We start from the raw sequence: 1,153,433 nt of genomic DNA on the forward strand, positions 1-1,153,433 counted from the left end.
CACATTGGAGCAGGTGCTAGATTTGTCAGCTAAAAATAGGATCCTAATTTTATTTTCCAGCAAACTTCTGAGAGTAAAAGAGGAACAAGCCTGCTGGTCAGCAACACTGTCTCATTTGGACACTATTGCTAGTGACAAATACAGATTTTGAGCACAGCTTCATCAGGCAGGAAAGAAACACCTTTTCCTTTTATGAAATATTCATTCCTATATGGTGGCCAAAGTAAAAAAGGAAGGCCTTTAGTAAAGTTAGACCAACCTTAAAGTTTTTAGACTTGGTACATCATAAAAGGAAGGTAAGGAAAGCTTAAATTCAGAGGGTTATTAAAAGATCTAAGAAATCCTGCTGGCTCAACTTCTATAGCACTATTAATAAAGATGCTTTTGTAGGTAAAATAAAGGAAAAAAGATTAAAAGGTGCAATTGGTGAGGGGATGATTTTAGATTGTATGAAATGTAAGAGGTGAAACTTATTCTCTGAATACTCTCATATTAAAGGACATTTTGCTAATATTAGTGGTGATGACATAAAATCTGATTTTCTGATTGTCAGAAAGTGACTTCTGGTACGTATTTAATTTTGTTCTTAAAGATGGATTTGCCTTACATTGTCAGATGCACAGTTAATCAAATATAAAATGTGAAAACCCTTTCCCCAGTTTCCCAATTTCTTTACCAGGTCTGGATAAATTTGGTTTGCTAATGTTTTAAGCATACACAAGATAAATCCTGAGCTGTAATTTTCAAATTAATCTAAATGTCAAGGCTCTCTGCTTGTTAGTCAGTGAATGGAGTATTTTTAGCGTTGTTTTATGTCCAATCTAAACTCTTCAGATGAATTCTTAAATATTAGATAGGTGAGTGATCAGACCCTTATTTTAGTCCTATAGGGTCTTTGTCATCTGCCTTTGCTTGAAAACCATCAGTTGTCCCATGTTCTTTGAGCAGATAATTCTTGCTTCTCTGTTCATTTTCTTGCTCTCCTACCAAGGAGATTTATTGTTTTTTTTATTTTTTGAACATGAAGATCAAATCACCCTCAGCTTACAAAAACATACTTCAGGTATGAGTTTTATTGTGCACTACTGCAAAGGAACTAGAGAGAGAATGGAAAGTAATATGTTACATTCTTCAGAGACTTTTCCCTGCCCCATTTTTTTATAACTTGCAAGAAATCTTCTGCAATAGAAAGGATAAGAGGCATAAATAATGCCAATGCTGAGTAACAGAGAAAACATGACTCAGGGACAAGTTTCCATAAAGCAATAAAAACAGGAAAAAAAAAAAAAAAAAAAAAGTATTTACGGAGTAAAACACCAAAGCCAAAAGTTTTGCACATTTAACCACAAGCCTCAATTTACTACAGTCATCTCACATTTTCCTGCAAGCAGAGAGAAGCATCCAATTCACCTAAAATTGACCTTTTACTGTAGAAAATGATGGTTTGATTAACTCTGGCTGAGCTGATAAGTGTCTCATTTAGAGCCTATAGCTTGTTGTAGCTCCTGGCTCACTCTCTCTGATCTCAGTGGCTCCATTGTGTGAAAGCGAATTTGAAGGACCAGGGCACACCAGCTCCTGCCTCAAGCACTCTACCAGCACATGCCAGAAGGGTGCCACCATCTTAGGGACAGAGAATAAAAGCACTGAGCAAAGAAACAGCCTCCAAACCATGGTAGGGCTGCCAAAGTCAAACTTGCAAATGGAAAAATAAAACTAGCTATAAACAGGCCACTTACTGATAGAATTAGGCCAAGGATATCAGTGTGAAAATTAGGAAATCACCGTGGCATAAGTAATACCTATTTGCCTTGATTTTGGAAGCTGTTTTCAGCATCCCATATAATAATCTGACTTCCTCTGTTATTGACTTGACACCTGTTTTGCTGGTTTGGGCTGAGGTTGAGTTAGTTTTCTTCAGGGTGTTTGCCATTGGGCTCTGTTCTGGATTTGTGCTGAACATAGGTTTGATAATATAGATATGTTTGTGTTATTTCTGAGCAGGGCTTGCACAGTGCCAAGTCCTTTTCTGCTTTTCACACTGACACCTTGGAAGGGGCCTTGGGGTGCTTGGGAGGAGACAAAGCCAGGACAGGTGACCCAAACTGACCAAAGGGATATTCCAGACCATGTGATATCATGTTCAGTATATAAAGTGTGTGGGGGGGGGGGGGAAGGGAGGGGGAGATAGGGGGAGGTTTGAGCAATGGCATTTGCTTTCCCAAGTAACCATTACATGTGATAGGGCCCTGCTCTCCTGGGGATGGAGATGCCCATGGGAAGCAGAGAATTCATTCCCTGCTGTGCTTGTGTGCATGACTTTTGCTTTCCTATTAAGCTACCCCAAATCACCAGTTTTGCAGTTTTTAGCCTTTCAATTTTCTCCCTGTTCCTATTGGTGTGGGAGCGAGTGAGCTGCTGCCTGGGGCTTGGCTGCTGGCTGGGGTTAAACCACACCACCTGTCCAGGCTCTTGGTGTATCCCTAAATTTCCCCCTTTACTACCTGCAGTAAATCTGAGTGAGACATAGGGAATGCAGGACAGACTGCTATCATCTTGTAGAGAATTATCTGTTTTACAGCAATAGAGTTAAAAAAAACCTAGCCCTAAAATGATCCAATTTTTCTCTTGGAAATGAGGTAAAGTACTGAGCTTCATCAGAGCAGATAAAAATAGGAAAGAATAAATAAGAATTATTTTTAATCAGATGGGTTGCTAATACTTATTTTAGAATACTAAAATTAAGCTAAGAACTCTACAAAGTAGCTATAAGGGTATTGCAAAAAAATATTCTCTCATTCAGTTCTAGAGGACTTGAGCTTAAATAGAATTTTCGTGTATTCTGATCTTCTTCGACTCACTAAATAAGCACTCACATAAATAAAATTCTAGAGGATTAGATTCTAGAGGTAGAGTCTTTATTCCAGTAAAGAATCTGAGACTAGAATATCCTATGCTACAAAGCAAAGGATAATTTGTATAAATTTAAATAGCAGTAACTAGGAATTAAAACTGTGTAAGGCTAAGAGGAGCTAGGAGGGCTTTATCCAAATGATCTTTTTCTTGCAAATTCCCATGAAATCTATGATGTACCTTTGTAGTGTCATATCTAACCTAAGTAGAAAATTAATATCAAATTAGGCATGATTTTTATAAATTGCATGTACAAGAGAAGCCCTCACAAGCCTTTTTAAGTCAGTAGTGTAGCAGTTCTGGCCATGGAGGGTCTTCTAAAACAGAATTACAATCTTCATGGGCTAGTGAAGCAACAGAAGGATGATTTCTGCATGCTATTTTTGTAGTGTGTATGCAAAGGAAGTAAGTGGGAGGAAAACACAAATGGACTTAAGCATATTGACTTGCCAAAGGAAAAATACAGACCAAATATGAAACAAAATTCCATTTTTAGAGTAACTAAACTGCAAATGCAGGTTAGATAAAGATTTCTCTTACACTAAACCTGTGGAGAATAAAGAGGAACAAGCATTCTTTCTCCGGCATCTCCCATAATTTTTCTGTTCTTTCCCCTTCAAACATCATATTATATAACTGGGCAAGGCCCCAGTCGTTACCAAAATAGGTTGTATCCAAGGCCAGAAAAAATGAAGTTTGCACATCAGCAATTCTAGCCAAGTACTTTGAAGAAGAAGCTGGAGGAGAATGGGGGAACAGGGAGCAGTAGGGCAGGGAAATTTAGGCAGGACCTTTTTGGCCATTGAGGTGCACGAGTCATGCAGGCCCACTCTCTAAATTATGAGCTCCCACTTGATTTACCTATTAACTGCAGAGAAGTAACACACCCACATTCACACCTCTAGGTCAGGAATCAAAGAATCATTAATGTTGGAAAAGACCTATACGGTCATTGAGACCAGCCATTAACCTAACAGTGCCATGCCCACCACTAAACTGTGTCTGAGCACAACATTTACAATTCTCTCAAGTTCTTATGTGACTATCACCAAGGAGATCCAACCCTGGCAGCTGCTAGAGCTCTATGCTTCAGCCTCATCCATGCAGTTCTCAGCCTGGCAGGGAGTTTTCCTCCACTACCTGCTCCTGCCACACTAAAGGCATTGGAAGGCAGATTCCCTTAAAGCCCACAGTGACCTGACCAGTTCTGATATTCTTTAGCAGACTCGGTTAGAGATTTTTTTCTTTCTATTAAATATTATGCATTAATTTGGAATGTCAATTCCATTTTTTTTCAATAAATAATATAGCCATACAGATTCAGAACCAACAGGAACAATACGGTACTCCTTTATGTTTCAAGATGTATGGAAGCCCCACTTCAAATTAGACATTCCCAAACCCAGCAATCTGAAATGGCTTTCACATTTGTCCTCTTCTTTATATTTAATGGCTTATTACTCTGTTTTTCTGCAGAATTATTCTGAAAGAACTAAGAAATTAATCAGTATGTTATGAACATTTATTTTCAAAGTGTGCTACCTCTTGATTCTACATGCCTAACAGATTACCTAGCTTTTTCATGAACAACCATCTTTAACTTAGCTCTAAACAGAAGTTTCATACATTTCAAATATTGTTAAAACTTTGATATTCTTACCTGCCCACTGCTTTCAGCTGCTTAATAGCCTGAGCCCCTCTGAAACCACAGCTCTGTCATTAAGTGCTAAGTGTTTGATGAGTTTGGTTTGGTGTTTCCCTCCACTCCCTCTGCCCATGCTCTGATATTTGTCCTTTTCTTAGGCTGCAGAATGAAAGCAAATCTATTAAGCTTCAACTAAGAAAATATAGGGGTGGGAAAAAAAATTTATCATACAGATTACAGAACAGGCCCTGAAAAGAGGAATGAAGATGTTTTTCTTCTGAGACCTGTGAATTTTTTGGATTCTATGAAGTCATTACTAAATATTTTTGGGGGGGATGTTTGTAAAGAGCATTCACAAATATGCACCTTTTTAATTAATCTAATGTTTTAAAAGTTGTCCTGCAGATATGGGCAGGCAACATGACACATCATTGTCATTTTGTCAGCTAGATTCTTCAATCAAACTCCCATTCTGCATGTTGTTGCATGTTGTAAAGGGGGAATGTCTGAGTATGCTCCTGCTGGATTTTAAAGACCAGAGTAATAGCAAAAAGTAAATAAATATGCACAACATAAAAGGAAGGAGGAACATCCATAAAAAAACCTAAGCTTACTTCCACTATGATGAACTGCAAAATATGAATCATCTGGTTTGTCTTGAATAGAAAATGTAGTTTAGGACTAAGACTAACTGCAAATGTCAGAACACCACAGATGAAAACATTTTGATAGACCAATAAACACATTTAGGACCTTATGCTGTTGTTAATTTTAGCAATTTTGCCTCAGTCAGAAGCAGCACTTGCTTTACAAATATTTAGGAGGTCAAGTATGAAGTGTTCTTTGGAAAATTCTGTGTAGAACATTTTAATAATAAACTAAACATTTGTCCTAATCTTATTCTAAATAAACACACAAAGACAACATAATCCTTCAGAATTAACCTTCAGATCAAATACAAGTACTCAGTAAAAAAGGAGTAGCTCTTTCTCAGCTCATTTTCCTTGCCTTAGGGTATTATTTAGCAGGTTTTTTAAAATTTACTTTAGACTCCAAGATGCATCCTATTACAAGCTCTTCTTCTAAAAACATACCAGGGAGTAGCCCCCATTCTTCAGCTTAAAAACATAGGAAGCAGAGATGTGTGCCCTAAAAACCCTAGGTGCCAAAAGTTGTTCCTAATATACCACCACAGATGTCTCCGTGCCTGACTTTAGTAATCACAATGAATATTTCTGAATGGAAATAATCATGTTTAGAGGGAACAGGTTCTGAAGCCACTTAAATTGGGAGGAAGAAGTTATTAAAGTGGCACAGATTAGGTAGGGGTTTTTTTCAGAGTGGGCCAGAAACAAGGTTTCTTAAGTAAGCACAAAACAAAAGCCAAGCATCAAATAGTGGTACCACAAAGGTATTCTAAGGCGATTATGAATATAACCTTTCTTTCCAAACATCCACAGAATAAATTCAGATACGTCTGAAAGTTTCCTCTTTTCTTGACTTCTCATTTCATTTTCCAATTTCCTTGTATTAATACAGCCATGGAGATCCACCTTTCCAAGAAACAGATAATAGGGGCTCAACCAAAATGCCATCTCTCCTCCCATTGCTGCTGAAGCTGAGGGGTGTGTGTGCCTTATCTCATTACCCAAGCAGATGGAGAGGCTTATTCCAGTTCTTGGATCCTCTGATTACATAGGTGGCATGCAGGGAAAGCTAATCAGAGGATCCTTTCTGCTAAGTGAATCCTGGCTTGACAATAGAGTGAAATCAGCAGCATAGAGATGGGCATCCAGAAGCTTGTTCTGCTAATAATGACAATCTGTGGCTTGTAAAGCAGGACTGTACTAAAAATACTCAAGAGATTAACTGAAAGAGAGGCAATATTAGCTGTGAACTCCATGGCTTTTCTCAATAAGTGTCAAAACCTCAAAGCTATTGAAACATTGTTTTTTGCATTTAATATTTACAATGCTGTGATAGCAGCAATGAGATAATTATAGCACTTCTGCTACCAAGGCCATGATTCACCAAAGCCAAACATCAAGTCATTATTTCTGTCATTCCACTAGAAGGGGTGAGGAGGGCTAAAGGGAAGAGGAGAGTAATGTAGGCTTTTACTGTGAGATACTGTTTACAGAAGCAGAATTTTATTTCCAGCACAAAGCATCTTGCAAGTGAATTACCATGGAGTTTTTGCTACCTCCATCCTGTTGGGTTTTTTCCTCCCTACATCTTGTTAATCACCAACTCAAAAGACCAGTGCAGCAAGAAAGAAGGCACATGAAGGGCTCAGTCAAGATGTCAATTTGTGAAGTACCCCAGTTTTTCAACCTGGAATACTGCAGGTTCTGTGGAATTTAGCTATTTCGTGATGATAATGCACAGTATAGCTTATCATGTGGTGAAGCTAATCATGCCACATGACACTGCTTTGGGAATTTTTATAGGGCATCTGTGCTCCCTATGTAGTTATAGGGGAGCCCATTTTCCAAACATCATATATGCCTTTCAGAGATATGGCAATTTAAACTAACCAGAAAACCCCTTCAAGAAAAAAAATTGTAAGGTTGTGGTCTGTGATCTCTTCTAAAGTACTTTTGCTCAAGATGAATCAAGCAGCATATCAGCAGCATCATAAATTAAACAGATACATTCTGTCCACCACAAGTGTCCAAAAGTTTAGTCTAAATTTAGCAACAATCTGGAATAGCCTATTATTCAGAAAGCATTGCCTCAAGTTAATTGGAAGTAAAATCTTCCCTTTAATATTGTCTGAATGATGTCCCAGAAAACAGAAGAAACTTTACTACTTAGTAGTCCAAGGTAATCAAGCCTCTCTCCTCTTTTCAATTGCTATGCTGCAAAATATAAAGTACAGTTATAGGCTGTAAGATACATGAAGAAATTTTTTAGTGGCATTACTTATTGGTAAAGCTCCAAAGCAATCACTATTCTGTTTTTGGGCACCATTATTCAAGGAAAATACAAACCAGTTGGGATCAGAGGGGGAAAGAATTTTAAGAGAAGTAACAAGCATGATCAAGGTTGAAAAGAAATTATATAATTTGGTCTAACAAAGATTGAAGGAAGATGTGTGTAACAACCTTTTTATCTTTTACACTTTAAATTATTAATTAGTGGAGAATAAACATTTCTTCACATCTGATGAATATAAGGAAAGCAGTAGTGGGTTTAACAGCAGCAAGAGACTTTCAGGTGAAGTGCATAGCACTACAGATGGCTAAGTACTGGAAGAAAGTGCCTAGGGAGGCAGCCAAATTTCCATTATTATATTTAGAACAAAGTAGATAAATATGCATCAGGAATAACATAGGAAGATCCAATTCTACCTTGGGGCTGAAAGTGAAAAATGACCTCTTCAAAATTTCTTCCAAGCTTATTTTACAGGATTTCTGCTAAGATCCTTTCCTATCTGGCCTTCTCAGACCCCAGCAAGCTGCCTGCTTGAATGCACGACAGGTTTTTGCTGTTATCCAGATGAGAAACTAGCAATTGACTCAGGTCCTGCCATGCTGAGATTCCAGAAGTTTGCTGGCAAGTCAGCACTATTAGTGGAAAAATCCTTTGAGAGTTCTGCAGTAGTACAAGATTTAAAAGCTTGAATTTATGGACAGCATTGTCCAGCTGTAGATGTGGACTTGCTGTGTTTACAGCACTTGAACATGTTTTTTGTCAAAGCACATAAGGCCCATTTCAGGCCACTAATCCTCATTTATACAGCAATTTAATTCAAATCAACTTTATATTAGTAATATATGTTCCATGTACTCAGCTGTTTTTGTTTGATTTTGTTGAGTTTGTTTGTAGTCATATAGATAGAAGTAATTGCATCACATATGAAAGTAACATTATGCCACACTGGATCACAAACAGAACTCAGTTAGGGCTTGCCTAACATTCCTTACTACTTTTATTATCTTCTCATAGGTATTCTGCACAGAAAATCTAGAATTATTTCAAAACCTGTTTTTATTTTTATAGTTCTTCATTGCCTGAATTAGTAGACAGTTTTCTCAGGAGCAAATTTGAAAAAGCAATATAAACCTTCCTTGAGAAAACAGAACATCACAAATCCCACTGTTCTTCAAGTGCAAACTTCATCTCCTCACTTTGTAATTAAGTACATAAATCAGTATTAATACATTTTAAAAAGTAATAACCTAAAATATTACTGAAGAGACACTTTTCATCTTTTCCAGCTGTGAAGAGAATGGCCAAATTACACAATTCCAAATACTTGTGCTGCTTATGCATTGCTTGAAAAAGCAGTAATAGGTAGTAGCTAATCAAGCTGGGGAATGTAAACAATTTTTTAAAATCCTGGCCACGATTTTCAAGAAACCACCCTTTGGTAAACAAATTTCCATAACACATTCCACATGCTCACAGCAACAGGTGCAGCAAGTGAAGATAAGAATTGTTCTTTTCTCTGATCTTCTCACAGCCTTCCCCAGGACAATGCCTGGGAAAAGTTGTGCGTTGCTCTCTCTGGCCAGAGAGCTGCTGCCACATTGGAGGAAATTATACTCTTATTTTCATAAAAAGGACTAACTCTGAAAAGGAACCTCACCTCAAGGAAGCCAAACACATGAAAAGTTTAAGTGCTTTAACCTCTGGTTGAAAGAATGTCTGTCTGGAGCTTTAATCTCTAGCAGGATAATAGACTAAGGAGTAGCTCCCAGTATACTGAAAGTTGTTAATTAAGTTCAAGACAAAAAAAAGTTATCAAATTAGAACAAGTTGCAAGAAGGTCTACTCAAAGATGTGCAGAGTATCTACAGATACAGACCAACAAGGATATCTTAAGATATGAACTGTTAAGACTCATAAAGGTAGTTACATTAGCTAAAAGAAATTGTTACTCAGTGGGGTAATTCAGCATGGATAGAACATTACAGTGCTGTGGCAAACAGTGCTTCCAATACCCCAAAATACCTCACAGCAATCAAACCTGGGCATTTCTACATGGTACAATTTTATGCCATAGAAATGTGTCTTAAATGAACATGAGTCGTGTAGCCTAGCAACAGGAAACAAGAAAGGATACTTCCCTTTAGCATGGAAATTGTAGGAGGACTAATTACAAAAAAACCCCAAAAAAACACCCAACACAACCAACAGGAGACAAAATAAGAGGACAGACAAAAGAAAAAACTGGGAGCATATTGCCTGTGAAAAGGTCACAAGTTTAACTGTATTTAGAAGACTGGAATGAGAATTAGAACAGCCTTTCAGTAAGAATGGAGGGGAGCAGATAAAAATATTAGCCATTTTAGAAGACTACTCCAAATTAGTAGCTTTAATGCTGACTACATGCCAGCTGACACCTTTACTTGGCTAGGCCAATCAGCAATGAGTCCCAAAAATGCTTCTTTTTTCTTAAATTTTCTTTGAATTCTTTGATGCAGTTTTGAGCTACCCTCCACCTACTTCATACAAAACAGGCTGAAAGCCCTGCAGGGTAATTGAAATTGTAGTGGCCACACTTCGTAAGTGCTCAGCCTGTATAAAACTTCCATTATTTTAGTATCAGAAAAATAAACAAATTACTTTTAATTCCAGTCTTACTCCTACCTCCCTTCACATTGAGAACCAGTGGTTTAACTCCTCCATCACAGAAAGATGTGGTGATAAAGATGAGAAAAGAAAGTTTAGACAAATATCACCACTTCAGATGGAGAGAACACTACATTAAACTAAGAAGAAAAATAAGAATCTGCCTCCAATTAACATCCTCAGCTTGAGAAACACTGGTTTACACTAAGCAATCTGAATAGATTCTAATTATGGCTAAAGTTACCAATGGCTTATATCCATACTATTTTCCCTAAGCTACTGGAAATTTTTTGGTTGAGTTCATAAGAAACACTACAAACCAGACACCTCTTGAAAAACCAGACACCTCTTCATTAGCATAGAACATGTTAACTTTTTTTCCAGTGAAGGTCATAACTTATCATTTTCAGATTCAACCATGATATTTCTGTTATAAAAGTATAATTCCACAGCTTTGTGTAACCATAGCTTTGTAATAAACAAACAACCACAACAAAACAAAACACACAAAGCAACAAGAAAAGCCACACAAAATTGTATAAGATATTTGATACATCACTAAGTGCTGAACATCATACCGGTAAAAAAATTTTGTCTGCTATAGTAGTGAGTGCATTTTCAGGGAATTTATTAATTTTATTGGAGGTTCATGTATTTACTACACTGCAGAAAACACCCAAACTGAATGGCACCACTGAATTTTCTCATCTTTATTTTCACTATGTTGAGTGATAAATGTTTATGACAATTTTCACTTGAACAGAGTCCATCAATAATTAAAGAAGAAATAACTTGCTGTTAACATAGGCTCCTTTCTCAGAGAGTTTTCCCTTCATCTCCTCCATGGTAAAGCTGGCACATCACAAAGTGACAGATGACTTGTATGAGGATTGATTCATGCCAGTCTCTGAAGAGTAATTAAGTTCAATAAAGGCCTGTCAATATCATTTGGTATCAGTTGTCACTTTATATCAAGTATAAAAGGTACAGAGATGGACAAAAACTGCAAGGACAGAAAGTGCAATTCAGCTAGGACAGGGAGGTGGTAAATATTAAACACTTCCTAGGAGTGAAGTCACTGCCTCACCTTAACTGTTGTGACTACCCCTAAAGGCCAGTCCTCAGTCATTAGTCAAAAGCACAAATACTCCCAAAATGAAAGGTTAAAACTCATTCCTTTCCTCTCTTCAAAGGACATACATTCCATGCTCACCCACCTGCAGATCCAAACCTCATAGAACTTCTTAAGGCATTGGAAGAGGATAAGAGAAAGAAAACATATAAAAGGTTCTCTTTTCCTTCAAGTAAGCGTACAGTTTTATGCTTAATGTAGTCACCTACACAATGAGAGCCATAAACCCTAATTCACACTCCAAGCTTTAGGCTAGTTATCCCATCTCCTGGATGAAGTGTTTCACATAAGAAACCTGCAGATAAAAAGAACCCACAGCAACACTCCTTTTAAAACTGTTTTGAAAGCAAAAAGAGAATCCTACTCTATCAACAAGCCAGAGATTCCATGCACTTAGAAAGGACATAAACACATCAAGATGAAGCAGTGCTGCAAGCCACTAGTAGCAGAACTCCACATGCTTTAATCCCAGCAAGAGCACCAAGTAAAGAGAGCTAAAGCTCAACCTCCAGTCTTTGCTCTATAGCACTTGCCCATTAACCAATTCCAGCGAGATGGAGTCAAAGACTTTTCTGGAGAAGGCTGCCTGTGAAAGTACTCCACCCTTCCCCTGAGTTTTAATTCACACTCTCTGATTAATACAGCTGTACCAGAAGCTGAGGACTACATGGCCTAGTGGGGAGTAGCTGCCCTTTCAAGGTTAAATGAGTTAAAATTAATTGAACATAAGAAACTCAAACTGCAAGCGGGGAAGGCTCATGCAGGGATGTTAAGAAAAGAGAGGATGTGATAAGTTAAAAAAAAAAAAAGGCTTTACATGTGGAAACCTGGTAAGGCCTCTAGGATACATGGACCTGAACATTTAACAAAATAGTAGGTGCTCAAGGATGAATTATGGGGGGGTTGTTACATTTGAAGTTTCAGAACAGGAACAGTGGGTGCTGATAAAGAATAGCTGATAGCGAATAGACTTTGGTATGTGGCAGGTGATCCAAGAGAAAAAATGAGAGTAGGTTTCAGCTTTTGGAGAAAGGAGTGATAGCTCTGTGAAATACAGTGAACATTTTTCATGGGCTGCTAGATGGCTCAGTCATACAAACTGTCATGACAGACAGAAGCTAAATACTCTTAAAATCCTGATGTTAAGTGCCTAACTCCCTTATGTCCTTTTTTTTCCATTTCCTACCTCAGAACAGATCTTCTGGCCAAATTGTGATTGGGCCCAGATGAACAATCTGAATTGGAATTACTTTATTATGTCTGATATTCATCTCATAATGAACCATTACTCACCATTTTATATTCTCATATTCCTATCAATGATCTAGAAAAGAAAGGTTTATCTACATCCTGTCCATTTCCTTTAGGATGTAGTTCTCAAGCTTTCATTTGCAGATCATTGGAGGCACAGAGAGTAGTTCTTTGTTTTTTCAAGGAAATCATTGTTCTGTACATAGTGAGGTTTTTTAGGAGTCATACTTCATAATGACTTTTAGAAGTTTTTAGGTGATTTCATGACCAATTAATCTCAAATCCCTGTACAGTTTCTTTTTTCCTGTGCTTGGAATAGCAGCTCCACATCTGTTGCTAGTAACTTTAGAGTGATTATTCAGCTTTGACCACAACTTACAAAGAAGTAAGAAATAAAATAACAGAGGCTAAAGTGAAATGAAAAAGAGTGGTTTGGCCTGCGACATTTTCAGCTAACAGGGGAGATTTAATATTAGTAAATGCAAAACCTAGTGGACAGAAAATGGAAGAATACATATAGAAAGAGGTGAGCATAATAATTAAAACATGACAAGGAAATACTTTTTTTTTTTTTTTTTTTTCTTTTTAATGGCAGGAAGGGTTTAAATCCAATACAGTTTTTCAAAAATTGTTGATTCTTTCAAAGATTCTTCTGCCTGTTATAAAACCTGCAGGGGGAAATATTTACATGAAATTTTGATGTCTTCATTAAGGCATTATCTATTCTAAGAACATTCTCAATGATCATGATCATCATTAGCATATTTTATAGCGTGTTCATTTGTTTTTCCCCCTTCTGAAATGTTAATCAAATATTAAATTTACTGTAAATCAATCAAAAACATTTTCTTCATTTTAACTTAAATCACAAAGTGTTGTAGTGTGTAATAAATGAAATACAAAAATACTGAGTCATTGTTGTCAGTTCTTTTAATAATAATGTGAAAAACCTTGAAGTTTATAGCACTACTAATTTGAGCATAACCTGAAGTTACTTTTAAAAATTTTAGCTAATATATTTTATAAAAAATAGAACTTCTTTAAAACTTATTTCTACCTCACCAACTTAATAATATATCTGAAAACTTAGGAACTTGTATATTAGAAAGTTTTTCCTAACCACAAAAAATATACTAAAAGATCACTGAATTAAAATGAGCAGGCTAGCTCATGAACATCTTCCCTTAAAGAACAAACAAATTTAAAAATCAACTTTTTACAAAATTAATTTTAATTATTCTTCTAGCTGCATTGTTAGAAAAATTTGGTAAAATATTGTAATCTTATACTTGAAAAAAAGCTTCTACATAAATCAGTCATGAATGTTCTGATATCTAAGTATTGTAAACACTCCTCAAAATCCAATGTTGTCATGCATATAAACATTTAGCTGGAGTATGCACAGAGAAGACTCAAATCCAGCTTCAGTAACATTGCCACAGTTTTGGAAAGTGAAGGTGTACTTTGTATTAATTTCATGACAACAGCATTGAGTTTATGGCCTCAGAAGGAGAGAGCAGATTCTCAGTAACAGTAAATTGTAACTTTCTTTGAGAGTGTGGTGAGCTGACCTTGTCTGGTTGGCAGATGCCCATCCAGCCACTCTCACTCCCATTCCTCAATAGCACAGGAGGAGAAAATACAGAGAAGTTCAAACAGGGAGATTGCTTATGAGTTATCACCATGAGCAAAACAGACATCATTTGGAGGAAATTAATTTAATGTATCACTTATGGGATTACAAATGAAGTAGCAGAAATAAACTCAAAACCACATCACCTTACCGTTCTCCCTTCCTTCTTCCTTGGCTCAGCATCATTCCTTTGTGGAATCTTCTATCTCCTCCTCCTCTCCCTGAGTGGTGCAGGGAGATGGGACAAGGGGAGCTGTGGTTAGTTCATAACAATTTGACTCTACTGCTCCTTTTTCCTCATACAGTTCTCATGCTCCAGCATGGGGTCCTTCCCACTGGAACCAGACCTTCACAAATTGCTCCAAGGTGAGTCCTTCAAGAGCCGCTTCAGCATGGATCCTCTCCAAGGGGTAAAGTCCATCAGGCAGAGACACTTTCACCATGGTTCCTCCACAGGCTGCAGTTTCTGCCAGAAAACCAGGTCCTGTGGGAGCTCCTCTTCTGCCAGGAACTTGCTGGTCCTCCATGAGCTCTCATCTACTGTCCACTGGCTACAGAGAGTAGCTCTGCTCTGTCAGAAGGTTCTCAAAGGCTGCATGGGCACCTGCAGCACCTCCTGGCCCTGCTCATTCTATCACCACAGAGCTCAGAGAGCTGTTTCTCACACTTTCCCCTCAGTTCTCACTGATGGGCAGCACTTTGTCCTTCCTCACAATTTGGCCTGTGTGACTTTGCCCCACTGTTGTGGCTGCAGGACTCAGCTGTGCCCTGGAGTGGCTCTGGAGCACTGTGTGTTTGGGGCACAGAAAGCATTTCAGTCTGCAATCCTTGAATACACAGCACTCTGAGCCTTAACTTTCAGGCTTCTAATAGAGTAGTTGAATGTCATCAAATTAGACAGTTTCCTGCATGAAAAATTATAAAATAATTTTGCCACTCTATTTTTATCATATTGGTTTTCGTCCATGCTCATTTCAGCATAAAAGTACTTCCTTTGTGCTACACTTTGACTCCAAATTACCATCCAGCTTCAGCTAAGGAATTGGAAATCAATTCCTAAAACATTATATTGATGACAAATAAATGATAGGCAATTCACAACAAGCAAACTGAAAACTTTTGGGCAGAGAATCAACATAAATATTTATGTACATACAAATGAAAAATAAGCTACATTCTAGGTTTACTGAATTATATGCAGATTCTTGTTTCAGAGTACAGAATAATTTGTGCAGAGAATATTTATTTTATTCCTACTATGTGGGTCAAGTTGTATAAAAATGTGTGATAACCTTGATTCAGATACCTGATAAGTAGTTAGCGCAAAATATAGATCTGAGAAAATCCTATGTGAATGTTTGTTATCTCTTATGGCTTGGATCTGCTGATAAGCTGAAATACAGACTGTGTTGGAAGACAATAAGCAAATAAAGAATTGTTTGTTGAACATGCTGATAGCATGATCAGCAGATCAGTTATTAATACTAAAAAGTATCATGCATAGGATATGCACAAAGTTCCCAAAAGGTAGAGTTGGAAAGAAAAATAGTTTTCCTGTTCTGTCTGTATTAAACTTTTCTATTATTTGGATATTTTTTTTCATAGTGTAAGAAAGACAATGGGAAATAACTCCATTAATGATCTGCTGAAAACACCAGAGTAAATGCTATCCCTAGGTTTTGCTCATACCCAGATATCCAGGCTGCAGAGGACAAGTTAATATACAAAATAATATAATTGACTGGATCTTGAGAACTGAGAACTTCATCTAGAGAGAGAACTGTACCTTCCCAAAGTTCGTATCTTAGGGTCCAAGCAACGAAAGTACTGAATGCTTGGTAAATTAAAATCTGGAAAGGGAATTATGTATCAAAAATTATGTACCCGAAAAATTTCATACCTATAATTAATTTTTTCTTACCTGAAAAAGAGATTTTTAAATAACAGAATTAGAAAAAAAAAAAATCAGTGTTTCCTTGTGTAAAAACTAATAGATGCAAAAACTGTTGGTCATAAATATGAAGTTTGACCTGCTCTGTACAAGCCCTTTTTTTTCTCAGTGATGAAATAAACACTTAGAATGAAAGGTTTCCACAGCCAATTGCCTAACTCATGTGATCTGAAGAGTTCCTATAATGCAGTTTGCATTTCTTCATACTTCAGTGTCTCATCATTTGTCAGTGAACACAATAAGGAGAGAGCAAAAGACAGCCAAAGCAGCAGACGTGACAATGTGCTCTGGCAGAGGAGCAGAGGGGTACAATTAGGTGGGATCCAGAGGCTCTTAGTAGAGGCAGCAAGGCAAATTAGTAGTGTAAAAAGGTGATCTATTATTCCTTAGTGAACAGTGCTGCAATTACTTTCTCTCTCTGTATGGCAGGTCTTCCCCCACCACCACCCCTCCTGTCTTTTTAATTTTATCATAGCATTAACTGAGTGAAAGCTCTGTCAGGGTTGCAGTAATATGGCTGGTGAACTTTTGTCTTACATTTCACAGGCAGAAATTATTTGTGAAGACTTTGAGATATTTGGAATCAGTAGGTCTGGTTAGCAGAGTAGTAGGAGGTGGCCCCACCAGGTCACTGCAGTCAGAAAGATTCTGTAAGTCACAAAAAGTCTGCATATATTTCCCTTTTCCTATGCAGACAAAACTTGTGGGCAGAAAAAAACATGAAAATGTTTTTAGTCCATTAGCCCTACAATTTAGAAATAAGGTGGAAATGAAAGGAGTACTTGTCAGTAGGTTTTTGTTTTTATTTTGCCATAAAGTTCAGTACTTTGTGACTTTTCCTGTGACAATGTAAATCACTTAGGAAATGCGTGTTTCTAAAACAATTGCAGGTTGCAATAAAAATAGCAATATGCATTAGGGGGTAGCAGGGAAAAAGAAAGATGGGAAGTAAATTTTTAACTATCTTTAGATGGAAAATGCACGTCACTGCAAGATGGCAAAATTAATGGGTTCCACTTAACTTTGAGATAGCTGAGTGAGCCTGCTGCCTGACAGCCATTAGTGAGTCTAGGCTGGAAGTTCTTAGCTGGAGAAAACCATCTGGTAAGCACCATACAAACAAAACTGAATGCCTTGGAGGACTTGGAGCATGTAGGCAATAGCAAGCAAGAGGCAAAACTGGAGTTTGGGAAAGAGATAGCATTTCAAGCTGAGTCATTCAGACTGAGTGATTCATTTCCACACACACTTCAGCCCTGTAGAAGCACCAGCGCAGCCTTTCCTCAGGAATTTCTGGATAAATAAAAAGTAAAGGAAGGTAGATCCCGTCGTGTAATCATACTGAGAAATACAGTTACCTGTGAATAACCTAGGGAATAAGACACCCAGTGGGAATCAGAGCAGTGAATCTGACCTTAAGACAATCCTGAAACTGAATACATCTCTTAAATCAATCAGAAGGAAAATCAAAATATCAGATATGTTTATCAAACATTTCTAATCAGAGAAGTATCTTTGAGAAAAGTTCTATAATCTTCAATGAGTTACTAATGATAGTGATGATGAAAATAATAAAAAATATGGTTTATTTGGATTTATTTTTTCACTGATATATTGAAGGGATGGGGTAAGATCCCACTATCAATCTGCACACCTATATCTGTATTACCTATTTTCAGTATCTTTGTATTTCTTAAGAGATTGTTGCATGTAGAGCTTCACAGTTCAAAGGATTAAAAGCATAAATCCCCAAAAACTGGAGGGAAAAAAAAAACCAACAATTTCTTATTGTTAGATTATTTGTTTTATTTGTTTTGGGGTTTTTGGTTGGCTTTTTTTCTTTTTTTTTTTCTTTTTTGTGTGATAAGACTTTTCCAAGAAATTGAGGTAATACTTTTAAAATCATGCCAGGCTAAAACTGACAAAGAAAAGTGTTCCTGAAAGGATTTAGACATAAAATAAAGAGTTCTATATCTGTTATTTCTAACTTTATGAGTTTGCCTAAGAATCAGTTCTATAAAGCTTTAAATATTCTTTCATAAGTGATATCATACAAATCTAATGTTAAGTAAAACATATTACATGACTTTTTTCTTTTTTATGCATGAATAAACTCCCTTTCATAACTGCCAAACATTGCAAAAAGAGTTCTACTCAAAATCTTTCTTGGACAAAACATACCACATATGTGGCAATAATGATTTATTGTTATTCCAATTAACATTTCAACAGTCTAATGGTCCAAATAATTAACTAATATTTAAAAAAAACCCGCTTTGGTAATAAAACTGGCATGTGAAAGTTCCTCATATTTACCCTTTTTTTTTTTTGGTGCTAAACCTGTTTTTCTTTGGAAAAGCTTCAGTCTTGCTCAATGACACTGGGAAAGGCAGGCACACAGAACAGCATACAGATACAACGTGTACCAGCAGCATCCAGAGGTCCTTACTAGAAGGATTACCATGTCCATACTGGCAGTTTCTCCAAAAGGGAAGGAAAATACACATTAGACCTACTTATTTCAAGAGAGAAAACATGGAATCATTTAGACCTTTAAAAAAGAAAAATCGAGTAAGCAAATTTTCTAATACTTGTTCAGCCAAAGTATATTTACTAGATTTTGTTTAGGATGTCACAGTAAAGGAAAGACACACTGGGGCAAGAGGCAGACTTCCCTATTGATCCACCCAATGCTCATTAAAATTGGCTTTCCAGCACACCATGATTTGCAAATTTTTTTAATGCTATTTACTCCATCTTCCAGGCTGGAATGCATTGAATAAATTGAAATTTAATGTCTATGGTTAGAGTATCCATCTACACTTCACCTCACATTAAAGTTCACTTTGTTCATTGTCTTTCATCTAGATTTTCCTCCATGTAATAGCAATCATATTCAAGTGAATGTGGATTCTTTTTTTGTAAGATTTTCAAAGGCATGATCACATTTTACTAAAATGCAAATATATCTGCTTCATATCCTTCATCTAATTTTGTACTATCCTTACTAATTTTGTAAGTCTATCAAAGAAGCAATCAAATTTGAATGGCATGACATGGTTTTTTTTCTTTTTGTTTATACTCATACTGATTTTAAAAAATTAATGGTTTTCATTATATCACAAAGATAATTCAATGTAATGAAATGAGTACCCTGTAATAGTGAAATACAGAATCAACACAAAATGTAAGAATTGGAACCTCATTTTAAAGTTGTGGGTAGCATTCAAATATTTCATTGTAATCTATATATTTTAGGAAAGCAAATTAAATAATGCCATGTATAAAGATATTACCAAATAACAAAGAAGCAATGAGCTGGTGGATACATTTTATTCTCATGTTAGGTTTCATCTCCCTCTCTAAGCCTGTGGGTCAAAATTCTTTTGAACAAAGATTATTCTGACACTGCCATATGACATATGGAGGTGTTCAAGGCCAGACTGGACGGGGCTCTGAGCAACTTGGTTTAGTGGAAGGTGGAAAATTGACCCTGCCCATGGCAGAGAGGTTGGAATTAGCTGATATTTAAGAACTCATGCACGGAACATTCTGAGTTAGACTCATCTGACCCAAACTCTTCCATGATTCTATGACAAATGAAAGCATTGTCCAGGCAAAATGAATGTGGCTTATGCATTTTGTAATGTTTTTAATATATATTTAGTTACTCTTGGCTACTTGGCACCACAATGATTTTAAAGTCAGGACTGACCATAAAGCAGGCCACAGATTTTTCAAAAGATATTACTGAGAATTAATGGTTCTTCTCTCCATGTAATGATGGCACAAAGTTCAATAATTTGCAGGTAAAATAAAGTGTGTCTTTTCATATGTATATGTGATTTTAATTGTAAACCAACAGATTAATTGCTCCCTTAGTTAGTTGCTTCAGTGGAATATAACCCTTGTTTTATATACCTGAATATTATCTCAAATTTGATTGTTTTCAAACTTAAGTTTTTCAACTATGTGTCTGTGTTTTTACTATGTCAGTTTATGTAGCTTCCACTGGTCAATATCTTATTCCATGGTGGATATCTACAATACACGATCAAATCCTGACTTAACCTTCTCTGCACAAAGCAGAAACTACTGAAGTCTTTCAGTATGAGGTAAATATTCCAAAATCTACCTACAGTTCTTATGAGCATATTCCTGTAACTGGCAGTGTTTTTAACTTAATGAACTAATAATTTGCCATAGATATTCCTGGCCAGGTACTGAAATATGGGGAGGAGGTTAAAACAATTATGGGAATAGGTAATATTATTATGTGAAGCTGTTGCAGCATGAACTGCTTCAGACAGTTTCTAGTTACTGTCACACACTCTGCAGCATGCAAAACATGAATGGGAATGCTCTCAGGGTATTTCTTGTCCTTGTGAGAACTCATGTGAGACCTCATAGGGGGACCCCAAGCTGCAAAAAGATCTTTGGGTTTAGCTTTTGATTGACTGAAGAAGAAAAGACTAGTTGGAAGACAGAACTGTGTAGGAGATGAAATGGAGAAAAAAGTATTAGTAATTTGCAGTTGTCATCCATAGCAATGAGATGAGCTGACAGTGCCAGGGCTGCAGCTGATCTCTCCTTTCACTGATGAGGAGTAACAGAGCTGCTTAAATGCCAGGCATAAACAAAGCATCAACACTACCTCAGTATCTACTGCCTCAACTCTGGAGGTTACACTTCATGACTGTCAACAGACAGGAAATGAGTGACATAAACTGTTGCATACTCTGACCTTTCTGTGGTAATTTAATGTATGGAAATCTTCATAATGGAGTTTGACTGCAGTATTCTACTTTGGATTGAATTTTGAGGAATGTTGTGCTAACAGTTCTTAGTGGATCAGGCTGTGAGGAAAGTGTAGACAGAACTGTTGCTGCTCCCAGCTTGCAAAGGACATCCTATGAAAGATTGAATACTGCAGTTTTATTTTTATTTATTTATTTTCTTTACAAGGGAAGCCACTTACCTGAATTGTTGAATAGTACATGTAATATTTACTAAGAATGTACCAGAAGAAGGAAATCAGACTGGAAAAAAACAGAGAAGTTGAGCTGCAAAATCCAATGTAAGTTAGTTAATGACCTCAGGAGTCTCAAGTAAATCGCTTTTATTTGAAAATATCTAAATGAGGTTTCTACATAAACATCTTGGTTTAGATTTCATTTTTTTTAAACAGATTGTAGAATAGGCCAAGTTCCAAATTGAGAGAAAGCACTCCTTTTCTGGATTTTGGTTAGAACATCTGTTCCAGCATGGATGGAGGACAACTGTTCAATTGCTGCAGCAAACCATAAACTCAAGCATTAATCTAAGAATTCTTCTGAGTCAAAACAAGAAGCTGGATTCATGTAATGCTGGAAGCTGGACAATTACATGACCTTGAGACCCCCTTCAACCCAAATTATTATTATTATTAAATAAGACATACTGCAGGCATTAAATAAGACATTTAACACTAGCTAGTCTGGGAAAGTGTACTCATAGATGTAGCCACAATATTATACAGTTACTTGCTTTACATTTTGAAATATTGGAAATTCAAATTGCAATACAGAGGGTGATTTTTAATTTCAAAATAAATTCTTCATTTGGGAGTCCAAATTTGCACCAAATTTTGTATAGAAAACTGGATTTACTCAAATATTATATGTGAGGGATTAGGTCTTCCTTTTCTATGCAAAATAAAGACAGAAAGCTCTGTAAGTTCATATCAGACCACTGTGACAAAGATAAAACACTTCAAGAGAACAGTTTACATTTACTTATCCCATACATTTATCATATGAGATTCAGAGTCTTCCTTCTTCCCTTAAACCAAATAAAGTAAAATAAAAGTTGAAGTCTGGAAATCTCACTGATTTTTCACTGAACTAAAGAAGATGGTAGGGAGCCATCTCTTAATCATTACAAGTCTCTTAATTGACCAACTGAGCAAGAGTGTTCCCTTGCTTAGAAGTGTTCATTAGCCAAGAACCTTGAAGGAACAGAGTGTGTGCAACAGCACTGCTGGGAATATCAGTCTGGCTCTGCTCCAATAGACAGGATGTCCATGATTATCTAATCCAATGAGTCACCAAAAAATGAAACACCCTAAACTTCTCCTTAAAGGTTGGATTTTACTAATTGACAGCAGGTGACTGCAGAAGTTTAGATAAATAGATCTTCCTTAGGACAATAGAACATGAACAAAGATGTAATGCAGTTCATTAGACAGCTAAGGTTGTTTCTTTATGTTGACATGACAATTGAAAATACAACACTGTTCACTGGACTGCCAAACATTCTCTCTGTTCTGCTGCTGAGCTCCCCTTCCCTCTCTAACTGGGAATTTTCTGTTCAGTTTGGACAGGACAGCCTACTCTAATGGTTTACAGTGTACACCAATCCATAGAGTTCAGTGTCCAAAACCAAAAGAAACCAACTTTCTTGCAAAAGCAATATGAAATCCCTTTTCTTCAGAGCAGGAGAGTGAAGAAAAGCAAAAGGAAAACACACACTATATTTCACAAGCTTGTCTCTTACACTATTTTTTGTCATATGATAGCATTTTGATCTGTATCTATCCTAATGTTTTCAAATATTGACCAAGTAATTCAAGCTGTACTGTATTTTAATTTTGAAAAAAATTTGTTCATTTATAATTTTGAAGAGCATGAAGTAACATAGTATTATATATAAATACCAAGTAGAAAACATAGAAAGGAATATTGAAATATTAACTTACTTTAAGCATTTTGCACTCCTGCTTTTAGCTGAAATCTTCAATTTAGCTTGAATTTTAAAGACTTTAGTCTTTAAGATTTAGTGATAAATAGTCCTTTGAAGTCTATGAGGAGAGTATTTCCTGAATACATAATAGTGACAGAAGCCAAAGAGAGAATCTGAATTTGTGTGGGAACCCCAGTGGCAAGTGGAGCTCAGTTCCCTACATATACAGTTAGGTGAAAAAAAATAAAAAATTAAATGACATCACATTATTCTGGACTACAAAGCAATAATGAAGAACATGAAACTCACATAGTAGTCTTGTGTATACCTGAAGAGTTATAAATATGTTCAAATTTAACTCTCAGCTGGATATTAATTAGCAATTATGGTTTTTTTTTTGTCCTGTATGGATAGTAGTGTTTCTATACACATCACCTTCAAGCAAGTACTTGTTCAAGCAGCACTGTATACTTCTCATCAAAGAAACAAGTTTATTTTCAAAGTATTGACACATTGTATTTTGAGACCTTTGAAAATCCTGGCCATACTGAAGGCTGCTCAGCACAAACACAGAACCCTGGAAAATCCAGCTGTAATTTTGGGTACTGAACCTCTGAAAAATCAATCAATGTTCCTTTCCAAAGATATAGATCTAAATAATCTAAACACTTAATAAAAAAAACAACCAACGAAAAAACCAAAAACAAACACCAAAACCCACAGAACAACCACCCTGCATATTAAATATACATTCATTAGTTACTTCAAATGTGAAAAGCAACAGTGACTCCTTTCTCATATGAAAACTGGGAAATTTTACACTGGAAGTAAGAAGGACAGGTGGTAAAATATAATGGAGCAAAATAAATGCTAAAGCTATTCTAGTCACTAATTAACCTTGTCTCACTTGATAACAAGCTCAAGAACATTTCCTGCTTTCCTGTACACACACATATCAGAATTACACTGCAGAGAGTTTGAATGGGTTTGGGCTAATTTTTCAAATTCATTATGTTCCAGACTTAAAGGTCTTTTCTTGCAAAATAGAAGGAAATAATGTCAAATTAGGGGTTATATTTCCTTCCTAACAGGAATGCCATGTGCCTTGGCTAGTCCAAGATGTACCACATGAATGACATGCTTTGAACATTTCCTTCAGTATATATTTCTGCCCATCAAACATGCAAAATTAAAAACCCTTTTCCAAAGCTGCTATTAGACTGCTTTGCTTCAAACACATCACAAAGAGATGATGGTAAGACATGTCTTAGTAGACCTGCCCATTTCCCCCTAAATTTAAATATATATGATGGTACAGGATAGACATGTGTTAAACTCAAAATTATCTTACTACAATTAAAATTTAGCTGTCATGTATACCCCAAAGAAACTGGAGGGTTTGAGGCATTTAACAAAGTTGTACAAAACCTTGCTTCAAATTCTATTCTTAAACTTCTCAGGAGCAAGTTATAATTTGCCAAAATTATTTTTAATTAATTTACAAATTAATTCCTGTAATCATTACTAGCTCTGTAAATTGTTTAGAAGCTTTAATTATGAACATTTAATATTCAAAATTCAAGCTGAATTGTGATTAAATGTAGTCCTATTTCTGCTTCTCTGCTGGATGAAAATAACACTTGGAATAAGCGATTTCAGAGTATTAAAAATACACGTCTAACACTTAAAAAGTGTGAAAATGCCTAATATTTACCTAAAGTTCAGTTTCTTCTTGTTTAACATCTTACAGCTAAGAAATACTGCTGGCAGAGGGCAAAACCTTAAGAAATTTGGAAAGAACTGAAAAGAGTTGTATAAGGAGTGCAGATGGAGGTGAGAGATTTAAAGACCAAAAATCAAATACATGGAGAAGTGTGTGTGTGCAAATTTGTCTGCTTTATATATTTGTCTTTCTACACATCTTTACATGAAACACATAGCTGAAGACGTAAATTTGATCAAGTATTAGCTCTGTAGTCTTTTTTTTTTTTTTTTACTGTTTTATAAGTGCTTTGAGGCCCTAAACACTTTCATATTTTCATCATTTCCATTTTGTTTGACACGGATGTGTCCCAGGTTAGTGGCACATGGATTAGCTGCTTCTCTCTCACCAGTTTCTGTGATGGAGTTTGTTCAGTAAGAAAGTACCTGCTCAGTAATACCACTTGAGAATATATATAAATACCTCCTGAAAATATATATAAATACCTCTTGCAAATATATATATACACTTCATAGAAAAGTTCATGATATGTTGGCACACCTTCCTACCAAATAACTTTAGGAAAGTTTACCAAGAGAGGATTGGACTTTTCTCTTAAAAAAACCCAAAACAACAAAACCCAAACTAAAGACTATTGAAGCCAGTAATATTCTACAGGAAAATGAAATTCATTTATTTCCCTCTGTGCATATGAATCAAGACAGTACAGTTCACTAAGGAATGTCCAATTACACAGGAAACTTTACCCTCTTTGAGTGTCTATTCTAGAAAAAACACTGGGAGACAGGCAGAAAAAGGAAGACTTTACACTGTCTCATTCATGATAGTTTTCTGTATTTCATTTCCCAGCTAATTAACCTTTTGCTGCAGAAAAGTTCTGTGTTAAGAAGCACAGCATAACAATCAAACAACTTACCATTATTGAAAGATTGGTTCTAATTTAAAATATTTCCACTCTTCAGAAAAACCACAAAATTTCATAAAAATCTTCTGATCTCTCATCCCCTAAAAAAAAATCGTACAGATATGCAGAATCTAAACTTAGAATTTTTTTTTTCTGTTTCAGTTGTTAATGTCAAAAATATTTGTCTCTCAGCAATATAGAAAAAAATCATTTTTCATATCACAAATTGCAAATAATATATGTAGGGTGTTTCTTATGTTCAGACTTGTCATATGTTTAACTATGCTTGACCTGCACTTAAAGGAAATAGTACTCAAAATGTACAGAAAGCATATGTACACACATGGGGTCTCCCTTTCTATAGGCACCCACACACCTTGTTTATATATGAATGCACATATGTGTGAATTTTTTTTTTTTTTTTGCAAGTATGCATCCCTTCTTTGTGTATGAGAGCAAACAACACATGTAAAATGTGATATGTGTTTTTTAGTGACTGAACAAAGTGAAGGAGGTGAAGTTCCTCATCTCTCTCAGCCACAGACTGCCCTGAAGTCTTTGTACATGGCCATCATCTCTGCCTTAGTAGAACACCAGGACAGTTGACTCCAGATATATTCTAATTTAAAGAACACATAAGACAAGACACTCTCAGAACTCTCCCCTTCTCAACATACTTCAAAAGCAGCCACTCATAAAAGAGAAATATCTCCTTGGTGAGATGCTTTACTGCTGCTTTAATTTACCTGACAATCTATTTTGATGACTTCCTTAGTGACAGATATTCAAAAACACCTCAATATGAATATACTTAATTTAAAATCAGTGAGCTAAAAACCTATAAAATGCATAATTTTAATAGTTTGAAAATCATAGTCACTATTATAGAGGAAGTTGGTATAACCAGACATGATTATTAAATGGATAACACATTATGGCTGAAAGATTCCAACAGGCCCATTATGCTGAAAACATTTCTGGAAATAGATCTTCCCCCCCCCCCCACCCCCCCACTACATTTCTGCATTTTTAGAAATGATATTTCTTTTCCACATTTCAAATATTGCCTCTAACAGACAAGTGTATTTATGTGCAAATTTCAAAATGATTAAAATTGCCACTTCACAGCCAGAGAAACCTATTAGTGGCAAGTACTCTAACAGCTTGTTCCCAATATCTTATTTTGCTATGCTCCCAAAGCCCAGCTCCTGGGTGCATCCCACTGCCCATTTTCCTGCTGTGAAGGGCACAACCTGTGCACCACCAGTTTGTGTACAAAGGAAGTCAAAGTAGAGTAGCTGACACTGTTATTATGCAATATACATTTATCATCATCTGTAGATACTTCCTCAACTCCTGCTAAAGTCACAGCAAGGACTTCCCTGGCTTTGAGAGCTGAATCAGGTCTGCAGTTGCCTCCAGGCTGTAAAGACATGCACAGTTTTATAAGGAAGGACAGCTTTAAACACATTTTTCTCTAGAAAATCCCTTTCCTTATGCAAGGGCTCAGGCCTATCATGAGACATGACAAGGCAGAAGCTTGGAGATCAGAGCAGGCACACGAAAAAGATGCAGCAGCATCAAGGCTGTCAGACACAGTGTGAAGCTGGACTGACCATTCTATCAATGACGGATATGTCACCAGGAAAAAAAAAAAAAAAAAAAAAGTCAGGAGCTGTGCCAGGGTACAGTGACATTGATACTGTTACAGTTCACCATGTTCCTTGTCCTTAGCCATCTAAGAGGTCACATATTTAGTAGAAACTCCTCGATAATTCATTTTGTTCCATGCCACTGCCAAGGAATCTGCTGCAAATTCTACTTTGTGATCCTATTCTTTTTTTTTTTTTTTTTTGGTTTGGTTTTTTGGTTTTTTTTTTTTTTTTTTTTTTTTTGTTGTTGTTTTTTTTTTTGTTTTTGTTTTGTTTTGTTTTGTTTTGTTTTGTTTTGTTTTGTTTTTTAACTTTATGGGTTACATTCATCATCCTGGAAGATATGAGCCCCATAGTTTGAAGGTAGGGTACATACGTATTCCATCGTGCAAGCACTGTAGCTCCCTGAGTATCTAATGAAACCAGTAGGGACTTAAGCATCCTTTAGGATATAGCTCTGTCATTTCTTACTGAAAAAAAAATGAGATATAAAATGACTGTAAGGAAATAATTTATGCTATTCCTCTAGAAATCTCTATAAGGATACTGAGAGAATATACTGGCCACAGAATCTGAGTCTGCTATAGTGAAACTCCATAAATGAAAGATTTTGCAGCAGTACTGTCAATTGCCAGTAATTATTATCAAGCTATTTTTTTTAATAACTAATGCTTGGTTTTTTTTAATAACTCATGCTTAATGAATGTTAATGAGGAGAACATGTTTCTTCTTTTCTTAGAGGCCTCTGAGATCTAGTTTGGAAAGACATCAAAAGGGTAAGTTTTACTTTACGAAATATTAAAAAATGAGAGGTTAGCTTCTAAATTATTGTGTTCTACCTTCCTTTAATTGATTTTCTTCTTCAGACTTGTTTGAAGTTTGACATGAGAGCCCCAGTGGAAACATAGTCATGGATTAAGCACCAGTTTGACCTATGTGCTACTGCACAAAATCTTCACTTATCTTGAAGTACATGTGTAAGGCCTAAAATTCTGATAATAAAGGAAAAAAAATGTATTAGGTGCCATGAGAAAAGCTAATTCATTAATGAACAATTTAAACTATAATTTGAAGTGCATGAGTGCATATAGACTGGTGTTTCTCTTGGCAGGAAGGATTTGCCCAGATAAATGTGGTGGAGTGGAGTTGGCTTTCTTGCTGCCCTTAGGAGGAAACATGCTCAACAATGTCAAAGGACTACAAATAAACTTTCAAAGTACAGTGGTCTTGCAAATATTATATTCAGCATTAATTGCAAACTTAACTTGTCTTTTGTTAGAATCTTTTGTGTGTTTGTCAAGACAGTTTGGAAAGCATACCCAAAATGATATTTCTGAAAATATTAATCTTAAACAGAAAAGTTAGTTTCTTTCAACCTACAATAAAATAGGTTTTATGTCTTACATAAGTTTAGAGCAATGTTCACACAGTACCTAGCTGTCAATTAATAAATGACTTCGAAATTTCTGAATAACTTTTTAGAGAGAATTTATATACCAGTGCCCCTTGGACTAAAAAACAAAACAAAAAAAACCCAACCAAACAAAAGCAAAAGTCAACCAACAAATGACACCCACATAATCAATTAATTCTAAGCAAAGAACATAAAATTATTAGTTCTGTTATGGATTAGGTCTAAGCATGACCTAAAATGTACATTTCTGGATAATGTATTTGCCTTCTGCCTTCCTTAAAGGACGGAGTGCATCTCTACTACCAGGAGAATTTTCATATTATAAAATGCAGTGTGATCTTGTGGTTCCTCAAGATTCCTCAGAGGAAACACAAGATCTGATTCAGCTTTCTGCCACATTCAGGGAAGCACTGAAAAGTGTGGCAAGCACATTTCTCTCTCTCTCTCAGGATTTTTTATTGAGGTGCACAGAGAGAAATGAAAGAGAAACCAATTTCTATTTCTGCTCCTTGTTTTTCTCTTGTGGAATGTGTTTGGAGAATTGTTTACCCAGAGTGAGCTCTTGGTTGGATCATGGTGGATTGTTTGGGCCTGACAGCCAGTCGGATCCACCTGTGGCTGGACTCTGGCGAACAGGTTCACGAGTTGTGAGTTAGTTAGATATGATAGTTAGAGAAAGTAGCATGTAGTATTTAGTATCCTCTTTTATATAGCATATTAATGTATTATAACATAATTATAATAAAGCAATCATTCAGCCTTCTGAAATGGAGTTAGACATCATCATTCTTCCCATTGGGTTTGCCGACATCTACAACAGAAAAGAATTCAAAAATCATAAACAGCAAATCCATTTTCCTTCCTGTGTTCTTTTCTCCCTGAATTGATGTTCTACGTCATCTGCTGGGAGGCAAATGACTTAAGTGGACTGATACTAATGAGAAAAAGAACCAATTACTTCCATGAACTGGACTGAACCTTTAGCCATCACCAGAGAAAAGCATTTGAGCTATTCCTTAACGATGTCCAAAAGAACACATTGTCATAGGCACTGCTAACACAAGTACACCCAGATAGTAAAATGTCTTTCTAATTAAGGCAGAATTGAAGAAAAACAATAAAAACAGAAGAGATGAAGAAAAGGAAACTGTGAGAAGGTCAGGAGTTAGTGCTTTGAAGTCAGTTTTCCACAGAAGTGCTAAATAACATTAACATTAAGAAGAGAAGAGGCAGGCAAATGGAGAGGAGAAATCAAAAATTGATTCAATTCTTAAACAATATTTAGAAAATAGGTGTTTTTCTTCCCTACAGCTTCTGGGATTGTTTGCCTCATCCAAATTCTGTGGCAACTTAGAGCTCTGTATAAGTATTAATGTTTAGGAAGATTATAGCTCTCTCTCAGAGACTTGGTTATATAATTATATAAACTGCAAATATGCAGTGCTCCTTGTACTGTGCATTTGTGGAATCAAAATATAAGTCCATGTTCAGTTCAGGCTTTCAGTGTAAGGCTCTAGAGACAAAATTCACCCTGTGCTGTATCTATATTTTAAGACAGCTCATGGAACCAGTCAGATTTGGCAGTACCTTACAAATGCCTGTATCTCTTTCCCCTGCTGCCAGCTTGCTGCATTTCCTTGGGAATCCCATGCCAGAAAGACAGCAAGAGCAATGAGTGTGGGAACACAGGGAAAAGGGTGCAAAGAAGAGGCCCTGGAAAAGCCTGAAAGCCCAAAACCCAGCAACTCTTCTATCATGCCCTTGGGGCTTTGATAGATGATTAATAATAGTGGAAAATTCTAAATAAATCCGACTATATAAGACTTCATAAGAGTTACATACTTGGAAAGTGTTCACAGTTTGTGGAAGGTCAGATCCTTCTAATTATATCTTGTCTCCAAATGTTCCTCAAATCTTCTGTCAAAATGCTTGCATCTTTTTTTTCCTTGCTTGTTTGTTTAGAATAGGTAATCATCTAGAAAGCATTTTTATGTTGTGAATTTCAGACAACATCCTCTCAAGAAATTGCTTTGAGTCATGGAAATGTCATCTATGGGAGTACAGAAATATAAATTAGTAAGGAAATTACTGGACTTTATATTAACTCTAATATTGACTTTTAACATATACTTTAAGGTTGAAAGAATTTTGTGCATAGAGACAAACTAAAATCAAACGTTCTGATAGTTAATTTTAAACTCCACATTAATTTTACTGATCAGCACTCCAAATTAATTAATTGTAGATACAGTAATAGCTGTCCACAGGTCTAAGTGCAAATCCAATCCATATTTTACTACCTCAGTTTTTAAGGTCAATATAGGTCTTGAAAAGCTGAGTAAAAATGAATTATATAATTAGAAATGTATTTAACTTTCAAGTCTAGCTTCCAATTTGCAACAACTTTGTCAAAAAATTTAGAACTTGAAATATAAAAAAGGGACTTGGTAGGATTATATTGCATTCAGATCTGGCCCAATACATGTGATTATTGTATAGCTGCTCCTTTTTCCAAACTGATGGGGTATTTTGACACTTTCCTTTACAAATAGGTGGCTTGAATTATAAGGTCCTATGTCCAACTATTAGTTCTGAATTAAATCTGGTTTAAAAACGGTTTAGTAAACTTCCACTCCAACAGAGCCATGGAGAGGTTGAATTGTATACATACATACTTAATTAGACTTTTCATCCATTACGAATATGAAGAACGTGTGTGTCAGATAACTGCAAATTCTCTAGTGAAGCCAGCAAATAATCTAGGACAAAGACATGTCATCTTTTAATGAGAGAAACAGTCCTGTCAAGGCTCTTTTGCCTCCAGGGAAACAGAATGCTAACTTATTACCTATTCTTCTTTCGAATAGTTACCAAGTTTAAATTTCTCTTACCTCAATGAAATCACATTGAGCTCATTATAATCTAATTTCCTGATCCAGAACCACTTAACTTGTTCTTAAATTAATGCTGGTACCATGCATATACTTAATTGTGTCTACATTTTTCTTTTCTGTAAAAATCAAAGGATGATCTGGCATTGTAATCTGCATATCAAATGCAAATCCATCATGTGACATTTCTTTCTCTCTACTATATTGTTTCGAACCACAAGATTTTCATAACTACTTAAGTAGAATTTTGTTGTTGCTGAAACACAGGGGTTCATGCTTTTTCCCCATACCTTTTCCTCCACATGCATTATGCTACATATATATCTCAACAGTTTTTTCACGGAGTTCTCCAGGCTGCACAAAATCTCAACACCTAAATCTTTGATGAATGCATCCCTAAATAGATTGAAAAGGAAATTATATGCTGATGTGGATTGTAAAGTCATAAGGAATTCCTCAGAGGATTTTTCCTACATGGCAAATCTTAGTAAAAATAATGCAAGATATTAAATTTTTAGGAATGATTTTTCAAATACAGCCAGTATGAAAATAGTTTCCTTTTTTGTAGCTTTCCCAGATATGTTTTTTTCCTCAGTAACTAACATCCCACCTTCAATCACTGCTGTGAAATTTTTGCCTCTATTTTTCTGTTGAATGTATAGCTGAAAAAAGGGCTGGATTCTGACCTGGTTTAAGATAGAAGTTTTTAGAGCAACCCCACTAAAATCAATTGAGCTTTTCATCATGTGTCTGGAAGTCAATCTGTTTCTTTCAAGCCCTTCCTTAGGTGCTGGTGGGAATGTCCTTATTTTTGGTGAGGGTTTATTTTTTAAAAAATGCATGTCACTTGGTTATGCCTGGTGTGATGAAAGACATCTGAATTAGATTATATAATTTGATATAACTATTAAAATATTGTTGTTGTCTATGGAGTAGGAAGGATGTGTCTCTACCTTAAAAATCAGGACAAAGCGCTTAATGCAAAATTTCCTTTTGCTACTCTGTCCTAAACTGTTTCCTCTAAGGGTGAACAGGGTTTAAAGGTGACTCCTGGTCCCACACCAAGAGCTTTTATTCAGTCACAGACTTTCTGAAATATTTTACACCAGCTTAAAATTTATAATAATTTGCACACTTTTTTATCTTTGAACAGGTGTATGTATATATATGTGTGTGTGTGTTTGTGTGTGTACCTGTTGTATGATGTTCCAGCCCACAGAACATCTTTCTTACATAAAAGTTACATCCTGCTTGAAAGCTTCCTTGGAAATGCTGAGATTCATTGTATTATAAAAGTGCACAGTTTTGTTAGGATGCAAGGATTTCTGGCTGCATATTAATTTTGCTGTAAAGTGCACTGAGATGATAAGCTTCCAGCAACTCAGTCCAACTCAATTATCTGCATCCTTCCAGGTGGTGACATCAGGACTTTATGCAATTTTTGTCATTTCACTATTTTACAGCTCAAACTTCTACGTGGAACCAGAGCAATCTAAAATTTTAAATGTCTATTAAACTTCCCAGCCCTCTGGCAACCAATATGGCAGCTGCTCTACTGCATCAAGAAAAATTTGTCCTCTTGGAGATGAACTTTTAGAAAATGGACTAATCCTTTTATACCATGACTTGTTTTAGATATGAGCCAGAATGACCTAAGTTTTGATCTGTGCACATTTGTTGAAGTCATGCAGCCTCATATCACTTTCACCTTTACTTAAAGACTAAGCAAATGAAGATGGAATGTCTTCCTCTGAAAAACACCTTTGTGCTTTTGCTGTATTTCCCTCAAGGCGGCCTCCAGGAGGCAAAAATAATCTGAGAAGCACACATTCCTGCTCAAAATCAAATAAGTGGAGAATGAGACAGCATATTTTGTGAAGACAACTTTCTTCAAGTCTTTCCTCTGATGTTGATGATACCAGAGCTCTATGCCTTGGGATATGCTAACAGAAGCTGACATATGAAAGAGCTGAATCAACAAACCCAATGGCCCAAATTTCAGTTGCACTCACTACTTATTTAAAATAAAATAAAAAAAAAAAAAAAACCCAAAAAAACCACACAAAAAAAAAACACTTCAGGATGGTAAGGTTTTAGCCACTACATTAAAAACAGCCAGTAAAAGCTATCTTACCATGTACATAATGACATATTTACAAGATTTTACACAGAGAAATGCTAAAAAAGTTTGTGCATTGATTATGTTTTCTAATTTAAAAGATCCTGATGTTATCTTAAGAGACAGAGCTTAAACTTTAGAAGATCAGTGACTCAGGTGATCCACCTCACATTTTGCATAGCTTGGGTGCAAACTATGCCTTAGACATCTTGTGATATGACAAACGCAATATACATTTTCTTCCTTGAGGCTGCTTTAAAAGAAAATTAGAGGGGGATATTTTTAGAAGTTTATTTCCCTGAAAGAACAGATAGTAATCTCTACTCCACTCTTTTTTTTCTCTATATGTACTGATCTCTAAAAGTAAGTGGTTCTTTAAGAACCACACAGTATTTCAGTGTCAAATATAGCTATTAACAGATATACTGAAAGAAAAATACATTGGTTGCATAAGAATAGTTTAAAAAATTCTGAAAGGTCCAGAAACTTTAACATTCAAGTCCCAAAATTGCCCCTACTTCCGAAGATATAAAACCTAAGATTTGTTTCCAAGTACACTCTCCAGTTTATCAACTAAGTAATAATTTTATTTCTGGTAAATGTAATTGGAGACAGAAGATTGAGATTCAGAATCCACAATCTGTTGTCTGATAAACCTGAGGGATTGACATAGGAAAGTTTTTAATCTAATTTTCACTTATTTTTATTCATATTTGCTTGAATTTATTGTTGGTTTTATATATTGTAGAAGCCTCTAGTGGGAGAAATGCACTAGTACTATTCCTAGAAACTGGATATCTAAGGTCATGAGAAAAAGATCAGTTTTCATCTATGGTGAGTACCAGGTTTCATTCAAACGTAATTGTAATTTATGGAATAATATCTAAGCAAGGTAATTAATTGATCAAAGATGTTTTCCTAGAAAGGCAAAATAATCAATACACTTCAGCACCAAGGTGTTGCATTCACTACAATACATTACAAATTAATGCTTCTGGGTCCCATTTGTCCCAAACTTCAGCAATGCATAAACATTAGGTCAAATCTTACAATGTGCCTATAATAAACAAACCTTATTTAAGAAGATAAATTCGAATCTGACTTTCAGCTGTTCATCCTGTCAAAATTCATGGCCCCAGCTAGCATTTGTTATGTCCTAATGTTCATTTTATTGCATTTATTCCCTTGACAGATAGTGAGGTTCCAGTGATAGCAGCAGCCCAGGAAGCCACTCCCTGCAGCTGTTCTTGTCACACAGGGTCCCAGCATTTACACGCTGGTGCCTTTAGGCAAGTACCTGAGTGCACTTATCAGCATTTCCTAAGGCACTTATGTTTTTAAGACAAAGTAGGAACTTGAAGAATCACTGTAAAGGGTGCTTCAAAGAGGTACAGGAAGCTCAATTGTCACTTAAGGAAATTAAGATATCTTTAGAATACACAGTAATAAATTCTTCAATGCTAGCAAAAGTCTTTAAAAACCTGGTTATACTGCATTAATACTAATCAGTTAATTCTTAACAAGCACAGTACAAAACCCAGCTCAGCTCTGGCAGATGGCAAGGTGGTAGGAAAAGACTTTTGCTGAAGGGCTCTTCTGGCATACAGGGTGAGGGAGAAAAAACTTTTGGGAAAGGTAGTAGAGGAGATTTGGGCACCTTAGGCAAGATAGAACGCAGATAAACTGTCAGAGATAATTGTTAGAAAACTAGAATGTGCTCAGGGGAACAGCAGGAGGGCAAAAAACTCTCAGTGGTGGAAGGTCTCAGTAAAGTAGTAGATTTGGCAGCTAACTTTCAGAAGTTTAGAAGTAAAGTAGTACTGACTCAAGGGGGAAGAACATAAATTGTGTTTTTAATTGTTAGAAAAGAAAATAATCATTATCTTGGAAAGATGTTTTGTGGGGTTGTCAGATACGGACCAAAAAATACAGATAATATCTCCCATGCGCAGTAAGACCAACAAGGTGACCTGTCTCCCTGTTCTTTTAAAAGTTTTAAAGTTCTTTTAAAAGTTTTCTATACCTTCTGATGTTTACATATTTCTACTGGAGTTTCTCAAGCACTATTCATGTAAATAATTGTTTTGCATTCTTCTTTGTAGGAGGAGAGAATTGATGGACTGGTGGTTTGACCAGTGTGGTTGGAGAGGTGGCAATTTCACCCTCCATGCCACTGTCACATTTGGAAGTCTATAGATTGTGAGGTCAGAAATAAAACTTCCTCTTTTCCTTCTTTTACATCTTGAGTGAATGCGTGAGTTATTTCGTGTTGTATTGCGACAGTGACCCACTCAGTAGATGGCAGAATGGCTGTGGATGTCACCTCTCTGGACTTTAGTAAAGCCTTTGACACCATTTTCCACAACATTCTCTGGAGAAATTGGCTTTTTATGACTTGGATAAGTGCGCTGCTCCCCGTCTAAAACACTGTGTGGGTGGCCAGGGCAGAGTTGTGGAAAATGAACTTACATCCAGCTGGCTGCTGGATATAAGTGATGCTCCCAGGGCTCAGTTCAGGGGTCAGTCATGTTCAATAGCTTTACCAACGGTCTGAACTAGGGGAGCAAGCGTGCCCTCAGCCAGTTTGGAGATAACACCAAGTTGGGTGGGAGTGCTGATGTGCTGGAGGGTAGGAAGGCTCTTCAGAGGGATGTGGACAGGCTGGATTGGTGGGTCAAGGTCAACTGTATGAGGTTCAACAAGGTGAAGTGCCAGGTCGTGCACCTGAGTGACAACAACCCCATGCAGTGCTGCAGACTGGCTGGAAAGCTGCTCAGTGGAAAAAAGCTGGGGGTGCTGGTGGACAGCAGCTGAACAAGAGCCAGAGTGTGCCCAGGTGGCCAAGAAGGCCAGTGGCACCCGGCCTGGATCAGCAATGGTATGGCCAGCAGGAGCAGGACAGAGATTGTCCCCCTGTACTCAGCACTGGTACAGCACTCCAACACAGACATTGAGGTGCTGGAGCATGTCCAGAGGAGGGCAATGGAGCTGGGGAAGGGTTTGGAGCACAAATTGCTGAGGGAGCTGGAGTCTGGAGAAAATGAGACTCAGGAGAGACCTTATTCTTCTCAATAACTCTCTGAAAGTAGGTTGTAACAAGCTGGAGGTCAGCTTTTTCTCCCAGGTAGCAAGTGATAGGATGAGAAGAAATGGCCCCAAGTTGTGCCAGAGAAGGTTCAGATTCAATATTAGGAAAAAATTCTCCATGGGAAGAGTGGTCAAGCAGTGGAACAGAGTGCCTAAGCAAATGGTTGAATCACCAACCCTAGAGGTATTCAAAATACACGTAGATGTGGTGCTTAGGGTGGTGAACTTGGCAATGCTGAGTTAATGGTTGGATTGCAGGATCTTAGAGGCCTTTTCCAACCTCAACAACTTTGTGTATCTATGACAGGTTGCTTAAAATGTCTTAAGAACTCATAAGGGAACAAGTTGGGATATTTTGGAAAGTTGAGATATTTTATCCATTCAACCCTTGACTAAATTAAATTTTAAAAATCTATAGACTACAGAAAAGGATTATTTCAAGTTACTAGGAACATGAAGGATTGATGTTTCTGGGCCCTGTAAACAGTTGGTAAGAGAGAGAGAGCAAAAAATGTGCATAGAGTATGGGTGACATGCAGAAGAAACAGTCACCTCAATTTTGCAGTGATGGAAACTAAGACCATATAATCTACTGGCAAAGTGCTTCAAACCTTGAAATATTTTTGTTTCTATTAAATTTAAGTATGCATTTGCAAGCTATAATGATTTGCGTGTAAAAAGCAGAAACTTGGTGTGCACCTCTATCTAACAGAAGCCCAGGTAGGAGGGGGAAGGACTCTCCTTTCAGAGGTTATCTGTGGGGCAACTCTTCCCAAAAAAGATATGAAAAACACATAAATTGAAATATCTTTGCTGCAACAATGACCCCATAAGAATTTTTATGAAGGAGACTAGCTAGGCTTAACATACTTACAAATCTGGTAGTTATATTAGGAAAAAAAAATACTCCCATTCTGGAATAGGAATATCCACATGAAAGACATAGTATTTAATAATTATTCCATGTAGACCATTTCCATAATCATACATAGATCAACAATTATAGTCTGTGCATGCAGTACCTAAGAGAGGGGATTGTTTTTCAGTCCTGGCAGTCAAGATGTCAAAGCAGAAAAGAGCTAAAAAAAGATTAATTTAAAAATTATATATTAAATTTATTGAAGTATAAAAACATGTAGCTAAAAATTAAATGTATTCACTCACATGCCAGGTGATTTAAAAGTTTTAGTAATCATTAGTTCTATTAGAATCTCCCTCAAACTGGAGTACTGACTTACAGGATGATTTTAGTGTGTCAGTATCATAACTAACATTCTAGCTAGCCTTTGTTAGAAATATAGGAGATCTGTGAGGTACAAATTTGCCTTTGAAAGCAAATGATTTAAAATTAAACACTTAACCACATACTTTCTAGTTAGCATTCTAATGATCCTTTCACTTTTGTAATCTGTTATACTAAATGTAAACATATATAACAAAACACTAAAAATTTCGTTCTGAAAGGCAGAATTTAGATATTCAGTAGTAAAACAATGGAACTGCAACAAATACACATTCTGAGCTTTTAAATCATGTACCACAACAAATATTCTCACACTATTGTACTATTCCATGAAATGTGCACTGAAAGGAAAAATTACACTTAGGTCAAAACAGTATCTAGTGGAATAAAACTTGCCACTTTAGGCTACTGTCCAGTAACATTAAGAAATAAAATCACCAATTTATAGTGATTATCTGTGCTCACATATTTTAAAATATCTTTTATTTTCTCTGGGAAATCTAATGTTTTCTAGATAATATGCCACTTGAGCAATGAAATATTTAAGACAGCAAATCCTTTTCTGCTCAGGACAGAAATTGTTGTCATTTAGAGAAGCTTCAAGTACTTGAAATCAAAAGCTTTTATTAACAAGTGTGAGTTGGAATTTTGTGCTTGTTCATTATTTGTGAACACAATTATACATTTGGAGTTGGAAAAATACAGAAGGAATTGATTTCTTTAGATCATCTTATAATCAGCAAAAACTGCCTAAAACTGAATGAAGAACTTATGCTGATAAGGCACCAGCTTGGTGTTTGGTAAACTTGTATTTTCTGCTACAATTTTCTTTTGCATTCATGAAAAAATAAATTAGGGCAGAATCCTGACTCCACTGAAATCAATGACAAACCCTCATTGACCTACTGAAGTCCAAGCTCCATTTACATTTGCTGTTTGATTTTTGTTATCAAAATCAGAAGAGGATGTCACACCCTTTCTATTCCCTATTTAAATTGTAAGAACCTTTATGCATGGACTGTCTTTTGGACACAGTGCAATCTTAAGGATTTTAAATGTAATTTTTTTACTTCAGTCCTTTTACCTTTCTGATTTGTACACTTGTTAGAACAGATATATGTATATAGTGTTTAGTTAATAAAGATATAGGCTGCATATGCAACATTTGCAGGTTTTGATGTGTCTACTCATTGATGCACAGTTGTGTTATCAGTATCCAGTCACATGGATCCAGATCCTCACTTTAACTTTTAAAACCTACTAAAATATGAGGTGATCTGCCTACAGACCAGGCCAGAAATGAGGTCCATAGCAGAAAACTGCCTGAGCACACCCAAACAAATTATCCAAACTGCACAAATGTGTTCAGTTTACAGCTGCATGTCCCATGAGTCAGCTTCACCCTGTCTCCAAACACATCCACCTACCTCTAAATTATTTCTTGTAGTCATAACATGCAGTATTACTATAAATTATAATAATCAATTCCATTAGCATACTATAATATTCACATACTTCATGAATCACATTTTTCCCCTTCTGTTTGACATTATTAAAAAAATAACATGCATTTATTGCATTTTCTGTGCAACAGAAAGGAACCTTTTCCCAGCAGCTTAAAGAGAGAATTAGATGCAATATTACTATAGAGTCTTTCCATATGCTGTCTTGTTATTTCATTCTTGAATAATCTATACAATTAAGTGTTTGATAATGTTTACTTTTTAATATTGTTTTTCCTTACCAAAATTAGTCTTTTGTTGCTTTTCCTCCTTTAAGTAAAGAGGAGGTAGGTAAGAACTGTGGGATTGATTACATCAATTGACCTGCAGAGATTATTTTATTATTTTGTTCTGTTTGAAGTTTTGAGGAAATAAAGCATAATGACCACAAAAACACTCTGTGGCCGTAATGTATGTCATCTGCCTAATGCCCCCAAGAAAAAGACATCAAATGCTATATATTTAAACCTGCTTCTCCAATGAGGTTGCTGTTTTGTCGTTCTAAATTTTGAAAAATCACAGGAGGTATGTTCACAAAGCCCATTAACAAATAAGATTTGTGCTCACACTTCCTGCACACTGTTTTGAAAATTGATCCCTGAGGGCCTAATTAGCCATTATGCGCTTTTCCTACTGGAAAAGGAGAAGGAACTTTTATGCTTAAAATAACTTAGCAACCAAAATCTTCCAGAAGATGTAATCTCTCTTAGTCAGTATCTCACCTCCAAATTAAGGGGATCCCACAGGGCTCCATCCCAGCATCCAGTGAAAGAACCACACAGAATTACCCCACTGGATATCAGCGTTTGTCGTCTGCATAAAAAGCAGGAAAACTATCATGTCTTCATCCTGACAGATGCTAAGTTCTCTTAACTTATATGGAAATTAGAGATGTAAAAGAGGAAGCTGTATCCCTCAAAAGAATGAGCTGAAAGTGTAGATGATTGCGTAGAACACTGGGATACAAGAAAATGCCAAAGCAGAAAATGAGTGCAGGAAAGTGTGCTATGATTATAAGGACTCGGATGCTTCACTTTAAGACCTCCATGAACACAGCAATGGGAATCCTAATTATTTTCTTCTCTCAAGCATGCTACTAATTTGTCCACAGCATTTAGCAATCAAGTGGCATTTAGCAAACAAGTGCTCAGCTCTACATAAAACAAGCCATGTCCCTCATTGAAATGTTTACCTGTGAGGAGATTCTTGTTAGAAAATTACTCAATATATTTGGGACAGTATGTTTCCTGATCTTCAATATCCTTTTACTCCCACTGGCTTGCACTTTTGCTTTGCCCTGTTGAACCATGAAGTGACCTGGACAACTGCTTTCCACAAATGGCAAAATGCTTGCCCTTCACAGATACCATAAATTTTGCAGGCAGAATCTTCCAATTTGGAATTGTTCTAAGTCAGCTATCTTCATAAAAGTAAATTTTACCATGCTGTCTTGGAATCCAATTATCTGTTTGACAAATATTGGACTTTAGGATGTTTACTACCACTCAGAAGAAAAATAAAATTAAAACCATGTTATTTAAAAAGTAAGAATAAGATTACTTCAGTGCTTAATTCTGATATTATACTTCTCAGAAAACAAATAAACAGCAATATTTTTTTTTGTGATACAGATTTCACAGATATTAGTAGAGCATTTTAAAACTATTGTAGAATGAAAATAATTACAAACAAGTTGTTCTTCCAGGAAAAAAAAATCCATTCTGAAAAGTTCAAATTGAGTGTTTTTGCCTTAGGGATGTTAAAAAATATATGAATAAAAACTCTTCCAAAATGTGTATATTTCTTTGAAATTTTTTACTTTTGCCATATCATCATTTTCCATAAGGTCTGTTTTGGGGAAGATTTTAATGAACAAACTTGGATGAAACACATCTGGTGTGATATTAAGAAATATGAACATCTACCTTTATCTGAAGGTGAGTGTTCCTAGGGAATGGATTCAAGAAAAAACTATATAAAGCAGTGTAGCCTTTTCTATTTTCAAGGCTAAACCTTTGTTTTGACCAAGAAGTCAAACAGCAAAATTTAAGAGAAAGAGACAAGTGAAAATAATTATTTTGAGTGGTTTGATTAAGAAGTCAACAGTAGCTGAAATAGTGGATGGATTATATGTTTTAGACAGTGGTTCTAGTTGAACAGAAGACTTGCCAAATACAGATGTTTAGTGACATCTAAAGACACTAAAGGATTAATTAGTGTTAACAGCAATGGAAATGTTCAAAGAATAAATGACTGTTCTTTAAAATTTCCATAATCACATACACAAAATATTCTAAGAGTAGCACTGAAGTAGCATAACTACAAAATGCAAATGAGCTATGTGTGATCACCCAAATATGACTCTCTCACTCTCAGCATTTCACTACAATTTACTTCTTTGATTAAATCACGTTAAAATGAAGAACAGCCATTCTGAGTGCAAGTATTCTTGAGTAAGGTTAAAAGATTATGACAAACAGAACTGAAGCATAATCCATTACCAATTTATTTCCATTGTTGACTCATCCATAATAGACATAAATCTGGTACTCTGCAATAATGGTTGCAAAAGCCAGCCTGTGTTAATTTGTTAAACACGTTAGAAAAAAATAACAGTGATAAAAACATTTTTCTCATCGTTTCCTGATAATTAATGTTTCTTCTACATATCACCCAAGCTAAATTTATACCTTGGTATTTCCACCAATTTCAACAGAGTTCAGGCATGTAGAACTTCAGTATTTTTCTTTTTTGTAATAAGGAATTTTATTCTAATGCCAATACTGTGTGATATTACTGCTATGAGAACAAGCAAAGCAGAGGGAGAGATAACCCCACCATAGAGTGGAATCACATGTCCTATAAGCACTAGAGGAGTAAAGGGCAGTCTGGTTTTCCTAATAGAAATGCATATCACATAAAACACACAGAACAGCATTTTACTAGAGCTTACATAGTTTTCCATTTAATTTCAGACTAACTTCACATTTTACAGTCTATAACTAGCAAGGGTTTTAAATAACTTGCACTTATTTTGTGTTTTGCAATTATAATAAGGTTGGGTAATTACACAGAGAGCATTTTTGCCATTTATTTCTAATTTGAAACTTTCCCAAAAGCATGGAATCCAAATAAAGTATTTGCAATTCTAAAAGAGGGGGAAATAGCTATTTATAAATAGGCAAAATTATCAAAATCTCTTATCAACCTGCTATCATTTTAAGAAAGGACCATGCTGGCATAAAACAGTAAAAACCTCAGTATATCTCAGCAGTATTAAACAAAAACAAAAACAAAACAAAAAAAAAAAAAACAACCAAAAAAGTATTACATTACGTTAAATATATATAAAATATATGACTGGCAGCAAAAGTAGCTAAAGAGTTGGCAACCTGAACCTCTTTTCTCTACTCCTTCCCTCATTCCTAAAGTAAATAGAATAATTATTTGACAAAAAATATTCAAAGAATGGAGACACAATGTCAGTTATTCAAAAAACTTTATAGGTGTCATGGTACCAACAACATATGGGCAGTTACTAAAGGACAGGCACAGTTAGTTGTACTTTGACATAGAGTTTAAAAATTGGAAAATGCAAGTCAGATAAATTACATTCTTTTATTAAAGCCTCAGCTCTTACACTAAAATGCTTGGATAGCTAGGAGACCTAATTTGAAAAAGTGCTATAAAATTAATCACATATGACTGCTGGAATTTTGGATATAGATTTTGTTTTTTAATTTTAACTATTTATAGGAGGAGTTGTCTTTTAGGCTTTAATAGTTTTGTCTACCATGAACAGTATTTCCGAAGATTTATGCTACTTAAAAATACTATATTACTACCTAAAGCTTTGGATAGTTGCCTCATCTTTTTATCTTTTTGCTGTAGCAATCTGGATAATTGAACGATGAATCCGTCCCATAATGATTAAACAAAATGTGTTTAGGACAGAAAATTAATTATGAAGGTAATTTCCAAAATAAAAATTTAAAATTCAGCTGTTTGCAATACATTGCAGTAGTGCCAAGCTTCTGGCTGTGAGACATCCAACAGGCTGTAGCTTAGGGAAGAAAACTGCTGTCCATTCTCTTCTCTAATTTTTCCCACCATTTGACTTGCCTTTGGGAAAATCTTATGGCTAGAGCACAAAGCATAAAGGTGCACAGCATGTTTTTGGCTCAGAGGATTTAGAAAATGGATATTCACCTTTCTGATGGAGAAACTCAGACTCAGGAGAAAAATAAACCTCTAAAGAAAGCAGAGACGCTGTTTCTGGGTATGGTAAAACAGTATGAAAAATGTAACTGGAAAGACATCTGTTCTTGTGAGCTGTTGATCCAGGATAAGAGAGGGTTGTTTTTGTTTGGGGGTGGTGGGGTTTTTTGTATGTTCATCTGAGCATGTCACAAATTCAGCCTAGATTGTGCAAAGAACTTGGGCACTATGAAGAAAGGTTACTCAGTTATGAATGTACCCTTACTTAACGTGTTATGGTTGTAAGGTTAATTATTACAAATTATATGGAACTCAGAATCTGAAATCTAGAGGAAATTAGTTTTATTTCTAGCAAATCTAGAAGCAATTCTTACCTGTATTCAAATTATGTACTTACAAAAGTATACATAATCTCCAAGGACTTAGAAACTGATTCAGGTACTTGTTGAACAACAAGCATAATTAGTAACATTCACTGTTTCCCTTATGACTTCAAAATAAACCACTTGACAAAAAAAAAAAAAAAAAAAAAAGGAAAGTTGTTAACACCTTGACCTGCTCAGCATCCTCCCAAAATGCAATATGCAATAGGAACTATAGGAAGATCACACTGTTCTACTCTTACCCTTTTAGTGATGCAAGGAGTGTGCTGAGCGCTGCGTTCCAGAGCTGCCATCCACAGTGAGACAAGGTCTTTAGTACGTGACATCTGTGACTTCTGGCCTCCTGCCTCGTTTGCTATGCTCCCTGAATAGCAGATGGACCTCAACGCCACAAGTGTGGCCAAGTCACTTGATCAAGCAACACCCCCTCAGAAATTATGCAGTGGTTAGCACATGCCCTCCAAAACTGAAGCTGAAGAAGCCTCCTGTGGAGCAGAGGAGAATATTATTTGTAGCTCTAGACCTGAGCATTAATCACAACAAGGTCAGACACATGAACAAACCCTATACATTTAAATTATTCAAAGCTATTAATCTGAGCTTGTAACACTACATTTTCACTATGGCTCTCCATGCTTTCCCTCTCATAGTTTGTCACACTTGTAGACTTGTTTTATCTTTCAGTACCAGTCCTTGCTAGCAGTAATAGGTTTTCCCTACATGATTGTACAGCATGTCCCACGAGAAATTTCTAATGCTGACTGGGCAGGTGGGTCACTACCTATAAATTTGGTTTGCATAGCACAAAAGGTTGAGGAAATGAAAATGAAAGCAACAACCATTCTCAGTAAAGGTCATCTGAAAACTCATACAAAAAATTCAAAGTAAAACTTAAAAAAAAATAAAATCAGATTTTGATAGAAACCTTTACTCACAAAATATTCGCTCAACTCAGGTGAAAGTAGAAGATTTTTTTTCCTCACCAAATTTCCATTAAAATAGCAATCACTGACTTAAAACAAGCTCAGATGGAATTGTTTGAGTAGCTGCAGCCAACTTGCTTTGCATTTCACCATGTACAAACAAAGTACGTATCTCATGCAGTTCAGAGTGGTACAGAAAGGGAGAATCGAACAATCCGGAAATTTGGAAATGTAGAATCTCACAAACATGACCATCTATCAATCTTGTACATATTATTTGAATATGGTGAATAAAAATGCATTAATATATCACAAGAATTAGTTCTCAGACTGTAGGAATAAAGGTCATTTTTGATGCTGAAGGACTGAGTGATTGAGGGGATTAGTGAGCGCTAAAAGCAACAAAAACCAGTTCATTTGACTATTCTGAACATCAGATAAGGTTAATAAATGGTCTTAGCATAGTTCTCAAAGTGCCAGAACCCACACCATAAAACTGCTAACATTAATTGATACTTTTACGTGTAGTCTCAGCTGAAAGGTCACACAATGGGAACACTTCCAGCGCTGAAGCACGTCACAGAGAGGCCTGAAGCTTATACACATTCTGCCTTTCCTGTGTCCTGCCAGAGCTAGAGGTTTTATTCTCAAGGACTGTTCATTTGGAACTTTCTGTGAGCACTAAAACTTAAAAATATTTGCTAGTCTCTTCTACCTATAAATCTAAAAATAGAAACTTGGAAGGAAAAAGTCATTAAAATTTACTTCTACTTTTAAGGGAAAGTATTACCAACAGAGAGTGGGAGGAGGATGAGTAATCCTGGCACCTATTCTATATTTCAGCTCTCTACATCCTTTATTGTTTGACTAGCTGTTGCATAAATTCAGGAATTTACTATTTTCAAAAGTATATATCAACAAGAGATATATAGTGCAGTACATACTAACTACTGAATTGTGTGAGCAACATAAACAAAAGGCCAGGTTCTTCTCTGGTGCCCTGAACACAACCTGGTGTGCTGTCACAACTCTGAATCCCACCTCGCATCAGACTTCAAGGCACAGAAGCATCAGCTATTCTAAATATTTCCTGTAAAAAAGGCAGCCTGGGAGCAGTGCCTGTAGGAACTGAATACAGATTTCAGCATCCCCTCTCCCGTCCTTGTGGGAGGCTGCAGCCTGCACACACACGTGTTCTCTCCATGTGGGCAGCAGTCCCACCCATGGAGCAGCCTCCCTTCACACACCCACCCACTCTCTCACTCTATCCTGTCTCTGGAGTGCTGCCCTCCTGGAGAAGAGGTGAAGCAGGAGAGGACAGGCACAGCTCACTCTGGCTGCTGTGCTGGGCACCAGCAGGGAAAAGAATTGGCAGTATAAGGAATGTTCTTCTGTTTGGAGTGGAAGATTCTAGGCTGAGTGGAAGACAAGGCTATCACTGAGCTGAGCATGTACTGCTCTGCCCAGCTCGGGCTTCCCACCAGCAGTGGCAGCCACAGCAAACAAACCCCACCTGTGCCTGTGCAGCCACTCTTTATACACACATTTCACTCTGTTGGATGCATTGTAGGGTTTCCCTCTGGGCCTACTGAGCTTTATATCAATCTGTGCTCTCACACAAGTCCTCTAGGAGGACAGGATTTCATTTGGTTCTTCCTACCTGTCACGGTTTAACCCCAGCCATCAGCTCAGCCCCACATGGCCACTTGTTCAAACAACCCCTTACTCCGCCAGCTGGGAGGAGAACTGAAGGAAAAAAGCAAACCTTTTGCACTAAGAACTGTTTAAAAATTGAAACAAAATAAGGTATAAAAATAATAGTAATACTATTCAGCACTATACTGTTCACCACCAAAAGATCCATGTGTTTCCAACGCCGTTCTGATATTAAATCCAAAACTCAGCACTGCACCAGCTACCCTGGAGAAAATTAACTCTATTCCATCAAAACCAGGACACTATGACTGAAACAGATTGTTCTGCCCTGTGCCCTAGACAAGAACAGTATCTGGTGATGGTACTTACAGAAATGTTTATGAAAAAACAGATTAGACATCAGGAGCACTGAGGGAAAGGCTTCTGACAGCAGAACACAAACAAGATACTAATTCTCAAACCCTGTTTTTAAGGTTCTCCTGCAGAAAGTAGACATCAATCTGAAATGTGATAAACAGTAGTGTGAGATGGATATTGAAAGATCCTTTTTTGCAAAAAGGGAGCAGGTGGTAATTCATAGTACACTAGGCTGTTTATTAGCTCTGAATTGTCATATTAATTGTTCATAAATGACCTTCAGATGCCATAATTCTAAAATTCAGAGGACTATGGAAAAGTAAGTAATCTTAGGAAGATAATTAACTTGTTCTATATGTTATCTACTGATTATTATTTTCAAAACTTCAGGGGCATTAAAATGTTCATTAATCTCAGGATAGTTTTAAATATGAACAAGCATTTTTCAGTCCATTTCTGACCTCTTTAAAAAAAAAAAAAAAGTAGAATTGATGAATTGAAATTAGTGTTTACACCAAGCAAGTAATTCACTCTCCCTCTGTCCATCACCAATTTATTGACAACTTTAATTTTACTATTTCTACTTTATATTATGCAGTTTAGTTCCAGTGCATGACACATCCATGAAATACTTTTTCTACTGCCTAGAAATAGAGAAGGAACATGGATTGCTGCCTAAATGGTAGTGACACATTGACAGCACTCAACACTCCAGCCTTACAATCAAATACCAGCTTGTTTAGAGATACTGAAATCCAGGTACCATATTTTTGGTCATATCATTTGACATTATCTTCCCGCAACCCCTAAAAAGTATTCCTTTAAGAAACAGTGAGTTAGGATGCAGCCAGAATAAGAGCTCTTCAATTCTGGAAGAAGTAAACAACAGAATGACAGAGACCTTGCTATAGCTGAAACACCCTTAGTTTCCTTAATCCATAACATGAAGATTTTTTTCCCTATAGCCTTCAACAGACAGAGTCATAGAGTAACCTATACAGTTTTCATAAACCTATCAAGTTTAACCACTGAAAAATAAGGTTTTGACTTTAGGGTTGGGTTGGTTTTTCCAGTTTTCTTTTGGTGGTGTTGGATTTTTTCGCTTTTTTTTTTTTTTTTTAATATATATTGGGAAGCACATATAATGGTTAAAATAAAAGAATAAAAGGTCTGCAATAAAAGGCCTACAGATTAAAAAGCATCAGCATCAGTTTTCACCAGGGATATGAATTTATCTTCATGTGAAACTGTTTCTTATAGATTGATTACAGCTTCATACTGCTTTGTTTTCGGATAATAGTCATAACTGCAATAACTATACGGACAGGAATTGTTTTATTAAAATTAATTCACTCTTCTACAAATGCCAGTGTCACACCAGCAAGGTCTGCATAAGATACAAAACTGCTGACAAGAAGGGTTAAGCAACCAAAATATATCAATGCTAAGTCTCAACATAATTGTCTAAATGTCAGCTGAACCTTAGAGGACTACCTTTCCAAATCTTAAAACTAAATATGATTAATAGAAAAAAGTTAAATATCAATCTCTAGACACAGAATAATGTTTTAAAAGGCTGGGTTTAGAGATAATTAACTAAGGATCCATTTGAGAAAGGTTATAAGGCTCAAGTAGCACAGTCAACATTTTGAATGTTATTAATCCTAAGATTTTAAGCTATTTAAACATTTAGATCTCATTTAAATACCCTCTCTTATATGTGATTTGTCATATTAGCAAGGTCATTTGACAACAATTTTGCACAATTGATGTAAATTACATTACAGATGAAACTGTACTATCAACTATGTGATTAAAGCCAAAAATGAAGAGGAAGAAAGATCCAAGTGCAGTAAAAGCCAAAGCCTGAAAACATCAAGATATCTCTGAAACATGTAACAGTGTCTTAGAGTCCAAAAAAAGTATTAACTGATCAATGAATATGATTTGTAACTGCATCTGTCAATATATATGCATAGGCATGAATGCATATGTACATACCCATAAAACAATGTTAAAAGTATTATCGGATTACACTGCAAATTATTTGACAACCACATGTGAGCCATTGAAATTTAGTCCTCCTGCATATGGTACTCTTTAGACATAAGATCACAAGCATGAAAAGCTGATGAATCCCCTAACTTCTCATGCAATGCACAGCTTGGATGGAACTCATTTATTAAAAGCTACTCTATTTTTTATTCCTCTTCATTTTTTATGTGCGGTTCCAGCTATTATTAGTGGAACACTCTTAAAACACTGTTCTAAAAACAGAAACTTAATTCACACGTTTCTACTACGTGATGGCTTCCCAAATACCAATTTATTTCCCCAACCCCTCACCCCTCTAAAATGATGGGGATGTATTCATTATTATATACATTTTAAAGAGGGTTTCTACATCACAGGGAGTTTAAGGTCAAAAGCATCAAGTAATTTTGCATGTGAAGTCTGAGAGGTGGTTAGAAACTGATTTTGCAACATTCTTAATGTTAGACAGCACTTTTTATGTGTATGGATTTATTGACTACAGTTTTAGTTCTGATTTATAAACACTTGTCCCAGGCCAGGAAGGACCTGGAGGTTGTTCTGTACCAGCTCACACCATTGCCAGGGGTGTGGGGAAGGGAGTCTTTCCAGAGGAAGGTCTCTCTTGCTGTTGGAGAGGCTGCAGTCGGGTCATGGGCTCCACGGTGAACATTTTGGCATGTGCACCATTTTGTACACTTTTGTCACTAAGGTTGCTTGCTGTTCATGTTCGTTTTCTTATCTCACTGCTGTTTCCAGCAAGCTGTTCTCATCTCAGTCCAGGAGGGGTGAGTGGCTCATGGTTTTAGTGGGAATACTTAATTGGAGAATACAGTTCCTAAAATATGACAACACTTTTGCAAATAAGACACCAGGGAAATAAAGAATCTTGTAAACAAGTGGGAAAAGTCAGGTCAAAGTTATTTGATAACACAAAATAACATTCCATGTCCTAGATAGGAATAAACTCCAGTTTCTCAAAAAGATCCAGCTGCTTTCATTGTCAGACCTTCCTTCACTTCAATCGCTTGCCTCAAATTCCCCAGTAACAACTCAACACAGGTCCCAGGATGCATAATGGCCTTCTCACCCTGATTAACCCATAGAGCAGTTCTGCCCTGAGCACTGGCTGGGATGAGATCCTGAGGAAAAAAGCTGGATGTGATCATTGACTTTTGTCAGGGTCATCATACCTAGGCACGAGAAATAAGTCAAGAATCTGTTCCTCTAAAACAACTCACTTGCCTTGCCCTTTTACCTCAGACTTACACAGACTTCCCGCTCTTCCAACAAACCCTGCAGTCCCTCCCCTCCTGCAGTACAAGGTGCAACCTAAACCTGAAAAAACTGGCAAGTACCAGGCCACTCAGATCATCAGAGAGGTTGTATAAAATAAAGTAGTTTTAAAGGGATTACACATTTTAAATGTTGTGGCTGGCAATAAGTAACAGCATTCAAAGAGAAGAAAAATAAAATGCATGGAAGTGAAACAAATGTAGGGAAGCCTTCCTTGTAGTTTGGAGAATATCAAGAGAAATGGTTGAGGCTATCACACAGTTATATTAAGAGCACTGGAGAAAAATTTGGAGGGTAATGAAATTAAAATGAGGGAATGAAAAATGGAGACTAGAAGCCTATATCAAAATTTACTCTGAAAGCATTAATAACCCTCTCACCTTAAAATGAAACGAAAGTGCTGATAGATAACATAGAAAAGATCCCATACAGTTGAACTTCTCCAAAAGAAAGATAGACCTCATCAATGCATCATAGCAAACTTAACAGGATATGTGCTGTTTGAATTACAACTCTTGTCATGGTGTGACCTGAGAATAAATGGTGATGAATGGTGGTCAAATAAAATTGCAATACAATGTAGTGGGCATGTTCTTTAGAGGGGAAAAAAAAAAAAAAAACATTCTGAAAAAAACAACCCTTCTGTGATCTCTTCTCTTTGCAAATCACAGCAAAACCGGTGCAGAGTAGTTGAACCATGAAACTTTCCCTTGATTAATCAACCAGAGAAAGCTTTTTTACTTAAATACACACTGTATTCCTACAACTGCTTAGTCAGAGCTTCTAATCAGACAATGAGCTTAATTCAAACAAATTGTAGAGTACTCAATTTTTTTTTTTTTAATTGGATTGAAGTGAGCTAGTGGAAGAAATCCTCTAGGACAGAGTCATAAGGTTCTTCTTTGTAGGTTCAGACACTTTTCAGAGATATAGGTCAAACCTCTCCAATTTTTTTGTTCCTCTGGTTGCATGCCACACAAGCATAAAGAACTATCAAGGTGAGATGGAAAGGTTGACATTCACCCAAATACAAAACCAAGCTGCTTTTTAAGTAAATCATCAAAACATAATGTATAATCCCCGTTCTGTCACCTGCAAAAGGGTGAACCCCAGGCATTCCAAGACATTAAATGCACTAAAATGCACCACTTCATCTGATAAAATATCACAGGCAGAAAATCAGTCTTCTTAGTTATATCTGTATATAATCCAGGAGACAAGAAAACTAAGATATAAAAATTGGAGAAGTAGCCAAAGAAAGGGGATAAAGAAGAAAGAAAAAAGATTATGCATTCCAATACCAATGCAATATTTTTTTAATCATCCTGGAAGCTAGATCTTATCAAAGCATGAGCCTTCCTGGAATATGATCCAGTATTGCTCTCACTGTGTTTCACTGGAGTCTATGAAGATAAAACTATTGCTTTATTTCTGGGCAGTGGTGGGTGATTTCCTGCAGAGTGTAGTCTTGGAACAAGAGGTGAAAAGAATAAATCACTTGAGAAGTCTTCACCTCTTATCACTACAGCTGAGCACCTAAAATCATTTAGGTGATATTAATAATGATATTCCAGCTTTTGCCTACAAAACCTTAACTTAGCAAAGGAACTACAAAGGAAAAAGGGGTCCTACCTGTAGCCACTTAGGGATCTCCATACATGTTCCAAATCTTAGCTCCCTCTCTGCTGATGGGGAGAAAGGTGCTTGAAATGCCAGTAGACAGGTTGATATCGATGATATTTTTCTTTCTTTCCAAAAATCTGAAGAACTCTTTTCTTTTAGGGACACACCCTTAATTTTGTTCAACATGTAGCAGAATAAATTAAGAGGGAGGGAACTATCTGGCTACCATTTAAAGCAAGATAAAAAAAAGAGTGAGAAATTCTCACTCTCGCCACTCTATCACAGGTTCACAGTCTCTGGGCACCTTGCCAGTGTGCAGGACCACACTTATATGTGACATAGCCTTGTGTTTCAAACAGATTAGTAGCCAGAATCAAAGCATCTGGTGTTGGCTGTGCAGAACCACTCTTCATAATTAGTTTAATATTTTATACCAGGACATATTTCATGTGTCTTAGCCTACTAATCCACTATTATACTCTGTGATGCTACTGATCTGTGTTCCTCATTCATGCATTCACTGTGACTGAAGGACATCAGTTTTATTGTTTAGCATCCACAGCCTTTGCCTGATGGAGATGGAGGAATGTAGACTGACCATGTGACATAATAAATCCATAGGGATTAGAGATGATGTATATCACTTTCATGCCTGTGAGAGCACTGACACTGTGATATTACTCATTGATAATGATCCAGCATCTGCACCTCATTTCTGTGGAATATTTCTCTACATCAGCTTTTTCCACTAACTAGAACAACTGTTTGGGGGTTGTGTTTCCAGTTTTCTCCTGTTATTTTCAGAGTTACACACAGTTTGGGGACTGCTTCAGCCAGCAGCCTCAGCATATTGACCAATATTTCTTTGGCTTCATGTTTGCTATATCACAGCTCTCATTTTACACTTGATGTGCTATGAATCTCCCTCTGCATATGTGACCATGTGGGCTTTGATGATAGCACTTTACCAATTACTGCTCACAGCTGCAGATCTTTCCCAATGGCATTTCCTTGATGCACAGCATCTTAGGCTCTTTTTCAGGGCATACCTCACACCAGTTGTGTTGCAAACATGTTATAGGATGAACTAATTGGCACATCCCAATTTTGGCTAATATTTCTATAAGACTTTACCAGTTGCATCACTCTTTTTTATTTATTACAATGGGCATACATGTCCTAAGGGTCAAGAAGAGGTATGAGAAGGGTATTACAGATAATTCCTAAGTGATTTACTGGAATTGCCAATGCTGCCTTTACAGTGAAGCATCATTGATAGTACTTTTAAGAATTATCCAGCCTGCTATTTTTATAGTTATCTGCCAGTCTTTTCCAAAGCCCTAAGATGAAGCAGAGGGGGGAATGTGAGGATCTGGTCTTCAGTGATTTCTGTCAAAGAATTCATAGTATTTGAGGAGCTTGAGGGCAGATCTTCAGTGATTGTAAAGAAGCAGCACCCCTCAGCCTGGTCCCAGATTGACTCTTCTCCCAGTCTTTTTTTTCTGCAAAGACAGTTCCTTGCTTCAAGTCAGGAGATCTTGACTCCCTGATTCCAAGCAGATTTATGTTAACTCTTTTCAGCCATTGCTTTAGAGTCTAGCCAGAGGTTTAACATGTGGGACATGATATAGGTTCCTGGCCTTTCAGCCAACCTGGGTACAAGGCAGGCAAAGCTATGGCATGGTTTCATCTCCTTCCAGTGGTCAGATATCCTCATATATGTACATCTACAAATCTCAGGTTTTCTCCTGCCAGAGGAGCACTGATTGTCTCAAAGCAGGTTGTAGAACTATGTATGGAAGAGCTCTCTGAATATGCATGGTGAAAGAGCACAGATGAAATGCATGTGAATGGTCTGAATTTTCATAAGGGAGCATTAAGAGTGCAGGCTGTGATGTAATACATAAATTTACAAAGAAGAAAAGAACATATTGTTAGAGAAAATATGTATATGCAAAAATAAAATTGACAAGAAGTTTTATTCTGTCAGTTACAGAGCACCATTAGCAGATTATGTTATGGGAGAAAATGCTTCACTAATGCAGTTAATGTGGTCTTATCTCAGATGTATCTAAATTGCTTTCATTATTCTACACCACACAGCCTGAATGCTCCTATTTTGTCATGTCCTTGTTTGCTGGGCTGTTTTTAACTTGCAGCCACAGAGACCAGGAACTAGAAATGAAATTCTCAAACACTTGTAGATGTCGAATAAGCAGGTGTAAGCATTTTCTCCTGCTAACAAATGGGTGTTTTTATATTAGCTGGATTTAAAGAATTATTTAGGCAGGTATTTCTAGTCCATTCAAGGTAGCTGGTGGCTGTCCTTGTTCAGTATCTGAGTATTTCTAAGATGTATTTATTTTATAATATCTAGGAAAGTAATGAGTCTCTATGAACCCTTCTTTAAGTACATTGTACAAGCTTAAACATTTGATGCCACCTACAGCAGAATAAAATTCTTCTGTCCTGTTTTATTTCAACTCTGGTGCTTCCTTTTTTATTTTGTTTCAGCTGAAGCTATTGTATTCCAAACTACAGCAGGAGGTGGTACAAAAGCTCTAACAGATATTGGATAGAAAGAAGAGCTCATAGCTCAGAAAACAGGTAGGAGCATCAGTGCTTCAGCCTCTCAATACTGAATGTCCAAGGAATCTGTTCCAATGGCATTTTGCAAATCCTATCTGCTTCTAAGCTACTTTAACCTTGAATAATAAATCTGCTCTGAGTCTGAAGCAATAGAGGGACACACTAAAAATACAATCATTTCAGAATTCAAATGCCTTGGAATGTAGAAATGAGTTTTTATAAACCCTCATGGTCAATATTTTGCAAAAGCAAGCAACCCTTTATCACTCTTACCTTTCCATAAACCAGCTCCTGAGATGCACAAAAGGGATGTGTAAGCAAGCCCCCAGCTGACAGGGAGCTGCTGGTGGGATAAGTGCTCCTCCCTTTCCCTGCCTGCCCAGCTGCTTCACACGCAGCTCTGGGAGCAGAGAAGCAAGACTGAAAACGGCTCCAGGTGTGTGGTGGTGAAATTCTCTTCAAAGACATGAACAGGAAAAGAAGTAGAAAAGAGCCATAGAAGCGCCCTAGGCTGCTTTTTCCTAGCAGTTTTTAAATTCCTTTTAGCATCTAAACCCAACAAAGAAACTTTCTGATGCGTTGCATTTGAGGTTGTCTCTTGCTACAGCACAGCTCGCCTCATATTGCACTGGTTTAGTCACTTACCAGTGTCAATCACTTTCCCCACCTATTAAGTAGAGTTTCTTCACCTGTTTTGCAGAGGAAATGGTGACTGAGCTGAAAAGGGGAAAAAAAAAAACAGACCAAAACCAACACACTCAGAGCTACTACTATTTATTTATTTAGAAACAGAAACAAATATTGCCCAGTTCCAGTACACTTGTTTATCAAGAACACTGTTGCTTCAGTTCAGTTGTTAGTGTCACTCATCTTTGTGCACTCATTAAAGTGAAATATGGTAAATGGATGCAATGGCAGCCCAAAATGACAGCTGACGTGTGAGGAAGGGTAATAGACCCTTTTACCCTTTATGCCTCAATCCCTCATATGTGCATTTAGGGAGGATAGAGTGATTAATTGTCTCCCTAGATACTAAATAATCCATCATATGGTTCCTTATCATCCCATCCAGAGGATTTTGTTAATTTTGAAATCTTCTTTACCTGAATAATCATTAGCACTCCCTTTGTCTTTGAGATAATGATATTTACCCCTAAACCCCCATGGTTTCATTTCTCACTTTGGTCTTTATCTCATGGGACTCCTTTTCTTTTCTTTTCTTTTCTTTTTTCTTTTCTTTCTTTTCTTTTCTTTTCTTTTCTTTTCTTTTCTTTTCTTTTCTTTTCTTTTCTTTTCTTTTCTTTTCTTTTCTTTTCTTTTCTTTTCTTTTCTTTTCTTTTCTTTTCTTTTCTTTTCTTTCTTTTCTTTTCTTTTCTCTTTTCCTTTCTTTTCTTTCTTTTCTTTTCTTTTCCTTTCTTTTCTTTTCCATTTCTTTTTTCTCAAATAGTTATTGGCCCATAAATTAGCAGAATCTTAAACCAATCTAAGGATTTTGAATATACCAATAAAATAATTTATTCATCATTTAAGTCCTATAAAAAAAGATTTCTTTGCTCTTTTCTCTTTAAAAAAAAATCTGTTTTGTGAAATTAATTTCTATTGTAAACTCATGTACAAACAGTGTATATAATTTTTGTAGTAACAGAGATTTTTACACTGTAGCACAACTCTGCCTAAGTTTAATACCTGAGAGGTTTTAACCTTTCCAAGCTATATACAGGTGATAGTAAAGCCCTGTTTTTTAGTCACTGGATAATAATTTAAACTTATAAATAGTGTTACTTTCACTGTGGAGCTTAGAAGAAGTATTCAAAAAATGAATCTTTTTACTTTTGGGTTTTTACATCCATTTAGTAGGAAAATCACCAAGCCCCTATTACAGAAGAAAGTAGATTATTCACAGAATTGGAAGACAAAAATCTTGTAACTGAAAAAAGTTATTTGAACCTACCACCCCAAATGAAATTATTACAATGTCCCAGTCCTGAGAGCTGGTAGTCATGTGCTTAATGACAGATTTGCATTAGATTGCTGGTCTGGATTTGACCCACAGAGTAATTCAATAGTCCTCCACTTTTTGTTACAGAAAATTCATGAGTGTAGGATGAAGGGGTATTAGATATTGGCATTTATTCCTCTGGTGGTTTGGGATCTATCTTAAAAGACCCTGACTGCTGACATTATTAGTGAATTAATTGCTTCTACTTAGTCTCCTCATAGACAATTATGTAGGATTGCCTCTCAGAAGTCTGTAATGAAGGTAGTGCTGAAACTGCAGCACTGAAAAAAACATTTTACTGGTTTTGAGCCAAATGATAGAGCATTTTACATGTGAAGGAGGAGCTTTGTTAGGCTTACTTTTAAATTTAGAAAATTTTATATTGTATCCATAAAGAATATGTTGGAGTTAAACAACCAAGCAATTCAAAACTCAGTATTTTTTATTTCAGGTGTTCTATGCGCACACAGGCATATATATTTTAGAGATTTTGAGATACTATCAATATTTATGAATATTCCATACATTTATTGGAATTAATGCTATAGTTTTTCTACCGTTACAAAAAAAGTATGAATAATGCTGAATTGAACCATCTTTTAATTACTAATCAAAACTCATAGAGATTATTTCTAGTAGGAGGATACCTACAATGAACATAACCCAACAATATCTACTCTTAATGCGGCAGTTCACTTCATTAATGTGCCAAAACTAGATGAATCATAGGTCTATAATTATGCTATTAAAGACAACTAGCAGTGGATAGATCATGTATGCCTCAAAGACTCCATCTTTTAAAACAGGAAAAAAAAAGAATACAATAAGATCAGAGTATGTTAGATACAGAATAATCTTGTTGTGCAAATATCCACAGCTGAAGGAAATTGAGCAAAGGCAAGTATTTGCTATTATTCAATCATGGACACTGGGACCTTCATAATCCTAGGTACAGTGCTAATATAATAATCCAAAACATTTTTTAAATGTATCCAAGATTTTTTTTTTTTTTTAAGTTGGAAGAAGGAGTAAAAGAAAGCACAAAAGAAAGAAGCACAGAGGAAAGAAAAGGCAACAAAATTTGCTATCCACATTAGCAGTTGGATAGAAGATTGTGAAAAATGAAATTACAAAAGGCAGCTTCTAAATGAGAAATTTTAAAACTGCAGACTTGATTCATAAATATCTAGTCTGTAATATCAAAATAATTTAGCAGTATAGTTTAGTTTGAGTTTGATATTCATTTATGAAAACTCCTGAATCAGGGTCTCATTAAGGATAATAAATAGGACTAGAAAGAAATCATTATTAGCCAAATAAGTATTCTTAAAAGGAAGCACAAGGTGTACTGAAATAATAAAGTAAGAAGATTGTGGAAGAAATAAAGGCAAATTTAAAAAATATGGTATGTACAAGTTCATCAAAAAGGCCTTATGCTATGCTTGGAATTACCCACCATCAAAATGTTTGGCTATACTGCTACTGCTCCCCTGATGCTGAAAAATTACTTTGCATGGGAGAAAAAAAAAACTTAAAAAAAAGAGAAAAATCAATCCCAGATAGTAGAGGAACAATAATAAATTGAAAATAGGACTGTCTCTTATGCTAAGAAACCTCTGTAGAGCTGTGAAGGAATAAAGAAGCTTTAGTTCTAATAAGGATAAAGCTTTTTAAGAAAAAGCTGATGACTGAGAAAATGCAGGGAAGATGCTTGCCCATCCAACTTCTCTGAAAACCCATTCAAACAAAATAAAACCTGATAAAGTGTTATATTTCATAAGGGATGTTTACACACCAGAAAAGAGGACATAGTTTACGTCTCACATATGACAGATCTTTGAGAACACATACGTGCCTTTCCTGTTTATCTCGAAATGCGACAGCTCGGATGGAAACAATAGCATTCGGAAACTTTGCTGGCTCTAGCAAAACTTGGCATAAATATGAATGGCTTCAAAGGCTTCAGATGAAAAAAAAAATTCCTCAGGCAAGTGAAAAACAGGTATCAGGATTATCCAGTTAAAGTTTTGGGGCACCTCGGTGGTTGTCATGAACATGAGCTGCCCAGCTGGCAGTTTGATATTCATTTATGAAAACTCCTGAATCAGGGTCTCAATGAAGATAATAAATAGGACTAGAAAGAAATCAACAAACATTAGATGAGATAATGTAAATGGCTAGAGCATAATAATTTAATAGTACATCTTTGCCAAATAGCTCAATCTCATTCCCTTTCTCAGAATGTCTTCTGGTAAGAGTCTGCAGATTTTAAAAAGGAACAAAATAGGAACTCTGAAAATCCATACAATTTCAAAGTGATAGAAAGCTTTTCTGTAGTTTTCCTTTTTAATCATCCTGTTATGTGTTACAGAAGATACATTTTTTCCTCTGTTGTGTTTTGTGGGATACAGATTAAAAATTTGCAGGAGAGAGATTTGTGCAAAGAGCACTGCTTTTTCTTCCATGCACCTTGCCTTTAAGATTGCCCATTTGCCAGGCTGAAGAACCCTTCCTGAAAACAGATCATCTCAACACCAGCACCAGTATTCAGCATAAAACAGTAGACAGCTGCAGAGACCCCTCCCTAGTCTGGGGAGGGTGGGAAGAATCACAATTTTATTAATTAATAAATATTAATGTTATTAATATTAATGTTTACATGATTATATATGTTATTTTAAGAAATAAATGTACAGCCACCTATCAAACAATTGGATGATTAAATATATATATATGTGAAGCCTGAAAGGAATATGTTTTTAAAAGGAGCAATAGGAAACAAAAGTAGTGACCATGATACACTGCCAGAAGTGTCAAGCCTGTGTGATTAGAAGGTCAATATGTCTGTAGCAGCAAGAAAGTATATATTGTGAGAAATTATAGAAGGTATGTTGTCATGTCAGTCCCCTTCGTGCAGTGAAAGGTCAGTGATCCACTGTGGAAGAAAGATGACAATTTCTGTGTAAGACTGACTGACAGCACACATGCTGTTGGACATCGTGTCTGGTGTCAGAAGACCAGTTGACAGTAAAGCAGTTTTAGCTTTATTTTAGATTTTAGAGCCAAGAGCAAAGTCAAGTCATGTCCAACTTGCATGAAAAATGGTACCTGAAACATTTAATCACATATTTATAGCCCCTATTTATAAGCCCCTTATAATTAACTGTGCCAATAACCCTCTCAAAGAAAATGGACAGGGTTGCTTTCTGTACCCAGTTTAGTCCTGAAGCTTTCAGTGTAGCTATTGACAGGCAAGAAGAAAATCTGTGGCTGTCAGAGTAGTTTACATTGGCCATCTGGAAGGGAAAGGAATAAATGTGAGCAACACATAGTACTGTAATGAACCATACCCTGTCCTTCTTTATTTCACTTTCTATGGTTTGGAGTGAAGGGATTTGATTTCACCTGTAAATTTCTGAAGACTTTGCTCTCCCAAACACAAAGGCCCTGATTCTCTTTAGATATATAAGTTGCAAGTAACTCCACTGATGCAAAATAGGTTTAAGGAGAATCAATTCCTTACTTTCCAGCTGTCCCTGGCACTTGGATAAAATGTAGCTCATAATTCTCTTTTTACCTGTGAGTCAGTCTCACAAACACAAGGCCTCCTTACTGTCCTTGAGGAATGTTTTAGAGCTCCATCAGGCTTATTCAAACAATGCATAAGAGTTCTTAAGCAGAACTCAATTACTGTTCAAGTGGAAGAATAGGTAATTGGACAACACTCATCAGTTTTGGAATAAATGATATTAGGTGCCAGATCTGAAAAGCAAACCTTTGGGTTATAATAGAAAAGGGAGATTAATTTAATGAAAGACAAAAATTTCCAGTTCTCCTAGGTTAGAAATAATGAAACAAAAACTTTTTGCTGTATTTCAGATAGTAGTGAAAGAGAAGGTGCATGTACACTTGGCATTTTAAATTATCCAAGCTACTTTTAAATGAGAGAAGGAACCATGGTTAGAAGTTTCTCAAATTATTCTTGTCTCAAAAAGGTTTCATCCCTATGTAACCTTTCTCAAACTCTGACTCAGAAGAAGTATTAATATGAAGTTTTAGGAGTGCAGATGGGAAACTGAAATATATTCACTAATTTTATTCTACTTTAAGTTAATTTCTAAATAGAAGCATTGATACAAACATACATGAATGAAGCTGTGTGTATATATTTTCTTAAATGTACTTTTGGTGGTAACTTTTTCTCAAGGATAATTACAATGTCTAAAAGTAATGTGGACAATTGATTTTCGAATGAAGCAATAAAAAACAGGGATTCCTAACCTGTTTGTAAAAGGAAGAGACAAAGTTATAAGAGAAATTTAGTCTGCATTTCCATATTTAATCCACTGTTAACACATGGTTATTAAATGGAAGGGACGTATTGCATGATTATTGCTTCTTTTAAATATACTAAAGCTGAAATGTTAATCAAATCCCCCAAAGTATGGAACATTGTACCTGAAGTAACCTCAAGTTCAAATCTTAAAATACAGTAATAAAATATTTCAAAGGAAGCCAAGGTTAATGAAAAGTAGTGGTGATATGCATAAGGTCACAGCTAATTTTTGTGAATAAAGACAAGATTCAGTGTGCAACTAAAATGGTCCCATAATCAAGTTTGTTTGGCCCTGCACTTTTTATTCAGAAAGAATGCAGCTTCTGAGGCAAATAATTTACTTTTTTATGAATTTACAGTCCTAATGGAGCTGTGTTGCCAAGATTATATATTGTTCATATATATATATATAATCAGATGCTATATATAAATGTTTGATATTGATGGGTGATACACTTTCAGATTTAAATAATGACACTGATAATTAAAGAAAATATAAAAGCTACAGGTAATTGAAGCACATACATTTTACAATAATCAATTTAGGAGCATAAAATAGATATGGTCAAATGTTTTTGTTAAAAAAATAACCTGAAAAATACCCAGTAAATACATGAATTTCAAGGATTTTAGATTCAAAATAGTGCAGGCTCCTTTTTGCTGTTTCAGATGTTGTTACATTTTAGATGGTATAGTAAAATATTCATTTCACTATACCATCCAAAATGAGGATGGTATAGTGAAACAAATATTTCACTGAGGGCTGGATGTAACCTTGGAGTCTAATGACTTGTGCAGTTACCCAGGATGAGGAAAAGTGGGGTTTCAGTTCCTGCACTAATGAATGTTCGTGTTCTATATTCAACAATAATTGTACAAAATGCATAAATATTCATAGGGTTGAGACTCTCTCTCCTTGCAGATGAGTGTTCTCATGCTCAGGTGAAAGCCATGCTCGATTTTCTTGTCAGTGTGTGATTTGACCTCATGGTTTCTCTGGTGATGAGGTGGGAGAGGTCAGTGCTTTGGCAACTCTTCAGTTCACTGCTCATTTAAATTGGGCTTTGTCAAAAGAGAAAATGCACACAGATTTACATGTACCCTCTTCCTTAATATGTCTTTAGCTATTCCATCCTAGAGGGATATTGTATTTCCAATACTCTATTGATCCTACAGTACACTGGGTATTTAAAGGTATGGATTAAATTTTAAGAGAGATCCAAATAAAGAAAAAGAAGGCACATCAGAGAAAACATATTCCTGTGAGTGAGATGAAGACCAAATCAGAGTGTTCACAGTCACCAAGTATATGTTGCATTTCATCTATTTTCCATAGTACAAAGTTCATTTTGCAAATTGCAAGGAAAAAATCTGGTTTTACTTGAAGCAAAATTAAAGTAAAAATTCCTGACTTTTTGTTAAATTTATAAACCATTTTCCCCTATACAAGTACTGAGAAAGCAAGTTACAACTTTGCTTTTATTCTCTTCAGAATAGAGATTTCTGAATAGCAAGTTAACTTTAGCAGCAGGGTCAGTAACATTGCCATATTGATCAATTATGGTGTCTCGCTTCTTTTTATTCCTTTTTTTTTCTATTATCATTCAGCAGCGTCACTCCCCATCCATTACATTTTTCACAAAAATTGTTTGCTGACTCTAGCAAGACACACATTTGTGCACAATTCATCAGTGCAATCCCTAGGAGATGTTGCAAAGGCTGTGAGAAAGGGGATACGCCCCCTTCATGTTCTCTTCATTTTAGCCTGTTTTTTAACTTCTCTTTCTAAGGACCCTCTGTCAGAGTTGCTCTCTTAACTGATATCAGCTTTGTCTGCTTCTTGTACTTGGTTTAATCTGTCCCCAGCCTCTGTTGCCAGCTGTAAAGTGTTCCACGGTTATTTGAGAATAGCAAGTTTAAAAGAGGGATAGAGAAGGTTAATTACAACAGCATAATTAATATAGTTCCTCCTGAAGTAAATGGCAGTTTTGTCATTTTATGTAACACAAGCAGGATTACACTAATTATAATTTCATAATCTCCCCATTAGAGAAGCACAACAGCAACTCCATTAAAACATATTGCTTAACATTGTATTCCCTGCTGACAGGATCCATAAAATAGAACTCTAGATGTTCAAAACACGAGATATGTAACATGATGTTATGCCAGGCAATAGCCATGCTCTTTTGGAACTATCCTAATCATTCCCATTATGTAAAATACACACTTTTTCCTATTTTAATCTCAAAAACAATCACATATATCTCAACTCTTTTCTCAAATATACTGAGTGGAATTCTCAGCTTAATTTCTCTCTTTGTAATGTAGGAATTTCAGCCTAATAAGAGAAGAAAGAGCTCAGCATTAATTTGGCACAGGAAAATTTCCAACTGGGGGGATAAACAGACTACTGAAAAGTGCAGTCTTCTAACCCATTACCAATTGTTCTATTTTTTTAACTCTATTTCTCCCCCTCCCCTATTTTACATAAATAAAGGAAGAAATTAATATATTATTATGGCATTTGGAAAACAATCCTACTTCCAGGACTAGATTTTGCATTATTCATGTACAAGGAGGCCCGTGATGCCCTTCCAAAGCACTGCACAGCTGTGATTTCTCGATCTTTTAGGAGCTACATTTTCACTGAAGTTAACAATGCTAACTCAGCACAAAACTTGATGACAGATTCCAGACACCTGTGGGAAGTAGGTCAGAATTAGAACTCACATTAAAAAACCAAAAAAAAAAAACCCAACCAACCAACGAGCAACCCCTCCCCCCCCCCAAACCTAATTTAACTATGACAGCTACCAAAGTGATGCCATTAGTAGAACAGTCCTTGTAATGTTTTTTAAATCAAAAAGATACTGTGGAGAGATTTTCAGGAGATGGATCAGCCCATCTACAGTAGTTTCACTTCAATGAAAATTTGCCAAGATCTACAGATTTGGAAGGAACCACATCTTTTTGTGGTGTAGAGCCACATAAAGATTTCTCCTATTCTGCTACTTCTTCACATTAATTCATTAATATGGATATTTTTACACAGATTTTATTCCCTCTTTAGCTATGGTATCAGTAGCATCTTTTATATTTTCCCTAGTAACTTGGATTTAGCACTTTTGTTCTTTCTTTTCAAAATCATAAAGTTTTACAAACATAACAGGTAACTTAAAAATAAAAACTGTCAGGAGTTTTGTAGATAGCCACTGCTTAAGTATCTAATTTTGCTTACATTCAACCCACCAGACTTCTATGCCTGGTTTTTACCCTCAGTTTTCTGTAAAGTTGATAAGAGGTAGATATTGACAGAACAAAAAAGCCATATAAAGTGAACCTGTATTCACTATATGCTCATAATTACACTTTGGCTTACAAATCCAGAGAATTCTATGGCTTAAATGTACATAGTCTAAGTGCCTAAGTGCATCTTAAAGCAAATGGTGATGCACCAATGTTGAGAGAGTTATTTTTGGGAATCCTATTTCAATGATGTGTCTAATACAGGAAAATGCTAAACAGAACTGAGTTACAAAATTAAATAAATAATAATATAATAATAAATAATAACATAAATATAATAATAATATAATTTAATGAAAATGTTAACATCATATCAATATTGACATTAGTTCATCACCTTGAAAAATTGCTAAACTCTAAAAGGTTGTAAGTTTCTACAAATTTTTTTAATTTCTAGTCTACAGTTTTCTTTAGCATTGTCACAACCTGCTGAATAGATACAGACATGGCTCAAAATTGGCAGCTGAAGACTAAATTCTAGATAGTGAAGTGATATTCTGTATTTACCCACATATATGTGTATTACATATATAAAATCTTACAGCAGGCCCACTGAAGCTATATATATTAATGATACAGTAGCCTAAACTGACCATTAGTACACATTTTTAAGAATATCGATATGTACTTAGACAGAAAATACTTGAAATCAATTTCCAGAGAAATCAGATTCTTTCAGTACTTGCTTCAAACAGGCTGAGCTCATTCCTGATCACAGTGGACAAGAGCTGGGTTTCTGTTCAGCTTCTCTGCTGAGGACCCCTCACACAGCCAAGGGCAGAAACAGGAGACCACCAGAGAAGCTTTTAGAATCCTACTATTGTAAAATATAGCTTTTTCCTGGATCAAGAGGCAATTTCAACTCTATGTATGCAGTTTCTAGGGGGTTTATTTTATTTTAATTTAGTGAAGAAAGCTGAAAACTACTAACAGTGTTCATAACGGAACCATATGCTAAACTAAAAAAGAAATAAAATGTATAATTGCATCACTATGTCTGAGATTCACCAAATGTTTCAAATTCACTTTTTTAATGTGCAGGATGTTAAACTCATACCCTGTACTTTAGTACTGAAATGTTTAAATACATTATTTTCATATTTATACCTTAGAACAAAGCAATAGGAGAAATTCTGCAATGCATTACCCACATATGCAAGCAAACCACAGCTTGGAATCAAAAGTGGGAGTTTTTTTTGTGTGTTTGCTTTGCAAAATGAGTTCAGTTGGAGAATACAGGCCTGTGATGAAACTTTAATGATGAAAGGGACACTTAGAAATTGAAAAGCTGTAATTTCTCCCTGTAAATGTATGAATCCTATTATAAGTACTCCTGGAAAGTTGCAGCTCTTTAGGAACCCTATAACACTCCAGGAACATAAAACCAAGGGACCTCTTCCTCTGCATTGCCAAAATATGCAATTCTCGGTAATTAAAAACCAGCAAATCTCTTTATTGTTAATGGCACAAAAGGAAGTAAAAAGCCTGCAAGAGCATGGGCAGGAACTAAAAAGCCTGCAAGAGCTTTCACGTTGGTGCCTGGCAGAAGGAGATTGCCAATGATAGAAGTTGCCTGTATTTCAGAATCACAAAGTGAGATAGGTTTTAGTGAAAGCTGAACATTTAGATAACAGGGAAAGTTGGCAAGGCAGCCCTTGAGAATTGCTGTTACTCAAACCTATCCATCCATCCATCCACCCATCCATCCACCCATCCATCCATCCTTTAAATCCCCTCCCTAAGCAAGTTACTTAGCAATAATCTCACAAATTCTCCCAGACTTCAGTAAAAGTAAATTGATGTCTTACTACAGCTCCCCAACAAGCAAAGGAAATACTTCTCTGAGACTGTACCTTACAAAAAATTCCATGTTTAGAGGCTGGCATGCGGGGAAAACTTATCAATGAAGATTCCTTTAATTAAATACTCTCAAAGTACCATGGGAGAATAAGAGAAAGAGTTTGAAAAGCAAATAACATCATAGCTTGGCCACATATTTAAGACCAAGACAAAGTTTCATTTCTTGTGTTGAGTTATAGAAAAAAGGTATTGGACTTGGGTCCTTGACACCTCTCATAATATTTATGTCATGGTGACCTTTGTCTCCCTCTTTTGCTGACTTACTAGAATTAGCTTCAGAAAGTGAAATCTCTATTAGATGGGTTTTTTGGTTTTTTTTGATTTTTTTTTTTAAATTACAAATACATGTTACCCATCCTTACCAGTTAGTTCAATGGAATTTCAGAGAGGCTAAACTTAAATTGACAAATAGAGCTGTGGAAAACATAAAATCATAGTAATCTATTCTGAAAATGTTATCCATTACAGCTCTCACCATGACAGTCCTGTGAGTATTGCCTTCAGGATGTTTTCTGCCTGGCCACATATAATTCATTTATGTGTTGTTATTGAAGATATATTATGAGCATCTGGCAGCATTTATATGATTAATTTTTCTGACATATTAATTGAATTAAAAAATAAAAAGTCTACCATAACCAGAAAAGTTTATTTTAAATACTTCCTGTTATCTCTCATCTTTCCCCATGACTCTCAGCATGCTTTTGTAGTGGGCTTTAGATCTAAAACATGTAAGTCTTGAAGGGCAAATTTATGTGCATTCATAATACTAAGCAGTGAATAATTAGATTTAAAGAATGCAACTGATAAAACATGTCTACTTTCTGTGTTGTTGATATTTATAGCTGGCACATGGAATTTAATATGGATCATTACTTTCTCTGGATTTTATACATTAGCTGTGGTTATGGCATTACCCCAGTACTTCTTGATGTAAAATATTTTTGAGTTGTACATATTAGAAAAATTCTTTTCATCACATTTGTCTTACCTTAATAGAAGAAGACAAAGTTTTACATCACCATAGCAATGCATTCATTTCTGTACTGTACTTATTTGTCTTTCAATATCATTCTAATATCAGGCACAACACATCATTTTTATTGAGCCAACCATCTCCAGTGTGGAAACATCTGCAAACCATTCATGGATTTTAAACAGCAGCCCATTTGTGTGTATTGCTTCATAACATTTTGTGCCACCATTTATTTAAGAACAAGCCCTCAAGGTGAATTAAAATAGTATTTCATTTAAAAAAGAATTCAAACTCAACCCCCCTCTCCACTGATACTGTTTGCATTATTTGTAAGCACTTGAATATTAAATATTTAATCTAGCTAAGCTAAACCAATATGTTGCATTTTTAAGATCTCATCTTTGATAAATATTATCATTTTTACTGTAATCCTTCAGAGATTTGTGCCCATCTCTTAAAATTTTAAATTTAAAATATATTACCAAAATCATTAGAAATAGTAGCATTGATTCATAAAAGATAGCAAATATGCTTTTAAGACACAACTTTTCACATGGATGTAACAAGATTGCTATACTCATAAAAATATAACCTCTCCCAAAATACTTATAACACCTTAGAATTTAAATATGTCCTTCAAGGTGTGTCTTTAGTACCCTCTTTAACCCATTGCTGGAGATGCAAATGAATGTTTTTTAACTTCTCTGAGAAACCAAGGATTCTTCTTTCTCTAAGACTGACTTAAAAGAGGGACTCCATCTTCTCCATAATCCCACAAAATGTTGTATTAGTCATTCAATGTGGTGACAAATTTTATTTTTTCTTTGTTTTAACTAGATATATTTTACAGTATGAAAAGTTATGGGAGAACAGGGTGCAGAAATTTTCCTACCTGATATAGTTCTCAAAGTTGCATATAAAATAAGAAAAAAAAAAAAAGAACAATAAGAGAGAGAGAATAAAAGCCTTCAACTCTGTCAGGCTTAATGATATATGTGCTACACTAAGGACTTTTCTTTAATATGTTTTCTTTAACATGTTTTCTTTTCAGTATGCAGCACTGAATAATACTTTCCACTATTTAAAAGACTAAGCAGTGTGAAAACTGTTGAAAGAAGAAAATACACAAAGCTAACTAAGCTGATAAGGCTGTGATGACTGAAAGTATCAATAGAGAGGAAAAGCAGCATGCTTTATAAACACCATGCATTCTTTTCCAGATGAGTTCATTCCTTTTAACCAGAAAATAGTACATAACTTGCTCCTTGCTCTTCCTCCTAGTCAGACTTGCTCATGACAGAAATATTCAACTTGCACTACATGCACTAGTCCTGAAACTGATATAAATATTTTTTTTTTAAAAAAAAAGGTTAAAAATTGATTTGCAATTTCCATTAAAATCTGTATAAACATCAGTGATTACTCAAATAAATTGTTGTGAATTCTTTACAGCAAAACAAAGAAGTTTGAGGGCTGTTAATATTAGATGCTAACAACTCTTCCAAGCTGTGAACGTATAGTAGTGACAGAAATTATAAAGCAGATGTCCTCCCACGTTGAAATTCCCCCCAACTTACTTCAAGATTACATGGTTGATGAAAGTACAGCAAGTTCTAATTTCTAGGGGGAATAATGACTTGTAGTTGCAATAATTTAAGGAATAATGTACCCCAACTGTACTTAATAAGGCTATAATTCCATCGAAGCCTTCCAGGGATGTCATAAACCATGAGAGTGAAACTCAAGTGGTTTCCTCATGTCACCAGAAGGCTGAGATGGAAATACAGTTTGAATTTATATTCATTTTGAAGGAGACTTATTTAATATTGCACATTGATCATGATAAATGCCTTTGGAACTGCCAAAAACTATTAGGGGTGTTCATGGTCTTTTGAAGCCACCAAAAGTCAATTATGCTGTTGCCTAGTGGTTCTCAGCAATTCCTTTATTTTAAAGCTGTGGTTTGGCCAGCACAAATTGTTTAACCATGCTTAAGTTAACATCAATTTGGTCATATATTTTTAATACTTTTCTTCTTCATATTGAATGAAAGTGGGAAATATTTCTTCTGTCTATGTGCATAGCTCTTTATTTATAGAATTTCATTGCAAATTAAGGGGCAAATTAATTGGAATCATTTGGCTAACTTAGCCACTGAATATCATGGAATGAATATACTTTTATTAAACAGATTTTTCACTTACATGCCAATAATATGTCCACATCCCATGTGAGCTAACTGAACAGGGAGGAGCTTTAGTAACAGGAGAAATATTTTTTTTTGCTGTAAGACTGCAGGTAATCTGTTTTAAAATGAAGGATTGTACGGAACAGCTCAGAGAGCCCACAGATGAAAAGTTGTGTCATGGGGGAAAAAAACAGAAGGGGAAATCTGGCTCTTAAAAAATGTGTAAATCAAAGTTTCTAGAGGTAAAATAATGTTCAGTGTAATCCTTCAAATTTCTATTATTAATTTTTTGACTTAATGATGATGTCCACCTCCACAGCCTACTAGGACAGGAATCCCAATGTCATTGCTTAAAGGACAGATAGTCAAAAATGTGGTTTATTATGATCTCCTACTGAATATCCCTACTTCCCAAAGCATAAGAACCTAGTGTCTTTGGGATGCCCTCTGGTGTGGCCTCTGGACTCAAGATTTTCCTCTCCTAAAGGGTCTCCACAGTTCCAATGTGGATATTTGCCAGCCGCCTGTGGATTTCTTAGATATCACAGGGGATCTAATACAGCAGAAGATGCCTTTATTTAGATAATGGCATTAAGCCAAAATGTTTACATGTGTCAGAGAACCTGCCATAAAATGTATTTCCCCGGAGATGACAGTGTGTCAATTTCTGAAATTCCTAGTGCTGAGTAGCTGATTTGATTTACACTTCTGAACAGAAAACATGTCAGGGTAATCTCAGCTCCTCTTTACAACCATATATTCCAAGTAGAGGATTTATTTGTAATTTGTTAAGATCAGATACAGATAGAAATAAGACACATACAAATCCTATTGAAAGTCTTTTGGCCAATTTCTAAGATGATGGTAGAGCAAATTGATCTTTAAAGCCAAAAACATGACAGCATAGTAATCAGTTACATGGCACTTTTGAGCAAGATAAATACACATTCTACACCCCAACCTAAAAAAGCATCATTAAAATGTAACAAAAAAAAAATGTAGTGTTGTTTGCTTCAAGTATAGCAATCCCATTTGGCTTTTGGACAGAGATTTTCTCAAACCCAAGGCCCAGTTCTAAAGGTTGCCTTTGGAAAACCACAGTGATCCTTCTACAGACCACTAAAAGTCAAACTAGATGTCAGGTTTTCACATGGTATGTCAATAAATGTCCTTTGGAATTTGATGTTTTGAATGCTGAGGACTCAACATAGGGTGTTAGAACAAATGAAAAGACAAAAAGTCCAATCAGGATACTGGCTGAGAAAGTCCCAGAGTCAAAAATTTTTGGAGGCTGAGAAAAAGTTCTTAGGTTTAATGCTATAGGGGTGTCTTGCTCTCACAGACTGCCCTTGGCATTTGGTCTTGGACAAAGTCATATGAACTCTTAGTCTGCAATAACCCAACAGAGTTGCTGCTCAAGTCCTCTCCTCCACAACAAATGTTAAACTCTGGCTTTGCTTCCTGTGATGGATTGAAAGTTTTTCAGTTTCCACATGTAACATTTACAATTAATGCCAAATTTCTCATAGGTTCCATCCTTATGTGGAATCTAGCACAACTCAGCATTCCCAGTGCTCCTTTGCAACTATTTCATCAGCAATCATCTCTGCCTGGCTTCCCTGAAAAATTCTTCAAATTCATGAAAAATTCAAATTCTTCAAAAACAGACAATGTAATAAATAACAGCCTTCTGAATATTTTTCTTCCTATTAACAGCAAATTCTTTGAGAGAAAAACTGCTTGAAGTTGCCCAGGTTGCTGTCTTTAATTAGGAGTTCCAACACTGGAGTAGCTCTTAATTGCTGCAATCCATTTTCTCATGATGAATAAAAAAATAACAATATCTTTGTACTCCTGATACTGTATGGTCTTAAGCTGTAACTCCAAGAAAAGGTGTCCTCAGGAGTTATCTACTTCCTTCTGTACTTCAGTTTTTATTGATGTGGAGTAAGAAAAATACAATTTTATGGCCATCTCTAGATGTGCTTTCTCAAAAATTAAGACATGAAGCATAGAATGCTGGATACACAGGTACAATCACAAACAAACAATTAAAAATTTATCTAGGCAAAATAACTGTTCTGATACAGAATCAGCTTGCATGTTCATTGCTTTTGTGGTCAGTCAGTGGTCAGTGAAAAATAATAACGTGTTCTGAAACATGGAAAACTATATAAAATTCAAAAAGATTTTTTTTCCAACCGGATATAAGGAGAATTTTTTCTTCCTCCTTCTAAGGACAATAAGATGTTGGAGCAACTGCCCTGAGATGCTGCAGGCAGCTTCTCTGGAAGTTTTCAAAATCTGAAAATGTCTGAGTCAAACCCTGAGCAGCATAAACTGACCACAAAGCTGCTCAGGCATAAGCACAAGGTTGGACAAAAACTTCCTGAGGTCCTTTTATTCTATGAATGTATGTGTTTATGTCTTAGGTTGATATAAATTAATATGTAAATAAACAAATAAATGGAGCAAGAGCCATTTCTAAAGTTTTTAAATTTTTTCCCCAGTTGTCTTCAGATACAATTTTTTTTCTTTGTTGACAATACAGTATGGGGTGGCTTTGGCAAATTATTACAACTCTGAACTCTATTTACCTAGTCCTTTCTTTGCCAGCAATTGTCTTCTATTAGCTTTTCGGCATACATCAAAATTGGAAATAAAGAAGATGGCTAAGGGGAAATTGCAGGTTTTTTCTAAAATGATTTTTGAAATGTTTTCCATTTTTGAAACTTCATTCCTGAAAAAATATGGAATAAAAGATAAAGAAATAGAAAAATTGATAAACTGGAACAGTATATTGTTAGCATTATCTTAGTCAGCTGTTAACTATGAATGTTTATTACATTGGACTAAAAGGGTGCTAGCTTTCAACAAACAACAAAATAATTGCATATTTTTGCACAGATCCATTGATGAATCTTCTAACTTATTTTCTAATTTTGGGTGTTGAATTATACAGCAAAGCTGGATATATTTTGAATAATTATTCTTAAATGGAAGCAACCAACTAATAAGAGTTTTGTAAAATTTTTAACCTTAATATCTCTCAAATTCTTTCATGCATTCCATAAGAAGAATGACAACATTAAACACATGGTAAGCAGAATATTTTCAGGTAAATAGAAGTCTTTCTGTAGATCTAGCTGAGACTTAAAGGTCAAAATGAAGGTATTTTAATTTGGTGGTGATTCTTTTTCCCTCCACATAAATTCAGCTATAAAAAATGCACTGTGGGAGGTATTCTGAGGAAAGAGGACATTTGTGTGTAATATATAAATATATAAATGTAATAGACATGCATATCTGTGTACAGCTGTATAAATAAAGCTGCACACAGCGGGCCAATAACAACAAAGTACAATGCGGTAACATTCTGTGTGATGAAAAAGATCATAAAATTCATAAAGGAATTATGGACATGTTAAGTCTTTGGTACAGAGGATTCACAGGAAAAGGAAAGAGTGATGTGAGAGGATATCTTTGTTATACTTCTTTTTAATAAAAGTTTTCAAGATTTCTAGTTAATTGATCTCAGGAGAATACAGAGTAAATTGTTTTATCCTTCCCATATATTTCAACTTATTCTAATTGAGCACAAATTGAGAGAAAACACTTTTCCTCTCTCACACTCGGTTCCTTGTCTCAAAGGGCCACCACCACAGATAAAGGACCTCTGAATCTCTCCAAGAGCTCACTCTTCTCAGGGCATCATCAGAACCTGTTTGTGCAGACGTAGATGTCTCAATTAACTGATGAACTCAATCTGCAACAGATACCGCTGGCATCTCCTGTACTCTGTGTAGGTCACTAACTCAACACTACTCCATAAAAGTCCTATTAAAGGACACACATTTGGAGCTCACACTGGAGTTCCTGCCTGCCCAGTACAGCAAAGACTGGCCATGTGCCCCCATTGCTGTCACCAAAACATTCCCGGTCCCAGCAGAGTGGGGTGATCAGCAGCACAGCACTGCAGCAAACAGTGAAAGGAAAAATCAGTCCCTAAGGAGCACCAGACTCTCACAGTCAGGCAAGGGAGCACCATGGCAAGCACAGGAGCTGTCCATTAACAGCTGAACAGCAAAAACAGCTACAGATCCCAATCGGATCTGTCATTGCCTTGAGCCCTTTGTCCCACACTGGGTGCTCAAAAGTGCTCTCATGGTTTAATCCCAGTCAGCAGTGCAGCCTCACCACATCAGCAGGGTGAGGAGAGAATCAGAAGTGAAAGAGCTGGAAAACTCATGGGTTGGGATAAAGACAGTTTAATAGGGAAAGCAAAAAAGTTCTTCATACAAGCAAAGCAAGGCAAGGAATTCACTCCCCACTTCCCACAGGCAGGCAGGTGTTCAGCCCTCCCAAGGAGAGCAGGGTTCCTTTGTGTCAAGTGGTGACTTAGAGTCCCAAATCACTCTGAAGATCACTCTGCTCCTTCTTCTTCCCCCAGCTTTGTGTGCTGAGCATGGTGCTACATGGTCTGTGATATCCCCTGGGGTCGCCTGTCCTGGCTGTGCTCTCTCCCATCTCCTTGTGCCCCTCCCTGAGCCCACTTGCTGATGAGGTGGGAAGCAGCAAAGGCCTTGGCAATGTGCAATTGCTGCTCAGCAGCAATGAAACATCCCTGAATTACCAACATTGTTTCCAGCAGAAATCCAAAATACAGCCAGTTATCAGCTACTGTGAAGAAAATTAGCCCTACCCCACTCAAAACCAGCACAATATCTCATATAAGTGTTTAATCCATCTCTAAAAATTTTAGTAGAAGAACTGTAATCCCAAGTGAGTGAACAAAACTGTCATTAACACGCATAAGGATAGAGTTGCTGCATGGCTTTTGGAGATCTACTCTTTTATTTAGAAATATATGCAACTACAGTTCAGTAAGCTCTTCCTACATATCAGTAGATTTCCTTTTTGGGAGGGTTAGGTGTTTGAGATGACAGTGCTTCAAAAGGAGCTGGAAGACCTCAGATACATATTCCCGAGCAAAACACAGATCACTGAGATACTGATTTAAAAAAAAACAAACCCTGCCTTTACACTTGGAATAGACCTCTATTTTTCATTAAGTGCTTTCTAGAATACCGAGGAACTTCTTTTCCCTGGAGTCTGAGTGTAATGAAGCCTGAGGTGTCCAAGGAGGTGTTGGTAAAAAACATAAACTACAATTAATTTTTTTAGTGTAGCTCTCTCAACTGTCATGTTCTGTTTTCTTCATTTGTGTATGAATTACAATTTCCATTAGTTTGGATTTTTTTTTTAATATGAAACTGTTTTATAACTAAAAAAAAAAAAAAGTTTTTTTTTTACAGGAATTAATTTTCTGAGGTTTTTTATAGCTTGAAATAGTATCACAGATTCAGGGAAAAAATATAAATTGACATAATAGTCATATACTTTAACTCTTGCCACTGCCTCTTATTTTCTTTTCCCTTGCCATAGCTTTTTCCTCTCATTCCCCCATAGCACTTTCACCTCAGAGTGTAACCCTCATATAATTTCCCTCTAGATTTGAATCCAATGGCTGGACAGATCCATTACAGAAAGCAAATTTCCACACCTGTCAGATTAAGCTTTGTAAAGGCTTCTAATTGACAGCATCATTAGATACTAGGGAAAAAATTATGAAAGGATTTCTTCAGTGACACTCCTTGAAAAAAATCATACTAAAAGTTTATTTCCTTACTTGCTCCATCTAATCAATATTTCTGATAATCAGAGTCTGATTCAGGACATTGGGCCCACTTCTTTGTTGCCCTGTACATCCTCAGCTTTTGGGATACTAAACAAGCTGATATGTCTCTGACACGTACAAAAGTGGAAGAACAGAATATGTCTTTTCCTCCACTCCATCCAGCCCCCCATTAATTATATATCACTCCAGTTATTTGGGTTTTTGTGACTTTTCCATACTGTGTGGGAAACAGGTACTTACAAATGTGGGCCCATGCTAGGCATGTGATAGATGATACCTCTGCCAATGTCCAAACTGAGAAAATGCACAATTCCTACTCACAGAAAAATAAAAATACAAAATAAAATAACATAAAAAGTTGATGATTTTTCACAAACCTTCCCAAGCCTTCCAGTTTTCAGTAAAACTGATGTCCTTGTCAGATTCATTGTTTAGAGCACTGGATATTTGCTCAGCTGTAGAAATCTGGAGCAAAAGATTGTAGGTTCAATGAAATGGCATTTTCCAATTAAACTGTGTTTTGCTGGAAGTTCCTCAAGCTTTACCAAACACCATGGTTATACATCCTATGTAAACTACAGATTTGCATCATTTTTGCATGACAGATTTTTGAATACATAAGGCTTGGGGGAACATAGCTTTGCAAGGTGAACATTACAAAATGCCCAGTGATTTTTTCTTTCTCCCACAGGCTTTCCTGCAGGCATGTATAATAGGAACATTAGTTATTAACTTGGCACTGGGTCTTTCTCTATTTCTCTATCATTTTCAAACAGGTTAATTAAAGCTCATTTATATGCCACTTAAATAGAAGGTAACTTGAGTCAGAGGAAACATCAGCACACATTTTATCATAAATCCTTCTGAACTTATAAATTACCTTCAACCACTTTCAATATCTGCCTCTTGAAAGGTACAAATACCTGCATATTCGTTTTTTTTTCAAAACCAAAGCAAAAAAAGAAATCTTTTTCTTTTTGTTTTACATGGGACTTTTCCAGAATCCTGTGTAGCGACTGTCAATAAGCTCAAAGGAAGAAATTATTTGGCACAGTGACCATTCATGAAGTATGAGAAGGAAAAATAAAACACTCTCCTCAGATTAAAAACAAAATATCTGCTTACCACGTAGTCCATTGGCTGATGTGCAAATGCACCAGCACTGGGTACTTCAATGTACTTTTAGCCTAGGTGAGATGCAGGTAAACAAAGCAAACATTTCATCCTCAGCCTCTCAGCTCCTTTGGAGACAGATGTTGACACAATTGCAAGTGCAATTTCTGTGTACAGTGATGGAAAGCCCCAGGTACTGCTGGCATACAAAAAAAACTAATTAGCTACAAGTACACAAAACTTGGTTGTATCTGTTTGTGCTGCTCAAGGCTCAAAACCAGAATGTCAGGGCTCACTTACATCAAGGTACATTTCTGATTCCTTTGTGTGTGCTCTTTACCAACAGCAAAACAAGACAAAACCACGTGGCTCAGTCTTCTCTCACAGTTTCAAGCTTGTAGAGATGTTTTAATTTGAGTATGTACATAACTATTTTGGAGCATCAAGAGCAAGGGGTATTAACTTTCCAGGTAGGGTGATTGTAAACAGTCTTACAGTCATAAAACTCTTTCATTCTACAGATTTGGTTTTATATATTTTCTTAGATGTCTCTTTTCCCTTTAATCTGCTAAGCTCCATGAAACTCTGTCACTGAAAAATCATAAAAACAGTGTGTCTGTGAAGCTAATACCCAGAATCGTTTTTTGCTACTGTATCCCCAAAGACTGTCATAGAATATTCTAGAATAAAACAACTTGGATCATATGTAACCATTGATTTTTAGTCACAGTTTCTCACTGATTTCAGTGGGGAGCTCTTATTAGGCATCCCTGGCATGAAATGGCCACTTGTATTAGATTTTTTAGAAAAAAATTACACAGTTGGCAAAAATAATCAAAACAGGCATTAAAAAATTTGTCCCATATTGTGAGCAATCGCTCATAATAACAATAACAAAGTTATCTATCCTGCACCATGGAATAATTACAGCATAAAAGAAAACAATTTTTTTTTTCCTTTTTCTTTTTTTTTTTTTTTAATATTTAATAAACATCAATCCTCAGGAGCTAGAAGTAGACAGATTAAACCATATGATTTAGGATTAGTTGCTGAAGAACTAAGAAAAGAAATCTTCAGAGCCTGGAGTTTCTCACTGTGGGAGCCATCTTGTGGAGGGAAATTATTTTCCCTGTGATAGCTTAAAAGCAGATTTGCTTTCCTTTAATTGGAAAAATATAGATGGGATGTAAAAGGCACACAGTCCTAAGTATATCTCCCTTTCACAGCTTTAAGAGAAGAAAAAAATAGATGACTCAGAATAATGTTTTTGGGTCTTTTTATGCCCATTATTGGATGTTCATTCCCTAAAAGTTTCTGTGTATGATCCCAGATATGCTAGAGGGAAAATTTGAAATTCTGATGTCAAGAAAATCTGGGTTTTTTTCAGGAAAAAACCACAATGTTCACTCTTTAGAATTTGGATACGAATGTTCCTTACACCATATTACAAAATAATCTCATGAAACGCAGTTCATGACTTTTATCACTGCCCTATTTTCTGAAGAGTTTATTATACCTAAAGGACATATTTTTTATTTATAGAGTTTATAGAGTTTATTATACCTAAAGTTTATTTATAGAGTTTACAGAGTTTATTATACCTAAAGGACATGTGGCAAGCTATTACCTGTCCCCATTTCCTAGATAGCAAGGAGGATTAAAATAGGGCATATAAGAAATTCATGGAAGAGGCTGAAGTCAACCTGGAGAAGTTTTCCTACTTCTCACGCCACGAGTTGAAACACTGAGCTGTGTTGTTTTCCCATTAGCAATTACAATGTTTAGACAATTCCTCAATCTGTTATTCCCTCAACAATTCCCTCAAAAATATAACTCAACAATTTATGAGCAACACACCTGATCTGGCTGGCAGTTCTGGCTGCAGGACTTTACAAGCTCCTTTTCTCTTACAGCAGGGCTCAGAGGTGCTTCTTTTCCCAGCAAGTTTTTTTTTTTTTTTTCCCCCATCACTGATGGGGAAATCACATCAATCCTGGTTGCCTTTGCTCCAGCAAAAGTGTGGATTTGATCTGAACATCTTTTCCCTTGATCCTTCCCTTTTGCTGTAAGTGCTTTGCTTCTTCAGTGAGCTTTTTCCAGCTACTGTTTCCACAGGTCATGTTGGGATCTCAGGTTGTAATTCAGTCTGGGGAGCTGGAATCCACTCCTGCAGAAAAGGCAGCCCCATTGTCTCACTTCCATGCTGCCAGCTTTCTGGCATTTAATTAATTTCTTTAATGATCTCACCATTGTTCTCCTTCATTTCTGCCTCTGCAAGCTGACCTGGAGCCTCACTGCTGCTGCCTGAGAAGAGAGAGAGGGCCCTGCTGCTTCTGGAAAGAATTGGGTAAGGATGGCCACTCTGTTAGGAAAACAGGTTTCTCTTCCTGACAGATTATTCTTTAGTGCTCCTTTTTATCTTGGGTGCGTTTATCCCATCCTTCTCACCTTGCAGAGATGGGCTTTTCATGGAAATTGTTGCAAAGAATTGTGAGGTATTGCTCTTTGGGCTATTCTGTTGTCTCTGACACCATCTTTCTAGAACCCTCAAAAAGTTTTAGAGTCCCTTTCAACTCCAGATTTTTTCAGTGTTGTCCACAGACTTAGAAATTTTAAGTGTAGAAAATAACACCAGCAGTCATAAAATTCAACTGATTTCCCATGGGGCCATACCTAATCCCGTTAGGTAGCATAGAGGAATATTCCAGACCACCTCATTCTTGAAAATTAGCAGCAAAAATTGGAAACTTTACAAAAGTATAAAGTAATATGAAAGATGAGTTCAGTAATGTTCCAGAGAATTGAGTTCTGGATTTTTCTAAGTTTTTGGCAAGTCTTGTGGTTGGTTCAATGTCTATTTTCTTTTTTATATTATACCATCAAAGCAAGTCAATTTCACAATATCTTCTTTACTCCTTTGGTCTGTCACTGACTTTGATATTCTCATTGTAGGGTCAGATCTAAGAACTCAGAGCTTTCCCCAAAGACAAAGTTTTATCATTTCTTCTAGGTTTGCTGACCCAGAAAAATTCTAAACCTGCAAGTAATATGAACAAAGCAGACATTTAGACCACAAAAAATAAAAAAAGTACAGATCCCAAGACAGAAATGCAGTCAAGGACAGAGGCATTGCTAAGGAACAAGGAGAAAGGAATTGCTGGGAAAAAAATTATGTCCAAAACAGTCAAGGCCTGCAGATAAAGCAGGTGAAGTAAAAGAAGGGATATTTTTGGAAAGATTTTATCCCTGCACCTCCCACCCATGCTTTTCTTTAATGCTACAAAATAGAATGTGGTAACAAAATATACATGAATCTTTCATAAAGAATATCTGTGACCAAGCAGAAAAGTCTTTCAATAATGTTTATGTTCTTGAGATATAGCTAAAGTGTTAAAAATCTCTTCCCAAACCCTGTAATTTCTGCTTCAGTGATAAAAGCGACACTGATGTTTTCAGTTTTCCTGTTTGAGGCATCTTTCTGTCCACTTGAGTTCTTTCAAAGTACCTTTGATTTTGTTTAAACGGGCAACAGAACTCAGGCATTTCTTACAGATTTAGTTACGTAGTATATGATATTCATCATGTTAAGCAGGCTACTCACTCCAGAAAAAAAATGTTGTTGATTTTTCAGTGTTTGTGCAGCCATAGTAGATCTGACCTAAAACTCATTTAAATGAAAGACATCTATTGAATCCATGGGCTTCAGGGCATAAACCAGTCAGCCTTTCACTGAAATGCTGCAGTCAGATATATATGATTCGTGTTTCTTTCCAATGCCTTGGACTTGAATGTGGTTATTCAAGGAGTTAGTAATCACAAGGCCAGTATTTTACAAGCTATGAATGTTACAAGAATGCAGATATATCAACTCAGTACTGTTCTTTCTGAAAAAGATGATTTTTTTTAATAGTGCAATACAGATTCAAAAAGAAATGAAAGGAAAAATTCCAGAAGGACAGATAAAAGCTGTGTTAAAATTGCTGTTCAAAATTGGAATTTGCAAGTGTTCGCTTTCACAACAACAGATATTAGGAAAACAACAAAGGTAGATAAGGTGTTCACTTGCAAAACCAGATAACTAAGAAAGTGTCAAAGGGATTTAAATAGAGAAGAGATCTATGGACCACATGTTTTATTACATTGGTGTTTATTACACTAGGATTTACTAGCTAGATTTATGTAAAGTGACAGTAGATTTGGTAAATGTGGGTGTAGATTATTTTGAGAAAGGTATACTAATAGGATATCTAGGGAGAAAAAAAACCACAACCAAGATAAAAATCCCAATTGTATAAAATCTGTCATTAATTTCAATAAATAAATGGATAGTTTATCTAGTTATGGCTATATGAGGACAAATATCAATGAAGGAACAGACATCTACTTGCCTTTTACTGATTTGTCACACTCTCCCTCCAGTTTACTAGAAAAAAACATTAATATATTTTCCTAGTTATTGATCATTACTATTCCTTTATGTATTCGTTAACTAAATTACTAAATTTAACAAGTAATGAAATCCCTAATTAAAAGAAAGATCCTGCTTTTAAATAAGGGCAATATATTTTAGAAAATGCTTACTTTTTTTCTATCTGAGTCTGTTTATTAGTAGTTACTTAAACAGGATCATTCAAGAGTTTTATGTTGTTAAACTAAACCCTAGTGCTGAAAACATTAGTGGAGTTGCATAATACATGTGATAAGTATCTCCCTGAGAATTATTACAGAACACAACAAGGTCTTTCATCTTTTACTTGGCTTTCAGCAATTTCACTAGGTTCCCCTTAACTTTGTAGAGGGAAAAGAAAGTTGAGTTACAGCAACAGATAAGGAGGCCTTCAAATTTATAGAGCAGATTTCATTCCTTCCTTGCTAGACAACTAATGTGAGGAATGATTGCCATCTGTGAAACCTCTAATCTGCCCCACCAAGATAAATAAAAAGGGGAGCAATCAAAATTTTCAGGATACCCTTCACACTGTATCACCAATGGCCAAATTAACTGTTTTCATGAGATTAAACCACACTTTAGGATATTTCTGAAAGGATGTGATACAAACACACTGTACAGCCAGGGTATGAGGCACTGGTATTTTAGGCTTATATAGAGTAAAGCTTTAAACAGACATTTTCTCCCTGTCAGAGGAAGAAAATGATGAACCAAGAAATCTGTCTTTGCAATGTGTCAGAGGGTGATCCCAAGGGGGAAAAGTATTAGAAGAAAAAGCTCTGCCTTAGTTTCATAGATATATACAAGTAGCATTGCTAGAGGACAATTTCATACTCCTGTGAAGAAACCTGAGTAAAAAACTCATGTCACAATTAGCAGCAGAGTTTCTGTGAATTGCTCAAGTTGCAGCAAAGGGAACCACGTTTGGATGCACATTCTTTCCACTGAAAATAAAAAGGACTCTTGGATTTTACTTTCCTTGGAAATCTTGCAAATTTTTCAATCCCAGCCTGAGCTTTCTGTGGGTAACAGAATTATTTTCAGATAGTCCTTGCTTCAAGGCCACTAGGTGATGACTTGGCTTCTTTCTTACTCCTTGTTTTTAAGCAGGTAACACCATGGAAGGCCAAATCCATCCCCAGTGTTAGGTGTGTGTCACAGAAAGCCCCTCGTTCCTGATCAGCCAGACTGTGCTGTTGGAAATGTGCTCTCAAGTCCCAGCTGTGTCCAAAATTCCTTCCAGAAAAGGAGCTGCTGATTAGGAGAGGAAAGGGTTGAAGCATTCTCAGATCCAGTTCAAGAAGGAGTCAGGATGTAGTTAGGGCATGAGTTTGGACCTGAAGGCTCAGAAACACAGAGGTGGACAGCTAAGATATAGTCCCACAGTCTGTAGGATAGTGACCTGAGCATTGTAAACCACTTAATCCTTAAAAATAGGATAAAAATGTGATATTTTCATAGTCATATATTAATGGATCATAAATGCCCTTTCTGTCAATTCTCCATGCTCAGTACAACCAGAAATTACAATTTTTTAAAAATATATTGGAGAGTTTGTGAAATCAATTATTTCTACTAATGAAATAGAAGCTAAAGATTTCAATTGTCTTATTTTGCTATGCACTTTCCTACAAAAATATGTAGTTTGAATAAGATAAACTGAATATTTGTGTGTATGTGTACACACACACACACACAGACACAGACACACACACACACACACATAAATATGTACCAAAGGTAGCTATTTCTTCTCTTTGTTGATGAGGAAATGTAGGACAGAGAGTTGGCACCTAGTCAGAGTGTATTTATTAAAATCACAATATTAGCCTTCTCAGTACCAAGAATCCAATGTCACCCTGTTGATTCTCCCTAAAATATGTCCCATATGAATCATTACTTGTTCCCCACAGGAGCTCACTGCCACACACTGTGTCCTTTCCCCACCAAGTCAGCAGGCAGGTCATTCTGTGCTGATTTGGGGTTTGTTGAACTTTGATGTAAGATGGAGCATTTTTATGCAGTAAAAGTAACAGACTAAAATGGCTGAAATGGTTTTATGAGTAGTTACTTAGTTCTTTTAGCAGGCTAGGCAAAGAGTATGAAGGTTAGAGGACAGAAAGAATATTAACAGGAAAACTAATAATTTTATGAGTTTTAGAGGACTTGGGCTGCAGTGATAGTGTGCACTGAGATATGCAGTACCTATCAAAAGTCATAGTCGATGGCTAGGAATAGACAATATTTAACATTTATATAGTGTTACACAGCTTCAAAGAACTATGCAAACATAAATTAATTAATCCTCAGGATTTTAAGATCTCTATTTAGATAGGTAGATTCCTCTCAGAAAGTTCTGTGTAACACAGATGATTACATCTACTTACAAAATAGGACAAACAACAGCAATAATATCACTGGCTTTGTGATTCAGTTAAGCACTGTTATCCCTCTTTTGCTGATGGAAAAGCTGAGGTTTAGCTATCAGAAAATTTCTGTGAGGCATGCCAATGAGAGAGCTGAAATTAAATTTTTGGAATGGTCTATCAGTTGACTCTTATTTTCTGCCTGCTAAGTAAATGTAAGGAACAATATAGTTTAGCGATGTGAGACAGATAAATAAATTTAAATTTAAAAGTTTAGAGTTATGATATCTCTTTTCTTATAAAATTTTCATCCCAATAGTGCACTTTTGTGATATTTTTTTTGAAACTTATATCAGAAGTAATGTTGGGGTATGGGAAAGGATATAGGAAAAACGTTCATCATAATATGGTCAGATTCTGACTACTATGAAAGAACAGACCTTTTTAAAAGTTCCCTATTAATTTATCTGTTTGGTGACTCTGAAAATCTATTTCTTTATTGTCCATTGTTTCAGACTTTCAAACACAGATAGCACATACCTGTTCAATAAAGTCTGATGTGATGAAGAAATGTCCACCAGAGTCTGCAGAGATCCTGTAATAACATTGACCCCACTTAGGAGTTAACTCAGAGGCCTGACGATAATTAAAAATGTCAACATCATTAAATATTTCGTTTCTCAAATATGAAAGAAGAGGTTGAGTCTCATATTTGCATAATTTACATAACAGCCATCTAATTTTGGCGATTGAATTGATGACACCTGGGATTGCTAAGCTTTTGGGTTTTTTCTTTCTAAAAGTCTACAAAGTGTCATACCCAGAGAACTTCTCAAATCCTATCAATGTATTGAAGTTCCTCTACAGGTATAGAAATCCAAAAAAATCTGAAAAACAGAATCTTATTGGGGTTGTTCATATCATTTAAGTATGATGGCAGTGGATACGGATGGAGCACAGAGAGCTTTTCTCACTTTATTGTTCTCACTTGACGCCTGCTAGGAAGATAAATGGCAATGTTGTCAGTCAAAAATATTTTAATATTGAGTTTTCTCTCTCCAGTGGGACCAAATGATATTACAGCTTTGCATCAATTATCTTATTACTAGCTTTTAGGAACTGTAAATTTTGTTTTCCAAAATGAACTAAGTTCCACAGAACCAACCATTAATATTGCAGCCTGGTAACTTCCTGTCTTACTTTAATTCATCTCTAATTTACAGAAAAATATCCCACTGGTAAACCAAAAATAACCAAGGAGTACATGCAAGACCACCCTTCATGATATAGGTAACTAACTTAAATTCCATTTTGAACCTTTGCCACATAATTTAAAATGCTAACTCTTTCAAGGTTTACATTATAAATGTTTTTCTGGTGTTATCAGCTGGAGTTTTGGGGAGGGAGGTGGTTGCCTTTTATTTTTACATTAATATTGTAATATATAGACTGAGAATTTTGATATTAAGTACTAAATTGTTTTGTTAGAGTTGCTGTAAAAAATTTAAAAACACTAGGATAATATCTCAACTCATGGGAAATTCAGCTGTCGTGGGACAAGAGGGGAGGTCTTCTCATGAATTAATAAATAGCTTAAATAGTAGGATTAAGTGATCAGCTTCAACAAAAGTAGAGGTTTAACAGCAGAGTCCCTCAGGGAGCTCTGCTGGGATATCTACTGCTCAGCATAAATGATCTAGAAAAAAACGGGAATAATGAGGTGACTAAGTGTTCTGGTGATATAAAATTCTTTAAGATAATAGTGATGAAAACTGACTGCCAGGAGTTGCAGTGGATTTCAAGGGACAAAGATCAACTATGGGACAAAGAGCAAATGAACATCACTGTGGATAGGAGTAAGATAATGTACATGAAAGAGGGCAAATCTCTTTATTATAAATAAGAGTGATGGTCACTAGCCAAGCTGTTATCATTCTGAAGAGATATTTAATTGTCATTGCGCATAATCCTAGGAAAACATTAATAGCCTGACACTCAGTGACAGGCAAAGGCTAAGAAGAACAAGAAAAAAAATCAGCTAAGGGAAAGAGAAAAGAGTAAAAGAGACCACCATTATGGCATCATGTACAGTCATGGCACAGTCATATCCTGAATTACAGATTCATTTCAGTCTCCTCAGCTAAAAGCCAGGACTGTCAATTAAGTAGAAGCTAAATATTTCAATTGTCTTATTTTTTCAATGCACTTTCCTGCAAAAATATGTAGTTTGAATAAGATAAACTATTTGCCTGTATATATATATATATATATATATATATATATATATAAAGGCAGGGCTAAAAAAAACCCAAAAGTATGGATTGCTCTCAGTACTACATAAAACCTGGCATACCACTTTGGCAAAGTGAGCTCTTAGATGTTTAAAATCATGAATAAAGAATGAATATTTATATATTTTCATGTCAAAATTAAGAAACCCGAAGTTAGTACACAGAAGCATTAATATCAAAATACTTTTTCAGTATAATTGTGGAGTTTGTAGCCATTCTTTGCAATGCTTGGGATCTGCAATGGGCTTAAAATCTGCATCATGGAAAAGGGGCCCTGGCAGGCTACTCTTACAATTACAGCCTCCAGCTCAAATGCAGGGTGAGGAAAGGCATAAGAAATATCTGGAGAGGACCCACTATGTCCTTCCTCATGCATCAGAAGCAAGAAGATTGGCCAGATGAAAATTTCAGTCAAAGTGGTTTTATTATCTTGGGTGGTTTCTTTCTAATTACAGCACGTCTGCTTCCTGTCTGTGAAATGGGGCTAAAAGTACTTACTACTCTTATTTTGGAAGCGTGTTAAGATTTGAGATTTTCTGTGATGTCCTTAAAGGTGCATAAGGTACAGAAGTGGTAGATTTTGTTTGATTGCAAAAATACTCTGACATTTGCTTGCGATTAAATTATTTTAAACGTCTTCTAAATAGCTTGGAGACAGCTTCATCTAGTTATAGTGACTTCTAAGGAGAAATGACTTTGAGTAGAAATTGTATTGGCATGCTCATTCTACACTCCATCATTTGTGTTTATTGAGGTGAGGGCTGTTAATGTTCTCTTTGGGCCAGCCTCTGCCTACATATGCAGAAATCTATAAAATCACAATTAGACTGCATTTTGGTATAAATAACTGGCAAGCATTCTGCTATTCCCAGGACACTTTAACTCAAGCTTTTTTCAGACTCTTGTTTCCCCTGTCCTTGGCACAGAGGTGGTAGATCCTAAAAACACTCTCTCAGCTGAAGCATTTTTTCTTCTTTTTACAGCAATTCCTCAAATATCTGCCTGGTGAGTTCTTTTCTAAGTTGCCTGCTAATGAAGGAGGTGGAGAAAGAAGCTATTGTGTCTATTACTTGGCATGCGAGCACCATTTTCAAGGGAGTAGTGCCTTGACCTGTGAAAGTAAGATGTCCATGTTCCCTCTAAAGGATGATTGCTGCAGCCTTATTGAGAGGCATTCAACTCTGCTAAAAACTTCTGGAATTTACTCTCTAGGCAGCTGGAAGGCTATTGAACAAAGGGGTTTTCTAATACATCATAATTACACAAACACCTGTGCTGAGCAACCTTGTACTGAGTTACCCAATTTTTTTTTTCAGCTGTACACCAATGCTCAACACTCCTCATCTGCAATTTGGTGGTCTAATGGCTAAGCATAGGAGGCAGTGAAGTACAAATGGTAATTCTAGATCCAAGACATTTAAAGAAAAGTGCCCAGATATACCTGTTCACATTATTGATTTTGATACAGTTTTACAACATGCTTGGTAACATAAAACTGCTTAATTTCAATGTAAGGGCAAAACCAGAACTAGACATAATGTCATTTACAGGTGTTCTCTTCAGATTATGTAAAAAAAGAACTTTAAAAAGATTATTTGTTTGACTCAATATATGAGTGCCACTCTGCACAGTACTGTGTGCAAAGTGTCTTTTAAAGATTTTGTTTACTTTTCCAGATTGTTCAGGTGACTTTTAGAGCCATACAAATTTTAGAGTTTTCAAATCTCAAAGCTACTCTTTACCAAAGATATTCTTAGTATCACATTCTTTTGTGAAGTCATCTTTAAAAAATACAAATACTCAACATTGGATTTGAAAGTTCGTCACAGTGATTTTTGAGAATGTATTTAATGATCCAGTCTGTCTTCAGCCATGAAATAGAATTCACTTTTAGATGGGCAATAGCTCTTCCCCTATGTCTGAAATGCTCTCTAAAACATGCTAAAACATGGAACATCTTAACAAATTAATATATTCTTCGTTTTTCTCACATTAACATTATCTGGTATCATCAACATAGACTAATCAAACACTTTTAATGTTATTAATACAGGAGATGTCCTTCTCTTCACAACAACTTACAGTATGTATATATTTTTTTTTCTGTGGTTCAAATTATTTGAAAACCTAAGCCTACTAATGAGTTTAAACATTGGGATTATTTAAAGAACAGGATCTTTCAATTCAGCATTAATGTAATTTTCTTTTAAGAGCAATACTAGTACTGGAAATCATAACGTTCAGAATTCTCACAACATTAAAGCAACTAAAAATCTATGTATTGACTTAAAGTTTCTGACCCAACACTGGAGTGGAATTGGAAAGATTACTTTGAATCATGTTAGAATTTGTGTGAGAACATATATAAGAGAAATTGTAGGAATAAAAAGAAAATAGACAATCCTGCCCAGATTTCTCTCCACAGCAGTGTATTCCTCCAGAATAAAAGGCCAAAACCAGAGTGATAATTTTCTAGGATACTCTTACAACCTCTCCACCACGAAGGATTTCCAACGCTAAGGTGGTCCCTTTGTACTTAGCATGCTGAATTTGATTTTTTTTTTTCACCCAGATTTGTCCAAGTTCGTTTTGAATCCATGAAAAAATTTAGCATTACCTTTTAGAAAATTATGTGCAATCACAAAGACTAGAGGTTTGGCACAATTTTTTTCTGTCTTGGTTTTTAATCTGTTTAGTAAACAATCTGCCTACTACGAATCATGGGGATAGAGAATATCATTACAAAAACCCAAGCTGTTAAACCATGAGGCTGACAAGGGATTAATTCCTAAATATTGCCTAAGGCTTGCAGAGAATTTTAACAGTTTGGAATTAAAGACTGATGGAGTGGTTGCAGCTCATCCATGATGTGTTTTGTCCCAGAATGTGTCTTGTGCCACACAAGCTGCAGTCAGAGAAGGGTGACACTAAGCTCAAGTAGAAGAGGTTTCCTTCTTTAAGGTTTTCTTTGCACAGACAGTCAACCTTCCTATTCAAGTCAGAAAAAATAAGCTAAATATTTCTATGTTGTACTCACAGTACTTAACAAAGAGGTTTTTTTCATACATGTAGAGGAAACTGAAAACACTTTGTCCTGCTTGTTCTCACAATTCCTTTTAGTTTTAGGATCCTGCATTCAGTTTTACTGTTCTCTGCATTCTTTACTTTTCATTGAAGTATTCAGTGACTGTTTTAGATGACTATATAGACACAAATCTTCTAGAATATCTTTCATAATTCTCAAAAACATGTTCTGAAAACACACACTTATTCAGACATAATTCTGGAATAAATAACATCAGTCACAGCACTATCCAACAATAAGACAAAGCAACACTCAAAATTGGACTATGGGGGTTTGTTTTGTTGTGGTTTTTTTTTTTTTTAATACAAGTCTGCAACCAAAAGTGTTATGATTTCAAATGCAGAAACTTTTCATTTTGCACAAAATATATTTGCAAAGCACAAAATTACTATGTACAAGAAATATTATGGCATTGACCTAAGAATTATGTTATTTAAATTAAAATTGCAGTTACCAAATCAGAATGTTCAGAATTTTAAAAGATAATTCTAAAAAATAAAAAGTGGGGCTTTTACTCTTTTTATTCTCATATTATCTACTTAGCATCACATGGAAAATACATTTTTCTCCTGGTAGAATTCTAGTCCAGATACTTGATTTCTAGTTTGACTGGAAATTACTCTGTAGTAAGATAGTTACACCTGTGAAGTTCCACTTGAGTTACATATATTTTTCCTTTAAATGCTAAACCTCTTTGAGTACGGTTCTCCTTGCAGATTTTCTCTTCTTCTCAGCTTGCTACTATTTGACTCTCAAATCTAATAAGTTTAAATTATCTGCACATGGTGTAAAAAGACTTCATTATTAATATTTAATTCATAATCATTTGTAGCATTCAGAAACAGAAATATTCAATTTTATAACTCTCCAAGTGAGATATATTCAATACCATTAATTAATTTTCTTACTTTATTTAACCTACACTGTGAATTATCTTATGTCAGTACCAGCATTATATGTACACATAATACACTAAAGAAATGTAAAAAGTAAAACTTTTGGCTTTTGGGCATTTGAAGGGTATTATTTTTTGATTTAAACAATGACATAACTAATAAACCAAAAAAGATCTGTTAAACTTTAACACTTCATTCCATCAGCTTGGTTTGACTGGAAGGCAGTTACTGAAATAGACATCTCCTTTCATTAAGAGTGTCCAAAAGTTAATTCATGTGTAACCTGTAATTAGACTATAAAAGATGCTTGTGCTCACAACAGAGTAAGATTTTCTGAGTAAGAATCCTTCATTTTGTCACTGATAGCTGTCTAGGTTTTAGGGACCAACCCTTTGTACTTCTTATCAGTGGGAAAAAAATAAAATTACTCATAAATGGGAAAACTAGAATTAACTCATGTTTATGACACTGAAATTTTCAAATGGAAGGAGCTATGAAAAAATGAAGTTGTTATAAGAATACTGGTGGACATTGTTCCTTTTTTATTTTTAATAGTAGGTCTTTCTAATCTGACTGAAGGGAAGTGATGATGCTTTTAGCAGCAGATGGGAAAAGACAGACAATAGTATTTCAGAGCAGTACAGCTTGTGCTGTGTGCTTGCAGCACAGCTTGTTCCACAGCACTGGGGGCAAACAGTTCTACATCTAAAAGCTCTTCAGCCCTTTAGGGGCAACGTGCCAGATCTCCAGAAAAAGAGATTGCCTAGGAAGAAATATACTGGGGTGTGGGGAAAGTAGACACAGGTCAAATAATCCAAAATGAGGAGGAAATCTGGGTGACTTAACTCTTCTGTAGTGAGAATATCCCAAAGACACCTGCTAACCACTCTCTGGTAATCTGTATTTATAAATTTTGTCAAAACAAAACATTTCTGGCCCCCTTGAAAAACAGCACAAATGTTAAAAATAATACAAAAGTCACTACAGGGTTGCAAAACTGAAGAAGTCAGTGAAGAAATGGTATCACAAGTTTTCTGCCCATAAAAAATATCCTTTGATCATAATTATCTTCTGAATCATGAACACGGGCTTATATTTAGCAACAATTTTACAAAATATAATCATGGGAAAAATAGTATTAGATAATTTGGAGTCCATCACAACTTGACAGATATAAGACATATATTAATCACAGATTCATTTCTCATGAAAACATAGACATGAAATTAAATAATTTGAGCTCTATGCAACAATAAAAATATGTAGCCACATCATCCTCCTTACAGAGTCTGCTCTAAAACTACAAGAAATTTAGTAACTTAAGTTTTTTATAACTATCCTTGCTGAATCATTGTTAAACCATTGCTTACTCTCATTAAAGGGTTCAAACATATTCTGACTACAACACACTTTCTCCATGTCATTTGAGGTCATAAGATATTAATTTATGCTATTTCTGTAAACAATACTTAGGCTAGGAGAATTAAAGCTAAGAGAAGTCATCCTCTCATAAGATGCTTTTGAGAAGACTGAAGAACAGGACCAGATAATGTGCAAGGCTGTCTAGGAAAAAAAAAAAAACAGGAAAGCTGTTTCTTTTAAATAAAATTTAGGCAATAAACTACATTTAACAACTTTGCACAAGTCAAATTTTCTACAGAGGGTCCTTGTATTTAAACCAGTAGAATCAAACAGTACAATTAACAGCCTGTTACATATAAGCTGCCTTTTCAGTGGCCTTTGATTGACCAACACATTTGACTTCTAGATTATCCTGAGTTGGAAGGAACCGATCAGGATCATTGAGTCCAGGTGCTGGCTCTGCACAGGACACCCCAGGAGTGACACCACGTGCCTGAGAGACTTGTCCAGACACTTCTTGAACTCTGTCAGGCCTGGTGCTGTGACCACTGCCCTGGGGAGCTGTTCCAGTGCCCAGCCACCCACTGGGTGAAGAATCTTTTCCCAATATCCAACCTAATCCTTCCCAGACACCGCCTCATGCCACTGCTTATGTAACCAGGATACAGAACTATTAATTTTAGAGGGCTGTATAATTATGAAACAGCTACACTTTTTTTTTCTTTTTCTTTTTTTTAACTGTTAAACAAATATATAAACATTTGTATATGAGAAACATATACATATACGTATTAAGAACATCTGAGAAAAGAACTTGGGAAAAATTCAATCTCTACAACATTAAGAGCTCTTGCATTTCTAAAGTGTAAGTTATAAATATTAGCATTATAATTCTTTTATTAATCATTAATTGCTGTTAAATTAGTATCTGATTAATGAACAAATATTTTTAATAATTATCATTAATAAGTATAAAATATTGATAGTATTGTGGTCTGCTTCTTTTCCACACCTTTGAAAGACTATCACAGTGAAATAATTGCTTGCAAAGGACCCGATTACAAGTTCTAAAGCAGATACAATAATTTTGAGGAAACATCAAATAGCATATGTTTGCATTTCTTGAAATCAAATTTGTAAAGCAGTTCAACATTTGGATGTTTTAAAAAATTATTCTGAAATACCTAATTAATATGCCCTGGGTTTCACTCATGGAGTTCAAAACATCATTGCCTTTCTAGAAGTGAGAAAAATGTGGGATGGCATAGGAAGGACATACAAAACATCTCCCATAGCTTGGGAGGAGAAGCAACTAAATATAATCATTCTAGTTCAGAATTTTGTACTTCAGAGCTCATTGCCTCTTCCAGTGGAGTACTACTTCCTATTCAATTGAAGATTTGTAGTATGGGATCTGCATCATATCTTACTGAACTGGGACTCTGGTTCAAATCAAACAGTTAAAGGAGATCATGTTTTACTGAAAGGAGCTAAAAATGCAATTTTCAGTTTTAAGGGTTTTTTTGCAGTTGCTGGTTGGGTGTTTAAAGGTCTAAAAAATCATTAGAATCAAATATGCTTTAATGGCTAAGACAGTTTTGCCTTCAGTAACAGCAAAGGAAAAAAACATTGCAAGCTAGAATTTATGAAGAATAAGTTTGTAACCAATGACATTTAAATCTCTTGTGAGTGAATGATATCACTAGCAGTTAATAAGGGGTAGATCTTGGAGAAAGACTGCTAGTAATAAGTAAAACTTAATGAGAAAAGTTATGGATGTGGTTCCTATCCCTACATTTAGGCATCAGTCACAATAAATTTAGTTTAAAATTCTTTACTTAATGACCCTCAAAGCACAGTTTGGTGTACTCTATTTCTATGAACAAGAAGGTGAAAAGTAGAAACTGAATTGTTTGAAGCAAGTAGACTTACCTTTCCTATAACTGTAAGCACAATAAACAGCCATTATAGCCCTTCATTAAAACATTTTTATTATTTATTATTTCTAAGTATCACTACACAAAAATATAGCTTGTTTTATATTGTTTTGTTAGTGTAATGTTTATTCCCTGTATCTTGCATTACAAAATATAAATGTATTTTAGTAGTACATTGTATTTTATCTATGCAGTAGAGGCATTTTATTGAAAGTATATATAAACTTTATTTCTTTTGTTGGTTATGGCTTTAGAAATAGTTGATATAAAACTTGAAACCTGAATTTTAGGTGCACATGCTAGTCCTTCCACTACTTTCCTTTCTAGTTAAACATTTTCACTTGTTCAAAGTACTGCAGGAGACAGATGAAATTAGACAATGCCAAGGTAAAAAGAAAGGAAGAAAATTAAAATTAATTAAGCAACAATTCATTGTCTGTTAAAGTAGCCACAAATGGGAATATTTTATTTCAAAGCAAAGTTTAAATTTATTTGCAAAGAGTTTCAGTCATTCAATAGCAGGAAATTAACAAAGAGGGAACGTGGATGCACCTCTGAAGACTTCAGCTGTTCTGTGTTTATAGTCTCACTTGAAAATTGTCTTGCTGAAATTCATAAAGAATCACAGGCTGAAAATGTAAACCCTCAAGTGTGTCAGACACACTAGGTAGTGCTGTAATGACAGATTACATTTTCAAACTAAGTTTTTTTCTTTATCCTTACAAGTTAAACCAACTAGAGTTATGTAATTTCATAGAAGTACAAAAAAAAAAAAAATCTCGGTTGGGCAATTAGATTAATACAGAATAGTATTTACTTCTATTGAAATATATTGGCACCCTGCAGTTTAGCTTCTCATATACTTTTGCTGATTCAGGAATTAGATATTGCAGAATTTATCAGTCACGATTAAGATTTTCATAGCTGCTGAGGAGATTTAGTCACATTTATTTCCCTTCCATCTAGATGTATGTCTGATGCCCCTTAAATAGCATTACAAACATTTTAAAAAATCTATCAATATCTAATTTATACATATGCAATAGTCCAAACAAGAAAATGCAAGTAGATGAAAATATCACACTCATTTGCACTTTCATGCATAAGTATATGTATATTTGTACAAACACAGTCTTCTTCTATACAATTGTATTTATTTTATGGTATAGAGGTTATGTACTCTCTACTATAATATAATTAGAGATTCCTGAATAGCCAGGTTATTTTTCAATTAAATCTCTTAATGATATGCACAAAGCAAGCAGAAAGGTTTATTGTGTTACTGAAGGGGAGATTCAGGGAGCTGATTCTCCCGCTCTACTTAGTCCTAGTGAGGTCACACCTCAAATATTGTGTCCAATTCTAGTCTCCACAGTTCAAGAAAGACAAGAAGCTCCTGGAGTGGGTCCAGCAGAGGCCACAAAATGATTAAAGGACTGGAGCACCTCTCTAATGCAGAGAGACTCTGGAAGCTGGGCCTGTTCAGTCTGGAGAAGAGAAGGCTGAGAGAAGATCTCATCCATGCACATAAATATCTCAATGGCAGGAGCCAAGAGGATGGAGCAAGAGAATGGAGCAAGATTTCTCAGTGATGCCCAGTGACAAGACAGGGGGCAACAGCCATAAAACAGAACTCAAGATGTTTCATGTCAACATGAGGAAGAACTTCTTTATCATGGGAGTTACAGAGCTCTGGAACAGCTGCCCAGGGAAGTCATGGGTTCTCTCACATTCCTGCTTGAGGTGACCCTGTCTTGGCAACAGGGTTGGGCTGGATGATCTCCAGAGGTCCCTTCCAACCCCAGCTATTCTGTGATTCAGCTTCTGAGTGTTGAAGTGAAACAAAGATGGACTCTATTGGGAAGGCACGAGGCAGAATTTGCAAAATCAGCAGAGTTTTACTGCCAGGTGTGAATGAAGCTGTGAGGCATCAGGTACCACTAGATCACAATTGAACTTTCGGAGTACTGACGCGTGAATTACTCTGAACAGACCATCATCATAACAAAGTGGAGCTTGACTCTCCTGTGGATAAGTGGCATTTGTAGTAAAATCAATAAGAACACAGTGAGTTTCATTTTACATGAGGTGCTTTTGCAGTGCTATCAGCAACTGCTCAAGCACTGTGGTTTCCAGAAGGGCCACTTACAGGAAGGACAACCGGCTACGCTGCCGTGAACAAGGAGAGAGTGCCTTTGACTTTCCAACTTAAAAGCAATTTGTCTAATGAATTATTCTAAATGGGAAACAACAAAATTGCACTAAATGAAGAGAATAAACAGAAAATGAATGTGACTGGCAATCTGCTGTTGCAAAACAAAGAATATGACTGATAAAATATAATTTTACGTGTAAATGGCATGTAATCTAGCTATATACACAAAATGTGTGTAAATATATAATGTTGCAATTTGTTATAAATTGGTTTAATTGTTTTACTTGTTCTTCATATATTTTCACAGTTTAAAAAAAAACAAATCTTATTCCTTACCAGGCTAAAGTCAAGACATTTTCACAAAGAAAATTTGCAGAAAATCCCATCCTAAATTAATTTCAAATTTAGCATATCACCAAAACCGCGTGTACTGAAACAGTGGTGTTCATTTTTCCTTACTCTAACAATCAATATAAAACATACAGTTTAAGCTACTTGGCCAGAATTCAGGTTTTCAGCAGAAAGACTGTATTTGCACAATTCTCCCCATCCTTCAGAACTGAAGAAATACCTTTCTCCTCTGATTAAAAAAGAAACTCAAATTAACACATTTTAGTTATTCCATAAGTTTTACTTCTTAAGATTCCTTATTGACATTTTTCCTCATCATGAATTTCAGAGACATCCCTCAAATTTTAATTCTGTAAACCTAGCTTTATATGTAATAAAAAATAATATATCTGAAAACATTGTTTCTGTACCCCACAGATAAGCCAGAGGAATCAATAATTCTCCCTGTAATTATGGACTGTGCTACTGGATCCTCATTTTTATACACATCTTCAATTCTCACTCTCCATTTTTCCATTAATTAGTCAAGACTTGTCATGTTAGCCAGAAAATGGAGTTTTCATTCATTGCTTTGAAATCTTCGAAATTATAATAATAGACTGATATTATATACAGGTCCGGGGAATTAAATCTGCCCATTTCTTGAGACCATCCCTGCATTCCAGTTTAGTTTTAGTTTCCAGGTATCTATCCAGCTTATCTCATATTTATAACATTTTCTGGATGCTTCATAGAAATTCTTTAGCATTGTTTCAAACATTTTTCTTTTTCCTAAATTAATTGACAATGAAATGACCATGGATGTGCAAAGCCATGTTTCAAGAAAACAATAAAAGTAATGCTACAATAATAATCCTACAACAAATTTCCAATCAATAAACCACTTTTCTTCCAAGTAAGCATTAGCACTAAACTGGCACAGCCTTTATAGTTTTTTATTATAGCTATAACCCTTTTAACTAAGGCTTATTATTTGTTCTTAGTTGACCATTTCTTCCTCCATGTCAGTAGAGACAACTTTTTAGTGTGACCAGAAAATATCTCATATACAAGAAATACTGAGTAAGAGAAGATTTAGACACAGCTTGTTTTTCATTTTAAAATACTTAGCTTTTCAGCTTAACAGATTCACTGGTATAATTGTCATAACTGGAAAAAATAACCACAGGTTATTAAAAAACAGACAGGTTCGAGGCATTGGCCACCTCTCTCTCTCTCCTGAGAGCCTGTTCCAGTGTTTGACCATTTTCTCTCTAAAAAAATGTTTTCTCTTGTCCAGCCTCCCTTAAAGCAACTTTGAGGCTCAGCACCTAAGGCTTCTAATACAGAACATATCAGGAGACACTGAAATTGGAAGTTTTCTCTGCATGGTTGATTGACTATCAATAAGGTTTGGGAAGGGGAGGGAGTGGTGGTGACAATTTTTTGGGGGGTAGTTATTATTTGTTTTTAAAAAGGTGACCATTAACAAAATTGTAGGGCATATTTACTTGGCCTGGAATAAATGTGAAGGGATAGCACTTCTGTGAACAAGACTTTTAGCTAGCATATATTATTTGCCTTTGAACATGTGTTTAGTTAAATAAAAAGTAGAGGATGGATGATAATCTGTCCTTGGTATTATTCCATAACCTTATTACTGGCCTGTAGTACATTAAAATAAAAAAAGGCAAACAAAAACAAGGCACACGTCAGCCTTTTTCATAACAGTGATCTTTTTTCCTCTGTGGGCCAATTTTCCTACCTTCCCCTCTCTGTCCTTCCCCAAAAGGGATAATATGAAAGAAATCATGATACTGTAATTTTATTCCAAGTATGTTTTTTTTTTTTCTTTTTGCACTTCTATGTGATTAGCCTAAGGGGTGTTTTCACACATGCCATGAAAGGCGAATCCTACAAGGACAGTAACAAAAATACTGCTAATTTTGAGGATTTAATTTCCTTCATCTTAAAAGACAAATCTCCACCCCAAATACCTGTCACATATCCACGCACCATTGTGCAAAGCCCCACAAAAGTAATTTGAAAAATCCACTAAAAATGCTATGCTAAAACAATGCAGTTCTATGCAATATCATTTATGTCCCCCAATCAATTATAAGTAATAGAAAAGAAATGAAAGGGCAACAGAAATCTTAAGCTGTTTAATGTTAAACTGCATATTTTTCCACAAAAAAATATAAATGGACACATATTTTACTATCCCATTCTAGGGCAGATGTGATTTCCCATAAGTAACGCTGCTTGTCAGGTTTTCTTAATTAAAAAGATAAATTTATATTTCCTCTACTGATTTACTATTTAAAAAAAAAAAAAAAAAACACCAACAAACAACTATTCATGTTAATCTGAGTTCTGTGGTATCATTTTTTTATGAAAGAATTCATAATCCTATCATTCTCTAGCTGGATTTTATAACATGTTTCCAAGATATCTTGAGATAAAAAGAGGGAAATAGTTACGAGAAAACAGCAATAGCAGTCTTCTACAACTACCAATTTCTCCAAAAAATATGTAAATCTCAAAAGGTGTCCACTTTTTACAGTCAAAATCATCAAAATACATTCTGATTTCAAGCGGATTTTGTTTTGGTTTTTATTTTAAGCAAAACACTTCTCTTTGAAGATTTAAGCTCATTTTCAAAGAAGGCAAGGTTGGTGTAGACAAGAGGTTCTAATTCTCTGAATTCAAGATCACTGAAAAGAGTGGGCACTAAATACAGAAATATTATTTTGCTGTACTTCACCCCAAAAAATCCACAACAGCATGACCACATCTATTTTTTATGACTGAAACTCTTTCCAATGAGATCCATACTTAAATATTCTTGCACTGCTCTGGGGAAAGGAGAATTGGATGTTAAAGATACACCTGGAATTCAGGATATTCACCTTCTTGGAAGTAAAGAATTTATTATTTATTATTATTATTTATTTACTCTTCCATTAAATAAAGGGAAGAAAGCCTGATAGCATAGCTAATCACATATTATGCAACCTAGAAAAATTTGATATAGAGATGTACGCCTTGCTAAGGCTGCTTTCCCATTCATTATCCAAGCCATTATGGCTTTATAGTTTCATCATGAGTGAGGGAGTCACTTATTGCTAGCTCTGGAGGAACACATTGAGTGATATTCCCTGGCTAATGCAGGCAGTAAATGCCCAAGATACTTCAGGTGTATAAAGCAACAAGAACTTTCTGTGAGTAAATCATGGTTCAAACGATCTATGGCTCATTTTAGTCTTTGTATTAAGGTTAGAGGAGGTAAATTCAACTAGAATTTTAAGAAACAGAAAGCTGGAGTGCATCAGTCAACTAGTAAAAAAAAAACCATAGGTAAAATACCCACTATATTCAGAATTCCCCATAATTGAAAGTATAAATTTCATTATACAATTAAAAAAAAAAATTACAATACTAAAAGGCTCAAAAAACACAGTCTTCCTCCCCATTTTTTTTTTTTGCCACAAAGACCAAAATAAGAGAAGCTTCATGATATTTAAAATTATTGCAAGAGTTTTTCTATCAGTATTAAACATTGGAAAACTTTGAAATATTTATTTTTTTTGAATGATTGCCATGGAGCAAGTGGAACAAATATCTTAGAAGCAACAAGCCTGTAGGAATTTCCATGAGCTCCTGGACTCTATAATCATATAGCTAAATATATAAGTTATAACAAGTTCTAACAGAGTGGAACTTGAGGGAATCTCCACAGAGGGGAAAAAAAACAACCCAGAGACAGAATTAATTTAACACGCAATGGAAAAACCCACTTTATATAAATAACACATATGGACTTTTTAGTTAATATGAATGCAGAAGTCTTGGGTTTACATGCTCTACTCTTAAAACATGTTTGTAAGAACGTTCAGTCTCAACAAGGACCGTGATCCATTCACAGCAACTGCTACCCTGTTCTTATGTACTCACTTTAGCTGCTGTAAAGAACTGACTGCACAGGAACAGATTAGGCATTAACTCTTCATTAATCCCACACCTCAAAGCTAGAAGTAGTTTCATGCCTCTCTTCTCCCTCTTCTTTCCACCGAGTGGAAAGGCAAACAACAGTAAACACAGTGAAATTTTTTTTTTGTTGGGCTCTCTGCACTAAATCTTTTAAAATGCTAGAGTACTGAAGCTCTTTGCCGTCTCTTGTCATGTAGGCCAAATTAGCAAATTTCCTTTATTAAAAGATGTTATTATAGCTATGCTCTGACTTTGGAAATTAAATTAATAAAATACTTATTAAAAAAATGAGCTTCCTACATGGGTTATTCATTTTTACTATAGTCTTGCTATAATATTGGAGCTGAGAAAGTTGCCTGACTTCAGATTACCACTCCTGTTAATGCTCAACCTCTTGTAAACAATTATAAAACTCAATATTATTAATGAAATAATGTACTTAATGTAAATTTTATATCAACATTGTAGTTCTATTAGGAAGCACTCAAAAAATACCCCTTCCCAGGAAAACTATCATGCAAAAAAGCCTAAAACATGAAGACCTGTTTTTAAGTCAGAACATTATCAAACTGCTGAAGGATAGCTCCTATGATAAATTCCCATCTAAATCCATGCAGACATATTTAAAATTGAATGCCACAAATTCGCCTAAAAAATTTATGTGTTATTCATTAGCCTAGGTGTTAACAAGCAATAATTTTAGAAAAAAATGTAGGAGCCTCAGTAGAACTTCTGTCAGTATCTGAGCTTTCTGCCATCCTAGAGATAAAGGGGGGAAAAAATTGAAAGACATTTTGTTTAACCATCAAGCAATTTGATCTAATATAGAAGTTCTTGGGTACAATGGAAGAACAATTCCATTCATCCTGCTAATAGAAACAGACTAGATTTTCATCCATATCTGTGGCAAGGACATGAAATAGATGAAAAAATCTTAGAGAAGGTCATAGTCATGAACAGAGAGTAAAGCAAAACCTGTCTTCTGAGGGCTGAGGCTTTCTGTAATAATGAAAAAACTGGCAGCTGGACTGGTGCTATGAGAGACAAAAGGTTTTGTGGGGATGCAAATAAAAGTGGGAAACAAAGGCATGAAAGCAAAAGTTTGCTGAATACTGATTTAAAAGAAACTGATCACTTTCATTGTTACCTCAAGACTCTCCACCTTCAACACATCCAGTATTTACTGAAGCAATAATATTTACCACAGGAGCCATTAATTCACAAACTCTTTTAAAGAAAAAAGGACCCAATGTTCAGCTGTTCAGATGTGCTGGAAACTATTTATCCCTTCCTCATATAAAATAAGAGGAGTCTCTAGAGTTGTCTAAATAATTTTTTTCAGTGTTTTCAGAAAACTCCAACTGGAATTTTGTGGTGGCTGAGTCCTATTGGAAAAATGTGCAGTATCCTACTGGTCAATAAAAAAAATTGGTTACAGAACCGAATCTAAACTAACACAGGAAAGTTAGAGAGTAAACTTTGAATTTTATCAATATAAATCAATATATATATCAATAGATGCTATACTGAGAGGAGAAAAAAAATAAAGGAAGTTCATTTATGGGCAAGGACAAAGGGAAAAAAGTGTTGTAGAAAAGTGTTATAGAAAAGACAAAAGTGAATAGACATAATTATTTTGTTGAAAGCAAGCTTAAGAGGTTTTATTCACAATAAGTAAACAACATGCAGGAAGAGGTGATAAAGAGGGTATGGAAGTCCTTGATGAGAAAAAAAAAAGAAGTGAAAAGAAAAAAAACAGCAAGGTCTCCTCTCATTTCTTGAGGACATTTTGTACTATCAGTTTACATCTTCTGCTGCCTCTTTTTCGTTCAAATACAAAGCCCTGAATTAAAGAAGAATGATATTTCAACACTTAAATTATTCATAATCAAGGTGAAGAGAGGATAAGTACAATAGGCATGGGTGATATTTTGGTTGAGAGATGATAAAAAGAACAAACAGCCCTAATTCAGCGAATCTGGTAGGCACATATTTATTAAATTCTTTCAGAATCCAAGAAAACTCTTGCATATTTATTTATAATTGTCACATATTTTGTGTATGCTTGTACACACTTCAGGAAGTTCAGAATGAAGTTTGAATTCTTAAATTATGTAGACACTAAAAAACCCTCTGACGGGTTTGACACTTCTAGATTTACAAGGATGTCTACAAAAATTATAGAAAGAGAGAAATCTTAGAAGCACAGATATGAAGAAATTAAGGGAGCTACATTTGCCCTGTACCACATGGACAAAAGTTCCAACTTTGTTTCTTTTTATAACATATAACTAATCAATATTTAAATAATGATATTATAATACCATCTCCAATCCATTACTTTACTTGAGCCTTTAGAACCTTTGACATCTGCTAGAGCAATGTTACACAATTTGGTCTTTATTTTATACCTGAAATAATATACATTATTTGCAGGATCACAAAGTAAGGGAAGATTTAAAAAAAGTACAATAAGGCAACTGCAAAATAAGTCATTTGAAAAAATGGCCACATTAAGTATTTGGAATATTATACTTTAAGAGAAAATCCACACCTACACACTGGATTCCAAAAATCTGTATTTACAGCCAGGCCTAGAATATTACATGCTCTTAAAATGATAACGCTCTTAAAAATGACAACAAAATCCTACAAATGGCACAGAAGACTGATGACATGCCAAGTAGACTCCCTATTTTAAATAATGCATAGGATATGCTGCCTTGCACAAGCTGTCTGATAACTGTTAGGGTATGACAGCTTGATTACTTTTTAATAATATTGATTCTAACTATTTTGTTTCACTTTGAAGAAATCTGATCTGCAATGGCAAAGTATACTTCTCAAAGAGGCTGAGCTGGTGACAATGGACTTTTCAATGTCCAGGTAGAACTGGGAGAGCCTATAAACTGACATAGCCCATCTACAAGGTGGGGTGGCTACCCAAATGCATGTCAAAAAGGAGTAATCAGGAGAACAAGAATCAGCTGCTGCAAGGAAACCACCAGTCCTCAGCCAGCCTTTATTTCATGTGCCAGATCAAAGTTTAGACCTAGTAAAAGAGTTCTGATCAGAAAAAAGGGCATTCACTATTAACTTGGTTTTCAATAAGTAAAGGACTTGCAGAGCTCAGTGACACATGAAGGTTTATGAAAATTAGGATTGGGACGTGGCAGACAGAGTGAATTTCCTGTACAGAATACATGCCTTATCCTTACCATTGTATATAATCTCCAAAACTGGACACTGGGGGCATGAGTACCATACATAAATAATGGTGATTTTTTTTCCCCTTCTCATTTATAAATATGTAAACACTTCTGGCTCAGGAGAAACTGAATAATAAGTATTAAGACAAAGAGAAACAAAAATTATTAAGAAGACATCTATAGTATAAACCATATATAAAATGCTCTATTAAATTATGAACTCAGAAATAAACCCACAACTAATATTATTTACCAAGTTATCAGTCCAAGACAGCTTTGAGTGTATTTGGCACAAACCTGGATAAAACTTTCCTTATTGCTTTGGGACAATATTTACATCTAGATGTTCCTTGTCCAGAGTTGATGCAAACAAATCTCCAGGACATTTTAATGACTATTAATCAGCTGTTCTGGAACATTTGTAATCAGGGGATTTTTCTGTATTTAAAAAAGTTGGGACAAGTCCATCAAATGTGTTAAAATAAAATGCATAACTTTGGTGTGTTAAAACCCTGTGTAGAAGTGCTAACTAGAAAATAACTTAGCTCATGATGCACGCATTTGTTCACTTGTCTCAACTTTCACACATTTCAGATCCTACTCCTTACTGAAGAGGTAAAAGAGAAGTAATCTCTATTATTATAAACAGAATTTTAAGGCAAAGCAGTCTAAAACTTTCCCTTAATGAAGAAAAGAAATAATGCTTGCAACTTATCACATACCTGTGATATGTATTCCAAGATTTCAATAAATATAGGAACTGTGAAAGAGAAATCACCACAGTTATAAATTCCTTCGATATTACCACCAGCATAAGTCTTGAAACTGTTACTTTAACATTTTTTTTTTTTTAAAGTTACATTTCTGAACCTTTTGTCCCTGTAAGCCAACAAAACATAGTTTGGGGGGGTGGGGGAGGAATAACAAAAACCAAAAAGGGTTGAGGCAAGAGGGACATGTAATTTAAGGAAAAATATTGAAAATGTAAGCCTTCACATTGTTTCACCCTCTGGATACCAGTAGTTTCACACTGAATATGAAGATGCATTTAAAAATTAAATATCCCAGGTAAGGATAAATGGCACTAGGCAGTTTTTGCCAAAGTGAAATTTCTCCAGATCTTTACACAAGTTCACCCATTACTGAACACTTTAGTAGATAAACTTAGATGAAAAAATAGAAAATTAGAAGTCTAGCTTTCACACAAAAGAAAAAAATTCAAAAAGTTGGGGAAGCAATTCATCTTCTGTCTTCACGCTGTATGAATGATACTGATATGTTATACAGTTGACAAAATAAAAGAAAGTTAGAAGAAAAGAAAGAAAAAAGAAAGAAGCAGAATAAATTCTAAGGAAGCTCTAATGTTTAAAAGCCATAAATCAGTTAGAGATCCATTGATTCTGTGCAGAACCCATTGTGTGCCTCTCCATATACGCTGGACTGATTTAAGAGTTAGATAACAGCTCAGTGTTTCACCCCACCAGTGCAGAGTCTTAGGCTGTAAAAATTCTTAGTTTCCTTGAAGTCATTATGTTTGTCATGTTTAAATCCTACTGGAAATCCATCTACTGTTCTTCCATGTTCTAACTGAAAACAGAGAAGGTGCCTAACTCCAATTGTAAGGCGAAATGGGCTTTAGGTCACCAATTCCTTTGAGTTTTTCCACAGTATTAATATGCTGAACAAACTTGTATAAACTAGTCAAACAAAACTCTTAAATTATGTGAGCATAGGCTATGTCTTCTATATCAAGCATTGATACTTCCTCAGTTTGTCTTAAGCCAAAGCCAGTGAAGATAAGAGCAAATAAGCAAAGTCTGAGGAGTTGTATGTCTTGCAATATGCAGAGGTTTTTTATTTTTAAGTATTTTAAAAGATCTAATTCCAGAAATCACTCTACTTAAAATGCCTCACCTCTTCTGTGGCACTGGTTTACTGTGGGCCCCAAGTATGTGTGAATGATTAGAGACCAACACTTCTGCACCTCAGGTAAGACACCCACCCCCTCAAAAGGAGCTTCATTAAAATCAACAAAAAAGTCACGAGGAGTCTGTGCCAAACCCCACCTTTTCAGAACTGCCATTTTTTTCAAGTTCTTTGCGGAGTTATGAATGAAAAATAAAGACTGAAAATTAGAAATCAAAATTTTGCTGAAATACATTAAGCAGGACAGTCAGACTTCCAATAAAGGCCTACAGCTATATGGTATTGAGGCTCTGATTTGATAACATTTTACGTGACTAACATAGACAACTGTGAGAAATTGCAAAGTGTTTATTTGTAGCCAAAGGTCCTCACTTTTCTGTCAATTTTATGGACATATGCAGGACGTGCAGTAACATTAACACAGAAGGATTTTTCTTCTTCTTGCAAAAAGGAGTAACTGCAATAGATTTTCAAATCTCAAACTGTAGAAAAGTATCTTCTGTAATAAATAATCACCTATTGTCTGAGATCTACAGTTAACCAGATTTACAACACTTAATACAAAATGTGAATTTTTACAAGCAAAAATATTTTAATAAACGGAATGTTTAAATGTAAATTAATTTTGTTCAAAAAGCACAGTCTGTTCCCCCTGTTTCAGAGTTTCACTAAAGAAACAATAACCTTGAACACAAAATGTGAGCATTAGAGATGGCCTTCATGTGCCTGTTATCCTTTCTTGACATTACAAATAAAAACATAACACATTTACATTTCTTTGTCTTGCCATGCTTCTGAAGAGTAAATGTACACTCAGGCAAAAATTAAATGCAGAAAAAATCCATTGGATACACTGCTGAAAGAAGTCAAACTGAAGAGATTAGACACTTTGTTTAGGGAGGATTCTCCCTTTGCATCTTTAAACTGGCCTAACTTTAGGCTTTCTAGAGCACTGTTGACAGGGTTACCTGAAAATGATACCTTGAAGAAAAAACAGTGCCATAACATCCATGTGAAGTGAAAATTCCTTTTCGAAAAATATTAAATACCATAGATATTAGCAGCTTGTGGTTCCATTTCCATGCTTCAAGGTCCATTTTATTTATCGGAAAAATATTTTGTGAATATTTGAGTTTTAGAAGAAAAAGGTGAAGAAAACATTCTTTTTCTGCAACAAGAGTTCTCCTGCTTTCTCCCCAAGAGATTTTTTGTGAAGCACCTCAAGTGCTGTTATACAGGTGGCAAGTTTGATCAAGCATTTGACATAACTTAAGCAAATGGTGTTATGGGTTTACAGAGAGCTGAACTGTAGGTTTGCCTCCTTTGAAGGAACAAGGGTGTGTCTCAGTTGATAGCAAGATATCTCTAGGCATTGTGAAAATAAACACATAAAAAATATGCTGGTACTTACATGACTGTTATTTACTATAGTGAAGAACTGAAATACCCACACAGAACGTACTCCAAAAATGCAAATAAGTGTATCTGCATTTATGTATTTATATAAATAATTAATAGATGTATATATTTCAAAGACAATACATTTCACTGTTAATCCAAACATTTTCACTTCCCACAAATATCTGTTCTACAAGGCTTTTGGTGCTTTCTTGTGGTTGTCACTCCTTTGGCCATCAAAACAATTCCCCATAGCCTCCAAACACAAAGATAGATTAATTGTACTAATCAATGTTACAAAATGGGCATAGGCTAAACTGAAAAATATTTTTACTTTTAAGGTTTTTTTCCCACACAGAGGTATCCTCTGGGTATTCCAGGGCAAGTTCTAAATGCTTCATATTCTTGATAGCCAGCCAGTCCCTTTTCTATTGTACTGAAGCACAAATAAATTCACACTGCTGGGAGGCAAATCACTGCAGCGTCACTACATTTTTTTTCTTTTTAGAACCTTTTTTCCTAAATGTTCTATGCATGTAGTATCTGTGAATGGTGTTGGTCTGATGGACGAGATCCATTTTATTTATGGAAACATAAAGTTTCAATCATGGCAGTACTCTCTCTCCTGATCTGTTATTACACATCAGTCCAGGTGGCCTGAGGAATTAGTTTTATCTCCAAAATCTGTTCAGTTGTTTTGCCTGATGTTGCCATCTCTGGTGCTGTACAGTGCCCCTCGTGCTGTTGAAAAATTTATGCACTGACATTGCCTAGAACTAAACCTATTTTATTGTCAAGTATGAACAATAACTGTTCAAAATCTGAACACAGCACTTGGATACATGGGGTGGACTTCAAGATCTGAGTGGTCTTTTCCAACTTTAATGATTGTGTGATTCTAATAAACTTTTTATTTCTACTAGTTGTTACTTTGCATTTTGTGGTCAATCATACCTGTATCAATTGCAGTACTCACCACCTTAAACAGATTCTGCATATGCATACTGGTTAAAGACCATGCAGCTTCAAAAAACAACCTTTCCTTGGAATTTTGGCCAGCAGATAAACTGAAAAGTGTCTGTAAGACACTTGGCATTCCAGTATTTCACCAGTTAATCTGCCATTAATTTTACCAAACTCAACTCTATGGATTGAAACTGATTTTGCCAGTGACAGCTTCAGACTGTGGATTTGTAGGAAACATAACTCAAACCAGTAAGGCAGATCCTCAAAAGAAGAAACCAAGTCCTGCTGCATGTGTTAAAAAATTCACTGTCTGCTCATTTTCCCCTTAAATTCAGTGGGAAGTGTTTCCACGCTGGAGAAATAGACTTTACAGTTTAAAGCACCAGAACGGAAGACTGTGGTTTGCACTTCATCCATCCACTAAAATATTTTACCAGAACAAGAACGAGTTTCTGAAGCATCTCTCCCTATCACCCACATACTGTGCCTCGTGTCACTCTGTGGAGAGGCCTAGGAGTAAACAAACTGGATTCCTTACAGACAAAAATAAATTTGAAGATGTTCCAGGAATACATCAGATATGCTCCAAATGCTAATAGTCCCTCGGTCTACAATCCTGACTATAGCTAGTTTGAAGTAAAATTCCTGAAATATCTATGGAATTGTCATTAAGTGCAGCTCCCCAAAAAAATCTGCCATCCTGCTCTGAGTGACTCGGAATCAAGTGTTTGCTTTTAGCATTCACAGACCTTTTTCTAAGTCATGAGCTGACTTTTTTCAACATGAGCTGGCTAAGAACAAAATCTGAAGGTAACAGGAGCTAGTAAGAGACCTGCAGAGAAGAAAATAAATATCATAATGGGTTTTCTTCCCCTTAGAGCTTCAGCAAGCTAAAATATATAACTTCCCAAAGAAAGGAGAGAGGTACCCTTTTCCTGTTCCCCATGATGTGACAATGATGCTCAAAAGGTAAGAAAGAAACATCCTAACTTTAGTCAGGCCCCACCATAGCAAAAAAAAGGAAGTTTTTTGCATCCTGCAGGAAGTTTGCTGTCTCTCCAAAAAGCTACTCATTTCTGAAAATGGCAGAATGCAACCAGTCATGAGGCAAGGAAACAGTTACTATAGCCCAAATTGTAAAGCTTTGTTTGCTTTGTTTCATTTTTATTTGAACAGACGGTTTTAGCCAAAATCCTTTATGCACAATGACAGCTGCATAGGCACCATAGACTAAAACAGAGAATAAACAAAAATAAAATTTAGCCAAGATTGTCCAGCCAGCTCTGTAAGTGAACTGAGAATTTTGCAGAGGGAAGGGGATCCTGGAAGACAGAGATTAGCACTGAAAAATTGTATCCAAAATTCGTATGAACCAGAAAAGCAAATTTTAATTATGTAGGCAATCTCAGTTTTGGCTTAAAATATTTCACAAGAATTTCAAAAGGACACTTCTTTTAATGGATCTGTCCTGACCATGGAAAACCCCTTGATCACTTCACTCTGCATGATTGCTTTTCCTTTACTTCATGAACTGATAAAGAATATCTTTATTTGATAGAGATTTTGTTACACCTTCTCTTAAAGTGTGTTTAAAATATTGCCAGATGTTTCATAATAAAGCTTTTTAACTAGCTCTGGTACAGATCATTAGAATATTTAACATTTCTGAGTACAGAGCCTCTACTGAGATCAGCTGAACCTGTTATCCCCCACTTAACTTTATTAAAGTCTTTTTCTCTACTTTTGCACCACACTAAAAATCAGTGATTTCTATGAATGCTTAGCTGAGATTTGCAATGTCAGCAAGTAGTCTGTTCTTGTCGTCAATTTTTTTTCTTTTAACACTTGAGTGAAGGATAGTGTATATTTACACATTTCTTAATTTGTGGTAGGTTTTCTACTCCTCCTGTCTCTCATATCATCTTGCTCCCTGAGATAGGGGGAATAAATGAGTAAATTAAAACTCTTCAGTAGGGTAAAATACATCCATGCCAGGAATCATTTGGATTTTCACATCTGTCAGAAAAGTTGACAGGACTTTTAACACATTTGTTCATTATGAATAGAAAAACAGTTTTATCACTCAAAAATAAGAAAAGAAGGGAGGAAAAACCCCATATAAGCTGTTTTCTGACAGGCTTTGACAACTAAGAAGAGATAAAAACCTAAAAAGTGAGAAGAGTATTTAGCAACAAAAATAAACATACCAGTTTGAGAAAACTTCACATTTAGAAAAAAGTGAAAAGTTATTACTTAAACTGGAAAGTAAAAGGTAAAAAGAAAAGCAGAATGTAATTTGCAACCCTTTCCACAAAAAATTACAGAAATCATCATCAAAACAAACCTACTGAAGTACTACAGATAAAAACAGATCTACCTCTGACTGAAAGGAAAATATCTTCTATTTTATCAAGATCATGTTCTAAGGTATTGTTATCTAAATTAATTATAACAAATCTGAACCCCAACCATTTTAAAATCATGAAGCATTCAAGTTCTTCACATTTCCAAGGCCTCCACTTTTTATATCACTGCCTACCAAAAAGAACAGCTACAAGTTGTCACCTCTGAGCTTTTCCTAAATAGCAGCATTTCATTTGCTGAATCAATCACACACAGGTCTAAAAAATTAACGTCAGGACAAAGGGAACCTCACACTCCAAAGACAAAAATGCCACATGTCAGTTTCCTTCCTATCCCACTGCTTTTTTTAATTCCTCATTACTTTTATGAATACTGTCATAGACTTTTTAAAAATACTTGAGAAATCTGAGGCCAAAGTTTTTTATATGAAGTTAAAGCACACACTTATATGCACTTATATATTTTATATGCATTATGTATTAATATAAAATTCAAAAGATGTATATTATGCATAAATATATCAAGTATATAATAAAGAGAAACCTGTTGGTTTGTGAAAAAGAACAGGCACATAGGCCTTTGCAACATCTTAAACATTCACGAGGTTATCACACAACAGAGTTTTGTAGCTCTTTTGTTCTACTATTACCAATGAGGGAAGGTGTATATGGTCACATTGTGCTTCTTAAAAGATCAATTAATATATTTACTAAAAAGAACCCTCAAAGCTTGTAGTTGCAAAATTTTACTCTTTTCCCAGTTTAATATAAAAATTAGAAATTTCAAAATATGAACAAATTTCTAGTATTTATTCTAAATTTACCTTTGTTATGTTACTCAAAGGATTTTTATCACATTGGGAAAAACAGAAAATTAGCAATCTTAGGATCCCTAAACTGTTATTCAGAGCTGGAACTGTAAAATATGCCATTGCTTTGGTTATTCTGTTTGGAGTTGTTCTTTTTTCAGGACTGAAACAGGTCTATAGTTATGTACACTGCAAGAAAATTGAAAACAAAGTTCATGTGAAAACTTACTCCTTCATTTCTTCTGCTCCTACTTTCCCCTTTTAAGAATGCTCCTAGCAAAGATGTTGATTTTCCTTTTATCTTTGATTTCTTGCGTTGCTTGTACTGTACTTGTAAAACTAGTGCTATGATCTCAACTTATGATTGAAAGACTTCCATAATAACCTAAAATGCCTGTTTTGAACCACCTCTGAAGAAAATATCAATATTATTCATTCTTTGATCAATGATACCAATTAAATCCCAAACACAAAGGGCATAAGGGAAATAATTTCTTCACTAGGAGATGTTAAGTTCCTGAAGGTGTTATTCCTGCTGCTGACACTATTGGGGTGCAGAGGAAAGGAAATGAGAAATAGATGTTCCTGTAGGCGTTACAGCATGACTAATTGCTCCTTCATTGCTGCTTCAGTAACAGTATAGATCCCAAAACATCATTCTCTGAACAGCTGTTTTCAGCCTGGGTTTTGATCTATTTAACAATAAAGTATTGTCTAAGATATTAGACATAATCATTTTTACTATGTTCCTGTTGCACCTAGTTCCAGTTGGCCTAATTCTGTTTACATTTAGTAGTTTGGCAGGCTTATTCTCCCTTCTGTAATCTTTTCTTTGACAAACTTAATGAATTGCAGCTCTTTCAAATCTTTTCAAAAGACTTTGACATTTCTTTTGCAACATTTGACCCTGAAGTAGTGAATACTTTTCATCTCTTCTGACAAAAAAAGGCTTCTGCATGTTGGAAGATGGGTATAACAAACTGATGTTTGGTTGCTTGATTTAATCCTATTTTTCTAATAAGCAACAAAAAAGGGGAAGACAGCCTTTTCACTCAGCCTAAAGAGTCAAAAAAGCAACAATATGTCAAAGCTACAGTGGAACAGAATTGGTAGGTGACATCTAATTAAAGCCAAATCCAACCACAACACAGGTCTGTAACAAACCTTTTCATCAGTAAAATGAAGCTGAGTGAACACATTTAAATGGTGCTCACGGTGGTGGCAGCAAACACATAGAGAGCTTTTCATAGCTAGCAAGGCAGAGGAGACTATTGGGGAGGTTATCAGAGAGTCTGCCACGGCTGTGGGGCACATGAGAAATGCTAGGAAAGTGTCTGACCAGAGCCTCAGCAGGGAAGAGATGGCAAATAGTATTACTTACCAGCTGGGGACCAAAAGTGATTTCTCAGAACTGGAAAAAAAGTTTATAGGAAGAAAGAGTCTTAAGGAGTCTTGAAAGTAGAATCAAAACACAGTATCTGTCATGTTAAAAAGGGAGACAGAGTGGAAGAGATGTAAAAGTTCTCACAACTAAACCAATCAAAATTACAAAGTAGGAAAGAGATCCTCGCTGTGGAAGTCAGGATGCATGTGAGTGAGGCAAAAGCACCCATTACAAGGTCAAAAATAATGCAATCGCTAAGGTCATTTACATTGCTTTAGAGGATGCTTCTGTTACTTTGTAAACAGTAGTTGTTAAATGCATTGAAAATTCACTTCTGTGAGTGCAGGTAAACTGGGGGTTTAAAACCAAGGGCGGAAAAAAAATCCTGATTTTCTGTGCTTGGCTCTACTCCTCTTTCAGAACAGCCACAGCTCGTGCCTGTCACTGCACACGCCTCCACGCGCTCGTGCTTTCATACCAGCACATCCAACTCCCAGAGCTGATGCTCTGCAAAGTTCTCTTTTGTTACTCAGATCTCTTCCCACTCCTCAGATTTCTGCCTCCTTGGGTGGCACGGACAAACACGTCGCTCTCTCGGCAATTAGGATGGCGCAGCCGTGGTTTTCATTGGCTGCTATTTTTCACTTCTGCTCTAAAAAAAGGTATTAGCTTTTTTTTTTCCCCACTGGGTAGTTTGGTTTATGTTTATGCATGAGTTTGTACATAACCACATATGCTGAGCTAAAAAAGTTAACTCAGTGCTTGTCACTCCCTAATTGAAGCTTAGCAAGTATTGCTAGAATTGGAATATCTGAAAACAGAATACATCTGAAATAAATATGCATGTATAAAAAAGGACAATAAATCGGTACAGGAGGGCAATTGCTCTGCTGTTCCATTAACTTACTCAAAATTTCTTCTTTTTTTTTTTTTTTTTTTTTTCCTGTGACACAAATGTTGAAAATTTCTAACACTTTTTCTTTAATCTTGAGGGGATAGAGAGGTGTATTTCCCACTCTGCAATAACCAAGAACTATAAAATATTTATTGGCCAGGTGGAAAATCTTTCTTCAGTCCACTTCCTGACTCACTGGGAGCAAAATCAATGCTTAAGCCTCATAGAAATGCTAGCACTAAATCTACCAAAGAAAAACTATTGCCTTAAATATGGCAGCCCAAAATGGTGAATTAGAAGAAAGTTTTCTCAACTACGTTACACAACTTATGAAAACCACCTGATGTGTCAGTTCCAGTTTTGAATTAGAATGAAGAAATTGTCCTTTTTTTTGCCAAATCTTGTAACAGTGCATATTAATTACTCTTTGGAATTAGTTCAGATCAATGATATTTACCTCCTAAGGTGTACAGGCCACAGAAAAAAAATTCAGGTAGCTCTGCTCTAGAAACCTCTTAGCCTGGGCAGTGTAATGTCCACCTGAACTTTCAAAGACTAAGTCATCATCCCAAACTTGCTCAGTTCTGCAATACCTCTGTCTCTGCTTCTCTATCATTATGAGCAGAAATTCCACTTTGAATGTGAGAAATTGCCACTACTCCCATTTGATCTGTATAAACAGTTTTCCCAAAAGCAGCTTTACATTTATTAAATAACACTTCCCATAAAAAAAAAAAGAAGAAAAAAAAACCCTAGAACATAGCAGAACATTTATAAAAGGGCTAAACATATATGAAGTATGGTTGATCTAACTTTTGAAACAAAGGTTATTTTTGCTCTATTTGCTTTGCATAAAATCCACAATACTTTGGATGCATGGAAACCAAATTATGTGTTTCATATGCTAGAGGAATCACTAGAGCTGTAAGGAGCAGCTAATTTGCAGCTACTATCTCTGTTACCAAGATCACTAACTCCTGCCTATACCCAAAGAGACATCATGTCCAATGATCCTTATGTCTTCAATTTTATATTTGCCCAAGAATTAAAGAAAAAAAAAAAAAAGAGTGCTTTTGGCTCTGTTGTGCTCTGGAGCACAGAGCAAAGCTCCAGCAAGATGTGCTTTCCTGCTGTCCTGACCCACAATGGGTAAGCCAGCAGCTGCTCTCAGAGACTGCCCTAAAAATCACTCCCTGATCCAAGAACAACACTTGATCTTGCCATCTCAGTGCTCCTTACCCAATTCTTCTCCCCTCTGTCATTTATTTCTGAATCTTTAAATCTTTTTTTTTTGAAATGAAGACATTTCATGGAAAGGCTGTGAAACTGTTTTCCCATATGCAAGACTTATCTTAACCTGGCCATTAACACAGGCTAGAATAAGAGATTTAAGTGGGCAAGCATTCAAAAAAAAGAGTGGAAAAACATCCAGAGATCCCACTGGTATTAAGGATGAAGGGAAAGGGTTGAAAAAAAGTATCACATACTGTTCTGGCCATGTTTTGCAGCAAACATGACAGCTGCCATGCTGTTTTGTGAGAGCTGTGCCCTTGTTGTGGTATGTTCTACATGCTCTGACTGCACCTCCAGGACTCCATCCCTCAGGGGGAGCTCACGCAGGAAATGCAACATTGCTGAGTCTTGTGATTGAGTGTGAGACAGCAGTCTGTCTCTGCTGGGCTTTTGATTCCCTAGGCTCAGATACTTCTGAGATGCTATCTTTACAACACAGGCAAAGAGAAGAGAGTATGAGCTTGCTCTGCCATGCAGATTAAAGCCCAAAGCACTGAACCTCCACTTCAGAATACATCAAACCAGATGGGGACCTTCATAAATTAACTGCAGCAACAAAGAGCATGCATTGAATGCAACCAATATCTGTGTCACAGAGGGTAAACGACAGCTTGCTTGGAAGGCAAAAAGAGACGTGGAGCTGTGTAGGGGATGTTTGATTAAAGAACTGCACTGTGCTGATTCCTTCAGGGCAGTATGGAAGAGGTTGAGGATAGCATAAAGCAAGTCAGGGGACTGTAGTCTCCAGGATGACACTCTCTGGGAGAATAAGGAGGAATGGGGAAAAGTATAAAGGAAACTTATATTTTTATTGTTTCCATTTCTTCTCTTTTGCTTCCTGTTTCATGGAAGTGTAGCTGTGCAGTGCCACCTTTGTATCGTGACTGTCATCATGCAACAATATTTCCTGAAGGAGAAAGGTCCTTTTTGAAATTCCAGGGAGTTCAGTAGTCTGTGTTTCAATGATAAAACTGCACACAGCAAACTATTTTCAGTCTTTTCACCCAACACATACTTGTCCTGCAAACAGAAATCCCAGACTGCTTGTGGATTTCATGAATTTGGAGCAAAAAGCTGAGTTCTTCTGATGGACTCATTACTCTTTTTTTTTTCAACTTCTTTTTTAAAATACAAATCTTCCAGGAAAAATCAACTTTTATATCAGATACTCAGCCATTTGTCAGTGTTTAACAATCCATGTGAAAAGTCAGGAACTGAGATTTGACTGTCAGACTAAAAACTGTGTGACTGAGAGAGAGAACATTTCATACACAAAATTTTGTTTTTATTTTGAGGGCTCCCTAGATCATGAATTTATAATTAGGATGCACTAGGAAACTTTAGAAATCTTATTCTGTGGTCAAGTATTAAAAAAATTTTAAGGATCTATGTCCTTGACAGCAGTCCCCTCATCACAGTTATCTTAGTGGTAATATTTCTCCTGCATTGGTCATTGTCACAGACATCCACACCCTGCTTCTCTCCTTTGAAATGAGAAATAGAAACCATTCTCCACCTGTTCTATCTCCAACTCCTTTGGCCAGCTGCAGAAGCAGGTTGGTGGTTTAGCAGCTCCTACACCAGGAACCTGTCCCACCTTTTGTACTGGCTGGATGGGTTTTTTGAGGAACAGGCATTAGAAACAGGCAATGTCACCATCGTTTGAGGTGTTTCAGTGACTGTACATTTTTGGTTTAATATTTGAGTAGGAACATTTACAGCACAGGGAATAAAACCCTGAAGCTCTCTATGCACTAACCACAAAAAATTATTTCATACAAGAATGCCTGCTGTAGCTGCTGCTAAAGCTGGCCTGAATGATGGTACTTAAAATACTTGAGTTTTTTCTTAAGCTGAAGCCACACAGGCCAGGAAAGGATGAAATAACAATTCATTCTCTTTTTGTATGTCTTCCATTGCTAACATATCAGTTCAACAACTTTCTTCACTATGCAGGAACTGAAATGTCTCTCCATACATTTTGGCATCATCATATTCTATTTCATTGCTGGCAGATTTGTACTGTGCCACAATAAAATCAATAAATGCAACAATAAAATAATGCATCACCACCTGTGTGTTCAAAACAATTTTGTGGTAGATTTACTGCCTAGATTGTGGTTGAGGAATTTTGCTGAAATATCCAAACATAATTTAGGTGTATTATTATTATACATGACAGGCATCTATTACACATTAATTATATACATATTTTATATATTAAACATGAATTATAAATTATTTAGGCAGATATATATACTTCAGTCTTTATTACTTCTATAAAAACAGAAGGTTTTTTTCATATTTTCAAAATTCAAGAAATTACTCTGTTGATGACCTAAGTTTTGTCTGTATGCTCAACAAACAGACCTTGCCCATGAGGAAAAACTTATAAACATGACCAAACAGGCAAAACATTTTAAATTAATTTTAATCTTAATATCCTTAGACTTATGATCAATACATTAGCTAAAATTACCTAAATGTTATTTTTCTTACATGTACCCTCTGAAAATTACCAGAAATTACTTTAATAAGTAACACAAAGAACCCTAATATAATTTTAACATATTTGTTAAATATTACCAATTTGTTTGTGATTGCCATGTGTTAAGAAGTGATTGCAGTCAATTTTCTATCTGAGATGGCTACTCAGGATAAAATAGTCTTATCTTTTGAGGGGGCTATTTGATTAACAGGAGTCATTAAGCTAATTACAATAATTTTGGGGGTATTCTTTCTTTTATCCTGGATTATTTCCTTATTTTAAAGAGAAATAAACTCCCTTTGGGCATTAAACTGTGTTTACTTTGATGGAAATGTGTTCATAAAGGAAATAAAAGACATTTTATAGCCTGTATGGTGCTATAAAAATATTTTATTGCATTTTGAAATACATGTAAAGATCACGGTAATTTTTATGAATATTTTACATGGAATCTTTAAATGAAAATGGTAAATGGTATAAATAATAGCATGCAATCCTAAAAGCCTTTTATGGAGAGAAAAAGAGAAGCACCACTTAGATTATCTTTTGCAAAACTAATAATTCTTTTTCTTATCATATTTATTCAGTAGTTCTATTTTAAGTAAAAGTAGTTGTTCAAATTCAAGCAAATTTTAGCACGGATAATTCAGAAATATAAAATTTGGGGAATATGCTAGCAAAAGCTATAAACATTACTGTAAAAGCAGAGTGTTTTCACCCTACATTTCAACTAAAAAAAAAATCTTAAAACAATTATATGAATCATTATATTTCAGAGAATGTCTTATATGAAGGCATTGAAAGCATCCACTTATTTAATATTAAATGACTCTTTTATCTTTGGAAGATATTTAGGTTATTGCAATCATGTATTCTTTCTTAATGGTGAAAAAATGCAAATACTTAAATATTCAAAGCGTAAACCTCTCAAGTGTTACACTTAGAAACATTTTGTATGTAAATTCAGATAACTGGTAATAACATCTTAATATTGGTCCTATGCAAACAATAAAATATTTTATATTCCAGTATGTAGGACAGTGGCTGCATAAAACTGGTTATGAGTTTAAAGAAGCCATTTGAGTATAAAGCATTTATCTTAATTATGAAGTTAATTAAGTATTTAGAAATGTGTAAGTAGCTTAGTACAGAAGCAAAAAGAACAGAAGACAATGATCTAAAAATTATTAAGGAAAAGAAGGGATTCCTGAATGACTCTGAGCAGTTTATAACTTGTTTTATAAGTTCAAAAAGTCTATTTTCAGATTAGGTAGACTTTTCAAATTAATAAAATTTTCTTGAGTTCTGACAAATACTGAAGGGTTTCCTCATTAAATGTGCCTACCAAGGTTATGAAACAAACTGTAAATATTAGAGGTGTTCCTGCAGTTTCATCCCCAAAAAGAAAAATAAAAAGAATAAAAAGAAAAGAATAAAAATAATAAAACATAAAAAGAATACTGATAGTTTGCCTATTAATGAGCTGACCCTTCTAATACCACAGCCCATACTGTCACTTTATTGCATTTTCCATTTCCTTTTTTTTCCTAATAGCTTTCTCCTTCCAAACCAAATCTGAAGCAATTTCTTATTGACCCTTGAAAATATGCATTAAACAAATGATTCTGCTTTTATTTATTTCATGTTGCTTGGTCTAAAATGGTAATTTTTGTTGAGTTTGGAGAGGGGAGAGGAGCATTACTGGTTTTCTGGACTAAAGCACTGCCATTTTAAGCAAAAATTAATATCCTTTCCACCTAATAGCACTAGCATTGCACACAGTAAGAGAGTCTCAAGGACTCAATGGCAATAACCCCCAAATCTGATCCAAACCTTTATTAAGAATAATACCAAAGTTACACAACTGCAAATTACAAATACTGCCAAAAAGCACCACTTGCATAAGTAGTCACATGAGGTCAATATTCACAAAATTAAAATGCCTCTAAAATTCAGCATTAGCTCTGAAGAAATAAGTTTCAGGTTTCACTTCTCACCAGTAACAAGATCACATGGACTAGAGCACCCACCTAGTGAAACAAAAATTACTAAAGCATTGCTAAAGAAAAGGAATGTCTTTTGTTCTTATAACATAATGAATTCAATAGAAAATCTAAATTCTGTTGTGATTAGAAATTTAGGACAATAATTGTGTCTTACATAACAGTGTCAAATTACAAATCTTCAAGTTAGGTTATGCTGACAAGGAGGCATTAATTAATTTTGGTAAACAGAGAGAAACATTTAACTGCATTTCAAGGCTATTTTCTACTCCGTAATTGTTTGTTGCAAGAATACACCTTAAATGACTTCTTTTAATTAACTGGTCTAAATTCTTTATTTGGTTACATGGACTTGATAAGATGGCTCACTAGTCCACTATACATTTTCTAGGCTATTCTTTATAAATTGAAGAGAATTCTCCAACCATTAAACAAAGCTCTTTAGTCCGTGAAGAGCTTGCACTAAATTGTCTGAGGCATAAGAAGACAGAATATATTGATTTCAGAGAAAAATTTTCTTTAAATTTCATTTATTTACAAAGGAGATACTCAATGTATTCTTATGCCTCTAAAGATGATATATCCATGTTGATAGAGAAACACACACTTTGGTGAAGAAAATAGCATTTATTCCTTGTGTTCCCTGTTGCTCTCCTTTTTCCTGGTTTTATTGGAAGTCATTACAGCTATTTTGCTTGTCTTCAATTAGATTGTTCTCTAAGACAGCAAACACTAATCTAATGTGAATAAAATACTGAGACCCATCCTCTCTGTGACTCAAGGACACTATGTTGTGCTTTGCCCTGTGTATTTCCTGATATTTTAGGACCATGCATATTAGTAATGTCAGAGCAAATCCTTTGGGAAAAAATCTTTACTGTAATGGATTTGACCATGTATCCATAGCATCTTTGCAACTTACTGTTCAGTGCTCTTATTTTTTTCCTGCTGCAGCACAAAACATAAATACACCAATATTTTGTTCAGTTCTCAAAGAGGAATCCTTCAAAAAGGTTCAAGGAATTTAATATTGCTTGCAGGAGACAGAATTAGTGTTAGAAAAGAGCAACTCTAGACATCATTCAAGGAAGAGTTCAACAAGCTCTTTCTAAATTGAAGAAGAGTCAGATCTACACCATTAGAAACAGGGTTATTTTGTGCTCTTCTGCCATAGTTCACCCAGGAGGGTCCCATAGGAGGCATCTTTTCACAGGAATGTTATTTTTTGGTAGCAAAATCTTTTCACCATACCTTTACTATTTCCTGATGAGAATATGTAAAATCTCTTGTTCTCAACAAACTGGGTGTTGTGGTGGTGAACTGGATTAGTATTTCTAAGTACAGCTTACTTTCAATGCCTCAGTAAAGTGCACAGCTGAGATTTTACTTTACTTATTATATCGTGTCCCAGTATAGCTCATGCTGTGCAAGGCTCAAAGACTTAGTCTTTTGAAAAGAATAAGGTCTTCAGCTCCTTCATTAGTGTAAAAGAGCAAGGTTTGCTGATTCCAAAATGGTAAAATTAACTTTATAAATGTCATTTGCAATGGGTCTGGGTCACCCCCTTCCTGCAGCTCTCATCCAGAATATTTCTGCTGTTCAGTTCAATATCCAACTTGTCTTCACTTTAAATTTCTAGAGGTCAGACTGTATTCATTATATTGCAAAGTATATATTACCAAAAAAAAAAAAAATCCCCAAAACCTACAGAAGAAACACCCAAAAAGCCAAAAAAAAAAAAAAAAAAAAAAAAACCCACCAAAACACAAACAAACAAAAAACAAACAAAAAAAAACAAACAAACAAACAAAAAACCCACCCAAGCAAACAAAAAACCAAACAAACAAAAAACCACCCCACATATGTACAACCCAGTTCCCAATACTTGCTTGCCACTCTGTAGAAAAACATCAGGAATTACTGATAGGGATACCACAAATTTATTGAAAAATAAGTTTAATTACCTGTTTTTCAAAGGTCACACTACATTTAGTGTTTATTCCATGAAAAATCTCTCATGCAAAAACAAATGAACTCCAGAATTCAAAACCCCTGGTATTAACTGATGTTTGTGTTTACCACACATAATTGTGCGTAACTGTTCTCTAGGATTCATATGCAAGAGAAAAAAAACTAAAATCAAAAAGGTTTCCAAATCAAGAATTTTCATCATAATTGTTTCCTTAATACTTACATGTATTTGGTGTGGTGAGCTAGTTTTTAAAAAGTAGGAGAATTCATTTTTCACATTTTTAAAGTTGTCTCCATGCTTGAAATGCCACATCCCCAAATTTTTTTCCTGAATTAGGAAAAAAGCAAAAGAGGGAACACAGACATTTATTATAACTACTGTGGGACAAGTTAAAAATATGTGACAGCCAGTGGTGATGATCATACCTTAAAACTCTATCTTACTGTGCTGTAACTCAGCACAAACGTGAGAAATTTACTACGTGCAAAAACCAGAATGACTTTCAAAACATATTTCATTCTTTTAATATTAAAATGAAGTTTATCATTGTAGGACGCACTCTATGTCACTTTAAAGCTCTAACTGACACATTAAAAAGAAGTCAGGAAAAAATTGCAAGCAAGCAGGAAATGGCAAAATATTATCACAAAACCCTGTTTAAAGATTTAAAAGTTCAAAAGCAAAACAAAATTGGTACTGAAAATGGCTAAGAATAAATGCACATAAGGTAAATAAAAAAAAATACCCTAAGGTAAATAAATAGAATCAGATTTGTTTTGCAGTAAAGACCCAAAAATAAAACCAACAGTAAATAGATTATATTGGAAAAAGGTAAAGAGGAAAATAAGTCATCTTTAGGAAACATTTTTGAGAAAAAAAAGCTGTTAGAAAATATAGCAAACAATGGGAAAAAAATCAGCATTACTTTTAAAGTAACACATGTTGAGCTGCTTTTTTTTTTAATAAAAAGCACATTGAATTGATAACACAATCTAGAAAAAAAACAACATCTTTTTGTAGTCATTCATGCTTTTATACCAGTTCTTGTATTAATCATCCCTGTGAAGAAATTTTTCACCCTCTGCTTGCAAAGAAGTGTTCCCAGATTTCTAATAATCTATCCCAAAGCCATCTTTATTTTTGAAGTAGAGAAAATGGAAACGATACAGCATCATGTCTACATGCAAAGAGTGCATGATAGAACTATAACACTGTTATTTTCTATGCTCTTTTAAAAAATATTCTGATGTTTTCACATATTTGTTTTATGTGGTAGCATCACCATATACCAAGGGGACGTTTTTACTGAAGTAAATGCAATCATTTGCTTATCTGTTTGCTGTTTGTGGTTTTTCCTACTCAGTGTCCCTAAGCTATTTTTCTAATACAAAATCTTGTATGAATAGATTAAATTATTCCTGTGGTTGGGTATTTTCATGCTTGTATCAAATTCAATTGACAATTATTTCTATTAAACATTTCTGTTATGTTTGGGATTCTTCCAACAGTACACAAAATTTCTTCTAATTTCGCTTATTGAAATTTTTATCACATTTTCTAGTCCTTATATTATAGATCTTGTAAAATATATTAAATTACATCAAATTTTAAATATTGGGCAATTTTCCATCATCCTGCCATATTAAAAACAAACAAAGTTATACACACAAACCCTTCCCCCCCAAAAAAACATTTTTTTTGTTACTTCAATTTTTACAGTACTTTACATATTTGAATATGTAAACATTCAAATGTTTGAATGGTCTTGAAACATCAGTTAACTCTTATTTTAAAAATATAGGCCCAATTTCACACCTACATAATTTATCACCTATTAATACCACAGTGATATATTCACAATACAGAACATTAAAAAGAGCCTTTGAAGGATAAGAAGTTAAGTTTCCATAATGGATTTTCGTGGAGGATTTTGCCAGAGTCTTTCATCCATGCAGGTTACTATTAATACCTTTGAATATACCAATTAACGTTTTTGTTGATATAATCACAATATTTTAGTATGTTGAGGGTACCTCTTCACTTCTATATAGAAACACTGATTCATTCCTATATAATTTCCCTGGATCAAATTAAACCAACTTTCCTTTTTCTACTAAGTAATTCTATACTTTGAGGGCTAAATAGGCTGAAGTTACCCAAGCGCCAAGCATGGCAATTCATTAGAAATATTGATTATATAACAAATTGCTTTAGATCCAAGGGAAGTCTTTTATTCTGATATAAAATTTTGAGAAGTCTTATGAAAAAGTTGGTCAAAACATCATGTCTTGCATAGCACTTAGCTGTGTGAGCTTTTTGCCATGTGTAACATGCACACACCTGAGGGGAACAAGGCGTTTTCATGGTATGGAATAAGAGCTTTACGGTCTCCATTTGTGTTTACATGAGGCAAGCACTTTGACTCCTCTTAAGGTTTGGTCTAACTGTTCCAAAAACACCTTACTCCCTTGGATACAGTCCGAAAAGTAATTCCTGGCCCAGACCAGGGACACTTGGCTTGCCAGTTTCACAAACAGCTGCCACTGCAAGAATGTGTCACCCAAAAATCTACAGAAAGATATCCAGGAAAATAAAAAAAAATTAAAAATCAAACATATGAAATATTTCCTCTTGGTTTACTGTCTTGACAGCAGGCTCTGTTCTCACAGCACTGGAAGGGGCACAATTGCACGGCCAGGGGTGAGGAGTGAGGAGCAGAATCCCTCCTTCCAGCAGCTGTTAGCCACCATTTTAGCTAGTGAAATCAAACAGCATCATAAATTAATTCCAATAAGGAATCATTTTGCCTCTTAGATTGATTTTCTATTGCTTCCATCTGGAAAAACCTTGTATTTTATGCAAAACAGGTGTTGAATACTACCAAATGTAATTGTACTTGTACTGTTACACTCCCTATGAAATGGAATAAGCACCTATAGAGGGTGCAAGGAAGTGGAGATCTAAAATAATTTAAATTAAATGTTTGTGAACAGAATGCATCCTGCATCCATGTCTGCAGCTCATCTTTACAAAACGCCACCAAACTCTTTCAAGTGCGCCAAAGTTTCTTGTTTATTTTTTTTCACTCATGTGAAACACTTTAAAAATAAAGCTCTCCTCTAGAAGGGTGAGCAGTTCTTAAATATTTACTGCAATATACTCTCATATTTAGGAGAGGTTTTTTTCTGGGCTCAGGCTCAGTCAGATTATCTGACTCTGGGCTCTCTCAGTTATCTGACTTTCGATAGTGACTTCAGTACAGCCTTGCTGCAATTATTGTGGATGACAACCATGCAAGGATTGTTTAGACTGAAGCCATTGCACTGGACATGTCCATTGCTTTGATTTGCTGCCTTGGAAGAAAAAGGGACATACATTGCTTTCTTGCTGAAATTAAAAACTATTGCACTAACATTTTCATTAGCATTGACCTCATAGCATGTGGCCTCATTTGTTGCAGAATTGGTTTTGCCTCATATTTCCTCCAAGAGTTATATTCCATATCAGAGAAATAAAATAAATGTGAGCCAAAAAAAAAAAAAAAAAAAAAGAAAAAGAGGAGTAGAGGAATTAAATGTTAGCAAGGAATAGCTCAATGTTTGTGTTAAAAATAGTTAAGGCTTTAAAAAAAAATGTTTTCTGTTGATATTTTCTGGTAGAATGGTCATTTTCCTCTAAAACTGAATTTTTCTCCATTCACTGAGCTGACAAGTGATTGCTGCAGCTTATATAAGTGAGTAAGTCCTACATTTATAGCCAAAGAACTTCAGGTTCTTACTTTGATTACGCCAGAATTCAGTTAGGACACACAGTTGAGCCTCTGACTCTCTAATACATTTTTCCAAATAATTTCTTTGAACAGGCTGTCTATGTCCCTGTTTGATTTATTTTATTTACTTGATTTAGGTATATTTGTAACCTCACATAGCACAAATATGTCCTGCACTACAACAAGAAAAGGAAATAGGAAAAAATATATTGATATTTATATATATATAATATATTGAAAATTATATATTAAAAAGGAAATATATATTAACAAATGTTCCATTCTAACTTATACCATTAAAAAAACAGATCTACATGTTGTCTTCCATTCCAAACAATTATTGTACAAGCACTGTGGCTGACTGAAATTGTTGAAATAAAAAGAATATTTTACGAGAAAACAAACAAACAAACTAATCAAAAAAACAATCCCCAGCAAAACAAACAAGATGCTACAGACATTGTTCAGTGCAACGTTGTTATTAACAAATATTCTTGAAAAAGAAAAACACAATTTTGATTATCTGTAATTTGAAAATTAAATATGATTTGGAGGTTGTGAAATACAAACTTTTGTACATTGTTATCTTAGCTCTGATTGTAACTGAGCATCCAAAATAGATGAAAAATGGATTGGTTCCATAATAAAAAGTGGTAATTCCATACTGTGTTCACTTCAGAGCCTGTTCTGCAATGTAAATCTTGTTTGTCAGGTCCATACAAATATCCTGGGCTATAGGATGCTGTTACCATCATAAAGATGATGGATAGAATGATGAAGGGGGACTGGCAGACTTAAAAACAGAAAGCACGGAAATTCCAGGAATTAAATACATGAACTGAATATAAGGAATGAGAGGAAACTGCTTCATACAAGCACAAAGTTTGAGCTGTGAGAGAAGTTTGATTCTGCTCTGTGAGAACTATTAGAAAATTCTATAACAGCCCTGCTCTGCCAGCACTTCACAAGAGAGAAGCTGCTCTTGCTGTGGTGCTCCCCTGTGCACAGCCACAGCCACCAATTCCATGCAGACTTTTAGATCTACCAGGCAGAGACGTAGCATGCAAGAAATTTCCTCCAAGGACACATTTAGCCCTTGTTTTCAGAAACTCCCCGAGCAACACAGCGTTATTTTCAGTATATTGTCAAACACTGATACAAAGTTTGTTGATTTTCATGTTCCATGTAGCATAAAGGATGCTTCTCAAAAGAGACTTTCCTCTCTGGTAGTGGAGCTGTTATCTGTCACAACAAGGCTGAAATACAAGTCTGGATACGACACTTTTCTTCTCCAGCATTGTACAAAACACACTCAAGGTTCATACATACCCATCTGTGGCTGATTCCAGAGCAGATGCCCTGATTCTTCTTGGATATAGTGCTATAGTTTTTTCCACATGTAATTGCATGGAAGTTCATTACGCACAGTAAATGGAAATAGCAGCAGGGATTAGACCTAATCTTAGTACAACCACTGAAATGTAAAAAGCACTTCTACTTCTGTAACACTGTCTAAAGACACAGACGCATCTGAGACTAGAAGTAAACTCCAAAAAAGAACAGGAAAAGAGATGGAGATAATCCTCAGTTATCTTTTTATAATAACTGTTAGGAGAAATCATTTTCTGGAACATCCATATGAGATATGTGTGAAAGAACATTATACATTTCAAAAGTCTCGTGTACTATAACATTTTATGGGAGATATATTGTACCTAACAGAACTTATTATGGACTGTGAATTAGTTTGTGTGGTGAACCTAGTCAAGAAAGTGTATGGATTTTAATTCAGGAAAGAAATACAGTTTGCAGCCTGGGAAGCTATAGTTTGCAAACCAAGAAACACAGTTTTAAAACTTAAATTTCAAGCAAAAAAATGGTTAGCAAAAATTATAGTCTGACACTCTCTTTAAATGCATAAACAGTACAACGATGAGCAGACTTCGTCCAACAATTTTATCTTCATTAATAATGGTGGCGAAGGTGACAATCCAGCTGGAAGATGACATCCAGCTGCACCTGCCTAGGTTTTAAAATGGACATTTAAAACATGCAGGTTGTATCACACTAATGACTAGTGAAAAAAAAAATGCCTTGCATACACTACAAAGCTTTATATTTTTGTGAAATAATGTGATGAAAACTTTGAAAGACTTGTGGCAGATCATAAATATTTACTGAGGAAAAATGATGTCTAGCCATAAGCTTTTTACTCCAGCAAAGAGTCATGCTAAGAAGCTGTGGATATTAGGGTTAGGCACATATAACTGATGTTGAAATAGTTATCCATGAGAACAAGCTGCTCTGCAATATTATGGATTTTCCCTGTTGTGATGACTTCTCATAAAGTATAGAAGTCATTCTAGAAAACCTGGGTTTGCTGTGTACAAATTATTGAACCTAATATTTTGTTAATTACATGAAAGCAGATGGTTTTTTCCTACAGTTACACTAATCCTCCAGTAAATCTATATATCCCTCATTTTTTATGAGTTCAAAACAGAAGGAACAAAATGATCAAAGAATCATGCTGTATGAGGGAATATTTTCATTGACATTGAGAAAGCAGTGCTATCTGGTTAATTAATAGCATTAAAATTCTTTCTTTGGCTAATTGCTTTCCCTATAAAGGATACAATAAGACACAGTAAGTGCAACTGTTAAGTTACATTTCCACTTTAAATACATCTTCATTTGATTTGGACATACTATTGCAGGTAAAAGATATTAAAACTCTAGAACTACTATCTCCCCAGCACTGTATGATATCTGAGATCATATTTTATAGCAGCTTGCTCAAACAGGTCTAATCCAGATCTATGTAGTTGTTTCAGGCAGACTATATACTTCTCACAGGCCAAAATAACTGATGTTAAGATTGTCACCTTCTAAATCAATATTTCTCATTCTGCATTCTAACACATTTTAAAGAATTAGAGATGGCAACTATTGCTTCTTTTAATAAAGGGGATATAACAACTAATTAAAAAATAACATTTCAGTCCTCTATTAAAACATGATTGCTACAATCTCCTCTAACATTATGTATCATAATTCTGCTAAAACCTCACATGATTTGCATGGAATTTCTATCACTAAACTTATTGTTGGCCTCATTTATTATTTTATATCTTCTGCCAGTCACCACAATTTAAATTGATCAGCTAGGTGATGGTTTGGTTTGTTTTTGTTTTTGGGGTTTTTTTTGGTGTTTTTTTTTTTTTTGTTGGTTTTTGTTTTGTTTTGTGTTTTTTTGTTTTGTTTTGTTTTGGGTTTTTTTTGTTTTGTTTTGTTTTTGTTTTTTTGGGTTTTTTTTTTTTTTTTTTTTTTTTTAATGGGAGCAGGATAGGATGGTTAATGACACATGGAGTTTTATTCTCTCAGGTACTTGGCCCGGTACCAAGCTTGGATTCTGAAAGCTCATAAGCCAATGCTTGAATCCACTCCTATGCAGAACATTAAGCAAATGCTTTAAGAGTTGTTCCAGCTGGGAATGTTTTCATGTGTCAGTGCCCATGCCATTTATTTTACAGGGAAAAATCTTAGACATGTCACATTAAGTCAAAAATACAGTATGTCTAGAAAGAAGCCTCCCAGCACTCTGCAAGCAACAACCTAAAGGAAAAGAGCTCATATAAAGTAAAGAATATCAAATTAAATGTTTTTATTGATGCTATCAGAAAGGTCCTATGCTACCAAATAATTTATTTGAATGTGAATAAGTAGGATTTTTTTTTTTTAGTTGAATTATATAGCTAGAGTTCAAGTGGAACTCCTCTAGTTAAAGGACTAACAAAATACATTATTAGAGCTGTTCTCAGGCTGGCTCTTCTTCCCAAAGTCAAAGTGAATTTCAACAAGGTTAATTAAGGCTACGTTCAGGCACTCCCCTGATTCCCAGGGCATAAGTTACTACTCAGTGGGTTATTTTGTTTTTCAAATAAAAAATATTACTTCTCTGTGCTCACAGTTCCTGGGAGCAGACTTTTAGGATACCCTACACTAGGGTGACACTGAAGGAAAGGAGTTGGTTTTCAGTTGCGGAAATTTTACAAAGTAATTCACAATATCACTACAGTTATGTAAGTGTAGAATCAGTACTTTATTCTGCAATCAGCAGAATAAACACCTGTCACTTTTTTTTTTCTGATAAATATTAAATTACTACTAAAACAGGTTGAATTTCAATTTTACTATGTTATTATATAAAGCACTGGACTTTAAAAGTACAGTTGATAGAGCAAGAAGATATACAATTTTAGAATTATGTCTGTCCAATTTTTTTTTTTAATGGAATAATATGTCTTAATTAGGCTAAATAATTTATTGTGTGTCTACAATCCAATAAAGGTACTTGAAAACTGTATTCTTCGATATTTACCAAGATTAGATTCATTGGGACTCTGAGCCTTTTCTAAGTTTTTGGGAAATACATACAAGCTATAAGGATTTTTCAAAGATCATCTACATTGCATTTATTAATCCCTAATCTGTACAATTTTGTTAATATTAGCCAGACACACTTGTTTTTCACTAATTAATTAATTGATATTCCCTTACATCTTTATCCTGGTTATCATACAATACTTGTTCTCCATTTTAAATGCCAGGTCTGGCCTTCTCTAATCTCCAGAAGAAGTGATTCAAAATTATTCAGGTTTTTAGTACCACCTCTGCTCTTTTGATTGGCCTCATGGGAGGATTTGGGCTTTGCTTTTCCTACAACCGGCAGTTCTACTGAGGAAAAAAAAAAATCTTGTGTGACTATATAAACACTCAATTCAGAAGAAATTTGACATGTATGCTCTAATTCCCCTGTTCAGGGCTGTGATCCTTTATAAAATATCTGATTTTGGTGCTTTCTGACTTGATAGATGCATAAGTGCCCTCATGGTCAAAGATATTTGCCTGATCTGGCATAATATGGGGCTGATATAATGTCCATATCCAAAGTTCATGATGGATTGTCTGTCATCATTAATTTCCTGAGGGCCAGAGTTAGAATCAGGCTTTTTATGTGGTGCTAGTCTTAAAAATCTTGTAACCTTACTTGAGAAAATGAAGAATAATAATTTTGATAACATATTAGAACTGAAAGACCCATTCCAGTTTTCAGTGCATGAACTCATTGAATGCATGGGTGTAAATTTGTGCAGCAGTTATATCAGAAATGTCTGCGTAGGAATCCTGTTATTATTCAACACCCACATTTCTTGTAAACTAATAACAGGATTTGTGTTGTCTTCTGTACACTGTTCAGAAAATTTACCCTACATCCTCCACTTTACCCTTTAAAAATTTAATCAAGCATCTGTCATTTCATATCCTTCTCAAAACCCTCTATGTTGCTGCAAAGAGTCCAGATTATTCCACGATTATTAGGAGGAACTGGTTGTATCTCAGTTTCGTTTGCCTCAACATGAATAATCTCTCATCTAACATCTGAAAATACAATAAATGCACCGTGTGTGTATATATTTAAGGGGGTAGGTGAAAAGGAGAGATTAAAAAGCTTATAAACTTTTTTGCTATGACTCCTTATGCTTTTTTCCCTGTGTATGCAATTAGCATCATCAGAGCCTGCATTAATTTTTTCTCCCTAGTGGGCAAGCCTGGATATGCTTGATCATATGACTAAACATTACTCAGATGAGTGATCTGAAATTATTTTCTTGCATAATCTAGAGGATTTTCATACTTCCCTTCCAAAATGCTGTCTACGTTTTTGCATGTCAAGCATGCCTGAGTTGGCATGGCTGCACAGCCTCCCATTCCTACTCTATTGGATATAGCCATAAGTCCTCTCCATGCCTATTTCCAGTGTTCTCAAAACCAAAGTCATGTAAGAAAGGGCTTCCACTTCTCAACACACTGTGGAGAGGATGTGGGAAAATTATCTGCTGAAAACCATGATGATAATTTAGAAGTCAATGAGACTTAAGTAGAAGCAGCTGTACTACTAGGGTGGGTGACAGGATCCAGGGAGATGAGCAGACACCTGCTACCCACCTCGCAAGACATTGTTAGATTTAATTAGTCAGTGTTGAAAAGCACTTTAAAATCTACTGAAAAAAGGGCAAGTATTATTAATTTTTATTGTAATTACCATAATTATCTCTATTATTGTTATGTGAAATGCACTGTGTGAGAAGGCACAAGATTACAACAAGTGCTTTTCATAGAAGATACAAAATATTGGTTTCAAAATTCTCTAAATTACAGCCATGTCTACACTGTCAATTTGGCTAATGTCTCATTTTAGTCTTTGGTCCCACTTCTCTGACACTCTCGTTCATTAGAGTTTACTCCTGGGCTGGTGTTTGAAGCAAATCTTGGGAAAACACGTTGCCAGCCACATCAACTCAAACCTCTGAAGTCCCTGAAGATAAGATCATTAATGACAACTGCCAGCCAGAGGTCTGGAGCAGCCTGGCATACATGGCCAGAGCAGGACCTTGGGGGCCATCACAAGAAAGGTTTTGTGGCAAATGCTCAGCCTTCCTTACGTCTGACTGAGGGCAGAGAGCAAGGAGGGAAGGGGCAGGAGGCACTGATTGTGTTTGGGGGCAGACAAGGTATGACAGGGAGCAGGGTGAAACAAGCAGGGCACAGGTGACACAAGGGAACAACAGCTTCTGTGCCTGGCAGCCTCCCATCACCAGCTTACCTGACTCTGCCTCCAGACAACAGGTCTGCATGGCAGAAAGCTGCATCACAGCTCTGGCCAGGAACAGAGAGTGAGACTGATAAACCACAGCCATACACATTTATGAGCATCAAGAACAAACAGATATCTACAAACAGTGCAAAAACATAAGCTGCCAGGCATCCCCTCTGCATAGGTCAGAGAACAAGTGCAACTTTCACAGCGACACTCAGCTACTCAGATGAAAAAAAAAAAAAAAAAAAAAAAAAAAAAAAAAAAAAAAAGGCATTCACTGAGTTTTGAAGTAAAGGACTACACTGCCTGAGACTGTGCTCACTGGTTTTACAGAGCACCATCCTGTTAGGGAAACATTCACATGCCTCAGATGACCTTCCCACTCTCCCTGTTTTCCCCTGGTGATACATCCTCCACTCCAGGCTGACTAAAATATCACATTCTGATATATCTTCTCTGTCCCCCTGCCTCATAAACATTGAGGTGCATTGAAGTAGACCTCTGTGGCTATCCCACTCTGTGGGTTTTTCCTCTCAGAGCTTAGAATGGTTGGTACAAAGTCACAGCAGGATCTCTGATTTTCCAAAATGCGGGGGAAATTGTATCTTGAGGCACCCAAGCATCAAATACCAGGGCAGCCACTCCTGACCTTCCATGGCAGTCTTTGACTTCCTGTTTGATATAAAGGGAGGGTGAGATATTTGAGCTCTTTGTAGGGATGCCATGTGAGAATGTAAATCCCATAGATAGCCGCAGTTCTTCAAAGGCCTCAAAGGCACCTGGAGAAATTGCTGATGAATTCTACTCATGGATCAGGCAGTGTGGTGGAGCTTTCCAGACCACTACTCTGGTCACACCTGTGGAGAAATGATTTCACAGCAGCCAGTAAAAGCTGTGGTTGAACAGCTTCAGAGGTTCAGCAGGGAGCTTTGTCCAGCTGTCAATAGGGCCTAAGAGAAGGAGCACTCCACCTTGATTGTGTTACTGATCCTGACACAGAGTCTCAAATGAACATAAAAGATGTACACACAAGTTAATTCTCCCTAGGGTTATATCCCAGTGTCTGCAAGCAGGACTCCCTCCCATTTTGGGAGGTCTCCAGAGCAGAGGAGGAAGCAGCTCACCCAGTGACGTGCTCAAGATGATGCCCTGACCACTTGAGCAACAGCAGCAGTAAAACAGTATAGAAGCAGCACAGAGTAACTTTCAGGACTCTGAATGAAAGGGGTTTGGGAAGGGTACTGATTTCTCTTATAGATCCTGACAAGGCATAGTGGGAGGAGGAAGAGCATGTCCAACACTGTGTGCCTGTCACCTCACACAGGGGCACCCCCAGTGAGCTGCAAAGGGCTGTGGAGCAGCTGCTGAGCCAGCCAGGATTAGAGAGAGGAGGCAAAGCCTGCCTGTCAGAGGATTTGTCTTGAGCAGTGTGAACACAAGCTGTTTCATATCTATCACTACAGCAAGGGAAATCTCTCTAGTATAAATTCCATCCCTATGGCCCAAATCCCCTTAAATATCACTGTTTTTCTCCTTATCTAATGCCTCTGTTCGCTCAGATTGTAATGTTATTGGATACAGTTATCAAATAATCAAACATTTCCAACTGGCTAGCATATCATACCTTCATGACTCATGCATAAAATTTCCTAGCAATTACAAATTAGGGAGTTTTAGAAGAAAATTCTGTTCTTTTTCTAAAAATGAATAAAAAATACCTCTTTGCAGAAGTCTGTATTTTTTTACTGGGCTGGTTAATGAGCAGCAATGTATATATGCAGAATATATATATATATATATTTATTGTGGGAGGATATACAACAGATCCATCAATCAAAATGTTAAGTACCCACTGTACATAAATGGAATCATTGTTTAAGCCTACCTGTCATTTTCTCCCCTAGCTGAATGAGAACAGATGCATCTAGGAAGTTCTCCAAATTATCATCTTTTTAAATGTACCTATTGGGTTCCATTACATAAGAAATTCCCAAATCTCAACTTATAAGACCCATTACAGTTTAACTGCTATTTAAAACGAAGGTAAACCAAATATCAATCAAATTTCTTTAGGTTATTCTTCCAAATAAGTAGCTAGTCAGGTTTACCAGCAGGCTAGTCCTTGTCAGCTAAGGATAATCCTTGCTAGCAGGCTTCCCACACCACCTCATTCCCTTAGGAACTGTGATCATCAAAATGTCAGTGTTCCAGGCTCTCACTGTGGGGTTGCCTCCTGTCTGATAAAGTCTTTATTTTTTGCTCCTGTCTAAAGACTGAGATAGAATTATGAAAACTTACATATAAATAAGTAAAACTTGTAAGTCAAACAGTGACCAAATATTTAGGCCTGAAATACACAGAATCAAAATTCACTGCTGGAATAAGCTGAGAGAGAACATAGAAACACATCATCATCATCCCACAAAATCATTCAGGGTCTTAGGTCTGCCTGCAACCACACACTGTAAAGCACACTGGGCTCCAGGTATGAGCTTTCACTTGGACATTTTGGGGCACAAAAAGCAGCACAAGCCAGTCTAACTCCTATTTTCTAATTTAAAATGGGAAATGTCCTTTAGCTTCTGCATAGTTGAAACAAAGAAATACACCTTCTTTAACAGAATAGCCAGGGAATCTGAAATGTCTGGTCCTTATGTGATGAAAAGTGATTATATTCCATATTCCATACCTAGACAGAGTTACCAAACAAGGACATCTGTGGCTGAACTTGGTCAGATTAAAGGTCCATTTAGTCTATGACAGTGTCTATGATATATTATCATCTGGAAATGACTAACAGTGATGATTTAATCAATGAAGATTATTTAAATAGAGAATAAAAACAGGATAGAGTGATAGCTCCTATATTGGCAGCCTCTCACCCCAACTACCTGAGGCAAGGATTTTTCTGAGCTAGAAGAATATCTTCACGTGTTTGAATTTTCAAAAAGTATTTTATTCCGTTAGTTAATTTCATCATTTTTAAAGTGCACTCTGACATATATTACACTCTGGGGCAAATGTTCTGGGATTAATTCTTACATTATGCAAAAAGAAATTATCTCAATTCTGTTTTAATAAAATTATAGAAACTGCAAATTGTCTTTTCTCAATACCGAGATTCAGGTATGAATGTCAAAGCAAAGAGTGTAACATATACTGGAATAGTTCAAAATTAACTACCAGAACTTGTCAGGACCTTTCAGTAACAAATAGATACCAAAAAACTACTTCTAGTGTCTCTTTGGGTTGTGAGTCTCATAGAGCAGTCTACTTATGTAAATCTTTTACTGTGACAAACATTTTGGAAACATAAAACTGCAGGGTTTTGGCCTTAAAACAATAAAGAATTTTTAAGATTTCCTTTTATTTTAATGTTACTTATCCAAATAATTTATCTGATTTTGCAAACAGCTATTTTGACTCTGAGGTTACAATAACTGTGTATTAATTTAGTAAATTATATAAATAAACATTAATGGGATGTGTAATATCATAATACATATTATAACCAGGCTGAACTTTGATAATACATTAAAACAACAATATCAGGTTGACAATTAAGAGCTTTTGAAAAAAAACCATTCCAAATCCATCACATGTGCAACTGTCCTCTTCATCTGAAGTATTTTCTGACAAGACAAAGCCTGAATAGATGTACTTTCTGTAGAACTTTGCCATAATTAAAAAAAAAAGTACAAGACTGTCATAAATTGGTTGTAGCAATTTTTCATATTCCCCCCAGACCAGTTCTGCATAGTAAAACTGCAGGGCTCTTCATCATGAAATGAGGTTTTAAGGGGTGAGAATGTGTTGGTGAATGAAGGCAGGAAAGTCAGTGTGCACCCTGATGCTCTGAACTCTTCCTCCTGCATGTCCCATACCAGAGTCCTACCAGCCAGGGCAAGTGACAACACTCATCTCAAAGTGTTTGCTTGTTGAGTTTTGCAGCTGCTTTTCCTCCTGGGCGCAAATCTGTGAAAACCAAAACCCCCTGACTGTTGCTGCTGCAGATATTCCTGCGTTCACCAGAAGGAAAAGAGTGAGACAGCATCTCTGAGGAATTGCTCCACCACACATCTGGAGAGAACCATAAAGAGAAGCAAGACACTTTTATCTGTACTTTAGCTATTAATAGCAATGCTTGACAAGTATCTTAGAGCTTGATAACACCCATGTAATATTTAAGAGATTTATTGAAACCTTTCCTTATTGCAAACTTCAGTCTATCCTAGAGTACTTTCATTAGAGTTTGATTTTTACCTGGCTTCCTTTGTGTGCCCTCACAGATGCAAGAAAGACTGCTTATAACAAAATTCTGGAAGTACAGGTAGGAAAACATTATGATATTAAGACCTTTCTACTTAAACATATGCTTTTAAGCCCGTGTTTTACTATTTCATGACTGTCTAGTTTAATTTCTGACTTGAACTTTGTAGAAACAATTATTTTGCCTTTTTAGGTACTGATCTCATGATCTGAAACAAAAAAAAAAAAAGAATAAATATATTATGCATTTTTTCTTATGGAATTCTGAGAGGAAAGGGAACTTTTTATTTGAAATTAAAGTGCCATTGCTTCAAATTAATTATTCCAGATGCCTATACTAATCTAGAAATGGTAGTCTGAAATCCTTCAAGGCAATAAAGCCAATCCACACTGTAAACAATGAACTGAGTAGATTACTAAAAATCAAACCCAATCAAAGCTGGCTACTCATCAGAGCTGATGCCCATGAAGTATTAACTGTTCCTGCTCTTGTAAGGTTCACAGACACTCACGTTGTCACGACTCTGAACATCCTTCAGATCCAAGGCTTCGTATTTAATCTCACCATACTTTGAAGAAATTCAGACTTTTCAAAGCTTGCCACTGTTATGGTTACATGACCTAGTTATGTTCAAGTGACTAAAAACATGCTGCTCATGAAGAATTTAGAAGCCTCTGTTGAAAGAATCACTGGATCTCTTGGCTTTTCCCCTAATTTTATTTGCTACAGGGGACCACAAATCCCAGCTACAGCTATATTTGCATACACATCTCTCTGCCTTGGAAGGGTGCTAAAAATTGTGACTGTAACAACAGCTGATATCCTTGGAGGTTGATTTAGATTTTGGGTTCTGTTGGTGAATTAATTCAGGCCATCTGAAAAGAAATATTCTAGTGCTGATATAAGTTTCTGACATACTCGACATGTACTGTTGTATACCAATCACAAAAAAAAAAAATTAAACCCATCAAGTTTTGGTCACTTCCAAGAATAGGCCATAGAGACATTGTTCTAGGAGAGGCTTTTTTTGCCACAACTTTTTTGACTGCTTCAAAATGAACACCAATATGAGCATAGGCATGGGGTTATTTTATTACTGCTATCATGATTTTTTTGTTTTTTTTTTGGTTTTTTTTTTTTTTTTTTTTTTTTTTTTTTTACTTTAAATGCATTCCAAAATATATTTCCCTTTCTAGGACTCCATTTCTTGCATTGCTGATTCAAGTCATGGAGTTACTGTTAGGTTTTTTGGGTATGGGTGTAGGGTTTTCTGGATTTGGGTTTTTTTTCCAAGAATTCAAAGCTGTCCATTTTAATTTGGTATCTAATCCATATCTCTCTCCAGAAGTAGAAGGTAATATTTGTTGCAATATGGACCATGTTGTTAGAAAAAGAAAAGTGAAGTAAATCATGCAAAAAAATCAGCTTCACTCTTTCTTAAACTGATTTTACAGTTGAATGGCTTCAAATGCAATGTAAACAAAGCTCCATGACAAATCTATCATCTGCTATAATGCTTTATACAAGTACAGTAAATGTAAGCTATGTGGGGAAAGTAGCAACTATTTTTTATCTGAAAAAAAATCAGGTACAGATGTTAAAATTAACAAATTTATAAGAGAGGACTTTTTTTCTATTGCCTTGTGTTCATAGATAAGCATCAAAAAGGAATAATACCTAATATTGGTACTTAAACAGAACATGACTAAGTCCTTGTGCAGAAGACCCTAAACTTCTAGTCTGTCCTTCATGAAACTGCATCAGAACAAAAGATGTACATTTTGTGATGCTATTTCAGTAAAAAGCTTTTTAATATTCCAAACTACAAGTCAAGAAAATACTATTTGAAAGAGCAAAATTGAAATAAATTTTAAAAAATAAATAAATGAGATAGTGTAGCATGAAAAGGATAAAATTAACTTAATAGGTATTTCCCTTTTAAAATTTACAGTTAGACCCCAAGATCCTTCAAACCTTATTTAATTTGCATTTCATTCATTGCCCATCTGCTGTATTTCCAATTTCTTCTTTGCCATCTGGTTTTCTAATGCTGTATCTACCACATAAATTTTTCTGCATGTGAGGCCTCTAAATTGTAGCTGATTGATTAAAACATATTACAAAATAAATATGTTTAGGCTTCTTCTAAGAGCTTGCTCACTGCTTAAAATTAATTACACACCCTAAATCACCCTTGGTAGCTGATAAGGTGAATAATGACTATAGAGTTGACTCCTACAAAGAATGGAAGAAAAGAAGAAGCTACAGCAAAAGACATAACCAGAGAAATCAAAGGAGAGGTCCCAGAAAGGTTATGAAAAGAAAAGATAAATCCCAAAGCAGTCCAGCAGAATGGAGATATTGATGAGAATACATGACTGGGAGGAAATTTGACAGTCCCAGAATGTGTCTTGCAGTGTGATAAGAGAAGCAGTAGCAGCTGGTGCATGTTAAACAGCACTTTACTCTGCAACTGGTCCTACTAATTTTAATAGGATAGATTTCTATTCACTGATGTCTCATAATCTGTCCTTTGTGATGAATCCAATAATTTTGCCTCATCATACACCCCAGGACTCTTAGACTGTTCTAGTTGTCTGTCTCAGCTGCTGTGATTTTTGTCTAACTGTTGCATGCTTTCCCCAGCAGACACTCCAATTCGTTCAATCCAACAGCTGCTACAAACACTCCTATTTTTGGCACAGCAGCCCAACAGTTTCAAGAGGTTTACTCAAAGAGTTTCTGTAAAACGTGATACACATCTGATCTTACACAATACTTGGGGTGGGACACAAAAGACTGTTCTGTTTTATACGGGTCCTGAAAACATTCTAATTTTGGCTGTTATATTTTCATTTATATTAAGGTACTCATCCAAAGATGGGTAAGTCATTGCAAAGTGGCATAAATACATTATTTGCCTGACTGGGCATGTAAATACACAATGGGATAGTGAACAGACTGTCAGCTTGCTTTTTAGGAGTGCTAAATGAAAATAAAGCTCTGAATTGAGAGAAACACAGTACCACACCAGCAGTTACCCATTGTAAAGATACTTAGGAAGGAAGTAAAGAGCATTATAAAGGTTAAAGAGTCCAGAGATGACTTAGAAAAACTTTTAAGAACATTCAGAAGGAGCACTTAATGTAAACATCAGCAAAGGGGGTTTATTTCCAGAATTAGGCCAGTTGCTCTAGAAGGACATATTCAGATCTCTGATTTCTACCTCTATCATTTAAAAAGTACTAAAACAAAACCCAAAACCTCCTCTGTTGCTCATTGCAACATCTCACTAACAAATTCCATTTAGCTGTCTCAAAAATGAAGTTAAAACTGCTCATTTCAAACAATTTGCACTCCTAAAGAACGTCTTTCTGACAGGAAATGCTAATTACAAAGTGACTCCATTCAGCTAGCTTTTCTCATGTTACTTAGCACTTTGTCAACAATCCCTGCTGGAAGTTTTTTCATGGAGAGTATGAAGACTGTTTTTAAGAGCTTTTTCCTCCTGATTTCTTCTGTGATAAAAATACATATAGCTTACAGCAATGCAGAAGTCCACACAAAACATTAAACAGGATTTTTTTTCACAGAATCTCAAAAAATTTTAGATATTTTCTTACTTGCAGATCCTAAGCAAGAAGAGGAGATAATACTCTAAATTGCTCCAGAAAAACAGCAATCATCATATGACACCGACTGTACTCATCCTAAAGTATTTTTTTTTCTACAGAAGTCACCTCATGCAAGGATGCTGACATCAGAGGGGATGCTCATTTACATTGGAAGAGCACTCTAAGGCAGATACACTAAAAGCACAATCATTGTGTTTTGGAATGGGAAAATTAGTCAAAAAAGGAAGAAAATATTTCTGCTCAATGACAGCAGAAATTTGCATCATGATGCAACAGAGCTCAGTGCTTCTCAGTGTTTCAGCCTATCCAGCTGAGACATGCACTGGAGATCTTCCCATTTTAGAGAATGGAAAATAAAGGGGCAAATTGAAATACCTCAATGGCATTAAGCTGCATCCTTCAGACAGGATTACATCTGATATTAGGAGACCTTTCCAAAAACTTGAATCATGCTGAGGTGCGTTTTCATTATCATACTCAGGTGAAAGTTTCTTGTAATCATCCCTTGAAATTCAAGTATTCGGTCACAACATAATTTGCTATGTAGATTAAATTTAAATACTTTCACCAAAACATCATGTAAAAGTTTCCAGATTACTCCATAGTCTATGGATTACAAACCAGCAGCATATTATTTTTATTTGCAAAGAAACACCTTGCTTGCAGAGCTACTATTTATACACTCTTACTAAGTGCTTCTTTCAAATTCAAAGTGTAAGTTTTAGAACACAATTGCAGTCTTAGGTACACAATACTTTCCTATTGGGCTGGGGGGAGACTGACTCTTTTTGATGTCAATAAACTTCAGTTTAATGACTTGGCATTTGCCAAATATTCACCAAATATATTCAGAAGTGGAAGAAAGCAATAAACCTTAAAATTCAGAGAAAAACCAAGTTGCAAAAAGATGCATAATTCTATTGGAATTTCATGCCTCGGGGACTTGGGGTAATAAATATACTTTTGGATTACATTCCTGATTAAGTAAATTAAGTATCCCAAACTTTCTTGCACATATATGAAAATGATAGGCTTTCCCTCTATGTATTTGTCTCCTTATTCAGAATCATTTACCCAGAACACAGGACCTCTTAGTACATGTTCATCCTCATCTAAAATCTAAGAAATTAACTTTCACATTCATGTTCCAGGTAAGTTCTGTCCTGATTAATTGTCAGAAACAAATAGAAAGAGGTGCAAGTACAAAAACTATAATATTATATACATTTCTACAGACTCCTTCTGCCACTTCCAGAAATACATTCTTTCAAAAACTTCATTCCCTTTTCCAATTTCTATAATATATGAGACCGGTACAGACTGGAAAACTGAACTTCACTGGCTCACAGTTTGTGATAAAGAGTTCCTAGGACCCTAATTAATTCTCAGATGAATCTGATCAGTGCATCTGCTGGACTACAGACTCTTGTCTTGTACTAGTTACAACTGAAAGCAGAAAATAGTGGATGGGGGATTAAAATGCCTCCTTTTGATTCTCCTCCATTCAAAGATATGGACATGTCATCCAGAACAATTTGCTACTAACTCACCTCTACTGATATCTTGATACAGATCTAGTACAATTTCTACAGGCCAATGATATGTGAGCTGATTTATAAATAATAAATCATATTAAAATACATTTAGATAATAAATACACATGTTTACATAGAAAACGTTTGCTGGAAAACACTAAGTATTAGCAACAAAATTGTATTTTCCCTTTTTTTTTTGAAAATATCTGGATCAAAGAAAATTCACACTATGACTAAGCTCTTGATTTTGAAGGCTAAAATGGATTTGACAGTAAGGGCAAATGACACCTGGCACTTGTTTACTTTTGAAATCTCTTGAACAAGATGCAATCTCTGCTGGCTCTAACTTCTTCGCTATTAGAAACTCCTGCACTGCCACAGTGACTGCAACTTTAGGTCCCCTCATAATTTGAGGGGACCTAAAGTCTCTCAGCTGTTTTTCTTCTCATTATATTAATGTTTTTTTCTCTCCATATTTTTAACATCTGTCCCCTCATTATAAGAAATTTTTTTCTGTCCTAAAATCTACATGATCTTCTGAATGGCCAGATTACTTCAAGGGTATGGAAATTTCCCTCCTAGCTATCACCAAAATTCAGAAAATAATTTTCTGACTCCCGTGCACTGCCTATAACTTTGTTGATATTGATTAGCTGAAATCCTCATGGCAAAGGTTAATTTAACAGAACTGCAGAGCAGAACTGCATCTTCATTGCCTAGACTAGAAAATAACTGAATTTTCCTGGTTATCACAATTGGATAATGCTGACAGAGGCTGCCTTAAACTGGTTTTGTTATCAAAACATAAAGAAACAGGGAGAATGATAGCATGAAAACAGAGGAGAACAATCAAAACATGCTAAACTCAATGTAAACAGACAGTGCAGTTCAGATCAACTCCCTGGCTAGAGGTGCTGAGGGACAGATGTCTGAATTTGGCCGATCAAAATGAAGGAAATTGGCACAAAGAGCAAAATGTCTGAAAGTATAACGGATCTAGGAGCAGAATTCTTTGCATTAAAGGCATCCACTGGAGGGTATCAAGGCATTCTTTCTTTCTGTCATTGCTCCACCTTATAATCCCATCTGATTATTATTATAAAGCAAATTATTATCATTATTATTATAAAACAAAGTGCTACAATTAAAAATTAACTAATTTATTCTGAACATGTTCCTTGCTTTATCTTTGTTTTTAACTTTGCTATTAAAAGCTTTAACATACTTTTTCATTTGACATTAAGCTTCCATTTCTTCCCTCCAGGGTTATGGCAGCTCCCCATGTGATGCACAGATGTGTTCAAGTCAGTGCACGTTTTGAAACTGCAAATCACAGAATGCAATGCTCTTAGCACATGCTTTCCTTGACACTTTGCTCTTGCACATGAACCAGAAATCTCCCAGGGCTATTTTTACCATTGAAAACCAAAAAGGTTACTCTATGAGTACCAAAAAAAAAAAAAAACCACAAAAAAACCCCAAATTATTAAGTTACAGACAACATAAAACACAACACAGCATCATATGTCATGGAATGATGATCATAAGTTGTGTGGGAAAACTGTCAATGCAATTTACTGAAATTACTGAAAATTTCAGTACAGTTTATACTAAATTTCAAACTTTAAGCAATTTATTTAGTTATTTAAAAGATACATTAAAGTGGAAATCATTCATTAGCAACAAAGACAAAAGTATATAGTTTTCACTGGATAATGACTTTCTTTCGGTGGTTTTCTCTAACTTATAGATTTTTTTAATCTTTCTTAAAAATATATTGAAATAAAAATTAAAACTCCCTCAAATATCTCTGAAATCCAGTACCTAAACATTTATATATACTTGTGCTTTTCCACACAAAAAGACGTTCAAATTCACTTGCTACTATAATTGAGTTATATCATGCTTCATAAAATGTTACGATCACTTCAGTAACCTTTTCATTTTCTTTTAGAAGCATTGAAACAGAATCCCTATCGTACAAAAATCTGGGTTTCACTTTCATGCAGAGGATCTAATACAAAGATAGAAATTAGAAAATTATCATATTAACAAATTAGCTACTTTGCAGAATGATTGGACAAAGCACAAGAGGATCAAGTTCCATTCAACAATTCATTTTCAATTTGGTGACAAATCATGATATACAATTCCTTTTATATCACATTTTGATTTTAATCTACCAACACACAGAGAAATATTTTTGCTAGAAATATCTAGGATCAAGGTTTAGATGTGCATATTGGTACAGGAATAATTTGATATATATCTTTATTAGAGGAAAAAAATGCATATGTTTGCAATAGTGATGGCAAAAAATGTGCTTTTGTGGAAAATTCTTGCCATCTGGAAGGGTTTTAAATGAACTCTGTCAGGTTATTGTTTTGTTGGTAGCCAGAGCACTTATTTTCTATCTTTGGCATTTATTGTTCTTTGCAAATTGCTTTCCTCAGCCACTCTAACAATACAATTTAACACTACTTAAAATATATTCTCACTTGTGATTGGAAAACATTGACCAAAAATTGAATAAATTAATCATGAAAAATTCCCCAAAGTCATTAGGATCAAATTTAGTATCCTATATCAGGGTTCATTTGTCTGCTAGAAATACAGCAAGCAAAATTTAGCACAAACAACTTTGAATGTTTATATTTTGCTTAATAATCATCTTCAGGACAGATGACACACTGTTAATACGGTAAGTGGGCCATTGTATAGATTCAAAATAAAGCACAGAAAATTATATACACTTACATAGATTTAACCTGTATTTACACTCACTGTTAAATGTTTTCCATAGAAAAGAAGACACTGTTAGGGGAAAAGAACCCTATTAAGGAAAAATTAATACATTAGATAAAAACCAAGTTATGATAGATGGCACACATACCAAAGTTTTTCACATAGGCACACTTCAGACCTGAATGTGAGCTTTGACCCAGCACAGCTTGGTAGAACACCAGGTCAAATTGGTATCTCAAGCCAAAGAAAAACCAGGCCGACTTTTATTCTTTATTTTCTGTACAGAGTGCACAAACTGTGCTGCTTTACAATTTTCCCTCGTGGATAAGCATGGTTATTTAGCTCTTTGTGGAATGACACAACTTCAACAGTAGCACCTTACCCAAGCACTTAATTTTAAGCACACCATTAACCTAATTGGAACCAAATGAATATCAGCACATTTCAGCTTAAATGTTTTAATAAATTCTTTGTTACTAAGCAGAGAGTTTCTGCAATGAAGTGGACTACCAGGAAAGGAACAATATAAATTTACATCCATTTATCTGTAGATTTGGTCCAGCATAAGTTGCAAGAGCTAGATTTTGTTTTCCACCCCTCCTGTTACGTTTTCCACTCAGTTATGCAAGGAGTTTTGATGTCTCAAATCTTAGTGTAATAAATCAGATTTGCTGTGTGATTACAGTAAGTGGCTTCAAATATAATAAGTTATTTCACAATTAACAGAGTTAATGAAACTTGGTGTGTATTTCACCTAAATTTATCTGTCCATGCATAGGCATTCTCATCTCAGGGATTCACAACAACATCATACTCATGGTATAACCAGTTCACATACAATTCTTTGTTTTATTAAGTCAGATTAAAAACATATGTACCATTTACAGTTGCAGCTTCTGTACATTTAGGATTTAGAATAGATGATGCTCTCCTTCGATGACAAGTAATCATTTTCTAATCCTGTTTCCTACTCTGAAGTGAAAAAGCTGTAGAATACAACTGGACCAATAAAACCCAAAGATACAGTACTACATGTTTCCAGGTGAAGAGTAGCATATGCAATATCAGCAGTAAAAATACCTATAATTCTACTATGTCATACTATTATACTTATATCAATATATAAATACATGATGTCCTACTTATCTCTTTAAAATAAGACAAAAATTGTTGGATGTTCTAAAAAAATACTTCTAGACTGCCAAAATTTATAAAGTTTTGCAATTAAAAATGGGGTTTTATGAAATTATTTTATGTAGTTTTTAATTATATTCTGAAATGGTATAGCACTTTGAGAAGAAGGATAATCTGCAATACAGCTACAGTAATTTTATATCTGTCACTAGATATAAGATGAACTATTCAAATCCATGTGGAAAGAAAAATCCCTTTTGGCAAAGTTCTCACTCTGCTCTATTCCTACTCATGCTGTGAAATATATGAGGAAGTAGAATAAGGCAAGAAATTAAAAAATAAACCACAAAACTTTATATATTGAAGTTGTTGTTCACTGTTGTATCTGTACAATTCATACCTTGAATTTATCAAAAATCTACACTCAAAATACTTTTAACAAAGATGAGGTCAAAAAAACCCAATCATCTACTTCCCTGAAATAAATTATGAAATATTTTGGGGGGGGGGGCGTTATTAGTTCTTAAAATTGTCTTGATTTAAACTACTCGCTAGCATGAGTTTGAAGAGCTAAAAAATGGGTCTATAAACAGCCTGTAATTTTTTAACATAAAATATCTTTGGGGCTACAGAGCTTTCCTCTAAAAGATTAACAGGCCCAAATCTTATTACTTATTAGAAATATATTGCTCATATAAGTAAATATTAACTCTATTGAATATTTTCTGCCCCATGATAATAAACTCTGAGTAACCAATACTACTTGGGATACTCAATTTTTCTCCCCTCTTTAAAGCATGTAAAGCAGTTTTCAGTCTTCTGTGTTTCCAAGCTGAATATTGAACATTCAGCCTGACCATGTAAAAATGGAGTATATTGTAGTCCATGAGAAAATCAATATGGCTGTTCTAATAGGAAAGGAAAATTGCATTTTCAGCAAGGACTGAGAAAGAGGGCTGCCTGAACATATGCAGAAGAATGGAGGACGTGGTTTCAAGTCACTGCCATGAATTACCTGTCCAAAAATTAAAATCTGTTTGAAGCATCCCAAGATAAATACACATCATCATCTTACTGTTATTTACCTGATTTTTTATAAGCCTTATCTATTTTGGACCAGGAATTCCAACATGAAGTGAAACACTCAATTTTATTTTCTTATTGAATTTCTTTAGTTTTGAAGTTATGAATTTGCACATGAGAATTCACAAGTGAGAATGAACATCTTCTGTTAAAGCTGTAGAGTAAATCCATTGCAGGACAATTTCACTAACTCTTAAAACTGAAACCAGATTTTAAGTTAATTTAGCTGCATGATCTCAGCAGCTGAGGAGCCAGATTCTGCCTAGATTCCCAGTAAATCAGCACCAATGCAAGGTTCCAACTTTTCTATGTTAATTCGAGGTAGTTGCATATCTATTCTAACATTTTGTGAGTTAGCAGAAGCAACCATTGCAATAGGGACATGCTAGAGATTCACACATTTGAGTTGCAGAAAGAATCTCTTTTAAAGACTGTCAAATTTTCTTGTCCTGTTAAAAACAAACTTTTTGACCATAAAAATCAGTAACAAAAGTTTTATTTAAATTAGGCAACTGAGGAATTGGGGGTTACTTCCCTATCTCTTATTGTGGCTGATACCACGGGCTCCAGATACCCGATAAGAAGACAATTTGTTTGTGTAGTTTTGTTTTCATTCAGTTGTTTAAACTTCAGTTCCAATGGGAATTATTTCCTCAGTGGTTGTAATAACTTTTTCATGCCAGAGGTATGAAAAAATCTAGTCACTGCTTCCAGTTAGGATTTTCTTACATCTGTTAGGAGTGAATTACATTACCTGTCCAACTGCCTTGTTATTACCATCTCACCTTGTTATTACTTGAGGATGTTTTCAGGCTTCATTATACTTGACTACTCTCAACAATTTAGTGTCAACTCTAAATTTTTTCTTATTTGAAGTCCTTTCTTCAATTTTCACATGTCATATAATTATCTAGAAAACATTTGACATGGGAAATATCCTAATAACTGTTAGCCTTTAGACGAACTAAAGATGTGATTTACACTCACATTTTCAGGTGTCTGCTTTCCATTTCACACTTTTAACCATTATCATTAATTTACTTTCACTATTTGACAGCCTTCCCCAAATTAACCCATGGAAAGATTTAGCTCTGAAACTGTTAAATTTTTGATTTTTTTAAAAGACAATTACATGGTCATTCTGAAAGAGTTTTAAAGAGTATGTCTGTATCTAAACACAAATACAAGGCATATTTGTTATGTTTTAAAAATGATAGCTTTACCTGTCCTTCCTTGGAAGCTGCTCACCATTCATAACATACAAAAACTCAGCTTTGCATCCTTCAGATCAAGGTCACACAGTGCTTCCAAGATGAAGCATGCAAGGCTCATCCTCTCCCAGATTTTTTAAGATGAACCAAAATCACACTACCCAATGGGAACCCCTGACCATCTCCAATTTAATGTAATATTTTACTTATCCATATTGCTATGGACTCAAATATGCCTGTCCAATAATAAACAAGGCAGATTTAATTTTTATAGCCATATAGTGGACTGAAACACAAATTATTGATGATAATTGAATGGGTGGGTACTGAACTGCTGAAGGTAGTTATTTAATCACCTTGTGAGACAGGTTTTTTTTTTTTTTTTTTTTTTACTTTTTTCCACCTAGTCTCAATTTTCTTGACTTTCCCTTTATCCAGTGTACCATAGCATGCTAAAATTTTGTTATGTCTGAATATTTCCTACTTAAGTTCTCCTGTAATGGAAATACAATTCCTGTCCAACCCTTTGCTAGATATTATTTATACAATACTTCTGAAGGAAATTATCTTTGGAAACTTGTCATTTAACCACTTATTCTTTCTCAATTTTTAATCAAACGTTTATACTTTTGCTGATGATAGACTTAACCTTCCCGAATCTAATGATTTGTAGTTTTATACCTCACCTTGAAGCTTATTTTTTAAGGGCTAGACTTAACCTATTATTTACTCATTTTTTAATTCTTGAACATCCAGTATTATATTTCTAGGTTGTTTTTATACGTGCACAGTTTATCCACCAGTAAGATAAACTTAATTCTGTTGTGGCTATCTCAACTGCTTCAAGCAAGTGTTGTTTGAAATTTCATGAGCATTTCTTTATAATGCTATAAAATTTAAGGAGTTGTTTTCTTTTATAACCTGATAAGAAAACAATGAACAATTTCCTTCTAGTCTGAGCTTTCTAGGAATGATAATCAAGTGACATTTGAAGCATTTTTAATGTTTTTTAAGTTCCCTATTGATATTGACCTGTATTTTCTTGAGCAAAATTCAAGTTAGACAGGACCCTCTGTGCTTTGGAAGCTACTCAATATGCAGATAACAGATGGAAATATTAGAAAATTTGACATACAATGCTCTGGACTGAAGGATTTAAATCATGCATTCTTCAGATTGCAGTGGAAAAAGCAAAACTTGGAACACCTAACTTGGTTTTTACTGCTGGTACAATGGCCAAAGCAATGAAATCCTTTCTTTGTTTACAATCACTTTAAGTCCAGAAAAAATGACAAGAAATAGGTGATTTTATAAATTTTATAACATGGTTATATGAGATTTGTTATTAGTATGTGAAGAGCCTTGTAGGCCATCCTACACTCAGATCTTGAGAAGAATAAGTAGTTCCACACATACTAAACTCTGATGGATGTCTGAGCTCACCCAATTTAATACACTCACAATTACCCCCACATTTGCACTGCAGGATATGTCACACAAATATCTATAGGTGCCACAGATTCTGTTCTCATTATAAAAAGTTCTTTAGATTATTTTACTATGGCTTCACTAAGGGAGCACTTCAGAGAAAATTTGAAAATAGCAGAGGTCGCAGTACATTAACAAAGATAAGCCCCATGAGGTTATTATCTTTTTTTTGAACTGCAGCCTAACAGGACATACACGAAGCTTAGATCCCATTTCATAATGAAATAACAAGGTTGTGTTATAGCTGCTCAGAGGGAACACTTGAAATGTGACCAAACTGCAAATTCTGCTATAACTGTCCACAGTGCCTAAAGGGCCATTTATTAGAAATAAAAAATAAATTGCTTCTGCCACTGAATAAATCCCCAAACATACAAGGTCTGAGGGCGGCATTTTGAAGGAGAAATATTTAAATGTTAGAAGCAAAATTTGCTTAATAAGAGACATCGGATTTTCATTTGTTTATAACAGAGCTACACACGCCCATCTCAAATTATGATATTATGCAGTTGAAGTAAAAAATTAGTATCATAAAATATAAAGTCCACAGTACATCAAAACACAGTACATAGACACACTCCATTTGGAAATCACTTTATTTATTAAGCTAGTGATAAACCAGTTGCCAAAGGAGAAAAGATGCTTTCTATTGAAAAATTTCATTCTCTCAGTTCCACATTGCAGCTAAAGCTTGAGATAATAAAAATAATTTCTTGGAAATTTAAACAATGAATTCAAGTTGGTTCACTTTTTTTAATTGAAGACTGGAAAACTACAAAACCTTCTAAGGCTCATTCCACTGCTGTCATCTCACATACTTTCTTACATTGTGAAAGGCTACTTAGTGCAGGAAAAGTGCAGGCCAGACTCTGCTTTGATTTTAAGTTAATGCAATTTTAAAGTACTTTCATGTAACTAATTAAACTTTTGTGCTAAAAATTGCAGAAGTTTATAAATTAATCCCTGTCTTTCTCTGTAGCTGCATTGTCATTTATCAAAACCAGTAGTAGTAATATATTAAAGACAACCTGGTGATAAACATCTTAGAGGTGTCTATAAAGAAATAGTAATAAACAGTAAATAAAAAGAACATTTTAAACATAGAACAGTATCATCACTATTTTCATGAAATACACACAGATGTGTTCAGCCCTTCCTCCTTTTTGCAGTGTCATAAATACTATGAAGTGGTATTTTATTATGTTATGGTAGCACTTCTGCGTTTGACAAAAGAGATTATGTGTTGTGAATACATGTGAAAAGACAGCACCCACTCCAAAAGAAACTTATATATTAAAAGACAAGGTTGAAAACTTATTATCAACTGATTCTGAAGTCCCATTTCAGTCCTCCAGCCAAAGTGTTTGCCTTTTTTCCCCTTAGACTGACTGTTTTAATTATAAAGTTGTTATAATACAGTCACAAAAAATAGTCACAATTATGTTCCCTTCCAAAGCAAAAGGAAATGTGATTAATATGGGCACATAGAGAAGAGGAAAACACAGACGAAAGCCTCTTTTGCTGTAGCAGTCCTAGGGTCTGTATGATGCATGCTGAAGAGTTCTTAAATTCAAAGAAATGAAGAAATACCATTCTATCTTACAAAGATTTCTATAAACCACGTTTTGCCCTCTCTCAGTTCCTTCCCTTTTACTGCTTCTTCCTACAGAAAAACATTATGCTGGATTTGTGACACAATTTTCATGACTGCAATGCCACACATAGGATTATGATTTAACCAAAGGATCAGGCAGAAAATAAGCTGTGAGGAGAGGCTGTGAGCTTTTCTGCTGGATTAAAGCACAAATCTTCAGCAGTAGTGCAAAGAACATCGACACTCCTAACCGAGAACATTGCTTTTACTATGAACATTCTCACTCAGACTTGCTGCACTATGACAGCTCACTGGATCACCATCCAGGCAGATAAAATTAGAAATGCCACAGACAGCCTGACTACACCTATGGGGTTTTTTCTTTGCTACATTTTTTTGACCCATCTGACAGAGGATAGTTCCTGCTGTGCAGGACAGAGAGATTCCTTCACCTGCCAGTTCTTACTTGATATCAATGTACAGTTGGGATCCTCAAGCACCTCCCATCCTTGTACTTCACTGCAGATTAAAATCTGGAGTTCAGCATTGAATAACTAATAAAGAAACCGTAGCAAATTACCTGTCTGCCTGTATCATTTGTCAAAAGGTAACAGTCACAGAGATTTAAATATTTACCGCCGTCTTTTTTTAAGAAAAGAAAAACCTGAAGTCTTCATTTGAAAGTGAAAGCAAGCTGCGCTCACAGATAAGGATGTTCTATGTTATGAATACCTGTGCAAGTGGTTAGAGAAACTTTACACACCTATTAGTCTCTTTCACAGGATCAAGAACAGAGGAGCTGTGGGTCTACAGACAATTTCCAAGGCTGTTAAAAGTAAGAATAGATGCTGACATTGAAAACTAGTGCTTTACAAGCTACAGCATTTAGGTTTAGTATGAGTTCCCAGAACGTGCTTTGTCAGTGTCTCAAGCAGAAAGGACAGCATAGCTCCACTTCTACTGGTATAATCTTCATGTGCAAACAGCTGCTTATCACACTATGAAAATGTCTGCATACTGAGAATTTAAAAGGAGGTGTCCAATAACAAGCTGAGGTTTTTTGCCATGAAAGATTACAGGTGCATTAGGATAAAGGAGGCTGAGCAGGGTGATAAAAAGATTAAAAGAATCTACACAGAAAAATGGAGCTAAAATGCAATATTAGACTTCATAATGCATAACCTGAAGGCTCCATGGTGATCCAATCCCAAAACATTTCTGCAATGTCAAGTCAACAGCTGGAGGCCATTTGTTTGGGTTTTGGGGTTTTTTTTTAATTAGAATTAAGGGGGGAAATTTAAGGTAGATGCTTGGTAAACTTTTAAGACTCCAAACCACTCAAAGAAGGTAATATCAATATGACACAAAACTGTCTGTTTTTCACTTAACAGCACGAAACTGCTATGGGAAACTTATTTAGTAAAGTCACCGTCACTAGGCAGAGCAACAATACTATAAATTAACAACCTTATTGTTAAATTCACATTTGGAAGAAATTTCAATTCTGAGGTAATAGAGTCAGCTGGAAGTCATCAAAAACTGCTGCAAAGGAGAAGAGGTTTTCTTTCCTACGCCTTACCTAGTACCAAGGAAAGTAAGGTCTCCCCAAAGAGATATTCATAGATTAATGCTGTGAAATGAGTCTTATTTGTAAGGAGGTAAAGCAGTAGTATTTGCAAGGAGTAAAACAGTAGTTTTACTGTTAGAGCTCCTAGGGTCATTCTAAAAACCTCAGACAAAATCTCACAGTCAGTTCTAAAGGAACCACCAGTAGAAATACCAAACTCATTTTAAATGTCATGCAGTGCATGGGTAAGTAGGAAGGAAAAATGGAGAAAGAGTAAATTATTACCCCTTGAAAATTATTGTGAGCAAGATGCACAAGTTGACCTCTAGAAAGATGCATTGCTTCTAAAGGGGGACAGATATTAAAACAATAATCCTGGGCTTATGCATCCCAGAATTCCAAGACTTTAACAATTTACTAAAAAAACCCCAAACAAACTACAGTAACAACAACAAGACATTACGATCGAATTTTTTCCTGTGAATAGAAACATGTGCTTTATAGGAGTTTTCAGTGTTAGTTTAAAGGATTTGACTTACTCCCAAGTGAAGGGTCCACAGCAACTTTCATCCAGAAAGGATCTCCAAGTTATCCTTGTAAACAGTTAACCACAAGGGGTTCTAAAAGTCCAGCTACAGTTGCTCAAAACAGCAGCTAATTTGCTCTAACCATGACCTTTTCCATCTTATTGTACACAGATATAACATAAATGTACAGCCTAAAGGCTTTTACTGCATCTTCCCCTTCCCAAAGGTTTTAGCTGCCCCAGCTCAGGACTAAATGAGAAAAGGCATAAGAGAAAGCAGCTGAACATTAGCAAAGTCTACATCCCTTCCCTGGGGTCTGCTTTGAAACTGAGGCTCTCAAGATTGGCTTCAGCTGTAGATAATACAGTACATCTATGTTGCAGACTTTCCATCCATCCATCCATCCATCCATCCATCCATCCATCCATCCATCCATCCATCCATCCATCCATCCATCCACTCTGTCCCTGACCCACAGAGTGGCTTGTTCTTGGATCTGTCTTGTCACTCTAACCTTGCCCCCCACCCTGGAAATGTGTCTGACCATTCCCTCCCCTGATGCTGTCCCAGCCCAGAGGCTGCTTTTCCCAGCTCAGGGCCATCAGCAGCCCTGGCCCAGCCCAGTCCAGATCAGATCCCCTCCCTTCACTGGCTGCTGTTTGGGGAGGGTGGGCATTGTGCTGTCCCCAGGCTTGTCACAGCAGCCCATGATGTGGACCCTGGCACAATGGGTAAAAATCTGAGCACTGTTCATCCCCAAATCATCTGTCAAGGTCTGAAACTGCATCCAAATAACAACATAAAAATAAAAAAATAAAAAATGAGAATCTGGCAAAGACTTCAGATTTATCCCTTACAATGAGGAAAGGTCTAATGCCCCAAAAGTATTGCTCCTCAAATCCCTGTGGATATGTATCTGCCTCATTCAGCAGCTGGACTGACAGGAAACCATTCTTCCACTTTCTTCAGCACAGAAAGAGTGCTGCTGTCATAGAACTGATAAACCAGGAATTCTTTTGTTTTATTTTATACTGAACCATTATTGCAGACCTAATAAAAGCCACACAGATGTACTTGACAGGATGATAGTGAGTTAGTGCACCTACCTCCAGAAACTTGAGGGAATGTCACAAGCTTAAACTGCAAGTTAAATGAGGACAGTGAATTCATCCTTGCCTACTCCAACTCACACAATGCATTTCTCCTTGTACAGCTATTTAAACTCATGTACCTCCATTGACTTCAGCAGAACCACAGTGGAGAAAGGCATATCTGACCTGTAGGATTGAATAGAAATGTCAACAAATGCAGTCACTGTAGCCAGAAAGAGTTCCCAAGGACAGCATTCAAAAATGGGCTGCAATGGTTCATTTCATTATGGTGTAAACTAGAGGGCATTCAGCTTGCATTAGGGTTGAATTTGTCTGTCAGATTTAGAAAATTATTCAAAGAAAGATGACACGCAATTGCTGAAAGACATTGCTTGTAACTCCTGAGAAACTGAGTGATGCTGATCACACAACAATTTATCTGAAAGAAGAATTTGATCTGTAACTTCCACAGATAGTAAGAAAAGCATCACCAGTACCTATTATATCGCAGCATTTGTTCCCATTAATTTGATGAAACAATTCATTATAGCACATCAAATAAAAAATATGTCCAAAAGCCCATATATCAAAGCTTAAATACTTTTAAATAGACTTACAATTTAATTCATGGGAAGAAATTGTAGGCAGATTTGACATACTAGTTAAAGGCAAATCCATACAAACAGCCTTTTGGTTCTAATATGCCATTTAAAACTCATACTTTATAGGCTTCAGTAAGACTGGGTTTTGAAACAGAGCACAGGCATTTTGTTTTTCTTCCAATTAACCTTTTATGTAAGTATTTGGTTGCAAAGCTCAATATGTTAGAAGAGTTTTGTGTCTAGAACAGGATAAAATAAAATGGCAGCAATGTATATTTATACATTTAGAGATCAGTTTGGGTGAATCCTACATCAAATCAGTTCAGGAAAGTATTGTATTGCTTTTGGAGCTAATAAGATCAATTCCAGGCAATCATGTCTTATGTTTCATTGTAGAATGAGTTGTTTTTCCATGCTGAGTCTTTGCACAAAGTGTGTGAGATGCTGACACAATCAATAGTCTGATCCCTACAAAAAATAGTTCAAAGGCTCTATGTGAATAAAATTATCCTATTTTCTCAAAATCCTTCCTAGCATCAAGTAGTATGGCCGCAGAAAGGGATTCCAGCTGATTTTTGACATTAAAAAAAAAAAAAAATTATGAGGGCTCAGCAGACCAGAAGGTAGCAGAGAAATTACACACTCTTTCCTGAAACTAAATTGATTAAAGTCAATAATCTCAGATAATTTAGGGTAACTAAGCCCCAAATTCTTAGCAATAATTCTTGAAGAGGTCTTCACTCCTAAAAGACCAAGTAACATCTGTCATCACCGATAAAATGAGAAGGAAGGAAACCTGTTTCTTTTTGTTGGTTTTATTGTAGGTTTACAGGGTATTTTTTGTTTGTTTGTCTGTTTTCTGATGACAAAATAAATCATTAAAAAATCATAAAAATAAATCTCTGGTTAATTTTTTTTTAATGTATGCACTCACCTTTTTTGTCAATACTTTGTAATTTTTTATTTTGCTGTAGGGTTTTTTTAATTACTGTTTTGCTATAATTTTTAATTAGACATGTTTTAGAGCAACTTTTGATTCTGAAGTAAATAAGTGCTTCCTTTTATTCCCTTGTGTGTATCTGGACTTAACTGCTTTGTGAATGTAGATGGGCTGATATTCCAAGTTAAATAGGCCAATATTTAGTCTAAGTCTAAATCTCTATGCTCCTTTTAATGAAAAAGTTTGCCATATTCATTACTAAAACATGATACAATTTGTCCAATGAAATTTTTTATTGATTTCATTAAAAATGTGATAAAGAATCATCTAAAGAAAGTTTCAAAGCTATTTATAATATAATACAGTTATTTAGGAACAAAAGGAAAGAAGGAAATTTCTATCCATGGAAGATTTTATTCGTTTTGAATTTTTTTCTTTCCCTCCAAAATAAATTTGTCACATTTTCAGTTCAGCAGAAACATAAAATTAGATACAAAAATTCATTTTTAGACATAGAAATTATACAACTTTTCACTGCATATAGTGATGATTGTCAGTAACAAATGGCAATCATGTCTACAGCTGAAACTATTTTAATGATCATGGGATGGATACTGTATTTGGGAGTTAAATTTTGTGCACAGGTATGGCTACTCCTTCTGTATTATTATATTTTTTATAAATAAATAGCAAGACAACCCTGACAGAGTTGCTCAGGGGAGAATATTTCAGAGACCAAATGGTTGAGCAGGCTCACATTAAGATGCTTGTATTTAGAGGGCCATGAATGGGACATGAAGAGCTTCCTAGGAATAAAAGGGAATTGGGAACTCTTTGTTGGAGCTTCAAAATCATTGTTTTCCTGAAAGCAAGGATTCATTGGGCAGGGGAAAATTGTACATAACCTATTATTACTCCAGTTTTTTCTTCCCTAATAGATGAACATTCTCTGTTTGAAAAGGCTAAATAGTCAACCTAATTTTCTAGTAATTTTTTTTAAAGTATTTAACAAGCCCTTGATCATTGGTAATTCATTTTCCAGGGGACTGGAGACACAACTAGGCATACCTTTCTCAAAACTTTGACCAATTTAGGTATTACAGGAGTTGCAAAATCACATTAGAAAAAAAATAATTAACATTTTAGTAGCTCTTTCCAAATGAATTCCAAGGCCCCAAACAAATTCCAAGGTGCCAGGATAGTTTCAAACCTAAAGTAAGCTTTCTCAATATGTGACGTCATGGTTTAGCCCCAGCCAGCAAGTAAGCCCCAGCCAGCTGCTCCTTCACTCCTCCCTGGTGGGATGGGGGAGAGAATCAGAAGAGTTAAAATGAGAAAACTTGTGTGTTGAGATAAAGATAGCTCAACTGGGAGAGCAAAATCCATGCATGCAAGTAAAGGAAAGCAAGGAATTCATTCACCACTTCTCATGGGCAGGCAGGTGTTCAGCCATCCCCATCACTGGGAAGACAAATGTCATCACCCTGAGCCTCTCACCTGCTTTTCTCTTGTTTCCCCAGCTGTATACCCTGAGCACAAGGCCATTGTGGTCTGGGACATCCCTTGGGTCACCTGGGGTCACCTGTCCCTTCTGTGTCCCCTCCCACCTCCTTGTGCCCCCACAGCCCACTCACTGGTGTGGTAGACTAAGAGGCAGAAAGGGCCTTGGCTCTGTGTAAGTGCTCCGCAGCAGAAACAAAAATATCCCTGAATTATCCATGCTGTTTCCATTAAAAATCCAAAGCACAACCCCATACTAGCCACTGTGAAGAAAATGAATTCTATCCCAGCAAAACCAGATGATAAGTACTAGAACTAACATGCAGTTTAAAAAAAAATCCACCGAAACTCAAACAAACAAAAAAAAAAGACCAAACACAGCTAACACTACTTTTCATATCCAAGCTACAAAAGCTGTGTCACTTCACTTTCAAAAACAAAATTACACAAGACAGCTTGAGCCAATCTAACACCTTGTCACTGCTCCCTACTGCATGCTGTCTCTGTTTACCTTGCTTTAGCTGCAACATATATCAGGCCTCTCCATGAGGCAATTTCAGACGGTTTTCTGCTGGGATAGTGCAATCAGTCTTTTGAGCAATGATCTTGGGTAGAGCCTAAAAAGGAGCAGAATGACACCATGTGAGGGAGGGAGGAAGAGCTGCTCCTGCAGCCACAGAAGAGGAAACCTCCCCATCTGGCAGCAGTCAGTTGTGGGATTGACACGGGATCTCACAGGATTCCAGCTGGAGAGGAATCAGGTTATAATGGTTTTGGCAACTTTTGTGCAAGCTTGAGAGAGACCCAAATAGATATAATGATGTTCATACAAATAGTGATGTAATGATATAGATATAATGGATATATTGCTCATTCTGATGACTAAATTATGTAGGATTTATCATTTTACTGGTTGATCCTAGCGTACAGAAAGACCATCAGACGCCAGGTTTCATTGCCAAAATTTCAAGAACTCCTGAAGACTGCTGTTGGTTAGGAGTAATATGGCACTGCTGATCTCAGAAGTGTAAAAAGTTAATAATTATGAGACCATAGAAATTGTGCTGCCTCTTCCATTGGCAGCTTTCAAATGGCAAGAGCCTCCTCTGTTTTGTAACCATCAGACTGTCTCAGGTGCACAAACAGTAGGTTGAACTGCACTCTTGCAATGCCACAATATACAACTTCTGCTATCTTCCTACAGTTCTATACAGAGATTCAGCAGTGGAGAAATCATGGGAGGAATTAAATTAAAAAATGTGCTAGTAGAAAGAAAAAATATTGAAGAAAGGACTATGTATCTGTATATATTTATGTCTAGATATGTCTTTAATTGCTAAATTACCAACATTATTTTTTAAGATTATCTAGATTTTTTTTGTAAGTGAAAACAAAAATAATTTATAAGATATTATGCAAATGCTGTATTTATTATTGCTAAAATCACAGTTTTATTAAAGTTCTATTAGTACAGGGAAGGTGAACTCACTAAATTCTTATGACATTATTTAAAAGCTCTTAAAAGATACATGATGGATTTCAGAGGAGTTTAGCTTCAGAATTTTAAACTGTTCTTATAGTATAGAAAAGCTGCAACAAGCAAAGATAGAAGATTATACTGAAATGGATTTCACTGAAGAAGTTAAATCACAGGTTCCCATATTAATTTATTTACCTCATATCAGCACAGCTCTTTAGATTATGTCAGATCATGCATATCTCAAGAGCAAAGCCTCTCTCATAGACCAGAGGACTGATCTTTTCAAAAATGCAAAATAAAGTAATGTGAATATGTCTGGGCGTAGAGTGGGATAAAGAAGGCCAGTAACTGATGATGGAAAAAGTAATTGTAACAGTGCATTTTTTCACTTTCTTAATGGCTCCCTATTAAGATATTTGCATACTGAAAAGAAAGTAATGGAAATCAAGACACTGAAATACAGCCAGATTCTTTAATATGTTCTCATTTTCTGAATCTCATTTTTATCAGGATACATACACAACAATCTAAAAAGAAAAAACAACAGCCTAAATATTTGATTTATAGAAAAAAAAAATCTAATTTTCTCTATGTGTAATGGTCTTGGTCCCATATAAATCCAAATAATGTCCCCTGGAGTATAGTGCAGAAATATTTCAGAGGGAAGGTCACCTTTCCTATGGTATTCTTGGAGGTATACATAAAAAAAGACACAAAGAAATCTCAAAATCCATGCTTAAGGCTTAATCAACCATTTTGCTTCACAGGAACAACCATATCTGAAAATGACCATGTCTATTTCAGTCACCAGGTGGATGTGGCAGTTACCAAAGGCAGAGTCAGCCTTCTTTCCCTCCATGAGACTCCATAGCATGCAGCACATTTTCCTGGCATAAAACTCCAGAACACTGTGACACAGATATATTTGTAAAAATGAAGTAAACCCCACTTCCCGGCTGGGAAAAAACAATTTCAATGTTTTCAGAATTCTACAAAGGCTTTTTTTTTTTTTCATTTAAAGCTGTAAATAACTAGGTACACATCCATCTTGGCCAAGTGGAGGCTTTTGCGGTTTTTTAACAACACCTGCAAAATGAAAGAGAAGAATGACAAACTAAAGTATGTGTGGGTTGATCACATGTTAGAGGAATGGTTTTACATCCACTATATGGTTTTAAGAAATGAATTCATTTTGATTTAAAGTGATAAACATTTCTTTCAAAGAAAACTTTGACAGAAATATCATTTAGATTACCATGTTCTAAAGTTATTTTACTCTGAACTACTTCTGTGCAAAGTTACTGCAAACAGCATTCTACAGTAACCTAAACTAAAATATTTATTATATGCAACTGATAGTTTGTGACCTATTTCTATATAGGTCTTCACTTTGTTCACCTATCACCTTAAGGTATATCAAGAATTTTTTCCTTTTATCTTTCACTGAACATGCCCTAAACCAAAAGGCACTTATATAAATCAGAATGATCAAGAAATGTGTTTGAACATTTTTGGCATCCCTGACATAGCTTGTCCATATTAATATTAAAATGAAGCAATCTCAGTCAACTACAATTCAATTAATGGAATAATTTAACTCTATAAATATTTTAGCAAACACATTATTAGGTCCCATATGTAGCTTATGTATTTGTGTGATCGAAATAATTCTAATGCTCTGGAAATATGTTTCCTCCTCAATTGAATGATTGGTCCTGCTTAATGATATGCTGTATGTTAGGGAATTATAATCATGTTATTTTGTCCCTTAAAAACAAGGTAAGAATTCACTGCCAATATGCAATTGCTTTGCTATGTCAGTAAGCTAAATCTGAAACGTAAATTGTTCCAGATGTTTAGCCCACAAAGCTGCTCTAAATCTAGAGCATGGAGTATTAAATATTCAGATGGAAAATTTCTGATGTACTAGACTGGGAGTCGAGACATTTACCTTCTGCCTGTTTCTATGTCACTTCAGATGCTTTCCTGATTTTTTATGTTGCTTGCCTGACGTGTCCTCTAAACATACATAGTCATGCTAGCTCATCAGGAAGGAACCCTAATGTGATTTATTATTGTTTATTCCAAAATGCGCTCCATATCTGGGTGTTACACAAGCATCTCAGATATGAAATAAAAAACAAAACCAAACACTCAAACATTCCAAAAAAGATCCTGCAAATCTAAATCAAAATGTGATAGCTGTTCAGATATCACATTTTATTTTACATTGTCATATTTACCTTTCTTCCATAAACCAGCATGCAATCAATAATTAAAAAGATATATAAAACAGTATTTTCTTGTAAGTGAAACATTAGCCCATTACCCTTTCTTTAACTTAATTTAATTTACCACCACTTGGCAGACCTGCTTCTTTCTTTCACTAACTTCAGGCTCTGAAAGTGTTGTTTCCTTAATTTACTGATATATGAACAAATAGATACTGTGATAATTGCCAGGATGCTCCAAGAAAAGAGCATGAATTCTAGAACAAAACAGCAGGGTAAGAACTCCTAAGTGTCTGTCCTGCTAAATGTCCTTGGCAATAAAAAGGAAACATTACAAACCAGAAAATGTTGATATGGGATTTTTTGGGTTTTTTGCAATGCTTATGGTTTTACTTGCATTCCACATCCTTTCCTAAAACCATCCTCAACTATTTAACACTTGCAAGTGACACAGTCCAGTTCCATACAGCCTGCAGAGTCATAGGAACATAGAATGGTTTGGGTTGGAAAGAACATTAGAGGTCATCCACTCCCAACCCCACTGCCATGGGCAGGGACACCTTCCACTAGACCAGGTTGCTCAGAGCCCCATCCAACCTGTCCTTGAACATTTCCAGGGATGGAGCAGTCACAGCTTCCCTGGATAACCTGTTCCAGTGCCTCACTTTCCTCACTGCAAATACCTTTTTCCTAATTTCTAATCTAAATGAACCATCTTTCTGTTTAAAACCATTCCCTCCTTCCCCTACCACTGCAGGACCCTATAAAAAGTACACCTCCAGCCCCCTTTAAGCCCACTTCAGATACTGGAATGCTGCCATAAGGTCTCCTCTGAGCCTTCTCAGGATAAACAGCCCTAAGTGTCTGAGCCTTTCCTCCCAGGAGAGATTCTCGAGCTGTCTGATCATCTCTGTGGCTTCCTCTGGACTCACTCCAACAGATGCACATTCTTCCCATGCCAAGGATCTCAAGAGTTGGATGCAGTATTCCAGCCAGGCTACTCATGAGAGCAGAGTACAGGGATAAAGAACTGTTGGTCACACTTCTTTCAGTGCCATAAAAAAGTCTCTTTGGAATTGGAAAACCTTCAGCAGTGACAACCATCAGAAATATATCGTCTTCAGATGAAACCTCAAGGGCAGAAGAGAGGCACAGTTGCAGTTCTACCATTCCTTCAATCATCGTGGAAGATTCTGTTCACCTAATTTATAGTCATTCCAAATCTCCCTTGGCTTATTATCTTGGTGGGGTTTTTCTCAGGGGCTGCCTAAGAAAGGTCAGTTCCTGCATCTGACAACCAGCTGTTCAGCATCAGAGAACAAATGAGATGGGCTTAGCTGGCTCTTGAATGAGTTATCCTGGAAGTAAACTAGAAGGGAAGAAAAATGGCTGTAATTGGTGTGCATAAACCACTTCTGCCCATCCATCCTGAGTGGTGGAAAAGGAGGGAGGAAAACTCTGTCCCTCGTGCAAGGTTCAGTTGTTCCCCCACCTCCTTTGCCCAGCTGAGGAGCATTGCAGGTGACAAGGCAGAATAATAAAGCTGCCCACTTCTCCACATATTGGATAGTGAGCTGAAGCCTAGACCACCTCAAAGTACCTCAGCAAGGCTGTGTGTTACACCCATTGCTGTAGCCTCCCTCAGCATGGATTTTAGCAAAAAAACGCTGCAGTCACTGCTGCACTCTCACCGTGGAAGTATTCATCCTGGATCTGTGGTATTGGAAGGTTTCCATAAGCTCTAGCAATTGTCTTCTTTATGTACAGCGGCTGATGGCTCACCTAATCAATTCCCTGTCAAACACAGCTCTGTGAATGGGATCTTACTTCAAAAGTCACCAGGAAAAATGTCTCTTACTTGGCTTTAGAGTTTCTCTGACACTGAAGGTTTTCTCTGCACAGTATCTGCAGCACTTGTTACACAAACAGAAAGTCATTGATTGATAAGACTGACTTATTAATTGTGCAAAGGGACCAATTATAATAGATTATTAGGATGAACATTTTTCTCTGAAGGTGTTGAGACTAGAATCACAGGAAGCCAAATATGACAACTATCCCTTTTGGTTTGGATAGGAGCTTGGAAGTTATATAAATGAAATTTCAATGGTTAGACATGCATATAATAGAATTAAATGTATTAAAATAATGCAGAAGTTCCCAAAATATGACTCACACTTCCGAGCTACCAAGAAAAGAAAAGAACCGCTGCTTCTGGAAGGAGCAGTTGGCAAAAGAGCTGGTATACAAAAGCAACCCAAATAAACAGATAATCTTCTCAAATAAGAAAGCATGCAGCTGGATTCTTCTATCACTTTATGACTAAGCAGCATAATAGGGATGAGGAATGAAATACAGAATTCTTTGGTTTATACTTCAAAACCTTAGGAAGGATTTCAAACACTGAAGAGATGTTGCTGAGATGAAAGAAGCCTGTGTTCTGTATTGTCATAGTGCATCAAATAAAAATGTTATAGGTTATTACATGTCATAATTAAAGTCAAAACTAATCCCACAGCTCACCTGACACCTTGTAATTGGATAAAATATCACTAATATAAACTGATTTCTCTACATGTAAATCTTAAGTGAGTAGAATCACAAACCAGTGTCGTTCGAGAAACCATGTTCAGTCTATAATACCATGACTACCTAATGTCAAGCAATATACAAAACATTACTCATAGTACAGTGCTGTTTTGATGCAGAGTGTGCATTCATACATTTTTTAAATTAATGAAATAATTTTAGTACATAGGCATTACCAATGCTTGTGTTTCAATCTCAATATGAATTTTTCTTCCTTTGTGGCTGCATTACTTCTATTTAGGTGACATTTCATGGGCACACATGTCCAAAAGGTAAAAGTTTTTATACACAACTCTGTGTTGGACAACCAAAAATATATTATCTCTAAGATAAAATAGAAAATCAAAGCTAGAAAGATGGAAATATAATCAGAATGTGGCATAAATTTATTGGACCTTGTCATGTAATTCCTGTCAACAATTTGAACACACATTCCAATGGCATTCCAATGGTCAAGTATCAGCATCTGCTTTTAACTGTTTTACTCAATAGGCACATAAATGCATTTCTGAATAGGAAACTATGAATTTTTTCCAGTTATTGTTTCTCGTATGCAAATAGCTCTGAGAAGCTATTGTGCTCTGAAAATAAAATTTATTTAGTACCTTGTAAAAATTCTCTATAAAATGCAAAGGAAGAGTCTGATTAATATTAAGAGGATTTATGAATATTTTCTTAAGTTTTTTTTTCTTTCTAATTGCTGTAAGCAAAAAATCTTTCTAATAACTGTAAGCTTTAGTGACCATAAACCATTCATCTAAAGGAAAAGCCTTAAGGTTGCATATCCCCAGTTTTACTCTGACTTAGAATTTTATCAAATTTGAATTTGAGGATTTCTGAAGAAACTGCATGGACAAACATAGCACAAACTTTTATTAGAAAATGATAATGCATATAGCATAATCTTATTCATCTTGACGTTTTTGTACCTTTTTTCTGTTTCCATGTATGTAACAATTACCTTTTGTTATTGCTGTTGCTGTAAGACAATAGAGGTCATTGCTGGTGGTGTAAGCTGAGAGTTGGCCTGAGGTTCCCTTCTTGAGGAGACACTATCATCTGTCCTTTTCAGAAAAAAGGAAATGCTGACATTTTGTAAACAAAATCAACTGGCTAAGCTGACAGCCCCTACAGTGCTCTGTATTCAAAGATGCTTAAAAGCTATTATCTGATGAACATTTGTGAAAAAATAAATATTACGATATGTAGCATTGTTTTACCGCTTTAGTGAGGCTATTTGCATATGGCAGAGACGGGGAGGTTTGTACACAATGTGAAGCTGACATGTTGGCATCACTGAAAAGATAGGGACTAGTCACTTTTGAAAGGTCATTCTTCAAAGGAAATTATTTTTCTCTGTTATCTCGCACAAAATTGTTTAGTTTTCAAACTTTCCAAAGGCATTCAGATTTCAGTATAATCACAATAGTGCATTCCATTAACTATGAAAAAGATTAAGAATGGCCTTTCATCAGGCAAAAGACACAGCAAAACTGGCAGCTTTATGTATTTATTTTCAATTAGATATCAAAATGCAGCAGTGTTCCAATTTTCAGCTACATTCTTGCACAAAGGCAGGCATTTCAGCCTATGCAGGTACTAAGAAAGTGTGAACACTGAATGAAAAATAAATTTATATGAAAAAGTGAGGAATATTGAAAGACAGAAATGAAAATTGGTTGTGCCAGCAGTGGGAAGATATAGTGTACTTAAACAAAGCAAGAAAGTAAACACCTGTTTATGGTCATTGCCTACGGAACTTGCCCTTTTTCATCATGATGTTTCCTTGTTTATGCCTTTTTTAGGTACACGTAGCATTCAAATAAGAAAAAAACAAGCCTGACCAATAAATACCCTTTATTTGTGTTCCATCAGAACACAGGCTTGATTAGCTACGGTATCTTCACAAAGTTTATCAGCTGGTCATAAAATACAGATTTGGTGAGGTGTGGGCTGAGGGTTCCCATCTTGGCACCTTGATCTGGATGACCTCTTCTTGCCCTCCAGGGTTTTTTTGCAGTTGACATCTGTCTGGGAGAGGGTAGGAACAGAGTGGGGAAATGGAGGAAATGCTGCACACCCAACTCTTGTCACACAGGCCACAGGTCACAGCTTCCAATTTCAGGTTGCATCTGCAGGGCAATAGCTGCTCCCAGTCTGCTCCAAAACCTCTCAGATAGCACTGGGTACTCAGACAATTAGCTTTGGTGGCATGACAATCCTCTTTGGCAATACTCAAAACTTCACTGATCTTTGCTCTGTGATCAGCTATCACTGCAGCAAAGACATACGAAAGGGCTTGGTTATGAAATTCTTCTGGATCCCATCAGATTAATCTCATCCAGTATGGAGTCTTCTCTCAGCTTTCTCTTCCTTATTAAAGAGCTCAGCCATAGACAGGGTAGGGAGATTCCTTGATTAATATATTTTGGATTAGTTTGTAGCTCCAAGCTTTTCTGGAAGAGACTCTACAGCCATTCAAAGAAGAGAGTATTATTATCAAATAAACCCCAGTGAAGCACTGGTCAAATTGAATCTTGGGACACAAAAGGGTCACGTACCATGATCTGCATGGCAGGAATGACCCTAAACCTACTGAACTTGTTTGATGAATCCCTCCCTGAAGACCATCAATGGCCTTTGCAAGGGGCTCTGCTCCTTGTCTTTGGGTTCATGCAAAGAGCGACGAGCACATTCTGTGACAGGGGAGCCAATGACAGCTGGGTAGGACTTGTTCACTGTTTCCTGGGTTAATCTTGCAACAGGCTGAGATTTTCCTTGTGATAGAATCATTCATCTGAAGTCATCATTCTTTATCAAATTCTAAAAAATCAACTGTGATATGTATTGTGAGTATTTTGCATTAATACTATCATAATACCACTTTGGGCAGAAATATAAGATTACAGCTAATTCAAAAAGCAGGAAAAATTCATCTCAGCTTGAGGGATTTGTTTTATAATAACTTTCTTTCTTTTCTGACAGATATCCAACAGAGAGGAATTCAAGTACTTTTTAAAGGATCTCTGTCAAAATTAAACTGATAAAATCAATACTGAATTAGTCTGTTTCCTGGATCACCTAACTTTATTTTTTCTTTTGTCAATTCTGCCTATTTGTAGAACACTGAAAAGCTGTTCTGACACGTGGTGGTGTTAGTATTGTTAGACACAGGCAAAAATATGTGATTTTCTTTGTCAGAACATCCTAACTCCAAAGACTGGAATTCAAGCTGTTTATACAACACAAAATTCTGAAAGCCAGTTGGTCAATGGACCATTGACCATTGACCAATGACCATTGACATTATACCCAATGTCAATATACTCATTATGTTATCATCCAGCACTAACACAAATTAATTGTGATTTATTAGAAAAAAAAACACAGATATCCAACTCCTATATCAGACTTTAGAAAATTTGCATTTTGCGTATAAGCATAGTGGAAAATTTCAGACCTCATATTTTAAGAGTTCCTACATAAACAAGGAACAGTAGAAAAGAATGGCTCAAAAAGAACACAAACATCAAACAAAAATTCCCAGTGTCATTATTCCAGCAGTAGCCAGACACCTTCCATATAAAACCAACAGCTGAAACACATACTGTCTTTTCACAATTTAAATATAAGAGCTTTACTTCAAGCAACCTTTTGTTAGAGAGTTTTTTTTTTTTTTTTTAATTTAGTTAACTTATTTGGTGGAGAAAGAGGGGGGAAATTGCTTGAAATTTGCAGATTGAAGTGAGTGACAATGCTAGCAGTTGCAAGGCCTTACAGAAGGTTTTGTGTTTGCTCCCAAAACAAGTCAGAGCGGATTCATGTAGGGTCCTGGCAGACTGTGTTCCCTGGCAACTTCTCTTGACTACAAAATAAATAAAGAGAAGAAAGTGCAGTGAAAGCCTTTATACTTTTAAATTCCAAATCAGATTTAAACTAAATTTCTATTGTTGTATTAGTCTGCTTTCTACCTCTGCATATGTCAGCATTAGGTGTACTACTTAGTCGGGATAAACAAAATAGTGTACTCAGGCATTTCAGAAGCTCTGTAGGAATTGTTTTTGTTAAAACTACAGGTAATAATGGATGGACTCTGATGTCCCCTAGAGACAAATTCCTTGCCTTGTGCCAGACCTTTTACTGTAGCAGTTTGATATTTCCTCCAGTGGCACAAAGCTGGCAGGGCTGGATGGCTCCCTGCCCTGGACTGTGCATTTTGGGGCATAGTAACCAGGACAGCACAAAGCTCTGCTCTGCCAAGGCAGCCTTGGTGGGGTGTGAAACATATCCACTGGGGGTCTCAGTGGTCTGAGAGTGTCAATAATAGTAATATTAATAGTATTAATAATGACAACAGCTATATTCTATATGAAAATGCAGTGGAAATGAAGGTGGGACAGCCAGCTTCTTGCATGCTCACCAGCTCTTCCCAGACAAGAAATTATCTCATGACACAGTTTACAGTGTTCAAACATTTTTATGCTTATTTGTGAAAGTATAGCATAAAATAATGCTCTTGCAGCACTGTCTAATCTTGTGTGTATGTGTTAAGGTACAGAGACTTCTGCCCTGACATTCATCAGTTCTCTCTTCCTGCCTTCCTTTCTTTCTTTGTCAAGTTGAACTGGAATTTGATAATTCTTTAGGAATCCAAGTCCCCAGTCAGGATTTTGTAAATGTGGTTTATTCCTATCCTAACACCAAAATTGTTATTTTTGTATTCTTGAAATACTTTTCCAGTATTATTAATAGTAGGACTCTTAGTTAATTCCATATTGTGCTCCATCAAAACAGTTCTAGTAATATTATAATTTCTACCAATGTAATAATTTCATTTATATTTATGCAATATTACAATTTCTACTTACATACAATTTCCAAACATTCTGAAATCTTTTCCTCTTCTAATCATGACTTCTTTTCTATTAAAACAGGACTGAAGTGCCAAATTTCCCTCAAAATTCCTATTCTATTGGTCTTTTATTCAGAGATTAAATAGTTATGTTCTACACATACACACACACACAAGGGTTTTAATTACTCACTCACTTGCACCTACTTCACATATCTGTGCAAAAGAAGTGATACATATGAATGAGTAGAATTGCCATATACTGATTTTCATACAAATAGATGCACACACACACACACATAAACAAAAAAGGAGGATCAAAAAGACAATACTTACAAAAAAATGCAGGAAAACATTACCAAGGACACAACCACCTTATCTAGACTGATACGAAAGGACTCATCAGAATTAACCAAAAAAGCACATTTATAACAATAATCCTAGTCTAGACAAGGTCTTATAATTTAAAAGAAGATTTTCAGAATCATCCAAGAGCCATTAGTCCTCTAAGTATCAAGATGGGGGTCCCAGATGCACCAGTTTCAGGTAAGAACAAAACATGACAAAACAGTTTAAGGAGGTCAGAACAGATAAAGTTGATAAGATACTTTTAGCTTCATGTGCTATACTCAAAAACAAAAACAAAAAAAAAAAAAAATACACCCAAGCCCAAGTAAAAACCTGAAAGATTTAAGTATCTTTAGGACATTGGATTTTTAGAAAATCCTTGGTATGTGTAAAAACTTGTACCTGTATTGAAAACATTTGAAAACAAAAACCCTCAAAATTCTCATAGGAGATTTAGTTTCCTAAAATAGATTAAAGCAAAATCCACCTGTATAAATCAAGTTAAGACTAAAGAAATTATGAAAGACAATTTTTTTCCTATAAGTAAGTTGCCAGTGCCTGACAGCTTTCCTATTGATTTTTATTTTAGAAACTGATTAGTTCCCCTCTAGCAGTCACAGGTAGAGAGATCTTATTCTCAGGATGTTTCCTAGATGCTTTTTGCTTCTACACTACTTTTTAAAAAGGCAAATATATCAAGGAAAGCAATTCCTATAGGCCACAGTTAAAAGAAAATCTGCATTCTTGCTAAAGTAAATGACACCGTCAGAGACTTCTGTTTCTGGCAAGACCAGGAGAGATAAAAATAACTTTATTTAAAAAGAGACTACTCACATTAGATGGACATAGAAGATGACTCAATCTCCCCTATAAAAATGCATCCCCAGACACACTTGATTTAAATCTTACAGAGGATGAAAGAGTTATTGAAAGTTACATTAACCATGAGGTTTTCTTCAACACCTGAGCAAAAATACTTCAGTACAAAGCACTGATGAGTTTCAGAAAATCTGGTAATTTTAATACTAACTGAGACTAACAAGTGCTATGGTTAAGGATGGGTACAAACGACGTGCAGAAGGAAGGAACCAAGACAGAGTGTGGTCACAGTTTGTATCTCAGCTTTTTGCTGCTCTCATGAAAAATGAGCATACTAGACCATTTTTTTCTGTCAGAAGTTTCTTGCTGCCACCTTGCTTTATAAAAGTACATTTATTTAGTCAGGCAGCTGACCTCAGGAGAAAGAGAAAAGACTTGTATAAATCCAAATGTGAAGAAAATATTCCTTCTCTTATATTTCATAAAATGTTTTCAATGACATATTAAGTGGATGAACTTACTCTCAAATTATATTTTGGATAACATACTAATTTCATTGTGGTGCCCTTCACATTCCATCAGTTTATGCTATGTTGAATAGTAAAACATTAGGCACAGGTCATTTATTTCAACAATAATCATCTGTGTAACAGTTGAAGAGAATGTTACTTCTCTAACAATAGCAACAGGATAACACATCCCACTTCCCCTTCATTTGGCTACTGAATTGTTGCTCTGCACTAAAAGGATTAAGCATTGCATAATAATTGCAATATCAAGATAAATGTGGCTAAGGCAAAGCACATTAAGGCCGTTTCAAGGCACACTTTCTCATTTAATCTTTGTACAGAGACTCAGAAACTCAGCTCTTGTAACACAGACAAAACTGGGAAAGTTTTTGGTACACTTAATAAAAAACATAAATGTAAAATTCGCATATTACAGGTTAATTCTGGACATGCAAGCAACCTAAAAAAATATTTTTGAGGAAAAAAAGAAGCATTAGTAAAAAAATTATCTTATCTATTTGGGCACCATGTATAATTTGAATATAGTACCTGATTTGATAGAACTGGAGTATTTATTGCAAATTTTTGGTCAGTAATCAGCCCCTAGAGATAAGCACTAGCAAAGTCAGAGGCTTAAATATTCCATAACTTTTGGATCTTGGGTAACATGTTTCACAAAACACTTTCCAGTGGCTATTTTCTCTCAAAATATCAGGCCTTTGAATTTTAATTAAGTTCTTATTTGAGCAAAAACTACTTCTGCATCTGAGATTTTTAGTAGGGTCAATATAATAGTTATATTATTGTCATGTTATTGCATTTCCTTTCCAATACTTTTTTCCTAAAAAATCCAATTTTTCTCATGTTGGCCCATGAGCTACATGATGCATTGTTGAAAAAATGGATTGTGGTGTTTTTATGACAGAAAACCCCACTTTTTTCTTGCAGTCACATCATGCAGATAGAAAACCAAAAGTGAGGAACCTGTTGAATCAGAATTTTTACAGTTGGATAGAAGAGGTTTTATTCAAATTTTCTTTCCTTAAAATTACTGTAGTCTTAGCCTACTTAATCCAATACACGCTTTGAACAAAAGTATAAACCACAAATGTAGTTAAAATTGTCAAATGAATGATACATTAATGAGAGAATACTAGCAAGATGACAACATGGTAAAAATCACAATCGCTGTAATTCAAAATTCTAGATTAAAACTTTTAAAATCTACCACATAGGAATACAACATATGGGAGTGCTGGTCTTTTTTTACCTGTTAACTATTTCATTCTATACACTCCTTAATATTTTTTGCTGTTGGTTTTTTCTTGTGAAGAGGGAGAATTCTTCAGGAGCTGGGGACTTTCATTGATATAAAATTACAAATTTGGTATGACTGTGGAACTATGATAAAATCCAGTAGAGACCAACACTTTTGTTAGCTAGGAACTTTAAATGTTTTATATCATTGCCAGGTCTTTGAAAAATATATTTCTCTAAGATCAAAAATCCCTCTTCCAGTAAATGTTTAAGGCAACGGCACTGAATATTTTCACTTAAAAAGGTTTGCCAGTTGCTTCAAACATAGCCATGAGCCTTTTGTTTTCAGTACCTCTGCAATACCAAAACCTTCCACAGTCAGTGCTGCACAACTTATTTCCACGTGTGTGAGTTCTGAAGAAAAGAAATGTTGATAGCAAACGTGCTAAGTCACCTATGGGAATATTAGGGGGTTTTGAGGAGGTTGTGGTGTGGAGAACTGGAGAGTCAAAGGCAGCGCCTGATGACAAGACCCAGTGAGGAGCCCAACACCAGCAGTCGTACCCAGGAAGGACTTGCCTTCAAGAGGACTCATGGACACTGGGGAGTTTGCTACAATGCAAAAAAACAACAGCACTGAAGGACTAAATGAGGTCCAGGACCCACAAGAAGACTCTGTGGGTAAAAGGAGAGGCGTGCATGAGCCCATTTTACTTTGATCTGGTCAATTTTACATTTGAAATCTTTCTTATTTTTATAGGAACAGCTGACTTCCTGATTTTAAAAGCTCTCTTGTCTTCCTTGGGGATCCAGGACATCTAGTTCTGTTCATCTCAAAACAGGGACAAATTTCCCATCTCACCAGGTTGCATGTTGGACAATTTTTGGAGTTTTATTTCTATAATATTTTAGCCTTACTTTCTATTTTGTCAAGGAGACTATCTCCTTCATAACATAAACACAGGAAGCAAAGTGCTCTTAAGATGTTTGCCAAGACTTTCAGAAAACTGTTCTAATGGTGCAAGATGGCACAGAGATACTCTTCTGTTAATTATTAACTGCAAATTCTTTGGGGAGGTGGGAAGGAAGATACTAATATTAAACTGTATCCATGTATGAAATTTAAATGCTGAATTTGGGCTAGCCCTTTATTTGATGTGGTCAGCATAATTCTTCTGACTTCCCTCCAATCCATCCAGCATGTACAAGTTGATTAGCTTGTTCATTAGTTTTCTTTTCCATGATTACATCTGCCAAAGACAGACTCCAACCACAGCCCCCATGCACTCCATGCTGGGTAATTCCCTGTTCTCCAAGACTGGCCATGTAAACCTCTAAGCTTATATATTCATCAGTTTTGATGAGAAGTCACACAGACATAGGGGTCCTTGTGCCCAAATTTCTTTCTGCAGCTGGAAGACATTGTATGTTTATTCTTTTCAAAGCCAATACTTACCAAACTCCACAGATTGAGACAATTTTGTTTTTCAGGGCAGCCCTTGTCACGTTCGTCAAAGTAACTGACTACTTCTTCACTCTTTCATTCATATTTTTCTGTTTTCCAGACTTTTCATTCCATTGTAGCAGTTGCAGTGGATCAGAGCCATATGGCTCTGACTTTTAACTGCTGCAGCAAGCTGCTCTACCACCTGGCAGAGGAGTGATACAGACTCTGCTCCTTATTTCCAGAAATTCCGTGTCTCCTTTCATGGTGACTAGGCTTTTCACAAAGCAGTGAAAGGAAAGAATTAATCTGAACCCACTTAACAGACAACATACAAATTTTTATATTGATATTTATTGAAAATATGTATCTTTGAAGACTGCATGCAATACAGGAATTAATTTCTTTTTAATGTCTCAACAGTGCAAAAGTCAAGGATAAATGTAATGATGACCAGAATGTGCTTTGTAGATTTTTCAAGTAATCTTGCATCCAAAAGCAGATGTGGCATTTGATCTTCAAATACCAGATATTTCAAAAGATCAATAGCAATGTCTTGGAGAAAAAAAAAAAAAAAAAAAGAAAAAGAACTCCCTCTTCTTTTTTTTTTTAATTTCTAAGACAGTATAATAGAGCCAATGTTTATCCCTTCACCTTAGCTACCTTTCCATATAGCATGCAAAGGTTGCAAAGGTTAGACCATGTAGTCTATCTCAAAATATTCAGTTATTCAGTAATGTTTACATATTTTTCCCTTTAATACTTCTAAGTGAAATCCATGTGTCATTAACATTTGTACTGTAACTGAGGAGCAGCTTGAAGATCCACAAGAAAAAAGAAACCCACCAAAAAACACCACAAGAGCTCTTAAAAAAAAAAAAAAAAAAAAAGGAATTAAATATAGGCTCAGGGTCCTTACTTGAGGGTGCACTTTGCTGCACATGGAGTACTAAGCTTCAAAAACAGCTTAAAATATATAAAGTTTGTCTACATGTGTTGTGTTGCCAAAGCTTCACATTCATCAACACCAGCATTTTGTGGAATTGCATTTTCACCCTTGGAAAATCTGGCTGATCCTTGATTTTATATTATGCAGATTCCTTGGGGATTATTTTGTTTGCAATTCATTGGTCATAACCTAAAGCAACTGAGTAACAATCTTACTGATTGAAATGCATGCCACATGAAGAGGAACTATTTGTTTGTTCTCAAAGATTCAACAAAACTGTCATTTCTTGAGAGTAAGAGAATACTTGGTGAGGACACCTTCAAGGAGTCGAAGGTGAGGGTGGAAGAGTTCAGTAAGATAATTCCTAACATTAGACCATAAGTCACTGACTGCATATGTTTTATAACAAGCCATTTGGGGAAAGTTAAAAAAAAGATAAAGAAAGATGAAACATGGAAAGACAGAAAAAGCACTATGGAACAGAAGGAGTGTGAGGATAAATAAGGAAGGCAGAAAGGAAAGACTACAGTTTCAAGAAATGGAGAGTATTGGCTTGCCTGTCAGAAATGGAGCTGTTCATGTTCTAGAGTCTTGGTGAAGGAACAGAATATGGACTCTGCTACAAGCAGTTTCATATAACCACACAAAAATGGCATTACAGTGACTTCTAACATCTCCAAGAAACTGAAGGTCCCTAAAAGAAAACATCATAAGATTGGAGGGGGGGTGCAGAGAAAGTTAAACTTCTAAGAAAATGATGAGTCCCAATGATTCTAATTAACAACCCCTCTTTCATTACTGCTTTGTCATGTGCTACTAAAGGCCCTTTTAAATTTCAGCTCACTGGATTGCTGCCAAGTTATAGCATGTTTTAAAGGGAACTTTGACTTGAGTGAAGCCAAACAAACTGAGAAATGTAGAACTCTCTTTAAGGTACAGGGGAGTTGCATTACATGCTGCTGCACAGTGAATTTCATCAGCTCCTCAGGATATGCTGTTAAAGGACACAAAAAGAACTCGGAGGCCTTTCATCCTCTGGAATCCAAGCTGAAATCTAGTATCTTTGTGACACCAAATAGAAATAATTCAGTAGCACTTAGGAAGCGGATACTTTTATCTACTGTTCTGACACCTTCTGGTCATAAGTAGCCTTGACTTTCAGTCCTTGTTGATTTAAAGGGGCTAGATACTGTCCATTTCTACTGCGACAGAGGATGAGCTTTTTAGAACTTGGTTTTAGTCTTCAGCACTGCAAAATGCCTACTTTAATGATGTCCCAATGGAATGGACTAGGCAATTAAAAGTTTTTTGCTGAAAATCCTGCTATTGAATTATTAACATGTGGAATTCACATGGAACAGTGTTATAAATTACCCTGTCCAGCACCTGTCATTGGCTTCACGTGCACAACAACTTGTTGTACTGTATCATTCTTGACTTCAATGATTTCATTTTTAAGGAAGGTGACTCACAAAACAAAGATTTCCCTCTTTTGCTCCACTTCCAATTTCTTCCCTTGTCCCATCCTACTCTCCTTTCCAGAAGCATCAGATTGCTCCAGCGTGCAAATGCAGCACACAAAAGATGAAAAGAGCTCAGGAGCAAAGACTGAATACCTGACTCATTTACACTTGCTCATTAGCTATTTAACTGGCAATTTAATAACTGTTTAGCTAATTTCAGTATTTGTGATTTCTATTGTGAACCAAATCATTGTCGTGGTTACCGTGCATTTGATACGCTACACACACCTCCCTCGATTTTTTACAAATTTTTACCACATCTGGGAAAGAGTATCAACAATAATGGATTGTTCCAATCCAAAATACAGAAAATCCCCCAATACACAAATGTTTCTCAGGTGGATTTTCTTCTAGAATCTGGTAACTAACCCACTTGCCATATTCAGTGAGCAAATTATACATAATAGATGCTTTTTCGAGGCATGAAATAGGTTCCTCCAAATGTATAGGCCAGAGGGATGTTTGAAAATAATGGGGAAAAATGCAGTATGCCCAAACAACAGAAGAGGCTGTTTGTAAATTAAAAGGCAAGAATAAAGTACTTATGTGAAGCAAATGAAAGTTCTGCCATAACTGGACAAAAGTGGCAGTGACAAACGAATGTTTTTTTGTAAAGGCTCAACACTATTATCAAAAGAAGGAAAAAGATGCAGTAACATAAATTAAGGATACATAATGGTCACTGAACTCTAATTATGGCATGCTTTTTTTTCCTCCTTTTTTTTCCTTATTTTAGGCAGATAGAAATGCACATTGCAAAGTGAGAAGAATATACATTTAGAGGATAGAAGTTACAAAATGCATGTCTAAATTTGCTGATGCAGGCAAAATGTTAGATGCTCATGCACATCTCTTTTAACATAAGAGTTTGGTTTGAATTTTAAGAACAGATTAGTGTAAGTATTTTAAAGGAGCTATACATTATTTAATCTATTCAACTACAGCTTTAAATTGTAGAACATGAAAGCCAAATGATTTTTTAACATCTCGATGTCACTATAGCACTGACTTATGGTAGCAAACTGACAGATGAAAAATATACACACTTGCCTGAGTCAGTGAAATAAGGATATGATAAATATTAAAAACTATAACAACTTCACATAGGCATGGGTTTATAGGTCCTTGATCAGAAGGGAGGAGAGGAAGTAAAATCACCCATTTGATTATTAATATGATGTTTCTATAACAATACACATTTTGAAATATAAAAGGAATAAAACCTTCACCTTCAGAGATGGCTTCAAAGTGAACCTTATTCTTGTGTGTCCAATAAAAAGCAGATGAAATATAATTTAAAACATAAGCTTGTGGTCTTGCATTATTATCAGAATCAGCTGCCTTAAGAGACTGTGAGGGGTTTTAATCATCCAACATGAAACAAATTGGCTCCTTTATTTTCTTGCTGATCAGTGCTTTTCCTTCCACTGTCAGTACCTCATATGTTTCAGTTTCTCCTTCCTATTGCTTAGAGTAGTTCACAAACCAAAAAGATAAACTATCCCTTTCTGGGAGGCTTTCTGCTAGTTTATGAGTTCCAGGTTCATACTTTGGTGTAAGGAAAAGCTTGACTGTCAGTTTCTGGAGGTATCCCACTCTTTTTTCCTGATATTATTGCTGAGCTGCAAATGCAGTTAAAGAAAATTTTTTTACCCTCCTTCCTCATACAGCGAAAATTTACTTCAGTACAGCTGGTGTCTTTTTCTTTTTTCTAAATTTTTCAGCATTTCTTCCTACTATATTGTTTCTAAGCTATGGCTTAGTTTTGTGGCCTGTGTTCTTATAGCAGTGGAGCTCTGAACTCTGGGAAAGTTCATAGGTGGAAGATATGCCTGTCTTCTCAGATAACTTCTATGTCCTTCATTCATGTCCACAAAGATCCCAACACTATTTTATTGGATGGTCTTGTCCTCAATCTTCTTTTTTCTTCCCTTAAATTTTCTCAGTGTGTTCAACTCTGTTCTTTCCAGGGTCCTTCCTAAGTTACCTCTCAAAAATCTCGAGGCATACTTACAAAGTAAAGTAAGTTATTGTAAAGTAAAGTAAAGTAAGTTATTGTAAAGTAAAGTAATTTGGCAGCTTTGTCAACAATGTGCTTCTTTTTCCAGACAGTCTTTCTTTGAATCTACTGATTACTCAGGAATTAAAAGTCCCAAAACATCTTCATTTTTGAGAAAACAACTACTGGCTTGTCACACTCAACATGAGACAGGCCTTGGAAATAATACCTAGCTTATCTCACATAGCTCTGTTTTGAAAAGAGTAGAAGATGGACTTGAGGACCAGGTGGAGATTGATCTCATCTTTATTTTAGGGGTGCATAAAGAAAAATCTCCACTTGGAGATGCAAGAAATTCTATCAACAATAGTAAAAAAAATATTTTTAAAATAAGATCATGTTAAAAATTATCATAGAATTTTTTATATTAAATATATGTCATCTATCAATAAAAATACCCTCTGAACGTAGGATGGGGAAAAGTTTTTTGGTGAAAATGGTTTTGTATGTGCATATTTAGTATTTCAGCACGACTGCATTCTCTCTTGCCACCAGTTAGTGGTATGACAGTTTGAAGAATGTCAAACACATTTAGAGAAGAGGGAATTTGCCAGCTTTACAAAAGTGTAAGCTTGTTTTGGCAAAGGTCCACACAAATGGTCATGAATTTACCAGCTTCATTAAAAAAAACTCACCTAATGAATCAGATATGAGCAGATCAATGGTTCTTCTTCTCTTTTTGAGAAAAAGTCTTCTTCTCTTTGGAGAAAAAGTCCAAGCTGCCACCTGTGCCAGGCTGGCTCCCACCTAAGCAATCTGCCACCTAGAGCTAGGAAGGGGACATTTAGTGAGAGGGTAAGGAAGATCCTGCTTTGGAGTCATAAAATTACATTTTCCTCACAACCAAAAGACTTACCAAAAAGAAAAATACACAGTACAACAACAACAATGTGCATTGAAAGAGATCTGATGGACAGCATACAATAATTCCTGCAGTAACCTGTTGCAGATTATATGTGAATGCAACTAACTCTTTCTCAGATTGCTCATCCTTCATTAAAAAAGCTGTTCAATAATTTGATATGTATTACAATTTGAATATTACCCCATCAATCTTATTTATCTCTCTGATATCTAACTGCTCTGATCCGCACAACGCAGAAGCTGAACTATTGTTTGAACAAGAGCAGGTATGGTTTTGAAAAAATCCTACATTGGCATCTTTCCATGTTTTTCAACTTCTCTTCATTGCAAGAGTACTTACATAAATCACAGAATCACGTGATCAACTCATGGAGCATATCAAGGATACATTTTAAATACAATCAGCTAAAATCTTGCTCTGTCCTGTCTGTCAAGGCTTTTCCTTTCAGAATGTAAGTGCTCACATGTGTTGGAACACCTGCTTATCTCTTTAATTTGATGGGAACTTTTTCCAGTCATATTCATTATGCACAGAAAAGTCATGTTTCTTCTCCCCCTACGTATGAACAGTATGACAGATAGATAGACCAGGATTTAGTCTACATCTAGAATAAAATGCAGCACCTACAAACTACAGCTGTTAAAAATGTGTTGGTTATATGAAGCCTCCTCAATGCTGAAAGTAATAAGGAGACATCTCTTCCAGTCTTGAGGGATATCTTTGCAAGTTGATCTATCTGTGAAACCTCATGGACCAGGCTCAACTTCCAAAACAGATTCCTAAGATACTGACAACACACACAAATCCTAATCCAAATTTGCCTCTTACCAATAATCATGTTAAAGAGCACTTTCTGTAAATAACCCAGTCAGACGCACAGCTACTCCAGTCAATACTACCTGACAGAACAGTCCTTTTAAGACACATGGGGAAGTAATCATTTGAGCCAAACAAATTAAAGGGAATTAGACATCTTAGAAATCGGTAGGAATTAGTGTTCGTACCATTACAGTTTCAGGGTTTTTTTCCTTCAAGTGTTCTACATTCAGTGGAAAAGGGGATTTATTTGTCAGCCTATAGCATCAAGGTTCCTTGGTCTGTGAATATCTAACAGAAGATTGATTGTAGCTGGATGTACAGACTCATTACAGAGGGATGTTTAAAGAGAGTCACCGTGAAAAAAGTCACTCAGAACAAACAGTAAAGCCAGAGAAAGAAGGATGTTAACAAGATAACCCACAGAATGTAATTATATGGGCACAAAAATTAGACGATCACAAATACAGAAATTACTTTCATGTGTTGACACTCTTTTAAACACCAGTCAAATTAATTCCTAATTTCCAGCTAACTGTGGAGCTTGTTGACACCAGCTGACTCTGTGTAAGCACAGGTGCTTTTGCCGGGCCAAACAGAGGTTGATATCCTGATGCTGAAACTCTTACATGCACAGGCAGCCTTTTAAAATCATATGAAAGAAATGATGAAGAAAACCTGACTAAAAAAAAAGGTAGAAATAAAAAGTAACCAGCATTTTCAATACATTAAGTACACTAAATTTCAGTAGATGAAGACCAGAAAAGCTAAAGAAGGGGATTTTAAAACATCACTCAAGATTTGAATGCCTTGTGTGTTCTGCAACTTTACCGCTGTTTAAAGACAGAAAAGTACCAAGGACATAATACAGTTATTTTCCCTACTTAACAGAGTTAATTATTTATGTTTGATACCCTTTATCTTAGCATTATATTCTCAAAGTAACACACTGAATACATAAGACCTCTCTGGTACAAGGTCTCTCTCAGTAGGACTATGTCAAAAACCAGCCCCTACTTAATCAACACTGAATTACTAAAGCTTTATTCTGTATTTAAAACTGCCATTTCTGCAATCAGGAGAATAGGCAATGAAGGAAGGGACACTGGGTGTCTCTGAAAAAACCTAGCATTTGTCATGACCAATTTTTCAAAACAGATAATAAATGCAAGCTTTGGCAAGACTGGATATCATTAAGCTTGCATAAACCAAGGATTTGTGAGCTAGATGAGCCAGTGTAAAAGTTTGTAGTTATGCAGATAAAACCTGCATCACAGCTAAGCAAATCTTACAATGTAGGAGTATTGGTTAATTTGTGATGTTTGGTCTTTCTTGTGAATACAGGAATTTCATAGTGTTCTTATAAGTAAGGCGTCTGAAATAATTTGCATATAATGGCTGCCTGTATTATCCAGGAACTTGACCTTGAAAATACAAAATATTCCCTTCTACCATAAAATACTCAGTAAAATACTGTAGAATTCATGCCTTTACTGTGCCTATTATGATTGTCTGTTTAAAACAGCATCAATATAATTGTAACCATTTGGAGAGCTGCAGGAGACCAAGTTTTACTGACTATCCTTTATTTACACACTCTGAGAAGCTAATTATAGTCAAACTTCATATTAAAAATACCTCATATTGCCCACTTAAAGGTAGAAGGGTTCAGAACACACATGTGGGCGTGTCAACAACTATAACCATATGGAAAACAGTTTCTTCTCAAAGGTGAATCAGATAATAACTCTTAGAAAAATGCATGTTTTCACTCTCTAGATATTAAACAGTTGTGAAGCCATTGTCTCGTACAGCAGTGCCTTTCATGTGGTCAGCTGTGTACTATTAAGAATTGCTGGGGGCTCACACTGAGGCAATTACCCAAGATTACCCACATACCCATCAGTGAACTATTAGAGCTCCCAAAACAGACTCTCCCATCCTCTTAGATTAGCTGTGCCAGGTGCATTTGGCTAAGTTATGGATGTTTCCTTTGTTCTTCTATCCAAGTGACCCAGATTCCCCTGGCTTTCTACTATGTCTTATCCCTGACCATCACCAGCAGGACTGTGTAGCGTCATCTGATAAATCATCTGACATTATCACTGACAAAAATATCACACAGCAAGCAAGCTCTGATGTCTGTGAACCCTAGCTGATGGGATTCTTTACATCCTCCTCAACAGCTACATCATGATATCTGTCAAGTATTTAATCCATCTAATCAATTCCATATGTATATATATGTAAACTTATGACTTTCATGTCACGTAGTATCAAGTTGAATGTCGGAAGAATCAAATACTGGATTAAAACATTTTCTTTTATGAATCAGGCCTCATCTTGGTGGAAAACTTCAAACCATTCTGTCTAACATTAATTATAATTTGGCCACTCTTTATTTTGTTTACAGACCTCAAAATTATATGTTTATGATTTTATGTGTCAGGATAATCTTCCTTGGCTGTCTACATTCTCTTTAAATGCTATTACAAGAGTTAATAATTTTCCAATTTTTAAAAAGTAGTTTGAGATACTATTGATTCATATTATTTCACAGGTGATTCTTTAAGTGAAATTTATGTAAGCCAATTTATTTGGATTTTTTTTTTGCCTTGAAATTTAAACAGTTATAAGGAAAACTTTTTAATTGACTCTAGAAACAAACAAAAGAAAATAAAAATGAAGCTTTATGGTACCCTATTTACTCCTCATCAATCACATCTGAGCTACAAGTATCTAATTTCAAGATGAAAGGGGAAGCTAGTCTCCAATTTAGGTCCCTAATTCAATAGTTGCAATATAAGTTTATAAGAATTTTGTATAAAAATTGTGCATTTACTCCTTTTCCCAGCATTACATGGGAGGAGGAAGTGGTAGCACTCCCAGCTCCTTTTATAGTGGCAATATTTAGAATACATTCAAGATATGGAAGACACTGTAAAATAACAGAATATATTTAAGTCCAGATCTTCACCCCTCACCACCATAAAAGAGCTTTATAACTTTTTATTCCATGTCTTTTGAGCTAATAAATCTTTCCTGTTCTTCTGCTATCCAAAATGACTTAGCAGGTGAGAATAAAAAGTGCACTCTTCCTCTCTCCCATGCAGACATGAAACAAAATATAAACTGGTTATTAGATCACTGTCTAGAAAGAAAAAAAATGAGTTTTTTTTCTACGTCTTCTAAACTTTTACACACGTGATGTCTATTCTGACTAGATGAGACCTCTTGCAGGATTCAGAGGGGCAAAGATGTCTTTTCAGGAGCAAATTTAACTACTATCTTGCTCAGCACTAAAAGGGCTGAATCAGATTTAAGTCTGAAATGAAATTCTGCCTAAATCCCATTTTATGTAAAAAAGTAGATTATGTATCTATCTTATCTCCCCATTTTTAATCTCTGCCTTCACATTAGGCTGTAGCTTTACTTGCTTTGAAGTCACTACTAAAATCCTTAGACTGTACTATTAACCTGCTAAAATTCAACTAGGCCAATAGGAGACATAGCAATTTACACATGTTTTTCAGATCCTACATTATCAAGAATTCCTACTTTACTAAAAATATCCTTTTTTTCTAAGTATAAAGAGGTTTTAGATACATATTTTGCCTTGTAATCTGAAATCAGAAGAAAGACTTTGGTTATGAAGCCTCAAGAATAGGGATCTCATTTATCTCAGATATAAATTCATTCATTTATATTTGGCTTCCTATGTTCTATCTCAACAGTTTTTTAAAGAACCTCTCCACTGTCTTCCATGTTCCCAAAGAAAAGCATCATTTTGTGGGCAGGGGGTAGATTGCTTCCACATGGAAAAACTAGTGAAGCCTCTCGAAGTTGCTGATTCACAAATTGTGGTGATTGAAAGTTAATCTCAATTATAGTACTGAGGTGTATTGTCGCACAGTGTGATAATGGTATTTGCTGCCTTAAGTGGATTTTGATTCAAACACCAGCTTCAAATAAAGAAAAGAGAAAAAAAAAGAAGCAGATATTTACCATATGCTCATTGTAAACCTAGTAGGCAGGTTTTTTTTTTTTTTTTAATATTTACAGAAGGTACAAGGACACCTGCACAGAGACCAGAAACTTTTTTAATTTTTCAAGGTATTTTCTAAAAAAGCAACTTTAAATATTTTTAACAAGGACATGTTACCATACTAACCTGAAACTGGTTCACAGTAATATAAAAGCGATGTCTCAATTATTTGAAGAAACAGAAAATAATCTACTGAGAGCTTGACTGTTGTTTACAGGGGTCAAATAAAGGAAATAAAAATAAAACAAGATTATGCCCTAAGCTAAATGTTGTTTCTAACTCCAATAGAAAAAGTTTTAAAATGGAGAAATCCCAGGAGAAGTTCAGTAGCATTTCCTTGCAAAAGTATTAAAATAAACAAATAAGTGTTGACAAGGCACAAATAAAGCTGGAAATAATGTTGTGCTATAAAGTTTACAATAGGAAATGTAGAAAATATTGCTGCATTCCAGATACAGTGCCTAATTCACAAATTCACAGAGTAAATGGTCAAAAAGAACAAGCATTCACCTATTTTTGGCCTTTTTCTCTGAGATTTTCTTTTGCAATCACTGTCAGAGAAATAACATGGTTCTTGACACATCTTTGGTTAAAATAATTATTTTACTGGAATATTTTAAGCTGAGCATGAATCAAGTGTAACTTTCCTTTTTGACATTCATTAGAGCGCATTATATTATTCATCTTAAGCACTGCCAGCAGAGCCTCCTCCTGTCTTCCAAAGCATCTCTGTCTTTTCACCTTCTGACTGAATTTTTCCTCCTCATAAACAGATATTTGGTACTTTTGAACTCGGTCCCAGACAGTGACAAGATAACTTGCTTAGACCCACAGTATCTCTCTGCAACACTACTGCCACCATCAATGCTCTCATACATTAGCAGGCTTTGAAAGAGGAACACATTGAAAGTGAATTAGTAGAAATTTCAAAAGATGGATTTGTCTTCAGATGAGCAGCCAGTGTACTAAACACACTCTGAATTTCTCTGCAAATATGAGTTAAGCAAGAGAATGGAAAAAGAACGTTTTCAACCAGATTAATTCTGCTGGATACTGAAGTAGCTCCCAGCAATCCATCAAATGAGGCTTCATTTCACCACACGAGGATCCATCCCCACAAATACAAATTTCAGGTACTTTAAATGTTACAACATGGAGAATAAATTTGCAAAGGACAGAAGGGCAAATCATGGTCCGGAGAGAGAAGTGAGCCAGGTGTTTGAATTCCTGCAAAGGAGGCCTAATTATCCAGAGCAAGGAGCTTGTCTTAAATGTCAGTGTTCATAAACCTGGAAAGTCTGTGACTGAGGAACTCTTCAGAAGCTCTGCAGCTGAAATATATCCAAAAAATTGTGTCTGGAGAACTAGATGTCATTTTAAACAGAACTATATAGTTGGGGGGGAGAGAAATGCTGTATATAGGAAATTAAATGTTAGAAAGTCTAATGTGTTTTTTGGTCTGTTTTGATTTGCTAATTTTAATACCATTATTCTATTTTTAAGGAATAGCAAACAAAATAATTAGTCACTAAACTCTATTGTTCTTAACAGAGAAGGATATAAAATTTATATCCCTTCTTGAATTGAACATATTGTAGCTGATTATCACTGCCAGGCTGAAATTTGCATTATTGTTATAAGTAGATACATGTTACCTTACCACCTTCACAGAAATTGCAGATAAAAAAATCCTATTTTACTAATTATTTAAATAAAGAAGCATAAGAGTCTAATCTAGATGGTGTAACAAATATCAGAATTAAGTACAGTGATGCAGCCTTCACTTTGCAAAGCCATGGCAGTGTTGGGAAGTCAGTCACCTTCACAGCTGGAGTCAATGCAGGCAAGGTCAGAGATCCAAAATTTTTTATGCAGAAAGACAGTGGAATTGCTTGCAGAAGTCCTGACATATCAGAATCCTGCTCCTTTTTCTGCCTTTGTCATGGATAACTTCATCACATTTTAACTTTATCAGTGAAATAGAGCAGCAGTAGCCTGGATCTTCCCCATTCCTTAATTGTAATTATAAGACTAGCACAAAGCCATCTTCTTAACCAAGAGAATGTTTGGACAACAGCTAGAGGGACAGAATGCCCTGTCTGAATATTTAGTTGTGCACAGACTGCATAGGAAACCTAGTGCAGTTTGGCAGCATTTTCTCTGAATCTGGCCTGTACCAAAGCCTTTGGTACTGCAGCAGCTTTGAGGATACAATGCTCAAAAAGGTCTTATCAGCCCCTGATGATGCTCTACTGAGCACATGGTTTATACCCCAGTCAAATCAAAAGGAATCTTCTTAGAGATAGAAAAAGTTTCTTTGACCCAATGACTGTTCTCCTGCCTCATTTTTGGTACTTAGTGCAAAGCCAAAGAACAGCACCTCAAAGAAATTATTTTGCAAAAACCTGATAATGGCAGAAGGGTCTACTTGGCTTAATCTAGTGGGCAAAGTACAATTGTAAACTATGATAACGCAAGGTGGCCATACATTTTTACATCAGTTAAAGATTCACTGAAAATGGAAAGTTTTAAGGTGTGAAACCGTCCGCAGTTTTACGCTCACCTTCTCGAAAAAAAAAGGGTGGGGGAAAAATTAAACTCCAGTAATCTTTTAGTATTTCCTTTTCCCTTTTGATTGATAGCTTTCCATTTTCATTTTGAGAATGTTTAAAGCATGGTCTCTATTTAACATCAAACTTTACAAGGAGGTGGAAGAACATTAAATAAATACCAACATGAAATTAAATAGTTGATTATTAGTTGTATTAAAAATCAATTCATAAAAAACCCTACCAATTTTTTATTTCTAAAAAGAATAAAGGCTTCAATTCATCCTCTGCTGTTTCTTTCCTTATTTATTCAGGTTATCAAGGAAGCTCACAATCTACTTTCTTAACACCTGTACTAGTGCCTTGGTACATCATTTCACCAGGCACTGCAAAATACCTTCTCTCAAAACTGCCAAAAAGCTGAGGTCCTTTCCCTGTTCTTAAACACATTGTTTACCTTATGCTGGCTCTGGTCTTTGCCAGACTGCTGCACTACTCCACTCACTTCATTAAGACAGCATAATATAAACACATTGAAGGTGGAGAGGGGTGGTAAAAAAAGTGGTTTCCTAATTATTTAGTATATAAAAGAGACCACCACAACTGCTGAGCATGTAAGATTAGGTTTTTTTTTACATTTTTTCTGAACTAATTAACTTATAAGTTGTTATATACATTCACTTGTAGATAAGTAAATTTATTAATAAAAAAATGAGGTTAGGTAAAAACAGGGTTATGTTTTCCAAAAATGTTTCCCAGAAAAACATGAAGCAAGTACTTATTTCTACACTTTGCCAGAAAATGCTTTCATACCTACTTAAAACTTGCAAGTTGCATATTGTGCTAAATGACAGCTCCTAAGAACTTTTTATATTTCTCAAATTCCCATTACAAATTTTCCCAAACTGAAGTGTGGCAACTCTTTTTACTTCACTAGGTCTTAATTTTATACACTTTATTTGCAGTGATGAGTTTGAAGGATTTGAATTTGACATGAATATCTGGCAATGGATGCAAACAATCATATGTTCATCAGCCTGAACCAGTAGTGGCAGGCACTGTATTGTGAATTTACCAGTTTCTGCAGTCTCAAATGAAAGATCTCTGTGCTGAAGTTGGGATTATACACTGTAAGAACCACTAGGGATGATGAATGCTCAAGTGAGCACTTGCTGTTGGCCTTGGACTGTGAAGCTGCAAGAAACACTGATATGAACAAAGCTAATGCAATTTCTGCTACTTTAGGAGCATTCAGCTGTCTGCTGATGTGAGCAGAGAGTTGATGGACACAACAATCTCTGGCTACTTGCTCCCAAGAGGCAAATAAACTTTACTTGCAGTTCTTTATTGTCCTAAATTTTTAATCTGAGAATAGTGGTATAGTCCAAGAATCCCCTGGAGGATAATGATTGAAAGTGAAAAAAGTACAGCAAGTTTATTAATTGCTCAGCTGAGCTGGGATAGTTTTTGTTGTAACTGTTTTCTTACATCCAGAGTTTCCAATGAGTAGAGACGTGACAGATGTTTACAGGAGCTGAACAATACCTCTTGCAATTGTTTAAAATTAAAGAATTCATCATGAATTGTTCCCACCTGAAGTACAGCAGCATTCTCTGCGTCTTTACTTATGGCTCATAATCCTGGCAGCTGGAGGTTCAAGGTTCAGGGAATTAGTCCCCTGTCAAAGTCTTAAGGGAGTTTGCTCCTTTCAGCAGCATTAGAGAATCTGAGAAAGTCCAAAACCTAATTGCATTTAGGACCACAGCATCGTTATCTTCTTTCTGAGGAAAGAATAGCTGTCTCAGGCTCCCACAGGTGAGTCCTACAGACAATTCAGTCACACAAACAATAGTCCCACAGACAGCAGTCACCAGGCTGCAGCACAAAATCCATGCTGAAAAATGCACAGAAACCATTCAGGCTTCCCCTCCTGGAAGGGAGCTGTGAGGAGCCAAGTTTTCCCAGTTCTAGCACCAGCAGAGCCTGGCTTTTTCACTTTTACAGTCTCCCAGCAGTCTCCATTTGTTATAGGAATGGTTCATGAAAGTAATTTAAATTCAGAAATATATTAACCTCCATGTGACTGAAAACTGTACATACATCATTAGAAACATTTTTGAAATTGTCAATTATTTCTCAGTTACTGTTTTGTAGGTGCGTGGGTGTGTTTCTGGTGTCTATCAGATGTGAGTGAGCAACTGATAAGTAAATTATTTGGTTTTACTCTTTGCCCCTATAGAATGTCTGTCTTGGACTGTGTTAAGTTTTAGCTATTGAACAGACTTATGGGGGTTATTTTTTCACATGGTTTAATTATTGTTCACAAATTATAGGTATGAGCCATGGACCAATATAGTCAAAAGATGATGACGCCTTTTTGATGAAAGAGGAGATTAATTAGTACTTGATGACTGCTCATGTAGCTATATCAAAGTTCAGTTATTTTTAGGATTTCAGAGAAGGATTTTTTGTACATTGGTTTGGAGATTTTTATTCAACCAAACTATGAACACTGAGCTCTTGTGTGTCTCTTGCTACTTTTACTATTTTTCATTTGTTTGTTTATTTTCCCCTTATTTCTTTCTTTCTTAATTATATGGGTGATGATGAAACTGGAAGGACAGAAGACAAACATAAAGACACAATAAATTGCAAAGTGACCAAAACAGAGTGGAGAAAGACCATCTGCAAGCAAGGAAAAATTTGGCCTTAGTAAATGTAAAACATACTGAGAGAAAACAAATAGCATAGATACTGAATGAAAGGATATGAACAAGCTGCAGGAACAAGTGGATTTTTGTTTACTTTCTTTGCTTAATTGTGTTTTAGTAATGCTTTTTCATGTCACCAAACACTGCAAATCACAGGTAAAAGTGGTTGGTGTCCATAAAAAATTTCATTCTTTATTTTCTGTGAGAACAAAATACAGAAATAACAGAAGAGTTCACAGATTTTAGTACTGGTTGAGAACTAGAAATTCATTCTTAATCCTGCAATATTATTTGTAGAAAACCAAAGTGTACAGTTAGGCCACTTTTATCAATGTGTTATTTTTTTTTAGATATAAATAGTTTTCAGAAATATACTGCATTTGTACAAGTATTCAGAAGTTACACATAAAAGGAAGTTAAGCATTTTCAACATTATTCCATCTGTACATCCCAGGTCAGCAGGAAGAGTGTTCAGCCACCAAGTTCATCAATTTTGTGCCTATTGTACATCCTTGACAAATTTTCTGTGATTTCTGTGGTGCTGTGATAAAATGAATATATTTCCAGTATGCAATATATTTATCTCAAATTTATTTACAGCATAGAGACTGGCAAACAGCTTTCTGATGATAGCAACATTTTATTCAATATAGCCTTGTGAAAAAGGTTAACAGCTTCCAGATAACTCAGTGGCATTACTCCAGCAGATCTTGCATCCCAGGGGTTTATGAGTGAGTTTAGCAGATTTAAACTAGTACTTTTTCCTGGCCTTTCCAATATGTACCTTATCACACAGATGCCTTTCTTAGATGTCCTCACTTACATGCCCTTAGTCATTTAGGCTCTGCATTGTAGTCCTTGGAAGTAAAGACCTTAAGTAGCCTGATAGTGATTTCTCCTAACGCCACTTTACACCCTTCTAATAGCAACAGAGCCATAAAAATGATGTAAATATAAATTACTCCTGTTTTAATGCCTCTTTGTATTACCAGAGTGATGTGAAGTGCCCTTCTCACAAATGAGAATGAGGCCTCGGGAGCCTGAGTTGATGTAACTCACACGCTGATGGGTGAGATGGGAACAAAGCAAGCAGATTGAAATCTCTCCATTTTGCTCAGGGCTGGTTACATGGGCACCTCCTTGTACTTTCCTTTGGCTCCTTGGGCAGTGCCTCAGATGCTGTCATGCTCAGGCAGCTTCTGAAGAGGATGGGTGAGGAGTGTGATGAGATGAGGAGTGTGATGAGATCTTCACCTCTTAAACACGGCTGTGATTCCAGCCCAGGCACCTCCTCCCCTGCCACAGGTCCCAAGAGCAAAGCTGGCGATGAGGAAGTGCAAATATTTTGGTGCAGAACCCAGGGTTTGCCTTCCCAGGGGCAGTGGGATGGGGAGGAAGAGCAGAGCCTCTGTGCTCTCCTGCAGGGGATAAATCACTCTTACCTTCCTCAGAACCTATTCTACTATTACTTCCATTGAGAGAAATTGATTTCTTTGCACTACTAAGAGTAACACTGAGTATGTGTGTTACAATACTCATTTTGCCAACATTCACACTTTGTGTTTGCTACTTGTTTAAACATTTCAAAGACAGACAATATCTTTGGTCAAAAGTGCACTGTAACAGTATCAAAGGATGGCTGAGTGACTATCCAGGTGTAAATAGAAAAATGCAGGTATTTAAACTAAGTAATTAAAGATTTTATTTCATGCAAAGCTTTCCATTCCAAATAAAAATTGTTATTAAATGTTTATTAAAGCTCATAGGAAAACAGCAAATTTTGACACTTCTGCAAGTAATGAAGCTTTTTTTTTTTTGAAATCTCACAAATTTTAAAAGCATAATACTTGTAAGTGTTGGTGAAATATCAACATGTATTTTGATTATCAAATCTACTTGTGCAGTGTAAATATACATAATTTATTACATATTAGTACTAGCCATCATTATAATCCCTTAAAAGATAAAAGCCCAGATAAATCAAGTCTGGCAAAGTAACGAACAGATACCATCACTTTTTCTGTTCAAACAGAATAAAAAATGATATCACGTCAGCCTAATGCTAGAGAAATGTTGTTTCCTCTGAAATTGCCTGTGATAATCATTCTTTGAAACTTTTTTTTTCCCGTAGCAATGCCCTGTGGTGTCACCACAATCTGCCTGGCATGCAGAGAGCAGCTCAGGAATCAGGGAGCTTCTGTGCTTTTACCACATTCCAAAGCTTTTACACAACAACTTCAATATTGCAAATTAAATGTGGCCTGTTTAAGCATTGTAACTGAAAAATTTGGTTTCATACTAATTTATAACTAATTAATAACTAATTAATTCATAACGGTTATCTTACCACTCTCTTTTTAAGCAGTCACAAATCAAGAGACAACTATTCCAGCACATTAGTTGGGAAAAGAAGAGCTCCTATCTAAAAACTGTTGGTCTCAGCTCAATAATTTTAAAACATTGTTTCCATAAATCAAAAGTTATCTTTTATTTTAAAAAAATGTAGTACTTTTAGCAGACAGTACTGAAAGTCAATCTTTTTTTTTTTAAAGCATTTTCCAGGGGGCTGCAATTCTGTCACTCTATCATGCAAAATATGCTGGAGTTAAATGGAGTCAGTGTTCCTAAGGTTGGGTGACTGTTTAATTAAATCAAGACATGAGGTACAATGTTGCAGTTTGCAATGCTGTGCCTCACAGACATGCTAGGAATGCAGGATTCATCTTTGACTATTTAGGCAAAATTCTAATGTATCCACATTTACCCATATTAACAACGGTATCCTAACAATATCAGATTCATAGTAGGGGAGCAGCAGTATTTCCTGTGCTCAATAAAAATTAGAGCAGACTTGGTTGAGCCTCATTTTTCCATATTGTGTTCAATGTCTGAAAAACTTGCAAAATATGCTTGTCTTTGTATCTTTGCAAGGACCTGAAAAGGAAGGCCACATTTCTATTTTGTGACTGTTGGCTCTTCACTCTGATCCACAGAATAATGTGATGAACCTTTGGACTGCTGGAAGAGGTATTTTAATAATAAAAAGTAAAATTCAGTATAAATCAAACATATTCTGAGATTCTAAATTGTCTTTGTCTCTAAAATGCCTTGAGCATGAAATGTTTCACCTTCAGTTTTGGAGATAGTATGTAAAATATTTAGGAGGTAAAATGAAGACTAATTCTGGTTACTAACTGCGGTACTTAAACAATTTACTGTCTGATGTCAGTTTTTAATTGGTCTCTAGATATGTCAGCCTGTATAAAGATATGGTAAAAACAGGGAAGTGTCAAACATGGAGAGCTCATCTGGACATGTTTCAGGTCTAAGGCCTTGACAATACAAACTTGTGCATTAGTAATTTATGAATCTTTGAAGCTGCTCTTTGACATCAAGGCCAACTGGAATGGAGTAGACGCTGCAGCACATTTTAAAGACTCTCAGTCTCCAAAGCAGCCTGGATGCTTCCAAAGTGTCATTGGAGAACTTTTCCTGGTCCAGGCTAATGCCTGGGCTGTGCCTGGGGTTTATTAAGGAGGGTGCTACATGGACAAGACCAAAATCTAGTTAGGGACAGGTTATAAATAGCATAGGCAGCTGAGATTCCCATGGTCAAGAAAGTTCCCTGGAATTTTTTCAATTGCTTGTATAATCATATAAACGTATGCCAACAGCTTTATATAAAGCCTCGAAGAGAACAAAGAAGGTACATTTTATATGACCATGTCTGAATCAATTGTTTAATAAAATTGCCATTTAACTTCTCTTTCATAAAATATGTAAATTATATTCCTTGGTTCTTTCATTTTAAGATATATTTTCCACTTCTATAATCATTGTCTTAGCTTCTTTATGAAATTTTCTCAGACTACTGACTTTTTTTTTTAAACTGGAATCAATGAGAAACAAAAAATTATTCCTGAAGAATTACTTCAGTGCCAAAGACAAAAAAAATCCCAAACAAACAAACAAGCAAACAGAAAAAAACCAAAGGAAGCCAAGATGGCCTTCATATAACTTGATATCTCTTTCAGACTTTTTCTAAGTAATGACATTGCAATTGGAGCTCGAGTTGAGTTCAACTAATTATTTATCAAAAATGCAATTTTTTTGCAGAGTTTCCATCCTCCAGATATGGTTACATTTCTTATTCTTAAAGATACAGCTTTATACTTTGACATACCAAAAAAATTATTGTTCCTTTGCAGCCATTTTATTAACAATGACAGATTTGTCATTTTTACTGCATGCTAGTCCTCTGACCCTTGTCCCACCCAGAGATGTTATCAAGAATGATATTTTTTTCTCATTAATTGTTCAAATTTTAAATTGTGTAAATAAACAAGCACACCCTTTTGAGTCTTCAGTAGAAATAGGCCTGGAAAAATTTTAAAAAATTTTCAAAACCCAGGGATATAACTTAACTTTTCTGGATACGACATGAACTTGGATACAACTGTTTATTTTTTTGTGACAGAAATTATTTGTTGAAGATAGAAAAGTTATATGTATTACAATATATGAAAAAAATATTTACGTATAAAACCTATATGTAGAGTGTCTCAATTTTCAGTTTCTACATCTTGAAGCAATGGCATTGATATCAGCTAGAAAGCTCACAAGAAAATTGTGTGTTGTATTTTACACAGTTAGTAAAGGAGAAAGTTCAATCTTGTATTCAACCTAATTTCCATATGCAGAATAAATTGAGGACATTCTTCAGATTACTTTCAAACAGGAAAAAACATAAAATCTGTACTGAAATCTGATATTTATTTTAATAGTGTGTTGCTAAGAAAATTACCTGCTGGCATTATTTTTATGAGATATTATGGAAAATAAATTCTAGTTAGTTTTTTGGGGGGGGGGTTGTTTGTTTGTTTGTTTGTTTGTTTTTTGGTTTTGTTTTTTTTTTTTTTTTTTTTTTTTTTGCAAATTGCAAAGCAAAACCAAGAAAACCACAGGTTTTGAATGTGTAAATAAGAGCTATCATTTCACCACATGTGCCACACCAGCTGCTCCACAGGGGAAGGGCAGCCAGGGGACAATCAGGACAGGAATGAGTGGGTCAGACTGGGGATGAGGAAGAGCAGAGGGCAAGGCAGCTGAGCAGGATGGGAGCAGAAATGGGCATGGAGAAGGGCAGGCACATCTTTCCACACAACACTGAGCCAAGGCTGAGGAGCCACATGCCAGCATTGACCTTGAGCAGACAGCAGTGGGGCAGACGTGACCTTGACTCGGGCAGCAGAGCCTTCAGGGTGTATTCTGGATCTCCATAGCCAGTATAGACAAGACAACCCCATTTTAGAGGGGAAAAAGGCTGTGGGGATGCAATCTGTGTCATGTCACTTGCCCTCTGGTGCAGCAATTGGTCACGTGGTGCTTACTGGCACAGACAGAGCCTCCAGTAGTTGTTTGCTGAAAGACTTGTACAGCAGAGCTCGTGCTTAGCCTGTATCACAAAATGTACAATCTGCCAATTAAAACAAGGTCTGTCCAGGTACTTGCTGCAATTTCAGTATGCAGAGCACCTATCTGATCCATTGAGCAGATTTAATTCTAGCATACAGTCAGGAGAAAAACCTGCAAAAAGATGAGGTAATCATTCCATGGATTTCTTGTGGTTTGTTGTTTGTGGGATTTTTTTAAATAAATGCCTTCCAAACTGTTTGCCTTGCTATCCAGATGGACACGACTGCACTGTTCGTTTCACATACACTTGGCAGCTTACCTAAGGTGAAAATAGATACCTCAAGATATCTCACACACCTCAAGAGATGGATGTGTTGACAAAGAGAAGATGCTGAAAGGTACAATACCTTTTCATACCTCCACAATCTGTGACTTGTCTGTTTTTGTCTCTGGTTTTGATCTTCATTGTCATGTACCATATTGAGCAAGAAGATCAGCAAAGAGCAAGTGGTGTGTGGCTTTCATATCTGCAATTTGTCAGTGTTGGCATTTCAGGATCTCATCTCTCGTCCAGGTTAATCTGATTAGTCTGTGTGTCAAAGCTTCCTGTAAGTCAGCTTGCTGCTAATAGAGTCCAGCCAAGGAAGACTTCATTCCTGCACAGTGTTCTGCTTCTCTTTCAACTGGAGTTCCAGTGTGTCATCACTGACATCAAATCAGTTTTCTTCTCCTCTGGCAGAAGTCAATAATGTGCATAAATAATCACATAAAACTTGCCAGTTTCCGAAGCAGAGTTTCAGTTTTAGACAAAGCTTGGAAAGGTTTTGAGCACACAATTCTTTGAACATTTCCATTCCTTATGTTTTTTCTGTTATACAGCTGTTGTAATTGGTTTTGGGCAGATCAAGTGACCTGTGTAGCAGTCAGCTGAATCACAGCAGAGATTTAAAAGTCACTCCCATGGGTGATAAGCAGGCACAACACAGACCTTCCTAATCCCCCTTTGTCTTGGCTGGCTGCTGGAACATGGTGCTGGGTCACAGCTCATATGGGAGATGATGAGGCAGATAATGCTGCCATCAGCACAATCTGCTCCTTATCTGCTCAGAAGGCAGAAGGCCCTGTTCCCCATATGCCCACTGAAGCCTACCAGAATAAGAAACCCCTCAGATATGAAGACATCCAGCTCTTTTTGTACAGACTTTCTCTTTTCTCTTCCAGGACTGACATACTGCATAAATTGCGCTCAAATTTAAGAGGCATCCCGCAAAAAATAAGGATCATATGCATTCAATGATGATTTATACCTCAACATATTTTTTATGGTGAAGTTTTGCTTCCAGTAATTAATTTCATTCCATTTCAGAAAGCCAGAAACAGGAAGATTATGTTCTTTAGAAGTGATTACCCTCCACAACAATTGCACGCTTATTCAACAAGTTAATTTTCCATCAGTACAGTAATGTTTATTGCACTTGAAGCTTGCCGTTTGTCAGGGAAGTACAGAGATTATCTTTGGACTAACCAGTACTCCTTAGGCATTCTAAGTTATGCCAGTTACTTCCTTTGGTCACCTTTGCAGCATCTTATATTTGGTTAAATCACATCTTTATGTACTATTCTCTTACTCCAAGTACGGTATAATATATTTTTATTTTTTTTCATTAAGCTTACAATTCCTTTTAACTCCTAATGTTATACATTAAATCCTTAAAGTATCTAAAAGAGCAATAACATTTTGTAAAATTATTTCATTTCATGAAAAAAAAGAGTGATACTGTGTCATAGATATAGGAAAATGATGAAATCACTTTGAAATGTAAGATAGAATAGAAGTCTAGAAACTATTGCTAATTTTTGGTGATTAATTGCTAAATTTATACCAAATTATAAAGCAAGAAGTAATTACTTTTCTACATTAACTATTCTATATATGTGTGTGTCATTTTTCCCAGTATGGGGCTGATCTCATTCTCATCCAGATCAATAGTAATTTTTCAACTTAGTTCAATGGTTGTTAGATAAGCTTTTCTGGGAAAAGTACTTTCCATAAGCCTACTGAAAACAAAGACATTTTCCATGCAAAAAGATATCTACATGATTATCCATTAAAGTAACAATGCAATTCTTATATTATGGGTCACAGTTCTAAGGACTTGCACCCAAAGTAGCTGCATTCTCTTGAGATATATCCTCTGCTTTTTGCAATGCTATTTTCTAACATTTCCTTGACCTAAATGTACAAAAAAATTAGCAGCAAGAGTCACAGTCCTAGAAGTGTAGTGAACATGTTATAGGGTTTTAATGGTAAAGTACCATTTTGCTTCTCAGTGGAGAAGCCACTTCAGTATATTACATTATTAATTTAAAAATTAATTCAGATCAAGACATCTTGTCTGAAGGACTCTTAGTTGAAGCTATAAATTGGGGGCTTGTTACATCTGTTAAAAAATATCACTTCACTTTCATCAATCGCATCTTTCATAAAGAATATTTTTAGACTTTAAGAAAGAGAAAGGGAACTTATCTCTATGTATCAGTCATCTCTTAGCATGTCTAGTACATGGATTTCTAAAGCAGCATTTATCATAGGTTTGAGTTAGAAGGGACCTTAAAAATCACCCAGTTCCAAACCCCTGCCCTGGGCAGAGACGCCTTCCACCAGACCAGGTTATTCAGAGCACCATCCAACCTGGCTTCAAAACTTCCAGAGATGGAGCATCCAGAACTTCTCTGGGCAACCCCAACTCTTTCAACCTGTCAAGTTCTTCCGTCTACCTTTATGCCATGCTAATATCAAACCACAGACCCACATTATCTGCTGACTGTCACTAACTTGATAGTGGACTTAAATACAAGACTTTAGTAAAGTCACTACCTTAAAATGAAGATGTAAGAGCCAAGAGGCTGACAGATCCTTTGTGATGTTCATATAAAAACATTTGTAGTTGGTTTAACCGTAATATAATCCCAGCCTCTGATGCTTAAGCCTCAGGAAGTTTTTTATCCAATACCAGGTGAGTGACCTGGTTTTGTTTCTAATGATTTAAAAATTAAAGCACTCCAGTATCTCTCCCCAGATGAAGAGGGAGGGTGATAAAATTACTTTGGCAGGCACCTGGTGTACAGGTAAGGTGAACCCACCACATTCCTTTAAAACTGGAAGGCTGAGTGGGACAGTCTGTCCAAACTCCTCTGGGTCCCAAACACAACCTTGAGCCCATCCTACTGTGAACCACAAGTCTGAGCAAAGTTATTCTTAGATTACTGTGCTACTTGTTTATCCAAAAAGAGGAAGAAGTAGAATTTTCTTTAAGTGTCTGCAATCATATTTTCAACTCGATTCAGTAACACTGAAGCTTCAATGCAATTTTCTCATTAGCACCCTGACTCAGAGGGGTAGGTTCAGTTGATAGATCAGGAAACTGTGAAACCAAGGATTATAACTTTGTTTATGGATTAAGTACTCCTGTACTTAGTGTGACATGAAAAAGGCCTTTGTGAAGTTAATGATTCATCCAGTGATTTCTGAATCACGGAATACCACTGATAAGCACCTAAGAAACGACAGTTCCAGAGGATGAGGGAGTATTCATTGTGTAATAAAAAGCAGAGTAAAGTGCAGTTTGGAGGGTTGTGGAGTGATCTTTCTGTTGATACTGCCTCTTCAGTGCCAAAACCCAGCTCCATAATCTATAGCTCCTTGAAGATGCGTTTTTTTTTATTTGGCATTTCAGTTTTGCATTCAATTAACAGGCTGTTTTACACTGAAAGCCAGACAAAGCCGAGGCATTGTCTCTGGAACCTGAAGGTTTTGATGTGATATATTTGATCCGACCTCCATTCCCCAAGCAGCATTATCCTTCTGAAAACAAAACAATCCAAAATCACGTACATGACAGAGAGACATTTTCCTCTTATAATAAAGTGCACATCTTAAAGCTTGCTGAGATGCTATTTGGCACTGTGAAAAAAAACCCAACACTGCAGCACAGTAGGCATCTCAAAGAGAAAAGGGACATTGAAGGGAAGAGAAAACTGTCTACAAAATCAATGAGACGAAAAGATAAACACTCCAGTTAAGCACTGAATGTTCAGTGTGTCTTATACAATTCTTTTAATATAAAAACAGAAACTGACATTTGATTTAACTGAGGAATTAGATAATTCTGACTTCAAAGGAGGAGAAGAAGATTGAACTGACAGATGAAATCAGCTACAAAAGGGTGTTCTTTACCCATCATCAGTAGAAAAGGAACTGAGGATTGAAATCCCTTCCCAGAAATCACCGATGGCCAGAAAAACCCAGTTTATTAGGAACATTCTGATTTTGAAAGTGCCCTAGTGTAATGCTTAATCTCATTAAAAATATTATTTTATTCTTTTTTTTTTCCTTTTTCCTAAATTAGGACTGACATTCCCACAGCTGTATGTTCTTGTCTAGTTCTAATGCAGTCTCCCTGTTCATTTCTCTAATTTTCCAAAAAAGCATTCAGCACCTAGCAGGTATCTACCACAAGCTTTCTTTACCTGTCTCTGAAAAATGAAGTCTTGAAATTCATGAAAGTAACTCAGTGAGCTCTTACAGTATCAGAATAATTATAAGAAAGTCAGCATAAGAATCAAATTTCTTCTGTGCATGGCAGAAGTAAGGAAAACTTAAATTCCCTGAGACATTTGATTTGCAGCTGTAATGATTCTTAGCTAGGAAAAAAAAAAAAGGACAGGATTTATGTGTTTGGCAGCTACTTAGAAAACAATAATGCTACTTCAATTTACTTTTTTTTTTAATATTATTGAATTTCCAAGTCTTATATGAGCAGAAACAGGCAGGGGGAAAGACAGATAAAAACTTTTTTCTTTATTCTGACCTGTGGATTTATTGATTTTACTTTTATCTAAACACATGTATTTCTTTTGAAGCTAAAAATCTTCCACATAATCTTGGGAACTGATGCAATGATTCAAAAAGAGATATTTTTAACAATGTAAGAAATAATTATACCTTATTTTTTCAGGAATGATGGTTAATTGGCTCATATTTTCTATTTTCATAGCAAGCACAGAATATGTTTTTCTCCACAGTTTCACTGACTTCTGCTTTGTATGCATCACATCCATGCACCTTTTTGATGTGTCATCTTTCTCCTCCTTGTCAGAGGTGAATAAAGGACCTGACCATAAACTTAACCTTAATAATAAATATTTGTGCCAAGGATCCCTGCTCTGATTTCTGAGCACTGGAGTGACTAGTCCAAATCCAGGTCTTTTGAAAAGCAGGGCTGATTCTTCCCAGGCTACAGAGTGTCAGGGCTGTTTGCCTGCCTGACATTAAACAGCAGTTATGTTTTCTTCTACTTCTATTAAAAATTAATGAGATCAGAAGGACGTAAAAAGCTTTGTTGTTCTAAATTGCTTCTAAAGTATTTCCAGAACATGCTATGTGAGAAAGCCTTTTAGCAGCAGAAATATTGCCACTTGAGAATCTAGAACCCACTTTCCAGAGGTGGTAATGATATTTCCCAGAAGAAAGAGAGAAAATGATTGAGGAAATTTTCCTAATTAGATGATAGATAATACGCCCAAATTGTTGGGAGATAATTTGTGCAGGAAAGGGAATGAGAGAGGAGAGAACAATCCAGAGTAGGTGCAGAATGATACAGATAAAGCATTTCCTCCAAATGCTCTCAGAAGTTAGAATTTGAGATCTTGTATAATCTATGGGATGCAAGAGGCTGCCTACAGCTCTTTCTCAATGGAAAATAGTTGGGGAGGATTTGATATCTCTATCCTATCTTATAAAGAAAGAATTACTTCCTGGGCTGAATTTTGGGCACTAGAGAAGAGGAATGGAAGTGCTTAATTTTACTGATCAGAAACAGATGTATTAGTTAGAATTATTTTCAGCTGCTTTTACAAAAAATATCTAACAAAGAAGATAGATGCTAGACTGGAGATGCATATGTTCTGTAATAAAAATCCTACATATGATAATAATTCAGGTTTCTTTAACCTTTAATTTCACGTTAAACAGATGAGAGTATTTCCTTATTTGGCACTGAGTAGTTTTACCAACAGCAGCAATACAAACAGTTCAGAACTTTCTTTGTGTTAACCTACTGTCAAACCAAAACAACTCTGGTCCATCCCCAGGTCTAATTCATCCAGTAAAATTAATATAAAATATTTACTCACAGCCGTTCTGAATTTTTCTATATTAATTTTAATTAGAAAATCAAAAGTGAAGACAGATTCTTCATGATGTAAAGTAAACTGACCACACTAATTAAGAAAACTGACATCTTATGTCCCATGTACAAGTCACAGAGGATCACAGAGAGAAATTCTCCTTAAAATAAAACTGACAGAAGATGCTGTAAGAGAATGCAATAAAAATCTAGGAAACAATGAAAGAGCACTGTGCATCCTTCCCAACAGGAAGAGGCTGGTTCCTGCAGATCTTCAATTATATCTCAAAACATAATTCTTCAAGAAGAAGCACACTTTGAAAGATCCACAGAGGATGTTTCTGGGAGAAAGGATATCTAAGATCAAAGTTTTGTCTTCATAAGTGAGTCAAAGGACACAGATAAGAATCTACAGGCAGAACACACGATTAGAAACAAACCTGAAGGTAAAGCAAGCCACTACATTTTGTTACAGATGTTAATTCAGCCATTCATGACAAAGGAACTAAGATGTTTTTCAAACATTTACAGATGAAAACCAAATATCATGTTTTGCTGCACTGTTTCTGGTCATCCTGAAAGTCTGATGGGGTTGGAAAAATCTAAACCATCTGGATCCATTTTACCTCCTGAATAAAAAAAAAAAAAAAAAGACAGACAGACAGATAGATAGATAGATAGGTAGAAAGATGGATAGCTCTTTGAAGTAGCAATAATTGGATGTTTCGTTTGATGATAATGAAAGACAAGGTTACATACAAAGGATATTACTCTCATATTTAGTTTCAACATTTTACTACCAGAACAGGCAGCATTAGCTTATACAAAAGCAGTGTTTGGCTTCAACAACCCTGACCATAACTGAGATTTCCAGACAATAAATAAGAACATGGTTTCTGCTCATAGGATGAAAAATGCAACTTTTTTTTTTTTTTTTTTGCCTGGCTGATGACTTATGTTCTGTCTCCACACAAACTTGAACATTTCCATGACAATGTTACTTTTTCTCTGTGTGGCATGTGCTTAGAATTCAGAAGAAAAGAAATAAGAATTTTAAAGAAAACACAATTACAGAATATTTTGGGTTGGAAAGGACCTGTGGAGATCATCCTGCCCAACCCTCCTGCCAAGGAAGGGTCACCTCAAGCAGGTGACACAGGAATGTGTCCATGTGCATTTGGAATATTTCCAGAGAGGGACAATCCAGGACCTCCCTGGGCAAATGCTCCAGTGCTCTGCCACCATCATGGAAACTTCTTCCTCTTGCTGAGATGATACTTCTTGTGTTTCATTTTTTAGTCATTTCTGCTCCTTCTGTCACTGAGCACCACCAAAAAGAGTCTGACATCAACATCTTGGCACCCACCTTGGAGATATTTATGTGCATTGATGAGATCCCCTCTCAAGCTTCTCCAGAAGCCCAGCTTCCACAGTCTCTCCTCATTAAAAGAGATACTCAAGACAAGGATGAGTTTATTAATTTCTGTTAATTAATTGCAAAGCTTATAATATTAGGGAAACTGCTGTAATTTTTTCAAAGTTGAATTCTCACAGAAGAGCCTTTTTTTATCAAAACTCAAACTTTACTGGGAGAAAGCAATTTTAGACCTCTTTTTTCTTTCCCTGTGTTCCAAAATGACAGTTCAAAATTGTTTCCATCTTCATACATCAAAATGAGATAAAAATATCATCGTATTTTAAAGTGTATGATTTTGTTTCTTGTGGGGGAAAAAAATCATATTTTGATATTTTAAATTTGCATTGTGAAGGGAACAATGAAAAGGCAGCTACATGGAAAGAATACAATGGACAAAGATTTCCAGGGGAATTTGAAGGAGCTATGCAAGTGGCTCCAAATGAAATTAGGATTCAGAAGCCCTGGGGCTGGCACCTTCCAAAGAGCTTGAGTCTTTAAGAGATTCAGGAAACTTGAAGTTTCTTTCATAGACTGTATTAATTCAAATACAGGAACAAATACTTCAAACTAATTTCATTGAGCTCTATCAAGGCAAGCTATTTTCAGACAGATTAATTTGGGCACATAATAGCACCAGAAACACTGTTGGTAAATCAATGATAATGGCAATTATGCTGCCTTGACTCTTGTCACAGTTCACTACCTTTTGTACAACTGCAATATGTCAGTCTCCTCACTAAAACAACTTTCACTCTTCTGTGCCTTACTGACCAGAATTGTACTAAATATGGGATGAAAACAGTGTCCATGTGGAAGTAAACAAGTGGCTGTGGAAAAACTCCTAATTGTGTTGTTACTAAACAATGACATTATCACAGGGAGTAAGAACAGAACAATGGCTTTTGTTTCTCAGGATTAAGCTATGTGCATGCTTGTTACTATGCTGATATTATGTATCTACAGGATTTAAAACAAATGCAGCCTTGCAGGATGGCCAGTGAAATCACTTGTTCCATGCTCTCACTGAAGGATGAAAAGCATTATCTACTCAGTTACATAAATTTATCTTACATACCCAACCAGATCCCAACACGGGTACAAAATGATCTTCTCTGTTTTGTTTATAACTTTCCTTGTTTCATTTTCAGTATTAGAGTCCGATTTGAAGTATACATACTGTTCTTAATACCAGCAAATGTCTGCAGCAGCAGACACACTTACAGAAATGTATTCAGAGAAGAGTGTTTCAGAGCCAAATTCACTGCTTCTTAAAAATGTCTGGTTTCTAGATCAAGGTTTTATTGAGTGTATCTCTCCGCGGTATTGAATCTGGGGACAGCGTAACCTATGAAAATAATGATTAAATATAGTTTACCCATTGGCATAAAGATTATCCAGAAAGGAATTTCAATTATTATAGAAAGGAATCAATTAGCAACCAGAAAGGAATTTCCTTTCTGGTTGCTAATTTATTCTGAAGTAGGATCTGGCACTTCCGGGACAGCTGAAGCCATGGCATATTCTGTGCTGTCCCACAGACCTGATGCATGTAAATAACCATAACAGCACATGTCAGATGTACCATGCTTGCACAAGGAGTGGTGTAACCTTCTGCATCACACTCAGCTGCCCACATTCTCCTAAAACCAGGAACATTTGGTCTCAAGCATCTGTAAATGGCATATGTCTACACAACAGGTTATGGCAGAGTGGAAAGGTACCCAAAGATACAAATGGGCTGTTCCAAAACCATCAGCAGCCCGGCTGCAGTATTCAGTAGTTCACTGTTACTGAAGTTATCCTTTTTGTTTCCAGACATTTCCTCTGAAAGCTCATAGAAAATCAAAGTGTCTTGGAGACATTTGCTTCAAAACAAACCGTCTCCTCACACAAAGATCAATATAACATAAAGGAAGGAATGAGATCTTGTTTATAGGTACCAAAGATTGAATACGTATTTCTGTCTTTGCTGTATTTAAGACACTCTTGCCAAGTTCTGAAAATCAGTTTCCTTCATTACTGGTTTGGGATTGAGGACTAATCATTGCAGGTTTTGTGCTTCTAGCTGGCAAAATCCTCTCCAGGCATCATAGGTCTAGAGATTTTATTGTTCTAGTTCATACCTATTTCACCAAAATGTGAAAGCCTTTGAAAATAATTCAAAAAAATATTGTGTAATAGTTGGAGTACTGTTTTATTTGTATTTATTTTTGTTGCAGTTTGAAAGGCCAAATAATATTTGAGGTTTTCCATATTAACAAATTCAACACATTTGGCCTGGATAACAAGGAACACAAAATAAGGCAACACTGATTATGGTCTGGCAGATGAAAATGCCTTGAGCTGCCTTCAGCTAGAATAGTAAATGGTTGAATAGCCCAAGGCTGCGTTAAACAAATGACCAGCAAAACCTGTCAGCACAAGTAGGTGACTTTTATTTTCAAATAATTAAGTATAGCAAAATAAAAGTCGGTGGACAGGTATGCAACATTGTGTTCTTGATATCTTCAAAAGACCCAGTAAAAAAGGATTGAAGAGAAGGAAGAAGAAACAATGTATACTCTTCAGAAACATTCAGTAGCAAAACAAAAATTTTGGGAAAAGAATGAAAGCAAGAGTGAAAAGTGATTTTTGTCCAAATGTCAGTCATGTGTTAAGAGAAAATATAATAACAACTGTGCAAACTTCAGTTTATTTTTAACTTCAAGTCTGTGAAGGGGGAAGAAGATCACACTGTGAGATAGAACGGTTTGCTAGGAAAAAAGTTAACAATCAATCTGCAATAATAGTTTTCATGGGTTACAACTGAGAAACTGCTCTCCCATTTGCAGCATGTTTTCAAAAAAAATCTCATTATGTCCTTCAGACAGAAGTATTGAACTTAAAACCCAAGACTGAACTCTTGGAGCATATCAAAAAGAGTGCAGAAAGGGGAATAGCATAAAAATGGATGGTTGGGTGAACAGATACACATCTTTCCTTTTGGTCCTTCATGTGTATCCTTCTATGTCAAGTACATACTTTCAGACCAAATGGGATTTCAGTCTTCAGTCTTTCCATCCAGTACATAGTTCACCAGCTGCTGGTTTTTGTTTTAAGGGAGAGCAAACAAATGAGCAGACACAGAGCAGAATTATGAATTTTTATTCACGGAGGATAGTGGTCAGCTTAAGATAAGTAATTTTGCATGAGAAAGATCTTGTGTTGCTCTGTGCATCTTAATGCTCCAAAACTGTGAAACACAAGAAAGGATATGCCACCTTGCTTCTTTCATGTTGAATTACCTGTCTGGATGGGGAAAAGCCATTTATTACAGACGCTGGTTCTTTGTGTGGAACCCGTGAAGTGTTTTTAAAAGAACCAATTAATACTTACCGAGGGCAACATATAATTTGTATCATAATAGTAATAATAGAGAAATAGAAGAAAGAAACTAGAAATTAAAAATAAAATTATTATTTTGAGTAGGCATTCTATTGAAAGCCTATGATGATGTTTCTAGACTGTATGTTCATGTGTAATTAAAGAAAGTGTTTAAAACAGTTAATAAAAAATATGTTAAACTTCCTTTATTACCCCACCAGTTTTTGTACTGACTTTTTTCTTGCCACCTACTTTTCACTGTTTATGCCACTCAGGAATGATGTCTCAAGGTCAAAGTAGTACAAATTCATACTCACTTCACCACTAGTTTTGCTCTTCCAAGCAGTTCAGAGTAAGCTTCAATTCTATTTCCAATTTGTCTCTTGTGGGAAGGATGTTGAGTGTCATTTTTTTCTCAGTACTGTGATGTGAAATAGATATTTGCTGTCATGCTTCTAAGAGATTTGAGGAAAGGAAGCAACTGATTTTTAAACCAGACTTCTGCATTTATTACCCATCAACATGAAAGTCACAGGGAAAAAATGGGAAATTACAAGATATTGCTGTCCTTCAAAAATGCTGAAAATTCAACACACTCATCACAAGAATTTTGTGGTTTCCACCCACTTAGTTGGTGTTTTATGAAATCCTTACTTTTTTAATTTAATAGCTATTTGGGGAGATACTCTTTTGCTTATTTTTGTGCTAAAGCGGTTGTTTGAGCTTTTAAAGAACTTTTTCTCAAGGCACTGTTCATTTATTAGGTATTAAAATGTTGAAACTATCAGCAGCTATATGCATAAAGGTGATGGGTGCTTTCCCATTTTGCTTTTAACTCCCCTTCTTTCTCCAGTACATATTCTTTTAGGCATTTTGTTCTTAAATGACTTCTGCTTGTCTTTCTCTAGGAGACAGCACAAACAGGATTTCCTAATAAATGGAAAATTAAGTGAATATGGCCCAACAATTCATTCAGTCCAACAGGTAGGAAAATCATCATTCTCCAGAGTAATAAAAAGCTGTCTTTTGTCTTCTGTGTCACATAATGAAGTGACTCCAAAAAATCAGTGTCAGGAAGGAATCTCATGGGATGTTCATGAATACTGATCTTGATGTTCATTTTTTTTTACTGATTCCTTTTAACAACACAGCCTTATGCTCCTTTAAATGTTTTGGACAGAATTTACTCTAAATCATGGCACCTAAAAAGCTAAAAAAGGCTAGAAAAAGGGACTTCAGGGTATTGGTAGGCAGCAAACTCAGCATGAGCCAGCAGCATGCCCTGGCAGCCAAAAAGGCCTCCAGCACCCTAAGCAGCATTAACAGGAGCACAGCCAGCACAGCACTGCCTGAAAAAAAAAAACTCCAAGCATTTATTAGTATATTGGGGAAAGAGGAGCGTTGGCAAAAGCACAAGACAGCACATTCCACTAGCAATTTGCTTTCTCAAAAAGCCTCCTGGATGTAAATCCCAGTTGCCATGTAAGACACATCCCATGGATCATGTCCTTCCTGGTGCTCTGCTTTGCTGTTTCATCTGGTGCAACCTCTGCAGTTGTTGATGGCATTTTAGTTCAAGAGTTAAATAAGAAGTCATATTTACATGGCCATTCTCACACATGTTCTTTACCAACTGAGCAACAAGAGCCATTATGATACAAAACACAGTCATTTCTGCTGTTAGCATACACAGGCAACAAAGAAGTTCAGAATATTGGATCTTACTGATTTTTTTTTTAACTAGATCAGCTTGGCTACATTGGGAACAGAAATTTGAATAGGTAGAATGTATAGCAATTGCAATTTGTATGTCTGTTTTTCAAAAATATTATAACATATTTCTCATAAATTGAGTACTACATAAAAATAGTATGAACTGATAAAAGACAGAAAAGCTTTATACTAATATAAGAGATTCAGACAGAAATATCATCTTCCTTTGGTTTCCAGCACTGGCTTTTCCAGATAGGATGCATGACTGAGACCCAAAAGGGGCCCAGAATTATCTACACAGGCCAATGGTGAGCTCAAAAGCCATAGCCTAATTTCTTAAAGAGATGTTAAGATACACCAGTAAGATGTACCTAAAAAATATTATGTACCTAAAAAATACTATGTACCTAAAAAATATCCTACCTAAAAAATATTTTATAGCTTATATTTATATAGCTTATAGCTTAAATTCAATGCTAAAGCTCAAAGGATTGAACTGGGACAACTCTTCGACCCCTACTGGGAGCCATTTCTGGTCATCTGGCTAATTATGATGATAGTACTGAAAGCCCCTGCCTTTTTAATCAAGTGTAAAACTCACAGTACTCTGCAGACATAATTTTCTGGAAAGCAAAGGAAGCAGAGTCAGCAGTGATTGCCATTCAAATTAAAGGTAAAATATGGCAGGAAATATTCTGGCTGTTACGAGACATACTGACAGCAAAGATAAATCCAGGCATGCCATTAAACATATATTTGTGATAAACACAGTGAAACAATTACAATTTTCCATTTTAGAAGTGACAGTATAATTTCTTTTTTTCTTTTCTGCATTGTCAGATTACGAAGTTCATCTTCTCAAACTATTACTTTGCAGTCTGGTTTTGGAGTTAAATCAGAATCTAGTCACAGTGACAATCTCGCCACAAAATGTTTTAAAGACCATTTTAGCAAAGGATTTTAAGCAAATGTTTAGCTTGAAAAAATATTAGAAATCATCATTCTTTCCAAGAAGATGGAATATATTGTATATATATATATTGAATACATATATTGTAAATGGTTGGAACGGAATATATTGAATATATTGAATACATATATCGTAAAATGGTTTTAAGGAATATATTCTTGCAGACTGACTTCTGCCTCCTAAAGACATGCACATATGGAATGATGTCTTATATAAATACCAGATTTGTGTGCACAGATGCAGCCGTGTGCGTGTCTGCAAGCTCAGATCAGTCTTCAGTTTTCAAAAATTCAGCACTGGAGTTTGAGGACCTGATTGAAGCTTTCCTATTTCTGCCATGCAGGGTTTCATTTCAGAAGTGTTTTTTCCTAGGCCATTGTTCCCCAAACAGGTGTAGTGGTGACATAAGTGCCTCTTTGCTCAGGTACATTTCTTTTTTAAGAATAATTCCATAGATGCAATGTCTAGTTTGCCCACTACAATCACTGGTGCTGTGAACTAACAACTTGTTCTGCGAATGTGTGGAATAGAATATTGTTTCTGGAACAGTTGTCAGCAACCCAGAGCCCAAAGGATTTGAAAAACTCTGAAAAGACTACCCACAAGCTATAATTTTATGCCAGTATACAAAAACCACTTCCAGTTCACACCACTATGTATCTCAGTACTTCTTGACCTCTTCCTTGTCAGCTCAGCTGTTCAGATTTATATGATTCTATGGATAGAGAGTTGGCTTGTCCATTCCCTTATAGATGGAAGAAAGAATGATCCCATGACTTACATCTGCATGACAGGGCTGGTGATAAGGTAGTGCCTGCACAGTCAGGTAAAGAAATTTCTTATTCTCCTGTCTCCTACATCCCTTTGTGCAGATGATCAAGACAAATCCATTTTATTTAGCTTTCTAGAAAATAGGTTTATTATAAAGCTTGGCCAGAAGTACCATACTTTTGTCTATTATTTTCCACATTTTCCCCATTTTCCTTTATCCTTGCACTTCTGCTACTTTTCAGTTTCCTAAATCCTAAACACCGCACCATAAAAGGAGCTACAAATGTTTATACACACATGATCAGCTGTTGTATTTCTAAGCTAAAAACAGGCAATGCCATTAAATAAGAATAGAAAGTTTTACTATAACAGTTTCAGGCCAGTAAAGACATGGGGCATTAAGAAAATTCAGTGGACAGGGATTGAACATTTCAGCTGGATGAGCAGGATAAATGATAACAAGCTTTAGTGAAAACAAGACTAAACAACAGCCTTCACCAAGGAAAAAGATTCTGAATGTTGTATGTCAGCATTGCACAGAGTCACAGAACAGATTATCCAGGAGTTTAACAGCAATGAAATTAGCTTTAGAATCTCCAGAGCTTTACAAACAACATTATAATAAAAACAAAAAAAAAAAAAAAAAAAAAACACAGATAAGGTATTTCTGCCTGCATATAAATAAGCAATGTTGTACTACTCCTTTCTTAATGTAGAAGTTATGATTTATTTGTAAAATAAAGATAGAATCCATATTCATGGAAGTGGAAACACTGCTATGCATATTATGAGAAAGAATCTGTTTATTTAAATGGTGAAAAAAAAACCCAATCAAAGCTTATGCATGTAAGACATAAATGTACATTGATAACTATTCCATATAGCACATGTACTCAAAATATCTGAACCAAACAGAACAGTCTTTGTTGGTCAACCCATCCATCTTTGTGGGAAGATATTTTTTAGTACCAGATCCTGTTGATTCTCACTCTAATGGCATTTCAGGTAAACTAACTCAAAATGGAACAACAACAGCAACATCAACCAGGATAGTCTTTTAATGCCACTTTTGTGGCCCATGTTAAATCTTTGTTGATCTAAAAATAGATATAAAACACAAAACTTGTGACCAACTTCCATATCCACCGATGAAGCCAAAGACTGTCAGGCAGTTTATCATTATTCACACAATACTTTGCCTTCAAAAGCATAGTACAGGTTAATTAAAACTTTTACAAAACCCCCCTTAATTCTTGAGATATAGGTAATTACTCCAGAGCAGACTTGAGACTCACCAGTAGAACAGTGTACAAAAAAAAAAAAAAAAAAAAAAAAAAACCCAAAAAAACCCACCAGACTGTCATTACTTGAGTTCAGTGTATAAATTAAATAGAGAATTATGCTTTCCATAGCTGTCATAGCTGTTAGTCCAGTGCCTTTCACTAGAACATTCAGCTCAGGTCTTGTAGAGAGAAATAGCTACCTTCACAAAATATGGTACTTAATTTCAGAAAAAAAGTGATTCAAATATGTAGAAAAAATTAACTGTCCATTTGTATGGCTATTACCACAGCCCTTCAATGACAATAAATCAAGATTATTGGCAGAAGCTTGAATCTAGCTTTGAATTATTTTTTTTAACAGTAATCAGATAAAATTTCCAAGATTTAATTTGAAAATTTCCAGATTTAATTTGAAATCTGATTTCTTAGCTGTGAGGTGGCATTTAAAATTCTGCCTTTCACCTAGCTCACTAATGCTAGTAGGTTTAAAGTGTTTCAAAATAAATGATTGTCACTGGAAAATTAGGGTTTTTTTGCATAGTCATTGTCCTTCTTATTTGCTAGACAATCTCATTGTTATATGATCACATCTTCTCTTCAAACTTTTCAGGGACACAGGATCATGTTTGTAAATACTTTCCATTTCAGTGTTGTAAAGCCAAGTCAAAGATTCAGGGATAAAGACTATGGGAAAGCATAATAACACTCTCAAGGCACTAAACAACAGCAGGATAAGAGATCTTAGAATATTAACTATTTTTCTTCAACCCAGCAGGAATATTTTTTAAAGGACCCATGTTCTCAAAACATACATCTTGAGAGCTTTTCTGGCTGAATTTCTAGTCTTTCTTTTTTCTCACAAAGGCTCTTACAAAAAGAATATTTTCTAGGACACAAAAGAGAATTGAGGACTAAAAACTGAGTACTTTTTTGACCCTGCAGAAATCTTGCATTACATTTCCAGAAAACCTGCTTTGTAGGAGGTTTATACTTACCTCATTACATACAAGGAAAGAGGCATCCTTGTTCTGAATTTCATTAGGATCTGAAAACATCACTCAGAAGTTTCTAGCAAAATACCTTCTCCTCATCAAATCAGAGTCATAGCTGACATTACTTGTGGTTCCCCAGTTATTTGGCTAAAACAAAAATTTGGAAATAATTGTAGGAAGGTTCTAGCTGAAGATGTGTCCACAGAAGCCTGAGAAAAAAAGAAAAAGCAGAAAGTGAAGCAAATCAAAATTAAGTAGAGTAAGCAGGTTGCAGTCACAGTGAGTCTTTCATTTCTAGACTGAAAAATAAGTATTAATGCTAACATGGATATTGATGGAGACTTACAGGCACTTTCATTTTTTCTTTGCATAAAAATGGAGATTAGAAGACATCAAATAAGGGGAAAGGAAAATAGTCACAAAAGTAGGTTTACAGTTACTACTGGTTTCCTCTCATAGGTTAAAGAAATCATTAGCTGTGAAAATATTATGGTGAAAAGGACACAGTTCAAGTGTAATGGAAAAGAAAATTAATCTCCCAAGAACCTGGGAACACATGTTCTGAAAAGTAGTGTTTCTTAAGTGTTTCACCACTAGTTTTCATTCCCAATACTACAAAATTATATCTAGAATGTATCTTATCTCTTTATAAGTTGAAGTCACATAATGCTATTAACAAACTTGCTGTACTTTCTTTTAAATACTTTAAAAAGCAACAGAAGGAAACAACTTGCTAATGGAGAAAATAAATTCATCACATTTTTATGATTTTTTTTTCACACACACAGAAAAAACCCTCTTATTCCTTTAAATATACTTGTTTTTAGAAAGAAAAAAATCACTAATTTGCATCTGACAGGCACAGCTTTCACGACTTAAAATGTAACCCAGTCTGGGGGTGTATAGAGATCACCACCTTCCTTCTGAGGTGGTCCATGTCACAAAGCCTGGACAGAGTCCAAACTCTCACAGAAAGCCCCTGAGGAGCATTAATCCTGTTTAGGAAAAGTTATGTGCAGCATGGATGTTCTCCAAAAAAGAGGCTCCATTTGAGATAAAAATCAAGTCTTTTTTATAACACAAGAGGGTGTAAGATGCACCACTTTGAGCAGAAAATAGATGCTGCTAATTTTGATTTTTCACCTGTAAGATCCAACAGATGATTATGTTTTCCGTTACTTCAGAGCAATTTGATTTTTCCAGACTATTTACCACTTGCTCAGAAGATAAATTCTTGTTGCAGTTCCTTGTTTATGCACCTCTTGGTGGTATCTCCGGGTGCCTCTGGCATCCAGATTCCTACAGTTGTCATTCACACAGTTTCCAGATGTTCTTTTCAAGGAAGTTTCTGATTCACAGAGCTACCTCCAGGCCCCAGCTTTCAAGCTGAGAGGCCTCCCTCTGTCACTATTTTTCAGGAGATCTTTTCCTCAACAATTTTATTTATTTAACCAGGTCACCTTATTCCTGCTCATATCAACATGTTCTAGAGGGCTTAAGGGTTATCTTTGAAGCATTTTCTGCTGTCATCACTACTTATGTAGCCCTAGCAAGGTCTGATCACCTAAGACAATCCAGAAAGACTAAGAGGACAGGAGGGAAAACTGAAAATATTTCAAATTCAAGGTGCACAGTTTAAGTAAAAGGAAGTCCTTCTCACATTGGTTAAGCCATCATTAGAGACTTACAAATTTTTCTTTTCCTTTCAGTAAAGACTTGGACCCTCAGCATTTGATACTGAATTTTCATGAATTTGGAAATCCCACTGAACCAGAGAATGCCCTATCAGAAAAAATCTGTGTCAGCAACTTTGAAGAATGAAACTTTTTTCTTTCTATAATTGTCTCAGAGTTAACAGATGCATGTTGACAATTTGCAGACAGAATAAAAGACTAAGGAAATGGAGAAGCAATTGGTCTAACCATGCAGTCATTTGCCCAAGCAAGCAATTTCCATTTAAATCAAAAAGCATTGCTTACCTGAGCAAGTATTTCCCACCTACATAACAACTTGCAAAAATGGAATCTAAGTCAGCCCAGTAAAGTATTACTTCTGAGCAAAGGGAAAACAGATGAATAATCTTTCAATGAGATAAGCAAAATTTTAACCAAATTTTATATTTGACAGTATATTAAATGTATCACAGAGCAATCCTCCTGAGGAATCAACATTTGAAATAATCTCTAGGCAACAGAGCACTTTCTTCCCACTGTAGTTATTGTAATGTCTGGTTTTTGAGTTGTTGTTTGTTTGTTTGGACAATATCATTAAAGAGCTGAGTTTGAAACAAACTTTTCTCCATTGTGAATTCTGTCTAGGATACGATTCTATCCAGTTTTCTTGCCTTGAAAAATCTACTTAGGAACATAGCTGGAATAAACATTTATATACCTTTTCAAGTTTTTCTAAACATATAGATGTTCACCTACTGAAGTCTCTAATGCTACATGAAAACCATTTGTGTTCAAATAGTGAAGTAAGGAGGAATGTAATTGTGAATTTTGGCAAGAATGGTGTTTCTTTTTTAATAGAATTCCCACGATAGTCATCTAATTAAGAGCTAGCTTGAGACAAAAGGTACTAATATTGAAAATATGGAACCTTAGGAGTTTCAGGCATAGGAACATTATGATATACTAGCATCAAGGGATGAAAGTATATTCTTTTCGCTGTCTTATTTTCAGGAGGTTCAGGAAACCTGAGGGCTGCTTCTAGCAATTCACCTGGATGCCCTTTTTCCCTTTTATCAGTTTCATTGTGTTTTACAGAATGTACAATGGCCTGTGGTGGCATAAGATCACCCACAGAGCCTAAATCTGAGTCTAGCAGTGCACAGAATACACATATGCAAGGCATCAATCTCAGGAGGGACAGAAAATAACTTCTTCAGAATTAGAAGTAGAAAGGCAGATTGTGACATTGGCCTGCACTGGAGGGGGTATGAAATGGTATTTTCTTGTGGGAAAACACTCTGAGCCTTCCTGATTTCCATGGGACTTCCCAGTTCTCTTTTAGATGGTGTGCTTATACCATCATGCCCTGGTATTTTAGTCAGTTCTTCCCTATATATCAAACCAACCATAACATCAAAGGCAAACGAGAACAAAGAACAGCCTGAAGTGGTGTCACGCATACAGGTGGCAACAGATCCCTGTTTGCCTTCTTCATTCCTGTGGGTATTCATCAGGGCCAAGAACAATCTGTTGTTTCTCAGGTTCACCTACAGAGGTTTCTTTATAAAAAAACCCAAACCCTACCTACTTAGAAACAAACCACAGCAAACTAAGTCACCATGAACTTTTTACATCTGTTCAATACATAATAATGAAGTGCAGGCTCATGGAATTCCCTTTTTTGCCAAGTCATTAGTTACATTGGCAAAGATGATTTCAGGGAAAGGCAGTGGTGTTGGACTGAAAATGATGTTTACTCTCTTGTTCTGTTACAGTGTTTTATTATTACCAAAGTAAGTTCCTAAGCCTCAGATTTCTAGTGTCAGAAAATATACATGGACAAGTGGGATGGAGGAGTGCCTGCTGTTCCTTGGGAAAAGTAGGGTCTTGCTTCCACTGCAGAATGAAAGTGTTGAGAGGGAAACTAGGCAAATATATAATACCATGGAACTTCATGTTAGCAAATTCAGGAGGTTTAAAAGTAAGCTGGCAAAACAAGTGTTGGAAGTTGTGCCTTGATGGTGAAAGTTCTTGACTTCACTAATGGTGCTTCCCACTCAGCAAATCAGTCATTTGTCATTTTGTGGTAAAAAAAAACTCATGCGTTTTCACTCAGAACAGCAAAAAGTCACAAAAAAAAAATATAAACAAAAAACAGGTGAGAAAGTATGTACAAAGCAAAGTGCAGAACAAGGAAACCATGCAGTTAGTTGTAGCTGCTACCGTCTTATTCAGATAAACAGAGGTGGAATCCATTGAGAGACAGCTCTGAAGGGCAGAGGAGCTAAAAAATTGGCAGGTCCTTAAAGACAACCTTCTCCAAGTACAGGAATAGCCCGTTCAGACTAGTAATATAAATAGTAGGCATTATGAGTTGTCATTTGATCTGTAAATTAGTTCTAACAGAATGGATCATAATTACCTTTGTATTATGTAAATAACCAATCTAATCAAGGGAATGACAGAAATATGGAAAAGAAATATAAAATCTCTAAATCTAAAGAAAGAACAACTACTCCCATTCTACAAGGCAAGAAATGTGGACTTTGAATAATGTTACACCCTAGTTCTCTTCTCTAGAATATTCCCCAAAGAAACAGTTAACTCTTTTAGCAGTAACTCTCCACCTTTTTTACCCAAAGTTTGCTCTCACTGCTGTGTTCTCCACTACCCCCATGCCCACACATGAGCTTCTACACTCTTCCTGTGCTGTTGCTGTGACCATTGGTGCTCTCCCAACTGATTATCCTGGCCCAGTATCCCAGATCATTGACCATCACTCCACAGTGTTACACAACATGCTTGCAGGTGAAGTGTGTCTCCTCGTCCCAGAACCTCCCTTGCACCCACAACCATCTTCCTAAGAAGTTGCATCAAACAAGTTATTTGCACCTTCAAACTAACTAAAATTGACTGTATGCTCTTTCCAATGCAAATATGATGAAATATCTCAGAATTAATCTCTGATTCTGTATACAATCTCCTAGACATGTTGCCTTTTTTTTCAAATACCTTCCAAAAGGTTTGGGGTTTTTGGGTTTTGATTCATTGACTTTTTAGGTATCTAATTTAACACTGACAGCTGAGACAAATTTTTTTAGCACTGGACCCGAGAAAGTCCAGGAGTTATAAAAGACCTGTTGATAATATATTCTTTCATGGATTTTGTTACTTACATTATTTTGCTAGAGGATCTTACAAAAGCAGACTTAAATGGGCACAAGATAAAAACTTCTTATGTGATGGCAATAACAGTATTATTAAAAAAATGACATATTCTTACTTTAAAATCCCAGGAAGACCACTTTGCTCCCTCCATATATTCTATTTATAATACATGTTTAGATAAAATGTATTTTATATTTCTATAGTTTCAGAATTAAAACATGTCCACCATCTGAGGAAATTCACTCTAAAGGAATTTATCAATGAAAACAAAAAGCCCCACAAGAAGCCAGCCACAGCAGAACTTTTACATTGTTTTGAGCTGTTGTCTTTAGATAACAGTAACTTACATGGATTAAGATTTGCAGTTTGATTTTTAACAAAAACAATCTTGGAAGAAACTGTTCGAACTATTTAAAAAAAATTCCCTATCACAGAACTCCAGAGGGAAAGCAGCACAGAAATTTTGTAAGATGGTTTACACTGGGGGGAGGGAAGGGGCTAAGAACTTAAAGGCAGAATAATAATGTCCTGTGACTCATAGACCTCTTCCTCCAAAACCCATATGTTTGATTCATTCAGTTGCCTCTCATCCAGGGAGAAGATAATGCTCCATACTATGCAAGCACTATGAGCCCAGTAATAACATCCATTGTCCTAACCAAGCTATCAAGGCAGATGATGACAGCAGGAGCAGGAAAGGAATAGCACTATACATAAATCACACAAGACTAGCAGAGAAAAACAAATTATTGAGGGATTTGTTGCAAATCCTGTGCACTGACTTCTCTCCCAGTGAGGAAAGGATGAAAGCCGGGATCTTGGAACTGGTTCTGATATTAATGGAAAGGGCAAGAGAGAGAGTTACAAGGCAAGAAACAAGGTGCTGCAGAAGTTCCATCAATGGAGGAACAAACTTCAAAGAGTAGCAAAAACCAAAAAAATGCTATATAAAACAGTTCTATGTACAGCATGATAGCTATGGAGTTTTACAAAGTGTTGGAAGAATAAGTGTTTTTCCCTAAAGCAGAAATGTCAGTGTATCCTCACTAGACCTAGCTGTGTTCCAAGAGCTTCAGCAGTTCCAAGAAAGTGCATGACAGTATACAGTCTATCATTTTAAATATAAGAAGGGATTTTCAATCACTGAGGCCCAATATTGTAATCTGAAGGTCAAAAGATTAAAAAAATAATAAAAAAAAAGAAAAGAGACCATACACTGGTCTGAAAAGGAAGCACAGGGAGTGCAGAGAGAAAGGAACAGCACTACTTTGATTTTTATGAATTTTCAGTATGAAAATTACATTAAAGAAACAGGAAATTTATGTTGAGAAGATAAATTCTCTGTGGCAAGTTCTCTGTGGCCAATGTACTCTACAAGGCAGCAAATAGATGGAAGGTGGGCGTGTTTTGAAAAAGTTTACAGCCTAAATATTAACACTGTACTGTGTCAAAAACAAACATTGTACAAGTTATATGAGTTAACGGGAAAGACCACAGATAATTAATTTACTCTGGATATTAATAAAAGACTAAATATTCATGTATGCAAATGAATAATATTTAAAAACATGTTATTACCCACTTAATTATCATAGATTAATCAATGATAATTAACAAGTGATGAATCAATGGATTTCTATAGAATTGAAAAGAAACAAGTTCCTACCTGGAAACAAGAATGTAGACAAGCAAACTTCCCAGAAACAACTGAATGTACAGAGATGGTGTTTGGGAAGAAATATAATTGAGCCCAAATCCACAGGCAAGTGGGAAGACTGACATCCTTCCAGAGACCTGTGGAGGGGAGAGGGCATGGCAGAGGCCCTGCCAGAGCACCAGGCAGGGCTGAGATTGCACAGAATTATATCAATAATTCTGAGAGCAGGGCAGTGGAGACCCTTATGCCAACCAAAGCATTTAAATGTGAAACTCAAACTACATCACCCAAATGGATGTCAAGTGTGCTCAGTGGTACAGTACAGTGGTGACTGCGACTCGTTTCTCAAAAAAAGGTACAAAGTGTTCAATTTCCAGACAAATTTCTATTAAAAAAGAAAAGTATTCAGGTCATGCCATAATATCGGCTGAAGCAGCAAAATGGCTTCAGATATTCAAAATAGGTGCAGGTGCACAATTCAACAGCTTTCCTTTGAGGTGATACAGATGGTGCTTGGCAAAAACTCTGGCATGGTAGGCCAGGGGTCAGGCAAAGCCAGCTGTGAGCACACAGCAGCCCTAGGGTGCAGGGGACACGTGCATGATGCAAACACCAGCAGGCAGGGAAAGCACTGGGTGTTGGAAAGGGGCAGCAGCTGACCAAAATTGCAATTGCTCTGAGGGAAGCACACAGTCCTTAGGGGGCTACACCAGAGAAATGGTGCAGCTGTGATGAAGGCACAGAGGACCCTAGGAGCCAGTACCAAATCAACAGCAGCCAGCTTACACTGCAGCCCCTCCTTCTGACCAAAAGGAACAAACAAAAAATGTTCCCTGTGTAAGACACAAATCAGGAGGAGAAACCTGAGTGGGTCAAAATCAATTATCTCAGTGATGACTGTAGCAAACAAAATACAGAAAAGAAATAATATTTTTACACATCCAAGTGTCTTTAATAATAAACTATTGTAGGAATACAACAGCCACCACTAAGGGCTGCCATGATATGACATTCAGGTTACTATTCAGAGTATAAGGTGAGCAGGTGATGCGCTGGCAAATGAAGCTGGATTAGAGATGCAGCCTGGTGACCTGTAGCACATCGTTTGACAGCTGCTGGTTCTTCTAAATGCCCTTTGCATCTCATCTGCAGAAAAGGGGGATTTTCTTCATGCTTTTCCAGAAGGAAGCACATGAGGTGCTTAAAGGACTGCATAGAGTGAAAGTCATAACTGACAAAATTCCCAAATATAAATTCACAAGTCAGCAATACAAAAAAAATTCATAGTACTGCCTCAAAGTATTGTATTTGCTATATACAGCTGAATCTGCACTCATGAAAAAGTGCAGAGGGAATCACACACTTCAAAAGCATTTTAGGAAAGAGAGATCAGACACAAAGCAAGATGAAGGGAAAAATAATCAGCACATTTCCCAACACATCTATAATTTTTCAAATATTTTGAGAGAGAGTAAAAATGCCCAGTGACATGAATTTGCCATGTAAAACTTGACATTTGCCACAGCATCAATACTCAATTAATTGAGTATTAATGAAAATGCCTAGAACTTGAGCAGTTTGTGTATCCTGTGGTCCAATGAACATCATTCTCTCTCCAGGCCTGTGCTCCTTACTTTTTATTACTGCTTTCTACACATTGTATAAAAAGCAAGGGCTGAAGGCAGAAATAACACTTTCACTGTGCACTGGTATAACAGTGACTTCAAAATACCTGGTATACTTTGGGGTAAAAGGAAATCCCAGAACAAATTAGCTTTGTTAGGCTCTTCCTGCAGAAAAGACTATTACAACTCTGTTTTTCAAATGTATAGAATCTTAAAACATTTCAAAAGTCAGGAAATTTACAGAATTGGGATTCTGCTGTTGCATAATTACTTTTCAGAATCTTCATCTCTACTATATTTTAAATTTAACCCCTATGCTTCCTAGATTAAAGAAAATAGATTAATATGTCAGCCCTCAAAAAAGATTTTTGAGTTTGTAAAATCCCATTAAATTAAACAATCTTTTCTAATGTATATCACAGTATTAGTAATTACAAAAAGAAATATTAGTTGCTATGCAATAGAATTAAAATTATTTCAGAGGCTATAGAGATTAGCATAATCTTTCTGAGCAATTCCATCATTGAGGGTAGCCTTAAAAACAGCTGGTTGTGAATAAAAACTGGAAAAATAGTGGGTTTTTAGTAAAAAAAAAAAAAAAAAAAAGATTTTGAGGAGAATTTGGTTTCTTCTAAAGATAAGATAAGGCATGGATTCATAATCAGCATTTTCTGGGAAGATGGGGAAGTTAGCAAGGAATAATTTTCATTTACAGCAAAGACATATATAGGAGAAATATTTTCTAACAAGAAATGTTGAAATACAAAAACAAGTCCATAGCTTGGAAAAAAAACCCACAGAGATGGGTTAGATGATTTTTTGTGATTGAATAGACTAAGATAATCTCTTGAAGCAATTTTGAATTCTATGTTACTGTAATTCCCAGAAGACATTCTGGGTTTGCTACATTTCTTTTCATTTCATAATTAATCTTTTAATAAGGCATTTCTTTTTATATATTTGGGGATTTTTCTCTGCTACTGATTAATGTTGCACCTTTTTAGCTATATATTGAAATGGATATTATATTAGAGTTAAAAATACATATTTTGTGACTTTTCATGTTTTTTTACTAATTAGTAATTGCTAATTACTAATTACTAATAAGTAATTCTACTTCAAGGTTTTATTTAAATTAAAATTATTCAATTGTCAGCCAAATCTTAATCTACTGCTGCACCTTTGTTAAACTCTGTAATAATCTATGTACAGATTATATCTACTCATCTTTGAGTGCTTCTCAATTCCAGTATTCCAGTAATTCACTCAGAGTGTAAATTTATTTTAATGAATTTATTTTAGTGATACAAATGTATATCTGGTCATAGAGCCACGCTACAGCTGATCTTTGCTGTTGACATGCCACAGTACTTTACAGAGAACTGGCACTGAAGAGAAACTTACCGAGGCAATTTTGTCTTTATTTTCTTTTCATATGTAAAGCTAGTAGAGACAGAGCAATCTCACTTGCAATAAAATTCTGGATAGGAGGATATAACCACAAAATAAAAACTTTTTTGGAGTACTCTAAGTAAGACCTTGCCTCCAGAGGAAAACAGAGAGCAAACATATCCTTGTGCAAAGAAGGATGACACCAAAACAACCAATTCAGCAAGAACAGCTGTTATCCAGAGTGAACAGCACAGTCAACACACAGTCTAAATCCACAGGAAACAAAATGTTAAAAGAAACAAAAGTGTTTGCAGAGCCAAGGCTATTTTTCAAGACTGAAAGAAAGGAAATGGATTAATAGTAGGTTTACTACAAATCATAGTTAATGCTTTATTCTTTCCTATATAGAAGATTCTCTGGAATATGGCGATGAAGCAATTGAGTGAAGGATTGTGTTATCTGTATATTATGTTGAAAGTTGAATTTAATGTTCTATGAATTTATAAGATTCTTACCAATAGAATATACTGTGCTTAGGGCAGGTACAACCAGTACTGGGGCATGAACAACTTCTGTGCTTGTCACAGGGGCTGAAGTAGCCACAAATAGTTGCCAAACCCTAAACGACATCTGAACCACATTCAAAAACATGCTGGTTCCCAGAAACAGGGTCATGTTGGTTTCAACAGTCCAAGGATATTCAAATTTTACAAATTCTCAAATGCTATTGCAATTAGCCTGGAGAAGAAGGGAGACATAAAAAGAAACATTTCATGTAATACCTAAAATTATGATAACTTCAAACAATGTGTTACAGAATGGCAAATCCTTCAAGATTTAAGCCTAATGAAATCAAAGGTACATAGGCTTAAAACCACTATTCACATTCAGTCAGCCATACTGTTAACTTAGTTGGATATTTTTCATGTTGAATAGATTCTACTCATAAATGTCACCACAGGGATATTTGTTCACCAGAACGCGTGTTAGCAATTTCAAACCTTTGAGCAAAGGTCCCCTGTTGTGGCACTTCTGCTGCATTCAGGATGTCAGTGGGTTTTGGGATTGCAGCTAAAATCCTGGGTGGAGGTGAAGATTCATTTACCAGTTTTTAATAACTCAGAAAGAAAGGAAGAAAAGACAGACTGACAGAAAGAAAGATCAACTAGCTTTCTACATCCAGCAATCTATTAAGCAAAATTCCTTAAACCAGAAGACACATCTCAGCAGAATATACCAAAGTCCCTTACCTCAAGCACCTTTCATTTTGAAGCCAAATGACCCAGAAATCCCACCATAAATATGAATTGTCATTCAATTAATTATAGGTAAAAAGAAGCATAAAACTGCATAACAGTTACCACAATGCTTGATTTGTCTGATTTATTCTTGCTGTTTTCCAGTCAGTGTGGAATGATGAATGCTTTCTTTTCATTATTGTCTGCTTGAAGTTATGCTTCTAATTTTCTCTCTTGACAAAAGGTGAGAATTCATGTTTAGCACAATTGAATTATCAAAAAAAAAAAAAATCAAACATGATTTTAACAATAGATGAATGTATTATTCTTCTTTATTCCTACCTTTTTTTCCTCCTGTGAATCCCTGCCAGCCCTTCTCCCACAATGACAGCACCTTCTTTGCATGAGCAAAATATAATAGAATGAGTTACAATCTTTTTTTTTTTTTATTTAGGGGCATTTCTAGTTACAGAAATACTTAAAACAGCTGTTTTAGACCTAGGGTTTAATCTGCTGTGAAGTTTATGTATTAAAAATTCTAACATTAAAGAAAAGGGTGATGTTTGGTCTTTTGGTCTATCTTCTCTGGTGATTTCACTGGATTATAAATTCTCTCATAAAGACGACATTTTTTACTCAAGTGACCCAGTAATTTGAAAACTGTCTAGTCTTACAAATAATTTTACTTCCTGCCTATGTGTGGTTTCACAGGGCAGGCTTCATGCAAATTAGGTCAGTGCAAAATCAGTTTCCAAATTCTTCAAGTCAGCCTAACTAATGATTTTAGTCTTGATCTTTTGCTGAGCTTCATGTAATGAATTCTCAGCATATACCAAACCCCAGCAGTATCAGCGCTGGCTTTGGGGCTGTACTTGTTCTTCAAATCATTGTGCACTACTGCCAATTAAATTCACTGGACTGAAATCAAGATAGCATTTCGGGAAGTTGGTATGGTTTTCTGTGCTTCAGAAACCAAGTGAGAAATTCTGAGTAGGGAAAACAAATGAATAGAACGCAGTGTGAGCAGCAGCAGTATTCACGATCTCCTCCTTCAGTTTTTCTCAGTGTTTCTACAGTGTGTCCGAACTCCCACATAATCCCTCTTTGACTTCAACTTTTCTGCCAACCCTCCCAGACCATGACATCTTTTATTTTATCAGTTCAGTCTCCAGTTTTTGAAACAGAATATAATACTGGAGATGTAGCTTCAGTTTTAAAGGAAAGAAAGGGAACTGATTCCTGCCTTCCTAAGACAATCTCAGTTACCCCTTTAAAAGAAAGCAGAGTTGGGATTTGTCTGCATAATGTCAGGGTGGCTTTGGTTCTGCTGAAAGCTGCTTACAGGAAAGGTAACATTCTGTGACTGTGCCTCTTGATGTGGCTGCCAGCTTTGTGGGAGAGGTTGCCAGGGCTGGCTTGTAATAAAGCTGGAGGAAAGAATCACATAGATGTCAAAAGTTTATAGAACATTTCCACTAAAATTTCTTGAAAGGGAATCCTTTAGGCTTTTCCTTGATTCTTCTGCTAGAGTTTAGAAATTTTGAACCCCTCTCTTAAAGCCAGCACAGGAGGGCTGGAAGTCCCCTATACATTTCCTAACGTGCCCCTATGCAAATACTCTGATAACTCCATGTAACCAATTATACTGTCTGCCTCAAACATATACATTTAATTAAAAAGTAGACAACGTGTATTTATTACCAAGTAAAAAATAAGTAGCAAGAATTCATTGCGTCTTTCTAATCTCCATATCCATCCCAGCTGTTTTCCAATTACCCATGTCCACCACAATCTTTCTTAGGCTCATTTGCTCAGTCCTAGGCACAGTATTACAGCATGAGTTACTCTTCCTTTTTGCTTGTAGGACAGAGAGATAGCTACTGCCTTTTGATCTACTTTTACCCATTGCTTCTAGTTCCCTTTTTGAAGCCATAACAGAAGTTAAAGCTTCCACCTTTGAGATGATTTAAACATCTGTAACTGCTGTGACTGCATTAAGACGTGTGACTGCCCCTGCTATTCCCTAACTATTGTCCATTACTAGCATCTCCACCAGAGAGTGACCCCAAAATACATCCTGCTGACACGAGGCCCTTATTTAAGCATTTATGCATGAAATTATATTGCAGGACGTACAAATACAAAAAGCATTATGACTTCTAGAAAGATGGATCTAAAAAAATTTCTTCCTATTCTTTCAGTGAAAGAAGTCTGTCTTGGGATATAATGGCCAGGTGCATGGTTAAGAAACCAGAACCATTCATATAAATGGATTACAGCCACCTTGTGAGCATCTTTGATGTCCCACCCTTAAGGGGAATTGGGCACTCAAGATTCATAGATGCTCAGGGTTGAAAGGAAAAACAGAAGTCAGAGGGTCCCCAATAACTCAAAAAGTTTTGTTAGCAAATTACACAATTGGCATGGAAATTGGTAGATTGGTCCCTGAGATGCTATTGGATTGGGGTTTGGATAAAGGGGTAGGGCAAAAGGGAAGAGAGTAAGTAAGAAAGAAAGGGCTTCAAGGGGCTTTGGTGCTCTTGTTCCCCCCCTACAGTTTATGCCTACTTCTTGATCTGATGCCTTAGGTTTTAGTTTTTATATTTTTCAGATTCTGTGCTGATTTAGTGTGTAGTTCTGAGCTTCATATTAAGTGTTGGCAAGCTCTCTTCACAGAGTAGGGAGAAACAATTCCTTTCCCAGCTTGGGACCAAGAACAACTGATCCAAATTTCAGGCCCAAGAGCACAAACAACGTGGACTGAAGAGAGAAAAACAAGAAGGATGGGACTTCATAACCTAAAGCTGTAATTGGACAATTAACTCAAATATGCTAATGGACGAGAAAAGTGAGAGACCTCTTGACCAGTCACACATTTTTTTGATAATTTTGGGTGCAGCCCTGGCGAGGCTCTTGTACTGCCCAAGGTGTATCCATTGAGGCCTTTTAATAAATACATAATATATTCTTTATCTCCATCTAGCCTCTGTTTTAGGTCAGCCTTTGCAAGGAATCAGATTTCATTCCTGTGCATGTACTGTACTGTGATGTGCTTATCTGTAGGAACTAGAACAGGGTGTTTGTCCCAGAAATGTGCTGCCCTACCTCCCAGTGGCTCCTTTCTCCAGCCACATCCTGCTCTTTCTCACAGTGTGCTATTACCAACAATCCTTGCCTGTTTGTGACAACAATTCTTGTTTGGCTTCACAGCCATCCAGCTATTGCTGTTTGAGACAAACACACAAGTCCCTTATCTTCTGGGCTTCTACAACATCTTAACAAGATACATTGGTATTGAACACCAAAGAGAGTGATGATGCTACCACAAGAATTGTCAGTCTTGACTTTTCATATGATGTATCTCACAGGCAGGTAATGTGTTTACACACACACTCCCACATAGTGAGCACACCATGCGTGTGATGCAATCCTGGAATTTAACTGAGGTTATATGCCAGCTTTTTAGCAATGCACAGTATCACTATGAAAGCCATCTGTTAAAACTGTGGTAAGATTATAGGCAGTTAAACTGCTAAATGTTATTCGTCCGTCTTTTTTAATCCCCTTCTGTTCACTGAGACTCACTGGAGCATGTGCAGGTGCTGTAACTCCCCAATATAGGAGGTACTGCAACCAAACTAGTCTTCTATCAGGGGAACACTATCAGTGTGTCATTTCTCCTAAGAATCTTCCTTAAGTCTCAAAAAAAAAAAAAAAAGAGAATGGTGCTACCTGCAGATTTCTTGTCCCTCCAGCAAAGGCCAGCCCAGAATTTGAGAGCTTACATGGCATTACTCATTCCAAATGTATGCTTGCTCTTGAGGTATGAAGAAAGGGTTAAGTCAGTAAAGAAGTACTTGTTAAAGGCAAATCTGAACTGTTGGATATCAATTCTGCTCAACTCATCAACATTATATTTATATGGGAATTCTCCAGAAAGACTGATGTCATCTCCTTTAAGGAACTGGGTGACCATCTGCTAATTAATCAAGGTAGCACAACAAAACCAAAAGTTGGAAAGAAAGCAGCACTTCAAGAGGAAGGCAGTGCAATTCAAAACCAGCACATTGTGAGTTTTCTTCTCTGTATTTCAAAGGAAAACTCTAAAAACTAGAGAATAAAAGTTATGCAGAGAAGTGATATCTTTTAAGATTAAACTAAGTGATATCTCTAAAAACCAAGGACACTTAAGGAAATTGTTGCACCCTTCTCACCTAAGAAACTTGAGGAAGTTTTATTTGTTCCCCAAATAAATTACACTAGCAAGAAGTCATTACTCTTAAATATACATGCTTCTGTTTGAATTCCTCTATAAGGTATGTGAAACATTCTTTAAAAACTGAAATCTCGTTCCCTTTCAAGATATCAGCCAACCAAACTATGAGGCCTAACACAGAATCCATAGTTTGTAGGTAAGATATCAAATGTTACATCACCAGGGCAGGTTGTAAAATATAAAGACCCACATTTTGAGTGTAAGCACTTTTAACACTATTAGCAAGTTCTTTTTCCAAAAACTCAGTATCAATGACATCCAGAGCTGAAGGTTATTGCAAGTCTGCACAAAATGCATTGAAAGCTTAGTTTTTAAGACAGATTAAAAAAAAAAAAAAAAAAAAAGGTTGCTTGCATCCATCTTCCTTTTAACTACAGAAAGAAAACAAGAATAATGTGAAATAAAAGCATGGTTTCTTAACCTAATTTCAGATTGCTCTAGCTACCTTTTCAGACACTGCAAACACCAACTTTGCTTCAAATGCAGTCTGAAGACTACTTTTTACAATTAGGTCCTCAAACTGTTTGAAGACACTTCAACTAGAAACAAACCAAAAAAGGGAGGTTATATCTACATTCTATTTGAGTCCTGTAGTAAAGAGACACCTACAAATGTGAGTCACTAAAACAAAAGAGCATTTTCCATCAAGGTCACAGGATTTTCACACAGACCTTGCCAGTTGCTACAAACCCAAGGCCCTAATCCCTCAAATTTTAACACATAGTCTCAATTTCACTCTTGTGCATTCCATTGAAGTGAGTAACGCTTTTTAAAGTGGGAAGTAGATGCATAAATATTTACAGGATTGTTGACTAACTCTGCAGAGGACAACTTGTTAGATAAGGAGAGAAAGAAACAAGCACCCTTGTAGTCACATCTAGGCACAGAGTGACATATTCTAGTAAACTCCTGAGAAAGATATAGTGACACATCCAAGTTTTATAGAATCCCTAAAAAAAACACCAGACCTGTTTTCTGACAACACAAATAATAGCCTTAATATTTGCCTGAAAAGGGCATGTATGGAATCAGAAAGTAAGCACTAGAATTCAACAAATTGCATATGTAAAGGGATTGGCAGGGTCTGTCTGTCCACTGAACTCTGCGGAACACACAGCAGAGGACACAGATTTCCTGACTTTGTACAAAGATATTTCTTTACATAAGATGAGTCAGATAAATCCGACTGTTTCAATGTGAAGTTAAATTCTCATATATCCTATAATTTTTGGATAAGAAAGTAGTTCAGGAATTCTGGACAATTTTAATGATTAATGTTTGTGATGTCTATACATGTACCTCTCAAGGGCAAATTTTCTGCATGGTTCATTATTAATGGAAATTGCATGCCTAACTCCCTGTACACCATGCAGAAAATATACTTCTTTACAACTATCCTGATACAAAAAGTAGGAAAATATTTATTTTCCTATTTTAAAATTATATTCAAAATATCTCTGATAAGAAGCTAATAAATATGCAAAACAGCAGGAGAGAAAAATAAGCAAAAGTGGAAAGAGGTTCTAGCAACATTTTATCCTCAACACAATGAGATGATTTCCAATATCTTAATGTAAATAAAAGCATTCTTTAAGGTTTTATCTTCTTATACCTGCACAAGACAGAGTATATTTTCTTTGTTTCTCCCTTAGTAATTATAGGAGGTTATATAATGCAAAAAATGTACTTAAAATTACTATTATAGAAGCAAAGAAAAAAAAATTACAATCTTTTAAAAATGTTATTGAAACATGACAGAGCCTTTCTAGACAAAGAAAGGTGTAGAACATCAGTAATTTATTAAATTTCAGTGCAAAGGGGTCCCCTATTTTAAAAATATTGACTCTTAGATTGGACAAGTTCCCCTTCAAAATACTGGTAAGGGATTTAAATGTTCAGTTTCTCAACAACATTTCTGAAGTCCAAACCAAATCTTCTCACTGCCTTACATATGAATCTTCAGAAAAAAAAAAAAAAAAAAAAAAAAAGAATCACAGAATATCTCATGTTGGAAGAGACCTGAAAGGATCATGAAGTCCAACTCAATTCCTTATAGGATCCCCTAAAAGTAAATCATAAATGAAAAATGTCATCCAGATGGTTCTTGAACTCTGACAGCTTAGTACTGTGATGGCCTCCCTGCGGAGTCTGTAGTAAAATAAATGTGAGGTAAGTGCCACGAGGTAAAAGAATGTGTCATTTAACTGACAGAAACTGCAATATCTCAGAACATCTATCACAATATTAAGCAGAACATCAAACATATGGCCTGGGAAAAGAAGGGCTTTTTTTGGAAATTAATAAAATATTGTTTGCAATAAGAAATATACACAAATACACCACGAAAAAATCAGATACATGACAGTAGAGTGCAGGAAAAAAATCCCCCAAAAATAATATTGTAGTGGAACCAAAGACTCAGAAAGTGGGATACTCCAGGACTAACTGGAAGCAAACCATGGTTATGATTTGCTTATGGAGAATGGGATGGGGGAATGATGTGGCAAAGCCCTTGTTATTTCAAAGTAGTCAGAAGAGGCAAAGCTAGAACAGACTCCTAACAATTACTGCAAACCTACTGCCTACCTGATTGCCAGGCTACTGCCAGACATTTGAGCATCTCTGCCCAGGGGGTGATTCTTAAAGCTGCTAAAGGTGATTCTGTTAGATGCTAATTAAGGAACCTCAGTGTCATCTTAACACTCTCCTATGAAGTTTCCAGCTCTGATAAGACCAGGCTAAAACCAGATGTTTTAGCAAAATCAGGGAGGAAAAGGGAAAAGGAAAATAACTTAAAGCTCTCATTAGGGCTTTCTCTAACAAAATCAAGTAGAATGCAGTAAAATGTATAGAAGTCATTGATCTGTTCTAAAACAGAACAAATCAGTAACCATGTCTTGTGATAAGCCAAGTTTCTGGATGGTCTCTGGATGTTATGTTATGTTGTATAAACGATGCAATCTTGAAAAACCCAAATCCTAGGCTGGCTTTGTTTTCTTCCCCTCTGGACATCCAAACAATGGAATTACTTGCTTTCCCTTTTTAAGTAACCTCTGGTTATGCAATGCAAATGAGAAAGTTTGGTCATAAATTCCTCTAGTTTGGAACTCAGGACTACAAACCATCTTTACTTCCACAGAAGATAAAATTAATTCAAATTGTTTATTTTGACTAAACCCATATAGTCACTTTTCATCAGCTTTTTGTTTTTTTTTTAACAGAATTAAAATTATGTTTGTGACAACTTCTATGAATTTACTAAGCAGGATGAAATTAAACAGCAGCTGTAACACCCATACAAAATTTAATCTGCAAAAAGTTGAAGAATCTGATCTTTCCATTTCAATTTCTATCCCAAAAAGTAATCATGGTGGTTGAATGATGAAGTAATCTGGTTTGATATGGAAAAGGTAAACATTTTTCCCTATTTCTCTTGAGTGTTCCATATAACTAGTTGGGAAAGTAGGAAAAAAATTACTTAGATTTTATTATTTTATCTATTTTTTCTCTCTACTACCCTTTGTCAGAACCTTGTTTGAAGTATGGTATCTTGGTTACATTAATATATTTTTTGGAACTAGAAGCTTTGGTTGACTGAGAGACACTGTAAAACCTTATGCTAGATTCTCTGCACAGCCAGTCCCAGTGGTTATCTAGAGCCTCCATTCAGATTAACACAGGCTACATATTGGATTTCTGGCTGCAAAAAATATTTAACACATCAATATTTAAAGCAGTCCACAGCCAGCCCACAGCTGTAGCATTTTCCTTTTCTGACTGGATTTCCCACGCACATCCCAATCAGCATTAGGACTTAAATGTTTTTAAATCCACACCCCAGTCCTGACCACTTCTTGGTCTTTAACTGGAGCAAAGGAAAACACTTCTCAGAGGTGCAAGATGGAAAAGTAGCAGCAATTGCAGCATCCACCTTTTCCTGGCTCTAGTTTCCCATTCACCCACTAAGTTCCATACCAGCCTGGTTGGTACAAAGGGCTTGAACTCCACCTAAGTGGGGTGAAGATGAAGACTCCTAACAAGCACCCACAGCTACAGAAATCATCATTCCTTCTTTTTCCTGACACTTAGGGCCCTGGAGGTTCTGCTCTTCTGCAAAATCTTTGTCTCAGCATCAGCCCCACCCTGAGCCCAGGGACACCTCTCAGAGCAGGTCCCAGCACTAACCCACATCCTCAAGTGCCAGATCCACACGGTTGTTAAACCCTTTTCTGAACACTATTCTGTGAGTGAAAAAAAAAATGTACTGAATTATGTACTACATCCATGGATGCATCACAGATAATGCAGAAGAAATTTCTCTGCAATAGTATAATTCCAAAACTGTAGTTGAATATTTTTATAGCCCTTGTCCCTTTCACTAGAACTAAGAAATTGTGAAGGAAACCATTGGGATGCAAGGAATCAAAAGTATTTTTCACTCAAATAGGTAAGAAAATTTATATTTCACTTAGGAAAAAAAAACCTAAAAATCAAGAAAATAAAGTACCAGCTAGTGTAGTAGCAAACCAGATGAATTTTCTTTTAATAATCCCCTTTCTGCCATGTACCACTGCATGACAGTGGCTCTAATTTTTAGGCAATGCTTACTAATGAGGAGCCCCTTCATACTTGTAGAGCCTAAGTAAGAAACACTGCATACCTGGTTTAGAAATGCATCATTTGCCCCAGTTTAATATCCTTAGCTTTGGAAAGTAATATCAGTACCAAAAGCAACAGGAACATTTATCACTGAACACTAATAAGATAAGTTTTCTGACATTGAATTTTTAGACTACAACACCATTGTGCATCATTTGTAAGGCTGAAATTTTAACACAACACAGTCCTTCCACATGCTGAGATCCTCAGATGGGGAGCAGAGAAACATAAAAGAGCAACTTCATAGGAAAAAAGTAATTAAATACTCAAAACCAGATGGGAGAGAAGCTGGTAAATCGAAATGACAGCTTGATCATGGACAAATGTATACCAAAAGGAGAGGGCTTAGCAATTTCACAGAAATTTCTGATTGTTTAAGCATAAGCCTCAATGAAATAGTGTGGAAGGTGGATGATACCTCTGTGCATCACTGACTATGTATTGCTAAGCCTTTTTCAAGTGGGACAGATAGTAAATGTCAGCTGTATTATACAAAAGCTGCATTCAGGACATGCTTTAACAACACTCTTCCATAACAAAAGGTCACGCAGACATCACTTCAAAAGGGAGGTCCTTCTTAAAACATTGTAGAGAAAAATCTACTCTGTCAATACAATAGACAAACAATTGAGTTGCACAGTCCAGTGTGAAATAATGGTGCCTTATGCACCTAAGAATGCAAATGTTAAACATTTAAAACCAGAAGTACATTTCCATAGCAATTATTTCCTTCACAAAAGAAAAAAAAAAATCCCAGCACTCACTTATATAGACTGGGAGTATCACCAGGGAAGTACAGAACAAATCAATTGCCCAGTGGTGGACTATTTCTTGTACCCCATCCAGTAAATTTTTCTCACTATTATTTGTAACTGAATTCAAATATCTCAGACATAATTTTATTATTTTAATGTGAGGAAAGTTTATCAGTCTTAACTTCTCAGTAGAAATCACATACTACACTGAGGTCAATATATTTCAAGACATGGAGTTTACTTCGTAATACTGTATGAGCACTTTCATGTCAAAGTTCATGCTTCCAGAAATCTGAAAAGTTATATGTACATTGCAAGGCTAGATTTTCTTCATGAAAAATCTGTATTTTCCACATTCCACAACAAAAAGGAAAAGCATTCCACATCTTGACATATTAAGATTATTCTTAAAATTGCTATCCAAGATGGTTTTTTTCTGTTGCTGATTTAATGAGGTTTGTTTGGAATTGATAGAAAAGACTTATGGGCATATCAGCTGGTCCACTAAGTGGACACAAGTGTGTGGCGATACCTTAAGTATCTGAGAAAGAGAAATTAATTTAGAAGCAGAGAGAGAATGTGTACCCTAACAAGTATTTTGTAAATTCCTCAGTGGAGTGGCAATCAAACCCTGCTGTGAGGACTGTCACAATTTCTGCTGCAATGACAAAAAGAGAAAGGAGAGATACAGGAGAGACAATCTCCACCTGAGCTACAGATCCTGTTGGATGCAGTTTTCAGGAAATAAATGAGATTTCAAGCCAGAAGATCACAAACTTCCCAGTGTAACTGAAAGGAGGCTTTTCTCCATTCCTTGGTAAACTAAAGAAAATGTATTTTGCTTAAGCTGCTCCATGCCACAATATCAAAGCTTCTACCCCTCAACAATCAGCCAGGGTCATCCTGTGGGAAGAAGCTGAGGTGAAAACCAGTATCAAGTAATGTTTTTCTTATAAATATTCAGTACTTTCACTTTAGCCTTAAATTCTTTCTCTATTGAGCTATTATGGCCATACATCTATTATTTGTTTGCTCTAAGTGATATTAGTTACAATCCTGTATATTAGTCTTAATACTCCTTGCCAGTTTGCAGGATTTTAATCAGCTTTCCAAGACGCTCTGCTTCTGGTCAAGTGATAGTTTTCTACGAAGAGGGTCCCAAGCAGATCTTAGTCACAACTTGGTCATGGAAAAAAACCCCAACTTTCCAGCTCATGCTGACCCAAGAAGCACAGTGAGAAGAGGGGAAAAGCTTAGGCTAATTTCACTAGGTGAAATAGCAAACTGTTTTCCTATTGAGTCTGACATGAATTTGAGCTGCTACATGTAAAAATCCAGGATCTGATAGTTCTTGATTTTCCTGTGTTGAAAATAAGGAGGCGTTTAACTCATTTACAAAGTCCCATGGTCTGTGAAAAATAAGAAACCAAGGAAAAACATGTTTTGAAAAGAAATTAATTTAATACAAGTAACCTTCTGAAAGAAAAGTTCAAATCACAATGAAGAAAGAAAATTTCCTACTAGGTCCCACAAAAATCTTTGCAAATCTAATGGTTCTTTTGCTCCCCCCTGAATTTCTAAAAAGCACCAAAAGCCCATTATGCTTTCAATAATGAAATCTATACAATTCAATTCATTTGAAGAAATCCTTGTAAGTACGGATAGGGTTATGCCACCAAGCAAGAAAACACAATAAGAATGGCTCTGCAGAACAAAACCATTCATTTTGAAAATAAGCCCATGGGTGCAGGGGGGTTCCTTAGACTAACTGTAGTCTGGTTTTGTGTATTAAAAAAAACCACGAGGTGGTGAAGTGTATAAACTGTATTTTCAAGCTTGCATTCTGATTTAGTTTCATAAGGAAGAAATCCAGCTTTTATAATTCCAAGACCATTCTCTGAAGCTGCACAGAGCACAGTAACTGTGGATGATCTGGAGGCTCACACAGGATCAAAAATAAAATGAACCAAGGTGAACACACCCTAATGGTTCCAGTCAGTCAGAATTTAGAAAAGGGTCTGCATAGTTTTAAGCACCTGAATGGTCTCAATGGTCTTAGAAGAGTTTGGCTAAGTTTATACCTATATGCTTTGTTAAAATACAGCTTCAGTTGGCTAAAATGGTTTTTACATTGTAAGGCCATGTAGAATTTTAACCTAAATTATATATTTTGAAATTCAGAAATATTGTCCCCTTTCTTTATATTTGTGTAGAACATTCATTTACCCAGCTATTTTATTTCCCTTACAGTTCAGAAGTACTTTCAGGACAGAGGTCTTAATAAAAATAAGTATGGCAGCATTCTCCTAATTGTCCCTCAAAATTGTTAAAGGCACAAAACAAAAAATATTTCAATTTCAAGACACTCAGGGAATGAGATAAATTTCTTTTACTTCTCATTGTTTCATCATCTATAGACTCCTGTGGACTAGAACAGCCATCAGGGAGTATAGCCAGGTAATTCATCCTGTACAATAAATTTCAAAATGGTAACATTCTGCTGGTGAATATCTATGGGTACAGCATTCAAGTCTCCAGCTTTGCTACACCAAAAAAAAAAAAAAAAAAAGTGTTGCTATATACTACTGATCCATATAGCCAGACAATGAGACTGTGGAAACACCACAAAATGAAAATAAAGACTGAGAGTGAGCCATTTCACGGTCACATTTGGAAGTGCAAATTATGGTCTTTGAAGACAAACAAAACACTTTTATTGGCACAATTCAAAGTGTCAGACACTTGATTTCCATATGCTATGACACAATAAAAATTGTAAATCTTCAGCCTTACTCATGACTGTAACCAACAGTGAGTGACTAATGATAACACATTAACACCACAGTTTCAACTCAGTTGACTTCATATGATAATTTATGTAGTTCAGATAAATGTGTTGGCTAAATGTAAATCAATTGTTTCATGGAATTAGGCAAAGACCTCATGCTCACTGGAACTTGCAAAGTTTTATCTGGGTCTCTTTTCAGAATACTGTCAAAAGGATTGTCAGAAGACCTTACATATTTTTATCAAATTAGACTGTCTAACCTCTCAAAGAGGTAGGGGAGTCCAACAGCCACACGCTAGAGAGGTTAAAGAGATTCCTTAAACAGTATGAACTACAAAACCTCATGCAGCAAATATTTCCCTATAATCCCTGGAGAAAACCAGTCCAAAATATACTAGTGAGCAACGCTCTCAAAAGGTCAAAGCCCTGGAAACTCCTTTGCCTTTGTAATTTTGTTACTGTTCTCAGTGTAAAAGAATAGTGAATGATGTACTTACACTATCAAAAACTGCTGGATGTGATAACCTACACAAAAACTTAGATCGAAAGTCATGCTTTTGTAAATATTTGGCTGTGAAGGCCAGGAAATTCATGAACATGCTTAAGCTTGGAGAGAAAACTGGACCTAGCAGCTACAGGAAAATATAGCTGCTTAGCAGCTGTCCCAGATTGTTACAGAGTCTTAAGGGTCATCTTGAAACAGCGATTTCAGTCTTGGTCCGTTCCTGTATTTTGTCCTTGCAAAAAGGAATCACAAAAGGAATGTCTCACATCAGCCCAGATTCTGATGAGTCATTTAGTAAGCTTCATTCCCATTCACAATCCAACATCACTTGTGGAAAATTGTGTGAAACCAGTATGAAAAACAGAGAGAATCCCTACTCCGTCAGCTTAATCTTCATTAAATAGCTGAAATAAAAATAATTATTTTTAAAAAAGTTTAAGTGTGTGATTCATAATGTTATAGTGATAATTAGTTTTGATGTGATGAAGCATTTTCATATATCAAGCTATACTTGGACTATGAATATTGGAAAAGTATCCAGTCTTACCTTCTATTTTCCACATATAAAAGATTCCTTAACAGAGCATAAGAACTCAACATAAAGTTTCATATTTTTCTTCTTCAACTTACCTTTTATATAGTAAATAGTTATTGTATACTGTTAAAGTGAAATATTGAAATTATTTAATTAACCTTTTTTGACCTCTGTAAAATGCAAAAGCTCTAAATGTGGAGCAAATCAAATTGAGTTCTGCTGTAGGCAAGAAACCAGCCTCCAGTGGATTGCCTGCTGCTCAGATAGCATTTGCTAATTTCAGTCTTTATACTTCCACAGGAAAAACTGAGGGAAGTACATGCAGTACAGTTGTATTTAGTGATTTTCTATAGTTTGGTGTTATAAAAATTATTCTGATCTTAAAAAAATGAGACATGGCTTAATCCAATTAATTCAGGCAGAGTTAAATCTCTGTTGTAAGTGAAAAGTTTCAGACAACTAAAATCTAGAAGAAGAAATTTTTAAATGACATTTTGTATGTGTGTCTACTAGCCACTATTTCCATACACAGCCTCTAGCAAGGAATAATTTTCAGCTCATTCTAATCTTATCATCTGTCACTGGAAAAATCACTGACAATAGGCTACAACACAGTCCTGATATTAAAAAAAAAAAAAAAACAACCAAAACCTCAGGACCTATAATTTAGAGCCATAAGAACCAAAAATCTTACTTTACATGTCATTTTTTAAAGTAGTACCATCTTCTAACAACTGTAGTATTAATGGCAAATGAATGCACTTGCCAAAAACCAATTTTGTGATTATTAGAGAATTTAGATTTGCTTTAACAAGCACAAGCACCTTGAAAACATTTTTATAGTTTCTTCTGCTCCTCTGTCATAAATATGTTCCTTTATAACGCCTGTATCTCACTGCTTTATAAACTTGAATTTTGGATGATAATCCATTAAACCTTCTTTATTATAGTTTTTTTTTATGGCTGCAAGTAGTGTAACAAACACTTTTTAAAAATTCTTAATTCTGTTTTTCACCTAGGAGCAAATTCTGATTCGATTGTCCTGTATCACAATAGCAAGTGATATAATAAAACACTTTACTGCATTGTTATGTTTTAAAAGCATTAAAAACTATGCTGTGTTCACTTCTTAATATGCCATGTTAATTAAACAACATTTTAGCAGGTCTAGAACCACATTTCATAAAAAATAAATCTAGAAAACTTATAAACATTTGTATTCCATATATTTCTGTGAGTCACAGGCATTCCAATATGATCCCAAATAATATTCTGCTTTAAAAAAAAAAAAAAAGTTTATTTACATGCAAAATAATGTAGCAATTACAGTAATAAACACCTCTCACCTACTCTGAAACAACAGCTCAATAGACTAACAAGTTGTTGCATTTTGCATAATTCTTTCCAGTTTACTTCTTTTCCAATACATTTCCACTCTTTTTCTTCCAAAGATGGGTGAAGTCAGTTCCACAGTTTGAGTCAGTAACAAGCTGCAATGTAAGTCATTATTTATCTTAGTAGTCATAATGTCTGTGTCCATTTGTGATTTATTGGCTTAATACAAGAGATTCACATTCTTCAGGGTAAAAAAAAAAAAATCCTGGAACTTTCACTGACTTCATTCATGAAGATTATGCTTCTGAGATATAACAGATTTAAAGTGTTAGGCAAATATTTCAGAAGAGCAACTATATCAAAGCTAGTAAGCTAATGAAAAAAAAGAAAGAAGTAAATAACTGAATTCTAATAAATGACCAATAGGTATACAAAGCCATAGTAACATCACTAAAATTGAAAAATCAAAGGCTTAAGAAATACCAGGATTCAGAATTGCCTATGCAAAGTTAATTTGTCCTCATTCTGCAGATACATTATAATGAAGTATTTAATTAAGATTAATGTCAAAGGTAACCACTAATTCCAAGTGGCCAATTTTCATTACACAGCTCTGCATGTTCTTAGTCCAGTTCACACCGGCTTTAGGATGTCTGCAGTACTTCACATTTCTGCAGATAAGACTCTTTGGTATGAAGTTAGGAACTGAGAAAATGAGCATTAATATCAATTTATTAGCACTGTAAAAACATTTGGTCTGAGTGACTTACCTAACATCAGAGAAGAACTCTGAGGCATAGTGAAACATAATCCAATTCTCAAAGGCCTCATTTAGTTACTCAGAGACTGTCTTTTCCTCTTTTTTCAGACCTCTGCCATATTGAATATATATTTTCTGGTTTTTCTTCACTTAATGAATTAGAGATTCTATCTATCAGTGTCTTCCTTCTCTCCAAATCCATGAATCATGCCCAGAGCCTCTTCTTGGGCTGACTGAGCCCAAGGCTTTGTGTTATGTGCAGGAGGGGTAGAACAGGACAACAGATGGACAAGGCACGGAAGCAAACAGAAGGAAGAGCTGCCAGGCAGTTTTAGTTCATTGTATAAAAATGCAAAAGCAACATAAAGTTTGTATAACTAACAAGTTCATTTCTTTCATTATGACCATCTCCTAGCTGCAAAATGCTTATGTACAGTAAATGCATGTATTTCCCTAAAATTTATGGAAGTGAATGAAGGAGAAAAAATGTTATCACATTGATATCCATGCAGATCACCAGAAGGCATAGAGCCTTTAAATCCACATGGCATCTTTTCATTTCAGCTCATCAGTTAGGGAGTGGTATAGAAAATTACTGTTTCCTAGAGGAGACAGTAACTTCATAAATACTTGATCATGAATCTCAGATATTTACTAAAAGCAGATGCATTATGAAAGGGAGATACAATGAGTTTCAGGCCCTGCAAAACAATCTGGATACTGACATTTCCTTCTTTTATTTAAAACCTTAAGCTTTGTTATTCTCCTTGTTTGTCTCATCTATTAGTAGCTATTTTTATCATTCCCCTTTCCATTCCTCTGGCTTCTCATCTCATGCTTTCTGAGTTGTACTACTTAAATCTTGATTTTTCTTTTTCTTTCTATGCTTTGTGTCTTCTTTTTTTTGGTCTCACCTTTTTTACTGTTGGACTTTATTTTCTGGTTTTTCATCACCACACAGTTCCCTTTGTTACCTGTTTTTTGGTCTTGACTCATGCTCCCCACCCCATTGTTCCTCAGTCCATTTTCTGGACTTAGGGATTCTAAGTTCCTATTCAAAGCTTTACTCTGCCTTCAGATTTATCTTATCCTTCTTATTTCCCAGATAATCTGCTGGTCCTAAATTCCTCATCTGGATGACAACAAACTCCTTCCATTCCATGTTCTCATCACTTTAGTTGTCCTTACCAACAATTTACCTTCCCTCAGATTTCAACTTCAGCATTATGCCAGCCTTTTTCATACATTCAACCTGTAATTTAAAGTCCTAATTTTACCCTGACCTTCCATCACACTTGTACTTTTTCTAGAGCTAGTCTCCCAGAATAATTTGTCTGAATATACTTTACCTTCCTCCCTTGTGGAATTTTCCTCTGTTCTTTTTTTCTTTTTTTTTTTCTTTTTTTGTACCACATGACATCCTTTTGATTCTGCCTAGCGTCAGCAGATCAAAAGACGACACAAATCTCTGAAACCAAAGACCTGGATCTATTTCCAACTCCTTGGGAACTGTGGTCTCTCAGACTACATCTGTTGGGAATTAACAAGAGCAGGGCTGCTTCCTAAGGAAAGGTGAGCCAGGAACACAGGGATGCCCAGCCCACGAGGCAGAGACCTCACACCCACAGCCCAGTCTCACAGCGCTGAAGCAAGGACAGACCCAGAGGTTACAGCAAAGCCCAGCCAGGAGTCCAGGCTGCAAGGCAACATCAGAGTACTGGAGATGGTCAGAAATCACACTCTGAAGGCCAAAGTTAGGATCAGTGCTCACAGCATCAAGCAATCAATTGAAATCTGGCTCAAAGTCTTCCATAACCAAACAGGAGTGGGACTAGACTAGAGACATGCACTCTCCTAGCACAGCTCAGCTTAAACAGAGCTCTGGAGCCCACGGGTGTGGGTGAAGACCCCAGGTGGACAGGATCATTAGGGGTCATTAAAGCCCTCAGCATCCTGACTGAACAGAAGAGCAAAAACTGGAGCACACAGTTTCTCATATTCTGTGGTTTCTTTGATGTGCATGCCAGGACACATTAAAGCAGGTCTTCAATAAGGGTGATTGTGGCATCAGAACTGGTTAGACACAGGTCAAGCAGAGTCTGCTCTTTCTGCACCTAATTGTAGGAGAACCACAATTCCATCCATCTGACAGAACTACAGTCTCATTCCCATTGCTGGAAAGAGCACTGGTAATCCAGTATAGCTGTATTTCATTGCTAGATCATCTAATTCTTAGGAGACTGTTGAGCAGAGACAGAATACATAGAAATAATAAAGGCTATAATCTTTAAAGTCGGTTGTGTGCATTTTTTTATTTCCCTGAGGCTAATGCTGTGGGCCAATTCTCACAGAGATAGCAAAAGAAATACTCTTTTCAGAAGGGTTCCCTGAATTCTTAAAGCCTTGTTTTAAAAAGCAGGGATGTGCTTGAACAAATATTTTAGGAGTCTTTAGTATGGGCAAACTGATGAATTTGTTCAATTCTATGAGTCTTACCCGGGATCAGTTAAAATACTTCGATTTGTATTTGAAAATATTTTCAACATAGGATGCACTAATATGAAAATCTTAGTCTGAAAAAAACCAAATGTTGGATCTAAATGTCTAGAGCCTCCTTTATACTATCAGAACATGTGAGAAAATCATTGTACTGGTGTCAGTAATCGAAGCTGTGCTTCAGGAAGTAAAACGGATGACATGATGTTCTACAGAAGGAACAACTCCCTTTTTACTGAGTTTTTGAATACTTTTTTGTCACTTCAACTGAGTGCAAGAGAGGCTTTGTGCAACACATCGCATAATCTCTGCATAAATAATAAAAGGCAAAGCAATTAAATTTTTCAAAATATTAGAAATAAAAAAAATAGGTAATTGGATAAATACATATTCCAAATATGTTAGCTGGGATGCAAATCTGTTCAAACACATTTAAAAGACAATTATTGTCTACTCCATTCCATGCATTAGTATCTTTTTATGGCCAATTGTAACATGCATTACATAGAAAAGGATATCCTGCATTGGAAGGGCTCCACAAGGATCATAGAATCAAAAAATCAGAGAATATCCTGAGTTGGAAGGGTGCCATCAGGGTCATTGAGTCCAACTCCTGACCCTGCACAGGACACCCCAAGAGTCACACCATGTGCCTGAGAGACTTGTCCAAATGCTTCTTGACCTCTGTCAGGTTTGATGCTGTAACCACTGCCCTGGGATTCCAGTGTCCAACCACCCTCTGCATTCCACAATATGGCTGGAATATTTTAAAAATCATAAGGAAATAATGCTACAAAAGCTGTTAAAGTTGTATAACTCCCCAGTTCTGTCATTTTGGGCAGGGAAGTAACATTTCTTCAAGTAGTTGCTTCTTGGCTGAGGGTGAGAAGGCATAGGAAAGCACTCACTTCTGCTAATTATCAAACACTCTAAGAAGTGGGAGACCTAACTAGAATATATGGAGAATCATGTTAACAGCACCATTTTTTCTGTGTCTTCATTCCACAAATTATATGGATGAGAGGTCAGGTAATGAATAAGATAATTCTGCTTCCACTCATCATTGGTAATTCTCTTCTGCAATTATATTCACCAACTCAAAATGTAGATTAGGTATTTTTCAATGAGAATGATACCAGTGAGGTTTGACCTTGGTTTACTTTGCATTGGCATTGCATTGACAGGGTTGTTTTATAGACTTTTTTCTACTCCAAAAGTCTGTGAAATATCTCACATTTATAATTGCTTTATAAATGGGACTTCATCCCACACATATTTTATATGTAGTATTCACAGCATGCAATTCATTTTACTTGCTTCATCTTACTAACTAACACAGAACAAAATTTCACTGAATTCATAATATTGCTCTGGAACTGATACATTCTGTATATTTACACACCAATATGTTTTATGGAAATGAACACATTTCTTCTCTGGAGCATATTTTCAAACTTCAATTGCTCTTTACTGAAGCCAACTTTTTTTTTCAAACAAAAAAAAAAGTGCAATGCGTTTCATGTCTATATATTTTTATTCACGCCAATATATTTTCACAGTTGGATAGATTTAACTAAATTAGTAGTTACAGTATTTGTTCAAACCATTGCATTTTTGCTGGCATCTGGTAAGTAAATGTTATCTGGGTTGTTTTTTTTTTTTTCCTAGTAATCAGCTTCTGACAAACCCAAGCCATTAAAAACAACAGCGACTTACCTCAACCACTCAAAATTTCTCACCCCAAAGAGCAACAAAAACAAACAAAACCCCAACTCTTCTGCTGCAGCAGCTGAAACACAGTAAAAGGCAGTGGAAAAGGGAAATGCACAGACTCCAGGGATGAACTCTGGTGCTCTGATTTCCACACAGGCCAGGAATGGTGCACTGGGCTGGGGAATGCACTTCCCATGATCCCTCCTGGATCTAGGGACCCCCAGATGAGGGAAGCCATGGTGCCCCTGTCAGGTGTGGTGGGGCAAACAGAAGCATTAAGCATTTCTTAGGGACAACTTCAAGAGGCTGCTTTAAAGCCAGAGATTTCTTCAAGGCTGGGGGGTAGCTGCAGTGGGGTTTTCTCTTTTTTTTTTTCACTGAGCCATGTAAATAAATCTTACTTTCCAAACTGCTGTTTTAAGTGTGATCATGAGTGATTAGCAGTTTTGCAACTCAGGATAGAATCTGTCTCTAACTTCTGTCACTAGCAGCTTGCCTTCTCCTTATTTCCTGTGGGGCTTTTTTAGTTGGTTTTGGTACTCTGCAACCATATTGTGACTACTTCTTTGCTACCCTCTAGATTATACAAAATTTACTTTAAAATATATGTTATAGGACATAGCACAGAACAATTATTTCTAGAGCTGTGTTACCCAGCTTGTAATACTGGAAGTTTCTCTCTCCATAAATTATCTATACATCTTCCACCATCTGAAGAATTCAATAAAAGAAGAATATTTTGCCAAATACATGTTTTTCTTGTGCTTCCCCTCCCTAATCACTAACCACTGATGTTCTCAAGGAGCATCATTAAAAAACATGATTATCACTTTAATATTTTGCTTGTCCTTCAGGGCAAACTCTAGAGGTACTCTAACCCAACACAACACAGATGGCTCCGTTTAGAAGAGGTGGAGTTTATCTGTTGTCTTGGAGTGATTTTATGTTAAGTTAGGGAACTTGTTATTTATCAATTCAGTGAGAGGAAATACCTGAGGACTCTTTCTGAATCATATTTGGGGATTAAACTATTTTGCTTTGTTTAGCATCAGGAATATTTTTACATATGAATATTTGCAGATGTCATCTTGGTGAATAACAGGATAATGTAGAAGAACATTTTTCTGGTTCTGATAAAATGTTTGCCTTCTGCATCTGAATTTCAGTCTTGTCTCTTGGTGGTATTTTAGGGTATTACTCTTTACTCTGTTCTGAAGTGTGTTTCCTGAAGAATCCCTCTTGCCCTTTTGGTCTGGAAGTAATGGAGCTTCTGGCTGTGCTGCTCATGGGCTCCAGCTCCACCGACCAACTGCAAAATTGGTTTAGATATCAGCTGCCACTGGATGTCACAAGATGTGCTACTATGCCTACAGAAACCATCAAATTAACACATCTGAGTTAATCAGGAGAAGTATGGCATCATATCTGGCAGCTGTAATGATTTTCTCAGATATATAGTTAGTAAAAAACTCCAGGGACTTCAGTTAGGATTTTTTTTTTCTCTATCAACACATTGCTAGCTCATTTCAGACCCGTTTGAGCCAGAAAAGAATGGCAAGAACTGGCATTTTTGGTTATGCTCCTGACATGGGGCGTGACATGATGTCCATGTCACTGAATTCTGGGAAGAAAAGGTCAGCTGGTGTTTCTAAACACTCAGATCAGCTTTTCCAAGTGCACTAATATGGCAAAGACTTGAAAACCCCACGCTGTACAGACAGGCACTTCATTCCTAACCTGCCAGAGGATCCCTTTCTACAGCTTTTAATCACTAAGCTAGGAAGACTCTTGTATCTTTCCTATAATGTTTCCTGGAACAAGACTACAACCAAAAGTATGTCTTGTCAGAAGCACAGAGCTATCAGCTGTCATAATTAATGCAAAAGCATTTCAGGACGGATTACAGTCCTGCCTTAGTGAAGGATTTGTGGGAATTGCTTTTTTTAATTTCCTCCACCACCAAACAAAAAAAAAAAAAAAATCACCAACATTTGCTGACATTTATAGGGCTGCCTTCAAAATGATGACTTGATCCTTTCTGTAAGTCTTCTAAAATATTTTGATAATCATTCTCCATTCATTACTGCTGCACCTGCACTGAACCCTAAGAGAACAGTTTGCCTGTTGTGTCTTTTTTCACTAAGAATAAAAAAATACAAGTGAAGCAAGTATCTGCTCATGCATTAGAGGCAGACTACAAATGCTTCCCTTCTTAGGGCACATTCCAGTGCAGCATCCTCTATAGTGTTAACATAGCCCTCCAAAGGCATGGACATGGATGTGATGGTCCTTTGCTACCAAACTATACAAATGTTAGAACTTTAAAAAGTAATTCTTTAATTGGATTCTGTATTTTATGTGAGCATCTTCTGGAGATTGGGGCAATTCAGTAAAAATCCTGATGCAGTCTCAACTGCTGCCAGGCATAATCATCACTTGCTAATGAAAGTGGAGGATATGACTACAGAATGCATAACTTCCCCGATCCCACTCCTGTGCAAGCTCTTCAAGGTGAAGTTGACAACTGATTGCACTTCCTTGACGATCTGAGACCGTGCACCCTTCAGAGAAATGAGCTTTTAAAGAGCTTCCCTCTCCTGTAGGGAAGACTATTTCACCACTTATCTCTGCAAAGCTCTTTGCTGTCAAAGCCTGGGACATCAAGGTGGAAATTTAGAGAGTTACTGTGGGAAATATGCTGCATGGTGTTGGAGAGAAAACCTCAACAGGAAAAGGATGGAACCAGAGCTGCAGAAATACCTGATCACTATTTGGGTGCAGGGAATCCTGCTTGCTATGGGATAAGGCAACACAATTCCTCAACAGGGTGTTTACAGACAGATCCAGCAACTTCAAACCCTGGCATTCTGATTTCACTGAGAGACTGGTGCAAAAGGCGGCCCATGCTGTGCTAAACACCAGCTACACAAAGGCGAGGTGGCTGCCTGCCTTCTTGCATCTCTCATGGCGTTCAGCGCTTCATCTTTCGGAACATAAGCGATTCCGGACCACGAGCTGAATGCTACCAACCCTCCCAAGAAACCCTCCAAAGAGAAAACTTTCTCCACGCCACGCAGAGTCCGGCCAACGCCGCCCAAAGTCCAGGAAGCTCTTTGGTGCCATTGCTCGGGGGCCGAGCTCATCGCCGCCGCGGTGAAGGCACCCGCACGGGATTCGTTCCCACGAGCACGGAGACGCAGCCAGCCCTTCTTATATCCGCTGTTTTCGGGGAGGGAGAGCAGAGGCAGGAGAAGGGGCTTTAGGCAAGGGCCGACCGAAGGGGCCGTGTCCCTGGCGGAGCCCCGCGCCGGGCCCGCGTCCCGCGCCGCTCCCGCGCGGCGCCGCCGCCGCTTCAGCACCGGCCCCGGACAGCGCCCGCTCCCGCCCCGCCCCCGCCGCTCTCGCCGCCCATTGGCTGCGGCGCCGCCGCGCGGCCGCCGCTCCCCGCGATTGGCCCGGGCCGGCTGTCACTCAGCGGCGCGCGAGGCGGGCCCGGCCCGGGGCGCGCCCCTTTGCTTTGTAACGCGGCTCCTCATTGGCTGCCCGGCCTGCCCCGCGCTGCGGCTATTGGGCAGCGCCACGCGCCAGTCACGCGCCCGCCCGAGGGGCCGGGCCGGGGGTGAGGGGCGGGGCCTGGCCGGCGGGGGCGGAGCCAAAGAGACGGCGGGGGCGTGGCCGCAGGGCAGGGCGGGCCGGGGTGTGGCGGGAGGGCGGCTCTGGGGGCGGGGCCAGGCAGAAAGGGGCGGGGCGAGCGGAGGTTGCCCTTGTGTCTCGCGCCGGGAAGCGGCTGGAGCGGAGCGGGATCGGAGTCCCTGCGCATCCCCCCCGCCTCCGCCGCCCCGCGGCGGCACGGCACGGCACGGGACAGCCTGGCATAGGCGAGCGGAGAGGAGGACGGACGGACGGACACGCCGGCAGGGGCAAGGGGAGCCAGCGGGGGCACCTGGCACCGCTCCGCGGTGGGAACCTGAACCTGCCCAGCAGCGCCGGAGCCAGCGGAGAGAGCCGCTCTTTCCTCCTCCTTCTCCTCCTCCTCCTCCCTCCCCAATCCACCCCCGCGACCCTGGTCCTCCTCCTCCTCCTCCTCCTCCTCCTCACCCCACTGGATACAGCGAGGGAGACACTGCGGCGGAGGCGGCGGCGGCGGCGGCTCCTGCGGGGGGAAGGAAGCGCCCGGAGAGCGGAGCGGCGGGAGGCTGCGGATCTGCGTGCCTGGCGCCCACCCAGCCCGAGGGGAGCCCCCAGGATGCGGCTGAAGCCCGGCGCGCTCCTGCGCTTCTACAGCCTCTGCGGGATCCTCGTACAAGGTACCGCCTCCTCCCCACCCCTGCCCCACGCGCGGGGAGGGAGGGACACCGGGGGGGCACCGCTGCGGCCCGGGGCATCCCAGATTTCCCCCCCCGCCCCACTCCTGACCCGCTCCCTCCCTCGCCCCTCTCCCGGCTTTCCCCCCTCGCCGTGCGCCCCCAGCCTCCCGCTCGGGTAGCGCTATCCAGCGCTGAAGCGCCGCACGGCTGTTAACCCTTCCTGCCCTTCCCTCGTCAGCCTCTTCCCGCCCTCCTTCGCCCTCCGCGCTTCTTCCTCCACCTACCCCTCACCCCGCCGCCAGCCGCTCGCCGACCCCCGCAGCCGCCCCCCGACTGGCCGTCACCTCCTCGCTCGCCCGCCGCGAACGTGCCCCCGAAAGTGCGAGTGCAGCCGCAGCAGCGGCGTGTGCGCTGCAACAACATCCCGGGGAAACGTGCGGGCTCCAGCCGTGCCCCCCCGGCGGGGGGCAGCGGGATGGGGGGTGCCCGCGCCTCGCTGCGCCGCCGCCGGGAGTGCGTGTCTGTGTGTGAGGCATCAGATGTGCACGTAGGGTAATCGGATGAGCCGGCGGATCCTTTCGCCATCCTGCTCCAGGCGGCTCATCCTGCAGCTAGTTTCCAGACTGGATGTATTCCCCTCTCCCTCCTCCCCGCCGCCGCCGCTCCCCCTCGTTCCCGTTATCCGGCCAAGTGGGATGGAGCGGCCGCCGCGCAGGGAAGCCCCGCGACGCGCTGCGAGGTGACCGCCCGCCGCGGCTGCCTGCGGGGGAGCTTCCCCCAGACCTCTCCCGCTCCAGCGGGAGCCGAGCGGCAGCCGAGCCCGCTGCGCTGCCGCCGGGAGTTTGCCCCCATCGCTCCCAGAGCGGCGGCGGGATGGCGGCGCGGCCCTCCGGCCGCCCCGCTCGGCGGGGACCCCACGGTGCGAGGGAGCGGGCGGCGGCCCCGGCCCCGCGGCCCGGCGGGTGCGGAGGGGCCGGGGAGCCACCCCGCGGCAACTCGCTGGCGGACCCCGCTCCTCCGGGAGGATGCGGGGCATCTCCCAGCCCTTCCCTCGCTCGGCGTGCCGGGTGTTTCGGTGTGGGAAGGAGAAGCGAAGAGTCGATTAAACTAAGTGGCCTTGTAGGTTTTTTATTTTCCTTCTATTTTTTTTTTTTCCCTCGCTCGCCTCCGTCATGCCATTTCACGTCAAGTTTAATATATTTCGCGTTTCACATGGCTGCGTCATGTGTCGGGCGATCTCTCCGGAGGGAGCCGCGGCCGGCAGCCCGGAGCGGGGGCACAGGCAGCCGCCTGGGTTCCCGAAACACGGGAGCCTCACCCCTGTCACCCCCATCGTCCAGACCACCCCCCGAGTGCCCCCGCTCCACCTCGCGGGGAAGTTCCCGGCCGAGGACGCGAGAAGGAATGGGAGGGGAAGGGAGTGCGCTGGGCAGCCGCGAAGGACGGGTCCGTCGGGTGGATTATTTGTATTCTTTCCCGATGTTTATGGGCTGCCCGGTACGTCACCGCACAAGGAGCTGCTGTGTTGGAGCTATACAGGATTATTTATGGGGGCATGTGCGGCGCGCTGCACCTGGGGGGCTGGCTCCTCTCTGCCTTTTACATTTCCCTGTGAATTGTCAATTCATTGCCCTGCAACGGAGCTGGGGGTGGGAAGCCTCTGGACTGACTTTCTGTCACCAATAAAATCGGGGTTGCTGCTGGAGGAGGAGGATTTGATCTTTCCTAAGATGCAATCAGCCGCATTCAGCGCGGCGCAGCTTTAAGAGTAAACCAGTGATTAAAAACAGTGATGTCTTTCACTGCAGTTTAGAGAGTGTGCCAGGCAGAATGTAACTCTGTGAACTGCATCAGGTAAAAAACGTGTTGCAAGAAATGGGGTGTAGTGCAAAAATCTGACTGTGACTGTGTGAAAACAACCAGATTGGGCCTGTCCTTGCAGATGGGGAAAAGTGATGCTTAACACGTTACCCAGCTTGCCCTCTGTGTGTGTAAAACATCTCCCCTCCCTTCAGTTTCTCACACGACTATTTTTTCAGCTCCTGATTAAAACTTCAATCAGAAATACTTAGGCTCTCTGTGTACCGCACTTCAGCAGAGTGTTCTTTCAAGGGGATATAAAGAACTTGTAACGCTCAGGCAGAAGTGAGAGGAAGTAATTTCTCCAACCCTTGTTTCCTGAGGTAAAGGAGAATGGAGGAGGTGAATAAATACATTCCAAAAGACTGTCTTCAGTGGCAACTGTATCCAACAGAATATCCAATTCCTTCAGTCCACCTTAAAGTGGAACTTCGTAAATGTTGTTTTCTTAGTATCTGCCATTTATTTTGACAGAAGTAGCAGACACAGTTGCCATTAGACACATATCTTGTTGATAGCTTAATAGCTGCATTTAAAAGTAGTTTTTCCTGTTGGCTTGATTTACTTCCCCAAACTGTATTGTGAAGTGGCTCAATGGATTTATTCGATTCCTCCAATTTTCTGTTTGTGGGCCATGGGACATGCAGGTTTTTCTGTCATCTCTGATGGGAATAACATCTTTGTCCTGAGGATCCGAAGCACTTCTGAACTGTAATTACCGATGGTTTCTGTTGGTGAAACTGAAGCTAGTTAAAAACAAGGTGACAAAGAGTCAAGCTGACATGTGTCCTGTATGGAAGTTTGCCTTTCTGGCAAGATCTGTGGAGAGACTTGCTTAAGGAATCTGTCCTGAGTATTGATGAAGCATCAGCTGAGGGAAGAGGACATAGAATAATGCTTCTCAGCTTGTGCATGGAATAGCATTAGCAGCAAGCAGTCCCTTCAGAGGGGAGGCAAACAAGAAGTAAAAAAGCCCAGTGTCAACTGCTTGCTGTGAAGGGGAGTGCTGGAGGTGGGAGGGGGAGTAATAACATGTGGAGCTGGGAAGCGGTTTGTCAGCTGAGTTCGGGGATGGTGTTCATCTGCTCTGCCCTCTCCAGCGTTTGCTGTGAAAATAGTGGGATCTCCGGCTGCTGCTGTTCTTAACTTGAGCGCTGTAATGAGCCTGGAGTACTTAAATGATGTCCCAGGGGGTTAACCTGTTATTTATGTTTACAGACAGACTCTTTTTTTTTTTTTTCTTTCCGTTCTGATTGTCTTTTGAACGCAGTCTTAAACAAAATTAGCAGTTGTAGGGGGGGCATGTTTTTAGAACAACTCAAGTGTTTCATCTGAGCTGCTTTTATGCAACCTGACGAGTAAGCTGGTTATTGTCAAGAGTCGCCACGTGAGAAACTGTTACAATAAAAATAGTTCTGCTGGATTCATACGATACAGATACAGGTTAGGATTATCCTGGAATTGTAGCTGCTGTAGCCCCCTGCTGTGTGATAATGCAAATGGCATCTAATGCCTTAATGTGCTCGGCTCGGAGAAGGCACTGGGTAGTGCCATGTGTGGGAGCAAACGATCCACTTCTAAGATTTTGGCAACACTGGGCAAATCTTCTCAGTGCGGTTGCTTCAGACACTTCAAATGCTTGCAAGCTGTCGACTAATGAAAATAATGTAGGGACTCTTTAATTTGTCAGAAACTGTGGCCACTGATGCAACAAATCAGCCAAGACAGGTAATTGCTTGCGGGTGAGACTCTTTTCATTAGCTCGATCTGTTACAAGCAGAATAAAAAAACCTGCAAACAAACCTGGACAAACATGGATATGACTACTTATGAGATCGTCTGAGCTGATTTAAGATGAAGTCGTTACACATTACTCAATATCTTGTGTATTTAGACTTTGTTTTGAATTTTCAGTTGGATTTCTGTTAGCAAAACCTTGGCAACCCAAGGCTGCCTGCACAGGGGTTGTCTTGACAGCTCAGTGTTCATATGCTAATACAGTGTACAGCGAGTCAAATGCACGGAGGTTTAATTCTGTAGGTACTGTGAGGGCATACACAATTACATAACAAAAGACAGTAGTTTTAGTACAGTCTCTATGTGGAATATTTTAGACACAATTTGAAACATAAAATTTTTATCTCTACTTGATGGTGTCTGTCTTTATATGACCTCCATCAATCTAACCAGGGCTTGGTAGGCTTAGTAGCTGCTTAGTTCTCAGGCTAGTTCATATTTTATGAATTATTTTGCTTGATTTCTTCATGGTTTTTTATTGATAGTCATCCTATAGCAGTTCAGGTTTAGAACATGAAGTAACTAAACAATCCAGATTCCCATTGATGATGTCCCACAACTTCCCTGTGGAGAACATGAAGAGGGATTACTCACTCAAGTGTTTATCTCACTCTTGCACTCAAAGTATTTATCAAGTTTCTACCATCAAATCAACAGTAAACAGTTTTGAAGTTTGTCACCAAAGAAGTAATTCCATAGAAATGCTGATCAACAGAAACACCTCTGTTGAAGCAAATACATTTTTCTTGTCTACTTGTCCTGTTAATTTTGTTGTTCTTTTTTTTTTTTTTTTTTTTTTTTTAATTTTATGTCGGAAATGTAGAACAGTCACTCTAACTCTGCTTCTAAATTTACTTGTCAGTTGTAATTCCATGATAATGTACTGCAAATGTCTCTAAGTTATAGTTTATTATTATAGAAGCCTTAGTTATCATAATTAGCTTTCTCATCCCTCTGGCCTGATCCTACTACTGACAAAATGTGTTGAATGAGATTACCCTTACTCTTTCCACCAAAGAATTATTCTCTTAATAAGAGTTATTGTTTTAATATTGCTAATTGAAGCTTGGATTTTTTTTTTTCCTTTTTCTCTCTTGTGGATTACAAATGTTGATGAAGTAACTGGTAGCAGCAGTTATATATGGTGTGGACACGGACATCAGGTGCTTGCCAAAAGAACAGCAGTATAACCAACCAGGGTGTGGTTGACTGAGCTAGAACAGTGACTTCCTCTCCATCTAACATTTAAAAATGTAGAAGTAGGAGATGTTGTCATTTTCCTCTTAATGGCTTCTCCTGGAGAAAGAAGGATTACTTCAATTTTGTTTTAATTGTGTTGAACAGCAGGAAGAAACTCAAAAGTTAGGCCCTCTCAAAACAATGCAGGGTCTTCTGTAGAGAGATTGCTACTGACCTGTTTTTTAAAATACACATCCTAAAACAAATGCAGAATGGTAAAACTATTAGACACAGTTTAGTGTGTGTGTCCTCTGGGATTGCATTGATATTAAGTATGATCTTAATGAGCATATCCTTTCTTCCCAAGGAGTTTTTGAGGTGTATTTGAAAGGAAGAAAGGCAAATATCACGTTCCAGTGGCAAGGAATAAATTGTAAAATCGTGATTTCTCTCAGGAATTTGCCCTTGAGCAATTATCCTTCAACATAATGAAAACATTTTGGAAAAAATAGAGTATTTTCAAAAAATGAATGTGGGTGTCTTTGCAAGGGTCCTTAATGTTGTGGGTTTTTTTGGTATTTTCCCCCCTTTTTTTTTTCCTTCTGAACCTATTTCAGGATCTTTTCCCTTAATTTTGTAAATGAAAATTAAAGACAAAGCCCAAATGTTTGTGGTTTCTCTTCTGTTAATGGATACTAAGCTCAGGATGGGTGCTTTAAATATCAATGCATAAGACAGTACTGTAATAGCATCCTAAGGGGGTTGAAGGAAGGAGAGAACATTTATTTCAGGGACAAAACACTGGGGGCTGTGTAGCTGCTCTTCTAGTGCTCTCCTTTAGGGCTGGAGTTTGGTGCGTAGGACTTTTTAGCACATGGAACTCAGAACAGCTACAGAGGGGTTAGTGGACAATGTAGGTGGTTTGTCTACCTGTTTTCCCATCCCTTTTCCCTTTAATCTGTAAATATGAGGGAAAAAATCATACTTGCATCCTTTGCTATCCTTTTATTTGCAAGATAGAGACCTTGGAATCTTTGTAAGCCTTATTTAGGAAAGCTTTTCCTGTCTTGACAAGTTTAGGATTTTTGAGGGAAAGACAATTTCCTCCCAACAGTGAGTTGAGTTGTGTTTACTGATTTAGAGTTTAATTAAATGGCTCTTGGAGAGTGTGAATGCTTTTATAACTTTTGCATTTAAAGTAGCAGCAAATCAATTTTAATATAGTTTTACATTACTATAAATTCATGCATTCATCTTTTTTTCTCTTTTATAATACTCAATTTAGATTTATCCTTTTTTCCTTAAATAGCTGATAAAGATTATTAACTGTCCATAGGCAGCTGCTCTTCAGTTTCAGAAAAATAATTATAGTGTATGTTCCTCAATTCAAATGCCTAAAGTTCTTTCAGAGCTGAAAATTTTGCTGTATAAGTTTTGTTTATGTGGAGATACATTCCTGAACTACTCTCCAGCTTTTCCTTTGTTTTGTGAATGGAGTTGGCAAGGTTTAGGTTTTTTGTAAAACAGAGTGTGTCATCACATATCCAGTATGGAGGTTGTTTAAATAGCTTTGATATTCTATCATCCTCTTCGTGTAAACAGTTTGTTGGGAAGAATAGTGCAGGAGAGATTGTTTTCTTACGTTAGAGATAAAAATATCCTGGTGATATTTTAAACCTCTTATATGCCACAGTATTAATCAAACAATGGTTCTAATCTTGGTAATTCAATTACTAAACCTTAGGTGAAGGAACCAGAGTCTGCTGCTACATGCAAAAAATAATCTGTGACCACTCTATGAAGATGCAGTTACACTTTTATCATCAATATATGATGCACTGCATTATTGCTGCTGCTGCTTCTGGCAGAAGCTGAATAGGCAGCAGAGCTGTACAGACCCATTGGAGTCTTAAAACGCTTGTTTTTTTCTGAAGTTCAGCACTGGAGATTCAAGAACTGCCACTGACTGACAGCTCTGAAGAGAGTAAGACCAAATTACTTCACAGCAGCAGTTGTAGTAGGCACGGGCACTGTGGTATTTTCTGTCTGTTCCAATATTTATCCCAAACTGACCTACATCTGCTGGATTAACAGTGTAGCTTGACCTGCTTTTATTCCTGCTATGCTGTAAGGCAGGAAGGCTGTTCTGGTTAGTCCCTAACCAGGGGAAAAGCTATACTAGTTGAAGCAGAAGCAATCAAATTTATTTTAATTAAAAGATTGTAAAAAGTATGTTTTAGCATCAAGTTCATTTCATATTTTTCCCTTTCAAAGTGGTTTTTTTTTCTTCCCTAAGTGTTAATATGTTTTTATATGTGAAGTTAAAATCTTGACATTGTAGTTGGTGCTTTATTGTGGTACACTGGAGAACAGTGAAGAATTCTCCATTGATTTGCACAATTTATACAGAGAAAGTAAGACTTAATTTGATAAATGAAAACACTTATTTTCACTCTTGAATCTCTTTCAACTGAATGAGATTTTTTATGTCTTCAAATACATAAAAACATTGAACTGCAGCCATTTGCAAATAGGAGAATAAATGCAGTGACTAGAAGTATTACTCACTAAACTGATTACCAATCAAGGATTAACAAAGTATCCCAAATCTGTGACAGGTCATCAAATGGTATAATATATTGAAGTATTAAATTTATATGAATTCTTTTGTTAACAACTAAGATAATAGTAGTGAGAATGAAAGAACTTCTTGTCTTTCGAGGAAACCTTAAACTAACATGCCGGTTCTTAAATGACATGTGAAGCATCTTCTTGGCATTGCAGTTTTCTCTTAACTTTACAGTAATTTAACTTTTCCATTGCAGGTTTCTCATAATGTTACTGATGTCTTCAGGCTTGTATCATGTGGCTTCGTAACACTATGAAAAATAGGTGAGATTTGGATGATATGGAGGAAGATAGAATTGCCATCTTGATCAGCGATGATTGTGGTTAATGACAAATTACATGTGTGCAGTCAAAAGGGAATCCCTTCAATTTTAACTTAAAACCAATTGTAGGAAAAATGACAACACCTAACACTGAGGAGCTTTTCAGAACTTAAATATCAAGTCACACAACTGACAGCACATAGTATATTAAAAAAAATATATCTCATCTTTTGGTATAAAACCAAAATAGCAGTGAATTAGCTTTAAAGACTGTGCTTTCTCTAAAAGCTGTAGTCCTCAGCCTAACATGTCTTAGGGCAAATCTTGACTGCTGCTTATATAAACACAGTCAAGATAGTGTGGTTTTGAACACAGGCAGGGTATAAGTAATTTAAGTAAGTCAAGGTTAGAACCTTGACTATTTGTCCATCTTCTGCAGAACTATTTGCCTTTCTACTTATATGGATTTTTATGTCTTTTTTTTTTTTGAGATATGTGGCATATCTCTCATCAGTAAATGTAAAGTTTGTGGTTTACAAACTTCTGGTTAATGCTTCTTTTTGGTGTGTAAAATGCAAAATTCGTTGTTAGAGTGAATAAATCTTATTAACTCCTTAAATAATTGTCCAAAGCTCACATAATTTCAGTACTTTCCCCATAAAATAAGCCCGAATTTTAGAACTGGACCAGAATAAAATTAAAATGTTTTCAGCTTCCTAAGCCATCTTTGTTTTGCAAATTACTAATCATTACTGCTTTGCTGCTTTCTGAATGGTGAATCTGGGAGCCACTGGGAAGGCATATAATCAATAGAAATATATGGGCCATTTGTTTTTATTTATGATAGATAAAAGAACCTCACTGGCTTGTAGACTTATTTATGGGACTTTCACATATGCTTAGTAGGTAAGATTAATGTAATTTCAAAATAGCTTGGAATATAATATTGGTTTAAGTGACTAGGTGTTTATATACTTTGTGGAAGCAATGTCTGGGGGCGGGGGGAGGAGAAGAGTTTTTGAAAACAATAGGATTGTAGAATTTCCCAATCTGTCTTTGGATTTTGAGAAGAAGAGTTACGCCAGATTTTGTACAGATCTGCTTTTGTCTGTTAGAAGTGATACTTCTGTTCCACAAAAGGACAATTTCTTCCTGATCTGATGCAAAATGGAATAACAGAAAATTTGGATAAAGAAGCAGATGAACATGTGCTATGAAGGATATTCTTCATTTACTGTGATATCTGTACCACAGGATTTGGAAGTGCAGATGCACTTAATGTTCATTAGACTATCTCTGTTGCAAACTGAAATAGACCATAAATCCCAGCAGGCAAACAAAATCTAGTAGTCTTTATCATTTTAAGTAAACAAATGAAAAGTTTTTGTTTAGAATTAATATCATAGGTTTTTGTTGCTTTTTTTTTCTTTTCCTTTTAATTGGTCGTTAAAAACCTATCATTTGAACTTTTTTTAGAAAGTAAATATCTTCAGAAATAAATTTCAAAATATGTGACTGGCTGGTCACAGATAAATGCAGATTAATCTCCCTCTAGGCCCTGTCTGCCCAGGATACCTGCCAAGAAAAAAAAAAAAAAACCTTCTTTTTTTTTTCCCTTCTGCTTGCTGCTTCAAGGTTTATAGTGGGGAAACAGCAGTAGCCCTGCTCTGTATGCATGAGGGATTTGCTTTCTTAAGATTGTGAGGATAAAGGCCTCGAGTTTGGATCCTGTCTAATCTGTTTACATTGATGTGTCAATTCTGCAAGGAGTGAGCTGTGTCAGAGCAGTGCCTAAGTGTTCTTCTTGGATGATACGTGGATGGATGGAGGACAGGGCATGTGGACAGCTCATTTTCTCTAGGAATAAAACATCCCTTCTGGAGTTGTCAGAGAAGCCTTTGCTGTGAAGGACCAAGGCATCTGTGAAGATCAGGCTGGAACAAACCCCTGTGTGACTGTGGGTTTGCAGGATGCACTGGGACTTTTCACCTCTCTCCTGCTGTGGCTTTCCACCTCTTCCCCTCTGCAGGAAATGGAATGAAACAAGTCAGGATTTTAGAGGAAGTGCATTCTGTAGAAGCTGGGAGAGGACATCCTTCTTCCTACTTTGAGGAGAAACTACCTGAGGTGGATGTGATAGCAGGATTAGAATTAATTTTCCCCTTTTTTTTTTTTTTTTTTGAGAGTTTGGTTTGGTTTTGTTTTATTTTTAATTATTAGTGTTTTTTACCCACTACTTCTCTGCCTTCCTCAAATGTGTACTGACAGAGGTGAGGAAGAGAGCCAGCTGGAGTCATTCCCTGGCACTGGAGCCTGCCTCCTGCCAGGGACACTGATTTCAAATGCTTTTTACAGGGGTGGTCATAAAGCTCCAGTCTCTTTTGTCCATTCACCTGATTTTTTTTTGTGTCAGTAAAGTGTGGAAGACTTCCTACAGGCATAAGCAGGATAGGGCAAATATGAGAGCTGAAAATACTTCAGAAGTCACCACAGGAAAACCAGGAACTGAGATGAATTTCCACAGACTGGTACAAATGTACTGCATGAGAGCATTTCAGCGTAGCCCCATTTAATTTTCCTCATTCTGAGTTGAGAGAAATCAATTGCTTGATTTGAGCATCTCATTCAAATGCAGCTAAAGCACTTTGTAGGTGCAGTTAACTCCCATTTTCTCTCTAATGTTACAAGACAAGCCATTTCACTGTAGAATGCAGTACGACCCAGAATACTCAAAGTATCAATGTCGCTTGTGGTCTGTTTGAATTAAGAGGCTTACAGAAAAGATCCAGTGAAATGTGTATTACTATGAGAAATTGGAGTTGACTTATGAATATCAATGTCAAAGCAGAAGATGTCTTCAGAAATACAGTTCCACTGCTATTATGTCCTCTTGATCTGAGTAAGAACTTAGGAAATCTGGCATGTCTAGAAAAATGGAATTACTGCTCTGCATGTGTAGCAATGTGCTTATCAAATTTAGACCTTGGTAGCCACACTACTACAGCTTGGGTAAGATGTTTGCATGGTAGGAGTAGGCAGGAGGTGCTGCTCTTGCCTCCTGTTAAACTTCTGGATTGTCTCAATGCACACCACTCATTCTCTAAAAGGGAAATTCTTGTCATGAAAACTTTCAGTTCAGTTAACACCTGAAATATCTACCCCATTTCTGAAAGGCTTCTGCTGCTTGCAGAATAGAAAAGTAACTGTAAAACAACCGGCAACAAGTTTTTTATACACATTACTGAGGCTCTGGGGCTGTGTGTATCGTGAATGTGTTTTTTGTATCTGGAACATGTGTACATGCTATCAAGTGTCAGGCTATTGTACAGGGGAATCAATACAAATACAGTGTTTTAGCTAAATTAGGGAAATAGTCCCAAGAGTAGAATTGAGAAAAGATCAGCAATCCATCCAGTGTTTCTGGTGCTTCATAAAAAGATTTGTATTATTGCAAGTCTCTCATTCTTGCATGTGCAAGTTGTTTTTTATTTTTTTTTTCACAGTATACCCTTGTAAAGCATCTACATCAGATGCTTTAATAACTCCTGACAAACTTGTTAGTATTGTTTCCTGTGGCACTGTGACAGATTTTATTGCAGAATACACACGCATATGTGAATTTAGATTACAAAAATAAATCAATGGATGATGATATTTGAAAACTTTTAAATAGAGAACTAGGTGGTGCTGTTCTTTCATCTTTGTTGCTTAGCTGAATTCTTAAGTGTGGACTGAGAACACCAGGCTACTCCTTTTAAAATGAATTTAGCTGTCTTAAATGTTAGAAGTTATTGTTTCAGATTTCATTGAGAATGCTACTTTAGCAGCTAATAATTGCTCAATACAACACTTTGTAGTTTATGGAAAAGAACTTTTGCATTGAATGGTGAATGGTGTAGTTTTATTCAGCATGGTGATATACTTCCTTTTATTTTCAGTTTGAATGACTTTGGAGTTAATTCAAATAACTTTTTAGACTCTATATTTGGTGTTATATTGAGGATTATTTGTTCTAATCAGTTTAACTTGTTTAGATGTGTGAACCTTTTTAATCCTTTTCCGCTGTTGGTTTCTTAAACACTTTGGGACTAATTTGCTAACAGCACAATGAGATCATCAATAATTGCTGGAAGAAATTTTTTGTAATTCTGTAGTAGCAGTATATAAACCACGATTAATTAAACAAGAAAACCAATTTATTAAGTTTTATTTCATTTACAAAAAATATAAATTTTTAATCACTGTCTTGTCTCAATGCCATTAATGCTGCAATAGGAAATAGTGAAGCTAGATTATAATGAACTGCCTAGGATTGAGATAGATTTGTTTTATTAGTGTTCAGTGTTGCAGCAGAATAATAAATGTCTAATTAGTCTCCAACTCCAGTATGTAGCACTTCAGTAGAGAGTTTCTCTCATTGACCACTGCTTAAACTAAAATGTTGAAAGAACAGATGGAAGATAAAGAAATAAGGGGGAAATGTACTTCTTCACTGAAAAAGAAATGAAAATGTGCTCTGGCCAGGTCAGAGTTATAAATGTGTTTGCTCTAAGTATGTAATTACTTACTCAAAAAATAAGCTGCAGCTGTTAAAGGAGGAGTGTGAAAACACTTTTTCATGGAATTTGTTTCCCCTATACCTTCTGAAGTGTTGCAATACAGAGTGGGATCTGAAACAGAAAGTTTTTACTTTATTTTTCTTTTGAACAATCAAAAAATGCTCTTCCTTGACGCTAGAGATTTAGTCAAATATCTAAATAATACCCATACAATTGCAAATTTGTACCAATGTTAAAAGCAGTAATTCATTTTATGTTGTTTTTTTTGTGAGATTTTAGTGTCACCGAAGCAGCTATTCCAATGTTTGAAAAGCAACAAAAGATGTTTCAATTTATTTGTGGAAATAGGAAAGAAACCCAAAACAACTCCAGTCCACAAAGAATTTTTTTAAAAAAATCCCTTGTTATTCCTGACAAGCAAATATCCTTAGCTCTGAAGCAGGAGTCACATTTTATTATACTCTGTGTGGTAATGGACTTTGTACAGTGGTTTTGGTTTTAGTTTTTACCATTAAAAACTACTAATAAAAACTCACTGCCAGAGTTACTTCAGTGCTTAGCCCTTCCTTATTGCAGAATTGCATCTCAGAGATAGTGGTTCAATTTGCATGGGTTACCAGACTATTTACTTTTAAAAGGGGTGTATTAATAGATAAAGTGTTCCTAACTGTAATTGGGTACAAGTGTGCAGAAGATTTCTGAATGCATATTATAAATTGAAAATTATCAAACCAGCAACCTTCAGAAGTTTCTACTTTCTCCCACAGCCTGTAGTTTGGCCTGTGGATTAGCACATACTCCCAATTATTGCAAGTACTTAATTTTTACAGTACTTTTAGAGTATTTTCCTCTTTTTCTCAGGAAGTGTTGGACCCCTGAATCAAGTCGTTCTATGTGCAAGTGCAAGGATTAAAGCAATATTTGGATTAAAGAAATGTTTGACTGGAAAGAGAGAGAATTTATTATAAGTAGTTACTTCTTTTCAAGTGTTGTGATTCCAAACCACTAAAATTGATATTTATGTACTGTGTTGGAGGTGGGCTGTCAATAAATAAATGAAGGGCTACTTATAAGTCTTTCTGCACCAGCCCACTCCTTTCAAAGCAGCTAAGCATGAGCATGTGAAGGAATGAGGTGTTAGAACCAGAGCTGCTGTTGTTTCTAAGCTGCTGTTGATTTTTCTAAGTTACAGATGCTATTTAAGAATATAATTTAAGCCAGGTACAGTGAAAATGTCCTGTGATTTTTGCAACATTCTACAACACTCCAAAATAACTTTCAGAAAATGTATGCTGCTTGATCCTTAGATCTGAGGAAGAGAGAAGGATATTATTATTTCAAAACATAGGAAAAATGATAAAAATTATTTTTAGTTCTTTTGTTCTGCTTAGGTTCTGGGAAACACAGTGATTCCAAAAGCATGAAAGGTGTCCTTGCCCATGGCAGGGAAGTTGGAAATAGATGATCTTTCAAGTCCCTTCCAACCCAGGCCATTCTCTTTTCTGTGATTCTGTGATCACTAAAGCTCAGATTTGCTTTCTTATACATTAAAATAATAGTAAGTTCTTTATTTGTTTTTTTCCCCCTACTGAGTATTACCAATATGGGGAGAGATCTGCATAAGGTACTGAGTTTTAGGTAACTTCTGTTTGAAATCATTTGGATTGGCACAGTAGGTTTTTTCCCTTGGCTTACATTGCATTGAATAATTTATACATGAAGTGCAAGATGACACTGTATATAAGGTTACTTTTCTAATCCAGGAAAATGCCACAATGTAAAGGAGCCATAAAACACTTTGCATTTCTATTTGTGAGAATTTTTTTTCCAACATTCTTTGATTTAGGCTTTGTATTCCACTTTCAAGTTTTATTTTTTTTTAATCTGTGACTTCAACTTTTTATTCTCTGTTGCTTTTAAGTTTTTGTTCTGTTTTGTTCTTATGTCAGTGTGTTGCCATAAGTCCTGATATTTTAAATTTATTAAATCAGCTGAAGAATAATTCTGAATAAACATGAAATTACTGTCTGTTTTGGACCAAAAGCATGAGAAGCCTTTTGTCACCTGTCACCAGTGTGTGTTTTTTGTTTGTGTTTTTCCCCCTTTTGGTTGGATTTGAGTGAAGATCATGAGGTAACACTAAACAATGTCTGATTTAGTAAAAAAGACAACTACACCCAACTTAACTTCCATGATATCTATGGAAGGGTTGTAAGAAGGGCGCAAGAGAGAACTACCTCATTTTTTCATAACAGTATCTCAGTTTTTGCTACGTCTGCACCACTTTTAAGTACTTGGATACTTTCTGTTGATATTTACAAGTAATTTCCCTTTGTTTTCATCATGTTTCATTTGCCACAGTTACAGTAACTGTTTTATTTCAAATACAGTCAAAGCAAGACTCTCTAGTACAATTTCAGTGTAGGGTGTGACTCTGGTTTGTTTCTTCAGCACACCTTTAGACAGCTCACACTTCAGAGCTCAGATGAAAACTAAACATGTGTAAATAGAGAGAATTTAAAGTGAAGTCTTTCTTCCAAGTATGGAATTTGAAGGAAATAATTAATATTTAGAGTAAACAGTGCTTACTCCTCTTTTTCCCTGATAGTGGGATCTCAGAACCTTTGAATTTAACTTTTGAAAGGTAACATTAACTAAATTGAGTTCTGAGGCTACTCAGGCTCATAATAGTGATACAATTTCTTTTGGGAGTTGTTTCATAGTGTTTGTCATGATTAATTGATCTTGAAAACCTCTATCTGTGCATAACATTGCAAACATAGCAGAATTAAATGGAAATTATGAGATAGGCAAAGAATTGTTTGTGTACATCTGTTTATATCAATACTGAAGATAAGTGATCAAGGAGATAGGGCAATTATTGCATAATATTTGATTAACCTAATTCAGTTAGTCATCAGACTCTATGCAAATATTCCAAGTACCTAGGAAAGAAGGTTTTGTGGTTTTTTTTGGTTTTTTTTTTTTGCGAGCTACCCTTCTGTCTCCCCACTTCCCCAAAGAATTTGAAGTGTGCATGAAACTTTGCCAGCATCACTTAAAAATATGAATAAAATTATGAAGTCCAGCTCTCCTACCATGAAACAAGTTATTTAAGCTGAAATAAAGAGGATTGTGTTTTTTCATCTCTGCAGGACTGTATTATTTGGAATTCTATCCATTTTCATTATGAAAAACATAAGTAGTCAGTATCAATGCTCAGATAATATCAAGGTGATTTTGGTACTATAGATTTTGAACTTGTATGTTCTCTATGATTTTTTGCAGTTGGAATTGTAGGCATGCCCATGTGTCTGCTCTGTACCTGCTTGTGAAAATTCAAAGGTGCAGTCACAGCATGTGAAAAGTCATTCTGTCCCACAAGTGTATTGGCATTTTTCTCAACTTGCTGAGTGTATAAGCTGTAAATTTTAAGTAATTGCCATGTAGAAACCTCATGCATATAACAGGACCATTTTATCTATGCCTATTTGTCAGCAGCTGCATCCCAGAATGGATTTGTTAAATAAGTACCACTGTTCTGCAGTCTGCACCTGTATGTGCTTTTAAGTTGCCTGATGATCTCAGCAAATCAAGAACTCTTCCCCCACCCAACCAAATAGTCTTCTGAGATTGTGGAAGTACTAACATTTGTTCAGAAAAGTGATAACATAAGTAAGGCTTTCAGCCACCTAAAGGGTTGGCTAAATTTTTGACTATTGGTTCATTAAATCTTTTGTCTCGTTGCTGGTTCTGCTGGCAAGTATCTCAATATTTTCATTTTTGGCCTTTGTCATCACAAAATGCCATGACAGACAAAGTATCAAGTAAAGCTGAGCTCTTCCTTCTGCATTGACCCTTTGAGTTGAGCCTGTCTTATGAAGTGCATCTTCTGAGCAGTTACAGTTCAGCAGCTTATAGCAAGGTTAAGGAGCTGAAAGTAGAGTTCTCCAAAGAAGTCCTTGAGCTGGAAACATGATGGGGCTATGGCTGGGCTAATTAGCCTTGTATAATTAGTACATTGGTTTCATAATTCAGTACATTGGTTTTCCTTACTCTTCTCTTTGCAAACACAACCATTTAACTTTTTGTTAATACACGTCTCATTCTTCTCAGTGAGAATTTTTAGTATCATCTTGTCCTAGCGCTGTACTAATCCAGATCCAGTCATTAGTCTTGGTGTAGACTGCTAAAAATGCATCTTGAAATTCAGAGTTTTGTGTTAAATGTAGTCCATTTAAAAATACAACATCCACTGTGGTCAGTAGAAATTCATGTGCAGAAATTTGGAAAAAAGGTTGCATTTTCTATTATTTCAGAAAAAAATAAGTGGTATAGAGGTTGCATTTATTCATTATGTTTTAACTATGGTTTTAACAATATTTGTATATAAATATTTAGATTAAGTTTGACTCTATATAAACATATATATATATATTTCATCACTTGATTTGCACCGCATTCAAATTAATATATTAATAATATATTAAATAATTAAATAATAAATTAAATAATAATATATTAAATATCCATGCATGAGTTGGATTCTGGTGAGAAAGTTGCCCAAAACTAAAGACATCTTAAGTGCAATAACTGAAGTGTTCTGGAAATGAAATGTGAAATCTTCCCCTGAAAATGTGTGGTTTTGCTCTCTGTAAATAGAAGCTACATCAAAAATGTGTACTATTATTTTTTTTTTTAAGTATTGATGTCAATGCAGCTGAGTTATGGAAGACCTGGTACTGGCTTGTTCAACAGAGTCAGAATTATGCTGTTCCAGGTCATCGTGGGTCATCTGGTTAATGCTGGATGTGAAAGGCTGTGCTACATTCCAGCCTTTGTCCTACTTTTATGAAACAGATGCTCTTCACTGAGGAGACACAATTAATTTCTATGAAATGGGTGGGTGTCCTCTTGCCATTCTTTAAATGTAGCCGTTTCAGTTAGTTTTTGGTTAAATTCTTTGCTGTTTGTAGCTGCAGGAGTTCATATTTTGAGGTTGTGAATTTCTTAGGCTCCAAGACAAGCTGAACAAATAGAAATACAAACCACTAATATAAATACTTTCAATGCTTTTAAGCTTTTTGCTTATTTTGCAAGCAGTTGAGCTTATTAACCCTGAAAAAAAGTAATCTGAAACGGTAATGAATACAAGTGTTAATGCAACCTCCTCTTTCACAAAAAGAACCTGAAATTTGCAACACCAGGTCACTCGAAAGACCTCTAGTTTTGTACTGAATGTGGTTTAATGAACATTTTCTTTCTTTCTTTGAGGGTTTTTTGCTAAGCAGTAATTCTCCTCTAGAAGATTAGGCTATTTACTAGCAAGACTAAAAGATGATACATCTAAAAAACATGATAGAATGAATTTCACTGTGCGTGTGAAGTGCACAACATTTCACTAAATTTTCAGTGGCAGATGTGTTGCTTTTATTGTTGGCTTCCATAGGCTGTAGTGAGGGGAGCTGCCAAACCAGATCTTCTGTGGGCACCACCTTGCTGATCCTGGAGTTTCAAGGCTAATCTCAATCAACTGCAGGTCTGAGTGTGCACATTTAGGTGGGAGAAGCATCCAGGCAGGATTTGCAAGGCTGGGAGACACCAGTGTAGTCATGTGGAAGAGGCTTCAGATGGAATCTGGACTTGGATTGGTTTTCCCTCTCCTGGGCAGCACAAAGCTGGGTTCACATGGCAGCTTTGGTAGGATGTTATGGTGAGCAAGGAAATGGGGAAATACAGCGAGTTCTGAAATGCTGGATAGGAAGGAGAGGGATAGAACTGATGTACAATAATATGGCAGAAGGGAGAGAAACAGGACACGTGATTTGAGGTGTGATTTTACTGCCTGCTGTAAAGTATAGGGAAAGAACATAATTTCAGATGTGTACAGAGATCCCTGCCACGTGTAGCTGGTTCAGCCTCACTACACGGTTTAGTCCTAATCAAACTGGAACTTAAAATGTGTTCCAAGTTCTTCATTAGGATTAAGAAATTGCATGTCTTGAACATGCTTCAGCTTCATATACATTCTGTAATAAAAGAATAAAATACATTTCTGGGTGAAACATTAAATAGCAATGTAATGACATTAAATACCAATGGTTATAAATTGATTTTACTTTAAAAAATATTGTGCAAATTTATATTATATAATTTCTCCACCTTCTATTTTTTTTCCTCTGTGGAATCACTTTAATAATGATATTTTTGTTCCTGTGGCTGGTTCTTCCTGTGCCTGATTTCAGAATAACAGCTTGAGTGACTTTCTCAATTCACTTTTTATATAGTGACAAGTATCTCATGCTTCTAATCCAAATGCTGTGTGCTTGACTAGCCTCAATCCAGAGGGTGAATATCCCTCTATGAACAGAGCCTATTCTAATAGTTTTCAGAATATATATCGGCACTGTTCTGCTATTCTAAGCTGCCACATGCTATAGTCCCTTTTATGAACCAAGAATTCATTTATAAATAAGATTAGGAATTTATTGTTGCTAATCCTTCCTTATTTTTAATGTCCACTGCTGCTGGATTACTCTGCTTGTCATTTACAGGAACTGTAATACTTGGAGTGCACATTTTTCATTTTTTGTTTGTTTACTTTTTTTTTGGTTTTTTTTTTGCTTCCAAGTCTTAAACCAGAAAGTTAAAACAGGGAACTCTCTATATCATGCAAAAGGAATGAATAGCTATGATTCCTCATTTCAGGCTGATGTATTGGTCCCGTGTTTTAAGTCATGAAGGTTTTTTTTAACTGTTAAATTGTGCTTTTTCTGTACACTGATAGTTCTTCCCAAGACTATCATCAGTATACTTAATTAGCACAGTCTTACCTAGGTGGTAACTGTTGTTTATGGGAACATTAAAAGAATTTTGTCCAAAGATCAAGCTTAGGTCTCCAGAAATAAGCAGAAACTAGTAGAGTTTGATTTCCATTTCATATATGAAATATTTGTTGTCTTAGGAAGATCTGAGAATATTTGATTCCTACCTTCTATTTGTGTTAAAAAATGATAGTCTGGAAGTTTTTTTTATGTATCCAACATGGTAATTTTCACACTAAAAATATTTGTCTTCTGATACACCACTTGAAATTTACTTTACTTTTAAATCAAAATTTAATTCATGTTGCATTAAAAAAAATATACAGATGGAAATATTTTTCCTTCTTCAATCTTTTTTATATATTTGTTGCAAGACCTTACTTGTTAACTGTTCTTTTCATCCTTCTTGTAAGCATTAATTTATTCTTGCCTTGTTTCATTTTTTTGATTACATTTTTGGTAATGTTTTCAACAGGTTTATGTGAAAATTGATCAAAGAGGTCTCTTGATGTAGCTGTCTATTCATTAAAGTCAGAAGCTTCTCAATAGGTTTTTGGGTTTCTGCCCACAGAATAAGATTGTCTTTCCAGACAAATCCTTGTGAAAGTGCTGACTCTGAGTATCTGCTCCATTTCATTGTAGATGCTTAAAGTCTTCATTTTGTCTTGCTGAAATGAAAAGTTTGATTTTTTTTTTTTTTTGTTTTTGTTCTCATTCATCAGAAATTATTTTCTAGTTGTGCAGTCCAAGATTATATATTCTAGCCTCTGATTTAGCTACTTGACAAAGCAATGTGGGAGATAATACAAAGTCTAGTTGATGTTTTGTGGCAAAACAACACCAAAAAACCAACAAACAAATCCCATCTCAATCAGATTTCTGTATTCCCAATACTGGTACTCAATGTTTTTGAAATTATATCTGGAGAGTTGAAAATGTATTAATTTCTAGTGATATCTGCTGACAGACCAAACCCACCAAGCAGTTAAAAGAGATTGAACTTGAAAAGGAAGCTTTTCTACAGGACTTGCAAAGTTCTTCTGTGGGTTGAAATCACAAAGGAAAGAAAATAGTTTGCTTTTTATTTTTACTCTTCAATTAATTATAAACCTGTATAAACATGTATAAGCATATATACACTTCTGCCTTCGAATACCATTTTTAAATATGACTTCTGCAGACCTGCAAAATTATGACTTCGGAATAGCATGTGAACTTATTTCAAAGTAGAATAAAGAAATCACTGCTTATAGAATGTTAATCTTTTTACTAAACCAAAGCTTTTAACCTGAAACATTATTCTGGCATGTCATTCATTTAACAAGACTTCATTGATTCTTAGTGCATACAGTTTTGAAATTGATTCTTGACCATCTATAGTTATTATGTGTAAAAAAAATCGAGTTGTAAATTTATAAAAGCTTCTTATGACAGAAATTGCATTAGTGCTTATATGTGCTTGTGCTTCTATGTGTGTGTGGTTAGGAATATGTGGTATATTGAATTATACTTTTTCATTTTCAGTCTTCTTAAAAAGGAAAATATGTCTTTGAATCTCATTGCTCATGGCAGTTTCATGTTATGTGACCAAGGCTGAAGTTCTTTGGCTTATACATCTTCCCCTAAAAGTTCACAACAGTTCATTAAGATTAACTTTTAGAAAGCAGGTAGTGGACTTAAATAACTTAAATGACTCTAAAGCACTTGTATGTCTTCTGTAGCATACAGATATGAAGCGTGCATACATATGCAAACTCTCTTAGAACATTCTGCAGGCATGTTATTGAACATTTAATTTAATAAGTATTCAGGAACAGTCTTCTGTTTCTGCTTTGCTTAGTCATACTCCTAAAGTGCTTCCTCTGCAGAGCCTATTACAGCAAATCTTTTGAAGTGTTTCATCAGAAGCTGCAGGTGCCTAAGACAAGTGAGACACCCGAATAGCTGCCTTATGAGATCTGCTCATCATGTGGTATTCACACAGATTCGTGTTTGTTTACAAATCAATTTAAAATTCAGTTCTTGCAGTAAGCACCAAGACAATAGTTAAAGATTTATTTCCATCATAGTTACTGAAGGAAGAAAAACCAATAGGATCAGCTACCTGATACACTGTTTTGAAAGATTCACTTTACTGTTGGAGCAGATGAGGAAGCAATAGCTAAAAAAGCCTCAAAGTTGTCATTATTTGCTGTGTTTACCACAAAGGGCAGATGCAAAAATCTTACTAAATCCAGGTGCACCTTTAAGAAGTCACTTAACTTATTTAAATTATTAAACTGGGGATGACAAATGAAAAGACTGTTTAGCTGTTTATTTTCCCAGCATCAGTTGCCAGAAAAATTGCCATCCTCCTACATTGTTTCTAAACCTTTCTGCTTGGGAGAGTGACCAAATTTTTCATCATTTCTGACTTTGCCAGGATGCATTTGTTCTGCGATTTAAAGCTGTTAGATATGCTCTAAATACTCTGAAAATTACAGATCGCTTGGATGGCACTGTTAGTCAGCATCTTCAGCTGCCGTGTCTCCCAGTAGCTGTTTCAGGGTGATGGGTGGAGCACACAGCCATGCTCAGCTCTTGGGTTTGGCCTTGTGCCTCGGTGGGGGTTTTCCTGCTGGCATCCTTGGTGTGCCTGGCAGCTCTGAGGAGCACAGAGCTATGCAGAGGGAGCAGGTTGCTCCGTCTCTGTCCCTTGGATCCTCCATCTCTGTCCCTGGGATCCTCCACTTGCCCATATGCAGCTGGAGTAGGGGGAAAGAGGGTGGCACAGCTGCTTTTTGAGGGGTGGGAAGAGGAAGGAGAGGAGGTGCAGGGAAGAGGAAACATAATGGTGGCTGCAGTAGAGGAAAATGGAAGAGGCAGTGGGATGGGATGAGAGAAGAGGGAAGAGAAGCTGCAGCAGGGTGTGGTAAGGAGACAAAGCTCTGTGGAATATAAGGAGGAGGAGGGAGCAATGGCCACAGGCCTCTTTAAAGAAAAGCAGAACAAATCACTCAGACACTACTTAGAGCTGTGTTAGAACCCTGCTCCATTTGTGTGTTCCTACACTGTTGTCATCAGCACTACGGTCGTTCAAGCAAGAGCACACACAAAAATGATTATATCTCCTTTGTCTCTTCTGATGATGTTGCAACATCACCAAATAACCCCAATATTGCTGAAAGTTTGATCCCTGACTTGGGAGTTCAGGACACAGCCAGCCTGCTATTGTCCTGCAACTGTGTCCCACTTGGAGAGGGTTCTGGGACACTGATGGTTTTGCTTCAAATTTAGGACATCTTCAATTGTCTCTTTTCCTAGGTAGAAGAGGTTTATGACTGCCAACATTTGCGTGCTTGACAGCATCATAGAGTTTGTTTCACATGTGCATTAACTTCTACAGTGTATCCTAACTAGACATGCTAAAAGTTAACATGTCTGTATGTCCTTCCTTTTTCTTTATTTTGAATTGTATTGCTTAGACTGTTCCACACATTGCAAAAAAAAAAACAATGTAAATGAGAAGTTGAATTGAGACTTCGGCCGTGTGCCAAATATGATTGAGTTAAAAAAAGTATCAAACATGTTTCAAATATGGTATTGTATTAATTTGAAAGAATAGAATATATAAAATAAACCAATATGATTATTTCATTAATGTATGTATATAAATAGATTAATTGTATAAATATGTATTTATATAAGATTCTGAGACCTTATGTTCTAAACTGTGCAGTAAACACAGTCATCCTGCAAAAATCAGGAAGAATTTCTGTCTAGCTCTTTTCTCATCTGCATGTCTGGCTTTTGCATGAGCTAAGAATACTCTTTAGTTATCCATCCTTGGAGCCTGTCTGAAATTGTCAATTTTAGGTTAAAAAGCCCCAGAACATCCAAAGCCCAAAGCTAACGCTTCCCTCTCCTTCCTTTTTTGCATGTCTTAGATAATTTGGGTGAAAATGAAAATACAACAGTAGAAGACAGAGTTAGTTCCCATCACTGATTTTTCCCTCATTTATCGGTGTGATATTTGGGAGGGGACAGAGGGAAGCTTAATGTATCCTTCTGTGAATGCAGCTTCCCCCTGGCTTATGAGAACTATTTGGCCAGTTTTATTTCTTCTTTTAGGTGCCTCTGAGTTTATGGCCCATCTGTTGGACATAAACAAGCCAACAAGTTGTCTTGGGTTGCAAGAACTGCCTGATTCAATGGCAATTTGAAGCAGAGCCCACTGTTGGACAGGGAGGATGTTATGTGCAAGGATTAGATGTGTGCAGCACTGCAGAGGCTTTTGTAATACAACAGGTATTGGGGAGTAGCAAATTTGAGTGACTTGTGGCTAGAAAAAAGGAGGAGTGACAGATTCTGCTGAGAGCTTGCTCTGTCTTGCCATGGTCAGTTGTCAGAATCTCTAAATCAGCCATATGCAGGCATTCTTGCAAATGATTACCATCTTGAAGGTCCTGCATAGAAATAATTGAAATATTTTATTCAGTTTCAGGGCATGAGGATTCAGCAGGTTCATAAGTTTTATGAAGTCAGAAGCTTTTTGCCATCACTCCCTGATGTAAGGAATTGTATGGATTATCTGGAATTTAGCTGCAGCTCCAAGGCCCTGTCCTTCCCCATGCTGGTCTTGCAGACAGGTGTTTTGGTGCTGAAAGTGTTGATGCTCCTTCTGCTGCATCTGTTGTCAGCTCCATTTGCCAGCACATTATTGGGCTGTAATGCAAGGCCTGGAGAGTTTATTTATGAAATAGCCTGATTTTAATATCGGTGCTTACTTGGTTCGAAAACTCTCAAATCATCTTTTGAGAATGGTGTTTTTTTTGCATAGTAAAACTGCTACAGCAGAGTAATTTTATGTAAGAATATACTCCGTATTTGTAAGGATAAATTTATTCAGTGTATTGACAATGAACACAATTAGCTTTGATAATGAACACTTTTAGCTTTGTTGCAGGGCCCCAGTGGTTGTAGATGATCTTTTTGGACATTAAGCTTCTGTGTTTTGAGGTTTTATTAAGCTTTCAAGGTTTTCTGAGTCACCTTAAAAAGTGCTTCAACCTGCTATCAGTTGGTCAAATAAAATACAAAATACAGATAAGTAAATTTAAGTTACTGCAGATCTGGAACTTGCATGCCTGGGACAGAGAGGTCAGTATGTAAATAACCTAAGAAATCATAAGTGCCTAAAGAAATGTGTCAAAGACTTACTCTTGCATACTAGAATATGCACTGATTTGTGCATATCATCATTGTGGCTGAATTTGTAAATCTTGTTTTGATGAAAAGTGGGCAAGAACTATTTGCCTATTCATACAAAGGCAAGCTGATGTTAGTACAGTCTAGAAAAATCATTGCTTCAGGATGATGTGCTCATTTTATCTACAAGTTTGAGGCAAATTCTGTATTTCAGAACTTATCTTATTTTCATTGGGGCTTTTTATTTGTATTTTGGTTTTGGTTGCTTAATTAGTTTCACTCTTATGAGGAATTTCTTCCCATGCAGATGTAGTATTTAAGCAGATAAAAACTAACAGGGACACTGTGGAATCTTGAGCTTTCTATGCAAACCAGTTTTCTTGACCCACTTCCCAAGTAGTTAGATGTCTTCTTTTAGGGTTTTTGGGTTTTTTTTTTGTTATTTTTTTTGTTTTAACGCTTGGCTTTTACTGTTCTGTGCTATCCCTGGCTTTTCAGCAGCACTGAGAAAATTTTTAAACTACAACTTGCCACAATAGAAGATCATGTTGGTGTAAGTGCAAAAGTAGCCTTTAATCTATACTTGCTACTGTCAAATTGATGTCTATAATTGTGTATCAATTCACCTTTCCAGCTTTTGATATGAAATTGACTGTGTAACATTTTGAGTCACTTTCTTCCATTCTGTTTTCAATATTCCATTTAATTACTTGGCTTAGCCTAATACATGGTTTTGTTCTTACATCCAGAAAGTATAGTTTTGCTTTAATTGTTATATCTGATTTCACATCAGTGTGCAGTATCCTAGCAACTTAATTCTGTGGTAATTTTTCTTACTTTGTTGTTATTATTTCTGCAGTTTGACCAACCTTTTCATTCTTTTGCAATGTGAATCTAAATATGGTTCTGCCATTCGTTTCTTCAGTAAAATGGAGAATATCCAGCTATAAGAAGCGGAGTCTAGATTAGTCAAATCTACTGAAAACTGATGCAATGTGGATCTTCTTGCTGCGTTAATGGATTTCTATTCTTTATTGTTTATTCAGATGAGGTAAATGCAGCTTTTTGCCCTGAAATCTCTCTTGACCCGGAAAAACTGTTTCTTTAATCTTTGGTGCATACAGAGTTATGTTCTGCAGAATTGGCATTCACACCGGGGAGGTTGTCCTGACAAGTGTGTGTTTATATCTCCAAGGCTGTTAGTTTGGGAAGCTAAATGGAAAGAACTCTTACTTCTGCATATGCCTGATGTGGTAGCAAATAGCTTCTGCTTATTGGGTATCTATAAAGTTCTGTTAGACTGTATTTTGCTTTTGGTTTTTTTTTTTTTTTTTGTTGTTGTTTTTTTTTTTTTTTTTTTTTTTTTTTCTGTTTTATATTTTGCATGTTTGTAGTGATTGGACATGTCTGTTGTTGAAGTGACATATAATTTATTTTGCACCACTTTTCTTTTGGGTAGTCCCTTTATCAGAGTTCATTTTGGGAAGAAATTTGTTTACATTTTGCAATAGAAAGCAAACATCATCCTGGATGTAAAATTAACATCAAGCTTGGAGAAAATAGGATTGGAGTGATGTGCAGCTGGAATTATTTGAAAGTGTACTGGACTGAGGAATTAAAGGGCAGATGTTCTTCCATGTAAACTAATATGGATGTATTAAATATGAGAGTAGTGTTGACATGTTTATAAAAATAAAAAGTACACTATATATGTGTCTTTATACTGAAAAGAATTTTGAATCTTTTCTGACATTACAAAATTAAAGACCAAAGTATATAAAATTTATTGAACCTATGCATAATACTTCATTACTGAAGTGCTCATTAACATGGGGATCATCTTCACAACTGTAGCTTGATTTACTGAATTTCACTCTGTGGCTGTAAAGAATTTGTAAATGGCAAAGGGGACAAAGCTATTTATGGGAACAGGGAGAATGCCTATGTGTATAAAATTAGGTCCTCCGGGGGTTCCCTGGGTTCCCAGCCAGTCTGGGGAGTGATCCTCGGCTGGCCGGTCCGCAGGGAGGGGTAGATGAAACCCGGAAAGCTCCACCAAACAAAGACGAGACGTCTCCCGAGCAGTTGGATCCGAGAGGTTTATTGTAGGAGAGAGAAGGAGCAGGAGGAGAAGGCAAGGAACAGCAACACTCTCGGAGGGAAACTGACTTCGGGGAGCCCAGTACAAGGGCGGGACCGAGAATATAAGGGCAGAGGGATAGGAGTGGCTAGGGCACAAACCAACCAATGGGTAAAGGGTAGAGGGGAGGAGACGGGATGGGGTGACATGTAATGAACCAATCGGGATACAGGAGAGGAGTGGCATTCTAACAGGGTCCAATGGGATTAACAGAACAGAAGAACTTTCTAGAACTGGGGAGTGTGTTAAGCTTTGACAGACAGCCTCAACTGGGGAGGGAAACAGCATGTGATTGACAACTTTTGACTATATTGAAGTTGCCTCCCAAGGGAGGGCGGGGACCCCTCCCACACCTATGCTACTTGATAATTTTTGATAAACAAAATTCAAAATGTCTTTGGGGACAAGAGTGCCTTGTTAGAAAAATCACTGCTGTAAATACCTGTTACCTTGGCAGGCTTGTCCTAGAGGCTGTAAAGTCAGAGACCCAAGAAGACTGGAGTTGTTGAGAATCCCTGTGGTCAGAAGTAAATGTACAGAGAATCCCAACTGCACCTTCCTGCTGCTGCTGGGCATTGGGAGTCCTTGGGGAAAGCAGCAAAACATAGTAAATCTTATCTCACAAATCTACTGTGGAAGGGATATGGCATTGCTTCAGCTTGAACTCTGCAATTCTGTGCTCTGCAAACGTAGACATGACTATAGTTTGCCATCCCTATATCCCCACTTTCCTGAGATTCTGTTTTTTTAGCTTTGTGTATAGTATTTACTCAGTAATTCATCTTTTCAGTTGTTGGATTGAATGCTTGTGCCAGTTACTGAGCAAAGTAAATTTTTTTTAATCTCCCCAATGGAAGATTCCTCACCAGTCCCTTCTCCTTATGCTTTCAGTACTAAGAGTATTAAGAAAATGTGTAAGTTATTATTAGAATTCCCAGGAAGAGAAAGAAAAGTTGATCTGCATGTTAGATTAAGGATAGAAAATACTCAAATAAAAAAAAAATAATACTAATCAGGATATTTAACACTTCCTAAATTGTGGCTTTTACTAATGAAATTTAATGTAATGTATCAACATATTTTTCCAGGCACAAATGAAGAAAAATAGAGATCCAGTTTGTTTTAATCAATTTTTATTAATTCTGCCCTGAAGCTCTTCATGATTTCAGCATGGAACACAAACATGCAGAGCAGCAGACAGAGGGGAAATCTGTCTCATTAATCTCTTTTGGACAGAGCCTGGTGGAGAGTCATTTAGGATGCAGACAGGTTTTATGGATAACATGCTGTCTGTGTTTCCACCCAGGCCAGAAAGGCTTCTGTGTCCTGGTCCAAAAAGGTGCCAAGCTGTGAGTACAGAGAGTGCAGTCAGGGGAGGGGTGAACAAAGTTTCCTGTCTTCATCTTGGGAGGTGGGGGGAAAAGGCCAGGGTCTCAGGATTTTTCTTCCATGAAAGGAGTTATTGATATTAAACCATGTAACTGTGTCTTATCAGAGGCCTTCAGTGCTAGTTGCAGGCATCTTTATTTCTAATTCATAAGAAATATTTGTAAAACTGTAAATAGCTGATTTTAAAAGGTTTTCTTGTTTAAGTTTTGGTTTGCAATTTGAGATTAAATATTTTTCCTACGTTTGCTTTTAGGATTAAAAACTCCAACAGTAATTGAAGAAAAGAAAATATTATGGGAAATACCTTTAAAAAGACAGAAAATCAAACCCCACAAAAACCCCCAAACCTGGAGGAGATGGCAGTTGGTGTTTTCATGAATAGCAAATTTTAATGTGTAGCAGATGGGAAGAATGTGATGCGCTGAGTAGTTTGAGGCTTTTTAAGGCAGTTTGCTCAGAGTTATCTACAAACTAGAAATCTCCCAGTTCTTCAGCCAGGAGCTGGAAGTCTTCATCTACCAAGCTCCAGCTCTGAGCTTTCATGTGCTCTTGAGCAGAGGCACTCTCAGATCTGTGTGCTCCAAAGTGCATTTAGCTCCCTGTTCTGGGGAAAAGGGACACGGGAACTTGGGCACAGAAAGGCTGTTCCCTGCCAATTCACACGAGCTGATAAATAATTGCTGATGTGATGGCACCATGTCCAGGAACTGCCAGCAAGGGAAGGCATCCTCCCCAGCTTGAGTGCCCTGAAGTTTATGATTTCATAAAAGGTTAATCGGCTTTGAGACATTTTGATAGTATTTAGCGGTTTCCAGAAATCCATTAGAAAATAAGCAGCTCTATTTAGAATTGGTATTGAAATGCAGCATATTTCATCTGTGCAAAATGAGGTACTAGCCTGTCGCTCCAATGTATACAATGTATACAATTTATATATTACTTTTCAAAGGTTATTTTCTGAAAGAAACTAATGTATGGTTTAGCTACAGAAAGCGTATGTTCTGTAACAGCCACAAAACTATTCCTGTTCTTACAAGGAAGCACAAATTGAAGCTTTGTGTATTACTGTCCATACACTCTGTATTCTTAATATCTACCCCCCAAAAATAGCTTTGCTTCATTGAGTGTTAAGTTTTATTTTTTAGTAACTTCAGTGGCCATTCAGTTTTTCTAATGACCCATATTTTAGAATCTGAAAGAGCTAATCTTTCCAAGAGAACAGGTTAGGAGGGGGAAAATCCCAGATGACAGCTCCCTTTTAGATAGATAGCTTGATAGATTATAAGCTTGTTCTTAATGTTTGCTTGTTTGTTTTCCTCCTCTGATATTGCTGAGTTCATTTTTATTTTAATGAGGGAGAAAAGAACCATGAGTACAGTAATAGTACCTAGTTTGATAGAGGGCAACTGAGTTGTAAAAGTAAACTACTGAGGATTTACATAGAAATTTGCAAGGAATTTGCTTTTTTTTTTTTTTTTTTTTTTTTTTTTTTTTTTGGCTATATCTTCTGTGTTACAACTTGCATTTTGGCTTTGGAGACTGAGAGTTTGCTGTCATAATCAGCCATTTTTTTTGTGTGTCTGAGTGCTAAGTCACTATTTCAAACCCTATTTACTGCTACTCTTCCAAAAAGTTAATGTAAAGGAGGATTACAGCCATCATCTTTTGATGTTTCACTACATAATATTATAGAAATTGGCTGTCTGGGTTCCCTTAGTGTCTTTCCTGCCAGATGAAAGTCGTCAGGAAATTATAAGTATACTTTTAGTTTAGTCTGCTGCCATCTCTTTCTGGGCAAGAAACTCGAGCCCAGACTGGCAGAACAACCCTGGTGTAGGAAGGAAATATCTGAGGGATGATCTGTAGTTACTTGTCCAAGAGTCTAGATAAGAAGGGAAATCAGAGTGCACTAAATGAGCTTCTGAGACATCTCCTATTGTACAAGAGAAAGGACCACCACTTTCATATCTCATCATCTCTTTCATGCCAAATCAGAGAGCAGACTCCCCCCTCAGTCATCAGGGGTTCCTGGCAGGTGTCACCTGTCTCAGATAAGTGCTTTAACCAGAGGGCTTGGAGAATGCTGCTCCATGAGTTCCCTCTCTAGAACAGCAGGTTATAAAGTGTTAGCTACTCAATGTTACAATTCTGATAAGAGCGTGAAGTAAAATAACTTCACTTGCTAAAAAAGCTTAATATTCCCTTGGTGAGACAGGATGGGTTCAAACTCTTCTGTCTGAGTAGTGACTCTCTTCTTTGTCATTTTTTGATTATTTAAACCACTGCACTTTTGGGATTCCATACATCCCACTTAAATGGTAGTGGATCAGCAATACCCTGTTCCCTTTGACTTTTTGTGATGGTTATTTGAAATACAAAAAGGTTCCTCATTTTTTCAGTTCCATTTCTAGTGATGGCAAATTCTAGACCTGCTTATTTGACAATGTTAGATTCTCAAGATAGATGCTTAAACCTCTGAGACCTGCAGAATGAAATGAAGTGTTTGCTGTCATCCAGCTTGTATATTTTCCTCTAAATTGCATCCTCTGCTCTTAAATTGCTCTTTTCTCTGAATGCTTCATGCAAATTGGGCCCTTCCTGTTGACTTGGATACCACAATTAAATAATTGCAGTGTAAATGCTGAGTAACATTACTCTGAAGTACCATAGTTACCTGGTTCTATTTAAGATGGCTTTTGTAAGATTTAAGTTTATAACCATTTTCTTTTGTTTGAACTTGAGAAGTTCTTCATAATGTCTTCAAAGTCTTCTCAAAATAATAAATTTTTCAGATTTTTTTTTTTCCTGAAGAAGCTAGTACCTGCCAAATGAAGTGGCGTGATTACTCATCACTGCTAGGGAAAATAATTGTCTCAGTTCAGTGCAAACCCCAGGTAATATTTGTACAAAGAGAGAAGCAACAAGAGAAACCGGGAGTTATGATAATGGCAGTTCTGAATGGTGTTTGAAAATTCAGTCTACAGCTGTGATATATTGGGAAAAACAAATTAATTTTCCATAGAGCATGCTGTAAGGATATAGGTCTTTTCTTCTGACCACCAAAGTGAATGTTCCAGGCTTATGTTGCAGCATGATTAACTCACTGGAATATAAATTTGCTTGTAGAGGTATTTTTTAATAAATGCTCGCAGCCTAAAAATTACAAACCAGTTTTAGTGAGATTTCTGTGAAATTTTTCATGGTTCAATACCTTCATTCTCTACAGGTTAGCTGTCCACCATGGTTTGTGCACAATGGAAGGACATTGAGCTGAAAACACTTAAATGACGGAGAAAGAAGAGCTCCTATGATTTTTCTTTGAGAGGAAGAAATTCCTATCCTTTGGAATTATTCTTCTTTTCCTTATTGAGGCTCCTGATTACAAAAAACCTTTTCTCTAGCCAAGGCATTTAAAGGAAGCAGTCAGTGGACTTCTGAACTAAACTCAGAGGGCTTATTTCATTTTTCTTCATTTTCATTATTGTTCTCTTTCGTACGTTTTCAGCAATGAATTTTTGTCAGTATGTTTCAATTGAAATAATTTAACTGACTGTTAACTCGAGTCTTTTTTAGGTGTTTGTATTGGTGACTTGCACTAACTTACTGATGTGGCTTTAGAATTATATTTATTTTGTAATTCCATTTGATCTAGATGTATTCAGAACCCTCATAAACAATATCTTGGTATCTCAGTTGGCTGATTAAAAATAAGTATGAGTGAAAATTCTGTCACTCTTCTCATATCCTTAATTCATACAACATTCTAAAACCATTCACTTCCTAAATATTTTTTAATAAGTTGGAACTTGCAAATTGTGTGTTAAGTTCATGCAATAAAGTCTTTTCTATTAGAAATGCTCTATAATTACATTTTTTCAGTCATGAAAAATGAATTAGTGCTGCATTTTATGTGATGACAAATTTTCCTGTTTGTTCTAATTTTACTGAATAGCATGCTGTAACTTCTTGGCAAAGCCTAGAATAACTCTATTTAGCCATGAAAGTAGGAACTGTGCTTAGTACCAGAAAAGGCCAATATTGTGTGTAAACAATTAACTTACATGAAAGCAGAGCAAAACTGCTGTGAGAAGGATGACACGGGGAATTGGCTATCAGACAATTCCTGGTACACCAGTTTGCCCAGACAACTGGGATCAATGAAAGCGCCTGAAATGGAGTTTCAGCAGGACTGATGGGCAAGTGTTGCAGATATTTTCTCTTCTGGGAATATTACTGTATCCCTGTCTAACTTTGTTTTGATAGTGGAGAAGTAGGAGATGGAGGACATCAGGGTTTTTTTTATCATTGCTGAAAAATCTGATTAGAGACATAGCCAAGCTTATGTTTGATTTTGTCCTATGGGAAAGTGTTGTTTTTGTTTTGTCCATTCCAGATGAAAATGGAAAATACCCGGGAGACAAATTCTCAAAAGAAAACACACTTCGGGTCTGTCAAAACACTTTGTTTTGATAAGTGTGGTCTCCTGTTGTATTGTTTTTAACCTTTATTAAAGACTGGTAATCAGGTTGCCTGCTATTTGATGTAGTCTTGCTAGCCATTGTTCTTCCTGACACTTCCTTGGGTCTTGTGAAGTGTCAGATGGAGCCAACCAACCATGTTCTTGTTGAACTCCAGAGAATTGGGAAACACGTCAAACAAACAAACAAACAAACAAACACACCAGTCTGGGTCCACTGAATCACCTCCATTTCATGCAGCTTTCTGAACTAGATCCAACTAATAAGTGAAAAGAAGGATTTTAGACAGGAGAGAGAGAGAGATACTAATGACTATTAATCTGATTCCTGAATTAGATTGCTCTTCTGGTGCTCCCTTCTAATACTCAGGTTAATATCTAGTTATTTGCTTTTCTTTCTGCCATGTGTGTGCTTTTTGCCACTGAGACACCTTGCTTCTTTGAAATACATAAAGTTCAGAATGTTCTTTATGTTATAACTAATGTAATAACTGCATTGTTCAAATAGGACAGAATATTCCATGCCTGTGTATGTTATTTGTGATGCCAGATGAATCTCTTGAGTCACTTAACTCAGAGTTTTTGCTTCTCAACTGGAAGGCTTCCTCAGCTTTTAAATCTGAATGCTGTGTAAGACGTTCAAAAGCTTTCCAAAAGTCAATGTACATTGCATTCACTGTGCTTCTCTTATCTGCATAGACAGTCACTTTGTCACAGAGGGAAATTAGGTTGGTCGAGCATGATTTGCTTTAGTAAATCCATGTTGACTGCTCCTGATTGACCTTTTTAAACATGTTTTGAAATGAATTGTGAGGATTTACAATCTGTGGCTTATGCCTTTCTTGTTATCTCAGGTGGTTGCTTGATTTCCTTTTAAAACACAACAAACCCAAACCCCATAACGAATGATTTTGGCTTTGTTTAAAAGCCTTTGAAAAATCTTTGTAAATTCCTTAGATGGAACATCATTAACCTTGTGCTGTTGTTCCTCACAGAACTGCATTATTTATCCAGGCTTTTCTTCAAAAACCCACATTGACTCTTCCAATATGGATCACATTTATCCACACATTTTACTGAATCTGCTCTCTTTGTGTTCCTTGCTATTTTACCTAATATAGCGATCAGGAGCCTGGACCTACAGTTCCCTTAATAAACCATGGAACCATTTAAAGATTTTTTTTATAATTTTTTTTTTAACCACTGTCATTTCCACTTTATAGATAGGAAGATAATTTTAAATGTGATTTTATTGTGCAAGCTGTGATGCGTTGCACAGCAAGTAATACACTGTGCTAGATGGATGCTTCTCTACCAACTTGGGCATTTGTGGGAGTATCTTCACTGGGTTTTTAAAAAATTTTACATCGTTTGGACTGCCTTGAGGATCCATTATCAGTTCCTGGCTCTCATCAAGACATTAATTTGATCCTGCCTAAATATGATTCTTAAAAAGTAGTTTCCATCCTAATTTAGCAGCTTCAGGCTGTTCCAGCAAGCTTAAGGTGAAATATGTGATGCAGTTATCCAATATTAGTGACCAATGGAGGACAAAATGCTTTGGACAGGAAAGTTTATGATGTGCTGACTTTTCACAGACCCAAAGAGATTGTCAACAGCTCAAGCACTACAGAAGCAGGAATCTTCACAGTGCAAGACTTGTCACAACATAATACAGCAGAAACAGTTTTGTAAATATACTAGCTAAAATAGCTGTCTCCATTATTCTAATGTGACCTCTCTACTAATATATACAGTTTAAACTGAGTCTAATGAATTGGATAAGTAGCCAAATGATGCAAGCAATTTGAAATTCTCTAAGTGTTGCAAAAGCAGTTTCACTGCAATTAGATGCCTGCCTTGCCCAAAGTAAGATTTTTTTTTCCCCTTTTTAAATGCTTTTTTTTTCCTTAAAACAGGATGCATACTTCTAGCTGAGTTTAAGGGTTAGTCACTTGGGAATTTGTGCTGCTCCAGCTGATGTGAATTCCTAATCAGAATCTGTTGGTGGCTTTTCCATATAGAATATAAGACTGGTTGTGCCCACAACAGGGGTAAAAAAAAGATGGCAAAAGGAAAGTGAACATCTTTGATGAAACTTCTCTGAAATATTATCCTAATCTCCAATAAATTATGATTAAGATAGTACCTGTGTTACAGGTGATATTTCCTCTTTAATTAGGTGTTTGGTTCATGTTCACAGTCATCTTATCTTCAATAGCTGACTTTAATCAGCAAACTTGATTGCTTTCCTATTCATCTCTTCTTTGAGATAATTTAATAATGGACCATCCAGTTGCTATCTTAGAGCACTTAATTGAATAACTCCAACTTCAGTATCAATCCTTGCAGAGCTCCACCAGTGACTTCTCCTTCCTGTGAACTGTGACCGTGTGCTACTGCACTGTTCCTTAGCCAGGTGTTCCCTATCCTGCTGGATTTTACAGCTGGTGGCAGCTTTGTTCCTTTAGGCAGCTGGGGAATGGGTATTTTGGAAAGCCTTTTGTATAAGTACACCCCTGTCCATGGCTTCATAACACCTTGGCAAGACCCCAATAGCTTTCTGAAGTATCAGTCCCCTTTATAAAAGCCAAGAATGTCTGGCTTTAAATTAAATTAAACCTTCTACCTCAATTTTAATAACAGTTTCTATTAGTCTACTCAAAAAATACATCAAATTAATGGAGATATAAGGGTTTGTTTGCCTCTATAATGTCTGCAAAGATGCACTCTTTTAAGCTTCCTTTCAACTGCCTGTTTTTTTTTTTTTTTTAATAAATGTTCTTGCTCCTTGACAATTAGCCCAACAGGAATATTGTTGATAAAAGACTAAGAAAAATATGTAAAACACTCTTTTGGAGCTAATCCTTGTAGTTCATTTACTTAATGCTTGTTGTGGAGTTTAAATGGCATTTTATTTCACTATGAATTAAACCCTGCTGGACAGAAAGGTCCCCGTTTAAGCAAGTTTTGTCAAAACTCACTTTAAATAATGGTGAGTGGAATAAGCAAAAAAAAAAAAAAAAAAAAAAAAAAAAAAAAAAAAAAAAAATCTGTCGGGGCCCCAAGGACGCTGACAGCCCCTGATTGCCCTGAGCAGCATCACCTGGCACTGGAGCCGCGCCCTCTGCCCCTGAGCCATGGAGCTCCATTTAAGCTCAGCCCATGCAGCTGATCCTGCCCTGGGTCTGTCTCTAGCTTTGCTCCTGAACATCAGTGGGGATTTCCCTGCTTGTTCTTGGCTTGTTCCTTTCCCTGCTGCTCTCTGGGGTGTGTTGGTGGCACCTGTGACCAATGCTTTGTGTCCCTGCTCGCTGTGTTCAGGCACTTCAGGACTTTTCTGTTCACCTTTTGTGCTGGGATCAGCCACAGCTCCTTGCCTGGGGAGCAGCCCAGCTCTTGCTGCTTTCTGCCAGTGACTTTGGTGAGTTTTATAGATTTAAGTAATTGAACTGCCATTAAAGGGTTGTTGTTTTTTTTTTTTTTTTAATTATCAAGGAAGATAAACTTAAAAAGCATTTTGCATGTTGCAAAAAAGCAGCAGTGGCAGAGTGTTCTGTGTCCTGTGATTTGATTAGTCTCTTTTCTCCAATTTCCCACCTGTAAGCTGTGCATACTTAACCTTAGCATACTTCAAATTTTTCTTATGGAAGTCTTGTACGACCATTTTGGATTTGCCTTAGCATTGGTATGTTTTGTTTTTTTTTTCCCCCATAAATTTAACTGAAAGTGTATCCATAAATGTATAATTTTTAAGGACTACTATCAAGAGATTCTAGCTTTGGGATCTCATTTTTCTTCTTTTTGTTGTCTGTGTTTACAGCTTCTGTAGATAAATGAAAATAATCTTGTGCTATTCTCACACACAGAGGGAATTATACTCTAGATTGTTCAGGTAACAAGCCATTGGACAAGAAGAAACAGCCTCAAGTTGCACTAGTGGGGGTTTAGGTTGAATATTAGGAAAGCTTTTCACTGAAAGGTTGGTCAGACATGGGAACAGACTGCCCAAGGAAGTGAGGGGATCCTCGTCCCTGGAATTGTGCAGAAAATTGTTGATGCAATGCCTGGGGACATGGTTTAGGGATGTACTTGGCAGTATTAGGTTAATGGCCAGGTTGGATGATCCTGGAGCTCTTTTCCAACCTAAATGTTTATATGATTGTGGTTTTTTTAATTTTTGGTTTAACTCTTTTTTATATCTTTGCATTGCACCTCTGAAGGGTTAGTGGTTATACAAAAGGCTCTAGGCATTACTGAGAGTCCCACCTGATGTGGGGAAAGCAGGAATGTGCTATCCATGGAGTCCTGTTAGCTGAACAGTGAGAGCAAGAGCTTCAACACTGTCCCTTATTGAGAACAGGGGAGCAGAGATGCTGATCCAGTCTGCAGGATCCCTCCAGGCCTCTTCTGATAGTGCAGTGCAAGGACTGTTTTTCTCTTCATAAACACCCCTTAGAAAAACTTCTACTTACTTAAAACTTAGCACTAGTATTTCTGATTAGTATTTCTTAACATATTTTTTCTCAGGGAACACTGCATAAATTAAGTTCCTGTGTTCTCTGTGTGATACTGGGCTGTGTAGTTAACTGCATGGTGTATATTATGGGCAGAGATGAGATAGACTTTCCCTGCTCTTAAAACCAGCTGTAAGCAATGGATATTTAAACTGATGTATCCTGTGCTTCAGCATGAATTACTGCTTTTGGTCTGACATTGTCCATGTGCTCAGTGGGCAGAGCTAATGCTGTCAGAGGAAATAGGCTCATGTCTGCCTACAAATATCCATTCCAGGCTGGACTGCTTGAATTGTATTGTAAAAGTTGACAATGCATAGTGAGTTCAAGAATAGATTTCTATATTTTATAGTAATTAAAAAAAAAAAAGAAGCTTGGGTTCTGTCATGATTAGTACATGCTCAGAAAATGCTGGAAAGTGTACAGCTGCAAAAAAAAAAACAATTGCTGCTGTTTAAAACATGCATGTGAGCAGCTTGGATGCACAAATATATCTGTAATTGAATTAATGCAGAATTCGAGGCAATAGAAAATAATTGAAAGGTGATGTTCCTTTTTACCTTTTCCCTCTATTTCTTAGTTTCTAGCTTGGCAAAACTTTTTCCTGAGTTCTCTGAGACTTAACGAGGTCTGCTTCCATTTGGGGACAATCTGCTGCTTCATCTTGGTACCAAGCTTCTCCCCTGGCTGCCCGTGGTGCTGCTCTCTGTGCTGAGTGAGAGCTGTGTCTGTGCAAACAGGGTTTCACAGCTGTTCCAGCTGAATGTGAGCAGTGCCTGTTGGATTGTGTTTGCAGCAGCTCCCTGCAGAGGGAGGTTTCACAGGCAGCTGCAAAGAAGTTTCTCTCTGAGAAATTTTTGCTGTGAATAATGCAGAATAGTCCTAACTGAATGTGCAGGCTGACATTGGTGCAGTTGCAGGCTAAAATAGCTTAATCTTTTATTGTGAACTGAACAATTTCCTTATGGTGTTCTCAAAAGTAATGAATCAGTCCTGGTTACTGTAACCCTATAGTGGTGCTATTTTTGAGGCAAGTTTTGTGTTTTAGGCTGGTTGTTGATATTTTTGAAAAGAGCAAATTTTGTAGGAGTGTCGCACAACTACCACAAGAATGGACTGCCAAAAAGTTCACTTTGTTCAAAAATCTGTCATATATTTGTCTGAAATCAAGGAGTAAATCAATCTGAGAATAAATATGAAGTGAAAATAAATGTATTAAAGCAAATATGCAATTAAAGAAACACAAAAAACCTGCACCTTTAAGTGAGGTCTGTTTCTACTTGGAGGAACTACTATGTCACATGAACAGTTCTGCTTTTGAGTGCTTAGACACCTATTGCAATTCACATTGCTTTCTAACTATGGCTCTGTCAAACTTCAAGTGGGATTACTTAAAATGGATTACTTAGAATAGCAGGGTACTTTTAATTTGTTTTCCTTCCACATGTAGTTGTCAGAGCTTCTCTTTGCATTGCAACCTCTGCTGCTCAGAATTAATCTGTGCCAATTATTAAGGATTCAGTTGCCAGCAGGAACTCAAGTTAAACTGGTGTTGCTCCCAGTCATTCACCAGACTAGGGTTTGACATTCTGGTAAAAGGCCAGTGGAAGATTTAGGGAAATTCACTAGAAAATGTGACTTCCTGCACTAAGATGTGAACAACTCTCTTAATTTATTCTGGCATCACCTCCTTTTTACTATCACCTACATTCTTCTCCACGTCCTTACAGCTGTAGAGAAATCTTTTCTCAAGCAAGCTCATTTTTTTTTATTCAGTAGAGGTAGGGATTTTGAAAATACTGTGTTATGTTGCAAAATACTTTCTCTCTACAAGCTCTTTAGGTTTTAGTCCTTATTTCAACTAATGAGTGAAGTATTTACAGTCAGTACTCAGTGATGCTGTATTTGTTTACATAACTTTTATGTTCCCTCTTTAATGGGTGAGCATTTCAGTACATGTGCAGTAAAACCTTGTACAACTCATGCTTTGTTTCAGTAGTGAGAGCCACAGCTCATACTTATCTCAGACTGTCAAATGTGCTAATACTGTAGCTATGTAACTTTGGCATGTATGTTTCTTGGGGGCTCATTTAGATGCATATTTGGATTTGATGCATGGCTCAGGGCTTTAAATATAAAAGGTTAGAATCTGGCAGCCTTTGCTTCAATGACTAATTATATTATGAAGTGATTCCATGTTTATTAGCCATTGTTTCTTGGCTGTCACTGTTGTATGAAATACTGTCTCTGAAGATTACTTATTTAATAGAATAGTTCTTCTTTTGAATAGTTGTTTGGAGGTCTTTAAACTTATTGCTGGTTGTTTCAGTGGTTTCTCTGATTTGAAGATGTTTGGTTTAGATCTGTGTGTACAAGCAGGATGACTGAATTTTCTGAGCCATTCTGAATGACAAAACTTACTACTTTGTATATATGCTTCAAGTTTTAGACGTGGAAAAATGTTTCTTGTTGTCTTGCATCAATTAGATGAGCAAGTGCCATCCAAATAAATAGAGTTAACATTTTGTGAGTTTTAATGTTCTATTTTATCTAAAAAGCTACCTTTTTTTTTTCTTTCACTACATTCACAGGCACAAGCTTTTTTCCAAGTACAGTGATTTTTTTTTTTTTTTTTTTAAGAAACATTTTTGGTTGGTGGTCCAACAGCAAGGGCAGAAAAAGTGTTTCTGTGATGGCACAGGTTCTGAGAACTTGCAGATTACAGCTAATCATTCTGCTAGGTTATTTTGTGTCTGGATCCCTTCCACAGTCCAGAAGCCAGCTGTTGGAGTGTCGGTGGCACAGCAGCAGGAATGAACAAAATGGAATTAGAGGGAGAGATGGCATTCCTTCCTTCAGTTCCTTACGGTGTCTAAGTTGATGTGGAGTTACAAAGTAATGGAGACAGAGGAGCTCATCTGACCTGCCAAGTCAACACTGTTGAAATATGAGAATGCCTTGCATTTCACCTTATAATTTTATTTCATTCTGCCTTTGAAGATTTATGAAGAAATACTTAAATTTTCCTTTGGTAAGGACGGCTGGCAGCTTTGAATTTCAAATATCAGCTGAAGGTGTATTTCAACACCTAGTACTTGCAGTTAAATTAGGTTTTCATTTCATCAGGCATAAATAAAGACCTGGACTTGTTCTCCTCTGATTACTGGTTGGCATTTTTTATTAGTTTGTTCTATTATTTCTACTTCTTTATTTAAACAATGCAGCTGCATTTGAATTGTAAATACTCTGGAAGACATCCAGTTGAAGCAGATGTTTCTACTGTAATCTGTTTAATTACGAAAAAAAAATAGTTTAATTGATTTTTAAATTTGGGAATTCTGAAGTTTAAATTGGCCTGGTCATAGTTATTTGCAAATACTTTGATTAAAAAAAAAAACCTACTAAAATTGTTTACTAAAATTGGGAAATATGAAAAAAGAGACAATTGAATATTTGTTGTTAATTTTCACTATTTTGAGACTAGCAAAGAGAGGATGTCACTTCCTTCAGTTAGCAGTTTCAGTTTATTTAATACTTGTAAATAAGAAATTACTGATTTTAGTCATACTAAAAATGTCCTGCTCCTCAGGTATTGCAAATTAATGGATAAATGACATTCAATTGAGAAAACATTTTATACCTACAATTTCTAATATGCTAGCACAGGATAGGATACTTCCACTTGGGAAGTTCCTTTGGAGAGTTCTAACTCATCCTCTTGCCTTCAAAGCAGCATCAGTTGTAAGGTCAGACCAGGTTACTCAGCTCTTGATCCAGTAGGATCCAAGCCTCCAAGGACTGAGATTGCACAGGCTTTCTGGGCTGCCTGCCTGTCATCATCAGGAGGGAGATTCTCACTGTAGCCAGTTTGGACCTCCTTTATTTCAGCTTATTCCCATTGTCTCTTGTGTTCCCAGCAGGCAGCACTGCCTGCTTTGGGCATCTACCTGCTCTGGAGTGGGATCTTCCCTGGGCTGCAGGTGGATCTCTGCCTCACCTCAGTCTCACCAGGGGCTGCAGGGGAAATCTCAGCTCTGGCATCTTGGAGCACCTCCTGCCCCTCCTTCCCTTGCAGAATTTGTTCCTCATCCTCACTCCTCTCTCCCACTGCTGATTCTCTTGTGCAGGTTTTCCCCTTCCTTCTCAAATCTGTTGCCTCAGAGTTGCTGCTGTTCCTGACTGGCTCAGCCATGACCCCAGTGGGTCCACCTTGGACTCACCAGAGCCTGGCATTGGTTCTGTCACACATGGGGGAAGAAGCTCCTCACAGCAGCCACACCTATAGCATCCCTGGCTACCAAAACTTTGCCATGGTTTTGGTACCCAACACAGGCAGGTGTTTGCCTAGCTCTGGCCAGTTGTTTTCCAAAAGGGGGTAGCTTAATAAAACTGCTGAAGTCATTTGTGTGGCTAGTGTTGCTAGGTCTCAATGTGCTTAAGGAAAGATGTTGTGTTGTTTTTCTAAGGATATTTGGTGGTTTTGGGGAGTCTCTACCAGAGTTTTGTGAGGATAAGAACAAGAAAAAAGAAACTTCTGTGACACTAATAATGGGTAAAGTCTTGAAATACAAAAACAAAATTGGGGCTGGCAATTACACAAAAGAACTATTGAAAACCAGTTTTGTGTCACAGCCTCTGGACAGGAGCTGTGTCTCCTGTGAGAGTATCTGGTGCACAGTGCTTATTAGAAAACAGTTGTTGTCTTGCAACTCCAGACAGGAATACTTGAAGCTGTACCATAGAGGATGATCACAAGTAGGCTTACTGCTTCCACAGCTGCTGCTTGGAAGATCAAGTGGTGTTATGAAGGTGGATTAATGAGGATGTAGTGTTGCTCTGGTTCTCCATTCCTTTTGCCTAGTAAGACAGCTTCATAATGGGACATCTGACTGTGTAGCAGCACTGTGGCCCTGTGTCTACATCATGGCCATGGCTCTCTGTGTTTGCCAGCATTTTGGAAAATATCTATTTCTAAAGGTTATGAAAAGTGATTTAAATAAGTTTTTCCAAGAAGCTATACTGCCCATTCAAAAAAAAAAAAAAAATTTTTGTCAAATGACTGTCTGAATTTCACACAGAATTGTTGAGATTTATCTTGTGCATTACCTCTTCTGAAAAGCAAAACTCTAACCTAAAATACAAACAGTCAAATAGATGATGGTTATATTTCACACTGCTTCCTTTTCAAACTCAATGAAAAATTTTATACCAGGTTCTCTGTATAAGAAGTCAGATTTAGTGTGTGTGGATTTTTTTTTGCTTCATAGTGTTCTACCATTTTATACTTTTTTTTACAATCATTTTTTTCCCACTCTTCCATATATGCAAAATTGCATTGCCTTAATTGTTCCACACAGGTTTTCTCAATGAAAGTGATCTCTGAGGAGATAGTGAGGCAAAAAATGGCGTCAACTTTAACTTGAAATCAACAAGGTTAGTTGGAAAAAAAAGACCCTAAACTTAAATGAACACACTTCTTTAATTTCCCTGCCTTTTCAGTGGAATTTGATGTATTATTGGATGATTATCTTTCAGTATTCTTGGATGGTGTGGGAACAGAGTATTTCAGTCCCAGAGATATGTTTTGCTTAAGTTGTTTGATATTGGACAGTTGCTTTTGGTCATAGAGAGGTAATTTGCTTTCTTTGACATAAATCCAAGCAAACCTGTTTGTCACTTTTCTCAGCTACTTCCCCTTGGACAGTTTTTCAACCTTTTTGTAGTGAATGCATGGTTCTGGGGTTTGATTTCCATTTTTTAAATTTGCTTCTGACAGTTTTTAAAGCGGTGTCTTATTTTTCAACATGCTAAAATTGCTGAGGAATAGCTTTTTAAGGACTAGCAGGAGGTAAGAAGGGCAAAAGACAACTAGGGAAGGAATGACCTACCCCACTGCAGCACTTGTCCAGACCTGGAAGTGGAAGTTTTCCTAAAAGCCCTACCTCTGCTTTTGCTGCCAGCATCTGTGGGTTTATAGCACTTGGATCTGTCAGCCTTCTTTATCAGGACTTCAGATCCCTGCCAGCAGAAAGGAGTGTGTGGAGTTAAACCCTCTCTAAGTGGAGTATTTAGTTCAGATGAGCCTGTGCCACAAAAAACTTGTTCCTATCCATGGAACAAGCTGCCAGTGGTGAAGTTCTGTGGAAGCCTGGGGAGAAATGAAGAGCAGGAAAAGGGAAACAATCAGCACAGCACTTTCAATATCACTTTGTTGTTATTGGGATGAGTTTTAAATTTTATAGAAATGCTGATAAATTTAAGTTGAGGTTGAGCTGGTGACATCAGATATGGGGGCCTGAGCCACAGCCACAGAGTGTGGGTGTCAAGGCCCTGCTGGGTGGCCAGGATTGCCCTGTGCTGGCCACAGCTGGTCCCAGCTGAGCTCATAGCCACAGTGGTCATGTCTTGGGGACAGCTGAATCAAGGGAGGGCAGCACTGCCTGGTGGTGAAGGGAAAAAAGTGAGGAACAGCTCTGAGGGCCCCAAACACAGGGACAGGGAGAGCAGGAGATGCAGCTGCAGGAGCAGGGATTCCTCTGCAGCTCCCAGTGGAAGTGTGTGTGTGGGGGGGGCAAATATTCCCTGGCAGCCTGTGGAAAGGACCATAGCAGAGCAAATCCCCCCACTGCATCCTGGAGGGTCCCCACAGGAATATTGTTATCCCTGCAGCCAGTGGGAGGGTCCCATGCTGGATAAAGGGAAAAGTGTGAGGAGGAAGAAGTAGCAAAGAGGAGCTGGGGACTGACCTTAAAATGCAGTCCAAGCTACTCAGGGAGGGTGGAGATAGAAGTGTCGGGAATGAGGGAGCTGAGATGAGCAATGAGGAGGGGAAGGTGTTTTGTTTTGGTCTTTGTTCTCACTGTGTAACTCTAGTTTATTTGGTAATAAATTAATTTTCCCCAGGAACAGTCTGGTTTTTTTGTGATACTAATTTGTAAGTGATCTCTGTCTTTTTCTCAACCCATGGGCTTTTCCATTTTATCTTCCCCACTGGTGAGAAGGGGGAATGAGAGCAGCTGGGTGGGTGCCTGGCAGCTGGCCAAGGTCACCTCATCAGGAAGTTAAAATCCATATGTGCTCTTGAGGGTATTTAGCACAAGGGTTTAAATTCAATTGCTTTCCTATTAAAGCATTTTCATAATTGGTGTGTTCAAATGTAGCGTATTTGTGAGATCAGCAAAATGCAAGTGATGTTTTATTTAAAATTTTGAAGAAGCTCTTGAACAATGCATACTTCTTCAGCTAAGGCATGGAAAAGGCCATTCAGTTCTGGGGTGCCATGCCAGTTAAAGTTTGTTCAATAGAAGCAACTAGTGTGTTTTCATAGCTGATTCCAACGAGATAAATTAATATTTGGCAAGTGGAGAGAACTTGATGTGGTAAATAGTAAGCTTCTGGAGAGGCTTGAAATAAATGTTGTAATAAAAAATATGTTGAGAATTGTCCTAGAGTGTCTCCATTTACAGAGAACAGATGGCCTGCAGATTATTAATGGCATACAAAGCTTTTTACCTCTTGGTCATGAGTTTGAACTGCCATGAGGCTGGACACGATTGAAAGTTGTGGCCATCTGTCTAATGGCCTACATGAAATGAGTTAGTTGTCTAAATCCAGTTGCTAAAGAGCATCACCTTCATCATCACGCGGATATCACAAAAAATATCCATTTTTGTCTTTGATCAGTTTGCCTTTTGAAAAGGAAATAGCTTTCAAAAATAACCAAATCTCCTATGGTTTGCAAATTTATTTTTGCCATAATTTAAATTTGCTTTGTTTTTCCACAGATATGACTGAACACGTTAATTTAAAATATCCTGATTTTAAGGAAATACATTAATGTGCTGGTTTATTGTGTTGAAAGAGGCATTTTATTTCTGTTGGCAGCTGCCAAGAGTCTTAATCTGACTCTGATCCCACAGTAATGCCACTGCAGTACCTTTGCTGTGCTCTGTCTCCACACAGATGGAATGTTCCAAAGACTTTAAGGCTAATTTTAATAATTTTCAACTTAACCTTCTGTCTCTCTAAAACTCAGAATGATATTAACAAACTCTCTGCTTAGTTCATCTTTCAAAGAAAATGTTGCTGTTTTTCTTTTGAACACTTGATTGATGTCAAACAAATAAAACCTTTTTTTTTTTCTAAGCAGATGTTTGTAAGAAAGCCCGATATAAAAATCTGAGCCTTTTGATTCTTTAGCTTTTAGATCATAGACTTAATTTCCAGACAGGAAAAAATCATAAATGGGGAAAAAGTACTGCCTTGAGAAGAAAAGAAACAAAAAAACCTTTGCACCCCTAACTGTTGTCTTTGATGTGCTTACTGTATGCACTGTTGAGGATAATTTTTATACAGAGCTGGAAAATTTATTAACATATTTGACATATTTCATTATAAATAGCTTTTGGAAAGGCTTGAAATGCTGACTGCTTTCTTTTAGAGGATTATAAAAACACAACAGGTCATGCTGAGGATTCCTATGTTCTATCTGGAATGCTAATAAGAATGTGAAAGGAATCAATGGTCTTCACTACTCATGTGCATCAGTCCTTATATGTTTTTCCTGCTCTTTTAGTGACTTGCTTCTTAGCAGGTTACCACACAGTGAAGGAAAGAGAATTTATAAGGGGATAGGAAGATTAATATAAATCCACTTTATCATAGCCAGATGCTTTTATTTCACTGAAAATATTTGTGATGTGTTGTTTTACTTCTGTTACATTAATGAATGAAAAACACAACTGAACTCAATAGATACAATCTCAAGTAATTTGTTCTTTTACAGTTTGATCCAAACTAACTTGTGCTTTTTCACTCTCATTAAGATTATTCTGTAAAATATGTGTAGCATACAGATTTTGACTCAATGAGTTGATGCATGTGCTGTCTATGCATAGATGGAAGGAATTCTGAAATAACCAGGTTTTCTACACCCTCAGTGTCTTCCCTTATTTAGAGATTAACTTGTGCCATATCCAGTGAAAGGGAGGCTTTTCTGGTGTGCTGAATAATAATTGCTTCAAATAATATTGCTTCAGATAATAATACTTCAGATAATGTTATATGTTCTGTAGCCACCCTGCATTATGAAGAGCAGGGGAAGAGCTGGGGATGAGCTTGCTTATATCATCAAAACTAAAATTGTTGCTGGATGAGGCATGGTGAAGCAAGCGGTAATTGAGTGTTTCCCCCTGAAAAGTTGAAATGCCTATTTCAAAGTTACTATTACTTCAAGTGGGGAAGAACACTGATTACAACCTAGGGAGAGTGATAGCTTTTTGCAGTCTGAAATCCCTTTTCTCTATTTCTTCTTCTGGTCATAAGTCAGTCAAAAAAAAACCACCAAAATCAATGAAAGAGGAGTTTGCTGAAGTTATAAAGAAACCCTGCTAAAATCCTGTTAGTTACACCCTTCCACTGCTTCCTCTGAAACCATTATGAGTATTCAAGATCATGGAGAGGCAAAATACTATTTGTTTGTTCTTAAGTAGTAGACTTGGTAGCTGCAGCACCATGAAAGGGAAACAAAGGAAATAGTTGATTTTTATACCGAATAAAAGCCCACAATGTCCCTGTCTTCTTTCTCTTTCATGATACTCATGGTCAGAGATGATATTGGAGATCACATTAGTGGTTAATGTACTTCAAGTTTTACACTGGAATTAACGTGAGGGGGACATCATCCTCTCAACTCCAGAAGCATCAGTGAAATTGTCACAACAGGACACTCCTCCCACCTAGTCCATAACAAACCCCGTGTTAACTGCCTAGATCTAATACTTAGTACATTCTGTTTTAATGATCTGTTTGCAGATCAAGTCTAGATGCTTTTCAAATGTTTGTTTTTAGTGGTTATTGATGAAGCTACAGGCTCTGTTAGGGACTTAGTGAAATTTTGGCGTGTTATGTGGAAGTGGAACTACTCTGAGGGAAGGCAAATCTTAAAGAATTCATTTGGTTTGAGCATGGTGCTAATAATGCCATAGTTGTGGGTCTGATCCCTGTATGGGCCATTCACTGAACAGTTGGACTTGATGATCCTTGTGGGTCTTTTCCAACTCAGAGTATTCTGTGATTTGGGGCAGGTAAACCCTCCAAGTGTGTGTATATTTGCTTTTCTTTGTTTACTCCTCCTGACTAGAACGGTGAAAGCAGAGTTTCCCTGTGATCATGTGCAGGATTTCTTTAACTTGGCACTGACAAAGCTGTGTGTCAGTGAGAACCAGCTGTTTGAGTTTGCAGGAAGAAAATATGTGTCATTATCTGGGAATGTTTTATGAGGCTTCTGAAGCAGCGTTCAGCAGTGCCAGCCAGCGCCGTTCTGGCGTGCTCCATGCTGTCTGCAGTGTGGGTGCTGCTGTGCAGCTGCTGAAAGTGTCAGGCTTTAAACACGCTGCAACTTTTATCTGCTGCTGGGACTGAAATAACACGGTTTCATTTTTGCAGATAGAATATTGGCCATTAATATGCAAGCAGATACCCAGTTATTATTTGTCCTGCTGTGTTCGGTTCAGGCAGACTGTCAGTGCTGGGGTTGGAAACAAGCTCCATGGTGTGAAAGGTCTCTGATTTGTGATCAGCTCTGACATGCACACTGACTTTCTAAGGCTTCTTCAGTCATTAGGCAGTATTAAATGTATTGCTTTTTTTGGTAATTTTGAGGGTGTTTAAAAATGAATTTTGCTACAGCATTTGAAATAATAGAGCTAATATCTTTGAAGATACTTGATGTGTTGCTATTTTTTTGGGGTGACTTATAACAGTATGCTGATAAAATTAATATAAACTAGGAACAATATAAGCATCACAGGTAGTTGAAAAATACAGTTGGGTTTTGGCTGAGTCTAAAAGCTACTTCATTAGAGGTAATGCAAGTTAATATTTTACGATTCTATGTGAGCTGTGTCTACAGAATTATCAGCTTCTGTAAAAATGACTAACTAGGTAATGCAGAAAATACAGGTTAGCTTATTAGAAACTTCTAGTGGGGAAAAAAATAATGTGATGCAAAGCAAAAATACTTAGTCCTGGTCTGAAAAACACATGTAAAAGGTTTCCGTGTATTCTGCCTCATTTCCAGTCTTGAGCTGAACTAGATTTGTGTGGACATTTTTTCCATGTTTTTTACTTTGTTCAGTGGTTTCCCCAATGTTAAAACTTGTTTCCTTCATCCTAGCAACAGATTTACTGAGTAACAGAACCAGACTTGTACTTCTGTAAACATGGAACTAACTTTGTCCGGGTTAGAGGACTTCAGACAAAGATAATTTTTCATTTTAAGTTCTTCAAATTACTTTTAAAAGAAATATGACTGTATTGGCTTAAAACAGGTATTTGATTTTCTTTCTGGGTCAAGAATAAGAACTGTAGCTAATAAGAATGTTTGTTGCTCCTCTGCCAGCCCTTGTCTGGGACAGAAATGCCTACCTGATAGGATTTTCAGGGTTTTGGATATTTTTTGCTTAAATATACAGCAAGATGTGGATTTTACATCCTGAAGAAAAGTTTGTTAATATATTTTATTTGGAAAGGAAGCTGATATGGTACTGGTAGTCATTAGAACTCAATCTGCCCTTCTGCATGGGAGTCCTTGTAACATTCCTCTGACTGATTAATTTTGTCCTGAAAGAGTAGTTTTATGGCAAAGTTTGTCATGGTTTATTACCACACTTTCACAGAAGCTTTGGAGGGCATTTTGTATATTTTAGGTTGATCCTGGGTAATGACTAGGCATCTGTCTTGGTGATTAAGCTTGCCAGACCTTCCTGCCAAAGTGTATTTGTACTATCTTGCTTTGCTGAGGAGATGTACTTGTTGGGATTTTCCAAGGTCTTTGAAATTTGAGATCAAATAGATTGATAAATAATTTTGGAGCTGAGGCTCTGCTGGGTTTTCTGCAGCCTTACTGAATTAATGGGATCTTTGTTAATTTTGAATTCCATGGAAGCAGGTAGGCTGCTATTGGAGAAGGAGGTATGCTCTTTAGGAAGTACTCCCAAATGTGTCTAATGTTTTATTTTGAGTAGTGTGGAGCATCATCTGCTGTAAGAATGCGTTCAGGCTACAGGCTTTCACCATTCATGATGCTGTTCATGGTCCCCAGGTAGCTCCTTAAAGAGTTTTATTTTAAAGCAAAATTAAATAGCATAATTTTCTTTCCTCTTGATGACTTTGGTTCTTGTTAGAGCTGTGATATGTAACCCTCTGCTAAGATATGTTTGATGTTAATCTGCACTCTTGATCACAGTATTTACAACATTCCCAAACTATTTATAGTGAGCAGATCTATTTATCACATTCTGAAGTGATTTTTTCCTTTTCAAAGAGTTTCTTGAGGTTTTGTTGGAATGATCAGTAAGTGAAGCACTGAGACAGGGAAGAACATTAAGTTCTCTCCTACCAAATATGTGTTAAGGTGTTACCTCGTGTATATAAAAGGTTGTTAAACAAATTTGGCTTACCATGGTGGGGTTGGCTCCATTTATATTCTTACAGTTTTTGAATCATCTCTTGGCTTCAGATGAAGCAGAATGTTAAATTGAGCTGTGAATATCTTCTGAAATGTGGTAAAATTCAAGTGATAAAAGGCACCTTTTTTGGCGCCTTTTTACGGCTACATTCATTTTATGCAGAATGTCCTCTAATTTTGGGATATTTTTAAGCAAAAGTCTAAAAGATTTCTCTACACAACAGCATGAATGATGAGATTTCTTACTTCATTGACCTGAGGTGGTGTTTTTTCTTTATAGTTTTTGTCCTTTGTGATGCTGCTTTTTTCTGAATTAGTTGAGAAACTTAGTTGTGTTCATAGAATGCAGGTCTAACTCAGATGCTGAATGCTGTCTGGTAACCTGATTTGATTTCTTTAGTTGCTCTCATAGTGCTTAGTTAAATAGATGTTTTTTCTAATATTTTTTTGAATCCCAAAAAAGCTTTAAGCCTCAAGGGAAAAAAAAAAAAAAAGAAATTTTATCATTGCAGCTTTCTGGTTTAGAGAACTCATGAGTGATCTGATATAGTTCATAAATCTATATAAATATAATTATGATATAACAATATAAAATAATACATAGAATTTCAAAAGCAGCTAAATTATGTTGAAATTGGAAAGGATTTATTTCCCTTCTTCTGTTGTGCTGCCTCTTGTTATGGACAAAGAGGAATTCACCATGTGTAGACAGGGCCAAGAATTTACTGTTAGTCCTGATAATATTTTTAGCAGTCTAATAAACCTAATTAATACAGGAAACTCTCAAAAATAAATGCTGCCTTCATCTGTATCCATGTAATCAGTAGCCTACACATATCAGAAAAGCAGCAGTGGACTTGGTTTTGGTGTGGTAAATGAATCTTCATCTTGCAGTTCTTTTAATGAGATTTAGTTTGCAATTTCTATGCTGTACTTATGAGCTAGGGCAGAGAGGATTGAGTGATTTTGGCTTCTATTGAAAATTTATGAACATAACATTTGTTACGTTCATAAATTTTCAATAGAAGCCAGAATCTCTGCAGCCTGAGCGCTGCATCTCAGTGCAGCAGACATCCATATCTGAGGGAAAAGGAGAGAATGATGGAAATAAAAGACATTCAGACACAAATTGGGTAGCTGCTCAGGTTCAGTCAGTCTGCACCCACAAAACATAATTTGACTGAATTTCAGTGTGTGACTTATTGAGCAAATGTTATTTAATGGGAGCACACCTTGTTTGGATATTTATTGGGTCAGTTTAAAGTAGAGTGTTTCAGTTGGGATTTAGGTAAAAAAAAAATAAAAACTGTAATATTTTTTTTGTTATAAAACTCTTAACCTTAACAAGGTTTGTGGTATGATGAAGAAATCCTATTCTCTCAACTGTAGAGACATATCAATATAAAAAGGACTAAGTGTTTCTATTTTTTCTTTAAACCATCCAAAATATAATTGAAACCTGTGCTAATGTATAATTCTCTTTCTTCCTTGAAAGAGTTTTGGCACAATAGGTTTAAATTATTTGGGGTGTTGTGCCTGAAGCTTGTTATTTATGTGAAATTAATCAAACTTTGTCTAATGAATCCCTTGACAGCTGTGGAAGGTACTTCTTTCAAGAAAAAATTAATACATGAGTGGGGTCTGAATCTTGTTGTACCTCCATTATTTAGGAGAATGATTTACTAAGCTTGTGGGGGGCCTTTCAAAAGCTTCATGCTTCCTGTCAGCTGTGACCCAGGTGGATCTGAATTTCTCTGTAGCTCACCAGGATATAAAGGAGCTTTTGAAAAGAATAGATCTTGTTTTTGCACTAATATAAAAGTAGTGAGAGGAATATTTGTTTAATTTCACTTTGGGCCTTTTTTTTTTTTTCTTTTGAGTCTTTGAGATTTTTTCTACCTATGATGGTTGTTTGACTTTCCAAACCTGCATTTAATAGTATGACCATTCCCCAAAACCATTAATTCTAATGTGTGTTTATGTACAATAGTTCTGTTTTCAGTCAATGGTTAAAAAAAGAGAAAAAGTTCAATTCTAGCACTGGACAAAGAAGTATTAGGAAGAAAAGAAAATTCAGAAATATGCAAATTCATTTCTGCAGTTATTAGAAATAATTTTCAAGGGGAATAAAATGGTCTGAAACAGAGATCAGATGGCAGGAGCAGTGGTGTGAGTTGGGCAAGAAAATAAAGCATTAAAATGTGTGGAATTATGTGTGTTTCAGATGTTCAGGTGCACAGGTTGTGGTTTCAATTTCTGAAGTAAAGATAAATTATGCAAACTGAAATAACAGGGATCAACAGAGGTAATGCTAGGATTTTTGAGCTATAAAGAGTTCTCAAAATAAGGCTTGTGCATGAACTTTGCTGTAAGGGAAATATTGCTAAGGGTGGTATTATGCTGATTTGGAATTTATTTTTATGAAGCAGTGAGAAATACTTGCTGAGATCTAGACTTGTGAAAGAATGTATAATGACCAATGACTACCCAGACACTGGCATCACACTCTGAACCTTAAAACTTAACAGGATCAGTGAGTGTGAGTATTGAGTTTGTAAAGGAGAGCTGGCAAAGAGGATTTAATATATAATTATTAGCTACACTTCTTGAAGCTCAGGGACACACTGGTTTTGTTGGCTTTTAGCCTGCAGCCTTAGTTAAGGTGACAGGAAGCACTCAGGATAGTTGAGAAACGCAGAGAAATTTTGTTTACTCATCAGCTAACATGCTCTTTGTAATCTGTACAACTGTGCTGCACTGAAAATCAGATCAGTGTTGCTGGCACCAGTCTGTCAGGCAAGCACAGAGAACACTGACAGAGCTGGTACTTGGAGGCAGCTGGTGACTTGCTGCTTCATCTGAAATTTAAGTGAGTCACACCAAGGAAAGTGTTGAGCATGTGGTTCTGTAAAACAGCCTCTGATGATGGGCTGCAGCATGCTGGAGAGCAGCTTCACAGTAGCAGGTTCAGCATTGTTCTACTGAACTAAAAATGACGAAAAACATGAATCATTCCAATTACATAAAGTTAGCTTTCACAGCAAAGGTTGGTTTCTTAAAATCTATATAGAAGATTTTAGACCATTTACTATTTAAGTAATGGTTATAGACTTAGTTGGCAGAGGATGCTGACATGGAAACAGAGAGGCTGTTCGGCTGTGTCCTGTCTGATCAGACTTGTTAATAATAATTGGAGATGGCGAATTTCAGTCTGGATAATTCAGTGACAAACGCTTCAGATGCCTCCCTGATGGGTTATTTGTTTTAGTGACTAAAAATGTAAATGTTGACTGAATCCAGATAGCAAAACCTAAGATCCTTTACATGTAACAAACAATATGCACAATTGTCTGATGGTTGTGGCACAGCAAAAGTGATGGTGTGCTTAAGGCTTAAAGCCAAAGTTGGAGTAATGAACTTGTTTGTCTCAGTTGGAAAAGGAGTGAAAGAGGTCATACTCTTCCCTTTTGGTGTGTATGATTAGATCATAATAAAAAGATCACAGCTGAGCTACTGGGCCGGGACTTTTCACAAACTAACCGTGCTGCTGATATTAGATCTTGAATTATATCAAGAAATTCTTAGCACAAAAAAAGGAAATATTATTTTATATAATTAGTGCCTACTAGGGAATGCTCACTGGAAAAGTTACTGTAGTGCTACACCTTCAGAAAATGTCTGGAACAATTGCCAAGATTGCAGATGTTTTGCTGTGAAAGAAATGAGCCTAATGAGAGACTGTCTCAGCTGACTGAAACAAAGGAAACTTCCCAGCGGGTAGCAATTGAGGCAAATAACAGGGTTAAAACGTGAGAAGTGTGTAGTAAGGTTTGCTGGGTGAAATGAACCAGTGCAGTCTATTTCTGGTTTGTCTGTTTTCAAATTTTAAGGTATGATATAAAAATTCTGGGTTTTGCTTATCCACTAGGAGAAGTAGTATATGCATGGATATAGTGAAGCGTTAAGTACTGGAAGTAGTCCCTAAATTTAAAGAATATGGAGTACTTAGGTATCCTTTTTTTTTTTTTTCTGAATTTATATGGCTCCAATGCCATCTAAATTAGGAATATGTTACAGAATTGTCAAAAAACACTATTATTCATTTCTTCCACTTCTTTTTGGGGTGTCCATAAGTTTTTTCTTCTCTTATATTGAGCTAATTGTAGGAAACTTTAACAGAGGGTGTCTTTAGTTCCAACTGTGTTGCCAGGTTACACAAAAAATACAGGGAAAAAGGAAGAAGAAATGCAAAGATTCAATTTAACCTGCAATTTTCCTTCAGGAACTCATCCCAGAGTTTTATCAAGAACTTTATCAAGCCAGCACAGTCCTTTGACATCTGCCTAGAGAAGAAGAATTCAGATGACCTACCTTTATTTGGAAGATGGGAAAGTAGGGCTTGTTAAATATGATTTTGACCTAAAAAGATATTATATTGTCATAGGAATCTTCTACATTCTTTTTTTTCCAGAGAACCTATACAACAGGTCTGAAGTAGTCAGGATTACATAAGTCTTCAAAGCCATACTTAAATGTTTAAGCAGGAAAGGTTGCTGGGCTTTCCTGTCAACTAACAATGTGTTCTGGAGTAATTCTGCACTCACTTCAAAAAAAGAGCCTCTAAAACAGAAGGCAAGCAAACTGACAAACTCGGTTTTCATATGGTTCAAAAAGAGTGATAAGGTTTTTCAGATAGATCAGACAAAGCTCTTTGGTCTGAAAATTGTGTGGGTTTTCTTCGGATTAGGACAAATTGTTCTGTTTGTTGACAAGGACTAAGAAAGCAACTATTTGATGCACAAGGCTGCTTTTGCTTGGTGACTTGTAAATACTAGCAAACTACAGAAGCTGAAAATTGTTTACTTTTTTGATTTTTACCTCAATGTAGGCCAGATAAGTGGCACATCAGTCTGCATTTCACTTGAGACAGGAGCTGATGCTGATTTACAGCTTAAAGTTTTCATCCTGCTTTGAGTTCCTAACTACCAAAGTACAGAAAACTTTGTAGATACAGAACAACGTGTCTGGACTAAATCAGGCTTAAGGACCATATATCGGTCTCCTGTTTCCAGCAGTAGCCCAAGTATTTATGACATTGCCCATAATATCTCTATCTTAATTTCATAAATGTCTAGAGCCAGATGTGGGGGTTTACAGAATTGGCTACCCTCATTTGATTGTTATTCCATGAACTTGCCTAGCCCCTAGTGTAATATTGAGCTTTCACTTATCTTTTGGCAAGGACTACAGCGGGTTTATCTCCCATTGCAAGCAAACTGCTTCCTTTTGTTTTAAGTTACAAATTCATTTTGATAAGTGCTGGCTAACATATTACAGTGTACAGTGATACTTAACTGCTCTCTGTGCCATGGGTGACTATGGAGAGTTGTAGTTATGGCTTTTAAATGAATTAGCTGCTGCTGCATGATTTTGTCATTGCTGTTGCTCATGGATTTTTTTCCCAATATTTTTTCCCCGCCCTGTATCCTTGTAGATAGAGCGATCAGAACATAACACAGTATTCAAGATGCTGACAAATTGGGTTAGACTATGGTCCAGTGGTGACCTCTGTTTTGTTTTTTCTAATAATCACTAGCATTTAATTTATTGGGAGGAAAAAAAAAACAAAACAAAAATATTGGCTTGATTTTTATAGCATTATCTAGCATTATACAAGAGCCTCATTCCTGAATGGAAATAGTCAATTTAGCCTCCAAAAGTGCAAGCAGGAAGTTTAGAATTTTTGCCATGTGTATCATGACTGGTACTGAAATTCATGTACTGTTTCACTGGAAGCCACAAGGTTCCATTAAGAGAATTTGCAAGTCTTCATTTGCCAGTTGTACTTACTGTTCAAAGTAAAAGCAGCATTTGTTTGTGCATATTTTTCTAGATAATTTGTGTGTATTTTGGTTTACTCCTATCTATAAACTTTGCTTTTGGTTGAACTGAAAAAAACCCTGGGGTTAGAATTGTCAGGATGGTAATTTACAAACCATTTATGGCATAGGTGTCAGATAAAACATACTCACTTTTGTTTGTTGGAGTCCCTGAGGTTGTTTTTCCTGGTCGTTCCTGCTCAATATCAAGGTTTCTCTTTGTCCTTTATACTAAAGCCAGCTCCATTTCCTGGTTGTTTGCACTTATAAACTTTTTCCCTCACTGTTCTTCAGGTGTGTGAGCAGCTCTCCATCAACATAAGCCAGCTGCTTCACAGCACTACTATCACTTGGAAAGTCCTTTTCCAGTGACTCCTGGAAAAACAGTCTTTGACTAGTTTCAAGTCATTACATCTTTATTCAGCTTCTGTGAAATTGCAGTGAAACCTCTGCCTGATATTTTGTTCCTTTCTTCTCAGGCACAGTCTCTTCTGGTTTTTTGTTTTGGTGTTTTGTTTTTTTTTTTTCCTTCTTGGAGATGTGTTAAATCAGTAGGCCTTATAGTAGGAGCCTGATCTGTGTTTTATGAACTCTACTGCCACGAGTAAATGAAATTATACAGAAAGCAGCAGCTGCCACTGAATGTAGGGGAAGACCTTCTGTAATAATGTGCATTAATAAGGATAGTTACTGTAGTTATGGGAACTGAGATTCTAATTTTATCTCTGTTGTGCCAATAGGCTTTCAGGTAAAGTTAAAAAAACAAACAAACAAAGTATTTATCTTTTTCTAATTTGTTTCCTAAGAGATTTTGGTGTGAATTATGAACAGTAAGCATGGTAGGAGCTGGGTTTTATTTTCCTGCACTCTCTTGTTTTTGGGGGTTGGCTTTTTACTTGATCTGAATGCTTAAATGTTATTAGGGTTCCTGAAAGATGCCACATTCATTTGTAAAGAAATTCAGCCATCTATGAGATATATGTTGAAGAGAGGAAGCAATTGGAGTGGAGTGAGGCTGCATTGATGTTTGAAGTCAGATTAGGTGATGGGGTGCTCTGCATTTGGGTGAGGAAATGGGCCTGATGTGCTCAGATGAAGTGGGAAGTAGGGAACATAATATAGAAGGGAGTAAGCCACCAGGAATTGAACCAAGAAGATTATTTGGGAGTGATAATCTTCATTAGGAAAGGCATATGCAAAATGTCTTGAACTGCTTGAGGAATCTGGAAGTGAATCCAGAATTCTTGAGTCTCAGACTTGGTCAGGTGTTGGCAAGTAGCCACGACATCCACTAACAGCAAACACGTGCTCCATTTCTCTCTCGCTGGTTCACACAGCTGCTGCAGGTTATAATCTCTTTGTCAGTTAGGACTGTCAGCATTCATGTGACTTCTTCAATTTTAATTTGCCCCCCATTCTCCCTGTAAGCATGTATTATAATTGTCTTTAATTACATGTTCACACACTGTCTTTCATTGGATTCTTACTCAATTTAATGGGTGGTATTTGGAGAATGAGAGCTGTACGGTTAATGAAGCTATTGTCTCTAGGGTTTCTGCTGTAGCTTGGTGCAGAAATAAAGTCATGTAGTAAATGAAACAGATGAATTGGGGAGAAGAAAAATAATGGTCTTCCAATGTAAATCATTCCAGAAGATCACTTTTCACATGGCTTCCTATTCTGAAGCTTATTTAGGTTCCTATTCTGTTTAAAGCAGTTTTTCATGTGTCTCCAAAGCATTGCTCATAAAAGTGACTTTAATGTCTTGTCACTTCCATGGAAGGTGTCCTGGAGTGGCTTTCCAGACACACCAGCACAGGAAGGAGGACTTCAGTTACCTCATTGGATATCTGAAGGAAGAAAATTCTTTGAACTCACAGCTACAGATGGTGCTGTGTTGTGCCAGGGATCACAATCTTAAACTTGTCTGATACTGATGAAGCCATATCCTACTTCAAGAGGGAAGGAGGCTTAAGAGATTTCTAGAGATTTCTAAATCAGAACTGTGTGACTACCTTTTTTTTTTTTTTTTTTTTCCCTCCTGTCAGTTTTGAGAGAAACTTGAGAGTGTACCCCATCCTGTTCTAGGCTGGTTTGTCCTTGAGCTGTTTTTTCATATAAATCCAATGGCAGGAAATGAGAAAACAAACCTGTTCATTACCCAGTCAATAATAGAGGGTATCTGTACTCCTTGTGAAATAAGTATATTTAAAAGAGAGTGGCATGAAAGCTAAATGGTGGATAGAATGACTCTTGTCAGTGACAGACTTAGGTATGAGCTGCATTTGCATGATAAAAACAGTTGTATTTATGTACTTAGATTATTAAGAAAATTTGATTTCTTGATAACTCTTTGGCATTTTGTAGCAGTCATGCTTTTGTGCCAAAATATTAGATTTAGAAGTGCACAGCACCATTCCTTGGCTCTAATTCTAGAACCAAAACACTGATGGTCTGGAGCCTGGGTTCTCCAGCATGGATCCCATCACTCTGGGGTTTTCTGGCTGTAGGAAACTTGTTACCCTGGCATGAAGTCATCCTGTGCAAAATGAAACCCCAATACTCTTCCTCACCATCCATATCTGATACTGGCTGAAATGAATCGAGCTGTGACTTGGCTGATATCCCACCTTGAGAAGGAACATAAAATAAGGGTGGACTGTAAACGTCACATGTTGTGAAATGACGTTGCGATTAAACTAGTCAGAGTGATTTTTTTCTCACTTTTTGTAAATTATATTTTTAAACGGTGTGTGGAAAAGTATTTTGTAACTAACCAAGCAGTTGTTAAATCTCCCCAAAATGACTTTCACAAAAGCCTGTACTCTGGCAAATTTTTAATCACCAAACACTGTTAGAAATGGTAGCGCATTTGTACCAACGCATGTTGTGTGTTCATAACTTTAAAAAAGTTAAATCCAGGAAGAGGTTTGCTGTGAATACAGAAAATAGGTCCTATGCAGTGTTTGTATGTGGGGGATAGTTGGTGGTTGTGAGGTTACAGAAATTTTAATGGGCCACTGTAAACATCTTCTCCAATATTAACTGTGATGTTTTATTTTCTCAATCCATGAAGAAAGTTATAGCAATATATTCCTTTACCTAATGGGAATTTTTTGGTAAAAATAAATCATAAATAAATGAGATGTTTCTCGAGTGCTGAGATACATTGATGATGGATAAACACAAGTGCTTAATTCAGAGAAACATAGTTATTTTTCAATAAATTATTTAAAGGAATGCATTTAAGGATGAGAATTCTAAGGCATTATTTCATCTTCTTTATGGTCTGAACTTTCAAGGTTTGCTTATGTAATAGTCTTTTTTTTTAATAGTCTTCTTTTAATGTGTTATGTATAACACATACAGCTTTTTAAGAAATTTTTCTCTGAATTTGAGCTTAAAAAGTAAAATTTTGGTGATGGGTAGTTAGGCTTGATGATATACCATTATTGTAAAAGGAACATTAACAGAATATATACTTTTTTATGGTATAATACACTTTTTGATACCATTTAGAGAAGTAAATACCGCCCCCCACCCCCGGTAGGGGGAATTTTTCTTGCAAATTTTTTTTGAATTTTTTTTTTTCTGTATATAAAATTCTGAACTATTTTTATCAAAGTTGGGACTTCTAGTTTTAGAATTGAGTCCCATGTTATTACCAGATAGACAATAGCAAATGAAGAATGTAAGCAATAAAGCAGAATGTGAATTTTAAAATATTTACACTGACTCCAACTGCTCAATTATTAGGGGGCTTAGAATTCTTGAGGATGACCTTTAGTTGAATTGTTAACCAGTACTATGCAGTTTTCTTCTAATTAAATGAAGAGCACTTACAACCTGATATTTCAAAGTATGAAAAAATCAAAGCTAACCTTTCACCTTGTTTTAGGTTTATTTTTTATCATTAACGATTTTTGCTTTTCTCAAATTGCCTTCTGAATCACTGGCCTTATTTCAAAGTAATAATACCATTGTCTATTGACAAACTGATTTCAACAGAGTTGGTGTTAACCTGCTGTTTGTTAAAAGTTTGAGGAAAATGAATGGAGTAAAGGAGTGTGTGGTGTTTTGTGAAATGGAGCTTATTTTAAACAAGCAGCTGTACTTTTGCTAGGATTTCCCCATTTTCCCCCCACTGTCAAATCTATGCACAGCAAACACGTCTGTACTCAAACTTTGTGCCTTTGCTGAAAAAATTGTCTGCATAAGAGGATTCTCAAGGATTCCTTGTAGTTTAGCTTTTTTTAGCACAGTCCATTTCAGTTCAAATAACTGGAAGCTCTGGCCACAAAAACCATTCTGTGTACCTGCAGGTCCCCTGTGAAGTTGGTGGCATGGGGCATCAGCTCCTGTGCCTGCACGAGCATGTCCAGCTGGAGTTTTCAAACACCTTCATCCCCATTAGCACCACACTCTCTGATGCAATTCCTGGGGAGATGGAAAGGGATATGTGTAATTTTCCTCAGTTAGACATGTATATTAGGCTCTGTATTTTAATTTTTCTGCAAGGCTCTCCCAGAGAAAAAAGTGCTTTGCGTTTTGTAGCTGTCAAAGGATGCCTCATCTGAAGGTGTGCTGATTTTCCAAACCCTAGATATTTATGGGGAGAAAGCAAGTTGATTATTTATTTTTTAACTCAGAAACATCTGGTGGCATTTTTTGGTCTGTCATGTCTTTTTCAGGCTGAAGGGTCATAGTTATTTATGCTACAGAGATAATTTGGTATCTTGTTAGTCTGAAATATGTTTCCAGCTCAGCTGCTGGAAGAACAAACTCTCAGTTAAGATGCATCTTTGGCTGGTACAGATTTTGAGTACAAGTAGGGGAAAATGAAATTTAAGGCTTACCGATGCCTTTTAGTTCCAGCTGAAATCAACCGTCATAAAAATATATTTGCCTTTTTTTTTTTTTTTTTTTTTCTTCTTCACACATCCCATTCAGGATGTTACTGATCTAAGCCTTATCCACTGTGAACCAGATCCTAATGTTGTAGGACTGGATCTTTAGAGTTTGACTTGACCATAGTAACAGATTGGAAACAAGACTTATTTTTCATCTGGAACTTAGTTTAACCTTGTTGCTTTACCACCTGTGAAAGACTGAGTTTGCCTTCCTTGTCTAAAGGTTTCTAAGATCAGCATATGTCATTCAAAACCCTTCACAGGAGTGAGCATCTAATAACTGGTGAAGTCCATATCAGTATTTTTCCTGAAAAAAAATTACAAGTGTACTTAAATGCATGACAGCATTTTGATTTGTGATGTTTTAGGAGAAATTAGCGCACAAAATATGAGACTGAAGTGCTTTGTGATTCTGAAAAGAAGGCAAATGTAGACACTATACTGCTTCACCTTTTTGAGTAGCAAGTAAACAGAAAGGGAAGTCAAGGCAGTAAAGATGTTACCACATTTTGCTCTTTAAATATCAGTGTAGCTGCTAGTGGTTTCTTGTGGGTTTTTTTTTTTGGTTTTTTTCCCTAGAATTGTAAGATGAAATTTAAGAAAAGATTTCTGAAATTATTCTTAATCTCTGCTCCACCACTGTTGTCATGTTGCTTTCCAGTTCATAGTTTGCATTCGGACCAACAATCCATAAAAGTAAACTATGTCCAATTTCAACATTTACAAGGCCTCTGAAGTATTAGAAAATCAGATAAATGTTGAAGTCTAACAGGACAAAAAAGAGGTTTTAAGTTTCCATGCAAACTTCAGCTTTCTGGCTCTCCTGTATTGTATTTACATTTTACTATCCAGGTATCAGAGAGAAGTTAAGCGCTCAGCAGAACCTCATATCCATGTAGCATGTGTCAAGCTATGAGGTTGTATCACTTCTCAGCCACCTCTTCCTTCTAAACATCAGTGTAAAGATTGATTCTGGGAAGGTTTATGTGCAAAACCAAATTCATATAACATCAGGGATCAACTTTGAGGCAGGCTGGTAATTTTCAGTCATCAATCTGCATTTAGAAATCAAACGAACATTTCTTCTATTAAAATTCTTTAGTTTTGTTACATTGTTGTCATGACTGTTATGCTCTGAAATAATTTCAGTGTTCAAAATTATTTTAGTGAATCTGCAATTGAGCAAGTCAAATTTATCTCTTGTCCTGCAAACCAATTATGGTAAATTACAGTCATTCAGAACCTAAAAACTGTAATAACTCTGACAGAATTATGAGCAAACTAATGGGTCATTTATTATCAGATAAGTTTGCTTTCATTGAAAATGAATATATACTTGGCTGTTTTTCCTTCTAACTCAAGGATGGCTGTTAAACCAAAAAAAAACTTGAAAGAAAGCCTACTATATTGCTGTAGTACAGTTCTACCTCATACTGTGCTAACAAAGATCTATTAGATCGGAATAATGTTTCATGACTAACAGATCTGACCTAGTTAATTTTTATTTCAATGGAGCACTTGTTAACACTTTATAGTTTTCTGTCAGCCTGGATAATAATAGCCAGGGGAAAAAAAAATACGATCCAGATTTACTGTTGCTAAAAAGAGGATTTGTATTAATGACTCTTCTCACCATTTAAAGTTGTCTTGCTCACCAGAAAGGAGGAGGGTATTTTTGTTTAGTAACTTTGCAGGGTATATCTGTGGAGTGAACTGTCAACACCAAAGCAGTCCTCATGGAGATAGTAGGGGCTTATTCCCCTAAAATGTGGCAAGTTAAACTATCGTTGTGTTTGTAGATAAATTTGCAAATGCATGTGTTGATAATAGGTATGAATGATGCATTGTTTTTTATGCAGCAACAGTAGTAACACATGCATATATGGATATACATTCTCTGACACTGATTTGGTTTCTGTATAAAAAGCTAAAAGAGAAATAATTTAGGTTCTGAGTAATGTCAGTGCTTTTATCCATGTTGCTTTTTGGGTTATGGACTTTCCTAGATGCATACTGGTCTGTTACTTGCTCTAAAACCTCAAGTCTTTCTTAAATCTGTGATGCCTTGAGATGCATTTCAGAGAAACCTCATGCTTCTTTGATCAATATATCTGATTTAATTTGAAATTTAGGTTTCAGCCTTGTGTTTAATTGTGAGCCTAGGAGGGGAAGAACATCAGTTGTCTATAGCTAGAGGCAGTTTTGAGAAATGTTTTAATAGGGTAATCAATTGATATGATCAACCAGCCTAATCTATAAAACCTCAGTGAGATGGAAGAGGCTTTTATAGTAAAGGATAGGTAACAGAAGGGTCCAAAAAGATCAGCCATCATGATTAATATCAGTAAGTGCCAGGGAATCTAAGCCTAAGACTGCCAAGGAAATAGGTTGCTGAAGGCTGTTACTTCTGCTGAACTTAATCCAAGGGGACATCAGACAGGATGATAGAATTTGGAGCTGTTAATAATTTTTAAATTCAATTTATGTGACAGTAGGAAACTAAATAAAGGGTAGAGGGAGACATGAAGATGCAAGTAATCAAAATACCTTTTTTCTTCCAAATTATTGGAAGAAATAAAATACTTGAAAGCACCAAAATACTAGGTATGGAATAATACCCAAACAGTGCTTGAAACTGAGGTGTCTCAGCATCACCTCACTTCTGTCTAAGAGCAGGTACAGAGGAAATGCAAAGCCTGGTTATTATTAATTGTGGCACTGAGACATCCAGCTTGGGAATGTGGTGTGGTGCAGTGTGAGATTAATGGTTGGGGCTGTATCTTAAAGGCCTGTTCCAATTTAATCATTCTGTGTATTGTTGATAAAAACTCACTGAGATGCTGTCAGTTTGCCAAGATGAGGGAAAGAAAAGCATCTCTTAGGAAAAGTAAATTTTAAGATGCAAGGCCTGTGGTCTGTGGTGAAATGGTTGTATTTATCAGCTGGGCTCTCTCTGGTACTGTCTCACCTGACCTCATTTAACTTAGGCAGAGTGATTCCTCTGGTACAGATGTATTTGCAGTTCAGTTTTGCTCAAAGTTCTCTTTCTCTTTTTTTTTTGTTTGTTTGTTTATGTTGTGGTTTGTTTTTTTGTTGTTGCTTTGGGTTTTTTTTGTTGGCTTTTTTTTTTTTCTGTTCTCTTGCTCTTCAATATTAGGTCTCTTGAACAGCTATGTGTGTAAATGAATATATATTTGATGTGCTCTGATTTCTGATTAATAACTATTTTTCTTCCTCTTAGGTTACTTTGCCACACAAAACTGTATCAGTGTCACATTGTGGTAAAGCTTTTTATATCAGTCTGCTTTTATTTTTTTTAATCACATTGGAGTTTTTATTAGCATCATTAGCTGTTAATGGTGTTTGTGGAAAAAAAATCGGGGAAATTGAAGTTTAGCTGGTGTTAATATTAAAATATTTTTCATAAAAGCATGGTAAAAAACCATGTTACAGACCACTTTCATAAGAAATTTTATTTTTGAAAGAGAAAATGAAATGGACAAAGTTTCAAAATGTATACATTCAATCTCCAAATAAATATGAGACACCAAACTTATCTGTGGTTAAATTCTTTCTTGCTGACAATTGGATATTTGCAGTGGTTTGCTGATTACCCTTGAAATTAATTTGGCTGTAACATTTAGATAACTAACTTTTTTCTGCAATGATGATGAACCAGTACCTTAGTCATCATTTAGTCATTCCAGCAGTTATTGTTATGTAATATTCTGTATCTTATACATAAAATTCATAATTTAACTTATAATAAGGAACAAGGAATTTTTCTTTTCCTTTTTTACTCTTGGGAGTTTTGAAACATTCTTCAAGTATTTATTTAATTCACTGATTAGAATACCTTAAAGAAGCATTTCTTGTTATTGACACTTATAGCTTATGATTTTTGAGAATTAGTTTTCCTTCACAAAGAAAACAAATACTACATGCTAAGCTTAATTGCAAAATTGGTCTTGAGTTTCATTGGCAAATAATTTACTGAAGTGTCTGCAAAAAATTTAGTCCTCAAATTCAGTGTAAGCCATAGGAGAGTATAAGCTTTGTTTCTTTTTCTGTCCTTTAAAGGAAGGCAGGAGGAATCTATTGCTAAAGATGGGGTTTTAAGAGGATGAGTAGATTAAATTACAAGAATTCTGCTGCTGTAGGGACTGTGGGCTATAATGAAAATATATCAATATATTAAATAGGTGATAGTAGATGTAAAGAGAAAATTAGGCTTTAAAGGAAAGCAAGGGCCCTTGCCAACTCAGACTCTTAGATTTGGCTGTTTAGAGTTGTGCAGCTTGTGTTATGATGAAAATGCTGCATAATTGAAAGGCAATTGAAGAAGATGAAGATATAAGAAATAATAATATAAGAATTGATTGAATAGGAAGAATTAACATTATTACTAAGAGCTTAGGGTTTTTTAATAGAAATGATTTAAAGTTTTTGTGAAGAACAAGAATATAAATACCCACATGGTATCAATGTTTTAGATCTGTTTCTGTGTTTTAGTTGATTTAATTGCTAAATTCATTCAGAGTTCTTTATTTCCTATTTTTAGGAGACTGGGTGAAGTACCCTACATAGTGTAGTTATTTCCCCACTCTTTTATAATTATTATATCAATTTCCTTCTATCTATATATATAAATAGCTAGATAACCATTAAGTTGACTTTTTCTCTGTGATGAAGAAGCGAAGATAATATTCCAAGCTAGAACTAAGAATGTGGATGTCTAAATTGGAAGTCCATGGACTTATTTGAGTGAGTCAGTAATAAGTTAGGGTATTTTGCAGTCAAAGGCAAAAAGGAAAAGCTTTTCAGCAAGGATTCTGTTGAGTCTTGTTTTTTTGTATTAATTTGCTGAACTTTGGCAGGGCTTCTGTATTCAAGTTCCTGGCACCATTCTTACCCTTCTAGGCGTGTGCCATTGACTGGATAAATATTTCCAATAAACTTTGGTGTGTGGATAAATATTTTTCTTTATGTAAAACATTTTCAGTTTATTTATATGGTGTTAAGAGCTTCAAACTAACTTGCTTTGGTCAGATGTGCTACGAAGCAGAAACACTGATGCACCTCAAATGGATACTTCAGAGTTTAAGGCAATTATGAAAGACATTAAGCTCCAGATTACACCAAAATGCTGATCATAACCTTGTAGTAAGACTATATTCTGATTGCCACAATAAAACCAGCTTCTGTTAGTCAACCACAAAATATTTTCAGAGAAAAGAGAGATGCACATTTAAACAAAGCCAGAGTCCCAGGAGAGATGATATGCATATAGAAAGGAGATCTAATCTTTTTCCTCGAGAACAGTAGAGAGGGTGTTTTGCAATAAACAGAAACACTAGCATTTTAGTGCTTTTCATAGTTGATTTACACTAGTTTAAAAAAAATATGTAAAAAAGGAACATGATGACTGTGCTTTTTCTTTTTGTATGTTAATCTTGTTTAATTTTAAAAATGAGGTATCATTCTGTGAACATGGAAAATACTGTATTTACTGTTTGGGCTCTTTTCTCCTCATCTAAACAGATTTATTTTTTTTTTTTTTTTAAAGCAAGTCACCTACCCAAGTAGTATTTATTTCTCTAGAAGATGGCAAAAGATTCAAGGATTCATGGCAATGTACACAAGTGGTGAGAAAGAATGGCTGCTGCTAACTGGCTGCATGAACTGGTTTTACTGAAAGATATTTCTATGAAAAAGCTGATGCCTCCTCCTGTGAGCATTTGGTTACCTGGATAAATGCCCATTCTTTGCACTTAAAGGCAGCAAAACCTGCAAATATTTAATTACCCATTGACAGCATCTAATGACTATGCTAATATGATTAGCGAGAATTTGAAATGTTTAGGGTTTTTTAAATGTTTTTTGGCAGGGTTTTTGGGCTGGTGACTCACATGCTGTGACTGCATTACTTTTCTTTGGTTTGGATTCCTTGAGAGGTCTCTGGCATACACAAATCCAATGATGTTTGATTTTTCAGGTCCCCTTTCCACATGTGTTTTTCACAGCTAACAGTGTGATGTGCCCTTTGGATTCCTGCACGTGCTGTTGCTGACACTCTTTGGGTTTCTCCTAGGCTGATCTTGAATCTCAAGGATTCTGCATAGGTAGCAATTCTCTCTGGAGTATGAAGTGTGTATTATTAGCCAGCAAAGCATGTTTGTCTGCAAAGTCCTGACACTTTTGCACAGTCAACTGTTTTATTTTTTCCTTTGACCTGTCTTTCCACTATGCCTTAAAAGAGGAGGTTAGAAGACAAAACTGCTGGGTAGCACTGCCTTTGTGAAACTCGCTTTGTAAGTTGATTTTTTGCGCTGTTTAGCTGCATTTTGTATTGGCTTGATTTTTAGATCAGTTTGGATGGATCTGGACCATTGTTTGTAGCCTGCAAACCATTCTTGTGGAGCACAAGTGGGAGCTGCTCAGCACAATGTCAGCACAACATTGGTCTCTATTTACTGCCCCATGGAGGCAGGTGATTATCTGGGGCGTTGCCTTTGTCATGGGATTTTCAGATCAGAATTGTCTTGTGTGAGCCTGGATGTGATTACATCATAACCAGATGCAGAATGAGTCCTGCCAAGAAGTACATTTGAAAGAAAATTCTGCTTTGGAAGCAACTGAGATATTTTGGTAGTTTTGTGAGGGCTACTCATGTATCTTTATCTGGTACATGTGTTACAGGAGACCTTGAACTCAGGCCTCTCGTTTCCTTTAATCCAAATACTTAATATAACTTTTGTCCTGTGTCCTGAATTTCTGGTTGGTTTTACATGGGAATTAAAGTATTGGAGGGAAAACATACTGAAAATAAGGCTGTTTGGTACATAGTCTTCCTCCTCCCAAATTACTGGTTTTTATCTTTCATACACTCATGTCTCTTATTCAGAGACCTATTTCTTATGTCCATATTGCCACTGACCTGTCTTTAAGAACAATTGTGAGGCTTGTTGTAACAAAGGCAAAGCAAGTACAAACCCTGTAGGCCGTATTTTGGTTGGGTTGTCAGCCGCTGTTGTGCTTCAAAACAGATGTTGCTTCAGCAGGCAGCTCTTGTGAAAGAAATGTCTTTAAAAATGGAAGTAAAATGAAGTGCTTGGAGTGAGGGGAAAAAAAAAAAAAAAAAAGAAGAAACACTGAGCTCAATGCAGTTATGATAAGATTGCCTGAGAGCACTGGGAGGAAGCCAGGCATAAAAATTCAATGCCTATCTGCTTTTTGTCTTGGAGAAATATCTTAAAAGCTGATGGGCTAGAAATGACCAAAAAAACTGTCCAGAACCTCACTACATTCTTCCTAGGAAAGAAGCTCTCTTAAATTGTGTCTTCTGTCATGACTCAGCTGAAGTTCTAAATGTGTCAAGTGTATTGTGGCTTCCTTGGTTCTCAGCCTCCCACAAATGTTCCCTGCCTTGTGCAGAACAGTGACTTCTTCAGAGAAACAAGATCTTCTAGATGACTTTGTACAGACCACAAGCTGATATTATTTAGTTACATATAAATATACCTAGATAAAGAATTTACAGTACTTCAGGGACATTTATCAAGCTGTTCTTTATAAGCATTGATTTAGTTTTGTGGATTCAGAAAATTGTTGTTACCCATGCATAATATACCTCACAAAAAACATCTTGTTGAATGGCTTTGCACTCTCTAGGTGAACAGATTTTAAATTTCTTCTTGGACTAGAGGAAATGTAAACAATTTTCAGATTCTTGCAACTATAACCATCTGTTTCATACATAATGAATCTGAATTGTTCTGTAGTCCTGTACTTCTGTATGTGATAACTTTTGGTTGCTCTTTTCTGCAATGAACTTTGCAGGCAATGTACAGCGAAGATGGACATTATAGTTAAGGAATTCCTACATCCAAACTCAGTTTTTCTGCCTAACACATATGCTGGGTATGAATACTACCAGAGCATTTCAGGTTCCTAATTCTTAGTTGGACTTTCATTGTCCATGATGCATGAGTTAGAATTGCCAGTGAGGTGACAATGTGGGGAATGTACCTAGATTACTTAAAAAAAAACTTGTACAAAAAATGTTTCACACAATACACTGAAATCCAAGGTAATAGTTATCACAAAGATTTTGCTTCAACAGAAACTACAAAAAAAAAAAAAAAAGAAAGCAAACAAAAAAAAAAGAGAGAAAACCAAACCTGGGTAAATTAGTTTGGATTTTGGTTAGTTTTATCTTCTGAGTTTTGATTTTGTCTTGGCTTGGGAGTGCCATTTTGCTATTGCTTTTTTTAAGTGTGAGGGATTTTTATTTGGTGGTTTTTGTTTTTTTTTTTTTTTTTTTTGAAAGTCACACGTCAAGTTTAGTTCTTGCTTCTCTAATGAGCTGTAGTTCATGAGAAGGAAATTAGTGCAAGGGTAACACCCTGTCATTTAAGAGATGGGGGAAGACCCACTCTAAGTAAAACAAACAAACAAAAAAAAAAACAAACCAAAAAAAACCCCACCACCCTTTCAATTGTTGAATATACTCTAAAGGTTTGTTATAACACCCTGCTGAAACATACCTGAGGAGCATCAGAATTTACCTGAGAAGCATCAGATGTGATCTGCTGTGAGATGCAGGGAGTGCTTCAAGGTTATCATCTTTTAAAAAAGGGAGGAGAGAGAAGAAAGTAGCAGAGGCTGGGGAGGGTTTTCATTGACTCAGTGTATGAGTACTACACCAGCACAATGTGATTTGTGGTGATCTAATTAAGTCTGAAGATCACTCCTAGGTAGATGAGGAGAAAAGTGTACAAGACTGTAGTGAAGGCCAGCTCTAAACAGAGATTAGGGCTGGCAAAGGGAAATTCTGTCTCCAGTTCAGCAGCTCTTGTGAATATTGGATTTTATAATCCCATGAGAATTTGTAATAAAAATTAATTGGGGGAAGACATCATCAGTTGCTTCTGTTGGTAATGGTTGGCCATAATACCTACCTGAGTAAATGTATGCAAATTGCTTCATTCAGGGATTACTTCGTATTAGAAAATGCCCACAAATGTGAACATGTATAAGGATATTCTTCCCTCACTCTGGTGACTGATGAAGAAATTTTTTTTTATTACTGTGTGAAATGTGTGATAGTGGCTGCTAAGATATATCCAGTGCTCAGGATGAATCCTGAATTGGTCAATTACACTGTAAAATTTTCTGTGCTCAAGACATTTTGAGGTCCTTACTCCATAAATTAGGGTACTAGAACACTGAAAACAATCTAATTTTTTCTCTATTTCCTGAAAATAGGCAGAAGTCTAATGTATTTACTTTAATAGGTCTTTAATTTTTAATTTTTTTTTTTTAACAAGATCTGCAAGGTACATTATCTTTCTACAGTGGACTCAAACACCACTTTAGGTATTGAGAGGATTCCTATATATTGCGTGGACAACTTTGAAGAAGTAGCAAAATGTCTTAAACATTTTTGAGTAAGAAAATCTGAAGCTCATTCTAAAGAAAGCAAGTCTAAGGAAATCTCCAATTAGAATGTTTTTGTAGTTTGCTTCTTTTTTGATGATGGGTTGTGGGGTTTTTTTGTTGTTGTTGGGTTTTTTTGGGGGGAGGGAGGTTGAGATTTTTGCTTCTTGTTTTCTGTTGGTTTCTTGTTTGATTGGGTTTTTTTAATTTTAGTTTGAATTATACTACATTTTTCCAATTCTATGTAGTCTGTAAGCCCTAGATGGTCTCTTCTGGCCAAACTAGACATTACAATGAGCAAGGAGAAATAAAGAAATAGAGACACTCTCTTGTCTCTTTATCCTGCTGAAAAGTGGGCCTGGCAGTTTTTAAGTAATTTCTCAGCAGAGTTACTGTCCTTGCTCCTACCCCTTCCCAGCCTTTATTATTTTTTCAGCTATCAAAATTTAGTACATTCTAAGATTTTCTTTTTCTGTTTCTATAATGAAGTAATCAAGTGAATTCTTTAACATGAGTATTGTAGATGTGGACTAAAATTAGTGATTTTTGAGAACTATTACACTGTTAAAAATAGCAAATACTAGTATAATGCTTGTAATTTTCAAGTATTATCAATCTCACAGGTTTTCATTTGGAAAGACTTAGTCTTTCAGTATTTAAGTTTTGAGACCTGCAAAAGACCCCAGAAGCACTGTAGTAAATGTGTGAATAAACGTGAAGAAGTTTGAATACATGCGTATTTAAATTCTGTGACTTTATATTCATGGAGAGGATTTGTCAACGTTAATTAGTTCATTTGCAAGACAGTCATATTGGCAAACTATTCCTTTCTTTATTATAGGGTCAGATGTTAAAGTAGAAATAGGTGGAGGAAACCTAAGACTGCAGCAGTACTTTAGCAGACCTGGTGTCAAGTCCTGGTTCTGTGCATTTACTGCTAGACCATAGCCCTGTATATTTTCCATGCTGTGCATTGTTTTGATAGTGACCTAATCATTTGAAAACTTTCCTTTTTTTACAAGTAAGAAGGTTGAAGGCTGAGGTTAGTTCTGCTATGCTGAGGAACATGAGCAGCACAGTTTCCTCATTCAGCACACACTTTATGGAACATTTGCACCAAATTCGTGGCATCAGATTAAGGAATCATGGGTATAAGTTTAGAATAAAATAGGAGGAAACTGTTTCTTAGCTCGTAGGTTTAAATCATTCATAGGCTGCTGGAGGGAAAGGAATGTGCCTCCTAATTTTTATTTTTTTTTTCCCACATCCCATGATGTTTTATAAGTGGGGTTGAGTTCCAGGGAAAAGAAGAAACAGGTTGCTTATCCCTTCATTTAAGTCTTAGCACATTTTTCCTTTAAATTAATTTGCTATCCATTAACATGTGTGTGTTAGTACAGATGGTGATTTAATTTGCCTTCCTACCTTTCACTGAGCCAGCCTGAAGTGTTCAAGTCAGAAGAAGCAGACCTAAGCTTGCCTTGACCTCCACTGAGTGCATGGCTCCAGTCTGATAACCTAAACCAGCCTTTTCCAAGTCAGCTCTTGTACATTCCTGCTTTGCAGGAATTTGCAGTGGTAATTTTTGGATTTGGGGCCACAAACTGAGGGTTTGTTGAGGGTTTTTTTTAAATTGGGGGTAGGTCACTCTCCTTCCTTTCTCACTTCACTGCTTTCCAGATGAAAAAGTAATGTTCTCAAATAGATCTCTCCCCTCGCCCCATAACCTCAATATTAAGTGAATAGTACAAGCACATGTAAAAGGAATGTTGTGTTGCAGCTGTTCTTCTTACTCATTGATGTAGTTATTTCAGACCAGAGAAAATTAGATTAGTTAAGCAATACCATGCTTTCAGTATCAGATCTGTTTTAATTTTGAATATGGTGGTCATTTATCAACATCCCTTTTTTCAATAATAAAACCATGTTTCATGTTTTTCAGGCTTGCTGAGAGTCTTAAACTGTTTATAAACAATTATCAAAATAGTCCCCAGTTTTGAGACAAGGGGGAGATGTGAAGTGACTTGACCACAGTGTCAAGCTAAGGAATGGTAAACTCCTCTCTTGGACACTGTATGCCCTTTCTTCATTCAATGCGTATAAATACCAATTTATCACTAAATGAGATGAGCTCAGAATACAGGGAAAGAACCCCCCCCCCCCCCCCTACAGAAAATGGAAGATGTGCACATTTCTGTGCTGTCAGTGCTTTAAAAGGAGGGATGAAAAGAGGCAATGCGTGCTGAGATCAGACAGCAGATGGTGTTTTTAAGCACAGGTGAAAAGGCGTAAAGGTTTTTTTTTCCTGAGTGTGAGTGGTAGGCTTGCTTTTTGGAGCTCAAACCTGCAAGACACAGTGACTTGTAGAGCCAGGGCTGTTGAGTGACACCACTCTGAGCTGTTCAGGTTTGGGAAGGCCTTTTCTTGCCTGGCACTCCAGGGTGAATCTAGCTGTTAACTAATTAAATATGAAGTATCAGGTTTTCTGTCCACTGCACAGGCAGAAAATGACAGTGGCTGGTAGCAGATTACATAGCATCAGCAAAAGCAAGTTAAAAGCCAGTTAAAAGAGATTTAGACCTTTAGATAGGTCAAAAGTAGGGTGGGAAAAGAGAAGGAACCAGAATGGGCAAGAGAAAAATGGATGGGCTGCCATGTGGTCACTGGGCTCTGAGACTGAGGGGAGAGGTGCATGGGAGAGCCTTGCTCTGCTCTGTGATTGGGCTGTGTTAAAGGTATCATTGGCCAAGTACCTTTTTTTTTTTTTTTTGTTCCTTCCATCATTTTGACCTGGATTGATGTTCTCTATGTGAAACTATTTCCTGTCATCTGCAGGAGTTCAGAGTGGAGAGATCTGGTGGTCCTTTCGGGACCTCTAATCATAAAAATACCTTGTATCAAATGTAAATGTACGTAAAATGAATTGAGGGGCCCTCACTGGGATTGAAGAGTGCACTGCTGATTATACTAAGTATTAAATGTGGACGTTTTGGCTAGGAAGCCTCCTGAAATGAGATCTGTTGTGGGCTTAGTGCTGCCATCTTCATGGTTCTGAACTCAGAAGAGTCACACCAGCATCCTCAAAATAATCATAGCATCTCAAAATAACTGTAGGTCACAAAGACCTAAAAACACTGTACTGTTAGTGTATGTTTGGGGAGACTCAAGCCCTTTCCTTGTGTGCTGCTGGGAAATCTAGTAACGTTGGCATCTCAAGGTTGTGCGATGCAGCTGCCGCTCTTCCCTGGGCTGTGAACAATCCTGGCTGTACCCGAGGGTTCCCTACCTGGGGATGTCTGGTTGTGCAGGGTTGACTGACAGCTTGCACAAGGTCATTTCAGGCAGAGCTGGGAAGGAAGCCAGGCCATGCTGCACGCTGGCAGAGTGTGGCTCTGCATTTCCCCTCGGTGGCTGCGCTGCCTATCAACGTGTGACAGAGCTGCTGATCCCGTGCAAAGGGATTTGTTTGCTCCTTGAGCCGACGTCCACTCCTTCACCTACCTTGAGCAAAGCTGCTGTTTTATGTAGCTGTGACTACTGAGCCATGGTTCCTTCCAAGAACTGAGGGAAATCCTGGAGTATATATTGTTTAGGGTTTAGTTGTGTGTACCTTTGATTGGCACCCTTTAATGTAAATCGGTGTTTTTTGTGCTCTCCAAAGGAAGAGCAGGACAAGTGCTTGTTGCTGCCTGGAATTATACCTGTAAATAAAATGATGTGTTTACATATGGAAGTGTCAACTTTCATGCTATAGCTTTAATATACTCTGTTTTGTATTGTGGTGTTTTATTTGTTAGTGTTTTCGGGTTGGGTTTTGTTTAGGTTGTTTCTTTCAGGGGGGTTGTTTATCTCAGTTGTTGTTGTTTTCCCTTTTCATTTTTTTTTTTTTTTTAGGTCAAGTACAGATGATGTTTCACTCTCTTGAGTCCTTTGCCATGAAGTCTTTCAGCTATAGCCAAAAAGATTTTGCCTAACTTTCATAAGATGGCAAAATTGTTGTCTTACATACTTAACTAAGGATGGGGAGACAAAAGGTTATGATGGAGCACTTCAGCTGCAGGGATCTCAGAAGAATGTTGCCACAGATACAAAAGCAGTTTGTAAAATGTGGATGCTCTTGGGAGGCTCAGAGAATCTAGAGAACACAGTCAAAATGGCATTTAGATGATAGAAATGAATGACTGGGAAGCAGATGTAAGAGGGCAGAGAAGGAACTCGCTATTTTCTCCTTGGTTGTTTCTGGCAAAATAAGTTGGAAAATAATATGGAAATCCTGTTTTTTAATTGTCACTCAGATTCAGGGCAAAAATAAAAAAAATTAATTTAGTTTTGGGTGTAGTGAAGTCTTTTTGCGTAACTGATGCTGAATCATTCCTATCAAATCATTATAGATTGAAATACAGGAAAACTCAAACAGATAAACAGAAAAGTAAAATTTTAGCAAAATGAAAAAAACCCTAGTCAAGTGTTTTGAAACTTAGATAAAAAACATTTTCAAGCTGTACTTGAACAAAACCAATTTTGATAAAAATACTTTTGTTGATGAAAAGCTCTATAACTTTGTCTTACTGTTTTTAAGTCCTGGAGGATGTATCACACGGAGATGAAAATGAGGTAGTTGAAACTGTTATCAGACACTTGTAGCTAGAAAGGTGGGAGGCTGAGATGGCATCCTGCTTCTGCCACATTTCCATGTTGCTGCTGAGCATCATCAGAGTACCCATTTAAAAAGGTACAACAATTCTTGTAGGGCTCACAACAGACATCAGCTCCATGTTTTAAGGGGCCTGTCTTGCAATGTTTAACTGAAGTTTTCTTGTCGCAGCAAGAGATTCAATGGATCAGGCTGCTTGTTGAGAAGTCCACAGAGTTAGAGTTTGTATTTATGTTTGTCTAAAGCAACTCGAGGTGAGGGAGTACTTTTTTTGCCTAAGCAGCTTTTAAGGGATTAATGTAAGGAGATCTCCTGCAAAGCTGACTGGGGAATTGACACAGAAACAATCAGTTCTATGTTTGTGTATTTTGCACGGAGTTGTACTGTCAACAAAAGCAGTAAAACAGACTTTCCAAATTTGTATAACCCCAGAGGAATGTGCAGAAATTGTACAGTGCTGGTGATGCACTTAATGATATACGTGTATATGCAAATAGGAGGAGTAAGTTTTATATCCTTGCTGTAGAAAGAGCAAAAAAAGAAAAGAAAAAAAAAAAAAAAAAAACAAAAAAAAAACCAAGGCAAGACCAAGAATTCCTGCCCCTTGTTTCAAAACAAGGTTGTTTGTAGTAGAAGGTATCTTTAGGCAACAGTGAAGAAAAATGTTTTAGAACTTTTCAAAGCTGTTCAAACTATAATTTATAGAGTAGAGCTTCAGAATGTATCTTGGGCTTTTTTTGTGCATGTTTCTTTTCTTCTGTGTTGGTATTCTTTCCCAAGATTCCTAATGGAATAAATTGATGGGAAATAAACCGTCAGGTAACACTCTGAATGCTCTGTTATCTGCCCATTCCAGTGATGTTTCATTAATGTTTCTGTGCTTAAATTTTAGGATTCAGTTTTTGGTAACTGTCATTATAACTTGTAGCTTAAAGATAATGCCATCTACTCATATATATGTGATTTCAGCCTATGTAACAGCAATCAGATACAAATGCAGAGACATTTAAGTGCCCACAAATAATGACTTCCTTATAATTTTGCTGTAGATATTGTATAAGCAAACAAACAACTTCAGATAATGTTGGTAAATGAGTGCTGATTGTCTTTTAGTCTTACCTAAGAGAAAAAGTAGGCTGGTAGAGGCTTATTTCTCTAATTTGAGAGCATATGTCAATTGTTCTGGGTCATTACCAAGCCTTTATGAAGTAGTAAGCCCTATCAAAAAAGCATCAAGTCCCAAAAGTTGAAATATATTTCAAACATTGAAATGTACCATAAATTAACACAGAGTCTTTAATGCAATTCAATTCTGTATCAGCTTTTTGATGTGTTGATTTCTGAGGGGGTTCATGGTATATTTGTGTGTTCTGTGACTGGATTTCTAGAGATTGTATTATGGGTGAGGATAGTATTAAGGTGATTGATGTTTGTTTATATTTGTCTCCAATTTCTCCGAATTATAATAAACTAATATGTTTACCTAAAAAAAAAGAAAGGTAAGCTGCCAGTTCTTACCAAGAACACAGTGATGCAGTTTTGTATTTGTAGTTTTTTTAATCAATCTCAAAAGATAGGTAAAGGTCAAAAATATTGTTTTGCACTGGGAGATATCTTCATTTATTATGACATAGGCAACATTACAGTTCTGTTCTTTCAATAAACTTTGATTTCAATAGAGTTTATACTCATTTCAGGAAGAAAATGCACCATTGAAATAAACATTTATGTAAGTGCATATAAAAGAAGTAGTGCTTAATTAAATAAATTAATAAAGAAGTGGTACAATAATTAACCAATTTTCCCACTCTGAAGCAGAATGTTACTGAATCCTTCCTAGAAGACTACTTTAAAACATTTACACTCAGTGTACTGTTCATTTATATAGCTTTTGTTCATTCATGGACAATCTCTTAAAATATAATTGCTATCAAATAATAAAAACAATTTTTGATCAGTTGATGATTTATAAGTGAAGATAACATTTTTTTTTTCCTGAGTATATTTAGATTGAATCAGGCAATTTAGGAAGCTTTTCAATAGACAGCGCAATTATTTTCCAGTTAGGGTCTGTGGTTGTAGATTCCCAGAAGAAGAGGGTACATTAATGTCAGTCTCTTTGACTGCTTTATTTTTCTGTTCAGAAATGCAATTTTTGAGAGCACGATTTCTGAAACATTCAGCTAATTCTGCACAGATGTTTTACTGATAATCCAAGTCCTTTTCCTAGCTGACTTTTTTTTTTTTTCTTTTTCAATGTGAAAACCTTGACTCTGAGCATAGGTTTGACCTTCCAACATGGGAGATGTTAAGTGATTCAGCCACAGTCCGACTTTTATTTTCTCAAGAGAAATAAAACCCTTAGGTAAATAACAGGAATAGTAATAATATAAAGCCCACTAATACTTTTGGATTTTTTCTGAACCTTAATATTTTGAATAGCCTGGCCTTCAAATGGTTTTCATACTCTGTCTAGTCATTATGAAATTCAAGTGTGTTTATTCTGTGTGTATAATTTTACATTGAATTGCACACAATTTTTCAGTGTGATTGTCACACTTAGTTATGTAAATTGTACCTTTAATTGAAGTCCCTATTCACTCCCAATGCTGTTCATCCTAAGAGATGTGGAGGTAGAGGAGAAAAAAGTTTGTTCTAGATCTTTTACTCCCTAGAATAGGCTCTATCAAAAGGATAGTTTTTGCTATATTTTGCAAGTAAATGCTTTTGATTTATTAGCTTTTACTTATTTTGCTTGTTCCGCGGCCACACCTGTATTACCACAATCATATTGAATGCGTAGAAAGCACTAATATTTTGTGTAGTTTGGTTTTCTCCCTTTTAATTATTTCTTTACTGAATCCCAGTGCAAAATTGAGCAGGGCCATTGAATTTTAGTTAGGGTGTGACACATTTGTGGCCTTGTTGGTGATGCTGCTGAGGACATTGCACTGCCTGAGAGGTCAGACTACTGTGTTGTGATTCTGTTCAGGTGACCCATCAAGGATGGAGGTGGTTGGACTGTGAAAGGACAGGAGTAAACATATTGTTTCTGCTTTACCTAAATTGCAGTATTATGTGTATTTATTATTATTATTACTACTACATTATTATGTCTGAAAGTGGCAAATATATAGTAGCTGGATCCTCATAATGGGGCAAAGCACATTCTCATCCTGGAACATGTGTTTTTTGCAGAATCTTTGGAAGGAAGATTGTACTTCTACAGTGATTTTTTTTTTTTCTTTTGTTACATTAGCTTTCTGTTAAGGACAGAAACATTTAGATATTTTTCTCCTATATTACTAGAATGTACTTGTCTGCTGGGAGGTTGAGGTTAACTTGATTTCTGACTTGAATTGAAAATCAATTTAACTACCCCTTAGTCATAACACTATAAACTACATTTGAGAAGCTGATCTAGTGTTGAATTATGTGTGAGTTTGTGCTGGGAATTGAGTCCTAGCTTCCTGAAATGGGAGTTTTCATACAATGACAGGCTTTTTTCCCCTTTTTTCTTTTAATAGCATCTGCCTTAATGACAAGTAACTATAAATTATATTTTGCCAAAAGATGGAGGGGGTAGAATTTCCTGACTGTGCTTAGTTGCAGTTTGTAGTGTTTTAGTTGTTGTTTTGGTTGTGTGGATTTTGATTGCATGGATACAGCATAATGATTTTTTTTTTTAAATATATGTGTGCGAGACTTTTCTGAGGATCTTTTCATTAAGTGCTTGTGGTCAAGTTGTAGCTCATAAAGACAAATTCAGTAAGCAAGCAGAAATACTAAATGAAAGAATAATACTTGGATGTCCATAAACCAGACATTTTTAGGTTGGGGGGGGTGTTTTTGATTATGTTTAGGCTTTATTATGGTCAATTTAGAGCAGTGAGTAGTTTCAGTTTTTTAAATGGATTGCAATATTCACTTGGCATAAACTGTGTATTATCCACCGCTTCCATAGACAACATTTTGTGCAGCTACATGAAATACCAATATTAAAGGCAATTGTTTCATCTTGCCCTTTCATGAGTTTGTTCATATTAATAAAAAGCATAACCACATCTCACTGTTTTCCAGGGTAAGAAAAGCCTTGATGAGGTAATTTTAGTTTTTTTTTTTTTTTTTGTTAGTTAATCAGGGCTTTTTGGTCACTGTTTGTATTGTCTTTGCTGAGTTGCTTCAATGCAATTGTGAAGTTCTATGGGCCTTAGCAATTTTTGTGTACACAGTTTTGATTGGAAAGCCCTTTCCCTTAATGAAATAAAAATAAAGAAAAAGACTGCTGATATGTTACTGTATATTCTTGCCTGATAAAAAGCAATTGTATTGGCAGACAACCAGTGTAATGACTTTCTGCTTTATTACCTGTTTTGGCTCAGTAATGTTGATTCTATCCCCATGCAATCTACTTGATTGTCTTTTTAGGACATACAATAAACATAGAAAGCCATTTTCTATAGAACTTTATAAGGGAGCACTTGTGGTAGTGGTATATAATACCACTTCAAATACTGTTTACTGCATAAAGCACAAGATTTATTCTTTTAAATCTCATAGTAAGTAGAAAATGTAAGTGATTACAAAACTGCATCTTTATCATACATCAGAAAGTGACAAGTTCTAAAATTTTAGGATTTTATTGTGCAGGATGTGTTCTGAAATTTTAAAATAGTTTGTATGCAATATTTTTTGCTACCTTTTGAGCCTTCTTGGTAGAACGGAAATAACTGGCAGTATTAGGATTTTATGAAGTTTACATGCTTTAAGAGGAATTATGTTAAATATCTATTTTAATTAATATCTCTATTAATGAAAAAAATTAATCTTACTAGTTTTTTTTTAAGAATGGTAGTCTCCTTTCTCCCAAACTGTAGAACCTACTAGGAATTGGAAGGAAGAAAGCAGTCTAGCCAAAGTAATCTTCTCCTCTCTCATATGGTTCATATGAATTCTGATTCTTTTGTCCCAATTATCAGTGACAATCAATGACAACAGGAGTCAAGTTAGATTACCTTTTGCAAAGTGGTGGGGGTTTTTGTTGGTTTTCAGCGGGTTTTTTCTTTTCCTAAAAGAAAATGTAGGCCATATTTATTTTTTCTTCAGGAATATTAAAAAAAACATGCAAAATCCTCTTGAGCACAATGTGCAGTTGTGTCCTCTTAATTTCAAGAAAGAGTTGGTGAAATTAGAGAAAATAGGAGAAGCTAGTAATATTATCAAGGGTGTGGGATGCTGGTAATATTATCAAGCTGCCAATGAAGAGAGGAGCCTCAGCATTTTAGTCTGGAGTGAGTGAGGGATAGGACTAAATTTTTTTTAAAAACAAAATCATTTCAGTGGTAAGGCAAATGCAAAACCGATTGGGAAATAATGTCAATACTAGGGACATCTGATGTAATGAGCAGAAATGGGTAAAATAGATGGGGAAAAAAAAGGATTTGTTTGCATTTGTTTGTGACATTCTGGAAGTTGCTGCCACAGGATGTTTGTGGGAAATGGTACCAGTGAGTTCAACAAATGATCAGATGAGTTTGTGGGCAGTGGGCACAGAGGGATACCACAAGGCCTAGGTGGGGGGATATACCTTCCAGTACACCACAGATTCATTAAGTTTGGGCAAGTCCTCAGAGATCTAATCCAGCTGGTGACATCACCATGCTTGTTAAGCCATGTTGTGAAGTGCTGTGATTACTTGGTTTGTGAACACTTCCAGGTGAGGGGTGGAATATAAAGGACAGGAACCCTGGGTAGATGTTAAGTTGGTGTGCTTTCACTGGTGTCCCCCTCTGCTGACAGAATGGCTTAGCTAAGCTATTGGCTTGGTACAAGAGATGATTTCACAGATAACAATGAATTCATATCAGAACTTTGAGCCTCAATTCTTCTGTCTATAATGGTATAAGAAAGCTTTTCAGTATGAGGCTGCATTTCTTGTAATTTTGAACCTTAAGACATCTCAGGCCTTAAAGGAAAATTGCTAATATTTGGGACAGAAGTCTCTGAAACAAACCAAACCTGTTTTTGATTCAGTAGGAGACTTTCTAAACCTCTTTCCTAACAATTCTGCGTGGTAAAACTGGGGGAAACCAGTTTGGGATTTTACAATAGGCATTGTTGAAGTTCAAGTATTGGGAAGTGAAATTAGTTCTCCCTCTTTCCTTCTCCTATTTTGAAGCTTTGATTTGTGAAAATCTTGGAAAAACCTTGGAACCCTGTGAGCTTTTATTTATCAGTGCAGTAAACTAACAGTGGGGGAAGACTGTTCTTCATAACCCCAAACTGCAGTCTTCTTACAGTACATGACATTTCCTCCTTTTGGGTGGTTTGTTTTTATAGAGATGCTGTGGTTTCACCCCAGGCAGCCACTTGCTCACTCCTCCACCAGTGGTATCAGGGAGAGAACCTGAAGGGTAAAAGCTGGAAAACTCATGGGTTGCGATGTAGGCAGTTTAATGGGGAGAGCCACAGCTTCACACACCAGCAGAACAAAACAAAGAATTGATTCCCCACTTCCCATGGTTAGGCAGGTGTTCAGCCTCCTCCAGGAGAGCAAGGCCCCATCACACATATGGGAGACTTGGGCAGACAAATGCCATCACTCCAAATGTCCCCCACTTCCTCCTTTCCCCAGCTTAGATACTGAGCATGATGTCACATGGTCTGGAATATCCCTTTGGCTCACCTGTCCTGGCTGTGTCTCCTCCCAAACACCCCCAGCCTCCCTGCCAGCGTGGCACTATGAAAATCAGAAAAGGCCTTGGCCTTGTGCAAGCCCTGCACAGCAACAACAAAAAACATCTCTATATTATCTACCCTTGTTCAGCACAAAATTAAAACACAGCCCCATACCAGCCACTGGGAAGAAATCTAACTCTACCCCAGCCAAAACCAGCACATGAGGCCACACCTTTTTATGGGTTTTATGAGGGCAACAGCCCCTTTTTGTGTTCCCTTCCCTGTCGGATTAATTTTGGATCTATTAAAGCAGACCTGTTAGTTCCTCCATCAAAGTGAAACCCAGGAGCTGCAGAACAGGATAGAAAGAGTTCTTGCTGGGATGGATTGGCAGTAGGGTATTTATTGATTGATGCTTCCATGTGGTACCCTATTTAAGTTAAACTGCATCCATACTATTTGTCTGCCAGTGTGGTGTTCAAGGCAATGACTAAATTGAACCACTTGCAGATATGTGGTTTGAATTTATTAGCAGTATTTTACTTGAGTATAAAAGGATTCCTGACTCAAATATGCTTTGTTTGAGAAGCTGTATAACTGTTTTGTTTGTAGAACAGTATATCCTATTTGACTTAATTTCCTTTCAGTGTCTTTTGAAAACCTTTTCAGGTGTTCAGTAGGAACAAAGCCAAATCCTTGCCAGATAGGAACAGTAGTTGAGTGCACTTCTTGTTGTGTGCAGTACATCAAATATAATGGGAACATAACAATATACTGTTGTATACAGTGATTTATTTTTTTAAATGAGCCTCTTTAATAATGACTTTTAATGTTGCAGTTTTCATAACTTACAGTTTGCTATACTATTCTTTTTAGAAGTCTAATACTTGGTTCCCTATAATTTCAAGAATTTGAAATTGCATGCTGTGTGGTAGGTTTTCTGGTGTTCCTTTTTTTTTAAACAAAAACCACTTGTGTGAACAAATCATTAAAATTATGGATGTAGGTGTGATGTATTAGTGTTGTCCCTATTTGATTTAATGGCTTTTTCATATTCCAAGTGCCCTAATGTAAGTGATAAAGGAAAAAGATTATTTTTGGAAGAGGGTTTAATAATGCCAAATGTGGCCTCCATTCTTCTATTAGAGCCATGAGCCATTGGGAAGCAGAATTGACATCAGAACTGTGGTAGGTGGCTGCTTGCATGGAGGTCACTGCAGAAATGGAGCCATAATGTTTATTCAGTCTTCACTTTTTCTTATATTACATGGATTTATTATTTAAGTCAAATGTGGTTTTTCAATGATCTGTGTCAGGCACTGTCAAAATCTATTGTACATTAGTGTAACACTTTGCTCACTTAAAACCAGCTTGCTTTGGGGACTAGATTTTTTTTTTTTTAATCATTCTAGAGCACTACCACTGCACATTAATTGAACATTGAATTTCCATTTCTCTTTGTTCAGTTTTCCTTGAATTGATTTTGGATGATTTTTCCTTGCTACTTCTTAATTAATGTGTCTTTTAGGTTTCAGATTATATTTTTTCTTGTTTTGAGATTCTTAATTTCCTATGAACTGGTTTCATAACAGAGGCATTCAAAAATGTTTCCAATTTGCTTTCTTGAGTTTTACCACAGGAGCCCTTAGTTGTGAAGGGAAATCACAAATACAAAGCTGTTTATTTCAGCCTGGATTTTAAGGCTTCTTTTAATGCAAAATAGAAAAGTAAGATTGCTTATATCCATTCCTCCATTAAATATCCTCCAATATTTAATTCAAATAAAGACCAAGATGTGTTTGTGTCACTGAGCAGGGGATAATTTAGGCAGTTTGGGTGGGAGGTAACCTGTATGTACCAGAGATCCCAAAATAGGGCTCAAGCTGTAGCCTTGGAAGGGGATTTTCTATCTCTTCCAGAAGCATAAACTTTCAAACTGTGTGTGAATTGTAAACTTCAAGGGAGTGGTCACTTACAGGCAGAACTGCTTTGATGTTTTTAACTGGAGGTTTGTTCTCTGAATGCCACAGTTCTGAAGGTGAAGGGGAAAACTGTTTAATTGTGTGATAAAGTAAATTCTATTAGTGTTGAGACCTTGGGTACGTAGTAAAGCCTTAAGTTTGGATCATGAAAAGAATGGACTGAAAATGGAGTGTCTCTGAGAACTCTAAAGAAAAAATACTGTTTGGTGTTTTATAGTTTTTAATCTAATCATTAAGTTAAACTGCTGGGAAAACTGCAAAATGATCAGACTATGGGAATCTTAAAATATTATATTACTAATGCAGAAACAACTCCCACTTGCTCACTGGGATATTTTTTGTGTTTCTCAACTCAACCCTGATTTTAGAGGTGACTCCAAGATGGACCCACTGCTGGCCAAGGTTGAGTCCATCAGCAAGAGTGGCAGCATCTCTAGGATAACATATTTAAGAACGGAGAGGTAAAAAAAATCATGTTGAAAGTAAGCTTGATAATGAAATACTGTAGTAATCACAGTCTCTAAATTAACTACTGTTATTACTTGAGGGAAACAAAAAACACCCTCATGCAGACATTATAGATAGTTGTCCAAAAACATCAGCATAGTGTTTAGCTCCCCTTAATGAATTTCAGAAGGCAAATGGAATCAAGAACAAGAGAGGAAAGATCAGAATGTCATTGGAAATTCATGAGCAACACTATCTTGGAAAGTCATAAATTAAAAATAGGGAGGTTGCACAGCAGGATAGCGAAGATGTTAATTTTGGAAAGGTTTCCATTTCAGGTGGGATTAAGCATACTGGTGTGCACTATGACCTGGAAGAGAGGCAACTGAGAAGGGTGTAACAGTAGCGTGCAACTATGAAGTACATGGAAAAGAGGAACAAAGAAATGGTATTCACAAAATGATAGCTATAATAGAAATAAAATCTCAGGCAACTGGCTTAAATTTACAAGTGTCTATTCACAAATGAAGCAATGTGAACTTCACAGATTCAGAATACAAACACAAACAAACTTAGGAAGCTATTACAGAAATTCACACACACATCTACTTAATGAGTATTCATACCAATTACATATGTGTAATTGAACAGCAAGTTAAGTGGGGATAATGCAGAGCCCTCTGTCACAAAAGAACCCTGTGTTTTAGTCTATTTCTTCTTTGGGCACCTGTCAAGGCATGATTGAGAATGTGGAGATTGGTTTTCAGTCTGTTCCTTGTAGAGGAAATTATGCTACTTAAGAAGAATAACTGTTGCTCTGAATTCCCACTTCACCCATACTTTGACCACTTAGTATAGATTGGTAGCTATTCAAAAGCAAAATCTGCCCATTATTATACATTCACAGTTTTTGTAGGACTGTGGTGCTTGAATTTTCTGTGCAGGAAAGCCAAGAAAGCTTAAGAAAAAGTTATTAAACTCCCAAGGCAAAATAGTATATGAACAGCATCATTCAGTTGTAAGCTGGTGAGCAGGACTGTCAGTCTTCAAAGTATTGCTTAATGAGCCTTAAAATAAGTTGTTTTTCTTGTACTAGATAAATCTTCAGTTGGTTTCATAGTTCTAAACCATGCTGTAATAAAAAGAAAAATGGAAAATTTAGTTTAGTAAGCAGATAAAACAATCATTGGCACTAAGTTTGCCTCAAAAAATTGTCTGCCGGGTGAAAAAAAGTGGTTGGTTTCTACACTTGTTTAGTTGACTGATACACAGTTGAAGGTTTATATAATATAGTGTAAGATTAACTGCTCTATCAATCTTGATTTTTGTAACTGTTTCTGCATCTTTCTCTTCATGAATTCAGCTCTACGGAGTGTTTTCTCAATTGAAAGGTCACCATGTTATCTATTCAACAACTTCCTCAAGTGCTAAGAAAAAAAGCAGAGAGTCCTTCAGTGTAAACACAGCCTTGCTGTTCTGTGCTGGTACAGAACACAGCTATCAGCAGCAACAAGTTTCCTTCCTGAGAGGGAACTTGAAGTATTGGTAGAGCATGGGTGTCTATAATCACTCATTTTTTCAATTTTAAATATCTTAAAAATAATTATTTATTTATGTTTATGTAATTTCTAGAGATCCTGAGAAGCCTCTTAGTGAATATAGAAGAATATATTTTCTATGTTTCTTTTTTTCTGTTAATTTTGGTGATATGAGCATGTGTATAAAACTTAAAATATGAAAATCTGAATAACGTTTCTCCTACTAAGTGATCAGAAAAAGCCTAATAGAATGCAGGAACATTTTAAGGTAAGTAGTAAGGTAGTAAGAATAAGTAGGTGGAGTGCTTTTTGAAATGTTTTAGCATCTGTCTTGTTAGCTTGGGTTACTATGATAATAGTAAGAAAATAGAAATAGAAGTATGACTTCTTGAATTCCTGCAGCTCTGAGAGAAACTATCCATGTAAAGAAAAGACCAAAACTTTTTTCACTGCAGATAGTTTAAAATGTATTTGCCTTGTTATAAAAGGGAACTCATGCAACTCAGTAGGATTCACAAGAGTAAAATAAAACTTGCAGCCAAGTTCTTAAACAGAGAGAGGAATAAATTAAAGTATTAGAAAATTTAACTGAATTTAAAGGTCTTCAAAGTGGTAAATGATCTTCCCAGTTTCAGTGGGCTGAAGATGTTGTCTTCAGCCCTTATGATATAATAGTGCCTATGTTCTAACAAATCAAACCTGTACTTATATTGATTAAGTTTATTTGGCATTTTCAATATAATGAAAATCCCAATGATTACATACTTACTAGTGGTAGCAGATGTGATATGCTATGCTATTTACAAATGTGTTGTTGTTGTTCTTTTTGGTCTCTTAAGTTGAAAACTAGAAAAAGGGGGAAATTTAATAGGCTGCTCAGAATGAAGGAATTATGTGACTGCATTTTGGTATGCATAAAAATTCTCACTTATCACTGATAAGACTTTGTAGGTATTTTTAATATTCCTGCATTTCTGGAGATAGTGTTTTGTGGGGTTTTTTTGTAGCTAATAATTGGAATGTATAATGTGTTCCTGTTTAAAAAAATACAAAGTTAATTCATTTGAATTATATTAACTAGCAGTTGGACTATAGGTTTTCAAATTTGTTTTATAAGTTTTTCATGTGTTGTAATTTGCTTAAGGTTATCCGTAAACATTTTTTCCAATATTGCAAAGAAAAATTATTCTTTCAAATTTAAATATTTAGCTTAGCAGAAATTGTGTCATGGGTAGTGGCAGAGGATAAAACATTAGAGGTTAAAATCTGTCAGATTTGGTTAATCAACGGACTCAATTATTGAACCATGAAAACATGTTTATTTTCCATGACAGAATCACTCATTGAAATTAACATTGTACATAAATAGCCATGTCACACAGAAAACTGTAAAATGTTTGTTTGATATGTAGTGTTTTGTTCATAATTGTAACATTCAGTCAAATATCATGTTACAATCTAATTCTAAAAGAAGCGCTGCTCCAAAAAGTTTTGTATCCAATGAAGGTTCCCACTTGTTTACAAAAAGGCTGTAAAATGAATTATCTTTTATATATGCATACACACATAGTTACATATAATTTTTAAAAAATAGAATGGAAAATGCTAGGCAGTATAGTAAATGAATACAAAATTTTCAATCTTTTGAAATCATATCAACTTGTTTTTATGCCCAAGATTAATAGGTATATGGAAATGCCAGTGGAACAGAATATATTTCATTTGGCAGTAAGCAAGCTAATAATTAAAGATCATGTCCCCTAGTTTGCCAAGGGTAATTAAGACAATCCAGATAATACCAACTCCTTAAAAAAGAGGTGCCAAACAAAACAAACCACCAAAGAAGCAAACAAACGCAAAGGAAAAAAAAAAAAAAAAGGGGGGGAAGGGCAACAAAACCCAAAGAGTTGCAAAAACTAGAAACCAAGCTCCTTATCCTGTGGTGCTCAGTATCTCTTTGAATGTTAGTCAAGTCGGCCTTAACAAACAGCTTTGGTAACACTACTCATTTAATGTATTATGAAAATGAATGAAAAATAAATTGTTCTGATTTTTGTTGTTGTTGGCCAGTTTGGAGTTTTTTTGTGGGTTTTTTTTTTTTTTTTTTGTCTTCTCAGACTTTGCCATCAACTGATCATTCTAGGGTGTTCTGAAAACACTTGTTCATAACTCATTTTCATTAAGAAGCTTGTTTTTTTAACTTTGGGAGAGAAATGGAGACTTTGGACTACCAGGAGCTGCTTTTGTTACCTGAGCACTTCACCCCTTGTCTCATGGGTGTTTCTGGTGTCATCTCTGAAGTTCAGCTGTCATTGTGCAGAGAGTCCCAGGTCACTTTTGGATATTGATTCAAAATGCCTTTTACTTTGGTGTTGGACAAACTGAAGAGGTGAAGAGCCCTTCAATTTGGGAGTTCTGGGTGCTTCTCTGTTTCTCTTTACAGAGAGTTGTGTGGAAGTTGGAGTAATGTATGGGAAAGGGTTAGAAGAGTGTGAGGCTCTACGAGAGGGAGGCGAGGAAGGCACTTTGAGTGATAGATGCCTGGGTGGGAGGTTATTCCTCAGGGTCTGCCTTTGTTGTGTGTTCACCAGACTTGTGCGTGTCTAGTGGTGTACTGTCATTCTTCTGATAAATCCCTTGCTGTGTACATCCCCCAGGAGTATGTTTCCACTATTTGTGGAGCCAGGGGGGCTTCAATTATTCTCATTTAGTTTTAGTCATTGCTTCACTGTCTTGGAATTTCAGGTGCCAAACTATGATCTTGATTCAAATCAAGACTTATCCAGAAGTTATGAGGAAAAAAGTTTATCATAATGTAAAACTATATTTGTATTGCATTTTTTTTTTCTCATGGAAGGTGGCAAAACATCACATTTCTCAAAAGTAAGGACTTGGGAAATTGTGACATTCATTCATCATTACTAATGTCAACATTACAGGCAGGAACCATGAAGCTGATATTAAAATAACTTCAATAATTCTTTTTGTTAAAAACTGCTGGGTTTTTCCCCATCTCAGAAATTAGATAGCTTATAAATTGAAAAATTAAAATGAAAACTGGCTCTTAAAGGCAAATATTAAATATAATCTGTATGGATTTGCTTTACCACTATTGATAACATTCTGTTTAATTGAACTACGACAGCAAGTTGAAAAGTGTCCATTGTAATTCTGTGCTGCTCAACTGTCAGGCAGCACTGCAGAGATCTGTTCACTTCCTGTTTGATTCCTTGGAGTTGGGTGTTTTAATATTTTAGAACATCACATGCTTGTAATAAAGAATCTATTGAAAGAATGCTTGGGAGATTTGAAGGAACGGAAGGTGTCACTAATTGTCTCTGGAGAAGATAAGAAGTTACCAAGACTCACGACAAAAGAAATTAGAGACGAATTACATACAAGACCTGGTGAAACAAGAGTCATTCAAGTCAACAGCTTGGTATCTCTTTAGCAGTTCAAGTAAAACTACAAAAAAAAGAAGAATAATTTGTTAAAATATTAATCAGTAGAAATAATTCAGTATCACAATGTGCCTGATTTTGGTGGCAATGAACAATCAATTGTGTTATCAACAGTATATGTTGATATGAGAAATTTGCACATGGGGAAAAACAACTTTTCCTTAATATGTTATGGGATTTTATAACAGTAAAACCATGGATGACCTTGTGTACCCAATTACATCTTATTATTCTGCCCAACCTGTTAATGGATTTTGCTTCTCTAACATTTTGAGCCCTATCAACTAAACCAGTAGCTTATTATAAGAGGAAGCATGATTCTTTTTCAGTGCCACAAATATAGAAGTTGTAGCAAGAAGAAAGTTAAATGAGATGATTTTAAATTTCTAGAAAACCCCATAACCCAACAACAACAAAAAATAACCAATGGAAAAAAAGCCTAACCAAACAAATAAAACCAAAAAAACCCCAGCAAACCACAAAACAACAACAAAAAAAAATAATCCCATACAAGTAAAAATCACTATTTAAAAGTATTTCAGGTCAGTTGCAAATAGAAATTTTAAGCGATTAATTAGTAGTCCAAACACAAAAGATTATTTTTATTATCTTTGCAGACTCATTAAAGAATTGTTAATGTCTTTGGTTTAAGATAAGTGTTTGTGTAATTTAGCAAAAAAAACCAGCAGAGAATTTATAAAACTCAAGTTCAGCTTATTGTCCTTAACTTATATAGTTTATAGCATGTTGTGATTTGAAGTGATACATCTTGTCTGACTTCGTTTAGAAAATTTCAGATGGTACTTTGCCTGTTAAAATTGCTTATTGTAGATAGTTTTACTTCTGTGCTCTTGGAAGCACTGCCTTGTACTTCTGGCTCACAAGTCCCCTGTAGGAATTGAAGATTTACCATTTTGGTAGCACGTCTTTACCTCTCTGTGTACACGATAAATAGTAGTAGTTAGAATAAGTCATCATGGAACAGTTTTAATTTTTTTTTTTTTAATATCTCAGGACTCTAAAGGAATGTGAATTTAGTTTTAGGCATGATGAGCCTTTGAATTATCTGTCATATCAATATGCTAATGCAGTTAAACTTCTAATTTGAAGGCAAACAAATGTGTTTACTGAAGCTTGTTCTCACCTGTTGTAGTTACTAAACCAGAAATACATGAAATGCCTGCATGCTAAATGGCATAAAGACTCTGTGTTAATGATGTTCATGGAGTTTAACTCTTGAGCATGGTGAGTGCTTTGCATGAAAGGCACAGGTGCAGGGAAGGTGTGTGCAACATCAGCTTTGCTCTGTTGCAGTTGCTGTGTACTGTCTTTAACACAGTAAAAAAAAAAAAAGAGTAATCTTTTTGGAGCTGTTGACAGGGCTAGAGATCTATGTCTGGAATATTATGAAGGGAAAAAGAAGCTCAGCTCACCTTTTTGGGATGAGAAAAATTACTTTCAAACTTGGAACTGTAGAGGGAAGTTTTAAGGGACTTGGTATTTCTGCAGTTCCTGTAAAGGATTAAGAAGAGCATCTAAGTTCAGATGTGTAAAAGTGTAACTGTAGACACAAAAAAGCCTGTGAAGGAGTAGAACTTCTTTCACTGAAAATCAGATTTAAAGGGACGTAGGAAAATACAATTAAGAAAACAGAAGCAGAAATGTAGATTTGATCTAATACATGTAAAAGTATTTCTGCGTTTTTTGATTCCATGCTTTGAATTTTCCTCAAATACCATTGAATTAAGAGAAAGTGTATGTGCTTTAAATGCTGCACTTATTTTGTACATAAAATGTTGATGACTTCTGGCAGAGATTTTATTATTCATAGAATTAAAATATAATGTTTATTACCTTTGAGTCATAGAGTGTCTTAATAACTTATAGAAATATTAAACAAAATATCAAAATTGAGACAAAAATATATTTTCAAAATCCATGTTTTCTTTTAGTTAACTTGAAGTAGCTTGACCATTAAAGAGCAATGAATTTCTGTTGGTCCACTTGAATTAATTTGTTGGTATTCAGTGCTTCAGACCCATTCAGTCTTAAACTGGCTCTTCCCCTATGGCCTTTACTTCTAAGACTTCTCCTTTCAAATAGTGGAAGGAAATGAGAGCTGGAAAGGCAGTGATTAATTTATTGATTTACTTCATGGTTGAGTAGTTGGGGATTGTAGAAAGAAGGCATCAATGCTTGTTTTTCTGGAACTGTGGATGGTTACTAATTCAGTCGATTCTTTACACTTTTTGTGAGTACATATATATTGCCAGCAAATTTTCGATTCAGATTTTCAAATTTGTCAGAATTTTCAATGAACTGCCACAGGAACAAAATATATTTTACTACTGGCTCTCAGGTCTCTTGAGGGTCTTAAATGATGAGGTCTTCCCTGTGTAAACAGGGTGGGATCATGTTGTTGTTTCATGCTTAGGTGGAACTCTGAACCAGTTTCTGAAATGGTGGTTCTAATGTCCTGGTTTAACTGCTGATGCTGAAGTTTTTCTTCTGTCTTTACCACGATGTTATTTGAATGATCAGTCACATCAAAGTATTGTGATGTAGATGAAAGAAACCTGTAAGACACTATTTATCAGAACTAATAAGAATGCTGGAGCTCTTCCCTTGGAGCTCTCAGTTACAGGAGCTGTGAATGCCTAGGTTTTCCCTATCTTGACTTGATTCTTGTCAGAGCACCACAGAGTTGATGTGCTGGCCAGCTGTGGGCAGTTGGTTCCTTTTTTGTTCCTTTTCCAGAGTGATTTCTTTGACTCCAGGTTTGTGCTTTACTTGGTCCTTAGTGTGATCTCTCAGGCATGGGCTTAAATATCCTTGTCTTATCCCTTACCTAGTCAATAGGTGGAAAAAATGAAATCTCCTTTTATCAGTAAATATTTTTCTCCTTGTTGACTAACTCTTCATAAAAGGAATTTATAAGTCCAGGAATTTTAGAAGTTTTCTACTGGTAGTGATTGAGGGATTAAGATCTGCTCCAATCTTTTTAGAATTCTCGTTGTTTCAAAAACTCACCCCAAAGACCTAGATTCACTTTTCCCCTTTCATATTTGTTTTTTTTTTTTAGTTGTTTTTCCATGTAGGAAAATATTTAATAAAATTTGAAGTCATGATCATGTTTCACGTTGGGCTGAGTTTCCAGCCTGAACCGACCCTATAGCTTTTTGTCCTGTTGTGTTTCACCCAAAAGAAAAAAAAAAACAAACAAAAAAAAAACAAACAAACAAAAAAAAAAAACACCTCAAGAAAATCCCCAAGACTCAAACCCACTTGAATACATTTTTTCTGACCACCCAGAACACTTGAAATATCATTTAAAAATTATTAAATGTGATGAAATCCTGAAGGTGATGTATAATCTCATCATACTTTATTTAGTAACAATAAATAGAAGGAAAAGCTAATAAACTTTTTTTGTCACTAATGAAGCAGTAATTCACTAACCTTTGTGTTGAATAATAGACATATAATTTAAACATCTGCATGCTCAACAGTGGCTTCAGAATATGAGATCAGCTGTGCTGTTCTTATGTGTGCAGGGTGGTGCAGCTTGCCTGCTGTGAGTTCAGCCACTTGATTATACTTCAAGCCTAAGTAATATGTCCAGAGTAATTGTTTTAAATTCATGTTACATTTTTTTGACTGTATTTTGCCATTTAGTGAGGCAACCATCCTGCCAAGCAGCCTTTCCACATGGATATTTTAGTGACCCCCTTCAGCACTTTGATGTGAAAATGCCCAGGATCTTAAGCTTAGAAAATGTGCTTACTCTTTTGTTATTTTTTGATACCTTTCACAATGAGTTTTTTTCTATTCCAAAATGAAGCCTGCAGAACTAACTTTCAGCCCTTTTTTCTTGGTTTGGCTTGGCAGAAACTTGAAGGTTATGTCAAGTTGCATTTTATCTGTGATAATTAAGCTCTTAGAAGTTTTCTGTTCAGATTTGGTACGGAGGACTTTCCAACTGGACACGTGGATCATGCAGTGTGGTTTTTGGACAGCATTTGTTGGACTTGTCATGAAGATAAAGCTTTCAGTTCTTCCCCTGTGTGTGTGCTACTGGAAAAAAAAAAAAAAGAAAAAAAAATTGATCTGAAAGTCTCTAGCCTAAAACCTACTATCTTCCCCAACCCCACAAAAATTTCTCCTGCCCAAAGGAAGTTCTAGAGAAATAAACAAACTACAAGTAAAGGCATCTGGGAGAGAAGCCAGAAGCAGTGTAGCAGGTTCTTACATTTAATCTAAGGTTTCTAAGTTTCTTGTGTGACTCTTGAAACTTTGCTGTTGTTATTAAACTATTTTTCCCTACAATAATGGCTTTTATTTAAATAAAGGACTTTATTTAAAAATCTGGAGACTATATGTGTTACATGGATCCAGATCAAGTGAGTTGTTCCATTTTTGAAGGCGATGTGCTGTGGCAGAAATGAAATAAAGCAATCGGCTGGGCTGCTGCTTGTGAGAGGCAGATATGGGACAGGGAATAAACCAGATGTTTGGTCCAAATAGTCACTGCAAATGCAGTGGAAAAAAAGGTAAAGTTTTTACAGTAATTATATGAGAGTGCAAGTAAGTATGCTGGTAGTGTCAAACAAGGTTGAAATAATTTAAATTGCGGAAGAAAATACTAAATTTTAGATTCCTATTAAATTTGCATGTAAGTGAAGAGAAGTAAAGGAAAAAAGGATGATGTGCTGCTTGTAAGTGGTGAGTTTGATCTGTGACAGGCAGTAGGGAGACACAACCTCTTTCCTGAGAAGAAGTTTTTGCAATTCTCTTTCTCTAGTACCTTTGGTTTATTTTTCTGGGAATTCTCTTGCTTGGCTTTTTTGGATGGAGATTTTATTTCAGCCTGTGCTCTTCTTGTGGAATATTAATTCCTTTAGATTGATCATAGAGACTTGTAAACGTATCAAGAAGAGCAAAAAAAATTGCCGATTAAATCTGTTAGCACAACTCATACATTGCAACAAATTTATTTTGGAAAATTCACAGGATAGGCCAAGTCCTCATGTACAATCTATGGTGGTTCTTCTTCTGTGGAAGATCTGTTTTTATTTATATTTGCCTTTTACCCGTTAAGATCTTCAACTCAAAAAGATCTTAAAAACAACCTGGCCAGTGACTGGAACCCAATTTTAACAATAGGAGGGTGGAAGAGTAGGGAGGAGGAGAGGTTGTTGCAGATATGTCAAGAATTTGGACAATAGAAAGGTGCAGAAATGTTTTAAATTGGAGAATAAGGAGTAAAAGATTAAGTGATAGCATAAAGAAAAAGCTACCTTTTTTACTATCTGCCTCACCAAAATGTACACAAAGTAGAAAATTAATTCAGCAGAAAGTCAGGGCTTTTTTTTGTTTGGTTGGTTGTTTGTTTGGTTGGTGTTTTTTTGTTTTTTTTTTTTTTTTTTTTTTTTTTTTTTTGTTGCTTCATCTTGTTTTAAAATTCAGTTGGATGCATTTAGTCATGTCTTTTCAAGAATTTGTATGTAACTGAAATGTTCATATGTGAAACCATTTGAAAGAAGGGACATGAAGATTTAAATTTTTCCCATTATTGGGAAAAAAAATCAAAATGTTTATTTGTCAAAGCTATTTCTCTGTATAAAACATTTATATAATTTGGCCTTTTTTTTATATAGCTGTTGTGGTCTCGCATAGAAATGTTTGAAAGGCTGTGAACTTCATAAAGTGAGAACCAAACACAAGCAGAAGAGCAGCCAGCATATCTGGGCCTGCTGTGCTGTGGAAATGGTCAACAAGGAAATTGGGGCTGATCTATGTAAAAAGGCATCAAACCAACAGCAGTGAAACCCAGGGCTGGCAGCAGGATGACATGAGCAAACAGGAGCAGTGTGATGTCTGTGAAGATTTTGCTGGATTAATAATAAATAGCTATACATAAATAATTAGTTTTTGACAGTTTCAATGACAAGTCATCCAAGGGAAAAAAAAAATCTGCATATTTGGTGTTGAAAAATGACAAGTTGGAGATGACAGAGGGAAAGAGGTGGTTGGGAATAGAGACAGGCAGCTTGTCTAAATATGTATAATGCTAAATACAGGTGATTATTTTATTTGAAATTAAAAATAAACCTTTGATTCAGTTATTTTTAAATTGTTAGGCCTTCTCAGCTGCAAATTTTGTCAGGTGCTAGAAGTTGTAACACCAAGCACATAGCTTATGTTTTAAAAGTGACAGTCCTAGGCATCAGGGGATATCTTTCTACTAAAGAAATGCTGTTAAGTGTGGTGAAAAGCAAATTTCCCTTTTTTCCCCATGTAATTTAAGATAATTTGTGGAACTGTGTGATTCAGAAGCAACAGCAAAGATTTTAAAATGTTGTCTTTTTCAAATCAATTTACTGATCAATTGGGTAACTTGTATGTGCTATGTATGGCTATTTGTTTTTTTTTTTTTTTTTTGTGGATATCTAGAGCTGACTGAAGAAATAGCATTTTAAGCTTACAAACAATGCTTTTAAATATCACAGCATTGCAGAATATCCAGAGCTGGAAGGGACTCACAAGGATCATCGAGTCCAACTCCTGGCCCTGCACAGCACCATCCCCAAGAATCATGCCATGTGTCCAAGAGTATTGTCCAAGTGCTTCTGGAACTCTGTCAGGCTTGGTGCTGTGCCCACTTCCCTGGAGAGCCTGGGAATCTCCCATAAATTTGTAAATATGACTATTTTTCCCATTGTTTTACCTCAGCAATCTCATTCATCTCACTGAATCTTAAAGTACTGTGAAAATCAATAGGCAAAAATAGAAACCTATACTTAAAGTTGACACATCACTCGTAAAAAAAAAAAAAAAAATCTAAGTATGTACAGAGGACTCTAAATATGTAAACCCCCCTTTGTCATTCCCTTGTTGGCCTGTAGCAGTGGGATAAATTGATCATTGTTTGAAAGTTAAGTCAAAGCCTCAGGAATCTGACAGGAGATGCAGTTGTGCAGGTCCAATGTCCCTGCTGTCATGGAGCCAGAAAAAGAATGGTGTTGGAGCAGTGGTGGTGGTTGCAGGTGAATCTGCTGAATAGTAATATTCAGGTGAATATTACTTCTTAATGCGTGGGGTGCCCAACTTTGATGAGCTCAATGTGAGTCTGACCAAAAAGGAGGACGATTTTATTGCTGTCTGGAAGATTCATACCACATCTTGTTGCAGAAGGTGATGGTAAGACTCCTCTTCCAAATTTATTTGTAGAGATTTTTTTTTTTCTTTTAATCTTGGTATTGAAAAGATAAGAGGCTTGTTAGGTCTATATTGAAATAAAGAATATTTTATAAATACTTAAATACTTACAAACTTGTAATAAGTAGCTTTTAGGTAATGATGGGTGAATTTGTTATCACAGTATGATGCAGTATATCAGCATCTCATTATCTTAAGATACTGCTCTCAGTTTTGATTGGCAGCAAGTATAAAGGTCTAATTTGCAAGTCTGTTGTAAGTTTTAGTAATGACCAGACAAAGCTCAGCTCAGATAAGCTTGTTTAGTTATCATATGTGTCAGGCCTCCAGTTAGCTGAGGATTACTTGAGGAGGTTTGTTGTTTTACATAGAGATGTGTCAAAAAATAAACCTGTGAAGATGATACTTCAAGAGCCACCACCCATAAACTTTAACATGTTTTATTTTTGTGTTTTCATTTGGAATGTTATATGGTAAATACTAAACTTAGGAAGGAAACCTGGGCTCCCTTTTAATCTTCGACTTTAAATGCTGTCAACTTTCAGAGAGCAAAACCTATTGAATCTGTGTGTGTGTTTTGGTGTGATGCTGATCTCACTGTGGTTGTCACTAGACTAAAGGTTTTATTCAGTGATACAGAGTTCTTTCAAGTATTAGATCTGCTGTGTTGTAAAGAATTCCTCTGTAGCACTGGGTGTGTGTGTTCATCTGGCTGTGTCTGAATATACATGAGCTCTTTTATATTTTTATATTGTAGAGTGTGTTTCCAAATAGATTTTGACAAAAATGTGTGAAAGCGTTGATCAATACTTTTAATTTCCTCATATATTTGATCTTTGGATAATTGCAATTGCTTTCTAGTGTACTCATATCCATATTGTGTAGTAGATGAAAGAAGCACATTATGTTTGGGAAAGACAGCACAAAAATAGCCTTGTATCTCTGAAGATTATTATGCAAAATATAAGGAAATAATTATCCACAAAACTGTATTTCTAAATAGTTCTGATTGCTTTTAAGCAATTCTTGGAAGGAGTTTTATTGTTTAGAAAATGAACTAATGTAGCTCCAATGCAAAACTTTCAACTTGCAATGGGTTTCAATTAGAGTGAAGTTAGGGCTTTTTATTTTAGATTTGTGTTGATTTGTCCTACCACCTTGTAAAAACTAGATGAGCTTTCCACAGAATGAGTGAGCTAAGTGACGAGTTTACATTTTTTGATTCTGTCATTAACCACTAGCTTCTTGTGTCATAAGCAGATCACCAAAATGAAGCTCGTTTGTCATGGCCCACAGCAGACTCTGGCTTGAAGAGTTCCTGGTCATGAACCTCAGCCCTGCTTGAGGGGGCTTCCTGCTGCTCAGGGCAGTGGTCTATCATCCCTACTGCTGCTGTATTCCATGGATTCTGAATATCCCATAAAACATGACAGCAGTTCTGTTGGGTATCATCACCAGGTTTCTTGGACGAGTGAAAGAGGCACTACCTCTGTAACAGCGAATACCTGTTTACTCAAAATTCTGTGTTTAGTGTCTGATAGAGAATACTTAGTAGTTAATCAAAAAAATCCCATCCTTGCTACCTGTTGCCATAAAAATTAGTATTACAAGCAGATGAAATCAATAGTTAAATTATGCTTGACCCAAGATGATATGCCAAGAGATATTATCCATTTTGGAAGAGCATTGGTGTGTGGAAGTTGTGTGAAGAATGTCGCTGCTCAGCCTTTTGTGAAGGATATATGTTATCTAGGACAACTAAAATGATGTTCATTTGTCTTTAAATCATTAAAGTTTTCATTAAGCTTAATTGCACTGGACGTTTGAAGAGTCTGTACAAAGATAATTAGAAAAGAAATGTACCTCTTAACAATTTTTCCCAGTCTTATAAAGAACTTACTTCAATTAGTTAAATGATTTCTTAAATATCTAATTGACTAGAAAGTTTTTGGGAATTAACCTCTGCCATTAATATGCATCTGTCACATCATTTTTCATATACAGACAGCTGAATTCTGGCTCTAGGTGTGCACCTCAACCTAAGTTCTAGATTTTTCTATGATTGAAGGCAACATAACATGGAGTATTTTGTTTAAATTTCCACATAAATTGCATCATCTGTTGATTAGGTAACTTTTCTGTGTTTTGCATTGAGCAGATGCTTACAGAAGGTAACCTAGTGCCTTAATGACTTCTTTAACTGCCTCTATATGTGAAGTTTATGTTTATAGATTGGTACCTGTAAAAAACAAAAACCAAAACTGTCTGGTTTTGGCATAAGTTGCTGTCTGCCTTGCTCTGACATGCTCTGGTTTTACTCATAGTGTGATTCCTTGTCTTATATGATCTGGATTTTGAGCAAGACAGTGTAGCTAGAAGATGTTTAGAAGCAAAAAACCCTAAAATCCTCTCTACTTTAAGATGTGATTTTTTTTTTTTTTAAGATCAAAACTTGAAGTGTTGCTCTTTAATGCTGCATACATTTACTTTTAGATAAAAGTAGTCATATAAATCTTAAAGGAACTGTGTAATTAGAATTAAATATACATTTCTTTGCTGTTTGTTTTAAATGCTCAACAATTACTAATAGTGACCTTTAAATAATAACTTTAATTTCCTTTTAAGGAAATAGATGCATTTGGCTTAAGCTGTTTCAAGTATCCTTTTATTTGAAAGCTAACTGTAGATCTCTGGGACTGGAATTTGTCATTATAACAATAAGATACACATATCTATAGTTAATCTTCCTTCAGTGAAATTAGACAAGTAGTATTTACTTACACATAGGAACACAAAGAGAAGTGCTAGATGGTCCAAAAAAGAAGTTTTCAGAGAAGTCAAGAAATGTACCTCTCCTCTCTGAAAAGTAACACAGACACAATTTTGTCCTATCAAAGCTGTTTTTAATCATTTGCCTGTTTTCCTACTTGCCAAATAAGGAAAGAAATAAAATTAGTGATTTTTGTCATGTTGTGTCCCCTTTCCTCCTCCATGAAACTAAACCACACAATGAATTAAAATTTTGATTAAGAAGACTGAAGTTCAGCCAGCTCTCTGGAATTCTTCCTTTCTCATAAGTGCTTTTAGAATTGCAAAGCTTTTATACAGTATTCAAATTAAAAGTTGTGTGGACAGTTAAAATTTTAATGTTTAATTATCCCATACTAGAGCAATGCAATTGCTGTGCCTGCATACCAGTAGCATGGTAAATTTTCTTGATGATCTTTAAATTTTCTGACTATTTCTATCTGGCTACACTTAAGTTCAGATTTCATATATAGTCCCACGTAAATTGGAAAGTAACAAGCGAGTACAGAATTTTAAAAAAAGTTAAATTTGAGGTGTAGTTCAATTTTTAAATTGAAGCATGATTTGATTTAGTCAGGAGCAATCATGAAACAGCAATTGTTTTGGCTATCAATATGGTACAAGACAGTCTCAAGGTCACTTTTAGCATCTAAACCATTTTATTCACTATTTTTGACTAATGACTACAATTTGCTGTCACATTAATAGTCTGACACTGGGAAAATCACAAAAGCATAACGTTGGAAAATGCAGTCGCTTAGAAGATTTTTCACTGCAGCGCTGATGTAATTTGAAGGACTTTATGAAAGAAGTTAGAGGGGTTTTTGTCTCTACATTATGTTACTGTATAGCAGTTGATTTTAAGAGTGATTTTTATTTAAAACAAGAAAATGTATCTCCTCTTAATAATATTACATCAACAAAAGCAATGCAGCATATATGAGAACCTCACAAACCCTTTCTTTGCTGGTGAGAGACTTTTTCTTTGCTGTAATGGAAACTGGATGTAGAGCACACTTCATGGTTTGGTTTCATAATAGAAATTTGATGTATAACATTAAACCATGTGGTAATGGTGAATAAATATTTTAAATGCTATTTTCATTGTTTTTCAATTGCTTGTTTAGGAAAAAGCTTTGTTTCAGTAGTGCTTTATACAGCTGCCATGAGTTTTTAATGTTCTGAAGTTAAGTAAGCATTATCCTTGCAAACTTAGATTACAAATATTGCTACTTTGGAATATAAACGGGAGGAGTCCACAATTATGCAGGAGCTGACAGCATCTGAAGGACTTTTTGCACATGGTATTAAACAAGTTATAAGGAGTAAATAGATGGTTTATAGGTGCCAGTTTAGTTACCTGATACATTTAGAAGTTCCACAGCCATCGGCAGAAATTAATCCTCTTTGCATGAGCAGGGCCAAGTTTTGCGCTCAACTGGGTCATTATCTGTTAAAGTGAGATACTCAGGACTTTGTTCCCTGCATTTTTAAAATTTGCTTAATAATTGCTTGAAGTTGTGCCAAGTGAGTTGCGGGTTGGATAATTGGCAAAATCGCTTCACTGCAAGAGTAGTTAAGCGTTGGAGCAGACTGCCGAGGGCGGTGGTGGAGTCACCATCCCATGAAGTATTCAAAAAAATGGGTGGATGCAGCAATCCATGATATGGTTTAGTGGCCATGGTGGTATTCAGTTGAAGGCCAGACTTGATGATCTTAGAGCTTTTTTCTCAACCATAATGTTTCCCTGATTCTCTCTTGGACCTTTAGCCATGCATTTTTTTCCTGCAGTCTCTTCTTAGGTGGTGGAATGGGGTGGACCTGATCTCACTCTAGACCTAAATTATGTACTTAGGTCTTAAATCTTGAGATGCATCATTATGAACCTCATTAAAGACTATCTATTGCCCTGCAGGAGAATTTAGAATTTGTCATGAAACATGCTATGTACTTTTTCATATGTTTACACTATTCCACTCAGTAGTTATGCTCTAGGTAAACATAAAAAGAAAACTGCTTTTCCTAAACCTTGGATGTGTAAGAACCTACAGTGGCATCTAAGAGCTGCTGTGATATAAAATTTTGTTAGATTATCCACAGTAAGACAGTCTAACTTTCTATTCACAATACTCCCAATTTTTTTTTCTGAAGAATTTGTGCAAGAGAACTGTGTTTGTACAATGAAGGATGGCAGGGGTATAGCAGGACCAGTTTTAACAGTCCTCTGACACCACTGGAAATTCTTGTGGATTATGCAAAGCACCAAGTAATCCTACTTGGTCTGGATGTCTTTGCATCTCACTTTCCCTTCAGCAGTCTGGGTTCAAAAGTGAGATTTGTGAGATGCATGAGTGGCTCTTTGTGCACTGAAATGTGGAAGTGTGTCACTAGTGGCACCTGAGTGGGCAGCTGGGATGCTTTGGGGTTGTGTGAGTGACATTTCTGAAGAACTACATTTTAGATTGCCTGTGGTTATGACTACACATTGCACTAATGTAGAGTAGTTAGGTTTTTCAGATAAGCTCAGTTTCTAGCAGCTTCCATTTTATTACATCCTTTGAAGTTTAATTCATTGGCAAATCTCCCAAATTTGAAGGCAGTGCCTTTCCTGAAGCTAATGCAATTTTGTGTAGCACACTATAGGAAGGTATTAGTGTTCTTGTTAAAAGTTTTGCTTTTTTTTTTTCTATTTATTGTAAACATTTGAGATCCCAGACCTTTTTTAACATGTGTTGCTTATGTATATATGCTGATGAAGAAAACTTTTATTCTGATATTCAATTTCTTTCCATTTGTGCTACTCATTAATAAATGCTGAATTCATTAAATCTCTGGAAGAATATATCCTTGTTAATACTCATTTGGTATTACCTAAAGCACAGTGTGTTGACTATTCTGCTAAAGAGAGAATACAGTAAAATATATAAATATGCCAGTTCAGAAAAGTTGTCTTAATTTTATCAGGCAAAAATTCAGACCTTCCACCTGCTTCACTGAAAACCTTAAAAGTGGTTATGGTAGTCACAAAAGTCAATTACCTTTGTAACTGTTTTCAGTTAAAATGTTGCTTTATTCTGAACTTAAAATCTTTTTTATCTATTTTGGTTTTCAAAGATTTTGGCACTTCTCTTGTTGTAGCAGAACAGAATTGTGTCAGTGCTCCAGCTGAATGAGCTGCTTGGATTTTACAAAATGGGTCTTCTACAGAATTGTATTTTTGTGATCCACTTTGCTGTGAAACATTTCCATCTCCATACTTTAAACTTGAATTCAAACATATTTTAATTCAAAAATCTTATGAACATGGAAGCTAATGTACTTTCCAAATTAACTCTGTCATGTTCTTCCTCTCACCAAGTGTGCTCATCCCGTTCTCTTCTTTTTCCTAGGTGAGTAACTGAAGGTTAATGGAATTCCTGCTTGCCAACTATGCTTGTTGCTTTTTGTAGTATGTGGTGGGTAAGTAAGAAAGCTACTGTTTATTATTTTGTTGGTTCTTCTTTTTTATGAGCACACAAGCAAAAATGAATAATTTATAGTAACTCTTGCAATGATATTTTAATCCTTACTGGCATGTGCCACAACTGGCTGCTATATTAACATGTCATAAAAATGTGCAAAAGATTTGAAAATATATTTTCTATGGGGAAGCTTGGCGTGGATTGGATACTCAGTTTCATAGAGTTGTCTGATTGTGGTGTCCTGTTGTTGTTTAAAATACGTGTATAGGGCAGGCTTGCAAACTTAGAATTGTAGGTGTGAAAATGGTTTGTGTAGGAACAAGTGTTCCATGAAAGACTAAGATTCACAGTCATAAAAAATACTTTAGAAAATTATTTCCCAGGTTTAGATAACTGTTTTGGCTGCAAAACTTATGAATAAATGTGTTGTATTTTGAATTTAATTAATATTCAGCATTATGCTTTGGAGTTATATTTCCTCTGCAAAAGTTGTTAAGAAAAAAAAAAATTATTTGTAGGTTAATACTCAACATATATATTTCTTCATTGGGATTTGCCTAATTTATATTTGTTATAAATGGAAAAAAAGAATTATATTTTTTTTCTGGAAGACTTCTAAACAAAGTGGCTTGCCTATGCTGGATTTGCTTCTTATCAACAACTGAGTGTATGATGGGAAAAGCTGTCAGTCAATACTTTTGCTGTAATCCCAGCCCTACTGGATTGCGTTGTACAACATTACCAGCAACTCCAGGGACAACGGTTGTTTTCTTTGGAAATGTCCGTTATATCAGTCAGAAATTGCAATTAATAGAAACATAACTGTACAAAAAATATACTAAAATACTTCAAACTCATAAAAATAGTTCTGACTTCACATAAATTTGTGTTTATTTAAATGTTAGTTAAAATACTTAGTTTGTGAGCTGTGAAATTTGTGGTTGAGCTGCTAATTTAGTGGTTCATCATTTTCTGAAAGTGTGTTATCAGTGTGGATGCTTAACTTGTCAAATGCCCAGTTGGTTTAAATAATGGAAGAAGGGAGGAAGTGTTTAAAATATGTCTCAGATGTGGTTACAGGTTCTCTAGGAAGCCTGATATGTGTTCTAAACTGAAAAGGATTTATTCAGTTATAGCTGTACAGTGATAATCAGGAAACATGCAAAGAGCATGCTTCTAGGAAGTGAGACTTTTGAGGGGGGTTTTTAAACCTGGGAAACTTAGAAGTTCATTTAAAAAATGCTGAGTAGTCCCATGTGAAGCATGTCATGTGTATAGAAGGATATGTGAGTAGAGCAAAGAGCACAGAAGCACTCAGTAATCATGAATTCAAAGCTCAAGGCAGAGGATTTATATTAAAAATGTAGTGAATGGAATAAATTCAGGATGCCAGATAGCCATTTTGTTATGGCTTGCTTTTTTGGGCTCTATGAATTTTTGTCACAGCCATAACTTACTTGACTGTTAATCTTCTTTAAATGTTTAAAACCAACTTTTGTAAAAGGTGGAAGAAATGTTATAGAGATATTTTGTGTCTGGTTTTATATTCTTAGGTAGCAGGTTAACTTTTCAAGAGCTATTAAAACAGCCTCAAAGTTCAGATGAACTTTTGTTTCTCTTCCAGAAACAATAAGCAGTGTTTTCCTCTAATTTGAAGACTTTGTTTTCATAAAACTTATGCTATCAAATCTTAAACTGATTACTTCAATTGAAATAGAGAAAGGCCACTGATAAGCTCATAAAACTGAATATAAATCTTGATTTTGAGGGTCAGTAAATCATCCCATAGGAAAGTACTCTGTGGTTTTCATTATTATTTTCTTTATTTTTTGTTCAGTGGTTTCCTTAATTAAAAGCTACAGTGTATAGCATACAGATGGAACCAAAACTGTTTCAAAGGTGACAGTAGTTTATAGACTTTAAAGGTATTTTTGAATAATTTCCATCTGCCTGGGTATCTAAAGCTACCAAATGAAGTAACTCAAGTGTGATTTATTGTCTCCTCTCTTAATCAGTTCTGTTGTTGGGAGCTAGTCACAGTTGCATGGATCTTATAAACAAACTTAAAGCAATGAAAGGAAATATGAAGGCAACTGATTTATGTTCTAGGTTGGATTCTATTTAGAAGCATAGCTTTGAATATGGTAGTCCTGGAAAAAGAAAATTAATAAGGAACAAAACACTTCCTTATTCTATGTGTAATTACTAACATAAAAGCAGGACTTCAAAAAACCTGGAATTTTTATGTCAGCATTAACTAGCAACAGGAGAAGCCTCTGATTGTATAAGAATAGATCCAAATATTGGTGACTTATATCTCTTGAATGTAGAGTAGACTGTATTGATCTTATATGCTGTATAGAAATAATGTGAATTGCATTTAATTAAGTTGAAAAGCTAAGCAAAATACAGTGAAACTTTAACATAGATATGTTAATAAACAGTATTAGGAACAAATCAGTTGCAAAATACCAATGCCACTTTCATTTTAAGTAACTACTAAATGTGGATGGACACAGTGTGTAATCCAAATACAGAATTTTATAAATAAGCCGAGTTGCATTTTAAAATAATAGCTGCCTTTAAAAGTTTCTGCAGGAATATCTTCTGACACCTTGATTAATTACATCAGTTTTACTTACATACTAAAATTGGTCTTTATATCTTTCTATGAGTAGACTTCTGTTACTAATTAGAGTAGTAATGACTTTTGAAAATATTGGAGATACTTCATTTTACTATTTATAAAATAAAAGACAGTTTTAACTCCCATTTTTGTAGACAGGTTGCTATTTCTTTCTACTCTACATAAAGCTTGATGTGAACCCTTCATTGGCTTGTAGTTAACACTGCTTAGATCTTTGGTTCTATAAACCTGAGCATATCCATCCTTCCACCCTACTGTTCCTATTCTCCCTCCTCCCCTAAGCATTTAGGCTTGGCTTGTGGTATTAATTGAGCCATAAAATGCCTGGATATGAAAATAACTGATGACAACAGGAGCATCTTCCTAAATCTTTTGATGAGTAGATTTAAAATTCAACTGATAGAGAAGCAGGCATAGCACTTCCTATCAAAACCCAGAGGCATTGCATTCATGCTGACTCCCCCTGCAGCTACAAAATCAAGGTGCAGCCAAACCAAACAATTCCTGAAGTACCTCAACCATTTGAGCAGTCAGGACCGTGTCTAATAAAAAAGGTGTGTTTCAAATATACCTTGATAAAGGATTTTCTCATCTGCAGGTAACTTTAATACTTCATTATTTGCCCCAGTTTGAGATGAAATTTGAATTTAATAGGCTTTTGAATACTATGACTACACCTTGTTTTATTCTGACTGAAGGGAAATGAAACTGCAGAAATAATGTTTTGATAACCTGTTACTTGTTCATTTCCTCTTGGAGCTAGCTTTTTGTTGATTTTTTTTGGGGGGGGGGATAGCTTTTTTTTCCCCCCACCCTTCCAGACAAATGTGCATTGTGCATTTAAAACAAATACTCCCCTCCCCCCCACCCTTGTTTTGTTCCTAGCGCAAACAACTTCTTTATAATGCCTGCATTGTACTTCAAAGTGAAATAATGGAATAGGAAGTCTAACACTTCAGACTTGATAGGGTTTTTTTATATATGCAAGTGCTAGTTGTGGAGCATTTCTGAGATCTCAGCAATTACAAACCAAATTATTTATTCCATAGTATTGGCAAGTCCTTTGAAACAAAAATCATTTTGAAACTTCTCTGTTCTCTGCTTCTCTGTTTTAGGTACTTTAATATTTTATATATATACTTTATAATTGTCTCTTATATGTAAGAGACAATTGTGACATGAGTTTTGTTTGGTTGTATTCTTTAAATGCTTTTTTCTAGTATGTGCTTATACAGAAGAGGGATTTTGTAGAGTGCTTAAAATCAGATTTTATTCCTTTCAATTGCTGCTTTGTGCATTTAGCGTGGTTTTCTTTGATTCTTTTTGTTTATTATCTTGAGTTTTGGGTATACACTAGATGGAGTATGGTAGCACTGGTACTTCACTGTGTGGACTAGCACACCTCGGCTTGCAGGTGGTTTTGTGGCTTTTAGTTGAAAGGTGACAAATCAGCCTTTAGCAGTGGCAAGTTTAAGCTGCATGGAGATGAGCTGTTTGTGTAGTATTCCATATTTATATGAAGTTGACTCTGAGGTTTCCTGTGCATGATGTAAATGATTGGGGGCAGTCATGCTGGCCTGGGAAACATGGAATGGAGCAGCTGAGTGCAGCAGACTGATCTGAACAACAAACTGAAGGACCATTCAGTCAAACTGAAGGGCTGAAATTGTGGCAGTCACAAATGAAAATGCATCAGCTGATGGACGAGATGTGAGTCTGGAAAGCTGGGACATCCAGAATGGCAGCATGAGGAATGGAAGCAAGCAAGGCTAGAGCATCAGCAGCTGTGTTAGGAACAGGGCTGGGCACTGGGGTGGATGTGGCAGAGCTGAGGATCAAAGTGCAGAAGGAGAAACTTAAGCCAAGGGATGAGCTGCCCTCTGCAGAACGGGGAGTGAGGCATCTTCACATGCCCAAGGGGCTGGGAATGCCTCCAAGGCTGATTCTGACCAGCAGCATGGGATGACCTCCAGCTTGTTCCCAGGTGGGCCAGGCAGGGGCAAAGAGCATGCAGAGTTGAAGTTCAGAGAGGAAAATACACCTCAGTGTTTATAATAGCTCTGCTGAGGGAGTTCATGTTTGTTGGTGCAGCTTTGTGCATAGGTATATATGACACTAAATATTTTTCCATATCAAAGCTACCATGTAATGACAATGTGAATTAAGCAGGGTAATTACCGAGAGAAACTTCCCCAAGATTTGTCATGAGTGCAGCATTTTTCTGTGCACCGAATGGGAGGTGTTGCAACGGGGCATAATGTACTTTGTCTATGATCTGCAGCTTAATTGAACATCTTGTTATGTTTTTGTTTGATTACTGCAGTGCAGAAAACATTCTATGTGACTTCTAATATAAATAAAATATATTATCCTTCCTTCAGCTTGCAAGATGCAGTGTAGGGCAGGAGTAAGGTGATAAAAAGAAGCCAGGGAAGGGAGTATAAGTGAGGTAGTATTCATTGGGAGCTGAAAGTGTATATTGATAGAAGAACTTTTGATTTGTTGTTAAAGAAATAAATAAGTGAAAATACTTGAGGTTTTTTTGATTTCAGAAGTTACAGATCTTCCAACAGATGTTAACCTGGTCCCTGTGTTAGCTCAGGAAAGACAGCAGAGCAATTAAGCTGCCACAGAATATCTTGAATTGAAGTTTCTGCTTGAAGTTCTTGCAGGTAACTCTAGTCTAGAATTCCAGAACACAGTTTGTGCTATTTATCAGGAGAGAATGAAAACTACTGATTGATGAAGTTGCCAGAGGGTCTCTCTGGCTACCTGCATGTTCTTTTCCATGGTGCTCATCCTTTTTTTTTTTTTTTTTTTTTTTCCAGTGGAGACAGATACAAAGCCAGACTGTCTGATTGACAGGACTGTGCTAGTTAGGTGTCTAGTGAGCTATTTGCTCACATTCCTCACTCCAGGTCCTTTCTATTCTGTTCTAGCTTTCACCTAGTAAAACCTATTTTATGCCTTCTCAACTGCCTCCCGTGCCTAAGTTTATGTGCATTATTTAGTTGTCTTTGTTTGCTTGCTTGTTTTTGAGGGATTTTTTTTTGAAGAAGAAGAAACCATAAATTAATCTCTTCTGCAAGGAATGAGAAAATACTTTATTTATTTCTGATCAGAAATTTGTCTCCACTCTTTTTGTATAGCTAAAACCATGTGAGGCCATATAGGAAGATGGATCAGATAAACAGTTTAGTAGTTTCCTTATTTGCATTGTGTGTGGAAACCTTTAGACAAATATATTTTTTTAGGAAGTGCCAGGTTCTTCAACAGAAATGAAAGAGGCTTTTTCAGAGAATTGTCAGCAGTTCCAGGCAAGCTGTGTGTATGTGGAGACCTGAGATTCTATGTCCCTCAGAAGAGGAGCCAAAACATGGTTTTCCTAGGATCAAGATCATGAGCAACTTGCTGTTAATGCTGGTGTGAAGTAGTTTTGTCTGTGCTTTTGGACAGAAACTGACCAAATCTAGTTTTAATTAGATAAGTATTTTTCTAACTGCTACATTTTCCAAATAACAGCAGTAAAACTTATTTGAGTTCAATAAATAGTAACTTTTAATGAAAAATTCAAGGTTGAGTCAATTCTCATATTCCAACAACAGTAATAAAATTCTGCATGGAGATTATCTTCCTATCTTACTATACTATAGATATAGTATGTGGAGTATTCCATATCTCTTGGCTTTTTAACATTAGAACACTTCTTAAATATTTTTACTCTAAAAATATTTTAGACTTTTCCATACCATTTTAAGGTGCTTACATTGGATTTATTTTTTTTTTTTGCAGGCTTGCAACCATGAGCTAAAAGTAGAAAACTATAAGCAACTTAATTTTGTCATCCAGGTCCCTGATTTCTTAATTTTTTTTTCTAAAAGGCATGTAGATATTGTCTTGTTCTAAATGCTTAAAATGTATCTAGTAAGCATGACTGTTAAAGCACAGTCAGTGAGATGAGCTTTAATTTATTGGCAAATCAATGGCATGTTTATGTTATGTAAGTTACTGTTTAGGTTTATAGAACTTCCAGGAAAAGAGAATCATGAAAATCACTATCCAGGATGTAAAAGAAAGAGACTTATGCTTTTTACTTATGTGCAACAGACTTGTTTAAGGTTTTTTTTTTCTCTGATACAGGTCTGCATGGGTTTGTTGTCCTTGCTAAACGACCTGGATGAATGGCATTGTTTCACTTACTGCTATTTTAGGGAAGTAATAATAGGTTTCAGATATGATTGTGGTCTCTTGAATATAGTCCATTAAACAAAATGAAAACCAGGGCCCTTTTTGATAATATTATGTATGGTTTATTAATAAAATGTCACCCCCTTATTGTGAATATATGCAGGAAAATTGTCTTGAGCTCAATCTGGTTGAATAAAAGCACTGACATAGCTTCAGATGCATTTACTGAACTGGATTCAGCTTCATAAATTCCTGAGGTTTTGTGGGACAGGCAAAAAACCTGAGTGACTCCATGTAAATCTGGTTTGTAATTAAGTTGTATTATTATACTTCATATACTTATAGTTCTTACTGGTTGGAGGAGGTTCTTTTTGGAGTGAATTATTATTACTCCTTCTTGTAAGGTAAATTGTTCTAGACATTTCTTGGCTCTTCATTTAGACATTCACTATTTCATTTTTGTCTTTGAAATGACTGCACTTGATGCAGTGTTATAAATTTATATATTGCAATTACATTTTCTTGTGACATGTTGTAGCTTTTTAATCCAGTGTCTATATTCTATTTTCTCTGTACAAATTCTGACACATACTTCCCTAGCTTGGAGTTCCTTCTTTTATGCTTTGTAACAATGCTCTTTCTGCTGTTTATTCATCGTTGCTCCCTAGCAAATTTTCAGTTTCCTTTCTCCTCTTCTATACACGGTGGCTTTATTTTTCTAGACTATTTTGTAGTTTCAGCAGACAATGAGAAAAAGTAATTGAGACTTTGATCCTGCATTAAGCAGTTCTCTCATTCTTTACGGGGAAAAGTGACTCAGTACAGAATAAAGCTGCAAAATATTACATTTATTTCATGGATTAAGTAGTGCTGAAATGTTAACTGTAGTAACACTAAAGATCACTTTCAATTTCTAAATAATTAACTTGCTTGGTCCAATGTCAGCTGCTATCATGCCTTTATTTTCAAAAATTATTTCAGCTGGGATTGGGAATATTGGGTCAGTTGGCAAGCTAAGTCTATCTTGAAATGTTTCTTATCACATTTGTGAAGCAGAGGTGATAATTTTCTGGTTTTGATTGTTCTATAATATAAGTCTTGCTTTTGAAGGTCTTCTGGGTGGAAAAAGTTAGTCACAGTAAGCTTAAAACTTTTTTCTGATCAATGATTGTTTCCTTGAAAGTAGAATAAGGCAAATTCATAAAAATTAGAACAGGAAGATGTTGTTTTTATTTATGCAGTCACCTATTGGGAGATTTGCCTAGGTAGCCAAGGCTTAACACATGGGTTTTACTACTTACTAGAAGCCAAGGCACACAGTTGCCAAGCTCAATCCATTTTAGGGTGCAGAGTGATTATTTCTCTAGAAGTCAAATGTAGTTCTTTAAAATGTCTGCCACCTTCCTGGTGATTAGCACCTTTGCAGCTGAATTAACAGGCTGTCTGAATTTTTGTTCCTCAAATCAGAGTACAGCTCCTAGCAAGTCCAAATAACTTTGTGCTGAAGTGGCCAGACTCTGTAATGAGCATCTGGTGCAGTAAGTTTTCAATCATCCCAGCTCACTGTGCCAAAATTCATTTCTCTATGCTCTTAGTCATCGATTTTGCTGGGCTTTTTGCTCATTGACTCACGGCAGTGTTGCAATAGAAAGTCCTGACTGGCTAAATCAAAACCCTTTTCAGAAAGGTAGTCATGGAATGAAAAGATGAAGGAAAAAAAAAAAAGATAAATGAAGGGGAATCTGAGAGAGGGCAAAAATGCTGGTGTTAAACTGTGGATCAGCTTCAGAAAGGAGCAGAAATCAGTAGAAGCTGCAAGTACTTTGAAAACCTCTGCATCTCCCTCTGGTTTCTTTGATCTGGACTAGCAAAAAAGTGCCAAAGACAGAGCAACTGTCTTTTGTTCCTCAAATCCCAAAAGATGACTGAGTGGCAAGAAGGGTCCTCTTTCTTCCTCATTTTAGAAATGTTTTCATCAGTGCCAGCCTGGAGTAATATTTTTCTGTTTACATCTGGGACAAAATGCCAGATTAAGAGTATGCAAATCCTGTCCTACTCTTTCTTCTCTTGACTCACGACTTAGGTCACATTTTTTGCACACTTGGATCATGGGTTTTTCTAGTATGCTGTTTTTGTTGCAACCACTTTTCTGTTAAGTCAAACTCAATGGTTTCTATAGGAAAAATTCAATCTATCATTATTTTATTCTGGCTGCTAATGGAGAATTTTGAGACGTGCACAAGTGAATAGCACAGGTTAAAAGCAGCCATGCTAGTTCCCTGTAAAGTGATTTTCTCTACCAGCTTTGACAGGACTGTGCTGTGCATTCACCTCACGTGGCATCCCAGAGATAAATTATACCTTTCTCTTGCCTTCCTTTTCTTTTAAATGAAGATTTACTCCACAAATAAAGTCAAAGGAGGCTGATGCTTTCCATGCCATAGTGAACTCTGTAAGCAGATTATTCTCTTATGCTCTGATAATTTGTTTTGGATTAGATATTCAGTAAATAGTCTCTAATGCATCATACAGTTGGTAATGTCAAACAGTTTGGGTTTTCTGTTGTTGTTAGTTTGATTTTTTTTTAATATGTTTTTTTGTTTTTTTTAAAAATTAGTATGTTTTTCTAATAATAATAGACTGTTTGTAAGAGCTCTTTAGTCTCTTCTTTTTCTCTCCTAATTTGGTGTTCTAAACTTACACTAAAACACCTCTGATGTTCTTTGAGGTTGTTTTGTTTTTTTAGTAAATTAAAGAGAAGGAGGTTGGATGGTTTTGCCAATGCTATGTTGAAAATATATTTAAAAAAAAAAAATTCTAACTTTTTGTGGCTGAAATATTGCAAGAAAATCACGGTTGTACTTCCACTCCATTGCATGAAAGAATTCCACTGCATGGATGGGCTTTTCAGTTACTTAAAAAGCTGAGAAAACAATTACCAAGTGTCTTCCTCCTGTAAGCATTTCCATGCACTACACCCAGGGAGATTGTTCATCACACAGTGAATGCTGCAGTTCCTTGCAGGTGTCTAAAAAAAACCCAAAAAAACAAAAAAACCAAAAACCCACCAAAAAAAAAAAAACAAACCCAAAAAAAAAAAACCAAACAAACCCCACCCCCAAAAAACAAAACAAAAACAAAACAAAAAAAAAAAAAAAAACCAAAAAAAACCAAAAAAAAAAACCAAAAAAAACCAGAAAATATCAAGCAGTTTGACACATCCATCTGGAATTAAACTTCTTGAATACAAATATAAATGTCTGAGACCTCTTCGTGAATTCAGATACATTTAGTTTTGGATGAGTTTGTGCTGTTATGGTCTAAAAGTTGTACTATTTGCTGTGTCTGTGAGAGGACTTGTATGTTGATGGCTACACACTGAACCAGTTTTTTACTAATCATCTGAAAGAAGCTTACTTCAAAGGCAGGTAATTTATAGATTCTAAATATCTGGGGAGTCCTTAAGTGTCATGGTCAGTATACTTAGTGGCCTATGGTTCAGTTTGTGAAAATAAGGGGGATGTTAGGACACCCTGAGGTCTGCTGACTCTCTCTCCTAAATAGGCTTTGTTGTAGTATTTGGGAGATAAAATTGTCTGGAAAAATGCCTCAAAAAATGTCTAGATGGAATGAAAGGATTCATCCAAAAATTGATCTGTCCCCAAGACTTGTTTGTCCTCCCAAGGTGGGAAAAAAGCCAAATTACATTGTTCTTGCAGAGTAACTTATTGAAAAACAGCAGAGCATGAGTATGTGGGAAAAATAATTTTCAAGTGAGAAATTTCTCAAGAAATATTTATCTTTGATGGCTACTGAATATAGTTTTAAACTTATAAATAATTGTTCATAAGGAAGAGCATATAAGAGTATGACTAAGACTTTTCAGTATTAAAGTGGCTGAGAACCCTCTTTCTAAAGACTAATAATGTTTTTATTATTATGCAATGAAAATTATTTCTGTATGCAGAGAACAGGCAGGACTTTATCAGCTCTTTTTATTCTTCTTGGAGACCTAGCTGTTCTTGGTGGTCTTTTTTGTTTAGCCGCCCACATTTCCATTGAGGAAAGCAAAGGAAAACTTCCAATCACCCAGTGCCCATGGTCAGTACTTGAGGCACAGAATGCTTTTACAAGCAGTAGAAAATGTGGATGGGGGGTATTTGCCTCTGGGATTTAAGGGTTGCTCCAGAGTGGTTTAACAGGGAGCAATAACTGGAGGTGCAGAGGGAGGTAGCTTGAAGACCACTCGCTCTCTTGCTCAGCTAAGGTGTTTCTGCAGCTATTGCAGGTGAAGGAGTTTTATTCAGCAAAGTCCCTGGAGCACTTGCAATTCCTGAGTCATCGAACATTGGCCTCACTCTGGTAATCCCCTGGGAAATCTAATTGCTAGCAGCTTCTTAGAGGTCAATATTATAGATTGCTTTTTACAGAAAGATCAAGGAAAAGATCAAGCTGTACTTCTTGTTTGAAGATGGGAGGGAGGAAGGACAGGTAGGAAAGGGCAGGGAGCTCAATAAGAGAATGTGATCTGTGCACTGGGGCACTGAAGCAGCTTTTCATTGTAACCTTGTATTTGATTATGGTGCTTCAGAAGTAAAGCCTAGGGGTGAAAACAGGACAGAATGATTAAGCACCAGCTCTGTTAAACAAATAATTTCCCATGGAGAAAGAGTTTAATGGTGAAACTTTTTTGTTTTATTATACAAACAATTTTACTTTTATTTTCTGCATCCAGACTGTATTTTCAAGCTCAGTTACTGTAATTTTTAATTAAAGCAATTTAGATCTTGTTAGTTTTTGAGGAAGGGACTCTATCATCTAAGTTCTGTTTGATGTGGCAAATATAGGACATACATGGATGTATTGAACACTTTGAAAATTAGAATAGCAAAAATGAATTTAATTTACTTCTTGTTATACAACTTATGAGGAATACCTTGTTCCATAAGTCAGACATGGACTTTGTGTCTTATTTTCCTGTGTGTTTTTTTTTTTTTTGGTCTCTTCTGAGTTTTTCAGTCCATTTATTGTGGGAGTGCTTTAAGTAACCATATGGCTTGAACAGTATTGAGCAGTAGTGGCAAGCAGATAAAGTGAGTATGCAGCACAGATAAATAAGGCCACAGGACAGTGTTTTTTAAAGTTACATTGTTAATGGGTGCCTTTACTTCTCCTTATTTGTTTTAAAGGTAAACCAAGTAGCAAACTGAAGCTAGGAAAGTGGTTGCTTTGCAGAATCTGTTGGCTGATTAAGTATTTCAAGAATAAAATATTAATACGTAAATACTTCAGTTTATATAACTAAAATGCCAAAGTCATCTTCTGCTCAATAGAACAAAAAAAGCAGTTGTGATACCAAGAGCACAGACTCTTTGAGTTCTGCAGCATGACCAGGCAAGCTCTCAGTTGGATTTTAGTAGAATATGTCTGAAGAATGCTAAAAAAGTGGAGTTTTAAATTCTGTTTTCTGTCTGAAAAAGAGTACTTCTAGAATGGCTTGATTGAACATAGAGGAAGAGGCTTTTGCTTAATTTTGTGGGGTTTTTTTTTTTTTTTTTTTTTTTTTGTTTTTTTTTTTTTTTTTTTTTTTTTTTTTTTTTTTTTTTTTTTTTATCTTTTATGGTGAAATAAGAGAAGTTCACATTTAAAGAGACAATTTAATATAAAGAGGCCTGTTTTATTGTCCATATAAAAAAGCACTGGGCAACACAGCAATAGCACTGTAGTATCAGAATTCTGAAAGTATGCTTTATCATTAATAGTCCTGATTGTCACTGCAGTTTTGAGATAACTGCAGTGCTAACCCTTGGCCTAAATTGCCAGGCAATATCTGGTCTTTTACGCCTGATTCCTTTTCTCCCTCCCAAGTCCAGCCTGGAGTAATTAATGCAGCAGCTTCCCCTTTGCAGTGAGGGGCTGGAGACAGATCCACTGCTCTGGCATCACTGCCTGCCTGGTTTTTCCTCAGAGCTGTGTCCCTCCAGCTGTTGTGTGTTTGGGACTGAACTTCTGAAGTGGGAAGGAAGAAAGGAGAGGAGGGTGGGATGTAATGAATAGAGGAATGTGGTGTTGGAGGGGTGAGCTGTTCTACTTTTCAGTGCAATGTTCGGTCAAGACCCCACCTTCATCTTTCTTACGCTGCCCAGTGAAATTAGAGTCATACCATGCTCCTCCTGAAATTCTTCAGATTTTTTCTTAATGTTGAGGTGTACCATTCCAGTTTGTGAGCTACAATGAATTAAAGAATGTAAAGAAGTATAATGTTTTAGTTTGCAGCTACTTTGATTTGGGACACTTAAGTCCTCAAGGATCTCATAACACACAAACAATTAGAAGGTGAGGTTTAAAAGGACATGTCACCAGACAATACCACAGCACATCAACTCTCTACAATGCACTTTATTAAAGCCTGAAAACCTGGAATATAATGGGACAGCAAGGAGAAAAATTACAAAAGAGCATCACTGATATCTTGGGTCCCTGCAGAAGCAGGGCTCATTTTAGCAAGGACCAAACAAATCTACAGAGGTGAGTCTGTTCTGCCAGAACCACAGGGAGATGAAGGCAAGAGACCCCTGTTTTTGTACAGTTTTAATTTCAAGGGCTTCCTTGGATGTTTGCTGTGCTTTGCTTTCACAGTTAGCAGTGTGCTGTCTTGCCATCCCAGGCTTGATAAAATCTTTCCTTGAGTGAACATTTTTCTATTTGCGATTTTGTTCCAATTACCTTTGAACAGTGCATCTTAAATAATGTTCTCTGTAAGGCAAATATTTTTCAGGTACAGTAATCTGTCAAAAAATGTTAGGATATCATAGTTTAAATTTTATCACAGGTGTCTTACATCCTGGCTTAACTAGTTTAACATTTATTGTGCTGTAATGATTTCCATTTTCTGCTTGTTCAAATAAGCTTTTGTATTTCATGCATCTAAGTTTTGACTGACACTGGATATTTACTCTAATATGCATTTTGATAAAGTATAGAGCAATTAGAAGGAAGATGACACTTATGAGGGAAGACAAGTAGTTTTCACTAGAAAATATCATTTATCATGCTTTTATTAGAAAAAGATAGAAAAGCTGTGTACAGTTCTGGACTGAGGGCAGTGGAGTGTAGAACCATGTGCCCCTGTCAAATTGATAGAGTAAAGATGTTGAGGGAGATAATGGAAACTTTCTATTCAGTGAGGAGTGGAATAAAGAAACCATTTATAGTCACTCTTCAGCATTGATTGCCTTTGTGCTTTAGGCTTATATCAGAACTTGCACATAATAAAGAGAAAGTTGAACAAATATGGAGATTCAGTTTGGAAAATGTAGTTAGATGAAGCTAATCCTTTGGTGTAGAGATGTCAGGAAAATATTTAACATGGAACTTTAATGCAGGTGATAACTACAGTGGTGATAATATAAAGGAATAAGCTGCAGGCAGTAGCACTGATAAAATGTAAAACATTTAGTGCGTAGTGAGGTAAATGGTCCAGTGCAAAACATACGGTTGCATATTTCTGCTTTGACCTTATTGCAAAGCAACAAAGCCACAAAACAAACCTACACTTCAGCTGTAGCAGTTCACAGTGGTTCTGTATTTGGGTATGTCAGGATTCACTTCAGTTTTCTTCACACCTGGGTGTACCAGTCAGACACTTGCATATTCTACAGCTGCTTGTACCTTGCCTCTGCAATCACTGTGGAAGTGATTGTTATATAAAATTAATCACTTAGCAATTTTATTATGCGACCTTCTGAAGCTTTAGTGTACTGTAATCTTCAAACAGTGTCATTATGGTTACCTGCTGGGGCATTTTATGTTCAGTTTTTATGATGCCTTGGTATTCATTATTTGTAGTTTAGGGTTGTCCAGGAGACTGGATTTTGCTAGGCTTTGTACAAGAATATAGGAGCACAAAGACTTGGAGTCAGAATATCTAAAAGCAATTGACAGAAAAATAAGCAATCAGAACATCTGTTACTGTAACATGTACAAGAATTTGCTGTTCCTTCACACTTAGATTATTTGCAAAATATTAAGTTGCTATTAATTGACACTGGTTTTATTAGCCTGAGGTCAGGAATGTTCATTACAATAGAAGTGGTGAGTGCTGTAGCTGAGAATAACAGAATTTCTGAGTCACACAGTGCAGATTTCATCAGTTTGGGATGCATTCTTCTACAGAAAAAAACATCTGTGAGTTGGTATGTAAATAGAACAGAAAACCACTGTACTATTATGAAAAATGTTATCTTTTTTCACTAAAGGGTTGGGGGGCTTGAAGCAAGAGAAGAAGACTAAATTGCAGGTAGTTGGAAGAAGTAGCTGGAAGTTTTTTTTTCACCAAAACTTGCTTCTAAATGGAGCAGGTTGAAAACTATAAAACAACAGCAACAAAAAAAGAGAAAAGAGGACATTTTCATCAGCAAGTGATCTAAGGGTGAAATAAAAGTTTAATTATTCCAGTAATTCTTCTGAACGATTGGGTTTTTTAGTGGAAACAGCTCTGCTGTTTTTTGTGATCTTTCTTTTCCTTTTCTGTCCTTGTCCTCCTCTTACACATTAAATAATTTTTAAAAAATTGTAGGAGATAGCAAAATTATCCATAATCCAATTTGTTACTAGGTTCACCAATGGATCTATTTTTATGTTGTTTATTTCAGTCTGACCTTGGAGGAAGTAAGGTAGAGAGGTGAATCATCAGAGGAGTTTCATGAATGTCTTCTCTTCTTTAGCCTACTATTTAATGAGAAAACACGTTGTTTGGGTCAATCTGATTTTGACACCATGCTCCAAATGGTTGTTACCCATCAAAAGTTGCAATTTAAAGTGTCTATTTCCCTCTTTTTAGGACCAGCTATTTTTATTTCTTTCTTCAAGTCAGAATTGGGCCCTGTCTCATTTGTATGCAGTTTTTTTCTGCATTATTTCCAATATTTGCTCTTCAACTTTGCAACAATTCTCATGCTTTCGTGTTTTAACTTGTAGGGTTTCTTCCCTAAATTTTAACTGAAAAAATATAATAAGAGTCAGGCTACTGCAAACAAGCAGTATCTACAATATAGCTTGTAAATGCAAATATCAGAATGAAAATTTTCTCTTAAAATCTCTCATTTTAGCAGAAATTATTGTATTAGGGTAAAAACCTTGTTTCCTAGCATGCTTTTCACTGTCTTGCTATGTATTCCCATTAATTAGTATTTTGTCATATGCTAGAGTATCTCTGTATGTATGTTTGTGGAGTGAAAGAAATTAGTAGCCTAAATCTAATTAGTTCCTGCATCCAAAATCTACTTGAGAAGAAATTATTTTAAGTGTAAAACAAGCACTGAGAATCAGAAGCCTTTTAAGCATTATTATGAATCATGGCAGTGGGACAAAATATTTGTTGAAGATGTGATACAAATCCTAAACAAGTGACAATATAGTAATGGGATATTAGCCAGGAATATCCACTATTTTTGCTTTATAAAATTATTTTTTAATCACATTTCAGCCCTGTTTTTTTTTGTTTACCTGTTGCTTCAGTGGCATGTCCCTTCTACACTAAAGGTTACTCTGCAGGAGATTCATAAGGTTAACCTTTATATAGGCCTAATTTGTGGAAAAGGTACTAATCTCCCAGTAAATAACCAAAATATCTTAAGGAATAGTGCTTCATATTTCAGGTGTTTTCTTTGAATAACTTCCTTGTAATCTTTCACAATGTTTCCATCAGTGATGGCAGCTGGTATTGCTGGAGTGCTAATATATATTGAGGAGTAAAATATAATAGGAAAAAAATGGTTTATGAGATAATTGGCCTAATTTTCATGTCCTTGAGATACAAAGAATAAATTTCCTGGAATTTTTCCTTGTTCAAGAAGGGAGGACTTGTTATTTTTAATAGCCATTCAATAATTTATTCAGTTGCTAATAGTAGGAAAAAAACAGCCAGAAACAGAAAAACAGAGGGAGAAATGGGGGAGGAAGAAATAATACAATTTTATTCCTGTAGTAATATTAGCTTTTTCATCAATTTAATGACTTTTATTGGCAGGCATAATGTGCTGTGATAGTCTGAATATGGTGTGTCTGTTGCTTGTAATGACCATTACACCTGTCACAATCTTAAATCTGAATTGGTAAATGGAATATCCTTTGCATAGGTATAAAAGAAAGTTACATAGGTGTAAAAAAGATTGGAACATGGGAAAAGAAGACAGACTTACTGAATTCTGTTTTGTTTAGTTTTGCCCAGAGGAGGGGAGTACTGAGTTGTTGACAATAGATTCTATAAGAATTTTAACAACTTAATACTGACAGTGTTTCTCACTGCTGAAACATCTCCCCTCCCTTTATTTGAGGGAAGGCCACTCTGATAATCACTTGGTTCTCTGAGATCTCTCACCTTTATCTGTTTCTAAGAAATTGGGTGAAAAATGTATTTGCTGACCTCCACTAACTAGGATGTTATTTTGCTTTTTCTTTTTGATTGTTTTTCTTATTTTGATGGGTTTTATGCAAATTGTATTTTATTGGACTCTCATCTTCTGCTTACCCTATCTTCTTGTATTGGACTTTTACTAGTCTGCCATGATCTTTACTGGATTATATTATTTTTATCCTGAATATTTTGCTCTTGCTAAGGAAGCTGGGAAGATGGCATGGGGAACAACGTTTTTAGCAGGATGAAGAGATGTGTCTCTGTCCTTATGTGCTGGGCTCTCCTAGGGCAGTCGATGAAAAGGAAGCTGTTTATGTGAACTTAGTAATTTCCTGACAAATAATGGAAAGTTAGCTCTCTGATGTTAGGCAGAGCACATTGTCAAGTCCTGAACTTCTTGTGACTTGTACAAGTCACAAATGCTCCTTGCCACCAATCTTGGTGTGAGTTGAACTTCCCTTTCTGGGGGATCGTGTCAGCATGTTACACCTAATTGTTATTTGGAAGTTAGGCTAGCAGAATACTTCATAAGACTTGAACTGTTCCTTTATTAGCTTACATAAAGACTGATTGCCTAAATTTGCTGTTGCTGTTCTGTATTTTTGGGCCTTGTATTGGCAGAGGTGACTGAGATAAAATAACTGGGAAGATGCTGGTAGCAGTGTCCAGTTGTGAGAGACATCTTGACTTGAGGTTTTTCTGTCTCAATTTCACCAGCATCTGAATTTGTTAACCTGCCAGAACACGCCAAGTTCTCTCTTTCCCTTCTCTTCTCCTCATTCCCTCGCGCCCAGCACATGTAAATACTCTTTTCATGTGTTGTTGAGGAACAATTGGCTTGAAAATATTCTTTGTTGTAGGCAAATTGCTTTGCGATTCTACTTGTTTAATACAGTACAGACATGTATTTAATAGCAGTTTTTAATGGGTTCGGGTAGCAACACAAACTTCCAAAGAAAGGAGAGGGCTGACTCCTTTCACTGTGAGGAATTGAAAGTCTGGATTTGAGGAGGGGGGGAAAAGTGGCTTTCATATCTGTGCTGTCAATCTGATCACGTTTTCAGTGGGTAATGAGTGACGGCTGTTAGCAGCTGATGGCTGTGTGGTGACCTGGGTGAAAGCAATTGCAGTCGTGTTTGATTTCAGAGTCTACAGGTGCCTACACTGCAGAATAAACCAACAGAACTGACACTAATTGGCACTGGTTTCAGCAGGGTCTGCAAGGGTTCAAGGACAATCCAGCATTCCAGGACATTGCTGGGGCAGTTTGGAGCTGTTCTCTGATAGAATTTCTGTGGTTTTCCCAAGCTCTAGCTGGGCTGAGAATCAAGAGAGTTTTGGTTTCCAGGAATGACGAATATCAGTTCCACAGTCTTCAGAAAGACTGTATTTCCTTTTAAAAACATAAACAGTGGAAGGGGGAGGAGGGCAAAATAATAATCTCATTATGTAAGTATTAATTGCTTTCTAGAAATACCCTATTGGAAGTGTATCTTTCACTTTCCATTAAACGAAATTGGAAATTGGCTTCTAATAGTGATTTTGATTTCCATCTTAATTAAGAACGAGATATAATAGCTGTTTTTGTGGACATGTGTGTATGTATGTGCGTGTATATATGCAAATGCACGTGGGTTTTATGTACAACAATTAAGCTCAGCATATTGTGTGTAATTGGTGATTTACTACAGAAAGTGGCACAATTAATAACAATTAAATGCGAATAAATGCTTAATTGCACCTTATGCTCTATATAATTGCTCAGTAGCTTCCTTTCTGTAATTACTGAAGATTCAGCTATCAAGAAAACTTCTAAAATTCCTCACAGACCTGCATATTTTGTGGTTATAAAGTGATTTTGGGGATTTTCTTTCTCTTGGGTTGGAGGGCCCTTGCTTTGGGTTCCAGTTCTGAAAGATGATTTCTTGGTTATTTTTATTAGAGAATAGATTAGGGGGTTTTAACCTCACGCTTGTTGTCTTGTTGAGTGATAGTTGAAGAAGTGATAGCAAAAGTTTGCCATTTTCATATTTAAATGTAGCTATGTTGGACTTGTGGCAAGGACAGCTGGAAGAGATTCATGTGGTGTCTGATGTATCATTCTGCTTTCAAATACTTTTATTCTTTGGCGAGAAAGACAGACTGTGGAAAGAGAAGTGAGGAATTTGTTCCTCTCCAGTATAAACCAAAGAGTTTGAATGAATGGTTATATCAGGGTGCTGCTAGCCCAACCTCTTGCAAGATGATAAAGCCCAGGATCTTTTCAGCTGAAAAAGTCTTCCTCTTTTCCAGGTGTTTGGATTAGGGTTGATCCTAATGATTACAGCCCTCCCACTTTGTGGAAGACAGTTATGGGTGCATTCCTTGCTCCAAGAATTTTACCTGATAAAATTCAGGTGACATTTTAATAGCATCAGCAAAACAGATATATTAATTCAATCATTTTGCATTTATATTTTTTCTTTTTAGTGCTGAGTAGCACAAATATTTAATCAGCTAGCTGTAAGTACTCTTTAAATCAAAACTTGTGCCAACTCTTAGAAATCAAAACATACTTTCAGAAAAGAAAAAAAAAAAACACCATTGGAAATAGAAGTTATATCTGTCATAATGATTATCTTTTTTGGTTTACCTTTCCTCCACAATTTTAGAATCCCAGAGGTTACTGCTAAATTGGCAGGGCTTTTTTTAATCCTTCTATGTTTAAGAATAAAATCCATCTGTCTTTCTACTGTCATGAGTTATATTTGGTGCATTTTTTCATTACATAAGTTAAAGATTTTAACTTGAACATTTAGCATATAATTAGGTATTTATAAATAAAAGTATTAATGCATAGTGCTAAAATGTTAAGCTTTTCCAAACCAGCATTTAACTCTGAAGGGAGTTTGGTGTTTGTGTCCTTCGGGTGCCTTACATAAATATTAATGTAACCATGTATTAATTTGGAAGAAGTAACTTCAATTTTCTTCCTCTTTCTTCCTTCTCCCAGATCTTTTCTGTCTTTGTCTTCCTTCTTTTCCCTTCGCACTTTTTCACTGGAACACAGAAACATTGGTGGACTTCTGTCATGAAATAGTGTCATTAATTTCTAGTCCCATGGCATAGGAAACAGATATTTGTGCTAGATTGCAATTGAAGCAGTAAAGCAATTTTAGCGCAGTCTGGATGCTTACTCAACTTCCCAGACCTGGCGTGAATTCTATTTTTTGTTAGTTTAGACAATTTAGGATGAAAACACAGTGCATCCAGGTACTTCTCACTATTATTCACTGAAGAAGTATAAATAGCTGTAGGCTTTCAATGTTATTAAACTGTTGATGCATCTAATTCAAGTGATTCACATCAATGTTATCTCTCCCTTTGTGTTTCAGTGCTGAGCAACATGTTATTTTTGTTACTATGCATTTACATAGAACCAATAAATGCCTTTTAGAAGTATGTTAATGCTGTAGATTTGAAAGATATTTTAAGAATTTGCTCTATTCTGTTATGAACAGCTTATAAACAAAACAGAGAAGGTACATGAAAGAGAAGTATTTTCTCTTGGTGTTACTACCTGTAAGAGATCTATTTTAAGAGATTTAAGATTGACCCTGGGGGACATGTAGGAAAGGAGAAATGTATTGATGAATGAGGACAGAGATATTTCTAGAAATATAAAGCAGTGCTCTCAAGGCAGAATAGGTAAGGAAAATGAAATATATGGGAAATGCATAAAAAATAATTGAAAGAAAACTACTTTGGATGCATGTCCAGTCCAGTTTGTGTACAGAACCAAGGTGATAAAGAAACTCCATTTCAGGCCTCTAGAGGAGGTTAGGGAAGCTAGGATGGACTGCAGGGTTTGGATGGTGGAATAGAATTCCATTCAATGGCAATCCATTCAAAAATAGCATTTTGAGAAGGGAGTAAGTAAGATTTTGCTAAATTGTTTTGCTTAAAATGATGCATTCAGAAGTCGGTTCTAAGCCTGAATACCTCACCTAACAAGAGAATCTAAGGCATGCTAATTTTTATAGGGGCTATTGGAGAAGAAAGTGGTATGATCATCCTTTAATTTCTACAGTTCAAATAGCCAGGCTCTCATTCATGTGTGGATTAAAAAGGAATAGTTTTTCACATAGGTTTAGAGCAAGGCTGATGCATGAGTGACTTTGTGGTAAGATGCATTAACTGCATATTACTGATACAAAAAGTGAGTTTAAAGGTAACACAAATTTATTGCAGCCCTTTTCTAATTGAACCTTGTTTGCAGAAATTTCATTCACAAAAGAAACAACACACATAATATGAAGTGGCATATTATAAACATATCATGGATCAGTAAAAAGTGATACACAATATCATTTGTAAATATGTGCTCTATCATCACATGTAAGTGTTAAAAGAGAGCATCTCTTTGCCACCTTCTTGATTTTTGTCTTGAAAGTTAAAATTATTTTAATGTTGAGTAACCTCTTTGCTCTAATAAGAGTGGGTTTTTTTTAAGTTTTCTATGTTAAGTTTTCTGTGTTTCTATGTTTCTATGTTAAGTTTTCTATGTTTTCTGTCTTAGTTCACTTTTGAGTATTTGCCAGTTTTTTTTCTTTGCCAATTTCTTTTCTGTTTCTGACCAGCTGATTTGATACGTACCTTGTATTTCTACATGGTTCACTTGCATTGGAGGAAACCCATGTGAAACTCATTTTACTGCTTGCATGCAAAGGTATTTTGATTCCTATTATATTCCTTGAATTAATTGTATGTTTTTCCTGTTTGAATTTGATGCCACTTTTTTGCTATAATATAGATGACCTGAGAAATCTTTGATCATTATCAATTTTGTTCCCTTGTGGACTGGATTCCACCTTCTCTGAATGTACCACAAAATCAATCATTAAATGAAAAAGTCTTTTTGGTTTTCATTTTATAATGAGGGAAAGCTGACTTCGTCACTGCCGAGACAAACCTGGTGACATTGAATACTTGATTATGGAGGATGTTTTTCCCCTTCTATTCATATGGAAACATGTTGTAGTTGTTGTGGAAAAAGTAGAATATAAGTTTAAGACAAACAACTTTATAACTTGGCTGTGTTTTTAAATTGGTGTCTCCTATTATGGTAGAAATTAAGCATTCAGAGTTATATCTGTAGATGAAGAGATTTTGGTTCAGTTGAGGCAGTCCAGCCTTTGTTTGAGTCACCCTCTCTTTTGTGGTCTCTGGAGGGAGGTAACCCTTGTTCAGCTGGTGCTAGAGCAGAACAGAGCAAGAGCTGCTGAGCAGCCCAGTAGATTTTTGAAGCATTTTAGGGTTTTAGTAGCTGGATTTTTCTCCTGTGCTGTGCTTTAGAAATTGAATGTTTATTGTTTTATTTTACAACTTTTGTTTGTTTGTTTTACACAAATGGTTTGATTTACATAGGTCTAAGTGGTCTGGGGGTGGAGAGAAGAGTCAATACTGCCTTTTCTGTTAAGCAGCATTCTTAGAGGAAAAGCCAGACTTTTGAAATCCACTGACTTTGTGTCTGAGGTTTTCCTTTTAATTTTATTAACCTTTAAGCTTGGTTTTTACTTTGGATGAAATATATGAGAAACTTATGACAGTTCCTCATCTTTTTCTTATTACGGAATGTGAAATCTCAAAATTATTTACAGCAAGAAAATAAATCTAAGCTACAGGGGTTTATTAGGTTTCTTCATGCAGTATTTGAAGGAAAGTTTAACAGCTTCTTGTGCTGTTTGTGCATCTGAGTGCACACATGTGCAAATATATATATAAATATACATGTGTCCTACTACCTAAATAGCTATAAGGCTATATAAGTATTTTTTGTAACCTCAAGTAAAATATGTTTTTAGAACATATGAAGGTGATTACTTATATATGTTATTTATGCTCTTGACTGTAACATTTTATGTGTAAGGCCCTCGATCATCTTCAATGATTTAAGATATATTAAAATTTTAGGACTTGACTCTCCTCAAGCAGTGCCAGTTAAACGTGAAATGTACTGCAGATATTGCTAATTAGTCATTATTATTCTCAGATGTTACTGTCTTTTAACTATAGCAATGCTTTGAAAAATTGTGGTTTCCCCAGTACAGTCATCCATCACTTTTTATGTATCATCTTCTTTCATTTCAGTTTATTGTGACATGTTTACTGGGATGTCTTAGTTTTGATTGCCATCATGCCCTACTTGTGAGATGATAATTTTATTGCACTGAAGACTTTTAGACTGGTTGTTATAAAATATTAGCTTCTATTGAAATATTTCTTCTTTCAATTTCCATTTTTAATGTGAGTGCTTGATACTCTGAAGTCTAGAAACAGCTGCTGGCTGGAAAGGACATTGCACTTGGGTATATTTCAAGACACAGCTCTCTAACTTTTTGACATGACTGCAGTCACTCCTGCTATAAGTGTGGCTTTGGACCAGATAACTTCTGAATGTCTCTTCCAGTTTAGTCTATCATCTTCTCCATGGCCAGAGAGTTGCCAAAATCCTTAGGGAATTTAAGCTTGTAGACACTCCTGTCAGGAAGAGTAAGAGCAAAAGCTGGCCCAGGAATGCTTTGTCTAGTCCAGGTCAGTGCTCAATTGCTCTCACTTCTAGATATTTTCCAAATTCTATCTAATAAAATTGTTTAATGCAGGAAATGTTTACACTCGAGAAGTTCAGCCATTTTTTTTTCTTTCATTCTTCTATATATTTGTCAGGATGGCCCAAATTTTGTGGGAGATTGTTGTTTCACCGCTGTGATTTGTTTCATTGCTTGTTGTTTGTCATTTCATTGCTGTGATTGTGTATGGGACTCTGAGGAAAAGTTTAAAAACATGAGGTAATGCCTTTTAGCATGCAACATTTTTCCTCCCTGCTAATAACTTTTGAAGTTTGCAGCAAAAATTTCCTGCCCAGTATTTTATGGCAGTTAGTCTTTATAGGATTTTTTAACTTGTTATCTGTATTTTATTTACAGAGTGGTTAGTATAGCTGTTGTAATATGCTAGGCTAACTGATTGAGAATATTTGAAATCTAAGATTTCCTTCATGACCCATTTTACAATAAAAACTGTTTGAAGATATGACGGTCACTGCAATTTATTTTTGACGAATAATACTTATTATAATGAGCCTGGAGGTCATTGTGTATGAGGTACAGTGCTATATAAATGTCTACTATTATTTTTTATTACTGAGTAATTTACGATTCCCTTGTCAGTCAGTGACCCATGTATGAACATTTCTGTATACCAGTCAAAGCAGATCTTTTCTTTCACTGGAAAAAAATAATCCAGTCCTCATTGCCTTACAGTATTCTCTGACAAAAGACATTATCATAAAATAATTGATTGTGCTAGAGAATTACAAATGTTGCAGCACCACCAAGGTCATTTAACCCTCAGCAACGTGGGTTACTCAGCGATAAGAGTGCTTTGTTCAGAAATATTGCTATTGCAAAATGGTTTAATAGCAACACAAAGAGGATGTTCAGAATTTGAAAAAGCTATGTTTTGAGAGAAATGCTACCTAGAAGCAAAACCCCTCCTGACAGTGGTAATGGTTTAGTGGGACACTATGGGTGATAAAAATGCTAATGACTGGAATTTAAGTATCCTATAGCAAGTCCAGGCAGTTTGCAGTATGATCTTTGCCTTTTGAAACAACTTGGATTAATGAAGAACTTAAGCTGTATACCAAGGTGTTCCAGGAGCAGAACACACGCCTAAGATTCCTAAATCTCAAATATTTAAATCCAGTGTGTCAATGATTCTAACAATAGTCTGATGACACTTAAGAGGTCAGCATAACTTTGTTTAAATGGTAGGATTTCTGTCATTCCTGAGTAGATAATTTACCCTAAGTATATTGTAATAGCAGTTCAAGCTGTGGCAGATTCATCTCTCTCTCTGTGGCAACAGAGAGAGCACAATGATTGATTTTAGTTGTGTGATTAGAATGCACTGATAAAAAGAAAATGTTATAACCAGGACAAAATTGGTGTGGGAAAGCATGTGTCACAGGAAACCAGAGGACAGGTGATCCAATTTGTTTGTTTCTCTGTTCAAGAGACAAATTGTCTACATTCCATATACTTACACTGGCAAATTAATTTTGATTGGAAAGAATATCCTTCTGTGTGACTAATACTGCCACTGCAATGAGCATCTCTAGTGGGATCCTGATTAATGTAAAAATACATTAGCATCCAGAAACTTATGCTTTCATTCCATACTTTCTGCAGCAGGTGCTTCAGCAGTTTTGAAATCAAGTATTTATACATAATATTTTTTAGGGTCCTTATTTATGCCCTTAGGACTCCTATGGGTTGATCTTGTATCCAGCAATTAATCATTTTCATGGAGCAAATTTCAAAACTGAGTTCTAAATTTGTTTCAGAGCATATATTTTCACCTTTAAAGATCTGAAACCAACTTTTTATCAGTATGTAATCCGCAAAATCTTTCCTAACAGAAATTATATCACTCTCTAGTCCTCATATGAGACAATATATTAAGGTTTTTGATGTTTCTTCACTTTTTCAGTTGGGATGTTGTGGGTTATCTCTCAGCCAGTCCTGTGGAGGCCTTGCTGATTTAGTTGCTGTCTTGGTGGGTGTGGAGAAGATGATACAAGGGCTGAGTAGAACATCTTTAACTTGATATTCCAAATGCTTCATTGCTTGTTGTGCTCACATGAAAACTTAAGGTAGCAGGGTTCTTTGGGAATGGGATTCTTTTTTGTAATTTATGTTATTGGGAAGCTTTGTCTTACTGTGCAAAAAAAAAAAAAAAAATAGATCAAGCCAAGATGCCAAGAAAAATGACCAGACTGTGAAGTGAAGGTGTAAATCCTGCATTGCATGTCTTCTGATGGAAGTAATGTTTGTGATACACAGCCAGGTAGCAATGGTGAGTGGGTGGTTACACCGACCTCAGGATTACAGCAGTTATTGTTAGCAGGGTCTGAAACCACTCATTTTTCTGTTTGTGCTACCATCCATTCCCGTTGTATAAGCCTTCATTCCTCCTAATCTTCTACCTTGTAGGCTGCGGTTTAAAATAATAAATTTTATAAGTAAAATATTTTGATTAGCAAAATCTTGAAAACTGTGATCAACAGTAAAGGTTGTGAGTATTTGGTTCATTGGATTTCTAGTAGAATTTTTAAAAACTGCTACTTACTGAAATACTGTGGCACGTCTACTCACATCAAACAATTTCTAGAGGTTTGACAGATACTTATTTGAACAATTCAAATTCTGTGGTAGAAGGGGATTACACAACCAATATTAAAAACTGAAGAACAGAAGGATCAAAGGACTCTGGTGTGATTAAGGACAGACCAAAGAATGCCAGAATGGTTTAGCTTGGAAGGGACCTTAAAGGTCATCTTGTTTTGACTCACCTGCCACGAGCAAGGACACCTTCCATTAGACCAGATTGCTCCAAGCCCCATCCAACCTGGCCTTGAACACTTCCAGGAATGGGGGAACTGCAACTTCTATGTGCAACTTCTCCAGAGCCTTAGCTCCCTCACAGTAAAGAATTCCCTCCTAATATTTAATCCAAGCTACTCCTTCAGTTTAAAGCCCTTTCTCCTTGTCCTGCAAAAATTCCTTCCCTAAACTCTCTTGTAGGTCCCTTGAGATAATGGAAGGTGCTTGGAGGCCTCCCTGGAACGTCTCTTCTCCAAGCTGAGCAGTTGTGGTTTTTTTTTTTGTTTTTTTTTTTTTTTTTTTTTTTTTTTTTTTTTTTTGTTTTTTTTTTTTTTTTGTTTTGTTTTGTTTTGTTTTTGTTTTTTTTAATAAGTATAACAGGAGTGAACACCAATTCAGAGACTAATCTTCATCAGTGTGGGAATGTCAAAGGGTCACTGCCGTGTGCTGATAGCTGCAACCAAGGCTACATTGATTATAAATAATCAGATGTCAGTTGAGTTTGCAATGAATGACTGGAGTTTAGAAGTCATTTCACTGACTGGAGCTGTGTAGTATTAGAAGGATAAATTGCTATTTTTTGTTTCTTGTCATCTTTAATTTACTTTTTAAATGCTGTTTTCCCTCGTATATCGTTCTTGCATGGTTAGAGAGCTACTCAAATTGAATTCTCTTGTTTCTCAAATTTTAATTACAATAGAAGACTGAGAATTTTCTTGTAGTTCATTATAAAGAAACCTTCTTGATAGTATTTGAGGTTTATTTATTTTCTCATGTTGGGTTCAGTTTTGCTTTTCTGGCTGTTCATCCTCTAAATAATCATTAGTGAAGCTTCACCAAAATGATTAACTTTATCTAACTTTTTGAAAATATGTTCATCTTTACTTTCACTTAGTTGATTTTTGGTCTTTTTCAGTTTGAGTTGAGGGCTCAGGTTTGAAGTTAAGGGTAGGGATGGTCTGCTCTGTAGTCTCAGGGTTGATTTAGGCATTACTTTTTAACCTAATGGTGGGGAGTCTAATTGCTATTTACCATGGTAGGGTGAGATGCATTTCTGTCAGGTTTGTATTTAGTAAACAGGTGAGTTGGTTTTGGTCAGCTGGCCCTTATAGCCAGTCCTGTATCCTTCCCCTTTGAAGGATGTAGGAGATTGTGGCCTTCAGTTTCCTTGTCAGAACGGCTGCCTGCAAAGCTGATCCAGTTAGCTGTGTATTGCTCTGCTGGCCAGGCCACACTTGTCATTTAATGCTAGAATTTCTGGTCTGTTTTCCAATATTAGGTCACTTTTTGGATTTTTGGTAAAGCTTTTGGTACTGTGTGTCACATGATCTTTCTGGACAAAATGTGCATCCCCCAGCTGGATAGCAGTTGGCTCATGGGTTGGGTGCAAAGAGTTACAGTGGCTGGGGTGACATCAGACCTGCCAGCAGTGGGGTTCCACAGGGCTCCATCCTCAGCCCTGTGGTCTTCAACATCTTCATAAACACAGGACTCAAAGGTATTGTAAGAAGCTTTGCTGATAATACTAAACTGGGAGGAGCTGCTGACTCGCTAGAGGACAGGAATGCCCTGCAGAGAGACAAATCACATGGCTGGGCAGTCACCAGCCCTATGAATTTTAACAAGGGCAAGTGCTGGATTCTGCACCTGAGATAGGACAACCCTGGGGAATGAGAGGCTGGAAAGCAGTGGAAAGGGATCAGGGGGTCCTGGGGCATCAGCAGTGCCCTGGCAGCCAGGAGGGACATCCCTGTCCTGGGGCCAATATTATTTCCTGCTTTCATTTTTCTACAAAACATTTACCTACTCTTGGAAGGTCTTACTCTGAATTGTTATTCTGTCGTTTTTCTTTACAGTGATTATAGATGTATTTCTTTAAACATCTTGACCATGTAAGTTAAATCTTCATATTTGTTTTAACTTCAATGTTTAATCTTATTTGATTATCCCAAATATCATGAATCCTTTTTAAGATATTTCCTACTCTTTTTTTTTTTTCTGATAAGCTAAAATTGCTAGAAGATAAATCTCTAGAGATTGTTCTATTTAGTTACTCTACTGATTATATATTATTTCCTTTATTGTTATTCTTGGCAGTGCTTGACACCAGTTACTGCAAACACTGAGGCAGCTAAGCCTGTCTTTTAAGAGATGACCCAATACAGCATATGTCTTCATATGTAGTGATCCACTGGAGTGGAATTTCATCCTCTAATATTCTATGATTACACAGCACTTCCCAGAGAGTTTTGCACTTTTTATCCGGAGAGTTCAGTGGGAATACAGCCATGCTCATTGCCCTCTCGCTAGAAAGGCTTTCAAGTGAAGATGGCTTTTCACAACAACTAACAGAAAGCAATATTGCTTTTGCCCTCAGTATTGCTGAACCTTTGGCAAAGAATCAACACTTCTGAGAGGAGCTGCTAAACGGGCTTTATCTTCTGCCAGAAAAGGAAGGGTAAGGGTAGAAAGTTGTCCAGATTGAAGCTCCTTAGAAATGATGTCCACATCAATAAGACTGGGGAGTCTCCTGCCAGCTAGCAGGTGGTCAAAGTCCATGCCAAGCCATCCAGATGACCACATGGGTCCACCTTTACCAATGCCAAGTCAGTGTGAGTTTTGTGGAGTTAATCCTGTGTTTATTCTGCAGTTCTTAAGGAATAAAGCAGCCTTTGCTGAGTCAGACTCAAGGATTCTGAATAATAGCCTTTGGGACCTCTGTCAATCAGTTCCATATCAACACCTGTGGATTTCTGCCTTTCTCTACTGTGACTCCTCAGTCTACCACGTCAGACTAAAGCTGTCCTTTATGGGGAAAAATACCTCTAAATACACTTACTTAAACTGTGTTTCTTTTCTCCAAACTCTTTGGGACTAGAAATAAATGCCTTTTCAGTAGCTGAATTCTGTTGCTGTTGTATAACAGTTTAAACCTCTGTTGTGGCTTTGCTTTTCCCCTTGTCTTTCTCTGCAAGCTGGAGGAAACCAGGTGAGTTTGCTGTGCTACATCTACTGCTAGGCCACCATCCTTCCTTGTGGAGGACCAAAAGCTCCCACTGCAAACCTGTCACTTGGCCATTCACTTGTGTTTTACTAAGCTGGTGGTAAAAGGAAAAGTTACCAAAACACAATGTAGCTCCTAGCCTTGAGATTAATTCTTTTGCCCACAAAGTTTTTTAAAGCAAAAAAAAAAAAATAAAAAAAACTTTTAAAATAGGTAACTGACAATTTGCTTTTCTTATTTGAGCTTATTCTTCCCTTTTGCAGGACCAGCAGAGACAGGGAAAGGTTTAAAAATGTTTGTAGACTGCCACAAGAAGTTGTGTTAAAAATGTTTCTCAAACCTTCAAAAGAACCTTAAAATACTGTCATTCAATAATATAAAGCAGAGAGTACAGACAGCTTTTCCAGAAGTGGTAGTGTATGTGTTGTTAATTTTCTCTGTTTTGTTAATGTAAGAACTATCAACTTGTCTTAAATTCTTCTTTTTCCTTAATATGAGTGAGAAAAGAGTCACAAAAGGTGACTCATACATTCATTTTCATGTGTACCTAACCTAGAGCCCAGTAATTCATACTAGAAAGAGAAGTTGTTTCTTACAGAATGTTTACTCAGTAATTGATACTGTATTTTTAGAGACTGAAAAAACTAAAAAATACTAAAATGAAAAATATAGAATGCAGTTTTAAATATAATTTTAATGTTAATCAAAATTACTTTCATTTTGGCAATATTGTTAATTTCAGTGCTTGTGGAAAAAGATGTGTAAGACCCATTCAAGGATTTTTTTTTTTAATATTACATACACTAAAATAGTAATCTCTCTAAGCAAAGATTAGTTTCTTAAATAAAATTTATGTTATATGGATATAATAACTTTCATCCAAAGGAAATTATCACTTGTCTAGAGAGGGGGACAAGAAAATGAGACAAAAGAAAACCTGAGATGCAGGCAAAAATAGCATTTAGACCACTTTAGCTGATTAAAAGAATATGAGAACCTGTTTCCTGAGCTGAAATCTGCCATCAGTGAAATAAAACCCCTGCACATGAACTAGAGGTGCATCCCCAAAACTGTCAGATCACATATGACAGGTACTTCTATATACCTGATTCTCAGGGAGTAGGGGGAAGTATTAATTCCAACTTTTCAGGACAAAAATCAGCATAGATAATCTTTAATATTAAGGGCAATAAATAATGAAAACTTACTGATTCAGAAATCCTTAAAACTAGGAGGGAAATGAAGCATTTTTCTTTCTCCTGTGCAAGTTTCACTTCAGAGAGGTTTTGTTCCTGTGGTCTAGAAAAATGAATGTCTCTCATGTCTCCTTTCTCTCTTCTGTCTCATAGTTTTGCTCATTAAACAAAAAAAAAAAAAAAAAAGAACCTGAACTTGCCAGTCTTTTTACCTTGGTTTTTTTTTTTGTTTTGTTTTTTTTTTTTTTTTTTTTTTTTTTTTTTTTTTTTTGTTTTTTGTTTTTTGTTTTTTGTTTTTTTTGCTTCAGCTTTGGATTCACTAAGTATTTTGTTCAAAATATCTCCAGCTTGCATGAGGGACAAGTTTTTCTTTTCTCCAAATGAAGCCTATGAGAGGACATGATTCACTTTAAGAAAGGGCCTTTGGATTCTGACAGAAATTAGGTATCATGTTGAACTACTTTTGAATTTTGCTGCAGCTCCCAACTAGTAATGTGGGAGCACCTAGGAAATGTTTGTACAATGCAGTCCAGTTAACAACCTTGGTTCTTCAGCCAGTTTGGGTCCATTTGTTCTATAAAAGGCCTCAGCCTGAAAACAGCAGGAGTTGCTGTTGGGAGACACCCATCCAGATAAATCCCTGCTTGTAGAAAGCAAAATTCTCACAAATGACTCCTGCACCAATCATCCCTCATTGCTGCTAGAAATAAAGTTGTGTTTTGCAGCTGTTGGAAGTCATTGTGTGTGGAACAAGGCTAGCTGCAGTGAAGTTCATCCATAATTTCAAATTTCTTGTATTACTTCAGTCATAAAGTCAGAATCAAAAAAGAAGCAACCTTTGGGTTAGGATTAGTGAGCATGAAAAGGAACAGAAATGAATCAGCAAGTAATACTGGGATAACAGTAAAGCTTCCTTTTTTTACTGAAGTAGTAAATATAGCTGCAGCTTTTCACATTAATTTGAGATACAGCTGGATTCTGTGTTATTTAGATGCAGAATTTTAATTCTCCTAGCTCAAAAACAGCAACATGTAAAACTTTAGTTATCTGTATTATAATTTGATATCATGGAAAGTTTTTAAGGAATAAAATATAATTGAGACAGGTTCTCTCATGCAACATGTATCAGTTGATGAAAATATTTTTTGTGCATGGAAATTTTGTGTGACCCACAAAAAGGACTAATTTATCCTTTTTTTTTTCTCATCCTGTAAGTGACATATACTGAAAAAAAATATTGCAGAGAGTTTCAGGGTTGGTTTTCTCTAATTTTTTTTTTCCCAGAAAATGGCTAGCATTTACCCTACTGTATGAAACATTAAAGCTAGAAAAAATACCTAAGGGAAGAAAAAAGGTGGTTATTTTTTTTTTCAACATACTTTAATTATTGAATTTTGTAGTCAATATTCTGTAAGATGATGAAATCCTTAGAATATAAAGGCATAAGAGCAAAATGGTGGAATATGCATTATGTTGATGTTCATATGCCTTCGTATAATAGACACATAATTTTCATTCTATTTCTGCATGCATCTCAATTCAGACTTTCACATATTTTATATCAGGATGAATTGACCAAAGTAGTGATTTATAGCCTTTACTAGCTATGATTTATTTCCCACAAATTTCATTTCAGTGGAATGATGTGGTGTAGTGTGGCATTTAGCGTCACCTAAAAAATCTGCTTTATTTGGGTTAGAGGAATAACATCTTCTGTATATGAACTTGCATTTTTTAAATTTTTTTTTTTTTTTGCAGTAGCTTAAGTGTTAAAGCCTGAAAGGATTTAGAAAGCTGCAGTGAATGTGTTAAGACTGTTAATGAAGCCTCTGAATCTAAGGACAAAATTAGCTCTCACACCCACACTGTGCAAAGTACAGCAACTGTCTGATGGAATTGCATCATGACTTTTACCTGGGGACATGGGTATTATGTTCACTTGAAATGATGAAATTGGGAAGACAGATGTCCCCAGCGGACACTTTAAGGAGTTTGTACCTGCATAAATTGCTTGACAAAAATCCCTGAAATTTGAACATGAAACTTATGTAAAAATGCTTATTAAGTGTGAGCAGTGGGTAATGCATTCCCTCGTGCAATATCTGCTTTTAAGTGTGTACAGGAATATACTTTTGATACAGAATAACCTGAGAAAGAAAGAGAACAAAAGGAACTTTTGACGGCAAGGACTTTGAACTACTTAATTTTGTTGGAGGGGAAGATAGATCTGCATATGAGACTCTGATTCATCAGAATCAAGCTCTGGAGAATGAAAAAGGGGCAGGTTCTCATTTCCTCCCTTTCAGTGAGTGGGAAAGATGCCTGTGGCTGTAGTCATGGAGAAGGAGAATCTCCAAGATCTAGAATATCTTGTTTTTCTCACTTCTCAGCCCACACAACTTCCTTCTTTCAGGTGTAGCACAGCCATCAGGCCCAGGAGATTGGTGAAAAACAAGACCAGGAGAACAGCCATTGCCTTGAGAGCACATTACTGGCCCTATGTTGTTGATTTAATCGATTTCTTCTCGATTTTGTATGAATTGTTTGTGCAAGATCATGACTGAACAGCAGTTGGCACGATTGTGCAATGTAGGCTTGGAACAGGATATGAGAAAGCACTACAGGAGGAAGTAGAGAAGGAGGAAAAGATAGGATCAGATTCCCACAGAGAGCACCAAAATAGAAATATTCTGCAGAGAGGTCAGTGATGGAAAATGTAAACAGATATGCCTGTGGATGTAGCTGGCAGTATAAAACCACAAAGTGAAATTACTAATTACAAGAGCAAAAAAAAATTATAATTGCAATGTATTTGTACCTGACATCCTTTGCAGTAAGTGAAGTGGTCTCTCTTCATCCACTTTACCCAGAAATATAGGAAGTGGTCTGCAGATCAGATGTTTGCCAGCAACACAGTGGTGCTTGTTGTCCAGCAGAAGCTCACAGATAAGCAAAAGTTATAAACTCATTTTTTGCCATTTTTAACAGAAAACTTCTTTGAATGGGAGTCTTAAGCAGGCAGTAATTGAGAAGAACCTTAGTATCGATGAAAAAAAGGATTTTTGTAAGCACTTAATAAAATTAAACGAGTAAGCTTGAAATCTTCAGCCTTCAAGATTAAATATAATTTCTTCATAATGGGCTACTGAGTGTGCTGATGATAAGGAAGCACTTCATAAAGAAGGGTTTAGGTATTTCTTCATGAAGTGCGTTGACTCCAGTAGCACAGAACTAAACATTTCTGTATCATGCCTCCTCACATATTTCTAACTTCCACAGTACTGAAAAACCTACTGACTGTTTCTTTCTTGAAAAGGAAAACATGTTGCGTTTATTAAAACTAGTTGTATTTCTTGTCCATTATTTTGTTAATTCTTATAGAGTCTTATGTGTATCAAGATAATATCAGACCTTTGCTTTACTAAAGTGAATATTATTAAAACTACATAGCCCATCATGGTGAGACTGGAGTTTTATATCTGATTCTTGTGGTTCTTCTTAGAAAGAAGACCCTGTATAAAATTAAAGTGTTTTTGGAGCTACTGAATGCTATCTGCAGTCATCAAAATTCAGGGTGATTTTACATAATGTAGTAATATGAGGGCATCAAAGTTTAGAAATTTATTTTGGAAGAATTTTAGAAATAAGGAGTTTAGGGCATGTGAGAATAGTAAAACTTCTAGAAGAAATTGATATTCTAGAAGAAATTGATAAATTATGACTGCATCACTGCTTTTTAGATGTAGTGTTTTATAAACATGACAATAAGGTGAAGTCAACAAAAAATCTTCACAGATCCATTTTACAACTATGGGTTAAGGCATGTGCACAGAAAATCCTAGACAAATTACCAAATATAGGAAATCACTTGCCTGGGATACTGAAATCAGTTTTAAGTAGGACTCTTTGACAAGGCAAATTGAGAAAAATCATTTATGATTAGAAAATTAGTAACTTAAAATCCTGTAAAATAATTCATAATTTACAGATAAAAAGCTAGAAATTTAATAAATTAAAAATACCTTTTAACTACATGTACAGTCATACAGGAAGGTGCATATATTCCTTATTTACTATTTACTCAGCAATTGACATGTATTATGACTTTTGATATTTACCTTTACACTTTCTGTCATGAAGGCTGGATCTCGTTTATGTTGAAAATGGATTTGCTTGGTCTTAACTCCATTTTTATAGAGCTACAGTATCCTTCAACTTATTCTGAAATCCTGTCAATGGTCATACAGATTAATTTCCTAGCTAAATATGCTTTTGCTTTCCCTGTAGAGCCTGAGGCTATAGTCCTTACCACTTTTTAGTCATCAGATCAGTACTTGGCAAGGCAGTGTCTACTGCAGCACTGCCTATCACTTCTAAAATAGGAGAAGCTATGAAGGAAATGTAAAATACTCGGAAAAAAAGCAGATGTAGTACTAAAAATTGTATACAAATTCCAAAGGATATGATAGAACAAATATATAGCATATGTCAATTAAGTTGGTAAATAAAGCCTACTCTTTTAGTTGATTCAAAAACCTACAAAACCTGGGGGAGACGAATGCAGAAGAAATCAGTGTAGTAATTTTGTGTCTTTGAGAGAGCTTGGCTGTTGCTTTGCTAAGCCTGACTTGCAAAATTAATTCAAATTGGCTTGGATAAGAGCACTGTCATGTGGATTAAAAGCTGGCTGAAACACTACAAACAAAGGGTGTCTTGAGGGTACCACAGGGATCACTGCTAGAACCAGTCATTTCTAATGTCTTTATTAATGATCAGGGAGAGTGTTTAACAACATGCTAATAAAATTAACGTGTAATACCAAACTACAATGAGATGGAAATACTTAAAAGTTTAGGGGAAAAAAAAAAATGCCAGGTCCACAGAGAGACTAGAAACACTGCAGAAGTACCAGAGTGAGCTTCAGCTGCAAGGAAATGCAGTCCAATTAGATCTCATGAGGAGAATTTGGAAGATGGATAACAGACTTAAAGAAACTTGGAAGCAGTTAGGTAGGGGGAAAAACAAAAGGCTGAAAGGAAGAATGATAATCGACAGCAAACCAAATGTAAGGAGGGTGATGGCAGCTGGAGCAGCAGAGGAGCCCCTGGGGCTGTGGGTTGGGCTCTCAGCAGCTACGTTGAAATTTTTAAGTTCCTTAGAGCAGGGAACTGGTAAATGCTGCAGTAGGGAATAGCCATAAAATGTCAGATTAGTTGTTTATGTGTTTTCTTCCTAATTTCTTTGTATCTGCTATGATGTTCTAAAGTGCACATTGCTTAAATATTGCAGCTGTGAAATAGGAGCATTTGAGCTAATACTGAATAGTAATAGAGCTAAATTATTACTCCTAAAGAACCAGAATCTTCACATAATAAATCCAATCACAAATAAATAATGGAAAATACAATAGTATTGAATACCCCTGGGAGTGAAAGCAATTTTGTGCACATAAAGCAGCAACTAAACAGTCTTCAGATGTCAAGAATTTGATATTTCGGTAAGTGAAATATAAATGCTTCTGATATCAGAATAAATGATGACTGAGTACTAAAGTCTTGAAGACACAGATTGGTTTTCTATATATGTTATTCAGTTCACCTCAACAACTAATGAACTGCTTTTGGTAATCTTCATTTGCAGTTTACCAATTTACAAGTCTTTAAAATTGTATTGTAAAAATATCTCTTCCCACTTCAACTGTGTTAGTATGAACAGGCAGCTTTTGTTCTATTTTACTACATATTTCTAAGATTGGTATTTAGAATTGGGAAAAATAACTTAGTGTTTGGGAGGCTTAACTCATATAAAAACCTAGCATATAAATTATTATATCTGCATTGATCATTTGACTAATAATGTCTTCATTTGAGACCTTAATTTTTATTTAAATTAAATTCTACTTTGTTTTCAGCTGGAATAGCTTGCGCACACACTGAGAATGTGTTTTGCTTGATGGGAGCAGGTGCTTCTTGCTGGTTGTTTTCTTAGTTATGTTTAAGGAATGTTTTCCAGACTGGTTGTTTTCTCTCACAGAACTCCACAAAAGTTTGAGCATTCTGGATTCTCCTTATTTGTAACCTTTCAAAATCAGAGAATCAACCCATCTATGTTAGGAATCAACCACATAAACATTTTAAAAATACTCATATTCTTATTTCTGTTTAAAGACTCTTTCTAACAAGTTGTTGAGTTGCACTAACAATAATCTGTATGATTCTCTAGCAGTGCTCAGTGTGGTTTTCCAGCTTCCAACAGCTGATGGGAGGCAAGATTTGTTGTGGAAATGTGTGAGACACAGATAGCAGATCTTCTTTGCCAGCTGTTTCTTACATATTTGCTTCCAGTTGGCCCACACTTCTTGTTCTGGACATCGCCAAACAGCCCACATTGTTGGAAAAACATTTGCATTGATTTTGAAGCTGTTCATTCAGGAAGAATGTTTGAAGCAGCAGTGATAGGTTGGGAAACCTTTACTGCCTTAATTGTTTGTGGAACTAAAGGTGAAATACTTTGGAAAATTGATCTGTCTGAACAGTAATAATTTTTTAATTTTATTTTAAAGCAGTTTATGTAGCATGGTTATGTATGAGATATGGCCTCAAAGAGAGATTATCTCTTGTAGCTCTGCTGCTTAATTGAGAAGGAGCTGGAAGTGTCTCTGTCACCTCTGATGGGATCCATATATGTAGCCTCCATTGAGGCTTTTTGGGGTACAGGGATGTAATTCTAAGGATCTTGTTACATGTGCATTACTGTGAAACAGCAAACAGAACCTAGAGAAGAAAATGCAAGGAAAAAACCATTAGTGCTACCTCATTTATCAGCTCTTTGTAAAATAACAGAAGTTTCTATCTTGCATAAAACCCTGAGAATAAAGTCGGCACCGCTTGCGAGTGGTGTTGGTTGTGGTTCCAGTAATCTGTTTAGTATTCTGCTGAACCCTGGGGCTGTCTGAGTGCCCTCTATCAATAACAAAGGCTCAGTTGTTTTATTTGCTTAGCAGTTTGCGCCAGCTTTAGTCAGCACATTGAAATCTACATTTTGAGTGCTTTTTTGAAACATTTGTGAAATAGATTTTTGCCTTCTGTTGATGATTAAGGTAACATGGTACAGTTCCAGACTGCAAGAAAATGCAATGGGTTTTATTTGTGATTAAATAGATGCAAATCTGCATATATACTTTTCCCCCATATTTTTTAACTTCAAACTGTGAGGCTACTTGGTCTATGGGCATATTTATTCCACAGTAGTATTGGTATAAGCAAATAAAAAGCTGTGCATGAAATTAGATTTTGATCAGAAAATGGAGTTCTGGTTATGTATTTTTTATGTGCACAGTAGTATTATAGATTTATAATATTTGAGGGGACAAATATAATAAGCATGCTAATTTCCAAAGACGGAAGTATATCTTTGCCACACCTGTAAACAGAAACAAACTGAGTTCATGAAGTGAAGTTTGTAAACAACTCAAACTTGCAAGGTCACTTTGCAAATGTTTTAGAAGTTTTTAATCTTTTAAAGATTTTAAAATATTAGCTATCTAATGCTTTCAAAAGCTCAGTGAGGAAGGCAGTGAGAACAGTCACACCGTTGAGCTCCAGACAGAGTGAGGTTCCACCACAGCACCTGGGAACTTTCCCAACTCTGGATTTAAGCCCTGACTCTGAGTTGGTCTAGGCTCGCTTTGGCATGGCTTGGTTTTGAGGCGATTGCCTGGTTTTGAAGCTTGCCTGACTCTGGATTCAAGCCTGCACCCTGATTTGGAGTTGGGCTAGGCCCACTTTGGTTTTGAAGAGAACCAGCACTCTGCACAGATGGCAAAGACCTTGGAGCATCCTCCAGAGAGCACCACAAGCTTTTCTTGCCTTGGAGCCTCATCCTGACTTAATGTTACCCACGGCAGATCAGAGACAGCCAGTGAAATGAAGTGTCATTATTCTTGTTCCAGTGGAGGGTTTTTTTATCCAAGTGTTAAGCAAGGAAACAATCATTAGAACATTTTGCTTGTTAACAGCAGTGATTGCTCCTTCTTGAAGACTGTGTATTGCTTATACTTATTGACATACTCTAGAAGTATGACCTGGTATTAATGAAAAGGCACTTGGCAGAATCAATTAACACAGATGTTTGTTTGATTTATTATTGTTGCTCTTTTTGTTCCATCAGTTATTTGCTGAATGTGGTTGATTAACCTGTTCTTCTTTGTTTCCATTTACAGTGGTAAAATCTTCTGAAGAGGCTGTTTAAACCTTTCACTTTGACACATAAAGCTAATAAAACTAAGAAAATGCACTGTGCAAGATCTCTTCAGCAAACTCTCTGCAGTGCTGTAGTACAGAGTTGAACAAGGCAGGTTAAACCCTCTGATTTTAGATTTAATTCACAAAGGAGTGTGCCAGACATTGGTGGTTGTCTGGAGAACTGGTGATAAAAACAGGATGATATTGCAACTGAGGTGCCAGATAAAATAAAACATAGGAAGACCAAGACTGGCATCTCTAGAAGGGAATACAGATTACATAGTTTATCAGTGGAAAAGACACCATCTCTTTTCTCTTTTCACTGCAAAGAGGTGGGAATATTGTACTTGTGGGTTGGATTTTTATAGTTTTATATATGTGAAAAGCTTTTTTTTTTTTCCCCTTTTTTTTAACATGAGGTAACATCAAGCCTAAAAAAGGGAAGAGGAAAAAAAATTGACAATTGCTTTAGCTGAAATTGGTATTAGAACACTGCTTTGATAATTTTTGTAATGTGAAGACTTGTACTGTGGGCACACAGATGCCAGAATGGTTTTGGATTTAGGGAATCTTTACGACTTATCCATTGTGTGCAAGGTGTGTTGTTGCTTTTAACAAGTTTTCATAGCATTTTTGATAGCATTTGGTAGTAACTTCCTATGGTTGAAAGACCTGTGTAGCATAAAACTACTTCATATTGTATCCTTTAATTGACTATAATCAACAATTTACCACACATTGTTTGAAAGGGACTATGTAATCTCAGCTAAAGAATATTGCTTATAGAATGAAGCTCCTGCACAAGTTGCTTTCTCAAAATTGTAATCAGTTTTAAATATCTACAACAAATTTTGTGAAATTATGTGGTGCTCACTGTGTTAGAACAGTACCTTATTTAAATGAGTAGGATATTTGAATGTGATAGCACCTCGTGGGGAATTTTATTACAGAGTAGTTGAGAACTTGGAGGGTAAGTGGTACTTCAACATAACAATTAAGATACTGTCAAAAAATGATGGCTACATTTGAAAAACAATCTAAGTTACCCACATGGATAACTTGTGGACAGCCCTGTTATCCATAGGCTGCTCAGGCTATGGTTTATGTGGGAAGGACTGGAAATATTCTTTTTTAGTCTCCAGCCTGTGTTTGCTACCTGCTGGATGCTGCTGGACCAAGAGGCACCAGACCTGTCCCACTGTCTGTCCAGGTTCCCTCTGGAGGAGAGAGCTGTGCTGTACCAGAGGTGGCTGCTGCCAGGGGTGAGCAAACAGCAGAACAAAACTTAAATACTCCTGGGCTTGAAATCATGATTTAAGTTGATGGAGAACCAGGACAAGTCCAGCATTTTGTGCTTCATTCATTTTACAGGGGTGTTGTATTCTTTTTATGAGGGTAGGTAGTTATAAAACAAAAGGTAGGGTCTTCAAACGTAGAGGGTGTGTTTATATTAGATATTAAGAATAAACTGTGAGGGTGGTGAGGCATTGGAATAGGTTGCCCAGAGAAGTTGTGGATGCCCCATCCCTGAAGGCGTTCAGGCCAGGTTGGAATAGGGCTTTGAGCTGCCTGGTCTAGTGGAAGGTGTCCCTGCCCATGACAGAGGAGTTTGGACCTAGATGATCTTTAAGGTCCCTTCCAGCCCAAACCATTCTATGATTCTATGATTTGTGTCCTGTTTGGAAGATGGCTGCTCTCTAGCCCTTTGTGGTCAGTACCAGTATAATTTTATAACCAGTGCACTGTAAATAAGAAGAGATTTTTTTTTTTTTTTTTCCTTTAGGTCTTTGTTTCATTGATTCCATTGGTCCTATCATGCCACAGCAGGCAGTTCCATAAATTTACGTCTATTCATCTTGTGCATGTCTTGGAATGAAACAAATAATACTCTGAACCCTAGATGGGAAATTATTCATTGCTTCTTGACACATCCAGCAGCCTTTGGTAGAAGTATCTTGTTGCCTTCTCCATCCACTGTACAGCTCCTTGCTGCTGCATTCAATAACAAGAGATTCACCAGTGACTTTTTCCTTCTGTCCTGTTCAGCAGCGGAACAATTAATGCTGGCTTTTAAATCGTTATCGTTTTGCATTTTCATTAGCACCTGCTTTGACAAACAAGATCAGTTCACACCTCACACCTATGTCAGCCTGTCTGCAGCCCTCTGCAGGTACCACTGCAAACCAAGCCCTGTGATTGTTGCTGTCTCTGGCATACAGACTGGAGAATCTGGGGCTGGTGCAGCTGAGACTGTGCAGTGGAGTTTTGAAGGAACCTAAACTAGAAAGGATAATTAAGCTGGGCTTTTCTGCAGCTGTGTAATTGCTTTGTACAGCAGGTCATGGCTGTGCTGCAGTAATAAATTGTAATGTTGTCCATGCCTTTTAAAACGTTATCTTTGCTTTTGCATGCGAGGGAATAACAAATAAGATGTATTCCAATTTGCAGGTAATCCAACTCATTTAATTCTAGTTTGCATGCATCACATTTTAGTTGAATTTATCACTGCTACCAAAATCACCTCTTAGAAGGCAAAGTCTGACTAATTCTGACTAATCTTGGCAGTAGCACAAGCAATGCTTTTATTTACATTTGGTTTCGTTGCCACGTCTAACTTCTCAATTTTTTAACAAAATATTTATTCAAGATTTTATTTATTTCTGCAGCTTATAGAATCAATCTCCAACTCACAATAAACCCTGTTTTCTTACACCTGTTGTTTTTAGGATATTTGGAAGCGGTTCACTAACAGAATGTTAAAAATAAAAACCCATATGGTTCCATGCCACCCCTGGCAGCATACTTTTAGCTGCAAAAAGATTCACTGTAATTTGAATTATTTTAATACATATTTTAGGATAGCCTTACTATCACTTATAACACTTCTGTGATATTTTTCTTTTCTAAAAGTGAAATTGTTCCTCTTATTTTAATAAAGTTTTAACTATTTAACAAATGCTTTTTCTTATTACTAAACATTTGATTCAAAGCTTTTGCTTTAGTCTCAAAGTTAATAAAGTTCTGAAAGAACTGAATTAAAATGTGAAATGAAATTTCTTAATACATGACTGTTCAGTTTTCACTGAAGAACTAAACACTGGAAAAGTAAAATATGCTGAATTATCATCTGTAATTTAAATAATTCAAATATCATGTAATTTAAAGCCAAGTCTATCTCTAAATATTGTCTTGTGGCATTTAAACATCAGAGCTAATATCTGTGCATTTCACATGGCAAATTATATCAGAAGAACCAACAGGGACTTCTGTCCAAGCATGCAGGAAGTGTTGCTGCTGAGAGGGGCAAAAATAGGACTGTGTTGGGGTTTTTTTGTGATGTGGTTTGTTGTTTTGTTTTGTTTTGTTTTTTTTCATGTACATGTCATCACTCTTTTATGTCCCATTACTAATTTCAAGTACCTAGTTATTTTTTTTCTGTTGTTGGGTTAGAATGAGCTTTTCCCATAGCAAGGGAACCTCAGACCTTTATTGGAGTGAAGCAAAGACTATCTATATGTGTTTGGTTAAAAAAAAAATGAAATAAAAACCCCCAAACTGAAATGCAAGCCTTTCCAAATGGATAGATGATTGCCTTGGGGTAAATGTGAGTTTGTTTGCCTAAATACTCAGCATTGTGTAGTAACAAATCATGATCATTTCTGCAGTTTGAGAGCATGAGTAGGCTTATCACTGTGTAGATGTAAATGTATCACTATCTTATCTTTCTCCTGTACCTGTGCTGAGTCTTATCTCTCTCTTAAAAATTAAATTAGACAATAACCCAAGTTACTTTTCTGGACTTCAAAGAAGCTCTGACCTTTTTTCTTGTCTCTTTGGTATCCAATGTTCAAATATTTTCAGCTTGCATGTTTTCACTAGGCAAATGAAAAGCAAATTTAATATGAAAACATGAGATTTTGTGTCCATTCTTGAAGTACTTAATGGATTAAGCAAGTCTGCTTCAAACTGACTGCCCATTTTCCAGTGACTTCTGTATCAACTTTCTTTCCCCCTCAAAGAGCAAACATAAACTTTCCTTCCTCCCTTGGCAAAGACTGAAGTGTAGGTGCTTAGATTCAAACTGTTTTGTTTGTTGTTTTGTTGTTGTGTTTTTTTTTCCCAGCAGTTTTAATGAAAATAATAGCTGTTTGAGGTGTCCTGCCTTGCTGTGATCTCCAGGTTTTCCCAAAAGTTAGCAGACCTCCCCTCTTGCCAAAGAAATGTTCATATATATGAAATCGATTGTTAATATTTTTCCTTTGTCACAATTACTTTAGAAAAAGCCTCATCTTTTAAGAACTGCCTTTTCTGTGGATGAGGGTCAAATCAAATTGCTACTCTGCAGGTAAAATCATCAGTTCATCTACGGCTTAAACTTTGCCCACCTGTAATGCCAGGAACCCAGAATTGTGAAAGGAAGCAACATTTGTTTTGTCCTTCTGTTGTTCTTAAAACTTTCTGTTCCTGTATCTACTCACTACGCTATTTCAGATGCTGAATATAGGGAAATACCTTCCTTACACTAAGAAATAAACAATTAAATTTTTTTGCAGCTTGTATAGTGACTCTGTCACTGAGTAATTGAATCTGAATTATTCATATACCAACTAGTGACATGAAGTGTGTTACAAGTTTTCCAAGTATATATAAAATACATTTTTCCAAGCTGTATTGTATTAATTTGTGGTGAAGGTAACAAATTCAATTTGCCTCACTGAGAAAGCAAACCAGAAAGTTAATTCCGTTTCCAGTTAGCGTGTAAAATCAGTGGAATAATAAAACATAGGAAGGAAAAGCAAGTCTAAAAAAACTTGGTTCAAAACTAGAGAAAATACCCGAGGGAGCACAACTTCAGGGTCACGCAGCTAGAGAAGGTATTTATCCGATAAAATGTGTGGCATATAGTGGGGGGAAATAAGCAGTGAGGGGATCTTGGACAAGGCACTTGGTGCCCGTGGTGTTGGGGCTGCAGTATTGGGGCACATGGAGCAGTGACAGCAGCCCAGCCCATCTGTGTGGCTGCTGGGCCACGTGGGTGGTGGCCAAGGGGTGCTGAAGCAACACTTGAGAGCCCTGGGTTGTGATTAACACAAAAGTCAAGGACTGAAGCCTGAGAAAGAATTGTTTTGTCCTGAGGAAATGCCAGAAATGCCGATTTGGAGACTGGTGTAGATAAATGTTACTTCAAAACTCTGATATGAGCTCCATTGTTGTTGCTCAGAAATCCTCCTTTTCTCCTTAATAAGACCTTATAGGGGTTTTTAATGACTCATCTCTTTCAGAGGGGAAAAAGCCCAGCTTTGTTGATCCTAGGATTTTTGTTGTCTTAGTTTCTTGGACAAAGTGAAAGAAAGGGGTAGTTAACAATGTGCCAGAGTGAAATGGACTTTCTGAACTAACAGAATTGATACTGTAACATACACTGAACATGGGAAAAGGGGAATCTCAGTCAAAACACCTGAAAGTCTGACAAAGAATCAAGGCATGTGCAAAGTACTTCAAGGACTGAATGGATTGGATAGAGTGATCCATTCTTTTGACTAAAAAACAGGACAGAGTGCTCCAGCTCCTGCTGTTGGGGATCTGCAGATAAATATTTTGGAAGGCCTGTAAGGCCCAGCTCTAAGAACAAATGATAATTTATATACAATTTGTTTCTCCTTTAGATTTCTCTCTTAAAAAAAGCTTGGGAAAAAAGTTAATTTAATTTGTACTAGGATCTCTTTCACAATGATTAAAGAAGAGAAATTCCAAGAGTAAAGAAACTCTAGTCAAAATGTATAGCTTTAAGTGCAGTTTTACACTTATATCTAAGGAAATACTTGCTTTTGATAAGTGGACAGCAGGCTGTTAGGAGACATAGTTATTTAATAAGGAGAAAGTTGGAAATCTTCTAAAATGGAGAAAATAACTGCTTTTATCATCAATTAAATATAAAATGTAAGTCATTGCAAGATTTCTTTATTTTTCTTCCCGTTTGTTATGTGTGAACCTGAAACTTTTCAATCGTTGCCATTTTCCTTTCCTTGTAGGCAGGCAGATATTTAACCAAAGTAAGAAATTAAGCAAACCAAACTCATTCAATACTGGATTGAATGCTTTTGTGTCTGTCTCCTCTGCAGCATCTGAAGTAAAACAAATGAAGTGTTTCTGGTCGGACCCAGTTTGTCAAGCATAACAAACGTGTATTTCAGGTAAAATAAAACTGGCACCAGAACACTGTAAGCCAGAATGGTGCTTGTCTTGAGTTCCATGACTCAAGTCTAGTCCAGACTAATTCTAGTCCAGAAGCATTGTCAGTTCACAAGTCCTTAAAGTAACCACTTTGCTTAGGTCTTTGACTAGATAAAACTGTGTATGGTTATTAGTTTCAGCATAGCAAAGCGAACAAAAGCTCAGCCAGAATTTATTTTGGTGCTTAGCTGTGAAACACTTCAACTGTATTCTGCCTTCCCTCCACCATGAGCACTGATGGGAGCTCAGGCATCTTGATTGCAAAACTCCTGAGAGGTTGTCAGAGGTCAGGTAGACTATCACATCAAATTCAAGGGAATTAGAATTTAAGAGGTAATAACTTTTGTAACTGCACATACCATTTATTTGTTTTGTCAGTGGCTGTATGAGGCATACCAGGTATTTAAACCACCCTAGAAATTGAATGCGATTGACTTGACCTTAATCTACCCCAGTGGTTAAAGTAGAAGTTCAGTTCTGTACCTTGCCAGGTGGTGACTGATGGGACATGCAGGCTTGTCGAAGTACAAGCAATCTGCCCAAACTACCCAAGGCAAAGTAATTGGCATTTCCCTCTGTCTGCTCAGTTTTGTGACTGCTGGGCCCAAAGATCCATCAGCAGGAGCACAATTATGTGAATGCCTGGAATCCTTTCTGCCCAAAGTAGTTTTAATCAGCATGCAAATAATGTAAATAAGTGCAAATGTGAACCACTCAAGAAAAGAAGCCTCACCTCACATTTTTTTCCTATTCATTTATTGTTATACCTGTGTTTATGCCATTATGTATCCATATCATACCATTCCTTTATTCTTTTTGATTTTGAATACTTTAAATTTGGCAAGACAAGTTTGTGCACAAATTGCAAAACTAGTATGACCTGAACTAATAAATTTTCCATGAGCTGGGCTCACTTTCTTACTTAGCTTTAAGACATCTACTCAAAATACGCTTTTTTTTTTTTTAGTGTGTTGTGCTAAATGCAAACCTTTGATCAGACAGTACATGAATAAGGAATGTTGTTTTTCTGAATTAAGTGGAAATGAGGCCTAAGGCAGTCTGCTTTTTAGGATCATAAGTACTAAATAAAATATGAACTAGTTAAACTTTGCAACCTTCCAAGGACAGGCATAATTTCATATATTGAAAGAAATCTTATATAATAAATCAAGAGATTTGTTTTCCATCATGTCATGTATGCATAGCTACAGCTTTAAATGCAAGATTGAAATTTAAAAGTGCTACAGTCTTAGAATATAGATTTTTTTTAAAATCTACTTCCTCTCTCTGAACATTTTTTTAAATTATTACAATATTATTTTACCTTTGTATTTTTGCTCTTTAAAAAGAAAATGCTTTGTAGTTCTACTTGTATATCCTTCTTCATGGCCTAAAGGCCTAAAAAGAAAAAGAGTTGCTTCTTTATGCAGTATTATTTGTCTTTTCAATTCTTTATTTCCTATGACTTGGTGCTCCAGCAAATTGGAACAGAGATGTGTCTTGAAGATGTGATGACCAAAAAGTAAATGAACAATTTAGCAATATTTTTTTCACATTCTTGAAATAATTCTTGAAACTTCAGATTTTCAGCCTTTGTTGGGTATTGGGGAAACATTCTTTGAATCCACCACCTTTGCATTCTTTATATTATTATAATATATTATATGATATTATATATATTATATATATTTATATATAATATAGATTATATATAACATATACATTATACTATAATATAATATTATTTATATTATATATTATTATATTTTATATGCATTTTCTTAATTATTCCTCTGCTGTTGCTTTTCTTCCTCCTGTTTGATGGTCTTTGTATTTCAGTTTTATCATTTCTCAATATATCAGCTATATTTCGTGCATCTAAATTTTGGTCACAAATGCTAAGAATTTTAAACTTTTATGTAAATTATTCCATGACAGTGACAAGGATAGAACAACTATTCTACAACAGCTCCCCACTCTCCTTTCACATATGACCGTAGGCAACACATGCTTTGTTTTTATTTAATTTAATGTAATTTTCCTGGTCATGGTTAGCTGGATACATGCCTTCAGTATCTGTATAGGCTTACAGAAAATGAGGTGTCACTGAAATCCCTCAAGACAAATCCTCCCCTGTTTCTTTGGCTACTCAAGTTGCTGGAAATATTCTGATCCACTCTTTGCTGCCTTGTTTCTCTGATGTGGTCTTATTGTATCTTCTTTTGTCAGTTTTTCACCTAATGCATTTTAGATGTAGTTTATATTTTTTTTTTACCAGCATTCTAAGTATGTTCATTCATTAAATGCTTTATTAGAAATATTTCATTCTTAGTACAAAACTTTCAAACGAGTAAGTAGAAACTGCTGCAGGTGTTCTGGCTCAAAACTGGGGATAATTGTCTGTAACTTTATGTCTTCGTTTTATTCTGCACACCATTTAGATAAATTATTGCCCATTATGCAAAGATCAGTAAATGTGTGTAGTATTTGCTTGTGCTGCATTATCAGTGACAGTTCATAGAAGCCATTTCTCATTTCATATTGGAGATTTTAAAGTTTCAGCCTCCTATGAAAACATAGTCCATAATATTGTAACTCATACTAAGTTTAGTATTTTTCTAATGACTGATATGTTAGAAGGTTTTCATTTGCAAAGAAGCTTTGCTTGCTTAATCTAATAATCTCACTTTAATAAAATACAAACCCATTTGAGACGGGGCTTCATCACTTAAAGGAAAATAAGGTAGCTTAGGTATTGATTAATTTTCCTGTGTAGTTGTCAATAATGCCACAAAATGAGTACAAATTAGCTTACCATCTTTATGTGTAACTGCTGTTTATTACGTTCTCTGAAACTGCTATTACAGCCATTTTATTTTATTTCAGCATTATTACGGTCATTATACTCTGGGAGCTTTTCTGTGTATAGAGAAAAACCACATGTGGTTGCAAAGATGGTGACAGTGACAGGGCTGCCTGACCTTTCTGCCCAGGACCTCTCCTGCTGCTGCTCCTCTGTGGAGTTTGATACTGTGGTGACAGGAGAATGTGGAGCAGGTGATGAGGAGATTGAAACTTCTACAGATTTTCATTAAAATCTAAAAATACTGCATTTATTCATTATTTTGATCTTGTTCAAATCAGTACAAACAAAATTAAACCAATTTAAACTTATTTGAATGGTTGGTTCTCGTTGAAACCTGTTCAAACTGATTGGATCTGGTCAAAACTGGATTGAACATTCAGAACTGGTTGGATGTGGTCTGAACTGGTTGGATCTGGATCTGGTCAAGACCTGTAGAGCTGGTTGGATCAGATCAAAACCATTTTGAACCAGTTAAAATTGTTCTGAACCAGTTGAAACCTGTCTGAAGCAGTCAGAAATGGTCAGATCCAGTTTCAACTGGTTGGAACCAGTTTGTTCTGGGCTGAACTGGTTCAATCCTGTTTAAAAGCAATCTGAACTGTTTTGAACTTGTTGATACTGGTCAGAACCAGTTGGATCAGGGTGAAACTGTTCAGTTTTTCATTCCATCAGGGAAGAGATGTAGTTCTTGGTTGCTGTTACTAATGTGTGTCTCTTAAGGAAGGTGTTCTGGAGAGCAGCCATCAGCTTTTTCTTCTAATTCATTAATTTGTAGGGTCAAAAGGATAAAGATGCAAATTAGGCTTCTGGGCAAGTATCTCATCTCAAGCCACAACTTTGCATCTTAACTATAATCTTTAAGGGCAGGATATGTGTCAAGCACCCTGTGTTAATGTGGCCTAAAGAAACACACTGTAAATGCAAAACCAGCATTTATTTTTAATCTCATTAAAGTCTTAAGTCTACTCAGAGGACTATTTGTCTTGGTATAATTATATTAATTCTTATAGACCAAATTATGCAACTGTTACAAGTCATTCCCAATAATGGGACAATCAAAACTGGTAGAAACAGACATTCTATATGTAGTCCTTTTTCTAGTGTTAACCTTACCTTTTGTAAAAAGTCTTGACCTTAAGATTACTGGTGATAATTCAGTAGAAAAGCAGTATGGTGTTATGGGGAGTGGCCAGCACCTCACTCTCTAAACCAGAAATCACTGATTTTGATAATTCTTTCTTCTCTTGGTTGGGAAGAGAAAGATGTTGACTTTAGAGTGTTTCTTCCTCCACGGTTGGAGGCTGCTTTGGTTCATTTCTATTGTTTGGCAAACACAGTTTATTAACTTGATCTTTATTGACTTGTAAAACCATTCTTTTTGTGCTTCAGCTCACAAACCCATGCTCCCTTAGTGACTATAATTGACCATTTCTGATTTGTGTTTGTAGCCCTGGCAGCTTTGCCATCATCCTGTGCTCTCTCTTTCATGGCCTTTGCTGTCACCTGATGTTTGTACTTCTGGGAAACCTGCTCTTAAATCTCCAGTTTTTCTTCAAGGTGTGGTTTTCTGATAGCCTGAATAAGGTGTCATTGTCACAAGCTCATCACATGTACATCTTTTGTTCTAATACCACGAGAGAGACCAATCTATTTATGCCTCAACATACATTACACATGAGGTAAAAGCCAACAAAGAGTTTGAGGTTCTTATCGTAACACTGTCCCTGTCTTGTTTCTTTCCCCCTTTCTCTTTTTCCTCTTTTCCTCTCTGCTCCTTTTCTCCTTTTCCTATCCCCATTTAGTAGGAACGTTTACCCCCCCCTTTTTTTTTTTTTCAATTAATGTTTCTCAGGTATAATACCGCATTTGCACTTTATTTTCGTCTGAAAAATCTGATCAAAAAGAATCCACCCCAACTCCCACTTTTATAGCAAAACAGGACAAACCAGTAACGATTCACTTGACAACAATGATGATCTCTTAGAAGACGCTCATCCACAAAGTAACATAAAGCCTCAAAACTATTTTTGCCAGTATTGCTCAAGCCATGCTGTTGTTAAAGGGTATGCACTTGAACCACATCTTTAGTCTGGTCTCTCAAATGTCTTTGCTGGTGTTTAGCATGGCATAGAAATAAAGTGCAAAGACAGAGAGCATGGGAATATGGGAAAGATTCCTGACAGTCACAGGGAACTGTCAGCAAGAGGAAAGCAAGGGTGGAAGATTTTGTGCTAAGAAAAGTTTGAAGCTCTGAGATGACTTTGAGATGCATTGATTTATGGGAAAACTATGAACAGTGAGAAGTGAACTAGAACAGTAAGAAATGCCATGTGAAAATATTTTTCTTTTTTTTTAGTAACAAGGGGATAATTTTATGTGTGTGCTTGTGTTTTGTTCCTTTTTCTAGGTCCAGGTAATCCTTTATGCTACTAGGTAAAGATGTACAGTGTTTTATAGGTATTGTGTTTTCTTTCACACTGACTCTAAAGTCAATATGGAACAGAAATTCTTTTATATTATTAGAAATAAGGTCAACAATGGTCTTGGAGGCCTAAAACAGTTTTACTTTTGGACTGCTTTCCTGTTGAATATTAATAGTCAGATGTCACAGCCAGGAAGTACGCCAAGAGGCTCAGGATTGAACAGGGGGACAGCTCAGTATAGTAATCTTGCACACTGCGAGACAGCTTTGGACTTGGAGGCATTGTAGCTTCAGATGTTTTATCTTCCGACAAAATTATGGGTGTACAACCTGAACTAAGTAGCCTTGCTGGCAGCAGGGCTTTTTGGCTTCTCAGAGCACTGGGAGATGGCCTCGTGCTCTGGCCTGACCATTCCTGCAGAATTTGTGTGAGATTTGAACTTGAATTGGCAGGAAGGCACCCACTCAGTGCCTGCAATCCACGGAAACTTCAGCAGCTGTGCACATGAGACATTGCACAGGAACAGCTCATCCATCTGCTCTTTTTGTTAGAAGTTATGAGGAGAAAAGAGAACAAACAAAGGTCTTGTGTGGTTCTGCTCAGTACTTCTAGCTTTTAGAGGTTCAGGCAAACATGGCTGCAACAGTGCAGTTGAGCTGTGTATTCAATCAGCTCTACATAAGCTTTATTTGTGATCAAGGAGCCTTTGAACACGTTTGGGGCATTTGGTTTTGCTGAGGAATATATTTGGTGCTGGTAATTTGATTTGTAAACTGCAGATTCAGGTGCAGCTTGAACTCTGGGTTTGGGAGCCCAAGACAAAGGGCATGAAGATGGGTGTCCCAGCCAGAACGGTGGACACTGGGAGATAGAGCAGGAGAAGGGAATTTGGAAAGAAGAGTAAGACTATGGCATGCTTGGACTGTGAGGGGATAAAAGCACAGGGATTCCTTTGGGATCTCTCCTCAGAGGAACAGCTCAGGCTGTTTCTGTCTTACTGCAGCTTTATGGAATGAGATATCTGAGACTCTGCTTTGGGAAACAAGCTTGCTCTGGGATCAAGCTGGTGAGGAAACCTGGTCTGACTGTGTGAGTGAAGAGAGCAGTGGGAACACACCAGTTCACTGGGACCACCACTGTGGCTTCGGTCCCAGCAGTGAAAATCCGTGACAATGGGAGTGTGACTGTCAGGGAGTCTTGTGAATGGTCACACTGGGAAGTTTCCCTTAGAGTTTTGTTATTTGGTTTTTTGGTTTGCTTTTTTTTTTTTTTTTTTTTTTTTTTTTTCAAAAGCAAAGGTATTTTTAGCATTTTTCAATGTTGATGTAATCTGGAAGCTTTTTCTAAAATCTGCTTCTACATCAGCATTTGAAACTGTGTGTGTGAAGTGACTCACTTTGAGCAGCCTGGCTTGTGGCTGTCCCTGTGGGACAGAACCTCTTCTCCCCACTGGCTGCTTTGAACCACAGCACCAGTCATTATGGGTCACATTGTGAAGACCTAACATTATAACTGTCTTTGCATAGAGTGATTATAACTGAGTCACAAGTAATATCGGGAGTGTACTTGAATAATTTTCTGAGAAAATGACAAAAAAATGTCTGAAGGATATGTAAGGAACATTTTGTTTTTATGCTTTGGTAAATTCTTCCACATTCTTCTCTTTTTTTTTTTTTTTTTTTTTTTTCCCCTTTTCTTTTTCAGAAATTTTGATTAGCTGATGTTAAATGGGACTCAGTATTATTTTTTGTACTCACTCATTATCTTTCAGGCAAAGGTTTTAAAGTACATCACACATTTGTGGCAGAACCCATGACTGAAACTCAAATTTTCTGGCACATTTAGCATCTAATTAGTGGCCTTGGTTTCAAATGGATACATGTGGGTAGGATAATGCACATGTATTAAACTCTGTAGAGCAAAACAGAACTGAGCTGAGTATTTACATTTGTACTTGCAGGAGCAGGTTCCAAATCTGCTTTTATTTTCTCAAATATTGTATAACAGCTACTGAGAACAGGAGAAGCAATTGAATATGATTAACCTGTCATTGTGTTAATTATATACAAGGTGCAAGGTTGGGATGGCAGCAACAACTCATCAGTTTTGTTTCGAACACAAGTCTTCCTGGCAAGTGAGGATTTAGTAAGTTTTAATTCCATCACACATGCTGAGGTTAAGCTCAGTTGGAAGAACTTTATCCCTGAAATTTTTAGTCAAAGCTTAATCATGCTATTAACTTCCTGAAACTAGAGGATTGACCTCAAATCCTCATCCTTAATAACAACTTTGCAGTAGATAAGATTCACTAGAAAACACATCTCTATCTCCAGAAAGGCTTTTCTTTACATTTTTTAATGGAACTGGAAGGATGCAGTTACCCTTCCATTATCAAATCAACCTTCACTGAAATTAAAACTTCATGAAATTGCAGTCCACTTGTTATTTGACTTTTCAGACTTCTTACTTCTTCTCAGTGTGGAAATACAATTACTTGTTTGCCAGTTAATGCTGCCTACCTCAGTTCAGTTAAAGGGATGCAGCATCCACACTGCTCTTAGTCGCCAGTTTCTTGTTGAGACTGAAACATTGCTATAAAAGTTCTTGTAGTGCCATACAATATTCATCATGACTAAGCATTGGGATGATTTTTGTGAAAAACAAAACCAAAACCAAAAAAAAAACCAAAAAAACAACAAAAAAAAAAAAAAAAACCAAAAAAACAAAAACAAAAAAAAAAACCAAAAAAACCCTAGCAACTATTACCCACCTTCAAAAAAAATGTGTCAGAATAGATATTTGCATGTATTTTGTATTGTTATTTCCTCAGCTAAACTGATCCTCCAGGTTCAGATGAGGCTTTATTCAACTGGAGCTTTTTCAGATTGGATGGCATGCCTGGGGATGCTCCTTCAGATTGAGATTTGCAGAGTAGAACGTTGGAGTTCATTTGACAAGTTTGGTAAATGATTACTTTGTTTACAAAAAAAGCAGAAGGATAGCTTGACTTGAGTTGCCAGTCGAGTAATTTTGTAGTATTATCTAGATTTTCCCTCTCTATTATCCTTGTTGGTTTTGGTTTGGATTTTGTTCAGAATATTCTTGCTATTTTACCTGAAGTTAAAACTTATTCTTAAAAGTCCTTAGTTTGCAGTTGGTTTTAAGTGCACTTATGTTCTCTTCTTTCCCCTCTCTATAAAACATTTACTGAATCTTTCAGGTTTGATGATCTGTTACTTCTAAAATGCAGAAAGGGAGAGCAAGATCTCGCTCCTTCATTTACTTATCCTTCTTTGGAGTTACACTGGCAGCTTTTTCATGTCATCCTTTGTAATATGGTGTAACATTTGGAGTGATCAAAAATCCCTAACTGTTAGGTATTTGGATTCCACTTAATTACGGTGAGATTTGTATTCCTAAATCACATCGTACAGATTGCCATATTCCCAGGCGTTAACCCAAAGCAGTCAGCATACCTGAAGAAGCATCATGGGCAAGAAATTGGACTTTTTCCAACCAATTACCAAATGCTAATTAGAAGATGAAGTAGGTCAAATGAGAATGAATAACTTCTTGTGCTCGTCTTTGCTCAAGTTCTTTGAGCAGGCTCGCAGGCAAGGCTTGGGAGGTATTGCAGCTTCCACAGGCAGATGTTTTATGTGCCCTGGCTCATTTCACTACAGCTCTTCTACACCATGTGCTTCCTGTCGCTAGGGCTTGTCTAATTTCTGTGTGATTGATAATTCCTCCCGGGGTCCCTTAATTCACACTTCCTTTTCGTGTGGTACTGGTAATTCCATAGGTCATTCCTAAGGGCCTCCTAAAAGTCGAGCCAGACTGGAGCTGGTATGGGAAACCAAATTTAGAGCAGGTAGAAAATAACTTCTGAGCTTACGTGGTAGTAAATGAGACAATGAATACACTTCTATGGTTTGTGGGCTATGTGCAGTTTTAGGAAAATCTTCTTGATACATCCAGTGAATGATATTCAACAGTACAATTTGAAGTGTATAACACAGATGTTGTAATAGAATTTAGGGTATTTAAAAACCTTTTGATGTTTACAGGTGGTCTAGTTGTACAAAAAACTTTGAATTTCACTCATCTGTATTTATGGAGTGAAGGAGTGCAGAAGGTGTCAGAGCTCTGTAAACAACTGAAGCTTTCAAGATGTCTAAAAAGTAAGAAGAAATTAGAGTATGTTTTTAAGCTTTAGTTTAGATTTCAGTTTCTGAGTTTTATTTTCAGTAGTACTAAAGTTGTTTTCTGTTAATTGCTACCTGTGTAATGGCATTTCAATAAATTATACAATTTCTAGAGAGTTATCCCACTTTTATTTATGATAACTCTTTATACTCCTCAGAAAGGCCAAGACCTGTCCCTGACAGAAGGAACACAAAAATGTAGGGTTTTTTTTCCCCTTCTGCTGTTCTTAAATCTTGATCTTGTGAATTCTTTTGGGGATTGTGGTTTTATTTGGGGTTCTTTTACATTTGAAACTTAATACTTCAAATTAATAGAATTTAAACTTTATCAACTTTATAACATTATTCAAAAAAGAAAGGTTTTGAAGTGAAAATGAAACAGACACGAACACGAAAAATGAGATAATTTGACTTTAATTTTTTTTTAAGACAAAGAATGACATCTGCTAGGTGCCTGGAGTTGGGAAGAAATCTCCCCTTGAGACTTTCTTCTATCTTCTGAAACACCTTATTATGTCAATGTCACAGATAGAGCAGCCTATTAGGCTACTTATTCTGTAATTTTTCTATTTTATCTATAAAGTGCAACTCTAAAGGAATCATGGCAGGAGAAAAAAAAGCACATCTTGAAATACAATGAGCTCATCAGTGAGTAAGCCTTTAATAAGATTAGAAATATGCATAAATATCTTCCTGAATAAAGTCCATGCTATGTAGAAAAATGTAAAAATCCTATTGAAATCCTTCCTGCATGGACAGTATGAGAACACTCTTTTATTTAGTGCTTGACATTTTATTTCTTTGCTTGACACTGTTGAAATATCTCTATTTTTTAATTTGAACACTTTTTAAATGGTAATATCTTGGAGCATTTTGTTGTGCTAAAGTGGGCGGGGAAATTAGTCTTCCTACAAATTCGGTCAAAAAAATTATGGGTTTTTTGCATCTGGAAGTCTAAAAGCAAGGAGTGAAGCTTTCTGCTTTTATGATGAAAGGCAAATGAGTTGCTATTCTAATTATAAATTTAAAATATCAATAGAAGTACTCACTAAGTAGCAATAAACATCTCTCCTTAAATTTCCTGTTCTATCGATTGTATCTCATCTCATATGATAACCCATTAACTGATTGCTGTTGATCAGCAAAATGAAGTGAGATTATATTTATTGCTTTTCACTGGTGGCTCTCATAATAGATTATTATGGTAAATGTGAAAGGCAGAAAAGAGTAATTGCTGCTTTGTTTGTGTTAATTATTCATTATTTTTAATATCAAACTCTTAAAACATATATATGGAATAAATTAAATCACCAGTTTATTATTGTACAATTAAAATGCAACAATTGTTTGCTTGTTTGAGGCTTTGAAAACAACTGGTTTTTTTTTTTGTTGTTGTTGTTTTTTTTTTTTTTTTTTAATTTTGCTTTCGTTCTGCAGCTCTCACATTACAGGATAGTTTAACTCATTCCTATGTCAGGAAACAAATGCTAAGAATGATAGTGCAGCTGCTGTGCATATGTGTAATTGTTGACCTTGGTGACACTTTAGTTTTGCACTGACAGTCCAGGCTTAGAAGGTCAGCCTGCTAATTTCCAACACAGACAGAGCATAAACTTACTCTGAGCTTTCTGAGCTACTTTATTAGCAGGCTGATTTGTGGAAGAGGCTCTGTTGCCTTGATGGATCCATTTTTCTGTTTTGCTCAGTCCATTTTACGTGCCATTGCTGTTGTTACAGTCTGCAGAGATCCTTATATTACCCTCACCTCTGTCACCTGAATGTCACCAGCCACATTGCCAGAGTAGCCTGTTTTTGAGGCACTGAACTAATGGAAATGCAAAATAATAAAATATATGTTTGGCTTTTTGTGCTTGGGTCAAATTCAAATGTCCTGCGACTGGCAACAGGAAAATACGTGACCAGGCCATAGTGAATTTAACTTGTGATTTCAGTGTTATGCACTCATCCTTCTCTGATGTATCAAAAATCATTTTGTGTACTGCAAATTACCATATTAATAAGATCTTTTAGAACAGAAACCAGTGGCTAGGTCTTCATTTTCATCTGAACTGGTTCTGAAGTTTATACCGTGAGCACTAAAACTATTATTTATGTCTTTATCTTCCATTGGAACTAGATGATCTTTAATGTCCCCTTGAGTTGTGTGGTAAAAGTGAAGCATAATTCCTATATTTCACAGTGGAACTGCTGTGTCTTTACCTTTCTGACAAACAGAACAAACAAATAAAACCATCACTTATGTTGAATTAACACTTACCCCAGTGGCAGCCAAAGGTAAGTGTAGTTTTATGTCAGCTCTAGGAAATCCCTCTCTGTGTGAACAGCAGTACACCATGGGCTGTAATGGGAATTTTACAAATCCCTCCCTGCAGGGGTTTACATTGTCAGTAGTCTCCCGCATATAATATGCTGTAATTGAAAGTCAGAGTTTCTCCTCCTAATTATACAATAATATTGTTTTGCATGTCTTGTGAAAGTATGTGTTTTCATGGGTTGTGCATATCTACTTTTAGCAAATCAGAAAGTGGTGGTAATTTTTTCCATTTTTTTTTTTTTTTTTTTAATGCTAAGTACAGTTTGTTACTTCTTAAACACTGTGTTTCATGCCACGAGGTTGTTTCCCATAGCCTAGTGGAATTCTGGCAAGTCAGAAACAGGTATTGCACTGAAACCCAAGCTGGCTGGACTAAAAAGAATGGACTATCACACAGCTAATTTTTACTGAAGTGTGAGTCAAAGTCTTTTACCATGTATTTATTTCTGGCAGCAATGGATATTTAAGAGTAACTGATGGAGTAATTGTATTTCTTAAATAGCCTGAATTACATATACTCACAGATGATAAAGGTGTCTAGAAAACTGGGTAAACCAAAATGAGAATTAAAATGGTAAGAAATTACTGTAGAGGTTGGAAACCTTGATGTATTTGTGGTGATCACAAAGATTGAAGTCTTGGGCTGCTCTATCAGGGCAAAATAATCCTGCAAATTTAATAACATGTCCTGAAAATCGAATCACTGATGGGCCACGTGGCCCTTGTGGTTTGTCATCAGTAATTTCTGTAACAGATTTTTCCTGGTGCTGAAACCCCAGCTGAAATTTGCTCAGCCTCCAAGGAGGAAGGAAATCTCCACAGAACAATCTATCCACACACCTCTGAGGACAAAAGATTGAGAGCCAAGCCCTGGGAAGTCGTCCCCAGCAAGCTGTGGTGGTCTGCAAGCGTGCAGGTTTGAGGGACACACATTAGAACTGTCCTGCAGGAACACGAGATGGGAAGATGCCCCACAGCTCTGGGCAAACCCTCTGGTGCCAGATGTGGCTTTGAAATTTGCTTTCACAGCAGCAGAGTTAGGAGAGGTGATGTTGACATGTTGATGATGCCATTTTAGTGTGAACCACCTCAAGGGCAGCTGAAAGAGGTTTGGGAGAAAAGAGGCAAAGAAGACCTGAGCAGAAATATAAAGTTTTGATCTTGGCATTTTACTATAATTGCTAAGAAAAGAAAAAAAAAAGGCCAGATACTGGATTTTCTTCTGGCTTGTCAATAAAGGGTATAGATGACAATAAAGGAAACAAACTTCTTAGATGGCTGAGTAGTTTACCCCTTCCTTTCTGGGTTACTCAGAACCTTGGAGTTCCATCAAGAGCCTCATCCAGTGAGGCAGATTGTTGCTGTTCTGCTGGATAACCCACTGTGAGCCTCTGACACAGCTTTAATTGTATGATAACAAGCTGGAGGCTGGTATATGGAAATTAGGAAGGTAATGTTGGTTTTGCAGGTAACTGCTAAAGCAGTCACTGTCATAATATACCTATTTTTCAGTATCTACTCTTAAAAGTCTTAAGAAATTAGAAATGTGACAGAACAGAATTACAGGATGTTTTAGGAATGGAATTCATTCAACTGCAGTCTAAGAAAACTCCATACTCATAGTTTATCAAGGGAGGGGACAAAACATTCCTTTTTATAACAATTGTTCTGTGTATTCTGTGGTGTTGTCTGTGTAGACTGCAGTTGTCTCCCCTGGCTTTAAGATGTTCTGATTTTTATTTAACTCAAAAAGACCTTGTGGCAGAAAGGAGAGCTCGTATAAAACTATCTTGGATTATTTCTTGACTTTTAAGGTGGGCTTTTCCTTGTGTGTAGAAATTGTGTGTTGAAGGCTGAGGGGAGGTGCTTATAAGTGTATTGATGAAATAACTTTGGAATAAGAAACATGCTAACAGAAGGCTGGAAGCTGCAAGGTTTGCTCTGTCATTCCTCATCTGCTTCCTTGGTCTTCTGCAGAACTGTGCTGTTTACCCTTAATAGCAACATTTCAGTTTTTGCACATAAATGGTCACATTTTCTTCAGCAGTTTATAAGTTGATATTACTTTTTAAATTTGTTGACTTTGCATATAAGATTCTTTTTAATGCAGAACTCCAGGCAAAGAAAATACAACTGCTTTTTTTTTAACCCTTAAGGGTGCAGTTTTATTGAGTTTTAGATTCAAGTTTGTGATTCATGTAAGGGAGGACTTTGGAAAAGTCTTCAGTCAAAATGGATATTGCATATGCTATATGTTTCTGTAATACTTCACAGGAGCTTGTTTTTAGATTGCATTAGTCTCCTCTCAAAACATGGAATCACAGAACCATAGAATCATGTGGGGTGACAAAAACCTTTAAGATCATTGAGTCTAACCATTAACCCCACATTGTCATGTCCACCAATAAACCACATCCACAAGTGACACGTTTGTACATCTTTTAAATACCTTCAGGATTGGTATTTAGGACCTCAGGACTCACTCCCTCCCTTGGCAACCTGTTACAATTCTTGACTAATTTTCTGGTGAAAAAATTTTTCCTAATTCCTGATCTAACCTTTCTCTGGCACAACTTTAGACAATTTAGTCTTGTTTGTTACCAAAGCCCCACTCCATGATGAAAATAGGTGTGTTGAGCAGTGAAGCAGTACAATAATTTTATACTGGGGAAAATGTAGAAATTTGAACTCAGCTGCATATGACTTACAAAAGCAATACATCCATTCTAAAACATATTGTAAGAATAATTGGATTTCTGGGCATTAATTAGTTAAATTCACCATAGAACAAAAAAAAAAAAAAAACCAAAAAAAAAAAAAACCACAAAAACCCTGTTTCTAGCTCAGATACAGGTTTATAAGATTTAAAAGATGGTTGGCATATCTTGTGCACTTACCTCAAGATTTGTACTCCAGTGAAGGAAACCCACTATTTTTCCCCCAAAGTAAAAATAAAGCAGAAGTGTGGCACGTTTTTAGCAGTGCTTTATAATCTTAGAAATAAGAGGTTTGTGATACATTTTCTACAAAATCTGTATTTTCTCTCACTAAAGTTTTTTATTCACCAGAGCATATTTTATATAAACTCCTTTAACATAGGGATTACTTTAAGCTCAACATAAAATGGAAATGCCATTCATGTTTTTCAAACACTGGCGTATTGCAAATTTTATTTTTAAAATGTTATTAAACGTGTGCTACAGGCAGAAGCAACTTCTAAAATGCTGAAATATGCAATCATAGGAAAAAAAAAACCTTTTTTTTTTTAAGGTCCAAATCTTTCTTCCTCAATGCCAGGAGCAGCCAAATTATATTGGTAGGAGACCTTTCCATATTTTTTCCCCTCACAGTTTTCTATTTTAGGGGCAGACTAATGTGGTGGCATGCCAGGCAGCCAGCAAGAAAACAGTGGATAACGGAAAAAAACCTTGAAAATACCCACACTGTTGGGATGTGCAGCACAACCCAGCATGAAAGCTGTCATATGGGCCCAGCTTATTAGTGCTGGCTCTGTTCCATGCCAGCAGGACCCAGGCTGGCTCCTGCTGGCTCATCTCCCCCGTTCCCTCTGTGTTTTGGATCCAGGAGGAGCTTATTAGCTCAGGTGCGTCGCCTTGCAGGGCCAGGTTTTGCCTGGGATTAAGTGGAGGCTAATAGGAACCCGGAGCTCCCCGGAGTCAGCTGAAGCCTTGCCAGGAGCAGCTGCACTGCTGACCTGGCCCAGGCATCTGCTCAGGGCTCTGCTAAAGCCTCCTCCTGCTCCAGGGCTGCCTCTGCACGCTGCCAGCTCTGATAGCTCAGCATCTGCGGTGCGCTTCGTCCGCGGCCCAAAGGAGCTGTCCGCTGGTATTTCTGGGCTGGAGGTGTTTTTAAACACCTTCAAACACCACTAAACCATCTCTGACTCTCTGGTGCCTTCCCCTTTATCCTGTTGACAGTTTGTAGCTTGGCTGGGAGGGCAGTGAAGGTTGAGCTTGGGATCAAGCAAGCTCTGGTCAGCGCCTAATTACCAGCTAGTTCATATTTACTCCAGGGCTGTCTCTAGCTGGGAGCGCTTGATGTTGCTTAGTCATGTTGGAGGCATTTTGGAGGCTAAAATTCATGTCTGATCTGGATATTGCCATTCAAAATCGATAAAGTAAAGGTGTATTCACCTCTAATCTGCTAAACCACGCGCAGTGTGTGGATTAACGTACCCACATGTCCTTCTGATTTTGTAATAATTTATTACTTCAGTAAATCTGTGCTTCAGAAATTAAGCTTATCTCAGTTATAATCTATTTTGCCACTTTGGTAAGCTGGTCAGCTCTCAGCTTTGGGTGTTAATAGAGAGATGAGCAAATAACAGTATTACGTTACTTCAGTAATGAAAAGATGTCTTCTGCTCCTGGATGTCTTCTGCTCCTTCAATGAATTACAGCCTTCCTGGCATAACGTTATGTATTATTATTGACATAAAATAATAATATTGTATATTATTATAGCCACCTAATAATAATTACTAAACCCAAGATAAGCTAGAAAAGATTAATAAAAGGTTATAATTATGTTAAAAATTAGTTTTGTTTTTCTTTTAAAGTACTATGAAAATCAGCTGGAACTTACTAGTCAAGAAGTACGAACAACCATTTTTACTCTCCCCAGCTTCGCTTCCAGATACCATTTTCCTCTTGCCTTTAGGGAACATTAGCTTTAAGAGTGATTTGCTCATTTTTGTCTGCTTTCTGTGCTTTTGAGAGTACCATGAGACATTAAACACAGGGCTGATCACAGCAGTTAATGTTTAGATTGGTGGTTTCTGTTGTCCTGCCAAGTCTTGCTGAATCCACAGGTGGCCTGAAAGTTTGGACAGTTTTCATTTTTTTTCTCAAATTCAATATTTTATACTAATGAATGCATAAAATAATGTAATTAGATATATTTTGTGAATTATTATTAGCATCTTGCTAATTATGTTTATTTCCTCAAAAGATACTCAAATTTTCAAAAGCATGTCTAAATATAGATATGCCAAAAAAAGATATATTGACGGGAGCCAAGTAATTATTTTCTTTTGATATTGAGATTTGCTCTATACAAAGTGTTTTTGGTTTCTGGTCATCGTAGTAGGATTCCTCTCTTATTTCAGAGAAGATGGTAAAAAACTGTCCCTTGTTTTTAAAATTAAATTTTATTATCCTAGACACCAGTACAACTCTCATTAGCAGATTTTCAAGGCAATTTGCCCATTTTTGTTTTGTGGAATCCTGTATGTTCTAGTTGTCTTTATCGGTAATCTTGGGGAAAAAAAAAATATTTGAAAAGGAGGGAGGAAAAAACAATTTTATTTTAGAATGTGACTCCTAGTAACATTTCTGTGGGTTTTTTCCTCCTTTTTTGGATATCTTCTGATATTATACACTTAATGTAATCTGAGTGCCTGTTGCTGCTTCATTCTCTTTTCACTTCCTTCCACTTTCATGATCTAGTCTACTTTTGTGAACATAGATTTCCCTCTCTGCAAAAGCAGTCATGTCAAAACACTTCCTACTAGCCACTGATCTGTGGTGGGATTCTATTAGAATCCAAGGGATTGCACTTTTAAGAATCTCATTAAAGTCTGAACAAACAATATGAAATGAAAAATCCTTCCCCAAGGCACAGAGGCTATAGACAATACTGCATTGCAAAGCTTGATAGGTGAGATCATATTAGACAGGTGATAATGAAAATATCAGAAAGATTTCATAGTTAAAAATGTGTAACAATTGAGGTCAAGGAAGTGGCCCATTTTCTGATTTCAAAACTTAAATATAATTCAGAGATGAGAGAGCATAAACACAAAATCTTTCTTGATAAGGCATTGGTCAGAGGGAATATTTCTCACTAATTTTTTGTACATCTACTCAAACTTTTGTAGTGATCTTTACTTTAAAGATCCTCTCCAGAAAGATACCAAAAGTTGGGTTTTAATATCTTTTTTTTTTTTTTTTAAGAAAAAATAGTTCAAACAAAAAAGTCATTATACTAGCATTTTAAAGTTCCCATTCTATAAATATTAATAAAAATGCACTAGTGCCAATTTTTTCTGAGACCTGGACATACTATAGAAGATCTTGCCAGTCATTAATCTGTGGGTAACTTCTGTTAGTTTTTAAAAATTTGCATTTAAACACATAAGGACTGCTCTATAACTGAGACTTTAATAAAATTTTATCTGCACTCAGGGTTTAACTCAATTTGTCTTTCTGAATAGCTGTTCTTATGATAGCTGAGCAGTTTGTTACTGTAGTTGTCTCCTGAGAAGGAAAGAAGAGCTTGAAAGCTCTTATTCCTGAAAGGGTGACAGGATTAGAGGGATGCTCAAGAGACAGTGGGAGGGGAAAAAAAACAAACAAACAAAGTATTTTCTACATTAAACCCTTTGAAAATCATTGTATTCTCTTGATACTGAGAGTTTTAGCTGTGGGGTTCATGGCAATTCCTGTACTCTCCTGGGTGGCCAGAGTCTGGCACTGTTCAGAGCAGACTTGTGAGTTGTTCATTTTTCTTCTGTTTGCATTTTTGGGTGGAAGGCTGAGTGGTTTTCTTTTCGATACAGACCTCATTACAAGTATTCATTGCCTCTATCATCTCCATCTACAATCTGCTCTTAATTCTGTAGCTGTATATTTGCCATGAAGACCCCAAGGGAAGGTAATCTAATGAAATGGTCCCCAAATTAAAGCTTGAAAAAAGAGGTAATTAATGTTAAAATCCATAGCTTTTGAATAGAGATACATGCGGCTTGCTCTTGTGTGCTTTTGACAGTTCAGATTTTTATTTTGGGATAGGGTGCTGCTTGTTTCCGTATCTCACTAATGTGTAATTTCTGGATTTACTCCTAAGACGTTAACAAAGGGTTTATCAACAGAATTCATTCATTGAAAGAGGAAGGTTCAGCTGTTTGAGAATTACACACTGTCAATTAAGACAAATAGTTATTGGCTGGTGGGAAGATTGTGAGCAAATAATTACAAGAGATGTTCCCTGTTGAACCAATCCATCAGATTTCACAAGGTGTGGATTAGGCTGATAAACTGAGTTGCATCATTTGCACCTTTCTCCACTAAGGCCTCTTGCACTTTTTAAATTTTGTTTGTTTGTGCAGGTGGGGAAGACATTTTTTTTTTTTTAAGTCATTTAAGTAATTATGAACTGATCTGAGAAAATTATATGGAATCTAAGTTCCTGCTTAACACCTGGTTGGAGGCTGGACTGCCCATGTGTGGCTGGGAAATGCCGTTTGTTCTCATCTCCTGTAGACCAGAGCAAGGGTTGCAGAATAATCAAGATGTGGTAATTGCCTCTTTCCAATTAATTACTTACCAAGTAGCACAAGGCAGGCAGTCCAGGGAAGGCAATTTCAAGACAGGTGCCATAGGTGAGTCAAACCAGGTAGTGAATTACTCAAAATCCCACAGTGGCTTATTTTTGTCTGCTATTCACAGAGAAAAGGTGCAAGTAGGTGAATCTGCCCTCTGAAGATACAATTTTTTTCATACCACACATCAGTTTAAAGAGTCTGTTTCCACAGCCAAATACATTCAAATGATTTTATACTTAAAAAAAAAAAAAAAAGGAAATATTGGCAATATTAAAGACACACCGGTCAGAAAAGTCACTGAAAGTGCAAAATTGTAAATTTTTTCTATGCCCTGACAAATTTTTTTCTATTTAGATTAAAATCACTGGCCATGTAGAATTTGGACATAAGCATGTCAACAATCATTATCAATCCCATAGAAATGAGAAGATGCGAAGCATTAAATGCTTTAGTGAGAAGGTTATTTCCTTAGTGTTCATTGTTGTGGCTATAACTGGAAGTAAAAATGAACTTATACACATTCATGTAGTGGAATAAATGAAATAAATGTAAAAAACTAGAATTTTAAAAAGCAGAGGACAAAAAAAAAAATCAAGTGACAGTGAATGGATACATCTGGCGCTAGTGGATTAAAAGTAATTTATTTTTTGTTTGCAGTTGCAAGTGAAAACCCAGACACTGCCAGTCCCTCTTCTATATGACTGCTCACACATCTCACACCATGTATAAGCACAACATACAGGAAAAGGAAATGGATAATTATATGTTCAGGATAAGGAGAAGTCTTAGGCCAGACTGGAGCCTTTGTACTTTTTTTTTCTTTTTAATCAGTGTTTAGCACTTTGGGGACAGTAAGGAGAAGAGAGACACAGGCAGAGACTTGTAGCACACCTCTTGGGCTGCTGTATCTTCCATAGTTATCTGGATTTTGCTTTAATGAAGACAAAGTCAGCTGTGTAATCCATCCATGAAGCTAAGCTTAAATTTTCCTGTGGTTCATTCTCTGCTTGCACTGACAGGAGCAGTAGTGAATAGTGAAGATGGCCTTGATTCAGGGTAGATTCACCCAAACTGCTGGGGCTGTTCATCCTTAGTGGTCTAATAATAAAGTTTGAATTGTTTCTGACTAACAGAAACAATTCTGTAATTTCTAATTGTTACTAACTAATTCCTTTTTGTTTTTTTTTTTTTTTTTTTTTTTTTTTTTTTTTTTTTGTGTTTTTTTTGTTTTTGTTTTTTGTTTTTTTTTTTTGTTTGTTTGTTTGTGGGTTTTTGGGGTTTTTTTTAAGGGTAAGTTTGTTCATACCTGGCCTCTTACAATACCAGGTCGAACTGTGGTGTCTTGTTTAGATGGAGATTTTTTTTGCATATGTCTGATTAGGAATACACGAATAAGGGCAAATACAGAATTCCCCTTGTTCTGTTTTGTAATAAATCTGTTTCAGGAACATTATTCTGAACTCTATGGGCCATATAATACTGGATTATTTGCATGGTATGCAAAATATCTGGATTTTTCTTAACAAGACAGAAATCCTGTAGGCTGGATCAACATGTCGCCTTTGATTTAAAGGGGTGATTTTCTAAAAAGAGAACTTACAGAACCATCCATCTGTGTAGGCATATTTTGTGTCTAATAATGTGGAACAGTATCAATATATCTGATTTTTAGTGAGGATGAGCTGTACTTTGTGTTTAGGCCAATCTATAAACATATTTTTTTTTCTCTCTCTAAGCTGTGCTGTTTACTGTGGGAAGTTGGGTTCCATAAATGCAATGCAGTGGCTTCACCAGTAAACCATACTGAAGCAGTTTGTGGCTTCTAGTTTTGGAAGCTTTTTTTTTTTTTAATTTCTGTTATTTTATTGCCTAGATAAACTGATACAATTTGGTTGAACTATGGAAACACCCAGAACTAAAAGGTACCAAACACTGGATAACTGAGAAATGAGGTTGTTCATAACTTTGAGGGAGATTTGTTCAGGTTTCATTACAACGTTTCCGGGGCTTTTTCTGTGATTTTGGGAGCCTCAGCTGATTTTAGCTCTGGAAAAGCTGAAACATTTTCCTTATTACAGAGGAATCTGCCAACTGATGATTAAATTTAAGGCACTCTTAAATTGTCCTAGGATGCTGAACCACCCCAGCACTTTTCCTTCCCCATATTTTGTTGAGCGCATTAAAAAATGACCAAACACATTTTCTCAATGTGTGATAGCAATAACATGTCTCCATTTACTGTAGGTAGTTACATTTTAAAAGTATTTTTTATGTAACGGGCTACTTTTCTCCCCCACCCCCCACCAGTTATATTGTGAAGTGAATTTGGACAGAACATGAGTACATCATCACTGTGTTGTTCAGTTTTCTAATTAAAACCTTAGTCAGTCAGATCTCATTAGGCATCTTACATGTCATTAATTTATAAAGAAAATACCACATGCATTAAAATGTAATTCTGGTTAATGCATAGCAACTAAAATTATTAATGATTTTTTCTGATAGCCATTTCTTTTCAAACCTCTTTCTCTGTGGAAATTTACAGCAGCTGAAATAGCAGCACACTGTGTGAAGTACAATATCTGTCAGAAATTAGAGAGGATGTGCCACAACAATGACAAATATTTGTGATAAAGCTCCACCATCTCTGTTTCTGCTTCAGCAAAGCAGGCAACATCTGTACACTGCTTTTGGTGCATTTATTTGGATGTGTATGAGAGCAGAATGCTTTGCACATGGCTTGATAGGAATGCATTTAGGAAAAAATAGATGAAACTTGGACTGCTGTTTGGTGGAAAATAGGTTGATGGGGAAGTATGCAGATGAGGAAGAAAATTATTTTATTCCGGAATGTTACCATCATAGTTCACTCTGTGAGGTGTAAATTCAATTCAGATTGAAGATAACAGATACATAGATATAAAAAGATACAGAGATAAATCCAGCTTCTTCTAGGCTGCCTTCCATTAGTAACAAGTAAAATACAGAATATCCTGTCCTTTTTGGAGGACAATCCAAGCCCTTGGATTGTTTCAAAATTTTTCACTGCTACTTTGACCAGACTCTGTTCTCTACATCCTGGTGGAGATGTTGGTAACGTCGGCACTGACTCCAGCAGTCCAAGTGACATCTCCTGCCTCCTGTTTGGAGATAAAACATTGTTCCAGCCGCTCACTTGGAACCAGGAGATTGCTTCTGCAAAACAGGCTATCAGCATTTCTTAGCACGGCATTCTTCACAAGCCTAAGACAAATGAATGATATAAAAGGAGTGGAGTGTGTTGGGTTGTTGGTTCTCTTTTCTCCTGAGAGGGAGAGGATGCTTTTCTCTTTGACTTCTACATATATGTGCTTCCATGTATGTGCAGACTAGTCAGAGTTAATGTTTACAAGTCGAGGTTTTCTTGTTGGTGGTTTTACTAACTCAGAATTGTTATGTTTGAACACTTTGAGGTTGACCATGGTTTTGAAATTAACGGTGCGTAACTTTTGAAAAGGAAGCAAAGGCAGTTTATTGCCTTAATTGCAGTGTAAAGTTCATATTAAATATATTTATATTTTAAAATTCCAATTTTAAGTAGATTTTAATAGAAGCTGGAGCTGATGAGGCAAAGCAATGCAAAAAGGCTGTTCCAGATGGCATTCATCCAGAGGGACACATTTGTGTATTGACAACGGTGGAAATATATGAAAAGAGAAATAAGCAGCGAGTGTGAGACTAGTGAAGAGAATCCAAGTGAGAATAGTCCAGGACTCAATCTGTTGTTGCAAGGAAAGCAGTAGCAGTATTCTCTACATGCTGTAATCAGATCCCAGGGAAAGATACTGAAAATAGTATTTCAGTCAAGCAGGAGGGGAGTGGAGCAGTGAGTCAGCAGGACAGTCGTAGCTGAAATTCCAGAGTGGGAGAATAAAATTCGGCAAAAATGGGAGAAAGGAGGGAAGATGAATTTATAGTGAAGGTCAGTCCTGAGGTAATAATAGAGATATAAAGATCATTTTTATGGATTAAAAACCAAAAGACTACATTGTGTGAGGCTTTAGTTACTCTCATGAGTAATTTGGTGAACCAGGGATCTAATCTGGCATGATGGTGATTCTTCCTTGTGTCTTCAAGGGAACTTCTCTGCGAAGCAAAATGTTTACATTTGACTAACTGCATGTAGTTCAAAAATTAATTGAAAGAAATGTAAATATATATATATATATTTAGTGTTTAAAGTCCTTCCCATTCCCTTTTGATGTTGTTTAAAGTGACAACACCAATTCTAGGAAATACCTTATAACTAGCTCAGGCAAAGGTTGGAGCTAGATATTGTGTCAAGGGAAGCAGGCTTTTTAGTTAAAAGCAAATGCCAGCTTCTGCCTTTGATTTTAGAGGAGAGCTTTTCTTGCTAAATGCCTCATTATAGTGTTGTGTATCTGCTTCCATTCCATGCAACGTTTGTCCAGGCTCCCTATTCTGAAGTTCCTTTAGAACTCATTATTTAGTTTTTAGCCCAGTGCTATTTGGATATTTTGCTTTAGTTATTAATTTCTTCCTCATGTGGTTATTTTCCTCTGTGCTGTAGAGAGTCCTCAGTGTCATGCCATAGGCACTGTGCACCAGGGGAGGCATTTTTTCACCTCCCCAGAGACCAGCCAAGCAAAGGCTCCCTGGGAAGACTCCTGGGAGAATGGAGAGTTTCATAAATTGCAGATTAATTAAGAATTGCCCTGCTTGGGAAAATAGATGTGCTGCCTTGAACTTCTAAAGCTTCCATCTGCTGTCTCCTATCCACCAGGGCAGCATCCTCACACTGACTCTGCTGCACAGAATATTGGCCTCTGCTTGGCTGACCAATTGTCCTTTGCAATTCAGATTAAAGGAGAACATGGAGTTTTTGTAGTCACCTTCTGCAAGTAATAAAGGTTCTTGTTCTGCAGTGGAAAGCAGGTTGACTTTGTTAAATTGAAAATTTAAAAGAGCAAATGCAGTGAATTAAAGTCTGCTGTTTGTAACTTGGAACTTAAAAAATACTGGAGCTTCTTTTTACTCTACCCAGAAGAGTTATGTCCCTTATGAAATTAAAGCAAGTCTGTTTTATAATGAAAATTGTTATGAGATATGAGATGGCAGGGACATCGTTCAGTGGCTGTATCATTGCCATCTTATCAACTTTCTGAAAGTGCTATCCATCAATCAGCTGCTGATTAATTTTCCCTTATTAAAATAACACACAATGTAAAAAAGACATTTATATATTAAAAAACAAAACAAAAATAAACCTGCTATGAGAGTGCTTTTTTTTTCAATCAGAAAACGTAGGCTTTGTGTTATCCTACTTTATTGTAGTATATATTATATAGTATTCCTGATTTTTTCATGATGTTTTCTTAGTATGAGAAATATGAAATGCAGCAAGATTTAGTTGCCAGAGGTTTTGCAGAGAATGAGCTGTTTGAGAAACCATTCTGAGCTGTAAGGCAATGTGTAAACTTAATGCTTTGAGCTTTTGAAGGGGAAATTTTTCAAGGGCACGAAGGGAAGGTGCTCAACTGTCCTGCCATCAAAGAGCTCTGGTTGAATGGTGTGGGAGGGGTTGCAGGTACTGCCTCAAGTCCCACATGGGCAGGAAAATAGTTTCAGCTCCACCTGGGAACCCCAGGGCTGCTGGTGGACCAGACATGGGAAGGAAAAAGGAGGGTAAGAAACAGTATTCAGTATCAGTGGAGATAAAACCCAAAGAAAAATATTTTTGTTGATATTTGCTTAAACAGAGCTGTTTCTTAGAGGAGGATGTCTTCAGTGTCATGGCATGTTGGATATGGTTTTCAGTTTACACTGATGTAAGCTGCAGGGTCTAAATTATTATTGCTTCACTGTACAACAAAGGTGGAGCTGCCCTCTGAAAAGAACCTACTAATGCAAGCTTGTAATTTCAATTTTTCACACATTTTTCATTCTGTGTTTCACTAAAAATCTAATCTATCCAATCATTGCTTTAGGCTAATAGCCTGTAATACAGTATAGTGTCAAAAATGTCAAACTTAATAAAAAAGAAAACAGGGAGGAATCATAAATGCTCACTGAAACCACTTCTTTGAATACTTTTCCCCAGAAGATCTAGGTTTAGTGGAATATTTACTAATCAAATCTGAAATAAAAAGGGAAAGTTGTACAGCCATGAGATTCTTCCATGGCTAAGATGTGCAGTAAAGCTATAAATCTATTAAATATATTTTTTAGAAATCACTGACAGAAAACCTAGTAGAAGGTTTTATGCTGTATGTGTCAGATATATTTTGCTGTATCCTTGTTGAGACTTGTACTTGACCTTTTTCAGATGAAAACCTGAAATTTTTCACCATATGTTGGGCAAGGTGGTCGAAGTCTTTGCTTTTAAAACACTTTAAAATTTCTGTGGGAAATTTAGAAGGAGTGAAGGAGTAGATTCTACAGTATTCATGCTATTTAATGGCAACAAATAGTTGAATTACCTGACTCAGCCATGTATGACAAACCCCTGAAGTCTCTGAGGTGCTATGATGGTCCATGTGAGATGAAACACCTGCATGTCAATAGTCGGGTCGATTTGTGTAACTCCTCCAATCAGGGAGGCCATGGAAAATCAGCAGCAGTGATTTAACAAGTCTTTGTGTTCATTGCTGTCCTTCCATCTCTCCCATTAATATTTGTTTTGTTTTTCTCCTTCATGCTACAGCAGTAATGCTGATGATGCAACCCCAGACAGTCATTTCTGTGTAATAGCTGTGGGCATGAAATGCTTGATTTGCGCTCCTGAGCAGCTACCACGGGCTCTGCTCCCCAGGTCTGGATGGATGAGGCATCAAGGAAATGAGGAATTTTCATAAACTTAAGGGTGGAGGATGTAAGGCACAGAGTGAAAAAGGAATAGAGTGAAGGAGTAATGCCACCACAGTGCAACTGAAAACAGGAGTAAGAAATTTTTTGCTCAAACTAAACGATTTGTTTGATTCAATTCTTGGAGAAAAAATAAGCCAGAGTGTAATGGAAAAAAAAAAAAAAAAAGAAAAAAGAGAGAAACAGAATATTCTCAGTCTACCCTACCATATCTAAACTCTTAAAGAAACAAAACAAAAAAAATCCCAGACTGTACAAATAAATAATAACTTTTATCTTCTGGACAAGGACTTTTTGGACTCATGGCAGCTTTTGCTTTACTTTTTTAGGTAGTAAATGCAGAAGAGATTATTATATGTCAATATATTAAATATTCTGCTTTTGAAAATTCTCAGAAAGGTCAAGAATTATAGCATTGACAATCCTGGTTTTTCTTTCATTTAGAATTTCACTACTTCCTCCCCTTTCCCCCTTCTGCATATGTGTTCAAGAGATTTTAAAACTTTCCTTTAAATCCTCTATAATGGTCTTAGCTAATACAATAAATGTCAAGTATCTTTGAAAAAGTTCTGAAAAACTTGTGTCACAAAATGAACTTGAGGCTGAGCAATTTGAATCTTTTTTCTGTCCATGTAATTGAAACTTCAGCAGAAAAAAAAATCCATAAATAAAAATTAAATTTGCTGTTGCAATACATAAAATCATTTGACCTTGATAAAAATTAGTCCATGTGCAGAGGAAAGAGCACCTGTCATTTTGCTTGTGGGTCAGAAATAAGGCATGATAACTAAGAGTGTGCTGGTAAAATATATTATTGCCTTTATGTCACTCTACTCCTCTACCAGTACATTGCAATATGTACTGTGTCCCCAAAATGCCAAAATCAGCATTCAGCAGAATTTTGTCAGATTTACCCAAAAAGTAAAGGGTGGTATTTGGAAGAATAGAAATAAGTGAAAATGTTCAGGATATAAATTCAAGCCATAGAAGTAACACAGTATACAGATACCAGTAATGCCAGTATTCTCCACTGTGATTTCCAAATGCACTCTGTTTTTACTTAAAAAGGCCTGAAAATTACTCTGTTTTCACTTTACTTGGAAGAAATACCCAGACTTTGGTCTTGAGCTTTGTTTTATGAACTTAATTTCCAACCCTCATCCCCATCATTAGTTCATCACTAATTGGGAGAGTTGTGAAAAAGTCAGTGATGAGGTTATTCTTAACCATCTGCCCAAAATGCCTCTTCCCTGGAAGTTCACACGTGCATGCACCCAGATACACACCACAGGGTCACTGTCCTTCTGTAGCAAGCTACTTAGGCACAACTGAATGAACAGGATTAACTGCATTTCTCTACAGACATTTTTTCATGCTTGAAGTTAAATGCAAACTCAACTCGTATCTTCATGAATTTAACTCGGTGCTACTGGATTTCCACAGTGAAAAGTTTTCGTTTGCTTTAAAATAGAGCTGGCTGCATTTTCTGTAATTTTAAAGATGTTTTTATTTTGTTAAAGACACACTTTTTAGTAGGAGTTTTTTTGGGGGACTATTTTCCAACAATGTTGCTTCATCATGTGAAGGTATTCTACCTTCTTAACCAACAGGCATTCACCTGTTAAATAACTAAGTTCATGGCCTGGTTTTTGGTTTTAATGACAGATTTCCCTTTAGCCTTTGCTAAAAAGGAAGGGGGTTGTTGGATAATTTCTACACCTTTCAGTTTATTAAACTGTTAGCAGCATTACTCAGATACTGCTTTACAGTGTTACTTATGGTATATTATTTATATTTATTAAGAAGTGCCTAATAAATTCCTCTGACTTCAGGGAAAGCCAGAGTTATTCAGCATCTGTAGCAAACTGGCTTTAAAACGTGCCTATGGCTGTGTATTTATGTATGGGATGTCAGAAGCCTCATCCATGCCAGAACCATGAATCATTAGGTGATGGTATTTCAACCTATTTTCTACTAATTAGTACATGAGCATTTTGAAATGAAAAGGATCTTTTAAGTGAAATCAATATACCAGAGTCTATATTAGAATGCCAAAGGGAAAAAAAAAAAAAAAAGGGATTTGTTCCTGTAGGGTTTTTAGGTTGTTTTTTTGTTTGTTTGAGAAATTGTGGTCTAAAATGAAGAGCCTCTTTCCAATATAGTACTTTGTAGCAGGAATGGGAAAAAAAATGAAAGAACTGGGAAAGTCATGTTTTGACTGAGATAATACCTTCATGTTTTTCTTAATAACAAAACAAAAAAACTAATGCAAATAAAAAGGAATTTAATCCTAAATCAAAATTTTAATATTATGCTTTGAATCCTTATCTTTTAAAACATAAATTTAAGAAAATTTCAAAAAGAAGTTTTATTTTAATAAGATATTTGTATTTTTTCTTGTGATATGAAAGGTTAAATGCAAAGAGCAACTCTCTGGTCATTAAGGATAATGTAATTCTCATCAAAACTATCTTAGTCTCATGAGGCAAATATAGTTGTCACTGAATTCCTGTCTATACACATCTTGAGGAGTGTTGATGCTCTTCAGTTTACTCATAGTCCTTTCTAGTTCTTCATGAAATTTCTTTCAGGTATGATCAATGTATGTATGATGACACCATACACAAATATGTTGCAATGTAGAAAAAAACTGAAAATAGAAATAACTAATTCTTTTAATTTTCCACAGCTGTGAACAGCAGTAACAGAACAATTAAACTGTGATATCAAGAGTGTATCCAACAAAAGAATCAAAGGTTTATGAGCACAAATATGTTTGTATGTATATTGTCAGTGTTTCAATTGAAATATGAAACTTCATGTGCATATATATGTATATATCTCCTTACACTAGGAGGGCATTTTTGTGCTGTAACCATTGTGTCATTGGGAAGAACATCTGAAATTAAGTTGGCAGGTGTGGAAGTATTCAAAACCTGAGCTAAGTGAAAAAAAAAAAAAAAAAGTGTGTGTTATGATTGTATAAAGTACTAATTAAGCTTTCTTTTAATTATGGTCTCAAATGCAACTTGAGAATGTCTTCAGTCATTCTTCTGAAATCACTGTTGCAAAGACATAGATTTTTTCCTACTGGTTCTTCTGTTGACAAATATTTTTGAGTCAATTTCTTATGGAAGGGTGGGATTTATTCTTAGATCTGAATTAAGTTTTGGGATGAAGAGGAGTGAAGTTAATTTACTGTCTAAAGCACAAGATGCAGAATGTAGGCTCCATTGTTTTCTTTTTTAATATTGACTTACATGACATGGTTTGACTTGATAGTCATACCAACAAGATGCCATTTTATAGCTATTTAGAAGTCACTTTACAATACTAAAATCTTGGTACAGAAACACATAATTTCAAGAACAAAGGCTCGTAAGTGCCATGGCGTGTTCTTTTCACTATGTAGGATGCATAAAATGTCAAATTATAAAATTATATGTATTATAAAGTATATGTTACAAAGTACAAATTATAAAAACACCCTTTTGATGTATAAGGATCGTGATGTGGATGTGTTCTGGAGGATAGGAGTGATGAATCTTTTATTTGGTGCAGTGGTGATCACTGAGGGGGAGACTTAAGGTGAGGATAAGATGCTGCAATGCCTTTTTGTGTTTTGGGATGCTGGAGACTTGCTTGAGGTGTCCTCTCCCTCCCTTGGATCAATTGAGTTATTCTTCTGCAAAAGTGTTGGCAGAATATGAGTTTAAAGACAGGCTGAGATGTGTTACACAAAATTGCAAGTAATTTTACCACTAATTAAATCAATTATCAAATCCAATGGTTTTGAAATTCTGCTCTTCTATTGATTTCAGGGACATTGGTGAGATACTGTGTTAAAGAAAAAAAAATACTGGGAACAAAGCCCCATATATTCAGGTGCTTTTCACTTTTAAGGATAAAGTATTTTGTAACCTGAGGGATTAAGACAAAAATTTATTTATTTCTCTCAGGTCTTCACTTGTATCATCTAAAAGAGAAAGCATTAGAAATTTATTATAAATGTGAATAGGCATTAAATTAACCAGTAATTTCTCTCTTCCATTACAATAATTTATTTCTTTCAACTGTATCTAAACCTGAAATTTAATTTTTGAATAAGTAAATAAACATATTTTTTTAAGATTTGTAATTTTTTTTGTGCTGTTCTGTTTGATGCACTATATTTCAAGCCATTTTGAAATGCTTGGGGTGTTTTAATTTTTATTTTTCAGACATTGCTTTCAAAAATACATGTTACATGCCCAAATGCACATAAGAAATGGATGAAAAATATTTTTACTTTTTAATGAGAATAGGCTGTGAAATATTTATAGTTAAAGTTTTTATACTAGACATGCACGATGTGGAGTTTTTTGTGTGGTTTTTGGTATTTTTTGGTTTTTTTTTTTTTTTTTTTTTTTTTTGTTTGTTTTTGTTTTTTTTTGTTTTTTAACTCTTATCAAATATGTAATGCACTACATTTTTGGTGTCAGGAACTATAAAAGACCAGACATCATTAGTTTGACAAAAATTACAAACTACAGCCTTGGGAAAGCCTTCAGTTCTGGGGAGAAAGATCTTCTTTACAAAGAAGTGGAACTTGTTCTGGGAAGAATGATCCAATCGTTTCTTCTCTCCTGGACTTTCCCTGTTTGATATTTTGGGTGATCTTAAGAAATTAGAGTCTGTATTACATAATTAGAATTAGGGAAAGAAATGATGGTATAACAACATTAGAAAGCCAAATGATTGGGGAGGAAATCTTAGATTAAGTGAAGAAACTCAGGATTTTTGCCACATTCTCAATTTTATTTGGTCAGCTTCCCAAGTCCAGTATTTCATTGCTTCTCAGGTGTTACTATTTATTTATATATTGTTTTATAAACATAAGGGCTATGTAAAAGTTGCCTGAGAAAAAAAGAGATGAGGCTTAAGCTGACGCACAGAGAAAGCATAAGTAGACTATAGGATAAATAAACATTTCATGTGCTCTAACATTATACATGTATAAACAAAGTCTGTGTTTCTGTAACACATCTATGAACCTCAATAGTTAGAATACAGTTGAATCATTCAGAGGCTGAATTTTTTGCTTCATAACAGCACCTTTTTTTGTATGAATTCTCATTCTCTCTGTGACCAGTGCATGCATTGGTCATTCTTTTTTTGAGATTTAGCTGAGATAGGCAAAAATGAACGGTGTTAGAAAAATATGTGGAATTTCAGGTTTATAGAACAGCCTCTCTATACTCCAGGAAGATTAAAGTTGGAAAAGAAATATAAATCCTAATCAGATTTCATTCCAACACTTCCTGTCTATGGTAGAAGTACTGAGAAGCATTTCAAAATAATGCTTTAGAAGCATTTCAAAATAATGTTTTAGTCTTGTGGCTGCCCTCCAGTCTCCTAAAGATGAATCATGAACACTTGTGGCTCTTGCTAAAATTAAACTATTGGTGCTATTTTGTTCAACAAAGAAATAGTTTGGACATTTTCTTCTGGTTGTAGATAATTTAGAAATAGCATGTTCAGGGTCCATTCTTTCTGTACCTCAAGTTTGCTTATAAAAAAGAGTACAGAGCAATTTTAAACTATGAACTTGTAAAATCTGTTGGACACTTTTTTTTTTTTACTCTTGTCTTCTCTACCTCCTGTTTTCTTTTTTTGCATATTTGTTCTTTTCCTCCCGCATATCCTACAGGTCAAGATACATTAGAGTGTCTGCTAGGAAACATCAGAAGAAAATCCTGAATGCTTGTTGAGTCAGATTAAAGACTGTTTCTGTGGGGCTGCAGTAGCCTCAGGTCAGCTCCTCCTGATGAGATTTATAGGATGCTTCTCCTGAGCTCGCTGCATCCTCTCATTAGACCTGCTGTGCTGACACGGTGTCATGGACAGAATCAAAATGTGGGTGTGTGAGAGCCACCACAGCTGTTTTTTTGTCTGAAACTCAAAATTCAGCTGACCCTGGGCTTCTCTCCTACGCTTATGAGGTGTCTGGGCAGCATTGACACAGCACTGCACGGGTTGTGGCCATTGGGTTGATTTGGCAAGGGGTTGCTTGCTCTGGCTCTCGGATGGAGAAGCTTTATCTTGATTTAGCTGACAACTTTCTCTGTGTTTGGATAATCAGAGTAATTAATTGGGTGCCTGCTTCAGAGTTTCAAGACTGACTCTTGGAGTTTAGCTATTTTAAAATTTGAGAGCTAGCAGAGGGACAAAATAGCAGCAGAAAGTGGTGTGGTCACTGCTGTGAGTGCCCCGTCAGTTATCATCATCATCATCATCATCATCATCATCATCATCCAGTAGCGTGTGGTTTCCAGGTTTTGTGAAAGCCTTTTCATGTGGGTTACTAAAGTCAGCACCACATGAACTGCAGTAAGAGAGAATTCCAACAGAAAGGTATATGATAATATATCTAATTATGCCAGTAGTGTTATCTGTAACAGAACTCATGAGAAATCTTGTCTTTAATGTACATTTTTTTAGTGTAAAGGTTATTTCTGAGATGAAATCTCATAATTTTATAAATCAGGGATAGCCACTTTGTAGAATTAGCAGGGTATACAGAGAGAACTTTTACATCGAAGGAGAAAAGAGAAGTTTCCTTTTAGTAGCTATCTTCATAAAATAAAGTTCAGTACTTGAACCATTCTAGTTTCAAACTACACTCACTCAACCTAAACCTATGCCCCATAGCCTGATAAATAATTTTCTGTGGGGGTTTGCTGGTTAGTTTTTTTTTTGTTGTTGTTTTGGTTTTGGGGTGTTGTTTTTTTTTTTTTTTTGAGTGGGGGCATGTTTGTGTCTTCTGTGGGGGAAGAATTTAAGATTGCAAAATATGTCTTAAATCAGTTTTGCATAGGAAGGAAATTTTAACTGTAAGAAATCTGGGGTATACAGTAACCTGCAAGTCTTAACAGAATTAAATCAGCTATCTGGCTGACATTCCTGTTGAAGAATAACATTTCTGTTTGCCATGAAATAATTGTGTTACTTGCAATAAAGGAATTTTACTGTCTGCATCTCAAAATGAAATACAGGGTATATTGTAGTGCTAAGCTATGTTTATTTTTCATTCCGAAATTTAACATGGAAAGCATTTGTAATAGTTAAGCATCAAAATGTTTATGGAAGCTGCACATTCAGACCTTGTCTTTTCTCAGTAGGCTAGCATCAATGGAAAATCCCATAGGTATCTGTCAAAATGAAACTTTCAGGGACATGAGTCATTATCAGCCAAGAATCTTTATAGCCTTTGCATAGTTTGCAGTCATTTGGATCTGCAGTCTTAGTTCTGCTTTACTCAATATCATACATATATTATTTAACATATAGCATACAATCAGCTTTCTACGTTAATTCTTTGCTCTCCCCAGCTTCTCATTTTCTCTGAAAACAGAGCATTGCAGGGAAAGTCTTTGAGATAAAACAAAGTAACTATCTGGAAGAAGTGATGCCAGGTAAGGCCAAAAGTGTCTTCAGGCTAACAGTATTGATTAGCCTTTTTAGTGTTTGATAGATAATAGTTTAACTTTTTTTTTAGCACAAATCCTCTGATTTAATGTGACAGCCACCTTATTAATTAACAGAAATTGGAATGAGCGACTTGAACTAACTGCTAGATGCATAATTTATTAATTTATATACAGTATAAATAGTTCTGGGTGTATGCCAAAGGAATTAATAATCATAGGAATAATATCATGGAACATTCATATCAAGGAGACATGGTAATACTTTATTACAATGTTTGAATTAATGTGAAAAATTAACATCCTTATTGTATGCTAGGTTTATTATAATTTAGAGAGAAACTGATAGCGTTACAGACCTGGAATCAGGAGACTGCAACTCTGGAAAACACACACAAATTTAAAGGCTGCCTTTCACTTTGCAACTGTGGAATATGTGTAGTGGAAGGAAGCTTAACATTATGTTCTTTGGTTGGATGACTGATGATTAAAATAGGGAAAGAAAAAAACAAACACCAAACCCAAACCTGCTATGAATGGCCTGTATTTATACGTTACTGAGCTCCTACATGTCTCATAATTTTGTGAGTACTGGGGAAGAAAGTTAATATTTTGCCACACAGGCTTAGCTGATAATTATGCTAATAATATTTGTTAGTTAACGGGGTGGGGGGGGAGATTAGCATATTTTTGTTGTGTTTTGCATTCTCTGATGTTTGAATCTGGGACACTTGAATATTCTAATGAGTTCTCGTTGTTATTTCCTGCTGTCCAGATTTAAATAACTCGCTTTTGAAGTACTTTGCCCATTTAATTATTACTTCTCCAAGTAGACACTATGTAGAAACAGGACATATTGAAGGCAGACATCACCTGGGCTTTTACTCTGTGTTTTGTTATATTAAATCATTATTTTTGCTCTCCTTTGATGGCACACAACAACTTTTCCCGTTCTGATTTTGTTTACTCTGCCTCTGGGCTCTCTAATAAGGCCACACAATAGAGTTGAGATCATATATTAAAGTTGTGTTTTGTCAGCATCAAAAATAATGGCAAATAATGGCTGCCAGAGCAGTCCTAGGAGTGTTAGGAACTGTCTGTGGTCAGGACTGAGTCAGTATATGACAATATATTGAAAATCTACTTTTCAAAAGTCGTGTGCATATTACTTTTCCAGCTCTTATCTAATGGATGGGTGAGATTTCTTTGTAAGAATGGACTTCAAAGTTTTTATATTGAGTTTCTAAGAAATTCTCATTGTGAGGCATCTATGCCATCTTTTACTTTGTGAAAAACCTGAGAAATCCACTCTTATTAAGTAGATTTTCTTTTTCAAATGCCATTTCTTCTGTAGAGCATGAATTTTACCTTTTCTCCTGTTATGCTGTGGTTTTACTGTGCTTTTTATAAAATTTAGTTTGTCTCCATAGAGGAATTACTTTTGTTTCAGCCATGTTTACTGCTATATTTTAACTGCACCATTTCCTTAGTATTAATTAAATCATTGCATGGAGTGTAATTGCAGCAATTTGATGTGAAATTTGTGGATTTCCAAGAGTAGCAAATAAAATAGCTTTTGTTACTTGGCTATCTATTAAATTCTCTCAGAATGACAATATTAGAATTCACACAGAGCACCAAAGTCCTACAATTTTAAAGAAAAAAAATTAAAATTTGGATTTCTTAATAAAGAATCAGGTGTGTCTTTTTTGTTCAGAGGTCTGGTGCTGAAGCTGATGGAAATAGAGAGGTAGAGACATTCAGAAGGCAGCAATATCTTGCTCAGCCAAGTCAGGAGCCAGGACAACACACAGGGTGATGCTCCTCTGCATGACTCACTCACACCTAATTATTAAATCATCAACACCTTTGCAATTAAAACGACTTCTAATCGACCCTTTGCTTAGTTAATCCTTTTCTAGTAAAGAGCAATGCTAAAGAGTGTACAGTCCTTCTAACCTTCCTCTTCTGGTCGATTTGTTTGGCTTATTCCTTCTGATGATCTCAGAATCATAGAACAGCAGTTTGGAAGGGACTTGGAGCATCATCTTCACAGAATTCGTAGAATCACTGGGTTGGAAAAGACCTTCAAGATCATCAAGTCCAACCCAGCCCCAACACCTCAACTAAACCCCTGGCACCAAGTACCACATCCAGTCTTTGTTTGAAGACATCCAGGGATGGTGACTCCACCACCTCTCTCACCTGCTCCAGTGTTTCTTGGTAAAAGCACGGGCTAGGACACGTTGCCCCAGTCCTCTGCCCAGCTGGATTTTAAGGCTTTGGTGTTGAGGAAGCCAGCATTTCCCTGGGGAGATTTTTGTGGTAGCTGATTGGACTTTTTTTTTTTGAATAATTGGCCTCTTGTGCCCAGCTGGAATATCCCCAGAAGTCACTCACACCCATTACCCTTCATCTTCTCCATGGGACTCCCTGTAAAAAGGGAGTTTCCTTCTTCTTTTTAGGCACTCTTTGAGCATGGTGCCAAGGTCTCCTCTAAGCCTTCTTGTCTCAAAGCTGCTCAAACCCAGTTCTCTTACTCTCTCACATGCCAGGCTTCCCAGGCCTTTGCTCATCTTTGTGATGATGTCTTTATCTTTGTGGTAATGTTATCTTACTATGATCAGGAAGATGATTTTATTTTTGCTCTAGAACAATGGTTTTGACTGAACCTTCAGCAAAATGGTGTAAGTGTTTTCCATGGGTTTATGTTGTATTGCAATTACTCATTTTGTTCTGATGAGTATTTTGAATCTTTGAATATCAGGTTTATAAGTGAACCTTGAAATTATATTTATAATTTCCAAGGGAAAATGGAAATGTTTAGGGTATTACTTCAGTCTTCTTTTAAGATCAAAATATTTGGTCCCATACTTAGCAGCTATGCTTTTGAAGTTGAATTTCAAACTAAATGCCAAAGGTCAAGAAAAAATGCCACTTGGATAGGGAGCAAAACATTCTCAAAGTGCTTATAAAATAGTTTATTGTATATAAGGGAATACACTTTCAAGGAAAAACAAACCACAAAGAATTGAGTGATTATCTTACCACTTCTTAATAGAGATATTTAATAACGAAATATGTCTTTAAAATTTCTATAACGTGTAAGATAGAATTTTCTATTAACACTTGTAAGTATTGTTTTGAGGTTTCCCTCTGGTACTTTTTTTTTCAGTTGTAAAGAACTTGAAACTGTAACCTGAAGTTTACCTCTCCTTCAGTATGTTCTGTGCTACTTTTAGACAGGTAATCACAGAAACAATTAGGATGTTGTCCTGAGGCTCCTGTACTGCAGGTGCAACTGTGTGATTGCTGTTTTGTAATTACTGTATAATTTTAACCACGCATATGCATCAGATAAATTGTACAGTGTGCTTCAAATAAGTGAAAGCCCCTTTTCAAGCTCAAGTAAGTACTTAATAATTTAGGTTGCTCTGTTATTAAGTCTCAGATCTACTCCTTGGTATGTTTTTTGGTTTGTGAAACTCAGAGCTAATGGAGAATTTGTCATGCAATTGGTTAAATTGTTGCAGAAAACTGTTGAATAACAGTGCTGATTAAAACACTGAAATTAAAATTCCTTGAAATATGCAAAAAAGCTTTAAATTATTACAGAGGCAATGCCAACTTTAGTATTTTTGTTTTTGAAGTCTTTGAAGTCTGACTTTGCAGAACAGATTGTGAATCCCTGGCCCATTACACACCTGCAGAGATTTTGGTGTTTTATTTCTCTTGGGTGAAACAGCAGAAGCCCAAACCATGTTAATCACTGTCAGAACCAGTTGTAAAAAATGCCAAAATGCAATGAACCAGGAACTTCATAATAAATATGACAATACAGTTTAAAGTGTTGTTTTGTTAGGCTTGCAATTTGTTGTAATTTATCACCTATGATAGTACTAGAAGGGGAAAATATCTGGAACTTTCAAGTGATCCTTTCACTTGGAAAAAATGGTTCTGTATCTGTATGCTATTTTAAAGATGAAGGAATGAAAAGGGAAGTGCAGCTATGAGATATGAAACACATGCATTTTAAATGCATAAAATTAAAATGCACTACAATTACCTATTAATATCTACTTAACACATGGGTTAAGTAGTATCTATTTGAGATAAGATAGATAAGTTGCATCTTGTTTATAGAAAGGGGCCTATATCCTGTTATCCTTTTAAACAATCAGCAGCTTTACCATATGAGAATGTTGGATTTTATATTACAAAACTGACACTATTAATAGCCGAAGAGAGGACTGGTGCTCAGCTACAAAAACAAAATCTGCTATCTTTTGTACTTGCAGTATCCTTACTGCTCTGTTAAGTGAATTATTTTATCAAAAGTTACTTCTCAATGTACTTTCTGAGCAAATTTATAAAATAATTTTCAGAAGATTGTCTGGAAAAGAAATTGCTCCATTTCAGCTGCAGTGACAGGGAGTGACAGTGTTGTTCTAGCACAGAACAGGATTGTTTTCTATTACACTGCCATACATAAAAATACAGTTCTTATTCTCTGGCCTGGTGAATTCCTGAGTTACCCAAGGGTTTACCCAGGGTTTACTCAGGGGTAAGTTATCCAGTGGTGACAGATTGCTCTAAAACAGATTTAATTGAGAATACAGATGCATTATGGCTGATTCTAACAATTTTGATTCAGATTCTGATCTTTAACATGCAGATGTTTAACTTAAAGCACAAGAGTAAGGAGGTTTACTTCACTGGAACTATATCTGATTAGGTAAAACTTTGCCAGATTAAATTTCCAACATACCTTTTCCCATGCCTCTGCTATTGTCTGTTGGCTACACATTCCAAAGGTACCTTGTAGGCAGCTGTTAAAGGTTCTTGCTTGGTTCCTTCAGGAAATTTTCACTGCTTCTGTCATGGTCCTAGTGGAATTGATGACCCCAGTAGAATTGCCTCTGACTGTGTCTCTGTTGTTCCTCCTGCTGCGACAGCTTCTTCCTTCATGTAGCTGTATTATGCTCCTGCTGAAATCCTTCTCATGACTCTTGGCATCATTGTTGCCCCTGAATCAGGTCATTGGCAGTTTAAACATTAGGGTATGACCTAATTTCAGTGGTACTTGTAGCCCCTGCTCTCAAATAAGTGATCAATTACATGTTTATGTAATTTTCAATAGGGAATCCTGACACAATAAGAATAGGGTAAACATTTCTTGAGGAAGATTACACATGATCTCCCTGTGAGGGAATCAGAAGAAAAAAAAAAAATCACCCAAAACCTACCCCAGAAATAGATTATCAAGTTGGATGATTTTCCTGTTTTGTTGTTTTTTTTTTTTTCCCCTTCTTTTTTGTTTTGTTTTGTTTTTGCCTGAGAGGGTTTTCCCAATCAGTGGTAAATCAACTGATCTGTTTCTCTACAAGGCCAATAAAAAGATTTTTTTAATTGTTACAATTGTTACTTGTCGTGCTGGTCATTTCCACAGACTATATCCCAAACAGAGCTTTGTAATGGATATAAATGATTTATTGCATCCTGAGTTGACTAGGAAGGATATGCCCCTTGGAAGAGTGGTGAAATAAGTTCCCATATCTATCATACTTCCCAGTGGATCTGTATTAGACATGTAGTACAATCTATCACTCTTCAAAACCTCAGGCAAGTCCTTCACATGGAGCCATAATATTATTTATGATACTTAACTGAGTTTCTTGCTCAAACTCACCTAAAATCATTGGTACTTGATGGAAATATGATAAGAGTTTGCACTGTGAGCACTCTTGCCGAGTCCAAATTCAGAATTTTAGGTCAAAAAAACAATGTAGATTGAACAGTTGGCCTCACTTAACTGCATTTGAGATCTACAGTTTTTTCCAATGTATCTCTATATTAGAATAATCCATTTTGGTTGCTGTCTAAGAGCTCTGGCTTTTCATGCAAGAGATTGACAAGATATTTGTCACGTTCCATCCTTGAAAAAAAATTCCCCTCATGAGAGCCTTATGTTCCTGGGCTTGTTTCCCAAACTTTTCTTGATTTTTCGATGTTATTAACTTCAAAACTTTCTTCTCCCACAAGAATAATTGGAACAGTGCTGAATTTTTCTAGTGAAGCAGTCTCTCTTCACTAAGGAATGGCCAAAAAAATTCCCCTTGAGGAAGCCACTGCTGTGATCTGACTCTGTCTGAGGCACATGGCTTTTATCCAGTTGCCCCTTTTAGTGTCACCCATCATTGTGACTTTTAATAGTTTCCTTCCTTGAGAAATAAGTGCTTTCTAAGCCTGTAATTTGTGACCAAAAGTGTCTGAATTTGCCCTGAACAGGCAAAGTTTTGATTTTAGGAAGCTTTCATATTCGCAATCATTTCTTCTTCTCAGTTTTTCTACTAGGATGAGACCTACCCTTACTTCATTCATGATCAGACTAGTGAAAGTAAACTGCATTGCTGTTGTTTTGCTGAAAATCTTCTCTCCTAACAAAATAATGGGGTAGAGCATTCACTTATTACCTGAACATCTGTTCTGGTATGGCAGGTTCTTTGTGATTTCTCCTGAAAGCCAGAGAAGATTTTGCTGTGAAGTAGATCTCTGCTGAATGGATCTGAGTTGTAACAAGGTCTCAAGATAGTGACTTTAATCTGGTTCCCTGTTTGCTTCTTGTTATCTACTTTTATCTCCCATTTTGTCAGAGGTGTGATTTTTTTTTTCCTTTTTTCTGTTACATCTGCTGCACCTGTGTGATAAGGTCTCTTATGTTTGTTTATCTTTTGATGAATGAGTTCTAAAAGTCTTTTGCTTGAAAGTCAAACAACAGTCTTGTTTGAAAGTGTCTTGTCTGAAATACCATTTTGGGATCCTGCTGTTCTCTTTGAATTTGGCTTTAAATGAACTCAGGAAAGGATTGAATATCTATATGAATGGCTGACTGACTTTTTACTTGCTTTTTCTGAACCTTTCACTGTTAAAATCCCTCACTTCAGGGGGGTAAAAAAAAGCTCTGTGTGATATGCTTATGAAGTATGCATGCAGTCTAGGATTTACATGTTTAGAAAGTATGCCTGTATGACAGAAAGCATGAGCCTGTTAGGCTCTATAACCAGGAAAATGAAAGGGGAAATGGCCATAAGGTAACGGACTTACCTAGCTTGGGCTCCTCCTCGGGAATCTCCCTCTTTCCAGAGGGTTCCCTCCTCAGCAGGGGCTATAAAAGTGAAGCTGAATTACAGCTCTACAGCAGAAATCTGTCTTTAAACCAGCACACCACTGGTGTGAGGAACTCCTTGCTGCAGGAATTTGTAGATGCCGAAACGTTTGCATAAGCTAAAAATTGAGTGGCAATTGAGTTAGAGATGAGAACAGAGTCTCAGAGCCATTAGATTAAAAGATACAAACACCAGCACAGCATATCCTGGAGTGACACCTTTCTGCATGATACCTGAAAATTCTGGAAAAGCTTAAAAATTTAAATTCTTATTCAAACAAAAGGCATTGTTTTCATTCTCTGTGTGTACCTCTAGAAATCTGCAGTGATGGAGTGGTCATGCTTAATTTTCAATGATAAGCTTAAAACATGGGACCAATTCATACCAATTCATGAAGTCTGGCTTGTGTTCCCTACTTTCCAATAACTATTCAGTAACAAATAATTCAAAAATGTAATTATTTACAGTACAGTATGCAAACATGGATTTAATTTAATTTATTCTGAGTGAATTAATATATATGAAAGAATCACCCAACTGAAGATAATTTTAATGTATCCCTAAATGTATTTACATCTTAATTCTGACTGTCTAATATGATATTAAAGTGATTATTAAAATACAGTTTTTCATTTTAACCTCATGTCTTGAATACTGTTAATGTTCAGGTTTCTCACCTGCACTCCAGTCAGGGTTTATAAATCTACTGTTGAGCTGTGACAGGACTATTGTGCCCTTCACAGGCCACTAGCTCCTGATAATCTCATTTTATCTTCAGTGCTTGTGTACAAGAAGGATCACATAACCGTGGTGCTGTCGAGTGATGCCATGATTGCTGTGTGTCGGAGTCCAGGACATCCCTCTGGCTGCCCTGGCTGTCTCGAGACCTTGGCACAGTGTCAAGAACACTTGTGGCTTCGATTTTAGCCCGTGGAAAAAGCTGCCAACTTTGTATGAGGAATTACAAGCTACAAGGGTTTGAGTAGTGTGATAGGTGAATTAACACAGGGTGAAAAAGTAGAATTTTGGGGCTTTTTTAGAATGGGGTTCAGAGGACAAGATGGAGGGATTTGGGTGTGTCCTAGCCTCCTTCTTCATCTTGTTCTCCATGTCTTGGTGTGATGGTGACACTTTTCTAGTGGTTTAAGGTAGAGACACTCTGTCTAATATAGATATTGGCACATTGTTGTACATATAGTACACGTAATTTCTAGTATAAAATGTAAACGCCGCCCTGGAGGGCAGACAGAATGCCATGGCTGACCTGATAGACAGAGCTCAGCAGGTCAGAGAAAGAATGTTATAGATAAGGAAAAACAAACAACCTTGAGAAGCCGATCCTATGCATTTCAGACTCCTTCTTTGGCTGCACGGGCTGGGAGAACAAGGACTTATACAATCTTGGGGTCATCCTGACATACAGACCCTGAGGCTCCAGCAGAAGGGTGGGGAGCGCTCCTGTGTAAGGAGGGCTGAGAAGGGAGGCTCTCCAATTGCGTTTTTGGGGTTGATTGTTTCACTCAGGCTGTCTCCCTGCACTCCCAAAAGGCTTCACATATGTGGTCTTTCTAATGAGCTTCACAGCCTCTTTGGAGTCAGCCTGTGCACCTTTCCTGCAGTAATAATGCTGGAGTGTTTGGTCACATTGGTCTGACAGTATTTTTCTCCTTTCTTAAATGAAATTTTAATGTCAGTTACCACCAGTAATAGATTGATTGTTGTTGATGCTCAGTGCAAGTAACAGTGAACAGCAGAGAAGTCTGGGCTAAAATAATGAAATGTCAATTAATATTTTAGCATGCTGTATTTGTTTATTGCTTGAGAACATCTTAAACCCTTAACTTTGGTACAGAGGGGGCTGTTGAGGGAAGGAAAGGTGAGAGCAGCTTCTCAAAGTATACACAAGAGCTTAAGGCAACTGAAGGTAAAAAATGCAGTTTACTTGGGTGGAAAACTACATTTAGATTAGTTATAGCATTTTTCAAGAGAGTGGAGTTTTGGTGTACTCAATTATATTTCTTCTTTCTAATCCTTTGCCAAGCCTTTGTGTAACAAAAGTCTTGGTATAGATGAAGTGTAAGACCTAAGCACATCTCCACTGAAACACTGGTGGCAGGTCAAGTCTATCTAATACTGTGGTTTTAAAGGAATATTTAACAGTTTATGGGAGGGATAAGTTGACCTAGTTCTTGAGGAAAAATTAAAAAATGAAGGCCATTACTGTGGCTTTGGAATCAGAAAGAAACGGGAGTTGTATCCTGATATGCCATCAATCTAGAGGAAAAATAAAAAACTTAGGGGAGGAAAAAAAGAAGGAAAATAAAAAGTAATAGGGGTAAATGCAGACCAAAGCCAAATTTTACCCATCAATTTCTGGGTAAAGCAAAAAGCTGAACGACATATGTAGCTTATGAAATAGGTGATGTAAACATCTTTCAACCTTGAATTAAAAACAGAGCAAACAAAAATCCCTATTCTGTAAATATTAGATGTTGAGTATATAATATATTAGACCTCTCAGTCAGGGATTTTTTTTAATGTATTTTCTCCCTTATGCTCCCTTGACACTATAATAATGAACAAGTTATTTAGTTAATGAAGAAAGCATCTTGTATTTAAAGATCTACATATTAATGTGACCTTCCTTTGTTCATGGCTGTTAATATTTATTGCCTTTTCTCATTGAGATTTTATTTGGTGTTCTGTGACAAACAAGAGTATGATTAGTGAAGCTGTAAAGTTCTCATGGTGGCTGCCTGTGTTCCCAAGATAGCAGCATTAGTGTCTGCAGAAGCAGTTAATGCTGTTTATCATTAGTGACAGAGGCTGGGAAGGACCTTCTGTAGCTTTTATCTTTCACCTTGCCAACAGAAGTTGATGAGCTCTGTGATTTAAATGCATAGGTGATATTGTAATATTTATATTCATTTCACATAGACAGGAGCACAGGTAAACTGATCTTGTTGATGGAGATTAATTAAAACCATGTTACTGTACAACTGGACAGGCTACGAATTGATGTACTTGGGAAAAAAATAGCCATCAGCACTTCATTTACTTTTCTTTTTAATTAAGCTAATGTTTTCAGAGTTTGTAAAAAAGACATATAAGTTAGAATTTTATACCTGTTTTTCCACTGGTTTTGAGTTTAGAATCTTGAACTCTACATCTCACATCCACAATTTAGAACAAAAGAGTTTTAGCAACTTGTTGCAATGGACTCTACTTTGGAAAATAGATAAAATGTCATGTAAAATTATGTGCTTTATGGACCTTTATATTCAGAGCTCCTTTTGTATGTTCATGTTTAGGTACCTTGCATTTCCTCTATTTGCAACTCCATGCAGGATGTTTCAACATTCAACTTGTCCGATGTTTAACTGTGCATATCTGGGAAATAGATGATAAACACTGCTTTTGTGCCAAAGTCTCATCATACAATTCTACTTACAGAAAAAGATGACATTTTCTGAGCCTTCTATTTTACTCCTGAAATTCCATTTCAAAGTAAACTAAGTTGGCTGTCTACATTTTGTAGGATCTAATTTTCAAAGGAAAACTTGTAAAAAAAATATAAAAAACTCCAAAAACAAAACAAAACAAAAACCCACAGAAAAAAACCAAAAACACTTTGGATAACAAAAATAGTTTCACTACTTGTATACATGTTAATGTGGACTTTAAAACAATTCCCTAGCTGTCTCAAAAATGCTTATTTGGAGAGGAAAATTCAGCAGGTAGTCTTTCAGGACTACTGCCCAAGGGAGGTACAGACTGCTAGCTTTGCTGTGATCCTTATTTGTATGTTGGGAAGAGCAGGAGATTTTATTGGTTCCATAGTAATGCAAAAAGATAAAAGGTGATATATAGGTAATAAAAGGTGACACTGTCTACAGGAAATGTTCTGAGCTGAGCTCCTTAACAAAACCTAAGCATAAACCCGAGTGAAGCACATGGGCCTTTCCTTTCAGCTCAGAGAATAAAGTGCCAGGGTTTGAGACCCCTTTTGTACAAAATACCTTTTTTTTTGGTGATAGTTATCCTTTTTCTGGATGCAACTGCTTCAACCATTGATGATTTACAAGTATTTATAATTTGGTGATCATAATAATCCAGAGTATGTCTTGTGCTCTTTTTCCTAATTATTTTAAACAGATTACAGATGAATTATTTAACCACATAAATAATGTATAGTTGCCTATAAAATTTTTGTGTCTAGCTAGCTGTAACTGCTTTGATAGTCAAGGTGAAAAGGAATTAAAGTGATGCATGGGGTGGAGGATTTAGTGATATATGAAGCAGCAGCTACTTAAAAATTAAAATTAATAGTAATGTTTCTTGCCAGTTTACATTATTACAGTATTTCTGAATTTGTGTGAAGGACAAAGTTTAAGGACCAAATATTACATCTTTTTGTAGCAGCTCAGTTTCACTAGGCAAAGTATAACAAAATAGTATTGCAAAAGAGAAGTATGGGGTGAAATACACTATACACTATACTAAATATAATTGCTTATGTACTGTTTTATTACAGATACTTTATATTAATTTCTTCTTGCTTCAAAGTGTTAATAGTTAAGAGTTAATGTTTCAATTGCCTCTTTTATGATGGCTTTCACAAGGTAGAAATCAGGCTGAGTGATCTTCTATTATATCCCATGCCAACTGCAAAAGCAAGGCAAGCTTTCCAGCTTGACATCCATAAATTACAGTCTGATCTTTGCTTAGAAAATGTAATTCTTATGTTTGGGGGGGAGCGGGGAGGGGCAGGAAGTTTTCTACTTTCCTCCTTTTGCTGTTAAACATCCTTAATTCTACTCAGTTTTCCAAGTTTTATATTCTTTGTAAGGGTAGCTCAGGCAAGAAGCAAAAGTAAGTTTGCAGAAGATCATTTCTACCAAGAATGCCACTTCCTGCACTCCTGTTGCAGTCAGTGGTGAAGTGGAAGCTTCTCCACTGAATTAATTAAAATATTTGAGTTGTGCTATCACCTGGGTATTATTTGTTGTTTTTGTTTTTTTTTTTTGTTTTTTTTTTTTTTCTCTTTGGGGAAGACAGCTCAGTTAACCAGTCACTTTATTCAAAACTCATAGCCAAGGAGAGAATGATGCTTACATGTCTTAAATATATTGATAAAGCATGTAAAGGCTGATAAAATACATGTACAACAAGGAGTGCTACTGTTATTACATTAATAGTAATCTATCACTACAAAGGCAATCAGAGAGATTAAAAACTTTATTTTCTAAGCTTTGAAATTTACCTGGAGGATCACTGCCAGATGACCATTCTGTTAAGGGAAGAAGTGATATCAACCTCACTTAAATTGATTGATTAAATTGCAGAGAAGGTCTTAAAGTATTTGCAGATGGAAACCTTTGCTTTAATCTATCTTTGATGCAGGAGGAGCAGAATATCAAGGGAAAGCCTCTTTTAATGATCATGTCACTAATATGAAATTGTCTAAATTTTCTATACAAGGCAACCCAATGTTACTAAGGGAAGCTTTTAAAGTGAGCACCTTGGCTCAGTCAGCTTTCCTGTAGAAAATTCCAGTTTGATTTTCATTTTGGTTCTTTTGATTTCTGAGGTTTTTTTTTTTCAGTGTTCCTCTTTTTGCTAAACCATCATCTGTATTCCTTTTAATCTCTTTCTAGTGTTATTTCATGCTGTCTAATAAGACAGGGATGAAAGACTGAGGTTAAGAAAGTTCTATGCTGCTCTGCAGTTTGGTTTTTTGAATCTTTTTCTAGACAGAAGGTGAGGGGAAAAATCTCGGTCGCAGTTATCTTTTTTTTGAGTACCTCCACTTGTGGACTCATAGTGTCATGAATCCAGTACCTACAGCAAAAGTAATTTCTTTCCAAGTGGTAGAAGACCTTTGATCACCCCAGCCACTTCCTTCAGCTTGCATGAAAAGGCCAGTATTGATGGAGAATGTGTTCTTTGTTTGATATAAAGAGGACTGAGGATTCCTAATGGCTAAGAATTAAAAGACCATTATGATAATTTGTTGAGCTTTGACTGGAAAGTGAATTATTGGCATTTGCAAGTTTAGAAAATGGTTGAGTTGACTGAGGATAAATAAATGTAATAAATTTGCTGCATAACTCAAACAATAGCTAATATATCTAATTACTAATATAAAATACCCATCTGGAAGAAAATATAGCATGGTCTTATTACATTTTCTTACAAATATTTTTCATTAAGCAGAAGATAAAAGTCTGCGTCCATATGCCACAATACATTTAGCTGCCAAAGATTCCAGGTATTCTACCATCCAGAGCAGAGGCAAATGAAATAGGGAATTATTTTCTGGTCTCAATTTCTTTTCACTATTGTAACATGGAAGCATTTGATTCTGTCTCTGCCAATGAACTGGATAAATAAGGGTAATTATTTCATAAAACATTTCCATAATCTATGTATTTCACCTCCCTATTCCACACAAAGAAATCTTTGTTTCTTTCCTTGTTCCAACATAGGAAATCAGCTAAGTTGTTACTGGTGGAGCACAGAAAAGGACTGCTAAACTTTGCTCAATCATATGACAGAAGGGCTTATGGAAAAAAGTTAGTAATTTGGTTTTCATATAGAACTCTTTAATCATTTTATATTCCATTGTTGTAACACGGATTTAAGATCTTTAATTATATAAGATTTTTTTAATAGATTACCTCTGCTCTAATCTAATTTAGCAGACTTTATGTGGTTGTTGGGGGATTTGTAGATAACAATTAGTCTAGGTAGCGCCAAATTTAATAGTAAGAGGAATGGAATTCTTTAAGGTCAGTGCTAATGCTACATTAGTTATGCCTCAAATTGATACATAAGGGGAAAACTGAGTTAAATGAAATTTTAATGTCAGTTACCACCAGTAATAAATTGATTGTTGTTGGTGCTCAGTGCAAGTAACAGTGAACAGCAGAGAAGTCTGGGCTAAAATAATTTAACATTAATTAGTATTTCAACATGCTCTATTTGTTTATGACTTGAGAACATCTTAAACCCTAAACCAAATATAAGCAAATTTTAATTCAGCAAGGAGAAAGGAGGGAGTTGATGCTTAAGCTTCTCAGCTTCTACATTTATTTAACTATTTTTAATAAAATCAGGATTATAAATAATGGTTCAAAACCAAATTTGAGAAAAGTCAATGCTCTGAAGGTGATACTTACATTTTTGTTTAAGTACCAGCCTACTCTTTCTCCACAGTGAAACCAAGCTGTTGCTTATGCTGCTTTGTTTGAAATGATCTCATGTCTTCATCTGGCAATCACTTTGGCAGTACATTGTAGGATGAATTTCATCTTATTCACTTCTCTTTGTTTTGTGAACACCTCTGTCACTTTTCCTTTTTTTGACGAGCTCCAAAGCCATGATGAAGTCCATACTGTCTTTTTTTTTTTTTTTTTTGTGAATATAGATATAAGATGCTTTTAGTGTACTTTCTACATCTCTGCTTTGTATGAGATGTTACAAATAACAGCCTGCTGCTCCTTAGCTGTTTTAAGGAAGGCTCTAAGGAACTTCACCATCTAACCTGGAAGAGCTTGTGCTCACTTCCCTGGTGTGTTTGCTCAGGTCGCTGACCTGCTGTGGAGGAGATGGCAAAGCTCTTCTGTCCCAAGGAGCTGCCATTGATATAAATTATTTCCTACCTAAAATGCAACAAGGTGCTGGTAAATAGAGGAGCATTTGTGGGCTGGAGTCTAAGGAAGTTTCTTGTTAAACAATTCCGTTTTATCAGGATTTGTTTTTTACTCGTGTTTTCATGGGAGCTGACTGTAGCACTTATTTAAGGAATTGGAGAGGAAGGAGGAAAAGAACTGTCAATCATCAGATATTAGTAGGGGTTTTTTTTAAGTTTTTAGACATAAATGGGAGAGGAAAATATCTCAATGAGAAAAATGCATTGTATATGTGAATGTACAAAATTGCCAAATTGTTGCTGTTTATGGTAGGATGTGTTCCCTTTAAGCAGAAGCTTTCTTCCATGTTGAGCCAGTGTCTTATATTTTTTCTGCTAATTCTCCCCAGGATACTCTTGGAACAATGATGAACTTTATTTTTCTGTTAAGTACTTTAAACAATTTCTTTTGTGCACAGGATTAGCAGAATGCCAATTAGAAAGAGTTCTTCAGAGGGAATATTTTCTTTTTCCCTCTGCATCTTTTTGAACCTGTCATTGCCCAAACACAGATGCTTTTTGATGTAAATACCTTTTGTTTAAAATGATTGTATAAAACTGCCAGTCAGCAACATTGTGATCAAAGAATAAACCTGAGCTCTGGGTTTTCCTGTCATCTCTTTGAATGGCACATATGAGTAGCTCAAATCAGTTGTGGATGCTGATTTTTGTTTGAGAAATTTTCTTCAAAATCAAATACTTCATAATTTTCTAAAAGTTGCCATTTTGAGGAGGCTTTGTATTAGCACACATAAAATTAAGTAATTCAAGGTATGGTTATATTTGATTTGGTTATATAATGTATTTGACATTGTCATGTTGAGAAATAAAAATTTTTCAGGACCGTATGAACCACTTAAGGAAAAGAGACTGCAGAATTGGGTGTAAGATGAAGATTTATAAATTACTGTAATCCTCTGGTCTGCATGGAGTATAACTCTTTTTAGGCATATGAGACTATTTTGGGAATGCCTATAATTTATATGTATATATAACCAAAGCTGACTCGTTGGTTTGTATTTTGGAAGCTAAATAAATTTTTAGTAACACATAATTCTTCAGAAGCTGATACCAATGCATTATTTGATGCTTTATCCAACTAATGATTTTAATGCAAGATTATAGAATAATATCAGTTGGATGGGGTAGACCTCAGGAAGTTTCCAGTTAAACCTCCTGCTCAAGCAGAGTTGGTTATAGGGTCAAACCAGGCTGCTTAGGGGTTTCTTCAGTCTGGACTTGAAAATTTCAGGCTGAAGGTTGTACAACCTCTTTGGGTAACCTGCTTCACTGTCTGACTCTCCTCATAAGTTTTTTGTGTTTTGTTTTTGTTTTTTTTTTTTTTTTTTTTTTTCAATTCTAGATGGAATTCCTCAATCAAATTAATGCCTGTGGGGGGGGGGTGGGGAAGAAAACAACAAAACAAAGCTCAGGCGTAATTTAAAAATCTCATATTCAAAGTGTTTCTCTTTAATGTAGATGTGAAGAATGCAGGAATCAGTTCTAAGAATAACTGGGGTTTGTTTGGGGTTTTTTCTTTTTGCTGCTTGAGGTGTTTCTGGTTGGTTTGTTTGCTTGTGGTTTTGAGATTTTTTTGTTGTTTTTTGCTTGTTTTGCTAGTTGTGTGTTTATATGGAAAGGCAATATTGTACTATGCTCTTCTAATCTTTGGTAAGACTGTATAGAGTACAAATCTATGGATGTAGATTTCTGTTTGCTTAATGGAATGACATTTTGAATCTGCTTCCTCAAGTTTCTTGATGACCAAAAAAACACCCTCTAAAACCGTTTAGGAATGTCTTTCAATATATTTTATTTTATGTTGGTACACCTAAGAGTTCATTAGAGTTTATAGGCTGGTGTGGCCTTCTATATGGCCTTCTATGTTAGAAAGCTTTGGTGTATGTGGCAGAAATTATTATTTTAAAGACAGTAAACATTTCAGAGACCTCAGTACATTTTAGGATTCCTAGTGGAAATCAAATTATAAAAAGAGTTAAATGAGATTAAACAGTCAAAAAATAATCTTAGACTCATGAATGAAACTGCTTTTCATTTGTTAAATGGTGGGGGAAGAGTTAATCATAATCATATTAGACACAGTTTGTTTTTTTTTTTCAATTCTTTGAGGCAATTTTCATTTATTTTCCTATATTTTATTCTTTGTGAACACTTCTTTGATTGTTAGGCATCTCTCCTATAATTAGAATTTGGGTTTTTACTGTGCAGTGTGAGGAGGCTGAAACAACGCCAAACTTGCTTTTTTTTCTCTCCTAATAACAGGGTCATGATATATCTTGGGTGAAGCTAACAGCTATAATTCTCTGACATTAGTTCATTCATTTGAAGCCTAAACACTGTCCTAGTTTTTCATGATGATCTATTAGCTGTCTATACAGAATTTTATTTCAATGTGTATTTTTTCTCAATTAGATTCAGATCATTTGATCTTGAATAATATTTATGGACCTATGGTACCTATTGCTGTCTGTTTTCTGGAATGCATGTCTAAAAACTAACCAAAACAATTAAAACCACAAGGAAAATAAGTACTAGCAGTCCTTCTGAATTGGAATATAGCTGTTGAAGGGAGCCTCATGTTTAAAAGTGTTCTCTTCAGGAGAGAAAAATGTCATATCTTCTAACTAAATGCAGGTTTATATATTGCCAACCAAAAAGACTGTTGAACATTCCCCCTCACCTCCCAAATGTGGAGGATCCTACCTGTTTTACCATAACACCTGTTATGGTAAAATCTCCAGCCAAATGTAGAGGATGCTTTGGAAATACCAGGGGAAAACAGTCAAAGTGGCATCTGTTTACAAGCTCAGATTCCTGGGATGCTGCAGTTTAGGATCTTCCTGAGGTAGAGAACATTTGCCTGCACTGTAGTCTTGGAGAGATTTTTATGCCATGACCTTAAGTCAATCCTCTTATGGAATCTGTGGCTGTTGTTTGCCATCCAGAGCTGTGTGAATGACAATGACTTGCAGAGTTTGGCTGCACATTGTGTAGAAAAAGGACTCATTCCCACCCTCCATTACTTGTTGATTTCTTATAATGGTTTCCAGTTTTGCATTGTGAGCAATAGTGAGTTGCTTATTTACTCATTCAGTAATAAAGATGATATACTCTGCCATATTCAGCATTAAAAATGTTGAAAAAAAATAAAAGAAGCTATGTTAAACATATCAGGCTTTAAAATGAAAATCATCATATGAAGGCTAAGTAAAGGAAGTATGCTTGATTATTTTTGAAAAACCAATTTATCTAGTTTAATATTGTTATGCATTGTTTTTAGACAATGGTGATCTCAGCAAAAAGTGTGATTAACTTGAAGCTGACAGCCATTATTTATATGAAAATCTACTTGTATTCAAGAGTGGTATCATCTCTCATTGTTCGTGGGATAAGTGCTGCTTCAGCAAGACTCAGCAAATGAAAATTTCCACAATTTTGCAAAGTACCAAATGCCCATTGTAGTGGTTGTGCTTTTGTTTCTGCTTGCTCTAACTGTTGAATTAAATGAGTTTACATTTGGAACAGGATGAGATCTTGTACCCCATCAGTTTCAGAGCTCCAGGTGACAGGTGGTAATTTCTGAAGCAATAGGAAGTTGTGTGCCTTTGATCCATAACCTTTGCTTCCCTGACTGCTGCAGTCCTTGTTAGAGTCCTCCCAGTTTCAGATGTCTATAAATCACCCATTTCTCACAGTAAAATCACAGTCTACCTTTCCCTGGCCAGCTGTGCCTGGACTGTAAGTCCTTATGTACTGTGCAAAACATATTCAGAAAGTCTAATTTTGGGTCAGGACTGCTTCTTTCTGAAGGATTGTGTTAACTCAGAAACTCTTTCAAAGACTAAACCATGTATTAGGAAGACCAATTATTTTGGAGAAAACATCTTGAAAAAGCAAGGAAAACCAAGGAATCCTAAATCAGTCTGTACAGACACCAACACCTAAACAATGACCTCTTCTGCATAAAGAAACTGGAGGAATTGAAATACAGGTCTATAGGGGTAGCTGGATATCTAATACAACTAGAATTAAGAGACACTTCTCATCTCATGATGTCCTAACTTTTTACAAACTTCTATTCAGTGTTTTCCCAGGTCAGCTCTTTCTCAAAATTGACAAAAGTGCCCTTGAAAGGTAATTCTCCTTCCTCACAAGGATTTGTGTACTTGAAGGTTTCTCCATCCTTATGCTTTCAATTTAACAAAACTTATTATTTAATATATGGCTAGGGAAAATGATGTTGTCTTTCAAATCTGTGCTTGTCAGTTGTTTTCTTGAAAGAGGTGACAGTGTCTTCCTGAGCAGATTGCATTCATTTTAAGAATTATAGGCATATGGTGAGCATCCCAACTGTTTTAGCATAACATATTTAAACTAAAAGTGTTGGTGCCTAATCATAGTCACATAGCTATCTCACAGACTACATTCATAAAATTGTTATATTTCAGTATTCATAATGCTTCTACAATTTCCATATCCATTATCTTTCTATATAATGCAGTTTGCAAGAACCCTGTTTTCAGTATCAGTGGAGAGGCTTTTAACATTTCTGATAAAAGTATAAAGGTAAAATGAAAGTCTAGGGATTTATCTTCATGGAACTATGGAAGACAGTCAAAAGAACTCAACAGAACTAAGAGGAATATAGATTATTTTTCTTTTCAATGAGAGGGAAATTTTTTAGACATTTACAAATGTCTTTGTAGTGAGGGAGACAGTAAAAACATTAAGCTATATTTGTTTTTATAAACTGGTTTCAGTTATAGTTCTTAGAGAGGTGTTTCTGGTTTGAACTAAGACTACTGAAGCTTTCTTTGCAGTATCACCTGGCCTGTGGCTGCTTGTCTGGAAAGGTTGGAAGGGTGAAAGCTGCCTACAGTCCTTTTATCATGGACAACAAAGGGCAAATCCCAGGCTGGTGTGGGCAAGGCAAAGGGTGCTTGATGCCTGCAGTTCACGCTCTAGCATTGCTTCAGGCTGTTTGTCAGCAATTCATCTCAAGAACATTACCTGTAAACATTTTTTAAATTATTTTTTTCATGTTGGTGGTTACAACACAACACAGTTCCTCCCATCCTAATTCACTGCAGGAAAGCAGAGAATATTTCAGCAAGTTACTCAGTTGCAACAAATGTACACAGCAGATGTTGTGTGAATTTTCACAGAACAAAAAGAGGTTGTCATGTTTATACAATCATAGTATCTTGTAAATGACCTGTAGATGCATGGGTTCAATTTTAGAAGTGTGTATCAATTTTAAATATCTAATTTCTTCTTTATAAAATAATGCAATAATTCTGTTCTACAGTAATTACCTGTGTATTTATCCAGCGATTTCTATGTTAACAACTTATCAACCATTAGGATTTAAAAGAAAAAGCAGGAAAGGCTTTTGTAATTCTCAGTCTTGTGAAGAGTACACAGACTTTGATATAGTCAAAATTCTGAGCTACAATATTTGGAATTCTTTTAAGACGGGTCACTTCTGACTGATTGGGTGATTTAAAGGAGTCAGGAGCAGGGATTCAACATGTAGAACGAATTGCAGTGCTCTTGTGCTGGGGCAGAGAAAAAACTTAGAAAGTGTCAAGATTTGCTGTGGAAATCTAAAGAACCAAGAGGAGGCTTTGTTTCATGACAGCTGCTTAGCATAGAAGATGATTTCTTAAGGCATGTCTCATCATGTAAAGCATGATTGTTGAATACATTTTTAGGCCCTGGAAAATAAGGACAGTTATTGCTAGATATGCATCCAGAAATGGATCACAACAATGTTGAACCTGAAAAGCAGGCAGTCTATTTCATGGTTTCTTGTTTCTGTGCCTCTTTGAAAAGCAAAGCAGTGCACAAGTCTAAAGTGAATTGAATCTGACATTGCTATCCATCCTCCTTTTTCTCTTTAAGTCTTGTTCATGGGAACTATTGATGTTCAGAAAGACCCTGCAGATTTATGAGTTCAGATGTTTGTGAAACCACTGCAGAGTGCTTTCTCTTTAACTCACCCAGAACCTTCCAGCAGTAATTCAGAGGTTATTTGAAACTTGGAACATCAGAAGTGAATCAAAGTTCTGATTAAGGCTGTGCTTGCTTTCCTTCCTGCTTCACCACTGGGCCATCACCACTTCATTGGTGACTGCGTGCAGAAGTTACCAGCATCCTTCTGGAATCAGGGCAGTGCTGTTGAGCAGGGTCCTCTAAAATGCACAGTCTCCATTGGTCTCCCAAGAGTGTGTTTAAGAGAAGGCTTTGTTGGCAGTACTGACTGCATTCATACTCTATTCCTTTAACTTTTTCCAAAGGCATGAGACCAAATCACTGAACTTTACTTCATTAGTGAGGGAGGCCATTGAGCTGAATGGAAGAAGTGAGGCAAAAATTGTTCCCAAAGGATTTCTAAAGGGGAGAGGATTTAGAAAAATAGCATTAAAGCATAAGTTCACACCCCAGTGTCCTCAACTGACCACAATGCTGTGAATTAACAACATTCAATTAAGATGATCATAGACATTTGGTTACATTATTTCAAAGTTCTTTTCTTTAGATCCCCATCAGTGATATTTTATAACCTAGAAAAGCTTAAATGAAGTTTAGAATCAAAGTTTCTGTAAGTATGAAAAGCTAGATCCTACAAGATTCCTTAGAGGCATACAGCTCTCCCTATCTGGAGTCCTGCTGCTCCCTCTGTGGCTCCACGTGACAGCAGCATATCCCCTGTCCAGAACACAAGATACAATGTCTTCCTTTATACCAAAGGAGATATGGTAATTAGCATGATTTATGTCACAATTTAATTTGACCCCCTCAGCTGGTGGGGATGAAGCCTTATTCCATTACAAGAGGGAATTTTTAAAGTGAGATAGGATTATTAACCTTCTTACTACTGCTGTGCTGTGAGCCACCCTCCCCTGTCACCACAGCTTCTTTTTCCATTTCTCCTTTTCTCCAATCCCAAGGAACTCATCACCTTCAGCTTACTCATCTATGTGCAGGAAAACAAAAAATTCTAAATCAAACAATCTACAACCAAAACAAAATCAATCCAAAACAATCAATTTGGACTCTGAGTGGGGAAGCAGGGAGAGGAAGGATAGTAAAGAGTAAGGATTAAAAAGGAATATGGAGGATTCTCCTGTTGAGTCACAAAGTTCAGAGTAGACCCCTGGGCTTAACTGAGCCTACACTTGGCCAACAGTTTATGCCTAAAGTCCCAACAGCCCTTAAACCTTACCAGGAGTGGGGGGGTATCAGCCCAGGATCCATTGAAGTCAAAGGAAGGTAATGCCTCGTTTATGGAACTTGATTATTTCTGCAAAGCATTTCCCATGCTGCTCTTCACAACTTCCACTTAGCTGACCAAAATTCCTTCTGACATGCCAGTTTCAAGAAAATAGTTTTAAAATTCTGTTTATAAGTGGTAATCTGATCTGGTCTTTCTTAGAAGTCTAGTCCTAGCAGCTCATTTGAAGACACCCTGAGACACAGATGGTGCTTTGAAACTGAGAGCAGGAGAACATTCAGATACACTGTTTAGTGTGATAGGAATTAATTTCATTATGTCAGAAAAATAAAACTTTGAAAAGAATACATTGCAAAAGGCAGACTTAGGAATTCACAAATTGATGAATTATTGATTATGCCTATCAACACAGAAAATAAAGATAAGGGGGAAAATATTTGGAAAGAGTGTTCATTCCAAATGCATTATAATCATGGTGTAAATACTTAGAGAAAAGCTCAAATATTTTTAAAAGGCAAGGCAGTCACCCTGCTTCAGATCCATCTTTCTGGCAGTTGTTAAGACAGCTGCTATACATGAAAATGTATTTTGAAACGGTGCGTGGATATTTGACAGGAGAAAAGGCTTAATGTTAAAACAAAGAGTACAAGACTATGGGAGTATAAAATTAATTAAAAGTGAGAAGAAGGTGGTTCTTTCTAAACAGGCATGCATGAGAACAAAATGTATTTGCAGCTTTCAGTCCCCAAAGAGTTTGGTTATGGAAAGAGGCAGGCTATGAACATTTGAAAAGTGCACCCTGAAAGTGATTCCAGTATTCACTGCAGTGTGATGAGGCCCACTTGGGAATAAAATATTTACAGAGGGAAACTACACCAGCCCAAAGAAAAATGGTAACCTCTTCTCATCTATTATTTGAAATAACTTCCTGAAGTTCCATCATCACAATTTTTTTTTTTAAACAAAGTATTTTAAGTGAAATATTTTTAATATAACTGACATAGCTTCATTTTAGTGCTATATGTTAAATAGAACTGTCATTTATAATTAATATATTTGGAACAAATCCTCCTTTTTACAGTGAAAATGTGCTTTTAAATATGTCCATTTGTCTTACAAAGTCTTTCTAAGCAATGCCAACTAAATTGATTTGAAATCTTGTCAAAAAATTAAAATACCTTATTTTAGTCTGTATTTAATTTAATTCTATTTACACAGAAGCTGCTAGAGCATATGATGGTTTTAAGAGTGGGAATTTTATAACACATCTGCAAATTATTATGCATAAAATCCATCTCTTAACTAATTAGCAGTCTCAACATGTCTCCTGAAGTATAAATGAATTATTAAATGTTGGCTCTGATGAGGAATGATTGAAAAGAGATAATTATTTCTTTAGCCATTATGGATGAGGATCAGAAAAAAGAGAAGCTAATTCTACATCAATAAATAAATAAAAGGAAAAGTGTAGATCAGTTTGATTTCGTTGATTTCCAGCTGTGCTCCCCAGAAGAAGCATCCTGCATCTGTTCCTTTGACAATTCTGCCCAAAGAAAGTAAGGGTTTGACACAGAAATAAAATTACAAAATTCTGAGTTAATACCATAGCAGTCAAACTCATTTTAACGTATTTTCTCTTATAGAATTAACTTTTTATAAAGTTTATATGGTCTTTTGGTACAAAGGATAATACTTTGACTGCTACTAGTTTGTTTTTTTTGCCCATATTTGGGAGGGGAAAATATTTAAAACCTTTGGATTTTGTCTTTATGGTTGTGCTGTGCAAGGTTGTGCTCCACATTTCCTGTTTATTTGGTCAGGGGAACATATTTTTTCTCAATGAAATGCTGAGCTCTGGCATAAAATGATAATTTTATTAAATACATGAAATGAAGGGCCAGACTGTGGCAGGGAAACAATGTCAGAGCAAATTGTGACTTTACACTTTGAGCTGGTATCTCACCAGAGGTTGTTGTTAGGGCCCAGTTCACCTCAAAATGTAAACTGGCTTTGAAGTAACATCACTTGATCACCTCAAAATGTAAACTGGCTTTGAAGTAACATCACTTGATGTCCTTGCCTGTACCAGGAGCTCTGATCAAAAATCTCTTTGTCACTATATATTTGGTGAAACAATCAATCTGGATCCCCTGAGGGGCGATCTTTGGGCAGAAACAGTAGTAAAGGGAGTGGTAAACGGGTTTCAAATGGATGTTGTTCTAGGGCAAAGAGAAGAATTCACCCTGTGCAAAGTATTCATGCTGAAAAATGCATTGCAGGAGAGAAAGATGTGTTAGGAGGCATAGTTTCAGCATTGTTATAATTTCAGATAAAGACTATATATTTTAAGGTAGTGACTGCTGGTATAAATGGTACTGCATATTTTAGTACATTATCCTTGTTCTTACTAAATTTACTTGATACTTCATCTTGATTTGGTCATTTATTGTTGCCCCCTTTAGGCTGCATCGTTATGTTGTTTATCAGTATTGCTTTTACGTATGATCAGCTTTAAGAGGAAGCACTGGAAAAAAAACTTGGTTCCTCTAAAGTAATTCTCTAATTCATGATGAACCTTACGAAATCAAAGCCTTGCATTTTTAACTTTCTTGTTACCTATATACTTTCATGTAACAAATATGTGAGCTGTGTTCATTTTGCATTGCTTCTGGATCAGCTGAGGATGATAGGAAATCATCTTACTTGAACTAGAGATTTGTAGAGAATGTCTCTCTGTTTAATATGGAGATACTAAAAGTTTAGAGGGGTGTTGATATAAATCATAAAGTTTAATTTTCTTCTTGATTTGATAAAAGGATGTATTTTATATTTTAGCAACTTTTTAAAGGTGCAAGAGGTCTCTAAAGAATAATGTAGTAAGTGTAAGTGACTCTTATTTTAGATCAGTTCTGTCATAATCAATGTGAATCAGGAGTAGTCATCTAATTCCACTTAAGAATCTAGGCTTAGTTAAGAAGAACATTATATGAAAGAGAAATTCAGTGTAGCTGTCAAAACAATCTTGCTGGTGATCTTAGCTTTGAAAAACAGAACCTTTTGGATTGTTTAATATTTTTGGTCATTTTCCTTTCTAATAAATCTAGACAATAGATACAAAGTATTTTTATTTGTTCTCTTATATTAGTTAAAGACTTTCAATGCAGTTTTTCAGTTTATAGGTTCTAGCCAAAGTTTAGCTTCCTTTTATATAATTGTGAATGGGGATTATTAAAAACGCTGTTGGGACATGGTAGAAATTGATTTAAAACATCAAGCACTCTTCTAAGTTTCAGGGTACTTTTTTGTTTGTTTTATTTTTTCTTTTAATAATAATATTTGGGTTTTGCATTTTATCCTAGTAACAAAGGTTTGATTACTTAGATGCTATTATATCCAGCCAGCAGAAGATTACAGTTTTCTCTTTCTTTTCCCGTTTTCAGCTGGAAATCCCTCTGTATTTTGGGTTAGCAGTTTAAATAAACCACTGTGCCCTGGTTTGATCATGAGGTGTTCAGCTGCCTGCCAGGTTAAATCACCTCAGTCCTTCCAGGAGAGTTTTCTACCCCAAAGTGAACAACTGGGCACTCTGAGGAGCTCCAGGTGATGCTGCTATCCCAGCAGTCTGGTTTGTCATCCTCTGACCTCGTGTCTGCGGAGAGGATAGGGGAGCACAGCCATTAATTTTTTTTTTTCCAGAACACAACAGCACAGTTGTTTCTATAGAGGAATCATTTTCTGAGTCCTGGGCATATTTATGGTGAATTATTGAATCCAGCAGCATCACGTTGAGATTGAGACAATGCTGTGCACAGGGTTGTGCTGTCCTCAGGGGAACAAAGTAGAACAGAGTATCCACTTTGGCCTATGGAAATCCTTAATGCAGAAGCTCTGAAATAGATACAAAAGGTACCAGAGGTAACAAAGTGGTTCTGTCTCTAGTTCTGTTATTCACATGAACTACTTATGCAAAGAAAGTAATCAAAATGGGTGTGGAAATTCAAAACAATAAAAAAAAAAAGGCGTGGGTAGTCCCCATTATCATAGACAGGGCATGTTTTCGCATTTTTCTTCAAAGGCATTGCATTGAGTGCTTTACCTTGGTGAGCTGAGCTGAAGTGTTTGTAGGGCCACGGGAACAGCGTGTGTTCAAGCAGCAGAGAAGTGCACAGCATTTTGTGTATTTCGTCCATTCAAGAAATAATTTGGCTTTTGACCAACTTGTGTGGGCTGTTTTTTTGAGGGTTTTTTTGACATTTGAAAGTAAATCCTCAGCCTTAAGAAATGTTTTTGTTTGGTTTTTAGAGACAGAAGGTAAACTAATGACAAGGAAATCATATCTTGCTCTCCCACAACCTGATACAAGTTGTCCTATTTGGGAACTTCAGGACAAAATGTAATTTTCTTGTAGCTTTTAAGGTATTACTATTACTCCATAAGCAGTATAAACACCAAAAAGCAAAATATCTTTTTGAATTCTTTTAGTTTCTAATGACAAAGGGATTATAAAATATAAATACACCCTCTATTTAAATTGTAGAGTTTGAATCGGGAGCTGTAAAAATCCCTTAACAAGACTAGATAATAGTTATTTTTACATTAAGATTTTTTTGTTCATTTAGTTTGTTTTTAATTACATATTAGGAAAGTAAATTCTGTAAAATCTGAATTTCTTTATACATTTTCATTTCAGACATTTGAATGCTTTCTATGTAGGGGAATTAATTATATATATATATTTTTTTAGCTTGTGCATGACCAGCTGTTGGCAACTCTGTTCCTATTCAGTCTTTGTTATTGGAAACAACATAAATGAGAAAGATAAAAATTTGATTTCGAATCAGTATTTGTCAATGAATTAAAAACAAACAAATCAACAAAAAATGTACACTACACATGATCATGTGGGAAATGGAGAAAAAAATTGTTTAAGGAATCCCTTCTCTTCCTGAGCTCATTAGTTTATCTTTGGCAGCCCATGCCTCTGTCTACAACCACTGGTTGGTGAGGTTGGTCTCAATTTAGGACATTCAGGTGAAAGTGTGCTTCCCTGAGAATTTATTAATTACAGTAAGAAAAAGAAAGCTACAGTAAAAAAATAAATAATTTAAAAAATATTTGGAAAAAGAAAAACAAAACAAATAACAACAAAAAACTTTGTACATATTTTCAGAATTTCTTCTATGATAATTTTATGCAATAGCCACACTACAATTAGAGTAATTTTGTGGCTCGTGGATCTTCCCCATTGTAAATGATGCAGTGAATCAGGATAGGTTTATGTGCTTTATCAGCACACTCCTATCTTCAGTGGGAATTTATGATACAGCTGTTAAGCCTCAGACTCCTTGCAAATTTCCCTGAATAAAGGATTAGTTTTTGTGGTGGAAGTTATTCCATCCCAAAGCAAGCAAACCTTTATTCAGTGATTTTGTTTGTGTAGCGCTGCATAAAAGATTAAAAAAATGTTTACAGTGAAATCTTTTTGGGAGAATTTGCATTTTTTGTCTTCTCAAAAAGCTGCAAAGTTCCTGACTAGAGAGGAACCACCCCCAAAGTAAATTTTTTCTGATTAATTGGTTTATCTCAGTGAACTGTTTCAGGAATGGGGGAGGAATCAGCCTGCTGCAAGGAAGTTGTTGTTCTTTTGAACCAGTGCTTAATGTGACACTATATCACACCATCTGTTTTATGAGCAGGAACTCCAGTAGAACAGATTGTAAAGGTACTGAGTGGTGGGGTGTTCAGGGATGGGAAAAAAAAAAAAAAAACCTGTTAAGTTTTGATCTCTTGGGGGCTAATCTTCAGATGCTGTGAAATCTGTTTATTCTTTTGACTTTAGTGGAGCTCTAAGGATGTCTATCAGTTCAGGATCTTATTCTCTTCCCTGTCTATATTTTGACCAAGTCAAGTGAGAAATAAATCCTTGCTGAAGAGGCAAGCAATTCCCTTTTACTCCTCTCTTGATTTGGATAAGATCTGGCACTTTGAAGAATTTATTAGATTTGTAATGTCCTTTGGTTCTCCTTTTATGTATGGTAAAAAAGGCATCATTTCACCTCTGTTCCTGTAGGGCTTTTTTTGTTATAAAGAATCTGTTCACTTATTACTAGATCAAATTTAACCTGAGGTGAATATTTTTCTGCCAGTGTGTTCTGTTTTTTAACCAGTGTTTGAAAACAGAAAAATGCTCATCTAACCTCTAACTTAGGAAAGAGGAAATAGTGTATAAAGAATTGCATCAAGCACAAAGGCTGCTTTGACAATAAATTATTCCTAACTGTAAGAGTCTTATAAAAAGATTTTCTACACTGCAAAATGTATTCACAATTCAAATGATGTGGTTGGTCAAAGTCAAAAACTAACCTTTACATTCAGGGATGAAAATTATAAACAAAATGCTTAAATACCAAATAATCTACTTTTTAAGAGGAGTATATGGTATATGTTTATATAGCCTAAAAAAAAAAAAAGAAAAAAAAAATTTATTGCGGAATTTTCTTTTGGTGGCATTCATTTAAACATTTTTCAGTTGCTTAAAAGAAGGTATCTAATACCATGTAAGATGCTTTAATGTGGCCAAAAGATGTGCCTGGAGCAGATCAACATGACACAACATTTTTGTGAGGCTTGAGACTGTCTGGTCAAGATACCCCTGGCTCTGTTTCATGGCACAGGACACTTGTGTTTGAGCAGCAGGACCACTCACAGAATAACTCAACCACTGGAAAACCTTTGTTTAATCTCTGCATTTTAATTTCCAGAATATTAAATAGTAATTTGTGTGGATTTAAATTAATTCAGCTTTTAACATGTATTTTACCGTTCACTTTCTTGTAGTCTCAGAGTTAACTTAAAAAAGCTTTGGAAGTCTTTGGATTTCTCAGAAACCAGGGCTGTAGAGGAAGCTGTTCTCATAAAAGAAAACACACAGTTGAAAACAATACTATCAGGACAGAAAGGCACAACAAGCATTGTTTCAAACCTGAATGAGCTGATTATAGTGCTCTCTGTGATGGGGATAACTCATTTGCAAAAAAAAAAAAAAAAAAAAACAAAAAAACAAAACAAAAACATGGATCAACCCTAAGATGTGTTTTGATATCAGACAGCAATTCCTCAATGTCTCTGTGAAGATAGAGCTTTCCAGAAAATCCTAGTCCACTTTATGAATTCTGAGTTTTGCAGGCAATTTTCATGCTGCTTAAATGGTGTTGTTTATTCATTAATTGGCAGTGTGAAAACCAAACTATTGCACTTTCAAATGAGAGATATTTTCCTATCACTAATACTTTTGATGTCCTAGAAAGTATCATAAAGTTTCCTGGCAGTTTAGACATGTGAGAACTGTCTATTTACATGGGAAGTGATACATCATCTGCATTAGCTGTAGTGGAGCAAGAGAAATAAAATAAAATTTAAAAAAAATAATGTCAGACAGATGACTGTCAGATCAGTCTCTCACCACATAAAAATCAGGGAGGTACATGAATTATAGCTGCCTGACAACATGTAATTGGGTCTGGACAAACATTTTAGAAAAAGTAATATTTTAAATATTGAGTGCTAGCTCTCTCCTAGAAGAGAGGCCCTACTACAATCCAGCTGTTCCTTTCTCAGAGCTTGGTAATGTGTTAGCCCCCCTCTACAGGTAATATATTCTAAATCTGTTTTTCAGTTCCACAACGCATAATTCTTATGAAACCTGGCACTTTTTTTCCCCAAAAACATTTTCTTCTAAAGGTATTGTTCTATGTCTAATACCTGTTATTTGTTTCTCATATAAAATTAAAATATTCTTTTCCCTTCATATTATATTGACGAAATAGCGTTCACTGGAAGGCTGACATTTCTTCTTACAATAGTTTTAAGTTTTCAAGTTTAGTCAGAACTTACTTATTTTATTATTTTCAGAAGAAAGAAGTAAGACTTGAGTCTGGATTAAAGCAATAATTTTCTGCAAAACTATAATTTTTAAAAATTATTTTAATATAAACCTGGTAATACTTTTGCTCCCTTAAGAAATAAAGAAATGCATGTATTTGTGTCTAGGTGTGAATGTGAGAGCCAGCATGTATGTGCATGAGCAACAGGAATTGGGCCTACTTTCTGTATCCTGGTATCCTCTGTTTTGTTGATTCTTCATTCATTATGTGCAGTCAAATAACAAGGGAAGTTAATTACCTAACTATCTGTAGAGAGTAATTATAACAGTGAACAGGAAAAAGAAATAGAAAGGTATATTTTTTATTCTTTAATTACTGCTTTGCACTGCTTACCATTCCTCTACTAAACATTTTTATTTTCTGTTTTATCTTCAAGTGTAGTGTTTCTGCAGAAAATGTTTTTGGATTGCCTTATGTGTAGAGGTTATTATCCACCTGTCTCTTTCCTGCCTGTGCAGGCAAATTCCAGAAACACGTTTGACTCTAAAGTTTTTCCTACAAAAGCCTTCGCTCTTATTTATAACCAGGCCCAGGAGCTTTAATTTTCAAGTATCTCTTGGAGACACCTTTTTTATTTTGGGTTGGCTTGGTCTTACTTTATTTCCTGTGCTGGAATATTTTATAGATTGTGTCAGACTGAATCACAGAATCAATTAGGCTGGAATAAAGCTCTGGGATTATCACGGAGTCCCACCCATGACTATTTACCCCATGTCAGCAAAACCAAGGCACTGAGTGCCATGTCCAGTCTTTACTTAAACACCTCCTGGGACAGTAACTCCAACACCTCCCTGGGCAGCCCATTCCAATATCTGATCACCTTCTCAGTGAAAAAATTCTTCCTAGTGGCCAACCTAAACTTTCCCTGCCACAGCTGAGCATGATATCCTGTCATCCTGATTTTCTGACAAATGATCAAATTCTGCTCTTGGAAAGTATTTGAGTAACAAGCACAATAGATTTCTCGTGCAGAATGAAAGAAATGAGGAGAATAAACTGAATTTCTGACACCTTCAGATATGATTCTGAAGATTCACATGCAAGCCTGGAGAAGTACGTAGGGAGCAGTAGATTGTTTGAGCATCAATCTCAGGAAGCTGCTGAGACAGACAGCTAGCAAAGAGTATAAACCCAAGGGAGTGCCAGAGACTGTTCATCCCTTGATGATTTATATTTCAGAAATGAATATTCTATCTCTGCTTGGCATCTTTAGTCAATTCAGTGCAAATAGCCCATGAACATGAGTATGCAAGACTGTATATATCTACATAAAACCTTATGAAAATGTGCCCTGCTCATTTTTTTTTTTATTAATAATACAGTTTATGCCTTTAACAGAATAGAGAAAAAGGTTCTTTATGTATCTTTAATATGCCTTACATTTTAATGTTTTTGCACTAACGAAAGCTAGCAATCCTTCTTTCTGGAAAAATGATAGACAAACCTATGCAAACCTTTCTTCTCTGTCTCTCTTTGGATCTTTCTGGCTTTTGGGTTAACAAATAGGGCCATTTCTTAGCCTTGTACTTCTTTTTTATAAACTGTTACTTTTGTCTTGATTATTAAGTTATTTTAAACTAATGTTACTATCTGTAACTATCAACAGCAAGTATCAATAATTCCTCTGTCACTTTGGCCTTGGAGACACCAGTGCCAGGATCTATAGTCACAAACTGAGTGACTTTGTCCTGGCTTCAGCACCTCAGGTCCCCACAGCATGTTGTCACAACTGTGCTCTGAAAAATTATCTGCAGCACCCCATAGCAATGATTTCATAGGGATTATGTGTGAAAGAGGTCTTCCTGAGCATTATTGTTGTTTACAAATAAGATTGTGTTCAGAACTGAGGGAATTATCACAAGAAGAAATATAATTTAGGTGTGAAGTGCAAAGGCTTCTCTCCTATCTGTTCCACCTATGTGGGGAAGGGTGGAGAGATGTTTCTCATAAAGTGTCTATTTTTTTTTTTTTTTTTTTTTTTTTTCCTCTGGACCAAGGTGATTGTTAGCCTGATAACAGTTCCGTGAACTGATTTTTAGAGTTTCTATCTCCCCTTCATACCACTAGCCTTTTCAGAGTTTATCCTTACACATGTGCACACCCCACAACCCCTGGGGCTGACACCAGAAAATCCTCTTGTTGCTGAAGTTCAATTTCCAAAAAAAAAGAGCATCTCAGACTACAAGGCCAGGAAAGTCCATCTCCCTCCTTCCTCAGGCTGCAGAAAGGCCATGAAAGTGATAGGAAGGAAATATTGTCCCACAGCTCTGTCAGCTGTGACAAGGGAGGGCTTGTGGATGATTTGACAGGTCTTGCAGGAGCTGATAGATTTGATGCAGGTCAGTTCCCAGCTCAGGCTTCAAAGTTCTCCAGACACCAACACTGCTAGATGGAGGAGCCTGAAAGAATTCAGCTCTAAAAGAAATCAACCAGAACCACTTTTCAACCTAAAATGGAGGAAAAAAAAAAAACAAAAAAACCAGTAAATATTGAGAGCACTCTCTGGAATACACTTGATTATTTCAGAAATATGAAGGAATGATAACATTAATTTAGCTTCTGCTTTTCAAAGGCAATTTAAAATTATGCTGCAATGTGGAGGATGGATTTATTAGGTAAATGGAAAAGTAAACATAAAGTTTAACATGTGTTAAAAAGGGGAAAGTTTTTATCAACTCATTCAAAACTGAGGAAATATGTGTAAGTTTTCCCTGGGTAATTAATAATCATTGGTTTTAGCCACTATGAAAAAGTGAGTTTAAGGCAGTGAATACAGCGAATTTAAAATTGGGTGTTGAACAAAGCAAATGAATCAGTCTTTGTAGTCTAACCCTAGAATTCGGATTGTTACATTGCTACACAGAGGGTCCAGCTGCAGGAAGCTTTCATTGAATACATGTTCTTTAAATTGTAATCCTATATGAACTCCCAGTAAACTGTAACGAGAGTAGATTCAATCTTCAATTATTTGGAAGAAAACACACCCTTTATTGGTTGTCTGCAGGTCATTATTTTGTTGAAATGAGCAGACATGAAGGAAAGGGGTAATTTTGATGCCAACATTCTGGTAGTGCTGCAGCCTGTCTTGCTGTGCGTGGCTGTGAGCTGAAAAGGTTAACATGAAAAACAAATTTCTGTGCTTTTCTGTAGTCTTCATTAATGATGTACTTCACCAGAAAAAGAAAGCGACAAGTGGGAATGGTACCAGCTTTGCAGGCTGAATTGGTATTCTGCTGTGCACGGTGCTTTTTACTCGCTGGCACCAACAGGACTTGTTTTTTCCAATTTTTGGTGGTAAAGGGTCAGGAAACAGCATTAACTAAAGCAAGTGATTAGAAAGAATTAAATTGAAAACTTTTCTCTGCCCAGCAGAAGTCAGCATGAAAACTTTCTTACTTTGCTTGAGTGATTTATCATTTCTTCCTCTCCCTCAACCCCACGACGATAAAACCCAAGTGCCACATTCACAAAGGATGTAATTTGATCCTCAAAGTTGTTGCTTTTTTATTTAGGTAGGAAAATGTTTCTTGGAACATATTTTGATTGTTCATATATGCAATAAATCTTGCTCTAGCCTTTTTAATTTTTAATTTGTAATATATTTTTTTAGATATACAATGAATGATGAAATATATTTTTTCTGACCTCTGTATTGTCCAACAACTCAGCATTTTGAAGAGTATTTGGGGAAGTCAGTATGGCAGCAGATAAAGAAGAGTAGCAGCATTGGTTTCTTAATATTATACTGTTTTGTTTCTCTCCTCAGCTTTCCAAAATTTTGTGCTTTCTGTCATCCTGACAGTACTTGATATCACACATTTTCAAGTTTCCATTGTTCCAGATCCTCTTTAATGATGGTCTTCTTAGGGAAAAAAAAAAAAAAACACACACAAACAAACAAAAATCTCCAGGAAATTTCATCATTTATTTCTTCAGTAAATGTCAGTATTTTCTTCTTCTCTTTAAGGTGTAAAATGCACAGGTGATTTACACTGGCTTTTCCAAATTTTTCTGTTCTTGTATAATGAATGGCAGGGTTATTAAGAAATATTAAAATAATGCTGATGAAACCTTTTGAATTCTTTATATAACAGGTTGTATTGGGATGCAATTTTCCCTATTAAAATTACAGTATTTTAATTTCTCTGTTTTCTAGGAAAATACTGTTAATGGAATTTTTTTCTCATTTCAGTTCCATGTTTACATTCTTTGGGTCACAGAGGAAGGAAGGGTATTTTTTGCCTTTTCCTTCTATTAGGATTTAATATATGCTGAGATAGACAAGTAATAATCAGATCAGCTCTTCTAAAATTCAGTATTGAAACAACTAATCTGTTTGGCTTTTTAAACTGACTACTCCCTCTACCTTCTTAAATTATTTTATTGGCACCCACCACCCACACATGTGCCCCAAATGCACATTTTACAAAATTAAAGCATACAATGAAGGAAGAAGTAGTTAATCCTGTCAGTCTTAACACTTTCAAGAACATAAAATTATAAAGAACATTTGTGCTATTAAATAGAGTCTTTTTCAGTAACCATGGGAACTAGAACTGTGCAGTATTCCCCTTAATGCATTTGGGGGTGTCCACTATAGGCAAAGAATAGATAAATAATAATGTACATTTGTTGTTCTTTTAGAAAAAAGATCACACTGGGTTTTTTTTCTTTCCTTTTTTTTTTTTTTTTTTTTTTTTTTTTTTTGTTCGGAAGAGTCCTGAGAACATTTGCTTCTCTAGTGTTTTTTCAAATTAAAATTTTCATTTGTGAAATCTAAAATCGAAATTTTAAACAGGAATTTAGGGAGGAATTTTTATACCATGATTGGGAAAAAAAAAAAAAGGTATCAATTCATGATGAATACTTGTTTTGAAAAAAATGGCCTGTCCACTTTCTTTGGATTATAGGGGTGCTTTCTATAGAAGCACATTGCTGTAAAAAACATCTATGTACTTTCAGAATTGATATCTATAGATTACTGAAGATGCAGTTTCCTTATCAGTTTTTCTGTATAATTGACCAGAACTTGAAACTTGAAGAGATGATTTTATCAAAACCTGGTCAAATATACATTTTTACAGACTGTGTGCTGCAATAACTTTGTAAAACAAAAACATGGGTGCATTCTTTGGAAAATAAGATTTTACCAGGTTCTCTTTTAGTTCTCTTTGTCACAGATTGGAAAATGCAAAAGTTTTTTGCTGGTTTGTCATTTATAAATACATTGCTATTAAAAATTCAAAGCTTAGGAACTTCATGTCCTCCAAACTTCTGTTTAATCACCAAATATAACCTACAATGGATTCTGTATAAAGAAAGCTTTCCAAGCAGCCCACGTCACCTCATGGTTGCCCAAGCTCACAGCAGACCTTATTGCTGCCAGTGGAAATGGGACTTTTCACTTGCTATTTATACTGTGCTTCCACATTGTGTTGCTTACTAAGGGGTTCCTGAACACCTCACAGGCACAAATATATAAAGGTAACTAGAGAGGGGGGAGTTAGTTAATGCTGAGTTCCATTTAAATCATTTCCACCTGTTAAAATTAGAACCAAGTGGTAAAATAAATTCAGCAGAGTCCTTCTGGAGTATTACATCTTGCAATTAAACTGTGAGATTTGTTAAGGCTTGCAAATATAATTGATTTTATTTTACTAGCACATATTAAGGACTTTTCTATTATATTGCATTTATTAATGAGCCAATTGACACATTTCTAATAAGAATTTGCATCCTTCAGCCATAAGTTATTCTCATTGTGCTTAAACAAACTACCTCTAAATGGGAAAAGCACTACAAGTTTCAGAAGAGAATGCTGCACCCAAATTTGCTTCATTTCCTCCTCTGTCTCTTGAGACCCTTGGTGACTGCTCTCAGACACTTAAGCCATTTTTCTTTCACTGTTTTGCCCTATTTAAAGAAATAAATCACATTGCACAGCCTATACAGACATGCCATTTAAACTTGGGACTTTTTTTTTTTTTTTTTTTATCCTTATCTAATGTTGTAGAATTTAATAGAATTATCTACTGGGTGCTTTCCCAAGAAAATTAAATTCTGGGAAGACTTCCAGTTCTCATCACCTCTTACTTGTGGTGGCTACCACTACTGAGAAGAAGGATAACATTACTAATCTTGTGCCAGTCTTGGCAAGCTTCCATTAGTTCTAATGTAGTCATGAGATTGTTGTGGATTTATAAGCTGCTTTTTACTTCTCTTTGTAGTCTTTTGCTCTTTGAGTCTATTTCCTTCCTCCCTTCCTTCTCCCCCCCGCCTTCCTCCCCCCTCAGGTAAATTCAAATTATAGCTATTACGATATTCAAGCTGTGCTTTTCTGGTGACCATGTCTATTAAACATTTTCATTTAAAACTGCCAGATACAAATCCCTCCACAGTAAAATTTGCACATTTTCCCATTATGGAAATATTTTTTTTTTTCCAGATTACTTAATCTAAGGATGTGAAGATACTAAGAGAGTTGACATGTTTGCTTTGGCAATCTAACTCTGTGATGCAAGTTTTCATTCATGAGGTGCAAGTGTAAACAAAAGTAGTCAAATTAAGTATTTATTTCTCTATGCAATCAGTACAAACACTTTCTTCTTCTGGCATTCTTGTTTTCCAGAAGTTGTAATACTTGTGAGTTTAGTTGAAGCATAATGCCTGTATTCTCAACCTGTATTTGTTGTTGATGAAAAGAACAATGCGATAGTGCCTTCCTTATATGTACTGGTTTTTTTCATGTAAATTGTAAATATTCTCAGATAGTGTGGAAGATACAGAGAAATGGGCTTTGTAATGAACGTGTTGAATTTCTGCAGTAAACCTGAATTTTGAATTCATATTTGTAATTTTAAAATATTGTTACTTGAATATACAGACCTAAATTTGGAAGCAAAGTTTTAGCTGCCTCTTTTCCAGTGTGTTCTGCATGACTTCCACATCTTCTGCATAAGACTGAGGGACATGAAAAAAATTCTTAGCCAATAAGGTATCATTTTTTGGTGACTTGAGAGCTCACAGGGACAGACATCATGCATGATTTCAAATGTATATAGACTTTTAGAGAAACTTAGCTAAAAAAGATATAAACAATTATTTTGAAGAAAAACCTAATAGATTTTGGAAAAGGCTTTTCCATGGTATCTGCTGTAGCAAGATAATGCATCATGTTATTTTAGAGAATTTGGGAAATTTTATGACTTAAAAATAATCACATTTTGAGACACTGTTTTGTTGATCCATTTTAATCTCTTTTTAAAATCAGTTCAATCATTTGGATATGAACACTCTATGCTGCTATTGTGCAGAAACGGCAGTGTCAGGAAAGTTGTCAGAGAGGTGGAGTCTGCAGTTGGGGGTGGAGATTTTCTTGCAAAACCAGATCTGGATCACTAAGGTGATAAAGAAGCTGAAACACAAAATATTAAAGTTACCCTCAAAGTAAAACTCCACTCTACTTTTATCTGGTGTGCTGAGAAATAAAGGCAGAAGTTTAGGGCTTCTGGAGGAATGTGATTGCACTCTATCACGTTCTGGTCCTAAAGACAGAGTTCAGCAGGTAATTAACACTTAGCAGTAACACAAAATGAGCTTTTGGAACTGTGTTTGGGGGGATAGGAGCTGAGTTAACACAGAAGTGAAAAAGGAGTGGATTGCAGTTAGTTTGAAAATCTGACAATAAATTTATGTCTCTTTAAATTTTCTCAAATATTCTTGAGCATGAGGTTCACCCACCTAGAAATAATATGTATATAAGAACAATAAGGTAAATTAAACTTTTTTTTTTCCCCAGCTACTTCTCCAAGTGGCTTTATTTTGATGGTACAGTGGCTCTAAACTTGCACAGAGTAAAGTAAGACCTGTCTCCTTAGAGGTGTCAGCTCTTCACCTCAGCAGAGAGCTTCTGTTTCCCTCTTCAGAGTTGTCATCATGTCAAGGACTCTCTTAATATTTAGAGATGTCTTCACTTCATACATCTCCAAAATTTTTGCCCCAAATGTATCACAGGTCTGTAATGGTTTATAGAAGAGACAAAAAACCCAAAAAAAACCAAAACAAGAAACAACCAAACCAACAAAAATAATGTAGATAAACAGTACATTTTTATGTTACTCTTTTTTTTTGTCAGGTGGAGTACAGATCTGCAAAAATGAAATATAAATTATTTTCTAAACCTGCAGTGTACAAAGAACATCCTGGAGATAATCTCATGAATAAAGGTGATTCATGTATATTTTTGTTACACCCTTAGGAAAATGCATTGCACAGGCATCCTTCTAGAAGGAAAAGTGCAGCACTGCTTAATGAGACTTTTGAATATACAGACACAGCATTAAAATAAAATAGAAAGACTGTTAGCATTCCCTGGTTTACTTCAGAGACAGGATAATGGTACACTTTAAGCCATCATCAAATACACATTTTCTGCTTGGCAGCTGGAGATATCAGACTGTGTAGAGTTGGTGAGGTGCATTTGGGAGTGATTTGTCTGGATGTAGTAGCCAGCTTCACAGCCAAGGGGAGTTTGTGGCTGGCAAAAAGAGGGAACTGGGGGACAGGACCAAAAGCCTGGTGAGCAGGCAGGCAGGAGGAGATGGAAGGGTTGCTTAGCAACTTAACAAAAAGAAGATACAAACGGGATGATAAAATTCATACCTCATCAAGAGGTGGTGCAAAAAGAGTGGGTAAAAAGTTGGTTGCTGTCCCTGGAAGTTAAAAAAAGCCCACATGATGCAATTTCTTTAGATATTTCTAGTAACAAATTAAACTATTAACATTCCAGAATCAAATTACTGTGCTTGTTTGTGGAACTGAATTATGCCATATAATTCTGTTTTGGTTTGCATGTTTTTGAACAAGAGTTAAGTGCGTAGAAAAAAATCTATTGTCCTGGCTTCAGAGTAGATTATATCATTCTCTTGAAAAATCCTTGTGAAACCTAACTTGCTTTCTCCTTAAGAGTCCCCTGGGTTTTTCAGTAACTCTCATATTTGTAAATTTTCTGCCCTTTGGGGGATATATAAAACTTTCTTTAGAGGATAGTTATGGGAGAATGTTTCCTATTCATTGTTCTCAGTCACAGCCGGGCACAGTTACGTGAAATAATGTTCAGCCTCTGGACAACTCCAGATGTTTGTCTGCAATGGCAAATTACCTATCATTATAGATGCCTCTCTCTTAAAACTGTTGTGGGAATACTTTTATTTGTGGCATTACAAAAGTATTGGTTATAATGTGAAAGTTCAAGTGTGATATTGGCACAGGTTAAAGTTTGTCACTGACATTATGCCAGAGTTGCTTTTGTTCTGTTTTTCCAAACAGCAAAACCACACTACATTGAGCAGTTTCTCACTTTGCAAATGGTACAAGGTAAGGATAAAGCATATCTGTTCCAGTTTCTACAAAACTTGAATATTTGCACCCAGTGAAAACTGTTGATAGCTTATTAATTTGCTGTAATTAACTGGCTACTAGCCAGTGATGAAAGCAAGAGATCAGATAGCTTACGATGTTAAATTTTGCTTTATTTCACTTAATTACTTTGACAAACAAGCATTTCATACAGTTAGGACTCAAAATATTTTCCTTACTTTTTGGTGCTTCACAGCCTAATAGGAGATTCATAAGGTTGCTTCCTTTCTTTAAAAAAAATAACAGCTTTTCTTGGCCCTACTTTCTGTGTTCTTCCAAAGTCTAATATGTAACTGTTTTGATGTAATTACATTCCTTTACTCCCTGAATGTGTAATCCCTTTCAAGACTCTGATGGGAAATATTGGATCTGGATTAGTTAAATGGTCGAGTGTATCATCACATACTCTTACTATGCCAATCTTTTGACTGGCACCAAAAATTGGCACTGGCAAACAAAATTCTAGAGATAAAGGATTAAATAAAACAGTATGGAATTGTAATTATCTGTTCATGACCCTGAACTGTGTGTTCTTGTCTCTGAAGCAGGAGATCACTGCATTTATGTTATAATTTGTATTGGGGTGTTTTCTGAAAGCTGTGGGGGTGAAATTGAAGTGTTTTAAAGAGTTGATAGCAGCAGAAATTAGATGTGTTTGCCGTGGGACAGAATAGAGACCTGTCCTTGCCAGCTGAGAAACAGCAATATTGCCAGGCTTCACCTGCAGTGGGTGACATGGGGTTAGGACATGTGTGCCTTGCAACTCACTGTCATCTTCTGTGCCAGGTGCCTCTGTCCCTTTGCTTAAGCAGATCTTCAGCAGCAGAGTTGTCTGAGCTGCCTGCTATTCCTTGTAGTTCTTTCTATAGCTGCAGCAAGAGTAAGAGGTATTGAATTGTCCCTTTGTTCTTCCTCTTGTCATACCCTCTATATCAAATGTCTGGGGTAGTGCCTGCCTGCCTTCCTTTGCTGCTAAAGAATCTCTCCTATGGGAGTTCTTGTTTTGATTATACAGTAACTTCTTAAAGCAAGCAGCATGCAAACTAACCCCCTCCATTTTCCCTAAAACCTGAAAGTTGTTAACAAGGTATTGCTCAGCAAGTCATCTCATCCATACATGTTACTGGAGGACAAAATAATCTCTGGAGTCTCCTTCTCATTGGTTTGTATTTCTACAAAATTTCCTAGAAAGAAAATGAGACTTCAGTTGCAGAAGAAAAACCAACCCAACTTTGATGCAGTGTCTGGGATTTTTTGTTTTAATTACGTATTGCCATGGAAAAATGAACAGTCCTAATGATATTCAGGCATCCAAAATGCAAAATCAGCCCTACATTTCATCTCAATTATGCCAATTTTGTTTTCAGTACCTCTGTCTGAACCCTGAGTTTTTGGAAATCCCAGGTCAAGCAGGCAGCAGAAAGCACAGGCATAGTTTTGACAACATTTTTGTGACCATGTCTGATGAACCCTTTGCAGAGTGCCTGTAGGGAAGTCCCACCCTGGCCTACCATGTGTGGAGATCTGATAGCACAAACCAAGGTTACACATGGTTCCAGTATGCACACAATTCCAGTATTAGCAGATTGATTTCCCAACAAGATAATTGTCTTCTAAACTTCTGCCTATTTTGTCTGAATTAAAATCCATTTAATATAGAAATATTAGAATACGAGAATACTCTGGAAGTCTGAGCTTTTGTTATAGCTTCAGATCACTAAAGGAGTGACCTTGAAAAGAAATAAATCTGCCTAATCTGTTCTCCTCAGTATTCCATAAATATGTGAAGGAATAAAATGGCTGTCAGAGATATGAGATTCTACCAGCAGTATTAAATGCACATAGAAAGCCAGGAAGGAGGTTTTGCAGCTTTGTTTTTGCTGCCTCCTTGGCTTTCTGAGGGAGTGAGGGGACTGGTTTTAACCTTGCTCTGTTCTGCAGGATGGTTCAGAGTTGGATCTTAGTGATGTTTCAATTCCTTTTGTTAGTTTTCCACAATACCTACTTAAATTATATTTTTAATGACTAAAAGAAAGAGTAGTATTTGTAACATTTAAATATTGTTTTTACTCTGATGTAGATTTTAAATGATTAATGCTACTTTAACTGGGTCTCTGCATAATGGCATGAATACAGAATGAGTGAGGAGGTGAATTTAAAGTTCAACATCTGTGCTGCATTTACAAGGTAGATTAACCCAAACTAGACAAGGTGCTTCTGGGTCAGAGTAAGAGCTGTGAGCCATGAGCTCTGTTGACTCCTGCTGAGCAGATGAAGAGGATGTGGCTGGTGTCTGTCCTTCCTGTCCCACAGCTGGCAGTTTCTTTCCCAGGAGTGGGGTTGAGGGAACAGTGACATTTCTGCTCCAGAGCCATGGTAGTATTTAGGTAAAGCAAGGGACATTTCAGTTTATATGTGAGACAATGAGCCATGGCACCTGAGAGGGCTGACTCACAGTCCCTGCAGGATTTAGCTGCAACAAGGTTAGAAATTAAGTTCTGCATCCTCTTCATTTGTTTTAGCTGTCTGATTGGGATGGGACAGTAACCTTTTCAGCTGCTGCAACTTAATCAGGCACGAGTCATGAATCAGAGCCACAGAGCTGCTCACCTGGGAATTTGGGAAGTGGGGTTCATTTGCATTCTGGTTTATTCACTCAGCCTTCCTGTTTGACACCCTTGGGTGGACTTGCCTCTGGTCCACAGTACCAAGTTGCTGGCTCAGGCAACAGTAAAGCTCCCTCATGAAGCAAAACTTGCTAGCCTGTCATCCATGCCAGATTCCAGTCCTGCAGGAGAGAGGGATGAAACTTGGACCAGCTTCAGGGGGCCAGGAGCAGGTGCACAGTGGGAAGGGGCAGTCTGTATCCCATGGTTTTGAATGCTCTGGCTTCTCCTGGAGAGGCCTGTGGTTTTGCCTGAGCTTTGTGGGAGATCAGTCATACAATCATTTACATTGAAAAAACCTCTAAAATCATTGATTCCAACCAGAACCCAGCACTGCCATGTTCACCTCTAAATCACATCCCCAGGCACCACATCTACACATCTGTTAAACACCTCCAGGGATGGTGATTCCACCACTTCCCAGGGCAGCCTGTCTCAATGCCTGATCACCCTCCAGTGATTTTTCCCAATACCTACCCTGGGTATATAAAAATACCCCTGGGTATTTTTCCCAATACTTACCCTGAACATCCCCTAGTGCAACTTGAGGCCATTTCCTCAATGACCAGGCCTTTTTCAACTCTGACTGGGTTATTGACTGCCTGGCAGGGTTGAGTGAGGCAGAGGCTCCTGTTTCAGAGGAGCAGTTCAATGGAGAATCCTTAAAGAATGATCTTCTATCTATTGTAGAATGACTTAAGCCAACAAAGTGGTTTTCTTATTCTGTAGATGCATGCTGAGTGTGTCTGAAATAAACATTTGTTTAAAAATTGAATGTTTGGGTTTTTTTCTAAAATATTTTATTTGTATTGTACAAAGACAATATAAAAGTGCTGCAAATTTCATATCATATGGTTCTGAGATTGAATTTCTCTTCTGTATCATACAAACTTTTTTTTTTTTTTGAGTGTTAGTAGATGGGTTCTTGACATGGCATTAAGGAAATGTCAAAGTAGACATCTATTCCTAGTCTATAAGTCATTATTTAACAACTTCAAAGGTTTGACAACTACAAAGAAATGAAGCACAAACACCTTGGTATTGATTTTGTCTTTTGCTTTGTATCTACTCCATTAAATTCTATTGGCATTGACAACTGCTGAACTCTTCTTCAAAATTCTGTGAGCTTTCATTCTTTAAGGACAGCTTTATTTCATTTTCCACACCTTTTTCCTTCTAAAATCTCTCTGTCATTAAACTATTACTGCAATCTCAAGAAGAACTCTTTGAAATGAAAACTCTTGAAGTTTATCCTTCCCTTATGTCTGTGCTGAAAGATAATGCTGTGGTAACATGTCATTGTTGAGTTTAAAGGTGCTTGCTATCAATGGATTTTTGATATTAGATTTAGTTAGCCAATGTAAGGACTAGTCATCTGTCACAAATGTCTGCTTTCATATAAAATAGATGATAATAGAGAATAGTTCCTTTAAAAAGATGCTTTCAAGTGTATTCTAAATTGCTGGGAGGAAAAAAAAAGTTATACTTAACTAGAAATCATTACAGTAGTTTACAGATTGCTAGCTGGGATTATATTTAATTTTAAAATGAAGAATAAATAAATATCAGTAAGCACTTTCAGAAATATCACCTCACAATGCAAGACAAGATGATTATCAAAAACCAGCAAAAGCCTTGTACACACTGCAAGTCACTTTACTCTGGGCCTCCTCCGCAATTCAGTGTCTGAATCCATAGACAGAGCTGGTTTTTTTTCCTGCTTAAGGTCCCACTGCATAAAATATCAGGGCTCTTTTGCACTGATCAACTTTTTATTTTGTAATATGAATATCATATGTGATGCTCTGTGCTGTGGCTGGAGTCAGAGGATGCAAAATTTGCCAAGTTAGTTTTGAGAGTCTCTTGGGTGATGGGAGGCATTGCCTGTGATGTTGCCTGTGCTGTGTCCTGAGAGCAGAGCTGGGAATAAATTGTCTGAAAAAAATGGTCAGAGGTTTTGCTTTGTGAATAGCTGGGTTGTTCATTCCAGAAGAGGGTCTGGGATAAAAGTAACAGGCAGTGTGAGCGACCAGGGATGATTCAGTGCTCAGCGACACTTTTAGACATGTTTTATGTTCAGTGCAGATGTCCCTTCAGGGAAGTCTGCAAACAATTTTAATGTGGAGGAAGTCAGAGAGTGCTGCAAACTATTGATAAAACAAGCATAAACTAGGGAGAGTCTGGAAGCTGTTGGTTATATTTTATTTGGTCTTGTTTTAGGAGAAACTAGAGATGGTTTTGCACTAAGCATCTATCTCATAATATACATGTTATTTCACAAACCTTGACCTCTATAAACGGGAAATCCCACAACATTCTCACTGAGTTGTTCTCACACTGTCCACTTTTGGAATAAGGAACATGGTGCAGAACAAGTAGGAAAACCAGAGATTTCTCATTCTGAAAGGGAAAGAGATATGAGATGTATGTTAAGGTGAGCAAAAGTTCTATTTCTTCTTGAGTGGTGAGAAGAAAAGAAATAGCAGGAGGTGATAGTTGCAGATTATATTTTAACTGCCAAGTTCAAGAACTGTGTCTGACTTTAATTTTCCTAGCTCTGGAGATACTTCAAATAATCTTTCTCTAGTTTTGTGAATCCAGACCCTTACTGCCTTTGCTTCCATTTTTCACATTTAATTTCATATCAACTGGAACATATTAGGAAGGGATAAGCCTTTACTTTGGAAAGGTTACAATGAGAAAAAAGAAATTAGAACTTTTAAACCTAACTTTGATCTGATCAAAAATTATAATTGAAGTTTTTGATTTGTTTGCAGATGAAACAGAATTAAACAGAGACCTTCTTGCAGATATAGTTTCAAAATGCCTTCCAAGTTACTTTTGGGTCAAGATTTAAGTGCTCCTTTTGAATTTTATCTGTCTGTTTATTTTATGGAGCAAAGTTGGAGTCATCGAGGAAACACTGTAGAATGGTACAATAAGCTGTGTTTTCAATTGCAAAATGCTTTTTAAGAGCACTAAGTTTCTCCTCGCCTGATGAGTTGTTGTCAAGTTGGTTGACAGATTAAGGGCTGCTTGTTTTGGGAGGCAGCAAGGAAGAACCTAACACTAAGTTTTTAGGGGGGCTGATTTAGCTTTGCTCCCAGTAGCTTGTCTCTGATGACAGGCACTGTTGTGTTCATCTGGCTTGAGTTACTGCTTTCTACTTACACCTAAAACTCCTGCCTGCATCTCACTCTGCTGGAAAGATGCAGAATTTACTTGCAAGCAATGAGCAACGTGAAATTGGCTCTTAAAGCAATTTTGTTCTGGCATTTACTTTTTAGGGACCTGGGGGACAGATACTAATACATGCCACAGCATCTGGAAAGTAGTTTGCTAGTTCACACACCACTTGATAGACTGCCTCATCAACAGGAACTTCTGATGCTGTTTCTCTAATGAGAAACATCACCTCTTAGACCCAAAATCCAAACTTGCAGCAGGACTTGTTTCAGTTCCTTTAAAACATGTAGCTTTGCACTTGCTTCTCTATCATACCATGTTCACAATCAAATAAATGTTTTTCTCAACCTAAACAATTTTATTCTAATTGCATATGAATATTTTCTGCTTATGGAGTCTGAAAGAATAGCACTAAATGTTACTGTGCTTTATTTTGGTATCACAGTTTTGGCTTTTTTTTTTTTTTAATGGACTCAGCTGCCTATAAGAATTACAAAGGAATATTCTTAATTAAGCTGCTCAAAATATCAGCCCCAATTTTAACATTCAAAAGCTTCCTTCAGTTTTCTAGTATAGAAGTCAACCTAATATCATTACAGAAGAGTCAGTAAATCCAGGCTGGGGAGCTAAAGGGACATTCAATTTCCGAGTCAAGGGGCTTTGACAGTGAATGCCCTTCTAGGAGGTCCCACTTCACTAAATTGACAGAACTTTAGCACAAATTTCTCTGCACGACAAGACAATCACACAACAGAGAAAATGTCCCTCAAGTACCCTTTTTCTAGTCATTTAAAGGTCAAAACTAACTCCTTTGGTTTCATTAGAAAGCCCACAGGTGTGGTAAGCAGCTTAGGTTACAAAGCTAATGACTGATAAAGTTGACTCCGCATGACAGAAGGAATACAGAGATTTCTCAAACAAGATTTAGTTGGTTATCTCTGTTGCTAGCCCTGTTATTTTGACCTCCAGTAATTATGTGACAGCCCTCCAGATTTGCTAACAGATGTGTGGAAGTAAAGCAACTTCATGCTCTTAAGGCTTGGCTATTGAAACAAGGCGGGGCGTGAGAAGGATTAGAGAAAGAGATGCCACTTTCTTTCTAGCTAAAAATAGGTGCCATACAAAGTTGTGCAAAGCAGAAAGTTTTCCTCTCCTCCATCTGGGCTTCTCTGTTCTGTCATAGTTGGATTGCCACAGGGCCACTCACCATGGTTTTGTTTCTCAAGTTTTATCTTAAAGAAAAAAAAAAAAAAACCCAGCAAAAAAACCCCAGTAATTCTTAGAGTAGGGAAAGAAAAGGGAAAGCATGAAGGAGAAGAGGAAACCTTTCTGTAAAGATGAAGTGATTCCTGGTCCTGACTCCCCTGGCAAGGCTGCTGGGACACCTGGGGACCTCAGCCCTGCACTTCTGTATGAGGCTCAGAGCTTGGGAGCTGACCACTTCCACTCTGGCTGTCAGCAGAGCTGGGGGATTTTTAGAAGACCGGGAAGTGAAATTCCTCAGGGGCTGGATAGACACACTGTCAAAGGACCAGAGAGGATAACTGTCAGGAATGGCCCAGCACTGTATTTCATTGTGACAACTGAGTACCTTGGCTCAGTTGTGAGGACCTGTGGGGTCTGGTGGGGAAACTGTCTGATGGAAAATTCATGACCAGCTCCAGCAGAGAGGAAAATAGGTGGGGAGGGTTCCTCACTTGTGGTAAATCTGCAAAGCCTCTCCTCTTTCTCTCTCTGGGTACAGTAGTGCTGTAGAGCCAGTCAGGAAAGTTAAGATGTCACTAAAATTCACTGAGTTACTGGTAGGCAGGGAGGGTACAAGGAATTTTCACCAGGCAAGCAAGTTCACTTTTTAATCAGGGATTGTGCTTGAAGCAATCTGTTGAAAGTAGTCTAAGCTAAAGGCAAAGAGAGGCAGAAGTTGCTTGGTGAAAGGATGAAAACAGAGGAGGAGAAAAGAAATGGAAGAGGAAGGATTCAGTGAGCATAAGGGGAGCCAAGCTGCAGTTAAGGAGGCAATCTGAATCCGACCCTCTTGTCCTTTGTATTTGCCTAAAAAAATACTTCTTTGTCCTTTAAAAGTTGTTAGCCTTGTTTTTTCCAAAGTACTACAGCCACTAAAATGGGATGCCACACACTGAATACAGAAACTAATCATTCTAGTAATTTTCCATTTTGGTAATGCTTTAAGTGATTAACAGACTACTTTGTTTTCCCAAGACAGTATTTCAAGTTGAATTTATTTGTATTTGAACATGGCTGATTTTTTTTTTTAATATTAAATCCTTTTGTTGGTGGTGGTGATTGGACATTTGAGATTAAGAAACTGCAATAACAGTGTCACTTTTTTCCTAGGTAGTACCATTGTTTTTTTTTATTGCAATGCAATTTTGTTGAGGGAACTTGCTTAGAATTGGGACCATCTCAGATGATCAATAACCAGATGTGGTGACTGACCAAATTAACATATAGAAAATCACAATATTGTAAATACATTGAAGTATTCTTATCATGGGAGGTCTTTAAACATAATAAAATGACTCAGAAGGCAGCAGCCAAAAGCATCATAGTAAATTAAAATGTAGCATTAACAAGAAAGTATACCCCAGAGCTGTCTGTATGGAAAACCAAGGCTCACCAGACCAACACTAACCACTTCAATTACTCCTCATATATTTCAAACATTCAGATATGACAACCAAATTGGTTTTACCACATTGTTTCTGAGTGTATAGATGCTTTATCCTTCTCTGAGAAGCATGAGGTTGAGAGAGAATTAGCATCTTTACAGCTGCCTTTTCCAGGTGTGAAGGCTTGAGATCCATTATATGGTCTTTAATGCATATATATGTGTATTTCCTACTTTTTAATATGCATTTTTGTTGCTTTTTTTCCTTCTTGTTGTTGTTGTGGGTTTTTTTTTAATATTCTGATAATTCTTATTTGATTCTGAAAGAGAAGTGTGAGAAACACCACAGAAGAATTTGTTTCCTTATATTTAATTTATTTAATTCAAAGGCCTATAGTGTTTTGGAGATGTTCTGATGATGGGAACATCAGAAATGCTTTAAGTGATGCCTGGGAATTCCATATGAAACAGAGCACAGTGGCCAAGCATTCTTATGTTTGCACATAAATTAGATTTTTTCTTGAAGACTGCAGTGTAAGTAGAATGATGTGAAAGATAAGAATCAATGTCAGTTGAAGGCAAGAAAATTAATAACTCTTGGTCAAGATCATGGAATAACACAATTTTTCGTATGCTACCCTGAAGCATATATGTGAGTATGTGTGCATGAAACATTTGTGTGCACTATTTTATTAATGTGTATCAGAAACAGATTAAATGCCAGCACTTAGAAAATCAAAAGTGTTATTTTTATAGTGACATTAAAAGTCACCATAATGACTTCCAGGGATCAGCCAGCCTTTATAAAGATTTGTGTCTCTAGGCTGAGCTATTCTTTCCATTCTATTCCTGAATGAAGGCAGGGGGAAGGTTTCAGCTTTTTTAATTTCCTCTCCTCCTTCCCTTAACATTGTTTGCATTGATGTACAGCACCTCTGTTTAGGAAAATCCTATCTGGTCTGTATGGTCATGACACTTGTTCCAAGATGATTCATTGGTGCCTTTTCTTGAAGAATACCTCCACATCTCTTTTTTAGCCGTGCTGGCCATCCCACATTGTCTTTCCTAACAAATTCTGATTTCTGAGGCAAAACCAGCCATTTGTTGACCCCCCCTATCCTCAATTCCGAGGACTGGGATGCTGTCTAGAGCCACGGTGATTAACTGAGGCAGACAAGGTTGGACAGGAATATATATTTTCAAGGGAATGTAGGTTTGCTGGATAGCAAAGTGTGGGACTAAAAACAATCTCCAGAAGCACTGGAGAAGCCAGAAGCAGAGCTCATCAACATGCTGCTCATCAGGGGGAGCAGGGGTGGCCCTGCAGCTCTCGGCTTACGCCAGGACTGCCAACAAAGGCAGTAATTGTGATGAGCTCCTTGATGGGATGAGCTGTCCACCAACACCAGTGAACAAGCAGCTGCCACACAGGAAGGCTTTTAGGTAACTAGCACCTGTGGCCCCATTTGAAATTACAATTAGCTGCATTGTTGGGAAGCACTTCCCAATTCCAAAGGATATTTACTTACTTTTTTTTTTTTCCTACAATTACTGACATGTGGTTATATAATGTAATTTTTCTGAAATTTATTTTTGTTTATCAATGCATGCTAATAATTTACTAGGTCTGCTTTTGAGGGACTAAGAAACTTTTTTCTCTGGATGTTGAAGTTGGGTTTGATTTTTCAGTGGCATAGCATGAATTGAGATGTATTTTTTGTTGTTATCATGTTTGAATCCTTTCTTTTCTTAGGCCATGAAGCATTAGCACTTGTGACAGAATTGTTTCATTTCAGGGAATTAACATGCTTAAAATATAGTAAGTACATACAATGAACTATAAGCAGGCTTATAGGCTTTCTGTTTTTCTCACTGCAATATCTACAAAAGGAAGAAAGGAGGGAAGAGAAAAGCAGCATTTTCTTTCCCTTTAAATAAAGGCCAAAAAAGAAGGTACAGTAGCTGAAATGTCCACAATTCTGGCACTGAAGGGGAGACAGGTGGGTTTGAGAAACTGTAATGAGGGAGTTTCACAATTAGACCAATTGACTTAGCAATACATTTGTTTGGTTTTGAGTTGTTGCTGGCATTTTTCCATTTGGCGTTTAGTGATTTGTTAAGATCCGAAGAATTTTCTAGCAAGCAAGCATCTCTCCAAGTGGTAAGATTCTCTTTTAGTGCAGGGAAAACTTGGAGGTCCTGTAAAACATCTGCATAACCTGCTTGAATTGGTACCTGAAAGCAACTGCTAATCTGAGATGAAGTCTGATCTCATATTTCTTCATCAGCTTGTTTAATTAACTCAGAGCTACCTCAGAGTTCCCATGCAATTTCTTGTGCATTCCTGAGCGAGGGGTGGCAGGCTCTGTACCTGGGCTGAACTCAGTGGGACCTTGGAGCTCCTAAAGCTCCTCATGGTTGAGGAGCTGCAAGGAGCCATTGAATAAAACTGAGGGAAACTCCTCACTCTTCCAAAAATTTTTTTTCCTCTCACTGGGACAAATGAAGCCTCTTCAAAATCATGTGTGTGAGTTTATGGGTGAGGGTGTAATTTCTATTTTTGTTTTGCTTTGTTATGAAGCAATAAAATGAAGCCCCCTGCTAGAACTGTGAATTCATACAGCAGAAATGATAACAATTTTTCACCCAAGATCCTGTCTTAAAAATTGCTTGCTTGTTAACTAGGTGTGGGTTTCCCCTTTTAAATTTGAACTTGTTAGTCATTTGGAGATAGTAAGTAACAGATTAGTCTTTAGAAATTGGAGGTATCAATAAAATAATATAATTGTTTCTGTAGTAGAAGTCCTACTTTAAAAAAATGTGGCATTAATCCAAACTTAATAATGGTGTGGAGCATGAAAAGTTCTTTAAAATGAAACTTTTTGTGTTTTAAAGCAAATACAAAGCAGTTTTGAGGTTGTTTTTATCTCTGCGCTCTCTCTTTGGGGAAAGAAAGTGGAAAACAAACATGACAGTACCTTAATTCATTGTTTCAGTAAAAGATCAGATAGATTCAAAATGCACATTTGTTTTCCTTCTTTGACTTTATTCAGTGCAATAGGGGAAAAGACCAGCTTTCTGGTAGTAGATGAATGTTGCAAGTACATAATAAACCCAGATCTCTAAACACATCAGTCATGTGTCATCTGAAATATGCATTGTGTCTCACATTGCAATTGCTTCCCCAATATTCATGAAATATTCATGCTGGATATATGCAGTACGTGCCACACGGATGGATGTGACATGAAGCCGCAAGAATAATCAAGGCTTTGCTAGGAGGAGGCCAAAGCAGAAGCAGAACAGCTTCAATTTCACTTTTGCATAAGGAAGAAAACGGGTTAGACATGACGTGTGGAAGGCTTCCCTTCTTACACCTGTGTGTGCACACATGCACACGCAAATACAGGTGCACAGAGGTGCCTGTGCACACCAGGGCACTCTCATCTCTGTCAGTTACTGTCTTCACTCTGTCACTGAAGAGCTCAGTGTCTAGTAAGCATTTTTTTCCCTTAATAAAAGGGGATGATGTGGCTCTCTAATCATGGAGCAATCTTGGTTATTAATGGTGAGTTTAGCTTCTTAAGCTCATGGAGCAATTGGATGTAAAAGAACATCCACACCTTAAGCCCACTATTTGAATTACAACTCTCTTTTTCCTATTCACTTAGTCTGTCCTGTTTATTTTGCTTGGAAGCTGAAAAGAGAAATGAGCCTGTGCTATGTTTTGTCATCACCCATAAATCCTCGTGAGGATGGAGTAATAAATTTCATTTCATAGGTAGATGGTGGAGTTTGTTTTTATTTAAATTATTTTTATATAGCTTCATGTCTAGATGCCAGGCACATTTGGATGACCTGAAAGAATTTCCAGATGTCAAGGTCTGGTCAGATTCCATAGACAAAGCCCAGGGGAGCTCGACTCAGCCCAGAGGTGTTGCAATCTTTGCAGGTGTTTTCAGTTGTAAATTTCTTGTTTTGTTTTAGAAAACCAGAAAATAAATCCTAACCTAATGAAAAAGGACTCTGAGTCATGGCATTTTGTTATCCATAGTGCTGTTGCCTTCCTTGAGTGTTCAAATATTTTCTCTGGTTTTATCAAGTGATCTAGGAACTAGAACTCTGAGCTACTTGTGAAGTACTTGAAATGATTACATCCCATTTTAATCCTTTTTGCAGCTAAAATAGTGAAATGGGATAGGATTGGAAATGTCTCTAATAGTGACAGCTGATGGGCACCAAACATGAATGTCTTAAAAGAGGCTTTGAAACCATCAGGGATGACCTTCCAGAAGAGAAATGCAATTCTTCCTAAGCCAAACTTTCATTGATGGCACGTGGCCTTTTGAATACCAGGTAACATGGAGGGGCACCCAAGGTTTTAGCTGTCTGCATTGTGCAGTCCTTATCCTCACAGCACATGTAATGCTAAGTGTAGGTTTTTAACACAGTCTATAATCTAATCCCCAAATCCACATTTAATAAAAATTAGTATAGATTTTACCTTGCAGCCATGAATGACAAAATAACAAATAATGAAATACTTGCCAAGCATTACTGCAACAAGAGGATATTTTTTTCCAAGAGAAAAGTGCTAGTATGACTTTTTCAGATTTATTTGGTTAACCCAGCCACTGATTTTTTACTCCCACAGTGGACAAAAGTGATGTTTGCTCATTCATACCACTGAATTTATAGTAAAGGGCTTTCTTCTATGTGGAGAAAAGTTTTCTAAATGGCGAGTGCTTGTCATTCTTTAACTGACTTACAGAAGGCATTATTTTGAAAATTACCATGTCAATTTAACTGTGACAGTAACAGAGGCAGGTACCAGCAGTTTTCTTCTGATTATGTTAAAATCTCATCTATTATTTGGTTTGAAAGTGACAGCATATATTAAGGTTTAATGAAGGCTTTCAGTAATTTAAAAGATGAGATTTATCTTTGCAAATTTTGGGACATTTCTGTCATTTATGAGCTCTAGGATTCTAACAAAAGCTAATCTTAGGAGGAGTTTCAGCCAAATTATTTTACTTTGAAATAAGGAACTTTGAATTTATTAAAAAAAAAAAAAAAAAGTTTTTTTGAAAATTACTACCTCTAGTCTGGCTTTAAAAGCCACCAAAATGGTGGCATTTTTTATCTTTTCTCTTTTCTTTCTTTTTTTTTTTTTTTTTTTTTTTTTTTAGGAATATATTAAAATAACATTAAAAAGTAATAGAACATCATGAGCAAAAGTTGGAAGTTCAGACTGGTTTATGAAAATGAATCTTCTACATAGACTTCATAGTGCTCATTAAAATTGACTGAATTTAAATGCATATTTCTCCTGGAATAAGGAGAATTTTTGAATTTCATACTTCTGAAGCATAGCTCAGAGGCAAGACAGTTTCCATTTTATTTGTTAAGGTAACACTGGTTTTATTTGCTTGGTTGGTTTGGGGTTTTCTTAGTGGGGTTTTGGCTTAAAGGAAGAGTTATACAACTTTTCATAGTTTGTGACTTTGCATGGCTCTGTTTTCCTCTGAAAATATCCAAAGCTTTTGGCTGATTTCAGTCAAATTTGACAGAAGGCTGCAGGTCCCCAAGGTAATTACGTTTATTTCAATTTCATAAAGACAGTCAGAAAAAAGAATGAGCTTTGAACTATAATAAATTTGCCTCAAGAACTTTTGTTCTTGTTTTGGGAGAGCAATTTTAAGGAAATAGGAAGTAATTATATTGGGAAAAAGAGTGAAATGTATAAGCATATGCAAAATTGATGAAAAATCTTTACACGATGAAGTGAAAATGAAAACCAAACAAAAGCCATAAAGTGTTAGGAAAGCGGAGCTTTTTTCCCTCATTCTACTGCATTGCCTTATTTAGCAGAGGGAAGGGAAAAGTTAGTGCAGCTGCCATAAAACATCATTAACTCATGAGAGAGATAAGAACTGAGATATAGAGAGGATGACTTTTTTATGAACTGCATTTCTAAACTAAGGCAGTACTTGACAGAAAAATAAATTCCGCTTTTGAAGAGTGTTATCTTTTTTCAAACACTCAGAATTCCATATTTTTTCTAATTGCATACTTTGTATGATGGCAGACATATGTATTAATCTTTAAAATTGAGCAAGAATTATGTTTCGTATTTAATTTTTGCTGTCAGCTGCGGAGAAAAGGAGCCACAAGTGGTTATGAATCTTTAAGTACTTTTTATAAATAAGCAATTTTGAGATTAATATCTGGGAAGAAGTGAAACCTGCATTTATGTTGTACTTCTGCATATATTCCTGGCACTAGCACTTCCTTTTTTCATAGCAACACGCAGCTGAATTTCAATCTTATAGACACTGATAAATCATCAGAATTGACCTTGCATGGTGGGTTAAGAGTGTTATAATTATTGTGTGGCCAGCATACTCCTTTTTTTTTTTCCTTTTTCCTTTTTTTTTCTTTTTTGTAAGCAAAGCTGAAATTCCTTGGGAGTCTGTGGAGTCTCAAACCTTGGAAACAGTCAAAAGCTATCCAAACATGGTTCTGAGCAATTAGCCCCTAAGTGGTGCTTTTTGAAGGAAGGGGTTGGTCCAGATGACCTCCAAAGGTCAAATAAATCCTGTGATTCTGTACAACTTATGTACTTTTTCCTTCTTGTGTTACAGTTTCATTTTTGCTATTAGTCAATGAAAGAATCAACCATAAAATACTTGGAATATTTGAGATTTGAAAGGCAAATAGTAGCAGCCAAGAGGAGCTGGGGCTTGTGATGTGGATCATGTAAGGTCATTTGCTAATCCTGCTGGTAGTGGGTATCTGGGATGGCAAGTAAATATGGGTTAAATATACTGAAATAGCTGTAGAATGAATGCAGAAACAATGATTTTCACTCACGTGCTAAGAAAGTATGTAGGGTAGATATTGCATTGATCTATTTTATCTTATTTACTGTACGTAGTAAAATGCCAAAGTTCTGTTTCATTTATTTTGTGAAATAAAGAGATGGTCGGTAATTGAGTTCTTCTGTGAAACTTCCTAATGAAAGGGCAGCCCCCTCCCCGAGCAGCCCCTCTCCCAGAAGTGGGGATATCAGCCACTGCTGCTCACAGGTAGCATTCACACCCTGCCAAGCTTCAGTGAGATGGCAGCTCTCTTTCCCAAAGGCTCCCTGTGTCTTCTGAGGGATTAGGAGAAATAAAAAGGATATCATCCTCTGGTAGGGACCAGTTAGTCCCTGCCAAAGTTGCCTGTGGATAAGCCTCCCTTGTCTTCCTTGATCACAGACAGGAGTGGAATAACTACAATTTCAAGAAAGTAAAAAATATGACTATAATAAGGAAAAAAAATATTTTTAATTGTATTCTTACTACATGCATAAGTTATTTCAAATTATGCAGAACACTGGAAAACTAGCAATTTGTTAGTGAAAGAAATAATACAGAAGTGAGCAGGCGCAGAAGCACAATTCTTATGAGACCCTGTGTTTAATTACGTTTAATTCATAAGCTAAGTGACAGATTTAGTTAAAATCCTGAGAAAATTCAATCTTTAATTACAGTGTGTCCTTTGAGCGGCGAAGGTGTTATAATATATCCTTCAAATAAAACAAAGAGGATAATTCCTCTTTTTTTTGAATACAAATATCTGAAGTCAATCTTTATACAGGGGTTGTTTATATAATATGACATTAAAAGGAATGAAAATTAACATACGCCAAGGCTACTTGAAGGTGGCAAGACAAGCTCTGGCAGCCTAGAAAACACTGATGAGGATTGCCTATGCAACCCTGATTTGTCCCCTGCAGGCAGGGACACTAATGTGGCCTTTAATTGCCTGCTCACAGACTGGTGTCACCTCACAGCGTTTAACTTCTGCTGAGGACTGCATGAGCTGCTATTCAGAATTTCCTTCCAGCTTCCCCATTGCCTTGCTGCATGTAATATTTACAGCACTCAGTCCAGCCTTCACACTGAACACAGATGGAATTATTGATTTCCTCATGCACTTTTTTTCCACATATTTCAGCTTTTATATCTTATGACTAGATCATCAAAGGGATGGAGCTATTTTGCCTAATTTGTAGGTGTCTGGCTCTCTGCTTAGCTTGTACAATCCCGACTTAAATTCCCTTTTCAGCGCACGGACGCCTCGGGGTATTGCTGCTACAGGGTTTTCCACAGAGCAGGGAATCCTTGGCTTGGTTTAGGTGGCAGGAGTACTTAGACTGGTGCAGGCTCATCATGACACATCCAGCTTCCTCTGCCATCCTTGGATTTATCTCCTGGTGCCCAGTGAGGGGTTGGGAGGCAATCCATTGCTGCATAGGTTGACCATTGGTGTTTGTGCAAATAACACAATTTATATGTGTTGGGTCTGAACCCAGGTGTCTTTAGCTACTCCTGGCTCATTGAGAGATAATACATCCAGGGTTGATTGCCTAAAGTCTTTATTTGTATAACAGATTACCCAGGGAGATTGTGGATGCCCGAGCCTTGGCAGTGTTCAAGGCCAAATTGTTTAAGACCTTGAGCAAACTGGTCTGGCGAAGGATGTCCCCAGCCATGGCAGTAAGGGTTGGGCCTAGATGATCTTTAAAATTATCCTTAACATTCTGATTCCATTTCTGCAGGAAAGGAGGGTGATTCTGGCTCTTTTCCTGTGGGGATGTTAAAACCTCTGTCCTCTCACTCACCCCTTACATGATGGCTCCTAGCTGGACGCTCAAACTTCAGGACACCAAGGTTTACCTCTCACCTTTTTTGGATGAGTTTTCCTATCTGCAGATATAGCCTTTTTGGAATAATCTATTTTGGAATAAATAGATGATGTTGGAGTGGGAACCCTGCCAACACCTCCTGCCAGGTGCCACCAGAGACCACTGCTAAACCTGAACCCAGGGGCTGGGTGTCACTTGCAGCCTGCGATGGGGTAGGTGAGATAGTTGAGGCACAGCAACAGGTGGGCTGGGAAGTAGGGTGTGGGGGATGCTTGGGGTCAAGCCTGATGGTTCTGGAATTGGGGGATACAGCCCCAGGACTGGGAGCAGCACAGCAGGCAGGGCAGTGCTCTCAGCAGCAGCAACCCTGTCCCACAGCAGCCATCTGGATAAGCCAGGCAGGCCTGGGGATGGTGAGAACATCCAGCCAAGGGTCCTTGATCATGTGCTGTGGCTGTAGGAACCAGGAGGGCCAAGGCTGGGTCAGGCCAGGGTCCAGCTCAGCAGAAGTCATGGCCAGGAACTGGCAGGGTTGTGGCAGCACAGCTCAGACAGGGATCTGGGATGAGAGGCTCAGCATAAAAGCAGTTCCCAAGGGAATGGGGGGCAGTCCCAGCTGAGGTTTCTTCTCTCTTTCATCACAGTGGCTGTCTCCAAGGTCACCAGCTGTGCTTTGCGATGACTTTGAGTCTAGCTAGATTAAGCCCCAGGAGGTGAGGTGCACTTGGGGTCCTGACAGCTTTGTTCCCTCTGAAAAGCTTCAAAGTGTCAGAAAGGAGAGGAGAGATCATGAGCACCTCATTGCTTGCAAGGAAGCAAACCTGAGCTTTCCTGCTGCAAGAGAATTTTATTGTAAAATACATGTCCATATGACAAATCCACTTTTAAAACACCTCTGTGATTTGAAGCCATATTAATATTATTCTTAAATTGTGCAAGGCAAATGCAGGCATGGACAATGTATTTCCAGCAATTCAAAAGCATCAGTTGGGTCTTCATTTGGACATTCCCAGCATATGTGTAGAGGTTTATGTGCTGATAGCAGCATTCTCTTTGTTTGTGGTATTGTTTTGAGTGCTTTTGTCTGCAGATTATGTCCCAGGTGTCCCAAATTAATTGTCCCCAAATAAAGAACAGACAATTAGCAGCCATGAGGAGGACTTTGATTTAATATTTTTTGATTACACTGTAGAGGTAGAATAGACTGCTGCTTTCAGCCATAAGATTATTCTTCTGTGGTTATTGCTTCTTTCCTCCTCACTGGACAGCTGTGAGCTCCCTTATGGATGTTATGTGGATGGTAGAGGTTCAGTCTTTCCCAGGTGATAGTTCTGCTGTAAATGGAAATTCTGCTGTAAAATCTGCAGAATTCCATGCAGGGAATGAATGACTTGAACAAAGGCATTCCAGCTCTCCAGGGAGCTGAACCATTACTGTACAAAGGAGCATAATGCTGATGTTTAGGTCAATAACCACATATTGTTTAAAAATAGTTGTTTTACATAACAGTAGGTAATGTCTTCTGTGTATAACAGCAATCTGTTCCTGTTTCATTATTGATATCCTTTTGGGGAAAAATTGTATAAAGAAACTTACGTATTTCAACATATATATAGAGAGAGACACAGACATATAAAGGAAAAGAAAGTTTTAAAGGTTCAAATAGAAGATTCACTCATCACCAAGACTTACACACCCCCACCTGCATTTTGCAGGCCAAAAACATAACTTCTGAGACCTTCAGCTCTGTCGAGCACTGTCTGGAAAAGTCTGAGATGATGTAAAAACAAGGATTTTCAGAGGGGTTAAAATGTTAATTGCATTACAATAAGAAGGGAGAGTGAGAGAATTGGAAATGCCCTAGGTACGTATAACGAGTAAGTAATGGGAAAGACTGAAATGCATTAATATTAAACCTTCACTGTATAACTCATCCTTATTGGACACAGCTGTCGATAAAATATGCCCTTACTCTTGACAAGTAGCTCCTGTGTTTTGCTTGTAGATTAGCTTGCAGCCCTGCTCTGTATTCTTTATCTTCATCACTGCACCAGTCCTTTAATTAGGCAGTGAAATCTTCTGCATAGTGATTAGGAAATCACAGTTAAGAAGGTGTTACAAAGAGAGACTCTGGAAGCTGCTCAAAATAGCTTTCAGCTTTGGAAATTCCTCCATCTACTGTGGGAAGGAAATGCATGTAGGATCCAGAAGGGTGTGAAAACTAACCTTTGCTCACTTGCTGGAGAGAATTGTTGGCCTTTAGTGTAAGGATATCATGCTTAGTAAAAATTATCTTCATGTGAGGAGCTAGCAGTTGCTCACTCAGAAATTAAAGATGCGTATAGGAATTAAAGATGTGTTTAACAGCTTCATGCTGATGAAGATTTTTTGACTTCAAGAGAAATTATCTGGCATACTATCCAAATTTATTCAGAGCTTCAGCTGTTAGCACTTAAGTAAAATCTAGATTTGTTCTTCATAGCGCTGCTTTTGGTAATGCAACCCACTGTTATTGGTTGGGTTTATTTTTTTGCTTTTGGGAACATTCATACTTCAGCTCCTGCCATTGGCTTGTGTTAGCTTTCTAATTCCCCAACTTAAATCTTTGCCTGCTGCATATCAAAATTTACACATATATGGAGAAGCAGAGGAGTGGGTTATAAAGAAAGTGCTGTCAAAAAGAAAAAAAAAAAAAAAAATCTTTCCTGCTGAGCTTCATGCTCACGTTTTGAGAAAAAAGGCTTTCTAACATACCTGTGTGGAGGCAGAAGATGATGGAGATCATCTGTTGAGGGAAAGATTGATGTTCTTGCTATAAGTACATGTGGAGAAAAAGAGGAAGCCACCATTTTACAAGGTGTTTCCTGCCTTGCTTTGTTTCATGTTCTTATATCAACATGTTCCCTGTGATTAGAAACATATAAATGTCTGCCTTACTGCTTTACCCTTACTCCTGTTGCGTGCTGGTATATCTTAAATCAGAAAATAGGATGCTAAAAAGCATATTTAGCAATAGAGAATTCTGAGATTCTCTGTATTAATCTCATCTGGGCTTAAACATATACTTTGCCATATAAAGATGTTCTAAATTATGTCACATTAGATGGAAAAGTTGGACAAAACAGACTCAAATTCAAGGAAGCAACATGCTGAGCAATAAAGTGTAGCTCAGAGTCAGTGCATAGGACAAATATTTCTGTGTTGAAGATGAAAATATGAAAAAGAGTTGAGTGGAATAGGAAAAAAAGGAAATTGAGAAAGTTCTGATATTTTTCTCCATTCCTGGTATAAGTGCCAACTTGAAGACTCCTTTTCCTTTCCTTTTTCCTTTTTCCTTTTTTCCTTTTTTCCTTTTTTCTTTTCCTTTCTTTCCTTTTCTTTTTCCTTTTCTTCCCATTCCCTGCATTATTACAGCTACAGTAGGTAAGCTGCATTTCATAGGAAGTGCTAATTTCTATAGTTTTCCAGAAAATGTGCTGGTTTTTTTAAAATGCTACTAGTAAAATATGTAACAATATAGATACCAAGAGTTATGAACCAAGACTTTATATTTAGGCTTCTGAATAATAGTGATTATACAATAACAAACTGCATCTTCCAGAAAGTGTTGATTTCTGGTACTATTTGCATTTACTTAACACAGTGTGTGTTGCAAAACTTAAACTCTTAACAAAAGAAAAAAAAAAATCTGATTTTTGAGGCCAGAGCCTATAGAACTCCTTTGACTTTTTCTCTAAAGTTACACAATAACTTGTGGCAATTCTACCTTTTGTTTTTGTTAACCTCTTCACCAGGATTGTTAAACACCTGAAATGTCTTAGTGTGAGCACAGGGGCATAAATAATGTTCTGTTGTTTTACAGCTTGAAAACATAAGATGTTGAGATGTGGTGGCTTGGCCAAGAACTGATTTTTCACACTTACATTTTAGGATGGCAGTTTCTTTTTGCAAAGAGGACAGTCAGTGCCAGACTGCCTGAAAGCTTGATTGCCTGTATGGAGTCTGCTGCAGGAAGTATAGGGCAAATAGGGCAGGGTAATTCTGCATCCACTTCATGACAACACTCATGCGTTTTTCCTTTGGAATAATGAATTAGTTGGATAACCTGGAATTATCTTTTTGTGTTGCTGCTTTACTTTGGAAAAGCATTAGAAAACAAAGGAAGGAATAGTTCATGGCAATGTATGTTTCTTAGTTGAATTCATTTCACTTTCTCTCTGAGACTGAAAAGAAAAAGATAGTGGTAGTGTAGCCTTATAACAGTTAGACATATATATTAACAGAAAAGAAACTGTGAGAAGTCCAATATTCCTGAAAAAAACCTTCCCTGTACTGTCTGTCATTGAATTAATGCACAGATTTTCTTAAACATGCCATTCACACTCACATATTCACAAGTGTGTTCTAGGGCTGTGGTTTTTTCCATCTTTCCCATCAATATTGTTCCTTTTGAAGCTTGTCCCACCTGCTGTTTTCTTCAGTAGATTCTTGTGTGGGGTGAGGGTGAAAGACCCTGATCTTCTCATCTTCCTTTTAGGATGCACAGTAGGCCTCGATGATATTAGTCTAAATTTGATCACATTTCTAAGCTAGCCTAATAAAAACAATTTTTGCTACTCATTCAGCTTGATAAAATTCAGTCCTTCAAATATAATCAAAACACATTGTCTACAATAGATCTTCCCTGCAAAAGATTCAGTTATGTTGTCACACTCATCTGCAGCAGTATTTTATTTTAAAATTTACACATCTTTTTGAACACGCTGTATGAAACATAATGTCTCTTAATTAGGCTTTGCAAAGTTCAGATTTTCCCAGTGACAGAAAAAATAACTTCATTTGCACTCTAAAAAAGTACTAAACTGTAGCAGTCAGCTGCTCTGCTGAGTCATAAAAAACTAGGTGAAAATGCTCTTTGGCCTCTAGCAGGCAGCAATGGAAAATGGGTTTTCACTCAATGAATTGAGACTTTTTGCCTCAAGGCACAAGTATTAGGTGTGCAGTTTGCCTGCCTTTAAGGTTAGGTGCCCTGTCACTTAATCCTCTGCTCCTTTCTTTACTAATGGCTGTAGTGTGCAACTTCAAGTTTACTTTTTAAGGTTTTGTTTCCAATAGTTGTTGATTGTCCAGCTTTATTTGCCTGGTTTTGTTCTTCCATTTATTTAACTAATATCATTAGAAGTCTTTCATCTCTGCATGACTTGACAAAGTAAATGTAACAGAAAAAAATACATTTTTCTTTAAAAACTCAGTTGAACTAACTATAAATAAGCCATATATATATTCTTTTTTTTTATTGCAATGTGCCAGTCACTGCTGTTTCTCATTGCTATATAGCTCTTCTAGATAAAAGATCCTCATGGAGTAGTCGTGGGGCCAGAGTACATGGAGTTTCTAGCACTGCAGGATGCATTGAATGGCTTAATAGCTTCTGGAGAATGCTTAGGGGCACTTTCAATAGTGCCATTAAAATAATTTTATGTTTAAAGTGAATTGCACTCCACATACCAGATTTTAACCCTGAGTTACTCCCACACTTTGAATGTAAGCCTGTTTTGAAAGCCTGAAGCTGGACAGTGGAGTTTTTTTCTTGGATCAAGTGAAAAGCGCTGGAGATAAAGCCAAGTCATTGTGGAGGAATTATTTTCAATAGATCATGAGAAAGATGTGAAAATTATGGTAAAAAGAAAGGGTGGTGAAGGAGAATGGATGATACCACAACTATTCTTAGTCCTAGTGCATAGTGGACAAAATTGGCACAACAAGTCACTAAAATGGCTTTCTGGTGGACTTAACTCCTTGTCCTAAATCTGGAGGTGTTGCATAAATGAGGAGAATAGATAATTTATTTGCATATTTTTAGCAAAGTGGTTTTGACAATTAAGACTGGAACTAAGTGCAGCTGAAATTAAATATTCATGTACATTTAATGGCTTGATCATTATTGTTACAGAAATTAATTAACCCTTGGGATGTCAGGTATTTCAGGCATTTCCATTACCAGCCAACAGCAGGACAGTCAGCTGCCACTGCAACATGTTTGTGTGCCAGAGATAGGATTTATTTGGTGCAGACATAAATATCTGGAAGTCACTTCCTTGGCTTTTTAGGTAGGTGGAGACTTCTCTGACCACTGGGATATAAAAGTGCAAGCCTAAGTTCTTTTACTTCTTCCCTTCCCCCTCCCCAAAGGTACTAGTTCCCTATTAAGCACTGTAGAATGAATTCAGATATTTTGAATGATGCTCATTTTTAATAAACAGAGAACCTTGGCTCTGCAGAGATACCTAATTAGCATTTGCTCCTGGAAAAAGCTTAGCTCCAATGGTTAATGGCAAAGCATCTCATGAGGCACCCTAAAACCTCTCTTTTTTATTCTGGGTGTGGTTGATATATGTGTCCAAGTCACAGGCAAATTAGAAGCAGAGTATCTTGAAAGCATATTAGGGGTCATTTAATGTGGTGTACCTCTTAGTGTCTACTCTACTAAATCACGCCAGAAACCATTTGGGGGTTTCTAGGGGAAAAAGCACTGCACTATTAGGTGGTAGATGTGTCTATGCCATGTTGGAGGTTTTGTGCTGCCAGTTATTATTTTTGAAACCTGGCAACTTTTGTTATAACCTCAACCTTGTGCTGCTTCCACGAGCCGTTTTCTGTTGACATGAGGGCTAGAATGGACAGATAAACAACAATAGAAACAAGTATTTGCTCCCAAAAGCCACCACATTTCTTAACAATTTTGCTCTTCAAGCACATAAGTCCAAATCAAAAAACTTGTGCAGATGTACTTACAAAAGGAGTATTTAAAGAAACCAGCATGTGTCCTGAGAAAAAAACAACTTTTAACAGTGGAGAGAAGAAGAAGAAAGAAGAATAAATTCACTGTACTATTTTTGTGTCCTGAATATAATTATAATTACTTAAAGTGCTCTCATGGTGTATCATGTTGGCATTACGTGTGAATCCCAAATATCAATAAGTCTAAACTATAAAACCCACAGTCTGTGTTCACAAAGACACAATTCCACAATCTGGAGGAGGGAAAGGGGAGAGAAGAGATAAGGTTCATCATCATGGTGAGATTCTTGGGGTGTCCTGCTCGAGGCCAGGAGTTGGATTTCATGATCCTGATGGATCCTTCAAATTCACTATGATTCTATGTTTTTAAAAGTCTGGGCCAGTGAAAAGAAATAAAATCAGTTGCTAAACTAGGAAGAAAAAGGAGTTTTTTTGCAAAATCAGTATATCCAAAGCTAGCAATGGTAGAAAATATATAGAGAAAATGAGAACATAATCTTTAACTATCACCCAACAAGGACAGTCCAGAAGGGGTTTAAACATATTGGGAGCAAAAGGAATCCTAATGATTTTTATTATAAATAGTAAACTGCTAAGAAGGATGTGGAAGAGATACAAGGACTAGATAATGCATTTGTATTTGGGGGAGGAAGAAAAGCAGACAGCTAATGCAGTCACACTACATACTGCTGAAATACTTTGTATTCTAGAAGGAAAGGGATGCTAATGGCTGTGCAAGTAAAACCAGGCTGGGTATTGCTCCAAAGTGCCTTAAGAGGAGATGGAGGTTGGTCACGCAGTTGTGCAGCCATAATTTCTCCCTTTCCTTCATTACTGTGCTGCTTTGCTCTATGAATTCAGCCTAAGATCTCCTGGTCTGTGGAAAGAAACAGACAGAAATATCTCTCTCTCTGCCCCCTGCACACTCTTTTTATCCACCTATGTGTGAGTTCATCCAGCTTCTCCAGCCCCAGCCTGGATCTGGAGGAGCTGCCTCTAATTGGCGATTAGCTTGCATCTATCAATCTTATCGTTAGGAGGATTGATGGTTGAGACAGATGTCCAAGCTTAGTCAATTAAAGCTCCAGTTGCATCCATTGCCAACCTTATGTCAGGTCAGTTCCTTCAAATGCAATTTGCAAGGCTTCAAGCAGAAGCTTTTTACATACATTTCCAAACCTCTTCTCTAAAAATGTTTTTTACAATTTTCCCTTAATTTTTCTGAGTGTGGTTGGAGTCTAATTTAAATTTTGTCTTCATTTTGTTCTGTGCTGGTCTAAAACATAGACTCATTATATTTTTGCAGCATGAACTCACGTAAGTGTGCCAGGTTAATGCTTCATGATTCAGTAGTCAATATCCAGAGATGGCATTTCCAAAGGTATTATTACCTACTGCAGGTAAACAATTCCTTCTATTTATTTTTAAATTCAAATCCTTTATATGAATCCCACAAAAGAGATTAGTTTCTCATTGAAATAAATGAAACTCTAGCAAGATAAAATCTACTTGCAGTGTGACTATTAGGGTGGTGAGTAAATGCCTTTTGTACATAAGAAGGATTTCATTAACAAGGCAGAAAGGGCTTTTTGACTTGTTTCCAACTTGTGCAAGTCTTTTTCATTCTCACTGATCAACACAAAGACAAGCAAGAGATTTTTCTTCATAATGTTTCAGAAAGCCACAACAAAAAGATGTGTGTGTATTTTTTTGTTGTTGTTTTTTGGTTTTGTTTTTAATTACATTGGAAGGATGGTGGAAGATGAAGCTAGTTCAGTTTTGTCACCTGAAAAATTTTGAATTATTTCAAAAGCACTGTAATTCTTTTGCAAATGTTTTGTTACAAGTGCCCTCGTGAGCAGTCTATTGATGTCATTAGCCCTCTTTGTGAGCTGGAAGGAAGCTCTACCTCAAAAGAAGCTGAAAAGAATTAAAAATGCTAAAAGAAAAATAAGTAGAGATTAGAACATCAATGATTCTTCTTTCTTTGTAGAATGCTGGAGTGCTACAATTGATGAAAGTAAAATGTGCAGCATAACATTTCATAACTCTGAGGGAAGTGATCTAACAGGTAGCTGAACTGAGAATAATCATTCCATCCACAGGCATTCAGATCACCATTTTAATTTTTCTTTCTTGTGTTCACTGTAGCACCATCACATTGTTATATTTTCAGAAACAACAAAAAAGCCACATTTTGATTCAGGTATTTTGCTCTCTTTTCTACTGTCCTTTCTTCACTCAAAGGGGCTGTATAGAAGCAGAGAGCCTGTATATGCAAATTATTTAAAGCGTTTGAGTGTCTAAAGGAGGGGAAAGGAGTGGAGAGAGATATTTAATTTCATCTTTATACTGGTACCAGGCAGTTCAGCTGTATCTGTAAAGCAGTCATTGGCACGCCTATGTTGGATAATTGAAATGCTCAGCGTAAAATTCTCTGCACAATGTATTTGCAGGTATTTCATTTTCCTTTATCACATTTCCTTGAAAATCCAGTTTCATTTCGTGTTGGTGTTCTAGTTTGGGTTTATGGGTGTATCTGCTTTTTCTTTTATGTGATACAAGTGTTCTATTTTTGGAGACTCATTTTTCCTTAGACTGAACTGGAGCTCTAATTGGTTCCATAGCTCATATCTAGCAACATCTTTCAAAACTACCACAGAAGTTATGGCTATATCCTACAATGCTGCCCGCTGGACTTTAATCAAACTGAATTTTAAATATATTAAAAATACAATATGTATCATGCCTTAGCCTATTTAACTTTTTATCAGTAATAATATCTGGATGAGTTAAAAAAAAAGAATCCCTTCTTTGTTGATATGAGGGTTTTTTCTCATGAGAAGTTGTTTTTTGTGGATTTTTTTTGTTTTGTTTTTTGTTTTGTTTTGTTTTGTTTTTCACTTTCAAAATAACCTTGGAAATTTATAGGCTGAACAAGCAGGGCATACTTAACTGACAGTGTTGAGGGTCAGAAATTGAAAACTCGTTGTTTTATAGCATCCCAGGAGTTTATGTAGAAGTTTTATGTCTTCCTTTTTTCCAGGGTACACAAAGCCGCCTGAGTTTTCTGTTACAGAATAACAGCATCAGATTTTCGACCTTTTTTTTGTCCTTGTGTAGAACCAAAGCCTCAAAAGCAAGAGAGATTTTTTGGATTAGTTTTATGAAACACCGTGAACTGGTTTACCTGGCTATTTTGTGCACATGTGTGTTGCTTCTAACCTTTTCCTGTGATGTTCACTATTGGCATGGGCATTGTTTATGACAGGCAATACCTGGCTAGGGACAGTGAAGAGGTTAAAACAGCTCATTGGCATTTGTATAGGTCCACTTGGGCACTATAGTGGATAGAGAGCAGAAGCAAAGCAACGGCTTTGCCAAGTGGGCCAGCGACCAGCTGAGGGTTCATCTAAGCGTGCTTTGACAAGAGGTATTTTAACAAAACTGACTGCCAGTTTATTTGGCAGGGACTGGACACCCCCAGTTTGGGGAGGGGAGAATTCTGGACACAAGCAGAGGTGCTAAGAGAGCTTCCTGTTTTAGAGAAGAAGCCAGGATCTGCACCAAAATGAGGAGAGTGAGCACATTTACTGATTTTGACCACATATTGCACCGCAGCTGAGGGTAATGAGTGACACCAAAGAAGCACTTGTAGATGTGATACAGTTTGACCACATCTGAGCAGTAAGGATCAGTACAACTGACATGAGAAAATCTGAAAATTACTCTCTTTAGGTTCAGTAGAGGTTTAGAAAATTCACCTACAGACCTAGAGCTCTGATTTGTGGTGCTTAGTTTGCTGGGGTTTGTAAGTAAATACATGAGAGTCCAGAAAAGCTATTGCTGTTTGTTTTTTTTTGGTTGTTTTTTTTTTTTTTTTTTTTTTGTTTTTTTTTTTTTTTTTTTTGTTTTTTTTTTTTTTTTTTTTTTTTTTTTTTTTGGTGCATTCTTCTCCAAGAGAATTTCTTCTTAAAAGCTTTTCTGGAAATCCTCAAGTCAGAGGCTGCATCTGATCTCTTTTCACACTGAGGAGGCTTACAGTAACTGGATCCTGTCTGGGACACGGGCATAGCAGCACAGCCAGATTCAATCACAGGAAAGCTTTGCTAGAACCAGTGTCAGGCAGAGGCAGAATGAAGCTGCTTGTTTCAGCTCTAGAACAGAACATTCCGAAAAGCAAGATTTAAGACTTGTCGATTCCCGACCTGAGTTGAGTCACTTATTTTATCCAGTTACACTCAGGGCATTCTAACTTCAAAAGGTTTATTGGCACAGCAGAGCAGCATGCTAATGTGGCTAGGCTGCTTCCAGAACAGGAGAGATCATTTCCAGCAGTGCTGTGTGGACTTGCTATTCTGGGACCTCTCTCTTGCTCTTCCTTCCGTGCTCTAATTACACAGCCACTAATTCATCCTTCATTCCGAGAAGGGCTCTGTCATGCCACTAATTTAGTGATACATACTGCCTCCTTGTAATGTTTAAGGTGCTTCAGTCAGTACTTCAAAATTTAAGTAACTGAAATTAGTCGCTGTAGCTAGAAACCTGATCATTTTTAATGGTTTGGGGTTTGTTCAGCTTGGGGCTGGGAAGGAAAATGTGAGGTGCTGGTCAGATTGCATTTCAGCAACCTAGAACTGCAGTTGGTCAGTCTGTTGATACCCAGGTGACAACGTAAGGATCTAGGAATTTAGCTTTAGGGCCTGTATTTTATATTTCTCTGCATCACTTTTTTTTTTGTCAATTATAAATGAGAACACAGTGACATAATTCACTACTAGAGTGTTAATACCAAATTCAGAGATGCTTTTCAGTGACAGCAAACAAGCAGCAAGGACAATGAAGTGCCTAAGTAAATAGACATAACTTCTGAGCACTGTCTGCTTTTGTAGAACAAGAGGGCACTTCCATTACATGAACTTGTGTTTTAGCTGACACTGTGTACAACTAAAGTTCAAGAGAGTTCCAGTCACCACTGACTGAGGGGTTAATGGCCACATGGTAAAGATAACATTAATTTCTCTCAAAGAAATCATCAGCTTAGGCTTTGAGTATGTTTTTATTTCAAGTGGGGGAGAGTACATGTATCTGAAATAAGGTTTAATTTCTTTTGTAAGCAAATTGAGTTTTTCTCCCTTTTTCTTCAGACTGCTTTAGAATTCTTGTAATATCTTGCCACCAATGAAATCTCTCATTAAAAGAATCACAAAGATGGAAGAGTGGAATTCTAAAGGATGGTGCCAAGATCATTTTGTCTCCTGTTATTTATGCATTTTTGCACTGCACATATGATAGAGTTCACAACTAAAAAGTGAAGCATTTCACCTGTGCTGAAAATCTGATAAGATCGAGCTGTGAGCTTCTGGGTTTCTGTGACTTAGCTGGGCAAGAGCCAAAGAAAGAGCTTGTTTTGCATTTATTTCTTCCTACTGTTCATAATGCCAGCTTCATAGATCCTGTGAAGAGAACTGTGTAAATGCATTTTAAAATGTTAATGGTAGGGTGGTAAAACAGGCTGTTGTATCTGAAAATTGCTCACACTTTTTATAGTGGAGATTGCCAGACATATAAGATCACACAAGTTTGATACAAAGAGTTATGATTGCACTGTTTTTAAAAGGACAGTATTTTGAGGGAGAAATGTTTTTCCCCCTACTAAACCCAGTACCTCTTCCTGCATGGAAGTTCTCATTTACTTTTGGTCCATGATTTACACACAGGCAGGTATAAGACAAAGAAAAAAAAAAAAAAAAAAAAAAAAAAAAAAAAAAAAAAAAAAAAAAAAAAAATTGAGAGCTTCCTCTAAAGGTGATTGTGAATAGGTCCTTGAATCTTATTATGGCAATTTTCTTGTTAACAGACAATTCTCAGCAAACTTGTGTTGTGAATAATGTTTGGTAGAAGTGGCCATTGCCACTTGTCTGTGGTCACTTCTGCTCCAGTCCTGAAGAAGGCACAGTCTATGCCAGCTTTACTGGATAGCAGAGGAAGTTTGACTCTTTTAGAGGTTTTGCCTCTTTTTCAAACCATTGCACAGCCTCTAGTTCACAATATTCCTGCCCCATGGCAAGGGGTTGCTGCCTGAGGCACTCTAGCCTTACATAGCAGCTAGCCTTGAGTTGGAGGGAGTGTTTCTGAAGTTAGGTTGTGAACAGAATGCAAGGTTGCTTTGCAGCTGAATTAGTTCTTCCCTGGTGTTCAGTCTGCAGCCACCCAAGTGCTGGTTTTGATACAAAGTGGGGTTATTGGGGCCAAAAGAAACAGGAGCAGCAACTCCTTTTGAAGAGTTAATTGGGGAAAGAGCAGTTTCAGCCATCACACTAAAAGGTTTGTTAGAATATTAATTAGGCTACTGTTAGTGTTTCCTTTTCTTCTGTCTTCTTAAAAGGGTGCTGAAACTGTTCTTGCTCTGTGGTCTGGCAATCTGGTACTGGTGGTTATCCATGAATCCTCATTGTCTGCTGCCAAAACCACCTCCACATATTTCTGAGGTGTTTGGCTTCTGCCTGATTACTCACCAGTTCTAGTGATCTGCCTCCAGAAATCCAGCTTCTTACCATAAGCTCCTGCTTTACCTTAATATGTCCAGACCCTCTCAAGAAACAAAAAATTATATTTGCTTCTGCTTCTTTTTCTCATTTGCCTGCAGAATTTCAGCCTTTCCTGAAACCTGCTCTTCATTATGCAAGTTCAGCCTGCTCGTTGCCTCAGCCTCTCACCTCAGCTAACAAGCTGGCATCCATTTACTCCTTAGACACCTGCAGCTTCCATTTGCTCCATCCAGCACAGCTTGAAGCAGTTTGTTTTGCTATAAATTGGAGTTTATGGTAACATACAATGCATTTGCAAATGTCACAATATTTAAATAACAAACTTGCATACCCATAAATAACTGAAAGAACTATAAGCAGTGGTAACAATAGGACTTTATTTCTGTAGTCTTAATGATTTACACAGGTCTTTGTAACTGAAATCTCTTTAGGAAACCATAAACATTTGATTTATATCTTAGGTCTTAGATCAGGCCATATGGTTTTAGACAGGCTTCCAGACCATCCACCCTCATCCATCTTCATCTCCTATTTATTTGTATTGTGACAACTTCAAATTACATTTTTCCTATTTTATTCTCAGAATTTACTTTGCTTCTACAACAATCTCTTTAGATAAAGTATTTACAAAGAAACAGATGGTGGTCTTATTTTCTGTGCCGTGAAAGGACAGCAGTTCTCAGTTTAGTGAGCAGAGTGAGATCTTTGTGCATTTAGAAGTTGCATTTAGAAAGATAAATCAAGCATCAGAACAGAGATAGTGCCATTTCCATTAATCACTATAGCACCAGCTATATGTTATTTCTACAAAATGGTAGAGTTGCATCTTGCCAGTTGATACAAAGCAATAGTCAGTAAAGCCACACTGTTCCCACTGAGCACTAATCCATTTTCAGAAGAAAACAAAAAAAAAAGAGAATATTTGTATTCAGGAACCACCAATAAAACTATTCAATTTAAACTGAAAGAGCACAGATTGGCTATCAGGGACAGATTCTTTACTGTGAGGATGGTGAGGCCCTGGCACAGGTTTCCCAGAGAAGCTGTGGCTGCCCCATCCCTGGAAGTGTTCAAAGCCAGGATGGATGGATGGAGCTCTGAGCAACCTGGGATAGTGGAAGGCATCCCTGCCCATGGAAGGGGGTTGGAACTTGATGATCTTTAATGTCTCTTCCAACCCAGTCAATTCCATGATGATTTATGACTCTTCCATTTCCTATGCTGGGAGCACAAAGCATAAAATAACAGTTTACCACCACTGGGTAAAGCACCTTGTGTTGTACTGTATCTTTACAGATGAGTGGGTTATTTCTGATATTTTCTTTATCTTAAATTGCAACTTGGATAATAAAGATCTCTCTGATAATTAAATATAGCTCAATAAGAATGCTATTTCTGAAAGTGTTCTGTAAGAGGAAAGTCTAGAGAATGGAGAAACTTGATCCTTTTTTTTCAATCAAATCACTTAGATGTTTATTCATACTAAATAAACTATGTTACAGGGTTTCTTTCTGCTTTTATTAACTGCTATTCCACATCCTGAGGTGATATACTTTGCAATCACTAGGAAATGGTCTTTTTTATTCTTGCATTCTTCTGAAGAGTGCCTCTCTTAATGATAGTTCTCAAAAATGAAAAGGCCTAATGCTCTTTGTGTTTTTACATATAATGATACATGAAAGCCTAACATGTCTATTTAATTTTTTATTTTTGGGCAGATTGCATGTTTTAGAAGTCACACCAAAGGCAGCTTATTAAGTAAAATGCAGTTCCCAAGTGTCTGAAACTTATAAAGAAATATTAGGAAAAGGTCTTTGTTTTTAAAAAGAAATATTTTAAACAAGCTTAAAGTTAAGCATGAGCTTCTGTGATGGTGAATGTGAAGTTCAATAGCTGCAGATGATAAAAATAATAACTGCTTTGCATAGTTATATGTGATGAGAGACATTGTAATAAATAGCACATTCAATAAAAACAGTACTTGTTACTCTTGAAATAGCTACTCCTTCTTCATTCAAGGTGAGATTTAAGAACAGTGTAAATATGAGTTAGTGCAACAAAGCACTGTGCTTGCTAACCCAGATGTGTTTGTGTCAGTGTAAAGTCAGAAGAATTTTGTATTTAGTTTCAGTAAAGATCTTGAAAGGGAAGTGTTGCAAAATCATGGCTTATGGCTTTACCAGTTCTGACTAGTGTAACATATCTGATGAGCACTGCAGCAATTGCTAAACATGATATTAAATTGAAATATATTCACAATGGTTTATTACCTTCCTGTTTGCAGATCTTTTATTTTTTATATATGTCTCTTTTTTGTTTATAATTCAAGACTGCTGCAAGGCAACAGATGCATTTTAGAATAGACATCTGATTTTTGTGCTTATGTGCCTAAACCTTGTTACTGAGTTTGGTTCTTCTGCTGAATGTGGCTGACAAAATTATGTTTTTTTTTTTTTTGTTGTTTTTTTTTTTTTCATGGTCAGAACTACTTATACAGACCCAAGCCTTTTGTGAATGTCTAATTTTATAATAAAATTACTCTACAGTGCTCTGCTGCCCCTGTACCTGAGAATTTGCAGAATAACTCCTCCAAATTTATTTTTTTAAGTTAACTTATTTAAGTAATTATGGACTCCATAGGTTTCTATAAACCACATCCAGCAATGGCTGGACAATTATTTCTAAACATTTAGTTCAAGTGCCCATTGACAACATAAGGGGATAAGAAAGAAAAATATAAAATAGCTTAGAATTTTACTTCACGTTTGTCTACATGGTATTAATTACTCATCTAAAATTGTTGACAAGTTATCTTTTCTGTCTGACAGCAGAAATAAAGCTTATCTCAGAACTGTGTGTACTGCAGTGCTAGGTACCAATGAGAGAGCTGCAGTCACAATTAGCACATGAAGTCACCACTGTTCTGCTGCTTGTATTTAACTGCCTGTTATTTTAATTCTGCTGCTTGTATTTAACTGCCTGTTATTTTAATTCTCTTCATGAAAGCATATGTCAAATAACACTTAATGCAAAGTCCGGCAGTGACAAAGTGGCAACATAATCACCTCGTTATAATATATGGTGTAGCTCCTGGCCCCAGGAGAAATGCAACCAGTTAATTTGCTTAATGTATTTTTCTGACAAAAAGATCCGCAGGAGTTCTGCTAAAGAAACTTAGGAATGGTAAAAGGTGCTAAAAGATCACAAAAAATGAACTCGGCGCTCTTGGGATCCTGAAGCTTTTGTCAGCTAGAAATTTGATGATATTTACTGTAACATTTTATTTCTTGACCATCTTTTACATTTCTGGGACTGAGCTTGATTTGCCAGTCAGTAGAACTGCTCGAAATGTTACCTCAAGATGTGTGTTTATGAACCTTAGAAAAGAGGTATTGTATGAATATTACCAAGAGAAGGTAGACAATTTACCTCATAAAGTAGAAAATTGAGCACGTATTTGCTTATTTTATGCTACTTTATATTTATATAGATGTGTGCATATATCCACAGCATTGCTCAGTAAATGCATTATGTGTAGAAAGAGGGAGAAAAGAGACTATTTTAATGTAGCAGTGTTTTTTTATAAAATGTATTGATACATTAGTAGTTCATAAAACAGCATTTCTCAGAGGAAGGTGTTTTAAATTATTTTTTGCAGTCTTCCTTTACCCACTGAGTTGTAGTTTTGAATATAATAATAAATTATCTTGCACTTATTTTGTTGAGTATGAAAATATAATTTATAATCTTCTCCCAGTTAGCTTTTCTCCTTAGTTGTATTTTGGAGGCATTCATTGCTGTTCTAAAATTCTATTAAGATAAGACAATACAGACTGTTGGACTTCTTTACTTAATTTTCCTTGAGACTATCACACAGTGCTTCTCCCAGTAAGCCAGGAGGAGAGAGAATGTCATTTGTAGTTTCCAATGCTTTTGATTTGAGCTGATTGGTATATTCTTTGCAAAAAAAAAAAAAAAAAAAAAAAAAAAAAAGCTGAGTAAGTCTTATTACAGTACAAACACGACCTTCAGGGAAAAGTTAAAGATAATTTTACCAAACTTCTTTCCCAAGCACTCCTAAAGAAACAGATAAGAAATGTCTGTTCTCAGCTCCTCAGGTAAGCAGCCCTTGTTGCTTGGCTGCTACTGGCATGATCATTCTTATCAGACAATTGTTGTTATTAAATCTGGAACAAGAACACACAATCAACTAATGAAACTGAAATGCCAGAATTAAGATGTTGCTAGTTAGCTTTTATAGCTAATGAGGAGATTTTTGTGGTCACACTGGTAGTTGCAAGTGGTTTAATGGGATCCTTTCTGGGGTTTTATAGTTAGAAGATCATGTGGTTAATTTAGTTCAAGCATGTTAATGTGATCTTCATTCTTTTCACCTTTCACACGAGGAGACTCATTACTTTTCTCCAGGGATCCAGTATGATAGACAAAATGTCAGAAATAATTAAAACTGATGATTGCCACAGACAGAGAAATGTTGAGTAAGAATTCAGTCTATCTGGCATCAAGAATTCCCCCTGGAAATTTGAAATTAAGTTCTTCCCAGTTGAATTTGGAGGCTTTCTCATCAGCCTCATGGTTTCGTCACTTTGATAGTGTGGTACTTCTTTGGCACTGTGATTTATTGGCTTGTGGGAAAGAGGTGAAACGCTTTATGGCCTTGCATTGTTTAGGCTGCTTTAATAACTCCCTGGATGGAATGATTGTTTTGTGACAGGAGTGTCTCCAGTTTAAAATCCAGCATCCTGAAATTTGTTGTCATGGTCCCCAGGTCCCTTTGGCAATAAGAACTATGTTTCTCTGTGCTGTAACTTTGAAATGGCTTTTATAACAAAAATTAATGTTATTTGAAAACATAAATTGGGATTATTTGCAATTCTGACTCATTATATGTACTCCAGCAGTTTTACCTTCATTAGAGTCTGGGCAGATTTTCATAACAGCCATATATGCAACAAGGTTTTCTATAATACTAAACAGTTACATCACAACACTCCACATATACAAAATCTTGACTCCCAGATTTTCCATCCAGAATATGAAGTAATTATAATAAGATACTGTCTTCAGGTGGAATATGAACACTCAGCTCTTAGACTTTCGAAATCTTTCCCTGAAATTGTTGATTGTTTCTTAGCACTGCTTGTAGCTCAGGCGAGCTGTGATTGGTAAGGGCAACTAGATTAATAAAACCAACCAAAAAAACCCTATGAATTGACAATGAGAGGCTCTTTCATTTTTGGGTGGATATACTGGGCAAAGCCATTCACACACAGTCAGGGGCTCCTTTCATTTGTACCTCTGAACTTCTTTCTCACCTGTGAGGTACATTTGCCACTTTATTTGGTCATGGGATAGGGAAGAGCTGCAATTTACAGCCAAGATTTTCAGGACATCTGCTTGTCTGGCACATCTGTTTGTTTCAAGCCTGGAACCACAGTGTATGTAAGGAGTGATCCAGTTGTGGAACTACAGATGTGAGAACAAAAATATCAAGTTCTGTTGATACTCTGAGGTAAATTGTGTCCTTTAAATTGTACATGTTGGATGCTGTAGTTAGATAGATTTGGAATTAATATTAACAATATAAGCTGCATCTTTCAAAGCATAATAGTTTCAGGATCTCCACTGGAAATCTTGTTTCTGTAATTTTTTAGCTAATGTGAAAAGTCTAGGAAAAAGAACTAAGCATGATACTACTTAAATATTGGTTTTGAAAATAATGTTTACTTTAGCTTCTGAATCTCCCTTCTCAGGGACCAAAATTGAGAAACTCTAAATCCAACTGAAATGGTTACAAATGTTCTTAATTCCAAATACATGAGAATCTCTGAGTGCATAAGTCTATTTCTGTCTTTTTAAAATTCATTTCACCTATTTCATATGAGACACGTGCAAACAAAGCTTGGAAGGTGGGCTGTTTTGAAGACTGAAATATTACTGACTTGGTTCTTTGCATACTTAGACTTCTTATTTGTAATGTTTGCCATTTTTATTGAAGGCTTATTAATACAAGTGAAGTGAGCATTAAGAATGGTCCTTGCTTCACCTAGAGCTATCAGGGCTCCTTCCCTTTTCCAGTGTTAGGAGTGGTGCTCATTTATCTTGTGATGCTGAATCCCCATCTTTCACACTTGATGAAGCCTTGCTTCAGGATAAATCTTGTGCCATGCTACTTCGTCTTTCATAAATGAAATGCTGTTAATAAACCAAGTGCACACAGGTTGCATGGCATTGCTAGCAATCTACCCTATGTATCTACCTGTGGGTTTAACTGATGTTACTTTTAATTTTGCTTATCAGATCTAACTTCTCTCCCTATCTTTCTGATGGCTGTGACTGCAGTGGAAATTGATTCTAGCTTTTAAGATCGCTTTGTCATTAGGTTTGTGTTGCTATATTGAAAAGCCACAGATAAAAGGGGCTGATGGACGAGGTGCAAGGATTAAAACTTTGCCCTGTTTGTGTTTGTGTGTGAGGCAATAGATCTGCAAGATTGAGTGTATTTTCTCCTTGCTATTGTTTATGCTGTTCTGGAAGATGACAATAGAACCTGCTTCTTTCTCAGTAGTTTTTTTCTTCAGTGCATTTCCACCTGTGAGATTGTTCACCAGTGCTAAAACTTCATGCCCTATTTTTTTTTTTTTTGTGAACAAAAAGTGGATTTTTTTTGAAAGAGAACATATATATATATATATATATATATGTATCCACAGAGCACTACCAGAGAAATGTAAGAGAAAATACAGGAAGAGTACATGGAGTTTACACTCAACATGGAGGTGAAGCGCCAAGCTTGCAGAAAAGAAAAAAAAAAAAAAAGGAAAAAAAAAGAAAAAAAAAATTAAGCTTTGACTAGAGAATATACAAAAAACATGAAGCATTACTGGCAGCCTAAATAGCAACTCCCACTTTCACCCATGCACAGCTATGAGCCAGCATTGGTTTACTCTTCCTCCATTTGGAAACCTAAAATCTTAGCTCTCTTTGCCTTCAAGTAAATCTTTTGCCACTGCAGTGCTGAAGAATAGATTGTGGGATGTGGTTGAGTTCAGACCTTGGAAAGGAAACAAAATTGCTCAATTAGACCCTCCAGAACAGGTTCATTTGTTGTTGTGAATTACATTGGTCACTGGCTACCAGTAGGAAAGGAAAAGGGAAGGAACAAGGGATCACACGTTCAGAACAGGTCAGATTAAACCAGACAGAGAGGTTCATGGTGTCATAAACATTGCAGAGAGTGAAAAAGGACTTTGATAGCTGATAACTTAATTATCTGCCACTATCAGTTTGGAAGGGCTTTTAAACATGTCCAAAGTGTCTACCAAAATTTCCAGCAGGAGTGACAGCAGATTTTTAAGTAAGGATAAAAATGCAGCGGTCTTCCTGGAATAAGAGTCTGGCAGACTTTGATGAATTACCTTATTATAGTTGTTCGCATGACAAATGTACTTGATCAGTGTTTCTTCTTGGGACTAGTTGAGCTTATCCAGAGGCAAAAGTTGAAAGGAAATGGAAGCTAACCAGTAATCCTAAGTGTAATACATCAGAATTCCTAGCAACAGAAGCTGAGAAACCTAATCAGTTATTGTGTATGTCAATAACAAAACAATCTTCGTGTCCCCCATAGTGTTACTTCTTCCTTCATCTGTTTAGTGTTATTGATAGAAATTTCACATACACATACTGCTATAATTGACTCAGAGGTCTACTTAAAGCAAAATGCTGGATAAATAGCAAGATTTAGCCTTTTTCTCGGCTGCAGGAGCAGTCGCAGCACTAACTCAGAGTACCTGCCTTGTGTACAGAGACTGACAAAGAAATGGCAGATGGGGCACATATGCCTGATTCCAAATTAGAGCTGACTGTGTTGCTCAGCTTCCCCAGAGAATCTGCAGCCTTGTGAGCCCTGGTTATGAAGCCAGTCTGGGGGTCTGCAGGGGTGCAGGTGCCCAGGCTCTGGCAGCCAGAGCTGCCCCTTGCTTACACAGCAGGATCCAGCTGACCCAGAGCAAGGCACAGCTGAGCCCACAGCCAGGATTGTGAAGGAAAAATTGAGAAAAAGTCCTGAGAGCCCCAAGGGAAGAGCAGGAGGAGGTGGTCCAGGTTCCCCTACAGACCCCATGGAAAACCCAATGCTGGATAACGAGTGAAATAGAAAGAGTGGAAGAGAGGAATTGTGGACTGATCACAGCTCCCATTCCCTAGTCTTGCTCCAGTGGAGGAGGTGGAGGATTTGGGATTGAAGGAAGTGAGTGTTTTGTGGTTTTTGTCTTTGTTTCTTACCATCCAACTCTGTTTTAACTGCCAATAAATTAGTTTTCCCTGAGTTTTTGTTTGTGGGGAAAAAAAAAAAAAAAAAAAAAAAAAAAGAGCATTTTCATCTTATTCTTTCATCCCTGTCCTGTGTTGGACATCATCAGCTGGGTGGGCATCTGGCAGCCAGCCAAGGTCCCCTCACCACAGCCTCCCTGCGTTTTTATGTGTCTTGATATTGCATCTCAATCCAGGCCTATATCTAGCACAGAGACGTTTCCTCTTATTATTTTCCAAGTGTTTCTACATTCACATAAAGCATAGTGTGTAATCTAGAATCATATTCAGACTTTGTAGCTACCATTTCTTAAAGTAACTAAAGTTTATATATCAGTATAAATGAGACACAACAGTTATTACTGTTTTAATTTCTACATCATTTCAAAAGAAACTCATGGCATAGGACCTAATATGTGATCATTAGAGCTGTCCTAACCTGTAGTTTTACAATTTGCCTACCTCACAATTTATGCATGAAAGTAGTGGAGATCCTACTCCAGAATTTAGAGTTTGCAAATAAGCTTTTAAACATTGATTTCTCTAAAGGTTTAAATTAGGCTATTACCCCAAATTACAGTTGAGATCCTACTTCTGGCCCTTCTGGCTTTGGGAAACAAGGCTACCATCCAGTCTGTCAGGACACAGAATCTATGTAATAGAAGTGTGAAATTCAGATGGAGAAAAATCCCAGTATTTTTGACCAAGTAGTTATTTTGGATTGACTCTAGTTTTTTTTTTTTTTTTTTTTTTTCCTTAAACTTGGCATATGCATTTAAAACACTCTCAACTTTTTTGTTTGGTTAATCCTTAAGCAAAGAATATCTGGTTCTGATATCTCCTAACACTTCTTACAAGACTGTGCCATAGTAAGTTGATTAATATACTGAAGGTAAATTGTTTATTATTCTTATATCTTTGATATTTGCTTTTTTTTCTTAATATATTATTACTGTTTATCTGAATTAGTCATTAGCAATGCTTTTGTAGCCAGCAGTGTGGATTGAGGCCATTTTCCTATGTTTCTAGTTATATATAGTTATTAGCTTGTTCCAAGGCATGATTTGAAAATCAACCATGTGTGGAAAAAAAAAAAAAAAGCTTACACTGTAGTTTATCTTGGCTTTAGAGGACAGATAAGTACATCTGCATCCAAGCTTTCAAAACTCGTCAGAAAATCATTTAATAAAGAAGAATTACTTCTGTTAATGCTTACATGGCAATTGTGGAAAACAGGAGTTTGTTATTGCATGTGCTTTGCAATACTGTGTACATGAAGTGCTCAGCAAACTTTTATGTCCTTGATTACATTAAAATAATATAGTTAATGGGAGATGTAGTCAGCTATTTTTAGAGCAACATTGATGGTATAATACATTTTTTCTCATTGTTTTCTTTGATTTGTTCTAGTGTTCCTGTGATTTAGAGTACAGGAGTGGGGCAGCATTTGGATCAAAAGACATATTTATTTATCTCCATGAGTATCTTTCCAGACTTTGTATGAATATGATGCCTCTGAGACAATTAGTACCTGTCACACTTTTTCAGGAAGTGACAAGCTATAGGTTTTGCTAAGTTAGCTTTATTACTGGAAGAATGTCTCCACAACAATAAGGAATTCTGTGGGAACCTAAGTAGGAAGTGTTTAATAAAGAACATTGTTTTTTTTTCCTTTTGGGAAGGAAAAAAAATAATAACAAGAGCAAAGTACATTTGTCTCCACAGGACTCTAGACTGATCATCACCCTTCTATATAAACATGCTCCTAAAGGCTTATTGATCATCTTCATTAGACCCATCCATGTTTTGTCTTACTGCTTTTCTTCTTACCCTAGGTAGCTTTGTGAAATGAGTTCTTGTGTTCTTTGGTAAGAAAAGCATAGTTGCAGTAGCTATCATCTCTGCTGAGAACTTAGGACATATCTGTAGTAATTAAAAAATCTCTGAAAATTAAAATTTTCTGTTGCTTCAGTACCAACATTTGGTTGGTGTTCTTTTTTGATCCACCTGTATCTCAAGCAACATTTAAGGTGTAAAACTGAATTGAAAGGTTGGTAAGGCAAGTGGAGGTTCCTTGAACTAGCTGAGGACAGAGCTGCAGCACTTTACCCTTTTTAGGACTGAATTAATATCTTAATTGGGCTCACATGTTTTTCTATCAGAGTACAACAAAAAAAAAAAAAAAAAAAAGAATTGTTAGTTTCCTGCAAAGTTTCCTATGCCTTTTCCCCGGAAGACTTTTGTAATTTAAACATTTGCTCCTTCTTTTCGTTCTTGAATATCTTCCTGTGTCTTTAAGAGGGTTTTTTTTCATACATTTATAAAATAACATTTCAAATTGCCAGTAAAAGTAAACCAGAAAAAAAATTGAATGAATTTGTTTGCTTTTACTAGGTATTATTTGCAGAATTATTTATTTTGTCCTTTATTTCAGATATTTATCTTACTGATGTGTGTAGCATAAATTCAGTCATATGGTACTTGTGTCGGAATTTTGACAAAGCAGTTAAACAGAAGAGTGGGTAAAACTGCAAATTAATTGAATGGATATACTTGGGTCTAATGCTTCTTTAGCTGTCATTTGCTTGTTTTGTTCTGCTTAATTTAGCTGCTTTTCAGCTCATAAACTTCAAAGTCAACTCAAAGTCGAGCTCAAGGAGAATTCATAGATGCCTGAGAGCTGTGAGCAAGGCTTGGATCTGTGCAGTTTGCATAAGTGTGGTGAAGATGTAAATATTTATTTTTTGTATTCTATATTTGAGCTCAAAGGATTAATTTATAGTAAGGAATGAAGGAGGTCGCTAAGATTAAATATATAAAATATATAAATATATCACTACTTTTAAGATTTTAAATGTCATCTGTTTTAAGGAAAGTTGTTTGACTCATTAGTAGTGATCACAATTTAAAATCATGAGTTTTTTCCATTACTGTGGATTATTTTATAATGGATTTTCCCAGCTGGGTTTTTAGAACAATGTATCTGTTTAATCAAGGCTACTCTTTTACCCTGCTATTGGTGTAGGACTGCTGTTGATTTCTAACTTGTCAGATATTTGTTGAATTCAGCTTGTTCCAGGTTCATCAATCACAAAACCTATAACTTTCAATTTACACCTCACTTGTAAAGCTCTGATCTCTCTAAATCATATGGGAATGAACTCTAAACCTTTATAAAAATCTCCAGTGATGCTTCTTCCTTAAATCATTCCCTGTTTCTTCAGTGTACACGACACAGAATTCTTCCTTAGTCTACTTTTCTCTGTTCCCTTTCTGTAAAACCAGACCATGTCAGTGCCATTTTGCTATCCCACACTAAAGCTACTTTCTTTACTAATTATTACATTGAAATCACTTGTTGCTCATGAACATCTGCTGCTTAGTTTCACAGGTGAAAATACAGAGTATAATAGTATGCCTTTTTTTTTTTTTTTTTTTTTTTTGTATTTCAGATGACAGCAATAAATCCCTGTGTATACCCTTAGAATCTGTTTCTCTTTCTCTTTTCCAAAGACTATTTTAAGTTTTCTCTCACATGACATGCAAGAGACTGTGCTGGTGGCTGCAGTTGTGAAACAGAATAGAAACAGAATAATACACATAAATCCTAAGTTGAACACATTTTGGATTCTGCAGATTGATAAGAAGAGTAGAAAGGAACAAGTAGAGGGATACAACAGAAAGAGTCTAACTCTGGAGCTTCTCTTTTTCTGTCTTAGACAAATGGCATGACCACTGAATAGAGAGGATTTTTAAAACTGTGACTACAGTACTAGTAGGAATCCCATGTGGCAAAGTCTTCCTTTATCAAAACATGCTTGGCTTGCCCTGATAGAAGCCCAATTTTTTTTTTTAAATCTTGAAATATTTTCAAATGACAGCACTTTTGCATCCTTCTTCAAAGTTTTTCACAATCTCTAAATAAAATACACTAACATTTGAAGATCTAAATACTTTGGTTAAAAAAACCTTAGAGATGATATTCTTGTCAGAATATTCTATAATTCTTAAAGTATAGTAAAACCTTTACTGGAAGTTGTGAGGATGAAGCCAAGCAATTTTTTTTTTCTCTAGAATAAAATATGATAGACACTAGAAACCATTTACCACTGGGAATTTTACTTTTCTCCCACCCCCTCCTCTCTATCCCAAGAGCATCACTCAGCTCAACTGAGTCACAACTATCAAAGAAAATCTACAAAAATAGCTAAGTTAGTTATTTAAAAGATAAGGAGCTCAACAGAGGGAACAGAAAAAGAGTTTGTTTTAAAGAAAGCTCTGTTCCATAGGTTTCAATAACACAGGAGAAAAAAAAGTTAGTTTTGCTGTCCCATAGCTGTTCACTGCGAAAATCACTTAGGTTGTCTAATGAATAAACAGAATTAGGTTAAAGGAAAGGTTGGGATCATCTGCCAGCAAAGCTTTCTCCACTGAGAGTTATCTCACTCTCTGTTGTGCCATTTCAGGCATTGCTATTACCAGAAACTAACCCAGACCTGTCTAAATGATCTAGTTTAAAAAGTAAACAGAAAACTGGTTTTCAAGTTTAAATGGTTTGAAGTTTAGAGCAGGGAATGTCACCGAGATGTTTTGGGTCAGTGCATGGCTGCACAAGCAGAGCATGAAGAAACTGCAGCATCTGGGGGGAGAAAGGAAGAAACAGATCCACAGTTGTTGGTTGCTGGAAAAAAATGTACCCAACCTGTGCTTGCTGGATGTGTCAGTGATACTGGGCCAGGACCAGTGAGAGATATTGTACTGCTGGATTTTAAATCATCTGAAAACCTTTGTGTGTTGAAGAAATATTAAGTTGGCTGGGTTTTTGTTCATTGTTGCTGTGTTGCTCATAAGAAGTTAAACTAAATTTCAAACCTAAAATTTAAAATCATAAATATGATAGCTGATGGTTTATGGCTGCAGGTCTAAACTAAGAGATATTTTGTTTCCTTTTTGTCATAAGGAAAACTTTGGTGAAATGTAAACAGTTTTGTAGTTTTGGTTGAGACTCCAATAATCCACACAAGTGTTAAGAAAAAGCTTGTAAGAACAAACTTTAAGTTGGCCCAGGAATCCATATATTCCATAGTTCAGGCAGTTGAAAGAACTTGTAATTTCTTTGTTGTTGGCATCATTAAGGTGATATTACTTTGCTTAGAAGAATGTAAACCATTTAAAGGTTAGATTGTTTGAAAACATACATATTTACTAGTTTATAAAAACTTTATAAACAGAAGGTGCCACTACTACTTCAGACATTCTTTTAGCTTCAAGGTACTGCTACCAAAAACTTATGGGACCTTTGTCATTGTTGAAAAAAGAAGTGGAAGACAAATGAAACCAAAGTATTTTTTATAGTATCATTGCACAAAAAAAACAACAAAAAAAATCCAAAACAAAAACAAAACAAAAGCAAAACAAACAAAACAAAAAACCCAAACAACAAGAAAAGAAAAAAAAAACAAACAAAAAACAGAAAAACCCCAAAAACAAAATAAAACAAAACACCAAACCACTGTAATGTGAGGTTTATAGAAGCCTTTGAATTTCTACTTTCAAAAAAAAAAAAAAAAACCCCGTGTATGTGCATGTACATATGTACAAGTGGTGCACACTGGACAAAGTTTGAAAGTTAAGAACCTGAATCATACCAAGATAAATGGAAACATGGAACTTGGATTTTTATATGGCTTTTAACCTTCCTTGATGGAAAAGACAGAGTTTTTAATAATCTAAGGAGAGAAAATGGCAAATCTGTGAAAGAAGATGATACCAAATATCTTGGATTTATTTAATACTAAAGACCATTTACCACTAAATAATCAAAACTGAATTTGTTGGTTGTACATAGTTCATTCTTCTTTAATTTGCAAAATGTATGATTTGAAAAATGCTATGAATTAATCTAAAACAATTTTTCTTTTGTGTTCTAGGTAAGAGAATATCAGATTTCTCCCACTATAATCTGACTACAGCAAGGTAATATATTTCAGGTATCTGAAGCCTATGGTGGGACTATAATTGTGTGTGTGTGTGAACGTCACATTCTCTTCCATATGAAAAGTGCCTGATTCAGTAAAATATTTTATTTCCAAATGGGAAGTAGGCAACCTTAGCAGATATTTAACAAACCTTGAAAATATATTCTGAGCTACTGTGTTATATGTATAGCTACTGTTATAAATATATACATACTCTGAGCTACTGTTCTGCTTTTCTTCTGTGAAAATTATTTAATTCATGTTGTTACCATAGTGGATGTATTTTGTATGTCTGTATATTTACAAAGCAAAGATAAGACAACCATATTGTCACTTTTTGAAGTGATTTTGAAAATTAAAAGGAAAAAAGGAAGAAAAAAATTGTTTGATGCAAATTGTAACAAAGTATGGAGTTGCACATATTGTTCACAATATCAAGATTAATGTCAAAAGATCTGAAATACCATTGTGCCATAAGGATACATCATACTCAGTTCTGCTTGTAGACAGTATTTATAGGCTGACATTTTGCTAAGAGGTGGGGTTGGCTCAGCTTGACAGTGCTGCATAGACTGATATGTTCAAGCATCCAAAATATTTTTATTTGATTGTAAGTTAATATTGGATATGAACAACTCTAAAAACAAACCAAACAAGCTTGGTTTCCTTTTACATCCTTGGTGTTAATCAAGATTTATGGATATGACTTCTGTAAGAGTCTTGCATTTTAAATAGACAACTGAACCTCATTTATTTATTAACCTGTGACACAAAATACAACGGATTACAGAAGCTTCAGCCAAGATCCAGTACTAGAATGTCTGTCATCTACAGCTTTCTAAGAGTCTCCTGGAAAATGCAATTAAAATTGTTTCATGTTTTTCCCCTCCCCAATAACCTGTGCTTTTGTGGTCCTTGATGTGGCTGTTTTCCAGCAAGAGTAGAGTATTACCTCTTGAAAACAACTGGAACATTTGAGAGGTCTTTGTTTCCTTGATTGCATCCTGCCTTTAAAAATGCAATTTTAAAATGAATGATAGTGCTGGGGTATCCTTAAAAATGTTGTATTCACACTTGAGCACTGATTTTTTTTGTTGCTGCCAGTATCTGCAGTATTGGATACTGGGATACATAAAAACCTGCAGCTACACAAAGGCATAAATCCTTTACTGCTAGACAGAATGGTGTGATGAATCTAAATGGCTTTTTAAAGGTAAGGTTTGCTTAGATGTCCAGAGGTTTCAAGATTATTTTGCTAAATCACCCAGAGTTCCATGAATGACTTTGGGATAGGAGGGTCTTTCCTTGTCCAGCTGCATTTTGAATGCCTTGTCAGTGCCACTGGATCAGCGTAAGATTGATAATTATATGGTGTAGTAACATCTGTTGTTCTGCAATGTACTTCCAGCAGATGCTCTTGCTTTAAATGTAATATGCTATTTGTTTTAATCTTGGAGCATGTTACCTGCAGCAGATGAATGGTACTAAAGCTAAGGTGCAGGTTTGAAGCTGTGGATTGTGTATCTCTGATCAGATTGATACCTGGGAATTGTGCAGAGCATCATTAAGTCTGATAAGGGTGGCAGTTGGAGCAGTTTCTGATTTATTCCTCAAATTGGCATACAGAATCCTTCTGATTGTAGGGGAATTTGTGCTTTCATATTTTCTTTTTATTTCCTTCTCTCCCTTTTATCTCTCCGTGCCCCTAGTAGCCATCCTTTCTTTTGTTCCTGGTGAATTCATGAAGCTACAAATTTGTCACTGTTCTAACCTCTCACACTGTAGGAAGAGTTGTACAGAGAGAAATGTTAAGTGCTCAAATCTGTGACCTAATTGACTTTGCATGTATAGCATGCTGGCAAGTGGTCTAGACTAAGATCATTTCAAGATAATCAGTGTTTCCTTACTTATATAAATGCATGATAATGCATATTTATTTAAGATAAAATGGGGATGATACCAGGCATTCCTGTAGTAAAAGCAAAGATTTTGGTAAAAAAAATGACCCTTTTCCAGTGGGAACACTTCAACTAGAATATTTTACAATGCAATGCTCTTAAATAAGTTTGCACAGCAGGCTTCCCATATTTCTTGGTGTTAACAAGTCCACTTGGAAGTACCATTTCCAAGGAGTGCCTTGCTATTACTTGTATGCAAATCCTGTTTTCTGTTGCAGAGTTACAGCAATCAAGATATTCTCACATAATGACGGCATCTGCTGAATGTAGTTAAAATTCTTCATTCAAGCACAGACAAAAAAAAAAAAATTGGGCTGCTGTAGATGTTTCTTTGCATGTTGCTGACTATTTCACCATTGAGCAACCTAAAGTTACTTTCCTGTTTAAACTTTTTTAGTGACTGAAATTTTTTTAGCCATAATAACTCTGCATGATTGTGTTGTACCCAAAGGGAATTCAAGAAGTTGTATGAGGCAATTTAGCAGTTCCTTTTCCTGAGTCTTTCTCCATCCTGAAGTATTTTTGCAATCCCTATTTTGTAAATTCAGAGCTCTGTGGGGAAGTCATCTGCCATGTTGTGGTCTAACCCCAGCCAGCAACAAAGCACTAAGCAGTCATTTATTCCCTCCCTCCCAGCAGGATGGAGGGAGAGAAGAAAAAGGGTAATAGTGAGAAAACTTGTGGGAGTTGAGATAAAAAGAGTTTAATAATTGAAATTATATAATAATCATCAGATCATTTGTAAATAAAAGGGAAATAACAAAGATAAATGAACCCCAAAGAAGGCAAGTGATGCAAGCAAGAATAGTTGTTCACCACCACCTGACTGTTGTATCCTCTCCCAACTTCTTGTGCACCCCACCCAGCCCACTTCCTGGGGTGGAAGCAGAAAAGGCCTTGGCTCTGTGCAAGCTCTGCCCAGCAGGAAGAAAAACATCCCTGCATTATCAGTACTGCTGCCAGCACAAATCCAAAACACAGCCTGTAATAGCTCCTGTGAAGAAAATGAACTCTATTCCAGCCACAACCAGCACACCTATACCAAAAGAGATGTTATCAAAGTTCTTAGCAGATCTATTGCATTTGGTCCATTAAGATTAATGGAGATTTTGAGCAGTTTGATGAAATAGCATATTAATGCAGTATAATGTTATATAAAGCTACATGATGCTTAACCAAAACTACTCAGGATAATTTGTGACAAAGACTATTATAATCCATTAGCCATATTATCCAAGGCAATTTTCAGTCACTTTTAAGTTGTGACAACAGTTTGTGCTGTAAATTGTTATATGAATTGCAGAGATTCTTGGGTTTTTATATCATTTTAACATACAACTCTGCTATAAGCAGTCTTTTTATAGGTGAGGTTATGTTAGGGCAACTTGGATTTTTGTCTCTCTACCTATTGTGAATGGAGGTATGGTCTCTTTGTGATAAAAATGGGTAGGGATAATGGATAATCCCTCCTTTTAAGCTGCATCTCTAGTTTAGGAAAAAGTCATTAAATATAAGACTTGAATTCACAAGTAACATAAATTACCTTCAGTCTATAAGATTTCTTGCCAGCGCAGGGCTTAAATGAAATTTAGGACTATAAGTAGATTTATGAGGTTAAAAGCACATGGAATTTCCCCTTCCTGTAAATTGTCTTTGCCATGAATGAAGAGGAAGTTGTGCAGTAACACTAATATAATATTAAATTGTTAAAGCACACGCCTGTATTAAATATGCATGTGGTATCACAGGAAAGATTATGTGGAAATTGTGGGGCTTCTTTTTGCAAACCTTCTTTTGGTACTTTATTTTTCAAAATTTAACATTTTGCATGATGGTTTCTGTGCACATTTCTTAAATCAATCTCCAAAATAAGTTTCTCTTACAGAAGATGAACAATTAAAAAGGAAAAGGACAAAGTTCTAAATTGCCTATGATATCACTTACAGTGAGAAAAATAATTATAGCCTTCAAAAGTGTATTTCACAGAATCACAGAGTAGTTGGGATTGGAAGGGACCTATGGAGATCATCCAGCCCAAACCTCCTGCTAAGGAAGGGTCACCTCAAGCAGGTGACACAGGAACACATCCAGGTGAGGTTTTAATGTCTCCAGAGAGGGAGAATCCACACCCTCCCTGGGCAGCTGTTCCAGTGCTCTGCAGCTCTCAATGTAAAAAAGTTCTTCCTCATGTTGATTGGAACTTCTGGTGTTTTATTTTTTATGGCCATTGTTCCTTGCCCTGTTGCTGGGCACTGCCAAAAAGAGTTTGGCACTGTCCTGATGGGCAGTGATCTGGAATGGTTTGTCTGCTCCTTAGATTGCTGGCAGGGTAACCCCAAATCCTCGGCCAGAATTCCTCCAAAGGCAATGCCCCATTGCATTGTCCTTGACCTGGGAGACATAATTGTATCACATTTTAGCTTTCAGTGAAAGACCATAAAATCCTAATGCGTGTACACACAAATCAAAAGCAAGCTGAAGCAAATTTCATTTCTATAGTGATCAAATCATTCAGTAAAAAAACTGGTAAAATTACTGTACTGTTGTGATAATAAAGAAAAGCATGTTACTTTACAAATTGTACAATTTTAGTAGAAATAAAGCTAGAAAGCTAAATCAAAACTGTTTTCATATCAATCAAACAGCAGTTATTTTTTAATGAGATTATTTAAGAAGAAACCTTCACAATTAAGCTGCTATTAGTGCATTAAAAAGCAAATGCAAATATGTTGCTTTCCAGATCACAGGGTTTCAAACCAAAAAGCAAATTCTAATGGAATGCAGTCAACTAATTTTTCCTCATCTGAGTAATTCAACTTTTCATCAATGCTCTTTTTGTTGCCCTTGATTTGACTATTCAAAAATTCCGTTGCTGTCTCCCAGTCATAATTTTTGTGTTATTTTTCCTATTTTTTAAAATTTTGTTTGAAGAAGTTCAGTGTAGTAAAGAGCAATACCATGGTGTATTTTGTCATGCCTGCTGGATGTTCCCACACAGGTGGATTGAAGGCACAGCTCTCTGATGAAACTGCTCAAGCCAAACATGTAATGTTGGTGGGGATTTTTGGGTTTAGATCAATACAAAATTATTTGTGGATGAATGCAGAAAATACTTTAGCAGTCTTGTCTAAGGATGTCTTCCTGTACAATTTTTGTTACTTATGTGGAAGATGATTTGGACAATAAAATGACTTACAAATAGGTGAATAAAATGCTCTAAGAGACCCAACCCATAACTTTTTAATGTATCTAAATCTGCATACCCAGAGCTTTTGTTCCAGACTATTTTTGCTATTGTTATTTTAAAATATGACAAATATTTCAGTTATTGACCAGAAATATGTCAGGCTCCAGGGAAGACCTACCAATAATTCTTCTATTGTTAGAAGAAAATCTGATGAGTTAATCAGTATTACCATTTGAAGAAGTAAAAGGGAATATTTTTTGTTACTTTTTTTTTTTTTTTTCTTCTTTTATATTCTGCTCTAAAAATCCCAGGAATACTCTCTGCTGAAAACTCTTATGCAAAATGCTGTTCATTTCTTTGTTTCTCTTTGGAAAGAATTAATATAAAAAGAGTTGAGTTCTGACATAATATGAAATATAAAGGAACTGAACCCTGGAAGATGCCTACCACTCCTTAACATGAAAAATATGCATTGAGAACTAATAGCAAATGTTTCACATTATGCTACAAAACTCCTCAAATATTTCCACCTTCTAGTCACCTTTCTGCATTAAGTATTCTTTGCTGGTATTTGCAGCGCAGAGTGATCCTGGCCCTGTGCAGCTTCAGCACTGACAAAGGAGCGAATGACAGCTCCTCAATGATTTTCAGTTAATCAGTCTAATTACCTTTCACTCCCTTGCAGTGGCAACACCAAGCTTGTGAAGGAAAACTCTTCAAGAAATATCCAGGTTTCTCCTGTTGTGTTTTCTTCAGGCAGGCTCTGTTGCAACAATCATTTTAGCATTTACTTCATCTCATTAAAATAACTCCTGAAGGTCACAGGAGATACCAGCCTGTTTTGTTGTCCTCTGAATGGATGGAGCTGGGTACTGAAGAGCTTCCCTGAACTGCAGTCTGGTAGTGAGGATGGAATTAAAACCTTTTGCTTTACAAGTCATGAGCTTCAGTGGGCCAGTACAGGATTAGAGAATCATAGAACATTTTGAGTTGGAGGGAACTCATAAGGATTATTCAGTGCAAGTCCCTGCTTCTCACTGATGTCATCTTGTCTTCATGTCCCCTTATCCTCACAGAGGGTGAGCCTTTGGACAATGAGGCAGCATGTCACTGACCTGGCACATTTTAAATTCAACCACCAGTAATTTAAATCCACATTTTTACATTAGATTTGCCCAGAGGTAATGAGGGAGGGTATTCAGAGTCCGTGCTGTCTGTTCCAGGTTTGGCCCTCATTTCGTCTTTGTGGACGTTCACAGTGAAGCCTCACATGGCAGTCATTGGTTAATATGTTTTTAGATGTATTATCTGTGTTTTATCTTTTTTCTGTATAACTCTACAACCTTAATTAGTATCTCCTGGTGCAGAGGCAGCTCATAAAATTTTATTTTGTCCTTTTTTACTTCTGTGACCCTCATTGTTCTTTCATGATTCCGGCAGACGTTTGTGTATTGTTCCCTTAAATCTGTCATCTTCTGTCATTTTGATTTTGCTGTAGTTCAATTTAGTGATAAGAGGTAGAAAGGAAGTAAGTTTTTTGTTAACAGTCCAAACCATCAGAGGATGAAAGCTGGTCACAGTAAACCCAATTGCATAATTTGTGATATTCAGACAAAAGTTAGAAGATTAGTCAACAAGCCTGTAATCAGAGATCCTTCTCTTTATCATTACCTAGCCTTATCTGGATAGTTATTTTTAACACTTATTTTTGAAATTTGATTTTCTAGATGACTAAAAAAGCCTATGCCAGAAACCAAATGATTTGTTTTCTCCTGAGTGATGTATTAGATCCACATTTGTCCCCATCTGTGAAGTCTTTGCTTTGACCCATTTATTTTGATTCTCTTCTCAGCGTGTTTTCACAGGCACATAAACAATTCAAATAACAATAATATGTGTAAAGAAAGTACACCAAGATACCTCAGGTGCTCTATTTAGATAGAATAAGCATCTAAATTGATTCAGAAGTAATATGCACTTTGGCAAAGTGCCATGACATTCAGACTTATCTGCAGGAAGAATCAGCAATGAAAAATAATCAAGACAAAGAGAAGACAAAGAAATCCAGGTTGTCTTTTTGTGCATGCTGAATTAAAAAAAAAAAAAAAAAAGCTCACTATTGTAAATTTTATGGAAATGCAGAATGGTGCAAACCAGCATATCCTGTTAACCATCAGCAATCCTCATTCAAGCTCTTTGTGTGATACCTTCTGTCCTCTGTATTTGAGTTAGTGGTGGTCAGTTTGTACGTGTAGATGCAGGGAAGTCTATTTGGGACTATCCCACCCAGCCTACTGGTTGTGCATCACACTGGACCTTGCACTTCTGCCCTCAACAATCCCATAATTTCCAGTTAGAAACCGAGGATGGTGCCAGTTCCACAGCTGCCATGGGAGAACAGCTCTGCAGCAGCATTGCCCCTGTGCCTGTTCATAAACTGATACCTGTGACCACGTTCTCACAAGGGTCTTCAACACCCCATGGCATGGAGAACTCTCTGCCTTTCCTCAGAGACCCCCAGATTCCCATTCCTTCTGTTTTTTACTTCCTTGGCTTCCTTGGGGTGGAAAATAAGCCTCTGCCAAAACCTGGAGGATTTACCAAATCTGCCACTTAAAAGAGGGAGTGAGTCTTTGGGAGCAGTAGGAAACCTGAAAATAAAAATCTGTCAAAAGAATAATGTTCTTTTTAAAGAGCTCTGTGCACATGACAATGTGATAACTTGCTCTGTCATGAACATTTGTGTATATTGTCTGTCATATTTGTTATACACCTTAAATCACACAGAACGTGCTTGTCTCTCAAGGTGCTCTTTAAAATGCTGACAATATTTTTAATTTTTTTTTTTTTTGGTGATAAAACCTCGTAGTTTAAGTACTATATTCAATGATAATTTTCTTATCTTTGCGAGGCCTCTTAATTCAATATAAAAACATAAACACTACTGTTTTTCTAGTTTATACATTTGTGTAATTCCACAAAAAATCCTGGTAGATTTTTTGAATGCTGTTGCATCTGCCAAACATATGTATCATAAACAGTGCAGAAGGACAAAATCTCGTTTTTTATTGATTGGCACAGTTTAAGTGAAGCTTGAGAACGAGTGGCAGCATGGGGTGTGGCCCAACAATTGGAACAAAGCAACTTGTATAAAAATCAATGGATCACTTCTCTTACTGCACAGTTCTAAAGTTGGGTATAATGTACTTCAGTCACTGATAAAAATAGACAGTAGTCTAAAAAGTAGACAAAAAATAAAGCTCCTTAATTTTTTGCCTTCAAAATGAAGCATGCAAATGATTCTTTTGATGCTCCTTTTCTTTTTTTTTTTTTTTTTGACTTCACTGTTACTGTATTTTACTCAGTGAACAGTGAGAGAAATGGTTACAGTCTATAAAACTGCAGTATTCACTGGGAGGATATCTGTATCTTGAAGTGTTTCTCAGTTGAGATTATTACTTTTTTTTTGTCATTGAGTACCTTGTGTCTTTAGTGCATTTTCTCCTCCTCTAAAGGTAAAGCTTGATAAAAAAATGGAGTAGAGTTCATTAAACTTCTGTAATTAATTGTTTCTCTTGAAAACAAGAGAAAATTGATGTGTCCTGAATACAAATTAGATCCTACATTGATCAAAACAATTTTAAGTTCAATCAGAGCTTTCACTCCAGTAATTTTTTTTTTCATTATTCAAGTTAGTGAAGATTTCAAGGGGATTTTTTAGTATTTTTTTTTTTTTAATAAATACCTTGTTTGGCTTTAACAGAAGTCAGCTGTCTTGTTATTCTGGTTTCCAGACTTGTTTGTTATTGATGCTTCTTTCCATGTGTGACCTAAAAGACACCCTTCCATTTCTGGAAATACTGAAGAAATCAATTCCTCACATGCAGAGCATTTAATGCATCACTTTGTCAGTCCCAGCTTTGGCAGCAGAACTTCTGTTATTTATAAAGAAAATGAGTTTTATATTTTGCAATTTTTGCTGCCATTTTTTTGGGGGGGTTATAAAGTGCCCATGCGCACATGCAGGACACACAGATTTCCTATTCTGTGTTTTATTGCCCAGACTCTGCTCCTTTGACCCTTTTAACTGAAAAGTGAAAAGGGGGACTGGAAAAGTGGGACTGTGTGAGAAGTTGGATTCTCTGTCCTGCTCTGAAGTGTGCATGTACATTCAAGAACACATTTTTATCACAACTGAATGATTTGCCTTTTTTAATAGCATTTAGCTCTCATTCATTAGGTCATTTGTTTCTGTGTTAAGGCTGGCACCAGGCATTAGTGATAAAAGCAAACTGAAGGTGAGCAATCAAAGAAACACAGGTGTGTGTAGCTAAAGCAGCAACTTTGTTCTCTGAAAAAATGGTGTGACTCTGTAATAGCAGCTTTAGCATGTCTGTTCAGTAAAACAAAGTGACTCCTGCAGTGATAAGTCCTCTAATGGTAATGAATGGTGTTTGCCCTTGAGGGCTCTTTGGTTTTCAGTATGGGGCTAAACTGCTTGTTGAAGTAGCCAGGCTGGCTGAGCACCTTGTGAGTGCATGCCTGCTCCAGGGGAAGGAGAGGGAAAAAGAGACAGGAGTCTGCTTAATAGGAATGTTTACTTCATTTCCTCAGTCAGACTTTTCTGTGGAAGAAAGTGTTGGAGGTTGAGCTATTCAGACCTTGACAGGTTATATATCCCCTCAGCTCCCATTTAATTAACAGAAAAGAACTCCGAACAATATTTTGGTTTGAGAACCTTCACAAGAAGAGGTGTCGGAAGCCGAGCCTATTATCCACCTTATCTCCTCTCCAATCTTCTGTCTCCTCTGCCCATCAAGCACAGATTCAGTGCCTCATCATTCCCTTTGGTGCATCCTTCTGACCCACAGGGTCTGTTTCCATCCTGATATGGGTCAATCAGTCATGGATGGATTGCTGACTGCGCTGCAGGAGGTTAAAATGTTTCCCAGGGTTCAGTGGTGGGATGAGAGAGAGGAGGCAGGGGAAGTCTCAGGTAACATACATTAGTGCAGAATCTCACTCAAAGGGGTGTTTTAATTTAAATACTTCTATTAAGAGTTTAATAGAGTTGTAGCTTCTATCCCCACTGTGCTGACATAACTATTTTTCTCCCCGTCTCTTCTCAGAGACACTATTTACACTCACTTCTTCTCAAAAAATGTCTTTTTCCTTGGATTAATAGAGATATACTTGAGCTTCTGTATATGTCTGGTAAGAATTAAAGTCATAATAGGAAATATTTTTGCTTTCAGAAACAAGTATGTGGAAGAGTGGTGCCTAAAAATTAAAGAGAAATTTGTAGGCTTCAAGGACAACTCTGTGCAGGCAAGCAGTATGCAAAATTGTGTATACTAAAAGGAATAGAATGACAATAGTAAAGAATAAACATACCTCATACCTCCTTGAAGATAGAGTCAGTTATCTCTCATTGAAAAGAAGCCTGAAATTAAATTGGGCTTTGCTGTGATGTAGATAGCTGAAATGATAGGTAGGTACTGCAGAAAACATGACTTGGAGGTAACAGAGAGATAGTATGGAAATGTAGGGGAAAATACTGGCAGAGAAATATAAATTATAGGAAAGAAGTAGAAAAAACCTAGTAAAGAAGCCTATCAAAGTGTCACAGAAACACTTGTACCATGATTGTAAGCAGGTTAAAACAATTCTGCAAATTAGTATTTCCTGGTATGTTCAAGACCAATTCTAAGATTCCTGTTGTGTTCAGATGAAAGAGTTTTTCAAAGGCTCTCTGGACCTATCAAGACTTCTGTATCAAATAAATAATGATTGGATCCTCAGCTTCCCCTCCAAGCATTAACTGTCTGGAAGATCCCAAACCTTCACTGATGCTCTAACTCAGTTCTATCAGCAAATTCCCAAGCACTTTTTTGTGCTTAGGAACTGTTTTCAAAGTTTATTTTAGCTGTTGGATAACCTCATCCACAAACATTTTGCTTATACGTACACGCATAAAATACCCTTAAAAAGAAGTTGTGTGTCAGAGACTAAATTTGGTTTTGTTCCTGTAACCATTCTGAAGCCAGTGTGAAACTCAACTTCCAAGTGTCTTCTCTAGTGTATCTAGCCAAATTTTGAACAATTATAAGGCATAACAGGCTGACATGGGACATTTAAATTAGTTTGCTTTGTGTCTCTTAATGTTTCAGTGTGATCAGGTAGATTATAGAATGGAGTTTGTCAGTCCTCTGACAAACCCTGTTTGACACAGGTTGTCAAATTTATATCCCTAAGGAGAATATGTTTATGATATAAATTTGGTGAGTATTCATTCTACTAAAGCAGTAGTGTCACTGGCATGCTGAGAAATAGGAATTAGAGGCCAAAGTCCTCTTCTGCCACCAGGAGGGAAATGAGGGTTGCTCATTTTGGAGCAGAGGAATAGTGGGGCCAATTGTTATATAGACTTGGGTGTTACTTTTTTAGCAGAATTGACTGTCTGCAGAAGGAGCTGTGCATGCAGTTGTGGTGAAAATATGGAATTGTTTTAAAGATCTACAAGTGATATCGAAACACCAGGTTTTCCACAGGTGGCCTATGCTTGTAGGCACTGCCTACTATTCTTCAGCCTAAAACTTTTTTTTTTTTTTTTTGTACCTTGTACAAAAAAATACCTTGTATTTCTTACTTTTTTACTCATTTTTCTTCTTTTTGACAATAGTATTTTGACTTGTAAAGAAGTCCTGTGTGTATAATGGGAATGGCCATGTGCATGTGAACAAAAATACCAATAACTCTTGAACCCCCGGTGCAAAGCCAAGCCCATGCAGTTAGCACTATAGCTCAGCTCCAGCTGGCTAAAATGTCTGTATTTATGTGACTTCATACTGCACGTTAGAGTTCCTATTTCCCAGCTTTATGTTGCATCTTTAATTAGTCCTAGCTCTCTTCAATTCATAAATTAAAGGCTGCCCTTTCTTCTGTTGGCAGGAGCAGCAGTTACAAATTTCAGTAGCTGAATCCTGTTGCACTGTAAATCAACATTAGGCAAATAGATTTTCAATTATTGACTGACCAAATCAGCTTATTTTGCTTCACTGTATTGTTTCACACACTGGCAGCATCATTAAATTGGAATTAGCTGGTAGCCTTGAAATTCCTACTGCTTAATTTGAAAATGTGACTTTCCTGTGGTATATTTTAACACAGCCTGGACAGTGTTTTTTATTCTTTATTCTTGGTAGATGTGTTAATTTTTTGTCTCTTTCCTATATGCCATGTTTGCCTTACCTTTCAGTATGACTGCAGTTCTACAAAGTGGCCAAAGGGTAAGATCCTGTCCTCTCCACCAGGTTTTCAGTGATCTCTGTGGAATTCCATGTATGATAAGGATATGTCTCACTCCTTTTACATAATTGGACCTTGAGCTCACCCTTGGAAAATACTTTGGGCATTGTAAGATCATCTCCCTCTTCTGGAGGACAGATAGGGGCTGCCTTTGCAGCTGATATATAAGGAGCTCTGTAGGCCCCCTACAGAATGCTGCAGTCTGGTATCTTGTATGCTGTGATCCATGGAGGGGGAAATCATTATCTCTTGCTCAATCTAAACTGCTGCATAAAACAGCAAGCAATTCAGGGGTTTAAAATCTTTCTCTGCAATGTGTGTGTGTGTATATATATATAGAGATAGATATAGATATACACCTACACATATACATACATACACAGAGAAATATGAGAAACGGAGTTCATGATGTCCTCAAGTATTTGGAATTCATTTTATATTTACAGACTCTTACATTTTATATGCAAATGACTCATTATACTTTAGAAAATGAATATATTAATTTGATTAATTTCTTACCTTATTAAAATCTTTGGAAATGTCACCTGCCATTCAATCTACACGCCACTTATGACAAAACAACAAATCTGACAAAGAAGTGAAGCATTAAATTTCTCCTAATCACCAGACAGACATGACAGGTCTCAGTTTATGCACACAGACATTGCTGAGTGTGCTGAAAATATGGAGATATTTAGTTCCTTTTACAAAACTTATTAGAATAAAATCTTTGGTTTTAAATCTATAACTGAAAATGTTTTTTTCTGTCTTGTGGAACACAAACACAGGGTTCTTTAAATTTTCTGGTGAGACTGTGAACTAGATTTGAGGGTTTTTTAGATAAAGTAAAATATAAATGAACTACTGAATATCTGGAAAGGTGAAGAGGGGATTGTTTGGCTTAGAGTTTTTTTAGTCGATGCTTTATTGTCGCCTTTTAGAAATTTTGTGTCTGAAGTTCGATGTCTACTAAGAAGAAATAAATTCCTCTTTGCCTTTATTACATAGTAAAATACTCTATCCTTGTGTCTTTCCTGGGGTATACAGTGGGTAGCCTGTCAGTTCCATTATTGCAAGACGGCTTAGCCCAGCAGTCATTAGCTATCCCTCATGCTTTGCTATGGATTTCTCTTTTTGAAACTGCTTGAATTCAGCATCTTCTCTGTAAGAAAACCATATATTTAAGTGTTAGTCCAGTATTTAGAGCTTTAACATCTAGATTCAGTTTATCATACTGGTTTGAGACAGGGCAGAGTAACTACTCCAAAGCTTTATTTCTATGGCATAAATTATTACAGCCTTTTTAGGAATTTTGTGAAACATAATGACTTTTAATGCTTTCAAATTAGTTTGCTTTCTTCTAATGCAAGTGACACACAATTCTAGTGTGATAATAGTATTGTTGTGATGGGCTCTTTACTCCATTGGAGGCTTGTGGTGCTGGAGGCTTGTGGTGCTAAACCTCACTGCAATATTCTGTTCAAGACATTTGCATCACCAAATATTTCCTGAGACTGGCAAAACCTAACATGAACTTGCATTTAAGCTTCATACATGCATATAGAAATTTCTAACCACATATAAAACACAGCTGCTGACTGAAACTATCTCAGAGTTTTTGAGAAAGTGATTCTAGGTTTGAGTGTTCTATGCATTATTTTCTTTCTTGAACAACTTACTTATATCACTGAAAATATGAGAAGTTAAAATGACCTTGAGTAGAAGATATGCAATGTTTCCTTAGTTAAATATGCATTTGAAAAAGTTTACTTCAAAAACTACTCCATGTGAAAGTAATGTCTACCTACATTAATAGTTTTATTATTAATGGCTTTGGACTATATTATATCATTTAATTGGTGTTTATAAATAGCTTCCTTCCCTGTGGTATGAAATATAACATTTACCAAACTTCTTCTTTGATGGAATTTACATATGGCACATCATGATGATTAAAAGCCAGCCGTCTATTCACAGCATGGCAAGAAATAGGATTTGATTTATCTTCGTTGCTCGCCTACCACTTGCTGTGACTGTACTTTTGAAATTTTAATATTCTCATTTCTCAAAAGGAGCTTCTTATGTAAAGTATTATGTAAATATCTTTTATGCTTTGTTTTTGCCTTTCTATGTAAAAAACTAGAAATTTTAATGTGATGAGCAAACAAAGCATAAGGTGGGAATGGAGAGTCTCAGCCAAAGAGATTTTGTGTCAAAAGAGGCAGATTTATTTATAGTTTGAAATGTGAAATAATTTAAGTACAGTGTAATGTGAGCGGTGTTTTGAATCCCTTTCATATGAACTATTGCTCAATAATCTGTTGAAATGTGTCACTTCCAGATTCCCAATACTTTTATAGATTAGTACAACAGTGTGGTTTTCCAAGACAAACAAGGGAGTACGAACCTGTTGTGTGTGAGCAGACAGATCCCTTTTTCTGCCTTCCTACCTCATGCTCCCCTCTCACAAATGATTCCCTAGCAGCAAATAGGTCCAGAGCTCAGGCTGGTCAGGCAGTGATGGGATGCTCTTTATGGGATGGAGATGCAGCAGCTGCATCTGCATCTGCTCCAGCAAAGCACATTTAAGAGTAGGGATTGTGAATTCCTGTTGCATCTGCTCAGATTTTAACACTCCCCCTTTTAATGTTGGCCTTTCCAACACAAGAGATTTGATCAAGGTGTTCTTCAAAATTCAGTGCCACACTGGGAAAGTCTAGTACAAACCTGTTGTCTGTCACCTCCTAATTCTTTTTAAGCAATTAAGCACCTGCTGGTTCTCTGAGGTTACACCAGGATTTTTACTTTGATTTTTCTCCATATTTTAGCTCAGTTCTTTTTTTTCTGTTGCTTGGTTCAGCAAGGGAGCTAAAACGACTTTGACTCTCCTCCTTTCCCCTTCTTGTGAGGCAGCCTGTGCCTACTAAACATCTGTTCCTTAGAAAAATTAAAATAAGGATGAATTAAATGTACTCAGTGCTACAGTTTAGAAAACTGAATACAGAACTATGTATCCAATTCAAATAGAATATTGTCTAAAACTGCACACAAGAGAGAGAATTAACCAACGCCTGTACCAAAGCTTTGAAACAGGAGGTGCACAGTGGGTGGTTCATATCAAGTGCAACCCACAGATAGATTGGGATAATTTTTTTTTTTTTTTTGTTGGTTTGGTTAGGTTTGTTTGTTTGTTTGTTTGTTTTTATTAGAGAACCTCCTAAAAATTTTCAAGTTATTTAATGTGACAAGAAAGAAATAATAAGTACATCAAGGGCAAATTATATATATATATATATATATAGTTCTGACAGTTTGAACTGGTAAAGGTGAAGAAATACTGTCCCCTGTAAAAACCAGTCCTATTCTGATACACCATTAGAAATTAAGAGGAAGCAAACATATCCCTCTCTTAATTTTTAATAGAATATTTCATATACTTGTCAGTTTTCTTTGCCAGTTTTTAGAAATTGGTATGGCAGAATGAGTAATTATCAGTTCTAAAAATAGCAGATAAAATCATCCCTGAAGTGGAGCCCTGCTGGGGCTGTAAAGCTGGTTAAGATGGGGTTTGTCTTGGAAGACTCTCAGGCCCTGCCCCATGAGATGTTGGATGTCCTTAAATCCTGTTGGATCTGAATGGTGAAAGGGATTAAATGTTCTGCAAGGCAGAGTAAATGACTTCCTGTGTCAGGAAGAATAAACATATAAAACTAGTGCAAAATGTATTTTTCTTGGTCTGTGCATTGTTATAAATGCTATTTTTTGTGATAAACAATATATACAAATAGATTGTAACCACATTACCTTGACTGAAACTTGTTTGCTAACTATAGAAGAACAAAAAAATGAGGATTAGGTAGGACTCCTTAGGATTTAGTTTACAAACTGTAAACTGTAGCAAATCTCCATTTTAATAATTCTTGAAGAAAGCATGACACTCAAGAATTTCAAATTCAGAAGTTTCTTACTTGCTAGCTGGGTTAGCAGTAGTAAATTCAAGGTGCTGTTTCGAAAGAAATAAAAACATTAAGCAACAGGCTGCTCTGTATTGAATACTATAGTCTTCCAAGCTCTAACATGGTAATTTCAGACACTTCAGATATTTTTTTCTGTATCTTTTCAATTAAACAGTGGTGTAGAAGACTGTAGTTAAGCAAGAACCTATGAGCTGAATTATTTACTAATTAAGCTAGTAAATAGATTGTCATTTATTGTCTTCAACACACACTTTCAAATCATGGTGAAGACTTTCAAGGTGTTGATTGTGTAATGGTAAATTAAGACACTGAAATAATTTTCTGTGTCCAAAGGATATGCTATAATGGAAATAAAACAGTATAAATGACCTATAGCTCATCTTTTGTAGCCTTTAAAGAGTATTGTAACAAATTGGAAAAACCTTTCTTTTGTCTCCATTGAAGTCTTTTAAGATGACTGTTAGGATGCGGAACTGGAAAACATTCAATTTCTGGGCAGGCATTTCAAAAGTTCTTATACAATCCTAACATTTAAGCTGGGATAAATATCTTTTTATTCCAATCATACATTCATTTTTTGTTGAAACATAAAAATGAGCTTATCTTCTTCTTGCAGAACAGAATAATTTGTATTTACCATTACTGAGGAGGGCTGTAATTATACTTGTGCAGATTAAGACACTGATGAAAAATGAAGGACCTTTTCATTGCACATGCCAGGTAGGGCACAGACTGCACAAGCATGCTCACGGTGTTCCACCGCTGATCTCAGACATGCCCTGTTCCAACAGAGGATTTCTTCTTCCTACAGAAGAAAAAATAGGTGCTGCAGTGTGTCTGATAATTCTGTGCTTTGTACATGGGAAACAATGAAGTGTACGTGGTCTCACAGCAGCAGGAATAGTAACTAACAGATGGCTTTAGTTTACCCCTGCAGTGGCTGCCCCGTGAGCACAAGTGAGTTATATTTTGCCTTGTTTTCATAATTCTGTTTCACTGCATTTATTCAAGATGTGAGTGGGCTCAGAACAGCAGCAACAAGAAGTGTATAAACAAAAAAAAAAAACAAACAAAAAAGTCAACCAAAGGACAACCCTCAGACCTATTATTTCTAATTGTGGATTGTAAAATGATTGTAAAGATGTGGACAGTGCTTCTCAGGACATCTGTGCAGTGCTACTAAAATAAGAGTATTGCCTGGCTTAGTCATGATCTGGATTCATGGTAGCCATTAGCTATCCTGACACTTGAATTTATCCCTTGGGTGTAATGAAGCGTTTTTATATTTCATTGCTTTGCTTTGGGATTGAAGCATTGAATTTTCTGACCTTACAGACACTTGGTTCAATTTGAGATGTTTAGCTAGAATGAAAATGGTTTATCCTGTGGCTCAGCTTACAGGCAAATGCATGAAGAGAGTTTAGAACTGTCTAAAAGGTAGAGAGAGGAAGGAGGAAAAATACTTCCCCTGCTCTTGGAAGCATGTGAGACACAGGTAGTGTCTAGCAGTTGTTTCTAAATTAAGAGTATCTCTGGCACTTTGTTGTAAGAGTTTTGCATTGCAGTTTCAATAGTCATATGTGTTAAATGGTGACACTTCCTACACCTTCTGCTGTGCTCTGAAGGGACATTTGCCATCCCCTTTCCCTCTGGGGCCCTGACAGGTTCAGGCAGGAATGGAGGGAAGAGTGGGTTGCAGTGAGTCACCAGCATTCTGTGCCCTTTTCTAGGACAAGTATATTATAAATGCTTTATTTCCCCCTCTTGCTGGAGTTCATTTGAGGCTGATACAACTTCTTGCTGCAACAACTTATCCCTTTTTGCACTGGTTCACATCCCCATTACATCCTAGCTGATATGTTTTACAAATACTGTATTTTTGTTCTTTTTCTTATGATCCAGATCTCAGGGTTGCATCTGTTAGTGACCAGTAATTGGTTACCAGATATTTTTTCTACAGTCCTGGGTGTTCTGTCTGTACTTTGAGAACCTTTGCTCTCATTTCATGACTTTACTCCTCTATATGCATTTTTATGCTAGATTCATAAATAGCTTGCTAGATGAGGACTAACAACTAGCTACTGTTTTGCATTATTGCTAAGAATATTTCAGGGTATCAATAACAGTGGGGTTTACACCCCACCACTGTACAAAGCTAAACCAAATCAAATCAAGTGGGAGTTGCCTGATAATGAGAGGCTTGCTGTCACTGTTTATTATAATAAAATAATGCTCTTAGGTGAACCTAAAACAAGCCTAGACAAAAGCTGGTCTGTCCTTGCAAAGTCACCCAGCAGAGCTGACAACTTTACTGGATTAGAGAGCTGCACAGCAACTTCATTACTTGAAGCCAGTGTTGCCATTCAGTACTGCTATTCACATTATTTCATCATGAAATCACATAATTATGTGATTCTTTCCTCCTCTCTCTTTCTAAGTTTTGGTGTTGCTTTTCTATATTTGAAATTTCAGATAGTATTAGGTTAGTTCCCATCCTATTCTGAAAACACTAGATAGCAAGTCAGCCTAGGAATATGTCTGCTGTGCCTTAAATATTTTTGGGATTTGTTAGGTTTTGTTTTACTTCAAATTGGTATATTACAAGATAAATCAAGGCAGTAATAGCTTGAAAAGTTAGTCCCGCCACGTAATCTCAAAGAAATAATAACTGGAGGTTGCCTTCTCAGGTTTTTTCTCAGTTGCCTCAAGCTGACTGTCAGTTGAGCTACAGCCCTTCTCCTTTATCCCCCAAACAGACCAAAAACTCCCCTTGTGGAATTTTTCTTAACATGTTTATAAAAAAAAAAATACCCAGACAACAATCCTATCCTCAGGCTTAACTAACATAGAGTTTAAGTTGCCTAATTGCATCACATCTCAGGACATAGTTCAGTAAAACTCAACATCTGGAAGAAATAAAAGGGCAAAGGTGGTAAAAAAAAACCAAACCAAACCAAACAAAAAAAAAAAAACAAACGGGAAAAAAAAAAAAAAAAAAAAAAAAAAAAAAAAAAAAAAAAACAACCAAAACCTCCCAACTTTAATCTTGTGCCTCTCGACGTTAATAGGAGGTACCTGTGAGCAATCAGCCTTGTGTGTGTGAGGGATTCCACTCCAATGCCAGGGGGAAATTACAGCAGCTTGGCAAATCAGGATGTGATAGCAATCACATGAGAGGATGGTGCTTTGTATGGTCACTACAAAAACGTGTGTGCCTCTGAGAGATTCATTAGCTCTTTATCAGAGCTGTTTTGTGTGTTGGGCTAGGGGCTGAGGCTGTTGTCATCTTAAGAGCTTTCCAGCAATTAATCTGTGCGTTCTGGAAGTTTAATGCTTGGTAAGTGAAATTATAGATTTGCATGCATTATGTGCTTATGGGCACATAAACAATACCTGGAGAATGCACTTTCTGTGGAGTGGGCTGGCAGTGAAAGATGACTGAGGAAGGAGCTGTAACAGAGAGGAGTATTAAAATAATGTGTCTTTAAGAAAAAGTAGTGATGTTATAATTAAACTTTATGGTTTACTTTGGGTGCTGAATGATGATTTCTTGGTTGTTTAGGAAATAGGTAAATTAGGAAAAAATGAAAAAGTACTTTTTTCAGATTAAAGTAACGCTATTACAACTTGCTGCTCTAGAGTATTATGGATGGTCAAAATCTGGCTGTATTGGAAAAAAAGTAAAAACCAGATAGATAATGGAAAAGAGACCCAAACAACTCACCAGGTGTTTCTTGACAGAGAAAACTGTCCTTTTTTCTGGAGAATCCTTAGATCTCAAACTGTGTGAAAGCTGCTAAAACCTATGCTATTCTTACAGTCCTGCCCTGCTTGTTACTTGCAGGTGTCAAAGACTGACAGCTCCTTGTTCATATGGGGAAGAACTGAGATGCAGCCAGGTACTCTGAATGGGTCCTGTGTATCTGTCCACTAAGGAGAGGGAAATGTAGACCTTAATATTCCCCACTCTTTATTTTTTAACCTTTATTTATCCTCTCTTCTGAGATTTATTCTTTATTGTTTGGGCCCTAGTCCCTCTCCATAGAAGCCATGTTCATCTATAGTCCTGTGTCTCATTTCAGCTTTCTGAGTACCCTTCCTTTTTTGCCTGCCTGTGTCCAAGTCCTAATTCATAACTGGATAAATGAGAGCTGTATCATTGCAAATAACCTAATGAAAATTAGCTATGGTTTCTTTGAAAGAAACTGTGTGGACCCCTTATTTAAGAGGGGAAAAAAATATCTGTAAAACATTTATGAAGTAGGACCAGCATTTTCTCCCAAAACCAAGAAGTCTTTAATCAAGACTTGAAGAGTATTTTCACAGGGGCTAAAATCTGTACAAGCAGGTTTTCAATCTTTGGCACCTGTTGCAAGATTTATGAAGTAGGTTTCCATTTCATTTAAGAAATGACTGCCAAAGGTAAGGCTTGTGTAGAAACTTTTTTTTTTTTTCTGAAGTAAGCTGGGACACATCAATGTGTGTGGGTGAAGCAATTTATACTATTAAACTTTTATGCAACAGCATTGAAAGTGGAAGGATTTTGAGCACACTTTTTTTTTTATTCTGCCATAGGCCTCCTTCTTTTGGTAATGAACTGAATCTATCTGCTGCAATTAATTAATTTGTGAAAGACTAATTATCCACATCTGTGTTAATGTACTTCGAGTTACTTGTGTGTTTGTTATAGGTGCCACAGTACCCATGTCTCTGCTGTATTAAACTAAAAGCATGAGATAGCCTTTATTAATACACAGCATTTTAACTGTATTGAATTGGGGTTTTCCTGACATCAGGAGAGCAGAAAAATCCTCCAATACAGTGATAAAGTAACAAGGCATCATTACTGTGTATTTGAGTGCTGACAGTTATTGTTTAGACAATTATCATTAGAGGAGTACATTATATACTGTAGGAGTTAACTTGTCAATTGCATGTACAGCACATTACTTTTGCTTATTACTTATACCAAAAATAAAAACAGAAGGAGCAGTAAATGTCAAGTTAGAAATTTTTTTTGCAAATATAAATTGGTTTACATTTGGAGATATATGCGGATATTTTACGTGCTCAGCTTAGGCACAAAACTAGTCTGCTTAACCCACTTCTACACATGATGTGTGTGGACTATTAAAAGATTGGCTCTAAGTGAAAATACTAATCCATCATATAAAAGGCCTAATTTTCTAAACAATAAACTTTTTTTATTTCCCCTTACTGGCTGTCATTCACAGAATTCATAGATAGGCATAGCTGCTTGCAGAGGCTGTGTGGAAAAAGTGAGAGGAAGGGCTCTACTGCCTGTATGGGTTTGCAAAGTGATTCTTCAGTGTTTGGACTTCATGCAAAGCTCGTAACAAACCAAGGTTTATAAATGTTGAAATGTTGAAGCTGTTGAAAAGTTTGTATCTAGCTTGTCAAGTAACTTTGAGTCTTTTGTTTGTAAATCGAGGGTTTAATTAAAAGAGCTGTTTTAAGGTATATGTAAATAGAGGAAAGCACCTTTTCCAAATCAAGACTAGGAACTAATCTTGTAGTATATACCTGATTACCAGTCTTACAGGTTTGAACCTGAAGCTGAGTAGAAATTGCTTGTGTTACCCTGTGATATTTCTGACATCTTGGAGCTTGTGGGGTCTGTTCTCTCATGCTGAGTGAGGCAGGCTGTCAGGCCATTAAAAGCAATTTCTTTGCATAGCTTTTATCATTATTATTGATTTGTTTTTTATTTTGGGATCCTTTTTTGCACAGATAGAGCTCTAAGAGCATCTCATGATGTACCAGGCAAGGTCACTGGGGGTTCTAAGTGTGTCTTGTTGACTATGACACACTTAGCTAGGTTAGTATGTTGTCATGCCTTTTTCTTGTAGCTCACACTTAGATTTAAATGACTTTTTTTTTTTTTTTTTTAATAAGTCATGTCTATTGACAAAGGTAGCTTTGAGTAATGGCTATGATATCCATTGTATGGGGGGGCACAAATGTTATTTGGAATCACGACATCTGCTACCTACTGGCTTATGCTATCCCCAGAACTCTGTGTGGATCCAGTATGAGGTCTAAGAATGTCAGGTCTTGATGAGCAGAATTGTTTACCAATGGAACTGAAATTTGGTTGAAATAGGGCCTTCTTCTCAACCTAACAAAATAGGAAAATGTTGGGCTTGATGCTTCTATTTGGATATGTCTGGTCCCCCAGAGCTCTCTCATTGCTTCTCTGCTCGGCAGCTGAGTTTGACTGGGTCAGTTTTGCCTCATTTTTGCAGCCTCTGCCTCCAGGTTTTTCTGGCCTGATTGCCAGCTTGCACATCTTGGTCTAATTTCACATGTGCACACATCATCTCAACTTCTCTACATCCCTTCCTTTTCTCTTCTCTCTCCTAACTACTTATGACTGCAGCAATTTTGAACAAAAGATGATAAATTCCATTAAAAAGATTTCTAATGTCTATTAATTTCCACTATCTTCTAATCATAGCAGAGTATAAAAAAATGACTTTTTGTGTCATCAGCTGTGCAAATATGTAGTTACTGCTTGTCCTTCCTGTTCTTGCTCTCTCAGTTCTGAATTCCCTGGGTTTATTTGTGGCCATGTGCTCTGTGCTGCTGTTACAACACATCCTAGGCCCTTCAAGGGATCAGCCTGTGTTTGTACATCTGTTGGCACAATCAGGATCTAGACTTGATGAGAACTGTGAGCACTGGAAGAATGTAATCTGGTAGGCAGGGTTTTTTTAGGCCATTTTTCTCAGCAAGATATTGAGTGAATAAGTAAGTCAATTATTTTTGTTTCCTTCGATGTATTTTTCAGCTTTTCAAGCCTTTAACGGTATAAAGGAAAAATGGAGGTGATAAAGCCATGCTGATATTGAATGTGTCTTGCACTCTGAGATTTTGATAGTACTGTACACAGAAGAGTATTTTAATAAATCCAGTCTCAGCTGGATTTCATGGTGGGTGATAAAAAACTACAAAAAAACTGCAAAAAACCACACAAACATTTAACCTGTGTATTATGTTGAAGAATTTCAAGGCATATTAAAACAGAACTTAGCATTTATTTTTATTAGGCAACAACTAAAACTGTATTGTGTGTAGTGTTAAATGTTAAAAAATGTAGGTTTTCTATAACTTTAATTATTTTTTTTAATAAAAACCCAAGGCCTAGTCTCTGAGATGTTACTAATGGCTTGACCAATTGTTCTTATCAGCTCAGTAAATATTTTTTTAACTCTCTCACTATCTCAAGTTATTTTCTACATTTCAGTGCCCAGCATCAGAATAGTGCAGCTCCAGATATGACTGATAGGAGCTGAAAATTGGTTTTAATGAATTTCATCAATTTAAGGACATTGGTGTTTTGTATGACAACACAGGAACATAAATTGACAGCTATAATTTCAGCTGTAGCCCATACAGCTGCTGAACAATGAAATCCTGCAGAGAGTTAGCTGTTTTTTTTTTTTTTTTTTTTCCCTAACTGGCTTTGCTTATATCTTTGAGTATTATGAAAGTGGAATATATTTCCCCAACTCTAGTTCAGCAGAATCACAACATAAAACAAGTCCCTGTTAGATTGACAAGTGTCCCAGCTAAAATGTGGGAAGGCAGCAGACCTATGAAGTTCTAGCAAGGCTCACAGCTACTTAAATGGTTTGGGTGTTAGTTGGTTTTGTGCTTGGGGTTTTTGCAAGGGGTTGATTGATTTTTTTTTTTTTTTTTTTTTTTTTTCCTTTTTTTTTTTTTTCCCCTTTGGTTGTGGGTTGTTTTTTTTTTTTTTTTTTTTTTTTTTTTGTTTTTTTTTTGTTTGTTTTTTTTGGGTTTTTTTTTTGTTTTTTTGTTAATATTTGGTTTTTCTCTTTCTATAACTTCTTCCACCTGGGATATCAGAACAGAGACAGACCACCTGAATCTTATTTTTCTTGTGTATTCTGTGCTAAGGCTTTGTCTGTAATTAATAGGTAGATCTACATAGTTTTACAGAATACACTTGCTATTGAAAGTAAATATGAATATTGCATTGTAGACATGTCCAGAATGCAAATGACACTTAATGCAATGAACATAGGTCATGCTGATATAGTCCCTCATATTTTATTAAAATCTTAGATAAATGGACTTAATGAGTACTTTTAAAATTATCAAAGTGTGCACTATTAAAACCAGGAAGTTCTGCTAGAGAGAACTCAGTACTAAATTGGCTTGCATCAAAATGGTGCAAAAAAAGAAAATCAATTATAGCAATCATATTATCTTTCAAGTATGTCCAATAAAGTCAGTTAATGGATATAATTTATTCTTTATGGAATTTCTCTTTAAATGTACTGGAAGGCACTTAAACACAGGAAACACTAAGGCAATTAAGATTTCACTTTGTATGAAATTCTCAGTTTATGAATGCATAAACAGCCTAAACTGGATTTAAGAGTTCTACCAAAGTGAGTTTTTTTCAAACAAAACAAAAACAAAAAAAAAAAAAAAAGAAAATCCACACAATCTGTAGCTATCACTTCCTTTGCTTGATTAAATATCCTTAATTATTATATATTGCCTGAGGTAATAGATTTTGACAACTTTTCCCACTTGCACTCCTCTTGGTCTTCCTAACTTTTTCCTGAAATAATGCAGTAGAAGTGTATTTATCCAAGTATGTCAGCTAGTAAATTACTTAAATCTTTTGCAGTTGTTTCTCCTTTCTCTACCCAACACCTCTTTTTCCAGGTAAATTGGGAGTAAAGTGAAATTAGGCACCGTCTTGTATCCATCATGTTTGTATTGGAAGCTAGGAAGTAGACAAGAACTCTACCTACTATCTGTTTTTTTAGGGTTTTTTTTGTTGTTTTTTTTTTTTTTTTTTGTTTTGTTTTTTTTGTTTTTTTTTTTTGAGGGGGAAGGTGTTCAAACTCTTTGCTTACCCCACTTGAAATATTTTCAAGAAAAACAGTTGTATTAGGAAGCATGCAAACTTAAGATGTAACGTGAAGTGACTGCTCTTGGAATGTGAGATTCTCTTGTGATAAGGTCAGATAGTTGAAAGGCAAAGCTTCAGCAAGAAAAAAAATATTGAAAACAGGGTAGAGGATATGAGAAATAGAAGGGAAGAAGGTGGGAAATGAAACAAGCTCGTCAGGCTGTAAGCAGGAGTACAATGATGCCATGTCCACTTTAACTTCCTGCTTTTATGTTCAGGCTTAAAAGTATACATATTCATAATTATAAACAGGTAATAATAAATGTTTTCCAGCAATGAAATCCAAATTTAATTATTTCTTTTTATTATTATTTTATACTCTGTTGACAATATATGCCTCACATGGTCCCTTATGCAAAAGGTAAAATGGCAAACACACACAGCAGAAATGCATTAGTTTAACTTTTTCATTCTTCTGTTGGAATGTATCACTGGTTCTGCTCAATTCCTGGGAGCTCTGCAGTTCACAGAGAGGCCTTGATACCTGTTCATGCACACAAGTCTGCCTGGAGATTTACAAATCAAGATAGGCATTGACATTTCCAGCCGTAGAAAATTGCTGCTCTATGTCCATGTGAATAAATTTTGACCTACTTTCCAAGAACAAATTTAGTCCAATGTAGCAAGGTTTTATTCATGAATACACTTCATCACTGCTCAAGAAATATGCCTAATATAGGAAATATGCCTACTGAAATATGGGCTATTTGGTTGATATTTAGCTTTTTTATCCTCATGTAGTTCTGTAATGTGCTGCTGACTGTGCAAATCATGTGAACCTCAAGGGGCAGGGAGAAAAAAAAAAAACCTCTGGTAAATAAGTGTAGGTTGTATCAAAGTATTTTAAAAATTTTCTCTATCCATATTCTGAAATATAGATTACTTGTTGAATACGTTTTTGTTACCTCTCCAGACTGTTAAGCAACAAGAGTGTATAGCAACAAACAAATCATTGAAGAGGAGTTGGTTAATCTCTCCCATGCTTTGGTTTTGCTTCACAGTAGAGTTTTAGTAACACATTGTCCTAGAATTAAATGTAATTATAAGAGTTTTAAAATGAAGGATATATAGTCTCAGTTATAGCTTTTGGGTGTTGTCTTGTTTTGTGTGGGTTTTGTTTTTTTGTGGGTTTTTTTTTTTTTTTTTTTTTTTTTTTGGGGGGGGACCATGGTTTGTATGAGCATTTATTTCTGGAGAAAGCAAAGCAAAACATATAAAATATATGACCAGATAAAGAAGAATTGTTCTTCTGTTTCAGTAGGCTTAGTATTCTGTATAAGGCCTTCATTTTTAGTATTTGCAGTAAAATATACAATTAAAGTGAAAGATGTTTACAGTGCCTCATGTAGTGTACAGATGGCATCTTTACCCCAATCTGTATCCTTGTCCTTTCAAGGATATCCCTCTAGGTACATTGCCTTCATAGAAACCAGTTCATTTTTGGAAAGAGGTGGTCTTTAAAATTTAATTTTAATCAAAATAAACTGGATCTCTTGAGTACAAAATGTTTGCCAGAAACTAATTTTATTAATTTTCTTTTTTTTTTTTTTTTTTCTTTTTTTTTTTTTTTTTTATTTTGTAGCCAAGCCTGTTTGTAAAGGCCAAGTAAACAATTGCTAACTGTGCATGATATATAAGAGTTGGATACAATTGCCATTCCTGCCTTGGCTGTGGAGTGTTTTGGCCCTAATCTTCTCATGAATTCCAAATAGATGGACAGCTATTTCCCCACAGTAGAAAATGAGCCTGGAGGAAAGTGAGGTCAAGTTACAGTTCATTTCTGTGTCATGGTTTGTTTTTTGGGTTTTCTTTTTTGCATATGTGGTTTGGCAAAGTTGGGTTTGCTTTCTTTCTCTTTTATTATTCTGTGATGATGTTGTAATAGATTTTAATGGTTTGAGACTCTAATATCCTGAGGTTACTCTCAACTGTTTTTTAGCAGGATGCAGGTCTGTAAATTTGACTTCAGTTAAGTGAGGAAATAGGATACAACAGGAGAAGCAAGTAACCTCTCTATTTAATAGGCAAATATTTAGTAGCTAAAGCTCTTTCATCCATAGAAGAAAAAAGTTTTGAGCTGTATTATGGCCTAGCACTGGCTGAAGAGATGGAGAAGACCAAAAGTTGATGAATTTCCAAAAGGGATTAAATCTTACCTGTAATATTTTGAGTTCATGTCTGCACAAGCTGCAAAAGGCAAGAAGTATCACAGACAATGTGTATCACACAATGGCAAGTATCACACAATGGCAAAAAGGCAAGAAGTATCACAGACTTCTGGGAGTGTGAGAGTTTGTATCAACCAGTGATAAAATGCCAAACAAGAGAAATGTTTGTCAAGGAAGGCTCAGCAGACCTACAGTGCTGAGGTTTGGGGGGAAATCTTATACCTACCAAATGTATCACATGCCTGCTTGCCCCAGTAAAAGATCAAAAACCATATGTGGAAGGAAATACTAAGGGTGAAATTATCCAAGCCATAAACATAAGGAAGTAGGGTCAAATAAGTGGTGAAATTATTATTTTTTATAAGCATTTTTTTTTTCAGTTTCTGCCACTAACTCTCCTCTGCAATTCAGTTTTATTCACTGAACTGTGCTTCCATTTCTGAAAATGTCACTGGTGAAGAAAATGAAGTTGCCCTCAGATACTTTTTCTTCATATTGAATTCATCTGTAATAATCAGTGTAGTCTTAGAAAAGGGTTTAGCATGTAGCTTCTGTTTTCTGGAACAGTATTCTCTGACCTTGTTGGAGGTGCAGTTGCTGCTGATGTTGGAATAGACCCTGTACACTATATATTCTTTCGCCCTTCTGAATAATTTAATTTTTCATTAAGTAGAGTTTGTTAAATCAACTCAGCTTTTTATGTGAATGACAATAAAGTCCTATTTGAAGAAAATTAGCCTCTTTTTGCTGAAAGAAATTAGGGTGCCAGGAGATTAAATAATAAATCCACAAACTCTACATGAATGCTTATGTTTGTGCATAACCATAGCACTGCAAAACTATTGAAAAATTGCTTTGCTGGAGAACAGATTTCTCCCACTATGATTTTATGTATGTTACAGGAATATAGTTATTGAGATGTAAAAACACAAACCCCCCAGCCCAACCAGACAAACAGCACTAATAAATATATTCAGCTTTTCTTCTTTTGGAACTGTGATGCTCTCAGTTCTTAAAGAGAATGGGCTTCAGATTGAAAGGAAACTGAGCATCAAAAGCTGTGGGCTGCTCTGGAGGTCTTAGGGTTGATGTCCTTCATGGCTGGGATAAGTGGGAGACTTACAGTGGGCTTGATATTTTTTTTTCTCTAGAGAATTAATACACTAAAAATAAATTGTCCATGCCAGGAAATACAGAGAATCTGGGATGGGCTTTAGTAAAATTCTTGTGTCCGCATTTATTTCTTTCCTTAATGCTGCTCTGAACTAATCCACTTGGCATAGATGCTTGCCTTTGTTACTGTTCTGGTTTTCACATACTGAGATCATATTATAGGGCTGTGGTGCTTTTTTGTTGTTAGTGCTTGTTTGATTTGGTTTTATGTTTGTTGGTTTTTTTTTTTTTTTTTGGGTTTTTTTTGGGTTTTTTTGGGGGGTTTTTTGGGGTTTTTTTTGTTTTTTTTTTTTTTTTTTTTTTTTTTTTTTTGTTTAACTGCATTATCAAATCATAGGATATGGCTTAGTTATTTTCTTCTTAGTCAAAATTTGCACCAGGAAGCCTTTTACAATATAAAGCTTTGCACATTTAGTGTTTGTACCATATATGTAATGTGTGGGTGGTTTAGCATTTGACATATTATATTGAAAAATTGTTTTGGAGGAAAAAAAAATCACACAGAAAGACATGTCAAAAAAGGGCTGGAGTTTCAGGCCCTGTGGCTGCAGAACATGTCAGTACAGTAGGCATTTGTATATTTATAATGTTTGGGTTTTCAACTTTGGCTATTTTAGTTGATTTTTTTTTTTTTTAACATACAGATGCCAAAATATTATTTTGACACTCAGAATGTTAGGCAACAGAAGTGAGTTTTCTGTACATGGCAGCAAAGGCCAATGGTGCCTCTTCTCTTGATATCCCCCTGCAGTCTTCCTGCAGAGCAGTTCTGGGATCAGTACCTGGCACACCCTAATGCAAAAAGGAATTAGGACCTGCTGCTGCTTCTCTTTCTGGACAGCCTTGAAGTAACAATTAGTTTATCCAAAAAAAGTCCCTTCTGAGAACTGTAAACTGTGTTGATTTTGCACTCAAGCTGGCTCTGACTTGCTTAAGAAAGGAAGCAGCACTCCTGGATGGAAGGAGGGTGGAAGGAAAGATGAAATGAGGTTGATCTGCACCTTTCCTGTTTTAACTGACAAAATGCAGAGGCAATGCAGCTGGCGATCAAGTGCCCATTCCCTGGAAGAATCCTATTCACTGGTCTAAAGAATTATTTTTGGTCTCTGGTAAAATGCAAAGACTCCCATCAGAGTCCTGTTTCTCATTATGTTTTCCCCAACTTTCTACCAAAAGAAAGTAGCAAATTCAGGATCTACTTCTGGGAAATAAACAGATTTCATGTTGTCTGTGCCACCCATCAGGTGTGTCTCTTCATTATTGGTCCATAGGATATTCTAAGTTGAATCCTCTTTCATCATTCCTGTTCATCTTCTGCTTTTCTCCATCCTCAATTGGCTTACAGTGTTCTTTGCAAACAGAGACTGAGGCTCTTATCAATTTGTAATCATTTATAAAATGTGAGTACAGAGGAAAATTCTGATGGAGCAGAGGAAAAATCCTGATGTTTTTTCCAAGGCTTCATAAAATGACACAAGTGAGTGTAGAAGTTTTAATATGAGTGTAAATATTTTAATATCTTGGGCACGAGGTCTGTGGTGGTGACCTGAAATAATGCTGCAGTGTTCTGGGTGTGCTTTAAGCTGTAACACTTAATGTAGTTTTCATTATTGCCAAAGAAAAATGGTTATTTCTGTCCTTGATAATCGAATGTCAGCTATAAAATAAAAAGAACCCCTTCTAGGGAAGGCCTGCTGTCTGCCACACTTTATCTATAGCCCAGAAATTGAAATAATAGGGCCATAGTTTGGGAGAGACTGAAAATATGAATAGTAATGCTGTATATACAGAATAAGTGGGGTTTTTGGGGTTCTGTCTCCCTTGTTTGTGTAGTGCCAGTTTGGAAAATCTTCCTTTGAGAGCCTGAAAACAGAAGCACAAAATACCTTCTGGGTGACTTCTAAAGTCCTGTGACTCTTAGAGTGTCTTCCTCTTATAAATGATAAATGTGTTCAGAGGAATTGAGTAAAGATGTACCTTTAACAACCACAGGTCTCTTCAAATTAAAAACAAACAACAAAAACAAAAAAAAAACAACAACAAAAAAAAAAAAAAAAAAAAAAACAAAAAAAAAAAACAAAAAAACCAACAACACTGCAGTAGTCTGCTGAAACCAAATCCTAACTTTTTACTTCTGAAATGTAAAAGGATTCAAATACTTCCAGAGTGTGTGGACAGAAGTTACTGGGAGAAAGAGCAAGCAGCTGCATGCCTGCCATCTGTTATCTCTGAATCTTTAGTTTGAGACACACAAAATACCTTGAAACACAGCTGGTTGAAGGAGGCATCTTTGTCTTGGCCCACTGTCACCTGTCAGTTGGTTATCAGTGAAACCCCTGCATTCTGCTGTAGGTAAACATGTTTCAGTCAATAACTCCTGCAGATGGGGGGAGTCTGAGGCAAAGAACACAATTCTGTGAATACCCTCGCCTGTTCCTCTCCCAGCATCAATGTGTGATGGCAGTCTAATGGGAATATGAAATACAAGGGAGTGAAATATTGCTTAGAAAGAGGGTCTTTACTGCAGAGTGTACATAAACAAATTTTTGACATATTGTGGAGCTGTTTGCATTTTGATCAGTCTGTTTGGTCATTATTTGAAAGGTTCTTTGGATTTGAGAGTTTATCTAGAGATTTTTTGGGATTTTTTTTTGTTTTGTTTTTCAGTCATGCTTTACCAGGCAATCTGGAGGAGGAGCACTATTTTTTCCCCTGACAGTTGTGAACCAGCAAATGTGACCTTACAGCAGGAAGAAGTACTCTTACTACTAGAATCTCCTGTAAAGTTGTTCAATTGTTTGCTACCTTGACTCTCAAATACACTGGCCAAATTATGTATACACCATAAGGCTATTAGCTTGTTTTATCCTTCTGACTGGTTGGTGCAGGCTTTTGGAGAAAGTAGTATTTAAGCCCTTGCTAAATTGAAGCAGTCAATGGATAATGTTTCTAGATGTGAGGGGTTGGATGTTTGTATCAGGAAGGCAAATCTAAGAAAAATCAACAATGCAGAGTGAAGTTATTTTTTTGTGTATGGAAAAATCATAGGCTCTCTGAGACAGATATTTAAACCTGCCCAGCCTCTAGATTTTCTTTCTTTCCACAGTAAGTGTGGAAATGGCTAAATAAAGAATTCATTATCTGTGTGTTTTCCAAGGAGGCCAGATGAGCTCAATCACTGGAAGAGGCAGTGCTTGTGATTTCTGTCAAGATGTTGCCTGAAACCTGTGGAATTTTAAATTATTCTTTGCTGGCTGAAATGTTTCCTTCCTTTGCTTGACATGATAGCAACAATGGTCAAATTAGAGCTGGCAGTAACCATCTCTTCGTGTATCATATGAAAAAGCAAAATGCAGCTTTGTTTTTTAATGAAGGCATGGTTGTCAACTCTGACATGTCTCTTCTGTGTTTGTCCATCTAATTGCAAATTTGTTTTTGCTTTAGACTGTTGTAAAACACATCTTTGGTCTGAGGCTTATACATGGTAAGAAAATAGAATACCCTCTAGAGAAACTGCCCATAGGGAATTTTTTTCTAAGTTTTACTTAATTCCTCTTCTATCTTCATATTCAAGACAAGTTATAAAAGAATGTCAGTGGGATGATTATAAAAAAATACAAATGAAAGCATCCATATGATCAATGAAAAATCAGTTAGCATTGCTCATGCAAATATACATGAGAATGTAACAAATACCAGTAGCAGAGCATGGGGGGAGGAATGGTTCAGATTTGCTTTCTTGTTCTCTTAAATACAACTGATGCGTTCAGTCTTATAATGTAGAAGTAGGATTTTGTGTGTGTGTGTTTTCCCTTGATGATTGTTCACTTTTTCTCTCTTAGAGAGTTTGAAAAATTAATACTTGTATCACTTGCACTACTACCTAGGTCAGGTAGCTTGACCTTCTTAGTAACTTACTAGTGGAATGTGTGTTAGCAGTACACCAATTTTCACATAGTTGTTTTGGTGTCATGGTTTGATTCAAGGCCACCTCAAGTACAAAAGAATCAGTCATGAACTGCAGACAATGACAGTGGGTTCTTTTTTTGGTTTTATGGTTTGAGGTTTTTTTTTTTCTTTGCTGGGATTTTTTTGGAGGTTTTTGTTGGTTTTGTTTGTTTTGTTTCTTATGATGAATCATTTCAGGAGCTTGTCTCTGGGCAACAGTTGTAATGGACCTTCCTGGATGAAAAGGGAAGAATTTTCTTCCATTGTAACTGGCATAAATAGGTAAAAGCAGTCATTTAGGTCAAGTTGAGGGGGCTGCGAGAATTTAAAATACTTGACAGTTTCCTAAACTTCCAAATGTACTTAAATAATTTGTTTGAATTCATTTGCTTTGATGCATATTGGTTGGAATTCCTTTTCATAGCTTGTCCTATGTTCTATTTAGCAATTAAATTATAGTGAATGCATCATGAGAAAAATGCCTGGACAGAAATTTAAAAAAAAAAACATCCTCTTAATATAAGCAAAGGTGAATTTGTTGTATTAACAAGTTCTTTTTGACCAATATCCTAATTTAATTTGGGGAAATGGCTCTTCCTTTGGGTGATCACCAAGCCTTGGTTTCCATTTTTCTAGTGCCATGTACTTGAAGAACTCCAATGTACAGGACACGTGTTTTAAGTGAGAAGGTGGAAATTGGAAAGCTTTTCTCCAGCACTGTGTAGGAAAGGCCAAACTGAAAATACGTGCACGTTATTGCTGTGAACTCCAAGGCCATCTCTGCCTTGTCAAGTGGCATTAGAGAAAGGGGCAGTTGATTGCAAGGGCTGGTACTGAGGACCTGCTTTGTGCCTTTTTGAAACCTTTAGTTGTGTGGGCTGGAGCATCTGTCAGAGCTTGGAGAGAACTGCAGGTGTTTATGGAGTATATCCAGTTTAATTTCATCTTCAAGAAATCTATTTGTGCCTCTCAGGACTGCTGATAGATGTGAACCAAAGGGTTGTAAGTAAGAATGATCAGATTTGTACTGAGAAAGTGCTGCTCGTATAAACGAACACAGTTGCATAGGACTCAACCAGAAATAGGCACACAAGAAATTTGATTCTAATCCAATTCTGTATTCAAATTATAAGCAACTTCTTGCAAACAGGTGAATGCCTGAGTTTGAATTTCTGCCTGAAGGAAGCAAGTTGCTAGCCAGAAGATTTTCTCAGCCCATCTAGATAAAGACCACTTGTAGAAGAATTGTACTAATCTATTTAGTGTTTCAGTGAGCAGTTAGCAGAGGAAGCTCAGAACAAAGGATGTAAGCCTGACTTTGCCCAAGTCAGCTATGAACTATTGTTGACTTGAGAGGCTTGTTCTGAGAGATGAGTTCTGCCCTTTCCCCATCTGTTGTGGTTTCAACTGCCAGGAAACTGTCCTGGTGGCTGACTGGCCCTATTTCAGATGTTCTGGGGGTTTTACTTTCACACTCCTGATGGAATTAGGGAACCAATCCTCCTGTCTGCTAAAATCTAAGATTTATCCTTCCCCTTGCATTTCGAAACTTTAAATAATTTGAATTTGCATGCTGTTGTTTCTACCATTTTTCATTTTCAGTCTTGGCTTTCTTTTTTCTCTCTGCTCTTTTTCTACCTCTCTATTATTAATGAATTTTTTTTTTGCTAAGGGGAATATGCTGCGGTTTTGGGCTTGTGTCTTTGGGTGTGTGTTGTTTTGTTGTTTTTTGTTTTTTTTTTTTTTTTGTTTTTTTTTTTTTTTTTTTTTTGTGGTTTATTCTGTGGGGTTTTTTTTAACCCCTAGAATAAGGCAAATCTCAAAGGCAGTGTAACTAGATAAAGCCAAAGTGCTGCCCCTGTACCTGTATTGTGTGTCAGTTTATATAGTGCAGGAATAGATGATTGGAGAGAAGTGGATTTTGGCTTCTTTACCACTTCTGATATTTTGCATCCAATTTTGGCTCCATCAGGACTTGTGGAAGCATTGAATGCATGATAATGGAGAAGAATCTGCTCCCAATTTCCCTGTCCCAGGGGCAGGAACTGAACTCGGGCAGGATTGTTCCAAGTCAGACTTGACCTAGGGATCAGATGATGTGAGGGATATTTTTCAGGGCCTCAGTTTGATGGGGAATTGTTTCCTCTGATTATAGGACTCAGTCACTGGTGTGTAACATGACAGTATCATTGGACCAGGCTTTTTTTTGAGGGGAGATACTGGGAAAGTTTAAAATCAATCTTCTTTAGTGCATTACCCAAAGTATTTAGGAAGAATGGGTTTCCTTCAAATTACATCTTCAAATACAAGAATTTTCTGTGAAGAAAGTGTAAAATTTGTATCTCTGAATACAGAAGGCAGGCAGCTGTCAGCCTGAGCATGCTTCAGGGAGGCCTTATATTCACATTTTGGTGCTACAGATTGGAGGAGCCTGCAGAAAGTCAGTCTCACTGGGTGGTAATATTAAACAGTGGAGCCTACAAGCACACTGATCTCCAGAGACAACTTGAAATCCACAGGGAATACACCCATGTTAGCTGAACAGTGCCAGCTGAATCTCTGTCATGAGAAAACTGAAACTTGCCAGGTGTTTGTATCTGAAACACACCCCTAAGAAATGAGAATGATTATTGTGTCAGAGCAAAGGCCTTTGCAGTGCATGAAATATGCTTTTACCATACAGGTAGAGGTATTTCAAGAAAGAGTAGCTAATTCAAGAGGGGTAAAGTTGCATTTTCTCATTTTGTAGAGAGGATGGCAGTGGAAATGGATGCCTTCTAGAATCAGACTCACCAACAAAAAGCTGACCTTCCATGTATTCTGAGGTGTGTGGTGCTGATGTGGTTTAGGACACATTGTTGGTAATATGGAGACTGGTGCCAAACACTTTGATTGTGTGTGCTGTCTTTTACAAGTTAAAGGATTTCCATGCCTTGCAGGAGGAAAGGTGGTCTGGCAGAGAAGTTGTGTGTGTCAGCATAAGGATTTTACCCAGAATATGCTCAGCCTGATTTCAGGGTCCCTTGGGCCATACCCATTTGCTTGTTCTCTCTCAAGAGTCCCTTTTGTTCTTTCTGTGCACCCTGGGAATCTTAGATATCCCCAAGTTTAACTGAAGCTGTTCCCTCTGTGTGTCTCCAGGAACACTTTCCAGAGTGTCCACTCAGTTTTTCTCCCTGAGGACCTCTTCCCCTCCATCTGTTGCCCCTGTGGTGGTTGCTGTCACTCACCCATCTGAGTGCTGTGGTACCATGACAGTTCTTCTTTGGTGTTGACACCATGACTAAAGACTGGGAACGGTGCTGGCTTTAGCAGTGATGATGAGATGTCCTGGCAGCAGCTGGCTCTTTCCTGGGGGTTCCTGTTGCAGGGGATCGTGGTGGCTGATTGAGTTTGAGGAACAGGTTCACATCCCCTTGTGCTGCACTTGTGACAGTCGTGCTCCTCCAGGCTTTCTGGAGGGCAGTTGTGAATAAGAGCACTTTCAGTCACATAAGTGAAATGGCTCAGGGTCTGTATAAAACCTGAGTGCACTGTAGGGAAGAGGTAAGCTAATGGAAGATGAGAATGTCCCTCAGTGAGTTCATTGTGCCTTGAAAAGGAATGCTATTCAGTTTATTTCTTTTCATGTGTTTTAAACATCTGTGAAGGCATAATGCTACTAGCAGGTATAAAAGTGCTACCAGTAGCCAAAATTCAGTTATTTAATCCCCTTTATGGAATTTGCAGTAATTTAGTTTAGAACTATTGACTGGTTTCCAACAGTGATTGACTTGACTTGGTACAACATACCCATAAGTGTGCTTTGCTTTTTTTTTTTTTTTTTGTGTTGATATATGAGTAAAACAGAAGTTCTTTAATAAAACAGATTCACCTACTAGTCCTCTTTAAAGTTATTAGTGAGTTATTTCTGTGTTGAAAAATGATAGGAAAATGGACAAACTGAAGTATAGGAAGAAGGTGGTTATGTTTGTTCTGTCAGTATAGCAACAGCTGCATTGCAAGTGATTGAAGCAAAGTTAAGTGTGAAAGTAATAACAATTACAATGGTATGGTTTATGTTTATGCTTCTTTTATCTTTGGTTCAAAGGGTCATACACTATCTCTGTAGCTGTGTCTTGAAGAGTTTTGAAATATATTTAAAAACCCTTGGAAAGGTGGTCCTTTGAATTTATATGAAAGCGTTGTTATTTATTGTTACCAATACAGTGGTTTTTTTCACTATCCAGAGTATAACTTCAGGAGAGATCTGCTGTAAAACTAATTTTTCCTCAGTGTTTTGAAATTATTCAGTGATATTATATTTCAGTGTTTTGAAATTATTTTGTTTTCTCCTATTTGATTTAAAACAAGATGAAATCATCCATGACATTGCAATTAAATAATGAGACAGAGAAAGAATAAAGGCAAAATGAGGTAATCAACATGTATAAAGAGTTAATCATGCAGATGTCTTGTAGGCACTGACATTGAGGATTTCTACTTTGGGTGGCTGTGGCTCATAAAGGTTTACAGTGTTGAATAGGTCTAGAATTGAGAGTGTTGGATTCAGGTGAATTTTCCTCCATAGTGTTTTAATCACAGCCAGCAACCAAATACCTCAAAGCCAATTAGTCCTCTCTCCCAGACAGCTGAGCTGTCCTGGTCATGCTCCCTTCCAGCTCCTTGTGCCATTTCTTACCTGCGGAGCACAGAAACTGAAAGGTCCTTGACTTAGATTAAGCCCTGCTTACTAACAACTAAAACATCAGCATATTATCAACATTATTCTTACTTTAAATTCAAAATGCAGCTCAGCTACTAGGATGAAAATTAACTCTATCCCAGATGAAACCAGGACACCCTACAGATGTTCCATGTGGCTGCCAGAAACTGGGACTTAAAGCACGGCTGTAACACAGATTCAAGAGTAATGCTTAATTCCATAAAGAGAGTTTTTGAAAATAAATTTGTGAGGTTTATGAAGTTCTTAAATACATCAGCAGAACACGGTAGAAATGTTCACAAGGGAAATCATTTTTTGTATGTACCACATAATAGATACAGGTTTGTGTTTTTAGGCACAGGACTGCACAGTGAGCATAAGGATGAAAGTAAATTTGTAGTGATCTCTTTCACTGCAATATGCACGAGTCCTGGTGACAAAAGGTAATATTTTACTCTTCAATTAGAAATGGTATTATAGTAAACAAGAACTGGATTTTTCAGGCTACCTTGAGTCTGGCATTTTCTCCTTTTGAATATTTTGCTTAGCAACCATTTCTTTATATGATTTCATGGAGGCAATTTAATATTTATGTAATGATGGTGCCCATGGGCTTGATCACGATCAAAGACTTGTTGTACTAACATGCATATAGACACAATTTCTTTGCTCTTAACTGATTCTCAACTGGAGCTTCTAATTCAATGTCATCACATTAAAGCTCCAGGGAAAATATGTCACCTTACAGCTGTTTTTTAAGTTAACAAAACTGCATTATGACTTTTTAGAGAGTAATATTTACATTCTGTGGAAGAGACTTGGGATACATGAGCTTCCATGAAGGTGAAATAAGGGGTGTTGAAAACAGAGGTTCCCCATAAGAACAAAATTACTTTTTTTGGCAGGGTTGCATAGGGACAATTATGGATGAATATCTACTTTAAAATCTTTCTTTCCTATAAGATGGTTAACTGGGAGGTAATGGGCTGCAGATTTTCAACAAAATGGCAGGTTTGTTTTTTTTTGTTTTTTTTTTTTTCTCTTTTTGCCCACTTGGTACAGCATGAGTTCGGTATAAAAACCATATTACTGAAAGTAGAGAAAAAAGATGTTTGAGCATTATCCACATTCAAAAGAGAGAATGCTTAGCTTTTTCAATGCAATGTTTAGACCAAATATCAGGCTAAAATTTTCAGTACTAATTCTTAGATAATTTCTCTTCAGTGTTCAAAGAGAAGAAACAAAAAATCATACCAGGCTTCAAAGATTTAATTTATGAAGAAAGATTAAGAGGCTGACTGAAAAAGAATATATTTTATGGGTATTATAGTGAAATTTATGTATTTGAGGGGAAGGTGGCTAATGTTAAATGAACTCTTTATTCATGCAGAAAGCAAAAAAGGGGGAAATTGAAAGATAGGCTGAGAAAAAGCTTGGGTGAAACATTTTTACCCATAAAGCAATAAATGTATGAAACAAAATACTGAGACATTTTTTCAAGGGTAAAGCACTGATGGATTCTAAAGGTGTTTAGTTTCTGAGGATAAGAAGATATGGAAGTGAAATACTTGAATAGAAGTGAGGAACGCATAAATAAGATGCCAAGTTGTGCTTTTTTTTTTTTTTTGGTTTTTTTTTCCTTCTATTCTTGAAATGTAAGTATTTGAGGTAAGGGAATTTGAGGATATTTTAAAGGAAATTATTGTTTTTCTCTCTTTCAAAACCTCTTTTAAAGATGCAAGCAAGATTTGAACCTCTCACGCATAATGTTCTTTGAACCTTACCTCTAAACTGCCATCAAATATTATGACAGATTATCACACAAAATATAATGCAATACAATTTAAAGAAGGTTTTAAATTAGCTAATTGTGTTCAGTGACTTGCAAGTGCTATGTGAATGGAGCCCAGTCAAAGGTTTCTGCATTGTAATAACATATGTAGGTCCATTACACCGGAAACCTCAAAATGCAAAGAAAAAAAACACAAAATACTTAAAAATAGACTGCAATCAAAACTGTGTTTAAGAGTCATAGTGAAGTAGTGGTATTTCTGTGTGAAATATTGGCACTTGACAATAGTTTTGTTGAAACAAGATGTTTCAGTGCAAGACTTAAATCATTAGGGGTTGTCTTGCTTCTTTTTTTGGGTGTAGTAACACTGATATTAAAAACTTAATACTTTCTTTTTTCTGCTTGGTAGACCAACAGATTAATGTAGATCTCCGTTCACAGCATGATGTGTTGTTAGGACATGCTGTTTGCATGAAGTGACTGGAATGGGGTGTGTCTGGACATGTTTGAGGTCAGACCTTGTGAAGAAACTCATTAAATTTTTTGAACCTGTTGCCTGATTTGTGTCTTCCAGGGGCTTTTGTACTAAGGGTCTTTTATTCCAATGGAGAAATCTCAGATTATAATCTCATGGTTTTAGATTTATGAAAGGTCCTCAAAATGTTTTGTCAGCTATTCAGATGTGCTGGAAATCACTACCTAGACCAGCATCTTCTAGCCATGATGTTAATTTTGGACCAGACTTTACCTTTCCTGCACATAGTGCTGAGGTAATCCATCATCGCACTAAAGCCAGGGAAATTCAATCCATCACTGCTGGATTCTGATACAGGGCTGTAAGGGGGATGCAAGTCATCTTCCCAGTAGTAATCAAACAGCTGTGATACATGCCACTTTAAGCTTGTATCATCCCATAATAGATGGGTTTATTCTACATGGGAGCCTGCTGCAGAATCTTCTGACAGATGGACTGTCTTGCAGAGGTTTCTTTTTGCAGAATTTAAGGCTGTGAACTAGTTATTGACAAATACTACATCATCAGTTCCAGCTGAAGACACAGACTAATAAGTAGAACATTGGCACTAATCCTTATTTAATCAGCCTTAAAATGGTAATTTCAAATTGATGAGGGCATAGGGAATAGATTTTATACTTTTAAAGTGCTTCTAAAAATACCAGGAATGTGTGTATACAACCCAAGGATGAAATTAAAGTGCATTCTGCATGTATGGTGAGTGAAGCATGCCATGGAAAGCTGAGGTTAGAGTCATACTGGCATCAAATCATTTTTTGTTTTAAAAACAATGCATTCCCACTCTGGGTTTTGGAGTGCTGAGGGAGCACTGTTGGTTTATTTTTGTTCTGTGGCTTTTTGTTATTTACCCAAGCCCTTTCAAAAGCTGTTAAAGCATGCTAAATCATTAACAAACTTTAATATAAAAAGCCCCAAAACTGTAGCAAGTCAAAGCATCAGAACTCATTAATCTGAATTCAGTTATCTGTCTACTATAGCCTCAGTATTGACAGTCATTTCCCAGTTGTCTTTACTGTATATTTAGTGAACCTGAAACTGATAGCTAAACCTTTGATTTTTACAATTTAACACACTGATTTCTATAATGTTTTTATTTGTTTGATAGTGGTACTGGCTATTATTATTAAATATGACCAAAAGTATTCATATGAAAGCAGAAATAATTTGTAGCCACTTTGAGAGTTTCAGCACAAATAAACAGAGTGCAGCAGGAGAAGATTTGCTGTTCAGGTGGAGTAATACAAATATTTAATAAGCCTTACTGAGTGCATTAGTCTGCAAACATCAATCTCAATCTATTTTGCAACTAAGGAAGGTAAGCCATGGAACATGTATCAACCATGCAAGTCCTTTTGTTGGTTTTTGGAGTTTACTAACTTGATTGTTTTTCAGATGCGAGGTTTATCTAAATGCAGTTAATTAATCACCTAATGATGGAAAGTAGCTTTGTGGAAACTGGGACCAGGAATGTTAACAGGCACCAAACAAAAGGTTCCCACAAGCTATTTAAAGTATGAGAATTATCATTGTATAGGCCTGAGCTTTTTGAGTGCAAGTATTCACCTAACTCAAGCAGAAAAACTCATTCTGGGCTGACTTTGGCAAGTGCTGGGGTCAATTCATCCAGTGCTGAAGTCTGTGCCCCTTAAAGAAGACTGCTCTTGGCACTTGCATTTTTAATTTAGGCTAGAATAGCTTATTACACTGCAGCACAGAGTCATTCTGAGGCAGGGATGGAGACTGCAGTGTCTAGAAATTACCTCAGTATTTTTACATAGAGATAGTTATATGGATAACAGATCATATTACTGTGGACAATAATTTGCCTGTTCTGTGAGAAAATCAGACTAAATCAGTAGTAATTTTTGCAACCTTTACATTTAGCAGCAGTTCAAAACAAAGAAATAAGCCAAATTTGAAAAAGCAGCAAAAAATGGGGTTGTGTTAATGAACTGAGCCCTCTGTTTTCCTTTTAGTTCTTGATGCAAACCAGCAAGCAGAGTTAGAGTGTCTTTATAAAACTTCTGATAGTTGGTACAGAAAATCTGCTAGAGATCATTCTACACTCTTAAAACATATTTAAACTGTATCTTTTTTCTTCAGTGAAATCAGTAGATTTACTTGCATAGATTTTTATCTATTTGACAATCTCTTCATCCAGCAGCTCTGGAGTTACCTTACAGACACAGTTACCAAAAGAAGAAAAGGAAGTGCACCTGAACCTTATTTTCAAATGATTGTACCAAGAATACTGGGAGATATAGAAAGCCTAAAGCAATTGGTGTGACACCTGGACTACTGATGATAACCAGAGGAGATAGAGAGGGATGGGTAATGCCCTTTGGTAAGCAGTAGAATTTTGAAGGCCTGTTATAAGCTTATGATGTGCTTTTCTCCCTTTCTCTTTTGAAAACACTTCAAACCTAACAAACATCCAGTATGCAGGTAAAAAAACCACAAACTAGGCACTTTTATTTTGAAAAACTCTTGGGACGTACTGGATGTGACCATCTTCTTTGACAGTATCTTGCTGTGAGTAAAAACAGGTAATTGCTGCCCACAAACAAATATACAACCCCTTTGTTGTTGTGAGTTATATATTTTGAAAATCTTGTAGAAGTACAGCCCTGGTGTAGCCATTTGGACCATCACCATCCCCAGCAATTTCACTCTATCTTCTGCCTCTGATGTCACCTCATGAGAGGAAACCTGAGGCACTGTGTGTAGTATTATCCTGCTTAGGGTGTTATCCTTGTTTTGTAGAAAACAGGTATTTATACTTTGTAATTGCTTTCTAATCTTTGAGGTGAAAATTGATTGTGTGTCCTTCCAAATGCTAAATGTAGATCAAATAGCTTATGGAAGCAGAGGGAAAGGGTAAAGAAGTAAAAATGAGATATACCAACCTTGTGTTTTACAGAATGTTACAACTGTAGCAGTGGTTCTGGTAGAACATAAGAAAAATGGTGGCAAACAATTATGAAAATGTGTTTCAGCATTTAGTGCATAACAAAAAACTGGGAATAAACAGAAGTTGATTTATAAGAGCAGATTCAGACTTCAAGTGAGAGCAATTTAGACAAAATATGCAGGTCAAGTAAGTCTCTAGAACTAACAAATATAAACTGTGAAATGCCTTTAGCAATAGTGCAATTAGGTGGGAAACACACAGTATTTCATATTCATAGGCTGGAGTTCAGGAAAACACACTTTTCCATACTGTAAAAAAATTCAACAAGTGAGTGAATGATTTCTTCTGGGTCTTTTCTGAAATATGTTGGTTGATGAAAGCTAAGGCTTTACAATATATAATGCCATATTAACGATTTTTATTTTCTAGGGACAGTTTTCATTAATATTTTTAATCAGTTGTCATTGTATTTTTTCCTAACACAAGTATTATGAAACAATAACTAAAAGTATTGTATAATAACCAAAATAGAACAGTTCTAGTGCTTTTTTTCTAGCTCTGTTTGTTTAAGCCAGAGCACCAGAATTTTAGTGAATTGCTTAGATAACAGGAAACTGTGGTAAGTTGCTTTATTTTGATGTGGTCTATCTTGAGTTTATATGAGGACTGTAGAGGTTGGTATTTATCCATCTCCTGTCCAAAACAGTTGAAGTCACATGATGTTGAACACTAAACAAAGAGACCTCATAGCACACTTCAAGGATGTTATGAAGATTGATTTATTCATAACAGTCTCCAGTTCCAAGTATTTGTGTATTAAAAGCTTGGTCTGAGCTTAGAAAAGGGCAAATTAGCTTTTATCAAAGGAAATATGCCAGAAGCTGTAACAATTTGCTGTAACAATTTGTAGCAGAAATTTAGACCTAGGCTTGGCCCTGATCCTGCTTTATTAGGGTTTTTGTTTTGGACAATGCCATCCAAGTAAAAACTTTTTCCACTGGTAGGTTGCTGTGGTCCTCAGAGGACACAACGGGACTCAACAACAATTTTGAGGTCTTGTGGTTTACTTTTTTGAGAATATCTTTGAGGTAGTAACTCAAGTAGAGTGGCAAAAAGAATTTGGGGTTTATGTTTAAAATAAAAGCATATATTTGAAGTTTTGTCCTTTGCTACAATGCCTTTTTGTAACCATTCCAGGTTGTGAAGTCAATTGATGACCTTTTTTTTTGTGTTTCCAGGCACTGAAAAGACATTGTCTCTCTAATAAAAAAGACAGGAAAGCTTCTTCCAGAGTCTCCTGAGTTACTCTGACATGTCATTTATAAACATTAAGCCTTATTTAGTAGGTCTAAAAGTTCAAGCTTTTGAGAAAGCTTCCAAATTACTTCCATGCCTAACTCATGAAAGGCTTCTTATAATCTAGAACAGATAAGACAGCTGCAGGGAGGGTAGCACAGTGCCTGCTAGCAAGGGGAAGGATTTTATTCCAGATAATGTGCTTTGTGGGAACTGCCTGAGGTCTGGCTCTCCCTCCATCAGGAAATATCTCGATCAAGATAAGGTCGTGATAGTCTCTGAGCCTGCCAGGGGAAGGCTACTGGCTCTCATTGTTCATCTTTAGGAGGAATAACTTCCAAGAGCTGCAAATATTTCAGATTAGCTCCCAGGGAGCAATAATGTGCTCTTTTTAGTCTGTTTGCTGCAATTTCCCTGTTAGGACTGTGAAAGTCAGCAGTCAAATTAATTTAAAATTTCCATGTCTGCATAATGTCTTAAGAGGGAGCAAAGAAGCTGGAGAGGTTCTTTACCAACTTTGGTAGGGGTGTGTTTACCATCTTAAAAGTAAATTCAGAGAAGCTACTCATGTCTTTGGTAGGAATCCTTTAATATTAACAAAGCTTGTTCTAGCTTCCTCTAATCTCCAATTGTTTGGTTCAACTGTGTTTTGAGAACTCTCCTATGACAAATCTAGAGAAGGAAGTTTGAAAAATACTAATCAGTCCTGCTTATCCATATTGAAGATAGTTTAAATTCAGATGAAAATATCAGCACAAAGATTGAGTGGTAAATAAATTCACTTCTAAGCACACTCACTTCTGTCTCCTGTCTGATGAAGTAAAGTTTGGATAACAGATGAAATGTAAGTGCAGAGATGGCTTGTTAGAAGCAGCATTCATTTCAGGTGTCAGTGTAACTAATACTCTAAAGCTTTCACTTTCATGTAAGACATTGCTGTCTTCAGCTGATATGTTAGCTCTAATGGCATAAAGAACTCTCAGTAATTAGAGGGGGTGAAACTTGAGCATTCTGAAAAATGAATTTGGTTTAGGTAGAAACTCTTGTCTCTTACTGGCAATTATTTTCTATGCTGATTCATTTAAGCATGTGTTCCTGTTGCAAAAGGTGAAGATAGTAATTGTTGATGGGGAAAATATTGGTTAATTTGTTTCACTGATGCTTAAAAGTTTACATCATCTTTCTCAGCAACCCCAGCATAGTATCTATATAACCAGATGTCTTGCAAGAGACTGTCAGTGCTGTATTATTGAACAGATAATTTAAATATTAACTGGATTTTTTTTTTTTTTTAAATAGAAGTTGCTCAGTATACTGGAAACTATCTAGGTGTGATCTCAAATAGGCAATATGGTTTTGCAGAATTTCCATTTAGAGCTTCTATTTTTCTTTGGCAGGTCCTGCCTAAAATATCCTCAAGCCCCCTGACACTTGGGCTGTTTATGCCACTGTAACTGTATTAAGATTGTGGAGGAAGTGCCAATAGTTGCACTGTAATTAAACCTGCATATAGAGTAAGAAAAAGTTGGAGAGGGGAGATGAGAACTCAAATGGAAAAAAAAAGTTATTTTTAATGTATTTTTACTTCACTTATTTATATCTTCTGTGAAATAAAGGAGGAAGAGGGAACCAACTCCCACAGTGTGTTGTTTGATGAGCTGGTATTTCAGTGTTGGATTCCCTTTCTGACCCTTTCCCCTGGTCACACAGCAAATCTCTGACTACTGCATGTTCCTTCAGACCTGCATACCAAATTGGTGATGACATTTTATCTGAGTGATGGAAGTCAGGGGAAAAAAATCATAGAGAAAACTGATGATTGTGTCTGTCACACAACCACTGACTTTTCTTTCCCAGAGTCACTGTGTTGGGTTTTCTTTACACATCTGAATTAGAGCAGCTTTATGAGCTGCAAGGCCAAGGGCTGGGATGAGCTGCCAGGTGTTTGACAGCTCTTGAGGGAGAAAATGAGAACTGCAGAAGAGGAGGAGGAAGATCCAACTTCGCATGATCTATAAGTCCTCTGGAAATATAACTTTAAAATTTTGTATTTTTGCTCCCTGACTGACTAAACTGACTAATAGCCAGTTTAGATTTCAGAAAATTAATATCCTCATTATAAGATAATTTAGCAACATATGGAGAAACTTCAGGCATTGGAATTCTTGTGAGCAGCAGCCTATTGGTAGCTCAGTGCTTAGTTACTTCTCACTGGCTGTTACTCTTGCTTGCACAGGATGTGGAAATTACATTCCAAGGAAGGATAACCATTTATAAAGTGCCTGTTTTAAATAACTTTATGCATTTAAACAAAGGAAAGCTTTCTTCATTTAAACAAAGGATAAAATAGTTATATAGTATAATTATATTAGTCTTTAGCATTCTCATTAACTCACTGCTTTGAAGGTGTAAAGAGCTATTACATCCGTTTTCTTCATTAGGATTTTTTTGGTCTTTGTCAGTCTTAGCAATGTTTAGTATATGTATATGAAAAAATATTGTATGTATATATTAAATTTGTATGCATACAAGTTTTAGAAAGTCCAAATTTTAGTGCTTAAATGGAAAAAAAAAAGCAAACAAGAAAAATCTGGTACCAATAAAATGCAGAAATCCCAACATTATCTCTACTAGGAGATGGATCTTAGTCTATTAAATTATTGGTGTCCATAAACTTTTTTTTTACCTCCTTTGAGAGTCAGGTTTGAGGTGGGACACTGTGTTCATCCATGTGGGATTACAGTCTTTCATAAAATCAGAAGTGTGAAGGGTGATCCTCATAGCAGAACAGCAAAAAGACAAGAAAATTATCTGTAGTTAACCAAAGGTACAGTAGTAAAAGGCTTGTTCTGAATGCTCCAGCTAACAATATATCTTAACCCCAAAGGGTTCCTTTCCTCTTCTCCTCCCCTGAAACTGTTTTTTCATGTTGTCTCTGCTTCAAACCTCTTATGTCTGCTCCTTAAGCTTCAGCATGGAAATCATAAAAAGGCAGGAAGCTGTGGCTGTAGAAGCTTGAAAAGAAGTGTAAGAGAATGAGACTAATGCAGTCATAGTGATAGAAAGAAATTATTTCTTGGGGGAGTGAGCCCTGCCCCCATGTTTAGTCTTAATTTTTAGATGATGCAATAACTTACTGGTGAAGTTGATAGCAGTTTTATTATCTAAGACTTAAAACTGACTATTTATGACTTTCAATTATGTTATGTTAGAGATGGTGGTTGTTTTAATGAGGAATGCATTTCCTTTTTCCCAGATAAAAAAGATGCTACATCTGTGTGTGCTCTTTTTATTAAGAACTTGTTGACAGTTAGAAGTCAGAAAATCTAAATCCAGAGGGTTTTTTTTTTTTAATCTTGTTTCTCTAGGGAAAAAAAAGAAAATACTTTGCTTAGTTTTTTTATGTACAGATCATCACTGCAGAACTTAGTTATCTTCCTGCAATGCAGCAGAAGCAAATAGGACCCTGTGTCGTACATGGTGTTAAAACATTCATTTGCATCGTTTGAGAGCAGCACAAAGATTACCAAAAATTAAGTAGGATGAGCTGAATTAGAAAGTAAAAAATTCTTTTCATTTTAGTTTGAGAGTTATGCTTGATGCTGCTTTTAATGCCATTTCTTACATGATCATTGCTTTTGGGTAACTCAAGTTCTAAATTTGTAAAGTAAAATGACTATGAACAGATACCCTGATATTTACTATTAGATTTATCTAACAGTAGTAGTTCAAAAGGAATAATCTTTTAAAAGTCCTGTTTAATAGAACTTAATATAGTTTGTGAAACTTAATATAATTTGTGATTGTTTCCTGACCCACCTCTTCCATAGAATGATCATGGCAAAAGCCTTAATGTTTTCTTCCATCTACCTAGTTCCAGGAAAGGAGAGATTTTGCTAAATGAAAGTCTTCTATGCTCTAAAAAACATCCAGATATTATGTGTGTTATGCATATATAATATGCAGAGTTCTGCATACAAAGACAACAACAACATAAAGATTACACAACAATAACATAAAGAGGATTTCAATAACTCTCCTTAAAAAAAGAAAGAAAAGGAGAGAAAACAAAAAATTGCAAGGAGTTAGAACTGGAAATGAAAACTTACTTGTCTCATTGCATTTGAAAGTTCTTAATAATGAATGGTAAACTGTGCTTTTCCATTAATTGCAAAATAAACATGATGTAAACAGCTGTTCCAGGAGGTGAATTTGCAATTTGTGATGCATGATTTCATCACTCAAAAACAAACTATCACTTTGAATCTTCTTTCTTGAACCGTCTTCACCAGGCAATCCCATCTTGACATTATTTGTTCATTTTGCTGACAGAGTGTTTTGAGAGGGCAGTGAAATGAGAAGGAGCAAATATCAACACAGAGATGAAGTGTTTGCTTCAATCTGTGGTATGCAATAGACACAACCCAAATTTTGTATTGTTGAAATTAAGATTATCTTTAGTGGATAGATCTCCATTAATGGAAGAATGTCAGAATATAGTTCAATAACAAAAGTATCTCAAAGAATTTTTAATCAGACCGTAATAGAAGATCTTGGTAGTTCTCCAGTCTTTAAAGAAAATTTAAAAGCACAAAGCTAGCATTAAAAGTATGTTTGGTAATAAAAAACAATCTGGCAAAATAAATACGGCCCTGTATAGAATTTTTGAGCTTGCTCAGCAAGTGACCCACTATATTTTTTTTTTTTTTTTTTTTTCAACAAGATCAAGGAAATTAAGTGTGACATTATTAGAATAGCACATACTGTGGGTATAAAACAGCTACAATAACCAAGATTAATACACTGAATTACATCAAAACAAAAATGTGGCAAATTTAAAAGTTTTTAATTTTGACACATCAAAGCCTTTTCATTTCCAGTAAGTGTTGTTTCCTGTTTTGCATTAATCATCACTTCACAGCATTTTAAAATTTATTATTCTTTCTTATGAAAAAAGCTTCAAAATAATAGTAGCCAGCAGATATTCATATAATTGCAAGTGTCACTCATCTTGTCATGTGTATCAAATGCATTTTGAATCCAGAACACTGTTTTGAAGTTGTAGATTTAATTCTCCTGTCGTTTTTTTCTTGCTGCAGTTATGCTGAACCCAGCTACCGTACACAAAGTTCAGAATTTGTGTATTGTTGGATCCACAATGAGCTTAAAAATCAACAAAACTGTTGCAAGTAAAAATGATTATTGAGCAAGTAATAGCTTTTGGCAAATTAATAGTATATCAAAAATGTATCAGATATTAATCACTAACCTGGCCTGCTCCTCAAGTTCAGCCCCCAAAAATGGAAGAGCAGCTTGTAAATAGGAAAAAAAATTAGAAGTCTGTGTTTTCTTTTTAAGCTTAAAAATTACATGGAAATAAGAAAAAGGGAAGTAAATTGTTCTTCCAGTCCATTTAATCTAGTTTCTTTCATCTTTGTTTAGGAAAGTTTCTATTTCTGCAGGTTGCAAGGGATGGTAATGGCGCCAGGAAACAAGCCTAGACAAACTTGTGGGCAGAGACAAATAAGATTAATAAGAATAAATATATCTAAAAAGGGTAATTTTAGAAGGATCATACATACCTCTAATATTGTGTTAGGAAAATAGAGAATTGTTAAAAATTTATGCTTGTATTTTTTTTTTTCAAATATGGTGCTCAGACTTTGTCCTTTTTTCTGTGTTTTGTTTTTCTTTTAAGGGTTTTATTAAATAAAATAATAATAGACAGTGGTTATTTCTGAAATTGCAATTTTCATTATGTGAAAATTAAATATATTAATTTAGCCTGATGATAAAGTGTCTGTACAGCACACTGCCCACAGGGAGACCAGCTGCCACATGAATTATCTTTCTCCCTTTGCCTCTTCTGGGGAAAGCAAAGCAAAGCTGTTCTGTGACTGGTGGAGGAGTCTGAAAAGATTTTATCTCCAGCTCAATGAACACTTCTCAGTCTTGAAATGGCAATCTCAGATATAAGTGAGCAACTTGCAAAGTTTGGGGAGCTTTATGTTAATTTTTCCTGAGAATTGTTTTCTTCAAGTTGGGAATCCAGAGAAATGTGCCAGTAATACAGGGGACAATAGAAATGCAAGACAAACATTAAAAGCAAAAAGGATATTTTGTATTTCTCTCAGAAAGTGTCCCTCTTTCCTGAGGGAGATGACTTCCAAAGAAAAAGGTGTACTTCCAAAATGCTGAAGAAATAATCTACTGTCCAGCCAGGGACTGTCATGTAACAGTGTCACATATAGATGGTAAATGGAAAAATATAACTATATAGGATTTATTTTAATTAACTATTTTATATTTATATATATATATATGTATGAAATACCATAGTATGCTAGAGGAGAACACAGAATTTTCCCCATGCCTCTCCATTTGGATCTACAATAAGCTGATTTGCTTGTGTTTGCTCATTCCTGTGGTAATCCTAACAACTTTCACTGCCTCCATGATGCAAAAGTTATTTTCTTTAAGTCAGTAATGTGGTGTGTTTTGAACAGGTGCTTGTTTTTAAAGTCTGGGAATGCATGAACTAGAAGATTCATAATTGTTTGACAAAAACATTTGAGGTCTTCAAAATACTGCCCAGAATACCATGAAAGCAGCCAAGGCACAAAACTTGTAGTATCTGTGGTTGAGGTGAAAAGAATCGTTATTTGTATTCTATTGCAAAGCAGCTGCCTCACTGGTCAGTACAAATATCCCAGGTAAAAAAATCAGCTCCTAATCAGAGCATGTGTTGGACCTCTCTTCCACTGGGTGTTCCATGGATAAAGAAATTTCTGTGTCAGAGGAAGGAGATTTAGTAAGAAAAAATAATTCTGTAGGGATACAGTTAGTTTCTCTCTTGAAAGAAAACTTGTTCAAATTCTTAGTCAATTGGAACCCTCTGGAAAACTGTATTTGGATTTTTTTTATTTTTTTAGGAGAAAGAGTCATAATTTAAATTGGAAGGAACTCCCAATGGCCATGAAGGCCAAGTGCCTGCTCCCAGTACCTCATTAGATCAGGTTGCTCAGGGTCAGCTTGGTGGCCCTGCAGTGATGATCATTCCAGTATCTTTCTTATACTAGGAGACTTAATGACTATTTTTGTGTGGTCTCACATAGGGAAGTGGGCTCACTTAGGTGCATTTAGAATTCTCTAGATGTAAAAAAAAATTCCATACTGTTCTTACACGGGTAATAAAAAAAAATGGAAGTCAGTTCTCTTTATTTTTAATTTAGTGAAGAGGACCTTGGACAGATTTTGTATTTCTTATTTTTAATTTTGCACATTTGACTTGTTTTAATTAAATTTCTGATAAATTTCATTCTATCTGTTTTTTGGTGGAACATATTTTGTATTCTAGAACCCCTACCTGCAGGTATGTGGGAGTGTTTTTTGATTGTTTTTTTTTTAATATTCTTCCACCCCAGTATGGATGTAAACCACAACAGAACGTTACAGTGTGTTCTGTTTTAGATCACAGGAGCAGTAAATTACTTTCAAGCTCATACTGGACACTAGTTTGTTTATTAACCTTAAAAATGCTTACTTTATGTGCTTAAGAAAATACTTCCAGTGAAACCATGTTCTGTGTCTGATGTTATTTTTTCTTCTTTTCTCATTATTTTTACCTATTCATTAAAATCACCAGCTGGGTAGCTTCTTTAATTTACTTCTGAATCTCTTCGGAAAGCTCTCCTAACAGTAATACTTCACCTCATGCATAAATAAAACCAGCTGCTGACCAGAGAGCAGCTTATGGCTGACAGAGTGTCAGCCTTATGTGCAACACCTGCCTCAGCTTTTTATGTGCTGTAAACAACAAGGTGAGAAATAAGCACACTATGGAGCAATTGAAACACAAAAGGAATCCTAATGCAATGTGGATAACTCAGTTTGGGGGGAAAAAAACAAAAAAACACAAAACACAAAGGTGCAAAATAAGTCAGTAAAAACAAAAGGAATGTTTTGTGCATTCTCCACCTGCATTTTCCACTGTAATGGAAAAGTTAGTTTACAACATCTTTTAATCCTGATATATAGGTAGAAGACTAAAATTATTTTTTCTAACAACGAATGTAACTGGTTTTTGGGGTAAGTCTGTTGGTATTATTTGTTTTTTTGTTTTGGTTTTTTTTTTCTTCTTCTTCTTCTCCAAATGTGGATGCTCTTCCTGAATCACTAAAAATAAGGGTTGGAGGTTTGGAGGTGGCTTAAGTGCTTATGTTATCTTAACCCCCTACATAAACATGGAACCTTTATATTGGTTGTCAAGAACATTCAGTAAGAGAGATTATGCAGTGGGTTAAGATCATCTCTCTCATTGCTTTTAGTTCTTTTAGTTCTTTTTATGAGAAGGATTTTCCTTCTCATGTCTTCCAGACAGTCAAAAGGGAATCTTCTATTACAAACCAAGTCCATCTCTTTGTGCCCTCCAACAGAGAAAGGGCAAATCATTGAACAACTGTTCTCAGCAAGTATTTGTGTATCAGGAACCTTTGAGTCCAAAAAGCAAACATCTTATGAGACAGACACACAGAGTTTTCCTTTGCCTTTTCTTGAAAATCATACATTTTGATACATATGTAATTTGAAAGCTTTTTCCTATGTAGGTTTACATTTGAGTTTAGATAATGTGTTCTTCAAGGAATACCATGTAGAATAAATATCTGCTGTGTTGGTCAGAAGATGACAAAATTAAAGGGTTTTGTACATATTTTGCTGCTCATGGTAGTGGACACTCAGCAAGCCATGAATAAATATTTAATGCTGACTCCTACCTTGAGAATCCAGACCAGGTTCAGTAATTTTGTCATGACTGGTACAAGTGCCAGCCTATTGCATTTGAAATGTCTTGTTTGAAGAAATGCTAGATGCCAGTTTCAATATGCTCAATTCCAAAATTTAACTGCCTGATAAAAAGTGCACTGTGTGTGTAGCATGGATATGTATCCACAAATATCTTGCTTATTTTTTCTTTCACCAGTATCAGTTACTGTAGTTATTTTGTTTTCCTTCTGTTTGTAAAGCATTTTGTCTGAACATACTTTTTTTGGAGGCAGTTCTGGGGGTTGTTCTTTTTCTATATACAGATTCCACTTCTGTATAAAACTAATTATAGTAAAATTCCTAATTCTAGGAGCCTCCTTAAACAAATATAATTTCTTACAATCTTTTTTCCTCATACGTATGTGTACCTGACGTGCCATTGAGTCACATTTCTCTTTTGAATTCATTTCCACATCAGAATCATCATTCAGGCTTTCAGTATAATGGAGACAACACCAAAAGCAGTGATGTGTTGCTAGTAGGAAGGTAGTGTGACCTATCCAGCTGTTGCATATCTAAGCAGTTAAAATTAGCTCCTGTCTGGCCATTTTGGCAGGTGTATGGAAACAACAAAACAAGTTCAGACTCTTGCTGCATCTCTGGTAGAACTTCCCATCTTGTGACAGTATTGCAGACTGTCATTGATGCTTACGTTTATGTTTGTATCACTGGAGAGGCCAGGTTAAACAGTACAGATTTTTAATTTAAGAACTTTATTCATATTCAACCTAATTAGCCACTATTTCTTACTGAAACCTCTGTACCTCAAATAAACATGATTAGAGGGGCATTTAAGAAAGGCTGTAAGATTTCTTAGTGCCTCTTCTCAAGTCCAAAAACTCTGTTCAGTGTGAAAGTTATCTTATTTCTGACAAAAACAAAAAAAAAAAAAAACAAACAAACAAAAATCACATTTTATTGTTACTATTATATTGATTTTTCCACTAAAACATTTTGTGTCAGTACCAGCTTAAGTATTTCCAGGACACAAAAACCCATGAAGAACTTGGGAAGCATAGGGCTTTCAGAACTTGCATGGATTCTATTTTTTCATGTCATTTGTGTTATCTCCAGATATTTGCTAATGAAAGTTCTCAAATAGTTTGTGAGGGCCTGAAAAACTCTTAGAATTTTTCTGTGTGGCAATCATTATTTCAAGGGTAAGAAATATGCAATGGCAAAAAAAAAAAATCTACAAAATATACTCAATAATGTGTTTTCCTTTCACTGTTAGTGTAATTAGAACATTTTGCATGCTGCTTCATATTTTTCAAAGCATGTCTTTATATTTCTTCTAAAAAATGTAAAGTTCCAAATTAGTCTCAGTACTTTTAGCTCCCAATCTAACAGGTTTTACTGTGCATTTCTCTAATGAGTTGCCAAAATCTGCCACCTGTTTTTCTTCTTTTACAGCACATGCTTTTTATAAACTTCAGGTAAACCTCTCCACTGAAGATTTTCTTAGACCTGAAGTAACCAAGAAATTCTTTGATTACTTCAGAATCCCTGTTGATCTTCAGGCTGTGTTTTCCCTTGCCTTGTAGGGATTTGCTGTTTTGTTAGGGTGACACAGTAATGAGATAACATTTTCACTTTTAACTGTATGGTATGTGTTCTTACAGAATGAACATGCACACATCCTGTGCAAAATGAATTACTGGTGAAGTTTTGCTGTGTTTAGAAGCAGTAATACTAAAAAAAAAAAAAAAAAAGGAAAAAAAAAAAGAGCAGACTAACATTGTCAACATTGCATTTCTGCTTTCGGTCAATGTAAATGGAAACTTCACAGAGATTTTGCATTTTTGTTTAATTTAATCTATTCATCAGTTTTATTGAAAGTAATATAAAGTGACAATTAATTCTGTCGTATTTGGGTAATATGTAACTCAGCTGTCATGCACCCAGAGAGATTCTTTAGGGTGTTCAGCTGTCATGTGTAATTCATAATACAGTTTTGTTGCATGAGAGAGGCATATTTAAAGCTGAGTATATTTGTTTTTGTTTCTCTGAATGGAGAGGAAGGATCTGATAACAGTCTTTTTAAAACTGGATTTTCATATATTTGCTTTGATAATATTGACCTCGGACTTCTGTGATGACAAAAAAAGATTCTTGCAAAAATATTCTCCGAGATGCCTGTTATGTGCCTGCTCTTGGGAAGAAGAGGTGAGAAGCAGTAGAAGAGATCAGATTATATCAAAGTAACAATTCACCCAATGAAATAATGATAAACACAGTAATTCATGTCATTCACTGAGAGTTGTATCTCTTTGCCAACTCTCTTAGTAGGTTTTCCAACATGTCCCCTCCTATAGTTAGTACTCAAAATATTGATTTACACAGTATAATTTATGATCAAAGGAAATTAATCTCAGTGGAATAAATCAAATATGTCACCCATGAAGGCTAATCATCTTTCATTTTCTCAGCTGTTGTTCCATCCTGGATTTCTTTCTTCTCATACTTGTGAAGTAAGAGGTGCTACTTCTATATACACTAAAATAAACATTTCAGTGTTTTTATCACATTAAAATTATGTTGAATAAGGAGAATTGATAGCAGAACTTTTAAAACTACTTTATTTTTACAATGACCAACCAGTGTTATTTATAGAATTTTCTTTTTTGTTTTAGTTTCTGGACAACTTTTCAGGTTTTTTTGGTACCTCATTCCTCTGTTGTGATTTTAACAATTTATCCTACCTCAAGAACAATGTCTGTAGAAGTAGCATAAGTAGCAAATCCCTTATTTGGATGTGGTGATTTATCAGCTGTCTTGCTGGGTTTTTTTGTCTGAAGTACTGTGCAAAGGACAATGAGGTCATATAAAAAAAAGTATTTAAAAAAAAATCTGGCATTGTTTAACTCCAAATTTTCTAAAGTATATGAACGCCAGTGTCATATGTGAGACTGCATCAATGTAAAGAAACATTTTCTCCTGAGACAGGTATTGTTTTGCAACATTTGGAAGAAGAAAAGCAACTTTGACTTTTGGCTGATATGGTCTTTGTTCTTAATAAAATATTACACCAGCAGGGCAGTTTTACATTGCATAATTTGTACCAACTAGAGAGAGACAAATCAGTGAAAAATATAAATAATTGAATGATGAACTAAGAAACTATGTTTCACCTGTCTTCCAAATCATTCTTGATAAAGCCAGAGTAGTTTTATTAAGATCACACCACGTGCTGTGTTCCTGGAATGACAAGTTTAGCATCTGAGTGATGGCTGCCCTGATCCTCCATACACTGCCCTAAGAAATCTTTGCTTCTCAGTCAAGAAAACAAACAAAAAGCCCCCAGCCTATCCAAAAAAAAAACCTAAACAAAAAACAAACAAACAAAAAAAAAAAAAAAAAAAAAAAAAAACAAACAAACAAAAAAAAAAGCCTAAACTGGGAAGAAATAATGGTAATACTCCAGTTTTAGAGAAATAAAATACAGGATATGTTCAGCAATATTTGCATTGAAAGTTTCTTTATTTACATGAAAACTTTTATGTCACATTAGTCAGACTTTTAAATATTGCATTACTATTCAGAAAGAAAATACTGACATTGTAAATCATTAATTGAATATGGCAGGGTTTTTTCAGTTGCTTATCCCAAATGTAAAGGGAAAAAATACAGGGTATTTTTGACAGCATTGTAATATTGAGTTGATATTCTTACATTTTAAGAAGGCAATTAAATACCTCCCCACTGAAAGCATAGATATCTGTGGGATTTCCAGGATAGATTGTGACAGAATTGTTTTACTGATATTTAATTGTTTTACTGATATTCCATGTTAAAATGAGATTTCAGTTTGCATCTTTTTATTTTTTACTTTTTGTACATTTATAAACCTATTTGTAATTCATAATCTGTGTTCTTTCAGAAGTGTCTCTTGTCTACTGTGTTTTCAAATACATTTAGCTTAGGTGATCTTCACTTAAAACTTCTACATTCTTGCAGATAAAAATCAGCAAAGCAGAAATTGTTACAACTTCTGATTTGGTGCCACTAACTGCAGAATGAGGAAACCTTTCCGTTCTCTTGATTTATGTCTCAAAAATTGTTTACATATTTTGTATACAGAGGAATAATTACAGCCGGTCTCAACTCAGAATATATTCACACATGTTAATTAGGACAATTATTTTGCTTTAGTATGATTACTCAGACCTTCATGTTCTGTTAAATGAAAAGTAAAGATGTGGTATTTTCATCAAGTTAAAATATTTGTGGTGATTTCCAATAATATTTTTGATCAGGACTTAATTACACGATCGGATTGTTTTGACATGAGGCATCTTGCTAGATACTTGAAAGATTAACATGGATGTGAGCAGGCAATTTTTACAGCTGCTAAGAACTGGGTGACTTACTGTGTTAACAAGTGTGGTAAAAAAATTAATTTGGAAAGGAGGAGAAGATCTGTTTGAGGAGGAGATCCTTAGCTTGCTTTCAATATCACAGCATCATGTTCTGCCACACTATAGAACAGGTAAACAAGAACAGAATGAGATCTTATTGGAAAATAATTGCTTCACTAGAAGTAAAAGTATTTAGAATTTTCTCCCTAATTTCCTGCTACACTGAACCTGTGATTTCTGAGTAGAATTGCTACATGTGGAACAAAAACACCCAGTAAAAGTTGTAAAGATTGTTGATTTACCTCTGTTCAAATCTTGATAATAACTTCATCATTACCAATTTGATTGCTATTGGGAAAAATAATTTTTTGTGTCTTCCAAATATTTTTCAACTCTATGCTCTGTTTTTTCTTCCAAATTCCTGAAGGGAAGTGTTAGAGATTAGATTTAGAGGCTTTGTAGGAATTTTTGCAAGCCTATGGCTGTTTGTTACCAATATATCTTAAACTAGAAAGCTTCCATTTGATTAGTTTAGGCTGTTAATAGGAAATTGGTTTTTAACTAACTTTGGATTTGACCAAGATTCTTTGGGAAACATGGATTTCAATTTGAAAAATTGGAGAAGTCACTTTGCCTCAAAGGATGTGCAAGTGTTTAATGGAGAGTAATGTGAGAAAGTACCTGAGGCACTGAAGAATTTGATTTTTTTTTTTTAAATGCAGATGAACTCTCAGAACCACCAGAAATATTCATCCAACAAATGTATCATCAAATGTGCAGTAACATTAAAAACAGCCCCACCTTGATTTTTATGATCACAGATGCATAAAAACTAAATTTTTTACCAAACTTTTAGTCACTAGAATTTGGTTGATAATAAGTAGAGTATTCATTTGAAGGTAAGGGAATGATAGCAAGCTTCATTATTTCTAAATTTCCTATGAAATCTGATGTATAATTCATGATAAAGGGTCTGAAGTTCATATCTTGCCTTAGCATAATTTCTTTGTTCTTCACAAGTAAGCTTGTCAACATCCTGATTCCTCACTTCATTTAAGATTTTTTTTATTAAATTATAGATACAAATCATTCCAGTGATTTGTTATGTGAACTGGCAGAGGCAATTATTGGAGCAATGGATAGAATGAAGACTGAGAGAAGTGTTTTTTCAACAAATGAATTGAATTGTCTGGAAAAATTTGTTTCCCCAAGAAATAGGACCCGTGCTTTTCTGTCGTATTCTGGCTTTCTACAAGTAAAAAAAAAAAAAAAAAGCATAAACCCTATCTGTTACTTGTTTTCTGGTTTGACACCAGATTTTCTTGTTCAGTCTTTTTTAAGTTTCTTCATAGAATACATCCTTGTTTTTCAGAACACATTCGTTTTTTGTAAAGAAGGACTAAAGCTGCAGTGACCAAATAGATGGATTGAGTTAAACCACTGGTGTTTGGCACTTGATCACTTAATACTCAAACTGAATTGTAGAGTTGTTTTCTTCTTTGATGGACTAGAGTGGTTGTGTTCTAATTTCAGACAGATACAATCTTTAGTTTTATTTCCTTGATGTTTGAAAAGTAGCTGGTTTAATAGATATCATCTCAACTGCATGTTTCAAGTGCTTTGAAAACTGTCTCTCTGGAAAATTTATTTCTTCCTCAAGTTTTACTTCAGTAAGCATTAAGTTTTTAAGCTATACTTTAAGTGTACATCTATTTTATACTATATAACTTAAATTTGAAAAGACACAATTTTTCATTAGTTGGTATAGACCTGGGAGTTAAAGTGAATGCAGAATGTTTCATCAATGGAATCACAGCAAAAGAGTTAATGGGAACATTATTTCTTGAAGAGCAATGCTGGCAAAACTAAGTAGTGCTTTCTCATGTGGATTCCATTGAAATGCCTTAATAATTTTCTGAGTGTGCTTTTGAAATAACTGCCAAAATCACAAATAGCCAAGTTTAGACTGTGCCTGTGATGACAGCAAAATTAAAGATTAGGTATTAGTTCCAAAGTCCTTTGATCTTGTGTTTTTAAGGATGTTTTGGAAAGCTTCTGGTATTTCTGTTCTGAATGTTAGATAGGAAACATGCACTTGATTGAAAATAAGTGTCATACTCAATACTCTCTAATGGACAACACCTATAATATTCTATCAGAGGGAAAGCTAGCTTGTGTTTTTGCTATGGAATATAATATAGGGTATGTCAAATGTCACAAAGTCTGCATTTCCATGTTTTGGAAGGTTTCAGAGTTGCCTTTATTAGTTTCTTGTCCCAAATTCAATTTCAGGAAAATTAAGAATACATTTTATGCATAATTATTTTACAGAGAAAAATTAAAGAACAGGCAGACAGAATGTGCTTGCTATGATTTCATGGCAGCTGGTAAAGAGAATAGAGAATTCCTAACCTTTTAGATTTTGATTTTTATTAAGATATAACAAATGCTGTATTGCTGAAGCAACAATTGCAATTTTTTTCTATAATTATTGTACTGATAATGAATTTGTAAGACTTTTGATGGTAATAATGGTTATGAGTAATCAGTCATTTTTGTAATGAGAGTCTCCAGAGCAAGGGTGCTACTCAAAATTGGAAATCCATGACGCCAAAGATTTTGTGGCGCTGTTAGTGCTTTTAGTATTTACCCTCCTCTGTCAAAACCCTTCCACTTCTAATGTTCCAGCATTCAACTAAAAATCAGAATGGATAGATGAGAGGGAAAAATAAATAATTAATAGTAATTCAATTAAATCACCAACTTTAAGGAAATTATCATAGAGACAAAGAAAGATTATAGACAGTAGAGACACTTTTTATATCCCAATATCAGCTATTTTTGTTTGCTAGTTGCAGCTGGCTAGATAATTTATTTCAGGGGTATCTAAAAAAAAATAATCAAGCTTGTAACAAAGCCTCACCATTTAAATTTCTTCATCAAATGATTTATAAATGAAGTATTTAAAATTTCTTCGCAAAGAATCATAGTAAATTTTTTGGACTTAATGACATCTTTCAAAACTCAATAATACAAAGCCAAGATGTTTAAAAATGAAAAGTAATGGTAAAAGAAAAAAGCCAAGTATTTTGTAGGAAAAGCTCCAAGTAAAATGTTTTTGACAGGCTCCGAGTGTGTTTTTTCTTTGAAATGTGTTTTCTCTAAAATCAACCCATTTATTTTATTAATTTAAGCTACACTTTATTTAAGACTGCACCTCAGTTGTTTCTGACTCCTTTTTTCTGTCCCAGTATCTTCAGCAGGGTGTTTAGACCACACTGTTCTTAGTAAATTGGGTATAAATGGCTGTTGGTGTGCCCCTTTCCCTGTCCGAGGGAGCTGAAGCCACCTCGTACCTCTTTGTCCTTTCCCACTGCTCTGCCACGGTGCAGACCTGCAGGTCTGGAAGGGTGGAGCTGGCAAGGAAGGAGGCAAGCTGTGCTTCAGGATTTTACTTCACTGAACACGTTCTGTTCCCTTCTCTGCAATGCCTCCCAAGTGATTTTAAGCGGTCCTCAGAGCTGTTGTTTATTCCCTGCTGCTGCTCCCCTGCTCGTGCTCTCCCCGGGTGTTGTGTTGGAATTGAAGGGAGTCTGCACTGCTCAAGGAACTGCATGTAATGCATGGCTGGAGGGAGAGGGGGATCTGGAGTGATAATCCTCGAAGTAAAAGGATGGCTTGAATAATGTCAGTCTGATGGCTGCATCAAATGTAAGCCAGAGGAAACATAAACAAGGAAACAGGGTCTTAAGCTGCAGCAGGGAAAGTTTAGGTTAGACATCAGGAAATAATTTTTCACTGGAAGAGTGACTGGGCACTGGAATGGTCTGCCCAGGGAGGTGGTGGAGTCACCATCCCTGGATGTGTTTACAAACAGACTGGACGTGGCACTTTGCCATGGTTTAGTTGATGAGGAGATATTAGGTCATAGGTTGGACTTGATGATCTCAGAAGTCTTTTCCAACCTATTTGATTCTGTGATTCTTTTGTAGGGAAGGGGTTTCGCAGGGATATGCCCAGTCTGAGTTTTGTCTATCAAAGCATGCTTGGACTTTACTGTGGTCAGAAACTGCTGGTGTGGTAGCTGTAATGATATATTTTTCAGGGCATTAGCTTTCCATCTATCCCTTAGTGAAACTCATGCAGGAAGGCACTGCAGAAGCCAGGCAGTGAGGAACAGCAGAGAGTTAGTGGGTTTAGAAGGCTGCCCTCGAGTCAGATAAGGAAAAATACAGGTAGATACTGCATGCTAAGAGCTTCACAGAAATAAAATAGAGCATAACTCCATTGTCTTTCCTATTTCTCTGTTACTTCAGAAAAAAAAATGAAACTACATAGTCTGAATATCTTGATTCCAGTTGAACCTGTTTATCCTACAGAATGTAATTTCTATTTTTTTTTTTTTTTTTTTTTTCTTTCATTGGGTCAATTCCTGATTCTACAAGTTTGCCCTGAAGATGCTGGTTGTTAAAATTCTGTGTTGCTTTGTTCATCCTTTTCCAATATCTATTTTTTTTTCTATGAGAACTTATGCTTTTTAATTGCATTGTATTTGTTTAATGTAACATTACATACTCCTTGAACTTTAATGTTAGTATTACCAGAACTTCTATCAATGTTCCTTCCCAGTTCACATACAATTCTACGGAGTTTTTATTCAGAGTGCTGCCACAATAATGAAAATTAGGATTGTTGTTAAAAGCACTGAAATGTAAAAAAAAAATAATTATGAGGATGTAATGCACAATATCAGTTTCTTTACACTAAAGTCCCGATTTGCAAATGTGAGTGAAAGGTTGACTTTATGTTTCTAGAGATGATTAGCTGCCAGCTCTAATCAAATTGAGAAGTAATTAGTGAATCAAAACTTGATTAGCTCTTTGCTTGATTTACTAAAATTACAGTTTATGCAGTTTAAATGATGGGGGAGGGGAAATGTCTCTCCTCTGCATGCATCCCACTGCTCTGTACAAGAGGAGCAGGAGAGGGGGATCATTGCTTGTGGAGCTCAGCTCTCCGCTCCCCAGCACCAGTACTTGAGTGAAAGTGATGCTGGAGAAGCAGAAACTTCATCCTTTTCCATCTGTGGGGTAAACATGTCGTGAGCAGCTGTTGAAAGTTGCTTGGGATACAGGTGACCCAGATAACCTGAATTTGCATTGCCAGTGCTCTTCTTCCTTCAGGAAGTGCTTCAGTGTTCTTACACAGTTATTAAAATGTGAAACCTGTGCATGTGATTCTGCAGTGGAATAAGTTATCTAATTGATGCATATGCTGTAACAATACAGGCAAGGTTGAAAGTGACAACAACTTATCTTGACAGTGTGAAAATTCAGTTTTCATCTCTGTTGCCTACTGGCTGTGGGATATTTGCCTTTGCTTAATTTCTGGTTTTCCTCTCCATGGAGCAGGTACCATACATTTTGTTCTTTTACCTTGTTGAACATTGAGTTTCTGATGGAAAAGAAATAATCAAAATGTAATTGAAAATGCTCTAATAGGCACCCCTCTAGCTACATAAATAAAATACAAAATATTATATTTTTTATCTTCATGAGACCAAAACTATATCTGTTTTTTCAAGTGTGCAGTTTGTTAGAGTCTTCCTTGTCTGTTTTCTCCTTGAGATTACATGGCTGTAATGCTCTCTGCATTTACATTGGGACCAAGACACGTTTTAATGCATCTTTTATACTTGAGTCTTATTTGTTACTGAAGTAACTGCAGTGGAGAGCTTCTCAGAATTAATTTAATGGCAGAATTAGCAGGCACGCTGTAATCCCATTGAAGTACCTAAAATCTGCACTTTTTGGAGGTAGCTTTATTGAAAAGCAAGAGGTTTAAAACAAATCAGAATAGAGTGTAAGATGCTATTTTTTTTTTTTTCCCGGAACTGCCATGCCAATATCTTAAAAATAAAAAGTACAATTTAATTAAAGAGAAGACTAGAAAGATAAGCCTAGTGATAATACAGTATGTAGAGTATTGCAGAACTGCTGATAGAGAGCCCAGTTCTGCTCTTAAATGCTAGGTATGGAGCACTGATTAAAACAAATTGTGTTTAAAACTGATTAAAACTTCATTGTGTTTGTATATCTGAGACCCAAATGGATTTCTCACATAGTTTATTTCAGAGTACATTCCACCAAAGTTGAAGAAAAAAATGGATGCTCTTTTCAATGGATTTTTTTTTTCTTTTAGTTTTTAGGGCACTTTATTTTCAGACATGGGTTGTTTATATAGCAATTTAATATATTGAGTATTTTTGCCTCAGGCTGCAAGGTTGTGGCATGGCAGCTGATCTATTTCTCTTTTGGATTAAGTATTTATTCCATAAAATTTTCCTTACTCTAGGGGACTTCAGTAGCTTTAAACATTACTCTTGGGCTTTCCAACTTGTATAGACTATTAAATGAACTGTTGTGTATTTTTTATCAAAAGCTTTATTTACTTTTTCTTGAGCTCTCAGGAACTGCACTGCACTTATTTTCCCTGACTCCTTTCCTCCTGTAGACTCAACCTGCTGTTAGGTGCATTTTTTCTTTTCCTGCATCTACTGATAAGGAAACCTTTTTCCCCTTAGGCTGAAGAGTGGCCCCACCATCAGCTCACAGGGATTGTCACAGGGTGTCACCTCCAGTGCAGCTCTGGCACACAGTGAAACCCAATTTCTTTACCTCCAGCTGGAATGTGCTGTTGGAGGAGGCAGATCTCAAGAGGAGCAGGAGTGGCAGGAATCTTTGACAAGCAAAGCTGATGATTGATAGCTCTATGAATAGGATTTATATGATGTGTGCTGAGATAGGGGAGGGATTAAGCTGATTTATCTGATATCCCATCCAATGCTCAATTCAGGTGCCTGATAGCCGGAATTTCAAGCTGAGAGAATTTGTAACTTAGAAGGAGAACATTTCATTTAATAATTTTTAGATTAAGTTCTTAAAGGAATAAGCAGAAAGAAACCCAAACAAAACAAAACCACACCTTTTTTTTTTATGTAAAGGCAATGGATCTTTTGCAACTCTGTTGCTGTCAAGGCTGATTTTAGTTACAGAAAACTGAGTTTTCATTTTGAGGCATGTGGAGTTTGTTTTATTGCTTAGAAGTGTTGTGATGGGAGACAGCAACATTGGATAAAAATATGTATTTGTCAAAGAATAGAGGATATTGTTTTGACAATGAGAATGAGGAGTATGTAACTGAAACTAATTTTCAAAACTGTTTGCTGTTGTTTTCTCTCAGAGTTTTATTTGCGTACATTTCCAACTGCTTCCAGCTTTTGCTCTGAATTACTTTGTTTGCAGTCATTGTTTTACTGATATAATTTTTTTTTAATAAAAAGAATAGTTTAGCTAATTTCACTTTTTTAAAATAAAAGAATTGTCAGGAAAGCTTTGGAATTAATCTGAAGTTTTTCTTCCAGGCAGTAGGTTTATAGCTGTGATAGAGGTCTGAAAGGCATTAAGAGATCTCAGGAATATTTTTGTCTCATGAGTGACTTGGTTCAGGATGTTTGTATCACAGAAAGTTGCAATGTTTCAGGCTGATTTTTGGTATTTTTTTCATATATAGGTGGTTTTTTTCTGAGTGGCATGACTGCGGTTTCCATTAAATTAGTACAGGGATAAGTAGCTTTCTTCAGAGTAGCCCGTATGGTGCTGTGATTCACGTTTGTAGCTAAACCACTGTTGGTAAAACAGTGATGTTTTGGTGTTGTTTAGTGCAAAACCTTGGTTTTATCCAGCCCTACAGGGACTGGAAGGCTGGGAATGGGCAAGAGGTTGGGAAGAGACACAGGACACCAAAGGGGTATCCCATCCTGTCATGTGGTGTGCTCAGACATAAAAGCTCAGGGCAGGAGGAAGGGACATTCAGGGTTAAGGTGTTTGTTTTCCTAACAGCCATTAATGTGCTCTGAGTCTCTGCTTGTCTGGGAGGTGGTGAACATCTGCCTCCCCATGGGAAGCAGGGGATTTTGCTGTACTTGCACACAACTTTTGCTTTTCCTTATTAACTTGTCATTGTCTCATTCCAGGAAACTTCTTGTCTTCCTTCTGTTTTCTCCCTACCCCATAAGAGAGTGGAGTGAGCAAGAGGCAGGCAGGGTGGGCATTTGGCTGCTGGTCAGGGTCAGGATTCTGCATAAATGATGGAGGTGAAAGAAGTTACTCTCCTTGACTGGCTTAAAGGAGGTACTCACATGCCTCAGGGAGAAATCCCTGCAAAGCTCCAGGTCCTTTCCTGAGTCTTCAACTGATTCTAGTGATTCTGGAATGTTTGAATCTAGTATGTTATCAATACGTACTTCAGAGTGTAAACTTGAGTTCCCCGTCACAAAATCAACCATAGTCAGCATCAGCTGTAGCTGCAGCCATGAAATTGTAGTGGCAGAAAAAGTCTGATCTGCTCTGGCCCTCAGGCATGCACTGCTACAATTCTCTGGTACCTTCTCCCTGGCTGTTCTATGGTTTCAGTGGGAATTCTCTGTGAAATAAGATTATTCTTTGGTAAACAAGCCAGGGTTAGGGAAATGCCAAACTCCCACTTTTAAGTATTGCATTAAAAGACTAATTGTAATCGCATCCCAAATTTCAAATATGAGCAGCAGTTAGGTAGGTAGATAAAAGTCTGAGAGGTTTTAACATTGCAAACATTGTGTCTCAACAGATGTGATGCTGCTTCATGTTGTGTGTTGCCATAATTAAGAAACATTCAGAAGCTGTTTCTCTTTCAGAGATTTCAGACATGTTCTTGTGATTCAAATTTTAGTGAAGATCATAACCTGTACTCCAATAGCACAATTAAGGTAATTGACAAAGGCAAAACTAGTTTGCAAAGTTAATTAGATTTTTCCATCTCCTCACTTTCAATTAAGCTTGTTGGTCTGATGCAGTTCTTCCTGTTTAATTGCCTTTTTTTTTTTTTTTTTTTTTTACACAGTATACAGGTTGTACTAGTCAGGTAAATAGTGGTTATTGAAATAATCATGAAGCTGAACTATTTTTTCCCAAGTTGTGATTGTCCTCTTCTGTTTGAGTCAGCAATTTCATAATTAATATTTACTTAATTTATGTAGCAGTTTTGATTTGTGCTTTGAAGTACATTAGGTTTTTTGTTGTGTGGAGATTTTGATTTGTTTTATTTTTTTTTCCAGAGAACAAGATCCAAGAACCCTACTGTATTGCAGAAACAGATATGGCACATTAAAACAACTACAAATACAGCAGATGAACTATTAAGAGACTACAAATCCTTTAAAGTGTTCATGGTTTAGGTTAAAAATTGTAGTGATGCTGAATGTTAAACCTGACAGTATCAGAAAAATATTTATGGCTTGGGTAACACAGCAGTATTAAAAGTTGGATTGCTGCCCTGCAGATCATACAGTTCTGTCAAACACTTTTCATGGGCAACTATGTTAGGATTCAGCTGAATAATTCACTCCTTTCAGAAGCTATAGTGGTTTACAACACCATTCATAAATGTATTCTTTTGATTGTCACTTAGGTGAAAGGAGGACAAATACAGCTAAAGATTAGATGCAGATCACAGCTAGTGTGCATAAAGCATATATAAATACATATTTTAAAACCAAAATGTTCAACATGTGTGTACAAGCATCTGTCCAGTCCCTGCAATCATGAGATATCAGAATCCCTTGGTTCAGTTATGTACCTTGCAGAGAGCAAAAAGTAAAAATTTCTGGTTCTCTTGAATATGATGTCATTTGTGCATTTTAGTGAAAATCTGTGGTTTGACAAGTTTGAGAACAGAAACAACAACTCCTATGGCAATATTCTCCACTGTGCAGTTCCATCCTGTATCTCACACCTCACGAGCTGGGACTGAGCTTCCCTACATGCTGTCACCCCTTCATCTGCTGCACCTGGAAGGGATTTTTACCCTTCTGTAGCTGACCTCCACATACACATCTCCATCCCAGGGGTCACTCAGCAGTGGTGCTGGGGTTGTAGCTGTCCTGGCTGTGCCACAGGCCAACTCTGAGGATGCTGCTGTAAAATGCAGTCCTGTCATGTCAGCTTTATTCCACAAGAGTCTGTGGGTTGTGAGCCTTGTCTTCCCATGGGACATGAGGTGACTCTCTGCTGATAGTCTGGAGTTCTCACAAGGGGTGTGAACTGCAGCTGGGCAAATTAATTCTTGTCAAACTATTGAGTGGCTTAAGATCATCATGGAAAGCACAGCTGTATGTTCATGATTTATCACTATTTTATTTATTTTTTTAAATAAACCTGGCTTTCTGTTGTTTCATTTGTAAACCCTCTCAGTCCAGCTCCCTAAAAACTTACAGATTGCTATTGTGCACATTGGTCCAGGAGCCAGGACATGTGGAATTTAACATGTGGAATTTAACAATCTTAAGGGTACAAGTCCCTTGATGTTTGAGTAATATGCCCATTCCATTGTCTGAATCTGAATAATTTCTGAGTCTAATCTTACCTAATAGAAAATTATTTACTTCTTTGAGACCAGTCCTCTACTCAAGGTGATGTATGAACATGTAAGGGCAGATGATTTTGCTCTTTATAGATATTTGCAGTGAAACATACATGTTTAAAATAATTGAGTTGGCTAGGCAGCTAGATTTGTATTTCAGCTGTTGCTCAATAAAATCTAAGGGTCTGGATTGCTTCTTTATTCAGCAGAGAACACAAGGGGCTGCATAAGACCATAGGAAGGCTGATGGCGTTTTTATCTGTTTCCCTAGATAAGACGGATGAAAACAGACAGCTTGATATTTTCTGTATCTCTGATGCATAGAGAGATCTTTCTCAGTCACATTGTTAACATTCATGGTGATCCATTAGGCAATTGTCTTGCCTAATTATATGTTTCAAATGTCTTGACATGTCAAAAATATTTAGCTTTCATCTTACATTTATTCAGCTTTCTGAGGGACTGTGATCTTCCCATCAAGAGGATGTGCTAGGCAAATTAAAAAGACCAAGGACAGTGGTTTTGGGAAACAATTGGGAAGTGTATGGTCTGCAAGGCTTTTGGTTTATAGGGTTTTCTTTTTCCAACAATCATGTTTGGCTTTCCATGCCTGATAGCTAATAGAGAGTCCTCAGAGAATTAAATGTACAAATAGGAGGAGCTGGGAAACCTTTGATTTTTTTTCAGACTTTCTAATTCCTCTTGGGCAGCGATGATTGTTCAGAAGTGAATTGATCTGTGCCACGCAGGAGGGAAGGTTTTTCTTAAATTGACTGTTTTGTGGAGTAAGAAGCTAATCTGTTTTATTTTGTGGTATGTGAAGGTGAGAGGGCTCATCTCCATAATACAAGTCAGTGAGCATTCTTTTCTGCAAATGTTATCAGCTGTACCTATGCCAGATTTTTTCTCAGGCTGAATTTCTCATGCCATATATCTGTTCAGATGGTGGGTTTTGTTTTCTTTATAGCATTGATTAGATAAGTTGAAACTCCATAAAGATCAGCAAAATGAAAACCATCATTTCTCAAGCAATCCCTCTAAACATGGAAATGCAAGGATTCGCAATGCTCAAACTGTAATGCAGGTAATAATACACTGGTAGAACAGGCTCTTTCTTTTGAGGGCAAAATAAATGGACTGTGCTTCTGGGTCCTGCAGAAGAGACCATTCAAAAGATTCCAAACAGAATATTTTCTTCCTGTTATCGATACATCAACCTGTTTGATATACCTCGCTTAAAAAGGCTTATCAGTGTGTGAACCATTGACTACTTTTCCTCAGAGTTTACCTGGCAGACACTGCTGCTATTTTATGGGTTGAGGGAAGGAACACCAGCTTCTACACATTCCTCTGGTAGTTTAGTTTATTAGGGAAATGATGCATTTAACACCCTTACAAACAAATAGGCTGTGTCATGGGATATTAACTTTCTCTTGCCTGAATTAATGAAATCTGTTAGAGGATATTTTTTTACCCAACCTCAAGTGCCTTAAACAGAAGGTTGTTTTCTGGCAGAAGAAAATGCAGTTCACAGACGCAATAAACTGCAAGGTCTAGTGACTGAACCACAAAATATTAAAGCTAAAATTATGTTGAATGTTAATTCAGAATTCTCCTTTATGGAGTAATTCCATGGCAATCAGGCAGCCATACCAATATTTTGTTTCTCTGTGCAGCAGTTTTAGAAGAACCTGACTTCAAAAAAGAAAGCCTGGAGGGAGGGGGAAATAAGGCAGCAGGGGATAAATCTGTCAATTTTTAAGCAGACAGATGCAAATATCCAGAAAACAAAGTGTAAATTTTGGGTTTAACATTATCTTCTGTACCAGCCACTGCCCAGGGAACCAGTGTAGGAGAGAGTTGGTTTCTTGTACTTCTCATTGATATTCCTGAGTGATGCTCATGCTTGTAGGTCAAGTAAAAGGTCACTCAGCCAAAGCAGAAGAGAAGATGCCTGCCAGCCTCAGGTTAGTACTGCCTCTGGAGGTTTATATGTCAGCTACTTGGATTTCACTGTATACCTTTATTAAATACTAGAGCTGCTATGTAGTCATTCAGGAATTAATGAAAATTGTGTCAACGCTTGTAAATACTCCTGGTATATCATAGTTTTGATGTATGTGACTCAGAGGGTGTCTGTAGTTTGAACTGTAGGAATTCTGTATATCTTTGTCTCTTTCTCAAGAGCTAAACCAGGGATACTTATTTAAATATCAGTCTGAAACTTGTTAATCAAATTTCTCTGAGAGAAGAAAAAAAAAAAAAAAAAAAAAAAAAAAAACCACACAAAATGGATTTCCAAACTGAGTATAAAGTATGAGATATCAGCAAAGCCACAACTTTGACTTTTTGTTTTGTTTCTGCCATATTGTGTTCTTAACACTGCTGGGAAGTAGATGGAGCAGTCAGCTGCCAGCAGAAATCTCCAAAGGATCACTTATGTTTGCTTCCTGAGCTGCTGCCAGTGTGGTGTTTTCCAGTTTGTCTCTATAGAAAAAGATTCAGAAATGGTGTGAGAAGAGCTGGTGTTAACATTAACCTGTTTGGATTCTTTTCTGTTGAAAATCAAGCCTCCAGTTTTTATATTTAAAAGCTTCTGCATTAAAAACAGAGAAAACTTACAAATACATGGCAAAAAAAGGCCAGGCTCCTAATAAGTATTTGAGAGATTTAAGAATAGCCTCTACTATTGTAAAAATACAATGAATTTTTAACTAACCTTTTCATGAGCATCATTATTCATAAATACTTTTAACAAACTTGGAAATAAATTTCAAATTCTCTGTCAATGTCATGTTCATGAGTAAAGTCAAACAGATTTTTCTTTTCTTTAGTAACTTTAGGGTCTATGAGTGAATGGAGAAAAAAAATAAAAGGGAACAACAAAATAATGGAAATAGAGGAAAGCTAAAGGTTGTCTGTGTTCTAATGTACCATTGCAAAGTTTAGATTTTGGTGCTTCCACTACAGAATGAAAACATTAGTATCAGTGGAGAGATTTCCCTCAAGTATTCCTGTAATGATATTTGCTGTCCTTGGGAGGCACAGAGGCACAGACTTACATGAGAAATAGGAAAAAGAATTATAGCTGTTATGATAGAACTGCTTAAGGTGATGAGAAGGACTATCTTTGCCCTTGCTTCTTTTCTAGTGCTTTAAGTCCTTTATGGAATTTCAATTTCTGTGTTAGTTTGTGATCAGGATTTTTCTCCCTCATTCTGGGTTCAACACAGAAAAAAAAAAAAAAATAGAAAATCCAGCTTATCTGACAAGTATTGATACTATATTAAAAAGAGGAGGAGGAAGCATAATAAAGTAGTACACAATTTTGGGTCGCCTACTGAAGCCACACCTCTCAGCTTTCAAAAATCCACTTTCAATTTCATTTGTGAAAGAAGGTCTTAAGTATCTGTTTTTTTCTGTTCTCTTGATTAAAAAATCGTTAAGCTTATCTTTTCAGATATACAGAATTTGAGAATCATTTAAATTATTGTCCTTGGTAATGAACTTCAGTATATGATTTCAGTATGGATGTACATTATATGTTTTATAAACATAATTCTTGTTGTATCAGCTCAGATTATGCTAATTGCAGTAAAAATTAGGATGCATTTATGGTTCAGTAAGAAGATATAGATTGTACAGAAAATGGACTTCCCTCAATTTTTCACTTACTTGGATTCATTTTAGTTTGTGTTTATTCTTTTGATAGCAATGCTTGTTTTCTGTGGTTTAATCCTGGTTTTGTTGCCATATTCATTGAACAACTTTTTTTTTTTTTTTATCATGACTCTTATTTCCATCAATACCAAGAGCCTAATATTATATTTTGACCTCTTATTAGTATTCTTACCATACTAAATAGAAGAGTATTTCCTCAATAATTGATAAGATAAAAAATGTAATGTTCTGCAACTATCTCATTTTTCCTCATTTGGCTCCCTTATAAAGATGCTGTGCAGCCATCTTCCTAAACAGAGAGCACATTCCTTGCCTAAGGCCAAAACAATTATCTGCCATCATAAAGAAGTTAAACCAGTGTGGACGAGGGGGAGAAAAGGCTTGAAGTGCTACTTATAAATTCTAGCAGCAAATCTGCAGGAAAGTGAAAAGAATCCATAAGGGTACCTCTTGAAAGCAAAGCCATGTCCCATTTGGCATGAAAAGCTCTGGGCTGCAGAGTTAGGACAAGCTGAAAGGGTAAGCGTGCTGCAAGGTCTTTGCATGTTTGCTGTTTTAAATGACTTGAGAAACAGTTTGGCTGAAGATAGACACGGTTTTAGATCTCTCTGTCTAGTTAGACATGTAAAAGGCTAGCATTGCCAATGAGAAAGTGTGTCTTGATATATTATTAGGCAGTATTTTGGCTTATGAATCAATTTGTCCTTTACTGGTTTAAGTTGCTGAGTTATTTTTGTTTCTTTTTCAGTTACAGCATTTGAAATAATGCCCTTGTCACTGCTATTAGACATAGGCTTGTATCTTAATGAGCTGTACTTTGTGAAACAGCAGAGTTACCAAAAATACAGTGTTGCTTTCATCCATGATTGCAGAAACTGAGGTCTTAAGAGACATTTGTGTTCTTGTACAATTTGTCTGCTTTCCTTTAAGCCATGTATAAGCATGCTAATCAACTTTTTCTTTTTTTTCTTTTTTTTTTTTTTGTGAAGGATATTTCTCAGGGGTCCATTAATTTTAGTGTCACATAGCTGATCTCATGGATAAACTGCTTGTTTATGGATGCTGAATGTCTAAATAATCAAGAGACCAGAATATAAAACACATGATGAAGAACTTTTTTTTTTTTTTTAAATTCCTAGGGATAGAAAGTTCTCGTATAAGCATAAATATTAACTGTTGACTACACTGTCAGCTAGACATAGCTTTTAAATGAAAGTTTTTAAGAATCGTTTTGCTACAGAAGAACACTGATTTTATAAAATTCTTCCCTGTTCCCCCTTCCTGCCCTCCCTTCTGATATAGCTGTGCCCAATATTTTGATATAGCTTTTCTTTCTAAAAAAGCAGTTGTAAAATATAAGTCATGCTCTAGCTGTTTCTCAGACTGGCTGTATTTTTACTGAGATTAAGAAAGATGTTGTCACAGTCAGGTTTCTAGTTAATTTGCATTAATATTTTCCATTTATTCACTGTGTAAGTGATAAGACTGTGCTGTACTACTTGATCTATAAACACAAAAAGGTAATAGATGGTCTGCGTCTTGCAAGAATAGAAAAGCTAGCTTAAAAGGAAAATAAAAAGATCAAACAGAGAAATAGACTCAGTAAGATGGTGTTACAGTCCTGTTTGGCACAGTGAGCTGCAGGTTGAGTGTTGTAAGAGCCTTTGTTGTGATCCTGGCTGCATGAAGAAGGTGAATTTAAGGGGCTGTTTCAAGAAGACCAATGCTTTGGGTTTGTATAACTGCCCTTTCTATTGAAATGGGCTTTGGAGGCTTCCAGCTTTGGTTGAGAAGTAGAAATTGGTATCAGTGTTGAGGTGGAGAAGGGGATTGGACAAGAAGGCTGAGAAAATGAAGAAAGCTTGCATTTACACAATAAATAAAATCTTGTAAATCTCTTTTCCAATGTGTTGATGCACAGGTGAGATTCTTTGGGGCTCTACTTAGTTGTAGTGGGGTTTAGAATGCAAGAGTGTGCTGCTTCCCTGAGGTGATGCAGAGGATTCACATTGGAGCAGCCACTGCTAATGGGATACTGCAGTATTCATCTACACCAATAAATCTTTTCTCTGCTGGTAACCACATCTGGAACATATCTGAACCAAGCAAAACTGCACTTGTTTAGCCCAAAACAAGGAATGCAAGGAATTATTTCTTTTATTTTTTTTTAATTTTTCTTTTCCTTTTTCTCTCTCTAAAAATATTAGAAGGACTATATTTCAGAGATACAAGAAGCATCTGTGGACCAAAATGTCAAAGGACTTACCAGAGGGTATAAGTATAGTGATTTAAGTCAGGTTTAGAAGCCTGAGATGCAGGTGGTTATTACTATAGAATGTATTCATGAAATGGATTTTAAAAGGGGGGGGTGGGGAGGAAGAGATGGTGCAGAATTAAAAGCTTCAATTGAACTGTAATATATCTGAAATACATGCTAGACATCCATAACAAAAGGCCAGAGGAAGAGGCTAATGAGATTTTAATTTGGATGTGGTAGAACAGAGAGAGAATAAAGAGTTAGATTGGTGAGACAGGTACTTAAAGGTGTTACTTTCACTCATGTTATATGAGTTTGTGGGTGGGATCATGCAAAGGAGACCTCTGTTAAGTACAGTGAACTTGGAGAATCTTGCAGAGAGCTGGGGGAAATGAGGAGGCTCTGATGAAAGTCACCAAAAAAAAAATACAACACAGAAATGAAGCAGTGAAAAAACAAGGGGTGACAAATGTTTTGTTTGTTTGTTTTAAACCTGAAATTTAGATTACCTAGGCTTCAAAAACTTAGAGAAAAGTGGTGCAGCTGGAATTAAAACCAAATGGGAAGGGGTAGTTGTTGAGTAGAATGAAGGCCCTGCCAAGGAAGTATTTTCTGTGGGATTGGGAGTGACTTTCTTGTTTTTAAAGTAATAAATACTTGGGATTTGTTTGATTTAGGAAGAAAAAGGATTATTCTGAATTTAATATTTATATACCTATAATAAATTTCCATAATTATTTTTATTAGCATGTTATTTTATACACAGCCTCTCTAACTGCTGTAGGGAATCTTGCTTATATAATGAAAGGATTTCTCTAAGTAACTTGGCTATGACTAATAAGAAATTTGCTTGTTTTCCTGTTAGACTCTTTTAAATAACCTTTTAAAATTCAGTTGCACAAGGCTTTGCCAATTTATGTGTAAGCCTGTATGATATCTAATAGGTTATAAATATAAAGCAAACATTAAAAAAGCTTTCTCTTGTTTTTTTTTTTTTTTTTTTTCTACTCACTTTTTAATGGGCTTCCTAAAACTCATCAATAAGAATGAAGTCCAGAATTTTTTTTTTTACAAAGTACTCCTTAAGGTTCAGCCATGAATTCATTACTCTCTGTTGTGAAAGCTCTTAAAATTTCATAACTATAAGTCTTTCCATTGGAGCAATACACATTTATGTATATATGTATCTGTATATAAATATATGCATATATGTAGCATTCTGAATGTATAAAAAGTTTGTCACGTTCAAAAGACAAAGACTGCAAAGAAAAGTATCAGATTTTCAGTCTAATACTTTCCTCCCAAATGTGAATGTTTCATTATTGTCACCTGGAATACATCTGATATTAAAAAGTGAGAATTTTAGAAGACAAAGATGAAATAGTGAATAAATGTAAGATGTCTGTTGTTCTCATCTGTCAGGAAAAAGCAATTTGAAGTATGACAGTGATTGAATTTTTAATATGCACTTAATTCAATAAATTGTGTTAATGTGTCCAAAATGACTGTCAGACAAGGCAACAATATCAAATTTGGTTACAATAAATATTTCCCACCACCCTAATACAGCTGGCATTACATAAGCCTGGTTCTTCTGAAATCCTGCTTTTAGAAACGAAAATGTCTTTTCACATAAGAAAACTGCACCTGGGGTTGTTTACCTGAGATTTTGACAGCAATTTTACATCAGAGTTTCTGGGACAGATTTGCTGGTTTTAAAGTCATTGTTTGGCTTAATATGTTAATAGTAAATGTTTGTGATCTTTACATTATTTCTATGAAGTGGTCAAAACCTGTGTCTAAAGCATTATCCCTACCTCTCCCTTTCTCAAAGCTGGTGTTTTGCTTTCCAGCTATTTCAGCAGTTTAAGGTCATCACTACCATATTATCAGGTCACCGAGATTTCTGGTTTTATAGTTTTTTTTTTTTTTTTTTCCTTCCCTCAATTTATTCTTCCATTTACAAATTAAATTACATGTGTGGGCATGAAAATTACTGCATCATGTAATGCTATCTTGAGGCAAGTCATCATTTGCTGATGCTGTCCAGTTGTTCAGTACTGGAGCTGGAATTGCCAGTTTTTCCTTCCATCAACACAAACTGTATTTGTTATTAATAGTCATGGTGTGATTAAGGCACAACATTAAATTAAATGCCTTTTCCAATTTTTTTCACTTAACACAGGGAGAGCAATCTCACTCACCAGTGCTGAATGCCAGTGCTGTTCCTTTGGTAGGGAATGGAGACCTGATTTTCTCACTCACTGCACTTGTAGAGAGAGGCTGAGTGTTTGCCCAATTCCTTTGCCCCTTGTTAAGTTTTCCTCTGTCAGTGGAAAATAATGGATCTGCTCCAAGAAAATTATTTTCCCCAACTTAGAGGAGGGAAACAAAGAGCTATGATTCATTCCTCCAGGGGTTCGTTAAAATGCATTTTATATGACTGTGGTGGTTAAATATTCCTGTTTCAGTTAGTGAAAGTTCATACTGGCTTTGGAAAATTTCAGGTAATAAAAAATTTTACTCTGAAAAATCCTTCTTTAGTTCTGAGTATGAAGTTGAAAGTCTTTTATTACAAGCATAGTGCTCCTGAAGGGAATTTGTTAGAGCACAGAACCAGGCCACTGAAGAATGCAAAAAATCCTTTAGTTTGCTGGGCAAATAACAGGTGGGGATCGTGTGTGACTCCTCAGCCCAAGCCTGGCCAGGACCCCATATCCTGGCTGCCATAAAGCAAGTAGGAAACAAAAAAAATCCTACTTGTTATTTTAAGCTTGCTATGAGGAGTTAGTTTGCAGGAGAAAACATAAAATTAACACCCAAACTAGGTTTTATAGCTTCCCTCTAGCTTCTGAAGTGTTTGCATGTAGATGAGAGTGGGATATACGTTTTCAGCAGTCAGCTTCCTGTCACTCATTATTTTTTTTTTTTTCCTCAGGGTATCCTCAATCTTTTTACTGAAAAGTTTGCTTTGAATGTCTGAGAAGGAATGTCAAGCTTAGTCAGAAAAATCGGATGCCTGTTGATTTTGATGTCAGAAGGAAAAAGCAAACTTATCTGTAGATGCTCTTAACAAGTCCATCTGATAGTTTTGGATTCAGAGTTCCTGAGCTAATGCAGTATGAAAAGAGAGACCCATCAAATTGGGTCTTTAGTGCAGATGGATTTTATTTTGTGAAATGTAATTGGGTTTCCTGGTGTCAGCCATAGATGACAGTGCCATTGTAAATTAGTGTTTCAATTTCCTTGACTACAATTGTGAGAATATCAGTGGTTAACTCTGTTTTGTTATTTCTCACAAATATTTTTTTTTAACACTTAACAGATTTTTTTTTTTTTTAATGTTAATTGCAAACTGATTTAGGTCATTATGGTAATAGTATTCTCAGGAATATCTTACAGAATGAACTATCGAGTAACTAGGGGTCTTATATCAGCCAATTTACTGAGAAAAAAAAAATCAGATAATTCACAGACCTTGAGTCTGCTGGGTTGCTACTGGTGGTGTTCCAGAAGTACAAGTGGAGAAAAATGTCTCTTTTTTTGTCAGATCTGCAAGAACAAAAATCAGTAGCAACAAACATTTTTGGTGACCAGGCCCTGGTTACGGAAAAAGTTAGAATGTAGATTATTACTAGGTCTCATAAAGGTTTGGTTTAATGGAATAATTAAAGATCTGTGTACAAGGTGGTGCTAAGGGGCAGGACTACTGGTGTAGGCACAAATGGATAGCACTGAAGAAAAGGCAGAAGACTGGAATCTCTTAGGCAGGAGATCCTGGGAAGAGTTGAGTAAGGAGATGAAATCAGAAGTATAATTCTGTGACATCTTGAATAATGAAATAGGCAGCCTAACTATGAGATTAAAATGAGAATTTATGATGATTATAATTGATTTCATACACCTGGAAGAGAAGGCTTTGCCCTCAGAGAAGAGAGAAGTTCCTGTATTAAAATGGGGTGCAAGCAGAGTGTAGATATTGCCATTAGAATAAGGTCATTCTTTTTGTTTTCCTCATGGCAGGGAGAGGCAAAGCAAAGAGTAGAATCAATATTCTGAGCCCACCTGTCTTTATGGAGCAGATTGGGTCACATCTCTTTCCACTGATCACGTGGCTTTTCACTTCACACAGTGCATCAGTGTTGAAAAATTAAAAAGTGATTTTTGGACTCTTGTTGTCAGTCTCTGGCTTCACATGAAACGTACTCAGACTTTAAATATGAAGAGAAATATTAGACAATTATGGCATCGCCATCTCCTGTTAGTTATGAGTGTGGGATTTATACAATAGTGACTAACTTGTGAAGTGGTAAACTACTGCTACCCTGTATTTCTATTCTCATCTTCCTCCTCTTTACATTGTACGAGTGAGAGCAAAGCCAATAAGTAATTTTATTACCTTCAATTTCTGTGTCACTATCTCTTGCATCATTTCCAGTAATTAATATTTTTGGTCTTGTTCTAATTTTACCATACTAAACATCCCATCATAACCTGTTCCTTTGGCAAATTTTACCCAATGAAATCTCTTTCCAAGCCATTAATTTGCTTGCTGTCCTTTTATTATTGGAAAAGTCTCACTAGGGCCTAGCTGTTAAGGCTCTGATATTTTACAAGTTTTAGTCATTTCTAGTTCCATTTATCTTTTTTGTTGACAGAAGATTTATAGTTTGTCTCTAGATAGACCCTTGCACCGGCTCTGCCTGGCGTGGAGTTAATTTTCTTCATAGCAGCCTGTGTGATGCTATGCCTTGGATTTGTGACTGAAACAGTTTGTTGGGTCCTACTGAGCAGTGCCTGGTTTGCATTTTTTTCACTTTTCTCTAATTAATTTGGAGTTTGGTTTGCTCATTTGTTTTTCTTCCCTAAAATTTCTTTATCTTGACTCGCTTTTTTTTTTTCCTTGCTTTTGTCTGTCCTTCTCTCTCTCCCATCGTGCTGGGGAAGAGTGAGCTGGATGGAGGTTTAGCTGCTGTTTGGGGTCAACCCATCTCACCATTCTTCAGACACCAGGTATAAAAGATGATTATGGTGCCAGAATCTGGAAAATCCATCCATTTGTCTTTTCCTTGGAGAACAGTTTATCCTGCAATCATATTTAAGATCAAAGCATATCTTTGGTTATTTGGTGGTGTCCTTCATCTTACTTGTTAAAGTGGCTAATACATTTGCCTTGTATTATGGTCATTTGTTTGAATAAATGTCATCATTATACTGATTAATGTCCTGCCTTTCATAAAACCCATAAAATTTCCTGTCTAAAATCTCAATGTCCTATCTTCAGTGATGCAGAGCTACTATTTTTCATATTTAACACACCAAAAATCAGCTTGGGAAAATGACTTAAAGGAAATGAACAAACTTTTAAAAAATTGTTCTATTCTTTCTTAGAAGATGTTGAAATAAGGCCAAAAGGTCTTGCAGGAATCTAGGCAGCTGCTGAAATTTGGGCAAGAGAGGTTTTCCCCTCATTGCATGGTGGAATCATGATGGAACACCCACAAACTCCCTGGAGGTGGAAGCGTCTGGTGTAGCTGAGCACAGATTTCAGCAGACCTGAGCTGGGCTGGAGATTTGGGCACAGAGTGATGGATGTAAAATTGGCATGCAGTTGTTCATGCCCCAATTTGCTGTCTTTGATATTATTCTCCACAGAGCATATCTGACAAGAGACATAAAGTCTAATATGTAATTTCAATCCAGCTCTCTGGCCTTTCTGCACTAAAGGCAGCTCTGGAGTTTAGTGTCAGTAGGACCTAGAGTACCATAATCAAGCAAGAGAAGAGTATAAACCAGCTCCAAACCTGCCTTTGAAATGCTTATAACAAAGGGGCTAAACAGTCTACATCTCTTTATACAAACATGTATTGTCAGATCATCTGGATGACATGATAGGTTATGACAGTTTCAGCAAACAAAATTTTCCCTGATCAATTTGTTGTTTTCTAGAGAGGATAAGATTTTAATGTTTTCTGTCTCTTCTCAAGGACTTCTGCTAAGGACTGAGCCCTGAGTCCATTGTATCTCATGCCCTACTTTCTAGTGTCCAAATATATAAATGAAGAGAGAGTTTTAAATGACATCTGAACTGTTTTAACTTCGGTGGATCCTTACTGGTCTGAAGTTATTTGATGATTCTTTGTTCTTAACCAGTCCTTTGAGCTTTTGTTTGCTTTTGTAGCACAGTGGGACAACTGGGTCTCATGGCTTACAGATGGCAGCAGCAAATGCTTTTCCTGCTTCAGGGAATGGCTGCTGACCATTTCTCCTGGGTCAGCTGCTAAATCCAATAGCACGGACAGGGACTTCTCTCAGCAGCTTCTCCTCTTTGGGCTGGGCTTCAGTGATGCTGAACTTCTCCTGCCACTGCTTTGTCAGCACAGGCTAGAAATTGCTCTGCAGGGGTGTCAGTCAGATTTTGCAGGGCAGTTCTTGCTGCTCTTCTCTCCCTGCTCAGTGCATGGGCCCAGGTGCTGTCAGCACTGTTTAAAGGGCTGCTGGTTGAGCTCCTGCTTAAAGCTCTGTGAGCTCCTCTGTCTGTCAGGAGGGCAGAGACAACCATTCACACCCCTCTGGAACATTTCCATGCTGGTATCTTTGAAAGCTGCTCCTCAGCCCCCACCTGGCTGTGGGCTTCCAGCTGTAACACTATTTAACCCTTTCTCTGTGCTTTGCTCATGTTCCCACTGCTGTTTTGAGGCTGATGGCTCTTGCACTACAGTGTGTTTTATTTCCTCCCTCATTGCTTCTCCATAATGTGCCTCTTTTATAATGTGTGCCAACATTTTTCTGATGAAATTGGAACTCTGCTCCTTCAGACAAGGATATATGAAGGAAAAAAAAGATTGAATTGGCTACTTATTGTGATTATAACTACTAAATTAATTATTTTGTTTTTCTTCTGTCATGAAAACCCCTCCAATCCAGAATATGTTTCATAAATATTGCTGACTGTAGTTATTCTGAGGATAATAAGTTTTCCACCTATTTATTGAAACAGAAAGATATCATTGTTTGCTCCCTTAAGAATGGTAAAGATGTATTCTAGATCATATGGTTTTAAGGAAGTAAGAATAACTTGAAATTTCAAAACTTCAGATTCTGAAATTGATAGTCCTATGATGGATTTATTTTCCTGAGTAGCCTGTTAATGTCTTTGCAAGTGGCCCTTAATTTGTGCCACTTATGTTTGCCTGTTAATTCTTTTGTAAATGTCTCTCAGTGAGAGTGTATACGAATAAGCACTATTTTCCTCAGATTCAACAGCTTTGAATATTCTGTTTTTGTTAGCTAGGATCTTTGTTATTGTAGTTTGAAATCATTTAAGTGTAATTGAAAAATTCAGGATGTAATTTTTTTTGCATCTTGCATTGTGTTTTGTCTCATAAAAAGTAGTTGGCTGAGTGCAGATATTGAATAATTCCTCAAAATATCATAAATAATTACAGCTGCATATGGGGATCATTTAGGGATGTTCATACATGAGATAGTGATTTTCATAAAAGTATATCATAAATAAATAATTGCACTAATAACAAGTCCATATGAAGAAATATCAATCATGGTCAGTGTTATTGCAGTGTGTTGTGTTCATGCAAGTGGCAGAAGCAGATTACAAATGCTGATTAAGCTGGGAAATAAACTAACAGGAAAACACAAAGCTGAATGTCACTGCAAGCATATTTATGAGAGCTTTTGATTGAATCTTACCCACTAAGTGCTGCACGTGAAGTGAGAGGAGCTTCCACCTGTAGAGTTATAGTGATATTTAATGAACACATTGGTGTTTTAATCACTGGAGGTCCAATGAATTTCAGTGTGTTAATCTTCTTTATAAAGCAGAGCTTCCATGTGTCTCCATGTTGTAAGCCTTGCCAAGCAGTCATTGAAAGGCTCTTTAAAGAAATGCAAAATATTCAAGGTTGTTTTTAAATACATTTTTACTTTCATGGACTTTTTCTTTCCTATACATAAATTTTATTTTACTTCTTGTGGATAGTTAAAATATCGGATTTGGGAAATTATGTTTTTCTAAGTGCAGCAGCTTATTTTAACCACTTTAGACTTAGAAAGATCCATCATACAACATATGTTCCTCTATGCTACAAATAATATTTGTAAATAGAAAGCATTCTTCAACCTGCTGCCACTGAAAGTGGTATAGCTGGCTTCATCTTCCAGTAAATCTGATTTTTGTCAGGCAGGAGTAAAGGAATAGCCCTTTGTCTCCTGTTCTAAACATTTTATTCCCTGTGCATATCTGATGGACATATGCAGACAGGCTGACAACAGATTTCTTATCTACAGGCCAGCAGAAAAATTAAATAATACAAGTAGGAGTCTAAAGAGGAGTGAGTGTACAATAAAAACTGACAAGCCCATAAAAAAGAACTGAAAGAAAAGGAGAGCTCTTTGATAATCCTGGCCTTTGTTGGCCTACATTTTTTTTTTTTGATAGAACAAATATTTAAATTAAAAACCCATATAAAATGTTTTGTATTTCTAGAACAAGCATACTTTTTTCTTTTCTCCGTCTTATGTGCTCTTTGGAAAAAGTCTTAAGTTTTATTAATGCATTTATATATTTTCAACCTCTGGGCTTGCTGTGCAGTAAAGGAAGTATGAGCAACAAAATGGGGATGTGCTTATATTCAGTTGTTGTTAATCCTGAGACTAGTGACCTTTATCTGGTCTAAGGGTCCATCTGTGTAGATCTTTGCAAGGAGGTGCTTCCTCTGCCTCCTAACTTGACAGGAGGCTGATCTGGCCTTAGAGTGTTGTACTTGTGGTGATTATTGCACAATTTTATTATGTTATTTCTTAGCTAATACAATATATATATATATTTCCCAAATAATAGCTGGTTAAAACAGTCTTAAGGGAAACAATTTGTTATGTAAGACATACATAACATGTATGGCATGTATGTAGGTAAAACATACATTTGTTTCCTGAGTTTTTCCCAGTTTCTACTCAACATTCCTTTGCCAGGCATAGGAAAAAAAAAAGAAAAAAGGTAGTTCATGAAGAAATGCCAAAGGATTTCAATAAAGAAATGGCAGATGAGTATCAAAGATGAACTTGTGTCTGTTGCTTTTGATAATTTTGTAGTAGCAGCCTAACTAGGCAAAGGCATGCTGGCTGTGGTTTTTAGGCTTAACACATGCGTTGGGTGAAAACTGACTTAGAAATATGGACTCACCATCACTTACATTTGTATTTATTATTTTTTGCACAATTTCTCAGAAGTTTCAAGAATGCCATGACACCTCTTCAGTAAGTTAATTTGTGTGTGTCCAAATGAATGCAATAACACACAGAAAAGGTCAGATTTGAACATATGATCAGTGTTTTCATGCTTGATACTGCCCTGGCTTCTTCTCATAAGAGTTGAAGACATTGCAGGAAGCTAGGTAAAAACTGTGTGGAAAATTTTTTCATGTTGTTCAGATCTCTGTTTTCTACCTTGCTCACCCTTGTTCCCTCCAAGAACAATAAAGAGAAAACATTGAGAGTGACTCAAGAGAGGCTTAGACTCCTCAGAAACATGGTTAGGGAGTGAGCTTCTGGAATGTGAAGGAACCTTCCAGACATTATTCAGTCTAACTCAAGTCCAGGATTTCATTAAGGGTTTTTATTAACTCTCATTTGTTTGGTCACTGTTGAATCTGAATGCTATTGAGTCTCTTTTTTTTTTTTTTTTTTTTCCTAGTCCATTTACCAGAATATCCTCAGCCATATTTATCCTGCTTATTTTCTCTCTCCTCTTGTGTTCTTCTTGTCTGCTTTGTTTTATAGCAATCCTCTGTTGTTCTCTGCTCCTCTTTTTCTCAGAAACACCCTTCTCATTGCCCCAGTCGTGCATTCTGCTCCTTTCTTGTAAAGAAACATGGGCTAAGGGCCTACAGAACTTTCTTGATGACTTGACACTCTTGGGTAGTGTTAACAGTTCTTACCAGGGATTAACAGTTCTGCAGACAGGGATTTTATGCCCTGATGTTTGTACAGTGCTCAGTGTAGTAAGATTTGTAACCATAGTGAGATCCTTACCCTCTGCTGTTTTGCACGTGGAAGTGAGCATCCAAATTCCAGTTTACAGTCCAGCCATTTGTTGCTCTTTTAAAGACAATTAAGAAGTTGCAGCCTATTTTAACCAACCACTTCAGCTGCGTGCATGCATTTCTTGCAGTTTGATGTGGAGACCATGTGACAGATGTTTTTGCAAGTTCTTTCTTCTTTCCTATAAATTGATATTTATTGGTGGAGTCCTCAGAGTCTTAAAAAAAAAAAAAAATTAAGAATAACCCTTTAATTTAATGCCATAAGCACATTTGAGTAAATATCCATGTCATTTCCCTATGAGGGAGTGAGTTTTAAGTTTTAAGAGATCCTTTAATAGACTGAGAGACAGATTCTCCTAAAGGGCAAGTTGGAGAGGAAGCCTAAACTAAGACTCTGTTCTTCTACTAATCAAGACATCTTTAGTTTTGGGTTTTTGGAGTTTTGTTTGTCTGTGTGTTTTGTTTTGTGTTTTTAAAGTCAGGCATCTCAGGGAAGTGACTGAGTTTCAGTGGCATAAATAAACACTCCCCTTTCCACATCTTTCCATCCTGCTCACCCAAAAAGTTCCAAGCCTGGCCCCTCATTCCAGAGCAGCCAGAGTTACCCTGGATGAGGGTGAGTAAGAAGCAGGGCAAGGATGAAGCATGACCATAAAGACACATGGGGGTGTGCTCAGTGCTGGAAGCTGCTTTTACACCCAACAGTGCAATTCCCCAATCTGCAAAGAAAATGAGCAGATTCATCTTGCATCGATTTCTACAGTCAGGAGACTTTTCTGTCAGGTTCCAATATATTCCAGGTGCTTAATCAATATTAGTGTTAAACTGCCACCCATAACCATTTCCAGGGATATTTTTCTTTGCTTTTCTGACTTTCTCACATAATGCCATATGTGTCTTAGTGGATTAAAAATTGGAAGAATACATGTGTAGATGTTTTTGATGAATAGGATCTTTAGTCGAAATTTAATAACCTCAAATGTAAAATATTGATCTTGTTCTTGCTCTTATAAATTCCTTTAAAACTAAGTTTTTTGGGTTTTTTTTTTAGTTGGTTTTCTTTTTTGGGTTTATTTTTTAGTTGCAAATACATAGGAAGACAAGCACAGTCTTGCTACCTGTAATCTAGCATGTGGCTTGATGCAATACACATTTTGCAGCCCTGAAGGTCAGGAAGTCAAATGTTATTTATTAAGGAGAGAGAAGTGTCAGGAGGGTGTATTTTTAGAGAGAAATGGAACAACAGGGAGAGAATTCATGACATTTTCAATACCATAGACCTTGTTTAGTGGCTATGGAAATTAGGTACATTGATGAATTTTAGTAAAAGCATTGACAGAAACACTTGAGTAGTCTGTGTCATGTATACTATGGAAGCATTTGACAATGAGCATAGGCTTCTATAAAATTGCTAATAAAATGCAATGTTAAACAATGCTGTGTTCTGGGCTGCTGCAGGTCCTGATGTGGCATGAAAAGGGTTTTTGGGTATATCTGAGGTGCTCTGGCTGGGTCAAGTCAGCCTTTGAAAGCAGTGGAGAGTGCATGCTGTTGTGACAGTATGACAATTACAGCAGGGGGAGTAGGCAAACTTTGCTGGAGTTTGTTTTGTTTGTTATTTACTACACCGTGGAATGGAACTGTTTCAGCTGTAGCTGTACCTCTGTACCTGTAGAGCTCTCCTGCCTAAGTCTTACCATCTTTCTAGCAGAATTCTCCATTACCAATGCCCAAAATGGCTTGCTAGCAGCCTTTTGTACTTGGCTACTCTGAGGAACAGTTTGATGCTAAAGGCACTGCAAGACTGTTCAGTCTCTTGGGTCTCCAGATTGCCAAACTCTTGGGTTTGAGATGCCTCAGTGTTTGCTTAGTAACGTAAATCACCCTTAACATAAACTAGTTTGCAGTTTTGTGTAAAATGAAAAAAATTATTTAAAAGTTCTAACCATGGAGTTACAATTTAATGGAGCAAATACTGTTCTTATCTCTTTTTAATCTACTGAAACTCTACATCATCTGTGTAATAAATAACCTGTTTGTAATTCAAGAGAAAAGGCTGCTTCTTATAAAAATTCTTAATTTGCCACCAGAGGGGGAAAAATTCCTTTTATACACCACACCACTTGAGGTTCAGTGCCTATTTAAATCTTTATTCCATCAGGAATAATATCTCTAAATCCTAATATAATTCGATAATGGCTTTTTTTTTAATCTCAAAGTGTTCACAAATAATGACAATTAGTAAATATTAGGAGAACTGTAATTACATAGGGAGATAAAGTATTATTTTTCTACTGCAATCAAAAGTCATATTAGTGCCTCAATGTACCCAATATGTAATTTATTACTAAAATACCCAAGGTGAAGAGTTGAAGATGAGTTCATTGTGTGTAAAATGGAGTGACTCCAAGAAACTGAGGTTCTTGAGTTCCTCTTGCACCCTGTCCCAGTGTTCAACTACCTTCATGAAGACACTTTTCCATCTTCTGAAAGAACAGCCCATGATAATAGGATTTTCTGAGGTGAGGATTGCCTGGAGTACCCAGCTCCTCTCTCACCCAAGGATTCCATGGTAGCACATGTGTAGAATTTATTAAAGAAAAACACCCAGCACTGGTGGTTCCAGTGCTCTCAGCCAGTGAGCAGCTTCTCTGTCCTGGGTGTTGCTGTGCCAGGCTTGAAGCTGACACGTCTGCAGTCAGACAGTGCTAAGAGAGAAGTAATACTTAAAGTTTAAAAAGAGTTATAAAACTTGGGTGGAGATTAAAGGATGATGGTGCTTTCTTATGAGCCATAGCACAGCCTGGATATTCTACCAGACTCTGCTGACTGCACACTGATTTTATTTTTAAAGCCCTCACAGCCTTAGGATCAGCAAGGGTGAAAACTTTGAGCTGTCCCAACTTTACTGATCTACTTTTATTTCCTGGTCCTTTTTTTTCATTAATGGTAAATGCATGTTACTTTTTTTCCCATGTCTACAAACTGATTTTAAAAAAGATTTTTCCTCTACCTACAAATTAGAGGAAGTTCCTCTTGTATTGTAACAGAAACTTCATCTGAGTCACAGAACAGTTTAAACTGGGACAGACTTCGGGAGTCATTTGGTCTAATTCCTGGTCAAAACATTTTCAAAACATTATGCAGCTGTTGACAGAGATATATGAAATTAAACACTAAAAATAAGTGCATGTATGTTTTTCTTCTATGTTTGACATAAAAATAATTTATAATCCCTAGAATAAAATTAAATAATCAGCTGCTATAACAGAAAATGTTTTGACCAAGCTCCTGAATTTTAGTTTGATGAATGGAGTGAACAAAGCTCTGAATCTGGGTATGTGCTGAAAACTGTCTTTTATATAGATCTGTTAATAATTCTGAAGGTCACTCTTAAGCCCAAATAGATAGGATAACTATTAATCTGTTAGAACTAAACCTATCATTATTGCTTTCAACAATAAGAGGGAGGTGGGATTTTAGATTTTTTGCTGTTATTGTAGATTACTGCTTTTAACTCTCGAGAAAAATAATAGAAGGAACTGTTTCAAAAAACCTCTTGGTTTAGTTTTTTAATTTTGTCATGTTTCTATAGTTGAGTTGAAGATTCCTCAGGAAGAGAGTGAGTTCCTGTGGTTTTGGTTTTGTTTGGTGGGTGGTTTGTTTTTTTGTTTGTTTGTAGTTTTTTTTTTTTACTATATGAACTCTGAATATAGATATAACTTAAAGAGTACAGAAAGTGCAGGCAGAGTAACTCAGGCACATTGTGCTGATGTGGCTGCAAATGGCAACTCCTGAAAGCCTTGGGGGCATGGGAGAATATTGAATCTAACTTGAAATGCATTTACTCAGGCTCTTGTTATAGGAGTTCTGCAAACTATTTGTAGTCAGTGGTGCTGCTGTCACTTGTTTGTGAGAGCAGTCTGTGCCAGAGGTTGAGGAAGCACATGGCCTTGCTCTCAGAGTGAGCAGCTCTCTCCTGGCTGCTCTGTGCAGTAATTGGAAAGAAAGCAGCAATGTGCCCGTTCTGAGCAGCCTCACTGACACATTCCAGTGGCATCTCAGGAGTCAGGGATTTTCAGCTTTGACTCCTTAATGATGAATGTCTTACCAGTGGTGAATGAGGGAAGAATCAATAATGCAGCCACCTGGATTTCAGGTGTGGGTGAGCTGCCAGTAAGTTGCAGTTCTTTGCAGGCTGTCCTTGGACTTATTGCATTGCAAAGTATGAAAAATTAATGAAGTATGGCATGGACTTTACCTACTTTATTGGCTTCATGCTGCTTCACTCACCATTTCCTTCAGGAGTGGTGTTTGCCATTTTTGGGACTGTATACTTCTAGGGCTAAGTGGTTTCAAGCAATATTGTTCAACTGCTTTTGCTATTTTAATTTTAGTGTGTATATTCATGAAAATAGCTGCCTAAAAGTGATTAGGATTTGGCATCATATTTTTTGGATGAAAATCTGAAGTTCTCCAATTGTTTATAGATAAGTACAAGATGCTATTAACTTTGCGGGTTTTTCTTTTCTTTGTCTTGTCTTTGTCTTTTCTTGTCTTTCCATTTACTGTGAAGTAGTATGAGATGTGTTGTCTTGACTCATTATTTTTTCTGCTAAATACATGGACAACAAAAAGACAATCAAATTTTCTACAATTTTATTACTTTCCACATATGTGTTCATCCTTCCACTTTACCTTCTTTTTATTGTTTTTTTGCTGGATAAAAGACTCTTATTCACATTTTTCAAAGTTTTAGTTTATTGAAGTGTTTTATCACAGAGGAAGATGTAGAAATATTGCAGCAGGAAATGCATGCATGTTGCACTGCCAGGGCCTAAATATATTTTAAAAAATAGAAACACAGCCACTTCCATACTTAGTTAACCCATGGATTTCTCTTGACAGTGGCTAACAGGTTAAAAGGTGGCCAAATAACACAGCTGACCTAAGAGTTAGCTTTTATGGGTTAAAGAAAATGCTATTAGTAATAGTTCATGCTGGACTTGGAGCAAAGGGATTCTATTTTGTACCCTGAAGCATGAGATTTAATTACTCTTACAATTATTGTCTTTGCTTACAAAGCTGCCACTGTTGTTTATCATCAGAAAATTATCCAACCCTCTTAAAAAACAGCTTTAGTATTTGTCTCAATGAACTTTCACAGCAGTAACTCCATAAATTAATTAAAAGCTGCCTTGGAAATTGTCTCCTTTTGCAGTGGAAAGTTTAACATGATTTCATAGTAGCAGATTTTTCACACTCAGGGAATAAAGTTCAAAAGAAATTGGATAGTTTAACTATATCCTTCATTATTTTTTTGTACTTTTTTCACAGTTGATAAATTAATTGCCCAATTACATGCATTAAGTGGACTTCATCCTCCCATACCCTGCTTCCCCCAGCCCCTCACCTTCTTTATGGTCTAGTTCAGTCCAACTATGCAAAAAGTCTATAAATTCCAGTAATCTTGTGATATGTCTTACGTTGCTGTATTACTGATACCATATTTATGATCTGTCAAAAGTATGTTCTTTTAAAGCTAAAACTTGAAAGTTAACCTTCAATCAAATTCAGCAAATTCACTGAGTTAATTAACATCATCTTAAACATCTCCTGTTTGCGGATGCTGAAAGTTTCATGTTGTGTGCTATTTTCGTTTGTTTTTCTCATGTTAGCATCAATTTCTATTTATGAGACAAGGTGTAGATTATATCTGAGAGCTATTCAGGGTCCCTGATATTAACCGTAATGCATTTTATAAAATATTTTCAGATTAAAGATGTGAGGAGTGGTTAGTGTGTGTTTTTATGAGAGTGAAGTACATCATAGTTATAGTTAAGTACAATGAAGGAATTTAGGTGCTGATTAAATTCAAAAAGAAAACTGAAGCCACAACAGAAATGTAAAGAAATGGGTTTCAGCTACATTAGTTTCTTCATTAAATTCTCCACGTGGTTTGAAATGTACTGGCATAAAAGGGGAGGGGGAGTTGCAAGTGCTTGGGGGTTGGACAGAGGAAAGGAACATTGATTCAGATTTATGGTTACTTAATTCAAAATGGTCTCAATGTAAAAAGACTTAATGTAAAAAAAAATGTATGATGTCAAGATGATTATCTTCTGGTATTTAATGCTCCTTATTACTATTATACTTTTATGTTTCTAATGTATTCTCCAGTGCTTTGAGCTTCAGGTTTTAAATTACCTGGGATTATTGTTAATATAGATTTTCATGGAATTTTGATGACTGTGCACTCAGCGTGGCACTAAGCTTGAAGAGGACCTTCATCTGTCTTTCTTACATATAATTAAATATGTACAAAAGACCCTGTGTTCCTCTAAAGCAGCTGCTTTAACCCTTCCCAAAATCTAGCATAATAAGGAGTTTTGTACACTTGAATGAGCTACACAGCTTTTAGAAACACAATTCCCTGATAAAACTGCATGCCACTTCTCAGTAGATGGATTCCAGGGTTTTATGGTGAAAGTATGAAATGCCATTTGGCAGTTTGGGGAGTAAAATCATGGTATTGACAGCCAGTGATCAACTTTCTGGAGGTTCCCTTTTAGCTGAACTGGTTTCCAACATAAATGATGTGGGCAACAGCTCAGCCACATGTGATACCTGTCAAGAGACAGACAATCTCATGGCTGCTTGCTCTGTTTCTTAGAGATTCCATTTTATTATGTTTTTCTCCTATCAACTTTGTGAGGTGGCTGTTTGCTGTGACAGTGCTGGTTGTCTGTTGAGTCCTGGACCTTATTGTGTGAGTCATCACTTTGTCTGGGTAGCAAGTCTTTGAAGAAATTGGGTTTATTTGTCGCGAATATTCTCTCTGATAATATTTTTTGGTTAATTTATTTTATCAGGAGTCTATAATGTACAATAATCATCCATCTTGGCTGCTAAGTATATAATAATATGTGCATGTGACTACTGATAATTGCAGTGTTACAGGATGCTGAAAAATGCAATTTTACCTAGCCAAGGTTGATATCAGATTATACGGGTTATTCTAGGGCTATTTCATTTTTTCCATTTATTTTTCCTAAATCACTGTTATTCTTTCAGTAATCTAATGGTATAATTATTGCTTGATTCATAGCTTACTAAAGTCAATAGAAATATCCCTGTCATATTCAGTGGGTAATAGACTTTTTTATCCTGAATTTGCTTCTCACATGAATACTTCTTGTTAAAATACTTTTTCATTTGTTCATGGTGCACAGGGCAATTTTTTTTTTCCTTCTTACCCTTTTTCTTTGAATGGCAGATTAGAGTTCTGATTGAAAACTGTATAAAATCAATTGAAAGACTGGTTGTCTTCTTTTGCTTGGAAGACAAAACAGAAAGGAATAGAAAACTTACATCATTTAAAGAATCAAAATGTTAGGATTGTAGGAGGAAAACTGCGTAACTAAAAATGTTAGTTTTCAACAAATAAATGTATATATTAATATGATTCATTGTAGAGGGACCTTTTCATGGCTTCCAATAAATTTTCTAATCAACTGTCATTGATATGTACTTTATCCATATGTTGCATATTTCAGCTTACGCAGAGGAATACTTGGTAGTGAAAAAATCTCTGGAATCGTTTGCCATGTGATGAAATATGGAAGGTCATGCAATGTTGCCTCTGTGCAGGTGATATGTCTGTTCCTAGTTACAGCATAAGAAATGCAGAATAATAAAAAAAACCCTACTAAATCTGATATGGATTTAGCACTTGTATGTTTGCCATAAGTTGTTTTAGAGCCCAAATATTTATACTTTTGTTACTTTCTGGTTGACAGCTTCTCACAGAATTGATACCAGCATTTTACATTGAGTGACATTTTTTTGTCAGCATTCTTTTTGTTTCTTTGAAGGGAATCTAATTCGAAATTGAAGTTTGAAACAACATTCAGTTTAGAGTACTTGGTTTTTAGTGTAGCTTAGTAGACAATGTGCTAACTGTAGAAGCTCTTTTGTTTTTCTTTTTGAAAGTATTGTTATGAACTGAAACTTGTCAAAATATTGGTTAAGCAAAGAAAATACCATGGTAATCTCTCTTTTTTTTTTTGTATGTGTACTTCAATTGTGGGTTAAAGCAGAAAAGGAAGGAGGAATTAAATAGTCTTCAGCTAATGTTTGTGTAGTTTTCAGAAACTGTTCTTTGAAGCATCATCTTTTCCATGTTATTCTTTTTATCCTAGAGCTACTTTTTTCCTTACTGGGAATCAGTACTAAAATACATGAGAATGTATTTTACTGCTAATGTGCCACCTGACAGTTTAACCAAATATTTTTGTGGTTTTCATAGTGATATGAGGAGAGAAACTAGAAATATTTATCATTCATGTGATAACAGGCAGGGTGTCAAGTTGCTGTGTCTGTCTTGATCCATTCCCTGACTTCAGAACAATATCACCAAACCTAGTTTAGGTGTTTAGTTTTTTTCAGTCTGTTCTTAGGCAGACCTGATGCACGTATGTAGAACACCAGTGTTTGGTGTTCACCTTATTATTATTTGCCTGTTTTCAGAACATCACTTGCCAGATGTACGAAGGTGATCATCAAAAACTAAACTGAACGGACAAAAAAATATTTCTAAAAGTATATTTTTAGCTGTAAAGATTCCTGGTTAACTAGAAAGATGTAAGGCTGGGGTTTGCCTGGGCAACACAGTCTTATTCTCCTCCTTTAAAAAGCAAACAAAACAAGTAAAAAAAACCTTTAAACTGTTAATTTCTGGTGTATGTAGAACAAGTTATGGCACTACAGTATTCACTTTGCCTATTTTACCTTTATATTTGAGGTAAGATTTGATAATGTGTTTCATAAAGTTCAGTTTATAACACTTAATAAATTATTCAGTCATTCTGACTAAACTTGCAGTCACCCACTATCTTTGCTTTGTCAGTGGTATTGGCTATAATAATTTGATAATCTGATTGTGCTCTTTCCATGCTTTCCCAATTATAATCATACACTTAAATTATAAAATAGTAAAAACAATAAGAGAATTTGCTGAAGGAAATCTAAATGAGAATTATCAAAAGGCAGCACCTTCTCTGGTGCTAAAGCATGTTTTTCACTCAAAGGATATATTTGCCTTGTGACAAGACAGCATTTGCTTTATTTTAAAAGTGATGAAGGAATGGGACAATTATCTTTTGCCATGGTAAAAGCATAACAAAACATCTTTGAAACACAACTGGACAAAATAATGTTCTCAAAGTTTATTTCTTGAAGCTCTTGGAGCTCATCAATCCAAAGTATTGTTTTCCTTTATTTAAATAATTCTAACTTACAGGTTCTTTGCCATTGTGTAGTTGTAAATCTAATAATGTGATTGAAATTGCTAGATAATCTTCTGTCTTGAGCTTTTCTTCATTGTGTCTATTATTAAACCCAGCTGTTGATGCTTTTGAACAAACTGATTTCTGAATTTACTCTGCATTGTGTTTTATAATAACGCCACTTCTGAATTATCATGGGCTGCTCCCAATTTACTTTTTGATAATTAAAGGCTGTCTTTATTTCTATCCAAGTTGCCTGTTTTATTTCCCAGAACACAAGGATGTGATTTCATTCATGCTGCTCTAGGGGGTCTGAAGTTGATAATCATTTTTCTACATCTGCCCCCATCAGTGTCATCCTCCAATATCTGGTGCTCCAGCATTTTTTCATGGCTTTACTCATTAGCATTCACAGAGTTGGTGCTATGTTGTGCTAGTCTGCCATAAGCCATTCCCTATTGTTTTCCTGAGAAGTCTGTAGAGAACCTCTCATTCCTGGAGTACATTCCTCTTCTTCCTATTACCTTTTTTTCACATAAACTCTTCCTTTCAAAATTAGTGTTACCCTAAAATCATGCATTACTTAAGTATTTAAATAGATTGTGAGTTAATTAATATGAACATCATCGGTCTCTTTGTTGTGTGTCTCATGAATGGTGCATATACTAATTACTAAATTAAATTAAAGGACTTTAAAATTAAGACCTCAATACAACATATTCTGGATAACTGATTCATGTGCTTCTCATATCTGCAAATAAAAATGATATATTTTTCCTTAAAAAAAACAAAAACAAAAACAAAAACAAAAAAAAAAAAAAAAGTAAAGCCAACCAAACAGAAAAAAAAAACCTCCAAAGAAGATGGGTTTCAAATAAAAAAAACTGACCTGTGATATGTTTCAATGTGAGGTCATAACATGTCACTGTTAAATATAATAAGAAGAGTATCTCACAAAAATTTAGGGGGAAAAAAAGGAAAAATGTAAAGGATTTACAGTAAACCCCCAGGAGAATTTAAAAGATTTATATTGTTTATCCCCGCTAAGGTTCATTTCAGGTCATTCTAGGCTCTTAATAGTCTTTTTAAAATTAGTATTGACCTCAATTTATGAGAGTTGTATATATTTCCCCTTGGCAAGAGCAAGAATTTTAATCTGATCCTACAGCTTTTTCCCTTGCTGACGTAAAATTCTTCTCCATTTGTTAATTGAGATCTTTGTGGACCTTTTTTTTTTTCCTTTCTCTCTCTTTTTTTTTTTTTTTATTCTTTTGAGGAATTCTTGTGGTAGTTTTCAGTGTAGTAGCAAACCTGAGCAATGGATCTGGCAAACAGTGATCCTCACTTACTAATCAATAGGATTAATAAAACAAAGTGTACATTTGGTGTCCAAGGTGTACCTATTTGCTTAAAAATGTAGTGGCAAGATCTCTCATGTTAGTGTTGCCTTCACAGAGAAACTGCTTTTACCTACTTGATTTTAAAGGCTGGGCTCAATGATCTCTGAGGTCTTTTCCAACCTAAATGGTTCTGTGGTTTCACATAGCTGTGTATGAGTAGGTTAAATCTTTGCACTACTTGCCAGTGGGTTTTCTGTTTACTTCCTTCCTTTTTATATAGATTTTCTTCCATTATCCCTCAAGAGGCAGCACTGTTAGGATGCTGTGTAAAATTTTCAGACAAGTGCTAAGGCCCGCTTAATAAAAACATGCGTCTTATTTATGATGTGTCAAATTACTGTTCTGAGAGTAGACCTTTTAGATTGCATTCAGCCTTTAATTTGACTGAATTTAAATAGCATAAAACGCCTTTTAGTTGGAACTTGGCTTGCATATTAGTCTCTCATTTCAATGGAAAACATTCACATGCAAATACAGTTTGTTTGGACTGAGTACAAATGCCACTATCATGACTGATGAAGGCTTTTGATCACACATCTACAAACTGAAACCTTAAAAAGGAAGAGGCTATTTGGACTGGCATCTGCAGTGCCATGAATTATTTAGTTCCCATTATTCATAAATCTCTTTGAAGAGAAGGCGTATGAGGTTTTTAAGGAGGAGTAGTCATAGTTGTGTTGCCAGTTTCTATTTCTGCTGTGACTGACTGAGTGTGCAAAATTCTTCTAAACTGCAAGGATTGTGCTGAATGGGAACGAGTTGAGTGGCTGAAATGATCAGAAATGGTCCTCAAATGATTCTTTAGTTTCCTGGAATAATAGTGGGGATGTTCTGTTGTTTCTGTCTGCTTTCGTGGGCTCCAAGAGGTGTACAAGGCAAGAACATGCCTGCAATATTTGCTGAGCTATGCACTTAGTTGTTCAGGACCTGGTTGACTCTTGCAGGGCACTTGTTAACAGCCAGAGTTTGTTCTGAACTCATTCACTGAACTACAAATGTCTTTGGGCTGTGCCCTGCCAGCCAGGCAAAAATAGCAACACTGCCCTCCTTTTTGCGTTCTTTCGCTCGGTGTCTTTTATTGCGCAATGCTTGTGCTACAAGCGGGTGGCATTCCAAAATATTTCCTCCCTTTCCAGTGATGATTGAAGCTAAACAGTGGGTGTAAACACAATTCTGCTCTAAAGGGAGTCTGTGTGCTTGTTTAGCTCAGTGTAATTGTGTAATAATGTTGTCTAGAAGAGGCATGTTGGCAGAGATGTCAAGGAATGAGTTAGAAATACCCAATAGTGTCTTGTTTATTTGCCTTGAAGACTAGTTTGGCATCTAGGGGAGTGAGAGAGATGGAAGGGGGGTGTGTGTGTATCCATTTTTTGGGATTTGTTTGTTTGTTTTTCAGTAGGATTTCAGACTGCATTGCTGAGGAATGCCTTGAGAAATTATTTGCTTGGCACATGTCATTTCAGCGTGTTATAAAATTCACATTGGGGGTCAAAGTGACGGTCAAGACTCAAATGCAGCTGCTATACAATTCAGAAATGTACAGAGTTCACAAATCATTTCTTTACCATAACACATTGTAGGAGTAGTAAGAATAGTTGAGCTCCTAAGTCTTAATTAAGAGGATTACCTGAAGAATCACATAATTTTCTGTAAATAATCACTCTGATTATACTTATTCTTCAATTTTCTAAAATGATTTTTTTTTCTGATATTATTTAAAGGTTTCTCAAAAGTATTTCATCTTGTCATCTTTCCACATTATCATTTTTCATTTTCAATTGACTGTACACATTTCTTTTTTGCCTCCCTGTATTTTATTTTTTCTTGTTGGCTTTGAAGAACTGTTTTTATTTTTTTTTTGGTCATCTATAGTTTTCAACTTAGCGTAGTATATTAACTGGCTACCTGTCCTAGACTCAGTTTTTAAAGATCCTCTGCTACATCCAAACCAAAGTCCTTCAGTCTTTTCTTTTTCATTCCACCAAAGCAGCAGAACTTGCAGAATGTTGTTTTTCCTCCCTTCATTTATTTCTAGCAGTCACTTAGAAGCTCCTGTTTGGTGCTGCATCTGCAGTGGTCCATGGACCATTGTTGATGTGTCTGTTTGCCAGCTGCTGGTGCTGACTACACTGTCACTGTGAAGACACACCCTGCTAAAGGTCTTCTCTAACAAGTCCTTATTTTGATGAGTCTCTGGCAAAACTGAGCTGTCCATGAGATGTATCTGCTCTGGTTTTGAGCTATGGCCAATGTGTACATCTGCTCTAAAAGTAGATCAGTCCTTAAATGTTTCTTACGTACAAACAATTTCAGTACAGTGGCAGCATAATGCAAGGAGGAATAGAAATGTGTTTAATGCTCAGAGCAAATCAAAATGGGCCTCTTTTCAATATTAATATAAATTGAAATAAAATAAAAAATATAAAAGTAAAAATATTTGGAACAATTATAGCTTTTTTTGAAACTTTCATTTCTAAGGTTTCTAAAGAATGTTTGAAATTATGAATTGATACTGTTGTTGTTTTCTGTTTTTTGTTGCTTGTAGAAGTTACATGTCCAGCTGTATTAAAACATGCAAAAAGTTGGCATTTTGGGACCAGCAAATAGTCTTATCTCAATATTTTTAAGAGGACCCTTTAGTGCATGATTATATTAATCTTCTGTTTTCACTATCCTGTAATATACTGTGTTATGTGTTTCCAGCTGCTAATGTGAATCAGCTACAGCTGGAATCCTGAACTCTAGTGATGTTTAGATTATAAGATGCTTCTGCTGATCTCCATCATGCCAGAGTATTGAGAACAAAATTACTATATTTATACCCTACTTTTCAGAAAGAAAATGGAGCTGCGTATTTTTCAATATTTTGTGATTAGTATTGCATAATAAATGTTGTTGCATGTGATAATCTAGTCATAGTTTTAAAACTGAGGAAGGCAATGAAGTGCAACTTGGAAAACTTATCTTGAGAAAGTTTAGATTATTTTTAAGCATACAACAAGAATAATAAATCTTCAGGTTTGCAAAGAGTTACATTAAAGAAATATGCATGCTGTAATTTGAACTCCTGGAAGGTATAAGATGTGTGAAGGAATTGCACCAGTCTCCTACATATAATGGTTAAGTTATATAATGGAAGTACAATTTACTGTTGAGAGGGACAACTGTGCACAGAAAATAAGTGATCTGGAGAACTTTTGAAGTCCCCATCACCAAAGTTTTAACACTGTATTAGGCAATCTGTTAGGAGGGGTCCAAAGATAACTCATGATGCTTCAAACCCACAGGATGCAGTGGCTGACATCCTCAGAATCCTTCCAATTTGCATTTTTGTCCCTTTTTCAGTTGTATCTTCAAGACTATTTTATGTTTCTGAGGGAAGCTACCCGATGTCATTTTGGGAATTTGATATCTCTGCATCATTAGATACAATGATGCAGAGATAGAACACAGTATAAATAGAATAAAAGAAGGTCACGTGTTTGGATTCCATTTAGTTACATATGCATGCCTGCACAGTTTTTTAATGGTTATATACATAAAGAGAGGAAGGCTTATCTAGGAATATATACAATCTGGTTAAATCTGCAAATGCCACCATCTGATATTTTAGGAATCTCCATGAGAAGAGTGTGCAGAAGTTATGTATAAAAATTATATTCACTATAAAATGCAAAGACATAGCAATAAAGGGAATCAAGGGAAAGATCAGAAAATCAGAAGCAAACAAATTTAGATCCCATGTTTTTTGTGTCATCTGTTGGCCACTCTTCAAGTCTAAGCAGCAATGTCTTCCTGAGTTCAGGAGACTCAAATTCCCACCATGAGTTTCAGGTCATGGTGGTGGTTTGTTTCTCCTTCAGTGGCTTTTGGAAAATGCTGGTTTTGAAAAGGAGGATGGGAAGGATTCTGCATTGCAGCACATGTGGATATCTTTGAATGGGTCTCTAGTCTGTGAGAGGCTAATAATTTGCATTATTTTCTGGAGGAAATGAGACTGCTAAGGCCTTCTGTCACACAGAGGAGCTTTTCCAGTCAGAGATTCAGAGCTGGCATTTAGGTGACCTAAATGATCAGTGATAATCTGCCCGTTTATCCAAATGGAAAAAATGCAGTTGTTGTCATCATCATCATCCTAAAATTAAAAAGAAAATTCTAAATGTAAGCAGTGTAAAAATAAGTAGGTGGTTTTTGGTTTTTTTTTTGGTTTTTTTTTTTTGTTTTGTTTGTTTTGGTTTTTTTTATTTTATTTTTTTGTTTTGTTTTGTTTTTGTTTTTTTTTTTGTTTTTTTTCTTTACAGGTAATCTGAATTACATGTTGGATGTGTTGGGGAGCAGGGCTGTGTGATTGTTGCTGTTTGTTTCCTCCTACTTTGTGGGGTGGGGGATGTTTATGCTGCTTCTCTGATCATTTTTCATGATCATAAAAGATTTTAAGGCTGGAGTAAAAATACGGATGAATAAATGCATCCATGAGACCGGTGATTTGTTATTTTTTTATTGAAGATAAGAGGACCTCCAGAATTGCTGGAACTGTAGGTACTGAATTTGGGAGAAAATCAATACAATGTACTTCATGAATGTGACTTTTTTTTTTTTTTTTTTTCTTTTTTTTTTTTTTTTTTTTTTCCTTGAATTGAGTATTTAGTCATTATAAAATTTAAATATTTTACTGTTTGTTCCTCTGGCTGAGATCTTAGGGCATCCAATAGGTGAAATGAGAACAAGAGTGACCTCAAAACTTTCACTTTCCTTTTTCTTTCCCCTTATTTTTTGAAATAAAAGGTTAGGATAGCTGGATATCTGGGGGAAATGCTTTTTCACTTTTTTTATTTTATTGAGCTATTGAAGTAATTGGACGGATGTGGTTTTCTCCAAAGACAAAAGACAAAACTCCAAATCGAATAATAAATCACATATAAGAGAAAAATAAAATAAAAGCTATATCAAATCTGTCTAAAAGTGTCTACAAAATTGAACAGCGTAGAGCGGCTGAGTGTGGAGAAAATATTGAACAACTTGTAGCCACCATTTATCAAAGAATGTAATTTAACAATTGTTGGCATACAAAAAGCAAGAAGTCAGAAAGATGTATCACAGAAAATAAAGCACAATATATTATCAATATTTGAGAGCAAGGATATATTAGGGTTTTTGAAATTTGAATATAGGTTTTTACATTAAAGCAATGATTTTTTAAAAGATCATTTCAACAACACGGCTGCGGCAGGATTACTTTTCTGATTTAAAAATGCCCTAAAAACATTACTTCTGTGAAATATAGCTGTACCTGGCAGTTTTCCTCCCCTTTCCAGATCTCTCATAGTGGGACTCCCCTGAGATCACTGACCTTGGGTTCTTGCTGTTCTGTGATGCCCTCACTCACAGATCTTTCCCTGGTGGCCAACCCTTTTGTTTTACATATGCTGTAATCACAAGAGCCTTCAAAAAATACAATACTGTTTAACCTTGCTAGAGAAAATAGAGGAGATTTATTTCTCAGCCTTACCTAGAAATCTAGTGGCTCTGTCATGCCTTTCAACCTGACTTCTGAAAATATGATATTTCTTCCTACTGTAGTGGTTTTGGTTTGCTAATTTGAGATTTCCTGGCCAATGCACCAATTAATGTGGTGGGTTCAGTGCTGGCTAAATGCCAGCGCACCCACTAAAATATATTTACTCATTTCCTGCCGTGAGATAGGATTAGGAAGAAGGTAAAGCAGGCTCAAAACTTTAAAATAATATAAGGAAAAGTTTATTAACAGTACCGAAAAGAAAGAATAATAAGAATCAGAATAAAACCTTTAGAACACTTCTTCCCCCAATGACCTTTTCTTTCCCACTAACAGTGTACAGAAACAATTCAGTCAGTTTATCACTTCTAGAATAATCTTCTCTCAGTTCACTTAGGGAGAGGAGTCCCTCTTGTCAATTTATGGAAACTTCTCCACAAGAAAACAGTTCTCTCATGGTTTCAATTTCCACGAATAACAGCCGCCCGGGTAGCTGCAATTGTGAGGTCCCTCCCGTCTTTCACAGTTTTCTCACAGCTGTGTTTATGGGCCATGTCAAGTTATGGAGTACTGTTTTAAAGATGAGGTGTTCAAGAGCAAAGGTTCTCTTTAGCTGTCTCTGAGATCATCTTCATCCCTGGGAACAGAGATGATCTTCTTCTCTCCCTGGGGGCAGAAGGGTCTTCATCATTCTTTTCTCTCTCTCTCTGTTCAAACTTCTCATGAGATCACAGCTACTTCAACATCTGATTACTTTAGCATGGATGCCTTTGCTCATATCTACAATTGGAACACTTCATCTCCCCATACTTTCAATGAGTTACAGGGGAAAAAAATCTGATGTATCAATTCTCCATAGCTTTTCTAGAGGATTTCAGCCCCAAAATCAAGGCATCACCTCATCCCTCCTGTCTGGGACTTGACTCTTTCTTCATTGACCTTGGTGTCTTCATGTTGTTCCTCTACATGTTCTCACTCTGACCTCTTCTCTCAACAGAGGGAGGATTCCAGATCTGCAAATCTTATCTGTGCACTGAAAGAGTTAATATCTTGCCTGGTGCCTGCAGATTGTTAAATGACCTGGCCAAGATGGGAGCCAGGCCAGCCTTGTTACCTGCTCTCAGGCTGAAAGGAAAAGAGGGCTTCCTGAGATTTTTCATCTTTCACATGTGTATTCATAGAGGCATGTCCAGCTTTCTCAGTGGTTTAACAGATTGTCAATTCTCAAAGCTAAGTACTGATTGGATTTTGTCAGACATGGAGGAAACTGCGAGCAGCTTCTCTTAGAAAGTCACTTCCGTGAATGGCTCCAGTGCTACTTTTTCTTTCTTTCTTCTCTGGTCTTTAAAAATTTTCCTTAAGTTCCAAAAAGGTGACTGGTCACACTTTTCTGTGGTATACCTTCCTGTCCAGAATAATTTTCCTAAGACAAGTCACGGTTGCTAAAGAAAAATGCCCTTACAAATGTTCTTTTTTTTACAGATATCCCTGAACATAGGGAAATATCAGAAGTCATTCCTTTTTATCCATTTATTGTTTGGCTTCTTAATTTAGACAAAGAAAGTATGGCAGCCATATACAGCAAATTCCAGATTTTAGGTTATGCTGTGTCCAAAAATTATTACTGGCCAGTCCTAAACCATTTTATTTGTATTATAGAAGTCTCAAATCAGTGTCCTGGTATAGTGCTATACACATATACTACTTTGAGGTGAGGTAGACTCACTACCTTAAAGAGTTTCTTTCTTTTGTCAGCAAGCAAGGAAGTCTAGGTGCTAAAAAAGAGAATGTGTTATGTGAAATGTGGCTAAATCAACTGACTTGCTGAATACTTAAAGCAAAAGTGGATTCCTTGACTGTAATGTTGTTTGTTGAAACCTACAATCTTTTATCACTGACATGGGGCATAAAAAGCTGAGTTTTCCCATATCTGATACTCCAACTAAAATCTCAGCTTCCCTCTGCTAAATTCATCTTGATGATGCTCATTCAAAACATTTGTCTATGCTTGTCTTCTGTGGCTTTACATGTAATAATAAGAGGTGGGTAAAATTTTTCAAACATAATATATATAGGTTGAAAATTGTCTTCTTTTTAGAGAGTGACAAGGTGAGTAAAGAGGCAAGAGAGGAAAATTCTTTCAGCTTTAAAAAAAGAAAAACTTACTTCAATGACAGCAATGAAAGGGAATTCTCCTTCATGCTAAGTATCAGAAAGATGGAAACAGCTTCAGCTAGTTGCCTTCTGTAGGCAGAATTATATTTTGTAAGACCATTTTCTAAGCTAATTTGGCTGTTGTGCAGTTTGAACTTTATGAATTGACTTGTAATTGGACCATGCTGTCAATGGGAAAATTTACAAGTATTGAACATGACATTTTTAAGAAGGTTACTGTCATCTAGTCCTCTATTAGTGGGTTTGCAGAGAGTTATAATTGGCCTAACAAGCCTAGTAACCTGTCCTACTTCCAATTATAATGTACAATCTCGTTTAATACTTTTCTTTATTTACTGATAGGTAATAATTCTCTGTCTACTGCACACGCTTCAAAATAAAGCTGTCTCATCATGGAATGTGTGGGTTCTTTTAATATATATGCATATATGTTTCCATACACAAAAATTATATCACTTGCATATGAATATAACTGTGTGTATATATATTCTGAAGAGTATATTTATATATAGACACAAACTTTTTTTTTTTTTTTTTTTAATTCTGTTTAATTAAGTACAAAGTCTCCTGTTGCTTTTAAATTTCTGGTGGGGACAGGGAGATAGTGTTTTCTCCAGACCTTTGTTAAGTTTATGTGATTATTCTGGCTAGAAGTGATAATACATTCATGTAGATGTAATTCTCAGGACTGAAAAAAAAGCAGGGGAAGCATAATAAAATGAACAGGTTGATGAACTCGGTGCATTCATTATCAACTTAGATTTGCATGAAGGAGAAACTGTTCACTTCTTATAAAATTAGAATGGTGTCATTAATTTTGTTTACTACACAAGCAATTTTTAGCGCGTGTAAGATTTACGGGCAGTTTGCAGATGAATGCATCTTGTTGAACAGCCCTATGGAAAGAGCTCTGCAGAAGCATCTGCACTCATTGTAGCTCCCCAAAGCAGATTTTTTTGTGTTGTTTTTACTGCAAGGAGAATGTTGACAAGTCACAATGGTGAAACTGGAAGTAAAGGAAGGAAGAGTGAAAAAAATTAAAAAAAAAAAAAAAAGAGGCAGCTAGGGAACTGATATTTTGATGCATTCATAAAGTTAAAGGTTTCAGGTTTTCAACAATTTCTTCATATATGTCAACTTGGTCTTCACTGCTATGCGCTCCTTGCTTGTTTTAGTAAAGACTGACTGGTGAGACACCAGACCAAAAAAGAAAAGAAACAAATCAAGCAAACAAACCTTTTAGATATGAACAAGAGAAGCAAAGCCACCGGAAAAGGGTTTGGTCTTTCTCCTTTGCTTTCATGACCTTTGGTCTCAAGCTTAGCTGTTTTTGAATTGTTAATGCAGTTCTGCCCTACAAGAAGGGCCAGCAGAAGAGGAATTACATATTTTGTTTTTTTTGTTTTTTTTTTTTTTTCGTGGAGATGCTCTTGAATTAATGCCTTCTCACAGTGTGCTTGAGAATTTAGAGAGGTTTGGATGGCATCCTTTTGAGTAATTTAATTAATTCCATTAACAGAGCAATTCCATTCTAACTTTGACTTCTGAGTAATATTTTATTTCAGCTGTATTATCCTTGAGCCTCAGAAAACAGAAAACAATGGTTCTGTTTATTTTGGTGATAGTGTGGTTGTTAGTGAAACATTTTAAACTACAGTGTTTGTTTTTGTTACCCTGTTGGGCATGAAAAACTACCAGGATGAAACTATGTGGATTCAGGATACTCAAGGAAGGCTGTAGTATCTGTCCCCATTTCTGTGAGTTTGAACATTGGTCACTGTTGGTTACATTAGCATCTGTTCCTTTTGGTTTGCATGCACCATTAGGGTGAAAGAACAATCTGAAGTTACAGGTTTCAATGAAGAAAAATAGCGATCATACAGCAGAATATAAATCATTGGGGTATCTGCAGATTAACTGATGCTTATTTGCATCAGCTTCACAGAAAAATGATGTTTCAAGAAATAGGAGCAAGGGGATGACATAAGATTTAGGTTCTTCTGAATGTCCTTTTGGCAAGGCAAATTGTGCTTTAAGTTTTAGAATTCACAAATGTGTGTGCATGTGTTCTCACCTACTTGTGACTAAAGATCCGTGATTTTTCTGCAATCCTCGCCGTGCTTTTTTGAGTGTGTATTCTGGTGTATTTTCCAACTTCTCAATGCAGGGTTTCTGACAGAATTATAGATCTGAACTCTCTCACAGCACAGCAGTGTCTCTAATAAATAGGTCAAATAATCTTAGAAACGGTGTTTGTTAGCTTTGAATCAATAGTGATGAAGTTTCTCTGTGTTCTTGCTTGCTCAAACTTCTATCTAATCTATCTTTGTTCTCTTCTTCTTGTGCAATCTTTTCCTTGCTTCCAGTGGCTGCTACAAAGAACAAAGCTAGAGGTGAGTTTCTGCCTGCACCCTTCAATTTGCATTGCATGGTTCTGCAGCCCACCCACGCGTTTTCTCCCAAGGTTGTTTCTGCTTCTCCAAACAAAGAAAAATATCTTTAGGTCCTATGGTATGATAGATTAGTTCTTTACAATTTTGTAATTATGCCTAAATGCATTATTTATCAATCAGCACTCCTCATGCTGTATTTTGTTAATTGCTTTAATTTGGGAAGTTTTCAGGAAAAAGACAAAACTAAGTGCTTTGTAGTTAGATTTCTGACTTGCATTATAGTAATGTAGGGATATTGATGGCACTTTAATCGAAATGAAGATATTGCATAAAAATGCTCATAAATATGTAAATGTAATTTATATTTTTTATCTCTAGTCATAGTCATAAATATCTGAACAGAGAACAATGAACTCCTAAGTGTCTCCTAAGCATTTCCTGTCTATTCACACTAGTATAAATGATCATCACTGTTCCTGATAGCATACCAATATATAGAAAGGCATACTACGATATCTGCAGAGATTTATGGCTTCAGAGCAGCAAGGTGATTGTCACAAATCAGTGTGACAAAGAAGTAAACCTTTCAGAACTAATCATGTAAGGTCAGCAGTGCTGTAAACCATTTCCTGAATTTCAACGAAGCAGTGATGTAGCAAATGTAACCTGAGGGGATGTATTTTGACTTACAGATACACATAAATTGATGCATATGTGTTTATATATACAGATACATGTGCATTTATATGTACAAACATATATTTGCATAGAAAATCATGTAAATGTGTATTTTACTATCATTTTTACATTATTTCTGCTAGATAAGATTGAGTTGTCTGATAATTAAACATCAGATTTTTAAGGCAAAAATCTCTGCTAGTTTACGTGTATTTTGGAAGTTAAGTTTCACAATGTTTGCAGAGTTCAAATCCATACATTGCTTAGCTTGAGGTTGTAGAACAATAATAATAAGCAAAGAAAACACAGCCACTTGAGAGTGTTTATGCATTAGAATAATGAAACCAATATTTAAAATACAGCTCAGGTTTGTGTTTTTTTTTAAACCCTTGCATGGCTTTTTGTAAGATCTTTTTCTCAGAAACTTTGCATGCATTGGGTGACATGAATGAGGGGCGTGAACAAAGTCAAATTAATCTATTTGCCTATGCATGCTTTGAAATTTGCTTTACTCCTTTCTGTACTGTTATGTATTCAGCTGTGGCGCTGTGTAACAGCGGTCAAGACTTTGAGACCTTCATAATTAACGAAAAAAGCCCAAACCAAAGCAACATCCACAGAATCGACTTTTCAGCACAAATAAACACAATCTCATCAGTATTCAGTGATTAGCTGATACTCCCATATATTGCCATTCAAACAGAAACTGCCCTGGAGGCACAGGAATTGTAGGATGAGTCAGAATTACTCACGGGTACCACTCATCTGTGTGCCTTAGCACACCCTTATTTCAGAAGTGCACATGCATATTGAATGCACAGCTGAAACTCTATATCCTGAAAGAGGTTTGACACTGTGATCTGCCTCATCTTTGGAGATCTCTTGCTCAGCTGCACAGTGCCTTCAAGAAGTCCTTGGCTTTTCCTTTGGAGCTGAACAGCCCAGTGATGAAAGCACCCAATATCCACAAGGAATTCAGTCCTGCAATAGTCCTGTCTTTTACAAAAGCATAGGAGCTATTTTAAAATCTCCTGTGGTGGAAGACATGAAGTAGATGATGCCTTACTGCTTTTCTCATTACTCTGTCTAAGCAGTAAAGAAAGGTCTGTTCCTCCTTTTCAAGTCTAACACTTAACTGGCAAACAGTTCTCTAATACGGCACTAGAAACATCAATTCACAACTGAGAGAATTCTCAGGAGGAGTTTCTCTTTTGGCACTTATAATATGAAATCCAGCAGTCCTTTATGTCTTTGCTCTTATGTATGGGTCTTCATCTTTCCTTTCTGAAAGTCTGGAATTTGTGCTGCCATTTTCAGCAAGGCACAGTTGACCTCATGCCTACCCTAAGATCTGAGGGGTCCAGAGCACATTATTAAATGATATTCTGCGGGATCACGTGTCTTTAGTTTGTGCATTGTTAGCATGAGAAAACTCCTGCTGGTCTCTCCTTCCCCTCCTTGTGGGAGTGTCTGTAAGCTGAACAGACCCTTTGCTCTCAAACATTGCATTCAATGCTATTTCCTGAAGTATTTTCTCAGTCTTTGTCAAAGACTGCTTGTATTAAGTGCTGTAAAGCAGCTGTTGAACTCTCTACTTCAGCCTTGCTTTGAGGCACTTAGAATCAATTTAGGTTGAAAGGTCATCTGGTCCACAGGTCATTTGGACTGAGCTACCATGTAAGTAAAACCCACTTAAATCTGTTTTCTCACAGCCATCCAGTCAAATTGAAGTATCTCAAGGATTTCACAGCTCCAGGATAGATTTACACTATGGTTGCTTGATTTTACCTTGGTTTTCTTTCTTAGACTTTTGATGACCTAGAAGAAGCTGCATGAAATTTTTTTGTGGTCTCCAGAGTAGATAAATACTTGGATTTTGGACAGTACAGATCTTCCTTTGGACTCCTGGGCATATGCTGCCACAGGATGCTTATGGGCAGAATACTTTGGACATTTCCAAGAAGTCTAGTTTAGAATGGTTAGAAAGGGTTGGGGGGAGGGCAAAATGAAACATGAAAATGGTCATTTATCGCACTTAATTTGATGAAGCAGAAACTGAAGATGCCACCTGAAAATCTCAGACTATCAGAGGATTTTTCAGTGCATGAATATTTTAAAGACCGTTTCTTAATGCATCAGATGAGATTTGTTTAACCTGATCTCTATAAATGAACATTTCCTCTAGCAGAGCACCTGTTTGAAGACTGCTTGACCTCTTAAGTAGTGTTATTGTGACAATTTTGGGACAATGTTGTTGTAGATATCTTCTGGCAGCAGTTAACAATGGCTTCCAGCCTGGATGGTCTTACAAGATCTGCTAATGTTGTGCCAATTTTCAGCCAGCAAGTGGAAGAAGGGACCAAGAGTCTTTAGTCAAATGTAATTCTATGAGGAATGGAGTTCTGTGCTCCTCATTTTCACTTCTTTGATACACTCCGGGTCATCTGCTATTAAAAAGTTATTTCCAGGGCTGTCAATTAGGCAATTGGTTTTTGACCCTTCAAAGAATAAATCAGAGTTTCTGATAATTTTGACTGTGGGGTTTGTTGGGTTTTTTTTGCTTGTTTGTTGGCACTTTTTGTTGTTGTTACTTTTTTTTTTTTTTTCCGTTGGGAATACTGAGGATGACTCTGGCAACTTCTTATAAGGAAAAAAAGAATATAAAGGCCAACTTCTATTGCAAGAGGGGAAAGCAAGCCCTCCAGAAAGATCTCTTATCATCTGCTTGTTTAGAAATATAGCATTCTTTCCTCTTCCTAAGTCTCCTGTGGCCTGCAGATTAGAAATGGTGACATTTCCGACAAGATTTCTAAGTCCCCAAGAAGAGACTTCCTGCAGAGGGAAAGATGTGACTGCTTTAATTTTGCAGGATTCATACTATCCAATCTATATAAAAACCTGTTGGCTTGGTAGCTATTTCTGACATGCTTCTTCCATTTTAGCTGTGTATGAAGCTCTATTTTTTTTTTTTTCTTTTCCTCAGGGGAAATACCATTCATATCATAGTGCCACTGCTTCTCATAGCAAAGTACTGCTGTAGTACCCACACAATGCTATATTCTCTCCGAAACTGGCATAAAAGCTGCACTTCTGCTGGTTCTAGGGGATGTCCTTTTAATGGGAGATACTGTCAAAGTTTTCTATTTTAATATTACAGTTTTAAGTACTGTAAATGCCTTGAACTCTATCTCACTTGCCTCACAAGTTGGGTATAACAGGACTATTTTTTGTAGCCTGGTGGATATCCAGGGCATTTCTGACTTGTGTCTTTTTCTTGACTTTTATTGCATTTGTATCCCAAAGAAACTCTCTTTATTTTTGAGGATCATGGAAAAACATTTTTGTTATTTCTTCTACAAATGCAGAAGTATATTGTTTCTGCCTTACTTTTAAAAGAGGAGACTGATTCTCCGTCAGAAACATAAGATTAAATTTAGCTTTAACAATGCTACTTAAGGCTTACATCTCAGTCTGTAATATAAATCATCATAGCAGTTGATGCACTGTCTAAAAGCATCTTATCCAGCAGGCAAAGATCACTCTGGACTTTATTCACTTCATTTACTTTGCTTGTTCTCATTATGTCAATGAAATTGGTATCAGCTTATTTTAAGCTTAAGTCAGGAGGGATCATGTGAAGAGTGTCCTACCAACATACTCTGTTATTGCCTGGATAGTTGTGCAATTACTCACGTTATCTTTTAGTTAAGAATCATTTTTTTTTTTCTCAGGACTTCACCTGATGTTCATGATTGGTCATTTTCTACCCAGCCATCTCTTTGATTTTCTCACAGCATATGGTCAAGTTTACTGTGTATATTCTACCTATTTGTAGATATATAGGTGAAGAATAGGTTTCATTCATACCAGAGTTTTGACTGAAAACCATACAAGCATGTCAACACAATTGCAAGATATACAGGATCTAAACCTACTAGTTTAAGTCCTCTCTTCAGTACAGGTAATTAGCCAAGCATATTTCTCATTCAGAAAATTATCATAGAATTAAGTCAGTAACAGAGCAGTTGTCCATGTAAGGAGCAAGATGAAATGAATGTACACAAAGGAGACCCAAACACTACTATTTGTCTTATTTGCATTATCTTCACAAAGTTGTCAGCTATTCAGTGACTGACATTAGTCAGGCATTAGCTTTGCTGTTGCTTTTTTTCCTTTTTTTTTTTTTTCTTGTTGAGGAATAGCTAACTCAGGGTATCATCTGCAAAAATGACAGTCTGTAACATATGATGGCAAAAGTTGTGAACAAGTGGAAGTGTATAGATGCTGAAAGTGTGAATCCAATATAGAGCCTGGAGAGACTCCATAAATCAGTAGTTTGGAAGAGCATTTATTTATGGTTATAAGCTTTCACCCCTGAGACATGTAGAAATAAAAACCTGTCATATTCCACCTTTACTACAAGGTCATTACAAAAAGCTTGCCGAGACTGTTGTAGTAGCATAGCAGGATCTGAAACCTGATTGAAATTTTTCAGATATTCTACTGCTATTGAAGTAGAGGAGCTCTGCTTTGTAACATCTTATGATGTTTTTATTCAAAGTACAGTTTCAACTTCTAAAGGAAGAATTTTCATATGTCACTGTAAGGTATTAAAAGCACCTTTAGTATTTGTAAGTGATTGTACTTTCAGAGAGAATAACAAAGCCAATGTAGCCTTAATAACCATTCCTTTACTGTCTCTTTGGTATTCCCTCCCCTGTAGTTTGGTCACTGCTTCCAGTTTATAAAGCCTGTGCTTTCCTCCAAGGATTAAATTCTGTCCACTGGTTAAACTTGTGAGGCTGAAACATAAGGATTTCAGTTTTCCTCCATGATTTCTCATGGATGTTAAGGGTCAGAGTTTTCTCATATTCAGCATTTCTGATGAGGAAGAAAGTGGTGATGTAGAACCATATTTCATGCTTGTCTGTGAAGACAGTCCACAGAGAAACAAAAACCCAGAAAAGTTTGGAAGTGAAAAAGTTTTGAAAATGACCATGCTAAGAGTGCAGAAGGATTGTGGAGGTTTACATTTAAAATTGTGTTGGGTCTTGTTGATTTTTTTTTAATATCCTCTTAAATGCAAAATTCACTTTAGATCAAGACAGTAGATTATTTCAAGGTTTAGTTTTCATTAGATAATGTAAGAAATTATAATTATGTCTCAAAAAATCATGCAAATCTACTTAAGTATGTCATATATGTGTCATTTGTCCTAGAAAATTTGGGAGTGAAATCAGTTGCCTGAGTTCTAGAGGATTTTTTAGAAAACTCCCAAAATCTGTTCCTGTCTTTTTTTTTCTTCCTTATAAACTCTATCTGCCATCCTCAGGGAGAAAAGCTGGAATTATAATGATGATAATAGTTCTTAGCAAAGTTGCTGACTGCTCTTTACTCTTTGTAATTATACTTGATAAATGCTTGGCCCTAACATCTGTAAGATCTTTCCAATATTGAGAGAACTGACATTTCCACATGATGTCATGTGTACACAGTTGAAACGCTCACCATTGTAGCTCCTGCCAGAATTATTTTGCCATTGAAGTTCCCAATTCCTGCTACATAATAAGGAGACCAAAGCAATATAAATCAGCTTTTCATTTCATTAGATGGAGCATCTCTGGAAGCAGCAGTTTGATGAGCCTATGTGTCCTCTTTATGGTTTTTAATGCATTTTATTCTGTTTTCCAGAACAGATGCAAAAAAACCCTGTATTAGCAGTTGTGATCATATAACACACTTACTAAAGCAGCAGGTTATTATGGAATAGAGCTGCTCTAGCATCACAGAAATAGCAAAGGAAGGTACAAAGGCCCCCTGAAATGAGATTTGTAGGGGCAGGTTATTGCTGTCAACGTGTCCTTTTTATTTGAGAGGCATCTACACTGAGTCAATGGTTCAGCAATTTATTGACTAATTGATTTTTTTTTTTTTTAGCCAGTGCAGAAGAATTTTGGGATGGAATAAGGACAATGTCTGTTTTCATGTTTTCTGTTTTGTGAAGTGCATCAGAGCTGAGGGAGAAGGACTCTAGGGAAGGTGCTCCATTCTGAGGTGGACCTGGTTATCATTGACTAAAGCATTTTGTCAGTTCTTATTCCCCAACTTTCAGATAGGCCACTCTTCCCTCCACAATGGTTAATACAAATTCTGATTGCCTTTTTTTTTTTTTTTTTTCCAATTCGTCTGTGTTCATTTGGGTGTTAAGCATGTGAGACTGTCAAAAGCAGTGTATTAGGAGAGCTTGCCATACTTGAATAGAACTCTGCTGGAAATGTGGTTGCTTTATTTGCTATTTGAATGGATGTGCTGCTGTAAATCTGGTCATGGTTTTGAGCATTGAGCCCTATGACTCTCTGCAAAGAATTTCCAAAGGCAGCGCATTGCATTTCAGACACATATTGCTGTGTACTGGCTCAGTTAAGTAATTTGTCAGATTCCAGTCAGACAAAACACTTTGCTTCAGAGTCTAGACTGTTGATTTAGGCACAATCAAAAGGATATAGTGAGTTCCCAGGATGTGTTCATCATATTTTCTAAATCCTGTGGAATTGTTGGGCATGAGTGCCTACCTAATATCTGGCAGTTGGTTGGAGCTGCTGCTCTGAGGCAGGTTGTCAACTTCTTTGTCCTAAATATCTAAATCGCTCAACTACTATTGAAATTTGGGAGGTTTTTTTTTCAAAATTTCTTATAGAGAAAAGGTAATAATGATAATAATATTGAAATACAGGAGAAAATATAACAGTTAAACAGATGCAAGTTAAACCCATGGTTACTGATTTTTATTTCTTTGAAGAAAAGATACTTTTAAAAATACAGGCTTTTCTTTCAGGCTCGGTTTTGTTCCACTGTGCTTTTATAACAAAAGGAAGTGAAAAAAGTGCTTTAAGTATAAGGAATATTTTTTCCTCAAATGCTCTTTTGAAAACCAGAGGGCTTATAATGATTCTCCACATTAGGTCAGATCTCAAGATTTGTTTCTTAAATCTCTGTATGAGATCAGGTCTTCAGAGAATTTGTTTTAATTTAGTGGTCAGTGAAACACACAGTGTTTAAATGGCTGAGGATTCACCATCATTGCTACCATTTGTGGTTTTATGTTAATTCTATCTTGGTTTCGTGGATGAAGCATGAAGGCCTAAATCAACTTAGACTTCTTCATGTGTGCTCTTATAGTTTCATAGGGGTCTCTAGTTCTTTGTAAGTAAGCATTATGCTCAGCATTCCTCTGGGATTCTTTCAAGGGCTAATAACTTCAAGGTCTTCCATCATCACCATCATCCTCCTCTTCCTCATTTTAATTATGGGCTGCATATAAAGGAAAGGTAGTGGAAAACACTCGAGCAGTGTACTTTGGAGGGATTTTTGTTCCTGTGCTGTTCATACACTACTATTTTAAAAAAATCTGCTGTGATTAGAGATGGTTGTGAAAAACGCCAGTCACTTGTTTTAAAATTTTAAAAGTTTAATAGCAATAAAATAGTTATAAAAATAGTCATCAAAATTAGAGCAATAAGAATTTGGACAATCAGAGTTAGGACAATAAAGAACAATAAAAAGCAAATAATTATGAATGTTTGGATGCTTTCCTTTCGAAAGCTTGGCTCGCTAACAAAGGATTAACCCTTAAAAGCAGTAGCCTGTTGCATATTCTTACATCTCATACATGATGCATAAATTCTTTTCAAACAAAGGGTGTTCTCTGGTTATCATCAATTTCTTCCCCTTAATCCTGGTGGTTCCATCAAGACAGAGAGGAGGTGGAAGGATGTTTGTCTTTTCCGATAAGGAGGCAGTAACTTTTTAGGTGTCTTGTTGCTGTTATCTCCGTGCAAAGAATTTCTTGATTATCTCATCCCTTCTTGAGCTAGTTAAAAAAAAATATCTTGCATCACACAGCTTCTATTATAACATTATGTTATAACCTAAAACTATGTCTACCACGCTACTTAAGAAGGATTAATGCAGTACTACAAAATAACTTTCCAACATAACACATATAGTATTCAATTTAATATTTGCGAAAAGCCAATCATTTAATATGCATTTTTCACAATGGTCATGGGATGGTTTATGCTCATCTGTTGACCACAAGGTCTGATAAAGGAGAGAGAAATACTCAGTGTTTGTTTACCATGAACCTTAAATTGTTGATTCTGAATTAACATCCTCAATCACTACTCACTGGTTGCAGAACACCCAACTCCTTCTCTTTTAAGCTGATAAAGTGAAGTTCATCTCTTATAAAAACTATCTGACCACATCACATTGTCTTTATGCAGCTTATCAGCTCTTGTAAAAGAACCAGAGCTCTGTTTGGGGTATTGCAAATAATTGCAAATTTCAGAAGGAACCTCTGCCATTTATGTTTGGACGCTGTTGCTGGCTCCCAGGAAGCCAAACAGATGAATGAGTCTGTTCTTCACAGATTGCTGCAACACAAAGTATGCCAGTACCAGCACTCCAGAAAAGAAAAGAACCTCAGGTTTTCCTTTTTAGGATCCTGATTCTATGCATCTGTGATTCTATGAAATCAGATCTGGAAGCTAAATAGATTAACTAATAGATTAATAACATGTAGTAATAATTAAAAAAAAAAAAAAACAAAACACCCAAAACACTGCAAATATTGGATCTTTTCATTTATTGTTTCAGCATTCTGTTCATGGGTTCCCTAGAGACCTATTAGCTGAAAGTCATGATTCCAACTTAGTCTTCTAAGTTTAAAGAATATGGTACAAATCTTTAAAACACTGAAACTTAACAAAAATCATTCAAAGGGAAATGAGAAAGACAAGAAGTTAGAAATAAAATGGAGTGTAGCTGTCAGGAGGGGGGGAAAACACTGGAAAGAAGGCCATGGAAAGGAATAGAGCAGCTGGCCTTTGCAGCAGCCAGCAGTAGAGGGTCTTCCTAGGCTTTGCAGGTCCTCATGTGTCCTATTGAAGTCCCTGTCAGTTTGCCAAAATCTGGTGAAAAGGGTGCAAGCAAAGATGATAAACTCCTGATTTATGTCAGTACCTGTGCACATAGAATGTATCCAACTGGTTTCCCACAGATTCACTCTTCTTTTGTTAACTGGTACTGAGAATACTCAGCCCTTTTTCTTTTGTGAAGGGTCACTCTCCTATCTGTTTTTTTTTTTTTTTTTTCTAATAGTTATTCTTATATCTATATGTATACATTATATGTGCTGTGTGTGTTGTATCAAGAGAAAAAAAGATTTTAGTTGATGAAGAAACAATTCTACATAACTGTAAGTTTTTCAAGGTAGAAAAACCTTTTTGTGCTTTTTGTGTAGTTTCCCTTTTCATTCAAAAAGCCTGCCACTGGAAATTCCTTTGTTTCATTACTTAATTTCCTTCAGAAGTAGCTGTTTTCGTTTGTTCTGGGGAGCAGTATTTATTTTGTTTATTCATCATTGACTTCTGGAAACATAAAGTGTGTCAGCTAATGCTTTCCAAATAGAAGCTCAGAATTAAAGGGAGAATATCAATCCCTGCATTAATGTCCATTTGCATTTTAGGAATTTACAAGTGTGTTACACTAATGAGTTAATAATTCAGTGTTCTAGTCAGATAATGTTATGTACAGAAGTTAATAGAATGAATGGGCTTCCCTACTGTGGATGGGCTTCTCTTACAGAATTCAATTTTTGTGATGATTATCGTAATGGACTACCCATCCCACTCCAACAATAAAAATTCTCCAGAAGGCAGACTAGTAAAAATGCTTTTCCAGAGCAGACATAGGAGAATTCCCCTGATCTTTGGCCTTCCCTCTCTTTGAAAGCCCAGGAAGAAAAGTGAGCCATGGAGCTCTGTTGAGATAAGTTTCTGGGGTTTGGGACACCAGCAGTGAGCAAAGTCCAGTATTTTTCCCTAATATCTGATCTAAACCTACTCTCTTTAATTTGAAGACATTCCTGCTTGTCCTGTCTCTACATGCTCTTGTAAATAGTTTTCAGCTACCATCTTCATTTGATCTAAATATCTTCCAAAATATATCCAGTCATTTGTATAGGTTAGTGACAACTATTTTAATAACTTTACATTTTAAAAAATAAATTCTATTTTCTTTAGTGCATCTGTGAAGAGCAAAGTGTTATTTCCTGTCACAATTATTCTAAAGAAGATGTCATATCAGTGATTTTGGCTGTAAAGCTGTCAGTCTTACCTGAAAAATGTTAACATGTTTCCCAAAAGACATGAATTTGGTTGAGTTCTTAAAGTACAGTATTCCAGCCCCTTGGCTGTTTCTAAAATGCAGGTTGAACATAAACAACTAGGAGAGGTATTCTTGATGATCAAGACCAATCTCTATAGCTATCACGTATTACCACCTCTATCTTCATTCTTCTGAAAAACTGAGGATTTGTTGTTTTTTGTTTGGTGTTGGTTGGTTGTGATTTTTGTTTGTCTTCCTTCTCACCTTGTTATTTCATCAGGGAAACTCTGAACCCTTCCCTTACAATGAAAGGTGTACTCTTCTAATTTCCAGAAGCAGCATATTCACATAACTTTTTGTTTTGTCAAGATTATCTTTAATTATAAACATCTTCTCACATGTAATTTTTTATCACTGTGAATAATATACAACTATATTCTTTCTCCCACTCGTCATTTTAGTAGACAGACAGATATTTTTGAGTCTCTTCTATTTCCTGGATAATATTTTTCCAGTGTGTCATGGTGTGAATTGGCTGTTGTTGGCTGAAGTGAGCAGAAAATTCTGCAATGTTTTACCTGGGATTCATTGCATCTTTTGTATCCAGCCTTCCTACGTCTACCAGAAATACTTCAACTGTCTTATAACTGCTTCCCTTGAAGCTGCTCCATATTGGTCATTCATACTCATCCAGTGATAAATTAGAAAATGTGTCTTCTTCCTGCTCGGTTGTTCTCAGCTAATGAGATTCTAGGGGATAGCTGAAGTTTCAATTTTTAATCCCCAAGTGCATGGGGATTTTTTCTCATTTCTATTACTGCAGTCCTTAAGGTTGTCCAGCACAATTTCTGTGAGATATATCAGCCCTCTTCTGTATGAATGATACTTTTAGATTGCACTTCTTCCTGGTCATTTGCTGGGAACAAATTCACTTATCCTTCCCAATCTACACAAGGTGACTTGGTGGTGGATTTGTTAGCTGGGATTTTTTGGTCAAGACATGAATATTTAGCAAGTGTAATGCTGTTTAGTGGTGGTTAAAAGGCAAGCAATGAGATACAAAACAAAAAAACAACAACAAAAACAATTTCTAATCTCACATAAATTATACCTATACTACATGGATAATAATTTCCTGATGGGTGGGTTTTTGTATTTTTCTTGCCATAATTTTTGGCTGGTCATTATTTCATTAACTTTGTAGCCATATAATTAGTTTATCAATATCCTAAGTACATAACATAATTGTGCTCTGTGCCAGCAGAATTGTATTTGGACTCGCTGTGTATCCTTTAAAGACTTTATTGGAGATTTCCTGGTTTTTGCAACATTTAATGTTTAATTCCTGAAGTGTCTAATGCCTATCTTCCAGAGCATTCCAATCTGCTACAGATATTGTAAATCCTATTCCATAGTTCCTGTTTGCTTGTTGGTCACATTCTAACTTATCAGTACCTCACTGATGGACTCTAAAATTATTATATATATTTTTTTTTCTTTTATTTTTTCCTCCCAGGCACTCATGGCATTATTTGACATTATAAAAGCTTTCCTTTGGGAATTCTTGCTATTCAGGCATGCTTCTTGCTTTCGCAGTGATCCATGACAGCCAGGCAATGATTTTTTTTTTTTTTTTTTTTTGAATATGTGCAGCATCACTCAGTACCCAACTTGCTGTGCCTGTAGAGGCACAACTTGTTACTCTGTCAGCAGCTTGGGGAGTTCAACACCTGTTCCAGTGACCAGCAGAGATTAACATTTTCTATGTCAGGTCATTTACTTGGCTTGTCAGAGTGCAAGATTATGGCTGAAGGGGTATATTGACTTGAAAACAAACATTTATGAATTTATGGAACAAAGTTGCAAAAGTATGAGGCATAATATAGTATTGGGTTACGGTATAAATGTAACATAGTCTATCTGCCTCCCTCATTGGCAGTAAAGGAATCTGTTATGATCTTAACACAGGGTTTCTTCTGATCAGACTGGCTTTAAGATGCTTTCTCCATGCTTGGGGCAGAAAAGATGCCTATTAATGTCTTATAATTTCACTAGTTGGATGTTTCTTTTCTAATATCTCAAGTTACTTCCTAGGAAAACAGATTCTGTATCTTGCTGGTTTTTTCATGGGGTTGTCCAAACCCTTTCCCTGGATTCTGCTCAAAGCCTGTTACAGAAAAGAAGGAAAAACAAGAATTTTATATACTTGAGGCCTGTGCAAAGGGTGATAGCAGGAAGGACCTCCTGAAAGGAGGAAGATGGCCCTGAATTAAGTGGGAAAGGATTTTTAACTAAATGCTTACATAAACTTTGCATATCAGTTAAACTAAACCATATTTCTACTGGTCTGATTGCATAGTGATTTGAATTTCAGAATTTTTTTCTGGTAAGCCATGCCCTGGTCTGCTGCTGCCAAGGAATTTTTGTGGGTTTTCTGTTTCCATTTTCAGTGTTCTGTCACTTGTGTCATTCAGGTATTAAGGCCTTGTGGCTAAAGAGGTCTCTGTAATGAAACTTGCTGGGTTTTTCATGGCAAATTATTTTACAAACACATTGTTTCTCTGTTCCTCTCTGCTTTGTTTCCTTGAGTGTGCGATGTGAGCTTCTATTAGACACAAATTGTGTATCCTGGGGGAGCGTAAGAGAAAACCACAAAACACCAGTCAGTCTGAAACATTTTGCAGCCATGCTTAAGATGTGTGTGGGACAAGTGGGGACTCTTAGAGGAGGAGCTGCTGTGCTGGAGGAGAGGTCTGGGCTGGTGACAGGAGGATGCCAAGACAGGGTTTCTTAACTTGTGCCTTGTGATTGAAATTAGCCATTTAGACTTAAAACCTGTTGAGCTTTGTGTTTCAGCCATCGCTGTTCCCTTATCTGCAGGATGGCAGTGATTAGGCTGTTGGATGCATTACAGTGTGAAGTCAGATTGTAGCCTGAAAGTTCACTAAAAAAGGTTGGCTTTTTTTTTCTAAATCGGTGTGAAACTAAGCAGAATTTTTTTTTGGATCTTGAACTCTGTGAGCCTCCAAAATGCACAGATGCTGCCTCAGATACCTTTAGATTTATTCTTGAACAGAAGAGACTGGCAGCTGAGACATACTTGGGCAGCCCAGGAAGCCTAGAAAATTGATATGAAACAGAAGCTGAAGAGACACAGTACCTCCAACTTATTTTATTTTCCATTGATTTAAATTTTCTATCAAAAAGTAATGATCACAGTGTTTTCTAGTGGGGATTGACATCTATTTTTCTAAGAATAAAGGGCAAAAATGACATTTGGATTCCAGAAGAAATGTCATTTAGCTGTGTCAAAGAAAGTATCTGGGACTCTAATGACCTACTTTCCTGCTAAGTCTCTAGGCCATTGCTGAAGTTAGGAGCACAGGGAAAATACATTTCATCTTCAAAGACTTCAAGATGAGGTTTATAACTTTCTTAAAGAGAAAAAAAAAAATGAATCCTCTCTCCTGAATTGAGACAGATAAAGTTTCAGCCCAAGATGGATATTTGTCCCTGAAGATTTGAAAATTCAACCACCTGCTTTAAATGAGAAGTTAGAAAAAATGCACTGTGTTTAAACCGGTGTATTCACTTTGAAAAGAAGGTGAAAATTATATACTTTTACTTCTCTATAGGTCTAAATAAATAGAAAAGGCTTTGGATAGCACAAATAGCACAAGGACTGAAAAATAGTCTCATATATCTGTGGGTCCTAAGGGTAGTGACAGATGAAGTGGCTAAGCCATTATATTTTAGAAGTTGTAGCAAGGTAGTGAAGTTCCCACTGGCTGCAAAAAAGGAAATGTAACCTTCATTTTTAGAAGAAAAGGAAAGATCTAGTCGACTTTAATCTGAAAGAGGGTAGTTTTAGTCTAGATGTTAGGAGGAAATTCTTCACTGTCAGAGAGAAGCTGAGCATGTTCCACCCCTGGAAGTGTTCAAGCCCAAGCTGGATGGGGCTTTGAGCAACCTGGTCTGATGGAAGGTGTGCCTGTGGCAGGGTTGTTGGAACCAGATGATCCTTAAGGTTCCTTCCAACCCAAAACATTCTGTGGTATGATTCTATGATATTTGAATTAGAATCAGAACAGCTTTTGAGCATTTGGGGGAAAACTACACTTTGTATTTCCCTGACATGTCATATTAAGGCAGGTTGAGTATCAAGGGTATTTCACCATATTTTTAGCTGAATCTGATGGCTTCCCTACAGGCTTTCATCCCTCTGTCTTAAGAAACAATAATGTGCTCACTACCACGAGTCCACACATGTATTGGGTAACCAAGCAGGCTCACAATGACTCTGCATGTGGGGGTTTCAGATTGGTTTCCCATCTTCTGGAACGAGCCAGATGACAGACTGCTGTGTCCTTATGTGCTTCCAATTTGGATGGGAAAACCTGCACTTGGTTTTGATTGTGCCTGCTAAAAATCCCTGCTCTCACTCCAGTTTGTGGAGTTCAGTGAAGCAACCAGAGAGAGATGCTAACTTAGGTGTTGAATCAGAAATAGTACAGCTAGGGCATAGCTCTGCATCAAAGCAGTCTAGGCACATGGATAGATGTGGAGCAGATGGCTTCTGGATCTCACTGCCTCAGAGCTGGGAAGAGCTGTTGCATTGTGCCTCATTGGGCCACACAGATATTCCCCACACTTCCCTACTATTTCAGATTCTTTGGAGCCTTTACTATAAATGAACCTGTTCTGAAACCATCCTTATTTTGAAAGAAGCAAAAGGGTTTTTTTTTTATTTTTAATTACCTGTCCATGATGGAGGAAATATTCAAATTGATGTACCATGCTGGATCTTGAATTCTCAAATGCCTTTTTTTTGTTCATGAAATTTAGTGCATCACTGCAATCAGTACTTCAAAGCTTTATGTAGCTGCATCACTTGAGGAAGGGATATGTGGTGAGGGAGAGGTAGGTGAGAAGGAAAAAAAAATGGAAGGAGGTGGAGAAGACAATAATTTTATCTGACTTTTTCAGTATATTCTTTTTTGTGTTAGTGGCAATTACTCTTCACAAAACGTTGGACCTGAGTAAAAGGGAAAAGGAAAAAAGGTAATACTTTTGTCTCCCACTTATTCAATGGCTCTCAAGCCCTCCTGTACATGAACTCCAGCACCTTAGCACAGTTGTGTTGGAGCTTCCTGCATAATTCATCACAAAAGAACATGAGTCATTGAGCAGTCAGTGCTCATTCAGAGATGTTCTGCATTACTAGCAGCACTGGTAAATATGCCTTCTCCATACATAATTTATGGTTCTCAGCAGAGATAGTTTTATGCTTCATAATAGGCTAGCTTTGATCCCTTAAAATTTGTTTGTTCAACTTAGGGGTTGGGTGCAAAACAAAGACTTCAAAATTTCTTTCTTGCATTGCTTGTTTCAACAGTCACCATTTCCCCATCCCGTTAACAAGGTTGAAATTGTTTCTGACCCACTTTTGGGGAAACGAGCCTTCCTGTAATGGATTTTGTGTGCAAGACTTTTTATTAGCCAATTCCCTCCACACACAACTTGAAGTAGAATGAAAATTGGTTTAGAAACCTTAGTATAATCTATTCTGTGCTTCCGCTTAAAGAATTTATTGTTATTTCTTGTGACCTGTAGGAGGAAAATGTAGATAGACCTTGTGTTCTGTGAATCCCTCTTTTAATGCTGTGATACAGCTAGAGACTATATATAAATGTGTAAATGAATGTGTTGGAACTCATTGAGGCAATTCCATTCTTCAAATTCAGTAAATTCTTAAGGTAAAAAAAAAAAAAAGAAAAGGCAAAAAAAAAAAAAAAAAGGAGTTTTAAATGTTTCCATTTCCAGCAATATTTCAAAACAAAATAACAACCACCTATGCATTTCTAAATGAAAATTCTCATTGCTCCTCTCTGCATTTTAAAGCTGTAAAGTTTGGGGTTTTTTTTAACATAATGTGGATTTGTGGCTATTTTAATGATATTAAATGAAGCCTACAAATACACCATAAATTCAAGATGGGGAATGGAGTAGAGAAAGCTTTTTACCATCCTTTTGACTTTTCTTCTGTAGTCAGGAATCCATGTGTCATCACACACCAGAAAAGTTTTTTTCTGACTTTTTAGGAATGTGTTTGCTCAGAGAACGAGTATAGCTTTTCTACCTCATCTTTAATAGCACAGTCACACTAGAAAACTACCTTTTACTTTTTACCTCCATTTGCTATTTTAATACTTTTGGCCAACTCATCTGTAAGTATATGAGGGAGAACAGATAAGAAATTTACTTACTTGTCTAACTTTCTTGTCTGGCTGAGCTAGAAAATGTTGCTTGTAGCAGTGAGGGGGAGTCAGCTTCTCATTGTATAACTGTGTTGGAACAGATGTCGTGAGATGTCGTGACCTATTTCATTAAGTGTCTACGGTTTCTGTAATTTTGGAGCAAAAATTTGATTTAATCTCTCTCTTGCAATAATACCTGTGTTTGCATTTATTCATGCAGAGTGTGCTGCATGGGCTCCAAGGGCTTTCTGCAATCACTGGGTTCGCCATACATTTTGTTCCAATTTATTGCAACAGAGCTTCCCATGTCCAAACAAATGTGATATTGCTTTGGGGAGTGAGTGGGGTTGCTGGTTTTGTTGATTTTTTGTTTGTTTGTTTTTCTTTTCCTTCTTCCCCATGATGCTGGCCTTCTGTATATGAAGCCTGAAGCAAGAGTATTTGTAACATCAGTAGTTAGAGCAGTCAAAAGCAAGTGAGTTTTCTGTATCATTGTACAAGTTCTTAAATATAGACTGGGATGGAACTTTTGGACTTTTCCTTGCCCTTGTACCAGCATCTTAGTGCATTTGATGTGCCTTTTGGAACAGAAGAATCAGATTGCAGCAGCATTATAACATACAGTCCTTTCTTTCACATTTTCATTTGTATCTGAAAAGCAAAATTCTTATGTCTTGCTGCTCTGTGACAAGTTTCATGTTGTTTGGTGTTACATTTGTTTTCTTAATTAAAGCTCCAGGTCTCAGAATTGCTGGGTTATATTTTTTTTCCCAAATGGCACTGCATAAAAAATTGGAAATATTTATGCAAATCAAAAATCATAATTTTAGTGGTTGGTTTTCCTCCTTATTTTCATCCTTTCTTGGAGCAGATTCATTTGCTTTAAAGATTTTTTTTCTTTATAATATTTTTGGATGGACCTGTACTACCTGTTTTAAAGTAAAGTGAATAAAAAGAAAATACTCTTTATGGTCTAGTGCAAGTCTACAAGAACTATATATAAATGGTTCTTACTGAAAATCTAAGGAGGGTCTAGTTTTTTTTTTTTTTTTTTTTATTATTATTCCCCTCTTATCCCAACACAAAGCCATTAAGAGCTATTTTTACAGAGGGCATCTTCTAAGAACCTGTATATGCTGCTAGAAAATTAGGTTTCTATGCATGGGGAATGAGATGCTCTAGCTACAATGAATTTATTATTTTGAAATAATTGCCCAGAAGCAGTGTAAATAATGTTAGAGTCTTTCAGTGAAACAGACTCTGCAATGTTGGCGTGGAGATCATAATAGTTACCTTGTTTATTTTTTTTTTCCGTGAAAACACAGAACCAGAATTATGTTAAACTGAAGCCAACTAATTATTCGTGGTCTTTTAAATATGTAAACTCCCTTTTTGAAATGTTATTGTAAGTTGTTTCTGTAAGTGAACTTAGTGTAATATTTAAGAGAACTCTGGCCAAGTTTTGACTCATCTTTTGTAATCCTACTGCTTTGTTATTCAGCCCCATGCATCTGTTTGCATATAAACACATCTTGTGTGTTTCCTGCACACAAGAAATTACAGCTTTGTGGTTCAGTAATGATTTTCTTTCTTACAAGCTGATATAAGAGAAGTTCTTCCCAGTCCTCATGACCTGGGTTGCACTGATTCAGCTGTCTGCCATCCAGCCTGGGATAGCTGAAACCCAATCATTTCACAGATTCAGTTCAGGGTCTGGCCAGTCTGACAGCTGAAGTGGTACAGCAGCACACAGGCTCAGGGAAGCAGCATTTGGCAAGGGAAATAAGCATCTGGAGGGAAGCAGCAGAGATATTACTGACTCTACTGCCAGTGACAGAGGAAGGTAGATTTACCAATCCAATCTCTCATACAGGAGGAGCATGCTTGACAAAAGGCTCCAAGGCAACTGCTTTCCATGGCTGAAAGTAAATTCTAAGTGGGAGGATGTCTAAATTAGACATGATTTAATTACACGTCAAATTAATTGAGAATATCAACTTTTCTTTTATGCTCCTGGGTTTTTTTAGATGTGGATTATTTTACAGCAAGCAACACTTCTAACTTTTGACTCATGTTGGCATTACTGTGCTGATAAATCCATGTTCATCATTCTGGGAGGATTGCAGAATGGAAAGTCCAACAAATGCTATAAGAAAGATTTATAAGTGCATGTAATAGCCTGTAATTCCATGGGGCTCAGGAGAACTCACTCAGGCTTTTTATACAGTGCATGATAGTAAAAGATGTCTTCACTGCTATCATTCTTTCTGTTCCTTTGATTCTCAGAGTCAAGCAGAAGGAGCAACATCTAAAAGTGAGTAAAACAGCACTTGAAAGCTAGGTTTTTACTAAGGGTTTGGAAAGAATTTGTTATGGATTTTCTGTACCTTCTCAAAGTGGGGGATACATAGCTATTGAAATTAAGATTAAAAAAGCAATATAATGATGTTGCAGAGGACAGTGCAGTTGTCTATTCCACAGCTGCCTGGCCCAAAGGAGAGATATGGAAGATACCCACTGGTGATAGAATTTAACTTGCCTTAGTCATTTAGTTGATATGTTTTTTTTTTTTTCTTGTGGTTCTGTGAAAGAAACTCAGGAAGATTAGTGAAAGTGATGGTTACATTGTGAATTGGGATATAACCCAATGAACCCTTGTAGGACTTGTCCTGTGGCCACTTTGCACTGCCTGTTTTGAAGAGAAAGCACTAAGCACTGTACTACAGTGCTGAAAAGAAGAGTCCAAGTGTGATAGATGCCTCGAGCCTGAGTATTGACTGAGAACAGATTTGAATCATGGGCAAAGTCACCCTTTCTGCTGTTTGATGTGCTCTGTGCTCAGAGGTGTAGAACTTTGTGCACTCTTTTTAAACTGTACAGCTTCATCACAGAAAATCCCCACTACATCATCAGCTCCCCTTTCCAAATAGAACATTTTTCCAAATCTTTATCATCTCGCCTAACTACTCCACAACAAAAGCAGTTTTACTCTGCAATGGCTGCAAATGAGTCTGCCTCTACAAGCACATAGCTGTGTGTGGGGTATAAAATTTGCAGTAGCAATGTGCTTAATAAAGCACATTGTGTTCTAAGCACTTGCTCTTTTGCTTTGTCAGTGTTCATAAACAAGTGCACGGTCTTGAGAATACAGAAATCTTGATACTCAAAACAAAGGCACTTGGTGAATGGGATCAGTTCTCTTGCCTTCCTCTCATATATGGTGTTTCAAGCAGGGATTCTGATAGCTCTGTGGAAGAATGCCAAGAATGAGATGCTTTGTGCAAACTGAAAGGAAAAAAATAGTTGAATGTAAGCAGGCAACAAGATGTAGAAATATGCATGTTGCATTTTCTTCTCTGTAGGTTTAAAAAACTAACAAAGACCAGCTACGGGGAAAAAAAAAAAAAACCAAAAAAAACCACGACTTATTTTACTCAAATATAGGACAGGCTGTGCTTGAAAGTTACTAAAAGTATTATGCTTGTTCTGAAGACCTAAACTCAAGAGCTGTTGTATGTTATGTATTTTCAAAACTTACCTTAAAATTCTTTAGCTCAGAAACTCCCATTTAACTTGCATTACTCCACTTTGAAACACATTAATCCACTGTAATCCTCCCTCATTTCTTCACCTGAGAAATGCACTCTGCTGTCTGGAAAAACTCTTGTTATCTCAATCTGTTCAACAGATGTTAGTCATTGTGTCTCCTCCTCCCCTCTCCTGCCCTCCCCTGATATGCAAATATGGTCTTTGACATTTATATTTCCCTAATGGAGAAATATATTTCCCTGCTTAGGGTAGGTGTTGTAACTGTTTAAAGAAAGATTAATATCTCTATATTAAAGCTAGTATATCAGTTTTATAAATTTTATCAAACATCCTCCTCTGCCATGTAATTTTTCTGGTAAAATTCAGGAGATTCTCTTTTCTAGAAGACAACATTATGTTAGGTAGCAAATAACCTTTATAATAATTCAGTAAATTATAATAGAAAAGGCTTCTACTAAAATATTCTTACAGCCAAGTAAGGAATCTAGTCAACCATTACTGACATTGATTCACTGACCTAGAAAATTAGTTTAATGCACATATCAATTTACTTGCTGATTTCTTACATTTCAGTGGATTTAAAAAAAATATATTATTTTGCAAAACTGTTATTGTTGAGAGCCCTCGTGGATGACATTTTATAAAATTCACTAAAATTTTTATACTAATTAAATTATGGAGTTATTGTAGTTCCTTAGATTAGCCTTTTTTTTTAAGTTGAACTTACCTGTACAGATATGAGGGTATTTATATGGAGCTGATTAATTTGATTCTTTGCCTTTTGAATACAGTTAATTTAACTGTGATTCTCATTCCAGATCTGTAAGGGATTCTTTGTGCAAGAGGACATACCTAAATATGATTTTAAGGAAGACAAAAAACAAAACTCCTAAGAAAGATGCAGTTTTCTAATTGAAAGTAATTGATGAATAAAGTTATTGTGTCAGCCTGTTGGACAGAAATTAGGCTTTTTTGTTTAAAAAAAGTTGAAGGCTTCAGCCCAGATGATACTGAAGCTAATGCTAATACTACTTGTGCAAATTCAGAAGTCACTTCTGAGTTTCTGGTTCTGCCACTGACTTTACATAGGTGCCTCTGTCCTGTCTCTTTTTGTACTTTCTGAGGAGTCATAATTTAATTGTCTCATGTGAGGGGAATAATAAATGCCTATATCTAAAAATATTTTTCATAAATGCATAAAGAAATTTGTTGTGTTTGGGTTTTTTTGTTTTTTTTTTTCTTTTTTTTTTTTGCTGATCCCTATTGTTAAACCAAATTATTACCTTTAAGAGCAGTAAGGGCAACAATTTCAAGCAAATATGATATTTGGGTTGAAGCTTTTTATTCATGGACAACTGGAAATGACAGACTTCATGTTGAATTTTCACAAATAAAAGGGATCCAAAGGTCAAAATAAAAAAAAAAAGAAACACATTCTAGAATAAGAACTTAGAGATTTTGAATAAGAGACTGTTCCTACCACCCACTGCTAAAGTGAGGTCAAGTGATGAAAAAATAAGGTTTCAAAAAGCAGTTTTTGAGGACAGTTAGAGAATTCAGGAATATAATTCCCTTTAAATTGCCATAGAATCATAGAAACACAGAATGGTTTGGGTTCTAAGGGACCTTTAAGTTCATCCAGTTCCAACTCTCTGCCCTGGGCAGGGACACCTTTCACTGTCTCAGGTTGCTCAAAGCCCCACTCAGCCTGGTCTTGAACACTTCCAGGGGCAGGGCATCCACAGCTTCTCTGGGCAACCTCTTCCATATTTTAAATTAAATTTAAAAACATTTAAATTGTTCTTGTCCTAAATCCCCTTAACATTTTCCGTTGTCACACTCTGTACAATCTGTTGGGGGCATGATGCAGAATGCAACTTGCATTTAGGCATTTCTGAATTTATATTGGCAGGGAAATAGAAGACCAACATATGAGTGTACCTTTCTAATTTATATCTGTATATTAACCTAGGGTTAAGGTTCAATAGCACAACAGGGGAAGTTTAGGGAACGTTTTAAAGAACCCAATTTTGTGTTCAGCTACACGTGAGGAGCATGAGATTTGTAAATAACGCTCTTAGAGAGGACTGGGAAAAAAAAAATACAGTCATTATACAGCACCATGCTCAGCGAAGCCACAGCAGCTTTTTCCTGTCTCTGCTGCTACATGGCACACATCCAGATATCTGCTGTACTAACATTTGCTCCTGGGAGGGGATGAAGAAAAAAGGGTCCATAAGGTTTCCATTGGCCTAGACAACTGAAACATCTGCTAGATTCATGAGCAGCTTGCTGGCCTAAGTCAGCAGGGAGAACTGCTGCAGATCAGCACTGCCATATCAATGGATATTTCATAGACCACAGGGAGGAAGAAAGAAAGTCAGGAGAATAAGTGATTTTATTTCTAAGTACACCGAAGCCTAATGCAGTTTTGCATGGAGTGATATCTAAATTGCATAAAATTAGAGCCACATCTACAACTGATCTGCATGCAAGACTCATTAGGGAAACAGGTACTTGAAAGAATAGCAGGATCAAATCCTAATCTTCTAATATCTGCTTATAGGAACAATTCACCTGGTTCCCAGATGAAATTTGGCAAAAAGCAATCACCTGAGAAAACATTCTCTTCACTCAGAAGGTTGCACAGGAAGAAGCCTCCTCTGTCATTCTGAAATACAAATAGTGTTCTTAGAAGGGAAAGGGCCATTCTTTGTTGGGACACACAGCAGAGGGAAAGAGCAAGTGTTGAGGCAACAAGGGGAGAGGGCAGAGTGGAATATATATCCTTTTTTGGTGTAAACTGCCTTTCATTTCCGTAGGTCAAGCCTGGCTTCTGATGCCTAAAAGTGTAGTCTGGCCTAAGTAATTTTGTTGTTTGTAGTTTGGCTCAAAAAGGCTGCTAGAATTGTATAAAGCAGTTATTCTCCAGACAAAGTCCTGGCCTTATTTTATTGTGCAAACCAAGGGAAGGAAAAACAACCCATCAAGTACAAAGTCAGTTTTAAAACTGTTGTTTTATACTTGAACTTTCATGAGCTTGAACAGAGCTGTGATCTCCTCTGCACAAGAAAAAGAGTCAAACATCAAAGAAGGTAGATATCGACAGGATGGGTGAAATCATCAGGAGTGAAAACTTTGTGAATATACAGATGATCACAAGTGGAAAGCACTTTATTAATCATTCTGACTTTTCCTTTGTGAGAATCAGAACTGCTTTCTTCGGGGAACATTCCCAGCTGGCCAGGAATGTGTTTAGGTATTGATCAACACAAGGTCATTAAGGGTAGTGCCTGTTCAGATCAAACTGCATGCACCATATTTCCCACCTTTAAGGCAGCGATTCTTTTGTGTGTTAAAACACAACTCTCCGTAATAGTTTTTATATTTATGAAAGGGATTTTTTAGGAAGTGTGTTTAGCTTGTCCATATTTTGTTCCCTTGACAGAATTCAAAGATCTGACTCCTGTATATTGATCCCCATTTACTGCTAGGATAGTTTTATCAGTACTACTTACAACTACGGAGTATTTCACTGAAAAACACCAGTGATATTGTAATAAGAACAGATAAGTCTGTGATCAAAATCTGTTTTCTCCACCTTTGCTGTTTTCTTCATTTACCTTTGAAGATGGCATGTCATCTGAAGCAAACTGAGAAGTAAAAGTGTTGGAGGGCCAGGTAGCAAAGATTTATTTAGTGTACTGGTGCATTGACAGGTGATTCTTATTCAGATTTGTTTCCAAACCAGGGGTGGTAAGATCAGCGTTTAAATGTGCTATTCTAGTCTAATTAAAATATACTGAAGTAAAAAGAAGTTAAATTCACAGAAACAAGCTGGAGTTTATTAGCAATTTTATTACTGTTCTTTGCTCCCCTCTCCTATATGGGCATATATGTGTCAATATGTACAAGACATGTTTAGTTCTAATTTTTTAACCAGAATAAAACTACTATGTGGGCAAATACTAAGGCAAACCTAGAACAATTTTAATTTTCACTTTTGCTCAGCTGTTCAATAGAGTGAAAAGTTCAGGCTTCCATTTAAACACAGGAGGTTCCATTTGGTGAGCGAGCTCTTGCCATGCATGTTTATAACTAACAATAAGCAGTGCAGTTATGGTGAATTATGGGGGATTTCTGAATGCTTTTTGAGATCACAAACATTCAAACAACAGCACTACTTGGAGCTGATTTGTGTAGCTGCCTCTTCTCTGTCTTTTAACTTCTCTTTGAATGACATTTCAGAAGTTGGTGAAGCAAAGTTAAAAGTGGAAGGATTTTAAACCTTGGTTGTGTTCTGCTCAGATAGAAAAAAAGGTCTGTCAGAGAACAAAGATAAATAGGTATACAATAAGAAAGTCCTTGCCAGGTGGGTTACCTGCATGTTGGACTTCAAATACCAGAATTTGTCTTTAAGGATGAAGGAAGGAGGAAGAGTGTTTTCCTAGAGAGATGCAAATATATTTTCCTTTATAGAACTTAATAGCTGGAAAGCCTAAGAGAGCATTTTTTCCCAATAGATTTAGAATTTTTCAGAAATGAGAGAAAGAAAGTCATGAAAGTGCAGCAAAATGAGGAGGGAAAAGATGAATCAAATCTACTGTTACATTTTTTTCTTTATGTAATTACCTTTCAGTGGAATGTTCGATTTGAAAAATTAAAAACCAAAATATTTTAGTTTTTACTGAAGAAAAATTGTTTTCCTTTAATTCTGTGTGAAAAGTTAATATTTCCAATTATATCAGTCCATCTTTTCTTCTAGCCAAAATTTTCTTAATTACTTTGTAATTTCTAGTAATTTCCATCTTCTTTACACATTACTTATTTTCAATAAAAGTATTATTTTTCAAAATATTTTCCCCCAGCATTAATGTTAAATTATATTTATTCTGAAATTACTCTGGATAATTTGCCCAAAGTATTTCAAAGCAGGATTAAAATAGGGGAGAATTGTGGGAAAAGGTGTGGTTGGCTTTCTGAATAACTGGGAGATTAGCAAAGATATCTTTGGTATATATTACAAATTAGGAATAGAAATATGGTGACAATGAGACCCAGATCCTGAAAGAAATTAAAGTGTCCAATTCCTTACTCTTCTTGTCAGGACTGGATGCTATCCTGCTTTTAGAGAAAAAGGACTTTTCAGTTTGTTAAGGCACAAAGAATTGAGCATAATGCTTTAAAGTGACAAGTGGCACAAAGCTCTAAGCCATATTTACAATTATGAGAATCAGAAAATTCATCAGTTTGTTACAACTTTTGTGGGAAGATGAGGTTCACTTCAATTATGTTTGGATTTGCAACTTCCTCAGGAATTCGAAGTGGTGGAAGAGAATGCCTTTCAATAAATAATAACTGAATAAAATCACTGGATACTGTTCTCCATTGACAAGCAAGTAATACCAAGGTGATAGCCTGAAAAGAGTAAAAAATAGGCACTTAGGCTGGATTCCTAGGAAACAGCACTGTTTATGCCTCCTTTTATTTTTTTTCTTTTTTTTTCCCCTATTCTCTCTCATACTTTTTCCTGTTTATTGTTGTGGAATAATTTTACTTCAATATGTATTTTTTTCCAATTTATATCTGCAATCTCTTTCACTGTAATATAGTCCAAATTAATTCTATTTTGAGTTACCTGTTGGTTTTGAAGCATACACCTGAAACACATGGAGTGAAGGAAGGAAGAAGTGGCTTCTTCCTTTTCTATTTTTGCTGTCAGACATAAATTTCATAGTCTGAAATCAGGGACTGCACTCTCGTCCTTTGCCTTTGCATTATTTTAGTATTGCTGAAACATTTAAAAAGGCTCAGTGACCTTGAATGCACAGTCTGGGGTTAACAGTTAGTCTCTGCATTATTTCTTCTCTCTACTAAACCTGTCATTCTGTAGTAAGTTTCTACAGTATTCTCATTAATTCCAGTGTTCTCTGCAAGAGGTTTTGTTACTGGAGTATGTAACAGTTATTAGAGGACACAATTTTGTTTGGTTGGTTTGGTTTGTTTCTTTTTTTAAATGATGCTTCTTCAGTAAGCAAACAACTTAAACATAAACTGAACAGCATAACTGCATAAACTCAAAAAGTATTTGCAATCCAGATATAGAAGTAAATTACTGCTATTTAAAACAGCAAGTTAAGAAAGGTGAATTCATGCAGTCAAGGACTCTGTGTATCAAATAATGCTCAGGCAAGCTTTTGTTCTTTAAAAATGCTGTGTGAGTGCAGATTAACATTCAGGCACATTGCTGTATTTTTTTTTAGAATAAAGCAAAGCAGGTAGTTGTGCATCAGGTGTTAAACTGTCTTTTTTAATCTGTCATCGATATTTTTACCACAGTCTTAAGGACTGTTCTAAAAAAGAAATTAAAAATAGTAAAGGCAACAACTTGCGTAGTTTCTTCCTTCAGAATTTCCAGGGCATGAACCTTCAATCTGGTTTCCATGCTGACAAAATAGAGAAGCAGATTCGTTCCCATTGCAAAGTCAGAAGAAACCCACAGTTGCACAGTAATGAAGATCTCTGTTTATTCCTGCTGATATGCAGTTCACAATATCATTGCTCTTTAAATTAGGTAAAGACAAGCTAATAACACTTTGTCTCCTTGGAGAGATGTTTGCATTATTTCATATATAAATTAAGTAAGAAAGCCAGGAAAGTGATTCAGTATATTAGATATTTCATCATAATGGGTTTTTTTCCCCCTAATGCTTCAGTTTCTTTACTAAGAAAGAAGGCCAAAATTAATATAGTCTCCCTACACATGCAAGCTGCATGCAAGCTGCTATTTGAAGTAGTAAGCTGCTTTCTCTCACACCCAAATACTTTGTTTTCAGGGCCTGGTCCTGTTAAAATCAACATTAAAAATCAGGCTGTTTTGAAAAATAATTTGCTCAAGTTAGGGCTTTTTTTTTAATTTCCTCTGCTAAGCCTTTGTATTTTTTATGGGTTCTGGTTTTGGCTGACACCATGCTATAGAGGTGTCAAATAAAAAGCCATGGCTTTGTGGTTCCATGCAAGACTGAAAAGGATAAATCTCTGCTATAAAACTTTAGACTCTACTTTTTTCCTCTTACATGCTGATAAGCTTAATTTACCTCACGGGGACACTGGTCAGCCAGGCTCGCAAAAGTAGAACCAATGTGGGAAAACAATGATAATTCACTGCTGTCTGTCTCACCTCTTTTCCAGGCCATCCTCTCTAACTAAAACCATTTCTTTTTGTGCCTTTCTGATACAGAGGGGCAAAGCTTGCTGCCCTGATACTGTGAACTGCTCTTAATTTGTGACATAACTGTTTACTTTACAAAAAAAGACCTTTGCAGAAACAAAACTAAAGTGAAAATTATGTTTTCTTAGTGCTTACAGCCACCTAGTCACATTTATAATTAGCCTGATAAATTGATTAGAATGTATCACCTAAGCATTAAGTGGGAGTGTTAAACTCATTAAAGAGCTCTCATTGTAAAGTAAAAAAAAAAAAAAAAAAAAAGCTACAAAACCAAGCAAAAAAACTAACCCAAGTATAAACAAAAAACATGAGGTAAACTCACATGATGAATGTTTACAGATTGGGCCAAATGATAATTATTCTACATAGACTTGTTTCATGCCAAGATAAAAAATCAGTGTTAAATGTAAAAGCAGTTTAGCCATGATTTCTGGGTGGGAAGAATGAAAAAAAAAAAAAAAAAAAAAAAAAAAAAAAAAAAAAAAAAGCAGCCTTTCTTGACAGGAAACAGCTTGTGGCTAATGAGATACGAGTACTGGTCCTCCACAAAGCATTGCAGAAACAACCTGTGGTAGAATATACTTAACCATAGCTCTGTCTAGTCCAAAAAGTTGAAATAATGTTGCTAACAAAGCTTCTAAAATGAGCAGAGGGGCTGGGATACAACATGATGACACTGAGGCCTTGACACAGCCTCTTTTCTGCAGTAGTATCACTGCTGTTGTAATTTACCTTTGCATAACCGTGTAGTTTTTCCTTTTCAGATGCAAGGGAATTATTAATGTGGGCTGTCAGTATTTTTTTTTTTTTAACACTTCATTACTGTATTCCATACAGGCATTAAATTTTTTTGTCCTCCCTCTAGATTTGATTTTGGAACAGAATGTAATTTTACAGACTGTAGTGGATATATGTATATTTATGTGTTTGATTGACTTGACCTGCTGGTGGAGGTTAGCAATGTCATTCATTCCCAGCCATTTGCTGGCAGGATAGAAAGAAAGCTGGATGGGCAGCCCTGTCTTTAGGATGGTCAGCATCACTGTCATATTCATTAGCTCAATTATACCTGTCAATCACCTCAGTTAATAGTAAAGTAGGAAATAAATTCTACTGAACTTACCTAAAAAGCTGTGTTCAGTGCAGTGAAGAGAACTGGAAGGGTGTCTGAGGAAAAATACCAGCCCCATGGTGAACCTTCAGCCACACCTGGGTCTGACCACGGGGCCAAAGGACACTTTTAGTTAAGTGTGCAAACAGTAATACTAAAAACTGGCAGAGAAGTGGCATCACCTTTGTATTTCTGCCTTCTGTGACTGCTGCAGGGGGGCTTCCACGTCTGGGCTGCACACTTCAGAAAGGAGAGGACACATGGAGGAGGGCACAGAGAAGAGGCACAGACTAATTAAAGGATTAGAAAAATGAGATTTCTGCAGAAAGACTTAAGAGCTCAAGTTATTTAGATTATCAAAACGAAGGTTAATGGGTGATATGATCATAGTCTCTAAGTATCTGCAAGAGAAATTTGATAAGAGAGGGCTCTTCAGAGCAGTGAAAAAGATGCAAGAGCCAGTGGAAGCTGGGTGCTACAGCAAGACAAATTCAGAGCAGAAGTAGATTTTGTGGTTTTGTTTGAACAATGATGGCTTTTACTCTCTGAAAAAAAGTTACTGAAGGGGCCACTAAATTTTCCATTACTGGACTTGTTAAGTCAAGATGGAATGCTTTTGTTAGGGGACGTTAACAGAAACAAGGCCTCTCCCACAAAATATTGTCAGATCCTCAAGAACCAGGAGGGGACTCTAGTAGCATAAACCACTTTGACACTTTTACTGCAGTAAAAGGGCAGGATGTTGATGCTTTCTTTAGTGTTCACCTGTTTCCTATAGGGCTTTACAACCTTCTCCTCTCCTTCCAGCCCTACTTCAGTGTCTCAAGATAGATGCAAATAATAAAGTAAATCTCATAAATTTTTCTTTGTCTTAGTTTTTCCATCACTTGCTAATATTTTTTGTCTTCCTTAAGAGGAGTGCAGTATCCATTCATTTGGACTTGCTTTATATAGTTTTCTCTGTCCTGCAAAGGCTCCCTCCTTTCTATTCAGGCTATTTTCCATATTAGATGTTTTCTCATTTTCTCTGTACCTCTTTCTCCAGTCCAGTCTTCCCATGAAGCTCTGTGCACCTTCTCCAGAACCATAAAGATTCTCTGCTGGCAAGAGATAAGACAAACATTTTGGTCTTATTTTTATATTCTAAATTACTTCTTGTTTCCAAATCATCAGCAGTCACTAGGTTGGTCAGAAAAAAGAAAATTCTTCTGACCTATTCATGTTATGGCACCTATAGTTTCCATTTGTATGGTTGATCAGAATAGTTTGCTTCTTGACCAGAGATGAGTCTGTGACTCGGCAGTGGTTAACAAATGATAGAGTGCACATACACTGACACCTTCATGATAAGAGCTGTAATATCAGACAGAGAATGCAGGATAATTATGGGGAGATCTCCTAATCTGTGTTAATAGGGTCCTGAATCATTACAGCAGGTTCTTTATTAAACTACCTCCCATTCCAATTCTTAATGTAAGTGACAGATTTCACTGTGCTAATCTCTGGCCCTAGGTTCTGTTTAATGTTTCTTCTAGGCAAAAAGTGTTTTAGCCCACATAGCCTCCTATTCACAGCTCATACTTTAGAAGGTGATTTCCTTGGTAAGTTGACTGCAATTTAGTGGAAGTAATAACAGGCTGTGTGCATTTTTCTGGATTTAAAAAATTCTAATTTAAATGATAAGCAATTTGTGCAATATCTTGAAGTTCCTTGACACATTGAAATTGAAAGAGGAGAAATGGAAGGAAATTACAAATATTTTCTGGGTTTTTTTCCATCCTTGTTTATGATTTTTCTCTCATCATATATTTCTCAATGTGTGGTTTTCAAGAAGCAGGGTTTGATTAATGAAGTGTCAGATACAGAGAATGTCATGAGAATTTTGGCATTTATTATTTGCAGCATTTAAATTAGCTATGGTATTTTTAGTATTCCTAATTTTTTTTTTTTACCAATATCTGTTATCCTGTTGATAGTAAATACCCACTTAGAGTAAATATCAGTACATGGTAAATCTTGATCTTTAGACAGCTGTGGTTGATATCATTACAAAAATTATACCAGTTATTCAGATCTACATTTTGATGGAAATACTTTATTTATTTCACTGATGTGGGTGATTTTGTTCCATGTCTGAGGCCATCGGGATCATTTTACATAGGGAAATCAAAATCTGGCTAGAATTCTGTTTTGTGCAATATCAGTAGGTCAAATATAAGTTCAGTTGTTAATCTTTTATTTAGTACTTCTTTACTCTGGTCATCTGCAAACCTGTATCCTAGATAATAGATTTTCATATTATCATGCTTTTGTATAGAAGACAGGCCTCAGTTTAACTTAGCTGAGAACAAGTCTGATGAGAGCCACTAAAACAGGATATTTCTCTGAAGGTTTTATGCTGGGTTTATGATTTTGTATTGTATCATCAATGGTTATTGTATATATTATGGGCTTGTGACACATCTATGAGCTTGTTCCCTCCTGTAAGACTGTAGAGAGGTTTTTAATTTCTGACACATCCCACTTGAGTGTCAATCTTGGCATTACACTTCTTATGCAAGCATCTCTACCTACTCTTCAGTGTTTCTTTTAATAGAACCTCTATAAAAGCAGTAGAAGAAAGAAGCATATATTTCATATGGAGTATTAGGTTGTCTTTCTTTTGCATTGTACCCTTAAATAAATAATATATCTCCTAGATAACAATCATATGTTCAATGAAGTGTCTTGCTTATCATTGAAGAGTTTTTTCTTTCCCCACACATGTTAAAATCTACTTCCATGGGTTTTTTTTGTGCTCCCTTCTTGCAGTCATTTTTGTCAGAATGTGTTGTGCTGTTTGACAAGGGGTGTGCTATAACACTACATAAACACTTTAGTCTAACTATGCCATTGGAAATGCTTGTGATTCAAGAACCTGACTGATACTGCTCCTGTATTGTGTAGAGGCATTTGGAAAACTTCCCAGTGACTTTTCAGCAAGCACTTAATGTGATTGATAATGCTTTGGGATAGAATCACAGATGTGAAAGAGACCTACTACATCACCTCTTCCATTTTCATATGAGTTCAGGTCATATTCCCCCAACAGAGCATGCAGCAAGTGTTAGATTCACACTACATTTGCTCTCCAACAACTTTGCAAACCTGATAGAGAAAGCAACATCCTGAGAGGCCTTTAAAATGTATAGAAAAGAAACAGGGAGTCAAGGTCGACCCATCCTTCTCTGTTAAAAACTCTCTGGATTTTTATGTTATGCTCTCAGTGATGTTTTCAACAATGATTTAACTGTATTGCCTGCACTGAGTTGTCTTTGGTATGTCTGAGGAGACAAAAATGCTGAGTATTTCATTGGAACTAAATAATATGACTCATGGAGGGGGAAAAAGAGGGGGGGGGACTCTTATTTCTAAATCCATCCAGCTGTTTCTCGGATACAGAGAATATATTGTAAATGCAGTTTTAAAAAAATTATTGTACTACCTTTCTTTGGTCAGACTAGATCACATTGAATTCCGGGTCTATCATCTGTGGGAAGCTGCTGCAATAAATTCAATCCTGCAACTTAAATATTGTCTTTTTTTTTTTCTCTTGTTCTCTTCCTTTCTGCATCCCTTCCCTCCCTCCTCAGGCAGCCAAGGGCAGTTCCCACTCACACAGAACGTCACAGTTGTTGAAGGTGGAACAGCAAATTTGACCTGCAGGGTCGATCAAAATGATAACACCTCCCTCCAGTGGTCAAATCCAGCTCAACAGACACTGTACTTCGATGACAAGAAAGGTAAATTGTTTCCTGAACTCATGCTTCTGCACTGTTTTTTTATAAGAAAGAAATGCTTAAAACCATTTCTCTTTAATACTCTGATATGAATGTATTTCCCATATATCCTAGGAATAGATGTCTTCCATTATAATGATTATGTGATTTTTAATTTTTTTTTTCTGGGCTTCACTGAAATACTCTCTTGCACATTATATTATATTTAAATTATTAAAGAAAAGGAATAGGATTTGAAAGGCTTATTTTAAGATAATGTGCATTGAAAGGTTTATTTTAAGATAATTTTACATTGTTGAAAATTACATTGAAAGAGCATTTATGAGTGGCAAGAGAAGTGCTAGCCCATAAAACTTGTGACTTGTTTTTATTAGTGTGTATGCATAAATGTATATTCTATATGTTTTTACATTTATGTATATAATCCTACTGTTTGCCACTAGTGTACAGCAGTCTGGTTGTTGGTGCAATGCACAGTTGCTGTGGTAGCTGTTCTTAACAGCTAAGAAAAATGCTTGGATTTTGTGTCCAGATGTTTCCAATGTTTCCATGCACAGATTTTTTTACATTTTAGTTAAATTAGTGAAGAACAAAAGACCAGAAACATCCATTCCTTACAAAAATAAGGACATTATTTTGAAGTGCTATATATTTGTAGACATTGAATTGAAGGGAAAAAGCTTTGCATTTTACATAATAGAGCATTCATGTAAAGATTGCAGTAGATTCTGTAAAGAAATTAAAGTTAGGAGTAATAAATTCATCACTTGGCTTTAAAAAACATAGAAGCTTTGGTGCTGATTTCAGTGGTACAAAAGTTCAACAGTTAATTCTGGTGCTTGAATTTATTTTGAAAGGTGCTACATACTCTAGAACATATTTTAACAAGTGCAGTTATTACTCTGCTCAAAATTAAAGAACTGCTGTCCAAATGCTTTGCTGAATGATTACAAGAGTTTAAAACACCTTGTAGGACTGAAAACACTTTGTGGATCTGTGCACTTCAATAAAAGAGAATCTAAAACCTTTCATTTTATACCTGCAGAAGCTGTAATCAAAATATGTGTTTTTTTTACTATTAATATAATAGCTGAATAGAATCTCTTGATGGTGTTGAAGTGGTTCCTTTCTCTTTTATCTAATTTCCTGTAGCGTGTAATCATTTGATTTGCAATTTCTTTGAAATCATAAGTACCTTTTGAATGTAGGATTGAAGATGAGAGCAAACTTTCCAGCTGTAAGTCCTGTGCTGTCACCTTTGCCCGCATGCACCCCTTCATTTTAGCTGTAATCATTAGTGATTTGGGGTGGGTAGGTAACGTCTGCAAAACTAAAAGCAGAGACACCTTTCTGTTGATAGGGCACATCAATACTCAGAAAATCTATATCTTTTATAAAATAAGTGACATTTTAAAGCATGCTGAGAAAGACATGTGAGGACTGCAAATACATTAATTTGAGCATTGTAGCCATTTTGGTGTGAATTGAATTTTCTGTGTGCTTTAGCAAAATCTCTACTTTTACAACAAATAATTGAAGTTTGTATTAGTTTTGAATATAATGAATTAAACCAACAGAATTTGAATGGCATGCAGAGTAGTAAGTACTAGAAGCAATTTATGTTACCCACAGGAAATGTGCAGAGCTCAAGTGTGTGAATTTAAGGGACCACAGTCTTTATTGAACTTTTAGCTTGTCCCAAGACTTGAAGGAATATTTGATGATTAATTTTATGGGGGAATTAACTCTGCATCTATTACACATGGAAATGCCTTCATGTGGTGAAGAAAAACTTCAGATCCTTTAGTTGGGGATATTAAGTCTTATGTCAGCAGCGGTGTGCACTCTGTGTGATATTTCCAGTCTCAAGTATACTGAGGGGTGAGCAGTACATCCAATTCCTGCATGGAAAACATTCTGCCACTCCTGAAAGTGAAGTTACAGCTTTCACTGGCAATTTTTCCTGTTTGTATATGTATGGGTTCCTATAAGTAAGAAAGATATTTCCTTCACACGCTTTTGATGGTTACATTATTGAGCCAAAATGGAGAGAGATATTTATTAGTGGTTTTGTCAGGAAATGATGGCAAGTGAAACTGTAAAGGCTTCCCCATTTTTTCTTTCTTCATTTCCCACTTCTCCCAGCCAGGCATACCATTTGGCAATAAAAAAGCAGCTTTCTACTTGAACCAGTCATTGCATTTAATTTATTGCCAGCAGTGCCTCTGCCAGAGTCTATTCAAACCTGTTAGCCAAAACCAACCTCCAGGTCTTACTTGTCCTTTCAACACCATGAACATTGCTTTTTAATAGCTGTGTTTCTCAAACCCTGAAAATTAATGGAAGCTTGAATAACTATAGAGTTATATGCTGTGTGGAAAACAGAAGCTTAGACAAGCAGCATCACCAGCAGCCTTTATATGCATCAGAGCTGAGTAACTCTGAGTGTTGCCATGTTCAGAAATAAATCAAATTTGCTTACTTTGAACTATACTTCCCCTTAATAGGTTATTTTCTATTTATATGACTGGCACACATAGGAGTGAGAGTGTATTTCTTTCGTGTCTGTAAGTATAAAACAACTCCAAGAAACCTTTTTTTTTTTTTTGATAGCTATATATTTTAATAATTATGAAAGAGTCAAATAGTAAAATGAAAAAATGCATGTAAGTGTCAAAAGAGGGTTGAGAGTCCAGCAGAATATGAAGGAGGTGAAAGCTGCCAGTATATATAATAATTAAGGTTAGAAAAGGCCTTTAAGATCTCATCAAGTCCAACCATAGACCTTAGTGCCACCACTATATGGCAGAACAGGTGCCAAAAATAGAGGAAATTCTCCATGCAGTGAAAAGCTCTCCCTTGCTGGATTGTCCTTGGCAAGATCCCTTCCATGCTCGTGCTCCTTTCTCAAGCAAGTTGGTTCCTCTGTCTTGCAAAGCTGTTTTCTGACCAAAATAGAACTTCTGGTGGAAAAGGAAAGAAGAGTCAGTAACCTGGAAGAAATGTGCCCTTCAAATTCCTCTGCCTTTCCACAAGGGGTTAACTATTAGTCTCCAGTGTATTAAAAATGGATGACACATATATTATGAAAATCACACTCATGTAATTTTGCATTCTTCTGAACAGTAATGCAATCATTGACATTGAAGTTAGGAGTCATTCTTCCTTTTCTGTTCTAGATATTCTAAAGTACAGAAGTGCAATGAGCCAGACACACTAATACCAAAACCACATTATTAAAATTACTCTTCTGCTTCCCCTCACATACTGCTTTGGCCACCTCTTTCTAAGAGGTTTTTTTTTTTGGTTTTTTTTTGTTTTTTTTTTTCTCAGTTGGGAGGATTGTGTGGCTGGTAACAAATAACTTCCACCCCCAACCTTCACATCAAATTAATATTTATTTATTATTTATGAAGGAAACAAGAACTATTTTTAACTTGGGACATTTCTGGCACTTGGTCTATACAGCCTTAAAATGATATAGACAAAAAATCAGGCAAGCCTCGTTACAGAAAAGGCAACACTGAATTTAGTGAATGTGAAATTACAGTTCAGAGGTTGTTTCCAGGTCTTCATCACTTGCAGTACATCTACTTTGTTTTCATTGTAAATTTAGGCCTAAAATGTGTTTGACTCATTGTGGTGATTGGAATAGGGAGGATAAAGAAATCCTATTTTCCTACAGGAAATTAAGTTACAGCTTTTTTTTATTATCTTACAAAGGTGAAACTGTTGCTTCCCTCCAACTCTTTCTTTGACATTAAAATATATTAAGATCTGAAATAACTTTGTCTTCATTATTATTCTAACACAGAGTAGCTAAAATATATGAAAATAGAAATGTTTGGTCTGGTGGACTTGATCTCACTGATGATCTGTCTGTCTCCTTGCTGTCCTTTTTGGTACTTCTGTCTTTTTCTGGTTCCTCTACCTCAGAGATTCAAGGGCATTGTGTATCAATTATATTTTGAATTCTTTCTCTTTCATTGAAAACATCAAATCTTTACCAGACAGTAAAAAATACTGTACTGAATAAGTGGATACATGCTTCTAAATGTTAATAAGCTTAACAACCTTACCTTGGTCTCTGACCCCCTACTCCCCCAAGAGAATTTTAAAGATTGTGTTTTCCCAAAAAATAGGAATTCACAACTCACCCTAAGGAAGTCCAGATTCTCTGGAAATAAATGCAAATCGCGTGCTGCACTTGAAATGAGTCTTTCCCTGCACAATTTTCAATTAAAATGAATAATTGCCATAGAAACCTCCGTATCACTTTATGCACCCAAGTACCTATAATTGCATAGCTGCCTTTGGAAGAAGCACAATGTGCAACAGTGTAGAACTGGCAGATATTATTTTAAATTAATATAGGTTATTTTAGTTTATCTTCACTGGTGTCACTTCTTAAGGATTTTGAGAGGGCAATAAATGCAGAGAGACATAAATATGAATGCAGAGCTATAAGAAAAAGGCCATAGCATGGAAACACAGAGATATTTGATAAAGAGAAGACTGAAAAGAACCTTTATGCAACTTACTATAGCAGCCATCTTCTCATGTTCCCATTCAGTAGGGAATATAGATAAATGTGTAGCAGGATATTGAGTTGTAAAGGAGGAGTGTACAACTGAACAATGGCTGTTGATATCAAAGGTGTTTAATCTCCTCAATATAAAAATGTGTAATCGGACTATCAAAAGGAAGAGAATCTTTACCTGGTGTGTACAGACCTCACAGTTTTGCTCAGTCAGGCAAGTGCACGTGTAAAATACTTGCTTTCCACCTTAACAGGGAAGTCTTCAGGTCTCTTGATAGTGAAACAAGGGTGTGTTGACATTGACCATGATAAGTTTGCCACAAACTGACACAGATTTTGATGAGACATGTGCCTGATGCTAATCATAGGTGGGGACATGTCCCCTGTGCTTTCATCAAGTAGTGGCACTTTCATGTCATGCTGAAAAATTAGAAAGGATATTCCAGCCTCAGAATTATTCATCTCTCAGCAGCAGAATATGTTTCTTTAGATGACCTTTGATTTTCCACGTGTAAGAGTGCTTGGCATTTACGTAGCTCCCTATCATCTCGATACCTTTCTGAGATAGTGGTGCACTAGGCAAGGGTTGTGAGAGGCCACTGATTTTGTAAAGCCCTCGAGAGCTTCCCTGATAGGCACAGTGCCTCAGGTGATCTTGGGAACATGTTTGGGTACAGCAGCAACCCGTGAGGTTCAGCATTTGCTCCCTCTCAGGGGTGGCTATACTGTGTTGGAACTTGCCTGTGGGTTAGGCCACGTCTCTATTCAAACCATCGTGGCTGTTGGGATGTGCTATCAGCTCCATAAAAACAACTCCTAACATTTTTCTTTCTCAGTAGAAAGATATTTAGAGGGAGATGGAAATTCACTGTGTACAGTGAATGGGATTTTAATTCCAGTGTCATGTGTGTCACTTTAGAACGATTCATTAGTGCAGACAATTGTTTTTACTGTAACACTAAAATGGTGATTGAACTGCCACCCAAAAGGCTGGTCCTCTCAGGTATGAAAATCCAGTCTTTTTGATGTTATAGATACTGAACTCCATCCTAGACAGCTGTATTTATTCTTTGACTTGTTTTGTGGCAGCCAGGCTCCAGCTATTGAATTTAAGTATAAACCAAATCTATGCCATTCTCTGGTGATTCAGCCTCAGATTCTAATCTGCATAAACAAGCAGAAGTACTTGTGAATTACAAAAATAATTTCAGGATATTTCTGACTGGGGAGAAATCGTGAACTTACCTCTTGTAGACATTTAATGATTCTAGTAAGCAGTTGAATTTAAGATGTAAGTGAGTGTGTAGACAAAAGGAATAGGCTTGTATAGAACATGAGTCAGAGAAGCAAAGAAAATAATGCTTCTTTTTGCAGTAGAAAGGAAAGTAGAACATAGATGGTTTAAATTAGTTATGCAAGACAGGGAAGCAGACAGGCTGTATTGTTGGGAGGATGGAGAGCATTAGCATTTAGGCAATGTGAAATTGAGTAGCAATGATGAATGGACTTAAGTCTCCACCTTCACATGCTCTGTTTCCTGTTACATAATTGAGTGGAGATGGTATCAGACAGGAGATGATGACCAAGCTTAACCCCATCCTAGGGTACACATATAAATTAGATTCACTGTTACTTAGAGTTTAATAGACTCTTTCAAGGAGAGAATACCTTGTAGTCAACCTAAAGCAATGGGAAAAATGCAAGAAAACTATACAGATAATTATTGAAGGATTATTTTACAGCCAGATAAGTTTGGGAGAAGTTAGTGAAGAGGAACAGGATTTTATCTTCTTTTTTTCTCCCTGACCTGAATAGCAATAGTCTGCAAATGCTTTATAATATTTCGGAAATTTCTAGCACTTAAGAAAAAAAAAAAGTATTCAGTAGAAATACAATTTTCACAATGAACTTTCCATAAAAATCTTTTAGAGTAGTCATTCCAAGATATGTAGTTGAGAACATCTTTTCCTGTCGGTCAGATCTGTTGATTTCACAGCTATGCCAGACAAATATCAGTAGGCAGCTCTTATCTTTCCCTGCGACCCACAGTATGACATATAGGAACAGATAACCTGGGTTAAGTTGTTCAGCTGCAATTTTCTTTCTTACCAATGGGTTCTTGCTCTCACTCACTCTTCTTCAAGGGGGTAGGGGAGAGAATCAGAAGGGCAAAACCAAGAAAAACTTACAGATCAAGGTTAAGAGAGTTTAATAAGAGAAGGAAATAAGAATAAAAATTTCCAAGTAATGGAAAGGCAGTCACTCATGCCATCCCACCAGCAGTGTGATGCACCAGTCGCTCTCCAAGTAATCCCTACTTAGGGAAAACAACTCCCAAGTTTTTTATTGCTGTATTTATGGACTATTCTATGGTCAGATTGGATCAGCAGTCTTGGCTGTGTACCTTCCCAACCTCTTGGCCACCTCCACTGTGGGTGCAGAGTGAGAAACAGAGAAGGCCTGGACACTACTCAGTGATATTCAGTGCACTGATCTGGTTTCCACACTGTTTTGGTCATGAACCCAAAGCACAGCACCATACATGTTGCTATGAAGAAAATTAATTCCATCCCTACCAAACCCAGCACAGCTTCCCTCTGGGTCATGGATAGTAAACAAGCTTAAATCATTTTGGTTGGTAGTTCCTTATTGCTCTGGGGAAAGAAAGAAAGAAGCTGTCTTAGAGCTTTTGAGATCAAGTGTCTCACTTTATCCTTAAACCCCATGGTTTCAAAATAGGTTGCCACTTTTGAAACCTGGAATGTTTGTGTTCATGCATCTTAAAAAAGATAACATGATAAAAGGGACCAGGATTCTGTTAAAATGTCTTGACAGCTATTGTCTGCATGAATATGAAAATTACATTTTAAAAATGTATTACAATGCATTAGAATATTATTTCATTGCAATAAATTAGTAGAACTACTCCCACTTACAGCATTTATTTTTCCATTTCTTAGCAGAATTAAAGGAGTAAATGGCCCTATTGTAGAGATGGTTAGAAAGTGTAGGAGTTTGCATTATATTGTGCTGAAGTGTGGGTATGTGCAGAAATTGAGTTTACCAGCACTCAAGCTAAATGGAGAATGAAGCTGATACATTGTTATATGATGAATTGAAGCAGTAGTTGTGATGACACTGCTAAGATTACTCTGTAATGAAGTTTCATGATACTCAGGCTGCTGGCTATTTTTGTTTTAAATGGCAAAGAATATTTTATGAGTGAGAATTCCTTTTTTTTGGGGGTGGGGGCAAAGTTGAGGTGCAAGGAGAAATTTCTTACATCTGCACTCTCTGCACTTGTTGTTTACATGGATGAGCCAAGCTTCCTGGGATTTCTGAAGAAAATGGACCTGTTACATTAAATTCTGAACTTGTTGGGGTTTTTTCAGACAAATCTTAGAGCAAATGATAGTGAGGAACAATTTGAGTGCAGGGAAGGGCAAGCGGGACAATACACTTGAAATGATAAGTGGTAGATCCCAGAGCAGTGGAGCTCAGCATTGTACATCATAGGAAACGTGAAGGTAGGCAGAAAAAAGACATTTTGTTTTTAATCAGGAACACAGCGAGGAGTGTTCCTTAGGGAAGGTGAAGGTTATTTTTTTGGAGAAACTATGTGACAGGCAAGAATGCTGATTGTTATATCACAGTGTATTCAGTACAGCGGAGTCATAGGAATAAGAGGGTCACCAGACAGACCAGAACCTGAATGTTTTGTCATACAAGTGATTGTTAAATCCAAGAAAGCTGAACTGTGGAGAATAAAAAGAATTGTCTTTGAAAACTGAATTTTCACCTGATATTTTCAGGTCTGGTGAAAATTATGCTTCTTGGAGGAAAACGGCAACATTCGAAAATGTTGAAGTGCAAAAATTTAGAAACAGGGTATCAGTATATAAATGAATAGCTTTAGGATAAAAGCATAAGAATATTTATGATGAAAAAGGAAAGACAGTCATGGAACATTCAGATATTCCCCAGACAGAAATGTGTGGCGTTGGATACAGAAATAAGAAAAAATTCACACCACAAGTGTAGTCATGACTTTGCATCTGGAGGACAAAAATCTTCCAAGGGCAAAGAAGAAACCCCTGAAAACCTGACACTGTCTGCGTGGCACTGTGCCAAGAAGAGACATCTGAGCTAGCTATTGCAGACAGGTCTGCCCAGATTCCACAGGGTTTCTCCAAGCAAATTAGATCAGCTGAAAATAACATATTTAGGATGGCTTATAGGCACAGATGTAACTTAACACATTTAAAATTTAAGATTCTGCACCACTCTGGGTAGTGGTGCTGGAAGCAGTGAATCAAAAGCTGTCTTTGAAACAGGAACTGAAATGAAATGCAATATAATCTCAGCAGCCCCACACTAACAGCAGGTGGTACAGTCACTGCCATTCTAGCTGCTTTTAGAAGGGTTAACATGGAGATTAACTATCAGTCAGTAAATGCTGAAGGAATAAAAAAACACAACAGGTCAAGGAGAAATGTAACTCAGAAGAGCAATTCAACAACATATTTTTAGAGAATTACCCAAGTGGATGGAAAAGAACTCCAAAGGATATGACTGAAGGACAGTGACTGCCAGGTAGGAAAATACTGATGGAATAGGAAAAGCCTCTTCTATCAGCAGGATTCAGAATTCCCACTCTGCCTTACCTAGGCCTGAGACAACTAGATTGATGCCAAACCCACCCCAGAACCTGGTTTGATGACAGAGTCCTACCTGTGGGCTCCAGCCCTGTGCCCTCTGAAATTACAGCTTCTCTGGGGACATGGAGGCTTGCCAGATTGTGGGAACATTTCCATCTTGCTCAGACAAATAGGGTGGAGACGTCCCAGAGATGTTCTGTCCCCACAAGGTTGAATTAGCAAGGTTTAGGAACCTGTTGGCTCAGGGAGAGAAATCCTCTCCAAGTCGGATCTGGCTGGAATACAGTGAGTATGAACATCTCTGTAGCAGGCTTGTCTCCACACACTTAGCAAGGGTCAGGACAGCTTGTGTCTCTTTTCACTGAGTATGTTAAATATATGTATAATATACCCACTAAAGCAAATTTGTAAAAGATATGTACTAAATCAAAGTGAAATTTTTGAATGGCTCCTGTGCATTAGATTATCCACCTTATCATGTGGATAGAAATTCTGCGCTATTAGTAAAAATAGAATACCATATTTAAATGTCTGTCAGCAGTGGAAAATAAATTAAAGGAATTTTTACCAAATCTAACATCTGATGTTATGAAGCCAATCCAAAAGCCAGATGAGTAGCTTACAGGAGGATCATGGTATTAAGGCCAGGCAAACTGAGGATTTTAATATATCCAAAGATTTAAATAAAGGCAGTAAATGTATGCTTTCATAGTGCCTGGATGTGCCTAAAAATAATACTGTTTTCAATTTCTGAGGTGGAAGCATGGGATCTACCATTATTAGAAGTGCTCATCTTTCCTCTCCCTTTCTGGTAGGACCTTATTTAAGGAACATGATTGTTTCAGCACAGAAATTGTAACAAATCATCGTGTCCTGGATCTTTAAGGATCTGTGTGCAGAAAAGTAATTGCTGATGAGCTGCTGATATGGGGTGAAAATCCTCAATACCTCAGTGAGAGACTCTGCAATGTTCTGCTGTGAGCCAAAGAAAATAACTTTAAATTTAACTGAAACAAGAACTGAATCAAGCTGAATGGAATTACTTTCAGAGGCATGTTCTCTTGGTAAAAGGAGCTTGAGGAAACACAAAAAACAAAAAGCAATTGTGTAAATGGAGAAGAGGAAAAAACAAACCAATAAACCAGTAGCAGAGAGAGTTTAACCTCATATTAAGAGATGTAAAAAAAAAAAAAAATTAAATCACCTTTAATAGTTAATCTACAGTAACTAACAGGTAATTATTGATATTTGTATATTCACTGTCAAATATCAATAGGTTTTCAGCATACTGTTTATGTAATATAAAATAATTACAATACTGGATCAAAAAATTAAGCTTCTGAAATCTAAAATAAAACCAAGATTTAATATAAGTGGATAGACAGTAACAGAAATATTTTTTGAAAGAAAAAATGCAGATGAGAATTTCCATCGTGGAGTCTGGGATAGTAAAAAGCATTTTCTGTATGTGACAGCTATATTAAGTCTGCAGCAGCATCCCAAGTGCCTTCTAATTCACTGAGATACATCCCAAGTTTTGGAACAACAATTATCTTTTTCTTCCTTGAACCTCAGCTTAGCTTTGGAAGCAAAGGCCCATTGATCAGTCTGATCAAACATTTTAAGTGTAACCTGTCGGAATCTGTGACTATTTTATTTCTATCTGTAGCTCTGTTGTCCACAGCAGCCTAAGAGAATAATAATGCCATGCAATTACACTGACTCACGTGCATGTTAGACAGAAGCAAAGCAACTTAAATGGAATTTCTCATTATCTAAAATAACATTTAGAAGCAAAAAATACAAAACCATCTTATTAGATGGGTCTTCCCATAGTTTATTCCAGTAGAAAAAAGCTTAGTTTATAAAATGTCCAGTGTCCAATGCAATATACAGTCTTAGCACGTGTGTTATTTATTTTTCTTCATTCAGGACGTGTTTCCTCTCATGACATTCTTCAGATTTTTCCAGGTTTTTTTTATTGTTGTTGTTGTTTTTTTGTTTTTTTTGGTTTTTTTTTGTTGTTTTTTGTTTGTTTGTTTTTTGGTTTTTTTGTTTGTTTGTTTTTTTTTTTGTTTTTGTTTTTGTTTTTTTTTTGTTGTTGTTGGTTTTTTTTCCTAAAAATAAAGCAGGTGTCATTTGTATCTTCCCCATCCTGAATGAAATTATTGTTAGTCTCAGTGCAAGTCTCGTTCTTTCTATTTTAATACTATGGTTGTGCTGCTTATTAGCACAGAATAGAAAACTTGTCTGCATTGAACTATGTTCAGGAAATGAGTCAAACTTGATCAGATTTACATGATATGAGTGCAGAGATTAGTACTTATATTAATTGTAAATAATAAAATCAGTGCAGACAAGACTTAAAATCTCATTAAAAGGAAGAAGAAATTCCAATGACTTGCAAATTGATTCATAGCACGTGATTCTCAGAATAGTACCCTGAAATCCTTTTTACCTCAGTTACAGAGACAGTAAGTTGTGTCAGCCACTACAACAGCAGAAAAGAAGCAGTGGAATCAAACAGTTGTGGGTTTGCATGCTGTTTGAGCAATTGAGTGGTGAGCAAGGTTTAAAAATGTTATCATATTATTAAAAATACATATGAATAATTCAATCTCTTAATTGTCAAAGGTTGCTAAGAAGAAGCAGAACAGTCACATTCCATTTCTGTTAACAGCACGATAGAAAGTTTTTGTACACAATTAATGCAATGCTTATCTGAAAATGAGAGATATGGTCTGGGAAGTAAAGAATTGTCTCTGTTGAGTTGAACCATGGGGAATTTCTGGAAGATTTACAATTGTATTGGCTCATTGCTTAATCGGATGGCAGAAAGATGTTCTCAGTATGTATTCCTTTCTTTAATGAAAGAGGTGATTAACCCATGCCAAATGCTGTCTTTAAAGACTTTTTTCCTCCAACTACCTAGCAAAATTATATTTAATCCATCTACAGATGCACAGTATGTTCTGCTGATGTAGTTGATAAAAGACATTTTTGATAATTTTTAATTTTTGAAGAGTAAATGTTTATCACAGTCACATCTTGTGAGAAAAGCAGAAGAGACCTGAAGGACTCTGTACAGCTGAGCTCTTGGCAGGTCTAGTAGCAGCACTTTAAAATGCTCCTGTCTCCAGTTGTCTGCCCTGCCCCACTGCCAGATGTTATTTAATGGCATTGTGAAAGCAGCAGCAGAAGGGAATTTGCTCTTTGCCAGCCTGTTTCTATCTGATTTTGTTCCTTTGTTCTGAATCTGTTATGGGAGTGGTAATTGCTAGTGCTGGGAATAGAATCCGAGGCTGTTCCTTAAACTACCATTACTAATTCCATCAAAGCGCTTACGCCACAGCTCAGACTGCTACAGAATAGCTCTGCTCTGCAATCCTCTGCTCTGCCTGGGGAACTCTCCTGACAGTTCTGATCCACTGGAAAAGTAGAAATGTCAACTTAAAAAGTCAGACTTGTATCTGCATTAGTCAGAGCTTTCTTAGCAACTGACTCACACACGCAGAATTTTCTCTCTGTGCAGATAAGCCAGGATTGTGAATGGGTATTTTTTTCTGACCTGTTGAAGGCTTCAGTTTCCCCTTATTAGCATAAAAACATTTTCTTATCATTTTCTTCCTCAGCGCCTTGATGCTGCCTGGTCAATGTTTTGAATTTTAAATGGCTGTTTCCCCATGTATGAGCATCTGTTGGGGTGGGCAGGGTGGTGGGGCATGGAAAGGGGAGGGCTTGTTCCTTTTTTTTGTGTTTTGCAGCGTGCAGTTTCATACTGGAATTATTTTTGCACTCAGCTAGGAGGGTCACCTTAGAGCTGAGTCAACTAGGAGCCTTGAAATCATGCAAGATGCTGTTCCTCTCAGTCAGGAGGCTGAGCACCACCTGAGGTGTTCTTGTTAAAATACCTGTGTCAGCCTCTGTTCACTAGTTCTTGGGGAAGTGTTTGAGAGACCTCATGGGTGCCAGTTCCTTCTATCTGACAAGGATCCCTCCTGTGTGTTTTCCAGGTGAATTGGTTGCTCACCAGTCACAGTAAAAAATTCTTATAAATAAAGTATCAAGGCTTCATGTGAATGACACCTGCCTGATCTTTCACCCTGAATTAACTTCTGGAAAAGACTAGGAAAAGACAACATTTTTGACAGTGAAGGACAAAAAATATTTGAAAAAAAAGTATTAGACCACTGCACCCACAGTTTCTGTTACAGGCATCCTTAGTCATCAAGACACGTTTGTCCTTCAGGCATAGCTGTGGATTGATGCTTAACAAGCTTCTTTACTGAAGCTTTTGAGTGTTAATAATGGAAACTTCATGTCTCTTTTAAAGCTATTCTCCTTCAAAACTTAACTGCAGTGAGATCTGGACTTGCTGTTTTTTCAGGAAATATCACCATTTTAATATTCTTCAAAATGTAGCATTAAGTATCCAACTTGATCTGGAGGAGGGGAGAGAAATTGCCTGATGTAAATATATTATCTTTTAAAAATAATTTTAAAGTGTTTATTTCAGTTCAGCTTTATAGGTATGGAATGGAAACTTGTTCTGAAATGAATATCTCAATCTATTATCAGCACTGTGTTCAGCACAAAAACAAAAAACACAGTCCTATTCCAGCCACTATGAAGAAAGTTAATTCCACCCCAGCCAAAACCAACACACCATTCTAGTATCACTCTTTTTTTTTTTTTTTTTTTTTTAATAGAAATCAGTTTTGAAAGAAAGTTCTACAATAGAAAATGAGGCATTACTACATCAATTAATTAATTATTTTCTCAATAAGGTGGTTTTGTCAATGGGGCTTTTTGCTAGCTTTGTGTGAAACACATCAGCCTATCTCCACATATCACTGATAAAGCTTCTTTCCTTTCATTGACTCTGTTCAAGAGCCTCCAATTGAAAACTGAATGTAATTTAGGATTTGGTTTTATTGCCTCACATGCCCATAACAGGTGAGCTAGATTGGAGCCATGGAAAGGTCCACTTCAAGCATCAGGTCCGTACATGTATGAGTAGAAGTAAAACTGAATTTCAGTCTCTTGGGAAATAGGAGTAAGGGATAAACCTTGGCACTACAGAGCACACATTCTGACAGAGGGGACATCAGGGCCCCGGGTCAGAGCTGTGAGCTCATTCCCTGCTCCATCACAGATCTGCTCAGGGCTAAGGCACCTGTGAGTGCCTGGCTGCAGAAAGTGAAAGGGCAGCATTACAAGTGATGTGCTGCTAAATAGCATTACTTTGTGTTGTGGAAAGCTCTACCAGTAGGACAACTGCATGTTTTGGTTTCTTTTTGTACCAGTTTCTGGTGGGATTTGTTCCGAGGAGAAGCAGAAACAGAAAAGATGTCTCCTGCTTTCTCTCTGGGGCATCTTGAGGGTTTTTTTATGCTTATTTTCAGAAAGTGAACAGCCTCAATGGGGACAAAAGAAAGGTACAGTTTGCAAGTCCTTTAAACATTTTTTTTTTTCCTGGCTTGTTAAAAATGGTGTACACCTGTCTTCTAAAATGGGAGGGTAAAAAACCAAGATGTATCTGTTTTGATGCCCTGCTCTTTTACTGAACTCTTCTACTCCAACTCCTGAGGAAATGAAAACTATGATACGAAACATGTGGCTTCGTGTAACATAGTCCACTTCTGTAGTGAGTTAGACTTTTAAAATCCAGCTTGGTTTGAGTGTTGAAGTTACCAAGGATGTGCATACTTTTACTCATTTATACATGCAAGTGTGCTAAGCAGAAAGACAGATTTTACCTATTCTTACCAGCTACATCCTTGTTTTATTACTCACATTATTCTCTGTCTGACTGTACTGCAGTTAAGGTGATGTAAGAAAAGTTTATTCGAAACATATTTCTCTCTGTTCTGTCTTTGCTCCTCGAGCCAGAGTTCATCATCCCAGGATGATGCAGGGCCACATCAGCACACAATGCAGAGGCTCCTGACAACAGCTGCAAATGCTCTCCTATCATGTTATGTTTGAACCACTTCTTTTGAGAGGCTATAGGGGAATTCAGGAAAGTTAATGCAACTCAGGTCAGCTTGTGGTATTTCCAAGGTTTTTAAGCCTGGATGAGCTTGGACTCATCCTCCAGATCAATGTGTCTTAAAGTGTATATCATTGCTTTTTCAAAAATGAGAGGATTTACTGTCCAAAAATTGTCAGCCTTGTTGCTGAAGGCTTTAAGAGGTGCAGTTCATCCATGTTTAACAAAATCTGCTGGCAATGATGATGTCAGTTTGCAATGAGGTAAGTTAAGGGGTCTGTGTACAATCTATGAGTGCACTGCAACTTCCTGAGAGGATGGTTTTCACACTGGTCAGTAATAAACTCACTTTGCTGAGAAAAAAGAAAAAAAAACTAACCCCACACCCTTATTAATGTAGATTTTCTCTTTCAGATTGTGACAGAACCTTCCCTTTTCTTCTAAGACAGTCAAGCAGCCTACATCTGTGTTTATGTTTTCAAACATGGGAGAGAGCAGCAAAGGAAAAAATCAAATGGCAGTGATATGAAAATGTCCTTATTCATTTAATGTGCTTTGTAACAATTTTGAAGAAAGATATTCTGGCAGTCATATTTCCTTTCCTTCTTTTATCTACAACAATAAATGGGTATTTTTTTATGTCAAACTGATCAAGGCACAGTGGATCAGAGTTGTCCTTCAAGTTGTTATAGAGGCGATAAGGATTAATTTCTTACTTTAAAATGTGCAAATTACTCTCCTTGTCTGAGAGCAGTATGTCACCCAGCCATCCCCCCATTACCACGGTTTAACTTATGATAAAAAGGGCCTTGCATCTCACTGTATGGGCATGACATGAAGGAGACCTATTAGTAAAGATTTAATAGGCCTGGAATAGAGGGTAATAGAAATTGAATTGATGTAATTTATGTGGTACTGAAAACAATATGATCTGAGAATGTTCAAGGGTTTTCCTCAGTGGCTAGAAATGATCAGATATTTTCGAGTCATGTTCCTGCAAGGGGTGTACTGTCAGTGTGGTTTTCTCAGACTTGTCCTGGAATTTTGTGAATGTGCATTTAATCTGAAGTGCTGGAAGAAAAAACAGTTCTAGCTGTTTACAATTCCTAGCGAATTGTACCGTATGATTGCACCATCATTTAACTCACATTTTCTTCCTCAAAATGCTCCCTCACTATTATGTTGTCCAGTTCCAATCTGTTTTAAAGAAAGTATGAGTATCAAATATCTATAAATTTGTGGGTATTAGGAACATGAAAAAAAAAAAAAAGTGATCTAAATATATTCTGCCACTTCAAGAAAGGCAGGTAGAATTTTTTTTTTTTTTCTTCTCCACTTGAAGAGGCAGAGACTGACCAGGCAGCTGAGAGAAGAGAGTGAGGCAGCTCTAGACCAGGAGGGTAAGTCTCAATTCTTTCTTACCCAGCAGGAAAAGATGGAGAAAAATTCTGAGAATTTTTGTAAAAGGGGCAAATTAATAGAAACAGGACAGGTGTGAATTCTTGGAATTTCATGTTTTGGAAGCTCTTTGCTGAGGAATTGACAAAAAAACCCGGAAACAGCTAATTCTTTAAAAACTTTGTGTGTTCAAGTAATGAAAATAAGTTTTTTCACTCCCAACAGTTGCCTTATAGTCAGGTTTTGCCTGTGACAGAACAAATCATGACACAGAGTAGCAGATACAACTTTTTTCAGTAGTAGATACAGCTTTGTCCTCTGCCATGGCTTTGACTTGCTTATGTAAGGAAGTAATGTGGTGCTGCTGCTGTGTAAAGAAGTTCTGCACCAGGCTGCTGAAATGTGTAATACACAAACATTAAAATCTTCTCGTTCCTGGAGCTCTGCTGGAACCTTATTCATCCGCTGTTGAAGTGACTACAAACAAGTGCTCCTTGCAAGACACTGTTTATATCCAAGATAAAGAAGAGTTTAACATCTTGACTTTCATTCTGAAATTTTAAGCAATTTCACAACAGACTAGGAAAAAAGGATCCATTAAATATCCATGTTAATGATATAAACTCTCTCCAAAAGTAAAATGGATATTTTGACAATGTAAAGCTGAGCATTCTTATAAAAAAGTACAGTTGAAAGATTGTGTAATGAGGATTTCAGCCACTGCTAAAACTTCCTTGGGGGTAAAATAAAAAATCAGAACCACTGAACAGACTATCTCACTATTTTATACTTGAAATAATCAAAACCTACCTTAGCCATGTCAGTAATACCACATTGCAGTTTTTTGGAATTGAATACCAGGCTTCAGACATCGTTTTTTGATATGCCCTACACCAGAAACAGGTAGTTGTTCTTGTTGCTATTATTATTATTATTATTATTATTATTATTATTATTGTTATTGTTATATTAGCATAAGAAGTGGGAACCTAAGAGCATTACATGAATTATAGGAAACTTAACTTCTCAGCAGAGGATATTATCTTTTTGAGGTTAAAATAATAAACCAAATCTGATAGTTTGCTTTGGATATGTGCTACATGTGGCTGTGATAATATGTTTTACAAGACAGACTTTTATTTGATCATTGCATGAATGGGAGCCTTGTGATAGTTTCTAGGAGGAGGATGATGATGATAATGTTGGAGATTTACTAGGAAGAATTTTGAAAGCCTATAGGGCTCATCAATTTAAAACCCAGTTTGATTTAAAATGAATATTTCAGAATACAGGTGCTGGAAGTTGAGTATTTTGGATGAGATTGACATTACTGTGACCCTGACTGTGACCAATCCTACAGCATTTACAAGGTGCAGTTTTAGTTAAACAGAAGGCTTTTAACATACTTTAGAATCTGTGAACACCTATTTTTGTCTGATTTTTTTAATATAAATCTGAGACTGTGATACAAAAGATGTTCAACTACATTGGGAAAATTGAAGTGCATGACTCTCACTGCAGACAGATCCACTTCACTATTCCCCACAAGGACCTTCTTTAGGAAAAGAATTTCTGGCAGTTAGCCTTACTTTAAATGGTGCTTGACATGAGGAATAGAATTTTGCATCCTAATCCTAAAACAAATGGACTCCTAGATGATAATTACTTACCCCAGGCGCTGAGGCAATGGGTTTCAAAGATAGGATGAAAAAACAGGAGTCCCTGCCTTGTATGTACCCTGTTACACAAGGTATTCTCCCAAATATTTGTCACATAATAGTTTTTAGAAATAATAGATCTAAGAGTAGCAGTGCATTGTTTTTGATTGATGAATCATATTTGTTTATATGCAAGATTTAGGAATTACTTACGAAGTTTCTGTATTAAGGCCCTTTTTTTCACAGGCAGTTTAACACAGCATGTCAGTCCTTTTGTCTTTTGAGGTAATGACTTGAATCTTATTCTGTAAGTGTCATCCAGAGAATAATTATCTTTGTGTAACTATTCAAAAACAGAGTTTGGTTGATTTCTTTTAGCTTGACAGCCATGTTTCTTTGGTTCAATAAATGTTATCAGGCATTCTTTGGATGCTCCTATTGCATCAACTTTAATTAGTTTTTGATTGCTGTTAATTTCACAGCTTTTTCTCCTTAATAAATTGCATCAAAAATGCTTGAGTTTTTTGTTGCATCAAGTTTAATTAGTTTTGTGCTTTGCTTATTCTATTTTGCTTGCTCTTTTTAAAGAAATTCCCCCACAGCTTCTCCCTCTGAATGTATCTGAGTCACTGATTCTGATGTTGATGATTAAAGGAGATTTTGGAACCTCTGATCATTGAACCTGTCTCTCTCCAGAGTGATGAGAACTCTCCTGTCTCACCAAGTTGTTCTGGTGGATGTGGTGTGTCACAGAAAGGTCACCAAAGGGCTTTGCACAGTGGTGCCATTTACAGTGACATTCTCACAGCATACCAGCAAGCAGAATTCTTGGGTTCCCGATCTCAACAATTTCATGCTGTAAACTTCAAGTTGTTTATTCTAAACAACTCAGAAGGAAAGCAATGTCATCAAATTGAAACGTGCAAGTGAACTGCAAGTTCACCAACTTGTGCCAGTGATAGGCTTGTGCTATAATCCTTTAAATATAATCAGGTGCTTTGGAAGGCCATGTTTGGTGAGACTGATAGGCTATTTCATGAGAACTATCAACTCCCACCCTAATATTTTAGTCCTAAAGAAGTTCAAATGCATAGACTTGGAATTAAATTCTTGGCATTCTCTAGTTTTTCTAACTCATCACTTTATGGATAAAGTTTAGTTCTCACCAAGCTCCATTTAGCACATTTTAAAGATTGTCTTTTTAATCTCATATCATCTGGAAGTCTCCATACTCTTTGTGCATTTTTGCACAGTTTCACTGAAGATTTCTGTAGGATTCAAGATTTTAAGTACTGAGTGTCCAAATGGTCCTCAAAGAACATCAGGAGGGGAGATTTCAATACTCTGCTTCTTTAGGCTGCTTCTTTCTGTAGAAGAAGGTGGGAATTTCAAAGAGAAAAGGAAGTCAGAAGTCACATCTGCGTAGAAAAATGGGGAATGAAGATGGAATATAGATGGCTTCAAAGGAGATCAGAACAACACCTAAAAGAACACTATCAGAAAGAAAAAACCTCATTTTAAATCACTTTGCAATACTTTAGGTATCAGTAGTAGAATGACTTCTCAGTAAGACAATGTGAGGGCACAAACTGGCTGAAGGGAAACTGATAATTACAGAAAAATTATTTTTATGCCTAAAGTACTGGGTTAGGAGTCATGAAATGTGGTGTTGATTTCTCTTTCAATCAAAGTTTTGTTATGTAGCCTTTAGTAAATAAGATGGACTATCATCCATCTTAGGATGGATGGAAGTATTCATGTCTCACCTTTCTTTTTTTGTATTAATGAAGGCAATGGTAATGTTTAGCCATATTTCTGCAGCATTTCTCTGGCTCAAACATGAATACGCATTAAAACAAAGCCTACTTTGATGATTTAAAATTCAATGCCATCTTCCATCTGAAAGTTTCCAAATTTACATTTCTAATTGCACAGAAAATATATTTGACCATCAGATAAAAGATTTTGAGGGCTTTGATCGCTTCTTTAAAAAAATATTGTCTGTTTTTAGTAACAAGTGCTCTTTGCATCTGTCCCTTATGAAATTGTGGTCTAGAGAAAATGAATGTTCAGGATTTTTTGTAAAATTTTTTTATTGACTGAGAGTGAGAAATCCTTGCCTCTCTGGAAGTCTAGGAGATGGTCAGGTGAGGGTTTTGTTTTGTCAAATAAGCACTTTTGCAAATATGACCATCAAATCTCTTTCAGCTTCTGTCTGATGCCTGAGCTTTGGAGGGTTGAAATGTCCCTTCTTTCTCTGCTTTGCCTCATATATATTATTATATTCTAATATATTCATATTAGAATATATATTCATATTATTATATTCTACCTTTGAGGGCAGGGTATCATCATCTTTGTTAGTGCACAGTGACCTAAATTAAAGATGTGGGTTTAGGGATTGTGTAACAACCAGAGCAAGTCATAATTGTTGTTTTCCTAGCAGCTGCCTTTGAGACTGCTTTGTGTTATGCAAGTGGAAAGTGTGTAAATATATTGGATAACCCACAGCAAATGTGATAATATGGGTTGTCTTCATATGAAGGTTCTTTCAGAGTTTCTGTAGTTTCAGAGAGGATAGATTATTTATTTCACATACGAGGCTTTACAAGTAAGCTTTTCTCCTTGTGCATTTATGAGTTTCCATCTCAGTCTATCCCTTAGCAACATCACATATAGAATTATCTCCAATGTTTAAATTGCTGTCTTACTCTGAACAATGGTAGCAAGACCCAATATTTAAGGCGTAGAACTGGAGTTTTGGAAGTCATACTAGTACCATAAAACTTAGTTGGCATTTCTAGCATCCGGAGTCCAAGAGCATTTTGTTAGGGGCTTCTGTTAGGACTGAATGGGTTGTTCACAGGAGCTTTCAGTATGTATCTTGCAACGTTCCTGTGAATCAAGTCAGGGAATAATCAGATGTGTGGGACTGACCTCACATTGCCTGAAAGCAGTGTAGGTTCTTCCTGAGTTAGCTGAACAGTAAATGTAGGAGAAACTTCACAATAGATCTGTAAATAACATAATTAAGAAAAAAAAAAAAAAAAAAAAAAGGAAGGTACTCTGTATTTAAAGTTCCTTCTTAGAATTCTAATTCCAGGCTTCTGGCTTCTAATGTCTCCTGACACCACAGAGGAATTGCTTAATGATGGTTTCTCTATCACAACCTTTTTGAAATGTGATCACTTCCCATCAGTGAGGTTTCCAGGCTCAACCATGGCACTTTTCATTTGCTTTCCACTGTTTTCCCCTCCTGTGTTAAATGAGCTCAATTGCCCCCTGACCAGACTCAGCATGCTGTATTTTCCTCAGAAGTATTTTGGCTGTGTCACAGAAATTCTCTTTTGGTAATGAAATTGAGTAAATAATTTGTAGCAATTTTAATGCAGCCGTTTGGTAAAGTTGTTAATTGAAATACTTCCTGTGATTTTACAGCAGATGTTAAAGGTCACAGCTGCTTCCATACCAGAGATTTTTCTTCTTCATATATATATATATATATATATAAAATAAATGTTTCCTTTTCCAAACGCACTGTAGATCTGGCTATAAGCGAATATTTTCCCAAGGTAAAAATAAATTTTTGGGTCACATGCAAGTAAGGTGGTTGTAGGCTAAGCTGCTGTTTGATGGAAACAAATCAAGCAGTAGCTGAATGTTGAAGGTGTATATTTTAATATTTGGGGATTATTATTTATGGAGTTTTGAAAAAAAAAAAATGGCAAAAAAAAACCCAAGCAGGGTAAAAAGTGTTAAGGCAGTGGTCTAGGGAGGTTTCTTTTTTGTCTTATTTGCAAGTTGTACATGTTTGCATAATATGGTTAGAAAAATAACATTAAGCAAAATGGCATTCTTCACAAATTCTTAATATTACCATCCCTGAAATACCAAACCACAGCTTAAAATCCTAGTTCTTTGAGACCTTTTAATTCTAAAATTAAAAATCTAGAATTTTGATATTGCCAGACCATCACCAGGTTTAAAAGCTTTCACTGAAATTTGTAGAACACTCAATTCCAACAATGCATCATTAAGTAATGATAAAAGGCAGGGGGAGAGGAGTAATGCTTATTATATAATTTCAAATGTACTTTTGACAGAGCTCTTTAGTAGCTGGTTTCCTAGGCAGGTTTTTTTTTTTTATTTCTCTCATGCTTTTGAGATGGGTAATAACTTGCTATAAGGAATGCTCAAAGAAACTGTAAATACTGTAGCAAAAGCATTAACACAAAGATGTGCTTATTTTCCTGAAGGTTGTTTCTGGGGGTTATCATGACATCCTTAATTCCTTTGACCAGTCATAATGTGTGGAGTCTATTTTTCCCCCTCCACTTCTAAGTTTTGGCATTATATACAATTTCTTGTACAAACAGGATCAGAAAGATTTTCCTGGGTTTTATTTGTAATGGAAAGTTTATCCTTTTTTATTACTTTCACTACTGACTCTTGGTGTGTTCTTGCCTCTACAAATGCTGCTGAAATAGCTGTTGTCATCCATTCTGTGATAGGTTTTGGCTGGACAGGTGCTTTAGGGTCAAATGATAGCTCATTCAGTCAAAACTGTGGTAGCAACAATTGGCAGCCTTAGGCCAGTTCCTGAAGTTTACATTGTCAGGGTTGCAATTCCATGATTGCTTGTAGTTCTGAAACTTCCACCTAAGTGTTAGTCTTATTGTTTGTTTGTTTGTTTGTTTGTTTGTTTGTTTGTTTGTTTATTAAGAGCTCTTTTAAAAGCTCTGGTGATAAACTTCCATCCATCTTCTAAACCAGAGGACCAATATGATATGGCATAAAGTAGCTGTCAGGAACTGATTAAACTTCAGTGACTGCCAGGATCTCAGGGTTCAAACGAACACCTGGTATTTTTAGCTGCTGTTTATGGGACTGATTCATGAATGAATTCATTCATTCTAGAAAGTTAATCCATAGGAGATGATAGTTCCACAAATTCAAGCACATGTTGTGTGTTTCCTTCTTATGCTGACAAATACCCTTCTTCATCAGAATATGCTATTCTGTCCAAGCTGGACAGAATATACTATTTTATTTTTTTTTATAGTGTATTCATTTTAATATTTTAAACAATGACAAATTTTAATACATTTTCCAAAAGTCAAGAGTTTATTTTCTTTTTAGAAAATGAAGAGGCCCAAATGACCCTGTAGGTACTTCAAAATTTTGTAGTTAAATTCTAATATTAAATAATTCTTTGGATAGCTCATCAGGTAGTTCCAAGGGAAGTTGCATCCACCAAAATCAATAGAATTACATGTTAATACCCTAACCCTGAGAACTTAGTTGATAAAATCCTGGCCCATTTTTATTGCAGTCCTTGAATTTTGAATTTCCCTAAATTGTCAGCTCACATAAGGACAGAATATAGTCAAGTGTATGCAATTTTTGCCTCTGAACTTCTTTTTTTAGAAGTGTCAAAAGAAACTTCATCTTATCCTCTTACCCATTTCCCCTTACAAAACACTCATTCAAATTTTGTACCAACAGTGTGCAGATGATAAAGCTTTGCTTGTCAACTGAATGAGTCACTGTTCTATTTTTCCACTAAGTCATATAAACAGGATAATATTTTTATATTCATTAATATTTTAATGAAAGCTTCATAATTATATGAATCACTTTCTTTTCTTACAATACACATTTCCTTAAGATTTTTTGCTGATGCTTACTCAAGTAGATAAAAGAAAGTAATACAACTCACAAAAAATTTTTGAGAAGTTTACAACTCAAATTTGAATTTATTGTCATAATATTGCTTAGCTTTACGAAATGTTGTTTATAGTTTGTTCCACCTTTATTAAGTTATTTTTTCATAAATGTGGTTACTGTTGTCATTAACACACACTAAAAGCAAACATTTAACAGTGACATAAGAATTGTCATGGACTCTGAAGCATTTTGTGACTCAGTTATCATCCTGTGGTAGGGCTTTTTTTAGAACTTTAACATTTCAAGTTTATGTGCCCATTTTAATGTTCTTACAGTGATAATAAGATATCATCCATATGAGTAAATGTTTGCATGATGTGCTTAGAAAAACTGGCACAGCTGGCTTGGACCTTATCCTCTGCCATTAAATAGTTTTAAAACATCTGCTTCCCAGCTGACTGAGATTAAAAGGGAAGATTTTTCCATAGGCTTTTCCAAAGCTTCATTCCTTCCATTCTCTGAATGGTCCTAATGTACTTCAGTTAAAAATATGGATCCCTGAAGCATTCAGGAACAATGACTTTAATTGTTGTGATGAATTTAAAAAAAATTATGTTAAGCATTAATAAAACCTGCGTGACTCGTTATGACTTTAAAATATAGCAGTCATAATGGATTTTTTTGCTTCTAAATACAGATAAAACAGTAATATTTTATATTGTTCCCTCCATTATTTTAGTACTCTGCACCCTCATTTATCCTTTTTTACAGAAATTAACATGCTTTTAACATATGGGTATCCAAAACTTGGGTAGACTTAATGGTTTTACAGAAAAAAAATCCAGCTGGATCATACTTGAATCTCGGTATTCTGCCTTCTTAGTAAGCACTGAAACAGCCTAGTATTAATTGCAAATGTAAAAAGAACTCCCGTCCCTCTTTTTCAGAAATAGGTCTGTCAATATTGACAGACCTTTTTATCTTTTTCTTAAAGTCACAGAATCACAGAATGGGTCAGGTTGGAAGGGAACACAGTGGCTCAACTGGTCCAGTGTCCCTATTCAAGCAGGGTCATCCCAGAGCACATTGCACAGGATTATGTCCAGAGAATCCTTGAATGTCTCTACTGAATATCTCTAGTGAGTGACTAAGAGGAGAGTGAAAAAAAATTATTCTACATCAGCAAGGTATTGGTACCTCTTTAAACTACTTCTAAAATGTATGTCTCAAATCTTTGAGTCATAATTTTAGAATAGCTGGCATCTATAACAAATTCTGTGTTGGCTCAAGAACAAGTTAAAAGCACTGTTTTTTATGGTTTTTTTTCCACAATCAGGCTGTAATCTTCAAAAACAAAAGGCTGCTAGCCCCCCTCCATTCCATGAACAGGCACAATCCTTCTGCCATTATCCAAGTGCTGCAGTCACCTGAGGTCTGCCTGCCTGGAGAGTTAGAAATACAGGATTTATACCTTTATGCCCTCTTGGGAAGAGCAGGTGAGGCACTTCACAGCAGGTGTTAAACCAAGCAAGATATTAAGGGTTTAGTCACCTTCTGTAGGGAAGCATAGATAGATAGATAGATAGATAGATAGATAGATAGATAGGTAGGTATGTTGAAAGAGAGCAGGGGTCTGCATGGGAGAGCATCTGAGGTACAAAGTATTTATGTCGAATTGCCTTCTCGTTGCCTCAGAGAGATAAACCATTAAATAGTAGCCAACTGCAATGGTAATTGATAAACTAGTGAGCTGGTGAGCTCTCCTCATCTGTGTGAAAAGAAGCAGTATACAAGAGCACAGGCCTTTCATTATTTTGGAAGCAAATCTGCAGCACCTATCTTAATTTTTGTAAAGGCTAAGGAGAAAATGTTGGGTCCAAATACTCACTTTTTTTTTCCCCTTTTTAATAGCCAAATAGGAGCCAGGGCGGTTGTAAATACATAGAAGTCACATGCCAACACTTTGCAGTAAAACTGTGCTGTTGTACAGATTATGGGACAATAGCAAGTCTTCCATAGATTTTACATCAATGAAGTGTTATGAATTCCTGGGTCTTGGATAATACCTAGGAAAAGGTTTTAAGTTGAGGACCAAGCATCCAAATGACTTGTTGAAGGGAAGCTATGAAAGTTACTATGAGCTTCTGTATTGTAATCCTCATGATATTCCCAAGCAAATCAACTGTTCATTTAGAGTGCTTGTAGGAAAGGAGATTTCTCACATAGGAATTGAATTTAGGGAAAATGGAAAGAATTAATTCTTTTGGAACACTTCATATAAAAGAATGAAGAGATGCTAACATATGCATCAAATGTCACCTCTGTTTCAATTCTCCCATCTGCTTAATGCATAATACTTATCATTAGGTAAATCATTAGGGGAAGGGCTGAATGTATGGAGATGGACCTTTTCATCTTCTTTCACTTGGAGCCTGAAGCATGACTGCTCGATGCCCAAGTGTGTCATTCATCTGACAGGTTCTGCTGACATGGAATGAATCAAGGCTGGCTCATCACAAAACAATTTTAGAGGACAGCAGTTCATTCAGTGTTCTGTGATTCCAGTGTTTTCTTTAATCACATCTGAGGATGCCTCTCTTTGCTGCTTTTTTTTTTTTTTTCCACCACTTTGCTAACCAGACCATGGCACTGAGTGCCAGGTCCAGTCATTTCTTGAACACCTCCAGGGATGGTGACTCAGCCTTGGTGAGCCTGAAGACCTTGCCCACAAAAATATGACATCATGAATCTATTTCTTCACTGAATTCTGCCTCCTTTCTGGTTCAAGATTTTTTTTTTCTTTTTTGGATGTAGTTTTCTAGTGTTTTATTCAATTTAATTTTGGATTTTACCCACACAACATCATCTGGTGTTTTTCTACAGAAATATTCTCTTGTCCAACTCATTTCTTTTATTTAGGAAACCTATTCTTACTTAGGCTAAAGATGTAGTTCATCCCAGAAAATAGCCCTCATTTTAGCTATGGTTATCTAAAACAAGGAACAGACTTATAGCAAGAGTGAAAGAAATGTTATCAGCTTGTAATTTCTTACAATCCCAGTGTCATCAGCCAGAAATGCATCCATTATCACACATCATGTCTTGTGTGTTGGATATTTAGGAGAACAGACCAAAGGATCAGCTGAAAATGCATCACTGAGCTCCTTAATCCTTATACAGTCGTGGATACTAGAAATATGATGAGAGAATGAATAAGAATCAAGTGTGCATTTTTATTCTAATAGAGGACATTTAATTTATTTCTGATTAAATTGTGCCTGATTGAGTCAATCAGAAAAATCCAATGTGATTGGCAGGGAACATCTCAGAGATTGTGTGTTGTGATGCAAGATTTTATGTTCATACACTCTATATCTTGCAGTGAATTGAAGGTCTCATCAATTAGTAAGAGTTTTATAAATATTAAAAAAAAAAAGAAAAAAAAAAAAAAGCTGGCACTTTTTCTGTGGCTTTGTTACAGAGAATGCTTTTCCTCTTCCTTTTAATGTACTAAAATTTTATGAAGAAACAAAAATAGCAATTTGACAGAACATGCTGTTTTCATGGCATAATATAATTGCATAACAGTCACAGAACAGGAAGAAGTAATTAGATTACTAGTATAAGTATCATCAGAAATAGGAAACTTGTCAATTTTCATAACATTTTGAGAGTAACTGAAAAGAGAAAAGATTGAAGAAAATTCTTAAGTGTAAGAGAGATCTGGGACTTTGCCTCCCATCGTTATTTTGCACTCTAATGGAACTATGGATTCATAGCCTTAGCAAAATAATTATAATTAGAAAAGGAGGCAAGAGTGGAGAACCTTCAGTCAAAAAAAATAAAAGGAAATGGTTCAATAAACTGATTAGTAAACCAATTTTTTTTCTACTATTTGGTATATTAAATATGGATTGTAGAATTGTACCTCTGAGATGGTGTTTAAAAAAAAATAGAACAAAGCCCTGCTACTTTATTTGTAAGTATGAAACCAGAGCCAGATAGAAGTGAATGATTTGCCACTCAGTATTCTACTCATGGGGTCAGTTTCATGTACACAAGTTTTTTATGTGTAAAAACAGACAGTTTAGAAGAGAAATATGTTTGCAGGGGGAAGGAGGGACTGGGGAGAAAAAAACCAAACAGATGGGAGAAAAACAGGAGTGAATAAAGATTCCTTAAAATACCTGCCATGAAATTATTTGCTCTTGTTCTTGTTGTCAATTAGGAAATCGTTGTCTTTTGCAAATTCTGAAAATGAAGTGGGTTTAGGAAACTAATTTTTTAAGGTATCTAAAGGTCTAAAGGAGAAGTTCAGCATTAACACAGGCCTACCAGACACGTATTCTTATATAGAGGAGGAGACTGGGCATCTCCCCTTGCTGTGCAGTTATTGTGTCTGAGTCTTGTGCAGAATTCACTGAATTCATTGCTTCATCTCCTTCCCATGTCATACCACAAGAAATTTGATTGACATCTGAAATATTCCACTTTAAATTCCAGATAGTTAGTTGTTAGAGTGTTTTAGTTGTTAGAGTATTTCTATGGATTTGTATTCTCAACATAGTTATTGAAATAAAGCGGAAAAGAACATGTGAAAACATGAGGAGAAAGAGGCAGGGAATCTGAGCCATGACAGGTTATGTGCTTTTCAAATGTCTTTAATGCAAGTGTCCCAGAAAACATGCAGTTACTTACTATTTAGTTCCCTTTGTGTTATCTATTCTCCTAATGTGCTCGTTACTCTAGTGTGATCAAATAGCAGTTTGCAAATATATTTAAATCGTGTGAAAGCCATGCCATCACTGTTTTACAAACCTTGCAATGAGTATTAAAGGGAAAGGCTAATGTAACAATAGTCTAATTAAACTGAAAGCACAATTGAGTAATTACCTTGTTACTACAGAAAAAAAAAAAAAAAAGAAAGAAAAAAGGCCAGATTAGGGCTGAATCCTCCCTCTTCTAAATTCAGACACCCTCCTTAGAATGCATGGTGGCTTTGCTCCTACTCTGTACTTCAGCACACTGTAACAGTACAGAGACATGAAAGTAGATAAAGGGAAAACAAAAGGAATAAAAGAAGCAGAAGATAATAATAAAGAGGCAGAATAAAAACCAGACTAGCAAAACCTGTAAAACAAAGCACGTTTATGAGGTACGGTGACATAAGAAAGGAAAAGAGAATAAAAACATAAGGCAGGAAAATAGCATATGGAAAGGAGGCTTGAAACAACTGGAATAATCATAAAATTTTTAAGGCTTGATTTATCAAATCTAAAATGGCGTGCCAGCAAGAGAGAGCAAAGTAAAAGAAGAGGCATTATTATTCAAGGAGAAAGTACCTCAAAAGCTTTTGAGCAGCATAAATTGCATTGGAATAGAACAGGACTACTCTAAGATTATTGATGAAGGATTTTATGTCACTAACTTCCTATTCAATGAAAGTAATATAGTCTACTATACCCTTGAGATGTGTTTTGAAGACTATTTCTTGCAAAATCAGTGCTACCAATATTTAATGTGAACTAGGGAAGTCATGATTTTAACTTCAAGGAAAAAAAAAAAGTTGTTTTGAGCACACCTACATGTACTTGAGTGTTTTTTATGTATTTATATATCCATCTTAGAGATTTCATGTCAACTATGCCTTGGAGTTTGAAAGATAATGTCATGTTTATGATGTTTTTTATCTTAAGCACTGTCTTCCTCAGTGGCCCAGAACATGTGCATCATGCAGGTCTCCATCTTAGATAAAAACTAGGTAGATCTTGCAAGTCTTCTTGATCCATCAGTTAATCTAATGATAATTCATTAAAACTGTGCCCGTATTCTAACCTCAGTAAAAATGCTGCGGTCCTCTCAGTCCCTTCGATTCGGCTCAAAAAAGGAGAATACAATCTCAGCAGTTAAATGAAGAGCTATGTAGGCTCCCATAAATATAATTTCCAAGGAAGCATGTCCTGTCTCTGCTTCTCTGTGAGTTAGGCTACCTTAGGATACAAAAGGGAAAATCCTGCACAAAGCTACCTGCCATGGGGCTCCTATGCCCAAAGATCTGCTACTTGATCTGTGAGTCCTTGAGGATATGTGTTATGCTGAAATTCTCCCATTGGGAGCCGGAGGTGAGTGAAGGTGTCCCTCCCAGTCAAACTGTGACATACTTGGACCAAAGGCTGCCACAGGCAGGAATTGCCTGGTAATTGATTGCAGCAGGGCTTCCTGCTGATTAAGATGCTTCTTGATGTGAATAATAGTGACAGATTGTCTTTGACTGAAAGAGTGTTTTGTTGGAAATGTTTAGTGTCAGTTTTAGAGGGTTCTCAGTGATTTTAGTCTTCCACCAGGTCATAGAATAATAGAAAATGTTGAGTTTGAAATGACCTATCAGGGTCATCGAGTCCAACTCGTGGCCTTGCACAGGATATCACAAAAGTCACGCCATGTGCTCTCAGGAGCGTTGTCCAAGTGCTCTCTGAAGTCAGACAGGCTGACGTTGTGACCACATCCCTGGTTCAAACATCTTTTCCTGATATCCAACCTAAACATCCCCTGAGTCAGCTTCATGCTGTTTTCTGTCACTGGTCACAGAGAAAGAGCTCAGTGCCTGCCCCTCTGCTTCCCCTCATGAGGGTGTTGAAGACCACAGTGAGGTCTCCTCTCAGTCTCCTCCAGGCTGAACAAACCGAGTGACCTCAGCCATTTGTCAGAAGGCTTCCCCTCCAGTCCCTTCACCATCCTCGTGGCCTCCTTTGGACACTCTCCAACAGCTTCATGTCTTTTTTATATTGTGGCATCCAAAGCTGTCCCCAGGACTGGAGGTGAGGCCGGCCCAGCCCCGAGCAGAGCGGGACAATCCCCTCCCTTGCCCGGCTGGCCATGCTGGGCCTGGTGCCCCCAGGACAGGGATGTCCCTCCTGGCTGCCAGGGCACTGCTGACTCAGATCCAATTTACCATCAACCAGGACCCCCAGGGCCCTTTCCATGGCACTGCTCTCCAGCCTTTACACACAACAAGGGCTGTCCTGTCCCAGGTGCACAATCCAGCAGCTGCCCTTGTTAAACTTCATGCTGTTGGTGATCACCCATCTCTAATTTCTCAAGGTTTCTCTGCCCTCAAGAGAGTTGACAGCTCCTTCCAATTTAGAATTGTTGGCAAACTTAGTCTTCCTCTGAGTCCTGCATCCAGGACATTAATGAAGATGTTGAAGAGAACTTGGCCTGAGCCCTACAGAACCCCCCTAGAGCCCAGATCCAGTAGTGTGGAATAAAAAGTGAAAACAGCACTGGATCTAGCACTGCTACAGTGGGTAACTTGCCTATGCGTGGCAGAAGTTTTGTAAAATACAACCATGTCTGAGCTGCAGAATAGTAGCAATCAGCTCTGTCTGCTCATGTCAGCTCAATATGAGACCTGTCTGCTATTTCACAGAGCAGTTTTCTTTCCCCTTTGAGAAGTAATTAAGCTTATCTGTGATGTATATTCCCTAAGTCAAACGATCTTTTATGGTGCATTGGCTCAGGTGGTCTGATTAGCAAAAACATCACCTTGCAATGAAAAATGGAAAATAATTTCTGCTTTATCTTTCTGGTTATAGACATAAGAGTCACTTTTTATTCTATGCTGTAAAAACTTACTTGAAGAGCTATTTCCAATATGATTTGCTGATATAACGAGCATAAGAAAACTACTTAAATCTAGAATAAATATTGCAATAGATGAATGATGGAGACTGATCAAATATTTAGGCAATTAATGGTCCTGTAAATCGTTACTGTGAATTCTGATGCACTCTTGCTAGTCCTGCTGGACAATTATAATCCACTTTGTAATGGCATAGTGCAGTATCTGAAGAATAAAAGGTTTCCTTAACATGAAGGTTACACATAATTAGTTACAAGAATAAAACAGTTCTCTGTATTGTGGAGTTTTTTTCGGCAATCAATGTGCCAGTAAAATCAGATTCAACTCAGTAAATAGGAAAAAACTTGGAAATTTCCCACAGTGAATATCAACATTGCTGTGTTAGTGAAAAAAAAAAAAAAAAAAAAAAAAGCCTTGCAAAGAGCCTTGAAAATTATCTGTATATCAGTCAGGAGGCAGAGATACCAGCTGAGATATGTAGCCAAGGGCAGGACTGTGCTGAAATACCAGCACAGGTACTTGGTGTGGTATAACCACATCACTGTGCTTACATTGCTGTTTCTGAATTCAGCTAGTGCAGCTGGACTGATGTCAGATCCCTCTGCACCCTGCCATTAATGGCACACTGGCTCTGATATTCCTCCTGTGGTACTGCATTTTTCACTACAGAACCAGCTTTGGTGGGGACTGTACTGCTGTTCTTTCCTGTATCTGATGCATTCTTTGTGGCATCTTACTTTGAGGCTGTTCCAAAGGCCACAACCACCAAGAAGTACATTTGTATGCAGAAACACATTTGTATTGTGTGCTGCATCCTGTTTCCCCTTCACTTCTGCCTACAGCTTAGCCTGGCTTTCTCTTTGAGTCCAGCCCCATGCAGTGGCACTCTGCTGTGCCCAGTGACATTCCACATTGGCAGTGTGTGTCATTCCTGTGCATCCACAGGGGACCCTGAGGTGGTACCTGCTTTAGCCAGGTAACAAAGACAGTAATAATAAACTGCCTCCCAAGAGCTTCCCTCTCATCATATTGAGCATTTCAGATGCCAGGTATGCCCATACAAAGAAGGAAACTCTTCTCTGGGACTGTGCATATACAAGCTGTTGCTTCTGTGGCCAAGGAGCAGAGAATGGTTGGTCCAGAGAGTTGTCCTGGTTCAACAGCACCATACACATCTGTGGAAATTGCAGTTTATAGTTATATTTAGGTATGAGCCATGGAAAAATGGAATATAGTTTTCCAGATTTTCCCCAAGGAGCTCCAGGCTGTGGAAATGGCTCCCAATTTTTATTAAAAAAATACAGGTTTACCAGTCCTTAAAATATCCTAAATTATGAAGGAGTTTTTATTATTATTTGTTGGGGGATTTTGGTTTTTGTTTTGTTTTTTTTTTTTTTTTTTTTTGGTTTTTTTTTGTTTTTTTTTTTTTTTTTTTTTTTTTTTTTTTTGTTTTTTTTTTTTTTTTTTTTTGGTTTTTTACCCTGTGAGATAATAAATTGTAGAGCTCTGAGATAGTTGTGGTGCTATGATACATTTTTTTTTTCCTACTTTGAGTCTGATGTTGCTTATTTACTTGATTTTAAACGCATTCTCAGATTATTTGATTGGCAATAAAATTAATTTCCCCAGGTCAAGCCTGTTTTTCCCATGATGGCTGAGTCATTTCTCCCTGCCTTTATCCTGATCCATGAGCCTTATGTTATATATTCTTTTCCCAGGAATAGAAGGCCACTTATTTTTTTGGTTATAACAAGAAATCATGTTTTAGCTATTTCCTCTTTTTTATATTAATGGACTGAGTATCTCTTGGGCTGCTAGTAAACATCATCTGCTTTTCTGAAATAGGAGTAGAAGGTAAAACCCAGGTTTATCAAAGACTTCAGAGACTGGTATAAATTTTGAGATAAGAGTGTGCGTTTCTTACCTCTTAGACATTTTGGTCATGTCTTATTTTTCTCAAAGCCTTTTAGTCTTTGAGAATAGTTTAGAGCCACTTTCTTCCCAGTACCACTGTTTGTTTACATGTTGCACGTGGCTGTGAGTGTAATTTCCATTTGATAATGTAAAAGTTGTTAATGTTACTTTAGCAAAGCACTTAAAATTTTGACCTAGAAACTTAACTGGTACAATGTCATCTGAGAATCTATTTATGATGAGCAATGTGTTAGAGTAGGAATTACATCTGAGTAGTTCTGACTGAGTGATTCCCTTCATTGTTATTTTGGTCAAGATCACATTCTTTCATAGTCAGAATAAAGCTGCTTTGACAGGAGGCTGACATCAGAGTGTAAAGAACATTGTGTTTTCAGGCTATCTTGCAATATTTTTAGGATGCTCTTGAAACCACAGGTTTGTTTAAATGCATTAATTTAATTGTTGCTAAGTTTCACTGTGGAGTGAAGCACAGACAGAAAAGTAAACAGTTTTGTAGCTGTATGTTTAGATGATAGTGCATCTTGTTTCTGTTTTAAATACCGGAGACTGAAATGTGTTTTCAGAAAGTTTTTTGTTATACTAATAAAAATAACAAGAAGTACCTATTTTCTGAAAAAAAAAAAAATGCAGACAAAATAAGGGCAGATCTTTATATTAAAAGGCAGAAGTCTCTCCATTAAATTTCTGGGGATGTGCTTGTAAGAGCTGCTGATCTCTTAAGAAGGTTAATGACTATGCTACAGTAGGAAGAAGCTGTTCAGCTAATGGACACTTCAGTAAATTGAAAACCCCTCTATTGCACTCAGGTGTTTTATTCACATATTTTCCTCTTGCCTTGTCCCAAAAAGACAAGATGGCTGAAACTTCAGCAGATTCCTGCACCTGAAATAACAATAAAAACCTCTGTTGTCACCAGAATCGTGTGAGTGCAATGCAGGAAAAAGATCTGGAGGAGGAGTTACCTGCTGCCAGGTTCAGTGGCAAGACAGGTTTCCTGCATTCCTGAAGTAATAAGACATGATGGGGTGTGCATTTCTGAGCTTTGGGGGTTCTCAGGCACTGTGACGTGATCCCAGAGAGAAATAACTTCAGCAGCTGCACTAATGTGCCTGTAGCACCGTGGTGCACACTGACACATGTCTCATTAAAATATATATAACTGCACTGTGATGCAGGTGTAGTGCAGGGAAGAGAGGGGAGTTTTTTGGTTGTCCTTCACTTTATGAATTGTTCCTCTTACATTGGCCAGTGTTAAGTATAGTGCTAAAGCACAACCTTAAAGCAAAATGATTTGTTGGAGGTAGTAAAATCAGAGCATTATTAGTCAAAATCACTGAAATAAGGGAGAGGAGGATGCACTGGTTTGTAGTCAGTGAGGAGAATGGAATTAAATCCATCTCAAATGCCACAGTAGCAAGCACATGGACCTAAAGCAGTGGGACTTAAAAGGGTTTTCAAATGCATGTTCAGTTCAGCTGTTCCAGACAAACACTTTGTTCCTGTTCCTGCTGCTGCTACCCCAGCACTCAGCAACCAGAAGATGAACAGAGCTGTTAACACTCAGCCAATTTGTGTTTCTCTGTCAATAAAGGAATGTTATCCATTCTATTTTCTGGAATGAGAGCTGAATCTCCCTCCACTTTTCTTGGTTACCTTGCCTTTTCCCTAATAACACTTTACAGCAAATGTGTAGATGGAAGGAAAAGTCACTGTGACTGCATGGAGTTAGAAATCATGGGCTCAGTGAGGTAAAAGTGACTCCACACAAGGTCAAACCACAAACCAGGAACCAAAGCAGAAGCAGTTCAGTGTTTCTCAGGAGCACATTCGGTGCTTTGGAGAGAAGTACGCCAGCCTCAGTGGAGAAAGATTGCTCACTCCTCTGGATTTTCAGTGTTAGTTTCTATCTGAGAGGTGGATGAATCAGGAATCAAAGGTCCTGTGTATTTGCTTTTAGAAGAGAAAATATCTCTTGCAAGTCTTGAAGGTGTACCTTGCTCGTATAGATCTGTGCAACCCCTCCAGTGAAAGGAATGAATTGTAAGGCATTGTGGCTTTATAGGGTCCCTTCTTCAATTGTATAATCTTCTTGAGTGATAAAGAAGAGTGATTTGAGTTTCAGTGGCATTGCATCCTTGTGTGGGAAAATTTGGCAAATGCTGTCTCCTGTGTTTTTAATAACAGAGAGTTACTTCCCCCTTGAGTTATTCAGCAGAAGTCTGGAAAATACTTGGTTCATCTCTGAGTATTTTCTATGAGTTGTTTCTTACGAAGTAAATGGGGCAATAACCAGAAGAGTCACATTTTTTTCACCAACACTTCACTGTGTCGATTGTTCCTTGTGCCTCTCTTTGTAGTTTTACCTGCCTTACACATGTGCTAAAATTAAATGATATTGCTTCAGTGTTGTGCTCTACAGAGACCTGTGTCACTTACCATTTTTAGTAGTTAGGAGCTGATGTGGCAGGATGCGTTTAGGCTTTGTTTTCTGAGACAGCTAAAAATAGAATTGTTTGATAATATTCCATTTATCACCATGATGCTACCTAAGGGGCTCTGCAAAACTTAGTTTTGTTTTCAACTAAGTTGGACAATTGTCCAGAAGCTGATACCTAGTTACTATGGCATTACAATATCAGTAAATATAACTACTAAACACGAATTTGAAAAAGAAATAATAGCTTAAAAAGAAGCTATAGCAAAAGTTTTTGGGAGCTCACAAAGGTAATGCAGAAAAAGGCAATAACAAATAAGCCACCCCTAAATTGGTCCATACATTTTTGGAGTGCAAACTGAATGCCTAGAACTGTCCCTGTGTCTGTTCTGTCAGTCTTCAACCTCCTTTTATTAGTCCTAGATAGAAGATAAACAACAAGACTGACAGCTTTGTGTCCTTTGGCATTTTTGTGTCACCATCACAGAGTAAGAGGGTATTATGTCATCACTCAAGCCTGTCAGGTTTGGTTTAGTCTGCTGTTTGTCTTAACGATTGTTTTCCTCTTTTTTTTTTTTCCCCCCTCAGTTGATACACATACCCTGTATAGATTGTATATTGTTGATGTTACCAGAATCCATTTTTCAGAGGAGAGGTGTTTTTAACTTCAGCCATAGAAATGTCACCCTTTTTGTTCCTGTACACCAAAATAGAAATTAGAAAAAGAAGCATCTTCTGCACTCCATCAGTTCTGGTCTGTGCAGAACTTTTTCGTAACTCACATATTCGAACATTATTTGTACTAATATTACAAGGAACAAGGACTCATAGGTTTGTTTTGTTTTTTTGTTTTTTTGTTTTTTTTTAAGACTTTGTTTAGGAAAGTTCATTATGTATAAAGGTTGTGGAATCTCTGTAGGTCTGAGCACTGTACATCGATGACTGGTGCCCAGTATCTACCTTTAATTGTATCATTTACAGATGAAATAAAAGAGAATCTTAGCTGAGGTTTGTCTTTTGAAAACAGTCAAAGAGGTGTGATGGGAGGTTGAAGAGTCAACACTTGGCTTTTGTTAATGACTTTGTAGCATGTGGAAAGTACTGGTTTTCCTCACAAGGGAAGTCATAGGCTGCTTCCACAAAAAAAACAGAGGTACATGTAGGAACTACCTACCTCAGATTACATGTTTAAGTTCTCTGAGAAATGTCTGGAAAGGGCAAGAAAAATTAGGAACAGATTGCTCTAAAGATAGCAAGCTGAAGAAGAAGATATCTAAACTAAACATTATGAAGTCCTAATGAGGGGGAATAAAACCTGGACAACCAGCTTCAACCTAAAGGATTCTGTTCAGTGCTTCTTGGGACTCTCCACTTTTCCCTAAAAGTAACATGTAAGCCAGGTCGGATCTTGCTCACGCTGAAACAAAGACACAGAGAAGAGGCTGCTCAGTCTAGCTGGTAGCCAGATAGCTGAATCAGTCAGTTAAGGGATGGCAAGGAAGAGACAAATTTTTAGTAGTCACAGTCCCTAATGCAAGCCAGTAACAAGACCTTTTGTCCACCAATCTTCTCAGAGAACCTTGTAACCATCTGAGCCTTGTACTTTCTTAATGGATTTTGCTCACACCTTTACCTACTGAAGCTATGCCACTGCAAATATTCACAGTAGGAAGCAGAAAAAATAAGCTAGCAAGTAGGAAACATAAGAAAATGTTTAAATCTTTCCTTCAATTAGTATGTATTTCTATTTATATGTGTAATGTCTTTATTCACATAAGGTAGGATAGTTTCAAAGGAGGCTTCAAATGACAGATGCCCCAAAGTTCAGCAGTGATGGCATGCAAATAGATGGTTAAGTGAGGTGGAAATTCTGGAATCTGCCCCCTGTGAGCAGGGTTGTATAACCAGGCCCTTGTGGGTAACAGTGCATGTTTGGGACAATCACAGGCAGGTTCAGGACAAGCACAGCTTGCCAGAGGAGATACAGCAAGTAATTCTGGGGATGTCTGGTGGGTGAGCTCCTGGGTAAAATCAGTGGAAAAGCACTTTCTTTGGGAGTTACCATGATGCAGAAAGAGGATCTGTCCTGCACTCCCAATCCAGTTAAATGACCCAGGAGAATTCATGCAGTTGCCTGGAGGCATTTGTACCTTCTGAGAGACTTGAGCTCAGCAACTCAGCTGGATACTTGTCATTGAATAATTGAAGAATTTCAGCAGAGCCCAAAGGTTTTCCTTAGGCACAAAGATTCATGTTTCTGATGTTTGCTGAAGGTTTTGGTTTTTTTTTGGTTTTTTTTTTTTTTTTTTTTTTGTGCTAAGTTCATCCCCAGCTAGAGCTAGGTGCCATTCCTTAATAAATTGCCAGAAATATCAGAGACCAAATAATGGTTCAAAGTGCCATTGAGCCTCCTAGGTATTGCTGTAGTGGCTCTTTGACACGTCTGTCTCCGCTATCAAATTTATTCCAGTAGAGATCACCTTACAAGATGATACTTGATTTACATTACCTGATTTGTTCTGTAATGGGGGAGATCAGAGTGGAGTCCTTGATTTCATTTTCACAGGGAACAATATATCTTTAATTTTAAAATGGGTGATCAGTTCCTACATTCAGAGAAGTTGACTACCGCAATCCCCATTGAAGAGCAGTGTAATCATCATTCCCATCCTACTTTGTTGCAGTCAGAAATGTTTCATCTTGCCTCATTTGTAGCTGTCTGTCTTGGATCTAGATAGACACACCTGGGCCAGATCCTCAAGTAGTCCCACAGTCTTTCCCCCTCCCTTCCCCTTCCTCTGAATTTAAGCAGTCTCCAAGGAACCTTATCCTCTGAAGTGCTATTGGGGGAGACAAAGGCATTTTTTGCTCCTTTTTTTTGGCTTTAACCCACTTATTGTTTTATGTCTGCTGGCAGAATTAGGAAGACACATTTGCACTTGAGGATAAAATTTTGTCTTCATCCCCTGGAGATGAACCTGGTTGCAGACTCTTCTAATTATTGGTGTAAAGCTTATGATCAAGATTTTACAGTAGGAAGCTCCCTGTGGTCTCCTATACAACTTCAGAGTGCCTTTGAGTTAGTGTTAATCCATATGGCTCTGATCACCCTTCACCTGTGTGTGAAGTTAAATCTGCTGCTATTCTTAAATTTATAGTATTGTAGTTTTCTGTGCAGGAACAGTTTGATAATTTTTTATTTTATTTTATTTTTTGTGGCTGTGATAGTGGATTGTTTTATTCTAATCTATCACTGTTTGGTGATAATTTCTAGGATTCAACTAGACAAAATTTAATCTGCAAAGGAAGTTTAACATGTAGAAGACACTAGAGAAATTAGCTCTGAGCATTTTTCTACAAAATTATTGTTTGTTTCTTTCTTTGTTTTTTAATTCAGCTTTTTAAGCAAGGGTTTTTTAAGTTCTGTATGATGCAATTTTTCTTTTCCTGATCTCAGAATGGGCCTCTTGGAAATAAAAGTAATACATTATGACCATTGTCTATTCAAGCATAGAGGGTTCAAAAACGTATTCAGTAAGTCAGTATTTGAAGATCTAAGTTGCCAGAGTTTCCAAAACTCAGTGGTGGTTGTTATTTCTGCCCATGATGCTGCAATTCAATGCTGATGCAGAAGTTTGCTTTGGAAGCTCAAGCTTGTGCTATCCTCCTCCAAGTGGCAAAAGCAGCTCAGAACAGATGACAGCCCATAGAACAGGATCCTGCAGCATGTGAGAGCTCACATGTGTGTACTCAGACAAATATCAGGATCCCTTTTCTTCACCTTCTCACTTTCTATTGTTCTGTCTGGAAAGATTTTCACTGATTCAATCAAAAGTTTTTAAAATTCTTTTTTATTTTGGAAAAAGACATGTCTGTGGGAGGGCCTACCCAGAACAGCACGCAGTTCCAGAGGTGATCACATTTATCTTTCAACATTTTCCCTGTAGCAGGTAAGACTTATTTCTATGGATGGATAGTCTTCAAACAGTTTTCTTTATTACAGTTCAGCAGAACACTCTGCAGGGTATCAGTTTTTAATTATATGAAAGCAATTTCAAAGCCAAAAAGGTGGAGAGTTATGCCTGAGAAATTTTTGTTTGTTTGTTTTATTTTTCTGTAGTATTATGATACAGGTAAAAGCTGTATGAATCAGAGAGTCCTCCAAGGAACCTCTGGAGATCATGCAGTCCAACTGCCCTGCTCAAGATGGATCAGCCAGGGCAGATTGCCCCAGACCATGTCCAGTCCGATTTTGAGTACGTCAAGCTGAAGACTTTACACCTTTTTGGGATCCTGTGAAGTAAAATACAGTACCATAATTCTTTCTGTGATTAAGTTTTAAGTTTGTGGAGGACTATCTCCAATGTTGGAGCAGAAGAGTGTGAGGAGCCCTCCCACTGAGGAGGAAGCAGCAGCACTAACACTGAGTGATGAACGCCATAACATTAACAAGAGGGATTTCTCTCCCTAAATGAACTGAAGAAAGACTATTTTAGAGGTGATAAATTGACTGAAATTTTAGGTTTTGTTTCTTTACATTGTCAGTGGGAAAGAAAAGGTGGTAGGGAGAGAAGTGTCCTGAAGGCTTTGTTCTGATCCCTATTACTTTCTTTTAGTTACTGTTAATAAATTTTTCTTTATACCCTTTTAAAGTTTTGAACCTGCTTTGCCTTTCTTCTAATCCTATGTCACAGCAGGAAATGAGTAAGTACATTCTAGTGAGTGCACCGGTGATTAGCCAGCACTGAACCCACCACGTGAACTGACCACAGCCCCCATTCTGTCCCTCTGTGCTGCTGGGAAAGAGGAGTTAGAGAATATTGGGAGAAAAATTAAGCCTGGAAAGAAGGGAGGGTTGGAAGATAGGTGTTTTGATATTTGACTTTATTTCTTATTATGCTACTCTGATTTGATTGGTAATAAATGAATATTGCCAAGTCAAGTCTGTTTTGCCCATGACAGTAACTGCTGAGCAATGTCTCCCTGTCCTTGTCCTGACCCACCCACAAGACTTTCATTACATTTTCTCTCCTCTGTCCAGTTGAGGAGGGGAGTGCTAGAGAAGCTTGGATGGCACTCAGGTCCCACCAAAATGATTGATGCTGCCTTTATGGCCCTACTCCAGTTTGACCCTGGCTCTGTTCCACTGGGTGAGCCCAGAAATGGGCACAACACTTCAGGTGGGATCTCTCCAGTGCTGAGGAGACTGCAGAGATCAACTTGGGCCTGCCAGCAGTGCTCTTCCTAATACAGCTCAGCATGCTGATAAGTGTAAAGTAATTTAAATTTACAATTGTTACATTTTTGAACTTCTGCAACAGATAAAATGTACGTGGGAGTTTATATTTGGAAATATAAAGTAATAAGTTAATTTGGTGTACTCTTCCCTTTTAAAGAGTTGTTGATCAATGTTCCTGATGTATATTGTATATGTAATTAGTTTATTCATTCTTCTTCAAGTTTTTTTTTTTTTTCCCTGTGGCCTCATTCTTGCAGAGAACCTGTCTAGCACACAGAGGAAATAAAACTATTTACTACAGAAAATAGGAAAAATGTTACTAATGGAGATGACAATAGAGTTTTTTATCAATTAAAGATTGATGAGACTAGATGGATTAAAAACTGGAGTAAAGGTCAGTTTTTTTCCAAAGATTGGCAAGACCCACCTAGGTGTGCGATCAGGAAAGATTTCAAAGAAAAGGAACGATGATGAAGAGTAAGAGGAATGAAAAAATGAGGAAAGGATGGGATCAGTGATGCAGGAAAAATATTTTCTGTTTGAAAAAAAATGTGTATTGAGTATACTAAAGGCTGTGACAAGGGAAAATACTCAAATAAAAAATTGATTTCATTTTTATTAGAGAATTAAAAATATTAAAAATATAAAAAATAGCAACAAAAATTGATCACTATTGGAAGGACTCCCTGCATTTTTTAATTATTAATTGCTTCCTTTCATATGACAATCATGATGTGCAAATCTATTTTTCATAGGTAGTAAACTGAAGACAGATTAGTTTAGGTGGTTTCTTAGTGAGTCTTCAAACAGTATCAGTTAAGCAAAGTGCAGTGTGAGAACCAATAATAATAATAATTATTGTTGCAAGTGGGAAGGATTAGTAGCATTCTCTAGTAGCGTTCTCTAGCTGTAAATTTCCATATGTGTTACTTTCCATATTTCTTTTTTTCAAATTAATGTCTTTTGTCCTTTACCTCTTGCTACAATTTGAACTGCAAAAGGGACAGGCAAGAAACAACAAGAAAGAAACAACAACCATTTTTTCCCAACTCATAAAACAAGGAAATTCCTCCAATACATGTTTAATTGAAAATTTCGGGATACATTCAGTTGCTTTTGTCTAGACATATGTGTTAATCATAGACAAATTTCTTCTGGTATATATCTGGTGTATGTGAATGGCCCAAAAAAAAGTCAGATCATGGGGATAAATAGTACCAATGGTAGCAGGACTTCACAAATCTATTATTGTCAGTATCTACTGTTTAGTTAAATATATGCATTTATTCACAGTAGAGTTTTTTTATTCTGTGCATCTATCAGTACTTGGTATGCTGTCATATGTCAGGTGTTTGTTTTTATTTATTTTCTAAATAATATTCACTAGTACTTGGTGAATATGTCTGGCCACCACTGTGGAGTCCAAACATTTTATTGCTGTGCTTGCCCCCACATTCTTGGAATATAGCTGCAAAAGAAGTGCATTTACACAAACTAAATTTAGTCTAGAAAAGTTATTTTTTATCTTCCTCTCTCTCTTTTGTTGTTGGTTTTTTTTGGGTTTTTTTTTCCCCATTGACTATAGCAGGGAGGGACTGGCAGCCTCTTCTTAAGAGGGATTCAAATCCACATCCTCCATAAGGGAGAATAATGTTTAGGAAAAGCTAAAGAAGATTAATCTTTGGGAATATCTACCAAAGGGTTTTTTAGTTGGCACTTCAGGATTGGTCACACTTACGTATTTTGTGATATGCAGGTTCTTTACCCCAAAAACATACAGAATGACAAGATCCCAGAATGTTTCGCATTGGAAAGGGCCTCTGGAGGTCATCTAATCCGGCTTGGTTCTCTGACTATGCTAGAGCAGCTTCCTATGAAAATTAGAGGTCTAGATCTGCTGCCAGTTTTTTTTTTTTTTTTTTTTTCTTTTGAATTTGGATTAACTCCAGGATTCTCTGATCTTCTTGCTAAACAATCCCAAGTCTCTTAGCCTCAACTTGTATGAGAGGGGCTCCAATCCTTTAATTATGTGTTTCTGACACCATTTCTCACTAATAGATTCCTTCACAGCATATCTGCATGTGGAAAACTAAGACAAATCCTACAAAAGAGGGAACGTCTGTGTTCTTGTGGTGGAGATTCAGATTGTTTGCTGCTCAGCTGTGTGCGAGAGACATCATAAAACTTTAAGGGCTCTATCATAAAAGGTGTTGCAGCCATCAAAAAGCTTTCTGGAATCCTCCCTGGAATTGCACTAGACTCATCTGGGATGTCTCCTGATACTTTGTTCCATATGTCAATTCCCTCCTAGTGAGAGGTGTGAGTCATCCCTAACAGCACTAATATCTTCAGTATTGATGCACACATTAGTCTTTGACTCTTCATTGGTACTGGGATCAATTGCTAGGTTGATTGCAGATACATTCATCTATTGTCGATGATTTCTTGGCTGTTTTGTCCAGGTTCTCTAATGTTTTCAAGGCAGTGATCTGTTCTTAACTGGCCACTGGAGGAAGATGACTTGCTCTACTGGCTGCAGCGGGAGTTTAGGGAGTCTGACTGCTTAATGTAGTTAGGAAGAATGAGTATTCCTGTGTTGGCATCTGTAGCCAACGCAGCCATCTGCTACAGGAGGGATGATGTTCATTTCTGTATCTATGTGATCAAGATGTGCAGGAAGGACAGGAGCATCTTACAGCTGTTCTCAGGTAGAGAAAGATCTCTTTTAAAACACCAAAAAGAGAGAAAGTCTCTCCATCTTCTGCTGAAATACTATGTTTGAACAGGACTGCACTCTTTAGAAGTTAGAAAACTCTGACTTTGCAAGGAATATGAAGCAGAACCATAAACATGACTCTACCATGAGTAACACTCATTCATGCCACTAAAACACTTCCAGTGTCATGGGATCATTTAGGTTAGCTAGTGAACAGGCAGAACTGTAATGTCACCATCTGCAAGGTCAGGGAAATACAGCTCTTCAGCTTCCTTGAGGCATGGTTAGCTGCAGAAACACACACAAAAATTGTATTGCATTTGGGCAGGCCTGAGTAGAACCTGGTTGTGCAGCAGTGCTAAAAGTGTAAAGTCTGGCTGAGTTATTCTGTGCCTTCTGTCCTTTAGGACTCCTTTCATTCAAAGCTGACTAAAGCCAGTGCATGAAGGTCACCAGCAGTGACTGTGAAGAGCAGTCTCCTGGCAAGGAAAAAAAGAACTGCTGTACTTTAAATACATAGATGGCCTTGGTAGAGCTCTGTGCTGTTTGACCAGACAGTTTTTAATACCTACATAAGCTTAAGTCTGCCTTGGTCAGAAATCTTTAAGTACTGCTACCACACTGATTAGTATCAACATCAGTAGTATGAGGAAAAATTACCTGGTCTGATCTTTGCAGAAGGACAAACTTGGAAATCTGTGTAGCTTTGTTTTGGCTTGCAAGAGGATTAGTATTTATTTCTCACTTCTACTTCAATAAAGTCATTATCTAACATTTCTCACTCACAGTGAAGTCCCATTTAACCTGAAACATAGTTTTTTGTCTTTTCAGTATTACCCTCAATATTATAGAAAAAAAATTCTAATTCCTGTTAGTCTTTCATTAGGTACATGTGGACATATTACAGCTCTCCATTGTATTATTTTCATTTTCTTAATATTATTTTTGCAGCAGTAGTCCATCAGTAGACCTTCAGAAATTCTCTTCCCAACTGAGAGACTGTTTCTGTCTGCAATTTACAATATGTGGCACAGTGTGATGTATGCTATTTTGGAATGTTGTAGCATTTTCTTTTACCATAATTGCAAGGATCAGTACAACCCAGAATAGGATTCATCTTTTTAGAGTGGTGCTACATTTGAACATATAGTTAAATAATTTCCTTTATAATCCTCAGGGCTCCTTTCCTGCATTACTGTTTTCAAAACATTCATCTCCAGCTTAATGCATAAAACTACCAATTACTTTTATCTATTGAATCTCATTTATTTTAATTCTGTCCATCTCTAACCTTGCCAGATCATTTTTCAGTTTTAAGGTTTGCAGCTGTATATTTGAGAAGTATGATTTTTAAATATTTTCTAGGCTACTGTGCTGTGGTACATGTCCAGTTGCATTAGGGTAATAGGAAATCTTGTAATTCCCTGTTGAACAAGGAACCAGACGAACAGACTTTGTAACACAATGTTTCATCCTGACTAATGTGATTTTTGTTTTATTATTTGGAGGGATGGTTAACTATTATTTCAACACAGTAAAACAGTAAAGCATCTTCTTAGTTTAAAGCCTGTGTGCTTTGCAAAGATTTGAAACTTAAATTTCTTATGGGAAAGAGTCAGGCCTCAGACCTTCTCAGAAAATAAATATCATCTTTATGATTCTCAAAAGACAAGAAGAAAATAAGTTTACTGCTTCTTTAATACAAGAAACAGGCATTACAAACACCCTAGAAGGCAAGTTTTTCCTCTCTTTTTTCTTCAGTGCTCTGAAAAAGAAAGAAGACAATAGAGAACATGATTGTGAGAGAAATGTAGCTCAGTGCAGAAAATCTGACATGCAGGAAAATTTTGTTTATTCTACCCATGAAGGGCATGTAGTCATCCTGGCCTTTGGTTCTCACTTGGCAACAGTTGGTGAAACCTCAACTCAGCAGCTGTGTTCAAGATCATAAGTCCTTGTAAGTCACCTTAAACTCTTTTTCATTTTATCCAGATTGCAGCAAATGGAGAATCGTTGTTGTTTCACTGAAGAAATCACCTTTCTGTTTGGGTTCTCCTCGTAAGCATCTAAGGCTGTGCGCCCTGATAAATAATAGATAAGGTTGTACAGACAGGTTCTGAGTCCCCAACGCTTTGGCCTTTTCAAGGCAAGCACAGAGTAGATGCCTCTCTTAGTGAGGCTGTCAGCACCTCTCCTGATGAAGGGAGTTTGCTGCATGTCTTTGGCAGATGCATTATGCAACATGCAAAAAATCTGAAAAATTTAAAAAGGAGGAAGCAGCTTGCTGTTGAACATTGTTCTCTAAATAACACAGTCAAATATTTCAGCAGTGTATCTCTGCTGTAAACAGTCTAGTCTTTTCTTATTAGACTGCAAGCCACAGCATCAAGTAGAAGATGGCCAGATGATTAGAGGCAGAAGAAGTATATTTCTATTAACCCCATTTTTTCTTCCTTTTAATCACCAAATATTTAAGAATGCACTGGAATGAAAGTAAAACCTATCTCCAAGGATTCTTACATAGTTCTTCAGTTTCTGAACCTTTTCTTAGTACCTTTTATGAAGCTCAGTATGTCCCAAATTTATTAAGTACATGAATGAGTTTAAAAATTCAGTGATACTGAAGTATTCTCAGCATGCAAGTAACTGAAAACTGTGAAAGACACGTTTGGAATGTCTATTTGAACTCATCTCTGTTATTAACCACTTTCCTAATGGGGAAAAGCCATCATGCATCTGCTAATTGGTCAGACTGTTCCACAGCCAATTAGCCAAAGATCCCTCCACAGTATTGCAACCTTCAGTTTATGTGATTTCTGCTGATTTTGCCTATAAATGATGCCACCTTTAAAGGACACCAATGGTACACATGTCAGCCAGTTTGATAGGTTGCATAGAAAATCCTAATTCTTTTCCCTCTACAGTAGCATTATCTGTGAAAGTAGACTCAGTTTGAGGACCTCTGTCCCAGGGGGAAAAAGTGATAGCTTCACAAATACAGTGCAATGGACAGGTAAGAATTGCCTCCACCGAGAGGTAAAAACAACCTCAGGATATGCCAAAGTAGAAATAGAAAACATGGGATTACTAAAAATTCACACTGCCACCCTTGTGTCCTTGCATGAAAGTAATCAACTTGCGTGAGCAGAAATGAAAGAGGAAGGAAATGGATTTTCTTTCCACGTAAAAAACAACTGAGAAGTTTTAAAACCTTAGGAATTCAGACACCATGCAAGTACGGACTAGATAGGGTAAGGCATGAATAGAACAACTGTGTATCAGTCCTTCTTTTTAAGGAAATGTGAATGTTTTGGAAAAAAATGAATGTTTAGAAGACACAGAATAACAATGCTAGTTTGGTTTGTTCCATTTATTCCCGTTCTGTCTCTCTTTTTTCTTGCTCTGGTGGTGGTGGTTGATGCACAACTATAAGCATATTCTGTAGATCATCCTATGGAGACCTCGGTATATTGAATTCATTAGAAGCAAAGAAAAAGGGCCTTCTCAAGTATATCCAGAAACACAACATAAATCGCTTTAAATCTATTTCAGATTATGGTACAGCTTTCAGAAAGTTTGAATCTGAAAATCAGAGCGATTGTTTCAGTTTCATAAATATTAGAATTCTGGGACTTTAGCGTGACCTGAAGAGTATCAAAAATCCTTCTGGTTCCAACTAATGGTTATGTTATTCCCATGAGAGAGGGAAGAACTCCAACATAAGGAAGACAATTTTGTTGAGTGAATCCCAGGATGGCAGCATATGTCAAGTTAGTATTCTGAAAATATCAGCAAATTACTCTAGAGAATTTGGGGATTTTGTTGTTTGTTTTTTTCCCCCATTCTTCAAATATACGACACAAAATATGACAAAGATGTGGTCATTTTAAATGAAATGGCATTAGAGATGCTTCTGTCTGGCTACTATATCTAACAGGTCCAACTGCCTTTTCTTCATGGTATGAAATGTGGTGGTTTTTTTCCATTTTGGCAAATTTCTAAGGTTCCTTTGTCTCTCTGTTATAACTCCTGCTGCAGGATTTTTCTTTGATAACATATGATCATTATATTATTTTTTTTTTAATGAAGTACACCTTTGTTTGACTGTGAACAAGGAGGCCAGTTTATTGTGATGGTCATCAGTCTCAATAATTACTAATTAATGCAGCTGAAATACATGACTGTATCTCTTACTCATAATTACCTCAACTATACAAATTATCAAGGTTGCTTGTTTCTGTGTCAAAGAACATTCTGAAAGGAAATCTTTTCCACAGGAAAAAAGAATGACAGGTAAAATAAATGAAGTGTGTCTGCTTAGGAACAAGTGTTTTATGCATAATTATTTCATGCCTTGCAAATTAACTACATCATATGTGCCTGGGAATTACAGAAAACTGAAGTAATGTACCTAGGGCATATTGGAATTTACTATGTAATTATATTTCTTGTTGCATTTTGTATTTTTCAAACAGCTTGCAACATGAGAATCCAGAAAAGTGATGCCAGTGCTGGTATTCTCTGTTACTGCTTTTGGCATATGTGCATTTCCCAGAAGTCAAATAAATATTCTGTTTATTTATCCTTTTGCTAGTATCTCTGTAGGTATGCAAACTATGGATAGGGTAATGATTCAGCAACGTAGGTTAAAATCCCCATGAAGAGGCCAGAAGGGTCTGTTTGGATTCTAACAAAGTGAAATGTTAAAAACAAAGGAGTTTCTAAGAAGGTTCCAAAAGAGCAGTGTTCTACTTTTTAGTGTTAAAGTACTAATTAAATGTAATAGAACATTTTGTATTTTACTCTTTGGAACTTTATTTGAACTACTGTGGTGGAGCTGCTTGCCACTTGGTACCTTTCAGTAGCTGCCTTCTGTCCAGGCTCCATGGGCTGCTTTGCTTCATCAGCCAGGCTTGGCAGGGTTTTCTGCCATGAGCAAGACCCTGTTCCACTCACTCACAATGCTTGCATATCATGAGTTGCTAGAATTACCCCTGGTTTCTCCACTGTTGCTGTTGTTTCCATCACCCTTTAAAGCAAAATGCACTTAAGATACAAAATGGAAACAAACCAGTTCTGCATCTATCACAGCTATCAATTTCATGAAAATAAACTGGTGTATTTCTAAACAGATGAGGATATAGAAACAAGAATAAAATTTGAAAATAAGATTCTAAAAAGTCTCTGTCTAAGTGCTCACCTTGTCTAAGCTGTAGCAGTAAAATTTGGTTTCCTTGTCATCTGCGTAGACAGGAAACTTACAAATATTCAGGTTTGAAAATGATGGAAGAGATAATTGTTTTTAGACCCAGCACTTTACAAAAATGCTTCTGACAAACAGCTTTCCTGCAAAGGAGTATTATGTCCGTGTTCTTTGCAGCATTTATTGTAAAGGCTGTGTTGATATTTCCATTACAAAACTTTCTTGCAGTTCTTTCAATAAAAATCCACTCAGTAATGAAACATGGAACATCTGATCTCATCTCTTGACCAGTGGTTGTTTTTACCAGCTTTCCACAAAATTGACTGAGCTGAGGTTTTTATATTTTACAAAGGTTAGAAAAGGTGTGGAGGGGAGGAGGTGAGGGAGGGGAGCAGTAGGAATGTAGCTGATGGAAACAGTTTGTATTTTAATTGTAGGATCAAAACGATGTGCTGTTGGCATCATCTGTAGGTCAGTTGTGCTGTAGTGGAATTCTTTACTGTTCTTCTTAGGGCATAAAATTCTACACTTTTTCCCATCTGTGGGAAAATATTTCAACAGATACATAAATCTTTATCACAAGGCAGTAACAACTGAAAATTAAAACAAAGTAAAATACTATGTAAGATGATGTACTGCATTATTTTTTAAATAATTTCAGATTACAGGGAGGAAAAAAATCACCACTTCCAAATTATGGCGTGCTGAGAGGCTTTTTGGTTTTGGTCTGTTTGCTTGTTTGGTTTTTCCATTTTTTCTGCTGTTGCCAAATTATATAAACAGGTGTGGTGGTGAAAAACTTGAATAATTTTTTTTTTTTTTTTTTTTTTTTTTTTTTTTTTTTTTTTTTTGGAGGGGAAGGTCAGTAATATGAAATAAACTACAATTCTTATGTCTGCTCATTTGCCTCTGACTAGAATTGACAATCTGAGAAAGGAATTCTGAGTCCACATCTACTTGGTCAAAGATAGCAACAGCTTCACTGTTGTGAGGAGTTTTAGCTGCTAAAGCCACAATGATCAGCTTTGCTGCTGTTTGGGGTTGGTAGATGCTTGCTTTATGTGTTTTTTTGTTTTCCTGAGCTTGTTTTTCTCAGCTGTTCTGTCAGCTTTGCATTTTGTGGCTTCTGGTTCACTTGCTTGTTTCCTTTAAGGTTGCTTCTCTTTTCATCATTATCTAGACTTGATGTTATAAACTAAATAATTGTGGCTTTTTTTCTTGTTGTGGCTGGCCAGATGACATCTCAGTTCTGTTTGGAATGTGTCCATTACACACAGCCTCAGTCCTTTTGATGTGCCTTGAAGAGGTTCATGGCACGCCTTTATGTTAGGCATGATTAAGTTGCCACCTTTCAGTCCTCAGACCCTGCAGAAGATGAAGCTGAGCTTTAGCTGGCCTACCCTGAAATAATCAGCAAATTCAGGTGAAATTTTCTGGTGAGAACAAACCTAAATGGCAGCCTTAGAAGAAGACAAATTCAAGAGACGCTTTTGCTGAATCTTCACTGTATCTTATTTTGGTGTAAATCTTGGACGGCAATTGGGCAGAAGCATCTAGGTTAAGGTAGCAAAAGAACCACAATAAAACTCTTTATTTATTTTTGTCATTGGAAGAGGTATACTAGACAAATCTAAGAGTCTTTGGAGATTTTGGAAAGAGATGAGAAGGAAGAGCATTAGGGACTTGAACACCTTTGTTCAACTGTCTTGATAAATATCATTTTACTTTTGATTTTCAGAGATTTGCTGTAAAAATAGACTCACTGAAGTTTCGCACACTATCAGGCCAGACATTTTAATCTAGAGGTATACAGCTAAACTTCCTGAGTTATAGAGGCTTTTTTATTGTTTGCTTAGGAGAATTACAGTGTTTGCTCACTTATGATATTAGTATTTCTGTGCTGTGGAATGGCTTGGATAATATATGCAGATTCCTGAAGCAACTTTACTGCAGAAAAATAGAATGTTTGGGAATGTTTTGCCAGTTTTTCAATAGAAAATGGGGGTCAATCTAAGTATAGGTTATAAAATGCTTTCAGTTTTAAAGCCTTAACTAAAGTGACATTTTGAATTTAAGTGAATCTACATGATCCTTCTCCCTCATTGCTTCCATGCAAACAGAAGTGACCGTATTTTTATTTGTAATCAGAAATGGAAAGCCACTATACTCAATTACCTCAATTGTTAAGTGTACTATATATGCATGTATAAGTGGAACTTTCAGTCTATTAGTAATAAGAAATAATTATTTACAAAATTTGAGAAATCTGATATTCCAGTTCAATATTAGTAGTAATGGACATGGAAAAAATCTGTAGACAAACTATGCAGGGCTTGACACAGGATTCTCAACATCTTTAAATACGTGAAAAACAAGTTAGTTTTGGGAAGGATTTATTTTGTGCACTGAACAAAGCTGTGAGGGGGCAGAAATCAAAGTCATTGCTGGGATTTTTAGAGGAAGGCCAGAGTTCATTCAAGTCCTGTAGTTTCTAGGTTTATATATGTTAAAAATCACTTAATACACTCGTCAAAATCTTGCTCAACTCTTCCACTTTATTCCACTGAGAAAACAAACTGCTCTGCATAGACAACTGTGTCCCCACCCCTGTGTTCTAGGGCCTGGTTTCTCTAGGAACCTTCTTGGAGCCTCTTGTACAGCACCCCACGCTTTGTTCACGTGCTGGATCCAACAACAATGTCAATTTTTTTGCTGTTTTTCAGCTCTGAGGGACAACAGAATCGAGCTGGTGCGAGCGTCGTGGCACGAGCTGAGTATCAGCGTCAGCGACGTGTCCCTGTCGGACGAAGGGCAGTACACCTGCTCTTTGTTCACCATGCCTGTCAAAACTTCCAAGGCTTTCCTCACCGTCCTCGGTAAGTACAAACTGAGCTGAGCAGAAAGAAGCAAGTGTTAAACTCCTCAGGCTCTGGCAAATTATGATAAGAATGAACTTTTCTAAGGCTTGGCAGAAGATAAATGTAAACGTCTGATCCAGTTTCCCCTGATGTTTATTGTTTCATATTGCTGGGCTGAAAAATAACATGCCTCTTACTGTTTGCACCGTGGCAGGATAATGAGTTAGGGAGCACACAAACACCACGGAACGAGCGCTCCATAAAATGGACATAACCTCTACATGCTGAGCACCACGAGTGCAGGGAAGGTGCATGTGTTCATCTCCTGACAATCTGTTGGATAGGGCAAAGGGGAGAAAATCAGAAAGCATGAAATCAAAACGTGCTTTAGAGCTTTATCATTTTTCCTTAGCTGTGCATTTTTTTGGCTCATTCTGCTTTCTCTTTTTTTTTTTTTTTTTTTTTTTTGGTCTATAAAGTGCAAATTTTCACTGGGTTTGCCGCTTCTTTTATGCTTTATCCTCTAAGTGCTCTGCTGTTTTTCCCAAAGGTTATAGATACACATAGAAAAGGAATAGATTTCAAGAGATGCCCAGGAAATAAAGTTTCTGCTCGAAGCTTTATATGATTCTATGAATGTCAGTAGCCCAATCAGCCAAAATTGCTATAGTTCACTAAAACACACCTGCGAACCTAAAAGGCTATATGATTTTAGAGATTGATTTTTTTTTTTTTTTCCTTTTTTCTGTCCCTGAACATGACTCTTTCTTTCTTTTTGTTTTATTTTTATATGTGGATGAGCAGACAGTTGACTTTAATAGAACTAATGTAAGATATTCTCTGTGGCAGTAATATTCATGTTAATCCAGCCAGGGAATTGGTTTTGTGCTTAGGATATGAAATGCATCTCCCTTTCAGTCCCTGTGAGACAATTTTACAAAAGTCTTCACAAGTTTGCCATTAAGGACAAAAAGTACCCACTCAAAGCAAAATATTCTGGAATAGCAACTGCCTATGCTTAATCTTCCTTCTGTAGAGAGGCATTTAATGATCTAAACAATTGAGGAGTGCACCAGTTCGTGCTTTTAAATGGCAGAAAGACATAGAAAGGTGTTACAAAGACAAGAAAACCCCCGAAATATCTAGCCATTATTTATTAACAAAAGTAGCTTGATCTTTGACAGTCCTTTAAGCTTTACCTTTGTTTTAGGGGAGGGTTTCATTAAGTTTTCCCAACATCATTTATTTACCTTCCAAGAGAGAAAGCTGCGCAGTTTAGGATTCCTGCCTTTTTTCATTTTGTATTTGTAATTTCCTATTTCAAAGGAACATTTTAAACTCTTAAAATATTTGCTGCTGGAGAAGGGAATCTTTGCCACTGAAATGCATTACATCTTTTAATCAGATAAACTATCCTTTTATGTACTAATAATCTCTTTATTGACTGCTCTGCTTTCGATTAGAAAATTTAAGTGTCAAGGTATTGACACCATTTTCTGTCCTGAAAGAGAGGACTAGATTTATTTAAAGAGATATACTATGCAAGAGATTATGCTGCTTTGCTTTTTTGTACATAATCTGTCATTTTGGAAAAGAGATGTAGAAAAAACTGAATTATTAAATACAGGGCATTAGATCAATTACTGTGACCAAGCCCTTTATCTTGCCACAAATGTGAATGCACCAAAGCACTGTAGCTGCAAGATATAACTGACATTTTTGGAGATTTTTTAATTACTGTCATCAGTATTACTTTAAAATAAGTTATTCTGGTGTCTTCATAAGTTAAATGGATTTATGCACGCAGTGATCAAAACTTTCCCAATTTTCTTCGTGTTTTGTTTTTTGTTCTTGTTTTTTTTGGTTTTTTTTAATCTTCCATGGTTCACTGAAAAACAACCATTTCCAAATTGAATATTTATGTGTATGATATGTCCAAATCATATGATCTGCTCTGAAGAACTTGTATACAGCTGAAGAACTCTCTGTAGTCGGTGGAGCTGTGATTATACCTCTTGGTGTTTTGGTTTTGTTCCTCTGAAGATAAAGTGACTCCAGTATTTATTTTCACCCTCTCTTTTCCCAGTCTTTTTTATTGAAGTCTTCATTATTTAGGTGTAAATATCTGTTCTCAACTTAGGTCAGTTCAGCTTTTTGTTACCAGTTTAATGTTTAATTTTCACAGCAGTGCTTCTAATGTGCTTTGTCATCCTGCTTGCTGTGCTGAGCAGTTTAAATATTGTAACAAATCAGACTAGACCTGTGTGCAGAATATACAGAGATAAGATATTTATTAAAATGCAATCTGTTTCTCTTAGAAAATTTCTTTCTTTATTTAGAATCAACTACCATTCAGATTGATGGATAATTTACAATAGGAAAAAAGTTTAACTGACAAGGCATGAGGAATTAATTATCCTGTTTCCAGAATTTAGAGCATATGAAGAAGTGAACGTTAAGTTGGTTGTGCATTTGTGGCAGCAGCTGACAGCATCAGAGACATTTTGCTTGTTTGTTTGTTAGGTGTTCCTGAAAAGCCACAAATTACTGGATTTACCTCGCCAGTTATGGAGGGAGAGAGGATGCAGCTCACTTGCAAGACATCTGGTAGTAAGCCAGCAGCTGATATCAGATGGTTCAAGAACGACAAAGAAGTTAAAGGTATTTAAAAGGATTTTGGTGTCATTTGGTCCAATTGTCAAAAACTGTACATTCTGTAGAATTATGTTTCTTTTAATCTGTGTTAGTAAAGTTGCTCCTATTGGGTCATGAAATGAGTAGGGGACAGTACACAGATGAAGAATTGATTGTAATTTACTGTAGTGGTCATATAACCATCTTTTTATTGTTTTCTTCAAATAGTAAAAACTGATGTTTTGGATTGCTCAGAACTCTGTGCAGCATAATAAACTCAACTGTGAGGCTTCATAGAGAAATGTTTTCTGGATTATTATCACAGTCAGACCACTCATCCCTGATATTTTCCCTTTTCGTTTCTCTTGTGCCATTCCAGCATGGGGTATGTCTGATTTAGTTAATTCCCAGATTTATGTTACACTCCCCTAAATAAATGTGACCAGGTATGGCAGAACAGGAGAATGTGACCAGGAGGAGACAGGAGAATGCACTTCCCATAGGTGACCTATGGAGTCTGCTTTGGTGAGGGAGAGCCAAGATGTAGCAAATGAGGGAATCTCAGCTGGGAAACTCAGAATCTCCAGCTGAGGCAAGGATGCTGGCAGTCTGCAGCAAGGAGGAGGGAGAAGATGGACTTCAAAGAGGATCAGGAAAACTTCACAGGGGCTGGGGGGAGTTGGACAAAGTCTGCTGTAACTGAAAAGCCATTGAATGATTAAAACCAAAGCTGACAACAAGGATTTGCTTTCAAGGATGCAGTGAGTTAGGAAAGAGCTGCATATAAAAAACTGTTTATTTCCTTTCCATCTTCTCTTTCACTTGGTATGCTCTTCACTTAGAGCTTAGATTTCTACTCCATATTCTTAGAAATGCTGGAATAGTTTTAAATCCTCATTGGTGAATGAGTGAGTGAAGAGAGCTTCCTGATGCAGAAGGCTGTCACACCTCCAAGCCAGTTGAGGTGCCCATTATAAAGTAGATGGATAAAAAAGGATAAGGTATTGGTATTTATTCATGTCACCTCTATTCATTCTGCTCTAAGACCAGATGAATAAAATATTCAGAATCCACCTTTTCTGTGCAGCTTTAAAAAACAAAAACAAACAAAAAAACACCCTTCATTTATCTGATTTGTCTAATATTTTGGATTTCATTAGCTCAATAAACTGCCTCAAGCAAAGTTACAGAGTTAATTACAGAACCATTTATCTTCCTTTACTATTCTCTACCACAGTTCAATGTGCAAAAGCAGAGCTGTGGTATAAAGTTGGTGAATAAAGGAGAATGCAGATGATTGCCTATGGAATCCTGTCCATGATAGAGGTGTCCTTATATTTCTAATGAAAATGAGAGTAGTATTGAAAAGAACAAGCATTTCAGACTGGAATAATTTGAAATGTGCAACAAGGATAGAAAATGAGTAAACAGAGACTAATTCTTTTCAGTACTGCGAAATTTGAGGAAATTGATGAAAGAAAGGCAGCATCTAATCAAATGCAAGTAAAAAGAGTTAAACAGTACAGCTAACATACCTGGCACAGCATAGATTGTGTCCTCCAGAAAAGATGGCATGATGAATATACATATTCAAGGCATGTTAAGATTGGAAATAACTCCAAGAATCAATACTATAAGAGAAATACTGATACAGTTGGCCTCAGAGCAAGGCTACACATATTTGAAAATATGTTATTTTAAAAATTATGTTCTAAAATCTGGTGTAATACCTTTGTATTTCTTCAGCTGACAAGTACTTGAAGCCAGTAAACAATTTGCTGATTTGACTCTAACTAATTTATTTTTCTCAAGAGTTCCTAAAGGGATTTAAGAAACACCAACCAACCAACCAACCAAACACACAAAAAAAACAGGATAGGGGAAAAGGGTGTATAAAAGGAGGATGAAAAAGAAAAATAAAGGGGAAAAAACCCCCAACAGCCAGAAATAGGAGGAAATAGGAGGAAAGTACTGAGCACATTCATTTCAGTTAAGTTTTCTAGGTCTTCTGAAGAGCACATTGCCATTTCTCAAAGGTTAGAAATAAAATAACCTAACCAGTCTGCAGTGGCATCAGCAGAAGTTACATTAGCTTTGTGCAGTGTAAAAGGTGAAATGATAAATCTGAGAAAATAGATATGAAATGATATGCTAATGCAGCTGACATTAAAGGTTAGAAGTTCGTCTGTCTAGCACCAGTAAATCCAGTTGTGTTCCACTGTATTATACATGCTGCAAACGAATATAAATGATGCACTGAGATCACAGTTGCACCAAAGGGGAAAAAGCCACTATAAAATTGTAGCTCCACTGCTATGACTCAAAAAAGAAATCATCATCTGATAAAGGAATAGTGTTTGATAAAGTAAGTGTTAGTAATGAGAGAGACTGAATGTGAAGCACTGGGTGCCACACCTTTTAGTTTAGTGTTCTGTCACTCATATATGCACCAACGTAACAAAGGGATCTGCAGTTTAGCATTCTGGTGACATTTCTGGAAGATTATTAAGAGCAAAAATACTGGAGAAGCTAAATGCAAATTTTTGATTTTGAAATTACCTATTATTTTCAACAAAATTTGTTACATGCTCTTTCAACAAAATTATATAAATAATTTTTTTTTTAGGCTTCAGGAATATTTTGAATGGATTTTCTTTTTTGTTTCTTTTCCTAGGCAGATTGGATTTTAAAACTAAATAAGCTCATTTTGTTGCAACAGGTTAAGATACTTTGAGTAAGTTTCTTTAATTTTCATATACACAAAGATTTCAGAGAGGCACTGATAATCATCTTGAGAAACCTCTAAAACAAAGATGATTTTTTATTTTTAGATAATAAGGCCATTTCATGTCAGAACTTGAGTTTAAATATAAACAAAAATTATATCTGCCGTGTAAAACCAGAAAAACTGTCATTTTAAAAGATGGGTATTTCTGTGTGTTACAGGTATATGCTTTTATAAATAGCTTGCAATAATCAATGGATGATGGACATTCCATCATTTCCATTTATTATTTTCCCTATCAAACATCTATACTTATGAGATATAACCCTGCATTATTTGATAAAGCCTTATGTGTATGTGCACCTGTCTGAAAGTGGTGGAAGTGGGCCCTAAGCTGATCCCCAGGTTTCTTTTGGCCCAACATCTATTCCAAGGTTAAATCAAGTGGCTAAAGATCTTCTCCAGTTCAGGTTTGAAAAGTCTCACAGGACAGAGATTCCATAGAAACATTTTTGTCTGGGCTAGATTTTTCAGCATTCTGAAGCCCTCTTGTGGAGTGTTTTCATTATTTGTAGATATTTCATGGTACATAATCCAAATTTGTCTAGGTTTAACTTATGTGTGTTGCCCATCAGCTTTTGTTGTACACTTCTGAGGGGATTCTGGCTTTTTTTCTCTATGGCCATAATTGATGTATTTTAAAGCAGCAGTTTGATCTGGTTTTAGTCTTCTCTTCCACAGGTTAGATAATATCAGCTTTCTGAAGATGTCTTTGTACAGCTCCACTGACTGCAGCGTTTTTCAACAGGTTCATTGTACCTTTTTTCTTCAGAAAGCCCAAAACTGGGCCTGGTACTCTCAATGTAGTCATGCATGTGCCAAAGAGAGAAGCATCACTTCCCCTGACTCCCTGGCTGTGCTTTTACTGATGCAAGGCAGTGGGTTTTAGCTTTCAGCCCTGCAAGCTGACTGATGTTCAACATGTCCTACCACCCCTAGGTCCTCCTCCATAAAGCTGTATCCCTTCAGCCTGTTCCATTACAGTGCTTCCCACACAAAATGTTTGTGTCATGGATTTCTTTTCAACCTCTTGTTCAAGGGACTATTTAGGAGAGAGAGGAGCAGCAAGAAAACAAATGAAACAGTAGGCTACAACTGACATATTTAAAAATTCTGTTAAATGTCCTGAGTGATGGTGTGTACCCAGTACCTGATCTCCACCTTTCTTACATCCAGTTGGGTTTGTACTCAATTAGAACATACTACAGTCACACCTTCATGTACCATGGAGAAATATCTAGGAAAATACAGCTGATAAGGAGGACAAGCTAAAAATTTCTGTTGGTGAGGATGCCAACAGTTTGTGGAATCTTATCACTGCCCTTTTTGCAGAAGAAATTTATTCTAAGAGTTGAACAGTTTCACACAATAGATACCTAGAGAGAGACTTGTAAACATCAATTTGGGAAATTAACTGCCTTTGTTTTTCTAAAGGATTAAGAATCCACAACATCTCAATAAAATTATTGTTGATGTTTTCAGGAGTCTTCTGTCCCCCACTTGAAGTCAGTAAGCAAAGGGATGTGCACATTACTTATAAGCAGAATGTTACCTATATAGGTGCTTATTATTAAATTTGGAAACCTAACTCTGGGAACAAAATCACATGTGTTTGCTTTAAATATTAGTGAAGACATTTGTTGTTTGATTATAATAACTTTGTTTGAGCTCTGGTCAATATTTCTCTTGCCTACTAATCCCTAAATATTAATAGTGACCATGGCAGAAATTGAATTCTTTTAAAGCTTAGCAGCAAACAGGCAGAAAAATTCTCGTATGCAAGAAATAATTCTATTTTAGGGAAAAATGGAAACTGTATAACTACACGGTGTCCTTGTCTGTCTGGAGACAATGATAAAGACCACCTCTCTGATGTCAGAGGTATTTTTAATCTAAAACTATGTAGCTTAAGCCATTGAAGATTTGCTTTCTAAAATTGATATTTCATGGAAATTTTATTTAGGTCATTCTGTTCTCTAATGGGATTTAGTATAATTTGTAAAACTGAAGCCTCTCACTTTTTTAGGGCACAGAGGACATATGAAATCTCAGTGAAATTTAATATATATGTTTAAGTATTTATAGATGTCTTTTCAAGCTTTCACTGCAATAAATCAATATAACAAGCTTACCATTTTTCTGAAATAAACTAAAATCAATAAGTATCACAGGCAGTTGGAAACCAAGTAAAACAATTCTAAAGTATGTGTAAGACGATCTCATGTTCCAGTTAATACATTCAGACATTTTAACTCAAATGCTCAGTCTTTTGGATCTTCATTTCTGATCTAGCATGTATTTCTTACAACAAAATGTTCTGAATGTGAATCTTAGCCTTGAACTGAGATTATACTTCCTAAGCAAAGCTGAAAACTCCCCCCACTGCAATGTCTGTGCTAAAACCTCAGATTTTTAGCTGGATCTGCACAAAAGTAACAAATCAGTTTAGAGTGGTGTAAAGCAGTGAGTGGAAGTTCTCTGTAGTAATCTTATTTCTGGTCTTCTTGGGACTCATTTGTATATTCCAGTAAATACTGTGGCATGCTCTATTTACAGTCATTTATTACCACTGGTGGCTATACCTGGGTTTAGTTTAATTAGTAAATTAGCATAATTCTAACCAAACAACAAAATAAGCAATGAATAAAGCAAGCACGGCATTAATCTGAGTATGTGCACACGGCTTCAGTAATATCCATGTTTTGCATTACTGTGAGAGGCTATAAGAAGAATCTTGGGAAATTTAATGTTTAGTGACACTGTGGATACGTAAAGTAATGCGGATGGGACGAGATCACAATCTTTTTCAGATGACCTATACAGAACATTTACATCAAATATGGACCTAAACATTCAAGAGGTAATAAAGAATGGAATTTCTGTTTGAATGCAGTATCATGGAACCAGTTTTAAAATTTTCTCTTTCAATATATATCTCCTACTCTGACAATGAGAGCAAATTGAGGAATAACTGCAGTCTAATTACTTTTATATTAAAGAGACCAACACGTATATGAAAGATGTGTTTTTTCCCAAAAACTGTGACAGGAAATTTAGCTGTCTAATGCTGGGCTACTTTTTTTTCCAAAAAATATTGAAGAAATAACTAACTATTTATCCTTTCTTTCAGATGTTAAATATATAAAAGAAGAAGATGCAGTTCGTAAAACATTCACAGTCAGCAGCACGCTGGATTTCCTAGCAGATCGCAGTGATGATGGTGCAGTTGTAAGTTGCAGAGTAGATCATGAGTCCCTAAACTCTACACCTCAGATAGCAATGCAGGTTCTAGAAATACACTGTAAGTAATACACATTATACATGCTTGCTTTTATAGTTTTGTTTTGTTTCAGAGTGTCTGTTGGACAAAGTTCTCTGGTATTGTGCAGATAGATAACGCCTTTCTTTTAGCCAAATCCTGTGGTTAAATTTGGTTGGTTGGATGTATTTTTTTTTATTTTATTTTTACAGGAGTGACTCAAAAAAGTTTAATGTAAGCTTTACCATTGAGAGCACTATGGGAGAACTAAGTTCTTGGTTTTCTTTGACAAGTCATGGAAAGAAAATGCATTTATCTTTTTTGGTTATCATTGAAGCAATGTAAATGTGTTATTAAACATCAAGAGCATCCTAATTCACAGTTTTCTTTGAAAGTTTCTAGAAACTTGAAACAAGGATATAATTAAGTAAAGTTTGTAGCAGATTGCCTCAATGATGCTGAATCCTGCTAAAGAAACTCACTAGTGTTGTTAATAGCACAGACTCAGGAAGAAAATCTCTTTAAGATTTATTAATTTAGTTAATTTATTAATCTAGCTAATCCAAACTTCAGTTGTATTGCATCTTTATATATTGGCTATTTTTTTTTCTTTCAAACAGCATTTCTGGACATGATGTTTTCCACAGTGCATTGTTCCAAAGCTGAATGAATCTGGTTTTCTATCTGTGTGCTGTACTCTGCAGTCAGTTGTCCTTTGAGTCAGTGGGGTTTTGTCACTTATAAACTGTGAGAGATACCATCAGCTGACGTTTTCATATTCACTTGTATCCACCATTCTTTGGTGGTGGTTTTTTTTTTTTGTTGTTGTTGTTTTGTTTTTTTGGTTTTTTTTTTTTGGTGTTTTTTTTGGGGTTTTTTTTTGTTTTTGGTTGGTTGGTTGGTTTGGTTTTTTTTTTGTTTTGTTTTTGTTTTGTTTTTTTTGTTTTGTTTTGTTTTTCTGGAGAACACCTGTACATCTCATTGCTTAGCTAGCAACAACAGGCACCTGCAAAATGTCAGACTAAGGGAAGGCAAAAGACCTTTCATGAATCTCTTTTTAGACCAGGTACAATCAACCTGTTGTACACCAGACAAGATTGTCCCTGAAGCAGGCAAGTGTTCAGTGACTGCAACCAGCTCCTAAGGAACCATGTCAAGGACTGCTGCCATATGTAACTTGTTTCTAAACAGGGATATTTCTATAAGCATCTAAGACTTGCAGCACATGTAAAAGGCAGGAATGGCAAAAGAACTCTGTACACAGAAGCTGACAACTTTGCTAAAAATGCCATCTGCAAAAAAAGCCTGAGAAGAGAAGAGAATGTGGATTAGCATATGTGCTAAAAATGTTTTCTGAAACATTCTAGCCATCATTTTACTGAGGGAGATCAGGGCCTTTCTTCACCAAATGGCTATTAAACACCTCTCTTAATATATTCAAATGCATCTGTGCTGGAGACACGAATCCCTAACAACTTTCTTTCCTTGAATTCTAAATTGCATAGCCATCAGCCACTGAACTTGCCCATGCCTTCACTTCCTAATTCTTTGCTCTTTCTTCAGTGCCTTGCTCAAGATGTTGGCACCACAGGAGATGAACTAAATTTAATAGACCAATAGGTGCAGAAATTGGACAGCTAAAAAGGGTTTAAAATGGCTGCAATGTAGTGTAATGTGCCTGAAAGTAAAGGCAGGGCTCTGGTTTGCCTAATTCTTATAAGGCAAAAAAGCCTTTTTGTGGCCTCTTGTATATAAAAATTCCTGAATATTTGGTTTTTCCTTCCAATTTGCACCCTTGTAGCAAGGCACTAACTTGCTAAATAGCAGTGAGGTGAATCCTCCTCTATGCTTGTTTCTCCAAATTTTGAACAAGACCCTTCTCCCTCTTCTCTGGCCTCACTGAAGTTCTCTGACAAGGTCAGACTGCAGTGGGCATTTCCATTACTGGTGTGCTTTATGTTAGTGCCCCCTCAGATTGCCAGCTTATCAAAAGCCATAATGTACAAGTAATTGTTCTCTATCATTCCTGCTTGCTCCATTAATTTTCCACCAATCAATTTAATGCTCTCCATCACTGGTATAGAGATATATACCAGTATAGAGGAAGAGAAGTGATAAATGTGCCAAAAGAAGCTGAAGTTTAGGGCAGAGAGAAGCGCCATTTAAAGCTATGGAGAAAAAGTATTCTATTATTGGTGACAAGAAGACTAAGATCAGTCTTTTGTTGTCCTTGTCCTTGCCACCTATATTTCCATGGTCAGCATACTCAGAAATCCTAATGCTGGTCAAATTTTGAAAGGAAACTTTACAAAAGGAGAAGAAGATTCAAGGAACTGATTATATGGTTCATCAGAGAGCCTTAAAGGAAAGAGAGGAGTGAAGTTTTTCACTGGAGCAATCCCAAATACTCCTAATGGAGTACATTACACTGGAACTGGGCTCCTTGATTTTATTCTCTTTGTGTTCCTCACCATTGTCGTGGCTACTACTGCAGTCACCAGAAGCTGTTTTTTCTTCTGTCAGTCCATAAGATTTCAAGCATATGAAAGACATCCTGTTTCTATCAGCAAGAATCATGCTCACAGGGCCCTGTGGAAGCTGATCCAACATATATCCTCAATGCCACCTTGCAGCAGGGCAAAAATAGTGGTGGCAAATTTGATGAATTATGGAACCTCAAAGTCAGGAAAATTTGTTCATCTGACAACCATTAGACTCCAAAATCACAACCAAGTTAGTGTGGCATTGCCACATGCCCTTAATGTCCCAGAGATCTATAAAATTAGCAGACAATGGTGAGAGAATGATAAGCAAGTCTCTTAAAGTTGTGTCAAACAGAACAGCACAGTCGGGCACCAGTTTGGCAGAGAATGAATGTACAAAGATGAGGCATCACTCACTAGAACTGCACTTGAGTTTTAAAATATGAAAAGTTTTATCTGTGGTATACAGATGCTCCTCATGAATTATCAGTGTATCATCACCAGTTAGAAGGAAAGGGCAATAAGAACTTGTCTAAGCATTTCTGCCCTGTATAATTGTGTTTGAAAGTTGAAAAGCCTCCTTTGTTTCAAGCAACTGGCCCCTGACAATGGACAGAATGCTTGGCTCCATCAAAACAAACAAACAAACCAACCAAAAAGCAAAGGAAAGAAAAAGAGAACAGTAGGAAGTACAGGGTTGTGTTTGCATCCAGTGGATGATAGGTGGAGAAAAAAAGAAAGCAAAATAATGGAATGAAATTATAGGTTTTGGTATATGTCTAGTGAAACACAAAATAATATTAAATCTGCCATAGATGCTGGGACTGTATGGAACAGATATTTGTAATTAGTGCATGGAGAGATGTAGATAGAAGTGCTTATGAGTCCACACAGCTGCTGTTATCATCAGCTTTAGTAGGAAGTCAACTTAACAAAATGAAAACCATCAGATATAGAATATGTTTATTCCCTCTTCTTCCCCTTACACTAATCCTATATTTTATTATTGTGATAGAGAAATCAAATAAGCTTTCCCAGTATTTCTACAGCATATGAAATGAAGCTGAGGACTAAACTTTTACACTCAAAGTATTTTTATTTTCTATTATTCATATTTATGTGTATGTGATAGAAATAGTGCCTAAGTCCTTCTGCTGCTCTTTGATTTCCTTTCTTTCTTATAGTTCAGTCTGGCAGTGGAGATTATCTATATTATTATTTTGAAGGAGAGTGGTCAATCCTTGTTTTCACAGGGCTTCACAGAATAATTTTGCAAACTCCAAATATTAAGGGGAAAGCATAACATATCCCCACTCCAGACTACAGGATAATTAGCTCCTTCATTTTTTTTATTTATTTGCCTGTAATTTATGTTATGTCTCACTTGTGCTTAATCCTGTTCATCTGTATGTTGTGCTCTGTGCACTGCAGGGCAGCCCAATTGCCCAAGTCTTTCTGCTGTGCTGAAAGGTTGGGCTGTAATTTAGTTTCTGCTTGGCCAGCAGAGGTTTGTGGTAGCATGACACTGCTTGCTGAGTTTATTTTTCCTGTGACCCTTACTGTCAATAGCAAACCTAAAATAGACTTGTATCCCCTCTGGCTTTGCTCTGAAGTTTGCTTGTCAGCCTAGCTGCCACTGATTATGAGAAAGTGCTTCTTGTAAGTGATAAATACAAATCTCAAAGGGATATTCAATTTCATTGTTTACTTCTGTGTTCAGACTAAACAAAGAATATATTCTTTGTTCCTGTATTAAAGAATGATGGGTACAGTGCTTCAATTTTGAAAGCTTCTCAGTACAATGTTTAAGAGATTGTCTAAGTCCTTATGCACGCTCCTGAAAAGACATTTTGAGGGCACGTACAACTTCTGGTCCACATCTGGGAAGTCGGTGAATTCTTCTCATCCCTCCTCAGTCTTGCAGACATGTTGTGATTCCCAAAAGCAGCATCTTCTCTTCCTTCCAGGTCTTATCTGAGCAGCAACCAGCTAACATGTTTCTTTGTGCTGAATGGAGTGCCATAAAATTACCCAGTGGTAATTACCTTACCTTAGTGAAGATTCTCTGACTACAGTAAATTACCCAGCAGACCTCAGTAAAAATTAATTGTGTAAATCTACCCCAGAGGCTGCTTTTGAAGCCTTAAAGTGAAATCAAATCATTTGAACTTCAAACCTAATCATTGCGCTTCTAAAATGGCAGCTGTGATGTGATCCGTGCTAATGGACTCTGTGAGATTTTGCTCAAAAGCTGACCACACTCCCAAATGACAGCACTAATAAGCTAAATATGTGTTATGTAAAGAAGTGTCTAGAGAGGCAATTTTGAGTAAATTCCATATTGGCAGACACAGATGTGCAGTGAATTGTCAGCCTGACAAAACTATAGCCGTAAGCTAACTTGCTTCCACAGGCTATTCCAACATGTTTTGTGATAGGCACACTTCTTCTTTTGTGGGCTGTTATTAGATTCTTTTGCAATGAACATCTAGACTTGACTTTAAAATTAGGCAGCCATTCCGTGAGGATGTTGGAATAGTTGTCCTGGAAATAAAGGTATTGATTTTGCATTAAGTAAAGAAAGCCCTGGGAGTGCGGCAGGCTGCGGATCGGATCAGGCACGCGCTGGTGCGGCCGTGTAGAACACGAGGTTCTGTGTGTGCACGTGTGTCTGACAGCACCCTGCCCTCTCACTCCTGATGTAACAACACATGGAACCTCCCCTCGTGGCAAGATGGGTCCAGAATTTCTGCTGGTGCAAGCAGAGTAATTTCATCGAAGAGAGTTCCCTGATGCTTGTTAGGAGGGTTTAGCACACTTTTTCTTCTTGACTGCTTTCAAGTTTTTTGTTGGAACAGAGTTTCTAAAATACACATTCTGGACAAAAATGAGTTAAAAATGTGTGTGAATATGTAAAAAAATATATTAATTGTAGTATATAATGTACTGCACCTTCATATAGCACTACATGAAATAAGGCATTCTAAAGAAAAGGCAAGAAAAGGGTCATGAATAGTTGGGTGCTGGACTCTGTGTCTGTGGTGAATGTCTAAAAGACTCTGAGCTGCCCATCAGAACAGTATATAGAGACAAAAAACCCTGTCTTCATTAAGTCTTAATGTTCAATCCTAATGAATGTCACATGTTAAATATGTTAGTGGCTCTTCAAGGTGTCTGTCTCTACCCAGACTTGCTGACTTTTTGTAGCTCAGAAAGGGCAGATGTGTGCCCATGCAAAAGCACACAAAATGGGACACTTCTTAGCTATGATAAAATAGGAGAGGAAAGCTTTTCTCTGCTCCCTACATATGGTCCTTCTGTACTGTAAATGAATATGTGTCACACATTCATTTTCTTTAAGCTGTGTGACCATTTGTCTTTTTGAAGCTGATTTTAATTTCCTCTTCATGTGCTCCTTTCTCTTTACTTACTTTAGTTGTTTCCCCCCATTTTATGCTTAAAAAAACATCTTTGCTTTTGCACTTTGGCATATCTCCTTCTCTCATTTACTTTGAAGTTATTTACTTTTTTTTTTTTTAATTGTGGTATGTCTTCCAGAACTATCTCAGTGTTAAGTGGCACCTATGCTTTAGAAACAAGGGCACATCTCCCTTTTTTTGAAAGTAGCTTTTACTCTCTAGGCAGAGAATAAGTTTTTCTGAAGTGAAAAAATAGGAGAGTGAAAAAAAATTTCCTTCACTGATGCTGATCTCTGGTTTCTGATTAGTCAACAGAGTTGTTGGTCACTTTCATTTGCTTGTTACCATCTTTTCATTACACTGTGTGACACCCCGACAGACACACTGCCTAGAAGTAAAATTTGCGTACAATCTTTATATGAACAATCTGGTAAGAGATGCATCCCCAGAGTCAGAAAATTATTTGCTAACTAAGATAATAAGGTGCCATAGCATAGCTTTCCAATTTCTCTTTGACTTTTTTTTTTTTTAACATGGCCCCAAAATACTAGGTGAGCTCAAACAAAAATAGCCTGTGTGTTGAGACAGGAGTGAAAATAGTTACAATTCTTGTGAGAATTGAAACTGGTTTTGATGTTGCCAAGATAGAAAATGCCTGTGTAATGATAACTTCAATCAATTAGTTTAACCACACAATTCTCCTATAACTTCTGATACAGTGAAAAGACCTAGATTTTCCAGGAGCATAACTCCCTAGAGTCACCAAAAAAAAAAAAAAAAAAAAAAAAAAAAAAGGCAAAAAAAAACCCAAAACAAAACAAAACAAAAAAACAAAACTCACCTGAGATTTGCACATCCAGGGCTTTTCAGTTCTCTATTTCAAACTAGCACAATTTGCTTTCTTCCTACAACCATTTTGTCATGGTATCATTTGAGCGATTTGGAGCTGTGATACCTCAGAGACCTCTGGAACTTGTGGAAGGAGGCCAATATTTGAAGCCTGGTCTTATTGATTAAAGCCACCTTTCGTTCCAGCTTAAGAAGCAAGAGGGGGCTGTATTTTCTGTCTGATGTGCAGACAGGACCTTGGTCTCTCACAAAGCCTCTGATCACAGACAATCTCTGTAAGCCTAAGCAAGCAGGGATGTCCTTCACTTCCAGTGAAAACCTGTGAGCTGCTCAGGTCCTGTGGAAGCTCATGAGGAAAAGCTGGATGTTTTCAGAAATGGCTCCCTGAATCTGAAAGGACCCAAAATCTCTTTGACTGATGCTCCCATCCTGTAGAGATCAACCTTCTGATCTCTGTTCCTGCTTTTCTCTTTCACTGACGATGTTCTGCTGGATTCTTGAGAAGGAGACAATTCCAGTGTCTTCCAGCTGACTGTCTCCTATATAAGTTTATCCTTTTTACACATTCAGGTTCCCACCCGAGACTCACCCATGCTGTGATACTCAACCAACCCAAACAGGTTTTGTTTTGTTTTTTTCTTGTTCCTAAATTCAGCCTGTGAATGTTAATATGGAAAATAAATATGTCTCAATACAATACTTTGAGGACCAGCTGTCAGTCTATCTCCTTTAAAGGAGGGATGTTTCTATACTTACCATAGTAAGATGTAGATAAAAACAGTAATAATAAGAATGCAATTTAAAAGCTACAGTTTTACTCTACATCTCTTCATATTGAATGAAAATTAATTAAAATCTTAATTATATCGCTCAATAATTATGTAGGCACTTTGTTAATTAGTACAGTTCGATTTCTTAAACTTTTCATATTGGTGAATGCTTGGAACAAATGAAACTTAAAGGATAGTTACTGTACACAGTAAAGGATGATATCTGTGAACAGAAAAGTTCACTGCTACAATTTGCATGTTTAAATGAGATCAATTAGGTTAATGACGGATGAAAATAAGAAATCCATTATTTAAATGCAAAATAATTCATAAACTTGTAAGTCCATTTACTGCCAAACTTTCATCTTTCAAAGGGGATATCCAGTTCAAAGGGTTAATGTACAATCCTGACCTTTACCATCTGGAGGTTTATGTTCAAATACGGTTTACAAGTGAAATATAATCTAATTTATTTCTCTGTAAAATCTTATGTAGAAAATCCACAGGGCGGCTTGTCTGCTCTGCATAAAACCTTTGAAATCGGGTGTGGGTGGGATATTCCATGTGCCTGTTGTGTGACTAAGAGAGGGCTCCAGAAGGTTTTAAAGGAAGTTTGGGAGGGAGGGTTTAATAATATTAAATGTAGGAAAGACCAGCAAGCAGGTGAGACAGTCTGGAGGAAAAGATAAAAAACAAATTTAGAGATCATTACCAGAACCTCCCAAGGAAGAGAAGTTTGCCATTCATGAGGGTGGGATGCATATTTTCAAGAAGCAAAGCAAATTTTCATTTCCTGATGCTACTGCTTAGTTATTTTTATATAGAGAAAACTTTTATAGTGTCCAATATCTGATATGAATGTCAGGAGAAAGGACTGAAAACATACTTGGAAATGCTGAGCATCCAGAGCTCTCATTTAACTCCTCCAACAGTTATGGATGTGCAATAGTTCTTAAGCCATATTCAAGATAATTTAAGTCAGACACAACAGAACAATGATGGCTTTAAACAAAAGAATCTGAGAAAGCAGAAGATAAAGTTACACTGAAAGGTCATGCCCTCTCTCAAATTTCAGATTTCTTTATAACATGGTTTAGGCAGAAGGCTTCTTTGTCTTTTCTTTTTTTTTTTCCTTCTCTTAATGGCAAAAGTGAGATAAAACATGAGTAAGTTGGAGAGAGCGCAGTGTATGGCAATGGAGATGCTAAATGGAACAAATTTTACTGTTTACTCTGAAAAAGTGGCATGACAAAAATAATTAAACAAGATGAAAGTTGTAAATCTAAGCTTCATTGCTTGCATTCACTGGAGAAAACAGAACTGATTTGCAAAGAAATTATTGTTTCTACCATATCATTCCTGTGTGTGGATGGGACTTAATGCCTAATTCAGAAACCAGTGACCCATTCTGCAAAGCCATGTAAAGGGGAGTGGCTGGTGCTGTCTCCATGGAGTGGCACACACTCAGAACTGGGGTGACAGTGCCACTCTGTCTTCCACTTAATTCAGCAGGGGCTACTGATGTGCTCACATTTATCTCTGCCTGTGTTAAGGCCAAGCACAAAGTAGGTAAGAATGATCAAAGAACACATTATGTGACAGAGGCAGGGTAAGGTTGTAAACATTTGAAATAGAGCAGGGGGGAACTGTGGAGCTTTGATGTTGTACTTCCAGCTTCTCTTTCACCCTCCCAAAACCCCAAGCCACATGTTATGTACTACCACATTTCACCTCCTTTATTGTGTTTTAGTAATTGTGGTGAAGGAGCCTGGCATGACCAGCAGGTGAGGTGCTGAAACAAGTCCAATGGATATCTTTAACAAAGTCACATAATCAGTGGCCACAGGATTAGTAACCTAAATGATTTCCTGCCAGGTTGGTGCTCAAATTCAGGCACTCATGTAATATGAATGTCAGGAGGGAATATTTAACTCATCAATCTTTCTTTTCCCCCACATTGGCATCCACTTTCTTGTTTTGCATCCAGGAGAGTGTATTTACACTCTTCTGTTACAAGCTGTTATTACTCTTTCCTACAACAAACATGATTTTAAAATAAACCAGATGAGATTAAAGATGACGCAACAGAATTCATCAAAGAATCTCAGGTAACAAAGGGACCATATGCTGTTTTTGGTCCTGCTTAACTGTAAAGCAGTTTTAAAGGAGTACAAAAAGAAGACATTGGAATATCCATGTGGCTGTGGATCCAAGTATTCACTTCCATCAAACCTAAGTATTGAAGTATTATCATAAAGCTTAATTTCACAGTGTTGTTGAATACTTTTATTTAAATTAAATGCCATTGCCATGGCACAATTGCTCGAACAAGATTGACTCACCCACAAAATATTATGAATTAAATAATTTTTCAGTTACATAATATTGATTTTTTTTTCTCTCATCCAGTTAAGCAATGAGTTATTCATTCTTTTCTGAAGCAGAGCATCAAACTTCTTGTATCTGCCAGGCTACTTTGTTGAAATTACCAAGTCAGACTTGCACCTAAGTGCTTATTCAAGGCAGCAGTGCACAGACAGAAGCCATGCTGCTTGCCATTTACAAAATAAGCCAGATTTGGGGGAAATGCTGATTCACAGCTGTAGGATGCACAGCTGGTAAGTGTAAAAGCTATTAAAAATGGTGAGCACTTGCACAGAGCTGATTAAAGTGCTCCTCTCTCTTTCTCATCCCATTTAGGATATCCAATCCGATGCTTATTTTTCTGCATACTGGAGTGGTTTGTCCTTGGAATTTACTTTTAAAGTCTCTTCTTTCCTAAGCTTATTTTCTTACAATTTTTAGAAATAGAAATCAAATTATGTAGGGCTATAGAATTTTCAATGAGCTTTATAATTGCTATCCATGTATGAAAATTATTATAATCTCATGGTTTCTGAAGGAAAAAAAAATTCCTGAAACTTGCCTGTGCTTACTCCAGTGCTAATTAATTTAGAAAGTAGATACATCATCATTTTCAGAGGTATCTGCTTATTTTATCTTTGCATCTGGAAATGATGGAAAGGTTCCAAGGATATAAGAGAGAGAAAAAGTGCAATGAAAAATGTAGAAGGCTGTGACATAAATAGATTTCACAAACACGCATCTTGAAAAAAAACAGACCAAAATGGGTAGACAATAAATGAATTAGTCTCTCAGGAAAAACTTTTAAAATCTTATCATCTGGCAGCCATTTATTACCAGGTAGCAATAATCTTTTATTATCGGACTGTTAGATTTTTATAACATTTTTTAAAATGATAGCGCCAGAACTCTTGTTGTTCACTGCTACACTAAAATATCTGAGAAATTTATGAAAGCTTTTCAGTATTCAGAAGGTTTGCAGTCATAAAATAAAACCATGAAGTAAAGACATGCTGTTGGTAGCTCATAATTTAGCTAAAACTGTAAGAAGAAAAATGTGTTGTAATGAACCAGTTATAGTAACTTGCACTCTGGTACAAAGAGGAAATGGTGGTTTGTGTTCAAATCAAAAAACAACAGCAAGTTAAATATATTTATTAAAAATGGCAGAGTAAATCTGAGTATTACAGGTCCAGGCAGGAGGTGCTGCTGCACAAGATTAAGTTATTAATTCAGAACTTGGAGTATTCTGGAAACAGTCAGTGGATAATGGGAGGAGGGTGGGGGTTATCCTTTTCCTTGCCAGATAATGTGGCAGCCATGACACAGATGTTACACCATAGAAAAGGTCTGTGTGTTTTATCTGGGCTGCCTGGAGCTCAGCTGAGTGTGTTCTGAACTGGCAAGTAATTAATAAGACATGTTCCCTGTGTTGCTTAGGGCCCAGGAAGGTAAAACCTGGCATCCATGGGATGCTCAGTGATCACGGTGGGAAGAACTGCTCTGTCACACAAGCACAGCTTTCTTCCTGAATGGATCCTTCATCATATTCCACACTGTTGGATCCAGTGCTCAGCTAAGTTGTTATACAAAGCCTTTTCTTACTAGCAGTACTTTTAAGGCTTTTTAAATCATTGAGTATAGGAGAAATTTTCTAGTGACAAAAGGTAATTAAAACCATCTAGTCATCATCCTAAAAGATTAAATAAGGAGGTAGTATCAATGCTTTTAGCAGGAGGATTGTAAGTAACACTTGTAGCACATCCTGATGTATTGTGAGCTCTTGCTTCCCCTGACAAAAGCAGACAGCAAAGTGTTTTCCCCTCCCTGGACCTTTCTTGTGTCTCCTTTTGCTGTTAACATAATTTGCACTCAAACAGCAAGTCCAGCAAGGATCACAGGTTTCATTACAACAAACTCAGCTTCTTGCTGCAGCTGGTGAGACGTTCATAACATAAACTACAGAGAGAGAGTCACTTTTAAAGGAAAGATGCATCAGAATCAAAGTATTCCAGCAGAGGCCTAGGGTCAAATGATGTTAATGAGCTGCTTTCAATTATTTATAACACAATTAGGGACAGGATTGTTTCTGCCCTGATTTCGAGATAGGCACCTGACAATTTGGCTGCATGGAAACTAATCAGTTAGAAGAGGCTTGTTTTGGAGGTTTAATATGTTTGTTGTAGTGCTATTTTAAGTTATTGTTCATCACATGCAAATGTTTGACCAGCTGTGCCTCCTCTTTTCTACAGTTTTCACAAGGTTTAGCTCTTTTTACTAGAACTTTCAAGACTAAGTAGGGCATTGTGAAAAAAAAGAAAGAAAATAAGTACAGAATCCCTCGTGTTTTAAGAAAAAGAGGTTTAGGCAGCATATATCACACTGATGTGTGCGATGCATACAGGAAAGAACCTGACCAATGGATTTTTCCTTTTGAACCCCAAAGACTCATCAACTAAATTATTCAAAATATTTCTCTTTCTCTATGCCCCTTGTATATATTGAACAGTATATGTTACTGTCACCAAATGGGACATTTTTTCTGTGCCAGGTCTTTTAATATTCTACAACAGAAAAAAATGCTTTCTTTGGTGAAGGAAAAACTGTGGAAGTCAAGATTCAATGAAAACAGAGGAAGTCAATGTGACTTCTGCTTGACACTATCACCCATTTCCTTAAAATTATGTGAACCAACCTGCCAAAAACTAAAGGTTGGGACCAATACTACTTTATGAATTGATTGTTACTTAAACATTCTTCGTTTTAAATATTAATTATTGGATTGCTTTGATCATGAGAAAATCATGCTAGACATGTACAAAGAGAAGGTCCAAACATATGGCAAAATTACTGTATAACATGTAAGACCTAAAATGGATAATACTGCAGGAGATTTTAATTGAAATGTGGTAGAACTCATATCTTCTGTGATGCCATTTTACTTTGGGAAGTAGGAATCACAGACTTCATGCAATAAACACGTTTAAAAAGATGTGAAGGGACATTGCATTTTATATGAAATAATAGTGTGGAAGCATAATTGCCCTAGCTGAGTGTGTATTTGTTAACAGTTTGGAAAAGGTTTTCTTAAGTTTGTGTTTGTATTAGTAAAATATCTAAGATCTGCTTATAGCATTGTGTTTACATTTAATTTTTTTAAAAAATAATTATTTAAACACTCAAAAATACTGTCATCCTTGACATGTAAGAAGGCTACTCTGAGGACAACAGCTCAAAAAGTATTTAAAAAATAATTAAGTAATTTTTTTGCATGTAAAGCCCAAGAATGGATGTACCAAAACCAGTCAATGGTAAGGATTGACACATTCCTAGGAAACAGGTGGGGATTTTTAAAATGTTATGAGTTTTTTCTTTTTGTGAATATCCTAATCTGGCTCTAGAAAACTCTCCTAAATGTAAGATGAAGGGTATATTCCAGTTTATGTTGGCACTGAATATAAACAGAGACAATTTGAACAGTACTGAATTGCTTGAGGAATTCTAACTCATGATGTGTATTGGGCTAAAAATTTTCTAATACCTGGGTTTTTTTTTAGTGTGTCAAAATATCCTGATTTCTCCAAACTAAGAAATAGGTAAGAAAAAAAGCCTTTTCAGATTCAAGGTGAAATCCTAGTTCCAAATCTGGCTGGAAGTGAGGCCTTAGTGAGACCTGGCTGACCTCTGCCATTGCATGGGAGGTCCTTGCACTCTGAACCAGACCAAACCCTTAATCCATGAACTCCAAAGGTTGTATGTTCTACTCTCTAAATCACTGCCAAATAAGTATTTTGCTGGATCTGATCAACATAGTGTGAATACTTCAGTACTCAGTGGAGTAAGTAACCTCTTTTTCTCATAAATCACTGCATGGGGTCTAATAACTGAGCTTGATGGATTGATTACAACCTCTCACAAAAATCAAATTATGTGTAAGAGAGGGAGTGAAGAAGTGGCTTCCTGAGTCACGTAGGTAGAGCAGGCCTCTAAAATATAGACTGCTGAAGTACAGGACCCTTGGGATTAGTAATTCTATCCTTGTAAGGGAAAAGAAGGAGGTGTCCTTGTTATGTTCTGCTACATTGGAAGATATTTGGGGTGCTAAGTTTAAACTTCATAGTATGTTATTGCATTTATTTCTTTTTTTAAAAAATCTATAATTCAGCAGAAAATTTGAAAATTAGGAGCCATGACTTAGATCTGTACATCTGATACAATATTCCTATGTAAATTTCTGCAGAGGAGAGCCAGTCAGACTTTTTCTGTTAATCCTCCTTTTACTGGAACACCAGTGGAGGCTGAGATTTAGCTCTTAACAAAATGTGTAGAGAAATCTAGTGGCAAGAAGTTTATAAACAGCTAAAGTAATACTTATCTCAAAATTACCTGGAGGAAAGACTGCTGTACAGTTCTTTGCATAGGTGCATTTCAGCACTCTTGGAATTGTGATTACTACAAAATCACGAATACTCCTACTCCTGAATAGTCTACTGCCTCCAATTGTTATTTCTTAAAAGCAAGAAATAACTATGAAATGAAATATATGTGTTCCACCCAGCCTTACATTTGCCCAAGAAGAAAGGTGGTCTTATTTTCTGTTTCTGGGATTGTAATTATGTTGACTGAAGATGATTACATTAGTGAGGGATTATTTGATAAAATAGCGTGTTCCTGTCATAACCTCATGATATTGCTACCCCTTTGTCTCACAAAATGATTTTTCATGTGCTTATTCCTACACTCCTGTTGCTGATTACTCCCCTAGGAAGCAAAGGGTTGTACTTTGATTTAGTGACCCAGACAGAGCTGTGAGTTCCATGAAAGGTTTTGCTAAGAACTGATGGGAACTTCTGAAGATACATATGAGAAACAGGCCAAATTCCACTTTTACTGTCTCGGCACTCAGAAGAAACTAGTAGAGATTAATTGCCTGCTTCTGTTGTTGGCTTGTTTCACAATCTTAGCAATTTTGTTAACTGTTATGAATTCAGTTTTCCATTTTTACACTGTGTTTGTTGAGGGTTTGCACATGAAGTATAACATAACTTACCATGAGGGATTTTTTCCAGCAGCTTTCATGTGATTACTTTATATGAGTAAATTTATGTGAAGGAATTTAATCCTGCATGTAACCTTATAAAGGCTTGGTGATAAAATAATATAAATATATAGTGAAGTCTATTTTACTTCAAGCAGTGTAAAAACAACAAGTACATTTCTGAAAGCAAACACACACACCTTTAAGCATAGAAAATCTGATTAAGAGCAAAGGTCTAGTGACTGATAAGAACCACCTTTATTTTGAAAATAGCTTTAAAGAGATTAAACCAGTCAGTAATGTAGTTCCACAAGGTATGAATGTTGCCATTAGTTTCTGCTAAAAGTAAAACAAAAGTCAAGTGTTGAAGTGTTTAATTTCTTCATTTATCAGTTCAGACTTTTTACTGGTATAAGCTGGTACCAATTTTCTGCATATATTTACTGACTTTCTGTGTTGCTGAAGACGACATAGCCTGATCAAAAATAGATAAATCTTCTCAAACCTTTGGAATGGGTTTCCCAGGCTTGTGAGATGAGATGAGCCCAGATCCTAGAAAGATGGATGAAGCAGAATCACTCAGTGGAACTTTTGCCTTTGGTCTGCTGAATCATGAAAGGTTATACAAAAAAAACCCCACCGTGCCATAATTCTTACCTGTAGCTGGTATGTCCAGAAACAAACGAGCAGATTCTGTGCTCATGGAGGGTAGAAGATATGTAAAGATATGTTTGAACCTCAATTCAGGTTGGTGGTAGCAATTGGTTGCAGCTCCTAAGTACCTCATTACTCAGACTAAAGACTGGAGGGCCAAAGAGGCTCTCACTGCTGGAGATGGATGTAACTAAAAAAGTCACTGGGTACTGAAAGCAGTGTGTTTTACTGAAAAAACTTGCTGTGGTGCTTACACCCACATAAACCACAGTTTTTTTATAGAATTGGACTTTCACAAAGCTTATTCTTTCTGGAATACTTATCTCCTCCATAATATTCTTAGAACTCGGGATAAGGACATATTTGTAGATACTGTAAAGAAACTGTAGTCATCACTCCCTTGTTCAGAAGAATTTTGCTTTGAATACTGACCCATGGTATTTTATTGTCATGAAATTGCTGGGCTAAATACTAAAATATATTCAAGTTATTAACGTTCAGGTAAGTTCAGCTGGTACACATTGGTATTTTCCTACTGAGTTTAATGGAGGAGGAAAAGATCTGACCCACATTAAAACCCTTAACTCTATTCCTTTGTTCTGGTTGTAGAAGGAGATTTTTTTTGACATATCTACATTATTTATAACAAGCTGATAAACATATCTGAAAAGAAGTCAACCTCTTTCTATAGTAAAATTCTTTATTTTCTTTCTTTAGGCTGTTTTCTAATGTTGGTGTTTGCTGGATTTTCTAGTTGATGTTCCAGTTGTTATGATTAATACCTTTATGTGTGATAGGTCAAAACTCACAGTATTGATAGAGTACATTTATACTTTTCAAGTTCTTCCAAAATGAGCAGTCACAGTGGGAGGTACTGTTTTGTAATAGCATTTTGTGTTCTGGAAAAGTACCAGTCAGCAGGGTTCTATCATCTTTGTAAAAATAAGATATTTAGGTTAGTTTTGATTCAATTCAATTATTCTGAAGATTTCTTCTCATTTAAATTATTGATGTGAATGTGAAAATAGAGGGCAGGTTTGTCTTTAAAAGTTTTCCCTTTTTAAGTGTACACTTCAATTCTGGAGAGAAATCAAGCATGGCCTAAAAAGAAAAAATGGAAGCAGTAATACTGAGAATAAAGTACTCAATAGAGAATATCTAGTTTTTGAAAAGGAATCATTATTAAAATGAAAAAAATTTCCACTGTTTTCTTCCCTAAAAATTATATATTGAATTAAACCCTGTGTTTTCTGCTTTAGAGAAGCAAGTAGTTACTCTTTAAGTCAATTAGCAGGGAAACCCACTAGGGAATGCATTTCCTACACCACTTTGTTGTGCCTTAGAGAGCGAAACATAAATATAAGACCTTTCTGTATTAGTAAGCTCTATTTAGAAGTGCATGGAGAACAGAGAGCTGCCTGGTGTATTAAAGGAGGAATGGGAACTTTAAGCTGGGACAAACAGCACTGCAGATGAAAGCTTAATCGTCTGGAATACTCTCTTCAGTTTAATTTGGATCATTTACAGTATTGTGTAAAATGCTGATAATTTTAAAAAAATATTTAAGCCAGGAATAATAGCTAGATTGCCCTTTAATTTCTTCCTTCACCTGTGGCTGTCAGGATTACTTCCATCCAAGTTTTGCTCTTTTCCATATTTCTCTGGAAACCTCTTGATCTCATTGCATTAGTTGTCTCCCTCCCTCAGTTAAATTCTTCATGTATTCCTATCTGGTACTAATTTGCTCCTCTGGTTCAATGTATAGTCAAGAGAGTAATTTTTTTCATCTTCAACAGCACCACTGAAATCACAGAAGTACTTGATGCCCTGATTTATTAAGGCACTTGAGGTCAGTGCCTTAAGCATGTGCTAAAAATGAAGCAAATGCCAGCCTGGCCTCCAAAGGATTAGTCACCTGCATAATGGTTTGCAGGGTCCTTAAAAATATGAACTTGTGGAACAGATATGCTCCTGGTGTAAGGTTAGAGCAGCTGTTCTGGAAAGCTGAATGATGCTGAAAATACTTCCAGTGGAATTACAGAGAGCCTGCACTAAGCCTTTCCCTCTTCTTGTCTTGTGCCATGCTGTTACTCTGTGGTGTGTAAAAATAAACACAATCAAAAGTTAGAATAAGAAGCTATATTGTTACAGCATATAATTTTAATTTTTTTTGGTTGATTTTGTGGGGTCATATTATCATGGTCTTTCACATTTGCTTGATGAGAGGACATCTGTGGTGTAACTGCTAAGGAAAACAGCAAATGCAAATTGAATGAGACAAAACTTAGGTATCCTAGATTTGCAGGATAAAGTGGTTTGTATTAGGAAGCTATAAATAAAGAAACCATGAGGAAAAATATAAACTTTTCTACTCAGTCTGAAGTTTTTTTTTTCCACTGTGACAATGAAATTTGTTTTTCTTCTTCCTAAGGAAAAAATGTGCTACATTCCTTATCATCTTTTTTTTTGTTGTTGTTCCTTATAAAGATGGCCCTCTCAGTCATATGTTGACTATGAAAAGATATTCTTGCAAGCCAGGTGGCAAATATTTTAAAAGTTAAAGACCTACTTCAAATGCTTTATTTGGCATGAATTCACAGTAGCTGTATTGTGTATCTTTTTGCAATTAAAACTATAAAACTAATCCAATCACATTAGACAGATTGCAGACTCTTCTGTAGTGCTTTTTGCAGATATTTGAAACATTCCCTTTGCAAATTCTGTTTAAGATTGTTAGAGTTTAGGGGCAACTTTATTGCATTTCAGAAATAATATCCTGTAAAATGTCTGTAACAAGGTATTTTATCTGAAAGCCCATTGTAGCTTTCTTATTATGAGTTTCAAGCTTCTACAACAACAAAAGGGTTCTTATTCAAATGTACACTATTGCATTCATTCCTGTAATAGCAGCATTCCATCCTATCAGCCTAAAAATAGGCAAACAATTGCATGGAGTACTTGTTATTCATCCTAGGTTTTTTGGGGTTTTTTTGGTTGTTTTTTTTTTTTTTTTTTTTTTTTTGGTTTTTTTTTATTATTGTTTTGTTGTTAGATATCAGACTTTTGGATAGTCATATGGAGTATTTGCATCAAATACAGCAACAAAAATTGTTTTTTCTTAGTTTACATGTGCTTTCTATCTGTGTCTCCTAGGGATATAAAAAGTTACTGGTTTAGTTACATTGGTCATTTTTATTGCCTTCCTGAAGACAATGGAAATTGCACAAGGCTCCATATGAAACTGTCTCCAAGTGTAAATTAAATCTGTGGTTTACTCTGTTGTAAATAGAGAAGAATGTACTCTTAGATAATAAATCTTTTTTTGTGTATATCAACAAGTTGTCTATTTTTTTCTTCCTAGATACACCTTTAGTTAAAATCATTTCTTCCAATTCATGGCCTGAAGAAGGACAATCTATAATTTTGACTTGTGAATCCAAAGGAAAACCAGTGTAAGTGATTTAACAAGTAATATGTTTTTCGCTATTTTACTTATTCTGCTGTGACTGCAATCCTCAGCTGCAGAAATCTACTGGCTTTGTCTCCTCCTGGGGTGTAAAGTACTCTCTGGTATAGAAAACCCCTTGAAGCCTGTCTTCATTAAGTGTCTATAGAAGATTGCTCTTTGTCATCTATTTTAGTTTTCAGGAAGAATTCCAGCTGTGAGATTTTTTTTTCCCCTGTCAGGTGTATCAACCTGAAAGGTGTGCAGGTTTAATCTATCTCTGTTTACATCATTAAATTGATGATAGAGGAGAAAATATCTCATGAAAATCTTCCTACTTCAACCAGCCTCAGAAAAAAATGTATTGAACTTTGGCTGCCATTTACAGGGGAATTTGAAGTTTAATTATATGTGCAAGTTGGCTGCCTGTTTCTACCAGGATTTGGAAAGGTGTAGCCTGCTTTAAGAATGTAAATTATTTTCCTTGGGAATTAACATCTTTGCTATTAATATCTTTAAAGATAAATCTGCAGAGGTTAACCCTTGCAGAGAATCAACTACTTAAATATACTTGACTCTTGAAAACAGTTAACTGCTCAGAGGGGCTGTTATATATTTACTCATTTATATATATATATATATATATATATATATATATATATATATATATAAATAATCCAATTGCTTAATATTAAGTTATTATGAATCAAGTTTCTTAAATATTGACCTTCTGCTGAAAAGATCAATATATAGTGTCATGATGATACACAGATTTAGAATGGTCTTGAAAATGGTAATGGAATAATATTTTGAACCTAGAAAAGGTGCAAATTACGTGACAAAAATTGTGTCATTTATGGCTGAATTTCTCCCTGGTGTAACTTAGTGACTACATGGAATTGCTTTATGTAGGTGCCTGGAGTCAGATTTAGGTCAAGTAAGGCATTTAAGTCCAAAATTTCTATTTTGAAAAGCTCTTCTGAGTTATGCCTGGTATAATTTAAACTCCATAGGTACTTATATATATATATATATATATATATATATATATATATATGTATATATATTTTATGTGCCTACATAATTTTAAAGCAACTCCTTCATCCAGGTCTTGACTGGGTGAGCAACTAGATCATGCTTCTTCCCTGCTTAAGACCAAAACACTGAAGTCCATCTAATTAGTCTGACTGGATGCTCCATATAATTGGTCTTTTCTGTACCTGTGTACTTCTGATGTGTGTGTGTTTCTGAGAAAAATACTTCTGTCAGTAACACAAAAATCCATTGTGAGCCACCTCTTGCTTTTATAATGTACCTGAAGGAGAAGGAGTTATCCTTTTATCTCATATCCCGTGAACATTCCCCTGAGTATGAAGAGGTAGAGTCTGTTTCCCCCTTATTTTCAAAATCTGCTGAAGATGTGCAAGTGCTTAATTTAAGGAGAGAGGTCAGCACTGATTGCCCTGAGTGCACCATTGGCTGGGTGATATTTAGCATTTTCCTTATCTCAGTGTTTTCCTCATGACTTAACAGATTAAGTGCTCTTTTTTGGCTAATAGACTGGAGGCATTCTAGCCCCACTCAGCTCCTCACAGCAGGATCAGGGAAAGAATCAGAGGAGTAAAAGTGAGATACCTTGACATACACAATATTTTCTATTTGGTAGGCATAATATTCTGGACATACTTTATACATTAGGGGGCACTAGTTATAACTTAGTAATTAAAAGAGAGCTCCAATTAAGGTATTTACTGATTTGTTTATTTATTCTAAGTAAAGTGTTCTGTCCTTAAAGGATTCAAATGCAAAACTTACATGTGGTTTTGAAAGGGGAAAAAAAAATTCTTCACATTACATAATTGTCAAGACAGGGGACCTGTATGTGGTAGCCTTTGGGGCACAAATATTTTGCCAATAAATGCACCTCTAATTGTCCAGGCCACAGTCTCTGCCAACTTCAGCTGCTCTGCACTGCTTCATTAGGTCAGTCTTTCATGGCACAGGGCCAGTAATAAATAGGCATCCTCCTGGGAGCAGTTTGCAGTGGCTTAGCATGAGAAACAGGAATGTCATGCTCCCAACCTGCATTGTGAGTACCTCTGGCTGGGAGAGAAAGAGGAATTGGAGAGGTCCACTGAGCCCAGATATGTCAGTGTCACAAGGTAAGTGATGAATTGTGGGCTTCATGGAGAGCTCAGGGCCAGCCATGGTCCTTCACAGCCGTTTGCACACTATGGGTTAATTTCTGTATACTTTATGTCACAGTCACAACAGTCTCTCCTGTTTCCTGTAGGCAGCAGTAAATGAACACTTACTTAGAGGTGCATTTCTCTTGCATCCCAGAGCAATTTTCACAAGCTTCCAAGTGGCATTTGAGATGAAAACTGAGAAAGGGTGAAGCCAGGTGGTGGCTGTGGTGACATTGACGATACTGATAGCTGCTGCTGAGGAATTCTTTTCCAAAGAGGAAAAGCAGGATGAGGCTAAAACTGGAATGTACTTACACCATCTTACTGCTTATCACCGTGAAAGGCGAATCACCTTCCTGGGAGGGATTCTGTCCCTCAAACCACGTGCATCATCATTACCCTGATACTGTGTTTCCAATGTACAACACAGTCCTGAGGGAAAGCCCTTCCTAACTTCCAGTCCTATAGCAGGAAATGGGAGAGAAGAGCTACTGAAACCAACACCTCTGAGATATCAACTGCACTCTGCATCTCTTGCTGAAACAGCATCCTCCAGGGATATGGCAGAGGGACAGAGAATAACTACAAAGAACAACTGTACTGGAGGTTAGATCTAGGGCTCTTCTGAGGTTTCACAATTTAGGATATAAGATTTCTCTTGGCCAGTCATTAGCCATGACTTTGGACAGGAGAAAAAATGTCCTCAGACCCTTGGATGTGAGCAGCATCAGTTGTCACAGTGTGTGAGATGGGCTGGGATTATCCCAGCCTCTGGGTTTCCCAGTCGCTGTGGATGAGTTCATGTCACCCCACATTTGTGGTCTTGGTACAGAGATCCCAATGTTGGAACAGGGATGTTGAGAGTGGGCTAAGGGGGAGAAGCTGGGGGCATGAGAGAGGGGGTGGAGAGGAAGATGGAAATGTGATTCAGTGAGGCAACATAAGAGGGTGTAAGACAGACTGCACTAATTCTGTAACTGTGCTGTTTCACCTCTGCTCATCGCTGGGAGGATGAGGATGGCTCTGGCTCCAGTCAGGCCCTGTGCTAATTCCTGTTACTTTGAGGCAGGAGCTGAAAATGACCTTCTTTTGTGTAACCACTGTGTTGCTGCTGTGGAAGTGGGACCGTACCAATAAAAAGAGCAGGCCAGGCTTCCTGCCTGCCTGTTCTGTGATGGTTTAGCAGAGGCAGGCCACGTGGATTTGGTGATGTTCTGACCCAGTTGTGTAGCACTTCAGGCACCAGCTCTAAAAACAGCAGCGGCAGATGTTTGGAATATTGTATGGATAAATCCGTGACAATTTCAATTAAATTTTTCTGTTGATGCAAAGGGAAAAAGGAAATATATTCATCAGTTTACCACAGATAAACATGACGCACTCTAGGAGTATATCCTATTGTGTGTACTATTGAAAGGGATCTTGATATATAGCATTTGTGAGGATTTTGTCCAATTGACAAATTCCCAGTTGGCATAAAAAATGTAAGAGTTTTCTTCTGGAAAACTTTGAATATGTCTATTTATATTAGCTTAGTCTTTCCTTTTGCAAAACTCAGTTGCTGGTTTCTTCACACTGTTGACAATTTTGATAATATTGATGTCCAGGGTTGTTGTGGTTTGGGCTTTTTTTGTTTTCTCCAAATTACAGGTAGAAATGTATTTCTCTGCATAACTCTGTACTTGATATGACTATTCAACAGCATTCCTTTTTTGGAGATACTGTTGTGTAGTTTCAAACCAAATTGAATCACTTCCCCTTTCAATTCTTAGCACTGCTTTCTTTTCCAGTGTTTTTGGCTGGATCCCTGGACAATTGTCAGTCTGTAATATTTTAATCAATGAGCTTGCCTAATATATATGTAAGGTGTTGTTGCATCTTAATTTATTTCTTCTTTTAGCATAATATAGTTTTACTGAGACTTTGTTTATTTTCCAAAGAAGGAAATGTAATTAAACTTCAGAAATCATAGACATCCTTTTTATGTAATGTCTAGACTTTTCTGAAATCATATTGCCTGACATATTTTCAGTATTTTAAAATAAACATGAGGTAGCTGTAAAAAATATAGGAAGTAAAGAACAAAATGATCATTTACTGTCATCCATGCTTACAAAATTTTTAAAAGCCAATGTTTTCTTATTGCAAGCTGTAACTTCTATACACTGTTGAGTCTTAACAATATAGTCTAGTTACTCAATGCTGCCCCAAAAGTAAATTCAAAAACTGACCCATAATGAAAAAAAGGTTCAATATTTAATATCCTTAGTCACTACTCTCATCAAAGCGTGCATGAAATATGTGAGTTTTCAAAGTCAGTGTCATTTCAGGAGAAAGGACGTCAAAATATACTGGAATATTTAGGGCACAGGAAACAAAGAAAAAGTTAGCTGTCTCCTGTGTGCTTTAGAGAAATGTCTTTCCATTCCATGCAGCTCAGGGGAATCATAGTACAGTTGGTTGATTAATGTAAAGTGAATATTTGGCCTTGTTTGAGATAAATACGGAAGATTATTATTTCAGAAAACTCACATAGGTATCCTTCATTGGAATAACATTATTTGTGAGCTCATGAAAGTTATAGAGAAAAGTGCCACTAAAACCAAACATGATAATGATTTTCTTCCTGAAAACTGTGGCAGGATATAACTTTGAAGAGGATTCTTGACTCCTTCAGTGAAACAGTAATTATGAATGGTAGCTATGAATGACCTGTATGTCTTATTTGATGTATACCCTCAGAAGAGGGAATTAGAGTTCCTTCATACTGTTCATATGTTTGTTTCTTTTTTTTCCCGATAGTATCTGAGAACTTAGCAAATATTTAAATGTTTATTTTTACCACACCTTTGTATGATTATATTATTCACTTGCCTCAACTTTACAGCTGGGAAATGAAGCAGCAAAAAGTCCTAAGTTCAAAATTGACAAAGAGGTGGTGTATATTTTATGTCTAACATTGATCACAGTCCCTATTTCCCCAAGAGTATTTTGGAGTGACACAGCATCCCAGTCGGAAATAGCTCATCCTTGGTTTGAGTTGTAACAGTGAGTTCTTAGCACGCCTACAAACCTGTGCTCAAGAGTGAAATCAGAATCTGGGGCGGAAAATTGCGGAAACCCACTTGACATTCAGCTGTTACCGTTTTGGTGTGAGCAGTTTGCCAATATTGCTTTGCAACTGCATCCTAATGGCAGGTTTAGCCTCTGAGTCACTAGTCTAATGGCCAGCCTTTCGTCCATGGGCAGTTTTTTCTGTCCTGCTTTGATATGATGCACTTCCTGGCCTCTCTGGCTGGTGAGATGGAGGTTCTGTAAGAAATTATCTCATTTTCTACATGGATTTTATTCACTGCTATCTGGGTTTGTGCCATGAGTACCTAGCAGCCTAGAAAGGAATGCTGGTATCAATTCTGCCTATATGAATTATCATAATGAATCTGGAAAAGCATCCATGCTCCTGTGTTTATAAATCACTGTGCAGAATGAATCCACAGCTCAAACTGGAAGCTCAGGCAGTATCAATAAATATTAATGATTTGGAAAATTGGATGGATTTGTCCATACCCACGATGAAATATTACTCTTGCAAAACATGAATGTGGTATGAAAGTATTTCTCCCTTAAGCTTCATACACATTGATACATAAGGAATCCTGAATTGTAAGTCTCTGGTTTCTCTGGAAAGGACCATCTACAAGCAAAATCAAGCAAGTGGAAAAAAAAAAAAAAAAAAAAAAAAAAAAAAAAAAAAAAAAAAAAAAAAAAAAAAAACCAAGAGGGAATTTAGGTACTAGGCACTGGAGTTTCACTGCTTTATGTTTAGCTCTTTGTCTTAGCAGAAAGGTGGATGGTTTTGAACAAAACTGCTGTGCATTTAAGTAACCAGGAGCCTCCCTGATGTTCTCTGCCTTGATCCCAGAACTAGTGTCAGCTGAAATATCTTTATCTGATTTATGCCTTCTGAACAGTCTGAGTTTACAGTGAAGTTTCCACAGACACATTTCACACACAGCTTTGGGCAAGGTTCTGTAAATATATGCTTGAATAAATGCCTACATGTATAGGACAGGGTCTTGTGTCTGTGGATATAGACTTGGAGAAGGGTAAGAAACTCTCCTCACAGTTCTCAGCCCTGTGTTCCTTGTCACTGGGAGCAGCTCTCAGGATAGCTCAGACTCTCCTAGTTCTGTCTTTTGTCTTGCTCTCTGTCCATTCCAAGTTGTCTTTCTTTGAATTTGGCTTGTTCAGCGGTTAGATAGAGCCTGTCTTCTGCAAATACTGCTGGTATCTCTGTCCTGACTGTCTCTTCGCCCTTGTTATAGTTTCTTGAAATGTTCTTACATTGTCTTTTTTTTTTTTTTTAAACATTGCTTTTTCACCTCTGTATCTTTATCACATTTCGGTTGTCTGTATGTTTTTTTCCTGTTTGGAGAAGTGTGAGCTTCTACTTCTCCAAAAGGAACTTACTCTGTTTGAGCAGGTGATTGTTAACTCAAACCGAGCCTCTTGTTAATTTTATCTGATGTGATATATCCCACGTCAGCTGAGGTTAATCACTCTGTTTCCTGTGGTTATTGTCAACCACAGAGAAATGTTGACCAATTTTTTAATTACTATAATTTTGAAGGAATATATCTCCTGCCTTGATTTAGTGCACATCTCTTGTACGTTATATTTAATGAGTGCTCATTTTCAGTAAAATGTTCAGAAATCTTATGAAGAATATCATATGAATTGTAGGAAAAAAATCTGCTTGGTGAAACTTTCCAGATAGGTAGTTTGTCTTTGCAGGTAAAGGCAATTATTTTAAAGGATTGTGTAAATATTCAGCTTGAGACTTTCTACACCAATATTTCATTGACATTACACCTCCACTGTAGAATTATACCATGATGTAGTAGATAACATATTATGAAGCAGGTAACATTTTTGCTGAGATACAGTATGTATATTCAATAGATTAAATTTCATTTTGTATTAAACATCCTGTCCTTCTGGGAGATTGTATCTTCTTTTCACAGCTGGGACTTCTACACTTTTTTGTAATTTTTCTTTTCTCCGGTATTTTGCAAAAAGCAGGGGAATTTGTGTTATAAAAAGTGTGACACAAAAAGAAGCAGGTGGGAGCATTAGTGGCTGTCTGAAAATTACACTTTACAATAAAGCCTCCTGCAGTGCTTAAGAACTTCCCCTTTAGTGTTCTGTAAAATGATCACATTGCCTAATAGGCTCAATTCAATAATTGCTTTTCCTCTTTTTTAAGCATCCCTTTTTTGCAGTGTTTACCCATAAAAGTGCAGAAAGTACAGTATGAAAAACAACTGCACACAGCATTTTTAGTGCTCGTTAAATCCATTTTGCATGTGTATGGCTTTTGAAATAATTCTTTTCCTTGCTCTCAGGTGGAAACACATGCTAAAATAAAAAAGGCCTGTGGGGTAGAATAATAGATAAAATTGAAATACAGAGCAGGTAACTCTAAGTACTAGACTGCAAGCTGAAACATGAGAAAGAAATTTTGGGAAAGGACGCGACATTCGGCCTTTTAGGTACTTTGATTCTGTAGACAAGTGTTTAGCAACAGTTACACATAAAATTATAGAGTTTTTGAATCAACCACTAGCAGTAGAACACAAAAAGGCACATTGGTATGACTTTTTCAGTGTAAGTCATGCTGGTTATACTGATTATGTTTCACTATTCAGGAATTTGTGTGGCAGTTGTTATGTGGAACACCCAATGTCACGGGGAGCACCAGCTCATTGAATATCTACATTTTTACCCCACATTTACAACAGCAGAGTACCATGAGAATATGTGTGTGGTGTAAGCTAGCAGGGTAAAATACCATCCTTCTAGAGGAGCTCAACACTGCTCTTTGAGGAGCAGAACCTCAGAAAAAATGGAGATGACAAGATAAATGGGGCTGTGGTTCTGAGAGGCATGACAGTAAACAGGTAAGAGAAGTAATAGATTGTGTTAATCTATTATTAGTGTAACTAATTATTCATTGTTTGGCTGAGCTAGTCTTTGCATTGCAAGGAAAATCTTGGAGATTTCTCAGACCTGAGTTTGGCTGGTTAAAAATTTCCACATCCATACTATTCTAAGCACCACGGTAAACTCTTTCTAAAACTTACATTATTTAAGAGCTGAGGAAAGACTGAGTCTGAGATTTGCAGTCTTGCACAGGAGAATGCTGCTCCAGAGTATTTTCCTCCGGGGCCTGCAGGACAACCCCTACTCCTGCCCCTGGATCACCTCTTCCATTGTGTTGGTTTATTCCTGCTTAGGAACACTGGATTGGTCACTTTTAAGATGGAATTGTAAAGATTTACCAAGGGTTAGGAAGTGCTGGTGGGAGGGACTGTGATACCCTGCAGTAGGAGGGAGGTAAGTGGGAGACAGATCAGTGTTTCTACTTACTATTAATTTTTTACTATGATTTTTTTGTTGGGTTGGTTTGTTGGTTTGTTTGTGGGGGTTTTGTTTTGTTTTTTGTTTTCACTTTCTGTTGCTCTCAAATATCCCTAACCTACCTTCCTACCTTGTACACACAATTTCTAGAATCTTCCAAAGGGTGGCACAGACTGAGGGAGCTCTCAGCACCATTTTCATTCAGCTCGTTCTTTATTTATTTGCTGTTTGCACCTAGAGGCAAAAAATAAAGTCTGGGCAATTATATGGTAATCAACATCAAAAAGGGGAACTACATAATAATGAAGAATCTTGTTAAGAAGGAGTTATAAGGGGCAACTAAGAGAATTAAATCTTTCCATGCAGCCTGAGGACTATGTTAGAAAAATAAAAAAAGAGTTTAGAACCACAGGGTCAATGCATATCACCTAGCAGAATCCCTTGAGAAGAAGAAGTTGGTGAGGCTAAACAGAAGAGAAATCAAAGTAATAATAAGGGCAAAGCTATAATTTGAAAAGCTGAAGTTGTTTTCCAAAGGAAAGAGAAGATTCTTAGATCTTGACAGATTAAATATAAAAATTCAGTAAGCAGGGATATTAAAGGAATACCTAGAATAAGAAAGTAGGAATATGAGAGGAATAACTAGAAAAGAAACTTGAAAATAAAAGGGTTTTTAATTAAAAAATGGAAAGTTTGTCAGTACATTTTCACAATCAACTGAGAATCAAGGTTTACAGGGAAGCCAGATGGATTTGTTACATCCATGTTTTCTGTGGCAGAGGCAACTGGGTACATTAAAGACTCTCTTTTCTCAGGTGCTCACCAGCAAGATTTAAATGGGCTGTGGGGGTGGTTGTGGAACAAACAGGCAAAATGAGCAGTAGGAAGTCAGCAGGACCAGAAGGTTTTACCCCAGCATTCAAAGGGAATTCAAGGATGAGATTGATGAATTATGAACTGTGACTGGAAACTTAATGCTTAACACCACCTGGCTAGGTCAGGACAACAGAGCTTCAGGAGAGATCCCAGAATCTGTAGAATGGACATCTTCTCAAATACTAAAATTTATAAAAAGGACTAGAATTATCAGACATCTGAATTAAATAAATAAATAAATAAATAAATAAATAAATAACAAAACCCAAATGTTTCATGGGGTTTGAATTCCTTTTTCAGACAGAAAGTCTGTTTTATAAACATTTTTTAAACAATCCTTGAAGAACACACAAAATGTACCTTGTGTGACCTATTTGGTATAAAAGGGAAACATTGCAGATGTTTCCAAAATTGTAGATGGTACAGAGGTAGTTGTTAAGGACTGCTAGTACATTCTCTCTACAAATAGAAATGTTTAAGGGTAAGTTTAACTAATAAGAACCAGCTTTGTTGCCAAGCAAGGACATAATTTTTCATAGTGACTGGTAAACTTTGGGAATTTGTTGTTGATGGATATGACAGATGGTGAAAATTCACAGTAATTCAAGGGAAAACTGCCTAAGTTCATGAAAAGACAAGTCCTTAAGGTTTACAGAGTATTTTTAAACTGTGCTTGGTATCAGAAATGCCTGAGATCTGTGGCTGGCCTGTTCTCTAGACATCTGCTTATCCCTGATGTTGGAGATAAGGGACTGGGCTAGCTGAACTTTTTGTCTGACTCAGTACAGCTGCTCCTTCTCTGCTAAGCACTGAACATAGGCTGTTGTGGCTTGCTGGGACTAGATGCTAATGGAGCTGGAGCCCATGGAGAGCTTGAGGATATCTCCTTTACAGTGCTAAAATTATTACCATGAAGGTACTAATGAATAATTTTCTGTGTGAGAGACGTTCGTGTGAACTAAAGCACTCCCCTCTGTCTGGAGATAATAACACATTTGGGAAAAGAAAACAAACTTCTCTAAGTAAATAATGTTTGTCTGTTTTCCCCTTTATTGTATTACCATTTCAGAAGTTATTTTTAAATGCAAATGAAGTTGACAAAAACCATGGTATAGAACTTTGCTCTGAAATAAAAATACTTGTAAGTTCACAGTGTCTTATTGTTAGGATATTGTTATATTATCTTGAAAGCATAAAACATTTTATTGTTCATTATGATTCAATACAGTGTGCTTCAACATCAGCTTTTTTTGATGATGGTGAAAAAAAATAACTGAGATACAAAAATTTTATGGTATATTTTCATTCCTTTGGTGCTCCTATAAACTGTTGTATATAGCAACAAATATTTAATTGCTAAGAGGACACAATTCAACAGAAGATCTTAGAAATGTCATTGCTGTGGCTAGTTATTAATGGTTTCTTATCCGGTGAAAGGAAGATATTTTGCTTCATCTCCCAGACTTCATGATGTTCTTACATGCATTGAAAGTCAAGAAGTGCATTCCTTGGTTAATGAGGGTTGGTACTGAAGTCCTTGCTTGTCATCCAAGATGCAGCTTTCATCAGCTCTCTGGGTGTTGTCACTGCACCTCAAGTGCAGGAAGGAATTTTAGTTTAATGAGGCTTCTCCTTGACTGTGTCTTACATCAACAGCAAATGATTTCAAACAAGTAGTATTTGGACAAGCAGCTAACTGTGAATGAGATTTTCAACTGTTTACTTAATGGAAAAAGCAGAAATGAATCAGCCACTCTTCATTTTCCTCTTTGATTCTCATGCCAGCAAGCATTTGACCTTAACTCAGAAAACGCAGCTGGCGTTTCTTAGATGGGATTTCTCAGCTTATTGTAATAACAGAGGCAAAGTTTCTTGTGAATGTTGGGACACAGTGAAGGCAAATTCAAAACAGTGCAAATCAGGCATGTGAACATCCATCAGTGTGGCAGCCTGAAATATCTGAGCAGTTGAAAATCATAATTTGTCAAAGGGGAAAAAAAAAAACCCTCATAATAATATTTGCTCATTAATTCCATGATACAGCCTTCAGACCTCAACTGGCATTGAGGATATGACAACAGACATAATGAAAAAGGACCTGAAAATGTGGTGTGACAGCAGTTACTGCCTGCTTCTTTCTTTTTTTGCAGTCCCAACCATTATCTCTATGTGGCACTTCAGCATAACCTATGTAAACCAGGCTATCTTAAGAAAATGTACCTTTTTTAATCCTGTAACATGAAAATGTAAAGCATTTAAATTCGGTAGTGCTGAAACTCTTTCTGCTATTTTTCTCTGTTCTTTCTGATAAATCAGTATTTTCCTCAGTGCTTGCTCCGCTGGCTGGGGATGCAGCATGCTTGTAAACTGCTGTGAGGAGACATGGTGTTAGAAACAGGTCTGAAGATGTGCCAGATGAGACATTATTTTCCTCTGTTCCATGGCATGCATAGTAACTAAGGTGTGCACATCCTATCATTATGCTTTGCTGCAGCATTCTTATCCCCAGCAGAACTTCATTAACATTAAGAACATAGTTCCTGGTTAATCCCAGTAATTTTCAGCAGCCATTCTGATGCATCCACTTGAGCACCATATTATCTTAATACTGCTGATATTTGCATGTCTTTGAAATACATTTTTTTTCAGATATTGTCAATTTAATCCATGGCAGTTTCCATCATCCTTTGTTCTCATAGGCATGCTTTACTTGCAACTCATGAAAAAGAATAATCTACTAATTTCTCAATAGCCCTAGAAGGTTAAGAAGAAATCAACATAGTGTAAACAGCAGCATAGGAAGCCCAAAGAGTTAGTTGTTTGAATACTGACTGCATAATTAGAAACATATAGAGCTAGAATAATAGTGAAACCAGGCCATTGAGATTTCAATATTTAATCAACAATTTTTTTCATGTGAATAAAATTGTTACATGCCATTTATCATTTCGGCTGTACTCTGACAGGAAAGAAAAAACCTTTAGCAACAGCAGTAAAATATTTAAGGAAGGTTTGGCAATTATTCTTTAATATTCACTTATCTGTATATAGTTTCTCCTCTCTTCCCTTCCCTGCTCTTTTCTGAGAGTGTAGATCTTAGTTTATGAGACTGAAAGGGATTTGTCTTTGTAATTTGCACATCAATATATGGCACCAATCCCAGGCAGAACAGGGAAACGGCATATATTACTGACGTGCCCCAGTGCTGATCCAAAGTACTCTCAGCTCCAGAATTTTAAAGAAGTTTTCAGGGCATCATTGTTTTTCTGTGAGTGGACCTCACTTCTTTCCCTGTGTGAGATTGCCTGGCCATCAGTTTGGTGCTTGGCTCTGCTGGATTTCCATTCTCTGGATGAGGGGGCAGCTGCACAGTTCTTCTGCTGCTGCCTTCCTCTACTGCAGCAATAAAGGTGATGCACCTTCTAGATGTCTCTAACTCCTTACTTTCTTGCACAGTCTCCCGAAAACAAGGCTGTCACTTTTCTTTAATTACTGATATGTCATTAGGTGTGTCTTATCCATGGCCTGTGAGAGCTGCTGAAGGACTGCACGGCAGATAATGCGCTGTGCATCCCTCTGAACAGGTGCAGCATTGTGCAGTGTGCCTGTATCAGCCTTCAGTACAAGAACTCTGATAAAAAACCAGCGTCCTTGCTGCTTTATAGGAATTGGAAAACACCTTATCTAACCTGTGGCCAAGTGCAGGCCAACCTGCAGATGTTTCCTGTATTGCCTACTGCTTTGTCCTTGAGCTATTGCCAGTTAGCTCACAGTGGCCATCACTCTTGCAAGGCCTCTGCTCCCCAGCAAGTGAGGCAGGATTTATGACATAAGATTGTTTAATGTGCTTTGAATTTTTTTGTTTGCTTGGTTTTGGTTTTTTGGACTTTTTTTTTTTTTTTTTCTCTTTGCTGTTGCTGTACTGGCTTGCACCTCTCCTTCTGCCTTTTTAGCCTCAGGAATCTTTTTGAAAGACATGTTATACTTTTGTGGAGGACTTTTCTTTTTTCCTGGTTAAAATTTAAAAGGCATATAAATTATTTATAAACTGGTGACATAAAAGGAACAGTATAGCCATACATACCATTGTTTTTTTAGACCCAAGTTTTTAAAACAGACTTCTTATTAAAACTGTTAGTAACTATAGAGGTTGTAGTGTTTCCTCTGAACTTAAGATGTTTTGAGCGTCAGACTTTAAAATACACATTTAAAAAAGTGTAGTTATTAGCTGGCTACTGAAAGTGTTCCAAAATACTTAGCATTTTGATTTGAACTACTAAAAATGCATTGAAATGTCCAGGGTTTTTTCAGATTTGTTGTGGGAAAAAAAGAAAAGAGAAAAGTCAGTGCCTGTTCCCTGACCTGGTGGTGTATTTAAAAGAGGATTACCCATCTTCTTTATGGCATACATAAATTTAACAGTATTCTTCAGTTCTATATGCTCCTAAGTGGTGGCCTGGCCTTGAAAATTTGGAAATATGGCAACCTCTTCCTCCTCCATTTTTTGCTTCTAAATTCATAAGTGATGGGAGGCATAATTAATTAGTTCAGCAAATTTTCCCTTTCATGGATACAATTGCTTGCCTGGTACAGAAATGTTTGGAGAAGTAATAAAGGAGCAGAAATGTCCAATCTGTTGTTTGGGAAGTTGGTCAGATTGAGAGAAAGCAAAAGAAAGTGGGGGGGGGGTGTGAAATGAGACACCACAAATTTGACAGTAGGTGTAGTGTGTGACAAATGTGGGCAAGATTTGTGTGAAATGGGATACCAGAAGGACAGGTTATAGGATGGCAACTTCTTCCTATGGCATCTCCCTCACAAACTTTTGTTGGGTTTGTTTTTTTGGTTTTTTTTGTTTGTTTGTTTGTTTTTTTTTTTTGTTTTTTTTTTTTTTTGTTTTTTTAGACAATCTTTTTTGTCCATTTCTAGCCTCCCTGCTGCTTACAACAGTAGAATACAAGGGGTATTTCTGGTGCAATTCACTGATAAGTTGCCTTCTGATTTCACATAAGTTCTCTTGTTGATCTGCTTCATGACTATGAGAAAGCCATTCCCCAAAATGTTATTCACAGCAGGGTTTTTATACATTTCTGAGAAGATTGTGAATGATACTGGAATTAAGTAAGAAGATTCACATACACATATATATGTGGATTAGGCACTTTTCAGAATATTAGCCTGATATTGCCTTGCTGTCTTGAAAATGACTAATAAAGGAAATGGAGTTTTTTGGGGGGAAGGGAGGGAGGGCAGGGGTACATGATATGCACAAAGGGAAAAACTAGAGTTAAGTAGTTTCAAAGAAGTTACAGTTATAATGGCTTGATGATCAGCTGGGAAAATCTCTCCAGACAGAGAGCAGCAGCATTGCACAGTTGTGTTAAAGGTGGAAAGCCTGAGGTCAAAGGGTGCCCTAGACTCTAAGGGTACTAAAGGAAAAAAGAAAATGGATTATCAGCCTGATGAGGGGAAATACAAAAAAGAAGAATTAATGCAGAACCAGAACAGTCAACCTCCCACAGGCAAAGGTTTTAGACCTGAAAGGAATCTTAATACCAATTGCAAGGAAATATTTCAGTGTAGATAGGAGGAAATATGAATACGAATAATTAGTCTTTTACCCTCTGACATGATATATTTTGTATCTTTGGGTAGAAGAATAAATATCTTTGCTTTGAAAAGATTCGTGATGCACCTTAATCAGTTGCTGTCACAGTCTGCTGAGGGATAAGGACTTCCAGCTGCAAATTTAGTGTATCATATCAGCATGGTTAACACCTGTAATCCAGCAAGGGTGAGAGGACTGCCTGATTTATCCAAAGCAAGATACAGGCAGGGAGGTCTGTCACCTAAGTAAAGTTGTGATGAACAAAGCAAAGGCTTTATCTGTCTTGGAAAAAAGGTAAGGAATGGAGAATGTTTGGTTTTTAGCTGGTTTGGTTTCTTTGTTTGCCTGCTTGCTTTCCTCTTCTGCTATCTTTTTCGCTATTTTTTAGTGTTCTCTTTTTTCCCCTGTAAATGATGAATATTAGCCCCATTTGAGATTTGTGTACCTCTTTCTGTTTATTATTTAAGCACCTTTTTCACATAACACACTGCAGCTATCTTCAGCACTTCTTGTTGTTACTGTTGTCTTTATAGCTGTAAATTCCTGTCAAATTTTTATGATATAAAAAGTTGAAATCTATATTTAGTTGACACCTCATTTTTTAACACATTTTGGTAATTAAATTCTTGATCATTTAGAAAGCATTAATATATGACATTATAAATATTTTTAGTCTACATTATGTCTGCTGAGAATGCTTAAAAGAGAAAAGTAGAGGCAAATGTAATAGTAGTCAATTCAGATGCTCAAAGCTTCTTTCTGGAAAAAAAAAAAGAAACTTTAGGAAAGATACTTTGGATATTCTTTACTAATTCTACTGGTGAGAAAAACACTCTGTGAAGGTTACTCAGGTTTTGCAGAACTAGAAAATCACGGAGCATTATCTCATAAAATAAAATCCATCTATCCAAGCCTTTTATGAAAGGGACTGTGGATATTGATGTTTTTGATAGATTAAATGCTCCCAAACCAGCTCATCCCAATATGATTCCTCAGACTGAGACTTTATATAAACAAGAGGTTCCCCCAGGGTTTAGACTTTCAAGTGGGTGATTAACTGACAAAGCTAAAAAATCCAATTTCTTGATACAAAAGAACTATAAGTTTCAAATTAATGAAGAAATCATTCCCTTAGATGACTTTTAACATTGCACCAGGTTTTCAACAAGAAACACTCTGATAAATCTTGTGATACCTTTACCATTACTCATCTGATCATTTCCACTAGATTATGTTTTTTATGGACTTCAGTGAATGCAAGTGTGCCCCTGTTTGGAGAACTAAAAGGTATTGGTGGAGAGGGCTCTACTCAAAATAATGGATTTATTTTTATCTCTTTAGTGTTCTTCAAATTCTTCTTCTTCTATATTTATTTTTACCCACATTGGCTACAAAATTTTGACAGTATGCTTAGATACCCAGTTGGATGAGAATATCCCCAGTGAGACTGGATATGTAAAAAGGTGCTTTGGGGTTTTTTGTTGTTGTTTTGGTGGGTCAGGTTTTTTTTTTTGTTTTGTTTTGTTTGTTTTTTGTTTTTGTTTTTTTGAGTATGATTTTATGGAAATGAAAAGGTTATTCTGTGCTATTATAATGGGTCAGTAAGTTGCCTAAGTGTTGTTTATTAAGGACTCAATGAGGAATGCTTTGTGCATAACCTTTTTGTGCACAAAAATTAGAAAAGGGCAACGAAAATACATAGAGTCAAGAAGTTTCAAATGAAAATGGATTGCATTGCCCAAATTCACCTTGTTCAAAAAGAAAACATAGAGATATATTTATAGCTATAAAACATATAGATAGATGTATAATTTTTAAATTGAGGGTAACTTAGCTATTATATATAAAGATATCACTAGAGAGGATTATAAGAAAGCACTCAAACATCACTGTCCTTGGGTTAAGGGTGGAGAAAGGGATAGAAAATTGCCAATCTTGTCTTAAAATACTCCTGTGTAATTTCAAAGGCCTCAGCAAAAAAAAAAAAAAAATGTAGACAAATATAATTGTTGACTTTCATGTTATGTAAACACTTGTTGGAAAGGTAAGGCAGTGCCTAGGTCTTCTTTTCTAATAAAAAATGTGGTTTCTAATTTATTTTTTTCCAACATATTTCAGCTTGCCCCTACCTTTCTCTCTGACTTGTTTTGAGAGAAAAGGTTTTCTACTCTCAAGGCCAGAAAATAGTTTTGTTGTATTTACCATTTCTTTGTTCAGTTACTTGTAAGAAAAGTGCCACAATATAAAACATGAACATTGTGGAACCTCACACCAGTGTTTTATACCTTCATTTCAATCCCATTTCATTCTGACTGGAAAAGAATACCATATTTTGTTGATTCTATGTCAGGTTTTGAGGCTAACAAGAAGACAATTAACAAACTCAGATTTCTATACTAAAAACCAGTTCCTTTTTCTAAGGCTTTCACTGAATGCACAAATGGAAGGTACTGCTTTTACAAACATCCCTGTTTGTTCCAGTTCAAATAGGAATTGACAGTGTTGTGACAACTCATTAGTATTAAAAAAAAAAAAAAGAGCTTACATTCTGCAATGTTAGAGACGTATGCAATAGAGAAAAATGTTCAATATTAGGAGTGTACATATTTGCCAGGTGTTTTAGCGTGTCAAACCTAAGTATCCCTTTCAAAATGTTGGGTAAGAGCAAGAACCTCTGTCTGGATCTGCAGCTGTGGACAGGTTTCAGTAGGATAAACTGTGGGGAGTTCATGTTTGTGTGCCCTGTGACAGAGAAGGCAAGCTGTTCCAGTGTTTCACCTTTGGACAATGAAGGTACTAAGGCAGCTCTGAAAGAATACCCAATGTGCTGTAAAGATAAGATTCCTTAATGTTAATCAACGTGCTGTAAAGTTAAGATTCCTTTGTCCTTCTTTTGTGTAGTTTTTTTCCCTGCTGATAACCTCAGATGGTATCAAATTCTAACAAACAGAGAAAAAGGGGGAGAGACAGGCCTGCTAAGAATTAGGCTGTCATAACTTACAACAAGGTTATAATAGGAAGGAGTGTTACTTACCATGTCCTGCAATATTCATTGCCATTTCTAGAAGATCAGTGAAAGACAGATAAAAGCAAATGCCATTTTACATGGCAGGGAACTTCCAGAATTAGTTTCTACAGGAGGTGTAGTTGATGGACATCATAAGCAGATTCCAAAATATATTCAAGACATTAATAGGCACAGGTCTAAATAATAAGTGGACGCAAAAGAGAACAAAAGATGTGACCTGCAGCACCCCTGACAGGATGATTGCTATTGCTGGCAGAGTGGAAGAAGAATGGACAACAGAAAATGGATGTACTCCCATGCTTCCCTTAAACAGCATCCTGCTTCTGCTGACCACAGCAGCGAGATGGCCTGGGTGCACAAGCATGTCTCATGTTCTTAGCTCATATCTGCCTAACCAGTGAATTGTGTAGACCAAGTGTCTCAAAGCTTCCCAACAGTGCAGGCAGAATTAAATTCCCTGGCTGTGACAGAATTGCTGCTTTAGGGAGCGGTGAGGTGGAGGGAGAGCTGTGCCTGGCCACCAGGACGTGTTGGCTACGGGCTCGCTGCCCAGGAATTGCTCTGCTGCTGCCACAAATACAGCACAGGATGGCTGAACATTCACTCTTGATTAGCAGCTTCCCCAACACCCAGAGAATGCAGATCTGCCTCTCTCTAAGCCCTGGCTTTTGTGCCATCATTTTGCAACCACAGCTAAGTGTTCTGTGTAAGACTAGAGTTGGTGTATTACAATGTGACAGAGCTCCCTGAATAATTTATATCTACAGCTCCATTTCATACTTATTTGTTATCCTATAGGTTTTCCCCTAGGATATGCCATCTAGTTTCAATTTAAAACCTAAGTTCCATAAATTACCGCTGCACAGAAGTTGCTTTAACACGCCATTTATGCAGGTAATGGTGCACATTGTAGCAGAAGTGTTTCAGAGTCCCCACTCCTGGGACTGCAGATCCACAGTAAGCTGAGAAATGGGAAACAATGTGGAGTTGGCCGGAAAATTGAACAAATCCACCTTAACATATCACAGCAAATCACACCTTAATGCTGGGAACTCTGTAGGGCAATGTTTCTACACCAGCATGGACATCTGGATTCCCTGCTTGCATTAAACAGAAAGTAAGTGTGTATATTGTGTACCACATGCATGGATACCAGTTCATAAAAGTGAGCTTAGGAAGAGGATTAAGACAAATGTATGGTAAGGCATAAATAAGGCTCATCACACCATCAGTTCTTAATCCTTGCTTTTATTCTCTGAGCATATGATTTTCTGGAAAAAATCAAAACTTTGGAGAATAGCCAGTGTAAGTACTAAGTTCAACAACATTTTAACAGGGTGTCATCCAAAATTTATTATATTTCAGAATGAGTATTTTTCTTTAAAGGCTAATTTGAATTTTATAGAAATGCATTTCAGAAAAATTCTCTCTGTTTACATGTGTTGCCTAACTCAAAATTATGTCATTACAGCCATTAGAACTATTTTTATTTTTTGAGGCCACATTTTGGCTAAATGCTTCTCCTTAATTATTTAGGTTTAATTCTTTTTCTTAGCAGTTATTATATCTAATAGGCTTTAAACATCTGCTTCAAATTAGTGAAATTAAGCGTTTCTGGAGTGCGACTAGTGACTAACCTGGCAATTGCTAATTTTATAACAGTGTATTATATTTTGGTTTATTACTGAGTCACACAACTGGCATGTTTGGATAGAGATTGATATGTGGCTTATGCTGCACAAAGCTACAAGCAAGGTGGCATTGAATCCCCAGGCTGTGAATATCCTGCTGAAGTGACTGGTGTAAAAGGGCCTGAGATGCTCTGTCTGCTCATTACATAGACAAGATTCAGTAAACCAACCTTTCATTCCCAGTTACAGTCCTGTCTCTTGGTGATTTCCCTCATGTAAATTTGAAAGTATACCTTGTTCCATGCAAGTAAAGGCTGCATGCCAGTAATAAATACATCCTGCTGTCTATTAGGCAGATCTCGTGGACTGTGGAGCTTCTTGAGAGTCTCTAGGAAGGAGTCATGTATGCCTTGCCAGAGGGAAGATGTCTGTGAACCTTCAGGACTGCCAGTTCTCTGTGGTGCCCTTACCTTGCCTAGGGGTTCATCACAGCCAGGGCATTGCCTTTGGCCTGCTTGATGTGAGTGCATCAGGCAAAAGAGGAAAGGTTTCACAAGAGAAGAAAATCCAGGATTTCAAGTTAAATCTTGCATTGCTTGTGATAACATGTGAAACAAGTTATTATTTATTTAAGGGAAGGATGAAGGAAAGGTGGGAAAAGGGATGGGCTGTGACACAATGCAGCAAGAGAAACAAGTTTAGGCTGTGTGTAACATGTGCTACTTTGGGACTGATATGCCTGGTTCAGGAAAAACATTCAGTGCATTCAAGTTCACTTGTGAATATGAATGGCCTAAGTAATTTAAGAATCCATTTACAGACCACTTACACCCACATCATCCTATTTGCACTTACCTTGCCAAGCACCTGCGGGCCCTGAAACCTCACAAGAACCATTTTTTTTTAATTTAGGAAAGATCTTAGCCTGTTGCAGTACCATTCTGCTTCCTTTTTTTATTTATCTTCTTTCTTATTTCTCTGCTTGTTCTTTCACTTCCTTTAGCAGTTCGTATCCAGGGTGGTAAGGTTGTAACAGTGACAGTTCATTAAATCCAGTAATTCAAATATTCTTGGGGTGGTAGGTGACTATTTCTAAGTTGCTGATGGTGCTGTTTCTGATGTACATGTTGCATATACGTGTTTCACGTGTCTGAATAAATGCCACACTTTGATCCAACAGGCCAGAACCAGTACTGTGGACAAAGGACGGTGGAGAACTACCAGATCCAGAGAGAATGGTTGTCAATGGCAGGGTTCTAAGCATCAGCTTCCTAAACAAAACAGACAATGGCACATATCGATGTGAAGCAAAAAATCCCATTGGCCGAAACAGCACAGAATATGTCCTGATAGTACATGGTGAGTGTGCTCTCCTTGGTGCATTCTATGCATATTTAACATTTCCAGCTGATACAATCAGGTTCTTATGGTCATTATGGAAAGAATAGAAAGAAAATTTGGAAGTGTAATTGTACTTTTATTGATGCTATCGTCTAGCTTTGGGGAGCGTGTTGTCTTTCTTTTATTGGCATGCTTCTCTTCTTACAGTTTAAACAAAATGTATTCATTTCTGCTGTGAACTTTTTGCTAAGTAAGCACCTGTAAAAATGTTTTGCAGTGTGTGGGTACTGTTTCATAAATACTTGCCTCAGGCCCAGCTGTTCAGATAAAGCTGGTTACAAAAGGTTATATGAAGAGAAATAACAGACAGATGTGTGCTTGAGGTTTTCTGCTTAGCTTTTTATAGACCACCAAAGAAAAGGACATTGGATACTTCACACAAGTTACAGCCTGCTACTGAGAAAACTCAGCTTGTACAAGTTAGCTGATATCACCTGGCCCATCATTACAGTCAGACCTCAAAACTGTGTCATGTCCTAAATGCATTACACTGCTTCCAATAAAATGGATAAATAGGAAAGTTCACATTAAATTACAATTTTTTTCCCTAATAAATTAGGAAACAATATGTGTCATGTGAAAAAAATAGCTTCCTTCTACATTGATCATGAAATAGATTGATATAACTCAGCTGTAGGGGAAACTATAATATAAAATTAGCATTTGCCTTTAATGCAGCCTGGCAATTCAGATCTAGGACTCTCAAAACATGATGTTCTCTTATCACAGGTAATTCCTGGAAGGTTATGATTTCCATAATTGTAATTTTAATATAAGAGAATATAGAGGCAGAACCTCCACTTTCGTTCATGATAGTACTTTTTTCTATTTTTTTAAGTGTAATTTCTTTTAACTATAACAAAATAAAATGAAAAAATATAATGCAAATTTTAGTCTTTAAATAGACAGGTGAATTATGTAGATTTTATTTGCTCATGATCAACTCAGTTACAACAAGTATACATTTCCTTGGTGGTTGTAAGTTATCAGAAACATTTTTCATTACAAGTTTACCTGCCTCTAGGTATTCGGCATAAAACTAGTAAGTGCTGCTTTCAGTAATGAGATATTTATTGGCACTGTTGATGAACATCATCTATCAAAAGAAATACTTAGGCTACTTTTCATTTTTCTTGAAGTTCACCATTAGTTTATGTAGGATTAGTGACACAAATAAGGAACTCATCTTTGCATGAGGAACACAGAGCCTGTACTGCTGCGTGAGTATTTCTGTGTTAAAGACAAACAGAAAAACTAAACCCTCTAACCTCTATTTACATTGTCTGCTACAAGAAGAGGAAAAGAAAAAATGTCTTTTGCATCCCAGAGGCGGTGGTGTGGTGGGGGTTGGCTGCAGGCACAAAGTGCTCTGCCTTTGATGAGGTAACAGCTTCCACACTTACCATATGTTGAAACTTCTGTCATTTGTGTTTTCTGCCCAATTTATTTATGTCATTATTTCTGAAAATATGGCCTTTCATAATGGGGTATCTTTTTTCATCAGTGGTGACTCTGCAAAGAATATCAAAGATCTATCAAAGAATATTTCACCGTTCCCAGTCTTGCCCAGTGGTGTGTCCCCTGTTGATCTGATTATCTTTCATCAACTTCCTGGCAGTCTGTAAAATCATTCATTATCAGGGAGGCATTCTGTTATGTTTGGCAGCACATTAGGCATGTTATCAGGTTTAGCTTGCTCATTGCTGACCTTTTCTGTTATGAGTACCTGAGTTTTCCTAATTGCATTTCTGCAATTCCAGTGCTGGAACTAGAGAAGGTAAATGTCAGGTGCTTCCCAGCTTTCTGAAACAATCAGAGTTATGTGACAGAGCATGAGATGATGTTTAGTACTTAACAACTTGCTGGGGTTCAAAGTTGTAAGGTTAATTTTAAGTAAAAAGGAGACTGACACAATTATTTTATCAAATGTAGCATAATCCTTTGTATAGATAATTTTAAGCAGCCTTACCCCTTCTTTAGCTCATTACATTCGTGAATGTCTCTAGTGAACCATAATCCTCCTAAAATTATACAATATTTTTCCTCTCTCTCTCTGGGGGCTAGAAAACCTACTTTTTATCATTTTCTGAGATGCATCCTTCTATTTAATAGAGAATGTATTTTTTATCTTCCTAAATATATCTGGAAGCATCCTTTGATTTCTCATCTCTTCCCCTGTGCTTAACGTGTTGATGTAATTTTTTGTCCTGCTCCTTTGTTAGAGCTCATTAATCATATGACTGCTTGCCTTAAATATCAGATTTCTAAGACAAGGTACATGCCAGATTTCCCACACGAGCTTGTGTGAGGAAACAGGGGACATTAGTGGAAGGTATCCTCTGCAGAGGCAGGGAAGGGCAATGTGATTCACAGCTTTCCTTTTCTTCCTTTTCTTATATATACTGTGATTTCCATACATTTTATTCCTTTTTTTTTTTTCACTTCAACAGATTTTTTACCTCTTTCTGTGTGTTAATGGTGTAAGAGCTTCATCAGAAGAGTAGCATTTTTTCCACTTTTTCCCACTGTGAGTGGTGATGAGGAGGTAATACTGTTTTGTTGTTAACTGATGGCAGAGAAAATAAATATTGCTGTAAGCAGATGAATGGAAATCTGTCCAACATAATTAGTATCTGACAACATAAAAATTATATTTAGATTTTTTGTATAATTAAAGAAACCAGACTTCAGAGAAATTGAATCTATTTGAATAAGGTTAAAGCTTGGGCTATTAAATATGCTCATGCTGCTTTGCTGAATCAATGTGACTGCTAATTTCCTTTTTCTTAACATTTATTGTTAATAATAAATGTCAAAAAATACTCTGTGAAGCGGGAAGGTGGATACAAAGTCAGAGTTTATAGGCAGAAGCACAAAGGCAAGACATGTAGTTTGCTCGAACATTTGTTTCATGCAGTAACAAAGGCACAGGCTTTAATGCCTGTAGCTGTTGTCATTTCTGTATTCTAATTGGCAAGCTTAGTGCTTTAGAAGTGCACATTCTGGCTAGATATATTGCACCCTTTCTTTGGTAATGGGCCCCAGGCAATTTTCACTCTCTTCCAATTTATTAAGAATTTTTGTTTACCTTTGTCCAAATACTAGTCATTAATCACCAGCAAACAGAGCAAACTGTCAAACTCGTGTTGCTCAACCCAAAAACATAGACTCTGCTTGCAGAGCTCCAGCAATAACTGCAGTGGAGTGGAGGAAGGAGGTGTTCCATCATAATCAACCTGAGGACACAGCTGCTGTGTTTGGAGGAGTAGTTCAGAACCTCTGGGTGTCACTGCCAGAGACTCAGTTCAGCACCGCCTCGGAGTGAGTGACAGAAGTCCACACCGTTGAGAAAACTCCTTAGTGCAAGCAGCAGCAGTTGATAATTTGCAGCCCTATTTGAAGCAGAGCACCTCGGTGAAGTGTCCTGATATGCCAATCTACAGCCAGGCATTAAATTAATTGAAATATTCAGAGCTATAATGTGTTGTGCAACAATTATCTAGGAGAGTAGTATGGAAATGAATGTGAATCAGCAGCTGTGGATGGTCAAGGCAGCTCTTATTGCCCAAATTTTAACTAGGAAAGCATTTGAGCCAGCAACTTAGGATCTCTGAGGAATAAAAAGTGGCATGACATATTCCTTTGTCTTCAGCCTCTCAATTTTGTATTTCTTTTTCTTGGGCAAGCGATTTTTTGCAAATAAAGGCAACTGAAAGACCGAGTTACAACCTCATTAGATCCCCTACAATGTGTAAGACCAGAAGTCCCACTGCACCTTTCCTAACTATAGCATTATTGATATTCCACCTGCTTGTCCAGTCCCATTACAAAACATTTGTCATCTTAGCTTCCACAGTAACCTGTGGCAACAAGATTCTGAATTTAGTTATGTGCTTTGAGGGAAAAGTATTCTCTTTTGTTTGTTTAAGCCTGGTGCTTGATCTCTTCGCTTTCCAACCTTACAAGCTATTTGGCCTCTTTTTCTGTTTGTGCTGGAAGTTTGCATTTAAATTATATTTGCTGCTTCCCTTCAATACATCTCAAGTATTTCCACATTGCTCTCTACTTCTCATTAATTGTGATCTTAAACTTTGCATTTCCTGCAATTCTCACCCATGTGTCCATTCTCCTTCTTTCATAGTCTTTTTTTTTTCTCCCCTTTTTTTGTTCACTAGACTTTTTGGTCTAGTTCTAAATCTCTGTGACTGACTGTTCTCCATATCTGGAACATCACTATGCCAAACCTGCACCAGACACCTTAGTTTATTAAATCCTACCTCTAAATACAGAAATTCACCTTCTGTGCCCAACAATAATTCCAGTACCATGCACTTGTACATCTGTATAAGTTTCTTTTTTTTTTTAAATTGGTGGAAGCTCTGTGGAATCCAAAACACATGAAATCAAACAAACTCTTCTACCTCTATCTATTATAGATTATTTTGTCTTTGTCAGTTCATTTGCCCGCAATCAGATTTTTTTATTACATTTAATTTCTGTTTTGATATCCTCACAGAGGGCGTTCTCTTTATTTCTTGAACTCACTTGTGCATATCTCTCTGTAAAGGCAGAAACTGATTAGAGCAGAAAATTGAAAAAAACCTGCGGAGGTGAGGATATATTCTGCTTTCTTTCAAAACTAAGCTTAATGAATAGGCAATAGATCTTTCAGTTTGCAAATATTTTCACTACAGACCTCTGGTAAATCTTGCACAGTGTTTTTGGACACTTTATGAACATGTAACAAAAACCACATAAAAAGTTTGGGAAAGAAAGGAAGCAGCATCCTTGTGGAGCAGCACACTCATCAGTAATCTTGGCTGCTCTTTGTTTCGGTGCTAAGATCCTACAAGTTGAGGTGACTGGACTTTTTAAAAAGTTTCCTCCTTTAAAGTTTTCTGAATTGAAGTGTCTCATTTACACACACACCCCTCAGGCTTTCTTTGCCTATGGGAACATTTTGCCTTTATGTGAACAAAACCTGGGCTTTGCAAAAAGAGAATTGAGCAGAGCCATGGTGTGATGTAACAATAATGACATTTATAGCTGCAATAGTGGGGGGATTTGGTAAATAACCCAAACATTACCCTTGCAGCACTCAAGGCATATCAAGAATATGAAACTCGGAAGACTTCTTAGGACTTAGTTAGGAATTTATGGTATGTGACTACGTGTGCCTATTAGTTTTGAGATTTTTCGTTTTTGTATCTTTGTTTGAATTAAAAGAAATAAGTCTCAATATTCAGTCCTTAAAACAAAGGTGGAACATTTTTCCTATTCCCATTTTATATGAAGTAAAAATAAATAAAAAAGTACAGAAGATAACTTGCAGGAAAATAAGGAGCCTGAGCTTTCAGTTGGAAAATAAATAAATAAAAGCATGCTCATGAGTGCTTGCTCAGTCTCAAAAGCCTTCCTTCCCCCAAAGCTATCTTCTTCAAAGCATAGCCCTTCAAATTGTGTTGAAATAATCTTATTTTACATCAGTGTTGTAAAATGTCATTAAGGCATTAAATCATGACCACAACTTTAAAGCTGGCTTCTCCAGAAGACTTTTAGTTGGGCTGGAAGAGGTGGTCCAGACTTTAGAACACCATGCAGATGAATTTCCTGCAGTCAGATGAATTAAGAAATTGTACAACAAAGGTTTTTTTTTTTTTTTTTATTGGGCTGAAGAAGAATAATAATAAGAGTTGACATTTTTAGGTATGAAAAGTCTGTCAAGAAACTTGTGGTGGAGTTGTTGGCTTAATTTTATGGATGAATTGTCCAGCTATTATCCCTGAACACTCTCAAGGCAGCTACTTTGAAATTGCTTTTTGTTGATAAATACTTGAATAGTGGGGTGTACAGTTGAGCTGTATGAACTGATCCTTCTTCATTTATGGTGACTTTAGAAAAATAAGATACAAATTTCTTTTCCAGATAAGCTTAAAAGTATTTTGGAAAGGTCAAGAAAATAACATTCCAAACTACACTAATACTTTTGAGGAATATGTTTGGCACTTCTACATTTTTACATTAAAATACTGTTTCTCATAAAAGAAAACTTTTTAAATTAAGTGATTTTTTTAATATAACATATAAAAGAATTTTTTTTTAATTTCATACTGGAATAATCGTTGAAATTGAATGCAGAGTATTTCAGCAGCAGGAAATCTCTCCCCAAGCCCTTTCATAACGGAACAATAACAATATATCAATATAGCCTTTAACAATGTATTCTAATATGTAAATCTCCTTCCTATTTGAATGCATATTGTCTGTGTTCTAAAACCTGTGGTTTTGGATAATGCCTTTAATAAGACATAACTCTTGAAAATATTTGATTTTCTCTCTGCACATGATATGTGATATGATAGTTCTAATGGGATTTCTGAAAAGGAAAAGATTGTGTGGATGTACCAAATATGTCACTCTTGCTTTTTTGACTGTTTTAACTGACCTTCGGTACCGTTGAGTTTATTATCATTGATTTGCTGTAGTAGCAAAGATTGCTCTCTAATTTTTCTCTTTTTTTACCCTTTGCTATTGTTCGTACCCTTAACTTTTCTGAACTTTACTTCAATTTACCCTTTTATTTTGAGATGCCAGCTTGTAAAATTATTATGTCTATGAATATCATATGCAATCTTCATGAAGAAAATATTAACTCAATAATTTCACTTGAGACTGATGATAAAATTATAATCTAACAGTTGCTAATGATCTTATGTTTCCATCTAGACCGTTTATTATTCAGGAAACTTAAGCCATAAAGACAATTTCAAAGTGACTTAGTGATTTCTCTATATTTGAAGCCTTTCCTGCATCATGAGGTGGTGGAATGTAGATAAGGGTGTCCTGTCTCTATCTTTCTCATGTGGTGCTTCCATAACCTACCTTTCTTTTGAGAACAGGTTCCTCAGTGTTTCACTCCATTCAGGAAAGAAAATAGAACATTACATAAGTGATATTGCTTAAAATGACCACTGGTCATACCAGGTGATACATCAGAACTGTGCCTTGCTCCAGCTGGGATTGAGTCCTCTTGGAGATAGATGTAAATGCCTTGGAGGCTGAGAGGGGTAGGGAAAAGCTCCTGCAAATATGCATCTCTCATAGACAGCTTTGAGAACTTTTGTGTCTGAGCCCTCTTGATCACATATGAAGATAAGCATGGAGGCTCAGACAGAAGTAGGTAATTAGCTTATCTCAAACAATTAATATTTCTAACATCCATAACTTTGTATTTATAATTATTAGTACTTGCTATTTATTTTTTGCTATTTAATTTTTAATTATTAATTGCTTGGTGAAATTTTCTGGAATTTATCTTAGCCTGCATTTCTATGTTATAGAAAGGAAAAATATTCAATATAATGTTTCTTACATTAATTAACATTTTTCTTAGAGCTAGCAAGGTATTTCTCCACTTGTTTACAGTATTTAATTATTTCACTATTGCAACTGACAAGAATTTGAAATATCCCTAAACCCTCAAACTCAAAAATCTTCCTAACATCACTCTTCACAGCATAGGTTCAAGGTAAATATGTGCTGGGACCTAATGTGCCTTTAGCCCCTCCTCCAAAATTGAATCCTCTGTGCTGGAATCACAAACTGTTTTTTCTAGCTCTTACTGCTTGAATTCTTGATGCAATAGAATAAAATTCTCTTAGCTTCGTAATTAAAGACACGTTTTTTATTGCTGAATCCTATCACAGACTTTCTGCATTGGATCTAACTCTGACTTGTTATGCCTTAACGTGAATCACTTTGCTTTGTCTCAGAGATTCCAGAGTGTTTTGGCAGCTTCCACAAAAGCTTGTGGCATCAATCTTTCTCTATGATTCCCACAGAAAGGGGAGAAGACAGCAAAAATAACCAGGAGGTCAGTAAGGGTGTATCTCAAAACCATCCTCACGTTCAAGGAGAAAAAAACAAAGCAAAAACCCATTAAAACCATTGCTACCAAAGCTGACGAAGCTTGCAATTTGCTATACAAGGATGTCCCAAAATGCCCTGACCTCTTTCACCAGGCTGTGGTTCCCTCACAAGCACTGAGAAAGTTCTAACCCCATGTGAAGGAACTTTGCTGGCAGATGCTTGGGAAGAGGTGTCCAGGTGTGTGGTGTCAGCTGATGTGTCATTTGTGACAGAGACCCCAAGAGGTTTCAGTCAGGACCCTTTGCTTCCCCTCCACTGGTATCCACACTGCTTGTTTACTCCCTTGAAGAAAAAAAATCGTTTTCCTTGGTAACCTCATGCCTGAGGCAGATTTGTCTTCCACCTGAAACTGCCCTTATTAATCCTCATGGCAAGTGTAGAAACAAACAAATCAAAGGAGAGGAGGAAGGACAGAAGAAAGTTTGGCAGGGAAAAACTCAAGGAGTGGGCAAAGTGTTTATTCCTCAGATATTACTGTGGGTTATTGCACCAGTGGATTTGTTTTTCCCCCAGTGGTTTTGTAGTTTACATTTTCTGCAGGTTTCCCAACCCTTGATTGGTGGGAAGCAGGGAGGATTGAGGGATGCTGGCATGTTGAAGTGCCTGATGGAGGAGAGCTCTGGATGGGTTTCATCATTTTGGAGCAGGAACTGAAATCTCTTTGCACTGCTTTGTGAATCACTTTGTTTAAAATATATTAGCAGATATGATCAAGCATTCTTTATAAAAAACCCCTGTGATTTCCACTGGTGAATTATCCTGCTTGATGGCATTATAGTTAAGGTAATAAATATCTGCCACCCTGAAGGGAAGCTGGGTAATTTTAACAAAATTAAGTCTTGACAATATTGCATGGACCCCACCATTCCTAGTTATGTGTTATACAAAGCCAAAGAATCATGGTAGGAATTCAACTATATGTATAGAACTCTTTTGAGCATAGAAAACCCCCAAACCCCAAAAAACAGAGCATAGAAGATTGACAGCTGGAAAGATAGGGCCTTATTTTCTCAGGTAGTGTACTTTGGTGATAGGAATGTGAGAATTAAGTGTATTAGTCAGAGACAGTGCAATGAAGGACAAAAATCTATGTTTTAGGTTGCACAGTGCCAGTCACCTTCCCAAGGTGATTTTCAATAAGATACAGCAATCCCACTGTGATAAAAAGTGTTTCAGATTAGTGTTGGACCCTTTGATTTTATTTTGAAATAAACTTATTTAAAATAAATGACAGTCCCCGTTATCTCTCTCTACTAACCTTAGAATTATTGCCATGAGTTTGGAGTTGTTTAAGCAACTTCAGTGATTTGGCCTGAATTTCTCAGAGAAATGAAAGTAGCAACTGTAATAAAGTAGAGATCAGCAATCTGTTTGCCTACATTTAGTTTCAACATGTCCCCATAAAAAGGAAATTTTGGACAATTCTCTTTACTTTCTTTCTTCTCAGTGCAATTCTGGCTGAGCTTTTTGATATATATTTTTTTTGTGTGTGTGTGTGTGCAGAAAGAGTCAAGTGTCATTCTGAGAAAGCTGTCATCTTTGTTCAAGGCTGCTTGGTGTCTGAATTTGTATTGTGCATTAGGTTTTCCTTATAGGTTTTCAAGGGCCAGCTGCCAGTACTTTGTTTCATTTAATTTTGAATACTCCTATTTTATGGCTTGGGAAAACAAGGAAATATGGCTTGTCTGCTTACTTAAAAAGAATAAAAATGAACATCACAGCCTTAATGTGATTTTTAGGCAGTGGCAATGGGCCTAGAACACCATATTAATAGTGATAGAATAGTGTGCTTCTGGGGAAAATTGTGCTAGCTTTATTCATACAAGATGTTTGGTGGCTTTTGTGGTAACATTTTGTCCTGAATGTAGTGAAATTTGCACTCCAGGTATAAGGACAACTTTTTTTTTTTAAATGCAGTTTTGAGAGCTTTTGTTTTCTTTTGAGGTTTTGATTTTTTGGTTTTTTTTAGCAGAGCATTGAAATGAGCCTCAGGAGATCTGTTCTGACCACCCCTGTCAGGCTCAGAAGTCTGTAAAATATAAGACATTCTACTTAATTATCCTATGTTCATTTCCCCAGCTGTGAAATGGGAATAATACTGTCTCTTTTTTTCCTAAACTTCAGTCTGTACTGCCCAAAAAAATGATCTTGCACATCTTCAAGGCAGAGGTCCATTCTTTTCTGTTTCTGTATTTGTTGATGTAGAGCTGTGAACAAAATCAAGATATATATATATATGCATGCCTTTTTATAAGTAAGGTGTCTTCATTTGAGGCGGTGGTCTCAAACAATGCTCTAAAACTTTTCCTTTTTATTTATTTAAAATGTTGAATTACCAAGTCCAGGCAAGTTGCATAAGCTTCAGTGCAATACTTTGATGAGAAAGGTGAGCTTTTATACAACACAGATTTACTCCTTTAAAACAATGACCTTTATATTATTATTACTGTTGAATTGGAAAGGACTTCTTTTAACTGCTAGCAAAACTTGTGCTAAGTTTGGGAAAAAAATTAGGTATTACAGTGCTCCTGGAATAAATTTGTATGTATTATATTCATATAACTCCAGAACATTGAAGCTTAATCTTTCTGTAGAGTACTTGGTTTGATTTGTCCTTAGAGGTAAATCTTGCTCTAATAACCATTAATAAAGTAAAACTTAGAGGGCTTGAAAACAGATTCTTCAGTATTAAATCATTTTCCTACTTGAGAATTTCAATTTTTCTTGTGCTAAAATAATTTTCAACATCTAACTACCTGGTTATTATTTTGTTAAATTTATCCTTTTTCGAAGACTGTGTGTCACCTGGTTTTAGCACAACTAGAAATTAAGAAATAAGGCATTACAGCCTATTAGCTTCCTACAGTCCAAATGCTGCAGATAACACAATCTTCCCCACCAAAACTGAGCAGCAATAGGTAAATGTATTGTGAGACAGTACATTATGTCACGTTTTATTCTTCTGCTTCACTGGGAGCAGGGACAGGGAGCTTTTTAAATGGCTGGGCTGGTGACAAACAATGAGTCTGACGGGCAGTGAAATGGGAGCGTGTTCCAGCATCTCCAGGCCTTCATTGCAAACTTCTCTCTCTGTTCCAAGGGAGCTGCAGCCAGAGTGCTTTTGCTGATAGCAAATTCACAGAGTGCTGTGGGGAGCAAAACGATCCCTAAAGTAAGCACTGAGGGCTTCAAAGGCAAGACCCGACATTTTGAGAGCTATGAGCCACCAGTGCAACTCTCAAATGTCCATGTTAGATGCTTTCCTGTGAAATGCTTGATTCAGGTTTCCTGGGGTCCCTCTGTGCAGCTCCACCAGCTGTGAGTGCATCAGACTGCTCCAGTCTCCAGGTGACAAAGCCCAGTTTGTGGCAACATCTGGTGCTGCGCAGAAAGGTCATGTTTTAATATCCATTTAAAAAAAAAAAAAAAAAAAAAACAGAAAAAAAAAAATCTTTCCTTTCAGTGTTTGTTGTTACTCTTAGAATTTTTAGCAAGCACCCACAAGCATTATAAAGCACATAGTCCCAGTGTCTACTAAATCCTAGATTCTGATTGTGCATACTCAGCATATTCTGCTTGCTAGGGTGCCCACAGAAGGTGGCAGAGATAGGTTTTACCTAAATACCCCTCCTGCCTTCCTGGCCCCAGGCCCCACAGCTCTGCTGAGAGCTGAGCTGGACCTGGGCAGCTCCTCCCATGAGGGAGGAGAGAAGTCAGTGTCAGTCACTGCTTCCAGCCCTGCAAGCTTGTCCTCCCTTGCCATGTCTTCTACCACACTGAGGTACTTCCACCCTGCTGCTTCTTCCTTCTCACCTGCCTGAGATCCACAGCTGTTTGTTTTCTGTCAGCTCTCACATCTGTCCTGAGCCTGACCTGGCTTTACTTGTGGAAAATCAGCCTTTCACACACCTGTGGTCTTTGTGAGTCCTGCTGTTGCTCTGGTGCACAAAATAAATGAGATATTCACTACAGGAGTTCTTTCTAGATAATTTAGGGCAGCTAACTTCTTCATATTTCACTGTCAAATGAGATGGCAGAAATAACTTGCTACTACACCTTGTTTTTTTCATATTCATCACATTTTTTATTTTGTCATAAGCAATTCTGGTCAGAACATGTGTTGTAAAAGGTGCCACAGTGTAATATCAGGCCTTTAAGTAATTTGGGATGACACCATACTGCCAGTACTAAATACTAATATTGAAATGGGCTTTATTCTTCTGAGATATATTCTTAACTATATAAGGACAGAATTTGGGCCAGGGATGTGCAGATTGCAAGTTTTTGCTTGGCTCTTTGAGTAGACAAAGAAACAGGCTTTTTTTGCTGTAATTTTTCATACTTCATTTGCTATTAAAACCTATCGCTTTTGAAATAGGGGGAAAAGCCTAAAAAACAAACCACAAATGAACCAGCAAGCTACAAAACTTTCTATAAGAAGAGGACACTATTGTTCCTTCCAGTTCCTGTTCATTCTTTCCACTTAGTCCAACTGTATGTCTTGCAATATGAACTTATCCACTTGAAGATTTTATTGGTATAACTAAAGATACAGATCTACATGGAGCTTTTGTTAAAAGGGTATTTTTTGATATTGGATATTTTTAATGACATCTGATTTGCTAGCAAAAATGTCAAGCACATAATTGCCATTTCAGAGTTTCATAAATCTGAATCAATTAGTAAAAAGAACCCCTTGACCTCGTGTCCATGAGCATTCATGATCATTCAGTCTAAGTGCTAAGGAGCTATTGGCACATGATGTTCAAGCTGAGTGATCCTTTTGTTCAATCCCATTTTCTTGGAGCAAGGTAAATGCAGCTCCCTTTGAATTTAAAACCTTGCTAAATTATTTAGTGCTACATATCACAGACTGATTAAATTTTTCACAGGGTAGTGAGATTGTTTCCCAGGTAGGTCATCACTCAGTTCAGTTTACCACTTAAAATTTCTTTCATTCTCAGTCAAAATACAGCAAGGACCATCCATCATTATCACTCTGTCCTTTAATTTTTCTGTCAGCTTTTGTCAGGCTTGAAACAAAAGCCTTTACATTTTTATCAGCTGCAGCTATTGTTGTCTGATTTGTGCTCAGTCATGTCAAAATATCGGTTGTGTTTTTACCAAAAAAGTCAAATATTTTCAATAGGTCAGATCTATCTTTCACATAAGCCCGCTAAACCAAACAGAACCATTTCTCATTTCTTTGGAAATGGAGAGTAAAAATGCTCAGGGCCAAATTGGCAGGGAGAGTAAATTATCCAGGCTCCCTGCACTTAAATGGATGGATGTCTTCTGCCTTAGCAAGGAGAACACGACATCAATTCAAGCAAGACGGAGAAGCAAACTGGAAATTTTGGGCAGGTGGGGCTCAACACTGCTTTGAGCTGATCTGGCCCAGCACTGCCCTGCCACTCCTAAGCAGCTTGCATCTGTGCCTCTGCTGAAGAGCAGCTTCCACACCAAGCCCAGTTTGCCTGTTCCTCCTTTTTCCACCATCCTCTGGGAATCAGCCTTCAGCTCTCCCCTGGCTCCTGTTTGTGGCATGTTAGCTGGCAGCAGCGCCACGAGGAGCACCTTTCCAGAGCTTTCCTCTGCTCTGTGCAGCACCGAGCTCTGACATTATGCCAGGTCCTCACTGAAATGAGGGGTCTTGGCTGAGGGTTTGCAGCTCAGCTCAAACCTCCCTGTGCCACCAGAGAGAGATCAGGAGCCCATCTCTCTTACTGAATGGCCACTTTCAAGCCTCACCTGTATAACCTGTGGAACTGAAGTGACAACGAGTCCATGGGGAGGCCCTTGGCATCAAGGTCAACCCCTTTTCTATTTCCAACAGCTTTTATGGAAACAATTAGTTCTTCATGAGCTGTTTGCATTTCAGACCTAGCAAGATGATGAAGTTAATACCAACTTAATTACATTATTGGATTTTTGACTGAATATCTGTCTGTCAACAAACATGCAGTTTAGAAGTGAGGTTTCAAAATTAATGGAGACAATTATTGCTTGACTTCTAGATCTCCTGAGCATGGCTTTTCTATCTTCTTTGGTTCCCCATCTGCAAAATATAGCTATTTTCTGCTTCACAGGAGGCTAAGGATTAATACCTTAGTATTATTGAAATAGCAATCTGTGCAGTGATTTGGGTATGGCTACTTGAATTAAAAAGTTCTGCTTTGCAAGGTCTCTTGGTCATAATGATCCTTGGTATTTAGTGGCGTGAGAGGCATAAAGAAAAATTCATTTTCAGCTGAACATTGTGTACAACTAGAGTCACAAATTGCAAAACAAGGAAGTGGAATTTAGTTTCACTCCAGCACAGATTTCTTGGGCAGAAGTCTGCAAATCCATTCTGTTAGGATCCTCCCTGACAGAAAGCTCAGGAGGACAAATCTACATTGTCCCTGTGGTAGCATGTTCTGAGAGGCTGCCAGCAGGGAGCTCTGGGTGAAAACGTGTGCCTCGCTAGTGAAATAAGATAGGTTTGCCTTGCATTAAAAAAAATAAAAGACCAAAAGTCCTACAGGACTAGAAACAGGTCAAGTTGTAATTCTCTTTTCTGGCATGAAATGGAGCAGCACACCCTCTATGAAGCGCAGTGATCCATATGGCTTAAACAGATGTTTATGGCCTAATGCTGTTAAGTATCATTTTTTTTCTTAATCCGTAGTTCATGTGCTTTTGGGAACTTCCAAACCCATTTACCTCCTACACCTGCAATGCATGATGAGAGACTGAGGAACACTGGACATTGCTTCTGATTTATTTATTGAACTGCATATTCTGTATTCTCTTATGCAAAAGCCTTTTCAAGGCAAAGTTTTCATAAGAATCCATAAATCTTGGAAGAACTGATAGGAGTCATTCTGTGAGACTCAGCAGACACCATACGCACAGGTCTTTTCAAGGTGGGGATCATTTCAGAATGCTTGGATCCAGAGTAGGATTTAAGGATGAGATATGACCCAGGCATTCCAAAAAGTGTTGTTTGGAGAGCTATAAGTTATTCGGTTACTTTGCACATTCCTGTTGCAGACTCTCATGTTGTTAATGGAGTATTCCACTGGGCAGAACCTTGAATGTAAGCTGGTACAAACCAAACCTTTCCAGAGTCCAGAACAGCCTTAGATTTCATTGCCTGGGCAACGTGGTGCTCCTCAGGCTGCTGATTCCTGGTTTCTCTCTTGTGCTGGGGTCTTTAGGAGCAAGTCCTGGCATTGCTGTGAGCAAAGCAGACAGACTGCAGTCATTTGCACGGTGAAATTCACCTCACTCTGCAAAGAAAGAAACCAAATGCTATTCCTTGTTTTGCATCCCTTTTGAGAAGACATCTTTTCTTTGAGGCTTCTGCCAGGCTTCCATTTTGATGTTTGGCATCAGAGTTTATGACTTTCATCAGGAAACTAATATCTGCACAAGCTTTCATTGCTCTTAATCTGATGAGATCACATCTGTATTAAAACAATGACATATCCTAGTTCGTGCTAGCTAGACTGCTTCCTAGGTAGCCTTTCATTTAAAATGAGAAATCTTGTTTGAAATGCTTCAATCTGAAGAGAAACCAGAAAGTTCTACATCCATCAGTGATTCATATAAGCTATTATTTGGTAAAATAGGTAAACAGCGTGCTTGCAGATTGGATAGCTCTGTCATAAAACCATAACTTGTCACTGCAGTCTTAAGTAATTGGTATTTAAGAAAGATAATTAATGGAACCATGAGTCACACTAATTAGTTTTACGTACAAGAATGATGTATACAGCTTTCCTAATAAGCAAGGTTTTGATCTCCTTATGAAGTAGGTGTTTTTTTTTTTTTTTTTTTCTTTGATTTAATTTTTAACAGATACTTATCAGGGAAGGAGTTTCCCTTTATGAGAAGAAATTGCATAGATCAGCACATGTGACATGTATCTTTTTAACGTTAATTTATTTCTAATGCTTGTTATACTCAGTTTTATTTCATTATTGTGGTACTCACACTCCAGGTAATATTATCATTATTCCTGGTGATTAATATGGCTACAACAGTGAGGGTTTTTAAAAACCTGTTCTAATTTTTCTGTCTTGAGAATATTTTATACTGGGAATTAGATTAAATATCAGTGTACATTAGATTAAAAATCAGCATAGAGATGAAAGATGGATGTTTGTTTTCTTATGGCTTCAGAAGTAGAACATCACACAGGTATAGATTCCAGAGAGCATAGTGGTATTTTTTATCAAAACTAGAGGAATGCAGAAAATAGTAGATGACTTATAGAGTAACTAATGAGGAGACTTTTAAATTTGGAAAATAATCTGTCATCCAGCGTGGAAATAAGGCTAGCATGCTACTTTGAAGCCTTAAGAGAGTAATTATGCAATGCTGAACTCAAGGATTCTGTGTCTGAAGTGTGTTCTGTAGGGCCCAGTACTGAAAAGCTCTGAGCTACTTCAGCTTCCATTGATTTCAGTCTGAATTGATGGTACTCAGGGACCAATTGCATTTCTTTCCAAAGCAAGGGAAGACAGATTGTGGGTCAGACTTTTGCTCTTTTATTGCACTGAATAGCACCCTTCAGAAATATTTTCAGTGAAATCAGTATGGCATGGGTTACTCACCATCAACTGCTGAGAAACGAGTCCTTCCCTTTCAAAAATGCAATATAAATAATCTGAAAAATGTCAGATGTTTATATCTTCTCAGAGGGCTTTTCTCTATTTCAAAGCTTTTGGTTTTTTTTTGTTCTTTAAAACCTGCAATCACCTTATAAGCAAAGTCCTATTGGTCTTTATTGCTTTTGGCAGTTTAATCAAAAGTATTTTCTATGTGTACATCTGGTTATGTTCTGCTCTGTGCTGGAGCATTCTGCATCAAGTGTTGTTGGTTCCTCTGTGGAGAAGCAGTCATGCTCCTAATCCTGGCATTCCTGCACTTGCTTGAGCAAAACCTGAAGGGTTTTATAGGATGCTGTCATCATTTTTTGTATGAATTTTTTTTCTGACTTGCATGCATGCTTTTTTATCAGTAGTATTATTATAATTTCTGATTTTTTGTTTGAAGGTGTTTTAGAAAAATACTGATGTGTACTAACAATAAATTGTAAGCATTAAGGATGACTGAAAGATGACTGTGCCTGCAAATTAGGGTAAAGATTTTGAAATATACTCTGCTCTGGATCTTAGCAGACAACTGTGTCTTAAGCAAATGTGTGGGAAGAAGAAAAGCAATCCGGAAAAAGCAGCTCTTATAGTTAGTAGAATTTTCTCCCCTTTTCCCCTTCATTGAGTCTGTCTGAAAGTAGGTGTTTTAACATACAGCCATTTCTCGTTAACATGTGTGTGTTTATTTTAGCATGATGGTGTTGTTTTTTTCATCTCCCACTCTGACACAGCATGTTTCATCTGTATATGGTTTCTACTACATGAGACATTTAAAATGGCTCAGCGAAGAAATGGATTCTTGTCACTTAAACTGTCACTCTCTCGTTCTGTGGAAATGTGGTCATTTTAACAGATTTTTAAATTCTGTGTACTCAAAGATTGACTATAAAAATTGAGAGTGATAAATGTCAAGAATTTAAAGGTACCCTGTTGTACCTGTAATAATTTATGTTAATCATGTTTTAATTTAGTCATTTTCAACATACTTGTATTTACAAATTAAACCACTATTATGGTTCTCCTTTGTTTGCATGATATGATTTTATTTTATATTTTTTTTTTCCACTCACCAGATGTTTTCAACACTTTGCTTCCCACTACTGTCATCCCCTCCCTTACCACTGCAACAGTCACAACCAATGTAGCCTTAACAGCCAGCACAACCACATCGGCAACAGCCACCAGCATCAGAGGTACAGTATCCTTCTTTGTTATGGCCTGGGAAGCACATAATAAATAGGAAATTAGAGCTTTGATTTTGATATTTTTGTTTTTTAACAAGGATACAAATTGCTAAAGAGAGGGTGCAAGCATTCAGTTCAGTGTATATTTAACAGAATAATCCAAAGGGTGATAGGTGGGTTAAGAAAGATTTCGTATGACCTTGAATGTTGTCATTGCTCTAGCAGTGTGTATGTGAACTTTGACAGGATGCTTAAATTATTTGTATACATTTGCATTTAATTTTTTAAGGTTAGTAAATTAACTTTAATGTAAAATGCAAGCAAGCTATTTTTAAATAAACGTGACCTTTTTAAGACTGGCTATTTTGGGTGCTACTGTTTAAAACAAGCTAGATGTCTCAGCACTGGAATTTCTGTTGATGAAATCTTGCTTGATAACAAAGAGGCACTATGATGCATCACCCTTGTTAGCCTTTTACAGTTTAAGGCATTCCTAATTTAGGGGTGTTGTTATCTCACCAGAGCTAGAGTAAATGAGCTAAAAGTTCTCTCTCCCCTCCCTGACCCCCATCTGTTGGGGTATTTTCTGTTATAACTTTACAAATGTTTCTAGTAATGCTTCATTTCTTTATGAGCAAAATATAGAGGTTATTTTACTCTTTTATTCAGTGGCTGATCAGATAACTGTTAAATAGGGAAGATGTGTGCAGAAGGTTTTGCAGATTATCATCTTCTGGGTAGCTACAAATCTCTTGTGGTAAATGAAATGGCAGAAGGTTCCCATGTGGTCTCTTGAAAGCTTTCGTTGCACAAGAAGAGAGGAAAATTATATTCTTTTACCACACTGCAAGTGTTGACATGATGAGGTGCAGTTAGGCCAGGAAAGTTAAGACAGCTATGACATCTTTTCTTTCTGGATGCATTGTTAGTAGTCAGTTGTAGCGACCTGTCTAATTTGCAAGAATAAAGATTGTGATAGTATCAGATCACCTAAATTCTTCCTCCACAGGGCACAGACATTTTAATAATGTGGCCTTCATGTGATAAACTGACATCAGACCTAAAATTATATTTTTTAATCTTTAATATTACTTTCAATGTGAAATTGCTGATATTTTAATGAAGAGAGGAAGTGTTTTAGTAGTCCTTTTCCTTCAGGAAGATAAAGCTAGACCATGGAAAACAGCCCAGTGTTCATGAGTCTAAGAGGTTGCAGGAGGAACATTTCCTGAAAAGGAACAGAATGACAGGAATTGCCATGTCTTTATAAAAGAGTGGTTTGTGTAAAGCACAGAAGCCTCCAACTTTCTGAGGGCTCACATCCTGGAAGGACGATGCTCTTGGTGTGCTGTGCTGAAGTTTGCTGCCCTTCATGAATTGTTCTGCTTGTTATGTGGTCATAACTACATCATTGTTATGATTGTACTGATGTTTTTAATGCATTGTCTCACCTCCTAAGTGTGGTTTTGGGCCTCATTTTCTTTCCTGTGGAGTGTTCATTTTCACTGTTTGTGTGTCCAGCATCAATAGAAAGGTCTGAAATGGGGGAATTCTCTTCTAAGTTTCAGCTCTAACCCATGGGAGATTGCATGCAATTTGATGCTACACTTACAGAGATGCTGCTTTAATAGAAAGTAAAAGAAAGGAAATCGAGTGATCAATTGCTGAAACATGAGCACTCACTTTTCCCAGAAAGAAAGAAGTGAATGCAGCAAAATGGCTGAAAAGATGAGACCAATCTCAAGAAGTGGTAGAGTCTGTTGGGGAGATAATCAAAGGGACAAATGAGTGTGGGAAGTCCATTTCCTCAAAATCTTGTATTGAAAAGAAAAATGATAGTTTATCCCAATGCAGAGAGAGAAAATACTACATATGTAATAAACTAATGAAATTGGGTTTTTTAACAGTCTTAAGATATCAAACCTCACTAAAACACAAAAAAAAACGTTACTATAAACATAAATCATGGAAGATATCAATGTGGAAGAAACATGAAAACGGGTATGAAAACTGATGCAAAATTAAATAAACAAATTGTGAGAAATTTAACAAAACAAAAGTGTGTAGAAATACACTAGATGAATAACAAAAATAAGGAAATCAATCACGAACAATGAGGACAAGGCTGAAGTAATTGGTGTTTTAGCCAACAATGGAAGACTGCAGTGGAAACTGGAGTGCTGTTTCTTATGGGGGGTAGGAGGGGATGTCACAGTGAAAAATTACCACAAATGGGGACAGATCAAAGAACAAGGAGAGAAACATAGATATGCTCTGCAAAGAAGCTGAAGGCACCAGCTTGTTTGGTTTTGCTTTCAAAACAGAAGTCAATATGACTCTGATGAAGAGGTATTTTCCAAGTTCAGTGGGAAAATGATTCTGTGTATTAGTGGCAAAGACATTTAGCAGAGACACTTTGCAAGTGCATGGGAGACAGTGACTTAAGATATTCAGCTATTTAAGTTCTGTGACTTCCTTCATCCTGACTTTCTTTCAAAGTGCTTTATTCCCATGGCAGAGGGAATTTCGACAAGGTGCATCTCCTGGGTCTTCTCATCCCCTATCTGTCTTGGACCTGTAAACAATAATGTTCACAGGCTTTCAGTGCCTGTTGTGGAGTTCTGCCATCCTGAAATACAAGACTGAACCTCATCTCCAATGTCAGAGCACCCACCCCACAGAGGTACAAATGACATAAGAGCCATTTCAGAGAAGATCAGCTTTTTCAGTACTATCTGTTGCTAGCTGAGCAAAAAGTACCACATAAACATATTTTCCTTTGACACCTCTGCTTCATATTACAATAAGATTTTTGACATGAAAGAATATATAAGGCCATTAAGTTGAGAAACTATCCATATATTCTCAAACATCAAAACTTTTTTGGTTTGTTGTTTTCTTTCACTTGCTTTGTTGTATCATGTCTTAAGGAAACACGTTTTCCACAGGTCATAGTAGTGTATGCTGTTTGATATCTTTGAACTGGCTTTCCCATAGCTGGCACAATAAACCTTCTAGACATATTTCACTAATTTTGTTCTGAAATTAGTGCTTAATTCTTAAGAGTCTCCGCAGGTAAGTTTTGCAAGACATTACTCTGTTCTGCATGACTTTTACATAGTCCACTTTGAGTATGCATTGCTTCACATCCAGTCACAGGAAATGTCTTTGCAGGCATATGATACAGGGTGTAAAAAGCCAATGGAATCTGTGAATCCAAGGCATTTTGCGTTCTGATTATTGTACCTCCTCATTACCAAAAACCTTAATTCACGAGAAAGAAACTTCTCCAGAAGCCATCAGTTAATTCTGGAACCATGTGATTCATTGCTGTCTTAATCTGCCTGGCATTTAGTAAACAACATGAAAAAGGCTACTGATCCAGTTGGATGACAGCACGATAATTCATAAACTTTCTGTTTAGTCAAACTTTTCACTTTCTCAGAAAACATATGCTTGTTTTTGTTCTCAGTCCTTCAGGAATTAATTATTCTTTTACTGGTACATTACCTACTAACTCAAAAAACCCTAAACATAATTTAATGCCAGTGAGGAATATTGCCCTTTATATATTTGTCAAGGGTATCTTAAAGCCTAATAACCGTGATGAGGAATGTACGACAAAATGAGAATAAAATGTATGAGAAGAAACAAATCTGGAGGACTACTGAAAGAATAATTATACACTGTATGAGTATCTACATCAGTCTTTCTATCAGATTTATGCAATGTTATTTGTGAAAGCTGTGCATGGATCCATGCAATTTTTCCCTTTTATGATTGGGAAGAGGCACAAGAGGATTGTGGATTTGCCCCAACAGTGAAACAATGGATGCTTCCATTAGAGAAATACTTTATTAGTGTAAAGTTAATTTAGGTGGTGCTGTGCCAATCTTTCCAAGACCTGTAGGTGGAGAGGGAGTGTGATTAACAGTCTAGGAGAAGCCACCTCAAGTCAGAACAGCTCTGTGTTTCTGTATTCACAGAGGGGAAAAAGCCTGTGCACACAAATGTACATAAAACCTTCCCATGGGCTGTCCTTATGGTAATCACCCACACATGCACACACACAAACAGAACATTTTGTTTTGTTTAAATCCTTATTTCTATCAAGGAACAAAAAAAGTAGAAGAGGTTATAAAACTTGCTTGTTTTTTACTTATTACTGAAGACTGAAATCTCGCCTCCACCATCACCACCCAGACAGGTGGAAATGTAACAATGTCAATCCCAGTCTCAAAAGACAGATCCATTCAGTTTGATGGCACATATCAGAGTGACTCAGACTCAGCTGACTCACTTGGATGGTGACTGTACCAGAATGTTCAAAGCTTTATATAGCAACGCCTGGAAACATCTCCAGAAGTTGTTGTGTGCAGCACAGACGTGATGCTGCTCCCAGGCAGCACTGGGAGAGATCAAGAGTTTATTTGCCAGGGTGACCACAAAGCCAAAAAATGCACACATTTATATATCAGTGAAATCCCTGCCTTATTATAATCCACTTTGCTTTTATTTGGTTTAGCTTCAGAGCTATATAAAATAAAGATTTCTTAAAGGAAATCTGTGGAGCTAAATTCAGGAGTTTACAGTGACATAAGGAGGGGTTTGAGGATGTAATCATTTTGAAAAATATTGTGACTTTAAGTGTGCATATTTCTATTTTATAGTATAACTGACAACCATCTTTTTTTTTTCCTAGTTTTACCTTGAAGTCTCTATTAAAAAAAAAAAAAAAAAAAGAACCAAACTAAACCCAACCCTAATAAAATAACTGTGTCATTATAGGCAGCTTAAATGCAGAAACTACTTGAACAGTACTTCTAGTCCGCATACTTCTTCCTAGCAAAAAATGCTAAACATCACCGGTTCTTGCCTTATGATTTTTTTTTCCTCATAATCTGATTAATATAACTTGGCAGGCTGAGCTATTGATGAAGAGAGAAACAACAAAGCAAGGAAAAGCTATAGAATATGTGAGGGGCAGAGTAGATAAGGGTAGACTTACACTTTAAATATAGTTGTGCGTGCTTACTTGCATTCAGCTCTGGTAATAAAAATGATCCTTGTCTAACGTTAAAAGCACTTTCCTATGGCAGCCAGCTAAAAGCTCATTTATATACTACTACTACTACTATAAAAGTTCATTTATATACTACTTTATCACTGTAGCAGTAACATAAAACCTAATCTGTGGCTGGGTTTGTTCAAACTGTGTAGGAAAATTAGAATTTTCTATGTTTTATTTCTTCTTTCTCCCTACTTTTTCACTAGTCTCCTACTGGCTTACCCAAGGTCTAGATTTGTCAGAAGAACGAACAATTTGAGATTCAGACAACAGCCTTAGATGGTTTTTTTTTTTTCCATTAGACATTCAACTCATCATCATCCATCATTCAAGAACTGCCATCTCTTGATTTTATACTGATTTCTTTCATTACCATTATTTTTACAATCTACTTGTTCCTCAGCTGTATAGATGGTGTGTTAAAAAATCACAATAAACCTATGTTAGACCATGATGAGATCTCAAACTTACTTTCCAGGCCTCATTTCCAAAATCTCTGAACAGGGCTGTCGTAGTCAGAGCTGTTACTCAGGTGAAACATCCACAAGCTACAGCTGAGTAATGGCTGGAAAACTTTCCCTAGCATCTGCAACCAGCTGGTAGACCAAACTGTTGGATTTTTTTTATATCAAAATATACCTGTTGTGAACAGGGAGTTTTTTAAGTTCTACAGCAATATTTTCATGAGGCTTAGTCATCCACAGTGCCCGTTTTAGGGGTTGCACAGTTTTGTTCCTTTTCTGAAGCACCATTTAATTAGGGTTTCGTTCCACTAGTCAGGCTTAGTGATGCAATTAGTGCTGTGAATTCTCAAAGCTCACAGATTTAAGATCAACAGAGGAGCTTGTAGCATCTGTTCTAACTCAAAGAGAGTTTTGGTTTTCAGGTCTGATAGATACAGAGCAAAGAAAACCTTCTTATAACATAATCTGGGGAAAAAAAAAAAAAGAAAGATTAAACCCCTCCCTTCAACACCCCTCCCCCCAAAAAACCCCACAAAACAAACAAAAATATTAAAAACAAAACAAAACAAATATTCTCAAGCAGTTTCAAGCAGTTTCATAATTTATTGGTTAGATTCCTACAGATTTCTATACCCCTATAGAATTAGAAAAATGGCAAACATTATGTGTTCACATGCATGGTGATCACAGACCAAAACCATGCCAGCTCCAAGCAAGAGGTTGTACAAACATAGTATGATAATAAACTTTTTTTTTTTTTTTTTTTTAATTTACGGCTAGGAATTAGGGGTATTAGTGCACCCACATGAGATATCTTCCTGTGTCTCAGAGGCAACAGGGCAGTAAGAGCAGCTGAATGTGGTTATGGAAGGAGGAAATTTTTCATGCAATGTGAAACTAAATATAAAACTGCATTATCACTACATGCTGAAAAATGGAAACGGAAATACAGAAAATGTGTGTCGTGAGCAGACCAAAATCAAACCTAAATGCTTCTGTGTGGAATTTCCAGTTCTCAGATACTTTTAAAAGATGTTTTATAGTTGTAATTTCAATCCAAGAATAATCCTCAAGGCAACGCGTACATCACTCATGCAGTCTAACCATCAAAAAAAATTCTGGCAACATGACCCACATGAGGCTAGTTACCTCCATTGCCATGTAAAGTACTTGTGCTTTGCAATTTTTACCTTTACAAACTAAAGCAGAGACCTGTGCCATTTACAAAATGGCAATTTTCTGTGCTTAACAGCCATTATGATATAAGATGAAGACCGTCATCATTATTACACATTATTTGGTCATATTATTCATGAAATGAGGCTGTTGCATTCTGGAACAAATAAAGATAGATTTCATGATCTGAATAGTTTACCAAGTAAATGAATATCATAAATGAGACATAGATTAAGCTACAGGCATGCTGAATACATGAAAGAAAATATCATATCATCATATATTAGGAACCTGCTCTTTGTGTCTGGGACAAATATTTCTAGTGCTAACAAATCCATCCAGCTGTCAGCTTGCAGTAATGAAGTAGGCAACTTAAAAAGTACACAATGATTTCCAGCCTTGATGGATTATCACTTAACCCAAAATGCAAGGCTGAGCAGATAAGTATCACAATTGGTTGATGGTCTGATAAAGATTCCATTATATAGCTAAGCTCTGGAGAGGCTTCAGCAATGCGTCAGGAATTCAAACATTCCCAGCCTAAGCTCTGATCACACTGGGGGTTTTTTTGGCTCTTTTTTGCCTTTTTTTTTTTCCTACTGCATATGAATTATGCAGTCTGACAGTCTCTATTGTAAACTGGCAGTGCAAGAAGTTCTCCAAATTAAGAGTCCCTTCTGCTGGAAGCATTTTTAGTGCCTGCCAAGAGCATCCTTTGCTCTGAGTTCAGCCTCAGACCTCGCCTCAGTTGCCACAAGCTGTAAGGTGTTAGCTCTTCTGCTCAGCCTCCACGTGCAGCTAGCAGGGAAGCACAGGCATTTCCAAAAAAGTCCCTGGGAAGAAGGACTGAAGTTATCAGTGCCACCAGCTCCATGCAAAGTGCTACACCACAGTCAGCGTGTTCTGATGTCACACACTGACCATTTTCATCTGACCTCTAGTTGGGTGCTAACCTCAAGTTAGTGGTTTTCAACATTCAGTTGTAAACAAGGTATGAAAACTATACCATTCATACTAACTTCCTGCTATCTTCAGGCTTAAAATGTGATTTTCAAAATAATAACTTTTTAAAAAGTGGGGTTTTGTACCTCTTGCTTTAAAAGCCAGAATTCTACTGATTTCAAGAGGTTTTGGTGGCGTCTCTACAAGCAGTTTGGTTAAATGAGTTTATCCCATCTCACTTGCAGGTAGCTCTGAAGTGGATGTATCTAGATTTTCCAGTCCAAAGAGAGACAGGCAATTTTTAGTGTATTGTCAGTGCTGCCCCATAAGCTTGACAATGGCTTGCAGGCATCCAAAGTATTTCCTCTACAGAAAAACAGGCTGTACTTTCCTTTCTTCCAAGTAAAACTTTACATATAGATAAGCTCATTAATTTTCAGTAGGACTGTATGTAGTTTTGGTGTGTTATTCACAGATAAAATCTGTGATCTGCTCAGTCAAGAGGGACCTGCTGGGTCAGTTAGCCTAAATTCTTGTATAGTTTCCTGTCTCATAGATTTATAATGAGACACAGAAACCTTTATTTTATTAAAGAGCATTCACCAGAACATATGTAGACTTAATTTAGGACCTAAGGAAACAGAGAATCTGCAGTTCCCCTTAGTGTTTCTCTTCAGCACTTAGTTATCCTCACTGTTACAAACTTGAGCCTTGCTTCTCACTTCAGTGTCTTTGAGGTTAACAACCACAGATTGATTCTTGAAGGCTTCACATTCCATATGCATTTTCTTCTCAAAAGCAAATATTTATTATAAAGAAGACTCTGTAAATATGCTTTGAAATTGATTCTTGAGTTTCACTTGAAAGAATTGAATCTATGATCTTTAGGATCTTATTAAGACTGTGATGTGGTTGGTTTTAAGGACATTGTCAAGCACATCTTTAATGATGAGTTTTAAGGGCAATATATTTGGTTTCTGACAGCAGGGAGAAAGATTAAGCAAATGGTTGCTGTTGAGTGTCCTTCACTGTTGCTGTATTTATATGGGATCACAAAATTTAGTTTTACTTTGTTTAGAGAAGTGTTTATGGTATTTTAAAGGCACTACCCACAAAAACTGGTATCTATTTTTTTTATATTTATTACTAGTAAATAAGGCAGATTTTGGCAAGTTCTGTGGTGTCAGGGTATTGATAAAGTGCTTCACTATTCCAAGAAAAAGTATACAACTAAATATTGTTATAGCTAACAACAAGGACATCTAAAGCAACTGTTCCAGTGCCGCGTGGGATGTTAAAAAAAAAGACTGAAGTGGCGCCAAGTTCTAGAAATGAGGAAAGAAAAAAGAGAGAAAAATGCTTATAGTTTCAAATGTATTGCTAACACCTTTAATAAAAAATACACGTCTTTCTCACAAACCAGTGAACTAAAGTCATCAACTGTGCCTTTGAAGCTGAAAAGATTACTCTCTCTGCCCTTCGTTTCTCTGACACTCCACTTGAAACACAGTTAATAACTTCCAGTGTGAGCCTCACAAAATGCAGAATTGATACTAATTATATTAAGTTTTTTGGATGAAAGATGACCTTGGTGAAACTTGAAGCTATAGCATTCCCAGAACAAAAAAAAAAAAAAAAAAAAAAGCAAAATCTACAGAGAGTGACTTTGGAGATTATTTAACCCGACCTATTAATTTTTGCATGTGAAGTTATTCAGACTGTGAATACAAAAAAGGGTATTCTTAAGGTTTGTTGGGTTTTTTTTTAGCATTTTTCAGAGCATTGAAATAAGTTGCTGAATCACATGCCTGGGTTTTTTTTTTTTTTTTCTGTGTTAGTCATTTGAGGTGTCTTTTCTCTGTCAGATTCAGTGAGTGCACTGTGGAGAAAAGGGGGTGCCACAGTGCTTGGAGGGGCTGGTACATTGGGTGTGTGTCAGCAGTTAACAAAGGCAAACAAGTGAACAAAAATCAAATGCCAGTGTTTTAAAAGATTAGCTTCAAACACACCTTTAAAGGAAAGGAGTGGAAGAGAAGTCTGGTTTGAAATCCACGGTCTCGTAATCACAGCTGAGTTCATTTTTTGTCACTGCAAAATTGAGAAAAAGAGAGAATTACAAACTCATCTACTCTGAGAAATACAGGGTGGAAACCTTATTCAATAACACTTGACTCACTGTTTGGCTGACTATAAAAGACTGAACAGAGAAGCAGAACTGGAACTGACTGACTGAAAAAATGAAATTCAGAACCAACACAAGGAAGTACTTTTCACTGCAAAAGAAATACAATTTTTCAATAGCCTACTGAGCCAAGTTTGGAATTGGAGGCACTGGGGTCATTAAAGAAGAAGGGACATACTATTATGGAAGAACTGTGTTAACCAGGATGACTTGCAATGGGCTAAATGGCCTTTTCCTTTTCCCCAAATTTATGTTCTTTTTGAAAAACTTTGATTACAAGTCATCCTGCTGTGATTTAGATAGCATGAATTTGAAAAGAATGTATCAAATCTTTTCAATCAAGATGCTTGGGTTTCTTTCCAGTCTGAATTCTTGCAAGCCTGTAATAGAAAACCATCAGTCAAGGGAAAGAAGTATCAGGAGTAGCAATTTACCTTAATGTACAATTTCCTTTTCTGGCATAAAGGCTAAGAGACAAGGATCCCAGACAACAAAGGCCAGAATATAAATCTTTATGGGAATATATAAAAAAAAAAGGCGAAAAAAAAAAGAAAGAAAAATCTACCAGATTGACAATTTGAGGAAGACATTTTATTTCTTTTGTATGCTTCTTTTCTTGTGGCTAACAAGTCTCTACTGTATACACATCAGGTCATGAAGTGCACTCAGCACCCAACAGAGAAGAGACAAGTTTCATTTTAATGAATTCAAAATGCTGTAATGGACTTTAGCATTGCCTTTGGACCAGGTCCCTGGACACACTTGACAGAAGCTGGCTTTTAAAACTATATTAATTTGTTAGACAATGGGAATATCACAGAAAATGAATATGTAAAGCTTTTTTTTTTTTTTTTCTTTTTTTTTTTTCTTTTTTTTTTTTGGTGCAGTTTTCTGTAAGAGGAACATTTCTGATGTTTAGCTTTGAGTATCACTCAATTACTGAATCCAGTGCAGGAATCCACTCTGTTATTGGGCTGAATTGTAAATATTGGGCACACTTTGAGATTCTTTGGCACAATTACTGCCACCAATCCTGAACTCATTTATCACCTACAATGCAGTTTTGTTAGTGTGAATGCTGAGTTGCTACTCTGTGTGTGGGGACATCCATATGTCAGACTGTTGTGGGGTTTGGGGGTAAGCTGTGTGGTTTTGAAAACAATAGAAGCCCTGGGTCATTTAAGTTTTTAAGGGTTGCCTAATTCCAGAGCCCTTCCCCTCCAGTTCATATCAAAAGCATCTGTTCCCAGTATTTCTGGAATTAGTAACACTAAGAAGAAATTAGACTTATATTGCATTCATCTTGGCTCTCCTCCACCACAAGACCTTGTGCCAAGTAATTTGTGAGTGGTTTTATGGATTCCCAGTCCCTATGGGATTTTTTGTTGTTGCTGTCTTTATCGCAGGTCCCTGTATTATAGAACAACTGTGGGAAAGTCTGTTAATTGTTTTTTCTGATGAAAATTTTCACCTTTTTACGTTCTGGTGCTTTTGAGTAGTACTCACTAATTCTTACCAAATCATTTCTGTTGAAAAATTTACTTCAAATTACTACTATGACACAGAGATTTCAGTCTTGTTTTCCCATGCAGAATGTGATTCTTTATATTTATTAAGAAATGTGAATGGAATGTAGGATTTTTGCATAGTTCTACTCAACCAAATAAACATTCAGGGGAGTAATTGATACACAACAGAAATTCACAGTATTGTGGGCTTGCCTTCAACCCTATAATAAAATATATTTCTTGTATGCAGTCTGAAACATCTTGCTCCTCTTATATTTGCAGTGTTGTGGAGAAATTAAGAACATCAGGAAAGTTCAAGGGCAGGCAACTTTTTCTTCAGGGTTTTTGTTGTGTTTTGTTTTTTACATAGGCAATGCCTGCATGCACTTGTATATAATAAAATAAAAAATAATGCTCATAATATGAACAACACATGGGTCAGTCTAAAACACATTTTCAAATGTGTCTGTTTTATTAAAAAAGTGATGAACTGCCAAGCTGAATTCTGAAGACAGAACATAAGGAGCAGATTCAAGGGCTTTGGAAGTTAATGCTGCTCAAATACATTCAGAGGGGTTTTTTTTTAATTGTTTTTTACTGTTGGCAATGTGTTGCCTTTTTCTATAGGCTTCTAAACCTATTAGTAACTGTCCTGGTTTCTAGACAGGTTTCAAAATCCTACCATATTAAACCATTTTGTGAAGAATTCTTTTAATCTATGGTTGGTTGATACACGGCAGTATTTGAGTTTAGTTCAGTATTCAAACACAATCCTATAGTATACTTTTGTCTCTCAATGTAAACAAAATTAAACATACTCAACACCTAGAATATAAAAAGAGGTCATATAAAACAGTCTTCATTCTTTTTGGGGTCATCTGATTTAGGTTCTGAAGGATTGGACATGGCTTAAACCCTTCCCTGTCTTTTGTTGGCTACAGAATGATGCTGCTAATTCTTCATGCTTTCACAAACTTCAGTAAAGAACCAGGGTAAAAGCTCTTAATGAGTATTTAAAGTCACAAGTGTCTAAAATTCAATGGGTCAGATGGTTGAGGAAGGCAATAGGAAAAACAAAGCTGGATAAAAGAAAATTAGTGGCTTCTTCTGTGCATTGTAACCTCTTCAATTTTCCTATTGTTGCCCATTTCAACCTCATATTTCTCTATCACATTTTTTCTTATTATCATTCACTTTTTATTTATCTCACTTTTACTATTGATTAACTAATTTTAAAAAGGAATATACTCAGGGTAATATTGTGGATATGCCATATTTCAATTGCCTTCTTCATTCAGAGTCAGAATTGGCATTAATCCATTTAGTTGAACTCTGGGCTTGTCCAGTCTGGAGTAAAAGAGGCTGATCCTGAGGAGGAAAAATGGAGAGGCAAGTGCTGATCTCTTCCTTGGCATCCAGTGACAGGAATGGTTCAGAGCTTCACCAAGAGAGATTCTGACTGGCATTAGGAAACATTTCTTTACCAGGAGAGTGGTCAAGCACTGAACCAGCCCTCCTGGAGAGAGAGGTGGTAGATGCCCCATGCCTGTCAGTGTTTAGGAGGCTTTGGACAATGCCATCAATCAAGATTTTTTGAGAGTCAGGCCTGAAGCAATCAGGCAGTTGAGCTGGATGATCACTGTGGGTCCCTTTCACCGTGGCTTTTCTGTTCTGTTCTATTTTGTTCCATTGTATTCTATTCATCCCTAACATTTATATCATGGCAGCCACAGCAGATGCCTAAGGTTGCACTGGAACTCGCAAACCTCCAGTTGAGAGAGGTTCCTGGAAAGATCTAAGCTTTACATTTAATATCACACATGAAAATTTAGGTCATCTTCCCTTCCAAATAAATTATAATCAAAGGATTCAAGTTATGGAATAATGTAATTTTTTAAAAGGCACACAAACGTTTAGAAGAGTTACAGTCATAGATTTCCCATCTGTTGCTGGATCCCTTCAATAAATGGCTTTTTAATGCTTGAAAGAACTATTTTAATTCTCTTTGTAAGGGTTAGAAGAGGGTCTTTTGTACTGTGTTCAAAAGACCAGTGTTGGAAAAGGGCAGTTATGTTAGCCATATTGCGATATTAAAAGTATGTTAAAAGGATGGCTGCTGGAAAAGGGAAAAAGGAAAATGGCAGTCAAATGATCTCAGAGTCTTGGTCAGTTGAGAGTTCCAAGAATCAGCTTCATTAGTCCTGAATATCAACTAAAGCTTAACTTCAGACATCAGATCTAGGTCAAAAATTACCATGGATGAGTTATTTATTAGCAAAGGCAGTAAGTGGAATTTTCCAAATGGAATGTACACTTTTTCTGCCAAAAAAGCACCTGTTCCTTATTTCTTTTTTCAGTTAATTGACCTATGTCAATAAATTTATTCTTTCCATCAATATGTTATATCTTAAGATCTCAGTTTTATCTGCTGATATTTCATTAACATTAATTATTGATTTTGCATTGCCTGTATTGTAGTGAAAGAAAAATACAGATAAAAACCTAAAAATGAAAGTATATAGGACTGAAAAAAATGGGTTTTTAAGACTGTAAGGTGGTAAGTCCCAGGAAAACACGTGATGCCCACTCACTGTTGTAGGAATGTGAACTAATCCTGACTGCATTCCACAGCTTTTCTTTCAGCAATCAAAAGGAAAATGATGTATCAGCAGCAGAGCTGTGCTGCATTGGCAGCACCCCTTACATACATAGCAGGGCAAGAGCATGGCAAAGAATGGGACCTGCAATCCAGCAGAGTGTTATTCAGCCTAAACTTTACAGATGGTAAATTTACTAAAATGTAAGAACTTTTTGTCAGCTTTACATGACATTCAGCATACATTAGGATTACATATTAATTGAATGCGTTTGTGACTACATAAAAACACAAAATATTCCTAACATTAACGCTTTTCTAGGTGCCTTCCCATGACCTGATCTCTTATCTTCTGCACAAGGGACAGTAGTCAGGCTGCAGATACTGCCCTGATCCTGCAAACCCACCCACGTTGCAATGTATCAGCAATCCCATGGAAATCAGGGAAGCTACATCTGGTTTTTAATTCAAATGCATGTGTGTCTGTGGGACGTTAGGACCCTGTTTGACATTAGGGGTAAACCCCATTCTTTGAACTTTTACTTCAGCAAGTTTATTTGGAAGGTTGTCTAGAAGGCACTGTGGCATAATCATGGCCAAATATTCCATTAGCTTGCTTTTTTTTTTTTTTTTTCATTTAGTTATTGCATACTGAAACAAGTAGAACAAAAATGAGGGGTTTTAGTTTGTTCTTTTTTCTTGGCATCCAGTCTGTGTTATTATAGATAAATAATTTTCATGATAAGCTTAAAGCATTTATATTGTTATGTACTTATCAAGCATTTACTCTATTTGCTCATTTTATGTAGCACTTCACAACTTTGATAGTGTGAATATTAAGATAAGACCCAATTTGTCTGAAGTGTCCACAGAACCTGCTTCAAAGGAAGAAAAAGTAATTTGACTTCAAATTTTTACTCATTTTCCAAACATATATCTTAACATCTGCAGTACCATAGTAGAAAATGCTAAATATTTCTGCTGCTATAAAGCAGTTGTACAGCTCTATTTTTAAGACAGAAATTTAAAACAAATTAAAAGTATTTACTCATATGCTGAACATTCCCCTTTCCTATTCCACAGATATTTTTTTATGTAGTGAGAGTATTTAGCAGAAAGGCATGGTCATCTTGCAGTTCATGTAAAATTTGAAATCATTTTTATGATTAAATTAGGAAAAGTTCATAATTTTCAGTGTCAAAGCATGTATAAAAATCTATGAAAGATTATGCATATTTTTCCTTCACATAATAAAGGGGGTAATCCTCCCTTATCCCTCCTGCCCAGCAGAGCTTTTTTCACAAGCCACTTGTAAAATGGCTCGAGATATTTCAGGCCTGTGAAGAGCACAAAAATCTTTCATTTGGCACCTGAAGTGCTATTAATTATTTCACTACCAGGAAACAAGTGGCAGAGCCCTACGGTGTCATTGTCACTGTCCCTGACCCCGCAGCACTCTTGCCTTTTGCTGGAGAGAAAGAATGATTTTCAGGCAAGGAGAGGGGCAGAAACCCAAACAGAAATCATTGCTTTGTCACTTCATAAATGTGGGGTGGACCTTAAGGAGCGCCCCTTTAGGGTGTGCCTTCCATGCTTTGGAAATACTGCACCTCTGCACTGGAAATGCAGCGTGGAGTTCTGCTCATCCAGCAGCAAAAAAAAATGTGATCGCATTGAGGGGAGGGGAAAAAAAAGTGAGAAGGATGGCTGATCTTTGAAAGTGGTGTCTGTGCTAAGAGAGATTAAACACACTAACACTCTTCACCTTGGAGAAGAGCTGGAGAGAGAGGTGGCAGCAGTTAAATTAAATTAGAAATGACATGAAAAAAGTGAATGATGTGAATACAGTCACCAATGCAGAAAGTTTCTAGACTCTGGAGTCAAAAAATGGGTAAGTGAGCAAGGAAAACTTTAAGTATTCCATTTTTCATTTGGTTGTAAATGAAATTTGACTAGATGGTGGTGTTTTCACATCTAGTGCAGATATTCCTATTTTCTCAGATTTTCCTGAACAGGAAAAAAAAATTAAAATGTCCTATTTGTCATCATTTAAATGAAGAAAAACATAACAACCTGAAATCATAGCTTTAATTACTACTCAAAACAATAAAATTGTTAAATCAGAATGTGCCTTTCCAAAAGTTGACTAAAATAGCTAGAGTATAAGGCTATTTTTATTGCAATGTTTTTAAAAATAAATTTAAATATATTAATTTAATAACCACAGATAAAAATACTAAAAAGTGCAAGATGACTAAATCACAACTGTAACATGACTCTACATTCATCCAGTCTACTTAAAATAAATATTGTAACAGTATTATTTATTGTTAAAGTATCTTTGGTGTAGAAACAATGTAAATATACTGCTATCCATGGCAGAGTTCACATACCACAGCAAACATAGGTAAAAACCATTTGATACAGGTCTTAAAAAAATCAGACCAAGGCAGTGATCATTACACAAATCATCAGCATTTTTAAACACCACTGTGTGCCCCTTTTTCTCATGAACTTGCTCTTTAGAAGTTTCTGTTGGCTTAGGATATTTTTTTAAAAGGTTTTCACCTTTTTTTGGCAAAGTGAGCTTTAACAGGGAGAGACAAAGTGAGAAAGAGAAATGCTGGAGAAACATCTTCATGCAACGTGTGAACATTTTTGTCGTCCTGCCCACTCTGTCTCTAACACTACCTGGAAAATGTGCTCCCAGTACATTGTTTGGAACTCTAAAACAATTTCTCTCCTAATTGTCTGGTAACAAGAAAAAAGAAAAGTTGCAGTCTGAATTGGAGGCTGTCTTGTTATAAACCAGTAAAGCTAGGTTGTTTAAGTAGTCTGCATTATTTTGAAAGATTATTTTTACAAAGTTACATTTATTTGCTTGTGTAAAATTTAAAGACTGGGACATGGCTAGGATTGAAAAACAGCAAATGCTGGAACTTTTTGTCACCGAAAAATTTCTCAAAGGTACCATGGTGTATTTTAATTAGGCCTCAACCCTGAAAACATAAAAGTACACAGGCAACAGATTATGCATGTAGCCATAAAAGTATTTTATGCTTTCCTAAAGGATGTTTTTGAATAAAATATATTTTCTTTTGCTGTTACAGAATTTGCAAGTTTTTCCCCTAAATGTAAGATTGCATTTGTAAGCTAAATAAAAGTCTAATGGTTGTGAAGGAGACAGAGCTGCTTGAGAGTGCAGCTCAATACTCCCATTATTGCCATAAATAATAGTGATGTAACACATCTTAACAAAATTAATTACTAATCTGGACTCTTTATTGCCAAGTCACTCAGCTTCAAAGACATTGTAAAATCATAAAACCAAATTAGGAATTTTCCTCCCTCCAAATAACACAAATAAAAATTACAGATGAAAAAGGCATTTACTCATCCTACAATATAATCCACTTTATCAGGGAAGAAAAAGATACCATCTGATGAGAATGTTCATCAAATGTGAGTTTTATTGCTATAAAAGAAAAATAATTTCCCTCTATGGCCAGCTACTGTGTGAGTTGAGTGGTAAAATGATTATCAAACTGTTTGGCAATTGCACTGGTGGTGTGTGCAAAGAAATACTGTCTGGGTGGCTCAAGGTTGTAATAGCAGTAATGGCTCCACAATTAACAAAAGTGATAGGGGAAACCCAAAGAGCATCTGTTACAATAATGGTAGGAATAAGGAACATAAAGCAGAGAGAGGGGTAATACAAATTCAGATTTTATAACCACAGATAAAAATACGGAAAATTGCGAGATGATTAAATCACAACTGCTACAACCCTCTACCTTAATCCAACACAGTTAACCTAAATCTTCTAGCAGTATAATTTACTGCTAAAATCCTCCTGATGTGCAAACCATGTAAACATGCTGCTGTGTAAGTCATTGTTCATTTACCACACCAAACACAGGTAAAAAATTGGATGCAGTTTTTACAGAATCAGATTAAGGCGGTGACTATTAGACAAATCTAAATTTAAGCCTAGTACCAATGAAGGAAGATTTATATGATCTCAACAGAGGAAGATTTATGTGATCATGAAGTGAATAATTTATACAAATGCATTGTTTTTCCTGCCAAAAAAAACCCCACATTTTTCAATATTCAGAAGTTACAAAATCCATGAATGGAGCCTTAAAAATAAGAAATTTTTTACAGTGGGTTAAAGGAAACAATTGATACTGTGACTTTTCGTTGGATTTTGATTTTGGTTTGGGTTTTTCTTTGGGAAAATATGGTGTGTAATTAGAGACTTTTTTTTGGTCTTTTTTCCTCTGGTGATACGCATTAAATTCGAGCTGCTTTTCATGTTCAGGAAGGTCATGGAGCACACATGAAGATGTGCTATGGTTCTTTGGACAGAGAAATGAGAGGCATGCTGCTCTGCAGGCACCTCTGCTGGAGACCAGCTGTGACGTTGCTGTGGTTCTTTCCTCTTAGCAGAATGTCATTCCTGATCCTGCATTTCCTGAAATGCCTGGTGTGGGACTCTAGCTGCCAAGTGGACACACATCCTAGACAGTCACACCTCTCCCTCTGGGACAGAAGGAGAAGGCACAGCCAGTCATGAACCAGAAACACTGACTTTTAGCCCTGAAAATCTAAAAGCGTGTGGATTCTACTCTTGTTTTTTGTCAATACTCACCCACTTGTGAGTGAGAGAAAAATGACAGGAAACAGCTAGAGAGGTGTCAATGGGTAGAAGTTCATGATCTGTGAAGACATTTTCATCCAAGTTATTTGGTTTTACATACCCTGAACAGGCTCTTAGCCTCTACACATCAGTGAAGGCTGTTAAAGAGCAGTGTCTTAGAGTGCCCAAGCCCTGTGAGTCTAACCCAGTAAATCCATGTATAAAATATTCCATGTATAAAATTGTGCATGTTACCCTGAATATATGAAGGGAATATTCAGGACTGGATAGTTTGGGGGAGTTAGGGTGGGTGGGTGAAGAAGGTATTGAGCTGATTCTGTGCCCATCCATTAAATGTGCCCCAATTGTATCTCCTGGTGCTAAGGAAAAAACAAAAGTGATACCTCAGCTTAATGCAGCGTTACAGCTGTAGGAATACACAGGGTGCTTGAGGTATGTTAAAGGACATACAGCAGACATTTATCAGCCCTTCTCCTCCACTGGGTGATGCAGAGAAGGCTCTGCCCCTGTGTGTGTATTCAGGCAATTGAACTGAGCACACACTCTCAAAGGCACACTCTCGTTTGCAATAGGGATGTTACTGTTTCATTTCACCAGTCTCTTGCCTGCTTCAGGCAAAAATTGGAATCCTGGCTTGATCCCAGCAACTTGAAAAGAGTCTGATGCCTATACAAATATACATAATGGCAGTCTTAATCATTAGGAATTATGTTATTTTTCTGTTTCTCCAGTAGTGTTGCATAATGAATCAAAATGAGCTAGATGGTTCGCTATCAGTTCGAATGCTAATTAAATGGAGACCTTCAGCAGTTTGTGACCACTTCTAATGCTTCTAATTTCTGTTTGTTTATATTTCTCTTTATCACTGGGGCTTGTGTTTTAGAAAACCCCAGCATAACAGAAGAATCTTAATTTCTTGCTTTTTCCTTCCTTTTTTTCAGAAGTAAAGCTTCCAAATCTACAGTAAACTCTTCCTACTCAGACATCAGTGCAACTCAGCCTATGCCAACAGGGTTTTTTATCTCCCTGAAGTAGGGATTCAGAATATTAAGCAGTTTGGAGTAGGATTTACAAGGATTTTACCTGCCTAGTTGCCCCATCATTTTCTCATTTCTTCAGTTTTGCTTCAGTGGACAGAAAATGAAATGCTTTGAAAACAAAAGGAATTTAGCAACAGCAAAGCAACCAGATAATTGGGGGAAAAAAAGAAAACAAGGGAAAGCATCCTGAAATATGCATTGTTTGTCCACCTGGCTTTTGCTAATTGTGCAACAGTGACTAGAGCATTGACTCCTTGAAATCTGTTTTTGCTGGTTGAAGTTTCTTGCTGACCTAATAGGAGCTGACCATTGGAGCTATTCCCATCCTCACTCTTCTCAGAGAGGATGTCATTCCATGTTTTAGCACCCCCTCATTGATAATACTAAATACTTGGGCACACACAGCAAATCCAAAGCAGAGCCTCTGTTCTTGTATTTTATTTCTTTTTTTGGTTTTCTTCTTTCTTTAAATTCATTAAGGATAGAAAGGGGCAGTAGTGAAATCCAGGGAAAGATATATATTTTACTTCCTATCACTGTTTAAAGAACCCCTCATAGTTTATTTTAAATGCTGGGCAAAGGGGCAGCATTTGGAGGAAGCAAACACAAGGCCACTTTATAATACTAATTCTAATTTTCCCAAATGGCAAAAAGAGCTATATATGTTAAATAAAACTGGTACTCCTGCTACTAATACTAACAGCAATAACTAAGAGAAGGGCATGCTGATTTCAATTCATTATTCTAAGGAACCTCTGAAAATCTGCCTTTCCTTTTCCTACCTCTGCCAAACAGAGAGAACAAATATAGCCAGTACTTTTTCTTGGTCCTGGTTGGTTTCACCCACAAAGGTACAGTAAGTCTTTCTGCTGAATTTTACCGTGTTCTGTTTTGTAGGAAGCAACAAAAGTCATGGTTACATCACTGTGACTCAATAATGTTTGTGAACTAAAGTGAAGAAAAATGGACAGAAAGAGGTTTGCATTCTTAGGGCAGATTCTTTTCTCCCTATCACAGTCTTTACAGTCTCTTCTGTTTCTTTAAAATCTCTTTAAATATTCTGTTTATGCTCTTGTATAAAAAATGTTAATAAGCACAAAATACTGGGAAGAAAACATTACTTTGCTTTTTCCAAAATTTCCACAACCAGTGTAACATTTCTTTCCTTATAATTGATTTTCAAATTTGTTTAAAATGTTTCACAATGTAACATATTGAAATTAGTCATCCAGTTTTCAGGGTGTTCTTGGAATTAAAGGTTCCCGTGCAATATAGGTGTAAAAACACTATTAAAATGTTAGCAGTAGAATAACTCTCCCTAAACATGTTGAAAATGGTTTGATGTTTTTTTTCTTATTTAAAAGAACAGTTCAACTCACCATCAATTACACTCAGAGCTCATTATGTTTGTGCTGTTATAATTATCAGTCCTTTTATGTCTTGGGCCTTTCTTGTAGCTCCTTGGAAGAATATTTTGGTTTTGATGCACAGCTGCTTGTTTCACACAGGTCTTGCCTCAAAAAGCCAGATCTGATATCAAATGCTGTTGTCAGTTACAAAAAAGCAATCACAGCCACCGTTTTTTGTGTTTCCTCAGAAGGCACATATGAGACATTTCAAAGTGCTGGATTGGAGTGCTTCACAACATTTTTTTCTCTTTAAGCAACCCACTGAATGTGTACTTTTGTAGTGTCATGGATCCCCTACACACTGTTGCTCCTTTAAAGGACCATACTCTGGAGTTCTTTTAGTCCTCCAGTAGCCCTATCCATCCTGTTGGCACATGAAGAGATGGAATAATTTAAAGTGAGATTCTGAGAACTGATAATTAAGAGGAGAGATTATGTCTGTCACTTCCCTCAGTATTTGTTTCTCTGTGTTAGTCTATGGGCTAAAAAAATATTATTTCTTTTAAATTTTCTTTTATGTGTCAGCATTTTCAACAAGGATTTCTGCAATAGGTGATTATAAAGCTTGTCTCTAAAAAAAAAAAAAAAAAATCACTCATCCACAAAAAGGAGTTTTACCAAAATATGTGATTTGAAATGATCAATATGATCCTTCCTGAAGTTTTACTGCTTAGACCTGAGGGTTTACTAGCACAAGGTGGTTCTTTGCCACCAGGCTGGAGACAGTTCAAGAGTTTGTTCTCTGCTCTAACAAGACAGGCTTCCCTTAAAGATTACAAATCTGCTTCAAGAAGGCTTCTCAGTGACACTGTGTTTATATACATGCCAGGCCACCACATCAAGATGTGCATGAGAAAAATACCTGTTCAGTGCTTTGCAGAATGGGGTTTGTATTCTCCATACAAAGAAACACATCTCTGAGCACTTCACACTAAGGAGGTCCCAGAAGTAGTTTGGATTGGATGAAAACCATCTCTGTCAGCCAACAGCTCTTAGTGGTAGTTTTAAGATGTCTTAAATATTTAAAAGCTTGAAATGTATATTGAGTCAGGTGGGACAAGACTGCATCCTTAGATACTTGAAAGTAAAGCAAGCATGAAGCAAGCACAATGTTAAACTTTCAGTGCTAAGCCTCTGATGGAGGACTCAGTCATGATATTTGTTTAAAGGGTTGGCTGGTGTGGATGTGAAGGAAAACTAAACTATTTGTTTTGTTTGGGCAAGGTTTTTGGGGATTTTTTTTTTTTTCTTAAGCATATTTCAGAAGAAGGGATGTCAACTTCTTTTCATTGCATCTGTTCTGTGAAATGACAGACATCTCTTCAGGCAAAAAAGTCTTGCTGTAATTTGTCTGACTCTCAGCAGACAGGTAAATACAGCTTGAAAAGCAGATGTTTCAAAGACCAAATTTAAGCTACATTAGACAATGTGATTTACATTTAACTGTGCATCTTGGCTTCTGCAGATTGCCTATTAATAACTGGAAGATAAATTCTGTGAAAAAGCAGCGCTTAGAAGAAAACCTTCCAAGGTTTCACATACACTGCTTTCTTCTGTGTTCTCATAAAAATGTTAAGATGTTAATAGTATAGAAAATTAGTCAATTAACTATAAGTTCCCATCATAAGATGCTAAAAGGGAATTGTTTAAGCTGAATAGTGGTGAATGCAAATAAGTGATATACCCTATCAACTAAATGTACATGTGCTTTAAACATCATGTTTAAATCATGTTAAACATTATTAAAATCATGTTTTAATCATGTTTAAATCAACAGCTGTGATAGAAATCTGCACCTCTGAAGAGATGTAGGATGGAGAGAGAGAGGGAGGCTTTTAACTGAATGTATTCTCCTGAATGCAGAGTGAGGCATCAAACTAATCATTACAGAAAGGAGAGGAACATATTGACGATGCCATGTGCTTCACATGGGATATCTTCAAATACAGAGTTCCACGTTCCACTTCATTCACATGTGAGCTGTTGTTAAGGAACCACTCTGCTGGCTGCAGTTTATTTCTTGTCAAGAGTTCTGGAACATTTTGATCATGGGCAGGACTAAATCACAGCATTGCTGGTCAGTGTGCACTTGGTCACGCACTGAAGGGAGATGAGATAGGGGATGTGTCACTGCATCCATCTTCTGAGTCATTTTCCCAGCAGGAATTTGCTTCTCTAGGTGCAACCAATCAAATGAGGACAAAGCCAAGGAGATATTCAGTGCCTGATGCTAGGTAGACAGCTGGAGAAGGGGAGGTCAGTGCTGAATGAGGCATTTCAAAGAGGTCTTTGGGTACAGTGATGCCTTAAGTTTTAGCTTTCATATTTTCAGATTCTGTACTGCATTAGTGTGTAACCCTGAACTTCATATAAAGTGTTAGCAAGTTCTCTTCACAGTTTAGTTAAACAAAACAATCCTTTTCCAGCCCAAGAACCAAGGATACCATTGCAGGTGTCAAAAAGGCCCAAAAAGTATAAACAACAGCAAATTGAGGAGAACAATCTGGGCGGATGGGACTTGAAAACCTGAAGCTGTTTTAACTTACTGAATTAACTCCAATATGCAAATGGACCAAAACTTATAAAAGTGTGAAAACTCATGGCCCATCATCCATCTTTGGTGTAGCCTTGGCCAGGCTCTTGTACTGCCCAAGGTGTATCCATTGAAGGCCTTTTTAATAAATACCTACTTTATTCCTTTAACTCTGTCTATCCTCTCTTTTAGGTAGCCTCTCTTGGCACCAACAGTAACTCCTGGGTTTATCCAATGCTCCAAGATAGTTCCACTCAAAAGGGGTGTTTTTTTTAAGTCACAAAGCCTTACTTCTCCCAAAACATCACTGTCCATTTCTGGGGACTTCATTTCATTTCTGTCTCTTAGTGAGAAGCTGGTCATGTAATGCTAGTGCAATTGACATGGAATTTTGTTTTGGTGGTTCCCTTAGTATTTCAGGGGGTTTCACCCTCTTTGATGCATGGAGGAATTGTATTTATTTTAATATTTTTGTTAACTTCTACATCCCTAGTGAAACATAATGATTTTGTTCCCCTTCATGTTGCATCTTGAATAAAATAACTGTGGTTAGGACATTTTGGTTTGAATTCAGTGTTTTCAAGTGTATTTAACACTCTTAAGGTAAAACAAATTGCTTGGGGCCTCAGGCAACTCAGGGCTAGAGACACCTATTTTGTGAAATTAAAACAACTTTTTGGAGCAGGCAGGTCCACAGGTGTAAAAAAAAGGAATGCTGCCTCTAGGCATGTGCAGTACAGCATATCAGTTATCCAAGGATCTATTTTCAGGGATGCATTTGTCTTGCTGTCCTTTAAATGGCTAAAGCCACTCTTCTGTGAACACTCTTCGTGACTTTGCTGGTCAAATTGCCTGTAGATGTACTAAAGATACTTAAATGTTCATTTGGTTCTCATCTCAAGTACACATTCACATTGAATAGAAAAAAACAATTGCCAGGGGTCTCATGGAGCCTACTTTTGTGGGACCAGGAAAAGTTCTTCACTTCCAAAGAAATAGCAGAAAGTAACAGAAACAAAATAATAAGGCAATAACAGGATTTGTGGAGATGCTTGTGACACTGGTGAAGTCATTTTAAATGACAGCATTGCTGAAGCTGTATGAGCATCTTTCATGGAAAAGTAGCAGAGGAAAAGGATGGTGAGAAAAAGCTGTGAAAGGCAGAAAACACAGAAAACTATGTGTAAGCACACTCCTAGGTAGAGTTGGGACACAATATCATTAACAGATGTACTGAGAAATTTTCCTCTCTTTGAAGTGAAGTTGTGTCAGCAGAGAAGAAAGAATATGAGAAAGTGGAAGGAAAAGAGAGATGGCTGATGCTCTCCAGAATGTTTTCCCACAGGAAACTCAGGGGAGAGAGAAATTTCAGGCCAGATTTTTTGGAGCAGGATTTTTATCTCCTCAGGTTTGGGGAGAAGATTTGGACCATGTATTTAGTTGTCATATTGTTAGATGAGGGCTTCCATGTGGTAGTTCCATGAGAGCCCCTGCTGCGTTTGGGGTCTGCAGTGTACTTTGAAAAACGCGTGCTCACTGTTATTACATGGAGATAAGATTCAGTATATTTTTATCTACAAACTGTTTGGTGCATTGAATATCAACTGTGACAGGCAGAGAAGCAATTTCTGTGGTTGCTGGCTCTTACTCCCTACTATTACAGAGCGACACCACCATCCAGAGTTTTACTTGCATGACAATTTCTCTACTGAGTAAAGAGATACAAGATATTTCAAATGAGTTGACTTCGCTATAAATAAACCTAGCTATACCTGAGCAAAACAGAATTACACTAGTTTTGTCAAGCTGACCATAAAACTGAAATCCTGACTGAAAATACTGCAATTGCCACAGAATGCTGAAATGTCAGCTCATTTCTTTGCAAATCTAACCTCTCAGTAATTGTAAACATAATTTGATGGAAAGTCCATTGGAACAATTTGCTGATCTCTGACATTCTCATTATGTATAATGCTTTGTAAAACATTCTCTGAAATAATCTGGTGTAGAGTTTACAGTTTGGGGGTTTTTTTGTTTATTTGTTTGTTTGTTTTCTAGAATTCTGAGACTCTGTTTGTGAGATTAAAACCAGATTATTTTGAGAAAAAAAATAATGTGACAGGAAGACAAGGCCCTTTATATTGCATATAATTTTCCTCTACTAACATACTCCTGCTTTCTGTGATATAATTTCTATGATTTTATGTGAACTCCTGCTCCCTGATTCATGTGTGTTCATCACTAGAATGAAGGAAAAAGGTAATTGTGAAACCTTTTGAATTTTTGCAGTATGGATATGACAGTGATGGCAGCAATGTAAACCAACACAGAAAGAACAGCGTGACCTAAAGCAGTAGCAGGATCTTGGCATCCTCCTGGATGCTGGTTTATTATTAACTGTTCATTTTAAGATGCGGAAAACTGCAAAATTTTTTTTTTTTTTGCAAGTATTCTTCATTTTGGTACTTATGGCCCATTTCCTAGAACTGTAGAATGATAAAAGTTTTAACATACATCTGGAGATCAGCTGGTCCAAGTCCAGCTTAGAGCAGGGTCATGATGCATCAGATTGCTCAGAACCTTGTTCAGGTGAATTTTTTTCATCTGTCCATGCATGGAAAACCCACACCATTTCTGGGTAACTTGTTCCAGTGTTTGACCACCCTTGTGGTGAATAAGAATTTCTTGACAGCTAGTTTGAACTTTTTATGTCCCAGCTTGTGTCCATTGCCTCTCTTCTTTGCACAGCTCTAATGAAAGCCTGGCTCCATCATCTCTTCTCTTTCCCCTGTAGTAGAAGACAGCAAGAGTGTTTCCTCCTTCAACTCTCTCTTCTTCAGCATGTAATTCTCCCAGCATCTCCTCATTCATTGTGTGAAATATATTGTATTATGGCTTATACCTGTAGAGTCAAGCTAGGTTTTGGAACAGTAATGGTTTGTGAAGATTATCCATGAAGATTTAACCATGTGGTAGCAATGAAGGCACAATGGTCTCTATAAATACCTAAGTTGTTCATGCCAGAACAGTCACTTATTAAGAGAAGTCGCTCTACCTTTACACACATTATTCTAAAACATTAACATTTTATGGCTCTTGTTTTGTGACTGCTGTGGTTGCTTTTGTTGCTCAGTGGTGACAAAAATGACAAGAATACCTTATTGTTCCCTGAAACCTTAACCACTAGATGCAAGTTTGATTGCTTCATGTAATTTTAAAGTTCCAAACTGTGTTGTTGTGTTTGATTAGCATACAAATAAAGCATTTAATATTTGATTGCTCCCCTGAGATTTTAGGTAACTTTGTGTAACTAAATATAAAGACATTTTAATAATAATTTTCTAAATTTAATTGTAATGCATAAATTATTAGCACTTGTGGGAAAGTAGACATTTCCGGGATGAAAAAGAAAACTGAAGCCAGGAGAGTATACCTGATCCTTGTTTTAAATATTAATTCTATGGTACCTTCTTGTATCAGCTGACATACATCTTCAATGATTCTATTATTAAATTTGAACGTCCTTTCCTATTAAGTTCAAGGTTGTTTAGGAACCCAAGGGTTCATGTTGACCTGTTTAACAATGTTTAACAGCATCCCTAATATTTCTCTATTTGCTTCCATAATCTGGAAGTAGAGTCATCCTATTTCTGGCTTATTCCCATTTTCTGTTTATTTTTATCTTTATCGATTACTTGGTGTGAATTATTTCCTGTGGTGTAAGTGTGTAAGGCTGTCTTGTTCAGTCTCACCTCTCTGAAATACAAGCATTTAGTTTTTAATTTCTTCATTATGCAAAATCATAATAATAGATACTCTGTTTCCAGATATAACAAAGAAAAAAAAATATATATGTATATCTCCAACAAAAAGCTTAGTAAAAAATAAACCCACAGAAGTTAATTTTAAATGTTTTAAAATACTATTATATAGACTATTGTGTGTAAAGGCAGGTGATGTTCCTGCTTTACCAGTACTACTGTGATATCTAAAATCATTCTTTTATAATTCCTTCTGTGAGTCAAGGTAACGTGTTGTTCCTGAACCTCACTTTATTTCAGAGCAACTGCGGCTCAGATAAAAAGAGAACACTTTGCCAAAGTGCACATCAAGGCTTTGTTGAATGGCAAGGATTTCAATCTGATTTTCCATGCTTATTCCCTGGAAAAACTTTACTCTCAAAGGGTGCCACCAGCATGATGTCCTGGAGGAGCACGTCCCCAATCTCTGGCCTTAGGGGTTGCTGTGAGCAGACCAAGCACAGCAAGCGCAAGGTTTCAGGATTTTGCTCGGCCATGAGGTGCAAAAAACCCCTTTCCACCTTAAGTCTCAAAATGGATATCGGAGGAACAGGCCCTGTGCTGCCTCCTTGGCCCAGGTGACAGGAGCAGGGCTTTGATGAGAGGCTGCTCCCAGTGAGCAGCCTCCCTGTGATTTTGCTCTGCCCAGCACCACCGGCTCGCTGCTGCTGCTGGCACCAGACCCAGATGTGCTGGTGTCAGAGAGAACCTGTTGCAATGGGCTCTGAGTTCATGAATCTCACCTCCACGGGAGGAGGAGCAGCCTGCTAAAGGTTTCCAGAAGGCAAGGAAGGCTGAAAACACTGCTTCTCACAGCTCAAGGATTCCTAGCTGTTTCTTTAACTTGCCTGTGTCTCCTCTAGTAGCCAATGTCTTGTAAACTGGAGTGGAGATCTCACAGCCCAGTTCCAAATCAACAAAAGCACTAAATCATGCCTTAAGTCTCAAAACATGCTTATATGTTTCACTGAATTAAGGGCTGTAACACCCTTGAAATATCCACACTTGGCTTCACAGCTCTCAGAAACAATTTCTGGTTTCCAGCTGAATGTAGTGTCTATTACTTGCATGTGGGGAATGATATTGTTAGAGATGTTGGTTAGATAGTCATATCCAAAATTTCACTGACTAACAAAAGCTTCTGCATCAAGGAGGGTGTCGTTATGTTTTTGAAGGGCATCTTTATTTTTAATCAGTTTCAGCATTCAGAATACTTCAGAGAGAATATCATGTTCCTTACATGGCTATAATGTAAAGGCAACAGACTTAATAGGAAGGAAGGGAAGAAAGAACAAAGGAAAGTTTCTCAGCAGTGGCATTTGGAAAAGTTGTGTTAATTCCAGATTTGTTTAGAACATTATTTTCTACTTTCACAATTTGTCTTCTTGACTTCCTAAAGGGAGGACTAAGTTTTTAGAGGTCTTTTAAAAGGAAATGTCATTTAATGAACCACTTCAGTTAAGTAAGAGTGGATGCTAATGAGACAATTTAAGGTGAAGGGTTTATATAGCAAATCTCATGCAGTTAGAATAAGAACTGAGTAGGGAAAGAAAGGAAAAGTTGTTGGAATGATCACATAGGAGATGAGAAGAATATTTCTAGATTTTTCTTAGGCTCATAATGATTCCAAGAACTTTTTTCCAGACATATGTCTAGGTGGAAACAAATTTTAACCACTGCAGTACAAAGATGCTGTTGTTTTAACAGCTGTACAACAGTAAGGGTGTTTTGCTCAGCTTTAGAGCAAGAATTTACAAGGTCAAAACTCTCCTTGATTTATACAGAGTGTCCTGCTACTCTTTCTGGGCAGAATGAATGTGCAATAAGAACCATGGCAATGTAATAGGGTAGACCAGAAATATCCATCCTTTGGCTAAGAGATGATATTTGGCTTTTTTTTTTTTTAATAAGCCTTGTATTCTCAATTTTGAATTAATTTTGTTGTTGATCTGTAAGCTATAAAGCTCAAGAAGCTGTAAATCATAAGAAAAGCCCTTCGAACCACAATTAGTTGCTCTGTGAATATCCTCCAGATATTTTTTCCCCAACCTTTTTTTCTTACCATAAGTTTTTAAAAGACCTTCAGTGATGTACTAAATTTGACTGTCTACATGTTGCAGCCACCACTGAAGGAGAGCTGTAAAGTAAATCATGAAATGGCAGCATCATTGTCTGTTTTTTCCTTGAAATTTGTGTTATTTTATTTTTGAGGTTTCTGGTTGGGATTTTTCTTAAATGGGAGGCCCTGAGCTACTGAATTTTTATTTTCTTTTCTGCAGATAGTATATAATCTGAAACTATTGACATACTTTGCAGGATTTTTCTGATTTTTAAAGTTCTCCTCTAGAGCACTACTAATACTTATTTCCCCAGTGTTAGACTTTCTGTAGCTTTCCAGCATCTGGAACAAGCTCAGGCTGCTATTAAATTGGGTCTGCCATCTTCAAACAGTGTGAGCACAATCAGCATTTAGTAAAATAAACATGGCCCCATTATTTCTTAATGCCTTGCTTAACAGTTTTAAGATTAGACCACGTCCCCCATGCTCCCAGTAGGCAGCACTTTAACAGTGAGTAATATTTCTGTCTGCCATAGTCAAGTAATCCCAAATGTGAGTAATTTACAGGCTGGCATTAGGGACTGTTACAAGAGACATATTGTAATATGTCACTGAAAATCAGCCTGCCTCTGCACATTTGATCAACAGCCAGATGGAGGCTTTTATCACATTTATTTAATCTGAAATATACATAGTAATTACAGTGGACCTCTGGATTCTCGGTCCTCGTCGCTGTCTCAGGAGAAGGTAGGAAATGAATCTGTCAGCTGCAGAGTGGTGGGGATGTGACCCCCTCGGTAGAATCTGGGTGTGTTACAGCTAGTGGTGCTGACAGTGGAGATCATGCTGCTGGAAATTAATGCATGTTGCCAAGTTAAAAAAAAAAAAAAAAAAAGAGGCCCATAAACCAAAGACTGCATGACTTAATTTTTTTATGAATACAGAAAGCCTTTAGGAAAGCAAAGACCAACGTTACTCTTAGCAAACCCATTATCAATCGATGGCTTTAAGAGCAAACAATCTCTTAATAGCTGGATGGTATTTAACTTAAAGGCATCTGAAAACAACAGGCTTAATGTTCCCAGAGGAGAATTTGGTTTAGATATTGAATTCCATCAAGCATGTCATTATTAACAGGGGAAAATATTGTTGTTTCCATTAGTACAGGGTTGGCATATAAAGAATGGATAGCATTCAATTAAACCACAAGGAAAAAAATCAAACAAATTGAAGGTAGATTTATCTCTTGGGCAGGAACTTCACAAATGGATGTTGCCATTGTCACAAAGAATTTTATAAGATTTTGTGCCCTAATTAAAGCAGCTATAGAAGATGCCTCACATATTAACAGTAGTGCTGACCTTATCAATAATTTACCTCTCATTCCTGTTACTCTGTGCATTACAGCAGGCTATCTCTGCTAATGTCTCTCACTTCTCTCTTTCTGAGATGAGCTGGATCAGTCAACATCCTCTTTTGGATCATTTACTACCCTAACCAGAAGTGTGCATGGCTAATCTGGAGATACACTGACAGATAAAATATACTATTAACTGCCAAAGATGCTCTTCTATTACAGTTACTCGTACTGAGTAGTCCCATGACAGATTAAATTGCTGTTCAGCCTGAATAAGGTGTCAGATTCTGGCTGTAAGTGGCTGGTTTACTGGGGTGTTTTGATGTCATTATAGGCTTATAATTAGTCTAATCTGATTTGGTAAGAAAAAAATGAGTATGACAAGCACAAAGAATTCATTTGAACAATAGGTTTTCTTCCACCACAGAACTAAGTTTTAATTAGAGCTGTTCTTCAATTAAATTAAATCTGCCCTTCTTGGTTTTAAAGCTCTCATGAACATATTCAGTACAATGTACCTTGTACAACTGTGAATCTGTTGCTGCCTCTCTGATCTTTACCCATCCTTACCTGTTGTCAACTAAATTTACATGTGTGGCTCTGCCTTACTGATGACAAAACTTCTCCTCCCCAGCTTCTGCCATCAGGACCAGCTTTGTCTCTCTCTCTCTCTCTCTCTCTCTCTCTCTCTTTTTCTCTCCTGATCCTCCCCATCCATTTGTTTCATGCAATTTCTTGACTGAAAGTGTGTCATTCTCCCACTGCTTTCTTGTGGTGGTATTTATTATTTGAGCTCTGCAGTGATACTGATTAGCTCTGAGAAGCAATCAGTGAGGGAGTTCATGTAACAGGTAGCATGGAAAACAAGGTGGCAAAAAAGCCACAGTGGAAATATTTATGCCACTTTCTGGTGGGCTGTAGCTTTTGGGGCTTCCTTCAGTTAGCAGAGGAAGCTTTGAGCAATCCCTTTAGTGCTTTGAATAATCACTCTCTCAGCAATCTCCCTGTATTGCCTAATGTGTATTATGGTGATAATGAGTTGCTTTCTCCTGAAATGTGAATGCTAAGACTGCCAGGGACCATCTGAGGCTGGGCTCAGCCCCTGTGGTGGCAGCCAGCAGCAGATGCCCACGCTCAGCCAGCTCTACGGAGCACAGGTGCCACGTTCACACGTCCTGGTCATGCTTTCTCCAGCAAATCAAAGTCTGTGGGAAGTGACCAAAAGCCACAGATTAAAGATACTCTAAGAAAAGGAGAAGAAACTGGCATCTCCAGTTTCTGTATTAATGAGAGAATGGTTTATTATTCATATAAATAATTAACTTCTGGTGACAGGAAAAGGAGCTGTGTGCACACTAACTCCATCTGGTCTCTGGTCTTTTTTGACAAAGAAAACCAAGAGCAGGGATCTTCCTATATTAATTGATGGAAAGTCATCAAAAGAAAGATGACACTTCTGAAATGTGTTTTTTTCTCCTAAAGTAGGAAGACATGATTATCATTTTTCTAGGCAGAGATAGGTTCTCCTTTGTTCTTTTTTTTTTTTTTTTTTTTTTTTTTTTTTAAGTATCTAATAGGTGGATGTTTCCAAAGTTCAATCTTTTTTTACTGTAATGAAGGCATTGAGCATTCTGGAACTTCACAAGAAAATGAAAATTTAAATTCTGGAACAGTTGACTCATTCAACTTAACAGGGAAATGTTCATGTCATCTGTGCCAGTTGTCTCTTTCCTTACAACCTACAAAAGTTATAGCTGGATGGACAAGTACTTCTTCAAACCCAGAATTTACTTAATTATCCTCTATAGAAAATAAGAGGAAGGCAAAACATTGCAGATTTCAGTTCTTTTTTTCCTAAGACAAAGTCTAAAATAATTAATGAGTTTATTGACAGCCAAAAATATAATGTTGTCAATAATAAAAAGTCTTTTATGTGCTCTAATTAGGGGAACTGTTCCCTTCAGGAAACTGAAGCTTTTACAGCAGCATTAAGGAAAAAGAGAAGAGAAAGGGAAAAAAATCTTAAAAAGAAATGTGTCAATGATACAAGCACAAAATATGGAACAAGGCTCTAAGGACCCTGAAAAATATTAAACTTTTTGTCTTAGTGTTGTAGGTATACAGCTCTCTTCTAAGCATTAAAATAAAATACATTTACAAAATAAATAGGTATGGGTAATGCTTTTATTCACTTTGGCAAGGGCTACCTACTCATAAATACATATCAGGAGACATTTGCATTTTTCTCTCCACTGAAAGAAGTCTTGGCTTCATGAGAACAACAGGAGCTCTTCAAAAGGAGCTGTGGTTTCAGCTGCTGAAATATTAGTGTGGGACTTTTATCTTTCTGGGATGTAGGCTCTTCTTAATAGGAATGTATATAAAATTCAGTACTGTGGAAAAAAAAAGAACACTTAGATGCAAAATGGGCCAAATGTGCTACTGCAGTAGCATGGCAAGAAAAGACTATCAATTCTTTTGAAGGTTTAGAAGTATTTTTTCTGCCTGTCTTTGCTATAGTTGATGATGTTCTACTATTAAAATAGCAGTTTATATGTGCTGTATATTAGTACACTGTTTTGTTCTTCTTTGCTTCAGGCACTGAAGGATAAAGAAGCTTGTCACATATTTTAAGTTCGGAATTGGTTAATAACAAAACGCATTTTCAACAAATTTCACAACCAGCCCCTTTGGGCACTTACTCTTTGCAATTTAAATGAAGGTGAAGAAAGTTTCTTTTCCCTCTTAACAATAGTTTCACAAGTTTGGCATACATGTACTTTAGTGGTTAGTAGTATATTACAAAAAGAGATTAAAAACACCTCTTTCAGCCTTCCAGGCCATGCAAGAGAAATTGAACTCTGGGGTGCCCAAATTAAGATGCTAAAATGGGTAAATTCTAACTTACCATTTTATCACAGCATTTATCACAGGCAGCACTTCTGCCACTTTTCCGAAGGCAAATACCTTGTCAGCTATCGCTTCATTCTAACCTTCTATCCATAACGTGGTACAACTCCCACTTTAGTCTTTTTTCCTACTGATGTAAAACCAGATCTTTGAGGTTCTGTTTTGAGGTTTTTGTTTCAAGGTTTTTGGTTTGTGGGGTTTTTTAGCTTGATTGTTTTGATTTTTTTTTTTAAAGTTTTGCTTTTTTTTTCCCCCCAAACTTGCATTGGTGGGACAATTAAATATTTTATGAACCATATGGCTAAATCTTGGGCAATGACATTAGTCTGAATACATTTCAGAACCCAGGTTTGTACCATAAGCTGCACAAAGAAATCTTCTCTGGTTTCCATGAGATTGTGTCTCGTGGCTTTTTAACTGAATTATGGAAATACTGCAGTGTGAGCTGAAACAAGAAGGAAGAGAAGCACGAAGGGTGGGCTTTGGGGAAAGGAGAAAAAGGTGAGGAGGCACGGGCTCAGAGGTTATAAATGCCACCTAGCCATGTGAAAACTTCAAACAGGATCTGTGCCACTGGACACCAAAGTATTTGCAATGGAGAGAAACCTCTAATGAAAAATTGATTCTTGGGCAGAGATTTTCACAGAAGCTTTTGTCTCTATTAGGGCTTTTATAAAGGCATCCTTCCTACACATTGTCTGGTATCTAATAAGCTCTGAGCCCCTGCTGCAACCCATCCTCTCAGGTTAGTTACAAGAAAACAAGACTCTTAAGTTCTTTACTGTCTCTTAAAACTTGTTGTAATGGAACCACGGTTCATAAGTAATTTGAACAGAGTGAAAGAGAATAATCACACAAGCTTTTGTCTCCTTGGGAAATTAAGCTGATATGAAGACAAAAATTCACTGGGGAATATTTCTAATGTAATTTACATTCACTGATGGACTTCAGTGTTGCTATTGGACACGAAATGAGTACACAGAAGCTTGGTAAGTTCAAAAGAGAAAAAAGAGAAAGTTTTATTCAAATATCTGGTATTTATAGAATTCCAGAGGTGACTGTGGATTGGAGGATGGAATTACCACCTCTCCAACCACACTGGTCAAACCAACAGTCTATCAATTCTCTCCTCCCACAAAGAAGAATGGAAAACAATCATTATTTGCATGAACAGTGCGTGAGAACTCCAGTAGAAATATGTAAACATTATCAGAAGGCTGAAGTTTTATAAGAACTTTAAAACTTTCAAAAGAACTATAAAAGAAAACTTAACACTTTTAAAAATCAGGGCAACTACTCTCCCCCTATAGTTGTTGCAGTTTGGTCTCTGCTGGTTAGGACACTTCAAAGCAGTGCAGGTTTAGATATTTCATTATTTGAGGGTCCTTGCTAGATTTTCTCCAGAAATCTTCACAGTCTCCCACCATTAATTTTCACACTCACCTGCACTGTTTCAACAGCCTTTCAAATAAGACAGAGCCATTTATTTAATTTTTGTATTTTTTGGGTTTTCCCACCATAAAATGCACATTGCTTTACTGATCTGATTTGAGCAATGCCCTTAAAACAAAACCTTTTGCAAAAGTATGAAATATTGGTGAGTTGTACTGAGGGTTACAACAAGTCCTTGAATACAAAAGAATCAGGACTCATTTGAAGAGATTTTTCTGCCATGTAAATTGTAACACAGAGCCATGCCACAGGATCCCTTATTGGAGCAATTCTACTTTGCAACAGCATTTGATTATCCATGAAATCAGTAAAAGTGACTGTAGGCTGGTGGTTTCAGTACTTTTGTAAGAAATGGGATAGCCCTTTCTTTTCCCACCCTTAAGGAACAGTAATTTATGAATAGTACATATGCTTAATAACTCTTCACTTTGTGAATGCTATTTAAGCTCCACAGCAAATTAGGATATTTCCAATTTTTTGTATAATAGAAACGGTCAAAACAAATTATTATTTTGGATGCCTCAAAACCTAGGTCATCTCATGATCAGAGTGATTTTTTTTAAATATGAGCATATGAGCCAAAAATGCATATTGATAAAGTTCTGCAGAAGAGAGGGCTACTTGAGCACATATTCCCCCAAATATGCCATTTCAGCATTCACAAATGTGCTTGTTTTGCCTTTGCTCAGGAAAGAGTTATCTGACCCTTTCCTGCAGCCTGCTCAGTCAAGTCAACTCTGCATAAATAAGAAGGAAACTTATGCATGAAGAAACTGAAATTAGGTGAATAATTAACATACACTTTATGCAAAAGCATGAAAAACTATTCCAAAATTTCTCTGCTTAACTAAAATATGAATTCATATTAAAATATTCTACACTGAAACTTTGTCAGCAGGTCATAAAAAGTGTATATCTACTTATTTATTAGGTCTAAGGTTTATCTGATGTGTTTCATCTCTTAAAAAATAAAGCTTTTTTTTTTCCCTCTTAGTAATTTTAAGAGTGTTATTTAATTTAAGTGTGTTTTATTTAAGTGTATTCACAGTTTATGAACAAACAGTAACAGGGAAACCCCAAAAGCTGAAAATGGGTAAATTTTCACAGCATTGGCAATCAGTATTTTGAAGAAGCTTTCTAAATTTAGGGAAAAATAAAAAGAGCAAATAAAAGAGAATTGTGAGGGTTTGTGTCATTATGTTTTTATAAGATTTTCTTAGTTTCATCAAAGGACAAAATAAGCAGAAAGAAGAACTGATCTCTGAAGATCTAGTCTGATTGCAAGATTGTAATTCCACTGTTTCAGGTCATGACTACTGTAGCAGCCTGTGCTCATGCACTAAAAACCAGTATATATTAAAAGAGTAACAGTGTAATCTAATTTTTTTTTTAATGGAAATAGCTTAATTATAAGTATTTATTGCACAGTTGCATTCCTAAGATTTCATTTGCTGGAGTTGTGTGTATGGCAGGGTAGGATTTACTTGGTGAAGTCCATGAAGCTTTAAATGTGAATCTAAAAATAATCTGAGTAGTATTCTACTTTTTGGAAAGCAAACTGAGGAGTGGTCAGTGGTTTCAGGAACTTTATTGGCAGTTGCTAAGACTTGTGCCCAGAGCACTTGAATGATTATGCATGCTCACTGTATAAATACCTAAAATACAAAAAACCATCGTTTCCAAATCCCTGTATTTCTAGCTTTCAGATACTGCTCGGGCACATTTTGAAACAGTAATTATTTATACCAGGATAGAAAACCCCAGATCTGTAATTCACTCATGGGGCTTAGGTCATTTCATGAAAGGCAGAAGTACAGCGCATTACTCTGTATGCATAATGCAGAGCATGTTCATATTTAATGCTAGCATTATTTTTCTATGAGGAGACTATTCATGAGGTATGCTTCCTGTTCAGAATATTGTTTATGTTGTGCAGATTTTCATTTTGAGATGGAAAAAAAGGTTTGTTTCCCAAGAAAATGTTGGCCACTTTTAAGAATCTTTCTTTATTTCCTTTGCTTCCATCTTTTGCTTTCTCTCTTTCCTTTCCTTTTTTTTATTTTTCCTTTTTAACAAAGGAATTTTTCCTTTTTAACAAAGGATTTGTTCACTGGTAATATAATAGTAATAGGTTATGTATAAGTTTTTGGGTTTTTTCCTGGACAAACTTCTCTAGCAATACCAACCAATCAAATCTGGCTTTGATAGCAAGGTTGAAATTAGAGCAAAAAATATGCTGCTACTTTTGCACTCCAATGAATACCTACATTAATTTTAATGTTAAAAAAATTCAGCCTATGGCAGTATTAGAATCTCATTCATCCAGACTAATAGGTGGAAACCTTGTGTTTAGGCTGGCTTTGGGTCACTTCCTGTAGTCACAGCAGGTATGTCAGAGGAGGAGTGAGTCACTCTGAGTCGGAAACACCAGAGGATAAAAACACAGAGATGTATTTATCTCAGTATATTGTAAGGATTTTTATCTGTAATGTTTATTACAGCTCACAAAGGACATGCGTTGTAAGTCTGGGTATTGAGCTAAGGCTGTGAGCTTCAATCAGCTTTGCAAAAATGCCTGTAGATAAAGTTCTGTGCTAACCCTTCTCTAGATTATGCTCTGCATCAGGAAGTATATTATCCCTTAAAAGATCTCCTTCTGTTCTTCAGTGTTACTGGCAGCATACCAGCAGGAGCCAGTTTTTTTGTGGGAAAACCCATTCATGCTGCTCCTGTCCCAGTGCTGCCAAAGAGCATCTCCTGCAGGTCACACACAGGGCCTGGGGACATGGGTGGTCCTCAGAGTCCAAATGGGAGCTTTACTCAACATTGCCACAGGCACCACTAAAGGAGGAATTTTCTAGATGGCTCAAGCAGGCTGGCATTCCTGCAGCAAGCTGTCACCTTCCATCTTCTCAAGCAAGCAGCCACCTCCTCCTTGCCCTGCCCGGAAAACGAAGCCCCTGCAAGGCAAGGGGGAGGAAGGCTGAATGCTCCAAGCTCTTGCTTTGGGAAGGCAATACTTCAGCACTCTTGCTTTCCCCTGTGAGCCTGCTGGTGCACAGGATTTGGGGTCAGATTTAATGACCAAAATGGAACCTATGTCCCGCTGGACTGGTGATGTATACTCATTGTGGTGTCACCACCAGCAGCACAATGCCAGGAGGATGTGGAGGGGGAAGAGGATGCAGGAGATAAGGTGTTTCTAGCTCTTTTGAGGCCAAATACCTATTATTTGCCATCATATCCACAGAAGTGCTATGACCAGCTTTCCCAAAATCATCGCTGCAGCCAGAAGAGAAAGGTGTGGGAGCTCGGAAAGCCAGCAATAAGTGACAAAGTCCTGCCTGATGAGTCTAGTGATTGTTAAGAGCAGAACTGAATCTGTACCAGTAGCAACACCACTCTGTGCTCCAGCAAGCCTAAAAATGTAGTTGCAGAATGCTTCACAGTTTGCAAAAGGAAGGGAAAATAATATTCTTTTATTTCATCTATGGAACATTATATACATGTGTTTGTAGATCTTGGAATCATAAAATGGCTTGAGTTGGAAGGGACCTTAAAGATCATCTAGTTCCATGGGCAGGGACACCTTCCACTAGACCAGGTTGCTCATAGCTCCATCCATCCTGGTCTTGAACACTTCCAGGGATGGGGCAGCCACACCTTCTCTGGGCAACCTGTTCCAGCCCCCTCCGTGAAAAATTTCTTCAAAAAATCTACTCTAAACCTACTCTTAGTTTGAAGCTATTTCCCTTTGTCCTGACATTACAAACCCTTGTAAATAGTGTCTCTCCATCTTTCTTGTAGGCTCCCTTCAGGTACTGGAAGGCCACAACTAGGGCACCCGAAGGCCATGTCTTCTCCAGGCTGAACAATCCCAGTGCTCTCAGCCTTTTCTCATAGGAGAGGTGCTCCATCCCTCACATCAACTTGGTGGCCTCCTCTGGATTCACTCCAGCAGGTCCACGTCATTCCTGTGCTGGAAACCCCAGAACTGGATGCAGTTCTCCAGATGGGGTCTCAGAAAAGTGGCTCAGAGGGGCAGAATCCCTTCTCTTGACTGCTGCCCATGGTGCTTTGGATGCAGCCCAGGACACATTTGGCTTTCTGGGCTGCAAGAGCACAAGGCCAGCTCACCCACCAGCACCCCTAAATCCTTCTCAGCCAGACTGCTCTGGATCTGTTCATCCCCCAGCCTGGACTGAGATCAGGATTTGCCCTGCCTCCAGTGCAGCACTGGCACTTAGCCTTGTTACAACTCATGAGACTCCCATACCAGATGTATCCATACATCTTACTGCCATAAAGCAATTCTGGGCAGCAGAATGTAATCATGGTATTATGGAATCACACCTCCTCAGCATTAGCAGAGGTCTTTCTGTCATCTTCACAGATTTGCCCTCTTTTATGTGCAAATATTTTCCTGCCTTTCCCTTTTACAAAGCAAAGAAGTTGTTAGCAAACTATTTGAAGAATATAAACAGCTCCTACAAGGGAAATGCCCTTGAAGCAGTGAGAGTGGAATGATTGCAGCATACAGTACATACTAATAACATCTTCAGAGAATTACTATTACTTCATAGCAGAGGCATTTTCATTATAATAGGAACCATGTCATGATCCTCAGATTAAAATTTTACCTTCTGCATTTATCTGTTGAGTCAACAGTCACAGGTTACTGGTTCGTTGTTAAAAGCTCTGAAGAATTACTCACCCCAAAGTAGTGCCATTTCCCATGATTGTCTCTTTGCAACATTTGTGACATATCGGGCAACAGAACAGGCAAATGACCAGCACAGAATGCTTGAATCTGTATTCCCAGTGCTTTGAGCTGGAAAAAGGAACCTGCTGATTCACTCTGCCATTAGCAAATGTGCGGATGACTCCAAGTTGTGGGAGAGTGTTGATCTGTTGGAGGGTAGGAGGGCTCTGCAGAGGGACCTGGACAGGCTGGATCGATGGGCTGAATACAACAGCATGAGGTCTAACAGCACCAAAGTGCAAGCTGTGCCAGAGGAAGTTTAAGTTGGACACTGGGAAGAAGTTCTTCACAGAAAGAGTGATTGGGCATTGGGATGGGCTGGCCAGGGAGGTGGTGGAGTCACCATCCCTGGAGGAGTTTAAGAAGCAACTGGATGTGGCACTCAGTGTCATGGACTGGTTGACAAGGTGATGTTACTTCATTGGTTGGGCTTGATGATCTCAAAAGTCTTTTCTACCCCAGCTGACTCTGTGATTCTGTGATATCTATTACAGCTCAGTGTAACAGATATCACACACTGGGTGTTAATCGAGCATTTGTAGTAAATTCACAAACCGATGCTTGAGTCTGAATGCCGAGTTTCAGGTTGCCTGATATGTTTATCTAACCAAATCCATGCAGACTCAGCCATGTGCAGAGGAACTTGGCACGGCTGCACTTTATCTGCCTTTTTATTTCTGGTGCAAGAGGGTAGGAATGAGAGGAAGAGAGCATATAAGGGTTCCCCACTGAGAATCAATTCTATAAATTATGTATTATGCAGACACTATTCTGCTGATGCTATCCAATCCCCAATTCTCACTTCCTTGTTTTTCCTTCTATAAATAGCTATGGCCAGGTTTTCAGTTGTAAAATGATGAGGACAAAGCTAGAAACCTTTTTCATTTAATAACCTCTGCCAAAGAAGAATAGGGTAATATTTTTCATAACTGTGATGTCCTCAGGGTTTTAACAATCTGGGAATACAAGCAGCACTGTGCTGTTGATAAGATACTGGGAGTAAAAGTGGGAATAACGGTGCTGAATATTAAAGAGGGAAATGCCCTATTTTCAGGATGATCAGTATAAAACTTGGTATTGTGAATTTTCCTGTCATTTTTTTTTTCTCTGTGTAGGACCACTTTTGCTTTTTTATCTCTCCCTCTAGATCCAAATGCTTTGGCTGGACAGACTGGACCTGATCACGCTCTTATAGGAGGAATAGTGGCTGTAGTTGTCTTTGTAACACTATGTTCTATAATTCTCCTTGGCCGATACCTGGCAAGACATAAAGGTAGGACACATTTAGTGGAAGTTCAGTCACTCTCGGAAGCAAGGTGTGATTTCATCTGGGAGTGCCATTCCCCTTTGCCTTCCCCCCCTGTGCTAAATGATTTGAACAAAAAATAGTTCTCAGTCCAGTCGCAAGTGAAGTCCCTGGGAATTTTTACCAGTTTTCCAGTGGGCTGGCCAAGGCAAAAGACATGGAGTTAGTGCATGCCCAAGGTCATCTTATAAGTCAGTGATTTAGGGAGACCAAGGGGTAAGATTGCCCCTTGGTTTTGGACCTTAACTCCTGATACTTGATTACATGTTCTCATCATGTTCTCATAGTTTTAACTACCATATCAATTCAGCAGAAAATATATGCATTGGGTGAACCAGAATATTTCAAGTATATGTTTAAAAGATAATATTAGAATACAGTAGTGAGTTTCAAATCAGTTTACAAATGATCCTGCTGGAATAAGGGGTTCATTTGTGGGGCTAGCTTTACTTTATTCTGTGGTTTTGCCTTAATAATTCTGGTCCCTTCATTTTCAGTCCCCTCTGCCACTAAAGATAACAGGAATGGAGTAACACAGACTTCTGACTTCTCTATGATTTGATTTTGACCTAGTTAGTTCCAAAATCATGCCTTGAGATTTAACCTCTGTACAGCTTGTAGGCCTATTGCTAAAATTCAGCTGATTCCCTTCACACACCCCTCAAAAAAAAAAAAAAAAAAAAAAAGAGAGGATGAGTGTTTGTATTAATTCAGTAACTCCCATTTTAGATAGGATAAACATATACCTAGCAAATGTAAATTGATAAAAAACATTTACAATTTGATTGTACTACTTGAGAGAAAATCAGAATTTTTTTTTTAACAAGCCAGTGAAAGTGTGTCTCTTTTGTTTCACTTTCCTGAATGAACTGTTGTACATCTTATGCCAGCGTAAATAATGGCTTTCACAAAGGGAAATCTGACTATTGTACACATTTCTTCTTTTAAAAATAGCTGTGATAATATAATGAGTTGGTTCAGTTAGTAAAACTGCCTCAATTTTGTAATTCTTGGAACCTACTATGATACAATTCTGTAAAAATAAAGCATAGATATGATAAAGAAAAAACAGAAATACAAATGATCAGTGACCATTAAAGAGAAAAAAGCACTTTTATGAATCTCTAAGTCTTCAAAATTGCTTTGGTTTTGATGAATAATTATTTCATTAAATAACCAAGATTTTATCACTTATTCTATAATTGAAAAATATATTGCATATTACTGCAGTTAGATAAAGTGGAGTTTTATTAAAATAGTTCCTTAATTTGGTGTGGATATACTAGAATTTGTATTTACCAATATAAGTATCAGTGTAAATATTTCTTAAGCAAATTAGAAAGTTGAGGACACCTTTATGATGCATACTAAAAACAGTGTAAAAATATTTTTCATTCATTAAAAAATTGGAGTACGTTGTTTGAAATGTACTTCCTATCATGCATTGTAAAATAAAAACCCTAATCTTTCTCCTTTTCTTTTCTCTTTACTGATTCCTACAGGAACATATTTAACAAATGAAGCAAAAGGAGCTGAAGATGCACCTGATGCCGACACAGCCATTATCAATGCAGAAGGCAGCCAAGTCAATGCAGAGGAGAAAAAAGAGTATTTCATTTAGATGCAGAGCTAGAATCTTGGGGTTTTACTTATCAGGCTGACTGCTGGAGAAAACTGGCTATCATTTCTCAGAATTCATTTCTGCCATCTTCTGCTATCTTTATTAACTCGCATACCTGCTATAAGTAGCCAGTTTATGCCAACAATCAGCTGTTGATATCATCATTCTATAATTACAGTATCATGCATAAAACAGGACATTTCTTATTGCCTAAAAATCATATCCACTGCTCTCTTAACATACAGTGCTTGAATATACAGCCTTAACAATGTTAATCATCATCTTAATCCAAGTTTTCTACATATTTAAGTGTTATGCAGCTTTCTTTTCCAGTTTTCTTTTATCATGTCCCTACTAGTATGTCATAGAACAAAATTCATAACAAGTACTATTAGGTAAGGTCCTAGTTTACTTACAGAAAATGTTAAGTCTAAGATTAGAGGTTTACAAAGAATCTTTTATACCTGTCTATCTATAATTCAAAAAGCAACTTGTTTTTGAAACACGCGCCCTGGGAAACACAAATTGAAATCTGTTTAGTATAGTTTCCTATATGTTTGGATTTCGTAGGAAAAAATGATCAGTCCAGTGAATTTTTTGGGGTTTTTGCTTTGTTTTGTTATGATTTAAATGGTACCTTGACAACAGTGCCATGTTTCAGTGGTGAAAACATGCTGAATAGCTATACAGATTCTGCAAAGTTAGGTAATAGAGCTTCTTTTGAAACAATTTGTCCTGCCCTTTTACTGGCTTTTGGGATCACAAAGAATAGAGAACTTCCTGAGTAATTTATGTTTTTATAATTTATTTGCTAAACATGAACTCACCTGCCTACTCAAATTTGATGTGTTCATGGGGCACAATTGCAAGGCATTTTAGTATCTGTATATAGTGCATATAATAAATTCAATTAAACATTATTTGATACATATTCAACTTTTTTGGCAGTAGCTAAGTCAGTCACAGGCAAGCATTTTCTAATGTCCATTATATCCCTTTAGATATGACTCAAAATCAATATTCTGAGTAGATAACATGTGTTAGTATTTTTTTGTCTGTATGTCCTAGCACTGTTCAGCAGCAAACTTTTCTAGTTCTTGTTATTTTCTTTGTTATACAATGGAAGCACAATGTTATATGGAAAGGTAGTTTTAAGCTAACAACCAGTGCACAGCCTCAGGTTTTAAATTACAACCACATTTGATTACTATCCTTAAAAAGTACTATTGAGTTGCTAAAATTCTCAATTTTAATTTGGCAGTTCCAGAGCTGCTTCTCTATGTTGGTTTGCCAAAAAAAAAAAAAAATTAAAAAAAAAAAAAAAGAAAAAAAAAAAGAAAAAATAGAAGTGTTAAAACAAAAGATATATGTTTTGTGTATACAGTAAATGGACTAATTCTTTATATTAAATTCCTGTCTATGCATTTTGTGAGGTACAAACTTATGTCACCGTGAATGATAGAGAATTCCTGCCATGCTTTTAGCTCCACAGTGAAGGTCTCTGTTTGGATTATTTCTGATTTTTTTTTTTTTTGGTGTAATTGACAGCTGAAAAATCACATGCTCTTAAATATGACAACAAAACACTGTAAGCCCATTGGCTTATTTCCTCTTCCAATGAAAAGAAAAGGTTGCCATAACAGGTCTTGGAAATAATTCTACACTGGAGAACGCAAGTTAAGTCTAGTTGGAGCTCGCTTTGCTCCTGTGTTTTGCACCTTTGACAAAAGAAATATTTATCTCTGGTTGATGTATTTGTGAAGCATACAAGCATGATGGTCTGCTGTAAAGGACTTTCTCCTGGGATTTTATTTTTGTGTGGGGAAGGGAGAATTTGGAATACGACATCATGTGATATGGCAAAATGGAAGATAAAGGTGCTGTGACAGATTATTTATCAGAAGAATATAAACCTTTTAAGGACAATATTAGAGTATTTTAATTGTTTTTGTTGAAGCATTTATCTTGTTAATTTCTAAGAAAAAAGGGTGACGTCAATCAAAGCAGCACTTTTTTTCAAAATATACAGACATAAATAATATGATGTGGTTGAGTGTTAACATAATAAATCATATACAGTATGACATTTTAAAGAAATAAGTCTGCATTGATGTGATTGCATGCTTGTTTTTACAGTTCACTCCATACCCATCTGTGGAAAAATGCAATAATATGTTAATATAATATGGTAGTTTGAGAGAACCAGGTAGGTGCTACTAGACACATTGAAAACTAGTATAGGTTTACAAGATACTCATGTCTTTCAAAACATAAACATGTAAAAGGCTGGCAAAGGAAGTCATTCAGTTTAATACCAAAAATATGGGTTCTTGTCACAGCAGTAAGTTACATTAGCTATAGTACAGTATCAAAGTTTTATTTCAGGACCTGGGGCCCAGTTCAACAAAGATTTTAGCACATAGTCAGCTTCAGGCATCAGAGGAGTTCCCTTGGAGTATAAGGCACTGTTCATATGCTTAAAAATGAAGTGCTTCCCTGGATGAGGTCCTTATTTGCTCCAGTGGAATTCCCCACCAGAGTGGTGTTTACACCTTTCTTCATCCTTCCTAACTCCAGCTCGCTTGAATAGTAGGGTTGTTACTTGAACCATTACCCAGCCAAGGTCAGGTAGGGCCTTCAGAAACAGGATTGGCCTTGTGGTAACCATTTCAAACCATATTCTCCAGTGGCATACAAACAGCATTTCAACTTGGCAAAAAAACAGATATATAAACTGTACAGTTAAGACAGGTTTGTTTGTTTTTGTTTTTGTTTTTTTTTTTTTTTTTTTTTTTGCATTGGCTTGCAATTAAAACTGCTCATATTTTCTCATTTTTAACCCATTTGATCTTCCATTGTCTTGCACCTGGTGATGTCCCTTGCAGCTGTGCACAGCAGGTGTGAAAAGCCCCACGCAGAGCGTTCTACCTGGATAGCACTTTGCAGGCCTGTCTGGTCTTCACGGGTTCAAATTACTACACTGGGTGTAGAGAGGCATCCCTCTTTTCTGTCAGCAGAATCATGGCTCAACACGAATGACATTAACTAGGCTAAAAGTCAGTTGTTCATTCCTTTTGCTCGAGTTCCCATTCTGGAAAAAAAAAAAAAAGTTTTTATGATGGTGTGAGGCACCCAGCGAGCGTGTAAAATGGAGGCTCTGAATGGGAACCACCTTCACTAAAATGTATGTGACATCCTCTCCCTCACTCACTTGCAGAGTAGTTTTCTCCAGACCAGGTAGCTAGTTTCTGCCAGTGTACTGTTTACAGTGTCGATTGCTGATTATTTTTAAACTTTTTGATGTAGACTTTATTCTTTTTTGTTGTTTTATTTTAATGCTTCAAGAACATCCTCATGATTTGTACAAGAAAGCGGTGCATCAGAAGACAAGGGGTGCATCATCCCACTCTTTTAGTGTCATCTGACAAACCAAGAGACAGTTTAAGGAACCTGATGTTTAACTTGAGGCTCAGAGTTTAAGCTAGAACACCTCAAAAAGTTTCCACATTACTTAAGGATGGTTCGTCTTGCACTGAGACTCCCTCTCTAAAGGAACACATGAAGAAAACCAACTTTTCTAAGTGAGACATGAAAGTTAACATCTTGTGTGTTTTCATTGCAGCATAATATATATATAAATATATATATATAGCTATTTCAATGAAAAGAAAGGACAGAATCATCTGTAATTATGTAATTCATGATTGTAACAGCACTGAAGTTACCATGTACGCACATGTACAGTAGCTCTTTCAACAGTTACAGTGTAGTTACATGTAATTCCCTGTAACATAGCAGTTCTAGTGTAATTTAGTGCCACTTATTGTAAAGTGTTACCAAAAGGAAAACGGACTTCTTACCTTTAGAATTCCGTTCCAATTAAAGGTAAGTTTATTAAATTAGCATCATTAAATCTGATATTGCGTTTCTTAATTAAGGAGATGATTTAAAACTTTCATGTTCACACTGCGGCTTCCCCCCATGGCTTACCCAGACTCCTCCAAATGTCTAATCTCTACACTCCTAGGGACTGGTAATCTGTGATGAACATACCAAAAATCCCAGCTACTCCAACTTTAATTGAACAAGCTGTCTAATAAAGAAAAACAGCAACAACAAAAATGATGAGTAATGCTTTTTATTAAGTGGCACAAAGTACACACTAAAAACTATGCAAAAATATAGGTAAATACAGTGTACTTACATGTAAGTATCTTGTACTTGCTGTGTATGGATATTGGAAAACCATGTAATTATAATATGCATTTTGATTATTTCAAGCAAGGGGTGACCCCCAACAGTCAGAAGGGAAAAGTGGAAGGTACATCTACAAGCAGTGGATATCCTAATGCAATATGTGTAATTCCTCTACTTGCAATGACAACTAATTTATAAGAAATACTGCTCCTCATTCTCACCAGCTTTGCTTTCCATTTCTTGGAGCACCATTAAATACCACTGAAACACCTTTTGGCAAAGTAAGACAGACTCCTCTAATGGCTTTGCTGCCAGCACTCTGAGTGTCTGGCAACACTGTTCTGTAATCTTATTGCTGGCTCAACAGCACGAGTTTCATCTTTTTTTCTGTCCTCAAGGGAGCCTAGTATGTTAGGATGCTGAAATATGCTGCCATATGCCCTGGTATTTTTAGCAAGAACAACAGAGAAAGAGAGAGAGAGAGAGCTGCATTCTTCTGACCCCTATTTTGCTGAATCATCTCACCTGGAATTTCCACTACTTGCTCAGTAACACCAGGTAATCTTAAATTTTAAGTACAAAATGCTTACGTTACAGTACAGAGGATGCCCTAAATTATAAAACCAATGTTTTTGTAAGCGTGAAGTTTTGTATTGTAAATCTTTTTCCTTCTTGACACTTTTCCATCATGCCCTTCCAGAAGAAATGCACCAAAAGATAGATAACATAGAATAGCAAAAGAAGACAAGAATTTTTTTGTACGCCTTCTTGTGGTTACCATTGCTATCACCCTCCTTTGTGTCCTGTGTAACAGGCAAATAAATGTATTTAGCAACTGCCATTAGCATCATTCCACACTATACTATTCCTAGAATATGACATCTACCTCTTAGTCTAAATACTAGCTATGAGATATTTGTATACATTTTAAATACTATTGAATCTTTGCTTTAGTCTTGAAATGAAATCACTGTATTATTAATTTTTTTTCTGTTAAAAATAGGTAAAAATATTTTCTGGGTTCATAGTTCTTGCCCTGTTCTTATTAATTTTGGTATAGTTTTAACTTTTTAACAGGGCATAAGGACACAGCCTCAGCTGGTATAAATCAGCTTCACTCTATTGCCTTAAATGTGGGCCAATTTATGCTGGCTGGGGATTCATCCCAAACAGCTTAAAAATAAACTGCTATAACACATCAATATTTAGTCAGCTCTAGATAATGATTCACAATCCAACTGCAACACAATTCTTCCAAGTAAGACATTCACGTATGAAGAGAAACTTTAAAAAGCACATGCAAGCTTTTGAATTAAATATGCAATATCAATACTGTTGATAGATCCTGATTTGTCTCTCACTTATTTAAACATAATATTGCCAGGGCATGTTTACATTAAAAACACTCAATGCATGGGGAGCAGAGAAGGACTATTGCAAACAGCAGGAGAAAATTAAATTAATAGAGAAGCCTTTGATGTCAACAGAACAGAGTAGAAACTCTTTTGAGAGTAGGACTTCCTACACGGTTTTTCAGGGTGGACCTAAGGCCTCTAAAACACATGAAAACTTTTTACTTGGCATTAAGAGAAGCTAGCACAGTTCCTTCTTGCTATCGAGGAATCTTACCCAGCACTCTGCACTTCTTTTAACTCAGGAGAAAATAAGGGTACAAACATGGTTGAACAGCACACTTCTGTTTCACTCCACATCCTCAGGATGCTCTAAGCCTCGTGCGCTTCCAGCAGCCCTTAAGAGAATTCTTCCAGCATCTAGGAATCATGCTGTTGCCAAGCTGTGTTCATTTTCTTCAGCAATGTTTAATGTACTCACAACCAGACAGAAGGTGTGAAGCCAATTTGAATGAGTGTGCAGTTCTAGGCGCTTCCAGAGCCTTGCAGTAGATGGGGAAAAAAAAATTTAAAAAAAAAATAATTTCATGGCTTCTATGTTTACTGCAGGTCTGCCCTCCGCATTCTGTGTCTTAAGTCATTTATTCTCTGCTGGGCTAAAAGCAGCGGTCTAATTGGAAAGGAGGAAGGAAAAGTCTCTCTTCTAAAAGGAGCAGTCTGTGCTACTATTAAAGAAAAGTTCAAGGGTTTTTGTTTCTTCCCTTTTTTAAGATTTCAGGTGCAAAGCCAAGCCTGTTGGGGTCAGCACTTTAGCACTTTCCCTGTGTTCAGGGTCAAGCCAGCAGTGTTTCATGTGTGAGCTCTGGTGTCATGTTTCAGCACAAACTGCAGACAGCCTTAGCCTGCCCTTATGCATAGTGCTGAAAATCACCAATGCTACTTTCTTCTAAACGTAATAATTTTCTCAGTCTTGTTCTAAAATGATATATTGAAGGGTTTTTATAATAGGTGTAAAGGGAGGGAGTTTAAAGTAATAGCTTGTAAATAAGATTGTAAGGATGATCATCAACTCTTTATGTTGATTATAAAGAGGAGGATAGTCTTTAATTGCTGGGCTGATTTCTTTATCATTTCCTCTTTCTCTCCTTTCTATGCATATTGATTAATGTTAGTAAATATGCAGTTGCACATGTTGTCCTTTTTCAGTGAATGCAGATTTGCTTATACCCCTATATAGCTTTCATAGAAATATGCAAATATAACCTACAGTCATCTGCTTCTGCCAAAACAGTGAGCCAAGAGAGGGAAATCATGGATTACTGGATTCATATATGTCCTGCTTCCATCAAAATTGAGTACAGTACGCCTATTGATCTCAAAAGAACAAGGCTCAAGTCCTTAATGCACATGTTTGAGTTGCTATTTAGCTCTTTTTCAAAAGAATTATAAAGCAATCCTTGTGCATCCTTTACTTTCAGCCTAGATATTTTATAACTACAAAACCCCTTCAGTTCACCAGGAAGTTTCCTAGAATAAATAATAAGGCATAATTTGTGAAAGGACTATAACAACTTCATCTATTCATGGTCAGTGTAAGTGTATTCTCCTAGGAGCTCTGGTGTACTTTGCTCTTACACTGGCAATTTGTGGCCCTGAGAAGGATATATTTGAATGGTTCAGAAATACAACCACTAACCTGTAAAAAAAAAAAAAAATCCATGGGAATTAAACATATTGCACTGATGATGAGACACATCAATTTCATTTTATTTCCTCATTAATAACTTTAAACAGACAAAATGCATATTGTAATGTTGGGTACATGACACTTGCATGTTGCTATGCCTATATACTTACAAAGTATTCAATGTGTACTTGGTGGCGCTTAAAAATGTCATGTACAATTCTTCTAAACATTCTTACAGGGTTCCCATTTGCACTTCATCTTTCAGAAAAGTCTTGTCAGAAAATTGTCTGATGAATATTATTGAAAAAAAAATAAAATTTCAATTTTAGTTATCTGTTGGACATTTCTGAATTGTCTATTCATTTTATATGTTACCTGGTTCTTGCCAGTTTGGCAGTGGAGTTGATTTAGACCAGTGGCTGTACACACAGACTGTTCACTGAGCAGATTTTGCTGTTTCCAGTAGAATTGTTGCAATCAATCATATCCTTCTTGAAATATTAATTCTGAGATTTTAAACAGTGATCCAAGCAAATAATCTGTGAGACAGAATTCCAAATTCTATTCTTTGATTTGATGTTTATATACTATTTATTGTGTATTGCTTTATAGTTTCTTCTGACTGACAAAGTAACAACTGTCGGATGCCATCCTCACTGTAGGGGAAATTCATCCTTGTGAAGAGGCCAAGTGATGAAAAGCATTTAAACCTGTGGGACTTAAATGGTGGAATAGCCCTCTTGAAGGAGCTATGGAATTCATGCAAGGTTTTCATGCACCACTTACCATGTTTCAGCTGATGTTGCAAAGGGCAAGACGGCCACCAGTCTCAAAGGGAGAGGGACAAATGTCAGAGGGAAGAGGAAATTCTGAGTGTGTCTGTGTTGATGAAAAAGAAACCAGTCCCAGATTGGTACCCCCGTGCAGAGGATTTGCAGTGCTCTTGCACATCTCAGTTTTCCTGTGACCTGAACTAAGCACACATTTGACAAATGTAGAGTCCTGTTGGATTCAGTGGATTTGTTTATATCTTTATTGCTTTATTGCACTAAAACAAAATATGTCCTCTTCACCGATTTTTAAAATTTAATAAGAAGCCTTTTAAATATAGCAGCAATACAGATTTTTGCTTTTTCCTTAGTCACATGCCCATGATTTTTAGGGCAAAACATGCTGGAAGTCTACAGTATACCCAAGCAGAATGACACAATCCAAAAAATGACACAATCCAGCAAAAGATGCAACTCACCCCTGGATTAAGTTTTCTGCATTGAAGCTGTAATTTTAGTACTGTCCTGGTTTCTGTCACCAGCCAAAAATTTACCCAGGGGTAAATTTTGCTCTCTGCCTTTCCCTGATTGAGAGCAGATTCTTACAGTTATCACTCCATCCTGGTATGTCCCTCACATGGTTCCCTTAAAAAAAGAGTCCTAAATCTGTAAATGCTGCTAAAAGATTTTTTTTTTCATCAACAGCCAACAAAATCCCAGCCCTCTTTCCCACTTTTTGTTGTAATAAACAATGTGAGTCCCTTTTTCTGGGGGTTTATGGTTTGATTTGGTTTGTGCTTGGTTTGATTGATTCTTAGTTTAGAGTTTTGTGTGGTTTTGTTTGTTTGTCTCCTTTCAAAAGGGAAAACAAACAGGCTTTCTTTTAAACGATAAAGACTGCCTGAAATTACACTGAATACTGAGAATAATTTCATTGAGTGCAGAGTCTCTGTACCAGCCTGTCATGGCACTATACACATTAAACACTGATGTGTAAGAGGGGCTCCTTTCCCTTTTAACAGTCATCAGGCACCTGCATAAGGAGATACAGAGTTTTTCAAAAGTAATGTTACAGAGGAGCACTTGGCCCAGCCCCTTTGGTAAGTGTAAGGTAAAGGTAAGTGCAATTAGTGAAATTCAGAGATAATTAAGTGGGGATAATGAAGATGATTCCTTGCTTGACAAAGAGTCATAGTGTGTTGCCTTCTGGTCCTGCTCCAAGCACTTGGCAACATCCTGAGCCATGGGAGGGCACTTTTGATTATCTCTGGGCTCCTTGCTTGCCCTAGCTCTTCCTCCTGCTGAGTTTGCAGCAATAGCTTCTCTGCTGCTCAGGGCTAAGAGCTGGGGCCTTATTGATTCTGCAAGCTGCACACAGGAAGAAAAGACAAGAGAGTGTTTTTAAGCAAGCCGGAAAGATTTTTTAGAAAGAGGCCTCTCCTTTATTCTGGGGCAACTTACAGGAAATTAGCACTGATGTCAGCTGGTGAGGATAGCAACCATCCCTGCTTGGAGTGTTGAGGGGGAGGGCATCCTCCGGGCCGTGCCAGCTGGGTGGAGGGGAGAGGGAGCAGAGAGAGGAGGAAAAGTGCACATGCCAGGAACATGGGAGACAGGTTTGTGTCTCTCTAGCAGTAGGACCAAAGGGGGAGCCTGTGGCTTTTCTAGTCAGCCTGTATTCATGGCTAGAGGTGCAAAAAGAAACCGATCCAACCAGGAGATTCGCAAAGCCACTGAACAGCAAGAAACATCTCAAATGCTGATGCCATCACCTGGCAAGCAAGCAGTGCTTCAAGAACTTTGAATCGAATGAACTTTGAGACAGGTGGGAATTTACTAAAGACAAAAAAAAAAAAAAAAAAAAAAAAAAAAAAAAAAGAGAAGAGAGAAGAAAATAAAAATTTTAACCTTGACAGATAAGGTTGGACAGAAAGTGCAAGCAACAGAAAAGAAAATAATACCATCTGCAAGGGCTTTTAGTCCTGTATCAAGGCTTTAGCCAGCTCCATCTCAGGATAAATAAAATATTTTATATAATTCCGTAATTTTTCCAGTGCATTTTCTTTTTTTTTCTGGGGCATCTAATGGTAACCTCAGAGACAAAAGCACATATACCTTGATGTGATCCAATTAAAATACCTCATTATATTGCACTCACTCACATGGGATGAGATTGCCCTCCAGAACAGCAGTAAGCAACATGACTAAGAGCTGTCATATCTATTTCCTCATCCACACCCCGTGAAGGAATGTGTGTGCAATGAAGGATTGTGGTCTCGTTTTTTACTTATTTATACATTTTTATACTTCTCCAATGTTTAGGCAGGAACTTTATATTTCTAAAAGCACTTTGTACTTGAAGAGGAAACTTGTGATTGTTCCTTCTTCCTATGAGATTCAATGCTCCAGTTTAAGCAAATTCTCCCTGTAAAGCCTTCAGCAGGATAGAGGAATAATTTTCTTGATGATGGTCAACATTTATGATCTCTAGCAAGATTTTTAACTCTACTCAAATCCACCCTTTAAAGTAAAGTCCAGGACCTTGGAATGAATTCTGAAAAGCTGATGTAGGCTGTGGGAAGCAGGCTGAGCTTGTTTATTAAGGAGAAGATGCATCCAAGTTTTCCATGCCTTTGAGGGTGCATGAGGACATTACTCATGGCCAGCCATCCTGCACGGCTCTAACTCACCTGAGAGGTGACACAGATGAATTGCTGCCACCAGCTTCACATTAATTTATTGCCTAGGAGAGGATAGGAGAGGCAACAGGAGAGGCAATTTATTGCCTAGGAGAGGAGGGTAGCAATCCTCCTGTTGGGAGTGTAACCATGTCTTTGTGTCTGTGTAGGGCTGGTTTTGGCATTCCCTGGGAGCAGACTGACTCCTAAATTTTATTTACCTGGACAAAGGTGAGGCTGATGCCTTCTTCATGCAGGTAGCACAGGGTTGCAGTGCCTCTGACCAAGCCTTGTCTGCACAGGGAAGCTGAAGGTGATGCAGGAGAGAGTTAATCCCATAGGACTGAACAGCTTGAATTACTGAAATATGAATACAAGGTCTTCTGGTTCTGCATGAAACTAGTGGTGGGCTCTAAGTTAGGGGGTTTATTTTTCAAGTTGAGCTCATAAACAACAGGCACAGCTGCACAGAAATGTGCACACGCACAAGCACAACACTTCCTATATTTTTCTATGCCTTTTTCTTATCCTAATAGACAATTTCTACATTCTCTGCTGTGCCAAGTTCATGATTTTGTAGTCATAGTCTCTTAGGACACAGCTTCCCCTTTTTCCTATTTGTTTTATACCTGCATGGCTGCTAGTGATGCTTTGTGTGGCACAGGCAAACTAACTCTAAGTTTACACATTGATCAACAGGTTTGGCTGTAAGTTTTTCAGCAGGATGCATATTGAGGCTTTCTAAGGGAAGCCATAGTATGTAAAAAGGGCATGATGGTGATGCCGTCTGGTTTTTGCCTTTTTTCTTTTATATGCTCTCTGAATTCTTCACACATACATTTGTAAACCTGTCACCTATTAGTAGCTAGATTTCCCCTCAGTAATTTTCCATGGCCTTTCCCTAGGCAGAAAGACAAAACAAATTCCAGAGCCCCAAGCCCTGGGAGGTACAAGGCCCCTATCCTATCTCGGTTCTTCTGGGAACCAAGGTTGAGAACAACTCTTTGAGATCCATTCTCATGGACAAAGCACAGCCAGTGCTGAAGGGGGGGCTCCAGAGAAGGGGCTTGGCCTGGGGGGGGAATTGCATCACCACTTGTCATCCTAATTGATGCTTTTTATCAATTATGCTAATATCCTAAAACCTATAAAAATGTACTCACCCCTGGGGAGGGGTGGGCTTTTTTGGACATCTTTCTATAACTGCCCCCGAAGGCCTTCATTAAAGATCCCCTTTTCTATTTACCTCTCCACTAAAATTGTCTTGAGTTTCATTTCCAGGTTGGGAAAAAGGCAACAGTGGAAAATATTATGGATTTTCCCACTACACTCAGTACAGCTAGGCAATATCCATTGAAGTGGGAGGGAGATTCAGCATCAGCTCCTGAAGGCGCTGGTAGCTGATCCAAGGATGGGAAGGAATCTGGTGTGTGGCTGGTTTTGGCTGTGCTGCAGCTTGGCAGAGTGTGTGTGTCAGCAGAAGCACCAGATCAGGGCATTATATGACCTCCAAACCACACATTTTTATCTGCCAACACCATTCTTTATTTCCTTCAAAGTGGGAGGGAAATAGCAAAGCCTTTTTCAATGCTCCTGTGGCATTGAATCTGCGTTTTCATTCAGGAAATTAATCATGATCATCGTGCCCTTCTGTGGGGCAAAACCAGACAAAATGGTATTTCCCTTTAATGCTCAAAGCTACCAAATACAGGAACAGGAAGAAGAGAATTATATAGGCTGTGTGGGGTGGAGAGAAATGAGAAATGCAACAAAAGTGAGAAAAAGAAAGGTGTTGGCAGGAGGAAATGCTGCAATACCTCTCCCAGCACTGAAAGTCTCACAGTTAAATTGTGAATGTGAGATTCACAATTAAAGGAGAGGGGCATAGCTAAAGACTCAGATACAAGTGCAAAAACTGTTAAGGGTTCAGGGAGGGAATAAAAGAGATTTCAAAGCAAAGCCCTAGAGATAAAAAGGCCTCTGGAAGAAGACGATGGCAGACTGAGAGAGTGTCACTTTGACACTGCTGAAATGCCCTGAAGTCCCCAGAGCTGGGACTGAGGAGGCATCACATCAGATTCCCAACAGAAAGGACTTCCACTGTCATTCACAGGCAGCCTTGGAGCTGATCAAAGGGTACTGCTAAAAACCCACACTGAACTCAGGAGCCCGAAAGAGAGCAGATTGCCTACTGGCAACACCTTGAGCATAAAATCTGTAGGAGACAATAAGGTAAAAGGGAATTGCTTGAGGTTTCTGTAGGCACCAAAAGCCCTCTCCCCACAGCTAATGGGAAATGATGATGCGGTCTAAAGCATTCCCTACTCTTTTGGGGTAAAAGTATACCAGCAGCTTCAACTGGAACGGGAATATTTGATCTAAATATTTACACCTTCATAACTCCTCTCTCAAAGCTCTATTGGAGACACAAGAAAGTCAGCAGCAACTGCTTCAGGCCAAAGCTCTGCTCCAGCTATCACAAGAAAATGGCAAGTGCAGTCACAGCCTTTGTCACCAGCTGCCACCCACTTACTAGGGTGCTTGCAAAAAAGAATGACAGACAGTTACTCTCTGACAATGGCAGTGGCATTCTCGCTGCTTCACGGCTAAAAGGAACTCTAAAACTCCTCTGTTAAATTCATACTGAAAGAGGTTAAACCTTGATGCACTATTAATAAGCTCAAGAGACAAAATTTGGAAATCTCTCACCTCCTTATATACCTCAGGCAGGAATTTCCTTCCCAGAAATAATCTCCTTTGTAACCAGCCAATGAAATTTGTTACAATTAACCAAAAGAAAGGAGTGAAGACCATTGTCAGAGTTTCATGAGCTACAGTTCATTGTACAAGCCATGAAATTCTCTTGCAAATGGAAATTAAGTATTCTGTAGAAGCAGGGATCATTATATAAGAATATAAAGGAAAGCCCTTGCTGCCCTGTATCCCTAACAAGCCAGCTAATTTATGGGTTTAGTTTTTCTAATGACCAACAGTGATTTGGCAGACATCACCTATGTATGAAACAAGGAGAAACTGAGAACCATAGGAATAAGGCTGAGTTATACCAAAGCTAGTTCAGTTTAAAATCAGCCTAACTCCCCCAGACCTCTGTGAAATTACTCCTGATTCATTTGGATGTACTTAAGCATAGAACCCAATTATTGTTTTTGCAAAGTGTTGAATGTAGTGTCATGCTGGGGCAGGAATGAAGAAATGCTTGTTTCAGCCTTTTTTTTTTCTTTCCTCATTTTTTTTCTTTTTTTTTTTCTTTTTGAATGACTTCTTATGCCAAAGTTCTCATTAGGCAGCATCAGAGATGTCCAAAAAAACTGCATGAAGTGTTACAGTACTGACTCAAACCTTGCCTAGCCTCTGTAAAAATGCGTGTTAATGCACTGACCTCTCCAAAGAATCAGGGACAACTCTACAGCTTGTTTCTGAGCTAATGCACAGAAATTGGACTGGGAGGATATTGGGAAGGATCAGTGTCTGGCACAGCCATATACCAGTAGTGAATTGCCCATGTATCAAGTTAGAAAATGTGCAATTACAGCTGGACAGAAAAAAAAAATCTGAAAATAATGGAGGGACTCAGTATTTACTGTTTGTTTTCTCTGAAAACCTATATGTTTACTAGTAGACAGGGGAATGCAGAGTGGAGTGTTTTTTTGGTGAAAGGCTACAGGAGGATTTGTCAAATATGACATGGGAAAACCATGAGCAGATATTCCTTAGAAGTTGTTATGTGAGTGAAATGTGGGCCTGCAGGGAAAGGCTTGGGAATTAAATGTCCTCATAAAATTCACTGGGCACAGCTGCTTTCAGTAGCTGTGCTAAGCTGCAAGAAATGCAAATGACTGATTTCTAAAGAAGCAAAGCCCCTGGTAGAGTGTGACTGACCCACATCCCCTTGCTCCTTGCTGGCCAAACACTCACTCTAGTGCTCAGCTTGCTGTGAAAAACCAACCCTTTTTCTGGTACAGACCTGGCACCAAGAACCAGCTAAAATTTTGTTTTGTTTTGTTTTTTTGTTGGTTTTTTTTTGGTTTTTTTTTTTTTTTTTTTTTTTTTTTTTTTTTTTTTTAATGGGCCTGATCCAGCAGTTTCATCTGGCTGGTACAGGATTACAGCAACATTTCCTCAGTGGAGAGCTGGGCTTTAAACCAAAAGCAGAAGTGTCTCTGCAAGACTGCTGTCTGAAAAGTCACTTTGCAAATCATTTCTCACCAGAAGACTTACCTTTTCCCATGAATTGATTAAAAAATACTGCTAATAATTTTCAAAACATCATTGAGGTGATCCCTTCATTTCTTGAACTTGCCTATTCCTTCTTAAATTTATTTGTACCAGGTAACATTTTTTAGCAAAGTTCTGATAATCAAAAGGGAAAAAAAAAAAAGAAACCAAGGAAAAGGGGTAAGAAAGAAAGGCTTAAACAGTATTCAAAGTTTTGCTTTATTTGTTTGGTTTTTAAACACAGTCTGTAAGTAGCTGGGTGTCTTAATGCTGCCTACTTTAATGAATTAGAAAGTTGAAACACGTCTTGCAAACCCGCATTTCATATGGTACTTGATCTGTGATGAGTGAAGCCAAGCCTGTCTTACAGTGTCCCTGTGCCTCTTGTTAACCAAAAGTCCCATAACAATGTGGCTAAAGAGTACAGATCTGCATCTGATCTAATCTCCAAATATATTTGAGATATATATATATATACACACACTGATATCTCGAAATATATTTATTCAAATCCCTAGGCACCTTTTGTCTCTCACTCTCTCTCTGTCAGTACAAATCTATTTTGTTGTCAACATGTTTGGGTCAGGAGGAGTTTCTTTAGGGGGTTTTCTCTTCCCCAAATCCCTTTAGCTGATAGGAGCAAAACCAATATCAGGTTACCTAGGTTGTACTGCCTTTTGAACAAGTCTCATATCCATTCCCTGTTTTCCATGTATGAAGTTATTTAAGGCACATTTTTAAAACCCTTCAAAGATTGTGATGTAAAAATTAGCCTTTGCCTCTTACTAATATGTTGGTTTAACATGTATTAGAAATCCCATTAGGTTTGCACTTAGGTGGTCTCAGGGGAGCAAATGTCTGTGACAGCCACTGATGTAGAAAGAAACTGAACTCAGCAGCATCCCCTGAATTTGCTAATAAACCCAACTCAGATGCCTGTCAGAGCTGGAATGGCAGCACCTAGTCTGGAAATGAGCAGGCATCTCTGAATGCTGACACTGGAGAAGAGTGTTCTCCACAGGACAGCTCGGCTCCCGCTGCAGCGCCTTCCGCGTCTTCAGCAGCGCAGAGCAAAACAACTTTGGAAACAGATGGGCTGTGTGACAGTCAGATGTGTCAGTAACTCGACTCAAGAGAATAGGAGGTTGCAATTAAGGTTTTGCTTTAGTGCAGGAGTTTTAATAGCACAGATATTTTTCCTGGTATTTGTTTCAGACAGAAATCAGTAACTTACAGGGATCTGACAGTAGTGACAGGAATTGAAGAGACAAAACCTGCTGGAGACTTCCCTCTGACTTTTGCTGCTTCTGTAAAATGTTTGCGTAGTCTGGGTATCGGGTAATGCAACCCTCTTTGACCATTCAAGAAAGATAAATTGTTGTGTGAGTTAATTAATAATAATAATATTAATTATTTAAAGATATTATCTGATACTAAGGTACAACGTGATGCATAAAGTACAAGTTCCTGTACAGACATATTTCTCCAGTTTTTTACTTTAGCTCTAAAGCATTGTTCTGTGCTTTATTTAAAAGTCATAAAATTATTATTTTCTATTCTGTCTGTGCTCTGATATGGACTAAACAACTTATTAGAAAACATGGGATTATAACAATACATCGTTATTTGAGCTATTGCCAAGTTAGAAACCCTGCATCAACACTTCTATCACACTCTTAAAATTTGAAAAGTAGTGCTTCAGTCTGTGTGGTTAGTTCAAAAGATTGCAAATGCAAAGTTTACAGAAGTGTGTGACAATGATATATTTGCCAGCAGCAAATTAGTCCAAGTGAGTTGTAAAGCTTGCTCTGACATGTATAATTCTTAGCAGGTTTCAAACTGTCTCCTCCAGGCTGTGATTAATTTCATTAGATATTCTTAAAGTTAAGAAAAAAAAGGAAGAGTAATAAGGTAGTCTGTCAATCACAAGTTCTAAAACAAGAAAATATATCTCAGATTAAGTAATCTTTTCATTCTGCAGAATTGATTCTCATCTCACTGACATGTAAATGGTTCTGCTGCACTCATAACCCACACATTTAAGCAGATGAAGATTTAATTTTAGCACCAAGCACTGATGTCTGATGTGTTTATCTCAAAAGATCTCCTCCAAAATGGAGATTATGCAACAAAGCGTTTTAAATTTACCTGTCCCCAAATAATGTGAAATGCCATATAAATGATAAAATTATGTGCCTGTAGAAAAATGTCATTACATAACCAATATGGAAAATTATTTGTATTGTGCATAAAGAATATTTATGCCATAAGTGAAAGATGTAAACAGTAATTTAAAGCTAGAATTATGCTTTATTATGGTCAAGTTATGAAGCAAATTTTTACATTCATCACAAAGAGATGACAGAAGTTATGTGGGAAGGCAATTTGCAGCCTGAGCACCTAACAATACGAATCATCATTAAGATGGCCCGTGGCTAATGACAACATGGCTTTTGTTAATCCTTGATGATTAAATATTACTTTATTTTCCTCTGGTGATTCCATCACTGATTTGAATTCCCAAAAGAAGGTTGATCTAATAACAGCAGTGTTATTTTTTAAACAAGAGGGACACCATTTCTCTTCTCTGGTAAGGCCCAACTCTCTGTCCCTTACACACAGGTTTTGCTCATCACTTTCTGACAGGGCTGATTTTCTTCTCTCCTCAGGACACACAGTTTTGGTTTTGCCCTGGTGATGTCTGGCACTTGGCTATCATTGGCCTCAACGGTGGCCATTTCACTAAATGTGGCCATTTAGTGGGTGTGGGAGGAGAGAGGAAATCAGGTTGCCTATTTCTTACCTCTGCCCACAGCCCTCTCTTGCTCAAATGTTGCTCCCCCCAGCTTCCAGCTCTCCCTTCTGAAGGCAGACAACAGCAGCATGGCAGTGAGTACCAATAACCTTTATTCAGTACAGCATCCAAATTTTCTAGGAGATTACTGCTTTTATTCTCCCAAGACACCTGTGATAAAGGGTGGGCAGAGATTTCGTGTCACAGAGAGGAATCTGAGAACAAAGAGGTGGGTTGGTAAATGGGTTTAAAGATTGATTTTTTTTTTTTTTTTTTTTTTTATGTCTGACCTTTAGTGCCTCTCTGCCACAGCAGAGTCCAGAGCTCTGGGCTCTGTGTGGGTGCCTAGGGCATGGATCTGGGTGTCTAGGCTGTAGCTCCTTAGCCTGATGAAGAGGGATGCATTTGAAATAGTTGTGGAGAGTTGGATGGCATGAGATGCTCACAAAAGGGATATTTCTGAACTTTCACCTTTTTCTGGGTCTTTGACAAGTTAGCTGAGTGTATCATAAATCAGATATTCTTTTGGGCTCAGTACTGGAACCTGTTACCTGAACTTTTTGCAGAAACCAGGTCAAACAGCAGACTTCCCAGGAAGGGTAATGGGGTTGTGTGGTCCCTGGTGTGGGTGTTTTCAGGTCTGGCATGAGTGCTCTTCTGTGAAGTGATACAGAGGGCTACAGAGATGGCCACGTTTGCTTCAGGGTTTGTTTGTCACTGCTGCTAACTCTCAGAAGAATGAGATCACAGCGTTACTGGGTCAATGATGATGAGAATAACTCTTAAGGTTAACAGCTAGGGACCTAACCCATTCTTTTGCAAAGTCACATTACCTAAGAAAGGAAGGGAAGAACGCATTTCTCCTCCTTGCCAGCACAGCTTTGTTTCAGCTCTGTGGTTGCAGTGCAGGAGCTTGAAGATGCAGGCTGGAATTACCCCAGGCAGCGTGGCCTTCTCCCAGAATTTTTACTTAAGCAAAATGAGACCTTTTTCACAGCAGGTGACTTCTTTACCCACTGAGACCTATGTAAGATGCAAAGGCACTGTTGCTGCTGCTTTCTGTCTGATTTCTGAGACCAAATGAGACCTGACAGTTGTTCTCCACCACACTAAAACATACAAAGGACGAGGCCATCATTCTCTTGCCATCAGATGACTGTCTCAGTTGTGAATAGTTGAAGGATGACCAGAGTGTTTCTCACGTGGGAAACACACCAGCCAGCCCAGAAGGGAGTTTTTTACACCCAGCTGAGGCAAGCTGCGATTTTCCACTTGGCACTGCTTGCTGGGGAGTTGCCACTAGTGCCAGCATGAACTTGGGAACTGGCTCAGGAAAGGGGCTCTACTTTGTACATCCCTTTGCACCCCCACTCAGGCCCTTCTCATCACAGCAGAGGCTTTTCAGTCACCCATGGATGCTGCCACATGGGTAACAGCACAAACTAATTATTTTAATTTCTGGGCAGGCCTACAGTACAGTGGAAAAACAAGAGCTAATAGAAATGCTTGAGCAGACAAATGGGAGCTGGGCTTTTTGCCACTTTCTCACTCTAGTTCCTCCCATGCCTCTCACTCCTGCTTTGCAATAACCCCTGCTACTCCCATCACATGTGTCTGGATCAGACTCTGTCAGTCATGGTTTCAGGGTGCCAGATGTGATGTTATGTTATGCCAAGTGTACCCTGACTCACTATCAAACCATTTTCTCCTGTGGGACAAACAAGATTTAATAAATAAGTAATAAAAACCAGACAAACAAACAAAAAAATCCTCAAGGAAAATACAGAGAGAGGGGGATGGTGATTTTAGACGTGACTGTTTTGTATGTTGGTTGAGTCTGTTGGCTTAGCTCCTATGCAAGTTAAAAAGAATATATTTACTAGCCTTTGTTTTTACACAAGTTAACAGTGAGAGGCCTGAAATAATATGGGAGGAATATAGCCTGAATGAGGATTTCTTTATCATAAAAGCGCATGGATTTTTGGGGTTGTCTGGAGCAGTTTCACAGAAACAAAAGCAGATTAAAGGAGGTAATGACATGTTTGTAATTTCATTCCTAAATGAAGGGTGTCCTTCCCTCTGTCTAGTTTTCAGGCTGGAGATAAATCAAAGGCTTCAACTTCCAAATCTGTCATAGAAGCTTCACAAATAAAAATGCTGACAAAAAATATCTGCTTTTAAATGGCTACTTGCAAGCGCTGACAACTAGCAGTCTATAGATCTTTCACCTTACAGGGAAGAGAAGCAATGTGTACTGCCAGGAAAAATGAAGAGCAGAAATGCACTGCTCCTAAAGTTAAAGTAATCTAAAAGTATGACAATAATAAACCACTTACAGTCATGTTTTGAATGCTAGATGAAAAGAGATTTCAGGTGCTATATTAACAAAGTCTCACAGCTGCCTGGTGTGGAAAAAGAATGGATGTGGCATTGGAATAAGAAGTAGAGAGGCCATGTGCACAAGAAAAATCCCTTCCCAGCTGCTATGGCTGTTTCACATGGCTCCTCTGTGCCCACAGGGTGCTTGTGGCTGGGGAGGAGTGGGAAACAGGCAACATGAAAACCAGTGCAGATTATGCTGGTTAATGCTGAATAATTTGTATCCGTTAGCTGCAGGCTCTAGCTTTTGCAGGGTATGAATTCCAATTATAGGTCTGAGCTGGAGCAGTTGATAGTAAAAGGCAAACTAGGCCAGTTACTTTGCTGAAACTCGGGGTGATGGAGCTGAGGAGTGCTTCTCCTGGAGCACTGTGGTGTCCCTGATCCCACAAAAAGTCCCCAGACAGGGATTGGTGTCTGCTGCTCACACCTATGGTCTCCTTGGTCTGTGGGATTCAATTCTGTAAACAAAATTGCACAGCCATGCTGTGGCTTCCTGACATATTGGACCTGCTTCAGCCTAAAGCCAGAGAATTACTTGGCGTACAGACTGGGGCTCTGGTCTGGATGCAAGATCTGAGCTCCTGTGGCAGAATAATTGCACCCACCCACCCATCCTCTCTCCCCAGGAGAGTGCTCATCCTCCACCCTCTGCCAACATGCACCTGTGTGTATTTGCTGCCTTTCAGTCAACTCACCTCTTTAAGGCTTCAGCCTGGTAAAATCTGAAAAGAGATGTCCAGCAGTTTCCATATCCAGGGGGTGGAATGAATGAAACATGCTTTAGGACAGCTGAAGTGCCTCATGTAAATTTATTTCATGCATAAGCATGTCATCCTTATGCTGTGTGGCCCCCAGGATTTGCTGTGGGCAGGCTCTGTGGTAGCTGCAGTCCCTGTTCCAGCAGGAGCAGTGCTCCTGTTCTGCCTAACAGGCAAATGGCCACAACTGGCCTGAAGGTGATTTGTAAGGCAGAAAAAGAGAACATGCCAAGGGAAACTTGTGCCTAGCGTAGCCCTACAAGTGAGAAAGGATAAGATATGAAAGAGGATTGTGTTGTCTGGCTAGAATATGGATTTTTTTGAAATGCATGAGAACTGCCTGTGGGACATAATAGCTTTCTAGGGCAGGGAACTTTACACTTGCCTCTGCCATCCATCTGCTCAAGACAGTGATTATCTTCATCACTGCAGCCTTTGTCAGCTGGTTGGATTCAGAACGAGTCTGGAGAAGGTGGATGCTCTCATTTTGCTCTTCACAATTTATGCTTCGAGGTCAACTGAGCACTGTGAACCTTGCTGCTCTAATTTTGCTTCTGGTTTTATCACAGCTCTAAAAGGAAGGGTTAGAAAAAGTTTTTACTTCAAGTCGAGGACTTGCCACCTCAGAGCCACCGAGAGATGAGGCTCAGTAAGTAGCTACCACTGAGGTTTTTACTTCAGGGGAAGTTTTGGCAAAGGAACACTTTAATCTGTTGGTCTGGAAAGTCATCTGTGAATAAGGGCAAAAAGGGTTAGTATTTTTAGGACATATTATATGTTCAAAGAGCTATGCACAGTGCTAATGCACAGCCATTAACAAATTGATCTTCAGCCCCTGTGCACAGTTAAGTAGGAATATTTTACAGTTGGGGAGATTGAGACAAAGCATCTTGCTTCAGGCTGCCCAGCAACAGAACTGGCTTTAGAAGTCAGCATCTCCTGTCTCCCTGTGTCATTCCCCCAGACAGCACTTCCAAGCAGCAAAAAGCTGAATCAGAGGCACCTTTCTGTGAGGCTTAAAGAGCATGACTATGAAATAAATATTTAACAGTTACAGCAAAAGGCAGTCCAAACATTGCTGCTGCATTTTGACTGCTGGGCTCTGAAGAGCAAAGCCATTGATAGTTTGGTAAAACTAACACCAAAGACATTAAATTATTATCAATATCAGATCATTGCCCATCTTGGTAATCACTGGGCTATGTGTTTGATAAAAGAATGTTTGAGAACAGCTAGGGTGTTATTGTATATAATTGCTCTTTACAATGACTGGATATCTCTGGTGAAAATGAATTGGTGATCTTCACTGTAGCAGAATCTATTAAATAATTGGAGAGCATGACTGGTATCTTTGATGTTGAAAGGAAGAAATTCAATAAGCAGTCTCATCAGGCTTTCTAACACAGCAGAAAAAAAGGGCTGCAGGCAGGAACATACTGACACTACAGGTCAGTGAAGGTTTATGGATTTGTGTGCCTTAGAAAGGAGGCAGAACCTACTGTACAGAACTGTTGAACCATTAGATACCTCAGGGTGTCAGAGTATTTTTGTATAGCCTTCTAAAAATATAAATGGTAGGGCCAGACATCAAAAGTCTCTCCCCTGCCCACATTTTATGAGAATATCATGTGTCCTGAGGAGATGTCAGAATGGTGCTTCAGCTGTTTTACTATTTGACAGTGGCACATTATCCTTAGAGGATTCATTTTCACATTTATTAACCCATCTCTGCCTCACAGACTCGGATCTCTCCATCAAAGAAGTGCCTGCTTGTCTTTGAATTAATAGTTTACATGTATGAAGTGGTCTTCATTGAAAAAAAAAAAAAAAAAGCATTCAGCTCCCTCTGCCAAATGTAAAACAGCTGGCAGGTACTTAGTACATCACCCTGGGAGGAGAGCTGGCTGAAGAAAGCACAAAAAAATGTCCTTATTCTCTTCTAACAAGAGGTACCCAGGGACATTTAATGTGACCATGGGACCAGCTTTTACTGCCTCCTCTGACAAAACTGCACACAATGCGCCTCATGGTGCACTCTTTATCTGCAAGGCTGAAGGAGGGGAAGGGATCAAGGGGCTTTGAGGATCAAATTATACCTCTCTAATGTTTATAGCAGCATTAGGCCATAGAGGGGATATTTGGTGAAACAGTTGATGAGATGGGGTTGGTTGGTCGTTTCCTCTGTAAAGATGTGCAGTAAAAGAGAGCTGAGCACCCCAGGTGCAGGCAGTGAATACTTCTGCAATGCACTGGGGGTAGCTGGTACACGGTGTTGGAATGGTGTCAGTGGCCTGCCCCACTGTGGGTGGCCCATTCCTCACCACACTTCATTTCTCCCACCTGGGGAGTCAGCCAAGTTGAAGGAAACTGGCCATGAGAAAGCACAAACACTCTGTGGTGACTTCTCAGTCTCTAGGGCAGAAAGCCAACCTCCCTTCTGGTGCTGACCTGTGCCCAGGGCCAGTGGTGGCACAGTGAGGAATGTGCTGTTGCCAGGGTGTGTGAGAGATTGGAGAGCTGGACAAGCTAGAGGGACCTTATCACTTTTAAATGCCTTTATAAATCCCAAAGGTGTGTGGCACAGGCTAGGGTGCAGGCAATAAAGTGGGGTCACCCCAGTGTCTTCCTAGGCAGGCAGACATCCAAATCCTCTGACCTGCAGGCTGTTTGTGGAGCTGCTGTCTCAATGTGGCATTGAAAATCCTCTGGACAGCATTATGAACTATGCAGATCTATTATACAGCATTTTTCAGGAGGAGTCCTTTTCTCAAGGAGTCCATGTTATTATTGTTCCATATCTCACATCCATTGCCTGTTTGAAAAATACACAGCAAATGTTGAGTGTAAATTTTTCAGTAATAAGGTCTAAATTTGTTATCTTATTCAAAAGGTTTCCACCTTTAGCGAGACATCTTCTGTACAATGCGATGATTTAATTTTTTCTTTTTGCTTCACTTTATGTTGAACTGTGGGAAAGGTCTAGAATAAATATTTATAATCTATAAGGTAATGCCTTTTCAGAAGCCTCAAATGAAGTTGGCTTGATGTGAAACCATTGTTCTCATAAAAAATTCTCCTCTCCCTTGTCCACATTTTTCAAGCTTAAGCAAATTAAATGAAGAATTCATACGCAGATCAAAGAGAATGTTAAAGAGTAACTTTCCTGACTTTCTTTCTCTTTTAGGAGGAACTAGTAACTTTTAGGAGAAAGCAGTAACTTTTCATCTCAGGTGTAGCGTCTTGATTAGCTTTTTTTTCTTGCCTCTATGCTGTGCTACAGTATTCCTGTTAAAATGTCTTTGCAGCTTCATAACTCCCCAATACAGCAAGGAGCTGAAGCCTCTGTGCTGTAGAAGTGAAGCTTTGCTTGGAGTGCGAGATTAAAAAGAGCAGATGAGTACAGGAAAGCAAGATAATCACAAAGCCATACTGAGCTTCAGACAATCCTTGCTTTGGACGCTTTATAAGACATCCTTTACAGCTGTTGGATTCTGTAGGAAAAGGGTAACAGGTTTGTATTTTTGGACCAGCTTCCAAGCTCTCCCAGTATTCTCACACTTGATGTTTTCCAGCACACACTCAGCTGTAACAGGGCTGATAATCTGTGTCAGAGTGTGGCTGCGGAGAAATTTGGGATGCAAAGCTTGCAGTTCTTGAGGGTCAAGGTTTTAAATCTCCTGTGAGTCTGAGCTGAACACAGAGCCAGAAACTGGCCTGTGCATGCTCAGCTTGTCCTGCAGTGGGCTGCTGGGACACTGTAGTGCCCAGTTGCTTTGAGGCATCCATACTCACTGTATTGAACAGCATTCCAGCTATTCTCTGTCTCTCAAACAGCATGCCCCCATTATACTGCTATTTTTTGTCACCTCTGCTGTGTCTTTTAACTGAAAGAAATGATGGCCTGCATTTTTTAATTTGTACTTGGAATGTATTTTTCCTTTGATGCCAAACAATGGATTCTTTCCTGTCAGTTACAATTTATGAAAACTAAAAACCAGATTTTGAGTCCTGTTTGACCTGTGCCACCTCAGTGTCCTGCAATCCTCACCTCTTTGGCTTGGGTTAGACAGCAACTCCCAGCAGCACTGAGGAGGAGGCTTTGGTCTCCCTTCCCTGTGGGAGGCACTGGGTTAAGAACAGGACAAAAGAAAAGCAGCTCCACCCATGCACCACTGGCCTCTGCCATTCCCCCAGCAGGATATTTGGGAGCCACATTGCTCTTGCCACTTGCCATGAGCCTGAGTGTCTCATGTTGTAATGATGATAAGACTGCAGTATTCAAAAAGCTGCTCTTGCTCCTGTGCTCCAAAAGCTGAGTAAGGCCCTTGTCATACTTTGGCTGATGGAGAAAATAAGCCTATGTAAAATGGCTTTTCTCTCCTTGGCTTAGAAAATCACTAAGCAAAAATTATTTTAATAATTTCTTAGAGGTACCTTTTCTAAAAGCCAGTGCTTCCTGTAATTCAGATGTGCTTTTTATCTCATCAGCACATCAGTACAAAGACCATCAATGTTTTAAATTGGCTCATTTTATGTTTATGAAGGCTTTCTATATTTTAAAAAAAGTCAATTAGAAAGCTCACTGGTATATACTCCTACTTCAAAAGGAGTAGAAAAAGATGTATGTTTTAGATGGTCAGGACTCCTGGGGTGAGTTTGGTTTAATATTTTCACAGGGAGAGATTCCATTAAATCCATATAGCTATCATGAAAAAAAGGTTTTTCTCCTTTATTAAAAAGATTAACATTCTATCACCTTTAACAAGAAGGTGGATTTTTTTTTTCTGATGACATCCACGTTATATTTAGACTATTGAATGTGTAGTCCTTGCTATACTCTGCTGCTGCAATATTAGTGTGCACCCTCAATTTATCAGAGAACTTCTTGTTTTCCTCAATCTCAGTTCACTCACTTAGATAATTTGCTGCTGGGATTTCATGATTATCATTTATACTTTTTCACCTCATTGTATAATTTTAAGGACATAATAATGTGAAAAATCATAATTAAAAGTAATCTGATTTTTTAAAATTTTAATTTATGAAAATTGAAATTAATTAAAATAGTCACAGCTCTGTCAAGACATTCCTGGAAATGAGCAACACCAGCTGACCTTGATGTACATTCCAAATGCCATGCAGCCTGTTTTATGTCAGTGATACAGTCCATTGATGTGGAAAACATGGAGCTGCAATCACATGTGCTCAGCTAGATCCTAGTTCATGGGCAGAGTAATGTTGGCTCTACTTCTGGCTGCCACAAAGCTCCTGCAAATTAACCAGTCAGGGTGGGAAGAGCTTGGCCCTTTGGAATGATTTAAGATAAAGAAAAGTAGAAAGGTGACTTTAAGCCCCAAGCAATTTAGAATCTGATTTTAGAAGAATATGATACAGAGGATAAGAGTAAAATTGTAAGATAGGGTGTGATACTGACAGCATTTAGAGCACTACTGTCAATCTTGGTGAAATGTAGGTTATATGGAGGGATTTGAAGGAAGAAAATGAGACTGCTTTGCTGGCAAGGGAGAAGGGTGTTTTTTAAAGTAAAAGAACTTTGCTTTGAAGAGGACAGCAAGTTTAGAAGAGGAATAGACAGGAAAAAAGGAAGATATATGAATGGTGGTATGAGGATGCTAATATCTGTAATGTTAAAGAAATAATGAGCTTAATGGCATATTTGAAAATTCTTTTGAAAAGTATTGCAGGGAAACTTAAAAGTATGTTTTTAATGGTTAGCAGTTGCTAAATCCTACCCTCTGCCTCAGAGTTTCCTTTAATGGGTTGCAGAATCAGCTGTTGCCCTGAATGTATTTGGAGTTTAAATTATATTTATCATTTTTTCTGTTTAAGAAGGGAAGGAGTAAGGAAAAAGTCAAGTCATTTTGGAAATTATTTTAGATTTGTATTTTCAAAGTAGTTAAACACAGGGCTGCATAAAAGTGCTGTGTGCTTACTCATCTACTTCATCAAATTACTGCATTTGCTTGTTTTCTGGTTAAATTTAAATTCTCTCAGGGTGAGCCTCTAAATTGAGTAATGAGAGAGAAAACTACATTTGTACTATATTTTTGTATCAGAACACTGAGCAGTTCTTTGCCTCTTTACTTAAAAAGACCCTTCCTCCGCTGCACTTGTTAGCCACAATGATGCAGAAAAGAGAAACAGGGTGAGCTAGAAGTATTTTTAACCTGGTTAAGTTGGACAGGGAACTCTGAAGAGTGAGAGAAGGGTGGGATTCTGGAGAGTCACCTTTAGAAGCCACAGTCAGTCCTAGCCAGCTGTGCAGACACTTTGTCTCATTCTGCCTTTGTAGTATGTGATGCCTGGCCCTGTCTCCATTTGTTCAGAGAGGAACTTCTAGTCTCTGATGCTTTGTCTCCTCCAGCTCAAGTTTTATTCATTTGGGTATGAATTCATGCTGTAAAAACCCTAATGAAATGTTTTCAGCTGGGAGGCACCTCGGAAAGCCAAGAGTGAGTTAAGAGGGAACAGCAGACAGGTGTGACCTGTGGGAGTTTTGGATTCAAAATCATGTTGAGGATTTCTGATTGTGCACCAGAGCTGTCCCTGCAAACCTGCTTGGCTCTTTCTGGTACACTGGTGTATTGAAAAGAGCAGCAAAACTTTGGCTTCACCAGTTAAATGTGTGCTGGTGAGACAGGCATTATGGCTTAATGGCATAAACCAGCCAGGACTATTGTCACTTGTTCAGCTGTTCCTGGTCAGGGTTAGAGGACTGCAGAGTGAGCCCAGGCAGTAGGAAGCCTCTTAGGAATACAAATAACTTAATCAAGGCTGCTTCCTGCCTGACAAGTGTAGTGGCCAGTGTGGAACAAATGGTTGGCACAAAACCCCTCAATTCCACCCAGGTAGTTGCTCCTTTAGGGGGAAATAGGATGTAAACATGAGACAGTGAGAGGATCCTGTTAATTCTGTAGGGATACAAAAGTTCCTCTCTCAAAATACTATCAAGCCAAAAAATGGGAGCTCAGCTAGTTTGAAGACTCACATTTCAGAGTTGAAAGCAGAAAACACATTGCAGTTTTCTCACAGTGATTTCCGTGAATGTCTCTTGCTGATTACTCTGATTTAATAGCAGCCTGGTGCTCTGTTTCAATCCACCTGTGCACAGGTGTGTAAATGCTGAGCTTTTACTCAGTCTTCAGCTGTTGTTTGTTTCTTATTTACTTCTCCTCCTGATTTGACACGGAAAAGCTCAATCTGCTCCACTCATTTCTGCATTTCAGAAGATCTCTATTTCTGAGCAGAGTTGTTTCAGATAGGGGTGAAGTTTTATGCAAGAATAAGCTTGAAGAGCAGTCAAAAGGTTTAAGGCAGGAGTATTCTCTTGCCTCCTGGATTGAATGTAAAGACACAGCAGAGGAAAAAAAAATGTGTGTAGAACTTCCCCCTTTTTTTCTGACATTTTAAAAGGGAACAGGACAATTAATCTAGACAATTTTGTGGCATGCATGTGTGGCAACTGAACTACATGAACAAGCACTTTGAAAACTTTGAGTAGAAACACACAGGATTTTTTTAATAGTTAGTATTTTGTAGCATTTGGTTTCTAAGTGAGTTGATGTTCTTTCCTAGTCCTAAATGGCTTTAAATGTGTCATCCAAGTTTTGCTTCTGAATGTGAGGGAAAATCTACTCTGACCTTGAAACCAGCAAAAGCATTGGCTTTAAGAATTTATTTTTTATTTCAATGTATCAGTTATTTATTTGTATAAATATAATGCCTGCCTTTTTCATCTGTAAATTTTCCCCTTTTTTTCTCTTCTTTTGATTCAAATTAATTTTATTCTTCTGAGACTAAGTTCTCCTCTTGGAGAATGCTGACTGAGTTTACAATTCCCTCCTAATACATTTGCCTTGCTACCTAAGTAGTCTTCACTTTCTCTGCAAGGGATTCTGTGTCATAGCAATGATTCTAATTTCTAATATTCCTTTTTACTCTCAAAGAAAATGAGGGCTAAACCAAACAGATAATTGATATACCTGAGAATTGAACATATTCTCTCCTCAAGTCTGAGTTTATAATCTAGAACTCCATGATGGGTTGCTTTCTTTCAAGAAGGTGTGAAAGAGCAAGGTGTGCATTTTATGGCCACTTCAAATTGTCATGCTGGACATCCAGCTGCCTTTTGCTAGCAAATGGAAACGTCAGAGGATGTGATCAGCTCTCCTATGGCACATGGAGCAAAAGTGATGGTTTGAATGCAAACCACTAAGTCCCATCTCCTAAAACCTTTAGTTTACAGCTCTGGACTAAGGCTGCTCTTTAATAGGTATCTACTGGAAGAGGTGTTGAGGAGGTGGAGGGTATCACTTCCTATTATCTAGTAATTTAGAATGTACTGTCATCCTCTGCCTGAGGGAATGAAAATGGATGCTTACCTTTTACCTGAATGCTGCTTTAGTAACTGTTCTCCTTTTCTAATTCGTTTTCACACACCTCCAAAATCCTTTGAGATGGGGAAAGAAAAGGAAAAAAACCTTGTCACTCTGTGTGAAAATGCTTTCTGGAAGTGGAAGAACTGAGGCTTGTGGTCAGCAGCTGTTTGCTTTTTGAGGTGTATTATGTGATGTATAGAAGTCTTGTGAGAAATTATTGAAAGAGACAAATCGTTCATCACCTTCCTCTCGCTCTGCTAAGGAGCACAGATGGGCTTCCCCTTGCTCACATGTGTGAGTTCATTCCTGAACTTACAGAAGACTGGTTATTTGTAGCTTCTTCCCCTTGACTCCAGGTTTTGGGGTTTTTTTGGGTTGTGTTTTCCAAAAAAGGTGCGGAACCATTTAAATGTTTTAGCCACTGGCTTAATGCCTCTCTGTCTCTCTGCCCCCACCTCTTTTTTTACTAAAGAAAATGAAGACTAATGCTTTAGACGATTTCTCAAGGCTGAATTTCATGCCTACAGTTTGAGTTTGTTTTTTTTTTTTTTATGTTCAGGTTGCTCATCAGGTCTTTCTCTTTCCCAGTAATTAGTTTATGTATGTGTTTATATTTCATGCTTTGAAACATATATCTGACCTCAAACTGGGTCTTTTTTTCCTGCCTTATAAAGATTGTTCCTCTGTGTAAAACAACTTTTTTTTTCTTCTTGAACTTTCATATATTCATGATGTTTTGAGGATTGCATTTTAAGTGCACAAAAGACCTACAGTAAGCTCGATGTGAAGTCTTAATAAAAAATATTCCCTTTCAAACTTCTTTTTGAAGTTTAGCTAGTTTTATTTTATAGGAATGAAAGGAAGAGCAGGGATTTATTGAGTAAATGTGCTGTTAAGCTCCTACAGCTTAAGAATACATCTGATGTTTACTGTGTTGACCAATTTCTTCTGGCAACTCTAATTCCCTGGTTATAAGGTATTCTGGCTTTACCCTTTGGAGAAAAGGTTAGGGCATAAAGGCTTGCTACTTGTGTATGGTCAGTAAATATCAATTAAAATTATTCTTGAAGATTTTTGACATTTGTTTTACACCCTTGACAGTGAGATTGACATGAAAGACTATAATAGCACCTGAGCAGCTGTTAAATTCCATTGCACTGATGATCTGTGAACTAAACAGAAGTTGACTGATAGGCTGTAGCTCCATTTGAAGGAGATCATGGGCCATTGGGTCAAAAATGGTCTGTTAAGAAGGAGCCCAAGTATAAATTCATAACTCCTTGGAAGGAAAATTAGACTGCCTCGGGCCTATTTGGATTGTTTCAAAACTTTAAACGCTTTTCAGAGTGTAAAGCCTTAGAAATGGTATATGTAAAGCACTGAGCACATCTGCAGTGAACAATTATCATCCACCCTGGTGGTGTATGAGCATGCACACTGCATCTACAGCTCTAAGAGGGTCTGGTCCCTCCCCAAGGGCTGTGTGGTATTCTCTAGTTCATGTCCAGACTGCATGAGCAGATTAGCCAAATCTGTACTTAGGTGGTCCTTGGACCTTGGATTCCTCTAGGTCCCCAGGACTGCTTTGCTACGAAATAGTTTGTGTGGCTTTCTCAGTCCAAAACATCTCCTATCACATCCAATTGTAGCAGTCTGGAAAATTGCTTTTCTTTGTCATGAACCTTCTCACTGGCAAATAACTGTAGAGAAAAGAATCCAAGTCCTGTGGAATGCCAGCTTTGTCATGGAGTGAGCTCCATCCCTGGATGTACTTGGGCAGCATGATGGATGTGTATACTTGAAATACCCAAACCAGATAGGAATGGAATACCCAAACCAGTCTGGATGATCAGGGTCCTGTGCCCAAACTTGTGTTCTGGTCCTTTTTTCAGGAATGACAGCCACAGCTGTGTGTCTTTACCCTGCCTGTACTGTAACAGCAATAAAGTTCTATTCAGAAGTCTGCATTATTGTAGGATTTTTATTTGTTTCTCTACATTACTGAGTAAAGCACTTGGTGAGTGTCTGCTGTCACACACTCTCCACACCTGGCCTATTGCATTTGGAGCCAGCTAATGAAATTCCCATTCAGGGCTGTCTTGGGAAGGTGTAGAAAGGAAACAGCTGGCTGTGACAGACAGTGCTTTGTGTGCTTCTGAAAGGTGCTAAGCATTACAGAAGAGCAAGGATTGTATGGGGAGGGGTAGGGGGGAATCACAAATCGGATGTTTTGCTAAATGGAGATGGCAAAAGGAGTTTTGCCTTTGGCTGTTGCAATATTCCTTTAGCTACATAAACCAAGCCAGTGGTAAGCCTCTTGGAAAACTGGCAGCAGGGCTCTGTGGCAGTCACTGCCACAACACCAGGATCCCTGTGCCTGTGCAGCTGTTGCAGACCTAAAGGATAGAAAGATAGTATAGTGAACTTATGTGTCAGATTATTCCCTACCCCAACAGAATTAGGGAATTCCTCTTTTTGCCCTGTTACCTGTCATTTTTGTCTAGCCTGGGATCAGAGAAGTGTGCATGTGAGGGCAGCAAGGAGGTTCTGCTGACCTGTGGCAGGTGCAGTTTAAATGACCTCAGCTGTCTTGATACAAATTCTCAAATTGGGCTTTGTTCCCCTCTGCTACATGTGGTTTGTAGTGGTTGTAGAGAATGCACTTTCCATGTTTAACTGTCCTTTTGAAAAGGAATAACTTGTTCAAGGCTGGGAGAATTGTCCAAAAGATCAGTTATTTATTCCTAACTAAATTGCTGTGAAATAGAAGGAAAAAACTCAGTAAGATTATTAGTCTTAATTGCTCACTCTAATTGATAACCACAGGGAAGTTTTCCCTAGCTACTTGCTCAAAAAATTGTTCCAAAGTACAGAAGATCTTCCCATAATGCTAATTAGTTATGAGTTTATGCATCTAGAGTTGCTCATCCTTGGACCTATAATGAGGTTGCATCTGTGTGTTGAAAAGTGGAGCAAGCACTTCCTTTTTTTAGTAGAACCACATAAAGCTGATGAATGGTGAATGATTTGCTTATGAAAAATATCCTGAAGTATGACAACTGACAAACAAAACTTTCTCTTCTTGAGTCATGTAGAGAAATCTGAGCAGCAATGAATGCATGCTTTTGTTCATGACAATGTATTAAAAAAGGAAGCTGCTGAATACCGAGAACAATTTTCTCCTGAAGACGTACAGAGAAAGCTGACAAATGCCAAATGGATTCTTCTGTTATAATGAGATGAGGAGAAAGCTAACAGCCACAGCATAGATAGTTTGCCCTATGCTTATTAAAATTTATAGAGGAGAAACTAATTGTTCACTTGCAGGGACTCAGTCAATGGGCCAAAGATATTTGCATGACTATGAATATTCCTGAGCACGTGGTGTTAGTATGCACTCCTTGGTTAGGCTAAGGATCTTGCCTGGCTGTTTGTTTGCCAAAAAAAGGGATACAACTGCTTTTGAACTTGGTTATGCAGAGATGTTCCAGGAGAACCTCACAAATAAAGCCTTTTTACTAACAGATACTACTTGCTGCTTGGCTGAGTTAGAGCAGTATGAAAGCACAATAATATTAAAGAGTTACAAGCATGAATTAGAGCCAACCAGCTGATTTATACTGGGTTTATGCAGCTTTGTTTAACCAATAGTGTTAAGATAGTTTGATGGGTGTGGAGGGGGATGGAAAAAGATTTTCCAGAAATGGTTAGAATTGTTCATTGCTGTGGGTTTGACAATGAAAAATCCTCCATGAATCTCTGGTATTAAAGTCACTGCAGTCTATAGCACAGATGTGTCAGATGAGAAACAAGGATTGCTGAAGATGAAAGGGCAGGATAGGAAGTTGAGTCCTGCCTGTAGTGCCCTTCATCCCTTGGAGCAGACTAGATTTGACTTCTCTGGTCCACAGTAGATCTGTGACTTCAGGGAAGGCATTAAGTGATTTAAGAGTTCAGGCTTATCTCTTTCTGAGTAGCATTTACTTCTTTACTCTGGGGTTTCTGCTAGAAATCTTTTATTTTTTGGATGCTCGTGACTTATTTGGGACTATGACAGAGGATATGGTTTTTACTTTGCTCACTCTTTTATTTTGTGTTCTGGGAAGGGGCTCATTGTCACCAGTGTAGATTTCAGAGGGAGGGTGGGAGGCTGCTTTCACTGCAGTGAGCAGCAGATGGACCATGGTGGGGGGCAGAGCAAGAGGTGGCCAGAGGAAGGAAACAGAATAAAGATAAGTAATATTAGTTAGGGGAGCAGAAAAAGAGTTGTGCCAGCAGCCTAGCCCAAAAGGATGTAAAGTGCAGGAGGAGTCAAAAATTATTTTTTTTTTTGCAAACCAGTCTCTCACTGGCAGAATGAGCTGTTAGAGGTAGTGCTTGCTCTGATAAAATATTCTGTTGGCACTTGCTGTTAAGGAGAGGATTTCATACCTCAAAACTGTTAACTAAAGATAGCAGCACTGCAGCATTTAAGCTCCTTCAGGTAGAGAAAAGACCTTTTTTTTTTTCTTAATTTATCTCTTGACACATTTATGATACTATATTAATTTTTGTTTGAGTTAAAGCAAATAGAGAACACTTAGAGCAGTCCATAGTTCAGGTACATTTTCCAGGTCATTTCCAAATTATTCAAGACATGCATAAGACTTTAGGAGTGAAAAGGAGAGTGGGAAATGCCATAATTTTTTTTTTCTAGAAGCCAAGGTGAATTTTGTCTCTTGGTCTCCATTCTTGGCTTGTTAACTCAAAATGATAATATTCCAGAATAAAGGATCTCCACCATCATCTTTGATCCAGGGCTTGTATCCTCCTTGTTTCAGATAGGCACTGATGCTGTGCAGCCAGGAAAGGGATGTGTCAGCTCTCTGATGATACAGTGGTGTCTACTATTCAGATGTAAAATCTGCAAGAACAATAGCTATAATAGTGTTTGATCACAACTTGGTCATAAAATATGGATTGCATAACTGAAACAAGTAGATCACAGCTCTTCTTTTCACATTGAAACTCAGCTGCTCTTAGATGCACAGTGGCTTGACATAAGTATCTGCATTTCTTTTTCTTTCTTGCTAAAAGTGAGATCACTTTTATAAGGCATAGCTCATCCCTTCCTCCACCATCTTAATGCCAGCTTTTTCAGTTCTCCTAAAATGGATTCTGGAGCGGTCCTGAAATGTGACTGTGTCTTCTCCAGTCACCAGTCTGCCCTCCTAATGACATCTTTTGGCTGTGCCATAGGGCAGCTGGTGAGGGGGCTCGTTACTGGCGCCAGCTCCCTCTGATGCTCTGAGTTAGGGAGGAGAGGGATCTGTGTCCTTCACTGGGAGAGGAAGATGGCCTGGTGTCACTGCACTGCCCTGGCCTGTTTAGAGCAGCTGTAGCCCTTGGAAGCTCCAAGATCATGTTTGCCACATGCAAGAGCTGTATTCCATCAGGCATTTCTCCTGGCACGTTCTGGACTGTGCTTTCAGTCTCTTCTGTCCTACCACATTTCGGCTGCAGCGCCACAGCCCTGAGTCACAAACCTAAAAATGCACACTGGAGTGACTTCTTGACACAAGGAAATCAGCAGGCAGCCTCCCATCCTGCAAAATCATGTGCCTCCCTAACAGTCCCCAGAGGAATCATCTTTTCCTAAAAGCACCCGTTTTACTTCTTGTTTCACTTTCATAGATACTGAAAAGGGTATTTCTATGCAGAGTTCTTATGCATAATTCAATTTCCAGTGTTGGCTTAGAAGCTGCCTTTAAATCTGAAAGCAAAAGGGTTTTTGCCCAACCTGCAAGGAGAATTTAAATTTCCTCTAGAAGAAACTGCATCCACTGGATTGGGGTCACTCCTGCCTTATTATTCTCCCACCCATGTCTCTGCAAAAGCATGTAAGGAGAGCTGCATTGGGAGAAGCCTTAATCCAAGTCCCATCACGGAAATCTTCAGCAAGTCTGTCTCATTCTAGGCAGCTCCTGGTATTTGGCCATTTATTTCCTTTATTCTTCCTCCTGAAATAACACATAATGGATGCACCTGTCCAGTCATGCAGAGAAAATGAGGGCACTGCTTGTAAGTTAAGTAATGATTCTGTCGCCCTAAATGCATCCCCCAGTGCTTTGGTCCCCTGCATGTAGTGGTATTTTTTTTTTTTTTTTTGTCTCTCTCTTTTAAAGCAAGACTCAATTTAATTCTCTCTGAAGTGTCAACTGCTGTGATTGCTTTATTACACAATCCTATGCCACTCATAGCTTATCAGATTTTAAATTACCATATAAATCTACATAGTTTGACAATACAAGAAACATCTAATCTCATTTTCAAAGTTAGATAAGAAACAATCAACACTTTAGAATGAAAGTGATACCCCTAAGCTAGAAAACAGCAACCTAACAAAATTATCTACACTAATCATCATTAACTATAATAATACTTGCAAAACAAAAAGCACTGGTATAATTAATTGCAACACCTAGAGGGCAAAAAGGACCAGACAAAACCCAAAATCCTTGGATTACATGTTTGCTGATTCTACAACATGGTAATATGAGGGTTTCCTAATTATATATGTTAATGGTGCTGAAGTTTTATCAGAATATTTGTAGTGTACTGCATGTATTATAATGTAGTAGGCACAGCACAACCTCTGTGAATTTGAACTCCCTAAGTGGAGGAAAAAAAAAAACACCTAAGCCAGCAAGGAGGCTTGGCTGGAAATCTGTCTACAATTACCTCGTGGTCAGCGAAAAGCAAGCCTGCTGCAAGACCTGGGACCAATGCTTAATTAATATGTGGGAGGAAGATGGTTTGGAAGAAACTTTTGCCTGCCTCAGGAGGTGATCTTTGGCAGGAGCTGAACAGGGAATATTGTACCAAAGAAACAAATCAGGAAGCCTTGTTTTGAATTTTATTAGCTGTTTGAAAGCAAGCTCTCCAAAGTCCCATTACTGAGAAAGGAATCTGAATGCCTAGGCAAGAAAATGAACAGAGATAAACAGGCCTGAGGCAAGAGCGGCCAAGATGTCATACAGTAAACATGACTTGGGCCGTGTAGACCTGGGCCTTAGAAGCAGGGTCTCTGAGGGCTGGGAGGTACACAGACCAAAGAAGTGGATGCCTAGTGAAGCTTGACCTCCTGTGATCCCAGCAGGGCTGCACAGGTGCGGCTGCTGCGGCACCACCTGCCCAGCAGCATCAGTTCTGCGCTGCCTTAAGCGCTCGCTCGTAGCCGCGGTGCTTGGGGAGCATTTCTGGCTGCTGCTCTATTATGTCCTGTTCTGGACACACGGCGAGGAGATTGCTGTGCGTCCTCAACTGCTTGCAGGGGTTTGCCCACCTTGGTTCTGATTCCTGAACGTTCAGCGTGTGTCTGGGCCTGCAAAGCTTTCTTTTGTTAAAAGGACTGTTCACTGTGTGAATAAGAATTGACACGGGTGATTGAAGCTTAAAATAATGTGGCTTTGCCTAACACATATGCAATGAAATAGAAGTAAGCTGAAAGGGATGGGACTTCTGAGGAGAGCCAGTAGTGCTGCCCATCAACTGGATGGATGTCTTTGTGCTACAAGAGCTTGTCTTCACCTGCATATAACTTCTGGTTTTAGGAGTCATACAAAAAGTTTCTATAGACCTACGTCTGCTTTAGTGTGATAAATGTGTGTGACTGCATTTAAAAGTTTCAGATGGTCTATATTTTGCCAGAAAAGGAAAAATATGTTTTTCTCTACCTAAGTTAAAGATGAGAGCCTGACTGAGAAGCTGCAAAGCCCTGTGATAAAAGGAATAAACCTGCTGGGTTTACTCAGGGGAAATTTCTGAATTCTCTGGCTGATGCTCCAGACAAGAGCAGCTTATGGTCAGATGTCTGCCTCTTGAGCCCTGGGAGCTGAATCTGCAGCAGGTTGCACTGGGGGCTGATTGCTCCCAGTTAACTGCATGGGAGGGGAACTGGAGAAGGGAATGCCAGGTTCTCATGCTTCAGGCTTGGCTGATTAGAGCGACTGTGCTACACAAAATCAACTTGTTCTTTCCCTCTTTTCCCACCTCTGACTCCTGGAGCTGCATGTGGGGCATGAAATGCCAGACAGCCCCTGCCCACAGAAAGGAGAGGGAGGGGAGAGAAGGAAGGGAATGGCCAGTCATGCCTGACAGAAGCTGTCAGCTCTTGCCTCTCTGCTCTCCTCCACTGGCACCTGCAGAGCCTGTGGGCAAGCAGTGCATCCTGCCCTGCTGGCTGCTGTCAGGGAAGCTGGGAGAGATCCCTCTGCCATCCCCACTGGCCAAAGCCTCTGTGGGGCTGGGGGTTTGCCAGGCCCTGGTGCAGCCTCTACCTGAACAAAAAGGTAACCAGCCAGTTCTGGAAAAATATTCGCAAGGGTGGCATGGTCAAGCCTCCAAAGGCAACTGGGGAAAAACCACGTTTTTTCCTGATTGTCACAGCATGAGGCAAAGTCCCCTGTGGCTCTAAACTCATTTGGCTCTACTACTTTATTGGAGCTCTGCTGGTTCATCCGGGCAGATGAACTCATTCAGATGTAGAGACTGTCCAATTTTCAAATTACTGGGCTTGTAAACAATTGGAAAGCACAGGTACTTACAGTGGGGAACACTTGAAATGAGTTTTAATTGCAAGAACCTCTGCTCTGCATTTTAGCCATTTGTTTTGTCTGTAGTTTCCCAGCACTTCCAAATCTGTTTCCTTTTAATAGGGTGTATTTTATATAGACAACCATAGTTTCCCTAAAATCTCATAGGGATGCATTTTAACAATTCTTCTGCTGTACGTTTTTTATATTTTTCAAAAATAAGGAGACCCTCTCCTTCCTCCCCCCCATCCCCTTACTCTTCCCTTTTTTCCCCTCTCTCCTTACAGTGGAAATTCTGTGTATAAATTGCTGTTTTACAAAAGTAATTCTGTCTGATTCCATCCATTTTTTCACTTATGATTATGCACTGTGTTTGAAAATGCAAACCTACTACAAAGTGAACAGGAAGCTGGGCACTTTTTACTTTGATGTTAGTTCTGCTTTTTGGAAAACTTGCAGAACATGAGCTCAATCTGTCTAGCATGCAAAATTCAATGTGATATGTGTATAAATTTGTATAATGTTTCTACTGAAACCTAGTAGAATTTAGGAACTGCAAAGTGGTCAGCCTGTTCTTATCTCTAAATAGCAATGTTGATTAAACATTCTGAGATGAAAAGTAAAAGGCAAGTATAGAGGGATGTCTAATAGAAATAATAAGCTATTAGAATGATGGTTTCAACAGAATAAAGTGGGATAAGGTCCTGTTTTGAAGTATGTGGTATGTCTGCTACTTGGCATCTGATGACTGTTTAATTCGCATTTTGTTCACCATCTCTCTGGTCATAATGAATCACTGGATTTTTTTGTTGTTGTTGTTTTTGTTCTTGGGTTGCTGCTTTTTGTCCCTCTTTCTGACTAGCTCAGATGACCAGGCTTGGAATTCAAGAGACAAAAAAAAAATCAAGGATATGTATTGCTCTAGTCGCTTCTATTCTGTATTGTGACAGATTTTCTTTCTGATATTCATTTTCTTTCTGACAACTTATGAGATTACTGCAACTTATTTTTAGCCTGGGAAATTGAATGAAAAGTTGAGGCCACTGTGTGAAGTAGCCCTGCTTTTTAACTGATAGTAGGTGGAAGAGGCACTTGCTATGATGTAAATAATGTAAGTTGCCTCTACTGCTCAGCCACTTTTCAGTTTGTTGGTCCCCAGGCTTTGCTGCTGACTGGAGTTATTTTCTTCCAGGTGCAGAAGTTTCCTTATGTTAAACCCTGAGTTTTTCTGTTCTGGCCAGTCCCCCTGTTATCCAGCTCACGAGTGAGAATGTTTAACACTGTCACCTCAGAAGTCAGCAAAGACCAAAGGATAGCAGAAGGGTCCTTGCCAGCTGGCTCTGAAAGCAAGCCTGTGGAGAACCTTTCTGCAGAAAAACAGCTGCTCAGTCTGGTAATACCTGAGCAAAGGAACTGTCCCATTACTTGAGTCTATTTTACTGCTCAGGCAGGGAAACTTGTTGTGTCTTGTACTTAAAACCCCAAAGCAGTCAAGCCTCAATTTCAACAATCTTTTTCTCCTTAAGTCCCTTCCTGAACTTGATGGGTCTGAATGAGTAATTCCTTAATTTTCTTTCCCTGCTATCCCTTCTGTACCTTCCCTCCTAGTTTGCTTCTTTTCTTCTTTCTTCAAGGAAGGGAGAGCAAATGAAAGTAACATCTCAGGTTAGACTGATAAAGAGGTGCTCATTACTCTCTTGGTGTTTTGTTTTTCTCCCTTTAGTAGTTTTTTCTGTTTTAGAAAGATCTCTTAAATGCCTAAAATTAATTCAACTGTGATGTAATTCATACTCAGTCAATAACATTAAAAAATACTTAGCTAATAAAAAAAAGTGTAACTTTTGGTATTGTTTGTTTCTCTGAGGATTCTTTTCTTTAATTTTTTTTTGCTGGATTTTCTGGTTTGCATTTTTTTTCCTCCCCCCTACCATCCCCCTCAAGTTCTAGGACTTACTTCATCTCTTTTAAATCTAAAAATGTAACTTTTGGAATCATAACAATACACTTAATTGCAGATTCTTTTCTACAAACTGAGGTTGCCAACCTGAGTCATAATTGCAAGAGTAGTGAACCTCCAGAATGTCTATGTAATCAAAAATAAATTTCAAACTACATATTATTTTTTTCCACCTTGCCAAAGAAATTTTTATTTGGAGTTGGGCTTGGGTATTTTTCATTATAGTGTGTAACATAATATATAGGATGGAAAAATATATTTTGACAGGTTTATTTTTTTTGGTGGAATTATGGGTTAGGGAATTCCTGTTTCTAGTCTTTACATCCAAGTGCAATTAATACCAGGTACAATGCTATTTTTCCTGCAATATATATTGCTTTAGCTACAATTCATTTGGAGATTGGCTTTTATTCTACAGTTTTTTTTCTAATTGTGCAGAGATGTTTCAGATTAGTGTGTGCATGCTCGCATTTAACCAAGGTCTGACTGTCTCCAATATGGTCAAAGCAGGTGGGAATTTGCTTGTGGAATTCTGTACCTGATTTCATTAAAAGTTTCACAGAAAACAATGCAAATAACCCTCCTACTGTTGTTACATAGGTTTGCCTTTTTTTTTTCTCTCACAGGATATTCTGATTATTGATATTCATACTGTTAAGAAATACAATTTCATTTTGATGTTTGAAAAAAATTGTTCTCTGTTTTCTTTGTAGTCAGTTTATCTTTTTTTTTTTTTTCTTTATAAACTGTTAGTAATGTGGTTGGTCTTTCACCACATCTCTTTCCTCTCTGACTTCATGGAATCATAGAAGGGCTTGTCTTGGAAGGGACCTCCAAGCAAAGCGCCAGCGATGGAGGTCTTACATTGACTCCAGCCAACTGTGACTTATTGATTGTTTTTAAAGATTATGTGCCATGGCTCTGCAAAAAGCAGGAATGTTTTTATGCTTCTACCCTAACCTCTGTTTCCAAAGGTTGAGGGACAAACCCTTGCTATTGTTAGCCTGGCTGCATGATTTGGTTTTGTTGTTTTGGGGGCAGAATGGAAATGGCAAAGGGGTCTTATTCCTCTGCAGAAGAAAATGCCTAATACCTTGCAGTTTGTAGGTCTTTCAGGTGACACAGTGCCAGGCTTTTCTGCCAGTGTTAATGCAATTGGAGCATTCTTTCCCAGCATGGAAAGGTGAATAGAAACTCAAACATCTATTTCTACTGATTAGGAAGGGGAGATTCTGCGTGCTGAATGTACCAATTTTTCTCTTTTTGCCTGGTGAGATGACAACTGCCATGTTTGCTCTTGGAGCTGATTTTGAATAATAATACTTCTTGCCTTTTTTTTTTTTCCCTGAAGGTTAACTGTTAATGTGCTCTACATGGGACTGTACCTTGAAGTCATTTGTAAGCTGGATACAAGCTCCAAACCTGTTGCTTATTATGAATCACTCTGCCCACATCTAAAGACATATCAAGAATTATGTCAACTATTTTGATGTTAAGGTTTAAGCTAAGCCTCTAAGATTTGATTTAATGCAATGTTAGGCCTCCCTTTGTATTAAAAGTAACAGAAAAGGGGAAAATCTCAGAAGACCTGTGACATGACAAACAATATCAATTTTTCTGAAGCCATTATCATTTCTCATGTCACTGCAAACAAATAAGGAGCCTTTAATCCAAGGACAAACATCATGTAACACTTTTATCTGTCATCTCAATATATATTTTCATATTTAAAAGTATCACTCAGCATTAGCAAGCTATTGTACTGCATACTAAAAATAGAGTCAAAAAGTCATCAGGGCATACATTAACTGGCTGTGAAGACTCATTGCTTTAAGTTTAGTTAATATTTCTAGTTGTAGTTGATTGTTGGTTTCTCTTGTTGTTTTAAAGGACATCTACCTGTAGCGGTAACTTATTACAGCATGTGTTATGTAATACAGCAGATAAAAAAACTTAAGAGAAAATAACATGAATTTGAAACAGAAATCTTATTCACAAAATGAACATATGAGGAAAAAAGTGATTTTTTTAAACAGAGATAAAACTTGCTTCTGCATTCGACATTTGTTTCCCCTTACTGTGCAAATAAGCATAAGAATAGTGTTTACTGCTTTCAAAATAAGGCAAAGATACATGTTTGGGAATCTCTTAAACTCCTTTTGGCATTTCAGTAATGACCTCAGACTCACAGCTTGAGGGATATAGGGTTTTCTTATACTAAATAATAGCCTGGGTCAAGAAATCAAAGAATATATGTGTCCATCTCAGCTCGGGAGAGTAGAGATGGAGTTGATCTTGATGTTGAGCAAAAAATAGCAGCGTTTTAGGAGTAGCCTGAAATACTGTATGACTAAGAAGGTCCAGAAGTCACTGTGATCTAGGCAATTCTCTGAATCATTGCTCCTCCTGCTTGTTGGGAGGGGGCAACTCCACCCTAGTGAAGAAAATTGCAAACTTCTTTTCTAACTCTTGTTTGCTCAGCTGCTTTCATCAGTGAGTTGGAGGAGAGATGCAAAGGGGACACTCAGCAAGTACTCTTTTCTCTTCTAAAACATGCTGATAAGCCAGGTAGCTTGAGGTTGATTTCCCTTGTGTGACTGTACAACCTGAGACAGAATTGAGTCTGACTAAAGCTGTTCTCAAGAATAGAAATTATTTACTCTGCTTTTTCCAAAAACAAGCAGACCTGAAAATGCACAGTGGATTATCTTTTTGGTTGTTGGGTTCTGGGTTGTTTTGTTTTTTTTTTTTCTTCAGTTGAAGAGAAAATTCCCTTCTGCATCTATACACTGCTGCTTAACCTCTAGGAAATGGAGTATAAAGATATCCATCATAGTACTTTTAACATTTTCAAGTCACTGCTCCAACCATGCAAATTCCTCTCCATTGCATGATTGCAGCTGAGGAGCTGGTGTTTGTGTTCTTGGACCTCAGTGCGCAGATAACATCTGCTGTCACACAAACCACTTCATAGCAGTAGAGTCATTTTGAGCCTAAATGCTTATAGTTAGTGAAAAGGAAGGTAAAAAGAGTCCTGGGCCACAGGTGCACTCCTCCAGTTTATTTTCCAGTATCTGCTTTTAAAAAAGCATATTTTGTCCTTTTTTTTTTTTTTTTTTAATATGTTGTGGTGTTTAGTTTGCTCACACTTAGTCTCCCAAATGTTGTCTTTTTGCTCCAGTAATAATTTTGTTACAACCAGAAAAAACAGGTGGAATAAGGAGCAGTCCTTGACACTCTGAAACATTTTCATGACCTGTTGGCATTTTTCATTTTTTTTCTTCCACATCTCACCCTTTTTTCTTCAAAAGCCTTATTCCCACCCATGTTTTCCCCTTACCTCAGTTTATCCTTTGCTCCTGATCTCACAAGTCTGTGTGTTCTCTCACTGTCCTTCCCCTGCTGCCAATCTTTTTTTCACCTTTTCTTTCCCTCGGGATTTTCCTCTTGCTCGTTGCAGATTTGCTCCCCCTGTTCCCACGTGGATGATGACCTGAGGTGTGGATCTGCAGGCACCAGCCCCCACAAGGAGTTGTGTGAGAGGGGCTCAGAGGTGAAGGGAGAGGGGGAGCAGGGACCTGCAGGGCTCTCTGCAGCTCCCTCGCATCTCTTGAGTGTAGCATCACTTCAGTAGCTCAAGTGGGAAAGAGTTGCTTGATTCATCCCACAGCTTCTATTTCCTTCCCATATCCCTTCTTTCTCTTCCCAGCCAGCAGGAGTAGGCATTCATGTCTCCAAAGCAGAAAAGGGCGTGTGGACAGAGGAAAGATTCTTTTTTTTTTATTCCTCCACTTGACTCCCTGTTATAATATTTAGGCTCTTCATATATTTTTCTGTAATAACCAGTGTGCAATTCCTGGGGAGAAGGCAAAGAATGGTGAAAACATTTTTTTAGTTCCCTGGGGTCGGGTTTGTCCTCTATTGGTCTTATACAGTAACATGAATATATGATGCAATGTGGGGAACAACACTTCAGACAAACACCAAAATGATCTGCTTTTGTTAGATTCTTGGCTGAGAACTGGCTGGCTGAGGGGAATGAGCCACTCTTTCACTTATAAGTGGGTGCCTCCAGCTGCACAGGAAAGGAACCTGTGCTATATTAATTCTGTGCAAAGATAAAGGACCTCACTCTTTAAGAGCCTTTGAGTGTTTAAAAGAGGTTTGGCACTCTGAAAAAAGAAAAAAAAAAGGCAACAAAAAACAAGCCCAACCCCCAAAACAGCAAAAGATTAAATACATTTGAAGGGAATGATGGAATGTAAAATGAAGGAAAATAGGAGTTAAGTCTTGCTTGTTGTCAAACTGTGCAGTATGTAGATGGTGTAAGTATCTGTAACATGGAGTTTTGTGCTCTCTGCTCTCCCTATCCCTGGAGAACTAGAGTGTTAAACTCTACTAAAAAAGTTAAACCAAGTGCCAATACCAATTAACCACTGAGAATTTTGCTGTTGACTTTCATGGTAGCAGAATGTCACTCCATGTGCTTCCTCACAGGAACAGACCTTCCTGAGGTCTGGAGAGAAAAAGGGGGAAAAGAGATTTTATGGAAGAGAAAGAACAAAGACCACCTAGTTTCTAGTCAAGGTCAGGAACCATTCTTGGGGGGCTTGACCAGCTCAGAGTGACACCCAGATATTCCCAGCTCCATCATCTTGGGAAATTCCCTGTTGGGCAACAGGATCAGGAGGATTAAGTCTCTTCCAGGTGACTTTTTTTCAGCATCCTCATAGATGTAAGAGTAACATCCCTATGCTGGGCAAGGCAGACTCAGTTCTAACAAAAACCAAGTTTTCCCTGGGAGTGTTTAGCCAAGGAAGGTGTTTTGCAGAAACAGTGATGAGTTGGGTCATGATGGTGGAGGGTCAGGAATCTCACTTGGGACCAAGATCCTTGGTGTGAGACAGAGAGAGATGACGGATCTCACCTGTTCCTGCTGAATTACGAGTGGGGTTGTTTTAAACTTGAAAACCCATGAAAACAAAAGGATAATTTGCCACAGCTGTATGCACTACTTCAAGCACTGCACAGTGAAAGAGACAACAGCAGAGCCAAGCATCATATCTGTTAAAATACAGCCTGCTGCAGAAATCTGTGCCCTGTGGTTGACTCAGGCTGCACTCCAATAAATCAAATCTGGCACTTTTTTCTAAGACTTGAATCTTGCTTTGGGAAGGATGAGTTTTTTACCTCTTTTAAAACATTCTGTAGTGTGTGATTCTTTGTGGGAAGGAGAGTAAGGGCATCATGCAAACCTCAGTCCTGAGGCTGAGAGTAATGACATTGAATAAATCCTGGACTCCTTAAAACGATAAATGGATATGAGAAGCCTTGGTCTGAAATTACATGCTTAAATGTATGATCCCACCTCTGTGAAAATAGAGGTAGCTAGCTGAATGAAATGTTCTGTCTCATACCATTTATTTTTCCTGCCTCAAAAATATACTGAAATAGAAGAACTGCACAGGTGGTGTCCAGTTCTTTTATTTCTGTAACAAAAGACCTGATGAAATACAGAAAGAAACAAAATGAAGCAAAGATGAGCATGGTCTTTGTGTTCCACAAATTGCATCTCTTCTGTGCCTCTTCTGTTCAATAACTGGACCTAGAACCATCTGACTTCTATATTTGAGCAGTTTTAGTATTTTTTGTCACACTCAGTAGCAAAAATATAAAATAAAGAAACCTACTGAAGGCTGAGTAAGCCAAATCCTGTTCTCACCACCTTGAAGCATTCACTGAGGTTTTTCTTGAATTGTGTGGAGCAAACTTCATGTACAACCTCACCAATTTTCTATTTTCAGAGTTTCCACATTGAAGTTCTCAGAACTGTTGTAAGAGAGGTTTGCCCTTCTATGAATTTAACATAGAACACTTCTAAACTATGGAAATAAATGCTGTCAGAAAGCACCATCTTGGCTTTCATTTTTAGTTTTTCCTTTGTGTTTGATGAGCATGGGTCACAGCACCCCTTGAATGAAAAGGGGCTGCAATTTGAATCGTTCCCAGTAGCTTCTGTAAAGGCTGCTGGCTTCAGAAGCAAAAGCACAAAGCTCTGAATGAAGTCTTCTCCCTGCTAGCTCCTGACTTGTCAACAACTGGTGAAGTGAGAGAGAAAATAACATTTACATTTTCTCTCTAATTTAATGAGAAATGAAAAGACAAGATGAGGGAGAGCTTGGTTAATTTTCCATTCATCATTGACTTCAATGCTTCTACAAGGACAAGCTAAGAAAGGCAGGAAGCTGGAGAGGGTAATAAATCTAGAGCTGCTTTGGGTAGCTTGGAGAGGATTCTGTGGTGCTGAGTTCTGGGGTACAATCCTGTAATTCAGTGGCTCCAGCCCAGTGAGTGCCACATGGCTTTCCAAGAGGCTCATTTATGATCCCAAACAGCTCTTTGCTGTCAGTTCCTATTTGAATCTTCTCCTCACCTCTTTCTTTCCTTTCTCTGCTATCTCCCCTGTCACATTTCATCTTAATTCTGGTTTCTTGTCATCTTTTCTTGAGCTGTTTCAACTTTTTTTTTTCCTGCTTATCCCCCACCATTTCCATCATAGAGGGGCTAACAAAGCACACCACCTTTAGCACCAGCACAGTTCCCAGCTCAGAGCTTTTCTCATTTCCTCTGTCTCAAAGCAAGCACAGGTTCTTTGTGTACTTGCTATTTCTCATATTCCTAATTTTTGCAGCTAAACCAGGACTTCTGCTTCCTTCTCACATCAAGCTTCCAACAGGAGATTCTCAGTGATGGAATTGTTAGGAGTCAGTGGAGCCAGTAAATGTTCTGGCACTGGCACAACTGGTAGTGGTTTGTGCTAAAGAGGGATATAGGCTATTTCAGTCTGATATTTCTTGATCTCCCTTTTCTGTTTAATACTTTTACATTCTTGAAGCAGTCAGATTAATCTTCATCTCTTTGTCATCTACAGTTTCTTGAGACTAGACACTCATTGCAAATTGATTTTAATCTGAGTGTCTTTGGGTCACTATTTGGCATCATCTTCTAAATAAACAAGTAGTAAATTGTTGGTTGGTGTTTTTCTGCCTGCAACTTGAACAGGTGTGTGCCATTGCTGTTTTCCATAATTTCCTGCTAGTTTTACACTGTTCCTCTTGAGCAAATTCCATTCCCATCCCCGCATTAGTCATGTGTAATCTTATCACCATGAAACTTTCCCTTGGCTTGGTCAGTGACCCAGCCACTAATTCTCCTTGGCAGTCCTGTCACTCACTGTTTCAACAAGCACACCCTTTCAGATAATATATTCTTCTGTCAGAATTTTCCAGTGTTTTTCCACCACATCTCATTCAGTGGTTTCACAAATTTTCACATTATCTCATCCCAGTCCAGGTGTCAGCCCCTTTTTGCAGTCCTGCTGATCTTTCTTGTCTTTTACATTCTGTGCCATAAGATACAACGAGGTACAGCAACAGCAGAAGAATGGAGTTGGTTTTGGGTTTTTTTGGGGGGGTTTTTTGGTTTTTTTTTTTTTTTGGTTTGGTTTGGTTTTTTTTTTTTTTTTTTTTTTTTGGTTTTTTTTTTTTTTTTTTTTTTTTTTTTTGTTTTGTTTTGGTAGAGCCATCCCCAGCGCAGTACTGCTGTGGGAGTTGATGGGCAGGAGGCACAGTCTCTGAATCCTGATGGTCCTTTTGCTCTGGTAGGCATGACCAGCTGAAGAGTCAGTTACAAGGAGTGGAGATTCTTAAGAGTGCACCATTTTCAGGATCTCTTCCCCAAAAACCTGTATTTCAGTAGTGGGAGGGTAAGAAATTTTCCAGTAGTTAGCACCATTGTGGAGTCATCTTGTATGGCCGACATATCACTGACAGTATCAGCAGAATACATTTCATTTCCATTGAACAAAATATTTTGTTACAGTTAAATGGGATTTTTTGGTTTTGTTCAACTACTTCTGAAGGTTTTTGGAATGATATTGTTTCAAGTAAATTTTGTGCACAGATTAGTACAATATGTTTTTAGGAATGTTGTGTATTTGTAGGTAAACTGGAAGGGTCATCTTTCTATAACATTTAGGGAAGGAGGTACTTGGGAAGAGTTTCATGCTGATGTTACTGATTGTAAGAAAACATTGCATGTAAGAAATTAGTTCCAAATCTTTAAATTCAGAAATTCTTTAAAAACATGAACACATTAGCTGCTATTGGATAGAAGTTACTCCTCCTTGTGTAGAAAGCCAACTCTTTAGGTTATTTTCTTTCTGGCAAAAATTTTTTTGGATCTATGCTTTTGAGATGTTTACCAAGTGTGTAATGAGACAACCTTCAGGGGTGGGTGGAGGAAATTTAGAATATTTAGAAGCATTTCAAAGAAGGAAATGTGGTGAGTGATTTAGAAGACTGTTTGGAATGGTGTATGTTATTTTTTTACATTCCTTGTGAATTTGATTTAGTTTTGTTTTTCCAGAGCTCCTGATAGCCAGGAAACCAAACACTTTGGTATTGCTTTAACCTAAGTGACAGGAAAGAGAAAATATGCTCCCATTTAGGCTGTGGTGCATCTCTGTGACTGCATGAAATATTCAGGACTGTGTGGTGATTACCTCAAGGTAGAATACAGGAGATTTTAATCACCTAAATAATAAGAAAGATAAAAAGTTTAATTGATTAGAAGCTATTTCCTGCAGAAGATAACTTTGCATTTTGTCTTTGTAAGAAACAGAAATCATTCAGAGACCAATATTGTCAATGTTTGAAAAATGCTACTTTTTTTCATTAGTTTTATTTTTATGAAGTTTTTTTTTTTTCCTCAGCTTGTAAATGTCACAGTAGAAGTGGAAAACCTCATCATAAACAGACCATGACCCAAATCACTCCAGCAAATCCTGTCTTACTCATATCTGACAATCATACTAATTGGAGCAGTTACCAAAAAATACAGCCTTTTAAAAAATATTTTCAGGATAGCAAAAGGAAATATTGCGGCTTAGTAAATTCTTGGAATGGGCAGGGGACTGATTTCAAATAATAGATTATAGGTTTTAAAGGGATTTCAGAATGCCCTAAGGGAAGACAGCGCAGAAAATGACAAGACAAAGTTTGTCTGCTTTTCCTGAAAAATGCTCCTCTTGCCTGTTCTTTAAAAAATCTGGTGATGGAAAGTGGATTTCCATGGCTGCAGTTTCAGCCTGTTGTTTCTGGCTTTTTCCCTCGTGGCATGGAGGATAAATTTTTCCTGCTCTCTCTGCAAAAGCCTGTAATTTACTTGAAGACTTTTTCGGTTAGCAACTCCGATTTGTTTGGCCTTTCCTTGTAGGTTATGTGTCTTAGACCTCTGATCCTCAGGAATCTCTGCAAGCAGCCCACACTTTTATGGTTGGGTGATACCCAAAGCTGAACCCTCTGCTCCAGCAAAACTGATGAAAGCTGGGGAAGACCAGCAGTGCAGTTTATGTTGTTGTCTCTAATCCTGCTTCTATGTCCACCTTTTTTTGCTAGTGAATGACATTGTTGATTCATGTTCCTTCTGTGATCCACTGTAATACCATGTATTTGTCTGGCTTTTAGCAGGTTGCTCTCCAGGCTGAGCCTCCGCAATCTTTTTATTTTATTTTTTTTAACTGTAGCTGTTTGTGTAGAAAGCCGTTCTCAAGGGAGACAAAAAAGGCCCTCATATATATATATATAAAATATATTATATATATATATATTTAATAAATTTATAAATAGATATATTTTATATGTATTTCAAATGACTTCTTGGTATTTCCTGTAACTTCCCTATAAGCAGCACAGAGTCAGTGCATGATTTACCAGTCTTCCTGTCACAGAAAACTTAAGGTCAAAAGATCTGTTATATCACCAGATAAAGATGCTGGATAGATTTGATAAGAATTGTTCTTCACAATTTCTCTTGTCCTTGTTTCCTTGCTGGATCTTAAAAGTTGTTTGGTTGTACTGATAGGTTTTCGGGTAGTAGGTTACAGTGACTGATGTATAATGTCTACCATTTTTCTTTTCCATCTCAGAAATACATTTTATATTTGATCTCTTCAGTTTTCTGGAGTTGTGCTATTTCCTTAAAGAACAGCCATTAATAGGAAAGTTCTTTCAACTTTCAGATGTTTTAAATTCCCCAAAATGAAGTTTATCAGGCTTATGAAATCTAAAAACAAATCATAAGTCTCTTTGAGCTGTTTATTCCCTTTTCTAGCTTTTTGGTGCCTACTTCAATTGTGCATCATTTTTCTAGTGAAGACTGACTGCCAATAAGGCATGCAGTACTTCAGCTCTGTGGGCATTCTCTCACTATGGAAAGGGCAATATTTTTATTGTTTTTAACCTTACATTAGTGTATTCTAGGATGATTTCTTGTTACTTTTTACATTCTTTGCCTAGTAAGCTCTGTTTCACATTCCCCCTACATATTGAAGCTCTTCTTTTACTACCATCTTTAATAATCTTGTGTAGCTTCCTCTAAAGTGAAGTCAATGAAGAACTTCTGATTTACACAACAGGGGTCTAATTAAATTTTGCATTCCTCCTTTATACTGGGTTATTTGGTTTTGTGCTTTTATTTCTTTAAGGAATTTTTAACTGTCCAGAATTTCTTGAGGCTTATCTCACCCCTGTAATTGCATGATCTACCAGTTCTCTGAGTATTGTACACTTCTTTATCAAATTTACTCTAATTTCTTCTGTCCTTCTCAAAACCTATGTTTCTAAGAACAGTTAATTTTTCAATTTTCAGTCCCAAATAACTCTCTATTTATCTGGGGTTTTTTTTCTTGCTGGGTAGACTTGTATTTAAATCACTCAACTTTTCTCCATGTTCTGTAAAGAAAATCAAGAATTCTCAAAAGTAACTTTAAGGAGTGTACTGATCTCCCTTAATACTCAGCAGCTCACAGGGTTCAGTGTCAAGCTGCTTATACAGTTTCTGCAGGCTTTGATAAATTCCTTGTGTCTGGAAGAATACCAAAGACCTGAAGCTAAATATGGTCTGTGGCCTTAAGGGTTTGACATCATGTTGCCAAGCAGAGATCCTACGAGATACTTTAAACAATTATATCTTTTTTTCTTTTTTTTTTTTCTTTTCAATTTTAGCACAGCCATCTAAAATGCTGTTCTTGTTTCTCCTCCGTGTATTTTTTTTTTTCATATCATGGAATCCCAGAATGGTTTGGGTTTGAAGGGACCCTAAAGGTTATTTACTTCCAACTCTCCTGCTGTGGGCAGAAACAACTCCCGCTAGAGCAGTGTTTTCAAAGCTCCATGCAGCCTGGCCTAGGAATATTTCCAGGGATGGGGCATCCACAGCATCTCTGGGCAAACAGTCCCAGTGCCTCACCACCCTTATGGGAAGGAATTTTTTCCTACTCTGTGTTTAAATCTACCCTATTTTAGCTTAAGGCCATCCCTCCCTTGTTGAATCCCCACCTGCCCTTGGGAAAAGTTCCTCTCCAGCTTTGCTGTAAATCCTCTTTAGGCACTGGAAGGCTGCAGTGAGGTCTCCATGGAGCTTTCTCTTCTCCAGGCTGGGCAGCCCCAACTCTCTCAGCCTGTTTTCAGAGCAGAGATGCTCCAGTCCCCGGATCACTTTTGTGTCCACCACAAGTGCTCCACTTTTCTATGGTGAGGATCCCAGAGCTGGATGCAGCTCTGCAGGTGGGGACTCATGGAAGAGCAGGAGGGCAGAATCCCCTCCTTCAAGTGCTGGCCACCCTAGTTTGGATGCAGCCCAGGCTTTTTTTGGCTTTCTGGGCTGTGAGCACACACTGCCAGCTCACAGTGAGGTCCTCATCAGCCAACACCCCAGTCAAGGCTGCTCTCAATCCATTCTCTGTTTGGAAAAACTTTGTATCACTCATTAATTTGAAAAAGAGTGAGTAACACAGTAACATCTTAAATCTATGCAGTCCCAAAGAAAATTTCCAGATGCATTTCCCACATATATTTTTTTAAGAGAAGATCTTTTAACTTTCTTGATTTTGTCATGTACACACATGTACCATCATAAGCAGTCTTCAGTAGAATTGGGTTAGTAATGAGGACAGAAGTAATAAATTCTTTATCTCTGGATTTTATGGAAGCAACACCTTTTAAAATACATTTTTTCTCTTGACTTCTTTCATGCTGTGTTGCTGACTGATTTAGCCAATGGAGCACTGTGGTCAATTGAATTTCCCAAAATCTAATATTAAAAGATGGAAGGGAAGGACCTTTGTGTCAGCAGAATAAACTGAGAAGTGTTCAGGAAGCACCAGTAATCCTCTCTGAGAAAAGCAGAAAAATATATTTGTATTTTACTCTTTTCTTCCAGTACTTGTTACTGACCTTGATTCATTAATGCTAGAGTTTTGTTTTTTTTTCCTAATGAAGATGGTGTCTATTCTAGATATTCTAGGTGTCCATTCTTTTGATTTGAATGGAAGAAATATTTAGTAGAGCCACATTTCTATATTGATCAAGATCTTCTACTAAAGAATATTTTTTGCCCTGTACAAAAAGAAGCAAAACATAATATTTCTCAAGTGAAAATAAATTTGAGACAAGAATGAAAATAATAAACAATTCTGTAGCAACTAGAGAAAGCTAATTTTTACTTTATTCACAGTTTCAACCTATTACTGAAATTTTCCCACAATGCCTCCCTTCTAAATGCACTGATAGTGTAATGCAGTTATAAGGGTCTGGTGTGCTCCTCACATTTTGTGAGCAGATTTTTTGTAGTTACACTTTTCAGATGAATGTATTATAGCCAGCAGAGATATTAGAGAATATCATAAAATCATAGGAAATTCTGAGTTGGAATTTCCATCAGGATCATAGAGTCCAACCCCTGGTCCTGCACAGGATACCCCGGGAGTCACACCATGTGCCTGGGGCCAGTGTCCAAACACTTCTTGAACTCTGTCAGACCTGGTGCTGTGAACACTGCCCTGGGGAGCTGTTCCAGTACCCAACCACCCTCTCGGTGCCAGTCTTGTTTGATACTCAATTTTGGCAGTGAGAAAGCTTTTTATTTTAATATTGAATTACTAAAGGTGTTTCTATGCAGACAAAACAAATCCAGGAAACCCAGCACACAAAAGCCTCCAATTTCTCTGATTCACCTTGCATCAAAAGCAGTGTTTCATCTCCATTTATCCATTTCAGGCTGAAGAGTTTTCATATTCATTTCCTCATGTGCCATTGTGCATAGATAGGTGCCTACATTTGTTTTTGCTGTAAAGATATTAGCAGAACAGCTTGGTGAACTTTTGCATTTTTCACAGAATTTACTCATGGGGCTACTTCTTTTTCTTTTCTTTGGTTTTTTGGTGGTTGTTGTTGGCCTTATTGTCTTCAGGGTTAGTTATGCCAGCACATAAATTGGTGTTGTGGAATGAATGGCTTCATTAGTCCCTTACTTTCTTGCAAAGCAGAGTCCAGGTTTGGTTCCTATTTAGTGTTGATGCTTAAAGTGTGATACTATTTAAAAATAATAGCAATGATTCCTGTGAGTGTTTCCTCTTTGAAAAGAGAGGTGTAATAGGCTGGGATGTGTATTTCCTGCAGGCACTGAAGCACATATTTTCTGACATATCAGGGCTGCAGCATTAGAGAAGCTTCATACTAACAAAAAGCTTCCAGCAGATAATTTCTGCCTGTGACCCTGGTGCAGAGTGCAGGCACATTCTGTGTCACTTTTTCAAATCCATGTACAACAGCTGGGACTAAGGGAGTAATTTGATGACTTTCCTGGAGATTCCATCCTGATGGAGTTCATCTTCCAGTTTATAAGCCTGATATATTGGATGAGTTTTTAGACAGGTCTTCTAAGTCCTTTAAAACAGAGAGCTGTATTGGATGGATGACATCTATATCCCTCCAATCCTAAAACCAAGAAAATATCATATTTGGAGTATGAATACTCTTGGTCCCTGCAGTCAGTAACTGCATGAATGAGGAGTATCCCTTTCCAAACAAATATCAACAGAAGATTTATTTTAATTCTTAATGTGCACTTTGCTTATGCCAATATTATTTTTGCTGCAAAGACATCCTATTTATACACATCTGTGTAGTGGCAACAGGGAATGCCTGGCAGTGGGAGCTCCTGGAGAGTTTGTGCCTTGGGGAAGAGGAATTCATACCAAACCTCTCTGAGATGTCCCCTGGTAGGGTGAGGTTCCACAGTGTCCCACAAACAATTAATTCTGGGTGACCCTGGGCTGTGAAAGGAAGGTTTCTTTCCTGTGCATTCCTCAGCAAAGCCCTATTTCTCTTTTGGGTAGTTGACCTTGCTCTGGGAAGGAATAGGTGGGAGCTTAAGGGCTTTGCTGTGCATTTCTGAGTGCAGAGCCTGCACTTGTGACTCTTTTGCACGAAGGAAATGCAGCAGGGGTTGGTGCCTTTCCCTGCTCCTCTGCATCCCTTCACCTGTGCCCTTACCAGGGCACTCCCTCGAGGGCCACTCACCCTCTGGGCTCCAGGATTTGCTTCCAGCACTGTTCTCTGAGCACAGAGGGGCTGTATTTGTGCATGCCAAGGAATTACAGTTATGCATTGCAGCAGATGCTTTATGGTAGTTCTGTAATTAGCACTCTGCACTATTATGCCAGAGGCACAGATTTGATCTCTTGCTCTCTGAGCTGGCAGGGGATGGGAGCACTGCTTAGGCAGTGTGCAAAACCCCAGATGGGCAGGGAAAAGGAATATTTTTCCATTGCTCTGTAGTGGCCCTTATAGCTAATGATGATGGTATTTTGTGCTCTTATGCCTTTCATTTAAGGATCTCCGAGTGCTCTGCAGGCATTAAGCAAGACATTCTGTTCCCCAGTGGAACAGCCAGCATGGGGAACGGGGGCATCTCTCCATCAATTAACTCTGGGCCATAGCACAGCAGCTGTCCAGAAGGCACAGCAGAATCAGTCAATATTTTAGGATGGACAGTAAGCAATACAGCTTTCAATTAAAACCACAGGGAAAATCAAGGTGGGAAGAGTGCAGTGGAACTCACACTTAGCTGGGGCACTTGAGCCAGTGTATTTATTTTGAGGGGAAATTGCTGTGTTTCTTACTCCAAACACATGTCTTCCATCAGCAGCAGCCCCTCCCAGTCCCTGACAGGATGATGGGTCTTTGGCTCAGTGACTCAGTGAGAAAAATGCCATTCCCTGCCTGACCAGAGGCTCACAGGCTGGCAGTGGGAATTTCAAAAGAGCCAGACAAACAATCTGACACTTCACCACTCAGAATTCAAGACTTGCATCAGGAAATATGGATTAAGGCCCTTGTGCTGCAGCCATCTCATCAATTTGCATTTTGCTTAATTTTTGTTGGCTTCCCCCACTATTTCCTTCAATCTCTTTAGGCCTATATTATGCTTCTTATGCTCAACTTAGGAGTTTTACCAGCTCAGATGTTCAGCAGCACTTCTTTGGTAAATTTAGAAAACTCCAAGATGTTCATTAAATTTGCTGAGCTAAAAGATCTGTGTGAGCATTTTTGATTTACCCCTTCTTTCATTTATCACCCTCTTCTCTCATCTATTATGTGCCTGTCTTCATTTCTCTCCTTGGTGTTATTTATTTTTCTTGTATATATTATTTTATTGTGATTAGTTATACTCTTTATGCTTTAGCCATAGGTCAAAAAAAAATCTAATTCTCTTTTTTTTTATCTGGGATCAATGCAGAGACATACATTTTATATCTGTCATTTTTCTTCTCCTATGTAACAGATTTTGTGGTTGTGTTGATGTAGCCATTCATGTTGCACTGCTTTGTGACTCAGGATTTTTAGGCTTTTTTTTTTTTTTTATTTCTGCAGGACTTTTTTTAATGTAACACTTGAATGTACATCTTCACTTTTATGTTGTTACTGTGTGGTTACAAGTGCCAGTGTTGATTCTTTGTTGATCTCTGTTCAACAAGTGCAGCAGCTGCAAGCAGGTTGGTATTTCCATCTCAAATGCTTGAAATCCAATACAAACTGTAGATTGAAAAGCCACTGTATTATCATTTATTTAGCTAAGTTGTTGACTACTTCTCCAGAAACAATCAGCAATCAGAGGACATTGCAGAATTTGAGTCTGGGAACTCTGAATGCTAAATGACAAATGTAGCCATTCAGCACAGCACATCAGAATCATATTACCACTGGCTACCACCAAATTTTCCTCCTGCGTGTCTAAAGCCTGGTGAGGTGATCCAAATTGTCCATGCTTGATTTGTTTTGATTATAATATGAACTAATATCAGGCTTGCTGTCTTCTGAAATAGCCTTGTTGTCTTCAATGCAGAGTGATGATGCTGTAGCATTTCCTTCCTTTGGCGTCTCGCTTGCTAGCCCTGTGGTCTGGTGAAAACAGAACACAGATGCTTTCTTTGCACATGGATGATTTGGGAATAACTCCATTGGAGCCTCATGTCAGTTGTAGATCAGCAATTGTACCAACAGTAAAAGGTGCCTCTGCCAGGTTCCTCTGCAGGGAAAAAAAAGAAAAAAAAAAAAAAAAAAGAGCCACTGTAACATTTTAACCTTTACTTTCTGTAGTTTTCCAGTCATCTAGTGAAATCAGAGATATTACTCTGTCTCTTTCCATCGCTTCTGCATGTTGTCATGAATGCATTTCTCAGTCAAGGAACATGGCATTTTAAAATCACAATACCAATATATTTTTACTCTATAGCTCTGCTCTGAGCAATATTGGTACGCTTACTTGCCTGGCAAAGTTTTCCTGCTATACTTTCAAGAAAATGTCTACACACCCTTCTGAAGGCAACCAGCTTTCATTATCTTGTCTACCTTTTCATGTTATCTTTCCTGCAAAGCCACAAAAGAGCAGCAAGATCTAAAAGTGCTGCTTGAGATACTGTGGTACAAAGTATGCACAAGACTTTGGCTATCCCATTAATTCTTTCTGCTATTTCCAATTGAGATGTGACAATCTAGTAAATACGAAATCTACTACATGTTTGTCCATCTCACAGGTTCAGTTCATGATGTTCCCTGTGCAATGGGATTGAAGTGACTGTACTTGGAGCACCTTTTCCCTTCCTTCATCACCACACATCGTGGTGAGCAGGCTGCACAGAACTGGTACTTAAGTGCTGTATCTAATTGCCACATGTTGTTATGCACCACTCAAATACCTCAGCACAGAAAACACAGAGGCAAGTTCAAATGTTGTCTTGTTTCCATGGATGGTGGATCACTTCCAAGAGAACACTGTGCTTGCTGTTGAAGCTTTATCAGTCCAGGAAAATTGCTGACATTTTCTTTGGTGCCTATTGTGGTTCTGTTGAAGGGGATAATAACTGTAACTTTTGGGAGAAAGATATCCCCTATTATGCTGTGCTATAAGGTTCTGATCCAGCTTTGCAGGGTCCTGGCACTGAGGCACAGCATTTGATGGGCTGGGCTCGGTGAGCCGCAGCTCATCGGCCACCAACAGGGACCTGACCTGCAGGGGGGCTGGCACCTTGCTCTTGTTCTTGTCCTAGAAGTCAAGGAGACATTTTGGGTTTCTGGATCATACCTATAGATATCAGAGGCTCTCCTGGTCCCTGGCATGCGGAAATGATTCCTTGTCAATACTTTGATAATTTCAATATATTGATCAGGGCTCTCGTGGGATCCTCTGTGTGAAAGTGGGCCATGCTCCACGGGGAGAAACTGAGCTGTTTTGCTACAGAGTGGGATTGCTATATAAATACATAGGAGTTTAATGTTCCATCGGTGCTACCTTTGCCATGCTGCAAAGAAGACTCTTGTAAATATTGCTGACTTGTAATGAAATAACGTCTTTCCCTAAGGCAGCATCACGAGCTAGATAAGTAAGGGTTAAACAGCATAAATACAGTTTTATCCCTTCTTTCAAGTTACCCATGTATTTGATTTCTTTCGTGTGATTCTTTCATTTCCTTCCATGATTATTTATATCTGGCTTCGAAGCCAGAGCTTCAGTGTTCTGGGCATTGCACAAATACAGAACAAAGGCAGAGCCCCCGTGACAGAGGCTTTGCTTTTATTTCATCTGTTTGTTGTAGCCTCTCATGGAAAGGCTGCCTTTTGACAACTAAAGACAAAGTGCATGTGCACCTGGAAATTAAATGGAAACTTGTGCTCCTCCCATCCCCTATTTCAGCCTTCACCAAAGTAATTTGTTTTAACTTTGGCTATAAAGAGAACAAACTTTCTTGGCATTTTTCAAATTCAATTACACAAGATATGAAATTCTCTTGTTTGCTTTTAGAAGGAAATAATTAGGAGACATTTCTGTTTTCCACATGGATCTTAGTATTCTGCAAAGAAGATGACATTATACCTGGGTAAACAGCAAAGTGATTATCAAAACAAAGTCAAATAAAACAAAGGAGAATTTCTCTTGCTTTCAGAAACTCCTGGTACTCTGCAGCAGCATTTCATGTGTAACTGAATCTTTTCTTCTCAGATTAATTTGTTGTTTTACATGTGGCTAAATATAGAATAATTGAAGCAGTTCTAAGAGTGGTAATTTATTTACAGTAATTTTATTTGCCTTAATTCCCTTGTGATTGCATTGGGTTGAATTTGTGCTACAGCAGCCTGCATGCCAAAAAATAGCTTTAATGATTTTTCATTATGGAGCTTTATTTTACGTCGTGCTTTGTTCTTTGGAATCCGGCAATGACCGTTCCTCCTCTCCCAAAGGTCACAGTGATTTGAGCTTCAACTAGTTATTTAGAGAGATCTGATAAAGAAATTTCATCTCTGTGGGTGCTGGCTAGTGATGAACAGAACCCTGGGTTTCAATAGAGACTAATCTCAACTCAGGAGGGAAAATTCGGGAGGGGAAAAGCAATCTGCTCTTTGGTGACAGATCGCTGACAATTTGCTTCCACTAGCCACCTCTCTCTTCCTGCCTAAACTGTCAGAGTGCCATGGAAGAAAAAGCCCTTTGTGCCAGTCTGCAGAAAGTGACTGTCATCACCATTATGAATGGTATTTTACATAGGGCTTGTAAAGATCAGCAATTACTTCATCCTTCCTGCCTCTTCTTTGTGCCGGTTTCTCTTCATGCTGCACCCAGCTGAGGTTCGGCCCGAAGCACATCTGCTTCCCTGCTGAGAGACTACCTCTAAGAGTTTGCCTTGTACTCTAGCTCCTTCTTTCTACTCATCCTCCCAAATCTGCAGGGGGGAACAGCTTTCCCTTCTCTCCCAGTGGGCTGGGACCAAGATTTGTACCTCTGGTTTTGACTTAGAGCCCTAACTCAGGCTGAGGTGCCATTGTTGTTGCTGCCCGTGGCTGCTTCAAGCCCCAGGAAGTCCTGCTGGGATGGGAGAGATGACGGTGGGAGAAGTGACAATGGGTGCATTTGGGGAGGAAAAAGGGATGGAAAAGGATGGGTGTGTTAAGGGACATTGTAAATGGCCATAGGGCCATAAAAGTTGGATGTCACCCAAAGTTATGTGAAGAAGCTAGAAAATTGTGCTTTCAAAATCTTGTTTTTTTCCTGGATTAAGAGGAAGATAAAATTATTCTTAGGGTGGAAAACCCAAAAAAAACCCTGAATTTCCAGAAGTTTTTAGGCTGGATTTTATACTGTGCTTGCCTGAGTGGGGCCAGTGCCTTATGAAAACTGAAACTCAGGTCCTTGTCTACTTTGGCTCAGATTTGGGCTCAAACTCTTTCAGGCACTAAGGTCTTATGAGTCAAACAGTGTGTTTAAAAGTTTAATTGGAGGGGTTGCTGTGGTGTGTAAATGTAGCTGGAGCTCAATAAAGGTACTTACAGGAAAAAGGTGAGCTCTAGAATGAGCAAATTTCTCTGGTGAGGTGTCCTGGCAGCTCTGGGAAATTGAATATTGATGAATCCAAAATGAAGGGTCATGTTTTGGTTTAAAAATACAACAGTGTTTTCTTTCAGATCAAATTGTCTCCAAAGCCTTCCTTTCTCCTTCCATCCTGAAATAGAAAACATAAAGCATTGACATAATAAAGATTTTCCCATATAAAGCATCTGGGTTAGGCAGGACACTTTGATTTCCATTGAATAGGCTTGTCACCATAAAATTCCCAGTTCCTGCTAGTCAGTGAGTCAGACAAGTGAGGTGAATAGGGGTCAGTTAGGGGCTTTATGACACAGCAGTGGGTGAAGATTGATGTGAAGAAGGTACCTCTGGTGTGGGTGAAATGGGTGTTGAAATGATTTTGTGCAGACAAAGCTTGTTCTGAGAGGGATGTCTGTCCAAGAGATACCAGGAACCTTTCTTTTACATAAGAAAGGACAGTCTTTGTGAACAGCCAGAGAAGATTTTGACTGCTCACGTTTTTCAGTAGCTCTTTCCCACACTTACTTTAAACCTTGTGAATTTTAAGATAATGGCTTTTCTTGTTTTCAAGAAATAATTTAATTTGTGGGTGTTTGTTTTTTTTTTTAATTTTAAATAAAAGATAGCCAGTATGTTTACAGATAGTTGATGGACACCCTCTTAGTTACATGAACAAATTGTTTCCCAGATTCTGTGTATTACAAAGAGAAAGTATTAAAAGCTCAAATTATCATATGAATTTAATAAAAATCTTTCAAAATAGAAAGCAGCACATTACAAACCCAGAGGATAGGAAATCCTTTGATTGCACCTTTGGGTGCAATTCCTACAGTTAAGAAAAGCAGGATCTTATCAGTCAGGCTGTTTACCTATGAGAATCAGGGTTTCACTGGTGCTTAATTTTTTTCTGCTGTTATAGTAAATGGGTTTTGCATTATTTTTCCCTTATTTAAATTTCATCTCTTTATTCTTACCATATTGTATTCAGTCTGTGGTATTTATCTCATTTCCTTTTTCATTATTTGAACAATTGTCCTTCTAAATATTCTTCTTGTTGTTTTAATTTCTTTGGATTTGTTTAATGTTGGTCCATGTTCTTTACTGGATGTTTCCTAGGAGATAATTAGTTTCAGTCTCCCGCAAATTTTCTGGATTTTTCTTACTAATTTGTAATACAAACATAATTTATTTTTAAAATGTTTCGCAAGACTACTTACTTTTTTTTAATTTGCAAAATAAATTACTGTTCACATTTATAAAGTGCCTTGACAACCTCTCTGAAGTAAGGGTGAATATATTGTGAAATCTGGAGGAGGAAAGAGGTCATCTTAAGCACTCTCAGAACTGGTAAATTTGTTTGCTAGAGCACAGCATCAAAACAAATTTCACTGTGTAGTGTTGTAAATAGAGAGAAGGATTCTAGAGCAGCAAAAAATATGATTTGTATGTACTTAGCATGTGAGGAAATTGTGGCGACGCTCTTCAGTCTAAAGTAAGTTTTTGTTTTCTCTTTAGTGGTGCACAAGCCCTGGTTGCAATACAGGTGCTGCTGAGTTAAATGTTAGTGCCCTCTGAGACACGAGCCTGAGCACACATCTCTACTGTCACAAGCAGCTTCTGCACAAGTGAACTCCAAAGTTCCAGAGATGGGGAGTACTGTGTGTGCTGTCCAGTGCCCAGAGCAGAGCAGCTCTGTCCCCTGGGCACAGTGCCTGGGGCAATCGATGGCCACTGAGCCTGAGCTGACGTGTCCAGCCTGGCTTGTGCCACTTGGGGTTACTGCCACCAGCAGGTGACACCTCCAAGGTCTTCACACCACACCTTGCTGGGGGGAAAAGGGTGTGAAGGTCCTTCAGAACTCTGCAGAGGGGCAGGAACTCAGTCTCTGCTAGAAAGGATTTCATCCCTTGCCATTTCTCAATGCTTGGCATTTCCAGCACCCAGAGTTGCCTCGTAAAGCAAGAAACACAGGGTTTCCTCAGGGAATATCCACTGCAGGTCTAAAGCAAGGTGCAGCATTTTCACTCCCACTCAGCAAGTGATAAACCTAAAGGTCTTTGATTCCATATGGGTTTTGGTTATTTTTATTTGTTTGTTGGGTTTTTTTTTAATTGACTCCATGATTTTGAGTAAAGCAGTGAGCTCTCTATCTTGAGGTTTTTACCCTGCAAAACTTAGAGGACTAATAACATGCTTCCTGAAGCTTGGGGGATTCTTCTTTTTTAGGAAAGTATGACTATTTTACGTTGTATCATGACATCTTGTAAGTTCTTATTGTTTATTGCAGTAGTACCAGGTCTCATGATATTTTTCTCTTAACATCCCAGACACACGGCAGTATAAAAATTTCAACTTTAGCTGAAATAAGTTTCTAGCTCTTCTGATTATCAGGAAAGAGAAACCTTGATAAAGTCTGTCCCTGAAGACTAAAAGAAAAACTAGACAGAAATTAAGAGGACCCAAACTCTATTCCCTCCTGAAATTAGTACTACATTGGGAGTCTAAGGTGTGTGTGTGTCTGTGTGTCAGGTCTGGCAGCATTACAAACACAAACAGCAAGGTGGGACTGTAAATGTTAAGTATGTGCAGCCAGGCTGATAACTGTAGTTTTCTCAGCAATTTGTCATCAATTCAGAGGAAACATTTCTTGATCAGAGAGTGTAACTGAACAAAGATCCAGGAAAGGGAAGCAACATAAAGGATGATTTTTCCCCCTCCTCTTCCTCTGCCTCTCTATCCCCTTGGCAAATTGTATCAGAGGTGTTAAGTGCAATGTTTTCTCTCCTTTTTTAGGCAACTTTTCATTCTTCCTAGCAATTAGAAATTCCTGGGCTTATTTTGCTGTCAGTATTTAAATTTTTCACTATGCTGAGCATTATTTTAAAACTGAACGTATGTGACCTTGGGAACTTTGCAAATAGTTAAAAAACCAGTGTATCTTTGTTATGGGTGACAAAGAAGTATCTGTAGTAATGCTGGCTTCATAGCATTGCTTTTTCTTTTCCTTTTTTTCCCCCCCAACACTCTGTCTGGACTAGATCTCACATGTTTTAGATGATAACTCAGAAAAACACCTCTATCCTTGTACATCCACTAGTATTTTCATGGTCATGCTGTCAACATAATTGGAAAAATGGAGAAAGTAACATCCTGATATTTAACAAAATAATGTTAAATAAATAATAATCTCTTGCATACATCATTAAAAAGAAAAGGAGTATAAATGACTTTCAACATTGCCTTTAAAACATATTAAATTAAAGGGACAAATCCCTGTGTGGAATAAATTGAACATGTACCATTGAAATCAATGGAGCTACACAGATTTAAAGCAATTTGGTACTTGGCACTCTATTGGAAATGCTAGATTAAGTTGGAAAGACATGTACTTGAAAAAGCACACCTTTCACTTGGGAATCTATAATGATCCTTAAAAAGTTGAAATACTCCCCAAAATGTGATTTGCACAAACTCCAACCAACTCTGCTTTATATCTTTGCACTGCTTTTACCTGGAAAGATATACTTCAAGTAGTTATCAAAATGACTGAAGCAAATCTGACAATTTATCATAATTGAAAGTGTCTTAGGAAAATGTCTTGGAGGCTCAATTTCCTGCTGAGAAAGGGAATGTCACTGTTGTCACTGACCTGTGGCTGTAAGAGGCACATGATCAAGACTTATTAATTACAACATTAAATGCCAAATATATGAGACACTGCAGACATTTTATTGGATGTGGGAACTAATCAACTTGCTACTGAAGTAATTCAATTCCATGCAGGTTTATTATTCAAGCACTTTAAAGCTCAAGGAATGACAGCTGATATATATGGAGGAAAACTAAGAGAGACAGCAATAGTTCCTTTTAATTGTATTTATCGTATTGGATAAAAGTGATGTACAGCTTTCTTTTCTGGTCTTGAAGTGATTTGTCTCATGCTTAATTATCACTTAACTATCAATGACCAGGATGGAGAAAGAACAGCCATGATGAAAACCACAGAGTTCAGAGTGAGTGGGTTGCACAGGTGCCCTGCCAGCTTTAGGTTACCCAGCTCCAGTTGCTACAGTTTTCCAGGGCTCAGCAGAGCAAGGAAGGAGGTGAGCTGAGGTGTGCCCTCAGTGCCATTACAGGCAGCAGCTGCCCATCCTCATGCAGGGCTCTCCAGGCAGGAGCTGAGCACTAAATGTTTAATTTAGCTCCCGGCACTCTGGAAAAAAACGAGTGCGTGCTTTTGCCTCCTCGCACATGGAGAAATTTCTGCGGCCAAACTCCTGTTTGGTTACCCAGGGATCAGTGCTGTGTGCTGATGGGACCAGTCAGCCTGGCGAGCTGCAGCCCTCTTGTCAGCTGAAACAGTGTTTTACACAGGCTCTGTTTGCTCGTGAAGCATGTGGGATTTGGGTAGGTACACAAAAGGAAAACCTGCTGAATTATGTACCTCTGCAAGTACAAAGATCTCTTGTTTGTGGAGCACAGATGACCATCTCAGTAGGGCAGGATTCTCAGTGGTAGATCTCTATTATTTTTCCCCCATGGAAATGTATTACATGGCATACGTGAGAAAATGTGCAACTTAGTGAAAATGGAAAGATGCTCGTGTTCTGGAAGGATGAACTAGGAGTCCTCACAGATGATGCATCTCCTTCAAATGGGAATAATATGACTTTATAATAGACTAAACCAGACAAAACTGATTCTTCCCCTGTCCTCAGGGACTGGATGGTTATGATTTGAATTCATTAAAAACATTTCTTATTTGTACTTTAAGTTTGAAAGCAAGATGCGTCCTTGGCTCAGGAATGAAACTTAGCAGGAGAACATGCATTTACTTAGCCTCTGAGGCTGAAATTTTATGCAAAATTTGTTTTGTACTTTAGTTTTGATATTTGAGATGCAGACTTCAGTTCTGTTTACCCTAAGTTCAGTCATTCATGATCATATTGATACAAGTACTAAAGCCATGGAAACAGAGTGTGTTTTAGGTATTTTTTAATGTAACTTGAAAATACCCTGTTGTGTTTCTATCTAGCATGGTAGTAGAAGGACTGAAGTTTTGTTTAAGGGTTTTTTTTTTGTTTGGAGTTTTTGGTTTTTGTGGGGTTTTTGGGTTGGTGGTTTTTTTTTTTTTTTTTTTTTTTTTTGGTTTTTTTTTTTTTTTTTTTTTTTGATTGGTTGGCTGGGAATATTTTGTTTGTTGGGTTTTTGGTTCACTTTTTAGTTTTGGTTTATTTTATTTATTTTTAATGCATTAGCAAGTCCAGAGAGACCAATAAAACAAAAATTCCTGTGGTTTTATTTTTCCTTATATTGTGGCTGCTCATCTCCATAAATATAGAATAACTATTTGTTTGCTGTCCAAAGATTTTTCTAAAACAAAATAATTATGGTATCTGTAGATTTATTTTCATTCTTTTCATACTGGTTTGAATATAACACCTCTTTGAAAAATTTATAATCCTCTTTGTGTTTAAAATGTTACTAAATTATTCCTTGTGTTAGTACATGAAGCCTTGCCTGTAGAACAGGTAGGAGTTGGGAAAGAAGACAAATATTCACAGCAGCATTTAGGGCTGCATAAAATCTTTGTGGCAGTTAAGTCATATGCTTGCACAGATTAGCAGTGTTAAAAATAAACTAGAGAATGATAAGCAAATTATTTTTTAACTTCTTTTTACAGGTGATTTAACCACAGGAAATAAGGAGGAAGTGCTAGCATAATTAGATAAGCATTTCATTTGTAGTTAACAGTGATAAATACAGTGATACCAGCTAAATTTTGAGTTGGAATTTTAGGCAACGTGCTAGCAAGGGGAAGTGTGCCCACAGAGATATTTCTGTTACTCATTCCTAATGGAGCATGGCTAAGGCAAGGCAGTGGGTGTCATCTTCATGCAGTGCCTCCTGGCCAGAACCAGCAATAAAAATACATAATAGACTTAATGCAGCTTGGCTGTCCTGTGACCAGCAAGTTGACCACAGGCAGGAGCAAAAAGTACACTGAAATTCTTCAGCCTTGGTTCTTCAGGCTTTTCTCACCAGCATCTTATGCAGTGGACAGAAGCTGGGCTGAGAGTGACCCACTGAACATATGAAAATGTAGAATAGGATCATGGAGAAAGCATGAACACTACCAGAAATGTAAGCAATTTTGCACTGAAAGACAATTCAAAAATGCATTTGTTAATTTAACACATTCTTCTCAAGGATATGATTATCTACTTCCCGAGTGTTTTCTATTTGACAGTGTCACAACTTGCTCTTTTTGAAGAGAGTCTGAAGGCAAAAATGTTCTGGCCCCACTCTGAGATATTTAACCAAGGCAGAGATCTTGATGATATTAGCATTGACCAGTGTTGCTGTAGCCATGAATGGGTGAAGCTGATTACAGAAAAAATTAATAGCTAAAAGAAATCTAGCAATAAATTCTTTAGATTCCAACCATCAGCATCTAATGGGTAAATTACAAATGAATTTGAATGAAAAAGGCAGACCTGAGTCACCCATCCAAGGAGTACAATCCAAAATCCCTCTCTAATACCAAAATCAGAACAACCATGCAGACTTCTCTTTCATACAGTGTTAGTTTCTTTTTAAATGGAAATGAGATTATTTCTGATTTATGCTGGTGATGTCTTGAGCAGGTTTGTGCCCATTTGCTTACCTGCTTTACAAGAGGTGTATTTTTCCTCTGGGCTAAATGCTGTACTCCCTGTAAAACAAAGGTTATGGCACTAACACAAGCTATTTCCTTGAGGCCAGATTCTATCCACAGCTTCTTGAATGCAAATCACTGGCATTACACACCGGTAACTGAAATCTGAATTTACCCTTGAGTGCTCAGTTCAGTCAAAATTATTTTGCATCTTCCCTGCTGATGGCTGAGAAATCATCCAACACAAAGGTAGTATAGCTACCTTTTATTCAGAATTCCCTTCACAAATATAGCATAAGAGTTGCTTATAAATATACATGCTTTTGTTGAAAGTTGCTGTTGAAATTCACTGCTTTGCATACTACAGGTATAGTGAAGGAAATCTCTGAAAGCTCATAATTAAACATTCCTTTTATTCAGACAATGCAAACTGAGCAAACTTCTCAGACATTATATGCAAGATGTCATGTCCAAACTGCTTTCAGCTATTCTTCACACAATTTTGATTGGTTTAGGGCAGAGCTGTGCTAGTTAACATTCCTGGTCATCCTCATCACTGCCAGTGCATTGTCATGTGCTTCAGATCAAGTCCTGCCTTGCTCTGAGCACAAATAATTCAACTCCCCACTGTAAATCTTTTCTAATTAGGTTATTTTTGTCTTTTAATCTCTTACTCTGAGAGCCATTAATGATTTTGAACTGAGACGTGTATAATCTGTAACAATTTAGCTTATCTGGCTTTTAAGACCATTTATTTTGCTTTTAATCTTTAACAACCCTGTTTGGATTTAAGACTATGTGCACTAAATGACGAAAGCAGAAACAGTTTTGGCATCATTCTGTAATTCTTAACCTGGTGTTGAGGCCTACAACTGCACAGTTTATGATGCCATCCATGAATTAAAAAAAAAAAAAAAATCAACTCCAAGCTAGGAAAAAAGATTGAAATCTTAGATGATAAATGTAGTAGTGTGTCATAAGTTCATTACTTGTTCTTCTGCTGTATCAAATATCAAACTTGGTGGTTTTCTCTTGCCTATTTGAACTGGTAACTTTAGCCTAATCTTCCTTGATTAAATGATGTGGATTATTAGAATCTTTTTGAATCTAACCTTTCAGAGATCTTACGGACTTCAGGCTAAACCAACAAACTGCTATTAGTGTACCTTGTTTGATTAGCAATGAAGAAATTTGTTTTAGTGGAAAAAAATTGTGAAATACTTCAGCCATATATAAGAATATGATCACTGCACTGGACAGTAATTGGAAATCAGAGTAGAAAGACCAAAGATTTAATTAATTTTCATGATCCTACCACATTAGGTTGCTAGATGCTCCTCTACAATATGAAATATGGATATTGCAGTCAAATAGAGTTAAAAAGACCTGGACACATGTCATGTGTTTTAAAGAGATGGGTAGAATTATTTTGCAATGCATTATATGTTAGGCTCTAGTGCATGTCTGGGATGTTACTGTGCTACAGTTTTGATTAGTCAACCACTGCTGTTAAGATGGGATGCTTACAAAGCTGGATAAATACCTCAACTATGGAGGGCCCTTTGCTAAAGTGAGCTGTAGAAGTATTTTCACAGCTGTATCAGAATCAGTCAACCAGTGATTTTATTTTTTTTTTTTAATGAAAGACTTGGTTGCATCTAAGTGGAGGCATTTTTTTGTTGCAGTGAAATGCAACAAGGGAAAAGAAGTTTCAGGTGTGTTTGGTTTATTTAACCTTCCCACCACTTTTGCTCTGCACAGTCAGACCAATGCATGCTCATGAAACTTTAAGAGCCATGAAGTGTGCCAGTTCACATGAAACAGCACTTAGACATGTGCTCAGTCCCACTGGATTCCAAGTCAAGCCTGGGAGAGATGAGCAGTTTTCTGTTGCAGTTGCCCCCTGACTCCCTGAAAAGGATAATTTTACACACCAGTCAAATAGAATGGATGAATGTAGAGCAACTTGAGAAAAAAGCAATATAAGGTATGATATAATGAGTTACTCATGCCCATCTGTGGGGAATTCTATTGATTTCTGACTGATCTAGTTATCTTTGAAAATCCCAAATTGGTAGGGAAAAAACAATGCTTTGTAAGTAAACACATACGTTTCAATGTTTACACTGTGTGCAAAACCAGATTTAACAGTAAAAGGAAAGAGCTTTTCGTTAAAAAAGGTAATTCCTTTTTTTGTTTTGCTATGGCAAGTCTGTTAAGTGTTAACATGGACTAAATTCCTGTTGGTAATTTCACAATGGCCTTGAACTAATTGGCATTGAGTAGTGCAGGGAGTGTGACAATGCCAGGCACAGGGGTGTGTCCTTCCCTCACCAGTCCTGTCCTACAGCTCCGGGCAAGGCAAGCGGAATTGGCACTGACCAGGGAGTGAGAAATTATGTTAAAATGGCTTTCTGGGCTGGGGAAGACTTGGAGAAAATAGGTTTGTGGGACAATAGATGGATCTGTCCATTACCCTGCTGCTTTGCTCTCAATGATTATCACAAAACACAAATTGCCTCTTGTCCCAAATACATGTTTTCGCAGGCTTTCACTGGATCAATTCCTTCAAATGCCAAATCTTGTTGGAGTTGTAAGGTGAGAGAAATAGAGGGGGAAAAAAAGGCAGAAAGGTTTTTGGGTTTGGGGTTTTGTTAGAGTTTTTTGTTTGTTGTTTCTTTATCAATAGGGAAACCTGATGATAATTCTGGTTCATTGGGGTGCATGTATGGATGTAACCCCACCTGACTACACCAGCACTGGAGAGCTGTCTTGAACTTAGAGGACGACAAGGATGTGTTCTTCATGCTTGAGAGTTCAGAGAAAATGAGCTGTGCTGGTGACAACAACTGATTTTCAGCCCTTTCAGCACCTCTAAGGCTCCAGCAGGGCATGATGCTTCCACTGGCACCATACAGGCTATGCTTTCTCTTTCCCTCGCCATCCAATTTTATTTGCCTGTGTGGTGGAGACTTTTCTGAGGACTGAAGTCCTCTTATATATGGCAGCTTTTCCTCTGCTTGAAATCTAAGAAGGAGCTTAACTGCTGCCTTCTGTGCCCAGTCTCTTAACAAAGAAAACAAGTCTTATTCTGAAAATCTCCTTTTTTGCTGGAAGGTCCACACATGTTAAAATCCTCTGATTTAATAATATTTTTGGTCAGAGCTTAGTGTCTAAATTTGCTGGAAATAAGCAGAAAGACCCTTCTTTAAAATGGGAAGAAAATTGGCTTAAGAAGTAGACCTTAATATTCTAGAGTCCTTTTTTATTAACTTCATATTTGAGGGGAAAAAAAATCTTTTGACTTATGTCAGGATCTTTTGTTCATTTAATGAATTTTTCAAGGTATTAAAAATAATTTGTGCAATGTGATGACTATTAAGCTAGTAGGTGAAGATGGGAGTAGAATATAATTTCAATTAATATCCCATCTGAAATAAAAAGAACATTCTTAAAGATTAAAAAAAAAAAGGAAATCTTTACTTATGCAGAAAAGAGCCTCACCTTTGTTGGAAACTAAGCCACACGACATGGCAAAACCAGCTCCACAGGAAGAGTGGGAAGCACGTTGAAGATCAGTCTTTACATTTAACACTTCAAAATATGAACCTCAGTGAAGACACCTGGCAGCCATGCTTCTCATGCACACTCATATGTGTGAGGATATATATATATATATATATATATATATATATATATGTGTGTGTGTGTGTATATATATATATGTGTGTATATATATATATATATATATATATATATATATATACACACCTCCTCATCTTGGTGATTTCTGTGGGTGTTCTAATTACAGACCAGGAAGAGATTAAACCCCAGAGCACAGCCACACAGTGGCTCTAAGCAAGTTTACTTTGGAAGTGTTAAATGGGTGAAGTGATCTCCAATATATGCAAATGAAAAGCTTCTGGGAGTACTGTGCATGCAATGAAAAGAAAATATAGCCTTCTGCAGATGGAAAAAGCTATCTTATTAGGAATTAATAACTGTCTCAGTCCTAGGGAAATAAGAGAAAATGGTGCATCTATTTCTCACTACAGCAAAATGTAATTAACGTGAAGGTCAGAGGGCAAGGACATAGCATGCAATTAAGTCTTCCTCAATCTTCACTACACAGGTAAACACAATATAAGTTTAATAATGAACAAATCCTCTGGTATCAAGCACACATTCTTAGAGCTCTGATTTACATGAACTCTGTGGGGAATCTTGTTTCTTGCTATAGCATATTTTGCAGATCTAGATAGAAAATTTAGGAGGACTCTAAGGCCAATTCCCTCACATCTTTCTTGAGGTTTCCTCTGATCCCTCTACCACTGAAGCATTTCTGTAGCTCATTTTTCTGCATGTTACTTGAGATTTTGTGCTACTGCAGATAAGGCAAAGCTGTAAGAAGGCTGCTGCTAACATGTGAAAGCTGTGCTTTGAAGTGACAGTGTAATGAATACCTATGTTAGCTACTGCTGGATGCATCCTTTACCTTGCAGATGTCAAGCTGCTTTAGGATGTGATTTTTTTATTTATTTTTTCCTTGGACCAGGACATTTGCTTGAGGATATGGTATTCATTACATGCCTGTTCACAAATGCAGAGTGGGAATGGATTCAGCTCTGACTGTGCTTTGAGCCAGAGGTTGGAGCAGATGACCTCCCAAGGTCACTTCCAACCTGAATTAATCTATAAGCCTAAGATTTGCATGAAGGGCTCTGTTAGTTTTTTACAGTTCTTCTAGGAAAGAAAAATCTTTCTGCTAAATATTGGATTTCACCTGCAGTATATTCAAGTTCTCAGAAGAGGTCTGGTTTTTATTCATGCCCCTCTGCCCCCACTTCACTTTCTCTCATCTCATTTTCTGCCAAGAGCTTCCAGCCTTGCCCTTGATTTCTGCCTCATAGCAAATCTGACTAAGACCCACTTCCCTTCTGGTTTCTAAACTCTCTTTTCTCCATGGCTCTGAGCCCAGGGAGTAATGTATGAAATGCTGCAAACCATGACACAGAGTCCCAGCCCCTCGCAGGCACAGAAACGGGATGCAGCGTAATGGAATAGCACCAGCAGAAGGGACTGCTGCATTGTGAGCTTACTTTTCTGGGCAGCATCAGATAAGATTTATGCAAAGGGGCTCTCTGGACTTGAAGACATCAAGAAACAAATCAAAAGGGTAAATGCATGCACTAAATCATCCCCTAACCTCTCATGTCAGACCTCCCAACCTTATGCTGTGTAGAACTCTGAATGGCAAGGTAGAAGCTAATCTGAAAATTCTGTAGTCAGATTAAGGAAGAGTGCAAAACTGACCTGATTCATTTGTTCTGTCATCAGTGGAGAAGGAAGGCCCTTGCCATAAATGATACAGGATTTTTTTTTTTCCCCTATGGACAGGATTCCTTGTGAGAAGATAGGAGACTACAGTAGGGTCAATGCCCTTCTCACAGAAATTTTTTACTACCTGAAAAAGAAAGGGGGGGGATAAAAAATGAAACAGGGGCAAGTACATGGATTTATTAGAAAATTAGTGCAGATAGTATGATTTTTCTCAAAATAGCTCTGGCTTTTGAGCTCTCAACTTGTAACCTTGGAGTAACAGTAGGTGATCATTTTGAAAATTGGGGGAATTCCTGTTCAGTCTAAATCCTTCTGAGATGAGAATAAAAGCCTCTGCAGAAAACAATTTTGGTCTCAATTAAGATGGAAACACATGGTGAAGAAGAAGAAAGACATTTTTGTCTCCTTTGAAAAAAACAAGCCTGAAATTCAGGTAGTAGGTCCTATTCTGCCAGGGGTATGGGATGTGCAGAAGAATGAGTGTCAGTGTCAAGCTTACCCCCTCTGCACTCCCTTTTTGCAAATGATCAGATGTGAACTGAATTTCATGCACTCAGCTGCTAAAAGAGGTGGGGTTTTCTTTCCCAGACAGTCATACCTTTTGCTGCTTCAAAGCAAGAAGGAATGAAGAGCCCATGTGTCAGCAAGCAAGGAGCAGTGCAGAGGGTGAACTGGGGTTACCTTTTGAGAAAAGGCCACAGCAACCCTGTGCAGCACATCCACCTCTACCCTGGCCCCATCCCCGCTGCCTTGCACCTGCCTGTGCTGCCTTGGATGTTGGGGGTGCTTGTCTTCTGCTTTGTTGGCTGCCAAAGGGGGCCAGTGCTGGAGGCCACCTCCCCTCCTGTGCAGGCTGTGCCCTGGCTGACTCCTTCCACTGGCAAGGCTGCAGGAGCTGCCAGAGGGGCACAGAAGCTTGAAGAATGCAGCCCTAAATGAGGCAACAGCTCTGCAAAACCTCCCTTTCTACTTTAACTTTCAAGCTCATTTACTCTTTCCATATGTGTCAAAACATGTCAGATATTTCGAGCGTGATCTCTTGAGAACATGCTAATTCATGACTCCCTTAATATTCCAGCTCTTTTTATTGAATGATTGTGGTATATTTTACCCTCATCTTTTGCTCACTTGCTTTCTCTGGTATAAGCTGAGGTTATGTTTGTTTTCAGGGGTATGACTATATTTTGTCTGACAGAAAATGAGTGGTTAGTTTGAAATATCTGTAATTCTGAACATCCCCCTTTTCTCCCTGAGAAAAATAGAGAGGTGGAAGATGATTGTACTGCAGTGCTTGCATTAGCAGGGGCAAGAGTACAGGTACTCTTAGTTAACTGAATACTGCATACAGGAAGGATAAAAAAACCCCCAAATGAATCATAAGTAATTTACAAACAGAGTCAGAGTAAAATCATAATGAGCTTGAGCAATCCTAGAGAAGGTAACACAGATAGATTCAGTATTTTAAAATTAATGTGAGAAAATGTTTTTTCTTGAACTTGTGCATTTGGTGGGGAGAACAAGATGCTTTAATATTAATAATCCATGTAGCTCCATAAAACAAATGGTGATAGGGGAAATAACCTTACCAATACTAGGTAGTGCATATAATGAGTCTGATATTTACAATTCTGTAGACCTATATTAATTTTACAGAGGCAATCTTGTCCTTTTTTTTTTTTCTTTTGTGTTGGTATTTGCAATTTATTATGATCACTAAGAGCAAAATTAGACCCCTGCACATATGGGGTTTTTTTTGAATCTCCTAGCTGAAGAATGATAGAGATAACCCAACCAAGTTTTTAATTTTTGCATGCAGTCAAAGCTCAGTTTCAGTAATTTTACTTATAAAATGAACTCTGATATTAGGGAATGTATTCTCTTTATTATGGTTCAGACATCATTCTGAGATAGCTGTACAGAAGCATACTGCACTTCTTATCTGAATGTGGTGACTCAGAAAAGATATTAATAATAACTGAGAAGTTTTCTTCTTATACTGACTGAGGGACTTGTGCCTGCTTGTTTTATCAGAAAGGAAAAAAAAAAAAAAAACCACCCTGCATCTGACTTGTAGGAATTTTGCCTGAGCAAAAACTACAGGTTGCAGTCTAAATGAGACTATTTCTTTCAGTGCACATTGGTTTAATTTTCTGAAATTTCTATATTTTTATAGCACCTATGGGAGTGGCTTTAATTTGAGGCTGGAAATTACTGGTTTAGGAGACCAAGCTGCTGCCGTGATTTTTGAGCTCTTAAGCCTTTGTTAAGGCTCTGCTCTGTTGCCTACCTGAACTCTTGGAAGTTGCTAGTGTTTATCTGAAGTCCTGGTGAATAGCTGGGAGGATTTTATGCAACGGGGAGGAGGAAAAAAAAATACCAGCTGCATCCATAGAAACTTTTACTTCACGTAAGGGCATTCACCCATGACAGCCACCCTCCGCCCTGACACGGGACAAAGGTCTTGCTAATGATGCTCCTATCCAGGGTACTGAAGGCTTTGGGCACGCTGCACAGCGGCAGGCTGGCAAGGACATGACACTATTAACCAAAGCTGTCTCTCACATCTCAACTGACCTCAATACCAGAGCGGAACTTGCAGCGAGTCCTTGCTCCCTTCAGGCGCTGCTCAGTTCTCTTTAAGTGTTTGGGAATGCAGGGTTTCTTGTAGCACAATTCACAAAATGTGTTACCCGATACAGAGAAATGGAAGAAAACGGCACAGAATGCTAGATTTAGCACAAAGAAGTGCTCCATCGCTTAAGTATTTTCTTTTAATCTCTATGTTTTCAAGTATGTGCATGTAAGTAATAGATCTTTCTATGTATAGATGTTTCTGGCAGACATATATATATATATATATATATGTACAACTAGTTCATGCAAATCTCAGCAAAAGATATTAAAAATGGCTGTTTATAAATATAAATAGCTGAAGCAGATATTTGCTTTACCATTACTCCACCTACTGGTATTGTGCTAAACTGACTGAGGTCTCAGAGCTTGCTCAATCAAATGAAAGAAATACATGTATTCCCAGAGCATGGACACTGGGTAATTAATTAAACAGCAATTTTGGAGAATGGTGGTTTTAAGGAACAAGTAATGATTCATTTTGGATGGGTGGAGGTTACACTACACCTTTCTATCCATAAATATATATTAGTAGTTTCCTTGCCATTAAAAATATCTAAAACTTAATTTGAGAAGAGTCAACGTTACAACACATGTATCTGACAATATATTTATAAAAGAAATGTGTGCACACATATTATTTGAATAATGGTGTATAATTACATTAGAAGAGTAAAATATCAATTAAAATTAAATCTTCCAAAAGCCACAGCAATGTGAGTAAATAGAGTATGACAGTGTCTGAAAAATTACAGCAGGGAGAACAAACACTGTCACAAACAGACCATGAGCAGTTACTTGGGGCTGAAGTTTACAGGAAATGATTTCTTATCACAGTGTAATTGCTGGAGGAGCCTGAGCTCCAAGATGTGTTTCAGACAGCCCATGGAAGCTGTCAGTTCTGTGTGTCACATGGCCTCTCTTTGAGGGCAGTGGCTCCTTGTGACGTCTGAATGAACTCAGGTAAATCAAACACAACTGAAGGGCCACGCTGGGCTCTGCAGCAGAAAAGAAAATGCAGCAGTGTTTTGCTTTCAGAGAGTCTGTAGCCTCAAGATGGCCTTGTGGTTTCCTGGTTTTTCATTCTTTCCCTGCACTAAAGTAATGTATCCTTTTGCTGAAGCTGTCATAAAGATCCCACCATGCAGTGAGAGCTCTGGGATCAGCAAATTTCCTGGACAAGCTTCTCTGGTTTTTAATGTTTAAAAAAAAAAAATTAATCTGCTGTTGTTTGGCAATTCTTCCTGTATTATATGTGCCCATCACAAAATATGCATCATAGATATGCTCACGGCCACTGTCCCCATTTGTTTTGTGTCAATTACTATTTTGATAGTCGCATTTTCTTAATAGGTGCTAAGAAATGTGCTTATTTTAGCAAATTTTGTAGCAGTGTAAATATCCAAAACAAGTTCTTCATTTCTGTGGCATGGTTTCCTGCAAAGGCCTGGTAATGAAACTTTTCCTCTGTTTTTGTAGTTGAAAGGGTGATGAGGGCACAGTCACCTTTTACTCTGCTGTACCTCCTGACAGCAATTCTAAAAGAATCTTTCTAGAGCTGGTTTAAGGACTATTTATTTTCCTTTTCTGCAGAGGGCTGGATGCATGCATGCAAGAGCAAAGCAAACCCTGATCCCTCCTCCAAAGGGGCTGGGAATCCATGATGGATTTCCACTGAGAGGTGTAGCCAGGTAGTTCATTAAAACCCGACTTCTCAGCTCAGCCTAAATCAAGGGTGAGGGGGAGAGGACATTCTCCTTGTTGTGCCTCTGTGTGCACTGGTCTTCTGAATACTGATTAAGAGTAGAGAAATGAGGGTATCTGGAGCAAATGGCAGGCGCACTGTGCTCTGCTCAGGTTCTCACTCATATGACAAATCCCCAGGACACTGGAACATGCTGTGGTGCTGGACTCTTCTCTTCTTCCCAGCTTCTCATTCATTTCCTTTAGTTAACTTGTCTGGAGCCTTGGAGCAGGAACACTCAATTACCCTGGAAAGCTGCCCAGGGTGATCAGGAAGGGAGAGACCCGAGGAAAGGAGTGTGGAATGACCCCTTTAGAGTGGGAAAACGTCCCTCCTTTACCCCTGTGACGAAAACTGTAGGCCAAGCCTCAAGGAGGGAGCAGTGCTTTGGGGAGGAAGCATGAGAGGCTAATTAGGTGTGTTTGCTCCTGCTCTGTGCGGGTGTGAGTGGACAACCAGCCGGAGACAGAGCTCACACCTGTGGACTCCTGATGGAAAAACCCTCTTGGCTAAGCGTGGTCTAAAGTGAGATGTTTTTCTGAGGAGCACAGATGATGCCTCAGGTTTTAGTTTTTATATTTTTTCAGATTCTGTACTGCTTTAGTGTGTATTTATGAGCTTTATATTAGGGGATGGTAAACTCTCTTCACAGAGTAGGTAGATAAAACAATTCTTTCTGTAGTTGGGGATTAAGGATAAATGATCTAAATTGCAGCCTTAAGAGCATAAACAATGGTGGACTGAAGAGAGAAAAACAAGAAGGATGGGATTTCATAAGTTAAAGCTATAATTCGACCATTAACTCCAATATGCAAATGAACCAGAACTTATAGAAGTGTGAGACCCTGGGACTGGTAGTCATGGACCAGTTGTCCATTTTGGGACCATTTTGAGTCATCTTGGGTGTAGCCCTGGCTGGGCTCTTGTACTGCCTATGGCGTATCCATTGAGGCCTTCTAATTAATGCCTACTTTATTCTTTAGCTCTGTCTAGCCTCTGTTCTGGGTCAGCCTTCACAGGCACCTCAGAAATGCTGTGTGCTGAAAACAATCAATGCAGCTGGTTGTTAGCACCTTGATTAGCGATGGGTGAACTAGTTTGGCTAAAACAGCAACTGGTCTGACTGCACAGACCTCCAGCTGACCCTGAATTTGGAGGGGTCAAAGCAATACAAAGCTTACATTATTATTTTCATTCTTACACGTTGCCATTTGTCTGTAGTTCCTGGCTGCAACAAAACAGCTGAAAGACACTGGAAGGATGGCACATTTCTTGGCTGACTGGAAAGAAAGAGGTCACTTGGTCTCCCTGTGTCCCAGGGACATGTTTCCCAGACATGTTTCCCAGACATGTTTCTAGACAAGAGATGTTTTTCTCTGAACCCAAGCACTCATTAAAAAATGTGAACATTTGCCCATTTCTATTGTATTCAACCTGCAGCAGTTAAGAGAAAAGTCCCTACCCCTGATAGGTTTTCCTTTGAGGTGCCTGTGAATTTTCTGTAGAGGAGGTTGGTCAGGGCTGAAGCACTGCAAATTTCCACGTGGGCCCTTGCCAGTGGGTTCTCAACACGCTCAGGATGCACAAGGCACTTTGTGTGTCACCGCCAAGGGGAGGTGGAGCCTCTTGCTCAGTCATGTAAACGACATCTTGGCGACGCTCAGCGCCGTGGCTTTGTGGGAGCAGCGTGCAAATGTTTGGACTCTGATTTAAAGTGAGCAGCCACCTGGCAGTTGTGCTGGAACATGTGTTTTCTGCAAGTGCCTCTCAGTGTTTTGCACAATAAAATACTAGCTTTGTCCAAAAGGTCCCTTAAAATACAGTAATGGATAAAGTTTGGTGTTCCTATTGAATATATGCACATAGGCCTTCTTTCAGAGGTTTTTTTTTTTTTTTTTAATTTCATTAATATAGAACATAGGAAATCCTGTTCTGTAGTCCTTCATTTAAACCATGGTTAATCTTTGGAGAGCTATATTTTACAGTGAAAGCTACTATTTAACATACATAATAAGATTTTTTTCCCTTTAATTGCACAGAAGGGATTGTTTCCAGTAAATTAAAATTTCTTTGACACCAATTATTGGCAATATGAAGATGTAGTATTTTGCTTTCATTTAATTTCCTCTAAATTAATCTAATGATGATTAGATTTAAATAATAAAAATAATGAGTTGTTTCCCTCTCTAAATTACTTCTTTGTCACGTGTGTTTCCTTTTGTATTGAACTTGGTGACTTATTTGCTTTTAGTAGTTCTGAAATATTCTGACACTAATTGCATTTTGAAATATAACCTTCCAACTATGTTGCTTCTGTTTTTCACTCATTTCAGATTGGTTTAGAAGCATTGACTTGTTATTTTATTGCTGAATATTGGAGCTGAGAGCTACATTCCATATATCAGTGTGCTTTCTTTTCCATCTTTAGCTTTGTTAATTAAATTCTGTATTCTCTATATTGATCATGAATTGTAATGTTTGTTGCCAAATCCCAGGCAATGTGAAATCTATTCAACGTAAATATTTTATTTGTCCAAATGTTTTTTAAAACTAGTTCGACCATAATCTCTAGCATTTTCTTTCTTTGCAGTGTGCTAAACAACCATTACACTATCTAAATTATCAAAGGGGAATATTCTGACTACTCCATGCAAAAATAAAAAATTAAGCATATATTTCTCCTGCTGCCAGTAAAAATGGAGAGAGTTGTGTTATGAAGGTTTCTGGCCTATGTGTGACAGAAATGTAGTAGATTATGTAGCATAAAGCAGCCCAATATTTGAGATCAGTGCTCCTTTTGGCTGAGCACTGGATATGGGACAAACCCCAGTACTGAGTGGTAGGCAGTTACAAATAAATTTCATTCTTCACTTGTAATATATTTAATACACAGGGGAAAATATTAATATGTTTCAGGTTCCATACCTTGTAGCCTAAAGCCATGAACACATAAAGACAATCATGGTGGGTCAGACCAAAAGTTCTGTAATCTGATCCTGTAGGAGCCTATAAGTGAATGGTTAGGGAAGAATAAAAGCAGAGTAAACATGGGGGATGTTTCCATTCACTATTTCTACTGGTCTCCAATTGTTTTCAGTCAGAAAACTCTATATGCCAAGTCTGTCTCCTTCTGCTTAGTCACTGTCAGTGGATTTCTCTTCTAGGGTCTGTATCCTCTTGAACCCAGATTTTGCATGCCACAATATGCATGAGGAGTCTCCTGCTACCTTAATTTCGTGCCCCTAGATCAGATTCTGTTGAGAAAAAAATTCAACAGTTTATTCCTAGACACTCTTTTCTTACCAGCAATGATAGTGAAAATTTTTCTCATATCCTCCCTCAGTCACTTAATTTCCATGGCACAGATTCTTAGCTTAATTGTGCCCTATACAAAAGCTGGCCTACACCTTTGATTTTCTGCTGATTTTTTTTTTCTCCACATATTTCACATTACTGTATTTGTTCTGAGGTTAAGGAACAGCTAACATTCAAGATATAGGGATACCATGGATTTATAAAAAAATACTCTCCATTTTGAAATAGTTTCTAACTATGATTTGTCTTTTTCAACTACTATTGAGCAGTGAGCAGAAATTTCCAGGGCATTGTCTATCACAATTGAAAGATCACACTCTGAAGCTGCAATGCCCAGCTCAGCAGCCATCACTTTAAATGTGGAGTTGAGATTATTTTTTCTCCTGTCTAACTGTACTTTTACCTATATTGAACAGCATCTGACATTTTATTGCTCATCTTCTTCTCAGCTCAGTCTCATAATATCCTCCTGCAATTTTTCATGAATCTTGTCCTTCCTTTAATAACTCAGTATCATCAGCAAACTTTGTCAGCTCACCACTGGCCCCCTTTGGGAGGCTATATTTATGGCCATATAGAACAGCAGGGGTCCCAGGGAAATTTCACTGATGGTTTTCTTTCAGTGCTTGAGACCCAGTCATATTACATCTTCTTTATCCCATCATTAAGCCTATTATCGAGCCAGGAATTCTTCCCTTGCATGCGTCTATCTAGTTCACAAAAAAAATTTTTGAAAGACTTTGTTGAAAAAATTTTTGAAAGGCTGAATTTGTTATATATTATTCTTATCTAGATTTCTGCTGAAATCCAACAAAAAGAGCCCAAAAAGGTCTTTAAAGGCACTACCTCTTTGAAAAGACACATTGCCTTTTGCCAGGTAGATCATGTTTGCTCAAATTTCTAATCATCCTGTCTTTTATTAAGGCTTTTACTAATTGGCCATGTGCAGGCATCAGACTTCCATCTTATTCCTTTGACATATTTTCTTTGACTTAATTTTATTTTATTTTCTAATGACACCTATTTTTATCTTCACATATTAGCACAGTTTTATAACAATTTATAACCTGCTGTTTGTCTGCTTCATCCTCAGGTTCCCTTGAAAGTCCTGGGTGGACACCATCTGGTCCAGGTGAGCCCCTACTGTTCATGTTGTCCATTTGTGTGTTGACTTTTTCTGACCAGTCTCACAGTCAAAAGGACTTGACCATGGTGATCTGGGGTGTTTTCCAGATTAACGGTGATGTTAAAAATTAATCTGGCTTCTCTGCTATGTTTGCACCTTCATTGAATGTACTTTTTGTTGCTTTATCATTAATTGGTCATACAGTCATTTTGTTCATTCCGTGTCCCTGCTGGAGGAAGGATTTATTATTAATTTTTGTTGCATGTTTATATTGAGTCTGTCACTTTGATTTGTGTGAGTGTATGTGTTTTCATTAGCAGGGCTCAGCCTGTTCGAAGGAAGTCTTATCTCAAACCCTACTGCTTTCTTCCTGCTCTTTTAGATGTGTTTTTAAAGAGGGTTTATATGTGTTCCAGAAAACTTCGTGTTTGCTGGGATGTTCAGTTTGTTTGAAATGCAGTTGCCATGACTGTTGAATAACCTGTGACAAAATCTGCACAAGCAGTTAATTCGTTCATCAGATATATAGAGGAGCCTGTAAGTGGTGTTTATGTGTTTTTTCAAATCAATCCAATTGTAGTAGAGCTAGTGAGAAGTATCTAGAATTCTAATCAGGTGATTTCTTGTTAATTTGAATCAGTATATAAACAAGCTTTAAATGAAAAGGGATATGGAAATTATTCAGTGAGGGAGACCCACAGAGACTTCTATGATTGCTGTAAACATGAGGGATTCCAGATGGGATCCCCCACAGGAGATAATGTATGGAAACCTGAATATTGTGCAGGTTCTGTAAGAATTCAGTAGAGTCAAGATGCTATTTTTTTTCTCTGTTTCTTACCTATTTCATTGCAAATTAAAAAAAAAAAGATGAAAAGAGGATAAACTTTGTCAAGATTAAATTCCTGTCTTGTCACAACTGAAAAATTATTGAACATCTCTGGCATCTCCACATAATATTGTTTTTTGTAAGGTATGTGATGTGTGGTCATAGCATGGGCAGCCTTTCCCTCTGTTTTGGGAGGCTATTTCCAATTGGAATTTCACATTACGTTGTCAGTTACAGAAATGATTTGTGATTTCTCAGGAATGCAAATGGGATTGTCTTTTGATTCCAGGAGGAAAGAATAGGGAAGAGGGATGGGAAGGAGCCCTGGAGTCCAAGGTTGTGGGAACAAATGTTTAAGAAAGTCTCTTGTGTAGGGGATGGACCAAGAGAAACATGAAATGGGAAGGAAGACTTTCCTATCCCCTCTGGGGAAAGAGAGACTGAGAACTGGCCCAAGAGTCCTGAAAGCAGCACTGCTAATGAGGAAAGGGATGAGAGTGGATGTGATAACAGCACCCACACCCTGTTATCTGCAGCCATCTCTCAGAAAAGCACTTCAAAGAGGAGCTGGTTGTTCAGAATTCTTAGCCCTCAAATCAATTTAATGAGTCTTGCCTAATCTAAATGGATAAATCTGAAATCCAGAGGGTTTCTTTCAATCCAGATACAAATGCTTCCACAACCACAACCTGAGATTTGCTTAGTTTGTTCATTTTCTTGACTTCTTCTCTTAAACAGAATAAAGGTACTTCACAAGCCTGTGAACAGGGACATTGCTCAATGAGAAGTGAATGCCTAAACTTCTTCAGAGTGAGCAATGGCATCAATTACTCAATTTTGGATTAGGTTGATTATTGAGCCCCTAAGTATGAAAAAATCTTGACTGTGGCATGAGGATGAGCAGGTCTGCCTTGTTAATAAAATGTCACCTTTAAAAATAGACATAATTGTCTTATTTTTAGGCATGCAGTAAGTTAGATTCCCATGTTGAATATTGTCAATGGTTGCTGTGTTCCCTCTGCAACATGGGAGAGGGCTAAAGGCCATAAATGCAGCTCCCAGCTGAGAAATACTTAAGTGCCATGACGCTTCATTTTTATCTCTGGTTTGATTTTGTGGGGGTATTTTTGTGTGTAGTTGATACCATAAGTGTTATGAGTTTTGCAAATGGAACTATAGAGGCTTTAATTAGTCCTAGCCACATCAAAATTAATTCCTATCAGGGCATATTTTCCTTCTCTCTGAAGAAAAGCTAAGCAGTGTTAATATCAAACTTGGAAATTAGCATGCAAAAAGACCTAACAAACATAGGTGTTTGTTGGTTAAGGTCACAATGTTATTGATTTCTCTCTCTCAAGTATCTGTGGGAAAGATCATTCCTGGGTTTCTCCATTTGCAGTATAATTATTTAGAAACCTACATAGTAGAAGTGCTAAGAAGTAGCAAAGTTTTCTAGTAGAAAAAAAACACAAAAACACAAGTGAGAAAACTGGGAATATACCTTGGGTAGCAACAACCCCGTGCCGCGCTACAGGCTTGGGTAAGAGCGGCTGGAAAGCTGCCCAGTGGAAAAAGGCCTGGGGGTGCTGCTTGACAGCGACTGAACTGAGCCCGGTGTGCCCGGGTGGCCAGGGAGGCCAATGGCATCCTGGCCTGCAGCAGCAATAGTGTGGCCAGCAGGAGCAGGACAGTGATTGTCCCTCTGTACTTGGCATTGGTAAGGTCACACCTCAAATCCTGTGTTCAGTTTTGGGCTCCTCACTCTGAGAAAGGCATTGAGGGGCTGGAGTGAGTCCAGAGACGGGAACGGAGCTGGAGCATAAGTCTGATGAGAAGCTGAAGGTTCTGGGGTGTTTAATCTGGAGAAAAGGAGGCTCAGGGAGGAACTTATCACTCTCTACAACTCCCTGAAAGGAGGATATGGTAAGGTTGGGGTTGATCTCTCCTCCCAGGTAACAGGGAAGGATGAGAGGAAATGGCCTCAAGTTGCACTGGAGAAGGTTTGTATTGGACATTGTGAAAAAAAACTCTTCACCAAAAGGGTGGTCAGGCATTGGAACAGGCTGCCCAAGGAAGCTGAGTCACCAGCCTGAAAGTCTTCAAGAAATGACTGGACATGGCACCTGTGGACATGGTTAAGTAGCAGCTTGGCAGTGCAAGCTGAATAATTGGACTTGATGATCTTAAAGGTTTTTACAAGTGTAACAATTCTATGATTTCTGAAAATTCAAATGAGGTAAAATGAGGAAAGCAAGACAAGCAGAGACAAGCAAAATCATTCTCAAGGCAGCCAGTGAAGCGAACACTAGTTAAGTGCTAACATGGAACAAGATACAGCATTTCATTGATTTGATTTGATTTTATTGGTAAAAGGAAGCCATGTGTATGTGTGTATACTACATTTCTGCAGGTTAATCTTGTGGACATATATTTTTAAGACATATAATTCATGGGAACATCTCTGAACTGTAAAATCAGAAGAAATATAGATATTTCATAGAGAATAATTCTCACTCCTCTGCTATTCAAGAGATAAGAGCTGAAATTCAGCTTGGAGAGAGACCCAGGGGAGTAACGTGCCTTGGAACTTTATGTACAGGAGCAAGAACAAGTCCCATTTCAATGGAAAGTCCTCTTGCAAGGTTATGTTAAAGAACGAGGTCATTCCACATTTATTCAAGTTAACAGAGCACTACAAAAGCTCCTGAAGAATATGAAGCATAAGATTAATTAATATACTAGGGAGAGGTGCTTCTGTCTGGAAGACAAATAGTGCAACTTATGCAGGGGCAGCAGCAGGCAGGCTGTCAATTTTCTACTTGGAAAAGGAGTTTTCTCTGAATTTTCCAACTTTATAAATAAGAGAGGTAACTGCAAAAGAAGAATAAAAGTGCAATAGCACCAACAGATGCCTGCCTCCAACGCTGTGTTTGCATACTTTGAAGACACCTACTTACCCTGTTGCTGGTACTGTGTTGATTTGTGGTTTAAGCTGGCATTAGGCACCCACTGGATTTCACGCGTAGGTAATGAGGAATTCAGAGAATTGGCAGCTCGCAGGGATAACACCACAGCTCCTCTGCAAAGGGCTCTCTGCTGGCACTGTAGCTTGGCAAGCAGCACTGCTCTGGTGGAGAAGGGCTGCACAGCTGAAACACGGGTCTCTTGCTCCCATGCCTGGCAGGATGCACATTCTTTTGGGATGACCTGCAGCAATGAAAAGCAAGTTCTGAGGCTTCACTGGCAGCACTGGGTCGGTGCTCAAAAGTGGCCTCCTGCCCAGTCTCTTGATAGGCTTCAGAGAAAGCTGCTTACCAACTCCTCCAGCAAAAAAAAAAAAAAAAAAAAAAAAAGGCAAATTTCATGTTCATGCTAATCTAAATTTTTGGAGATGTGGCAGAGGAAAAGGAGTGGGAGAGAGAAAAAAGTTCTCATGTCACCTTCACACAGACTGTTGATAAGGAAAGACTGATAGACTAATCATAGCCAAGAAGCCTTGCTGGTGTCTTCTGGAGGATGAATTGATTAAAACCTTGTGTAATTATATTTCACCTTAAATTCTCTCTCTCCCTCTAATTTTTTTACATCTTCAGTGTCAAATTACAGTTAGAAATTGTTCCTTTTCATACAGGATCAAAAGAGTGGCTTGTCATGTTTTGAACTTTCCTGCAGTAAATCTTACTAGGATTAGTGTACCTGCTATATGGGCCCTTTGAATACTGCTCCTCATAACATACCAGAATCTTATTTTAAGAAAACTAAAGGGATTCACTTGCCTCCAAATGTTGGGCTTCCATTGAATAAAGGATTAAAAAATTACTTTGTAGGTTCTTTGACTTTCCCTTTCCATTTTCTTTGTTTTTCTCTGCTTCCTTAAGAGGACTTTAATTTGCTCTCTTTGCCTCTGTGTATCATATTTTTTACTTGCTGCCCTCTTTCTCCTTCTAAAAGAATCATTCAACGTGGTTGGATTAGCCCCAAAATATTGCCATTCCTTTTCATGTGGAGATTGCACACACAATCATGGAGTAATAATCTTCTAAGCTTCCTCTAAGAGAGGTGTGGATGAGAATCACTGTGGTGATTGGAATGTGATTAGACTGTGCTCCTTATCAGTTGCAAAGAGATTGGACTGTGCTCCTTATCAGTTGCAAAGAGAAGGATAAGAGACTGGAGTGTCTAGGCTTGAACTGAGGAAAATACACTACATTTCTACATGTCTAGAAAATCATCTCCAACCTAAAGGGCTCTTATAAAATGGAAGGAGAAGGACCTTTCATACAGGCAGACAGTGGTTATAATGGTTTTAAACTGACAGAGGGCAGGTTTAGATTAGATGCTGGGAAGAAATTCTTTGCTAAGAAGTGGTGAGGCCCTGGCACAGGTTGCAGAGAGAAGTTGTTGGCTGCTCCATCCCTGGAAATGTTCAAGGCCAGGTTGGATGGGGCCCTGAGCAACCTTATCTTGTTGCAGGTGATCCTGCCCATGGCAGGGGGATTGGAACTGGATGATCTTTATTGTCCCTTCCAAACCAAACAGTTTTGTGATTCTGAGAATGTAGATCTAAAAGAAAATAGATTGGGATATAGCAGTGCTTTTGCTCAGCACTGATTTCAGCTCATATCTCACACATTTGGCTGGAAAATGAATCCAAGAGATTTGTTTTGCTAATCTTAAAAACAGTATTTCAAACTGCTGCTGTCATGTCTGGAAACAGGACATACATATTTATGACAGAAATAAGCACTGTCTGATTAATGGCATGCCTAATGCTAAAGGCGACTTGTCCATGACTTTGGATGGACTCCTCCCTCCTAAAAAGCTCCTTCTCTTCATGAACAAATAAATAAGTCCCCATCTGTGTAAACTGTATTATAAGGCAATTAATGGTGTTGTACCACTGAGGTCATTCATCAGCCTATGAGCTTCTCAAGAATTTAACATATTGATCCTTCTTTGTTCCATTTTCTTCTACATCCAATATCTTCCGCACAGTTGCTAATTATTTATTTTGGTAAAAACACAAATGCTCCAGTGATCATTGCCAACAGTTCAGCACTAATGAGCAGCTCTCTAGTAACGAACAAACACTGTGTGCATCCAATATGAGAAGCCAAATTGGTAAGGAAAAAGCTTTAAGCGATGTTGTGTTGTTGTAGATAATAGCGAGGAGTAAAATCTTATCTTTGCAATTATTAAAAAGTATCTATCATCCTGAGAACTGAAACTTAATAGACTATAAATATTATCACTACTGGTACTATTATTATTGTTATTGGGGCAGCAATCTTTTGTTCATGGTGAAATAACAAAGGCAGTGGAGAAGCACTAACACTGCAGCAGGTACTTTCTGGCTGAACAGAGAATAAGGAAAGCTTTTATTTTATCTCAAAATGCAGTTCAAGATAGCCTATAGTTCCAAAACACTTTTATCTCTGTCAGATATATCAGTCGTGTCAGAACTCTGTAGCAAATCTTTGAGGTGTGAATAGAAATCTGTAAATTTCTATAAAGTTAATTAATTTAGCAGAGGAGAGCTTCTGATAGGAAATGGTTTATTCAGCTTCACTAGAACTTTTTTCTTCAGGGTATGCACTAGAAGTCAAGACCCCTTTCTATCAGCTGTTCTGACCACCCACATATCCTTTGACTTCAATATTTTAACAATTTATGTAATAAGGGGGTCCTGAGAAAGGAATTCTTATAAGCTACTGTGGCTTGAACCCAGACTTCAGCCTCTCAGCAGGATCATAAGAAGGATTGCATTCCTTGCTTCCTTGTTTTCATAGAAATTTCAAGAATTAATCATTTTGAAATACATTAGCCAATTAATTTGAAAGGTTGTCACACAAACCACACATCTTCATTTTGAGATCTCTAGCATTCCTGTATCTGCCATGATTTGTGCACTGGATCTGGGTGCATGAATTCCAACAGCTGTCTCATCCATGCTGGGACCACTCATCTTCTCCTGTCTCCAAGGACTTCATTAGAGCTTTTAACAGTAATATTGTGTTCACAGCTGATGAACAAGCAATCTCTGACCTCATCTTCAACTGAATCATTATTTTCGTGGCTGTCATCCCCAAATGTTTAAACCTTATCCTGCAATACACATATCTGGGTATTACTCTGAATTTTTGGCTCACTTAAACATACACTAATGGATGACTATTGTTTAACCAAGAGCTACATTTCACTCTTTAATACTCTGCTGCATCTCATTGTTACCCATTAATCCTTCTGTGCAGATTCTAGTGTTTATGCCCTTGTCCAATAATTAGCATGGATGCTTATAATATTTTAAAAGTGCAGCTATTTAATCTCTTATTGTAATGTAAGAGTCCTGTATCCCTCTACACCCTGTTATTTCTTCAAAGTGTTCCAAGATGGGTGAAACAGAGAGCTTCAAGGTGAGGTGACTTCTCTTCCCAAAAGAAATTCTATTTATTATTAATTCACATATTCCCCATGTTTGTGTTTTACAAGAAGGTGGCTACTGAGATGTCCCTTCAGCCCAGTTCACTGATGTAGATGACATATGAGTAATTCCTCAAATCTTAGTGAAAACAGAGATTGAGATATATATATTTTTTGGCAACTTCATCCAATATTGAGATTCTTTCTGGGTGAATTTTTAATGTATTACGCATTTCAAAAGCACTTGTCTAATTGGGTTTTCAATTATTTATTTTATATCATTTTTGTTTCAAAATAAGTGTCAATTTCAGTTTAATTAGACTGACTCTTTCATGACTAGGCATTTCATTAGTACATAAGTTGCACAACATCACAGCTTTGTTCAGATTATTTCCCTCAAATGAATGGTGAATGGCAACTCTGAATTTAGTCCCACTTTTTATGACTGTCATAATGTAAAAATATTTTCCAGTTATGGTCTTTCCTTCAGCCTGGATGCTAGTGGGTGTGTCTTGTAGTGATGAACGATGCTGTAGCTGCTCTGCAGAGAGCTTCCTTCTTGCCTGCTGCCTCACCAGGGCCAGCAGCCACCTGTAGCCACTGGAAAGGTTGCACTGTACTCAGATAAGCTGCATTTCAGCCCCTTTGTGGGATGTAGCTGCTGCATTCAGAGCTCCCCTGCTTTCATTTATTAGCTGTGGTGTAGTGGATGTGTTCTCAGGGGCAGCCCTCACCTCTGCCTGCTCACAAACGCACAGGAGCAGCAACCGCCTGTTCAGAGTGTGAATGCACTGCTGAAGGTGTTAGTGAAAATATCAAAAAGTTTTAAACTTGAAAAAATTACAATGATTGTAGGAAACAGCTTTGCAGATTTGTGCTGATAATGCACAGCTTCTTTGCTACAAGCAATATTTCCAGAAATGATGCAGACAGGCCTTTCAAATTAACTGATTTCCCTCCCCAACGCATGCCACCAAAGAACCATTCCCTAATCTCTGCAAAAGCAGTGGGTTTACAGAGTTTAGGATGAAGGATACTTGTTTGTTCTGCTGATTTACTGTGTGGCAGAAGTGACTCTCAGCATGATCCAGCCCCTTCCTAAATATCATCACAGCTGCAGGACGTGCTTTACCCACATAATCTCTCTGGGTCCTGGGCATCATTGTGGTTCAGCTGGCACTCAGCCATGCTCACACAGAGAATGAAGGCAGAGAAATCAGAATGTTCCTTGTAAACAATGGATTATAATGCTTTGGAGTGGGTGCTGACCTTGTGATTTCTGTCATGAATGTCAAGGTGGAAATATATTTACACAGTAGTGAATGGGTGTTGTAATTCAGATATAAATGAAACTTTTAAATTATTTGGGAGAGATGGTACTTACCCCATTTACATCCATTACTTGAGAGAGGTCACTGGGGAAGCCCTAACATAAAGAAGAACTCAGATCAGATTTGGGTTTGCTTTGCAAGTTCTACAATGTCAGATAACATAAACAACGTGTTTAGGCATAACAAATCATTTTAATGATGCAAGCAGCCTTTTGTCCACATTCTCTTTGATCAACTTCCGAATTTTGTAAGAATATTTAATAGACTCTGTTATGTTTTGTTGAATTGCTGTTTTAATAAGTTAAATTGATTAGAGCTTAACATTAGCCTGTTGAAGTTGTTGCTGTGGAGCAGTCAGTATGAAGAGGAATTCTTGCTCACCATAGGCAAGGAGAAGGAATATAGGTTTTGGACCCAGCCCAAACCCATCAACTATTAATAGCTCAGATACAGACATTGGTATCTAAAACATATCATGAAGTAAAAAAGCAGGCTTAAAAGTTTTTAGATGAAGCAAAGAGACAAAAAAAAACCTTTCTCAGGTCCTTTGTCATGCTTTTAGTCCATTGAGGCCTTTTAACCAAAACAGCTTCTATATTCTGTTAAGCTTCAGATTAAAATAACCCTGAAGCGAAAGCATTGTAAGGAGAAGATGCCCCTTTGTTAAAGACAGTTCCTGCTGAGGAGCAGTCTGGCTCTCTTCCTGCAGTAACTTCTGTGGGCACACAGAAATGGAAGCGTTCCCTCGGGTTTGAATGGGGTGGAAGAAAGCACAGCGGGAGGACAGCAGCATTCACCTTCCCACCCTCGCCAGCCCCCCGCTCTCCACGTCCTTACCCACCCCCACAGATGGAAGCTCTCTCAGGGCTTATTTAACTGAGCAGATAAGAGGGTTGGTTCACACTGATGAAGCCAAAGCCTTTTGTAGGGTTTTGATTCTCAGCCTCCTACCTTTACTGAAATATTTTCTGTCTTTTCAGAGTTGTAGGCGTTATCGAGAAGCTTCTTTTTGTCTGTGCTGGGTCAGGGACTGTAGAAGCACCTGCCTGAATGCAGAAACTTCCCTTGTGCCTGAAATATCCCTGTTGCATAGGCACATTGTCCAGCCTCTCCTCTGTGTTAAGCAGAGAAGGCTGCCCCTGAGAGTAGCTGTATCTGTGTGGCATTTTTCTTGTTTTCTGGTTGGCTGCAGCATCACCTCACTGTGTGCCTTCTCCTATGAATGCTCACAATCACAGAATTGTGGAACATCCTGAGCTGGAAGGGACTCATGGGGATCATGGAAGTCCAGCTCCTGGGATCCCTCTCAGGAGGATGCAATTAAGTTGAGCTGCAGGAGGTGGTGTGAGCTTGGGGCCACAGTCTGAGGTGTAATAGGAGGGAGAGGGGATATCCTGGCAGGAAGTGTAAAGAAGTGGGGTAGGAAAAAGAGAAGGAGGCAACAAAGGTCTCCTCTTTGCATTTGCACATCTACACAGAGCTGGGGGTGAGCACTGCCAGTGATGGTGTAACATGCTGCAGCCAGTGATACCCAAGCAAAGAAAGCTGGGAAACCTCTTTCTGAGCTTTTTCCTCTCTGTAGAAGAATTTCAATTCTGTTTCAGCCTGAACAAACTCAATTCTGTATTTCTCATCTCCTTGAGGAGAGTCAATTACAGGCTGTTCTGGGAAAAAAAAAAAAAAACACACTACACTCTTCATGGTGAGGCTGTTCCAATTTTCAGAAAACACTGTAAGCTTTCTTAGACCACAGAGAAAAAGAGAATGACATGTACAACCTATTTGTTAGGCATTCCATGATAGAAAAGAGATAAAAGTTTTTGTCCCTGCTTCACATAGTGTCACTGCATTTCCAAGTACCATAAAATAGATTAAAAAACAAATCTTCAGGATGAGTCAGTTATTTCTAGTCAAGATAATTGATCTTGAAATTCTGAACCCAATAGTTTACAGGGTTAATTGTTGATGTGTCAAGAGCTGCTGAGATTTCTTTTCATGCTGATATCTTGTGCTTGTCTTTAAGTCAGTAACACTTTAAGAGATATGGGGCTGGGACAAAGGCACGAGAATTCTTTGAGAAATGTTTTCTAAGGAACTTCCTAAGGCTCAGAACTAACAGTGCTCTGTTAGTTTTGCAGTATATTTTCTTTTTGTAATACTTCTTTCTGTAATACTTTTTTTTTTTTGTTTTCCTTCCAAAAATATTATTTTCACTTTTTTTTTCCCTTTGGCTTGGATTATTTCCTCCCATAGAAATATTTAGCTGTGCTTGGTAGTATCAGCCGAACTTAGAAACTCTTTTAAGATGCATGACTTTTTCTACTGCCTTATGTAGGAAACCTGGGAGGATTAGGGTTTCACCTCATCAAATTGCAGATTTCTACAGTATCTAGATCTGTGCTAGGTTTCTAGACCCTACTTATCATCAGGGGAGAGAAATGTCAGTATTAGAAGTTATTTGACTCATTCTAAGTGACAGAAACTGGATCAGAGGAGCCACTGCCTAGAAGTAAATGCTTCTCTGTACTGAGTGTGAATATTGCATGTGGACATGCAATATGTAGACCTGTACCAGGGTGTACTCCATTGCCAAATATCTGTGCTTCCAGTCAGGGAGAAGGGGAGAGGGCATAATTACCAGTTTAACAAGAACCTCAGGAGCACATGCCAGCCTTCATCAGGAAAGGCAACAGCTCCCCAGGTACAGGAGCTCATCAGAAACCAGGAGCCAGGAGGGGCTGCCTCTTGCAGAGTAAAATGCTGTTAATCACCAGTTCTCTGGGCAGCCTCTTTGCTGTGCCCAGAGGAGCCCAGGAGGCCCCTAACTCTTATCTGCCTGTGTCTGTGTGAGACAACAACTCTCTCTGAGTTTCTGCATGTGCTCCTCTCCTCCTCCAAATGCAGCGCTCTGGGAAAGCATTAATACTTTTTGTTTTTTTTTTTTTTCTTTTAAAGTATGTATCCAGTGCCTCTCTACTTTGTGTGTATTGAACCAAGGGGAGGCCTGCAAGAGCTGAAGCTGCAGGTGTTTTAGGTCCTGATCTGACTTAAAGTCCTGCTGTGCTCTCAAGTGCAGACTGAAGTTTGGTTGCAAAAGGTTGAGTTCCTGCTGTGTCTAAGCTGAGGACAAGCAGAGTGTGTGTTTGAGGTTCTTTGGACATCTGAACAGCCTTGCACTGCACATCCTGAGCAAGATTTAAAAAGCCATCATGTTGGCTGGTACCATGCAAAGGTTTTATTAGGATCAAACCCAAGGGGCTGTAACAGGCACTGTGACTGGTAAACTTCTCCAGTTCCAACAGGATTTGTCATTCTGTTTCCAGTTGCAGACCCTGCAGCAGTCAGTGCCAGCACAGCTGTGTGTGACCTTCTCACAGTAAGTGGCAAAGGGGAACAGGGCACAATAACTTCCAGGAGCATTCAAATATTGCTTCCAGAGCTTCAGAAAGCACAGAATGTTGTGTAACCAGCCATGCAGTTTTTATATAAGTGTTTCCAGGTTGAAGTGTTGTGGCCAAAGTGCTGATTGTGAAAATGATCTTAGAAAATTCCAAACAGGAAAGAAAGATGTACCACAGCCTAAACTCATCTTTGCTTGAGAATAGGGTGAATGGTAGAGTAGCCTAAAAATCTGCACTCACACGGGGAAAGAGAGAAATGGAATCTTACTGAGTGGCAAATTTAAATGTATATCAAGAGGAGCAAAAAAAAAAAAAAAAAAAAAAAATGGACTAAAACCTCCCTAGAGACACATGCTATAAATCATAGAGTCCTTTTGATAGCATCAGTTCAATAACTACAACAACAAAGAAGATTATTTTTTAATAACTTGGCGTCCAACTAGGCCAGTACCTTGTAAAATCAAGAGAACGGCTGACAGACACAAATATCTAGAGCTGCTTTTTAATAATGCAAGTTTAAATTATAAATCATTTCATGGTCTTTGCCCAGAGAAATCCCATGTCACAGGCCTTACTGAGAGTAGCCTGTGGCTCAGCACCTATGCTGCCAACACAGCTGCTCAGATACAAGATTTCCCTTTCTTTGTGTGTGCAATTTCCCCATTATTTAGTCCTCTGTCAGTTTAATTGTTTGGAGACCTGATTCCAGATCAGATAGCCCTCATGGAAAAATACAGAGAAGTGGTGCTCTTACTGCATGGAAGGAAATCATGGGAGCTTCTTAGCAGGAATTACTCTTCTTCTTTAGGATGCCTTTAAAATTTTGTCAGATTGCCTTTGGGCATTATCTATGTCCTTTGAGGGAAGCAAACGTGTGAAAGTAATGTTAACCTGATACGTTGTCCAAGTCAGGGCAGTCACAGCCTCTGAGCTTGACAATTCTGAGCTGAAACTTCCTCCATCCACCCCATGTCCCATTGCCAAAGGACAATGGGATTGTTCATGCCCTTCAGGCATTCTGGATAAGGAGGAGACTGGATAGGCAGGGTTTTTTTCTCAGCCCGCTGTGGATATTCTGTACTTGTTTACTGTCCATGCCAACACATAGAGGAACCTCCAGCATCCTCTCTTCTTTCAGAAGACCAGCTTCTGAGGAACTCACATTTACCCTTCTTCCTTTGGGTTCCTCCTTAAAATGCAGTCTGAGGTGCTCAGTGTGGAGAAGGAAGACATGCAGAGGCAGTCCTTCCTGCAAGCCTGCTGCATGATTTGAGGAAAGCAAGGATGGGAGAGCATTTCCTTGCACACCATTGCTGGAAAGACAGCAGCATCTGTCAGCTGTGATGTGCTTGAACAAGGACATGATTCTTCCTTGGCACATCACTACCAGATGAAGACTTGACAGTAAAAACAACTGACATAGGACAAGGCAGATAATAAATGAGCAATTTTACACATCCCAAGCATTAACAAATCTGGAGGATATCATAAAACATGAGTGATACCTTAAAAATAATACTTTCAGGGTTTTTGGTTGGTTGGTTGGTTGGTTTGGTTTTTTTCTCTTTGCTCTTCATTTCTGTGTTGTTAGTTTGCATGATAATTGTGTTTTATTCTTCTTCTCAAAAATGTGTAGGCTGGAAATTTGTTTTAAAGAGAAAAGAAGATAGCTGACATATTCATCCATTCTGATAATTCTGGCACTGAGGATTACTTGGAAGAATAAAAACAAAACCAACCAAAAGGAACAAAAATATTAGGACTCCATGAGACCACCAAGTTTCCAAGATTGTCAGTCTTCTCTGAGTTCCCTCAGTTTACGTTTCTGGAACCTTTTGCTGTCTTAGTGAAAGTGTTGCCCAGCAGTAAAAGAAGAATGACATTTTTTTAGTTATCAAGTGTTTGAAATAGCATGTCACTAACAAAATCTTTCTTACTACTCTCAGCCAGTCCCTTTTTCCTTGATCTATTAATGAGCTTGAGACTTACATAAGTATGTAGTCAGTTCCCTTTCATAAGATGGGGATGCCATGAGTAGAAGCACATTTTCTGCAATGACAACATTTGATCCAGATTTCACTGTACTTCTGACATTAAATTCTCTATTTTCTGTCCTTAGTTGAGGAGTGCAGTAGTTTGATTTCCTAAGTGTTGGTTTATCCAGCAGTATTTAGAACCTCTTTGTGCATGTCTGTGTGAAAATGAGAATATTGTGTTATGCAACTAAAGGGTTTAAAGATATTTAAAAACATGAAGCATATTGAATATACAAAATGGATGTTTATTTTCTCCTGAGGGTGTCTTCAGCATTTCTGTTTCTGTAAAATATAATCCCCCCAGAAACCTCCCCCCCAAAAAAAAAAAAAAAAAAAAAAACAAAAACAAAAACAAAAAAAAAAAAAAAAAAACAAAAAAAAAAAAAAACAAACAAAACAAAAAAAAAAACCAAAAAACACCACTTTGGAAATTTAGAGCTTTTGTCTGACTTGTATAGGGAAAAAAATATATAGTGAGGTGCTGTATTCCCTCAGCCAGCACATGTTTCTGAGATGTTTCTAGTGGGTAATAGTTTGTTAGTGGGATGATGTATGTTCCCTTGTGGAGGCAACAGTGTACTGTCATTTCTGCAGTTTGTCCAGAGAATTTTTGCCAACCATACTATTTTTTCTGAACAGAGCATAACTACCCATTCCAGTCTGACAGGGCAGGATGTGCTGATACAAATCACAGTGTGCTTCCTGAGCTCCGATGAATCTCATAAAAGGAGAGGATAGTCTGCTGTAATTAAATTGTGGAGCAGTCCCTATGGAAAAACATACTTCCCTTAAGGTATAATATGCTTTTAATAAAAAGGATAGATCTCACTGCAGCCCATTCCCTCGCAGCTGCCTGGTAGTGTTTAGGTATTCAGGATGTTAAATCAAACCTTTGCAATAGCAAAATTGGAAGTCTGGGATGCTGTATTTCTTTTTGATGAGGAACTAATTGTACCATATCACTGACATGCTGAAAAAAATGTTGCTGAAAGATCAAGTTCCACCATCAGTAAGCACTTTTTGAAGTCACACACTTTCAACTGGGAGAAGAGGACCTGTTTGTGATCAGCCTGCTATATTAGGTAGTGATTTTCAAAATTACAGCCAGAAATCTATTGAGATAACAATCAGAATTATGTTGGTCTTTTCAGGTCTGATTGCTTTACTTATTAATTTTTAATTTTAAAATTAATAAGAATCTACAGAATCATTGAAGACAACTGATATAAAATAGTTCTTATAAAGCAACCTGTCTAATTAAAAGCTGTAAAAATCCTACAAACAGCCCAGCCAATATCTATCACCATCAGAGACCTTAATTTCATGAAAAAGAAGCCCTCCAGTGAAATTCCAGTGGTGACTGGCTAAGTGGACTCTTTAATTTACTTGTCTCCTTTGAGAGTTTTAATAATGAATGCCACTCCAGCACCCAGAAATGTTCATTCGTGCACATGTGGCTGCACACACACACACACACACACACACTCGAAAAATCTCCACACAAGGAGTGACCTGGCCTTTGCCACCTGGAAACAACACATGGAATTATGCACTTGAACGTGGCCCTTCTTTCTTGTATAAAGGCCAAAACTGAAGTCATGTGTGCAGCTGGAAAGGAATTTTCCATTTGACTCTTTGGTTGGTTGTTTTTTGGTTTTATTCTTTCCCAGCAGGGCAGAGGAAAAGGCTGATTCACTCTTATCTGACTTGTCTGAATTGTTAACTGCATCAGGATGCCTCACTCTGGCTTCCTGCGAGGTCATGTTTAAGGAACAGCACTGACTCATCTTCAGGTGGCTGCCCAAAGTGCCAATTCATTATAAAATCACAAACCTGAGGGCAGGATAGGGGCTGCCTATTTCCAGTTTTGTAGCCACTTTCTCTGCCTTTCTCATGGATTATACTTTCTGAGCGTTACCAGTTGGAACAGGAAGATGGACAGTTAAGAAGGAAGAACAACCCTGTAGATCTCTCTATATGCTCCTGTATCATTGCTACAATGTCTGAGAAATTCCTATTCTCTACCACAGTTAACTTCACAAAGCTTCATTGTGGAACATCCTTGTTACCTGCATTTCACTGGCTGGAGCTGAGAACCAGGCAGTGTCTATGTGCAGATGGGCAGGTTTCTGTTAGAGCTGCCTTTTATGCAGAAATGGCATGTTTAGAGCTCTTCTATGGGAAATTCAGTCTGAAGAGACTGATTTTTCACCAACCTAGCTCTCCTGGGAGTGCCACAAAGGCAGCACTTGGGTAGCTGGGCTGAAATAGGAGCATGGACTTTGTTCTCTTGTGACAGGGGACACAGGATGCACCACAGAGGGAAAGATTCAGTATTCTAGGTAAAGATATTGAGAAAACAGTGACCTGACATTACAACCTGGTGAGGACTGGTGTCTCTCAGAAGTCTGTTTGAGGGTGTGCTCTGTGCCCAGGGGACTGCTCCAGAATTTCTCAAATTGAGCACCATTGAGTGAAATGCATGAACTGATCCGATTGCAGTGGTCCGAGGCAGGGATAGTTCTGCTTGCACCTATTTTAAATGAGGTTAAAAATAGGCTGACCAAAATCACAGCTGAACTGGGGGTGTGTTATGATGGACTGCTTTTAGCTTAGTTTCCTGTCAGGGTTCCTTGAGGCAAGGGTTGAAGAAGTGGGTGCTTTTACTTCATCACTGCTGTTGGTTTGTTTTTTGCGGTTTTAAACAGGAATCCACATAGCCTTAAAGACAGAGCTGCCAATCAGTGAAGATCCAAAACACCTCAAACAGCAAAAGGACAAACCCAATTAGATACTGAGCCAAATCCAGAGCAATTCATTCTGAGCAGTGGTTTGTGAATATTCAACCTGGCTTTGCCCTTTCTGTCCCTGTTTTTCCAGCTGACTGTAAGGACTGTGCTCCAGCACTTCAGGGCCAGAGGGCCACTGAGCAATGCACTATTTATGCACGGTTATGCAAGGGACATTGTTCCATCAGGACTTGTGATCTTAAGAACCAGTTTTTTTTTTTTTTTTTTTTGTGGGGAGAAAAGGTTGAGAGACCAGCTGTTGATGATTGATAAGCATAATTGTTTTGGGGGGTTATTATTTACTTTACATCATGACCAGAACCACAAAATATGTCTGTTACCAAGAGCTGTCTCCCAGCAGACAGAAGAAGCTGTATTTCAATAAAGAAATATTGAGCTCAGTCTCATCCTGCTTCTCAAAATACACTCACAGGCTAGCCACAATATTCTGTATATTTGATTAGTTGTTTTCAATCTGCTTAATTTATTATGGATTTTATTTTCTTTAATTGTGTGGGGACCTAACTTTGCAGACATGCTGATATGAATGCGTAAACCTTGAGGATTAAATCCCTACTGATGCTGAGTCTCTGAAGTTGCAGCAGCTTTGTTCTTCTGTATTGTTGTGCAGTGATCCCCTGTGCTGCTAAACCACTTCCAAAGCTCATTGCAGCCATGTCTGTGTTTTAATTGTAGGTGAAATGATCCTTGCCTGCAGTTTGTTGAACACTTTGACATGCTTTTGATTTAAAGGTGTTATAAAAATGTAAGATTGTTTTGTGGCTTTAGATTCCCAAACATCTCCTATAAGTATTTGAATATTGATAAACTCATGGCTTGAAAATGCTGCGATTGCAACTTCAGAAATTTCTTCTCTTTCAGTTTGTTTAAGCAAAGCTTGTTTAACATTAAATATTTAGCAAATTTCTTTCTTCAGATCAGCATACTCATTAATAACTTAAAATGTAAACTATATCATACATTAAAGATGCAAATCAGACTTTTTATTCAAACTGGATCCTCAGTCTCCTACACATAGTTATGATAAATAGCACCTTCTGCAGTGAGTCACAGCTTCTGTCAGAAATTACCCCCTGAGCAAGAAGCAAGGCAGAATAAGGCAGCAGTCTGGCTGTATCTATGGCCAGTGCTGACTGCCTGTCACAACACACCTTTAAACTTTTGGCCTCTGTTTCCCAGTCACCAGGCTCTGGGAATTTCCTATATTTAACTCACTTCAGAGTGTCTTTACATGGGGACAGTAATATAATTTTTTTTTCTTATTTTATTATGGGGTTCTTTTATCAGCTTGATCTGTGACATGTTCACCAAATTATTGCTACAAAAAGACCTGTCCATTCTGGGGATACTGGAAGCTGAGGACCAGCCAGGCTGTTTCAAGCTATAATTTTGTGAGAGGAAGTGACAGTGGAATATGTGGGTGTCTGGGGGAAGAGGATCTCATGGTGCTGGCAGAGTGCCTATGGGTACATATAAGACAAACTGACTATCTTAGTCACTGGCACAATGAGAGACCCTTGGGCATTCAGGGAAGATACCAACCTCACATGGAAATTGGAAGGGTCAGGGTGAAATAAAATCAAAAACAAACAACATAGAGTTTTTCCTCTGAGTGAAGCATTTGTAATAGGTTTTTGAAAAGGGTTCCCAAAGGATTGTGAAGGATTGGTAAAGACTACAGGAGCTATTCAACCCTTGAGGGACTTAGATATTGATGAAAATAGAGATAGACACTGGATGGTGTTGACTTTGAAATAAGCTACTATTTTGTATAAACAAATTATATCCTGGAAATAGTAAGTAATTCCATTCAAGCCTATTAAATAAAAATTGATTGATCTTTTGAGGGAAAAAGGCATTTCAAAGAGATATTTAATACAACCTGCCAATTCAACTTGTTTTGGCAAGGAGGAAAACTGAGGCAACGCTTTATTCCAGCTCTAAAATGAGCAAGCTCCTGGCTGAGAGCATTTGTTGTTTGTCTTACTAAGCCCTATCAAAGTGCTGAGTTTTCTAATCACATCACTTCAGGATTTAACAAATATGCTGCTCTTCTGCCTTCAGCACAGCCTCTCTGCTTCTGTGCATTGCCAACAGGCCAACACTCAACAGTTTCTTACATTACTTGACTTAAAAAAGAAAAAAAAAGTAGTTTTACATTGACACCTTTTTTGTTAACATGAAACAATTATTCTTAAGGATTTTTTTAGCAAGAATTACCTTCAAAGACTAGAATTACTTGAATATATGGTTATTTCATTCTGAAAATGATGTGGCTTTAATATCTGTTTTGGTTAAGGCCCTGCTTTTTCACAGAATCCTTACTTGCAGAAAATAATTTCATCAGCTTTAGGCAATGCTGCATCATATTCCTATTATACATTGTGTTTAAGTTTGTATGGCCCAGGCTGTAAGACTAGAAGACAGAGGAAGACTCATACAAGGAAGGAAAATATTAGAAGGACATGGGTTGTGTTTGATTCTACACAGGATTTTAATTCAGATGTCTTTTCTGGTAATTGGCAGTCTTAGTTTGACTCTGGCATGATACTGGAAAATAGCACCCTCTAAATTCTGAAAACTCTACAGTCTGCAACGTGGTGACTTGATTTATATCTGAGCTCTTTGTTTTAAGCTGTATGGGTCTCATCTGGTTATCTTCTTTGTCCTGGGTTTCATTTCATACCAGTGTTATTTATTAAAACAGAAAGGATTTGAACATTGCCCTTCAGCTTTCAGAGCATTTGGCTAAATGGCTATCACACTACAGGTTGCCTTTTCTTTCAAGCTATTTGTATTGCATCTGAGTATAGAAATTGTTTAGTGCACTACAGACATGTGAAAACTGTTGTTTTCCTTAATTCTTTATTTTCCTTTCATCCTAACTGATTACCACCTCTGTCAGAATTTATCAGGACTGCTCTGTGCACTGGACTGTGTGACCTAAATTTTATGACCTTGCGTCCAAATCTAATTCTCTGGTACAAACTCATATTTCTTTGTTGATCTTTTAAAGACATTTTCCTCATTAGCATGGCAGGAAAGCATGTGGAAGCCAAGTGAAACAATATGCAATTTTGCATTGCACTCAGATTCCTTGCTGCAGTGCACTCAACTAACCTTCTATTAAAATTGTATTTTCCCCCCATATCCTTGCTTTCTCTTTTGCCAACAAATAATCTGTCAGTGCTAAGGAGTTGTTTATTTTGTTCATCTTTGATTATTCCCGTTGCCTACCAGCCTTCAATTTGTCCATTTTTCTATGGCTACTCAAGTAATCACAGTGCCATCAAAGCCTTTCCAGGATTCCTTTTGCTTGAAAAATCCTAGCAACTGTGATTCTACTGCAAAGTTATCCTTATTTAAAATTACAATATTAACAAGAAATTATATACAATAACAAAATAAATCTAACTCTCTGTTGTGCAGAAATGTGATAAGTGATTTTAAGTGGCAGCTTTTTTTTTGTGTCCCACAAGAATTCTTCAAGAATTTAGATTATTTTAATAAATATGAAAATAAGGACCTCTCCCAGGCATTTATATATCCATTCTTAGGCAAAAAAAAAAAAAAAAAAAAAAAAAAAAAAAAAAAAAAAAAAAAAGTGTTTGTAGCTGTCAATGCAATTTTATTTGGCCATGTCACGTCCTGATAGACACACAAATGCTTATGGGTCACTTGCAAAGCTGTGTAACAAATATCCCTCCAGAAATAGCCAGGAACATCAGCTGAACAACTTAAGATAAAATGCAAGATGTTCTTTAACGTCACAATATCTCCTAAACCACATCCAGTCATGAAAAATAGGGTTTGCACTTCAATTTATGTAGAAAAATCACCTCAGTAAAATTTGGAAATAAACCAAAAAATAGTGAAGGGCATCTAAAGGATTTTACTGTGGTGCATGGTGTAAACTCAGACTGATAGGTTTTCATTTTTACTTCTTGGAGAATTTGCTGGTGGTATTTAAATCTGACTTCAGTGTCACACCACCTTCCAAACCACTGAATTAGGAAAAAAATATTACTTCCCAACCTTGTGTTCATCTCTAAGGTATGGTCTGGCTCTGGAAAATAGCATATAAGTGTCATGATCCAAGTTTTTTTCCTACTCAATATGGCCCAATTTACAGGAACAAAACACAGGTGAAGTTTGTGCCCTCATTCATATATGGAGACCACTTTACTTGTTCTGTGGTACATACAGTATATATTGAGTAACTGTAAAAATTCATAGCATTGGAGCTATTTGAGGGAGATGAACACACTGATGGTGAGAATACTTGATGTTTAGACATTTCCATGCTTTTGTTACAAAGAATTGGCAGATCCTGAGGCTCCCTACAAGGTAATGTGGTAATTTTCTAGACAGTACAAGTTAGACAGTTAGGGAAGCCTAAAGCACAGCCCCCTTTTCCTCCTTTTATTTGCTACCATTAAAATATCTGCAGCTTTACAAGCTTCAGATAAACTTTTCACTGTTCACAGTTTATTCAGCAGATGATAATGCACTTGATTATATATAACCTCCTGTTAAATTCATTGACTCTCGCTGAGTTAAGGAGGGCTGACTCGTGTGCGTGCTGAACTGGGTACCTTTGTTTTGTGTTTTAGTCATTTTTACTAAATAAGTTCTGTATCCCAAGGTTTCCTGCTGTCACTCAGAACTGACAAAAGCTCCTGCCTTGTTCTTTGTCAAAAGTGGCCTGTGAGGCCCCAGTTCCCATCATCTCTCTCTCATCTAGAAATGACCCTCCAGTATCTTGCCAACAACAGCATCCCAGGCAAGCTGCATAACCCTGCAGTGGTCAAATGCAAGTAGTGATTTAGCTGACACACGCTGGGTCATGAATTCCAAGATCCACAGCATCGTTTCAGTCTCAAGAATGCAAATACTTCTGTTTTGAAATAATTGCCTACAGAAGCCTTCAAAGCATAAATAATAACGAGACAATGCGCAGTGTTTGCTATGGCAACACGAGTTCAAAAGCCAGCAGTGCAGTAATGATGTCTCTGAAAAGAAAAATGTGGAATTGCTCTGGAAGGCAAGTGTCTCAGCACTGCTTAGAAGTTGATCCAGACCTCCTCTGGGTCCCACAGCTGCACCTTAAACAAGGTTATTTGTATGTGAGTGTCTTCTTGCCTAATTCAAAGTGTCTGAAATATTGTTAAAGACTATAAATGAACTTTGTTTGGTTTTTTCCTAGTGTGAGAGCCAAAAGTCTGCACTGCATGCTTTGGAACACAGCAGGGAGGGCAGATTTTAGGATGCAGTGGATACTGTGATATAGTATTGGAGGACTACACATAGTGAGGAGAACCAAAGCAGCACAGTCTTATGCACAATAAAATGTAGGTAACTGTCCATGGAGTAAAATATATGAAACAACTCAGTTTTGTTTTGGTGGAAACTGGTTGGTTGACTTCAAAAACCTAGAATTTAATTGGTTTGTGTTCAGTTTGGACAAGCAAGGTACCAGAACTTAGGGATGAACTCTGAAGTTGATCACAAAGAAGACAAACCCTTGGTTGTGCTTTCTTCTCTATTCAGTTATGGAAAGAAAGCATTTACACGCTTCTATATAAAATTCAGTCCGAGTGCTGCACTCCCAAGAGGAACCATTTGCAAATGTTTTTATAAGCCTGGGTAGAAATCAAAGGCCAAAAGCACATCAGAAGCTTCTGATGTATCTTTCATAACTTCTAGGGCCACGATGTCTTGAGTGACAATAAAAATTATTTCAAACACAGCTAACATCAGACTAGGACTTTGTGCTGCAAAAGAGAGAGTTGAACAAGTCAGATTGTTCTGATAGCTGAATGATCACAACCTCACTCGTGTTGACTAGCGTGGCATTTCAGCAAGATTTGAAAAATTATTGTCAGAACCCATCTGCTTCCACAGATAGCGTGGTTCACGTGTTGACTGCAATTAAAGAAGCAGGGCTGTCCTCTCCTATTAGATGCTTTACATGCTCTGAGCTCAGTCACTGAAAAGGGCCTAAATATGCACCAGGTGAACAGTGCTTGCATCATTTCTCCAAAGCATCCACACAGCAAGAACTGCTGGAAAATAAACAAAGCAGCTCCTGCTGGCTCTTTAGCAATGTAAATTAATAACAGATGTTCTAACAGAGTTATGACATGTTATGTGGATAGTTAAAGCAACAATCAGCCATTAGTGCTGTCAAAACAGATCTGGAGAAATGGATAAAACCCCATGACTTTTTTGAAGGTGATTTGACAGGAGTTGAAAATGTCATCTAGATCCTAGAGCCCATCATCACAGTTCTTCATGACAAAGGAATGCCCAAAGTTCTGGGAACATTATGGAATGATATTTATGTCACTGAAAGTCACCAGCCTTGGACTGGCAGCTCATTGGTAACAGCAGTGAATACTTGAGAGTGGCTCAACACCTAGATATTGTGAGCTTTAATTGTTTTGTTTCTCTGGAGACACACACACGGAGGGTGGTGGTAGGAAGGAAAAGATGTTCATTTCTTACAGGGAGCTGCGTGTTCAATTCCAGATGCAAGATCTGTTCCCATGAGGAAGCTCAGAAAATTAAGATTTATGGTGGATTCTGTAATTCTGAGTCTGTAATATGGCAGGGACAGAGAGACACACAGGTAGGGGGTAACAGCACTTCTGATAAACATTTAGAAGGCAAATCCTTGCAATTTACCCCCCACCTGTGAAGTCCTCAAGTGCAAGGATTTGAAAATGTGTGCTTGAGAAGATATTAGTGGGTGTTCTGTTATAAATCAGAAGGGTATTAAATATGCTGGTGTATGAGATTACCAGCTGAAAATTGAAGACAGTAAAATGTGATTCCCCCATGTGGTTGAAGCTGTGCAAAACTAGGTATTCATTAGTGTCAGCACTAGCAGAGGAATACCTTACAATACCCAGCAATTTCGAATGGTTAGTGAAAGAATCTGCTCAGCTGCTTGTGATATTATCAGTGTTCAGAAGTCTGCCCCTCTGGGGAGGATGTCAATCAACTCATTATCATTAAAAAAAGAAGTAGAGAGAAAAGTTTGAAACGTGGATTCTGCCACTCTGAATTTACCATGTTTTTGACATTGGCTTTGTTCATTAAAAGCAATCAATCTGTTCAATCTGTTTTTGCTGGAGCCGATTTAATTTTGAAACTGTTGCAAATATCTTGTTTTCTATAGAGGCACATAGTTTATTGCAATACGTGTAATATTTTTGGGGATGCTTTTTTCTATTTGTGTTGCCTAATTACCATAAATAAACTCCAAAATTCACAACAGTGCAAGGAGACAGTGACTGTTTTTAAAATGGGCTATCTGAAGCACAATTAAGAGGTGTGACCTTTGCTCAAAAATTTCATGGACAGGAGTAGGCTCATGATTACCAAAAGGAAGAAATCAGAATATGTGGTATACCCAAGAACATGTGTACGTTTCATGAAAGCTTTGTTTGATAAACTTTCAAGAGGAGCTATAAAACTCCAAGATTAGGATACTTCTGAATGTGATAGCTGAGATCAAAAGGAAAATCATGATGTTATATATACAAAAACACTTCTATCTCTGGAATGCATTACTCAGTCATAGTAAGCAACCCACTTTAGATTTCATGATTACTTGAAAAACACTTTGTGGCTTACAGGGAGCAGACATAGCACTTGAGATATTCTGTCATTTATATATTGTAGGAAACAAGCTTGGAATTGCAACAAAATCTTGCACATATTACATAGGAAATCAGCTAGGAGGCTTAACAACAGAGATTGCATTAAGATGTCAAAGGCAGCCCTGCTCAAGGATCTTTTAAGGGTTTTAGTTTAAACTTCACAAAATAGAGTTCTGAGACACAGAAGATAATGTGTGTTCTGCTGGGTTAATGACCCTGGTCAGGGACAGGAGGCATTACAAAGTCTTTAATTTACATCCTCACAGCACTTGTTACAACAGCAGATAATAAAAAGTACAGAGAGAGTTCCCATTTGTATCTTTGTCCACATGAAGAAATACTTAGAGAATTAAAAGTAATAAGAATGACTATAAAAAAAAAAAAAGTTTTTTTTTTTTCCCCAGGGGCAATTGTAGTAGTGTGTATTTAGTGATTTAAACATGCTAAATAGACATTTTGTGGTGATGCTATTTTTGAAGACCATGTCTGTATAATTACCTGTGCAAGAGGAGAGAGTGGGAGAAAAAAACACCACATTTTGTATAGTCAATGTTTAGGCAAAGCTATGCAGTGGTGGAGAAAGGAGTAGTGTCCTAGGGGGAACAACCAGTCATCTATTCTTACCTTTTATAAAGTGCTTTACAAGCTTAAATCACTAAATACTGAACAATCTGTATTAATAAAAGGGGTTTTAACTCCCCATGGCCCTTCTGGATAGTGTTAATACATGCTATCGTTGTTTTGTTTTATTTTGTTTGATGGTTTGGTGTATTTTATCCCCCTTGCAATATTGCAATCTCATAACCTTGTATGATTGTCTTGATCCATTTTGCCAGAAGTATTTTTTCACTCATATCTGATTAGTCATTTATAGAAACATGTTGACTGGTTCTGGTGAATGGAAAGTTCAGTTTGTCACTCTTTTCTTCCTTTCTGTCTTCTGGGTTCTACTAACAAACTTCTCTTATGGTTTCACTTCATTGGTAGCTTGTGATGGATTTGGAGCTGCTTGGTAAGAAGGATGGGGTAGATTTGAGGCAAGATCTGGAGCTGTTCAGAAATAATATATTAGTTCAGTGCAGAGAATAGTACCCTTTCTTCTTGATAAGAAAGTGTAACCTCAGCCTCTCTTCATAGGAGGCACTGTAATGGTCCATGACTCTGAAATATGGGACTGGCACATCCATTTTCAGTCTGGTGATTTCTTCTCTTGTCCTCAGCACTGAGAGGCTTTCTCAGTGGAGCACAGAAATCAGTCTGCCTTTTTACTGCATACCCTATCTCTTACTACTTTTTAATTTATAAAATTATGAGCATTCACTAGTATTTTTAGGACCAAAATCTGCATGAATAATTCCTTGTTTGCATTACGTATCAATTTTAAATGTGTGGCAAAAATGTAAGCTTCTCCTTTCATTTCTCTTCCTGGCAGATGTACTAAGAGGTGCCTATAATCATGCTACGTGTGGCAATTCTTTATTTCTTTTCATTCTTTCCTTAACCTTGATTATTGTTGTCTCTTTCACCATTTTCTGGATCTAGTTTTCTTTCTCCTTGTCTTTTTTTTCCTGTCCTTTTCCACCTTCTCATCCTAAAAATTTGGTATGGAAATTCCTTTTCTCCCCTGTTTGCTCTCCTTCAGCACTACCTTGCTAGCACTATTTCACATTCCTGTCCAGAAATGTGCCTTCTATATCTTAGTTCAGAGGCAAACAGTGAATCATGCCAGAATCTCTGCCTATAAATCTTTGGTGTACTTGAGTATCAGTGACATGTCCAGACTTGGCAAATTCTACTTCATGAAGCCAGTTAAGGAAAAGTTCACAGAGGAGCAGGAGTTTTCTGGTTGTGTATGCTACTGTGCTCCAGAAGATCATTTTTCTGTGCTGAATCACAGATTTAAGAGCAGTGAACTCTTTTTACACATGGTCAGAGAGTCAAGAAATCCAAGGCAAGTGTCTATGTAATGTTTTTGTTTCACATATACTTTATCTGAATTAGCTGCTCTGTACAGCAGGTAGCATAATTCCTGAGACTGCATCTCTAAGCAGTGCATCTGTGGATAGCTGTGACTTATTTTCTACAGAAGGATGTTTTTATATTGTTTAAATATCTTGTGTATTTCCAAAAGGTGGGGGGTTTTTTCCCCGTTTTTAAATCCCTTGGAAACTGAAAAGTAAATGACATGACACAAAGCAGCCCATTCCAGTGAAAAAGTTTTACTTTAGATTTAAAAACAACCTCATGTTTTTGTGGCTGGGGAAAAAAAATCCTGGAGAGGGAGTTCTCCCCATTAGGGAGTGAGTGTTGGGGCTTTATAGCTATTTTCTCATATTGCAATCTCAAGCCAGCTATCATGCCTCAAACCATGATTATATGTCTCAATTTTGGCATGATCCTTCAGTTTTTAACTATTTCCCCTGTTTGCAGAGCTGAGGTTGTATAGGCTGCTGAGTTTTCAGAGGGTTTTGTATTTACATGGCTAACCAGGGACAAAAAAAGGATTCTTTGGCAGGTCTCTCACTAAAAACATGAGTGTTGCTGCAAACTGCACCAGTACTGAAACCCCAGCCCTGTGGATAGTGGAAGTTTATGTAATCAGTGTGTTGCAAGTTTGAAAGCTGCTGGGGTTTGCATGTTACACAGAGAACTTTGAAAAGTCACTGAGCACTGAACAGCTCAGCTCCCTCAGCTGCTGAGAGCTCTTTCCCATTCACTTGAAGCAGTGCTCAGTCAACACAGAGTGCCTTTGAAAGCATCATCCATTCCAAATTTACCACCCATTTCACAGCTCCAGAATATCTCCTTTTCCCTTTTTTTTTTTTCCACATTGTAATGTGTCTTTATCTTCATTGTTGCCTTATTTAATAAAGATGTTCAGAGTTAGCGCCTCATCTGATGATGACTGGAGTTAGTTTCTCCACACCTGAGGAGTTTCTGGCCTGATTTTTTTTAACTTCACTATCTGCTTTGCGTTTGCTGGTTTGGAGATTTTTTTTTTTTTTTTTTTTTTTTAGAGGTGTTTTCTTTGGTTTTCTGTGGAGAACATTCAGTATTTATATATCATTGCTACTCTGTTTTATGTTTGTCTCTGCCTTGCTGGGTTTTATTGAACAGCTATCTCTAAAGACATAAGCTCTTTTAAGGTTTGTGCAAAAACCTCAGGTGTCTCAGAATTTAAAATTCAACAAATTATTTCCATGTCTTTTTTTTTTTTTTTTACATGCACAAAGATATAAAACCGTTTGTGGCAGATTGAGGATAACGAGATCTCATATAAGTGTCTGCACGTAATACGGCAGCAAATTACTTTGATTTATTGCAGTCTAATTGTATAGAAAGCCAATGAATTGATATGTCATACACCCAAAGTAATACAATTTAACTACAACAATTATGCAGCTAAGTAGAATTAGAACTTGATTGCTAGTCTATAATAACCTCTCATAACAGAAAAATCTCTTATTTATCCTTTTTTAAGCAGTAATGAAAGTTAAGATGGTTTTTTCACACTTCAGGCAGGGAAAGCACAAGAGGAAAAAATGAAAGGAAGATGGAGATTTGAACTCAAGAAATCTATTTTTAACCAGTGCTGTTTATTTTCTCTGATAACATGGACAGATAAAGCCAAAACAAACAAAACCACAAAACCACTCCCTAAAACAGAACCATAATCCCTCAAAACCCCCCCAAAAAATCAAAAAAAAAAAAAAAGCAAACAAAAAATCCCTCAGAACAAAATCCAAAAATAAAAAATCATGTTTTTTCCCAACAGTCTAGTTGAAGCCCAAGATGCAACCAAATCCAAAAACCTCAGCTGTAATCTGAATGGATAATTCACCTTATGTGCCATTTTAAAGCAAGGCTGTGCTTAATAGGTACTGACAGTTCCCCTAAACTCAGGCTGAAGAATCAAGTGTGTGGTGGTGTGAAAGATGCATTGTGTAAAGCCTGTTACCATTTTGCTCCAGACTACATGTTACTATTGTGCTTTGCACCAGAGGAAAAAAGGCTGGGAAATACCAGGGACAGATTTTTCCAGGGTATATTGTCAAGTTTCAGCAGCAACCAAGCTTGCTCTTGATTAGCAAGTCTGTGTTTTATGTACTGAGTTTTAAAGGAAGTGAACCTTGGGAAGAGCACCAAGGCTAAAGCAGGGGTCTGATGGACATGAGGACCTTTGCCTCACTGTAGCATCAAATTCTTTGTGACTTCTGTGGCTACACCTCTGAAGCTAATTTCTGATTTGTGGTGTGCTGCTGTGCTGAGGCAAAACAGGTTGCAATTATTCACAGCTACTCCACGAAACACTCATTTAACAGTTTTTGAAAGGTGTAGGGTCCCTGCTGATGTGTCACATACATCCTACAGGATCAATTTTTAGGCTGGTTCTGTGATTTATGCAGTCCCTCTGCAGGCCTTGATGCTGCAGGATCAAGGGGAGAAGGGGCTGGGGGTGAGGCAGTGGAATGCAGTGTCCTTGATTACACATCTCCTGTTGCAAAGCAGTGTGTTTCACCCTCTGCCTCTTGTAGGATGACAGGGAGGAAGGATTTTTTTGGGGCAGTGGAACAGAGAGGCACCCAGGTTATTGCATGCCACAACCCACAAATGCAAGGGTCCAGCATCTTTCTCAATATCAGAAAAATGAACACAAGAGGTGCCTTTTGCCGACAGATTCCCACTGAGCCAGTGGAGGAGGAAGGAAGCAATTAACAGACATGTACTGCCAGTAATAGCTGCTCTAGGCAGCATATTAAGCAGTGCATTAATTGATGTATTAATTGATTTATAAACACCAGCTTCCTGATTAGCTTGATTATTGCTATTGTACTGGGATGAGGAGGATGGTGGGGGTCTCAGTAAGCCTTAGTGGCAGTGTAATTAAACATTTCTTTTGTTACACTCTCTGTGACATTCACTAGAACAGCACAGGAATAATGTGTTTTTCTCTGCTCACATCATGCACTGGATTCATTGCAGCAAACTTTACAATGCTCAGAATTGCATAAGGGTTTCCTGAACTGTGACTTATCTAAATAAAGAAGGTATTTTAGTGAAATGAACAATGAAAAGATGCAGGGGTCTAGGAGGCAGCGAAGGGCTATGAACCAGATATTTAACTGTAATAAAATGTGCAAGGAGAGTTGTGCTCACTGTCACACCTGCACCTGAGAATGTCCTGTTGAGGAGCTTTCCAGATCCCTTTTTTGAGATGAACATCAAGCTTCAGCTGGTCACAAGGAACTAAATTATGGCTTTGTGCAGATAGATCCTGCTTTTGCTTACAGTGCACGTGCTGCCCTTTCATGCTCTGGGTATTTCCACTGGCAGCAGGCAAAGGGGAAAACCAAGAGAAAATGGTATCCCTGATCAATCCCTTCTCTGATGCTGGGCTCAGGGACAACTGCAAGAGTGTAAATTGCACCCTTCAAAGGCCTCAGGAGAGAGTATGTGTGAGACAACACAGCTATATATTTCTTCTAAGTAGAGGTTGTACCTCAAAGTTTGGGCTAAATTTCTGCTCTTTCTCCACAGCATCCTTTGCTCACCTTCCCTCTGCAGCCTGCTCCTCCCTTCCCAGTGGATCAGCAGGGGCTGTGAGTCATTCCACATCTCATACTAAACTCAGAACAATATTTAATCCCTTGACATCCCCCTCAAGTTGTTAATGGACTCTGTTCCTTGTCCTTTTGCCCTCTCATCACGGCAGGGGCAGAGAAGCATCTCCAGGGTCTGTCAACACTTTGCTCAGGCAGTTGATTGGGCATTGCCTCGGTGTCAGCAGCAGGCATTAGCACAGAATCCTGACTGTAGGGAGCATTCTGTTCCAGCTTTGAAGGGATGCAGTGCTGCAGCTTAAAAAACAGATGCTGCCCAGTGTGTAGATGGGGTGTCATGGAATCACTGGTAAGTGGGTGACTAGGGAAATCAGAAAAAAAATTGTATATGTACATCCCTCTGCCCCCCATACCACTTCAAACATCCCATTGATTGTTCCTGAGGTGAAAGGGTTTGTCATTCCTGAAACATGACGATGAAAAGAAGCTGCAGTGGAAAAAGAATAATAATACTCACGTAAAAAAAGTCTTTATTCCAAGATTTTTCTTTGCTTATCTTTTCAATTAGATGTCCTACACTAATTTTCAGCAGTTCAAGATATGGGTGAGCTTCATGGAAGTGAGGTTCCAGCGACCATGTTCTGTATTTTTCTAAGCCAGGTGTATTACCTGTACCAGAGAGGTTTCATTCTCATAGGCATTGAAAAATTCCTCCCCCATGGACAAATGCTTGAGGGCAGCTTAGTGTGCAGGGCATGAAGCTGCTGCAGCTGGACTTAATCTTCCCAAGTTTCTAGATTGTATTAATATTTGGACAGTGTAGGAAGCTACCAAGTCTAATTGTACATTGGGAAATGCTGCAGACATTTATAATCTAGGTACAGAAACTGTGAAAATAATGTCTTAGACTTAATGAGGAGAGTGGAAAGCAACTAGGAGAAAAAAATCCCATTCATTTCAGTGGAAATTGTGTTGCTGAAGTCTCTCAGAAATTCTTGAAAATCCATCTCTAGTTTAACTAAAAATATTGAAAGATGAAACATTAGATATGTTTCTGTGCAAAATAACTCTGCAGAGTCTACCTTTTCATGTTTATTGCAACTGATAATGAGTAGTTGTCTGTTGCTTGGGTCATTGGCACTGTCTGAATAATTTGGGGCAAGAAGCAGAATAACTTCAGTAATGTTTATTTTTCATTTACTTTCATAGGATCTGTCCCCATAGGACTGTAACTGATGTAAGAATCTGTTTCTTCTGTGACAGCAACACCATTAGGAGTCCACTGGTGGAAGAGGGGTCCTGGGTATAGAGGGAATGTGGTTGGAAAGCAAGGTTCACAGGCTAATGCCAGGGTTCAGCTTGAAATGGAAGCACAGAGATGGCTCTCTGCTCTGTTTGCCATTTTGCTCACCTTCAAACCTGGGCTATTTTTCCTGCATGCTTCATATTTCTGTTTTCACATTAGTAAGAAAGCAATAGCTCGAGCAATACAATCATCTGGGCCCTCAGTAACTGCACCATGACCCCTGATATTACAAATGAATAAGACACAGAACAAACTGTGTGTAGCTCAATACCTTACACGAGGCATCTTGTCTCTAGACAGTTCATTTCTATCTCTGTTATTGCTGAGACAGTTCTTCTGGCTCCTTCTTTCTTTACAAGGGTCCTTCCCTGTAATAAATGGTAACTGTCTTCCAACTGCTCATGATTGCGGTAGAAAAACAAGTTTATTCTTTAAAAATGTCCAGAAGGTAATATTAAGTTTAATCCTCTCATATTGTACCACTTGATTTTTTTTTGTTTGTTTTTTTTTTTTTTGGTTTTTTCTTTTTTTTGTTTTTTTGTTTTGTTTTGTTTTGTTTTGTTTTGTCCTAAATGCTCCAGAGGTACTAAATTCTGGCTTTTCAATACTACTAGAATGGTTTATGTTGTATTCATACTAATCATCTGTTAATACATTGTTTGACTGACAGTGTCACTTTAGAGTAGCAGCTTTCCTGACTCTGGACATACCTGGAAAACCTGATCTGAGCCTAGGGGCAGGTGTGTGGATTAGCAATTATTGTATATATACTTATGTATGTACATAAGTATTGCTGAGCAATGTTCATTTTTGTCTCTTAAATTGAATGATTAATGTTTCCAGTCTGCATTCCTGTATTCTGTTACCTAAGGACTAACATGCCTGAGGTGGTGCCCTCTAATAAGTTGGTTGCTTATGTATTGCTGCTACTCTGCACTTGCCATACAGGGAGCCAGGTCTGTTCAACCTAGAGAACTGCTGGAATAACTCAGGGTCTTTTGAATTTGGTGCTACAGTAATCACAACACCAGTTTTAACCTGCTTAGCAAGTGATCCCATCTGAGGCAATATGTGGATTCCCTACCTTCAGTGGAGTGAGAATGAGAAGATTAAAGATTGCCAGGGATTTAGGGTCTGGAAAAGTGTAATGCATTTTTTCTGTGCTACTGGGAATTAGCCTTAGTGTCATTCATTGGCATCCAGTCTGTAAGTCCACCTGAGGCACAGAGCAGTGACTGTGATTCTGACAGGCCAAAGGTGGGGGACAGGGTTTGTTGTTGGGGTCCAGTTTCCACCAAGAGCTCTGCTCCTGGTGGTGCTCCTTATAGGTTTTCTGGAATTCTGAACATTCTGGCATTCTTTCTTGGTGTGTGGTAGAACAGTTGCTTACCTGAGCTGTCCTTAATAAACAGCAGCACTCTTGGTATTTCAGGGGAATAAAATATAACGGTGATTCTTCAGCCCACTAGACACATTAATATGTTTTCTGATTATTAATTCAGTTTGCTGTAATACCAGCAGTCTCCTCTTGTGACAGCAGTCAGAGGCAAAGGCTCTGACTGTAATTACAATTGAAATTGTAAATGAGCTCCTCTAGACTAAATGGGCATTAGATCAGGTACTCTTTGAGAGGTAAACAGCAAAGACTGAAGGGCCTGATTGATGTCTTATCTGGTTTTGTCTCATTTTGCTGTCTCTAAATCATTGCCATTGTTATGCTTGGATTTTCCCAGTCGTGGGAAGGTTTGAAAGCAGGAACATTCTTGAGGGTTCATTGGTATGATGAAAAGTGCAGAAGCATATGCTGGTGAGTTAAGTTTTCATTCTCTTGGCTAGTGATGCAGTATTGGAGATTGTAAAAATGTCAGTTTAGAACATATAGCTCCAAATAATTACTCTTCTGTAAGCCTGGATAAAGCAATATAATGAAATTACTGCTAATACAGTGAATTATGGTTTAAATTAATGTTCACAGGCAATGTCTGTTGGGATTTTTTCTTTTTTTTTTTCCTTGTTTGCTTTTTTTTTTTTTTGTTTCCCCCTGTAAGCAAGGCATTGTGATTTCAGGTTTAATAATCTCTAATAGCTTCCTTTTTAAGGTCTGCTAAACTAACAGTATGAGGTAACTACCATTGATCTTAGCTTGATTTATGGTCTATAGATGACCAAGCAAAGACTTGAAAAACTACTTTGCACTAAAGAATAGCTATAAACCCCACTTTTCCATCAGAATGAATTTTGTTAGTCTGAAGATTCTGGTAGAAAAAACCTTGATATCATGCTCACAGATAATAAATTATCTGCAACCTTTCCCAGCCTGCAATCAATACGTTATTCGCTATTTATTTCCCAATTTTAATCAAATCCAGAGACAGAAAACTCAGAAAAGTCAACCCAGGACAAAACTGATGATAACAATGACATTTATTGACATTTCTGAGGCACAAGGAGATTTAAATGAAGTTAAAAAACCTCTCAGCAAATGACAGGAGGTCTAATGAAAACCCAGCGAACACAATAAAATATGCACCGTCAGCTGCATGCAGGTCAAAGATGGAATTTACATAGAAGTAAGATAACTTTGCTTTTGTGGCAGTTTATCCTGCTGCTAGACAGGTCCTTGGTTGATGCAAACCAGAGCAATAACATTGTGCTGCCCAGGCCACACAGCCTGACTTCTGATTATGTAAAAGAGAAGGACACTGAAAGGCAGGGTTGAGGGGCAGAGTCGATCCAGCAGCTGAAACTCAAAGATCTTTAGGTACTCTTTTATTTGCTTATGACATATATTTAACTGGATTTCTATTTGCTAACAGATCCCTTTATTGACTTCTCTGATTCTGGTGGGCATGAGCATTTTAACATCCTACATGGTTGGCCTTTACATTCGTGGTACATTTTATAATGTTCCACCAGGTCTTCTGCATGTACAGCTGTTACCAAGCCCACTTTCAACCAAGAAGTGTTTTATTACCCCAGTCTCACCAGAGACATTGCTTTTGACATTACTCTGATCTCTATAAAACCCTCAAAACGTCAGAAAAGTTCCTTCCTGTGTTTCTGTGCCTATTTTGGAGACACAGTCTTGGAGGCAAGGCTTGCAAACATCTGTAATCTAAAGCACTTGTTGGATTGCTGTTTCAATTAATTTATTAAGATAAATTTCATGCTGCTATTAAAAAAATCTTGTGGCTAAAGACAGAATCAGTAGTATGAGGAGAAAATGGTGAATATTTTTTACTTGTGTATGTGAAAGCAGACAAGGTAACAGTCGACTCATGGAGTTTCTGGGCTGATGAGGTGGAAGAGAATATGTGGGAGAGTAAGTTTGCAGCACTTTCAGAGGTTTGAGAGACCATTTTCAGAGAGCAGGCTTGTGAACAAGAAATACACTGGACATTTGCACAACTGAGGTTTCAGTTTATAGACTCCTCAGAGCAGGTATGTTATTTGTTCTCCTGGTGCCTGGAGGTCTTAATTCTGGAACACCAGCAGTAATTTAGCAGAGTGGAGGAGTGGAGAGGTCTTCTTGATTACATCTTATATGAGGGATTGCCACACAGCCCTGGGACATGCTTGAAGGAAGCAGCAGGAGAGTCCAAAACTTCAAGAAGTATTTAAATGGAACCAGGTAGGGCTGAATTTGCAACTATATTCAATACCTTCAGATTGTACATCATAAGGCTCTGTCAAAAATTGCATTGTTATTGAAGTATGGCACAGTAACAACTTTTCTGTTGCAATCCAGCCAAACTGCTCTGAAACATAATTGTAAGTCCAATAAGAAGTTTTTTAAAAAAAATTATGGGTGTAGCTTCAATTTTCACAGCCCTATCATGGATGATCAGAGAGATTCAGGTTTTATTTAGAAGTGCAGTGGTGTTTAGAAACTAGGTGCTACAATTGCAGAGCTGAATTTCATGCTGCTACACACTAAATAACAACAACTGAAACAAAACCAGGTCCCTGTCTCATCTTTAAATTCAAAATGACACAAAGAAATAGAGACAATACTATGATATTATATTGGTAGCTGATGCAAAAAGATGTTCAGTAGACTTTTTGAGCATTGGATACATACAGCCACTCTATCTTGTTTATCAGTCTTATCAGCTGCTCTCTGAATCTTATTCTGTTAGTGTCCATTTTGTATGAATATGTAAAATAAAATATATATAATTAATCCTTGGTAAACAGAGCAGAAAAAATATACAATCAAGCAAAATTGTCATTTTACCTTTTTTCCTAGGCTGCCATAAAATGCATGATTTTGTCATTTCAGAGATATGGTTTTGATATTCTTCCATACAAATGGAACGAGCTGATGTAACTCAAATGACAGCTTCTGGAGCGATACCTCAATTTAATTAATTCTGCCTTTTTCTTTACTTTTTCCTATTGTATAGCTGATGACTTGCTTTTAAAGCTGCTAATTTGTACAAATTGTGTAAATACTTTTAGAGTTCCATGCATCTGCTGGAATATTTTTACAGTTAGGCAGCTGAGAGCGTTAGCTTTTATTATAGGTCAGGCTTTTGCATTTGTCTCTGCTACTTCATGCTCTTTTTGTCCTGATAAGGAGGAAGTCACCATCAAATAAAATTTAGATTGATTTTATATTTATACTTCTGATCCTACATCATACAGCTTGTCAAGAGGGGAGCTGTAGTAAAGCTGCTGCTGTACCTACTAAAATCATTACACCACACATCCGTTGTGCTGTTTTACGAGCCCATAATCTGCTTCCATATGAGGCAACCAGATTAGTGCCCCATAAAAATGGCAGAAGCATCACTATTACTGTTCTACAAGTTTTTATGCTTTGCTGAATTTTATCATTATTATTGTTATTTTACTGTTAGTGTGGCCTAGTGAAGCTGTGATTGCAAGAGAGGACTCATTGTCTAAAAAACACTCCAACCCAGTAGCTTGAGAGAAGTGTGACCCCCTTGGACAGAAGCAGGACTTTTATCTGTAGGTTTGGGTTAGGATACCTGCCCAACCTGCAAGTCATGTCCACGATGCCGTTCATTGGGATAGGTGGTTTGTGAGGCCAAAAAAATTTGCAAGTCTGGGTTTTGAAGTGGGGTGAAATAGCTGACATCAAAATTGTTGAAGTGATAAAAGGGAGATAATGTATCACCTCGTTTAGTTATTCAAATACCTAGAACAGTATTTGAATACTAAACTTCCACAGCTCTTCTAAAGCCCCTTTCTTGTTCCTTTTGACACAAAAATTTACTGGCATACACCATCGGCTTTGAAACTGCAACTCCTTTTTCAGTATCTCTGTTTCCAGGTAACATTCCTGACAACATAAGACTGAACTTGTGAAAAAAGGGGGGAATTTTGCTTCTAGTTGGGGGCAAGCAAGCAGAATTATACCCATTTGGGCTGTGGAAATTCTCTAAGAAACTGAGGGAGTTTTATCTGTTTATTTGCATATGTATTGTATTGCTCTGAGAAAGTCATGAGCAGTCTTTGTTTTCCCCTAAGTGTGCCCTCAATTTTAGAAAAACAGGATAATCACAAGGACAGTGCTCCAGAAGTTTTAATGAGAATTCCTGCAGATGCAGAATGATAGAAATTATGTTCTGTGTGCCAGGGGAGGAAGAGAAATCCTTGGAATGAGAGGGAAGGCAATTTATCAGTCCCTGCAGCTTTTGAGGCAGAAAGGACATCTTACAGAGTCAGAGAACTGTAGGTTCTGGTGGGCAGCCAGACAGGGGGACAGCTGAAGCAGAAGCATGCTGGGGGCAGGGGGTGATGCCCATGTCCCTTGTCCCATGTCCCTTGCTCTGGGACCTTGGCCTTTGTCAGGACACCGAGCTGGGGCTGACTCCTGCAAAGGCTTTTAGATGCAAGGACCTGTGACAGCCCCAGTAAATCCTTACTGCCACCCAGCTGAGTCAAAATCCAAGAAATGTCTTTCTTTGGAGCTGTTTGCTACCTGATAGGAACCTTTTAGTTATCCTCTGGCGCTGCTGTTTCTGAATACCTCATGTTATAAAGGTCATTTTTCTTCTGTTCTATCTGGTGCTATATGTTGAGTATAAATTATAATTGCAAACACAAATAAGGATATTTATCTTGACATCACTTTAAGTGTATTTTAGCAGAGTGACTCCATAGTGCCCATTCAGCAAAATACATCCTTTCAGGTGGGATCATTTGCTTTTCCTGAGCCTGTCAGACAGAAGACTATTTCAGCTTTTGTCTCAATAACTCAGGGCTCCCTTAATTTAAATTTATTAGAAGCCAGGGAAGGTGCCCTGCTGCTGTATAACCTTGGATGTCTTACAGGTTTTTCAGCTGCAGTATAAGGGCAATGCCCTGAGTAGATACAAATTTAACTAGACATGAGAAATTGCAAAATCCTTTTTTTTATCACCAGTTTTCAAGTCCCTTGATTCGACCATCAGAATAAATTTTCTATGATCTCATAACTTCAAAAGCTCTCCTCGCTCCCTTCTTCCCCCATCTGTTTAACCAATAACCTATTCTCACAAACACTGAAAATCACATTATGAGCAAAGTTGTCTTGATGGGTCTGGAATGTACTGTGGATCCAAGCTGAATTAAGTTATATGTGTGCTGAGACTAGGCAGGATAGAGTAAAAGTGGCAATAATTTTTTTTTTTTTTCTTAAAGGTAGACTTTATAAAAAACCCTTTTTTTCAACAAAGATAATAATAATGGATTTGGGGCCAACTAAAAAATGGAGATGATTTGTACAGCTGAAATTGAGGGAGTTTTTATTAAAAAATATTATTAATCAAGGAATATGGAAGCGAGATTTTTCCCACCATCTCCTAGTACTACTGACAGGTCAGAATTGTAATTTTGGAGACTTGTATATATTGTTTCCCTAAATAATTTGAGGTGATGTTGCAAATAATCTCTCTCTTAGTGAATACACATAGAGTATCCGAGATCTGAATCCACTTGTAGGAATGAGATCAGTGTGGTGTTGTCAGAGATGGTGGTTATCATGAAGGATACCAAGATCCCTATTTTAGGAACTGAAGGAGTCAATTAAAATAATTTCTTTTTAAATATGTTAGACCAAAGTTGCATTTAAAGAATGGAATTTTTGAGGAGAAACAATAGTTTCAACCAACCTATTTTGCTTCTACAGCATGCCAGGGGAGAAGCACTGAATCCCTTGTGTCTTGACTTTGGGAAGTCTTCTGACCCTGTCTTTCCTGATATCCTCAAAAGTGAAGAAAGCAGAGTCTGCAGAGGTCTGTGACAGCATGTGTGTGCATGTAAAATTGTTTGAAACTTCTACACAGAAGGCAACTATCAGCTTTCCTATCAAAGGAGTGGTGTTGGAGCTGCCCTGTGCCTCTGGTTGTTCACTAATGATCCCCACCCTCAAGGTGTGGGCAAGCTGGGAGGGAGGAAGCTGCACGCACTGGGCAGCGGGAGCAGAATTCAAAATGAACTTTGCAACCTGGGGAATGTGAGCTGAAATGGAAGAGGGGGAAGTGCACGATCCTTCACGTAGGCAAGCTGAGTCAACTGCATAAATAAAGTATGAGGAGCAGCTGGCTGGGAAGCTGTTATACAGAAAAGGGTCAGGGGTTGTGCTGAACCACCAGCAAATACGTCTGAGTCATGAGTTAAAAATGTCACACTGCTGTGGTGAATCCAAATGCCATACTGGGAGGCAGCAGGGCTCTTGAGGGACTGTTTCCATTCTGCTCAACTTTGATAAAGATCCCTGGGCCTCAAGGCTAAAGGGTTATACTGAATTTGGGGCACTTGCTTAAAGAAAGATCTGGATCAGATGGAGACATTTTAACGGGAAGTTCCAAGAATGATTAGATTCCTAGAAACTGTCTTCTGAGATCAGAGACCAGATTGAAATTGCATAGCCAAAATAAAAAAAGGAAGATAGAGGGAGCACATAATATTTTTTAAAACTACAAAAATTTCTGGAATGAAGGAAAAATGGATCTCTTCTCCCTGCTTGTGGGCTAAAACTCCCAGTCTGTAGTGGGCTACAGCCATAGCAGAGTAAGCACAATTTATTGGAAGATGCAGAAATATAAGGAGGACTCTGAGAAGGGGAAGTGTTCAGGTGTTTATTGACTGTGCAAATGAGGATTAGGAATTGTTTGGTTTATCAGGCAAAAGGTAGCATAATGCCACTGGCAATCAAGTAAGAAGGTGGGATGGTTAATCTCCATCTTTCCCAGGTGTATAAAAGTTCCAGATAAGTTCTGCTGATGTATAGAATATGGGTATTGGCAATTTGGAATGTGACAGAAAGGAAAATGTGAAAAGAAACAACCCGTTAGGTTAAATTAATCTGGAAAACTGGAAAAATAAAGGGCAGATTACTTATAGAGGAAGAAGAGACTCTGCCAAGGAAGGAATATTGCTATATTACAAACATGAAAGGTTTATGTGGAGACTTGCTTTGAACATCTCCCTGTTTTAAAAGACAAGAAATTAATGTTCTGCTTTTGAAGTTTTAGGAGCTTTAAGGCATTTAGGAGGGACTAGACCAGTCTCTGGCAACTTTTATTTCCTATTGGAAAAAGTAGTCACTGCACAAGGGTATGTATGTTGACACTTACTACAACTGCACCTTTGCTCGGCTTTGTTGACGTCCCCTGAGAGAAAGGCCAGTCCCAGTGGGCAGAAATAGAGGGCCAGGCAAATGTCATCTTTAGTTTGTATCCCACTCAAAAATCATGATCTGTCTCTTGCCTGGTATTAGAGCAAATACCAAAGTCAGGAGGTGAAAATAAAACCTCAGGTTACACTGTCAAAGCAAAACAGAAAAATACGAGGGATAAACAAAACCCAAAAAACTCAAAAAGTAAAACAGTGTCTGACTGATGCAACAAAACGTTTCTGACTCTTTGGTTCACTGGAGAGAAGAGAGGTTAAAGATAAAGGTTGGGAGGAGAGATGGAAGAGGGAACAGGGGATACACTTTCAATATCCATCATGGACTTTGGCCGGGATGGCGAGTAAGAGAATTTGGACTGTGGCTGCAGCAAGGAGCTCTCTCTTTCTCTTGTGAGATTTCTTCATGGCCATCTTTCTTTTGTTAAGGGGGAGGCACTTTTTTTTACTATTCAACTATTGATCATCCAAGTATCAGTTTAGCAATGTGCCACTGTTCTGTGTCCCATGCTGCTGTTTCCATGGCTCAGAGAAACAAAAAAAAATCACTCTTAAGCCAAGTAAGGATCAAACGCATAAAACACATAAAGCTTTCAGCCCATGATTTTTATGGAGACTGGGTCTGACCCAACCAGAAACGTCAGTCCTGAATAAATTTTAATTCAGCCCTATAGCCATGTAGGTTTTGGGATGGGTTGTTCTTTTTTAGATTTTTACAAACAGTGTTATTTTAAAGTGCCTGGACACTGCATATATCCATAAAGATTGTGTTCTTGCTGAGATCGAGAAAGTTCTACAATCTCCTAAAATAATGGCTGAATTCTAAGCAAGTAAGACAGAGAAAGGAAAAGGGGAAACAGAAAAGAGGACTTGTCACTTTCTTCAGATGAAACTGCCATTTGTCACAACACTATAAAACTGTAGAATGATTTGGGTGGAAGGGACCATAAACATCTTTTTCCAAACCCTCCAGCCATGGGTAGGGGCACCTTCCACTAGACCAGGTTGCTCAGAGCCCCATCCAATCTGTCCTTGAGCACTTCCAGGGATGGGGCATCCACAGCTTTTTTGGGCAACCTGTTGCAGTGCTTCACCCCCCTCACAGTAAAGAATTTCTTTCAATCAGCTAATCTAAACCTGCATGCTGGTGGAAAAAGTCCCTCCCCATATTTCTTGCAGGCTTCCTTAGGGCACTGGAAGGCCACAATGAGTTCTTCCCTCCAGAGATGTTGAGCTTTTGACCACAATTTTGGGTGCAACCATCCAGCCAATTCCTTCTCCACTGGGTGGTCCATTCATCAAATCCAAGCCTCCACAGTTTATAGACAAACATGTCATGTAGGACACTGTCAAATGCTTTGCACAACTCCAGGTAAATGACGTCTCTTGTTCTTCATTTATCCCCCAATGCTGCTTTAGGCCACTAAATTTGGCAGGTATGATTTAGGCCCTTAGTGAAACCATGTTGGCAGTTACCAATCCCTTCCTTATTTTCCATGTGCCTTAGCATAGCTTCCAGAATGATATCAGTCTATCATTAATCTTCTCACACTGAGGAAAGGCTGTGTGAAAAGTGGTAACTCTTCAGCTCTTTCATTATCTTTTTAACCATGTGTCTTCAGAGAAACTTCAGTGTTTTTCTGACCCAAACATAGCAGTGAGATAACCTCACATCTTATTAGCACTGACAGAGGTACCTTGTCTCCACAGACCCCACAGTTGCCTCTTCTTTTAGCATTGTACATCACAGAGTCCTTGCAGGAACATCTCAAGGATATGCAGCAGCCAGCTTTCAGCTGTGTCCTTTAAGGCTTTTCAATCTTTCATATCTCTCCCCCCAACCTTTGGAGGTGATGTATTATCCAATTCCTCGCATTAAGAATTTACCATTCCTTGGGATGCCATGCTGGCATCCATCCCCTGTGATGCTTAAAAAGACAGCAGTATTTCCTAGCTTTAGTCACTGTAAGAGTAACCTACTTTCACACAATTTTAAATTGGAGTGAGCTTTAAAAAATTATTTGAACTCACCCCCTGACCTGAATATTCACATTCTTGTCACATTAATCCATTTTGATATAATGATGTCGTAACAGATTTGGGGAAGACTCAGGAAAGTGTCTTTTCAGCTTAAGTCTGGAGAATTCTTTCTTCATAATACCTAAAGCACATTAAGTTGCACAGTGCAGGAGTTGGCCAATGCAGCTCTGTGTGGTTAAAACAAAAGATTTAGCAATGAAAAAGCACAGGACACAGTGGAAAAGATGAGATCTGAAAACAGTCTATGCCACCCACTGAAGACAAGAAAAGGGTATTCAAGTCTCTGTTATTGTGATAATAGTGTCTCTAGTGATAAATTCGAGATTATTTATCTACACTTTCAACCAAAAATCCTAAGAAATAAAATGTGTCAGGGAGGCGAAGCAAAATAATGGAGCGCAAATAAAGGACAAATATCGTAAACTAATATTGGCTTTTTTTTTTTTTTTTTACCAATATCCTGCCATTTAATTACGCAGTGTCAGTGTTCTTCATGCCATACTAGTAATTTTGTTTTCTTTCGGGGTATTGTACTTTTTGTGGCGTATTGTAGACTGCATTCTGCCATCCATGTCACTACTGTATAACTCGCATTCTGCCCTCCCAGTTACAGCAGGAATATAAAGGGAGTGAGAGACTAATCAGAGTGAGCACAAAAGGAGACAGAATGTGTCCCTGAACGCTTAAACTCATCAAGAGAAGGCCTGCTGCCTTTTCTATTTTGAATGCACAGTTGGTGCCTGATATCAAATACTTTTCCTTTGGTAGTGAGGTCTGTGGTTGCCTGCACAGAAAGCATTATGGTCCAAGCACTAATTCCTATTCCCTGTTCTATTCTACTAAAAGTTGTCAGTGCTTGCATGCACCCATTGAAGTGGTTTAATCCTACTGCCTTTCTGACACCTGAATGAAACCAGACTCCCTGCATGGCTTAAGGGGCTGAGCAGATGTTTCCACGAGGCAGAAATGAAAACAGGAATATTCAGGTCAATGGCATTGCAGAGACAGTAGTCAAGGGCCATGAGAGACATGAGGTGTAGCAGCAAGTTAAAGTGAAAGGTCTCTTTCACTTTAATTTTTTTCACTTTCTTTTTATGTATTTTTCACTTTATTTTTATATATTTGCTTGGCAGGCCTAGCAAAAAAAAAAAATATATATATATATAAATATAAACAAAGAGGTGAATAAGGGAGTTTCCATATGTTACATATAACTCTACATTTATTTGCACATGCAAAAGGAGGAGCATGCTTTCTTTTGGACATAGCTATAAAAACACCAATGAACCACAAAAAGGTAACTTCACCAGAGACCAGGAAAATGGATATATGCAATGGATCCCTTAGGCACATGCAGTGCTCTGAAATTTAGCAGGATCAGAGATAGGGAAGCCTGAAAAAGGCCAATAAAGGAAGAAGTTAAGGGTTTAGAGATAAAACATTTGAGTATTTTTCCAAGCAAAAAAAAAAGATTGGAAACACTTTTCAAAATATGATATTCACTTCATGAACAAAGGTATTGGGATAGATTTTGAAAATAACTTTTTCACTTAAAGGCCTAACAATAAAGGAGGAGAATATTAGAGCCATTATTTATGCACCACATCTTAATATCAGTGATAGAATTTCAGCTGTCATAAAGCCACAACATCAGAAAATGAAGGTCATGGCAACAAAGACAGATCTAGGTAACTAAAATAAAACAGGCTGTATCAAGACAAGCTTCACAAACAGCAGTAACAATTCAGTCTGACATCCCAGCTTTTAAGAATAATTCTCATAAACCAGTCAAACACAGAAAATGTAAAAGTGCAGAAAGGTGTAGTCCCATGTAGAAATGCAATTTTGCCAGTTTCAAAATTCAATTTTGCCAGTCTCCCACCTGCACTGTGCTTTCACAGGGGTAAAGGAGCAGTTGTAATATCAGTGCACTTGATACGTGCCTTCTGCTTTGTTGCCTTCTGGTGTTATATGCCAAGGACAACTCATCTTTCTTTGTGAGATAGCTGTGTTCCTGTGTACAGAGATGTCATTTTTATGCTTCATGTTAAAAATCATCATTTTTCAGGAGCAGCTCAAAAGCCCTTCCTGTGGTTTCTGGGAAGAAAGGTTTTCTTTTCTTCATCCTGATCAGATATCTGCCCTGCATCCTTCCCTTGGCTCCTGTGGGCTTCTATAACTGAGTAGAAGCGAGGCCCTTGTGCCTTCCTCAGGCCCTTTTCAGCCCCCAGAGCAATATGTCAGCTCCAGTCTGCACATCTGGAGTGATTTGGTGACATCCTCTCTTCTGTCCCCCCCATAACCCGAGCTCCCTTGAGAAGTTTTCTTTTTCTCTGCACACTTGGCCTTCCTGTGGGATTGCTCTGACATGACAGACTCCTGGGGTACATTCCATGAAACTCTTTCTCTTCAAATAATTTCTCAGAACATACTTTTGGAGAAAATACTTCCTTTCCACAGAAATGTAAAAATTTTTTCTCCCAGGTTGGGCTGGCAGGGAATAACACCCCCAGTTTCTGGCAGGCTCACCAAGAGCCAGAGGACCTCTGCTGCCCACAGGCTGCTTAGGAAAAAGGCTTTTGCTGGCCTGAGAGGGAAGAATGGTAAGGGACATAAACAATGTTGAATTCTTAAGTGTTGGATAGAAACACTGCAGATTATTGTGGGCTAAAATCAGCTAAAGCCATTATCTCACCGCTTTTTGGGGTGTACTACCACTACTATGACAGACATACATGTCCATCATCCTCCTCTATTTCAAATGGATGGCAGTGAAAAATCAGGAAAATTGTGACATTCCCTGTATCCCTAAATCATGCTGTACAAACAGTGTGTTGTCCTCAGTGAGGTCATGAATGACTATCTCCAGAATATATTGCTTTTTTCCTGTTTGTTGTGGATTGCCTGCATCACTTCCTCCTCTAATGCTTGCCTTCAATGAGATATCTAGATTTATTAAGAAATGTATTAGCAGGTTTAGGTGCTCAAACAGCACTCTTTTCTCCCAAACTCTTGGTATCATTTGTTTATATGGCAATTAATGGCAATATTCTGGCCATCACACCGTAAAAAAGTGGGCAATTCACTACCAAATATACTGTTAAGATCTTGTAGGGCCTCTCTGATTTGAGCAGACTCTTAGTAAATTTTCATAAATGCCCTTGCATCTGGATGTTGAAAATTAGCAGGCTAATTTTCTAATTTTAATGTACTTTTAACCTCTGCTGCCAATATCAGTTACCTCAGTTTACAGAGATGATTCACTACACTGTACATAGCAATCAGAAACATTAACTTTGCTAATATCAGTCTGACTCAAGATACATTAAAATATCCTTTCAGAAAGCTAAAAATATATTAAATTTGATCTGTGTATGTTCTCAAATCTTCGAATCTTTTTGGTATTACTCAGATATCTCTTTTTTGGGCCCAAAATGAGAGAAGCAAAGACTAAAATTTCCCTTGATATTGCAATTCCGGATATGTGGAGAGCTTGGGCAGGAAAAAAAGATCCTCAGTTGCATCTTCTGAAAATGACTTATGTTTCTAAGGGTGTACAGGTGGTGTTATACACCTCTTTTGACCAGCCAGCACAGAGATTCAGTGAAATGTCCCCACTGGAGACAGGTGCTTACATAACTGAAGAAAATTAACAGCTTTCCTGTTTATGTAGTCATAGGGGAAAAAAAAAATCTCATTAGGATATAGGTGCTATCTCAGACTGCACAACACTTCAGGAAGCTATTTCCTTCTGACTTTGTACAGAAAAATGGAAGTACTGGCCTTGCTTAGAGTGCATGCAGTGCACCCCAAGGTGACACACATGAGGTCTTTGCTACCTCATGATCAAAGAAATGAAAGGACACAAATGCTGTAATAATGGTGTCATGAGGCAGTGGTGGTTTGCTTCTGAAGGGAAAGGAAACAAATGAAAATAGTTCTTAACTGGTGAATGTGAACTTAGCTGAACTTTTTAAAAGTAGAAAAAACATAAATGATGTTTCAGGCTTTTTTCCTATCTTTTTCCCCCCCCCTTTTTTTAAAAAAAATCCTTTTGAAAGAAAACCATGTACCAGTTATAATCCTTTAAGATAGCAAAATTCTTTAAAATAAATTGTCAGGAGAGATCAAAGAATGAATCAGGGATGTCAGAAAGGCTATGTCATATCCAATAAATAATGAGTGTTTCTTTAGCATGTTGCCAAAGGCAGCCAGGATCTGGTCTTTTACAAAAAGCACTGGAAGCCTTGGTGTACATGTTAGGTAAACAGGCATGGAGAAATGAGGAGGGAAAAGTAAAAGCAAGGTAGTTTTTAGCATCTTCTTTTGGTTATAGATTATTTTTCATAATCTGTTATTTGATCAGCTGCTGGGAGTGCTCAGACATAGTAACATTGGATTATAACAGCAATATTACATTATTGCTATTGCATTATAATAGCAGGAATTAACATGGATGGAAGAAATGGCACAGATGGGGAAGGAAGGAGCTGAGAGCAGTGGCAGCACAAAGATGACTCATCTATAAACAAGACACAGGTAGCAGGGAAAACTTGGCTGTACAGCTCAAATTAAAAACATAAAAATATCAGGAGCAATCTCACCAGACCTCTTGCAGCTCAGAATTTTCTGGAATTTCAGAGCTGTTTTTCTTCATCCTTTTACTTTCAGGTATCCCACCTTTAGCAGGCCAGCTGTTTTTCTGTCTGTTACATCTGACAGTGCAGAGCTCTCATAGTTGTCTTGTGTAACAATGAGCGACCTGGTCTCTGCCTCTTCCAAAGCAGAGACATGGCTTGAAACATGAAATTTTCACACACCACCCCCACCCCATCCTCTCCCTTGCAAAAGGACTCATCAAGTGGCAGCCCTGGAAGAGCCTGTGGGCTGAAAGCAGACAGAATCACAGAGCTAAGTTGGAAAAGGCCTTTGAGATCACCAAGTCCATTGCATCCTTGCCAATTTTTCTCTCTTTCCCCATCACACATCAGCTTGTGTCTGCTGTATTTGCCAGGCACCCTGAGGAGACCCTTTGGAGGCTGCTGGTGGGCTACAGCATCACCACTGCACACAGCCAAGAGTTGGTAGAAATCCCTGTTAGTGCTGTCCCAAAAAAGCAAAGCTTAATGTCACCACTGGATGCCCTTCTGGCTACCAAGATAAAACTGCTGATGTTAAGCCCAGCTTAAGCAGGGTAACATGAGGGGTGTATACCACAAGTCATTTAGTGCAGAAAGATAAACATGATTGAAATGACTGAATGCTCTTCTAAATACAGCTGTGCACCAGAAGACATATCTAAAGCTTGGCATTTAATATTTCTGTGTGCTCACCTGTCACAGGATTAGAGTTGGTTTGGGATGGGTACCAGCAGAGTTTCTGTGGTTGCTGTGTTTCAGGGGTGTAGTGGGTCATTGCAGAACAGAACAAGGCAGAAATTGTGATCTGTGTATTTGTGGCAGCCTGCAGGGCTGGCAGTCTGCTGGGTGGGTGGGTGAAGAGCCTGGCAAATATAAATCGTGAGGTGGGAGTGAATGTTCCCATCTGATGATAGACACATCTAAATGGGGGCTTTAATTAGCTAAAAATATTAGTTCTTTTAGCATAATAAAAAAAAAAAAAAAAAAAAAAAGAGAGAAAAGAGGAGGATTAATGGAACACATTCCTATGAGTCAGTGGCAATATCCAGCTAGGTATAGAGTATTGGTTTTGGTTTGGTTATTTTTTCCTTGATCGGAAAGCCTTTCCTCATCTGATTTTCTTGAAAAAAGCAGACCTTCCCAGGATGGGAAAACAGATTATATATATATTGTTAAAGTTAGAAAAAATAGAACAATGAATGAAGACATCAATACAGTTATATTTGGCTAAACATTTCCATTTCAGAATATATATTTTGCTTAGAATCACATAATTTAGTGCTGAGTTTCCAGGCAAGCAAGAGTATATGATCCTGTTCTGTCTCAGTGTTGCTTTCACTTATTTCTGAAACTGCTACCCAGTTCAGCCAAGACTTAGATGGATTAGAGGATCTCAAAGATGAGAGTCCTATTTTGCGAGAACTCATTCAGGAGAAAAACTGGAGTCGTTGCTTCTGTGGAGCAAAATTCACAGCACCAGGTCAATAGCTGATTGGCCTGGTGGCCTCTTCTCAAAGTAAATCCAGGGCTTAGGAGAAGTGCTAAGGCTGACTTTGCAGAGAAGGAAAATAATAAGGCCCTGTTGACACAGGGAATAGGAGTTCAGGTCATATGCAGAATTGCGAGGATGCTGGTAACAGAGGGATTTTGAAACCTGTCTCCAGAAGGATCTGCTCATCATGGAGCTAGTTGTATCTTCCCTTTCTTTTCAGCCCAGATGGTAAAGCCAGTTCCCACATGGAAAGACAATTATATTCCTGTTTCTTTTTAAAATTTTTTTTTAAATAGTGTTAGTCCTACTTTACCATGGATTCTGTGGTGGTGAATCGAGGTCTGCACTCCAGAACAATTCCTTCAATTCCCTGTGGAGTTATTTCCATCTCCAGTGTTTGTGCACCACACTGTGGTAGTGTCATACAAACAATACAACATTAAGCCTGTGAAGGAGTCTCAGCAGGAGATTATTAATTTATAAGCATGAAGATTATATTAAATTTATTTCCTATCCACCAAAGACAGGTTCCCCTTTTAATATCCCCTCTTAATTCTCTATGTCAATTTTCTGATATTGGACTGGACTTTTCTGATATTAGCTCTTTCTTAAGTGGACAGAGGAATTTTTTGGTGCACCTCATTCATGTCTGGACTGCCTGGAAGCAGGGAAAGTGGAAATCCTGCAGGCAGGTGAGTGCAGGGGGGTGGCAGGTTCTGTTTGCTCTCACCTGCTCTGCTCCATGAGCTGCTCTCACGTCTCTGTAGCTGCTGCTGAGCCCTGGCCCAGGGTAGGACCTGCTCTGCCAGAGCCTTGCAGGGACAGCTTGATGAGATGCTCCTGCAGCCATCACGTGCAGAGAGAAACAGGGAGAGGAGCTTTAAAAAGCAAACACACCAAGCAGACCCAGGGCTGGCTGCACCTGTGTACAAAAGAGGATGGCAGGAATTTCCCTGCCCTATTAGACCACTGGTCCGTTGCCTCCCGTGTCCAGCCTCAAATCCCAGCCAACACCAGATGCTCCAAAGTGTGGAACGAGGCACAGTGCAGCAGGCAGCCGTGCTGGCAGGAGGTGTGGCTATTAATACTCACTTGTTTAATATTTTTCTACTTCTTCTCTTTTTCTACTGCTTCTCTCTAACTCAATAATATAATTTCAGCACCTTTTTTTTTCTCCTAACTTTGCCTCAAAAAAGGCTTTGATTCTCCTACTGTAATACCAGCTTCCCCCACATCTTTGCTAAGCAGCTGAAGGATTCACTGTGTTCTCTTAATAGCGGTTTAATTCTGTAGGTATTGATAGCTGGGGGAATTTATCTGCAGTTGAATCTGCTCTTTGGCGGTGTGTAGTAACTTCTCAGGCAGGTCATGTACTCCATTCCACTGCTATCTCCTGTTCCTCTGTATATTTTTCTGCATTTTTCATTATCATTTGTTAAATACATTCCAACCTGCAATTTATCTCAGTCAGCAGTTTTAGGACCTTTGTGTCTCTCTGCACACACATGGAATTTAGAAATAAATCACTGCTCTTACTGGTTGTTTTTAATGCAAAAAATGTTTTAGAGAAAGTCAAGAGGGGCTTGGTCAATATTGTCTGGACTCTCCTGTGCAATAAAACATTTTCCATATATTTTCCCAAGTGATAGGAGAATCCTGATTCAATTCAATTTTCTGTACTTGCTAGTTTTAATTTTTAATATGTATGTTTTTCATTTAATTCAAACTCTGCTGGTTAAATTTCATGTGTTGGAGGTAATGCAGACGCTAGTCAAAATTACTTTTCTACTACTTATGCATTGATTTTTGTTGGCAGGTTTTACATAAAAAGAATCTTTCTGAAATATTTGGTAGGTTAGATAATGCAGAATAAGCTAAGAAAACAAGAAACTGCATACAGCACAGCTTTGTTAGGCAGGGTTTCTTAGATATTTAAAGACAGGACCTGTTTTTAATAAGATATTTCCTAAAGTACATTGCTTTGCTGAGGTGGAAACTGCATTAATGTAAGGAAAACATGTCTCTTCTTTAAAACCTGTCAAAAAATAGGATTCTTTGAAATGAGGAGAAGGATTTGCATAAAGATCTAGGTCTCCCTCCTGCACCACAGAAACTAGTGAAAGTCTTTGTGCATCCGAGTCTGGCTTTATGCTGGTGTGGGGTGGAGATCCTGCTCCCAGTGCAGTGAATTACCCTTGCTAGGCTCGCCTGCCTTCTCTAATTATTAGTGGGAGGTGTAAAGGGGCTCCTTTGGTGCTCAGTGTAAGCATTCCTGCCTCTGTGCTCCTCTGGGTCAGTGCCAGAGCACCTCGCACTGTCAGGGCTGTGCCACACCCATGGCCCTGATGTCCCCTGATGTCCCTTGGCTGCTGTGTGGGGTGGTGGAGCACCTCTCTCCTCACCACACACGCTCCAGAGGCTTAACTGAGAATGTTTAGGGGCAGAGGCTGTTTGCCCATCAGTTTCTCTGCTGCTCTCAGCAGGGCGAGTCCTCCGCAGCGCTGGGAGTCACCGAGCGCCCAGGTAATAACGTGTAATAGATGATCACGGAGTAAAAAATTGTTGAGGATTGTGTAAAATTGATTCAAATGGGAGGCAATTGTTACAACTCCTTTCAAAAACAAAAGCAGGGCTTTTAGCAGACCTGTGGCTATAATGCTTCATTATCACAATCAAGTTTCTGTTAAGAACTAAGAAAGGCTGGGAGCTCATGGGGACCCCTCTTGATAAAGAAGTAACATTCAGTTTTTGTCTGTGATATTAGTCTACATGTTTAACAAATTATAAATAATTGCTGAAATTAAAATTATTGAACAATGCATTCAAGGGACAGTTTTCATATTAGCAAACTGGTCCGGTGTACATTCAGAGGGATTTTCTGCCGTGTTATTTAGCAGCAGGGATCAGAAATATTCATTTCCTCACAGTAAGATGCATCTAACAGTTTCCTTAATTTGGAGACAATAAAGGCTGGAATGTGGAGGGACTATTGCAGTGAAGCGACTCATGCTATACTTATTAGGGAACAATAAGATAAGATTACCTTCTGAAGCAAAACTAAATCTCCAAACTACTTATTTTTAAATAACTGAAGACTATATACGAACAGGGATAATCGGATTCGAGAGATTTTTCTGTTACTGAACCAACAAAAAGCTGACACATCTATTTGCTGTGCCTGAACAAAAATGAAGAAAAAACCCAACAGTCTAGAGAAAATGACTGAAGTTTACAAGTACAACTGATCTTGGCATGTGTGTGCTAATACTTTTGGGGTGTTTTTTGAAGTTCTCCAAGCATTGATAAGATGAAGTTATTTCAGCTGAGGCAGTGAGCAGAACCTTGTACTTCTTTATTACTTCATCAAAAATACAGTCCTGATATAATATGTATAATAATGTATAAATACAGACAAATTCTGAAAGAAGGCAGCTGTTATCCTGCCAATGTGCCTACCCTTACCTATTTTTAATGTGGCAAGGCTGTTATAAATGTGACTTTATAGTACACTGTTATCTCCAGCTGGATGGACATCCTCTCCTCGAACATGTTCCCTCTTACACAAACACAAGACTTTCAAATGGTCATCTTTCTGCCTGATCAATCTAAAAGTCATCATTCTATAAATATTTTGCCAGAAAGTCACTTGCTCAGAAATCTGTCAAGAGATGTTTTTCAGGTTTTATGTATTTATTGATGTAAGCCAAATTTCAAATACAATTCTTCATGTGGGCTTCCAGGATAAAAAATTTACTAATAAAACTTCTCATGACACAAACAGATTTTGGGCAGAATTAGGGAGTCACTGAAATAGGAGATGCCAGCAAAAATAGGGTTGAAAATCAGTGTGGAACTGTCCCATGCAGCCTTTGTGGTTTCTTTGTCCTTCATTGAGCTTCAAGTGTAGTAAGAGACTAGAAGGAAAGAAGAGGTGAAGACTGGACAAAGGAAGAGCTTTATAGAGATGTGAAGTCAGTTTATAAACTGGACAAGTGAGAGGGAGAGCATGGGAAACAGGCTGTGACCTTGCTATAGCTACAGCAAGAAAGGAAGGTGAACTTGTCCTGGAGGCAGGGAGAGAAGAGGAGCAGGGAAAGTGGGATGAGGAGTTGTAGCCATTGCATAATGAAGAGCAGGCTCAGCAGCAGGAATAGTGATGAATGGTCAGCTGTACAACGCAGAGACAGAGAGAGCTGCTAGGCAGAGGAGGCTGCGCAGAGATAATTAAGGAGAGATAATTACAGAGAAGTAAATCACAAAACAATATGTCTGTATAAAGAATTTAAGTAGGAATTCAGTAAAGAATAAGATTTTTTTAAGTACATTTCCAGATATATTTCAGATCAGATAGAATTACTTTAGATATTTGCTTTAGCTTAAGGATGAATGAGGAAGTTCCTTGCACCATCCTTCTGAGAGGAGTGTTGTTACATTTGCTAGGAAGTACAAGGATTTTTAGAAGATAGTTTGACTGCTTACAGTCAAGGTCTCAAGAGAATCTGAAAGGTTTTAAGGCATCAATACAGTAGCCAGTAGCACGCTGTTTGAATTCTCTCAAATTAATCATTTTTTGCAGATGTAATGGTTGGACACTGAACAGGTTTTCAAAGTGTGTCCTACAATAATCACACCATCTAAAAATCAGCTCCCCACCAAAAAATCTCCTCTTTTTGTCCTGAGATTTTTGTCTTTTTTTTTACTTCAGATTTATTAAAATAGAAGAACCTAAGGAAATATTATCCATTTTGCCCAGTGACTTCAGGTGATAACACTATCACTAGAGATTATTGGTACATACTCAAAACCACATCCTACCAGAAATGGGATGGATACCTGGTAAAAAGTAAATTCAGCATGATCTCACAAAAGTCATCTGAACTAATAGGCTCTGACCACCACAACTGGATTTACTAGAATTGGGGATGCTTTGAAATCACAGGATAGTCGTTCACTGCTTTTAAAAACCATATCAGCAAAAGAGTTTTATAGAACAACAACAACAACAAGCTATGAGTTGCAGGAGCTTTGAAATAACTTCACTTAAGATTCCTTTTTACTTGTCTAGCTGTGCTGATCACTGTGATCCTAAATGTAGAAGATTTTAGGAAAAGCAATTTTCTTATCCAATTTCTCAGGGAAAAAAAAAAAAACACAAGAAAAATACTAACATTCAAAAACTAAAAATGTAGGGAGCTCATGACTCTGTTTGCATCCAGCTGTGAGCCATTACTCACATGAGTAGTCTCACTGATTGCAGAGGGTCTATTTGTGGATGCTGGAGCTTACACCTGGGAGCAGAGGCAGCAAAGGCACAGGAATCAGGCACCAGTTTGGGGAGGCAAGTTGGAGAAGGAAAAGGCTGTTCTGACTGTCCTGGAGGATGTGCTCCTACAGTCTCAGGCTCTGGTGGCACCAACTTCCACAGGGTTTGAGGGCAGCTTGTGCTTTATTACCCTCTGCTCTGCACCTCCTCACTGGCCCAGAGGCAACAGGAGCAGTAAGCAAGGGATTGTGAGAGAGTTATTTGGGTTTTGAGTAAGAACAACATAACAGAAGCTGAAGGTGAAATTCCCAAGCTGATCTTTCTTCCCCCCTCAATTATCTGGTTCTTCTACTAACAACCATCTGTCCCTTTCCTACTGTATTCACTCCTCTCCACACAGACCCCCAACTCTCCCTTTCCACCTCACCTGCAAATCCCTCTCCTTTATCCAGTAACACCACAAGTCTCTCTCACTCACCTGTAGTCCTTTCTGCCACATGGAGAGACTCAAATTTTATTGCATTCCTGTTACCACACAGATATCATTTTCTAGCTCCTTTTGCCCTTCCTGGCCCTCCAAACACTGCCCTTCCCCACAACACACACACCTGTCAGCAGGTGACTCCTTCAAATCCGGCCTGTTGCTTCTGCTGCTGAACTGAGTTTGCTTGAAGGATCTTTGGAAGGACAAAGCTGAATTTGTAACTGAGAAGCCTTGAGCTTTCCCATCTGTAAAAGAGGCTGAGGGAAGAATCAGATTCGAAATCCAGCTTTTAGTGATTCATATCTGAAATAAGTTTCACAGGGAGGTCTTAAGTGGGGTATGGAATAAAACTTGGAGATCTCAGCTAATAGCTCAAAGCCAAAAGAATAAGGTATGATGTGTTAAATCCCCTTGCTAAAATCTACTCACTTATTCTAATTACAGAGATGTCTCATCAGGACACTGACATACGGTATGGAACTTACTCCTTTTTTTTTTTTTTTTATCATAGAAGAAATTTATTGTGAGTTCACTAGAGAAGAAATGTGACAGATGAAAGGGAATAAAAATGCTCTTTACCCTTGTTATATTTCTTCCCTTGGATTTAGGGCTTGGGTGGGTCTGCTTTTGCTAAATATGTAGAGTATAGTGGGCAGCTACACGAATTTCAGCTGTCATGTGACTGTAGAAAACTGGAAAGATAGCTGGCCTAAGGTTATTCTCTTTGACTTTCCTTTTTTTTTTTCCACATTGCTACCCCTAATATTTCTTAAAACAGCATTTTTTGCCTGATATAGAATACAAGTGAAAAGATCAAAAAGGTGTATAAAACCAAAGAAAGTTGGAAGGTTTGGCCAGCTTCAAAGTGTCCCTGGGAAACCAATATCCTGTTCTAGGAAAATATATTCATTCAATACAATACTTAAGTCTATGATAAAATAAATACTCTAATGGATCAGAGATCAAGATCATCATAAGCACCTCATTCCAATTGATTTTTTTTTTCTTTAAATGCTCAAAGTATATCTGCAGGGAATAGGATATTTTAAGATAGCTGTCACTTTATGTAAATCATGTGATTTTAAAAATATTTTTTCCATATCATCTGAATTATTCTTGTTTGTTCCTGGAGTTTATTTCTCCATCTACAAAGGTAGAGATTATCCATGGTTCAGTTCTCTTGTTTAATGGCTTTTTTGGCATTCAAGTCACTTGAGCTCAGTGCTCTGTCCCAGCTGTGGAAATGTTCTGTTCTTTCAGGTGAGTGAATAGAGTCAGCAGGATTTGTGCATCTCTGTATTCATATTTGTTTTTGTAAGAGCAAGGTGCGTGGAGAGCCCTTCAGAAAGCATTGACTAGCTCATTGAAGGTCTAGATTATTAAAAGTTTGCCTCACAGAGCCTAATCCTGATGAGGATTTAGCTCTGATCAGCTGCATTGCAACCAACAAAGAAATGCTTTTTCACTCTCTTGCCTTAGTGGCCAAATCCACTGTGTGCCAAAGCAAATCTGCATGAAGCCTTCTTACACAAAAGATGGCAAATCACAGCAGACATACTATTGCTTTTTTATTTTCTCTTACTATCAGGCTAAAAAGTAACATACTCTCAGGCTTCCTCCCTCCCTCCCTTTTTCAGACCCAGTTACCAGTTATTTATTCAATACAAACTGAACTATTTCTAGCACTGAAAGTGAGCTCCTCTGATCACTCCTGAATACCTGTCACTCACTGCTAGAACACCTTCCTTGAAGCTAGAGAATACAGGTTCAAACAATCTTAAATGGCATTCCCCCTATTTCTGTTTATAAACTTGAAAATGTCTGCAGACCCACCAGGCTGTGCATCTGCTGAGCCCAGCAATCCCAGAATGTGTCAGATTTAATCTGTGTGGTATCCAGCACGTCTAAGACATGCTGAACTCAGAGCACATTTGCTCTGAGTTGATCCTGAATCTACAGTGGCATTTGTCTGGCGCTTTAGGGCATCCAGACTTATTGCTCAGATGTTCAAAATCCTCAGGTTCCGCTGATGGAAAGATAATTTCTCTGAAAAAAAACTTGAATAGTTTGACTAAAAAGGAAAAATCTTCTGGGCATGCCAAAAACCTCACTTTGCATATGCAAGGAGTTAAATATGTGTAACACTCTGACAGCCTATGTGGTGGACTTTGGCAAAGAAATGCAATCATTAAATACAGGGCAGCCATTACCACAGCCTCAACCTTGACAAACAGCAGATCTGGACACCTGTAATTCCAAGATGAGGGAAAGAGTCTTATCCCAGAAAGATACCTCTCTGAAGCTCATTATATTGCACCTGCATGTCTTGGAAAACCATAAGTGTGTGTTTTGGGAGGTTTAGGTGACTCCTTCAGCAAACTGAGCTTGGTGAAACCCACATATTTACACCAATTTCTTCCAACATCCTGCATGTACTCCTCACCCTGGGCAAGGGATTGCAGTACACAGGAAAGAATATAAAGTTTGGGAAATTCAGCCTAAGGTTGGAATTTATGGTGTTACAGGTGGCTGAGTTGATCATGTGCCTGTCATCCAAAAGAAAGTGAGTTCACTTTTTCCTCCTTCATACAGAATTTTGATACCTCTCAGATGCTTTTGCAAGTAATGTTCGACCTTTCATCTTTTGGTAGAAGAAGACTTTGAGAGCAGCTAACAAAATGTCTTGTACAGCTCTGTTCTGAGCTTCACAGTCTTTGAACAGCAAGCAAAAATTACTTTTCTTAATGGATGTCCACTCTAAAAGACCATGAGGAGCTCAGGTATTCCAGTAATGGAGATAAGTATTGCAGACAAAACTGGCTGGATTATTATCTAAGCTAGATAAAATATTTCAGACAATGTTTTAAGATTCTGGAAGGCAACATCTTTATTTTTTTTTTGTTATGTGTTGATCACAGCTGATGGCAAATGTATGTATTGGCTGAACTGGGTACCCTCCAAAAAGCTGAATATTTTTACACAATTATTGCATGTAGTCGTCTACATCATGCAAATATGAGTAATTCTATATGTGCTCTCACATACCAGATGGGGCTTTTCACATCTAAAAAGGGTTGTGTTCAAGTCAGATGTAAATAAGAATTTCTATTGTTTTAGATTCCCTAGTCTTACTAAGAATAATGAATATGGCATTGGATATCATGCATCAAAATTTGTTATTTAAAACATGACACATGATATACCCAGTGAAACTTATCCTGATGAGGGAAAAAAATTACCAAGAGATGATAAAAACTGTAAGTCACACATGAATTACCTGGAGAATGAAACTTCCTTCTATTGTATATAACTTCTATAAAGATAGTGGTCCCACTGAAGATTTCATATTGCTAGCTCTAAAATACAGCTGCTCGCACGAGCTTATGATAATGTAAAATGTTGGAAGGGAAGTTAATTCACTTCTTTATAATGGTGAAGTTATTGAGCTATGATAATAATTTCTGTGGATTACGTATTTATTGGGGGGGAAAATGTGCTCTGGATGGTTGCTCATTGGACTAAGAGGGATCTGGGTTTACTCATTCTGGCTGCTGTCCCAGAAATAGATGGTTGACCTAGAAGATATTCAAATCCAAGGTTTTTTGGATAGAAGCCCATTTCAAGCTGCAGATCTTGCTGGTGTCCTAGAGCCTGGCGAGAAGGAAGCCTTGACCAGTTGCCCAAAGTGTGCCACTCCTTGCCATGTGTGTAGGTTATGTCCTGACAGCGCATGGGGGGCAAAGGAGTACAGTCTGCCCAAGTCTACTCTGCAGAAAAGATTTGCTCTTGGACTCACAGCAACTACTTCTCCAATTCTTTGTCACTTTTCTTCCTTTCTGATCATTCATTCTATTTCATTGGTATTTATGTGACAGAGAATACAAGAGCACTCGTAAAACGCCTACGGCAGATTCGATCTCATCGGAGTCTTCAAGGCACCACTCTTACACAGATAAGTTAATAATGACATTAATAACCTCAGAGAACTTGTGACAAGGCCCTGAAAATTTGTAACCAAAATATCTAACCCAAGGTACCTTCTTGATTCTGTTCAGTTTACCAAAGTGTTGTGTCTCTCAAACGTCCTTCAGTTGGAGGGCTCTCCTCATGTAAAATATAGTCAAAGCCATCACCATTCTGCATAGCTCAAAAGCTGCTTTTCCTCTCAGTTTTCTTGCTGAAATTACCTTTGAGACAACACTTTACCCCTCATTCCTATTAAATGATTATACAGCAAGAGCTATTTCTTAAGTGGGATGAAGCGCTATTTTTTCAGGTTGGTTTTTTTTGGTTTTTTTTTTAGTAAATATTTGGAGTCCCTCATTGTGGTTCTTTGTTAGACATTATGCTACGCATGTGGGCTCTGGCAAGTTGAGGGCTGTGGGAGTAATTCTGATCTGAAACAGCCCCTGGTAAACACAAAAATGAGTGTATACCAATTTCAGAACCTCTCTATCTCGAATTACCAAAACAAACAGCTTAGAAATTGGAAATGTGTTTACCCTGGCCCTTCAGTCTGGCAGAGCAACCTTGGCCCCATGGAATGGAAACGATGTATTTGAAACATCACAAGCACTATAAAGGTTTGGACACCAAATAGGAAGGAGGCTGTGAGCATTCTGGATTGAAACGCATTAGGAAGGGAGGAAAGAACTGGCTGGATCCACAAGATAATGTGACAGCCTTCTGTTGTACAGGGTTAGCAACAAGGCTCTTCATTTTCCAATGCAAGCAGTCACTGTTACTTCAACAGTCTGTAATTCCTTGAATTCTGTAGTAACACCACTTAGTTTTTAGAGGCATTGCAAATTTAATGATAACTATAGTATGATTTTGTCTGTACTCTCTGTATTGTTTGCAATAAAATAAGTGACAGGATTTGTTTTTAACTCTGCCGTTATCAGTCTTGGAACATTTTGACAAAACCTAATCTGCCATGCTTTATAATTTAAATTATTAAAATATGAGTTAGAATTACCAAGTTTGCAAATTAAGTGTACACAGGGAAAAAAATCATGACCACTGACTTTAATGACTAAATAGTTTTATTATATTTTCTGAAAAGATTATGGAAAATACTAATAATCTGGAAAAGGTTAAATTCAAAATTTTTGTGCATGGTTAAAACACATGCACTTCACATAAATTTTAAATGTGTGGTTGTCAGGGCTGACAAGTATTTTACACCCATAATGGGCCAGAGCTGACTGAAAATAGTTTATCTTGATATTATCTATGGAATAAGTGCTTAAACATATTGTAGCTAAATTCAGTGTATTTGTGGGGATCCTAAGAAGCAGGTAATTAGTGCATTGCAATTTTATTTCCAACATCGACCAGCAACATGAGTCTGCGAGCCAGCTTCACAGATGGCATAGTCAACTTTAACTCCATTTATTTCATTGTGATGTCCTTATTTAATCTCCTGATTATTTCAGAATCAAACAATATTTCGGAATTAAGTCTATCATTTAATCTTTTTCCTTGACGATTCTGAACAATTCTAGCCAGTGCTGTCCCACTGATTTGTAGTCATGGTCTGGATTGCATTCAAGTTACAGCTGGGAGCTGGTGCTATTTCTCTGCATATACATTTAGGCACAGCAGAAAATTACAGTCCTCCCCAAAGTTGTGTGTATCTTATCAGGATAAGTTACACAGTGGAGAAGCTCAGTGTGGAAAAGCAGATGTAGCTGAAGATCCAGCAGACACAACTCTCAGCATTCTTGTGTTTGCCTTTGGTCTGGCTCCAGGCTGATCCCATGGACTGAACACCGTGGCTGAAGTGTGTAAGGAGAGCTCACAGTGCTTTAGTTAATTTGATCCACAATGCAGAAATGTGCTCACTGAGTCTGTTTTGGTATGCAGACCAAGGCACGGTGAATAGTGACTGCCAAGATTTAATTGCTGGCCTGAACCAAAATGCTATTGTAAGACATTCTGTAAAATATATTCAAAATCACTCTGAGCCTGGAGAGCAGTTTGGACAATTTCACCTTTCATCAGTCTGGTTTCAAGTCAGAATCTACAGTCTAACTTCTATGTGTGAGAGGTAACCCATGACACAGTTCTGGAATTCCTTCCAAAATGCTCCAATTATCTTCCCTCTTTTTTTGTTTTACAGTGTCCAGCCATGCCTCCCTTTAGGGAAGGAAAGGTGTACTGATTTGAGGTTTTTCTTTTCTTTAATACTGTCAAAAAAAGACTAAGATGTGAAGACAATTTGCTCCAAAAATCCAGTGAAGGAAAGAAAAGCAATGACTCTTCCAAAGAGATGATAACTCTATGGAAGAAAAATTAGATAGACGAGATAGTAAGAACTATTCAGAGCTTCTTCACCTAAGATTTTACAGTATAGAGCAATCAATGGAGTACAGGATTTTTGGGTTTGTGATGATATCCAAGCTGCAATAACTGTGTAAGTCTGCTGAGATGAATTTTTAAGAAAAGATAAGGCAGTCCTTGTCTTTGAATTTATTGCAGTGTTAATGAACAAGTTCTCACACATCTCATACAAACACTAGCCTGATACATTCCAAATCTCTGAAAGGCTTTACTTTGTTGCAGCCAATGAGCACTTTAATAAAATATTGCCTCATACTTCCTCATTGAACCAGTTATGAGAGCTTCGGTGACTTAGGGAGCACCAACCTGGCCGAGGCAGTGAAGAGCTGAATTTTTATCATGGACTGATGGTGTCAAGTCCTTGACTTGGGGTTTTTATGTGAATAACATCTGAAACACTTTCACTGACAGCTCCGATTTTCTTCCTTGCATGTTCTAGCATGACAGCACAAGAGTGAAGGTAGGTGCCCCATTTGAACATACACTGCCAAATCAAGCCTACCATTTCCAACAGCTGTCAGACTTCTAGGATATTTTTTCAACTCTTTGAAAAAACTCTGGGCAGTTCTGGTAGAAGAAAGTGAGCAAAGCCAGTTCTTCAATTGAAGTAAAGTTTCCATGCATGCAGCCAGCAAAACCACTCAGCTCTATGGTAACAATAGATTTACAAATATCAGTTTGTGAGGGAAAATTATTTATATACAGTTGCTTGAAAAGTAATTTGAGTTGATATATCATTTGGCACCTCATGAAATCCTTTTCACCATTATGTGAAAGTACAGTCCCATCAATTGTTACCCGCTTTTTCTTGGTCGCTGCAATGTACATCATTCATGTCATCTTCATCATATATTGCATTTTATTTTCTTATAAATGATACATACAGGTATTTCTTTGTGTGTATGTATCCTATGCATTATATTTCTACATTCACATACATGTGTGCATAAAAGTGTCTATACAAAGAGAGAAAATCTGTGTGTCTCTGTGTGTACAGAAGGAATGAACCTCAAATTAATGTTTCGTGGTGTGGTTGTTGTTCTTTCTGGCACAAGGGATGATCACATAACACATTTGCCAAGATGCTGTGGAATAATTTCTTTGTGGGTTCTATGAAATGCTTCCCTGTCTTGAACCTATATGTGAGTGTATTCTTACAAACCAAACAGGCTGAAAAACACTGTAAATAAGACATGACTTTCACATACTGTATTAATTTTACTCATTGCTGTGGCATCATCCTTTTTTTTTTTTTTTTTTTTTTAATTTTGGTGTTGTTTTGGTCTTTCTGTTCATGATTACTTCTAAAATTTGAAGTAACTTTTGGACTTATTTCATATACTTAGGAAGGTGAGACCCTGGCTGCATTCTCCAAGGGCTTTTTGCCTTTTATAATTTTCTGCAGCATCATCAGTCACAAATGAGGTGAACCTTGCACTCCACAGTGCCAGGCCTGCAGGCAGCTGTTAAGGATTTCTGCTGCTGTGACTACATGCAGAACTTTTCATCACTGAGTGTCTTCCTGACTGCAAATGGGTAATTTTTAGTTTCATTTCTCTACTTGAATTCTATTGTTTTACAGGTTTGTTTTCTGGGAGTGCCACACTGGTTTCTAATTCTCTCCTTGAGACATGAGCTCTGTCACAGCTGAGCAGATATAGCATCTCTTGTGGTGTGTGAGACACAGAATGGTCACTCCTGCTTCAAACTTAGAGAGCTAAAATAAATCCTCTGTCACTCCATGCCTCTCTTTACTTTCTCTGCAGAGAAAACAGCATTGAGAGGAAAACTGCAGACCATGACTGCAAACTACCATAAAACCTTGTAATAAAGCAAAAAGAACTTAAATACTTCAGGCTTACATTTCACCAAGCTGCAGGAGTCCTCATCCATTATCTTTATAATTCTACCTGTTAATGAGTTCTGTGACTTGCTTCTGGACCAAAATGTGGCTTATCAACATTAATGAACCTTTATCACTTTTCCCTTAAAAAGTTTGTGGTCTGAGCCTTTGGGCTGCAGGAGTGTTGCTAAGACAGATGCTTTACAAAGAGCTGTTAGTCTTGTGCAGCCAAAGGTTTGACAACCTAAGGGGTTACTGAGACCATTTTCAAGTGTCATTTCACATTCCTTAGGTGTCTCCTTCAGGGAAAAGGAAAGATATGATACCCAGCCTAGTTTTCTCAGTAACCTGAGAGACATTATGGAAAAAATATTTATTGTGTTACGGGTCAAAACAGGACATTTCATCTAAGTGTTTTCTAGAAATTATTTTTACACTATTGCATCTCAAGTCCTGCAAATATATCAGTATACAAACATGAATAGTAGTTGACATAAAAATGACTGCATTTGTGTTTCTTAGACAAGCTACCTAATCAGTTTAAGGAGTTATTTATTCAAATACCTATTCAGAAGTTGAAAAAATTTCAGGCTTGTAGATGCATTATTTTATGGATTGAATTTAAAACTGCAGCTGACTTCACACTGAGGTATAGATCCTGGTTAAAAGAATGAGATGAGGACTATGCTTTTTCCTGACATTTTTGACTGGATTAACATTGGGTACAAATACAACTATTCTGTATCTCTGAACGCAGACATTTTTCAGAAGGACAAAAATGCACGCTGTTTAAATATTAGGTATCCATGTCAAATGTTCCTTTTGTACAAATTCTCCCAGTATATTGGCATTATCCAGGTTTAACTTACTTCATTTCTACTTGAGGAATCCGAAACCCATTATTTGCCGGCTTCGGTTTTTTAACATTGATAGTTTTGTCACGTCATTCATTACACCCTTCTGCTTCTCTTTGGAAAGCATTACTCCACTGGAAAGGAGCAATAGGATTTCATGACAGCAGCACGTTAGCCAAGACAATCGATTACAGTTGTAATTTCTCGCAGCTGTTTTAACCTGGTGGGTTTAAATTGATATCCAAGTAAGTTTTAAGAGACTTCACGGAACGGAGGTGCATCGCCACTCCACATACGCTCGTCTTCCTGACAGCCCAGCGTATTGTCTGTAAGGAAGCACCATATGGCTTCAGCTCAGATGAGACAGCACCACTGTGTGCTAGATGAATTTCTCTAAAGCTGAGCAGCAAAACTATAATGCACCATGCTAAAGTGCATATGTGAGGAAACCAAGAGTGTTATAAACACAGGTGACAGCCTGGCAGGCTTTTCTGGAAGTGTCACCTGTCCTCTCAAGATGATGCATGATGAATAGATATTGGCTGTGCACGTTCTTCATCCTTACTTATTGTTTGGTGGTGTTTATGCTACTTATGTGCTTGAGTTCTTTGGTAATGCAATCAATAATGTTAGTTTTGACCTCTAAAGATCTCTGCAGTAAATTACATTCCTTTATTTTAGCTGGTTGACTGTAAATTTGTGGGAAATACATGTATTATAGAGAAGGTTTCTTAAAAGTTGTGTTTCCCACTGGATTGTCGCAGCAGTTGACATATGGCCTCATGTTATGTGTAAAAGTTAGCACTGCACAAAACCCACTCCAACTCACATGAAATCTATTAACAACTGGTTCAAATAAGAAATCTCACAAAGAAATTCAATACAAGCATTTTTACGGGGGTCATGGAAAGATTTGGGTTTTGCTACTGCTATTCAATAAGTTGCTGATGCCTTGGCTTTTGCAAAGTGATGTTTTGTCACTTTTCACCCAAATATCCTGGTGTCTGATATTTTGCTGAAATATCTCTAGAAAATTTTGTCAGAGTGGGTTATGATGTAATGCTTCCACTGGGGAAGTAAAGTTTAAGAGAAGGAAGAAAATGTGTTTCTTATACAAGACAACTTTCCATTTTAACATGCAAATACCATGGTCACTAGAGGCAAGTTTAACACTTATTTCTTTTGTGCCTAGCTGGTGACACTTTTGCAATGGGATGGGTGTCCAGGTGAGACATTCCTGCCTTTGAAAAAATAAGATTTTCTTGAGGTATTATTGAAAAAATGCTATTTCTTTAACCCACCTGGTGACTGTTAATTGATTTTGACTATTGATGCCTTTTGTTCCCCTCATTTTTTATTATACACTAGAAGTGTTTGTTTTGTTGCTATTGTTGGTTTTTTTTAATCCTATATCAACTGTGATTTCTCAAGTGCTAGGGCAGCATTTTCCAGCAGACTGAACTTAAAATTTTACAACTGGAGGTGAAAGCTGATCCAGTACCCTGGCTGTCAGCTACCCAGTCCCAACACAGCACACTGTCAAACAACTCTTAATTTATGCAACCTTTGTGAGGTATGATGGAAAAATAGCACCCTGACGCATCTGTTGCCATCATTCTCCTTCATCACTGATATCACCTGTGAAAATATAGTCCAAGAACTTCAGTGCTCCCACTTTCTGCACAGAACTGATGATAAAATTCCATTTGTGGAGCAGGGAGACATGGAGAAAAAAGTCCCAAAAGCAGTGAGTGTTTGCCCATTCTTTGCTGGAGTATTTCTTGAGAAAATGATGTAATTACCTAGCATGTTAAAGCAGAAGTATAACTTAAAGTTGTTAACAAGAAGACACTGAAAATTAGGTTACTGAAGACCTGACTTTGACAGTTGTGAAACTGTTGTCCTACTGGTCTGGCCAAGCTCGTCTGTTCTCTGCTGAATATCCTAATATGGTCCAGAATCTTCTAAGCTTTCTTGTTCCCCTGCAGCCACTGGAGCAAAAGACCTCAGTGCTCTTCTGAACAGCTCAATCATAAGAAGGCTTAGGCAGTATGGAAAGGAAAACAGATCTGGTAATACAAAAAAAAAGTGTTTTATGTCCTTAGGGAATGCTGGCTATTCACCTCAAATGCTGTGTAGTTTTCATGCTACCTGTTAAAAAACAGCTGTAGAAAATACTAAGTTCATTGTGGAATAAACAAAAGTCACACAAAGTAAAGTAGAATTACAAGATAAAATTTAATAAAAATTTATACATGTTCCGGGTTTGTTTTTTTTTTTTTAATCATAGTGCTAAACTGACCTTGATTTTCATTGCCACAGGATGAATAAACAGAGAGATATTGATGTAGAAACAAGTGCAAAAATATATAGGCAGTTCTCCATTTAGATGACATATTGTTTTCTGCCTATAGTAGCATAAATTCCTATGAAGATTCTCTGGCTTCATGCTTCAAGAGAGAAAATAAATTTTATGCCTTTATTTAAAATACTTGATATATAGAAAACAAAAACAGATCATTGATTTGGTCCATGATATTATTATGTTTTACTCTAGGCATTATTGTACTAATAATTCTAAAATCTTTGAAATGCCTCATTCAGGTTAGATGGGTTTTGTTTTAATTGCACAGGATAATCTTAATAAGAATGTCTTAATAATCTTTTAATGTCAGAAAAGAAGTACAAATAATAATGACTTCATGTATAGCAATGAAGCTTTGTGATATCAGGATGCATATTTTCTTTTTCTTCTACTTTGTTAGTTGGAGGTCAGCACTAACAGACACTAAATTTGAAATTGTGTTCTCAGTCCTGAAAAAAATTTCAACTTTTTTTTTTTTCATAAAAATAAGAGCCCTAATTCGACATCACTGACTGCCTTAGTAGTTGCAAGAAAAGAGCAGAACTGTCTGTCACAATAATTCCCACACAAACAGTGAGGAGCCAGAACTCTTCCTGTAGGTATATATTTTTATGACCATCCTTTGTGAAATTTTTCATGCTCCAAGATAACATATCAGGCAAGCACAGTGACTAATAGTTACACTTTTTGGACATTTTTGGATTTATTTTGACTCATTTTGGAAGGTGTTATAGGGTACTCAATTTTAATGTTTTGCGTTTTCATCACAGGCTTGGTGTTTGCTCATTTGGCTTCTCTTTTTCTAAGAATTTCCTTTTTCTTATGCAGCTTCTTTCAGTTGATTTCCAAGAAGATAAACATTTATTACTGGATATCTAAAGTGATGAGATGTCTTCAGTATTAATGCACTGATTGCCACAATTGCAGTAATTGATAATGAGGTCTATAAATTGAGAGATTGTATAGTGGTACTCATTTCCTTTGGCTTTTAGACTCCTGAAGATGAATAAATTTCTCCACTGAGTTCCAAAAACAATGTCTACCTGCACTCTTGAAAAGTAACAGTCTTAGCAAGCAGCAGTGGTCATGTAGGCAGAGTTCCCCTGGTCTTCCAAGCTGACAGAATTTTCTCCCTGAAATTTATTTATCCATACACTCATGGGTGAATGAAATATCTTTTAAATTATGCAATTTTCCTGAGTATTGAAAACACATAGGGCTTGTCTCATACATTTACAGCTAACATGCCTGATGGTTATTACAAAAAAACTCTAATCAGCCCTATTAGGCCAAAAATTGCCTAGATATTTTTGTTAATTTGCAGCTATCACTGTGAGCAAAGTGGAATCATTTAAAGAGAGTTTAGATGGGCTGACCAAATAAGCTGTATAAAATAAATAATTGCACAGATTTGTTTAATCTGTTTCCCCTTCCTGCTGCCCCTCTCCTTCCAGTTCGTTGAGGTTCATTCCTTCATTTCTTCTTTCCTTACATTTATTTATGGCTCTCCTCTCCTTTGCGTCTCTGAGGTTTCCTCCAAGGAAAGCCTTCCTATGTTTAACCATCATTTTTTCAAGGCACACGCTCTCAACATTTACATCGAGAAGCAGAAAAGCATCATTTACTGTCACTGTCTCTGCAGGCTATATGAGTTCCATTTTCACATTTTCATTTATGTCTTAAAACCCCTCAGATTCATCTTCACTCAGGTCTGCTTCCTCTTAGGATCTCTGGTACAGCAGAAGAATGTGATTATTCAAGGAACTGCAATTCAGGTTAAAAGTGGAGATAAACACAAAACATTTCTGTTGAGGGCCAAGAAAGTATAGAGTAGAGAAATTCAAAGCAGGGAGTCAGGCTGAAGAGGCAAACACCAAAAGCCAACCAAAAACCCATAAATTGTCTGATTGAGAAGTTTGAGAGTTCTCTGCATCATGCCTGTGGCTGCATTTCCAGATATTTCACTAACACTTACATCCTATCTGGAATGGGGATCGCCACCATCTTTAATTTTTTTCACATCAACATTTCATGAACAAAATACTTTTTGTGCTTCCTCATTCATGATGCAGTAAAAAGCAACTGGTAAATAGAGCTTGACACATAGTCCAAAATAGTTTCCAATGAAATATTTTTAAACGACAAAGGGTTAAAATACCTCATTTCTAGACCACTGTGCCAAACAGTACCACTATCTGTCTTTCTCTTTTATATATTCGTTCTTTTTATTCCTCTGCCTTATTTAGGTTTCCAGTCCTATCCAAGGTGGAAAACATTCCTAACTGGGAAGCTGATGTGAACAGACATTTAGGTGACATGACTATGTAGGAGGAAAGAGCTGTAGCAGGTAGGAAAAACAAAGTGTAATATAATGCTAAAAAATTTATTTTATTCTGGATGTCCACACAGTTTAAAATGCAATTAAATAAGTTTCATATGGCAATTTTATAAAAAAAATCACCTTAACTACCATTATGTTTTACAGTGTTTATCAGTATTTTTTTTTACTCTTGTGAGTGGGGATTGCAATCTTCTTCTGATCATCAAAAAGTATTTCCATTCTACTCTTGTTCACTTTAAATACATTTCACTGTTCAGGCCTTTAACTAGCTCAGTAAAACGATTCAGATCTGAACTCTATCACTCCATTGACTGAACTTTGCAATTTAAAACTAATGTGCTGTTGCACTCTCTACAGGCACTCCTAATGGACAACTTTAACATTGTTTAGATGCCAGGTAATTTGTTACAACCTGAATTTCCTCTTCTACTTAATGGCTGAAAGTTAAATGTTTGCCATCAAAACCAGTGGTCTGTTGAACACTGATCCATGTGAGAACAGTGAACCTATGTCTCTGCAAATTTGTAAGTCATCTAAGAGGCAAAGCAAAGCTGACCTCGTAATGTCAAATCCCATTTAGAGCTGGTGAATAGGTTGGAAAGAAGGTACTTGATATCTTTTGAGCAGTATTAAAAATACACAACTGTGCAGAGGGATGAAAGCCTCAGTAAATTAATGTAGGGAGTTTGGCCTTTCCAAATAATTTATAGTTGAATTTTGTGTTTTAAGAGGAACGGGATGCAGTTAATAAGTGCTGTGACTTCAGTAAAGAGTTTCTGAGAACACAGGCTTCCAGATGAGTGTTAGAAGCTGTAGCTTTGCCCATCTCTGTACACCATTTTATTTTAAATTGTCTTTCCCTGAACCTCATTAGTAATTGCACTTTCTAACTTCACCTCAAAAGTGATATCTCACATCACTTAGCTAAAGCATCCATTTGGAGTTGAAATATATATCTAACTGCATTTTACTAAAATATGAAACTTTCATTTAGTCTATATTTTACTTAAATTCTTCTTAATCACTAGTTACAGGCCACAGGAGCACCTCAGCATAGACTCATGAGGCTGGGGCTGATGCCCCACTCAAGACTAGGGTTTCCATTTCCCAGCCAGGTGTCTGTATTATCCTCTCTTGATAAATTCACTCTCCTGGATGTAAGCTATGAAACTTTTTGGGGCTTCCAGACTTGCACCTTTAAGATCTGACTCACACAGCTTGCAATTTGCTGCACGATTTACTGGATAGCTATCCACTTTATTTGGCTAAACTAGCAAGCATTGTTGCTGTTTAATGTTAATTTTTGCATAATGGGAATTAAATTTTTAAGGACTTTTTTTAAAACAAAAAAGCTTAAAAACTGAAAATGAGAATGTTTAGGTACTAAAGCTTTTGCTTATAGGGATTGCAAAGATCTTCATCCACTCTCTTTCCAGAGTGTCACTGCACTGTTTTAAACACATATATACCGGCAACACCCAGGGCAGGAATTGAAATGGAAATCAAAAGTTCTTTTGAAGGGCAGTAGCAATTTATCAGAATTGTCAGAGACCAGTGAAGAGGATGGTTGCTGGATATAAAAACAAGATGTGACTCTGATGGTTGTGTGTGCTAATATATTTATGAATTTGGGCAGAAAGATGATCGGACGCTTCATCTGTGCCTAATGCAATTTCATGCAGATTCTCACCACTTGTGACCTCTTTGCGTTGCTCCAGAATGTTATGCCTGAAATAGCTTGCCCTCTTCATCCCAGTATTTTTTATTAGGCTTCTGCTGTGGCCAAAACCTACAAAATCTAACTATGCAGCCTGTGGAGTGCAATGCTTTCTGAGGAATTTAAGTGGAGCCAAAAACCAGGCTCCAATTAGACAGCTTGCTACATTCTCACCATGGAGAGGAGACAGCATGTAAACTACCCATATGCATTAATTATAATCTCCTCCCCTGCTTTCCATTTTTCAGCTTGCCAACTCTCTCTCCCCAAAATGAATTCTCCTGTCCTTCCTTTGAGGCTAAGATTAGGAGGTTTTGCCCCCTGAAATTAAAAGGAGATGGGCACAGCCAAAAAAGGCTGGTCTGTGGGGACCCAATCAGCCCGGTGTGTGTGGATTTTTGTTGGGATTTTTTTTTGTTTTGTTTTTCTTTTTCACTGAGTCACTGGTGGTTAAGAGTGAGGAACAATTAGTGTTTTCATAAAACTTAGACCTAGGGCTGAGGAGAGAGCAGGAAGCAATATATCTGTGGTGAGTAAGCCTCAAGAGCCATAATTTCCCTGTTTGTTTCAGTTGAGATGAGTGCCACCCTGTTGTTTGTTTTATAAACTGTTTAATAAACTGTAATGTTTATTAACAGTAATCCATTAAGATCATCTCCTTTGAGACCTTTCCTGTACTGTCAGTGCTCTGCACTTCAATGAGGAACCCAGTTTTATTTTCCTCTTGTCTCTTGTTTTGCACCAATTCAGAAAATTTAATGATTTTATCTGAACTTTTATACCGTGCTGCATAGAGAAAGAGATCTTAGAGCTGTTTAGGCAACCTCTGCCAGCTTCAGACATGTCATACAGAAAAATAATGAAGTCTAAAATATGTGTATGTGAGCCCTATCGTCTGAAATTGTTAACAGCTCCATTTCCTTGCTAGGATGTGGGAAAATTAGCTGTGCTATGTCATGTGGTGGATCAAGGTGGGAGGTAGCACAGGTGGTCATAACAACTGCAAAGGTTTTATTACAGAAGGCTCTGCTCATTTTTAATAAAATTGTCCTTGAAACCCAGCTAGCCAGAAATTAATAGGAAGCTTGCAATGATTTCTTTTTTTTCCTCAGGAAAGCACTCTGAAATTTCACATAGTGAAAATCACTTATCAGTGCATCTAAACCAAGTTTTATTTTAAAATACAGTTTTTAATTAAAGTTTGCAATTCTGAGCCTGCTGCTAGTACCTGATATCTTGCTAAAAGGTCACAGCACTGGTGGCATTAATGGCATGAGAACCTGATATAGGAGATTATGAATGTTCAAATTGCCTTTCAGTGCAAGTGTATCATTAGGAGGGGCTGCAGGCACTCCTGGCTGAGGGCAGGTTTAGTGATGGAAGCAAGGTGCTCGTTCTTTGGCATGGCTGTTGTCTCAGGAACCAGACTTTTTCTAGGGTGGGTGTGAGTAGGGAAGGGGCAAATGCTTGTCCATGCTCCCTCCTTTGAGGAGGGTGTTGCTCCAGCAGCCCCAGCAGAGGTGCTATGGGCAGGTGGGGATGGTGACTGGGGGACAGTCATGCCCTAACCCCGGGAGATAGCAGGGGCACAAACATCCCCTCCTGCCCAAGCCTTATGAGTTGTCCTTACCAAGAGCAGGAGCTGCTTCATGTGGCTTGTGTCCCTCACCCTTCAGGTGACAAAAGTGACTTTGCCTGTAGTGCTGGAAAGCCTTGAACTGGATCAGTTCCAGTTGTATCTTGAGATGTAAACAGAAGATCCTTGAGCTGCTTTACTGCAGCTGACAGCGATACAGGGGGACTATGGAGCTTTGGGCACTTGCTAGAGGAGAGAGGAGATGCAGCTATTCTCAGAGTGGCGTTGCAGAGAGCTAAAGAGAAGCAAATTTAATTTGGAAGATGTGCAAGGACCTCACAAAGTGAGGCAGAAGTAGATGTTTCTTGCTGGGAGGGGGCTGGCATTGCTCTATTCCGAGCTCCTGAGGCAGCCCAGTGTCACACCTCCTGCCTCTGGAGCTTATCCGAAGTAGAGCAGAGCAATGAACTTTGCACAGCAATGTGAGTAACTTTGGTGCTGCCTGAGCCAGCAACCTGGAGCTGCTGCTGTGCAGGGCAGGCAAAGGACAAGACTTGAAAATCCTCCAGTTTGGCATGGAGGAAGATGCTAAGGAGGCCTTAGAGCCAATGTTCTCCAGCAGCAAGCACAAGACTAAGCCATCTGCAAACAACCCCAAGGATAGATTGGGCACAGCCTTATTACTCTGGTCATAACTCTGAATTACTATTACTTTAAAAATATATTGGTCTAGTGAAAGCTGAAATTAAGTGGAACATATTGCCACTGCCCTCAGGGATCTGGCATGGAACCGCCACTGAAAGCAGAAATGATCGTTTGCAAACAGAACAGAAACCAGAGCTCTGAGAGTCAGAGGCACTCGCTTCAGAACATCTGCCAGATGAGCCATGGCATAAGCTGCAGAGTCAGATTATATGTGTTGGGCTGTTGGGTTTTGTTGCTATTTTCTTTTAAAATTGCTGTTTGGTCTCATATAAAGCCATGAATCTTTGCCAAAGACAGTGCTGAGGGTGAAGATCCAGATGAAGTAATTATGTCTAGCACAGGGTCTCTGAGAGAATATATTTCCAAACTTGTGTTATAGATATGAAAGTGAGTTAGCAATAGCAGATTTTTCTAAGTACAAAGGTGGCCAGAATGCTTCAGAAAATAAACAAATATATAAAAGGGCACCTTTAAAAGGTTTTTGTTAAGGAATGCAAAATCTGAGCCATGGCTTCAGCCATATTGAGGAAACCACCATGCCAAAAAATACTACCTGCAATTGCTAAAAGTAGCTATAGAGTGAGGCTTTAAAAATCGTCTCTCTGCTTACTTTTCTTGTATAGAGAAAAAACTGCTTGTTATAAACAATTATTCTTATTTTATTAAGTATCCTTTCTGTAAGAAGATAAACCAAGTAAACTTTCTAATTTGGAGCCTTGGGAACTACCACACTTTCCAAAGAAGTCATCTATAGAAATTGGTGGTGACAAACACAGGCCTTAGGTAGGTCACAGTGATATCAAAAAGGGACTTTTGTCATTGCAGAGAAATTCTTGCTCAGGCAGAAGAGGTTATGTCAGTGTAAGGCAAAATGGGAGGGAAGCAAAGGTCTTTGTGCCCAAGACAGTTTTATATGGGCAATAACCTCCCCTTGATGAGCTGGCTGAGCCTGGGGACGTGATTTTTCTGGTGCTAATGAGCTTTCTGCTGCCTCCAAACACTGAGACAACACAGGGTGTCTCAGAGATTAGCTGACTACAGTTAGGAACTTGCTTTCTTGTGCTGGAGACTTTTTATTACGCTGACTGCCATTAGGGCTGTGTTTGGTTGAGGAAGGTGGAGGAAGTGGAAAACTGTTATTCTAAGAAGATCTTTGTGCAGAGGTCTGTGTTAGAGGTTCAAGGCCAAGCAATAGATCTTAGAAACTGAATGAGTTTCTCAACACAGCTTTTGTGTTGCTCAGCAGCCAGGAAAACAACCTAAGGATAATGGCTTTTGAGAAAGGTAAAGACTAAATAACTTTCGGTTTTCTCATTAAAATCTTCTCATTATTTAGAAAGATATTCGCCTAAGACAGCAAAACGCTTTTTTGCATTTCAGACTTCCTCTGAACTTGGGCCTCTGAAAAGTTTATACTGTTAAGCAGACAGAAGGAACAAAAAAATGGAAGGAACTGCTTGCTCCAGCTAACAAAGCACACCCAGGAATTAAATTCCAGGCTGCATTACTCCCCCACCTTACATGCAGCCTGAGGATGCTGATTTGGCCAGTACCAGGCTACTCTGTATTAGTGAGTGACACACAGTCTTCATACTTATGAAAAGAAGTACAGTCACTGATAAGCCTCTCGATATGCCTTGTCCTTTTAACAACAAAGTTAACCAGTGGAGGAGGCTTTGCATGTAAATGAGGTTCTCTTCAGGTTTCAAATCTAATCAAAGTGGAATTCAACTTTCTTCTAAAGGATATGCAAAACTAGTTGGTCAAACATCCTTCAGCCTCTGAGTTTATCACCAGCCTGACGTCAGTCTGGAAATCCCAACTTTCTTAAGAGATGAAAAATGTTATCTGCCAATCTCTTCCACTGAATAAACTCTGTTTGATCTGCATTAATCACACTTGGCAGAAGCTGTTCAAGCCTGCTAGCAGCAGTCCTGGTGAACAGCTTGGCATCATTGCTTAATAATGAAGTGGAACAGTATGAAAAAAAACGTGAAGGAGCCTCCTTTTCATTGCCACCCCAAAGTTAATGAAACACACATTAAAATGTATGGTTTGAAATATTCAATAGATCTGAAACTGTCTTCTTGTAATCATATTATTGCTCTCAAGGGCAAAACATATCCCTTTCCTTTTCCCTTTTCTGCTATAATGCTATGTGTCAGAAGTGCACAGAAAGAGAAATACCAGATACTTCTGCAATTTTTGATACTTTTTATCATTTTAATAAATGAGTGTTCGATGTCCTGAATTAATCTTCACAAATTTTGGCCAAGAATGTTTGAGTCATTATTGCTTTCACTCCAATATGATGAAGCACAGTTCAGAGCTCAACAATTCCTGCCATTTTCCTTCATAAGGAGAGAGGGCCTGGGACAGGTCTGTGCATCACTTCAGCCCAGCAAACCCTATTTTGGGATGGGTTCTCCAGATATTTAAGCAGTGACTGGAACACATGCTGAGAATTTCCACAAAAGTTCTCTGTCTGGTTGCAGGTTCTCATCCAGCAAATGCTTCAAAACATATTTCAGTGACTTTGCTTGGGTGTGTGGCTGCACTAAACTCAATGGGACAGTTGACACGGGGGAAGTCTAGCCCAGAAATAAGGAACTGATAGAAACATCTATTAAAGTACTCAGAGAGGGTGAGAAATGTAACCTCCTGGGGGGTTGCATAGCACCTGCCTTGGTTTGGAATAAACAGAAAGAGGGAGTAATAAAGAAAGTGAGTAGAGAGGGAAGTACAGAAAGTGGAGTCACAGCACTGAAAAATGAGATGTAAGAATGGAAGAGAAAAGAACAGAGGAGGCAAAGTGAGAACAGTGAAAATATTTAGTTTGCTTGTGTCTAGATGGGGGAAATAATATGTTTTTTAAGAAGGGAAAGATCTCCAAAACCTCCCGTACAGTTTCTGGCTGTGCAGGGCCCGCTCAGCAATGACTCACAATGTTCTACTGAGGAATCTCTCTTGTAAAAAAGAACATTGGCAAAACTAGTGTGATTGACAAAGAAAAAAGCACCAATTAACTTTCCCCCTCTAAAAAAGACAGTAGACTTCTGTTGTAGATGTGCTTGCCACAGACATCTCCAGAGACATTAACAATATTTCCATGTTAGGAGTATGGAAGGATAACATTGCTGATCTTCTTTATAAGTGTTCATTCATCTCAGCTTAAGCCTTGAATTTTTGAGACTAAAAGGCAACTTAAGCACAGTTTTTTCAAAGCATCATCATCGCTTTGTGAGCCTCTGGGCGTTTTCCTAAACTTTTATTTCTGAAGGTCAAAGTTACTTTAAAACATATTGATAAATAAAAAAAAGCATATTCCATCCTAGTATTACAACAGATTCAGTGAATCCATCCTGTTAAAATATAAACTTCTTCCTCTAGCCTATAATGTACACTACTATTGGCTTTTTCTAATTAAAAACTGTGTAATTTGAACCCTGAGAGACACACGCCCTCTGAAATCATGTAACATTGTAGTTAAAGTAACAATGAACCTTCTTCTTTTTCTCAGGAACTTATTGCATTGCACAAAAGTTTATTACAGAAGGGAAAGGTTTAGAATGAATAAAAAAAATAAGAAATGACAGCATAAACATACATTAGATAAGACATTAGCATGATGTATGACACTTTTTCTGAAGTTTGTATATTCAGACAAAGAAATCAAGAAGGAATTAATTAAGTTATCACATTTTCAGAAGATAGGTCTAAATACTTCAGTTTAGTGCTGGCCACAGAAGCTACTTTCATTCTTCAAACAAACAAGTTAATTACTGAAATCTCACTTGGATTCTTGAGCTTGCATATTAGACACTTGGAAGTCTATGAAAATATTTAATTAATTACTAGTGGGCCAAAATATTTCCTATTACTGGTAATGTAATAGGAGGCACCTACACTGATGCCTCATGAATTTACAGAGATTTCCTACATATTCATCTCCCTGGAAATACACTTTTGGCTATGCCCACAAATAACATATTTTTAATTCTATTTCATTAAAGAATTGCAGTATCCATATGGCAATATATATGTAATGCATAGTATATTAATTCAAATTACTCTCCCCTCTCTAAGAAACTGCCAGTTTAATGAGACATTACAAATAAAGTGCAATCTGAAAAAAAAAAATCTCTCACCTATAATTGCTCAAAGCATGCATTCTCTCTCCAAGATTCATTTTCACTGCATGTGTAATGTTTTTAAAGTGGTGTTGAATGTAATGCCTTTTACTCTGAACACTCTTCACTTCCTGGCTCGAGTTTCCTTCTTGATATAAGAGGGAAAAGTTGAAATTGCTTCTAGACATGTAGGGAAAGCACTAGAATACAGATTAAATTCTTTACAAGGTTTGACAAGTCAGGAGTCCACTATCTCAGAAGCCATTAGGCTACTCAATAATGAGGCAGTGTTAATTAATTCATGTGCTTGTACTGGAGCATCCTTTTACAAACTTATGTGTAAATATATGTATATATGTATATATGTGTGTATATATGTATATACATATATATATATGTATATATGTATAAATATATGAAGTGACTAAGGCCACATTCTTTTGTTTTTGTTATTCAAAGGAGCATTTTCTAAAGCCTCTACTAATAACTGAATCTGACCACACAAAACAGGAAAATATAATGAAAGAATGTATATGACAAGAAAGAAATGTATGAAAGGAGACTTATCAAAAAAGTATGGACCCAGAATAAGGGCTGGTATGGAAACAAAAAATTATGGATAAAATTTTCAAAAGCATTTTATTCCCAGGTTTCAAAATGGTAGACTATACTGAATTGAATTTTACATCCATCTGTTGGAATATCTTCTCTCAGACACATTTTAAACCCAGAGTCTAAAAGGAACTATTGTCCAAATGTATTTTTGTTAGGAACTTTTATATCTAAATGTAGATGGTGAGACAAGAATAATTTATAATGGCATGATATATACATATTGGTAACCACACCGTCTCAGATTCTTTTTTTTTAATGGTTTTTTGGGGGTTTGTGTAAATGGCAAGGTTCCTTCAATTTCAGTTCCCTTAAAACAACTGTACGGTTGGAAAAGGATAATTTATGAGGAGCAATGCTGTTTTGAAAACCTGCAGCTTTTAGTATCAATCTGAGTTTTTCAGATAAAGGGTAAAAATTGTATTGAGTAATATAGAAAACAGAGACCTTTTCAAAGGTTAATGTAAATAGCAGGAAACCATTTAGACCATTCTTTTTTATTATTATTTTGTTTATTAAGATTAAAGGACTTATTGCTGTTCTGAAGTGAAACTTCAGTACCCTGGGGAAGGAAAAAACCTTTGGTTAGGAATTCAGGTACTGCTTACAGACACATGCTCCATGGTGTAAAATTTCTGAGGATACTGCTACAGAGGATGCTTAAAAACTTGCAAGATTGTTGGCAAGTTGGAAATCTTTCCTTGCTTCAACATAGGTTTTATTAGACATGTATTTATACCTGAGACAAAATGGTTATTATTTATGAATAAATTCACTTAGCAAATCCAAATTAAAATGGTAAGTACTCTGCTGTATTTCTTTCAGAACATCTCATCATTGCAGGATAGACAGAACTGTGAAGGACCTGGAGATTAGGAGGTGATCTCAGGATAATGAACAATGAATGCATGTGCATGCTGCTAGATGGACTTGATCAAGATGTTATAAACATCATTGTCAAGGAGGTGTAAAAGTGATGGAAACACACTTCTGAAAATGGCTCATCAGGATTTCTGGTAAGCACATTTTTGGCTTCATTTTCTGCTGTAATCTTTGGTGTGAGCAACCAAATCATTCCTCAGATTTTAACTTCATGAATACAGGAAGCTGGAATGCTGAGGTAAATGTATTTATCTTCCCAAGGGAAGAAACCAGGCATTGCCAATGAGAGCTCGAGAGCTACCAGTCTGAATTTTCCTCCTGTATGGATTTGACTCTCTGGGTAACCTGCCAGGTCTCTCTCCTCACCATTTTTTCTTTTTCTCAAGTTTGCTGTTGGTGTTCTCTTGTGCTTGTTAAAACCATGTCACTCCTGATGATCATGGTTGTGTTTTTACTGTAAACTTATCTAGAAATTCTGATGGAACTTGAAGTAAAAACAAGTAAACAAATAAGTCTGGTCAGAGTGATGGCAGATTTACTTGTCTTCCAGTAGCTGAGACTAACTCATTTCTTTCCAAATAAATGCCAGCTTTCTTTGAGCAAAACCACATTAGAGTAGATAAAATGACATGAGAGCCTTTAAAAACCCAAGCACAGCATAAAAATGCATTGTCACTTAAAAATCCCAATTAAAAATGAAAAAGAAACAGACATAGTATACTTGAAGTATGGGATCACACATGCTGCAGATAAAACTAACAAAGAATCACCTGACTTGTGGAACAGAAAAGAAACCTTGTTTGAACATAAAAGAATCTGACAGGATTATTTTTGGCCTGTTTTTAGAGAAACAGAAACACAGACAGCTGACTACAACACGTGCATTCAGAAGCAATGGTTAGAATCATTACTCTTGATAATTAGAAAAAACTGCAATTTTTTTCAATATTGAGATATATGGACAATCACCCAGGAGTAATATTTCCCTTTTTTTGACATATGGGAAATTTTTTTCCTTTAATTTAACAGTGAGAGTTATACTGTGGAGTCTAGAATTTGGAAGAACATGGTTTTGAACATGTACAAGTGCAGGTTTAATATTTCTCTTAATACAAGTAGCCAAGATTCTTTTACCTCTTGGTTTAACCCTCACGTAAGGTCATGGTTCTTCCTTGCAATTATTTTGTATCTTTATTACTTAGGGAAAAAAAAAAAAAGCATCAAAATGTGAATGTGTCAGAGTTCTTATGATGGACACAGGGACCTGTCTTAGCAGTGTTATATCTTTGTAAAAATGCTTGCCAAAAAGATGTGATAATATTGCCACATCAGATCTCTCAGTCAATACAGATTCCCTTTAAGATCCTTGGCTACTATTTCTTCAGGGAGTTGGCTTGATTGTCTATAGGCCTAGGAGCTCACATAGCAGATCTTCCTGTGTTTTTGCTCATGGGACTGTCAAACACTCCCCAGTTTGCTGGAGATAAACTAGACAGATATATGGAAGCTAATTTGATTATTTGTTATGACAAGGTTAATTTGATTATTATGACTTTGAGGTTTGAGATCCAACTCTGTCATCATTTATCTTGCCAGGTGATGATTTTTCCCAAGAATTTCAAAAATAGAACCAGTCCAGGGTTAACTGTATGTTTGACTTCCCACAGTGTTGATTCCAAGGTGTCTCACCCTGGCATCTGACCACCAGCAATCTCCTTTATCCCTGTGGCCTTCATCCCTTGCTGTGAGGATGAGTTTATGAATTAAATCCCTTGCCATAATCAGCTTAACAACTCTGAATTTAAGTTACAGTTTGTAGTTGCTGCTGTCTCTCGGAGCTGACAGAGTTAATGGCAGCCTTCATAAAACCCATCAGTGTTTTTCCTGTAGACAAAATAACTGCAAGAAAAAAAAAAAAAAAAAAAACAGTGAGGAAGAAGCTAAGAACAAGATGATTAAACAAGCATCTTTAAACAAGGCATGATACATAGCAGGTAATAGCTGTGAAACAACTGAGACCTTGTTTCCTGCTTTGTCTTCAGATACATGTCCTGCTGTGAGCTTGTGGCTAATTGTTTAAAATATTTCCCTCTAGCCTCTTCCTTTATTTTTTATTCCTTCTGTATTCATGAGAAGTAACAGCTACTGCCTCACACTGATACAAGCAGTTAAGTCTGAGCAAGTAGCAGACTGATCCATTGCTTGTAGTCCTTGTCCTTATAGCAAAGGACATAGAGAAGTTTCATCTTTAACTGAATATGTGGAAAAGAGAACCAAATTTTCCGTGATGCAATTGCACCTGAGCTTTTTAATAGAGACAATGAAAGGAGCATACATTTGTTATTGACTGGGGAAGGAAAGCTAAATGCTCTGCCATCTGGGGATTTTATTGAGCAGCACTTTGAAATATTCTAAAACAAAAGTGAGCAGCCTGATCCATGTATTGGTAAAGGAGAAAATTATTTGAATTAAATTTGCTACTCTGGTTTCTAAGACAGTATTGGTCATCACAACCTTGGAGGTAAAAGAGGTGTAATTGCTTTCCTGCAATTATAGGTGGAGTTCATATAGAAATAGTTCCTAAAAAGAAGAGGGAAGTATCCACCAGCCGCCAACTATTGCAAGCCAAATTATCTGCCCATGGAAATAGATACAACCCCATTGACACTAAAGGAGTTTTATCCACTTACAATAGCAAAGATCTGCCTTCTTACTGAGGTTTGTTGTTGTACACAGTCTGCCCCGGGGTCACTCTGTAATTACTATAGAAAATAGTGTACTCACTTGATAACTTCTTCGAGCAGAAAAGCAATTAGCCTGCCAAGTGACTTGATGTTCCTAAGAAGGTACTGGAGTTTTGGAGGCTGGAGGTTTTATCAGAAAGAAGTGGAAGAGGGGAAAAGTTTGGCTGGCAGAGTACAAAGGAGAGGGCTGGCTAGGGAGATAGAGATGGCCACTTTAGGAATTACAGCTCAAAAAAAACCTCAAAGCTTTGAGGCAACACCAAACTCAGAAAAATACTTTGCTGCCAGCTAATGGTACAGGGTCCTTGCAATAGCGGGAAAACCAACTGGAGATTCTGCCTGAACAATTTCCCCAGGCTATTCTAGGCTGGTGAGCAGTAGCCACATTCTACAAGATCCGTTTTCACATCTTTCTGATCTAAAATATTATTGGTGCAAAAAGGAAAGAGATCCTTCTGTACAGAAGCATTATTACCTTATGACTATCATTGCTAATGTGTAAAATGCTGCTTGACCAGTGCTTCAGCCAAATCCAAGTTTACTGGATTAGGATGGTGCTGGTGTAATCTCAGTTTATTGGGCACAAAGGCAGAGATGGAAATGTTAGTGGCTATCTCAGATTGTTGCAGTATTGTTATCACAATAGCACAAAGTATTATTTTGTTATGGAAATCAAGACAATTTCTCTCAAACAGAAAATAGATGCAACACATGATGGACTGTGCAACGTCTGAAAAAACTGCTTAGGCGGTTGGGAATTGAAGAATAAATTAAAGTGCAGCAACCCTAAAGAATAATAACCATTTTTTGACTCTATTAGAGGGGAAAATGATTTTGCAAAGTGTGATTTACCTGGTTCCATAGAGCAGGCTGTATTGCAAGCCTCTGTTGCATTTTCTTTTCTCTTTATAACTCTCAAAAACCAAATTTGAATCAATATGATGTGGAATATTGGAATGTCAGTATCTATTGAAAATGAACTGGTTTATGCTGATCTGATCTAATTAAAATCAGTGCAGATATCTTTAGAAAAGTGTTTTCTTTTGGGGATGAAGCCATATAGGGTTATTGGGTAAATAAAATGCTCCCAATTGTCTGTTTTTTTAAGAGAAAATGTTTATGTGATTGAATCTCTGTTTATCAATAGCTAATGTTCTTTTTTGTTCCATGAAAACTAGATTGAAAATGAAAAGACTCATAATGCACAGTAAAATTTATTTTAAGAGATGGGACTACACATAAATATGTAAAATATTTTTTTTTCAGACCTGCACATTGCTGACATTAGTTGGAACAAATAGAACGTTAAGTCCACATATATCTGAAAGCTTTATGATGTTTCTAGATGCAGGAGAAATAGTAAGACTGTATTTCCCCATCTACTTTCAAAAAATGAAAACAAAACACCAGCCATTTAAGAACACAAACTCATTTTAAAATCCCAGTCAAGTTCCTAGAAGGCTCCTACCAGCTTGATTTGAGTTTTGTAAAAGTCACTGTAAATTCAAAAGAAAGTAAATCTGTGCAATGCAATGCCTCTGAGGAGACAAGGAATCCAGACTAGATCTAAGGAAGTGGAGGGTTGATGTTTTCTCCAGACTAGAATGCACGTTATCTAAGTTCACAAATTGTTCCTGAAATCTCCATTTCTTAAGGTAGAAAAAAAAAGGAGGGGTGGGAAACAGTTGCAAGTTGATATTTTTTAAGGGAAACTCTTAAAATTAGTTTTCACTTTCATTTTAAAAGGAGAAATATACTTTTGGTGTTCAAGAAAGGAAATTCTGGTTAAATTTAAGCGGCCATCAAGCAGTTTCAAGACAGAATTCACTTCATGCATCATCTCAGAGGATTTATGACATCAGGAGTTCTAACTACTCCTCACAGACTGCAGCTGGTGGGAGGCTTCCTGAGAGAGCAAGAGAAACAGGAGCTCAGAAAATGTAGAATGTCTCATAAGCACCAATGATTTTTATCCTTTCCTATTTTCTAGCTTTTGTTGGGACAAAATCCTGCAGATTCATGTGCATGGATCCTACAGATCTCACCTAAAAGAGTGAAATCTGCAAGGTAAGGAGAACACTTACAGGTAAAGTTTTATAATAGAGGCATCCTTGTGAGCATGTATCACTTTTCAGGGATATAAGATGTAAGAACAAATGTAATGAAGTAGTTAAGTTCAAGTGTGAGCCTGTCATTGCTGCAAGCTGGGAGTAAGAGTTGTAGCCAGCAGAGTTCAGTCTGCAAGTATTTGACATCCATATGTAATGTCAAATAATTTTCTAGGGCCAGATAGTCATGAATAAAAGTTCATAGATTAATTCCACAGTTTTCTCTGCTACAATTTTTAATGAGTTCTCTCACTTAGAGATTTACATAAGGCAGCCTGTTAAAAATTAAATTGAGATGCTTCCACCATAAATCTGAACATGCTGTAACATCAAACTCTACTTGGGCAAAGTAAACTTTTAGAGGATTTTTTTAGCAACATTTAGTTTTTTTGCAATGGTTTTGGAATGCAATTTAATGAAAGTTTTTGATCTTGTAAAGGTTCTTTAGATACTTTGAAGAAAACATTGCTTTCAGTCTACACTCTGCTGTAATGACTGTAATGACATTGTATTTGTCCCTCAGCCCCTTCACCCCAGTATAAAACATTTAGTGGTGAGGCTTGTGCAAGATAGGCTGTGTACATTCACAGGTAAAAATAGTTTTAATGCAATTAAGTCAGCTAATTGTGAGAGCACAACTTGGAGTAATGCTTGTCCTGTCACTGTAGAAAACTGTACCAAGGGGAAAATGTCATGGGATTATCAGAGGTGACTCCTGATACAAGGAGTCTTGCCTACTTTCTTTATTTCCACCTATGGAAGTTTCACAAACTCACCCTCTAGTAAATCACTGGGCTTTCTTTGATGCATCCCCTGCTTTTGATTGCATTTACAGCAGCTCTCCTTCTCTCATTCCACATGCACTCCCAAATTACCCATCCTGACAGCTGTTTGCAGTGAGCCAGCATCACAGTTTTAATGAGCTGGTTTGTGATTTTTTTCTCTGAAGACATATCAGGAATTGCAGACCTCTAATTAGTGGTACTTATAGTTAAAGTTCAATAGTCAAGTCTTTTGAGGCATTAACAGATTATATTCTTTAATAGCTCTGAAATTAATGAAAAACATCCTTTTTGCTTCTCATTTCTCAGCTTTACCAATATCAGGATATAATTTGGTGTCATGGAATGTGTGCATTATGTCTTCAAGAGGCTATACTGGTGCACTGGCATGTCACCAGAACAGGGGAAAAGCTCGTGTCTATCAAAGAACAATGAAACCCAAAAAAACTGAGTGAACCAAAATGAATGTCTGTGTGTGTGTTTGTTTCTGTCAGGGAGAACTTCTACTTTTTTATCCTTGGCTATGATCTTGCAATAGATCAAGTTGTCCCTTCTCTTTCATTTGACTGACAGCAGAGCCAACACTTGCTGAAACTTTTTTTTTTTCATTCCTCACGTTTCCTTTCACCTTTTTTTTTAACTTCATTTTTCTCTCTTCCTCTCCAGAGATCCATCACAGCAGCATGCAGCTCCCAAGTGTAATCTTTGATTTGTTTGGCAGTGTATGTCTAAATCAAAGAGAAGGGGCAGAAAGTATCCTGACTGATGTGCAACCTTATAATGATTTTCTTCCATAATCCCTCTCAGAGTGTCATTCATGGAAAAGCTAAATAATTACTTTAAAACAAGACCTCAGAGTTCTGCATGTCAAAAGCTCATTCTGTATCTCAGTTGCAAGAAATAGTCTGTCTTGTCAGTCAATTAAAGAAAAAACAAACAACCAAACAACAACTCAAAATCCATAACAAAAAGGAGCCAAAAACTTGAAATATTCCCTAACAAATCAGTGATCCCAGCTAGTTGGAGGAGTCATAAAAATTGATCCCAGATACCCCAAATATTCCTTTCTGTGATTAATGTGTTAGAGCAAAAGTCAATGAAGACTGCCTTGAGTTACTTTCCCACCAAATTAAGGGTATTGAGTTGTCAATACACCTCAGGCTTTACAGATCTTATCAGATGTAGCTAAAATCTGCAGTGTAAGAGCATTTTTTTCCTACTGTAGTGTTCAATTGAAGAGCGATTTCAAGTGTTTCTGATCACCATCAAAAACATTCAGCAAATTTTAGGCTCTTTTTCCTCAGTGGAGTTGCTTATGTTTTGCAATTGTGGAGTATATTTATTTATCTGTAAGGTTTGCAATTCTACTTCCAGCACGTCTCTTTCCTAGATATATCACTTTGCTTACCCTATTGCAGCATGTTTTGTCATATTTAAAGAAGAACCCCTCAGTCCTTGAGTGCAGCTCTCCCAGGTTTTAAGCTACTATAAAGGAAACATCCCAGTGCATCTGCATGAGCTACACTCCTGTGATAAACTTGTGGCAGAAGAAAAGGTGTCAACATGTGCATTTCTCCAAAGGTGAATTCATGAATTCATTTTTTCTCTCTCTCAAGTTCTTCACAATTTTTTAATGTACTTTTGGCTTTGGCCATGTACCCTGCTGGGCAGCCTCAAGTGCCATATGAGAAGAACACTTGCAAGCTGAGCCATAAATCCCCAAATGTCCATTGCAGTCTGGAGACCCCCTTGGCACCCAAACTTTTACCTTCTAAGCTGTTTGAGTTCTGTGAATACCCAGCAGCACAGCCATCATGCCTGAGTTAATGGCAACAATTTCATGCCCTAGGACCATTTTCTACGCTTTGAGAAGTTTGTTCTGCTGGGCAAATTCAGAGTACTGCCTTTGCAATTACAGCAGTGATAGGCACTTCAAAACTGTAACCAGAGGAAATTATATCAGTCTCTAGTTTTTGAGCAACTTAACATATCTCCTATCCTCCTATCTAGGAAATGAAAGACTTCCTTTCTTAAATATCACCTTATATTGCTTTCCTACTAGATAATCATCCTCATTAATAATTAGGATCACAGTTGTCTTCATTTCCCCTTTATTGTCTGTTTGGCCCTCTGAATCTTGGATATTTTTGTAGTATGGTGGCAATGAAGTGTTTCTTTTCCTCAGATTAGTAAATGTCTCTCTGCATAGAACATCACACAGGAATGGCAAAGCTATGAGCTTAAACTACTTGTGACCAAGGAATATCAAGAATTGTACTTCTCCTCTCAGGTAATTTTATCTTGGCATAGTTGTAGGGTAGCAACAATAAGTTGCATTGTTATCCTATTGTCCTAAAACCCAGTCATCCTCCTCCAAAATTCACTTTGTGTGAATTCCACATGCAGGAATGCATTTCCTGTATAGATTATACAGACTATAGCCCTGGGTCAACATTTCAAATGCACATTTCTTTTGGGAGCACTTGTGCTGTTTGGGGTGTTGTGAATCTCCCTGTTAGTTGGAAGTCTCATTGTCTTTGTTCACTTAGGAGAGAATTTTGGCCCTAAGCTGAATTTATGAACACTGAATTTGGCACTAGATTGCTCTGGCCTTTTATTTGCTCACATTCACTGTAAATGCAATCAGAAATCCAGATTGCTGAACTATGGACATGGCCATCATTTCTGCCAGACTTGGTTGTGCTGTATTAAATAATTATGCAAGCATGAAAAAATAGCCATAAAGACAATGGTGAAAGACCTCAAAGTACCAAAGGAATGAAAGTTGATTTCATTCTCTTTTCTATTAGAATATTCAGAAATATTCAGGAGTACTTTATGGAATCATTAAATACATGCTTATTTTATGTCCCTATACCATTTAAAGTTATATAATAACATAATTATCAGTTATTATTAATTTTTTTCATTTTTTTTATATGTGAGCTAGACTTTGCTGTTATTAGTAATTCAGCTGGCGTGTAAAATTAAACAAGAATGAATACAAATAGAATCCAGCTTGTTGTAATGCTTTTTGTATTCAAATCATCCTAAAGTAGTATATAGAATATGTTGTTGCTAGGTATCATTAAAGACCTTCCATTAACTAGGAAAAGCTGTTTGATGGCTTCAAAGATAATTGAGAAGAAGTTTCTTAACATAAGACTAAAAAGAAAAAGCACTCTCAAACAAATTTATCCTACAGAGAAAAAGCTGGGGAGAGAACTGACTTTTGTCCTCTCTTGGTCAATGGATGCTATTAAATCTCTAAAATCATATTAAACAATATTTTAGGGAACTGACTTAAATCCACAAGGGGAATAAAAAAGAACAAAGGCAGATATTTATTCTGAAATTTCATACTGTTATAACTGTATTTCAGAGGCTGATGATATACCATGAGCATGTTATTATTCACTTTGGTCAGACAGCAAGGGTTAAGATAGGAATATCATCCCAGGCATTAGCCATTAATCTGGGTATCTCATTGCTTTACTGAGGTTTAGGTTATACAGATAATAACTCCAGGCCATATTCTGACACCTTTATTCATGCTGAATGGCATCCGAGGCAGCATCAGGTCCCACAAAAATCAGAGGGTTATTTACAGGGAAATGCATTAGTCAATGTAGCAGAATATTGTCCTTTGGCAACATCTGCAGATGGAATTGTGCTGTAAAACATTACTGCACCAGCCAGAGCAGGGTGTCATAATGGCTTTGTATACAAATTTGAAACAGATTCTGAGATAGTGGCTCCCGATAATGTCATTTTTCTCTCTCTTTCAATGTGTGATTCCTTGCCACAGAGGTGTAATGACAGTACAACACTAACATTTTATCAAAGTCAAACCATGGATAGGAGTTATCAAAGTTATAACACTAAGACATGTTTGGGACTCAAAGTCAGAAAGAAATTTACTGTGTTGATCTTAAAAACTGTTTTAGTTTAATGTAGACTGCTTTGTGATTCTGTGTCTTCTTTTCATGGTTTTATTGCTATATTCTGCAAACAGAATCACAGACAATTCTTTTAAAACATACTTTAAACTTCTTTTGGAAGTAAATTAGACTGTTTTGGAGCCATTTCACACTACTTGAGTCTGTGTGATAGCCATAATATTGAAAAATATTATTGTAAGGCTTCTAATGGTAATATTTGCAAATGGTGAGTCCCACTTTAATAACCTCAAAGAACTACACTTACAAGAAACTGGCTTTTGGGGAAATTAAAATAGCAGAGAAAAGAAATGGCAAAAATTAGCAATGGAAAACCTGCATTTCAAGAGACAACAGAAAGAACATTTTATTTGATTTAGTCAGATATCTAGTTTCAGCACGATGATAGTAGTTTGTGTAATCAAAAGCCCTCACATCAACAGCTAATAGAAAACCAAATAATAACCAAATGTTATTGTGTACTTCCTGATAGCACAAAAATGAGTGCACGCCAAGTGCTCTTGCCAGCAGATGATCAATTTTGACTTCAAGAACAGGAGCTCCAGGAGAACCTTGGGCCTGACTTTAGGCATCCCTGCCATTTGGATCTCATGGTCCTACATCTGTGTCTTCAGCAAGATTTCTGAGGGAGAGACGGGTACCTGTGCATGTGAGAACATCCTAGGATGTCTTATAAGGTACTGAGGGAAATGAAGTAGGAAAAGCCCTGCTCTGCTGCCTCTGTCTTTCAGAGGTTTCCAGTGCTTCAAACACCACAGGGAGGAGCTGATCAGATGTTGGTGGGAGCTGCTCTGTTCTCCCAGGCAACAGCTGGTCCTGTAGTGCTGTACAGCATGTTATCAAGCTGCCAAGGTTACTCCCTACATTGTCACTTTTGTTAACACAGGACAAAGAGCTTACATTGCTTGTAGAAGCTGGGAAAACCTTTCTGGAGCCTTTCCAATGTTTTTCCAAGAGGTCAGACCTCTTGCCTGAGAGTGTTGAACCCTGTTAAGATGTGTGGGCTCCTGATGGAACTCTCTGGACAGAAGTTCACAGCCCAAAAAGTGAGGCATTTTAACAGTCCCTCTGTCTGGAGTAAAAATGGGTTCATGCTTTGAGGAGAGGTATAGTGGGCATCTGGCTTCATCAAGTGTGCTGAGGAGAGTCATCAAGCACTGAAACACTCCAGAGGACATCTCCCTCCCACTCAGACAAGAAAATTTGGGTTTTGATGAGGTGTTTCAGGAGCACTGCTTTTTCCCATGCTGAGAATTTCTGCGCCACTTAGTGCAGTCAGTCATCACAAAACAGATGTGGCCATAAAACATGATCTCATCCACACCTTCCTCCATCAGACAGTTCACCCAGCAGAACCTCTCATGGTTCACCTCCCTGGTTTTCCCATTCTTTTAAGGGAATCTGTTAGATGATCCTCAGAATGTTTATGTGTTCCTTTGCTGTGCTGATATCATGCTGTCAGCCTCTGTCACTGTCTTCCGCTGTTACCCAACCACTGCTGTCTCCTCTGAAGGTCTTTTGTGCTTTCTGTCTCTATTGCTGCTTTCTTTGCCTTGTCTCCCCTTAAAAACTGCTCATCTAGCATATGAAAATGAGATTTTTCAGAAGTTAAAACTTTTCTGGTTGTGAATTGTTGTCATGGAAAAACATTGAAGTGTCCATTACATGAAGGTGACTGTCTCTCTTGTCCCACTCTGTACCATCTGCTACTGCTGTCACTTTGCCAAGTTTCTGCAGAGCAAATAAAAGTTAGAGCTTTTCAACCCAACGATGGGAAAGCCTTATCCTGCCCCTCAAAACAGCTAAAACAATTTGTCTGAAAATCCCCTCTTCCTTATCCCAAAGATGCAAATCCACATCAAAAATTAGTCCAAAGGAGACACAAGCAGTTTGGAACGTTTCATGTTAAGTCACAGAATGATGACAATATCCAAAAATGAGAAGTGTTGTGCAACTTTAAGATTGGCTGAAACTAAAGGCAAAACTTTTAATTAGAATCTAGGTAGTGAAAACAGCACAGCTACTGATACCAGGGCTAAAGTCTGTTCTTGGATAACTATTTTGTAAGGAGTTCCTCTCAACTTTCAGCAGAAACATTTGCACAGATCCAGCTATGAATTTCCTCCTGGATTTGCAGGAAGTCTTGTTTGATTTTGATGCTGGCATCATTATCAGTTAAAGCTGAAATAATTTCTGACATTACATTTTCCATGCTATGAGGAGAATAGATAGCAGCAGCACTCTAGGATGGTAAAAAAGATGAAAAGTTTTAAGTATAATTACTTTAAAATATAATCAGATTACACTATTGGGCATTATAATACTTCATGACATGCACAGTGCCACAGATGGAAATTTTAATTTTTACTATTGATAAATTATTACTTTATTACTTCCTTGAAATTTTTGATTCTCCTTATGGGAGAGTTCCATGGAAACCAATGTGAAGTGAACAGAGTTGAAATGTGCAGCGTGGGTGGTGAAACAGCCAAGTTGATCACTTTTTTCTAGGTTTAGTGGTGTAGACAATTCTCTTTGATTTATTAAAAGTTAAGAATGTACATTAAAATAATTGACACCCCAGAAAGTACAAGGAGCAAAAGACAGGACTTCCTTTGGTAGACACAGAGGTACAAATACAATATTAATGCTTAGTATAGGTGAAGTAATAACTTGTCTGCTAAAGAAATCTGACTGCATTGGGAATCTGAGCCTTTCCAGGAATTGATACTAATGCCTAATCAATTTGTGTTCTATACATAATATGAGTAATAGGAGAGAAAATCAAATTGAACATTTCTATTGTGGCTTAGTAATTAAATTCTGTGTCTTAAGACATTATCCCACCACAAAAGTATTTTCAAATAAATGAGTGGCCTATAACTGCAGCTTTATTAACATTGACTTAGCTACATTCCAGCCTACCGCTATATACCTGTGCTTTTAAAATTTAAGACAATGTTTCTAGTTAATCCTCTTTTACACAATTGGAATTTCTAAAACATTTGCTCTGAGATTCTGCATTAAAGTTTAGTCGTTGAACTTTTGTCTGGCAATCAAAGAACCACTGCATCATATTGATTGCTGCTGCCAAGTACCTCTCAGTCCTCAGGACTGAACAATTTTCTTGGGGAATTGGAGCTAACTAGGGCTAGTACCAGCTCACCTCTGTCTCAGTCTCTGGCTGTTTGTAAAAGAAACTTCTCCAGTGACTTGAAGTCTTTGATCTACAGACTGCTCCTCACAGCAAGCAATAATTTAAGGGTTAATCTGCATTATCTTCTGCCACTCTTTAAGATGATCTCCGAATTCAGCTCACAGATTTAAGCCTAAGACTTATCTGACTGCAAGGCTATTCCACAATCTTAACCCTACTTTACCCCCTTTATTCTTCCAGTAGATCTGCAGTGATTTGATTATAGGACTTTTTAATAGGACCATCTCCATCCTGAGTGTAGTCCTATATGCTGTGATTTTGTAAATACTTGTGATCTTTGTCTAAGGAGATGAGAAGTGCCTGCTCTCATCTGAGCAGAAGAGCTTATGCACTTCAAAAATCTGATCACTTTTTTGTTACAACACTTCACTCAGTAAAACACATGCCCTCTCTCATAAAATCCTGCCAAGTCATTCTGGTCAAAATAACTTGCTACAGTAGGACTTGCTCCTCTGATCATCAATGTGAGAGAGCAGAGTGGCTAGCAAGGAGAAGTTGTATTCTCTACAATGCAGAGGCCAATTTAATCTTATGAGGTGCAGGCATCAATCTTAAGATGACGTGTTGAAAGCAATAATAGCAAGTTAGTCAACAGAAGAAACAAACATATTTATGAAGTCTTGGTCCCAATGAAGTCAATGCCATACTTCTATTAACTTCTGAGTAGACTCTTTTCAAATACTGTAAAAGTGCAGAAAAGTGGGGCTTGAGAAATAGCTGCACCACCCAGACACAAAAGACCAGCTCTCTGTTCCCCTTTAAGGGCAGTTTCTTTCATCCATCAGCTCCTGCCATCAACCTTTCAATTTGAAGCTGTCCCTAAGATCACAGGTAACATTACAAATTATTTGATGTTTTCCTTCTGTTAAAACTGTCTGCTTTTGAACTGCCTGCCTGCACAGCCTGAACTAACCTAGGACAGAATAAAGGAAATGCTCCCAAAGGTACCCCCCAGTCTCCAGTGTTGATGTGAAATAGGGATTGATTCCTTCCATACACATCACCATCCCTGCACATTGTCTCTTGCTGGCCAAGCCTCATAGCTCATGGGGTAAAGGTGTTTGTAAGCAGCACAGGATCAGCCCAACTGAATCCCTGTTCTTTAGTAGTGCTGTAAATAGCACTTTTGCTGGAGTTTTGTTTAGTTGGTTTGTTTGTATGTTTTATTTTTCTTTGTGGCTTGTTATTTTTAAATATCCTATATGTTCTTGATCTCTTCTCCTTTTAAATAAATAGCAGTGGCACTTGGGAAGTCAAGAGGGAGAACAAACAAAGTTTGTTAGCACTAAAGCCTTTATTTTTGTCATCCTGTCAGCTCTACTATATGACAGGGGATAAGGTTTAGATGAAACAGCAGGACTGATCCTACATCAAAATAAGGAATGAGCCCTTCTGCTTAAAACTGTGCTTATGTGAATGCAACCATTGAATGGTAAGTGGATCTTTGAAGCTGAAAGCTTAAAAATAAGATTTCAGGCATTTAAAAATACACACACACGCATGAATCTTTCTGAGAATTTGACACTTTATTCCTACTGCATTGCTGGTGACAACTGGATGGCCAACCAAGCGCTCCAAGCACAAACATCCAAAACAGCAAATCCATAAATAACTGTGTCAAACAGTGCAGAGAGGACTTGGGAGTTCTCTTCTCTGCAGACATCTCTAGTAGTTTAAAAACAAACAAACAAACAAAACCCCAAAATTACTTCCCCTACCTGCTATTGAGAGGAAAAAAGGATACATAAAGCAGTGAAAACTCATTGCAAGTATCTGAGTGCAATTTTGTAAGAACTTTTTGGCCATGGGTGCTGATTACTCTGTGCTGTGACTTTCCTTAGAAGCTTCTTGTTGCATATTTGGATTGTTTATGTATTTAGTGCAAGACATTTTCATACAAAACTTCCTTTTTTTGATTGGCTAGCTGAGTCCTTTTTCAAAGTGTATAGCATGGCAGTAAAGCAATAGATGTGATGTTTATAATAAGCTCTACAATGAGGCAAATGAAAGTGTTTTGGTCAAAGGCATGGCTGAAGTGATAAGAAGCCATTGTTCCCATAATATCCAGTATAGGATTTAATATCTTTGTATCAGTTCTTAATCTCTGAACACAAAAACAAAGAGGAGCTAGGTGATCAACTCTGGTTTTAATATCACAGAAAAGAGGCTGGTTTTATCTGTAGGAGCTCTGCAAGGTTTATTGCTGTTATCCCAAAAGCCAGCACTAGTCTCACTTTTGCCTCTGTTAATATTCAGTCACACTCAGCCATTGCCACAGTGCTGCATGAAAGTGGGAAGGGATTTGGTTTGGATTTGTGCAGGCAGGAGTACAGGCAGTGGGTGGAGAAGACAATAGAGGGGTAGAAAAGCCATGTCACCTTTCAGCCAAAAATGCTTGGGATGACATAAAGCATACAAACACAAAAAACACTCCCCAAAAGAGAGAGACACTAGAAGGAGCAGAGTCAGGTGGCAGTTGGATGAATTGAAAGGATCCAACAAATTAGAAGATATTGTGCTACTGTTAATGTTTCCATTCTCATCTCTGCCTTTTTTCCCTGTTGCACTAGACTGGTTACTGACTGACAATGTGATTAGGCTTTTGGTCTTTTGATTTCACAGCAGAAAATGCGAAGTTATTTCAGTGCTTCTCATTTCCCACCTCACTCACTTCATATCTTTACAAGTTTAGGATTGTTTTGCTTCCTTCCCTTCTTTATTATACCTTTCTTCATCAACAATACTTTGCATAATGCAGTTCTGAGCTCCACTGATGTGCAATCTGCAATAATATACAATTAGGTGACCTTTTACTCCTTTTTTTGGTAGAAAGATATCTGTCTTATAATGATTTTTGTCTACTGCCACTGCAAGCATCCATGTTTAAAAGCTGTATCTTTTGTAACAATAAGAAGAAATAACTGAAATCAGATTCAAAATGAGGACATGTTAGATATAACTGGGTCTCTTACATTCCTTACAAGTTTTATCCATCTTTACCATGGTTCAAGAGATTTTGCTTCACTATGATTCCTCATTATGATTCTGTAAATCAGAATTATTTAAACTTCAAGTTGGAAAAAGAAATAAAGAAGGAAGAAATTACCAAAAATGAGAATTCATCTCTTTTTCCAAAAGATTGTTTTATATACAACTCCCAGCAATCCGTCACTGTGCCACATTGCACTTTCATGTCTTTATAGGATTATTACTTAACTTTTTTTATTGAAATTTTTGATACAGCAAAAAGACAAGACAAGTAAACCCAAGGGACAAAGCATTTGATTTATCTATGTTTCTATGTGACAAAAAAAAAAGCAAATCCATTTCTCCACCAGATGTATGAAAGTAAACACAGAGGAAGAAGTTTCAAAGGAAAACAGCATTAATGGCAAGTTAAACATAACCAAACCATCAAAGGAATCTCTGGTGCAGTATTTCTTTAACAGGAATAGTGAAGAACTTGCTACAAGGAAAAAACCACCCAACTTCTTGTCACAGTGAAATGATGACAGAGCCTGCAGAGCATGCTAAAAGGAGCAAACTAAACATGGTAATTAGACTTTTTGCTTGTCAGTGCAGCCTCCGAAGACTTAAGCAGGCTGAGCTAAAATATCAAACCAGAGGAGAAATTGCCTGAACAGCTATAATGGTGGAATATGTTCAGGATTTCAGTTTTTGTGGTTTTTTCCCTATTTTTTACCACAGTCCAAAAAGTTTACCTCTGTCCCCCACTACCATTGTCAGTATTTTGGGACTTTCTGGCTCTGTGAAGTGTGGTCCTGTGTGGCACGCACAAGCACAGCTCCCCATGCTGGGGACCGCCACGTGGAAATGTCATCATGTCACTGCTGCTTCCAGCTGATGGCCAGGGCAAACAGCTCATTGCACATCTTTAAACAAGAGGACTTGTTTCACTATCATAAGGCCAGTCATCTGGAATTCTGCTCAGCTCTGTACTCCACTGGAATAATTCCTGTGGCATGGTCAGAGAGGTGACACCAAGTTTCTCAGTTATGTTTCCAGTTTAATGATCAAATCCAGGAGCCATTGTAGCTTGCACCAACATATCTAAACTGGATCTTGAAAGTTCATTTATTCTGAGACTCACTTCCCACTTTCTGGTCATGGTGATTTGATTATGTCACAGAGGCAGCTGCCCTCTGATTGGAGAGTGAATCCCAAAGTGTTTAGTGGCAGCATTGGTGTTCACCCCAGGCAACATGCAGGTGCCCTGTGGATGGAGCCCTTCAGCTGCTTGGAATGAATTCTGGTAGAAGTAATTTGTGCCATGAATTGCAAGAATGCTGAAAATATCTCTTCAGTTTACCAGGTTCCTTGCTGCCGAGAGGATTTATTATGTCAATGACTCATTCTGCACTCTGGCACATAACAGTGACTAGCTGATGTTTCTGCAGCAGCCTCGGAGCTATGACAGAGTGACTCCCACAGTGCTGAAACCCTGGGTCCAAGTGATTCAGCCACAGAGGGGTACTGGTGCTCCTGGTCTATATTTGCAGAGAATTTAGGTGGTCAAGTACATTTTAAATATGTTTCTTCCTCTGCCATCCCTGATATTCTTTCTCACTCAGATCTATTAATAATGGAGGTTTTGTCCAGTTAGAGGGGGTTTTGTCCAGTTTTCTCTCAGTATTTCCCTGAGATCCCCCATGATAGCAGCAGCTTTTCACCATTTCACCATTAGCAGCCACTGCAGCCTCCTTCTTTGGAAGGCCTGGGAATGCAGCCCTGTGGCCTCCTCTCATCCCTCCTGCCAAGCTTGCTCAGGTCTCTCAGCCATCCTTCTTTAGATAGCAAAAATCCAGTGGAATCAAAGCTCTACAGGAACAAATTTGCCCTGCTTTATATTTCATGATGTCCTTTTATTCCTTCACGCTTGTCTCTCTTCTGACTCCTCACCCAACCACTTCATTTCCTTCTTCTTCTATTCCCTTCTGTAATTGTGGCACCCCACAGTGCTCTTATTCCTCAACACAAATTTTTACACACGTGTGTGTCACTTCATCTGACTCTCTCAGGCCATGTCAACCAGTGAAAACAGCTCCTGTTCCCTTTCCAACTCTCAGGCAGCAGAAGCTTCTGCCAGAGAGATCTGAAGAACTTCCCCCCTTGACTTTAAATTGATTTTGCACATCTTGTTTTCAGTGAAGACTTGGACAAGCAGATGAAAATAAGAAGCGTTAACATTAAAAGGTTTTGCTGCTGTGGTACTGGTCATAGAAATCCTGAGATTAGTCCTCAGACTGCAAGTCACTATTTGACTCCTTAGAAAATGAAAGTAAAGTATTAATAATTGTGACAATCTATCAAAGCATAGTTAAGTATAAACTAAAGGCCACAATTATTGCAGAGTGAATTGTTTTTTCTGTCTCGCCACATCTGTCACACTCAAGAAGTTCATGAATTCTGAAATCTTCTCATTTAAAATAGAGGGAATATATCCTATATACATTACTTTTAAGGACAGAGCTTACATGGGAAATGTTGTACATCTATAATGAAAAAAAAATATATCACATATTTCAAAATAATAACTTTTGGAATTAACCAAATCTGAAAAATTAAATAAAAGGTGTTTATACAAGATCAAGGTATGTGGTCATGCCCCCAGTTGCTTTTCTTGGGGATTGCAGTAATTGCACCAGTCAGGTCTGTTTCTACAAATTTGCAACTGCTGCTTCTGATTTGTTCTGCCTTGATATAATCAATCTGAATTCACGGTCTCACCCTGTGCTGCCACAGAGATGACTCGTGGAAACAGAGCAAAATGCAACAGATCCTGCCCCAGTGCTAATGGCTGTGACGTGGTGTCTCCACTACAAGGTCAGTCAGTCAAGAGCTGAGTGCATCTGACCTTTCCCTTGCTTGTAAATTTAATTGCTTTCGTTGTTAGATACTGTCCTGAAGAAAAAATAATGGAAAGGATGTAACCAGCTGATTTATATTTATTTATTCTGTTTTTGAATGTTTTACCGATTTAGAAAGTCATTGCCTGAAATTGTGAGTGCTGCTCAAACACGAATATTTGCAGTGCTGACACACCAGATTAGCTGAGTGTAATATTGCATTTTCAGTGGGCTGTCTATGCATGTCCTAATTCAAGAATACACCAAACATTGCTATCCTGACTGCCCATATATTTGGATGCTACTTATGTTTACACTTAAACATGCTGTCCAGTGATGGGATGAGTTCTTAAAAACCTCCCTTATAAACAAAGCAGAGACTGAGAGGCTTTAAAATTCAAATTATGGGATTCACATGGATTCAGTCGAACTGGTGTGAAACTGGGTTATGCATACTTGTATGCAGATGGGCAGGAGGGCAAGGGAAGCACTGAGACTGTGATTTTTAAACAGTTAGATTTAATCTTCGGGGTTTATCTGATTTCCTTTAAATTACAAAAAAAAAAAAAAAAAAAAAAAAAAAAAAAAAAGCATGTGCTTCTCTCTTTCTCTCTTCCCAATTTATTTAGTCACTTGCGGTGAAACCAAGCACTAAGATAAGTCTGGCCTGAAAATTGAACAGTGAGATGATTTAAATGCAACAGGAGATGGTCCAGAACTGTGTATTGGTTTTGTTTGCAAGATTTTTCTGTTGTGATGTTCACTTAGTTGAATAGTCTTGTACCTAGGCAGGAATGTTACTGCCTTGAAAGTCGCTGAGGCCAAGTTCCCAGAAACCTCTGCCAGCCACTTTTTGCAAGTCTGACTAAATGAAAATGTCAGTCACTTTAGTGACATTGTCAGGGGAAAAAAAATAAAGTCACCCCAGACACACCCCAGTAGATAGGAACTTTGTTAATTACCAGTGGGAAATGGGAGTAAGAACAATTTTCTTTTCACAGGGAAGACATTAGGTTTTTGTTTTTAACTTGGATATTAAAGCCATAAAGCCTTGATACGTTAATTTGTTGGATGTGAATGTGCTTAGGCTCTGTGATGAAGCTGTTTTGACATTGGATGATGGGGATGTTTTGATAGTGTATTTCTGAGGTTGCGCTGTTTTGACACAAAAGGCTTTGACAAGATATGTGTAAGGTCACTGTGACCTACCACTGCTGTTATGTGGAAGTGATGGAAATGTAAACGCACTGATGTCTAATCAATGGAATGAAGCACTGTGGGATATATGTAAATTGAGATGTAAATCAGCTAGTTTGGGTTATAAATGAGCATGTTAGGAAAATGCTTCATGGGAGCTTTCTTGGCCATCTTGGTTTTCCAGTCCTGTGGGTAGAGGAGTATTTAACTTTAAAAATCTTATGAGGCCTTGTGGTGGCCTTCCACTACTTAACAGGGGCCTGCAGGAAAGATGGGGAAGGATGGTTTATCTGGAAGTCTGCTGATAGGAAAAGAGGTAGGAGGTTTAAATTGAAATAGGTAGATTTAGATAAGATATTGTAAAGAAATTTTTTACTGTGAGGGTGGTGAGGCACTGGAACAGATTGACCAAAGAAGTTGTGGCTGCTCCATCTCTGGAAGTGTCCAAGGCCAGGTTGGATGATGGAGCTTTGAGCAACCTGGTCTGGTGGAAAGTGGACAGAGGGGTAAGAACTGAATGCTCTCTAAGGACCCCTCTAACCCAAAACTTTCTTTGATTCTGTGATAGTAAGAAAGAAATGTTTGGCTTTTCATAGCTGCCTCTTTCCACTGATTGAGACAAAAAAAAAGTGCATTTTTATTTCCATTTAAGAAAACTTGTGACTGTAATAACCTAATAACAAATTTGAATTGAAAAAAGCAACCAACTTTAACTGGGTCTTGCAAAATCTCAGCCTAATTTCTGGTCAGCCCCCAGCAGGAAAGCTCTTTTAGTGATGTAGAATCCACATCACAAAATTCATTTTCCCTCTCACAGAAAAGAGGCTGCTGTCCCTTCTGTCCCCCAGATGACACCTGGATGAAGCAGACAGAGTCAGCAATGCAAACTGCTGGGCTGGCAAAGCAGAGGGAGGCAGTGAGGCAACCCCTGGTGAAAGGATGCTGCCCTGGGCTGTGGGATGCTTGTGGCTGTCTTTTCTTTTACTGCTTTGTGCCAGGCCAGACAATGGTTGGAGAATTAACAAGGGGCTGCCTCATAAATAGAGCAGCCTGTTGTATTTTGTATTATGGGATTTAATGCCCTAACAGGAGATGGATCAATATCATAGCAGGAGAGGTAAGGAATCCAAGAATAGTCACAGAAGGTGAAAAGAGAGAAGAGGCTAGACAAGGAATGAAGAAAGGTTCCTCCTTTCCTTCGGAAATAATATTATTCTTCTTTTTTTTTTTTTTTTTTTTTTTTTTTTTTTTTTTTTTTTTTTTTTTGTCTTTTCGATTTGGTCTGTGTGCCTGTATATATTTGGGATTTGCTGGAGGGCTTTTGCCAGTGTCTTTTTTTGTTTGTTTTGGGTTTTTTTTTTTTAATTTTTGTAATCATGTGTCTGCTTTATTGCTCTAAAACCTGCCAGAACTTGATGTCAGAGCATTGCTGCCCGAAGAGCTTGTACTGGCCTCTATTTCCAATCCTGTACAATCTCAGTTTAATCACTATGGCAGTCAGCTCAGAAGTGCCTGTAGGTGGAAAACATCACTGTAACATGATGCAGTTGATTTTACTTCAGCATGGCCTTGAGACAAGCCACACTGGCCCATGGAATGTGTGTAGTAACTCCTCTTTCTCTGCACCAATTCACACACATTTGGGGATATAAAATTGCCCTTTCTGAAAACAGTTTCAGAAAATGTACAATAAGCCACCATTTTCAGAAGAGCAAATATTAAACAGATTGCAAACAAGGCAGCCTAACAGAGAAACTTAAGATGGATATCCCATTAAGCAAACACATCATTCCTTGCCCTCTTCTGTGCCCTTTCACCAATCTTATCACTTCCATCAATGTTCAATCACTCTAATCATCTCTTTCCAGCCTCTGCAACCTGCAAAGAGTTTAAAAAGCCCTGCACTGGCTTTGTGGTTTCATTTCACTTCTCTTTGCTCCCAGCAACACAAATAAGTGATTTCACAACCATTGGGAAGGGAGAGCGGAGGGAAAAAAGATTTAACCTACCTCATCTAATCAGAAGCTCCTAACAGATGGAGGGAAACTGCTCCCTGAGCCCAACAAGGAAGTGAGCCAGGGCTCTTCCCTCATCACCAACTGCTGCCAGCTAAACATCTGAATTTCCTCTCTTCTGGAAGCTTATAAAAGCTCTAATCCAAGAAATGGCACCTCATTCTCTCCTCTTCCCTCCCTCATGCCATCTCCTTCTCCCACAGCACATGGCGTTACACCCTTCCAGCAGATGAGGTTCAACATTGTGACAATGTCTCAGTCACCATTTTCCACCCACTGTCAAATCCACTGAAAAAACAGCCAAAAAATCAAAACAAAACAAACTCCACAGGAAAAAAAAAAAAAGAAAACCAGCAAAAACTGTTAACACTTCCTGTTTCTACATCTCCTCCCAAGGTTTCTTTTGTCCAAAAGGTTCAGAGCACCACTGAGGACCATAGTCTCTGAAATATCATGAAGAACCACATTTTACATCAGGAGGGTAAAATTCAAGTGTCTCTTTGGCAAAAGGTAGCATCTATTAGCCAGCCTCTTGCATTTTTGTGGGCTTGCCTCTCCTTTTTGGGACATGAATTTCATCCTGCACCTGACTGACCTCCAAAGTGAAGGTGGTGCTTCAGTCCCTGTCAGAGCACCAACTTTAGTTGCCAAAATTAAATTACCCATTACATCAATTACTCATTTCCAACTAGGTGCTGTGTCTGGGCTGAGGGGAAGATGTACATGTAAGCATATTTCAAATCCAGCTCCTGCCTGGTCATCCAGATGGGAAACCCAGCCAGGACTCCTTGTCTCCTTTCCTACAAAGCATCACTTTGTAGGAAAGTGTGTAGAGGATGGGGCTGTTGGATTACCCAAGTGAGGGGCTTGGAGTAGTCAGCCCCAAAGGCTGGAAAGGCTGCAATGCTCCCCAGGTGGGACACAGCTTTACAAGTCATGGTAAGGAAAGGTTTGGAGACAATGGAAGCAAATATCACCAGTATTCAGTCCCAGGAAGGCCAGTGAGTTGATAACTTGTGCACCTTAAACATAAAAACCAACTTTACCTTCTGACCAAGCAGGATCTCTGGGCCTTTATTGCAAAAGATCTGCCCAATGAAATCCACCTGCTGAAGTTAAACAGAATGACCCTTGGTAAAAATTCAGGTACAATTCACTTCATTAGACAGGTGGTCAGTATTTTGTATTTCATCTTCATTGCAGGAAGGAGAACCCCTTTGAATACAATTTAAAGGAAGAAGAACCCCTTGAGTACCAGGTAAATGGTCAGCTACGCCCTAAGGACTTTCTGAGGAAGGGACCAGAAACAATGGGTGTGAAAGCATGGAAGTTCACCAAGTTTTAGTTTTGCAGTTATTTGAGTGTGATAATCTTTTGGTAGTTGACACGATGCTCCTGTTCAAATGCTGTAGCAGAGACTCTTCCTGGGTTCTCCCATGTTTATTTTTGAGACTCAGCCACAAAATTCTTCTAAGTTTCACCTATGTTTTTTCCAGAGACCTAATGTGCATACAACTATACACACATGCATCTGCACCTCTCACTGAAAAGGAATCTAAGAGTAGGAAACAAACAAGTAAATTCTCCTAAAGTTTTAGAAGAAGGCACAAGAGCAATACTATAATCTCTCTCTTAATGTCCATTATGATATAAATTATTCTATGGCTTTTATTCCAGCCTTCACTGGCAAATAATTCTTTTATTTCTGTGTATGGCCAGTGTATTTGTCATATGCATTAAAGTGAACAAGACACTTTTATTTTTGTTTCATAAGGATTTTGATATCTCCAGTAGTACAAATATCTGGGTTTTTGTGACAAGTGCACTTTGTCACCTTCTGAGGAAAAACAGGTGCACTTTTTGTAGCTGATTTATTTTTCCTGCAGAATATACCTTGGCAAGAAATCTGTTTTGTGAATGTAATGAGATGTGACTTTCAAAAGTAGTAAATGGGCACAAATTGAAAAGTAAAACATTCTTTTTAAACAAAAGAAAAAGAAAATCACTTCTGGGGTTTTTTTTCCCTCTGTGAGAGTGCTGTCACAGGCTGCCCAGAGAGGCTGTTCAGTCTCTGTCATTGGAAATATTCAAACCCCAACTGGGCATGACCCCAAGCAATGCGTCTGTAGGTGACACTGCTTTGAGCACGGCGTTGGACTTGACAATTTCCAGCGGTGCCTTCCAGCCTCAGCTACTCTGTGAATCTAAATAGTTGTGTTTTCTATACAGCCACAAAGGGGTAGTTTCTTTTTGGATTGTTGCATAAATTCCTCCCGTTGTCAGATTCAATAGTATCAGTCATCTCTCTGTTGTTGTGATAGCTGAGCTTATCAGAAATAAGAGGGACAATTCAGAGGTGATTTCTACCTTTCCAGGAGAGAGGGCTGAAATAAAGATTAGCTGTGAAGCTATTGCAAATTATGGATGCTGAGTTAGAGATAACAGAGTACAGCTTCTTTAAGTGGGAATTATTTACAATCTTTCATGTTAATAATTCTTCTTCTTAATGTTTAAAAACTCTCTATCCTTTGAATGCAAAATTTTCCAGGTAAATTAGAAATAGGGAGAGTTAATGGTCTAAATTATTGAGACAAAATAGCCAAAATGCAGAACTGTATTCCTCAAACTGCATCCTAATCTGACATTCTTCAAAGGGATGAAACTAGAAAGAGAGGATAAAATGTGTTTGGATCAAAAATATAACTCCTGTGTCAAATGTGTTCAATAAGCCATTGAAAGAGAATATGATAAGCTGTGAAGGTTAATTACTATTGAAAAAAATAAATACAAAATGGAGGGAAATAGAAAGGGGAACTCTGCAGTTTGTAACGATTGAATGCAGCTTGCTTAGGGGACTATTGCCACACATCTGTTTTGTGAAAAGTACAGTAAAATTAGTTATGGATCATCAAAGTGATTCCTAACACTTAACAAAATGAGACCAAAAGTGCCTTTTTTCTCCAGGTTCAGACATCTGGGAAAACATTAATCAAACATACAGATTCAGTGGGAGGAAAATTTTGGAAAACAGGAGTGTTGAAAAAGACTGAGTGGATAACATTGGCAGAAATTAGATGTGAATCTGCAATGCAGCATCACAGCAAAACAGCCATTTTTGCATTTTATTTTATTTTTCTTTTTTCAGTCTGCCTATGAAGAACCATCATATTCCTACTCAGGAAGGAACAATAATTCTGCTCTGTTCAAGAATGGTGAAATGGAAAATCTTGGTTGATTCTGCAAGATGTTTAATGTTTCCTACTAAATGCCCTTGGGTCCCTCTGATGCAGAAGGGAGCTGGCCCTTAGAGCACAGAGTATGGGGCTGGACAGCCCCTCACCTTGATGTTGCAGAGCAGTGGGAAAGGAAATCAAAGAAATGCAATGCTGGTGATTGCTGAGGGGACTGGCTTACAAGAAAAGATTAAAACTTGTCTGATTACATCTGTGCCTGGTGGGAGGCAGTGAGGATCTTCCTAAGAACTAGACAGAAAAAATAAAATTCTGTGGTATTGGCCACTGCATAAGAGCTGATTCCTCATTTGGGGAAGAGAGTTGGCTCTTGTTTCTCTGGTGTGTAGAGGCAATCTCTTGGGCAGAGACTTCATCTTGGTTTTCATCGAATTTGCTTTATCTTGAACACTTCTTCTTTGCCTAATTTAAATTGGCGAATTTTAGAGTCTGGAGTTCTTTAAATCTATGCATTCAATGTATTATTATTTCTAGTGAGTAGCAGATGATATCAAACAATAAACAGTTACAAGTACAAAATAAGGGAGAAGAGTCACTGTGCAAATGGGTATAAGGGAGAGCAAGGGAATAATGCTCCAAAGGGGACAGTTGGCTTTGAATATCAGCAGAAATAGCTTCTCTCAGGCCTGCCCACATGACCTGCTTGGTTTGCACAAGAGAGTGACCCCTTTAGCAGTTGCATATTCAGTTCTTCTCTATATCTGTCTCAGTGCACTTGCTTCCACCTCCCCACCCACTCTGATCTATTTTTTTGTGTGTAGGCGAGAAGTATTTTGATTTTTTTGTTCTTTCTTTGGTGTGCTGTGTGAATCCTCCTCTCTGCAACTGCAATTCTGGGACAAAATTCACACATATCCATTGCTAGATCTGCCTGTTTGATGATTTGGTGGCTTTGCAAGCTATTTTGAATAAAAAGTGTCCAGTGAACACTTAAGAAAGCAGAGAAATGAAGAGAAACTCCTTCCTCAATATCACATTTTCCCTGGACACTTAAGCACTTAATCAGAGAAGACTCTTGTGGTCTATATGGAGGATGATAAAAAATTCAGAGCTATATGATTTCCCCTCCTTTTCTTTTTATTTTCTTTTGCATTTGATCAAACTTTAGTACATTATTTCATAAGGAGTTCAGAGGCTGTTTTGTGAATGTGCAGGGGTAGTGGAAGAAGACCTTTTAAAGTGGGGGAATACTGCTTTCATTGTGTATGATGTGTATGTGTTCCCACTGTTATCCCATTTTGTTTTAATATTAGCCTATTGGACCGTGAAAAAATTCAAAGTATGAGAAATGTACTTTTTCTTTTATGTAGCTACTATTATGAGCCTCATAAAAAAGCATATCTCAGATGACTAAACAAAATATTTATTTTTGCAAAACACAATTAGGAGGACATAACTATTTAGAAGATATAACTGCTTCAAGAGACTGTGCAAAATTACACAGGTTGCAACCACCGTGTTGTTCCATATCCATGGGTAGAAATGAGGATGGGCTTCCCAGAGATCTGTGCACAAAGGCTGTGGGCTGAGCCATCCTGATCTGTGCTGAAGGAGAGGCTGAGCCACCCTGCCCTTCAGCATGTTTCAGTCTTCCACTAGCTCTGCATTTTCCCAAAGTTTCTTCATTTTTGAAACCTCACGTTCTTTGTCAAATTTGCCTGCAATGCTACTTGCATAGTAGCAGTTTGAAGACTGTGGAAAGAGAAGGAGGAAAGACAGACATGAAGGTGGAAAGAAAATTTCCTTGTATGAACCTCCTTTCCAAAGGAAACCCCTGAAGGTAAGAAAGGATCACAGGGGGCCATAAGGGTGCTACATTCCAAAATGATCAATTCACAAAGAAAAGAGAAAAAAGGTGCAGCCTTTATGCCTCCTGTTGCCATGAACTCTTCTCCTTCTCTCCTTGGATTTGCTGTCCAACACAGTTCGTGTCACACCTCTCAAGGACGGGCACAAAGGACACAGAGGCAGCAACTGTGCTTTGAAATAACTGTCAGAACACCAGGGGTTAATGATGCCCCGAGCCTCCTGCCTCACTGCTCCCTAAGTCTGTGCATTTCTTATGCAGAGCTGAATCGCAGCTGCACTGCTAAGTTTTATCCTGGGAAAAAGCCTCAAAAATATGTTTCTGCTACAGCAATTCTGCCCTTTGTAATTGGGGAAGAAAAAATGCCTATGAAATATGCCATAGAGCTCTATGGTGCTGCTTTCTGAAATGTATTTCATTGCATCCCATGAAAGCTGGAACTTCAAAACCCATTGATTAAAATGAGACCATTACTGTACTCTGCTAATTAGGATATAGTATTTAACACTATTTTTAGTTTGAACTGTGCACAGTAAGTACACTTCTATTAATAGTTTTTGGGGGGTAGGGAGACAGTGTTTATCTTTTTTTTTTTTTTTTTAATTGCATGAAAAAGCAGGAGCCAGCAGTCACATTTTAAAACTGCTCTGGTAAGAGAAGATTTCCTGCTGGGAGAAGCCAAACGAGTGGAAGGAGAAAATATATGTCAGATGGCAGAAGTGGGGAACAGACCAGTTGAGGGATGGATAGCTGAGATACAGTGAGTACTACATTCTCACAATCTTTTTTAACCAGTATTTCTGGGTTTGAACAGGGAAAATACTTACCCTTTTGAACATGTAGGGGAAAGGGTTATCATCATGCATGAAATGAGATAGAGCTTGTGCAAATCCATACAAACACCCATTTGATAGTCAGAGTGGGAGTAGGAAATTTTAAATGCACACAACAAGCAGCAAGTCTAAGTAGTGTTTTCTCTGTCACAGTCACTGAGGAAAGGTTAAAACTTCAAACAGCTACAAGTCTCCAGCAGATACATTTAAAAACAGGTCCTGGAGGTGTGTCAAAATATCTAATATTTGCTACAACTAATAGAAGCATAAGGAAAGTTGAAAGTAAGGAAAGTAAAGGAAAAAAATAGCCACAAGCCCAGCTCAGTTTATTGGTACTAACAAGCTGCCTATGCAAAGTGATGACAGGTTTTAAACCAGTGGTGTAAAAAGATTCATGCTGGGCTCTCACTTGAGTGCAGAAGAGCAGAAAAACCCCGCACTGACCCCTCAGCAAATCAGCCACCTGAAGAGAGAGCCTTGGAGCCACGTTTCCTCACCCAGCAGCCTGAACCTTCACCTCTTCTCCTCTGGGGTGGCTGTCCCACTGCAGGCAGGTGATGTCCGTGTGCCAAAGCACTCATATTAACAGGGGGTGTCACCAAGGAGACCCCTGGGTTGTGTTTCCCCCAGCCAGGGACTCGTCCTGGCCGCTTTCCAGCATTCCAGAGGGAGCAGCTCCTGGTGGGGAGACACAGGCAGGAGCTGCCTGTGGCCCAGCTGCACCCAAGGAATATTAGCATGCTTTCACTTAATGCACTCTGAATCTACCACGGTTCCAAAAGAAGCACAGAATATATTTCCTCTCAGCAGTTAATGCATGCTGAGCTTTGTGCTGTGTGAATGCAGGTCATCCAAACGTGCAGAAACCAAAATGGAATGAATATGAAGGGAGTCCCTGCTCCCCTGCCTAAACATGTTCTTAATCTTTCTACCTGAGAAAGGATTTAGGATGCTGATCCTCAATTTTTTCTGTCTCCTCTCCATCATCTGTGGGTGTTTACCAAAGCACCAGGTTGGTTACATAATGTTTCACATTATTCTCACAGGCTGTCCAATGTATGAAGTCTGTCTTTAATTGAAGTTTCTATTTGCATGCTTCACAACTCTTAAAATATTCTGCTTGGAATGTCAGATGAGGTTAATTGAGGACCCTCCTGATGATGGTATTATTGTAATTTGAACTTTGAGAATCAATATTAATTCTAGGAGGATTCTGTAAGATTTATTTTTCCTCTTTAGGTTTTATCTTTGCACTGAGAATTAGTTTGCAGTTTAAATTCAAAACAATTTTCAATATAGTGAAATTCATCATGTTCTAATGAACTCTAGAAATTATTCTATTCCTAGGAATAGGATAATTCCATTTAAATATTACTATTTGGATTCTACCACACAGGAGACTGAATGATACCCTTTTTTGGCTGGTATGTTTTGAGGAATTTTTATTTCCGCTTGGCTTTGTGCAAGAAACTATTTCTCAAATTTGGCTAAGATCAAGTGTAATTACTATTCTAGGCTGTTGCCTCCCTGTGCCTGGAGTTGTATATTACTTTTGGAAAACTGACTGTAAAAGTAGTTTTTTTACCTAACAATGTTTAGGAATAGCCTGGTTTTGATTTTCCTTGCCATTTGTTTTAGCAGACAGGACATGCCATGAGGAAAGGCGTTTGCCTCAGCTTAAAATACTGAGTAACATGATAACAACCTCAGTGAAAGGTACCTTTGTCAGAAAACTGAGGTGTCCATTCAGATCTGTAAATGCAAATTTTATCACTCAAAAGTTATAGAAACTTTTTTTTTCCCTAAGCATATCTTGGCATCCATTTTTCTGTTGTCATAGTAAGCTCATGTCCTGTTGAGGCATTTTCACCTTCTGTTGGCAATATTTCCCATGTTCACACTGGATACAGCTATACAAATTCTGTAACACGGGGAAGCAATGGCACACCATGTAAATCTAAATTCCTTATCCTATTTAAAACTGAAACTTACCATTATTTCAAAGAATATGTGTAACAGCTTTTAGTCCAGAGTTTTGTAAGATCATTTAAAGCCTGATACAAAGGATAGTTTAACAAATGCTTTAAATAACTCACCACTAAATTAATATCAACGTATTCACTTCAGAGTTTCAAAATCCTGTGATATAATTCTCAATCAATTGATTTATTTTAGAAGGGAAACTTGAATATTTGTTTCCTAGCACATCATACTCTGCTTCCATAGAACTGAAATGGAATTTGGATACAGGTGTGATATTCTTTCACTGAGTCATTAGGCAGTGTTTAAAAATCGGTATTTCAGGCAATACTCTACACAGATTTGTTATTTCAGTTTCTGTATCTGATCCCTCAGAAAGAAAAAGAGGCAGACTTTTACCTCCATATGGAGTCAATGGCTGTATTCTAAGGGTCATCTGCAGGGGATTGTTTCAAAACACCAATTTCATGCTCATGTTCATATCAGTTCTTGAACCAATGTTCACGTTCATATCAATTTTATACAGTATGGCTTTTCTTTGCTCTGCTGGATTGTTCAACAAACTATCTTTCTTTGGTTTTTAACTTAATATTCTGGCCTTTCAGTTTTACTCCTCTGCACACCTGGATTTGAGTCATGCACTGAGAAGAAATGAGACAACATTTTATTTTAGCAGCATCCAGAAAGAGTTCTCCTGCTGCCCAGCCATTCCTGTTGTTTCTGTGCAGAGGGTACTAATTATCCAGTATGTGAAATTACAATGGCAGAAAATAGTGAACATCTCAAACAGAGAAGTAATTGCAATGTAAGACAAATTACATGGTTCAATCTGTTTTTTTTTAAAAATGTTGTGAAAAGTTTTCTTTTTTTTTTTTTTTTATTTATTTCCTTTTTTCTTTTCTCCTAAAAGCTCTGTGCTCACCTCTGTTTCACCACACTGGGAATAGCAAGTTTGGAATGCTTAGATCCCCATGGCCCACAGTCCTGTTGGTATTAAGTGCAGATCACTCTGGAACATGTCTAGCCAGGAGCAAGAGGAGCTGTGGTGAGGGGCAGGTGTCCATATGGATCTCTCTGCTCTTTATGCATATGCAGGGCATTTCCCCACAGATTTTCCAGCTGCTTCTTATCCTTTTCCCTTTAGAGGGGATCTTAGATTTGTCTTCCTCTGCTTGCCCTCTCCCTAAGGTGTTACAGCATAGGGAGGTGATTTGTCCACAGGTTATTAGAGCAGACACCACATACACTAGGAATTCCCAGTGCATAAATAATGTCCCTGCTAATTAATTTATTTTTGTTTGAGCCTCTCGTCCTGTCCTGTTACTGGCACTTGTGATTATTAGAACAGAAAGCCCAAGTCCTTTCCCAGTCCTTTGTCAGATGGCTGCCTCTTGTGTTAACTAGTGGGCTGCTCTGTACAGCATCCTTGGAATGAAAATTAGCTGCTCTGCAAAAAGGCAATGACAGGGGAAGAATAGAAATTATGGAGTCTGAAACTCCACAAAAATTAAATATAAAAAATATTGCAGTCATGGTAAGCTTGGAGATAAACAAGGATGATAAACAAGGAGATAAACAAAAATGCCAAACAAAGGTATCCCCTTGTCCTTGGCCAGCCCCTTTCCAGCCAGGCCTGAGCAGTCAGGAGACAAGACCTTCCCTCTGAAATAGGATATATAAACAGGACACTAGGGAATGGTAGTGCTTGTCTGACCACTGATACCACTGCTAGCCACTGCCACTATGTGGATTTCCAGTAGCTACAAGAAATGCAACTAGATCTCATCTGGCAGGTGTTCCAAGCACCGTAGCAGAGTCTTGTCCAGGTGAAAAAGACAAAAATAAATGTTTATCAGCGAGTTCTGATTGCTAGAGAATAGTCCCCCTGGCTCCTAATGGAAAGTTACATTTTGCAGAACAATCTATAGATGCTATCTCATGGCTGTCACAGTGAAATTACCCTCAGAGAAGTGAGCCAGGAGTCTGCTAGGAGTCACAGAATGTGTGAATGTCCTGAATCCGAGTGCCTCAGAGGTGCAGTTACATCTCATCTTCATTAAAGAAAAAGTGCAGCAAGGAAAGATTTCACATCATTCTTTAAGATAACATGAAAACCACATCAAGTCTGGACTGTAATATTCTTATTCTACCCAAAGGCAATTTGTTTTCTGTGCATAAGTAGAGCTGCTATTTCCTCTTGTGTATCCCCTGAAGTGTCTGTTGTTTCCTGTTCAACAGAAACCCTGAGTGAAAGCAAATATATGAGCTACCTCTACCTCTGTAAAGTAACTATGCAGAGTGCCTGACCTACAGTTCAGAAGCCTGAGAAAAAAAAATGCTCTTTGTTTTATATTTGGGGTTTGGGTTGGGGGTTTTTTGTTCGTTTTTTCTGAACAGTGTCTATGCTGAGAGCTATGGAAATATAAACAAACTGAAGAGACAAGCAACAATAGCCACCACAGGGAAGTTCAGAAAAATCTGACTGCTGAAAACATTTAGCAAACAGCCTGGAGAAAATACAAGGAAGATGGTGAATGGTTTTTTCCTCTTTATTTTCTGTGAGTGATAAGCAGAATGATGTAAAAATATGTGACTTGGGAGTTCTGTTTTCCCAGGGGCTGAACATGTGCAAGAAACAAAAATGGCCTAAAATAAGGGTGAAAATGTAGACTGTCTACTGGAAAGCATTTTGTAATAGTGAAAACTATGAGGGAAGTAAAAAAACCCTAGCTATTGAATGCAAAAATGCACACAAACTAAAATTCCATACAAAGCCCTGAAGAATGTGTATTCAGAAGCCACAAGTCTTGGCTTTGGATTTTTTTTATCTAAAAACAGAAGATTTTTTTACACTTATCCAGCAATACATGGGTTAAACTGACATTCACTGTATCACATACTCTAAAAGACTTTCCCAAATGGGATATATATATATATATATATATATATATATATATATATATATATGCTGTTTGTTCCTGAAAAGTCAGAATCTGGAGAAGGATACTTTTATTTGGTCAAATGTGAAAGAACAATTCCTCTCATTGGTTTAAGAGAAAAACAGGGAACTGCAACATTTAAAGTTGTTTTAGTAAGCTGTGGAGACAGAGAGAAGAACTATGGACTAAGGCAATGGCTGAAGCTGCTGTACCTTAATGAAGAGCTGTCAGTACCAAGTTATTACTCAATTTTTTGCTGCTTTGGGCAGGATATTCAAAAGATAGACAAGTTCTGACAGGCAGTAATCCTCTTCTTATACCCCAAGAATTTAGATGCTTCAGGACATTAATAACAGCTGGAAAAACTGGATTCACAATCTGTGCGTTTCAAAGAGAGAGCAAGATTTTGCCTGTTCTTGCTTTGGGAAAAGGAGAAAATATTCTCATTCCTTCTTTTCTTTCTTTGCCTACGTCTTTTTCGCCTACTTCTGGCTGGACTCAGCTCAGTGATAAACCATCCACAGGAGCAGCCAGGGCTCCTTGTGGCTCTTTCCTAGTGAGGAAGCTGTACTAAAGCCACACCTGTAAAATGCACACAGGAGCTGAGCTTTCCTATCAGGCATCTCAGCCCTTCCGTGCTGGGAAATGACAGACAGGGCTGCAGAGTGACTGGGGGAGGAGGGGAGAGGAGACAGTGCTTTGTTTCATGATCCCGCTTCATCCTGATTGCTGCAGTGTTATCTTGAAAGTGAAAAGATTTGGGAACTAGATTCCTGGTGATTAGTGCTCAGAATATTGTAATGCCAGCGACCAGCATCTTTCACTGAGGATTTACTCACTCTGGGATGAAATAGCCAGGCTCTCACATCCTCTGATCTCCTCAGAGGAGCAGCTCTCACACGTGCTGGCAGACAGGATCTCTGGGCTCAGGACCAGGTAGCAAAGAGAGCACTCTGTGTCTGCCGGGGCTGGGGGAAGACCCATCTCCTGCTTCAGGAGGAAGCTCAGGCTGCCTGTGCTACACCAGAGGGTTTGCAGGCACTGCTGTCACCACATCCTGATGCCAGATGAAACTCTGCTGTCACTCTCTGCCTCGGCTGAGGCTGGAGTCCAGCACACATAGTAGGAAGGAGCTTTAAGCAAGTAGCCAAGAATGAAGGGAGTGTCAGTGTCAGATATTGATGACACAGGGTGCCCAGTCTGCAGCTGCACTACAGGGGGAAACCAAAAGAACGCATTACAAAAGCAACAGGCATCACAGATTGCCTTTCACAGTGGGAGGTGAGCTGCACTCTTACCTGGACAAAAGATATATTTAGATAATAATTCACAAAGAATTAGACTGCATGAACTCTCTTGAGGGACTGCACAAGTAACACAGCCAATGGTAAAATATCCGCAAAAGCTGTGCAACAACCTTAGGCAGCACATGCTGTCTGAGACAGGGCAGAACAAACCACTTGGACCCCCAAAATGACTTCTCACATGAGACCACAACCTTCTGATCACCCCCTAGGTTTGTACCCATTTCAGGGGATGTTTTGGAGTATATGTTGGAAGTACAAGCAAGCATATACATCAAAGCCAAGGAGTTTGCCAAAGAGAAAGAGTGGAAACTTGCTACCCACCAGCTGTGATCCTGGCCAGGAGCTTGGGCAGCAGCACATGAACACCTGTTTTCATTTGCTGAGTGGTGCTGGGACACCGGGGTGAGCGGCGACATGAAGCTTTTCATGTGGCCGTGATCTGCTTTCAAAGGTCTGTAAACAGCTCTCAGCTGAAAATACCATGTAACATTTTTTTCCCCTTTGTTGCACGCAGTTCATCCTCAGAGGAAGAAGAGCCCCTGTGCTCATCTGGGCTTGGGAACAGCAGCTCCCTTGAACACAGCAGGCATTCAACCTGAGGCTGAGCAGGTTCAGGCACGGAGCCACGAAGCTTTAAGTGTGCAGGCTCGCCTTGCATAAAGAGGGAATTATGAGTTGTGAGCAGGGGAAGATAGCTGCTAGTTAGAAATAAGAGAAAATGCATTAATATAAATTCAATTTAAGTAAAAAAAAAATGAAAAAAGGGAGACCAACCTAGTTAATTTTATAAGGATTCATGAGTCAAAATGTAAGACCTTTAGTTAGGAAATAATTGCACACTTATGACCTGAGCCAACAGTCCAAACTTGCTCAAAAAAATGGCATATGCCATTAAATTTTATAATGCTTAATTATAGAATCATAAATATTTGAGATTGGAAAGGCCCAGCAAGTCTCTTAAGTCCCCCTCCTTACCAATGCAAGACTGTTCCCTCTTGCATATATGCTGGTATGTTTTCTGCAGACTATCAGAACTCATTGTCAGGAGGATTTGCCTTAGATTCCTCAATTCTCTATTTCTTAATTTCATCCCATTAATTCCTGATATACCTGCTTGTTTCCTGCTAAGTAATTCCTTTCCTTCCCTAGTGTCTGTGTCAGTCAAATATTTGTAGATGGTTGGAATGCCTCTCCTTAGTTATCACTTAGCCAAACTAGACATATTTATTTAATTCTTTTAATCTTCCTCATAGGTAAATCCCTCTAGTCCCTTAATTATTTTGCTGCTCTTTTCTGAACTCTCTCTTTCCAAACCTTTCTTGTAGTCATATTCAATGCAGTATCCTAGTCCTTGTCATCCAGAGCCATGGAAAAATCAGGGGTGCTGTTGCTGTTGCAATGTGATATGTCTTTATGTCTGACCCACTATAATATTTTTTTCCCCTGATCTATCATGCTGAGCACCATGCAAGGCTGGAGAGAGGTCAAGACAACCTCTGTTTTTAAAATTCTGCCCTGCAGCTATTCCTTACGGTGCTGTCAGCAGGGAAGACATTTCGTCTTCTAAAACCTCACTTCTGATAGTTTTTCCATCTGAAGATGTTGTAACTTCAGCCTTCTTCTGCATTGGGCAATAACTTCACTTACACTTCTCTCTCTCTGTGCTTCTTTACTGTCCTCTGCCCTGTGTATTTCAGAGATCAGTAAGAATGGCAGAACAGACAGAGCAAGAACAAAAAAAAACCCAAAATGTAGCTTACTGCACAAAAAGCTTTGTCTCCTGGGTTTATCATCCCACAGATTAGTAGCCCAGGATGAGGAAAAGGCTCTAGGGAGACACTGTGATGAAAATTCAAGAATGAAGACTGAAGTAAGGAGACAGAATAGTACAGAAATAACTTAGAGGGCCAAGCTGTCAGGGGAGATGAAAACAGGGAAGACAGTACATGTATTATCTCCCTGACCAGCACCCAGCAGCAGATTCTGTTCTTGAATAATTGGTGCTACACTGATTTCTTTGGAGGGCTCTGTTTTGACTTTTCCTTGTCGGTTTTGATATTTCCATTTACACTGAAACACTTCCTTCTTCCTCAGACCTTTGTTCCACGGAGTTGAAAAGTGGGCCTTCCATGCAGACTCTGACTTTGCCTTCCTGGCAGATCCTCTGCCCTTGCCACAAGGTCCCCAGATAGTGACATTCATCTCTTTAGTGTGCATTCAACAGGGAGTGATTTCTAACAGCACATTGCAGAAAATGTAGGGACTTTAGGATAACCTGGTTGATGCCCAGGGTTAGAAAGAGACTAGTCAGCATCCATTCTCTTGAGGCCTTACCTGGTTAAATGAAACCAAATATTAAATATTAAATAAAAAATAATAAATAGTAAGTAAATACAGCCCAAGAAGCACTAGATTAAAACAATAATCAGTTGTATCAGTGTTCAAGCCAAGGGATTTTGTAGTGTTTGCTTAATCCTTACCTTATACACTTCTCATTTTGTCTTGTAAAAGCGTGGCAATTGGCAGAGCTGTGCAGGAATGCAAAAAGTAAATGTGAAAATCTGCAAGTGTAAAGGTATATATGTAAATATTCCAACATTGTCTACATAAAAGACAACATATTTCTTCTTTTTTTCTGGAAGTTCTCATCTGGTTTGTTTTGTTGTGGTTTTTGTTTCCTTGAAAATAATGAAATTGTTGTGTCTCATACTTTTTAAACAACTATTCATATGATGATGCCATGATATTTGTTACAATTAATAGGAAATACCTTTTTTAAAATATTTTTCATGTAGCTGCCAGTGATCTCTGTTGCATACATACATCTGATAAATCATTATCACAGTAACTGAAATCATTCCATGGGAGGAAACTGACCCTTGAGAGAAATTTATTTCAAACAATAGATGACAAACATGAACAAGGAGTATTTTCATCTTTAATACAATAGTTTTCAACCCAGCCATCAATTTTTTATGCATCCAGCCCTACACAAAAGAGTGCCTGTGTGCATGTTCAGATGAATAACAAGTGCCTGCAGCTGATAGGATTCATGGAACCCATCACCTGCCTGTGGAAATCATGGTGCTTAAACAAGGGCTTCTGAAGAGCTCTCCTCATCAAAATGTTTTACACTTGCACAGGTACAAGCAGTAGCCACACTGCCACAGAGGCAAGGAGAGCAGAGTACTGCGAGACCAGGATTTTCCAGGGTGGGCTTGGCTCTTGTTGTCCACAATCCCAGGAGGATTCCCTTCCTGTTTTTTCTGGGTGCTACAGGAACCTAAATAAAGTTGAAAACTGAATTCCTGAGGCAGATTCAGATGATGGATCCTAAAAGCTTTTGCCTTTCTCTGACTTACCTAATATGTCAGGCAGTCAGAATGACACAGAAAGAAAGGTGTTTATGCAGCATTTTTCCTGACTTGCATCATTTTCTCAGCCTATATCTAAAACACTCTGACACTCTAAGTTGTTTCTTCCCCCCTTAAAAAGGTTTTGAGACATTTCTGGAAAAAAAAGAAAGTATGCAAAATATGCAGAGATTAAACTCCAGTCTCCAAATCTCCTTATTTTAGATCTTCATTTTGGTGGCTCAGAAAATGAAGGCTATCGGCTCTTGGATTATGTAAACTGACACGGTACATTTTGTTTCATTTTCTTCAGAGTTTATGCATCAACTTACCCATAAACTATTGACTGCAGGGGGCTGAAGCTGTCTGCAAGTGCTGGCTGATTTTAGAAGAGATTTTATTTGCAATTCTGCCTCAAAAGCAAGGTGTTGCCTTTACTTATAATAGCAAGTACGTGTTGCTGAAGACATGAAGGTGTCTGTGGGAGAGGGGCTTGCACTCCAATGCCCAAGTTTGTGACTTTATGCACAGTATCTGTGAAAACATGAGGAAGTCATCGCACTTGAGTCATCCTTCTGGGGCAAATTGCCTTCAAAGCTTTGTTTTCCCTGCTACATCTGCTATCCTGCTTGTTCTCTCTGTTTTCCACACATCTATATCTGCAAGGGATTTCCCAGGCAGAAGCGTGTAGTTACGTGCCAAACCCTTGTTCTGTGCACAAACAGAAAAGATAATGTTCCAGGGATGGATCACACACTGAGCTCATTCTCAGCGGATCCAGCAAACACGGCCTGGAAACCTCAGGCGAGCAGAGCTGCACGGCACAACCACAGAAACCCTGAGCACCTCAATGCCTGCCTGGCCCCTGGCAGCACAGACCTGACACGTCCGAGAGGACCAGGGCTGTGGCAGAGCCTCCACACAGCTTAAAATCTCAGAGTTCTGGGAAAATCTTCAAAGTCTTTGATAGAAGCTGCACGAAACTTCCTCAGACAAAGGGCTGTTTCCAAGAGATCCACGGCCACCACATGGATTTTGATACGAGAGTCACTGGAGGGATTGGTCCCATCCTACCATTTCCTTGAGGGGAGGGCCGACAGTGCTGCCTCCAGCCCTTGGTTTAGGGTCACAGGTGGTGAATGCACAGGTGCGCGTTTGTATTTTTGATCTGCTCCAGTGCCTTCGAGCAGCAGGTGGCTCGACAGCCGTGCCGGGCAGGAGCTGGCAGAGCTGCTCCCCGCAGCCCGTTTGAAATGTTTGCTTGCTCAGCTGGCCCTTGTGGCCTCCTCAGCCCCAGCTGTGAGAGGCAGGAGCACAAAGCACCTCCACGGGGCTTTCTGCATCCGGGGCTGATGCCGGGGCTGCGGCCGGCCGGGTAGCGGGCATGGGCGCCGCTGCCTCGCTGAAGGATGCTCGCAGCTCTCCAGCAGCTTCCCGATGCTTCAAACGGGCTTTTAAACGCCGTGAGGATTTCCTGCCTGCATTCAGGACAGGTCAGACTTTTCCCTAGCGAGATAAACACGCTCTTCCAAAGAGGCGCTAAGCTTTTGCGAAGTTCCGTAGCGCTGCGGGAGATTGCGCTAGAGGCGGAATGGCCGTGGCTGCGGGCTGGATTCTCCCCGTTTCGGCAGCGCTTTTGCTGCCTTGTGGCTCCTCGGAGCGGCGGGCGCCGGCAGTGCCGCCCGGCCGGGCCCGGAGAGCTCGGCTGACCCACATTTCGGAGCGCCGTGCCAAAAAAGGGGACAGCGCCCATTAGTGCTGATGGCTGGGTTAGCAAACTGCTTATGTAGAGAGGTGTCTGTGGGTTTTGCTGCGTCTCTGTGGTTCTGTGCTTTAGGTCCTGCACTTTCTCTAGGCAGAGCATACGACTTTATTTTATTTTATGCAACTTAATTTGTCACACCCATGTCTCACTTTTTTAAAAAAAAGGATTTCTTAAAACCAGGGTGGTCTAGGTCATTAATGAATCTCACATATTCTTTCAAAAACACGTATTTCAGAATTTAATAATGCCACGTTGCAGCAGCTTTTTGTGCTCCTATTTTAGGGAGTCAGCGTTCGCACCACGAAAGACAGCATCAGTCACTTTCTCAGATTCTGTAGCCCATCTGCCCTACACTGGAGATCCCTGGAGGTGTCATTATTGAAGTGATGAGACATTCTGGTTTAAGTGCTCATGGTCTCTGCACAGCACAGGGTTGGGAATTAAGCATGCATCTTATGAACAGTAGTACAGAACAGCATCAATAAATAACTATTCTCCTCCTTAATGTTTACTTTTAGATTCAGGGGGACTACAAGCAACTACTGCCAGGCCAGAACTCCTGATTTTTATTTCCTGCTCAGGCCTGGATTGGTACTGCTGAACTCCATTGTGCCTCTGGGAAATGGACACAATCCTTGCACTTATCATTGAGCTGTTGTGCTGACCAGGCACTGCCCAGGAAGTTCTTTGAGTGTAGAAGTGCTACATGGGAAGAAAGTTTTGTGGTTGCAATGGAAGAGGGCTTCAGTAATGATTCTTAACTAAGGTGAGACTACCAGCCCTGTCCAGTGAAATCCTGGGTATTTTGCCAGTTGTCTCAGGTGGATAATTATTCTATTTTTCATGCTATTTCTTCCACTGCAAATAGCTCTGTTTTCTCTACCAATGTAAGCAACATGGCAAGTAAACATGTCTGTGTGTGCTCTGCAGCAGGTTCTATGATTTTTGTTTTTTTTTTTGTTTGGATGACACATTAAAACACAGAGGAGTAATCTGATGGCAAGGTAAGCTTTATGTTGAGGTTAGCACTAATATATAGCAGGAACTTCTTGTGCTAAAAACACAGCTATGGTAGCTGAATTATTGTCCCTGTGCAGTTTTCACAGTTATTACTTGGTAGGTTGCCTCTTCAGTGTCAAATTAGAAGTCATTCGGCCAGAACCATTGCAGTGGTGCCTCTTGAGGTTTGTAGGTCCTTATACTCGATGTATATTACATATTTTTCTGAACAGTTGTGCTTTCACAGGGGTCTGTATTAGAACAGCATGAAATCTGCTGCTGTTTACACGGGTTTCATCTAAACCTCACTGGTGGGTTCGCTTTATGCAGTGTCAGCAACACTGAGAGTCAAACTCTGTTTCAGACAAAGTTGAAACTTAAAACTTGGACTCAGCTGCTTGAATCTCTTCCAGTATCTTTCTCCTTTCCATTCTTTTCTTCAAGGGTAAATTTCCTTTTAGCTTTCTGATACTGTGTGAACACCAAGCAGCTTCTTTTCCTACTTTTCAAGAGCCATTTCATTTTGCAGTTTTGCTTACACACACTCATCCATGTCACACACTTGCTGGGGTGTAGAAAGCAGGATGGGAGGCAAGTATAGCTTTAATTCACTTTTTTTTTTTTTTTTTTTTTTTTTTACATATTTCTGGCCATGGAGGATGAATTTTTCTGTGTTCAAGTGTTTGTTAAAATGCTGGCTGTGGAAACCATAAAAGAAAGAGGAAAGAATAGAAGGGATGATAAAAACATTCCAGGAACCTTATTCACCTTCTTCAGGTGAAGAAGAATTTCACAGAAGAAATGATTGCACATTATACTGGGCATAAAGTTAGAAAGTCTTTTTCTGTCCCTTAGTAGTTAATAATTGGACTGGTTGGTGAAGCAGAGAAGTGTTGTGGTCCTCATTTCACTGCTAAGGGATCTACAGCTGCAAAAAATGAAGGCAGATATGAGAGAGGTATCTAACCAGTTTAAATTTGTGTAGAAACATGATAAAAGGGTTAGGCAACAAATTAAAAGTGGAAATAAGCAAAATAGTGATCAATTTTCTTCAGGTGCTTCTGCTTTTGTTAATTGTATTTGGTCTCAGTCATTTTTTTAAATATTTTTTAATAAATAATACATGTGATGTCTTAGCCTTTAAACTTCTCTGAAAATCAGCCTTATTTTTCTTGTAGTGCCTTTGCCTGAAAATTGTCGCTACAATGTCTTCTGGCAAATGAGAGAGAGATTTGGCTATGGTGAAAGACAAATCTGTGTATGGATTAAAACAGAGATTTTCAGTCTCCCCATAGGATTCTTAATCTTCGCAAGTAAAACCCAGATGAGATTAAAAGGAATTATATAGCAAATAGACTTAATGCTTTTATCTAATACAAAAGGAAGGGAAAATTTTAGACACAGACAATTAGTTTTAGTTAAAATTATTAAAACTAAGCATTTTATATATACATGTATATGTTTTATATTCTGCAGTGCATGTTAAAATGGAGTCTCCAGGGAACCTCTTAAAAGTTCAAGATTCAAAGTAAAAAACTGACTGAAATTGCAGCCTTGATCACGGTTATTAAAACAGATATCATGAACCTGAAATGGTCCTTGTACAGTTTAATTCCTTTGTCTTTGTGTAAGAAGATGAACTGTCACAAACTTTGGTTTAATGCTCCTTTATCTTTCCTGGAGAAAAGATGATAACATTTCCCTCTACTGCAGCATGTGTTTGCAAAACATTATGGATAAGTAGGTTCAAAGTGACCAAGATCCACTAAAACACTTCCATTATATGTTAGGTGTCATTTTTTAATGTGAAATCATAATAGATTGTAACAATCTGAAGAGAATCTTTCTAACCCCTTTCCCATGAAAAGGAGAGGCATAAATGTGGCAGTTACTTTGTTTGTCAGACAAGAGAGTTTATAAAAGCAGCATCTCCTCTAATTTTTTTCTCTATATAACCAAAGCCATACACATGCAGGAACACGCATCACATTTTTCTCCAAAAGGCCTTTCTTCACTCCTATTTTAATTGTATATTTTTCAATTTGTTTAATTTTGCTTCTGGGAGCTAATATTACTTTTGGATAATAAACAGATCTAACCAGAGTAGGGATGGAGTTGTATTGTCTAAGAGGGAGTTGTGATGGTTAAGACTGATTAATATTGAGTGAGACTCCTGAGACAATCCTTTCAGAGCTTCTCTTTGGGGACACCAGTGCATCAAACAGAAAGAAGAGGGTCCATGGAGCACCATGCTGCTGTTGGAGCTTGAAGTGCTGGGCAGGGAAAGTCTGGAGTTTCCTCAAGCCCCGGTTCAGATCCAGCAGGGATTACAGGAGACTGGGCACTCTCTCCAAAAGGCTTTGGCAAGCCCTCAGTGGGAACTTGTGGCTGCAGCTACACCTCTGAAACCTGCCCAGAGACATTTTCATCCATAACATATGATGTGCTGGCCCAAATCTTGGAAGTTTTACCAGGCATCTGCTCAGCCTTCCCAACAGGGAAGTCGTGCTTACACGGGAAGGTGCTGGGCAGAGTCTGCTGTGAGATTAATGAGGGTAAGTGGAGGTTTAACAGAAATGACAAAAAGAAGTATCAAATGAAATCTTCTCCAGGCCTCTCCTGGCTGCAGAGTGTAGCTCAAACCCCTCAGCCACACAAGAAACAAAAATAAATTCTTTCTAGGTCATTTTATTGTTGAAGATTAACTTGAGATCAGAGACTCGCATCACGCTGTGCCGATGCCTCTGTATTTTGCAATATAGTTATTGGCACAGATTTTTGAGGACTAAATTGTCAAAATAGCTCAGTAGTTGTGTGAAATCTAATAATTTTGTACAGATTACAGTACCTCTGTGTTTGAAATGGATTTTTAAATTCCAATTGCTGAGACTGCATCTTTAGTTGTTCCCTGATTGTTTGTAGATATTGTGAATGCCTTTGGATCATGCCAGAGTGATAATGACTTTGAGCACAGAAATGGACTTGCAGCTGGATTCCCAGGAGAGCTTTCTACACAGGGTAATTGCTCACATATTGAAATGTGCTCACCAAAGAGGTGTTAGGGAAGCAGCAAAGAGAACCCAGATTTGCCTGCAAAATGGGGATTAGAAACAAGAGCAGGTAAAATTAATCTAATTTCTCATAGAAGTTCTAGTAAAACTCAAACCCCATTATTTTCATCACTAATTATAGGCCCGGATCTGAAACCATTACCTGAAGGTACCCATTACCTTGTTCCCAGTGCAATTCCATATATTACAGTATATGTCAAAGAAACATGGACAATTGTTCTTCCCAGGCTAAGCTGCTGCTTAACACAAGCTCAACAAGTGTTGAGCCTTTATTGATTAAGATTCTAACTTCTTATATGACTGGTTATATGATATAACCAGCCTAAGCAGAAATAGATTTAGAAATAGTAGATTTTATTTGCAAAAAGAACATTGTTGAAAGGATATGTACTGCTGTGATCTGTGCTTTTCTTTACTGTTGCTGTGGAGTTGAAAACCCATCTCTCCTCCTTATTATGTTAAATTCATTCTGGAGTCACTTAACTGAAGTATCCTTAACCTAGTGCTTCTGCAAACTAGTACATCCACATAGAAAATAGTTATTAAAATAAACATCTCATTATGAGCAGCCTAATGCAGTATCTTTGTGAGTAATCAATGAGGTCTCTGGCAATCATGGGAGTTATACAATATAATTGAGTTATTTATAATAAAATTGCTGACTTCTCCAGTTAAATTTTTTTTTCTTTCTTTCGTCCATCTTGCTGATCTTGCTCTGAGTTTTCAACACATTATATTTTCTTTTTGTCCTGTCATAACTTTAGAATAGAAATCTATTAAACTAAGCACAGGTTTATAAAAGATCATGGAGTCACATAACAGAATCACATTGTGTTCCTTAAGCTTTAAAAACATCACTTCAGGTAAGAATTTTATGCTATCTTCCAAAATGAAATAGAAGCTGAAAAGATACAGTACGAATTTTTTTTATGTGTTGCTTCCACCTCGTGCTGACAATTTATATTTTGCCCCTTTTGCTTTAGTCTCTTAGTCAGCCATGCAGTAAAATGGGTTTGAATCCCCTGCACACTCATTACAGAGAGCATGTAAGAGTCAGGGCAATGCTGAAGCCTCAGCTCTGAGTAAATAAATATAGGAATAAGAAGCCTTCAGCAGATACCATAAAGGCATGCAAATGCCTTTGCTTTGCAAGCCTGTGCCCCTCTCCCCATTTTTCCCTTCTCTTCCTTGGTCATTACCCACAGACAGAAGTCCTGGTACCAAGTGGGTTCTCTTCCTCTCAGATATTTCCACCTTAGCTTAAACTGGTGATGAGGGTGAGGTACAGTAACCTTGCAGATTTTATCCAAAAATGAATGAAGGAACATTCATGTTCTTCAGTTTCAGGAGTGATCTCTACCAGGTGGGTGTTGGTAATCATCTGGAAGTGGTAAAGTTATTAACCACATCCAACACTGGGTGTTTGCTCACTCCTACCTGGAAAGGGAAGGGATATACAGCCAGCTGTGATCTTGCCCTCTGGACTGTCTGACCACGTAGAACACGAATGCACTGGATATTTCTACATTTATCACAAATATTTTCTTCTCTCCATCAGATGCTCTGGCAAATATTTGGACCCCCAGAATAAATTGGTCATTGAAATTCATAGTCAAGGTTTTCATCAGCACAACTCAGTTGTGAGACCATTGATATCAGGGCTTTTTTTAGGAGACAATAGGCTTATCTTCTTTGTACCCCTTTCCTGTGGGTAAGATTTACAGTGCTGTGCTCTGGTTCAAGATTGAGAGGTTAGAAGACATAAAAGCCACCAGTGTGAAAATGAGAGGAATCAAATTCAGAGATCCAATTTTGTGCCAAGAAAAATATCCAGAGAGTAGCAGCTGAAGCTTGTGTGTTTATCAGGGAGATGAATTTGTAGGTGAGCTGATTCCAAGCTGCACAGAAGTTGGGGAGCTTTTCTCTTGACTGGCAGCAATGAGCTGGGGACCCCTCAGAAGCCAGGGGGGAAAAAACTGCTCTCTGGCAGCTCAGCAGTACTCCCAAACAGAGGAGGATGGCAGAGTTAAAACATGGTCATGACTGCTATGAAGCACAAGTTAGACCTAGATTCCCCCAGGTCTCCACCCAGCCTGAGAGATAGATGAGGACAAATCACATGGGGGCTTGCAGGAGATGCTGCCTTGCACCTTTTTTAATACACAGGAGGGATGATGGAGGAAGGCTCTTGCCAGCCTTTTCCTCCTCATTTGAAAAGCTGTGCTGCTGTGTTTCATTTTGCTTAATGCAAAAGTGGCAGAAGGAGGGAGGCAGAAGAAAAGCATCTAGATCAGACACAACAGAAGGAAATATGGGAGGAGGGTGGGGAGGTGGGTCGGTGGTGTCTGGTTTATGGCCCTTCTGTGCCATCTGAATGGTACAAAAGGCTAAAAAACAGCCTGAGCATCTGTGTTACTCTCTGCACCACTATGATAATGAAAATCCACAAATGCTGAGAGGAATAAACAACATTTCAAGTTTCCTGAGGTTATATAAAAGAAATATTTATTCTATCTGAAAAAGACTATGCAGAGAAGTATTGGAGTTAAAAAAAAAAAGTCATAATGTGTTCACAATGTGAGGGAGAAGAGCAGCACAGCAAGCAACCTTAACTAGGCTGTTTCCAAACTTTTGACTGCCTAACCATGCAGCTTTAATACTCTGTTACCATATTTGTCATGCACACAGTATTATATAGATATATATAATACCAACTGTCTGCCTAGATATAGATATCTTATTTTTATTGGAATTTTATCCCCAGTCTCCTCTCTGCTTCTCTTTTCACAGTTTTTCTTAAGTAGAATGTGAAACTAATACTTGCAAATTTCAGCTGCACTTTTGAACTCGTGATATTTGAAAGCAATTTTTTTCTCATCACAACCTGAAACTGATATGTTGTTACACAGGAAATGTTGCACATCTCAAAACTCTCCACTCACAGAAGAGGCTGAATGTATCCTCTTGAAGGTGTGGGATACACGTGAAAAAAAGTATCAAGATTACTCGGCTCCTTGGAAATTATCGCTGCAACTCTTTTCTCTGCCTCTCTTCTTCTTTACATTAAGTGCCAAAATTGTCTCCTAAAAATGCTTAGAATTCATCTTCTGTCATGTAAATGCTGGAGTTTATTTTGAAATGCTAGCTTGTCTGAGAAAGCTATATTATGTTTGTGTTTATGCTACATAAAAATATTAACATAAAGTAAATCCAAACTCAGGGCCATAATTAGATCTAACAGAGGAATTAGCAAAGCACTTAAGTGATCCCCAAGGTTAAATCCTGCCTGCCCAATGAAAGCCAGTGACACTGGAGCCCTCCAAGGTCTGTGATGGTCAAATGATCTCAGCACCCAAGTAGTGTCAAAGATGTAGGTACCTAAATCTGCCATCTATAGATGGACAATTTCTTCCTATTTTGTTACAAAGGAATTTGATTTAGGTGACAAAGAGAAGGGACAGAAAATGGAGCTCAGTCCTCCAGCCCAGCGAGTTCCATGTCTTGAATTAGTGGCAGTTAAATGAAACTACAAAACAGTCATCAAAGCAAGGAGAATCCTCATCCAGAAGGGAATATCAGGAGGGAGATTGCTTTTTGTTACTTCTGAGCAGGATCAGATGCAGGATAGGAACACCAGGAAACTTCCTGGTGAACATCCAAGTATCTTTATCCTTTTGGATGCCAGTGAGGTTAAGAAAGGGTTTTGTGAATTGTGTTTTTGGATTCAATGTCTAAATCTCACATAAAAACTACCCAGGATGTCTAACTGCCTCTGATGAATTGATTTTGTTTCCTACTGTTTTTTCTTGATACTTATAAATATATATTTATATTCTTTACATGTGTGTGCATTTTAACCCTGTAACTGCTGCTGTGTTATGTGGCAAATCAAATTTTGATAAAGGTGAGACAAAACTCCTGATTTCTCTTCAGTCTTAGAGTTCAGTAACTCTGGATAGGAAGCATTTGTCATGCATTAAAGTGTTGATTCCATCTCCAGTAATCACCCACCCATCTAATCCATCATCCTCGACCTGATTATACGTAAATCTGATTAGCTCACATAAGAATGTAAAGGGGTGTTCTTGGTAAACACATCAGTCCAATGACCTGGACATCAACAGAAACAAGCTTTACACTTTACAGGGGAGAATCAATAATCCTAAGGATATGCTGATTATAAGTGCTCACAACCACCAGGAAGGTTGTAGGCAGTTTATGAGAGAAATCCTTCATCTCTTAAACTGGCCAGACCCACAGATTTGCTTGGTTAGCTGATCATGCTTTCTTCAGAAGACCTATCTGCTTAATGCAGCAGCTCAATAATGCAGCATTAATTTTCATTAACAAATTGCTTGTACACCTACAGCTCTATCATATTGTCGCTGTAGCCAGGGTTAGGAAATTGTCCGAAGAAAATAAATTTGAAGCAACTCAGGCACAGGTAAATAGCCTGTTATTATCCACCAACCATTGTCATTATGGTCATTTCTGAAAAATCATGTGTATCCCATGGTTCATTAAATCTGTTTTACTGCCTGGATAAATGAGCTACTTTGAGGTGTCAGCAACAACCCCAAGCAGGAGGCTTCATTCTGGTAAGAAAGATGGCAATCAGCAGCATGAAAGGCAATCCAGAAAACATCTTATACAAAATTCATGGGTTTATTAATTCATAATGTTAAATGTTTTTGGCAGCTAACTAGTCACAGAATTTCATCAAGATGTGCACTAATAAACAAAGGGAAAGCAATATCTTTTCTTTAGCAACTTTGTTCTGGTACTTCTAGTCCTTCAGGGAAAAAAAAAAAAAAAAAGACAAAAGTTAACATTCTCAATATGGAAATTTTCTATTTCAGCAAGCCTGTTTACCAGATTGTCAGCAAAAGTCTTCAAAATGGCCAGCATGAGGCTTCCACCAAGATTTATCAACAAATGAGTCAGAAAAACCCCACATTATGGAACCAGACAAAGGTAAGAAAGGAGAAGGGGAGGAGACAATGTGCCCATTTCAGCTAAGGATTTGTGCTGCCCTTGCCACAAACAGATTTTAGAGCAGCCCAGGCTGGTTAATGTGGCTTTAGTTCCTCAGCAGGCACTTACACAATGGCACATGGAATTTATTTCATGTGATACCATTACAGGAATGCTGTGAAGAGGGAGAGTAGAGAAAAAGGCTGGTGCCTGTGCTGTGGTTTGAAGAGAAACACCCTAGAAATAAGAGAGGAAAGGGAACTACATCTTCCATTAGAGCATCCTAACAAGCCAGACTCCCAATTCCTCTGGAGGGAAGGGCAGGACAAGTGGTGGGAGAAGAGGAAAGCAGGGAAAAGTCTGAAGAAGTGGGTACTGGAGAATTTCTGAAGGGAGCAAGAAGCTACTGCACAGGAGGGCAGATGTACAGGAAGCCTCAGAAATGGCAAAAATTGGCCTTGAGGACTCCAAAGAGAAGTCAGGGGAGGGGACACTTTATCTCAAACACAGAAACACTGAAAGTTGCTAAAAATTTGAAAGAAATCCCAGAGAAAAGGACACATCCTTCTCAAGAGGGATATTTGTTTCCCAGCTTTTCATATGTTTTATTCCTCACATTTTAGGTTCTGAATTTTCCTGCTTAGCCTCCTATCTTTCTTTACTCTGTGTGATGTGTTCAGAATTTTTTCCCCCCTAATTAATCTTAATTTAAAAGGCTACAAAACTATTAACTTCAGATTAGTGGGAAAGGTTTGCTTTTTATTTCAAGGCCCTACTGATGCAGATCCTGTAAGCAGGTAACCCTACACCACCAGTTGCAGCTGTCAGTACTGACAAACCCCACAAAAGTACAGGACAGGTGAAGAGTAATGTTGAATTATTTTAGGAGGGCTGCACAGGGACAAGGAGAGGAAACTCTTCCTCTCTCTAAAATCTGCAAGCAGATATGTGCTTATATGCAGATATGTAGCACATGACACTGCCTAGCCTCTTGCATCTTTCAAAGACAAAAATCTAGCTGGCCTTGGACACGTGCATGCAGTAGAAAACTGACAATGAGGAGACAAGGAATCGGTTGCTAGAAATCAATGAATGACAGCCCTAAAAGCTGTCTGTGACTTACTTGAAGGTGTACAGTGCAAAGATTCCTGTTGATGTGTATCCATATTACATGGTGGCCTTTTGTAGCCTCCCCAGCAAAGCAGAAACCCACCTGTAACCCAGCACTGCCTGTGGGGCAGTCTGTCCTCCAAACCAGCCACACTCAGGATATTGAACAGGCATTTTTTTTCTCCTCGAGTGCAACAGGGTACATGTGGAATATTATATTGTTTTCCAGCCACCTGCCAGAATCTGATGGCAGGAAATTTGCACGGCTCTTGTTGTGGCCAAGTGACAGATAATAACTGAGAGGTGCCATTGTTGGAGCTATCACTATCAGATTTTCTAATGCAGCCCTGGTGTAATGAGATCATACACATTGCTCAAGCTTCAATCAGAACTTCCACTGAAGGAACAAGCCTGAATAATAATAAAAGCAGAAAGCATTTTAAGTAAATAGAATTTCCCAGATACTGCATAATGGTGTTTGTTATTGCTATCTTTTATGAGCCTCGAGAAATATTTTGTATAAGAATGATTTCCTTCAATATAAGCTGTTATCATGAAGGTCTCCTATGTCAATTCTTATTTAAAATATATTTCCTTACAGTCCTAACATTATGAAAACACAAATTAATGCGACCTCTTTGCTTCCATTCCATGTTCTTATAAAACCTCGACGCAGCTCTCCAAAGAACAGTTACGTGCTGTGTTGTACAAATGTAGCCTAAACCACTTCAAATAATAAAATCCATTTTGGCAAAAAAAATTTATTCTATGTACATCTTTCTGAGCCCCTAAAAAGCCAAGGCCTTTCAGTGTGGACTGCACAGAGCATTTTTTTTTTTCCTGAACTGGAGTGTTGAGAAGCGTGGAGCCGATATCCCGCTCCGCTCTCCTGATGCAAAACCTCCACGAGCCTGAGCAAGCAATGCTGCTTCTGAAGAGCTCGTGGGAGCACAAACAGGGATCCTGGCAGGGCAGGCAGCCAGTGCAACAACACCCCAGCAACTCTACAAGGGAGGGCAGACTATTTTCATGAACTACAGTATTATTTCCCTCTTGCCTAAAGCTTGCCATTGGCAAAAGGACAAAGCCAAAACAAACTCCTACAGTGTGCACATTCCTGTTTAACATTTCCCTATTAAGACCATTTTCCTGTTTTGCACAGTTTGCTTTTTGTTTTAGTGTGTATTTATTATTGCTGGCAGCAGATAAAAATTATTTCATTATTTCATTATATGAAGTTCTGACCACTGGATCTCCATAGACTGCTTTCTGGTAGTGTAAAAGAGTTGTATGATTTCAAAATTTCTTTCCTAAGGAGTTAAAATCTTGTTTACAGGCAAAGAGGAAACATACCTTATACACAAATTCAAAATTTCTCATTAGTACAATTTAAATCCCAAGAGTCTCATCCAAGAATCAGTATTATTCCACATATAATTGTTATGGAAAGAGAAAGAATAAATCTGTGCAGAAAATGTTCAGTAATAGAAATAATAATGCAGTTAAATTTTTATACATGCACTTAGTTTCTGCCTCTTTTCATGATGTTCTGGTCACCCTTCTGGTGTTCCTCTTACCCCTTGGGTTGGGGGTTTCTTTCTCATGGTGGCTGTGTTCTCAGTGACTTGTCAGCACCCAAAGTCCTTTACCAGGAGCAATACAAAGTTCACTTTGAAGTTTTCCTCTTTCTCTGTGTTGGATTCATTTGGAGTCACTTTTGTGTGCCTGCTAACATGTTTTTACAGCCAGGCTTTATTTCTCTGATCTGCACCTCTGAGTCACAGCCTTTTTTAAAGGTGGATTTACATGTGCTGGATACTATTTCTTTGTTTGCTTGCTTATCCTAAAAAGCAGAGTAGCCCAGCTCCAGGTCTGCATTTCTTTAGCTGTGGGGCCTTTGGTGTCAAGTCTGTGTTCCATATTTCATCATCCCAAGTCTCTGCCCCTCCAAACTGAGCTCTGTGTCTCTCTTATCCTGCCTGGCCCATATTTACCAGAACTGGTGAAACCATGGTGGCACCACAGAAAGATAAACTTTTGTAAAGCAAATCAGTCATAAAGTCCTAAAGAGTTGGAGAAATTGCTGTCACAACCAAACCAACTGAAAAAAGGCTGCAGGCAGGTCAAGAAAAGTTCAGACAGAGCAAGTTCTGACACTTTGCAGACTCAGTGCAAAGTTTATGGCCACAGCAATGCAGTATTACAGATCAATATAATGACAGCATGTTCTTACATAATATCTTTTCACTTTTCTTAGACACATGAAGCAGGTTTATCTTCTTTATGCTTTTAATGTAAAACATTAATTTCACCCCCCCCAAGTAATTCTACAATTCTCATAAATACCTTACTTTGTTTTGTGATCTTCAGTAAAATGACAGTGATAACAAAATAGTTATATAATGTAGCATGCATAGCTTGGTGAAATGCATCGTAAGGGACAAGGTGCTAAACTTCCTGGTTGTCACCTTTCTAGACTGTGTTTCTTGCTATTTTAGCTGCCAGCACTTTTAATTCTGTGATCCAACATGGCTCAAAACAAACCTAGAAGTTGTAACATATAAAGAAATAAAAAAAGTTGATAGGGGCTGAGCCTTGTATAAGCAAAGGCAAGAACTGGTGAGACTATTCTGTGCACTTTAAAAAGCAGCAAATGCCCAGAGCCCATCACTGGATTATGCACCACATGTCCACCACAATTAGATTTAATGAAAATTCATACTCTTATTTCCTAAAGAATGGCATTTGAAATCGTGGTATCTATATGAATGCATTGTTTTGATCTGTTTCCTCTTGCTTCCAGTAAGTTTTTGGACTATTTCCCATATTTTCTTTATTTCTATTTCTGGGCAACTCACCCCAGAAATTACTGATTTCTTACTGAGGAAACATGGGTTTAATCCTTATAAAACAAAGGAAAATCCCATCAAATAAAAGAAAAACCCAGACACAAATCTGCATCTCTCTGGTCTTTTCTGGGCTGCTTCTCAGGGAGCAGCTTGCTGGACAGTTAATGGATTGCTGGGCAGAGTGTTCAGTGCTAACCATTACAACAACCCTTATCCAGATGGAAAAAAATTTACTAGGAAAGACAGTGCAAAGCCATGAAGTAGCTGGTGGATTTTTCAGTCTAAGTATCCCTTCTGTTTCCTTGGGGTTTTTGCTTCCACTTAATTTCCATTATTATTTTTTTTTTAATTATGAGATTTCATATTGGAAAACATTCCTTTTCTCTGTGGCACATGCACAGATATCTTACCATCTAATACTGTATTGGTGATCTGTTCTGAGTGAAGAAAACCAGTTCTTATTCTGTTGCTACTTTTCTGCTTCAACAAGTTCTAGATATCCCAGGCAGAGGGAGAGGACAATACTGCAAGATGCTGCCAACACATACAGTGAGCAGCAGCTTCTGTTCTGATAAATCTATGATTATCCACTCCATTTATCTCAATGAGAAGTGAACTTTTAAATTTGCATGGTCCATTAGGACCTCAAGTGAGCAAGGCATTTAAGCATGTGCTTAAATCCATCTGTATTCAGGAAACCAATTAAGTACATGCTTAATTTTAATGATGGATCCTGTACTGAGGTCTATAAAGCCAAACTGACTTTAAACTTGGACAAAGACCCCTTTCTCTTTATTTCAAAACAAAACAAGGAAGCTCAATGCAAGAGAGGGTGTTAGTGCAAAACAAAGCTTTTCAATTTCAGCTATCAGGAACTGAAACAGTGAGGATGAGCTGTAATAACTTGAACGTAGAACAAGTAGGGTTAATTCACAAAACTCTGCCTAATGAGACAGGGCAGTTCTGAGTGGCAACACGAGGCTTCTGCCTCTTCTCTGACTACAGAGGCAGCCTAGGGAGACCAGCACAACTAGAGTGGAGCTAGCAGTCATTCTGGATTTGTGCAGCCAGGCCTAGAATTCCACGTTCTCCCACAGGAGACACTATAAAAGTACAAAGCAAATTAGCTAATGGAACATTTTTTCTCCTGTGCATTTTCATCTGCAGCTTTAATCATTCTATTAACAGTGTCATAGATGCCTCTATTTTGTTTTCTAAGCACTGCTATCATCAGGACAGACTGAAGCTATAAAGTTGTTATTTCACACTGAGATATGTATGATGCCTATTGATGTCAAAATTAAAGGTTTCTGAAGGAACAGTGCTGCAAAATTATTATTCATTCACTTAATTGCTCATCTGGTTCGAGTTGGTTATGACATTTCATAATATATTCTATTTCACCCTCTTCACCACACTGTGCAGGGCAGCTAAGTACTTTCAAAGCTTTGAGGAGTTATTTCTATTCATGTGGGCAAAGACAATATGTAGGCATTCCTTAACAAAGTAGGTCTGAATCAGCATTAAAAAAAAGTTAGAACTGAAGCAGCAGCTTATTAAAAAGGAGCTTTATTGACAGATGATTTTAGCAAAGCCACCAGTATTTGAAATTACTGGGAAGTACCCAGCAACACCATAAAATTACATGAGGAGACAAACACCACAGCCTATCTCTGCAGGTGAGAGAAGTAACAAGCCAAGGCTGGCCTATCCCTGAAGGACTAATTTTGACCTGTATCAACTGCTTAATCCAGGGAGTTCAGTTTAACACCATTAGAAAAAGCAGAGCATGCGTTTAACAAGTGAACAGACAAAAAAATACCTCAGAGCTCCAGCTCAGCTTGTACTACTCAATAGAGCTGTTAGAGCAACACTGGCCCGGGGCACATGACAAGTGGTAGAACAAGAAGATAAAGAGGTCAGCAATACATTTACAGATACTAACATTATACTTCTGGAAAGTATTTTGTGTTCCCTTCTCAAATGTACACATTGGCAAAAAGGTAAAGATTAATTTCTGAGCAGTGCATTGATGGGCTGATTTTTTTTTCAGGAGACAACTATAATAAGAAGGACATTTTTAGTACCATTTGTGCCCAAAATTCTGCAGCACGTGGATGTGCAATGGCAGGAAAAATCGTCGTTACTTTGCCCCTCCCCTGCCTCTTTGTTAACTTTTCCATTCTGTACCCTGATTCCCTCTCCTTTTCCAGCCACCAAGTAAATTGATCCAGACCTACATGCATGCTTTGCTCTCCTTACAGGTGTTTCATGTCCTTGGCAGCAAGAACCTGTGATGGCAGCCAGCGTGAGCTCACGTGAGTACTGGGGTCTTCAATTATCCCCCAGGAACCACGAGAGCTCTCACAATTCCCTTTTTTTTTTTTTTTTTTCAGTCTTCAAGATTTTGCTGGGTTTGCAATGTGGCAATTATTCCCAGAGAAATGGAAGAGACCTCACGTTTCCCTTGGTGAGAAATAGTTAAATATTTGCTGGGTCACAGATAAGGAAAAAAATGTGCTGAATTTCTCTTAAATCAACCCAAGGTGCAGTGGGCCAGAAAAGAAAGAGAAGGTCCCTCATTTCCAAGGGTGTTTATCCAATGTTGGCTTATTCCAAAGCACAGAAAACACTGCTACAGTCCTGGGAGCAGCTCCCATTTTCTTGTCTGTTGGGTGACTGCCCACACAACGAGGATTCTGTGTGAAAAGGGGGCCCACCTCCTCCTTTGGCCATCTTTTAAAAGAAAACCACCTGTTGCCTCTGTATCCTCTACATGTCCTCCAAAAACCCACGGATCAGTCCTCATTTGGAGGGAGGTTTTGTTTCTAGGCCCCAGCTGACACAAGCTTTTCTTTGAGCCTTTGAGAAATGCAGCAATTCTTTATATACCTACAGAGACGTGAGAAAGTTGCCAGTGGTGTTTGGGCAGGGCCAGAATTAGGATGCTAATCAGTAGGTTTGCTCCAGGGGGCTTGGATGTGGGTTTGGATCATGTCCCTAAGCTTGCACGTAGGCAGGAGTTGTGTGACAGAGCTCTCGTCAGCATTTCTCACTGCAGGAACCTTCAGCCTTGCCACAGAATCTCAGCTTTTTTTCTTTTTGCCTTTATGTGTTTCTGAAAGCATCCTAAAAACATATGCTTTTAATCTCCTTTGAGTCATCAAAGAGTTTAAAACAACACTCCTGAGAGCCTGGGGACAGAAGTGATGCTGTGCCACCATGAAATCTGACATTTTGCTAAGGTACCACATGAGTCAGTGTTTTACTGCAGATTTAATTATTTTGCTGCAATCAGAAGTCTGAACACATTAACTTTTCAGAGCCCATTCTTGAGTGAGACTGGATATGGCTGCATCTTGCAGAATGCAGACATTCTTCCCTGCAAAAAAGGAATACATTGATGGTGGTGGGGAGAGGAAAACCAAAGCTGTGTCACTGAGTCGGGGAAAAAAATAGAGAGAGCACAGAAAGCAGAAATATCTTTCTACTATCCCTATTTGGGTTTTGGTGAGAGAGATGATAGACTGACAAGCAGAGGAGAAATACTCCTTAGCATCTGCCGTGACTGTAGGATAGTGAGAACAAAGGAAAACCCTGTGTATCCTTTCCCATTGCCCTGTGTGTCCACAGCTATCCAGCACTTGGATTCTGTTGCAGCTCTGTCTTCACTGTGTGAAGGCTTTGTTTCTTTGATCTTGGTCAACTTCTGTTCTTTGAATGATTTTTTTTTTTTCCTTGGGTAATAAAAAGCCCACGTGTTTCTACGAGTAAGATTTTATGCACACCACTTCAGAACAGGTGCTAAATAATATTTACAACATGAAAAAGAAAGTTTGATCCTGACAAAGTCATCCAATGGACAAATGACCTCAGAGATATGCCCAGGAATGTGTTGGATCTGCAGCCAGCTGCAAAGTGTGTGGGTGCCATGGGCTGCTATTAAGTTGTGCTGCTGTGCTAAACTGCGCTGGTGTTCACCACCTGTGGAGCAGCTCCAAGGTCAGGAAGGAAGAATCAGGGCAATCATTAAACATCCTGTTTTTCAATTATAAACCACACAGTAATGAAAAGCTTTCCAGAAGATCACTTACTGTATTATTGGGTTGGGTTTTTTAATTGGCTCTTAAAATGAATTCTGCTTAAGCGACTAACTGGGCAGTCACTATTCAGCTTGGGAAGTGCAAACAGGCTGGGGTAACCAAAGCAAAAAGGATTGAATTGATTTTCATATTAATAGGAGAGTTCATTCTAGAGAGAAAAGGTTAATTTGCTTTTCAGTGAGATTATGGAGGAAGTGCTTGTGGTCAGGGTGATAATTTGTAGCTAAATCACATGTTTAAAGGCAAAAGTGATTACAGAAAAGCTAGGGACATCATTTTCAGTTTTATGCAATGGAACTGTCAGCAGTGTTTTCTGTGCTTTCTTCTTCCCCAGGCACAAGGATTTGAGAAAGAAGCCAGCACAATAGCACTGTCATCTGTGGCCTTATTTTTTCTCTTCACATCAGATGCAAATGCAGAAGCAGAGACAATGCTGTCTCACCCAGCCTTAATGCTGCTCATGCTTGTGGTCTGGGAGTTCTCCTCAAATACACATGCCTTTTTTTGGGCTTGGCTTCCCCACAAAGGTGCTGTCTGTAGGTACTGAATTTTTAATTTATTTTTTGTTAGCATGGAAATTCTTGAGATTTGTGAATTTTTAGAGATGTAAGTAAAACAATTTATGCCTAACATGATGACTTGACATAGAAATACGCAAATATGGGTTCGGGTTTCTTTCTTTAGTTTTAGCCAAGAAGACTCTGTGCTAATTAAGCAGCTGAGTATGAGATGGGCTAACTTGTTTCTTTGATATGTCTAGGTTTAGGAGTTGAAATTTTGGATAGTCACCTCCAAGGCTAAGTATGAGTAACAGTGGTAACTCTGCTGCTGATTTAAGAAGTGGTGTAACAAATGTGACTTGAGGAGCAGTGACAGCAGCTTGCCCACCCTGCCCTTAATACTTTGTTAAAGGCTTAAGCAAACATGCAAACCTAGACAAGCTCAGCAAAGAAATGCCCAGCAATATTTGCTCTTTGGAACTTTTTAAATAAAAAATGCTAACATAGCACCTTTAGAACTGTGGGGTTTGCTACACCTGAGGTAGCTTGCATGGGGGTAGAATGAAAAGCCCAAGTCAGAGAAACATCCAAACAGCCACACTTTAAATTTCTGTCCCTTCTTGTGTGTGTGTTTGTACAGAGCTCAAACTACTTGAAAGTAAACTTTTTGTTGTAGCTGTTCTGTGTCAGCCTGCAGATATCACAGATACCCTCAGCTCCATGACTGAGGCTCATGGGCTGCTTCTTTCTGGTCCCTGCTCCTGTGTGGGGGAGGTCAGAGCATGGTTCCACTGGTCCATCTCCTTGGCTTAACCTTTCTCCCCCATCTCTCAGCTCTGCCACCAGGCTGGACAGATCATTCACCTGGTCACATCTCACACAGCTTTCATCTCTCCTGCTGTCCAATGCCACTGCCAGGTTCTGGCATTCCCTGCAGTCTGAGACTTTGGCATCTGCATATTTTCCTGAGGGCTCCATCTGTGAGGTTATCTGAGCCTGGTTATATGGGGATACTTCAGACTAGAACCACTTTAAACTCATTTTATAGTACAGAAACATCCCTGAAGAAATGAGGAAAGAAAAAAAAAAAAAAAAAAAGAAAACAGACCTGCACTTTATAAGCACTCCAGGATGACAGGTACAAAAGTGCAGGTATTTTCACAGACTATAAAAAATAGAGTTCAAACTGACCAAGAAATAGATAAAACCAGTAATCTTCGGGATGCTATCTGCAGTAAAGATTATGTATTGCAGATTACAATCTATGCTAAAAAGGGTATCTTCTTTGCTATGGCAAAAGAATGGTTGAACCTTCCACGTTTCCAAGCTCACATGTGGGCATGATAAAATCTTAACAACATGCCATTAAATATGCCTTTACAACATCTATTCTGCCTTGGCTAGATATATCTGTGAATCCTCCCTTTGCACTGGAGATTAAATAAACTCCCTGGACAGCCGAGAAGAATTAAAGTATGACCTGATCGTTTCTCTGCTTGACAATAATATTGTCTGTCAGTTTGTGCTGTATCCAAGATACTGTTCTCTGGTCCATGCTTAGAAAACAGATATTGATGGGTTTAGTTGATTAACATTTCTACATCATTTTTCCTTTCAGTGTCAAAATATATTTTACAAAATGTTGCAGCAGGTGCTTTCTAGACTTTGCACAGTGGTGCTCAATGCAAATATTTCCATATATCCCCTAGCTAAAGCCTTGAAACTTTTTTTCTGTCTTAAACAAATAGCAATGCTGTCACATTTTGGCCACTGGAGCCCAACATTTTGACTGAGACAGGGTTTGCATCCTGTAAGAAGACATGGGAAGGTTGTCTGACTATTCCAAGCCCCTCTTACAGGACAGAATATCAGCTTCTAGCTGGTCTAAATGCAGGTGTGCTGACACCCCAGTAATTTTGGGTTAGGCATCTGGACAGGTGATTACACAGGGAAGGAACTTTCTGCCACATGCTTTGAAACATATTGATGCTTCTTAAAAATAGCCATGGTCTTACCTGTCAGACAAGTGAAATACCCAAATTTTAGTTTGGTGTTCATCAAGTTGTGAGAAGGGAGAGGCTGTGAGTGTTCCTTTGGAAAAGGATAGAGGAAAGCTGGACACAGGCTTGCTCATGGGCTACAGCCTGCTCCCTGACCTGAGCTGCCTATAAGTAAATGTTTGTCCATGCATTGTTTATTTAATAAAACCTTCAGACCTTTCATTTATTTAAGCTTTATATCAAAATCACCCAGAATTCCTTTAAACAACAGTATTTAGTCCATAAGTGAAAGGAGCAGGTGACTGTGATGTGTCCCACAGGAACCATCCCTCACCCCCAAGGCTGGTGAAGAGAGAGGGGGGATGCAGATTTGGGGAAACCAAGAGATCACAGATGGATTTATCATCCATTACCTTTCTTATACTAAACAGATGGCCCAATCCCAAAAATAAGGGAGAGCATCTGCTTTCAGAATGTGGATCTGTGTGCCAAAAGTAAAATTCACACTTCCCATGAAAAGGAAAATAGTGACAGCATCCTCAGAGACTTTCCCTCCTCAACCAGTCTATGGAAAATGGGTGGAAATTCTAGGAAATAGGAAGTAGGCAGCAGGAACAGTTCAACTCCCTCCAGGCCCCTGGGTCTAGCAGAGCTGAAAAGGAGAGCATCACCCACTGATAACAGCTCAGGCTGGCTCTGCAGGAGCTGAGGATGAAAGGAGCAGCAGTGAAATGCCCAGGTCCTGCACTAAACACAGCACAGCTGGGGAGTGATTTGGGCACTGCTGAGACTCTTCCCAACACCAGCACTTGGCCCCAGACGTTCAGAGAGACCCAGCACAGAGGGTAAGGGAGGGGGCAGCTGTGGTGGTCTGGCTCCTGCTTGTTTTCAGTTAATGGCCAAGATGTGCTGTTCCAGCCTCCTGGAGCCTGCCATGCCATGCAGATGGAACCTGCATGGAAAGCAGTGAAAAGGGGACAAAGTAGCCACAAAGTGTGTGCTGGCATAACACAGATGATGAAATGCAATCATGGCTGCATAATAATGGGATATGTTGTAGTAGGCATAACAATGAATTAAGGCTGCAATGAAAAGACATAAATTCTCCTCTTTTAAACTTTTTTTTTTTAATTTTATTTTCATTAACTTCTGCTGGCTTGGGAGCCATTTCTGTACACATTTCCAAATGCCATAAAATCATTTATGCACCACTGGAAATTATTTTAGATATTCAGGCCCATGTTACTAGAAACTGCAAGTTGATGACCAAACTATAGCTTTGGAATCCAATTTAAATTGGCCATTTTAGCACAAAGCTACACACTTTTGTTATTGTAAATGGATAGAGGAGACATTCTCCATTGTAAAGCAAATTATATTTTGTTTATCTAGCGTTTAAATGTCCAGAGTTAAAGGAATACAAAAAAAACCAAACCTGAGGTAACAATCTAAGCAACATCATAGATTGGCATTTTCCTCCAGCATGATAATTTTAAAGCACTTTTTTCCTCCATTTTCAGACACATTCTAACCTTTCATTGCAAACTGCTCATATTTGAATTCATCTTTCTTAGCTATGGCTGATTAAAACTGGAGACAGTATTGCAGATGAGGTCTAAGCAGTACCCTTTAAAATGGCATGAACTCTCCCTCGTCCTTACTGAAAGTAACCTGTCAGAGGCATTTTTGGATTGTCATTGCCTTTTCACAGCACTGGTGGCTCTCAGTTGTCCCATGGCCAATACCCCCAGATCCTTCTCAGCATCAGTCATCCCTAGCTAACGATCTCCCACTCTAGAGCAAAAAAGAGATAATAGTCCCTGAGCCCAAGCCCATTTACCCTCTGCACTATAAAATTTAATTTCACTTTTATTACTTTTTCCCCTGAGGTCGTGCAGTTCTCCCTCCCGTGACAGCCTGATGCTCTTTACACTGGTGCCTCCTCATGGTGCCATCAGCGAGTTTCATTTGTGCTCTTTGTGGCCATGCCAGTGCCCTTGAAATAAATATTAAAATAAATATTTTTAAAAAAATGTATTCAATAAAGCCAGACCTGCTCTCCATTGCACTGCTTTATTAACAGCCACAAAAACAAAGTGATTCCATTCCTTTGACAAGGATGTTGAACAAGAAAAGAGCTTAGCTAAGTACAGATATCCCAGACATGCCTACAAGGTCCCCCCTTACCATCACAGATCCACCTGGTATCCAACCCCTACAGATCCAACAACATCACCACTGCTGGGGGGGCCCAGCAGCTTCATCCCCACCTGGCTGCCAAGCCACGGGGCCCATGGGAGCAGTCAGAGAAGGAAGCAGAGGCAGGGCACAGGTCCTGCAGGGGGTGAGCACAGCAAGTGTCTCATCTTTTCATTTTGATGATCTTCAACTCATCTTGCCAGTGGCTTGAAATGCCCACGTGCAGGAGAAACATCTTCATCCTCCTCCCGCTTTCTCCCTGGTCATGTAATACACACACTTTAATCTGAAGGAAGCCCAAGTAAGTGAAACTCTTTTGGCCTTGAGTTTTATTCTCAGCACCCCATGCAGGTTTTCTGAAAAAAGGACTGTTATAAAGATTTTTCAAAGAAATTGGGGTCACCTGCTGCAGTGAACTGAACATAATTGGGAAGCACTGTAGAGATCCTCTGTTTGGAAATGCATTGCGTGTGGGTATGGCCAGTTCAGTTTTATATGTGTTTCTGGCTTCACATGCTATTTTTAAGAGCTGTAAATGGAGCGGGTCCTGCCCCCCTCCTTCCTCCCTCTCCTCCTACTCACTGATTTCTCATCCTAAATTAAATTGGGTACAAACACTGTAACAAATAATTTTCTCTCTACATTATAAGAAGATAGGCATAGACAGAAGTTCAGAAACATACAGCATGTAGCATCTTTACAAGATAAGATCAGCGCTGTGGCTTTCTGTCACAGGGTTTGCCTTTAAAAATTGTAATCATCAACTTAGAATGTTTATCATTCTGTGAGAGGGATACTCTTACCACTGCCTATGAAGAGAGATGTCTGTAATAAAAGATTGACTTTATGTTTATCAGAACCTTTTAATTGCCCACAGCAAGCAATCCTTGAGGATCTAAGCTGTGGTCCTTACAAGAATTTACACCAAGAAAGAAAGATGTCACTATCATTTGAGAAGATGTACATGCTAAAAAGAATGCATCTCCTCCAGCCTAAAATTAAAAGTGGAACTAAGAGGTTGCTGGCTTCCCCAGCTTCCTTTGTCCTCACAGGAGAGAGGAGCTAGAAAACAAATATCCCTGCCCTGCTGGCTTTTGCCATTTTCTGCTTTTTGCACTAGTGAGGCAAGTCCAGCAGTCCTGGTTTGTTGGATCAGGAGACTGATAACAACAAACCAGACACCCCTTTTGTTTCCCTTAGCATTCATGAGTGTCAGCCCCAAAACAATTTGCGGAAGCTGACAGTTCCAACTTGCTGATTTAGCCCAAACTCAAGTCTTTCTGTCTTGTGCCAGATATTGCCTGTTTTGCAGAGCCAGATGCCAGCTGGAAATGGCATGTCCCAAACTGCACAAACAAATGTTCTCCTTGTGCAATTTCATGCAGAAAAAGCACTGCACAGAAGAGCCTCCTTTGAGGTGCAGAGAGTGCTCCAGGTGTCTTTAGAGCACAGGTCGAAGTGATTGGGTATTATTGCTGTAAATCAGACCTTCCAAGCAGCTGCCATTTCTTTACAGCTCTCCTCTGAATTCTTGACACTTTTTCTTCCATTTATCACAGGTCTCAGAACCATTTCCATGCTTGGTCCAAGTGGTTAAGCAAGAGATTCAGTCTTGTTTCATCCAGGAGAAGAAATTGATGAGGGTATCAACTTGGAGAGAATTGTGCACCTTCTCAAGGAAAGGTAAACTTTTCTTTTCTTTTCTTTTCTTTTCTTTTCTTTTCTTTTCTTTTCTTTTCTTTTCTTTTCTTTTCTTTTCTTTTCTTTTCTTTTCTTTTCTTTTCTTTTCTTTTCTTTTCTTTTCTTTTCTTTTCTTTCTTTTTTTCTTTTTTTTAGGGGTAAAAATATACAGTCAAATCTCCTTTCTGAAAAGGCCTCCCAGGGTCTTTCCTTGGGCCAGACTCACTTTGCACACCTGGGCAGTGCTGGTACAATAATCACTGACTGCCTGTGGTGTCTGTGTGTCACCTGAACACTCCTGCTCCTTACAGAATTGAATGTCAGTCCACAGCTCCGGCCAGCGGTGTTCCAGTTGCTCACATCTCTGGGTTGAACAGGGATGAGGCTCCTTCCTGGCCTTTGGATGACCATTAACTCAGCTGCCTGCTTTAAGGTGCTCTAGAACATCTTGCAGCCAAGGACAATGATCTTTCCCACCATTTTGACCCAGTCTGCAGCGACATCCGTGGTGCATGTCCCCAAAGCCACATGGCAAGGGAATGGCAACCCCTGGCTCTGTAACTTGCAGCCAGCTTGCAAGACACAATTTAGCAGCTGGACTGTCTACATCTTAAAAAATGTAGGCTGATTCTTGGTAACAGGGAGCTCATTCTGGATCTAAACCATTTCTTTGCTGTTTTCCTGAGGAATAGCTGAACACTTTGAATTCAATATCAAGGTTCTTGCTGAAATCCCATTTCAAAGGCTGCAAGTGTTCTTATTCCCTTGCTGCTCCTCACACGCACTGTGCATGTATTCACCATCTACTTGCCCTTCAGTGCTTGGCAGCTCTTGCTGCATTCAGCCCAGCAAAACACAGGGGCAACTACAGCAGATGGTGGCAAGCTTCATCTAACAGAGGCAACTTTAAAGGCACCTTCTTCAGTAAAAACAGATTTCTGCTCAAGAAATAGAATGTGAAAGGGTCCAGATACCAAGGTTATGAATCTAGCAATAACATAGCTCTGCTGATAATGACAATGTTTTGAATAATTTTTATTTGAATAGATCTGCCTGCATTACCAATATCTACAGTGTTGCTTGGTAACTATTTCCTGATACCCAGAGACTGAAAAACATTTTTTCAAAACTAAATTACAATTCTGATATTAAATTTCACATTTTTATGGTTTCAGTCTCCTCTGTATGGCTGTTTAGCCACAGCAATATTCCTAGTAACATTTTTTTATATTATCCACTTTTTTTTTTTTTTTTTACTTTCTTTCCTTTCCAAAAGGTGCCAAGTGAGGTTACAAGTAAATATTTCATACTCCTTCCTTGGAAATATGTTGATATTTTAAGAAGAGTCAGTAAAGCTGTAAAGTGAGAATAGAGGTGATCTCAGACTCAAGTTGCATAATTCAGGATGAGTTTCAAAATTCAAGTAGAAAGTAATTCTAAATTATCATTGGGTAGAAATAAAATTACCACATAAAGTACTAAAGCAAATGGTATTAAAGTGTTGCATGGAAAATAGATGAATATGTTTAAATATTAGTTACACTTCTCTGTATTTATTTTTCTATTGGTGCAGAGCCAGCATTCACTTATTTTCCAGAAGCTGCATTGTATGGTCATGAAGATAAAGGAAAATAATAATAATAATAATAATAATAATAATAATAATAATAATAATAATAATAATAATAAATGTAGTACTGTTGATGGGATAATAATTCAGTAATGAATAAAATACCACAATGCTCTACTAAATTGCTTGTCAAAATTTACCTCAAAATAAAAAAAGCTAATTAAAAAAAAAGGAAGAAACAAACCCCACTATGCTGCAGTTTCAGAAGTGTATCCACTGATTTCCTCATGTTGCAAATTTTAGTTACAAAGTCATGCTTTCACAATTTTTTGAGGATTAACAAATTCACTTCTGCCTTCTCTGCTAATGAGGACAGCACTACAGAAGGTGGTAGGATGCTTGTAAATGCCAAGGTTTTGTTGACTTGTGGATAATTCTGTGACTAAAGGAATATAGCAGTTGTGTGAGACAACCCCTAATATCTCTTTTGCTCCCTGACAATGCCAGATTGTGCAGGGAGCTGTGCTTGAAAATTAAATTCCCACCTCCCCAAATATATGCACAGTGACTTTCTGAAACATGATTTTCACAACAAGTTCCCACACCTTGTTCATTTGCTTTCTCAGTGGCCTCTTTTGACTGAAGGCTTGAAACTGGCAGCTCAGAACTGTAGAAGGTCAGAAGAAAGCAAATAACAGCTTGTTTTACAGCTATTGGTAGTAGCAAAAGTGATTGCACCGATTCTATTCCATAGCTTTTAGAAAAGAAAATAGATCTTGAGGTCACTTTGGAGCACCCTTTCTCTGGCTTTGAGGAAACAGCAAAATCTGCATGGTAGATGACTGAGGAGCTCTGAATCCTACACAAGTCCTCAGCCACTGAATGCACTTCCTAAGAAATCCTCAATTACAGCAAATGGGACAATTTGGAGAGGACTAGGCATTTCTGTCAAGGCAGTAAAACGTAGAAATGGAGAACACCTGTAGAAAAAAGTTACAATCTGAATCTTCCCCCAGTTCATTCCCAGGTGAAACTGACTTCTGACATTTTAAAAAAAGAAATGGAAGTTTTGTTTGTCCCCAGGGCCCAACTGTGTCCTAAGTGCCACATTCCTATGGAGGCTATGGAACCTTCAGCACTGGAAATCTCTATAAAAACAGATCAGACAGAGCTGTCTGGAGTGACATCTGCAGGCAAGCTTGCTGTAAGACAAAGGAACCCAAAAGTCCTGGTCTCACTCCTGTCATTAGATTTCTAATATTATTAATAGCATTTAGTAATAATTGCACTACAAGATTTGTCCTTTTTACTGCAAATATGGGAAGCATTTAAGCCAAGGCCAGCTATCTTCCAGAAGGAATGTTATATTTCACATATCCTGGGCTCCAGAAGAGACTCATGAGGAGATTTTTGGTCTGTGCTAGAGAAAAGGTCAAGCCCCATGGCTGCAATGATCCCAGATAATTCCAGATTCACAGACAATATCACAGCAATTGTTTATTCACTGTTTAAATACAGATATACTTAATATTGCCCAAAATTAGACACCATGGGTGTGGCACATCTTCACTCCATCCTCTCTTACCCAGGATTAAGGCATCTGTGATTCTTCAAATGGCTGTGGTGTGGTTTGTTCAATCACACAGGAAATAACTGGCACAATAAGACGTCTCAGGTGTAGTCTCCAGGGTACTACCATCCCAAAATACTAAAAAAATTTATGAACTCCATGCCAAGAAACAATAGTTGAGAAATTGTGAGTTCTCTTCTTTTGCTTGGGGTGGTGGGGTTAAACTCCTAGGGGTCATATCAACATTTTTTATAAAAACCATTAAGTTCTCCTGAGGTTGTAGAACTCAGTCTGGTGGAGCTTTTCAAACAGCATTATCCTAGAGTAAGCCATGCTGCTGAAAATTTTAAATAAATTAATTCCCTTTTTGCTGAGGGGAAAAAGGGCATATTGTTGGGTGTCTTGGTGCTTCATAGGTGTGATAAGCTAAGAACTCAATACTCCTCCCAGGTTCTGGGAATTTATCTCAAGGCCTCAGTCCTTCCAGAACCAGAAATTACTGTTGCTACTTTGGTGATCTTTTACAAATAGACTTTTTCCTTGTGTGTTTTTATGCTTTTGATCACAAATACTGCACTGTTTATTTATCTGCTTTTATTATTGTCAAGGCTAAAATAATATGTGGGAGAGAAATGCACTCAGAAAAGACAGACTCTAGTTTTATTCCTCTGCTCACACTGCAAAATACAGCACACAACAAATCTGCAAGCAAATCTGGATTTGTGACTTATGTGGGCCATTAATATTTAATGCATGCAGTGTCTACTCTTTTGCAGGTTTGTCCATATTCTATTCTAATGTCCTGTAAACAGTCTCCAGGTAATTTCTGTCATCTCTGGAGCAAGAAACTGCTATGTATACAAAATTCAAACTGTGCTGGAGATGAGAAATGATGGCAGAAATAAGTGTTAGAGCCCTTTGGTCCCCCTTCCTCTCTGCAGCAATAAATATATTCAGAAAGGCAGCGCTGTAGATTTATAAATGTTAACACTCTGAGTGAAGTCAGACTAATTTACTCTATGAACTTCTCTGACATTATGAAAACTTTACAAAGAGATCATTGTATGTGAAGTATTAAAATACTATAATTTTAACTTAAAAACCCCACTCACCAGACATTCAAGTTCCCTTCTGTATATCTGCTGTGTTTTGAAGTGATTTAAGAATAAGTGGGAACACCATAAAGATGGCAAAATAAATTATGCCTTTTAAAGTTTAGGAATAACACCAACATAAAATAAAATGGTATGAATCCATTTTTATGGATTGAGACTCTGGCAGTTAGGGAGAGGAAGAGTAGAAGGGGATTGTTCTGAATGGAGGGATGGTGACGAGGAAGAGACAAGTGGCACTGGAAATGTCTAACACGGTGACAGAGGGGTTGAGCCTTGTCTCGTGCATCGTTTGTCCTGGGGGAAAATTAAATTGGGTAAGTTCAGGAATTAAGTACTTACAGATTTGAGAGTGGTGAGTACAGACATCTCATAATCAGCACTGGGCCACTTTCAAGGTTTTTGGCTTGCAGCTGCAAGAGGCAGCACGTGGCTCCAGTGGGGAAGGAGGGCACTCAGCACCACTGCCCACAGAGCCATGGCAGCCCAGGCAGGAGCACCAGCTGCACCTGCAGTTTCACAGCTTTCCCTCTGCTGATTGATGGAACAAAAGGAAAATCTCGAAAGGAGACAAAGCCCAGAGGCTGGATCATGATCACATGAGCAGGTGATCATGTCAGTCGGGAAGGAGGATAAATAATGGCTAGGGGAGTACTTTCCCTCCTGGTGTGGAACTCTCTGCTGGCAACAATTGTAGGCACCACTTTCCTAGCTTCTGTAACAAATCATTGATGCCTTCATTAGTTCAGAATGGTGCTCTGCATCTTTTGGCCTGCTACAGGCCTGCTCCCCTCCCTACGGTGATGCCCCATCGATTTTAAAATCCTGTCCTACCCTTGGTTCTCATCTGAGAAGGTCTCAGCAGCCACCTGAGACTGAGCTAAAGGTCACACAAGACATCTCCATTTTCTGGTGTTTGCCTGGAGGACCCGACCTCTTCCATGTGCTGATCAGATGATTGCTCCCACCACTTTCCAGTCCTAAGGGGAATAATCGAGTGCAATCCTAACCAGCAATGTATCCCTGCTTTGTTCAGCTAACAAAGGTGGCTATCCAAATTTCAGCACCCTGGTTAGGCTGTGCTGAGACTTAGCTTGGATACTTTTCTTCACAGCACCATCTAGTGCTACTTATGCAACCCACAACTTTCTTTGTCCTTACCTTCTCTCACATAAATAGACAAAAACACATTCATTTTAAGATAAATCCAGAATGGACCCCAGACCTTTAAAAAATTTATATATACTTGAATAAATACTGAGGAGTTCTTTTCCTCTGAGGAAATAATGAGAGAAAAAAAATCATACCAATAGATATTGCAGGGACTTGCAATCTAGAAACAGTGCTGGTGAAGTTGTTACAAGAACCTCAGCAAAACAGGAAGCTAAACTAAACTAAACTAAAGTATAAAATGAAATAAAATGCTGCTTCTTTAACTATGTCTTTTGTCTGGACTAAGAAACTGTGTATGGTTAAGTGTGGGTTTGCCTAGATGGACTCCCTTGCCTTTTATATGCCTTGCCCGCATTTCATAACCTCAGAAACTTTTTCTAACCTCTAACCTTTTCCTTAACATTGTTAAAACATGTTTAACTTCACTAAATAATGAATGCCAAAGATAAAGATTGTCTTTGCCAATACCTCAACAACCTTCGTCAATTACAGTGTGAGTCCTTGAAGGAAACTTTTCCTCCTTCATGATCATTGCTACAAGAGACAAAGATCCCACAACCTCTCCCCCAGAATTTGATTTGTCCTTTGCTATGGCAAAAGTAAATGAAGATAAATGGAAAAGAATCAAAATTAAAAAAAAAAAAAAAAAAGATAAAAAAGACAAAAGGGAAAAGGTAAAAGAATAAAGCGAAAATACAGGGCAAGAGGAGGGAAAGGGGGAAAAGAGAAAAAGGGGAAGAGGACAAGGAAAGGGAAGGTGAGAAAAAGTAAATACAGCCAAGTAAGAAAACTGTTTAATTTTTATTTGATTTTTATTATTATTTTTATTATATTTTTATTGCTTTTATTATTATTTAAAAATTTTTTACATTTTATTTTTAAATCCTGATTATAACAATTTAACTTTTTCAGCCACTCTGAAAATTGCCAAAATATAGAAGGGGAAAACAGCCAGACATTTGCCATGGGGTTTTTCCCATGATCACCTTGTACTGCTACAATAAATTCCTATGGAATGTCCTGGAGATCACAGTGGGAACCAGCTGGAGAAAGCTGCAGTGAATGCCAGAGCACTGCATATTGATGGGAGTTGGATGTGCAAGTGTTCTCCCTCCACTAAACAATGTCTAGTCGAGTCTCATATTCATTCATTGCAACTTTGTAATTTGACCTTGACAGCTTGTAAATTTTCAGGACACTATTCTTAAAAGCAATTCAGTCGTGTTAGGCTTTCAAATCACTGGTTTCATGGCTGGACTTTATGGGCAAAGGTACATGTTTTAAATAGTTTTTGTGTAAAATCCCTGCAGGCTATGCCAAAGGCAAACTAATGACCACTGGTGGAGCTGCAAATGGAATTGGATAATATATTGATACCAGCAGTAAACAGTATTCGATTTTAACAGCAGCTAGTATAGAATAACATGTCTAATTTAATTGATGAACCTAATTTAAACATTGGAGACACTTGACACAGAAAAACTAGTTGCTGTGTTCCTGCACTTTTATTTTCTGCCCATCAGAAAAGGGGAAGGATGTTACAGCAGTTCATGTTAATTTGTTCATCTGCTTATGCAGATGGTATTTCTTGGTATTTCTTGCCTGCTCATGGCACTTTTGCAAGTGCTGCTCTTAATCCTGATTTAAAGAAACAATTGATTTTCTTGTTATGATTTATTATCATTGATCAGAGTGCAAATAACACATTTTTGCTTTTGGCACTTTGTACAGCCATAGCTAAAGTTACCAACCTTTTTCTTTTTCTCTCTGCAGGGAAGAACTGTGGCTCCAGAAGTGCAAATGTTCTTTCTTTGTGAGCAGCTCTGCCCACACAAGTAAATCAAGTAAGTAAATTCACATGCTCAAGACCTTGGGACCACCTGGGACCAGGATGATTGTGTACAGCTGAACTCAAAAGTTTCTAATTCTCCTTCTCCTTGTGGCACACATTTTTAAAGTTTTTCAAACTATTTATATTAATAATTGAGAAAGCTGAGGGTCTGAACCTGCCTGAACTGCAGTTCTAGTATAATTTTGAAAGAGAAGAAGGGGTCTTTACCAGGAACAAACAAAAATTACCAGCTTTCTTTTTTTTTTTTTTTTTTTTTTTTTTTTGGGTATTTGAATGATGACCTTATGAAGTATATTGAAATGAAAGAAAGAAGCATTTCCCAAATATTTTGTACAAAATAAAATAAGCACTAGTAACTTCTGACTCATTTTTAGGCTTTATAGGCCTGTCTTGCTTACCTTTACTAAATGAAAATGGTCACTATATTGTTGTAAATCTAGTTAAATGGGAAAATTTCACTCTGGTAACCACTGAAACACAAAATGTACCATAAAACATGCATATATTCACTAGGAGATACCTTTTACTGACTAATAAGAAAAATATTTCTGATTTTCACAGGAATAATAATATTATTTGGTTTTATATTCCTTTGTGCTGGTTAAGTGTGGCTTTTGCCTGGCTTTAGGTATCAAACTTCTCCAAGAACTCTCCACCCTGTACAGAATTAGAATCCCTCCAGTCACTGAGAGTGAAAGGGAGGAGGTGTTTGACCTTCTGTGACCCCCAAATAAGGGATCAGTCAGGCTTTCAAGAGCAGCCCCTTCCTCCAGGTGAGTTGTTGGAATCGTGGGTGTGGGTCAAGATGATGTTGATAAAGAAAGCAGCACTGCAGAACAATCAAACCCTGCATCAACTGCCCCCATGGCATTTTTGGTGGGCAATATTTTCCTCAGTGAGGCTCTTTGTGTGCTTGGATACCTGCAAAGCCCAGCACAGCAATGCCAGGGGATTCCTGAGCTTTAGCAAAATAGCTTTTAACAAAGCATTTGCAGCTAAAGTTAGGTTTGCTAAAATCAGAAAAGGGGTGACCAAGATCTTGATGACCATCTGGTTTTAATGATAGCAGGAACTGGCACAGGAATGGGAATTCTCCTGCAATGCTTCACTTATAGGATCAGAGTTTTCTGCCAAAAAAAAAAAAAAAAGGAAAAAACTTAGATTAGGGAAATTCTTTTATAGCTCCTCTATTTCTGTTTCCCAAACTGTGCCTAATGAAAAGAAAGATGACAATTATTTCCATTCTGAAAACTGGAATTTGCAACACTTAGAGTCTTTTTCCCTTCACAAATCTACACTGAGATATTGAGAATCTCTGATACTGATACATATACACTATTTGAGACAACACTTAAAACCACACATATTTCAGGCTTAGTAGCAGTAAAAAAAAAAAAATTACTCTGAATCATCAATAGCTGAAAGTAGAAATTCTTTGCATACATGCTGAGAAAAAATAGATTTGGAGTGGAAACTTTTTTGACAAGTATGAGTCTAACAGTATTTGAATTAGATGAGATATTGATTCTCCAAAATAAATAAATAAATTCAAATGCCCAACCATTTTAAACTTCAAAACTATCTGCAAAGTTAACAATGTCACACTAAGAAAACTGATAACAAAAAAAGTCCTTTCTATACAATTGCCATGGAAAAGGATTTTTCTCAGTTTTCCTTTCTGAGGACAACAGCAGGCATGGCTGGAGAAAAAGTGCACAACCTGCACAACCTCAGGAGTGGTTCCTGGACTTTGTGGTCCAGGTCAGATCAATTTGATAAACAAAGATGTTAAAAAATCTGTAGTTAGTGTCCAGACTGGCTACTAAAATAGCAACAGCAAAAAAAAAAAAAAAAAAAAAATCCAACCCGGCAAATCTCACTCAGGCTGGAGCTTTCTCTGGACTGTTCCTGGGAACTAAATACTGTTAATTTGGTAGCACACACTTAATGAGAGAGATGAGGAGATGTTTTCAGACTGACAGCAGGTCTGAGCAGTGCTGCACACTCCATGTTCTCCAGCAGTGAATCAGTTCCAGCCCCAAACGTGTGTTCAAGCCCTAAGCTGGTGTCCTTTACCTTTCAGCTGCGTTTTGTGTCTCACACCAAGCTCCATGCTCTCAGGCTGTAAAGCTCAAAAGGAGCTGTTGGCACCTAGCTGCCCTGACTCGTGGCAGCAGCACTTTTATTAGCATTTTTATTATTCCTCTGCAGGATCCCACTGCTCATGCAGAGTTTGTGTGCAATAACTCGGCTTGCAGCTAGGCAGTGATTTGGAATCAGCAGCAGCTCTGATTTGAAACCCATGAGCCAACAGCCCTGTAGGTCACAGCTGCCCTCAGCTCTGCAAGGCTCAGTGCTGCTTCATTCCTGCCCCCAAGGGCTCAGCACATCTCCAGGTGTGCAGAAATGTCTGCATATACGTGGAGTTCTCAAAATCTTACAAAAAAAAGTAGATGCAAGTATAGACATAAGTGAAGGGTTTGAATTAAGACCTTAGAACAGACAAGACTTATCAGAACAATAAATAGTAACTGTGGTAATTCAAGTGCCCTCTGAACAGAGAGAGACTTTGCTTTCTCAGGATTTCTCCTGAGAGAAGCTGTGAGAGAAGCAAAGAGAATCAAAACAATTCTTATCTCATTCCTGTGTTTGTGCCCATGTGGAGTGTGGTATGGAGATTGTTTACCCAAGGTGATTGCTTGATTGGAGTCTGGTGATGGTGTTTGGATTCATGGACCAATTGGATCCACGTGTGTGTCGGGACTCTCAGGAGAGAGTCACAAGTTTTTCTAGTTAGTTAGTAGTGATATAGTTCTTGTTAGTGTAATATAGTTTAGCATAATACAGTATAATAAAGTAATTAATTAGCCTTCTGAAATCATTGGAGTCCTGCACATCATTCCTCTTGCCAGCCAGGCATCGCAGCACCGATAAGTAACTACCACCAAATTTGACTTACATCCTTTGAATAGACCAAATCTTTTATAGCATTAAAATTGCTGGAGTGTAAAATAGCAATGCTTAAAGCAAGCAAGAAAAGTGCCTTAAACAAGCAAAAAGAACTACATTGAATAGTAAGAGACTTTAAATTTTGCTGATGGGCCTTTGTGTAGAAAACTTGTAATGTTGTTTTGCTAAATAAAAAAAGTATGTACTATAATAGAGCTATGTAACACAAAGCAGTTAATAAATGACAAAGTCAAGAGAGTTTCTTTGTAGTTGTACCGAGAGGGGGAATTGTGGGAAACATAGTAAAGGTAAGAAGACTTTCAGAAAGCTGTGAAAGCAGGCCTCATAAACAGAAAGAGCAGAGAACTTAGAGCTGTAAAGTCTGAAAGTAGGAAAATTACACTAATACAGCAAGCAAGGACATGAAACCATAGTTTGAATTTTAAGCTTGGCTAAGATAGACCTTAAGACTGCAGAAAAATATGCTTAGCAAGATAGTAGAAGCTTTTAAGCTTAATAATGAAGTATTGTGTATTGTTAATAGAAAGAAGACAAGCCAGCATTGTGTGAAGCAGGTGCACTTTTAGTGATTGGCTAGAACAACTATCTGTAAGCTTTAGCAATATGCTATTGGCTAGAAAGTTTTTTAAATGCTCTGTAACAGCGAAATCTTTGGCAGGACGTGAACTGTTGCCATCTTCCAATTGCCTCAACCATGTAATGAGGCTGATGCTGCAATAAAGCTCAAGGAACTTATCCCAGCAGTCCCATCCCGTTTGTGCAAACCTCCAACCCATATATCTGTCAGTTTTCAGACCAGAGCTCAGGGCTGGGATGGAAAGAAGGGGGATGGGGAGAGAGAGAGAATGAAATTGCCAGTAAAGCTCAGTAATGTGAGAGGGACACATCGTGCAGCTGAGCTGAAAGGCTCAATTAGTTCTCCCAGGTTTATTTCATTAAAAGACTGCAGAAGCATTTCAGCTGCAGCAGCAAGAAGAACCAGAAGGTTTTGCAGGGGCAGGTTTTGGGAGCAGTGGAGCTGCAGGGGAGCTTCTGTGAGAAGCTGCCAAAAGCTTCCTCCATGTCCAGCAGATCCAGTCCCTGGTGGCTCCCAAGACGGGCGTGCTGCTGGCCAAGGCTGAGCCCAGCAGGAATGGTGGGAATGCCTCTGTGATAACAGATTTAAGAAGAAGAAAAAAGTTGTAGCACAGATGTAATTGTGGCCAGAGAAGAGCAGGATGAGAACATGAGAGAGGAACAGCTCTGCAGACACCCAGGACAGTGCAGAAGGAGGGGCAGGTGGTGCTGTGGTCCAGCTGATAACTGGTCAAAGATGAGACTCGATGATCTTAGAGGATTTTTCCAACTTAAATTATTCTTTATTATTAAATTTAGTTATTTAACGAACTGAATATAATATACAATGACAGAGAAAGCAGTTTTGAATCTTAAAAATGTCATCTCTTCTAAATTAAGCATAGCCCTGGCCTATACAAAAGTATAAGATGTCACAGAAAGACAAGCAGGTGCTGTGAAAAGATATATCTATATGCAAATATAGTGCAGGTTATGTGGAAAGGCAAAAGTAAATCAAATTAAATCCCTTTAAAAAATAAACTGCCACTGCAGTTCTTCTGGAGAAGCGGTGGATAAGGAGCAGGAGGAAGAGAATTAAAATGTGAACCACTTCTAAATCCCTCCTTGTGGCCTGGAGTTCACTCTCCACTTGTTTGGGTGTGTGGTATTGATTTCCCTACCCTGGCAGGCCATTATGGATGAAGCAGAGCTGCACTCTGACACGCTCAGTGCTGGGAATTGTGAGCAGCCTTTTGAAATGTTGCTACCAGGTGGCTGCAGCTTTGCAAAGCACCTGCTGCAAGGCTGAGCCCTTCTGGCTCTGCTTTGGGCAGACTTTGAGATTTAGCTTATCAATAGACTATCAGTGTATCCAGGGACTTGTTTTGATTGTGGCTGATAAAAATGAAAAAAAAAAAAAAAAAAAAAGAAGAAGAATTTATGAACTTAGGAAACAAAGTTAATAAGTGGGAGCTTAATAGTTCCTACAGAGCCCTGTGAAGGTTCTGTGGTCACGGAGAAAGATCCAGAGTTCACAATCACACACTTAAATTTGAGTGTACTGTAAGACACCTGATGAATCATGCCCTTGGAATATAAAAGCTTTCTGTTGATATTTTTTCCCTCCAGCTCCAAAAATTGAAGTCTCTGTATCTCAGTTTCTGAAATGTGGTCTTCTCAGAAATACATTTTCCCAAAAAGAGAATTAAGGCAGGCAAGCATTTCAGGTATTCTTCTTCAATAATCTCTCATGAAAAACTACAATTTTTCTGTCATTGACTCACTATAAAGCAACTCTGGATTTATTGTGGCCAGTAAGCCTCAAGGATAAGTGCATGTTCAATTTTGAAATATGAAACAGAAATGAAAAGTGGAAAATATCCATCCAAAACATATCAGCAGGAACTGGCCATCAAACCAGGGCTACTGTGTGACAGATTGTAGTTTTCAGGGAGTGTGCTGGTAAATGGTCTCTGTACAGAGATTTTATAAAGTACAACTCAAAGTAGGACAATGAGCAGGCAGTATTATGGGGATTTTTTAAATTTACATCAGAATTGGAGGAATGTAGAAAAGAGAAATCTGACACTTTTTTTGGTTTAAGTTTCTGTTTCCTTGAAGAGCTGGAATCTGTCTCTCTGGCTCGTTACCTACATCTTGCTACGATGCACAACATTTTAATTACGTGGTCTCTTTGCAGGCACTTCAACTCTGATGTACTTCAAAAGGTTTTATACCTTTGAAAAGCTGGTGTTCAGCGTCTTCACATCCACTAGATGTCACTCCATAGTCATCATTTCCAGCAGTGACATAAAACAAACATACACACACATAAAAAAAAATAAAAGGCAACAAATATTTTTTTTTCTTCACACTCAAAACAATGTTCTTTCAAAAATTTTATTCACTGTTTAAAGTTAATATGTGGTGTCTGAAAGGTTTTCATCATCGCTTCAAAAATTAAAACTTTTAGATTATTCCATTAGAAGCTCTGGTTGGTCTGGAAACTACCAACCATTTCTTTAATATAGTTATTTCAAAGAAAAAAAAAAACAATTAAAAAGGTAATTTCGAGGGTGGTGAACTTGCTGTTAATGGATAATTGTGCCTCTGGACCATGACCACACTGTTCAGCATTTTGATCTGCGTGATGCCTAATGATATTTATCTTCAGTGATATTTTTTAGCTTTTATGCCCATGCTCTGTGGGGTTTTGCCTTTAGGAGTCGCTTTGAATCCATAAGCCCCAAAACAGCCAGGATGGATGGAATTTCTCTTACTCTGCTTGCAGTGGTGAGTTTCTACCTGGGCATCCTCTAGCTCCCAATTCCAGTTCTTGCACGGTGTCAGGACTGCAGTCACATCACAATGCAGCTGGCTTTTCTTCAGAAACTAAACAAAAATTTTCTAGCCCTTAAAAGATTTCCCTGTCTTTTTCCATACTCCCTCAAGCTTCCTGGAGACAGATGAGAGGAGGAGCAGGGGGGTCCCTGAAGAATCCACTGGACGTGGATGCCCAGAGGGGGCACTAAGGGAAAGTCAGGAAGGATCTCAGTGATTCTCACTGGTTGAGTGCAACTTCGCGGAGTAAAACGTGGCAGGTGCTCAGGGAGGGCAACAAAGGAAAATTGAATGAGGGTCTTAGCTACAGGGATGACAATCCCAAAATAGCTCTGATGGGTGCTTTGGGCGATGCCGAGATGGTTTGCACATTCTCCCAGAGGAAGCTGAGGATGTCCAGAGGGGACAATATGGTGCTGGTTTGGGAAAGGATTGGTCAAAGGGGCACATGGAAAAATATTGTTAAGGCAAATAGCAGCAGGAGGCTGCGTGATAAGGAAAGAACAGTGAGCACTGGGAACTTCCCTGCCTTATCTTCAAACTCTGCAGTCTGACACAGGGCTAGCTGCAAGTCTTCTGTATTCCTGGCTTCCAGGAGAGGGAAAACAGGGAGGTTCTGTCCCTACACCCCCAGCCAGTATGGAGGCAGGGTGGAGGATTTGGGTTTGTCTGCTTGCTACTCAGGACTAAGGGGGTTTCTCTATGGTGACCAGGTGTGAGAGCTCACGGGCAGCAGGAGCTGGAGAGGTGGCAGAGTGGAATCTCTTCCAGGAATTGGTTAGAAAGGCATCTCAGGAATATGAAAAAATATGAAGGAATGGACAAGGAAAAGGTAAAGGTTCAGACAAGGATAATGGCACAGTTTTCTCAACCCCCAAAGGAAAAAGTGCAGGGAGCCCAAGACCAAAGGGAAGGGGGTGAACACCAGGACAGTGTCTGGGAAGGAGTCATTGTGCCATTTGTAAAAAAGAACATTAGGAATGGATTAAGGGTGTCAGGATCTGCTATTGGACCAGGGGCTCACCACACTGCAGCCCTTGCTGGACCAAGAAGTGTTTCCTGGTAGGCACAGGAACTTCTCTGTCTGATTTGAATTTTATGCCAAAGGGGGAGCAATTGTTCAGGTGTTCTTTTGAGAAGGGGGGAAGATGAGCAGGTGCATTTGATTCAAGCACTGCTAGTGAATTGTTGGAGTCCAGGACATCCCTCTGGCTGCCCTGGCTGTCTCAAGACCCCTGGCAAGGGGCTCGGAGACCTTGGCATGAAGTAAGAAACACCTCTGGCTTCGATTTTAACCCATGGAAAAAGCTGCCAACTTTGTATGAGGAATCACAAGCTACAAGAGTTTGAGTAATGTGATAGTTGAGTTAACACAGGGTGAAAAAGTAGAATTTTCGGGTTTTTAGAATGGGGTTCAAGGGGACAAGATGGAGGGATTTGGGCGTGTCCTGACCTTCTTCTCCTTCTTGTCCTCCATGTCTTGGTGTGATGGTGACACTTTTCTATTGGTTTAAGGTAGAGACACTCTGTCTAACATAGATGATAGATATTGACACATTATTGTAAACATAGTACACGTAGTTTTGAGTATAAAATGTAAACGCCGCCCTAGAGGGCAGACAGAATGCCATGGCTGACCTGATAGACAGAGCTCAGCAGGTCAGAGAAAGAATGTTATAGATAAGGAAAAACAAACAACCTTGAGAAGCCGATCCTACACATTTCAGACTCCTCCTTTGGCTGCATGGGCTGGGAGAACAAGGACTTGGGGTCACCTCGACACCACAGACCCCGAGGGTGAATGTGTGTGTGGATGGGAATTACCTCTGTGTGTGTTCTATCCATAGCTGCCTCTGCCCATTCCCTCCAAACACGTTGTGCAGGGCTGGGAGAGGCCAAGAGGAGTGAGACATGAATTGGCTTCTGAGCACTGAGTTGTTTTTCTCTAACAATATTCATCACTTTTTGGTTTTTTTAACCCAGTTGAAGGCTCTGTACTGACTGTGTGCAGCAAAACTGAAGGGCTGCTATGATCCAGGTGAGTTCTTTGGCTTGCTCAGATCCTGCTGCTGAGGAGCCAGCTCCTTGGGAAGAAGATGGATGGAGGGAGCTGGCAGGGAAGGAAGCTGTGGGAGAGTCACATCCCTGCCCCTGCCAGCCTGGCTCTCATGGGCTCCTCTGGGGTGCTGCAGGCTGCTTCTCCCTGGGAGCTGAGGGTACAGAGCCTCAGGGCTTGCCTGCGGCCACAGGAGTTACTTGAGGCCATTTGAGGTTATTTGAAGTCTTTGGAGACTCTGAGAGTGGTCACTTGAGGTCCTCTGAGGCCCTGACTCGGGTCGCTTGAGGTCATTTGGGGTCACTTGAGGTCATCTGAGACCCAGACCGAGGTTATTTGTGGTCATTTGGGGTCATTTGAGGTCATTTTGGGCCCTCATTGGGGTTACTTGAGGTAATTTAGGTTTTTTTTGTTGGTCCAGGGGTTGCTTGAGGTCATTTCTGGCCCTGATGGGGTTACATGAGGTCATTTGGGGTTACTTGAGGTCATTTGAGCCTTTTTTATTCATGTAAAGTTTCAGGATTCCTCTGTCTCCTTTTTGGACATAAACCTCTGTTGTTTGTGGATTTTTCTGACAAATATATATTGACAGTTCCCCCATTCCCCCAAATCTCAAAGGAAGCCTCTGTCTCTGAGGAATCCATAAAACTTTATCAATTCTTACCCTAATCACCAGCAACAGTGACATTTTCAAACATGTGCTGCAACGACATGAAACAAATTCCACCCAGCTCCATATTCAACCCTAACACTCAGAACAAGTATTTAAAAATATTTAAATAATTTTAAATTTTAATATTTTTAAATAATACATATTTTAAAATATTTATATATTTATTATTCTGTGCAAATCGCTCCTGACATGCACATTAAACTCACAATGTAATGGAAGGAAAACACATGGGAGGTAGAGAATTAAATACCTTTTTTTAAGCCTCTGTTTTTCCCTTTCTGTTTTGTCACCAGAATTTTAGCACACGAAGGATGCTGTTTGGCAAATCTATCAGAGGGGAAATAACTAATGGGCTTTTTGATGGCAAAGAAAAACAGATGCTGAAGCGAGCTGGATGCGTTGTTGCCACTGCTGCTTCTGGTGCAGCTTGATCATCTTTCCTCAAAGACAAAACAAGCTCAAAAAAAAAGGGCAGAAAATAAAAAGAACCGTGGAGATTAAAAAACTGCAGCTGCTGTTTCTGAGGCCGTCTCTCACTTGCTGTCAGAGAGTGGCAAGTTCCCAGCACCAGGTCTTACCTTTTGTGATTAGATCTGACAAAGCCCCACAGATCAGACTGTTTAAAACTGCTCCAGCAGCTTTTGTGATCACAGGCTCTCTGACATGCTGCAAAACAATCCTAGCTACCAAGGCCCAGCGCTTGGGAAAAAGGAAAAGGAGAGGGAGAAAATGCAAGAAATACACTATACACTGGGAAACAGGGGGGAAAAGATGGGGGCTGGGGATGGAAAGCAAGATTAGGACCTCAGCTCTCACAGTTTGGCACTGACTGGAGTTTTTCTGAAGCCAATGGAGATGTTGGTGGCACGTGGGTTCATCTTGGCTACCCAGAGCAGAAAGGACATCGTGGTTCAAGAGAAGGATGTCCCCATTTATGCTGTGTTTTTGATGTGACATCTCGCTGTCCTCTGGTGCTGCTCCCTGGACACAAAGGTAGAATGATGGATTAAACATCTCAAGCTTTCCTCACCCTGGTTACTATTAAACTGAATCTTCAGCATTCCAATATTACTCCATCAGTTTTATCCACATACCAGCTATTTACCCACCTTAATGTCACCACAGCTGGGCAGCTTATTTTGCCTGGAATAATTCAAATTCACACTTGTCCACTTTGAGCCCATGGGCTGAACTGAAGCATTTTTTATTTTAGAAGACTTAAAGCAGAAGCTCCCAAGGAAGATCAGCCTGAGGCCACAGGATACAACAACTGGAACTGCACATCATTTTAATCCAAACCACAAAACTGCATTTGCTCTCAGGTAAAGCTATTTACTCCTGTGGAATTGGAAGGAAACAGGTGGGAGCTGTAATGTTTCATAGCTTTGTTTAAATGAGGCATATTTTAAGTTACCTGGAGACTCCAAGCAAAACAGAGTTTGCACAAACAAGTACAGAAATGGTTTCTCCTCCACAGAGTTATTACAGTACAGAAGTAGACACACAGTCAAGAAGCACAAGGAAAAACATTCTAAACTGGCCCAAGTCAATGAGGCATTTGATAGATTTCTGACTTCCACTTCAGTGCTTTATCTGTCCCACACTGACAGGAAATGAGTATTGAGGGCAATCTTAGTGCTCTTTGAAATAATGGAGATTTGCTTTTCTAGTAGTTAAATCAATGCGGAATCTATTTTCTGAACAGCAGTAGATGTTTCATCTGGCTTACCTGCCTGATGGATTTGATCAGACACATCCATTGTCCTGGGAAAGATGTAGAACACATCTCCGTGTGGTGGGGGGAATTTCTGCACTTACAAAAAAGGTAAGCACCTAGCAAGGAAAGAGTAAAAATTAACAGCTCAACTTTCCTATAATTCCTTTGTCACTGCAGTGCAAGGTTGGGAAGAACAGTCAATGATGTGAAAGTCAGCATGTAAAAATAATTATCAAATGAGCCCAAGTCTGAGATGAAGGAAATAACTGAGAGAAAACTCTTTTCATTGAAGCAGCTGTTAATTGCATTCATCAGTCCAGTGAATGTAAGGGGAAACTTAATGAACTCCTGACCAACAACTCTTTGATGAATTTCTTTCTTCCATTCTCATTCACTGTGCCTGTTCCCAATGCCTGAGCTAAAAATGGCAAATTTGGTGCAGGCTCTGAGTCTTTAATATGGGCACTACTTTTTGGACCTGCATAAGTTTTTCACCACTTCTCTGCAGGATTTGTGAAAAATGCAATCCAGCACTAAGGCAAAAGCTGCCTGTCTCTTGAAATTAATGCCTCATACCTGCCCTGAGAACAGAAAGAGTGCTCCAGGAGTTGAGGCCAACACAAATCAGAGAGTCTCTGGGCTGGTGCTGAAGGAAAAAACTCAACCTCTTACCTGTCTGTATTCAAAGTGGAGGCAGCACAGAGGAGACACACAGCTAATTTAACAAGTGTGGAGAGAGAGTGAGGTTTTGTGGCAAACCCCGTTCCCCAGATGCCATCATCCTTTTCTTCAAAAAACCATTTCCTCTCAGCAAAATTCCTCCATTGTTGATTCTGGTGTGTTGTTACTTTATAAATATTTTCTTTTTTTTTTTTTTTTTTTTTTTTTTTTTTTTCACCTTTTTTTCCTATTTATCGTTAATCTTTGCAGTATAAGGACTTTATAATCAGCACAGATGTGAGGACATTCATATGGAGGATCAGAAAATCTGAAACCAAATATTCAGTGACTGCCACAAGGCTTCTCTCAAGAAAAGACTAGTCTACCACTCCCTGGGGACCCTGAAAGCTCACACCTGAACTCCACCAGGATGTTCCCTGTGCAAGGGATGAAATCCAGACATCCCAGCTCTCCTGGCCAGGTAACCACAGCAAGCACACACAGGCAAGCTCTTCACAGGTCCAGACACCAGAGAGGAAAGACACTTCACAGAATAATTGCAAATGTAATTTCTCAGGACACCCCTCTTTCCCACTTCCCACCTCCTTTGGAGCAGTGTGGCACAGCCACACTGTGAAATAAGTATTTGACAGTGGAAAGTATCTCAGACCAGAGAGACTTCTCAGTCTGTGCTTATCTTAGGTAGCTATTTCTAATCTTAAAGCCTGTAATAGCAGACCATCAAATTTCCCATTGTTTTTAGAGAAGTCAGAAAAAAATAAATTCAAAATTCAGACATATAACTGTTCCTAACAGCTTTAAGAGGAAGGACATCAGCCTCTAAATTAACTCAAACCCTACAATAATTACACAAGAGGGATTAGAACATTATGAAAACCTGAATTGTCTTCTTAAGAACTGCAAAATTGATTATAAAGGAGATGTTGTCAAAAGGACTACGCTGTTAAAGGTCTTTCTTTTAAAAGGCAACAGGTTGGTGAGCACAAAGTCAAAGCAGCTTTTAAGGAACACCCTGAAACTCTTACACTGCTGAGCTTTGTACAAGGGCAACAGAGATCCATGCAACAGGGAGTGCCTGATGTTAACTAAAGTATTCAAAGGACAGTTCTAAAATTTAGATTTACAGATGATTTTATTAGTTGCTCACTGAGCAAGGTATACAGTAGATATTAAAAGTCTATCTGTACTCAAGCTACAAAAGAAAATCTCCTAATCCTTCTTTTGGTTAGGCAAATGTGTATCTTTTTTTCCATACTCTGCATCTTTGCAGCAGTAAGTGGCAAGGGTAATTAAGTAGTAGTTAGGAATCTGCTGAGTGTTGCATGTCCTTAATGTGCTTTAAGGAAATTCTAGCATTACAGATGCATAGCATTCCTATTACTTCATAATTGCATTTTAAAGTCTGGCATTTTAATTATGCTAATATGCATGGGGTTATATTTTAAATTTAGTTCCTTATTTTATGTTCCAAGTGCTATAAGTTCTTGCCCTTAGATAAGTAAAATTTCATGGAAATCTGAACTGTAACATCCCATCACTTTATCCTCATACTCTAATTAGATGCTGACATTGGTTAAATGAGTTAAATCGAGTATGTTGGTTTTGTGTGTGTTTTGCCAACTCAAAGCAAATTTAAATTAAGAGCCTTTATGAGAATTCTGCACTCCTTCTGGCATGAGGCATTATCATATCATAATAGATGCAATTTAGAAGATTATATCACTCCCTAATTCATTCTCCCAGTTGTTTAGGAGACAAATTTGGGCCCATCAGTTTGAGTTGGATGTTTTGTCTCCTGTCTCAGCTATGTAAGTAACCAAGCAACTCTCAGTGAGTCACTCAAAATCTGAACACAGGCAACTGCAGGATGCTGTGGTGGGAGCTGTGTTTTCAAAATGGACAGGTGACCCAAATTCCAATTCAAATCCTGAAACACCTGTCCTAAGAAACAAGCAAATAAGCCCCCTTTTTAGAATAGGGGTGCTTCACATTTTCTAGAAATTCACAGTACTCTCAGTTTTCTCAAGTCAGGCAGCCAAAATGATTAGCTGTTTCAAAAGCTTAGGCTAAAATGTAATTAAAAGTGAAATTCTTAAAACTGATTATCCCTCTTAAAATGGCTTACATGCTCACAAACACTGGCTCTAGGCTGTACTCTGCCATCTACTTTAAAAATCTGCCTATAACCTAAAGACGAAAAATAAATTGGAACAATCAGTTATGTCCTGTCTGTTTTAATTCTGCAATTGTATCAAAACAGATGGACAAATAAAGATGATTTGGCAACAAGAGTGTGGCACCACTTCAGAGGATCAGGAACCTTCAAAGGTGAGAGGAAGGGCTAGAGAAGGGGAACTTACTCTTGTATATTAATGTAAGAAAAGCAACATACCATAATTCTGTGGTAGTTTTAATCATATTAAAAAATATTATTAGTCCCTCTGGGTAGAAAGGAGTTGAAAGAAAGTAAATGAAAGCAGGGAAAAGTGGCTAGAAAGGGAGGATAGTGAAAAACAAGAGAACACTCTGAATAGCAAAAACACCACCTATCTAAGTGATTGATGAATTCAAATATGACACAAAGAAAAAATAGAGAAAAGCCATTCTGAGTGAAAGTAGATATTGAAGTTTCAGGTTCCTTTTAACAAACTCATCATCAGCTCTGAAGAACACTTAGCATATGGAAGACTGTACTTCACTGGAAGCAATTGCTTGTCTACAAGAGAGGTGCTTAACCAAATGAAGCCAAATCAACTTCTGCCATCAAGGTAATGCCTGCATTTAACAATCATCTCTTAATTTCTTTTCATTCTTACTGACCTGACCCACGTTACTGGAATGAAAATAACTAAGAGGAAAAATGAAATTTACCTGAAATTTTTCACACTTTTGCAAATTTATCTTTGCATTTATAGCATATTTCCCATTCTTCTCACTAACAAAAATCTTCAATGCCTCCAAACATGACTCTCTTAGTATCTTCCTCCTACCATCTAGCATTTAATTGCAGTGGGAGAATGCAGAACTAGGAATGATTGTACATCTTCATCACAAGAGTTTCCCACCAAAAAACCTTAAGGAGGAGACTGAGAACAAGAACCATGAAGTTATATTACTTTTCTTTGCCACAATGAAAAAACTGAGACTAAAGTTAAGATGCTCCTACAGAGACAGAGCTGGTTTTTGTTTTCTACTTGACATCCCAGAAAGATGCTGGGAAGGTTCTTCCTAGCACAGAACAGAGCCATTTCCCTTCTGCCTACTCTCAATTATGAGATACCAGCATTCTATTTCCTGAAAGAGCTGACTCCTTGCTCCCAGTGCAATAAACCAGTCTGGACAGTCAAAGAGGCTTGCACAAAGTGGATTCAGAAGTAATTAATCCTAGTAATCAGTTTGGACCTGTTAGCCTTTTCCCACTAGGCAATATTCAGTTCAAACCTAGATCAACCTATGGGCTTGTGAAAAAGATTGCACAAACATTTATCATTCACGCATGCTAGACAGGGACAAAGTGGATCAAATTAAAATGCCCAAATCACACTTAATTTTAATGTTTCCTGGCTTTTGAGTACTTGATGAACATCTTTAACCAGAATTCAATGGTACACACTGCAAATGGTGTGCTAGAAATACCTGCATCCTAAATTCCTGGGAGAATGCAGCCGGGACCCCACTGGTTGCCATTTGTGCAGCAGGTGCTTCCTGTCACTTTTTGGGTCACTTTGCCTCTGTGGGTACATAGACCATCCCTCCAGACCTTAATGGCAAGAGTTGCAATGCTTGTCACAGGGCCCTGTTGGGGTTAGAAGAACTTTCCCTGCTTTCATTCTCTTACATGGCCTCACCAGGACCCCTCGTTCTTTGCCTTCTGTGGTCGAGCTGAAATTGCATTTCATTTCAGACTCCATAAGTAGTGAAATTGTCTAGTGTTCTGTGTCTGTGTCTGTACCAACATTCATTCAATCTTGCCTAATGCAGCCATTAAATTAAAAGATCCTACTGGTTCCAAATGGTCTTCCTGAGTCAAAGTGTTTCTCCATCCCACTTTAGGTAAAACTCCATAAAGGGTCTATTAATAAATGTTGCCAACATGGTTAATGTTTTTGACCTTTGATGGGGAACAATTCTAATAATTGTGCAAAGCAGCAGCAGCAGCAACATTTTTTGTTACTGTTCTGAATGTTCCTGTTCAGGAACAGTCTGATGGCCTCTATTTCCCTCTCTCTTTCTCTTTCTCGGTTTTTTACAGTCTGCCAAATAAAAGGATTTATTTGCTCAGAGTGCAGACCAGCTGAGTTTAGCTGAGTTTAGCAGAAGCTCATGAGCTGTAATCCACAGAACAGTGCACATACCAGCTTCTGAGAATCCACCCCAGCAAAACACACAGTCCTTATGACAGGTATTTTTAACAATTAGAGCCAAAATGGACACAAGGGGAGGACAAGCACATGTGTCCATGGGATAAAATATCTGCAGTTACATCTTTCTCATATGAGTGATGCAATTACCTCCTGAATTCTGACTTAGGGCAGCTGAGGGGAAATTAAGGAAATGCTTAAACAAGGCAATTGCTTAAATTGTAAACTAATTGTAAACCGGTCTACATTAAGCAAATGATAACTCAAATTTTGAAATTTTGAAAAACCCCTTTTGTGTCTGTCTGGGTGGAGAAAGCCTTGGAGAGCAGAGGGGAAGGGTTTGGCTGGGTAAAGTCATCGAGTTTAAATCAAGTTAGGTGAGTGCAAGGGAGATGTGCTACAAAATAGATGGATGTGAGGGGATAGAGGGATTCCTCCTCATCATCAGTGCAGCACAGAGCATTTGCTTTCAACATCCTCTGCAGTAACAAGAAAGCTGAGTTCCTGGCTTCCTGCTTTCCTGAATTTTTGGTTCAAGATTTTTTTTTTTTTTTTCTGTTTTAGCTGTATTGGAATCAGATTTAAACTCGGTTTGAATTGCAGAAGAGAGAATTGGTGATGAAAGAAATGTTGGCAATCATCCTTTTTTGAGCTGCTGGAGTGAAGCAGGGTATGCCTTTCTAATTTTTTGAGTTTGCAGCAACAAAAATCCCAGGATTCCCAGCATACATTCAGGTCTGGGAAAAGGCCAGAGTCAGAAGTACCATGCCAACCCCATGTCATCACTTACTGGCAATCTGCCACAGCAGAAACTGCACAGCTGAAAACTGTTTGGTTACTCCAGCAGTTCATATTTTCTTGCTGGAAGGAGGCTCATCTCCTATACTGAACATTTAGAAAAGTGTAACAACTTTAGCCCTGGTATTTTTCTAAGTGGGAGGATGGTGAACAAATAAATTTTTTTTTTTCTATATAATATCCTTCCTGGATTGCCCCTGGGATCCTGAAGATAAGAACAAGAGAACAGCACAATAGACAAGTGAATCAAAGCCCAGCTAAAGCAAGGACTGCATCTCAGGGAAGCACTGAAGATGCCACTTTTGCCAGGCAATTCCAGATGTGCAGTTTAAATGCTCAAGGAGTGGGATACCACAGGCATTTTCATGCTCTGTGGAGTGATGCAGCTATTTTACCTCCTGCTGTCTCATGAGCACTCTTGGCTGCTGGCCATGCCAGCACTGGTGTTTCAGTCCAGACAAGGAATGTCACAGCACACACACCTCAGGTGGCCTGCAGGTGACTCTGTCCCAAAGGATGAGGACAAGGTGTGCACCTGGTGCTCCCCAGTGCTCATGGGCTCTCTGCACACAGTCCAGAACTGGTGCCAGTCCAGGGGGACACCCCTCCACCTGTGTGACCGCTGGCTCCTCTGCACCAGCAGTTTTGCTCTACAAACCCACTCCTCTAGGGCTACAATCTGCTGAGACCCTAAAACACAACTGCACAGCAGCTACAGGGTTTTTCCTGTTCAAAGCAAGCCTTCAGAAGGGGTGGAGGCCACACCTCTGAACACCACAATCCTGAACTGCCTGTGATCCCCAGCCCCAGCCATGTTCACAGCTGTCTCTCTAGAGAAGGGCTTACCCACAAGCACTCCTCTCCTGAAGTGCTGCTCTGAGGAGCTGAATTATTCCCTGAGTGGGTAGCCAGGAGGATTACATGGTAGCCAAAGGCATTTCCCTGAGGAGAGACTCTGCTCACAGCCTGGGGGTGGCTTGTGAAGCACCACACAGCAGGAGATATTGACCTCCTTGGCTTTAGGAACAAATCCCAAGATTCCCCAGCACTGGCATCCACAGACCAGCTGCCTGAGATGCTGTTGAGGTAACACAGCCTGGACTCCCCTAAAAATAAATCCATGAGCACAGAATACACCTGGGCCATGTTTCCTGCAGTCACAGAAGGCACAGCTGGACTTTCCTGCCTGGCCTGCTTCTGCTGTCTGGGCTGTCCCCCAGTTATCCTTCAGGGCATGGACTTCCCCTTGTGCACTGTGCAGGCACTTTGAGCACCTGCATGAAGTTGTTTCTAATTCCACTCCTGGAATTTTAGCTCCCTAAAATTTCAGTGCAGCAATGCTCAGCAGAACTACTGTCAAACTTACTGGTGGATCTGGGCCAACACCACAGGTCCAGATACAGAACCAAAACTAGGACTGAACTCAGTCAAAATGAGCAAAGCAAATACCTAAAGTATATTCTCATATATACACAGGTCACAGACCAAGGTGAGTGCAGTAGGAGCATGCTGCCTTCCTTTCATTTGCACTGAACAACCAGAAAGAAAAGGTGTTTTTCAAATGTCAGACTAGAATTTGGTTGATGTTGTTGTTGTTTATCTCCACCACACTGACAGCCTTTAATTCTGTGTGAATTTGAGTCCCTAAGAGGCTGTGTGTGGCAGCAAAGGAGCCCAGATTGGGATCGTGATTCCTGACACACTGCTTGCAATATTTGGCCTCCAAGGACACTCCTACCTGATGTCTGGACCTCCTTCAGCTGGGAATTGCAGCCTGGGAATTTCAGTACACCTTCATCTGTAAGGTTACAGACAGCAGAGTGACATAATCCATATGCTCCAGTAATGGAACTAAGATAATCATGGAAAAAGGAATAATTGACAGCATTTCTTCACACTCCTAGCCACACAACACCTGTTCAAATTAGATTCTGTGAATTTGATGCTATCTGAACAGCAGGTCTGGTCCATAAGCCACCAATAACCCTTTTTCCTTCCCTTTCCCTTTTCTAACGAAACAATCAGCTTTAAAACAGATTCCTTGGAAAGAGATATGTGCAAATGGATTTTTTTAATGCCAAACAGAGCTTTACTAACACCAGTAAAATCAACACGGGTATAAGGGATTGCTCATTAAAAGGTGGAATCTCTATATTCTGCTCTTCTAAGAATTGAAATATTTTAAAGACAAACATGTTTCTTATTCATCTTTTCTCCCTGGTGACAAGTTGCTATTGGACACCTTATTTAATAGTTTCACAGACACTCCCGGCAAAGAAGAGTGAGAAAATTTATCTCATCTGAAAATGGATTTTCTTTGAGTGGGAAAATCCACGGATCCGGCTCACTTGGCATGAGGATTATAATTCTGAGACAAGCTTAAACTGTCACATCCATCCAAACAGGTTTGGGTTGGGGTCTTTTGGCCAGAATGCTTAGAAATAGAAAGGGAAAAGGTATCCCACAGTTTAAGCTTCCTCGAATTGTAATTCTTCCTCTTTCTTTCTCATTGAAGAAAGGAAAATTAAAGCAAGATTAATCTCTTTATTTAATTTTACTACTAAAATTCACTAAATGCAACTTTCTGTGCCCCTTGCAGAAGACTTCCTGCAGACAAAACAGGAAAATCTTATGTATGAGTATTTGAATCAGAAATGCTGGTACATTTCTCTAACCACTGTAAAATATACTGTGTCCAGAGCCATACAAGAGTAAAAGAATAATTACGCCAGATCAAAGATCCATCTGCTCAGCCTGCAGTTTCTGAGAGCAACAAGCAGGGGATATGTACAGATAATGCACAGAGTGACACTTCCCCTGCATTGTCTTTAGACAATAGGGCAATTAAAAGCGTTCACGATCTCCATCAGACGCTTCTAACAAGATTAAATTAAGCTGTGACCTGGCCATTTGCATCCCACAAGCAGAAAAATAAAAGTCAAAATGAGTAATTTCTCATTTTAATTTATTTGGTCACATCTAAAACTATTCCAACAGATAAGGTTATCTACATATGTTTTTCTTAGATAGTAATTACACTTCGCACAAATTAAATGATTTCTTTCATGGTCAGCTACAAGTTAGAAAACAAGTTAAAAACTTCTGGGACATCTGTAATCTTAGATCAGCTTCTGAGGACAGGACAGTTTCTTTTAGCACTTTAACAGGAATTATTTTCCCTTCTAGGCTAATCCAGAACAGCAAATCAATACCACAAAGGTTATGTTATGCCTTCTTTTGCTGAACAGCACGCTGTTGATATTTTGCTTTTTATAAATGGTTCATTATATTAATAAAGAAATCACATATTGTCTGTCTCTCCAGTCACTGTGCCTTTAGGATTTTTCTCCCTTCATGCAATATAGTGGCTCTTGAAGCTATTGGTTGGAAGGAAGTTTGTTTTATGGAAAAAAAATTCCAGAAATTTACAGATGATTTCATGTATATGGCATCTTTGTCATGCTAGGATTGAAAATACTCCCCCACAGTTACTGATGAGGGTTCTCAGCTTTTGAAAATACCATTCCATTTTTCTTTTTTTTATGCTAAGCAAGGAATGTCATTTAACAATAAAAATTAAGCTGCTTACAGGAAATGTGCAATAATCCATCCTCAGTCAAGATAGCTAATGAAAACTGGGATTCATCAAATTCTGCTGACATAAGAGACTAACTGCATCCAGAACATATTCATGTAACATTCTGGCAACATATAACTACAGTCTCTCTTTTGATTAGAAAATCTGTCTCCCCCTCTTTGATTCCATGAGGCATAAACATTAATATAAAGTAGCTGCATTCTGCTGGGGACAGTGTAGCTGGACAGTGTTCAGGTGGAAAGGGACCTGGGGGTGCTGATCTACAGCAGGTTGAATATGAGCCAGCAATGTGCCTTGGTGGCCAAGAAGGCCAATGGCATCCTGGCCTGCATTAGGAATTGTGTGACCAGCAGGAGCAGGGAGATCATTATTCCCCTGTACTCTGCACTGGTGAGGCCATACCTTGAGTGCAGAGTCCAGTTCTGGGGCCCTCAGTTTAGGAAGGACATTGAGATGCTTGAGAGCATCCAGAGGAGGGCAGCAAGGCTGTTGAAGGGCTTGGAATACAAACCCTGTGAGGAAAGTTTGAAGGAGCTGGGGTTGTTTAGCCTAGAGAAGAGGAGGCTTAGAAGTGACCTTATTGCTCTCTACAACTTCCTAAAGGGAGGCTGTAGACAGGTGGGGGTCAGTCTCTTCCACCAGCAGCAACTGACAGAACAAGAGGACACAGTCTCCAGCTACGTCAGATAAGGTATAGGTCGGATATTAGGAAAAAAATTTTCACTGAAAGAATAATAAAGTACTGCAATTGTCTTCCCAGGGAGGTGGTAGAATCACCATCTCTGGATGTGTTTAAAAAAAGACTGGAGATGGCACTTGGTGCTATAGTCTAGTTGAGGTGTTAGGGCATAGGTTGGACTTGATGATCTTGGAGGTCTCTTCCAACCTCATTAGTCTGTGATTCTGTGATTCTGTGATTCTGTGATTCTGTGTATGTACTGACTTAGAAGTTAACTGAACAGGAGGGATACTTCCAAGACCCTTTGGGTTGCCAATCAAGGCTTCTGTGCTAAAACCCATTCAAAGGGGGATCCCTAAAAAACTCATAACTAAAAGGACAATCTAATATTTAAAATTATTAGACAATCATAATTAAATGCAATCTGACTTCTCCTGATGGTCAGCAACACCCCAGAAGAAGAGGTGTGTACTTTCAGGACATTCTGAAGTGTAGGCATGAAATCCACCTGCTGCCAAAGAACGTGGCCACAGCAAGGATAACAACGGCAGTGGAGTGAAAACTCAAAAGGGAGCCATCATTTGGAAACACACAGAGAGGGGGAAGCTTCCCTGCTGCCACAACCTGTGCTGGAAGAGAAAGCAGTAGCTGGATCAACCCTGAACCAAAAAATGAAGCACAGGATGTGGGCAAAAACACTTGGCTATTTCAGCTGCAACTGCTTAGGGGGCACAGAGCTGCTGCCCCTGCAGTTCTGCGCTGCTTTGGGTTGATTTATTAAAGAAATATGGATATTGATCTAGCACCAATATCCAACTGTGACGGACAAAAACTCTCTAACAGTTTAAAGTTAGAAAGTGTATGTTTATTGCGACGCCGGACAGCGTGCGGGATAGCTCCCAAATACACACCACACCGTTCAAATGATTACAGAGTCCTTTTATCCACACAATAATTGAATACCCAAAATACAAATACATATTCATCATCTTGGTACATCCCATTCCTTGCTTCGTATGCTAATAATTTCAAAAGCTATTAAGCATGCAGAGTTTGTTCCTTGAAATGGGTCGGTGGTCCCTTTCATGGGGAGGGGTCCCAAAATGAGGAAGTAAATGAAGTCTTCCTCATTCTGACCTTTCTACCTTTTCAATGCAAATATGACAAATGAACCTTGGTAGAACTCCCATTGCTTGTCTTCAATTGGTTTCAGAACAGAGGAGGCCCACAATTGTCTTATGTTCCTAAAAGCTATTTGTAAACCCAGCTAACTAAACATTGTGTTGACAAGCAATCAATTATTAGTTAACTACTAACTCTTAACTTCATCAAGGCCTACTTACAGAATCCTTTTATTTTAATTAACTCTACTAAAGCTTGTCTCTAACTAAAATCTTAGCTCCTCTAAAATCTCTAAATCTCTTAAAGTTTGTGTTTCAGGGTGGTTATCAGGAAGAAGCACAGCAGCTGGATGTAGGTGGCTCTTGCTCTCTATTCTCTCCCTTTTCCTGCCTCTCTGTATTTATCTGTCCTTCCCTCCCTCTCCTACTCCTCCAAGTTTTATTTCTTGGCTCTGCCCATAATACACTGAGATTATTTTTCGTTCAGCTGCACTGGAAAGGCAGGATATTTACAATGTCAGGCTCAGGTGGGGATGAAAGAGTAAATGAAGCTGGAGGCCATCCATGCAACAACTTGAGAATTTCTATCATAGATGCTATTGTTAGGAACAATGAGAGAAACTCCTTTTGCCCTTAATGATAAGGAGGGGAAAAGGAAGCTGGAGGTCTATTACACTTTAAATTTGCAGCTAGTAGATTAGGACAAAGAGATATTTTTGTAAAAGTATAAAGAATACACAAAAATGGGGTTTGCTGCTCCATCACCCATGGCAAATCAAGCCTCAGTCTTTCTTATGTTTATATATACCCTACATAAGTGTGTATATATATATGGAGTATATATATATATGTAGAGCCAAATATATATAGTATATTTTATATATATAAAAATGCTCTCTCTATATAGTATATTTTACATATATACACTATATTAGTAAAGCATGAGAAACAAGCAGATGTAGACAGTACAAGTCATATATTTATTGTAAATTTGAGGTGATTTTATTTTTTTTAATTGCTTGAACAAACCTTAGATAGCAACTAAATATTCACAGGTAAGACCTAACCTGGAATGCTGTCTCATTTTAAGATCAAGTGCTGTTATAAATTCATAACTCAGAGTGTTTCTGAGAAGTACATCTTGGTTTCTGTGCTTTAAATATAAAAGAGGATCTGTAAATCTCAATTCTAACTTCAAGTGGCTCTTGCTGGGAGACAAGTCTTCTAAACCTGCCCAACTACATGTAACATTTCCCCAGTTTCCTTCTTTACTGACTCTGACAAATTTTATGTGGTGACAGGATAATGCCACAGGCACTGTGGCACTATGTCACGTGCTAAGAGTGCACATGGTCTCTCACAGCACTTGAGCACAACACCTGTAGGCTTTGGGGATGGAAATCTCCAAGGCAATACCTTTCATCTGAGGTGAGAAATTTTTCATTCTAGAAGGTGGAAGCCAGCAAGGATGCCAGCCTCAGCAGAAACAGAAATTTTGAATCCAGATTCCTTAAATACTCACTGTGCAGATGCTCAGACTGCAGATTCAGAGGGAGAGCCAAGGATGGTGGTGATTTGTACCATTTTCACATTACTTCTCTGTAAATTAATGGGGAACCAGGAAAAAAATGTCATCTTTAAAAAAAGAAAAGCAATTTTCACTTGATAAAAATTTTCATAACCTCCTGAGAATTCTCCAGTTTATTTCCTTCTTGCCCCAAGTTTTGATCTCATAGAAATGTTCAGTAACCTAGAACTTTTCAAATATCTTTTCTATTCATTTCTGTATTACTGCTACAAAAGATGCAACATAAACAGAACATAAATCAAAAAGAACTCAGCTGCACAATTTAATACCAGTTTCTTACAGAGATGCAATTATTGTATCTTATAGAGAGAAAAATACTTTAAAATAACTACAAAGAATTCAGGGCATCTCTCAGTCCCTCAGGTTCAGTTCTGGCCCTGTAAGCCCCAAGTGTGACTCTTTCCAAGGTACTGTGAAGTGCTCAGGTTCACCACCCTTACACTGGTTATCACAATATACAACCCTTATTGTCATTACAATAACTCTTGACCTCAGTGCATTCACAAAGAGAGAGTCATAGATTTCATTTACAAATTCAATTTCTAAGGACAGAGTCAAAGGTCTCTCAGCAGTGTTCTTGCCAGCTAAAAGCCAGAAAAGGAGCTTCCCTCCTGTCTGTGCCAAAGCTTGGTTCACACAAATGTGAACATTAGGAAAGAGAAAAGTTTATTAAAGAAGGTTGTGGCAAGGTATAAAAGGCTATAAAACTGTACTTGGGGTTTCTCATGACAGATACAAAGGTTCTGATGCTGAAGCATCAGGCCAGAAATCAAGATCTGAGGTGGGTTTTAAGCTCACTCCAACTCCTTTCTGATTTTGTGCCAGCCAGTATTTTTTCTATGCTTTTTTTCTTCCACATTGCCCATCTCTGTCCCTTGATGAGGACAACAGACTTGATACTTCCTTTTTTGTGTCTCCAAATTGTTTTTCTTCCAGAAGTGCTTCATAAAGAGGGTTGTTTCTGCTCAGCACTTCCCCTCACATGTGTTCCACCAAGTGTATTTTCATGATGTGAGCTATTAAACTATGAGCCAAACTCTCTTTTAAGAGAGTCCTTGACACCAAAGCTTGTTAACTGACTCATTGAGGGATAAGAAGTGGAATGCTACCTAAAGTAGTATTTCTGAAACTGCAAAATACCTCCCAGTTGACTGATTATACAGGTGACTGTTGTTCCACATGTACAACTGCTACATGCTACAGAAACAGGAAAAAATGTGTGAAGTCACATCCCTAAAGAAGAATGGAGGGAAAAAAGGTGACTTCCCTCCTCTGCTTACTGAAAGAGAAACTAAAATTTTAGATTAGCTAAAAATCAAAGAGAGTTTTCTTCCAGCTCCTTAAAAAACTTTGAGAGGAAGAGTTGTAACTTTTCACTTTGGCAATATCACATAAAGAGAACTTCTATCTTTTCTTTGCCATTGAACTATTTACCAAGTTTAATCTGAGTTGACATAGTACTTAGCTGCTCTGAGAGCAGCAATTTTAAGAGGTAAATCTACCATTTCTGTGTAATGCAGTTTCCACCATTCCATTTCCACATCAGCAGTAGATACATTGGCCTAAAAGTGAATTAACTTCTCTCTATCAATAATCCTGAAGCAAAGCTCATCAATCACTGGGACACAGGACAAAGGAAAGCTACACACTCATGTCTGGCTATTTTTCTCTGAGATAGAGTACAGTTCAAATGCAGATTACAAGTTTGATGAAGGAATTACAAGGTATTATGGTCTGAGTTAGACAGGAGAGAAAATACAATTATATTGGTTCATTTGAGGTTTTGCTCTCAAAGCTTCTGTCAACCCAGTCTATCACAAAAGGCAACATCCTATCCATGCAAATTAAGAATATCCAAACCAGGGGAATATTCTAGAAGATAAGGAAGCCACCGTTTACATTTCCCTAGTTAGTGGAAGTTAAGCACTAGAAAGAACCATTTTTAAAATTACATAGCAACCTGTTGATAAATAGGGAAATCTTTTTGCAGGTACAAACCAATAAATTGTTTTCTAGAATATAACAGCGTTGGAGACACACATCAAGGAGTTTAAACAAAGCAAACCATCATGCTAAGGAATTTTAAATTTTAAAAGAAAATGCAAATAGTAATTCAGGTAGATAAATTCAGTAAAGTAGATTCAAACCAAGAAGATCAATGCATTTAGAAGGCACAGGGCATAGTGTTTGTTTATTTACTGTTGTGACTTCAGAATACAGAGTATCATTGCAAATAGCATCAGCAGAAGGATTTACAGCCACTCAGAGTGGTGATGTGTTTCAAAATCTGAGCATCCCCACATTTAAGATATTTATTACAAAGGCTATTCAAGGTCTACGTGGCTCTTCCCTTACCCTGGTATCAGTGAAAGGCAGCACTATCTCAGATAGAAAATTTGCTATCTAGGACTTGAAAGCCTTGTGTTGAGGGATTTTGTTTTCACAGGAGTTAAAACATTTTGTTTCACTTTTTGATGTTCAGCTCAGGGGGGTGGGAAAATTTTCCTGGGGAAGAAATGTAATTTATGACATGCTCCTTATTACTTTATGCTGAAAAGGAGCTAGCAGGGAGGCTAAAATAATTTCACAAGTGGATGGCTGTAAGTGTGAGTGCTGTGCTCAGGTTTTATGGCTGTAGGTCGGGAAAAGCTGTTTAGAGCCTTGTCCAGGAGGTGGCAGGAGAAGTTAACCAAAGCTTCCACGGTCCCTTCCTGTCAAACCCTAATTCACAGAACCACTATGAACTACGAGTTCCCATAAGGAAAGGTGATGGAGTCTGGTTACTGAAAAACAGAAAAGCCTCTCGCTGAATATTTCTTCCTTGAATCTGATATCTGTGCCTCTGTAATTTGTCCAGTTATAAACACACTACATTTTAAAGGAAATCCAATTTGCAGCAGCATTCCAGCACTTTCATTCCAGCAATTTCATTTTTATTCCAATTTCATTTCTGCTCCATTCTACAGATAGAACTTTTGAAATACTCAATTTACCTGAAAGGAAATTTAAAAGAATCCAGTGGCCAAACAAAAACAAACAAACAAACAAACGAAAAATCAGTGACCCAGCTGAAAACCATCCATCACTGATGTTCACACTTTGTAGCTGGAACATTGGAATACCAAGTATTTTTATTGAGAAATCTCATTAGTACTTTTATATTTAGCCATATTGCAGCAACAAGGGAGCCCAGGCCACAACACTCGATTTGGTACAGAAAAAGTCATTCCCTAATTTGAGTTAAAAATAAAAAGAATGAGTAATGCAAAAATCAGTCTCTGCCCATATTTCCTAGAATCTGTGCTTTGTTCATCCTCTTTTAATTATTTCAAACCCTATTTGTCACTCAGTACATTTTCTTTTTCTTTCACAACCACTGTGCACGGGAAAAAGGATCAGTCTCTTGGGAAGTCTATATTGGTAAAACACCAGCCATTAATTAAAATTAATCAAGTGTTCTGACTTTGCAGCACTTTTTTTTGCTCCACTAGAACAAAAAGTAAATTTAGAGAAATTATTCAAATTTAGGCAAAATACCAGCCTTGAGGAAAAAAAATAAAGAAAAATGTCTTTTATAAGTTGGTAACCCATACAAATGGACAGCCTGGCAAGAGAATGCTTAATATTATTATTTATTCAGATGTTTAAGTGATGATTTTTTTTTGTTTGTTTGTTTCTAGAAGCACAGCTACTGTGGTATGCAAGTTGCAGCAGAAGAAGAAGCATGAAGCAAACAAGTTCTCTTTTGTTGCATGCAGCACAGAAATGCTGTCCCCAATGTGCAGTGAGCAGTTTGGGAAGCCAAAAGCCTTAGGAAATATCAATCCCCTATGATAGCAGATCAAAGCATGCCACAGGAAGCCTGTGACAGAGCTCTACTGCAGATTCCTGTGTGCCCTTGAAAGAGAAAACTTGTTAGATGGTGGTGCCTTAGCAATTAGAAACTCTCACCCAAGTTAAATGATGGAGAATTAGTCTGCATGGCATTTTCTCAAACACTCCCCACGTTTTCAGTTTGGGGAAAAGGAAATAAAACAAAATAAAGGTGTTTTCTTCAGAAACATGAGGTTTTGTAGGGAAGTTGTCAGGACTTCTCTGGGTTCTCCCTCCAGTGTAGTTCACAGAACTTGCTGAGCTCTCCAGTAGCCTGTTAAACGGAGTGCTGGCACCTCTGTCATTACAGCACAGATACAAGGTGGCACACAGTGTTAGAGACCTCAACAATGCACTGCAGGGTCAGTTTTCCCCACAAAACAACAGAAAGTTGGTAGGCAACATGCAGCCTGGAAACATCATGGCAGCAGTGGGAACAACAGTCCTGAAATCAGATTTTATCTCCTTCAGTATTAACAATCCATCCTGGAAAACAGGAATAAAGTCCTGCTGGGTCAAGGTCATCTTATGTGCATCCATGGGCACTGGGTGTGATGAGGTCACAAGGACAGGAGACACAACTTTAACCAAAGCAGAACATCCAGGTGTATTTCCCATTCCTCAACTCTGGGAATGCTTCACAGACAGAGAGAAAACTCAGTCTAAGCACTTGTGTGAGGGGAAAAAGCAGAGGTAGGGAAGTCAGAGATGGCAGCAAGTCTGACATCCAGAGCAGAAGTTGTAACTTTCTTTCCCTAGCCAAGCCCCATCTTCAGATCATCAGATGCTCCCCAGCATTTTATTGCATCATTGGTGCTCTGCTTCTAATCACATGGATTTAATTCTCTCATTACCACTCTCTGTCTGACGACTGCTGCTCTGGAAGTGCCAGATCCACAGTGCACAGAGATGTGTTTGCCATGTACAGCATGCTCACAGTGCAGCCCTCAGATCCCAACCAAAGGCAAAGCCATCACTTCTGTAATATTAAAGATCTTGGGGTTTTCCCTTTCATGAATTTACTAATGATCCTTAGGAAGACAAGAGCTCAGCCTCACACTATACTGCTTTGGTCTCCTCATGACACCAGTATGCTAAATTCAGTGCCAAAGGGGAGGGAGGTCATGAAGTATTCATTTTTTTTTCCCAAAATATAATAAATGTGTTGTCTTTGCAGTATTTTCTCCACTTGCATCAGAACTGAATACACAAAAGGATAAACAGCTTTGCTTTGCTATTAACTTTAAAAGCATGCAATCTCAGTACTCCAGCAGAGCAGAGAGGCTATAAATTAATCTGTGCTCAGCAGAGGAGTGGTGGCCACATCTGAAGTTCCCCCAGCTCTTGTGTCCATGGGAGACCTCTCTGCAGCTGCTCCTTGGTTGGGTACAGAACAAACCATACCAGCTCCAGCTAACTGCCCTCTCAGAAAAGGGAACTTTGTGTCTGGATGTTGGGAAGACACAGTGGTGGCCTGGGTCACCTTCTTATTGGGAATGAGAACTGAGTGGCAGGTCTGAAATAGTGTATTTAAAAAACAAAAGCTCAAACCCAACCAAATCACTTAAAAGAGTTACCAGTGATTTGTTTTCTAAATGGAAGGGAAAGGACTGTGCAGGGAGCTGGTTTGGATGTGGTGCAGGTAGTAGTTGTTTACAGAAACCTGAATAAGGTGGGACAGTGACCTTAGTTTGGAACCTGACCACCCCAGCAAGGACTTCAAATGCAAGAGGATACAGATGGCACTAAGAAGTAGTCAGGTGGCAGAGGGGGAAAGCTTCAAAATACCGTGCAAAGCTTCAAAATTCTCCAAATGACCAGCACTGAGCATTGTGTTTGGGCAAGGAGAAGCAAGTGCACAAAACAGGATGGAACACTGGTCAGGAAACAACTTTGATGAAGATGACCTGGGATTAGAGCAGATTACCTAATAAAACAAAACAAAATAACTCCCCAAGCAAAACAAACCAACCCTGAGATATAGAAACAGATAGCCGAATAGTCTCATACAGTAATTCTTCCATTTTATCCTGAACTGACAAAGCCTGTGCTGAAATATGTAGTTTTCAAGGTCTTGCTTAAAAAATAATGGGCATATATTAAAGAAGAGGTTTGACAATTATTACAGGCATAGAAAAAATTATTTATGAAGAAAGATCAACACTTTTCCTTACTTTTCCTCTTATGAGAAGTGTATTAAGTTTATTAAGTGTATTAAGTCTTCAGATACAGAATCGTTTTAGCAATGTTATTTTGCCACATTGAGGCATTCAAGGAACCAGAAAAGTGTGGATCCCTTATGCTAGATCAGAAATGTGTTAGACATCTAAGGTAATATAGGTAAGGGTCTGTTACAAACTTCCCTCATAACTTCAGAGACAATAGTTAAAATTCTATTGTTAAAAGGCATTAGCTTCCTCTATGCAGAATGGAGAGCAAATGTAAGTAATAAAATGCTCAAAAGAATTTGAGCATAATGGAAAGTGATCTTTGGGTATTCAATAAGGAAACAACATTTTAGGTTAAAATAATGCAGGTTTAGAAACATTTTTGAAAGGTAGAGTAGCAGGGACCTGAATTATAGAAAATATAATATACCTGAATCAGAAAACCTGATTATAAAAATGGTCCTGAATAGGGCAACCACAAGTTTATAACATAATAGATCATAGAAGCAAGCTTATTATTTCAAAAAGGCAAATCTAAAAAGTCAGGGAATTCACCTGGACTGAAAACTCAAACAGGTAACTGAGAACTTAACCAAGTGCACCCTGAGGAAGGGGATCAATGATGTGGCCCCAACCTCAGGTAAATTCAGTACAGGACCAAATATAATTACCACCAAAATGTGAAAAATATTAGGATAGCAGAAATAAGGATATAGCTATGAAGATTAGCAAAGAAACTAATCACTAGGGAGACCTTTAAGTGGGGGAACAACGCAAGAATTTCTAGAAGTGGAGTCAGAACTTATGAAGCAAATTACTAGAACAAAAACAAATGGTTCAGTAGCCATACACTGGGGGAAAAGTGTTAAAAATAAGTTACTTTATCATGTAGTATAGGGGAAAGTTTAAGACAAAAATTAATCCACTCATATTCTAAGGCAAGATTAATGTTCTGCCTCCATTTTCAATGAAGTAATTTTAATGCAGAATGCAAGATGAGAAACTAGCAAGAGTCATTTCGTGTAATAGAGAAGCACTTTGCCAAAGATTGCCATGCAACACATTCCCATAAGAAGGCTTGGATCCCTTCCTCTTAAAATGCTGACAGATTTTTATGTTTGAAATCCCAGATCCTGTAGAAAGGGCTTGAGAGATGGGATTTTGTGCTTTAAAAGATGTCAGACTAAAGGCAGCTTAAGAAAAACAAGAGCCAATAATACCTGTCCATAAAAAGGACAGTAATATTCAAGAACTATGAAAAAGTATTGGATGAGATAATTAGAAACAGGGATAAACAGGGAAAAGAGAGAAAATACAGCATGTGTTCACTAAAGTTACCATTGATAAGCAACTTCCATTTATTAAGATATCAGTTTGACCAGAAAAGGAGCCATTTTAAGCCAAAATATGCTCAGCCTTTTGGATCTGGTCTAACATGCACAAAATGTATAAAATTAATTGTCAAATGCAGAAAGGTCTGGCACACTTGAGGACTGACGTAAGTGAAATGAAACAGAAAATTAAATCAAAGATCAATCACTTAGCATTTGATAAGAATATTTCACACTCATGAACCAAAATAGACCAAGGAGGAAGCCCTAGAGAATGATGAATCCACCAGTGATGTATCACTGTGAAAGGACAAACATGACATATCAGATTATGTTTCCCACAATAATAAGAAAGTACAAAATATTTTTGAGCTCTTTCTTACAGATACTAAAAAAAACCCAAACCATGAGCAAGTTAACCCAAAACAAAACGTGGCTGTAAGCCTCTTGGGCCACTAGCTCTATAATCAGAAAATCTGTAGGACAGAGTGATTCACTAGGCCTGCTAAGATGAAATGGTTGCTGCCTATCCTGATGAAGTAGAACCACCAGGGAAGTAGGAAACTCATTTAAGCTAAGGAGCAGCATCACTCAATAAGCTTTAGGAGACCATCAATTAATTTTTACAACAAACTTGAAAAAGGTCAAAACACAAGGAAAGTGATATTCTGAAGGAGATATTTATCAAAAGCACTCAGGACAAGAAATCACAGTAGTATGCATTATAAAAGAGATAAATGACATGAAGGCCCATGGCAGAAAAAAAAAAATTATTTCTTTGTCTAGGTGCTCTTTTAGGGTGCACATTCCAGATTGGAATAAGAGCCTGTGCTCTCTTGTATTAAGAACAGTCAGCATAGTTGTGAAAGGTTCTCTGAACGAATCCAAGTTTTATAGGTTAATTTTGATTTGGGAGTTGGGTCAATCTTCTGTTCGGAGTTGTTTTTCTTCTCTTCTCCATCTTAAATATGATTCACTTATTGCTAACATGTGCTGTGTCTGAGTAGCAGGAGGAAACAGTTCTGCCTCTGAAGCAAAGGATAAAAAAAAAAATACAGCTGGCTTGTGTATACACTTGAAAAAAAATGGTCTTGCTGTTTTTACTCCTTTAGAAGTGTTGGGCAGCTTGTACTTTTAATGCCATATCATTCTTTGAAGGCAGATTCTGATATCTGTGCCAGGAGAAGAAATAACTTTCATCTTTTAAAAGAATTAGTTGCTGGTGTAAGAGGTCATTACAACATTTTCCTGTGAATCATGAGCTGGATAATAAAGCCAATAGTCTAACAAGACTTTGCATCCCACTATTGCCCTGGGACTCTGAAGAATGCACATCAAAAAACCCAAAGGCAAATTATCTGTGACTGCACTCTGCACAATTGCTATTGTGAAAAAAGAAAAAGCAAAATTCTATAGAGAGATAGAAATTCTTATCAGATTAGCAAGAGTGATACACAAAAAGAAACGGACTGAGGAGCACCATTTTTTTTTTCAATTTTGTTTTTTGAATACCTGGGTATGATCAAAAATATTTATATCACTTTATATTCATAGCCTGCAACGTCACATGGAGCTGTCTTGGGCCCTAGGAGCTATTAAAAGGTTTACCTATTCATGCAAGCATACAATTAGGAGTGTCTCATTCACTGTTCAATTTCCCCTCTAGTCAAAAATCCTGAGGTACACCACGTCATTCAAACAATAACCCACAGCAGAAGATAAAGTCCAGCTGAAGCTGTGGCAAAATTTATTTGTGAGGCACAAGGTCGATGGATTATTATTTCACATTTGGGAAGAAACATAACTAAGATGTAGGAATCAAGGAACCATCAAAATAATAATAAATACCAAAGATAATATGTATCAAACCTGATTTTTTTTTTTTTTAAAGGAAATGTACAAACAACACATATTCCCTCACACCTCATGTTTTCTTTGTGCTCTCAACACACAGGCCTAGGTACTGGTTGACTTCACCAGGAGCTCTCACTCCTCTTCCCCAACACCCACAGATTAACCTATGTTTGTGACTTTTTCACAGGGGCCTAGAACCCCTTAGTCCTAAATGGTAAGAAAGTGACTAAAACCACCCAGTCTGCCTTGCAAAAAACTCAGAAATGTGGCCATGGGTATGCTGTAGGAGAATCCTGGGTAGGAGTCAGAGGTGAGGTTGGTCCAGCCTTCTCTCTTCTGATAATGTGTAGCTGCATCAACAGTCAAACTACACTAAATCACCATATTTTTTTCTTGGCAAAATGCTTTGCATGTCAGCCATTAGAAAAATAATCACCATAGTGAAAAAGAAGAGTATCAGCTGATCTTCCTCCGTGACTAAGAAAATTACTTTTTAATCTAAGTTCAACTTTGTCTTCTCCTTTCAGAATGACTTTTTAATGTTGAAAATATTTCCATCATTTCAGGTGTTTTTGAAATTTATTTTCTTTTCTTAAAGGCAAAATTATCAAATTACTAAATATCCTACCACACCATGGTGAACTTCTCTAAAAATTCTTAGCAATGAGTTGGCAACATTTAAAGTGCTGGAGCAAAATGTCACACAGAGAAGACACTTCCCAGATTTGCAAGCTTTCTTTTTTCTAATTTTTGCTCATAACAGTAAAGATTTTATTTTAGGGGCTTTGATAAAGTCTCCAAAGAAATGAGTTTTTGAAGGCTAATGTGTAAGTTATGAAGCATTCATCTTTCTTCCCTTGTGTTTCTGCTCAGGTAGGCAAGTAGATGAGAAAACACTGCTTCTAACCCAGGGCACGCTCGAAAAACAAAATCTGAAAAATGGAATTCTTCCTTATATGGAATTATGAATCCATGGCCAGCTCTCACAGTTTCATCCTCTGCAAGCACCATTCTCACAATGGTGTAAAGCACTGAGGCACAGCTACTCCCAGGCAGAACATCACAAGTTTTGCTGACTGATATTTCCATCAATTCTTGCTTTGATACAGATGCCTCACTGAATAAAATTTTCATTTTGTCTACAACTATGGCAACCTGGGCAGCTGCCAGAAGGCAGCTTTGGTTGACAACTCGTAAGAGTGATTCTCAGGCAAAACAATTAGTGGTAACTGCTCTTTTCCAGGGAGGCAGACTTCTTGGCAAATTGCACAGCTAAGTCAGAGAATTCAGACGAGGAGCAATCCAGCCTGCTTTGCCCAAAGGAAGGAATGCAGGTTTTTATAGCATGGAAGAAGGAATTCTTTTGGTTTCTCACTGTAGCTCCAAATAGCAAAGTTGCCTGTGGCAAGGGTCTGCCCTGGAAGGAGCTCCGTGGTGGCAGGATAGGCACCAGCAGGGCTATCTAGGGTGCCACAGCACCAGCCCTGAAGCTTTCCTGGGGATGAATCAGCCCTGCAGTGACAGAGTTGCTCCTGCCAGGCCCGGAGCTGCCCACCCAGGCACTCCAGCTCTCTCAGCTGGGTGATGTGTCCCTGCCCTGTGCTGCAGGAGGAAGCACACATCGTCCCCTGCCAGAAGGGTCAAGCCCATCCTTCAGGGGGCTGGTTTTGGGTAAGAGCCCATCACAGTTCCCACCAGAGCGAGTGCTGCTACAAGAAGCTCTAAACCACCTCAGAGTCCCACAAAGCCTTTCCAACATCCTCCCTCTCTCCCCGCTGCCCTTTCTGGCTCTCGCTCCTCCAGTGCTGCCAGGCAGCGCCAGCCACAGCTAGGGAAGCTGCTTTATTTATTACCAGCACAGTAGCAATTGCAGGTGAAACCCTTCCAAAGAATTTGCTTAAATCATACCCGGAGAGTGGCTGAAATTGCCTGTGAATTGCTGAGCTTAGACACAGGCTTTCCTTACTTCCCTATGCTTGATTTGTAAATTGCTTTTTGGTCTGATTTTCCCCTCCTCTCATGTCCCCTCCACACACATCAGCAATTTCCATTTTTTTCCATGAACAAGCACGGAGAGGCAGTGCCCATTTGTAAGCACCTCCCTGCTCTACATGTGATTCAGTGGCCTTACTGAAGATACCCATGTGTTACATTTCTTTTCTATGTTTGTTGCCTTTTTAAATATTTCAAACATACAGTCTGTGTTGGTATCTTTTATGAGATACCTCTCTAGAAACAGTTTACAAGTGCAGCCCAAACTTACAGGGCAGTTTAAACAATCTATAAGGCAAAACAAGAGGATTCTGTCCCCAGGGATTTTGCAGTGTCATTCATATACAAACAGTGTTGGCTTATTTTGAGCTAGGAGTCAGAAATCTAATGCTCTTTAATAGGACCTGAATGCACAGAGAAACTTTTTGTCCATTCAATTTGTCCTTTTTAAACAAGAGGGATTTTTATTTACCTTCCTATATCTTTTAATTTAATCATTTGCATAATTTTGCTTCCATAACACCCAGTAACAGCTAATAGTATTATTTGCTCTCCATTTGTTTTTGCTTCCTGCTGTTGAATGAACAACCCCTGTTTACAGATTAGCCGCAGTTGTAAAGTGCCCTGACTTTCTCTCCCATTTCAAAGTTATGAGTGAGAAGCACATTATATTGGCTGCTCTGGCATTTTTGGAGTAGCTCAGGCATTCACAGTGCAAACCACTGTTATTCATACTGTTATAATTCCTCTGCAGTTAAGTCATTACTAGCAATCAGAGCAGGCTTGTAGTACAATTCCTTATTTGGGAATGTCATGTGAGATGCCCAGAGCAATATGAAAAAAATAAAGGCCAACTTGTCTGGCTGTGGAGGGATTTATAGCAGGCCCACTGGCAGAGATCTGCTGGGAAGTATTAAGAGCTCCTGCTTAGCTGATCATATAAACACCCAAGCCAGCAGGTGCACTACATTTGTACACTATCTTTTTCCTTCAGGTGCAGTATTAAAAATCCTGTCATCACAGCATGTTTATAGAAATGTGAATTATAGTGGCCTTTTCCTGCAGATGGTTGGGCTGAAGTCTCTCTCTAGGTAAACGTGAAATTAATTTAAAATCACTTAAATATTTTTGTTCTGCTCTTTAACAAATGGCAAAATTACTAAGAAAAATTCTACTTCAGACAACATGTTTCTTTTAGTAAGAAAGAAGCCTCTCTTGGAGCAGAAACATCTGATTAGTAGTTACTAAAGACAACATCTGAGGGTGTTTATTTCCAAACAGCTGCTCTCAAATCAGACTCCCTCCTTCCCAAAATATGGACATCTCACCCAAATGTGAAATTTAGATAAGTCACTTTAAACTTGACTCAAACCTATAACTTATATTGTAAGCAAATATCCATATTATTTTAATGTGCAGAAGATTTGATCAGATTAAAACATTATCTACTTCATAGTAATCATACCCTAGGGAAAGCCAAGACTGAAGTTAATGAATGAAATTATTTGTGGTTAAGGATACAGTAATAATTAAATTATTAGGAACAACTTAAAACTTGCTATTTTGCATGAGAAAAACCCACCCACCCCATGTTAATGCAACCATCTGCTTGGACAGTCAAAGAATTATAGTCAGGAAATGGATAAATTAATGGTTTATATGTAATTTTAGCTTAGCTCCCCATCTCAAGTGCTCGAATACAGAGACTTTAATTGCACAATCACATTCTTTTCTGCTCTCCACAGCAGCCCTATGTAATACATAACTATTTTCTACTGTAATGCTTGATGAGTCACTACTGTAGAAGGAATTGAGTATGTTTGGGAGCATGTGTATTTAATGGAACTATAATCAAAAAATTCTCTCTTCCTGTAGTCTCCTTTTATGGAATTCAGAACAACAAAATAGAACAAAAGCTTAGGAGAGGGAGGAAGGATGATCCCAAAGGTACAGTGTCATTCTCACCCTTCAAGACTTGCATCCAATCTCAAACCCATTCTGTTCACTGCCCTGCTGCAACCTGAGTTAAGGCTTTTTTTTTTTTTTTTTTTTTTTTTTTTGCATTTGAACAAGTGGGAGTGTTGCTAAGAAAGGCCCCACTTCAGAAAATCTTTACCTGTTACTAAACGAAGATTCTGTTTCCGTAACAGAAATAGCCCCACTTCTTGCATATTTTTTGCTACAAGTTGCCATCACTTCTCTTGCCCTCACCCTAGCTATTTTCTGAACCCCACTGACAGAAAATCAATCAGCAAGAGAGAGGAACACATTTCTATCAGTTTAGAGAGCAGAATCACCTGAAGTCATCATGGTGTGAGATGAATCCTAGTACCAGTCCAAGGGAAGTGGGGAGATGATTTTCACAAAGCAGCAAGTTACCCGGTGGCCAAATTTGGTACCTTATTTTGACTCTCTAAGCCTCACATCACCCCCCTGTGAGCATTCATTACTTTGTGGGGACTTTCTGAGGGTAAACATGCCATGGGTTACAATGCACTTGCTACAAATACAAGAGCCCTACACAGCCACTGGACAAATTGGTTTACTGCACTGGTATGTCTTGTTCTACAGAGGGAGAGTTTGTACATGAACTCATCTTCTTTGGTTAGCTTATTGTGACATTGCCAAGTTGTTTTCCATGATGCTTCAGAAGATTTAGCATTTATTAGAAGCAAGAGGCTTGCACATGTAGCACAGCTCAGGGTTTAATTTTCAGAGATAAGCACCTCTTTCCAAAGAATTTTGTACAAGGAAAGTCTGTGTCAAATCCTATGTGTTGCTCTAGAGACCTCCTCACCTAGCACCACCTGAAGTATCTTTTCCCGCCTCCCCCAGAAAAAGTCATCCTGGCATTTAGCATTTGTGTTGCAGCAAAGCAGACACCCTCTCCTTCTCTAACCTCATATGTTATCCTGATTCTCCCATCTGTGATCTGCTCACCAGCTGCTCCTGCTGCAGGAGGGCCCCAAGGAGGAGGCACAGGGTTCTGCAGCATGGCCATGGCAGGGGCTGCACCACAGCCTGGCCTCCCTCACATCCAGCGATGTCCCCCACTCCAGTGCAGCTGGGAGTGACCCCAGCACATGGGGAATCAGTTGCAGGGGGGAAAAAAACAGCTGAGGTCTCAGCAAAGACTACAGGAAAGAAGACAGAAATAACCAAACACACTCCAGTGTGAGTCCCAGAGCCAGTGCCAGGTCAAGGAGTGAATTTGGTGACAGTGGAAGCCCTGCACATGGTGGTTACTAGCTGCCAACAGGGCCCTGTGTCTGCAACTGCTCGAGGTCTCCGACCTAAGGGATTTAAAAAGCATGGAGGAATTGAGTGGGAGTACAGGGCAGGTGAGTGTTTATGAGCTGGAGAAGCCTTTCTGTAAGAGGTGATCTTCCTTACCCAAGGCTTTTGCTGGTGTGAGGAGAGTGCTGTGTGTCCCCAGCCTGTCCCTCCCTCACAGACCTCGTACGACAAGTCAGGCCAACAGGGTTTAGTGACCTGCTGGGTATGTTGGATCTTTAACCCACTGTCTCTAGATCACACCAGCTAGAAATTGTCAGACCTCGTCTTTCCCTGGCAGAAAAGGACCTGGGGTGCTGGTCAACAGGGCCTGACCATGAGCCAGAGTGTGCCCAGGTGGCCAAGAAGACAAATGGCACCCGGCCTGGGTCATGAATGGAGTGGCCAGCAGGAGGAGGGCAGTGATTGTCCCTCTGTGCTCAGTGCTGGTGGAGCCCCTCAATCCCTGTGTTTATGTTTGGGCCCCTCACTCTGAGGAAGGCTTTGAGGGGCTGGAGTGAGTCCAGAGAAGGGAACGGAGCTGGGGAAGGGTCTGGAGCACAAGTCTGATCAGGAGTGGCTGAGGCTGTTTAGCCTGGAAAGATGAGGCTCAGGCCTGGAAGTGTTCAAAAACAGTGTGGATGTGGCACCTGGGGACACGGCTTAGTGGTGGAGTCGGCCATGTAAGGTTTACAATTGGACTCAATGATCTTAAAGTTTTTTTCCAACCTAAACGACTCTGTGATTCTGTATTAGTGGCAAGAGAGTAGAAGATGAAGTAAGAAGAGAAGGAGGATTTTAAGGGGTATAATGGCAGAATCTGCACAAAAGGGTGCATTTTGCAAGGTCAGAAAGATCTGAATTCATGTTGGCCTAGAAGATAAAGGAAGAATTGAGCATGGCTTTCCTCACTGCAGAGGGAATGCAGGATAAGACAGGAAAGGTTTCCTTCCTAAAAAAGACCAAAATTTTTTATTATCTCTGAGACAGAATGATCATTCTTTGAGCCTGGCCAACAGGAGTGATTCCTTGGCTTTCTTGTGAGGAAACAAGGACTAAGACTGGATGAATCAGGGACAGTACCTTTTCTACTAGACAGTAGCTAGAACTGCATTCCTTTGGTGGACTATTTTGTTCATTATGCTAGTTCAGGTGAGTTTTTCTCTAATTTTCCAATAACTTTCAATCATCATCACCTCACCCTGTGCCTGAAGCATGTACTATAAAGGTCCTAAGTGACAGATTACAGAAATTTCTCTATTTGAGATTTTTTCCCTTTCATTCAATATATCAAATTCATGTCATGAAGTGACAAGTGCTAACATTTTGCCCACATACAACTTTTAAGCATTTAGAAAGAATTTTTTATGATTCATCAAAAGCTCTGATTTTACTCAGGTAAAGCAAAGCAATGAGGTCAAAATAAAATCAAAAGAAAATACCCCACAAAAACGAAAGAATAAGGACACGAACACTATTTTTAGTCTGAAAAGCTTTGTTTCCTCCCCATAGATAAAATGTGCAAAATTAATTCTGTGAATTGGGACGTCAAGCGCTTTACCCTGGAGTGGCTTTGCTGGCACTGGTGGAGAGCTTTGCAAAAGCACAGCCTCTCTGCTCTGCTTGCTGTGCTATCATTACCAATTAGCACTTGTGAGGGGTCCAGCAACCTCCCAGGCACGGAGCAAATGAGTGGTGGAGGAACAGCTGTACCCTGGAAGCTCCTCACAGTTCGCTGGGAGTTCAGCCTCCACAACAGTTGCAAGCTATGTTCCCTCTCACTGGAGCTAAACTGCAGGCTCCAGGCTTTCATTAGCTGTTTTCCAGTTTAATGGTGAAAATATGAGGCTGATGGTGGTGGCTGAGTGTGGACGGACTCTGTAAACTTCCCTTTGGAGCTCAGCTGAGCTTCCTCTCCCAACCCAAAGGAGCCTCAGCCTTGCACAACTTCGGGTCTCCTGAGGAGAAATCACAGATCATGCCAAACTGCAGACATTATAATGGCAAGGTGGGGAAATGCTAATTAGGTGTCAGACTGAGACCACCAGCCTTATTTAACTGTGAGGTCAAGCTGACTGAAACCTTGTTTCCAAATTAGATATAGACAAACTGTTTTGTGAGCAACATTTCTGATAAAGTCTCCTTTTTCTTCTGTTTACATACAGGAAGCAGACTAAAACTCTCAGAAATGTGTTCTTAGTTGTTCCTTGAAATGATTTTTTTTGGGACCAGAGAGGAATGAGTAAGGGCTAGACTGTCTGGTTTTCTTTGTCCTGTCAGCCCCCCAAAACGTGATCAGATCCAAAAGTTAATTCGTGCCTTCTCTGTCTTTCTAGACTCAAAAAAAAAGGGTATTTGGAGAGCATTTGTATCCATCCAGACAGTACAGGGCATTTTAATCTTAACCCCTTGGCAGGAATAGATTGCACTACAAGCAAGTTGGGCTTAGAGGCACACTCTGTACCAACTTTTATAGCCCAGGAAAAAGCCTCTCAAGGCCTCCCCATTTCTGGTGGTGCCTTGGGCATAGCCCTGAAGGGTCCAATGCTGTGTTCCTCCATTCTGACTACAGCCTTTGACCAAAAAAAACCCAAAAAAGAACCAAAAAAACCCCAAAAAAAACCAAACAACCAAACAACCAAACAAAAAAATCTGTTCTGAGGGAGTTAGCTTCCACCACTGACAGAACCTCTTGTGCAGCTACCAGGGGATGAGTTTCCTGCTAAGCACAACACAACTGCCTCATGTAAGGTAGCCATAAAGATCTCAACAGAGACAACATCCAGTAAGAAGCCCTGGATGCCCAAACAAAGAAATATACTTCTTTGGATAATGGAAGTGACAAGGGGGCTGCACAGGGCCATAAAGCTGAAAAGTCAAACAAGAAGAATATTGTTTTCTTCTTCCCTCTCTTTTTTAAAGACTTTCTCTCAAGAGGACAGGAAACCAGTTTAATTCCAATGATATAATACTGCCTAAACTGGCTGTGGTTCAGCTTCTTGTAGTGACAGCACTGTAAAGCTATGCCTTTTTTTTGAGCTAAGCTTGTCTGACTTAAGCTTTCACATCATAGATGTGGATTGTTTAAAAGGGAAACAAACAATGTAAATTCTATTTTACAAGTTTACTAATGATCTAATTCTAAACTATAGTAAATGAAAGAATCAGACAAGGAACATTCATGTTAACCTTTGAGAACCAGGTAAAGGAAGATTTCTCTTTCATAATGTATAAAACCTTCACACAAAAAAAAGAAAGGAAAATGCACCTATTAGTAAATTTTGACAGCACAAGAGCCTTAAAATCCCTTCCTTCCAGAAGAATGAACACATCCTTAAGCTATCTTTCTGTCATAAGTCCAAATGCTACTCAATTCAAAAATTTAAAAGTTACCAAATAGTCTGATTTAGAGTATGTGTGTCTGGCATTTGAGAAATGGGACAAATCTCATAACAGACACAAGTAATTGCTTTCCTCATGAAATTGCCACAGGAGGAAAACTTAAGGCTATTTTGCAGATCATTTGAAGAAATGAATTTTCATTCAGACAGAATTATTGCTTTCTCCCAACACATCACAGGGAATAAACAGAGATGGTTTGCTTTGCTATGTGGAGGTATAAGGGCTCTCAGTTTTGATGTCCCTTGACTTAGCTTCTTTTCAATTTCAACCAGTCACTGTAAATTGCATCTTTGAAGGAGAACCAGTTTTGCAAACATCAAATGGTAAGGAAACGGGGTATTTCTTTTACATATAGTTACAAGTTTCCCATATATTTGTCAGTACATGTTGGAAAAATGCTAGATGAAAAGGAGTAAAAGCTTATTGGATGGCTCTCTCCTTGGATTTACAGACAAATAAACTGTCCAAACTTTGGAGCAAAAAATTAACTTAAAAGTCCATGTCCACAGAGAAGGGTAAATTATGCCATAAGGCATCATTTCCCAAATACAGGCATTACTGTTTTAATTTTATTCTATTTTCCACTCTGCTCATCACCTTTTCTTTACTAGAATGATTCTGTTCCTCCAAAGAGGACGAAAAGTTCCTCACCTGACAGCAAAACAAAGGTGTGGTATCTGTTTGTCATTTTAGAGTTGCAATTAAAAAAAGGAAAATTGTTAAGTTCATGGGTTTAGAATTGCAGACAGGTTATGAAACGTGCTTTGCACTCTGCTAAGATAATTCATGTCAGATTCAACAGTGAAAAGGAAATATTTCAAAAAATCTCTGATTTATTCTTGTATTTGCAGCCTGTAGAGGAGCAATATTATTCCCCAGACTATGTCCCTTGTTTTCTAGAAAAGCTGTATTCATGAACATAAAACAGAGGAACTAGTTGGAATTTCTTCCCCAGACAAAAAACAAGCCAGAGAAAAATCATGTAAACTTCTGCCTTTTTAGTTCTTTCACCTTTTGGTTGAAAAATGGAAAAAAAGTTATGAACCTCTAGTTTTGTCACTAGTATTTTTCTATGGCGAAAAAGTGGAAGCTTTCTGTGAATGCTCATTGAATGAAAAAAGGGGAAAAAAATTGTCACCAGTCATCTGAAAATTTATTGCCAGCTATTTAGCAACTTTTGCCATGGCACATGCATCCTCTTTGATTTAGAAACCCCCTCCTGACAGAATGGTAACTCAGCATCTCTTTAGGTCACCCGAACCCTCCCAGCTACTGTACACCATATTTTACATTGCTTAGGTCCACCAGATTTCCATGCACCACTTCCCCGAGTCAATGCAGAAGGATTCTTGGGGCTGCTCTTAGGACAGTGGCATTTGGGGGAATCTCAGTTATGCAGGGCATTCACAAATGTATGTGGTGCCACTCACTGCCTGCCACAAAGGGCCTATTTTTTAAACTGTCAAAGAAACACTTGTGGCATTGCGGAAACCAGAGAAAAGCTGTCAATTCTATTATTAAATTGACATTCCACACATGCTACTTTGAGATGATAGTCCATAATAAAGTTGCCCTATTTCTTTGCCCTCTATTCATGTCACTACCTAAAGTTTTCTCTTGCATCTTCCTCAGACACTGAGTGATAGAGCATCAGACATGTAAGCTCAACAAGAGGTCGTCATTGTGGAGCAGTGACAGATGTTTACAACACCTGAAAAAAAGGAGGGGACGAAGGTCCTAAAGCACCCCTGGTACTCCAGGCTATTACAATGCACGAAGCAAGGACAGTGACATCTCCTAGGGTATTGTCAATCAAGGAGTGCTGAAACAAAGGGAGACAACAGAGACCATTGTAATCCCATTGGAGGGAAGAGGGGAAAAAAAAAGCATAGCAAGGCCTGGGCTTCAGAACACAGACCCATCTGTGTGTCTCTCTAGCTGCTGCAAGCTAATAGGATAACATGAGTTGATTTGACCCTAATGGGAACTGATACAAATTGGATGCTAATTCCATTGTGTCCAGTCCTGCAGTGAGGCCATGAAGCCTCCCCAAAAAACAGGGAGTTCCCACTTTCCATGCTTGTTTGTTTTTAGACTTGTCTAAAAAGATATAGGTTGCAGGAGCCTGGGTTTCCCAGGTAAGCTGTCCCACCATGCTTCCTGCTGGGAAGCTTCTGTGAAAATAAGAAGACAACAGAGACTTTCACCCTCAGGGGTGTCTGATTTAGTAAGGGCCCGTGATTGACAGCTGTTAAAAGGAATGACAAGATATTTTACATCTGTTTGGTGTCCTGACTGTCACCCATTCCTTCCCACACTGGCTATTGTCATTCTTCCTATATCCAGGAATCCTACTGCTGCCAATGCAAATGTCAGACCACTGTGGAGCTATAGTGCCACGCAGCATACATTACACAAGAAATGAGAAGTGGATCAGAGTCATTGCATAGGGAATGCAATGAGTCCGAAGTATGTTCATTATCCCAGACCTAACATTTTGGACCAATAATTGGACCACCAGCTCAATTGTGCATATCAAGTCAGAGAATAAATCCAACACACATGGAGTTTTCTCTACAATTTTTTCCTTTTCCTTGCAATTTATTTATTATTTAACCCGCAGCAAACCTTGAGCCTTCCTACAGTGATGATAAATTAATAATGTAGCACATCCGCAGTGCTTATTATGCACAGAAAACTCATATTTCTGCATTCCTATAGCATTCATAGGGACTTTGGATTTCCATGGTTTTTATATTCACATCAAATTTGCTAAGTGTGAAGCAGTACTTTTGGTATCCTGACAGAAACAGCATATAGAGTATGGTATAAAGAAAACCATACACTCATTTTGGAGAAACCACTAATTTTATTATGACTTGAAATACCACTGACAATGACAGACAAAACTGAAGTACATCCTGCAAGGATGTTTTGTCCAATTGATGAGGACAATGGGTTTTGCTCCTAATCTGGCCCAACAAACACAAGTCAAAAGAAGAAATAAAGCTCACAACGCAAAACCACAAATGACCTGCCCGATGAAGGCTACCCAAACTAGAAGAGATGTATAACTGATTAAAATAAACGATGGTTACACTGAATCCATTCTATCTTCATCACTCTTCAACCCATCCAAGCCAAAATACTGTGTAAATTGTGAGCTCTGCAGCATGCCTGGCATGTTAGCAAACCTGGGTCCTGGAGCAGTGGTGGCAAGTGAACTACAGAGTGAAGGATCCTTCACAGGATTTCACTCAGCTCCAAAAGTATCATCACCCTTCAGCTAAAAATATCTCAAGCTATTTTAAGCAAATCTAAATTCAGCCCACCAGTTTTTCCCCCTGGATGGATAAGCTACAGAGCACCTGTGTGCTACATTCTTGGTGCAGAATTCTAAAGCATGAGGAACACTGCACTTCCAAATCTTTCTTGCACCACCAATATCAACAAATCTCCAGCTAGAAACGGTCTGGATAGCACCTCCAAGATCTTGTTGGTGGCCTTTTCAAGCCAAGGAGTCATGTCAAAATTGTTTATTTTAGGAGTTAACAGCTGAATTGCTTGGAACAAAGCCTCTGGGATCCTGCATTCATGTTAGTCTGCTATGGACTAATCAAATGAGATGCAGCCTCCTTTCTGAAAGGTGATGAAAAGGGATGTAACAGTCTTTTGAGCATAGCTGAAATACAGCATCTTCAAAGGAGAAACTCAATTCAGGTGACAAACCCTGTGGATCAGGTGTTGTATATCTACCAGTCAGCAGAAAAAGGGACTTTTCTACTCATTTCTATCTCTTTAATTCCTTCTCAGTGATATTCTTAATGACAGAGAGAAAAATACAGAAATTTGTACTCTTTCCAATGGTTTGTATTTCTTGTTCTCCTGTCTTTTCTCTCTTCCCCTGTGCCACTGGGACAGATGGTGAAAACAAAGCCCTTGAGCCCAGGTGCAGTGGACACTCAACAGGTCCCTTGGTCCCCACATCATTGATAGAATTGCTACTGAAGACCCATTTCTTACAAGCTACTAAAAAAACTGTTAGCCAGGCTTTAACTGCTGATTGGAACTCCATTCAATTATTAAACCTGAAATAATCAAATATTCGATACCAAAAGTTCAATGTAACTTCTACCTGACCTGCAGCCTAGTCAGATCTCAGCATAAACAATGCTGTACAGCCTAACAATCCTAGCATGTTCTCATTGCTGCGCCTACTAAATAAACTAAAGGAGAAGATGAGTTCTTCTGAATATACTTATAAAACATAATGATACTGAGAGAAGGCAGTTTTTCTCTCCAACCCTTGAGGTCCACAGAGAAAACTTTGGCTCTGGATTTATTTCTCCAGCAGGCAGCTTTGTTTTTCCCGTAGAACATCGCTGTTGGCATAACAGAAGAACGGGAGGCTGGCAAAGTGGCATGAAACACAGAGCCCAGATCTTTTCCAAGCTGTTCCTGCTCCTACTGCATAACTAAGAGTTTAATAAAATGTGCTACCAAGATGCAAACATCTTGCACGCATTCAAGCATTTTCTTTATTAACTTAAGTGATAAACCTGCCCATTGAATGCATATGTTCAAATGCAAGCAATCTCGACCATCTGAGCCAAAATCTAATATAAAAAGACAAAGTGATTTTCGGACAATGATAATAACATTCAGCATACTCTTTCCCCAGTTCAAACATAAGAAGATGGAGCAAGATTCCTACAATCTGCTGGCTCACAAGAGAGGAGAAACTATTGTGTGGATTTGAACTCTAGTGTGTTGCCTTTAAGCATTTGGTGGTACTCACTACTGCTTAAGAAGATATTTAGAATTCCAACATGAAAGGTCTGTTTCATATTTTAAGCCCAATAAATCTCGATCACAGCTCTCAATTGAGACAGCAGTCTGGCAAAACTACATGGACAGCAGACACTTTACTGTGGCTCTTTCTCCCCACTCGGCCTCTCCCTCCCCCACCTCCCTCAAATTTAAGTTTATTGTTGCCAGAAAAAACAAGAAACAGCATATCTGAAATTTAATCTTCCTTAAATTTGCAGAACAAGCCTACAGAGAAGATTAACCACATAAGCAGGGCATACTTTCTTATTCCTCTTGGGATATGTGTCATGCTTTTCCCCCCACCCAGTGTTTTCTGTTGTTATTGTTCATTGAGTTTCACCCCTCAGCCAGGCCAATCTTAGCAAAATTACTATTCTTTTGTGGGGTGGGAATTTTTTCCTCCTTTTTAATACACATTTCCTGTGAAAATAAAACTTGTTTGATGCAGCTGCTGCTGGGGAGATATTGTTGAGAGATGAGTATGCTGGTAGAAGACAGCAACTTATTTGATGCCTAATTAAAACACACTAATTACACTGAAATCACCAAAGGTGTTACAAAGCACAACTTTTCAGTATAATTCAGAAATGTATCTAATTAAAGCTTTCAGCTGGCCCAAGAAGCAGACAGCTTTTCTGTCCCTCCCCTTGCCCACCAACACTCATCTGACAAGGATACTGGACAGACACCTGAAGGGGAGCTGGGTAGAACAGTGGTTTTGACTGGTATTATTCTTTTTTGAGACCAAAACCTCCTCAGGCAAGATCTGGAGCCTGATGAAACTTGTGAAAACCTTCAGGTAGCCTCAGAGGGTTTTGGGAAGTAGGTAGATTTATGGAGTTGAATCAATTTTATTAATGGAGCACTTGATGCTCTTCCTGGTGATTATCATTTACAGCTTAAACAGAGAGGGTGTGAGAATACCCTGTGAGGTATTGAGGTTCTCTTGTTCTCACTGGAGGAGCTTTCCTCAGGAGAGCTACCAGTGCAAGTACAATCAAAATGTGGTAGCAGAGTTTGCCAGCAGATTGATAAAGTTGTTTCATTTCTAATGACAGAAAATTATCATTTAGTTAGGCAGGAAAGAATACAAGGATTGAGACATGTAAAATGCAAGTGCAAATGAGTTTGCTTGCATAGATTGACTGCTGCTTACATGAGAAAACACAGCACTGAACATCTCACACTCATGACAGGCTAACAGAGGATACAGGTTTGCATCACCTAATTCCTAAATCAACCCTTTAACTTTCCTCTGACTGAGACCATTTCTCCATGGAAGTCCTGGTTTCAATACCCTCAGAAATGAATTATCTATCAGAGATAACTTATTACTACAATTAGGGCCTAAACTAAAAGCAGTAACATCTTATGTAAGCATGTGTAGGGCCAAACAATTTTAATTTTGGCAGAAAAACAAAATGGCACACTAACTACCACTTTAAATGTTGGTTCTGCTTTACCATATCCATATGGCACATGTGAGAACAAGTGTGAGTCCAAAAGTCCAGGAAGAAAAGAAAACCTATATCCAAGTAAGTTTCATCCAGTTTGTGCTTCAAACTTCCTTCAGATCTGGATGCAGAACTTCAGTTTTACTTGCATGACTGATTTAACAGCATGTGAGGAAAAACTCATGCTATCTATGATTTTGGCAATTTTATAAGGTGAGCTATTTGTGCACAGAGAATAATCACAGGGGCCAGTTAGAAAGGCTGCTCTGAATGTTAAGGGAAGGTCCCTACTCTGGAAAAGGGCCCATTCATAGCAGCTCTTCAGTTCGTGCTCATTTCACACTGGAGCCAACGTGCTGAAGAGCAGATCCCATAGCAAAGGAGATCTGAGCACGAGGCTTCACCCAGAAGTGATTCCCAGGGCATTAATACAGACACGAAAGTGGGAATGCTCAGAAGTGTTTTGAAGTAAGGAGGAAATAGGTGACACCAAGTTCTTGGGCCCTACACAGCTCCATCTGGACCATTGCAGTGTCATGAAGGGCTATGGAGAGAGTTCACCTCACCATCTGAGGGGTAATTTTGTAACACACGAGGAAGTTACACATAGGAGTAACTCTGTATGCAGAAAAAGTGGTCTGCTTTCCACCTGGCCTGATTTGTCATGTTCTTCAAGCATCCTGAAAAGAGAGACTTGGAAGGAGGTGCAGAGAGGATTAATTACATATCAACTGGGTAAAAACCCAAACCAGATTACAACTACTATCTTTCTTCCAGCTGATGATTGAAAGAACCCTTCCAGCTTGTTTTGGGCTCTGGGTTTTGGTTCTGGTTTGTTTTTACTTGAATATGTTGTCCTCAAGGTTTTAGTACCACACACAAGAACTTCCAGCCCTTTCATTTTATGGCAAATATCACTTCAGTCCAAGAAAAGTGTGATATCTACTGAGTTCACTGTCTCTACTCCATCCCTGTCACAATTTGATGCAATTTTTATATTAAAAGTAATGCAAGGCCACATTCAATGCAGAATCTATTTTTTTTTCCAGAAGAATTATCTAGATCAGAAAATGTTAGTGGGATTTTCCTTTTCTCTTAAAAGCAGAAGAGAATGAAGGAAGAATATGGAAATTGAAGTTTTTTCCATTCATAGTTTTCATGGAAATATTCTATCACCTACAGGCTTTGGTTTGCAAAACAATTTTTCTTTTAAACCATATAACAAAAAGAAGGGGGCAGTCCTCTTAGTAGAATTAAAGAACCCTAAAGAACTTTTTTTTTCTGATCAGCAGCATTCAGAAGTCACAGAGATTATGTGCTTTATAAAGCTGCTACAGTACTGCAGGCCAGATTAAAGGGAATTTTCTAAGTCCTAGTTCTCCTTAGATCTAAATCTGCCTTTAGATGACCTTCCTGATTTAATCCAGATCATGAGCATGTTCAACACTCTTTTCTATATATTTGGTAGAAGCCAGTGAAATGGAATGCAGTATCAGAGCTGCCCTTATTTGTAATTTGTCTGGGAGGTGTTCCTATAGATGATAAGCACAGCTCTCCCTTTTTTTTTTTTTTTTTTTTTTTGGTTATGCTTTTATGAAAGGCTCATCTAACTTATTGATATCCTGAATAGGTGTTCCATTATAAAGGACATGGTGTTTTTGCTATTGTAATATTGTGGATTTTTTTTTTCCTGCAAAAGGTATTACATTTTTGAACTTAAAACTACTAAGAGGGGAAAAAAGAGAAAACTCAAAGAATTAAAAATAAAGAGAAACAGCTCTTTCTCTGGGATATTTTTCTCTTTTTTTACTAGAATCATTCTATATTTAGATGTTATTGGTCCAAACACAATCTTTATTTCTAGACCTTATATCACTTTAAGTGTGTTGTCTCTATATCTGAGAGTCAAATAAGCAAGACTCAGAGAAATACAATATTTAGAGATGACAAAACATACTGTTATGCTACTGTACTGTTTCTACAGAGAGTTTTTCTTACTTCCAGAACCTAGATCTTGCAGGTTGAAAGCTCATCAGAAAAAAAGAAAAATGGTTTTTTGTATCCCTTAATTCAGCCTTGTGGCAACAAAGTGGGGATTTCAAAAGGCATGGAAGAAAGAGGACTTAAAAAAAGGCATGGATCAAATAAAAACAGAATCCTGCATGTGATGCCCTTAAACTTCTGTCCTTTAGAAATACACTGTTTACAGATTAGCTACTGGTATTATTGTTTTTCCCACAACCTGACATTACAGAATTAAGCTTTCCCAAAGGAAGACCAGCTAGGATCCACAAAGATCCACAAAACCCACAGATCCACAAGAAGGTGCTGAAAAGTTTTGTACCAAGTACAACCCAAATTAGAAATGGCCATGGCAACAAAGAGAAGGAGAGGCAGAGAAGTTAAATGCTTAATGCTCACTAATGCACTCAAATATATGATCATAGCTATTTTCCCCAGAATGCACACAATTTTCTGTCATTATAATAATTATAATATTAAATGTCTTTGTGTTGGACTGAGGGAATGCTTCTGTTTAAGCTTCTGTTTAAATGATTGCTGAAGTGCAATTCTCAGCCAGCAGGCCACAGCACTGAAGCCAGTGTTTGGTGAGCACTGTATTTGAACTCTGTCAGGAACTAGTGGGGCAAGAGTTCTTAGTACACATTTTAGGCTGAGCAATTTTCAGAAGAGCAGTCTGTGACCTTGTTGACTGTGAAAGTCAAAGGAAAATTTTCTTGTGAAGACAAATTTTGCAACCAGAGGGCTGCAGCACCCTATTGATTCCGAGTACCCAGGATCCCCTGGGTACGGCTTATAGAAAAAGATTGAAGGCGTCCCTTGGGAAACCCAAGGAAAGAGATATTCCTAGTATAATTTCCTATATTGTGTTCAGCTCAGATATGAAATATATCCATGGAAGACAGATGACCAAATATAAGAATTAATGTCTCAACCCACAATGATATATAAATATATATAATATTTCCACTTACATCCAATGCTGACGTAAATTGGAATAAGGGTATAGCTTCAACCCATTGTTCATGAAGAAGAATAAGGTGCACATCATACAGGAGAAAAACAAGTGTATTACTGATGGCAGGAGTTCTCTGACCCAACCTTCAGATTTGAACATCCAGCCTACCTTGACACTATAAACACACTTGGAGAAGGCAGCAGCTGTGTCTAAATAACCGCAATTTGCTACAACATTGGAAGATAGAAAATATGAAAAGCTCTTCAGAAAACATCCCTAGTCTGATGTCATTAAAATGTTTTTCAGTTAGTGATTCAAGAAATTAAGGCTCTAAAAAGATGGCTGTGGTGGAGGACCAGAGAACCCAAGTCTATTACTGAAACCCAGGAAGGAACCAGAAAATATACACTTGTTTTTTCTCTCTGCTTTCAACTTGCAATTTGCTTCCCAGCTGAAGAATCATCTTCTTTCTCAGCATATCTATAACCTTGTCCCAGTGTCTGCCCTTATCCTTTGCCTCTTTACATACCTGTTTCATTTTTTTAATCTTCAACTTGTATCCACTACCGGCTGTGCAACACACCAAAGGCTGGGTTCACTGGGTGGGTTTGGTCCAAAGGGAGGGATGGAGTGAGTCCTTTCACTACGAGTGCTCATGGCAGAGCCAAGATGTCCCTTGTGGACTTTCTATACTCAGTGCAATAGTGCAGGTGGACACACTTTTTCAACCTTTTTCACACTTTTCTGCAAAAGAAGGGAAAGGCCTCTCCTGAAATGGATCCTTTTGGAGACATGTTTTGTTCTGATTTTTCTCTTCTGTATATAAGTAAAGGAGCCCGAAATATTTCAACTATGTTCCTAAAAGACAGGATTTTACGGAAACATTTAAAATAATTGGAAAATAAAGCTAGACTTCTTAGTTCTCAGCTGTTCTATCTGAACCTTTCTGTTGATATTTGCAAATAAAGCATTTCTTAAGTTTTTCTGTTGTGCTTTCTTACCATTTTTCTACTCAGTCCCAGGCCTTTGGGCTGAGGAACTAAGGGACCTTCTGGAGACAGTGAGCCCAAAAAGGCCAAATTGTCTCAGAGGTTGGTCAAAGATCTTTGCTTTCTCATAGATCCCTCCTGGCCTCAGCTTGCTGCTCCTCCAAAGCCAGCTCTTACCAGTTCTGCCTCCGAGCAAGCCTGCAGACAGCGTATCAAAAGAGGCTTTCAGCAGCCTGCTCTTAAACTTGGTTTCCACATAGATGGGAAGAAGACATTCAGCTCTTTATTTTACACAACTGAGGGACTTGGGCCGCATTCTCTTGAAGGACCGCTTCAAGTACCAAGAGTTGTTGAAATTATCCAAGGCTTTCTGGTTGCTAAAATATTCCCTCCCATATGCTGAGTGTCCACTTTGAAAACCTTGCTCGTTCTTTCCTGCATCTGGCATAGATTTCCAGGGGGGTGGGGCGGGCTCTGCGGTCGGCATGAGACGAGCCCGGCTTTGCAGCTGCTCTTTCCTTCCTCTGACAACGCAAAAAATATCTTCAAGGAGGGAATCCCATTTAACATGCAAGTGTTGATACCAAAGATGTTTCAGCTTCTCATCCTCCCTGTGACAGGGTCCTGAAGCAAATAGTGCAGCTAATATTAACCCATAGACTGCCCTCCTGCAGTCTGCACCCCTTCTTTTAACTTCTGTCGTGACTGAGCTCAGCGTAAACATCATAAAATTAAAATAATTTAGTAATTTATAGTGAATAATTCTCCTTGGTGAGCTTCATCCCCTTTCAGATTTTTTTTTTCCAGACAGCTTTGATTTTTACACATTCATTTCCATTCAGTTGATATATGCCAAGTAGAATTCCAGTCACAGATTATTTTTCCCTACTTTTAATAGCATTTCTGCATCCTGGCAAAACTGGCTACATAGAATGTTTTGCAGTAGGGTAAAGAAATCGTACAAGGGGTCAGGGTACTGTCCATACATATAATGGAAACACTGAATGTCATGATCTAAACAGAAGGGACAGAGGCACCAACAGAGGTTAAAGTTTAATCATAGTCTCTTAGAGAGCTTATGTAGCTAAACCTTAAACCCAACTTGAGAACACTTAGGTGTGGCAGACCTCAGCCTTGTTATGTTCTGTATGGAAAGGGATTTGCTTATTTAATTAGAATATAAACAAGATGCAGATTGCAAGATTGCATCTAGCTGCAGGTGGGCAAGCTTTTTTAGGAATATCAACTACAGACATATTGTGCCCAAAGAGGGATTCTTTTTCCTATACCTAGCCCTACCTCCTCAATGGTGATATTATTGGGTGATAACAAGTCACCACTCTTTAGGGCATCTGTGGAAACTGCTGGTGTGGGGGTCTCTCTTTGTAGGCAGAGATGTAGCCAAGGATCAGTAACATGGTTTACCAGGACCCTCTGTGTATCAGAGTTGGAAGAGACCCTCAAGGATCATCAAGTCCAACTCACAAGTGATTAGCCCATACAGGGATGGAATCCCCAGTCCTGGGGTTATTGACACCATGCTCTAACCAGCTAAGCCAATCTCAGGGTTACATAATCACCTGCCAGAGCGGGGTACACACAACTCATTTTTGATCCTCCTAAAAATTTCACAGAGATGCTGTTGACCTTAGCTAAAATATACTAATGAGATGAAAAAGAAGAGAAAATAAAGTGTATTCCGTGCATGGGCTAAGAGATGGCAGTGCAGTTTCTCCAGTCCATGCAAAGTGAAGATTGTCTTGAGCTTAACAGAGAAAACTGCTGGGTGAGGTTTAGCTGGGGGGTGTGGACTCTGCTCAGCCAAACTTAAGCTAGATCTCCCTGTCAAGATTAGTCACACAGCCAAGACACTTCTCTGGGCATGCCAACACAGCCACAGAGCAGCAGCAGATCTGGGCGTTTCAGGAAGGGGCTTAGGGCATGCTCAGGGAGCAGCGGTGAGCACTAGGGCTAAGTGGGGGAGTAGGGGTTGCAGAGCAGCGTCCTTGGCTCCCATTTAACCCAATTTCTTCCCTGCCCATTCCTCTGCACAGCCCTGGGCAGTGGGGAAAGCATCAGCACCATCAGGCAGGTCTGACATCTGTCCCAGGACACAGCAGGGAGCAGTAGAGCTTTTCCTTCCCCGCACTCCCACAGCCCAGCTGGGCCCAGCTGGCCCTGCACACTCACAGGACTGGGAAAACAGATGAATTACAGTCACTTAGACTACCTGAATTAAGCACTGAGGGCCTAAGTGCTTTAGAGGAGTTTTGCCTCTAGAATAGTTTTCTCTGCCTGTTCCTTCTCAGCAAGAACATTTTTGATCCAACTGCTAGTCCAGCTTATTTTATATGGGGCTATAATTTTCAGTGCATTTATGCCAGTGCTTGTTATCTACTTGGATAGGAATGCCTGTCCATCTTTTTCAAACAATGTAAAAACTATACAAGCAACTTGATTTCAGTCCAAATCCAAAAAAGCTGGTACAAAAGATGCATAAATCTTAAGCTACCCCTATGCACCAAGTGATCAACCTTCATTACATCAATTGTTTTTGCGTTATTTGCACCTGAATTTAAGCCAGGAGAATTGTTACCATGGTTGACCAATTTTTAAGTGAGGAATGACCATCTCCAGGAAAAAAAAAAAAAAAACCTTAAAAAATAAATATCATAATATAGCAATGATCAAATGCATTCAGTGCAAGGCATTACTATCTGCCTGTGAATTGCTTAGCCTGGAGGGATCTCAATGAGTCCTGGGTGACTGAAGATAAATGTATTCATTTCTCTGTTTGCTTCTACTGGAAAGATTATTTGTGGATAATTTCTGCAGAGGTTTTCCCTCCTTGGCCCTTCCCAAGCTGTTTATTCTTAGTTCTATGGAATCTACCTCCTACTATTGTGAACCTGGAGCAGCTTGATTTAACATCTGCTAATTACTGTATGTGGCTTCCTTATACCTGAACAAAATTTAAATGCTACATCTCCTTTATTCTCAGTGACAGCGTGGTCAGCTCTCGTTCAATAGCAGAGTTTAACTCATAAAAACACACAGCTGAAGCAGAAATGAATCTTCACAGAGTGAAATAAATGCATTAAGAAGAAGATTAAGGATGGCTGAGTGTTTGTGGCTTTGGTTTGGTGAGTTTTTTTTTGTTGTTTTTGTTTGTTTGCTTTTTGTTTTGTTTTGGTTTTTTTTAATGGTGATTGTTTGTTTTATTTGGTTGGGGTTTTTCTAAGATATTCAGGTATTAAAATCAAAAGTGAAAAACATATTCTTCCCTTTTACACTCTTCTTCCTAACAAAAGTCAGACCATTTCAAGGGGGAGAAGAAGTAGTAAACAAGGAATATTTCTTGCTGATGGGTCAGCCACAGTTTTATGTAGGCTGAAAAGTAGATTGTAATCCTGTGAAACAGCAGCATACTTTTGTTCCTCCCTCCCTGCCCCCATCCTGAAAACACACATGGCTTGACAAAATGCCACTAGAACGTGCTTGAAAACAGTGATCTCATTGTGAAGGCTGAAAACTTAGGGCTCAGTATAGCTGGATGATTGAGAAGCACAACATGCTCAACAGATGTAAAAACTGTATAATTCATGGCTTTCTCAAGTGGGGAATGAGCTTCCACAGCCAGTTACTAAACCGCTGCAAGAGGTGTAAAATATCCAGCGATTTCCTACGCGAGTGCACCAACTATTTCAGATATGCACATGCTACTTGTGAGTTTTGGCCAGTGGTCACTGGGGTTATTTCTCTCTGCTCTGTTCCGTGCTTGTTTTGTATTTTAATAAGAGGAGAGACTCAGCATTTTATCCTTCGTTTTCCTATTAAATGGCAGGAAGGTGGGGGGAAAGGAACAAGCAAACAAACTCCAGGCAACTTAAGTCTAGAGAAAACTTAAAAGGAGATTACAAACCTCGGACTTCCCACTTGTCTTAGTGAGCTGGCAGGAAAGCCAGTTTAATCCAACTGGGTTTGTTGCTCCCTTGGGTCTGCAATCCTGCATAGACCTCCCTGGCAGGCTCTGTAATTTTGGAAAGTTAACTGAGGCTCGCACGATCCTTTTTATTTTTTTTTTTTTTTCCAAAGAGTTTCCATCCCTTGCTTTCTTCTGAACCTCAGAACCCAAAGCAATTAATTTCTGAAACTTTTTTTTAAATTTCCATATTTTCTTCCTTTAAGCAGCTCTCTCTGCTACTGCACATAGTTTCTGCAGGGCCTCACAGGGGAAGGCTGCTGAAATATCTTGCTTCCAGATCCAGCAGGCAGCTGGAAGACATTTTACCTTTCCATGCTACAGGTTAGAACCATGTCAAGGCTGCTCTAAATCGTGCCCAGAGGACGTCTTGCTCACTAAGGACTGTCATTCCCATCCTGGCTGCACCTTCTCCAGCTCCAGACATAATCCCCCAAATAGGAACAGCCATCCCCACCTTTCTAAAACTACTTTGTTTCAATGCTCTTAATAGAACTACGTGCCAGAAAAATAAAGAAAAATTAATTAGTGCATGAGTACAATCCTGGGTGCCAGATTGCCAGCATCTGGTTAGAAAATAGGGAATTAGCCTGAGAAATGGGAGAAAAAATAATATATCAACCTTGGCCCATCAGCTGTGCCCCAATATATATAAGTTTTAAAAGAGGATCTCTTCACAAGAAGAACATGAATGAGACAGAATTATGGCATGTCCACCACCTCCCAGAGTTTTGAAGAAGTTTTCCCAAATCAACATGTCTCTTTAATTTAGACTGCAAAGAGCCTTCTAGGCAGCTCCCCAGCCTTCACAGCTGTTGGCAGATAGAAGAAGATGGAGCAGGAGATAAGGGTAGAAGAGCGAATATTCCTTTTGGAAGAGTGAATATTCCTTTCCTCTGAAAGCAGAGGCTGATTTAGAGATTTCATTTGGCACCTGTCAGAGGTTATCATGATGCTCATAACAGCTGTCCCCTAGCATTGGTTTATCACTGCTGTCATGCAGCAGCCATGCATCTGGCAGAGTATTTTCATGCAAAACCTCACTTTAAAAAAACTTGTAGCTTCCCCTCCCTCTCTACTGTTTTGGGCAAAAATTTCTCATATTCACTGAATGCCCAAAGTGCTTTATTATTTCTGGCCACGTCTGAACACATCCACGTGTAAAAAATCATAGGTAGTCCAGCTGTTACATATGGTTAAATTCTTTATTGAGATGGAATAAATCATCTCCCTTTCTCTCCTCTCTCTCTTTTTCTAAGGCTTCAGATTTGGCAGGTACCTACTACTGAATGCTGAACTCATGCCTTGTCCCAGTTGAAGAACTTTCATTTCACATAATACAGGAATATCATGTCAGGTGTAGCAAAATTTAACTATGCAATCAGTTTTCCTTTTTTTACTTGGACCTCATGGAAACAGAGCAAGGTGCATGACTCCAAGGAGGTACTGGGTTACAACAGACAGTCTCACTGGCTGGCAAAGCAAATCTTTCTATCCCTGTCCCAGGAGAATGAGGGGTTCCACATCCCCCCCCCCCCCGCCCAAATAATCTTCCTGCTGCAGTTAAAAACATCTTTGCCTTTCTCATTTTGATCCCCTTCCCCCTACTCATGAAACAGTCACACACATTCATGCACAGAATGAACAACCACAAAAAAAAAAAAAAAAAAAAAAAAAAAAAAAAAAAAAAAAAAAAAAAAATCAGTGAAGATCCTTAAGTCAATATTTCAGAACTGTAAATACAGACAACATCCCTGCCAACTTTGCAGGCATGACCATGCCACATTGCTGTAGTGGTGGTTTGGTGAGGCTGAAGTAGCAGGTAAAATGGTTGCAGAGCCTTGGCTTTCCTTTAGATTTAACAAGTTAAGCTGCCCAGTTTGTCATTTGGCGAAACACTGGCAAAAACTAAATGCACATTTTGTCCCAAGTTTGCATTAGTATTTTAGATAATAAATAAAATAGGAAATTTAAAAGATTTCTTCTTATAAAAGATTCCTACCTGAATTCAGCATGTCAATTCATATTCTGCATGTCTAATTCTTGTAGTCTGTGACCAGGGACACTCATCAGAAAACTGCCAATTTTAACAAAGCTTCTCAACTTTGTCAGACAAACAATTCAATGACCTACATGTCAAAACCTCTGACCTTTATAAACACATTTTTATTGCCACAAGTGACATGAAATACAAGTCTGCAAGATGCTATTACTTAGTAGAAATTGTATGATAAAACTTGTACTATGCACATATTGTTGTCCAAAATGATAAAAACCCTTCATGACTTTCCTGGTTCAGAAAGGACAAGACTTTCTTTCTTGTCCAGAAAGGACAAGAACCCAGAAAGAAAAGAAAAAAGCACAACTTCATTTAGCTGACAATCAAAGTGTATTTTTGCTGTGCCTTAGTAAATAGTCACTGAATAGTGACAACACATGCACTAATATGTGGCAAGTCCACTGCTGAAGAAGTAATTGTGATTTTTTTTTTCAGTGCTTCTGCAGTTGAGATGGCTTACACAGCCCATCCACAGCTGATCCACCTCAAAGAGGTTTGCTTGAAGTGTAAGACATACTAGGGAGATGTTTATTTTCTGTGAGAAATCCCTTGAGCTGCAGTCTGGGCAAAACCCAACAGCTCTGATGTCAGTGGGGCATGTCCACTCCATTGTGGGCAATGACATTGACTTCAGTGGAGCCAAACACAATTTGTGACTATTTCATTAAAGGAAAGACACACAGAGTTAGCCCTTTGCTGCACATTCAGAATTAAGAAAACAACCATTGCCAGAATTTGCTTGTCATCAGTGGGATCTCTTGAGTTTGTCTCAAGAACATGGCATTTCTCTTTAATTAGGTAAAAAAATATACTGGTTATTGTGCATTTTTGTTCATGTTCCAGAAGAGTTGCAGTTAAAAATAAGATAGATAATCCATCTCCATGGAAACCAGGAGGACAAGTCAGTGCTGAAGGATATATTTCACATGGATTGAATCAGGTAGCTCATGCTAGTGTTGGTGCTTCACACTGAAGCTGTTGCATTTTCAGACTCTGTTACCTGGGCACTGGCTCTCCCCTGTGACAACAGCAAGAGTTAAACCTCCCAGTACAGATGCTTCAAGTCACATCTGGAGGACTCTCTTCTTTCCCAAGCAGGCAGGAAGGCAGGGTTGACACAGGAAGGAATTCTAGGAGATTAAATCATACTCTGAAGATGTGATTTGACAGTTTTGCTGTGGTCTGAAGCTTGGCAGCCTGTGAAATTATCTTGGAGTTACTGCTACAGTCCAAACAGGCAGGACTGCCAACGTTATTGGGGTCCCTGCTGCAGAGAGGACAATGGTAGGGGTGATGTTTCCATCCAGGGTCACTCATCCCCTCCTCAGCCATCTCAGGTCCTCACCAAAATCCATTGACTTTCAAGGAACGCTGCCAAAGAACTTTATCTGCTAAAACTCTTGGTAAGAGGAAAACTCTGGGGAATCAAGGTAAATCATAAAACTGCTAGACGAGATTTGTCTTCTTGCTGGTTACTTCTGTTTGGGAATCTGGCATAATCTGAAAGGCCTTGCCATTATTTATATTTTCCCTGTATTTATAATCATTTGTATAAGTATCTGGTGTTTGAGGACAGGCACTTTAAAAACAAAACTAAACATTGGCTCAGACCCTATTCCCAAATATTCTAAATAACAAAGTCCTTCTGAAAGCATATTGTGACCTTGCTTGGCATTGCTGCAGCATGATTACCCTCCATTCTCTCACAAGGAGAGGTGAAAGTTGGATACTTTAGTCAAAATAAGCAGCCTGGCTTGCTTAGAGACCTACTAAAAGTAAAGACTACTTAAAGACTTACTAAAGTAAACCCAGAATAATGAACTAACTTTGATTGTTAAATAAACATCTTTGAGATTGTTATTTTAACACATCTGGTAACATGAAATGACCTATTCTGAGTCGGTCAAGCATCCATGTATGCGAATCCCAAATCCTCATAAGCACAAAAGAAGCCACTCCACATTCTTATTTTCCTATTTGTCTTCTGGTTTGGATAATTTTAACCAAAAAGTGTCACTGAACCTACAGCACTTGTTTAAGTAGGTGATTGAAGAGGAAATAAGCATAAAGGACAAATGAAGAGTAAATCCCTGCAGATTAAGGATGAGGGAATAATTGCTGGGGTCTGCAAAATACTTCCATAGTATGGGCAACCCCAAAAAAAAATCTATAATCTTTATTCCTAGAACCATTCAAATTCACAGCAGTGCACTTCTGGAGAATGTCACTGCTGGTGTCCAGGTCTGGTAAGCAGGTAAGAGCTGCTCTAAAGGAGCTCCTGCACTCAGGGAAGCTCTTGTCTACTGAAAAAGTCATCCAAGACCATCACTGCATGTTGATGAACTTACTGTTTGATGATCACTTACTGTTTGATGAAAAAGGTAAAAATTCTCAAACCCTGTGAGGGTACTTAACCCAAATTTCCTAAAGTGCTTAAATTGACTAAATATATATTAATAATTTTTCTGAACTGAGAACATGCATATGCATATACATATGCCTATATGACTGTTTGCCTTAAAATATTCCAGAGGTGAAAATTTCTTGAAAGACAATTAAAGAAATGTGTGTGTAAAGTTTGGGTGAATAAAAACTACAGAGTTCCCATTTGTCAAGAAACAATGTATCACATTATGGCAAATCAGATTATTGTAAGGTCTTTGTATACAGTAATACTACATTGGTTGCACACTCAGCTTCCTGTATTTATAATTTGGAGGCATTATAGAGCGATGAATTCCTCATATTATTTTTAGCTGTCCACAACTTCTGGCTTCTGTAACTCTCAGCAATCAAAACTAATCCTGAAGTCAGAAAATCAGTTGGTAGTATATTAATGTGATTCAAAAATGCTTTTGGGGATAATATCTTTTAAAAATATGTATCAAAATACATATGCACACAATGTATACCCATCCCACACTAACCTTTAAACACACATGCATTGATTGAAAAACTCCAAACATCAATTTCTCCATTTCCTTTGTATACATATATACATATATATTTTATAAACAAAGGCAATATTTAACTTTCATTCTGCTGTAAATTTTGAGGTAAGTTTTACAGAATATTAAAGTGACAGTAATTCTTTTGCTTTATAATACCATAAAGTAAGCCTTTCTTCCCTGAAAACCCTAAATTTCATATGACTTTGTAAATCCTATATTAATTTGTTAGATTTGTGGCCTGGAATAATATGAATGGTTTCCAGAAAAACCCATTCTTCTCTTGAATTGGTGTAACGAGCTTTACTAGCCTGAAAGTCAGAATCACCCTTTTTAGTGAATACTATTTCCGTGCAGCTAAGGAAGAATCTGTTACAGTGCAAGTGGATAATATAACCTGAGGACTTCCAGACACTCTTTCCAATATTAATAAATATTTAAATATTCCCCCAAAAGTATTTAACTTAGGTATCCTAGCTCATTGGGAAAAAAAAAAAAAAAAAAAAAGACTTATTGCAAAATCTTTTCCACTTATGCAGTGGAGTTGATACACAGAAAAATTCTGCAGTTCTTTCACACAGATGTCTGGTTTGCCAAACCAAGTAGTTTTTTATCACTAATACCAGTGTGGTCTCTACTTACAGGCTAGGGAAAGATTGCTAATTTTAAGATGGCACTATCAGTCCCCTGAACTATCTTTCTGCCAGTGTGGTGACAGTGAATCAGGGAAGAAAAGGGAAGTCATTCTTTGATGAACCTACGAAGGAATGGCTGCTAGTAAAAAATAAAATAAAGAAAAAAAAAATTACCCCATTAAACAAGTCTTGTGAGTTGTACCAGGTGCTTCAGCCCAGAAATCTCACCACTTACAGGGGTAGCATTATCATTGAAATATGAATAATTTACTGTGTTTTATTAATCTTTTACACACCCCTAAATAACAAGCAATGTCACTCAAGGATATCAACATAAAACCAGCAACCAGGAGCTAACCCAGTAAAGGCAGAACCACCTCCTGCCTTTTGCTTCCTGCTCTGCAGATACAATTTTCAGAATTCCCATCAAATCTGTCTAAAACAAGCAGCTGGTCCTCTGTGATCCCAGGGAAAGTTAATGACTCGCTTTAAACTGTGGTAATTGATAAACATGCTTTTCATTTAAAGGAAAGCAAGTATTTTCTTCACATTTCCAGGACACAGGGAATGCCTAAAGCCAAATCTCCTACATAAATTACTGTGAATAGACAGCTAGACCTGTTTCCATTGAATTTCCTCATCCTGAGTAGTTCCCATATATTACAAAATACAAGTCAACACGAGCGAAGGCAGCAAAGACTGGCTCCTAGGGCTGGGTTAATCCCTGCAGTAGCAGGGTTGAAATCCAAATTTATACCAGAATTTGGGCAGCCAACAGACTAATTCAGGGCTGTTCTGACACAACACCTGCACCACAGAGTATGGCTGAGCTTTGCACAAACAACATTGCTCCCTCAGCAGGACGAGGAGCAGATTGTTGCATGTTCAAATTTACTCTGGTTCAGGATCACAAGAGTCATAGAATGAGATCTCAAAGCCCTTCTTGGTTTCCTCAATGACTTTACTGCTCTGTTTCAGGGAAACTGGGAGAAGAACAGTGATGTTCTGGAATGAACAAGGATCCTGAACAAGGATGTTACTGGAATTCTGCAGTGACTTGGCTCAGAATTCAATCCCCATTACCCACAGGTGCCAGGTTGAGATCATCACACTGAACAAAAACAATTGGCCAGAATCAAACACAAGCAGAAAGAAATTATGTTTGCAAGAGAAAGAAAATATCCTTTCTGGGAAGCAGTTGCTGCAGAGCTGTATCCAGTGGTTGAGGGAGTGCACTGAGGCATCCTGAAGGACAGACCACAAGTTCAGGACCTGCATGCCTGTAAGAGACCATGGCAGGTCAGAGAGCCCATCAGCTCCTCACCAGCAAAGATCTGACTCCAATTACACCAGTTCTTGTCTTTCCATTCAAGATTACAGATGTGGAATTTAACAGAGTGAGAATAACCTCAAAACAAACTGCACAATATGAGATTGTCTCCTGTTGCTTCTCCAAGAATCCTGAAGTTTAAGTCTTCCCTTTAGTGACAGCCTTCAAGGTTAGGCCTGGGTCCACCCATGCACTCAAGATTTTCATTGTATTCTCATTGCTATCAGAAGCTCTATTTGGCACTGACAGCATTTGAATAGATGTGCTTCATCTTTGCCAGGCTCGGGACAAAATTCTGTGGAATTCAGTGGCAGCTGAATCCATGCTGACAACAACCCTAAGGCACTGACACTTTGGTGGGTCTGTACAGACACACAGCCAGATCTTAAAAAAACAAGCAATCAGGTAAGTAAACACCTCAGCAACCTTTCTAAGGAAAGAGATGGTAACAGAACTTTATCAACTGGATTGACTTTAAATTGGCCAACAGAGGTCATCTGGTTCATTTTGAGCTGGGGAAAGCACTCAGATGCTTCCGTGGTAAAGACAAGACATTGCACAGAACAGGATTTTTAACTACAGGTGCTTGGCTGTCAGGCTGAACTACATTTTTTTTGTTAAACACCAAGTAGTTGTTCTGAGCAATTTCAAGTCCGTAACAGGTGGCAGCAGGAACCTAGGGCTCCAGTGTTTAATTTGTTGCATACTCACTTTCTGAGATTTAAGGGCACAAAGGAACCACTAACGAAAGTCAGGCTTGCCTGACAAAGCTGTCAGTGCTATATGCAGTAAAGGTGCATGCATGACTGCATAACATGTGTGAAATAATAAAATAATATGTAGTCCTAACATAGGTTTTTCTCCTACCCTAAAGCACAGGCCTTGGGAAGAAAAGAATGCACATTCACCACATATTCCAGGAAAGGACTTCCTCAAGATCCCAAGAATTTTTGTTTGTACATTTGGAAGATGAATATCCAGTTCCCAATGGACTGCTTTAAAAAATTCAGTTGCTAAGAAAAAAATAACAAAAATTAGGGACTCCAAGCCTGCACTTAAAGGACCTTAGCTGTCAACTGACAAAATCAATATGAAAATCGTATCCAAAATTAATTAGAAAGAATCAACTATGCACTAGTTGTTCAGTTGATTTTTTTCCCCATAAAAGTCAAGCTAATGAGAAGGCACAGAGATAGAACAAGTGAGGGACTGGCTGATGTAAAAATGAACCACTCCTGCTATAACCAAACACCATTTTAAGGTGCCTGTGCAGTTGTTTTATAATACAGCTCAATTCTGCTCTGTCACTTCAGAGGGGCATTTTTTATGTGTTCTTCTCCATATTGCTTTCTGGAAATCTCAATGTGGCACCTTTCCTCAACACATGGCCCCTCAGAGGAAGAAACATTTTGGACATTAGTTGCTGCTTCAGTTCCCTGTGATTCTCCCATGTTTGCACAGTGAAGAGGCAGGAGGAGGAGGTGGCACAAGGGCCTGTGAGTTCCTAACACTCTTAGTGATAAACCTCACTTCAAACAGGATTTTGAAGTGCATGGGAAAGGCTGTGGTTACATTTAAACCCTTTTCCTGGCCAAAGGCCACTACCACCATGTGTGCCCCTCCCCGGCAGACTGTGTCTGGAGTTACATTAAATCAGCAATACATTCACCTTCTTCACTCATTTTTGAGCCTCATCCTCCTCCTCGAGAAGAATTGTGCAGGCAAAACAGCCTGGAGGCAGACCCAGAATCACACCAGAAATGCTGGTGCTCAGACATCATGCAGGAGCTGAGGCCACAACCCGGGACAGCTCTGGTTTTTGTCATAATCTGCAATTTCTCAGCAGGAAACTGTCCTGGCTGTAGCTTTACCACAGGTTTTTGTAGCTGGGTCTCACAGCTTTTCAGCACTGCCTTCTCCACCAGGCAAGATGCTACAAGCAGGTTTTGTAGGACAGCCTGAAGCAACACCTTTCCAGGTCCTTGAGTTCACCTGTGCTCCAGGGTGGACAGGAGCATCTTTTTTAAGTGTTCTTTCCCAAAGTTTCTGCAGCCATCATGTCATGGCAGCACCTGCATTTGTTGTGTTCTGCAGGATCCCAGCCAGGCTGCTTGCTAAGTAAATCACCATGGCACCAGACAAATGGTTTTCAGGGAAAAGCACCTAGAAGCTGGCATGCATTTCAGCTCAACCATTTTGACATTGGCCATTACTGTGGGTTCAGACCGAACAAAATCCAATTTTTCATAGAAAGGAAATCCTGAAAATAATTAGTCTGGCCCCTAATTAAATATTCATTTGGTTCAAACAAGGCCCACTTATGCTGAATTGTGACTACTTTTTCAATTAGAGGTAGGTTAACAAAGGGAAGAGGGAAAGAAGAAATTGTGGATGTGTATTTTGGGCAAACAAATAGATTATTTTAGTCAAAAAATGCTATACAACCCATCCACCCCCAATAAGGTCTGAAACTTATCTCTGCTAAATGCTTTTATTTTGACAAGTGACCATTTTCTAGGAAAGGGTCAGCCACCAGCTGTGCTGGCATAAGGCAGAACTGTATTCATAGGACCCACTGCCCAGAAATAATTGCTACATTGGTACCCAGCGCTGAAATAAGCAAAAAGAAGAAAATCAGAGGTGAAAAACAGCAAAAGAGGAAACACTAGGTCAAGTAAATCTGTTACACACACTCAGATTCAAGTAGTCTGTGTCTTAGGTCAGGCAAATAATAATTTAAACTTCTAGCTCACACAAGGACTCAGGGTGTCAAATAATTAAGCCTTTATGCAAAAAAACATTGATTTCTGACCTGAGCAGTGATTTCTTTTGCACTGGAAGGGGTTGAAACAGCAAACCAGATTATGGAGAGCAAATAATTGCAATAAATAATGCTGCACCAGCAACATTATCATGTACTCGTGTCTCCTGGGACACAACAAGGACAGGCATTTCTAAAGGCCCACACAGGTAGTACAAATCACGGCACACAGGCAAGTTGGCCAGATGTCTTTTTAAAAAATCTACCAGACTGTGAGGGAAAAGGATGGCTTTACTTCTCAAGGTGTTACTTCTCTGTCTTCATTAATCAGCCTGCCAGAATTGCTGCCATCTCCACAGGCTGCACATCCAACAGCTACACATCCGTGGGCCTAGACCCACTGGCTCTAGAATTTAATGCAAAGCACGCTTTCAGCATTTTTCTGTGATCCTGAAGAAAAGTTGCCTGCCTTCTGTTCTTAAAACAAATGTGATGGTTCCATATTTCCAGAATATTGGGTATTTATTTCATAACAGTGCCGTATTACAGTGATGTATGTTTACAATAAAAAAATGCTGAAGTGATGTATTTCCTAATTACATTCTCAAAGAATTCACATCCAATGCTAGCATATGAACCACCTCCCAGAAGTAATAATAGGGGTCCTCTCCACTGGCCTGGGAGGGAAAATAAGCCCAGAAGTCATAGAAAATTATATTTAAAATCCTTTCTAGAGGGTAAAGTGCCCTCTTAGGTGGCTCTTGAATAAATGGAAAGGAGTCCACAGGATTTCTGTCGTTAATTTTGACAGGCTTTGGATCTGTCCCTATTGTTTCATTAAAAACTGGAAATAAGTCTTGTCTACTCAGATAATTCGAACCATACTGTAGCTATGCAAGTATAATTCACTGCAGTCCGAGCCTCCTATGGGGATAGAGGCATAAATTCATATTATGTGAAAGGGACATAATCCATAACTGCATCCACAAGATGGCTCTGGCCAGAACAACATTTATTGATCAGAAAACCACCTGCCTTCCCCTTTCCCAACCCATGCACATGGCACAGCAGCTGTTCGCTGGGGCACTTCTTTCCCACACTCCTCCTAATTTGTGCCTATCACCCATGAGCATGCACACAGAGCCCTTCAGCTCCCATTTGCAAGGTCTCTCTGCTAATTCAGAAAGTCAGGACATTAAAAAAAAAAAAAAAAAAGCTATTAAATACATGAGGCAAAAAAAAAAAAAGGCAAGCAGCCAAAATATTTCACATAGACTTGAACTGCTGACGCTACTTCTGGATATGGCCTGTGTGCCTCACAATGGGCATCTCTGACAGATTCCTTAAAAGTAAGGAAGTGCTTGAGTACCTAACAGGAGGACACATTTTAAAATAAAAAAAAAAACCCAAACACTGGAAAAAGACCTTGGCCAGTTGCCTTCTGACCTGAGAAACACAGAGAGGTTGTGGAGGTTTTCACCTTGGACATATTCAAAAGTTGTCTGGACAGAGTCCTGAGCAGTCAAGTCCAGGTGATGCTGTTTGAGCAGGAAGGTTGAACAAGGTGACATCATTCAGGGGCCCTTTCTAATGTCAAGCGTTCTGTGAGAAAGTGACTTAGCCCAAGTCCATACGGGTCTTTGGAGCCACCTCTAATATTCTGAACAAAAGCATTAACTGGGCAGTGATTATTTCCAAATCACTGCCTCCTTTTCTCTCCCCCACTAAAATTCAAAGTTGCCTCCAATAAGCTTTAAAGATTGTTTTGATATAACTGTCCAAAATTATACACATGTTGTGCATAGCCCTACAGAGCTTGCAGCAAAGCAAATTGTAGGCTGGGGTGGATGAAGGAAGCTGAATCAAAACATATCTCTGTACAAAATGCTTGTGGCTTAGCAAAAGGGGTCTTTTTCTTTCCTCTCGTGGTTAAAATATATTGTTTTACGAGCCAGTGTCATGCTATGAAGCACAGAGAAGAAACCATACTGGTCTTTTAACTAGAAAGTTTTGGGACCAAAGCTAATCCACAGAAAATTCAAAATAGCTTTGAAATGGAAGAGTTACACTGCTGTCTCTCTTCAGATGTCTGACAAACTGCCTCATACTAAATTTTATCATCATGCTCATAACATTTTATTATGCACAGCATTATGCATTTTAGCAGCATTCAGAGACAGGGAGAGGAGAAAACATCTCTGAATTCTGACCAGAGTCCATTCCAAGCAAATTTAAAAGGTCAAGTTTTATTCTCAAACCAACCAATAAACAGGTGCAGCTGCAGGTTTTACTGGTTCAGAACACAAGCAGATAAACTCAGGTACAGATATTTGAATGTCACAGAGTTCAGTGCAGGCCAAAACTCACTGGTACTTTGACCTGACCCCACTAAAACCAGTCTGTGGGGCTTCCAATGCCCTGGGTCCCCCAGTGCCCTGACTACATTATGATCAGAGAGGGGTTTTTTAATCCCTTAGGCTCATATTTAAGATCCAAACTTGGTCTCTCTGGTTCATGACCCAGACATGGAAGCCTGTGTCTTTCAGGAAGAGAAAGGCTGAGCCATTCATACTGGTATTAATAATCTCTGCTATGAAAACAGCCTGCATACTATTAAGTTTCCAGGTATCTGCCATAAGATAATCTTCCATAAAATGCAGCTGGGTGCTCACTCAAGCATCAATAATTTTTGTATTGTGCACCAAACTGGAAATAATTTGTTGCCCCTGAGACTCAGGTGTGCCACAAGCCACTTGGCTGATCCCCCTCATACAGACAGGTCACATTTTGAAAGGTTCCTCAGGAGGAGTCATTGGACGACTTAATTCAAGTATTTGCACCAATCACATGGCCTTAACTTCTGTTTTGGCACCTCACCTCCCTGCATTCCTAGTGTTGAATAGCTGGCTGTGATTTCCACTCCATTCCATATTAAAGGTGCCAGAATACAGCTCCAGAAGGAGAGAATATACAATCTGCTTATTTTTAATAGGCAGATATTACTCCAAGTACAGTCTTTCATGGATGTGTGTAGTACTGCATTTGCATATCCTCAAAACAAGGAATTTTTCCATAGTAAATAAATAAATATCCAATCTTGTACTTCTCTGGTACAGTCATCATTCTAGTCCACTCGGACCAAAATCCATCATCTCTCAGCAATCTGTGTTTTGCTTTAGATTTTTAAGCCATCATAGCAAAAAAAGGCTTTTAGCACAATTAAAAGGAGCCAAACCAAAAACGACCACAGCTCAGCTTTAAGACTGATGTCTAAAAAATTCAAGAGTTTCAATATTCAGCATGGCTTTCTCTAGGTAAACATGGCTGAGGTGGGGGAACTGCAGTTCTTTTTTGTTTGCTTGATTTTTAATTGGTGCAATAGTAGAGCAGATAGATGAGCAAAAGCTTTCTCAGAGCATCTCATGTCTTGTGCTACACTAGATGGTATGCCCACTTCAGAGGCAGCCAACTGGTTTTAATCATCCCAGTAGGAGACCATCTTACTCCTAGCAGAAAAGCTTCAGGGAAAAAAAATAAATAAAAGGCAAAAAATAATTTTAAAAATGAGAAAAAACTCCAAGCTGGCAAAGGCACAGTTATCCAGATAAAGTTTTACACTGGGGTCCATCTATTCATCCATTGCTGAAGGCTGTCTTATGGGAGTCAGTTTATGCAGAGAAAACAAGGGTCACCTCAGGGGCCTTTCCAGCATCTCCAGAGCATGGCTTTGCTTGCTTTGGGCTGTGCATGAGCAAATGCTCAGCACAAAGGAACAGATGGATTTGTCTGAAAGGTGCCTCTGCACCACCACCATGAAAGAGGCTGCTTTGGGCCAAACTGCAGGTTAAAGGCATTTAGCTCACAGTTAAATCCAAGAAATAAATAAATATATTTATGAATTTATTATCCAGAAATACATAATCTCTCAAAATCTCCTGCCACACTCAGTTCCCTGTCTCCTTTCATTTCTGTCTCCATGGAGCAAGTGTTAGATTTCTCATCCTGAAATGGAGCTTAGGACACATCCTGGGGGCAAGGGAGGGCCAGGCTAGAGCAAAGGAGTGTCACTGGGACACTGGTGACCCTCAACAACAACTCTAGCACTTTTTAAGCTCCTCTGATTTATGCCAGAGGCTTGGTTTGCCTTTGAAGAGGATGGCTTTAAAGTTCCACTCAGCCTTCCATTAAGCAATTAAACCACATGTTCTGTTCTCTAAATGTGTTGGATGCTTTAAACAGATTTATTTCTCCAAAAAAGTCACTGAGTCACTGAAGGTGAAATGATTTCCCACTCTGGAAAGTATTATCTCCCTAGAGTACCTACACAAGCTCCAGTTTAATTTTGTACACCCTGTGCCTGCAGTACTCTCGTTGAAACATCTGAGGCCCAAATTTATGCTGGAACATGTGCAATAGGAGACAAAATTTGGCTCCCCAAGTGTGAAATAGCTCAGTTGTCTACTGACTCTACATCCAAAAAAAAAAAAAAAAAAAAAAAAAAAAAAACCAGAAACATCAGCTTCTTGGAAAGGATTAATTTTAAAAACCCAAAGTAACAAGGAGGTGAGGAGAGAGAAAAAAAAAAAACCACTTAATTTTTCACAGCCAATATCCATTTACAATGCTCTGCTGAAAACATTGATATGTGATAAACTTCTTTTCCCCCAAAATAAAGCAAAATATTTTCCTGCTATCTTGAATTTCTCTTTCATCTTCCTAGCTAATGTTTATAAAGCAGGTGTTGATACAATCAGGCTTAATTACAATTTACAGGAGCAATCCTTATCCCACCATCTGCATTCAGGTACCTCTGAGAGCCAGCAGGAGCTAAGTTCTGCATTTGACTGGAGCAGCAGCAGCTTTTATGCTTATTTTCAGTTTATATTTTAAAAGAAACCAGACTCAGCTTCCCAATACTCTGATAGAAATGAAAACAGAGATCATTCAATGAGATCTGAATCCAGTTCAAGTAAAACCAAAACCATTTTGGGGACCCTGCAGGACTCTGAGCTGACGAGGAGCGGCTGCTCCTGCTGCACATTCCCAGCCGGGCAGCCTGTGCTGTCACCCAAGCCTGAGGAAAGGCAGGTTTCCTAAAGGTCCAGCCAAACCTGCACCACAAAACCCCTGTTGACAACCCCAGGCACTTGGTTCCAAGTGCAGTGACATTTTCCTGGCTCATATGTGAACATCGATGGTGTTTAAAGAGAATAAATCACCCCACGGTCTTTGCACGCAGCAGAAAATAAATTGCTGTGGAAGACGGGAACTCCTGAGCACATCCCTCTGCTCCACCACTGAGGGACACCTCGGTGTCCCAGTGAACCTGATCCCAAAGCCAGCTCCCAGCCCTGGCTTTGCTCATCCCTCGAGCCTCCCGCCATGCATTCCTCCCTCCCGCCATAGACACGGAGAGCAAAGCCCGGGGATTTCTCTGAGCAGAGCTCTGAGTGGAAGGGATAAAGCTGCAGGACCCGATACCCCGTTACATGAAAGCAAAAGATGCCAAAGTCTTAAAGTACTTTGGCAGAAAGCTAGCTCTGTGTAACTAAGAATGCAAGCTCTGTGGTTACTTTAATCCCTGGAATAGCTCTGCAGATTTCTGAGTAATATTGCACAGGGCAAGTTTGGCTGTAATTTTTCTTTTATATATCTTTAAATTACTTACTGTATAGCCTTTTCTTTTCTTTATATGAGCTTTTTTCTAAAACATACTGGAGAATTGAGGGAAAAAAAAAAAGTATCTGTCTGAAAACAACTTCTGTTAGAGAAAATTTGAATCCTGGGAGAGAAATTAGTTTCAGTAGCTTCCCAAGCAGCCATGCAGCCCCATCTAGAAAGGATACATCTGCTGCCTCAAGGAGTTTTTCAAGGAAAGGAGCATTCAAAATATTTTTATTAGCTTTATTGCTATTTTTATTGTCATTAATTGATTCTGAAGCTGTCAGAGCTGCACCAACCTATTTCTGTATCATTGTCACTCTTCTGTGTCCAGAGAAATAATATCAGGACACAGATGGAATAGAAAGGGGAATTGGAGTTGCATGAATTGTACAGATGAGTTGGAGTTATTATAGGGTATTTCAGAAATATTCTCTCTTCCCTCCCCCTTTCTTCAAACACAGGCTTAGCATCTGAATACAAAACTTTAGTTTAACAGAGAAAAGAGAGAGAAGAAATGTTTTATGATTTCCATATGTTTTCGTACCTTTAAAATAAAGGCATGGTAATACTTAAATAGTATTAAGCTTCAAACAGCTGGTACTGTGTTTGTTACTGTAATCATCTCTCTAATTATACTGGAATGTGACCAAAAAAAAGTAAAAAAGGGGGTTGCTTTGACAGCTCTGCAGTCAGGGCTCCCAACAGGCCACCAATTAGAACCTGGAAAAAGGAAGGAACTTATAAAAACTAATGACTGCTCAGCAATGGGGTATAGATCTATTTTTGTTATAAAAGTTCTTTTTCCCCCCTACAATAAATCTAGCCTCCTTTAGCTACAGTAACTTTATTTAGGTCACGTTCATGATATATAAACAAAATTAAAGATCTCTTTGTCAGTCAACACTTCCCTTCTGTTTTTTCAATTATATCCCCTGGTTTCTATAAACAAGCAAAACCTGTCATGAACTTAAAAGTGAGTTGCTGATGATGAATGAAGAATATTCTGATTTCCAGAAGTTCATGATCAATCTGAAGGGCTTTAGCCAGTGGTTCTGTGTAAATTCAAACAAAATTATCCACATCCCACAGCATTCAGAGAACAGGTTTACCATGGACTTATCCAACCTCTAATCACCAGTGAAGATTTTTCTCTCAGACTCAGTGAGATCTCTCATGCTTAAGGAAAGAAACCCCAAATATATACACTATATAACATATACAGTAATGCTGAGCACTACCAATGTTACTTAAGGCAGCATGAAAAAGCTTAACACACAGAATGAGATGTGGAATATGAGATGTGGAATCCACTAAGGAAGTCAATTATCCCAGAGCAAGGTTTAATCCAGCTGCACAGAAGTTAATGGGTATCTTTTCCCTCACTCCAGTGCAGTTGGATTTGGCCTAAAGTATTTTCTCTGTAATGAAAAGTGCTTTTTGCCTCTGCTGCATTTCTTTTACTGCCACTCTGTAGCTTCCATATCTTGTCTTTTCCACCACTCTGTTGTTGACATCTTAAAATAAAATTACATTTCCAATGTACAAGCATAATAGTATGTGAATTCAAAACTCATTTAAGTGAAGGTAAATAAAGCTCTTCAAATGTTTTCAGATCTTGGTTTTGGTGCTCATCTGAGTCTATTCCACAATACTCGGTAATTCAATTTTCTGTTTTGAAATTGCACAGAACGTTTTTCCACAGACAAGACTTGCCTAGGAAGTTCAAAGAAAGCCAATATTGAACAGGCAATTTTTTTATTTTTAAATCCCTGCATTGAGGTTGTATGTACCCAGGAGCTCTGCTCAATGACAGCTGCACAATGAGAGCCTCAGCTGGAGGAAGGGTTTTGCTGGTATTGTCTGTCATTTCAATGTGAGATGATTCTAGCAAGAACCACTTATCTATAAACACACATGGCATATAAGTAATTTTGGTCTCATAACCAAAAGATTCCTTTTAATTTAGCATTTAGAAACACAGCTCTTGATGGGAGAGGTTCCTCTTTTTTGGTTGGGGGGGTTGATTGGTTGCTCAGTGGCTTAATCCTACTTTACTTAAGAGCAAAGACCCTGACTCAGCCAAGGACTCATACCTAAATACAATCACCTATATAAGCTGTAAAGTTGCCCCAAGTTTAGACAATGGGCTGAAAAGCAGTGAATTTGTAGAGGAAAAATACACTAACAGTTTATACTCAAACACATGTGAAAAAAGTGTATAAGGAGTCATCAAATTGACCTTTCAATAAGATTTTTCTACCAACATTTTCTTCGGTTCTTTAAGGCTCTCGTTTTCCACTGAACTTCCTTCTCCATTTTGTCTAGATATGATAAGGTCCACACATCTCTGAATGCCTTGCAATGAAAATCAAAAGTACTAGCCTCTTGTAGGTGTATAGGGTTGTTTTCAGTGCTTTCAATTTTTGCATTAAAAGAGAGAATGTATAAGGAAATTAGAATGTCATCTTGAATACCTGCTACAATTTAGAATACGCTATAAAAGTCCCATCAGTTACATTGTCTCATTGGCCCATCAGTTATTAGCATGGAACAAATGTTCAATTGCTCCATTTCTCTTCATGGCATACCTTTGGTCACCAAAATTTTTGTATTTATACCTGCAATTATAGCAGTTGAAGACATTTCCTGAGAGAAGTCACAGAAATTTAAACCAGTATTAATTTTTAATGACTCACTATTTTCTTACCATTGCACATAATAGGCATTTGGAGAACACTTCCTTGAAACTGCTCTAATATGTATTTCCTATTATTTCAAACATTGCAACAGGCACTCAGAAAGCTCTGCAAGAATCTCAAAGCTTATCAGGATGTGTTCCTACACTGTAACATTCTTTCCAGTTTCTGCTGTGAGGTTAAAGTCTGTGTGGTTTTGGAAGTCCAGCTTGTGAAAGCAGTTCATTAGTTTATGCAGTTTTTCCATTAATGGTTTCACTGAACAGACTGAAATTACTGTCAAAAACTAACATTGTGTCTCCCCATACTCTGCAGCTTCTTTCCTGCTCCTGTGCAGCACTGTGACAGTGATTGGCAAAAAAGATTTGTGAGGCACAAGAGTAAAACCCTTTCCTTTATCAAAGGATACCTTGGTCTCATTAAGGCCTTGATTGCAAAGGAAGATGCACCAGGCTGGCTTCTGAAGTTGATATTCACACTACATATAACTTTTATCTAAAAGTGTAAACAGAAAGAGATAAACTCTTAACAGCTGCAAGGCAAACTTGCATAAAGCCACTTGGGAAGCCCTATTTCCACTCAGATCCTGCAGCTGAACCAGTTGCCACTTGTCCTGCCTGGTTGCCCCCAGGGATGTGCTGTGTGCTCACCCAGCGAGCCAGGCACATCAGCTTAGCTGTGCTTGTCTCCTAACAAGCATTAGCCTAGAGCAATGCACCATCCCAATGGCTTACAACCTTTTCTGAGCTCCAAACCCAGCCCTGGTGTAAGAGGTTACTGTCCAACGTGAACAAAATGCGAGGCTCAAAAAGAGACAGATATGCAAAGGGTATTTTTTCCTGTTTTCAAACATGTAGGAGTGGATATCTCCACTAAACCTCCTGGAGATAGACTGATACATCAGAGATTTCCATGCAACTAGTTAAATTATGGTTTCTACTTATTTCACACAGATGGAGCTACAAGAAAAAATTTTAAAAACCCAAAAATAACAACAGAGAAAACATGTCAGAGAGGGAATCTGTTCTGCTGGCCTTCTCTAATAGTGCTGCAGGTTCAAATAGGAAAAAAAAAACCAAACCCAAAAAGCAATAATCAGCAACACTGATAGAAATTACAGTGTGGGGAGGGTTTGAACACATTCTGCAAAACCTTTGCCAGTAAAGGCTGACATCTCAAAGAACACCTGCAAGGGGACATGGTGATCCATACCCCACAGTGATGGCACCAGTGGCAGCAGGAGGCTGAGCTGCCCCTTCCTTCAGCCTTCCCCAGCAGCAGAGCTGTGCCCAGGCTGCTCCCAGGCACCACCTTTCCTGGTGTTGCAGGTCCAGCTCAGGGAAGCTATCCCACACAGCAAGCTTTCTTCTCACTTCAAAAGCCATACAACTTTCATTCTTTCCCCTGTTGTGTTGCCCTTCCTGCACACACACACACACACACACACACAGTTTTTGATTAACGTAAAAAAATTCATTTTTAAGGCCACCTCTGAGACCACGCTGTGCACCTCTACCAGCATAACAACTTGGTTGTAATAGCACAGATTTAAAATACTGTGTAATTACACAGATTTAACACAGTGTAATAGCACAGTTTTAAAAGAATAAAATCACAGAGCAAACCAAAGGGAGTTGTAAAAGCAGATACAGACAAAGCACACAGCTTTCCTGAATGACCAGTTTCACAGTAAGGTAAATCACTATCCATTTCACCTCCTGCCCAACAGCTTTCCCCTGCCTTGTTTCCCAGCTTGAACTCCTTAGATGAGATCAGCTGCTCATACCCAGTTCATAAACAGCTGGAGAGATTTACCCTGCTGTGAAGGAAACTTTGTGTCACTCAGGACAATTAGCTCAATCTTACTTCCTCTGCTAGGGACAGAAAAGTAACCTGCTGTAATAGTGCACCACAAAAGCTAAATACATATACAGGTGTCCTCAAAATAGCTGGAAAATATGAGAGCCTGTGTATAGCTTTTAATGGTAGATTTACAGTTTAAAATCACTAAATTTAAAAAAATGAAGACAAAACCTGTATAGGTATTTTCAGTCCAAAGCCATTACTTTTCACCGTGGTAATACAGCTACTTTTCATGTTAAGTTCAGCAAAAAGCTATTGCCTTCAATAATAATTAGAGAGGTGGCAGCAAGGGTTTTCTAATTAAAGCGGATTTAACTTTTGTATGTTAATTACTCTCAGTTAGTATCAATCAAGCAAAGGAATAATGGGGTCGTTTCACATTTAAATCACAGAAGCTTCAAGCATAAGCTGCCTTAGAGGAAATTAGCTTGCAATTTAACAGTGTTATTAATAATTGCTTGTAAATGGTAACAGACAAGCTGTTGCACAGGCTGTGCCTAGTGGTTACAATTATAACCACCCACACAAAAATTGACAGAGGTAAATTCTAAATAATCCCTTCTCAGGATTTCAATCTGCTCATTTTGTTTGCATCTCCCGCCTTTGTAATTAACGTTATCCATCACTGCCTGTCAGCAAGACATTGGTTTCACTGGGCACTGCGATGTGCTGCTCACCCCATCCCTGCCTGTGCTCACCTGCCTCCTGACAGCAGGGGGACCTCCCTGTTCTCCCAGCTGCTCTCTGCTGCACTCACGGGCAATTTTCCCAGCGCAAAGAGCTGCTTTTACATGCAGCAGTTAACACAGAGTGAGACTCTGGCCACACCAGAGCCCTAAATGTACGACTACACTGTGAGAACTAATTGATAATATTGTTAACTGGCACATTTAAACTTCCTTTTGCCTGTGCAGTCTCTATTAATAGACTAAATACATAATCAAGCAACTGGTACATTTTGTCCACTGGAAATAAAAAATAGGTACTTATCTTCATAAAGAGCTTAAAGCCTTAAGTTTTGTGTAGTGTTTTCTGAAGGGGTAGACAGAATGTGCATGCATCTCACAATTAGATAGGAGTAGTTTGAGAAAGCAGATGAAAATTGATATCAAAATGATGTTTGCCTTCAGCTGAGCTATAATTTTACTCAAGGACTCTGGCAGCAGGAGATTTTGTGCTATCTCATTCCGAGAAGCACACCTATTATTGTGCAGCCACCAAAATAAAAATAAATGCACCCTTTAAAGAGTTAGATTCAAATGCAATCTTCTCTAAAAATTGCCCAGAGGGAAAAAAATTTTTTAAAAAAGGTGGAGTGAACCTCTAATCCAGAATGTTGCATGATTCTCTCAGTAAAGAAACTAAATACACAATTAACACAGGAAATACATAGTGCTATGCCTCTAAACTTCCTCCTACTTAACAATATCAGGCAACTTTCAGGAGTTTCACTAAATGAGCAGGAGAGTTACTGCAAAGCCAAGTAACATCATCAACTTCAGCAACAGAATCACAGAAAATACAAAACTCACTTATCAGCTTTAGCTGATTTCAGTGCTCCTGACAAGACCCTACAGAAAACAAAGAAGGCAAATTTACTGGTGAAAAATAGATGAAAACTTACCTGAGTTGTAATCTTCTTTCAGGAACAGTCAGGTGAAATACCATGAAATTGCTTATCTTTCTTCAACTTGGTCAGCAGTCAGCTTAGCTGTATATTTCTATGTAATTATCCTGACCTTTCATTTTAAAAATGAGCTTTTTCTTATATTATAATACACAGATCACAAAACATAATGTTTATTTCTAACCTGGAACTGAACTCTCCTTGACTAATGCTCATTCAGTGAGCCAACACCTATAAAACCAGAGCAGCCTCCATCACTCTGTGTTTCCCAACCACTGTAAAGCACTTTCATAAAAGGACAGGAAGAACAAAGTGGACGAATTATTTTACTGAACTTCTGGGAAGTTTTCATGGACAGCTTCCCCTTAGTGCGTCAGTTTATAGTCTGAGGGGAAAAAACATGATCTAAAAACTGCTTTCTTCTACCCATTTGAAGTTTTAGGAGCCATGACTAGGGCAGGAATACAGAGACAAGCACATATGGCTGAGGAGCAGCACTGACAGAGTTGCACTCCTGTACAGCTCTTGGGTCTTTGCAAGGGTTGTGCAAAGCTGTGTCTTTTTCAGAGGCTGAGCACTGTTTGTAGCAGACACAAATTGCATTTGGATCCCACAACAGTTTCTCTACCATTTGCTTTTGGATGGTCTCACATTTTTCTCTCCTTAAAATGTCCCACATATCATTTCAGAGCTCAGCAAGTTGCTCTCTCTTAAGCCGCTTTTTTTCTGAGATTTATTGTAAGTTCTCTCCTTCCTCAAGCCTGTGGTGCTCCTCTCAGGGAGGGACAGGCAATGCTATAGATTCACCTGCTCAGAGATCACAGTAAGGCACTTGCAGCTTCCCATATGGGAATTAATCCCTTAAACTCACAGACAGCAGAAAAACACATGAAAACGTATGGCTCTGAGAGACCAGGGCAGCCTCATCTCACTGAGTGCATTTTTTTTAATTTATAATTTACAAAGATAGTGCTGGGCAGCAAAGGAATAAAGGTAAAAGTGAGTATTTGCCTTTTATTTTTCCTTTCTTCAGACCCTGAAAGAAAGCAGTGTAGAAAGCAGATGTCCTGCAGCAGCATCCTGCTGGGCTGGCTGGATGCAGCTCCCTCACCTCACTCTCACTGCTCAGTGTGGGAGGTGACAGGGATGTGATCCACGGCAATGGCACATCTGTCCTGAGGAGTCAGCAGGATGCTGGGGATGATTTTCTGCCGTGTGGCCATTTCCAGGCTCCTTAACGTCAGCGTTGAGTGAGTGTGAATGAGCGTAACCAGCGCTGAGTGGGGACATTTCACACCCACTTGGTACAGGTACAAAGAACTGTGCAAAGTGCAGAGCAGGGAGCACAGCACACCCCTCACATAATCCTGCTAAGGCTGGGAATAGTACCCGAGGAAATAATCCCTTGGTGAGAGTGAGTTTTGATGCATTTAACCTAAATCTTTTCACTCTTCCCAACAGGAGAGTACATCCCAGATTAACGAGTGACATGAGTTGGGTTTGACCTCTATTCTTTATGTTCTGCCATTTCCAGACTCCCTGTGATAATACTACCAGTACAGCTCTGGCTTCTTGGGTTTCCTGCTGAAGTTAGGATCTTGGACCCCAGAATGGATGTGGGGGGAAAACCCAAAACAACTTTAAAATCTCCAGGCCTTTCCCTTTCTCCCACAGTAGCCAAATTTTGACAACTGCAGCAGCATAGTCCTGTTTTACCTTGATCCAAAGATGGATGTAAAGCTGGGTCTTCTGACCTGTTTTGGAAGACAAGTATCTGATGAACCATTTCTAAAATTGTTTTCAATTTATGCTGTTGTACAACACATCCAGTAACCACAGAATAACAAGAGTGCAAATCAATTCTTGTGCACTACAAGGGTTCAGATGGCTTAATGATGGATAATTGCTCACAGTTCACAAATGTCTTATTCTCTTAGGTTTAGCTCAGTTCAAGAACATTCTGTCTACAGATATACACAGTCAAATTATTTGGGGGGAAAAAACACAACATGGATAAACACCAACATGACAGTGTCAGCCACAGGAAATGGAAATGATACAGAGCTGTCACTTCAGAGCAGAAAAATTCACCTCCCAATGACTACATAGTATTAGCACTCACAAAACTCATGAAGAAAAGGACAAAAGCTTTATTGTTAACTGTTGTAGGCCATGTTGCTGATGTTAACATTGAAAGACCCCAAACAACAAATCAGCATACACGACCCCAGCAGAAATCTCCCATTAAATGGAAAAAAGCAGGTATCAGGAAGGCCTAGCAGTCATCAACTTCACATTGACAACAAAGAATTGCACTCTTCATGCAAATACATTGACATATGTGTAAGAAGATTTGAGTTTTAGACCACTTTGGAAACTCATTTATGGTTCCTGAAGATTCCCAGCTTGGTGCAAGCAGAAGGAATGGCCACTCTTACAAAGACTAACAACAAAAGCACCAGCAGCAAGATGCACGAGCTCCCAGCGGTGGATCCAGCTCTCACAGGCTGAATCCTTGTGGGAAGGACTGATTTAAAAAGCAGTAGTAGCGTTGGTATCCCTGAGGAGCCACTAGTGTTGGACATGAAGCAGCAATCTCATCCCTCCTGGGAGGGGTTGAGCCACAGCTCCTGGTGTCCCTCCTAAAAAGCTCTGCTTCCAGCCCTTTTCATCAGCTGTGGTTATTCATGATGGAGCCATAAATTAACCCAGACTATAAAAGCACTACATCCTGACAGGTACTGGGAGCGATGGCTGCAGCCCCTGCCATGAGGTGTGACAGTGACAAAGCACTGTCAATGTGACATATTGTGACTGTCAGCTGGAGAGCCACCCCCTCATGCCAAAACCAACAGAGGCCCAGCAAAAGCAGCACATAATTCAGTGAATAATTCTCTCTGAAAAGCCCTTGAGTATGGCTAAATAATGACCTTGTTTACCTCATTTAGCCCCAAGTTCTCCAAGTAAGAGTTGGCCATGAAGAGTTCTTGTGCTCTCTGATATCCAGCCGGGACAACGTGTCCTGTCTTTGTTTTCAGCCATCAGGCTTGTGTCAAACACACCCTGACAGCTGCAAAATTTTTTGGTGAAAACAATCATTCCACTTTTCCTTTCCATCTGCCTGCAGATGGTTTAAATCTGACCCATCAAACAGCAAAGGAAAAAAAAAAAAAAAAGGAAAAATAATATTCCAGCTGAAATGAAATTACAATGATTACTGATTTTATATAAAGAAAATATGAAATCTCAGGTCTAAGATTTGCATAAGAGTCTTTGTAATGGTGAATTAAGCTGTGCACAGGAGAACTGGAGGTTTTATCTGGATTCTCTATACTTCCTCTCAGACCCCTGCAAACTAGCAAACAGCAATGTGAAAAATAATCAGCAATGTCTGTCATGGATGACAGCTGCATCTTCTCCTTCCCTTTAGGGAGAACCTTTGTTAAGAACCACAGAAATACAGCTCAAAATATTAGAAGGGAATTTCTGAAGGCACAGATCTGAAGCTTGGGGAACACTTTCAATGTTACGTTTCTCCATGTTTCAAATCCAAATAAAAAAATTGATATGATTCCCAGTTTGTTATCAATTTCCTGCACCACAACCACTGTTTTTCAAGCGCCCACTGCGAATGATGAGTTTGTCCACGAAGAACATCAAGGTTTTTCTGGTCAGGCACTGTCCAACTGGTTCCAGTGCCTGTTTGACAGGACCAGCACACACTGCAAAGTATCATAGACACAAAGCAACTAAAAGAAATTCCTTCCTGCCCAGGTATCTTGGTGGGGGGATGAAATACCATGTCTTGTTGTGCTGGTCTCAGCATAACGTGCAGGCTTTGGATGGAAGAGAAAAGAAAGAAGCTCAGTGTCCCATTCTTCCATTTTTGAGTGTTTCTGTCTCTGCCTCTCTGTTTGGGTCACCCAAATCTGGCACAAGTAGGATATTCTGGTCTTCTTTCTACCTTCATGTAGAAAGAAACTATTTCTCCATCACAGATGAGAACAGAAAACCTGGCCACATATGAGCCACAAAGCAGTAACATTTTTTTTGAGCCACAGGCTTTAATAGTGATTTCGAAGACTCTGCTGCATCATCCAGACTGGTAGCAATTTCTGGTCATTTCCAGGTGAAACTGGAGGTGGAATATATGCAGTCACTGGAAGATTTTATGTGGGGTAAGAGCCGAGGAAATGAGTTCACTTCAAAACTCTGTGAAGTAGGAGAATGTAGCATTAAAGGATTGCAAATTGCTACAGATTGCCAGAGTGTCCATCCCCACAGTGATGGGGACACAGATAAGGTGACATTACAACACAGGTCAGGTGATGATGAGGTTCAGTACTAGATCTCATACAGATTTCCTCAAGGATGTTCACAGAGAAACGTCAGTGACAGCAAGGCAAGGAAGACTGCCTGGGAGCAAAGAGAATGAGCAGCAGCAAATCTAATGCACTTAAGCCATTTTCCTGGACAGAACAAATGAGACTTGTCCTGAAGGAGCCAGAAGGTCTCCTGAGCTGCTGTACTTCCACTTTGTCCTTCACCCAGGCTGCTGCTCCTGCCAAGCACTTCCATTTGTCGTGACTGAAACCACCAAACAAACAGAAGGAGCTTGCACTTGTTCTGCACCTTTGGACATTTGCACATCCAAATGTCCCAGCTGATGGACAGGACAAAACTCAGTGTGCACACAGAAGTGCGACATAGAGCTGCTGCCCCATGGGCCTGGACATCCACACTGGCAGACAGCCAGGAGTTTGGAACACTGCCCTTAAAGCTGTGGGACTGGAAAACAAGAGCAAGGAAAGAGGTGGAAAAAAAACAGTAAAAACAACAGGTGGCTAAGTCACACCAAATATCCTGTAGAACTTGGAAGTGGTACAGTTACTATGCATAGAGGATGAATTACCCTCTGGAAGGGTGTCTAAAAAAGCAGCATAATGCTCAATTAAAAAAAAAAAAAAAAAGTTAAGAGTTTTGGTGATTTTATTTTTTCCTTCTCACTCCAGCGTTCCCTATGCCTGACATGGGGATGTAAGCTTCAGATCTCCCTGGCTAAATAGAGGCTAAATTGAGGTTGCAAAAGTGTCGTCCTCTCCTAAGCAACAGATTCAGCTCAGGAAATGGAGCTCCGTGCGCTGGTGACTAATGCTGCTGTCACGCTCCTTACGCGGTGCTGCCCAAGGACAGCTCTGCTCTCCCACTGCCCCTCCTGAAGGGCCAAGTTCAGCCAGACCCAGCACTGGCCCACCCCCAGTGAGAAGGGATTCCTGTGAGCTGCACCCAGGTGCTCTGTGGAAAGCAGTTCCACCGTTCACCAGGAGGTTCTTCACAGGCAGAGTTCAGGGGAATCGCTCCGGCCCATCCAGCCTCCTCCCTCTCTGTCCAGTGGGAATCACAGATTGTCTTGGAACATACAGAGATGCTTAAAAAAAGACAGGATGATGGAAAAAAACATTACACAAAGCCTCCTCACGTGAGCAATGAGTACACCCCACAGCTGTCAGCTTTGTTTTGCATATTTTACATATTTACATCCACAAGATATTTCCAAACATCCTTGTGTTTATTTAAAACTCCATCAGAAACATGTCTGGTAAAACAGATCCAGTGCAAATATATTTACTGGATGACACTTCCCTGCATTGTTTTTAAATGCATTAGGGGTCCAAGGCTCAAAAAAAAAAAAAAAAAAAAAAAAAAGAAAAGAAAAGAAGTCACAGTTTTCCAAATGAGGAAGAGCTAACTCTAATCCTTCAGCATTCACCTTACAGCAAAGGCCTTCAGCCAAACAGTCTGCAAATGAATGAAGCAACGCTTCTAAAACAAGGACAGCTGCTACATTAGAGAAAGGGCTTTTTCTGCTCACATGTCACACATGCCAGTTGCTTATGGGTGGGTGGTGGGGGTGGGCTGGAATGGGAATAAGTCCTTCGAAGGAAAGGCTGAATAGCCCTCCTCAGATGGTGTAGAGAAGTTAAAAAAATCCGAGTTCAAGATCAGAAAGGGGGTGTGGGTGTAGGTGTGTGCCTCCTAAAAGCATATCCTAGCTTTCAAACAGGCAGTGACACCCACATGCACGCTCATCTTCAGGGAGTATTAACTCCCACCCGGAAAAGGTCAGATTACCACCTGAGGAAGAGCTTTACCACAAACATTTCTGTTTTTTCTTTTTACAGCATCCTTTCTCTCCCAGCCCATCCAGCCAGGCACGGGCCTGGGCAGCCCCACTGCCCACAGTCACTCTCTGAGGGCACAACACAGCTGGGAAGTCACGGGAAAGAGCATAAGGATGACTTCCCACATCCTCCCCCAATTAGAAAACCAAGGGGGTAGGAGGGATCATGGGCTGACTGCTGCTCCACACTACCTGGTCAAGCTGCCTTGTCAGGTGGAGCAGGGGTCTGTCCCTCGGAGGCAAGGGATTCACTTCTCCCCTTCTCCCAAAAGCAAACCAGAAAGAAAAGGGTGCAGAGCGAGCAGGGGTAGTTGTGCAATTCGTGCCATTCCCATTCAGCATGGGCCCTGTTGTTCACAAGACAGCAGTGGGGCAGTGCAGGAAAAACACACCAGCAAGTAGGGAAGATTTATCCAGACTGCAGCCCCAAAAGGGCTTTACTGATGGCATTCTACAGAAGCCTCCTCACTGGCTTCTACACAGATGCCAAAAAATAAGTGCATACCTTTTACATTGGCCATTTGAGAGAGATCAGGGAGTTTCCCACTGAGAAACTGGCTTCCTTAAAGTTGAATTTTCTCTTTATCCATCTCCATCAGAAAAGAATAGAGTGCTATTCTTAAAAGGGAACAGATTTTTTTGGTCTTGGCCAGAGATAGAAATCTTTGTTGCTATATTTGGCTTCCAATGCAGGACTCTCTGCTTGCTGGTGGGAGGAGGAAATTAGAGCTGGTGTTATTCATAACTAAATGGGCACGAAAAACAAACCACCTCCCTTTGAACCTCAGTGCTACTATGGGCATTCACATAACAAATCATTTTCAAAGCCTGTGATACCTCTGTACATGCAAGAGCCGACATCAAAACTTTATTACCCTCTCATTTTCCCATAGTGATAAACTGTTGCAGATGTACAGTTATTGTCAAGGCAAACACATTGGGGCAGTTCCTGGTGTTGGTTTGTTGTTTTGTTTTTTTAAAATATAATTTCTTTCTTGTCTTCAAAGAAAGCAAAAGTGATATTTTGGAGGAGAGACAGTTACTGGAAGGCTGTGGCATCCAGCCCCCCTCCTCCTCCTCCTCCCAGCAACCCCAAAAAAGAAATCAGCTAAATTACTCGGCATCCCAGCCCAACGCACAGCTCAGCCGTGAGGAATTCTCACCAGATGTCTCGGTCCCCACCCGGCCTCCCACGTCACGCAGGCAGCATAACCCCTCCGAGCCTGAGCTCCTGCCGGGACGGCCGGCCCCACCGTGCCTGGAATGTCCACGACAGGCTGGTGACACCCCTGTCCCACCAGGGACACCCAGCCACAGCCCCAGGCCCGGCCAGGCTTCTCTGCTCCTCCAGCACGGAGGAGTCCAGTCCCACTCCTCTTCTTTTTTGTGACCTTCCCCTGCACCAGGTGGACTGAGCACCCCTGAGGTCACCCAGCTAGACCCTGGCTCCAAGGGAGAATCCCATGCACCCACCTGGGACCCAGTTTCCAGCTGATAACACCCACAACATGATTTATCCGGATGTAACTGATAAGATTCTCCACAGATGTTAAATTCACTAAAACCAACAGAGTGCCAGTGATTCCCATTAATGGAGGACGTGGATCATCATGAATAAAATCAGTCACAAAATAATGTATCACTCCCCTGCTCTCATTTCTTGATGCAATGAGAGCATAGAAATAACCCCTGTGAGCACCTGGAGAGCCAGGTGTGGGTAATGCAGCTGGAGACCAGCCCTGACAAGAGCAGAAGTTACAGGGAGAAGAAAAAGCACTTCAAGTATCTCATTTCCCAGCTTAAGCACCTCAGTTATCTCATTTTCCAGCTTCCTAAAGTACATTTCTCTCTGGGTGGTTGTCTTAAAGCAAAGGGATCCCATGCCTCTTTTCACTTACTAAACCACAGTGTGCACACCTTATTTCAAAGAAAAACATTTTCTGCAATGTTTATCCTATGTTTTCCTTCCAAATTTCTAAGTCCCCACATTATTCTGGTATTTTTTGACAGCTGCCACATCCCACTCTAGATCATTCTCCATGAGGCATTATTTGCTTATTTTCCAGCAGTCCGCATCCCACCTTCATCTCCACTATTGACTGTTCCTGTCCCAAGAGCTCTCAATCCCATTCTCTCCTACACAAAGATTTTTGAACCCTCTCTCTTCCTTTCCTGGGCTCCCTCTCCTGGAGTTTTTGGCTGCCAGCTCTCTCCATCTCTTCCTCACAGCCTGAGAAAGAAGACCACAGTGACTGTGTACAAAGTGCCCTGCTCACTGTCTGGTTCAGGAAACAGGGCCCGGAGCAGGACGTATGGGAAAAATCCTGCTCATCTCCCTGTGCTCTGAAACAGAGTACATCCCATATGGTCAGGATCTTCAGAGGGTTTTGCAACTAAATTCTTAACAGCTCCCTGCTGATTGCGTGCAAGTGGCAATTTTTCAAAAGCTGAGTGCTTGGCCAAAGCTTGGAGGTTTTTTTCCCCCCGCCACTGCTGGAGCAGTAAATGATGTATCTGTGACCAAAACACCGAACCTTCAGCCCTCGAGCCAGAAGAAAGACATGCAAACATTTCTTAATTAAACAGTTGTAAAATAATTTTAGCAAGGGCCGTTACCTCCTTAGTGGGAATTACTGAACTTTGCCAAAAAAAAAAAAAAAAATCAATTTCAGGTAAATACATTGCATGGAAAATCTCTGCCTGATGACTGTCAAAACTGCCAGGAAATGACAGAATTAAAAAAGGGTCTTACACTAAGAACTCTCAGGTTGTGATTCCACTAGGTCTGATTGTAGAAAGGTGTTAATGTAATTTTTAAAAAGATATTAAGAATAAAAGAGGACATTTTGGCATAAACATTTGACAGTGTCTGAGAAGGCAAGCCTGTGCCTTCATGAGATCTCTGCTTGAAATCCCTTCAATGCAAAGCTTTCACTGTTTAATTTTAGAGAACCAGTTTAGAACACTTGTTTTACAACATTTTCAGCAGAAGACAAATCCTTGGCTCTAAAAATTAATCTAATGCAAAGAACAGAATCTCAGGATGCAGAAATTTACAAAGATTTATGAGTTCTTTAGTTGCATAAGAATAAAAAGAATTCGATAATTGTTGAGAAATACAGACCAAACTGAAAATGCTACATAAAAAATATAACAATAAAATTCACATTAAATTATTTATTCAGTAATAAACAGTGACACTTTTCTTTATACAAAGCCCCCCCCAAACCCCCATCAGTTTTGATGCGAGGGGCAAAAATTTCAATGGAGTTTTGAGGGAAGCAAGGTGGGAAAACAGGTAGGGGGAAGAGAGGGACCCTGATTTGACTGATGGTTTTAAACAACAGCTTCAAAGAGCGAGCAGGAAAAGTGCAGCACAGTTCTGCAGATACTTCACTCAGTTACTGTAAACCTCAAACTCCTACAAACACTGCTTGTCTATAGGTACCAAATACCTGAGCCCCAGCTCACCAGAGTCACAGCTGGTCCAGCCCCCAGGCCACCACTGGACTGCAATTCAGGCATTCAAGGCTGGTCCCAACCATCTCAAAGCCACTGAAGGTTTCCAAGGACACTGAGGGGAGGAAACAGCTTTCAGGCTTCTGTAGGCAAACAGCCACAGTGCACAGCTGATTTGTATTGGAGGCTTGAGCCTTTGAGCAGGTGCATGTAAAAATTGGAGTGTTTTAATGACCCCCATCCCTAAATTTTCTTTATTGGGAGCTGAAAAAAAAAAAAAATTAAAAGGTGCATTTCCCAGGGAACTCCAGCCCATATTTCAGAGGTCCCACCATGGTGGCATGGAGCCTGCAGAGCAAGAACTGGGAGAGGGTCATGGGCACTGAGCAGGCCAAGTGCAGCTAAAACATGGCTAAAGGGGCTAAAAGGGCTAAAACATGGCTTTCCAGGGACACCTACAGTTCCTCTTGGCAACCAGTTCACCCCATAAGTATAAACCTCCTAACACAGCCTAAATTTAGTGTATTGAGCAGTGACTGCCCAACCATGTACATACAGTCCTGGAGAGAATCATCTCTGCTCTCAGCTCCACCAGCTCAACCTTTCCAAGACCACTACTGCCTCTCCTGGATTTTGAACTTGCTCAGGCAAGAGAACCTTACTTTTTAAAGGGGCATCTTCCTGCACCACAACTCTCAGATTGTGCCCATAGGGCTAATATGTAAAAGCAGTATTTATTTTTAAATACTTTCCTGCTTTACATGAGATTTTAGTTCCAAACAACATGCATCAACTTTTTAAAAACCCACACACAAACAATATTTATCATCCAAATACCCTTTAGAAGCTCAAAGGCTGACACACTAAAACCAAGAATTTCACTTGAAAAATATATGTATTTCTATATTGTTTCTAAGGATAGAACAATAAGTTCTATCCTAAGGATATAACAATAAGTTGCTCATCCATTGATATGGAGCAAAAGCTTGTACCAGAAATCAATTAAAATAATCATATTCAGAGATAGGCTTGTCTGCTGAAACACAATATATTGCACCTCTCTACGTAACTGCTGATTTCATGATCATCTTTACAGATACAAATCAGGTTATTTTAAAGGGTTTTTTAAATGTATTTTTGTTGTATTCTCGTTTTTTAACAAGTAGGGGAAAATTCACTCCTGAGTTAACAGAGAATGCAATAAAATGCCTACATTTTCCATCTCAGATGAGATTTGATGAAGTCATTCACTTCATTTCCAAAGGACATGCATTTGAGGCACGAGAGTGGAACAGAGGGAACCAGGTATAGCTACATGTGAATGTGTATGAACATATTTGTAGAGAAATATATCCATACACATGAAGAATTGTGGGAGAGGGACAGCATGTATGTACAGAGTATGTAACAGCCTGAAAGTAGAAAGGCTGGGGGTGAGGCAAGGCAATCCTAAGGGCAGGTTGTAGGAAATGTGACATTCCCTTCCCTCTCTGAATGCTGTGATGAGAGATCTGTTCTCAGACGTGTTTTGATGCAGATGTGGATGATTGAGACAAAACTGTCATTCACCGAGGACCACCTGAACTTGTGTGTCTGGTGAGGGAAGGAATCAGAAGAGAGTCCATCTTACTATTGCCAAGTGCAGCTTATTCAGCTCTCCAGAAATTCCAGAAATCCAATCTCCTGGGCAGTCAGCAGCTGCACTATTCCATCTTCTTCTTGGGATGGAAATGGGCCATTGGAAAAAATTGGCATCTGCCTCTCAAAAAAGTAGTGGACAACTTGAACCCTTCCAGTCTTCAAATGAAGACATAAAAATTGATGTCAGATTTCTCAACATTAACAGGAATAAAATAAAATCCTGGACAACTTTAAGGAGTATTTTGAATTTCTTGAAATAAAACAATCATTTCCCTATGTTCTCCCAGAAAGAGTGACGGAGTACAACATGTTTTATAAGCCCTCTCAAAATGAATCATTCACTTTCTTGGGACAGCATCAGAACACACCACACATAAAAAGAATGAAACAACTCCTTTAGTAATGCGTTAAGACACACAACTTATCTGTGACCTGATTTCAAGGGCCTTTTTTTTTTTCCTATCTGCAGAAACACAAGCACTCTCAACCTTTCTGCTCCTTCTGGCTGCCATCGATTCCCCACCACTGCAGGCGAGTGCTCCTCTCCTCTTCCAAGAGCAAAACCATGGCAGCATCTGCTTCTCATAAGCACTTCTGTGCGTGTGTGTCAGTGTGCGTGTATAGGAGAGAAGGAGAGAAGGAAATCTGCTGAATTTAACTTAAAAGTTTGTCACAGAAAAGGGTGGGGTTGTTTTTTTTTTTTTTTTTTTTTTTCCCTTTCCATCCCTCGAATTGTAGAACACAGAAGTAGAGCTACTGCTATGCACTTAGGCTTTTCCTTTCTCACTTGTTAGCACAGGGGACAATTAGTGACTGAGGGGAAAAGAAGAATTTATTTCATTTTCAAAGCTGACAGACTGGTGCATGAATGGCTACAGACAATAGCAGGTTTTTATTGGCACTTGTCACCCAGAGTTTGCAGAAGTTCCAGCAGCTCAGTCCCAGGTTCAGCAGCAGAAACTCTGTGCAGAACAGTAGTCCTGGAGGTGGAAGAGGCAACAGCTTCTGCACTTCTTCATCCCCGCTGACCAACAACTCAGAGATACAACCCAGAAAGAAATTCCAGTGCAAACTGTGTTTTGTTCCTGTCCCATTTTGCTTTGACATCTATAGGGAACCAGAGGAGGTCCCTCATAGTGTGAGCTTGTGAAGGGGAAGGCAGTGAGCAGACTGCTCTTGTTAGGCTTTAAACTATTTCAGGAAGTCAAAAAGAAATGCTACCTTTTCTTTTGCTTCCCCTGCCACCCAAAGTCTTCATCCCTGAAGTTCAAAGAGAACACACTGTCTCTTTAATTTCCACTTTTGCCAAGACCAAAGGGGAAAAAAAGAAAAAAAAGAAAGAAAAAAAAAAGCTTGAGATTTTTTTCCTCCCAGTGTTTCCAATACTATCAACATTCCTAAGTCAGAACTCTTTTTCTTGAAGTATTTCCTGAACTGTACTGTCCTGATAAGAAAGTGAACTGTGGCAGCTGGTACTCCACTCCCTCCCATACAGTTTTCCCACTGCATTATGAATTTATTGACAAATTGAGGAGCTAGCTCCACCAGAGCAGCAATAATATAGAGAACTGTCATGAGAGTGAAATTTATTGAGAGAAAGAAATACTGATGGACTACAAAGATGAGGAAAAAACCCCCACCACATTTAATTCATCATCCCAACACAGACTACAACCTTATTACTTTAAAGCAGTATTTAAGCATAGTCCATTCAGCATTTATACATTGTCTCAAACTTCAAATCAGCAAGGTAGAGACTTAAGGGTCTTGCCAAATTGTGATATAATCCTAATACCTCCAGTGCCAGCATGTCAAGCCCTCTTCCTTGACAAGGGAGAACGCTCAACACCTCATAGGATCAAGTTCAAACAGCCTGGAGGGAAGCAGCAGCGCAGGGAACCTCGGAGTGGCAGGCACTTCCCAACGCCCCCCTCCCCTTTCACACACAGATCCATGTGGTTTCCACCTGACAAAACTACACTCACAGTGCTCAGTGCCTTAAAATTAAACTCTTTCTTATCTCAGCCATGTGTCTGTATCTTGGTTTTTCCACTTGGCCGGCGTGTCTTTCAAACGCGAGATGCCTGAGAGCAGCGGTGACAGAAATATGATGCTTTTTAAGAGCCTTAGGAAATACTACAGAGGGACCCTGCGTGCACAGAGCAGAAGGGCAACATCTCCAAGCAACAGCCAGGACCCAGCAACCCAGGTGCCGACCCTGGGCTCCCCTCAGTCCCATCCAAGCACTCGCTGATCCTTGCTGGAGTCCCCAAGGGCTGGGCACAGACGCCGACCCAGCTGCGGCCCACGGCGACCTCGCCGCCCTTACTCAGGATTTGATGGCGCCCACCTTGGCTCCAACCAAAGCCTTTATTGCCAAGTCAGAGCCGAGGCCCAGGCCAGGGGGGTTTCCCGAGCAGAGGGGCTGTGGCTCCACGTGGCCACGCTGCTGTTGCCAGGCCCCAGCGCAGGCAGGCCCAGCCGGTTACGAAATGCAGCGCTGCAGCTGGGCCCCCGCGAGCCCCACGGCACAGCCCAGCCCAGGCAACACAGCCTGAGCTCAACAGGAGTTTTCCTTGTGCTCTCCTTGAGCTGCTCAGGCCAGTTGAAAACCTTTTGTTTCCACAAGCCACACATTTTTATAAACCTGGATTTTTTTTTTTTCTTTTCATTTTCCCTGAATATTGATGCTGTAAGTAACCACCTTGAAATGGCTTAGCTGAAAGTCCTGCCTGTAAGATTGTGCTGATATTTATGAGCACTATGAGGGCCTGCACCATAACCCACGGGGAACTGTGTTCAACAGCTTCAATGGGTCATAGATGAGGCCCATATTCGTGTCTGATTTAAGAGTATTTGGTCCATTTTGAAAGAATGGATGGGCTGGAAATGCAGTTGCTGTAACCTCAAGCTTTGCTCTATGCTAAAGGTGTTTGCGAGCGTCTGACAATCAGCACAGCACAAAGCCACCTTTAGAGTCAAGAAAAACAAAAACACTTTTACTACGATCTAACACCAGGAAAAAAATATTTGGCTGAAACTTCAGGTGCGAATTATACTTGCTTAAGCTAGAACAAAAGGACAAAAACATCAGAATCTAGTAATGTGGAAGCAAAGAAATTTAGCTCTTTAAAATGAAAAGAAACAGACATTTGAGGTAACAAACAAAAAAAAACCCAAAATGCACAAACACATCACAGACATCTAAAAATAGCATTTTATACATTTTTGCCAGTGCTTCTCTGAGAGCAAGTTCTTTAAACAGAACTTAACAATTTTACAATTTTTTTTAAAAAAATATGTCATCCTAAAATAGCCCATCAATCCTTACCCAAACTTTCTGTATTTCTACAAAAATAGATGCACAAAGAGCTACAAAATACTGTATTCCTGAAAGAAGGCGCACTGTAGTCAAGGGAGAGTCTTTTTCCTGACTATTGAGACTGTTCATAAAAATATCAAGCTGAACAAAACAAAACACTGTTAAAGGAGCAGAAAGGAGTTAGGTTGCCCAGCTGCAGCAGGCTCAGATGAGGAAAGAAAGAAAAGTTAGGTTTCTGGTTTTTTTTTCCCAACACTGTGGGACCCAAAAACGGCCTTACAAATAAAAGGCTCAATAGCAAAACCAGAACAGTTGGCTCTTCATCTTCATGTGTGTCCTTTGCTCCACGCAGAAGGAGTCAACCACTGCTGCATCACCCGCCCAGCTCTGCTGACTCCAGCTCTAGCTGGTCTTAATTTCTCTGCACCTCAGAACCAAGCAGCTTCCTTGCTCTTGTCCTGATGCTGTAGACCTACATTTCAGAAAAGAAAAGGAAAATAATTAATGATAATAAATATTTAATAAATCAGATGGTTTCTTCTTCCTCCTCCCCAAGCAACTGAAATAAACAAGTTTTGAATAAAAAAAAATAGTAAAAAAAAAAAATGACAATTTAACAGTTTATAGGAGTTGTTAGCAACAGTGTTACTGCTCCAAACCTTTTAGTTTATGAGGGGTAAAATTAAACCATACTGAAGTTTGAATTGTGGCTCAAGCATTTCAGAAATGGTGATAAAACTCCTGCATGCGCTTCCTTGGTTTGAGCTCATGTGGAAGATGGCATAGAGACAAAAAACCCTCCATAAAGGTCTGCATCAATCCAGTAGGCAGCAGAGCAATATTTCCAGGCAGGGTCCAGCCACAGACACCATCTCCTCTAGAAAATGCCTGGGACACTTCAGGATTTCACAGGTTCTGTGGCATTTCACCTCGCAGAGGAGAGAGGGGAAAATGTTCTTGCAGCAGGCAAAAACCCCCAAATAATTTCACCTACTGAGTGCAAGATTTTCAGCCAAGAATGGCTAGTGCTTCCACATGGGAAAAATTAATGGTTTTCAGCTTGCATTTGTTATGAGTTCCTCTAACATTTTCCTTTGTAAAAAAAGTGAGGACTATCTAATAAATGTGGTGCTATGTTGTGGCTCTAGCATTATAGACTTGGAACCTGCTTTATAATCTGGGATTTCTCTGCTCCAGAGGATTCCAATCTCTCGATTCACACCTAACAGGGCACAAACCTCAAATCCAAACAATAGCAGGGCAGGTGCAGATTAAATTTCTCGAAGTTACATTCTTACTCATTTATAGGGAAAGAAAAGGATGCAGATCCAGGCATGTATTTTCAGAGGTAGTAAGGCACTCAAGTCTCAATGATTTAAAACGTGCCCTTTGATGTTTTGAGGCAAGTAAATCACATTCCATGAAATGAAGGTACATTTCCCACTACAAGTCATCATTCTCGCTATGCAATGTACCAAGACACCTGACTCGCTAAGAATTTAGTGTTAATTTCGCCACTAATGTAAATAAGTGCAACTCCAGACCTCTGTGATGTTGTAACCACCAGAGCTCTGTGTTCATTTGATGTTTAACCACGTGCTAGGCATGGATCTCATTTCCAAATCCAATCACACAGTGAATATGGAGGAAGACCCCTAAGTTTTCAGAAAGCCTAACAGGCATGGAAGGTTCAGATCTGAGAACTACCTCCTTGCTTTAAGATTATAAACAGTTAAATACTTAATGATGATCAACATTTCAGAGCTGAGCTGCAAAGCAATTAGCACTCCCATAAAAGATGAGAGCATATGGCTCTATCCTTATGAGGATTCCCAAGCAGGGTACAAACACTTGTGTGTCAAGCAGTGAAGAGAAAGGGAAAGCAGAGCCCATGGGTGTGGTGCACCAAACCTTGTTTAGTTCTTTCTGCTCCTCTTCACATGCACTTGTACCTGTTTCTGCAGATTGGAAAAACTGGGATATCCCTCAGCTAGAGCATGCCTATAAAAACATGTTCAGAGGCTCTTTATTCAATGAAGATGTCTCCTTGTTGCTTAAGAGCTGTTTGTTTCCCTGGCAGCATCATACACAGACAGTCATAATGAACTGCTGTTAGCTCCCTTCAAAGTTAGTGATGACAATTTGGGGCTATTTTTCCCTCACTGCTTACAGTTTTTTTAAACAAAGATGACCTCCAAAAAAAAAAAAAAAATTCAGAGAGCAGAATCCTCTCAGTGCATAAAGAAGTCATTTAAGTTCACCAGTGGACCACTAAAGGACACCAGAGGCCGTGGAAGCCTGTAAGAAGAGAAACAGGTTACATGGCTCCCGGCAGCTTAAAAAAATGACACACATACATGTTTAAGAGATCTTCTTCCACCTGACAGCAGCAAGTGGTAGGAAGGGAATAACTAGCTGAACAAGCACCTTCCTAGGCAGGTGTCTTTGCAAGACACAAGTAACTGTAACAAGGAGGTCTAAGGTATAGCTACAGACTCTAAACAGCAAGAGAAAACAATCCAAAAAAAACCAAAGTTGTCCTATTTACAGCACTGCATGTGGAATACTTTCCATGCCTTCTCCTCATTATATTCCTATCTCCTTCAAGGCAAGGCCATCTGCAGTCCTAACACTGAATCCAAGGCTGGCTACTCACCCAGAGCTTCCACCTGCAGTGCTTTCCTTTCAGCAAGGAAATCCTCACTTGCACTGCACGACCCAGCACTTCCACTCAAGCAAAATTCCCCTTCTGTGGGCCACCTACATTAGAGCTAATTGCCACACAAACATTATGCAGATTCTGTGGGAACATCTATGCAAATCTAACGAGTTGTGACAAACTTGTGGGATGTGTGTGAACACCGACAAACGTACAGAAGGGATCAGATTGGCCCCTCAAACTCCAAATTCAATGTATCACACTGACATACAGGCATTTCCAAAAGGGGATTTTAGTAAACCAGGACTAAAGGATGGTGATTAATTCACCTAAATTTGAAATTACTCACCTCAATGTGCGTAACTTTACCGGATAAAGAATGTACACCTCAATTTTAATAGATTTACAGCCATCACTCATGCCAAAGTCCTGCTTTGCTTTTAGTGTGCTGGGGCTGCAGGAAGCCTCCTCCAGCACATCTGTCCCACAGCAGGACAGGATATCCTCCGAGGCTCTGCAGTGGCAAGGACAAGATGCCCTGTTCTGCTCCCTCCATGGGCTTCCTGCAGCACAGCCAAACCCCACTGCTCACCTGAAGGGCCTGGGGTGCAGGACACCTCCCACCCTGCTCCCGAGGGAAGCACTGATGGCTACAACCACCAGCAACACTGTGAGACAGAAATTCCCCTCCCCAGGCCCTGATCTGAAATGCTGTACATGGCTTAAGCACAAGCAGGCAGCTTTAGTGGTGACACTGGATTACAGCTGCAGCCCTGAGCCACATGCAGAGCTGGTGACAGCCCGACCTTGCTTTGCTTGACACCAGCAGGGCAAAGAACTGAGCCCTAAAGCCAAACAACCTCTGCTTATTCCAACATGTTTATATCAATGCTTGACATGAAATGTACTCTTCTATTGAGCGTTGTAGCTTGTGCACTTTGGATAGACACTACACACCAGCAGACACAAACCTAGCAGGTTTTAATAGCTCTTGATGCAGACCAGCACTTTCTTTAATTGCACTTGGACTGATACAGAAGCTTCTAAAAGGGTTAATTTGCAGCCTACAACGTGAGGATCAAGCCACATTTAATGGCAATCAGGTAGCTAAATCCTTCTTCATCCCCTAAAACAGGACCATGTAAGTTCAAACAGATGTGCCAGACAGATCAATAGTTTGTCAGCTCTGTGAAGGGCGCTGTGCTGATGTCCCACACAATGTGTTCTGAAACATAAATTCCCAAACTACATCATGCATGCAGTGGGAACCTCCTCTTAACCTCTGAAGTGATTCAGCATCATCCATTCATGAGATCGATTATTTGGCTTGGCATGACAGAGATATAACAATGTAGCTGGAAGAGGGTAAGATTACAGCCAGCCTGCCCCCATCCCAACACTATCATTCCACATAATTCAGCGTGAGGAATTTTGCAGATGTTCCTATAATCCATGTGACAGTAGCACAAGAAATGTGGCCCATGGTAAGAAGAGGGAGAATCAGTTTGTAAGTGAAGTACTCCAAAAGGCAATGTCCAGGTACAGACCAAATGAACTTCTTTAACATAAATCACCTGAAGCTCATGGAATCTTTTATACTGACAGCTCCACAGGTTATTTTCTTGAAGGATATATGAACAAACACTTTCAGAACTGACATATTCTTGCCACTATGTCCTTACCCTACTCCAGAGAAAGCACTTTTTATGTCACTAAAAGCCAGGCCTTCCTATGTCACTCTTCCAGGCCCTTGAGTTTGTAGCCTGTCTGTTGAGATAGCTCTTTGACATTGGAGTTAAATGTAATGAAATGCTTTATGATGTGGAGATTTATCCAGAAAAATCTGCTTTCCCTGAAGTGTACATGAAGCAGGTGCTGGATGTGACTCCATGTGGTACTTGAGCAACGCCCTCCTCTCCCCACACTTTCCCTGGATGACTCGGCTGGATGTGCACACAAAACCCTGAGGCAGTTAAGCTCCCTCTTCCCTCCATGCCTCAAGTGCTCATAACCCATTTGTCTCAACTGCACAAGCTGCTGGCAAGGCTGAAAAGGAAGCTCAGCCTTCCTGCCCTTCCTAGCAAGCCTCTGCTTGGAAAGCACAGGGGGGATGAGTGTGCAGAGGAAGAGAGCAAATAATTTTAATGTCACAGGTTTTCACTGCCTGCTGTGTTTCATCGCTTGCACCCTTGTTTCCAAAACTGGGGCTGCCTAACAGGGTTTTGCTGTTGTGTTTCAGTGTGTGACCCTTTTGAATAGTCTCAAACTAGTGAGACATTGGTCTGCTGAGATTCTGTTTCTTCAAACCAGTCACACGTTTCCCCTCTTTCTTTTTCCCCACAAGAACTCAGACTAAAACCCACACAAGACAAGCAAGCATGGGTCAGAAGTTAACAGTTCAGATCTTTTCCACTGTCTCCCACGCTGAGCAACCAAATGACATGCATGGCACTGCCAAATCAGGATCCTGACAAAATTAGCACCCAACTGTACCCCCTCCACATGGATTTTCACAAGGAGCAGGCAGCACCAAGCCAAAGCTGTGCTTGTTCTCTAAGGCAGTGCTAGGACCCAGTTCTTTTTGAGGTACTGGCTCTTAAAGAGAAAAACAACTCACAGTCTAGGTTGGACTTGTACCTAAGCCAGGCAGAGGCTTCTCCTGACTAACAATTCCTTACACAGTTCTCGGTTCCATCCCCAAAAGGTTAAGCCAATTACCAGGGCTCTGCTGGGGAAGGCTTGTCTCTAACACCAGTGGCAGTGACACCCTGTTCATGCTTCAGAGAAGGCAGCTCACTCCCCTTATGGGGTTTGTCCCAGAGTAAAACTCTCAAGATCCCAGTTTGGTTAGTTTATCATTCTGTACTCAAAAGCATAAAATATAATTATTCTTGTATCACTGGTTTAGCTAGAAATGTTATTTATATATAAATTGTCCACTGTTAAGAATCCTGATAAGCTTTTTCTTAGTTTTATTGACATCAAGACAGCAAGTGGCATAGAATTTAGAGGAGATTACTGGATCCCAGTTGCTTTAAAGAGAAGGGACAGATTTGAATTAGGTTCATAGTATTTCATCTTTAAGAAACAGCCTTTTTTCCTCCATCCATTATTTGTTCCCCTGCCCACTAATCAAGGCAAAGAAGTGGTTCTCACACATTGAACCAGTCAGAGAGAGCTATCAAAAATGGAGACAAATAGATTAAGGCAAAGGGAACAAAGATACAAACCTCATGTCTCCTTAATCAGATAACATGCTGTCTTTAAGAAGTACTAATCTGCAAGGATTGCTGCTGGTGAGATAAATATCAAACGGAAAAAGGAGCCCTCAGTGGGGCCCATGAGCTCCAGGATGGATGCACTGGGAACTGTCAGTCACCCGACTGCAAGGGACTTCAAACCCTGAGGGCTGCCAGACTGCTGCTGATACTGGGACAAGAGACTGCCACTCAAAGCTCACAGACCCAGATGGAGTTCATGGTCTGCAGTCCAGACTACAGACCCCGCAGTAAAATGAATTTAATTCACACATCTCTGCCTATACCCTATAGAAAGATACTTAGTTTGATGGCAAGAACAGCTCAATCAGGACCTGTATTCTCCAGGTGACACCTGGTTACTACAGAGGAAGGAAATGCTGACCTGTTCCACCTCAAGATGCAGTCCTCATGTACTGCAAGTTATTAGTTTATTAGTGGATGCACATATGAACTAGCTGAACAAGCTGAGAACTTCCTCATGGAAGCCTAATTAATATTTTCTCATAAGATTTAAATAAAAAGAAACAAACAAAAATTGCAGATTGTGGCACAACTCATCTGGCTTGAATGGGACCAAGGCAGATAAAGGTCTCTCAGCAGAAGGCAGGGAGAGCTGCCCTGACAGCAATTACAGGAAGGATTCCCACCTGGAAATACATTTGGACATGGCTCTGAGAGCCAGCCCTGCTTCAGCTGCAGGGAGCTCACGCCTCTGCACAAACAAGCCACAAACAACAACAACAAAAACCCAACCCAACCCAACCATCTCACCTGTATCAAACCCAAAGCTCGGCACGATGTCCACCGTCCCGTGGAAGGCTCCGGCCCAGGCTGAGGTAGCGCCGGCGACGGCAGCGGGGTCCGCCTTGGTCACGTCACGCTGGGGAGCGGGGATCCTGGCGGCGCGCACCGAGGGCACCAGCAGCGAGCCGTAGCGGGGGTCGCGGTGCGAGCCGGCGCCGTGGTGGTGGTGGTGGTGGTGGTGCACGTGGGGGTGAGGGTGGTGGCGGTGCACGTACACGTCGTGCATGTGTGCGTACGAGGGGCTCACCTGAGACGCTAAGGGGTAATGCCAGGACTCGGAGGCGGCCGGGGGAGCAGGCGGGGCGCTCTGGTGAAGGCCGTGTCCTGGCCAGCTGCTGGGATCCGGTGTCGGGAAGGTGCCTGGTGCAGTCACAGGGAAATCGGGGTGCACTCCGCTTAAGCAGGGTGGAGGAGGAGGCTGGTAAGAGCTGGTCCAAAACGAGGTTGGGAATCCGCTCCTTTGGCTTGAAATTGTCGAGCTTTCTGGTGGGGAGGAAAGAAGTGAAGTGTGACTGAAGCCGAACAACACATTCCATGACAAAAACCCCACAATGATTTGCTGCTCTCTGAAGTTTGTAATGCTGAACTCAAGCTGCCTCAGTAAATACAGAATCACAGGGCATTTGAGGCAGGAAGATTACATAGCCCAATTCCCCTGTTCAGGTGGGGTCACCTGGAGCAGTTGTCCAGGACCATGACCAGTCAGATTTTGAGTGAGCTCCAGACTCTGCAGCCTTTCAAAAAAAAAAAAAAAAAAAAAAAAAAAAAAATCCCCAAAAGCAACAACCAACCTAAAAAATCCAACAAAACAAAAAGTTTTCTTGTATTCAGATGGAATTTCCTGTTTTCTAATCTCTGCCTATTGCCTCCTGTTCTGTCAGCAAGCATTGCTGAAGGGAGCCTGGCTCCCCCATCTTCATTCCCTCCCATTAGGTTTTTACATACAAAAGCAAGAATATTTTTCTTCTTCAGGCTGTAGAGTCAGAGCCCTCTCAGGATCTTGGTACAGAAATTGTGAGGAGACACTAACTCCTGCCCAGACTAGAGCACGTCATTTAGAAAGGCAGCTGTTGTGGCTGCAAATGCTTCAGAGGAAAGAGAACCAGCTCACACTGCAGAACAGGGAACATTTGGCTAAAAGAATACCTGATTTTCTCAAACCAATTGCTAATGCCTTGATGGGGTAAAGGTCATATCTAACACAGCTTATGTCAATCCTTCATAGAATATACCATGATGCCCTCTACCCAATAGGATCATACAAGCAAAGCAGAACCATCTATGCAGCTCAAGAAGGTTTTTGTCGGAACTAAAAGACTTGCTGCTTCTTGCAGCTAGGGCCCAGGTTATATTTCAATGGATTCCAATACCTCCACATTATGAAATCACATTCTAAAAATTCCTCTTTTGAAGGAGCAGTTAGTGTTTTTGATGTGTAGCAAAGTCTTGGCTTCTCCAGTCTCACAATCCTCTTGCCAGCTCATGCTAGAAAGCACTGCTTCATGCAATATTTCTCAGCTCCAATAGGACTTTTTTTTTTTTTTTTTGGTCAAAGATGGAAACATAAAAATACAGAACTTCACCTCTGATGAAAAAGCAGTCATAAAAATAGCCTATGGAGAATAAAGCCAGGGAAATTTAGTATTTGATGAGGCAAGGAATCCTCTGTTCCTCATAACTTTTGTAAAAGTACTTTTTTCTTTTTTAAATCACCTTTTGTTTTGCTTTGTTTAATAAGCAGCTGGAATGAGACTTGGGTGAAGACACCATTGAGAATGAACAGATTCTTCAAACATTCCTGCCTATGAACTTTGCTTATACAAAAATATTTTGGAAGTAAAAAACTTGAAAGTGTTTTCTGACTGCATCACTAGGACACTTGTGTCTCTTTTTTAAAATCCATTAAAATCATAGAAATTTTTCCACACATCTGTTGGCTTTGATTTAGGCAATTTTTGAGTCTGATTAACTTCTGATATTGGAAACAAACTTTGCAAACATACCATGGACAAACGTTGTGGATGCCTTCTGCCAAAATGCTTCAGAGGCTGCAAACTTATCTGGCAAGCTGCACTCCATGGGTTTCTTCAAAAGGTTGGGCTGCTTTTAGCAATGAATTTTTATTGCAATTCATGTTTGAAGACTACAGAGAGCTTCAAGCATATTACAGAAGCCTTAGCACTCCTCCAAAATTGGTATTGTTCCTTGTTTGTAAACCATTCCTTGTAAAAAGGGATTACTCTGAGATGGAGAGTATGTATGGCTTGTGCTGTTGGCAGCAGGGCTGATACAAAAAAAAAAAAAAAATTTCAAACTTCATGTCCACTCTGTTGTTTTCCACACTAGTTAACAGAGGAGCACAACTTGACAATGCTCTGCCAGTATTCTGGAAAATTAACCTCTGTAATCGAGTTTTTGAAAACTATCTGGCTGTTATCTGCATGGAAAAGCCCTAAATCCAAAGCTCTGCACTTCAAAAAAGCACAGAAAACCACAAAGTATCTGCAGGACAGCTTTAGTAACAGGAGAGAGCACTTCAAACCACTGAATCTGCCAACATGAATTCATCCCAGATTGCATAACAGCTTGGCTTTACCAGTCATGCAGGAGGTCCAGGCCACAGCAAACATGTTTGGTCATCTCCACTCTGCAAACCTGTGCAGGTTTCACAATGCCATCACTGCTGCCTGACACTGTCAGGGGCCAGCCTGCACTGGCATCACTGAGCGGGGCCATTCTCACTGGGAAAGGTCAGTCCTGTCACTGGACACAAAGGCTCAGTCCATGTCACATAGACATGCAGGAAAATTTCACCCACCCCAAGTGCTCAGGGATACCTGGCCTCCATGGAACCTGGAGAAACAGCCATTTCCACACTGCTCTTGAGAAAGAAAAAAAACATAAAAATCCAAAATCTCTGTGCTTCAATGGCCTTTCAGGAGGCATTTCACAAAAAACTGTCTGCCAAAAAAGATACTACAGTTACCACAATTTCCTACCCTAAGTACAGGGAGGCAGGGACAAGGCAACATCCCAGGGACCACAAAGTTGTGGTTGATGCAAATGTTCACGGTGGCCAACCCAAATGTTCACAACACAAACTGAAAACACACCAGAAGTGCAAACACTGGAACAAAGGAAAAGAATGTATGGAGCTTTCTGTAGCACATCAGCTCTCACTTAAGGCAAGAGGAAAGAAAAGTAAGATAGAAAAACAACCCAAGACTTCCAGCAAGGACAAAAATGTTGATAAAAATACCATTACAGTAACATTAGTGTCAAGGTATCTTTAGCACCAGCAACAGATTTCAGGCAGCTACACCTAAAATTCAATATTCACATTACTCGAGCCTGTCATACAGAACTATATTTTATAAAAAAATCAGTTTTCCAAGTAATTTTAGCCTAACCTGATCAGTAGCTTCAACATGCAAATGATGAAAACTTGCTCTTTACAGAACAACAGGTTCTAGTTTTTATACTTCAGCAAAATCCCTCCTCAAAACAAACAAAAAACCCCTCTGCAATATCCTTAATACCTTAATGATAAAATCAGAGTTTGCATTTTTATTAGAACACCTTAAAAAAAAAAAAGAAAACAAGCAAAAAAAGATGAAAAAGGAAGTCAAAAACATTGCTAATCCCTCCTTTCAGATAAAGAAGAAAATGCAGTGAGCTGGGGAGCCAGTTCATGCTCACACACTTTTCACTGAAACCTGAATCTCCCAAAACAGCTATTGCAAAAAGTATTTTTCTTTCTAATTTATCTCTGAGTAAGAAATTGACAGCAATTCTGACTACCCATGAAGGTTATTTATGGAAGAACCTCAAGCTAATGATATTTTAACTTCTTTAGGTAATGGGACACAAGCTCACATTTGTGTGCTGCAACTGAGCATCTTTGATATTGTGCATAAACCAGAAGACCAAGCTGACAGTGTTGGTCCTTTCCCCTTGTTTTCAAGCAGAAATACATCAGGCCCTAAGAGGTTTCTGAAAAAGCTCCTGTCAGCTTCTCTTCTCTGGAGCAGCAAATGCCCTCAGCTCTCTCAGCTCCCAGCAGCCTCCCCAGGGATTTTCACGCCCCTCCAGCAGGTGCAGGGATGGCACAGGGCATATCTCCTTACTTTATTCCCAGAAGATGTTCAGGACACGCCAACCTCCATTCCCCACTGAGGGCATGGAGCACACGGGGTCAGGGGGCAGCATGGCTGGAGAAGCCTCACACCAGGCCACTCATGTCCCCTGCAGAGCCCTTGGGGGATGGTTGTGAAACCACAGAGTGGGGACGGGGAAAAACAACAGGGTATGTCTGAGGCCAAAGGGAAGACACACAACCACACCCACAGAACATCCCCAAGCTCACTGAAGAGGGCTTGCTGTGGGCATGGGGTCTCTGGGGACTGCCTTGATCCTGTTGCTAAGACATTTATAGCCTGTCTGGGCCATTTATAAATGCTCCAGTCTCCTTTTTAGTAAGCATAGGTTCAATCCTGCTCTCAGTCGAGTCAACGGAAAATTTCCCATTAACGTTAATGGTCCCGGCTCAAGCCATAAATTCCTCCAGCTCCCCAGCCACTTGTGCTGACCTTTGCTTAAACTTCCTCGGATTTGTCATCATCCTTCTGGAAAGTAAGTTCTTCTGTGCTATTTTTCTCTTCACAGTTTCCAAATATCCCATCTCTCTTTAGTATCTGTGGCTATCATCAGTGCAGTCTCACCTCCACATCGCTGATTAGAACACCACTGCTCCTGCTCAGATCCCACAGTACCTCTCTCATCAGCCCAGGGTAAGGCCATTGCTCACCATCACTCATTTGCTCAGTTTGTACCCCTCTGCCAGTCCACGTAAGGATGTGATCAGAAACAATGCTGCTGTGGGAATCTTAAAAAATACCCAGACTGCCACATCCAGCAAAATGGAAACAGCATCTTACTGCCACGCTTTTTCCAATTTGAAAGTTTTGTCTGTTAAGGGCTACCTAGTGTATCTGTCAAGACCTGCTCTTTGTCACACCAATATATATCAAGTACATAAGCAGCTATGTGCACAACAAGTGGTAGACGTTAGGACAGCGAGTAAATGCCTCGCAGAACCTACCACATTTCTGCTCCCTGCTTAGAGGCACAGTAATGTCATGGCCATTTTACACCCAGCAAGCCATAACATCATCTGTACCTCTCCCACAAGCAAGCTGCAAAGGAAAACACTGCGTGGCTGCAGCCACAGGAGCCAGGGCTTGCCCCCCAGCGCATTCCATCCTTCACTAGCTCCTCCCCACCTGGAAAGCAGCCGTGGACAAATCCTCATCACCTGGCAAAGTCACTCGAGAAGGCTGCATAGGTTTCCTTCACGTTCAAGGCCAGCACCCCAAACAGCTTTGCTCTTGCCTCACAGGCCAAGTTTCACACTTGCAGCTAAAAAAAAAGCCTCCAACCTCGCAGCAGACATTTGTGAAGCTCCCTCCCAGCCCCTGGCAGAGACAGGATATGGCAGGAGCAGAAGATGCCTGCTCCTTTCCTGCCTTTGGCTCTCTCCCCCTCTAATGTCTCAGATCACTCAACTGAAGAAGCTCCTCAGCTCTTGGAGGGGGGATCTTTCTACTTCCACAGAGAAGCAGAATTTCAGCTGCAGTGCAGTGCATGTTACTGCAATGCAGCCTGAGTAAGCCAGGCTTACAGAGAGAGAGTTCCTGCCCCTCTTACCTCTCCACAGAGGACTCAGCCCAGCCTTGCTCTTGGAAAGGGCAGTCTCTGAATTGAAGCTGCTGGCTTGGCTCAAAGCTCTCGAGAAGTGCTCATCCACCACTGAACCAATGTCTCCCTGGAAGTAAGTGAACAGGACACAGCGAGAGTTCAGGTACTCCATCTCGGCAGGCTGGTCTTTCTCATCCTCCTCTTGCTTGTTGGGAAGGGTCACTTCCAGAGACTCCTGCATCTTGTTGTACACAGCTAACTTCTTCTGGGATTAAAAACAAAACAAAGAAGAGATTTATCAGTGATGGCATTCAGCAGAAGGTCAACATACAGTTTCCTTAACAAAAAAATAACTGAATACACGGAATAACTGATTATTCATTTTGTAATTAAATTTGGACTACCTGGATACTTCACATGGGCATTCCACAAAGAGAGTACCAGCGCCCACTTAAGAGTCTCTATTCCTCTCACAGAGATGGACCTGCTTCTCAGGCATGTTCCACAACCACAATTTATCAGCACCAGCTTTCACTCCATACTTTCAAAAGAAAGCAGACAGGCTCTAACAATTCCCTCCTGACTCCCACCTGGGGAGGATATTCCATCAATAAAGGCTGCAGAGGTCAAGCCCAGCCCCGTGGAAGGGTGGCCAGATACACAGCATGTGCATTTCACACATCCAGCTGGGCAAGCACCAGGTTTCTCCGGGCACACTCCTCCAGCTGAGTGTACAGGGCCCTCTGGATTCCCCACACTTACTGCTGAAGCTGTAAAGGTGGGAGACTTTCCTGCTTCCTGAAAAATTTTCTACTGTATTATCAAAATCCACAAAATGCATAAATTTTCACTCACTGATGACAGAATTTTTATCACAGGAAGTTATACCTTGGGGTGGTGACTGGGGGCTGGTCAGGGGTTTGAGACCTTGATTTTTTTGTTGGTTTGGGGTGGTTTGTTGTGGTTTTGAGGTTGGGGTGGAAGGGGTTTCTTTTTCTTTTTTCTTTTTTTTTTTTTTTTAACACCAGCTTTTGGGAAAGGGGGAAAAAAAATCAAGTAATAAAAAATTAAACATGTGATCTGGGGATTGACAAGTCCGCAAACACATGCAGAAAAATCCACCCCGAACCAAAAACACAGAGAAGCATATAAAAAACTAAAACCCTCACAAGCCATCTGTGAATGGCTATTTCAGAATATTCTCTCTCTCTCTCAAATCAAACCTAAATGTCAAAATAAATGTGTGTGAAGATCCATTTTGCATGGAACATATTTTTCAGATGTTCCACTTTACAACTGTTTTCACAGGGAAAAAAACCTCTCCCCACAACAGTCAAGTTGCAGGAATCATAGTTTTTAGCTAGCCAGCCATTTCCACAGCTGACTTTACACACAAGCACTTTCAGGAACCCAAAAACAACTACAGTCCATATGCAGAAGTATTTCATAGCATTCCTATAGAATTACAGTTTGACTTATCTTTAATGGTTTGCTTGGCAACACTCTAGCGCCATCAGAATCTCTTTAAGTTTATGGCTTTTTTACCCTTTTTCCGAAGTAGTTGTATAGAAAAAGTTAAACAACTACACAGTCTATAAAGTTTCGTTTTTACAATAAATATGCTTGTACAATTTTAAAATAATCAAAAGTCGTTTTCTGACCTTGTGTACCATCAATACATTTAAATTTGGTGCTTTTTAAAATCATATCTGATAAAAAATTCTCTCACTGTAGTACAAAATAAATGCCCTGGGGCAAAGTCTTAATTATGAACGGTTATTTTAAAAAATAACCGTAAGAAAGAGCTATTGACAAGTGGAATTAAAACCTATCATACTTAAAGCTCATGGCAACTTAAGCAACGTATCTGACATTCCAGCGGGTTAGCTGATAAATGCAAAGCAGCTCGGTGATACCATTAATTCAGATGCTGTTGCACAAACTGCAGTGAGGGACGCACGCAATTTTATTTCAGTCAGGGATATCCAGGCAATGGCCTGGATTTCCAGTAAATCTGTGCTTCACTAAGTTATACTGTGGCTCAGTTTAGCACAACACTACTTAGACTTATGGGAGAACCGCTGGGATTCACTTATAAAAATAAATAAAACAAACAAAAATACGGAAACAGCAAAATAAAGCAGTTTTACTGGAAACTAGAACTGCTAAAATGAAACAGTCTGAGGCTGTAAACATATTTTTGCGAGTGCAGAATTTGAGGTAACCTACAATTTTTTTGGAAGCGCTTCATGCCTTCTGTAAACAAACAAACACCTCAGGAAAGTTCTCCTAATATTTGTTACCCAAATGCTTACTAGGGTATCGCTCAAAGTGAGCTTCATGGTTTTTGCCTGAGTAATCATGGACCCCTGAGACCTCAGTAAGACAGAAACAGTTCTAGCAACGCTGCACATACAGGAGACACGTGCACTGGAAATCTGCAACGCATCCACCTCAGCGACTTGGCCGTTCCTGAAGCTGCACCACAACTCAGATCCTCTTAAAAAATGCAGGAGAAGTGGTTGGGGAGGATGCTTTTCTCATTTTTGGTTTCGCTTGGGCTTTTTTTTTTCCTAAGTAGAGACAAAGTATGAAAGAGATCCTCTAGAGAAACCTAAACAGGTCCATTACAGGCCAGACCTTGAACACAGGCAGCGCACATTAAAAGCTGACTCCCATCCCTACAGGTGCTCGCACTGATGCTGCAGTTATGCAAATGCAGGCACAAGCACGCAATTACAGACAGACACACACCGCTAACACAGCCCCTGGCTTGACTTGGTGATCAGGAAGGAAGTCTTCCAATGTTCCTATACAGGGACTGGAGCTCAGGAAATTAAAACTTATCTCCAGAGTCGCTTCTCTGCGCAGGAATGCTCCCCCTTCCACAGCCTAAGAATCTAATTTGTTTTCCATTTCAACTCTCTTCCCTCCCCTCCAGTCCACGGACAGTCATTACAAGATGCTCTGAGCACTGGCTCCTTTCAAAAACACCAAATCTGACTTTTTTTTAATGTAAAAAAAAAAATTCCTAATGCAACAAAAAAAAAAGATAGTAGGACTGATGGACAAGAACAAGGCCTTGTGTGTGGATTAATTATTTACGGCGCAAAGTTGTGGTTTGCAGTGAATTATTTGCAAATGGAATTGCAAACTCAAATTGCATATATTTGAGAGTTCTAAATTAAAAGATTTTTCAAAACAGCAAGCCCACAATCAGACACAGATCTAATTAATTTGCATTTCAGGAGGAAATTATCAGCCTGTAATTGCAAAACTCTAAGTAAGATACTACAGTGAGAGAGTTATTCAGTAAGTTTTCCTTGTATGCAATACATCCTTTCCACTGTATACATCCTTTGACAATGTGAGTGGTTTTTTCCCCCAACTCACCTAAAATACCCTGTTTGCACATAAATCCTCTAATTTTTGTTCTGACCTTAACAGTAACCTTCTCACAGCATTTTTGACTGCAGTTGTGTGAGTGGAAAACTATGCAGGATCATCAGCTGCTAAATGAATTTGTCCCACAAATATGGGGTGTGAGGGAACAAAAACAAAAAAGCCACAAACACCAGGGTAGGTTTATGGTAACTGACTTCAGCTAGTCCAGTTTCAGTTGTACTTTTTCATTTGAACAGTTCTAGCATATATTTAAGCAGCCTACTGCATCTGGAAGATCTTTACAAAGAGTATTTTCTGACCAAACACGGTGTTATCGCTTGTCAATGTTCAGTACTTCAATATATTCATAAAATATACCTCTCCCTTCCTTACAATAGAGATTGATATTAAGCAGCCTCTGAAAAACAAAACAAAACAAACACCCAAAATCTTCCCTTGGACAAAACATAGAATACAGAATTTAAATTCAGAATACAGAATTTAAGCAGAAAATAGGGAAATTCAGTATCTATATCCCTTAGATAACAGATCCTAGTTCATGGCTGAAACAGCACAATCTCTGGGTAAATAGAGCTGTACAGCCCAGACTGAATTCAGCTTCAACCAATATTCTATTATTTTTATTTCATATATTCACAAAGAGGCAATTCCAAAGAAAATCTAAACCCTTCATTTAAAATCGTACAACAAAAGGAAACTGAAGGTCAACTGCATATCACTGCTGATATGGGAATATTATAAAGGAAGTTTATTCTAAACAATCATTATCCTGTCTTCCTGAGCACTTTTAGACCAAGAAAACATTTAGTCCAAAATCTGACACAAAATCCTTGTCTTGAAGATTCCTGTTAATTTCTGACATACCCTACCCAGAACCAAGCAAAACTGTTCTCATGCAGCGAAATGTTGGCCACATTAAAGCCTGTGGCAAAAATCCAGCTGACTTCAAGGGTCCCGGGTCTCACCCAGAGTGTCTGGTAAAAATGTCAGAACATTCCTCTTCGCAAATCAAAAAAAAAATTCACTTCCAGCAGAAACCAGTTAGTAGCCAGCAAAACAACAGCAAAAACAAAATAGAACAACCATACTTTGAGAACAGAGAAGGTTTCACTTCAGCCAAGTTTGAATCAAAAATTCAGACCAGCTCTTACTTTTCACATAAACTGGTTGTTTTTTCCTACAATTTATTATCTCCATACATGCCACCATACAGCATATGGTCCTTTATGCTCCCAAGCATGAAAGTCTGGTGTGCCTGTGGCCACCTGTTACAGATTTTCCATTATGAGAAAAAGAACAGGAACCAAAAATAAAGAATAACTATGCTGAGGAAACACTATATGACCCTATCCTGAGAAAAAGGCTGTCATTTGACATAAGCTTCTGAGAAGGAATTCCAGCAACAAACTCGAGGCAAATCCTCAGACAGTCCTCCATTTGTGGAGCTGTCTGCCAAGCAGGCTCCTATTGATAACACAGAAAGTATTCAAGGAAGAAGACAATTCCAGCAATCAGGGCACTGAATGCTGGGCCTGAAAGATATGTTTATGGCACTGCCCTAAAAACATGAAACGATAACTTCTACCCACACAAATGAGTAAGGTGAGAGCTTGTTTTCAGCTGAGCCACTGATGGAGGGAAGTGGTGAAAAAAGAAGGAATTTATACACCTTTTGCTGTACATGTAAACAGAGATGGTACCCTAAAAGTTTAAAGGTCTAATTTTATGTAGCTAGAGGAAGATCAAATAGAATTTGGTCCCAGTCAGAATGACTGTTGTTGTGACAGAGTAAAGCAAGCCAAACTTTTTAAATCAGTGATGTCTCATGGGATTGAACCAAACAAAACCAACCAACAAACCTCACACATAGGGCAAGACCTAACCCAGGTTTTACACCCTGTGAATCTGAGCGTAGATGAGTTACATAAGTTATATAGCTTCCAGAGAAGTTAGTAGAGCAAACAGCAAAGGAATAGCCCTGAGAAAGAATCTGAATGGCAAAAATTGAATGTGAAGCCATACTCTGCTGTTACCTGCCATCAGACACTGCAGAGTGCCACACAGCATAAGCAGTAAAACAAGCCCATCCTCAAAAGCTGGGGGCACATGGTGCAAAGAATCTCACTGAAAAAACAAGTTGCAATATGTGAATTGGGGTTTAGGCACAGCCAGCTGACACAGTATCAAATGTGACCTGTCCTTGTCTGCAACTCTGTCAGTTTGGAAGGAAGAGCCGAGTTAGTGACCTGAACTGCTAATGAAGACAAGGCCTTATCTGGACATAGTCTGTCTACAGCACTGCCAGCAGAAAGTCTGACTTGAGCATATCACAACTCCTTATGCAAGACTTGATTTAGCAAGGATGGTGTTGGCTTAGACGTTGGCTTGCCTCTACATACCATGGAGAAATTCCAAAACTACCATTTACTGCAACTTCCCCTTCCAAAGGTCTTTAGCTGGTGTGTTAGTGAGCCTGGGTGACTCCTACCTGAGCCTCAGCCCTGCAGCATGCTGTGCCCAGCCTGTTGTGACACGACAAGCTGTCCCTGTGTGCCAGGAATACAATGGGATTCTGCTCCAATTACGTCTTCCCAAAGCCTCTCCGAATTCCGTTACACCCATTCCTCACCCAACCCATAGGAAAGCCAAAGCTCACTATTCCAGCTGCACAGCCCCTCAGCAAAGTGGACAGCAAAGAGCATTTTAATTTTGCCAGTCTGCAGGGTTTTACCCTCACGCCTGCACAGCTCCCCACCAGACACAGAAACAACGTTCGTATCCTAACACCGGCACACGCTCGCTCCGTCTTTTGGCAAAGAAGCACGGAAATCCCGATTTATCTGTAAAATCAGGGCCACACCCCATTTTCATCAGTTCATTCTGGCACCATATGAGCATGTATATATCCATGTTTCGCTTACTTCCCTCCAGCAAGCACCCTGGACTTGAGCAATCTCAAAGATCTAAGGTGCTAAGCCTCCACTCCCATTAACATTCAAGAGGAATTCAGGCTTCGGTCCACTAAGAGCCTTAAAAAAGAAAAAAAAATCCCATCTAAATTAATTTGCCAGCAAGTCCTTTTCTGGCTAAGGACGGGTGAAAGCTACATTTCCAGAAATTCTGCCTTTCTGTGCAAGGCAAAAATCAATTCTGTGCTGATTTTGAGGGAGGAAAAAATACAGACACAGAAATGCGGGAATAACTTTAGTGTTGGGAAACTTTAAAAAGGCACGATGGACCACCCCCTAAAGCTACAACATTTCTGCACAACCCAGGTGCACACCAGTCCACCATTTAAAAGCAGTCTGAGACTTTCCATGAAAAATAAAAAATAAAAAAGGAGACAAGCATTTGAACCCCCTTCGTCTTACTGCAGGCACTGCCCCGACCCAAAGAAACACGATGTGTTTGGCTCTCCAGAGAGATCCCAGAGCCCAGAACTTGAACTCCACAGCTGAAGAGCTGCTTTGCTCTTTAAAGCACACAAAACTGATGTCCAAGGCATAACCAATTACACACTTGAGATGGCTTTATTACAAATACCCGTGGCGATGCACAGGCTTTAGTTAGAGAGACACACCTACATCTCCTTGCTCTGAGAAGAAAAGGAAAGCCAACAGCAGCACAGCATGGAAGAGCCCTTCTCTCTCAGAACACAAACTGAAGACACCAGCACAGTACAATACCACTGAAAAATGCCTTGGTGGAGACCTTGGATATTTTAAGGGCGAGTTCCATTTTATCATCTCCAATGCAGAGACTTATTTTTAAGGTAACCCACTAATTCATCTTCCCTCACTGTTATTTTTAAACCAGTTTTTATTCCAGCGAAGAGGAACATTCTTTAAAACGGTCATCATCCTCACAAAGAGTGCAGGAGCGTTTTACATGTCAAACACATGCGTAAGAACCAAAAACCTGGCAACAGATTCTTCATCTTTTTATTACGTTCTCTACCAGTTAATTAAGTATCTCTGACAGGACAATTCTGAAGGAACAGAAACTTGCAAAATGTCACTCATTACCCAAACAATAAATCTTGATGCTTGAGGAGATCATTCGATTTTTACTTTTTTTTTTTTAATTTAGAAAACATTGGATTCAGAGAAAATATATAAACCACTCTAAGTCAGCAGCTGTTAGAAGTAGAGGGTGCAACATTTTCTTCAGCAACAACAGCTCAGCTTTTCAGTCTGGCATCCAAGTAGCTTGTGAAGACTCTTCAGCTCCAAGTGTGTCAGGAAAACCAGTGCAACCAGGATTCATTAAATTAAACTGTCAATAACATGTAGGATAGCCATGTTTAGAAAGCTTTTAGGTGAAAATGTGATATATGGTGCCAGCTCAAGACCTGTACTGGCTTATCGGAGCTATCTACGTTTTCTTGCCTTGCTTGTCTACCTCTACTTAAACAGCACAACCCCCAAGAACTCAGTTTGTTTAAAATAAAATTTCAAGAAACTTCAGTGTTCATTAGGGTGCCCCTAGAACATTTTAGGTACGGCCTTGCTTTTAGAGGAAGAAATTTCATACTTATGCTTAAAAATGAAAAGCACTAGCACTTGAACGTGACACGGTCATTTAATGTATTTCCCCATACTAAGTGTTCTACAGATCTGGAAGAGAAATACAGTCAACCACTTCCAGAGTTAAATGTCAGGAAGTTCAGCAGAGTTTCAATTGCTGCTTTCTACTTCTAGGTCTCTCAGTCAGAGAATCAGGCTAATAGTTTTTATTTATTCATTTTCCCTCCAAAGCACACGGGCTATGAACTGGACCTCCAGATACCCAAACACAAACTTCGTAAGTAAAATTACTGCATAGACGGAAGCTTCTGCAAGCTCTGACCAAGATTAGAGAAAAAATCATAGCAAAGGCACTCTGCAAGAGGCAAAACTCTCAAGTTTTCCAGAGCTCGCGTTTAGAGTGAACATGAGCAACCTGGACAAGTTCACTGGGGTATCATTTTTGCAAATGGGCTCTGTCTCCCAACAATAAAGAAAAAAAAAAAACCAGCAACACACGATCGGAATTTTAATGTTTCAGCCCATACTCGTGTCTCCCAGGCAAGTTGATACTAGGGGTCACTTCCCATGTACGGAGAAAACAATCTTCATGGATAATAATGATAAAACCTTATGGAATGCAGCAACAACCAAAAAATGTATTCTCAGATGACTACATTAGGGCCAAGTCAATATTAGTCCCACTTCACCCACGCACTGCATAGTCTAAAAATGCTGTCAGCCTGATAAGAATTTCCTGATTCACTTAAAAAAAAAAATACATCTGATCACCAAATTCAGCTGGAAACTCGCCGCAGACGATCCTCCTGGAGTGCCGGGGCGAGCGGCGGCGCGGCGCGCCCCGTCCGCGGGGAGCAGCGCGGGTCCCCGCCCGCGGGAGGCTCCGCCGTGTGCGCGCCCGCGGAGCGCACCGCACCGCGCCGGGCTAAGGCGCTGCTCCGCGCCGGCAAACGGGGCGGGCGGGGAGAGTCAGCAAGGAAGGCACGACGGCCGACAGAAGGGGGAGAGGAGTAAGGAAATAACTTTTTCCTCCTGCCCCACGCCAGCTGTGCAAGCCAATATCCACCCGCCAGATGCAAGAATTCGAGGGGAAATGCTTTTTTCTTGTTAGGAAAGGTCTTACCAGGCTCCGCTGCTCCGGGGCACCCTCAGCAGCTCCCCGCATCTCCAAATCAGGCCGGGGGCTGCGGAGCGCATCGCTGGCTGGCCGGGGCGGAGGTCTCCGCCCAGGGCAGCCAGCGATGCGCCATGCACCCGCTGAGGGGGGGCCTCCCCAAAAAAGCCCCGCACCTCCCAGTCCTCCGCACCGCGGCCACTCGCGCAGCCCTGCCCTGCCCGCGGCTCACCTGCGCGCAGCCCGCCGCGGGCGCGGCCAGATAGCGGGGCGCCCCGCACGCCGCCGGGGCGGGCTGCTGCATGGCCACGTCCGAGCAGCTCATGGCCGCGGCCGCCCCGCGCCACCGCCGTCTCCCCCTTCCTCTTCTTCCTCCTTCTTCTGCTGCTGCTGCTGCTGCTGCTCCCGCTCCCCGGCGCGGGGCGGCCGCGGCCAGGCGCCGCGCAGCCCCGGCTGCCAGCGCATCTTCGGCGGCCGCCGCGCCCCGCGCCCGCACTTATAGCGCGGCGTGGCTGCGCGGGGCGCCCCGGCGGCCGCGGCGGCGGCGGCGGCAGCGCCGCGGGGCGGGGACGGCACCGCGCCCCGCCCGCCCGGTCCGCGGGAGCGCAGCACCTGCCCAGCCCCGCCCGCCCCGCGGGTAACATCGACGGGCTCTGGGAGCGCGGCGCCGTCGCTCCCGGCCGCCAGCGGGAAGCGCTCCGGTGAGCTTTTTTGGAGCAGCGAGGGCTGCCTGGAGTAGGTGTCACCTGTATGAGCCACGCTTCAGCTCCCCAGGGATTCATCCTGGAAACTGATCTGGGAGGAAGGAGGAACCTACGTGTTCCACAGGAGGATGGATGCATATTGGATGCAGGCTGAACTAGCCCGGAGTCTCTCTTGCCTCCCCGCATTTGTACTACAATGTTAAAAAAAAAAAAAAAAAAAAAAAAAAAAAAAGTGTACTTCTCAGTCTGAAAAATATATGGAAAACTTGGATCTGGTTGTAATGACTTAAGTTGTATTCAAATATTTTCCTGGACTACCTCTGTGCACACATTTCTGCCAGCGAGCTGCCCTGCTGCAGTGCCACGCTTGGAGGCTTTCGATGCCATTCCTCACATGGAAAAGACCATGCCTTGTTAGCATTATCCCAGCTTATGAGCCTGGGAAGGATTTACACTTGTTTGCTCTTGTATTCTTCTCATCAGGTCTAAAGTGTTATTTAAAGTTTCTTCTTCACAAAATTTGTTTTGAAGTTTACCTACATTTAATAGTGGCCAGAAATTGAAACCTTTGATGAAAATTTCTAAATTTATACTCTCTCTCTCTCTTTACACATATATGCACACAAACACACAGACATAGCCCCTTAGCCAGAACAGTTAGTTGAATACACGAGGTTAAAATAGCTCTGTCTGACCCCAGTAGGATTCCCTGTTTGTAGAAAGCGTATCTCCAAAACATCCAAACTGCAATACTTTGAACAAAGATCCAATTTCCTGCAGACATGCTTTGTTTTCTTTTTTTCCTTTTTTTCTTTTTTTTTTTTTAAGTTTTGTGCATACAGATTTTAAGGTAACTATATGCTTTTTAACTAGCACTCTGACAGCCTGTTCTTCTTGAATTTTGTAGATCTATGTGAATGAACTCCAGCTGAAGCATTCACCTTTGCAGTCGCTGCAAAGTTTCTGCAAGGGTAAAATGCACTTGCATATAAAAATTGCATGAGCTCCTGACCAGTTTCTTTGTCAAAACAGAAAATCCAGGTGCTGATTGCTATCTACACATCTCTGCTTGATCCCTATTAATTTTAGAAATCTGTTTCCCCTCATTTCCTACTGCAGCAAGCCCAAGGCAGGACATCATCCCGCCAGCGGCGCTCCCAGGAGCCGGAGGCCGGCAATACCAAGCACCACCTTCTGAAATTCGCTGTTCCTGGCCACCAGCCTGCTCCTGACTCCTGACCTGGAGGGTTTTACCACAAGCACATGGCCAGGCTGCCTCCAGGCATTCCTCTGGCCGCCCTGTCTCCTGGCACCTGGCCTCCTGGAGGACTGGCTGCTATCCACCCTCGCAGATCCTCCCCGGGAAGCGTGTGCCGCAGAGGATTGTGAAACATGTTTCCTGGTTTAGGGAGGATGTGTTTAGCACCGTTCTGTCTGAGGTAAAACGCTCTCACATGCAGTGAGAACGAGGCCTGGTGTTAGTTTATAAAAAACAACACCCGAAAAACCCAGAACAAAACCCTCCTACTCTTAATAACAGCGAGAATACAAGCCTGTAAAATCACAAATAGAAACAAATTCTTTCAATACCAATTGATCATTTTTAGGAGAAAATCCAATATCGGTCCTTAAAACAGAGCAGACTAAAATAGAAAATGATTTATCGTTTATTATGTTAATGTGACACATTGAAGTGGGAGTACATTAGTGATCATTTTTCACCCAAGTACATGAGGCATTTGGAAGAGATTTATAAATGCACTAACATGGAGATCACTGTTTCCACAAAATGCTAAAATGCTGAAATGTTCCAATATTCAGTTAGCACACATTTCTTATTACCAGATCCTGATGGAATTCCTATCAGATGCCTTTGGGCATGGTACAGTGGCATGATGCATCCTGTCAAAAAGCAGATCAGGACCATTATCAGGCAGATGTTTGACACGATGCATCATGTTACTCAGCCAGTGGCACGCTGCCATTGCTCAAAAGGATTTTGACATGATACAGTGTGCCAATGCTGTAGCACAAAACCAGTGTGTTCCAAAAATAGGGACAAATTCACCTCTGGCATACGTAGAAGTAACTGCAGTGACTTCATTAGATTTGCATCTGCTTATGTCAACAGCGAGTTTGGCTTGTAATCTCAAATTTATATAAAAGACTGGTAGGTGGCTGCATTTTCAGTTATTTGTTATATTGTTTTCTACTCCCAGCATTTAAGCGTCATGAGACAGCTGGGGTGAAACTGCCACCTTTCTCAGTTCCTTCCCCTCAACCCCACAAGAAGCAGCATCAGATTTCCATTTTTAACAGTGTAACAATACCTCAGAGTACACAGAGAGCCACTCTTTTCAGAAACTTGGGAGGTTGTGACTTTGGGGATTTCACAAGGAATAGGAATTTACAAAAGGGAAGAGAGAGGATCTCTGTACTGTTTCTCAACAGTAGCTGCAAGTGCTAGGTGCACAATGGCAGCAAAATAAATTTTGAGTGGCAATTAGAGTAATAGTAAAAGAATGACATTGAAAAGCAACCAGGATGAAATGTGAGATCTGATAAGATTTGGAGAGTTCTTAAAAGGCATTGTAATTTATTGTGGTTCCCTTTCATCACTCTGGAATGAAAAGCACAGCTTGCTAATGCAGATGCATAACACTGACAAAAGAAGAGGAGGGGTTCCAGCTAAGGTATGACTGGTGTGAGATCTTCTTTACAGAAGAGAAACATCCCAGCTTTCTGTCTCAGTCTGTTTCTTTAGTGAGGAAAAGGACTGACTGGTTCTATTCTAAATAAAGTTCATTCATGTTTGCTGTGTGTTCTAGCTTCTTAATCCATCAGGATACAACTGAATCTTGGACCAGCTGAACTTTGGTGATGCTAAGAGTAACCAGAGGGAATAAAGATCAGAAAATCCTCAGAAAGCACTCAGTAAATGCCACCACCAAACATTACTAGGTACAGCAGCTATGTGGGTTGTAACATCAAGGGAAAATGGCTTGTCTGATACCCTGGAGATCTGAAGGAGAGAGGAAGAGCATAGCAACGTGGCAAAGCAATCTGCACAGGCTCTTCAAGCATTCATTTACTTGTCTGCTCCCAGACAAGCTTTACTGATGGATTTAGAGGTGCTCTCACCCCTTCCACAGATCAGAAAAGTTATCTAGAGGTCTAAATAAAGTCTGGAAACAGTTCCAAGCATCTCAAACCTTTTGAACAATATCAGCAAGAAGTAAGGGCCTTTCTCCCCTTTTCTCACTGCTATACAATTATTCCCAAATATTTCTTTGAGGAGACAGCTCTGTACAGTGAGCAGTCCCCCAGAGATTACAGCCACCAAAACAACCCCTCCACTGCTACCCTATCCCCCCTCCTCCTTGTTTCACCCTCTGGTGGCATTCTATAAGTATTTAAATAATTTGAAACCACACCCTAGCTAACTGTGGCTGGTGTTTACAAGCAAATCCCCTTGGTTTGCTGTTATGGCCTGCCCAACAGCCAAAACCAGAACATGCTAGTTTTTCCTCAAGGAGACCAAATTGGAAGATACACATGGCATCCCAAGGAAATACACATTAGGCATTACTTATGCCTTATGTATAAAGGAATAGGAAGATTAAAAACAATGTTTGGTCACAACTAGCTGGGGATTCTCTGATGAGATGGACAATGATTTTTTTTTTTTTCCAACTTTGATGAAAGAGCTTATTTTTTTGCGGAGAACAATCAATCTTGGGAAAAAAAAAACAGTCTGTAAAGCAAGTTAAATTTCTGGTGAAATCTGTCATCACACAAATTGCTAAAGGTTTCACACCAAACTGCATTTTATGGGGTAGCCCAGCTGCGAAGTTTATCTTGACTTCAGGACTCAGGGGGTGCTAGGCAGGTTCCTCTAAAACTGCAGTGCCATCACCACTGAGATCTACACTGCCAGCTGATCCACTGCAAGTCCCAGAAGAGCAGGAGGCAAGACAGAGCTCAGAAACTCCTGGATTGTGCTCTGTCTTTCCTCATTCCCCAGGGAAGAAGCACAAGTTGTAGGCAGTTGCTTTCATTTCTGAAGGAAAGGAAGGGAAACAGCCTGCCTCAAACACTTGAGGAGGGAGAGAAGGATGAGAGTTACCTCCATTCTGGAGGACAAAGCTTCTCTCTGTACATCCTTATATTGCTCCAATTTGAAACAGTACAGAAATTGAAGGGTTGAGTGTTTAAAGCAAAGTGTTCCATTCATGCAATGCCATTTTAATTCATACAGCACCTTCTACAGGAAACAGTACAGGAAACATTTTCCTTGTACTTGTATCCATACACCCTCACCACCAAGGTTTTGAACCCACTGGAATAGGAGGCAGCAGCTCGTGTGTGGCAAATACATTACCCTGAGATTTTAGGATCTCTTGATTCAAAAAGCAGCAAACCACTGGCCAAAGTTATGATCATGAGATGCATGTAATCTCTCCATAGAATGTGAGGATCTGGACACCTCTCTGGTCATCTCCTTCATATTTTGTAACAAAACCAAAGCTGCAGTGCCAATGACAGCAAATATCTTTCTTCAAACCACTAACAGCTTTCACATTTCATGCTTGTAATCTTCAGCAGATAGATCAAGGACTGTTATTCATTTTAATGCCTGAATGCATTATATTTATTCTTGTTATAATATGTTCTGTTACCACAGAAAATGTTTGGCTCCCAAAGAAAAAGAGGGAATTGTGTCAAAAGTCCAAATTCTTCCTTAAAATGCAAACATTTTTAATGGCTTTAATGGAAGATATGCATTGGAATCCTAGGGCACAATCTGGCACTAAAATCCTCCATCTAAACTGGAATTTTTCACCATGTCTTTTTCATAATCTATTATTAAGCATATTTCCATCTCAGCAGCTGAAATTTGGGGCCCTGTTGCATCTGAGAGGGAACTGCAAAGCAGCTGGAAAGTAACTAAAGCAGAAAGCTGATTGAAACCCTCATGCACTGGAGGATGCTGTTCTCCCCCATCCTTCTCCCCATAGGGGAAAAAAAAAAAAAAGCACATTGGGGTTATCCCAAAACTTCTAGCTGGAGCAGTAGCAGCATCTGACCCAGTGCAGGGTCAGAACAGCTTCAGTGTAGTTCAAAGTCACCCCAAGGGTTTCTCTGGTCCCTAACTGGCCACAGATTGAGCACAGACTCCATCCCTGCTTTCCTGAGGAAGCTCTCAGGCTGCAGCAAAGCTGGTGAACGTGCAGTGATTGAGGATGAAGCCAAGCAGCTCCTGGCTGCTGAAAAGCCTGGGAGAAGTGGTTTTCCTGTTCTTGTGACCAGTCCAGGCACTGACTGACACCTGGTTTTGGCATCAGTCCTTTTACTACATTGTCAGTGTAGCCACTCATGGAATATCCCAGCAAATCCTCCAGGCTTTGGCACAGCCCCTGTGACTGGGGAATGATGTGTATGGACACC

The 1,153,433-nt window shown here is 37.6% G+C and overlaps 2 protein-coding genes across 6 annotated transcripts; one reads left to right on the top strand and one right to left on the bottom strand.

The window, feature by feature from the left end:
- Positions 1 to 242,376: 242,376 nt before the first annotated feature.
- On the top strand, positions 242,377 to 813,901 carry CADM2 (cell adhesion molecule 2). Of its 3 annotated transcripts, XM_053934157.1 has the most exons (11): positions 242,377 to 242,878; positions 612,124 to 612,150; positions 644,779 to 644,928; positions 696,731 to 696,883; positions 699,389 to 699,526; positions 705,415 to 705,585; positions 724,482 to 724,572; positions 745,498 to 745,676; positions 763,366 to 763,485; positions 804,545 to 804,670; positions 806,206 to 813,901. In XM_053934157.1, the coding sequence occupies exons 1-11, from the start codon at positions 242,818 to 242,820 to the stop codon at positions 806,322 to 806,324; spliced, it is 1,335 nt and encodes a 444-aa protein (XP_053790132.1). In that variant the 5' UTR covers positions 242,377 to 242,817; the 3' UTR covers positions 806,325 to 813,901. The 3 variants fall into 3 exon arrangements, with proteins under 3 accessions (XP_053790132.1, XP_053790134.1, XP_053790133.1); XM_053934159.1 differs by lacking the exon at positions 763,366 to 763,485; XM_053934158.1 differs by lacking the exon at positions 612,124 to 612,150.
- Positions 813,902 to 1,124,060: 310,159 nt separating this feature from the next.
- VGLL3 (vestigial like family member 3) lies at positions 1,124,061 to 1,147,606 on the bottom strand. 3 transcript variants are annotated; one of them, XM_053936214.1, is made up of 4 exons: positions 1,147,514 to 1,147,606; positions 1,138,246 to 1,138,501; positions 1,132,507 to 1,133,022; positions 1,124,061 to 1,126,288 (listed from the first exon to the last, which is right to left on the bottom strand). In XM_053936214.1, exons 1-4 carry the CDS (start codon positions 1,147,604 to 1,147,606, stop codon positions 1,126,245 to 1,126,247), a joined length of 909 nt encoding a protein of 302 aa, XP_053792189.1. In that variant the 3' UTR covers positions 1,124,061 to 1,126,244. The 3 variants fall into 3 exon arrangements, with proteins under 3 accessions (XP_053792189.1, XP_053792190.1, XP_053792191.1); XM_053936215.1 differs by having other exon boundaries at positions 1,138,246 to 1,138,498; positions 1,147,514 to 1,147,540; XM_053936216.1 differs by lacking the exon at positions 1,147,514 to 1,147,606 and adding an exon at positions 1,147,291 to 1,147,323 and having other exon boundaries at positions 1,138,246 to 1,138,498.
- Positions 1,147,607 to 1,153,433: the final 5,827 nt, after the last annotated feature.

The sequence above is a fragment of the Vidua chalybeata genome, chromosome 2, assembly GCF_026979565.1.
Source record: "Vidua chalybeata isolate OUT-0048 chromosome 2, bVidCha1 merged haplotype, whole genome shotgun sequence".
Lineage (NCBI taxonomy): Eukaryota > Metazoa > Chordata > Aves > Passeriformes > Viduidae > Vidua > Vidua chalybeata.

Excerpts from the sequence above, each read along its gene's own strand:
- VGLL3 (XM_053936214.1), bottom strand. The coding sequence starts at position 1,147,606 with ATGAGCTGCTCGGACGTGGCCATGCAGCAGCCCGCCCCGGCGGCGTGC. Across the intron at positions 1,138,502-1,147,513 it reads CCGCGGCGGGCTGCGCGCAG|AAGAAGTTAGCTGTGTACAA; the intron begins GTGAGCCGCGGG and ends TTTTAATCCCAG. Across the intron at positions 1,133,023-1,138,245 it reads GCTGAGTCCTCTGTGGAGAG|AAAGCTCGACAATTTCAAGC; the intron begins GTAAGAGGGGCA and ends CCTCCCCACCAG.
- CADM2 (XM_053934157.1), top strand. The coding sequence starts at position 242,818 with ATGCGGCTGAAGCCCGGCGCGCTCCTGCGCTTCTACAGCCTCTGCGGG. Across the intron at positions 699,527-705,414 it reads GAACGACAAAGAAGTTAAAG|ATGTTAAATATATAAAAGAA; the intron begins GTATTTAAAAGG and ends CCTTTCTTTCAG. Across the intron at positions 745,677-763,365 it reads ATATGTCCTGATAGTACATG|ATGTTTTCAACACTTTGCTT; the intron begins GTGAGTGTGCTC and ends TCCACTCACCAG.